General features: G+C 37.1%; 7 protein-coding genes, 6 long non-coding RNA genes, 1 other non-coding gene and 3 pseudogenes across 41 annotated transcripts; 9 read left to right on the forward strand and 8 right to left on the reverse strand.

The window, feature by feature from the left end:
• Positions 1-107,065: 107,065 nt before the first annotated feature.
• Positions 107,066-121,465, reverse strand: LOC144321972 (protein FAM170A-like). Of its 2 annotated transcripts, none has more exons than XM_077911354.1 (8): positions 121,215-121,465; positions 119,476-119,610; positions 117,971-118,048; positions 115,453-115,566; positions 112,820-112,954; positions 111,573-111,689; positions 109,300-110,336; positions 107,066-108,142 (listed from the first exon to the last, which is right to left on the reverse strand). In XM_077911354.1, exons 1-7 carry the CDS (start codon positions 121,282-121,284, stop codon positions 109,651-109,653), a joined length of 1,335 nt encoding a protein of 444 aa, XP_077767480.1. In that variant the 5' UTR covers positions 121,285-121,465; the 3' UTR covers positions 107,066-108,142; positions 109,300-109,650. The 2 variants fall into 2 exon arrangements, with proteins under 2 accessions (XP_077767480.1, XP_077767479.1); XM_077911353.1 differs by having other exon boundaries at positions 117,911-118,048.
• Positions 121,466-156,046: 34,581 nt separating this feature from the next.
• On the reverse strand, positions 156,047-722,421 carry LOC144321982 (uncharacterized). 14 transcript variants are annotated; one of them, XR_013387528.1, is made up of 10 exons: positions 722,097-722,421; positions 721,216-721,360; positions 695,829-695,953; positions 553,052-553,167; positions 548,438-548,515; positions 397,331-397,374; positions 390,359-390,507; positions 328,455-328,573; positions 310,077-310,239; positions 295,917-297,232 (listed from the first exon to the last, which is right to left on the reverse strand). XR_013387528.1 is itself a non-coding variant. In XM_077911379.1 (9 exons), exons 5-8 carry the CDS (start codon positions 548,457-548,459, stop codon positions 297,145-297,147), a joined length of 303 nt encoding a protein of 100 aa, XP_077767505.1. In that variant the 5' UTR covers positions 548,460-548,515; positions 553,052-553,167; positions 695,829-695,953; positions 721,216-721,360; positions 722,097-722,421; the 3' UTR covers positions 276,628-276,976; positions 297,104-297,144. The 14 variants fall into 14 exon arrangements, 6 of the variants coding, with proteins under 6 accessions (XP_077767511.1, XP_077767505.1, XP_077767507.1 ...); XR_013387527.1 differs by lacking the exon at positions 310,077-310,239 and adding an exon at positions 403,662-403,866; XM_077911379.1 differs by lacking the exons at positions 310,077-310,239; positions 328,455-328,573 and adding an exon at positions 276,628-276,976 and having other exon boundaries at positions 297,104-297,232.
• LOC144321976 (heat shock cognate 71 kDa protein pseudogene) lies at positions 168,654-170,949 on the forward strand (annotated as a pseudogene).
• On the reverse strand, positions 173,789-175,684 carry LOC144321978 (uncharacterized). The gene is made up of 2 exons (XR_013387524.1): positions 175,576-175,684; positions 173,789-174,432 (listed from the first exon to the last, which is right to left on the reverse strand). It is a non-coding gene; the product is annotated as an uncharacterized LOC144321978 (long non-coding RNA).
• Positions 175,681-179,209, reverse strand: LOC144321977 (protein FAM170A pseudogene; annotated as a pseudogene). The gene is made up of 3 exons (XR_013387523.1): positions 179,066-179,209; positions 177,839-177,955; positions 175,681-176,592 (listed from the first exon to the last, which is right to left on the reverse strand). The product of XR_013387523.1 is annotated as a protein FAM170A pseudogene (transcript).
• On the reverse strand, positions 182,176-185,980 carry LOC144321586 (uncharacterized). Of its 2 annotated transcripts, none has more exons than XR_013387183.1 (5): positions 185,550-185,980; positions 184,333-184,422; positions 183,619-183,759; positions 182,906-183,046; positions 182,176-182,379 (listed from the first exon to the last, which is right to left on the reverse strand). It is a non-coding gene; the product is annotated as an uncharacterized LOC144321586 (long non-coding RNA). The 2 variants fall into 2 exon arrangements; XR_013387181.1 differs by lacking the exon at positions 185,550-185,980 and adding an exon at positions 185,215-185,456 and having other exon boundaries at positions 182,177-182,379.
• On the reverse strand, positions 243,279-244,335 carry LOC144321979 (palmitoyltransferase ZDHHC2 pseudogene; annotated as a pseudogene).
• LOC144321984 (uncharacterized) lies at positions 377,701-390,804 on the forward strand. The gene is made up of 2 exons (XR_013387534.1): positions 377,701-377,744; positions 390,362-390,804. It is a non-coding gene; the product is annotated as an uncharacterized LOC144321984 (long non-coding RNA).
• Positions 401,623-469,176, forward strand: LOC144321983 (uncharacterized). The gene is made up of 3 exons (XR_013387533.1): positions 401,623-401,715; positions 428,739-428,806; positions 468,937-469,176. It is a non-coding gene; the product is annotated as an uncharacterized LOC144321983 (long non-coding RNA).
• LOC144321981 (ferritin heavy chain-like) lies at positions 602,333-603,839 on the forward strand. Its single transcript, XM_077911378.1, has one exon. The coding sequence runs from the start codon at positions 602,442-602,444 to the stop codon at positions 603,177-603,179; it is 738 nt and encodes a 245-aa protein (XP_077767504.1). The 5' UTR covers positions 602,333-602,441; the 3' UTR covers positions 603,180-603,839.
• Positions 692,576-692,713, forward strand: LOC144322869 (U4 spliceosomal RNA). Its single transcript, XR_013388474.1, has one exon. It is a non-coding gene; the product is annotated as a U4 spliceosomal RNA (small nuclear RNA).
• On the forward strand, positions 719,622-784,450 carry SRFBP1 (serum response factor binding protein 1). Of its 4 annotated transcripts, XM_077911375.1 has the most exons (10): positions 719,622-719,713; positions 722,501-722,684; positions 723,750-723,817; positions 733,978-734,066; positions 735,320-735,392; positions 762,012-762,083; positions 776,604-776,685; positions 777,667-778,378; positions 779,569-779,606; positions 783,601-784,450. In XM_077911375.1, the coding sequence occupies exons 3-10, from the start codon at positions 723,782-723,784 to the stop codon at positions 783,783-783,785; spliced, it is 1,287 nt and encodes a 428-aa protein (XP_077767501.1). In that variant the 5' UTR covers positions 719,622-719,713; positions 722,501-722,684; positions 723,750-723,781; the 3' UTR covers positions 783,786-784,450. The 4 variants fall into 4 exon arrangements, with proteins under 4 accessions (XP_077767501.1, XP_077767500.1, XP_077767503.1 ...); XM_077911374.1 differs by lacking the exon at positions 723,750-723,817; XM_077911377.1 differs by lacking the exons at positions 723,750-723,817; positions 733,978-734,066.
• Positions 784,451-790,999: 6,549 nt separating this feature from the next.
• LOC144321991 (uncharacterized) lies at positions 791,000-820,437 on the forward strand. Its single transcript, XR_013387537.1, has 4 exons — positions 791,000-794,058; positions 818,996-819,102; positions 819,219-819,437; positions 819,802-820,437. It is a non-coding gene; the product is annotated as an uncharacterized LOC144321991 (long non-coding RNA).
• LOX (lysyl oxidase) lies at positions 806,703-823,035 on the reverse strand. Of its 2 annotated transcripts, XM_077911395.1 has the most exons (7): positions 822,048-823,034; positions 821,595-821,703; positions 819,890-820,027; positions 818,483-818,639; positions 814,971-815,066; positions 814,501-814,616; positions 806,703-810,324 (listed from the first exon to the last, which is right to left on the reverse strand). In XM_077911395.1, the coding sequence occupies exons 1-7, from the start codon at positions 822,652-822,654 to the stop codon at positions 810,318-810,320; spliced, it is 1,230 nt and encodes a 409-aa protein (XP_077767521.1). In that variant the 5' UTR covers positions 822,655-823,034; the 3' UTR covers positions 806,703-810,317. The 2 variants fall into 2 exon arrangements, with proteins under 2 accessions (XP_077767521.1, XP_077767522.1); XM_077911396.1 differs by lacking the exon at positions 806,703-810,324 and having other exon boundaries at positions 814,497-814,616; positions 822,048-823,035.
• A 39,045-nt stretch (positions 823,036-862,080) lies between these two features.
• Positions 862,081-873,405, reverse strand: LOC144321988 (uncharacterized). Of its 2 annotated transcripts, XR_013387535.1 has the most exons (4): positions 873,283-873,405; positions 866,016-866,229; positions 865,110-865,243; positions 862,081-862,349 (listed from the first exon to the last, which is right to left on the reverse strand). It is a non-coding gene; the product is annotated as an uncharacterized LOC144321988 (long non-coding RNA). The 2 variants fall into 2 exon arrangements; XR_013387536.1 differs by lacking the exon at positions 866,016-866,229 and having other exon boundaries at positions 862,086-862,349; positions 873,283-873,392.
• Positions 873,387-923,699, forward strand: ZNF474 (zinc finger protein 474). 7 transcript variants are annotated; one of them, XM_077911388.1, is made up of 4 exons: positions 873,387-873,580; positions 880,180-880,287; positions 899,233-900,479; positions 913,077-913,530. In XM_077911388.1, exons 3-4 carry the CDS (start codon positions 899,445-899,447, stop codon positions 913,179-913,181), a joined length of 1,140 nt encoding a protein of 379 aa, XP_077767514.1. In that variant the 5' UTR covers positions 873,387-873,580; positions 880,180-880,287; positions 899,233-899,444; the 3' UTR covers positions 913,182-913,530. The 7 variants fall into 7 exon arrangements, with proteins under 7 accessions (XP_077767514.1, XP_077767513.1, XP_077767512.1 ...); XM_077911387.1 differs by lacking the exon at positions 880,180-880,287 and adding an exon at positions 893,977-894,088; XM_077911390.1 differs by lacking the exons at positions 880,180-880,287; positions 913,077-913,530 and adding exons at positions 921,237-921,322; positions 923,647-923,699 and having other exon boundaries at positions 873,388-873,580.
• ZNF475 (zinc finger protein 475) lies at positions 907,420-926,452 on the forward strand. Its single transcript, XM_077911394.1, has 3 exons — positions 907,420-907,559; positions 923,647-923,827; positions 926,280-926,452. Exons 1-3 carry the CDS (start codon positions 907,527-907,529, stop codon positions 926,429-926,431), a joined length of 366 nt encoding a protein of 121 aa, XP_077767520.1. The 5' UTR covers positions 907,420-907,526; the 3' UTR covers positions 926,432-926,452.
• The last annotated feature ends 75,955 nt before the right edge of the window (positions 926,453-1,002,407 follow it).

Consider the following 1,002,407-nt stretch of genomic DNA (forward strand, 5'->3'; position numbering starts at 1 on the left):
ATAAGAAGGCAGTATGTAGTAAGTTTCAGCATTATTGGTAATACTGTACTTCTTTTAAAAAAATCATCTAGGGCAGCCCCGGTGGCTTAGCAGTTTAGCGCCACCTTCAGCCCCAGGCGTTATCCTAGAGACCCAGGAGCGAGTCCCATGTCAGGCTCCCTTGCATGGAGCCTGCTTCTCCCTCTGCCTGTGTCTCTGCCTCTCTCTCCTTCTGTATCCCTCATGAATAAATAAATTAATTAATTAAAAAAAAATAAATCATCTAGACAAAGTGAGAAAAATAATTATATTTTTTATATTTGTGCAGTGGTCACATTTGTTTTATGATCATGCACATTCCTTCATTCACTTTTCCACTTTTGAAATGAAAACATGTAACATCCTCAGGTGGAGAGATTGCTTTCAACATCAGCTTGGTAAATAGTAAGGCGTGTAAAGGCAGGAGCTGAGGTTTTAATCCTTTGTCACTGTCTGTAGGAGTTATCAATTCTTCTGTAACAATTCGCCCTAGTACTTAATACTTTAGAATAGAAAAAAAACATTTGTCATCTCACAGTTTCTTTTTAGTGGATGAGGAATGTGGGAACAGCTTAGCTAGGTGGTTCAGGTTCAGGGTATCTCATAAGTGTGCAATCGATATATTGACTGAGGCTGCAGTCACTCTATGTCTAGGTTGGGGAGTGAGTGTCTGCTTGAAAGCTAACTCATGGAGTCCTTTCCACAGGGCTGCTCAGACCGTGGCAGCTGACTTCCCCAAGAGCAAATGACTCAGAGAGTAAGGGACTCATAAGACAGAAACAACAGTCTTTCACACTCTAATCTCAGGAGTGACTTTTGATCACCTCTGCATGTTGTTGAAGAGAGTCAGTAAATCCAATGTAAACTCAAGAGGACTAGCTACACAAGGGAGTGAGTATTAGGGGGAGGGAATCACCGAGGGTTATCTTAGAGGATCCGTACCACATTTAGTGCATTTCGTGTTTCCTTGCTTACACAATAGGACTCATCATAGTAGTCTCACAGGAAATGAATTGATCTTTGTAAAACCTACAAAGCCTAGTAGGCTCCTCTCAGTAAATGTCAGCCATGATGACAATGATACTGTTGCCTGAGTCTCTCCTATCTTTAGCCCTAATTTCTCTGTCTAGCTTCAGGGTTTCTCTGCCTCCATCAATTTTTCGGTTAGGCTACCAGATTATTCTTATTGGAATACAACATTTGTTGTTCATTTGCATACTTTACACTCAAAATAGAGTCTCTTTCATTAAGTTTACACCCTGTCTTTCACCGCCCTTTCTAATCTGGTCCCATATTTCTCAGGTACCCAAATAGACTTGGTGTTCATTGGACAAGGATCCTGCTTTTCCTTGAATCATGTTCTGCTCTCCTCTTCCCATAGTTTTTATTTTCTACTTTAAGTCTGTAAGGCAAGCTTCCCTAACTAATACTACTTTTTCAGCACTATGAAGGCTATGTTGAACAAGGTAACGCTTGTCCTTAAGGAACTTCTGACTTCATGGAAAAACAACAGAATGGGGGAGCATTACAATGCAGCAGGATACATTTTTCCATTAGGTAATGGATATTGTTGCTAAGGAAAACCTGTGTTAATATGTCACAATCTAGATTAAAGAATACATACTGAAAGATGTTACATTTAATATTAGATCTGAAAGGGAAGAGAAGATAACCAGACAAAAAGGTGTAAGAATTGATGGGTTGGGAGAAGTGATTGAAAAGCAGGTTCAGGGCATATGCAAATATGAAGCTATTCATTAATTCTTTCTTTTGGATAAATTACAACTAACCAATGGGATTATAATTAAAGTAGTAATACTCTTCCTAATTCTCCTCCATATCTTCTAATTCCTACTTTCAGGCACAATAAGGCCTAGTAAGAGCTTAATCAAATACTCAATTGATTAATTTAGTACTAATGGGAGATTCTCTTTCAGGCTGTGCTCATTTTCCATATTACCTGATGATTTTTCAAGAGTGATTAAAAAATTTATTAATGTGAACACAATGCTATAACTTTTACTATCTCTATTTTGTGTTTATAGTGTCTATATAATAATCTTAAGAAAATGTTGTTTCCAATAGTTAATTTTAGATTGTGGCACTATACAAGATATTTTACAAGTCTAAAACCACTTCAAACAGGCTGAGCTCTGTGCATTTTCCATTTACTCTGGCTTGCCTTTTTTATATAATGGCTCTGGAGTGACAGGTAGATAAATATCTTTTATATTGAGGTATAACTAACATGTAATATTTTATTTCAGGTATACAATCTAATATTTTGATAATTGTATATGTTGTGAAATGATCATCACTGTAAGTCTAGTTAACATCTGTCTCCATACATAGTTACAATGTTTTTTTTTTTCTTGTGACAAGACTTTTAAGATCTCCTCTCTTAGCAACTTTCAAATATGCAATATGGTATTATTAACTTTAGTCATCATGCTATACATTATATTCCCATGACTTATTTATTTTATTAGTAGAAGTTTGTAACTTTTGAAACTTTTCAGTCATTTTGCCCATTCCACCTAATCCCCTGCCTCTGGCAACCACCAATCTATTTTCTGTATCTGTAAACTTGGAATTTTGCTTTGGGGTTTTTTGTTGTTGTTATTGTTGAATTTGGGGGCTTTTTTGTTTGTTTTTGTTTTAGATTCCACATGTAAGTGAGATGATACGGTATTTGTCCTTCTCTGTCTGACCTACTCCATTTAGCATAATGCCCCCAGAATCCATTCATCTTGTCACTAATGGGCACTTATTTTTTATAGCTGAATATTCCATTGTGTATGTGTGCAGGCACATGAGTGTATCACAGTTTATTCACTCATCTATTGGTGGACACTTAAACATATGTTGGCTATTATAGACAATGCTGCAGTGAACATGGGGGTACATTATTCTTTTTGAGTTAGCATTTTCAGTTTCTTCAGATAAATACCCAGAAGCAGAATTAATGGATCATATGGTAGTTTCTACTTTTAATGTTTTGAGGAACTTCCATACTGTTTACCATAGTGGCTCCATGGGTCTGTTTCTAGCAACAGTACCTGAGGGTCTCCTTTTCTTCACATCCTCAACAACATTATTATTTCTTATCTTTTTTAATAGCCATTCTCATGGGTGTGAAGTGAAATCTCATTGTGGCTTTGATTTACATTTCCCTGATGATAAATGTTGTTCAGTATCTTTTCATGTAACTGTTGGCCATCTGTGTGTCCATTCAGATCATTTGCCCTTTTTAAATTGGATTGTTTTTGGATATTGAATTGTATGAGATTTTCATGTTTTGGATATTAGCCCTTTCTCAAGTATAAGATTTGCAAAAATTTCTGGCATTTGATAGGTTGCCTTTTCATTTTGTTGATGATTTCCTTTGCTGATTTTTTTTTAGTCTGATTTAATCTCAGTTTATTTTTGCTTCTGTTGTCTTAGCATAAATATCTTAAGTTATTTAACTTCACAGTCTCAATATTTTCATTTCTAAAATGGAAATAAAATGAATACTTTATGAAGGTTTGATAATGAGGTGATATAATGCACTTTGTGCTGTGAAGATTTTCACTTATAATTCATGATTTAATAAGCATTTGTGCTGTTCATGGAATTTTTTGTTGTTTTTTTTTTAAATAAATTTATTTTTTATTGGTGTGCAATTTACCAACATACAGAATAACACCCAGTGCTCATCCCGTCAAGTGCCCCCCTCAGTGCCCATCACCCAGTCACCCACCCCCCCGCCCTCCTCCCCTTCCACCACCCCTAGTTCGTTTCCCAGAGTTAGGAGTCTTTATGTTCTGTCTCCCTTTCTGATATTTCCCACACATTTCTTCTCCCTTCCCTTATATTCCCTTTCACTATTGTTTATATTCCCCAAATGAATGAGAACATACAATGTTTGTCCTTCTCTGATTGACTGACTTCACTCAGCATAATACCCTCCAGTTCCATCCACGTTGAAGCAAATGATGGGTATCTGTCGTTTCTAATGGCTGAGTAATATTCCATTGTATACATAGACCACATCTTCTTTATCCATTTATCTTTCGATGGACACCGAGGCTCCTTCCACAGTTTGGCTATTGTGGACATTGCTGCTAGAAACATCGGGATGAAGGTGTCCCGGCGTTTCATTGCATCTGTATCTTTGGGGTCAATCCCCAGCAGTGCAATTGCTGGGTCGTAGGGCAGGTCTATTTTTAACTCTTTGAGGAACCTCCACAGAGTTTTCCAGAGTGGCTGCACCAGTTCACATTCCCACCAACAGTGTAAGAGGGTTCCCTTTTCTCCGCATCCTCTCCAACATTTGTGGCTTCCTGCCTTGTTAATTTTCCCCATTCTCACTGGTGTGAGGTGGTATCTCATTGTGGTTTTGATCTGTATTTCCCTGATGGCAAGTGATGCAGAGCATTTTCTCATGTGCGTGTTGACCATGTCTATGTCTTCCTCTGTGAGATTTCTCTTCATGTCTTTTGCCCATTTCATGATTGGATTGTTTGTTTCTTTGGTGTTGAGTTTAATAAGTTCTTTATAGATCTTGGAAACTAGCCCTTTATCTGATAGGTCATTTGCAAATATCTTCTCCCATTCTGTAGGTTGTCTTTGAGTTTTGTTGACTGTATCCTTTGCTGTGCAAAAGCTTCTTATCTTGATGAAGTCCCAATAGTTCATTTTTGCTTTTGTTTCTTTTGCCTTCGTGGATGTATCTTGCAAGAAGTTACTGTGACTGAGTTCAAAAAGGGTGTTGCCTGTGTTCTCCTCTAGGATTTTGATGGACTATTGTCTCACATTTAGATCTTTCATCCATTTTGAGTTTATCTTTGTGTATGGTGAGAGAGTGGTCTAGTTTCATTCTTCTGCATGTGGATGTCCAATTTTCCCAGCACCATTTATTGAAGAGACTGTCTTTCTTCCAATGGATAGTTTGACTTAATATCTATTCTTCTTATCTCAGGATGATGCTAAGTTCATCCATCCATCCATCCATCCATCCATCCATTCATAAGATAGAGTATCTACCATGTGCTGGGCTCTTGTTGGGTATTACTGAAGCAAAGATGAAAAACATTCTCTGCCCAGTAGTTGCTTATGGGCTCCAATGTAGGACAGATATTTGGGCTGTCAAATGAAACAGGGTTTGGGAAATGTTGAAATGGAGCCACTTGGTGGTGTAACAGAAAACTTGATCAACTTTGTTTCTGGAAGAATAAGGCATGGGATGCCTCCCAGAGTAAAAACAGGCTTGACATGAGTTTCAAACAGTAGGAATTAACCATGAGAACATTCAAGGAAATCCATTCCTCCCAAAAATAAAAATGCACAGGCTAGGTACTAGGTAGCATGATGATTGTAAAAAATGGAAATGTTTTGGTATGGGTAAATCCAGAATTCATGTATTATTTCTTGTTTTAGAAAACATATGCTTGTTATTTCCTCATTATTGTAGAAAGGTACAAGGTATAATTCTTCTTGTGTGCATTAAAATAGTGTGTCTCCTCACATCTTTTCATCCCACTTCTTAATATCTCTAAGGCAACATCCAAATTCAACACAGGTAAAAAAAATAATATTTAATAATGAAACTATGGATGAATTTCTATGACAATGCTTTGTTTTCTTCTTTCTGTGTTTATAACATGAATCTTGGCAGGACAGGGAATAGGTGGTATTCAGGGAGGGAAAAGGCATGGATGGAAGTGGTCAAGTTATTTACTAAATAAATAGTAGAGTTCTGGTGAGCAAAAACTCTCATAAAAAAAAAAAGACCTCTCATAAAAATAGTGTCATTTACTCTTGGAATAGGGGCAGAGGGAATGATGTTCTCTCTTCTGAAGATGAGCTGTAAAGTTTGTCTGCTTCAGTCTTCTAGGACTAAATATATTTACTACTGTGGAAATAAGTATAAAATAACATTTGCCCTTTAAAGAATATACACAGGGCAGAATTTAAATGAATGAAAAGAGAGATGTCAAATTTAAATAGCTAAAAACAGTTGAAGTAAGAAATTATTATCTTTTAGAATAGAGACTAGTATCTTTGTAAGAACAAATAATATAATTCCTGCTGGGCTGGTTCAAAAAAACTACATTTTATCATACTCACAGAAAAGGTATTTGCCTGCCAATGTAGGCCTAATAGTAAAGTATAGCTGTCTCCTTCATCCATACCCCTAAAAAGAAGCAGAGAACCATACCCCTAAAGAGAAGCAGTTTCAGAGATAACTCTTCATATATCTACAATATAATCAGTGTACCTCAGAAAAGGAACATTAAGTACATTTAGAAATAGCATAAACAACAACAAAAAAGAAATAGCATAAACACTTTATGGCTTATGAACTAGAAAAATATAAATAGGCCATATTTGTATAGCTGGAATAAAATTGAATCCTCAATATGTTCTTGTAATACAAATTAAAGCAATTCATGTTCTTTCAAATTAATTTAAGGTTTAAGCATGATGGATTTGATAGATAATTATTTATAACTAGATTTTAGACCCAACTTATATATAAAATCACTTAATTATAAACATCAAAATAGAGGATCCCTGGGTGGCTCAGTGATTTGGCACCTGCTTTCAGCCCAGGATGTGATTTTGGAGTCCTGGGATTGAGTCCCACATTAGGCTCCTTGTATGGAGCCTGCTTCTCCTCTGTCTGTGTCTTTGCCTCTCTCTCCTCTCTGTCTCTCATGAATAAATAAATAAAATCGTAAAAAAAAAAACCCACATCAAAATATAATTTATTGAATAAACATTACTGAGTTTGCAACTTTCTCTTTCTTGATCCCAATAATCATATCTTATTTTTGTGGTTTTAGAAAACACAGCATTCTATTTTAAACTAATTTTATAAAAATGTTACCACACTGTATTCTTAAAATAATAGATATTTTAGGTTAACTTATACTGATGGAGCCTAAGAGTATACCTTAAAACACGGAATCAATGTTTAAAAAATTATTAATCATTTATAAGATGTATTCTAGATTATGTCACTTTAGGAATACTAATTTTGGTAACTACAAAAAAAAAAAAAAAAAAAAAAAAAAACAGAAAAAGACTTCCACAACATTGCTTGAGATTTCATAGTTCACTATGTAGAATGCCTTTTTGCAGAAGTAAAAATAAATAGCTCGATATGTCCATTTATAATAGGATTCCCTGAACTTGGTTGCTTTAAATCCATACTATGAGACAAAAGAGACATACTACATATAAAGTGAGCCTTAAAAGAAAAAAATAGAGGGGGAGGGGCAAGAGGGCGGAAGAGTAGGGTCCCCAAATCACCTGTCCCCACCAAATTACCTAGATAACCTTCAAATCATCCTGAAAATCTACGAATTCGGCCTGAGAATTAAAGAGAGAACACCTGGAATGCAACAGTGAGAAGAGTTCGCGCTTCTATCAAGGTAGGAAGACGGGGAAAAAGAAATAAAGGAACAAAGGCCTCCAAGGGGGAGGGGCCCCGCGAGGAGCTGGGCTGAGACCGGGGCGAGTGTCCCCAGGACAGGAGAGCCCCGTCCCGGAGGAGCAGGAGCTGCACCGACCTTCCCGGGGGAAAGGGGCTCGCAGGGAGGTGGAGCAGGACCCAGGAGGGCGGGGATGCCCTCGGGCTCCCGGGGACACTAACAGACACCTGCGCCCCGGGAGAGTGCGCCGAGCTCCCTAAGGGCTGCAGCGCACGGCGGGACCGGAGCAGCTCGGGGGGGCTCGGGGGCGGCTCCGCGGAGGGGGCTGCGGGCCAGGAGCAAGGACGCTCCTGCCCCGAGCTGAGCAGATCAGCGGCCCCGCCCCGGAGCCTCCAGGCCCTGCAGACCGAGAGCTCTGGAGTTCCTGCGGGGGCTGAATCCAGGTTTCTAGAGCTGCCCCGCCACTGGGGTTGTTCCTCCAGGGGCCTCACGGGGTAAACAACCACCCCTGGCCCTGCACCAGGCAAGGGGCAGAGCAGTTCCCCCAAGTGCTAACACCTGAAAATCAGCACAACAGGCCCCTCCCCCAGAACACCAGCTGGACGGACAAGTTCCAGGGGAAGTCAAGGGACTTAGAGTATACAGAATCGGAAGATACTCCCCCGTGGTTTTTTGTTTGTTTTTGTTTTTTGTTTTTTGTTGTTTTTGCTTTTTGATTTGTTTGCTTCACCCACCCCTTTTTTTCCTTTCTTTCTTTTTCGTTCTATTTTCTTCTTTTTTTTCTTTTTTCTTCCTTTTTTTCCTCTTTTCTTTCCTTCTTTCTCTCCTCTCTTTTTCTCCTTTTCCCAATACAACTTGCTTTTGGCCACTCTGCACTGAGCAAAATGGCTAGAAGGAAAACCTCACCTCAAAAGAAAGAATCAGAAACAGTCCTCTCTCCCACAGAGTTACAAAATCTGGATTACAATTCAATGTCAGGAAGCCAATTCAGAAGCACTATTATACAGCTACTGGTGGCTCTAGAAAAAAGCATAAAGGACTCAAGAGACTTCATGACTACAGAATTTAGATCCAATGAGGCAGAAATTAAAAATCAATTGAATGAGATGCAATCCAAACTAGAAGTCCTAACGACGAGGGTTAACGAGGTGGAAGAACGAGTGAGTGACATAGAATACAAGTTGATAGCAAAGAGGGAAACTGAGGAAAAAAGAGACAAACAATTAAAAGACCATGAAGATAGATTAAGGGAAATAAACGACAGCCTGAGAAAGAAAAACCTACGTATAATTGGGGTCCCCAAGGGCGCCGAAAGGGACAGAGGGCCAGATTATGTATTTGAACAAATTCTAGCTGAAAACTTTCCTAATCTGGGAAGGCAAACAGGCATTCAGATCCAGGAAATAGAGAGATCCCCCCCTAAAATCAATAAAAACCGTTCAACACCTCGACATTTAATAGTGAAGCTGGCAAATTCCAAAGATAAAGAGAAGATACTTAAAGCAGCAAGAGACAAGAAATCCCTGACTTTTATGGGGAGGAGTATTAGGGTAACAGCAGACCTCTCCACAGAGACCTGGCAGGCCAGAAAGGGCTGGCAGGATATATTCAGGGTCCTAAATGAGAAGAACATGCAACCAAGAATACTTTATCCAGCAAGGCTCTCATTCAAAATGGAAGGAGAGATAAAGAGCTTCCAAGACAGGCAGCAACTGAAAGAATATGTGACCTCCAAACCAGCTCTGCAAGAAATTTTAAGGGGGACTCTTAAAATTCCCCTTTAAGAAGAAGTTCAGTGCAACAATCCACAAAAACAAGGACTGAATAGATATCATATCTGTCAATAGTAACTCTGAACGTAAACGGGCTTAATAACCCCATCAAAAGGTGCAGGGTTTCAGACTGGATAAAAAGGCAGGACCCATCTATTTGCTGTCTACAAGAGACTCATTTTAGACAGAAGGACACCTACAGCCTGAAAATAAAAGGTTGGAGAACCATTTACCATTCGAATGGTCCTCAAAAGAAAGCAGGGGTAGCCATCCTTATATCACATAAACTAAAATTTACCCCGAAGACTGTAGTGAGAGATGAAGAGGGACACTATCTCATACTTAAAGGATCTATCCAACAAGAGGACTTAACAATCTTCAATATATATGCCCCGACTGTGGGAGCTGCCAAATATTTAAACCAATTAATAACCAAAGTGAAGAAATACTTAGATGATAATACGCTTATACTTGGTGACTTCAATCTAGCTCTTTCTACCCTCGATAGGTCTTCTAAGCACAACATATCCAAAGAAACGAGAGCTTTAAATGATACACTGGACCAGATGGATTTCACAGATATCTACAGAACTTTACATCCAAACTCAACTGAATACACATTCTTCTCGAGTGCACATGGAACTTTCTCCAGAATAGACCACATAGTGGGTCACAAATCGGGTCTGAACTGATACCAAAAGATTGGGATCGTCCCCTGCATATTCTCAGACCATAATGCCTTGAAATTAGAACTAAATCACTACAAGAAGTTTGGAAGGACCTCAAACACGTGGAGGTTAAGGACCACCCTGCTAAAAGATGAAAGGGTCAACCAGGAAATTAAGGAAGAATTAAAAAGATTCATGGAAACTAATGAGAATGAAGATACAACCGTTCAAAATCTTTGGGTGCAGCAAAAGCAGTCCTAAGGGGGAAATACATCTCAATACAAGCATCCATTCAAAAACTGGAAAGAACTCAAATACAAAAACTAACCTTACACATAAAGGAGCTAGAGAAAAAACAGCAAATGATCCTACACCCAAGAGAAGAAGGGAGTTAATAAAGATTCAAGCAGAACTCAACGAAATCGAGACCAGAAGAACTGTGGAACAGATCAACAGAACCAGGAGTTGGTTCTTTGAAAGAATTAATAAGATAGATAAACCATTAGCCAACCTTATTAAAAAGAAGAGAGACAAGACTCAATAAAATCATGAATGAGAAAGGAGAGATCACTACCAACACCAAGGAAATACAAACGATTTTAAAAACATATTATGAACAGCTATACGCCAATAAATTAGGCAATCTAGAAGAAATGGACGCATTCCTGGAAAGCCACATACTACCAAAACTGGAACAGGAAGAAATAGAAAACCTTAACAGGCCAATAACCAGGGAGGAAATTGAAGCAGTCATCAAAAACCTCCCAAGACACAAGAGTCCAGGGCCAGATGGCTTCCCAGGGGAATTTTATCAAACGTTTAAAGAAGAAACCATACCTATTCTCCTAAAGCTGTTTGGAAAGATAGAAAGAGATGGAGTACTTCCAAATTCGTTCTATGAGGCCAGCATCACCTTAATTCCAAAACCAGAGAAAGACCCCACCAAAAAGGAGAATTACAGACCAATATCCCTGATGAACATGGATGCAAAAATTCTCCACAAGATACTGGCCAATAGGATCCAACAATACATTAAGAAAATTATTCACCATGACCAAGTAGGATTTATCCCTGGGACACAAGGCTGGTTCAACACCCGTAAAACAATCAATGTGATTCATCATATCAGCAAGAGAAAAACCAAGAACCATATGATCCTCTCATTGGATGCAGAGAAAGCATTTGACAAAATACAGCATCCATTCCTGATCAAAACTCTTCAGAGTGTAAGGATAGAGGGAACATTCCTCGACATCTTAAAAGCCATCTATGAAAAGCCCACAGCAAATATCATTCTCAATGGGGAAGCACTGGGAGCCTTTCCCCTAAGATCAGGAACAAGACAGGGATGTCCACTCTCACCACTGCTGTTCAACATAGTACTGGAAGTCCTAGCCTCAGCAATCAGACAACAAAAAGACATTAAAGGCATTCAAATTGGCAAAGAAGAAGTCAAACTCTCCCTCTTCGCCCATGACATGATACTCTACATAGAAAACCCAAAAGTCTCCACCCCAAGATTGCTAGAACTCATACAGCAATTCGGTAGCGTGGCAGGATACAAAATCAATGCCCAGAAGTCAGTGGCATTTCTATACACTAACAATGAGACTGAAGAAAGAGAGATTAAGGAGTCAATCCCATTTACAATTGCACCCAAAAGCATAAGATACCTAGGAATAAACCTAACCAAAGATGTAAAGGATCTATACCCTCAAAACTATAGAACACTTCTGAAAGAAATTGAGGAAGACACAAAGAGATGGAAAAATATTCCATGCTCATGGGTTGGCAGAATTAATATTGTGAAAATGTCAATGTTACCCAGGGCAATGTACACGTTTAATGCAATCCATATCAAAATACCATGGACTTTCTTCAGAGAGTTAGAACAAATTATTTTAAGATTTGTGTGGAATCAGAAAAGACCCCGAATAGCCAGGGGAATTTTAAAAAAGAAAACCATATCTGGGGGCATCACAATGCCAGATTTCAGGTTGTACTTCAAAGCTGTGGTTTTTCCTTTTCAGTTTGTTAAATGGGTTGAAATACTTTGGTTTGTTTCCAAAGTTAGACCATACTTATTTACAGTTAAGAATTTTTGCAACCATCTTTTGAGAGGTAACAGTCTCTAGTTTTCCTTTCTTTTAATACTTTCATGTAGTTATAGGCTAAGGCTGGTCTCAGAATTAGTTGGCAAGTGTTCCCTCAATTTTCTGCAGTTTAGGTAGAATTACATCCTTCTTAGTTGTTTCAAAGAATTAATGAATGAAGTCATTATTTTTCTGGTGTTTTCTTTTAGGGGAAACTTTTAGCTATGAATTCAATTTCTTTAATGGATACCAAGACTATTCAGGTTACCTTGAGTGAGTTTTGGTAGTTTGAGCCTTTCATGGAATACCTCTTTCTTTTTTCTTTTTTTTTTTTTTTATCAATTTAGTTATTTTTATAACTAAGCTATAAATTTATTGCTTAAAATTTTCAATAATATTTTTGTTATTTTATAATATCTGTACAGTCTGTATTGATGTCTCCTCTCACTCTGTTTTTATTTTCAGTCTTTCTTGATAGAGGTTCTTCATTTTTTATTGATCTAAGAGCCATCTTTTGGTCTCATTGGTGTTGTTATTTTTTTTTAATCTCATTGGTTTCCCTTCAGATAATTATTATTTAATTTCAGTAGCTTTCTTTACTTTTTTTTTTTTTTTTTTTTTTTTTTTTGGTCTTCAGTTTTTTAAAGGAAGAATCTGAGGTCATTGATTTTAATCTTTTATAATATAATGCTATCAATTTCCTGTTTCAGTTGCATTCTACAAATTTTAATATTTTTTTCTTTTTTATTAGGTTTCAAATGTTTTCTAATTTTTATTTAGATTTCTCCTTTGACCCACCAGTTATTTAGAACTATATTATTTACATTTCAAATATTTGAAAAATGTTAGTTTATCTTCCTATTAATTTGTTTAATTATAATGTATACATTGCAGTGTATGTATACTTGTATCTTTTTATATTTATTGAGAGTTTTTTGTGTAGTAGAATGTGCTCTATCCTGGTAAATGATCTATGTCCACATACAAAAACATTATATCGCTGCTGTGGAGTAGAGTGTTTTATAATCATCAATTAAACAAAATTGTCTGATAGTTATTCAAAGTTTTTGTTTGTAGTATTATTTTCTTTTTACTCTAACAATTTTATTTATTTATTTATTTATTTAATTTATTCATTCATTCATTCATTCATTCATTTATTTAATCTCTAATTCATAACCCTGAGATCAAGAGTCCGATGCATCACTGACTGAGTCAGCCAGGTGCCCTCCTCTAGCAATTATTGAGAGACAAATATTGAAGTCTCATATTATAATCAAGAATTTTTAAATTTTTTTTTGTAGTTCTATCAGTTTATCTTCTGGAATGTATCATGTATTTTGAAGATCTTTTATTAGATGCATCAACATTGATGATTCTTATATTCTCTTCAGGAATTGGCCTCTTTATGACATTACCTTTTTGTCCTTCTGTAATATTCTTTAATCTGAAATATATTTTATCTGATATTAATACAGTTATTCTAACTTTGATTAATCTTAGCATTTTTTCTATACATAACATGCAGATAAGTCTTGCTTTTGTATGAACTAACAGTCTTTTAATTTTTATTGAAGTGTTTTTAAATTATTTAAGATGAGTATCCATATTTTAGGTTAATCTGCCATCTTGATACTTGCTTTTCTATTTTTTCTTTGTTCACTTTTCTGCCTTATTTTCAATTTACTGAGTAGTATTTTAAATTCAGTTTTATCTTTACTTTTGGCTTACGAGCTAAAACTGCATTACCTGTATGTGTGAGTGTATATAGATATCTCTGTTTTATTGGTTGCTTTAGGATTTACATTACAAAGTATTAATTCATCACAGTCAGTATTCAAGTTGTATTAAGGTACCTCACTTAGACTTGATACAGTGGACTTTCATTTCTTCTTATTCTGCTTTGTTATTGTTATAGAATTTATACCTATTTGTCTTAAGAATCCCATGACACACTGTTATTATTTTTGTTTTAAGTAGTTTATTTTTTAAGAGATGTAGATGTAAAAAGTGAGAAAATTGGGGGTGCTTGGATGTCTCAGTTGATTGTCTGCCTTCATTCAGTTCAGGTCATGATCCCAGGGTCCTGGGATCAAGCCCATGCTTGGCTCAGTGGGGAATTTGCTTTTACTTCTCCTCCTGCCCCCCTCTCCTCCTCGTGTTCTCTCTCTCCCTCTCATTCTCTCTCAATAAACAAGATCTTAAAAAAAAAAGTTACAAAATTGTCTTTGTGTTTTCCCATATAGTAACTATTTCTGCTGCTCCTTATTTATTTGTGTAGATCCAGGTGTTTATCTGTTTATTGGCATCATTCCCTTTTTATTTTGAAGGACTACTTCAGAAATTTCTTATAATGCTGGGCTGCTGCTGCTGAAATCTTTCATCCCCTGTATGTTTAAGAAAAATTTATTTTGTTTTCATTTTTTAAAGGTATTTCTACTGAATATATAATTCTAGTTAACAGATTTATTTTTTCTTTTCTGTATTTTAAAAATGTTTCTATGTTTTCTTACATGTTTTTTTTCTTTCTTTTTTTTTTTTTAAATTTGAGTGTAGTTGACACACATTACATTAGCTTCAAGGGTGCAACATAGTGATTTTGGCAAGTTTTTACATTATGCTATGTTCACCACAAAATGTAGTTACCATCTGTCCCCATACATCATTATTACATTATCATTGTCTGAATCTCTTATGCTGTTATCTTGTGTGCTTTCTGATAAGTAATCTGTTATCTTATTTTTTTCCTGTAGCTTTTCTTAAGATTTTTTATATTTGTTAACTTGTATTTTTAATATATTTTTATTTATCTTAAGCCAGTAGATTTTGGGGAAATTTGTTATTAAAAATATATTAAAAGCATATTCTGTGTTCCTAGTTAACATGTTCAATCTTTTCTCTAGTTTCCTGAGATACAATTTAATAATTTTTTAATATTGTCTGTGTCATTTCTGGTTCAGTTTGATCAATTGTTTTTTCTTTTCATTATAAATTTTGATTGGATGCCAGACATTGTGAATTCTACCGTGCTGAGTGCTGGATATTTTTGTAGCCTTAAAAATATTCTTGAGCTTTATTCTGGCACGTGGTTAAGTTACTTGGAAACATTTTGATATTTAGGTTTGATATTAAGCTTTGTTATGGGGGACCAGAGAGCAGTGTTATGTCGAGGATTATTTTTTTTTCTACTATTAATCCTTTTGAGTTCTAGAAAGCCCTATAAATCATGAGGATTTTCAATCTAGCTGATTGGAGCTATGTGCACTGAACTATACACACTGTCTGAGCTGTATGCACTTTTGCACTTATGCACTTTTGCACTTTTGGGGGTAGTTCTCTTCCTCCTCTCTGAGCATTTGACTCATATATATACTACTTAGTATTCAACTGAATACATGAAGCACCCTCTGTAGATTTCTAGAGTTCCCTCAATATGTAGTTCTTCCCCAATATTCTGCTTTGCAAACTTCAGTTGCCTTGATTTTTCTGGTTTCTCTCTCAAGTCAGATAGATTACTGGGCTTTGACTAGGTTCCAACTCTGAACTAAGATCTATCTAAACTTACTTCAGGCACAGAACTGGGGCAATTATAAAGTTTACCTTTTTCTTCCATCCCACTATATTTATTTGTCTCAGAGATCCTTATCTTTAATTACCTCCTTTCCAATGTACTGAAAACCATTGTTTCATTCATTTTGTCTGTATTTTTCATTGTTTCTGGCAAGAAGGTAAATCTGATCCCTTACCCATCTTGGCCAGTAGAAGTTCTGTGCCTCAATTTTAAAATAGCTGATGAATATCTACACACTGAAAGAGAAATGTGACAGGGTCATATAAAAACTCACCATTTCCAACCACCAGCTTCTCCTCATTTTTCTTATTTTTATTCATGTTCCTAACATTCAACCTATAACCTCAGCTTCTTTGTTTCTGTCAACTTCCAGTGTCAGCCAATAGGTTGCCATGTTCTGATAAACTTAAATTTTTACTAGCACTTGGGTCATCTTATTTTCATTTGTGCTTTCATCACCTATGTTCAGTTTTCTTTATGTTTTACCTAGGCATTATGTAATCTTTTTTTTTCTTCAAGATTTTATTTATTCATCAGAGACAGAGAGAGGCAGAGACATAGGCAGAGGGAGAAGTAAGCTCCTTACGGGGAGCCTGATGTGGGACTCGATCCCAGGACTCTGAGGTCATGACCTGAGCTGAAGACAGATGCCCAACCACTGAGCTACCCATGTGCCCTACATTATGTAATCTTTTAATATAAAATGCATCAGCATGACTCTCAGACTTAAAAGTCTTGTATAGTTTTCATTGCATGTACGATAAAATATAAAAACCTTAAATGAGCTTTAAAGCCCTTTATAACTAGTCCCTTTATACTGCTGCAGATTTATCTCCTACTGTTCTGTCTACAAATTGCTTGTCATGTTTTCCTTTTTTCAGCTACTTGAAGACTTTTCCCATGTCAGAGCTCATACATTATGTTATCTGCTCTGCTTGAAGACTTTCTTTCCTACCTCTTTGCACAGTTAGGTCTTTTATTTCCTTCAGGACTTTGCCATTTCCTGAAAGAAACCTTAAAGGGCCACCCAACTCAAAAAAAGCCTCTTTTCTAGAATAGTCTCCCTCTTAATCTTTTGGTTCTAGTGATAACAATAACTTTTAAGAAGTAGATTTTAATTTATTTTTCTGACTGTCTTTTAACTGTTTTTCTCTGCCATAAACTACATAGTATGAAGATTTGTCTCTTCCCATTACTGTGGCTTGCACATAGCACATGAACACTCAGGAATATTTGAATGAGCAAATGAAAGCATGTTCTCTTTGATTCTTTTATTCACTTTTATTCTGACCTCAACTTTGCTTTCAGATTAATTTTCTAACACCAACTCCAGTTTACCTTTTTGTCTAAATAATATCAAAGTTCTCTTAACAAATTTAAATAAAATTTAATTAACATATACTGTATTATTAGTTTCAGAGGTAAAATTTAGTGATTCATCGGTTGCATATCACACCTAGTTCTCATTACTTCAATGCCCTCCTTAATGCCCATCACCTAGTTACCCCATCCGACCCACCCCCTCCAGCAACCTTCAGTTTGTTTCCTATAGTTAATAGTCTCTTATGATTTGTCTTCATTTTTCTTATTTTATTTTTCCTTCCCTTCCCCTATGTTCATCTGTTTTTTTCTTAAATTCCACATATTAATGGAATCATACAGTATTTGTCTTTCTCTGACTTACATCACTTAACATAATACTGTCTAGTATCAAAGTTTTCTAATTTCATAATAAATTTAGAATAGGGGTGCCTGTATGCCTCAGTGGTTGAGCATCTATCTTTGGCTCAGGTTGTGATCTCGGGGTCTTGGGATCAAGTCCTACATCAGGCTCCCAGAGGGAGCCTGCTTCTCCCTCTGCCTATGTCTCTGCCTCTCTCTCTCTCTGTGTCCTTTCATGGATAAATAAATAAAATCTTTAAAAATATTTAGAATAATTTTAAAAAGTCATAGGTTCACCATTTCATTTCTACTCTATGCTCTGACAAACTGTTTCCTCACTTTTGTCTTTGACAAAGTTATTTTCTCTGTGCAAAGCAAAAACAAACTAAAAAACAAAAATAACCCCTTTTGCCCTGTACCTCTATGCCTGTTCTTATTTACAAGCCCCACTGTTCCATGAAGATGTCTCTCCATTAACTCCACATGAAAATCATCATAGTAACTTCCAAATACCCAAATTTCTTTGCTAAGTAATAACTTTGTTATATACTTATTTGTGAGATTACTTAATATTTATCCTCAGCTATATACATATACATATACAGCTATATATATTGGACAAATATTTTTACTACGACAATTATCACCATTTCATATACAACTGAATACAGATTAAAGTGTATACTTTAGAAAATATGTATAATTTTTATAGTGATATCTATAATTTACTTTGAAATATGAGAGCAAACTGATCTATTGTATGTGTTTTGCAGTTTAAACTATAATTCAGGTATGGTAAACATTCTCATTAAGAACACACTTTCCAGAAGAGGTCAGGTGTTAGTTCTAATTAGGAAGTCTAGTCTCAATGCTGCTAATTAGTATTCTGAATATTGGGATCTTTTCTTTTTTGCGTAGGACAATAGTTGAATGTTTCCTGACATTATGAGTTTCCAAATAGACTCTTCATAAAATTCAGTGTAATGAAGTTAGTGGATTTGTGTCAAATATTTTAGAGTTATGCCTTCATTTGCATGAACTATGTGAATCCAGCCGAGTGTAGAGTCTAAACTGCTAGACTATAGGAATGATAGTCAAGTCCTGGCCCTATATATTCAGTCATGGGATGAAATTTTAGCTTGTCTGGTACTGAAGAAAGGGTAACAGTTCTGCTACTGGATGCTGTTGTTTGATATCAGAGAATCCTAGAAGGTCTCAAATCTGCAGAGAACATATACCAAAAATATTTTACATTTCAGGGAATACTTTTCTTCCCCTTGCTGAAGACATGATAGCTTTAGGAAATTTTCTTGAAAATACTGGGACACCTGAGTAGCTCAGTGGTTAAGTGTCTCCCTGCAGCTTAGGGCATAATCTCAGGGTCCTGGGATTGAGTCCCACATCGGGCTCCCTGCAGGGAGACTGCTTCTCCCTCTGCCTATATCTCTGCCTTTCTCTCTGTGTCTCTCATGAATAAGTAAATAGAATATTTTAGAAAAGAAAAGAAAATATGTTTATAGTCACATTAAAATTTTAGATTTTTTTTCTAAGTTGATGATTAAGACAAAGTAATTCATAAAGCTTTTCAGGATGTTTTATGAAGCTAGTTTTGCTTGAAAATTATATAATTCATGATAAGGAAAACAATTATTTTCTTTAAATATGGTTATACCTTACTATTAATGAGGGAAGATTCTGTCAAAGATGAAATATATATATTCACATGCTAAGAAAACTACCCAAAAAAGCATAATTTTATGAGGAATTTGTTTATATATATTTGTTTTATATATAAAGGAATTTGTTTCTTTCTGTGCAAAATTAAATATAACTCATATTTTCACTTCTAGGACATTTTATTTTTTTTATTTCTTTTAAAGATTTATTTATTTATTTATCCATGATAGACACACAGAGAGAGAGAGAGAGAGAGAGAGAGAGAGAGAGAGAGGCAGAGACACAGGAGGAGGGAGAAGCAGGCTCCATGCCGGGAGCCCAACGTGGAACTCGATCCCAGGACTCCAGGATCATGCCCTGGGCCAAAGGCAGATGCTAAACCACTGAGCCACCCAGGGATCCCATTTTTAGGACATTTTAGAAGAATATTTTCCTATGTCTATAGGCCACTTCCACAATGTGGCCAAAACTTTTTTTTGAAGCTGTGTCTCTTCTTTTTATGTGGCAGATTGTCCCTTTTGTTACAAGGCTCTGCACACTTGCTGATGTCCAAAATGCTGTGTTCAATCTTTTCTACCTTTTTGTCCTTATTTACTCTTCTTTTATCTGTTGTGTTGATCACAGGTGGTCTTTAATTTCACTTCTAGTGAAATACTTCGTTGGAAGTGAAATACTTCCAATTAGCTGTCTCAGCCTACAGTAATTTTCTGTCTTTTGACCCAGTATATAGCACTTTTTTTTTTGTTTGAAATTTGTTTTCAGTACTCTACTATATGTCTTATATTCATGATTTAACTGAAATTCCCTAAGCTCTGTTGTTATTCACATTGTGCACAGCATTGTGTCTTAAGCCTGAAAATACTCCCGAGGTAATTACTTATTGATTATGTTAACAAAGTAGTACTAGGAAAAAGGATTTAAAGACTTCCTATGACACGAATTTGTATATCAGGTTATTTTCCACAGTTGCTCTATTTTTATCAAAGATCATTTGTAGTTTCTTTAATCTGCATTCTTTCCATCATTATAATATTTTAGTTTTGCAAAACTATCCAAAAATAATTTGAGAAGTTATAGTATCTTTTATTGGAACTGATTTTTGCAATAAGAAATCATATCCAGAGCAAAATGGCCTGGGTTAATAATGAACAGATTTGCCTGTTTTCCAGAATTGATATTTTGAAAAACATGGAAATTTCAGAAAGGGAACACATCTTACAGAACATATAATTTAAAATAAGTTAGTCTAAATACAAGTAGAGAGTAAAGTAAATGGAGAAACAAACACCTTCTCATCCTTTTTAAACATACCCTTAAACTCTTAATTAAAAAAATATTATTAAGTATGTACTATGTGCCAGACACTATTCTTAGTGCCTAGGATAAAACATCATCAGAAACCCATTTATATATATTCTGAATCAAGGACTGGCAGCAGACAATTTTGGTTTGTATATGCTTTTTTTTTTTTTTTGTGAGAGAGAGAGAGAGAATGCAAGAGAGAACAAGCACTGGGGAGAAGGACAAAGGGAAAGAGAAAATCAAGCAAGCTCCAAACCCAGAACAGAGCCCAATGTAGTGCTCAGTCTTTACAACCCTGCAATTATGACCTGAGTTGAAATCAAGAGTTGGGGCCTAACAACTGAGCCACTAGGTGCCCCTGTATATACTATTAAGGAGTAATAATCACCTTTACTGAAGTTCAAGGTAGGCCCAGCAATAGGCAGTAGAAAGTGGTGGGGACAGCAGTGATGGGTGAAAGACTACTATAGAGAAGGGGGTTAGAGAAGGCTTTTCTGAGAAAGTAGTGCTCCAGTTTATGCACGAATAAAATAAGGGAGAAACATACAAGAATCAGAAGGAATAGCCTTCCTTCAGGCAGGGGGAAGAGTAAGAGCAAAGTTCTTTGGAAGGCCTGAGTTCTGCAGAGAAGAAATCCAAGAAGGCTGGTATGGCTAGCTGATAACCATGGAAAGCTTTCTAACTTAGAAAGGAATAGGATTATTTTCTAAATGGAATTGGAAGCTGATGGAAGGGTTTAAGCAGATGAATGACAAATGTCTGGTTTTGAGGCCACTTTTCTCTTTTGCTCTCTGTTCATTTTGGGCTGTCTTCCCTTCTTACCCACTGCAGGATAGGCAGAGGAAGAGTCACATGGCTTCAGGCAGGTTGGGCTCTGCTCAGAGCTCATGTTTGACTCACATGTGTTATCTGACAGTCTGAATAATCAACTGTTGCACGAAACTAAAACAGTTCCTATTTTGTTCAGATACACCAATTGATTTATTAATATCTGCCTGGAATTATAGAATAGCTTAAAATGAGACATTGGGATAATGGATAATGAATAGGATTTTCTTTGCTTGAAAGAAGAGTAAGAAATAGTTCTGAGTGCTGGGTTTTAAAGCTCCCTAAGCATTTGAGGCAGATACCCATGATGACAGAGGACAGGGAGCTGGAAGTACCTCTTCCTCTCCTCTAATGGACAGGAACCTTCTTGGGCTAGTTGAGAATGCACGGGTGACATTGCTCTTACCTGGACCCACCTGATAAGAGGCTATTTAATTTTCAGTGATTTGTTAATCATCATATGCTATATAAAGTAAACATATCTTTTTTGGAAGTCTGTAATCTCTATCATATGTTGCTTTGTTGATAGGACCCTTATCTTAGGTGGACTTCAATACATCATGTCTGTTTTCCTGACAGGTACTTTCTCAGAATTCACTGTGTGTGCAGTTAGGTGAGATGAAGTACTCTGTCTCTATTACAATGTGTCCTTGGGTGGTTTGTTTTACGACTGGGATGAAAAGATATTGTTCCTGAAGTGATTATAGAGAGTCAAATGTTTTAAGATGGTAGAAGACAGAGCCTTAGTTTAGGGACTGAAAGGGTAGGAATAAACTTTGTATAAATGACATCATACATTTGGAATCAGGATTTTTAAAATCTGCCATCATAGTTTGCCGTATGTTAAAACAAATATAGACCTAGACTCTGTTGCTGGAGCTGGTCCTCTTCACCAAGATGTTTACATCTACAAGCTGAGCAGTAAGTACTTCATCTCTAGACACCCCTGCACCCATAAAAACTCAATAATTCTTTGCCCTCCTCCTGTGGAAATTGTTTTCCTAACAAGGCAAGAAAGTCAACACTCCTAGTGTGTTGACTATCTCTTGATCTAGAATGCACTTTAATTTCTTAATGAATTCAACAAGTGTAAATAGAGCCATAGAAGCCAACTAAGTCAGAATTATTGTTATTTTTATTATTTTAACATGAATGTACAAATGAAGTGCTTTTCCAAAACATCCTAGGCATTCTTCATTAGCTACTTTTCCTTCTGTGTGATTCTTAACATCTACTAAGGTGCCATGACTGAGGCCATGGATAAAGGGGTTAGAAATACTGTTCCAGGAGTAGCAGTGTCTATGCATTTGATCTTGAGAATAGGCTGTAGGAAGGAAATGCATGAAAAAAGAAAGAATAATGAGCTGATTACAGTAAGGCTAATGAAAGCCTCTCACACCCAGATGGTGACAGTGAATACAGTCCAAGAGGTGGTTAGATTCTGGATATATTTTATATATAACCTTCACCATAGGATTTTTTTCTTCATTAAAAATGACACAAGAGAAAGAGAAAGGTGGTTTTTGGAAAAGGAAGAATGGAGTCATCAATTGAGTGGAGAGGTTTTGGACAGGTGAAACTGAAGTATCTTAACATTCAGTGGAGATGTTGAGTTGACTTGTATAAATGAGTTCAGAATGCATCAGAAAGATCTGAGCTAGAGTTAGACTTTTCAAATAGTAATCCTATAGATTTTGTTTAAAGACTGGATGAGAAAATTAAGGGTATAAGGTTATTTTTTATTTTTTAAAGATTTTATTTATTTATTCATGAGAGAGAGAGACACACACACACACACACACACACACACACACAGAAAGGGAGAGAGAGAGAGAGAGGCAGAGACACAGGCAGAGGGAGAAGCAGGCTCCATGCAGGGCGCCCAACATGGGACTGGATCCTGGGACTCCAGGGTCAGGCCCTGGACCAAAGGTGGCGCTAAACTGCTGAGCCACCTGGGCTGCCAAGGGTATAAGCTTAACTAGAGGACTAAGCAGTGAGTTTTGGGATACTCCAATGTTAAGAGGTCCATTAGATTCAAAATACAGTACTTTTGAACTTGGTAACTCTGCATTAATCATTTGCTCCGAAATGAATCAAGGAAGAGACCAGATTTTCAATGCATATACACTGGAACTATAAATGAATGCATTTTTTTTTGACATTTTATAATTAGGTATAAGATGAATTTTTAGAGAGCAAGAACTAGCTCTTCTGAAATTATTTCAATGATTTATGATTTCAAAATATTTTATTGACTTTATAGTAGAGAAATGAGAACTTTTTATTTTTTTAAAGTAATTTTTATATTTTCAAGAGGATATCTGGAGATAGGGCAATTACTTCTTAAATTCCCATTTCAATGCTATCAAAATTTGAAAATCTGTTTTTCAGCTTTTATTATGTTATTAATTCTTTCCAAGTGTTGTATAATTATTCCATTATTTTCATTAAGGCTTTGAGCGAGCATTTCCTTCAATTATTTAATTAGAATCCCAGAAAGGTTTCATTTTATGACACACCCTCTAACTGTAACATTTCTTATCTTCTGCAACTCTATTAGATTAGAAAATGTTATTTATACCATGAAATAATATATTTTTGATATGACTGACTTAGATTCTCTTGTAGCATTTATTTAAGCTTGATGCAATTACTTTTTTGCAAATCAAAGTTTCCTCTTAGGAATGATTGAGGGGATTAGGGTGCATGTATTTCTGTGCATATGATTCTGTGTAACTACATGTATGTTTCATGTGTCTGGTGTTTGTCCAAGAGCACAGTTTTAGCGTTTATTGCTTTTTATGTTAATATTCATAATATTGACATAAATACTTATAAATAATGCAAATTTAATATATACTAATGATTTTTAATATATTTTTATTGGAGTTCAATTTGCCAACATATAGTATAACACCCAGTGCTCATCCCATCAAGTGCCCCCCTCAAGGTCCATCACCCAGTCACCCCAACCCCCCACCCACCTCCCCTTCCACTACCCCTTGTCCGTGTCCTAGAGTTAGGAGTCTCTCATGTTTTATCATCCTCTCTGATATTTCCTCGTTTTCTCTCCTTTCCCCTAGAATCCCTTTCACCATTTTTTTTTTATATTTCCCTGAATGAATGAAACCATACAATATTTGTCCTTCTCTGGTTGACTTACTTCACTCAGCATAATACCCTCCAGTTCTATCCATGTTGAAGCAAATGGTGGGTATTTGACATTTCTAATGGCTGCAAAATATTTCCATTGTATATATAGACCACATTTTCTTTGTCCATTCATCTTTCGATGGACAACGAGGCTCCTTCCACAGTTTGGCTATTGTGGACATTGCTGCTATAAACATAGGGGTGCAGATGTCTCAGCTTTTCACTGCATTTGTATCTTTGGGGTAAATTCCCAGTAGTGCAATTGCTGGGTCATAAGGTAGCTCTATTTTTAACTCTTTGAGGAACCCCCACACAGTTTTCCAGAGTGGCTGTAGCAGTTCACATTCCCACCAACAGTGCAAGAGGGTTCCCCTTTCTCCACATCCTCTCCGACATTTGCTGTTTCCTGTCTGGTTAATTTTCACCATTCTCACTGGTGTGAGGTGGTAGCTCATTGTGGTTTTGATTTGCATTTCCCTGATGGCAAGGGAGGCAGAGCATTTTCTCATGTGTATGTTGGCCATGTCTATGTCTTCCTCTGTGAGATTTCTCTTCATGTCTTCTGCCCATTTCATGATTGGATTGTTTGTTTCTTTGGTGTTGAGTTTAATAAGTTCTTTATAGATCTTGGAAACTAGCCCTTTATCTGATATGTCATTTGCAAATATCTTCTCCCATTCTGTAGGTTGTCTTTATACTGATGATCTTTGATAAGCCAAGCATCAAGGAAGGTAACAGTTATACCAAAAAAGGCACCATACTATCTCCTAAATTGCTCTTGTAGAATTTAAAAATTGCAGGGATTAATTTTTCTAAATTTGCAAATAAAGTTCCTTCCTATGAACTCTTCCTTTAAAGAACTCAGGGAAGTAGAAACATGCCAAACATTATGATAATATGTGAAAAGTGAGGCAGTAGAAAATGAACAGCTAAAGAGACTGCTGAACTTTATCAGTTGTAATGGGGAGGGTTTCCAAATGGAAGCAGCAGTTACTGTACTTCTGAAAGGATGTTCAAGACTCTTAAATTTCTGCCATTCCATCCTTTTTTTTTTTTTTTTTAACATAATTGCTTCTTATCAGCTTCTGTCATTTCTTAGAAATTCTTTCCCTGACTCCTCTGGTTCATCATGTTCCTTTGTTATATGTTCACTTCCTACCAGTGATGTTCCTTTCCTGAATTTATAATAATACGTCCTACTGCAATTATGTGCCTGCCCTTTCCCTCAGCCTTCTTCCCTAAATGAGGCCCCATGGATGAATGCATGGAATGTGTCAGTTTGTTCACCATGGTATCCCGCAACTAGCAGTGTCCACCTGACCAATAGGAGGAGCTCATTAATTACATTTTGGATGAAGAATTAAGACATTAAAAATAGAGTTGAATTTGTGGGTACCTTAGTAAAATATAGTGTATATTCCTATTAGATTTTTTTTAAAGATTTATTTATGATAGAGAGAGGCAGAGACACAGGGGGAAGGGAGAAGCAGGCTCCATGCAGGGAGCCCTACGTGGGACTCAGTCCCGGGACCCCAGGATCATGCCCTGGGCCAAAGGCAGGCGCTAAACTGCTGAGCCACCCAAGAATCCCCGCTATTAGATCTTTAAATAAGTAATTGACACTTTCTCATCCCTTTGTACTGATATTATTCAATTTGAGGGATGATTGGCATCTCCAGACTGTTAGATATGGTACGAAACAGATGCACTTATTCATTTGGCTCTCTAGTGGGTTTACACAGTGTCTTAGTAATTCACACATTTCAGCTTATGTTGACCTTCAAAGTCTCCTTTCTCCTTATAATATAAGCCTTTTACATTTCAGCTTCTTCATAGTTCCATCAGAAGTATTATATTCTGGATTTTTTTCTTGACCATGTTTTTAATCTTAGCTTCCTTCCACCCCCAATGTATCACATTGGACCTATCACTAATCATTTCTTCTAAATTCTATTTGCAAAATTGACAGTAATTATATGACTGTCTTTGTATTTAAAAATGATGTTTAATTTTTAATCATTATCCAATGTGTTGAAATTCTAACATCAGAAAGAAAATGCGTTTCACCTCTGGAATGCACTTTCCAAAGGAAATGGCTCTAATTGAATATATTTTTTTTCTACAAAGAAGTTGTCATTTTCAGGATGTTATTGCTTAGAATCAGTTTTAGCTAATAAGACTAATTGCTTCTGTCAGGCGGAAATAAGAGAACTTGATCTTTCATAGTTTTACAAAAGGTCTCATTGTTGGCAGTTTTTCCTATTGAATTTTTTGAAAGATGTAAATTGGTATCAAGAGGAAGACAATCTATAGTGCTTTGTGAGAAATCAATTTGAGGAAAATAATATTAAAATCCTGCAGAGTCTCAGTGCATTAAGTTAAAAGATATACATGTTTATGAAAAAGCCCATCATATACATTTTATAGAAAATGCAGACAGCCAACCTATGCATGGGTAAAAGCTAACTCTATTGTTTTTGAATGAATTTGTTTTTTAAAGACAAAGGCTTCTGGGCACCTCTAAAATAATGTCTCTGAAATTTCCATCTCTTAAATAAGAAAATCTCCCTTTGAGTTAATACTTTGTGAGCATATTTCAATAATACATATTAGTAAATCAACATGGACTAGGTAGTGATTAGTCAAGTAACCAAAATCAGGATGTAATTACTCTTACTCTTAGAGTAAGAAGGAGTAATTTCTAAGTAATTACTTAGAAATATAATTGAGATGTCATATTGTGAATACTCTGGATTCTGCTGTGTTCTTTGGAAGAGTATTGACTCCTTATTTAAGCTAGAAGGCCTTAAATGAGTTGGACTCGTACTGTAAACTCTGGTATTTGGGGTTCAGGTGAAAAATCTCAGTTCTGTTCTTCTATCCCTGGCTGGGCTGCTTGGTGTATCACCTACTAATACACAACTCTGGGTTGCTTGGAGATTATGGAAGAGTTAATGTACAGACTCTGGAACACCCCCTATCTAGTTCAATTCTTTTTTTTTTTTTTTTAAGATTTTATTTATTCATGAGAGACACAGAGGCAGAGACACAGGCAGAGGGAGGAGAAGCAGGCTCCATGCAGAGAGCCTGATGTGGGACTTGACCCCAGGACCCCAGGATCATACCCTGAGCCAAAGGCAGACACTCAACTGCTGAGCTACCCAGGTACCCCTCTAGTTCAGTTCTTTATATGATTCTCCTACATCTTCAAGTTTGGTGGTCTCATATTTTATCCAGTTCCTCAGAGCCAGTTAGAATTTTAGCAGTCTCCCATGGTTCATCCAGTATCTGGTCTCAGTCCAGAAGGCACAAAAATATGAAAAATCACCCACTGCTACTCTATTCTTCCAAATATAAGCCCCCTTCTAGAATCACCTACCTTTGGTCTCTCTTTAGTACTATTAGAAGGTATATTCTGTATTCTTTCTGGAGCTTACAGCTATCTCATGTGAGAGAGTTGCTCTTATGGAAGCTTACTTCAACCTATGTGTGGTTTTACAAAGTGTCGGATTCATTCTAACTTATCTGAGAAGCTATATATATTACATGGGCTTCTTTTCTAATATAGTTTATAAATCTCTATATTGATAAACTAAAATTTATTTTTATTTTTTATTTTTTTAAGATTTTATTTATTTATTCATGAGAGACACGGAGAGAGAGAGAGGCAGAGACACAGGAAGAGGGAGAAGCAGGCTCCATGCAGGGAGCCTGACGTGGGATTCGATCCTGGGTCTCCAGGATCACGCCCTGGGCTGAAGGCGGGCACTAAACCGCTGAGCCACCCAGGGATCCCCGATAAACTAAAATTTAAAGATTAAAAAAAAATTATGCCATAGCTTTGAAAGCTCAACATTTCCTACTTTTAAAAGCCATTAGTATAAAGTCATTACGAAACTCAACATGAAAACTACTTTTCTTTAAGCTTCAGCTATTAGCCTGATGAAATAAGATGCCAACATATATTAATCATTGAGGTTTAATATTTACTCTTTCTGTCAAATTTTATGTGTTGTTAGATCTGTTTATCTGGATACAATATACTTTTGAGTACCCACATAATGAGAGAAAGGGGTTGTGGTGGTGTAATCTCCCAAGTTTTCTAAGATAGAAATTGAAAGGCAAGGGGGCAGAAATGACTGTGAATGAGACCTGCTTGTGGCGAGAAATGAGGAAGGTTCCCATTAGGGATCCAGTCAGAAGGAGAAGGTCCGAGAGATGGGAGTTGTAATTCTGAGGGAGAATTAAAGAGACACTGGAAGAAATTACACTGGACAAATCGAGCCTGTTCTATTAAAAGATAATTTCTGAGATTCTATTATTAAAGACAGTTCTTGCCACTTCTTGCACCTTTACTTATATCATTGGAAATTGGGTGTCACAATCCTCCTTGAAACCTCTTTATAGTCTCTCAGAGGCTTTGGCTCCTTTTGTCTTTTTGAATAGAATGGAACAATGATGTCTCCAGTGACTTTCTTATGTGTAATACTGACAGCTTTTCATTTTCTGACTCTACCAGTAAATGAATGAATGAAATCAATCAATCAATGAATAAATGGATGAATGAATGAATGACTCACTAGAAGAGATGAGAAAGGCCTAGAATGTATCTGCCCAGGACAAGCGTGAATTTTTCAACAAATTATTATTTTCCAGTCTAGGACTTAGTAAGTCCTTAGCCAGGATATAGAGAATTGAACACAATCAGAGTTTAAAGATTTTATATTAGGAAACATTTGAGCCCCTCTTATTGGAAGATTATAATATTAAGCGATATTGATGTAGTATGAGCACTTCAGGAGGAGCAGAAGGGAAATGTAAAGAGGAAAAAAATGTATGAGATGAGCTTTGGTGGATTATACTAAGGAAACACTAAGTTTCTCATGTTTTTAAATAGTTTTAGCTGAAGAGTCTTTTTAATGAGATGATTCTCAAATTTGAATTGCATTTCAGAGTCTACTATTATTTAAAATATGCAGACCATTGGATAGATAAGATTGTTTTATTCTAGTGTGCCACTCAAATAAATAATATTGTTTATGTCAGAAAGTGTCCCAAATCTTAAAATATCCTTAGTGGAAGTACGACAGTATAGAGATGTATATAACATGAGTTCCATTATAATATGAAAAGATGATGCAGTGTGTCACCTACAAGTGGCACAGAAGTACAACGACATGACCTAGCATGAAACTTTAATAGCTATAAAACGTGCAACTTCATGTCTCCACTAAATGACCAAAATTGCAGAAATACAAGGATTCTCACATCTGTAAACTAAGACCAAGTTGAGCATCCTGGTGGAGATCTTGAGATGATGTGTTTAGTTTATTACTTCAAGACATTTTGAAGGAAATGAGAAAAACAGAGTGCCTGAAGACTATGCAAGTTAGGTTTGCATTTCATTTAATGTTTCAAGAAAATAGAGATCTTTGTCTATTAGCAATAGGGGTAGAAATTTAGATAAGTGGTAGATCATTTAGGCAGCAGGAAAGGGGAGGTACTTACTTATTTATAAATAAATATGCATTTATAGAGTGATTCCTTCTAATGGGAGGAGACACTGTTTATATAAGAAGAGGAGAAAAGAAGAAAATGACTTGACAAAGCAAAAATGTACAGAAAAAAAAATTAGCACGAGGGAGCCTAAAATAGCCTGTAGTATTGCATGATCAGCAAAGGCTTCAAATATGCAGAGGTCGTAAACCTTCATTTTGAACCATACTGACTGTGCAATTTCTCCACCACTTCCAAAAGAAAATCTTAATCTTGTGTTCACCCTTTGCCTGAGAGCAAATGGAATACACTTTCCTGTCTTCTGTAGACTATAGTAATCAATTGCTGAACTTAACCCAATGGACTTTGTATCTGGAGGATCTGATAAAAAAAAAAAAAGAAAAAAGAAAAAAAAAAAAACTGTTTTCCTTCAGTGGGACTTCATTTCCAGCACAGTTATGCCTTTTAAAATGATTTGATCCCCCTCCCATATTAACAACAAGAAGCCATGTTTTAGGAGTATTTCACCCACCTTCCTAACCTCTCTCTCTCTTTGTCAATGGCAATCTGAAGTGACTCTTCCTTTGCTGAGGGCTTTCACAGATACAGTCAAGAGAGGGATTTTAGCTTCGATCTTGGTTCTCAAACACTGCTAGGCTCTTCCCTTATATATACCCCTCCATATCCTGAAGTGCATCCAGAGCTATTTGATGCTGACTTTTTTCTGCATTTGTACTTGCTTAAGAAAGGCTAAAAAGACAAGTCTAATCCTCCCCCTGGCATTGGCTTTAAACTGAGAGGTCTGATCCATTGTCCAACCTTGTTGGCAATTACTTCTGGTCTTTACTCTGCAGGAGCAACTAGTGACTGTATACAGACCCAGAGCCCACCAATCCAGTCCAGTAGCTTCGGATTTTATGTCACTTCATTTCCTAATTACAGACACATTTATTTTGCATATGATCCCATCAATAACTTCAATTTCTTTTCATCTTATATCCACTTTAGCCCTGTTTTTGTAGCTTTGGGGGTTTAGAGATATATGAAACCATCTTATCTTAATTCCACCATTATTCCACAGTTTGCTGAGTAATTATAGCCCAGTTTTAAGTAGCAGATATAAATCCACATTCAAAATGTTTTCAAAGTAAACATCATATTGATTTTATATTTATATCACTATAGGAATTTTTTAAACATAGGATTTATATTTCAGGGCAGTTTAGTTCACAGAAAAAATGAGAGGTAAGTACAGTGATGTCTCACTTATCCCTTGTTCCCACTCCTGTATAGTTTCTCACATTATGAATACCCCCCACCTGAGTGGTATATTTGTGGTAATTGATGAACCTGCAATGACACATCGTAATTGCACTCGAATGTATAGTTTACATTATGGGTCATTGTTGGTGTTTTACGTTCTGTAGGTTCAGACAAATTTTTAAGACATGTTCCCACCATTATAGTATCATACAGGATAGTTTCACTGCCCTAAAATTCTTCCATTCTGAGTATTCAGCCCTCCCACCCCACCCCACCCCACTTCCAACACTGGCACCTACTGCTCTTTCACTGTCTCTGTAGTTTTGCTTTTTTCAGGATGTCATGTGGTTGGAATCATAAAATATGTAGCCTTTTCAGATTGGCTCCTTTCATTTAGTTGTAGAAGAGGTATTAGTAACTATTTCCATTTACTGAGCACACACACGGTGAATAATACGAGGAAGTGAGTAGAACATATCTAAATTTTCTCCATATTTGTTGATGGATTGATAACTCATTTGTTTTCAGTGCTGACTAGCATTTCATTGTCTGGCTGTACCAGTTCATTTATCCATTCACTTACTGACAGACATCTTGGTTGCTTCTCTATTTTGGCAGCTGTAAGTAAAACTGCTGGAAACATCCACGTGTAGGCTTTTGTGTAAACATACATATTCAACTCATTTGGGTCAGTACCAAGGAGGAAAAATGGCTGGATAGTTTGGTAAAAGTATGTTTAATTTGGTGAGAAACCACCAAACTGTCTTCCAGTGTAGCTATACCATTTTGTATTTGCTGTAACAATGGTTAAGGGTTCCCTTACTCCATATCCTAGTTGGTATTTTGTGTTCTCAGTGTTGCTAATTTATGCCATTCTAATAGGGACATAGTAATATCTCATTGTTTTAATTTGTATTTCCCTGATGATATATGGTGTGGAACATCTTTTCATATACTTACTTTTTGCCATCTGTATATCTTTTCTGGTGAGATGTCTATTAAGAAATTTGGTACTTTTTAAAAATTGGGTTGTTTTCTTATTGTTCTAAGAGTGCCTTTTATATTTTGGACAACAGTCCTTTTTCAGATGTGTCTTTTCCAGATTTTTCTCCTACTTTGGTTTCCTTTTCAATCTCTTGACAGTATCTTTTGTAGCACAGAAATTTTTAATTTTATGAAAGCCCAGCTTTTATCAATTCTTTCTTTCATGGATTGTGGCTTTGGTATTATGTCTAAAAAGTCATTGCCAAACTCAAGATCATCCAGGTATCTCCTATGCTCTCTTCTAGGAGTTTTACATTTAATTCTGTGGTCCATTTTGAGTTAATCTTTGTGAAGGGTGTAAAGCTCATATCTGGATTCATTTTCTGCATGCAAATGTCCAGTTCTTATGGCACTATTTGTTGCAGAGGCTATCATTACTCCATTTTATTGCTTCTGCTCAAAGATCTGGTGGCTATATTTATGTGGATCTATTTCTGTGCTCTGTTCTGTCTCATTGATATATTTTTCTATTCTTTTGTCAATATCACACTGACAATTGTAGCTTTATAGGAAGTCTTGCAGTCTGGTGATGTCAGTCCTCCAGCTTTGCTCTTTCCCTTCACTATTGTGTTGGCACTTCTGGGTCGTTTTTCTCTACATATAGACTTTAGAATTAGCTTGTTGATATCTGCAAGTAATGTGCTGGGATTTTATTAATACTGCATTGATTCTATAGATCAGTTTGGGAAGAAGTGACATCTTGACAATGGCAAGTCTTCTAGTCTCTGAACAGGAAAATAAATCTTTTTGAGTTTTATTTCATTAATTTTTTGGAAGACACAATAAGCTCAGGTTGATAAGGAAGTGACAAGTCATGTACCAAATCTCAAGTATCTGATTTTATTGTCTTCGCTTCTAATTTTCCTAATAATATTTTCCAGGGTACATTTCTCATTATATTGACAAAAATTGTCAACATCTCTGTGAATATTAGCATTGCTGACAGTGCCTCCACTCTACTTCATCTTGAACTTCTCCTTACCAACAACTAAATGTATATTTCAAGTTTTCATATCACATCCAACTACAGCTTCTATTCATACTCTTCTGGAATACATTTTCCTTACACAGTTTAAAAAAAAAAAAAAAAAAACCCTGTGAAAGAGCAGTTGGTGGGAATGACCCTGGCTGTGATAAACGACTTTCTAATGGTGAATTGCTTTTACACAAAATAAGAATAACAGCTTTAATGATTTAGCGATTTGCTATTTCCACTAGTCTAAATGTTTCCATCAGAGAACTAAATGTATTGAATTCTCTAAATGTATATTTCTTGAGGGGATCACCAGGGCATCAATAATAATAATAATTAATAGTATAACTGTAGCAACTTGACATTTTATAGGGATAGAGTGTACAGTTCAATCACTGACATTGTAATTCTTAATAGACTTGTAATGGAAGAGGAGTCGAAAGTTTTTTTTAGAGCTGGTATTTTCCTAGTTCTGGAAAGAAAGAACACTGTTTCTGAAATTAAGAAAGAAATTACCTTGCCTGGAAAAGTATAGAAAACATACCACATCTAATTGATTTTTCACTTACTAATGCATCAAGAACTCTTCTGAAGACACTTGCGGGAGTGTGACAGGTAGGAATGAATAAAACTTGTTGTAGTTCACAAACTAAAATTGTCTTTAAAAAATGCAGAACTAGGCATGATTAGATTAAATATATGATCACCTAATGACCAAATAGAAATCATTTTTAAATTTCTACTTATTTTGAGAGAGAACCATTTTGGATACATTGATGACAGAAACAGCCCACATGTATTTGGCCTTAGGACTTTGTAGGAAATATCCACCACATGCCTGGGTGGTCTTATGTAACTGTTTGGCTAACTGAAAGGCTGCCAGCTCTGGAATAAATGAAGAGCAGTAAAGTCTGTGTGGTTGGTACAAGCTGCTGTGCAAAGAATTCTCACATTTGCCCCTTGTGACCCAGCCAGACTCTTTATTCAACTTGAGTATGTTGATGGCACATTGAGTGCTGTGTTTAATCCTTCAGGAGCCCTCACTGAACTGTACTGCAGTATTTTCGAGTTTTGGTGCAAAGCATCCCATCTTGTTCAATGGCTTGGGGATGTTAGCTGTCAATAAGGATTTAGCTTTACAAATAAGAAAAGTCAATTATGGGATAGTGGCTTGTAAGGAGAATCAAGCCAGAGCAGAAAATTAAGCAGCTACATTTTCACTCCTGAATCTCGTGTGATAAAGTTTCCACGTGAAGTTTCATTTTTAGGTGCAAGAGATTTCAAGGATGGGGAGAAACATACATACAGAAATGTGAGAAGGAAAAGTACATTAATTTGTTGAACAGCATACTCCTTTCTTTTCATATATAAGTTGGTTAAATCAGTATTACCTTACTTGAGAATGACTAACACCCGTTAATTATTCTTTTTAAAAATATATTTTATTTATTAATTTGAGAGAGAGAAAGAGAGAGATCAAGCAGGGGGAACAGCAGAGGAAGACGGAGGAGCAGACTTCCCTCTGAGCAGCCCCACCCCCAATGCAGGGCTGGATCCCAGGACTTCGTGATCATGACCTGAGCCAAAGGCAGATGCTTAACTGACTGAGCCATCGTCGTGCCCCACTAATTAATTATTCTTAAGTTTGTAAGTTTCCAGGGTCTGAAATGGCTCTTTAGATAATTGAGGGGAGAATCTTTTTTTTTTTTAAGATTTTATTCATTTACTCATGAGAGAGCCACAGAGAGAGAGAGAGAGAGAGAGAGAGAGAAACATAGGCAGAGGGAGTAGCAGGCTCCATGCAGGAAGCCCGATGTGGGACTTGATCCTGGGACTCCAGGATCACACCCTGGGCAGAAGGCAGGTGCTCAACCACTGAGCCACCCAGGTGCCCCTTGAGGGGAGAACTGTATATGGGACAGAAAACTAAGGTCCTAGAATAAGTATGACTTACTTGGGTAGCAAACTGAACAAACATAATGGAAGAGCAGGTAGGAATAAAAATAATGGTAGTAATAATGATGGTGATGATGATGTAAATAGAGTATCTAACATGCCAGTGATGAATCCGGCACACTGGCCAACTCTGTCCTGAGGAAAGGAAATTATACTTCATTACAATGCTGCAGGTTTATCAATCTGTTTTGAGTGATGAGGTCACTAGATGTTTCCCTATGGATATACTCTTGGATTTAACTCACCAAAATCAATCTGACTTCTAAGGTACTCTAGCTCTATATATGTATACACATGTGTGTGTGTGTGTGTGTGTATAAAATACATTATATATATATAAAATACATAATTTTTCCCTCATTGCATTCATTCATTGAAGCATGAATAACCTTTTGAGTACATAGTAACATGACAGTTAATGTCTAGGTGCCATGTTCACATTGCTGAACATAAAAGATACCTCCACAGAAGGCTTCATTAAGGAGCATGATAGTTGACATTGACACTGTCTCTGCTAAAATTAATGTGACATAACAAACTTAATTTTAGACTCATAAAAATAGTAGGCTTTGTATCCTCTTTGTACATCCTATTTTAGACTGCCTATATAGATGAAAAAGCAAAAAAAAAAAAATATCATGAGCACCTGAGTGTCTCAGTTGGTTAAGTGTCCAACTCTTGATTTTGGCTCAGATTGTGATCTCAGGGTCATGACATCAGGCCTCAGGTCAGGCTCTGTGCTGGGTGTGGAGCCTGCTAGAGGTTCTTTTCCTCCCTCTCCCTCTCCCCCCCTCCCAATGCACACACACTCTCTCTAAATACATGCATGTATGTATGTATCTATCTATATACACACACAGGTGTATTTCATTTAACCTTAAAAATGGAAGAAAATATTGTTAGTTAATATGCATAGCAGACTGACATCCTAGAAACATTTGACACATCAACCAAATATGTACTTGATAATATATCTGATGTGTATATTATCTAGAAATGCATAGAATAAGGTCTGCAAGTCTAAAAACCCGATAATATTGCTTAGCCTTGATAAGGACTTAATGGATTTGTAGAGCTCAAGAAATCATTATTTCAATTTTTAAAAGTTTTCCAATGAGAATGCATTAATCTATTACCTATACACTTCAAAGGTCCTTTATTATTACTGCTTTTAAGGACATGCCTCATGCCACTTTCCAGATATCAAAAGGTTAACTGGAGCTTGTCTGCTTAGAATGTGGATTCATGATTATGCATCTCATTTCATGATGACCTAACCTCACGCAAAAGGATGAGGAATAACATTTGCCTTCTATAATTCTCATCAAGGTAGTTTTTAACCTAAGCACATTAAAATTCTTGTCTCTTTTCATGGTCTTCAATGGGACTAAATTGAAGATCAAGTTAAAACATGTCAAGGTAAAACCAACTAATCTCCATTACCAAAGGGACTGATACAGTAAAAACTATTAGATGCAAGTCTTAGTAGATTCACCAGAAATCCTATTTAGAAATTGCTCATTTCAATATGCAGTGTTCCATTTAATAGAATACAATACTAAGCCATAATTTTGGACTTATTTATGTAAATCTGACTTATTCCACATAAGTAAGATATGTGGCTTAAGCCAGTTATTGACTTGTGAACTTTTGTTGGCTTTTTTCTGGACTTATTTAAAACGAAATGAATATTGAGTGAAAGTACCAGGAAATGGATCATTTTACTTAAAGGATTACTAAGAATTGACATAAATTAATGACTTTGAAATTGGCTAAGTTGTTAAAATTGATGGGTGAAGCATTAAAAAAAAATCCCTGCATTTGCATTTGTTCATATTCTCTATTTTTTATTGATTTAGAAAAAAATATGTCCAAATATTAAGAGGTTGAACATTTACAGTATTCCATGGACTTGATATAAACTGAAGTAGCAATAAACATGAGCAGTTTAGACCACAGGAAAGACAACATGTTCGAAAATTATTAAATGTTGAATGAAAGAAAAAGACTTGTTAGAAGGCAAACGTTGTGTGTGTGTGTGTGTGTGTGAGTGTGTGTGTGTGTATGTGTGTAAGGTTGCTTTCTACATGCTAATTCATTGCATTTCTCTGATAACTATGAATTTGCACAATGTTTCAACATACCTTCATGTCCTGTGTCATATGCCCATCACTGTAGGCACGCAAGCCTCCTTCCTGTTCCTGATGCATGCTAAACCCAACTCACATACATGGCTTTTACACTTAACTGTCTGCCTTGCTTCCTTCCTTCTTTCAGTTCTCTGACCTATTATGAGGTCTACTCTAACAACTAATAAAATAGTAAACCACACATCCCAACCTATAACACCTGTACCACCCCCTGCCATTACCGCAGTCACCACCATGACCACAAGCACCACAGTATACCATTACCTTCTCTACCATCACCATCATCCTTGCCCAAGTCCTATCCCTGCCTCGTTGTCACTGTTGCCACCATCACAATTGTCTAGCCTCTTTACTGACTCTTTTTGTTAGGGTGAATGCCAGCATCTAACACATCATATATTTATTTCTTTAATTTCTGTTTTCTTCCACTAGACTATAAGTTCCGTTAAGGTTGAGACTTTGGTTCATGGATATATCTTCAGTCCTTGGAGTAGATGGTAAAGCTTGGCATTTAGAAAGTGTTTAGTACATAACACTTAATACTATAATACTTGCAGTTTGAATACAAAATGATGTAACATTTCTCTTTCTAGAAAGCCAGTTTTCTAAACACCATCTTCTATATGGCTTACAAATTCCCCTTTGATAATATGAAGTTATGTTATAGTATGAATATAGTTAAATTCTCCCTTAATCCCACCTGTCTTTTGTCTCTTTCTGGAAGTGTTAGTATATTTTCTAGTTCCTGAAATTCATAATGTATCTCAATAAATTGCAGGCCAAATACTTTGTTATTCATTTTCAGTGAATAACTATTTGCATTACATTTTCAGCTGATTTTTTATCTTTATTTCATTTCAATAAAAATAAGATTAATTTGGTTAATATCCTATAACAGGGCCACTGGAGTTTTGTATTTAAAAGTCTTGGGGAATATAGGCATTTGAAGTACATCATAATTTTGGTACTTAGGGACCTCATTGTTTTTTAATTGTTAGATATACCACCTTTCTTTTTTAAAGATTTATTTATTTTAGAGACAGACAGGGTGTTGGGGAGTAGCAGAGGGAGAGAGACCAACAGACTCCTCGCTGAGCACAGAGCCCTGCTCGGGGCTCAATCCCAAGACCCTGATATCATGACCTGAGCTGAAATCAAGAGCCAGACACTGAACCAGCTGAGCCACGCAGGCAGCCCTATACTACCTTCTTTTTGATGAGTTCTAGTTTTGGAGGTCACACTTAAAAAAAAGTCATGCCTACTCTTAGATTTAAACCACAACTACTACAACTTTATATTTTCTCCTCCTACTATTTTTATGTTCTCTCCTTTTCCCTCTAGCCTTCTTATTTACATTTAAATTTCCATCTGTATTCTGATATAAGATGTGAGATACAAATCTAAATTTATTTTTCTCCAAATATCTAATCCATTTTCGCAGAGCTATTTATGGAGTTCTCATTTCTTCCATGCTGATGTAGCCATTGTTTTCCTGCTTTTCCCGTGCAGATGATAGTCATGTACGATTATGGTAGTGGTACCACTTAATTCCAAACTTACTTATTTCTTACTCTTAATAGTGCCTTATGTCTAACAGCAGTGAATACCAGTTTTATATATTAATGTCTTGGGCTCAGTCTTTAAGAGAAGATTTCTCCATTAGACATACTATTTATTGTACATTTTCTCACTGTGTGGCTTTCCTCCTCACTCTCTTAACGTATCTTTTGATAAAAGATTTAAACCTCTTACCAAGCTTTACATAATGAGCAGGTATAGATTTTTGCCCTCAATGACTACACATTATCATTGTTTTCATGAAGGATGGATGGTAATTAGATGGATGAAAATTACAAAAACTGGCCACAAACTGGAAAGTAGAATCAGAACACATTTCAAACAATTGGCATCAGAGAGAGCATTTTCTTTGGCCTCATTGGAAACAGCTGAAAAATCAAACCCGAAAATGATCATTTAAAGCCTGCCTCATATTTGCAAATATACTTCTCAATAGCCCATGGATCTTTAATGATATCACAATGGAAACTGGAAAATGTTCTAAACAGTGTAGTAATGAAATTGTGACATGTCTGTACTTAAGAGAACCAACTAAAACAATACTTAGGGGCAAATTTATATATATTTGGTTTTATTGTTAGCATCTGATTATAACTGCATGAACATTGTTACTAAGCTAATTAAAATTTCTGTACTTAAGTTTATCACTTTAAAACAGAAAAGAACTATTTGCCTCATAAGTTGATTTTGGAGATTAAAGAAGAGTCATTAAAAAAAAACAAATAAAGAAGAGTCATTTATCAAATATGTTTTATAAAAAGTTATAAATATAACAGCAACTTAGACTGACATAAATACAGTTTGAGATATCTGAACTTCTCATTTTTCATCTTGAAGTGAAAACAATGAACAATCATACTGGGTAAATTTAAATCCCTTAGTATACTGAGTAATGCTGATTGCAGTTATGGAGTGATTAAGTGTTTTGTTTATCCCTCAAATACTAGAGAAAAATAGTTCATTGCCCAAAGGATCTATTACTTTAAGTGAAATCTCTGAGCCCTAAGACAGATTTTGAGATTGTGAATTCTATGTTCTCATTACTAACTACAGTCTGCCCGCGTAAATACACTGATGCTTTAAAAGGAGATTGGACCAATCACTAATGGAAAAATCAGGACTGTGAGCCAACATCAAGCTGAAAAAACAAGAACCCATAATCTCCATTATGAGATGAAACTACATGGAGATAGGAATGCAATGGGTCTGGGCTCAAGTAGTAAAAACATGATGGATGTAGTTAAAATAAACAAAATACAGCTTTTAAAAGGATCACTGGGAAAACAGAGCAAAGGTATTCAATTTTATTAATAGGGAATTTAACTTTAAATCAGAGTAAAAAATACAATCATTATTTTAGAGAGGTGATCAATGGAGTTGACTTGGTAAGAAACTGGTTAGTGCTTTCAAAGGGCTGTGACATTTGAAAGCTATAATAATATTTATCTTGGACCAGGTTAAAATCATAAAGATATCAAAATTCAAAGAAGGAAGCTAAATGCCTTTTTAGGGCCAGGAAGTTTGGGAGTCAGGAACGCACATATTTTCTTTTATTCATAAGAAATGAAACTCAGCCTTTTATTTTTCTTCCCCTTTAATATTGCAATTGGCAACTTTTGCCAAGTAAGAAAGATAAACATTTGGGTTGCTTTGGGTAAGACTTTCTCTTTATTTTTCTTAAGACCAGCCATGCTTTCCATTTTTACGTAATACTGGAATATTTCCCTGTAATTTTATTTTCTGCCTTTCATCTCTAAATTCTGCTTTATTACTTTCCAGATATTGTGTCTCAAGTTTGTTTTCTTTGTTTACATTGCAAGCAACCTCACACTTTAATTTATTCACCTTTACCTTTTAGTTTTTTCACCTTTACAGTCTAATAATTTATTCACCTTTACATTCTAAGTTACAACTCTTAACATTCTCTGATTCGAATCCTGGTTCTTATTTAAAAAATAGTATTTTTTCAGTTTAACCTTTTTCCTTTTGATTGTGATTCATTTTGATTCATATGTAAATGTTTCTGTACTACTCTTTGCAGGTTGTATTCCACTTTGTCCCCAATAACAATAAAAATATTGTTTGAAAAATGTGCCTTTGTTTTCATTCGTATAATTTTGGAAACAAAGTGGTTTGTTTCATTTTTCTTGCTGATGTGGGATTATTGTAAAAATCCTATTTCCTTTCTTTATAGGGCAGCTACTCTATTCTAATCCCTGTAGTTAGAGTATCGGCCAGTCCTCAAAAATCAAGATAGTTGTTATTAAGCTAATCAAACAGATGTGAAAAGTAGTGATAAAAGATGCTAAGTAACTTGAGAAAACTAGCTAGTAACTGAGCATTGGAAGCAGACTTTGAACTCCCTTAGTAGAGGTGAGAGTTTGTGTCTGTTCTGCTATACAGATTGCTGTGAAAGAGGCAGAAAATTAAAGGTCTGACTGTAGCTCTTTTGTAGTTTTCCTTTGTTACGTCATTTAGAGTTTGATTGCTGGTAGTGTCTGTTCATTTTCTATCTGTTTCTTCTTATTTAAAATTTCAGTAATCTGACCAGTTGCCCAGTGAGTGAATAATGTTTTATAAGTTGAAGGGGTTTTATATGTGTTATGAATTTGTCAAATTAACACCTACTAGGTGGAGCACAGGGAGCCAGATGGTGAGCGTTAGTTCAACAATAGATCACAAAAGGAACTGAAATACAGTTTATTATTCATAAGTCCCAGAAGAAAAACCTGGGGCACTTTGAGAGGCCACATAGGGAGGTCAGGACAGAGTGCAGACAGCGGGGCAGAACCTGGGACACATACTTTTATGAGAGGCCATGTGTTGAATCCTTTGGGGTTGCCAGGCTGAGGTTGTCTTGGTCAATTCAAACTTAAGCTGGGGTTTGTTAAACCACATGGTAGTTTTACCCAAGAGGCACAGAAGGGAAGGCTCTGGGATACAGGGGAGAAAATTGATTACAAGGGCTGTTGGAGAAATCATATCAAGAACTTATATTGGCAGGGCCACGTGGGTGGCTCAGTCAGTCAAGCATCTGCCTTTGGCTCAGGTCATGATCCCAAAGTCCTGGGCTCGAGCCTCCCCAACGCCCTTCTAGGTTGGGCTCCTTGCTCAGCAGGGAGCCTGCTTCTTCCTCTCCCTCACAAATAAATAAAATCCTAAAAAAAAAAAAAAAAAAAAAAAGGGAACTTACATTGGCTTGTGACTCTGCAAGCTATTATCAGGGCTTCTGCTTACATGAAAGGGCTAGGGTCAGAGTAAGATACTACCTACAGTCCGACCTGACAATATGGATACGTCTTATGTATAATTTGTATTATTTCATAGATTTGTATATTATATATTCATAATATTTTATATATTTTCATATAATAACAACTACTACTGATAACTAAGGACATGTATTAAATGACCTCTAACTCACTGAAGACCATTTGTTTCTGAATCTGGGAAAGGAGAATAATAAAGTGTAAAAGTAGACTGAGGTTGAAATCTCAGTTTTATTGCGTAGTATTCAACTTATAGAGTTGTTATGACATTTAAGGAAATAATAAACACAAAGCACTTGACCCAGGGCATACAGGACATGATTAAAAAAATAGTGATACTGCTAAGTACCCTTGCGTCAACTTTTTATATAAGGGCCCTGAGATCTAGTCTCAGGTACAGCCTTGGATGTCAGCACACCCAGGAGTGGAGTTTTGTTGGGAATGGCATGACAAAAGCACCTGTGAGGCACAGAGCCGTAATTATAGTATTTTCACTATTGTGTTGCTAGTGACCCAAGCGTCATCTGTCTACACAATGCTCCGCCAACTCAGAAGCCAAGAGGAAAGGCACACAGTTTCCTGAATGTACTTGGTAGTTGGTAGTTACAGAGTATGAAAGAAGTGTCTGAAAGTTCAGTGAGGCCGCCTTCAGCATGTCCAGTGCCAGTTATTCCCTTCAACCGCAGGGTGAATCTGGTGGAGGATGCTCTGTCTTCCCACGCTGCCTCATGAACTTGAAGCTCCTCTCTGAGATTTTCAAAATCCTGATCAGAGTGATTTCTCCTTTCCTATGACATTTTCCCAAATACATCTCTGTGTTTATTACATTTCAACTCTAAACTGGTATACCTAAGTTAATGTCCACTTGTTTTATTACTTGTGCAAATCTCCTAATACAAACTGTAAATTCTGCAGAAAGGAATTAATGTAATTTTACTCAATTAAGTTGCTTACACTTACTTTGTAAAATCATTCAGCATTTATTGAATGCATGGAAAATGTCCTGTAGCTAATGTCAAATAAGTAAGTTGCCATTTTATTTATGCCATAGATCTGAAATAATCAGAGATTTGACAGGGAGTGACATAATTGAATAATTGAAACTTTTCTCAATAATTAAACTAGTAAACATTGGGTCAGGAAGCAACTTAAAATATTTTTTAAACCAGGCCACCCAGGTGGCTCAGTGGTTAAGCATCTGCCTTTGGCTCAGGGCATGATCCTGGAGTCCTGGGATGGAGTCCCACATCATCTCCCTGCATGGAGCCTGCTTCTCCCTCTGCTGTGTCTCTGCCTCTCTCTGTGTATCCAGCCCAAGGAGCCATATAGTATATGCCATATGTGTGGTATGAACTAATTTTAAGTAATGTGAAATATTATTAAATCTTTACCTGTAACTATAGTGGGAAAGCAGTTGTGTTTAAAAATAGCAGATCCTTCTGTCTTAGAAAATGTCATCATTGTCATCCTAGCCTACAGGAAATAGGTTAGCTTAATATGAGTGAGAGGACATCAGATAAAGACGAAGTTCTCAGTAAAAACCATTTGAAACAATGAAGAGCAATAGAATCTTAGTTATTTCATTTCAGGTGAATATTTAATATTGCGCAATTTTATTTTCAAAGATAAAAATAATTTTATAAAAATGTAGAATGCGATCTCATTAGTGTATAGGCAGTCAAAATAAGAATCTGGTAACATCAACAAATAGTAGAGACATACAGCAAATATATACCATGCAGTAGCTTCTAAATATTGTTACTATTCATCACAAGGTAATTATCTAAGATTAAAGGTCCAATATTGGCTGATACTATAATTATCATTTATTTAAAACACATTAAGTTGTATATGAAAAAAAGTTGTATATCAAAGTAATAATGTGTTTTGCCTTATAGATTTTGTGTTTTAAGTACTAAATTAAGTTGTATTATTAACTAAAATTTCTTCCTAATGTTTTAAGCTCATGTTTTATTACTTTTGCAGAATACAGGTGTGAAAAGTATATTATTAAAAATATTCTAAAAATTGCTTCACCCTCAAACTTCACCAAAGGGATATCTGTGAAATAAAAAACACCTTTGTAAAACACTCTAAAGTAATAAGTGTTTTAAGATCAGATATAGAGCCCCCTAGTATTAACAAATAATATACATACTCAATATATAAAATTAAAGCACTTTATTACTTTTAATCACAAATATATGCATATATTGTGTTTGACTGCTTTGTTTAAACCAAAAAGGTTTATTTATCATATACCTCTCTAAGTTTCATTTCTTAGAAAAAGTATACCAGGCATTGTGCTATATTATGATAATTGGTTTTAGTTTCATCTTGTAGGCTCCATCCAGGCAGCTGGAGGCTCTGTACAAGAGCTTCTAAGGAAGAAACCAAACTACCTCATACCTTCAAGCACAATATATATTTCCAGAGCCACCTTCATTCATAATAATAAGGGCTAAATTTTGGCCAAACTGACAGAAAGAAAAATCACTATGTTTTTTTTCTTATTACTATAAAGAGTCCAGAATGAAGTCTAGCCTGAATCAGAACTCTAATTTAATTAAGATATTAAGTTGATATTGTTCCCTGAAGCTTCTCGATTATTCACTATGTAGTTATTATCTTACCACTAAGAGAAATATACTGGAATAGTATAGTCATCTGAAACAATGCTAATTGAAAGGAAAGGGAAACCTGTAAGTCTTTCTGTTAGGAAGGGTAAGTATAGCTATGCTGAAACATATATTCCTTGCAAAGAACTCTGAAACTTAACTCTGAGATTTAGTGACATTTTTCTATTGGTGCTGTGTGGGAATTTTTTTTTTTTTAGATTTTATTGATTTATTTATTTGAGGGAGTGAGAGAGACCACGGCAGGGGAGAGGGGCAGAAGGAGAGGGTGAAGCAGACTCCCCTCTGAGTGGGGAGCCCAACTGGAGACTTCATCTCTATCTTCATAGATTGAAAAAAATCAAGCTAGTAAAGATGTCAATGCTCTCCTAACCCATCTGCAGGTTTCATGAAATTTCTATTGAAATATTAAAATACTAGAAATTTTTTTTTGTAGACAAGATGTGACGAACTGGACTCGTCAAAGAGTGCTTAGAGTTAATACCAAAATCATGACCCATAAATGGAAGAATTGATAATTGGACTTCAAAAAAATAAAAGAACTTTTTTCTCTGTGAAAGATCTTGTAAAGAGCATGAGGAAACACACTACATACTGAGGGAAAATATTTGCAAAATGCCTATCTGACAAAGTATATAGTTTATATAATGAACTCTCAAAACGTAAAAATAAGAAAATGATTCAAGTGGAAAACGAGCATGAGACAAATATTTCACTAAAGATATATGGATGGCAAGTAAGCACCCAAATGTTCAACATTCTTAGACATTTTTAGAAAATGCAAATTAAAGCCACAGTAAGATGTCATTACACACCTATCAGCATGGATAAAATAAAAAATAGTGAAAATGCCAAATGCCAGCAAGGATGTGGAGAAGCCACATCACTCATACATTAATGGGAGTATAAAATGATAGACTTTGGAAATTAGCTTGACAGTGTCTGAGAAATAAAAACAGAACAAAACTAAGCATACACCTGTGTATGATCTGTCAGTTGCACTCCTGATCAATTATCCCAGGGAACTGAGAAATTCTGTTCATACAAAGTATGTACATGATCATTCAGAGTACCTCTGAATATCTTTCAGAATAACTGAACACTGAAACAAATGTCCTCCAGTGGGTGAATTTTTAAATAACTGTGGTCCATCCATACCATGGAATACTACTTAGTAATAATAAAAAGGAACAAACTCCTGAATTATGCAATAACTTGGATGGATCTCAAGGGAATTATGCTAACTGAAATAAACGAATCTTAGAAGTGACATACCATGCAATTACATTTTTGTATCACTCTTGAGCCAAAAAGTATTAAATAAAAAATTAATTCCCTGTTGCCAGAGGTTAGGCATTACAGTGGAAGGAAGAGAAGGAGGTTGGGAGGGAATACCATAGGAAGTTAGTGTGGCTTTCCAAGAGATAGCAAAGCATGAGGGACCCTTGTTATATCACTGTTCTTGGAGCTATATCTTGGCTATCATTACCTGAATATGGAATGGTGTTATCTATTATATCTTCATATTCCACAATAGTGCGTGAGAAAGTAATTGGTGCTAGATGAAATACATACCAAATGGATAAAAAGTTTAGGTAATTCTCCAAATTAATTTGTTCAGACTTGTGCTAATACATAAACTTTGTCTATTTATTAAAACAAGAGGTGATAGGGGCTCCTAGGTGACTCAGATGGTTAAACCTCTGATTCTTGATTTTGGCTCAGGTCATGATCTTAGGGTCATGGGATCAAGCCCTAAGTCATGCTCCCTTCTCAGCGGTGAGTCTGCTTCTTCCTCTCCCTCTGATCTTCCCCCAACTCATGCTCTCTATCACAAATAAATAAATGAAATTTAGAAACATAATAAAGATAAAAAAGAGGTAATAGTTACTATGAAAACTACAAGTTTTGTGGGAGGGTGAATAAATATGGTAGAAGCTATTAACAAAACATCATAACAGATGCTTTACATAATTTAGATGAACTAAAAGGAATTAACAAACTAAAAGGAATTGTATCCTGGAGACCACCCAATTCTCAGAGATCTGAAAATTCGTCAAGAATGGACTCAACTGTATACTTTTTGACTGAGGACATACTTCAGAGTGGCAAAGGGGATCAAACTATTTTTAATACTGTAATGCCAAGTGAGACATTATAAATAGAAGAATTTAAAATGAGTGTGTATGTTTGTACATGTGTGTCTATTTGCCATGGAGATAAATACATCAGTAGACAGATGGATAGATAGATATACATTGATATGATAGCACTGGCTAACTTTATAAGGAAGCAATTATATCCCTGTTTATTTGAGGTTTCAAAATGACTATAATGGTCCACAGCTTAAAAATACAGATGACCGGGCTGCCCTGGTGGCCTAGTGGTTTAGTGCCACCTTCAGCCCAGGGTGTGATCCTGGAGTCCAAGGATCAAGTCCCACGTTGGGCCTCCTGCATGGAGCCTGCTTCTCCCTCTGCCTGTGTCTCTGCCTCTCTCTTTCTGTGTCTCTCATGAATAAATAAATAAAATCTTTATTAAAAAATACACATGACCATATATATTTGTCAATTATTTCCTGAGAAAAATCAGTTATGCCAGATAATGTGTATATCATCCTGTCAAATCCTGTTTATGAATTATTTGACATCATGTCATAAAATAATATTTGCAAAATTAGCTTAAATTGGTTTAGAGAAGAGTAATTATATAAACAGGAAAAAAGGCCCAAAATTTATAAAGAGAGGGTGTCATTGAATGGGATGTGACAAGTGTCTTGGAAAAAGTTTAGAAGGGCTGGTTTAAATTGCAATCTTCTTTAGTATTAAATTAATGATGTAGAAAGAGAAGCAAACTGCATGTTAGTGGGATGTGTGCATGATAATAAATTGGTAGGTGTACAAAAGAGGAGAATAAATAGAAAAATAAATCGACCCATTCAGAGTATGAATATAGTAATAAACATAAAAAAATGAAATTCAGCTTGCAAGTATACAATTATGTCCAACAAATAATCACCTCTAACAACAATAGAACTTTTAAAAAGAGCCTAAGTTAAAATTCAACAGCTTTATAGGGAAAGCAGTAACAGAGAAGGGAATTGTGTATTGTTTGCATGTTTAGATTGCATTTTATTTCAGAATATCCAGCTCCATCAGCTTCTATTCTAGAGCATTCTAGAGTCACAATGAACTCATCACTTTTGGCAAATATATTAACAAGAATTAGAAGTTTAGGGCCTAGCGTCTATAACAGAATGAGGATAGATATATAGAGAGGTAGACAATTTAATTTTTCTATTTAATAACCATGTTTTTAATCTATTCTTTCCCTGGAGAGCATTACATCCCCACACTTCTAATTTTTTAATTTTTACTTTTTATTTTTTTATTTTTTTAAAATTTTTTTTAAATTTTTTATTTATTTATGATAGTCACAGAGAGAGAGAGAGAGAGAGAGAGAGAGGCAGAGACATAGGCAGAGGGAGAAGCAGGCTCCATGCACCGGAAGCCTGACGTGGGATTCGATCCCGGGTCTCCAGGATCGTGCCCTGGGCCAAAGGCAGGCGCTAAACCGCTGCGCCACCCAGGGATCCCTAATTTTTACTTTTTAAAACATTTTATTTATTTTAGGGAGAGGGTACATGTGAACAAGGGGAGGGAAAGAGGGAGAGAGAGAATCCCAAGCAGATTATGCATTGAGTGTGGAGCCCCACTGGGGGTGAAGGTGGGGTGGTGTGTGGCTCCATCTCATGAGACCATGAGCTGAGCTAAAATCAAGAATTGGACACTAAACTGACTGTACCACCCAGGTGCCCCCCCCAACACCTTTAAAGTTCCAAATGTAACAAAATATAGAAAGCATCTCAACTTTTACATAACAATTTCCTCATAATTGAAGTCTCCAGTTTGAAAGAAAAACACTTCTAATATTTTTGCACATTTCTTGTCATTTGTCTCAACTCTTTCCCCTATCTGCCTTCATATTCTGTATTTTAGAGATAATTTCCTACCTAAATGGAAAATAGATATAAAGTGAGGAACTAAAATCCACAGAATATTTTCAAATGATGTTTTAATCAGTAATAAATTTCCCTCTGAACTATTATGTGAATTAATGTTAGTAGTTAAATTAAGTGATTTAAATGTCAACTCTCTCTCTTCAAAAAGTAGGTAATGATATAATGAAATGTTCCTTTCCTCGTTAAGATTTGATCAACTTTAATAACTTTTCTGCATCTCAGAGGTTTTTCAGAACTCTGGCATTTAAGGTCTCAAGTTTTCACACAGATTTGTACACACAGCCTTCTTGATTCACTAATTCATAATTTTTCAGTGTTTCATGAAATACCAAATTAATATACATTTATATATACATTTTTTTTCAAATAGTTCCATGATCCAAGTGTTTAGAGAAATTTTGTGTTTATAACATCAGAGAAAGGAATTAAACCAGTTGATTTACTACACAATTTATCACAGCCTTTTTTACTGTGATGGATATGTTTATGGCATTGATTCTGGTGATAGTTTTATGGATGTGTATCTTCAAACTCATTAAATATGTACAGTTTTCTGCATATCAATCATACCTCAATCATGTGATCTAAAAAGATTTCATTGTTGATCTCACTGTTTCTCAGAAATATTAACATAACAAATTTTGTTAGCAATTTTTTTTTAATTAAAAAAATAAAGGTGTGCCTGAGTGGCTCAGTTGGTTAAGTATCTGCCTTCGGCTCAGGTCATGATCCAGTGGTCCTGGGATAGAGCAGCATATTGGGCTCCCTGCTCAGTGGGGAGTCTACTTCTCCCTCTCCTTCTACCCCTCCCCCTGCTGTGGTCTCTCTCTCTCTCTCTCTCTCTTTTTCTCTCTTTCACACATACACACACACACACACACACTTACTTTCTCTCAAATAAATAAATGAAATCTGGATCCCTGGGTGGCGCAGCGGTTTAGCGCCTGCCTTTGGCCCAGGGCGCGATCCTGGAGACCCGGGATCGAATCCCACATCGGGCTCCCGGTGCATGGAGCCTGCTTCTCCCTCTGCCTGTGTCTCTGCCTCTCTTTCTCTCTCTGTGTGACTATCATAAAAAAAAATAAAAATAAAAAATAAAAAAATTAAAAAAAAATAAATGAAATCTTAAAAAAAGAAGTTTTAAGGACATGATAATCTGCCTGATGAACATTTATAGGTACGCAGGGTGAGAGCAAATGGGCACCACATAAGTGTATATTATACTTTGTTATCCTAGTTTTGTTTCCACAGAACACTTTAATCATTTTGTGACACTCAATATTGGTAGGTCACATTTTTTTTCTTGGTAGGTCACATTTTTAATTAAAATATTGTGATTAGCAGAGTCATGAGAAATCAACTGAGTATTTTCATTTGCACAGAAAGAATTTTATCACTTTAATCTTATTTTTCTTTTAACTCATTTTTTAAAGCATATATTGTTTGTTTTTTAAGTAGGCTCCACGCCCAGCATAGGGCTTGAACTCATGATCTTGACATCAATACCTGAACTGACATCAAGAGTCAGACACTTAACCAAGCCACTCAGATATCACTGTGTTTGGTATTTTAAAATTTATGACTTAAGCCATACGCTGTTTGTGTTTATTCTCTAGAAATGAGAATTTATCTTTTTTACTCTGAAGTTCTTAGTAGAGCTTAAGTCTTTAGAGCATATATAATCATTCTTCACTGGAATGTAAAATCCATATTTTTCAGAAAAATCACAAGATTTCTCATTTTCCATTGGTCAACTACAGCAAATTTTTTTTGAGGTAGCTATCATGCAGTTATTTATTATTAGAAGTTAGGCTTCTTACTGATAACTGTTTAAGTATATTAACTATTTCCATTTTAATATGTCACACTTATGCTGTCATATTTTTTGTTTTCCTTCTGTCATCATGTGTTATACAGGAGAATAAATGGATTTCAGGTCACTCCATTTTACCACTTCTTATCAATTCTGGGGAGGTACTTTGAACAGAAATTTTGTTAAAATAAAGTTTTGGAACTTTCCTTTTTTTTTTTTTAAGTTTTGGAACTTTCTAAGTAGCCTCCAATTTCAGGGTTTTATTCTATTAAACTAGAAATTATTTCCAAGTAAGTGCTTTCTTATTGACCTGGGGCCAACTTTTTCTTTATGCACAGTGCCTGGGGTGCTCATTACTTTTAGGGGCTCACAAAAATGCTTTAATTTGAGGTGCCTGTGTGGCTCAGTGGTTGAGTATCTGCCTTTGGCTAAGGTTGTGACCCCGGGGTCCTGGGATTGAGTTCCGCATCAGGCTCCCCATAGGGAGCCTGCTTCTCCCTCTGCCTATATCTCTGCCTCTCTGTGTCTCTCATGAATAAATAAATAAAATCTTTTAAAAATGCCTTATTTTAAAATCACAAGAAAATAATGAGCTTTTAGGTCAAACATTATTATATATGATATTAATATATTCATATTTATATCCATATAGTTATAACAATAATTTTGAGTATTTCTGTGTTTTAATGTGTATGTGCTGCCAAAGGGAGCATGTGTGTGTGTTTTAAGGAAGGGGGAGAGGAAGTGGCTAAGGAAGGCAAAAGCGCCTAGGATCCACAGAAGTCATAATAGAGTCCTAATTGATCCTGGTTCTCCTTATTGAAATATGGGAAGCTGTGGAATTATTGATGAATCTACTCAATGAATATATAGAGATGATTTTGCTATATACATACATCCACACATACTGTTATATTTTTTGAATACTTAATGAGTAAAAGTCATTTATAAGCATTTGCTATGTATTTCTTTTAATTCTCACTATTTCTTTACATTAAAGCTGTGAGGGAAAAATATAGTTGAATGGGCAAGTTGAATTTGTGTCTAAGAGAACCAACCCTGGATGAAACCTAAGCCGTGCAACTTTAGTATTAAATAAAGTGTATCTAGAAACAATTAATATAGAAAAAAATTGACCAAGTATACAGATTAATTTCATAATTAGTTTTCTTTCTATGGTACTGGTAGTCCCACAAATTTTTATAAAGTCTTATCCTCAATTGTCTTCTTTATATTTTGGAGATAATCAAACGCAGAGGTCTTTCAAAACTAGCTCAGAAATCACTAGTAAGTTCTATGATTGGTCTTTAAAATTAAAAGAAAAAAAATGAGGAAAATTACTTCTAGTAGCTTTTTTGGTGGAATACTTGAGGTTTTCTATATGTAATATCATATCTGCAAATAGTCACAGTTTGTGTTCTTCTTACCAGTATAGATGCCTTTTGTTTATTTTTCTTGTCTGATTGCTGTGGCTAGGAGTTCTAGTAATATGTTATGTAAAAGTAGTGAGAGTGGACATCTTTGTCTTGTTCCTGATCTTAGAGGAAAAACTCTCCGATTTTCACCCTTGAGTATGATGTTAGCTGTGGGGCTTTCATACGTGACCTTTATTTTGTGGAGGTCTGTCCTTCTAAACCCACTTTGTTGAGAGTTTTTAGCATGAATGGGTGTTATGTTTTATGATTTTTTTCTGCATTTATTGATATCATATGATTTTTATTCTTTGTTGATGTGGTATATCATTGAATGACTTGTGAATAGTGAGCCGTGTTTGCATTCCTGGAATAAATCTCATTTGATTGTGGTGAATGATGTTTTTAATTTATTGTTGAATACAGTTTTCTAAAAATTTGTTGAGGATTTTTCATCAGAGATATTGGCCTGCTGTTTTTGGTTTTTTGTGATGTGTTTTTTTTCTTAACATCAGGATAATGCTGGACTAATGGAATATATTTATACTGAACACACACACACACACACACACACACAAACATACACAAAAAGTAATCTTATTTAAAAATGACTGGAAGGCCCAAATATTTTGCCAAGGGAGACATACAGAAGACCAAAAGACACATGAAAAGATTCCCAACATCACTCATCATCAAAGGAATTCAAATCAAAACTGCAGTGAGATAGCACCTTACACCTGTCAGAATAGCTAAAATTAAAAATACAAGAAATAACAAGTATTGGTGAGGATGTGGAGAAAAAGGAACCCTCTGCACTATTGGTGAGACTGTGAATTGGTACAGCCACTGTGGAAAACAGTATGAAGTTTCCTCAAAATATTAGAACAAAGAATACTGTATGATGCAGTATTTCACCACTGAGTATTTACCTAAAGAAAAGAAAAATACTAATTTGAAAAAAAAATGTATCTCTATGTTTATTGTAGCATTTTTATAATGGCCAAGATATAAAAGTAACCTAAGTGTCCATTGGTAGACGAATGAATAAAGAAGATCTAGGGTGTGAGTGTAGAAAGGATGAGCTCTTGTCATTCATAACAAAATAGAGGACCTAAAGGGTATGATGCTAAGTGAAGTGAGTCAGATGGAAAGACAAACTCCGTGTGATTGCACTCATATATGGAATCTAAAAAAACAAATGAATGAACAAAAAGCAGAACCAAACCCATAAATACAGAGAGCAAACTGATGGTGGCCAGAGGGATAGGGTAATTGGGGAGAAGCCAAAAGATAAAGGGAAGTGGGAGATACAGGCTTCCAGTTAAAGAATGAATAAGTCATGGAAACAAAAGGCATAGGGGATATAGTCAGTGTTATTGTAGTAGCATTGTATTAAAATGGTAGCTACCCTTGTAGTGAGCATAGTGTAATATTATAGAAAAGATGAATCACCATGTTATACACCTGAAAATAATGTAACATTGTGTGTCAATTATACTCAATTAAAAAAATTTAAAAAACAAATTGCTAAATTACTTTATATAATAATGCAAAGATCACAGTTCCGTAATTTAAATCACTGTTTCAGTGTTTGTATTGTAGTTCATTCGGGTGGCTTAACTAAAATAAAATACCTTAACTAAAAATACCTTAATTAATGATGAGGCCTCCTGTTCTTATCCTTAATTCAATTATTTATTTTTCCTTCAGATTTATTAGAGTACTGGCATGCAAAATACATAAACTGCCTAATTGAAATTCATGCAATTTAAACACACTGAAGATGGTGTGGAAACATTCGTAAACATGTTGCTTTTTAAATTTCCTTAATCTGTGAAGCAAAAATAACCAGAAATTGAATTGTAGGTTTTAAATTTTGTAGATTTATCACTGAACATCTGAGAAAAAATGTATAGTTGTCTTGGGATGTGGTATTATTTAAAACTGTGATTTTCAGGTGGGGGCATTCTAGATGAGATTACAGTTCATTAGTATGATCATGTAAACTATTAAAATATTTTAAAGATGTTCACTATTAATGAAAAAGAAATGGAGATTTTTTTAGTGATCTGATTAATTTCATCAGTTCTGGCAATCAATATGGGTAATTTTTTAATTTTTTTTTAAGTGATGACACACAATGTCATATTAGTTTCAGATGTCAAATAATGATTCAACATGTTTATACGTTATATTATACTCACCAGAAGTGATTTAATCTCTACATTGTACCACAGGAAGCAGACACGGTGAATGAGTTCTCCATAAAGTAATTATACCAATGCCTTTCTCCTGTGCTAGGATATTCATTTGCCAGGCTATTCCAATTGGGTTTTGCCCAATGAATCATAAATGGGATTTGCTGCAGGGTTTCTGGGGAAAAATGTTTCTTCCTGAATAAAAAGAGTAAGTCTAAAGAGAAGAAATCTCTTATCTATAATCCTTTTATTCTCTTTTTGCCCTGTGGCGGATGTGACCTTTAGGGCATTGGCATATGTATTTTTTTTATAGGACAACTTTCAGAAATAAAAAGCATGTGTACTGCAAATGGTAGAGCAGAAAGGCAGAGTGCTGGATCCTTCACCTTATTGATAAGCTGTACCAAGCCCAGAAACATTCTACTTACGTAGTTCCATTTCTGTGAAACAAATCAAAGTGTTGTCTTATAAACCCATTTCCTGCTCTATTTTTATAGTTTTAATATATATATATAGATAAAATTGTTTTGCATGTCAACTTTAATTTTTTATCTAGCCACTTCACTGAATTATTTTATATTTTATAATGCAGACCTATTTCCTATGTTTCTCTTTGTATACAACCATATTTGTTTTTTTTTCATTTGATGCAAAATTTCTTAATTTTTATTTTGTATTCTTATTTATATGGTTAAAGCATTGTTGAAATTAGTGGCTGTGTTTTTTAAACATTACTGAAAAGTATTTGATAGAACACTGTCTCTATGAAGAGGTAGGAGTCTGTGTCTCTTTCCCTTAAACTTAGTTAGATGGGATGCATGACTTTTTTTTAGTAGTAGTGTATGGCAGAAATGATACTGTGTGGTTTCCTAGGCTACATAATATAAGACTAGTAGCTTCTGCCTTGTTCATTAGAAGACTGGCTTCCCTCATCTGTAATGTAACAACTTTTAGTATCATAAAGCCATCATGCTGTGAGGAATCCCAAGCCACATGGAATGGCTGTATATAAGTATTCCAAGTGATAGTCCAAGGTGAGCCCTGACTAGTTACCAAATATGTGTGTGAAGGAGCCTCCAGATGATTCTAGTTCCCACAATTTGAGTTTCCTCAAGGAGATCCACACATAGGAAAGTAGAGAATATAACCCCAGCTTTCTATGTCCACCCCAGCTTTCTAAGTCACAGATGTCCACCCCAGCTTTCTAAGTCACAGATCTCACATGCATAATAAAATTGTTATTTTACATTATTAATTATTGATAGTGGTTTGTAATGCAACAATAGATTACTAGAACTGGAAAAATAACATCATCTTATTCTTGACTTTAATGAAAGTGCCAATGTTAAATACAATATTTGGAACAGATTTTGAGTTTGGCCATTTTCTCATTAAGGACATGCCTTTTTAAATTTTTATTATATGATCAATATTTTACTAATATATTAACACATAATCACATATTAATACATTAATAATATAGTATATATTATATACATTATTGATATGTTAATATTATATTATAGATTACATAAACATGTAATAAATAGAAATTTATTATAGTTTTACTTTCATAGGTAATTACTTCCACTTTAATTTGTTAAGGTAGATTCCACAGATCATTAGTTTCTTTCTCCATAGCTAAGCGTGACTCTCCTGAATTTTTTTTTTTTTTTTTTTTTTTATTTATCCATTGATTTATTTAAATCCATTTGAACTCACGCCTTCTTACTTTTTTTCTTTGGGTTACAACCATGATTATTTTTTTTTTGTTTGTTTGTTTGTTTTTGCTTTATTTTTTATTTTTTTTTATTTTTTTATTGGTGTTCAATTTACTAACATACAGAATAACACCCAGTGCCCGTCACCCATTCACTCCCACCCCCCGCCCTCCTCCCCTTCTACCACCCCTACGGAGACAGAACGTAAAGACTGCTAACTCTCCTGAATTTAATGTAAAATGTCCTAATAATGATATGGGGGTGCAGCTTTGTGATAAAGGAAGTGTAAATACTAAATCTTCAAGGAAACTGTAAATGGCAGCTAGCTTCTAAGCTCCCAAGAAGATTATAATTGGATCTTAAGAAGAGTAGAAGGCAAAACATTTTACCTTTAATTTTCTCTTTTTCTCTGGGGCTATTGTCTCCAAATCATATGGCTAACTGTGACCACTTTGAAACGAAGAACAATAGCCCTTTCAATAAATGGTGCTGAGAAAACTGGATAGTCACATGCAAAAGGATAAAATTAGACTCCTATTTACACCATTCACCAAAAATAACTTGAAATGGATTCAGGATTTAAATGTAAGGCTTAGGGAAGCCCGGGTGGCTCAGCGGTTTAGCGCTGCCTTCAGCCCAGGGCGTGACCCTGGAGACCCAGGATTGAGTCCCATGTCGGGCTCCCTTCATGAAGCTTGCTTCTCCCTCTGCTTGTGTCTCTGCCCCCCACCTCCGCTGTGTGTGTGTGTGTGTGTGTGTGTGTATGTGTGTGTGTGTCATGAATAAATAAATAAAATCTTAAAAAAATAAATGTAAGGCTTAAAACTGTAAAATACCTAAAAGAAAACAGAAGAAATGATCCTGATATTGACCTTGGCAATCATTGTTTGTCTATGACATCAAAAATGCAAGCAGCAAAAGTAAATTAGTAGGACCACATCAATCTGCAAACTAAAAAGCATCAACAGAATGAAGAGGCAGCCTACAGAATGGAGGGAAATATTTTACTAACTGTACATCAGATAAGGGGATATCCAAAATATATAAGGAATTGATAAAACTCAATAGTAAAATAACTCAATCTGATTTTGAGAGTGTGTGGAAGAGCTGAATAAATGTATTTTCAAATGGTGCTCATTTCTTTTTTTTTTTTAGATTTTTATTTATTTATTTATTCATGAGATACACAGAGAGACAGAGACATAGGCAGAGGGAGAAGCAGGTTCCCTGTGGGGACCCTGATGTTGGACTCGATCCCAGGACCCTGGGATCAGGACCTGAGCCAAAGGCAGATGCTCAGCCACTGAGCCATCCAGGCGCCCCAAAGGTGCTCATTTCTAATCATGGAAAATTCATATTCAAACCACCATGAGATATCACCTCACACCTGTCAGAGTAGCTTTTATCAAAAGGGCAAGAGAGAGTTCAGTGTTGAGGAGAACGTGGAGAAGAGGGAATTCGTGTGCACTGTTGGTAAGAATGTAAATTGGTACAGACATTATGGAAAACAGTATGGAAGTTCCTCAAAAAAATCAAAATAAAGCTACCATATCATCAATATCATCTAGCAAACCCACTTCTGGGAATATATCTGAAGGAAATGAAATCACTATCTAGAAGAAACATCTGCATCACCATCTTCATTGCATTATTATTTGCAATAGCAAAGACATGGAAAAAAACCTAAGTGTCTACTGACAAGTAAATAAAACAATGTGCTCTATATGTACAATAGAATATTATTCAGCTATAAAAAGATGAAATCTTCCCATTTGGGGTATGATAAATGGACCTTGAGGTCATTATGCTAAGTGAAATAAATAAGACAAGAAAGACAAATACTGTATAGTCTTATTTATATGTGGAATCTAAAAAAGAGGGGGGCAAAATTATAGAAACAGTAGAATGGTCATTTTCAAAGGCAGGGGAGTGGGATGAGAAGGGGGATGAGATGGGAAAATATTCATTAAAAGTATAAACTTCCAGGCATAAAATGAGTAAGTTCTAGGGATCTGATATATTCACCATGATGACTAGTTATCAATATTATATTTTATATTTTCTTGAAAGTGAACAAGAAAGTAGATCTTGAATGTTCTCACCCCACCGAAACATCTTATTCATGGGAGGTGATGGATGTATTAACTAAGTTTTTGAACTAATCATTTCATGATGTACATATATATCAAATTGTCATGTTGTATGCCTTAAAGTTACACAGTACTGTCTGTAAATTATGTCTCAACAAAGCTGGAAAAAGTGAAATGAAGACTATATTGTTTTGGGACGCCTGGGTGGCTCAGCAGTTGAGTGTCTGCCTTCAGCTCAGGGCCTGATTCCAGGATCCAGGATTAAGCCCCACGTTGAGCTCCCTGCAAGGAGCCTACTTCTCCCTCTCCCTATGTCTCTGCCTCTCTCTGTGTGTGTCTCTCATGAATAAACACATAAATCTTTAAAAAGATTATATTGTCTCTATTGGATCCTCTTTCATGTTGAACTTATTTTGTACAACTAAATGCCACATTGTAGGGACATAATAAATACATTAAGTGATTATGGTGACAAAGCCCCAATATGGCATATTGAATTTATCCCATTTAGAAGAAGAATCAGATACTGTATCACAGATAGAAGTACTTAAATCCATGCCATTGTTAAAAGTAAACAACAGAAGTAGAAAAATCTTCAGAAGGAGAAGCTGATTATTATTACTTGATTGGTTTATTTGGAAAATAATTTTCTTATTTTTTTCTCATCAAATATTAACAAGGAGACCAATTGATTATACTTTCATGAGATGTTCTTTCTTGCTAGAAGCTTTGCGAACTGTGATAATTTTGAAATGAAGAACAATAGCCCTTTCAATAAATGGTGCTGAGAAAACTGGATAGTCACATGCAAAAGGATAAAATTAGACTCCTATTTACACCATTCACCAAAAATAACTTAACATAGGGTTCATTTATCATCTGTCTTGTTCTCAGGTTAAGTATGAGTCACTGTGGAATGGGTTTCAGCATGTGGCTGATCATGTTGCATATTAACTCACAGCTTTTTATAGGGCAGATAAAGTTAATTTCAACAGATTGCTAATTTATTTCATTGCTTGGATTACTTGAAAAATCTGGTTGTTTTCCTTTTAAAGGATTAAATATCTAAATCCAAATCATATTAATGGCCTATTTTCTCAATGTTACATACCATGCTGTGCATAAATACTTTATTCCAAAAATGATTAACCTGAATTTTAAAATTCCTAATTTAAGCTAGAAATAAAACACCGATATAAAGTAGAATGTGCTTTCAAATAGGTCATTTCTCTATAGGCATCTCATTTTGTTGGTTATAATTATTCTATACTCATTGAAACCCATTGTTTTCTCCCCATACTTTTAAGGTGAGACCACACCTCAGTCCCAGATATTTAGCATCAAATACTGTAATAGCATGTGCACATAAACAATTCATGTAGAATAGCTAATCTCTGACTATTTTGTCTATTTCCTTCTCAATCATGGTTGTAGACCTCTAGCTTCTACATCCACTAACTACTATCGGACAGAGATTTTCCTCATTGAAGTAGAATGTGTTTATATTTTGCCTATATTTGCTACGTATATTAGCTACATATGGAAAAACCAGTATTGGCTGTTAAATTATAAAAGGAATCTATGAAGTGACATCGGCAGGCATAATTACATTTGACCTTGAAGAGCACAAGGGCTGGAACATGCTGGAACAATTCCCTGCATAATTGAAAATCTGTGTACAACTTTTGACTCCTCCAAAATTTAACTACTAATAGCGTACTATTGACTAGAAATCTTATCAATAACATAAAGTCAATTAATACATATTTTGCATAAGTGTTATGTACTATATCCTTATAAGAATGTAAGCTAAAGCAAAGAAAATATTAAGAGATCATAAGGAAAAGAAAATACATACTCTACTGTATTTATTGGAAAATAATTCATGTGTAATTGGACCCACTATATCAAACTCATGTTGTTCAAGGGTCGACTGTATGTGACCATGGATTTGCAAAAATATGCAAAAACATTCTTCTAATAGATATTTCCTAAAATGCCATGGGCAGGAGTATAAATCATACTTTTGAGGTTTTTTTTTCACAAGGCTCAAATAACAAATTATTCAGTTGTTTTGTTTTCTTTTTACGTAAATGTAGAGTTTTTAGAGTTGAAAGATGTGCTTCTATAAACAAGGTGTCTCCAAACTTGTAATCTCTTCCAAATCTCTTATGAGACTTCAGATAAATAGATTTTTGTCCTTTTCCTAAATAGTTTGATGTTATATGTCTGATCTAGGATATGAGTTCATATTTTTAATAAGCTTTCATGATTTCTCGATTCACAGTCACATTTAGAAACACTACTTTAGATTCTTTATCTGTCTTTAATACAAAACTTTAAATGAGCTTTCAGAAAGTGCCAGATTACAGTCAATTCGTGGTCAAATTATTTCATAGCTGCTGTTGGTGACAGTATTCTATATTGTTTATTTAAGATAGATCCTTATGCCAGATGTAACGGAAGGAAACTTTTCAATTTGTTGTGACACTCTGAGAACTTGCCTTGGATTCGTGCCCATATAGGATCATTAAACACCCATATGGAGGCGGAATACAGGAGTGGCTATTCCTGATGAAATCTGTCACTTTTTTTTTCCTTCAGAGAAAGACTTTATATGCATATAGTGCTTGGACATGTATTCATTGAAACTTTGTAGTAAAGCAATAAAAAGGATGAAAAATCTTCCCTTGATCAGCAAAATTTTGAGTTTGTAGCAGCAATCTGTTGCCTGAGTTGTGAATGAATCTCAATACACCCATTATAGAAAATAGATATTAGAGGATAGTTATCTTCCAGTTCCCACCTCACCCATGATAGCAGAAGGATTTGGCTTGTTTAGTTAAAAAAAAAAAAAAAAAAAAAGAGTATAATAGAAAATAACTCAAATCAAATAACTATATAATAATAATAATAATAATATTGACTAATAATAGTTATTGCTATTATGTTGCAATGGACACTAGGTTGCCCTGAGAATTGACAGCATGAACAAGAATGAGATATTTTGTTAATACATACTGGTTTATGATATTTAAATAGGAGAAATGGATGGACTGCTGTAAAATGTTTATTATGTGCTGTTTTCTCAGTAATAGGATATATATCCATCAGAAATAAAATCATTGGACTTAACACGTGGTTGCTTCTTCTGAAATATATTTTAAGAAATATTCTTTTTGGTGAACATATTTTAGGGTAATAATATACAATTGCAGGTAAAGTTGGCCTAAAGTTTTAAGATATCTAGCAAATTAAGAGATCTGTAATATAGAAATCATCAGTATACATATTTTTTAATGAGAGCTCTCTACCCGTTGAGTTCATCTTGTTTCAAATTAAATGTTAATCAAGATGAAAAAATCGGCAAATCTGAGTCTAAGATATTATCTAATTTTTTTCTGGATTATTGTTTGAGATTTTTATTAAGAGATTTCCAGGTAGATAGAGCTAAAGAACCCCAGTAACTATCTTAGTAGATATGTTTGAAGTTAAAGAATCCAAGAAAGATATACAGTATGTAAAATGTTCGTAATGGTAAATGTTTAACAACTGGCCTTCTAATGTAAAAACAGCTCTGATTTGTAGCACTTGCCAGTTTGAGTGGTCTAAATATACCAACAGTGGCTGATGTCAATTCACCAGTGTTATGCTACTGAATATGAAGTTGGAAAGATACAGAATTGGCTGCCTAGCAGGTATGAGGTAAATTCATGTCATGTCATTTAAGCTGCCTAGATACAATAGAAGGTAATTCTTTTACATACATTATCCTATAGCAAACAATTTTTTTAACAAACACTTGTGTAAACAGTAGACTCTAAAAATGGCCTCCAATTATCCTAGCCTTCTGGTATTTACAGGGGTGTGGTCAAAACCTGTGATTTGCTTTTAACCAATAGGATATTCCAAAAGTGATCAGATGTTACCTCCATAATTACGTTGCATAGATTATAATGCCCATTTTGCAAATTTCTCCCTGACTGGATTAAGTAAAACCAGCAGCCATGTGAAGAAGTCAACCAGACAAAGACTGAGACAAACCTGTTTGATAGCCTGTAAGAAATAGTCCCCATGGGCCACAGAGAACTAGATTCTGTCAAGAACCATGTTAGATTTGAAGCACATCCTTCCCCTGTCAAATCTTGACATGAGACTGCAAACCAGGACATCTTGATTGTTGCCTTGCAGAGAACCTAATTGAGCTGTGCGTAGAATCCTGATCCTCAAAAACTAAATGTATATTTTTACTATTATTATTACATCATTTTAATTTTAATCCACTGTGTTTGTAGTAATAGTATTACACAAAATAGCTAATACATCTTACACAGTGTTTACTGTGTACCAGGCACTGACATTTTATAAATTTTTATAAAAATAAAAATTTTTATAAATTTTATAAATAAGAAAATGGAGCACACGGTGGGTAAACAACTTGTCCAATTTCACCATGCAAATAAGTAGACAAGGTAGAATTCAGAGCTAAGCAGTTGGACTCTTGGATTCATATCATGCCCTTCACTGTCCCTGCACCAATCTTAACTAACCTGTTAGCCCAATCTAAAGTCTAGAGGGAGGATCTATTATTATATGCTTCTTTGAAAGCATAATAGTTTTTTTTTGGTAATGGAATGGAACTTCAGAAGATTTTATGTCATCAAATCTGAATTCCACTGAGGTAGTTTCTCACAAACACTGCCAGGACTTTTCATGCCTTCTGGGAAGCTGAGTCAAGCCAAGAAAGAGGGTGACTTAGTAAGTTAGACAAGGAAGAGTCTGGCTGTAGCCTGTCTACAATCTGTGGGCAGTTGGAGAAAACCTTCTGCCAGAAGGCGGAAGAGGCACTGTATATATTCAGCCGATGTGATGTAATCATTGCTCCATCTCAGCTATCCGATCCCATCATTACGACTCCCAGGTAGACTAAACAACCCTGATATTTATCTAATGCTAAAATAGATTAAAGGGAAACTCATCACTTGGCCTAAAATAACATTTTTGTACATTGAGTTAAGGAAGTGACAATCAGTTATAAAATAACTGCCAGTGTTGCCACATATTTTCTTATACTGTAATATTGAGTATCAGTTACAAGTAACTATATTGTGAGGTTTAATAGTGTCATATTCTGGATGACAGGTAGGAGACTTTTTTTTTTTTTTTTTTTTGGGGGGGAAAGAAAAAAAAAACATCCAAAATTTATTCTCCAACAAGACAGCATCAGCAGGTAAAAACTACAGGGGTTTCTCCACAGATCATACATTCACATGGGCATGATTTGCTTAACAGGGAGAAAGGCTCTGGTGTGTTCTCTGTAACAATATCCACTTCACAGTGTAAACAGGTACTAGCATTGTGTTCTCAACTTACAATTCCAGAAGGAAAGGCACAACGTGGCAAAAAAATTTTGGATCCTAAAGTCAGGTGCAATAACACAGACCAACTTTTGTTAACAGTCTTGATCTACTTTTCCACAAAGAAGGAGATTCTCCACTTGGAAAAGGTGGGAGACTACATGTAATGCACAAATTCTAGCTGATTCCTTAAATCAAATCAGATGTTCATCTCTACAAAGTAAGTGGCAATCCTATCATTATTCTAGCATTCAAATTGTCCACATTTTAAAATCATGTAACAAATGCTTACCATATCTAAAACATAGAAGTATGATGGATTTGTTTACAGCAACCCCATAAAATGCCCTAAATGTTCATTCTTCCTCAAAGTACTGTAACCATCAAACAATTTTCTATGCCGGAGTGTATTTTACTACTACAGAGGTTTCCACAGCTCTCCTGAGTGTTACCGTGCTCCTACGAATGCTATGCTATCCTATTTGCCATCCGCCACCTCTTTACTTCTCAAATCCGTGTCAGTTATGGCAGTTTTAAATTTTATATTACATTTCTCTGTTTATGTCATCCACCAGATTTGAGTTCCAGTCTTATAATCATCATTTTATTCTCAGGGCATAACATAGCAGGTTGCCAACAAAGTATTTGTTTATTGTATGAGTGAACGAATGCAGTAGTGATTCATATCCTCATAGAAAATATATACTCATGTGTAAGATGTTCAGACTATTGGTCAGTTTATTAAATGTCCAGATATCAAAAGACACTTGTGAAATGCAATTTCCCTTGCACTTGCCACAATAGAGTGGTATCATTTACCTGTGGTGTTAAATGTGGCGGAGAAATGGAGTGGCTAAATTCTTTCAATTTTAGAATTCATAAAAAATATTTAAGATATTTCTAGCTCTTTTAACTCAGTGACAAAGAAAAAACATGAAAAATCAGAAAAATGGAACAATCCCCATGGTGTTATCAGGAATAATTTTATTTTGTATGAGTATATCTGCCTGGAGGGATTTTCCTTTTCTTCCTTTGTTACTTTTTGGAAATCTTTTAGGAGGCACAAGGAGATGAGAGAAAGAAAGAACAGAGAGATGGCACTATGTAATCTATTTATGTAGATAAATCTAGTTTCCATAACACTGGATTTTCTATCCAAGGACATATGTTACTAATTAACTCAAGGGTTATAAGCAAGTCATATTTAGTTCAAAACTTTTCTACACACAATCTGTTCTGTCAGCCAATATTAACCAGATTACCATCTCATTTATAGAAAAAATATCAAACCTCCTATTCCATTAAATCTGTTGGTTTGAGTGAACTTATTTTCACAACCATGAAAATACACAAATTCCAAAATATTTTCACACTCAAACCATATACTTTCCATTTATTCAAAAGCCTTAATAAGACTCTTCCAGTTGATGACTTATTTTCCCCTGATTTAATGCAAATTCTGCTGATGGGTAACATTGCAACTGTTCCATCTTACTGTTGATTCAGTTCCCTTCTTTTCTCTAATCCAAATGCCTAGCTAGAGATGGAACTGTGGTGGTGCATGAGTGCACGGTCTTCTTTTTTTTTTTTTTTTGCATCCATCGCTTTGTGATGGAATGAAGATGGTAAAAATAATAAGCGGGTGTCCTCTCCTCTTACTTGACCGACTGTACCAAATTTGCAGAGCACCTTCAGTCTGTTGTCATTTCTTCTCTTTAATATTAACTGGAGATTGGTTTCGTATTGTAGCAGTCATTGAAGTGTTTTGTTCTTTTGAGATTATTTGTTCTGGAATCTTCCTTGATGCCATAGATCTGGCTAATTCTTTAAAGCTCATCTAATCATTTTCCTCTCTTCTATCCTTTACTGTTGGTGATCCTTTATATAAGCTGACCTTTGCTCTATAACAAACCTCCCTAAAACTTAGTAACCTGAGTATTATTATTATTATTATTATTATTCCTCATTCCTGGTCATTTGGTTAATTTAGGACAACACTGCATATGAGTTTGGAGGCTGATTAGTGAAGAACTAGAGATTTATACGTGTGTTTTTATTTTGTTTTGATTTTTTTAATTTTCCAGAAAGCCAGATAAGGTTGTTCACATGGTCATCTAAATCTTTCAAGTACTATAAGAGATAGCAAGTACAAGAACTTCTCCAGACAAATGTTTCTTTGGGAAGATTCTACTTCAATCTCTCATGCTTCTTTTCATATAACTAAGCTTATATTGGGTCACTCAGAGGAACATGTAATATTCGATCTCTTAAAATTTGGTAGGTATTTGTGTGTTCATACTTCCTCTTTGAATTATCTAAATTGTATATATATTATTTTATATGGTATATTTTAATATACACATTTTAAAGAATTTGGTAACAGAAGAAATTAGACTTTTTTAAAGTTTAAAGTTTACATAAACCACATCTTCTTTATCCATTCATCTTTTGTTGGACACCGAGGCTCCTTGCACAGTTTGGCTATCGTGGCCATTGCTGCTATAAACATCGGGGTGCAGGTGTCCCGGTGTTTCACTGCATCTGTATCTTTGGGGTAAATCCCCAACAGTGCAATTGCTGGGTCGTAGGGCAGGTCTATTTTTAACTGTTTGAGGAACCTCCACACAGTTTTCCAGAGTGGCTGCACCAGTTCACATTCCCACCAACAGTGTAAGAGGGTTCCCTTTTCTCTGCATCCTCTCCAACATTTGTTGTTTCCTGCCTTGTTAATTTTCCCCATTCTCACTGGTGTGAGGTGGTATCTCATTGTGGTTTTGATTTGTATTTCCCTGATGGCAAGTGATGCAGAGCATTTTCTCATGTGCTTGTTGGCCATGTCTATGTCTTCCTCTGTGAGATTTCTGTTCATGTCTTTTGCCCATTTCATGATTGGATTCTTTGTTTCTTTGGTGTTGAGTTTAAGAAGTTCTTTATAGATCTTGGAAACTAGCCCTTTATCTGATATGTCATTTGCAAATATCTTCTCCCATTCTGTAGGTTGTCTTTGAGTTTTGTTGTTTATGTATACAATGGAATATTACTCAGCCGTTAGAAATGACAAATACCCACCATTTGCTTCAACGTGGATGGAACTGGAGGGTATTATGCTGAGTGAAGTAAGTCAGTCGGAGTAGGACAAACATTATATGTTCTCATTCATTTGGGGAATATAAATAATAGTGAAAGGGGATATAAGGGAAGGGAGAAGAAATGTGTGGGAAATATCAGAAAGGGAGACAGAACGTAAAGACTGCTAACTCTGGGAAACGAACTAGGGGTAGTAGAAGGGGAGAAGGGCGGGGGGTGGGAGTGAATGGGTGATGGGCACTGGGGGGTTATTCTGTATGTTAGTAAATTGAACACCAATAAAAAATAAATTAAAAAAAAAGGAATACAGGAGCATATTATAGTTTTATTGTGATCCCAGAATGCATGTTATTTCAATTAAATATAAATATCTTTAAAAAAAAAATAGTGTGCTAAATAGCAAAAAAATAAAAATAAAAAAAATAAAGTTTAAAGTTTAAAGTTATTTATTTGTTCATGAGAGACACAGAGACCTAGGCAGAGGGAGAAGCGGGCTCCCTGCAGGAAGCCCAATGTGGGACTTGACCTTGGGACCCCAGGATCATGACCTGAGGCTAAGGTAGATGCTCAACCACTGAGCCACCCACGTGCGCCAAGAAATTAGCAGACTTATAAATTAAATAGACCTACTAGTTTGGCACCTAGTAGGCACTTGTTAACTTCAGCAATGTAATAATTAATCGGTTACTCATTGATGGTGCCTGGGTGGCTCAGTTGGTTAAGTGTCCCCCTTCACCTTAGGTCATGATCCCAGGGTGCTGAGATCCAGTCCCACATCTGGCTCCCTGCTCAGTGGGGAGTCTGCTTCTCCTCTGCCCCTCCCACCCCACTTATGTTCTCTCTGTCTCTCACATTCTCTCTCAAATAAATGAATAAAATCTTTAAAAAGAAAAATTAGTTACTCATTGGAAAATAAAAACTAAATAAGAGTGAAAACAAGAGAAGAAAGATGGACTCCCTTTACAGAGAAAGTGCCTGACTAAAAATAAAGCCAGTAAAATTTATTTTCCTAAATTCCTATTTTGTGTCTGACTACAATGAGATTAAACTGGAAATACACAAAAGAAAGATATCTGGGAAATTCTTCTAAATTTAAAATTAAATGGTAAAATTACACACATGGGTCCATAAGTAAACCACAAGAGATATTAGCAAATATTTTGAATTAAATCCAAAACACATCCTTATTAGAAATACTAATTATTCACATGCTTGCAAATAGCGTTCCATTCAGGGCTTGTATTTTCACTGTATCGGTCTTAATTTTAATATAATCATATTTATTATTCCTCTCACGATCTGTGCCTTTGTGTCTTGATTAAATTTTTGTTTATCCTGAAGTTCAGTAGACATTTCAAACTCAAAGATTTCTGGTATCACTCCTAAGCCGCCTCCTTTAATAGTACTTTCCATCTCAGCTGATAGAAATGCTATCCTTTTAGTTGGTCAGCCCCCAAATTGTGGATTTTTCCCTTAGCAATGCTCTTCCTCTCACATTTCACACTCAAGTCTATCTGGAAATCCAGTCAGCCTTACCTTCAAAATATTTCCACAGTCTGACAGCTGTAATCTCCACTGTAATAACCTTGGTCTTGATATCATACCCAGATTAATGCTATATCCTCCCAACTTTTCTCCCACTTCTCATTCTATTTATATCGGTGTCTTCTCAACATAGCGACAGGGTAATAATTTAAATGTAAGTCATGTCATATCACTCATTTTTTAAAACTGTCTTTTGTTTTCATTGATGAAAAATTTTAACTACTGACTATATTTTTTAAATGATATAGTTAAATTCATTTTTAAATAATTTATTCTTAGCATAAAAACAGGCACACAGATCAAGTGGGACAGAATAGGGATCCAAGAACTAAACCCAAGCATATATGGTCAATTAATTTATGACAAGGAAGCCAAAAATACACAATGGGAAAAGGACAGTCTGTTCAGTGAATGTGTTAAGAAAACAGGACACAGCCAGATGCAAATGAATGAAACTGGACCATTACTAACACCATACATGAAATGACCTCAAAATGGATTAAAGACTTGAACATAGGCCTTGAAACCATAAAGCTACTAGAAGAAAATACAGTCAGTAAGTATTTTGACATTGGCCTTGGCAATGACTTCTTTGAATTTGACACCAAAAGCAAAGGTAACAAAAGCAAAAATAAACTGAGGTATGTCAAACTAAAAAGCTTTTGCACAGGAAGGAAAACAATTTTTAAAAATGGGGAAGTAGCCTATAGAATGGGAGAAAATTTGAAAAGGAGTTAACATCCAAAATATATAAGGAACTCATGCAACTCCGTTGCAAAAAAAAAAAAAAAAAAAAAAAAAACAAACAAAAAAAACCAAATAGCCTAATTAAAAAATGGATGAAGGACCTGAAAAGCCATTTTTCCAAAGGCATACACAGTTGGTGAGCATACATATGAAAAGGTGCTCAAGATCACATCATTAGGGAAATACAACTCAAAACCACAATGAGCTACTGCTTCATTATCAAAAAGATAGGAGATAACAAATCCTGGTGAAGATGTGCACTACCAATGGTAGTACAAATTGGTGCAGCCACTATAGGAAACAGTATGAAGGTTCCTTAAGAAATTAAAAATAGAACTATCAAATGATCCAGAAATCATATTTCCTGGTGTGTATTTAAAAGAAACAAAATTATCTTAAAAGGATGTCTGTATTCCCATATTTATTACAGCACTATTCACATTGGCCAAGGTAGAGAAACAAATAAAAGGTACAGTGTCCATGATGAATGGATACAGAAAATGTGGTATATGTAATTATATTTATATACTTAAAATATATATTCGATGGAGTATTATTCATTCTTAAAAAAGGGAAATCCTGTCATTTGCGAGGACTACATGGATGAACTTGGAAGAAACTATGCTAAGTGAAAGACAAATACTGCACAGTATGAGAGAGAAAGACAAATACTGTACGATATGACTTATATGTGGAATCTTAAATAAGTCAAACTCACAGAGAACAGAGAAATAAATAGTTTGCTAGCGGGTGGAAGAAATAGAGAAGTTGGTAACAAGAAAAAATACTTATTCTTTAGTCAGTAATGATAATTTTCAAGGTATTTCGCCATTTGTGTACATTACAAGTTTATTGGCATAAAAATTTCCATAATATTCATTATTATCATTTCATTGCCTGCAACACTATTGAAATTGTTACTTTCTTTCCTCTTTTCCTGATCAATTATAAGGCAGTTTTTTTTAAAGTATCATTTTTATAGAAATAACTTAAGCTTTGTTAATCTGTATTGCCTTTTGCATGAATTCCTTTCTTCATTTCTTTCTTACCTATATTAATTTTGCTTTCTCTTTTCTACTTTTAATTTTAGATAATTAATTTTGTCATTCCAACAGAAGCATTTAAATATTTTATCTTTCCCTCAAAACACTGTTTTAGTGGCATTCTACAACTTTTGTCATGTAATATTGCTGTTATAATTAATTTTCAAATATTTTATTAACATGTTTTCTTTTGACCCACTGGTGTTTATAAATGCACTTCTTAATTTAAGAAGACATAGGAACATTCTAGTTTTCCTTTAGTTAATTTTTTAAGTTAATTGCACTATAGGCAGAGAAAATTTTCTATAACTTTAATGGTCAGCTTGGGGCTTGAATTCATGCCCCCAGAGATCAAGAGTTTCATGTTCTATGGCTCATATATTTCTATATGTTTATATTGACCTATTCCTCATGAATCAATGACAGTAATTTGTGAATTCATTTCTTAATCCCATGTTCTGTCTTACTGTTCTGTTTGCCTCTCCTTATGACAAGCTGTCACTCTTATATTTGTAAGTTTTTATATTTGGCAGCCATCATGTCCTTTGTTGTGTTGTTTTTCTTTAAGATTGCCTTTGCAGAGCTTCTCCTCTGCTTGGGAAGTAGAAAACTAGAAATAACCTCACTACCATTTTAACAAATGAATAAAAGTTGAATAGTCTACAAAACTATAACTTTTATTAAGTCCATCAAAAGTTGAAGGCAATCAAGGGAAATGAACTCCAAAAAACTGATATACTCCTATAAGGAGAGAGAAGACATATGAACAATTTTACCTCTGACAACTCATGGAAGGAAGAATTGGCTGCCATAGAAACAGGTAAAGAAAAAATTAGCTTAAACTTAAATAAATTTCTAAAATTGAGTTTGGGCTACTGCATCAGTTTGAAACAATTGGAAATTCTAGATAAAAGGATAGTTTGTAGACAGCCATGCTTTTCTGCCAAGATCTCAGATAATTCACAAGAAAGATTGACTCAGGGCAGGAAGCCAAAGACAGGCCATTTCTGTGGTTGTAGAAAGATGAGATGGTATGTGTTCTCGGTTGGAAGGGCATAAAACTTGAACATATCTTTGATTTTTTTTTTTTACCACTATGTAGCAAAAGCCTTTAACTACTGGCAGAGGAGAAGAAACCTTTTAGCTTCTGGACAACCCCGGGGAGGAGCTAAGAAACCTTCCTATCAGTTACAAGAATCCAGGCAAAGCCTGAATGCTTCTGATGGAATGGTAGAAGCAGGGGTCTTTTTGTCTAACAAGTCTCTTGCTTCTAGGATCTTGTATCAATATAAAGAAGAGATTTATTACAGATGTGGGCAGAGAAAAGAAACTTCTTCCTGCCAAATCCACTACAAATGAAAAACAGAGAATGATCAGTCATCATATACTGGGAAGGATCAGTAATGCCAAGACATTCTCCCTGCCAACTACCACGAACATTTTCAACTGCATAGAACTTGCCTAAGACTGCGATTTGACAAGGAAACTGAGAATATTCTCTTTACCCCTAAAGTTAACTGAGTACTATACAACTGTAAACTGCTACTGTGGGATGGGCAAGAGTATGAAGGCAGGAGTTCTCTGTGATACAAGCAAGCATGTAAAGTATTGCTGAAAAAAACCAAATAAATGAAAAGATAAATCATATGGATGGATTAGAAAGGTCAATATTGTTAAGATGGCTATCCTCCTAAATATCTACAGGCCCAATAAATGGTATCACATTATATAAAACAGTAACTGATAGAACTGAAAAGAGAGACTCATAATTATAATGAAGACTCCAATGCTTCTCTTTGTAATTGACAGAGCACATAGACAAAAAAATTAATAATGATATATATAACATGAACAACAAAAACAACTTTACCTTCTTTTAGAAGACTATCCACCAATAGAATACCCACTTTTTTCAAGTGAATCTGGACATTGACAAAGATCATATTCTTTACATTGAAAGTAATTGAAGTAGGGCAGCCCGGTTGCTCAGCGGTTTAGCACCGCCTTCAGCCCAGGGTATGATCCTGGAGACCCAGGATCGAGTCCCATGTCGGGCTCCCTGCATGGAGCCTGCTTCTCCCTCTGCCTGTGTCTCTGCCCCTCTCTCTCTCTCTCTCTCTCTCTCTCTCTCTCTCTCTCTCATGAATACATAAATAAACTCTTAAAAAAAAAAGTAACTGAAGTATACAATGTATATTTCCTGACTACAGCACAATTGAGCTAGAAAGCAACAAAGGAAAGGTATCTAGAAAATCTCCCTTAATTTAAAATTAAATAGCACATGGATCCCCGCAAATTTACAAGCAATAGTAGCAAATATTTATATTGAATGAAAAGGAAAACGCAAAAAACTTTAAGATGCAGCAAAAGCAAAGCTTAGAGGGAAATGTATGACATTACATTATTCTATTAGAATAGTAGAGATATTCCAAATGTTTACCTTACATAGAAGGAAACAGAAAATGTAATACAAAGCAAGAAGGCAGGTGATGATAAAGATAAGAGCAGAAAACACCAAAATACACACAGAAACACGCATATACAGAAAATCAAGAAAACTAAAAGCTGGTCTTTAAAAAAATTGATACAAGTGATAAAACTCTAGCAAAATTATTAGAGAAAATACGTTTTTTTTTATTTTATTTATTCATAGACACAGAGAGAGAGGCAGAGACACAGACAGAGGGAGAAGCAGGCTCCATGTAGGGAGCCCAATGTGGGACTTGATCCCAGGTCTCCAGGATCACACCCCAGGCTGCAGGTGGCGCCAAACCGCTGCACCACCAGGGCTGCCTGAGAAAATACGTTTTTAAAAAACCCATTCTCTAATGAAAGGGGAAGCAGACACCTTACAGACAATAAAATGATGATGAGTAAATAGTTTGGACACCTTTATGCCAAAATTGTGATAACAATAAATAAGATAGAAAAATTCTGTTAGGCTAAAACTAACAAACTTATTCAAGACGTAGATACTCTGTGTAATCCTAGCTATTATATAAACTGAGTTCACTATTATATACCATCCTATAAAGAACACTCCAGGTCCGAATAAATTTGTTACTAAATTCTACCAAACACTTAGGAAAGACAATACACAATTTACACACACGTTTTTCCCATAAATAAGAGGAAACACTCTTGAATTCATTTTATGAAGACAGTATTACCCTGATACAAAACCAGACGAAAACATTACAAAGAAATGTAACCATAGACCATCATTCCTCATGAATAAAGACAGTCTTTTACAAAATTATATCAGATGGAATCCAGCAATATATAAAACTGACAATATATAATGGTCAAATTTATCAGAAATAGAAGTTTGATTCAGCTTTTGAAAATCAATCAATATCCTATACCATGTCAAAATGCTATAAAGGAGAAGTAAAATTATTATCTCAATGCATGTAGAAAGAGTATTAGTAAAAATTTAACACAAATTCGTGATTTAAAATAAGTTTTCACTAGGTATAGGTAGAGGAATGTATGTTTTTCCATCTAACACAGAACATCTACTAGGAAATTCTGAAATACTAAATGCTTTCCCAGCACTCTCTTCCCCATGAAGACAGCAAACAAAACAAGAATATCTAATCTTTCTAGATTTTTTTCAACATTTGATTGGCAGACCTAAGAAGGACAAGAAAATAAAAAGATAAAAAAAATAGAGATTGTAAAGAAGGAAACTGTCTTTATTCATACAGGGCTTATTCTTCTACATAGAAAATCCCAAAGAACCTGTAATAAAGGTATTAAGTAAATGAGTACTATTAGAAGATACAAAGACAAAATTTAGCAATAAATTATACTTTTCTACAATGACAATGAAGAGTTGGAAATTGAGATTATAATGATATACATTTTAACAACATGAAAGTGTGAAATACTTAGGGATTAATAAAATATATACAAGATTTGTATCCTCTAATACATAAAACATCGAAGAAAGAAACTGAAGACTCAATATATGAAGAAATACACTGTTCATACATAGACATGGTCAGTATTATTAAATGTTAGTTTTCCCCAAACTGAACTCTATAATTCATGTACTCTGAAGCAAAACTTTAGAAAACTTTTTTTTGTTTTGTTTTTAGAAATTGACAATCTGACTTGAAAATTTGTAGGGAAAAACAAAGCCAAAATAACTTTGAAAAATTAAAGTTGTGGGACTCTACTGTCTGATTCCAAGACAACACTAAAACAAAGATAATCAAAACATTATAGTATTGGTATAAGGATAAATACATAAATTAGTGGATCATAATAAAGAGTCCAGGAACAGAGCCTCATATACATAGTGTAAAGGTGATATAATAGTAATTTCAACAAATAATGTTGGGACACTTCAAAAACAGTGAAAACAAAACAAAACAAAAAAACCTTTAGCCCTTTCCATATGCAAAAATCAGATTAAATTTGGTCAGATACCTAAATGCAAAGGAGAAAACTTATAATAGAAACAATAGAAAAAATTTGTGACCTTGGAATGCACAAAAATATCTTGGGAAATCAAAATTATGAATGATAATTAAATTGAACTTCCTTAGAATTAAAAGCTCTTTGCTTTTTGAAAACTACTATACCAAAATAAAAGCCAAACCAATATTTTGAGAAAATATTTGTATATGCATATCTAATGAGGGACTTGAATCCAAGCTATGTGCAAAACTCTCACTTTCACAAATAAGACAATCTAATAAAAATGGGCAAAAATTTGAGGACTTAAAGAGCATATTTGAATGATAAATATTGACATAGCAAGATGTTCAATATCATTAGTCATTATGGAAATGCAAATTGAAGCTAAAGCCAATACCACTAGTACATATCCACTGGAATAAGAAAAACATAAAGTGGAGTCTTTAGCATCGACTCAAGTATGGAAGAAATAGAATTTTCATCCATTGCTGGTGGAATGCAAAATGCCTTTTCAGGTCTTAGCTCTTAGAAGAGATTTTTCCAACTTGTTGACCATGTTTTTTACAGAAATACAAGACTCCTGGAAAAATAACTTATTATAGTATGCATATGCATACTTTCAAGTCTGATGTCATGTATCTTGCAGAGTATGGTTTATATGTTTATTATACAAAATTATTAAAAATAGATTTATACCATTATATTATTACATCTAAGTCAATTATAAAAATTAGGAAGCAAATTATTTCAATTATTACAATATTAATACTTTTTATAATTTATGAAATTATTCTAATAACAAACCATTAAAGTTTTGAGACCTATATCTGTGGCTTGGACAATATTAAAAAATAATTAAAAATAATTAGAGACTTTTTTTTTTAAGATTTTATTTATTTATTCATGAGAGACAGAGAGAGAGGCAGAGACAGTTCACTCTCTCTGCAGAGAAAGAGACAGAGGGGGAAGCAGGCTCCATGCAGGGAACCTGACATGGGAGTCGATCCTGGGTCTCCAGGATCATGGCCTCAGCCAAAGGCGGCACTAAACCGCTGAACCACCCAAGCTGCCTGAGACTTTTTCTTTAAAAGAAAGTCTAATATATTCTGGAGAAAGATTATCGTTTGCTCATAAAAGATTTATCATGGAACCAGACTGGATTGAGTACTCTATAGGCGAGTATATTTACATCCCTTCAAATTTACATTCGTAAAATATTTGTTCTACATCTTTTGTTAGAGAAGTTGAACCACATATGGAAATGATGAAAAAAAAGAGGATACTTCTGTTGTGTGAACCCGAATTTGTGAATATCATTCTTTTCAATCATACTCAGTCCTTGGAGAATATTGTTATATATCTTTTTCTTCATTTTTTTATACTTGCTGTAGCTATCTAGTATTGCAATACTTTGTAAGGGTCTAACAGAAATTGATGGTGACAATCCATCTACCCCTTCATCCAGTTTTCACATGAATACTATTAGGTTATTTCTCCCATATATTGAAAGACAGATGTACGAAGAATAGGAAAACGTCCATTACACACTTACTGAATTTACATGCTCTTGTATAAAGGTGAGATAATGCTCATTAATATTGCAATTTCCTGGCTGATTCATGTTATGCTTCCTAAAAATATTTTTTTCTTCTTTTTCTTTAAGCCCTGAAGTACTTTAAGAATGACAAACATTGTAGTAATTACTGGGCATTTTGATAAAGTTGACAGCAATGCTATGCTAGACGTGACAAAACAGTTCATTTCACTCAATGACAAAAGAAAAATCTGTATAACATGGCATCTCTTTACAAACATTTTTTTTTTGGTGATTAAATCACAAAACATGCTATTTGCCTCTATAAAGCAATTTGTCAGGCTATGCATGGATAGTTATGAAACATCCGTCCATAATGTTTGTAAGAACGAGACATATTCCTTCAGCTCTCACAACTGTAGAGGCAAGATAATTGTCTCCATAATTGATACCAGTTTTGTCTGACTAATCATCAAACTTTGTAGACTGCCCAGAAGCAACCCTTGCTGCTTCAGATAATTACATCTTGATTTTCATCAGTGTCTTCATAAGGCATCAAGTGAGTGGGTGGAAATGCTGTCAAAATGATTCCATTCAAATTATTAACACTTTATTTTAAGGTCATTTCAGATGTGTTCTTAAGATATGACATAGATGTTGGTTAATGTATAATGAACACTAAAGGAGTTAAAATTTACATACAGATAGTTTTTAGACTAGAGCATAAAATAAAGCAATATGAGAAAGCAAAAACAGTTCACTCCCTTTAAGACATTTCTAATTATAAGGGCCGTGGTAAATAATTTCTAGAAGCATGAAGCATTTCAAATTTCCCAAGAGATTTAATATATACTCAGAACAGGGCATCACTATAAGACGATGTGGGGCATGGTCAATCTACAGAACATGTTTACTGCCCAAGATTCACAGTTACTACCATGAAGCCATATATGATTCATAAGTATAGAATCAAAATATTCGAGAAATCTTACAGCCCTAATTCAAGGTTGTGTAACGTCAAACTTCCATGATATTGTTCCCTATTCCATTGCAGTCTAGAGTCTGTTTTGGAACTCAGCTGTACTGAGGACCCCAGACATATGTGCTCCTTGTTTGATAGAAATATATCAATCAATAGGGGTTGCAGTCATCAGCACATTCATAACTTTACACTGTATCTCATTCCAATCTGTTTCCTTTCTACAGTCTGATGACTGTAGTCAATGCAGCATTTCAGACAGTGAGGACCTCTGACATAGACTCTTGACTGATGAAATTGTGAGATAATAAATATGTATTGTTTTAAGTCCCTAAGTCTGTGATAATTTGTTACAGAGCAACGCAACATTAGTACAGTAAACGCTCAACAAATACTTAAATATTTTATTTCACAATGAGTGAGTCCTGGACACTGGTGTTTGCTCTGATTGTCGATCCACCATTTCCTCAGCAAGCATAGTTTAACTCTGAGTATAATTGATAATGAGTAGTAGGATGATTCTAGGGTATGCCATGTGAGCACCATCTTACTCAAAGTTTTGCTGATTTCTTGATTGACGTGCATTTAGTGAAATAGTCTTGAAAAACTCATGGTTTTGATTATGTGTATTGATATTGTGATCAATAAATACTCTTGCTCACTTGATTTCTTGTCAATCTGAACAGTTCTTTGCTGATTATTTAAAATACTTTTGCAATGATGTGCTCCCAAGTTAGTGTCTGGTATTCAACTATGAGTTTTTGTTTGGCAGGGAATGTATGTATTTAAGCTTTGTATTTTCAACACCAGGCACTTTCTGTTGCATACTAGGCACACAATCAATGTATCTTAAAAATTAGTGTATGCAGTATGTAGTAAAAGGGCATATATTTTATAAAAATACACACAATTGATTTTGAACAATTGTATTCAAACCATGTAATTATAAATTATAGTTAAAACTTAAATATAATTTAAAATAAAAATATTTGCAATGTTTGAATATGAAGCAAGCATCATTGGTACATGATGTCACTAATATGTATCATGTAGATTTATAAGTGGGAAGATTCCTTTTGTTATTAAAGATTCTATTTGCTTATTTGAGAGAGAGAGAGAGAACAAGCAGGGGGGAGGAGCTGAGGGAAAGTGAGAAGCAGACTGGCCTCTGACCAGGGTGCCTGATGTGGGGCTTGATCCCAGGACCCTAGGATCATGACATGAGCTAAAAGCAAACGCTTATCTGACTAAGCCACCCAGACACCCTATAAATAGGAGTTTTCTAATCCAAATTATAAATATGGTGTACAAGAGCTCTGCCTTGCTCATCTTCCCTTTTCCTTGACACTATACCCATTTCCCAGTTGCTGTGCATGTTGGGTGCTGATGGCTGATTCTCTTTCCAGATAATGCCTCAAGATTTACACTCCAGAGACTGATGATGAAGTTGTTCACCTAAGACTACCCCTTTGGTTCACCCTATCTTGTTTTTCTTTCTATCTTAAAGGTTGAATTCTAAAGAGTACTTCTTGCTTAAGTCATGGACATCTGTGTCAAAACCCATGATTTCATGATCTATATATAGTCCAGATGTGAAAAAAGCTTCCAGACTACAGCTTATCCCATGTGTTTCTTCTTTATTCCAGGCAGCTAAAACTAAAAAAGATAAAGCACTAGTCCCTCTACCCCCAGCACATGAGTGGTGAGACATGGGCGGGAGAGCTTCATTCAAAGAGAGTAGAAATGGAAGACCCTGTAAGAGTCAGTGGCTCATAGCAGTTCTGAAATCCACCTGAGCACATGTGTCTACGTCCCGCTATTTCAAAGATAGGGAATGTTTTTTGTGGCTCAGCTCAGTACCTGGAGTTGTTCCCTTAATCCTTTATTCTTCACATCTCTTGGCTAAACCCTCAGAGGCTTTCCTTCTTTTCTAAAAGAAATGTTCCATGTTTGGGCTGAGCAGCTTGCTTAACCTGCTTCCTGCCGGTAGAAAGTTGGCAGCTCAAAACCTACTTTTCATTTGTAACTCTCTCATGCCTTTATCGTCCATGCTGGTGCATAGGCCAGGACTTCTCTCTTAAAAACATTGTTATTTTTCTATGAATCTCTGCATCCCAAAAGTGACATCCAGAATTATCTCTGAATCTCAGTTTTTTGCAATGAGGTAGGGCTGCTGTGGGATAACACTCTTAAGATTCTTTTAAGTCCTCTCTATTTCTAGAAATTCATTTTTGCTTGACTTACTTCTCTTTTCCAGTATCTTAAAGTACTCAGTGGGAAAAATTCAGTTGACACTTTGAACATTTTAACTGGATATGTCCTTGTCCAGATCAAAAAGTCCCTTAAAGAGGTTTTCTAACTTCCAACTTTCCTCAAGTTATACTTTTGCCACCTTTTTCTACTAGCCCAGAGCTTGATTTGTCTTTTATGAGAGTCCACTGACATCTTCCTTCTGCATTTTCTCCTCCTCCTTCTTCTTCTCCTTCTCCTCCTCCTCCTCCTCCTTTTTTTTTTTTTTTTTTTTTTAGATTGTATTTATGTATTTGACAGAGAGAGATTGAGAGCACAGTATGGGGAGTAGCAGGCAGAGTAGGCTCCCCACTGAGCAAGGAGCCAGAGGCGATTCAGGGCTCTATCCTAGGACCCTGGGGTCATGACCTGAGCCTAAGGCAGATGCTTAACCATCTGAGCCACCCAGGTGTCTCCTTTCCTGTCTTCTCATGCTCCATCAGAGTTGGCCATTTATCTATCCCTCTCAACCTTCTTACCAATTTTCCAGCCTTTTCCTGCTGTCTGGTCCCAAATCCAATGCCACATACTTTAGATTTTTGTTTTGCTGCTAACTACCAATTCCCTGTTATTTATCTATTTCCATATGATAGACCATCCCTGAGTATAGTAGTATCTTAGCAAAACAATAATTTTCTTGTCCTTGATCTAAGGGGTGAGCAATTTGGGCTGTATGTGGCCATCAAGATGCAGTCCTCTGGCCTCTGAATGTGTCTGTATTTTCCAGAGTGGGCCTGTTGACTGCTCTTCTTGTCAGTCTGATTTTTCTCTTCATAAGGTCTTCTAGCATCAAAGGTCCAGCTTTCTCACATAGAAGCACCACATCCCAAGAGGGTAGGAGTTGCAAGGTCGAGGCTGGAAAGTCACAAAACTTCATTTTTGTTGAATTCCATAGGTCATAGATGTCACAAGGTCAGCCCAGATTTCAGGATGTAAAAAGAGACTCTACTTCATGGGAGGAGCTAAAAAGGAGTAGGATACAGTAATGAGAGGGATTGTTGTGGCCATATTTGCAAATAATCTACCACCATTAAAGAATTTAATTGATGGATTAGCTTGTATTATGTATTTTATTCTTTGATTCATAATAACTAGAAATGGTTGCTTTATAATGCTACAACTTAACATTTACAGAGATTTCAAGCAGTTTATCAAATATAATTAAATGGACCTAATTCTAATATCAAAGATAGCTTCTTATCCTACTACAAGATTAAGAAATGATAATAACTAAATGATGTGCAAGTAAATTAAATCCCAAACAGATAATTTGATTTATAAATATTTGTTTTTGTTTGTATTCATTATGAGTATTTTTTTCACCAGTTAGAATTTTTTTCATTATTTTCTCAAATTGCCTACTCCTTGTCAGACTTCTTTAACATTACTATTTTTGCACATCTTCATATCTTCTATTTATTTGAGCTCTTTATTTGGATGTGCTAACTTTAAACAATAATGAAAAGGATGTTATTCTATTACACTTAAAGTGTTCTTTACTTAGTTCCTTTAAATAATCTCTGACCATTATTTTTTTTCCTAATATACTTAAGTCCATTAAAATGTTTTAATAGTATGCTAAAAAGCTTAGCAGATTGTTAATCGTTAACAGCTCACAACCTGAATATTTTGAGAGGTGGTTTCTAAGCTTGTAACTAATTTAACAAAATAATCCCATGATACTCCTGTTTACTGTGTAAAAGTCTAAAGTGACTTTTGAGACAGTCTCTGTGCCATTAAAAATTATGTTGAAAAGTATTTGTTTTGATTGTGAAATTCCACCAGAAACCATAAGCATTATATCCCAAAAGCATTACTGTCCTAAGTATCTGTCCTACTGTTTTGCCTGGTCCAAATATGGAATGGATTATTGCATACATGAGAGTTTGTAGGAAATAAAACATCTTAAAGTCATTTACAACTTATAAAATGATTCTCTATTTTAATGGGTTTCCTTTAACTTTCTATTTGTAAGAAAGTGGTCTAGAAAATTATTTTAATCTTTCTATTCTTTATTGAAGTATTTTTTACTTATACTCTGGTAAGCTAAAAAATATTAATTACTCTTTTCTACTTTGACTTCTAATGGCTCTTTGATATTCTGGCTTATGACTTTATTCTCTCTGCTAAAAATCCCAATAATATAAATTTCAAATTTCTCTGAAAAGATGCTAAACTAGCATTAAAAAATTTTAAGCTAATAACTAAAATCCAATTAATCTGGCACATATCTTAAGTAATTTTATATAAAAATATGAGAGTTGAAACCATAAGTAATAGTTTTATTTTTATAAATAGCACTTCTCATGGTGCTTGCTATGGACTGAATTGTGTCCCTCCCAAATTCATATGTTGAACTCCACCCCCAATATGACTGTATTTGAGATAGGGCTTTTAGGAATTAGGTAACATAAACTGAGGTCATAATGGTGGCATCTTAATCTGGTAGGTTTTGTGGGCTTATAAGAAGAAGGGAGAATGATAACTCTCTCTCCACGCTCATATACCAAGGAAAGACCTTGTGAGCACACAGTGAGAATGCTACCATCTGTACACCAGGAAAAAGAGTTCTCACCAAAATATAGCCGTATTAGCACTAGGATCTCAGATTTTGAAACTCCAAAACTCTGAGAAATTAAGTTTCTCTTGCATAAGCCACCTGGTCTGTGCTATTTTGTTATGGCAGCCCAAGTCAACAAATAGAGTGCTTTAAAGTTTAGTTCTGTCTATATTTTAATTAAATGGGTTAAAAATGTGAAGCCTTATTTCCCAGTCTTGTTTTTCAAGAAATGATTTCGCTCAATTTTCCTGGAGGAAAATCTCTGTGATTAAATAAATTGGGATGGACTGTATAATACAGTCCCTTCTCAAAATGCACAATACACATTCACATATCACAGGCTGCTGAAATCCCACTGTCTAATGTTGTGAAACCCAAGTAAAACTAGAGTTTCTCAAGATGAAGTTTTTAATTCAAATTTCATCTCAGCAGGAAGAAAGCAGAAAAAATCCTCATTCAAAATATTGAAAGCAGGAAGTGCTTTCATTGAAAATTTATAGAAGACATGGAAGGGGTGATTGTAGAACTAACTACACAGTAGCACTGGCTAAATTCCTTGTTAGCAATATAACACTCAAAGTTCCACACTATATATAGTCACCCCACCTCTTTTCTTTTCCTCTAAAAAAAATTCCTTGAAAAGGCATTTTTCCATGCCTGTATGGATTCTGTTCTCCTTTTCTATATTCAAGCCATCCAATGGTGAGATTACTGCCTTTTTATAGGGAGCATTTTAGACATTTTCTCTCTTATCTCTTGTATTCCCATAAATAACAAAGATAGTATAAATAACAAATGTTATTGTTTTAAACCTTGTTTTTGAACTTTTGTTGTTTCACACAGTTCCTTACTCCATACTTTACACACTTTATGTTATAACACACCTATCAATATCATAAGGAATGAGGATTTTACAGGATGAAAATTTGGAATATGTGTTAGAAACGTAGTTTTGTATTCATCTGGGTTGAAACTTATTCTTATCAATGTATTTTCTAAATAGCAGGTGTATAATAACTGTGTATTTAAAAGTAATTGAATGGTGACATGCTAGCATTAAAATAAGCATACGAAGCTTAAATGCTCTCAACTGGGGCAAAATGTAATCACACAGAAAATTTTTTTATAAGATATAAATACTTAAAGTATAGGAATAACAAAGAATTTCAAAACCAATTCCCTTGTTCTAGATTTATTAATAATCCTTGTCTTTTTAATTGTGTGTGTGTGAGGGGGTGGGTAATCTTATGTATGCACATGTCTGCAACATAATGAATTGCCTTCATTAGTATTCTAATTATAATCCATGTTTAAACAATTATAAACCAGTTTCCCAAAGAGCTTACTGTCCCTTTCTGCAAGAGCTCGGTTTATAGCGGAAATTTTAGTTTAAAATAAGCAACACAGTTCTACTCATGGAGAATTGCCTGCCAAAGAAACAGTTCTCTCTCCGTAAATGACTGGAAAACTGGAAAAAGGTTTTAAACATTGGATAAGAGTCCCCTAAGTCAGACCATGGAAGCAGCTTACTACCAGGATGCAGTTTCTAGGCCCATATCCATGAAGGTGATAGTGAATGTTCTCAGTGGGTTGAAGAGATGCATTTGAAGTGCAGGAGGTCAAGAAACCAAGAATAGTGAAGAAGAATATCAAAGAGCTAGAAAGAACCAGCTCTGGAAATGTGCCCAGCCTGTGGCTGAACACTAATCCGTGTATCAGTGAGAGAAATCTCTCCGAGATTGGCAAGGAGCACCACCAGAAATCCGAGGCTGAAAAAGTCCCATGGCTCATGCAAGCCTAGGAGTAATTTATTCTCATCTGCCATGGATAAGGGATGCCACATTATTTTGGATGTTGAATCGATTCCCCAGAGAGGTAAAACCTTTGTCATGGTGCTAAATTAGTTCCAACGAAAAGGCTCTTTGGGACTCACTACATCAAGTCCTAAAAGTAAGGTTTTGATAGGGCCAAATTGGTTTATAGTTTATTTGACTCCACATCACTGGCTAAAACCAAAGACAATGAGACAAGGGGCTGGCGGGGAGGTGGAGCAGGACCCAGGAGGGCGGGGATGCCCTCGGGTTCCCTGGGACAGTAACGGAGCAACTGCTCGCCCAGGAGAGTGCGCCGAGCTCCCTAAGGGCTGCAGCGCGCACGGCGGGACCGGAGCAGCTCGGAGGGGCTCGGGCGGCGGCTCCGCGGAGGGGGCTGCGGGGCGGGAGCAGCTCGGCCGGGCTCGGGCAGAGGAAGAGGCTCCGTGCGGAGGGGGCTGCGCGGTTCCAGGAGCAGCTCGGGGGGACTCGGGGGCGGCTCCGCGGAGGGGGCTGCGCGGCCCGGGAGCGCGAATCCACCAGCGCAGGCTCCGGAGCACAGGGCGCCGGGACACAGCCCAGGACCCGGCCTCCCCCGGGACAGGCAGAGGCCGGGAGGGCCCAGGACAGCGAGGACGCTCCTGCCCCAGCTGAGCAGATCAGCGGCCCCGCCCCGGAGCCTCCAGGCCCTGCAGACGGAGAGCTCCGAGGTTCCTGCGGGGTTGAATCCAGGTTTCCAGAGCTGCCCCGCCACTGGGGCTGTTCCTCCTGCGGCCTCACGGGGTAAACAACCCCCACTGAGCCCTGCACCAGGCAGGGGCACAGCAGCTCCCCCAAGTGCTAACACCTGAAAATCAGCACAGCAGGCCCCTCCCCCAGAAGACCAGCTAGACTGAATCTTCCAGGAGAAGCCAAGGGACTTAAAGTACACAGAATCAGAAGACACTCCCCCGTGGTTCTTTTTTTTTTTTTTTTTTTTTGTTCTGTTTTGTTTTGTTTTGCTTTTTGATTTGTTTCCTTCCCCCACCCCCTTTTTTTCTCCTTTCTTTTTCTTTCTCTTCTTCTTCCCTTTTTTTTTCTTTTTCGTTTTTTTTTTCTTCCTTTTTTTTCTCTTTCTCTTTTCATTCCTTCTTTCTCTCCTCTCTTTTTCTCCTTTTCCCAATACAACTTGCTTTTGGCCACTCTGCACTGAGCAAAATGACTAGAAGGAAAACCGCATCTCAAAAGAAAGAATCAGAAACAGTCCTCTCTCCCACAGAGTTACAAAATCTGGATTACAATTCAATGTCAGGAAGCCAATTCAGAAGCACTATTATACAGCTACTGGTGGCTCTAGAAAAAAGCATAAAGGACTCAAGAGACTTCATGACTGCAGAATTTAGAGCTAATCAGGCAGAAATTAAAAATCAATTGAATGAGATGCAATCCAAACTAGAAGTCCTAACGACGAGGGTTAACGAGGTGGAAGAACGAGTGAGTGACATAGAAGACAAGTTGATAGCAAAGAGGGAAACTGAGGAAAAAAGAGAGAAACAATTAAAAGACCATGAAGATAGATTAAGGGAAATAAACGACAGCCTGAGGAAGAAAAACCTACGTTTAATTGGGGTTCCCGAGGGTGCCGAAAGGGCCAGAGGGCCAGAATATGTATTTGAACAAATTCTAGCTGAAAACTTTCCTAATCTGGGAAGGGAAACAGGCATTCAGATCCAGGAAATAGAGAGATCCCCCCCCTAAAAGCAATAAAAACCGTTCAACACTTCGACATTTAATAGTGAAGCTTGCAAATTCCAGAGATAAGGAGAAGATCCTGAAAGCAGCAAGAGACAAGAAATCCCTGACTTTTATGGGGAGGAGTATTAGGGTAACAGCAGACCTCTCCACAGAGACCTGGCAGGCCAGAAAGGGCTGGCAGGATATATTCAGGGTCCTAAATGAGAAGAACATGCAACCAAGAACACTTTATCCAGCAAGGCTCTCATTCAAAATGGAAGGAGAGATAAAGAGCTTCCAAGACAGGCAGCAACTAAAAGAATATGTGACCTCCAAACCAGCTCTGCAAGAAATTTTAAGGGGGACTCTTAAAATTCCCCTTTAAGAAGAAGTTCAGTGGAACAGTCCACAAAAACAAGGACTGAATAGATATCATGATGACACTAAACTCATATCTCTCAATAGTAACTCTGAATGTGAACGGGCTTAATGACCGCATCAAAAGGCGCAGGGTTTCAGACTGGATAAAAAAGCAGGACCCATCTATTTGCTGTCTACAAGAGAATCATTTTAGACAGAAGGACACCTACAGCCTGAAAATAAAAGGTTGGAGAACCATTTACCATTCGAATGGTCCTCAAAAGAAAGCAGGGGTAGCCATCCTTATATCAGATAAACTAAAATTTACCCCAAAGACTGTAGTGAGAGATGAAGAGGGACACTATCTCATACTTAAAGGATCTATTCAACAAGAGGACTTAACAATCCTCAATATATATGCCCCGAATGTGGGAGCTGCCAAATATATAAATCAATTATTAACCAAAGTGAAGAAATACTTAGATAATAATACACTTATACTTGGTGACTTCAATCTAGCACTCTCTATACTCGATAGGTCTTCTAAGCACAACATCTCCAAAGAAACGAGAGCTTTAAATGATACACTGGACCAGATGGATTTCACAGATATCTACAGAACTTTACATCCAAACTCAACTGAATACACATTCTTCTCAAGCGCACATGGAACTTTCTCCAGAATAGACCACATATTGGGTCACAAATCGGGTCTGAACCGATACCAAAAGATTGGGATTGTCCCTTGCATATTCTCAGACCATAATGCCTTGAAATTAGAACTAAATCACAACAAGAAGTTTGGAAGGACCTCAAACACGTGAAGGTTAAGGACCATCCTGCTAAAAGATGAAAGGGTCAACCAGGAAATTAAGGAAGAATTAAAAAGATTCATGGAAACTAATGAGAATGAAGATACAACCGTTCAAAATCTTTGGGATGCAGCAAAAGCAGTCCTAAGGCGGAAATACATCGCAATACAAGCATCCATTCAAAAACTGGAAAGAACTCAAATACAAAAGCTAACCTTACACATAAAGGAGCTAGAGAAAAAACAGCAAATACATCCTACACCCAAGAGAAGAAGGGAGTTAATAAAGATTCGAGCAGAACTCAACGAAATCGAGACCAGAAGAACTGTGGAACAGATCAACAGAACCAGGAGTTGGTTCTTTGAAAGAATTAATACGATAGATAAACCATTAGCCAGCCTTATTAAAAAGAAGAGAGAGAAGACTCAAATTAATAAAATCATGAATGAGAAAGGAGAGATCACTACCAACACCAAGGAAATACAAACGATTTTAAAAACATATTATGAACAGCTATACGCCAATAAATTAGGCAATCTGGAAGAAATGGACGCATTCCTGGAAAGCCACAAACTACCAAAACTGGAACAGGAAGAAATAGAAAACCTTAACAGGCCAATAACCAGGGAGGAAATTGAAGCAGTCATCAAAAACCTCCCAAGACACAAGAGTCCAGAGCCAGATGGCTTCCCAGGGGAATTTTATCAAACGTTTAAAGAAGAAACCATACCTATTCTCCTAAAGCTGTTTGGAAAGATAGAAAGAGATGCAGTACTTCCAAATTCGTTCTATGAGGCCAGCATCACCTTAATTCCAAAATCAGACAAAGACCCCACCAAAAAGGAGAATTACAGACCAATATCCCTGATGAACATGGATGCAAAAATTCTCAACAAGACACTAGCCAATAGGATCCAACAGTACATTAAGAAAATTATTCACCATGACCAAGTAGGATTTATCCCTGGGACACAAGGCTGGTTCAACACCCGTAAAACAATCAATGTGATTCATCATATCAGCAAGAGAAAAACCAAGAACCATATGATCCTCTCATTAGATGCAGAGAAAGCATTTGACAAAATACAGCATCCATTCCTGATCAAAACTCTTCAGAGTGTAGGGATGATAGAGGGAACATTCCTCAACATCTTTTTTTTTTTTTTTTTTTAATTTTTTTATTTTTTTATGATAGTCACAGAGAGAGAGAGAGAGAGAGGCAGAGACATAGGCAGAGGGAGAAGCAGGCTCCAAGCACCGGAAGCCCGACGTGGGATTCGATCCTGAGTCTACCAGGATCACGCCCTGGGCCAAAGGCAGGCGCTAAACCGCTGCGCCACCCAGGGATCCCATCAACATCTTAAAAGCCATCTATGAAAAAGCCCACAGCAAATATCATTCTCAATGGGGAAGCACTAGGAGCCTTTCCCCTAATATCAGGAACAAGACAGGGATGTCCACTCTCACCACTGCTGTTCAACATAGTACTGGAAGTCCTAGCCTCAGCAATCAGACAACAAAAAGACATTAAAGGCATTCAAATTGGCAAAGAAGAAGTCAAACTCTCCCTCTTCGCCCATGACATGATACTCTACATAGAAAACCCAAAAGTCTCCACCCCAAGATTGCTAGAACTCATACAGCAATTCGGTAGCGTGGCAGGATACAAAATCAATGCCCAGAAGTCAGTGGCATTTCTATACACTAACAATGAGACTGAAGAAAGAGAAATTAAGGAGTCAATCCCATTTACAATTGCACCCAAAAGCATAAGATACCTAGGAATAAACCTAACCAAAGATGTAAAGGATCTATACCCTCAAAACTATAGAACACTTCTGAAAGAAATTGAGGAAGACACAAAGAGATGGAAAAATATTCCATGCTCATGGGTTGGCAGAATTAATATTGTGAAAATGTCAATGTTACCCAGGGCAATATATACGTTTAATGCAATCCCTATCAAAATACCATGGACTTTCTTCAGAGAGTTAGAACAAATTATTTTAAGATTTGTGTGGAATCAGAAAAGAACCCGAATAGCCAGGGGAATTTTAAAAAAGAAAACCATAGCTGGGGGCATCACAATGCCAGATTTCAGGTTGTACTACAAAGCTGTGGTCATCAAGACAGTGTGGTAGTGGCACAAAAACAGACACATAGATCAGTGGAACAGAATAGAGAACCCAGAAGTGGACCCTGAACTTTATGGTCAACTAATATTCGATAAAGGAGGAAAGACTATCCATTGGAAGAAAGACAGTCTCTTCAATAAATGGTGCTGGGAAAATTGGACATCCACATGCAGAAGAATGAAACTAGACCACTCTCTTTCACCATACACAAAGATAAACTCAAAATGGATGAAAGATCTAAATGTGAGACAAGATTCCATCAAAATCCTAGAGAAGAACACAGGCAACACCCTTTTTGAACTCGGCCACAGTAACTTCTTGCAAGATACATCCACGAAGGCAAAAGAAACAAAAGCAAAAATGAACTATTGGGACTTCATCAAGATAAGAAGCTTTTGCACAGCAAAGGATACAGTCAACAAAACTCAAAGACAACCTACAGAATGGGAGAAGATATTTGCAAATGACATATCAGATAAAGGGCTAGTTTCCAAGATCTATAAAGAACTTATCAAACTCAACAGCAAAGAAACAAACAATCCAATCATGAAATGGGCAAAAGACATGAACAGAAATCTCACAGAGGAAGACATAGACATGGCCAACATGCACATGAGAAAATGCTCTGCATCACTTGCCATCAGGGAAATACAAATCAAAACCACAATGAGATACCACCTCACACCGGTGAGAATGGGGCAAATTAACAAGGCAGGAAACAACAAATGTTGGAGGGGATGCGGAGAAAAGGGAACCCTCTTACACTGTTGGTGGGAATGTGAACTGGTGCAGCCACTCTGGAAAACTGTGTGGAGGTTCCTCAAAGAGTTAAAAATATACCTGCCCTACAACCCAGCAATTGCACTATTGGGGATTTACCCCAAAGATACAGATGCAGTGAAACGCCGGGACACCTGCACCCCGATGTTTATAGCAGCAATGGCCACGATAGCCAAACTGTGGAAGGAGCCTCGGTGTCCAACGAAAGATGAATGGATAAAGAAGATGTGGTTTATGTATACAATGGAATATTACTCAGCTATTAGAAATGACAAATACCCACCATTTGCTTCAACGTGGATGGAACTGGAGGGTATTATGCTGAGTGAAGTAAGTCAGTCGGAGAAGGACAAACATTATATGTTCTCATTCATTTGGGGAATATAAATAATAGTGAAAGGGAATAAAAGGGAAGGGAGAAGAAATGTGTGGGAAATATCAGAAAGGGAGACAGAACGTAAAGACTGCTAACTCTGGGAAACGAACTAGGGGTGGTAGAAGGGGAGGAGGGCGGGGGGTGGGAGTGAATGGGTGACGGGCACTGGGGGTTATTCTGTATGTTAGTAAATTGAACACCAATAAAAAATTAAAATAAATAAATAAATAAATAAGAAAAAAAATTAAACTAATTACAGACAGGATATTAACTAAAAATTAGAAAGCTAAACATTAATTGAATTCTGGTAATTAAAAATATTTCTTAATGTGATAATTTTATCACTACTTGTTTGTCTTAGCTTTACATAAAGTATGATATTCTGTGAACCACTATGAGTATTTCTATAGATAAATTAGTCCAATATTCATGGTCTTTTTAAATGATATTCACACTTTTCCTTTTGTGCTACAGTGTAAGCTCCATGAAAGGTAGAACTATTCTTTTGGTTCAGTAATTCATCTCACTCATGTAGCCTGGCACATATAAGGTCCTAAATATATATATATTATAATATAAATATATTATAAATATTTATAAATATATAAATTTATTTAATATTTTAAATAAATATATAAATATATATTTATATACATTATAATTATATAAATATATATATTTATATATCGGTGCTATTATTTGGAATAGATATATATATATCTTTTTTTTAAGATTTTATTTATTTACTCATGAGAGAGAGACAGAGAGAGAGAGAGAGGGAGGCAGAGACACAGGCAGAGGGAAAAGCAGGCTCCATGCAGGGAGCCCGACGTGGGACTTGATCCAGGGTCTCCAGGATCGCGCCCTGGGCTGAAGGCGGCGCTAAACAGCTGAGCCACCCAGGCTGCCCTATCTTAACAAAATAAATAATATGTACACATTTTAATTAAAATATCAATTGCAATAATGTCAAATCTTAAATATCAGTTTAATGATAATGTAAGAAAATAGAGGCTTAAGAATTTCAAGTTACCTTCTATGTGTATATTTTTAATTTAGTATTTAGATTACACTGTTTCCATTAAGAAATTTAAGATAGTGTACCAACAAGTGCTTATTTCACTTTTCAACTGTGTTTGTATGTTTCAGTTAATATATTTGGTTGATTCAGAAAGGTAATGTCATATCTCAGAAAGGAAAATCATGGAAGGAGTTAAATGTTATTTTCAGGTCTCAGAAATTCTGATAGGAAAACCTATTCCTTCCTTGCCCAGAAAGAGAGAAAACTTATTTTAATAATATTATGTTAGTAACGTTAGGTGGCAAAATGGTATTTGTTACATGGTTAGTAATTCCCAATTAATTTAAACATTGGGGAGATTGAGCTTAAGAAATTAATTATCTGAAATATTCATTTAAATTGGATTTCTAAAAAGAAAATCTCAGAAGAATGACTGAATAGCTAAATATTTCTCAAACCAGGGTACTTTTAATTTAGAGGACTTGATCTTTTATACATAAAAAGTGATGTAGTAAGAGTACTCAAACACATTTTAACATTTCCAAAGGCATACAAGTGTCAGTCTTTTCAGTATGTTTTTGAGGCTCTTAGGCATGCTTTATGACAAAGTGAAATGCATTCCATACGTATAATGGGACATAAGTTTTAATTTGCCTTTTAATCTTCTCTTCTGATAAATTGCTTTTAGCAAATGTAAAATTAATAAACAGTGATTTCTGACTTTTTATTAATTCCTCTGTGTAGCAGATTATTTATAAATTTATGGTAGCTTAAATTACTTCTAGATAAATTATAAATGAACTGTGAGAGTTTAAAGCCTTACAAATCTCTTATATGCTCAACTATCGTTTTAATAGGAAAACTGGGTCTAATAATTCAATTATCCTTATCTGTAGTTGCATTGGTCTCACAGATTACCTCTTGGGATTCTATTGTGGGTTTTGTTGTTGTTTGTTTTTAGGAGAGAATAATTAAAGTTAGAAATTAGCAAAGAAAAAAGAAAATATTTCATGGTCAAGTAAAGGTGATGTGCATATTTGTTAATGTTTTATCATTTAACATAATGTATAGTCAAAATAGTTCTCAAATCACTTGTTAAATTGTTTTAACTGTAAGTATATCTAGTAAAGTCAGAGCTTAGTACATTTGCACTGCCAAATGTCTTGCAATTTTCACGCAAAGTTTCAAATCCCTACTTAAACACAGTGTTCTAATGACAATCCTGACCAGTAAGTCCCTAGAATGAGGAAAAATGGTTAAATCTTCAATGCTACACTTCAGTAAAATAATCTGTTTGACATATGACTTGATGATTATCCTACGTAGCAATATATCTGGTGCTATTGCCTCTAAAATATCACCCTCAATTTATTGAGTGTAACATGAATGATATATTTATTTTAATGTGGCTGTATTTTCTTTTTTAATTAAAATTTTTATTTTGAGATACTTGTAGATTCACCTGCAGTTGTAAGGAATAATACAGAGACACCACACTATATTTTACACAGTTTCCATCAATGGTTAATATCCTGACAAATTGTAATAGGATATCACAGCCAGAGTACTGACATTGATGCAGTCAAGATAGGGAACATTTTCATTACCATAAGAATCCCTCATATTGCTCTTTATAGACAGTTCATATTTGGATTATGTTTTATAGTCTGTCCTACCAATCCCTGTCTTTAATTTGTGTTTTTAGATGATTTACTTATAATTTAATTATTGCAATATTAAGAATTATATCTACCACTTTGTTTTGTTTGTTCTCTCTGTTTCTCATGGTTTTGTGTTCTTTTTGTGTTCCCACCTTCACTTGGATTACTTGAATTTTTTTTTTTTAGAATTCCATTTTGATTTATCTACAGGATTTTTGCTGTTATTTCATTGTGAAATTTATTAATGTTTACTCTAGGTATTATACATACAGACTTGTTACTGTCTATTGGTGTTGTAATTTTACCAATTGAGATGAAATAGGAAAATTTCTTCTCTTTATATCCTTTTGCCATCCCCAATTTATAATACGTTATCTTGAATATGTATATTTAGAACCATATTAAATAGTATTTTAATTTTTGCTTGATTAAGCATAATTTAGAAAACTCAAGACAAGAAGGAAGTCCTACTATATGTATCCATATTTTGCTGACCATGTTCTCTCTTCCTTCCTGATGTTTTAAGTTTCATTCTTTTACTTTCTCTTTCTCTTCACAAAACTTGCTTTGATTATTCTTTTAAGGTAGATTGGTTGGCAATAAAGTCTCAGTTTGGGGGGGATCCCTGGGTGGCTCTGCGGTTTAGCGCCTGCCTTTGACCCAGGGCATGATCCTGGAGTCCTGGGATTGAGTCCCACCTCGGGCTCCCGGCATGGAGCCTGCTTCTCCCTCCTCCTGTGTCTCTGCCCCCCTTTCTCTCTCTCTCTCTCTCTCTCTCTCTCTCTCTCTCTCTATGTCTATCATAAATAAATCTTAAAAAAAATAAAGTCTCAGTTTCCCTTCATCTGAGAATGTCCTAATTCTCCCCTCTTACCCTCAAAAATATTTTCACTGGATACAGTATTTCAGATTGACCACTTTGTTCTTTTAGTGCCTCAGCAATGTTGTACCACCTCTTCCTGGGTTCCACAGTTTCTTAGGAGAAAACTGGTTTCATTCTAATTGGTTTTCCCCATAGGTAAAATGCTGCTTCCTCGGGCTGTTTCAAGATGTTTGTCTTTCATTTTCAGAAGTTTAATTATGTTGTGTCTTGCCATGTATTTCTGTGGCATTGTCATTTCTGGTCTTTGCTTAGTTTTTTAAATCCCTAGGATTGTATCTTTTGACCAAGTTGGGAAGTTGCAGTGATAATGTCTTCATACATTTTTCTTTCTTTCTTTTTTTAAAGATTTTATTTATTCATTCATGAGAGACACACAGAGAGAGGCAGAGACATAGGCAGAGGGTAAAGCAGGCTCCATATGGGGAGCCTGATGTGGACTCCATCCCAGGGCCCTGGCATTACCACCTGAGCCAAAGGCAGACACTCAACCACTGAGCCACCCAGGTGCCCCTCTTTATACATTTTTCTGATTTCATCCTCTTCCTTTCCCTTTCCAGAACTCAGATGAGATGAATTGGATCTTTTGGTGCCACTCCATAAACTCCCTGAGGCTCTACTCATCCCCCCACCCCCAGATTATAATGTTTTATTCAGATTTAGTAATTTTTATTGTTCTCTCTTCAAGTTCACAGATAATTTTCTTTGTCCTTACCATTCTACCATTTTTCACTTCCACTGAGCTTTCTATTTTAGTTGCCCTAGTTCTTAGTTGTAACATTTTCACTTGATTCTTGGTTATATCTTGTGTTTATTTGCTAGCACTTTGTTTCTTTGGAGATGTGCCCAAGATTGCAAATCCGAGAAACCACCAAGGAGCTGACACCGATGCAAGTGCACAAGGGTTTATATGCATGCTCGAGCTTGGGTTCAAGTATTCCCAACACAGCGGAACAGGGTTTGGACCCCGAGGTTAAGAGGCATAGCAATTTTATAGGGGCCAGTGGCCAATGAGATTGTAACACACAAAGTTGCACAGTCATGTTGGTCCACACGCAGGTGGCCAATTGAATTAGAATTTATCCTATAGTGACCTTTTGAACTAGCCTATCACTCTGGTCAGAATTGGCACACAGGTTTGGCGGGCAAAAGGCGGGGTTTCGCATTCCTATATAAGCTGGTTTCCGGTAAGGGTGTGCTCAGCGGCTTGACTAGGGTGGGGGAGCGCCTTAAGCAATAAGCAGGTCATGTGGGGGTTATACATGAGACGGTGGGTGTAGCACAAAATGGAGTTAGTTCTGCTCTGCTTATCCAGGGGTAGGGGAGTTTTGTTAAATTCCTTGGGTTCCACAGAGAGACTTTATATTTTTACACCTGTGTCAAGAATATTCATCATTACTTGTTGAAGCAAGGTTTTTGATGCTTGTTTTATCTAATTCTTTGTCTAATAATTCCAAGAGATCTCTGTCTCTTTGGTTTTGTCATTTGTTGTTAATTTTTTCATGCAGTTTGAGATCTTTCTGTTTCTTGGATTAATAAGTTATTTTCTGTTGCAATGTGAATATTTTCAGTATTGTATTACTGGATCCTATTTAAACCTTCTTTTTCAGTTGGCTTCCTACGATGCCAGTCTGGCAGGGGAAATGGAGGCACTGCCTCATTACTGCAAAGTAGGGGGTAGAAATCCACTTTCAATTCCTTGTTAGGCTTCCACTCATGCCTGTCTATTTGAGAGGCATCGAAATGTGTCATTATTGGTCCCCTTTTGGCCTCCACTGACATCATGGAGAAAGCATGGTAGCCTTGTTCACAATGGCTGAAGACAGAAGTCCTTACTATCCTCCAATACTTCTCTATGGCAAGGGGGTAGGGTGCCTCATCACCACTGGGGACAGGGTACAAGTATAGTCTTTCTTTGTGGCGTCCAGTGACTCCTGAGGCAAAAGGGGGCATCATTACCCCATTGCCAGGAATGAAAGTCCACTTTCCTATTCCACCTTCTCTGATGCCACCTCAAGTGGGAGTTTGGGTGCCCTGCCCTAGCCATGTAAGTGTGGAACTTGAGACTGCTCAGTATTTGGTAGGAAAGCATATGGTTTTTCTGTGCTATTATTTGGAATAGTGCAATTATTGCTTAAAATTTTCTCTATTGTCACCTTTTCCCTTTTCCAGTTCTCTGCTAGAGAAAGCAGTTTTTTATTCTGACTTTGTATGTGTCTATGCTGGTTGATGTTTCAGATTGATGGTTTCTTCAGCTCTAAACCTGGGATGTATGAAGCAAAAGGAAAAGCTGGTGAACTCACTTCAGTGTCATTTCTTGGAATTTGAAGTTTCTAGACAGTCTGCCATTTGTCTACCTTTCAGAGCCTACTTGTCTTTGGCAAATAGAGCAAAGGATGTCTACTCCATCTTCCTAGAAGCAGAAGAATCATGTGACCATTGTAAAGGTTTATAGTTAAAAGTGGAAAGAGGCGAGCTAGTGACTTTAAGCATTATTCCATCGATAAGCTTTTGGTTGATTTACTGTGTCAATTGTAAGGACAAAAAGAAAGAACAATCTTGGGGAATATTTTTGCACAGGTAAAAGGTGTTTATTTCCTTTCCTGAATTATAGTAGCTCTCTTTCTATATCAGGATATGTCCTCTAGAGACTTGGGTCTTGACAATCGTAAATCAATAGTGAAAAGAACTAAGGCATTTTCTTTCCTTTTAAGAAATAAAGATCTTAATATCAAGGAAAAAAAGAGGCTTTTTGGAGGAATGAGACAGAAGTGAAGTAAGAGGTCTTTTGGATATATTTTTGCTTCATCCCCTGTACCAGCTTAAATTGAAGGGAAAACCCAAAAGAAAGGAATAGTGCCTTGATTCTTTTTCAGGGCTATAATGAAGACCACATTATAGAAATTTTTTTTCTATAAAAAGTTTATAGAATTTTTATTTTTTTATTTTTTTATTTTTTGGTCAGCAACAGGGTGCATTTAATAGAGTCTTCAGGCCAACCTCTCCCCCCCCCACTTCCTGCCCACCCCCTCCCCACCGGGCTCATCTGAGGTTTTATTCCATAGATCAGCAGCAGATGAGATACTTTACATGAGACACAGCACAGCTGATGTTGAAGATGAAGGGCCCTACTCTTACTTTTTTAGAAAGTCTCACATCATAGCAATAGACACAGCAAAGTACTTATAGAAAGAGCTAGAAATGTCTCCATTATGCTTCCTAAAAATTCAGAACATTCTCTTTGTCTCAGTTGGAAGAGTAAATGAAAGTTAATAGCCAGTAACTTTGGAAGGGGGGAACAGTAGCAAGGTGTAAGTGATGAGGTAATGTTGTGACAGAGGTCCAGGATTGATAACTAACCCACAGGCCACAGGGAGGGTGTGAATGAGACGCAGAGGCTCTGCAGGGTGAGCTATAGTTGAGGTGAAGCTAAGTCAGTGATATAAAGAAGTGTGCTTGACTCCTACTGTGCTGAGGGATTGCACATGGATTCTGTTAGCTCTGGACTTGAGAAGGGAAATGCAGGAACACATCTAGTCTGTAATAAAATTCCATATCCTTGAAGGCCCAGTGAGAAATCAGAGGAATGGCAAAGGAGACACTCAGCTGGGGTTTCCCCTGGCAGTTCCTTATGTCCCAGATTCAGTTTGGAGCAGGAAAATTATGGAGACATCCATGTATGGCAATAAAATTAGTTCTTGAGTAGAAGTCATACCTTAAAATTGAATAAATATTTTTCTAACAAGAATGAAATATACCAATCTAAATGAGAAGACTGATATAACTTTAAAATAAATGGCAAATATGTGTGTGTGTATGTGTGTGTCCAATGGGTCAGGATTAGTTACAAAAATAATGTTGTAATCATTGTATATAGTTATATATTTTTGCAAACTCTTTTTTCCTTGCTCACATCCAACTAATATGTCTGCAAAAGGCATTCAGTTAACAAAAATGCTTTACTTGACTGGACTGGAGAAAAGAGTTTTAAGCTACTTATAGTGGATCTTAGTATACAAGTGTCTTCTTAGATTACCTTGTAAAATACTTTTCGGATACTCCAAGCAGCCTCTCGAAATATCTGTTGGGGCACTCGTAGGTTTTTTGATAAAGATCTCTTCCCCTTAAGGCAAAATAAGCCATCTTTGAACCAGTGATAATGTTTAGAGAGTTACTCCCTGAAACAGCCTCAAATTACCTCCTCAAAACTATATAGTCTAGAGTTACCTTTCAGGGTCTACTCTTTGAATCATAATTCCTTTAAATACTTGAGAATGACTATCTTACACTCCCTGTAATTTACTATAGAGCCTTTTTTTTGGGGGGGGGCTTCCCTTACTGCTGTTATTATTTTACCCTCAATGAGTCCCATTTTTAATGTTTCACTGGAATTGTGGCAATTAGCATTAAATGCAGTATTCCTGGTGGAGCCCAGCCAGCTCCAAATGTAGGGGAGATGGCTTTGCTATAAAAATCATGGAGTCCATTAACTTGCAATCTCAATCTGATAGACTCCCCATTCTTTATTTCCTTTCTTTATTTTCCTTGTCTATTATAGTCATCATGTATTTTATAGAACGCTGTGGTCTTTCTACACATCGTGATAGACTTTTCTTAAAAAGAGAAAGTAGCTCAAAGCGTTCATTGGCATCATGACAAGAAATTAGAACTCCCAATTAGTCGCACCTGCTGTAGTAAAATTCTAATTTGGGAACGACGCAGCAACAGGCGGAAGCAATCAGATGACTCAGGATCCTGAGCTTAAAGGCGTGATGTCAATCACTGACAGTCATTGGTGGCAAGCACAAATGTCAGTCCTCTTCAAGAAGGGATTAAAATGACAGGAAATACGCCGTGACTATGTAAGCAATGGGATAACTAATTTCAGCTTGAGCTTCCGTCTCCAGCGATTTGGAGAGAACTAAGCAATCCCTAAAGTCCAAGTTCTCAGAAAAAAGGTCCTAGATGCTAGAAGGACCTTACAAATTAGTGTTATCAGTATTACCCTTCCCACTGAGACATGGAGACTGTTTCAGAGTTTAATCATCTGCCTGAACGAAAACCACCAGTAAGCTGCAAATTTCACCTGCCACTTTGTGTCTTCTTCGAAGATGGATGATCCTTTCTTAAAACATATTCTGCTTCGCTCTATGTTGCAGCTAGCTAATCTTATAAAAATGTTAAGTGACAAGCCACCCAGAAGTTAGTGGCATCAGTTATAATATTTTATTCTCCTCCTCTAAGAGCCCAGAGGTGTAGGCTTTGCTCAGCTGGACAACTGTGCTGGCAGGTGCAGCAAGTGGTGTGGATCTCTTTTTCATTGAAGATCTGTGATTGAGCACCCAAGCTTCAGGTACTTCTCATCCTCTGGAATCCGTGGCCTAGCCGGAGCACATTGTTCTCCTGACATGACAGAGCAAAAACCATGTCACCACAGTCTTTTCGAGTTTTGGATTGGTACTGACCTGTCCTGCTCCTTTGTCGTCCATTGGGCAAAGAAAATCATGTGATATAAACCCCAAAGCCAGTAATGTGGAAGTTTTGTCCACCCATAACGAGGCTTCAGCAAAGATAATATGAAAGGACTTTCTCTCGTCTGCCCTACTATGTGTTAGGTTTGGAAATTGATTATAAAAACTGACCAGTGTTTGCTGCAGGGTTGGAGAGTGTTGTGGACAGAGCACCTGTGTGCTGGTGCAGACCAGACACCTTGTCTTTAAAAACAAAGAAGCAGATGAAAACCAAAAACCAGTAGTTTATTGGCCTGATTGCCAGCTCATTAGTCTGATGGTCTTAATTTTTCCAGCTGATGTAAAATAAACTCACCCAAAAACTTATGCAACTCTGAATATTCAGATTAAGAAAATAGAGATGGGGGAAACGAGAATTATATACTCTTGGATTTGTTAAAATTTTTTCTGTTTAATTCTGAATTCAATTTTCATTCATTTTTAAATTAAATTCATTTAGTTTCTGTTTCTGAATTCATTAGATTTGTCTCAAATGTTTATTTGTAAAAAAATGTTAGAGATTAACAGAATATTGCACTACTTGATATCTTTAACAAAATGACAATCTACTATATTAATTAAGACTTAAAGCTAATTTTAATTACAGTGTAGTAATACTGTCTCAAGTGTCTGAGTTAGATTTTCCCCAGAAGAGGTCATTGAATTTTTGAGAAATATTTTTTTTGAAAAATATTTTTTTTATCCAAATTTGGAGGACCTTGTGAGTGAAAGAATATAGAAATCACATTTGCCCAAGTTTTGATGAAGAGCCTTGGAATAGTGAGTTGTAAAAAAAATGAGAGTATCTGTTGTTCTGACTTTGTTTTACAAAGAAACTCAGATTTGCTGACCATTAGTTTTGGAAGATGTTTGGTTTCTCTTTTTTTATCCTTTTCATTGATAGAAAAATAATTTCAGATGATTTTCTGAGTCTAGTAAATCCTTTTTTATGTTTTTTAAAAATATTTATTTATTTATTTATTTATTTATTTATTTATTTATTTATGATAGATAAAGAGAGAGACAGAGAGACAGAGACACAGGAGGAGGGAGAAGCAGGCTCCATGCCTGCAGTCCAATGTGGGACTCGATCCCGGGACTCCAGGATCGTGCCCTGGGCCAAAGGCAGGCGCCAAACCGCTGAGCCACCCAAGGATCCCCTAGTAAATCCTTTTAATTAGTAGATATTTCATTGAATCCCATATGTGCTTTTAGTAATAGTCATATATTATAAGCCACCATCCATGGTACTTCTACTCCTTTGCTTTAGATTAATATGATCAATTTGCTTAAAAACTTTTGTCTTGCTTTGGCCCCATATATTATTAATGATTTTTTTCTTAGGGATTGAATCTGTTACAGAAATCTAGGTTTTAAACAGACACATAGATCAATGGAACAGAATAGAGAACCCAGAAATGGGCCCTCAACTCTATGGTCAACTAATATTCAACAAAGCAGGAAAACTATCCACTGGAAAAAGGACCGTCTCCTCAATAAATGGTGCTGGGAAAACTGGACAGCCACATGTAAAAGAATGACTGGACCATTCTCTTATACCAGACACAAAGATAAACTCAAAATGGATGAAAGATCTAAATGTGAGACAAGAATCCATCAAAATCCTAGAGGAGAACACAGGCAACACCCTTTTTGAACTTGTCCACAGCAACTTCTTGCAAGATACATCTATGAAGGCAAGGGAAACAAAAGCAAAAATGAATTATTGGGGCTTAATCAAGATAAAAAGTTCTGCACAGAAGCAAAAGAAACAGTCAACAAAACTAAAAGACAACCTACCGAATGGGAGAAGATACTTGCAAATGACATATCAGATGAAAGGCTAGTATCCAAGATCTATAAAGCACTTCTTAAACTCAACAGCAAAGAAACAAACAATCCAATCATGAAATGGGTAAAAGACATGAACAGAAATTTCACCAAAAAAGACATACACATGGCCAATAAGCACATGAGAAAATGCTCTGCATCACTTGCCATCAGGGAAATACAAATCAAAACCACAATGAGATCCCACCTCACACCAGTGAGAATGGGGAAAATTAACAACAAATGTTGGAGAGGATGTGGAGAAAGGGGAACCCTCTTGCACTGTTGGTAGGAATGTGAACTGCTATAGCCACTCTGGTAAACTGTGTGGAGGTTCCTCAAAGAGTTAAAAATAGATCTGCCCTATGACCCAGCAATTGAACTACTGGGATTTACCCCAAAGATACAAATGCAGTGAAAAGCCGAGACACCTGCACCGCAATGTTTCTAGCAGCAATGTCCACAATAGCCAAACTGTGGAAGGAGCCTCGGTGTCCATCGACAGATGAAGGGATAAAGAAGATGTGGTCTATGTATACAATGGAATATTCCTCAGCCATTAGAAACGACAAATACCCACCACTTGCTTCCACATGGACGGAACTGGAGGGTATTATGCTGAGTGAAGTAAGTCAATCGGAGAAGGACAAACATATGGTCTCATTCATTTGGGGAATAGAAAAAATAGTGAAAGGGAATAAAGGGTAAAGGAGAGAAAATGAGTGGGAAATATCAGTGAGGGTGACTGAGCATGAGAGACCCCTAACTCTGGGAAACGAACAAGGGGTAGTGGAAGGGGAGGTGGGTGGGGATTGGGGTGACTGGGTGACCAGCCCTGAGGGGGGCACTTGACGGGATGAGCACTGGATATTATGCTATACGGTGGCAAATAGAACTCCAATAAAAAAATTTAAAAATAAAAAAAGAAATCTAGGTTTTATTGCCCTTGCTATTTCTACCTCCTAGTAGAAAGTGATAGGTTTATACCTCATCTTTCCTGCATTAATTATGGAAAATATATGATTTAATATTTATTTTGAAACTACATTTAAAAGATTCATATGCTGCTGCTGTAAACAAGAACATTGCACTGCAAAAACTGTAGCTTTGGCATAATCTAAACATTATTTACTTAGGTCGTGTGGCAGTGTCTTTTATTTTTTTTCTCTCTTCCACATGGGTAAATGTCCAGCAAGGTGCTATGCTCCAAGTGGTAGGTCCATAAGAAATCCAAGGAAAATTTTATTAAAGATTTCTTTGTAGTTCTCGTACACCTAGAAAATAAAGTCCTTTAAGAGCTTCTTGACTCCCGCTCTCATCCTGATAATTGACTATCTCACCCATACAAGGAAATGGCAAGGGACTGTTTCAAATTTTTTCTTACCTGAAGAGTTGAAACAAACTTGGGGTTGATGCAAAAATACTCGGGCATGATACTAATGTCTGATGATTTTAATAAAGGTTCTTAAAAATATTTGAAAGTCTCCCCAAACTATTACATACATTCTCAACCTGAACGAATCTTGTAACTTTTAAATAGTTCATTCATCATGCAAATGGTCTACTGTTTTCCTCCCACACGATTGTAATATATACTTTGCCAAATATATATCTAGACTTCACATTTATAATTGATTTCCAGTATCTATTTAATGTTCCATGAAACTGATACTCAAAATGAAGATAAATGTCACCTAATTTCTAGTTACTACAAATTTTATTTAATTAAGCCATAAACTTTCTATAAACATCAGCTTGTTTATCTTTTCTTAAAACAAATTCTATAAGTAAATTTCCAGAAACTAGCAAGTGCATTCTTATTTAGATACATGTGGATTAATTTTATTTTTGTAAGCCATTAGTGCAATAAAATGATGCCCCGATAATGAAAAAGTTCAACGTGAAAGTAAGCATTATTTTAAGTCTATTAGTAAATCTGTTTGCTACTTAACCAACTGAGCCACCCAGGAAACCTTTGATCTTTTTGTATTTTGTTTAAGTAAACTTGTTTCCTTACAAGTGATCTTTACCTCTGGGGTTTAGATCTGAGGTACCATCAATCATCTTATGAATCTACATACTGAGATTAAGAGAAGGAAAATGTTAATTCCAGAGAAATCTTAAATTGATTGTCCCTATTTTACATAGTGGTATCTGCCAGCAGTTCTTTTGAGTATATGGCTGGAGAATGTGTACTATATATGACTTTTAAAACAATAGCATCCTCAAGTTCAGCAAATGCTTGTATCATCAACTGCCAACCTTAGTGTCCTGACACTGTCCTATACCTTTCTGACACCAAGACAGCCTGTCCATACCTGGCAGTTTGAACAAACTCTAGACAGGCTTCTCCCTGACTCTTGGCCCTGACTTGTCTTTTCTTAAAGCATTTACTTTAGAACACTTGGAATTGTAAGTTGTTTTTCTGCCTCTTTGAGAGAGGCAAGACTTTATTCCAAACTATTCCATCTGGACAGAAATTAAATTCAACTCCAATGAAACAAATACAGGAGAATTTTTAAGCAATGGGGTGAGCTAGTAGAAAAGTGCTATAGGTAGTCAAAGTGGCAATTGGTCCGGGTGATTAGACCATTCATGTTTGCTAAGTGACACTAATATGAACTTAGTCTTCTACCCTCCCACACAGACTAAGAGACACAGACACTATCTTTCTTGATTACATTTCAAAGGGATGGCTCCCAGTCCCTGAGAAAGCTGTTTCTGGATTGAAAAACTGGCAAAAGTCTAGGAGATTTATCTCTCAAAGAGGCAGAAAAACAACACCATCTATTCAGTGCAGTTTTTCTTTGGCACACAATAAAGGTAAGTATCTCTAACCTGTATCTATATCTATGTACATCTCTTACTCTATTTGTGTGGAGAATCTTGAGAAATATGTACACAAAGTGAATGCAGCAGCTTGTGATAGCAACAGGAATTGGATTTTAAGCCTGTCTTAAGTAATCATTCCACTGTAATTCACACTTCATCTTTAAAATCTTATCTTTGTATTTTATTTTTTTGACGATTTTATTTATTTAGAGAGAGAGTAAGAAGGGGGAGGGGCAAGGAGAGAACAAGAGAATCTCAAGTGGATGCTGAGCAAGGAGCCCGACACAGGGCTTGATCTCATGACCCTAAGATCACAACCTGAGCTGAAATCACGAGTTGGATGTTTAACTGACTGAGCCGCCCAGGCACCCCTTACTTTTGTATTTTAAATGCCATAATTGCTATAGCAATTGCAAGGTCACGTCTTTGAATATTAAATGGTATTGCAGAGCAAAAATAGGAAAACTATTCTCTGGCAGGGGAGGTACTCATTCTGAAACCTTTGTCATGATTGTTCAATCAGTTTTTGCCTCCCGTGGATCCTCTGATTTTTCAGGCTCTACTTTTAAATAGAAAGATTGGAGAAGAGATGTAGGAAAGCAGGGGAATATGCTGTAATGTACGATCATTCTCTTGAGGAAAAGAGGTATAGTGGCTACGGGTAGGACATGAATGAGAAAGGTTGACATTGTGACAAATTATTCCTAAGTATTTAGAATCAGACTAAATATTCTTCATCTTTAATGTAATAATAGGACAAAACTTATTTTTCTGTGGGTAAGACTACTTATTTTGCTGAGTAAAGCTATGTGAGATTCTGAAAAGTAGGGCTCCTTTGATTAAAGATGCCTTATTTCATCAAATAAAGGCTATATTCACCTGAATATCATAACTGAAGGGCAACCTTTTTCTATTGAGATTATAGAAGAGATTTCTAGTTCTACAGCATAAGACTTTGAGCAAACACAATAAAGGGATAAGTTATGTATTTCTTATATGTAATCCAAATACACAAATATCACAAAAGGCTAAACTAATACATTAATATATTAAGGTTGGGTTTTTCTCAAACACTGAACTATTTCAGATACTTCAATTTTTCACAAAATAGAAAGTCCGATGCTACCAATTTTTAAGAAGGCTATGAAAGAGAGAAATCCTAACAACTCTGGCAGACACAAAAATTAGTTACATTTCTTAGAAGAAGTAAAAAAAAAAATTGGCAGCATTTTGCAATGATAGAGATGAATATATTCCATTGAACAGCAGTTTAAGCTGTATACCCTCAAAGCATAATTGTGCATTTGTTCATAACATACATGGGCAGGTTTATCTCTTGTATATTTTTAATAGGCAAAAATTGGAAATAAAATATCCAACTATGGAGAAATGCATGAATAGAACCCAGCATTTTAGCCACATTTTATTACCATACTATACTCAAAATGGATAAATCAGGCCTGCATCTGATAGTAGAGACCATTGATGACAGCAGTACGTATCCGTAAGCTGAGGGGAGAAAAAAAAAGAATTTAGAAGGGTTTGAATAGAATACAATTAGGATTGTGAAAAAAAAGAAGACTGTGTAGTGTCATCTACGGATGCACATAAGGCTGTAAATTTCTTTAGAAGAGATGCTTTGCACATGACAAAATGCTCCACGTCACTTGTCATCAGGGAAGTACAATTCAAAACCACAATGAGATATCCCCTCACACCAGTGAGAATGGTAAAAAAGTAACAAGACAGGAAACAACAAATGTTGGAGAGGATGTGGAGAAACGGGAACCTTCTTCCACTGTTGGTGGGAATGTGAACTGGTACAGCCACTCTGGAAAACTGTGTGGATGTTCCTCAAAGAGTTAATAAGAGAACTGCCCTAGGACCCAGCAATTGCACTTTTGATGTACCCCAAAGATACAGATGTATTGAAATGCCGGGACACCTGCACCCCAATGAGTATAGCAGCAATGTCCTGTGGAAGGAGCCTCGGTGTCCATCGAAAGATGAATGGATAAAGAAGATGTGGTTTATGTATACAATGGAATATTACTCAGTCATTAGAAACGACAAATAAAAAAAGAAAAAGAAAAAAAAGAAACGACAAATACCCACCATTTGCTTGGTTGTGGATGGAACTGGAGGGTATTATGCTGAGTGAAGTAAGTCAATCGGAGAAGGACAAACATTATATGGTCTCATTCATTTGGGGAATATAAAAAAAAATAGTGAAAGGAAATAAAGGGGAAGGGAGAGAAAATGAGTGGGAAATATCAGAGAGGGTGACAGGACAGGAGAGACACCTAATTCTGGGAAACGAACAAGAGGTAGTGGAAGGGGAGGTGAGTGGGGGGTTGGGGTGACTGGGTGACGGGCACTGAGGGGGGACACTTGACGGGATGAGCACTGGTTGTTATGCTATATGTCAGCAAATCGAGCTCCAATAAAAAAAAAAGGTGTTTTGGTTTGAGGAAGAGATGAGAGGCAATGAAATGAGCAATGAAACTTCAGCTTATTTGCAATATGTTATTTCTTAAAGTCTGAAATACACACATCTATTTATTTCACTTGATTTAAAAGTATTTGATAACAAGAAACAAGGTAAATGAACCGAGGATTATAGGAGAAGGGAGGGAAAAATAAGACAAAATCAGAAAGGGAGACAAGCCATAAGACACTTAATAGGAAACAAACTGAGGGTTGCTGGAGGGTCGGTGAGCAGGAGGGGATGGGTAATTGGATGATGGGCATTAAGGAGGGCATGTGATGTGAGGAGCACTGGGGGTTGTATGCAATTGATGAATAACTGAATTCTACCTCTGAAACTTAAATACCCTGTATGTTAATCACATTTAAATAAAAATTTTAAGTTTAAAGATCAATTGATAAGTAATCTTGCCATTGTTTAAATAATTTCTATATAATTAGGTGGTCAAATAGACATAGTTTTTATATTTTCTTATGAAAGTACTTAAGTTTGGTGGATTAGAAATCTAAAAAATCCATACTCTGTATTGACTTATTTGAATATGAAGGAAAAATGTATCTAATGCTTAAATCTCATGAGAACAATATAAAATGCTTAGAAGAAAAAAATGGCATTGTATATTTGTTTTAAGGCTTTTGTTGTTTTGTTGTTGTTTTAAGCAATCACTAACCCAACATGGGTCTCGAACTCAGGAGCCCAAGCTCAAGAGTTGCACATTCTACTGACAGCCAGCCAGACACTCCCTTTTCTTTTTAAATGAAATAAAATTATTGAACTTTTAAAAAGTTCTCTGTTCTCATCAAAGACAGGCTTCCTAAGTTACAAAATTACTATTATCTCTTTGAAATTCAGTTGTGGCCAGAAACAAATCATGTATTTTCTGTTTTTTTTAACTTGTATAAACTTCAGCAAACAGATCAGGTTAAAATAAACCAATTGAGTAGACAGAAGCAGTTGGATATCTTCTGTCATTCTTCCTGTTTCTGGCAGATGAAGGGACCCATTGATAGGATTATGTCAGGGGAATGAGTCCCACATTGGGCTCCCCACAGAGAACCTGCTTCTCCCTCTACCTATGTCTCTGCTTCTCTGTATGTCTCATGAATAAATAAAAGCTTCAAGAAATTAATCAATAACTTGAAACTTTCTAAAAATTATTTTAAATATTAGACATAGAAACCAAGGCATTCATTAAAATACATATATACACACTTGTATGTATTCATATATACGTATATATGTCCCAAAAGTCAGCCAGCAGTTTCAAGCTTTAATGACTTCAGAAGTGCTAAGCTAAAAATGATAGACCACCATTTGAAAGTTGAACTATTTTAATTTCCTTTCTCTTATATAGTTTTGTGAACTATAAAGAACATTTTAATTTTTTTGTTTCTGTCCCTCCAGTTGAAGACAAGCAAAGTGACAAAGAAAAATTAAAATTAATCTTTGAAAATACACAATTAAAGTGTAAGTTATAGGCAAATAATTCAACATGCAAATTTTACTTTTAAAAACTTTTTTATTTTTTATGTTTCTAAAATTAGTAAGCTTAAAACTGGATTATGACTTTGGGGCACCCTTGTGGACACACATTTGATCATCCCTGATGAGGGTGTTCCATCCTCTCTCCTATGACTGTATATCAAGTGTTTGTAAACATACATGTGCCCAGAAAAGCCAAGCAGGGTATTTTCTTTGCTTTTGTTTCATTTGTGCAGTAGCTTTTCCTCTCTCAGTAATAAGAATGTCTGTCCCCCAGTCAAATAACCAGGCAGGTGAACGTATTAGAGAATGACACAGAGAAAGATATATGTGCATATAAAGGAAAGGATATAGAAAAATAAGTAAAACTGTTAACAAAGACTACACTGGCGGGAAACTTGTGGGTGCAAGTACAGGGGAGGAAGGGTATGGATTACGATCTACCACATAGTCAGAGTCTTCAGGCACATATTCATGGATATAAGATGTCGAGGAGGGAAATAAGTTAGATGGGGTGAAAAATCTATAGCCAGGCTGGAGAGTAAGACTATGAGCCAGGTGTTCACACCTGCAGTAAATGCAAGGGATTTGAGAAGCCGCAAGCAGAACTCAAACTAGATTCTTTGTCAAGTTAGCAGTCTCCTCCCCCGAATCCTGCCAAGCTGTCATCAATCTTCTGCTCCACTGGTGAAAGCTCTAGGTAGGAGAAATGTGTTTCCACAGTACTAACATCTCTAGCAATACCGCCCTCTTCCCCACAAGGCAATATTGCAGGGATTTTCAGCGGTGCCTGACTCTGGCAGGGTGGGGGAGAGTCAGCAGGAGCAGAGACTCTTTCCTCTCAGGGCTCCTGAGGGGCTGGTATTCCCCGCATTCCTTGGGCTTCTCAGGCCTCTCTGTGGATATTTTCTCCAGAGCTGGGCACCACATTTCTCCAGGTAACTGGGAGCAGCTGCAGAGGATCAGGTACATCCATCTTTAGCCGGTCCTCCCTTGATGCTATGGGACTCATGAAAACGTCTGTACTCCCATCAGACTGCAGGAATGTGCTGGATACTGTTGTTTGAAATCTTTGGGGTGATGGGTCTGTGTGGCTGTGAGAAAACCAAAGCAGAGAAGAGGATCATTCAGTGAGGAAGGCAGCTTTTCTTATTTTTATGATAAATGTTCATTCGCTCTACATGATTCAAAAGATTCAGGGCAATTCCCAGGCTCCAATCTAACTGACTTTTGGACCCCAGAAGATGAGCCCTTCCTATATCCCATTGACTAAAAAGCCATACTCTCTCTCATTCATTTTCAACGTCTTTGCAACTTCGTCTACGTTTAACCCCTCTACTGACCTCTTAGAATAAGGCACTCGCAGCTGTAGGGAGAATAAAGAACAAGATATGGGAATTGCGAAACTTCATAAAAGAATATGGGGATCTTCCAGGAAGCAACACATTAAAAGTTGCCAGAAATCAGGGTGCCTGGGTGGCTCAATTAAGCATCCGACTTGATTTTGGCTCAGGTCATGATTTCAGTGTTTTGAGTCTAAGCCACGTGTCAGGTTCCTTGCTGGGGGATCCTGCTTAAGATTTTCTCTCTCCCTTCACCAACACCCCCTCCATCCCCAACAACCCCGGTTGCTCTAAAAGAAAAAAAAAAAAAAAGGCAAGCCAGAAATGCCAGAAATGGTCCACAGCAGAAGAGTAGCTTCTTTGTCTCTCTTCTCCAGTTGCATCTGACACTTTAAAGGAAGCAGCCAGAACTACTGGCTCCTAGGATATATTAAATAGGAGTCCTCTGGTTGTTTCTCTCAAGTGGTTGTAACTCCCTAGCAGGTCCTTCCAGGTATGAAACTCACAACATGACATCTGAGATCTCACCCTCACCCAGGAAAAAGGTGGGACTGTGACTAGCCTTCATACTAACCCTTGTCTATCTCTGCTCTGCCCTTGAAAGGGAGGTAGGCCCAGGGCTAAGACTCCTGTGACACCTGGTTTATCTAAGGAATAATGGGCTCAGGCTTCTCTGCCCTACTTGACTAGTCTTGTCCTTACCCGTCTCCTCAAAGGCATAGGAAGGAAGCAATCTCATTAATTCATCATCAATCAAGAATTCCACCCCAAGTATATATTCCTCTGAAGAAAATTATGCATCATAGTTATTATAGAACCCAGGGAGACATTGCTGGTGGATGAACCTTTTCTCAGAACCCTGAGTCCCAGGCATCCTCGAGGTGTTCTCCTAGCCCTAGGGCCCTCACCTCTTTGACCATGTGGCCTCCAGCAGTCCCTGCTTCCAGGGAGTCTCCTTTTTTCAGTGTAGTTGTAGAGAGGATATGCTGGTGTACGATGCTCTTTAGACTGCATGTGAGTGTCTTGCTGTTCCGCATGGTGAGACCCACCTTCTTCTCCTCCTTCTTGGGAGAGCAGTGGATAGAGTGGAAAGGGGTCCTCTGCTCCTGTTGCTGCTGGTGCACTGGTATTGGCGGGGTGGTAGATGTGTATAAATAGAGGTGGGTACGAGGGTTGTTTAGAGAAGATAAAGAAAGCCCCTTGGTAGAGTCTGGTTTACTCTACTTTCCCTCTCTCAGGGGCTGCAGAGAGTCTGTTTATTAGCATGAAGACATGTTCATGCCAGAAAGATGTTCTTTCTGGCCTCGGTGTGTTCTCTTCCCGGTATTCTCCCCCCTTCTCTTCTTTGCCCTGTTCTTCTTGCTCTTCAGCCAAGCTAAGGCCAGATGTAAAGTATGGCAGCTAAAGCCCTCAGTGACCCCATGCTGGACGTGCTCCCGTAGGGCCTCTAAGCTGGGGAAGACCCGGCAGCAGCCCATGCACCTGAAGCCACTATCGAGGGCCACAAGCCATTCGGGGGTCTTGGCCCTGGAACATTCCTCCACAGCTGGAGTCTCTGCTGGGCTGTCAGCCTCCTCCTTTGCCTCTTGAGCTTCACTGTTCCAGCTGGACTCACTGCCAGTTAGGAGTTCCTTCGTACACACATGAGACGGGGTGACTTCTGTATGGACCTTTTCAGGAAAGGCCATTTCTTCTAGTCTTGCCTTCTTTGAGGGAGGCTCCTGCTCTTCCTCTGAATCACTTAAGACAGCCACCCCCCTTTTCATTTGGACATGCATGTAGTAAATTTTCATGAGCCTTTCCTTCTGTGGTTGTACTGAGGGCTCAGAGGGCTGAGTACTACTGACCAGATGGAATGGAAATGAGACATATGGAAAGGGCGAAGAAGTCTCATGTTGCTCAGATTGTCCAGGATGAGAAACATCTTGGTGTTTTTGATGGCTTCCTACGAAAGAGAATTTCAAACGTAAGACAAATAGAGTCTGTATGTGACGTCCGGAGGTGTCAAGGTGGCCATGAGAATATTCCCATGCAGATGTGTGGAGCAGAAGTCTGTACACATGTGGTATTTCGGCATTCTATGAGTGGTGTGTTTTATTTGAGGTGTGTACCTGCTATAACTATGCGGGGATGTGGGTGTAGTGTGTCTTGTGGACTTGCATGTGTGTTTTGGGACACATCTGGTTGAACACTTCCTTTAAGATTTTATTTATTTATTTGCGAGAGAGAGACAGAGAGTGAAGAAGCAGAAGGAAAGGGACAAGCAGACTCCTTGCTGAGCGTGGAGTGTGACATGGGGCTGGATCTCACTACTTTGAGATCATGACCCGAGCTGAAACCAAGAGTCGGATGCTCAAATGACTGAGCCACGCAGGCACCCCTGGTGACTGTTTCTGATGTTACTCAGAGGTGACAGTGAATGAGTGTGTGCATGTGTGTTACATAGTGTGACAGAGCATGTGAACAAGTGCGGGGATAATGCTGTTTCCTGTTGACACTGTAGCTTAGAATGCCAGCAGAAGTGACCTGAGCTCCTGAAATATGCCGCTCTGTGAAGTGCCCGAGTCTTCATGAGTGAAGTGGCATGTGGATGAGAAAGGCTGTACATGAAAGTCCATCCTCCTCACGGTATATCCATTTTCTGCAGTTTGGCTTAGTGTGAGGGAGTTAAAACAGGTGATCTGTACAAGGGGTTGTAAAGGACTTATGGTATTAGTGTGTGAGTGGATGAGTCTGACTGTGTGAGGGAATGAAGGGACAAGGGTGTAGCTATGCCATGCCAGAGAATGGGAAAGTGAATGAGGAAGGAAGGCAAGGAGAAAAGGAAGGAGAAATGGGACCAGAACTGGTAGGAAGGAATACAGATGCAGGAGTGTGGGTGAGGATGAGTTCATGCACCTCTGAGGGGGAAGGGTGTGATGAAATGTCCACACCACTGCGGAGCTCTACTTGACCTGAAGCTACAACGGTGACTGGGTCCTCCCCCTGAAGCTACACTCCCTTTCTGTTCCTCTGCAGGGGCTTCAGTCCTAGTCCCTCTGCCCTGAAGCCCTCTTCTGCTTTCAAGGGGAGAATAAGATAAGTCAGGCTTGGGCTGAGCAGCTCAGTTGTACCTGCTGTCTCTGCTCAGAGGCGACCTGTGTATTTCCCTCACCGTCCTCTTTAGCGAGGATAAACTTACCAGAAGGGGAGATGCAGACGTATTCTGAGGAAGAAGACTTTTCTCCTGCAATCTCACTGCCAGGAGAGACCACATATGACTCAGGCTGAGGCACATTCTCTTGGTTCTTCCAGAATTCTGGGGAAAGGATTAAAAACAAAACAAAACTCTGAGATATGGCATCTTCTGGAGTCTGTGTCAACTCAAAGAGCTACACTGAATGGATATTATTAGTTAGACATCATTACCACACATGAGACTTAACTCTCATAGAAACTAAGGTGACTTTCTTCATTGAAATGCTACGATTTTCAGGTGACTTTATCTTTTAAAACTTCACTTACTCCTAAATATAACTAAATAATAATTAGTAAAACTGTGTTTATAGTGAATGACCATGATATTATCTCGTGAGATTTCTGGACATGTGTAGAGAGTATTGGACACTTAGAACCATGCCTGTAAAACAGTATGCAGTCACTAAAGTAGGATATTCTCAGCTTGGTTTTCCTTATAGGACACTGTGCAATGAGGGGGCATGGGGTGCAATTTTATAAAGAATTCTGCATGTGTATCTCTCTACGTATGTACTGATATCTGGTATCTATCTATAAACCCTTAAAAACACACGGAGGAGGTATGGATGGATAGATGGATGGATGGATGGATAGATAGATAGATAGATAGATAGATAGATAGATAGATAGATAGAGGGCAGCCCCAGTGGCTCAGTGGTTTAGTGCCACCTTCAGCTGGGGGTGTGATCCTGGAGACCCAGGATCCAGTCCGACTACAGGCTCCCTGAATGGAGCCTGCTTCTCCCTCTGCCTGTCTCTCTCTCTCTCTCTCGTTCTGTGCCTCTCATAAAAAAAATAAATATAATATTTACAAAAGATAGATATATAATATACAAATGCAGGTAAAATGAATTTTCAAGGTTCCCGGGGAACCCTGGTGCTGGAAATGTTCAAATTAAGACTTCACGGTCATGGCCCAAACTTCCTTTCCGAAAATATATTTCCACATTTCTCTTAGATATTTTATCTTCTCATTCAGATCTTTTAAGAACTTCTTCCAAAGAAGACAGGGATGCCTCCCTGGTACATTTCTGCTTATTAATTAGGAATACAGACCTTGGACAGTCCTCGTGAGAAGGGGTCCTTTATGGCATTGCGGGGCATAGGCTCGTAATTCTAATTTTTGGCTAACATGCTGCCTCACCTCCCTGCCTGATTTCCCCCCAGTCCCTCCCACTCCCACCATATTACCTCTGTCAAAGAGCTTGTCTGCAGGAGAGATACGGGAAATATATTCTGAGTCTGAAACTTCTGCCCTCTGGCTGTGGCCTTGGGCCAACCCAGAGGGTCCAGAAAGTAGAATGTCTTCATCTGTGTTTAAGACTTCTGGGAAAGAGAAGGACAATCAGATAGATGATATCTTTGCCTCCATTAAACATTCGAGAAATACCATGTATAATAACACACACAGCACGTGTTCCCAGGAAGATTATAGTCTGGCTTCTATCCAAAGGTCTAAAATCTAGGTACCTAAAAATATTTGCTGGAATGAAATGTCTGGTTACCTAAGAGAGCATGAGAGCCCTAGGTTGTTTTCTGCAGTTGATCAGAGGCTCAAATTCTTGCCTGGCACATGGTAAGGTGCCCATATTATTTGTTATTACTACTCCATTTACCACAAGAATAAATGCAGAGCAGGTATGTCAGTACAGGTCTTCAGTCTGCCACCTGTGGTTTATGATACCGAGGTCCTGCTGCCTCCGGGGAGGGTTAGGATTTACAAGAGAGAAATGACAGACTGCGATCTGTTGGCCTCCTCTTCCACATATCTGCTCCTGTGCTCCAGGGACCTCACCTGAGGGCTCTGCTGCACAGCTCTGCAGGACTGGAGACTCCAGGGGGATCCCCAAAGCTGACTCCAGACGGCACTTCCAAGCATGGGCACAGCTCAACTGTCAGGAGCTACGGACTGGCCAAGTGACTCAGCTGTCACTTGGCCTAGGTAGTGGTGTCATCTTCCTCATGTTCCACACACATTGTTCTGATCAGCTTTTGCCTCTATACTTACCATACTCATAAGCCTACCACTAAACTTTCCCAATTAACAGCTAAATTCTAAGTTGTTGATTGTTTTCCTAGTAAAATATGTATATTTCTGGGATCGGGTTTTACCTCTATCATGAACTTCAACACATCCCGAAAATCGCCAGTTAGTTTTTCTTCCTCTTAATCTACATTTCCAAACTCAACACTCAGTAAATAGGTAAATTTCTGTTCCTGATAAAATAACTCAAACATATTAAGTCTCTTCCTATGTTTAAAAAGTTTTTTGAAGCTTATACCCAAATTTAACTTCACAAAATGCACCTACTTTGTCTCTTAGGTCACTGGAGAGTATCTGGTAGGTCATGTTATAGGCATGAGATAAGTCAGTGGGGGGTGGATTATTTTTTAGAGACGTAGTATGTGTACCGTGTTCGGTGACTACTGTCTGATTGTGTACGTGTCTGTCATGTTTCTTCCACAATTTTACGTAGGAGGCGTACGGGTGCCATGGCCATTCTACGTAAAGGTAGCATGAGCATCATATATTAGCGGATGGTACAGCATAATCCCGTATATGTAAAGGTGGTATGAGTGATCTGGGTGTCATGTACTACTGAGGTTCAAGTTGTGACATACTGTCTATTTGATTTATGAGAGAGATATGGACCTGCGTAATTTTGTGAGATCTGTTGAGATTGTGAAAGTGCTAGGATAGAGGCAAGGTTAGAGGCAAGACCTCACACGAGGTCCTAGATTGTGGAATTACATGAGGGGCCTAAGCAACTTGGGACAGAGGAGTTTTACACGATGTTATATGATTGTGTGGCTTTGTTCCCTGTTAATGTGAAATATGAAGTTCTACAAGAATGAGATTATTTGTGTGAGTTTGAGATGATAGTATCTAAGGAATGACATTAGAGAAGGAAAACTTGAGGAATACATATGCTGCAAAATGAGTTGTGAAGGTTCAAGATATGAGGATCTGAATTTATGAGTCTGTCTGAGAGTATAAGGAAATGGGAGCAGAGGGATGCCTGGGTGGCTCAGTGGTTGAGCACCTGCCTTTGGCTCGGGGCATGAGCCTGGCTTCCCGGGATTGAGTCCCACATTGGGTTCCCTGAGGGAGCCTGCTCCTCCCTCTGCCTATGTCTCTGCCTCTCTCTATATGTGTTTCTTGTGAATAAATGATTAAGATCCTTAACAAAAAAAAAAAAAAGAAAAGAAAAAGAAAAGAAAGAAATGGGACCAGAGAATGGGAAATGAAGAGACAAGTGTCAATAGGGGTAACTGTGAGAGGACTTTGTGCTAAGACTAGTAGAGTGTGTGATGGAATAAATATTCCTGTGTGCTCATGAGGGTTAGGAGGTTGTTGGAGAAGAATCGAAGGGTCTCTTTCAAATCTCTGCCCCTTCTTCCCCCATGAAAGGACATATGCTAAGGAGTTCAGTCCTCTCTTAGCGAAAAAGCAAAATCTACAGGTTCCTTCTTGGATGCCCTATCTGTTCTTTGCTGTCCCATTTCACACCAGCTGTCAGAGATTTCTCCGAGAGATCTGACATTTCTTTAGACTCCACCTTTGCAAACATGGCCCTGCACTTATGGATATTTGTCCTCTCTGAGATTCCCCTTGAATCTCCAGGCTTTGTTTTATATAGATGCAATGAACATCTCCTGGAGAGAAAAAGACCTTGTGTTATCCCTCTCATCTGGACATGGGCTTGGATCACTTTATATCTCTCATCTATGAGTCTGTAAATAGAAATGCTCAGCTGGAGCCTCAGCCATGCTTACATCTCCCTTTGCCACTACCCACCTCCAGTTCACACATCTCTACTTACCAGTATTCTTATTGTCAGAGGCACAGGGGAGGTCACTTGAGACAACGGCACTGTGTTCTTCCTGTGAGGTACTCTCACCAGGCTGTGGTGTATCCTTTTGCCTCTTTAAGATTTCTGTAATTTGAATTAGAATTAAAAAGATATATCTAGTGTTTCATATATTCAGTGCAGTTGTATTGCTTACTCTGTGTCAGACACTCATGGATAGTATAGTCTCTTTTCTGGCCAAAGCTCCAAAATAGAAGCATTCGACCATTTTTACTTTTTCCCAAGTGCTCATGGCTAGCTGGATATAATATATGTACATTGTCTTTATTGAGGTCGCTGCGGTGTGTCTTGAAATTGTGTCATCACAGTGTACAGTCCATATATTTTAGTATTTGTTTCCCTGACTATACATACGTCACTGTGTCTCACGCATTTCATCAGAAGATGCCCATATCCTATCTGCAGAGTCCATAATGTTACCTTTAAGGCCCAAGGGACTTTGCAGATATTATTAGATTAAGGACCCTGAGATGGGAACATATTTGGGATTAGATGAGGGGTCCATATGCCGTAGTTTAGACTTCTGACCTCTACAACCATAAGTGAATAATACTTTTTTGTTGTCCTTAATCCACTGTTTGCGGTAAATTGTTAAAGCCTTCGGTAGATGATAATAAATGCTCCACATACTCTGGACTGACTAGGGGATTTACAAACGGGCAGGCTCTATTTACCTGATTTCCTTTCTTTTCTGAGCGTAGAGTTGTTTATTTGAGTCCATGGTGCCACCCATTCTTTGTGCAAAATAAGGAGCTTAGAATACTTGAGCTCCCAGTCATGTTGTATGTGACTGTCATCCTGTACTTCAGTTACATCTGTTTGGTGGATTATCTGCGAATCAGTGATTCCTGGTTTGGGTGTGGAAATCATCAAAACCTACTGGCATTCAATCACAGACTTCTCAGCTCACCTTCCGTTCCTGGCTTCCATTTCATCTTTCCAAATACGTTCTGTGTTTTCAAATTTTTTATCTTTTATGTTTTCTACTTTTTTATCTGAAACCTGTCTTTTTTTCACCCTTCTTTTCTTTATGATGTGACTGTTCTTTTCATCCAGCACATTATGTTATATTGTTATTAGATAATTGCTGTGGATATGGTCACTGCCTGACAGATCACCATTCTTTTGAAAGACGGTGTGCTTCTCCCCAGTTGCTTTAACATCTTTGTTATTGAGGTTCTGAATATTGGCTTTAGTGTCCTTAGTTTAGTGGGGATTTATTTTTGCCATTTCTGTAACGAGCTCCCTAATAATGTTTCCTGATTCTAAGGGTTTGTATCTTCCAGAGTTCTGAAAAAAAAATCTTGGCAATTACTTCTTTATCTGTCTTACGTTCTCTGTTTTATTCTAAACAAGCATTAGTTTGATATGTCATACTTTCACATTTTATCCTCATTTATCTTAATCCTTTTTTCATATTTCCAATGTATTGATCACTCTGATTTATATTTGTAAGTAATTCCCTGGCTCTAGCCTTCAGGTCACAAATGTTCTTTTCCTCTGACAAATGTGATGTTTAACTCATCCACATTTTTTATGATTTCTAGAACATTATTTCTCATTTCAAAAACTTGGTTTTTTAAATCTTTTTATTGATAGTGCTTTATGTTTTTACTCGTTTAATAACTGTAAACATTCTTATTTACCATTCCTATTGTTTAATTAAATGATTTTCTTTGAAGCTAAATCTTAGTGTTCATTGTGTTTGCAGAATCTGCTTTAGATATTGTATTTTGTAGTTTTACATGGGGAGCTCATGTTCAGTAAGTCATTACCTATAAGACTCTTTTACATGGATGACTAACGATTCAGAGCTCTTTCACATTTCCTCAGTGAGAAATTACTAGAGTACTGCAATCTTTGGTTTAATTTTACATTAACTCTTCGCTTGTAGGTTTAACTGACATCACAGCAATTCTGGATACATCCCTCAATAAATGATATTTTCCCCAAAATGAATGCACAGAGTTTCTCTCTACCATCTGATAGTGAAAACTGTTTTTTTTTTTCTTTTTGTTTTTGTTTTTTTAGATTACTTACGTTTAATCATGAGAGACAGAGAGAGAGAGAGAGAGAGAGACTGGCAGAGAGAGAAGCAGGCTCCACGCAGGGAGCCCGACATGGCACTGGATCCTGTGTCTCCAGGATCAGGCCCCTGGTTGAAGGTGGCGCTAAACCACTGAGCAAACCGTTCTGCCCCATGAAAACTGTTTGTATTCAGTTCCTAGTGAGGATACAAGAACAAGAGACTCAGATTCCCAAATAAGAGATGAGAATAAGATTATAACTGGGTCTGATGTGTTTCTTTCTCCCACTAACTGAGAGATGCTGAGCTGGGTGTCTACCAGTCTGTTCAGGCTCCCATTGCCCTAATCTTCCCAGACTTTGCTTGCCTTTCTTTTCCCCTTACCAGTAGAAGACAGATGACTCAAGGAGGAATAACAGAAGTATTCTGATTCAGAGGATTCACCTTTTGCCTCAGGGACCGCAGTATTGTCTTCCAAAGAGTGGCCAGGTGGTGGATCACATTTGCTTGATTTTAAGATTCCTAAAAAATTGAATATAAGTCAGAAAAACAGCTGATTCCATTCTGTTCCCCCTCCTATACTCTTCGCCCTAACCTATTCTTCCCATTGATTCTATGGAAATACTTTGTTCTGAACAGTAATCTTTAGTTTGGGCAGAGAATTGGTATCTTTCAGCATCCTATTCTTCTATTTGGATCCTCTACTATGGGTCCTCATATTCATTCATCTTGGTTAGAATTTTCAGTACCATTTGCCTTCCTTTATATTTGTTACATTTTTATCCTCTGCATTCTACCTCCTAGAGATTTACTGCCTCAAAGGAGACAAAATCTTAACTTTTGAAGAACACATTCTTTATTTTTATGTCAATGTCTCTCTTTCCATGCTAACCAAGCTCGTTGCTCATTAGTTAATTGCTGAAAATCATCATCACCTCTTATGGATATGTCTGATATGTGCATTACATACCTACTGTGGCAAAACTGTGTGATGGGTGCAATGTGCTTTGTGTCTATATGTTCCTAACATGTTGGTTTAAACAGAGCTAGGGCTTAAAGTGTAATTGATTTGGTGCTTGTGAATCTGAATATGAGATGAATTTTGTGTAAGTGATAATGGTATGTACGCTTTCTGGGTTTCAGTTTAGCACATATCCATGTGTACAGATTCTGCGTCCTATGTCTACGGATTTCAGTGTTTATATTTTGTTATAGGACTTAATATTCTCTTCGAGACTAGACTTGACATATTTGTGAAATATAAGGGAAGAATGAAATAACATTAGAGGATGTAAAAATCAAAGGTTTTAAGAGAAAGAATAAATGAACTTCGAGACTATATTTATATTAATACATATGCATAGATATAATCTATATTTATATTTAAATTAGTTATATTAGATAAATTTCCCAGATGTAATGGTGAGTGAAAGAAACCAGACAAAAACTATACATTGTATGCTTCTATGACATTTAAAAACAGGGATAACTAAGCTTGGGTTTTAGAAGCCAGAAAAATTATCTGTGTTTGTGTAGCAGGAACAAAAACATGGCATAGAGAATTGAGGTGCATATGGAAATTATAAGGAAATGAATGATGAGAATAAGGAGTGCAGAGAGTCTGCACCGGGATAACATATGTGCTTTTGCTGGTTGATACTGACCTACCCTTCCATGTTTCTCTGGTAAAATTCTCATACCCAGACCCTCTCCCACCATTTCCTCAAATAAAACACTGCTCTCTGCTGATCTTTTTGGGATTACTCCACTCCTTTTAAGTATTTTTCCCTTGCAACTGATGATTTCTACCACTGGTCAGAGAAGAAGACAGAGATACAGTTGGAGTTTCTTTCTGTTTTGGTCAGCCTTTCATCAACTGATGATCAGAATCACTCAGTTCATCTCTGGCTTCTACCTAGATTCCATTTTATTCAATAAACTCTCCTTACCAGCACCAGTGAGCTTTTCTTGGGAGGAGGTGCTGAAGCATTCTGAAGAGGAAGAAGAGTCCTTTTCTGTCTGGCCTGAAGTTGAGGCCACTGCGCTTTGTTCATGCTGTAGAACTTCTTCTACATTAGTACTTGCTGAGAAATCACACAAAAATAATAAAGATGTGGCCCATGATTGGTGTTTGCGAATTTATCCATCCATTAAACAAACAAGAAGAGTATAAACAAGACACGTTTAGTGAACACACATAGCCTCCATTTTCATGGAGAGCATAATATGGTTCATTTATTGTGTTTCTATCAGGAGGAGTTGGGTTTGTACAATGTTTCTTGTAACTGGAGCAGAAAGTGCAAGCTATCTCCTTTCTACCTGGACATACTACTAGATTGTATTTATCAGCATCTCTTGCGGCAGTTCTGACAATGGGATTAAGTTTTTGAAAATGGAAAATGAGTGGAAATGACATGTGACCCTTCCAAACAGAACCAAAAATACCTCTTCTGGGTCCCTCCACGCTCTTCACTTTTCCAGCTAGTTGGGATGTTGATAATCCAGGGTCTATTTTAAAGCTCAGGTTGATGATAGCAAAGATTCTATCAGCCCTGGAGACTTGCCATATTCCATTTTTATATACTCTGAATTGTTATATAAGCAAGAAACTGATTCATTTGTGTACTAGTTACAAGGGCCAAATCTACTCTCACTAATGATGTAAGGACGTAATGTGTTTTTGAGAGGCAAATAATTGGATCTGGTACAGAGTAAGTGGACAATTATATTTGATATTAATTACCTTTTCCTGGCATACTTATATTCTATATGTGTGTATATGGGAAACACAGTTATGAGTACATGTTTTCCATGTCTCATACTTTACACTCAATAACAACTCTCAACACGGACTAATTTTATTGCAGGTAAAATACAGATAACCTCACTTTCCAGGCTTCTCTCCCCAGAAAGCACATATATTGTTGGAAATATCAAGTCCTCTTCCCAAGTAGGAGTCAACACTTGTAACTTCAGGGTTAGCCTTAATCTGCCCTCCCCCAACTCCCCAGCACTGAACAATGGTTTCTCCTCCTAGATGTTACTTGTTTACTTTTAATTTCCATAGCAACCAGAACTACTTCAGTTTTCCATTTCTTCAGAAACAATCTCCTCAATTTAACCATTATCATTAAACAGTGGTATATGTACATATTCTGCCCTTTTCTTGCATTTTAGATAGGAACCCCGCATTTACATTCTCATAGTCTGAGACAAAATTCTTTTTTGCTTCTGAGTAAGTAAATTCTGACTTTATACTCTCACCCCTGTACAACCAGTTTCAAGTGCTCTTTTAAAAATTTCTCCTTACTTCTATGAGCCACATTTTCTTCTTCATTAACAGGAGAAAGTACTACTGGAAAACTTATAATAACATCCTATACTACATCAATGCCCTTAGGCAGAAATAAAATATAGGAAAATACAATTTCCACAGAAAGAGTACTAATCAGCCACTCACTAAGTCTGTAGCGCAGTAACCCAGAGTGACATAGAGATGGCACAGGTCTTAAGCTGCAGAGACAAGGTTTTGGTCACTTGAATTTTCTCTTGACTCTCAGAGACTATCTGAGCCCTCAGAAAGACTAGCATATGTACACATCCCTCCCCCACTTCCCTTCTTCTCTCCTCCTTTCTTTAGAGGCAGTTCCTTGTCACCCTGTGCTCAGAGAAGATGCTTAACACATACCTTTTGACCTCTTGACAGTTTGGGGGGAACTTGTCCTTTCTAGATGCTTCCTTTTTCGTTTCTGCTTCATGGTTCACCTCTTCAGAGAGTGACTCCAATCAGTACCTTTCTCCCTGAAACTCAGCTCAGAGAGTCGGCTAACAATAACGAAGAATCAAACTAGTTCACTTGTACACTCACGAACAACAAATCAGTAGAGAAACTACTTCCTCACTAAATCACTGTCCTGACCAGTGCTCAACATACCAACAGGGCTATTATGATGCAAGCCAGCATCAGTGTTCTGTGACCTAGGGATTACATCAGCACACACCAGGAACCCTGCTGATACTCACAGGATTCAAGGACTGCCACAACTCAGACTAGAGCCATTGCTTTCATCCACTGGGAACTATCATCAACTTGAATTTGTGTATCTTGCACTTGACATCAAAACAAGAGAAAAGAGGACTTGGATTAACTAAAGAACATTCTTTCTTGTGTCTACAGTAACCACATCATTGAATCTCCCCACAGAGAAGGCAATACCTGAGACAACTAGGGTTTAACCATGCCTGAATGATAGAAAACAATTCACATTAGATCTTATTAGTAATATTATTTAACTTATGTGAAACAGTTATAGCTTTGGTATATGTGAGTGTATAGGTGTGGATTTGAGGGCATTTCATAATTCTATACAACCCTAAAATGTTTTGAATTTTCCCCCACCACTGGGAATAGGCTCGTGTATTTTTACAACAAGCCACTGTCTCTTTTGCTATTCTTTTCCTAATTATTTCCCAAGAGGTTTGGAGAAAGGGAAAACCCCTAGATTTACATTCCCTGGCCCTCATAATGAATCCTCTTCTGGTCAAGCCTAGAAGTCTCATTCTCCAGGCATCTGTTCCAGGCCCCAGTTTATGTCCTCTGGAAACAGCTGGGCTCTGTACAGAGTCCAAACTCTGTGGTTAGCTCCATCCCACCTCCCATCCACCACTGCATACACCCCCCTCCCTCAGAGACAATCTGTATTTACCTTTATTTATCAGATACACTAGAACCAGGCCATGGTCTCGAGCCTCCTTCAGTCTTCTCTGGCCCCAGTGGGTGCTGCCTCTGTACATTCCCTTCACTTACTAGAGGCTCAGCCTCTTAGAGTCACTGAATGGCAGGCACATTCATCAAGAATGCTTAGCCTTCTTACCGATCAGAGAAAGTAAAAACAAAAATTAGATACTATTTTACATGTATCACATTGGTAAAAGTTAGGTCAAACTATACACATGATTATAAGGATATGGGTTTAAAAAAAACAAATCTTCATGATCTAAAATGTCTTCTGCAGCCATGCTGAAGAACAATTAGTCAACATATTATAAAATTAAATAAGCATATAAGCCATGATCCTATAATCTCATTCTTTAAAGGGACCATTGCAAGACTGATACTAATACCATTATTTATATTAGCAGGGAGCTGTCATGTTAGTTTAGTTTCCAACTTCAGAGGAATGGGTAAGCAAAGTGTGGTAGGGACATATGACAGAATTCATTGCCAGGGATAGAAGTCAAGCCCCTTAAAATACATGCCTACAGAGCAGAGCACCAGGAAGGAACTGGCAATCAGAGATTAAAACAAAAACAAAAACAAACAAAATATAATCAATGAAATAACCACAAATATTTCCTTGACCAGACTAGTGACTAAGGAGATTCATGAAATTAAGAGTGAATACATTTTGGAGGAAAAAAAAAAAAAAGAAAGAATTCCACCCAAAAGTAAAATGGCTCAGATTATGTCCAGATCTAAGGAAGAATTGTTCTAAACATCCTTTACTGTGTTAATTCCCTATGTCTGCTACAGTAAAATAGAAGAAATTAGTGACTTAAAATAAAAATTTATTATCTCACATACAGTTCCAGAGGCCAGAAGTCTGATACGGATCTCACAGCCTGAAATCAAGGTGTTAGTGGCACTGGTTCCACCCAGAGGCTCCAGGGGAGAATCTGTTCTCTTTTCTTTTCCAGGCTTTCAAGGCTGCCTGCATTCCTTGGCTCTTGTTCCCTTCCTTCATCTTCAAACACATCACTTCAACAACCGTTTCCATCGCACATCGCTATTCTATTTTTCTCTTACTCCCCTCTGCTAAGGATTCTTTTTATTATATCAGCCCCACACAAGCAATCCAGAGTATTTCTCTCTCAAAATCCTTAACTTACTCCCTTCTGTGAAGGCTCTTTTAACACTTAAAGTAACATATTCAGAGGCTCTAGGGATTGGGGGAGTGGACATCTTCTTCCAGAGGCAGGGAGAGTGAATATGTCAGCTACCACAGCAAGACAAAAACAAAGCATGTCAGAGTAAATTCACTCCCAGAATAAAATATGGTGAGGTAAGAATACAAATTCCAAATTAAACAAGAGTAATGGGGTGGGAGGTGGGGAGTGGGGGCAAGACCCATTAACTATATTAACACACTGAGTAAAACTAAACAGGACAAAAGAAAGGAAAAATCCCCAGTTTGAAATTAAACATAACCCAAGGAACAGAAGAACAATGGCATGAGAGTTCTTCATGCCATAGGTTTTAAGCAACTATATTCCCCAAAACAAGAGCTCTAGGACAAGATGACCAGTCAATGCAAAGTTATGAAAATGGATAATTCAGAGCGGAGGGAAAAATAAAGACACTAAATAAGGTCAAAATGGGACCAATATACAAGTTAGAACCTGAAAGAAGAAAGATTTCAATGTGAAAAACTGGCATATTGATTTGAGGTAAATGTAAAGGAAAGAGATATATAATTAATTAGGAGACAATGAATAAAAAAGAAAAGCCACATGCTGATACATAACAAAGAGGTTAACAAATAAATCAATTAATCGAGATATAATATCCATAGAATACAGGAAGAACTGAAGCCACAAATGAAAAGGGTATATATTTTTTCAGGAAAAAAAAATGAGATTACAACTTACAGAAATTTATAAATCCAAGTTTTATATATATCTTAAAAGAAACAAACAAAATTCTTCAGGTACCCTCGTAGAAGAAGCAAGTCCCTTGTAAGGGCTTAACATTAAGCTGGCTTCACCAATCCATAAAGCAAAATCTATTGCTTGAAAATAGTATAGTAGTATCTGCAGGTATTGAAAGAAAGAAGGTGTGAAACTGAGATATTCTTTGTAGCCAAGTTGTTTTCAAGTTCAAAAGCACCTGGCAGACATTGTCAAATGTGTGTCAAATGTTTTTTCTGGGAACACGTGTGTTCTAAAAGAGTCATTGCTGAGAAAGTCAACTTTGTGACAAAGCCAACTCAGAAATGCTGTGAAGAAAAGACAAGTGTGATACTCCGTGCCAAAAGACAGTGGGATTTCTTTTTTTAAGATTTATTCATTCATGAGAGAGAGAGAGAGAGAGGCAGAGACATAGGCAGGGGGAGAAGCCCTGAGCCAAAGGGAGACACTAAACTGCCCAGCCACCCAGGCATCCCAAGACAGTGGGATTTTGAAGCACACAGCAAAGTGTGATGGTAGGAGTGGAGTAGGAATTGACTGACATCGTTTTATTATAGTGTTCCTACAAGCAAAGTTTGGGTTTCAGGGCCTTCAAGGGCCAGGCCATGTCTCTTTCTCTGACTTTCTGTGATCCTGTTTTATCTTACCATGTGCTCCCACAATGTCAAAACTCTGATAGTACCTCTGCATGATTGTTTCCTATCTCTGTGCTTTTGCCCAAACTCTTCCTCTTCTGAGAACTCATACAAAATCTGGGGCTTAACTGTCATTGTATTTAGTACAATAGATGGTTGGCTGGTCAACTTTCAAGTTTTCCAGGGCAGGAATTTCAGTGTGTACATACATCTCTGTCTTACAGGGTAGTGAGTGTTCCGGGTATCCTCTCAGAAGTAAAAAACAAGACAAGAAAACCATAGATAATCAGAAAATTTTAAAAGCAAACAGAATTCTCAGAAATACATCATCCATGAGCCTTAATTGAGAAGGCATACAAAAGGGGCACCTGGGTGGCTCAGTTGGTTAAGTCTGCCTTGGGCTCAGGTCATGATTCTCACTCATCCTGGGTGGGTCCTGGAGTTGAACCACCCACCTATACCTTGGCTCTCTGCTCAGCGGGGAGTCAGCTTCTTCCTCTTCCTCTGCCCTTCCTCCCCACTTGTATTCTCTACTCTCTCAAATAAACATAAAAATCTTTAAAAGAAAATAAAAAGCATGCAAAAAAAAAAATAATATGACAATGAAATCCAGCCAACTCAGAGATGACTTTTTAAAAACTCCTTAAATACTATGAATATTGTAAAATGAATGGGGAAGAGCAGTGAATCCATCTAAATACAAAAAAAAAAAATAAAATAAAATAGATTATGGTTACAGAAGAGAATGCATGTTTACAAAATAGAAAAAGGTACAAAATCTGAAAGAGAAGAGGTGAGTACAAATGCTTTACTTTCATCTTAAATGGCAGGATTAAATTGATACTATCTAAGAATAAAATTTAAAATTTTAGCTATCTCAATATGTTTTAACCTTTATTCTTAATCACAGGAGTATTTTATGTATTAATAAATGTGTTTTTATGAAACATTTAAAGTTCAACACTGTCAGCTTAATTCCTATTTCATTTTTTGATGAGTTCAAGTATAGTTACATTTAATATTTACTTAATTGTAGCGTAATTCAATTTGTTCCTCTTTCCATCCACCATTTATTTATGTATCTATCCATCCATTTATCCATCCAGGTGTATACAGGCATAACTGAAGGTACTCAACTAGCTTGACATTCAACAGATGTTGAAAATGATTACATTTTAGTAATTTGGAGTAATTTTTAAGAACTTTTGAATTCCCATTTTAACATGCAGTACTCATGCGAAAACACTGAATTCATCCTAAAAGTCAAAATAATGTAAATCTGGGGGAAATAGTTTGCAAACTTGGGATAATTAGTTTATGATTCCTTTCTCTGAGTACTTCCTCTTTTTAAAGTACTTCTGCTTAATAATATGTAGTCACATTCTTCAAAGTTTCCAAGTTTTAAAGGAGTATAACAGCCTTGATAAACATTTTTATGTGACTGTCCTCTTATAAACAAAGATGGAATTTATGTGATAATGGATTAAATACTAGTATGTGAGATATCAACTAAAAATAATGAAAGCAGAGCAACACCTTCAATAACATTACTAATCTCATTAATCTGGTACATGATCCAATGATAGTGAAATGCATATGAATATAATTATGTAACTAACTGTCTCCTGAGGCACTCTGTCCCGAAGTCGTTCTCACAGGTCAACACTATTTATTTACTTATTAATTTTTACGTAGGCCCTCTAACATTTAATAGTAATTTGCAAATTCTTCTAAATGGACAACTACAGTTATACATAGAACTAGGTGAGTCAATAATAAATTGCCTCATACTAACTGTTTAAAAGGAAAAAAAATCCTCAAGAAATAAACGTCCATCAAAATGTAAACCCTAGAAGAGTTGGATCTATGAGCTACCTTGTTAACTGCTGTAACTCTACTATCAGTGATATTAGTAGATATTTGAGATTTATTGAACAGAAATATATCTAAATCCGGGATGCCTGGGTGGTTCAGCAGTTGAGCGTCTGCCTTCAGCTGAGGGCATGATCCCGGGATCCAGGATCGAGTCCCACATTGGCTCCTTGCAGGGAGCCTGCTTCTCCCTCTGCCTATGTCTCAGCCCCTCTCTGGGCCTCTCATAAATAAGCAAATAAAATCATACACACACAAACCCACACACACACACATGTTTGTGTTTCCAGTGACGCCTTTCTTAAATTTTTAAATTTTTTAAATTTTTTTAGTTTAAATTCAATTAGCCAACATATGATAATACATACTAGTTTCAGATATAGTGTTCAATAATTTACCAGTTGCATATAACAGTGCTCATCACATCATATGTCTTTATTAGTCTTAATTTCTTTAACTTATTGGGCTAGATAGTTTAAAATGGCTAAGAGCAAAATCTCAGGTCAATTGAATTTCCTGGAAACTGTCTTAATTTACAATTGAATGAGAGTGTAGGTATTTGGCACGTGGCCCATTAATGTTAAAACGCTCAACTGAAGTAGATAGTGTTATATTTTCTTCTCTTGGTTCCTCATTTTGGTGTCACCTCGAAAGGACAAGCATTTATCTCCACACCTCTTTCACGGCCAGAACTAGTATGAGGCACCTCAGACACACAAGTCAAGGAGAATTGGACTTGCCAAGATTCCCAAATGAAGCAGTTCTTTGGATTTTGTGGCCTGGGAGTCTCTTTCTCTCACCATCTTCTCGGCCCTCTCATTTTCTGCTGATTTCTTCTCTGACAGTGTATGGAGAGAGTGACTGGCAGTTTCTCTCTACAAGGCAGTTTTACTTCAGAGAAGAAACGTGACAGTGATACCGTAGAGTATTAATAATACTTTAGTCAGAATATTTTGCAATTAAAACATTCAGATTGTGAGAATTAAGCAGATATAGATATAATGTATAGTTCAGATAATATTCCCCTGGCTATGTGACATAGGTTAGCCAATAATCAATGGTTTCTTCCGAAAGATCTCACCATAGGCGGAATCTCCTCATCTTACACATGTAATCACAGAGCTCTAGCCAGGCTTTCTATGATGCTCTGTATTCCCTGTCTTTATTCAAACGCCTCTTCAATTTCATATTCTTATTTCCTTCTCTTAAGTCTTATTCTTCTTCCTATTTAATATACTGTATACACTGAAGAGAAGGGGCAGAAGGGAAAAAGCATTTATTGAACTTTCTGCTGGGTGAGCCCCTGGTTAGATATTGTCCATCTGATAACCTCATATATTTACTTATTATATATAAGATGTCATAATTTATTTTTTTTCTATGAAAATAATTCTTAAGAAGGTCCTAGAGTTCATGGCTCACAATAATAAAGGCTTAATTTCTCCCTCTTGCACAGATTTCAATAACAAAGGGTTTTTTTTTATAGTTATATATGTATAGGTATAAAACCTACATGTCCCTGAGCAAATCTGGCATTGATTTCATCTAGCTTTAGCTCAAGAATAATAAGACTCTCTCTTTTTGTCCTTAGGACATAAACACAGGTTTCTTACTGAATTCAAAGATATAGGCATCTATCTAGATAGAAATAGGTAAATAGTCCATTGCTAGGGTAAATAAGGTGCAAACCACTTAAGTACAGCATCTATGTTACAGCCACAATTATTCATTTTGGCTGAAAATGATTGATCTGAAATGAACCAAAGCAAGAACAGACTGCTTCATCGCTGAGTAGGTCACATTACAGTCAGTTTACTTTGTACACATTTACCCTGCAAGAGAAATCATTGAATGTGTTCTCATGTGTATGTCAGAATAACCCAGTAGTGAATGAATGAATGAATGAATGAATGAATGAATTCCCTTCCCATTGTAGACCAGAGAGGCCAAGGGCAGAGCAAGTAGTAAAACAGCTTTAAACTCAACCCTATTTGACTCCAAAGATCATTCTTAAATCCAGCTATACCATTCATGAGTTTCACTATATGTGTTTCTTTATTTTCAGCGCTCCTCAATTGAAAAAAAAATTCAATAAAATACATGTCATATAAAATTTCCCATCTTAGGGGGCAGGGCAAGCTAGCCCAATGTACCTAGATAACTTTCAAATCGTCCTGAAAACCTACGAATTCGACTTGAGATTTAAAGAGAGAACAGCTGGAACCTACAGAGAGAAGAGTTTGCGCTTCTAACAAGGTAGGAAGGTGGAAAACATAAAATAGAAGAATCCAGTGGGGGATGGGGCAGGCAGAGCTGGGCTCAGCGGGCAGCGAAAGCCTCGGCCAGGGAAGCCCAGCCCTGGAGAAGCAGGAACTGGAACAATCTGCATCGGAGTCTTCCCGCAGGGAAAGGACCTCGGCAAGAAAGTTGGGCAGAGCCGCAGCTGGGGCAGGGAGCCTCCAGTTTCCCGGGTCACTAACAGAGGAGGGGGCCCCGGGGAGAGCACCCGCAGGCTGGGGGCCGGTCTTGGTAAAGGGCTGGGGCGCGCCCGGCGGGGCCTCGGGAGCAGCTCGGGTGGTGGCTCTAGGCGGAGGGGCCCCGGGGCGCGGTTCCAGTGGCGCAGGCCCCAGATCCCAGGGCTCTGAACAGACACAGCCCGGGACAGGCGGAGGTGGGAGGGCACAGGACAGCGAGGACGCTCCTGCCACCGGGCACCCCCGAGCTCAGCGCCCCCCACCCCCGGAGCATCCAGGCCAGTGCGGACTGGGAGCCTGCGGTAGTTACTGGGGGAGCTGACTCCAGAGCTGGACAGCTGGCAGTGGTCAGTGTTGTCCCTCCTGCTGTTACCCTATGCCTGGGACAGGGCAGGGCCGCCAGGGAACAAAGGCCTCACAGGATAAATATCTGCCACTGAGCCCTGCACCTGGCAGGAGGCCGAGTGTCTCCAGCAGGTGCACACACCTGAGAATCAGTGCAGTAGGCTCCTCCCCCAGAAGACCAGCTGGAAAGACAGAGGAAGAGTAAGTTCTTGGCGGAGCAGCTCTGGAAAGCTTCATGGGCAGTTGAGGGATTTGCAGGATATAGAACCAGAGGATACCCCTGCTTGTAGTTTGTTTTGCTTTTTTTCTTCCTTTTCCCGGTACAACTCGTTTTTAGCCACTCTGCGCTGAGCAAAATGACTAGAAAGAAGAACTCACCACAAAAGAAAGAATCAGAAACAGTACTCTCCGCCACAGAGTTACAGAATATGGATTACAATTCTATGTCAGAAAACCAATTTTGAAGGTAGAAAAATATAAATTCAACCTGAAAAAAGAAAAAAATGTTAAAAGAACGAACAGAGCCTCTAACAATTGTGGCATAAGATCAATAGCTCTAACACTCATGCCAATGACATCCCAGAAGGAGAGACGAGATTAGCGCAATATATATCTTAAGAAATAATGCCCAAAGATTTTTCAAATTTTGTGAAAGACAATTTTACAGATTCAAGAAGTTTGTGCATCTTATAAAACACGCATAGGATCTGTCTAATGAAAAGTACAAGTACTGATAGAAAATAAGACCTAAATGTGATAAGTATAAATGGAGAAACATACATAGTATTCATGGTTTGGAATGCCCAGCGTGTTAAAGATGTCAGTTCTTTGATCTAAAGATTCCATGTAAGCCCTATTAAAATCCCAAGAAGATTTTTATGTATATGTTTACAAGTTAAAATGTATGTGGAAACACAAAGGACTTAAAATGGTTAAAAAAATTAGAAAAGATACATCGAATTGGAAGAAAGATACTATCCATTTTTAAGGCTTATCGATACCTACAGCAATCAATACAATAGCAAGTCCATATCCAGACACATAGACCAATGGAACTTGAAATAGGGAACCTGGAAATAGACCCATACAAATGTGATTAGCTGATTTTGATCAAAGTTACAAAAGCAATTCAGTGGAAGAATAGCCCTTTAAAAAAAAAAAAGATTTTGAGAGTGAGCATGCCTGCGTGGTCACATGGACAAGTGAGGGAAGGGGCAGAGGCAGAGGGAGAAGCAGACTTCCTGCTGCCAGGAAGGCAGATGGGGACTTCATCCCAGGACCTCAAGATCATGACCTGATACTTATGTCTATACTGATAATACATTATACTCATACATATAGGACCAGTCAGACATTTACACTAGGAGGAAGGAAACTAATGTCCACATAAAACCTTGGCACTATTGCCACTGAAGCTTTGAAAGCACCAACAACTTGGGACGCCTGGGTGGCTCAGTGGTTGAGCATCTGCCTTCCACTCAGGGCATGATCCATTATCTGTGTCATAAATCCTTGTCCTTTATCTTGGCCTGACCACCCCTTTTGATCTTGCCCAAATTATTCCCCACCTATTTTCCATCAACCTTCCTCCACAAACATGGTCATAATCCTATTGCCATTCGAACATGTCCAGTATCCATCTAACTCTGTACCTTTGTTGCTTCTTCATCTGTCACCTAATCCCAATTTTCTTCCTAAAAACTGAGAATTATGTAACTCATCTAAGTGATGTAGATTTGGATCTAAAGCTCTAAACATTTACTATGGTTTAAAGTTGATGGAGTGTATTTATTTTATTTTTTTAAGGTTTTATTTATTTATTCATGAGAGACACAGAGAGAGGCAGAGACACAGGCAGAGGGAGAAGCAGGCTACCTGCGGGGACCCCTATGTAGAACTTGATCCCAGAACTCTGGGATCACGCCCTGAGCCAAAGGCAGATGCTAAACCGCTGAACCATCCAGGCGACCCTATATTTTAAACAGCTTCATTTTATATGACAGTTTTTGCATAGTTGTATACATTACATTAATCTTAATCATTAGATGCCTGACACAAGAATAGTTCTTCCTGAGTAAGAGACTAATTAGATATCCTTTTCTACCAAAGTTTGATCTTTCACATATATGCCATCTGTTCATATTACTCAAAGAATAACTTAAAATAATTTGTCTCCCTAATTGAAATAGCAATGAGTTCTGAGCTGTAGTTTATTTATGCAAAAGGATACCAGTTGAAGGCACTGGCATGGTATGTGAATTATAAGATGAGACCGGCTTTGACCAAAGTGATCTCTTTTGCATATTAAATTAGTTTGTTAGTGAGTCTTGTTGAAAATGAAGCCTATTCTTTGGATTCATTTTACTGACAAAACGTTTCAAAATTACATTATTAGGCATACAATGAAACTTAAAATAGGCTCTTTTCCACTTTAAATGCAATGTGGGGTTAATGCTTCATGTATTAGGTATCCTTGGGTATTTAATTACGTGAGAACATGAATAGGCAAAGTCTATGTTTCATGTAGAAAAGTGATGTTTATGAGTAGCGTCCTATGTTCTACCATAGTTCAATTCCAGATCTAGAATCATGCCTGATATAAGCTCCAACAAATTAAGGTGGTTTCAGTGCATTTGCACCATTTCATTGTGATCCAAGAAAAACATAATTTTGTTACCTACATGTTAATATCTGTATTTTCAAGGTTCTTACATTTTCTATTGATGGCTTATTTGATTTCCTGTTAATGCACAGTCTTAATCATTTTCATGATAATAGAATTGGTCTTAACATTGTGTTATTCTGTGATAGACTAATTGAACTCCTTTGCAATCCTCTATGATGAAAGCTGAGACATAAATCTGGGATAACCATTTAGTAACTTAATTGTCAGGAGATCTTAACCATAACTGATTGATAAAGATCTATGAGAAAAACATGATAATATAATATTTAGTAAAATATAAACTAAATAACAGTCCTAATGTTAAAGTTACTTATAATAGACTAAGAAACAAAAAAAAAATGTCCCTTTTCTTGGTAATTTTCTTTGCTACAAAGTTTACTTTATCTTATATTATTACAGACACTTCTGCTTATTTTTGTAAAGATTTATTTATTTTGGGGGGGGTGGGGCAGACAGGGAGAGAGAGGGAGAATCCCAAAGCAGACTTCCTGCTGATCACAGAGCCCAGGTGAGGCTAAATCCCAGAACCCAGAGATCATGACTTGAGCCAAAATCAAGAGTCTGAAGCTTAACAAGTGAGCCACCCAGGTGCCCCTCTGCTTAAACTTAAATAGTGTTGTTATTATAGATATTTCCCCCATCCTTTCAGTTTTAGCCATTATCATTTTAACAAGTTTTTTGTTGATTATATATAGTTATGTTATTTTAACCCATTATGATAAATTCTCTTTTAATTGATATTTTAGGTCATTTTGATATAGTAGTGTGGCTTTAAATTTGCCATTTTACATTTTATTTTCTGGTGCTTTCTCGGAGATTTAAGAAAGATTTATTTTTAGTTTTTCTTAACTTATAGATTGTGACTTTTAATATATCCCATATTTTTCATTTGTTACTCTTGGATTTAAAAAATTCATAAAGATGGGCAGCCCCGGTGGCTTAGCGGTTTAACGCCACCTTCAGCCCAGGGCGTGATCCTGGAGACCCAAGATTGAGTCCCGCTTTGGATTCCCTGCATGGAGCCTACTTCTCCCTCTGCCTGTGTTTCTGCCTCTCTCTCTCTCTCTCTCTCTCTCTCTAACAAATAAATAAATAAGTAAATCTTTAAAAAAATAAAAAATAAAAAATTCATAAAGAACTCTGTTCAGAATAGAATTTTTTTTTTAAGTTGGAATGTAGAAACGTTACCATTATGGGAATTTCTTCATCTTTTTGTTTTAATGCTGTAGTTGTAAGTGCTACATTTCCATCTATTTAAAATACCTTTAAATTTTGTGGAGTATTTCTTTTGCCGTGTAGAAACATTTTATCTTGATAAGCTCCCTGTAGTTTGTTATTTGCTTTTGTTTCCCTTGCCTTAGACCTATCTAGGAAGGAGTTGCTACAGCCAAGGTCAAAGAGGTTGCTGCCTGTGTTCTCCTCTAAGATTTTGGTGGTTTCCTTTCTCACATTTAGGTCTTTCATCCATTTTGAGTTTATTTTTGTGTATGCTGTACAAAAGTGGCCCAGTTTCATTCTTCGCATGGCTGTCCAGTTTTCCCAACCTTATATGTTGAGAAGACCATATTTTTCCCACTGGCTATTCTTTCCTGCTTTGTCAAAGATTAATGACCACCATTAATATAGCTGTAGGTTCATTTCTGGCTTTTCCATCCTGTTCCATTGATCTGTGTATCTGTTTTTGGGCTTGTACCACACTATCTTGATGACTACAGCTTTGTAATATAACTTGATGTCCGGAAGTGTTGTGATGCCTCAGCTTTGCTCTTCTTTTTTTAAGATTGCTTTGGCTATTTGGGATCTTTTGCAGTTCCGTACAAATTTTAGGATTGTTTATTCTAGCTCTGTGAAAAACGCCGGTGGTATTTCATTAGGAGTTTCATTAGATGTGTAGCTTGCTTTGGGTAGTATAGACATTTGAACAATATGTGTTTTTTTCATCCATAAGCATGGAATGTTTTGCAAAGTAATATCCCATTAGACAATGTTCTAATTGTTTAAATGTCAAATGTATTTTGAAGAATTCAGAGAAAAATATTTTACAATTTCTTTAGCTTTTCTTTCATTCTTTTTTTTTTTAAAGATTTTATTTATCCATGAGAGACACAGAGAGAGACAGAGACAGAGACACAAGCAAAGGGAGAAGCAGGCTCTGTGCAGGGAGCCTGATGTGGGTGGGACTAGATCCCAGGTCTCCAGGATCACACCCGGTTGAAGGCAGTGCTAAATCATTGAGCCACCTGGGCTGCCCTCATTCTTATTTTCCAAGTTTGCTTCTGAAACCATTTCCCTCTATAGTAAGAATTTTCGTGGGCCAGCTGGTTGCCTCAGTTGATCACATGGCTGGCTCTTGATCTCTGCTCAAGTCTTGATTCTGACAGTTATGAGTTCAGGCCCCACATTGGCTCTATGCTGGGTGTGGAGCCTACTTAAAAAAATTTTTTTTCTTTAGCACTGCTTTCAGATCAAGTCTGCTGGCTATGATTTTATTCATTTTCTTTAATCATAAAATGTCATTGTAACTTACTTATGGATATTGTCACTAGATTAAGAATTCTAAGGTGACAGATTTTTTAAAAATTTAATACTTTGAAAATATGCCACTTAAGTCCTTGCATGAGAAGATATGAAGTATGTGTGTGTATAAATATATTTATATATAAGATTATGAAATATTACTCAGCAATGAGGTAGAAGGAAGTCTGACCATTTGTTTGCAACATGAGTGAAAGTGAAGGACATTATACTAAGTGAAATAAGCCAGATAGTAAAAGACAAATACTACACAATCACACTTACATGTAGAATCTAAAATAAAGAAAAAAAGTAAAACCCAAAGAAACAGAGTAGAACAATGGCTCCCAGGGGCTGGTGGGTATACGGGGTAGAAATGGGGAGATGATGAGAAAAAGGTACAAAGTTGGAGTTGTGTGGGATATGTCTAGAGATCTGATATACAAGAATGATACCTATATTTAATAGTAATGTACTCAGCACTAGATATATCCCAAGAGCATAGATTTCAGGTACAAGTGTCTCTTACACAAAATAACTGAAGAAACATGTTAGCTTGATGGTAGTAATCACACACACACATATATATACACACACAAATATATATAATATATAATAGATATTACATAAAGTCACCATGTTGTATACATTAAATATATATAATTTTTATTTAAAAATAATTCAGTAAAAGTGAAAAGTACCCTTTTCTCTGGCTCCCATAGTTTTGCTGAGAAATATTCAGTCATTTGAATTATTCATTATTGTTAATATGGCATTGTTTTCTTTATCTGGCTGCTTGCAATATTTTTGTTTGTTTTGAGCAGTTTGATTACGATGGCTATAAAGAAAGCTCTATGGGCTTTTTCCATTTGGGGTTCATTGAATCCTTGAATTTGTACATTTATATCTTTAAATGTGAGGAGTTTTCATATAGTATTTCTGAAAATACCTGGCAGCACCATGTTCCTCGTGCCTTTTGGGAGACATATGAACTTGAACAAGTTCTTAGGAATGTCTAACAGCCTCTGAAGTTCTATTCAGTTTTCTTTCATCTTTTTTTCTATGGTATTTAGATAGATCAGTAAAAAATTATATTCAATAATTCATTGACTCTTTCCTCTGTTCAATCCATTCTGCTATTGAGAAAGCATCCAGTGAGATTTTTACTTCAGTTATTAAATATTTCAGTTCTAAAATTTGTTTGTTTTTTAATCTTTTCTGTTGACCCTTTCTATTTTTCTATTTTTAAAAGGAAAAAATGACCTATTGGAACATTTTCAAAATAGTCACTTCAAAGTCTTTATAACTTAATAGGTTATCTGTGTAATATTGGTGTGAGTTTAATTTTTTGTGTGTTTCTTTGTATAAATTGTAACCTAGTTATTTTTTAGTATTTTAAGAAACTCTGGGTCTTGCCCAGTTCCTACTGATAATGTGTATATCTTTGTGTTATAAGCACTCAACATAGTTAAGTTCAGACCACAAGTTCTAACATAGTTTTATTGGCACTGGTTTCATTGTTTATTTTTCCAAACCTTTGCATTGCTCTTTGAATTGCCATATGTGTGCCACCCAAGTGATCATTGTGGAACCTGGATGACTGCCTATCCATTGGTTCAGTTTTCTAGATTTTTGATAAGCTTACTAAGAATAAATCCATGGGATGAGCCCAGGAGTTTATTTAAAAAAAAAAAAAGAAAAGAAAACGCTATAAAGTGTTTATTTTCTAAATTCCGTTCACCTTACAGTCTTCTCTGCAATGTCCTGTTCCGTGAGAGCACCCTTGGCTTTCAGCCAAAAACTTAGAGCACTGAGGAACATGCTCTGCTGTACACTTCTCTGATTACATCTGTGCCTGGCATGGAGTAAAAGGAGAAGTGAGGGAAAATAGAACAATATGGAATAGACCCACCCTCTTTGAACTGCAGGTCCTCTGGATGAAGAGGGAAGTAAGTTTACATTCCCCAGTGCTTAGCCTCATGTAGTTTCCATTAGCTTCTGCTGCCTCCATGGAGATGGACTGATGGATAGGTCAATAAGATAACAGAGAAAGGGAAACACAACAAAACAAAAGACCTATTTCCATACTCAACTGAGCATTGAGTTTCTTTCCTCTCTTCAAGACAGTATCTCAGAGAGCTCTGTGTGTGCCACAGTATTGGTTGTGGTTTCTGACATTGAGTTCAGGCTAGGGACTATTGAGGGTCAATGGTACTGTTACCAGTTCAATGATACTTGACTTTTTGTATTCTTAATCTGCCTGCTACTATTTCTTTTCATAGTCTTCAAACAGCTGTGCTTTGCGGTCTTTTCAGGTTTTATAATTGCATTCAGTGGCAGAGACCAGATGGAGTGTGCTTATTCAGTATTACCCAGAACAAGAATGGATACAAATGTATTTATGTTCATTGAAATTTTTAGAATGCTGATTAAGAAACTGCAGGGTTAGATTGTGAGATCAAGGAAAGTTGAGGATTTTTTAAAATATTCTGTACTGTGTGAAAAACTTGGGGGGGTATGTGTTCATTCATTTTGTAAAAACTATTTGTGGTATAGTGTTTGCCCAAATGACCTTGATTTTTCTTTCCCTTGTGTTGACTTTTTCCATGAAAGTAATGTATATAATCAAGGGGTAGAGACTATTTTTTTAACCCCTTAAATCTGTGCTATCTTTGAGATTTCATTTTTTATACATAGAATGTGGTATAAGTGATAGTGTGTTCATGTGAACCTGAGCATTAAGACACTTGTCATCTCTTGAGTTTTCTGACTAAAAGTGTATGAGTGAGTCTAGCTTGAGACTAACTCTAGTTGCTCACTTAAAGAATGAATACATTGTTTTACTTCTGAGTTTGAAACAAGGTAGAATTGTAAAGCAATACCATAGTGAACTATAATAGATACATGTAACTACAAATTTTGAACTTTTAGACTTGACAACCTCCCTTTCCCCATTAGGTGACCTTGCTTTGACTAAATATTTGAGTGTTTCAGGTAATTGTTTAAATTACAATAGATAGTCATCTGGTCACATAAACAAAAATAGTTTGTGACATCTTCACATTTGCCCATCTTTTAAACCAATGCTGGGTTGTCTCTTCCACAAAGTAAAATAAATTCCCTTTTCTCTTAGGCGCAAATTACAAACAAATAAAGTGACCAACTTTACTTTCTTTAATTGATCAATTTTATTATGCTCTCAGTTAAAATAACAGGCTCAAGCAGATGGGCTTTGAGATGATGACAGGCCAATGTATTGTGTCAAGGAATGAGGAAAATGAGCAAAATTAAAGCAATTTAGTAAGAAGTAACTTCAAAGAACCCATACTTCAAATTAAAGTGTGCTCTCAAATGCTACTCCTTTATAACTTTTTAGTATATTGCATTAGTTATCAATTAAATTTAACATTCTACCTCTTGTGGAATTATATTTCTTCTGGGCATATGTAGCTCCACAAGAAGAGGATTTCTTCCTTAAAACACGTTTTTGCAATTAAAGAAATTTTTCCTCATTTTTAAGATTTCTGGGCACATTTGTTAGACTGTTAGTAACTGACATAACATCTGACCTAATTCTAATTTGCAGAACATAATTGGAGCTTAGGGATATCATTATGCATAATGCTTTTCTAATTATATCAAAGGAGAGGTAACTATTGAATAAAGAAAGACATTCAAAGAAAACTGGACTGTTCCTTTTCAAATGTGGATAAAAACAGGACTCCTTTTGGCTAATTTGTCTGTTGCTAATATTTTACTTATGAAATATGCATATGGTTTCATTATTAGTATTAGTCTTAGCCAAATATTGACCTTCATGCACTGGAAATTTCATAAAATAGACCATTAATAAATTGAGGGTTTTTTTTCCCAAATTAATGTTGTCATATTTGAGTTAGAATTGAAGAGTAAAAAAGAATCAGTTTTTGGTACATGTTTTTGCTAGGGTGAATTGCTTTCCTAAAGCGTGGTAAGTTCTTAGATTCATATATACTTCTGAAATGAGTCACTTGAAAACCAATCAAAAAGTCTTTTCATGATCTGAATTTATTGTTGGATGTATATACTAAAATTGCAAATTTTATTTGTAGTTATAAAATTTTTGAGAGGTTACATTGCACAATTTAAAAATGTAAACCGTAAAGAAAGAATGACCTCTAATGCAGCAGGATGCATAGTTTTGCGATCAACTTATTTAAATTCTTTGGCTTTTAGACTATTACAGATAAAATGAGGATCATTCTGTTTTTCCCAACTCTGAGATCTTAAAACTGATGAACTATTCTAAGAAAATTACTGATAGTTAAAACGCTCTCATTTATGGCTCTTGTTTGTGAAAGCATTTAAATAACTAACAGCTAGCTATTGATTAGAGATTTATTAAAATAACAGCTGCCATTCAAGCATTTCTTTTTGTAATAAATTAGAAAAATGTGTATGCAATAGTATTTATCAAAAAAATCAATTTGTGGTTTGAAGAGTTTACATAACTGGTTCTTGGTAATTAGCTAATATTTGGAATAACAGAAATTATAATCCATGATTATTTATACCATGTCTCTTGTACTGTTTTTCATTAAGATACAACTGACACAGAACATTTAAGTTTCAGGTGTACAACATGATGATTCGACATTTGTCTGTATTGCAAAATGATGACCACAATAAGTCACATCGGCATCTATCACTGAGAAGTTCTCATCACAAGAAATAAATTTATCAACTCCACTAACTCTCAAACAGGCAGTGCAATATTAATTGTAGTCAGTGTGTTAAACATTATATCCATATAACTTATTTATCACTGAAAGTTTGTACTTTTCATTCCTTTTGTCTATTTCCTACCACCTGTCTCTGGCAACCATCAATTGCTTCTCTATAGCTTCAAGCTCAGTTTGTTGTTTTGTTTTAGTTCGTTTTTTGGATTACATATATAAGTGAGGTCATAAGGTATTGGCTTCTCTTACTTCACTTAATGTACTCAAGGTCTATCCATATGTTGAAATTTTTTGCTCATGTCTGAATAACAATCTATTGTGCCTTTTTATGTATGTGTATATTATATATAAAGAGATAGCACATTGTCTTGATCCATCCATCCCTTCTTAAAGAGTTAGTTTGCATATTTGCTTGTTGTAAATGATGGTAAAATGAACATGGGGGCGCATATATCTTTTTGAGTTGGTGTTTTCATTTTCTTTGGATAAATGCCCAGAACTGGAGTTGCTGAATAGTATGAGAATTTTTCATTTCTGAAACACCTCTGTAACATTTTCTGTGTTGGCTGTACCAGTTGACTTTCACAGCAATGGTGTCCAAGGGTTTTAATTTGAACATATCCTCATGAACACTACTAACTTTTTTGTCTCTTTGACTACGGTGTTTCATTTTAAAGTTTTATTTAATTAATCTCTACACCCAACGTAGGATTTGAACTCACAAACCCAAGATCAGGAGTTGTGTGCTCTTCCAAAGGAGCCTGCCTGGTGCTCCAATAATGGCATTTCTAACAGGTGTGAAGTGACATCTCATTATAGTTTTGATTTGCGTTTCCCTGATTATGAGTGGTGTTGAGAACCTATCATGTATCTGCTGACCATCTATATGTTGTCTTTGGAAAAATGTGTATTCAGATACTCTGGACACCTTTTAATAGGTTTATTTTTTCAATTCTTTGTGTATTTTGGATTTGGTTTCTTGCTAGTTATGATTTGAAAATATTCCTCCAATTCTGTAGGTTGCCTTTGAATTATGTTAATGATTCTCTTTATTGTGCAAGAAGCTGTTTTAGCTTGCTATAATTTCAGTTCTTTGCTAGGCTTTTGTTGCCTTTGCTTTTGGGGTAAATTTTAAAAAGCCTATCCAAGACAAATGGCAATGAGCTTTCCACCTGTTTTCTTCTAGGAGGATGATTTCAGTTTCATTTTCAAGTCATTAATCCACTTGAGCTAATTTTTGTGTGTGAGGTAGAGGTTCAGGTTTGTTCTTTTGATGATGATTGTCTGGGTTTACTATTACCATTTATTGAAGAAACTGGCCCTTCTCCCTTACATATTTGGGATTTCTTCATTGTAAACTGATAGACTGTATATGTTCAGATTTATTTCTAGGCTCCTTATTCTGTTCCATTAATTTAAGTGTCTGTTTTTATGACGATACCATACTTTTTGAATACCATATCTTTGTAATAAAGTTTAAAGTCAAGTTGCATAATGTCTCTAGCTTCGTGCTTTTTCAGAAATATTTAGTTTTGGGAAGTTTGGAAGATTTCACATAAATTTGAGAATTGTTGCATTTCTGAGAAATTTAGGTAGGGATCCGCACTCTGTTGATTCTTTTAGGTATAGTGGACCTCTTAACAATACTCTTTCATTCTATGAGCATATAATATCTTGCTACTTATTTCTGCCTTTTTCAGCTTCTTTGACCCATGTCCAGACTTATCAGGGTAGAGGTATTTCACTTCCTCAGATAAATTTATTCCCAGGAATTATATTCTCCAGATGCAATTACAAATGGAATTGTTTTGAATTTATTTCTAGTAGTTCTTTTTTTTTTTTTGCGTATAGAAATTGAACAGATTATATTGATTTTGTTTTCAATTTTACTGAAATGTTTTATTATAACAGTTGTAGTTTCTGTTTTTAGTTTTTGTGGAGTTTTGTAGGGATTTTCTTTCTTTGTTTTTTTTTTTTTTTGAGATTTTTCTGTTCCTTTCCTTTTTTTTTTTAAATTTATTTTTTATTGGTGTTCAATTTACTAACATACAGAATAACCCCCAGTGCCCGTCACCCATTCACTCCCACCCCCCGCCCTCCTCCCCTTCTACCACCCCTAGTTCGTTTCCCAGAGTTAGCAGTCTTTACGTTCTGTCTCCCTTTCTGATATTTCCCACACATTTCTTCCCCCTTCCCTTATATTCCCTTTCACTATTATTTATATTCCCCAAATGAATGAGAACATATGTTTGTCCTTCTCCGACTGGCTTACTTCACTCAGCATAATACCCTCCAGTTCCATCCACGTTGAAGGAAATAGTGGGTATTTGTCATTTCTAATAGCTGAGTAATATTCCATTGTATACATAAACCACATCTTCTTTATCCATTCATCTTTCGTTGGACACCGAGGCTCCTTCCACGGTTTGGCTATCGTGGCCATTGCTGCTAGAAACATCGGGGTGCAGGTGTCCCGGCGTTTCATTGCATTTGTATCTTTGGGGTAAATCCCCAACAGTGCAATTGCTGGGTCGTAGGGCAGGTATATTTTTAACTGTTTGAGGAACCTCCACACAGTTTTCCAGAGTGGCTGCACCAGTTCACATTCCCACCAACAGTGTATGAGGGTTCCCTTTTCTCCGCATCCTCTCCAACATTTGTTGTTTCCTGCCTTGTTAATTTTCACCATTCTCACTGGTGTGAGGTGGTATCTCATTGTGGTTTTGATTTGTATTTCCCTGATGGCAAGTGATGCAGAGCATTTTCTCATGTGCATGTTGGCCATGTCTATGTCTTCCTCTGTGAGATTTCTGTTCATGTCTTTTGCCCATTTCATGATTGGATTGTTTGTTTCTTTGGTGTTGAGTTTGATAAGTTCTTTATAGATCTTGGAAACTAGCCCTTTATCTGATATGTCATTTGCAAATATCTTCTCCCATTCTGTAGGTTGTCTTTGAGTTTTGTTGACTGTATCCTTTGCTGTGCAAAAGCTTCTTATCTTGATGAAGTCCCAATAGTTCATTTTTGCTTTTGTTTCTTTTGCCTTCGTGGATGTATCTTGCAAGAAGTTACTATGGCCGAGTTCAAAAAGGGTGTTGCCTGTGTTCTCCTCTAGGATTTTGATGGAATCTTGTCTCACATTTAGATCTTTCATCCATTTTGAGTTTATCTTTGTGTATGGTGAAAGAGAGTGGTCTAGTTTCATTCTTCTGCATGTGGATGTCCAATTTTCCCAGCACCATTTATTGAAGAGACTGTCTTTCTTCCAATGGATAGTCTTTCCTCCTTTATCGAATATTAGTTGACCATAAAGTTCAGGGTCCACTTCTGGGTTCTCTATTCTGTTCCACTGATCTATGTGTCTGTTTTTGTGCCAGTACCACACTGTCTTGATGACCACAGCTTTGTAGTACAACCTGAAATCTGGCATTGTGATGCCCCCAGATATGGTTTTCTTTTTTAAAATTCCCTTGGCTATTCGGGGTCTTTTCTGATTCCACACAAATCTTAAAATAATTTGTTCTAACTCTCTGAAGAAAGTCCATGGTATTTTGATAGGGATTGCATTAAACATGTATATTGCCCTGGGTAACATTGATATTTTCACAATATTAATTCTGCCAATCCATGAGCATGGAATATTTTTCCATCTCTTTGTGTCTTCCTCAATTTCTTTCAGAAGTGTTCTATAGTTTTGAGGGTATAGATCCTTTACATCTTTGGTTAGGTTTATTCCTAGGTATCTTATGCTTTTGGGTGCATCATATCAGCAAGAGAAAAACCAAGAACCATATGATCCTCTCATTGGATGCAGAGAAAGCATTTGACAAAATACAGCATCCATTCCTGATCAGAACTCTTCAGAGTGTAGGGATAGAGGGAACATTCCTCGACATCTTAAAAGCCATCTATGAAAAGCCCACAGCAAATATCATTCTCAATGGGGAAGCACTGGGAGCCTTTCCCCTAAAATCAGGAACAAGACAGGGATGTCCACTCTCACCACTGCTGTTCAACATAGTACTGGAAGTCCTAGCCTCAGCAATCAGACAACAAAAATACATTAAAGGCATTCAAATTGGCAAAGAAGAAGTCAAACTCTCCCTCTTCGCCGATGACATGATATTCTACATAGAAAACCCAAAAGTCTCCACCCCAAGATTGCTAGAACTCATACAGCAATTCGGTAGCGTGGCAGGATACAAAATCAATGCCCAAAAGTCAGTGGCATTTCTATACACTAACAATGAGACTGAAGAAAGGGATTTTCTATATATAATATACAATCTACATATAGTTTGTATGTGTAGATTTACAATCTTCCAATTTAGTTACTTTCTTGGGGTTTTTGTTTTGGTTTGGTTTTTGATTTGTTTTGTGCTCAATTGCTCTGGCCAGCACTGCCAACATTATAATGAACAAAAGTGATGAGTTCTTGTTCTTGATCTGAAAAAGAAAAATTTTCCTTTAAAGGACTGAATCTACAGATGACTTTGGGTCATATGAGCATTTACAGTATTAATAAGTATAAACTATGAACATGGGTTGTGTTTGCTTTTGTTTATGTATCCTTCAACAAATTCTTGCAGTTTTCATTGTATAGAACTTGAAGCTCTTTGATATAATTTATCCTAAGTAGTTTGCTGTTTTTGATGCTGTTATGAGTGTGGATGTTTTATTTCTTAGATTTTTCCATTGTTAGTATATAGAAATGGAACTGATGGTTTTATCAATTTTGTATCTTGTCCTTTTGCTGAATTTGCTAATTCTACTAGCTTTTTTAGTAGAGTTTGGGAATTTCTATATATAAGATGACATCATACAATTTGGGTGCTTTTTTTTTTTCTTGCCTGATTGCTCTGGCTAGGACTTCAGGCACTGTGTTGAACAGGGATAGACAGAATATGAACCCTTATTTTATTGTTGATCTTAGAGGAAAAGCTTTTAACACTTTACAGTCAAGTGTGTTGTTAGCTGTGTACTTGTCATAAATATTCTTAATTCTGTTGAGATATGTCCCTTCTATCCCCAATTTATTTTAAAGGTTTATTTACTTATTTATGAGAGACACACACACACACACACACACAGAGAGAGAGAGAGAGGCAGAGACACAGGCAGAGGGAGAAGCAGGCTCCTCGAAGGGAGCCCAATGCAGGACTCGATCCCGGATTCCAGGATCACAGCCTGAGCCAAAGGCAGGCGCTCAACCACTAAGCCACCCAGGCATCCCTATCCCCAATTTTTAAGGTTTTTTTGAAATAATAAAAACACATTGAACTTTGTTAAATGTGGAGAAGGTGAGATTTAGGATAAAGGATCACAAGAATTTAATTACAATAGTTCAAAATTATCTTTTTTTTTTCCTTTAAGATGTGCTTGAAGTACAGAGAGATTTGGTGCATAGTGAAAAACATCCCCAGAAGGCTTGGATAAATATGTGCCACGCATAGCTAAAAATAAAAGTACCAGAAATATCATATTAAGTTTGGCTTCAACTAGATTTTTTTAAATTCCTCTTCACAAAGAGCTTTTGGAAAACCTTCTCAATAATTGGTTTGGGAAACAGTATTTGTTAGAGCAGCACATTCTACTAGCTGTAAGGATTATGATCAAAATCCTCTCCAGAGCCCAGTAAAATACAAACTATTTCTTACAAATAAGTTCTATTTGTGTGTAAACAGGAGATTACAGAGAAAATGTTGAAGTGTCAGTGCTGGACTTAACATATCTAATGGTTCATCTATTAACTGTGCTACATGAATTTTTTCCTTATGTTTGTATGTGTCTTATGTTCTCAGATAATATAATCAGATTCTTGGCTGGAAGTTCTAGTAATCTGAAATAATTTTTGCTGCATTGTCAATTGTAGCTGGTGAGGTATTAGGAAATAAGGCAGAGCTGTCGAAAGACCCAACTCTGTGTGTATGTGTAGGTGGTATGCTTTTGTCATATCACAAAAAAATACTAACAACCTTAACTTCGGATACCTGCCAGCTCTTGTGGCCAAATTCCTCTGTACAGGCATAATAAGCAATGTGAAAGCCATTTGTACCAATGTTCATTTACACTTACTTTATACAAGTGCTAGGTGTGCCGTTTGAAAAATAATGCTATGGTTGTTTACTGAACAATACAGGTGAGGCAGTCAGGTTCCCAAAGAAATCACTTTTAAAGCCAGGGACCCCGTAGAAGATGGGAGTTTTGGTCTTTTGTAGACTAGTCAGTGGCTGCTGTAGGAATATGCGAAAAAGTATCTATTTCCTACAGATTAAAAATGAGGATTCCAAGAAACACATGAATTCCTGTCTCAAGTTTGAGACAACAATATTTAGAGAGTGGACTTGAAATGAGATGCAAAGAACAATGTGCATCAACAGAATATTGGGTAACTATAGAAATAGTGAACAGTCCAAAATAGTGCCTATACTTGGGAAGAAACATAATGTCCATGTGAACTGCTTTGGAGCAATGTGTGCTAAGTGAGGCATGGAGTGACATGGCAGCTCCATGAAACCCAAGAACAAGGATAATTGGAACAGCCAACCAAACGGGAATTAACTGTTGGTGAATGCGGCAAACTCTTAACCACATTGAGTCGTGCAAGGACATAATTGTATTTTCCCTCTTTATGTTCAAAAACTTCCTCCTACCATGCCAAATGGAGGAAGTCATTCCATGGTAGGGAATACATTTAAGGAAAGCTTTATATAAAATTTGAGATGGCAGTTTTAAAGTAAATTAGACTATGTTTTCAGGTGCAGTGGAAGGATTTTAGTAATTTAAAACTAATAGCAACATTATAGTATTGTACTGAGACTTCAGTGAAAAAGTTACATATCAAAAATGAATCCATGTGTGGGATGGATGACACATTTTAAATAGAAATAAATAAAACTTTATCCTGAAATGATTTAGAATTCCTCCATAACTCCATTAATATAAGTGTGTGGCTAAAGAGTGAGATACACAGTTAAATCAAATGAGAAAATTTGTCCATGATATCATATGAACCGAAAACAGAGTACTTTACCCTGGGTGTTCATAAAGCTGAAATTACAAGGGATAAGGAAATGCTTCATGTAGCATGTTGGTTAAGGAATGAAAGAAAATCAGAAAAAAATTTCCAGTTGAATAACAAGGAAAATAAACTGTATCAATATGAATTAGTTATAGCTCAAGTGTTGTTCAGATGGATCTTGATAGCATTAAATGCTTGTAATAGAAAAGAGGATTTAAAATCACTCCCTCAAGAAGCTAGAAATATTGCAGTAACACAAAGCTTAAGTATGTCCACAAAATCAAAATATTAACGATGAGTAGGAGACCATAAAAGAGAAAAACAGGCAAACAATAGGACAAATTAACAAAGACCAAAGATGGTTTATTCACAAGATCAATAAATTTAATAAATTCTTAGCTAAAATGATCAAGAAAAGAATGAGACGAGAAATCCATAGCAGTAGGAATGAAAGAAGAGATGACAATAGACATCTTACCAACTTAAAAACAATAATAAAATAATATAGTTTGGACCAACACAAATTAGATGTAATGGTAAAATTATTGAAAGATACAAACTCAAGAAGAAAATAAATTGAATAGTTGTTGTATCTATTAAACACACTGAATTTCTAGATTAAAAACAGTATGGACTGAATATGTCCCCCTAAAATTCACAGGCTGAAATCCTAACCTTAAGTCCCTTAGAGGATTTCCTCCCCAAAATACAGTCCATTGTCACTTGTCTTCCCTGGTTAACATATTTGGTATGACACCGACCATCCACATATAATGGGAAACAGGGTGGCTGCAAATAAGGCTCCCTCGGTCTCTTACTTGACATAAAATTTAATTTGTTATTTTTAAGTTTGTGATATGGTCAGGTTAAAATACACATAGACCCTAGAAGATGAACAATCTGGGAGGAATGCAAATTATACATCCATTCTGAGGAACTAAGAAATTAATATTCCCCTTAATTAACATGTCACTTTGCTTTTCAGATAAGGTCACTGCATTCAGTTATTATACAGCATGGGCAAATGATCCTTATCTAAAGCACCCCGACACACACTGTAATTATAGAGGAAGTATTTTCTATTGATGGTGCCTTTATTATGTCACAAGGCCAGCAATGATTTTTGTCTTCCCCACAATGTTCAGTGGTGGTGGCCTCACATTGTTACACAATAAAACAAGAAAGCCAGATGCCAGAATGCTCAAAATATTTCAAAATCCCCAAGTATAGATGATAGCATGCAAATTAATATTAACAGTATCTCTGCACATCTTAATAACTAATAATTTGGATTTTTAGTATGTGCTAGAGACTAAACTAAATGTGTTAAATGTCAAATCACACTCCAAAATAAGTCTATGAGGTAGATAAAATTCTTAAGTATTTTTTACAGAATAAAGGGAGGTATAGAAAGGTTAAGAAATCTGACTTAAAGGTCTCAGACTGGAGGATTCATAACTGAAAATTAAGCCTCTATTCTATCCTCCATTATAAGAAAGAAAAGGAAAGAAAGAAAGAAAGAAAGAAAGAAAGAAAGAAAGAAAGAAAGAAGAAAGAAAGAAAGAAAGAAAGAAAGAAAGAAAGAAAGAAAGAAAGAGAGAGAGAAAGAGATAAAGGGAGAAAGAAAAAAGATAAAGGAAAGAAAGTATCTGTTATCTTTATGTAATTTTTTTAGCATACTCTATTCTGAATTTCTATTAGCAATAAATTCACCGAAACCTAGTTACTACCTGAGAGAATGCCAGTTCCTAAAGAAAAGGATGCCGTGAATTGTCAGCCACACGGTGAATGTTGTAGATCTGTATTTCTCTCAAATGAGGGAGGATATTGAGATTTACACCCCAATCCAAGCTAAGTAAAATAGGCTCCAATAGATTTCCTGTAAGCCCTTATGTGTCTAGATTCTTATCCTTTGGGTAATAGCTGGCTGAGGTTCCTATGTGCAGTATTCACCTCTAGGTGTCATGAGAACAGAGTAGGGTTTGGGTGAAGGAGTTCTCAAGAATGCCACAAATGGATTTCATGGATTTGAGGCAACAGATGAACAGAGAGGCTGGATCCTGCTATTTCCCAAATAAGCTTGAAACATTTTCCACTAACACAAAAATGAAATAAAAGGATTACATTTTCTACTACCTTGAAGATAGGTTACAGAGGAAGAGGTGGAGTACATGCAGTCTGCTAATTGAGCCTCACTGGGTCTAATCTTCCTAACCTTCCCCATGGGAAGTCCTTTCAGTAAGTCCCAGTTGTTTAAGTTGTCCTTTGTGGGACACCTGGGTGGCTCAATAGTTGAGCATCTGCCTGCAGCTCAGGGCATGATCCTGGAGTCCCAGTATCGAGTCCCAGATCAGGTTCCCTGCATGGAGCCTGCTTCTCCCTCTGTCTGTGTCTCTGCCTCTGTGTGTGTGTGTGTGTGTGTGTGTGTGTCTCATGAATAAGTGAATAAAATCTTTTTTAAAAAATTAAAATAATAAAGTGTCCTTTGTGAGAAGTCCCCATAACTGTTGGACTAGATACATTTTCCCAGGGGCATTCAGCTGTCTGCCCATGTGCTGTAAACAAAGTTCACAGGGTCTCAGGTCACAGAAGTTCTCTTTGAGCCTTTGGAAGGAATTCAACTGTCAGTATTGAAGTCCCTTTGATTTACTCTTTCCAGAACTTTAATTTGTGTGACATGTAAATCATGTGATATTTAAAGATGTTATTAAATGTGAGTGATTTCATATTACGATTGTTATTCCTGTCAGGAAAGCTTTCTAAAAGATATCAGATGTGAATTAAATTCTCCAGGGGAAATCAGTGTTGTTTCTTGGTCTTTCACATGATAAAATGTCTAAAGAAAGATAAGGAAACAAATTGGTTAGGATGGCATATTTGGCATGATGGAACTTTGAGGTTTTATCTACACAAACAGACGAGATCAAATTGGAGCTTAAAATTTTGATTTAATTTGACCTGCCTTGCCTGTCTCGAGGCAGGCTGATGTGGATTCTAATATTCAGTACCATAAAAAAGAAAACAAAACTTTTTTTTACTTGATCTCCACGGTATGATCAATAATTTCCCTTTAGGTGCTCTTTGCCTTTCAAAACTAGGCTTTGTGCCATGTTTATGCCTAAGTTAAAAGAAAATAGAAAAAGGAAAAATTTTAGATAGAATGCTACTTGTTTCCCCTGACACTTAGTTTATCAGGAATAACAAGTATTTTTTCCCCTGAATATTCTTTCAGCCCATCTGGAAACATCTGGGAAAGTATTTTCATTATTTAAAATTACAGCAGTTTGAATATAATACACAAGTTGGGAAGATCATCTTATATTCACTACATTTTTATTGACATTTTAAAAAGAGAAATGATGAAAAATGGGGTTTGATCTTTATGAATTAAAATCTGTAGGGTGGGATCCCTGGGTGGCGCAGCGGTTTGGCGCCTGCCTTTGGCCCAGGGCGCGATCCTGGAGACACGGGATCGAATCCCACGTCGGGCTCCCTGGTGCATGGAGCCTGCTTCTCCCTCTGCCTGTGTCTCTGCCTCTCTCTCTCTGTGTGTGACTATCATAAATAAATTAAAAAAAAATAAAGTTTAAAATCTGTAGGGTTATAACAGATGGATGACGAGAAACTCTATACATGTTGATATGTGCCTTAAATCAGAAAAACTTGATCTTAAGTACTAATAATTGCTCCTGAGAGTCTATTAGAATACAAAGATGACACCGATTATATGCATATCGGTTGATACAGGTGAAAAAATTTAAGAGAAGAATCCTTAGGAAATAAAAGATGGTTTTTATAGTAAATTTTTCTGAAATTATGGTATCTTGTGAAAGAACAAGTTAAACATTATACAGTATAAATAAGTTGATCATGAGTAAGAATGTGTTGAATGTAAATTATTTGTAACAGAGGTTCTATTAAATAGGTTAAATAGGTTCTCAGAGAAGCATTCGCTTCTCTACCATTTGAAATTGTTTTTTCACAGTTGCAATATATTCCTGGGATTTGGTATATTAAAAGAGGAAGAACAATTCCCTCTTTACATTTAGAGTTAGTTTTTTTTTTTTTCTCACAGAGATACTAGTTTGCAGCTCATCTTTATTTTCATCAGATAAAAAAAAAGGTGTTGTAGACTTTTTGCTTGGAGGATTTCAAATAATCATCTGAATGGATTCATTATAATAGCAAAAGAAAAAAATTATACTCCTATACCTGTGAAATAAGTTTTTATTGAGTGGTATATATTTTTTGAAACACCTAGCAAGATAAAGTGTTTGCATTTTTTTTTACTCTAATGTAATTTAAAGCCTTTATGTTAATCACATGGTACTTTGGCCCTGGTTAAAGAAAAGCTATTCTTGAAAACATCCACTCATATGTGCTCTCTATTTCTGTAATTCCTATAGATGTCTTTTCTTTTTCATTAGAATGAATAGAAATTGACATTTCTCATGAAAACAATATGCTGTCATAGTCAAAGTAGAAAGGTGGAATATGCAGAGAAATTGCTAGAAAAATTTCTTAGGTCCAGACTGAGTCACTACAGTTATTCATCCTGGAGTTAAGATGACTAAAACACTGAATTTGTGTGCTAAAAGTACTAGGTACCAAGTTGTTCTACTAAACATGAATATCCTTATGAAGAAAAGTAATAGAAAATATATAACCTGTAAATATGGGAATACTGGAGAAAGACAGCTCTATTGTGTGATGTTAAGTTGGTCCAAAGCTCTAATTCCTTAAGGTGAGAATAGTTAAAAAGTCTGATTATTGTCTCTGTTAATAGATTACTTGAATAGTCTCTGAACAGGAATCTATTGGGGAAAGAATTGATTTCTTAGCATGAAAGGTGTATTGGTCCTAGTGGGAGCACATTCCCTTCTTTGAAAGATGGTATTAGTTTTCTGGGGCAGACTGGGTGGCTTACACAATACACATTGATTTCCTCACAGTTCTAGAAGCTAGAAGCCCAAAATCAGGCTATTGGGAGATGGGTTCCTTGGGAGGCCTCTTTCCTGGCAATCTTTTCCCAGTCTTTCCATGCCCTTCTTTTTGCACAGGGACATGTCTATGTCTTAATTTACTCTTCTTGTGAAGACACTGGTCATGGTGTGTTAGGGCCCACTTCAAAAACTTCATTTCAACTCAATTATTGCTTTAAAGATCCTAATTTTTTTATTTATTTATTTTTTATCCAAATAAAGATACATTCTGAGGGACTGGATGTTAGAACTTCACTGTATGTGATCAGGTGAGGATACTGCTTAGCCTGTAACAATGACCCTGTGTTTTTTTTTTTTTTTCTTTCTTTCTTTAATGGACATGACTTGGGCCCTCCAGCTGTATAAGCTGTGTGTTTCAGACCAGGAGCACAAACCTTCCTAAGTTGCATTGAGCATGATGCATACTTTATCAGTGGGGATGCCTTGTCACCCTGATTGAAACTGGGCCACTCCACTGTTCCTGTGTCACAGCTGACTCTAGGGGGAATGTGTGGACTTCTTTTTCCTCAGTGGTAATGGCGCTCTAAAAATGCAAATACACAGCTCCCAGTACAGCTGTTCTCTGCCACAAGGGGAAAAAAGCATCTACAGTAAAAGGAAATAAGAACAGGTGGATGTAAGCTGTGAGACACAGAGAAAGGAGTCTTGACAGCTTTGCAATTTCTGCAGGAGTCCCACACTTGATATGTTGAGTGTTTGGGTGGTAGCAGCTAGTTAATTCTTCTTCATTTTGGGCTAAGTTAATACATAATATATAATAACAATTAATAAGCATTCAACCTATAGAAGCCTGTGGGTCTTAACCTTTTTTTCTTTTTCGGTATATTGGCTCAATATAGATATTGTACTTAATAATAATAATGCTTTACAGTGGCAATGAAAAATAAGGCAGGGCCAGTGGTAGCATGTGACGACTCTACAGTTTGTTTTCCAGATGTTCCTGAATCTTTTAAGTTTACCTCCAAAGAGAGACTGCTCTATTTTGGATTCAGTTTGAAATTTATTTATTAAAGCGGGTAGTTTTGGGGTCTGCCCAAATACGAGGTATCCACCACAGTCTTAATATACAAGATAGTTTGTAATCTGGAAACAAATGGTTGAAGTAATAAAATAATTTACAGTACAAGAAAATAAAACTCTTCTGTAACATGAAATGTGCCTCTCAAGTATTCACTTAATATATAGCTAATATTAATTTAGAGGTTGTTCTTTTATACTGTGATCTATGTCCTAGTGGAGTAAGGAACAAGATGAATGGATTTATCAAATATGCTTAAAGCCTGGATACATTATTCCTTAAATTCAATATACTGTTCTATGAAATGCCACATACACATAGTTCTCAAATACTTCTTCATGAACACAGAGTAATATATGGAAGTGTTGAATGATTGTATTGTACACCTGATACTAAAATAATGCTATATGTTAACTACACTGGAATTAAAAGGAAAAAAAAAGGAGTTCAAGCAGGAACAAAGAGGTAGGAGGTACCACTTGTTCTTTTCCTCTTCTTCTTCTCCTTCAGGCAAGCAAAACCTTGCTTATAAGGGCACAAGCACCTCTTGCTTAAAAAGGTCTTCTTTTGTTTATCTCTCTAACTGCCTAGGAAACAGGAAATTACTTCCATCCCCCCAAAAAGATGTCTTAAGATCCACATTTATACATAAGATCAGGGCAAGTAGCTTAGGATAATGAGGTTCCCCATAGTGTCTCAATATCCAGATCCTTTCTTCTGGGTGCTGGGCTAGATCTTGGTGAACCATGGTGTTGGGGTCAAATCCAGATTTCCAACTGCTTTTCTAAATACTTTTATTGGAACATAGCCACATCCATTGGCTTAAATATTATCTGTGATTGATCTCCCATCACAACCAGAACATATATTCAACAGAGACTATGTGGACTACAAAATTTAAAAATTTTATTCTGTACCCCTCTAGAGAGAAAGTTTTCCAATAACTATGTTAAGACATCTTTAGCACAAGACTCTTTCATGGTTCAAAGGTTTTTTGAGTTCCAGACGACATGTTCATCTTCAAAGTCGCTAAAAAAAAAGTGAACTAAAGACCATATTTTTTTTTTTTTTTGCTATTTCAGAACACTCCTTGTGTGCCCCTTGGGACACTTTGACTGCCTTTGACTTTGTGAGAAATTAATCATCCAGCCATAGCTATTCTGTAAAACATGGTGGGAAATATGAACTTTAACCCACCTGTCAAGCTTCCCTCAAAATGGGAGCCTAAAGCGTCTTCTGCTTTAAATTATAGATGTTTACATACTCCTTGTTGTGCAGACTTCAGATCTTTATCATGTAAGATGTATCAACTAAATTAGGAAGTTAACCACCAGCAAGATTCCCAATGTAAAACAGCATTAAACAATGGAAATGAAGGGAATGGGTGAAAATGGTCAAAGGGTGAAAACATCCAGTTTTAAGATGAATGACTTCTGGGGATGGAGTATGCATCATGGTGATGACACTTAACAAAGTACTGTACTATATATTGGCAAGTTGCTAAGAGTAGATCTTAAGAATTATCACAAGAAATTAACCACATGTGTGATAGGGATGTTAACTAAACTTCCTTTTGTAATGATTTTGCAGTCTATACATATTTCATGTTGTGTCGGACAGCTTGAACTACCACAATGTTATATGCTAATTACAGCTCTGTAAACTGAAAACAAGAGACAAAAGGGAAAATATATTAATATAAATATGTAGAAGACATAAGGAAGTAGAACATACCCATAAGTCTTATTATCCTTTTTTTTTCTCTGCCACAGTGGCAAGGTGATAATGTGTTCTTTCCACAATACACTCTGAATAATTGCCTTGCTTTCAGCCACTATTTCAACCAATCAAATAGGCTTTCTGGCTTAGCTTACCTAACCCCTTTTCCTGAGGGATCTGAGTTCTTCATGATCCTTCTTCTATTGGGTTTCTATAGACTTCCATTAACTTTAACCACTGAGAATGAGGGTGTGAGGAGATGCCCTAGAGGAACCTGTGAATATCAAATATAGAAGCATGGATGTAGATTAACAAAAAAGATGTAGGTGGATGTCAGGGGTTTTCAGTAGAGGCATCATTAACATCATGAGCTGTGTAATACCCATTTTTTGGAAAGATGTGTTAAAGTCTACCACTCAGTGTCTTCCTCTACTTTGGTCTGTTTTGACTTTCATTTCTAAAAAATTTATTCCAATGTAATTGGCATACAGTATTAAATTAGTTTCAGGTGTACAATATAGTGGTTCAACATTCCTGTATATTACTCAGTGCTCATCACAAAATATACTTTTAATCCCCTTTAACTGTTTCATCCACCCACCCCACTTCCTTTTGTTGGTTCTCTATAGTTTAGAGTCTGCTTTTTGGATTGCCTCTTTTTTTCCCTTTGTTCACTTATTTTCATCCTTATATTCCACATATGAGTAAAATCATATGGTATTTGTCTTTTTCTGACTTATTTCATTTAACATTATAGTCTCCAGATCCATCCATGCTGTCAGGGGTGAATATTACTCCTATTATATTTAATGATGATCCCTTATGTGCATATATATAGCAAAATATGCATTTAAACTTTTTTATTTCTTTACCAACTCCCTGGAGTTCTGTAGTATATATAGATGTTTATGATAAAGGTAACAAATCTATAGAGATAGAGGTGGGAGAGAGACTGAGAAATAGCAGATAAAAATCAGTAATTTTTTAACATAAAGTCATCTCTTCACTTCTTGACATTCTTAGGTTGATATTTGTCCTCCTTACTTCATTCAATAGAAAGAAGACAAGTCTTGTGGCTCAGCCTTAAAAACAAAGAAGATTCCTTATTTCAGGTTGAACATTAAGGAAGGGAGCAAAAGTGTTGTAAGTACTTAATACTTTTTTCAATATGATATTTTCTATGTATTAATTTGAAAAGACAATAGAAAATGATGAGCTTATACTTCAGTAATACTAACTCAGAATAGAGTTGGAAAAAGGACATACCAACAACATAGAAACATTTACAAGGTAACCAAGGTAAACTAAATCCTTGCTTTTGTACAACAGCAGAGCCAGATGATTTTATACAGTGACAGCATTGCAGGATGGATTATGAATTGGTGCTAAGGAACCATAGACTTGATGGGAGCCCTTGATTTATTTATCTGTCAAGAACATAAAGTGTATAGAGGTGAATTGGTGTTTTGCTGTCTTTTGTTATATAACAAACTACCCTAGGACTTAATGCTTTTAAGTCACTATTTGTTTTCACCTATGCTTTGGTAAGTCAGGAATTTGGAGAGCACTTGTCTGGTAGCTTCCTTTATTTATTTTATTTTATTTTATTTTATTTTATTTTATTTATTTTATTTTATTTTATTTTATTTTATTTTTATTTAATTTTAATTTTATTTATTTTATTTTTTTATAAATTTAATTTTTATTGGTGTTCAATTTGCCAACATATACAATAACACCCAGTGCTCATCCCATCAAGGGCCCCCCTTAGTGCCCGCCACCCAGTCACTCCCATCCCTCACCCCCCTCCCCTACCACCACCCCTAATTTGTTTCCCAGAGTTAGGAGTCTCTCATGTTCTGTCTCCCTTTCTGATATTTCCCACTTATTTTTTCTCCTTTCCCCTTTATTCCCTTTCACTATTTTTTATATTCCCCAAATGAATGAGACCATATAATGTTTGTCCTTCTCCAATTGACCTATTTCACTCAGCATAATACCCTCCAGTTCCATCCACATCAAAGCAAATGATGGGTATTTGTCGTTTCTAATGGCTGAGTAATATTCCATTGTATACATAGACCACATCTTCTTTATCCATTCATCTGTCGATGGACACCAAGGCTCCTTCCACAGTTTGGCTATTGTGGACATTGCTGCTATAAACATTGGGGTGCAGGTGTCTCGGCTTTTCACTGCATCTGTATCTTTGGGGTAAATCTCCAGCAGTGCAATTGCTGGGTCATAGGGCAGCTCTATTTTTAACTCTTTGAGGAACCTCCACACAGTTTTCCAGAGTGGCTGCACCAGTTCACATTCCCACCAACAGTACAGGAGGGTTCCCCTTTCTCCACATCCTCTCCAACATTTGTGGTTTCCTTCCTCTCCAACATTTGTGGCTTCCTGCCTTGTTAATTTTCCCCATTCTCACTGGTGAGAGGTATCTCATTGTGGTTTTGATTCCTTTCTGATTCACAAGTTGCTTGTTGCATGAGCTCGGATAGAGGATCTGCTTCCAAGGTGCCTTCTCTCATTCTTACCAGGATCCGACAAAACTAGATAGAAAAATAAAAAGTTTAAATAAATATGAACTTAGACAAAAATCCTAAATAAATACTTACATATATAAGTATGTACCTTTGAAATGATAATTATAAATTAATATATTTTATCAGGGGAATATAATAAGGATTATCTCAATCTTTAGATATCTATTAATATAGTGTATCACGGAAGGGAAAGGATGAGAAACTTCATATGATCATCTTGATAGATGCTTAAGAATTTAGTAACATTTCTAAATGAAAATATTAGCAATTTAAGAATAAAGAGATACTTCCTTATTTGGTATAGGCCATCTAACTGAAAGCCACATCATATTATATGAAACAAAAAAAAACCCTGAACATTTTGCACATATAAACTTGAAAATTAATACAAAGGGTAACCAACGCCACTACTGTAATTTTACCATGATTTTTTTAGAGGCTTTAATAAGTTTTTGCAACTTTTTCCATCTGTTCTCTTCAGTTGTGGAAACTAACAGGTTCTTAACTATTGTAGCCTTGCTCTGTCAAACCTCCATCTTTTATTTGCTATATCTTTTCTGCTTTTTCTAACTGGGGATTTCAAAATCCCCTTCCACCTTTAAGCACAAGTTTTATCCCTTTTGTAAATCTTCCTTGACTCCTTCAGAGTTGTTAAACTCATTCTCTCTGACCCTTTTCTGTATCACTCTTGAGACTGAATTGTAATTATGTTGTAATGTCAGTTTTTTCCCACCAGAGTAAGTGCTCTTTGAGGACAGGGACAAAACATTAATCATTGCCTACCTGAAACTTAACACATTGACCAGTGAATCGTAGAACTTAAATGTAGGCTTTGAAAACTATAAATAAGTCCACAGGTATACTTTATGCTTTTAAAGGAAATTGATATTTTTCTCTTCAAAATATTGATATGTTTCTCTGTAAAATTAAATGGTGCATTTATTTTTCGTATACCTCAATATATGGTTCTTACACTTTAGATGTAATATAAGGGCCTATACTCCCAACAGTGTGGTGATAGGAAAACGATGGCTGTTCTCTTGTAAGTAAATGATTATTTCTGTTAGATCCTCTGTTATCTCATATATCAATTAATATATATACTTATATATATATATTTGCAATGTAAGATTTTTTGTCATTTATTCTGTTTTTTAAAGATTTTATTTATTCATGAGAGACAGAGAGGGAGACAGAGGCAGAGACACAGGCAGAGGGAAAAGCAGGCTCCATGCAGGAAACCCCATGCAGGACTCGGTCCTGGGACTCCAGAGTCATGCCTGGGCTGAAGGCAGGCACTAAACTGCTGAGCCACCCAGGGATCCCTGGTTTTGAATAACCATCTTTGGAAAGGTGATAGAAGTTACCACAATGAGTACCATGTGCAGAAAAATACCATGGAAAAAAATAATGTTATTTTTATTTAGAAATGTTATGTTTTATTTAGAATGTTATCTTTATTTAGAAAGAATGAATCTATGATGGTTTGCAGATGTTTTGCAGAATTGGTTTAACAATATCTTAAATATGTAGTTTAGTAGAACTATATAGTGCATGTACAGTGTTAAATTTGTTATATAATATACATAGTATATATTAATACACAATAATAATAACTGTATATATTATGTTTCATTATACAAGACATGTACTATGTATATTCTGTACATAATATATATGCTATTCATTTATTGTAGTAAACCTATACGTGTATATTTGTGCCTAAATGATATATACACACATATTATTGAACTTGAAAGAAAAATAATTTATTTCAAGGCTCTTATTAGGCTCTTATTTGTTTCTTTATTTTTAAATTTTATTTCTTCATGAGAGACACAAAGAGAGAGGCAGAAACATAGGCAGAGGGAGAAGCAGGGTCCCTGCGGAGAGCCCAATGCAGAACTTGATCCCAAGACCCTGGAATCACGACCTTATCTGAAAGCAGATGCTCAGATACAAAATCGGTGCCCAGAAATCAGTGGCATTTCTATACACTAACAATGAGATTGAAGAAAGAGAAATTAAGAATCAATTCCATTTACAGTTGCACCCAAAAGCATAAGATACCTAGAAATAAACCTAACAAAAGGGGTAAAGGATCTATACCCTGAAAACTACAGAACACTTCTGAAAGAAATTGAGGAAGACACAAAGAGATGGAAACAATATTCCATGCTTATGGATTGGAAGAATTAATATTGTGAAACTGTCAATTACCCAGGGCAAGTTACACGTTCAATGCAATCCCTATCAAAATACCATGAACTTTCTTCAGAGAGTTGGAACAAATAATCTTAAGATTTGTGTGGAATCAGAAAAGACCCCCAAATAGCCAAGGGAATACTGATAAAGAAACCCAAAGCTGGGGGCATCACAATGCCGGATTTCAAGTTGTACTACAAAGCTGTGATCACCACGACAGTGTGGTACTGGCACAAAGACAGACACATAGATCAATGGAACAGAATAGAGAACCCAGAAATGGGCCCTCAACTCTGTGGTCAACTAGTTTTTGACAAAGCAGGAAAGACTATCCACTGGAAAAAAGACAGTCTCTTCAATAAATGGTACTGGGAAAATTAGCCACATGCAGAAGAATGAAACTAGACCATTCTCTTACACCATGCACAAAGATAAACTGAAAATGGATGAAAGATCTAAATGTGAGACAAGAATCCATCAAAATCCTAGAGGAGACCACAGGCAACACCCTTTCTGAACTTGTCAACAGCAACTTCTTGCAAGATGCATCTATGAAGGCAAGGGAAACAAAAGCAAAAATGGACTCTTAGGGCTTAATCAAGATAAAAATTTCTGCACAGAAGCAAAAGAAACAGTCAACAAAACTAAAAGACAACCTACAGAATGGGAGAAGATATTTGCAAATGACATATCAGATAAAGGACTAGTATCCAAGATCTATAAAGAACTTATTAAACTCAACACCAAAGAAACAAACAATCCAATCATGAAATGGGCAAAAGACATGAACAGAAAGTTCACCAAAGAAGACATAGACATGGCCAACATGCACATGAGAAAATGCTCCGCATCCCTTCCCATCAGGGAAATACAAATCAAAACCACAATGAGATATCCCCTCACACCAGTGAGAATGGGGAAAATTAACAAGACAGGAAACAACAAATATTGGAGAGGATGTGGAGAAAGGAGAACCCTCTTGCACTGCTGGTGGGAATGTGAACTGCTACAGCCACTCTGGAAAACTGTGTTGAGATTCCTCAAAGAGTTAAAATAGATCTGCCCTACGACCCAGCAATTGCACTGCTGGAGATTTACCCCAAAGATACAGATGCAGTGAAAAGCCGAGACACCTGCACCCCAATGTTTATAGCAGCAATGTCCACAATAGCCACACTGTGGAAGGAGCCTCGGTGTCCATCGACAGATGAACGGATAAAGAAGATGTGGTCTATGTATACAATGGAATATTCCTCAGCCATTAGAAACGACAAATACCCACCATTGGCTTCGTTGTGGATGGAATTGGAGGGTATTATGCTGAGTGAAGTAAGTCAATCAGAGAAGGACAAACATTAGATGGTTTCATTCATTTGGGGAATATAAAAAATAGTGAAAGGGATTATAGGGGAAAGGAGAGAAAATGAGTGGGAAATATCAGTGAGGGTGACAGAACATGAGAAACTCCTAACTCCGGGAAATGAACAAGGGGTAATGGAAGGGGAGGCGCTCGGGGGGATCAGGTGACTGGGTGACAGGCCCTAAGGGGGGCACTTGACGGGATGAGCACTGGGTGTTATACTATATGTTGGCAAATAGAACTCCAATAAAGAAATATACCAAAAAAAAAAAAAAATGAAGGCAGATGCTCAACCACTGAGCCACCCAGGTGCCCCCCTGGTTTCTTCTAATTATGATACAAAACAGTTAATATAATTAAGATAGGTGGGGATGTATCAAGGTCAATAATATTATTGACCCAATTGATGGGTCAATAATCCCATCTACTGATAGTGAGGAAAGAAATAGAGTAAAAAATCTGGCTATGTAGGTTTCAGAGGTGATATTGTAAAGTCTAAGGGTGAACACATGGGAAGAAGTTGAGGATGACTTGGGCTGATGATTAGTTATTGTCATGTGAGTTTATTTGACCACAGTGCTGTCCCCTGGGGTAGAACCTCGGCATCCTACTGGGGCATCTTGGCAGCAGAGTACCTGTGTCCCTTTTCTCTTTATGGCCCCTCTGCAGTTATGGCTGACTCTAAGCAAGCTTAAACTGGAATACTAGTCTTTTGAACATGATGCAAGAGTTTAAATTCTCATATATAATGTTTGCCTTGGACATTAGTACATTAATAATCTTGGAACATCATAGCTATAGACAGCCTTCAGAAGCTGAAAACTGTACTCATATTTTCACCATAATGTGCATTCAGTTAACTGTCTCATCATGTAAGCACAACTCTTTTATTGAAAACTGTGTGCTTTTTTAATTGTTTTTGAACAGAATTATCTTCTTGGCATCTTTCATGTGGAATGTGTCACTAGAGACTGTTGCTGTTAGAAAAAAAAAATTAAAATGGGAAAGACAGGACAATATTTGTGCCCTCTAACTCATACTTGAAAATAGGACAGATTCCACCTTTTTTTCCCCTCTTTACTGTGAACATTATATAAAGACAAAAAAGATGAGGCAATAGGATGCAATGGAGTACAGAGCGATTTTATCATTGATGTCTGTTTAGAAAGCAAGAGCATAGAATTCAGTATCAAAATACACTATAGCTCTCCCTTGTAATATGTTCCTACTTGATTCTTGAGTGGAATAAACACTAAAAGAGGTTGAACAGAATTCCAAGAGTGCAAGGATACATTTTCCAGGGAAACAAGCCCCTACAACTGTATTTTATTTTATGTTTCAAAAATGGAAAAAATCTTCTATATACATAGCCATATCATGCTGAAATAGGCCACATCCACATGTTTATTTTTTAAAGAGGTTTACAGATCTTTGAGTGATAGGTATGGATTCTTTTGCCAGATACATGTATTTTGTAAGTCATAATCTTCTGTAAATTGACCAAATTTTAGATGCAATCTTCTGTTAATCCATTTGCAAGAATTAAATAATCAAGATCTATTTTAGGGGCTCATTCAGAGAGCTTAGATGTGGGGACCTTTGATGTATGGGATTATCTAAATCTGTTTGATTAAATGACCTAGAACTACACAGACAAAGCTAGAATGGTACAGACATGCTTTTCTTCTGTAATAAGGAGCTGGAAGCCCCTTCTCCCCACATCATCCTTTAGTGTATATTCATTGATTTGCCTTAGAAATGTATGTGAAATTAGTATATATACAATTTAGGCCAGAGAATCAATCTTACTGATTTGATTTGAATTCTCTAATCCAAATGTGCAGAAATTGCATTTTCAAGCCCTGCATAGTAAACATAAGTAAATACATATTGATAATCCTCTGTAGTGATCCCTAATTTACTGGGGTGGTGCTTACATGATGCCGAGGATAGTACTATGAAAGTGAATCTTAAACTTTTGAGACTGTAAGTACTATTCAAGCTGCACAACATGATCTGTGTGTAAGAAAAATCAATATACTGAAAAGAAAACCTGACTGCTCCAGACAGTCTATTTTCAATCTGTAATTTGATTTTAATGAGGGCTTTTTATTTAAATTACAGTCTTTCTCTTTTTTTATATAGTTTTAAGAAGTTGTAACGAATGAGGACTTTTCTATATTATATAAGGTGCCGGATACTTGGGATGATTTATTGTAGAATAACATGACTGATAAAGACTAAAACAATTGAGAGGTCATAAAGTAGCTTTTTCCCTTTGCAGGTGAGTCAAGATAGGAACTTCAGCTTTAGTTAGTCTCAGGAATAATTTTAAGATGCCTCCTAGTAAGCCTCTATTTTAGTTTGAAGAGAACTCAAGACTGCTTGGGGATATAAAGCTAGGGAATAAAAATGCTTTTGTGCTGGAAAAAGTGGAAAACCAATAGAAGAGAATAAAAAATAGGATATGGCTGACCTAAAATAGATAAGCTCACAATTGACATTACTGAAAATCCAGGAAATTAGAAAAAAAAAAACAAAACTGGAAAATCTATACAGAAGCTCATTATCTCATACCCCAAAAGAAAGTGACTTTGATTAATATTGAAAACTTGACTCATTAAGCTGACTATGTGTTATCTTTTTCATAAATTTGCATAGAAATGAAGAAAGTCAGACCCACTTTGCAATACAGGAATGTTGTATTTTGTCCTACAGAGAAGCTTGAAGAATTGTACCGTGGAGCATAACAAATTGTTAGATAAAATAAAAGGCCAAATGAGATCCTGTCAGTCCAGCTTATAGAGAGCTGAAAAGAGCATTGGTTTCACCCCGACCAAAACAAAACCAAAAAAAGGCCAGATAATATACAAGGTCAAAATTTTCCTTGACCCTGTCAATGAGGTCATGTGGCGGGGCAAACAATTAATCTAAAATTGAAAGATAGGCAACTTCAAAGAGACTTACCTACAGTAGAGAAGAGAGGAAGACATGGCTGCACAATACATGAGGGGGAAAATATCAGCTAAAATTTTTAATAAATTGTTAAAGACTGAATGTGGTCTAGCAGGAAATTGTAGAATGCATTCCTATAGAAGGTAAAAGGGGAATTGGCATCCAATTACAAGGCTGTGAACCATAGTAAGTATTGAGGAAAAATGCTGAGGGCTGTGCTGGACCCTGGAGAAAGCTTCCCAGTGTGGGCAAGCCTGGAAAAGGGGGCCAGCTCCCAGTAGTGCAGATGCTGAAGCCTTGCATGGATCCTTCTCCCCTATGGATGAAATTTTTAAGACACCTTATCTTGCTGAGAGCAGCAAGTAAAGACATAAAGAAGCAAGGAAGAGGAAAAAGAAGTCTCTGTTTGAGAGGGTTCCTCTGGAGTTTTCTTGTAGATAATGATGGATGTTGCTTTGGCAGAAAACCAGCCAGGGTCCTCTGTTCCTGCTCTACCCCTAGCTTGAGGCTATGCCCATGCATCTGCACATTAGATGATCTTGAATTTTACTTAGCACTTACCAGCCTAGTGGGAGGAATTTATGAGAGTAGGGAGCCTGAGTCCCATAGGTAAGGCTTTCTCTCTACTTCCCCTTCCCCTAGCAGTGGTATTTCTAATGATCAGGGCCCAGGATAGAGGAGGTGAAGGAATTAGCTTCCTGGGAGAAGAGTATTCTAGGCCACCAGAAGCTTTCAGTATAAGGACTTAAACAGGGACTTGCCTATTTTATTCAAGGTATATCAAGGAAGTCAGTGTGGCTAGAATGTAGTAAGTGACATGAATATGATGAATCAGAATTACACAGCTTCATCATGTGAGACCTTAGATATCACTAGAAGGTCTTTGACATTGACTCTGATGGAAAAGAGAATTATTGGTAATTTTAAACAAGGAAGTGACTTGATCTGACTTCTGATTTAAAAGAATTATTTTGGCAGCTGCAAGAAGGTAAAATCAAGATGAGTGGGTAGGAGGCTAGTGTTAAAATTCAGGAGAGGTCATAAGCTGCTGGAAACAGAATGGTGGCTGTGCAAACAGTGGATGGATTTTGAATATGGAACCATCATGATACTTTAATGGACATCAGATGTGCAGTGTGACTATAATGTTATAAATACATGTAAAGTTTTTGCTTTGGGTTTGCCTTAAGACTTACCTAGAATTACTTAAATATATAATAACCTATTTTAAACTGATGCTTTGGATGCCTTCAAAACTCTACATTTTTACTCTTACTCCCATCATATTTTATGTTTTTCATGTTGTATTTGATATCTTTATCTTTATATCCATTAAGTAATGATTGTAGTTGTAGTTATCTTTACTAATCTTTTTAACTTAAATACTAATTTCAAAAGTTATTATCTACTACCGTTCATATATATTTGGTACTATCTTGTATTTTCTCTTGTTGTTGATGTTCTGTGTTAGCGTATTCTTTACCTGACTACAACAAGCGTGTTTATGAACATTATTTTGGACTTTTTTTCAAGTAAATCACTTATATCTGTTTTGTTAAAGATTTTTTCTGTTTCACCTTCTTCTTTCACTTGGACCATATTCCTCTGTTTCTTCATTTTCATTGCCTCACTATGTTGGTTCTGTCTCTCCTCTCCCTGATGTGGCGGAGTGGCCTCCTGCAGAAGACGAACTAATCATTCAGCCATGCCCTTTAACTTGGTTGACTTTCACACCTTTGCATTTGTCAGACCAGCTTTATTTGGTTTTTCATGGCTCCCAGTAGTTGATGGCTTGCCAAGACCTGTCCTTGTCACAAATGAGGGGATTTCATTCAGCACCTTGATTCAAGCTTATCTGAAGCCAGAACCTCAGGAGCAGCTTTAATAATATGCAGATAAATACAGGGACCACAAGCATAAGCTCCCTGACCACCAGACTCAGGTGATTAAGAAGTATCCCCTAGGAGTAAGCTGTTACAATTGCACACCAGATACACAAAAGGAGGAGCCAGATGCATACCAATGATCCCTCCCAGGAGACCCTGTTGTACTAAAGCATGGCACAAGGAGAGTGTAAAGAAGCCCCTACCCACTGAGAATCTCTGGAAAGGATTATGGTTAGCCTTTAGTTATGTGTTTAATTAGAAGCCTGCACCTCAGGTCCCAGCTATGAAGATAAGTTAACAGGCCTCTTTCATAGAAAAACTGAGCTCCTGGATCTATTACCTCTTGCTGTGCCCTGGAAAGTGTGCCAGGATGCCCCTATATGTGTGTTACATTAGATGCCTGCCTCTCTGTTGCTTTAAGATAAGCAAATGAGCCTATTTAATGTAAAATTAAACATTTGGTTGCCTTGTCATTAGCTGCTGCTTACTTTGGATCTAGGGTGTGTCATTGTGAGTGTGAGGTACTTGTAGAGCTATATCTCACTTCGCTATAGCTGGTGGATCTCATGATGTGAGCCCCATTAGTTTTCAAAGCTAGATGTCTTGGACACTTGTTTCTCAGCATAAGTCTTAAAAGTTGGGATGCTGGGTTTGGAAATCAAACATTTCATCTCAGGGAGAAGTTCCAGACTGAGTTCGATCGTCATTGTAGATTGCTATGCCAAGAGTGGAATTGGTGGCAAGGTTATATTTCTGCCTCTCCTACCTCCTTTGATATACATTTTATTTTCTTGTTGGCCTAATGTGCAGGAGTCACTCATCTAGTTTTGATGTTTGGGTTTCCATCCCACTTTCCCTAATAAAATTGTTTCATATATAGCTATAGCTTGAGTATATCTTTGGGAAGAGATGATTGCAGAATCTCTGTGTCACCATCTTATACCAGAATCCATATCTCATTTTATTTATCCATTCAGGTGCCAGTAGACATTGAGATTTTTCCACATCTTGGCTATGTGAATAGTACTGCAATGAACATGGGAGCCCTAAAGTCTTTATGAGATCCTTACTCACTTGTTTTGGGTATGTATCCAGAAATGGGATTCCTATGTCATATGGTAGTTCTAATTTAAATTTTTTGAGGAACTTGCACACTGTTTTCCATAGATGTTGTACCCCTTTGTGTTTCTACTAACAGGGCACAACAATTCTAATTTCTCCACATACTTGCCACATTTTTTATTAATAATAGCCTCCCTGCTGGACAAGTGATATTTCAGACTGGTTTTGATTAGTGATGCTGAACATTTTTTCATAATAGATGTGTCGACCATTTGTCTTTTTTTGGAAAGATGACTATGATGTCTTTGGCCCATTTTTTAATTAGGTTACCATCTTTGTTTGTTACTGATTGTATGATTGTAGGATTTCCTTCTGTATTCTGAAGATGAATGTCTTATCAGATAGATGGTTTGTAGATATTTTATTTTATTCCAGATGTTGCATTTTTGCTCTCTTGATTGTTTGCTCTGTAGAAGAGAATAAAAATTACTATAATTAGAACTGAAAGGGTGGTTTTAACAAGCAGATAGGAGAATTGAATATCTGATTTTGTATTCATATTTCTTAAATGTCAATGGGTCATTTGAGGAACACAAAATATATAATGAAATCATTGAAATACATTGACAGATTTACATTTAAATTATACCTTGAGTATTTCAAAGGCAGAGGATTTTTCTGAAATGCTGCTGAAATATCTACTAGTCTCTTCCAACTTTAAAGCAGCAGGAATTCTCATATTAGGTAGATTGTTTCAATACTGGCAATAACTTTAAAAGTTACAAAGTTGGGATCCCTGGGTGGCGCAGTGGTTTGGCGCCTGCCTTTGGCCCAGGGCGTGATCCTGGAGACTCGGGATCGAATCCCACGTCGGGCTCCCGGTGCATGGAGCCTGCTTCTCCCTCTGCCTATGTCTCTGCCTCTCTCTCTCTCTCTCTCTCTCTCTGTGACTATCATAAATAAATAAAAAAAATAAAATAAAAAAAATAAAAAAAAATAAAAGTTACAAAGTTTATTTTAAGAAGTTGGCAACACTCAAATAACCAAACTAATCATTTTAGTCTACTTCTTGAGACAAACAAAGCATGAAACACAGATTTTCAAATAAGAAAACCCCTAAAATAGATACCTAAAACAGATGAAAGAAACATTCTGGTATTTTCTCTTTCAAAAATTTACCTATTTATTCTAGAGAGAGAAAGCACAGCGGGAGGGGCAGAGGGATGGGAAGAAAGAGTCTCAAGAAGACTCTTTGGTGAGCATGGAACTTGTCCTGGGCTCAATCTTACATCCCTGAGATCATGACCTGAGCCAAAACCAAGAGTCAGACACATAGCCAGCTAGGCCACCTGGGCAACTAAAAGAAACATTCTGCCTTAAGCAGGCTTCTAGAACTAACACCAGTTGAATACTCCCACTCCTGACTTTTTTCTCTAGCATGCCAAACCCAGTTTGAAATATCCTGTGATAGAGAAGAATAAATCACTTTGGTTTATTTAATAAACTACATCACACCTGTAGATCTATTCTGCAAATAATCTCAGAAGATGCTAAAAATGGCATTCAACATCTTAGAAAACTTGAAATTGAAGGAGATTGTTCAATTTAGTAAAAGACCTCTATTTTAAACAACGAATAATTATCATGCATGTTGCCAAAATAATGTAATCTCAGCCAAAATCTCAAGTCCATTTTCATTTGATTTTAATGGAATAATTCTGAAGTTTTTCTGAAAGGATAAAACAGCAAGCAGCTAACAACATGAAAAAAAGAGGAAAAAGGGACTTGTCAGTTAGATTGTAGAGCATATAATAAAAATATAGGGGATCCCTGGGTGGCGCAGCGGTTTGGCGCCTGCCTTTGGCCCAGGGCGCGATCCTGGAGACCCGGGATCGAATCCCACGTCGGGCTCCCGGTGCATGGAGCCTGCTTCTCCCTCTGCCTGTGTCTCTGCCTCTCTCTCTCTCTGTGACTATCATAAATAAATAAAAAATTAAAAAAATATATAATACAGGGAGTGTAGCCCTGATATATGAATTTTTAATGGATTATTAAAATTCATATATATAAATTATATGGACATAATTTTATATAATTACATGTATGAATATATATATACATATGTATAAAATACATGAATACATATATACAAAACCAATGGGGAAAAATTCAAAATTAGTTATCTGTGGGGAGAAAAAAATCATGTTTTAAAAACTCAAACGCTAAAAATGTCTACCACATTCCAAAACAGTCCAGAGCACTAAATAAAAAAAAAGTTGAGAGCATTCAAGCCTAATGCTTATTAAAGTTCTCATTAATTTATCAAATATATCTGTGAACAATTACTTTCAAGTTGAATAGTGACCTTGTTAAGACAGAAGTATGAAATTATGAAGAAATGATTAAAATACTACACATTAAAGTCAAAGAGCGGGTCTCATTGAACGTGGCGCCAGATCTGCAGACGGCTGTTGTCTCCGCGAGCCGAGCCCGGCCCACACAGAAGCAATTATGTCTAAGGGACCTGCAGTCGGGATCGATCTTGGCACCACCTACTCCTGCGTGGGTGTCTTCCAGCACGGGAAAGTGGAAATAATTGCCAATGATCAGGGAAACCGAACCACCCCAAGTTATGTCGCCTTCACGGACACCGAACGATTGATCGGTGATGCTGCGAAGAATCAAGTTGCGATGAACCCCACCAACACGGTTTTCGATGCCAAGCGGCTGATTGGACGTAGATTTGATGATGCTGTCGTCCAATCTGATATGAAGCATTGGCCTTTCATGGTGGTGAATGATGCTGGCAGGCCTAAAGTCCAAGTAGAGTACAAAGGGGAGACCAAAAGTTTCTATCCAGAGGAGGTGTCCTCTATGGTCCTGACGAAGATGAAGGAAATTGCAGAGGCCTACCTTGGGAAGACTGTTACCAATGCAGTTGTCACGGTACCTGCATACTTCAATGACTCTCAGCGTCAGGCTACCAAAGATGCTGGAACTATTGCCGGTCTTAATGTACTTCGAATTATCAATGAGCCAACTGCTGCTGCTATTGCTTATGGCTTAGACAAGAAGGTTGGAGCTGAAAGGAACGTGTTGATCTTTGATTTAGGAGGTGGCATTTTTGATGTGTCCATCCTTACTATTGAAGATGGGATCTTTGAGGTCAAGTCCACAGCTGGAGACACCCACTTAGGTGGAGAAGACTTTGACAACAGAATGGTCAACCATTTTATTGCAGAATTCAAGCGCAAACACAAGAAGGACATCAGCGAAAACAAGAGGGCTGTCCGCCGTCTCCGTACTGCATGTGAACGGGCTAAGCGTACACTTTCTTCCAGCACCCAGGCCAGTATTGAGATTGATTCTCTGTATGAAGGAATCGACTTCTATACCTCTATTACTCGTGCCCGGTTTGAAGAATTAAATGCTGACCTCTTCTGTGGCACCCTGGACCCTGTAGAGAAAGCTCTTTGAGATGCCAAGCTGGACAAGTCTCAGATCCATGACATTGTCCTGGTGGGTGGTTCTACCCGTATCCCCAAGATTCAGAAACTTCTGCAAGATTTCTTCAATGGAAAGGAACTGAATAAGAGCATCAACCCTGATGAGGCCGTTGCTTATGGTGCAGCTGTCCAGGCAGCCATTCTTTCTGGTGACAAATCTGAAAATGTTCAAGATTTGCTGCTATTGGATGTCACCCCACTTTCACTTGGTATTGAAACTGCTGGAGGAGTCATGACTGTGCTCATCAAGCGCAATACTACCATTCCTACAAAACAGACACAAACCTTTACTACCTACTCTGACAACCAGCCTGGTGTGCTTATTCAGGTCTATGAAGGTGAGCATGCTATGACCAAGGATAACAACCTACTTGGCAAGTTTGAACTCACAGGCATACCTCCTGCTCCTCGTGGTGTTCCTCAGATTGAAGTCACTTTTGATATTGATGCAAATGGTATCCTCAATGTGTCTGCTGTGGATAAGAGCACAGGAAAAGAGAATAAGATTACCATCACTAATGACAAGGGCCACTTGAGCAAGGAGGACATTGAGCGCATGGTCCAGGAAGCTGAGAAGTACAAAGCCGAAGATGAGAAGCAGAGAGACAAGGTGTCTTCCAAGAATTCACTTGAGTCTTATGCTTTCAACATGAAAGCAACTGTTGAAGATGAAAAACTTCAGGGCAAAATCAATGATGAAGACAAACAGAAGATTCTTGACAAGTGCAATGAAATCATCAACTGGCTCAATAAGAACCAGACTGCAGAGAAGGAAGAATTTGAACATCAGCAGAAAGAGCTGGAGAAAGTCTGCAATCCCATCATTACGAAGCTATACCAGAGTGCAGGAGGCATGCCAGGAGGAATGCCTGGAGGCTTTCCTGGTGGTGGAGCTCCTCCCTCTGGTGGTGCCTCCTCTGGGCCTACCATTGAAGAGGTTGATTAAGCCAACCTGATGACAGGTCTAGCATTGTTCCACACATTTGAAGGACCCAAATTTGTAGCAAATTCCATGGCAGTTTTAAAGTCGAAGCTGCTATATAGTAAATATACTGGGCATTCTTGATACTTGAATATGGAATATGTGCAGAGGGAAAGGAAATAAACATTGCACTTTATAAGCACTGTATTGTTAAGTGGAAAATGCAATGTCTTAAATAAAACTGTATTTAAAATTGGCACCAAAAAAAAATAAAAATAAAAATAAAGTCAAAGAGCTGTTAATTAAGAAAAGGAATGAAAACGAAAATAAAACAACCACCCCCAATATGCAATGTCCTAAATATATAGAGACCCTAGTAACCCAACACACGAGTAAGCCCTAAAGCAAAGGATAGCCTTAGGATGGCTGTGATTGGCTCGTGTAGGTTAATAGATAGTAATGAGTGCCCCTCCTACTATGGTGGGGATGGTGATAGTGGTATGTATACATGTACATACATATCATGCATGATAGAGGTGAGTATGCATGTGTGAGGATGGAATTTATGGAGATCTTTGTACTTAGCTCTTATTTTACTAAACTGTTCCCTTTAGAAGATAAAATAAGTATCATCCAGACAACATATTAAATACTTGTTCAAGACCAATAGTGATCAAAGAAACACAATTTAGTGTTAAGCTCATGTACATTTCTGTGCAATTAAAATGATAGTAATAAAATTATGTACATATATATGATACATATACATTTATATACATATTTGGATTATTGGTGAGGTTGTACATTGTAAGCTTCCTTATACTATTACAAGGCATATAAATTGGTACAACTTTTTTGGACGGCACTTTGAGACTATCAACATCCTTGATGTGTTCCTGCCCATAGAGCATTTCTACTCTTTCAAATCTCTTACAAAACTAACACAGCATAGAAAACAATTTATACTTGAGGATACTCACTGGGGCATTGTTTACAAAAGCAAAATGTAAAACAACCTGTATGTTCAACAATAATAACATGGTAGGATAATGTATGATATTTCTTTAAAAACTTTTTAATTTCAATTAATATGCAGTGTATTATTAGATTCAGAGGTAGAATTCAGTGATGCATTAGTATTACATAATACCCACTGCTCATCACATCGCACGCCCTCCTTAATGCCCATCACCCAGTCACCCCATGCCCCCACCAACTCCCCTCCAGCGACCCTCAGTTTGTTTCCTATGGTTAAGAGTCTCACATGGTTTGTCTCCCTCCCTGAGTTCACCTTGTTTGTATTATACTTCTGTATGTTTGAATGTCTTATGACTAATTAGACGCTTATTTAAAAACATAATGACATAGGGAAGAACTTGAAGTATTGTTTATGGAACAGAGCAGAAAGCTTATATATACTGTATTAATTTTTTTAAAGATTTTTTTTTCATGAGAGACACAGAGAGAGAGGCAGAGACAGGCTGAGAGAGAAGCAGGCTCCATGCAGGGAGCCCAATGTGGGACTCGATCCCCGGACTCCAGGATCACACCCTGGGCAAAAGGCAGGCACTAAACTGCTGAGCCACCCAGGAATCCCCCTGTATTAATTGTTTATTGCTGATTATAAATTACCATGAATTTAGCAACTTAACACACATTTATTATCTCATTTTGGACCAAGCTAAACTGGGTCCACTTTCCTGCGTCTCCTAGGACTCCTGTCTAGCATTGGCTGGGCTACTCTCCTCCCTGGGCTCAGGGTCCCTTTTCAAGCTCAAGGGTTAGTTTCAAAATTCAGTTTCTTGGACACAGAGGTCTGCGGTCTCCCTTGCTTGTGGTTGGTCAGCCAGGGTCTAGTCTGAACAAGTAGCCGGTCCTGCAGCTGCTGGTTGTGGGGCTCGCTCACAGTGCCCCTTAGAACAGGGCAACTTACTTCAAAGCCAGCGTGAGCAGCTTCCCCTGCACTCGGCAGACACAGAGTCCTGTTTAATGTGACATAATTCTGATAGAGGCGATGCATTACCATTGCCATGCAACATAACTAATTAAGAGAGTGACTGTCTCATCACCTTTACCATGTTGTATTGGCAAGAAGCAAGTGACGAGGAAGGGGGTTATACAAAGGCACATCTTTTCTTAAGATTTTATTTATTGGGATGCCTGGGTGGCTCAGTGGTTGAGCATCTGCCTTCCACTCAGGGCATGATCCCAGGTCGGGTGATTGAGTCCCACATTGGGCTCCACGCAGAGAGCCTGCTTCTCCCTCTACCTATGTCTCTGCCTCTCTGTATGTCTCATGAATAAATAAAAGCTTCAAGAAAATCATCAATAACTTGAAACTTTCTAAAAATTATTTTAAATATCATAGAAACCAAGGGGTTCATTAAAATATATATATATACACACTTGTATGTATACATATATACATATATATGTTCCAAAAGTCAGCCAGCAGTTTCAAGCTTTAATGACTTCAGAAGTGCTAAGCTAAAAATGATAGACCACCATTTGAAAGTTGAACTATTTTAATTTCCTTTCTCTTATATAGTTTTGTGAACTATAAAGAACATTTTATTTTTTGTTTCTGTCCCTCCAGTTGAAGACAAGCAAAGTGACAAAGACAAATTAAAATTAATCTTTGAAAATACACAATTAAAGTGTAAGTTATAGGCAAATAATTCAACATGCAAATTTTATTTTTAAAAACTTTTTTATTTTTTATGTTTCTAAAATTAGTAACCTTAAAACTGGATTATGATTTTGGGGCACCCTTGTGGACACACATTTGATCATCCCTGATGAGGGTTTTCCATCCTCTCTCCTATGACTGTATATCAAGTGTTTGTAAACATACATGTGCCCAGAAAAGCCAAGTAGGGTATTTTCTTTGCTTTTGTTTCATTTGTGCAGTAGCTTTTCCTCTCTCAGTAATAAGAATGTCTGTCCCCCAGTCAAATAACCAGGCAGGTGAACGTATTAGACAACGACACAGAGAAAGATATATGTGCATATAAAGGAAAAGATATAGAAAAATAAGTAAAACTGTTAACAAAGACTACACTGGCGGGAAACTTGTGGGTGCAAGTACAGGGGAGGAAGGGTACGGATTACGATCTACCACATAGTCAGAGTCTTCAGGCACATATTCATGGATATAAGATGTCGAGGAGGGAAATAAGTTAGATGGGGTGAAAAATCTATAGCCAGGCTGGAGAGTAAGACTATGAGCCAGGTGTTCACACCTGCAGTAAATGCAAGGGATTTGAGAAGCCGCAAGCAGAACTCAAACTAGATTCTTTGTCAAGTTAGCAGTCTCCTCCCCCGAATCCTGCCAAGCTGTCATCAATCTTCTGCTCCACTGGTGAAAGCTCTAGGTAGGAGAAATGTGTTTTCCACAGTACTAACATCTCTAGCAATACCGCCCTCTTCCCCACAAGGCAATATTGCAGGGATTTTCAGCGGTGCCTGACTCTGGCAGGGTGGGGGAGAGTCAGCAGGAGCAGAGACTCTTTCCTCTCAGGGCTCCTGAGGGCCTGGTATTCCCCGCATTCCTTGGGCTTCTCAGGCCTCTCTGTGGCTATTTTCTCCAGAGCTGGGCACCACATTTCTCCAGGTAACTGGGAGCAGCTGCAGAGGATCAGGTACATCCATCTTTAGCCGGTCCTCCCTTGATGCTATGGGACTCATGAAAACGTCTGTACTCCCATCAGACTGCAGGAATGTGCTGGATACTGTTGTTTGAAATCTTTGGGGTGATGGGTCTGTGTTGCTGTGAGAAAACCAAAGCAGAGAAGAGGATCATTCAGTGAGGAAGGCAGCTTTTCTTATTTTTATGATAAATGTTCATTTGCTCTACATGGCAATTCCCAGGCTCCAATCTAACTGACTTTTGGACCCCAGAAGATGAGCCCTTCCTATATCCCATTGACTAAAAAGCCATACTCTCTCTCATTCATTTTCAACGTCTTTGCAACTTCGTCTACGTTTAACCCCTCTACTGACCTCTTAGAATAAGGCACTCGCAGCTGTAGGGAGAATAAAGAACAAGATATGGGAATTGTGAAACTTCATAAAAGAATACGGGGATCTTCCAGGAAGCAACACATTAAAAGTTGCCAGAAATCAGGGTGCCTGGGTGGCTCAATTAAGCATCCGACTTGATTTTGGCTCAGGTCATGATTTCAGGGTTGTGAGTCTAAGCCACGTGTCAGGTTCCTTGCCGGGGGATCCTGCTTAAGATTTTCTCTCCCCTTCACCTCCACCCCCTCCATCCCCAACAACCCCGGTTGCTCTAAAAAAAAAAAAAAAAAAAAAAAAAAGCAAGCCAGAAATGCCAGAAATGGTCCACAGCAGAAGAGTAGCTTCTTTTTCTCTCTTCTCCAGTTGCATCTGACACTTTAAAGGAAGCAGCCAGAACTACTGGCTCCTAGGATATATTAAATAGGAGTCCTCTGGTTGTTTCTTTCAAGTGGTTGTAACTCCCTAGCAGGTTCTTCCAGGTATGAAACTCACATGACATCTGAGATCTCACCCTCACCCAGGAAAAAGGTGGGACTGTGACTAGCCTTCATACTAACCCTTGCCCATCTCTGCTCTGCCCTTGAAAGGGAGGTAGGCCCAGGGCTAAGACTCCTGTGACACCTGGTTTATCTAAGGAATAATGGGCCCAGGCTTCTCTGCCCTACTTGACTAGTCTTGTCCTTACCCGTCTCCTCAAAGGCATAGGAAGGAAGCAATCTCATTAATTCATCATCAATCAAGTATTCCACCCCAAGTATATATTCCTCTGAAGAAAATTATGCATCATAGTTATTATTAGAACCCAGGGAGACATCGCTGGTGGATGAACCTTTTCTCAGAACCCTGAGTCCCAGGCATCCTCGAGGTATTCTCCTAGCCCTAGGGCCCTCACCTCTTTGACCATGTGGCCTCCAGCAGTCCCTGCTTCCAGGGAGTCTCCTTTTTTCAGTGTGGTGGTAGAGAAGATACGCTGGTGTACGATGCTCTTTAGACTGCATGTGGTGTCTTGCTGTTCAACTTCTTCTCCTCCTTCTTGGGAGAGCAGTGGATAGAATGGAAAGGGGTCCTCTGCTCCTGTTGCTGCTGGTGCACTGGTAGTGGCGGGGTGGTAGATGTGTATAAAGAGAGGTGGGTACGAGGGTTGTTTAGAGAAGATAAAGAAAGCCCCTTGGTAGAGTCTGGTTTACTCTACTTTCTCTCAGGGGCTGAAGAGAGTCTGTTTATTAGCATGAAGACATGTTCATGCCAGAATGATGTTCTTTCTGGCCTCGGTGTGTTCTCTTCCCGGTATTCTCCCCCCTTCTCTTCTTTGCCCTGTTCTTCTTGCTCTTCAGCCAAGCTAAGGCCAGATGGAAAGTATGGCAGCTAAAGCCCTCAGTGACCCCATGCTGGACGTGCTCCCGTAGGGCCTCTAAGCTGGGGAAGACCCGGCAGCAGTCCATGCACCTGAAGCCACTATCCAGGGCCACAAGCCATTCGGGGGTCTTGGCCCTGGAACATTCCTCCACAGCTGGAGTCTCTGCTGGGCTGTCAGCCTCCTCCTTTTCCTCTTGAGCTTCACTGTTCCAGCTGGACTCACTGCCAGTTAGGAGTTCCTTCGTACACACATGACACGGGGTGACTTCTGTATGGACCTTTTCAGGAAAGGCCATTTCTTCTAGTCTTGCCTTCTTTGAGGGAGGCTCCTGCTCTTCCTCTGAATCACTTAAGACAGCCACCCCCCTTTTCATTTGGACATGCATGTAGTAAATTTTCATGAGCCTTTCCTTCTGTGGTTGTACTGAGGGCTCAGAGGGCTGAGTACTACTGACCAGATGGAATGGAAATGAGACATATGGAAAGGGCGAAGAAGTCTCATGTTGCTCAGATTGTCCAGGATGAGAAACATCTTGGTGTTTTTGATGGCTTCCTACGAAAGAGAATTTCAAATGTAAGACAAATAGAGTCTGTATGTGACGTCCGGAGGTGTCAAGGTGGCCATGAGAATATTCCCATGCAGATGTGTGGAGCAGAAGTCTGTACACATGTGGTATTTCGGCATTCTATGAGTGGTGTGTTTTATTTGAGGTGTGTACCTGCTATAATTATGCGGGGATGTGGGTGTAGTGTGTCTTGTGGACTTGCATGTGTGTTTTGGGACACATCTGGTTGAACACTTCCTTTCAAACTGTATTTATTTATTTATTTGCGAGAGAGAGACAGAGACAGAGAGAGCAGAAGTAGAGGGAAAGGGACAAGCAGACTCCTTGCTGAGCGTGGAGTGTGACATGGGGCTGGATCTCACTACTTTGAGATCATGACCCGAGCTGAAACCAAGAGTCGGATGCTCAAATGACTGAGCCACGCAGGCACCCCTGGTGACTGTTTCTGATGTTACTCAGAGGTGACAGTGAATGAGTGTGTGCATGTGTGTTACATAGTGTGACAGAGCATGTGAACAAGTGCGGGGATAATGCTGTTTCCTGTTGACACTGTAGCTTAGAATGCCAGCAGAAGTGACCTGAGCTCCTGAAATATGCCGCTCTGTGAAGTGCCCGAGTCTTCATGAGTGAAGTGGCATGTGGATGAGAAAGGCTGTACATGAAAGTCCATCCTCCTCAGGGTATATCCATTTTCTGCAGTTTGGCTTAGTGTGAGGGAGTTAAAACAGGTGATCTGTACAAGGGGTTGTAAAGGACTTATGGTATTAGTGTGTGAGTGGATGAGTCTGACTGTGTGAGGGAATGAAGGGACAAGGGTGTAGCTATGCCATGCCAGAGACTGGGAAAGTGAATGAGGAAGGAAGGCAAGGAGAAAAGGAAGGAGAAATGGGACCAGAACTGGTAGGAAGGAATACAGATGCAGGAGTGTGGGTGAGGTTGAGTTCATGCACCTCTGAGGCGGAAGGGTGTGATGAAATGTCCACACCACTGCGGGGCTCTACTTGACCTGAAGCTACAACGGTGACTGGGTCCTCCCCCTGAAGCTACACTCCCTTTCTGTTCCTCTGCAGGGGCTTCAGTCCTAGTCCCTCTGCCCTGAAGCCCTCTTCTGCTCTCAAGGGGAGAATAAGATAAGTCAGGCTTGGGCTGAGCAGCTCAGTTGTACCTGCTATCTCTGCTCAGAGGCGACCTGTGTATTTCCCTTACCGTCCTCTTTAGCGAGGATAAACTTACCAGAAGGGGAGATGCAGACGTATTCTGAGGAAGAAGACTTTTCTTCTGCAATCTCACTGCCAGGAGAGACCACATATGACTCAGGCTGAGGCACATTCTCTTGGTTCTTCCAGAATTCTGGGGAAAGGATTAAAAACAAAACAAAACTCTGAGATATGGCATCTTCTGGAGTCTGTGTCAACTCAAAGAGCTACACTGAATGGATATTATTAGTTAGACATCATTACCACACATGAGACTTAACTCTCATAGAAACTAAGGTGACTTTCTTCGTTGAAATGCTACGATTTTCAGGTGACTTTATCTTTTAAAACTTCACTTACTCCTAAATATAACTAAATAATAATTAGTAAAACTGTGTTTATAGTGAATGACCATGATATTATCTCGTGAGATTTCTGGACATGTGTAGAGAGTATTGGACACTTAGAACCATGCCAGTAAAACAGTATGCAGTCACTAAAGTAGGATATTCTCAGCTTGGTTTTCCTTATAGGACACTGTGCAATGAGGGGGCATGGGGTGCAATTTTATGAAGAATTCTGCATGTGTATCTCTCTACGTATGTACTGATATCTGGTATCTATCTATTAACCCTTAAAAACACACGGAGGAGGTATGGATGGATAGATGGATAGATAGATAGATAGATAGATGATAGATAGATAGATAGATAGAGGGCAGCCCCAGTGGCTCAGTGGTTTAGGGCCACCTTCAGCTGGGGGTGTGATCCTGGAGACCCAGGATCTAGTCCGACTACAGGCTCTCTGAATGGAGCCTGCTTCTCCCTCTGCCTGTCTCTCTCTCTCTCTCTGTGCCTCTCATAAAAAAATAAATATAATCTTTAAAAAAGATAGATATATAATGTACAAATGCAGGTAAAAGGAATTTTCAAGGTTCCCGGGGAACCCTGGTGCTGGAAATGTTCAAATTAAGACTTCGCAGTCATGGCCCAAACTTCCTTTCCGAAAATATATTTCCACATTTCTGTTAGATATTTTATCTCCTCATTCAGATCTTTTAAGAGCTTCTTCCAAAGAAGACAGGGATGCCTCCCTGGTACATTTCTGCTTATTAATTAGGAATACAGACCTTGGACAGTCCTCGTGAGAAGGGGTCCTTTATGGCATTGCGGGGCATAGGCTCGTAATTCTAATTTTTGGCTAACATGCTGCCTCACCTCCCTGCCTGATTTCCCCCCAGCCCCTCCCACTCCCACCATATTACCTCTGTCAAAGAGCTTGTCTGCAGGAGAGATACGGGAAATATATTCTGAGTCTGAAACTTCTGCCCTCTGGCTGTGGCCTTGGGCCAACCCAGAGGGTCCAGAAAGTAGAATGTCTTCATCTGTGTTTAAGACTTCTGGGAAAGAGAAGGACAATCAGATAGATGATATCTTTGCCTCCATTAAACATTCGAGAAATACCATGTATAATAACACACACAGCACTTGTTCCCAGGAAGATTATAGTCTGGCTTCTATCCAGAGGTCTAAAATCTAGGTACCTAAAACTATTTGCTGGAATGAAATGTCTGGTTACCTATGAGAGCATGAGAGCCCTAGGTTGTTTCCTGCAGTTGATCAGAGGCTCAAATTCTTGCCTGGCACATGGTAAGGTGCCCATATTATTTGTTATTACTACTCCATTTACCACAAGAATAAATGCAGAGCAGGTATGTCAGTACAGGTCTTCAGTCTGCCACCTGTGGTTTATGATACCGAGGTCCTGCTGCCTCCGGGGAGGGTTAGGATTTACAGGGAGGAATGACAGACTTCGATCAGTTGGCCTCCTCTTCCACATATCTGCTCCTGTGCTCCAGGGACCTCACCTGAGGGCTCTGCTGGACAGCTCTGCAGGACTGGAGACTCCAGGAGGATCCCCAAAGCTGACTCCAGACGGCACTTCCCAGCAACGGGCACAGCTCCCCTGTCAGGAGCTACGGACTGGCCAAATGGCTCAGCTGTCACTTGGCCTAGTTAGTGGTGTCATCTTCCTCATGTTCCACACACATTGTTCTGATCAGTTTTTGCCTCTATACTTACCATACTCATAAGCCTACCACTAAACTTTCCCACTAAACAGCTAAATTCTAAGTTGTTGATTGTTTTCCTAGTAAAATATGTATATTTCTGGGATCGGGTTTTACCTCTATCATGAACTTCAACACATCCCGAAAATCGCCAGTTAGTTGTTCTTCCTCTTAATCTACATTTGCAAACTCAACTTTCAGTAAATAGGTAAATTTCTGTTCCTGATAAAATAACTCAAACATATTAAGTCTCTTCCTATGTTTAAAAAGTTTATTTAAGCTTGTACCCAAATTTAACATCACAAAATGCACCTACTTTGTCTCTTAGGTCACTGGAGAGTATCTGGTAGGTCATGTTATAGGCATGAGACAAGTCAGTGGGGGGTGGATTATTTTTTAGAGACGTAGTATGTGTACCGTGTTCGGTGAGTACTGTCTGATTGTGTACGTGTCTGTCATGTTTCTTCAACAATTTTATTAGGAGGCGTACGGGTGCCATGGCCATTCTACGTAAAGGTAGCATGAGCATCATATATTAGCGGATGGTACTGCATAATCCCGTATATGTAAAGGTGGTATGAGTGATCTGGGTGTCATGTACTACTGAGGTTCAAGTTGTGACATACTGTCTATTTGATTTATGGGAGAGATATGGACGTGTGTAATTTTGTGAGATCTGTTGAGATTGTGAAAGTGCTAGGATAGAGGCAAGGATAGTGGCAAGACCTCACGTGAGGTCCTAGATTGTGGAATTACCTGAGGGGCCTAAGCGACCTGGGACAGAGGAGTTTTACACGATGTTATATGATTGTGTGGCTTTGTTCACTGTTAATGTGAAATATGAAGTTCTACAAGAATGAGATTATTTGTGTGAGTTTGAGATAAATATGTTCTGTGTTTTCAAATTTTTTATCTTTTATGTTTTCTACTTTTTTATCTGAAACCTGTCTTTTTTTCACCCTTCTTTTCTTTATGATGTGACTGTTCTTTTCATCCAGCACATTATGTTATATTGTTATTAGATAATTGCTGTGGATATGGTCACTGCCTGACAGATCACCATTCTTTTGAAAGACTGTGTGCTTCTCCCCAGTTGCTTTAACATCTTTGTTATTGAGGTTCTGAATATTGGCTTTAGTGTCCTTAGTTTAGTGGGGATTTATTTTTGCCATTTCTGTAACGAGCTTCCTAATAATGTTTCCTGATTCTACGGGTTTGTATCTTCCAGAGTTCTGAAACATAAATCTTGGCAATTACTTCTTTATCTGTCTTATGTTCTCTGTTTTATTCTAAACAATCATTAGTTTGATATGTCATACTTTCACATTTTATCCTCATTTATCTTAATCCTTTTTTTTTGTATTGCCAATGTATTGATCACTCTGATTTATATTTGTAAGTAATTCCCGGCTCCAGCATGGCTCTAGCCTTCAGGTCACAAATGTTCTTTTCCTCTGACAAATGTGATGTTTAACTCATCCACATTTCTTATTATTTCTAGAACATTATTTCTCATTTCTAAAACTTGGTTTTTTAAATCTTTTTATTGATAGTGTTTTATGTTTTTACATGTTTAATAACTGTAAACATTCTTATTTACCATTCCTATTGTTCAAGTAAATGATTTTCTTTGAAGCTAAATCTTAGTGTTCATTGTGTTTGCAGAATCTACTTTAGATTATGTGTTTTGTAGTTTTGCATGGGGAGCTCATGTTCCGTAAGTCATTACCTATAAGACTCTTTTACATGGATGACTAACGATTCAGAGCTCTTTTACATTTCTTCAGTGAGAAATTACTAGAGTACTGAAATCTTTGGTTTAATTTTACATTAATTCTTTGCTTGTAGGTTTAACTGACATACAGCAATTCTGGATACATCCCTCAATAAATGATATTTTCCCAAAATGAATGCACGGACTTTCTCTCTAACGTCTGATAGTGAAAACTGTTTGTGTTCCTTTTGTTTTTTGTTTTTGTTTTTTTAGATTATTTACTTATTTATTCATGACAGACAGAGGGAGAGAGAGAGAGAGAGAGACAGGCAGAGAGAGAAGCAGGCTCCATGCAGGGAGCCCACCAAGGCACTGGATCCCAGGTCTGGAGGATCAGGCCCCGGGCTGAAGGTGGCGCTAAACATCTGAGCCACCCAGGCTCCCCCATGAAAACTGTTTGTATTCAGTTCCTAGTGAGGATACAAAAACAAGAGACTCAGATTCCCAAGTAACAGATGAGGATAAGATTATAACTGGGTCTGATGTGTACCTTTCTCCCACTAGCTGAGAGATGCTTAGCTGGGTGTCTACCAGTCTGTTCAGGCTCCCACTGCCCTAATCTTCTTGACTTTGCATGCCTTTCCTTGCCCCTTACCTGCAGAAGACAGATGACTCAAGGAGGAATAGCAGGAGAAGTATTCTGATTCAGAGGATTCACCTTTTGCCACAGGGACCAGAGTATTGTCTTCCAAAGAGGGGCCAGGTGGTGGATCAAATTTGCTTGATTTTGAGATTCCTAAAACATTCAATATAAGTCAGAAAAGCAGCTGGTTCCATTCTGTTCCCCCTCCTATACTCTTCTGCCTATCCTATTCTTCCCATTGACTTCTATGGAAATACTTACTTTGTTCTGAACAGAAATTCTTTTTTTTAAAAAAAGATTTATTTATTTATTTATTCCTAGAGAGGCAGAAAGAAAGAGAGGCAGAGACTCAGTCAGAGGGAGAAGCAGGTTCCATGCAGAGAGCCTGACATGGGACTCGACACAGGGTCTCCAGGATCACGCCCTGGGCTGCAGAGGGTCATAAACCACTGTGGCACTGGGGCTGCCCCATGAAAACTGTTTGTATTCAGTTCCTAGTGAGGATACAAGAACAAGAGACTCGGATTCCCAAACAAGAGGTGAGGATAAGATAATAACCGGGTCTGATGTGTACCTTTCTCCCACTAGCTGAGAGATGCTTAGCTGGGTGTCTACCAGTCTGTTCAGGCTCCCACTGCCCTAATCTTCTTGACTTTGCATGCCTTTCCTTGCCCCTTACCTGCAGAAGACAGACGACTCACGGAGGAATAGCAGGAGAAGTATTCTGATTCAGAGGACTCACCTTTTGCCCCAGGGACCAGAGTATTGTCTTCCAAAGAGGGGCCAGGTGGTGGATCAAATTTGCTTGATTTTGAGATTCCTATAAAATTCAATATAAGTCAGAGAAACAGCTGATTCCATTCTGTTCCTCCTCCTATACTATTCACCCTAACGTATTCTTCCCATTCACTTCTACGGGAATACTTACTTTGTTCTGAACAGTAATCTTTTTTTTTTTTTAAAGATTTATTTATTTATTTATTATTTATTTATTTATTTATTTATTTATTTATTTATTTATTTATTTATTCCTAGAGATGCAGAGAGAAAGAGAGGCAGAGACACAGGCAGAGGGAGAAGCAGCCTCCATGCAGAGAGCCTGACATGGGACTTGATCCAGGGTCTCCTGGATTACGCCCTGGGCTGCAGGCACCCTAAACCACTGCCGCTTTGGGGATGCCCCATGAAAACTGTTTGTATTCAGTTCCTAGTGAGGATAAAGAACAAGACACTCGGATTCCCAAGTAACAGATAAGGATAAGATTATAACTGCGTCTGATGTGTACCTTTCTCCCACTAGCTGAGAGATGCTGAGCTGGTTGTCTACCAGTCTGTTCAGGCTCCCACTGCCCTAATCTGCCCAGACTTTGCATGCCTTTCCTTGCCCCTTACCTGCAGAAGACAGATGACTCAAGGGGGAATAGCAGGAAAAGTATTCTGATTCAGAATATTCACCCTTTGCCTCAGGGACCCCAGTATTGTCTTCCACAGAGGGGCCAGGTGGTGGATCAAATTTGCTTGATTTTGAGATTCCTAAAAATTCAATATGAGTCAGAAAAACAGCTGGTTCCATTCTGTTCCCCCTCCTATACTCTTCTCCCTAACCTATTCTTCCCATTGACTTTATGGAAATACTTACTTTGTTCTGATCAGTAATCCTGATTTATTTATTTATTTATTTATTTATTTATTTATTTATTTATTTATTTATTTATTTATTCATTCATTCATTCATTCATTCATTCCTAGAGATGCAGAGAGAAAGAGAGGCAGAGACACAGGCAGACGGAGAAGCAGGCTCCATGCAGAGAGCCTGACATGGGACTCCACCCAGGGTCTCCAGGATCACGCCCTGTGCTGCAGGCAGCCCTAAATGGTTGCGGCACTGGGGCTGACCCATGAAAACTGTTCATATTCAGTTCCTAGTGAGGATATAAGAACAAGAGACTCGGATTCCCAAATTGAGATGAGGATAGGATTATAACTGGCTCTGATGTGTACCTTTCTCCCACTAGCTGAGAGATGCTGAGCTGGGTGTCTACCAGTCTGTTCAGGCTCCCACTGCCCTAATCTTCTTGACTTTGCATGCCTTTCCTTGCCCCTTACCTGCAGAAGACAGATGACTCAAGGAGGAATAGCAGGAGAAGTATTCTGATTCAGAGGATTCACCTTTTGCCTCAGGGACCAGAGTATTGTCTTCTGTCCCCAGAAAGCACAAACATTGTTGGAAATATCAAGTCCTCTTCCCAAGTAGGAGTCAACACTTGTAACTTCAGGGTTAGCCTTAATCTGCCCTCCCCCAACTCCCCAGCACTGAACAATGGTTTCTCCTCCTAGATGTTACTTGTTTACTTTTAACTTCCATAGCAACCAGAACTACTTCAGTTTTCCATTTCTTCAGAAACAATCTCCTCAATTTAACCATTATCATTAAACAGTGGTATATGTACATATTCTGCCCTTTTCTTGCATTTTAGATAGGAACCCCGCATTTACATTCTCATAGTCTGAGACAAAATTCTTTTTTGCTTCTGAGTAAGTAAATTCTGACTTTATACTCTCATCCCTGTACAACCAGTTTCAAGTGCTCTTTTAAAAATTTCTCCTTACTTCTATGAGCCACATTTTCTTCTTCATTAACAGGAGAAAGTACTACTGGAAAACTTATAATAACATCCTATACTACATCAATGCCCTTAGGCAGAAATAAAATATAGGAAAATACAATTTCCACAGAAAGAGTACTAATCAGCCACTCACTAAGTCTGTAGCGCAGTAACCCAGAGTGACATAGAGATGGCACAGGTCTTAAGCTGCAGAGACAAGGTTTTGGTCACTTGAATTTTCTCTTGACTCTCAGAGACTATCTGAGCCCTCAGAAAGACTAGCATATATACACATCCCTCCCCCGCTTCCCTTCTTCTCTCCTCCTTTCTTTAGAGGCAGTTCCTTGTCACCCTGTGCTCAGAGAAGATGCTTAACACATACCTTTTGACCTCTTGACAGTTTAGGGGGAACTTGTACTTTCTAGATGCTTCCTTTTTCGTTTCTGCTTCATGGTTCACCTCTTCAGAGAGTGACTCCAATCAGTACCTTTCTCCCTGAAACTCAGCTCAGAGAGTCGGCTAACAATAACGAAGAATCAAACTAGTTCACTTGTACACTCACGAACAACAAATCAGTAGAGAAACTACTTCCTCACTAAATCACTGTCCTGACCAGTGCTCAACATACCAACAGGGCTATTATGATGCAAGCCAGCATCAGAGTTCTGTGACCTAGGGATTACATCAGCACACACCAGGAACCCTGCTGATACTCACAGGATTCAAGGACTGCCACAACTCAGACTAGAGCCATTGCTTTCATCCACTGGGAACTATCATCAACTTGAATTTGTGTATCTTGCACTTGACATCAAAACAAGAGAAAAGAGGACTTGGATTAACTAAAGAACATTCTTTCTTGTGTCTACAGTAACCACATCATTGAATCTCCCCACAGAGAAGGCAATACCTGAGACAACTAGGGTTTAACCATGCCTGAATGATAGAAAACAATTCACATTAGATCTTATTAGTAATATTATTTAACTTATGTGAAACAGTTATAGCTTTGGTATATGTGAGTGTATAGGTGTGGATTTGAGGGCATTTCATAATTCTATACAACGCTAAAATATTTTGAATTTTCCCCCACCACTGGGAATAGTCTCGTGTATTTTTACAACAAGCCACTGTCTCTTTTGCTATTCTTTTCCTAATTATTTCCCAAGAGGCTTGGAGAAAGAGAAAACCCCTAGATTTACATTCCCTGGCCCTCATAATGAATCCTATTCTGGTCAAGCCTAGAAGTCTCATTCTCCAGGCATCTGTTCCAGGCCCCAGTTTATGTCCTCTGGAAACAGCTGGGCTCTGTATAGAGTCCAAACTCTGTGGTTAGCTCCATCCCACCTCCCATCCACCACTGCATACACCCTCCTCCCTCAGGGACAATCTGTATTTACCTTTATCAGTTACACTAGAACCAGGCCATGGTCTCGAGCCTCCTTCAGTCTTCTCTGGCCCCAGTGGGTGCTGCCTCTGTACATTCCCATCACTTAATAGGGGCTCAGCCTCTTAGAGTCACTGAATGGCAGGCACATTCATCAAGAATGCTTAGCCTTTTTACCGATCAGAAAAAGTAAAAACAAAAATTAGATACTATATTACATGTATCACATTGGTAAAAGTTAGGTCAAACTATACACATGATTATAAGGATATGGATTTTAAAAAAAACAAATCTTCATGATCTAAAATGTCTTCTGCAGCCATGCTGAAGAACAATTAGTCAACATATTATAAAATTAAATAAGCATATAAGCCATGATCCTATAATCTCATTCTTTAAAGCGACCATTGCAAGGCTGATACTAATACCATTATTTATACTAGCAGGGAGCTGTCATGTTAGTTTAGTTTCCAACTTCAGAGGAGTGGGTAAGCAAAGTGTGGTAGGGACATATGACAGAATTCATTCCCAGGGATAGAAGTCAAGCCCCTTAAAATACATGCCTACAGAGCAGAGCACCAGGAAGGAACTGGCAATCAGAGATTAAAACAAAAACAAAAACAAAACATAATCAATGAAATAACCACAAATATTTCCTTGACCAGACTAGTGACTAAGGAGATTCATGAAATTAAGAGTGAATACATTTTGGAAGAAAAAAAAAAAAGAAAGAATTCCACCCAAAAGTAAAATGGCTCAGATTATGTCCAGATCTAAGGAAGAACTGTTCTAAACATCCTTTACTGTGTTAATTCCCTATGTCTGCTACAGTAAAATAGAAGAAATTAGTGACTTAAAATAAAAATTTATTATCTCACATACAGTTCCAGAGGCCAGAAGTCTGATAGGGATCTCACAGCCTGAAATCAAGTGTTAGTGGGACTGGTTCCACCCAGAGGCTCCTGGGGAGAATCTGTTCTCTTTTCTTTTCCAGGCTTTCAAGGCTGCCTGCATTCCTTGGCTCTTGTTCCCTTCCTTCATCTTCAAACACATCACTTCAACAACCGTTTCCATCGCACATCAGTATTCAATTTTTCTCTTAGTCCCCTCTGCTAAGGATTCTTTTTATTATATCAGCCCCATACAGGCAATCCAGAATATTTCTCTCTCAAAATCCTTAACTTACTCCCTTCTGTGAAGGCTCTTTTTACACTTAAAATAACATATTCAGAGGCTCTAGGGATTGGGGGAGTGGACATCTTCTTCCAGATGCAGGGAGAGTGAGTATGTCAGCTACCACAGCAAGACAAAAACAAAGCATGTCAGAGTAAATTCACACCACCTCACACCAGTGAGAATGGGGAAACAGGAAACAACAGGAAACAACAAATGTTGGAGAGGATGCGGAGAAAAGGGAACCCTCTTACACTGTTGGTGGGAATGTGAACTGGTACAGCCACTCTGGAAAACTGTGTGGAGGTTCCTCAAAGAGTTAAAAATAGACCTGCCCTACGACCCAGCAATTGCACTGTTGGGGATTTACCCCAAAGATACAGATGCAATGAAACGCCGGGACACCTGCACCCTGATGTTTATAGCAGCAATGGCCACAATAGCCAAGCTGTGGAAGGAGCCTCGGTGTCCATCGAAAGATGAATGGATAAAGAAGATGTGGTTTATGTATACAGTGGAATATTCCTCAGCTATTAGAAATGACAAATACCCACCATTTGCTTCAACATGGATGGAACTGGAGGGTATTCTGCTGAGTGAAGTCAGTCAATCGGAGAAGGACAAACCTTTTATGTTCTCATTCATTTGGGGAATTTAAATAACAGTGAAAGGGAATATGAGGGAAGGGAGAAGAAATGTGTGGGAAATATCAGAAAGGGAGACAGAACGTAAAGACTGCTAACTCTGGGAAACGAACTAGGGGTGGTAGAAGGGGAGGAGGGCGGGGGGTGGTAGTGAATGGGTGACGGGCACTAGGGGTTATTCTGTATGTTGGTAAATTGAACACTAATAAAAAATAAATTAAAAAAGAAAAAAGAAAAATGCACTAAGGAAAAGGTTAGTGCCATCCAGGAAAAAAAAAAACAAAAACAAAACAAACAAACAAACAAACAAAAAAAAACATTGTGTTTTCCTTGATGTTCATACAGAAAAAAAGAAAAAAAGAAAACATGAGAATTACACTGAGATGTGAATAATGACAAGAAAATGAGGTAGTATCACTAAAATCTATCTCTTATCACCTCATCAAAATGTTTAAAAATACTAAAAGTAAATGAATAATTTACAAGTGGCAACACAATACCATTTTTTAAAAAGTACACAACCATAAAAAAGTTAACAACTGAGAAAGGTTGTAACAGATGATTCTATCGTACATTGGAAAAGAAGTACAGGAGTTAGTTTGGGGGAGAAGAATCTGAGGGGAAGTAAAGCCTGCATATGGGGCCACTGTGTAATTTGCACTTGTATGATAAGACATATGCTATGTACTCTTGAAAGGTAGTGTTATACCCAGTTCCTATAGTCTGGATGGATATGTGATAATTGCCTTAGCTAGGAAAATATCAAAGGGAATTTCCCCCATTTATATCAGAACATATAGAGATGAATGGAGTTGGGACATCTTGATGGCTTAGTCAATTAAGTTTCTGACTCTTAATTTGGGCTCAGGTGATGATCTCAAGGTTGGAAAGTCAAGTCCTGTATCAAGCATTGCACTAGATGTGGAGCCTGCTAATACCTCTCTGTCTCCCTCTCCCTCTGCCTCTCCTTCCTTTCTCACCCACTCTCTCTGTCTCTCCTTCTCACCTCTCTCTTAAAAAAAAAAAAAAAAGAATGGACTTGCCCATATTAAGGGTATGAATAATGAGATATGTAAGGCAAATTTTAAAGCACATTAAATAGAAAGTATGCATGTGTGTGTCTGCATGCACACATGTACGTTACTGGGAAAAATAGAAAAGCTCTTCTCCCACCCAAAAATCCTCCACAAAGATAGTAGAGATAGAAAACATTTGTATTTTAGGGGTCCTGGGTGGCTTCATTGGTTAAGTGGCTGACTTTGGCTCAGGTCATGATCTCAGGGTCCTGGAATCCAGCCCTGAGTCCAGCTCTGTGCTCAGGAGGGTGTCTGCTTCTTCCTCTCCCTCCTTCTCACTAAGGCTCATTCTCTCTCTCTCTCAAATCTTTTTTTTTTAAGATTTTTTTATTTATTCATAAGACATACACACATACACAGAAGTAGAGACATAGGCAGAGGGAGAAGCGAGCTCCATGCAGGGAGCCCAATGTGGGACTCCATCCCAAGATTCCAGTATCACACCCTGAGCTGAAGGCAGACATTTAACCGCTGAGATATGCAGGGGTCCCTCAAAGAAATCTTTAAAAGAAAACATTTGTATTTTTATATAAACATTAAACAACAATGTAAGACATATGACAGGCATTCAAGTAACTGCAAAGGTAAAAATTAATCCCACATCCTCATACAGCCAAGCAGAGATAAACCATTAAATATGTCTTTTCAAAATGGACTTCTGGTTCTCACATAAGGGGATTTGACAGTCCCATTTGTCACACATAAATTATTCTGAGTTTACCTAGTACTTGGAATGATCACCTATTTTGGCTTACTGGCTTTCTCCAGAGAGAAACTTCACATATCTTGATGATGGAAAGAAGTTTTGGAATTAGGAGTGACGATTAGGCTCTAGGCTCGTATTCACTCACAGAAACTGGACAATAGGTTTATTGTCCCTTGATGTTTGCATTTCAGAGATGGTGTCCTGGTCTCTGAGAAAAACATTTCTGCATTTTAGAACCGACAAAAGGCCTATTTAATTTTATACAGTCAAAAAGGAAAGTACTTGAAACTATGTTTTCCAAAACATTCTAAGTAAAAGGAAATGGGAAAAATTCCCTTTAGAATAGAATTAAGTCTTATTTTTATGTGTATCTGTCCTAACAGGATGCATGTTTATGAACATGAAAATAAAGATTTCAGCCTGAAAGAGAAACAATCCAACTGAAGCTTCCTAAAATACCTAAAAATAAGTCAGAATATGGATATGGGTATGCCTTTCAAAGGATTAAGTTTTCATGTTTCAGGAACTAATTTATTCAAACTAAATTTAATCAATAAACCTATGCATAAACTTAATGTAATTACAGAAAAAAAAAAAAGTGTTTACATCTAAGTGCATCTCCCTGTCAAAAATGAGGACAATGAACACAGAAACTAATACTTGATTATATACCTTTATTATTATTTATAGTTTAAATAGAAACCAGATGCATAGCGCTTGACTGGCTGAGTTAGTAGGAGCCTATGACTCTTGATCTCAAGGTCATGAGTTCAGGCCCCACATTGTGTGTAGAGATTACTTACGATCTTTAAAAAAAAAAAACACACACATTTGTATTACTATCTAACTAGCAGGTAAATTATTAATTAAAAAGTGACACTAGGAAAAATGACTTTATAAATACAACCAGAATGGACATCATTTGTACTTTACCAGTGATGACTCTCCTTCTCAGAGTTTCTATTCCTTATAGAAGAGATCTCCTGCTACACTCTCACTGCCTTTTATGTGAGCTTTATAATGTGTGTGCAACTTCACTTACACCCTTCTTTGTATCTTAAATCATATGTTCTAAGTGTTGATCTTTTAATTCTCCTGGATTAAAATAGTCTAATGTGCAATAAAGACGATTATTTTATAAGACATTTTCTGTTAATTTGTATGGTACTTGTGAGTATCACAAAAAAAAAAATCCAAAACAATGTGTAAAAAATTAGAAAAGTATTGCCAAGTAAGAAAGTAGTACAAATGACATACATAGTTTTAATACCATAGTTTATGTTGTTTTTCCACATTTTTCTATTGATTTATAAAAAATTTAGGTTAAAGATTATTCAGATATTCTTTTAGATTCTGTCTTTTTTTCCCCTTAAGATTTATTTATTGATTTTTGAGAGAACACACACCCAGAAGTGGGGGGAATCCTCAAGCAGATTCTGCCCTGAGCCATATAGGGCTGATCTCACTATGCATGAGATCATGCCCTGAGCCAAAACCAAGAGTGGCATGCTCAACAGGCTGAGCTACCCAGGCTCATGTAGATTCAGCTTTGTCATTTAACAATGAATTACAAGTATTTTCTCAATTAAAGTTCATCAAGTTTGTTAATAGCTAACTATTCATTTTTCTAGAGGCACTGTCATTTTAAAAACATTATTGGGGTTCTGTTTGCGGAAATATAATCGACATGCAATATTCTGTTAGTTTCAGGTATACATTATAGTCAGTATTTTTATACATTAGGAAATGAGGAGTTACCATCCCTCATCATACAGCTATTACAATATTATTCACTGTATTCCCTATCCTGTGCATTTTATCCCCATGACTTATTTTATCTCTAAATTTATAAATCTTAATCCCCCTCATCTGTACCCTTTCCCCTTCCCCTCTGCCTTCTGCCAATCACCAGTTTGTTTTCTACACCTATAAGTCTGCTTCTCTTTGTTCACTTGTTTTGATTTTAGATTCTACCTATAGGTAAAAGCATATGGTATTTGTCTTTCTCTCCCTGACTTAATTTCATTTAGTATAATACTTTCTAGGTCCATCAATTTTGCTACATGTGACAAGGTTTCATTCTTTTGTAATTTTTTTATATCTGAGTAATATTTATGTATGTGTGTGTGTGTGACATTCTTTATCCATCTATCATTGGATGCTTAGGTTTCTCACATATCTTGACTATTATAGGTAATATTACAATAAATATGGGGGTGCATATGTTTCTTTGAATATGTTTTCATTTTCTTCAGATAAATGCCCAGAAGTGGAATTCCTGTATGGTATTTCTATTTTTAGTTTTTTGAGGAACCAGTGTTTTACATAGTGGTTATTTATATTCCCATGAACAGTATATAAGGGCTCCCTTTATTGTATATTCTTACCATGGTTTGTTTTGTTTTGTTTATTTTTTGACTTTTTCATCATAGTCTGACTGCTGTGGGGTGATATCTCATTGTGGTTTGGATTTGCATTTCCCTAATGACTAGTGATTTTGAGCTGTTTTTCATGTACTTGTTGGCTGTCTTTGTGTCTTCTTTAGAAAAGTGTATTCAAGACTTCTGCCCATTTTTAATCCTTTTTAAAAAATACTAAGTTGTGTAACTTCTTTATGTATTTGAATATTAACTCCTTATCAAATATATTATTCCCAAACAACTTCTTGCATTGAGTAGGTTGCTTTTTTGTTTTGCTTTGATAAGATTTTTATCCTTTGTTTTGTTAATGTAGTGTATCTTATTGATGGATTTGCTGATATTGACCACCCTATTTCAGGAGCAATTCCCACTTGATTGTATGATACTTTCGATGTATTTTTATTATTTATTATTTGTTTTTTATCTTATTTTATTTTTAAAAATATTTTATTTATTTATTCATGAGAGACACAGAATGAAAGAGAGAGGCAGAGACACAGGCAGAGGGAGAAGCAGGCTCCCCATGGGGAGCCCGATGCGGGACTCGATTCTAAGACCCTGGGATCAAGACCTGAGCCAAAGGCAGACGCTCAACCACTGAGCCACCCAGGTGCTCCTTGTATTTTAAATTTTTTTAAAATCCACTTAGTTAACATGTAGTGTAATATTAGTTTCAGGTGTACAGCTTAGTGATTCCTCATTCTGTACATTATCTGGTGCTCCTTACAAGTCTTTTGTTAATTCTTTTTGGGAGTATTCTGTTGAGAATTTTTAAATCTCTGTTCATCAGGGATATTAGCCTATAATTTTTTTCTTTTTGGGGTCTGTCTGGCTTTGGTATCAGGGTAATGCTGACCTTCTAAAAGGATTTTGGAATCATTCTTTCCTCTTCAGTTTTTTTAAAAAATAAGTGTAAGTAGAAACTCTTCTTTAGATCTTTGGTAGAATTTACCTATGAAGAAGCCTATGGGTCCTGAATTTTGGTTTTTGGAGGGTTTTAAAATTGCTAATTCAATTTTCATTACTTGTCTATTCAGTCTATTCAGATTTTATATTCCTTCCTGTCTCAGTCTTGGAGGTTGCATGTTTCGAGGAATTAATCTATTTCTTCTAGGTTTTATAATTTGTTGCTTTGTAATTTTTTTATAGTGGTCTCATGATCCTTTGTATTTCCCTAGTGTCAGTTGTTGCTTCTTTCATTTCTCATTTTATTTATTTGGGCCTCTTTTTTTCTTGATGACTCTCCCTAGAGATTTATCAATGTATCTTTTTAAAAAACCACCTTTTAGTTTCATTGATCTTCTGTCTTGTGGGTTTTAGTCTCTATTAATATTCTACTCTGGTATTTATTATTTGTTTTCTTCTAATTCATGATTTTGTTTGTTGGTCTTTCTCTAGTCCTTTTAGATGTAAGGTTAGATTGAAGTTTTTTCTTGTTTCTTGTTTCTTTATCACTACAACTTTGTTCTTGAAACTGCTTTTGTTACATCCTGTAAGTTTTGGAAAGTTGTATTTTCAATTTTGTGTCAAAAATTTTTTGATTTCTTCATTGACCCATTGGTTGTTTAGTAGCATGTTGCTTAGCCTCCATGTGTTTGTGTTTTTTCCATTTTTTCTTCTTGTAACTGATTTTTCATTTCCTGCCCTTGTTTGAATAGATGCTTAGTATGACTTCAGTCTTTTGAAATTTATTAAGATTTGTTTTGTGGACCAACATTCAATATATCCTGGAGAATGTTTCCTGTACACTTAAAAATATGTATATCCTGCAGTTTGGGGATGAGATGTTCTGTATATATTGAGTAAATCTATCTGGTCTAACATGTTTTTTGTTTTTGTTTTTTTAATTTATTTTTTATTGGTGTTCAATTTACTAACATACAGAATAACCCCCAGTGCCCGTCACCCATTCACTCCCACCCCCCGCCCTCCTCCCCTTCTACCACCCCTAGTTCGTTTCCCAGAGTTAGCAGTCTTTACATTCTGTCTCCCTTTCTGATATTTCCCACACATTTCTTCTCCCTTCCCTTATATTCCCTTTCACTATTATTTATATTCCCCAAATGAATGAGAACATATAATGTTTGTCCTTCTCCGACTGACTTACTTCACTCAGCATAATACCCTCCAGTTCCATCCACGTTGAAGCAAATGGTGGGTATTTGTCATTTCTAATAGCTGAGTAATATTCCATTGTATACATAAACCACATCTTCTTTATCCATTCATCTTTCGATGGACACCGAGGCTCCTTCCACAGTTTGGCTATCGTGGCCATTGCTGCTATAAACATCGGGGTGCAGGTGTCCCGGCGTTTCACTGCATCTGTATCTTTGGGGAAAATCCCCAATAGTGCAATTGCTGGGTCGTAGGGCAGGTCTATTTTTAACTCTTTGAGGAACCTCCACACAGTTTTCCAGAGTGGCTGCACCAGTTCACATTCCCACCAACAGTGTAAGAGGGTTCCCTTTTCTCTGCATCCCCTCCAACATTTGTTGTTTCCTGCCTTGTTAATTTTCCCCATTCCCACCGGTGTGAGGTGGTATCTCATTGTGGTTTTGATTTGTATTTCCCTGATGGCAAGTGATGTAGAGCATTTTCTCATATGCATGTTGGCCATGTCTATGTCTTCCTCTGTGAGATTTCTGTTCATGTCTTTTGCCCATTTCATGATTGGATTCTTTGTTTCTTTGGTGTTGAGTTTAATAAGTTCTTTATAGATCTTGGAAACTAGCCCTTTATCTGATATGTCATTTGCAAATATCTTCTCCCATTCTGTAGGTTGTCTTTGAGTTTTGTTGACTGTATCCTTTGCTGTGCAAAAGCTTCTTATCTTGATGAAGTCCCAATAGTTCATTTTTGCTTTTGTTTCTTTTGCCTTCGTGGATGTATCTTGCAAGAAGTTACTGTGGCCAAGTTCAAAAAGGGTGTTGCCTGTGTTCTTCTCTAGGATTTTGATGGAATCTTGTCTCACATTTAGATCTTTCATCCATTTTGAGTTTATCTTTGTGTATGGTGAAAGAGAGTGGTCTAGTTTCATTCTTCTGCATGTGGATGTCCAATTTTCCCAGCACCGTTTATTGAAGAGACTGTCTTTCTTCCAATGGATAGTCTTTCCTCCTTTATCGAATATTAGTTGACCATAAAGTTCAGGGTCCACTTCTGGGTTCTCTTTTCTGTTCCACTGATCTATGTGTCTGTTTTTGTGCCAGTACCACACTGTCTTGATGACCACAGCTTTGTAGTACAACCTGAAATCTGGCATTGTAATGCCCCCAGATATGGTTTTCTTTTTTAAAATTCCCCTGGCTATTCGGGGTCTTTTCTGATTCCACACAAATCTTAAAATAATTTGTTCTAACTCTCTGAAGAAAGTCCATGGTATTTTGATAGGGATTGCATTAAACGTGTATATTGCCCTGGGTAACATTGACATTTTCACAATATTAATTCTGCCAATCCATGAGCATGGATTATTTTTTCCATCTCTTTGTGTCTTCCTCAATTTCTTTCAGAAGTGTTCTATAGTTTTGAGGGTATAGATCCTTTACATCTTTGGTTAGGTTTCTTCCTAGGTATCTTATGCTTTTGGGTGCAATTGTAAATGGGATTGACTCCTTAATTTCTCTTTCTTCAGTCTCATTGTTAGTGTATAGAAATGCCACTGACTTCTGGGCATTGATTTTGTATCCTGCCACGCTACCGAATTGCTGTATGAGTTCTAGCAATCTTGGGGTGGAGACTTTTGGGTTTTCTATGTAGAGTATCATGTCATCGGCGAAGAGGGAGAGTTTGACTTCTTCTTTGCCAATTTGAATGACTTTAATGTCTTTTTGTTGTTTGATTGCTGAGGCTAGGACTTCCAGTACTATGTTGAACAGCAGTGGTGAGAGTGGACATCCCTGTCTTGTTCCTGATTTTAGGGGAAAGGCTCCTAGTGCTTCCCCATTGAGAATGATATTTGCTGTGGGCTTTTCACAGATGGCTTTTAAGACGTTGAGGAATGTTCCCTCTATCATCCCTACACTCTGAAGAGTTTTGATCAGGAATGGATGCTGTATTTTGTCAAATGCTTTCTCTGCATCTAATGAGAGGATCCTATGGTTCTTGGTTTTTCTCTTGCTGATATGATGAATCACATTGATTGTTTTACGGGTGTTGAACCAACCTTGTGTCCCAGGGATAAATCCTACTTGGTCATGGTGAATAATTTTCTTAATGTATTGTTGGATCCTATTGGCTAGTATCTTGTTGAGAATTTTTGCATCCATGTTCATCAGGGATATTGGTCTGTAATTCTCCTTTTTGGTGGGGTCTTTGTCTGGTTTTGGAATTAAGGTGATGCTGGCCTCATAGAACGAATTTGGAAGTACTCCATCTCTTTCTATCTTTCCAAACAGCTTTAGGAGAATAGGTATGGTTTCTTCTTTAAACGTTTGATAGAATTCCCCTGGGAAGCCATCTGGCCCTGGACTCTTGTGTCTTGGGAGGTTTTTGATGACTGCTTCAATTTCCTCCCTGGTTATTGGCCTGTTCAGGTTTTCTATTTCTTCCTGTTCCAGTTTTGGTAGTTTGTGGCTTTCCAGGAATGCGTCCATTTCTTCTAGATTGCCTAATTTATTGGCGTATAGCTGTTCATAATATGTTTTTAAAATTGTTTGTATTTCCTTGGTGTTGGTAGTGATCTCTCCTTTCTCATTCATGATTTTATTAATTTGAGTCTTCTCTCTCTTCTTTTTAATAAGGCTGGCTAATGGTTTATCTATCGTATTAATTCTTTCAAAGAACCAACTCCTGGTTCTGTTGTTCTGTTCCACAGTTGTTCTGGTCTCGATTTCGTTGAGTTCTGCTCGAATCTTTATTAACTCCCTTCTTCTCTTGGGTGTAGGATCTATTTGCTGTTTTTTCTCTAGCTCCTTTATGTGTAAAGTTAGCTTTTGTATTTGAGTTCTTTCCAGTTTTTGAATGGATGCTTGTATTGCGATGTATTCCCCCTTAGGACTGCTTTTGCTGCATCCCAAAGATTTTGAACGGTTGTATCTTCAGTCTCATTAGTTTCCATGAATCTTTTTAATTTTTCCTTAATTTCCTGGTTGACCCTTTCCTCTTTTAGCAGGATGGTCCTTAACCTCCACGTGTTTGAGGTCCTTCCAAACTTCTTGTTGTGATTTAGTTCTAATTTCAAGGCATTATGGTGTGAGAATATGCAGGGGACAATCCCAATCTTTTGGTATCGGTTCAGACCCGATTTGTGACCCAGTATGTGGTCTATTCTGGAGAAAGTTCCATGTGCGCTTGAGAAGAATGTGTATTCAGTTGAGTTTGGATGTAAAGTTCTGTAGATATCTGTGAAATCCATCTGGTCCAGTGTATCATTTAAAGCTCTTGTTTCTTTGGAGATGTTGTGCTTGGAAGACCTATTGAGTATAGAAAGAGCTAGATTGAAGTCACCAAGTATAAGTGTATTATTATCTAAGTATTTCTTCACTTTGGTTAATAATTGATTTATATATTTGGCAGCTCCCACATTCGGGGCATATATATTGAGGATTGTTAAGTCCTCTTGTTGAATAGATCCTTTAAGTATGATATAGTGTCCCTCTTCATCTCTCACTACAGTCTTCGGGGTAAATTTTAGTTTATCTGATATAAGGATGGCTGCCCCTGCTTTCTTTTGAGGACCATTCGAATGGTAAATGGTTCTCCAACCTTTTATTTTCAGGCTGTAGGTGTCCTTCTGTCTAAAATGAGTCTCTTGTAGACAGCAAATAGATGGGTCCTGCTTTTTTATCCAGTCTGAAACCCTGTGCCTTTTGATGGGGTTATTAAGCCCGTTTACGTTCAGAGTTACTATTGACAGATATGATATCTATTCAGTCCTTGTTTTTGTGGACTGTTCCACTGAACTTCTTCTTAAAGGGGAATTTTAAGAGTCCCCCTTAAAATTTCTTGCAGAGCTGGTTTGGAGGTCACATATTCTTTTAGTTGCTGCCTGTCTTGGAAGCTCTTTATCTCTCCTTCCATTTTGAATGAGAGCCTTGCTGGATAAAGTATTCTTGGTTGCACATTCTTCTCGTTTAGGACCCTGAATATATCCTGCCAGCCCTTTCTGGCCTGCCAGGTCTCTGTGGAGAGGTCTGCTGTTACCCTAATACTCCTCCCCATAAAAGTCAGGGATTTCTTGTCTCTTGCTGCTTTAAGGATCTTCTCTTTATCTTTGGAATTTGCAAGCTTCACTATTAAATGTCGAGGTGTTGAGCGTTTTTTATTGATTTTAGGGGGGGATCTTTCTATTTCCTGGATCTGAATGCCTGTTTCCCTTCCCAGATTAGGAAAGTTTTCAGCTAGAATTTGTTCAAATACATATTCTGGCCCTCTGGCCCTTTCGGCGCCCTCGGGAACCCCAATTAAACGTAGGTTTTCCTTTCTCAGGCTGTCGTTTATTTCCCTTAATCTATCTTCATGGTCTTTTAATTGTTTGTCTCTTTTTTCCTCAGTTTCCCTCTTTGCTATCAACTTGTCTTCTATGCCACTCACTCGTTCTTCCACCTCGTTAACCCTCGTCGTTAGGACTTCTAGTTTGGATTGCATCTCATTCAATTGATTTTTAATTTCTGCCTGATTAGCTCTAAATTCTGCAGTCATGAAGTCTCTTGAGTCCTTTATACTTTTTTCTAGAGCCACCAGTAGCTGTATAATAGTGCTTCTGAATTGGCTTTCTGACATTGAATTGTAATCCAGATTTTGTAACTCTGTGGAGAGAGGACTGTTTCTGATTCTTTCTTTTGAGGTGAGGTTTTACTTCTAGTCATTTTGCTCAGTGCAGAGTGGCCAAAAGCAAGTTGTATTGGGATAAGGAGAAAAAGAGAGGAGAGAAAGAAGGAAAGAAAAGAGAAAGAGAAAAAAGGGAAGAAAAAAAAACGAAAAAAAAAAAAGAAGAAAAAGAGAAAGAAAAAGAAAGGAGAAAAAAAGGGGGTGGGGGAAGGAAATAAATCAAAAAGCAAAACAAAACAAAACAAAACAAAACAAAAAAAAAAGAACCACGGGGGAGTATCTTCTGATTCTGTGTACTTTAAGTCCCTTGGCTTCTCCTGGAAGTTGTCAGTCTAGCTGGTCTTCTGGGGGAGGCACCTGTTGTGCTGATTTTCAGGTGTTAGCAGTTGGGGGAGCTGCTGTGCCCCTGCCTGGTGCAGGGCTCAGTGGGGGTTGTTTACCCCGTGAGGCCGCAGGAGGAACAGCCCCAGTGGCGGGGCCAGGTCTGGAAACCTGGATTCAGCTCCGGCAGGAACCCCGGAGCTCTCCTTCTGCAGGGCCTGGAGGCTCCGGGGCGGGGCCGCGGATCTGCTCAGCTGGGGCAGGAGCGTCCTCGCTGTCCTGGGCCCTCCCGGCCTCTGCCTGTCCCGGGGGAGGCGGGATCCTGGGCTGTGTCCCGTCGCCCTGTGCTCCGGAGCCTGCGCTGTTGGATTCGCGCTCCTGGGCCGCGCAACCCCCTCCGCGGAGCCGCCGCCCGAGCACCCGAGCTGCTCCAGGAACCGCGCAGGCCCCTCCGCACGGAGCCTCTTCCTCTGCCCGAGCCCCCCCGAGCTGCTCCCGCCCCGCAGCCCCCTCCGCGGAGCCGCCCCCGAGCCCCTCCGAGCTGCTCCGGGTCCCGCCGTGCGCTGCAGCCCTTAGGGAGCTCGGCGCACTCTCCCGGGGCGCAGGTGTCTGTTACTGTCCCCGGGAGCCCGAGGGCATCCCCGCCCTCCTGGGTCCTGCTCCAACCCCCTGCGAGCCCCTTTCCCCCGGGAAGGTCGGTGCAGCTCCTGCTCCTCCGGGACGGGGCTCTCCTGTCCTGGGGACACTCGCCCCGGCCTCAGCCCGGCTCCTCGCGGGGCCCCTCCCCCTTGGAGGCCTTTGTTTCTTTATTTCTTTTTCCCCGTCTTCCTACCTTGATAGAAGCGCGAACTCTTCTCACTTTAGCATTCCAGGTGTTCTCTCTTTAAATCTCAGGCCGAATTCATAGATTTTCAGGATAATTTGAAGGTTTTCTAGGTAATTTGGTGGAGACAAGTGATTTGGGGACCCTGCTCTTCCGCCAGCTTGCTCCTCCCCCCTGGTCTAACATGTTAAAGTAAATATTTACTTACTGATTTTCTTTCTGGATGTTCCATCCATTGCTGTCAGTAGTGTTTTAAAGACCTCTACTATTACTGTATTGCTATTAATTTCTTCCTTTACATCTGTTCCTAAGTTTTTATATATTTAGGTGTTTATTATATATTTATTATGTACAGATTTACACATTATATCCTTCCTTTGACTCCTTTATCACTATGTCATACCCTTCTTTGTCTTTCATTGAAGTATTTTTTTCTGATATGTGTGTCAGAAAAAAATGCTACTCCAGCTTTCTTTCTATTTCTGTTTGCATGGAATATTTTTTTTCATTCCTTTACTCTCAGTCTGTGTATGTCTTTAGATCTAATGTGAGTCTCCTGTTCATTCAGCCACCCTGTATTTTGATTGGAACATTTACTTCATTTACATATAAAGGAATTATTGGTAGGTATATACTTATGGCCATTTTGTTAATTGTTTTCTCTGTTCCTTTTTTCTTCTCTTGGTCTCTTCACTTTATAGTTTAATGGTTTTCCTTAGTGCTATGTTAGGGTTCCTTTCTCTTTATTTTTTAGTATCTTTTGCAGGGTTTGGGTTCATACTTATTGACCTATACATACAGCAGTTTATTTTAAGCCGGTAGTCACTTAACCTCAAAGGCATCCTAAAAACACTCCCTTTTTACTACACCTCATGTTTTACGTTTTGACATCATGTTTTATATCCTTTTCATTTTGTGTATCCCTTACCTACTTGTATTTGATAGAACATTTTTGTCTTTAAACCTTCATATTAGTTTTCTAAATGGCTTCTCCTTTGCCTTTGCTATATATGTGACCTTACTGGGGAAATTTTTTTTCTTTCATATATTTTCTTAGATATAGTTAAAGGCCTTTTTTTTCCACTTGAAAAAGAAGCTTTAATATTTCTTAGAAGGCCAGGTTAGGGGTGGTGAACACCTTAATCTTTGCTAGTCTGGGAAACTCCCTCTCTCCTTCATTCTAAATGATAACCTTCTTGGATAGAGTATTCTTCATTTTAAGTCTGTCCCTTTCAGCATTTAGATGGCTCTGCTACTTCCTTCTGGCCTGTAAAGTTTCTGCTTAAAAATAACCTGACAGATTTACAAAGTTTCTTTTCTTTGTGACTATTTGTCACAAAGTCAAATACAAGGCAAAATCTCTTTATTCTCTCCATGGTTGTTATCCGCACATTCAGTGGAGATTCCCCTGGTCAGTGCTCTCTCACTGGGGAGGCACCACAGGGGAACACCCAACAGAACATAAACATAAAGGATAACCTCTGTTTATTCTTCCAAAGATAAATTCTAACCTATTCTTAAAACTTTCTCATGTTTCTATTTCCATTTAGAAATATATATAAATAATTAAATTCACTATTAAGGAAGTAAACTGTATCACATACAGGATTGTAAATGTTAGGAAACAATTTTAAATGATTAAGTTTCATACTGGGTTACTGATCAATAGCTCATTTTTGAACAATTGCTTCTCTTCTTACACTTTATTAGGACCACCTCAGGAAGATTTCAGTTGTTGGTGATAATATACAATGGGTTAACGTTAGTTGTTAAATGATTTTCTATCTTCTGTAAGATTGAGTGAATCTACACCTCCTAACTTTAAGTTGCATTCTTTCTTTTTCTCTGTGGTCTTCACACATAGACCTGAGCTGATTGATTGATGCTTACTCTGTGTAATAACGTAGCTCTTCTGGAAAGTCACATTTGCCTTTTTATGACAGTAACTTTCCCAGTTGAAAGCTACAGAAGCAGCTTGTAAAGCGATTTCCCTTGGTCAACAGAGCTTTTTTTTTTAACATCGAAAATGGCTTCTGGTGATACCATTACTGTGTACTATGATTTCTTGAGCTGACATACTTTACTGAATTCACTGGGTCCGTGAGCAGTCTTTTGAGTTCCTATTCTGAAAACTAACTTGAGCTACTTAGTAAAAGCAAAGTCGGGGCTATAATGACTCTCATAACCTGGGAAGGAGAGAATTTAACTTGGCTTAAAGTGTGGCAGATATAAAGTACCAAAAATTTGCTCATAGCCCAATTTCGAAAAATCCCTCTCAGCCTTCAACTGTGTAGAGAGAACTTCTTACACATGGCTAAAGAAAATAGTCACCAGCGAGTTTAAATATAAATGGTCCTTAAAGTTCATGGGTTAAGAGGGTGGACTTTTTTAATTTTTTTCTTCAACTCACAACCCTCACAATACCTTTAGTAGAGGTAGGGAGGGGAGGGGAATACCATGTTAATATTAACATGTTACTAGAATATAACGGAATATATGCTGGAAAAACTGAACATTAGACATCTTAGCAACTCTGGTATTCGGTACTACATCTGAAAGCTTGAGTTTATGTGACATTTTTACTTAAAAGCACTTTTCCTTGAAACCAAAAAAAAAAAAAAATTGGGGATGTTACAGGGATGTTTTCTCCTTAAAATTGGAGTGACTGAACAGTTGCCATTGTGCTAATGAAGCTGAAAGAAAAGCAATTAAAAATCCAAATGTCTGAGAAATGACATCCATTAAACCTTCATTATACTGCTATTAACTAAAGGAGTCTATTATGTCCCACAGTAGATGTTTGAGATGATCACTTTGGAAAAGATAAAATTGCCTTATTTACATGTACTTATTTTTTAAAATTTAACATAGGTTTCTTTAATTTTTATAAAACATGTTAGTCGCAAGTTGTATTTAATTTTGTTATAGATTTCTAAGCATGTATTATATAAAGAAATTATAGATGTAAACACTCAAAAATTAGTAGCTTTACATTGCTAGCCATATGTATAGTTGGATCTATAATTTTACCTTTCTTCACACTTAAATTTAATGTGGTCACTGCTCCAACTTTTCCTTAGCTTAGTTGAACTGGAATTAAAGAATGTGGATCCTATTAAAGAGGACCATATTAAACATCAATGCATGCCTTCCAAAAAATTAGGATTACTTAATAGCAACGCCTTAGGAAAACATGTGTGCTTCAGTGAGGGCACTACCTATGAACCTACATGGTGCCAGATTTCGAACTCCAGAAATGGTTGGAAGTGAAAGAGGCATAGTTGATCCTTTAGTATATTGAAACAAATGTTGAAATACAGACTATTTGTTTGTAAAACTAGAAGTTGTAAGGACAATTGATACACAAAATTGGAAAATATTTCTGTTGCATTTACTTCTACTTTAAAGAAAGAACAATTCATAGTTCAACTATCCAATTTAGATTTCTACTTTCTTGGTAATCATATCTTTCCCAAGCTCTTTTCCTGGGCTAGCTTATTTTCCCACAGGCTTCAACTATTCTCTACGGTGGACATTATGGTCCCTAACCACTTACGAAAAAAATTTTCTTTTTATTTTTTTTTTTAAAGAATATGCCTCATCACTCTTAGAGGATTTATTTTACCTTGATAATTTCATACTATTAGCTCTTAGAACTACAATACAATTTCTGCCCAGCGGCATTGAAATGCAGAAATTAAGGATATTAGCTTTGAAGTTGCACACATTGGAATTTTTACCAGTGGTTTGATACTGAGTAAATGAATTTTGTGAAACTTATTTTATTCATGTGTGAATAAAGGTAATATTAATATGATTACAACTTCATAGACATAGAAATGTAAATATTTAGTAATTAATTGCTTTACATTAATAGCTGTACTAGTATTTTGCTTTGGCAGACCAGGAATGCCTAAATTTCAGAGGCATAAATAGGAGATCCATAATCTGATAATCTTTAGTCTTACTGTTAAATGTTCTCAGATTAAGATGCTTTGTTAAGCAAAAGCATTATCAAGGGTGTCAAAGAATACTCTAAAATTATGCCCTATCCCACCCTTCTTTTGGTATAGTACCAAGCATGTGTAAGACATTAAATAACCTTTCCATATTTTCAGTTTTCTATCATGATTTATTTAATAGAACTAAACTTCTCCATTAGTCATCAGGGCCTATACTTCCAAGGAACCTAGTGCAATTACTTTCTATAGCTTCCACCTTGTATCTAACACCATATTCCTGTTAAGTACCAACTATAAGGACTTGTATGACCCAAGGTTATAATGTAGCTATCCTATATTCTCTACCACTGCATTTCCACAGGGAAGTCTGTTGGTCTTCCCTAACCACTTTTCTTCTTTATCTCAACCATCCAGGCAAATTGAAGGAGGGGTCATATCTACATGCTCTGTTGAGTCTTTTGTATCTATTTTAGGCCAAGTTTTTGTGACCACATTAGATTCTATGGGGTGGATCTTCTGACTTGCTCTAGGATAAAGATATATGCCTAGAAGAAATTATCCCTGCACCTTTTCCAAAAATGATACTGTGCAACATGGATAGAAAATACAGATAACCTATCTCTATGGAGTAGATGATAAACTATAAACCTCAGCTTATAAATGGAAAAAAAAAAATGAAAACCTGGGATCAGCAGAATCAGAGTTACTCCCTCCAAAGGGGCTGTGAGTTTGATGGTAGATGCACGGAATAATGGGAACAGTGAGGCCTTATTGGTAGAAGCAGCCAGAAAACTTCAGCAAAGGTTTGTTTCTGTTCAGCATCAGAACTCTTGTGCCCATCTCTGACAAGGCACAGTCCAGAGTCATCACAGTGGGCAAATTAAAAGGAAAATCTGTGACCCAGTGGCTTTTCTTGGGAGAAGCAGCAGATATTAAAGAAATGGAATAAAACAGCTAAGGCTAAGAACTTAAAATACAGGGCCTCCTGGGAGGCTCAGCAGTTGAGCATCTGCCTTCAGCTCAGGTCATGATTCCAGGATCCTGGAATTGAGTGCCACATTGGGCTCCCTGCAGGGAGTCTGCTTCTCCCTCTGCCTATGTCTCAGCCTCTCTTTTTGTCTTTCAAGAATAAATAAATAAATAAATAAATAAATAAATAAATAAATAAATAAGTAAGTAAGTAAGTAAGTAAGTAAGTAAGTAAGTAAATAAAAATAAATCCTAAAGAAAAATAATACAGTAGAGGGACTCCCAGATGGCTCAGTTAGTTATGTGTGTGCCTTCAGCTCAGGTCATGATCTCAGCGTTCTGGGAAATCCCCCAAGTTGGGCTCTGTCCTTAGCAGGAATTCTGCTTAGCGCTCCCTCTCCTCCTGGCCCTCCACTTGCTTGTGTTCTCTCTCTCTCTTTCTCTTGATTAAATAAAATCTTTAAAAAATACAGTAGAAACAACTGTCACCAACAACAGCATTTATCTATTAGAACTTTCAAGAAAATCACTCAATAAGGAGCAGAAGCGATAATCACAGAGACATTGGCATTTGTGGACATGAATTTTATTTTTATTTTTATTTTTATTTTTTTTTTGTTTTTTTTTTTGGACATGAATTTTAAATCGATTATTGTACATACATTTTATACTCTCAGGTTTCAAAAGGAATTAAACATAATGAAGAGACAAATAGATGATCCAAGAAAAAGAATCCAGTGGAAACCCTGGACCTGAAGTAGACAATATTGAAAAGGAAATTTTTACTAGGTCACAATAACAACAAATACATGTGATAGAAGAGATCATGCAAACACTACTCCATGGAAGGCTAGTGTGGAATATTCACATCAACTAGGTCACATAGAAGGATGTTTCATGATAACCTGTTCTGTATGTTTGTTTAATATAGACTCCTATGTCTATGCAATATTTCAAATATAAAAAAATAAACATGCACTAAAGATTCTAAAACAATGAAATTAGGAGAAAGTTTGATGTATAACAAATATGAAGAAAAAAGTGAATGTAACTCTTTTAAGAGGTAACTTTTTTAATTATCTGGAAAACAAAAAATCAATGGAAGAGCTACTATAACCATGAGAAAATTCATTCAAAGAATGAATTCAATAAAGCAGAGCAGAGTATAAATTTAAATCTACCTCTCTTTAATTATAAAAATACTATCAACTAGATGACTAGTGAAAAGATAAGATCCCATTTTCAGTATAAAAATATGAAATACAGTAGTAAGAAACATATTAAACTTACAGGAAGCAAGTGAAAAGTAGATCCTAAAAAACAGTAGTGGACCTCAGCAATGCTGGAATGACCAAGTAACACCTACTAAAAAACCTAAGATATTAAAAGCTAAGATGAATCCTCAAAAATATAATCACTGCAGATGGCATAGGTATATGGACAGATTAGTATCAAAGAATCTAGAATCTAGAGAAAGAGCCCAGTACATAGGAAATTTGGTATGCAATATGGACGGTGTTTCAAATCATTGTTTTCTCATCTCTGAAGGTGGTGAAAATCAGACACTTTGACACCAAAATATTAGGCAAAAAGAGTTCATTTTATTTATCACTATATGGATGATATTTAACAATATCTAACACTTCAAAGCAAGCATTTTCTTTTACAACTCTAACATCAGATTGTATTTTGCATGTGATAACATCTTTCTGTTGGGTAGAAGGTTGGTCACGTCTTCATTATCATTAGTGTAATTGATGACCATGTATCATACTATATAGTGACTTTAAGTTTTATTTTAATTCCAGTTAACATAGAGTGTAATATTAGTTTCAAGTGTACAATATAGTAATTCAGCATTTCCATACAACACCCAGTGTTTATCAAAAGTGCTCTCCTTACCCCCATCACTTATTTCGCCCCTCCCCCTCCCTTACCTCCTCTCTGGTAACCTTCAGTTTATTCGCCATAGTTGAGAGACTGTTTCTTGATTTGTCTCTTTCTCACTCTCTTTTTTTTTCCTTTGCTTATTTGTTTTATTTCTTAAATACCACATACCAGTAAAGTCATATGTTCTTTGTCTTTATCTGATTGACTTATTTCACTTACATAATACTCTAGCTCTATATTGTTGCAAATGGCAAAATTTTGTTCTTATTTATGGTTAAGCAATACCCCATTGTATACATATATCACTTCTTTACTCATTCATGGACACAAGCTGTTTCTGTATTTGGCTATTATAGATAATAAGGCTGCTTTAAACATCAGGTGCCATGTATCCTTTGCATTAGTATTTTTTCATTCTTTGGGTAAACATCTAGTAGTACAATTGCTAGGTCAGAGAGTGGCTCTATTTTTAACTTTTTGAGGAACCTCTATACTTTTTTCCACGGAGGCTGCATGAGTTTCCATTCCTACCAACAGTGTATATCCACATTTTTGCCAACACTTGTTTCATTGTTTTTGATTTTACCTAGTCTGACAGGTGTGAGTTGATAGCTCATTGTATTTTTCATTTGCATTTCCCTGATGATGTTGAACTCTTTCCATATGTCTAGCCATCTGTCTGTCTTTTTGGAAAAATGCGTATTCATGTCTTCTGCCCATTTTTTAAATTATTTGGTTATTTGGTTTTCTGATGTTGAGTTTTAGAAGTTCTTTATATTTTTTTGGATATGCCCCTTTACCAAATATGTCATTTGAAAATATCTTTTCTTATTCTATAGGTTGCCTTTTACTTTGTTGATTGTTTACTTTCCCCAGTGAAGGAGCTTTTTATTTTGATGTAGTCTCAATGCTTTATTTTTGCTTTTGTATCCCTTGGCTCAGAAGGCATATCTCGAAAGAAGTTGCTATTGTGGCATATTGACATTTTAATAGTTATTTTTCATCATCTAAATCTAGTTATGTGCAGAGTTAATAGTGTACATGGTTGGAGTTGTACACCAAGCAACGCAACTGAAGGCAAAAGAAATTGCCAAATTTATCATTATAATTGAGAACTTTAAAGCAATAATAGACTAGTGTGACTGATTCACACATTATTCAGAATCATCTCTGAGATAGTGTGCATCAACCTATAAAAAGTTTCTGGTAAACTTGAGTGGAAGTTGTAAGTTTTGTTAAACAGCAATATACACAAGTGAATTCCAGCGCCTTGGATTTAAAACCCAAAGATAGTAATGTGCCCCCATGTAAAGAAATGTTGCTTTTGATAGTAGGACAATACGTGTTGCAAAAGAACAGTGTAGGATGAAGCAACACAAAGTTTGATGACCCTGAGTTAAAAAGTGATTCAGAGTAGAGCTATAAATATGATACATTTTAGAAATAGCTTAATTAAATTATTTAACTTTTAATTGCTGTTTTATACAAGAACATTTTTGGATATATATGCTTTAGTAATATCTGCCTTAATCTCCAGCTTGTTTTTCTCTGTTCAGGTCACTTTCTAATTTTTTGAGAATAGCTGATACACAGTGTTGCATTAGTTTTAGGTGTACAAAATAGTGGTTCAACTTCTCTATATCTTATGTCCTGCTCAACAGACAATAATAAAAGTAAATGTGATGCTTAAAGGCACAGAAATGCTAAAATAGGTTATGTTTATCTCAGTCTTGCTTTTAAAATTTGTATGGTCATTTTGAAACTCTCTCATGTATGTTGCATGAACAAGTATTTATGTTTTTCAGAATCAAATTTCCACCTGAAAGACAATAAAAACAATAGTTAAAACCCTGAAATGCTAAATTTGAGCTGGAAGTAAGTTCCTAATCTGACTAACAAAAATGTTTAAAAACAGTGATACTGATTGACAAGAAACTCCAGTCTCTACCAATAAATTCTCCTCCTTACTAAGAAGAACTAGCACTTCTTGGAGCACTGACAGACTTCAAATTTTGACAGGGAATAGTAAGAAGGGCCTATAACATTCTCTGAGAAAAGCAAAAGACAAGCAAATAAAAATGTACTGCTAAAAAACCCGTAAGAGCCAGCTTGAGCTCCTCCCTATTGGTCAACTATTAAAACATCAAAGAAGTACTTGCTTGAAACACACTAAATTTATGAAAAATACATGTCTGTAATTATGTTCAAAAATAGAAAGTGAACAGCAAACAGACAATGACAACAAATACTTATTTGTTACCATTAGAAATGACCCACTCCCTTGCCCTCTGAAAATTAATCCTGACTTTCCTGTGGAAAACATTTTCATGGTAAAAATTATGCAATAGCAGCTGAGAAAAATTGCTTCTTTGCTGAAGAACAATGATAACAACATATATATATATATATAAACATATATATAAACTATATATATATATATATATATATATATATATATATATAACTTCCCAATATATTTTTTTTATTTCTAAAATACTCATTTGGGAAGGATTATCAGTGTACACTAAATCCATGAGGTAAAATGTTAATGGCAAACTTCGGTTGTCCAAATTCTCATTCCTCAGATGACTTGTTGTATAAAGAGCAAACCTCAGTTTGAATGAAGAGCAATAATTATCACGATTTTTTAGGTCGGAGCTTCATCTCATCATCGCTAATGGTGGGAGAACAGAACATGGCAGGCCTCCTGTTGTGAAGCAGTCTAAATTATACATATCATCTCTTAAAGTAATCACACCGAAATCATTTTAACCTGAATACGTTTGAATTTTTAGATAAAACATCTATTCCGCCAGTAGTAAGAGAAGGTTGGATTCTTGAATTTCACCATGGGGAACAATCAGATCAATGCAGAAACTGGGAAACATCTACAAAACAAAGCATTGCCATGTCAAGGGGAAGATACCTCCAGATTAAAAAGGCAACCTAAGGATTAGGTTAATGGATAATTATCTATTCAAGCAGTTGTAAGTGATATCGGGGAAAATTGAGAACATATGAATATGGATTGGATATTAGATAAAATTAGAGAATAATTGCCACTTATGTTAGGTCTGATAACCATGTCTTGGTTATGCAAAGGAGATCTTATTTTTAAGAGATTCACAGAAAAGTATTCATTGTTGAAATGCAATGATGCCTACAATGCATTTTAAAATACTTTTTAAAAATAGAGTTGAAGCAAATAAGTTTTTGATTCTTAAAGGTAATATGTATTTAACTTTTCATTTTATTCTGCATGTGGTATTTATTTAAAACATTTCTGTAATTGAAAGGAAAAACAAGCAAAAAGATTCGTTGGAGTTCTTACTGCTTCTTATATCTTTCTTCACCCTTCCATGGGAACTCTGGATGGGAGGAACCTGAACTCCTTCACAGAGACAGTTATTAGAACTCAGACATGTCGATGACTACTTTAAGGAAAAAAAATTAAATTTAAACTGGCTTTTATGATTGTTTGAAGACAAAGACAGGGGGATCCCTGGGTGGCTCAGTGGTTTGGCGCCTGCCTTCGGCCCAGGGTGTGATCCAGGAATCCTGGGATCGAGTCCCACATCTGGGTCCCTGCATGGAACCTGCTTCTCCCTCTGCTTGTGTCTCTGTCTCTTTCTCTCTCTCTGTGTCTCTCATGAATAAATAAATAAAACCTTAACAAAAAAGAGAGAGAAGGACATGTCTTTAATAACTGAAAAGTAAAAATATGTTATCATAGATACAAGGATATTTAACTTCAGAGGCGAGGGATCAGCAGCTATCTTGGAAAATGAATATTTAAATAGCTGAGAATTGTTAAAGTTTGAAATTTTTATCGAATCTATAAAACCAGTACCTGTATGTTTCCTTAAAGATACTCCAATATTAAAAAAAAAATTTATTTCTTAAAGATGTATTTTCTTTATTTTAGAGAGAGGGAATGCTTGGAGCAGACGGGGATGCAGAGGGAAAGGAAGAGAATCTCATGTAGGCTCCCTGCTGAGCATGGAGCCCCTCAAGGGGCTGGATTTCATGACTCTGAGAGGATGACCTAAGCTGAAATCAAGAGTCAGATGCTTAACTGACTGAACCACCCAGGTGCACATCCCTCAAATAAATACTTTTTAAAACTTTTTACTTTTTTTTGACAACCCTACCGTTTTTGCAGCAAATATGAACCTCTTTCTTTATTTTTTAAAAGATTTTATTTATTTATTCATGAGAGGCACACACACACACACACACACACACACACAGGCAGAGAAAGAAGCAGACTCCTTGTGGGGACTTTATCTCAGGACCCTAGGATCATGACCTGAGCCAAAGGTAGACACTCAACCCCTGAGCCACTCAGGTGCCTCTATGAACTTCTTTCTTTTTCCTAATCCCTTTCTCCTTTCTCTATGATTTTATTCTCTTAGAGGATAGAGAGGAATTGAATGAATAATATCAGTATAAGAAATTAGATTATAACCAGTATAATTAATGTGTTTTGATCATTAAGAAAATACTTTGTAGTGTGTATAGATATGGAGATTTTCACTAAATTGAATTAAATATAAAGTCAACTTAATGACTTAATCAAGTCCTCTCAAATTGCCATTTAGTTCACCCATACTGTGTCAAGCAAAACCATTAAACTCAGGAGTTCAAAATGCATGGGATAAGATGAAGATCTCTGATTATCACCCCTACCCTGGCTATTTGATCTCATAAGGTCTTCTGTTTGTGCAAAATAGATTAAATATAATTGAGACAGGGTAAGAGCCTTAGGGAAAAGTCAATTGTATCAAAGAGGGAAAAAATATACAACATAACCCAGAGGTAAAATCAAATAAAATACAGATTTGAAGCTAGCTAAAAGGGAAAAATTAATATAACAACTGCACACTGGAAAAGAAGATATAATGGCTTGCATTATTACAATTACTCTATTAGAAGGATTATTGTTTGGAACAATATTAAAAATCCTAGCAAGCATACTTTATTAAGAAAATATAATATCTTATTAAATTGTAAAAACCACAAAACCACGATATATCATCAAAATAAAAGGATATTATTTACTAATGTAAATTAAGTGTTTAATAAATTCAGATATTGAAGTTTTTATATAAGTAGAAGAATAATATGATCCTGGATATATACTACCTGTTATGTATTTTCATAAAGTAGATGATGAAGCTTAATTGAAAATTGGTATGCAACTAATATTAGGATAATTAAGTAGCATATAAGCATGATGGATTTAGATCTTCACTTCTTATATAAAAACTTTCAGATGGAGTACATGTCTTATGTGTCAAAAAAGAAATCAGAAAATATTTTATTATCTTGGAGGAAAGAAACCTTTCTAGTTATGTCACAGCCTTTGAGAAATATAAGAATATGTGAAGGAAATGGTCAGCAGCTGTCTTTAAATCTAGTTATTCCTTTTCCCAAGGGGTTGCCCTCAAGAATGAAAGAAGCTAAGTGACTTGGACAAATCTTGAAAGAACACGAATGGCAGACCTGGTGACTACACTAATGGTATTTCTATGGTACAGACGGTCCTTATCTCTAGTGTGCTATAGCAGTGTGTAATTGGTCTGTCTTGATTATTTATGGCAAATAAATATGAAGAATATGAAGTCTATATAGCTGTGGGCCTTGAAAAACACTTTGTTATTTATACTGTCAGAGTATAAAACAATGACATACAGTGGCTACTAAGACATCTCCCTTCTGTGCAAATGTTGTGATCACATACATGACCTGAAGACCTCAGATATTAATTAACCTGACTTAGACAAAGGACATATGATAAGGAAAGGAAGGACCTAGGAGGTTCTCTCAGTGATCTCGACTACATCAGGCTCTACTCCAGGCCTATCTTCCTTTATTCATTAAAACTTGATACTGGGTAAAATCTAAATTCGTACCAGTCTAGGCAGGACAGGGGCTTGAAATGGTGTCTCTCTGAGATGTTGTCCCCAGAGATGCTGAACCTCACACTGCCTCTTTGGAAGCAGCTAATTCTTAGCATCATTCCTCATTGTTGTCTTTGCAGACAGGATGCTTTTAGAAATATTTATACGTAATAAAATATTTTTTTAGGTTTCTACAGCCTAAGTTTTATATACATTTCTCCATATACCTTCTCCTGAAGCAGAATTTTATGTCTGTCAAACGCCAAAGTCTGTGTTAACCCTTTTCTACGTGAGATGGAAATTACCCAGTACAAATTGTCATTCCTTCCCTACCATGTCTGATGTGTATGGCTGACTTCATGATGAATGTCCAGCACGTTCTGCTACCGATCAATCCCACTGTAGCTTACAACACCAATAAATGGTGCTTTAATATTTCAAGAAGCCCTGTTGATCTATGCCGTTTAGCATTCAGAATGAATTGTGTTTGTTATTCTTAGTTATACAGTACTGTCTACCAGGAGCAGTATGATTGTCAGTGTAGACTGAGCATTAGAGATAGAATTAAAATACTGGGGAAAAGGTTCAGGATGTGTCTAGGAATGGGTGAGGTCTGAGTCAGGGGCAAGGCACAGTGAAAACTGTAACTGAGTCAAAAGAAATAGAAACACTTAAGTTAGGGATATCTGGCACTATTTTCCCTTATGTATTGGTCAGTATTTATAATACATCACATCAACTCTCAATCAAGAATGCATTTAAGAAAATAGCTCATGGTGTAAAAGTGATCCAGGAATGCCTGGTTTAGCTCTCTGCAGGTACAAGCTTGGCTCAGAATATGTCCTGCAGCTCTAACAGGAAGCTTTATCTGTAGACTGGTATATATTAAAAGACATTTGTCATCAGTGTACTATTAATTAATATGTGCCTTGCAGGATGGGTGTTTGTATCATGCATTGCCTCTGGCTCAGATAACACCTATTAATCTTATCTATACCTTATATAAGAACTCTGGGTTTTGTTTTTGTTTCTTGTATTCTTAGAACCTTTTAAAAAAAATACATAGGCTACTTTAGTCTACTTCAAAACCTGCATACGAGAATATGGTAACTGTTCCACAAGGAATAGATCCAGCCAGGTAGCAGAGGTGGTGACAGTAAGCTCTCATGAGAACCAGCAAGTCATGTTTAAGTCATGTTAAACAGTATCACTGTTTTTGGAAGAACAGAAGTAAGAGGATGAACAAAATTAATCATTGCATCAAATACTGAACTTTAATAAAAATCCCCTGTGACAGTGTGCTTTTTTATTGCCAGATGCTTAAACCAAAAAGAAACAAAAAACTATCTTATTTCAAATGTCCACTTCATGCTGAGCCAAATCTTGAGGTGCCTACAGAATCTTTATAATAAAACCATGAATATGTGAATAGACTGTGATTAAAATGAACCTGGCCTTATGCATAAACCATAATTAAGGATAAATCTCCCATGATCTCTGCTCCAGCTATACCAGATTTTCTTCATGTCCTCAGGTGTCTGTTCTTTTTCCTAGTTTATGGCCCTTGTTACCTATCTGCCTCTTTGTGAGAAAAGCAGAATTGTTTACCGATTGACCTTAGTGATTTATGGTGTTTCCTGGAGACAAGCTATGTTGGAAAGAAAGCAATTCTTTCTGGAGTGACTTCATCTAAATTCAGTGTTCTGCAGGACTGGGGCCCCAAGGTGATGAGCACACAGCATTTCCAGCCCTTCTACACTTGTATACATAAGCCCAGCTGTTTGGCACTCAAGTAGTTTATTTTTCTTCTAGTCATAAACCACTCTGATGCTAACTCTGTAACATGGAAGCACAGAGAAGGAGCAAGGTCCTCCCAGTCCATATGCCACTCTGTACCCCATTGTGTCATTCTGTAAGTTTCAGAGCTACTGGGTGACCATGCTTCACTTGATCCTTCTGACTTCTTCCTTCATTACCAGGTCATTGCCCCAAGACTTTCATGCAAAATGGTGCATGGGAAGATTAACCTCTCATCTTGTTAATTCCTTTCACTCTTCAGATCTCAGTTACATACTTCTTTTTCAGGAGTCTTCCTAAATTCCTCTCCCTCATATCATTTACAGACTCATAGCTTCATATAATTTTTATTGGTGTGTTTGTGTAGTACTCATAATACTCTGGATTAGGGTTTTCCATATGGGCAGTAGTCTTGAGATCAAGGATAAAGTATGTTTTACTTACTATTGACTACCTAGAGTTTGGTAAATAATAAGGTCCAATAAGCAGTTGTTAAATGAATGAAGGGAAAATCAGTTGATTAAAGAAAGTACAGGTATTATATGAATATTATTACCACCTTTTTGTTGATAAAAACAGGAGCTATAGTCTATTTTCAAAATTTCAGTGAAAATGGATTTGATCAACCATACATTAAGGACTTAACTGATGGTCATGGGTTTATTCTGTAGCTAGTTAGAAATTGCCTCCTATTTACCCGTCCCTGTTGTAGGCTCTGAGGATACAGTGCTGAGCAACATGTAGAGTTTCTGGTGTAGTTTGCAGCTCATTGAACAAAACAGACAACAAACGGTTATGCCAATAAATGCCTCGTATGCTTAATATTCACCTGACATATTTGATATGAAGGATATGTAGGGTCTAAATTGTAATATAATAGAGTGATGACATAGTTTACATCTGAGACTGATGAAGTCAAGTAAGAATAAGTTCTGAATAACAAGGTTGAGTCATTCTTATAAAAATGATGATGCCAAGGGAAGTTGGTAAACAGGGATTTGGGAATATAAATCAAGAACTTGTCAAAATCAGTGTTCCACCAGGCAAAATTCATCATGTGATGGTATTTGAAATACATTTAGTTTCTAATAAGTGTATTATAGATAGCCATAGCCAACCATGGAATCTATGAGAAGGATTAGAATTGACTCTGTTTAATCACACATTTCTAGAAACCTTGTACACAATACATAAAATGAGATATTAGATGATGTTTTTACAGACTTATGCTTTATAACTTTCCACCATGAAAATATCATTTTTAGAGGATCAGTAAATAAATCATATGTTAAGTAAATAGTTGTTAGATTATACTCTACATACTACATTTTTTCTGACAATCCAAGGTATGAGTTTGGGGAAAGAAAGCTCGCTTGCCCTGTTTATTGTTGGCTAATGAGTAGACAGTGCATATTTATGGCTAAGACCACGTAACAAAATAAACTGTCCCTGTTCTCCCATAAAGAGTAGCTACTTTAAAACTTACAATTCATCTACTATATTGTGGCAGAATTATGGCATATTTTTCTGCATGTAAATGAAAATAAACAGTCAAGTGAATACAAGGGAGGCAGTGACTCATTACATAATAGAATACACAAAAAAGCACATTGTGGAAACCACAAAAAAATAGAAAACATGTACCAGACACATACCCGCCTTTTTTATTGAAGTTGAGTTGACATACAGTATTACATTAATTTTACATGTACAGCATACAGATTCAACAACTCTATGCTTTATGTTGTGCTCACTACAACTGTAGCTACCATCTATCACCACCACACAGCACTATTAGACGATCATTGATTATATTCCTGATGGTCTACCTTTTATTCCTGTGACTCTTCATCCATAACTGGAAGTCTATACTTCCCACTCCCCTTCACCCATTTCTCCCATCTCCTCCTCCTCCATTTCCCCCACAGACAACCTATTTCTTGTCTGTATTTATGAGTCTCTTTCTGCTTTATTTGTTCTGCTTTTTTAGATTCTACATACAAGTGAAATAATATAGTATTTGTCTTTTTCCATTTGATGCTTTTCATTTACATCTTCTAAGTCCATCTATGTTCTTGGAAATGACAAGCTCTTGTTCCTTTTGTTTAATAGCTGAATAATATTACATTGTGTATATATACTACATCCTCTTTATCCATCACATTTTTATCACTGGATACTTAGGTTACTTCCATGTCTTGGCTATTATAAATAATTCTGCAGTATATATAGGGATGCATATTTCACTTTAGTGTTTTTGTTTTCCTCGGGTAGGCACCCAAAGATGGAATTACTACATTGCATGTTATTTCTGTTTTTAATTATATGAGGATCCTTCATACTATTTTCCACAGTGGCTGCACCAATTGATAATTCCAGCTAATAGTGAGGAAGGCTTCCTTTTTGTCCACATCCTTGCCAATACTTGTTATTTTTTTATCATTTCCTACTAGCCATTCTGACTGCTGTAAGCGGATATCTCATTGTGGTTTTGGTTTGTGTTTCCCTGATGGTGAGTGATGTGGACATCCTTTCATGCGTCTCTTGGCCATCTCTATGTTTTCTTTGGAAAAATGTCTATTCTAGTCCTCTGTGCATTTCCTAATTGGATTATTTGTGGGTTTTGTGTTGAGTGGTATAAGTTCTTCATATATTTTTCACATTAACTCCTTATTAGATATATTAATTGTGAATATCTTGTCCCATTCAGTAAGTTGCCTTTTCATTTTGTTGATGTTGTTCCTCTCTATGGAAAATCTTTTTATTTTGGTGTAGTCACTCGTTGATTTTTGCTTTTCTCCCCTTGCTCAAAGGAATATCTAGAAAATTGCTGGTAGGGTCAGTTTCAAAAAGATCACTGCCTATGTTTTCTTCTATGAGTTTTATGGTTTCACATCTCACATTTAGGTCTTCAGTCCATTTTGAGTTTATCTTTGTATATGATGTAAGGAAGTGGTCTAGTTTCATTGAGTTGTGCATAGCTATCCTGTTTTCCCAGCATCCCTTTTGGAAAAGACCATCTTTTCCCCATTGTATATTCTTGTCCTCTTTGTCATAGATTAATTGACCACACATTTATAGTTTTATTTCTGGGCTCTCCATTTTAGTCTACTGATCTTTGTATCTGTTTTTATGTCAGTACCAGACTATTTTGATTACTACAGCTTTATAGCATAGTTTGAAATCAGGGAATGTGATACCTTTCAAGTTTGATTTTGATATTCATGGTCTAAATTGGTATGAACCAATTTTAGAATTCTTTGTTCTTATTCTCTATAAAATGACACTGGTATTTTGATGGGAATTGTACTGAATATGTGGATGGTTTTGGGTAGTGTGGGTGTTTTTTAATATTTTTAAATTTTATTTATTTATTCATGAGAGACACAGAGAGAGAGGCAGAGACATAGGCAGAGAGAGAAGCAGGCTCCATGCAGGGACCCTGAAATGGGACTCAAACCCGGGACTCCAGGATCTTGCCCTGGGCCAAAGGCAGACGCTGAACCACTGAGCCACCCAGGCATCACAGTGTGGGTGTTTTAAAGTAGAATAATTTCATCTTCCCTGTGTATATATTTAAGTGGTTTACTTAAGTATTTAGCTCTCAACATGACATTGAATAAACACATTAAGGATGTCAGAAGATGAGTTCCTAAAAAGGAAACAATTTAAAAAAGAGTAAATCTTTAAGTATAGATTTTGTTGAAAAATGTAAAAAAAGATAATTAACATTTCTATCAAAGGGCCATAGTGGGTGACTTGGCAAAATTTGCAGAAAGTAGTACATCTTTGTTGTTGATCTTTTTGTAGGCTACCCAGATCAGCTCTTAGAACTGGGAAATGTATCTCTCCAAAGATGGAAATGGTTTTTGATTAACAGTTCTCAGTTTTGAACCTCTATAGAAAGCTAACTCAGCTAAAGAGATCCTACCCCATGGTCAGAATCTTCTTCAGAGATGGCCTATATTTAATAACTTTTTGATATGGCAGCCTAAAGACCCAGGTCCCAAACACAGAAACTGCCAACTGAGATGGGTCGTCACTGCAGGGCTAACTAAGGCTTGGCTGGGACTGGGTTGCTGTCCAGCTTCATTCTCTGCAGAATCCTGTATCTTTTTTCTCCCTTCCTTTGATGTTGATTCCAAAATACTCCCCAGTAAACTTTCTCAAAGGCAATCAACCCCTCAAGTCACCTTTCCTGGAAACCCAACCTTGACATTTTCCAACCTTGTCCTCCTACCTGCCATTATGAACATATCAGTTAGTTACAAGACTAGTCTCTTCTTGACCTTTCCATTTTTGCTTTGGCAACACATCCATGCCTATAGGTGAGGGTAAAGAATGAAAATTTAATGTAAAAATATTTGTTCAAAAGTGTTGGAGTTGTCTGTGACAGGCTAACTTTCTCCTGACTATTCTGATCTAAAAACTCTAGATAAAATTTCAAGTAAGCGAATTTGGTTGCAATGAATTAGTTTTTCTTCTGCCACCTATTTTGTGGATCCTTGTGTCTGTTACTTTATGAGTGTCATCACAAAAATTAAATGAGGGTTTTATGAGTTATCTGTCCTGTATAAAATTTGCAATAAAAGCTGTGAGGAAGACAGTATAAGAAAGGAAAGGAATACCAACACTGGAATTTTATGTTTCAGAGCAATCTAGTACAGGGTCAGTTTTATTTGGTTGTCAGTGGTCTTGCAATCTTTTGTGTTGCTTTAATTTGGGTGATATCCTACCTTAGTGTAAAAGTTCAATTCTGTTAAAAGGTATGCTTTTAACTTTTGCAATGATATATTTTTCAATATTCCTTATTATCACTTTTTTATTCTACCTGTAATTATATAAATATTATTACCTCACCTAAATACTTTTCTCATTCCCGTCTGCAATACTAGAAGGCAAATAAAGGAATTACATAGGAGGTATTTAGTCAGGAAATATTATCCTGGAAAATTATCCCTATGAAGATATATATTTTAAAGATTTTATTTATTTATTTGAGAGAGAGAGAGAGTGAATACAAGAGAGACCCCAAGCATGAGCAAAGACAGAGGCAGAGGGTGACCGAGAAGCAGACTCCCTGATGAGTAAGGGTTTGATCCCAGGACCCTGAGAATCATGACCTGAACTGAAGGCAGACCTTAACTGGCTGAGCCACTCAGGTGGCTCAAAAAAAAAAAAAAAAGATATTTTTTTCACATATGATGAATTATACACTTTAATGTCCCTCCCTCAGCAGTTTGAACTCTCATTATATAATTCTATTCTTTTTTTGCCTTAGCACACTACAGAAAGAATAGACAACTACCTGATCCAGATAGACTTCATTGATATAATAAAATTGGTAATAGCCATAAGCATTGCTTATATCCAGGCAATGACTATCCCATGAGAAGGACTATAACGTTGTGATCTTCTCCAGCATGCCAGCATGTCTCCAATGTTGATGTGCAGATGGGATAATTTGAAATTACTTGGAGCCTCAGTTGAACCCTTAGGAAGCTTATCATCTTATGCCTTTTCACTTCTTGCATCTGATTTCTTGATGTACTGCAGAAGCCAAGTGAAAGCATTTTTCAGATGTCATCCACATTAAAACATGAGAACACCGAATACAAAACTAGGATTTCTGGTGTTTCTTTTTTTCTATTTGGAAGGCAAATGGATCTGCCAAATGTCTATGAGACAGATTGTTGGGTATAAGATTGTTGAGCAGATTGTTTCTCCATGCATGCATAGTCCTTCAAATGCACCAAACTGAGAGTTTGCAAAACACACTAGAGTAATACATTAAAAACCAGTGCTACATAAACAGATTGCTTAGTTGTTCATCTATCTTTTATTCTGTATTTTTTTAAAGGATTTGCAACCTCAAATCAGTGATGTTTCCATCCATGGCTCTGGACATCATTTTTCAGGTGCTAGAAACTCTGAGATAAAAAATATACTGTCCAGGGGCACCTGGGTGGCTCAGTGGTTGAGTGTCTGCCTTCCGCTCAGGGCATGATCCCAGTGTCCTGGAATCAAGTCCCACAATCAGGCTTCCCACAGGGATCCTGTGTTTCCCTCTGTCTATGTCTCTGCCTCTCTCTGTGTGTCTCTCATGAATAAATACATAAAATCTTAAAATATATATATATACTGTCCTTAAGGACTGAGTTTAATGCAACTGAAAGTCAGAACTCAAGAATTAATAAGGCAGCTCTGAGAGTTCTAGGTCCTAGAAGGGAGTTGTTTTCATTGATACTGTGGCTCCCACATTCTCCATGTTTGACCTGAGATGGGGTGATGTGAGCTGTAAGACAAAGATGGGGGAAAGTGAGCACAATTGTTCTTTGGGAGAATAGTGCATTTTTCATTTCCCCTTCCCTTTGAAGTAGAAGCACCATTTGAAAGCCAGTGCTGTTGATCTCAGTACCCTCAGTCCATGGTGCTCCTTCTGAGAAAATATTTTCCTTGTTAGTTCTTACTAGATATCTAATGAGGAGATGATGCTTTGGAGAGGACAACCAAGATTGTTGGTTATTACTTAGCTATTAGAGGATATTAGAGAATGAAATTATAATGACAGCTGATGTTTGTGGAGAAATTTAGAAACTAAAAAATTTATAGATTGGAGACTGTCCTCAACTTGAAACAACTTCTTTCCTGGGAATATGCTATGGTTATTTTGGGGTTTGTTTGCCTTTTAAAAATAATATCTAATCTGAACAAGTGGTAGGAACTGTCTCTCTTTAAAAGATTTTTTTCTATTAAAAAACAGGAGGTCAAACAAGCAGGCTAACTCATCCCTCAGAGTTCTGTTGTTTACCCTCTCCAAATTTATTTCTTAGATATTGAAAATAAAATCCTACAAGGTTGCTAGATACTTCCTAAAATTGTAGATTTTTTTGAATACTTCTTTACTGAGGTTAAAATGTATTAATCTGGAGCACCTGGGTGGTTCTGTCGATTACCCATCCTACTCTTGATTTCTTTACTGAGGTTAAAATGTATTAATCTGGAGCACCTGGGTGGTTCTGTCGATTACCCATCCTACTCTTGATTTCGACTCAGGTCATGATCTCAGCGATCGTGGGATCGAGCCCTGTATCAGGCTCTGTGCAGAATCTGCTTGTCCTTCTCCCCCAACCCTATCCCCTCTCAAATAAATACATACATACATACATACATACTAATTTAAAAATCTTTTACAAATGTATTAGTCTAACGTGATAAACCTGATATTATGTGAAATATAATTATAAAATTACCATAACCTTGCTTCAATAGTGATTTCTGTGGATTCTGCAATTTAGGCCCAGTTCTAAATTTTCTTTTGTACTTAGCCAATAATACATAATTTTCTCTTCTAGACACTGTTGAGGAGCGCACAGGTTTGCACATTTCCAATTTGCTTATTCATTATCCTAGTGCCACAGTGTAATTGGATCTGCAATTACTAATACAGATCTCATCATGCATTTTCCCATCCTTAGAAATTTAGGGATTGAAATTCTGAGAAACATTTGAATCATACTCTCTTGATGTTTCCCTTATTCAAAGGAAAATTTTTTTTAAATATATTTTTTTAATTTTTAATTTTTATTTATTTATGATAGTCACATACAGAGAGAGAGAGAGAGAGAGAGGCAGAGACACAGGCAGAGGGAGAAGCAGGCTCCATGCACCAGGAGCCCGACGTGGGATTCGATCCCGGGTCTCCAGGATTGCGCCCTGGGCCAAAGGCAGGCGCCAAACCGCTGCGCCACCCAGGGATCCCTCAAAGGAAAATTTACACTCAAGTGCTATAGGACTCTTTTATCAGTATTGATGCTATATTGATTGTATAAAATACAGGAGGTGCCCTGCATTAGGATGAAGGAATAGTAGCCATGTGTAGTGAATAATGTAGACAGATGGAGAGATAGGAAGATGTATAGATAGGAAAGCAGAAAGATACACACATCCATTATGGTTCTCCAAAAAACCAAGAAGTCCTATTTTGCATGGGTAATATGGAAATTATCTCCAGTGATATTTATGAATGTCATTGTCTCATATGTGTAATATACTACACAAAAGTAAAATAATGCCGGGAAGTTCTTCAACTTTTTTCAAGCTAACCGAAAAAGCAAATAATTTTTAAAAACACTCTTCATGAGCATGCGATTTATAATTTTGCCCCCAAAGTTATCTTCCTCTGAATCTTTTTCTCATTGAATCCATATTGTATTTGTTCTCTCTCTCCCTCCCTCACCTTCTCCCCCATTTCCTCTCCTTCTCTGTATACAAAATGTCTGTGTGTGTGCATGCACACATGTAACTTTAAAAAAAATTAAAATCCAGGTGTGTGCTTACTGTGGGGTCTGCCATCAGTGGGGTCTGCCATTAGTTCTATTTCACTGGTTTGCTGATGTATAGCTAACTTGTTAGCCAGCTGAGTACACAACCCTCAGCTTGATTGTGCACATAGTTGCCACTATATAAAATCATCTTTGAGTCTTCTTCCAAATTTTTACCCTAAATAAGACTCCTATTATAAAGAGGAACTCATTACAATAGTCCCTTCTTATCTGCAGGGAATATGTTCCAAGACCTCTAGTTCCCTGTGGATGCCTGAAACCTGTATAGCACCAAACTAGATATACTGTGTTTTTTTTTTTCTAAACATGCATACTTAGAATAAAGTTTAATTTATAAATTAGGCACAGTAAGAGATTAACAACAGTAACTAATAATAAAGTAGAACAGTCATAAGAGTATACCACAGTAAAAATTGTGTGAATGTGGTCTCCACTTACCTTACTCTCAAAATATCTTTATTTTTTTAAGATTTAGTTTACTAAATCTTAGTTTACTTATTTTAGAGAGAGAGTGAGAGAGCATGAGGGCTGGAGGAAGAAGCAGAGAGAAACACAAGAAGACAATGCACTGAGTGTGGAGCCTGATGGAGGGCTCCATCTCAGGACCCTGAGATCAGACCTAAGCTCAACTGACTGTGCCACACAGGCACCACTTAAAATATCTTAATGTACTGCACTCGCCCTTCTTATGTTGATATCAGATAACACAGTGCCTCCGTGATGAAATGAAATGAGGTGACTGATGAAGGCCCTAGGACATAGTGCTACTGACTTTTTGATGAAGGTCAGAAGGAGGATCAACTGCTTTGAAACTGCTGTTAACTGTGAAAAATGGAAAGTATGGAAAACAAAACCATGCATTAGGGTGGCCTAATGTATTCGCAAAGAGTTCTGCTCCATAGTCAGATTTGGGCAATATTAAAATTCTTTATATTAAATCAAAACCCATGACCATATATTTCCTGCCCATTTATCCTATTTGAAACCATTGCAGTAATTCTAGTTAACAGAGTGCTATGGTTTGAATGTATGGGCATGTGACCCACTCCCTTCCAAATTAATATATTGAAAACCTAATGCCCCAAGGTATTGAGACCTTTGGGATGTGATTAGGTCATGAGAACCCTTATGTATGAGATTAGTGCCTTTGTAAAAGAGGCTCCAGAGAGGAAGCTCCTGCCTTCTGCTACGTGAAGATATAAGAAGTCTGCCACTTAGGATGCTAGGCCTCCCCCAACCATGCCAGCATCTTGACCTTGGACTTCTAGCCTCTGGTACTGTGGGAAATAAATTTCTGTTATTTATAAGCTACTATTCACGGTATTGTGTATAGCAGCCTGATGGAGTGTGACCCTGAGGGACAAGTTTCCTATGTTCCCTCCTCTAGTCCTTCCCTGTTGGTTTGCTGGTAAGTTCCTATCACCCAAATGTCATACTAGAAGCACTCTGTTCTAACTTCATCTACAGCGCTCTATGTCAGGTAGCTTACCTCCCAGAACACAGACTACCTCTAGCTCCATTTCATTTCATTATTTTCTGGCAGTTGCATTGTCTGAGTGGAGGAAGAAACATCTTCCACAATGATTACTATGTTTCCACAAGGAATACTTCCTTCTACCATTATTTTTTTCATATTTTCTACACTTTTATACAGGTTTCTCTCAGAAAGTTTATTTTTTAATAGTCGTAGCCCCTAAAGTTCTGATATTATTGTTTTGTCCTGTAGAAATTATCCTACATGAATTCCACATCACATAATTCCTGTTTTCTTTATGTCACATCTGACAGATGTCCCCCCCCCCATTGATTTCTTATATTTATTGGATAAGAGTTTCTTTTAACTTAGCCATGTTTTCTTCTTCTGTACTATTTACAGAGAGAGACAGAGACACAGGCAGAGGGAGAAGTAGGCTCCCTATGGGGAGCCCAATGTGGGACTTGATCCCAGGACCCCGGGATCAGGACCTGAGCTGAAGGCAGATGCTCAACCACTGAGTCACCCAGATGCCCCTTCTGTACTATTAGTACAACTTGTTTCTAATTTTTACTTCTTACCCAAGAAATTACAATATGAAAATTTAATTGTACCATCTTCAGTCCCTTGTGACTTATGTTGTTGGAATACTTGTTAATTCTACTTTTAAAAATTGGACTCCTATATTATTATGTTTTTAAGTAGTCAATATTTAATTATATATCTTACCATTTTCCTACTTACTTGGTACCTATTCTTGCTGTCCCTTCAATCTTCGAGCTGGGGTGGAAATGCAGCCTTCAGAAATCCTCTAGCTATGTTTACATTTTGTTTTCTGAAAACAGTTTTATTTTGGTCATACTCTTGAAACACATCTTCTCCAGGAATTAATTTATTGAGTGGTAATTAACTTATTTCAGCACAGAAGGAAAAAGCATTTCTCTGTCTTCCACTTCGAGCTGTCACTCTTGGGAAGTGCTTCTCAATCTGAACGTTGTTTTGAAGATAGTCTGTCTACTTCTAAGATGATCATTTTGTCTTTTATGGTTTGAAGTTGTACGGTGAAGTGTCTGGATGTAAATTTCCTTGCATCTATCATGCTTGAGCTTCCTGTTGTCTTAGTCTATTTGGGCACCTCTATCAGAAGTACCATAAACTAGATGACTTATAAGCAACACTTATTTCTCAGAGTACTTTTCTGTGAAATTTCACAAGGTGGAAGGGACAAGGGAACTTTCTCATGCCTCAATTATAACTCACTAATTCCATTCAGAGGGCTCCACGTTCACGACTTAATCGCCTCCCTGTGACTCCAACCTCTCAATACTATCACCTTGGGGGTTAGGTTTCAACATATGAATTTTGAGGAACACAAACATTGAGACCATAGCAATTTTTTTGATTCTGGATGGGTGGGTGGAGATCTTTGATCAGTTCTGAAAAATTCTCAGCTAAGATCTCTTCTGCTATGGTTTTTCCTAGGCATTCTGTGATCTCCTTCTATAACATTGATAAGACACATATTTGATGCATTTTATATCCATATCTTTACATTTTCCTCATATTTTACATCTTTCATCATTCTTTATTCTTTTTTTCTAATTGTTCAAACCTAACATAATATAAAAATTGTTCACTGACATAATCAAAATGGGCAATTGAAGAGTTTTTAAAAATATATTTTTTATTTCTAGTATAGTTAACAGAGTATTGTATTAGTTTTCAGGTGTATAATGTAGTGATTTTTGCATTTCTATACATTATTCACTGCTCATCATGATAAGTATACTCTTAATCTTATGACCTGTTTCACTTCTACCCCCACCTATTTCTCCTCTAGTAACCATCAGCTCTCTATATTTGAGTCTGTTTTCTGGGTTGTCTCACTTTTTCCTTTGTTCATTTGTTTTGTTTCTTAAATCCACACATGAGTAAAATCAAATGGTATTTGCCTTTTTCTGACTTATTTCACTTAGCATTATATTGTCTAGATCCATCTATGTTGTTGCAAATGGCAAGATTTTATCTTTATGTCTAAGTAATATTCCATTGCATATGTATGTGTACATGCCACCTTTTCTTTATTCATTCTTCTACTGATGCATACTTGGCTTGTTTCCATATTTTGGCTATGGTAAGTAATGCTACAATAGATAGAGGTGTACGTATAACTTTTTGAATTAGTGTTTTCATAATCTTCAAGTAAATACCCATTGGTGGAATCAGTGTATTATATGGTAATTCCCCCCCCCCTTTTTTTTAAGTTTTATTCAAATTCCAGTTAGTTAACATAGAGTGTAGTATTAGTTTCAGGTATGATTCAACACTTGCATACAACACTTAGTGCTTGTCACAACACATGTACTCCTTAATCTACATCATATGTTTAACACATCCCCACCCACCTCCCTTCTGGCCACCATCAGTTTGTTGTTTTTGGTTAAAAGTCTGTTTCTTGGTTTTCCTCTCTCTCTTTTTTTTCCCTTTGTTCATTTGTTTTATTTCTTAAATTCCAAATATGAGTGAAATCATTTGGTTTTTGTCTTTCTCTAACTATTTCACTTAGCATAATGCTCTTCTAGCTCCATCCATGTCATTGCAAATGGCAAGATTTCATTCTTCTAATGGTTGAGTAATATTCCATTGTATATATACATACCACATCTTCTTTATCCATTCATCTGTTAATGGACATGTGGGCTGTTTCCATAATTTAGCTATTTTGAATAATGCTGCCATAGACATTACACTGCATGTATCATTTTAAATTAGTATTATTGTATTCTTTGGGCAAATACCAAGTAGTGCAATTGCTTGATGGCAGAGTAGTTCTATCTTTAATTTTTTGAGGAAACCCCATACTGTTTTCCACAATGGCTGTACCAGTTTGCATTCCTCCAACAGTGCACAAGGGAAGGGTTCTTTTTTCTCCACATCTTCACTAACACTTGTTGATTCTAGTGTTTTTCATTTTAGCCATTCTGGCAGGTATAGGGTGATTTTCATTTGTATTTCCCTGATCAGGATGTTGAGCATCTTTTCATGTGTCTGTTGGACAGCAGTAAGTCTTCTTTAAGAAATGTCTGTTCAAGAAAAAAGAAAAGAAATATCTGTTCATGTCCTCTGCTCATTTTCTAATTGTATTATTTGGGTTTTTTGATGTTGAGTTATATAAATTCTTTATATATTTTGGATACTAACCCTTTACTGTATATATCTCATCCCATTTAGTAGGTTGTCCTATAGTTTTGTTTATTGTTTCTCTGTGAAGAAGCTTTTTATTTTGCTCATGAGTTGTGTTTGTTTTATTTCATTGTTCTTTTGCTTTTGTTTCCCTTGCCTTAAGAGAAATACTTGAAAAATGTTACTATGGCCCATGGGGGAGAAACTACTACCTGTGTTCTCTTCTAGGATTTTTATGGATTTAAGTTTTTAATCAATTTTGAATTAGTTTTTATGTTAGTCTAAGAAAGTGGTCTGGGTTTCCCAACATCATTTGTTGAAGAGACTTTACCATTGCATATTCTTGCCACCTTTGTTGTAGATTAATTGACCCTATAACTGTGGGTCTACTTCTAAACTCTGTTCTATTCCATGGATCTATGTGTCTGTTTTTGTGCCAGTGCCATATTGCTTTGATTACTATAGCTTTGTAGTATATCTTGAAAGCTGGGATTGTGACACCTTCAGTTTGGTTCTTTTTCAAAATTGCCTTAGCTATGTGGTTATTTTGTAGTTCCATACAAATTTTAGGATTGTTTGTTCTAGTTCTATGAAAAATGCTATTATTTTTATAAGGATTACATTAAATCTATACATAGCTTTGATAGTATTAAAATTTTAACAGTTTTGGTTCTCCCAATCCATGAACATGGAATATGTTCCCATTTGTTTGCATCATCTTCAATTTCTTGTATTTTTTTAAAGATTATTTATTTATTTATTCATGAGAGACACAGAGAGAGAGAGAGATAGGGAGAGACAGAGACACAGATAGAGGGAGAAGCAGGCTCCATGCAGGGAGCCTGATGCAGGACTCGATCCCGGGACTCCAGGATCACACCCTGGGCCGAAGGCAGGTGCTAAACTGCTGAGCCACCCAGGGATCCCCTTCAATTTCTTTTAATATTTTATAGTTTTCAGAGAACAGACTTTGGTTTTCTTTAAGTTTATTCTTAGATATTTTATTGTTTTTGGTGCAATGGTAAATGGAATTATTGTCTTAATTTCTCTTTCTCCTGCTTCACTATTAGTGTATAGAAATACAGTAGATTTCTGTATATTAATTTTGTATCTTGTGATTTTTACTGAACTCATTTATGAGTTCTGGTAGTTTCTTTGGTGGCATCTTTGGGGTGCAAACCCCCATAGGGTTTTATATATATAGTAACATGTCATCCACAAATAGTGAAGTGTTTGCTTCTTCCTTACCAATATAGATGCTTCTATTTCTTTTTGTTGTCTGATTGCTATAGCTAGGACTTCCAGTACTATGTTGAATAAAAATAGAGTGGTCATTGTAGTCTTGTTCCTGATATTACAGGAAAAACTCTCAGTTTTTGTACCACTGAGTATTAGATTAACTGAGGGTGTGTGTGTTTTTTTTTAATATATAGCCTTTATTATGATGAGATACGTTCCCGCTCCACTTACTTTGTTGAGCATTTCTATCATGAATGGATGTTGTACTTTGTCAAATGTTTTTCTTCATCTATTGAAATAATTGCTTTTTATCCTTTTATGTTGATGTAATGTATCACATTGATTGACTTGCAAATATAGAACCACCCTTGCATCTCAGAAGAAATCCCACTTCATCATGGTGAATGACTTTTTAAATGCATGATTGGATTTGTTTTGCCAATAATTTGATGAGGATTTTTGCATCTAAGTTTATCAGAGATAATGGTCTGTAGTTCTGTTTTTGTAGTCTCTACCTGGTTTTGGTATAAGGGTAATGCTGTTTTTATAGAACGAATTTGAAGTTTTTCTTCTATTTTTTTTTTTGAATAGTTTGGGAAGAATAGGTATTAACCCTTCTTTAAATGTTTCATAAAATTCATCTGTGGTACCATCTGGTTCTGGACTTTTGTTTGAAGAGATTTTCTTTTTCTTTCTTTCTTTCTTTCTTTCTTTCTTTCTTTCTTTCTTTCTTTCTTTCTCTCTCTCTCTCTCTCTCTCTCTCTCTCTCTCTCTCTCCCTTTCTTTCTTTCTCTTTTTTCTCTTTCTTTTCTTTTCTTTTCTTTCTTTCTTTCTTTCTTTCTTTCTTTCTTTCTTTCTTTCTTTCTTTCTTTCTTTTTCTTTCTTTCTTTCTTTCTCTTTCTTTCTTTTTTTTTTGGAAGAGTTTTAATGAAGGGGCTATTGATATAGGTACAAACAGAGTTAAGGAAAATCAATAAAAGATGATGACATGCCCCTGCATAGCAGCAGCAAGAAACACCTACCACCTCTAGACCTGAAGGAGCAAGTGGAGGGAGTTATAAAAATCTAGCAAGACCTATCGCTATTAGGAGGGGGGGTGCCATGGTCCAGTTGGAAAAGAGCCAGGGGACTAAATCCAAACTTCCCTCTTCCACCACTTATAATCTCCTACTGCTCTCTAATTAATTCCTAATAGCAAAATCCAACAGGGAGACATGGGTGCAATAAAGCCTGGGATATAGGGTAGGAAGGAGAGGAATGATACATTTAAGGGAGGGGAAAGGAGAATATCCTGCTCATGTGTATGCTTTAATGAAATGCTTCCACTAAAACTAAATCAAATTTATTAACCTGTTAACATGTTTACAATAAATATGCAAACCCATTACATTAATAAAGAAGAAATAATCCCTAATTTTCTAAGTATTACTTTATGATATTTCTAGACCACCAACAAAATTTTGTCATAAGCCTGGACTCCAAAGTGACTTAAAACATTTTCTTATTTTCTTCTGTGGGTCTGTAAGTTTGAGTTCTCATAAAACTTTATATTATTATGACCAAGGACAAAATCTAGGCAGAATATTTCACAGTAAATATTCATAAATAAAAGACTTTATATGATATATATGTAAATATAATTTGTTTTATTTTTTATTAGAAGTATAATTTTACAGCATGAAGAAGAGAACTAGCATCCAAGAATATTAAATTACGTAGTTCTGTTTCTGAAGTATGACAGAAGATGGTAAAATTAAACTCATTGAGACATCTTATTAAAAAACATACATAAAACAATCGGCATAACTTTCCACCCTATAGCACTGAAATTAATGGAGTAAGGAAACCAAGTGAGAATTAACAACAAGATGATAGAATTTGGATTTCTCTAGACAATAGGGATTTCATTTCTTCAACACTGAGATAGCACTTGATTCTGAAACTTGTCATTATATTTTAAATTTGTTATTTCTATGCTCTTCCCATAAATTAAAGAAAAAATAAAAATTATCCTTCACTGCCATGTTAATATTGCTTGCACTTAATTCAACTTACTACAACTTAGAACTTCTCCACCTCCACAATGTAAACAACATAAACACCCTCTGGTTTAACATATACAACCCTGAATCCTGTATTTTAAATTCTCAATGTCTTTTGAAATCTGTGGAAATGAAATTTTGAGTATCATTGCTTAGTATCACAATCTTTAAAATAGCAATTCACTATGACTTGTTTAAACTTGCCTTGGGAACTCTGTTTTTTCATTCCCAACCCCCCCATATCCAGAACATGTTGTTAAAAATGCTGTGGTCACCTCTGGATTTTGATTTAAAGATACCCTAAGGTCAAAATCCCTCTAGACTTTCTCAGCCAGGTTTTGTGACCATACTTAGAATTTCTGCCACCAATATCATTGTGACCTTGGAAGATAGCTCATAAAACTTCAAGCAACAATATAAATATTATAGCATTAAAAAGAGCATCATAATTAACAGAAACAGTTTTGAAAAGACCCCAAAATAATGGAATATAGGGTATAGAGGTATATGTGAGATGCCTTATGGGCACTGTTCATGATGATGGGCTATTATTGTTCCTAAACTAGACTCTAAATGAGGATCCTCAGGAAGTTATATTTGAATTGAAATAGAAGAGAAAATTTAAAAAGTTAGATGCTTGGTTATTTGTATAATATATTTTCTTATTTCACATAATTTGTTCCAGAATTGTTCAAGTTAGAAGAGAAACATCAACTTAGTTACCAGAACCATTTACAGGAAGCAGTTCATCTCTCTGTAGTTGTTTTGCTATTAAAGACACATGATTTTTAGTGAAGACTAATTAGTCCGTATACCAATTTAAAACAACAGTTAGCAATACCATTTACTAGCCAATAAGATGTTTGCAAACATACTCTCCCTTTAGAAGATAATTTTAGAGAGACTTGGTGACAAGTGCATTCGTGCACATCCTCTGTTGATTATGGTCACTGATGGCGAAGGCAGTGACATTTTATAACCATTTTTTAAATTTACATAAAAAGGAAAACAAAAATGTCCTATTTCTTCATAAAAATGAGTATATATTAAAACTAAGCTAAAGTGTTTTTTAGTTACCCATTGTAATGTGTCAGTGCTTTCAAATTAGGGGTGTCCAAAACAAAAGGCCAAATTTCATTAAATCAGAGATGCCCCTCTTTTTGTTTCTTCCTTGGTTGTTTTCTTCTCTTTGTTTCTGTAATTAGAGCCAGCTTATAATCAATATAAACTTGTCTCTCTACCCTTTCTCCCTTACAGGACTGAATATATTGTGTGCCTTAAAAGGAAAGTAAAGGTAAAACTAAGGATATACAACACATGATTTGTAATAATAAAATCTTTACACAAAGGAAAAAAGTTTTGAAACTGAAAGTCTTGGATAGAATATTTCAAAGCCCCCTGAACCTACTAGGTAAACTGACATAACTACACATCACACAGGAAATTGAAGACATATTTTGTTTTTCAGACATGCTGAAATAAAGTAACATAAAGTGATTGCCACATATAATTTTTCAGTATTTTTATTTTTAGTAATTTTGTTCAGCATCAATTTAAAGAACATTTTTTTCTACAGTGGTAATAACAGATCTGCACTATGAAATTGACAGTAAATTATGAATATGATACAACTTCATTTATTATAATACACAACTATGTAAATAACCTGAAAGCTACATAATTTGAAGGAACACAAGGTGTGAAAACTTGCTTAAAAATTAAGATTATAAATATAAAATGTAATAATAGAATGGTGATGAGTGTTAAAGAAATTGTGGATATAATCATATCTCAGAAGTGTTCTTAAAATGGCGCATACCCCATAAAGACATTTCTATAAAACACATAACCAGTTACACAAAGACCCAGTAGAATACCAAAACATGATGTATATATATTAATTTTTAAATGAGATATAATGGACATAAAATATTACATTCGTTTCAGGTATACAACATAATTATTTATATATATTAAAAAACAGTAAGTCTAGTTAACATTCTTTACCTTACATAATTACAAAATCTATTTTCTTACATTCAGAACTTTTAAGATATCTCTTAGAAATATTCAACTATGCAGTACAGAATTGATAACTATAATCACTATGCTATATATTATATACCCGTTACTTACTTATTTTATAATTGGAAGTTTGTATCTTTTAAATCCCTTCACTCAGATCACCCACCACTCAGCCTTTGTCTTGAGCACCACCCATCTGTTTTTTTTTGTATCTAAACTTAAGGTTTTTGTTGGTTTCCTTGTTTGTTTGTTTTTAGGTTCCACACACAAATGAGATCAAACACTTTTGTCTTTGTCTGATGTATTTCACTTAGCATAATGCTTTCAAGGTCCATTCAGATTGTTGGAAATGGCAAGATTTTATTATTTTCTCTTAGGAATGAATAGTAAGTATTCCACTGTAAATAAATACCACAATTTCTTTACACATTGATCCATCAGTGCATATATATAGATTGTTTCCATATATAGGTGATTGCAAAAAATGCTCTAGTGAGCATAGGGAACATATAACTTCTCAGGTTTGTGTTTTTGTTATCTTCAGATAAATACCCAGATGTGGCATTACTGGATTACACTCTATTTTTAATTTTTTGAGGAATCTTTGTACTGTTTTTCATAGTGGCCACATACATCTATATTCCAGCCCAGAATACATATCTTTTTTCCACATCATCAGTGTTTTGTAGTTTTCAGTATATAGGTCTTTTACCTCTTTGGTTAAATGTATTCCTAGGCATTATTTTTGATGCACTTATAAATCAGATTATTAATTTCTCTTTCTGAATATCATTATTCATTTGTAAAAACTAGTTTTTGTATATTGATTTTGTATCCTGCAACTTGACTGAATTCATATATGAAATCTAATAATTTTAGTGGAGTCTTTAGGGTTTTCTATACAATACCATTTCATATTCAAATAGTGACAGTTTTACTTTTACTTTCCAATTTTTAAAAAGATTTTATTAATTTATTAGAAAGAGAGGGAGCATAAGCAGGGAGAGGGGAAGAAGGAGAAGGACAATCCGAGTGCCCACTGAGTTGGGAGCTCGATGCAGGGCTCAATCCCAGGACCCTGAGATCATGACCTGAGATGAATCAGATGCTTAACCTCTGGAGCCACCCAGGTGTCCCTCTTCCTTTCCAGTTTGAATGACTTTCATTCCTTTTTCTTGCTTGATTATTTTGACTAGATTTCCAATACTATGTTGAATAAAAGTGATAAGAGTGAGCATTCTTGTCTTGTTCCTGATCATAGAAGGAAAGCTTTTGGCTTTTCACCTTTCAGTATAATTGTGTGTGTGTGTGTGTGTGTGTGTGTGTGTGTGTGTGTGTGTGTAAGGGGGCTTGGCATATATAATATATGAGCCATGCATGATTCATTTATATATACTTAATTGAGAGTGTTTAATAATCTTAAAGGGGTATTGACTTTGGCCAAATGCTTTTACCTGTATCTCTTGAAATGATCCCAAAATACTTGTCTTTCATTTTGTTAATGTGGCATATCACATTAGTTAACAAATGTTTAATCATCTTTCTGTTCCTAGAATAAACCTCACTTGATCATGGTTTATGATCCTTTTAACGATTGTTAAATTCTATTTGCTAATTTTTTGTTGAGGATTTTGCATCTATCTTTACCAGGGATATTTGCCTATAAGGTTTTTTCTTGTGGTTACCTAGCTGTTTTGGTATCAGGGTAATGCTAGCCTCATAAAATGAGTTTGATAATGTTCCTTGCATTTGTACTTTTTAAAGAGATTAAAAAGGATTGGTACTAATTCTTCTTTAATGTTTGGCAGGCTTCACTATTGAAGCCACCTGGTCCTACACCTTTGCTTTGGGGAGATTTTTATTTACTGATTCTGTCTCTTTACTAGGACTTGATCTGTTTAGATATTTGCATCTCTTGATGGTTCAGTCTTGGTAGTTGTATGTTTCTAGGAATCTATCCTTTCCTTCTAGATTATCAAATTTGTTAGAATTTTGTGGTATAACTCAGTGAAGGACTGTCTCTCTGATTGCTTTCTGTACTGTGCGTATATTCTTTCTGCACTGTGCATATATTCCAATCCTTTTTGGCCTGCAAAATTTCTGCTGCAAAATTTGCTAGTTCTCTTATTGAGGCCTCTGGTGCATAACAGGTTGTTTTACTTTTGCCACTTTTAAGATCCTCTTCTTTCACTTTTGACTTTTTAAATTATAGTGTGTCTTGGTGTATGTGTCTCTTGGTTCTTCTTATTTGGAACCATTGACTTACAGGATCTGGATTCTTTTTCTGGGTTAGGGGATTTTTCAGGCATTATTCTTCAAATAAGTTTTCTACCCTTTCTACTCTCTGTTTTCCTTATGAGACCCCAAATGTAAATACTGGTCTGCTTGATGTTGTCTCATTAGTCTCTTAACCTTTACTCACTTTTTTCCTTTACATTTTCACTGCTCTGATTAAGGGAGTTCTAGTGTCTTTTTTTCAAGCTCACTTATTATTATCTTTTGTTGTTGTTCTGCTTTGTCTGGCCTGCTCTTGAACCTACGTAGCATATTTTTCAGTTCAGTTACTGTATTCTTCAGCTCTGTGATTTCAGTTTGTATTTTGTTATAATTTCTGTGTCTTTGGGTCTCTTTATGCTCATTATTCTGTGTTCAGTAAGCATCTTTATTATAATTACTTTGCACCCTTTATCAGGTAAATCACTTATCAGAGATTTTTACCTTTTTTCTCTTTTCTAAAATTTGGATCAAATTCTTCTCTTTCTTCTTTTTCTGTTACTCTCTCTGTTTCTTTGTATTAGTTAAGAGTCACCTCCCCTATCTCAAAAGAGTGCCCTTGTGTAGGAAACGAAACATTTGTTCAACCCTACCCTATTTCTTAGTTGTCTCTCCAGCCTTTGCACTTCAAGCACTCTATTTTATTTTCAATGGCTTCCAGTAGTTGAGCCATTTACACACCTGTCAGTGAACCCAAGCGGAGGGGCTTAGCACTTAGATTCAGGCAGGTTCAAAGACACACTTTCAGGTAGCAGCTTTTAAGGTGTACAAATACAGTATTGCAGGACCACAAACGTAAGCCCCAGTGGCCACCAGAGTCATCATGCACAGTAGAAGTGTTCCCTGACAGCACCCACAAAATCAGAGCACCAGGCAGATGGAGAACAGCAGTGGTTCAATGTAAACATGATATCCATCAGCCTCCATACTCTGAGAGCAATTTTGAAGGCTCCTAGATCTGTGCCAAACCAGAGGCCTACCCATCAGGCCAAAGTTCTTAAACCAACAAATAGGCCTCTTTTGCATAAAGACTAGGTGGGTTTGCAGTCTTCTGCCTGTGTAGTGTCCTGTGGTGTTAGTCAGCCAGGGACTGTCTCTCTGATTGCCACAGTCCTGTGGGACCTGGAGACACAAGTTTCTCTGGCCACCAGGGCCAGGTTATCAAGGGGGTGAGGGGGCTCTCCTGGGTGACAGACAGACACAAAATCAGTAGCAGATATGCATAAAAGCCCCCTTTCACTGCCACCTGATGGTGTAACCAGAGGGAGTTTGAAAATACCACCTGCTCTCTGTCATCTCTGGAAAGGATTACAGTCAGCTCTTAGATGTATGTTTAAATAGAAGCCTGCCCTTTGGGCCAAAGCTGTGAAGATAACCTAATAAGCCTCTTTTTGTATAAAGCCTAGGCTGTTGAGACTATTGCCTGTTGCTGTGTCTAGGGGGTTGGTGGTTGTTGAAGAATTCCTTCTCCATTGGGTATAGTTCTATGGGAGCTTGGAGAATAAGCCCTGCTGGCCACTGGAGCCAGGCAATCTGGTGGTGTCCTTTGGGTGGCAGCCACAAAAGACAGGTTGCCAGAGGTGGTTACAAGGTCCCTTACAGGAAACAGCATCAAACTGAAGTGCAAAGATGGGATATACTGTGAAGCAGAGAGAGCAAAGAAGGCACCAGCCTTCTTCCTGGAGAGAATCCTAGTAGCCCTGGACATGTGTGTTAAGTTACATGCCTGACCCTCTGGCTGACATTTGGAGATAAGTAAATAAGCCTTTTCACATAGAGTCTGGGCACCCATCAATTAGCTCCTTTTGCTCTAGTCTTTGGAGCAGGTGAGTCTGAAAGTATGAATCTTTTAAAAATTGTTTCTCATTTTGCTGTAGCCTTGTGGGTCTTGGGGATGTAAGTTCCACTGGTTTTCAAGGTTAGATATTTGAGGGCTCATCTGTCAGGAGCAAGTCCTAAAAGTTGAGGTTCTTGATGTGATGATGTTCAACTCTGTTTCTGGGGGAGAAGTTTCAAATTTTGAGTTATCTTCTGATTGTTACTGTATTGGAGGCAGAACTCATAGTGTGATTTTGTCTCAGCCTCTCTTATCTGCTTCGACATTTTTCTTCTTGTTTACCTGGTAAACGTAGGTGTTGCTCAGCTAGTTTTTACATTTGTTTCTGAGGAAACTGTTTCATATGAGCTGTAGATTTAGTGTATCAATGGGAAGAGGGGAGTCCAGGATCTTCTTATGTCATCATCTTGAAACAGAACCTTATCTGATAATTAAATTTGACTCTTACAGAATATTCTTACTGATCTTCGATTAACCTTTCAATTATATTAAGAATTTGTCAATTTACAGTTCTGTTTGCTTTGATACAGTCTCCTGGCAGTGTTTATACTTAAGCCGCTAAAAGTGCTCACCATCTAAAGTCTCCTGTGCTATTAAAAATAGATGTGTTGGTGAAATATTGATAAGACCTTTTTTTGCTCACAAAGAGAACTATATCCCCAGTGTGTACGATTCCTTACTGTTATGGAAGGTTTTCCAGTATTTTCAGGATTCTTCAGTCAAATAATTTTGCGAAGGAAAGCATTTGGAGAATGCATTTAACCCAAACATATTTGTCACTATTGAAATTGATCCTCAATCCTTTTATAAGTTTTTAAATCAAAATAGTCCCATAGTCCTGTGGATTAGAAGTATCCCTCTCTATTGTCCACTTTAAAAAAATCTGCCTTACTTCAATGGGAAATGAATAAAAAAGAAAAACTCCACATTGTATCTTTTTTATGCTTTCTCTAGTCTATTCCATTGAAATTACAATATATATTCCATTTTTAGAAATTAACCTGGTTAACAAAAAAAAAAAAGAAATTAACCTGGTTATATTTGACTATCTTCAAGTCTGAAATAAAAACATACAAAAAATAACTTCAAAAATAAAAGAAGGCATCAGGAAAGAAATATCAAGGATGCTTCACACTTCCTTGGAGTTGTTATTTATGGAAATAATGTGGCTAAAGCTCCCATCTGATCATTTTCTCCCAATGTGTGTTGAATTCTTGAGAATTCTGCTGGAGCTTGTAGAGAGCAAAGGTGTCAAAGTTGGCCTTAAATTCCTTGTTCTAACAGAGGTTTTGGTCTCCCACATCATTTATATATAGCTTCTCAACTTTTAGCTGCTGCTTTAAAGGCTCCCAAGTAACATTTCATACTGAAATGTTTGAAAAACACCAGTATAGGATAAATATTATCATTTGAGTCATCTGCCTTTTAGGCTACAAGCCGAAAGAGCTATTACTGTGTTCTTACATAATGAATTTGGGAGTAATTAGCATAGATTGTTCCAATAAACAATAATTAATGCAGTGAACTTCACTGTATACTTAATTCCAGATTAGGTGTGTGAATCTAGTTTCACATTGTTTTATTCAAATTATATCCATGAAGCAATAACTGAGAACCAAGTATGAAATGGGCTGCGAAAGGTTCTGTATTAAATCTGATTAGAAAATTTCTCATGTATTGCTTTGTCAGTACAGTATTAGTAAAGATAATCTCTGTTAATTAACTGCCTGGCTTTAATCCATGTTAATAGCTAATATAGGCTGTTCAGAATTTATATAAAATCTTAGGGCTAACTCTGGCCGATACAGTTGTTTGTGGTTTTGTATTTTTTTCCCATATGTTAAATACTTTGGATTAGTGTCAACTCACTTTTCCTCTCTCACTTTCTTTCCCATTCCCTTCCTTCCTCTTTTTCCTCCTCCTGACACTCAAGAGATTTATCAAGTGCCTTCTGCTTATTGATATAGGAAATACCTAAAGTATTAAGAAAACAATAATGTCTAGATACTTTGTCTAAATTTAAGACACTCATTGCTTACAATATGTGTGTACAATGGTAAACATATATAAACTGAGGCAAAAAGGAAATATTTTTTGGAATTTCCTAACTTAATATTTATGTTACTTACATTTTAAATAGTAAGAGGAGTAGAGATTCCAGAAATTTTATCTTTAACTAAAAAAGACATCATTATCATCCCAACTAGTTTTTATTATAATTTGCTCTTTATCAGGAATCAAGTTAAATGTTTAAAATAATTATTCTTCTGCAATTTTTAGGACAACACTGTCAGGTACATATCAAAATACCTATTTTATCAGTGGAGAAATGGATGCAAAGATGGTTGAGTATCTTGCCCCCCCCTTTTTTTTTTCCCACATCACGTAAGTGACATAGTGACCATTTGAATCTAGCCAGTCTGATACCAGTGTTTAAGTCCTTAATGCCGCATTTTACTGTTTCATGTTTGGGTTAATACAGAAACTTCTTTCTCATTCATTAAATCAAGTAACTTACTGTCTGCCTGTGTTACTTCTTTGATGCTCTGTTGCATATATTTTTAATGATAATATGTTTCACATACTTTGAGGAGACACACATGTTAAGCATATGCTACTGCTTGGTCCTTTTATCATAAATCTTCTTCAAAAGCCTCTGCTATTGTCCCTCTCATATTTATAATTAAAATGAAACATCGAGCTTCCACACAAATTGGTCATTACAGTACAATTTTTAAAGGTTGGAAATGTTTCAAATTATTTTGGTAATCCGAGTTTTCTTTGTGTTCAGAACATTTCCTCTTGGCTGGAGCCAGATTTTTCTTTTCAACCAGGGAAGACAATTTTTTTTTTATCAAAACAAAAACAAAAAAAAAACAAACAAATTGTAAAGCTTCTCACCTTGTATTCTACTTTTCTGCAGAATGTGTGGTTTGGGCTTTCCGTTACCTTTTTTGATTGTATAATCTTTTGTGCTTTCAGATTGATTTTTCTATGAAAAATTCTCTTGCTTGTATCCTGCTTCTCTTGCCTCTTTTCTGTTTTCAAATGTACACTCTATTTTTCATTACTTTCAGAAAATAGTTGTTGATGTGAGGGTTGGCTGAGAGTTTGTCAGTATTAGCTGCTGGTTAACCCTACACACCAGTGAGGGCTCAACTGGCAGTTTGAACTACTTTGGAAAAAAATTATCTGATTCCTTTCTCTGTACCTAGTGTTACATGAACTGTGTTTTTGGTTTGTTATGATTTTTTAATTTTGTTTTTATTTTAATTTTTTGTTCCTCTGGGATATTCATAGGGATGATTTTTACTCTTTGGTACTAAATTATGATCTAGGTTCTGATTTTAAAGATTTTATTCACTGATTTTAGTGAGAGAGAGAAGAGAGAGAGAAAGAGAGAGAGTGAGCATGAGCAGGGGGAGGTATAGAAGGAGAACCAGAATCCCCTGAGCAGGGAGCCTGATATGGGATTCAATCTCAGGACTCTGAGACCATAACCTGAGCCAAAGGTAGACACTTAACTGACTGAGCCAGCCAGGTGCCCTAGGTTCTGATTTTAAAGAATGACTTCTGTATTTGGTTGCTCTGTAATTAGTCTGAGCATTTTTATAAGTAGCAAACGCACTGAGGTGAATGCATGTATGAGAACATGGTGATACATATTACTCTCATCTAGTAATTGGTCTGTTTCTTTCTTTTTTTTTTTTTTTAAAGGTGATCAACCAGACTTTATTATGGTATAACAGGAGGGAATTCATGAATAAGCACTTCCTTGAATGTCCCATCATTGATTTAGATGCAATAAGTTTATCTTTGAAAATACAAACCCTCTTTTCACTACATAATGGCAAAGTTAACTAAAAGTATATGAAGTATTTGTACATTTAAAAAAAATCTTAAAAATTTTACCTATATATACGGTAGAATTTTGAAAAACAGGAAAAATCAAACATCAATCAAATGGATGATCAGGATAGTTGAAGTATAAGTGTCTAAGTATAAGTTTGAGTTGAACAATTAAATTTTTTAAAGCAAAATGTTTAAAATGTTTTTAAGGTACATTTTATAAATATGTACAAAATGTAGGTCTATTTGATGCTTTATTCACTCGGTAAACTTTATACTGCATATCTAATGAGATATGCCATCATCTCTAAAAATTATAACCACCTAGATTAAAAACAAAACAAAACCCTTAAAAGATTATTCACTGTATGAAAACAAAAAGGGAACCATTACAACTTAATGGAAAAAAATTTATTTGTAAAAAAATTTTTTTAAATCTGATTCTAATGTGTACTGACTCATGTATATCAATAATTACACAAAAAGGAAAAACTTAACAGTACTCTAGCAAGGTAAAGAATAAAAACTTCTCTTTTTTTCTTCTATTTTGACAAGGAACATGTCACAGAATCCTATCCACAAAAATGGCTATAGTACTGTGCTTTGAAAAAAACCTGGCTGCATATAATTCTTAATACATCATGTGATGCTGTTGCCCTTAAGACTTCTAGCAGTAGCTATAGGTTCCAACCTGGCACTTCAGGTAATAAAAAATGATGACCAAAAAATCCTTTAAAAGTAAAAAGTAAGAATGTATCATATCTTCTGAGATTTCCTGAAACAGATTGTCAGATCAAAGTCTTTAGCTTTAAAAAAAAAAAAAATCTGAAAAAGAGTGCCATCCTATTACTCAAAGAATTACACTCAAATGATCTATAAAATGAACTTCACTGATACTGATTCTTTCACAAACTCATTTAAATATAAAACTTTATATTTTTAGAAAGAATGGGTTTTGCAAGGATCTTTTTTACTCCATTATCCTCTGGTCTACTAGTCTATTATGTGTTGCATTTTTGTCTAACTCAGATTTTGAAAAGTTTGATTAAATACCAGTTCCTTAGCTATGTAAGTTTTAAAAGATAATCTGCTTTAAATTCTCAAAATCAGTACCAAAAAATGTTTACAGCTTATTCTAATCTCTAACATTTACAAAACTTACACTCCACTCAAAAAAAAAAAAAAAAAAGAATAAATTTTTTTCAAATAGTGCATACAAGGCACAAGAGCTTCCTAGTATATTTACTGAAGCTGAACATTTGGCATCAACAAACACACCACTTTAGTTTACCTTAAACTCAATTTCCAAACAGCACACCATTTAGTTCATATTGAACTAAATTTCTAAAAGTATATTTCTTTTAATGATTTGCATAATTTAATCTTAAGTATTTGAAGAAATATAAAGTATAATTGTCATACTTTTGATGAGGGGACACAGAAATAATATAGATACCAATGGAGGATTAATCTATTGGCCCATTAGGAATTATTAACAAATTCGATATTTTAGCTATATGTTCAATAGAACAAATAACTTTTAAAAAATGAGATTTTTTAAAAAGCCAGAATGGCAAAAGAACATCATAAATGATTTTTTATAATTTTCAGCCAATTTAAGAGGATCAGAAGAGATGAAAAATATATTGTGGATGTAGTAGTAATTAATGTATTAGTTATGATAAAAATTGCTAGCTAGTTGCTTATCAGTGAGCTCAGGCTTCAATGACCATACATCTTTCCCAGCAGGGAATAAAGGCTAGAATTAGATTAAAGTCTGGCAAAAATGGTGGTAATCTTCAACTGTAGGCCACTTAAAATTTGCAATGAATTCATAGTCATTATAGTTCACTCAGTCTGGGGCTGGATTCACAACAGAGGGAATGCTACCTCCAACTCGTTGGTAACTAGTAGGTTTTATAAATAAAGCTGTCATTATACGGTAATTTGAAATCTTTCAAATTTCAATATCTTAAATAGTCTCAATTTTCGGAATCAGAAACTCAGATGATTAATGGGCTTTTTATGTATAGACATTGTACTACCCAAATATTTGGGTGAAAATCAGCCCATGAATTTATTCCAAGTTTTTATGATAGAAGATACTTTTGCCTTTGATTCATAAACCATAATTACTTCTAATATGTAAGAGGAATTTGTGTTAGTTCAAACAATCTGTATATTGAATTTAAAAATGTGTTATGTTTTAAGCAACAGCTTGGAGAGAACTAACCAATTCATATTCTGCATATCCAGCCAAAGGAAAATGGGAACAACTGGCCAATGGTGCCTTCCTGTGGGAAGCCTCTTCCATCCACCTACAGCATGGATACTTCCATAAAGTATGAATTTATTTTGTTTGAAGAGTTAAGTCTCATTCTCCATGGTTAATGCAGGATTGCTCATACCAGCTTTGCCTTTTCCCGGGTTTGTGCTGCTTTCTGTCCAAGACTGAGAATCAGTGAGAAGATGGCTCTGGGACTCTCTCAGTGGCTTTGCAGGAAACTGATGGTTTTCAGGATTTTTCGATGTTGAATTCAATCCTGCAGGAGTAGATGCTTGTTCAGGATCCTGATTAACAAGGCAAGTTGGAAAGGAGCAGCCATCACCTAGACTTGAAAAAATGGGTAGCAACCAGTACTTCTTTTCATCACCAAAAACTTGTCGCATGTTTTTACTAAAACCCAAGCTGAATCCATTCTTATCTGTTCCATGTCGAAATACGGGACTTCTAAATGCCTCTAATGTAGATTTATTTTTGCTGACTAGCCAACAATGATAGCCAAACAGAGAAGACAAGCTGACAGAAAACATAGCTGCAGCAAAGAATAAAAACATAATATGGAACTTGGCTTGAGTATCGGGTAGGCCATTTGTCCAAAATTTGATAAAATACTGTAAATCTGTAGCAGCAATAAAAAGGCAGTACAGCAGAGAATAAGCCAAGAAAAGGAGGAAAAATTTGTAATTTGAAAATCCAACACAATTGTTCACCCATGGGCAATGATGATCCATCCTCAAAATACATTTATCACAGACGGAACAATGATGGCAGCGGTCTGGTTTTAGGAGTTGGCATCTGTCACAACATCGATTGCTCCGGACACGGTCCGGGTATAGATGGGAAGATCTGGCTGCTCGCCTGAGAACTTCCTGATGGGCTTCTCCTCTTGGCTCTCTCTCCAACAATTCTTTTTCTGCATAAGAGAGATGGAATTCTCTTGAAGGATTCATTGGGGATGTAAAGATAGTTTTCCAATATGACCAGACAAACATTGCAAAAAGTAGATGATAAGCAGTCAGGCACACAACCTGCTCGCCAACATTTTCCATGGACACTATGCGCAGCTGGACGGCGTAGGCGTAGTGGGACCGGCCGAGCAGGAGGCTGATGAACACCGCGGGGGCCCAGTAGAGCACCCGCCGGCACCGCCGCCTGACGCTGCCCGGCCCGAGGGCGCCGGGTTCCAGCCGCAGGCACCTGCCCAGCTCCGCCGCCGCCCGCGGGCCTGGCTCCGGGGCGGACTGGCCGCGCCCCGCGTCCCCTGCGGGACCGACCCGGGGGCGGCGGCCGGGTGCGCTGCGGCCACTGCGGCCGCCGTGGCGCTGAGTCCCCATCCCGCAGCCCCACGCCGGCTGCCCGCTGCTCCGCACGGTGGGGGCGGCGGCGCTGGGAGGGCCGGTCTGTTTCTTTAGGTGCCTTAGGTTCTGTTGTGTGACCCAGATTAATTCTTTTAATGTTCTGACAACCCCATCTTCATTTCTCTTCTGAGGTCCATATAAGTAAGGTGTCTTATCTAATACTTTCTAATGCTTTTATTTATTTATTCAGGAGAGACACAGAAAGAGAGGCAGAGACAGAGGCATTTTTGAAAAAGTGTATTGTTTTTACAGAATACACTTTTTGAGAAGCAGGCTTCGTGTGGGGAGCCCAAAGCAGGACTCAATCCCAGGACCCCAAGATCAGGACCTGAGCCAAAGGCAGATGCTCAATCACTGAGTCACCCAGGTGCCCTGTGAGGTGGCTAATAGGCCTCAGTAGTGGAGAGGAAGTTGTCCTCACATTCACAGGGAGAGGTCTGGTCCTTTGGCCCATTCTTGTGCAGAGGGACAACTTGGCCTGCCTGTTAGACTTCTGACCCCTGAGCTATGCTGGTACCACTCCTGAGCAAAGTGCAGAACCTGAGAAAGGAGTTACTGCCTTTTTCTCTTTTCAGTAAAGGCCTTATCATATCTCCTGATTATTTAGCCTCACGTTAGCCACTCCATCTTTATCTTATGGATGCCTTCAGGCAGACACTTGCTAAGGCGCAAGTTGGATCTTGCAGGGCAGCTTAGGACAGAGCACTGGTGGAAGTTGGTGGCTTATTTTTTCCAAGAAGTGACATGTGAAACAGGAAAATATTTAACTTTAATATTTTTTTTCAAATGTATGTTCAGTCTTCAAAAATCAAAACTTTTTAATGAGAAAAAAACTTTATTTCAGTGACATTAAGAAGCTTAAATGTTTCTGAAGAACCACTGCTTAAAATAACTCAGGGTTTTGCAGTGCCTGGTTGGTACATTTAGTTAAGCATCCAACTCCTGGTTTCAGCTCAGGTCATGATCTCAGGGGTCCTAGTGAAACGGAACCCCACATTGGGCTCCATGCTCAGTGGGGAGTCTGTTTGATATTCCCTCTCCCTCTCTAATCTCTGCCTCTTTGCCAAAAAAGGGACATGATAACAACACAAACCTCGTAGAACAATTTAGGATAAAGAAAGATAATCTCTTACCATAATAGTTAATAATACTCCACAAATGTGGCTTCAGGTATTAAAAATGATCTTGTGCACTCCCATATTAATGACACATTGTATCGAATCCTTTGTTTCTAATTTTCAAAACACAAATTTACGAATACAATCCATAGATTAATGTATGATTATCTGTTCGTAATGCTCTTATTTATGTTAACATTTTACATGCTATTTCTCTCATTGGGAAAATGCTATAAATAAGGGAGCACAAAAATAATATAAATCTCTGAGATCTTTCTTATAATACACCCAAGAAAATATTATCCTGATTCAGTGTAAGCGTTGCCAAGAGCCCAAAAGGAGAAAAGTAGAAAATAAATGATTTTGAAATGCTTTTTCTTTTACCTCTTTCAGTCTATTACCACCAAAACAGTCAAAGAAATATTTTTGAAACATTAAGCCATGTCGTATCACTGTCTAGTAACTTTTTACAACTAGAATAAAACCCCATGTTATTACTATGATTTTTAAATCCATACATGTTCTGCACTCTAACCTTTTGCCAGCTCCCATCCTCTTGTTAGCACCCTTAATAGTTTCTTTTCCACCACATTGGCCTTTTTGCTATTGTCTGGGAAAACACTCAGTCTCCTACTCTTAGGTTTATGCACTTTCTCTTCTCTCTGTATAATATTATCTTTCCCTAAATATTCCCTAATATCTTCCCTATAAAGTGAAGTGACTCACTTCATCCAAGGTGTTGTTCTTAACCCCCAGCAAGAGCAGTCCCTTAACTATCTTATCTTAAAGTATACTTTTTTAAAATAAAACATACATGGTTTATTTAAATTCAACTAGTCTTTGCACTTAAATTCCAAATGATTTTTTTCATTATATTTCTGAAACTACTAATGCATTCTATGTGGATTGATTTAAAATGAAAGAAAACAAAAAATAAAAGTACACTTATGACTATTTTTTACCTTTTCTATTTTCCCTTACAAAATGTTTACTATATATGTATGTTTATAGTTTCTTAGATCATGCTCCCACACTAAAATATATATAAGAATAGAGTTATTTCTGAAAGAAACAGACTTCTAACTACATAGAACAAATTAATGGTGACCAGAGGGGATGTGGGTGGGAAGATGGGGAAGATAGACGATGGGGAGTAAGGAGGGCACTTGTTCTGATAAACACCAGCAACGTATGTAACTTAAGTGCTGAATCACTATATATACAATGGAAACTAATACAACATTGGATGTTAAATACCTAGAAATAAAATCAAAACTTTAAAAAAGAATTATTGTTAATTTTTAGGTACAATTAAAAAATAGGGGATCCCTGGGTGGCTCAGCGGTTTAGTGCCTGCCTTTGGCCCCGGGGGTGATCCTGGAGACCCAGGTTGGAGTCCCACATCGGGCTCGCTGCATGGAGCCTGCTTCTCCCTCTGCCTGTGTCTCTGCCTCTCTCTCTCTCTCTCTCTCCCCCTGTCTCTCATGAATCAATAAGTAAAAATTTAAAAAATAAATAAAAAATAAAGCTTCCCACCCCCCCCAAAAGACATACCTTTACATATTTGAGGTTTGTAGTTGAGAAATTCACAATAAAACCATCTTGAAAAAATGTATTGTTTTTACAGAATACATTTTTTGGAATGTATATAAGGGACCAGATTTGAGGTTGGAAATAACTCACTGTAATTACCTTCATAAATGCAATATGAGATATTGATGGAATTTGTATGTTAAATCAATGATTATTAACAGCAAATTGACAATAAAATAATGTTAAAAATCTATAAAAAAGGAGAAAACCAAGAATAGAGTTATTTTTTATCTCCTTGTTGTAGGCCCACTACCTTGAGAAGTAACAGGCACTTAGTATGTGCTCACTAAATATATACTAAATAAAGAGTAAGCATTCAAAAATATTTGGTGAATAAATATATTAAATATTTTTTTGAATTCCACATCAAGCTATGTAGTAATAGTTTGCATCCCACAAAGCCATATGCAATGCATAACTGGAAACTCTGAATGATGCTCAGTAAATAACACCAGATAGTATAGGAGAATAACCAAAGCTCTAAGAACATAGGGGAGTCAAGATCGAAGAGAGATCATAGTATAGAGTGGATTTTTACTTTGAGATGAAAACATTTTTTAGCTGAAACATCCAGGTTTATAAGCCAAATAGCTGAAATTCTCTGATACAGATAATCAAGTGATGAAAATACCCAAAATAAAAGATGAGAGAGGCCAAGAACCCAGTGGAAACTGACAGCAGAGGCACTGACAGACTGAGTGGAGTTGTAGACATTCTTATGAAGGTAGAAGAGCAAACAGCATCCAAGAGCCCAGGAAAACGTGGATATAAATGTAATCACTCTAAAATAAGCACTACATAAATTAGTTAAGAAATATATATCAGGAGAAGTCTACAACGGAAACATATATACCTGCAAAATACTTGATGAATCTGAAACAAGCTCCCGAAGAAGAAGAAGAAGAAGAAGAAGAAGAAGAAAGAAGAAGAAAGAATCAGGAAGAAGAAGAAAGAATCAGGAAGAAGAAGGAAGAAGGAAGAAGAAGGAAGAAGAAGGAAGAAGAAGAAGGAAGAAGGAAGAAGAAGGAAGAAGAAGAAGAAGAAGAAGAAGAAGAAGAAGAAGAAGAAGAAGAAGAAGAAGAAGAAAAAGAAAGAAAGAAAGAAAGAAAGAGAAAGAAAGAAAAAGAGAAAGAAAGAAAAAGAAAGAAAGAAAGAAAAAGAAAGAAAGAATCAGGAAGAAGAAGGAAGAAAGAATCAGGAAGAAGAAGGAAGAAAGAATCAGGAAGAAGAAGGAAGAAAACGAAAGAAGAAGCAGCAGCAGCAGCAGCGGCAGAAGACAAAATTTGTTAAATGAAATAAACCAGTCACAGATGGACAAATATTGTGTGCTTTCACTTAGATGAAGCACTGTAAAATATTCAAACTCACAAAAGCAAAAAATAGAGTGGTGGCTATTAGGGGCTAAGGGGAGGCACAATGAATAAATTCTAGAGATCTGCTGTAAAACATGGTGCCGATAGTTAGAATACAATACAGCCACTCTAAACATTTGTTAAGAGGAAATATTTCATGTTAAGTGTCCTTACCACAATAAAAATAATTTCTCTAAGATTTGCCTTTATTTTGAAATCAAAATGCTGTGGTTTTTTAAGTTGGTTAAGTAAACAAAAATTCTGTATGATTTCAGATTGTGTAGTTTTTATTTGACTATGAATTATTTTCATGATTTTAACTCTAATATTGTATTAAGGGCAGGACTCTTCTTGTGGCTTATTTCGTGTATCAGGTTTACTTGAGGTTGAGAAAAGGAGCTCAGTAACATGTTCTATAGGCATTTGTTTTAGCAGAGTTTAAGTATTTTAGACTAGAGAAAAATAATCTGAGCCTATTCATTATAGATGAAAGAGTTTTGGTAAACAATTTGACTTTTAAATGTCCCACTTTCAGTAATAACAACAATCAATGTGTTTATTTACAAAGAAAATGCTATTGAAATAGATTGTTATACATAATAGTCACATTGGCTGAAGTGTTATTTTACAAAAGGCCACAGATTCTGTAAGTTGATTTTGTAATAACAACATTAGTATTTAATTAGAACTTCAGTGATGCCTCTTCTTGGATTGAAAAGTGAATTTCCTTTGGTGAGATACCCATACCCATCTGATGTGCTAAATAGGCTGAAATAGAAATTATTATTAATCACACTCTGGACCACATACATGCCTTAAAAATCAGAGAAGGAGAAAGGTGAAAGCATCTCTTAAATTTAATCTCCACTTATTCTGCAAGCATTACATTTTGAATTCTGTATTTTATCTTGTTATTATGTTCATTTAGAGGTCTTCGACCTGTGAAATTGCATTAATTTTATACTTCAGTTTGTGTTTTTTTCAAAGCTAGAATCTATTATAAATTTCAGAGATTAATTAAAGTGCTGACACTATTCACTTAAGAATATTTCCTATTATTGCTACAAGACTACAAGACTATCCTTCACCTTTACTGCCCATGATCTGATGATACACAAGCAATATTCTTCATTAATATTTCATAATGTGTATTCATTTTGTTATTTCAGAAAATAATCAGTTATTTTGCACTTATCTTTTGTGTAAATACTGAGAAGTAAACTGTAAACTGAATTGTAGCCAAAGACTTTACTCAAAATTTTATATGTATGTGATGGTATATCCTGCATGTTTTAAAAGTTTTTATTCAAATTCAAGTTAATATACAGTATAATAGTTTCATGTGTACAAGGTATCTGCATTTTTTGTTTGTTTGTTAAAGATGTATTTACTTAATTTAGAGAGAGAGAGAGAGAGAAAATGAGCTGGCAGAGCAAAGGGAGAGGGAGAGAGAATCTTAAGCAGATTCTGTGTTGAGCAAGGAACCTGGCCTGGGGCTTGATCCCACAACCGTGAAATCACAACTGAGTCAAAACCAGGTGTAAATGCCCAACCAACTATACCACCCAAGTGCCCCCAATAACCTCCTAAGTTTTTATGGAAGAAGTAGATTTTTATAAAGAGTAAACCAGGATAGTAAGGACTTTCTTTCCTGAAGCTAAGTGTCAAATTCCTTTTTTCTTTTTTTTTTCTGTAAAGCTAGCTGTAAAAAACATCTGTACCTCTTGAAGGGTTTTGTTTTGTTTGGAAAGTTTGTAACTACAAATACAAATTACTTAGAGTTCCTTGTTCTTTAATTCTTTCTTCTTGCATCTTTCAACAACATTGGTATAATTCACATAGTTGTAATATTTGTGGTTATAATATTCCTTATAGTATTTATTATCTTATAGTATTTGAAGTTTCTGTAGTGATGTCACTTCTCTCATTTTTGTTTTTGTTCTTCTATGTCTTTTATATGATCTGTTTGGAAGTTTATAAATATAATTGATCTCAAAGAACTAGCTTTTGTTGCTTTGATATTTTAGGAGCACTTTTTTGTTATTACTTTGGTTTTTAGCCTGATGTTTTTCCCCCACTTTGCTGCATCATAGGGTTTTGTTTGTTCTTCTTTTTCTAGCTTCTGAAGTCATTGATCTGAGATTTCTTTTTTCTTCTTTTCTAATATGAGTATTGAGTGCTGTAAATTTCTCTTTTCTGAGCATGGCTTGTTTGTTTGCATTCCACACATTTTGATAGGGTGTGTTTTCATTTTTACTTGGTTCGGTATCGTTTCTGCTTTCCTTTGACATCTGTTTCACTCTAGTCCTTATCTAGTTTCCTTAAATAGTAGTTTAAAAGAAAAAAAATCTTTTTATGTATATTTATTTTATTTCCATTGCTCCTCCTACTTTTTTAAATCAGATATAAAAAGCTGCTGTCTGGTATTGTTCTTTCTAAATGAGTAATTTTTATTTTTGTAGTGTAAGCCTTAATGACTCTGGGTTTTTTCACTGGATGGTGATGGTTGTATCATTAATATCTGAGATAGTCTTAATTCTCTATTTGATATTTAGGATAGAAAATTACAGACTGAAAGTTTATTCTAACAGAGTAAGTCATCATTTTAATTGCTTTTGGTTTATCTGGTAAATGATAAGAAGCCATGTGTACTAAAGTAGACTAAAAATGAGTAAAGACTTAAACATAAAACCCAAAATTGTAATACTACTAAAAGAAGACAGGAATGAAGTTGAAAGACATGGATCTTTGGCAATGATTTTATGGGTATGAAGCTGAAGGCACAGATAACAAAAGCAAAAACAGAGAAGTGAGACTACATCAGAGTAACAGGCTTCTGCATAGGGACAGCCAACAGAGGGAAAAAGTAACCTACAGAATGCAAGAAATTATTTGCAAAAAATTCTGCAATTTAAAGTATGAGGAATCATGAGCTGAATATTACAAAATTTGGGGACTCCTTATCTACAATTTTGCATTTGCTTGCAAAGGTCATAGCTTCTAAAATACTAGTAAGACATTTATGAAATCTCTCAAAACAGTAAAATTAGGATTCTTATCAAGAAGAAAATAAGTAAGATGACTGATAAAATGACTCAGTAAAATACCTCAGTTCACCATAGAACTTCATTTATGGTCAAAAGCTATAGAGATTCATGTTTAAATGAGGGTCAATGATTCTGTATGTTGGATTCTGTATGTTCAGTAAAAAATAAATTTATTATTAAAAAAAATAAAAAAATAAAAATTAAAAAAAGAAATCATTTGCAAACTGTGTATTTGATAAGGAGTTCATTTCCAAAATATATAAGGAACTCCTACAAATAAGTAGCAAAGTAGTAGTACAAAAACACAGGTTGAAAAATGGTCATGGAAACTGAATGGACATTTCTCTAAAATCCTATGACTGGCCAGCCAGGTATGTGAAAAAAAAGATGCTTGCTATCACTAACCACCAAAGAAATGTAAATAAGAATCATAACGATTTATCACCTTATACTTGTTAAGGTGGCTAATATCAAGAAAACAAATCAGAAGTGTTGGTGAGGGTGGAGAAATTATAACCACTGTATGAGGTTGATGGGAATGTAAAATAGTTCAGTCACTATGGGAAAAAGCATGGGGGTTCCCAAAAAATAGAACTGCCATATATATGGCCCTGTAATCACACTCCTGAGTGTGTGTGTGTGTGTATACATATCCAAGAGAATTAGAGTTAAAATTATCATCTTGGAGAGATAGTCACCAAAGTAGGTTTACTTAACATTCACTGCCACAGGTACAATTTTTTAAAAAATTTCAAAACTCTTTAAATCTACTAATTCTCAGTTTAAGACTTTAAATGTTACATACACTTGTCATTTCCAAATTCTTTTTATAAATAGATTATTTTCTGGTTGAATTGTGAATAAATAAATAAATTGAAATTAACGAGGGATGCCTGGGTGGCTCAGTGATTGAGAGTCTGCCTTCAGCTCAGGGCATGATCCCGGGATCCTGGGATCCAATCCCGGATTGGGTTCCCCACAGGGAGTCTGCTTCTCCCTTTACCTATGTCTCTGCCTCTCTCTGTGTCCCTCATGAATAAATAAAATCTTTAAAATAAAAATTAATGAAGTCTTGCGCCATCAGTGTTCCATCTATTTACCATCTCCTATCTTGACAAACAGTTCCAAACCGATTTGAGTAATTTGACTTTTTCAAGCTAAGGTAAAATGTATTATAGAGTAATAAAGTTGTTGAAATAAAAATAATAGTAATACAAAGAAGCTGCATGAGATTTCCACACACATGCACACAAAATGCATCTTTCTGGTAATATTCAATCATCTTCCTTCATTTAATATATTCCAGAACAGTAATTTTCTACCTTTTCTGAGGACTTTCCCACATCTTGATCTAATAACTTAAAATATTCTTCCTAAAATCTGTATCTTTCCTCACTAGTTCCCTTCCACCTTTCTGATTGCTGTTCCACTCAGTCTGGTGATAAGAATTCTTCCTATTTATGCCTTTTCCTTCTATAACCATTTTCATGAGAATTATAGACCTTCTCTTACTTCTCAACCCAATTAGTAGGTTTGAGAAGGTAAAATATCTGGTATTTCACTTTTATTTATGTGAAATTATTTGATTTTGTCCCACAGGTCTTAGAAGCTCTGAATTTCCTCCATTGCTTTTTTTTCCCCCTCTGTGTTTATGAAAATTGTCAAAGTCTGTAAGTAAAGCATCTGAGACCGAAATTACTATGAAAATCATGTTAGGAGAAAACATTAGTAGTGATAAAGCATAAGGAGAAAAAAACTGGAAGTAATGAAGCATATTTAGTGGGATTAATGCCTATGGAAGTAAGAGCAGCTTCTACATTCTAGACAGCAAATCTTTGAACAGAATTATATCACACACCTAAATTGAGGTGAGCTGTGCATGACCTTAACAGAAACATGTTCCAGAAAAATTTTTTTTAAAGATTTTATTTATTCATGAAAGAGAGAGAGAGCGAGAGAGAGAGAGGGGGGGGGGCAGAGACACAGGCAGGGGGAGAAGCAGGCACCATGCAGGGAGCCCGATGTGGGACGATCCCGGGTCTCCAAGATCACACCGTGGGCTGAAGGCAGCGCTAAACCGCTGAGCCACCCGGGCTGCCCCATGTTCAAAATTTAATTACAGTTACAGGCTGAAGTTATCAGGGAATCACTAAAGTAAAGTAAATACATACTCATATTACGTATTTGGGTTTTTTTTTTTTTTATAACTTTCTTCCTATAGTTTTGAGTATGTGATTGTTCTAACAACTTAATTTGAGTTTTCAGTCCAAAACTAATGTTTTCTATCATATCTCTTCATTTGGATGTAAATGAATGCTTAGCAATTACTGTTTTACCCACTACTTTAACAAAATTCTTCTGCTGATATTCAGTATCACCAAAAAGCAATCGAGATTGTACTTAGGCAATGTTTTATTAATAGAAAATACTCGTTAATCACATCACTTTGTAGCTCTTACTGGAAAGTAATTATTTTAATATATCTTTAATACTTTCTGATATTTCTTTACAACAACTTGCTCAGCATTATTTCACTTACGCAAAAAATAGGCATGTATTGGCTCATCAAATGCCAAATTAGATAATTGATGTTAGAAATATTTTATATCATGCACAAGTCAAACGGATATTGTTATATAGGAATTTAAATCATCTTAATGATATTTAGAAAAGTTGGATGGATTTAATTAATAGGTGGGAAGTTAATTATTATATTTTAACATTTAAATAGATGGAATATAATTTTCTGCTATTTGGAATTCATTATCCAAAATATTGTTAGGAATCCATCATACCTGAAACATCAAGGTGCCTTATTAAAATGATGCTTGAGTGTTTCTGAGGAAAGATAAAAGACTTGAAAATTTAGTTTCAGGAAACGGGAAAAGTCCCAAACAAGATAAATGAGAAGATATCTACACCTAGAGATGTGGAGGTAAAACTGAGAAACAAAAACAAAATTGAGAAAAATTTCAAAAACATGAACAGTACAGATTGTGTACATGAAAAATTAGGATAAATACTCTGATTTATGAAGAGTAATAAGGTAGAAAAGAGTGAAATATCCTCAAAATGTTCATAGAAAATATCAGAAAAATTAGGAATGAAAACTCTGGGTACTGTCTCTAAAATGAAAGCAAGTCTACAGTTAGAACAAGAAACCCTCCAGCAATTTATTAATGGTAGATGTGACTAAAGGTAATTTAAATACTATACTTCAGAGAGATATACAATGATTTAATGTAATCATTGTAATCAATGTAATTTAATTTTGATGTAATACACATCAAAATTATTACTTAATGAAACCTGATAAATATAAAGGTAAATCTCAGCAAATGTTGACTAAGAATGTCTACTTCAACTGACCAAAAAGAAGGAAACTAAAATAATGGGAAAATATAATATATAAGAATAAAAGGAGATGGTGTAATTAAAGTGTTGATAGTTTCTTCTATTGTTGGAAGAGGAGTGATGGTGATGTTTTATTTTTTTTTAATTTATTTTTTATTGGTGTTCAATTTACCAACATACAGAATAACCCCCAGTGCCTGTCACCCATTCACTCACACCCCCCACCCTTCTCCCCTTCTACCACCCCTAGTTCATTTCCCAGAGTTAGCAGTCTTTACGTTCTGTCTCCCTTTCTGATATTTCCCACACATTTCTTCTCCCTTCCCTTATATTCCCTTTCACTATTATTTATATTCCCCAAATGAATGAGAACATACAATGTTTGTCTTTCTCCGACTGACTTACTTCACTCAGCATAATACCCTCCAGTTCCATCCACGTTGAAGCAAATGGTGGGTATTTGTCATTTCTAATAGCTGAGTAATATTCCATTGTATACATAAACCACATCTTCTTTATCCACTCATCTTTCGATGGACACCGAGGCTCCTTCCACAGTTTGGCTATTGTGGACATTGCTGCTAGAAACATCGGGGTGCAGGTGTCCCGGCGTTTCATTGCATCTGAATCTTTGGGGTAAATCCCCAGCAGTGCAATTGCTGGGTCGTAGGGCAGGTCTATTTTTAACTCTTTGAGGAACCTCCACACAGTTTTCCAGAGTGGCTGCACCAGTTCACATTCCCACCAACAGTGTAAGAGGGTTCCCTTTTCTCCGCATCCCCTCCAACATTTGTTGTTTCCTGCCTTGTTAATTTTCACCATTCTCACTGGTGTGAGGTGGTATCTCATTGTGGTTTTGATTTGTATTTCCCTGATGGCAAGTGATGCAGAGCATTTTCTCATGTGCATGTTGGCCATGTCTATGTCTTCCTCTGTGAGATTTCTCTTCATGTCTTTTGCCCGTTTCATGATTGGATTGTTTGTTTCTTTGGTGTTGAGTTTAATAAGTTCTTTATAGATCTTGGAAACTAGCCCTTTATCTGATATGTCATTTGCAAATATCTTCTCCCATTCTGTAGGTTGTCTTTGAGTTTTGTTGACTATATCCTTTGCTGTGCAAAAGCTTCTTACCTTGATGAAGTCCCAATAGTTCATTTTTGCTTTTGTTTCTTTTGCCTTCGTGGATGTATCTTGCAAGAAGTTACTGTGGCCGAGTTCAAAAAGGGTGTTGCCTGTGTTCTCCTCTAGGATTTTGATGGAATCTTGTCTCACATTTAGATCTTTCATCCATTTTGAGTTTATCTTTGTGTCTGGTGAAAGAGAGTGGTCTAGTTTCATTCTTCTGCATGTGGATGTCCAATTTTCCCAGCACCATTTATTGAAGAGACTGTCTTTCTTCCAATGGATAGTCTTTCCTCCTTTATCGAATATTAGTTGAACATAAAGTTTAGGGTCCACTTCTGGGTTCTCTATTCTGTTCCATTGATCTATGAGTCTGTTTTTGTGCCAGTACCACACTATCTTGATGACCACAGCTTTGTAGTACAACCTGAAATCTGGCATTGTGATGCCCCCAGATATGGTTTTCTTTTTTAAAATTCCCCTGGCTATTCGGGGTCTTTTCTGATTCCACACAAATCTTAAGTTAATTTGTTCCAACTCTCTGAAGAAAGTCCATGGTATTTTGATAGGGATTGCATTAAACGTGTATATTGCCCTGAAAAACACAAAACATGTGTATTAAAAAAGAATGATGTTTTAAATTCTTTTTTAAATACACGTTTTGGGGATCCCTGGGTGGCGCAGCGGTTTAGCGCCTGCCTTTGGCCCGGGGCGGGATCCTGGAGACCCGGGATCGAATCCCACGTCGGGCTCCCGGTGCATGGAGCCTGCTTCTCCCTCTGCCTATGTCTCTGCCTCTCTCTCTCTCTGTGACTATCATAAATAAAAAAAAAAAAAAAAAAATTTAAATACACGTTTTGTGTTTTTAAAAGGATCAATTGGAATATAAAGTTTTAAGCTGTCAATTCTATCTACCGATCTACAGTTTGAATGTAATCCCAATAGTGATTCTATCACAGCAATGTGAATAGCCTCAAAACATATCTTGGAAAACTCAAAAAGTCTGATTTCATGACTTACTATATATGCTCCTTTTATTAAGACAGTGAGGTATTGGTATAACACAGACAAGTATGAGAAAAATGGCTTCAGACTTACACAGAAAATTTACTTTAAATGAAGGCACCAGGGAAACTCCAGAGTGTGGAATGGGAAGTGTTTTCATCAGTGAAAACACCAGTGGTGCTGGAACAATTGGATATCTGAATGAAAAATCATGAACATCAATTTCTACTTAGCTTTATACATGTAATCTGATATAGATTATGTGTGAGATCCTGGAGGTTGGCAGAAATTCTTTAGGACATAGAAATTCATAATAATTAAACAAAAAATGGATAAATGAATTGCATTAACCTGAAAAACTAATTGTAAAAAACCTTTACAAAATAATCAGTCAGGAACTAGAAAAAGAAAGGCATGAAAAACTTTCTGTGGTGAGGAAAACATTTTATGGGGCATGGGTTACATAGACGTAAACATTCTTTGAAACTCAAGTCACTTTGCGAATTCTCTTTTTTTTTTTTGCGAATTACTTCTATACATTAGATTTTACATAAATCGTATCCTAATAAAGGAGTAATGTTTATAAATTGCTGTTCCTTTTTAATAATTTCTTAAAAATGTGTTCATCAAAGAACACAGTGAAGTGAATTAAAAGAGAAGAAACACTAGAAGTAAAAATGATTGTATTTAGTTAAATTATCGCTATGAAAAAGAAAAATAACAGAAAACCAAGCGTAATAGCTTTGAGAAGAGGATAGCCAAATGGCAAAGAAGTCCATAAAATGATATTCAACTTTATTAATATTATTATTGAGGTATAATTGACAATGTTAAATTAGTTTCAGATGTACAGCATATTGATTCAGCAATTCTGTACAATATTCAGTCCTCACCAGGACAAGTAGAGTCACCATCTGTCCCCATACAATATTATTCACTATATTTTCTTTACTGTAGTTTTCATATCCATGACTCACTGGATCCATATATAACTGGATCCATATATATCCATATATAACTGGAAGTTTGTACCTCTTAATCCCTTTATTTGTTTTGCCCATTCCACACTCATCTCCCCTCTGGCAACCACAGTTCCTTCTCTGTACTTAAAAGCTTGTTTGGTCATTTTGTTTTATAAATTCCACATGTAGGTGACATCATATAATATTTTTATTTCTTTGACTTATTAATTTAGCATAATATTCTTTTTTTAATAATAAATTTATTTTGTATTGGTGTTCAATTTGCCAACATACAGAATAACACTCAGTGCTTATCCCGTCAAGTGCCCCCCTCAGTGCCCATCACCCATTCACCACCACCCCCCGCCCTCCTCCCCTTCCACTAGCATAATATTCTCCAGGCCATCCATGTTGTTGCAAATGGCAAGATCTCATTCTTTTTTATGGCTGAATAATATTCCATTGTATATATATTTACATCTTTTTTATCCATTCATTTGTCAGCGGACACTTAGGTTACTTCCATATGTTGGCTATTTAAATAATGCTGTGCTAAACACAGGGGTGCATATATCTTTAGAATTGATGTTTTTCTTTTCTTTGGGTAAATAACCTGTAGTGGAATTACTGTATCTAATGGTATTTCTGTTTTTATTCCAATAGGTATCCTTTTTGTTTTGTTGATGGTTTGCTTCTTTATGCAAAATCTTCTTATTTTGGTATGGTATCAGTAATTTATGTTTGCCTTTTTTCCTTGTCTGAGGAGACCTGTCTATTGCAAAGGTCAACATCCAAGATATTACTGCCTGTGTTTTCTTTTAGGAATTTCATAGTTCAGATCCCACATTTAAATCTATAAGCTATTTTGAGTTTATTTTGGTATATGGTATAAGAAAGTGGCCCAGTTTCATTCTTTTGCATGCACCTGCCCATTTTTCCCCATATCATTTATTAAAGAGACCATCTTTTGCATTGTGTATTCTTGCCTCCTTCATAGATGAATTGATCATATAGATATAGGTTTATTTTTGAGCTTTCTATTCTGTTGCATTGATCTTGTGTCTATTTTTATGCCAGTACCATTCTGTTTTGATTACTATAACTTTGTAGTATATCTTGAAATCTGGAATTATGACAACTCTAGCTTTGTTCCTTCTAAAGATTGCTTTGACTATTCTGGGTCTTTTATGGTTCCATACAAATTTTAGAATTATTTGCCATAGTTCTGTGAGAAATATATATTATTGGTATTTGGGTTAAGGAGGCAATTGCATTGAATTTTTAGATTGCTTTGGGTCATATGTACATTGTAATGTTAATTCCTCTATTCCATGAGTATGGTTTATCTTTTGGTTTGTTTGAGTCATCTTCAATTTTTTTATCAATATCTTAAAGTTTTCAGAGTATAGGTTTTCTACCTGCTTGGTTAATTTATTCTTAGATATTTTATTCTTTGTTATGTATAGTAAATTGGACTGTTTTCTTAATTCTCGTTGTGCTATCTCATTTTTAAGTGTACAGAAACACAACAGATTCCCGTATAATAATCTAGTGTTCTGCAACTTTACTAAATTCACTAGTTTTAAAAGTTTTTCAATGAAATCTTTGGGGTTCTTTATATATAGAATAAGTCCTCTGCAAATAGCAAGAGTTTTACTTCTTCTTTATCAATTTAAGTGTCTTTTGTTTATTTATTTTTGTCTTATTGCTGTGGCTAAGACTTTCAGTACTATGTTGAATATGAGTGGTGAGAACAGACATCCTTATCTTGTTCCTGACCTTAGGGGAAAACTCTAGTTTTTCATCAAGTATGATGTTAACTGTGGGTTTTTTATACATGACCTTTATTGTATGAGGTTTTTTAAAGATTTTATTTATTTATTCATGAGAGACACACAGAAAGAGGCAGAGACACAGGCAGAAGGAGAAGCAGGCTCCATGCAGGCAGCCCAACGTGTGACAGGATCACACCCTGGGCCAAAGGCGGCATTAAACTGAGCCAACCGGACTGCCCTGTATGAGTTTTTAAATCCACTTTTAAGTTTTTATTATGAAAGGCTATTGTATTTTGTCAATGCTTTTCATTGAATCTCTTGAGATATGTTTTTATCCGTCCTCTTGTTAATTTAATGTATCACATTGATCGATTTGCACTTCTTAATGAACCACCTGGAATAAATTGTATGTGATCATGGTGAAGAATTTGTTTAATGTATTGCTGAATTTGGTTTGCTACTGTTTTGCTGATTTTTTTTTCTTCTTAGTTTATCAGACACATTGACCTATACTTTCCTTTTTTGTAATGTCTCTTCTGGTTTTAGTATTAGGGTAATGTTTGCCTAATAGAATGGTTTAAAAGGATATTCAATCTAATTAGCAGCGAGGGAAATGGACAGTAAAACTAAATGAGATGCCATTACATGCATAGCAGATGCACAATGTTTTTTATTTGTGTAAATCTGACAAAGCCATGTGTTGGTGAGGATTACAATGAGTAGGGCTTTTCAGAGTCTGATTTTATGAACATAATTTTGTTAAGCCGCTCTGAAAAACAGTTTCACATCATTCAGTATAGTTAAACATTTACATATCATAATATCTAACAGTTCCAAATCTTAGAATATACTCTGCTGAAACTCTCACACATATGCACTGGAGACTTAAGCAAGGAAATTTATAGCAGTGAAATATAGCATTTTTTCTTAGCAGTGAAACACTCAATGCAATCCAAATTGCTAACAGTGGACTTGATAAATCATTGATAGTATTTTCAAATGCTGGAATATCATGTCTGTCTGTGATATTCAGCTTCTAGAGTTGGATGTTTTCTGTAACTAAAATTTCACGGTTTGAATGCTCTGAGCATAGCTTCTGGTTTTCCTCGTAACTCACAGTAACTAACTGGGTCTCTTTTGTCAGTTCCCAAAATGTTGGTGTCTGTGATTTTTTTTCTTTTTCATCCTTTTCCTATCCTCCATATTATTAATGGTTAATCTCCTCCATGCACAGAGCTCTAGCATTTATGTTTTTCTAGCTGCTGAATTGATAGTTCTGCTGCACAAAGACTTCTACAGCTTCACATCATTACATCATTTAATTTGTCATCTACATTGATACTTGAGAGAATAAATGAAAAGCAAGAAAAACCACAGCTATTTAGGGCAAACAGAGATGAGATGCATATCATTCTTCTAATATTCAGATACCTCCTGATATTTCTATTTTAATGCCTCACAGCTTTCCAAAATTTACATTTCTTTGGCTGAATTTATCTTCTCTTGACTCAAGCCAGCTACCCCCCACCCATTCACAGTGCTTTGCCTCCCAAGTCAGAAAGGCAAAATCACCCCCTCCTTTCTCCCTCTCTCTTCTAAAATCTCCCCATCTCTTCACATTATCTCAGCTCCTGAGCATTTATAGTATAAAATATCTCTTAAATATTTTTATTCCTCTTCACCCTTACACCTCTATTGTAAACAGATCCAATTTTTCTTTCTGTCTTATATTAGAGCAGACCTATCAAACTCTTTTTCACTCATCTTATATTCCAAGCCAGTCTCCATACAGCAGTGAGAGGTGACTTCTAAACAGAAAAATCTAGCTTCTGATTTACTTTATTCATGACACTTTGACTTTCTTTATTTGATTCCACATTACTTTTAATTTAATTAATTACTTTTTAAATTTATTTTTAGTTTCAAGAGTAGAATTCAGTGATTCGTCATGCCCTTTGACCGTAAGATCAAGTTTAGAAGTCTGTTTATTCTATCAGTCTAGCTGGGGGTGTCTCTCTCTCTCTGTCTCTCTCTCTCTCTAACTCCACAGTTGACATTAAAATGGAATATAAATGACCTAATTCATCATACCTATATTTTTTGACTTTTTTCTAAAATGTTTCACAGTGTACTTGATTGTCTTAAATTGAAAGATTCATGGGTAAAACACCTTTATTATTGTCCTTAGTTTGTCTCATACTTGAAGCAAAGCCTAAATATGCCCCAAGCCAAAAGCTGAATAAACTTTGGTAAGTTTTGCTTTATTTTATATTTAGGTCCTTTACATTCTTGCATTATACTATGTGTTATTCCTAGATGATTTTGTTTAAGACATAAAAATCTTATCTATGTTTTACTTCAAAATGAATGAGAAATTGCCATTTTGATCCAAGCTAGTATATTTTATTTTTTAATGTTACTAAATGTTAAAATTAGGGCAAATAACTGGTAAAGGGTTATTATTGTTCAAGACTCATATGTATTTCAATTTAAAGCATTCTTAAAATAATTTAAGATAGATGCTGTAATTCATATATTAAAAAAAAGAAATATGGGGTGCCTGGGTGGCTCAGTTGATTGAGAGTCTGACTCTTGACCTCAGCTCAGGTCCTCATCTCAAGATTATGAGTTCAAGCCCTCTGTTTGGCTCCACACTGGGTGTGGAGCCTAGGGAAAAAGAAAAAGAAAAAAAAAAAAGAAACAAATAGCACACAAACAGCCAATGTTAACTTCATTTATATTTGAGGCAGAAAGTCACAAAAATGTGATATTCTAGGATATAAGAGAAGATATCAACATGATATATGAATAGACAATTAATATTGGTTGTGGGATAAATCTAGATAAAGAATTTATTGCCTGTAATTAAAGTGTAATCAATAAAGCTAGGATTAAATGATGGCAAAAATAAATGTGATTGCTATGATGGACTGGTAGAAATGAATTTAATAAAAATTAAGGGCAAAGTAGAAAAAAATAATTTTGTAAGGATTCCTCCTAAAACTCTGAATTTAAATGCAGTTTTCTTATATTTAGTGGTGATAAATTCAGTGAGGAATGAGTATTGGGAAAATACTAGCATTAATTAATTAATCAAGTAGGTTTTATTCATGGGTTGCAAGGATGATTGAATATTTGTAAATCAGTCACTGTAATACATCAATAAGAGAAAGAATAAGAACCATATCATATTTCAGTGGATGGCAGGAAAAGTATTTGACAAAGTACAGCATCCATTCATGATAAAAACTCTGAAAAAGTTGGTTTAGAGGGAACATACCTCAAAATAATAAAAGCCATACCTCAATATAATAAAAGCCATCTATGAAAAACCCATAGCTAACATTGTCCTCAGTGGGGAAAAACTGAGAACGTTTCCCCTAAGGTCAGGAATAAGGCAGGGATATCTACTCTCATCACTTTAATTCAAAATAGTACTGGAACTCCTAGCCATGGCAATCAGACAATGAAAAGAAATAAAAGACAAATAAGAAATAAAAATTTCACTCTTTGCAGTTGGCATGTTACTATATGTAGAAAACTCTAAAGAGTCCACCAAAAAAATACTAGAACTGATTAATGAATTCAGTAAAGTCACAGGATACATAATCAAAGTACAGTTATCTTCTGCATTTCTATACACTAATACTGAAGCAACAGAAAGAAATTAAGAAAACAATCCCATTTATAGACATAACAAAAATAATAAGATACGTAGGAATAAACCTAGCCAAAGAGGTGAAAGATCCACATTATGAAAACTATAAAACACTGGTGAAAGAAATTTGAAGATGACTTAAAGAAATATAAAGACATTCCGTGCTTATGGATTAGAAGAATAAATGTTAAAATGTCTATACTACCCAAAGCAATCTACACATGTAATGCAATCTCTATCAAATTACCAACAGCATTTTACACAGAACTAGAACAAGCAATTCTAAAATGTGTATGGAACCAGAAAAGGCCCTGAATAGTTAAAGCAATCTTGAAAAAGAAAAGCAAAGTTGGAGGCATTACAATTCTGGATTTAAAGTTATATTACAAAGTTATAGTAAACAAAACACAATGGTACAGGCACAAAAATAGCCACAAAGAACAGAATAGAAAACCCAGAAATGAACTCACAACTGTATGGTCAATTAATCTTTGACAAAGTAGGAAAGAATATCCAATGAGAAAATGTCTCTTCAACAAATGGTGCTAGGAAAATACAACAGCAACATGCAAAAGAAAGCAACTGGATCACTTTGTTACACCATAGACAAAAAATAAATTCAAATTGGTTTAAAGACCTGAAGCCATAAAAATCCTGGAGGAGAACACAGGCAGCAACCTGTTAGACATCAGCTATAGCAAGTTTTTTTTTTTTTCCTAGATAGGTCTCCTGTAGCAGAGGAAAGCATATAAAAAATTAACTATGGAAACTATATCAAAATAAAAACCTTCTGCACGACAAAAGAAATAGTCAACAAAACTGAAAGGCATTGTATGGAATAGGAAACAATATTGGCAAATGACCTATCTGATACGGGTCAGTATCCAAAATAACATAAAGAATTTATAAAACTCACCATCAAAAAATTGAACAATTCAATTAAAAATGGACAGAAGACATAAACAGACATTTCTCCAAAGAAGCCCTATGGTTGGCAACAGACACATGAAAAGGTGCTCAACATCACTCATCATCAGGGAAATATGAATCAAAACTACAATGAGATATCACCTCACACCTGTCAAAGGGATACATGCACTCTAATGGTTATAGCAGCACTGTTGATTAGATATTTTATGAATTCATTTTAAATCCAAATTTTATTAGCTTATTTGCTATATGATTTTTTAAATTTAAATTCAATTAATTAACATATAGTGTTTTACTAGTTTCAGAGGTAGAATTCAGCGATTCGTCAGTTGTATATAACACCCAGTGCTCATTACATCATACACTCTCCTTAATTTCCATCACCCAGTTACCCCATCCCTCTACCCTCCTCCTCTCCAGCAACCTTCAGTTTGTTTCCTATGATTAAGAGTCTATTATGGTCCGTCTCCCTCTCTGATTTCATCTTGTAATATTTTTCCCTCCCTTCCCCTGTGCTCCTCTGTTTTGTTTCCTAAATTCCACATATGGGTGAAGTCATATAATTGTCTTTCCCTGAATGACTTATTTCACTTAGTATAATACCCTCTAACTCCATCCATGTTGCAAATGGCAAGATTTCATTTTTTGATGTCTGAGTAATATTCTATTGTGCATGTCTGTGTATATATGTTTGTGTGAGTATATACATGTATATATGTATATACATATATATATTTATGTCCCTCTAATGTCTTTGGTCTTGGTTGAGATTTTTACAACATGATTATAATTTTCAGTAAAAGTTAAAAGTTTTTGACTACTTGGTACTTCAAAGTCTGCCTTTTCTGGTAATACAGATCACTAGATTTTTGTTTTTTTGTCTTTTTACTTTGTTTCAATTTCATAGATTCTGTTGCTGTGTCTTCAAGTTCACTAATCTTTTTTTTTTTAGTGTCAAGTATACTTTATATTTTCATTCCATGTACTATTTTTCATCACTAGGTGTTTAATTTGGGATTATTTAAGGTTTTCTGTTTCTCTTCTTTCACATTTCTTCCTCTACGTTTTTGACATTTTGACTATTTTTATAATAACCTTTTAGGCCTCCTTTCTTACCAGTGTCTTCATTTGTGTCATTCCTGGGTCTGCTTTTATTGATTTTCATCTCTTGATAATGGGTCATATTTTCCTTTTTATTTTTATAAATGGTAATTTCACATTGAATCTGAGCATTGTAAGTTGTATGTTAATGGATGCTGCATTTTCCTGTTTTTCTAAATGAGTACTAGATTGTCTTTTTTCTTTCAATTGGAATTAGTTTAACCCTTTTGAAGTTTGTTTTTGTTGAAGATGCAGAGAGACACTTAATTCAGTTAACTTTGAATCCCTAATATACAAGTACTTTTTAGAATATTTTATTCAAAACTCATGCATTACAAGGTCTTTTTGTTCTGGCTTGTAGAAACAAACATTTCCCTGGCCTTTGTAGTTTTTTGCTCACTTCTTCCTGTCAGTCTTTTCTAAGACTTAGAGTTCTCACATTTGCCAAGCTCAGCACAGGAGATGGAATTCTATAGAGTTCTCCTTTCTCCTCCCTTTACTCAACAATAATAGTCCTGGATTGCTATCACTTGAAAGCTTGTTTTATAAAATTTGTCTGTTTTTTTATCCATTTGGGACAGAAGGCTAAATCTAGTTTCTTTCATTCTAATGCCCTAATGGATAGTTGACAGCTGTTCTTATTCTTGATATCAACATAATTGTTGTTTGAAATTCCAATTATTTTGCCATTTTATGAAAATAAAACTCAGTCATTTTTGCTTTTTTTATTCCACCACCTCTAATTAGATCATGCAGCAATTCACTGTAGGGTATCAGGTGGTCCATTAGACTTGACTCTCCATAGTTACCAAGAAAGTTATCCTTTGTCCAAGATATTTCCATCAGGCCCAATGCTTTTTTTAGATTTTGGATTATGCTTAAGATTCAGAAATTTGACATACACTTTGTATGTAGCTTATAGCTTGGCCTTTTTAGTGACTCAGCAAAATACAATTTAAAGTTGAGATTAAACATCCTGTCATGTAATTATTTTATTTAAGACCTTTTCTTAAACTCCTACTAGGTGTCAGGTTTTGCTTTAAATAGTAACCCATTTAATCCTCATAAGTTTTCAGCAAAGGAACTATTATCATCCATGTTGTATTAATGAGAAAAACAGAGCCACAGCAAGGCATAGTGACTTGCTTCCTAATCTTAAAACTAGTCAATTAAAAAAATAGGATTTGAACCCAGGCAGTCCAGCTCTATGGGTAGGAGTCTTAATCATTCTATGGTATAGCCCTAGTTAGAGTTAAAGCAGCTTTTAGATGAACATTTATTTTCTGAAATGCATATACTAGTAAACAAAATAAAGTGAAACTAAGTGAAGTGAGCAGCAATTCCTAAGTGAAGTTAGGACAGCAAATCCAAAAAAGGCATAACAAGGCATAATAAAGGTAGAAACAAAAAATTAGAAAAAAAATAGCACAACAAAAGGTTGGAGCAGGGGAATGCTAAACCTTTAGATAAAAAGAATACAAAAAAAAAAAAAAGCAAAAATCACAAAAGGAGAAATGTTGATAAGAAAATAGCCACACACACACACACACACACACACACACACACACACGTTGGTTAAAAGAATCCTATTGATCTACTATGCAAATAAATTTTAGAATATGAATGGAATATATAACTTTGTAGGCAACTATAATGATCAAAAATTGACCTCAGAAGACAGAATTCAAACTCACCAATTACAGTAAATAAAATAGAGAAAATTGTTGAAAAGCTACTCTGTGAGAGAGCAATAATACCAGTCATTTTGATGGGGGCAATTCCATTAAACTTGTAAGAAATAAAAATTTCAGTGGTATTTAAATTATTTGAAGGGAGGAAAGGTTTATAAATTTTATGATGTTCTCATGATATTGATATCAAAACCCCCAAAAAAATAGCACAAAATGGACAACTACAAATGGTTACATCATTCTTTTTAGAAGTGTGGCTTATTGGAGGAATTCTAGAATTATTCAAGTAATTTCCTACATTAATGAAAAACTTTTTTTTATCATTTCCATAAATGTTCAAAAGTCATAGTTTATAAACTTTATATCTCCCATTGGTTGAAAACTAAAAATGAAACAATATATATTCTGAGAATATTTTTTTTTGAGAGAATACCTGGCTTATGTGGTGCTTTCGGGGCACACAGACTCATCTGCTTGCAGGAAAGTTATCTTTCCTTGTTAGCTGTTCCCCAAGTTACACTTCTCTCCTCTCTTCTTCTGGAACACTGGCTAGTATCTTTCACAGTGGGTTTAAATTTTGATAAAACACAGGATTAGACATTGATCAAAAAGCTATGACTCTCTGCTGCTGTAAAGTATTATTGAATCAAGGCATGATGAGCAGAACTATAAAGAAATATAGGATGAAGCAGTCAATGCACACTGCCTTTGCAGTAAATTACCCTGCTTCAGTTACTTGGAACTTGAAGCCCCATATCTCTGCCTGGTTTTTGAGTTTTCTATGGTGTGTCCTACATCAATCATTATTTACAAGCTTGCCATATTCCTTATTACTGTGGGTTTGTTTCTAGTCTTTCACTTCTCTCAACTTTATTTATCCACCTTTTAACTACACAACTTCTAAACATTGTGTAAAATGCAGCATTCGGAGCACCTCCTAACTGAAACATTTTGCTGACAAAACCAACTCATATCAATCGCTTTCTTCCTTGACTGCTCTGTGCTTCTATGTCATAAAGTACCATTTTGGAAGTATATTTTAAAACTATTAAATGAGGGACGCCTGGGTAGCTCAGTGGTTGAACATCTGCCTTTGGTTCAGGGCGTGATTTGGGGATCCTAGGATGGAGTCCCGCATCAGGCTCCCTGTGGGGAGCCTGCCTCTCTCTCTCTCTCTCTCTGTCTCTCTCATGAATAAAGAAAAATCTTTTAAAAAGTCAAAGTATTAAATGAAGTCTTCTATTTACTGTATTAAACACTTTAAGAAAACATACCGGATTATATAGGGTTCATTTATAATTTATCTTAAACTTTGTGTATACTTTTTAATGTTGATATCCTTAACCCCAGGATTAATGAAATTTAGGTATATCATTAGTAAATTTTATGAAGAAATCTGTGCATATATGTTCCTTTATTACACAGGTCAGTTCACCTTCTGGGCACTTTGTCCTGAGGGCATTTTTTCATTTCATTTAATTTCATTCCACTCCTCCATTTGGATATGAGGGTGATCGCTCTGTGGTTTGCTCGTAAAACCATTTATATAATTGGTTAATAGTTTGTTGATTTCGTATTTATGCATATTTGTTCATTTAGGTGCTGTTTACCACCTACTTTGTTAAATCAATACAGTGTTTTCCTAGGTACATTACAACTTCCCTTCTATACATAGAATGTGATGTAAAAAAAGTTCTCCTGGGCTAAGGATGCTAGACCTCACTCTCCAAGTTGAGAGACCTTTGAATAAGCTGCTCCATATTCTCAACTTTTGAGCCCTGTGCACATGGGGTGATCTATATCTGCTATAGCAATTTTCCCTTTACTTGGTCCAAATTTCCTTGTATTAATCAGTTTCTCTGGTGAAACTAGTAGTTTGGTGTGTGGCTTTCCTAATTTTTTCTATTTATTATTTGCATTACTGTTTTAAAGGACAATGCCATGTGGCCCCTGGGTGGGCTCAGTTGGGTAAGCATCTGCCTTCAACTTAGGTTATGATCCTGGAGTCTTAGGGTTGAGCCCTGTCTTGGGCTTCCTGCTCAGTGGGGAGTCTGCTTCTTCCTCTGCCCCTCCCCAGCTGATGTTTGCCCTATTTCTCTATCTGAAATAATAAAGTCTTTAGAAAAACTTTAAAAAAACATAAAAGACAATGCATATATAAGACTTTATTCTGTTTTTTTTTCCTCACCATCTTATCAATTTATTATAGTGCATATTGTGTTTCAGTTTGATTTATTGTTGTCCCGGATTTCTTTTATGCTTTGAGTTTGAGCTCTAATCCTCAATTGTGATAACTTATGGGTGGAAATGTTACTGCCAGATGAGTTGAGAACATTAATCTATGACTATAACATATTAATTTATGTATTAAGTTTTTCATGTATGACAGATACATTATGGATCATTCTCATTTTGATGTTTAATGTGTTACCATTTTTCATTGAATAATAAATGATACATAATTACACATGCTATTAATTACCTACAATTGTTTAATTTATTTCTTCTGAGCAAGTGGGAACAAGTACAAAATGGAAACTCATCATTCAGAATAAGTGAATATCTACAAAACTCATTATCAATTTCCAATCTGTCCATCTTTTTTCTTTTATAATAGATATCATTTTGAGCAAACAGTCTAAAAATCTGTTAACATCTTGCAGCTTTATTAGATATCACTTCTCACACATTGTTTCACCACGTTTGTATAGAATTTTAAAATAATTTCTCAAGAGGCAAAAACAGTATATTAATTGCTTCTGCTTATGAACAGAATTTAATATGATCTTTAGGTTGTAAAATCATTTATGTTTTCATTGTTGTCTCCATAAACATGAGCATTTCTTATATAACCTCAGCCAAGGACCCCCATCAAGAGTGAGCTGTGATAAATTTCAGTTTTAACAACAGCCATGAGCTTTCTGAAGCAATGCCTCGTGTTGCAGTATCTTTAACTATAAGCCCAATGGACAGAGGATAGATATAATTTACTCATCTTGTGAACTGAAACTTGATACCCATTCAAGAGCTACTCTTCACTTCTTTCCCCCACTCCCACAGCTCCTGGTGATCACCATTTCTTTTTTTGCATCTGTATTCCTATTACAGATACCTCATATAAGTTAAATCATTGAGTATTTGTCCTTATGTGACTGCATTACTTCACTTAGCATAATGTTCCCAAGATTCATCCCTATTATTGCATATACAAGGATTTCCTGCTTTATGGTTGAATACTATTCCACTGTGTGTATATACCACATTTTAAAAAAATTGTTACTATTTTCTTTCTCTTTCCTTCTTTCTCTTCCTTCCTTCCTCTATCCCTCCTTTAGCCCATCTTTTCTTCCTTCTTTTAGAGAACACTGGAGATCTACCCTTTCAGCAAATTTTAAGTATGTAGTACATTTTTGTTAATTATAGTCACATCACTATAGATAAGATCTCCAGAGCTTGTATATAAAACTTTGGACCCGCTAACTGGTGTCATTCCATTTTCTCTTCTCGGCCCTTGGCAACTGCCATTAGACTCTCTGGTTCTATAAATTTGAATCTTTAATTTCACATATACAGGAGGTAATGTATTATTTTTCCATGTCTGCCTTATTTCACTAAACAGTGTCCTCCAGGCTCATCCATTTTGTTGCGCATGGAAGAAATCCTTTAAGGCTGAGTGGTATCCTATCGTGTGTGTGTGTGTGTGTGTGTGAGAGAGAGAGAGAGAGAGAAAGAGAAAGAGAGAAATCATTTTTTAAATCAATTCATCAACTGATGAACATTTGTTTTCACACTTCAGCTATTGTAAATAATGCTGCATTGAATACGGAGTCGCAGACTTCTCCTAGATAATGATTTCATTTTCTTTGTATGTGTATCTAGAAGTGGGATTACTAGATCACAAGGTAGATCTGTTTTTCCATAAGCCCAGAAATCAATGGCATTTCTATACACTAACAATGAGACTGAAGAAAGAGAAATTAAGGAGTCAATCCCATTTACAATTGCACCCAAAAGCATAAGATACCTAGGAATAAACCTCACCAAAGATGTAAAGGATCTATACCCTCAAAACTATAGAACACTTCTGAAAGAAATTGAGGAAGACACAAAGAGATGGAAAAATATTCCATGCTCATGGATTGGCAGAATATTGTGAAAATGTCAATGTTACCCAGGGCAATTTACATGTTTAATGCAACCCCTATCAAAATACCATGGACTTTCTTCAGAGAGTTGGAACAAATTATTTTAAGATTTGTGTGGAATCCGAAAAGACCCCGAATAGCCAGGGGAATTTTAAAAAAGAAAACCATAGCTGGAGGCATCACAATGCCAGATTTCAAGTTGTACTACAAAGCTGTGGTCATCAAGACAGAGTGGTACTGGCACAAAAGCAGACACATAGATGAATGGAACAGAATAGAGAACCCAGAAGTGGACTCTCAACTTTATGGTCAACTAATATTTGACAAAGGAGGAGAGACTATCCACTGGAAAAAAGACAGTCTCTTCAATAAATGGTGCTGGGAGAATTGGACATCCACATGCAGAAGAATGAAACTAGACCACTCTCTTTCACCATACACAAAGATAAACTCAAAATGGATGAAAGATCTAAATGTGAGACAAGATTCCATCAAAATCCTAGAGGAGAACACAGGCAACACCCTTTTTGAACTCGGCCACAGTAACTTCTTGCAAGATACATCTGCCCATTTTTAAATAGGGTTATTTGGTTTCTGCTTTTGAGTTGTAAGAATTCCTTAAAGAGCTTTGGAAAGTTACCTCTTTTCAGGTGGTTTCCAAATACTTTCTCCCCTTCTGTAGGTTGTCTTTTCACTCTGTTGATTATTTCAGTTTGCATAAATATGCTTTGATATAATCCCCCTTGCCTATTTTTATTTTCATTACCTATGCTTTCGATGTCTTATCCGAAAACACAAATGTTGCCCAGGTCAGTACCAAGGAGATCTTTCCTTATGTTTTTATTTAGTTCATAATTTTGCATCTTACATGTAGGTCTTCAATCCACATGGAGTTGATGTTTGTGTATGTTATACAATAAAGTCGGATTTCATTCTTACATAGATGCACTACTCAGCCTATAGAATAAAAGGATTTATCAAGGCAGGTAGAATAATATGAGCAAAGGCTCTGGGACATGCACAACATTTGCTGTTAAATTACATATTTAACTTCCCAGTCCTGATACACAGTTAAGTTAGAGTATTTGTATTTCTGGTCTTACAAAACTGAATATGATATATTCATTCAGGTTTGCTAATCTCTTTGCTGGTATCTGTGTTTCTCCTATAAACTCATTTCAAGTCTTTTTTTTTTAAAGCTCTTTTTCATTCCTCCAGTTCCTTCTGAAATACTACATTCTTTAGAAATTCCTTCCATAAATAGTCAATAATCCAGCTCTTTAAACATCCTGTAATATATTGATTTTTTTGCCTCTGTGTTTGGTCTTCACAACTAGATTGCAACACCTTGTATTGGCAGGTCCATAAATTATATGTCTTTATGTTCTACTAGGTCCTTCATAGAGTAAACACTATAATAATATTAATCCTAATAAGTAGCTTTTATTACATTCGTAGTACATGCCAGAGAATAGTGAAAAATTTTTGGTTGATTGTTACAAATGAGTAATATAAAAAGGCACTTACTTTCTGAATTGGACAATAAAAATGTAACACTTGGATACCTTCCAGGAATTGCCAGTTAGAAGTCTACAAATACAGCATGTGTGTTTATGTAGCCTAATGGAAAGATTGCACTTAATGGAAAAGAGTAGCATTCCCACCCCTGTGCTGCTGTTCTGGGTGAGTTAGTTGGCTTTCATAGGTCTGCAGCCTCTATCGATTCATATTTACCTGCTATACATTATCTTCCCAGACCCTGGATAAAGAAAGTTAATCTCCATACATAAGAGGGAATTTCTTATTTAATTAAAATTGCCTGGTTAGTGTCCTTTGGTTGGAATTTCACCACATACTGTTTTCTTTCATGCTTAGGCCCCTTTGGTTTATTCCAGTAAATGAAGAGACTCTTCTGTCTTCTGGTACAGCTCTGCCAGCAACATTGACTAGTGAGAAATCTGTACACACCTTCTGCTCACAAGATAACATGATTCTTAGATCTGTACGTATGTGTAAGGAATGTATCTTTTCTTAGCTGACAGCAACGTGAATGTGATAAATGTGAACCATACATATATACCACAGGAAGGTAATCAGAGGCTGAACTTACGCTAATACTACGTAAGTCTGAGGTCAGGCATACTGGAGCCAAGGCAGTGTGGATACGGGACAGATGTAAAGAATGTGTAGAAGCTGCTTGACTCTGTTTGGTGGGTCTCATCTCAATAACATCATCTTACATCAGTTAGATCAACAGAATAAGAAGCAATTAGAAATTTTCTAATTAGTTAAACTGTGTTTCATTGTTCATAAAAGATGTGTTTCCCTAGAATGCAATGCTGGGTTTTGAGAATGTGAAACAAAACTGCCCTTTTCCCTTACTGAAATGATGTTGAAACCCAGCTAATTTTGAGTGCTCAAACCAATTCCAGAAGCAGGATGTCAAAAACTAAGACAATGACAGAAAATATCATATAGGAAACATTACCCTTGTTTTGACATCTGCTAATATAGACAGATAAAAAATATAATACAAATTTGGGGGGGGTGTTTTGTTTTGCTGGCAGGCGGAAGACATTTCTTTATTAAAACATAATATTGAAATATTTTGGGAAAATCATTTAATCTTTCTTTATAAACAGCTCTTTTATAGCAACTTGTATTGATATCTTAAAATAATGTGAAAAGTGTTTGGTATTTAGTATCACAGTAAGGTTACTAGAAGAGAAGGCAATTTACTCCAGCTATGAATTACTCAGTGACAGACTATTCCAAAACACAGTGCCTTAAAGTAACCACCCTTCTATTATGTTTGACACTTTGGAGGGTCAGGAATTGAGACAGGGCTCAGCCAGTTGGTGGTTCTGTTCCACGTGGCATCAGAGGTTCTGAAATCAACATGACATGGAAGTACCTTGCTTTCTAAAAGTCATAAGATTTGCATAAAATGGATTAAGTTACAAATAAATTATTAACTTGGCACACATTTTACATCACACACAACTATAGGTACCGGAAAAAAAGATTAATCAAACAAAATTTGTGTACTCAAAAAGTTCACAGTATACTCGATCATTGGACAGTGTGGGGGTTAGGGACACCGCCCTCCAGGCAGTCAGAAGTTCATAACTTGTCACTCCTCAGAAACTTAATAATAGTCTACTGTCCACCAGAAGCCTTACTGATAACATAAATAGTTGACAAAAATATTTTGTATGTTACATGTATTATACAGTATATTAAGATAAGAACATTTTATGGCAGAGAAAATAAATTTCCAGTACTGTACTGTACCGAAAACAATTTCTGTACACATGGACATGAGTAATTCAAATCTGTGTCCTTAGAGTCATCTTTATAATGAATGAGACACATATATATAAGCTATTAATAATACCACATAGTGACAAGTATTGTCTTACTCTTAGACCTTACTTGCGTATTGAATTAAACCATGGGAAAAAATAAAATATTAATTTGAACATCAAACATGAAAGATTGCAATTTTCATTGATGGATCATTTTGTATATATATTTTAGTTTGAAAAATAATGTGGCAGATGTTACTTGGTCTGAATTTTAAGATTTGTAGGATTGAACGGTTAACCTGCTTAAATTTTTGTTAATAGCAAAGTCTGATGTTGACTTTTCTTAATATTTTGCTATCACCAGTAATTATGAGAGAAATTTAGTGTGCTTAACTCTTCAATAATTATTTACAAAGTTATACTGTGATTTTTTTTATTTTAAAACTATTTACTACCGTATGTAGTGAAGTTATAATATTAGATAAATGTAACAAAGACACTCTTTTCAGAACATTGCCAAGTCCTAAGACATGTTATTGGGCTATAACCATTACTAATTAAACTTCTGAATCATATGTAGCATTAAATATTTCAATATTGCTGTGTCTTTACCTAGCGACACTGGGACATTATATTCAAAAATAATTGGGTACTTACTGTCCCAAAGTACTTCAGAAATAACATTATAATTAAAATAATCACCATGGCAACTTTGATAAGTAATGCTTAGGACCAGGTTTCCCAGCAACTACTGTTTTCAGATGCTTATAATTTTTAAACACCTAATTTTCTCAGGATTGGAAAGCTCTCTGTGATATTATATGGCCTAACTTGCCTAGTCTGCAAGATAAAAACATCCTTGGGAAATACAGCCATTTTGACTCTACTATAATTGTTGACTGATTATTACGGACACTGTATAAAATTGTGGCCCATGTTACCTTTAGGCCACAGGGGAATATCTTTCCTAGGCGTCCCCATTGTGATGAGTACAAATTAGGGACCTGAATGTCATCTTCAAACATAAACACTCTGAGCTCCTGCTTCCTGAAGTGTTAATCTTGTTACATTTTTTGCTTAATCCTTCTCACATGAAATTTCCCCTCATCCTCTGTGGTATGAATCATTGCCCAGTTCTCTTGCCACTTCCACTAGTCAGTGTAGAAATATCAGCACATCCTCTGTCTCTGCATCTTCTCACTCTGTATCCATGGCCTGTTGGATGCTTGGATTGGAAGCCTATTCTTCCAGTTAAGCAGTCCTTACATGGTCCTTTCATGGCCCTTTTAGGCAGGGGAAAAAAGTCTTAAAGACCTCATCCTTTTTTTTTTTTTTCCAAAAATTTTATTTATTTATTCATGAGAAACACAGAAAGAGAGGCAGAGACACAGGCAGAGGGAGGAGAAGCAGCCTCCATGCAAGGAGTCAGGTGTGGGACTCGATCCCGGAAATCCGAGATCAGGACCTGAGCCAAAGGCAGATGCTCAGCTGCTGAGCCACCCAGGTGTCCCAGACCTCATCCTTTTATACAATAAAGATTAAAAGAAGAACTTTGAATGTCATTTCTTATTTTATTTTAGTCAATGGCAAATTTAAATACATTTTAAGAGTTGACAGTTAAAATCCTCGTTCTAGCACTTTCATAACCTTAATCTCTGAGTTTGTTTCTCATTTGAGAAATCTAGGCTAATAAAAGTCTTTACTTACTTGAGTTTTCATAAGGGTTGACCTGATATAAACCAGTGGTGCCTGATACAGAGAAACACAATATGTGTTCATTATTAGTAGTAATAATGTACTAAAGATTAGTAAAAGGCTTGTATATATTCTTTTACTCTTATGAGTGAAAGGGAACCTTTAAAGGTACATGACATTGATCTATAAGAATGAAAGAAAATATTTTATTTTTCATAAAATGATACCTAGCAAAGAATCCTGATGGCCCATTAGGTTGTGTACCAGTTCTTGAAATTAACTACTCTGGCTTTGCCACTTGTGATTTATAATCTTGAGATACTGCAAGTAGAGTTTTGGTGGTAACTCCAGAGATTGGCTGATGAATTGGGGAAGGTGGAATCCCACAGAGGTTAATCAGGCACAACCAGATAATCAGAGACCGAATAGAGCAAACACTGCAGGTCTGTAGGAACATAGTAACTACTGAGATTCTTGAATGTTCTCCGGGCCCGGAATGAATCATCTTCTCTGGTTCCCCCAGGAAGTCAAGACTGCAAAATCAGAAGAAACATATCTTCCTCCTCTGTGACAGATTCAGTACAAGTGGCTTGTCTTAAAAATGTTTCTACTCTTCCAGTTTTCCCCTTGCATTGCCACCACAGTACTGGAGTGGCTAAAACTGTTATAAGTTTAGAAGATTATACTCATATTTGGGGCCAGCATCTATCTCTTTTGTCTAAGACTTTATCAGTAAACCCAGCCATTGTGACCCACACTCCAAATTTCCAATAGAGGATTCTCTCTCCTCTGAGAATTGGAGTTCTTTCCTCAGTGAGACTTCAGATGTGTCCTGATTATATCCTTGAAAAATCAGCAGTACTCCCTGAATCAGTCTTTTATTTCTTGGGGAACAGTTAAGCCCCATTTCTACATCTTAATCATAATAATAGTAAAGTGCATTCTATCCTTTTAACTTGCTCTAGTTCAAACATTTGATAGTCTCTTATATCTAGGGTTTATCAGTTTGGTACCATTTAAAAGAAAGAATTAAACAATATTCAACAATGGAGATGATAAAAACTTTTTTCTGTTCATAAAATACTGTACAGTAATAAAAATAATCAAGTTTACATTTATTAACATGAAGATGCTACCATGATAGATCAGTTGAAGAGAGTGGTGGCACTGAAAGGCAGAAACAGATAACCCCCATCTATTGCAACTTCACTGAATTTTCTGTGTCTGTATTTAAATATGAAGAGTAATGCCAGAAACAACAATAACATTTATTAAGCATCCATAAGCCAGGCAATGGAGGAAGCATTTTATACTATTTATCTTAATCAGTCTTGACTCTAACCTTATGAAGTTAAATGTGGCAAAAACAAACCTAAAATTTAACAAGAAAGGCTAACTGACATGTGCAAGTACACCAAGCTATTGGGTGATACAATGAGGACTTGAGAGGCAGTCAGAAGGCACCTGGGTGGCTCAGCTGGTTAAGTGTCTGCCTTCAGCTCAGGTCATGGTCTTGGGGACCTGGGATCGAGCCCCACATCAGTTTCCCTCATCAGTGGGGAATTTGCTTCTCCATCTGCCCCTCCCTCTGCTTATTCTAAATAAATAAATAATAAATAAATAAATAAATAAATAAATAAATAAATAAATAATAAATAAATTTAAAAATTAAGGAAAGCATGTAAAATAAAAGAGATCTCAGGGCATATTCCTCCAAACTCTAGTGGAGACAGAAATATTCAGGGGCTATCACTGAAGGATGGGGTTCAGCCTAATGCGGGGCTAGGACCCTAGGACCCTAGGATCATGCCCTGAGCCAAAGGCAGATGCTCAACCACTGAGCCACCCAGGCACTCCCATGCATACATTCTCTGACTGGAAGGTATTTATTGTGCATCCATTAATGTCAGGTGGTGTTCTAGGCAGTGGGGATAAAGAAATTCATAAAACAGGTTAGATGTTTTTTCTTGTGAAGCTTCTATTCTTGTGGGAGATAATGGGCAATAACAGATAGCCATGGAAATGAAGTCCATCTTTCTTGATAATTTAGATAAACAAAGCAAACTGCTCTGGCAAAGCTTAAGTAAGGTATAGTGATTGAATGGCTGAGGAAGGCTTTTCTGGGGATGTAATGTTACACAATGAAGTAAATGTTTAGAAAGAGCCAGACCGGGGAAGGCCTGGTAGATGAGCACTTTAGAGAAAAGACAGGGCAAAAGATGAAATCCCTAAGTACAAATGGACTTGGCAATTTTAAGGGGCAGACTTAATCTCTAGCCTTCCGTTATTTAGTGCACGGGCTGTGATGAGACATGACAGGTTTAAAGAAAGGCCTTAAACATGATCATGAATACCTCTTTATGAGAAGTCTGAGGTTAAAACAAATATAGTGCAATTATCTGCTTCTTTAACAAAATTAAGTAGCTCTTTCCATAATCAAAGGAGAAAGAATTTCAACATGCAGAGCACTCCATATTAACATAAAAAACAAAATTCTGGCAATGCATCAAGAATGCGATAAAAATTAAACAAAAGGGAAGCGTGTAAAAACTATCCTCATTATTGTTGTGCATTAATTCTTTTGTTCAATTATATTGGCAAAGGAGAATTTAAAAACCAAGCAGATTAATGATTCTAAAAGTTTAAGCTCCTTTATCTTCAAACTACAGAATGATGTGTGCTCTGCCTCCATCTGGTCTTATTTTCTATTTATTTGTCATCGTGTATTCAGTATTCAGTTATTTCAGCAAGGAGCAATTCCTTAGCAAAAATTCACTGTTTTCCACCATAATAAATGAGCACACTGCAGCTCAGTACAGCCTTTTATGCGTGCTTTTTACACAGGTGGATTTATAAGGGAAGTCTCACCTGCTTCTCATGTGGCTCTTCCCAGTAGGGTCCAGTTGATCTTGCAGAAAGGTAGTATGTTTTCTAACATATAACTTAAGAACTTCCTCATTGACAAAACTTGATGCAAATCAATTCTGCCCATCAGTGACAAGATATATGAATTCCCTCTTGGTTAGTTTAGCCTCAAGCACTGAATTTTCTTGTTCTTATTCTGTGGAGTATATGTTGCAAAAAAAAAAAGGGGGGGGGGGAGAAAGAATGTGTCTGCATGATGAAAACTCATCTATCATTTTAAAAACATTCCCTTAGGGATACCCGATTGACTCAGTTGGTTAAGCATCTGCCTTCAGCTCAGGTCATGATCCCAGGGTCCTGGGATGAAGCCTTCATTCTAGCTCCCTGCTCGGTGGGGAGTCTGCTTCCCCCTCCCTCTCTGCCTCTCCCCCTGCTCTTCTGCTCTTAATAAATTCAATCAATCAATCAATCATAAAGCAATGCTACCTATAGTCATCATGTACGTTACATCGCCAAAACTTTCTTTAATCTTACAGCGGCAAGTTGGAACCTTTTATCTTCTTCCAATTCCTCCTTTTCACATCCCGCCCCCTGCACCCCTGTAACAACAGATCTCTCATATCTTCTGCTATGAGTTTGGTGTTTTGTTTTGTTCTAGTTTAGTTTTAGATTCCACATATAAGTGAGATCAAACAGGTAATGAACATCTTTCTCTGAGTTATTTCACTGAGCATAATGCTTTCAAGATCTGCCATGTTGCTATAAATGGAAAGATTTACTTTTTTATAGTTGAATGATAGTCCATCCTACATACTCATGACAGCTTCTTCCTTTTCCCTTCATTAATGGACACTTAGGTTGTTTTCATGTTTCAGCTCTTGTAAAACAATGCTGCTGTGAACATGGAGGTGCAGGTATCTTTTTGAGTTAGTGTTTGGTTTCATTGCTTCCCAGAAACAGAATTGCTGAATCACGTGGTAGTTCTGTTTTTAATTTTGAGCAACACCTTTACTGTTTTCCACAGTGGTTGTACCCATTTTCATTTCCACCAACAGTCCACACACGTATCCATTCTTCACATCCGTACCAGCATTTTTATTGCTTATTTTTTGATGATGTCCATTCTAAGAAATTTCAAGTGATATCTCATGGTGGTTTTAATGTGAATTTCCCTGATGACCATTTTTCTTGTACTTCTTGGCCATTCATATATCTTTTTTTGAAATACATCAATTCATGTCCTTTTCCCAATTCTTAATTGGAGGTGGGGTTTATTTTTTGTTTTTTAATTGTTCAAATTCATAGTATATTTTGAATAGAAAACCCTTATTAGGAGCAGAATTTAATTAAAGTATTTATTGATAGGTAAGGACTTACTATGGCTATTAGTTGTTTTCTGGTTACTGTATAGATCCATTGTTGTTTCTTATCTTGCTTTCTTTGATTGATGTCTTTTGGTTTCAGTATGCTTTGACTTCTTTCTCATGTTCCTTTGTATAATTGCTACAAGATTTCCCCCTGTTGTTAGCATGAGGATTACCTAACATATCTCAAAAGCATAACATATATTTTAAGCTGTAGCAACTTAATTTCAATAGAATTCCCAAGTTTTACACTTTTATTACTTCTCTCCCTCATATTTTAGGTTATTGTTGTAACAGTTAACAATTTTTGTATTGTGTGGCTAATTACAGATTACTGTGGTTATTTTTACTAGTCCATTTTTTTTTTTTAATTTTCAAACTAGAGTTTAGGCTTATTGTGCACCATCATTATCATACTATAGAATCTATAATGATATATTTGCCATTACCAGTGCTTTTTATGCTACCTTTTATGTTTTTGTTAACAAGTGTCCTGCAACTCAACCATCTTGTAAGGTGGGTAGTGAATGAATTCCTTTAGCTTTTTTAATTTGAAGTCTTTACTCCTCTGCTTCATTTTTCAAGGAAAGCCTTACTAGGAAACAAAATTCGGGGTTGCTTTCTTTTTCCTTTCAATATTTTGAATACATCATCCCATTCTCTTCTGGCTTAAAAAAATTTCTGTTGAGAAATCTGCCAGTAAAGGCCCCCTCGTACATAACTTCTCTCTTGCTACTTTTAAAAAAAAATTCATTTTTTTGTGTGTGTGTTTTGAATTTTATCAATTGAATTATGATGTGCCTTAGTGATCTCTGTTCAGGTTCTACCTATTTGGAATTTGTTGGGCCTCAAAGATCTGGATGCCCATTTCTTTTCCTAGGTTTGGGACATTTTCAGCCATTATTGTTTTAAATATGCATTCTGGCCTTTCTCCTTCTCTTCTTCTGGAATTCCCATAAGGCAAATAGAGGCATACCTCATTATATTGCATTTGACTTTCTTGTGATTCACAGGTAATATATTTCTTTAAAATTGAAGGAGTGGAGCAACTCTGCATCCAGCAAGTCTATTGGTACCTTTTTTTTTCTTTTTCCAACAGCATTTGTTCCCTTGATGTCTCTGTGTCACTTTTTTTTGGTAATTCTCACAATATTTCACCTTTTTTCATTATCACTATATTGGTTATGGTGGTCAGTGATGAGTTATTTTTTTATATTATTATTCTAAATATTTTAAGGTGCCATAGGCTATGCCCATATATAATGGTGAACACAATCAACAAATGTATGTGTTCTAACTAGAACAAGCACTGTCTATCTCCTCCACCCAGTGTCTCTTCCTCTCCTTGGCCTTCCTAGTCTGTGAAAGAGAAAAATTTTGAAATAAGGGCAATTAATAATCCTACATTGGTTTCTAAGTGTTCAAGTGAAAGTAAGAGTCCCATATCAATCCTTTAAATCAAGTTAGAAATGATTAAGCTTAGTGAGGAAGACATGTTGAGAGCTGACACAAGCCCAAAGCTAGACCTTCCAAGCCAAAGAGCGAATTTATGAATGCAGGGGAAAATTTCTTGAAAGACATTACAAGTTCTACTCTAGGGAATACATAAATGATATGAACGTTAAATGGCCTTGTTACTGATACAGAGAAAGTTTTAGTGGTCTGGATAGAAGATCAAAGCAGCCACAAATTCCATTAAGCCAAAGCCTAATCCAGAGCAAGGTCCTAACTTTTTTCAATTTTGTGAAGGCTGAAAGAGTTGACTAGTTGTAGAAGAAATGTTAGAAGCTAGCAGATTCATTTATAAGGTTTAAAGAAAGAAACTATTTCCATAACATTAAAGTGCAACATGAAGCTGCAAGTGCCAGTATAGAAGCTGCAGCAAATTTTCCAGAAAATCTAGCAAAGATATTCATGATGGTGACTACACTAAACAACAGATTTCCAATGTAGACAAAGTAGCCTTTATTGGAAGATGCCATCTAGGACTTTCCTAGCTAAAGAAAAGTGAATGCCTGACCTCAAAATTTAAGAAGACAGACGGACTCTCTTGTTAGGGTCTTACACATGTAGTAACTTCAGGTTAAAGTCAATGCTTATGTGCCATTTTAAAAAATCCTAGGACCTTTAAAAATCATGCTAAGTATAGTCTACTTGTGCTCCTTAAGTGGAACAACAAAGTTTGGATTACAGATCTTCTGTTTATAATATGGTTTACTGAATATTTTATGACCCACTGCTCAGAAAAAGCTATTCCTTTCAAAATATTACTGCTCATTGACAAAACACCTGGTCATCCAAGAGCTCTGATGGAGACGTACAACAATTTAATGTTGTGTTCACTCCTGCTAATCCAGTATCTAAGCTGCAGCCCATAGATCAAGGAGTAATTTCAACTTTCAAGTTTTATTTTTAAGAAACACATTTTGTAAGGATATAACTGCCATAGAGAATTATTCCTCTGATGGATCTGAGCAAAGTTAATTGAAAACCTCCTGGAAAGAAGAAAAAAAAAGAAAAGAAAAGAAAAGAAAACCTCCTGTAAAGAATTCACAATTGTAGATGCCATTCAGAACATTTGTGCCATTCAGAACATTGGAAGAGGTGAAAATATCTGTATTAACAGAAGCTTGGAAAAAGTTGATTCCAACTCTCACGGATGACTTTGAGGGGCTCAGGACTTCTATGGAGGAAGTAACTTCAGGTGTCGTGTTAATAGCAAGAGAGCTAGAATTACACATGGAGCCTCCCAGTGTAATGGAATGGTTGCAGTCTCATGAGAAAGTTAAATGGATAAAGAGTTGCTTCTTATGGATGAGCAAATACCATGGTTTCTTTAGAGGGAGTCTACTCCTGGTGAAGATGCTGAGAAGACTGTTGAAATGACAGCAGAGGATCTCAAATATGACACAAAAATAGTTGATAAAGCTAAAGTGGGATTTCAGAAAATTGATTCCAATTTTGAAACACACTATACTGTGGTAAATGTTATCAAATAACATCATGTGCTACAGAGAAATTGTTTGTAAAAAAAAAAAAAAGACTATCAGTGTGGCAAAATTCATTGTTGTCTCATTTTTAAAAATTGCCACAGCCACTCCAGCTGTCAGCAACCACCACCCTGGAGAGTCAGCAGCCATCAACACTGAAGCAAGACCCTCCATAAAGCAAAAAGATGAGAACCCAGTAAAAACTCAGATGATAGCATTTTTAAACAATTAAGTATTTTTCATGAAGATATATACATTGTCTTTTAGACATACTGCTACCTAATAGACTAACCTATACTATCAATACTAGGGAAACCTAAAAATTCATTTGATTCAGTTTATTGCCATATTTACTCTTTCATTACTGTCTGGAGCTGGACCCACATTTCTGAGGTAGGCCTGTGCATATTCAGATCAATATTAGAGAGAGAGAGAGAGCGCATTATAACATGTTTAAGGATAATTGCACATAACACCTATACTTCTCTGATTAGGCTATTCTGACATGTGTATGTGGGAAACAGGTCTACCATTTGTCCCATCATAACAACTCTCTTGTTTTCTCATCAGACACTAGTAGAAGCTAGATTTCTGAAAGAGATTAATAATCCACAAAAATAAGGGGCTAAAAAAATGATAGGTACTGCCATGATGTTGCTTACTCGTTGGCTGTCAATGTAGATACGTAGGTTCATTTGGACAGTCCAAGTGAAGTTTGACAATGAGCTACTGGTGAAAGCTTGAAAAAGACAAAACGTTACTATATTGACTGAACATCCTTAATGGGGAATTGTGCCTGTCATCTGGTAAAAAGAATAACCACAGGTACCTTTTATTCACATAATAATGGATGCTTTCCAAAAGTGCTTCTTAGTAATTTTCTGTAAACATACACCCAACAGAGCTTCTCTCTGGTATGGTACCTTATCATGCACAAACAGCTTCCACTCATGCTTTTAGGTTTTAACTTAGGATATCTATGCAGAGATACACAGTTCCCGGAGAATAACGGGGTGGGTGCGCTGACCTAGGCCAGGCCCCTATCTTAATGTTTGTGCCCTTCCATCTCCCAGGCAATGAGACTCTGGATGGTGGCTGATCTGATAGAAGCAGGTCCTATGTTCCAAGGGAGTTTGGCTCCAAATGTTTAGTTGTAATGCAGGCATTAGGAACACAATGAATTCTAATTACACAGCACTATACAAACTATATTGTAGAGCATTCTAATTCAACTGTCCCTGTCTGTACACTGTTATTTCAGTGGTAAATTACATTTCAAATTCTGGCTGTGGAACAGGTTTTTCCTCCCACAGGGGAGCATTTAAGGACTCAGAATTTGTGAAATATCAAATCTGGGCGAAAATTTCAACTCATCCAGCCCAACATTGTTATTCTTCTGGTTTGTGATACCAAGACATAGAGAGGATGAAGAACTTGACTTGGCCGCAGGGGCAGAAAAGAACCCCAGTTGAACCTGATTCCACTGGGCCAACTGTGTGGCTTGGCCCTGGGCCAGTCGCCTGACAAGGAGTGTCTTTTTTTTTTTTTTTAAGGGGCCAAGTTATGTGCCTGTGGGGATGAATCTGCCCAGAGTTGAGCTGTTTTCCTAATGCACATGAAGAAGCTGTATAGAAATATATATATGTATATAGGGATCCCTGGGTGGCGCAGCGGTTTGGCGCCTGCCTTTGGCCCAGGGCGCGATCCTGGAGACCCGGGATCGAATCCCACGTCGGGCTCCCGGTGCATGGAGCCTGCTTCTCCCTCTGCCTGTGTCTCTGCCTCTCTCTCTCTCTCTCTCTGTGACTATCATAAATAAAAAAAAAAAAGAAATATATATATGTATATATATATGTATGTATGTATGTATCTGCACTGGAGTGGTCCTGCTCCTTTGCTCATTGTTAGGTCTGTGATGTTCCTGCACCACTGATAGATATGTTTGTTATTACAGTGCTGTAGCATTCCAGGGAATGAATGCAATGAAATCTGTTCATTGTTCACTTTCAGATATTTGGGGTATTCCCAGTTTCAGGTTATTACAGATAATGCTGTGAACAATTTCACATTCATGTAATCATTTTAGCAGTATTTGCTGATTATAAAAATTATCCTGAGTTTTACATTTGCCAACACATGAAATTTGAAAATGACCCCATCTCTAGAGATTTTGATTCAATAGATGTGGGATGGGACCCACAAAGTACATGTGCGACAGTGTTTAGGTCCTACATGATTCTGCTCTCCAGAATCATGCCCTGGGTTTTCTCACTGAGTGAATGAGATATGTTTCCTGTTGAAAGTGGGGGTTCCTTTAGAGGGCATGTCTTTAAGTTGTAAACCAACTGTGAAAGCTAGTTTTAGTTTGATTGATTTCTGAACTAAAGAAAAATTGGTACTTATCATACGTGCATTTTAATATTTAACTTCTAAGAGTTCAAAGTGTATGTCATCGTCTACTGCTTTGGGAACTCTTGGGCACATCTCGGTTTAAGTCTGTGTAGCCCAAGGCTGGATTGTTCATACTTAACAGGGTTGGAAAAGGGGAGGAGCAGGAAGGAAGAAGAGAAGACTGGCAGTTTTAGGACCCCTCCAGCTCACCTCTCACTATTAAATGTGAGACACAGGATAATCAACTCTTCTTGTTCAAGGACCCCTCCTCCATTCTCTGCAAGCCCCCTGAATGCATTCCGAGAGCTTGCACAAAGTGAATCTGGCAGGAAATGATGTTAGCCATTACCAAATGCTTTTTGGTAACTAATGTAATTTTCATAGTATCAATGGAAAAGTTTGTATCTAGACCTTTTATGTACTCAAAACAGTAATAGCTTTAAAAAAAAGGGTAGATGAATGTTTCAATAGAACTCAAATAATTTCTCCTTGTTTTCCTATTAGTAGTCCAGAAAATGAAGCAAAACTGCAAAGATTTTAGCTTGTGAATGGGAAAGGTAATGATGAACATGGCAATGAATCCTCCATTTTCAGGTACTGAATTCAGGTATTCAGGTACTGCTGGGTGTTGATAGACTGCTCCTTAAAATATTTTATATAAACTTAGCTCTCATACCAAAGTAGAGCAGTAAAACTTAAAACCACAAAGGAAATGAAAATGCTTTATAAAGTAATGCACATGAAGCTGTAATTTGTGGATGGGTGGTGGAGAAGGCACTGCTTGATGTCCCTTGCCCTGCACACTATGCTGAAAGCCAGAAATGGGCATTTAAACCTGCAAGCATGAGTATCAGGACTTGCAGAATGTCTGGTAGGGAAATAATACCCACAGTCCTATCTGCTTCATTTATTACTAACCAACCAATGGACCTATAAGTAGAAAAGTAGGCTGCATGTGAAAGTTGAAAGAAAAAATTGAAGAATGGACATTATAAAAAATGTCTTTCATATACTCTACAGTGGAAACAGCCCACAAATGAGAAAAAATAACAGCATATAGATCCATGTAAAAGTCTTAGGCTCTAATGTTATAATGCTTTGATTTCCTTGACTACTCTTAAGAAAAATTAGCTGGCTATATCCTGCCATTTTCATGTCAAAATATTAATATTCGAAAGATACATCTGAAAAAATGAAGTACCAGGTAGCTATAATACTCTTCTAAACAGGGCAGCCCTGGTGGCGCAGCGGTTTATCGCTGCCTGCAGCCCAGGGCGTGATCCTGGAGACCCTGGATCGAGTCCCATGTCAGGTTCCCTGCATGGAGCCTGCTTCTCCCTCTGCCTGTGTCTCTGCCCCTCTCTCTCTCTCTGCATCTCTATGAATAAATAAATAAAATTAAAAAAAAATACTCTTCTAAACATCTGTTTTCATTTTTAGAGTGGTAGTTCAGTTTATATTAACTATAGATGATGTTCCACATGGAAAATAAATCTAAATGAGCACTAAAACCTTATTCTTTTATCATGTCTTTTCTGTAAGAAGTCCATTTAATGTGAGCAGCCCCAGTGGCCCAGCAGTTTAGTGCCACCTTCCGCCCCGGGTGTGATCCTGGAGTCCCGGAATCGAGTCCTGCATGGGGCTCCCTGCATGGAGTCTGCTTCTCCCTCTGCCTGTGTCTCTGCCTCTCTCTCTCTCTCTCTCTCTCATGAATACATAAATAAAATCTTTAAAAAAAAAAGTTCAGTTAATGTATGTTCATATTATTCAGAGGATAAATAAAATGAACTATAATAAAGTGAAATATATTATTTTCATGTCTTATTTTCTACTCCAATCTTTTAAGATGAATGGCTAATATTCTGAGATACTATTCTAACAAAGCACCTTTAAAACAGGAGGGGGTTGAGAAGGCATCATTGTCTGATTTCAAAGGTTTACAACTTAGACCTGAGGCAACCACTTCACTTTTGGTTACTTTGGAGACCCTCTTCTGCATATGGAACAGTTAACCATCCCCCACCCCTGTAGAGCATGAGAACAGGAGGGAGATAAAAAGAGGGGGAAGTGCAATTTGGATATTGTGTTTGTAATGATACTGTGCTGGGAATGGTATTGATATCATAGCTTGCTTTAGGTTAAAAAAAATCCTTGGTCATCTTTCTCATGCCATTCAACATAAATTTAATAGTTCTAAAGGAAGGCCTTAAGTTTGTCAATTATGTGATATAACACAGTACAATAATTTATTAAATATATTGCAAATTAAAATGATGGTTTACATCTAGGATCAGAGAATACATTATATCCTATCTAAGCCACATTTTGTTTTCAATATCAATGAGGACAACTAAAAAGCCCTCTTCTGAGCTACTGAAGATAGAATTGATTCTCTGGGTAAGATAGTTTCCTACTAGACAGCATGAATACCAAAAATATTTTGTCATCTCTAGCTGAGTCTCAACTTAAAAATATTCCTTATCTGAATTATCTAAAAGCTAGTGCAATACCTATATGACAAAGAAATGGAATTATTCCTACCATATATGTTTCTAATAAACTAGGTTGAGCTAAAAACTGGTCTTTGTGCCCTAGCAAGATGTCTTCTAGTAAAAGAAATTTTATTCTTTTCTTTTTTGAGACAGAGCATGCAAATGCATGAGCACGAGGAGAGGGAAAGAGAGAATCCCAAGTAGGCTCCATACTTGTTGAAGAGCTGGACTCCAGGCTCAATCTCATGATCCACAGACCCTGACCCAAGTCAAAGTCAAGAGGGAGAAGCCCAACCAACTGGGCCCCTCAGGTGCCCCAAGAAATTATTGTAATAAGAAAAAAAGTCAAGATTGATACCTTGAAAAAACTTCTATTACATCTTATTTTTCTTAAGACCCTTTTTGATATTACAGTGAAGTTTCTGTTGTTCGGTGGATGAACAAGACAATTACTTTTTTATTCTGCCAGAGAATAATAACTGCTCAAACAAGAGAGCTTAGGAAGGGAGGGGCACCATACTCTCCATGTTCCCCATATCAACCATAAATAGCCCATTTCCCACAGAAATAGCCACTGTAAATACTGCTTTGTGTGTCTTTCTAGTCTCTTTTCTCTATGTACACATCTAACAACACAAAGAATCATCTATACAGTAATAAGCTTTCTCTTTTGTCAATATATGTTTTTCTCTATCAACAAGTACACTTCTATAACATTTTTAATTATTAAAAGGGTTCTATCATATAAATGTCCTAAATTAGTAGAAATGGATGCCTTAGATATTCCTACTTAAGATTTTCAAAAAGCTCAACTAATATTCGATAAAGGAGGAAAGACTATCCATTGGAAGAAAGACAGTCTCTTCAATAAATGGTGCTGGGAAAATTGGACACCCACATGCAGAAGAATGAAACTAGACCACTCTCTTTCACCATATACAAAGATAAACTCAAAATGGATGAAAGATCTAAATGTGAGACAAGATTCCATCAAAATCCTAGAGAAGAACACAGGCAACACCCTTTTTGAACTTGGCCGTAGTAACTTCTTGCAAGATACATCCACGAAGGCAAAAGAAACAAAAGCAAAAATGAACTATTGGGACTTCATCAAGATAAGAAGCTTTTGCACAGCAAAGGATACAGTCAACAAAACTCAAAGACAACCTACAGAATGGGAGAAGATATTTGCAAATGACATATCAGATAAAGGGCTAGTTTCCAAGATCTATAAAGAACTTATTAAACTCAACACCAAAGAAACAAACAATCCAATCATGAAATGGGCAAAAAACATGAACAGAAATCTCACAGAGGAAGACATAGACATGGCCAACATGCACATGAGAAAATGCTCTGCATCACTTGCCATCAGGGAAATACAAATCAAAACCACAATGAGATACCACCTCACACTGGTGAGAATGGGGCAAATTAACAAGACAGGAAACCACAAATGTTGGAGAGGATGCGGAGAAAAGGGAACCCTCTTACACTGTTGGTGGGAATGTGAACTGGTGCAGCCACTCTGGAAAACTGTGTGGAGGTTCCTCAAACAGTTAAAAATATACCTGCCCTACGACCCAGCAATTGCACTGTTGGGGATTTACCCCCAAAGATACAAATGCAATGAAACGCCGGGACACCTGCACCCCGATGTTTCTAGCAGCAATGTCCACAATAGCCAAACTGTGTAAGGAGCCTCGGTGTCCATCGAAAGATGAATGGATAAAGAAGATGTGGTTTATGTATACAATGGAATATTACTCAGCTATTAGAAATGACAAATACCCACCATTTGCTTCAACGTGGATGGAACTGGAGGGTATTATGCTGAGTGAAGTAAGCCAGTCGGAGAAGGACAAACATTATATGTTCTCATTCATTTGGGGAATATAAATAATAGTGAAAGGGAATATAAGGGAAGGGAGAAGAAATGTGTGGGAAATATCAGAAAGGAAGACAGAACGTAAAGACTGCTAACTCTGGGAAACGAACTAGGGGTGGTAGAAGGGGAGAAGGGCGGGGGGTGGGAGTGAATGGGTGACGGGCACTGGGGTTTATTCTGTATGTTAGTAAATTGAACACCAATAAAAAATAAATTAAAAAAAAAAGATTTTCAAAAAGCCCATAATTCAAAGGATGTTAACAAAAGTTAAAAATACATTTCTACATCAGTTAAAACCCTTTGGAATCCAAGTACTGATGGAAGTTATATTCAAGCAGAAAAAGGAACCACTTCGTATTGAAATTCTAGTGAGTCATCTCAGAGGAGAACAGGACAGGACAGACTCTTGAACAAAAAATGATACAAGAATGTCTGGGTGATGTCTATGACTCTGGGTCCTGAAAGGAAGGTGCTATGTTCTGATACAATATCTCACATGTAGCTTGCAGAAAGCATGTCTAGGGTCACCTGTTACTAGCCTTAAAGATAATCAGATACTTTATTTAGTGGACTGTATTCTTACATTTATTATAAAAAGTCTCAAAGAAGACATCATTATGAACGGATTTTGCCTTATAAGAGGTAGCTCCAGAAGAAATATTGTTACAATCTTCAGTCCTTTTTTTAAGTTTTATTTATTTATTCATGAGACACACATACAGAGGAGCAGAGACATAGGCAGAGGGAGAAGCAGGCTCCTTGCAGGGGGCCTAATACAGGACTCCATCCCTGGACCTTGGGATCAGGACCTGAGCTGAAGGTAGACACTCAACTATTGAGCCACCCAGGTGTCTCACATTCTTCAATCTTAAAGAATGATAAATAAGATAACATTTTTTTTTCTAACAAGAAAGGAATGAAATTATTTGGGGAATGTGTATATTGAATTAGATGGGTGACAAAACAATCTTATCTTTTATGTTGAGTGTTATGCAAAGTGTCCTTGAAAAGCCTGCAAGCAGTAAAATAAAAGAAGTGCTGAGCATCAGGAGGTAAAGTTACTAGACCATCTACTAAATCATCTAAATTAGGAATGAGATAGAGATGCTGAGGGCAGGGGGAGGATAGTAAATTACTTTAACTTCAAAAAAAGTCACCATACATTTTATTGATTTACCATTCACTTTGTTAAAACCTGATAATTACAGTTTTAACCTAAATTTCATAAATATCCTAACAACTTAAAGTTCTTGTGACTCAAGTGTGTGTGTGCGTGCATGTGTGTGTGCATGTGTGTGTGTGTGTGTATATATAAAATTTAAATCATGACAGTATATTACCCATTTGATTTCACTCTGATATCAGATCTTATAAATTAAATTCATTGAATGTTTACACTTGACCCACTATGTGCCAAGTATCCTGCATGGTTCCAGACAGGGAAACTGCTTCATCTAATTGCACTTGAAGGCCTCTTGATAGTTAGCATTTTTTAGCAATAAAGCATTGTTTCATTAAGGTAGGTACATTGTATTTCTAGATATAATGCTATTACAGTCAATAGATGACAGTATAGGTAAACACAATTGTATGCACTAACTGTGGTCACTTCATTTTTTTTTTTATTATTATTATTTTTTTTATTGGTGTTCAATTTACTAACATACAGAATAACACCCAGTGCCCGTCACCCATTCACTCCCACCCCCCGCCCTCCTCCCCTTCTACCACCCCTAGTTTGTTTCCCAGAGTTAGCAGTCTTTACGTTCTGTCTCCCTTTCTGATATTTCCCACACATTTCTTCTCCCTTCCCTTATATTCCCTTTCACTATTATTTATATTCCCCAAATGAATGAGAACATATAATGTTTGTCCTTCTCCGACTGACTTACTTCACTCAGCATAATACCCTCCAGTTCCATCCACGTTGAAGCAAATGGTGGGTATTTGTCATTTCTAATAGCTGAGTAATATTCCATTGTATACATAAACCACATCTTCTTTATCCATTCATCTTTCGTTGGACACCGAGGCTCCTTACACAGTTTGGCTATCGTGGCCATTGCTGCTATAAACATTGGGGTGCAGGTGTCCCGGCGTTTCATTGCATTTGTATCTTTGGGGTAAATCCCCAACAGTGCAATTGCTGGGTCGTAGGGCAGGTATATTTTTAACTGTTTGAGGAACCTCCACACAGTTTTCCACTTGCCATCAGGGAAACAACTGTGGTCACTTCAGCAGCACGTACACTAAACCTGTCTGCACTGAGAAGGCAAAGGCTTTGACTTGCTTTCTTGTGATATTTGCTTAATTGTGGTGGTCTGGAACCAAATCCATAACACCTCAAAGTTATGTATGTACTCTTGTTTCTCTGCATTGTGTTCCTGCATTGTGTGCATAGGAACCTTAGTTTTTTTTCCAATTATTTTTTCCTACCCTGACTGAATAATTATAAATACCCTATTCTCCGGGTCACTGATTGTTTAAGGATAATCAAAACTGCTTTTGAAAATCTGTATAGAAATATTCAACTCAGTTATTTTTCAACTTCTGGATTTCTGGTTTTCTTTTTGGTGGTTTCTGAGGGTTTCTTTGTCAAATTTGTTTTGATCATAACTTGTTTTTCTAACTTTGTGTAGTGGTCTGTGTATTTTTCTAATTTACTAACCTTCCTTCAGAGGATAATTCTGAATTCTTTGCCTGACAGTTAATACATCTTCATTTCTTTAGGAACAGGTATTTGAGCTTTATTTCATTTCATGGTGTCATATTTACCTGATTTTCTGTTTTCCTTGCGTTCTTACATTGGTATTTGTGCATTTGAGTAATGGGGCTTCTCTCACAGACTTGACAAACTTGCTTTGGCCACAATGGATCTTCAAGAATCCACTCATCTGAGTGTCTGGGTATATATGTTGATAATGTCCTGGACAGATGGGTCTGCTCTTGTGCTGTTTTTGGGTGAGGCATCTGAGTGCTGATGTTGGGGATGGGAGGGTATACTAATGGCTGAGAACAGAATACTACTGTTAGCTTGTTTCCCTACCCAAATGATGCTTTGGATGGAGCTCTGGGCTTGTCTGAATTCTCAGGTCAGCCTTACTAGATGGTCAGGACTAACTACTATATTGAATAATAGGTAGAGCTATGATTATGCTTCTGCTGTCCTGACAAGGCAGCAGGACCACACTTAGGGCTTGTACAGCTCATTGTTTTGGGCTCCGAATTAGTCCAGTGTATACTGAATTACCCAGGCTTTACCAATGGTAAAGCCATTGGTTTTGCACTACAGCTAGGGAAAGACTAGGCCTGCAGTCTCTACTCAAGTGCCACTGTAAGGAGGGCTGGTTGATGGGCTATACAGCTTCCTGTGCATCCAGTTGTGTAGGCTGAAGGCTGTATTCATTGTTGGGTAGGGCTACAAATTAGTTTGTCTGGGTGCAGTAGGAACATCTGTAAAGTCACTATAGCTATTTGTTTGGTGTCTTAGTCTGCCTTGCACCCCAAGCACTCTAGCTAAATTGGGCTTTGCTCTGCAGACTATAGGATCTGCCTGTCAGATACTTATCTCAAGAACTGCTGGCTTACATACTCACTTTCCTGATGTCCTTGCTAACCTTACTGGTCAGATGGAGATAGGAGATACTCTCCAGAGAGCGTAAAGCTATGTCTCAGTTCTCTTGCCCGGATGGGATGGGAAGGGGCTGCCCCAGGTATCTCTCAACTTTTGCCAAACAAGCTGTCCCATCAAGAGGGGCCAGAAACTCCCTCAGCCTTGGCTCTGAATTAATCACACTGCCTGGGCATACCAGGGGAGCCCTCCAAGCCCTGTACTGGCTTTGTTCTAGGGGCACTCAGCTCTGCTTTCCTACCTCTCAGCTCATGCATTGCTGGTTGCACAGCTTCTCAGGTGTTCCTGTGAACCCTTCAGGTCAGATGGGTACCAGAAGTCTAGCAGGCTGGGCTAGGTTTCAATCTGGTTGTCTAGGTGGGATGGAGGGGCCACTGTTAAGCAACTCCCATTTTTTCCCCCAGGTAGGCTTTCCCATTAAGAGAGATTGGGAGCTGCTCTCAGTCTTGGGTATGAATTAATCCTCTGGTCTAAATAGCAGGGGGACCCTCCATGCCTAGTATTAGCTTTGTTTTAGGCATAGTTGGCTCTACTGACCTGCCTCTCTGCTCAAGCACTACAGGAAATAGAGCATCCAGGTGCCATTGCCAGCCCCTCTGGCCAGATGTGGTTAGGAGGCACTCTTTCCAGAGTTTGGGAGCAGCTTCTGTGGGCTGGAGCAAACCAGGTTCAAAAACCAGCAAACCTTCTAATTTGCCCTCCACCCAGGTCCTTGTTCAGAGTACATCTGTTACTTGGTTCTGCAGATGAACAAAACCAGTGGTGAGGGTTTTTTCTTGGGCACTGCAGGTATGAACTTGGTATGTTCAGTTCTGAGGGTTAGGTGTTACAAGCCCCTGCCTCTTCTCCATAGCAGTAGCACTAGAGAAGTAGTTGAGCCCCACAGATGCCACTGCAATCCCCATGAGACCAGAGTAGGGTCATACACCACGTGACCTACAATACTGGAGCAAACTAGTTGTTACTGTGGGCTGGAGGAGAAACTGTCTCAAAACAGACCTCTCTGGGTGGTGCTCTACTTGCCTGAGGGGCAGAGTCATCACATAGCCACATCTCTTAACCTTCTAATGCAGCTGGCCTTGGTCTCTAAGCTACAAGGGAGTGCTTCAGCCTCACCTCCTGTATTCTCAAATTCTCTTAGTGATGTCTTGTTCTTAACAGAGACAATAGTTATCCTTGTGAATGGAAGTCAGGAATAACCTTGGTTGTCGTATTGGTGATGCTATTTAATCTGGATCATATTAACCAATCTTTCTTTGATAAGCTCAAAATTGGTGAGAATACTCAAAATTCTAGAAGATACTGAATGATTAAAATGAGGAGGATTAGAGATTTAATGAAAATGGCACACATTTCTAAGATACGAGTTTGCACAGATACTATTAATCTGTAGTGTCCTTTTGCTAATTCTACATAGATGTTACCATAATGATCACTTGTACGGTACACTTAAACTTACAAACAAGACCATATAGAATCTATACAATATATAGGAATAGAAGCCTAGCATTCCCTATTTCATTGGGAATTAAATAGCATTTAATAAAGTTGGTGGCTTGGTTTAGATTAATTCTTCAAATGGCTAGATGTCTCATTCATTCAGTAAATATTTATTGAGAATCTACTATGTATCTGATACAAGGTGAGGTTTTATAAATACCAGTGACTAAGATAAAATTCCTTCTTAAATACCTTCAGTTTTAAGTGGAACATAGACAGGGAAACAGGCTATTAGAAAATGACATTATTGAAGGTAAAATTTGAGTAGATACTTGGTACAGGAAAAGGTTGTTTAATGCTTCTTGCCATCAAGTATTTTTTTTTTAAGATTTTATTTATTTATTCATAGACACACACAGAGAGAGAGAGAGAGGCAGAGAGAGAAGCAGGCTCCACGCAAAGAGCCCGATGTGGGACTTGATCCAGGGTCTCCAGGATCACGCTGTGGGCTGCAGGCGGCGCTAAACCACTGTGCCATCAGGGCTGCCCCCATCAAGTATTATTTAAAATGAGTTTGAGGGGTGCCTGGGTAGGTCAGTCGGTTAAGTGTTTGACTCTTGATTTCCACTCAGGTCATGATCCCAGGGTCGTGAGATTAAGCCCTGTGTTGAGCTTCCTGCTCAGCTTGGAGTGTGCTTGTCCCTCTCCCTCTGTCCCTTCTTGCTCTCTTACACACACATAAATCAATAAAATCTTTTTAAAAAATGAGTTTGAAAGAAAAGTCAAATGTAGGAAAAGAAGCTCAGATGCCTGTAGTTTTTTGTGTAGCAAGACTAACAACAGAAGGTGGGAAGCAGTGTGTGGTATTAAAGAGGCAAGGCTGGGCTATGTTGAAAGAGCCATAATTAAGTTAGGAGTTACTCAGAAGGTAGTGGTGGACAAGTTGTCAAGTTACTAAGCACAATATCCCTTCTCTTTCAAGAGAAGATCAAGCTCTATCCAGCTTTTGACCCTTATGCTCATCAAAGTCCAAGGGATAATTCCTGGCTACTGATCAAGATCATGTTTATATCTCTAAATCTGTCACTCTTCTTCACGTATGTAGTTCTACAGGCTTCCAAACTCCTGTGTCCTCCCACAGTTATTTACAATATTTTACAATAAAGAAACTTTAAGATTTATTTTATAGAGGGAGAGAGAGAATAGGGGAGGGGCAGAGGGAAAGGGAGAGAAACTCAAGCAGACACCCCGCTGAGCACAGAGCCTCATTGGGCTTGTTCCTACCACCCTGAGATCATGAACAGATTTGAAATCGAGAGTTAGACGCTTAACTGACTGAGCCGCTCAGCTGCCCCCAAACAAACTTCTATCACTTCAATAATTAACTGCATCCTGAATTTTGATGACACCTTTTCCATCTTAGCTCTTCAAATATGTCTTTTTTTTCCCTGTTACATGTCTTTTGTTATCAAGCAGAGAAATCTCATTCTTCTTTCTTTCTGTTTTAACTTCCTAACAGTTAACCTCTTAATTGATAAAAAAAAATAATAATAAAAATAAAAAATAACCCCAAGTATCAGGATCCTCTGAGATTCATACCTGTAGCCCATCTACCTTTTCCCTCTCTTGCTGTTGCTCTATCACATTGATCTTACTGGCAATTGTTTGTCTCTTCCATTACAACCCAGTATCTGGTTTGTTGTTCTTGGTCTTGGTATGGGCCAGAACCTGCAGGACAAGGTTACATAAAAGTTGTGATAGCTGATATTCCTATCTTATTTTTTACTGTCATGCAAAGAGTTTTTAAATTTGCTTTAATTATTGATAACTTTTGCCAGGATTAGGGGAGCAGCCTTCTCTTCATAGAGAGTTTGCTCATAAATAAGACTGAATTCTATCAAATATTTTCTTCACATGACTTATAAAGGGCATTATGATTTCTTTAATCCTAATATTTTTACTTGCATATTTCCTTTTACTGAATCTTATGTTTCTAAAATATAATATGAATCCCTCAGTGTGTCTATTAAAAAACTGTGTTCATTTTGAGTATGTGTTTATAAAATATGATAGCTGTGTGGATATTTATTGACACCTTAATTTTTTTCTATACATCAGTTGTTTTTCACACTCTTCCTTGTTTTAGCTTAAACCCATGCTTCATCACTCCAAAAACTCATGCTCTTAAGCTCTGTTGCTCTTACCTCTTTTTAACTCATTCAACTTCCCAAATTCGAACCTAAATAGGCTTTTGCATTCACTTTCTCTTACTTAAAACCAGGAGGACAAAGTCCCATTGCAAAAAGTTGTTGAACAGACAGATGACTAATTACCAAATATATAATCTTCGAACCCAACTGATCTCCAAGGGACTGTGCCTACCATCATATGAAATAGCCCTAGTCAATGCATATTCCTATATGTGGCCATGTTTGTCTGAAACTTTCTCTTTTTCTGTGAAAGACAAATTGTCCTAGATACTTGTTAAAATGGCAAGAGAATGTATTCAAGACTATTGAATAGGAGTGAGAGATTGAACTCAACTCTGCTAAAACACAAAAAAGAGATTATAAGCACCAGGGTGACCTAATGGAAAATTACTAGAAAACACCGGGAAAGAAATTAGTCCATATGATTAGGCATCTATGTTTCTTTAACACACACACACATATATACATAAAATTGTATTGGTTTTGTTGTAAAGAACCTATGTTGATTATGTTAACATATATGTATACATACACACATACATATATCCAATATACTCAGTGCAGCCATTGACATGAATGAGCTTTACTGCCCGCAGTTAGAACTAAAAGCCTGCTGGTGAGCAGAGCAATCTTTGAAGAAGATGCCAGCAATGCTCTGGTCATCTCTAGGTTTGAGATTCAGGATTGAAGAGAGAAGGCGATCATGTCAGTGGAATTAGAGTTTCCTTCTGACCTGTGCAGCAGACAAACGGAGAGGGACTCAATTTGCCTTTCTGGGTTCTCTAGGAGACATTTACATTTCCCTGAAAAATGTGGAGCGTGATGATTTCAGGTGTGGTGTTCTTTCTTGAGATTGCTTTGGCTTTTCAAAGTCTTACAAACTTTTAAATTATTGGCTCTATTTCTGTGAGAAATGACACGAAAATTTTGAGAGGGACTGTTTTGCGTATGTAGACCGCTGTGGGTGGTATGATCATTTCAGCTATTTAATTCTTCTAATTAATCTCTTTGCATTTATTTGTGCCTTATTCAATTTCATCAGTGTCTTATAACCTTCATTGTAGGAGTCTGTCGCATCTTTGGTAAAACTTAAGTATTTTACTGTCTTGGTGATTCTAGCTAAAGTTTTGTCGATTTTGCTTATTTTTTAAAGAACCTGCTTAGTTTCATTGATCTTTTCGTCTTTTTAGTCATCAGGCTCCAAGTATTTATTTTATGTATTTCCACTCTGGCCTTTATTATTTCCTTATATCTACTAACTTAGGGCTTTGTTTATTCTTTCTAGAGTTCTTTGATGTATAAGGTTAGGTTGCTGGAGGTTTTTCTTGTTGATTGATGTAGCCATTCATCACTGTGGACTTTCCCATTAGAACTGCATTTGCTGTATTTGTAAATTTTGTTATGTTGTATTTTCCTTTTCATTTATCTCTGGTATTTTGATTTCTCTTTTCATTTCTTCATGGAGCCAGTAGTTGTAACAGCATGTTGTTTAATCTCCACATATTGTCAGTCTTCCAATTTCTTCCTCTAATTAATTTCTAGTTTCATTCCACTGTGATCAGAAAAGATACTTAATGTGATTTCACTCCATTTAAAGTTAAAATTTGTTTTGCTGCCTAATGATCTATTTTGGAAATTATTCTGTGTGTACTTAAGAACATGTATCTGTTGCTTTTGGATGGACTGTTCTCTATACAACTGTAAAGTCCATCTGGTCTTATATGTTCCTTTAAGGCCAATGTTTTCTTATTGATTTTCTGTCTGGATGATCTATCCATTTATATAAGTAGAGTATTAAAGCCCCCTTCTATTATTATTTTGCTGTCCATTTCATCTTCTAGGTCTGTAAATATGTGTTTTATATATTTCAGTGCTCCTATGTTAGGCACATAAATACTTAAAACTCTGTATTCAGAGGGAACCTAGGAGAGCCAAGCACTTATTACCATCAGGTGCCAAGTATTTCTTGGCATGGAAATTTTATCTTTGGGGTTGTCCATTCACCTTTGGAAAAGGGAGATCAGCTTCCTCAAATTGCCCCAACCCCAGATTCAGGCCAGAACATATTACACATTCACAAAGACTAGATAGACTTCTGTCTCCAAAACAGAAGTCAAGGAACCTCGTTGGATTAACCCTCAGTGGCTCAAACTTTAGAGACAGGAAAGGTTATTATTGGCTTCCAAGGAAGACTCATAAATTGGGCAATAGGAGATTGAGGGCAGCCCGGTGGCTCAGCAGTTTAGCGCCGCCTTCAGTCCAAGGCGTGATCCTGGAGACCCAGGATCAAGTCCCACGTCAGGCTCCCTGCATGGAGCCTGCTCCCCCTCTGCCTGTGTCTCTGCCCGCCCCCCTCTCTGTCTCTCATGAATAAATAAATAAAATCTTAAAAGAAATAGGAGATTGAGCTGGGGATTTAGACTCTAGAAAGCAGACAGTGGGTCTAGTTTTCTTCTGGCTTGGTATGTGAATGAACCTGGTGTTTGGACATGGACACCCTGATACAGACCCTTCCTTTCTTCATTTGACAGAGAGTGGCTGAGCATGTAAGTATAAGCTAAGGAAGTAAGGTGGATCTTACTCCCTGTTCAAGGATCTGAACCAGAAGAGCATCTCTACAGCAATTACCCATCAGGCCTCTGAGAGTGAAGCCTGCAACATAGTAATGAACCACATACTGACCATATTGTGAATCAACAGCTTGAAGTTTACAGCTATCTTTTTTGATGTCTGAAGGTTTTTAAAGATCTTATTTATTCATGAGACAGGCAGAGACATAGGCAGAGGGAGAAGCAGGATCCCTGTGGGGAGCCCAATGTGAGACTAGATCCCAGGACCCTGGGGACCATGACCTGAGCCGAAGGCAGATGCTCAACCATGGAGCTACCCAGGTGCCCCATGTCTGAAACTTCGAAGTAGGATTCCAAAAGTGACTAAAAGCCCTTTGTGTTTTATATCATTCTTGAAGATTCTCCTTAAAGCAAATTCATAGGTCAATTAGGGACAATAGCAATTAATTACAAATGAATTATAAATGAAAAAAAAAACTGTTTTTATTCCCGAGCTTATGAAGTGCATATTTCTGGATATCTATATCTATACTGAGTATCTTGGGTCTCCTCTATAGGTTTCTTGCCACTAATCAATTTTCATTATTCTATATATCAAAATACTTTTGGTTCTGACTTTTGATTATTTGCTCTTCTGCAGAATCTGATACCATGTTTAAACTTCTGCGCATTTTAAAATCAATTTTTAAGACTTGCTTAAGAAAAAGAGCATGAGTTGAGAGGGGAAGAAAGGGAGAGTCTCAAGCAGATTTGACATTGAATGTATAGCTCAAAGTAGGGCTTGATCTCACAATACTGAGATCACCACCAGAATGGAAAACAGCAGTTGGATGTTTAACCAACTGCACCACCCAGGCACCCTGCTGATTTTTTTTTTTTTAAACTAAAGAATGTTTATGTTCCTTAACATGACCTTCCAGTGGAATTTCATAATGTTTAGCTTCTTAAATCTTACTGGTAATACCAATCAGAATATTTTTACATGTGCATCATGTTCCTTACAACAACTGTGCCAAAGAAAGAAAAATTGTTATTCCTCGAATTCATCTTTAGGAAATATATTGTGGATATTCTGTTTGTTCCCCATCCTTGTAAAATTAATTAGGTGTTTGTCTATAATTGTTGTTTTTGATGGGTTTTCAAAGATCACAGTGTCCCTACATAAATCTTTTAGATACAAACAAATGGAGAACAGTTTAGAGTACTTTTATTTTCTTGTCTCGGGTACCAATAAAAGGAGAGGAAATAAAAGGTGAAAAGGTATGTAGAGCAACAACCTTTTCTTCTGCTATCAAGAGATTCCTTCCCTGTACCAGCTTCAGCTGGCTTCAGTAAGCACTCACACTGTGGACCGTGCTTACCTGTCCTCATTCAAAATCAGCTTGGCCAGGGGCACCCGGATGGCTCAGTGTTTGAGTGCCTTTGGCACAGGTCGTGATCCTGGGGTCTCAGGATCAAGTCTCACATCAGGCTTCTCAAGGGAGACTGTTTCTCCCTTTGCTTGTGTGTGTCTCTCTCTCTGTGTCTCTTATGAATAAATAAAAATAAAATCAGCTTGGCCAGTTCCCTTATATACTACAAACCGAGGATTACTAGCTGTGTCCAGCTCTCACCTTCTGACTCTCCATCATCTGAAATACATCCCAGATGTCATGAAGGAGACAGTAACTCCAACATGCTCGGTAACCTTGGCCTGTTTTCATCCTCCTGCCACTAACCCTGAGGGGAGGATATTTCTGCTGACAGTTTGTATCTTCCACTTACTATAACAGAAGGCTTTTCCTTCACGTGAGGTGAAGCCCATTTCCCATGGCCTCATCTATGCTTTTCAAGTATTCCCTCTTCTTTACCTTATCTTCTAAGATTCTCTGAAGTGTCTTAAAAGTAAATAAACCTTTTCCTTTTCAGAAGTGACTTATTTTTCACTATGTTGATAATTCTAGGGTTCTTTGAGAAGTTGTGAGTTAATCACCATGAAACACATAAACTTGAGAAAGTGGCTTTATGAAGAATTATCAACAGAATATCAATAAAAAATTGTGGGGGGAAGATTGGTTACTTAATCAGTCTAGGAGTAATGGGGAAAATTTGGATTTTTTATATTGGAGAGAGAGGGGTGCTTAAGGAAAGGCACAACAGGATATGAAAGATGTTAAAAAATAAAATAAAAAAGTTAAACCTCAGATCCATAAACAAAGAAAAATTAAAAATTTATGGTCTATTCTTCAGGGGTAGAATGGGCCAACCTTTTCCACTGAGGACATCTAAACACTGTCCTGCGTGGTATGGAAATATTTACAGCAGGTTTATTATTACTTTGTGGCATTTTTATTAAGAATTTTGTGTTTGTTTTTGATCAGCTATAAATACAAGAAAATCATCAGTGCAGACAAAGGCTGCAAAGGCCTTTTTTGCGCTCATTTATTTCTCTCCTCATAGCTGAGCAGCATGGACATAATTGATCAGTTGTCAGGGATATTGAATTAGCCCTTTAATTTACCTATCTTTTTCATTCTGTAGTGATTACATTTTTTTCTTACAATTCTTCCATTACCCATCTGTTATGTCATACTGCCTATTTTTTCCATTAGAGTCCTTAGCATACTAATAATATTGGTTTTAAATTCATATTCTGGAGCACCTGGGTGGCTCAGTCACTGAAGCATCTAACTCTTAGTTTTGGCTCAGGACATGATCTCAGGGTCTTGAGATCAAGCCCTGATTAGGGCTTTGTTCTCAGCAGGGAGACTGCTTGAGATTTTGTCTGTGCCTCTGCCTCTCCCCCTCCTCCCTGATCACTTGCTCTCTCTCTAAAATAAATATTTAAATTCATAATCTAATAAGTTCAACAACCCTGTTATATCATGATCTGGTTCTGCTGTTTGCTCTCTTCACCACATTTACCTTTTATTAGGTCTTGTAGTTTTGTTGTTGATAGGTAAACATGATGCACTAGATAGGTTTTAGTAATGCAGTGGTAATATGTAGAGGAATGGAAAGCATTCTATATTCCTGTGATAAATCTCAGTCTTTTGGTTGGCTTCTGCCCCTGAACTGGGAATACAACCATTGCTTCTCAGTGCTCACCCACCTTAGGTTGACAGGACGGCCAGAGACAGCTAGAGTGTTTTTTGTTGTTGTTGTTTTGTTTTGTTTTTTTAAGATTTTATTTATTTATGAAAGAGAGAGAGAGAGAGAAAGGCAAAGAGAGAAGCAGGCTCCATGCAGGGAGCCTGACGTGGGACTCGATCCTGGATCTCCAGGATCACACCCTGGGCAGAAGGCAGCACCTTAACCGCTGAGCTACCCGGGCTGCCCCAGAGACAGCTAGAGTTGTATCCCCCATCAGGTTCTGCTAAAGACATTATTCCTAAGGGCAAACCTTGCTAAGAGGAACATTGTTCACTGGTATATTTCAAAATGATTGATTTCCCCCTCTTCCTGCTAGAATCAAGAGGAGACTTTTCTCTGATATTCTCTGTGAGAACCTGATTAAGCTTCTAGAGGTAAAAATCCAAACAGTATGCCTCCCTCAGTGAGTGGGAACCCTTGTTTATCTCACAGGCTCATCATTCACTAAACTTCCAAAATTTTGTCTTTTAGAGTTAGGTTTTCCTACCCTCTGTACTGGTTATCACATACATTAATGCTAATGGGTCTATACTTACGTTGGGTCATCACAACGTAAGTTGTGATGGTCTGTATTCCCCTTTCTGTGCCACTAATTTTGGAAGAACTTTGCTTTCTTACTCCTTTGACAAGAAAAGCTGCTGATTTTTAGTTTATTAAAATTTTTGTTAGTTAGGACAGAGTGGAAATCCAAAGTCCTTTCTTTGTTAATTACAACTACATCCAATTTGTGGATATACTAGTACTACTTTGAATTGATATGTAAAGGTTACGGAAAACCTCCCTGAAAATACTGTGTAAAAAAATTGTAGTGTGAATGAAGCTATAGAACATGAATTTGATTCATAATTATACATGTGAATGACACTTAGTGCAAAATAGGACCTCCAACATGAATGAGCTGTTTATATAACAGTGTACTTATTGTGAAAGCAAAACAATGTATTTGTTCTTTTCATTTCTCCCTAAATGTATCTAAATAACTGAAACTGAGGAAACAATGATTTTTTTAGTGATTTTAAGAAAAAAATTGCTTTGCAAATTATCATTTTCTCACACATCCTTATTTTTGTAATGCAGAGCAGATTAATGCTTTCCTATGCCAATGCAAGAGCATGTTTTAAATCTGATATCTTACTGTAGATGGCTTTCAAAACTGTTTTTTAACTTACATAGAATTGACATATAACATTATGCTGTATAGCTGAAGCTCATGATTGGATATTTGATTATATAGGAATATATAGATAATGGAATAATAATAATTCTAGTTAACATGATTCACCATATAGTTAAAATATTTTTTCTTATGATAAAAATTTTATAATAAAATTTATTTTAAATCGACTCCCTTAGGAACTTTCAAATATTCAGTATAGTGTTAACATAAATTATATCTTCACGACTTATTTGATAACTCCAAGTCTGTATATTTAAACCCTGTTATTCCATTTCCCTCACCCCCACCTCTGACAACTACCGGTCTGTTCTCTGTATGCTTTATTTTGGGTATTTTGTTTCATTCCATAAATAAGTGAGATCATTCAGTATTTATCTTTCTTTGACTTACTTCATTTAGCAGGATGCCCTCAACATTCATCCACCTTGTCACTGATGGCAAAATACTATGTTTTTATGGCTGAATAATATTCCGTTATATATATATCATGCCTATATATCTTATCATACATATGTCTATGTATAAATATATATGTATCTGTGTATATATATATATATATATACACACACATATATACACAATGATAAAGAAAATGTGATATATATGTATTTATACCTATTTGTCCAGTGATGGAAATTTAGGCTGTTTCCATATCATGGTTATTATACACTATATGTAATAGCATATATCTTTGGGGATATATTTACCATTTTACAGTAATCATTTTTGTTTAGGGAGGGGGTATTTTTTGTTTTGTTTACCACTCACTGATCACTTATTGATCAATTCCTATATACCAGGCATGTAACTATAAAACATTGACTCTGTCCACAAAAGCTCCGGCACAAGCAAACCACTGGATGGGATGGGGTGTTTGCTGTAGCTGTCAAGCAGAAGAAGCAAGGGGTAAAGGGGACCAAAGGGGCAATGCCTAAACCAAATTGCAGACATCCAAGAGAGCCAAGAGGACAGGGTCGGCAGACAGCTTGGGCAGGGAGGCCTCTGTGGCAGAGGCCCTACTGTGAGGCCAGCACATACTAAGGATATAGAGGGCACAGCCCAAGGGGCTCAGCTGCAAGGCAGGGCAGCTCTGACCCCTGCATTCTGACCATCCCCACAGGCACACCCCCAGCCCTGGAACCCTGACCTCTCAGCCCTGATGCCTGTGCTCCACAGCAAATGCCACAAGCAGCTGCTGAGAGAGAATCCTCAGCTGTTCCCATTTTCTTAAGGCAAGTACCTAGCAAAGAAATTCTTGGATCACAGGGTAGTTCCATTTTTAATTTTTTTAGAAACTTCCACATTGTTTTCAACAGTGGCTGTACCACTTTGAATTCCTACCAACAGTGTGCTGGAGTTTCCTTTTCTGCTTAGCCTTGGTATTTGTTTTTTCAATAATAGCTTTTCTCAGAGGTATGGGACGGTAACACACTGGTTATGATTTGCAATTTCATGATAATTAGTGATGACGAGCACCCTTTATGTCCTTGCTGACAATTTCTAGGTTTTCTTGGGAAAAAAGGCCAATTCAGATCCTTTGCTTATTTTTCCAATCAATTCTTCTATGTTTTTGTTTTGTTTTGTTTTTGCTATCACATCATACAAGTTCTTCATATATTGTGGGTATTAACCCCTTATCAGGTATATAATTCACACGTATATAGGCTTTTGTTTTATTGCATATTCACTTTGGTATACAACACTTTTTAGTTTGATCTAGTCCCACTTGTCTCAGTTGGTTATTTCTGCTGTGGTTGCCTTTGATTTGGTGTCCTATCCATAATACCTTTTCCGATAGCTATGGGAAGTAGCTGCCCATCTGGGTCATCTTCCAGGAGTACTATTTTCCAGTCTGACCTTCAAGCCTGCATCCATTTTAAATTGATGCTGATGTTTGGTGTAAGGAAATGGCCCAGTTTCATTCTGCTGCAGGTGACTGTTCTGTTTTCCCAACACCATTTGTTGAAGAGACCATCTTTTCCCAGTTGTGTGTTTTTGCCTTTGTCATCAATGAGTTGACCATAAATGTATGGGTTTATTTGTAAGCTCTCCATTCTGCTCCTTTCTTCTTTGTGTCTATTTTTATGTCAATACCCTACTGGTGTAATTAATACAGCTTTGTAATAATATGGTTTGAAATCAAGGCATGTGCAACCTCCAGCTCTGTTGTTCTTTTTCAAGAAGGCTTATTTGAACCCTTAATTCTATACAATATTTAGGATTTTTTTATTTCTGTGAAAAATGCCATTGAAATTTTGGTAGGGACTTCACTGAATCTCTGCATTGATTTGTGTACTATGGACATTTTAACCATATTAATTCTTCTAATCCATGAGCACAAAACATCTTTCCATTTATTTGTGTCATCTTCAGTTCCTTTCACCAGTGTCTTACGGCTTTCACGTATATGTCTTTTGCATCCTTTTTTTTTTTTTTTTTTGTCTTTTGCATCCTTAATGAAATGTGTTCCTAGATATTTTATTCTTTTGGGTAGAGTAATTAATGGAATTGTTTCCTTAATTTCTTTTTCTGATAGTGTTTTATGAGTATACAGAAATGTAACCATTTTTGTACGATGATTTTATATCTTTCAGCTATTCATCTGTTATTTCTAACAGTTTTGGTAGAGTGTTTAGGGTTTCCTATATGTGGTATTACATCGTATGCAAGTAGTAATACATCTTTCTTTCCAATTTGGATACCTTTTATCTCTTTTTTGCCTAATTGCTACCGCTAAGAACTACAACACAGGCCTACCCCAGAGATATTTTGAGTTTAGTTTCAGACCATTACAATAAAGCGAGTATCACAGTAAAGCAAGTCAAACAAACTTTAGTTTCTTAGTGCATGTAAAAGTTATTTGAGGGCTTCTGGGTGGCTCAGTCTGTTAAATGTCTGATTCTTAATTTTGGCTAACGGTCATGGTCTGAGGATCCTGGTATGAAGCCCTGCATTAGGCTCCATGTTCAATGGGGAGCCAGTCTGAGGATTCTCTCCCCACTCTGTCATACTTTCTCTCTCCCTCAAACAAATAAATACATCTTTTATTTAAAAAGTTAGACTTAAAAAAAATAAAAATAATAAAAAACAAAAAAATAAAGTTAGGTTTGCAATATACTGATGTCTATTAAATCTGCAGTAGCATTATGCCTAAAAAAAGTGCATTCCTTGATTTAAAAAATAAACACTTTATAGCAAATAATGCTAATAAGCTTAATCTGAGCTGTCAGCAAGTTACAGTCACTGATCACAGACCACCCTGATAAAAACTAATAATGAAAGAGTTTGAAATATTGCAAAGATGGCAAAATATGACACAGAGACATAAAGCAAACACATGTTTGGAAAAAAATGGCACCAGCAGACTTGCTCAGTGGAGGGTTGCCAGAAACCTTCAATTTGTAAAAACTGCAATATCTGCCAGGCATAATAAAGTGCAGTGACATTAGGTGTGCCTATCTTGTATGAAAGGGGCAAAAGTGGGCATCCTAGTCCCTTTTTCCTATTGAGTATCATGTTAACTGTGTGCATGTTATACATGGCTTTTCTTATGGTGAGATACATTCTTTCTATATCTAATTTTTAAGTTTTTATCATGAACTTCCATGATATTCCATATTGTCAAATATTTTGTTGAGAGCGCTTATACTTCTTTCATCCTTTTAATGTGATGAATCATCTTGATTTGCAAATGCTGAGCCATTCTTGTATTCCAGTGATAAACCTCCCTTGATCATGGCAAATGTTTCTTTTAATGTGCTGAAACCTGTTTGCTAGCATTTTGTTTGTTTATTTTGCATTTATACTCATCAGTGCTATTGGCCATTAGTTTTCATGTCTGATAGTGTGCTTTTCTGGCTTTGTAAAAATGAGTTCAGAGTATTGCCTTCTCTTCAGTTTTTTGCAAGAGTTTCAGAAATATTAGTATTAATTCTTTAAGTGTTTGGTCAAATTTCACCTGAGAAGCCATTTGGTTCTAAGGGGTTATTCCGTGGGAAGGTTTTGATTACTGATTCATTTTCTTTACCCATAATTGGTATATACATTTTCTTCTTCTTTCTATTCATTCTTGGTATTTTGTATGTTTCAAAGAATTTTTTATTTATTCGAGGTTGTCCAGTGTGTTGGCCTATATCTATTCATAGTAGTCTATTATAATTGTTGGTATTTTTGTGGTATCAGCTATCTCATTTATCATTTAGTTGATTTGGACAGTCTAATTTTTCTTTGGGAATCTAGCTAAAGGTATGTCAGTTTTATTTATTTTTTCAAACTCTTAGTTTGGTTCATCCTTTCAACTGCTTTCCTGTTCTCTACTCCATTTGTATCTGCTCTTTTTTTTTTCTTCCTTATATTTCCTTTAGGTTTGGTGTATTCCTCTTTTTCTAGTTCCTTAAGGCATAGAGTTAGGCCATGTGGGATCTTCATGTAGGCATCTGTTGTTATAAATTTCCATGTTAGGAATGCTTTCACTGCTTGTTTTAAGTTCGTGTATGTTGTTATGCTGTTTTGGGGGTTGAAATAAACTTTATTTCCCCTTTATTTTCCTCTTCTATCCATTGGCTGTTCAGGAGAATGTTGTTTAATGTCTATGTATTTGTGAATTTTCCAGTTTTCTTATTGTTTTCATACTGTGGTCTAAGAAAAGACTTGGAGAATTCAAGAAAGTAAGGCTTGTTTTGTGGCCTCAGATATGTTCCATTGTAGAAAGTGTTTCATGCATGCTTGCAAGGAAAGTATATTCTGTTGTCAGACTCCTGTGTATAAAGGTTTCACCCACAATCCAGAAGTTTGCACTAACCACAAAAAATCCAAATAGAATTATCACTTTTATAAAATGGTAATTAGGGGATCCCTGGGTGGCTCAGCAGTTTAGCACCTGCCTTTGACCCAGGGCGCGATCCTGGAGACCTCGGATCAAGTCCTAAGTCGGGCTCCCAGCGTGGAGCCTGCTTCTCCCTCTGCCTGTGTCTCTGCTGCTCTCTATGTCTATCATAAATAAATAAACAAACAAATAACTAAATACATAAATAAATAAAAGTAAGTAAGTAAGTAAGTAAAATCTATAAAAATAGTAATTACATCTTCACTTTATACCATTTCTGCTTATTAAAGGTTTCTTACTTTGGTGTGTGGGTCTTGGGAAGTGTTGGTATGTATTAGGTCAATTTGATGTACAGTGTTGTTAAAATCTTTTTTATCATCAATTCTCTATCTGGACTGTCTCTTCATGGTCAAGAGTAGAGTGTTAAAATCCCCTTACCATAGTGCTGTTTATTTCTCCTTTTTGCTCTGTTAGTTTTTGCTCTAGAGATTTAGGCTGTTCCAATTTTGCATGCACAGATATTTACAATTATTAGATCTTTAGGAATTTATCCTTTATCATTACACAATGATTATCATTTTCAGTTTAAAGTCTATTTGGTATGAGTGTAGCTACCCCTTTGCTGTTTTTATCTTGGTTAAAATATTTTTGTTTTTACCTTTACTTGAAATAGCTTTTTCCATCTCTTCACTTTCTGTCCTCGTATATCTTTAATGCTAATGTGAGGTTCTTTAGGCAGGATATCATTGCTTGTTGTTTTCTTATCCATTCAGTCATTCTGTCTTTTTGATTGAAGATTATATCTCTGTAGTAATTATTGTCTTGCACATCCATTAAAGCAGCAGATAAAAAGCAAAGAACATTTTGTGTTTTTATGTCTTTTCACATCAGTATACTTTCATTAACTTAATCATGTTCTTTTGTGAAATTGCTACCAGATTTTCCCTTGTGTTTATCATGAGGTTTACATTAAAATAAGTTAAAATTATACAACTCTATTTTAATGTGATAATTTCAATACCGTTCTTAAACTTTTACTTCTCTTCCTCCATATATTTTAGGTTACTGATGTTACAATTTCCCCCATTTTTTTCTTGCATAACTAGTAAAAGACTATTGCAGTAATTTTTTAAATATTTACGTTAGAGATTGTGAGAGAAGCAAGTGAGGGGAGGGGCAGAGGGAGAGAATCTTCAAGTAGACTCCCCATAAGCACTGAGTCCAACACAAGGCTCAATCCAGCGACCCATGAGATCATGAGCTGTGCTGAAACCAAGAGTCAGACCCTTAACCCACTAAGCCACCTAGGTGCCCCGGTAGTAATGTGCATGTTTATTACATTCACTTTTAACTTTTAAGTTAGACTAGAAAATTAATGGTGCACCACCAATACCATGTTAAAGAACATAAATCTATTTACCATCAAAAATGAGATTTATGCAGTTTTCTTCTATTTTTACATTACTTATTTCTACTCAGATCTTTTTACAAGCTCTTGTATCAAGCAAATCTCATGTTAAGTTTGTTTGGAAATGTCTTTATTCCTTCTTTATTTCTGAAGGACAGCTTTACTCGGTACAGATTTGATTTTCTTATTCCATTTTCTCCTGGCCTGAACACTTATTCTTACTGGTTGTTACCTTGTTCTTTACTTCTCTATTTTGCTGCTTTTTAAATTATTTCTTGTACTTAGATTTTTGGCAATGTAATGAAATATGTCTCGGTATAGCCCTGTTGACTGCAACCTTTCAGCTACTTTAGGCCTCATAGATCTGAATGTTTAATTCTCCCCCTGGGTATGGAAAATTTTACGCCATTATTCTTTTAAATGTACCTTCTATCCTCTTCCCTTCTAGATTTTCTTTTTATTGTGTTTCATAGTTCCCTTGGGCTTTCTTTGTATTTTTGTTCTTCTGGATTGGATAATTTCAAATGTTCTATCTTCTAGTCACTGGTTCTTCTGCATGGTTGTATCTAAAGTTCTCTATTGAACATAAGATTTCTGTTTTTGTGTTGTTGCTTAGGGTTTCTGTTATCTTGTTATGTTCATGCAATTTTCCTAATTTCATTTCAGTTGTCCTGTGTTCCCCTGTAAGCTAGTCAAGCCCTTTCTGTATTCTTAACTCAAGCTGACCCACAACCCGAGTTCTGTGACTGAACAGGGTTACTGACTTTGCACTGCACACTGTTAGCACTTACTGTTCAGATCTTGCCTTGAGCATTGCTGGGTCATACAGCTTCCAGGTGTTGTTGCTAGCCCTCTGCTCAGATGGGGCCAAGAGCCAGGCTTTGTTGTGTGTGGCTTTGTTTTAATTCCATGTTTGGGAGGAGTCACTCTAGGGAACTCCCAAGTTTTCCAAGCAGGTCTTCCATCAGCAGGACCAGTAGCTACTCTCAGCTTCAAGTTAGGCTATGGATTAATTCCCTTTCCTAGACCCAGCAGGGGAACACTCCTCTACTTGTACTGGGAATGTCAGCTTTGCTTTCCCAACTCTCAACTGACAGTGTTTCAGGATGTAATCTCCTTGTACTTTTGGACACATGGGGTTAGGGGCTACTCTCCTTCAAAGTGAGAGCTATGGTTCACCTCTTCCCTGAGCAAGTAAGGTCTAGAGATAGAAAAATTACTTGTTTGAAAGCCCAAATCAGGTCAACCTACACCTTATCCAGCTCCTTGCTCATAGCATGACACCAATTGGTTCTTCAGATGAGCAAAACTGCTGGTTAAGATTGCTACTTTGGTTCTGCAGGTATAAACTGAGTCTGCCAGGATCTGAGGGGTGGTTGTTGCAAGCTCTTCCCCACCTTCACTGTCACAATCACATTCCAAGTAGTTGAGTGCCATGAATTCCTATACAAACACTAGGAATAAGATCAAGTATTTGCTCCCATGAAGTGGCCCACAACACTAGGGGAGGGTGCTGGATGCATCCCCCACTCATGCTCTCTTTTCTGATGAAAGAACCGTAAGTTCAGGGGAGACCACTCAGTGGGGCTCTACAGCCTTGTGGAGGGGCAATGTAGTCAGTGTGTAGTTGCTTCTCTCACCCTTTTAATGAACGCTGTCATTACACCAATGTTGAAGGCACAACTTTAAAGCTCAAATGAAAAGGCATTAATGAGGAAAAGGACAGCTTTTGAAAGCAAAAGTGTCACTGGAAAAGGTAAAGATATAGGAAAACTCTGAATAATTTAATGTTGTAGAGGTGGTGGATTAATCACTTGTAAACTTCATAAGTTAAAAGACCAAAGATGTAAAAGTGACTCTAATAATTAGCCAAGGGATATAGAAGATAAAAAGATGTAAAATGTGACATAAATCATGGCAAGGGGAAGAAGAGTAAAAATTCAGAGGTTTAGAATGCATCAGGACTTCAGCTATTACCAACTTGACATGAGGCTTACATATAGCAGTCTTCTTTAACTACAAAGCAAAAATCCAAAAGATAATCTAAGCATACACTACAAAAATATAATTAAATAACAAAAGAACAGGAGACGAATAGAGAACTACAGAAATAATGAGAATACACTAAACAAACTGGCATTAAGAACATCCCTATCAATAAATAGACTCATTTCTTTTTTTTTTTAATTTTTATTTATTTATGATAATCAGAGAGAGAGAGAGAGAGGCAGAGACACACAGGCAGAGGGAGAAGCAGGCTCCATGCACCGGGAGCCCGACGTGGGATTCGATCCTGGGTCTCCAGGATCCCGCCCTGGGCCAAAGGCAGGCGCCAAACCGCTGCGCCACCCAGGGATCCCCAATAGACTCATTTCTTCAATCAAGAACCATAGGGTAGCTAAATGTATATAAAAATACGATCCATCTAAATGCTCCTCAAAGGGATTGACCTCAGGTCTAAAGACAGACACAGACTCAAAGTATGGAAAAAAATGTGCTATCCACATGCACACCAAAAGAAAGATGGGGTAAACCAGACTATATAAACTTTAAAACAGAGACTAATCAAAGGAGGGAATTACATAATAATAAAGGAGAAAATCTAAGAAGTTGTAAAGATTTATGTACCCAAAATAAGAGTAAATGACTCTATGAAATAAATATTAACAGACCCTTGGGGAAAAACGGAATAAAATACACTAAGAGCAGGAGACTAACACTCCATTTTCATCAATGAAGTGATCATTCAGCCAGAAAATCAGTAATGAAACATCAGTCTTATGGGACATGTTAGACCAGATGTACTTAAATACACACAGCATTCCATCCAAAAGCAACAGAATATACAACCTTCTCAAGTATGTATGGATCATTGTCCAGATAGAACATGTTAGGCCAAAAGTCTTGATTAAAATCATCAAACATATCTTTCAATAACCAAAGTATGAAATAGAAATTACAAAGAAAAGAGTGAAAATTTTACCAATACATAGCACTGAAGAAATATGCTAGCAAACTACAAATAAGTCCAAAAATACCTTGAAACAAATAAGATCTAAGAAGGCACTTCGAGGAGGGAAATTTATAGTGATAAACACCTACATCAAGACACAAGGAAGATATCAAGGAACTAGAAAAAAAATAAATGACCTTCAAAGTTAATTGAAGAAAAGAAATAAAAATCAGAGTGAAAATAAACAGACAAGAGGTCATTAGAGCTAAGATACTAAACTGGCAAACCTTTAGCTAGACTCACCAAGACCAAAAGAAAGACTCAAAATGAAGCATGAAAGAGAAAAACTTAGAATTCTTTGTATTTCTGTGCTATGACTTTTAAGAGCCTACTATAAACAATTATGTGACAACAAAATGACAATAAAAAATAAATTAATAATATCCCAGAAACATGCAATCTACATAAACTACATCATGAAAATTGAATCTCCATCCTAAAAATCGTTCAGATTTTCTATCACTAATCAGAAACCTTGCAACAAACCAAAGGCCAGGGATATATGGCTTCACTGGTGAATTCTGCAAAATGCTAAAGAAGAATTCTCCATGCATCTCCACCTTTTCCCAAATTCCTTTTATAATGCCAGCATTACCCTGATACATAACCCAGAGAGGGATGGCCACCAGAAAAGAAAATTGCAGTCCAAATTCCTGATGAATATAGATGCAAAGATCATGAATAAATTAGTAACAAACCAAATTCAAGAAACATTAAAAGGCTTATAAACCATGATCAAATGTGATGTATTCCAGGGATACAAGGATTATTCAACATGTGCCTATCAATCATTGTGATACACCCCATTAACAAAATGAAGGATAAAAATCATGTGATTTTTCCAACAGATTCAGAAAAAAGCATTTCATAAAATTCAACAAATTTATAATAATAGCTCTAAACAAATGGGTATAGAAGGGATATATCTCAACATAATAAAGGCAACATAGGACAAGCCAATAGCTTAACATGATCCTCAGTGGTGAAAAGCTAAAAACAAGTATGCCAATTCTCACTATCTTTATTCAACTTAGCATTAGAAGTCCTATCCAGAGCAATTTCACAAGAAAAATAAATAAGAGGCATCCAAATTGGGGGAAAAAAGTCTTAATGTCACTATTCGCAGATGGCATGTATTACCTATAGAAAACCCTAAAAACTCCACCAAAAAAACTATTAAAACTAATAAGCAAATTCAGTAAAGTTGCTGTTACAAAATCAATTCACAAAAACCTGTTATCTTTCTATACCATTATACTATCAGAAAGAAAAATTAATGAAACAACCTCAGGTATAAATGCATAATAAAGAACATAATACTTAGGAATAAATTTAACCAAAGGAAGTGAAACACTTGTATAATGGAAGCTTTAAGACATTGATGAAGGAAACTGAAAAACTAAATAATTAGAAAGATATTTTGTGTTTATGGCCCAGATGATTTAATGTTGCTCAAATGTCCCTACTACTTACAGGCATTTATAGATTCAACAATCTGCAATCCCCATCAAAATACCCAATGGCATCCTTCACAGAAATAAAAGAAAAACCCCAAAATTCATATGGAACCACAAAAGACCCTGAATAACCAGCGCAATCTTGAAATAGAAGAACCAAGCTGCAGGTACCACACTCTCCAATCTTAAACTATATTGAAAAACAATATTAATCAAAACAGACATACAGAGCAATGCAACAGAAGAGAGTCCAGAGATAAAGCCATTGCACTTATAGTCGTTTCATTTATGACCAAGAGGTAAGAATATACAATGGGACAATGACAGTCTCTTCAACAAACAATGATGAAAAAAGTCCACAGCTATCTGCAAAAGAATCAAACTGGAATGCTATCTTAGACTATACAGAAAAATCAACTCAAAATGAATACAAAATTGAAGCTTAGTCAGCTCTTTGACACAGATCTTGGCAATGCTTTGTTGGCTCCTACCCCAAAAGCCAACCCTGTAAAAGCATAAATAAAGGACAAGGACTATATCAAACTAAAATGCTTCTGCACTACCACAGGAATAAACCTAGATTAATCTCAAAAAAGTAACATTAAATTTAAAAAGCAGCAGAGGACTACATGCAATCTATCAGTTTAAGGTTTTCAAGAAACATATAGAAATCAACCACGTGCTCTTTAGGGGTAAATGCATATACATGAAATGTCCTAGGTACAGTAAGCACATTAACTGGAATATTAGAGCTGTCAGCAAGGATAGAGAAGAGATTAAGTAGAAGAGAGAGACTCAGATTTCTAACAATATTGAGGAAGTTACAATTTTCTGATTTTTCATTTTTAGATGCTACACATACTTTACAGATCTTCTGCATTTAACTACTTTATAATATGTATAAATATTAGATTTTACTTTTGTTTTCCATTAAATATTTCTAAGATACCTATATATTCATACAGAAAAGTCAAGCCCCTACTTTATTGGATTCAGAACCTAACAAACCTGTTCTAACTTTCAGTATGCATTATTTACCTTGTGCTTTCTTAACCCATGTCATTTCTGTGTCCCACCTCCATCCTCTGCACACATAATTTTACATCTATGTTAACTTCTCCTTGTCTTCAGAGCACACTACAGTATCTTTTGCATTTGGATTGTTGGAAATGGTGTTATATCTATCCTGAAAACTCTTTCCAATCCTCCTGTTACTCGCAACTTTTCGATTGCTCCCTTTCATCATGCCCTTTCATAAAACGCTGATAGGTATTCTTCCAAAGTACTCTGACAGTGCTCTGCAGTTATGTATATCACTGCATACTTTACTAATTCCCTCACTGTGAGACAAACTTGAGTACCAAAATAAGACTGACACAAGGAAAGAAAACTGCAGGCCAATATCCCTCATGAACAAAGTTGCAAATATCCACAACAAACTATTAGCACACCACTTTCCACAATACATTAAAAGGATCATTCACTGAGTGGCTCAGTGGTTGAGTGTCTTGCCTTTGGTTCAGGGTATGATCCTGGCATCCTGGGATGGAGTCCCACATCGGGCTTGCATAGGAAACCTGCTTCTCTTTCTGCCTATGTCTCTGCCTCTCTATGGGTCTCTCATAAATAATAAAATCTTTAAAATAAATAAAAGGATCATTCACCAAGATCAAGTGTTTTTTTTCCCTCAAGATGCAAAGATATTTCAATATTTGCAAATCATTAAATGTGATGCATCACATTAAAATAAAGGATATTAAAAAAAAAAAAAAAAAAACCTTGAGGACCAAGCCTGTATTGTGTTTTCTGTTATATACAAAAACTTTGCATACTGTCCACAAGTAGCATGTGGTTCATGTATGCTGTGTAATTAATATATGCATAGATTTTAAAATATTTTTTCTTAGTTCTTGAATTTTCAGTTCTTTTTCTTTTTTCTTTCTTTTTTTTTTTTAAATTACACAGTAGGTAGGATGATTTAATTCATGCTTCTGGGGAGTTTTGCAAATCCCATTATGTTTTCAAGTAGGCATTTCTCCAGGAATACATCCAGCATTATAGCTGTATTTTTTATTTTTATTTATTATACGGAATGCATAAAATAACCAAAGGAGAAAATTAATCTGAATTCCCAGAAAATAAAAGTTAAGAATAAACACTAATGTAAACCTAATATTGTAACAAATTTTCCATTGATGAATTTTCTGGTTTTCCACATTTTTGATGAATCAGGTACTATGGGAATCATGCTTCTGCCTCATGGAATCAGTAGTCATATATTTCAGTAGAGCTTCATTGAAGGGAGCCGTGGGGAAATCCTACTGATGTTAGTTCACTTTTAAAGATCTTCTCAATTTGTTTCCATCATTTTTCACTACATTGTTGGACATTATAAGCCCTTCTGTGTTCTTTAGTGGGAAAGCAGTTATCTTGTTCCTCATTTTATCCTTTGACAGACTGTACATAATGAATACTTTCATCTTGCCACATAAATCAATCTTCAAGTTTCTTTAATCATTTCTGTCTAAATCTTCATTCAACTTTCTCCACTTAGCTCATGAATTTTTTATTATACAGTGCTCAAATTAAATTCAGAATTTAAAACATGGTTTTATAAGATTACTGTAGAATTTACTTTCTTGGCATGGGTATGTATCAAACATTTTTAAAAGTCTCCCTAATATATGAAGACTTAGGGAAGGCAATTTAAAGAAAAAAATAAATTTTATCTCTGACTTCCCTTTTTATTGGTAGAAATACATTTTGATTTTTTCCCAACTGAAGTTTAAATGCATGTTTTCTCACATTGGTCATCGCTTCAAAAAACGAAACAGAAACAAAGAAATAAAGGAAATCTATCAGTTTATCACCAACTCACCACTAAATTACACTGAATGAGGTATGATATCTAAAAAACCAGCCTTAAAATTTTGAGGAAATGTTAAAAAGTAATGCCAACAGAGAAGTCCAAGGTCATACACTTTAAAGAACACAGAATATAGAATTATTCCAGAAAGTATACTAAAAAACTAAGCAGCAATTTAAAAAAAGGAGAGAGAAAGGAAAAGCAAAACTAGCCATAACAGACTTGAAAATGGGCAGATGTAACACCAACTTGTTACAGTCTCTAAGATGTCCAATTTTTACCCCCCACCAAAAATATACCCAAAGCAACAGTAAAGTATGCCACACACACTGAGAGAAAAGCATCCAATGTAAATGTTGAAGGAAACCAGATTTTGTGTTTAGCGAATACATATTTTTAAGTAAGCTATTTTAAACATTTTCAAAGAACTATAGAACAAAGTTAACAATGATGCCTTGGATAGAGAATATCAATAATGAAACTATTTATTAAAAAGAAATTCTGCATTTGATACATTAAGCAATTGGAATCAAAATTCCCTAGAGAGATTTAAATAGTTTTGGGCTGGCAAAAGAAACAATCTGTGAATGTGAAGACAAGTTATTAAGATTATCCCGTGTAAAGAACAGGAAAAAAGAAAAAACAAACAGGTCTTCAAAGACTAATGGAACAGCATCAGATGTACAAAGAAATGTGTAATGGAAGTCCCAAAAGAAGGGAGGAAAGGAAAAAAAAAAGTACTTTTTAGTAAATAATGGATAAACCTCCCAAATTTCATGAAAAATATTAATCTATGTAAGATCTTAATTTACTCTAGATATAATAAATTTAAAGAAATTTCTCAATATAACTATGACCTAAATTTAAAAGTTGAAGAGAAAATCTTGAAAGCAGGAAGTAAAAAAGATTATGTACTAGTGATCCTCAATCAGATTCACAGCTAAATTCTCATCAAAAAGCCAGATGACAGTGAGGAGAGATCTCTAAAGAGTAGATTAAAAAGGCTGTCAACCAAGAACTATCAGCTAAACTATCCTTAAAGCACAATGGAGAAATTAAGATATTTCTAATTAAAAATATCACTAGCAGACTTGCTTATAAAAATAGCAAAAGAAATTCTTAAAGCTGAAAGGAAAAGATACTGCACAACTACTTGAATCCACATGAAGAAATAAAGAATACCAATAAACATAACTACATATATATTATGGAAGAGTGTAAATAAATTTGTAACACTTCACTTTTTATGTTATATTTTTAATTTTTTTGCCTTTGTATGTTTTAAAAGTCAACTGCATAAAGCAGTATTAGAAAAACAAGTTGTGTGGCTATAATATATAAAGTTGTCATTCATAGAGCAGTAATATTACAGAGGAGGGGTAAGAGAGCAGCTTCTTTCAAGAAAAGTTTTTATATAGTACTGGCATAAATTAGAATATAAATTTAGACTGTTTTACACTAAGATGCTAATTGTAATTCCCAGGAATACCAATAAGAAAATAAGCCAAATCTGTAGTAGCATTGACATCAGCATAATGGCAGTGTCAGTCATTCCTTACTTAGTTGTAAATGAAAAGGGAGGGAAGTCATTTAGAACCAAAAGTGCTTCTGCACAGTATACTGGAGCCCTGAGCAGATCTCTTCCCTACCTGTGCTATAGATAGTAGGTGGATAGGACCTTGATGGTCCTGCAGATTGAAGGGAGTCATAAGCCTGCTCACTCCCAGTTATTGCAGGTGGAGAAAAAGCCAAACTGGCAAGTGCAAAACAGAAAGAGTATGCAAGACCAAAGGAATCTGAGAATTCCCATCTAGCCTAATGGAAGAACCATGTGTCATTGCAATGCAATGAAAAGAAAGAGGTCAAGGATCTTATCCATACCCTGCTACCCAAGGTGGCAGTGCAACGTGCTGGGCTTTTGCTGGGGGTAAGCATGGTGACCCCTCTCATACAGGAAGTGAAAACCTAGTGGAGAGTGACTGACTGATGGTGGCACAAGCAGCATGATTTCTAGGGAAGGACCTCCATGACTAGGGAGGGGAGAGAAAGGAAAGGATTAACAAAGGGCTGAGAAGGAACATGTTCCCTGTTGCCTGCTTCCAGCAGGAGTTTTGACCATGGAAATCTGGGAGTACTCCCACTTAAGGATCCTCATTCCATGCAGTGGGCATCCACAAAATTTCAGGTATTAAATCTATACCTCCTGCTGCTAACTATCTTTGTTAAAACACATGTTCCACAATACAGCCCCAGAACCAACTCAGGTAAAGAGAAAGCAACAACTTGAGCTATAATGCCATCTTCTGGAAAATGAAAGAAGGATTTTTAATTGCTAGTCCGGAACTGTAACAAAGTAAATAACTAATAAAGGTTTGTACACTTAAAATGTAATGACAGAAACATTTCATCAAACACTATAAATGCTATAGTAATAGGATATCATAAAAAGACAATAATTCCCCAGCAAGCAAAACCAAAGGCATGCAATATTGTGATCTAACCCGATGAAGATTTCAAAATAACATGAAGATATTCAGTGTGCTACAAGAATACTCAGAAAGGCAATTTAATGAATTCAGTAATTTAATGAACAGAATGAGTTCTCTACCAAAGAGACTGAGAATTTTAAAAAAAGGAACCAGACAAAACCTGGAGCATATGCTTTTATTGAATTAGATTAAGAATGTATTAGTGTAAGAAATTGGGCAGATCAGATCAAAGAAAGAATTAGCAATCTGGAAGGTAAGAATTTAAAAATGAGAGCACAAGCTAAGATTTTCAAGAAGTCAAGAAACCGTACAAGAGTCATCAGTATTGATGAGAAAAATAAATATTTAAGAATAATTATTTTACCAGAAGGAGAAGAGAAAAAGAAGGAAGGAGAGTGTATTTAGAGAAATAACAGCTGAAAACTTCTCAAATGTGGGGAAAATAGTAGACATACAAGTCTAACAGAAACTAACAGAGCACTCTTTTATATCAATGCAAAATGCCTTCTCCCGGATGTACTATAATGAAACTGTCATCAATGATAAAGATTTTTAATAACTGCCAAGAAAAAAAAAGAGACTAACTTACAATAGAACCCTCATTAGACTATGAGCAGATTTCTCAGCAGAAATGCAATAGGCAAGGAGAGAGGAGAATGACAAAGTGCTGCAAAGTAAAAATTACTAGCCAAGATACCTTATCTGGCAAAGTTAACCTTCAGATAAGAAAGAGAAAGGCTCTCCCAGACAAACACACAAAAAATGAAGGAGTTCATTACCACGAGATCTACCTTACCAAAAGATGCTGAAATGAAAAGGCACTAATTGCTTACATAATTGTAAGTAAAAACGCACATGGTCCCCGAATTACAATGGTGTGAAAGCAACACATGCATTAGAAACTGTACATTTAATTCTGAATTTTAGTCTTTTCTCAGTCTATTATTTTGTGGTATGATCCTCTCTCATAATGTTGGGAAGCAGCAGTGAGCTCTCACTTCCAGTCAGCCATGCCATCATGAGGGTAAACAGCCAACACACTTGAAACCATTCTGTACCCATACAATCATTCAGTTTTCTACTTTTGGTATGGTATTCAATAAATTACCTGAGATATTCAACCTTATTATAAAATTGGCTTTGTGTTAGATTAGCCTACAGTTGGGGAAAATCATCTAACTATTCTGAGCATGTTGAAGCTAAGCTACATTAATGTAGCTAATGGACCAGACATCATAGCTTAAGTACATTTTCTATTTAGGATATTTTCAACTTAAAAGGGAACTATGTCCCAATAAGCCTATTTTAAATAGAGGAAGTTCTGTGTACACTAAAAGGTAGAAAATAAACTATCTAAGCTTAAACTATAATTCTGTTTTAGAATAATGTGTTAACCATTACAACATAATGTCTTTATATTAATATACATTATAACATTATAATGTATAATGTCTTCACAGAGTCACAATATAAGGGGGAAATTGTGACATCAAAAACATAAAAGTTAAATAGTATAAGAGTAAAAACTCTATAAATGAAGATAATATCTAGAGTCATACACACACACACACACACACACACACACACACACACACACAATGGGAGACAGAGTAAATCATCATGGAAAAATACTATTCTACAAAGCTAGACAGAAACAATGATGATAAGGAACCAAGAAGGAACAAAACCATCAGAGAGCAATCAATAGGATGGCAATAGTAAGTTCTTAGATATTAATAATCCCTCTCAGTATAGATAAGTTGAATTCACTATCAAAGGGCATTGGGTGGCTGAATGGATAAAAAAGAGAAAAAAAAGCCAACTATATATTGCCATTTAGAAACTCGTTTTACATATAAAGCACACATAGACTCAATCTGAAGGGATGAAGAAGATATTCCCAGAGAAAGCAGATGTTGTTCTACTTATATCAGACAAAACAGACTTCAAGTCAATCACCTATCAGGAGATTATAATAAGTGGGTTAATGTACCCAAAAGATACCAAAATTATAGATATATATACACTCAACATTGGAACACCAAAAATACACGACAGAGTCACAGTAGAGGATTTCACTACCCTACTGCCCACAAGAGATAGATTGTCCGGTCAGAAAACCAGCAAGGCAATATTAGAACTGACCAAATAGATTTAACTGCCTTATATAAAACATTCCATGTGATAGCAACACAATCCACATTACTGTGAAGTGAACATGGAACATTTTTCAAGACAGATCATATGATAGGGCACAAAACACCTGTCAGGAAATTTAAAATTGAAATCCTACAACCTATTTTTGCAACAAGATGAAAGCTGGGTGATATACAGATAGTAGAAACAAAGAATAGAGTTCTGAACAACCAGTGGATCAAAGAAAAAGTCAAAAGAGAAAAAATGACTTCAAAATAAAAATATAAATACAACGTATCAAATCTTATAGGATGCAGCAAAAGCAGTTCTGAAAGGAAAGTTTATTGTGATTAATGTATACACTAGGATATTAGACATCTCAAGTACGTAACCTCACTTTAAAACCCAACTATAAAAAGAGAAAAAATGAGGCTGCAAGGTAGCAGAAAAAGGGAAATAATAAAGATTAGAGCATAAATAAATGAAATAGAGAACACACAACTAGTAATTTGATCCATTCTGGTATTTCAAGGAAATAGTATTGGAAAACTTTAGCCAGACTAAAAAGACTTAAAATCAGAAATTAAAAAGGATAAATTTTAATTGATACTATAGAAATACATGGCATATAATTGTTTACAATAGTCTCTTATAGTTCTAATAAATTTCTAGAAACACAAAAGCTTCCAAGACTGCTACCAAGAAATAGAACATCTGAATAGACCAGTAAGGAGCAAGATTGAATCAGCAGTCAAAAACTTTCCAAGACAGAACATCCCAGAATCTGATGGCTTCACTGGTGAATTCTACCAAACATTAAAAGAAAAATTAATACCAATCTTTCTCAAACTCTTCCAAAGACTTAAGGATGAGGAAACACTTCCAAACTCATTTCATAAAGCCAACATTACCCTGATACCAGGTAAGGGCACTAGAAGAAAACTACAGACCAATATTTCTAGTGAATATAGATGCAAAAATTCTGAACAAAATATTAGCAAGCCAAACTTAAAAACATATAAAAATATACCAAGACCAAGCAGAATTTTTCCCTATGATGCCAGGATAATTCAACATACAAAAATTAATGTAATATATATCACTTTAATAAAATGAAAGCTAAAAATCCTATGATCATTTCAAGAGCTACTGAAAAAAACTGGCTATATATAGTATTTATTTGAAAGAGGGGGTGGGCAGAGGGAGAGAGAAAATCCTCAAGAAGACTCCCTGCCAAGCACAGAGCCCAACATAGGCCTCAATCCCAGGACCATGAGATCATGACCTGAGCAGAAACCCAGAGTTGGAGGCTTAACTGACTGAGGCACCCATGCACCCCTACATCTTTGAATAATAAAACTCCTCAGCATTTTTAATTAAAAGGACTATACATCAATTTAATAAAGGCCATATATAAGAAACTCACATCTAACATTATATTCAATGGAAAAATACTGAAAACTTTTCCTCTATAATCACAAAGATGACAAAGATGCTGACTGTCACCACTCTTATTCAATATAGTACTGAAAGCTCCAGTTAGAGCCACCAAGCAAGACAAAGGAATAGAATGCATACAAATCAGGGAGAAGGAATTAAAATTCACTATTTGCAGATGATGTGATTCGGTATATAGAAAATCCAGAAAATTCAACCAAATCAACCTTTGGAACTAAGCAGTGACTTCAATGAAGTTGCAAAATAAAAACTTAATATACATTAATCAGTTGCATTTCTATATGATAAGGATGAAACATCTGAAGAAGAAATAAAACTATTCCACTCAAGATAGAATCAAAATCAACAAATACTTAGAAGCAAATTTAACCAAAAAATGAAATATCTGTGAAATGTATAATGTTAAGACTTCACTAAAAAAAACTGAAGACACAAAAACACATCCCATGTTCATGGATAGGAAGAACTATTGTTAAAATGTCTATAGTACCTGCAGCCATCTATATAGATTTAATACAATCTGCATCAAAATACTAAGGGCACTCTTTATATTTCTATAAGAAGCAATCCTAAATTTTGTATAGAAGAACAGAAGACCCCAAATAGCCAAAACAATCTTAAGGATAAAGAACAAAGCTGGAGATATCATATTTTCTGACTTCAAGCTATACTACAAAGCTACATTAATAAGACAGTATGGTACTGGCACAAAAACAGACCCACAGACCAATGGAACAGACAATAATAATGTGAGACTTAAATACCTCACTTTCAATAATTTATAAGACATGTAGTAGAACAGCAGGGAAGTTAAACTCTTGAACAGCACTATAAGCCAAGTTGACCTAACATCAATTGAATACTCCAGGACAGCAGAATATTCTTTCCCAGTGCACATGGAATATTTTTTAGATCAAGCATTATGCTATAACAAAATCCTCAATAAGTTCAAATGGAGTGAAAATATAGAAGGGGTATTCTCTAACCACAATGGAATAAAATTAGAATTAAAAGTAAAAAATTTGAAGACCTATAAATATATGAAAATAACATTTATAAATATTAAATCAAACAATAAAGCAAAGACAAATTAGAAAAAAAAAGATGAAAAGAAAAATACAACATACTGAAGATTACCAGATGCAGTGAAATAATTTTTAAAGGACATTTTATAGCTGTAAATTTATTATTTGAAAAAGAAAAAATGAAATTCATTAATCTAAACTTCTACCTTCAGAAACTAGAGAGAGAAGAATATAAGATTAGAGGATCAATTAATAAAATAGTAGGGAAGCAGTAACAAAAATCAGTATAATGGTTATTTGATACACAAACTTGACAAAATTTAGTATTCCAATGAAAACAAGACTCTGATTACTAAAATCAGGAATCAAAGAGGGACCAACTTTGGACCCTACAGAAACAAAAGGGGTACTAAGGGAGTAAACAGCTTTACGCCAACAAATTGAATAACTCAGATGAATTGGATAAATTCCAAAAGACACAAGTTACCAAATGTACTCACAAAGAGCTAAATAATTTGAATAGACATAAAATAAGCTAACATTGAATTACTAATAAAAATCTAACAGAAGATCAGAATTAGATGGCTTCAATGGTGAATTCTACCAACTATTTAGCAAAGAATCTATACCAATTCTTCAAAAGTATTTCAAAAAATGCAAAGAGAAGAGAATACCTCCCAACTCATTTTATCAGGTCACTATCACTTGGGTGCCAAGACCAGACATAGACACCCCAAGTAAAGAAAAACAAATATCCCATATGAATTTAGATGCAGAAATGCTCAAAAAAGTAGAAAATTGAGTTTAGCCACTGATGGTTATACATCATTACCAGGTGGCATTTAGCCCACAACATAGGGTTACTTAAACATCTGTAAAACAATTAAAGGATTATAGTGTGAAATTAAAGAATAATAATCACATCATCATCCCTACAGATGCATGATAAAAACCTCAACACTCTCTTCAATTCAAAAAAGAACATCTATAAGTAACCCTCAGCTAAAAATCATACTTACTAGAGAATAACTGAATGTTTTCCTTCTATAAGGAACAAGATAGGGAACAAGACTACTCTTACCAATTCTTTTTATTTTTTTAAAGATTTTATTTATTCATGAGAGAGAGAGAGGGGCGCAGAGGGAGAAGCAGGCTCCCTCTGGGGAGCTGATGCAGGACTCAATCCCAGGACCCCAGAATCACAGGCTGAGCCAAAGACTCAGGCTCAACCACTGAGCCATCCAGGTGCCCCTATTCTTACCAATTCTATTCAACATTTTACTAGTCAGGACAGTGAAGCAATGTAAATAAATAAATAACATTCAGCTTGGACAAGAAGTAAAATTCTCTCTTTTTACAGATCATGTGATCCTACATATAAAACATCCCAAGAAATCAACTAAAAAACTGATTAGAATAAACTAGTATAACAATGTGGCAGGATAAGAAATTAATATGTAAATATCAATTGCACTTATATACACTAGCTCTGAATAATCAAAAAAAATGAAATTAAGAAAACCACCTCATTTGCAATAGCAACAAAGGAATAGTTAGAAATAATTTTAGCATAAGAAGTGCCCAACTTGTATACTACAGACTATCAAATGTTGAATAATATGAAACAAGATCCAAACAAATAAGGAGACATTTCATGCTCATGGACTGGAATATTTTAAAATAATACTTACCAAAAGGATCTAGAGATTCAATGTTTTGATCCTAAAATTGATATGGAAACAACCAAAGCATTCTTGGAAAAGAAAGTTGGCAAACAGGCTTCCTGATTTCAAAATTTAACACAAAGCTACAGTAATCTAGACACTGTAGTAATGACAGAAAAGATAGTCCTACACATCAATGCAATAAAAGAATTCAGAAATTAACTCACATGATTTTCAGCAAATGTAGCTAGAAAGTTCAGTGGAGAAGGAACAATCTTTCAACCAACAATACCGAGGCAACTGGATAGCCACATGCATAAGATGATTTTGGGCCTCTACCTCACACCATACACAAAATGTCACACAAGAAAGATCATACATTTTAAAGTAAGAACTAAAACTATAAGCTTCCTTAAAGAAAAACTAGGAATAAATCTTAATGACCTTGTATTAAGCCATAGCTTTTTAGATACAACACAAGAAGTACACGCAGTGGAAGGAAACAATATGTTCACCAAAATTTAAAGCTTTTGTGTTTCAAATGATAGCATCAGGAAAATGAGAACAATCCTTATAATGGGAGAAAATATTTTCGAATCCAATATTTGATAAGGGACTAGTGTCCAGAATATATAAAATCTTTTCAAGTCAGCCATGAAAAATAAGTACTCCAATTGTACAATGAAGAGGGATTTAAATATACACTCCTCCAAAGCATGTATACAAATGGTAAATACGTGAAATGATGCTCACCACTACTAGTCATCAGGAAAATGCAAACCAAATCTACACTGAGGTGCCACTCCCTCCCCCACTGGATGTTAAAAATCAAAAGATGGATAATAACCAGTGGTGATGAGGATGTTCAGAATTTGGACATCTCACGTATTGCACTGTTAGTGATAATGTAAAATGGTACACTTTTAAACCTTGTAGCAATTTCTCAAAGTATGATTCATATGCTTACCTTATGACTCAGCAATTCCATTCTAGAAAGGGATATATGAACAAAAAATGAAAAATGTCCACTATTATTCATAATACTCCAAAATAGAAATGTTCCAAACCCAAACCCTAAATGTTCACCAACTGATAAATGGATAGACAAAATATGGTGTAGCCATATAATGATGAGTATGGGCAGATTCATAAAGACAGAATGTGATTAGTGACTGCCTGGGGCTGATACAAGTTCAGAAGGGGGTGGAATAGGAGATCAGTGGTGTAGGAATGTTGACTGATTGCAAATATGTACAGGGAATTGTTTTTTTCTGGGGATGATGAATATGTTCTAAAATTACATTAATAGTGATGGTAATCACTATTAGTAAATATAAAATCATCAGTAAATCATCAGTAAATATAAAATCAGTAAATATAAAAGTGAATAAAAGAACGAATGAAAGAGGCTTTTGTCACAGTTTAGTAATGAGACTCCTGTCTTCTCATAATCTCTCCTGTCTTCAGGCTACAGATGGTAAAGGCTAGTTCAAAGTTACTACACTATGCTTTGTAGTTACCTTATTAATGTACCTCTGTGAATAACCCATCTTGGAAGTAAATACTCCTTAAACTGTCTAGTTTTCACAGCAATCTTGATTGTTGTATTGGATACTCAAATGATTCACAATGAGGTGATCTATGAAGGAAAGGGAGGAACAAAAGATTGTATTCTGGTATTAGGACCAAGAAGGCAAGGCCTTTCTGAGAACTAAAAACACAAAAGGGTATTTTCCTGAGTCTGTATAAACTACATAAAGCAAAATGGATTTTTCAGGTTGTAGATGTAGTTGTACCATACTTCATTATGATTTATACTGTCTCACATCTATTACTTGAAGGAAATTCTACTAATTTGCCTTTTTCCCCCCCAAGGAGGTATATTTTGGTACTACGTAAGAATTAGAAAATTCTTTTGTTATGTAATCAGAACTTCAACCTGAACATTATTGCTAGTGTAGCCAATTTTAAGAATATAAAGGTATGTTCCCTTACCACTAATAGATGGTATGAACAATACATAAATATAGGAAAACCCACACTCCCCAAGAGGGAGGTAGGGATTTCTGGGGATTTAACAATTACTGTTTGTGTCAACAATAGCCAGAGACAATGTCTACATTTCCTATAAAATGGAACATGTCTCTTTTATGGTTACTAGATTATTTTCCCTTTATGGAAATCAATGTTTTAAATGCCAGATCAGGGTCAAGATTAATTGTTCATGGAGCTATCGACCATTCAAAATTTATGACCCTCCGAGTACCCTTAAAAGATTTTGTCTCTTTACAAATCATCTGAATGGATAAAAATCTTTCCTAAGTATTAAATGATAATTCATGGGACATATTCCTAAGCATAATAATCCCATCCATACTAGCTGGAAAACTTGTAAGGATAATAAAAAATTTGTGCCCCATTTGGATGAGCAACGTTAAAAATAAATTCCATTCCCTCAGTGCCTAACAAACAAGTTTATTTTTACTAGCCAAAGTAATTATATTAAAAAAAAAAACAAAAACAGAATAGCATTAGTTTCTTTGGCCAACCAGTGGGTGTATCTATGATCTTGCTAACACTCCATGCCATATCCAAGATTAAGATCACAGGTGTGATGCAATACTCTATCTAAGCTAAGAAAAAAATTCAGCTTGGCTAGGTCTAGCAACATACACATTGCTTGCATGGGGAAAACGTCAGAGCATGGTTCTGGAAAGGCTTCAACATCCTTCTTATAATAGTTTGTTATATTTATTATTTTGCAGTTGTCCACATATTTTGTCTAGAGTACCAAGTGCTTCTTTCCATTCACTGTCCTGACAGGTGATTCATATTTCAGGTAAACTGACATTGAAACTGAAAATGAGGGGATCCCTGGGTGGCGCAGCGGTTTAGCGCCTGCCTTTGGCCCAGGGTGTGATCCTGGAGACCCGGGATCAAATCCCACATCGGGCTCCTGGTGCATGGAGCCTGCTTCTCCCTTTGCCTATGTCTCCGCCTCTCTCTTTCTCTGTGTGACTATCATAAATAAATAAAAATTAAAAAAAAAAAGAAACTGAAAATGATACCTACCCAAGTGCAACTTTACCTTCAAACAATTTGACAAGAATGGTGGCCACATGATCCTTGAAGGGCTCTACTATAGACAGAGACTGAAAATAAAAGAACTTTCTGCACTTCCAGGATGTGGCTGATTGTTTTATAGCCATGGCAAAATGTAGCTGTCAGAACCAGTTTTAACTAAATTAAACAATAAGTGATAGCTTTGTACAGACTTGTGAAGAAGCACTATGAGAACTGGATTTGAACAGCTCATCTTATTCCACTGCATAAACCATGGGAAGTTCCTTGCAGAGCTAGCTCCGCACTTCTAATTTTAGCCAATAAAATAGAACTTACTCCAATGCACAGCCACCTGAATGAGCATGTGACCAATAAAGGACTGCTCTCAGAAAAGGACCAGTGCCTGGGGTTAAATGATCTATGGTCATTGTCTTATAATTATTAATAAATTTTTTTTTATTTTTTATTTATTTATGATAGTCACACACAGATAGAGAGAGAGAGAGAGGCAGAGACACAGGCAGAGGGAGAAGCAGGCTCCATGCACCGGGAGCCCGACGTGGGATTCGATCCTGGGTCTCCAGGATCGCGCCCTGGGCCAAAGGCAGGCGCCAAACCGCTGCGCCACCCAGGGATCCCTAATTATTAATTTTAACTTGGAATGTGTGTTTTATTAATGAAGCCCAACGGATCCATGAAGCATAAGTTCACTTGGATCCTTGGTTCATGTGCAATCCCACTACTCAACACCACTCTGTATTCTTATGGGAAAGGGTTGCTGAGAACCTTCCCAACCCCACTCAGACACCATTGCCAACATCTGTTCCCCTAATGAGGGCCAGGAAACTCATGCGGTAGGTCCAAATACCAGGCCTAAGTCTCCTGTAAGGGTCTATATTTACTCTTTCCAAGAAAATGTGATGTTAAATGGCAAAACAAAAATGCCATGACACATCACTAAACAGACCATGCAAGAAAGAAAAATGGGGTTCTTCCCCTGCCTTTTGAATAAAAGATCTCATATCTTTATTTTGTATTGGGACTTCCAAATTATGGAGCCAGTTGTGTTCCAGTGAACACATTTTTCAATGCCAATCAATCAAGAGCCCCAAGCTTCTACAACTGACATCAACTCATTCATGTCAATGAAAGCCAGCTGATCCCTGATCACTATACTTCCTAAAATCCCTGTATAAAATTAGCATGTGCTTGACTGGGAGTGATTGTGCCTGATGAATATAAATCCTTGTTTAAATTTCCCAAAAGTTCACCTTGGTGAGCTTGCTGATGTCTGTTATTTATTTCCAGTATTGTTTGAGTGTCTCCCAATTAGACAGAACCAATATTTGGCTATGTAAGGATGTCAGAGATCTGGTATGTTTCCAGTTCTTTGGACACTGAAAAGAATGTTTTGAAAGAGAGGGTTGCATTTGGAATAGTTAAAATGTGCTATAAAATAGCATTAATCCTGGTCTAAAAAATATTTTCACTATATTCCGACAAAGAACTTCATTGCTGAATAAGAACTGCGGTTTTGGGCAGCGGGGGGCAGGGGGGGGGGCTCGGTGGTTTAGCACCACCTTCAGCCCAGGGCGCGGTCCTGGAGTCCCTGAATCAGTCCCACATCAGGCTCCCTGCATGGAGCCTGCTTCTCCCTCTGCCTGTGTCTCTGCCTCTCTCTCTCTCTCTCTATCTCTATCTTTCAAAAAAAAAAAAAAAAAAAAAAAAGAACTGGGCTTTCATAACTTACTGATTCCAAGCTCAGAAGGGAAACTAAGAAAAATATTTCCAACCTGATTACACCTATGTAATTGCCAAATATCAAGTGTTTAATAAATATTCAGTTGAATAAATTTGTTCATCAAGGATACATTAATGAATAATTGAATATTCCTCTCAACTTCTAGCTGAAATCGCATTCAAAATGGAAGCAAATAAAATGCAAAGTTTAGAAAACTGCACATTTTAAATCATAGCACTGTGGTATAAGCAAAATCAAAATGTACTGGTTTTTAATATATGTTGTGAAGCCTCTAGACAAAATAGAAAATATTATAAAAGTGCATATGTACAAAAAAGCTGAGTAATAGAGCTTGCTAGAAGTTTAAGACAAAGTCAAGAGGAGACATGATGATGGCCCAAATCTAAAGTCTACCTTGTTTTATCTGCTTGAGCTTACTGATTTATGTGACCAGAAAGTGTCCAGAAATGTATTTTCACATGTATGCTATGTCTTGGAAATACTTTATATATAATGGTTTGGGGAAAAATAATAAAGCAAACATTTAGAGGATTTTTGTATAGAAAAGCAGCTCATATTTACCTATTGACTCTTCCCATACTATGAAGACAAGTAAATTGGTAATCCATGTGAAAACTTATTTTGCCCTACTATTAATATAAAAAATTGATATATTTATTATATCCAAATTATGAGAAGAATTCATTATTCTCCACTGTATTTTATTATTAACCAAATTCTCAGTTTGATATAAAATTCAAGAGCCTATCTCCAATAAAACTAGTCAGAATGGTATTAGAAACTCTGTGGTGGTATTTTATTGCTATTTCTCATCTCATATTTCCAGTAATGAACTTGATTGACTATAAGATGTTATGACTTGTAAATGCACAGTCTGTTAGTTTAACAGGTTTATAGTCTTTGGCATTTATTTTTCCTAGTGGGGGAGACTTTTAGCATGTCACAAAGTACAAATAAACGACAGAAATTATAGATTCTTCTGTTGTTTTGCAACTCTTTTGTTTTGCAGTGCTTATATTTCTTTTATAGTTTGGTGAAATAGAAAAGAAGAAAGCTGAGGAAGGCAATTACCAGATAGCAAAGAGGTTTAGAATATACTTCTTCATTTCCTTTAGTCAAGTTGTGCATTATGTGGTTGTTCTAGCACTTTATCACCCTCCTCATTGAATCTGGGCTTCTAGTGTTCAGGGCTTTATATCCCTGATATCATGTATTAGCACCATTTTATCCTACATATACATGGAAACAGATGTCCTAGCTGTAGGAGTACATTTTAATCTACACTTCAAAAAATTAGCAGTAAAAATAGGAGTTAGTAGAACATAGAAGTAAATAAACGAACAGGAAAGTAAGTGAGCAGTGATAATGGAAAGGAAACTTTTTACTGCAAAAGTAAAATATAAGAGGAATGCAAAGCAAAAAATTCTTTCAGGGATCCCTGGGTGGTGCAGTGGTTTGGCGCCTGCCTTTGGCCCAGGGCACGATCCTGGAGACCTGGGATCAAATCCCATGTCCAGCTCCCGGTGCATGGAGCCTGCTTCTCCCTCTGCCTGTGTCTCTGCCTCTCTCTCTCTCTCTCTCTCTCTCCCTGTGTGACTATCATAAATAAATAAAAATTTAAAAAAATTCTTTCATAACATAAAATGGAATTATTTCCTTTTTTTTTTTAAAAGATTTTATTTATCTATTCATGACAGACACAGAAAGAGAGAAAGAGGCAGAGACACAGGCAGAGGGAGAAGCAGGCTCCACGCAGGGAGCCTTATGCAGGACTAGATCCCTGGACTCCAGGATCATGCCCTGGGCCGAAGGCAGGTGCTAAATCGCTGAGCCACCCAGGGATGCCCATAGGGAACATTCCTATGAATTTCCATATGCTTGAAAATAAGAAATACAGTTACTAATAAACCACAGGTGAAACAAAGTATCACAATAAAGTATAAAATAATTAGTATAAAATAATTTAAACTCAATGAAAAATACCACATACAGAAAATGCATAGGATGAAGTTGTACCTAAAAACGAAAATGAACATATTAGAAGAAAAAAGGCTGAAAGTATCGAAAGTGTCAGAAAGGCCTGAAATTGATTCTTTGTAAAAGCTAATAAGAATGACAAACACCAGTGAGATAGATCAAAAGAAACAAAGTGCACAAATAATCAAAAACAACATTTAAAAGGAATGATGACTACAGATCCTACAGATATTGAAGATCATAAAAAGATATTGTAGTATTTATGGCAGTGGTTCTACATATGTAGATGATATGACAAAATTCCTAGAAAATTCAAACTACTAGGACTTACAGAAGAAACGAACTATGCGTAGCTCTATAGCCATTAAAGAAATTAAATCAATAATTACATTACTTCACACAAAGAAATTTACTTATCACAAGTAACTTTTACCAAATTTGTAACAAGTATGTCATAAAATCATAAGACAAATCTCAAATTCAATGAATGCCTACACCACCACACATTATCTTTATCCTGGTAAATTGCAGTTGTATAGAGTTCTCCTATCAATATCCTGTACATATCATTGTCCATATGGGAACAGTGGTTGTTTAAGCCAGGAAGAGAGATGTGGGAAACATTACTTGCCTATTTCCATGATGTTATCAGTATCCAATCTGCTGAGCAAAAATTGTGCGCTTCTGTCCTAGAAATCTAGCATCCTACTATGTTCTCACCCATTCTTTCCAAGATTATTAATAGTCACCTTCCACCCCTCTTTTTCAAACAAACCTTTTGATGTGGTAAAACCTTACAGTAAGTAGGAAATCTGCATGAGATACCATGAAATTGCTTGAATTGAACTTCAAAATTCTAGAGTAAAAATAATTTGAAACCTAAGTATTAAACTTAAAAATATTTTTTTTACTGCCGAAAAAATTGTGATGCCATTCTTTAGTATGTTAATGAGAGTATTACTTGTGATTTAAAATGAGGTTTTATAAACACCAATGCAATCTCATATTATTTATAGATGAAGGATATCACTAGATTACAAGGCCTCTCATCTGTTTTTTAAAAAAAAATGTTTCTCTGCAAGTGAAAAAAAAATGTTTATCTTGATCCTTTATCTTTGATTAACTTCATAAAGTCATTTAAGTAGAAAAATTTATAGAGAAAAATTCTCAAAATGCTTGGACTTAGACCTGAGTGATTTTTCCTACCTTCACACTGAGGAAAAATTTTAGTAAAAAATACCATTACCAGAGACCAGGGCTTTGTGGCTGATTTAATTAATATCCTAGAAATTTAAACAATCAAGAGAAAGAAATCTTGTATAGTACTAACAAAATTAGTAGAATACTAATGAAATACACTAATACAAAATTAATAATCTTTAGCAAGACTTACCAAAAAGCAGAGAGAATTAAAATTAGAAATGAAAGAGAAGTTATAACCAACACTATATAAATCAAAGAACTATAAGAGATTACTATGAAAAATTACATGCCAAAGGATAGGACAACCTAGAAGAGATAAATGCCTAGAAAGATATTCATCTTCCAAGACTGAACCAGGAAGGCATAGAAAATCCAAAGAAACTTAATTTACAAATAAATTTTATCAGTAATAAAAAAAATCCCAGCAAACAAACTTCCAGGATGATATGGTTTCTCAGGTAAATTCTACTGAACACTTACAGAAGACTTAATATTAGTTTTGCTCAACTATTCCAAAAAACTATAAAAGAAGTGCTTATAAATTAAATCTATGAGGCGAGCATTACCCTGATACCAAAACCATACACACTACAAGAAGAAAAAAAGTCAATATCCCTGATGAACACAAAAGAAAAAAATATCAACAAAATATTAGCAAATCAAATTCAACCAAATGAATAAATGGAATTTATTCTCAAGATTTAAGTATGTTTCAGCATTCACAAATGAACATGATAGCCACATTAACAAAATTAAATTTAAAAATCAATAAATCATTTCAATAGATAAAGAGCATCTGACAAAATTCAACATCTGTTCATGATAAAAATGCTAAAAAGGGTGCCTGAGTGGCTCAATGGTTGAGCTTGTGCCTTTGGCTCAGGTCATGACCTCAAGTCCTGAATCAGGCTCCCTGCAGGAAGCCTGCTTCTCCCTCTGCCTATGTCTCTGCCTTTCTCTGTGTCTCTCATGAATAAATAAATGCCTTTAAAATAAAAGTCAACAATCTCTAAACAAAGTGGATTTGGAGGGAACATATCTCAACATATAAGACCATATAAGGCAAACCCACAGCTAACATCATACTAAATGGGGAAAGCACAAAGTTTTCTATGATAAGAAGTAACAAGGATGTCCAGTCTCACCATATTTTTTTTTTTTTATTCACCATAGTGCAAGAAGTGCTAGCCACAGCAATGAGAGAAGACTAAGAAGTAAAAGACAACCATACTGGTAGGGAAAAAAATAAAGCTGTCATTATTTGCAGATGACAGGATACTATATACAGAAAACTCTGAAGATTACACGCACATACACACACACAAACTATTAGAAAAAATAATTTCAGTAAAGTTACAGGATACAAAATATATAAAAACCTGTTGAATTTCTATACTAATAATGTACTAGCACAAAGAGAAATTACTATTTTAAAATTATATCTAAAAGAATAAAATACCTAGAAATAAATTTAACAAAGAGGTAAGAGATTGTACTCTGAAAACCATAGACATTGATGAGAGAAACTTAATATGACACAATATATACCATGTTGATGGACTAGAAGAATCATTATTGTTAAAATGGCTATACTATCCAAAGTAACTTATAGATTCAATGTGATCCCTATCAAAATGGTATTTTTATAGGGCTAGAATAATCCTTAAGTTTGTAGGCAAGTGCAAAAGATCTCTAATGCCAAACCGATTTAGAGAAAGAACAAGTTGGAGGTATCACAAGCCCAAAATTAAAAGTATAAACCTAGAGTAAACAAAACATTTATGCTACTGGCACAAAAACAGACAAACATATCAGTGGAAAAGCACGGAGATCCTAGAAACAAACCCAGGCTTACATGGTCGATCTATGACAAAGGAGGCAAGAACATATAATGGAAAAAAGGGATCTTCCATAAATGGTAGTGTGAACACTAAACACCTATGTACAAGAGAATCAAACTGGACCACTTTCTCATGCCATATTTAAAAACAAACTCAAAACGGATTAAAGATCTAAATGTGAAATTTGAAACCACAAAAATCCCAGAAGGTAACATAGGTAATAAAATCTTAGACATCTGAGACATATATATCTCAAAAAAACATATATATATATATGTGTGTGTGTGTGTGTGTGTGTATGTGTGTGTGTATATATATATATATATATATATATATATATATATATATATATATTGATCTATTGTTTGAGGCAAAGGTAACAAAAGCAAAAATAAACTATTGGGACTACATAAAACTAAAAAGGTTTTGCACAGCTAAGGAAAATGTCAACAAAAATGCAACCTTCTGAATGGGAACAAATAATGTAACTGTAAAAAAGGTTAATATCCAAAATATATAAAATAATTCATACAACTTGACACCAAAAAAAGAAATCTGATTAAAAATGGCAGAGAATCTAAAGAGACTATTTTTTCCCAAAGAAGACATAAACATGGCCAACAGATACATGAAAAGATGCTCAGCACCACTAATCAAGGAAATAGAAATCAAAACCACAACAGGGGGATCCCTGGGTGGCACAGCGGTTTAGCGCCTGCCTTTGGCCCAGGGCGCGATCCTGGAGACCAGGGATCAAGTCCCACGTCGGGCTCCCGGTGCATGGAGCCTGCTTCTTCCTCTGCCTCTCTCTCTCTTGCTCTGTGACTATCATAAATAAAAATTAAAAAAAAAAAAAAACCACAACACGACACCATCTCATACAAACTGACTAGTATCATGAACACAAGAAATAACAACTACCAGTGAGGATGTAGAAAAGGATAATTCTCATGGACTGTTGATGGGAATGTAGACTGGTCTAACCACCATAGAAAACAGTATAAATGTTTCTCAAAAATTTAAAAATAGCACCACTATACAATTCCTTAATTCCAGTTCTGAATATATCCACAAAGAAAGTGAAAACGCTAACTCAAAAAGATATATGAACTTCTATGTTTACCGCATTATTTATAATATCCTATATCTAGATACAACCTAAGAGCCTATCAAGAGATAAACAGATACAGAAGGTGTGGTATGTATATGCATACACATATCACTCGGCCATAAAAAAAGAATAAGATCTTGTCATTTGTAACAACATGAATGGACCTAAAGGGTATAATACTCAAAGAAATAAGTCTAAAGAGACAAACACCATAGAATTTCACGTATATGTGGAATCTAAAAAAGAAAACAAATGAGTAACAACAACAACAACAACAACAAAACAGACTCAAAGAACTGGTGATTGCCCAGGTGGAAGGTGCAGGGGGTTAGGAGATGAGTGAAATAGGTTAACGGGAATGAGAATACAAACTTCTACTTAGGAAATAAGTTACAGTATGATTGTATTAACTTTGTATGATGACAGGTGGTAACTACACATCATGGTGAGCGTTTCTTGATGTATATAAATATGTAGGATCACTATGTTCTATACTTGAAACTAATACTGTCAACTATAACTCAAAAATAAATACATACAAATAATTTAATGAGTGATATAAAAGGGTTTCTGGATCTAAAAGGTTATTATTTTTCAGTCAGCAATATTATATACATTGAAATAAAGCCTGGTGACTATTCCAAGCTGGTTTAATGGTCTTAAACCTAACATTGGGACGCCTGGGTGGTTCAGTGGTTGAGCGTCTGCCTTTGGCTCAGGTTGTGATCCTGGGATCCAGGATCGAGTCCCACATCAGGCTCCTTGCAGGAAGCCTGCTTCTCCCTCGACCTGTGTCTCTGCCTCCCTATCTCTCTGTGTCTCTCATGAATGAATAAACAAAATCTTAAAAAAACAAAACAAACAAACATAAAAATGATTTCAAAGTAAGTTTAAAAACAAAGGAACAGAACCCAAAAGGAAGAATATTGAACCATGGTAACTAACATGATCATATTATAATGCACTAAAGTACATACTTGGCCTAAGCACAGGAAATTAATCTCTTGGCTATGGATTAACTGGGCATCTCATTCCTTGGCTTATGTAAGTTATTCATTTCCCTAAATTAATCTGAATGTTCCGTTCTTCATTTGTCCTATATTAGATATTAGGTATCCTCCTTGTGATAATAATACATTGATGAAGTAATTCTTTCAGAGATGATGACATTAATCCAAGACAGACTAATACACAGATGGAGTATTTGACTCTTGGATGATGAATGAAATCCACAGTGCTGTGGCCACAGGTGAAAACATTTTAGAAATACTTAGCGATGTTTCAATATGGAGAATTCTGCACGCACTATAGATCTGTGCCCTTTTCACCAACATGAACACACACAGTGCAGAGATTCAGTCTTCAATTCACAGCTTTGATGTGGCTGCACTTAGTCTACCTAGAGCTACTGTTGCATGGGCAGAATCCTCAGGCTTGGGCGACACAAAAATCACATTCTTGAGTTTGAACACCCACAACTTTTGTTCCACTGATTTTTCTCCTCCCTCTTGCCACCAAGAAGGACTGAGCACTCTTCAAGGTATTGATTGGGATTTGTAAAGGTGTGATGATAATAATTAGAATCATGAAAATTACAAGAACCACAATAACTTTTTACTCATGGTACTGAATACTTCATATGAACTGTTTCATGTTGCCATCAAAACAGTTATGATATCCATACATTATCCCCTTTGGAAAATGGATAAAGCAAGGTTCTAAAATGTTAAAAAGCCTGGCCTAAATCACACAGCTAGCAGTTAGTGGAGGTTTAGAAGTAACACTAATCAAGATTGTGAATTTCAGATATTTAACTAGTAATAACAGAAGGAGTCTATATTTCATAATAGACATAGAGGGACACTTTCCTCATAACCTCAATACACAACTATGCAGGTAACTCTATTTTCTCTCTAAACACCTTGCTGGTTTTAGCTAAACCTGCACTGAAGCTACAATAGCATACAAAGGTAATTGAGAAAAAAACGCAGCAGGTTTCTCAACACATACCAAAAAATAATGCCTGGGCTTCTTGTACATAATCCACTATGTCTGGATGTTTGCAGTAGTCTCATATTTTCACATACCAAGCTGTGTGCTCACAGCTCAGACATGGCCTTGGGCTATCAAGAGCTTCCCAGGGTTGCAAAATCCTTGATCTATCCTAGAGTGTATCTGTTAATGTTTTTGTTTGTGTACATAAACAAATACTCACTTGCCCATCTGTTTGTTTTTTCATTTATTATTCCCAGCAAAAGAACAGTTTGGAAGTCTGACCAACATAAGCTAAAAATCATGAAGAGTCACCATGGACCTATTTGAGTTCTACACTCACTGCAAAATCAGTAAGGGAGAAAATGAGAAATTTGGCTTACAAACAGCGATATATTTGGAGGCTTTGATCAGTGTGCTGGAGAAATGAATTATCACCACAGGAAAACCCAGCATTTTAAAAGCATGCTTCTTAGAATTTGTTTGAATTTAATGAGACTCACATTTATTGTATTGGATAATTTCATAGTTAGAGCTTATCATTTTAGGAGTACTTCTGGCAATATTCTGGGACATCTACCAAAGAAGTTCAATTATACGGGGATTAAACCAAACCACAAAGCAAGACATTTTGCTTGTTCTTATAATTTCTGTATGTGTTTTTTTCTTCTCCGTTTCCAGCTAAATAGTGCCTAGAAAATGTCCTGGACTTGGTTCAGTTTGAAAATCAAAATATCTGGGAAAAGAGTTCAGAATTTAAATATTGACTTTTTCTTAACTATTACTGATTTCTTCCTTCAGACAACTATCTCTTATTGAAATACATTTCCATAATATTGGTTTTAAAGGAGTCACTTTTCTGAAGGAAAAAAAATCAGTAATAGAAAAAGCCTGTATTTAAATAAATTAAGAGTTCACTTCCCTTGATGAGCACCAAGAAATGTAGAGAGTTGTTGAATCATTTATACTGTATGCCTGAAACCAATATAATACTGTATGTTGACTATTCTTCAATAATAAAGAAAGAAATCAAGACATAAGAATCTTTGGATGGCCCCACAATATCCTTGGATGTTTCCCTGGGAGATAGGGAAGTTTTCCTTTTGTTTTAAGATAAGTATGAAAGCACTATTGTCCCAACGATGAGAAAGAACAATAATCACCCATATTATCCTGTTTCTTTTAACAATTCTGGGGAAATTAGAGTAGAAATGACCATTTCTACTAGGTCATCAACACTGATCTGTAAAACCACAATGTGGACTTAAGAGTCCTCATGTATAGAGTAGGCTGACCAAAGAGGAATCTTGAGGAACAGATGAAGAAATGTCTCAAGAGGAAGCAGAATTTAAAAACTCAAGTGAGGAACATCAAAAAACTAAGCCCAACATACACTATGAAAATAAAAATTTCAAAAAAAAAAAAAAAAAAAAAGAAAATAAAATTTTCTTCTACAGAAAGGTGTCTGTTTCAGTCACTTAACTCGGCAGCATATGGCTGGACTCACATGTCAAAAAGAAACAGGTAAGGGATCCCTGGGTGGCGCAGCGGTTTGGCGCCTGCCTTTGGCCTGGGGCGTGATCCTGGAGACCCGGGATTGAATCCCACGTCGGGCTCCCGGTGCATGGAGCCTGCTTCTCCCTCTGCCTATGTCTCTGCTTCTCTCTCTCTCTCTCTCTCTCTGTGTGACTATCATAAATAAATAAAAAATATTAAAAAAAAAAAAAGAAACAGGTAAGAGAAAGGGATAATAGGTAAACGAGAAAGGAAGCAGACTAACAACTTTTAAACAGAAAAGCATAAGCAGTAGAATTTTCCATCTTTGGATATGAAGAGATATTTAAAAAGTCTTACAGCTATTAAATGGCTGTGGGACAATTAATAGAATCAAACAAAGCCGGAAGACCAGACTTGCATGAGGAGGAAAAGTGATTACACAAGCCAGATGTGGACCTTTTGGATGCACTGCAGTCAGTTTTACATTTCTGCACTAATACTTCAACTAATCAAGAGATGCATGGTAAGCCATTACTACAGTTCTCAGATCCTTTGTTTCATGATTAAAAATTAAAGCAATTCACACCAATGTTGCCTAAGTAAAAACACAAATACTGTTTCCTCATGGTCATGCTTTCTGGGAAGCAAACACTAGTCTCTTTATTGGGCCATGCGTTAAAAACATCCTGAGGACGTGTTTCTGGTTTGGACCCACTTACAGTCTACATGTATCAGACAGATAATTTCCACATGACAGTGACAATGACAACAGAACTTTCAATAGTAAGTGGAAAGAGGGTTGAAAGCAGAACCTAACAATGAATTCTAGGTTCTTTATTAAATCTTTATAAGTTTCTAACAAATTAAACAAATGTTTAATTATTTAGTTTCATGCAATTACAATACTTATCTATAATGTACTTGAGAAATCTTCCCAAAATAAATAAAATAAAAATAGAAATGGTAAATATAGGAGCTATTTATGATTTTGTTTTTTGCCACTAGCTAGATTCATCCTATCTACTTTCTCATACCTGCCGCTGAAAGACATATAGAAGATGCAAAATAACAATGGCACTAGAAACTATATTTATTATGCTAGTCTAACTGCATGTTAAATTCTGAGAATTTTAACATTGGAACTCTTAAGCTATTTTGGAAAATAATTAGCAACTCCCTCAGAACTTGACCTTTTTTAAAAGAGAAGCATAGTCCCAAGGTAAGAAAATACTACAAACTTTAAATATGTCCAGATATTTTAAACTTATGTTAATTTACCAAAACAAAAGGAAAAAAAAAACCTATCCCCACTTCTTTTCATGACATATGCCTTTTGAGGAAATATTAACAACTCCCTCCCTTTTCACACCTCTAGTATTACCTCTATTGCTATGTACATTTTCAAGAATAAGTTTTAGGAATCTGGCATCACCAGGAGAAAAGAAGATGAGTAAGAGTGAATTTTTATCTTGAAAGGTGACAATGTAAATTAGGATGGAATTAAAAGAAAGAACAATGAGAAAAAGCTTATTCTGGGCATTACACATTCTTTTAAGGAAAGTATGACAGGTTCTTTCAAATTATTAAAAAACACATCTTCTTATAGATATTGTATTAGGTAATGAAAAAAGAACACTGTTCAGATCAGCACATCCACTAGAAATATCCGCTAGTATACACATTAAGCTAGACGCTGTGGAAGTGAAACTATCTTAGGTGTAAGAACTAAACTATAATCAAAGAATTATTTCTCCATCCACCCCCTCCCCCAGAAGAAAGAGCCATGAGACTATAGCTGATTTTTTTAAACTTCAAAACATAAAGGTCAAAGCCTCACTACTCATTTAATAAATTTTGAATCATCCCAACATCAATTTGACAAAGACAATACTAATATAAAAATAACACCTGAGATATCTCTCTTTTAAGAGGTACTGAGTGAGAAAGTATACTGTGTTCATGAACACACATAATTAAAGGCCTAAACAACTATATAAATAAAAAGCGAAAGTTAATATACACTTAATTATAAACTGAAGTTTTCACATCTTTACATGATTTTGGCAGTGCTCTAAAGATACTTAAATATCTTGTTATCAAGTAGGAAACATTTAGGATCTTCTGTCAAATTTGTTTGGATTCCATTTTCCTTCACTGAAGAGTAGAACTTCAGAGATCATGTTGGCAAACTTCTAGAAAAATTACAGATATATGTGAATGTACTGAATATGCATCTGTATATGAATACTTATATACATATGAAAAATTATGTATTTTTTCCTACAGAGAATGAAAATGGTCCTTGCAGTTATTACATAGCAGTCTATACCCTGAGCTCACTTCTTTTTCTTGTGTTCTAATGATGGCTTTTTTTTATGCACCTCCATGCCTACCTCAATGCCTGGAGGTAAGATAAGTGGTATTATTTTAGAATAATTTTCATCTTACTTTTCAGAGTACTCACATTTCCTTAAATTTCTTGCCAAAGGACTTGCCTATTCTGACCACTTATTTATTCCATGTTTAATTAATCTCTTGAATCTTACTCTGCCTCATGCCTTTATTGCTCAGACTATGGTATTTCTGCATCCACTTTTATCAACAAATTGGTAGAACATCAAGGACAAATAAACAAATACACAAATATAATCAAAGATTGCAACCCCACCTCTGTTGACAGATGGGTGAACAATTATACATAAAATCAGTAACAACACAGTGGACTTGAACAACAATATCAAGCAACTAGATCCAACTAGCATTTATAGAATACTCAGCAGGATACATTTTTTCACGTGCCAAAAGATAGACCATGTTAATAACAAAACACATATCAATTTATTTGAAGGAATTGATGTCATTTAAAATACTTAAAAAAAAAAAAAAAAGATTTATTCATGAGAGACAGAGAGAGGTAGAGACATAGGCCGAGGGAGAAGCAGGTTCCCGACCCTGGGATCACACCCTATGCTGAAGGCAGATGCTCAACCACTGAGCCACCCAGGCGTCCCCAAAATACCTTTTCTGACCACAATGGAATTAAGTAAGCAGTTATAGAAAGCCATCTGGAGGGCAGCCTGGGAGGCTCAGTGGTTTAGCTCTGCCTTCAGGCCCAGGGTGTGATCCTGGGGACCCGGGATCTAGTCCCACATCGGGCTCCCTGCGTGGAGCCTGCTTCTCCCTCTGCTCCCCACTCTCTCTCTCTTTCTTATGAATGAATAAATAAAATCTTTTTAAAAATTAATATGGGATCCCTGGGTGGCGCAGCGGTTTGGCGCCTGCCTTTGGCCCAGGGCGCGATCCTGGAGACCCAGGATCGAATCCCACGTCGGGCTTCCGGTGCATGGAGCCTGCTTCTCCCTCTGCCTGTGTCTCTGCCTCTCTCTCTCTCTCACTGTGTGCCTATCATAAATAAATAAAAAATTTAAAAAAAATTAATATAACACTTCCAGTACACAGACCTTGAAAACAGATGGAAAAATAATTAATAAAAATTTGTCAAATCAAATACTCAGCCTATTAACAAGGTGTACTTCATGAATAAATGAGGTATATTGCAGGAATAAAAATATTTAATATTAAAAACAAATCAAAGTGACCTAAAATATTAACAAACTAAAAAAGAAATATCTCTGATATCTCAAGAGATGGAGAACAGTATTTGACAAAGTCCAACATCCATTTCTGATAAAAATTCACAGCAAAGTAAAAAAAGGAAGTTGAAAATAGTTGAAAAGTTCCAAAAAAATGGCCGAAAGACCCAATAAAAAATCTGTAGCTAACATCATATTTAACAGTTGAGTCCAAATGTTTAATGCTTAAAGGCAGAAGAGACAACACTGTCGGCCTTTATCATGTTGATTATACATTGTACTAAAGGAACCAGCCAGAGCTCAGACACATTAAGGAAATAAATCTAGATTGGAAAAGAAGAAGTAACACTGCTATCATCCTGATGTGACATAATCATCATAGACAAAATCCTATAGAACTACAAAAACGCTACTAATATTTAGGAAGTGTTTTCAGCAACATTATAGGTAGCAAGGTTAATACATGAAAAAGAACCATATTTCTAGATACTGCCTATGAGCAACTGACAAGTGAAATGTAATAAGACAGAATTTATAATAGCTTCTTATAAAATTTGAGATACACAGGGTTAATCTAGCAAAATATGAGTAAAAATTGTATAGTGAACACTACAAAAGATTTCCCGCAGAAAGTAAAGCATATCTAAAAGTAATGGACAGATATACTGTATTCATGGGTCAGAAGATAACATATTGTCATCTTGTCAGTTCTCCCAACTGATCTATAGATTCAACATAAGATCAATTAGAAACTTTGCAGGTATTTTTTGCAGAAATTAATGAGCTAGTTCTGAAATTTATATGGAAATGTTAAAGATCTAAAAGACCCAAGGTAATTTTGAGAAACAATTTTGAAAGACAAATGCTTTGTCTTTGAAGACAAAAGCTACCTGACTCAAGACTTATTTTAAAGCTATAATAATCATGACAGTGTAATATTAGAGTCAAGATGGGCATATATTGAAACACAATAGAGAGTTCTGAAAAGATTCACATGTAAACAGACAACTTATATCTGACAAAGATCCAAAGCCAATTCAGTGGTGAACAGATAATTTTTGCAACAAATTGTACTGGAGTGATTGAATATCCATAAGCAGAAACAGTGACTATTTTTTTTAAGATTTTATTTATTTATTTATGAGAGAGAGAGAGAGAGAGAGAGAGAGAGAGAGAGACATAGGCAGAGGGAGAAGCAGGCTCCATGCAGGAAGCCCTATGCGGGACTCAGGACTCCAGGATCACTCCCTGAGCTGAAGGCAGACACTCAACCAAGCCACCCAGGCGTCCCAGATACAGTGACTGTAATGCATACTCCATAACATGTTCAAAAGTTAATTCAAAACAAATCTTGGGACTAAACATAAAACTGAAAACTATCTAACTTTTAGAAGACAACTTGGTGTTATACAAGGATTTCCTGGATATGACACCAAAATTATAGGCCACGGAAGTAAAACTGTCAGGATTTTAGGCAATCTGACATGCCACATGACCCACCCCTACACTTCCACACAGGTATTCTTAGAAACTTTAATTTTAGGAGCCAAAGCTGGAAACAACCTATTCGTCCTTCAACAAATGAATGGATAAACAATTAGAGAATATCCATATGATGGATTAGTGGTAAGCAATAAAAGCACCTGAAATGTTGGTACAGCAGCCAGATGCATCTCAAATTACATCAAGATGTCAGGAAAAAAGTATAATTTCATTTATATTAAATTCTAGAAAATGAAACTAATACCATCAGATCACAGGTAAGCGGCTGGCTGGAGACACAAGGATGCAGGTAGAGATGAAGAGAAGGGAAGGGCCGCAAAGGGAAAAAAAAAAAAAAAAACTCTTAGGGGCAATGGCTACATTAAATGTTTGATCATAGGGATGGCTTCATGGTTGTAGACTTAAGTCAGAGTTTTTCAAATAGTATATTACATATTAAATATGAGAAGCTTGTTATAGGTTGAGTCACCTCGATTAATTTATTCAAAGTATATGCAAAATATTTTATGGAAATATCCTCTTTGACACCAGATCCAGTAGCCACATCTGTGCCTTCATTTTGATGAACAAATCAGAAGCATTTGTCAGACCTGATACTCCTTCCTTCTAGAAAGACTTGCTTCTGGGATCCCTGGGTGGCGCAGCGGTTTGGCGCCTGCCTTTGGCCCAGGGCGCGATCCTGGAGACCCGGGATCGAATCCCACATCCGGCTCCCGGTGCATGGAGCCTGCTTCTCCCTCTGCCTGTGTCTCTGCCTCTCTCTCTCTCTCTCTGTGACTATCATAAATAAATTAAAAAAAAATTAAAAAAAAAAAGAAAGGCTTACTTCCACTTAAACTTTCCAACCTTTTTTCTCTTTCCTCTCTGACCTCTCTTTACCAGTGTTTCCCAAGTTGTACCATTTCTGCTCAGACTATTTCTGCTCAACCTTTCTATATTAGAACATTCTTTGCATTTAATCTTATCTAGCCCAAAAGACTTAAAATGCCCTCACAGTGCTAATTACTCTCAAAAGCAACCTTCAGATTCAGTTCCTTTGAAATACTCGAGATGCATACATTTTCATTTTATTTTTTTATAAATTTATTTTTTATTGGTGTTCAATTTGCCAACATATAGAATAACACCCAGTAGATATTTGTACTAGGCTTCCTAAACATATCATGTTCAAAATGAAACAACTGACTATAGCCCTATTTTTCACCATTTCAGTAAATGGTACCACTGCTCCTTCCTTCTGCTTAAAGCTAAAATCTTAGTTATTCTCCTTACTGCAGTCTTCCGTCCCAGCTTCTATCCAATCTAACAGAAAGTTTAAGGGCTCTAACCTCAACATATAAATGAATCCAATCATTTCTGTCCATTTTTACTATAAACTTTTGTCTAAGCTATTATCTCTTACTTGGGCTATTACAATAGTTGTCTTACTCTCATATAATCCTTTCGTCACACAACAGAATAATACTTAAAAATCATTAATGAGATTTTTATCACTAAGTTACTTAAGACTCACCTATGGTTTCTCATTGCTCTTTCAATAAAAGCCCATATTTTTATGCCTGAGTGGCTCTGCATGGTCCCAACTTCATTCCTCCTCCTCCTCCTCCTCCTCCTCCTCCTCCCCCTCCCCCTCCTCTCTTACCTCCTGGGACCCAGGCACATTGGCCTAATGCCTTCATCACTCTGTACTTGGTAAGGGCTAGAATTAGGATTAGCTAGTAAAGGGTAAAGAAACAGAAACCACAATACTTGGGTTTATTTCTTAGTTTTGCCACTTATTTCTTGTGGGATCACAGTCAGAACTTAGCTGAAGTTAACTGAAAAACAAATTTGAAAATATAGCCTGTATGACCAAAACACAGAGAAGAAAGACAAATAGTGACAAGAATTAGCAATGTTTGTCCCATCTTTTATTTTTGTCCAGATTTTTCCTGACTTCAATTTTTAAGTGGAACAACCCCCTTAATGTTAATTTTATTAAAATTACATAAAGCATCCCTTTAACTAAGTTTTCAATACAGCTAACTATAGTCTTCATACTAAGTTGTCCTGGAGCTCCCATCCTGATTTACAACAGTTCACAGAAAAATCACTTTGACAAACCGAGTGCCTGAGTGTGATATATGTTATGTTTTAGGTCTGAATGATCATGCGTACAGTTTTGCCAACTTAACAATAGCCCAGAAACATAAGATAAGCTTCAGGAAATGCATGTAAGCAAAACCCATCATGCTATGCTGGCTAGAATTGCCTTGCTCAGGCAGCAGTAAGTTCAGCATTCAAGAGTTTCTAAGAAGTAATTAGCTCTGAACTAAGAGCTAATGGAGTTGCATATGGTGAAATGGTGAAAAACAGTCCCTCTTGCACTGTTGGTGGCAATGTGAACTGGTACAGCCACTCTGGAAAACTGTGTGGAGTTTCCTCAAAGAGTTAAAAATAGAACTGCCCTACGACCCAGCAATTGCACTACTGGAGATTTACCCCAAAGATACAGATGCAGTGAAAAGCTGGGACACCTGCACCCCGATGTTTATAGCAATAATGTCCACAATAGCCAAACTGTGGAAGGAGCCATGGTGCCCATCAAAAGATGAGTGGATAAAGAAGATGTGGTCTATGTACACAATAGAATATTACTCAGCCATCAGAAAGGATGAATACCCACCATTTGCTTTAACGTGTATGGAACTGGAGGGTATTATGCTGAGTGAAGTAAGTCAATCGGAGAAGGACAACCATATGGTCTCACTCATACGGGGGGAATATAAAAAATAAGGAAATGGATTATAGGGGAAAAGAGAGAAGATGAGTGGGAAAAATTAGAGAGATTAGAGAGGGTGACAAAACATGAGAGACTCTTAACACTGGGAAATGAACAAGGGGTAGTGCAAAGGGAGGCAGGCAGGGGGATGGGGTGACTGGGTGACAGGCCCTAAGGGGGGTACTTGACAGGATGAGCACTGGGTGTTATACTATATGTTGGCATATAGAACTTCAATAAAAAATATGTATTTAAAAAAGTAGAATTAGCTGCTGTTTCATCTATGTTTACATAGAAATTTGTAATTCACAAGTTGAGACTGATCACCCATTAAAAAAAATAAAATGTCTTCCTGGCCATCTAGACTGTGAGTTACTCAAGGAGAGGAACCCTAATTCTGTAGAATGAAGGACATCTTGTCTTCAACTTCCAGTCACTTCATTGGTGTTATTAACTCTAAGTAGCATGCCTCTTGCTTTTTTGATTAACTTATTCTTTTTTGGTGGAGAGAGAGGGTGGGAGTGCACATGGGAGCAGGGGGAAGGAGAGAGGAAGAGATAATCTTAAGCAGTCCCCACGCTCAGTATGGAGCCCTTCACAGAGATGATCTCACAACCCTAAGATCATGACTGGAGCTGAAATCAAGAGTTGAGTGCTTGACTGACTGAACCATCCAGATGCCCCTTGACCAATGTATTCTTTTTTTTTTTTTTTTAAGATTTTATTTATTCATGAGACACACACAGAGAGAGGCAGAGACATAGGCAGAGGGAGAGAAGCAGGGTCCCTGTGAGGAACATGATACAGGACTTGATCCCAGGACCCCAGGATCATGACCTGAGCCAAAGGCTCAATCACTGAGCCACCCAGGTACACCTTGACCAATGTAGTCTTAATCACTTTTTATTGATCTTTTAAGAATGATGCTGATACATAGAAGCATTGGTGTATTTGCTGGTTATTTACATTAAAATATTGGTAGTAATTTCTTTTAGTGGTAGAGCTGGGGTTTAAAGGCCCAGGAGATGATCCTGGAGTCCTGAGATCGAGTCCCGTTGGGCTCCCTGCATGGGAGATCGGGGATCCCTGGGTGGCTCAGCGATTTGCCACCTGCCTTTGGCCCAGGGTGTGATCCTGGAGTCCCGGGATAGAGTCCCATGTCAGGCTCCCTGCATGGAGCCTGCTTCTCCCTCTGCCTGTGTCTCTGCCTGCCTCTCTCTCTCTCTCTCTCTCTCTCTCATGAAAATCTTTTAAAAATAAAAATAAAGGCCTAAGAGAGGGAAGGAAACATACACACAAACACACATACACACACACTGCCTTTGCCAGCACTAGGTGTTTTTAGCAGCAGAGCCCAAAGAGAAATATGATTTTCAAGCAAGTGCAACAGATAAAAATTAGCTCTCAGAATACATTCTCTAATCAGAAGAGTATATCTTATTTTCCAATGCATGTGCTTTTAATGCTGAGGCACACTGCTCAGTGTTTCTACAAAGGATGAGGATATGACAAAAGAGGAAACCCTCTCTAAAGAAATAGAAAACCCATTCTTTTGGCTTGAAGGGATGTAGGAAGAAGAGGAGACAGACCAAAAAAGAGCAGGTCAGTAATTAGAGGGAATTATGAGGGAAATGAGAACAGTAAAAGTGACACAATTCCCAAGATATATTCTGGGCAAAGCTTTATGATCTTGAGAGGAGTTTGACCTCTGATTTATTCCACAACCCAATATGACGTATGAGTACTAGAATGACAGAAATAGAAGAAGGTGACAACATTAATGACAGTGAGACAAATCACATGGTTTCCTACAAACTACATTCAGTATTAGGGCATCCAGAAGGTTCTACGTGCCCCAAAGAATTGACAAAGAAGTGTTAAGAGATCCAGTAGAATAAAGTTTTAAGACTGAGAAGAAGCATATTATTCGTGAGATCTTCACAATAGGAGGTAGCCGGTGTGGACTATGAACTTCAACCATGAAAGCCTGCAAAATGCAGGGTCATCTTTTTGGGCAGGAGTGTAGTGTAGATTCCAGGTCAACCCACATAGAGGGCATTCAAAACCAGAAAAGAGCTTGCCCATCTGAAGGCCCAACTCTATCTCCTTGTAGTCAAGTAAGTTCCTTCCAGTAGGAAAAAAAGGAACAGGATGAGGAAATCTGCAAGACTTAGCATTTGCTCCCAAAAGACAGAGTTTAACAACAGGTATTAATGAAATGGAAAATGAACACATTTTGAATGCCTTTCTACTTTCCCCATCTCCCACCTTTTCTAGCAAACATATTGGGTATTAAATCAGTTCTGGAAAATGAAATGCATGCAAGAGCTTCTCTAGCTACTCTAGGATTCTTTAAAATCTGTGTAGCCTTTCTCACGTAAGACAGCTAAGCATCCTATGGCTCCAAATGTGACTCGGTGACACCCCACATGTTCAGAGGCAAAAAAAGGAGATACACAAGAAGAAAGTAAGAGATGGAGACAAGATGAGAAAGAGAGAAAGAGATAAATAGGGACATTTATTATCAGGTGCCCTTTAAAGACTCTGAATTTCAAAGTTCTCAATTCAATTCCAGTCACAAAAGCTCAGTCCATTAAAGGGGTTCTTTATGCTGCATTTAAGTGTACTTGTGCTTTGTAAAACAAGACAAAATTCCACAAGCAGGCCCAAAGGAGAACCCAGAACCAAAAATGCAAACACCAAGATAGACTGAAAACCTTCTGTCAAACCAGAAAACAGACCATGTTACTTGTGTAAAACTAACCTGTCTCATACTCACTGCCCCTGAAGCCAGAGGCTAAGACCAGAGAATGGATGAGAACTTTAACAGCTCTTATCTTCATATGCAAAAGAATTTCCTGGTGAGCTCTGACAAAAAATCAGCCCTCCAGACATTAGGATTCTACTGGTCTGGATGTGTCTGCCCCACACTACCTCTTCTTGAAAAACTTCCTAAATAATTTTAATCCGTAGCCAATGTTGAGAGGCCCTCATCTTAATTCTAGGGAAAATGGGTAATGGTAAAGTTTGGGTTTGGGATGCCAGTCCACATTTCTATTTTTGAGCAGTGACAGCTGTTCACTATAGCATAATGCTAGAACCTGAGACTTGTTTTCACTCAGTAAATGTTTTATCTGCTTCTTTGCAGTGTTTTTGACTTTGTCCTTAAAAATCAAATTTCCTGGAGATTGATTAGTGCCCCCTGGTGGTAAGACGTGATCATTTCACCTATTACCCAGGCTTCACTAAGAGATTTGGAACAGAGAGGAGAAACCTGCAGACGTTATGGTTTCTTGGTTAGAAGTAAGAGTATTATGGTGAGTGAAATAAGTCAATTGGAGAAGGACAAACATTGTATGTTCTCATTCATTTGGGGAATATAAATTATAGTGAAAGGGAATATAAGGGAAGAGAGAAGAAATGTGTGGGAAATACCAGAAAGGGAGACAGAACATAAAGACTCCTAACTCTGGGAAACGAACTAGGGGTGGTGGAAGGGGAGGAGGGCGGGGGGTGGGGGTGACTGGGTGGCGGGCACTGAGGGGGGCACTTGACGGGATGAGCACTGGGTGTTATTCTGTATGTTGGCGAATTGAACACCAATAAAAAATAAATTTATTATTTTAAAAAAATGAATGCCTCCCATCCCCCCCCCCAAAAAAAAGTAGTAAGAGAATACCTATATGACAATAAATATGCTCCAATAACACAGGGGATTTCTCTAGGCAAATACACACATCTTTATTTTTAAAGATTTATTTATTCATGAGAGACAGAGAGAGAGAGGCAGGCTCCATGCAGGGAGCCCGATGTGGGACTCCAGAATCTCGCCCTGTGCCGAAAGCAGACACTTAACCAGCTGAGCCACCCAGGCATCCCCCAAAAAACTATTTTTAAAACACTCTCTTCCCTACAATGCCGTCTTATTAGCTGACCACTATTTTCTTCCTGTCCTGTTAAGGCATTAAGGTAAAGCTAAGAAACTCTGTGTCATTGGAAAGAAAGAGTATGACATAGAGGCAGTTCTTGCAAAGAGTGAGAAGCCCAATTCGTGACCATACAAGTATGGAAAAGTAAGGAGATACAAAAGAAAAATTGAATAATTGAGTTGCCACGATGTTTTCTATGCTTCTGTGTTCTCTCTCTGCCTGAAGGCTAAACCTTGAAGTGTGGGTTATAGAAGCAAGAAGGTAAGTAAGTTACTCTGGTTTCTAGCCCATTTCCCTAGGGATAATAAGGGCAAAGGTTAGGCTTCTCAAAGAAGATTCACATTTATCTTAAAACCACATCTCATGATGCACAAGATATATGCCTCAGCATTATCAGAGGGAAGTGACTATAATAAACTTGAGAACAGTTTTTTTTTTAATAATTCTTTAAGGGTTTATTTATTCATGAGACACACACACACACACACACACACACACACACACAGAGGCAGAGACACAGAGAAGCAGGCCCCAACCTGGGAGCCTGACTTGGGCCCCTGGTCTCCAGGATCATGCCCTGGGCCGAAGGTGGCACTAAACCACTGTGCCACCCAGGCTGCCCGTTGAGAAGAGTTTTTAACCCATGTCCTGGATATAGTGTAAAGATTATCTGAAATTTCCCTGTTTAGTTTGGTTGCGGAGAATACATGCAGTTATTGGATGCTTGGGTAAGCCCATGGAAGACTGAGACCAGGGCAAAGAGGATAGAGTGTCTGAGAACTTCCTGAGTGGAAGTACATGGGTGGCTATAGGTCTTAGCATTGAGTCCTGGTAAAATGTTCCCAAAGGTTAGTTGAAATCAGCCTCCACTTAATGGAAACCAATTAACAAGCCACTCAAGTCAGAGGCAGCAAAGACCAAAGGTTAGTGTATGAATCTAAGAGCCTTCTTCCTTTACCTTAAAAAGGTGTCCATAACCTCTCATTCCAGATGCCCTCATAGGCAGGAATAAACAAAGGAAGAGGATAGCAGGACATCTCTGTAAGACAAGCTTTTCCTTAAATAGATGGATGAATCTAAGAAGACTGAGGAGAGACTGAGGTACATTAATCTGTCAACATAAAGCTGTTACTGTTATTTCTCCAAATATCCCAAACGCTGAAAGCTTACAAAGAATATTACATAAATAAAGAAATTAAAAGCTACAGTTTATCTAAAACATGGTTTTAGTCAATTTTTTACTTATCTACATAATTAAAAGTTTAATCTCAAATAAAGCTTAACAACTTAAAAGGATCTCACCATGTGACAGATTTCTCTCTGCTTTTAAACATAGCTGCTGCCCACTCAGATTCTGTAGGTCTGGGGCAATGCTGTATGTTTGTCAGCATAAATGCCCCATAACAAAAATAGGCAAAAGATAGAATAGTTAGATGATCAATTTACATACAACTATCCCATTAAGGAAAGTTTCACGGTTTTATATATGCAGATATGTAATTATCAAAAATGGTCTAGTCATCATCATTTTAGGTTTCTCTATACTAAATTATTCACTTATTTAATAAAATCCTGTAGAACCTCTGCCAGGTAGATAGAATTTTTCCAAAAAAAGAAATTCTCTAATTCTCTTCAACAAAAGATAAATGGATCCTCCAGGGAGTTACAAAAACCCTATAGGGCAGGAACTTTCAACACAAGAGATCAGAAAGCCAGGACTAATGTCATTGATCCTCTCACTTCAGGAACAGGTAACTTGATGTGCTGGTGCTCCAATAATTCCAAAAATACACATGTCAGATATCACATCTGTCAATTCAGTTGCCCACGTCTTTAGAGTAGCACTGACTAGACTGAGGAAAAGCTCCTATTATTTTTTCCAATACCCCATCTCTCATTATAGAAACTCTGAAGAAAATCTTCATTTCATACCAGAGACTTCCTGAAAATCCATATACATCTATTTCTTTTATACCTTTATAGGAAAAGCATATACCTTTAGTAATTCTGTATAACTCTACTAAGAAATAAGAAAATAAGCTTAATAAATTCCTCTTGAAAAAAAAAATTCCTCTTGAAGCTTTTTTTTTTTTTTTTTTTGGTTGGTTGGTTTTTGTTTTAGAATCATGATTTCTTATTGAGGACAAAACCCACAGGGACAGTAATCCACCCCAAATACTACCTGATAAGCCCTATCAGCTCTGGGATTAAGGGCTATATACCTAAAGAGTCTTTTCTATGGTAAATAGGAAAATGTACTGTGGGAAGAATTACAAAGGAAATAAAGGTATAGAAAATCTAATCATTGACTTTTTGTAGATAAGTCAAATTTCATTATGCAATCAAAAGTTCAATGAATGATCTATCCTAGAGAGAAGACACATCCCCACTTTCATAAATACATTTAAATTTACTCATTCTAAAATGCTTTTAAAAATTGTCTATTAAAGATACAAGAAGCATGCCTAAATTTGAGAGACTCTGTAAATCAAAGAGAACCAGTTAGATGTAAACATATGGTTACTTGCACATAGGAATTGCATTAGTATGCTCCAAAGAAATAGAACCAATAGGATGTGTTTATATAATATATATGCCTACATACACACAAATACATATGCACACACACATATATATATATACAGAGATTTATTATAGACATTGGCCCACAATTTGGAGGTTGACAATTCCCAAGATCTAAGATTTGCAGGGTGAGTTGGCAAACTATAAACCAAGTAGAACACAAAAGCCAGCTTCCTTGAGATCTAGTAAGAGTCAATGCTCCAGTGTGAGTCTGAAGGTGGAGGGAAAAAAAAGTCCTAGTTCAGAAGCAGCCAGGCATGAAGAACTCTCTGTTACTTAGATGAAGGTCAGCCTTTTAGTTCTATCTAGGCCTTCAACTGATTGGATGAGGCCCTCCGACATTTAGGAGAGCAGCTGCTTTCGTCAACTGACTGACTGTTAATCTCATTTAAAAACAACCAGATTGTTAGACCAAATATCTGTGCACCCAACGGCCCAGTCAAGATGACACTTAAAATGACCCAATTAATTATTCAAACAATTCCATAAACTCAGTAAATGTTTACTGAATAAAAAAAAAAAAATTTTTTTTAATTAAAAAAAACAATTACAGCAGTTAAATAGGTCTGGGACAAGTTTGTCATTAAACCAGCTTTAAAATAAATGTTAAAGACACTTCTTTAAGCTGAAAACAAAAACAAAAAACATTGTTACTTTAATAGCAACAACAAAAAGTAAAGAGTAAATCTCACCAGCTCACTGGAGAGGTAAATGTATAGTAAAAGTAGTGGGTTAGTCACATAAAGACAGTATGAAGGAAAAACTAACAGTAAAAACTACTGCAACTTCAATGATTAGCTAAGGGATCAAATTTCTTTTTTTTTTTTTTTTTTAGGGATCAAAAATTTGACATCAAAAACATAAAATGAAGTAGGGGGAGTAAAAACGTAGAATGTTAGAATGTGATAAATATTAAGTTGCTATCAATTTATAATACACTTTTAGATGTAAGCCTGATGGCAACTACAAAGCACCAACCTATAAGAGACATAAAAGAGATAGAGAAAAAAAAATCTAAGTATACCACTAAAGAGTCATCAAACCACATGGAAGAGATCAAAAAGAAATGAACAGCTAAATACATAACAGCCAAAACACTATTAACAATTTGTAGCAAGTTCATACCTGTCGATAATCACTTTAAATGCAAATGGACTAATTTTTCTAGTAAAAACAGAGTGGTGGAATAGATGTATTTTTTTAAGATTTATTTATTCATGAGAGACAGATGATAGAGAGAGCACGGCAGAGACACAGGCAGAGGGAGAAGCAGGTTCCATGAAGGGAGCCCAATGTGGGACTGGATCCTAGGACTCCAGGATCACACCCTGGGCCAGGGCCAGGTGTTAAACTGCTGAGCCACCCAGGGATCCCCCTTGATTTAAAAAACAAACTCATTATCTATGTTTCTTACAAGCGACTCTCTTCAAACATGAGGACACAGAGAAAAGGGAAGGATGGAAAAAGTCTAATAACATGGGGAACAGAACAAAGTGTGGGTAACTATACCTGGATCAAACAAAAATAGACTTTAGAACAAAGACTGTAATCACACATAAAAGGGTGATACATAATAAATAGAATCCATCCAATAAGAGAGTATAACAACATTTGTAAATATTTCTGTACTCAACATAGAAGCACCTAAATATATAAAGTGAATATTAACTTAGCTAAAGAAAGAAAGACACAGCAATATAATAGAAGACTTTAATACCCACTTGTTTCAGTCAGTAGATCTTCCAGACAGAAAACCAAAAAGGAAACATCAATGCTAAATAGCATGTTTGACCATATAGACTTATGTAGTACATTTCACCCAAAAATCAATAGAATATACATTCTCATGAACATACACGCAAAACTCTTCCACAAAACAATAACAAACTTTATCGGCAATGCATTAAAACATTAAAAGGATCATACAACATGATAAAGTGGGATGTATTACAGGTCAAAAATGTGTTTCAATATTCACAAAATTAATGTGAAATACTACATTAGCAAAATAAAGGATTAAAGTCTTATGATCAACTCAAAAGGTGCAAAAGAAGCATTTCACAAAATTAAAACTCTCAACAAATTGACTATAAAGGGAATATACCTCAATATAATAAAGACCATGTATAACCCAAACTCACTGGTGAAAAACTGTAAGCTTTTCTTCTAAAGAAACAAGACAAGGATGACCACTGTCACCACTTTTATTCAACAGAGTATTAGAGGTCCTAGCCAGAGGATACAAGAAAAAAAAAAAAAGTAAACGGCATCCAAACGGTGAGGAAGTAAAAATGTCACTATTTGCAGATGATACCTATATACAGAAAAGCCTAATCTGTCAAAAACTGTTAGAACTAATCAACAAATTCAGTAAAATAGCAGATACAAATCAATACACACAAATCTGCAGAGATGCTATATACTAATAACTATCTGAAAGAGAAAATAAGAAAATATACCCATTTACAACTGCTCAAAAAAATACTTAGGAATACATGTAAACTCAGATGTAAAAGACTTGTACCCTTGAAGACTACAGAATGCTAAAGACAGAAACTAAAGAAGATAGAAATAATGGAGAGGTACTGTGCTTACAGATTAAAAGAATTTATATGGTTAAAATGTCCATACTTACAAAAGCTATCTACAGATTCAATGCAATCCCTACAAAAAAATTCCAATGATATTTTTCACAGAACTAATTTTAGAATTTGTATAGAACCTCAAAATACTTGAAAAGCCACAATCTTGAAAGAACAAAGCTGGAGATATAATCCTCTTTGATTTCAAACTATAGAGCTATAGTTATTAAAACATGGTATTGGGGGGCCCCCAAGTGGCTCAGTGGTTGAGTGTGTCTGCCTTTGGCTCAGGTCATGATCCTGGGGTACTGGGATGGAGTCCCGCATCAGGCTCCCTGTGGGGACCCTGCTTCTCCCTCTGCCTATGTCTCTGCCTCTCTCCCTGTGGCTCTCATGAATAAATAAATAAAATCTTAAAAACATACAGTATTGTAAAAATAAAAACAAAAAACAGAGGTACATATAGTACATATCAATAAAACAGAATAGAAAACCCAGGCATAAATCGATATTTATTTGGTCACTTTATTTATGACAAAAGAACGAGGAATATACAAAAGGGAAAGGACCAGGTCTTCCACGAATTATGTTGGGAAACCTGGATGTCCACATGCAAAGAATAAGCTGTACTGTTATCCTATGCTACACAGAGAAAATTAACTAAAAATGGATTAAACACTTGAATATAAGACCTGGAATCTTAAAACTCCTGGAATATAGGCATCCAACTCTTTGACATTGGTATTATTGGTGATTTTTTAAATCTAATACAAAAGCAAAAATAAACAACTGGGACTACATCAAACTAGAAAGCTCCCATAGAACAAAAACTGCCAACAAAATGAAAAGGCAGGCTACGGAATGGGAGAAAATATTTGCTATATCTGATAAGGGATTAATATCCAAAATATGTAAGTGTATCATACAACTCAGTAGCAAAAAGACAATCCAATTAGAAAATGGGTAGAAGAGAGGCACCTGGTTGTCTCAGGGGTTGAGCATCTACCTTCATCTCAGGGTGTGATTCCACGGTCTGGGGATCAAGTCCCGCCTCAGGCTCCCTCTGGGAAGCCTGATTCTTCCTCTGCCTCTGTCTCTGTCTCTCTCTGTGTGTCTCTCATGAATAAATAAATAAAATCTTTTTTTAAAAAGAAAATATGTAGAAGATATGAATAGACATTCTTCCAAGGAAGACATATAGATGGCCAAGAGGTACACACAAAAGATGTTCAACATCACTAAGCATTCACAAAATGCAAATCAAAACCACAATCTGTTACCATCTCACATCTGTAAGAATGGTTATTATCAGAAAAAAAAAAAAAAACAAGAAGTATTGGTGAGATCTGAAAAGGTAATCCTTGTGCACTTTTGGTGGGAATGTACACTGGTACAATCACTATGGAAAATGACACAAAGGTTCCTCAAAAAATTAAAAGTAAAACCATCATATGAGCCAGGAATTTTCTTCTGAGTATTCATCTGAACAAAATGAACATTAAATCACAAAGCTACATGCACTCCCATATTCATTGCAGCATGATTTACAATAGCCACGATACGCAATCTTAGTGCCCATCAATGGATGAATGGATAAAGAATATGTGATATATATATATTTGTATATGTATATATGTATGTACACATAATTGTACATACATACACACACAATGGAATATTCAACTATAAAAAAGAATGAAATCTTGCCCTTTCTGACAATATGAAAAGACCTTAGGGTGTTATGCTAGGTGAAATAAAACAGAAAGAAATACTGTATGATCTCATTTATATGTAGAATCTTAAAAAAAAAAAAGAATACGTGTGCACGCACACGCGCACACACACACACAAAACAACCTCACAGATATTGAGAACACTATTTCACTAGGGTGAACAGGGTCAAAAGGAACAAACTTCCAGTTATAAAATAAATAAGTTATGGGGATATAATGTACCTCATGATCACTACAATTAATATTGTACTGTGGATTGCAAAGTTGTTACGAATACAAATCTCACAAGTTCTCATCACAAGAAAAAAAATTTAAACCCATATAAGGTGACAAACATGAACTGGACTTATTATGGTGCTCATTTCACAACATACACAAATATTAAATCATTTTGTACAGCTAAATTATTTAGATTTTAGATTTCTAAATGATTATTTGCACAAGGGAAAATACTAATTAGATTATTATTGCCAAAATTTTTTCTTCATATAGTAAATGATCAATGAAATATGAACGTTTAGCATCTTTATGTATGTATTTTTACAAATTCAGCTTTTTTTTTCTATCTTACAACTATATAGAGAACGAATTTTAGATATTGGAGAAGAATAAAAGGAGAGGGATAAACATTTCAACTTGGCATATAAGGATTTATTTTCCTCACACTTTAAATATAGAGTAATAGATATTGGCAATTACTTTTTGTCTTCCTACATCAAAGGTAAATTGGGCTCTTACACAAATAACCAAATCTAGACTTGTGTAATAAAGAATTTGCTTGACCTTTTTTCCTGGGTTTCTTGGAGGTAATTTCTAAACACTTGGAACTTTATTAGTGTTAGGATTGTTTATCTAAAGTTACCCCTTGGACCACATCTCATAGTTTATGCTAATGTCAATTCACTGTGTAGTTTATATTAAGATGACTTAAATGGCAGCTGGTCATAACAGAAAGAGCAACCATGTGATTATATAGTTGTGACTTGGAGCCATAGGACATCAGCCCAACCTCCATAGTAGGGAATGGAGTTAGAGATTGGGTTCATCCACATGGCCTGTGACTTAGTTTTCATGTCTTCATAATGAAATTCCAATAAAAACTGGACATGAAGCTCAGGTGAGCTCATTCATTGGCCACTCTCTCATATTTGTCACACTTTGATGCTAGGAGAATAACATGTCTCTGAGGATGACAGAAGCTTCGCATTTGGAAACCTTTCTCTATGACTCTCTCCATTTAGTAAATTCTAACTTGCATCATTTTGTTATTATGAAACTATAATTTTAAGTGTAGCACTTACTTAAGTTCTGTGTGCATTCTGATGAACTATCAAACCTGAAGGTAGTTGTGAAAATTCCCAAATTTGTCATCAGCTAGTCATAAATAAGGATGGACCTGGAAACCCCTGAACTTGCGGCCACTGTCCGAATGGAAGCTAGTCTTGTGAAGGAACATGTCCTTAACTTTGCTTATTGCAACTCACTCTAAGTGACACATCTCAATTCTCTAAAGGATGCTTCTCTGGGACATCGGGTGGCTCAGTGGTTGAGTGTCTGCCTTCAGCTCAGGGCATGATCCCAGAGTCCGAGATCGAGTCCTGCATCAGGCTACCTGCAAGGAGCCTGTTTCCCCCCTCTGCCTGTGTCTCTGCTTCTCTCTCTGGGAGTCTCTCATGAATGAATAAATAAAATCTTAAAAAAAAATAAATGATGCTCTTCCAATTTTGGACACAAAACTAAATTCTGAAGAATACCTTTCCTAGGCAGAGACAAATATTCCACTCTTCAATAAAAGAATAATGAATATTGCCTCCAACAATAATGAAAGTTACATAATTGCTGTGCACCAGGCTGACCATTTACTCGATAATGCATTCTTAATATACATTTTTTCACTGATGATAAACACTTAACAATGATTGTTTTTTCAACATGATAAATTAAGTACACACAACCTGTCTAAAAATATAAAGTCATTTTGCTAATAGGAAAAAGAAATAAATGTCTTAAAAGGCAGAATCCAGAGGACTCACCAAGGGTCACATAAAACCTATTTGGCACAGACAGTGATAGGATAAAAATAGAAAAAAGAAGTCACTTCACTAACATAAATGTAGCCATACATGAAAATCTATAAGCCAGTATTCTAGTTCCTTCTACCTCAAGACTGTATACATTGTCTAAAGTTGAATACTAGTGTGATCTGTCACATTTTGAGATAAAGATACTAGTGGTTTTCACTGTGCAGAATCACTTCTATTCATCAACAGGACTTAATATCTGGGGAATTTTTTTGGCTGCTTGCTTATGCAGTTTTCATATTTTAACCTATAACCATGTGTCTCAGCTGGCAGAGCTTGCAAAGTAGTTTTCAGAAACTGTCAGGTGATATATAATGGTCTTCTTGGCAAGAAAGGTTCCTATCTCTGTGAATGTTTTTGGATATCACTTAATAGTGTCTATTCATAGCATTGCAAAAGAAATGGTGACATGTGTTAATAATCAGATTGATCGGGGCTATTTTTTTCCAAATAAAAACAAGAAAAAATTAGGAAAACAAACAAGCATTTTCTACTTCCAAATATGCTAGTCTGATTTTTAATTTTCCTTTCTTATTTAATTCCAAGAGGAAAAACAAATCTCATCACATTCTCTTCAAAAGTTATCACCTCTTCTTCTCTATAACATTTCCTTTTGAAAACATATTTGCACATTAATGCCTAATAATCTTAAATTACTAAAACTTTCCCAAATCCATTTTTGTGGTTTTTTTTTCCTTTGAAAAAGTTATTGTGAAATTGAAGAGCCAGAACCAACTTCTCAGGTAGCAGAATAGAATTCTCTTTAATGAAAATAACAATGTCACAAGGCAAGACAAGATTTAAGAAGTGGAGAAATACTCTATACTTGATGAGAGGAATCACAAAGTGATATTACAAAGCAGTATGGCTCTTTTCAACAAACAGTGCTATGAAACTAGACCTCTACATGCAAAATAATGGATTTAGACTCTTCCTTATACCATACACAGAAATTAAAGTGGATCATAGGCTTAAATGTAAGTCCTAAAACTGCAAAATTACTAGGAGAAAAAATGGAGGGAAATCTTCATGATGTTAGGTTAGACAATAGTTTTCTAGATATAATACCAAGAACCCAGAATCAAAATAAAAAGATAAACAGAAGTACGTCAAGATTAAAATACATTTTGCATCAAAAGACATCATTAAGTGAAATGACAACCCACAAACAATTCACCCAAAAATGGACAAATGATTTTAATAGATATTTCCACAAAAAAATAGATATAAATGGTCAATAAGAAAAAAGATACTCAAAATCATTAGTGACAAGAATGTATCATTTAACATTGACTAGCATGTCTAAAATTAAAAGGACAGTAACAAGTGCTGGTGATGATAGATGTCATAGAAAGTCTCATTCATACACTGGTGGTAGGGATGTAAAATGGTGCAGCCACTTTGACAGCTCTTCAAGTCCTAAGCATAGGACGACCATAGGACTCAGAAAATTTTACTCCAGTGACACCTGAGTGTCTCAGTGTTTGGGTGTCTGCCTCTGGCTCAAGGTGTGATCCTAGGGTCAGAGATAGGGTCCTACATCCAGCTCCTTGCAGGAAGCCTACTTCTCTGTCTGCCTAGGTCTCTGCCTCTCTCTCTCTCTCTCTCTCTCTCTCTCTCTCTCTCTCATGTGTCTCTCATGAATAAATAAAATCTTAAAAAAAAATTTATTCCAAAGCTCCATATCCTCCATATACTCAATAGAATTAAAAATATATATCCACACAAAAACTTGTTCATAGCAAGATTACTCATAATTATATATAAATTATATATATAAATACTTATTCATAATAACCAAAGAGTAGGAACACCCAAAATGTACATCAATTGATAAACCAATATATAAAATACAGCATATTCATACAATGAAATATTAAAATTAAGTCCCCATAAAATCTATAATATGGGAGGAAAAGTTGGGAAGATGGCCAAGTAGAAAGACCCTAAAGTTACCTCGTCCCATGGATACTACTAGTTAATACTCAGATTGGTGTAAATAACCAAAAAAAATGATCCAAAAACTGGCAGAACAAACACCACAACTAAAGGTTGAGAACACTGAAGAAGGTGGGAAGGGGAAGGACTCAGTTTGGAAGAGAAAGACACCATGACCAACCATGGTCTGGAGGGAGGCAGAGGTGTGGAGAATGTTAGAAACAAATTACCCCATGAGGCACAGCCCACAGGGAGAACATAAATCCTTGTAACACTTGGCTTTGAAAGAGGGGCCAAATTTCATAAGCTCTTCAAACAAGCAGGACTTAAAGCCTGGAATCTTAAAAAAATCAGTGGGCTCTGCTCTGAGAGAGCCTGGAGACTGTTAAGAAGGTGAGTCCCTGCCCTTAAGGAGACAACAAAACAGCCAATGCAGCTACAGCATAGAAAAAGCAGTTTGAAAAATGCTAAGGGCAGACGGGAGGGAGCAGCTCACTTCAGAGGCTGTCCCAAAGAGGCAGGGATCACAGAAAGAACTCTCTGGGAATAAAGGAGCTGCCCCCAGCACAAACACATGGTCACCTATGGGAACCAGCACCATGTCAACACTTGCTACTTAATTTGCTTACATCAAGCCCTACCCCCATGTGCTTCAGTGGATCCAACCTTTCCAGTCACTTTTCCTTCAGTTCCTCTACTGTAGGTCCCGCCCCCAAGAAGAACTGTGTAAAACCTGCTAACACCAGGTCTCCCAATCTGTGCATTTAGCAGGGCCTCAGTTCTTGCAGTGGTGACAAATTCCATTTTGCAAGCAAACCAGCAAAACCTTGTTTAAATGCACCCTATCCTATCCGAGACCAAGCACTGTCCACAACAGACAAAGAGAACATGTGCGGACAACTGTACTCAAAGCAAAGTGGCCAGGACACAATAGCTGGACATACACAACACACATAGGAGACCCTTTTCCAAAGTGCCAGGTTCTGGGGACAAGGGAACACTGCACTGCAGGGCCTTTTCTTCATAAAGCCATTACCTTCAGGATGCAAAATCAATATATAGAAATCTGTTGCATTTATATATACTAAAAATAAAGCAGCAGAATGAAAAAAATAAAGCAGAATGAGAAATTTAAAAATAAACCTATTCACAATTGCACCAAAAATAGTAAGATACCTAGGAATAGACTTAACCAAAGAGGTGAAAGACTTGTTCTCTAAAAACTGTAAAACATTGATGAAAGAAATTGAAGACACAAAGAAATGGGAAGACATTCCATGCTCCTGGACTGGAAGAACAAATATTGTTAGAACGCCTATACTACACAAAGCAATCTGCAGATTTAATGCAATTCCTATCAAAATACCAAGAGAATTTTTCACAGAACTTTTACAAACAATCTTAAAATCTGTATGGAATCACAAAAGACCTCATGTAGCCAAAGCAATATTGAAATACAAAACTGGAGGTATCAGAATTCTAGACATTAAGTTATATTATAAAGCTAGTAATCAAAACAGCATTATCCTGGCACAAAAGGGACACATAGATCAATAGAATAGAATAGAAAAATCAAAAGTAAACCCAAAACTGTATGGTCAATTGATCTTTGACAAAGCTAAAAAAAATATCCAATGGGAAAATGACGGTCCTTCAACACATGGTGTTGGGTAAACATGACAGCAACATGCAAAAGGATGAAACTGGACCACTTTCTTACCCCATACATAAAAATAAATTCACAATAAATTAAAAACCTAAATGTGAGACCTGAAACCATAAAAATCCTGGAAGAGAGCACAGGCAGTAATGTCTCGGACATAAGCTGAAGCATTATCATGTATGTATATCTCCTTAGGCAAGGGAAACAAAAGCAAAAATAAACTTTTGAAAGGACATCAAAATAAAAAGCTTCTGCAAAGTGACAAAAACCACCAACAAAAGTAAAAGACAACCTACTGAATGGGAGAAGATAATTGCAAATGACTTATCTGCTAAAGGGTTAGTATCCAAAAAAATATAAAAACACTTATACAACTCAACACCAAAAAAACCACAAGCAATCTAATTAAAAATTGACAGAGGACGTGAGCAGACATTTCTTCAAAGACGACACACAGATGGCCAACAGATACATGCAAAGATGCTCAACATCATGGGAATGCAAATCAAAACTATAATGAGACATCATCTCACACTTGTCAGAAAGGCTAAACTCAACAACACAAGAAACAATAGGTGTTGGCAAGAGTGCAAAGAAATGCAAATTGGTGCAACCACTCTGGAAAATAGTGTGGATAACTATTGTTTTATGTGGAATTCCAGAAAAGGCAAATCTACCAAGATAGAAAGTACATTAGCAGTTGCCTGGGGCTGAGGCAGAAGGATGGATGGCAGCAAAAAACAGTAATAAGCAATGATTACCAATAGCTATTGGATTTTTAGATAACAGGATGATGAATATGTTCTAAAATCAGATTGTGATGGTTGTATATTCTGTGAATACATTAAACACAGTGGAAATACACAGTTTGAATGAGTAACTTATACATTGAGTGTATATCTCAGTCTTTTTAAATGAAGGGACAGAAGATAGTGAATATTTCAGTATACTTTCTGGCATAAGAATTTCACCTAAGACCCCTCAAAAATACAACTTTTGCTCTTTAAAAAACAAACAGACTTTAGATATCTTGGAAATTATTTTGACAGCATGTCACAGACACTCAAAGTCTGTATTACCACATCTTTTTAAATATCTAAATGCTTCTACTGCCATCTATTCTACAGATTTCTAATAGGATAATCATTCTAAAACATTGATTTCATTATGTGTTTTCATTGTTTAGGATACTATCATTGATATTGTTAAATCTCTCTTATCTCGACTCTCAAGAATTTCAGTCACGTGGATTTCCTTAATGTCTGTTTTCTTTACAAAAATAGACTGGCTTTCTTCCCTGAAACATCTTGCTACCTATGGAATCACAATTTTTAATATGATATGTTGTAAAATCTGTGGCTACAAATAATGCTTAAGTCCAAAGGTTTAACCAGCAAGAGAAGTCAGGATCCTTCATCATCAGAAATATGAAGGCCAGTAATCGAGCTTGATTAATACAGTGCCTCAGTACTTTTATTAAAGACCCAAGTACTTTCCATTTTTCCAGGATCATCTTTAAAATGTTCTCCTTAGCATCACTTCCCTCATGACCCTAAACAGTTGCTAAAATTTCATGTCTGCATGCTGATGTCAAATACAAGTTGAAAAATACAAACTGTTTAAAAGTCTCCTTATAAAAATCAAACCTATCCTAGAGCCTTCTGGTAGACATTCTGCTTTTGCAATAATGGTCTAAAACTACATGACAGGCCAACCCCAAGCCAAGCCAAATTCACTTCCTAGGGCAGGAAAGAAGCCTACCCCAAGCAGTACATGGAGTTCGTTTCAGCAAAGTATAGAGTTCAGTTAGCTCAAAGAGGGTAGAGAATTACTACTGATTATATGAGGAAGAATAGTTATCAGCTATATACAATCACTCCATTTTTATTTATACTGCCTTAATTAGAAGAAATCAAGACATGGCACATGTTAATCTATATCATCAATTTCTCCAAGCCAGTATATTCATCTCATGTGGAAAACAAATCTTTAGGGCACCTGGGTGGCTCAGTAGATTAAGCGTCCAACTCTTGATTTCAACTCAGGTCATGATCTCAGGGTAGTGGGATCAAGCCCCACGAGAGACTCCATGCTCAGCTCAGAGTCTGCTTATCCTCTCCCTCTCTCCTCCCCACCATTCACACTCTAATAAACAAAATCTCTAAAAAAAATAAGAGGAGAACAAGAATGGAAAGGTAAAGACAGACACATAAGACTAACAACATATAAAACATGGCATCTATTCACAGTTTGCTTAAAGAGCCCATGGGACATATAACCATGTAATCAAGGCAGGCAGCAAGATCTCACAAACGCTAACAGGTAAGTTCTGTCATACTGTCATTCATGATTCTGACATCATGATCAGTCCTAAATAAAGAGAATTGTAGATAATGGATGGATTCTTTTGAAATACACTCAGCGACCACAAAAACTGGAGTCACATATTGAGTGCTCATGACAGCTCTGCTCTGATTTTTTTTTTTAAATATTTATTTATTCGTGAGAGACACAGAGAGAAAGATAGAGAGAGAGGCAGAGACACAGGCGGAGGGAGGAGCAGGCTCCATGCGGGAGCCTGAGGTGGGACTTGATACAGGGTCTCCAGGATCCAGCCCTGGGCTGAAGGTGATGCTAAACTGCTGAGCCACCAGGGCTGCCCTCTGATCTTAATATATATTTTATTGCATGTGCTTCGCAGACTCAGCAAACTGTATCACTTAATCTTTCAGAACTTTTTGAAGGATCAGTTTCTTAGCTACCATTAACTGGGCACTTTTTTATTATTTACTGGACGTTTATCAAAGTTATTTTAAGGACTCTCCTAATTCTACCAATTGCTGAGGGGTTTATACTGAAGTTATTAGTACATGTTTAGTGTTATGGGTATATATCAAAAAGTAAAAGTTTTACCGTCATCAAACTATCCAGGTAGCATTTCTCCTTGGGTCATCCTAGTATTGTATTATACATACTGCTGTATGATTGTGGGAACAAATTACAAAACATGTTAATATGACAAATATGGCTTGGCTGTGAGATCTTGTATCTTAGGGGCATATTTCATCATTACTCATACAGGAAAAATGAGAATCACATCAAGGAAACATCTGTTTTCTTAAATTCTACATTAAAATTAAAATTAGTAAACATACCAAATAAGCACATGTGGAAGTATTTGGCTTTGAATTGCAAAATTAAGACATGTTTCTGGCAACAATTATAAATTTATCTAAAATACAATTAAAATATCCCTGTTCCAATCCAATTACACACATCAAATTTTCTTTGCTTGTGCAAATACGTTCATATACAGTTAATTCTTAAATTTCAAAAACTTGTGCATACTCTAATTTGCATTCTTTAACCAACATGTGGAAATTGATCTAAATCATTATCACCCTTGTTCTTTCCATATTTATATTTTCTTCCACAGTGTAGATGTAACCTTATTTAACATTTGCCTAGTAAACAAGAAAAACATGAGACACATTAAGCCATAGCTCTTCAAATGCATTTGAATACATGTTTTTCAGTAGACTCTTCCAACTTTCTTTACACCATTTATAGTAATACTGCTTTTATACATCTTTTCAAAATGAGCAAATAATCTACCAACTGTCAAAAGTCCTAATTTCAATAACTGTCAAATTACTGACATCTCACTAATCTAATTGTTACGAAATTTAATTGTTAACCAACAACCTGAAGAGTTCTACTTTCTTGCAGGATGTAGAAATCCAGAACAGAGATCTAGCTCCCACCTCTGGGAATATACCCAAAGGTAATGAAAACATTCTGTCAAAGAGATAGATGCACTGCAATGCTCTCAGCAGCATTATTTACAGTAGTCAAGACACAGAAACAATCTAAGTGTCCACTTACAGATGGATGAAAACATTGTCACATATATATATATATATATATATATACACACACAATAGAATATTATTTAGCCATAAAAAATGAAGAAACCCTGCCATTTGCACCCTGCCATTTGCGACACCATGGAAGGTCCCCCATAATGATGGTATTATGCTAAGTGAAATAAGTCAAAGAAGGACAGATACTGTATGATCTCACTTATATGTGGAATATAAAAAACAAAAACAAAACAAAACAAAAAAAACAGAAAAAGAGACCAATTTTGTAGCTACCAGAGATGGGAGTGAGGGGTAGGGAACTGGTTAAAGGTGGTCAAAAGGTACAAATGTCCAGTTATAAGAAAAATAAGTACTAGGAATATAATGAGCCATGTGATGATAACTATAGAGAACACTGCTGCAGGGTATATAGAAAAGGGGTTAAGAGAGGAGATTTTAGGAATTCTCAATGCAAGGAAAAAATCTATTTTTTTCTTTTTCCCTTATTTTGCATCTAATATGAGATGATAGATGGGGTTTAAGATTTTTATTTATTTATTCATGATAGACACAAAGAGAGAGAGGCAGAGACACAGGCAGAGGGAGAAGCAGGCTCTCCACAAGAAGTCCGATGCAGGATCCGATCCTGGATCAGGGGATCATGCTCTGAGCCAAAAGCAGATGCTCAAAATGCTGAGCCCACCCAGGTATCCTGATATGACAAATGTCAATTCATCTTTTGTGGTCATTATTTCATGATACATGTGCCAAACCATTAAGTTCTAGAAGTTAAACTCATTGTGTTGTGTATCTATTACATCATAACGAAACTGGAAGAAATATATAAATAAAGGCAGAGAAAAAATTCATGTAAGAGTGTTACTCTCACATTAACAACAAGGAAAAGTCAAATAATATACCTAAAATTATTTTGGTTTCCATCAGGAAATTGAGGTCCTCAGACACCTGGTATATTGGATTCCCAGTACTAACAATCTCCTCTGGTGAAAGACCAGACACATATACTGTTTCACCCATCGACAAAGAGGAAAAAGATACCCCAAAATAAAAAACATGTTAAAAAAAAAAAACCGATGTTTTAATGAACCTTTAGGGGTACTGTGTGAATTAGTTTAAGACAGTTCAGATTCAGGATCCCTGGGTGGCGCAGCGGTTTGGCGCCTGCCTTTGGCCCAGGGCGTGATCCTAGAGACCGGGGATTGAATCCCACGTCGGGCTCCCGGTGCATGGAGCCTGCTTCTCCCTCTGCCTGTGTGTCTGCCTCTCTCTCTCTATGTGACTATCATAAATAAATAAAAATTTAAAAAAAAAAAGTAAAAAAAAAAAAAGACAGTCAGATTCTCCGAGATACCAAGTAAAAAAGGATGTTTGATTTTTACTACTCACTAGCTTTATTGCAAAGGTCTCAGCTAGTGCTAGCAGAAAAGAAAATGAACACGGCAGGAAACTGGAGGTGGCCACAGATATACAGGATGCTGCTAAAAGACACTTATGAAACTGGGTTCCTTCTCTCACACAAATTGAAACTTGGCAATCATTTGAGGAATGGGTAAAAGAAAATTTTTCCTTGACTCTGATGCCCCATAAATTGAGGAAATGGCAGGTAATGCACTTGTTCTCATGATCCTAAGCTGATACAAGGCAAAAGACTGTTGTGACAGGGGCAAGTGCTGTAAACATGCTCTACTCAATCCCCCCAACTAATACAAGTACACCATAAATAGGAGAGAAAAAGAAATGCTGAAAAACATGATCACTAGGCTTTAAGCACACAGATCATGATTAAGACTGACATTTTATGAGAACTGAGAACCTCTGGCCCCACCCTGAACTTTGTACTCAATACCACCCCAAGCAGCATGTGCCTAGAAAGGGATGAAAGGTATAGGAAGAAACTGGTACTGTGTGACAATCATACTGGCTCTTTAGAAATCTAAGATCCGATAAAAAACAAACAAACAAACAAACAAACAAAAAAACCACTAAGAAAAGACAAGGCACAGAATGAGACAAAATACTTGCAAAACACATTTCTGATAAAGGAATTAAATCCAGAGTATAAGGAATTCTTAAAACTGAACAGTAAGAAAAAAAAAAAACAACCCAATTAAAAAATGGGCAAAGCTTCAACAGATACATCACCAAAGACAATATACAGATGGAAAATAAGCATATGAAAAGATGCTCAACATCATTTGGCATTTGGGAATTACAAATTAAAACAATGAAATACCTCATTTGTTAGAATGGCTCAGATCCAGTAAATGGGCAACACTAAATTCTGGTGAGTATGCAGAGCAAAAGGAACTTTTATTCACTTTTAGTGGAGATGCAAAACATTACAAGAATTCTGAAAGAAAGTTTGGTGGTCTCATAAAATTTAATATGACCCAAAACTAGTGTTTTGGGTATTTACCCCGCTGACTTGAAAAGTTTTATCTATATCAAAGCTTGCATGTAAATATTTACAGCATCTTTGTTAATAATTGCCAAACACTAGAAGCAGAAAAGACGTCCTTCAATAGGTGAATGAATAGATAACTGTAGTGCATTCCTATGATGGAATATTATTCAGTGATAAAAAGAAATGAGCTGTGAAATCATAAAGAGAGAGTGATATATATTTAAAGTTCATCTAAGTGAAAGAAGCCAGTTTGAAAAAGCTACATACTGTAGCATTAAAATTATATGGCATTGTGGAAAAAGATCAGTGGCTGCTGGGAATTTGGAAGAAGTGAGGCAGGGTTGAATACACAAAGAACAGGTGAAGTTTTAGGGTCAAATTATTCTGTAGGATACTTGAGCAACAGATACACAACACAAATCTATCAAGATAGCACAAAGTGTAAACCTTAATGTAAACAAATTACAAAAAAAAAAACAAAACATTTAGAATTCACTGGACTCCCAAAGGGAATGCAGACTGTGGAAACATATTAAACAAGCTTGCAGAAGAAGGTGATAGAAGATGTGCTATGTAACTGGAAAAAGTGAAATCCTTAAATTTCACCAAAAGAAACCAGACAAGCTGTGTTGAAAACAATTCTGTCACGTGGGCGTAGAACTTAATTCTGAAACTGCTATATATGGATACTGGAAAAGAACAATTAAGTAAATGAACAGCAGATGGTGGAAGCCAGGTGTCTCATTGTTGGAGTGTGAATTTACAAATAAGCTAAAGGAGGCGGCTAGAGTGATCTAGGTGGTGATGGATTACAGTCACAGACATAAACTCACATTTACTTTAATACAGATACAGAGGACTACATCAAGAAATATTTATAGGTATGTATTTATACATGGGTTCGTAAACATACATTCCCTTGCTCTGTCAGATGAGAGAACTTAAAAGGAAAGATATGCAGGAGCCAGGTGCTCTCCCAGTTCTTAAGTCTTATTTTCTAATAGGATTCTGCAATTAAAGGGACCTCTACTCTTTGGAGAAATATCCAACACTAGAACTTGGGCAAGAAATTTAACAGATGAGCTGTTAAATAAATCTGTAATGCCAGGATTACAGAAGTGCTCAACACATGTACATGAACACACACACACACACACACACACACAAGTGGATATATGAAAGAAACACAGGAATCAACTGAAAGATCCCCCAACAGTCCAAGCTGGAGCACTTAAAAAAATAGTACTGGCTTATAATCCAATGTACATAATAAATATCCATGAGTATTCAATGATGAAAATATAACTCCCCACTTTTTAACTGTGAGGTTGCATGTAGTACATACTTCAAAAGAATACAGTTTGGGAAGGAGGATAATATTACAATGGAAAATGGCCAAAACTACATTAATGTTGTGCCCAAGATTGCAAATCCGAGAAACCACCAAGGAGCCGACACTGATGCAAGTACATGAGGGTTTATTAACAAGCTCAAGCTTGGGTTCAAGTATACCTGACACAGAGGAGCAGGACCTTGGACCCCAAGGTTAAGAGGCATAGCAGTTTTATAGGGGCCAGTGGCCAATAAGATTGTAACACACACACAAAGTTGCACAGTCATGTTGGTCCACACGCAGGTGGCCAATTGAATTACAATTTACCCTACAGTGACCTTTTGAACTAGCCTATCACTCTGGTCAGAATTGGCACGCAGGTTTGGCGGGCAAAAGGCAGGGTTTACATTCTTTGGCAGTTAGGAGTTTTACATTCCTATAAGAGCTGGTTTCCTTTTTTTTTTTTTTTTTTTTTTTTAAGAGCAGGTTTCGATAAGGGTGTGCTCAGCGGCTTGACTAGGGTGGGGGAGTGCCTTAAGCAATAAGCAGGTTATGTGGGGGTTATACATGAGATGGCGGGTGTAGCACAAAATGGAGTTAGTTCTGCTCTGCTTGTCCAGGTGTAGGGGATTTTTGTTAAATTCCTTGGGTCCCACAATTAATAGTGCTTAAGGTCATGTTTTTATATATCATGTTGACTGATATGATAAATATCGTGTATCACTGATCTGATGAAAGTGGCATTTAAGTCTATAGTCTTCTTCCCCAAAATTCACACTGCCAGTCTAATCATGAGAAAACCAGATAAATTCCAATCGAGACATATCCTACAAAATACCTGACCACTACTCTTTAAAACTGCCAATAACATGAAAAACAATAAAGTCTGAGAAATTAATAGCTAAAACGGGCCTAGAGAGACCTAACAACTGAATGTAATGTAGTCTAGGATGGGATCCTAGAATAGAAAAAGTTTATTAGCTAACAGCTTTAAAAAGTGAATAAAGTATGGGCTTTTATTACTATTAATACTGGTTCATAGCAAATGAATCATTAATGTAAAGTATAAATAACAGTGAGAAATGGGATGGAGGATATATGGAAGTGCTCTGTATGCTTTCCTTCTGAAAATCTAAAACTGTTACTAAAAATTAAGTTTAATTTGGACCAGACATCAAAGTGTAAAAGCAAATAAAAACAAAGATAAAAATAAACATGTTTTTAGCAAAAAAAAAAAAAAAAAAATGCTTCAAGTATTCCTTTCAGTAAACCTGTGACGTAATAAATATGAAAAGTAGTTTTCCATGAACTAGTGACATGGCATCAAGTGGAAATTTGTATTCGTACACAGAAAGAGTAAAGTGGAAACGGTGAAATGCTGAATACACAAAAGTAAATTTTTTTCTTATTGACTTTTTGAAAGTGAACTGAATCTCCACAACATAAATAGTAGCACTGCATTGTGGAATTTATTACATATAATACAATAAAACGAGTGACCAAAAAAAGCCAAAGAATGGGAAGAGAAAATAGAAATGTTTTAACATTCTTACATATACACAACATACAATATTATTTGAAGATGAACTCTGGTAACTAAACATGTATAGTGTAAACTTTAAAGCAATTTTTAGAACTTAAAATAAAGTTTACTTAATCAACAGCAGAGACCTACTTGTGTCAATAGTCAATTTATCAAAAAAAAACATGAAAATAGTTTGAAAAGACAGATAAGACATAACAGAAAATAAAAAAGCAAGATGTTAAGTTTGAAGTCAACCACACAAGAAATTACATTAGGAATAAATAGCCTAAATTTTTCATTAAAGGAAGAGATTGTCAGACCCTATTAAAAGGCAAAACATAAAAAATAAAGGAGAAATAAGCAAAGTTACTATCATCCTTAGAGTCTTCAAAATTACCCTCTTGATCTACTTGACATTTAAAAAACATTCCATCCAACAAGAGCAGAATATACTTTCAAGTACATAAGGAATATTCAATATTCACTAAGACAAACCATTAATTTTTGATAAATTCATAAAGATAGAAAAATGTGTCCCCTAATAAAAAAATTAGAAATCAATATCAGACTATTCCAGAACTTTTCAGTTATCACTTATGTACCATAAATAACTCAAGGGTCAAAGAAGAAATCATAAAAGATATTTCATTCTCCTTATAATATTTTCTAATGATCAAAATATAAGATACAGGTAAAGCAGTAATTAGAGGAATGTTTACATCATTGCTTATATTAAAAAGAATTAAGTTCTCAAATAAGTGTTCTAAACTTCTACCAGAAGGAACTAGAAATAGACATAAATAAAGCTCAAATAAGTATAAAGGAGTAATAACAACAAGAGCAAATTCAATGAAATTGGGGAAATAATATTTCAATAAAACCAAGAACTGCTTTAAAAAAAGCAATAAAATGTATTAAACTTTAACTTATGAAGAAACCTCCCCCCCACACACACACACAAAGTACCAGTAGGGGAGTGATGTCAGCTTTATTATGGCATGAGGCATTCCTTTTTCTCTCCCCTTGATTTACAATTAACTGGATATTCATAACCAGAGCTAACTTCCTCTGCAAATTACACCATGACATCCAAGAGTTCCTATACATCTGTTTATACAAAAGTGGGTAAACAGGACTTTGGTGGGAGCTTGGAGCCAAGGGAGTTGCTGAGCTTGTCTACCCCAGCTCACTACAATCTGGAAACAGGGAGCTAAGAGCATAGAAAACTGGGCAGATATCCATGGGGTATACAGAATTTCTGGAGATGCAGCCTGCCTGATAGGGGAATCCAGTAAGCCATCAGAGGAAAACAAAGAGAAATTTTGAGACAGAAGAGATGAAATAACTTGCCAAGTTATTCCCTCCTCCCCAGAGTGACAATGCAAGATGTTGAGCTTCCAGTGGCATCTGAGATTACCCCGCTGGCAAAGGAGGCAAAAAGCCAAAGTGGTGAGTAACCACCCAGTTGTTTCAGTTGTTCAGGTTGTAGATGCATTGACCCATTTCTCTTTAGTAGCACCTGGACTGCAGAGAAGGGACCACTTTGACTTGGAAAGGGAGAAGGAAAAAGGCAGATAAGAATATCAAAGGGCATTGAGAGAACAAGTTTCTCTCTCACTGCTGAGATTTAAGCAGAAGTCCATCATGAACCTCTGAGAGTTCCCAATGGAAGATCCCCCTTCAGCGCTGTGGTCACCCCCAAAGCTCTAGTACCAAGCCCACACCTCCTCCACTCAGCTGCCAGGAGAGCCAGCTCCAATAGAAAAAAACACAAGTTTGAGCTATAGCACCTCCTTCTGGAAAACAGAAGAAAGATTTCTAATAACCAACCTGCTGAATTTTAAGAAACAAAGTAAACATAAATTCTTAGCAAAGGAAGGGGACTGTTGCATCAGAAGTGCAGGGGTGGGGAGGCACATATCAGGCACTATAAAATAATCAAGTAAATATGGTGTCACAAAATGCTAATTTTCCAGCAATTGAAGTCAAAGGCACCAAATATTGCAATCTAACTGATAAAAAATTCAAAATAGTTCTTATGAAGAAATTCAACACACTGTTAAGAAAACTCAGAAAAAGCAATTCAATGAACTCACAATAAAATTAATGAACACAAGGAGTTTAAAAAATGGTAATGACATGAAAAACACGTGAAAGTACACAACACTATGGTAAAGGGGAAAAATAGAATTAGAAAACCATAACTGCATATTATAATGGTGTGCTAACCAATTAACTATATTATAAAGGTTAAAGAGCATTAAAAACTATAACAAAAACACTAACTACTGTAATTTAGTAATGAATTAACAGCATAAAAACTGATTAGATGTGATATCACAAAGATAAAAGGGGCAGAGTAAAAGGGTGGAGCATTTATAGGCAAACAAAGACAAGTTGCATCAATATAAAATGGAATATTTTACCTGTGAGGAGTTTTATGTAAGCCTCATGGCAATCATAAGCAAAATCTAGAGTAGATTCAGGAAACATTTAAAAAAAAAGGAAGAAACTGGCCACATCACTATAGAAAGCCACCAATTACAGAGGTAGGGAGACACAGAGCAAAAAACAATGGAGATACAAAACAAAACAATAAGACAGTAGTCATAGTCCTTACATATCAATAATCACTCTAAATAACCTGTATATACAAGGAACAAGCCAATGGTTATGGGGGAGGATGGGCAAAACGGATGAAGGAAAGTGGTGGATACAGACTTCCAGTTATGAAATGAAGAGTTACAGGAATAAAAGGCACAGCATAGGAACACCATCAATGACATCATAATAACACTGTATGGTGACAAAGGGTAGCTACACTTCTGAGGAGCAGAACATAACAGCTTAAGGTATAGAGAGGCTGAATCATATTATACAGCTGATACTAATGTAACATTGTGTGTTGACTATATTCAAGAGAAAAAATAAGTATAATTTTTTAAAAAGTAAATGCACAAATGCCTGCATTTGATAATTGAGTTTCAAAAATAAAAAAGCTTCAAAGGAAAAAATAATCACCCTAAATGTAAATGGATTAAATTCACCAATCAAAAGGCAGAGAATATCTATATGAATTAAAAAAAATACAAACCCAACTATACACTGCATAAAAGACACTCATTTCAGTTTTAAGAACACACACAGGTTTGAAGTAAAGGACTGGAAGAAAATATTCCATGCAAGTGGAAACCAAAAGAAAGGAGGGATAGCCATAGTATACCAGATGAAAAGACTTCAAGACAAAAATGACAACAAGAGGCAAAGGTCATTATATAATGATAAAAGGGCCAATACAACCAGATGATGTAGCCACCATAAATATATACATGCCCACCATGAGATCACCTAAATATTTTAAGGAAATACTCGCATAGACAGCAATATTAGTAGGTGATTAAGATATCCCACTATCAGCAATGATGTACCAGTGAGACAGAAATCAATTTGAAGATTGGAATTAAACAATATTTTAAACCAAATGGACCTAGTTATATCTAGAACATTCCATCCAATAGCAGTAGAGTCTATATACTTCTTAAATCCTCATCGAACGTGCTCCAGGAAAGATGATATGATAGGACATAAAAAAATATTAGTAAATTTAAGAAAACTGAAATCATATCAATTATCTTTTCTGAGCACAATGATATAAAGCTATAAATAAACAAAAGAAAAGCTGGAAAATCTACAAATATGTGGAAACTAAAGAAGACACTCCTGAACAATGAAATGGTCAAAAAAAAAATCAAAAGAGAAAACTTAAAAATACCACAAAACAAATGAAAAACAAAAATACACATATCAAAACTTAGGGGGCAGGAGTAGTAGCAGTTCTGAGAAGAACGTTCATAGCAATAAATACATGTATTAGGAAATTTACAAGGTCTCAGGTCAACAACTTAAGGAACATCTCAAGAAACTAGAAAAGTAAGGAAAAATTAAGCTAAATTTAGCAAAAAGAAGAAAATAATAAAGATCAGAGAAAAATAAAGCTAGAAAAGCAACAGACAAAACTACAAGCTGTTCTTTCAAAAAATATACAAAATTAGCTACATTAGGAAAAAAAAGAGAAGAATCAAAATATTAAAAAGTAAATTTTATAACAGATAAACAGAAATACAGGAAAGAAACTACCATGAACAGCTATGTGGTAATTATATGACCCAGAAGAAATGAATAAATTTCTAGAGACATACAACCTACCACCACTGAATCAGAAGTGAAAATCTGAATAGTGAGTAAAGAGATTGAATGAGTAATAATAAAAATCTCACAAAACCCAGTACTAAACAGCTTCACTGGTGAAATCTAACAAATATTAAAAGAAGAATTAATTCAAATCCTTCTTAAACTGTTCCAAAAAGGAGTGCCTGGGTGGCTCTGTCAGTTAAACAACTGACTTTAGGTTTCAGCTCTGGTCATGATCTCAGAGTCTTGAGATCAAGTCTTTAGTCAGGCTCCATGCTCAGAGGGGAGTCAGCTTGAGGATTCTCTCCTTCTCTCTCTCCCCTCTGCCTCCCTCTTCGCTCACACTCTCTCTCTAAAACAAAAAATAATAATAAAATATTTTAAAGGTGGGGAGGGGCACTTGGGTGGCCCAGTTCGTTGAGCATCCAACTCTTGACTTTAGTTCGGCTCATGATCTCAGGGTTGTGAGATTGAGCCCCAAGTTGGACTCCATGGTCAGTGCTAAGTCTGAGATTCTTTTTTTCCCTTTCTCTCTGCCCCCACCTCCACTTGCATGTGCATCCTCTCTCTCTGAGTTAAATAAATCTTAAAAAAAAAAAAAAAAAAACTCTTAAAAAATTTTTATAGGGGTGAATATTTCCCAACACATTCTATGAGGCAAGCATTAATTACCCTGATACCAAAGCCAAATCAGGACACTAAGAAGAAAACTGTACCAATATCCCTGATAAATATAGATGTAAAAAATCTCAACAAAATACTAGCAAACCAAATTCAAGAGCATAATTAAAAGATTATACAGCATGACTAAATGGGATTTATCTTTGGGTTGCAAGGCTAGTTCAACATAAGTAAATCAATAAAATGTAATATATCACATTAATAGACCATACAGTAAAACTCACAAGATCATCATCAGTAGCTGCAGAAAAAGCTTTTAACAAGATTCAGTATCCTTTTATGATAAAAACCTTCAACGGATTAGGCATAAAAGAACATATTTCAACATAATAAAGACCTCCTAAAACAAACCCACAGCTAACATCATACTTAACAGAGAAAAAGGGAAAGCTTTTTCATAGAGATCAAGAACTAGACAAGAATGCCCACTCAATATTCTTATTCACTATAGTCCTGAAGTCCTAGCTAGAGCAATTAGGCAAAACAAAGAAATAAAAAGCAAATAAATTAGAGAGGAAAACGTAAAACCGTCAGTATTTGAAGATGGTATGATTGGTATATAGTAAATCCCAAATACTTAATCAAAGCACTGCTGACAGTAATAAACAAATTTCAAGACATAAAAATCAACATACAGAAATCAGATGCATTTTTATATACTAATAATCAAACATCTGAAAAAGAAACATAGAAAATTATCTCATTCACAGTGACTTTAATAAAGTACTTAGGAGTTAGTTTAACAAAGGGAGTGAAAATTATAGGACTTTGATGAAAAAGATTTTGAAAAAAATGCAAACAAATGGAAAGACACTCCATATTCATGTATGGGAACAATTAGTAACTTTAAAATGTCCATACTACTCAAAGCCATGTGTAGATTACATGCAATCCCCATCAAAACAACATAACATATTCAAAGAAGTAGGGAAAAAAAATCTTCAAATTAGTGTGGAATCAAAAAATACCCCAAATATCAAAAGCAATCCTGAAGAAAAAGAACAAATGTGGAGGCAGGACACCTCCTGATTTCTAACTATATGACAATACATTATTATTATATATGATATATATGTATTATATATAACTATATGACATTATTATATATTATATAATATATATAATATATGTCATATATATTATATATATGACAATATATTATTTTAGTAATAAAAATACTATGACACTGACATAAAAATAATCACAGGACCAAGTGAACAGAACAGAGAGCCTAAAATTAAATCCCTGCATATACAGTCAACTAGTATTTGACAAAAGAGCACAGAACACTGTATGGGGAAAAACTGTCTCTTCAGCAAATAGTGTGGGGGAAAAAAATGGATAAATGCCCCACAAAAATTAACTTGAAATGGATCAAGAAGCTAAACCTGAAACCCAACCCACAAAACTCCTAGAAGAAATCCTCTAGAAATTCCTCAACATTGGTCTTGGCAATGAGTTTCTGGAGAGGACACCAAAAACACAGCAAAAGCAAGATTTAATAAATAGGATTACATCAAACTTAATTTCTGGACAGCAAAGAAACAAAACAAGAAGGCTACCTAAAAAATGGGAGAAAGTTTTCAAACGCTATGTACCAGACAAGAGGTTAGTAGCCACAAAACTGAGAATTCCTAAAACTCAGTTACAAAAAAACAAATCTGATGAAAAAATAGCCAAATGAACTAAATACACATTTTCCCCAAAAAAGAAATCCAAATAACCAACAGAAAATAAGAAAAAATGCTCAACAAAATAACGGCCTCTGGGTTTTTTAATTTCCAACAGTTCATCAAAGCGGGATGATATTCAACTAACATCTGGAACAAAGAGACGGTATGAATTATACTACCATACACTTCATTCAGAAATATACCATATTATGATCCTCTGCCAAATGCTGTCAGAAAATTCTTATGCTTTCTATCACTTTTCTCTTGGGGCAAATGTCTCCTCTATTTGTTATACTTTCTGGGCACCAATGAAGTTAACAATTATTCCCTGGCTTTCTAAAAATCTTTTGTGGGGACAAGGGGTCTTTTGGGGGAAAAGCAATAGCTTTTCAGTCAAAAATTTTTTCTCCAGAGATCTTTGGAGACTACTGGCAATGGAAACCAATCTCTTTGCACTTGAAATGGCATTTATGTGATTTTCCTTATTATCCTATTTCTGTCAATCTTTCACATTAACAGATCATTCCAGAATTTTAAAAATTCTTATTTCTAATAAATGTCATTATTTTTAATAATGAAGCTTCAATACTTTACTACTACAGATGAAGAAATATTCCTTGTTTAGAATCCTTAGGATCTTACTAAGCTGAGGGTTTTAAGTGGATCTACAAACATTCTCTACTTATTTGATCCAGTTTTCTCTATTCCTCATTATTTTCAGATTTTAGATCTGCTTACCAATTTTAATGTATAGAGTGATCAGTGACTCATGAGTTTAATTTTAATTTTTTCATTTTTATTGAACATATTTGACATAGAACATTGTATAATTTTAAGGTGTAGCACATGTTCTTTTGATAACGTATTTATTGTAATGATTGTGGTTATAGCAATATTTAGGACCACTACCATATTGTATAATTATAATATTGTTGTCTATATTCATGTAACATGCAGATTTCTATGGCTTATTTACTACTTGTTCCAAGTTTGCACCATTAAACATCAATTTTATTACCCCCCCTCCCAATCCCCTCATAATGTTTTACTGCTTTTTACAAGTTTATCCTTTGTGGAATCTAAAGCTAACTGAGATGATCTAGTACCTACTTGCTTTTCTGGGTCTGACTTATCTCACTTAGCATAATTCCCTCAAAGTTCATGCATGTTCTTGTAAATGGCAGGATATCCTCCCTTCTTGTGGCTGAAGAGTATTCTAATGTATACACACACCACATATATCATATTTTTATTCATTCATCCATTGATTCCCATTAAAATAGTTCTATTTCAGCTATTGTAAATAATGCTGCAATAAGCCTATAAGTCTATCATTCTGAAAGTCTATTTTTATTTCCTTATACCTGTAAATGGAAATTGGGAGATCATGTAGTAATTTTTTTTTTGATTTATTGAGGAACTTCCATATCATTTTCCATAGCATTTGGACCAATTTACACCTCATTGTACTTTGCATTTCCCTCATGATTAGTGATTTTGAATGTCTTTTCATTTTTTAAAATAACATGAAAGAATGGAGAAGGCACTATCATTTTGTATGAAGGTACCATCTTTACTTGAATCTTTTCTAAGTATACCTAAAACTATGGCTTGACCCCCCCGCCCCGAAAAACTTCTAAGTATCTATATTCTCTACCTCAATATTTAAATGTGACACATTTTTAGCATGTTAATACATATTTTATATTGTCTAGATTATAAGTCATTAGATACAGAAGTAAAATATATTCTCTATCAGAGTATTTAGAATTCTGCCAAATGAGGGTGCCTGGGTGCCTCAGTTGGTTGAACATCCAACTTTTGATTTCAGCTCAGTTCATGATCTCAGGGTCATTAGATCAAACCCTGCCACGGGCTCAGTGGGTAGTCGGCTTCAGATTCTCTCTCTCCCCCTCTCCTTCTCCCTCTCCTAGTTTGTATGCACACACTTGCTGTCCTTCTCTCTCCTTCTAAAATAAATGTGTAAAAACATCTGAATAAACTAGAATAGAGGAAGGGTCTATGTGATAAACCCTGACATTACAGGAGTTTCGACTACTGCTTATTTTGCCAGTTAACTTTCACATTAATCCCATAAGTACTAGCCCCCAAATGACAGATGTGGAATCTGATCATTGTAGTGGCTGCATGACTTTTCAAAAATGACTCAGTGGGAGGAATGGAAATTAAATTCACTTTAGTTTGAGCCAAAGTCTGTAACTTTTCTGTTATACAAAGTTGCATCTAGGCCTTTATTAACAAGTAGCATATATAAACAAGTACTAATTATTTGTTCCATGAGAATATTTTTCTAAATCTCCCTTGATTTTATATTCATTAAAGCAGAGTAATATGTAGCATATCACTTTTACATTCTGTGCCTTATAGGCAATCAGTATGGCTTCTGGCCATAGCAAATAAAAGAAGTCAGGTCATAATACACTGTGAAACATCAAGATGAGGTTTGGATGTTAAATTCCAGATATACACAACTGAGTAATGTTAATCCTATGCACAACAGGACTCCAGATGTGATACAAGGTGACATACATGAGCTATGTAACTGGCAAACATGTGACTTGTGTTATTCCTCAGACAACGTAAAACTTATAAATATTAGTCAAGATAGAAACTAAAAACTGACTTTGAGAGAAATTTTCTCCAGTTATTCGTGGCATATGTGTTCCTTGCACTGCCGCAATTTTTCATGTGAGGAATCAATGCAACGATCTATTTTCAAAACCTATGTTGTATTTAAATGTATTTTGTAAAGTTAAATTATATTAAATCAATCAAATTCTACTAAAAAAAAAAAAGCTGAGTTTCAAAGGGCAGGCAGCAAATTATTCTAATGAACATGCAATTTTTTATCATTTTTTATGTAAATTTGATTATATAAAATGTTAAGTAAAAACTTAAAGTCCTAAGATTCCTTGAAGTAATAAAATATTAGGACTTAAAATTTTACTTGCCAAAGATACTTAGGAAAAAACCCTTAATTATTGAGGTTTTAATGAAAGCTAGTAGCTTATCACAAAAATCATACTATCATCTGTATTCCACACTACAGGGAGAGAACTCAAAAAAAGATATAGAACTAGGAAATGTTTAATTTAAAAATTCTCTAACAGTTTAGAAAAGGGCAACTAAATATGGCATTAAAAAAAAAAAAATTCCAAGCTCATGACAGATGCTTGAAAGATTTTAATACCTTTTTATTTTTAAACTTCATTAGGTCCAAAATAAGGCTTTTTACATGTTAAGAATCAAGATTCAGTCAGATTTAGGGGAGCATCCAGAAAGTTTTATTGGTCAGTTTTATGCATGTACATATATAGCAAGACTTTATTTTAAATTGTTTTAATACAGGGACTCCTGGGTGGTTCAGTGATTGAGTGCCTGCTTTCAGCCCAGGGCATGATCCTGGAGTCCCGGAATCGAGTCCCACATCAGGCTCCCTGCATGGAGCCTGCTTCTCCCTCTGCCTGTGTCTCTGCCTCTCTCTCTTTCTCTCTCTGTGTCTCTCATGAATAAATAAATACAACCTTAAAAAAAAAAGAGTAAATTGTTCTAATACAAAGTGTTATTGGATAAGCTCACTTCTTAAGCTTAAGATAAAATTTACACAAGATGGGGAAGACCTCTTTGTCAACCACAAAATATTGAACTAAAGTCAAGAATGTAAGAAATTCAGTTATACCTTATTCCTAGGTCAGATGACTCAACAGTTTTAAAATGTCAGTTTTCCTCCCAACTATTTTAGAGTCAGTGCAAGCCCAGTCAACATCCAAGCAGACTTTTTAGTAGAAACTGATAAAGGAATTGTAAGTTTTATGTAAAAATGTGAAGGACTCATACATTTAAAAAATATTGATCAAGAACAAAGTTGGTGGATTCATACTACCTGATTTTAAGAAATATTTTATTTTTTTAAGATTTTATTTATTTACTCATTAGAGACACAGAAAGAGAGAGAGGCAAAGACACAGGCAGAGGAAGAAGCAGGCTCCATGCAGGGAGCCTGATGTGGGACTGGATCTCTGGTCTCCAGGATCAAGCCCTGGGCTGAAGGCAGCACCAGACTGATGAGTCACCAGGGCTACCCCTTAAGAAATATTTTAAAGCAACTATACAGTACAGTATTGGCATCAAGACAGATAAACAGAAAATGGAGTCCAAAAATAAAAGGACACATCTAGAATCAATTGGTTTCCATAAAAGTTATACAAGCAATTTAATGAAAAAGAATTTTCAAAAAAATGTTCCTGGAATCATTTGATATTTATATGAACAAAAGTTTTCCACCACTAATCCCACCATGTAAAATAATCAACTCAAAATCAATCATAGATCTTAATATAAAAGCTGGAAACATTGTACTATTCCACAAAGAACACATAAATGAAACTTTTTCAGGCTCTGGATTGGTCATACTTACTAGATGGAACAGAAAAAACATTATTTGTTAAAAAATAATAGTATTTCAGCAACATTAACAGTATCTGCTCTTTGAAAACCACTTAGCAAAAATCGAGTCCAGAATGAGAAAATACATACCTGAAGAAATATTTGTAATGCAGAATATATATATTGAAAAACTTTCCAAGTACAGTAAGAACACATACCAATAAAAAAATATACAAAACAGGGGGATTCCTGGATGGCTCAGTGGTTTAGTGCCTGCCTTCAACCCAGGGCGTGGTCCTGGAGTCCCGGGATCAAGTCCCACATCAGGCTCCCTGCATGGAACCTGCTTCTCTCTTTGCCTGTGTCTCTGCCTCTCTCTGTCTCTCGTGAATAAATAAATAAAATCTTTAAAAATATATATACAAAACATTTGAAAATTTACTTTACCAAAATAGATACACTAATAACTATCCACAAGAAAACTTGTTCATAATTATTTATTGCTGAGATGCAAATTAAATCACAATGAGGTACCAGCAAACACCTTTTAGAATGTGTGTTATTAGGAAGACAATGTAGGATGGAAAAAATATGGAGCAAATTAAACACTCAAACACTATTACTGCAAATGTAAAATGGCACAACTAGTTTTGCCAAATAGTTTGGATTTTTTTTTCCAAAAAGTTAAACATACACCTGGCGTATAACCAGCCATTCCACTCCTAGCAATATAGTTCTAAGATAAATTTTAAAAAAAGAATTTTTTTAAATAAATCAAAATGCGTGTTCTTATAAAGACTTGTAACACAAATGTTAATCACATTCTTATTTGTAATAGCCCCAAACTGGAAACAACCCAGATGTCCATCAACAAGTGAACAATGAATTACAAAATGTCCAGAAAAGGATCTAAGACTCAGTAATAAATGAACTAATGGTACATGCAGCATCATTGCTAAATTGAAATAATAATGCTGAAGGAAAAGGCAGATAGAAGGGGGTACATACTGTTGGATTACACTTATATCAAATTATGGAAAATACAAACTAATCTAAAATGGCAAAAAAGCTGATCCCTAAGGGTCTTAAGCAAGTTCAGTGGTTCAGGGGTTACAAAGAAGCACAAGTAAACTTTGTAGTAACAGATAAAGTCATTATTTTCATAATAGTGATGGATTACTGAGTACATATAAATATATATGTATGTATACACACAAACACCAAATTATTTATTTTGAATATATGTAGTCTATAGTCTATCATATTCCATCTATACCTCAATAAAGTTGAAAAACCAATCATGAAAGCAAAAGGTATACTGTTACATGGCTCCTATACGGTCACTGTAAACAAAAAAGGCCAGAAGATGTAAAATTGCCTACTCAGCTGACTTCTCCCTCTACTAAATAAAAAATCCCCTTCCTGTATTTTTCCATTTTTGTCACTCATGTGATATCAAAGTTTGTGTGAAAACAGGTACAGTGAATTCCAGATTATGGAATCCTTATATAGTCAAGACGAGAAGGTATAGGTAGGTATTATCATCACTATGGCAAAACCTATGTTCCAGTTTTCTCTCTTAAGGTAACATAGTAAACTACTTAAACATTTGTACATACCATCCAATTCATTCTGAAATAATTAAATTATTTTCAGGAAAATTTAGAAGAGGAGTTTTGTTTTCTTTTTAAAGTACATACAGTACTGATTCACATTCTATGTTTTTCCTTCTACAAGTATAGAAGTCTATTAGTCAAGAGAGACACGTGAAAGTTTCCTTTTAACAATAAAATCTCCCTAAAGCAATTGAGTTTAGAAGTAAGGACAGTGACAGAAAGCTCATTCTTCTATTTTCCGCTGGGTCAATTCCTTGTCTAATCAAATCAGTCACCCCTTGAAGAAAAGCAAGACATGTATCAACTGTGCACAGCATTCTAGAAGATAAATAGGAAAACATTTAACTGCTGGAGTCGTGGGTCCTGCCTTTTCCACAACATGGCACACACAGTGAAAGATAATGTTTATAAGACAAAATCTGGTAAGTTGAGGCTGATTATGGCTAGAGAAGTTGTATCAATTTTAGTCTCTTTAGACTCTGTAAGACTATCTCAAGCATTACAGAGATCAAAATCCCAAACATATCCATCACACATTTGTAGCACACATACTATATGTGTTACCACCAGGAAGCCCTGAGCTGGAGGGATTTATGCTCATATGCCACAGGAAAAGTTAGCATAAAAAGTAATATTGAATTTTCTATTCCTCTGTGTTAAGCTAAGTATGATTTGTTTTCTCTAGTTTTCCCCAACAGCTGCAATCCCTCTAATACCATTTCTTCCAAGTCTGATTTATGAAAAATTATATTCCTGAAAATGCACGAAGTATAATAGTTTTGTTACTTTTTCCTATATATATTTTTTTCAGAGCCTTGTATATCTTGTGAATAAGATCAAAACACCTAATACTTCAGTGAGATTACAACAGCTATTTGTTTTTGTTTTTAATGTAAAAGACCTACCATCATTGCTTATCTTTGTTAGTTGTAAGTCAATTAAACAAGATAGTACATAATTAAACTATGAAATCATATGTATTATTTACAAGACTCGAATTCCTCTTATTTTTAGTGTTAGAAATTCAAGAGTTCATTCACTTTTGGAAGAAGGGTAAAGGTTATGAAAGTCCTCCTTTGCCTGGGGCGGGAGGGGAGGGAAGGAAATCCTAAACAATAGAGTTCAAGGCTTAAGGTATCAGAGAAATGGTAAATAAAAGAAATAATCCCCTTTACCGTCCCAGTTTACTGCCCAGAGAGCAGATCATAGTCCCATGGTTTCACCACAATAGAGAGAAGAGCCAGAGCCCAGTCATCTCCCCCAGTTAAGCACAGGGATCTGGAAGTCTGGAGACACCAAGGCAGGTAGAATTAATTTGGTTACCTAGCAAAAAGGGGAGAGTTGCAAAGAGAGAATAGTCTACAAATCTACAGAGCATCATCACCCACACATGTGAAGAAATTGCCTAACACCCAGGAAGAACCTGGGTGCCTAACACCTTTAAGAACCTTAAAGCATTAAAGTAAAAATGTCCTTGTCAGTGTGGAAAACCTTTCCATTCAAGAGGCACATATACAGGATTCAGTTTTACCTCAGAACAGGTTAACATTGTCTCTAAATAAGGCACTGTCCTAGCCTTACCTAACAAAATTTAGGAGACCCCAAAGAGTCAACTGCTTCCAAATAACCTAACTGCATCTCTACACAGAGCTCCAAAATATTTATAGAAATATAAAAGTATCTAGCACTCAAGAAGGTAAAATCCATAAAGGCATCCAATTACAAAATCCCTAGGGATACAAGCAGCCAACTGTGATCCATAAGTAAAAAAAATAAAAATTAAAAAAAATCACGCAAACACAATCAGCGATATTTATAAATTGCACTTCATGAAAATTAACAACTCCTGTTCTCCAAAGAACACTTCTATAAGAATGAAAAACAAGATACAGACCATTAAAAAAAAAAAAAAAAAAAAGGCATTTCCAAGTTCTATATCTGATAAAGGATTTCTACATAGACCATCTAAAAAACTAAATACTGGACCAAATATTTAAATACTTAATACACCACAGTAAATACAGTATCACAAACATGCAGGTGAAAGAATACTCAAGATTAGTAATTAAGGAAATGTGAATTTAAACTGAGAAAATAGCACGCACTTGTTAAAATGACGAATATTTTAAAAGCTTCATCATACCTAGCAAGATTTTGAAGAAAGTGCAACTCTTAAACACTGGAAAGAATAATGAAAGAAACACTTTCTAAAATATTTTGGCAGCTTCTTAAAAGGTGAAACAGACAAGTGACATACAATCCAGCAATTACACTTGCAGGTATTCCCTCAGGAGAAATGAAAACATCTGTTGATACTGCTTCTACTTATAACTGCCAAAACCTAGAAATAATTCAAATATGCAATAAAAATAAATGGAGAAGTGCTGATATAGTCTTACAATGAACTACTTCTCCACAAAAAGGAGTTGGTTACTGAATACAGAGCAATGTGGGTGAATCTCAAAATTATTTTAAGAGGAAGTAGCAAAACCAAAAAAAAAAAAAAAACTGTGCATACTCTAGAATCCTGTTTTCATACAGTTTTACAAATTCTAACTAATCTTGTGACAGAACACAGATCGACAGTTGTCCAGAGATAGAGAGGTGCAGAGAGGGATTAGAGGAAGTGATGACAAATAGGCACAAGACAATTTTGGGGTTGGACATTTCATTTTCTTGATTGAACCGATAGGGTTTCCCAGATGTGTACACAGAATAAAACTTAAATTGTAGACTTTATAGATATGATGTGACCATGTATCGAATTCCAATAGTTCTTAAAAGCAGTTTTTAATCCGACGATTAAGAAAAATTTACTTCAGAATTTTGGTTATTTTAGGAATTGCACTAAAACAAACAAAAATCTTTGCGTCTTACATATCTTCATTCATTTCTTACCAGAGTGAAGTGATGTATTTGGTGGACAAACTCCAGAGAAGAAAATGCAACACCTGAACGAGCCCCCTTCTGGGGTGCCTTTTCTCAGACCGGCTTTCCGGGGAGTATTCATTCTGGTTTTCCCTCTGCTGTGCAGCAAGAGACCTGGACTGTTTAAAAAAAAAAAAAAACCCCACTTGTATTTAAAATGAATAACCCATATTGTGTTAAAACTAGCCTTCATTAGTCTAACAAGTATATGTGAAAGTTTACCACGTACCAAGTACTGATCCTCGCTCCATGGATAACAATCACCAAGAGATTCTTGGTTTCTGTGCTCACAAATCGGACCCTATTCTAGTGTCAGTGTGGTTGATTTAACTTTTGGATCAAGTGCTTCACTATCCCTTGTTTCCGTAGCCTTTTCCCCTGTCCATAATTTATAAAAACAAATACCAGAACATGTAGTTTTGTGCCCTATCACTTAACTCCCCACCCTGAAATCCTCCTTTTATACTCTGGCATTAGGGGTTGCCAGAGACAGACGGTGTGAAACCAGTTCACCTGAAGGGCTTATTAAACACAATTGATGACACTCATACCTAATGTTTGTGATTCACTTGACCTGGGGTGGGGGAAGCACACGAATTTGTGTTTCTAACAAGCTCCCAGGTAAATCTAATGCTGCTAATCATTAAACCACACCTTGAGAACCATTGTGTTAAAAGACCCCTACAGGTACTAATATGAATTTAAAGAGAGGCTGACTCCTGGGGATAAATATTTAGCCTCCTTTTAGAACTGGTCATATGTTGACTAGAAAAGGTAAGAATGGAACAATTGCTTTGTTCCTGACCCTGTAACTTTCAACTTTCCACTTTTGAGTCTGACGTTAGCTGTGATCTTGTCATGTATGGCATTTGTTATGTTAAGCAACTTTCTATTTCTAGGGGTTTTTAATAGACATGTAATTAACATAACATTATATTAGTTTCAGGTGTACAACTTAATAATTCCATATTTGCATATATTGCAAAATGACCACATGGTAAGTCTAGTTAATAACCATCGACACACAGTCCTATCATTTTTTTTTTCTTATGGTGTGAAATTTTAAGATTTTCTCTCTTAGCAACTTTCAAATACGCAAGAGAGTATTATAAACTACAGTCACCATGCCTATGACTTAATTTATTTTATAATTGCGAGTTTGAACCTTTAGAACCCCTTTACCCATTTTGCCCACTTCCTACCCCCATCCCTGGCAAACACCAATCTGCCATGTATATGAATTGTTTTTGTTGTTTTAGATTCCACATATAAAATCATACAGTATTTGTCTTTGTCTGACTTACTTTGCACAATGCCCTCAAGGTCATCCATGTTATTGTACAAGGCATGATTTCCTTCCTTTTTTATAGTTGGATAATGTTCCATTTTGTGTATGTATACCACATTTTCTTTATCCATCCCTCCACCGAAACACACTTAAGTGTTTCCACATCTTGGCTCTTCTAAATAATGCTGTAATGAACATGGGAGTTCAGGTATTCTTTTGAGTTACTGTTTATTTTCTTCAGAAAGATACCCAGTGGAATTGCTGGGTTATATGGTAGTTGTATTCTTAAATTTTGGAGGAACCTCTAAACCATTTTCCATAGCAGTGCACCAATGTACATACCCACCAACAGAGAACAAGGATTGCACATCCTCTACATGCCTGCCAAGACTTGCTGTCTCTTTTTAATATCTGCCATTCCAACAAATGTGAGGTGCTATCTCGCTGTGGTTTTGATCTGCAATTCCCTGGTGATCAGTGATGATGAGCATCTTTTCATGTACCTGTTGGCCATCTGTAGGTCTTCTTTGGAAAAATGTCTATTCAGTTACTTTGCCCATTTTTAAATTGGATTATTGATATGCTTGTTTCGCATTAGAATTGCATGAGTTATTTATATATTTTGAATACTAACCCCTTGCCAGATATATTCCTACCAAAAGTCTCTTCATGAAAATCTAGATTTTTTTTTTTAACTATCAAGTGCCTCAAAATCACATTCAGCCTCTAGCCATTACCTAATTTAAAACCACTTCCACATTTTTGGTTATTTTTGACAGTAGCATCCCAGTACCAAAATCTGTATTAATTTCACAAAGCTACCAGAAGAAATACCACACAGTGGGTGGCTTAAAACAACAGAAACTGATTCTCTTGCAGTCCTGAAGGCTGGCAGTTCAAAGTCATGTTATCAACAGAACCATGCTCCTTCTGAAATTCTTCCTTGCATCTTCCCAGCTTCCAGTAGTGGCCACAATTCTTGTTTCTTAGTCTGTAGCTCTATCACTATGATCTCTGCCTCTGTCAGCCCCTTGACATTTTCCCCATGGGTCTCAGTACCTAAATTCCTCCCTACTTACTAGGATACCAATCACACTGTTAGGGCCCATCCTAATGACTTCATATGGACCTGATCATATCTGCAAATACCCTATTTAAAAATAAGGTTATGTTTCCAGGGACCAGGGGTTATGACATCAACATATTTTTGTGGGGGGTAGGAGACACAAATCAGCCCATGGCAGAGACCAAGCCATCTCACTAAGTAAACCCTGTGAGTGATTTTGTGATCAAGTGTGTTCTTTTTTTTTTCCCTCCGTTAGTAAGGATTTATGGGCCTATAATTTAGGAGTCTTTTTGGTTTCTAGAGGCGCAATTCTCCTTATTTCCTCTTGGAGTTTTTAAATATCCTTTTCATTCAACAAGAAAGAATTACCAAATTGGCTTTCTTCCCAGGATTTATATTTACATATTGATAAGTCATTATCATTTTCCCCTGGATAATTCAGCATAACATTCCACTGAATTATAATTCACAAGAGGGAAAACGGAAGACACTTTTGCAGAGTTTGGGTGCAAACTGAATAATTTGTAGGAGATGCTAAGAGATGTAGGGATCAGTTTGGCTGCTGTTTCTGAGTTGAGATTAGGGCAAGTGGGAACACTGGGAATTGAGTATTATTACATGGTGAGGGTAGTTTAGCAATAGGTACCCTCAGTAATAGGTGGGCATAGAAATGTAGGTCTGGTATCATCACTGATAACAGCAGTCATCAGCCAAAGAGGGGGTTGTTTTAGCATTCTTCAGCTGCAATACAACTCCTTTGGGGAAAACGATGTTCTGTATTAACTTTGCAGCTGGCTCTGTGTGTGCTCTCAGGCTGAGTAATTGCAGGGGTTTCTCTTCTCTCTTTTAGTTCAATTTCCTCTTTGTCTTTTTCAGTCTGGAGAGTTCTTTACTCTCTCATGACTAAAATTCTACATGGTGTGGACTGTTCCCAAATATCCTTACTTCATGTTGTCCGACGACCACTGTAGATGTCAGTTTCTTCATATCGTGTTCCTTTAAGGCTATGTTTTTGCAAAGGAGTTCTTGTTTATGTTTTTTATCCTCTACTGCTTCTTGTTGATGTTGGTTTTGATTGGTTTGGGGAAGAGAGAGAGTTAAGAAATGCCATGCTCCTCCATACTAGACTCAAGTGAAGAAATTATTTTTATCTTAAGTCAGAATAAGTACCTGAAGTGGGATCTTAGTATTTATTCAACATGGGATGAGTTTGATAGGGATGCAACTATGCAATGATAATATGATCAGTTAGCCACTACAGTGAAAAACTAAACTACAGAAAGGATAACATAGGTATTTTGTTTATGTGTATATGTAATTTCTGATTAACACATAAGATTAGGTCTAACTACAAACAACACCTTTTTGGAAAATAATCACCCACTCCAGTTATCTTTATGCAAGTTATTTTTCCACAAGTCAGAAAATTAGTATTATTCTATATATTGCCCCTAAGAAGATCATCCTCATTCAAAACTGGAATTCTAAACAAAATGAATATCAAAAATGATCATTTGTAGAGGAATGACAAGGAGATGGATATTGATTATTTTAGGATCTTGGTGGTACATTAAAAATTGAAATCGACTTTATGAAGTACATTTTAAGGACACAGAAGTATAATACTTTCATAGCAATCCTGAAATAACAATTTACTTTCTTTTTTTTTTTTTTTTTTTTTTTTTTTAAGAAAGGCTGTTAGGGGCACCTGGATGGCTCAGTCTGTTAAGTGTCTGCCTTCAGTTCAGGTCATGATCTCAGGGTCCTAGGAATGAGTCCCACATCGGGCTCTCTGCTCAACAGGGAGTCTGCCTCTCCCTCTCCCTCTGCCTGGTGCTCCCCCTGCTTTTGCTTGCTCTCTCTCTGTGTCAAGTAAAAAAATAAAATCTTTAAAAATTAAATTTAAAAAGGCCTTTAAAACTAAGTGGAAATTATGAATGTTTGGAAAAAGTTGAATAATTTTAACAAAGGTACCAAAAAAATCCACACACTCAAAACTATTAAAAAAAAAAGAAAAGAAAAAACAACTGGTACTTGCAAACATTTCACTCCATTTATATTTGTGAAATTCATTTTCTGGTATACACATAAAAGAAACATTTTTAAAAATTTAATATGAACTTCTTTGAACTGACATCTCATTTCTGGGAAATGCTATGGTTGTCACACATACTTGTCACAAAAGCAATTACTCTGAGTGCATTTTCAAGTAACAAATATTAAAGAGGTAGACGGTCACAACATGGTATGAATGTTCATTCACACAAAATTAAAATAGCAGTAGCAGTAAGTAAAACAATCCTGTCAGTTAAATGAAGTTAAGGCCAGTCTGGGGAAGATGCTTAGTAAAGAAAATGGAAAAAAAAAAAAAAAAAAAAAGCACTCTTAAAAATAGAGGCCCATCTTTTGAAAGGAGTTGTGCTAAACATAAAAAAGAGAAAGCATGAGAAATAAGAGAGTGGGTGAGGAGTGAAAGTGATAGAAAGAACCTATTTTTGTTTTAAATACATATTACCAAGACTCATGTACAAAGCAAAAGATACAGGGCTTCTCAGGTCTGGCAAACACTTTTGCAAGCAATGAATTCCAAAATAACTTTTGACAGGAGAATTTGTTTATATTAGCATATAATCGCAACTGGAATATACTGCTACTGTTTAAAAAAAAAGAAATTTTAAAAATCCTTCAAGGATATAGAGACTTCTTTTTTTTTCTTCTTTCTATAAATTTATTTTTTATTGGTGTTCAATTTGCCAACATATAGAATAACATCCAGTGCTCATCCCATCAAGTGCCCCCGTCAGTGCCCATCACCCAGTCACCCCCACCCTCCACCCACCTCCCCTTCCACCACCCCTAGTTCGTTTCCCAAAGTTAGGAGTCTCTCATGTTCTGTCTCCCTTTCTGATATTTCCCACTCACTTTTTCTCCTTTCCCCTTTATTCCCTTTCACTATTTTTACATTCCCCAAATGAATGAGACCATATAATGTTTGTCCTTCTCCGACTGACTTATTTCACTCAGCATAATACCCTCTTCTAAGAATTTATAAGAACCCTAGAAGTTAAAAATCTGATGGAACATAATCAAGGACATTTTAAATAATGTTAATTGTAAAAACGTTTTCCATTTTCAAACAATTTTAGTTCTTGTGTTACCAACATTTAACATAAATCAAAGTTAGGTATTGTACAAGGTATGGGTGTCTTTTGGGAGAAAATTAGAAAGGTTTCATTACACCATTTGAGGTCAAACAAACATTGCTACTTTGTTTACCCTTTCACAAAATAAATATTAAATTCTCTAAGTTTAAAACAACCAATTCTCCTCGTTTTTATAACCTATATTTTAATATATTTGCAGTTTAGTTATACATATTTTTAGTAAGAGGTCTGCTTTTTTGGAAAATGCAACATTGAGCTTTTACAAATTCAGCCTGTCAAACAAGAACCTCAGGAGAGGTAGATGGATCTTGGAGAACAGCTTCTTGAATCTATAAGGAGCATCTACAGGTCTAATAAGGCTGTTTTACATTCATAGTTGGATGGTGTCCTGGAAACATTCCACAGATGCAACATACAGCCTAGAACATTCCTTAGACAAACTCCACGTTAAAATCGTTTTGTCCTTACTAACTTCTCTTCAGAAATCAGCTTCATCTTTAATAACGTCAGACAATCTCCTTAATTTAGCCACAGGGTTAGGTAAGACGGAGAAACCACTCACTGTCTATAAAAGGTAGATCCCAAGGGCAGGCTCAGGTGTAGGCAACTTTAGAGTATTAATGAACTGTACACTACACTGGTTTGGAGGGCCCTGGCCCATCAATGTTGGTTTACTTCAAGAATTTTGGATATTATATAACAGTATCACTTCAGTAAAAAACCTTAGCCATTAGCATAGTGACTTTTCTGAGTTCTGCGATGACATGTTTTCTAAACGTCGTAACGGTCATCAATTAACGTTATTGTTAGTCTTTTATATCCTTACAGCTTTTCTGATTACTTCTCAGTTATTGAAAGAATACTGTTGATATTACCCCCTATAGTCATGAGTGTATTTCTTTTTCCAGTTTGTCAATTTCTGCCTCACATATTTGGAAATTGAATTTTTAAGTCAGTATATGCTTATGTATATCTTTCTGATGAATAAGTTCTTTTGTCATTATAAAATGCCCTTCTTACTATTAATAATAATTTTTGTCCTGAGTTTTATCATTATTGTGTACTGGCAATATCTTTTTCCTTTTTATTTTATTTTATATTTTTTTACTTTAACTAAACTTGTATCCTTAAGGGTGACTCTTTTTAACAGCCTGGTAGTCAAAGGGCTCCATCTCTTTAAAGATGACATAGATTACCTAGGAAATAGGGTTTCATATTTTCTTTGTGAAAACTTACACTAAGGATTTCCAGGGAGAACTTGGGGCTCTCTATTTGGAGCTGACATGTAATCACAGATCTTCCAGCAGAGTGAGTGACTTTTAGAAAATTGGACCAATGAGCTACACCTTGGTGTGAATATGGGGCTCCTGCTTTCTATACAGGGCACTTTCTTACAAGAGCACCACCTTTCTTGTGTTTCTTACCTGAAAAGGTTTTCTAGAAGTATTCCACTGTCCCTCCCCAAACCCTGAAACACACAGAAAAAAACACAGGCATTTTCATTAATTTTTACTCTTATTTAGCAAAAGTTCAATGAAATGACTCTAGAAATCACAATCACTCTTGGTGAAACCTATCTCCAAGCTTGTCTCTGGGCATGTATGCTTGAGGATGGAGAAGAAGTCCAGGTTTCAATTTTCCTAATTATTTCACATTGGAAAGTCACAGTTCCGAATTCTTATGTCAGATAGACAGGTGTGTGTGTGTGTGTGTGTGTGTGTGTGTGTGTGTGTGTCTGAGAGAGAATGAGAGATGACTGCCTTCTAATAAATTGGTGAATGGCTGTGAATATGCTCCTAAAATGATATTTAGGATATTTTTTATCATTACTGTTGGACAGGAAGCCCTCTGTTATTGTTGAAGATACAACATTAGTAATACGTAGTTTCCACACCAAAAGAGCTTAAAATTCAACACTGATATTGCGGTAAAACAATTGTGTAAAAATCATAATTCAAAGAAGATAAGGCCTTCCACAGATAAGTGTAAAAAAATAGGTTGCCTGGGTGGCTCAGTTGGTCAGGCAACCAACTCCTGATTTCGGCTCAGATCATGATCTCAGGGTCATAAGATGGACCCCCGTGTCTGGCTTCACACTGCTTCACACTGATGGGGGGAGCCTTCTTGGGATTCTCTCCCTCTCCCTTTACCCCTTCCTCCTCTTAAAAAAGAAAAGATTAAGAGTAAAAGGTGAACAATGCCAGGAACATGAAGAATGACTCCATGAAGACTCTACATTGCATGCGTTTATCCATACAGTAATCTTAGAAGATACACACAAGAGAGGTGACTATTATCCTCACTTTACAAATGCTCTCAGCATCTATTTACCTAGCCCACATTCATCCAGCCAAGAGATAATAGAATAATTATTCTAACTCAAATCATCAAAATTCAAACATAGAGGGAAATATGAATTCTACTCTAGAATTCATAGTTCATTTGCCCTCTATTTCTAACTGTCAAAATAACCTAAACTAAATCATTTAATTCATTGGTCCCTGCACTCTGTGGTATAAAAGCAGATATTTTTATACTGATGATCTTAAGTTAGTTATCAAGTCCTTTAAGGTTGTCACATATGTCATATACCAAAATAATTTCAGAACTTTCCATTGACAAATTACAGAGGAAGGAAATAGGAAGTGTAAGTTTTCACAAAGAAAATATGAAACCCTATTTCCTAGGTAATCTATGACTCAGAAAAACACATTCAAATAAATCATTCTGAAAGACTGATATTAGATAAATAATAGCCAGTGTGAGAAGGAATCCAAGAATAGGGAAATGGCCATATCACCCCTCCCCTTTTTGCTTCTTTTAATATAGTGCTTTATTTGGAACTCCTTATTCCAGTTTGTAATAAGAACTTGATGCTTTGGCTTCATTCCTCACCATGTGTGGGTGATTATGGAGGAGGATGGCTGTCTGTCAAAAAGCAGATGATGCCCACAGAATGTCTGAAAATATAAAACTGCTTATTGCAAAGTGATTGCTTGGGTTTATCTGCCATGCACAGACTGTCTGGTCGATAGACAATGTAATTTGAAGGAGACAGTTGTGTTGACATGTAGTATTGAAAACACCCCTTTAATTCTTAATTAGCAGCGTGAACTGAATTTCTTAATTTTTTGAAAGAGATACCTGAAAACTAATCACTATATGACACTGCTTATAGTCAACATTATTTCATTATTAGCAAATGATGCACTTATCATTCACTTTGTCACTATTTTTAAATATCATAAAGCTTCATCTGTTTTTGATTGTAATATTTTTAAATTCCAAGATATTAATATTCCCTTCTATTAGTCATTTAAGCATACAGATGTTGTTTGCATTTATTTTTGAAAAATCTATCCATGATAGGCTAAAAGTATTGTGGTAAAGTTAGATTTACTTGCAAAAATTCTAAAATAATCAATCAAATGTAAATTTTATAATTTATAAGAATTGTACAAGATGAATGAATGTGATAAATAAATATTCTCACTAAACTCCATGTAGAATTTATAGGATTACTTAAATTTTCTTTGTAAATCAAATAGTATATGAAATGAATAGACAAATATACTTAGCAGTGACCACCCTCCATGTATTCCTTTTTAAAAGTGCTTTCAGAAAGATTAATAAATAAAATGACTAGCTTAAAATAATGCAGTGTGTGCTCAACTGCTACAATCTACACTAAAATTTTTATTCACCATTCGTTTTATAAGTTTTACATTTTGGTTTAAAAAAGAACTCAATATTTTAGGGAAATTCTCACAGGCGTACTGCCTTTTTCACTTTGGGAAATATATAAGATTAAAATAATGAATACATTGTAGCTACTTATGCCAATATTTCCCTTGATAGGATGGATTTCTAAATTTTTTAAATTTTTTTAAAGATTTTATTTATTTCTTCATGAGGGACACAGAGAGAGGCAGAGACATAGGCAGAGGGAGAAACAAGCTCCCCATGGGGAGCTCAATGCAGGACTAATTCCCAGGACCCCAGGATCACACTCTGAGTCAAAGGCAGACACTCAACCACTAAGTAACTCAGGTGCCCCGAGGATAGATTCTAAAAAACTTGAATTCCTTTGGGGCACCTGGGGGATGCAGTCCATTAAGCATCTCACTCTTGGTTTGGGCTCAGGTGGTTATCTTGCTCAGTGCAGAGTCTGTGTGGGATTTTCTCCCTCTCCCTTTGTCCATACCTCGCTTGTGTATGCATGCACTCACATCCTCTCTCTCTCTCTCTCTCTCTCTCTCTCTCTCTCTCTCTCCCTCATCAACCAATCAATCTAATACAACCCACAAAGCTTGAATTCCTTCATCTACTAGTCTGCTGAAATGACTAAGAATGTTACTGGAAGCATCTGTATTTGTATTAACAAAGCATTCATCACCTTGTGTTCAACTACTAAAAAGATTCACATACTAAATCATGTTCTCTTCATGGAAGAGCTTCATTACAAGCAGTGCAACGGCAACAAGAGAAATATGCATCACAAGGCATCCATGGTCACAGACATAGCCTCTCTGTTCTCTCAGTCCTGGGCCCTATAGTACACACCTTGTCTCTTCCAGTACAGAAGCACCACCTATGTGTGTATAAAACACCTTAACCTCAAGAAGTGTGATATTTTTTTCATAGTGGAGAGAGGGTCTGTTGTGGTGAGCTGGTCATGAAGGCATAGTCTAGGCACATTCATGTTATGTGACCATCTGTGATGTGTTTTCCAACATCAACAACCAGTTTTCTAATTCAACACCAGGTAGATGTCCAACAATTCAATTCGAACTCTAACTATTCAGAGCCAGCACAGATCCCACAGGTTACAGGTACAGTCCCATAAGACTGCCCTAACATACTAGCTGTAAATTAGGGTACTCAATCTACTTGCATTTCTGTTTTGCTGACTACAAGTTTAGAGGTTCTCATAACCCTCTCCATTCAGGTTCCATAATTTGCTAGTACAACTTACAGAACTCGGAGAAGTACCATATTTACTATTCCAGGTTTATTATAAAGGATACAATTCTGGGCACTTGGGTGGCTCAGTCAGTTAAGCATCTGCCTTCGGCTCAGGTCATGATCTCGGGGTCCTAGGATGGAGCCCATGTCAGGCTCCCTGTGAAGAGTCTGCTTCCTCCTCTCCCTCTGCCTCTCTCCCCTCCCTCCCTGCTTGTGCTCTCTGGTCTCTCTCTCTCTCTCTCAAATAAATAAATAAAATCTTTTAAAAAAAAGAAAGAAAGATACAACTCAGGAACATCCAAATGGAAGTGATGCATAGTGCAAGGTACGGGGGTGTCAAAGGTGGTACAGAGCAGCCACAGTCTTTCAGGCATGTCGCCATACCAGCATGTTGATGTGTTCTGCAACCTAGAAGCCCTCCAAATTTTAATTGAGTTTTTATAACCCAATCTTCAGCCCCTCTCTCTTCCCCCCAAATCAGGGCCTAGGTGAACTGACAGATCCAAAGCTCTAAGTGTATGGTTGTTGCCTTGGATGACTTGAACCCATCCTGAAGAATCATCTCATTAGTGTAAAAAAACAAAAACAAACAAACCTCTGACACTCAGTAAATTCCAAAGTTTTGGCAAATACATAATACTATCCCATCCCTAACCTCATACTCCATGGAAACAAGGCAAAAATCATAAATCCAGTCATTATTACCAAATAATGCTGATAGGCTGGAACATCCTACTCTTGAAACAAATTACAAAACCACAGTTACATAACATTATTTATCTCTAGTTAATTTATTTTATAACATTGGCCAAACATCACTATTGTGCTCCAGGTAACTTTGGAGGTAAGAATGTGATCAACTCAAATGGGAGGGATTAACCTGTACTATGTGGGATCTGTAATGAGAAGGCTAGCAACACAAGTTCATTTGTTTAAAATATAGAGACTTAATGTCCTCCGATAATGTTAACATATTCCTCTTTCTATTGGAAGGTAGAAACTAGGGGCAGCCCGGGTGGTTCAGTGGTTTAGCGCCGCCTTCGGCCCAGGGCGTGATCCTGGAGACCCAGGATCGAATCCCACTTCAGGTTCCCTGCATGGAGCCTGCTTCTCCCTCTGCCTGTCTCTCTCTCTCTCTCTCTCTCTCTGTCTCTGTCTCTCATGAATAAATAAATAAAATCTTAAAAAGAAAAGGAAACTCAGCAAATCAAAGCTAAAAACACAATTCATGGGCACCTGGGTGGCTCAGTCAGTGAAGTGTCTGCCTTCCGCTCAGGTCATGATCTCAGTGTTCTGGAATCGAGTCCTGCATTCATTGAGCTCCATACTCAGCAGGGAGTCTGCTTCTCCCTCTTCCTCTGCCCTTCCCTCTTGCTTGTGTGCATGCTCTCTTGCTCTTATTTGCTGTCTTTCTCAAATAAATAAATAAATAAATAAATAAATAAATAAATAAATACATACAATCTTTTAAATTATTTTTTATATTTTATTTTTAAGATTTTATTTATTTATTCATGAGAGGCAGAGAGAAAGAGAGAGAGAGAGAGAGAGGCAGGCAGAGAGAGAAGCAGGCTCCATGCAGGGAGCCTGACATGGGGCTTGATCCCGGTCTCCAGGATCACGACCTGGGCGGAAGGCGGCGCTAAACCGCTGAGCCACCGGGAGTGCCCAAAATCTTTTAAAACAAACACAATTCACAATCAATGTCTGTGACAAAGAACAATACAATTAAAATGTGTATTTTTCATGGCCTGTCAAGCGGGAACTAGGGTAGCCTCTGAGGTGAGAAATATGCTATGCTTATTTTCCCATTCAATTGAACGGAAATGTGCCCACACAAAGAACTCAGCATATATTGATTGGGTACAAATGAATGGCAGCAAAAAAGAACAGCGACTTACCTACATGTGTAGGTTTTATGTAGTCATATTAACTGAACTACAATGGACAGAATACTAGGCTAGAGACTTTAATATTGTGACAAAGCTTTACAAATTGCTTTCACCTTATCAGAGCTAACTGTTCTATAATTGCAAAGCATTTATTTGTTGTGGGCTAAGAGTAACCTTTGCTACATATGAAAGCCATGATTTTAAGCAAAATCAGGGCCTGTGTAAATTATTTGCAGAAGAAAAGAGATATCTTTTATTCAAAATATCTCCACCATCAGTCTGTTTTATGACCTACAATTTCTACCATAATTCTCCTCCCCTTCCTCTTCCTTCTTATTTTGTCCTACCAATATTACAAATGGCTCTTAAACTTCAAACATATCTGAGAGAGGTACCCTATTAAGCCAAATGAACACCTTCAAGTACCTCAATACCTCCCTACAGAGAGGATGAGAATACTGGCTTGGTAAGTTCAGATATAGAAGAAAATCGAGAAGGTAATAAGACATTGCAAATCCAGGAGCTTGGGAAGACAGGAGCTAGAGGTAACAGAAAGGACAAGGGTGGGTAGGTGGTGATGTAATTTATCCACTTCATTTAATCACCCAAAAGTATACTGTATATTTGAAAAATATGACACTATCCCATTTGGAGAATATTCAAATGTGATAGAATATTTCAAGTCAAGGAAAACACTGGTTTCCTCCTCGTACTCTTGTATAGGAGACACTGGTGGTTGCTTCCCTGTCTATCTGTATGCCCTCTCTCCTTCTTTATAGAACTGTCATGTTGTTCATGGATCCACTATGATCCTGACATTTCTGAGAAGTCTAGAACAATCTGCAGTCCCAAGGCATGGATCCTAAATTTTATAAGCCAGTCTCAGTCATTACCTTACCCTTGACAATTGGCCTAAGTGTAGATTTGTGATATAATTTTCGCCAATGCAAGCTGAGTGCTAAGCCTGGGTCCAGATCCTGGGCAAGGTGTTCTCAAAGAAGCAGACATTGTCTCTTTCCTTTGGCACCACTGTGTCTTGGTCTGACACCTGGAAGTATGGCACCCTGGAATCTGGTCTGAAGACAAAGCCCAGATGATGAGGACTGTAGAGAAGAAAGATGATTATTTCATCAAGCCACTATCTTACACAACCTTAGATGGGCTCTGACTGCCCTTGCTATGCAGGGAGAATAAAGTCCACTACTCTTCACTGCCACTTGCAGACAATGATTTCTATATTGTCAAATCCCAGGTACACCTTTCAGTTCTTTTCTTACCTCGAATTTATAGAAGCTTTGACACATTTACCGATTTTTTTTTTCCTTCTCAATATATATGGTTTCTATGAAAGTAGAATCTCCATTTTTTTTTCCTTCTGCATCACTTGACACTTCTAGATCTCCCTCTGTGTTAACCACTAAAATCTGGGGTTTCTCAAGGCTTAGGCCTTGGGCCTCTTTTCTTTTTTTCCTCTACTTCCTCCATAGTTGATTTTATTTTTCCTTGGCTTAAACTACCACCTATAACCTGATGATCCCCACAGGTACATCTCTGCTACAGACCTGAGGTATGCATTTCTGACTGCCTGATTGGGATAGCCACTTTGGTATTCCACAAGTCTCTCCTGCTGAAAGAGTCCAAAATTGATTTGTAGATGATTCCAACTAAACCACCTCCTCTATAGCAAACCCAAACAGGCTTAAATGATGCTTCCAGTCAATTCAGAAACCTACGAGTAAGACTTGACCCATTTCTTACATCCTATCTACCAGCAATGTGTCTTGAATCCATCTACCTCTGTCTCTCTAACACCATTACTGCCTCCTTCATTGAGAGCAGCAATACCTTTAGTCTACACAACACAACAGCCTCGTACCTGAGGTCCCCACATTAGATTTCCTATGATCCATCTCCTATGCAGCAGCTAGAGTGTTCTTTTATTATTTATTTTTTGCTTGTTTTGGTGTTTTTGTTTATTTGTTTTGAGAGAGAGAGTGTGAGCTTAAGTGGGTGAGGGGCGCAGGGGAGAGGGACAGAGAGAACCTTAAGCAGGCTCCACACCCAGCATGGAGACTGATGTGGGGCTTGATCACATAACCCTGAGACCATGACCTGAGCTGAAATCAAGAGTTGGACACTTAACCAACTGAGCCACCCAGATATATACTACATCTTCTTTATCCATTAAAAAAAAAAATGAAATCTTGCCATTTGCAACAAAGTGGATAGATCTAGGGAGTATAATGCTAAGTGAAAAAAATCTGTCAGAGAAAGACAAATACTGTATGATCTTACTCATATGTAAAATTTAGGGAAAAAAAATGAGCATAGGACAGAAAAAAAAGAAAGAGGCAAACCCAGAAACAGACTCTTTAACTGTAGAGAATTGATGGTGGCCAGAGGAGAGGTGGGTGGGGAAATGGGGAAAATAGATGATAGGGATTAAAGAGGGTGCTTGTGATGAGCACCGGGGGTTCTACAGAATTATTGAATCACTATATTGTACACCTGAAACTAATATAACACTGTATATTAATTAACTGGAATTTTTTTTAAAAATTAAAAAGCATTTAAAAAATGAAATTAGATCATTGCTAAAAGCCTCTTGTTTCAATGCCATTCTGGTCTACTTATACCTAAATCTCAAATGTTTTAAGGAGCTGAGACCAGCATACGATCTAGACCAGCTGACCCTTCCAATATCACGTCATGAGTTTCTGACATGTTCATCATGCTCTAGACACACCAGTTTCTTCCATTGCCTTTGAAGGGGACAGACCTTTCCCCTTCTATTTCACTGGGTTAATTCCTGCTCCTTTTTAGGTTTCACCCCAAATATTTCAAAGTGATGACAGACACAACCATCCCATTTAAATTGTATTCCCACCTTTTATTCTCTCTTATGGAACTGTATCATTCTAGCTGTAGAGCACTTATGAACACTTCTATACAAATATATAAATGTGTGCAGGGCACCAGATGGCTGTTGGTTAAGCGTACAACTCTTGGTTTTGGGTCAGATCACGATCTCAGGGTCGTGAGATTGAGCCCTAGGCGGTTCCCACTCAGTGGAGAATTTGCACCTCCTCTCCTTTCCTTGTGCTCCTCCCCCACTGCTTGTGCACTCTTTCTCTCAAATAAATAATTCTTTAAAATATATACATGCACGTGTATATATACATGTATGTACACATATACATCCATATATGTGCGTGCATAAAGAACACATATATATGCGTATATACACATACACACACACAAACATTGGTATATTTAAAATCTGCATCCCCCTCTAGAGAATAAACTTCAAGATAATGAGCTAATGTCTCTTTTGTCCATCTAGCACCTACCACTGACCTTGGAACTCAGCCAAGGAGGAGTCCAGTTTTCATAAAAGTTCGAGGCAAGTGAAAGTGGTCACTGATAGGGAAAAAAGCAGGTTCTTAGAGCTACAGATGGGCATGCAGTTCCTAGACTACAAAATGGTATTAGTGAGCAGGGCTGGCCTATCCTAAAGCTAAGGCAGAGGCAAACAGCATTTATATTATTTCCATATTGCCTTATTGATACAAATATCCCTTAGTCTTCAATTGTCATAAGATAGGTTTCAGTTATACAATCTCAAACAAAATAAATAAGTCATGTTCCTAATTTTTATTTCTGATATTTTATGGCTACCATAACATTACAATTAAATGCACTGGTTTTTTTTTTTTTTTTTAAGATTTTATTTATTTTTTGAGAGAGAGAGAGCAAGAGCTCAGGAGAGCTGTAGAGGGAGAGGGAGAAGCAGCCTCCCTGCTGAGTAGGGAATCAGATTCTGGATTTGATCCCAGGGCCCTGGGATCATGACCTTCGCCAAAGGCAGACACTTAACCAACTGAACCACCCAGGTGCTCCAAAATTAAGTGCATTGTTACTAAATATTGACTTGCTACAAATTAATGAAATGACTGATTCCTACAGATTTGAATAATGTTACAGAGAAGAAAAAAGTATAGTAGAAATAGCATGACACTCTATCAGAGCTAAATTTGAAACCCACTTCTGACAATTACTAGTTACAGATTTGGAGGAAGGTTACCTATTTTTTAGTACTTGCTTTCTCACTTGTCATAACTAGGCTATATTTCCTTCTGGCAGGATTCCTTTATAAAGGAATGCACACAATAGTAAACATTGCAAGTCCGGGCACAGTAACAAGAGCTATAATGCTGCAAATGATCAAAAGCTAATAATGTAATCTTATTGTATTTTGTAATCTAATTTGTTTTTTTTTTTAATTTTTTTGTATTTTTTTTTTGTAATCTAATTTGTTAATGAAGAAGCCAATATATGTAATGTTTTCAAGGGAGAGCACAGCTAGACATATTGACTAATGAGTATTTGTGTGGACATGAAACTGGAGCTAAAAGAGTAGATAAAATATATGAAAAGCCAAAAGAAGAATTTCTGTGGTTTATGATTAACTTTCAAATATGATTATACTGAAAAAATATATTTCCCCACACATTTATGAAAATAATTGAATCTATCAATAGTTTGCCCAAGTTCATATTCTGTTATATTCTAATTTTTTTATATTGCAATATCCATGAAACAATGCTTTCCTTCTATTTCTACAGTCTAATGAGCCACCTAGATGCAAAGTCATGCTCAAATCTATTGGCAAGTTGCTTTACTACCAAAGAATAATGCTATCACTCATCTATGCACAAACAAGGCTTACATTGCCCTGAAAATCTGTTTAAAAAGTCAGAATTGAACAGTAAAGGCTTTATTTCATACTCCAGAGCCACGTGAAAAGTGATCTCATCTATTTGGCTTGTTTAAAGGTTTGTTTGCTCTTTGGAACCAAGCAATAATAATTTACCCTTTGCCATTTTTAATTATTTCTTTAAAAATTGCATAAAATTACCAGGAGAAGAAATGCCATCTATAGTATCTATGCAAAAGGAAGTACAAGAGTTGAAATACATTCACTTCCCTATCCATACTTTTAGTGCAAACATTGTTCATGAGCTACCCTGATGGTTATGGTTGTCCTTAGGGACAACATAAAAACAAACCAAATATTTCCACTTCTTCACCTGCTCTCAGTTCAGCTATGAAATCTGCAACTCCAAATCTCAAACTCAAACTATTGCAAATCATTTTTCATTTGCCAAACTCCATATCAATCATGCTCACAATAAATTCTAGCCACCCCATTGTCCATAATACCACCCCCAATAATGCTCTCTAGAAAAGTAATTTTTAAAATTCTGAACTTTTGGGGGGGAGGAGCAAGATGGCGGAGGAGTAGGGTCTCCAAATCACCTGTGTCCACCAAACTACCTAGAAAACCTTCAAATTATCCTGAAAATCTATGAATTCGGCCTGAGAATTAAAGAGAGACCAGCTGGAATGCTACAGTGAGAAGAGTTCGCGCATCTATCAAGGTAGGAAGACGGGGAAAAAGAAATAAAGGAACAAAGGCCTCCAAGGGGGAGGGGCCCCGCGAGGAGCCGGGCTGAGGCCGGGGCGAGTGTCCCCAGGACAGGAGAGCCCCGTCCCGGAGGAGCAGGAGCTGCACCGACCTTCCCGGGGGAAAGGGGCTCGCGGGGAGTTGGAGCAGGACCCAGGAGGGCGGGGATGCCCTCGGGCTCCCGGGGACACTAACAGACACCTGCGCCCCGGGAGAGTGCGCCGAGCTCCCTAAGGGCTGCAGCGCGCACGGCGGGACCCGGCGGGACCCGGAGCAGCTGAAGGGGCTCGGGCGGCGGCTCCGCGGAGGGGGCTGCGCTGCCCCGGGAGCAGCTCGGAGGGGCTCGGGCAGAGGAAGAGGCTCCGTGCGGAGGGGCCTGCGCGGTTCCAGGAGCAGCTCGGAGGGGCTCGGGCGGCAGCTCCGCGGAGGGGGTTGCGCGGCCGGGAGCGCGAATCCACCAGCGCAGGCTCCGGAGCACAGGGCGCCGGGACACAGCCCAGGATCCGGCCTCCCCTGGGACAGGCAGAGGCCGGGAGGGCCCAGGACAGCGAGGACGCTCCTGCCCCAGCTGAGCAGATCAGCGGCCCCGCCCGGAGCCTCCAGGCCCTGCAGACGGAGTTCCTGCCGGAGCTGAATCCAGGTTTCCAGAGCTGCCCCGCCACTGGGGCTGTTCCTCCTGGGGCCTCACGGGGTAAACAACCCCCACCGAGCCCTGCACCAGGCAGGGGCACAGCAGCTCCCCCAACTGCTAACACCTGAAAATCAGCACAACAGGCCCCTCCCCCAGAACACCAGCTAGACGGACAACTTCCAGGAGAAGCCAAGGGACTTAAAGAACACAGAATCAGAAGATACTCCCCGGTGGTTCTTTTTTTGTTTGTTTGTTTTTGTTTTTGTTTTTGTTTTTGTTTTGTTTTGCTTTTTGATTTGTTTCCTTCCCCCACACCCTTTTTTTCTCCTTTCTTTTTCTTTCTCTTTTTCTTCTTTTTTTTTTTTTTTCGTTTTTTTTTCTTTTTCTTCCCTTTTTTTTTCTCTTTCTCTTTTCTTTCCTTCTTTCTCTCCTCTCTTTTTCTCTTTTTCCCAATACAACTTGCTTTTGGCCACTCTGCACTGAGCAAAATGACTAGAAGGAAAACCTCACCTCAAAAGAAAGAATCAGAAACAGTCCTCTCTCCCACAGAGTTACAAAATCTGGATTACAATTCAATGTCAGAAAGCCAATTCAGAAGCACTATTATACAGCTATTGGTGGCTCTAGAAAAAAGTATAAAGGACTCAAGAGACTTCATGACTGCAGAATTTAGAGCTAATCAGGCAGAAATTAAAAACCAATTGAATGAGATGCAATCCAAACTAGAAGTCCTAACGACGAGGGTTAACGAGGTGGAAGAACGAGTGAGTGACCTAGAAGACAAGTTGACAGCAAAGAGGGAAACTGAGGAAAAAAGAGACAAACAATTAAAAGACCATGAAGATAGATTAAGGGAAATAAACGACAGCCTGAGGAAGAAAAACCTACGTTTAATTGGGGTTCCCGAGGGCGCCGAAAGGGCCAGAGGGCCAGAATATGTATTTGAACAAATTCTAGCTGAAAACTTTCCTAATCTGGGAAGGGAAACAGGCATTCAGATCCAGGAAATAGAGAGATCCCCCCCTAAAATCAATAAAAACCGTTCAACACCTCGACATTTAATTGTGAAGCTTGCAAATTCCAAAGATAAGGAGAAGATCCTTAAAGCAGCAAGAGACAAGAAATCCCTGACTTTTATGGGGAGGAGTATTAGGGTAACAGCAGACCTCTCCACAGAGACCTGGCAGGCCAGAAAGGGCTGGCAGGATATATTCAGGGTCCTAAATGAAAAGAACATGCAACCAAGAATACTTTATCCAGCAAGGCTCTCATTCAAAATGGAAGGAGAGATAAAGAGCTTCCAAGACAGGCAGCAACTAAAAGAATATGTGACCTCCAAACCAGCTCTGCAAGAAATTTTAAGGGGGCCTCTTAAAATTCCCCTTTAAGAAGAAGTTCAGTGGAACAGTCCACAAAAACAAAGACTGAATAGATATCATGATGACACTAAACTCATATCTCTCAATAGTAACTCTGAATGTGAACGGGCTTAATGACCCCATCAAAAGGCGCAGGGTTTCAGACTGGATAAAAAAGCAGGACCCATCTATTTGCTGTCTACAAGAGACTCATTTTAGACAGAAGGACACCTACAGCCTGAAAATAAAAGGTTGGAGAACCATTTACCATTCGAATGGTCCTCAAAAGAAAGCAGGGGTAGCCATCCTTATATCAGATAAACTAAAATTTACCCCAAAGACTGTAGTGAGAGATGAAGAGGGACACTATATCATACTTAAAGGATCTATTCAACAAGAGGACTTAACAATCCTCAATATATATGCTCCAAATGTGGGAGCTGCCAAATATATAAATCAATTAATAACCAAAGTGAAGAAATACTTAGATAATAATACACTTATACTTGGTGACTTCAATCTAGCTCTTTCTATACTCGATAGGTCTTCTAAGCAAAACATCTCCAAAGAAACGAGAGCTTTAAATGATACACTGGACCAGATGGATTTCACAGATATCTACAGAACTTTACATCCAAACTCAACTGAATACACATTCTTCTCAAGTGCACATGGAACTTTCTCCAGAATAGACCACATATTGGGTCACAAATCGGGTCTGAACCGATACCAAAAGATTGGGATTGTCCCCTGCATATTATCAGACCATAATGCCTTGAAATTAGAACTAAATCACAACAAGAAGTTTGGAAGGACCTCAAACACATGGAGGTTAAGGACCATCCTGCTAAAAGATAAAAGGGTCAACCAGGAAATTAAGGAAGAATTAAAAAGATTCATGGAAACTAATGAGAATGAAGATACAACCGTTCAAAATCTTTGGGATGCAGCAAAAGCAGTCCTAAGGGGGAAATACATCGCAATACAAGCATCCATTCAAAAACTGGAAAGAACTCAAATACAAAAGCTAACCTTACACATAAAGGAGCTAGAGAAAAAACAGCAAATAGATCCTACACCCAAGAGAAGAAGGGAGCTAATAAAGATTCGAGCAGAACTCAATGAAATCGAGACCAGAAGAACTGTGGAACAGATCAACAGAACCAGGAGTTGGTTCTTTGAAAGAATTAATAAGATAGATAAACCATTAGCCAGCCTTATTAAAAAGAAGAGAGAGAAGACTCAAATTAATAAAATCATGAATGAGAAAGGAGAGATCACTACCAACACCAAGGAAATACAAACGATTTTAAAAACCTATTATGAACAGCTATACGCCAATAAATTAGGCAATCTAGAAGAAATGGACGCATTCCTGGAAAGCCACAAACTACCAAAACTGGAACAGGAAGAAATAGAAAACCTGAACAGGCCAATAACCAGGGAGGAAATTGAAGCAGTCATCAAAAACCTCCCAAGACACAAGAGTCCAGGGCCAGATGGCTTCCCAGGAGAATTTTATCAAACGTTTAAAGAAGAAATCATACCTATTCTCCTAAAGCTGTTTGGAAAGATAGAAAGAGATGGAGTACTTCCAAATTCGTTCTATGAAGCCAGCATCACCTTAATTCCAAAGCCAGACAAAGACCCCGCCAAAAAGGAGAATTACAGACCAATATCCCTGATGAACATGGATGCAAAAATTCTCAACAAGATACTGGCCAATAGGATCCAACAGTACATTAAGAAAATTATTCACCATGACCAAGTAGGATTTATCCCTGGGACACAAGGCTGGTTCAACACCCGTAAAACAATCAATGTGATTCATCATATCAGCAAGAGAAAAACCAAGAACCATATGATCCTCTCATTGGATGCAGAGAAAGCATTTGACAAAATACAGCATCCATTCCTGATCAAAACTCTTCAGAGTGTAGGGATAGAGGGAACATTCCTCGACATCTTAAAAGCCATCTATGAAAAGCCCACAGCAAATATCATTCTCAATGGGGAAGCACTGGGAGCCTTTCCCCTAAGATCAGGAACAAGACAGGGATGTCCACTCTCACCACTGCTATTCAACATAGTACTGGAAGTCCTAGCCTCAGCAATCAGACAACAAAAAGACATTAAAGGCATTCAAATTGGCAAAGAAGAAGTCAAAATCTCCCTCTTCGCCGATGACATGATACTCTACATAGAAAACCCAAAAGTCTCCACCCCAAGATTGCTAGAACTCATACAGCAATTCGGTAGCGTGGCAGGATACAAAATCAATGCCCAGAAGTCAGTGGCATTTCTATACACTAACAATGAGACTGAAGAAAGAGAAATTAAGGAGTCAATCCCATTTACAATTGCACCCAAAAGCATAACATACCTAGGAATAAACCTCACCAAAGATGTAAAGGATCTATACCCTCAAAACTATAGAACACTTCTGAAAGAAATTGAGGAAGACACAAAGAGATGGAAAAATATTCCATGCTCATGGATTGGCAGAATTAATATTGTGAAAATGTCAATGTTACCCAGGGCAATATACACGTTTAATGCAATCCCTATCAAAATACCATGGACTTTCTTCAGAGAGTTAGAACAAATTATTTTAAGATTTGTGTGGAATCAGAAAAGACCCCGAATAGCCAGGGGAATTTTAAAAAAGAAAACCATATCTGGGGGCATCACAATGCCAGATTTCAGGTTGTACTACAAAGCTGTGGTCATCAAGACAGTGTGGTACTGGCACAAAAACAGACACATAGATCAGTGGAACAGAATAGAGAATCCAGAAGTGGACCCTGAACTTTATGGGCAACTAATATTCGATAAAGGAGGAAAGACTATTCATTGGAAGAAAGACAGTCTCTTCAATAAATGGTGCTGGGAAAATTGGACATCCACATGCAGAAGAATGAAACTAGACCACTCTCTTTCACCATACACAAAGATAAACTCAAAATGGATGAAAGATCTAAATGTGAGACAAGATTCCATCAAAATCCTAGAGAAGAACACAGGCAACACCCTTTTTGAACTCGGCCATAGTAACTTCTTGCAAGATACATCCACGAAGGCAAAAGAAACAAAAGCAAAAATGAACTATTGGGACTTCATCAAGATAAGAAGCTTTTGCACAGCAAAGGATACAGTCAACAAAACTCAAAGACAACCTACAGAATGGGAGAAGATATTTGCAAATGACATATCAGATAAAGGGCTAGTTTCCAAGATCTATAAAGAACTTATTAAACTCAACACCAAAGAAACAAACAATCCAATCATGAAATGGGCAAAAGACATGAACAGAAATCTCACAGAAGAAGACATAGACATGGCCAACATGCACATGAGAAAATGCTCTGCATCACTTGCCATCAGGGAAATACAAATCAAAACCACAATGAGATACCACCTCACACCAGTGAGAATGGGAAAAATTAACAAGGCAGGAAACAACAAATGTTGGAGAGGATGCGGAGAAAAGGGAACCCTCTTACACTGTTGGTGGGAATGTGAACTGGTGCAGCCACTCTGGAAAACTGTGTGGAGGTTCCTCAAACAGTTAAAAATATACCTGCCCTACGACCCAGCAATTGCACTGTTGGGGATTTACCCCAAAGATACAAATGCAATGAAACGCCGGGACACCTGCACCCCGATGTTTCTAGCAGCAATGGCCACGATAGCCAAACTGTGGAAGGAGCCTCGGTGTCCAACGAAAGATGAATGGATAAAGAAGATGTGGTTTATGTATACAATGGAATATTACTCAGCTATTAGAAATGACAAATACCCACCATTTGCTTCAACGTGGATGGAACTGGAGGGTATTATGCTGAGTGAAGTAAGTCAGTCGGAGAAGGACAAACATTATATGTTCTCATTCATTTGGGGAATATAAATAATAGTGAAAGGGAAAATAAGGGAAGGGAGAAGAAATGTGTGGGAAATATCAGAAAGGGAGACAGAACATAAAGACTGCTAACTCTGGGAAACGAACTAGGGGTGGTAGAAGGGGAGGAGGGCGGGGGGTGGGAGTGAATGGGTGACGGGCACTGGGTGTTATTCTGTATGTTAGTAAATTGAACACCAATAAAAAAAAAAAAGAAAAAGAAAAAAAAAATAAAATAAAATTCTGAACTTTTGGTTTGCTGATTTTTTTTGCTTCCTTATAAATTCTTAGCCTTGGGAAACAAATCTTGATATTGATAGCCATAGAAAATCTACTAATCATAAATACAAACAAACTTTCATTTCTTTTATCTTGCTCTTTTGATGTATATTTTATCTTTGGGAATATTTTCAATAAAACTCTCTATATAAAGGTTTTATTTCCCCTTAAAAAATGTAGTTAAAAATTTGACTTCCTCAAAAATGATTCATGTGATGAATTTTAACATTTGTATAGTGGGAAAATGCAAACATACACATAAGAATAAAAATTAGGAAAAGTAAAATATGCTTGATGGTATTTAGGCTAAGTGTTAGGCAAATCCTATTATGGCTGGATACAAATCCATACACTCAGTACTCAATTGGAATTCAATAATCAAGCAGATAATTTTAACTACTAAACTGCTTAGGCCAGCTACTACAAACTTTCAACATCTATTGCTTCTGCTACCTGACAGCATACTCAATGTTTGCCTTTCTTAAACACAGTTTTAGTCTTAATGTAATGCACAATCTTACTAAACAATTTTAGGCAAAAATTATCTAAGAGTATGTTGCCTCTCCCATTTTCACAAAGCTAGGCAATATTTTACCCAGATCATGTTCAAAACTTAATTGGATTTAAGTAGGAGTTAGCCATAGCTCACCAACCACTTCATCACATTATCAGATTGCATTTAAATTGTTTTTAGGTAATTTAAGGAACAGATTATTTGCAGGGACTCTGGAAATAACAACACTTTCCCACAACCACAATCAAATCCCCCTGGTCATCTGTTTTTAAAAGTCAAATCCCTTTCACCCACCCTGTGAAATTTTTAAAAGTCAGATTCGCTGTCAAAGACTCCACAACGCTACATAATTCCGCTTGATATCCAAGCCAGGAATGAGAATAGAATGCTAATCTCAGCTCCACCTCTAGCTCTTTTCAGGCGATACACATGAATTTCAGATACCAAAAATAGTTTCATAGTCTCCCTCCTCTGGTCCTTTAAAATATTATTTAGCAATCTTGGGGTAGAGTCTTTTGGGTTTTCTATGTATAGTATCACATCATCTGCGAAGAGGAAGAGTTTGACTTCTTTGCCAGTTTGAATGTCTTTTATTTCTTTTTGTTGCTTGATTGCTGAGGCTAGGACTTCTAGTACTATGTTGAATAGCAGTGGTGAGAGTGGACATCCCTGTCTTGTTCCTGATCTTAGGGGAAAGGCTCCCAGTGTTTCCCCATTGAGAATGATATTTGCTGTGGGCTTTTCGTAGATGGCTTTTAAGATGTCGAGGAATGTTCCCTCTATCCCTACACTCTGAAGAGTTTTGATCAGGAATGGATGCTGTATTTTGTCAAATGCTTTCTATGCATCTATTGAGAGGATCATATGGTTCTTGGTTTTTCTCCTGCTGATATGATCAATCACATTGATTGCTTTACAGGTGTTGAACCAGCCTTGCATCCCAGGGATAAATCCCACTTGGTCATGGTAAATAATCTTCTTAATGTATTGTTGGATCCTATTGGCTAGTATCTTGTTGAGAATTTTTACATTCATGTTCATCAGGGATATTGGTCTATAATTCTCCTTTTTGGTGGAGCCTTCGTCTGGTTTTGGAATTAAGGTGATGCTGGCCTCATAGAACGAGTTTGGAAGTATTCCATCTCTTTCTATCTTTCCAAACAGCTTTAGTAGAATAGGTACGGTTTCTTCTTTAAACATTTGATAGAATTCCCCAGGGAAGCCATCTGGCCCTGGACTTTTGTGTCTTGGGAGGTTTTTGATGACTGCTTCAATTTCCTCCCTGGTTATTGGCTTGTTCAGAGAATCCTAACTCTGGGAAATGAACAAGGGGTGGTAGAAAGGGAGGTGGATGGGGGGTGGGGGTGACTAGGTGACGGGCACTGAGCGGGGCACTTGATGGGATGAGCACTGGGTGTTATGCTATATGTTGGCAAATTGAACACCAATAAAAAAATTAAAAAATAATAAAAAATAAAATAAAATATTATTTAAAAAGTAGGCAATTGTAACCATTCATTAGGTTTGTAGCCTCAGGAGTAGATGGCTTCAATCAGACAAAGTGGGAAACATCTGAGAAATATTCTTACCCACACCACTCAACAGTTAAAGGTGCATATTGATTCAACCACCAGTGCTAAAGCTTTTATGGAAAGGCTGGGAGAAATTTTTCTTTGTTGTTTCATTAAATACCTCTTGGTCAATTGTGACATATCTGCCATGGAGCGCCATTTCACAATGCATTCCATAGCACATGAAACTGGCACAAAGTTAATATATTTTACAAGTAAAAGAGTCATGATGTTTTCAGGTAAATTTGGGACACAGCAGGAAAGCCAAGTTGAGGACAAGTAAACAGGTTTTCTTCCCCAATTTCCCAGAGCTTTCCATATATTAATTTGAATTAGGAGCTCCCATAAATGAGAGTGTAAATGCAGTTTCTCAAAGCAGATGGAGGAGGGAGTACACAAATTGCAGAAAGAGACAAACTTAGGTACATACCCAGGTTTATCTTGTCATTCTACCTGTTGAGGTGGTGAAAACCTCTCTGTACTTGAGCCTCCTAATCTGGCAGATGATGCCAGGGATGAGAGACAATCTCTGGACATCCACGCATGAATGGGCTGATCCTGGGACTGTCACTTAGGTTCTAGAGCTCTAAGGCAAGTTACTATACACTCTCTGAATCCTGAAGCTTCCCTTTTGAAAAATAAACATAATGACTCAGTAATACTGTGTTGCCACCTGGTTGTCATGTTCTTTCTCGTTTTGCTTTTTGGCCTGGTATGACATCACAACATACTCTTTTTATCTTCTCATTCAAGTTGTGAGTTATTTCCTGAACTGGCCACCTCATCTGGCCAACCATTCATATTTAGATAAACCAAACCCCATCGGTATATTATGAAATCAGCACATTCATCTCCTCCAAAGTTATAAGCTGTTAAGGGACATATTACAAAATAATGTGAAAAAATTCAGACACTACACTAGCCAACAGAGTAAATGATGCTCCCAGCAAACTACCAGTGCCATCTCATGGGGCTGGCTTTGCCTTTGGTTGCTCCTCTGCCCTTGTGCTTTTCTCTGGGAGCATATGACCTGTGTATACCAAGTGGTGTCAGAGGAAACAGAATGGAATGAGACTAAGGCATAATGTTCTGTTTTGGTTGTACAATGGTAGGCTTCAGTCCTTACCTTTGGCAAAAAGAAAAAACTTAAGCCAAGTTTTTTTCCTACCCATAAAATTTAATCAATGCCTACATATGGTATATGAATGAAAAGAAAAGATTCTAGACTCACTTTCAGAAAGAATCTAAACGAGCTAGATTGCAACCATTTTAAACCTGCTGAAGTCCAGCATCTCCATTACTTCATCTATTTTTTACCCTGGTTATCGGTATATTCTTCCTACATCAAACAGACATACTTCAGGTCTTATGGTTCTTAACATCTCTGTAATTTTTGACGGTTGGTTATTGATTGCTGCCTTGTGAAATTTTCTTCTTCTTCAGTGAGCATGCCATGGTACTGTCCAAATTTACTTTTAACCCTCAAATCATTCCTATCTCTATGCAGCCACATCCTCTACCTAGCCTGTTGCACCTCTATCTACAGATTCAACCACTACCAATACACAGATTCATTAATTCATCAAATATTGTTTCAGTGCCTGTATATATTTGATGTCCTATGATTGACACAGAAAGAAGTACTGAAAGAAATGGGCATAGTCCTTGAAACTAGAGAACACACACACACTAAGTTGTGGTAAATACCAGAAATAAGTGGATATGGCATCATGTCAAAAATAATCAGACTGCAATGAAATGGAGAGCCAGCTTACACTGATTAGAAAATCTAATGGAGAAAACTTGGTTGAGGGAAGGCCTAGGATATCATACATTAAAAATTATGAGCCATTATACAAGTTTCAAAACTTTCACATATATATAATTATATAAAGCATGTTCTCTTACCATAGGGTAATTCAGCTACAAATCAATATCAATCAGTAATGGAAAATAGTCATATATTATTGACATCAAATACTGAGTTGTCAACTACTAAATAGTCCATTAGTCAGAGAAGAAACCAAAATGGAAATCACAAAATATTTTGAATTGAATGACACTGGAAAGATAGCATTGAAATTTGTGGTATACAGCTAAAGCTAGGCTTACAGGGAAATATACAGTATAGTCATTATTTGAGGAGGACACATAGATAGATATAAAAATTAATATAAATAATAATTACATTTATCTATGTCAGAACAAAACTTAGGAAATAAAACTTTAAAAATAACACCATTTGTGGGGTGCCTAGGTGGCTCAGTTGGTTTAGTGTCTGACTCTTGGTTTCAGCTCAGGTCATGACCTCACAGGTCCTTGAATTAAATCCCCCATCAGCTCCTGGCTCAGCAGAAAGTCTGCTTAAAGATTCTCCCCGTTCCCTCCCCCAACTCATGTACTCTCTCTCTCTTAAAAAAATAAATAAATAAATATTTAAAAAATACCATTTGTAATAGCATCAAAAAAACATAAAATTCTAAAGAGCACATCTGGCAAAGCATATGCAAAACCCCTTACACCAGGAAAATGTAAAACTTTATTGGGAAAAATTAAAGAATATCTGAGTAAAAAAAGGAAAAATTTTACATTCATGGATTGAAAGTCTTTCCAAATTTCTCAATATTATCCCAATAAAAACCTAAGTAGCATTTTTGTGGAACTTGTCAAGCTGATCCCAAAATTAACATAGATATACAAAGGGCCAAAATTTGCCAGGAACAAAGTATGGAAAAACTTAACATACCAGGAATTGTTATAAAACTATGGTAACTAATGGGGTATGTATTGGTGCAAGAAAAGACAAAAAAGCCAATGGAACTAAGATCATCCAGAACTAGAATTACATAGGAATGCGCCCTTGATTTTGACAAAATTTTTACTATAGAGCAGTGATGAAAAAAGCAATATTTTCTATAAGTGGTGCTTGGTAAATTAACTAACAAACTAGATAAATAAATAACAAAAAATACATTTCCTATTTGACAACATACACAAATACCAACCTCAAATGGCTAAAAAATAAGAATGCCAGAGTGAAAATAAATATGACTTTGCATCATGGGATGATTCATTAACCAGAAAAAAATGATCTAACACAAAAAATATAAATAAAATATATATAAATAATATAAATTATATTATTTTATAATTATTATTAATGATTATTGATAATTATTAATAATTTATTATTAAATTATTTTATTAAATAAATATAAATAAATTAGACTGCATTAACATTCATGACTTTTTTATCAAAAGAACACAGAAAGTTAAAAAGCAAATGGAAGATTATACTTGCAAGACATATAACTGACAATGGGGCTCATATTAAAGAAATAATAAAGACCCTTCATTAGCTAAAAAAGCAATTCTTTAAGGGGGCAAAAAATTTTAAGCAGCACTTCATAAAAGAAGAGACCCAGTGACCCAAAAACATTTAAAAGTTACTCAGCTCTGATATTGATTAAGGAAATGCAAACTAAAACTTACAGGATATCACTGTATAACCACCAGCAGGGTTAAAATCTAAAAAGCACACACCAAACAATATTAGAATGGCAAGGTTATCGAACAGCTGGAAGCTCATCCACTGTTAACGAAAGTATAAATGTAAATGGGTATAATCACATTAAAATCTGTTTGACATATTGCACTAACCTTGAACATGATACAATAATCCCACTTCTAGATTTGTAGCAAGCAGAAATAGATTTATATGATGTGGAAGTTATGTACAATAATGTTCATAACAGCATCCTATATAACAGCTCCAGACTAGAAAAATGCTTAATGTTTATCGGCAGTTGAAAGGTTAAATAAATTGTGGTAGACTATGTAAAGTCACCATATAATGGAATACTTTATAGAAATAAAGTTGATGAACCATAGCTAGCACACAAATTGGATAAATCTAACAAGGAAAAAAATTGAGCAAAAAAATTCACACAGAAAGATGCATAGTAGATGATCACATTTGTATAAAGTTTTTAAAATGTATAGTATTTGAAGTTAAAATAGTGGTTACAGGGGCACCTGAGTAGCTCAGTAGTTGAGCTTCTGCCCTTAGCTCAGGATGTGATCCCAGGGTCCTGGGATTGAGTCCTCCATCAGGCTCCCCGCAGGGAACCTGCTTCTCCCTCTGCCTATGTCTCTGCCTCTCTCTGTGTTTCTCATGAATAAATAAATAAAATCTTTTAAAAAATAGTGGTTACCTTTAGGGAGGGGAGTAAGATTATGGGAGGATGAGAAGAGCATCTAATAGGCCACTAGAGTTTTAATTTCTTGACCTGTGTAGAGTTCACTTTGAAGTAATTTACTGAGTTATGATCTTTTGGTACATATACTTGTGTGTCTATTTTTAATACTTCAATAACAAAAATGTCTAGCCTAGAAAATCCAATGTTATCATGTCTTTCCACAACATAAAATCTTTCAATGATTCCCCACATCTTCAGGATGAAACCAAGAATTCATGAGGCACTTCAAATTGTCTTAGTCTCATTTCCTCTCCTTGCCATACAGACACCATCTCTTCTAACCACACAAAACTGCTTGCAGTTCCAGGAATACTCTCTTTTGTGACTTTGCTTCTGAGGTGAGATCTAGAATATATAAAGTGGTCTTTCCTTGCCCATTTAACCAACACCACTTCCCTATTAAGTGCTACCTCCTCCAGAAAGCTGCACATGAACCTCGTGCCTCAAGTACATTTCCCTCCTTTGTATTCTCTTAGGACCCTTTGTCATGCCTCAGTAAGAGCTCTTGTAACTATTGTGATTAGCAGCCTTCGTGTCTATCTCTTCCTGGAAATTATGGGTCTTATTCCATTCTAGGTTCCTGGTGCCAAGCACAATTCTTGGCATATACTAAGTGTTTGATAAATATTGTTGAATTAAATTGTTTGCTTGTCAATTGGTTGAAAAACACAAATAGTGTCAGTAGTAAAAAGAAGAGTCAGCTCGTTTATACATATTCATCAATTGTGCCATGCTTGGAGAGAATGGTCTGGAAAGGGTAAGATAACGAAAAATCATAAAGGAAGCAGACATCAAATTTACACTATACGATCATATGATCACTGAAAGTTAGGGCAATTTTTTCTAGTTCACTCAGATCATTTTCTGGTTACTCTTTCCCTGGCTAGGTCTAATTGGTTTATAATGAAATAAACATTTTTTTTTCTGTTCGGCATTACAGAATATTTTATGTATTCACCATTGGCAATATGGAATTTACATATCTGGAAGGTCAATTACTACTACATCTTTTCTGAACGTTTTGAGAAATCAAATCACAAGTCAAAGTGAATCAAATCTGCAGATTCCTTATCGAGGTCCTAATTTCTTAATAATTTTGGTCAGGGCATTTTTCACAGGGTTATCTATATATACATAATAAGTATTAAAGACTAGTTTAAAAAACTCTGATGTTCTATCTCTGTCAAAGTAAAGTTTCCAAAGTGTTCATTCCATTTTTATAGAAAGGCAGATTAAGAAGAAAAACTGGAAACAAACCCTCTGCCCATAAACCTATGGGAACAACAATGCGATGGATTTTTCTGAGCCTATCAGAGAGCAATGATCCCCAACAGTTAGTTATCTCTGAGGCCCATCAGAAGCATCTTTGACGAAAACATTTTCACAGAAGTCAAACATCTTTAAATTTGTTTTCACGCAAAGCCAAACACATAAAACCTTTCTCTCTAAATTCAAAATGCACTTTATTCTCTTTTGCAGCAGCATTCTGCAGCAGGTAAATAGATAAGGCATCTTAAGAAAACTGGTTTCTTGTCCTTTCAGCATTGTTTTTCCTCTCCAATATGTTAGCCAGACTCTTTGATTTTATGTAGAGAGAGCTCATACAAAAAGGGAAAGGTCTGTAGAAAGGTTATAAGACTATCTCCCAGGATTTAATGGCTGTCAGGCATGGAAGGGAAAGTAGCAGAGCCTCAGGATTCCACAAATGTGAATCTAAATATTGCTAGAGACACACAAGCAGAGATTTACTTCTCATGTCTCCTATTGTACTTCTTCCTACAGACTGGTTTCTGCTGCACACCATGCCAGGTGATAGAAAATATCTCTCTAAGCTTCTGAGATTATTACAGATACCATTACACAAAGAGGCTGACTCTGTTTCCTTCCCTCCTCTGTATATGTATTTGCGTGTGTGGTGATTCATAAAATATATACAATATGTATATAATATATATGTATATATACGTACACATATATTCCGTGTTTACATGTAAAGATATACTTATAATGTGATTAAATTTAAATTTAAATAATTACAAATTTATAGTTAGATTTTAAATTTGTTACATAATCTAAATAATTCTATTTATATTATTTATATATATTTAACTGGATGCGTCATTTGTTATCTTTATCTGTAATGCTTATCAAGACACATCTCTAATGGTATACAGAGGATAGATTTCAACTCAAAAAGTATGTTTGATATATGTATATATATGTTTGATATATATATATATGTCTATATATCAACTCAAAAGTATGCACACATGCATATAATATATATATCACAGACACACTCATACACATCTACTATGAGAAAGGAAAGCTAACTTGCCTTGCTCATGTCAAATGTACAATTTTGGACCAACCACCAATTAGATGACTAGTATGACTCAGTAAAATATAGCTTTTGTGGGCCTCTTCCACCTTTGTGAGTCAACAGCATGTCAAGTTACCTAAAAGCCAAAATGAAAAGTCTAAACAAAATGGCAATAAATGCCTATTCTTTTAAGTCAAGGATAAAAGCTTTGCTAATAAAAAAAAAAAAAACTCTACTTACTTAGCAGTGTTAGGACTGACATTCAACAAAGATTAATCACTCAAAAGAATCGTTCATTATTTATAACACTATACTTGTTCATCCTAAATATAGGACATTCTTTGTCTTCTCTCATCTTACAGATGAAGCCTACATTTTAAGAACTATGTTTCACCTCACTGATATCATACCCAGCTTAATTCAAGGCAATTGTAGTTTTTTCAGGAACAAGACACTCAATTTCTGCAATATCGAGAAATTTCAATAATTCAGAAGTCAGTTTCACAGATTTTTGTAAAATATTTATCTAATTACAGAAAACTACATTAAAATTCTTATGTTCTTTCGAGGATAGTGAGAAAACTGAAAACAGGAGCAGAAGCAGGAGTCCAGACAAATGTATAACTGCAGTAGAAAAAGTAGATATTAATCCCAATAACTTGAAATTCAACAGTGAATTAGCCAAAACTATTAGAAAAATTCATTCTATAATTTCAACCTACAAATTGACAAATCTGTTACTTAAGTATCTAATAAATTTCACATCATTTATATCAAAATCAAGCATCAGTTTGAGCTCATGAATGGGATAAATTGAATACAGTAGAAGGTTATTAAAGAAGGATATTTGGAATGCAATGAGAGAACTTTAAAAGATGTCATAAAGAGGCTAGTATTTTTAACAACATCTATTGAATTTATTAATAGAGTGAAAGAGTCCACATAACACAAATTGGTTTACTTTGGGAAACTGAAGTTTGGAGTTTATATTACAGCAAGCAATTTTACATATTGGACCTGTTGAAAGTCCCAAGGATCTAGCAGTTTCTCAGTTTATGTTACCTTTTTTAAGAAAATAAATAATTTTGCAGCATTCTCTTCTTCTTTTATATATGTATATAATAAAAATATATGTACATAATACTTTTTAATTTATGAGGAATACATATGAATACATAATAAACAATTATTATATATATAATTCACACATATTTAACTTGATAGATCATTTGATATCACTACCTATAATGCTTATGGAGACACATCTCTTCTGATATAAAAGGGGACTTAGTGCATCTAAAAGTATTTAAATAACAGAAAATGATACATTACCATTATTTTTTCACATATTTATGAAGTTTAAGATATTTTTAGAAACACAGATGGATGGGTGGATAGAAGGATGAACGATCATAGGTTTTGTGTGGTTTAAAGGTGATTTGTCTTAGCTTAAGAGAAGAAGAAAAATCACTACAGATAGAGATATTTTTGTGTTAAAAAAATGGGAATAATTACATGAAGAATTTCATGTAGAACTAGATAATAGGTATTTAACACATAACTTCCCATATATAAAACAGGGCTAATTAAGCAATGTTTTTCACATAGCGATAACCCTCACGTCCTTGATAATTTTTAAAATCTGTTTTCTATTTCTTTAATTCCATATATGAGTGAGGAAATAAATTAAACATTGTATTTAATTTTAACTAATTTTAACAAGCCACACATAGTTATTTAAATACTTACAGTACTGGACAGTGCAGGATCAGATTATCTCTAGTCTACCTTCAGACAACCCATGTAAGCGTCAGAAATATTCTGTCTAGAAAGGCACTATATATTGTATACAAATATGTCCAGGCCTGGCTTCTTGCTCACTCTCCAACATTAGATTTCTTCATTTATCTGTTATTTTCTTCTCTTGACATTATTCCTTAATGCAAAACAATGAATTATGCATATACATTTACAGCTGTTTAAACGAAAAGATAAGTGATTTAAAACATGTGAGCATGCTTCCTGAAATGGTGTCTAACATTTACATTTAAAGAACGAGCTAAGAGTTGCTATTTGCAAAGATTTCCCAGGATGTTAACATTAACTATTTAAGGTAGGCTCTGCATAGTATTTTATTTTATTTTTTTTAAGATTTAATTTATTTATTAATGAGAGACACAGAGACAGAGACAGACACAGACACATAGGCAGAGGGAGAAGAAGGCTCCCGCAGGGAGCCCAATATGGGACTTGATCCTAGAACCCAGATCATGACCTGAACCAAAGATAAGCACTCAACCACTGAGCCCCCCAGGTGCCCCTGCACAGCATTTTATGAAAAGTGACTTATTTACTCTTTGCAACAAAGAGAAAATGGTCTTAGTAAAAACAAACAAACTAGAAACAAAAAACAAAAAGCAGGTTTCAAGTCTGCATCCCATGTTCTCACATGTCAAAAATAAACAATTCCCATATGGAATTAAAAAGCATCTCACACAAAGTCAATATCCCCACCTGACCACTGTGATACCATGGGGTAGAACCAGCTTTCATGACTCCTCCACTCCCATGCTGCTTCAAAAACTGCTTCAGGGAGCTGTTTCACACAAAGCACACATATGGGCCCTGCTTGGCCCCAAGAGGCTGAGGTACAATGGCTGCAGACACAGATGCTAGAGAGGAGAAAAACATCACCATTTAATTCTCTGCTCTCTCATCACTTCTCGGCCTTTTGGCTAAGATCAAGTGTAATTCTCTGCTCTTGAGTCTGTCTGCCTTTCTGCCATGGCATCTTCTTACTTTCAGCCCTGCCCACTCTTACCCAGGCCATGGACGCACAAGGAAGTTGTCTAGGGTAGGACAGAACTGAAGTGCTCAAATGACGTATGGGCGCGGTGAATCTTATGGACAGTTGTGCCTTCCTCAGTCCATCTGGAATTTGGTATTTGGCAGGCAAGGAGTAGCATTATCATTAACCCTACTGGCTATGGAATCAGACAAGTTGCCTCTGGTGGGTGAGTTATTTAAACTTTGTGTGTCCAAATTACCCCATCTGTAAAATAACAATAGTGATAGCTGCCTTGGGGAATGGTTATTAGGAAAAACTAAATAATATACATGAATTTGTTCCCTGGTTCTTCAAATGGCAGCAACTACAATTTTTAAAAGGAAAAAATTAATAACTAAAGGGGTAATTGACTGTAATTGAATAACTGATCTTAAGAAGTGCTTATGATCCAGCTTTACTTTCTTACTCTACCCCGTGTTTGATTCTGCTCCCCGTCGATACTGTGAGCCATTTTTAAACACAAATTACTTTTACCTGCACGTTCTGTCTCCCTGACTGATTCCTAACTGAAGGAACACTCCAATCCTAATATCGCCACAATTGTACTTTTTTTTTCTCTTCAAATGTAACACCATTTCCAGGATTTCCTTTATTCATGAAATACTGGCATTCACTCACCATTAAAGTGATCTTTCACTCTTTCCTTTCACAAAATTAGTGTCCAAGTCACATAAATTCCATAATATTGACATGTCTTAAATAAAATTTCTTCTTTCTCCCATAGCTACTATGTTACTAGAGACTCTTAATATCCCATGCTAAAGTCATTCTTACGGTTGTCTAGTGGCCCATCTGCCTCCATTTATGACCCCCTCTGAAGCACTCAAGTGTCTTTCATATAATGCAATCTGATCATGTCACTCTCTTGCTTGGAGGCCTGCAGTGATTTCAATTGTTTATATTATAAAACCCAAATTTCTCATCATAGTACACAAAACTACTTATTTATGGCCCTGTCTTTCTTTCTGGACTCATCTCTTACTGTATTCTACTTTCTAGTTTTACAAAACTACCTAGAGACTCTCCAACGTTGTTCCACGTTGTATCCATTTTGGATATTAGTAACAAAAATCTACCCAAAGCATCTAGAGCCCAAAATGGCAAGGGGTACGTGTGACAAACGATGAATAGCTCATAGATTCTGATGGGGTTAAAAGTACAACTTAGCCCATAGGGAGTGAAATTCTGAATTAGAAAGTCTCTATTAAGTTGTTATTTATTGCATGGCATTTAGTCTATGTGTCCCTAAGTCTGCACCATTCTTTACATGTTCTTGACATGGTTTCCTTACTCAGCTCATCTTATACATGGAATACCTTGTCCATAGTTCAGATGCCTCCTAGCTCCAGAGCCCATCATCAACTGATGATTCTGCTCTGTATCACTGAGTTAAAAACCTAGCTGAACTCATCACTACTTAGGGAAAATCTTAGATTGATAATCAGACCATATGTTGGTTTCTTAAGTTTGTATGTCCTCTACTCACAAACCAGTGTCTTTCTCTCTGGAAAAAAAAATAAGAAAGGAAATATTGAGCATTATTTCTGTGTATTCCATTATACATGGAATACCTTGTCCATAGTTCAGATGCCTCCTAGCTCCAGAGCCCATCATCAACTGATGATTCTGCTCTGTATCACTGAGTTAAAAACCTAGCTGAACTCATCACTTCTTAGGCAAAATCTTAAGATTGATAATCAGACCATATGTTGGTTTCTTAAGTTTGTATGTCCTCTACTCACAAACCAGTGTCTTTCTCTTTGGAAAAAAAAATAAGAAAGGAAATATTGAGCATTATTCCTGTGCAGATTCATAGAGACAGGAGAAGCAGGCTCCATGCAAGGAGCTCTAGCAGTTTAAGCTATAAGCATCAGATGGGTGTGGAAAGTTCATTGGTTAACCTACATAAAGCCTTTGTGTTTCCACCTGCAATACACTTTTATCCCTCTTGTCTGCTGGTGATATCTATCCACTTTTCAAAATGTTATAGCCTTCAAGAGGACAGGGATTATGCTTTGCTTCTTGTTTTATCTCCAGCCCGGAAAACATTAGACAACCTATAAATAGCTATTGAATTAATGAATACATATATTGTTGTCATTTCCCTTAAAATCTTTCCTATTGTTTGCCAAAACGTTTGCCTCCCTTTTACCCTATTATTGTACCCTCTATGCTACCTTTATTTGAAACTACAAATAATGATGTCTTTATTTGATTCCATCACTTTACTGGACTGCAAGATCCTTGAGGAAACATCATGATTTATTAATTCTGACAGTATTTCTAACCTATTGCAGTTTCTGAGAACTGCCTGTTGAACGAATGACTGAAACGATGAGCAACTACAACAAGCCCTTTATACTCCAATGTCTTTTCTGATTGATTTGTCCTTTAGGACAGCATTGCTTTATGTAAGGTTATATGGTTCTGTAGGAAGCAGAAATAAGTAAACATGCACAAAACTTGTCATTGTGCAGAACATTCCTCACAACCACAAGCAAAAACATTTCAGCCTATTGCTGCTCCTAGTTTGGTTGGACATCCACTAAAGAAAGTTGTCTTGATCATACCCACTCTTTGAAGCCCACTCAGGAGAGTTTGCTAAAGGTCCTGATACAAAACTTTAACTGAGTTGCCCCCAGGACGCAATTATAAAAGTCTGGCCCTATGGGATATATTAATTGGCTCTGTTTTAATATCCTTTTATCAAGGCATACACATTTCTTTTGTCGGAGATCATCTAAAGAGTGTATCATATGCCAAAAATAATCAGATGTATTGTTCTTCCATTTCCTTAATGAACTCCACCATACTTTGTCTTTTCCAGTAAATTGCAAGTGACTCACGATTTGGAAATTAATTCTAAAAGAAAGCAACTTTCCAAGCAAGGAAATGGTAAGTATTAACTTGAGTGTAGGACCATATGTCAGAGTTAATGCCCATCAGGGATTTCTTCCCTAATGATTTCTTTCTGCAGCTAATGAAAAGCAGAGTTTTTGAACTTTGAATAGTGGCCAATTCTTTGTATATTTACCAACTTGTTTTCAAAGCTAATTAGTGCTTTACAAGCTATAAATATTTGTATCTTTTAAAATAATATATCTCTATAGAATAAAATAGAAGGTGAAATTCTCTAAATTCCTATTCTCTGGAAGTAACACTAATGAACACTACAATTTTTTGCACAATTTGTTTTTAATATCATTTAGGGTTGTCAAACATCTTTAGATTTGCTTGATGTTATTAAGGTTGCCTCAAAGTTTTAAACAAATTGATTGAATAAACTAAAAGCAGTATTTTTCAAAAGTATCAAATACTTATCTTTAATTTGTCTGCATTGACGCAGGGTCATCTTAAATGTCCAATATAGACAAGAGTTCTCTTACAATAACCTTGAATAATTACAATGACTGCCCTCTAATTTGTATGTATTTTGTCTTTTCTGCGCTCCTATGACAGTGAAGTGGCTAAATGCTCTTTGAAATAGCCAATTAAATCCACAGTTAATTAACTGCATTAATTATAAGACTTCTTGTACAATAGAAAGTTTCAGGTATTACAAATGAAATTTGCTTCATTTCTTAAAGTATGCAGGTACATTATATTCAGTAAATATGCACTATTGCTTATGGTAAATCCATTCTTTTATTACCAACTTGGGGCCATGGAAGAGACACAGAAATTATTTGGGAACAATTTACTTTAACTTTCCATTGTAACAATAGCCAAATTCATCACATTCTTGTTTTGAAAATGGTATAAACCTACAAGCTACAGTATAAAACTCAAGGTGAAAGCAACGAATAATCAGAACCAGCAGTAAAAGCAGAATTTAACTGCTCCTTTTTGTCTCAAGAGAATGCTAGAGGCAATCAGTGTGTTGTAGCAAAGCCCATCACTGCCCCCAACAGCCTCCTCCCTTCTACAGGTAAAAGGCCAATTCCAAAGCTAGGATCTGAGTCTGAAAGACTCAGATTTCCATTACTAACTTTGTAATCATTGGCACAGCCTTATCTCGGGCTCTAATTGGTTGAGGTTTGCATGAAAGAGGAGAACTTCAAGAGATACAATTAAAGTCATAGAAAACAGAGTCATCAGAAGAGAAGGAGACAATTTGTCTCACCTTTCTGGGCAGAATATTAATCTCAATAAGTAGGCAGATCTGTTTCTGACTAAAAGGATAGAGGTGTAAAAGGCAGTAATAGAACAGGAAAGAAGAATGGGAATGGGGGAATCTAAAGATAAAATTGTGCTATCGTTAAATATCTTTAGAGAAAAGAATGCCTTCTCAGAACACTTAGCACTGAAATACTCATTATTTTACTGAACTTAGTGAAAAGTATTTAAAAAAAAAATTGGGAGAAAATGGTAAATCCCTTGAACCTTATTTTAGTTAATGTATAGTTTTCAGAAAGATATGGTTTATATTTCATGTCATTTGAATGGCATGAGATTATTAATAAATGGCACATAAAAATTAGCCAAATATGATGAATTGAAGTTTATTAAATTATAAGATACCATCCTTTGCCCAAATTATTAATTTAAAAACTTTTTTTTTTAGCACTAGCATAGGGATAATCCTTGAAATGATTTTTTAAAGGATTTTATTTATTTATTCATGAAACATACAGAGAGAGGCAGGGAGAAAGGCAGAGACAGGAGAAGCAGGCTCCATGCAAGGAGCTCAATATGGGACTGGATTACGGGACTCCAGGATCACGCCCTGAGCAGAAGGCAGACTCTCAACCACTGAGACACCCAGGCATCCCTCCTTGAAAGGATTTAACTGAATTAATGTATAGATTGAAGGTGTTACAATCATAGGATAATTTTAGAGTATTAAAAACAGGAAATGGGGCACTGGCTGGCTCCATCAGTGGAGAGTACAACTTTTTATCTTGAGGTTGTAAGTTCGAGCCCCACATTGGGTATAGAGTTTACTTAAAAACAAAATATTTTTAAAAATGTAAAAAAAAAAAAACAAAAAAAATCCCAGGAAGATATATAAATGGTCAGAAGCACATGGCTAAATACATTATTCAGCAAGTAAAAACCACAGTGAAATACACTGCTCTTACACTAGAAGCACTATATAAAAAATTTTAAGACAATGGAAATTAACAAATATTGGTGAGGATGTGTAAAGTTAAAATTGTCACACACAACTAGTGGGAATACAAAATGGTTTGGTCTGTGTGAAAAAGTTTGATTGTTTTTCAATAAATTAAACAAACAAGTATCATATGACCCAGCAATTACATGCTTGGGTATATACCCAAAAGAACTGAAAACAAGTGTTAAAACAAATATCTGCTCACAAACACTTACAATAGGACTATTCATAAAAGTCAGAAAGTGGAAACAACCAAAATGTCTATCAACTGATGCACAGATAAACAAAAGATAGTATATACAATGGAATATATACAATGGAATATTGTATATACAATATACAATGGAATATTATTCAACTATGAGAAGAATGAAGTACTGATATATGCTACCAAATGGAGGAACCTTGAAAAAACATTGTGCCAAGTGAAACAAGCCAGACATAAAAGGTCACATATTTTATGATTCCATATATATGAGACATCCAGAATGGATGAATTCATAGAGATAAAAACAATCAGGCTGGTGGTTGCCAAGGCCACTAATAGAGGGAAAATAGGAAGTGACTGTATAATGGGTCAAGGATTTCCCTCTGGGGTGGTGAAAATGTTCTGGAACTACATAGAATTAATAGTTTTACAGCAATGTAAATTTACTATATGTCAGTGAATTGCATATTTTAAAATTGTTAAAATGGTATATTTTATATTATATGAACTTGATCAGAATTTTTTAAGTATTAGAAAAAGAAATAGAATGGAGGAAAACAGGCATCCTCAAATGAGAGAGAGTAAGTATGTATCTCCAAAAACCAAATCCCATTTTATTTTTTTTACCCTTTACACTCCATAGAACTTGCTAAAAACATTTCACCTTGGAAGTTTACTGATGCTTCTCTTAATGAAGTTCCTTTAATGTCACACTTCCCATAGTGCCCTTTTAACCTCCAAATCCAGGGCTAGAATCAGCAAAAGTCATGTTAATTTTGTGGTGCTTGACCAAGTACATTCTTTACCATATTTTTCATTGACATATGTTATAAAAGAGGCAGGTTTCAAATACTTATTTTCATTTTAATTTATCCATTTAGAAAAAAATAAGTGCTTTGGATTAATGAAAATTACCCTCTCTTTGAACTACTTTAAACAGAGGATTAAAAATTATGGTTCCCACATTTATCCACTTATCCATGAATTCATTTATCCATGAATCCTACTTATTCTTTATTAGAAGCTAAATGTTACAAGTAAGCTTGTTAGTTATAGTTTTGTGCCATAGGCAATTATCTCATGCATGACATTTAACATAAGTGTTAGCCCCTGAGATGTTCAGTCACCAAAACAAACAGATATGCACATCACACTCATTGTAAAATTGCTACCCAACTTAAGCTGCCCATGATGCCTGTACATAAGGCTTCAGGAAATTATTGTTAGCCTGAGGACCACAATCACTAGGGAGGCATACAATCACTAGGATCCATACCAATTACGAACCTCTCACCATCTGGATGCTAATATAAATTTCCCTACAGTAAGTTAAACTTTAACCAGTCTTACAACTTCGGTCAAAAGAAAAAAGGAAAAAGGAAAAAAGGTGTTTCAGCTGCTGCATAAAAAAAACATACCATCTAGCTTTCCAAAACATGCAGTTTAGATGGTTAAGATTACACAGGGGGCAGACCAGGTGGCTCAGCGGTTTAGCGCCACCTTCAGTCCAGGAGACCAGGGACCAAGTCCCACAGTGGGCTCCCTGCATGGAGCCTGCTTCTCCCTCTGCCTGTCTCTCTCTCTCTCTCTCTCTCTCTGTGTGTGTGTGTGTGTGTGTCTCATGAATAAGTAAATAAAATCTTTATTTTTTTAAGAATAAATAAAATCTTTAAAAAAAAGATTACATAGGAAAGAAAGATATTTAAATATGACTTCTAAGTGAATGAAATAGGCTATGCTGAAAACTGAAGAGTCAAACTCCATAGTACAAAAACTACAGTATGGGGATGCCTGGGTGGCTCAGTGGTTGAGTGTCTGCCTTCGGCTCAGGGTGTGATTCCAGGGTCCTGGGATTGAGTCTCACATCAGCTCCCTGTAGGGAATCTGCTTCTCCCTCTGCCTATATCTGCCTCTCTCTCTCTCTCTGTCTCTCATGAATAAATAAATAAATAAATAATAAATAAATAAATAAATAAATAAATAAATAAATAAATAAACAAACAAACAAAATCTTTTAAAAACCTACAGTGTGGAAGATGAGTTAAGTATGATTGAGAAGGATTTGAGAAAGTGAGATGAGACTTTGGCTTCAAGGTATGAATAAGAGCAAATAAGAAGAGAGGAAAAAGGATACCTTGTCAGTCAAGTCAGGCACCAAAACAAAACAAAAGAAAACCCAGGAGTCAAAATCAAAATACTGTGTGAAATAATACTAGTCAAGTTTGACAGAAATCAGGTGGTCATATTGGATATAGTAACCAATAATAAAGTGAGAAAAGCAAAAAGCAAGATGGAGCCAGGATCATTAGATGCCCAGGGAAAGTTTGAATAGATGCACAGGAAAGTGAGTTCACTTGGTATAATGGATTAAAAAAAGAAGAGCAATGGGCTTATATTATAGTGTTCAAAGTTCAAAAAATAACAAGTGCCAAAATTTCAACTTTAGCTTTATATAGCTAGTTAAATATTTTGTTCTCCTTGTCATAAAAGTTAACTTTGATGTGAGTCACATTCAAAATTTAGACATATGGACAACCCAACTTTTCAACTATTATTTTTCTTATATACACAGAAACACAAGGAAACAAAAAATAGGTAAATAAAATCCCCAAATTAGATATTTAATGGTGTCACAGTACACAAAGCAATGGCTTAGACGTATTTTCAATCACCCTTTGTGAAACTACAGTAATGATTTTATTGAGATTCTGTGTGTGTATGTGTATATGTGTATGTGTGTGTTATCTGAAGGGAACAGCCTGAGTTCTATGAGATATGTTTCTTTGCAATAAATAGCATCTTATTAGAAAAAATTTTCTCTGTTCCTGTGCCTAGTGAAAAGGGAAAGGAAATTTCTAAGGAAATCCCTTAGCTTTGATAAGTAAATTAAAGCACCTAATGCTATGGAGACCAAGATAATGCCTGGGGTGAATTAATGGCTAAGAAAACCCAGTTGACAACTTTCATGTTGGTAATAAGATTTAATTTAAAGCTTATGATGGAACAAAGTTGTTTTGTGCAAAATTCCCCTCAGAAATAGATTGTTTTTCTGCAAAATAATTAGTTCACACTTGTCCTTTCTCCAGATCAAGACACACTGGAATTAAAATATCAAAAGTTAAAGATATAGAGAGAATACTAAAATCCAGCAAAAAAAAAAAAAAAAAAATGGTTACATATAAGGGAATCCTCCTAAGACAACTAAGCTGATCTTTCAGCAGGAATTTTATGGGCCAGAAGGGAGTGGCATGATCTATTCAAAGTTCTAAAAGGAAAAAACTTCCAACCAAGAATACACTACCTGGCAAGGTTAACATTCAGAAGTAAGATATAGATAAAGGATTTTCCAGACAGCAAAAACTAAAGGAATTTTCACCACCTCTAAACTGGCTTACAAGAATGATAAAGGAACTTCCTCAAGCTGAAAAGAAAAGGCACTAGTCACAAGGACATACAGAAAAATAAAAATAAAAAAAATAATAAAAAAAAAGAAAAAGAAAAATCTCACTACTAAATGGAAACATATCATACAGGTAGTAGATTAACCACTTATAAAGCCAATATGAAGGTTAAAAGATAAAAGTAGGAAAAATAACTATAACTACAATGATTAGTTAAGAGACATACAAAATAAAAAGATGTAAAATATGGCATCAAAAACAACACATGGTGGTAGGAAGAATAAAAATGTAGTTTTAGAATGCACACAAGCTTAAGATGCTATCAACTTAAAATGGATTGTTTTACATATGATGCTACATGGGAACTTCTTGGCAACCACGCAGTAGAAAGCTATAGTAGATACATAAAAGAAAATGACAATGGAAACTAAACATAACACACACACACACACACACACACACACAAGAAGAAAGAAAGAAAAGAAAAGGAAGGAAGGAAGGAAAAAGAAAAGAAGAAAAAGCCTTACCAAAACACAAGGGAAGAGTAAGGATAGAAAAAAGAAACAGAAACTACAAAAACAGCCAAAAAAAAAAAAAAGATAAAAGTCAACAAAATTGCAGTAAGGACATACCTATCCATGATTACTTTAAATGTATATAGACTAAAATCTCTAATTAAAAGGCAGAGTGGCTGTAAGGATAAATAAATAAGACCTATCTATATGTTGCCTATAAGAAACTCACTCCAGATCTAAGGAAACACAGAGAGTGAATGGATAGAAAAAGACATTCCACGCACATGGAAGGAAAAAAAAAAGCTGATGTAGCTATGCTTATATCAGACAATATAGAATTTAAAATACAAATTGCAATAAAAGACAAAGAAGGGCATTACATCATGATAAAGGGGTCAATACAAAAGAGGATATAATATTTATAAATATTTCTGCAACTTTCTTATTATTTAATCCTCATAAACGAATACAGGGACACTTATTCCAGATACTACAATTTCAAAAATGTACTATCAAGTCACAAAAGTGAGCTCCCTGGGATGTTACTTAGAAATCATGTGGTACACATGCAAAGATATAAATTACTTTTTTGATTTATAATATGTTCAATAATGAGCATGTGTTACTTTTAGGGTAGAAACAGAAATAAATACCATTATTGATATGACAAAATAATTTTATCACAATTCAAAAACACAGTAGGATTTAGATAAATTCAGTTACTCTATAATAAGTCAAAGAAATACAAGGTTGATGTGAAGATAGTAAACATTTAAAAAAGAAAACTCTAGGGATGTTTTAAATCTTAATTATGATGTTATCAGAAAAAATATGATGTAGGAAATCTGACTTTTACACACATTCCTAACTATCCCTTACTTTCACTTTCCCAAACAGTTCTTTTTCTTCTTTTTTCACAGCCAGTGTCATGGAGTGTGAGATTATCTCTCTTTAAGAGTTCAGCACCCTGCTCACTTAGCAGCCTTCAGGATTTGCATAGGTCAAATTATGTCAAGCCAGAACCTAATGTCATAGCTGGCAAAACATATACCATACCAGCAGTTAATGGCCTTTTATAGAAGATAGACACAGAACATAAAGGAAGAGAATATTCAGAAAGAATACCAATTGCAGTGCTTTATTGAAATAGTAATCCCTATTACATTTGTATATGTTGACCAACACATGACAAATGCTCAAAGGATACAATACACATCCTTTTTAGTTTGATCATTGCGATGGAAGTTTTGTATTATTGATGTTATTCAACATCTGGATACAACGCATGCACCTTGAGGTCAGGGAATTTGTCTCACTTATTCTCCAGTATAAGCCTAACACTTAGAAAGGGGCCTAGTGCTTGCACAATTAATATTAGCTGAATGAATGCTTACATAAATCCTTGCTAAATTTAACAAAACTAAAGAATCATATTTCTGGGGCACATGGGTGGCTCTGCTGGTTGAGCATATGGCACTTGATTTTGGCTCAGGTCATGTCCTCAGGGTCCTGAAATTGAGTCCTGATCTGTGCTCAGCAGGGAGTCCACTTGAATTATCTCTTTCCCTTTTCCCTTTGCTCCTCCCCACCACTCTCTCTCTAATAAATAAATAAATCTAAAATAAAAATCATATTTCTTCTGCTTGGGAATATATCCCAATTTGCTATGTTCCGCTAACACTGCAATTTATCTCTGAGTCTCCATTGGCTAAATTACATCAAAGAAAAGTTATTAGATTGGTAGCAAAGATAGTAACTAAGAATAAAGAAAAAATAATAATTTGGACAGTCAAAAATCACACTGGACGTTTTCTTAAAACAGCAAGGGAGACTTCACTCAAATCAACTGCAACAGAGATCAAGACTTTGCAAGGAGGTAGAGACAAAGAACTTAACTCCATTGAAACAGAAGCCTTTGTTTTTAAACATCAGGGAGAGCTATGAGCTAATAGAAAGGTACTGGAGAATGTTGGTCAAAGTGATGAGGCCATCATGTTTGCTATTGGTTCTTATCAAAGTGAAGCTCCTATGCTCTCATAGATAGAAGGCAGGGGGCCCTATATTTTTTGAAGTTTACATTCCATTGGGAGGGTTCCCAGGTACTCCTGGGCTGTAAAACTGTCAAGAGCCTGGGAGAAATTTTTCTTTTCAGAGACAGAGAAAAAATTTACAATTGAAAGTTTTCTTAGATAATTGCTCCTACAAGAGGAAGTCTGGGGCCTATAATCAAGAAGTCTGTCTAAAATTTATTGAAGCTGAGGGTAATAGTAAGGCTATCTTGGTCAGTAAATTTAGAGAGACATTAGAACCAGAATTGTGACATTGGAAAATAGCTGGAAAAATCTAGAATAACTTCTTGAAAAGAATATTATTTTGCATTGTCCTCATGTATAAAAATGTGTTCCTCTACATTGCCTCAAATTCTTTACTTTGCCTTATTATATTTAATGAAGTTACATCGATACTCATTTGAGCTATCTAGCATTCTTTAAAAACCCAAATATTTTTTATCTCACTCAAAAGTAAAAATTACTTTACAATATAAACAGAAAACTATAAATTAGTTTTCAAAAGACTTGGTTGAAGGCAATACAGACACTCCAAAGCCTTGTATAAATTCTGACTTCACATTCTATCACCTGAATGACTTCGTGCAAGTTTTCAAACTATATTGTTTCCTAGTGTATAAGAAAGAGACACACAGAGCTATTGAAATATTTAAATATATTAACATTAAGTGCTTAGAAGTATATAAAACAAAAGTATGATCTATTAGTAGTAGTGTTTAAGAAATGGAGTAATTTTTAAATATCTTCCTAAACCCAGATAAATAAAACCGTTTTTTATGTGTTTCAAATAGAATTCTGACTTGAAATGATTTTTTGTTTTCAATTTGCTCCTTGAAAACAGGTCTTATCTTCTGTCATAAATTTTCTAAACTTATCCAATCAGAAAAAAATTCTTACTGAACTAAATTGGCCATATTTCTTCTGAGATCGATGTTAATTTTTTGGTTATTTACCAAACAATTAACCATAAAATACACGTGTATTAAAACAGTATTTCCTTCAAAGCCATAAATGCAATTGTATAATCGTGAAACAAGACATATGTGTGACCAAATGAACTTTCAACAATTTATGGTTAAGAAAGAAGGCTGCCTTCCTATATTGCCCTTGCCAAAAGGTGAAGTAGTAAATTCTTTTTCAGGCACAGAATCGCAATACATCATCGTAAGTAGTATAAATAATTAGAATTAAAAATTACACATGAGGAGAGTGATATCACTAAGATGATGACATAGGATGTTCCTGACTTCACTCCCCCTGACAAAAACAACTATCATCTCTTCAAGAACAAAACAAAACTAAGAGAATCCTAACATGCGAATGAGCCTGAAGCACACTCCCAACCCCCCCCCCCCACAGGACCACATACACCACATTATTAGATGGGTGAGAAAAGTGGCTACATGTTGGCCACATTGCCCCTCCTCCAGGCCAGCACAGTACCATCTGGAGAGGTCTCTCCTGGGACTCTGATGCCTCCAGAGAGAAAGGAAAACTCAGGGGGGAAAACCAGCCCCCTTCCTTTGTGGGAATTATGGGTCCCTTTCTGGGGAGCCCTTACTCTGATCTTGCACTACTGGGAATCTGATGATGAGAAAGGGAGAGGGAAAGGGATTTGGGACAACCAGCATATGGACCTAGCAGAGTTTAACATGCAGTGCCCAGGTAGGAATCCCAACCAGCAGCTCTGCTCATTTGCAGAAACAAGTCAAGGGATGTACTCTGACCCAGAAACTTGGTGAGGTGCAGACTTGCCTTATTAAATGAAGACTTCTGCTGCACTAGATCCCAGTTTGCCCAGGCACAGGCGAGGTGCTGAGTTACAGCCCCGTCCACTGTAGAGAGTGCCTTCTAGCCCCTTCTGACCAGAAGTAGCTCAGGGGCACCGAAGCCAAGAGGCAGGTGAGCAGAGATGATTGCTCCCTAGAGGCCGACACTGGCACGGAGGCTTCCCAGGCTACGCACACAGACAGGAGGATTAACTCATAGCCCGAGAGTAGCTGTAGGCCCTTCCCAACTGGAGAGACTGGGAAAAAGGGTAGCCCAGAGCAGCCCCATTCCGCCTCACCTAAGCAAAGCTGCTGAGACACAGCCCCACTCACTGGGAAGAGTGTCTTCTGGCCCCATCTGACCAGAAGAAGTAGTAGAAATACCCGAAAGGTACACAGCCCAGCGGGAGGTGGGCTCAGAGGACTTTTGCTTTTTGGAGCCGCGCTGGACCAGGGAGACGCGGGCTCAGGTGAGTGCGGCGTGAGGGCCCATAGCGCAGCGGGGGACGGGGGCAGGTGATTGGAGGGCAGGGCGGTGACCGGTGACCGGACGGCGGGCGCGACCCCGCAGTGCTCAGGACCAAGTCAGCGCAGTGGCTTTGGGGCCTGGCGCTCCCGGGCTCCCCCGGGCGGCCCTGACCACGCGGCCCTGGGCCCGGAGCCGCCGTCGCCCTGCCGGGAGGTGCTGCGCCTCTCGGGCCTACTTGCTGGCGTCCGCCGGCTGCTGTGCCGGGGCACGTGGGCTACCGCGTGGCCACTTTCCACGACTGGGAGGAGCGGCCCCGAGCTGCAGAGCCAGCCCAGGAGGCCCGCGCCGACTCAGCCCGCGGGGGGAGGCCTTCGGACCCCCAGCCCATTCCCACCGACAGCCTTTCCTCCCACCGCCCATTAGAGTTTATTTTCTGACGCTGTTTAGTTGGAGCGTGGACAACGGGAACTTGGGGGTTCCGTGTACCAGCTGTGGGTCCCTCCTCCTCTTTGCTGCAAAGGAGGCAGAGACCCCTTCTCGCTCTGCAGGAAGCCTGCCTGGTTCAGCCGTTTCCTTGCATGCGGCCGAACATGTGTGATGTCCTAAGTCAAACCCCATCTCTGGACTGAACGGTGCCAGGTTACTGGACTCCTCAGAATCTTGGGGGGAGCCTGGGGTCTCCACTGCACTCATGCAGGGGAGGGGAGGTTTGCCCATGACCCAGGCAACCACTATAGGAGAACGGGAAGAGAGTCGGGGAGAGGAGTGAGGGGCAGCGTGAGCAGGGCTGAGGCCATCTGAGAATCCGGGGTCTAGGCTTCCGTGTGCAGGGGCGGCTCTGGAGCCTTGGCCTGAACACCCTTGGAGCCGAGTCAAAAGTACATCAACTCAGTCCCACAGGACATAGCAAAAAACAAAACAAAACAAAACAAAACAAAAAACAAACAGAGCTAATAGCTTGTAGAGCAAAGCCAGGGGCCATGTTTAGCCAGAGAACTTGTGGTGCAGGTCAGCTTGAGTTAATACAACAAACTAAGAGCTTTACTGGTTTTAGATCTACTTCTCCCTCTAGACCAAGCAGGGAATCTAATTTGTAGCCCTTCTCATTGCTGAATACAGTGTTTAGCTTGTCCAACCAGAGAAACTAAGCAGAGCATGCAGAAAGCTATGTAACCCACTGAACAGCTCCATATGCATTGGCATTTTAACAGAGTACATAGTCTGTGGCTTCTACCAACCACAGAGCAAAAATGCTGGGCTCTCCTGACCAAGAAATTCAGTGTGGACTCAGGTCTGATTTGGATCATGAAACAACAAATTCTACAAGCCCTGAGTCCTGTCCTGCTCCCCTTCCAGAGAACAGAAGCTAACTCATAGCTCTATCTGCTGCCGAATATAGTATACAGCCCTGACAATCTAGTAAGCCTAAACAGAGAATTAAAGCAGACATGGAGCCCATCTTACAGCCTCACATAGGTAGGGAATCAGGCCAGCAGTTCTATCTAACTTTTCTCAGCCAGTAGCACATCCTCCCATGCCTATACTGAGAGTTTGAATAGCTACTTCACTCAAAATAGACCATAATAGTAGGCCTACCTGCCCAAATACATTATCAACAGACACACACAGAAAACTAAACTGAACTGACTGGTAAAGAACTGTCTCTGCCAAAGCAAACCCGTAAAGTCTGAAATAGGAGCCACATTATTCAAATGCACAGACACCAACACAAAAGAATCAAGGAATGAAAAATCATAACATCACCAAAGGAAACTAATAAAAATCCAATAACGGACTCTAAAAATATGAAGATTTAGAACTGTCAGAAAAATAATGTAGAATAATCATTTTTAGGAAGTCTGGTGAATAATAAGAAAACACAGACATACAATAAATGAAATTAAGAAAACAATACATGAACAAAATGAGAAGCTTTATAAGGAAGCAGCAACCAGCAAAACAAACAAATGGAAGTACTAGAGTTGAAAAATATAAAAAATGCAGTGAGTAATTAGTTTCAAAAGTGGACTGGATGATGCAGAAGAAAGAATGAGTGACCTGGAGGATAAGACGTTGGAAATTACCCAGTCAGACATGAAAAAGGTAAAAAAAAAAAAAAATGAAAAGGGAATAAGAGGGACACCTTGGTGGCTCAGCAGCTGAGCAATTGCCTTTGGCTCAGGGCATGATCCCATGGTCCAGGATCAAGTCTCACATCAGGCTACTTGCAGGGAGCCTGCTTCTCCCTTGGCCTATGTCTCTGCCTCTGTGTGTGTGTGTGTGTGTGTGTGTGTGTGTGTCTTTCATGAATAAATAAATAAAATCTTAAAAAAAGAAAAAGGGATAAGAAAGCTTCAGGGCCTCATGGGAAACAAACAAACAAACAAAAAGAAACATTATTTACAATACGGGAATTCCAGAAGGTAAAAAGAAAGAGAAAGGGACAGAAAATATATCTAAGAAAATAATAGCTGACCCCTTCTCTACCTCAGGAAAGAATTGGACATCCAGAACCAAGAGACTCTAAAGATTCCAGATAGGCTAAACCTAAATAGGACCACATTAAAATACATTACAATTAAATCATCAAAAGTCAAAGACACAGAATTTTAAAAGCAGTGTGAAAAAAAGAGAATTACATACAAGGTACTCCCATAAAAAGTAAAAGAACACTAATATAAAAACACAGAAAGTTTTATCCCATCAAGCTTAAAAGATTTTTTACACAGTGAAGGAAACCAACAATAAAACAAAAGACAACGTACTGAATGGGAGAAAACATTTGCAAATGATATATCTGATAAGGAGTTAATATCCAAAATATATAAAGAACCCATACAACTCAATACCGCCAAACAAACAACAAAACCAAAGTAATCCAATAAAAAAAAAATGGGCAGAGGATATAAATACACATTATTTCAAAGAAAATATACAGAAATTCACAGACACACAAAGATAAGTTCAACATCATTAATCATCAGGGAAACACAAATCAAAACCAGAGTGAGACATCACATCACACCTGTTAGAATCATTAGTATCAAAAAGACAAGAAATAACAAGTGTTGACAAGTATTTGGAGAAAAAGAAAACTTTGTGCACTGGTGGTAGAAAAGCAAATTGGTCAGGTGCAGTGGAAAACCAGTATTGAGGTTCCTCAGAAAATTAAAACTAGAAATACCATATAATCCAGTAATTCTACTACTTGGCATTTACCCAAAGAAAATAAAAATATAATTTAAAAAGATATATATAATCCTATGTTTACTGCAGTATTATTAAAATAGCCAAGACTTGGAAACAACTCAAGTGTCTATCACTACATGAATGTACAATGAAGATGTAACATATATATCATATATATATATATATATATATATATCATATATATGATAATATATTGGAATATTATTCAGCCATAACAATGAATGAAATCTTACCTTTTGTGAGAACATGGATGGACCTAGAGGACACTATGCTAAGTGAAATAAGTCTGACAGAGAACAACAAATATATGACTTAAATATGAAATCTAAAAAACAAAACAGAACAAAACAAACAAAAACCAAAACAGACTCATAAATACAAAGAATAAACTGGTATTTGCCAGAGAGGAGGAGAGTGGGGAGATGGATAAAATAGTTGAATGGGATCAATAGTTAAAACTTCTGGTTATAAAATAAATGCAGCAGAAAGATGAAAAGCACAGCATAGGGAATACAGTTAATATTGTAATAATGTTATATGGTGGTTACATTTATCATGGTGCTCATTAAGTAATGTATAGAATTTTTGAATCACTATATTGCACACCTGAAAATATAACAGTACATGTCAATTATACTTCAAATAAAAAAAATTAGGGAATAATGGGATGATGTATTTAAAATATTGAAAAAAAAAGTAACTGACCAAACGATCAAAAAATATGAAAACACAAAAAGACACCAGGATAAGAAAGAAGGGGACCATAAATCTACAAAACAACTAGAAAACAATAAATAAAACAGCAATAGTAAATCCTTACCTATCAATAATAATAATTAAATGTAAATGGATTAAATTCTCCAAACAGAAGATATAGAATGCCTGAATGGAAAAAAAGCAAACAAGATACAACAATATACAGCCTACAGAAAATTCAAGTTAGCCTGAAAAACACATATAGACTAAGACTAAAGGGATAGAAAAGATATTTTAAGCAAATAGCAACTGAAAGAAAAGAAAAGCAGAAGAGCTATAATTACATCAGATAAAATAGACTGTAAACTAAAACTGATAAAAAGAGAAAAATAATGTTATTATATAATGGTCAATGTATCAAGAAAATATAACAATTGTAGATATTTATGTGTCTAACATCAGGGCACCTAATACATATAGCAAAAACTAACAGTTAAAAAAAGAAATAAATGATAATACAGTAATAATTGAGGGCTTTAATACTGCATTCTCAATAATGGATAGACCATTCTGACAGAGAATCAATACGAAAACAATGGATTTGAACATTATAGATCAAATGGACCTAACAGCCATATATACAACATTCTCTCCAACAACATCAGAATAAACATTCTTCTCAACATTAAATGGGACATTTTCTAGGATAGACCGTATGTTAAGCAAGTCAACAAATTCAAGAAAATAGAAATCACATTTCTCTGACCATAATGACATGAAACCAGAAATCAGTAAGAGGCAAATTCACAAATATATGGAAAGCAAACAACGCTCTGCTGAACAACAAAGGAATCAAAAAAGAAATTAGAGGGTAACTAAAAAAGTATACTGAGATAAACAAAAAAGGCAAATGCAACATAACAGAATTCATGTCATGCCATGCAACAAAAGCTATTCTAAACAATAAACAACTATAATAAGAAGCAAAACAGATTGAAATAAGCACCCCAACTCCACTTTAAAAACTTGAAAAAGAAGAAAAAACTGGACCCAAGTTTAGCAGGAGAAAAAAATAATAAAGATTAGGGTAGAAATAAATAAAATAGAGCACAATAATAATAAAACAATAGAAAAGATTAACCAAATTAAGAGTTGGTTCTTTAGGCAGCTCCTTCGTCCCATGCTTTAATAAAAACACCTATTTGCACCTATAAAAAAGAGTTGGCTCTTTAAAAATATAAACAATATTGATAAACTCTCAAGTAGACTAACAAGGAAAAAATTTAAAATTACTCAAATCAACAAAATTATAAAAGAAATAGGCAACAATATAAGTGATAACACATGAAATTTAAAGAATCATAAGAGGCTATAATAAAAAATTATACAACAAACTAGATAACCTAGAAAAATAGAGAAATTCTTAGAAATACAAAACTTACCAAAACTGAAACAGGAAGAAACAGAAAATTTAAGCGGATCAATTACTAGTAAGAAGATAGAATTGGTAATCAAAAATCTTCCTAAGAAGTAAAGCCCAGGAACAAATGGCTTCACTGGTGAATTTTACCAAACATTTAAAGAAGAATTACATTTTCCAAATTCTTCCAAAAAATTAAGGAGAAGGGAACATTCTCAAACTCATTTTACATGGCCAGCATTATCCTGATACCACACCAGAAAAGTATACTACTAGGGAAAACAAAACAAAACAAAAAACTATAGGCCAATATCCCTGATGAATATACACACAAAAATTCTCAATAAAATACTAGCAAATAGAATTCAACATAACACTAAGTGGATTATTCATCATAATCAAGTGGGATTTGTCCAGTGAGTTGCAAAGATATTTCAATGTGTGCAAATATGGCAATGTGCAATGTGGCAAATTTCCACATAACAAAGGCCATCTATGACAAGCCCACAGCTAACATCATACTCAATAGTGAAAAGATGAAAGCCTTTCCTCTATGATCAGAAATGAGACTAGTATACCCACTCTCAGCACTCCTATTCACCATAGTACTAGAAGTCCTAGCAAGAAATAGAAATAAAAGATATCAGAATTGGAAAGGAAGAAATGAAACTCTATTGTCAGAAAACATAATTTTATATAGAAAAATCCTAAAGACTCAACTAAAAATCCTTTTAGACCTAATCAGTGAGTGCAGTAGTCACAAGATATAAAATGATCATACAAAAATCAGTAGCATTTCTATACATTAACAAAATTTTGTAAAAGAAATTTAAAAAATCAATCCCATTTACAGTTGCATCAAAAGGAATAAATACTTGGGAATAAATTTAACTAAGAAGGTGAATGATCTCTTGCTGAAATCTATAAGGCATTGATGCAAGAAACTGAAGGAGATACAAATAAATGGAAAGACATTCCATGTTAATAGAACAAAAGAATTAATACTGTTAAAATGTCATTACCACAAGATGGTAATGTCACAGAAGTTGAACTGTATGGGTCCACTTATACAAGGACTTTTTTTTAAGTACTGTGCAGTATGGTAAATGTATATTTTCTTCCCTGAAATTTTCTTAATAATACTTTCTTTTCTCTAGGTTATTTTATTATAACAATACAATATATCACATGTACAATACATATAATATACAACATATGTGTTAATGTTGATATTATCCATAAGGTTTCCAGTGAACAGTAGGCTATTAGTAAAGTTTTGGGGAGTCAAAAATTTTTATATAAATTTTTGAATGCATATGAGTCATGCCCCTAACCTTGCATTGTTCAAAGGTCGACTGTGCAACTTAATCATATAGAGATTCAATGCAATTCCTATTAAGATTCTAATGAAATTTTTTTGCAGAAGTAGAAAAAAAAACACTCCTAGAATTTACATGGAACCACAAAAGACCTTGATTAAAACTGAAAGGCTGTGAAAAAAGAGCAAAGCAGGAAGGATTACACTATAAATTTCAAGCTATACTAGAAAGCTATCATCTTTAAAACAGTATGGTACCAGCATAAAAACAGACAAATAGACCATTGGAACAGAATCAAGAGTCCAGAAATAAATCCAAGCATATGTAATCAATATTTGACAATGGAGCCAAGAATACTCAATGGAGAAAAGACAGTCTCTTCAATTAATAGTGCTAGGAAAATTGGATGTTCACATGTAAAATAATGAAACTGGACCCATATCCTAAGCCACTTCACAAAAGTTAACACAAAATGGATAAAGGCTTAAATGTAACACCTGAAACCTGAAACTCCTGCAAGAAAACATAGGAACAAACTCCTTGACTTGGGTCTCACTAACGGTTTCTTGGATACAACTTCCAAAGCATAAGAAATATTTTTTTAAAAGTGGGACTACATTAAACTAAAACACTTCTGCACAGCAAAATAAATCATCAAGCTACAGAATAGTAAGAAAAATTTTGCATACCGCATACCAGGCAGGGGTCAATAAAAAAAAAGAAGTATATAGAGAACTCAAATAATTTAATAGTAAAAAACAAGTAATCCAATTAAAAAATGGGCAAAGGACCTAAATAGACATTTTTTCAAAGAAGATATACAAAAAGCCAACTGGTACATGAAAAGATGCTCAACATTACTAGTCATTGCAAATTAAAACTGTAATAGGATGTCATCTCATGTCTGTTGTAATGGCCATTATCAAAAAGACAAAAGATAGAAATGCTGGCATAGATATAAATAAAAGGAAACCCTTTGCCTTCTCAGTGGGATTTTAAATTAGTGCAGCTGTTGTGGAAAACAGCACAGAGAATTCTCAAAAATTTAAAAATATAACTATCATACAGTCCAGGACTTTTACTTCTGGGAGTACTTCAAATGTAATGAGAATACTATCTCAGAAAGATATCTACACCCCATGATCAGAGCAGTATTATTTTCAATAGCCAAAACACAGAAATAGCCTAAGTTCCCATTTATGGATGAATGGATAAAAGAGTTTTATAGATGCACACAACACATATACATACATACATACGATGGAATAGAATTCACCCGTTAAAATAAAAAAAAACAATATCACTTGCAAGAACATGGATGGATGTTGAAGGCATTACACTAAATGCAATAAGTTAGACACTGAAAAATTGTATGATTTCATTTATATGAGGAATCAAAAAAAAAAAAAAAAAGGCAAAACAGAAAACTAAACTCATAGGAAAAGAGATCAGACTTGTGGGTTACCAGAGGTGGAGTTAGGAGTAGGGAAAATCAAAGGTAGTCAAAACGTGAAAATTTCCAGTTATAAAATAGGTGAGTAGAGGGGGTATAATGTACAACATGATCACTATCCTAACCCTAATGTATGATATATAGAAAAGTTATTAAGCGAGTAAATCCTAAGTGGTCTCATCATAGGAAGAAAGTATTTTTTTTCTTTGTTCTTTCTTCATTTCTCCTCTTTTTATTTTATCTATATGAGAATATTGAAATTATCATGAACATATCATGATAATCATTTTACAAAATATAAGTCAAATCACCATGCTGTATACCTTAAATTTATATAGTGATGTATGCCAAGTATTTCTCAATAAACCTGAAAAATGGACAAAGGGCTTTAATAGTTCTTATATGTATATGTATACACACATATACATGCATATACATACACACATACACCCACACAAATGGCCAACAAGCACATGAAAAGATGCTTCATATCACTAATCATTAGGGAAATGCAAATAAAACCACCACAATGATATATCACCTCACACCTATTAGGATAGCTACTAATGAACAGAAAACAACAAGCATTCATAAGGATAAAGAGGAACTAGAACCCTTACACACTGTTGGTGGGAATGGAAAATGGTAGAGCAACTGTGGAAAATGATATAGTAGTTTCTCAAAAAATCAGAAATAGAATTACATATGATGCAGGAAATCTACTGGGTAGTCACTGAAAAGAATGAAAAGCAGAGTCTTGAAAAGATATTTGTATAGCCATGTTCATAGCAGCATTATTCACAATAGCTAAAACATGGAAATAACCAAAGTATCCACAATACATGAATGGATACGTAAAATAAGGGTGAAATATTGTTCAATCTTAAAAAGGAAGCAAATTCTGACACAGGCTACAGCACTGATAAGTCTTGGGGACATTATTCAAAATGAGGTTAGGCAGCCAAAGAAAAGGACAGTTACTATATGAGTCCACATAGATAAGGAATGTAGAGTGATCAGTTCATGGAGATAAGAAAGCATAATGATGGTTACCAGAGGCTGGAAGAAGGAGGTAATGAGGAGTTATATATCAATGGGTATACTTTCAGTTTTGCAAGATGAAGATTTCTGGAGGTGGATACTTGCACAATAAAATAAATATATTCCATGTCATTGCATTGTACACATTAACAAAGCTAAGATGGTAAGTTTTGTGTTATGTGTATTTTACCATAATTTTTAAAAAGTTTTGTTAATGAGAAAAAAGCATATTCATGTCCAAATCCCTGGAACCTATAAATGCTACCTTGAGGGGTAAATTAATCAATCAACAAAAAAATAAACTTGTGGTAATAATTAATTAACTAATTAATTTAATTAGCATGCAAAATTGTAGGAAATAAGGAAAAATAGATTATATGATTAAAAGAATTATTAAAAATCTTATAAGGTATATAGATAAATGGCACTACATACCACAATATGCAGATAATAATTGAGCATTCTTTTATTAGAGTTTAATTCTTTTTATTCAAAGATTGATTGATTGATTTGATTTTTTTATTTTAGAGAGAAAGCGAGAGTGTGAGAAAGCAGGGGGAGGAACAGAGGGAGAGTGAGAGAATCTCAAGCAGACTTCACACCCAGTACAGAACCTGAGGTAGGGCTTGATCTCAGGACCGTGAAATCATGACCTGAGCCAAAAACCAAGAGTTGGACACTTGACTTAGCCATGCAGGCACCCCTATTAAAATTTAACCCTAACTTGCTTGCAAATAGCATTACATATTGATAAAGTCTACATCTGTGTTTTATAATTAGAAACAAGTGAATTTTTTGGTTTCTTCCCTGAACATTATCAAAGTTAACAATAGTATTATAAAATTACCATTAGTTTTTATTTTATTCATTTATAATTACTTACGCTAAGTGATCACAAACAAACACAAATATGTTTTCTTTCAGATATCTGCTTTGTCTTGTCTTTTTTTTTTCTCTCTAAAAGAAGTGGTATTGAATTTCTAGGAACCATAAAAGAATACTTTTTCTTTTTTTGTATCTGAAACACTGTAAATTGTAATTATATATGAACAACAGCTCTAATACTGATTTTGAGAAACTGATTAAGGTATGCTGAAAATGATAACAATAATAATGACCATTATTATTAATATTAAATAGTACCTAGTGTTTGTGTAAGGCATTATGGCTTTGAAAACTATGTTAATACACACTATCTCATATATACCAAACAAAAGCACTATGAGACTGGTATTAATAGGACCCTAAATTAGTTAATAAAGAAACCGAGATTCTAAATGTAAGTGATTTTTCTAAGATTACCACAAGAGTAACTCATTCCAATAAATAATTCAATCTTGTATGTTAAGTATTACATCATCTCTCAAGGAAAAAAATAAAGTTAGACGTCTAACACAAGGTTTCTCTTTCTGAGAATATCCTGCAAATCTTAAAAATGTTCACCCCAAACATTCAAGTATGCGAGTCAAAGTATTAAGGATGTTCATTTAAAAGTATAGCTGGAGAAAAAAAATAAAGAATAAAGGAAATCTCAAGACACCAGAAACAAAGCAAACACAGAAACACCCAAAAGAGCATCACCTAAAGGCATTTCCTAATTTCTACTAACAGTTTTTATTAAGAAAATCTTAGTCTGAACAGAAAAAGAAACCCTTAAAGTGTGTACCTCTGAAGAAGTTTACAGTGTATAAAAAAGTAAACTAGATTAATAACCTCCTCCTGCAAAGGAAACATATATCTGATCTCTGCTTTTGTTATGAGTAGAGTGCAAGAGAATACTCTTCCTTGAGAATTTGTAACCAAAAGTCAGACCAGATCCAAGAATGACATGGCTTAAAAATCCCTAAATCAATAAATTAATTAATTTAGATCAACTATTCCAAACTGAGTAAGTACCCAGGCACCTTGCAAAAAAAGCTAATCTTCCTTCTAGATCTCACAATGACCACTTAGAATGTCCTTCAAAATCCCCTAAACCAAGAAAGAAAATATACCATAAGGTAGAGTAAAATAACCAATAGCACGAATATATCTTTAAACTTCATCTATTGTAATTACCAAACACAAGGCATAAAATCCAGCATGTTCAATACTTTAAAGATACAAATGAGAAAATCATCATGAACAACTAATGAGAGATCACTCAAAATGATGAGTTAGAATATCAAAAAAAAAAAAGAACTTACAAAAACAAAGGTAATCAAGATTAAACTTTTTAAGGTATATAAAATTGATAAATAAAATAGCATAACAATAACTAAAGAGAGTATGAAAGAACTAAAAAACAGCTTAGAGTAAATTATGAGAGAGCCAGAGAGGGAAGGTAGGGAGCAGTGAAAAAGAGACAATGAGATAGAATAAAAGACATAGTGAATCCTGAGAGATCTAATATATATCTCATCGTTTTTTAAAGACAGAAGAGAGGTCCTGGGTGGCTGAGTCAGATAAGCACCTGAGTCATGGTCAGGTCATAGGATCTGGTCATGGTCTGGTCTGGTCTTGGTCAGGTTTCAGCTCAGGTCATGACCTCAGGTCATAGGATCAAGCTCTACCTTGTCCTAGTTGAGCTTCAAGTCATGCTCAGCACTCAGTGCACAGTGTGCTTGTCCTTCTCTCTCCCCTCTGTCTCTCCCCCCATTCTCACTTGCTCTCTCTCTGTCTCTGTCTCCATCTCTCTCTCTCTCTCTCTCTCTCTCTCTCAAACAAGCAAATAAATAATCTAAGGAAAAAAGAAGTGTAGAATAAGGGGCAGATAACTCAAAGACATAATGGCTGAAATTTTCCTGGATTTAATAAAAATGATAAATTTCCAGAATCAGAATGCACAATAAATCTCATTCAGGGTAAATCATATTAAAATCTGTAGTATCCTCAAAGGATTCACTTCAAAAAGAATGCATACTGCAAGAATTTGGCCAACAGACACTCACCAATGGAACAGCTAAAGGATAGATTTAAAAACTAAGAAATATTATACCAGAAAGAAAGTCTGAAATACCAGAACAACATGATTAAGGATAGAATATGGTGAATGTGAGTGCTAATCTTAATAAATATTTATAGACTGCACAAAATAAAAATAAAACTCTTCAGAAGTACTGAACCGCCTGACTGACACTCCAACTGAAAACTGTTGAAAATGCCAGACAGAAATATATTTTATGGACTTTAAAATACATCAACAACTGTGAAGGATTTCAGAGGCAAAAAAAAAGTAAGTAAAGGGGGAATCTAGAATTTTGAGCAGTAGTCCATTAAACAATGGGTCAGATAAAAACCATGGTCTTTATTTGTATGTCTTCAGAGCTCAGAAGGTTTTTACATTTTAAAAGCTTATAAGAAAAACCAAGCGGCACCTGGGTGGCTCAGTGGTTGAGCACCTGCCTTTGGTTCAGATGGTGATCCTGGGGTTCTGGGATGGAGTCCCACATCAGGCTCCCTGCAGGGAGCCTGCTTCACCCTCTGCCTACCTCTCTGCCTCTCTCTGTGTGTCTCGCATGAATAAATAAATAAAAGAAAAAAGAAAAACAAAGAACAAGCAAAGAATATGTGACAGAAATTATTTGGGTGCAAGTATGCAGCCTGGCAAATCCTAAATTATTACTATATGGCCCTTACAGAGAAAGTTTGCCAACCAAGGTCAGCTTTATAGAGTCTACAATGTAAGTGGAGCCATAAATGTAGCAATTACCTTAAAAGCAGTTGCCTAGCTTAATAACCATGACTTGATCTTTCACGGCCTCCTAGAGCCTAAAGGTGAAAAAGTCCAGAGCCTGCCCAAATTGTAAAACATATTAGGGCATTCTCCAATCCAAAGGATTATGTCATCAGAGTAAGAGAGTTCTAGAAACACAGGCACATACACAGGGTATTAGAAAGAATATGATCTAACCTATAAACTGTCACTGACTAAAGGGAAATACATTTCTCCTATGGATTTGCAACATTAACTTGGCTTTTATACATTTGTAGCTTGAATCCATATAACCTGAGATACCTGAAAATCCCACAGAGAGAATTTGTGTGAATTGACCCTGGTTGGAAAGGAATATTTCAAATGTGTTGGCAGAAGCAAACATAAGTGTGCTCTACAAAGACCGCTTTCTTTCTTTTTTTAAAGATTTTATTTATTTATTCATGAGAGAAACAGAGAAAGAGAGAGCGAGAGGCAGAGAGAGAAGCAGGCTCCCACAAGAAGCCTGATACAGGACTCGATCCCAGACCCCAGGATCACACCCTGAGCCAAAGGCAGATGCTTACTCACTAAGCCACCCAGGTGTCCCCAAATACTGCTTTCAATTCAAGAATCAGAGAATTCCCACTAAGGGGCTTCCAATAAATATGATCGCACATTAAAAAAAGAAATTATAAAACACTCAGGCTTAATGAAGAAGACAGTAGCATAGAACTTAGAAAGACTTAAAATGCTAGAATTATCGAAATAATATAAGGTATGCTTACTATGTTTTAATAAATAAAAATAGGGGAAGCATTATAAGAGAGCAAGAAGCTATAAAAGTTGGCCCACCACGGTGGTAACTGATCTATGGAAATCACCTCAGGCACAGGTGTCTGCTAGTGAACTCAAGCCTATCTGCAGAAGCTAGAGCTCCTAGGGTCCTAGGGCTTCCCTCCTGGCCCTGGGGCACCTCTTTAACCCATGTGGCCCTAAGCCTCAGCACCCACAATGGATAGGAGGTGCTGCCATTCATTTCTTGCTTCTGTATGTGAGGCACTTCTTAGTCCAAGATGACATTATGGGCATATTTCTCACCTCCTTCTAGAAAAACCACTAGATGTCCTAGAAGGAGGTGATCTGGTCTTGTGTACCTACTGAGTTCCCTATGTATTGTCCAGTAGGTACTGGAGTAGTGGTGTTGGGTGGAGAAAGATCTACTCTCCTACCACACTCAGCCCCAAATCACTGACCAACCTTGAAACAAATGATAGGAGGGTGGTTCTAGAGGGTCTATGGACACATAAATCATCTATAATTCACTGCATGGGGGGAAAAAAAAGGACTCTAGGTACAAAAAAACAGGAAGACATTTATTATAAGAAATTAAGGATTAAAGAACAAAATATAGGTTGATTTTACCCTAGAATACACAGAATTAGATAAGGGATTTTTAAAAATCTGTTCTGAGGCATCTATAGCATGAATGGTGTACACAGTTAAACCTGCTCCTAGCAGGACCCTGCTCAAAGGTGCTACCCCACATGGTAGTTTGAGACACATGGTCTCAAACTTTTTATGGGCCCTTCCCCTGCATTTGCTGTGAGATGCTCCCATAAGTAGATCACAACCTCGGGCACGTTTAAATGCCTATGGAAACAGAAGAGACAGGATTTTATTTTTCCCATCCATAGAAAAATTCTTATTTAGCTTTTTACCCAGCATTTTATATATTGAGTTATTCCTAAATTTTAAATTTACTTCTATAAAAGGAAAAATGTACAACTAATAGATAAATAACATCATAGATACCAACCATAGGTTAACACAATCAAGTAACCATATGCTCAAGAATTCTGCACCGTGAGAAAACCAACCCAGAACTGAAGCCTTAAATGTTGTTTCCCTCTTTTAAAATTCTATCTTTTAATTGGTAATATTATAAGTGGATTTGCTTGCTAAGAAACGGGTATGTCTGTAACTAATGAGAAAGGAGTAACTTTTACATTGTATTGGCAGGGGTGCTTATGCTAATTTTCAATAATTGAAGAAGTGTGCCTAATAAATACTGTTCTAAATTGAAATATCATCTTGTTCATATTTCTTTTTCCTCAATATGTTTTGACAATGATACCTACATTGCCACAGAGCTTATTTAGCAATGCAGCATCTTAAACATCACATTACAAATCGCTTTTTGTTGCTGTTTTTCTTCTTTTCCTTTGTTTTCCTAACAAGAATTCCCAACTAGTCATTACCTGAAGAAAATTCAACTCAGCAAAGAGAGATTTCCTATGTTGAGAAATCAAATAATGGCACACTTTTCACTTCACTTAAGACATGTCAGGGACACACCATCTACCTGTCATTGGATTAGGTGATGACAATATAGCAAAGGGCCAGGCTCCTTTCTTTTCCTCAAGGAAATGGCAGTCTAGCACTCTCAGTGGAAGATAGATAAACAATTGCAATAGTAAATCAAATAGATAGCCCTTAATTGCAACATACACAGAGGAAGGTAACAAACTTGGGCTTCCGATCTTGAAAAACAGGTAGAAATAATGGCATATAATGGTTCGAGGTGGTAGCATTCTCAGGGAGTAATGTGTCACTTGAGTGCCTGAGAGGGAAAATCTGGAGAAGGTATTTAGTACATCACTGTGACATGCACCCGAATTTGGTGGTAACTCACTACCCATGACACAGGCCTAAATGTTTGTAGATCCAGCCATAATTACTTCAGCTAGAAGCTTAGTCCTAGTGGGGAGTCCAATTCAATTATTAGTTCCTTTACACAAGTATAAAAGTATACTTATTATGAATAAGAATCATTCAAACATACAAGGTTGGCAAGGGCATTTTGTCATCTTGGGTTCCCTAAAAAGCATATGCCATGGTGGAATTAGAAATGCAAGTGATTGATCAAATGTAATACCTGTAAAAGATAAAGGGAGGGGGAAGGAGTAGACAGAGAGGGATTTCAGACCATGATGCTGCTCTGACACCGGCCAATCATTTTTTTACAGTAGAGTTCTCTAAGCCAGAAATAGTGCATGATGTAGAGAACGTTTTTAATAAATGCAGGTAATAGAATAAATGAGTTATTTTGGGGGGAAGGAACATTGGAGGCAGAACTAAATGTCAAACAAATAAACAACAATAGATATTGCTGTCACAACAGCTGGGGAACTGGCTGAGCTAAAATTTGCTGAATGAGTTTTTTTTTTTTTTTAAGATTTTATTTATTTATTCATAGAGAGAGAGAGAGGGGCAGAGATACAGGCAGAGGGAGAAGCAGGCTCCACGCAGAGAAGCTGACATGGGACTCAATCCTGGGTCTCCAGGATCACACCCTGGGCTGCAGACGGCACTAAACCGCTGTGCCACCGGGGCTGCCCCTGAATGAGTTTCTTCTGAAAGCAAGGCCTTCCCGATTTTTAAGGGAAATTAAAGTATGTCTCTACCATTGCCAGAAGTTAGTAGTAAGCACTGGTTGATCACTTCTTGAGTGAACAATGTGAATGGAAGATTTGACCACATGATAGAAGCATTCAGATAGGGAGAATAAATAAGAGTCCTGGGAAACTAAGGGACAAGGCCCATATTCTAGTGTTTCTGTGAATTAATGCTGTGCACCAAAAAAACCCTCAAACTTAGTATATAAAAGATGTCCATTTTACTGTTTGCAGATTCTGTGAGTTGAGGATTCAAGCAAAATACAATGACAATGCCTTGTTTTTGTTCCATGATATGAAAACCTTCAATTGGGCATTATTAGAGCAATCCTGCAGTTAGAAATACCTCTAACTGCATTTGCCTCTGTATCTCATGATTTTCTTTTTAAGAGAATTATTTTAGCCCCTATAACTATAGGGTTTATTGTTCACTCCCTAACTACTCACTTCATTTCCTGATGTTGATTCCTTTCATTGTTCAGGGCCACTTTGAGCAGCTATCTGCCCTTGACATGCATAAAATTATTCTTTCTGAATACCCTAGAGTCAACGGTGAGAATGGTTTAAGAGAATACCAAGCAGAAGAACCATTAATATTTGCCAAAGTGTACTGTGGCATTTTCAACACAAAATGTCATTACAGTTTCAGCTCATACAACCTCCATGGTTTGCCAGTAATCTCTGTTGATTAAATGTTGTTTCTCCAGAAGTTGTATTATTTTAATTATTATAAGTCATCTACTCTGGTTAGCTCTAAGTAAAAAGGAAATACATATCTTCCTAGGATCCTCACAAGGATGTTTTGGTACTCCTTCTGAAGAATGGAATTCATAAAGGCAACAATTAACAATTCATTCTTACAGTCAAATTCCATCCTTCTTTTGGTACTTATATTTTTAGCATGGTCAGGAAAACTGTGACTTTTTAAACTCATCCTTGTTGACATAATTTACTTTTTAAAATATTTTATTTATTTATGCATGAGAGACACACAGAGAGAGGCAGAGACACAGGCAGAGGGAGAAGCAGGTTCCCTGTGGGAAGTCAAGTGTGGGACTTGATCCCTAGACTCTGGGTCATGCCCTGAGCCAAAGGCAGATGCTCAGCCACTGAGCCACCCAGGTGTCCCCTTGTTGACATAATTTAAACACTGCATCTTCAGGAATTGGAATTTTTATTCTGGCTGTTAGTCTTTATTGTCAGAGCGTAATACATGTGAAAAATGCTCTTTTAAGGAACTAGGAAAGGTTGCCATTACTGTAGGTGAATTGTAAAAATATGCGAGACTAAGTAAAATATGCTTCAATTTATACAGAGTTTGAAAGGATAGACAAAAATAGACTAATTTTTTTTCAGGAGGGGTGGAGTAGATGCCATTGTTCCTTCTCTCACAGAACTCACAGTCACCTATATTTTTCTGCCTCACTGCACATACGAGAATCAAGAAATTCTTAAACACTAATAGGTGCCCCTTTCTTAGTTCACCTTTAATTAATGTCATTTTTCCAGTCCTGGCTTCAGAACATCTTCTCATTGGTCTCTCTCCTTCCAAGAGAGAATAACTGTGCACTCTTTACACCTCTTCCTGGGTGTACTGGTACTGAGTCTATTAAGGTCTTAAGTATCTGCCTCATCTGAAGCCTCCATCAGTAAAATGTGAACCCAGAAGAATCACTTTTTCTAATTCTTCTGTCTTTGTGACATATAAGCCATCCCATCTCTGATATATTGGCCACAAATGATTAGATCGGAAGCTGGTGCCTAAATCAAGGGTACAGAAGCCTATGCTGGATATGAAGAATGCTGTCTTTGAGGTGGCTTGGCCTAAAATTCTGCCCAATAGGGATGCTGTATATATAAGGGTGATAAACTGACCCAATCTCCTGGACTTACGACATAGAAAGAAGCACCAAAACATTCCATTATTTTATTTGTCCAAAAGCTTATTGTACAGCTCAATTCCAGGAATTCTCAGTTCCAGAGTAATTAGTAGTCAAAAAGAGGGGTATAGTTTGTATATTTCTTGCCCCTTCACAGTCATTATAGATCTTTGCAATAAATATTCTCTCAAAGGAATCTTGATAAAGATTCCCCCTTATAACTCTAAAGAACTTAACTAATACAAAGTGCTGACAGATTGATTAACACTTTGTGATAAGGGTCCCAAAGATCAATCCAGATTCAGTGATTCATTGGAAGGACTCACAGGTCTCAGCACATACACAACTATAATTTTTCACAATAAAAGGATACAAAGCCAAATCATCAAAGAAGAAAGACATATAAAGTTGGAAAGGAATTTCCAAGCTCAATCTCCCAGGAGTTGTCTCCTATTGGAATTATACAGGATATGCTTAGTTCCTCCAGCACCAACTGTGACAACATGTGTGAGATGTTGCCATTAGATACTCAGCATTAAAATTTTTATTAGGGGTGGGTCACACAGGCACATTCTACTTAGCACATATTAAAGTTCTTAACACCTTGAAGAAAAACAAATCTTCAAATTAAGCCATATTGTTTGCACAGTTTAAGCACAAGGTCCCAACTTTATCACTCATGGAACAGTGGAAATACTCCCAAAATTCAAATGCCCAGACACAAGCCAAAGGCCAACCTTGCAAGCCAAGTTTCCTAAGGATAGCATTTTCACATTCCCCCACCCCCATGCCAGGTATTTCTCTTCCCTAAGACAAATGACTTCAAATTATTTTACACCTAATTTGAGAAACTTTATTAATAAATTTTTAATCAGTTTTGGTGATTGCTCTTAGCTTTTCCTAAGTTAATGAACAAGGCAATGCTTCAGTTATGGAAAATTCATTGCCATGGTCCCCTGGGTAACATACCTGCATTTTACTGCTTTATACTATTTGAAGAAATGCTGGAAATGATTTATTACTGTCCAGATGTAAATGTGCAAGAATTTACCTTTTATGTATTGGGGGGGAAGTTTAAGAGAAGAATAGAAGATCCTTGAGGCTAAATTGGGATGCGACTACAATATTTGACATTTAAAAGCATGTGAACTTTAGCCAGTTGGGAATACAAGAAGTGGTTGCTTTTAATTCATCTCTAAAAATGTAAGAAAAATCCTTAGTGTTATAATTCCAAGCAAAACCATTCATTGATATTAGTGATTTATATTGGCTATCTGGATTAATTTTACTATTTCCATCAAAAGTCAATCAAGAACTAAACTATATTCTAGGGAAGAATTAAAATAAAATATTACATGTACAGATTGGAACAGATGCTACGTTATGCCTTGCCGGATTATCTGCTCAGTTTAGAAAGTGTCAACTTTTCCATTTGGGGAAAGCCATTAAGAGTATAGTTAGGACTTATGCTGTCATCCTGAAAAATAAGTCAGAAAGCTAATGGTGCAGCTTCAATTTGGGATCAAGGCTTGGCCCTTTGTGGTTCCCATCTCCACTCTGGTCCTTTATGACAGAACTGGCTTCTCACTGATCCCTCTCCTCCCAAAATATTCCCCACAGAGCAGAAATTCATCTCTTCTTAGTTATTTTTTTCTAAGACCCAAAGAAAAGGTGCAATTACTACTTTATTGGCTAATTACTTTACCAATTACTTTTTCTTAATAAGCTTAATAAACTAGAATTTTTTGTTTGGGCCCAAATGATGACTGCAAACATAACTATTAATCCATTTTTAAACCAACAAATTAAATGCTCCCTGAAAAACTGCCAAGTATGCTATCACTTTCTAAATGAAGAGAAACCATTAGCGGAGGAAGTTTCTCACACTTTTCTTGTAGCCTAACCTTTAGTTTACATGATGAGACAAATCCATAACAACAATTAATCACTTCAAGAGTGGCTGTTAACTAAATTTGGATTTACACTCTCAAATCCTTCAATTCACTAGCCAAAATTCTTCCTAACAGGTTTATATGGGGTTTTTTAGCATCAGAAATGCATACTTTAAAAGAACACAAATAAGCAGTATAAGAGATCTAATTTCATAAAAGGAACTTAACCAAGTGACAATGACTAGCATTCAATAAATTAGAAAAAAACAACAGGCTTTATATTTGTGTACCATTTCAGGACAGCAATTAGAGTCCTAGATTTTTTTAAACACTGAGCTAAAACACACAGTAAAATAGTATATCTTTCTAAATAGTGACCATTTGTATCCATGTAATAAGAGCTATTTTTCATTCTCAATAATTTTCTTCAGAATAAGAAAATAATAAAGTGACCCTAAAAGATAAGTAAAAAAATTCTCCAAGTTTACAGCTTTGATAGAGTGATCTAAAACTTGACAAAACAAAATTTCACCATAAAGCTAAGTGACTTGAGCCCTTCACATGATTAACTAGAAAGTTCTTTGCCTTTCAGTCACCCAACAGACGTATTTTGAGCACCATGCTACAAAATCTGAAATCATGTTGAAATAACACATATAACCTAAATAAAGCTAGAATATGCCTTTAATTTTTACTGTCTGGGTAGAAAACTTAGGAAGTCTGGAAAACAAATAGCAATTAATCTCACCCTTTAGTTAACATTATAAAACTTTGGAAGAGGAAGAAAGATGCGGCAAATATTCGACCACTACAAATTTCAGTGCTATTAATGGCTTTTCTGTTTCAGGAGCATACTAACTCCATCTCAGTTGTCTGGCAACACAAATTAATACCAATTCCAGAACTCATATTCCATAGAGGCAGAAAGCATCTCTCACAGGCTCTAGTCCTCATTTCTTAAATCTTTCCCAGGAAAATACATGGATCCTCTCATTTGTATAGTCTGAGAGAGATGACTGCCAATTCAGGGAGGATTCTGGTATCTATTCATAGCCACTGTCCTCACTGCCATGATGGATGGCTGCCACAAAGTACCACTGTGGAGAGTTGCTTCCCCAGGCTCCGGCCTTCAGCCTCAGAAAGAAGGGAGAAAGGGTGAAAATAATGTAAACGAGGAGGATAAATATAGTTTGGTAACTACTGCTGGAATTATTTGAGGAGTTAAATACTATGATAGAAAATATACTTTCCTAGAAAGAAGTATTATTAAGAATGTTGACAGGATGACTCTAGATATCAAGACATCTTAGATTTATATGTTATTCACTTAGGACTGGAAAGCTTGGGAAGTAGACAAAGGGAGTAGAAGCTCAAATGGAGTTATTCACTTCATAAGAGTTTTTTCTTCTAAGTCTGCCCAGAGGAAAAAGTTTGAACTTCAGCAAAAAATTTTCCCCAACTCATTTCAGTAATATAACTCTCCTACCAAACTAAAATTATACTTCTTTCACTTATCTTAGTCTTCAGATCAGTTAACTATGGTCATTTTATATTTTGCAGTTTAAAACCACTATCCTTAATAACACAGAATTGACTAATTTTTCTTTCTCTGTCATTGCCATGTGCTCAATTTTTTGGTAAACATGTGATCAAACAAATAAACATATGTTTATTTGTTGCCATGCAGGTCTTTAAAACTCCTTAAATTATCAGAATATAATTTTCTGAAAGCTTAGCTTAATTTTGGCTTTCTTCTTTCAGATAATTATTACATTTACACCATGCTACTCTTTACTTCTTGGCTTTGATTCTGTGTTCTTCCTTCCAATTTGTGTATATCTTACTTCATTTGTAAATGACCAGAGAGTTCCCTGTAGATACTGCAGATTCTTTAGATGCCTCACAGTATGTTAACCATCAAAATACATTTTCCACATGTAATTATAATACAGAAACATTTTCTTCCAGTTAAACTTTTCTTGGAATTTCTGAACTGACAGTTAACTTTTATTGGATAAAGACTTGTTGAAATCTCCTTTTGCACGTCCAACATATATGTTTTTCTAACTGGTCTTACTTAATCTTTTGTGTTGCTTTTGTTCTAAGGTTCTGATTCCTACTAATTCATCAATCAGGCAGATCTTTTATATCAGTTTAAACTGTGTACAGAGTACAAATTTCCCCTTTTGTTTCCTTAAAATGTCCATGCAGTCCCCTAAGATTTTGACTGCATGTTAAGCTCTACACCATGATCAGCTGTTCTGTGCAAAGCACTCTGTAAATCACTCAGATGTGTGCCATATACTGCAAGTTATTAAATAGAGCAAATATTAAAATAGTCATTTTTTTAATTTGAGATTGGAATTCTTACCCACCCACATAAGAGACATTTCCTTGGCTACATTTTCCTGGGAATAGATGGATATATTACAATAAGTCATTCTGCATAACTTGATCTACACATGATAGATTTTTCGTGCTATTATTTTTGCCCAGCTCTGGGTCAAATATTTTCATTAGCAGACTCCCCAGTTTGAATTCCAAGAATGGTTCCATTTTAACTCTTTCTCTGTAGAGTGTTTTGAATTTCCCATTTATTTCCTTTATTTTTATAATATACCAGAAACTCCTCTAAGAGAATTAAACTTTGATTAAGAACTAGGTCAGATTATATTCTGCTACAACCTTGGTGGTGTCTTTCCATCATTCCTTCAACAAATACAGAATGATTAAATACTAAAATAGTCACTGTTCTAGCTACTAGCATTTCAAATGAAAACAGAACAAAACAAATCCCTGTCCTGAAAAAGTTCACTCTTTACTAGGTAAGAACACAATAAATAAGGTAAAAAAATAAACATATATGTTAGAAGGTGATGAGTGTTCTGGAGAAAAACAAAGCAAGGGGAGGAATATGAAGTTTAATATATGTGCAGTTTGTGATGCAGTAGCTAGGGTTTGCTTTCACTCAGATGGTGACAGCTGAGTAAAGACCTGAAGGAGAAATTCAATTGAACTTCCAGGAAAAGAGTGTTTTAGGGAGAAAGACAAGTATCAAAACCTTGGGCTGGAAATCTGATTGAAATGTTTGAGGAGGGGCAGCTCGGGTGGCTCAGTGGTTTAGTGCCTGGCTTCAGCCCAGGGCGTGATCCTAGAGACCCGGGATCGAGTCCCGAGTCAGGCTCCCTGCATGGAGCCTGCTTCTCCCTCTGCCTGTGTCTCTGCCCCTCTCTTTCTGTGTCTCTCATGAGTAAATAATTAAAATCTTTAAAAAAATCACTTAAAAAAGAGAAATGACTGAGGAATAGCAAAGAGGCTAGTATAGGTGGTAAAGAGTGAACATTTGAGAAGGTAGAGTCAAAGAACAATTGCATAAGCTTCTCTGTGATTTGTAAGGCTATTAGTCTCATGATATAGGAAGCCATTGTTGGATTTAACTCTCTTGATCTAATGTCATATAATCTTATTTATGTCATATGGTCTTATTTTTAAATATTACTAAAATGGCTCTGAGAAATAGACCAAAGGAAGGCAAAAGAGAAAAAGACAAAAACAGCTTGGACTGTTGCCATACAACAGATTGGAGAAGAGGCAATAGTAGCTTGGGGCAATGCATTAGTCATAGAAGTTGGGAGATATAGTCAGATTTGCAATATATTTTAAGGCAGAGTTACATATTTTGCTGACAGTTAGAACATGGATTATGACAAACTAAGAGAAAAGGATGCCTCTGAAAGTTTTAGCCAAGGCAAGTGGAAGAAGTAGTTGCCCATGATTGTAGAGTAGGATTTTGTGGGTGGTATTAGAGGAAGAGAGAATATGACTTCAATTTTTCAAGTGTCAAGTCTGAGATGCCCAGGAGATACTCAGCAGGACATATTTGGGAAGCCAGTGGGATATATGTCTAGAGTTGAGCAGAGATGTAGACTGGAATTACGTGTTGGATCAATTAGCTCATGGATGGATATTAAAAGCTTAAAGACTTGATGAAATTCCCAAAAAAGTGAATGTGTAAAGAAAAATAAAGAGAAAAAAGTGTGTGCTGGGATGCTCCAACATTAAGAGATCAGGGAGGTAAAAAACAATAAATAAAGACGATAGAAAAATAATGTCTAGAGAGGTAAGAAGAGAAACAGAGAGTATGGTATCCTCTAAGAGAAGTAAAGAAACTCTTTCAAGGAGAAAGTAGTGATCATGATGCTATAGTTAGGTAAGATGAAGTCTGAGAATTGTCCTCTGGATTTAATAATATAAAGGTTGAGTTCAGATGGGAATAATTATATAGGTGAGGCTGAGAGAGAAAGGGAGACTAGAAATTGGAAAAACATTTTTTTTAATTTAAGGATAATTCTCTTTCACATTACTATACAAAAGATATATACATCGAGTTGTGGCTAGAATGAAAGAAAGTGGCAAAACAATGAATTTTGTATGTCTTAGTTTTTATTTGTTTTTGTGATGAAACCATAGGGAGCATATTTGTGTGGTGATGAGAAAGTGGTTGGAGAGATGCAGAAAATGATGATGCAAAGAACAGGAGGGGGAATTACTGAAACAATGTCCTTGAGGTGGAGAGAGAGAATGTGACAGTGTGGGGAGTTAGTGCAAGAGTTCACTCATGGCACCAGGAGAAAAGATTAAGTAAACAGAATCTGGTACAGATGTGATAAACAGAGTTGGTGGAAATTCACTTCTGATTTCTTCCATTTCCTCTGTGAAATAAGAAGCTAAGTGTAAGAATGGAGGAGCAGGGGTGAACCTGGGTGGCTCAGTTGGTTAAGTGTCTGCCTATGCTCAGGTCACTATCTCAGGGTCCTGGGAATGAGCCCCATGTCAAGCTCCTTGCTCAGTGGGATGTCTGTTTCTCCCTCTCTCTGCTCTTGCTCTCTCTCTCTCTCTCTCTCTCTAATAAATAAAATCTTAAAAAAAAAAAAAAAGAATGGAGATGCAGGTATTTGGGGAGGAAGGAGGGGGGCAAGAGGTGGCCAGTGGGATGAAACCCTCTGTGTTTGCTAATTGGTGCTTTATCAAAATCAGGCTTCTATCCTCCTGCAGGGACTGGAAGACAGGACCCCCACGTTTCAAAGGGAGGATTATATTTCAAAGGGAGGTTTCTCCCTGAGAAAGACACTTCTGGGTTATAAAACCGGCAGGAGGCTGGGGGATTTTCTGTCTCATAGGTGCAGAGAAAAAATCTACAGTTGAAAGTTTTCTAAGGCAAAGGATATTTTAGGAAAGGGAGGTCAGGGACCTAGAGTGAAAGAGAAACCTGCCCAAAGTTTGGTCAGGCTGAAGGAAACAGTGAGGCTGTCTTGATCACGTTAAAGGCCAGGGTGAGAGGAGTGACCATGAACCAAAAGTTAGACCTGTCAGTCCAGCTCTGTACTCTGTACTCATGCTACAACCCGACACGTCAGATAGTTTGATTTAGGGAGAACTGCGGTGTTCCTAAGTGACAGTGATAAAGCAGAAGGACAAAGGAGTGGAGGGTGTATGCCAGGAGGCGATTCAAATGAAGGACCAGAAACTTTAAAGATACATAACTGAAGGGAAAGGGGAGCACCTGGGCATAAAAGGGATAATGAAAAATTAGTAAGCTCATTGGTCTGAAGGTGTTGGTAGGGTAAAGAATTAGGTGGCTGTGGAAGTAGAGGGTGTAAGCAGAAAAGAGAGAAGGTGGTGGCCAGAGGTGTGGTGCTTAGAACTGACAAGATCTGGAGGGTAACAGTAGGGAAAGGGGCTGATCCAGAGGGTAGGACTAGATCCGTGGCAGCAAGGAGGTCTGGAGAAGCCTGGGTGGCTCAGTGGTTGAGCATCTGCCTTTGGCTCAGGGTGTGATCGGGGTCCTGGGATTGAGTCCCATCTCAGACTCCCCACAGGGAGCCTTCTTCTCTTTATATCTCTGCCTCTCTCTGTATCTCTTGTGAATTAAAACTAAAAAAATCTTTAAGGAGGGGGTCCCTGGATGACTGAGTTGCTTAAGTGTCTGCCTTTGGCTCAGGTTATGATCCTATGGTCCTGGGATGGAGCCCCATGTCCCCAAGTCAGGCTTCTTGCTCAGCGGGGAGTCTGCTTCTTCCTTTCCCCCTGCCTGCCACCACCCCCACCCTGCTTGTGGTCCGTCTCTTTGTGTCAAATAAATAAATAAATATCTTTAAAAAATAAATAAAACAAAATCTTTAAGGAATAAGAAACAGTGAGCCAGAGGCAAGACAGACCATAAATTACATTTAAAATAGTGGCAATTATTTTCTAGTGCCCAGCAGTTCATCCAACAATAATGGAATAATTGCTAAAATGTAAATCATCAGTCTCTCTAGTAAATCCATTGAACAAAAAAAAAAAAAAAAAAAAAAAACTATAAGAAAATAGATCAAAATGTTTACTTTTTTGGAGAAAAGACTGAATTATTTGAATCTCCTTTGATTCCTATATGTTATTTTCTTAACTCACCATGAATGAGAACAAAATATTTTTCTAATCAGGAAATAGTACGTTAGGACAAAATGAAAGAAAATAATCAAATTTTCTAATGTGTCATTGTGACTAAATCAAGTTACTTTGTGATTAACGCACTTAGTAAATTACTGTTCCTTCACTTGAAAAAAAAAATCAAATTACTCAATACCAATTTCCATTTCATAAATATTTCCATTCATTATTTTCCATGATATCCAGGGCAAATCAAACCTCACATACTTTGGGGCTGTGGTTAGAGTATGGTGTTATTTCTCTGAAAGTCTTATTTAAAATACTTTTCTTTGAGCCAAACTGCAAAAATTCCTTTCTGAGAGTCCATTTTGAAGCATATATATACACACACACACATATACACATATATTTTTTTTCTTCCTTAACTTTGGAAACCATATGGTATTTCAATTTCCAGGAAACTTTAGCAACAGTAAGACTACTTTCCATGAACCCAAGTCACAGCATTCCAGCTTCCTGCCTGGCCTACATTTCTGGCGTTGACAATTAAACCTCAAGCTGCTGGCTAAATCTTCCTTTTGAGAAGAATCCCCAGTCTGGCCTTCAAAAACCATTTTCCTTTAACTTTGTGTTCAGTAAGTTTCTTTAGGCAAGTTACTTGTCATAAAGCTTACAGTTGTGGCTCACAAGCAAGAGATAGAAAAATAAGCAGCTAGAGGCCTTTTTAATATTTATTTTCAATCTGATAACATAATTAAGAGCCATTCTTCAAGACAGTGATATGACAATAATCATTTTCATTCATTTCCACTTATGTCAGAGACTCCCCACAAAAATTAATTAAATGCTTCCATGAACTCTGAGGGCCAGATTTTCTTTAAGGTTCTAATTAAAAAGCCATTATAAAACAACAACAACAACTTTCAACCTGGCAGTGGAATAATGACAAGTTGTGTTTTTGTTTTTTGTTTTTTGTAATAAAAGAATTGAAAAAGAAAAAAAAAATAAAAAAAAAAATAAAAGAATTGCAGATGAGCAAGCAACTCAACCCCATCAGAAACGTTCCAAAATGAGTTAACTCTGACCCTGCCTCCGCTCTCAGCGAAGTCATTTTTTTCAAAAGCTCTACATTTCATCTCTGAATTTGCTAGAAGTTTTAAAAACTTTTCACAAGCACATATTCAATGTTTTGGCAAAGCTTCTGCGAGGTCAAAGATGGAAGTAAGATTTCAATATCAGAATTTTAGATCTAAAATATTCCTTGTTTTACATCCTGACATTAAATCAACACAATGTGAATAGTTAGGAAGGTATCCTCTTTACTTACAAAGCCTGCTCAAAATGATGTTTTCTAACAGTTATTTCTTACCTCTAGATTAGCATTATTTTGCACAATATAATTGTGCAAATTATTTTGCAAATGCTTGCTTCTCCTTAGTAGTAACTTCTAAATTATCAAGCCTCTGAAACTAAGCTAAAAATCCTAATTTTGTAATAGGATTTTGCTAAAAATGACTGGAAGTCTCTAGGAAGTATATATATATATATATACACACACACACACATATATATATACACACACACATATATTTTAGGAAGCATATATACATATATAATGTATATTTTATATTACATATATACATATGTAATGTATATATACACATACACACATTTTATTATAATATGATCAAAGTTTCCTACGTGTCATAATTTTCTTAGATTAATTGAAACTTGATGTTTCAATGTATGTACCTTTCAATGCTGTACCTTTATAGTGTCCCCTATATTACTTTGAAGGTCATATTTCTCATTCATGATTTGCAAATCAAGAATATGGAACACAAACACAGTTATGTGAAAATGGTAATGAATTTTTACATAAGCTATAATTCTATATAGTAGAGGAACATCTATTTTTTCTTTCCAGTGGTGAAGGTCAATATCACAGGTTAAAAAGCAGGAAGTCATTCAATTCCAGAACTCTAAGTAACACTGTTGTCTTTGCAAGAAGTGAAAATTTGAATTATCCTTTGTTTGGGGAAAAATGGAATAATAACAAAAAAGTTTGTCTGGAGGGTGAGCAGATCGGCAGCTATCTGGACCATATATCCTTTGAAACACTTCTTGTATGGCTTCTTTCCTCCTGGTATCTGCTTGTTTTCAGGGGGTTGTATGTACACTATATTATGTATATTCTCTTTTTTTAAGATTCATGTATATTCTTTTTTTTTAAGATTCTTTTTATTCATGAGAGACACAGAGAAAGAGGTGGAGACATAGACAGAGGGAGAAGCAGGCTCCCTGCAGGGGAGCCTGATGCAGAACTTGATTCCAGGACCCCAGAATGATGACCTAAGCTGAAGGCAGACATCAACCACTAAGCCACCCAGGAGCCCCTATTCATGTATATTCTTGATCAAAAAGTTACCTATGGGGAATCAGGAGCAGAGACACAAAAGACCACAGGAAAGGCCTACTAGCTTGATCTTCTACTCAAGAATATGTTATCCTGTACTTGTGCTATCTCAAACGTGATTGTACTTAAGGCTGAATAATTCAGACTATAGTAGATGTTCTGATATCAAATTACTATGTTGACAGCATAAGACCAGACCACATCCCTGTAGATGTGAGTGGCGTTCTAAATAAGAAGAGTGGATATTCTGACTGCAAATCATGCAATGACAAAAATGAAAAACAAAGATGTAAGCCTTTTAAAGCAAGTGCCAAAGAAACTGTCCCCAGCATCCTCGGGGCAATTTTGAATATAGGTGGTTTAAATATTCCTGAGCAGTAAACTCAACTTTTCTCAAGCAGCATCAGTCTAGCACCTGTGCCCAAGAGCATCCTGGAAAGCCTCCTGACATTGAATAACAGCTGGTGGTGTCTACAAGTAGTCACATTGAGGAGTTGTTGTAACTTATTTGCACCAAATTTCCCTTCCCTTCCTCCCAGTCCTTCTGTATTCTGATTACATTTTCCAACCTTATCTCTATTTCCACAGGAGAGAGAGTGAGGAAATTGAGGACTTTGCCTTGAGATGGCAGCAAGTAGCCAGAGAAGGAAGGAGTACCGATTGGAAGTAACAGCATTAATCCATAATGTGACATGTGGCTGATGTGGCCAGTGACTACAAGGACTAAACTGAGAGGCATGAAGAATTCTTAGGAAATTTTTTATAACACCGAAGGAGAAAAACCTGCTAAAACACTACATTTCATGCATCCAAGTGTGAATAAGCACTTTAGCCATTTTGATTTGGACATATGTTCAGTATAAAACTTACAATTAAATATTTTTATTGAAGTTTTCACCTACTGAATGGGAGAAGATACTTGTAAATGATATATCTAATAAGAGATTAATATCCAAGACACAAAGAACTTACACAACTCAACACCAAAAGAACCTCAAATTATCCAAATACAGTAGCCAGAGAACCTGAACAGACATTTTCCCAAAGACATACAGATGGCCAACAGATACATAAAAAGATGTTCAACACTACTCATCATCAGGGAAATGCAAATCGAAATCACAATGAGATATCACCTGAGCCTGTCGGAATGATTAAAATCAAAAGCATAAGAAATAACAAGTGTTGGTGAAGAATGTGGAGCAAAAAGAAGCCCCATGCATTGTTGGCGGGAATGCAAACTGGTACACCACCATGGAAAAAAGTACAGAAACTCCTCAAAAAATTAAGTAGATAAATATAATATGATTCAGTAATTTCACTACTGGGTATCTACCCAAAGAAAACTAAAACACTAATTCAAAAAGATAAATGCACATCTATGTTTATGGCATCATTATTTATAATAAGTCAAAAAAATGGAAGCAAAATAAATATCCATGGATGGATGGATAAAGAAAATGTATGTATGTATGTAAATATATGTGTATATATATATGCATTCCATACGTATATGTATAATGAGGGAATATTACTCAGCCATAAAGAGAATGAAATCTTGCCATTTGCAATAACATGGATGGACCTAGAGGGTATAATGCTAAGCAAAAAAAGCCAGTCAGAGCAAGACAAATGCTATATGATTTCACTCACATATAGAATTCAAGAAACAAAACAAAGAAATAAAAAAACAAACAAAAACACATTCTTAAGTAAAGAGAATAGATTAGTCATTACCTGAAGTGAGGTGGGTAGGGAGAACAGATACAATAGATAAAGGGGATTGAGGGTGTACCTATTTTGATGAGCATTGAATAGTATAGAGAATTATTGAATCATTATACTGGACATCTGAAACTAACATAACACAGTATGTTAATTATACTTAAAAATTTATTGAAGTTTCCTTCACTGGCTTTCATTTCTTATGCTCACATAGTAGACCTAATATTGTCATATTTGGGACAGTCTTCTTGCAAAATCGGCCTTTGACTGGCATGTGGAACCTATGAGGGCATGGGGCACAGGAGCATTGGTTTGATGTCCAGATAGTAAACATGATTGGGAGTTCTGAAACAGACATTATTCCTAGTTCTTTTTTTATTGAAGTTCGATTTGCCAACATATAACATCCAGTGCTCATCCCATTCGAGTGCCCTTGTCAGTGCTCATCACTCAGTTACCCCATACCCCCGCCCACCTCCCCTTCCACAACCCTTTGTTCATTTCCCAGAGTTAGGAGTCTCTCATGGTTTGTCTCCCAGTTCTGAATCCAGTTCAAAGTGTGTCCAAACCAATTAAACTAGTAGGGAAAATGGCACCACCTTGGCATCCAGATTGATATCCTAGTTCTTTATTAAGTCATTCATTTTTCATTCAATTATTTATTAAGCCTCTCCAGTGCCAGGTACTGTTAATGGTATTAGGAATAGAATAGTGAACAAGACAGTCTTTTCTAATAAAAGTTGGACAATAAAATAAAACTAAAGGAAAATATATAACATCTGGTAGCAATAAAAGCCATGAAGGAAACTCAAACAAAGTAAGAGAAGAAAGTATAGAAGAGATGGTGCCCAGGGAAGCACCTAGCAGGAAAGTGATTCTTATTAAGGGCACCCCTAACAAGGGCAGATTCCTTTAGATTCTTTGTGGACATTGAACATCTGTCAGGAAACCAAAAAATAAAAAAAAAAAGACAGGACAGTTACTGGGCACATGCAGGATATCCAGGCAAATCCAGAAACAACTGGGAGATTTTGGGACACACTGCATGTCCCTATGCGCATGGGGTTAAGAGGGTAAGAGCCATTGATTGACATTTGAGTTACTACTTATTAGTACAAACTCACTGTGCCCAGAATCTGCTAAGATGTAGGAATAGTCAGATGATATAATAAATGGCACAAATAGAAATGGAATAATTGAGAAAGACAACTGGAAATTTGGCCCTGGAGCAAAGATCAGAGATCACTCCTGAAGATATATATTTGGGAGTCATAGAAACAGTGGTAAAACAATAATAACAGTATAACAAGACAAGCAAGAGTCAAAGTTGGAGTCTTGAGGAATGTTCACATTTAGGTTCCAGGGGGAGGAATAACACAAGGAAAACATTAATTTAAGGAGAATCAAAATAAAGAAATAGCAAAAATACTCCCAAAAGATGAGAGTATTAAAAAAAAAAAAAAGCAGAAGAGTATTCAATAGCACCAAATTCTACCAAGAGACGAGGATAAATGCTAAGGAAGAAAAAGAGTAACTTTGTTTAGAGTATATGTAGAAACGAACAGGAAAAAGCATTATTCATGTGATAAAATACGAAACTAAATTTTATGGTGTTAAGAAGGAATTCAAATGAAACCATTTTGGAGCAGGTTCCTCAGACATTGAGCCAAGAAAATGACAAGAGGTAGGATAGCACAAACAGGTACTATCACAGAGCTGGCAATTAAATAGGCACTTCATGGTAAATAAATGGATAACAATAAATAACTGTATAAATGGATATTTATAAGTAAATATATATAAATGGATAACAATAAGTGAATATGAGTTTGACTTTATTTTTTATTGTTTGTTGCCATCATTCATGAGGAAAAGCAGAAGGGGAGAAAATTCTCTCTCTGGAATGAGAGAAATTGAAGTTACTGAAGACAGGAGGGGTGGTAAGGAGACCATTACATCAAGCCCCAGAAGGAAAGAGACCTAGAACGTGGAAAGGTGGTGACCTTCCTCTGAAGTAGCAGGATAGACAGAACTTCTTGATGCTTCAAGGTGAAGAACAAATTATATATAAGAGTTAGTGCTTGATAACTGCAATCTCCTTTGAGAGACAGGAGACAAAGTCACTAGCAAAATCTGTGGGCTCTCGTGAAACAGATCTAGAAATGACACAAAATGTCCTGAAATCTTGATTAGAAAATGTTAGCCCCCCCCCCCAAAAAAATAAAATAAAATAAAAAAGAAAAGAAAATGTTAGCCCTTTCAAAGCAGGGACATCCTATTTGAAGACATATCCTATCTCTCCTCCTCCATCTCCCACCCAAATGTGTTCCTGAAAGGTTGGAAACTCAAATGCAAGGAGAGGAATGTTTCCAGATTCCTCATCCATCGGCATGAGGCCGATTTGGGGTGAGAAAAGGTGCCTGCTTCCAGAGCCGTAAAGGAGCATTTTGCCCACTGATAGTGACTCTAGTGAGACCCATGATAGGTTCCTAACTGCAGGTTCCCACCCACAGAATGTTACCAAGATTGACAGGTGTTCAAGGCATCCGTTGGTCTATTTTGGTCGTTTTAAAAACTACAGTATAGTTGATACACAATGTTGTATTAGTCTCAAGTGTACATTATGGTGACTGGACAACTCTATATGCTATACTATGCTCACCACAAGAATAGCTGCCCTCTGTTACCACACAACGCTATCACAATGCTGTTGGCTACATTCCCTACACAGTACCTTTTCCAACTCATACTAATGGCCCTATATAACTCTAGCAAGGGTGATAAAAGCAACCCTTAAGCACAATGTTATTTGATTGAAAATTGCCTAAATCCTACTGACAATAAAAATTTAATAAGCATATTTTAAATGGAATACCTGAAACTATTTATTTGGGCTTTTTGTTCATCTTAACCTATTTTTACCTCAAATGAAATTTATACCTATCATACTTCCACTATAAAAAAAGCCTAAGAACCTATATTTTTAGCTATAAACATGCAAAATTTACTTTTGCAATTCCAAAAGGGAAAATGTATATGAAAAGCGAGTGCTTCCAAGCACATGAATGATGAAAGGCAATTTCAAAGAAACCAAAACAGCCAAGAAAGGAAGAAGGGAATGGGGGAATGGATACACAAAGGGCTATTTCTAGAGACCTGGGCTAAGATTTAAGATGTGTTTCCCCATAAGCGTTGTACCACAAATGACATCTTGGGATTGTACTTTGAAAAGTACAATTCAATAAATGATTTCAGAAGATCTTTTTGGACCATCCTGGGACTGCAACCCCAATTAAACACCAGTGCTATGCGAAAACAAAAAGGCATTCCTAACACCAAATAAATGACTGATAAGCAATGGAGCCCACACAACCCATCGTGTGACAGCCCTTGTTTATACTTGGCATAGAGCCATTAGAAGACTCCAGGCTATCTCAAGAACTGTCATGGCAAATTGGTTTCCTTCCATGGGCCAACTTCAGTTGGTGTGATGTGTTAAGAAGTACTCTGCAGCCATGTTGTGCAAAGGCGAGAAAGAGTACTGTTACTCATGACTTCTATCTTCCATGGCTGAGAGTCCAGTGGAACTACCACCATCTCCTTTGGAGGAAGGGGAGAAGCAGAGGAGACACCCAAAGCAAATTGAAGGGTTTTGTTTCCTCCCGATTCAATTCCCATCAGTTACTCTTAAAAGGGGGAGTGCACAAAGGAGTAGCAGACATGAAGAATGACTGAAAAATAGGGAGAACTCCCCGCCAGCAGTTCTCTTCCAGATACCCACCACCTTGAAGATGACGACAAAATAAAGTGAATGAAGCCAAACTCACTTAGGTAACCAGAAGAGAAAAATAGAATGTAGCAACCCAATAATTTTCATGAGGGCAAGAGTTCCTGGAGGGCATACGTCCTGGAGAATATTCCCTAGAGTGGCCTCATGGGCTAACAAAAAGCTTCAAGGTCAGAATTTTATTGTTGCCATGACTAAAGTTGACACGGGGTAGCTTTTCCTTCTTTCTTTATTCTTTCTTTCTTTTTCTTTTTCTTTCTTTCTTTCTTTCTTTCTTTCTTTCTTTCTTTCTTTCTTTCCTTCCTTCCTTCCTTGCTTCCTTCTTTCTTCTCTCTTTCTTTCTCTCTTTCCTCTCTTCCTACAGAAGTAATTTTATATTTGTACTATAGCATTTTAAATAGGACCTGGCTAAAGAGAGAGAAAAGAGAGAAACTACATTGAAGGCAAGTAACTAGAGCTCTCACTCCTAGTTAATTTTTTTTTTAATCAATAGTAAAGGAATTCAGTGGCTTCTTTCTTTCTTTCTTTCTTTCTTTCTTTCTTTCTTTCTTTCTTCCTTTCTTTCTTTCCTCTCTTCCTACAGAAGTAATTTTATATTTGTACTATAGCATTTTAAATAGGACCTGGCTAAAGAGAGTGAAAAGAGAGAAACTACATTGAAGGCAAGTAACTAGAGCTCTCACTTCTAGTTAATTTTTTTTTAAATCAATAGTAAAGGAATTCAGTGGCCTTTAGTTTTGCCTTGGTGTTTGGGTCTGCATCATTGAAATCAACATCTAATTGCAATTCCTGTTCATTGTTGCTATCAATGGAGTACAGATATAAATAAAAGACATTTCTTAACAAAGCAAGATAAAATAAAACCATAAATTTCAAGTTAATACTTGTCAACTAAATGAGTTCAGCATTTTAGGAGGCAAAGGGCAGAGAGATGTGTCTCTCTCTAGGCATTCATTCCATGTATTGACTTGGAAGTAGCTTTTATAATTAATTCATGATGTTTGACTTCATTTCATTCAAGGTGTGAGTCACACATGAGCTTTGGTTTCTTATCACTTTTGACATAATTATAGCCTAAAAATGTCAAAACGAACTTTTATTTTTTTAAAGAAAATATACAAAGAAATAATTTGATAGAAGAACCTCATATTGATCATCATTTTTCAAAAATTACATTAGTATGGAGGTAGTTTTAGGTAAGATAGAAACATTAGTTCTTTTTTTTTTTTTTTTTGAAACATTAGTTCTTAAGCCTGTATATCCCCCTAGTGCCTTTTAAAAGATAGCTAATATTTAAATTATTTGTTTCTGAGTACTGTTCTCTTTATATTAAAATAAAACAATTTCCTTTGGTTGCCAGGGAGTTTTTCTAAGGTTGATCAACTTCTTATCTTTTTGAAATCACTATGTCAAGGCACCTGGGTAGCTCAGTCAGTGAAGCATCTCCCTTTGGCTCAGTTCGTGATCCCTGTTCCTGAGAAGTCAGCTTCTCCCCCTCCCTCTGCCCCTCCTCATTCCCTCACCACTGTTTTTTTCTTTCTCAAATAAATAAAATCTTTTTTAAAATAAATAAAAAGTAGCTTTTATATATATCCTGCTGGATTTCTTAAAGTTTTGAGATCACCCATTATATTTAGTGTTCATTCCACAAGTCTCTGCAGCTGCAAAAGTTGAAAAGATATCCCCAATTAACTGAATATTTGTAAATATTTCAATTACTCTCAAACACCCCTCTGTGGCTTATCACCAGCCAGTAACTTATATCATCTCATTGAGTCCTCTGTCAGAAACTGAGTCCCAGGGGTAGCTGAGTGTTCTAAACATCAACCAGTAAAACTGCAAAAAAGAAAAAAAGCAAAGGAATTCCACAGTAAATTTGCAAATCTCTTCAGAGACTATATAAAATCAGTATTGGAGAATGACCGGAATCATATGGAAACTCTTCACAAAAGAGGATCTGGCCAATTACACCAGATAACTGAAAAGAGGCATAAGAATAGTGAAGACTGTTTCTAAAGAGAACATCAAAGGATCCATAATGACCTTTAGAAATTTTTTTTTAATTCTTGGCTTTTTAAAAAAAAATTATTTATTTATTTTAAAGAGAGAGAGAGAGAGAGGATGGGCAGAGGGAGAAGCAGAAACCCCACTGGGCGGAAACTCCCAACTAGGGACTCTATCCTGACCTGAGCCAAAAGCAATAGTCAAAGAAGTCAGAGGCAAAACCAACTGAGCCACCCAGGCACTCTGTTTGTTTGTTTTTTTTCCCCCTTCATTCTCCTGTTCTAATAAGTAATCAAACATCTATGAGCCACACACACATACATACACACACACACACAAGGGCATATATATCTTTTCAAATTAGCATTTTGTTTTCTTTGGGCAAATACCCAGTAATGAAATTACTGGATCATATGGTATTTCTATTTTTAATTATAAAATATTTTATATAGGATACATTTTTGCTATATCCACAGTAAATGCCAGCTTGCTTTATTTTTCAACATACAACTGAAATTAAATGTTTTTCAGTAGTCACAGCGAAATTTTTATTTCTATTTTTCAGTGGATTCTGTAGGTGATTGTACCAGGTAACGATTACTCTCAGGTAACAAGGGTTTCCTTTATGTCATCTACCTTTACCAAATAAATCAAAACCTCTGATTCATTTATTCTTTCTTTTTTTTTTTCATGTCAGACAATGCACAATCAGATGATTAATCTACCCACACGTCTTGCTTTAGCACTCTTCATGGTAAGTCTCTTTTAGTTACCCGGGGTTTCCATTTATCACACGCTATGTAAATTCAGCGTGGCTACAGAAAACAAGACCTTCTATGTTTAGCTTTTAAGTGTTTTTGTGTAATATGACTTAGATGTCACTTTGCTTTAAACATATGGTATTTTTGTTAGTGCAAATGTGTGTGTGTATAAAATAGTAAAGAAATGGAGAGGTATATTATATTAATAGGAGTCTGAATAGAAAGGAAAATATTAAGCACGAGAATTTTTAATAGAACTCAGAAATGCATTGCTTTTTCTGTTTTGTCAATTGATATTTACTGTTGCTGTCATTTGTCATAAAGAAAAATGGTTACCTGATAAATCAACAAAATTGGATGAATATGGCAAGGCAGACTACAGTCTTCCAGATTATATATATTGTATTTGATCTAAGACTTTGTCTTAATTCAGAGAGTTTATACTAATTTCTATAAATATGCATTCTTTGTTCATTTATTAGTTTATCAATTTTCTTAGAAGAACCAATTCCCAAAGTACCAGTAAAACGTGAAGCCCAGTCAACGGGATCAGACCTAAAAGCTGGACTGCCCAGCTCACCTCTCAGACACCTGAGCCGAGGTCTCTCTGTTTCCTGAAACAAATTCCTGAAAATCGGCCTTACAAATATATGCTTCTTTTTCTTTAATTTCAGTAGCAGGCAGCAGCCATTTTAGAAAACATCGGTAGATCCAGAATTTCTGATTTCCTGCCAATTTAGCTAATAGATAAAGTTTCTTATTGCTGATTGCACTAAGCCGAATCTTTTTTTTTTTATCCTCTTAGATTCTAGCGAAACAGCTTTCTAAAAATTCTGGTAGATATATGTAATCAGAGCTCTCTTATTAGTAAGGATAACAAGCACACAGAGTTTGATGGGCACTGAACGAACCCAACTTGACGGTGATGTGCAAATGTCAGAAGCATGTTTGACACTGTAGACAGTAAAGAAGTGTTTTTTAATCTTTTTAATCACCTGATTAAAAGGACAAGGAAAAAATTCCTGGGACTGATTGAGAAGCTTCATTTGTGCTTGAATTTGGGGACTTATTTTACTTCAAAAATTGGCCTAGTTTTTATTTTTTATTTTTTGGCCTAGTTTTTAAATTGTTTGGAGGATTATGAAATTTAAAAAAAAATCACCAGCCACATTGGTGAATTACATTGGAAGCCTACCAAACTTAGAAATTTCAAGAAACAGGTGGTTATGACAGATTAAAATGAATAGAACATCTTGCTCTCAGTAGCAAAGGAAAGTTTCTAAAAGCAGCCTACTTATATTCCATAACTAATATTTCACTTTTAATAGAAGATGAGTTTATTAGTGGTAAAGATATAATTTAATTAGAAAATGCGTTCTCTGAGTGGGTAAAGTAAATCTGCATTTGATATATAGTTTTAAAAATATAATTGGTCCCTCTAGAGGAAATACAACCCCAAAACTGATTCCTTGGGGAACAGAACATAATATAGTAAATGACAAATATTTCGGGATCCCTGGGTGGCGCAGCGGTTTGGTGCCTGCCTTTGGCCCAGGGCGCGATCCTGGAGACCCGGGATCGAATCCCATATCGGGCTCCCGGTGCATGGAGCCTGCTTGTGTCTCTGCCTCTCTCTCTCTCTCTCTCTGTGACTATCATAAATAAATAAAAATTTTAAAAAAAAAAAATGACAAATATTTCTTGTTTTGATACCAGGCAAAACCTGTTTTCCATAAGTCCTATCAGGGTATCTACAGAAGCAATTCCTTAAATTTCTCCAACCACCCAAAAATAATATCACAAAGACATGGATGACCATGTTTTCAGGTCATCCTGAAATATAGATTTCTGAAAATCTATATTTTTGGACAATGAGGTGTTTGAGGGGGGAAAAAGTTTCTTTAGTGAATTAAAATTAGCGACCACAATCCTTACCATCAGATTTGAAATGACACTGGGAATCGTCACCTGGAGAGAAGGCATTGGCTCCGCCCATCCCTCATCGCAGTTAGGAGATCACAAACCACCGAGCCACCAGCACAGCCCAGCTCCCTCCCCATATTAGGGCGAGCAGTGAAGCCAGCGCTCTCTGAATCTCCCAGGGGCAGACTTCTTTACCATCCTGCACCCGAGATTAGAATTATGGCCACTTTACGGAAAGACCCACTTGGTGCCGGAAGAGAGAGGGAACCAGCAGGGGATGAGGAGTAATAGAGCGATGGAGATGGAGAAAAAAAGCTGTTCCCTTGTGCTGAAACAGCAGGGCGGAAACTCCGCGGTGCTCCACCCCCAGTGCTCCCAGGAGAAAAAATCCTTCTCCGCAGAAAATCAACATGACACATGCAACCTAGTCATAAACCCTGGAGTCTCTTCTGCCAGGTCGGGACGAGGTAAGGGATCATTTTCCTAAACCTGAGTACTTTGTGTTTGTCTTTTCACAGAAGTCAAAAAACAGACGCCTGTTACTCTTGGAAACTTCCTCTGACCCTGGGGTAAGGGACGGTGTGCATTTTGCTGCAGGACATGATTCAGCTTCCTGATCTGTGCAGGCTTTCTCCATTCCATCTCTTTCCTTCCCTGTCCTACCTTCCCACTTCTTCTCCCTCCCTTCTGACCGCCCTCCCTTTCTTAAAGAAATGATCTACTGGGACGCCTGGGTGGCTCAGTGGTTGAGCGTCTGCCCTTGGCTCAGGGCGTAGTCCTGGGGTCCTGGGATCGAGTCCCACGTCAGGCTCCCTGCATGGAGCCTGCTTCTCCTTCTGCCGAGGTCTTTGTCTCTCTCTGCGACTCGCATGAATAAATAAATAAAATCTTTTTTTAAAAAGAAAGAAAGAAAAGAAAGAAAGAAATTATCTACCTTGTACTCCTTAGCAAACAGAGAGAACATTTTCTTTGCTTAATAAAGAGGAAGCAGGCAATTGGTTTCCTACTCCTCTATTTTAAAGGGCCATCTTGTAAACTTTAGATGCCCAGCCTTGGGATCCCTGGGTGGCGCAGCAGTTTAGCGCCTGCCTTTGGCCCAGGGCGCGATCCTGGAGACCCGGGATCGAATCCCACGTCGGGCTCCCGGTGCATGGAGCCTGCTTCTCCCTCTGCCTGTGTCTCTGCCTCTCTCTCTCTCTCTCTCTATCACAAATTAAAAATAAATAAATAAATAAAACTTAAAAAAATAGATGCCCAGCCTTCTGATTTGTAGGGTGAGATCCAGGGCCTTCAGGGCTATAAAACCACACCCCTGAGATGAACCTCGTAGTCTCTCCCAAGATACACAGGAAACAATTCACAAAAAGACTCTCGAGGAGAGAAGTCTTAAGTTTCCTTCTGCATTCCTGGAAAAGTCTGAAATCCTGGCCGGATTCCATAGTCTATTACCTACTTGCATGTAGATCTGCTAATGCTTACTCGATAATAAAATGTGTTCTTTCTCTCTCCTATGTTGGTGTGGAGATTGATGTATTTCCCCCATCCTTCCTTCCTCTCTCCTTCTTTCTTACCATTTCTCTTTATTTTCACAAATATCAAGAAAGCACAAAGAGCAGTGTGAGAAATCCAGAAATCCAAAAAAAGACATTGGAGCGTGACAGCCTAAACGAAAAGGTAAAAACAAGATGGTCTTATTTGTTTTGGAATCTTTAACTTCTGCTCCAAGATTTTAAAATAGGCCTTTTATTTTTCTTGCTAGGTCGGGCGTTATTTTAGTTAACTTTTAGTTATTTCTTTTCTTCTTGTGACTTACTATTGTTCATCCAGGACATGTTCTTTTGCTGCCTGCATTATTTCTAGTTCTGGTTGCAAAAATCCTGACAAAGTGGTTGTTAACGCCACTGTTTTTGCATGATTCATGGTGTATTGTCCAATATCAATAATGCATGAGGCTTCTAAATACCTGAGCTTGAAAGGGGAAGGATTCAATGCTGTCTTAGAAGTTGAATCTTTTACTGCCATTAATCAACTAAGTCTATGTCCTTCCCTTGAGTGCAAGCTTGATTACTCTCCCACCTTTTTGCTTTTTAAATTATCAACAAAACAAAATCTTTCTTGAAAGCAAGATAATAGAAATAAACTGAAATGTTCACAGCTTATTACAAAAATTAGAATATTTACAGCATTTGACTCTTGCTGGAAGTAAGCCAACTCACTTTGAAGTTAACCAATCATATATATATATATAAAATCCAATCATATATATATAACCAATTATATATATAATCATATATATATACATATACTATATATATATATGATTGGTTATATATACCATATATATATATACTATATGTGATTGGTTATATATACTATATATATATGTGTATATATATAGTATATATGTGTATGTATATATTGACCAACATGGCCTTAATATTCCCTTCAACTTAAACTTGAGATAGGTCCCTTTCTAATTTCAGGCCCCCTGACCTATATTTTTTAGAGGATTTACTTTAGAAAACTTCTAATTTTAAGTTCTTTCTTGGGATCCCTGGGTGGCGCAGCGGTTTGGCGCCTGCCTTTGGCCCAGGGCGCGATCCTGGAGACCCGGGATCGAATCCCACATCGGGCTCCCAGTGCATGGAGCCTGCTTCTCCCTCTGCCTGTGTCTCTCTGCCTCTCTCTCTCTCTGTGACTATCATGAATAAATAAATAAAATCTTTAAAAAAAAAAAAAAGTTCTTTCTTTGTCCCGTGAAATGTAAATCTTCTCCCAGTTTCTTGCCAATTTTTGGACTCAAGACTTTCTTTCCAGGAACCTGGGAGCCACCCCTTAGAAATGCAGACATCAAGGGAGATAGAGCCCCTGTCTTCAATTTCTGTGAGAGGACAGCAGCCTAACTTTGACAAGTGCCAATTAGCAAACACAGATGGCTTAATCACTTTAACAAATCTGATCAAGTCCTCCAATACTTTATCATAGCTCAGCCCCGGGCTTAAAAATTCTTTGTTTCAGTGGAGTATATATATTGCATTTTATTTAAGTATAAACTGGAATTTATATATATTTTATACATATTTATACATATGTATTTTATATATTTTATACATATTTATATACATATGTATATACAGACACATATTCTATGCATATATAAACATATTATACATAGTTATGTGCACACAAGTACATATATCTAAATTTAGTAACACCGGAGCCAAGTACTATGGAGGAAGCAGATATAGTAGACACAGACTATTCCTATTTTTGAAATAACACTACTGTTTTGTTCCACACTCTTCACTGGTCTCTTTCTGTCCCAGTCCCAGCACATGAATACACACACACACAGACACACACACACACACAGAAAATCTAGAGCCTCTGTAGCTTTGGCATGGAGTTATCCAGGTATCTTCCCTGTGAGGAAGGAAGAGCTGGTCCTGTCTGGAGAAGGGTGGGGAGGCTCACCCCTTTCCTGATTCCAGGGAAGATTCTTGCTGGATTGTATTTAGGTTAGGACTCTCGGTCCTCTCACATGGAATGATATTGTTGTCAATAGGACCAGTATACATTGATCTAGGAATAAGCACTGAGGGCTAGACTGTGTGGTCTCTGCAGGTCAGTATTTCCAGCTTCCTTCATTACATGTTGGAATATTCTGAGAAACTTCATTCCTGCCTTGTCCAGCTTCCAAGTACCCTGCATTGCCAGGGACACATGATGAATGGCTTGGTCACCTAGACCATAATCCATAGTGTGACAAAAAATTTGTCTTTGAATTTCTCCCATATCTATGTCTGTTCTGTTCTGTCAATCTGACTCTTCAATCTTACACTCTACATCCACACTTGCTTCATTAGAATTTACAATGACTTTCTGATACAGTTCATGGAAAAAAACAATAAAAAGCTTCTCTACCTTATGTCACTCATGTTGCTGGTAAAAGAGCTTGCTTGAGATACAACACAAAATTATAAATACAATGAATATATATTGATGCAAACCTATATTATTTATTATATGCCTATTATATAGTGGCATGACAGATACATTTTCTCATGCAATAGCAGCCATCTGATTTTGGTGTTGTTATTCCTGTCTTACAGATTGGTAATCTGAGTTGGAGATTCATGAGAAACTTGGTCAGCCAGTTAAGGAGTGACAGGCAGTAATGCACGAGCTGAAATTCAAACACAGGACTAGTTTGGGCACAAATCTTAAACTCTTTCTATTGTATCAAGAGACTCAGATATTCACTGCTAAGAATTAGCACATGGTGGCAGAAGGAAAAAAACTCCAACCCCAAAAGTGGCATAGGTAATAAAAAAGGCAAAGCCCTGGAAATCTGAATGCTTTCCAAATTATTTGTGTGACCTTGAACAAATCATCTAGTTATTTGGAATAGCAATTTCCTTATCAATTGAATAAGGAATTAGAGCAGCTGGTGATCTTACAGATCCTTTATAAATTATAAATTAAACGATTCTTTCTGAATGCTAATCACTCTAAGATATGTCCTAGAAACATGCATTTGAAAAGAAGGTTTACTGCCATTTCCTCTGGCAACTTCTAATGATCTATAATCCAGTGTTGTATAAGAATAAAGTTAGGAAACTTATAAAAAGAATATCTTTCCATGTGATCTTTGAAAAAAAAGCTTCAAAGTCCTTAAGCCTCTCTTCATTCATCCATATTGTGGAGATAAAAATAACAAATGTTATTGACTTCAAGTTTCGCTGCAGAGAGGCCACCTCTTTCTTCTCCCTGCCACACACTCTGAGTGCCTGGGCATGAATTTGAGAAGTGCTTTTACTTGCTGTCCACCCAAGGTGATGTATATCCGGAGGGAGAAAAATCCATAAATCCCAATATCTAGCTCACAATTTGCCTTCCACGTGCCCAACTAATAATTCTCAGGTTGAAAAGGTTTTTGTGTCCACATTCCCCAGGGCTATGAGAAGCCATTAACCATGACAAGGACTGCTGGAAATGGAGGAAATGTATAGGATGAATGTAAGTTTGGCAGGCAAAGCAAAACTACTTTAGTTTACACATATTAAGGAATCTGTTTGCAAAGCTGATCTGCTTTGGGGAGCAGAAGATGAAAGGAAGTTGGCCAATACCAGTAGGCTACCATGCTCATTCAGACATACCAGTGATAATGTCGAAACCATTCTTTTGCTGTCCAGTTCCATTTCAGCTGATGACTACTGAATGTCAGCAAAATGCACAATGATTTTGTAGATGTCAGTAAACTTAAATTAAAAAAGCAAACAAGCTCAAATTTCCTTTTCATTAGCCATGAACATCATCCCAGATAGAAATGCACCATCCATTGGCTCCATTATGAAATTAAGAGAGACTTTTCCTGTTATCTTTATCAATCACCATATTTATCTCTACCTATGAACTTAAATATTAATGTAGTTAGTAATTTTCCCATGACCTTCTACAAATCAATCAAAAGAATCCTAAAAGAGAGAGAAGAGCTCTCTACACATCTCAAGCAGCTTTTCTATTTCAAATATGTATATATATTTCAAAATATATATATTCTATTTCAAATATATATAATTTATGTAGTATATGTTAAATGTTTTATATATATACATGCAACAAAGAAAGACACATACACAAAGAAAGACACAATGTGAAAGAGAGACACAGCACCTGTGTACAAACCAATGACAATATAGTTTGCAGTCTAGTGGTTTGAACATACAAAAAACATATTCTTATCCTGGTACACAAGAGATGAGACAGCAATCACAAGTTTGAAATTCTCATTAGACCAATTGACTTGGCCTTTGGCAAGGAGTACTTAATTTTTAAGGAGAACAACCTTTTCGTTGCAGGACTTAGGAGTGAGTTTTACAGCCAACAGCCTCGTTCAAACTGCAGTTGTGATTTTTAGCTGAACTTCAACAAATCTGAAGCTCATTCTATTAACATAATCTTCAAGCTGGATTTGACCTCTAGGTTTTTTATTTCAATTGATTCATACTTGCACTGTTCTGATATGCTTTTTACAAAATATGTTACAGTCTCTATCAAAAAAAGGAAATTCCTACAATTCAATCTAAGCAAGTAATAGTAAAGGAAATACAAAGCCTTTAGCAATTCTTAAGTTTTTAATAAAAGTACCATCCTATAAAACAAAATGTCTGGAGATTCAGCACATCCTTAAGTAACTAATGCAATAGGAGTTTAAAATGACAATGTTTCATAACTAGACTTATTGGGGCGCCTGGGTGGCTCAGTTGGTTAAGCATCTGCCTTTGGCTCAGGTCATGATCTCAGGTTCTGGGAGTGAGCCCCTGGGACCTGCTCAGTGGGGAGTCTGCTTGTCTCTCTCCCTCTGCCTTCTGCTCTGCTTGCTTGTGCTCTCTCTCTCTTTCTCTGTCAAATAAATAAAATATTTGAAAAAATTATAACTAGATTTATTGTGGTAAACATTGACAGTATGTCTAAATGTTGAATCACTGTGCTGTATAGATGAAACTAATATGATAGTGTATATCAAGGGTACTTCAATAAAAAAATTAATGAAATAAAATAGTAATTGTTCTACCTTGGATTTGGCTTAGGCCCCGAAAGCTGAGAGCAACAGTGTAGATGCCAAGTACCCATATATCCTACAGTGATATATTAATTCACCACTGCTAGAGTTAGAGCATGAGAAATATTTCCTGGATCCTACAAGGTCAGCTATATTATTAAAAAAAAAAAAAGTAGAAGAAAGAGAGAAAGAAAAAGAAAGAGAAAAAGAAAAATAAGGTAAAGACTGAATACTCAGAGAGGATTTCCTTGGAGAACTTTGTCAGTGAGCTAGACTTATTCCATGGAGGAAGAAAGAGAAAACTTCTTCCTGCATTAATCTAAATGAAGAAGGTTTTTCAAGGACTCTATATACATCTTCTGTAATTTAATTGAAACAGAGATCCGGTATTTGATACATCCCTAAGAAGCTGAAATCTAAGGGGTTTTACCTTCCAGGCAGAGCAATACAATACGTTGGAGGAGAGGAAGTTTGGTGGTGGAATTTATTTCAAATATATCAGTAATTTCATTAAATGTAGACTCAGTTGGTATTCCAGTAAAAAAAATCAGAAGATTGTCAGAGTGTCTAAAAATTCTTCTTGATACATTTACAACACAGAGAAAAATTGAAACTAAAAAAGACAGGGTAAGTTATGCATGCAAATATTTACCAAAGTTATTAATTTCGAGCAAATACACTTTAAGGCAATAAAATTTGTTTGAAATAAAAATATTGAACTCGCAATAATGATCTCATAATTTAAAATTCTTCCCATTGAATAATGTAGCCTCAAAACATATAAAGGAAAAACTGAAAAAGCTACAAAAATACACAGATAATAAAACAATAAAAATATCTATCTCATTCAGTAATTGATAGAACAAACAGACAAAAAGGATCTTGAGTTCTCACCTTGAAAATAAGGATTGACATTGGAACCACTCACTACTCTGAAAACAACTTTTAAAGGCGTATTTTTATGATCTTAATATATTAAATAGACAATAGGCTAGAATCTATTTCTCCAGAAGCTTTCCAAAGGCTCATGTATATGATTACATCCCAAAATAAATCTAACACCCTAAACATGCTCAATATTTCTTTAAACGACAATTATTTAGATAAAATATACTATTATAAATACAGGTAATATTATTTTGCCAACCAGAGAAATAATCTTTTCCCAATATTCCCCCATGCATAAAAGAGTTGGAAGCAGTATGACAAGCCAAACAAATGACCATGGGGTGGGAGGAACAATTTATCAGAGGAAACTCTCAAAAGAAGAGTAGTATTTGTTCTTGGTTAGTTATGCATTTATAGGAAGCTACACAATATATGGAGAAAGGCAATATTTGACTGACTTTGGACACCCTACCAGTATCAGTAGTGAGTGTAGGGGAAATAGGTACTTTCAAACACCGTTAGGAATACAGCCTGCTTGGAAGAGCTGTGGCTATTTCAGACCCTCTTTGGTCAATGCAGTAGTATTAACCATTATCTGCATCTCTTTCCTATAGGAAAAATATTCCTGCATACTCCCTTGAGGTCAGTAATGGCCAGGTGACTGGCTTTGAACCATGAAACATGAGCAGAAATGACATCTATCATTTTTGAGCTTCAAGAGCAAATGCAGGCTATAATTCATTCTCATGATACAGATTAGTTATGTTCTGTAAAGTCTACAGGTAACGAAGTTGCAAATACTAAGTTATGGTTCCTAAGAGAAACACAGAGTTACATTCCTATGAGCCTCTGGTTACATTTTTGTCAATCTGTCAGTACAAATGGTCAACATCTCAGGAATCTGCAAATGTGACCATACCTTCCATAACTTTGGCTATGACTGTATAGCTTAGAGATTTATACTCTAGGTACTACTTTAGCACTTTCTGGAGCAGGCTCAGGTATAGAAGGGCAAATTTCCTCTTCCTTTTCCTACATGTACTGTATTATTGATTTATGAACATTGAACTCATAGGCAACAGGCTTATAATTCATGCCTGAATAAAGCTTATCTAACACACATTATTTTCTCTGTAAGGCACATCACAGCCTTCTCGTGCTTTGGAACAGGAGACAGCATTTCAGCACTATGCTTGTAGCGATTTTAAACAGAAAAATCACTAACAAGACAGGAAAATAATGTGGAAAAAGTGTCACCAAAGAGGTCCCAACAAAAGCCACTTGTTTACAGTCTGAGAACTGAAACAAGGTGGCAGAGTGTTACCTTGTTTGACCTCAGCTGGAAAAATGCATATAGAATAACTGAAATGTTTCCCTGTTCTGTGCACATCTGTGAAAGACCACAACAGCACTGTGAGCACTGTCCTGGGAGTTACAGGTAAACTTTAACACGAAGTTGAATTTGCAAATAAAGAATCCACAGATGAGGATCAATTCCAGACCTTAATAATGACCAGTGGTGTTTCAAATACTGGCTGTTTCATTATTCTGGGTGGTACAGAGACCTCAAATGACCATGGTTGAACACGTCACATGAGTCAGAATTAAATTTTATGCTTTAAGTCTTTTAAAATTTGGGACTGATGGTTACTACAATATATCCCAGCCATCCATGATATAAACATTCCTAGAAACTTCACTTCAAAACTTATCTAATAGACTGACACATCTTTAGAAAGACATATAAAGATGGGTATAGAATATTTAGAAGAATACATAAGAAACCAGAAACTCTGATCACCTCTGGGTAATCGAGATTAGGAAACTGGACTAGTAGTCTACAGTTACTGATTAATGCATTAATTGTTCAAAATTGCATATAGTGCTTTTTGAAAAAAAAGACAAAAATTTATTTAACAATTAAAATTTTTTAAAAATTGAAAGGATGTATGTGATCTGTCTTAAGTCCGTGTTCAGGTCTTTCCTTAAAATTAGGGAAACATCAGCTATCCCACACAGAAAATTTCTCAAAGGCTTACATTATTGGCCTTATCTGTGAATTATTTTTTTATTAGGGGCAGATTATTTCATTACTCATTTTCTCATTGGGGGAAAAGTATGTTATTACTTAGGTAAAAGAAGGTTTTGAGCTATTTTCAATCATATATAATCACTCAAAATTGTTATATATTTTTAGGGACTAACAATCATACTTTTCTGAGACCCAAAAATGGCAAAAGGAAAATAGAGCAGTAGAACCACTGAGAAGCCAGCACAGCTCAGCTTCCTGGACGAGTCACCACATTCATGGTGAGCCTAGTTTGTTGTCAATGGATATCAAATCCATGCAGTCTCTCTACCTTTTTTCCTTAATTAATTTTTAACTACAGTATAATATAACAGTGTTACATTAGTTTCAGTTGAAACTGAAACTATACTGAACAATATAGTTATTCAATAATTCCACACATTACTGATCATGTTCATGAGGAATTCCTCATGTTCATCAGGAAAAGTGTACTCTTAATCGTCTTCCCTGTTTTACTCATCCCCCCAGCCACCTCCTTTCTGGCAACTATAAATTTGTTTTTTCTATTTAAGAGTGGAGTAATACATATGTATGTATATACATATACATACCACATCTTCTTTATCCATTCATCTATTAATGGATACTTGGGCTGCTTCCACATCTTGGCTATTGTAAATAATGCTGCAGTAAACATAGGAATGCAAGAATCTTTTCAAATTAGTGTTTTTATTTTCTTTGGATAGATATCCAGTGGTGGAATTACTGTATCAAATTGCATTTCTATTTTTAATTTTTTGAGGAACCTCCATACTGTTTTCCACAATGGCTGCACCAGTTTGCATTCCCACCAGTGCAGGAGGGTTCCTTCATCTTCACACCCTTCTGACACTTGTTTTTTTGTGTTGCTGATTTTAGCATTCTGACTGGTGTGAGGTGATACCTAATGTGGTTTTGAGTTGTATTTCCCTGATGATGAGTGATACAAGCATCTCTCTAGCAGCTAAACTATCTTGAATATCACAGGGAAATGACTAAATAGTAACAGAGGATGAAATAATTGCCTTCCAAAGATAGTGATTCATAATCTTCTGATAAATGTGATAATGCTACCTCTTTGTAAAACATATTTTGGAATAAAAATGCAGTTTATTTTTTATTTTTTCAGTAATTTTATTATAGCTATCCATTATTTTAACTGAATTTTTGAGGTGATAACAGTACTACAGAAAAAATTTTGAAAATAAAAAAATCTCCCATAATTTCTCTATCTTAAGGCTCATTGAACCAACAACATTATCTTATTCTTATTATAATCTTTCTGTCTTGTCCACAACTATCCATAGATCTATGGAGGAGCTGCATGCGTATATATTTTCTACATTATATTTTAGTCTGATTCCCCCAAAAATTATCAAATGTCTAATTGAACAATTTTCCTTATAACTGTAGTATAACTTGATGACATTCCTGTACTAGCAAGCCAGTGTCCTGTTATTTAAATAAGATTTCTCAGGCAGCCCGGGTGGCTCGGCGGTTTGGTGCTGCCTTTAGCCCGGGGCCTGATCCTGGAGACCTGGGATGGAGTCCCATGTCGGGCTCCCTGCATGGAGCCTGCTTCTCTCTCTGCCTGTGTCTCTGCCTCTCTCTCTCTGTGTCTCTCATGAATAAATAAAATCTATAAATAAATAAATAAATAAATAAATAAATAAATAAATAATAAGATTTCTCCAAATAAGATTTATGTATATTTACATAAGAATAGTTGTATAAACACAATTTATGTGTATTTGTATAAAGAGATTGTTTAGAACATAGCCTACATTCAGGTAAATATACTTTTATTGAGAAATATTATATGCATGTATATTTTATATATATGTATAAAGAGAATGATTACATGAATAAGCATATATATGTATACATAATATGTATGGTGACAATAAGTAGTCAGTGAAAGAATATACAAAGTGATTTCTTTTTTTTTACATTGTGTAAGAAAAAATATACTTCCTTAGCACTACAGTTAAGAAAGTTTGAGGTAGGGATCCCTAGGTGGCTCAGCAGTTGAGTGTCTGCCTTCAGCTTGGGGCGTGATCCCTGGATTCAGGATCCAGTCCCACACTGGGCTCCCTGCAAGGAGCCTGCTTCTCCCTCTGCCTATGTCTCTGCCTCTGTCTGTGTGTCTCTCATGAATAAATAAATAAATCTTTTAAAAATAAATAAATGTAAAGTGAAAAAAAGTTTGAGGTAATATTTCCAATATTTACATATATAAATCGATTTGAATTGAGGGAACCCCGGGTGGCTCAGCTGTTTAGCACCAACTTCAGCCCAGGGTGTCCCAGGATCGAATCCCAGTCAGGCTCCATGCAGGGAGCCTGCTCCTCCCTCTGCCTGTGTCTCTGCCTCTCTCTCTCTCTCTCTCAATAATAAATAAATAAAATCTTTAAAAAAAAAAAGTCTAATTGAACTTGAATATTGAGCATGCTGCAAATCACTATTTTTTAACTGCTACCAAGACCTTATGTCCTCTGACACAGGGCTGTTTAGGCACACAAACCTAACTTAGTAACACTGAGTGTTAACTCACTCAAGGAATAAAACAGACCTTGTGTTTTGCTATGAGCATAAAATCACCATTATTCATTAAAATCACCACAACACTCACAGGAATTGCCAGTCTGATACCTTATTCCAACCATAAAATTATTTATCATTTTCAGATTATTTCCAGTTACCCTGTTAAATTATGAAGCTTCATTTCTAACATTGGAGGAGGAAGGAAACAGATGACCAATAAATAAGAAATCTGGCTACAATTTGTTTAAATATATACATGTTTAAAAATTATATCCTCATAGTATTAGGTATTATACTATATGTTGGCAAATTGAATTTAAATTTTAAAATGTAAAAAAAATTTCTTTCCATAAAAAAAATTTTAGATAAACTTTTTAAAAATTATTCTTCATAAGGAAGAAGCAGAAAATTTAATCTCTATTTGATTAAATTGTCTTCGATTGAAGGTATTGAAAACAAGGCATTTAGAGGATCAGGTATTTGAAAAATCAAAGATGTAGTTGCCTTGTAGTGTTAATAAGCTTTCAATTTCATTCCAAATTTCCACTCTTTCCCACCATGGGAATTTTACCTAAATCCCCAATCCTTGTGCTCTCAAATTAGTTACTGACTTCAACCAGAGTCATATATTTCTTTATTCATCATACAGGGAAGCAGAAATATGTTCACTTCTTGCTCTAAGTCTTGGGCTTTCTTTTCTTTGAACTAACCAATTCCCTTGTCAAAGTAGACATCAGGAGAATGTGATCCCATCCCCTGATTTGGCATGTAAGAGGACTTAATCCTACCTATATCATATGGTTGAAAGATCTGATTAGGAAAGAGAATAGGGATGCCTGGGTGGCTCAGGGGTTAAGCATCTGCCTTTGGCTCAGGGCATGATCCCAGGGTCCTGGGCTCGAGTCCCTCATCAGGCTCCCCACAGGGAGAGTGTTTCTTCCTCTGCCTGTGTGTCTGACTCTCTCTATGTGTCTCTCATGAATAAATAAATAAAATCTAAAAAAAAAAAAGAAGAAGAAAATAAAAGAAAAGAAAGAAAAGAAAAAAGAAAAGAAAAGAAAAGAAAAGAAAAAGAAAATAAGTAAACAGTTTCCAGGAAAATAAACGCAATATCTGTATCTCAACTGACATATGATGTGACTATGATAGAAGTAAAATGGTGAAATCTGTTCAGATTCAAGTCACAGTTGTAAAGAACAGCCACAGAATTTGCCAATATATCCAATGGTGGAATATTTGAGGGGATTATAGAAAGTAAGGATACCTCAAAAATTTTAGACTCATTAAGAGGGTGTATATAAGAGCCGTTTACTGAGCTACAGATAACAAGTAGAGGAACAGGGTTGTGTTGAGATGCTGAGAGTTCTTTTTTAAATATAACCTTGATGCATCTTTTAGACATTTAAGAACAGATAGAGCTCAAACTACTAAATATATGAGTGTGGAGTTCAGGGCAGAGGATCAAAGCCAGAGATAGAAATTTGCTATCTTCATAAAATAGATGATACTGAAAATCACTTCCTCTCTTGATTTAAGTAGACCTATCACCAGAGAATACAACTGAGAGTACATGAATACGATGTAATTACTGCTGAAATAAAACAGTTTTATCCTTACTGTGGGCTTATGTAATTCTTTCTTTTTAAAAAATAAAATATGGGGATCCCTGGGTGGCGCAGCGGTTTGGCGCCTGCCTTTGGCCCAGGGCGCGATCCTGGAGATCCGGGATCGAATCCCACATCAGGCTCCCGGTGCATGGAGCCTGCTTCTCCCTCTGCCTGTGTCTCTGCCTCTCTCTCTCTCACTGTGTGCCTATCATGAATAAAAATTAAAAAAAAAAAAATAATAAATAAAAAATAAAAAATAAAATATGTATTCACTAAGAAGATGAGTATAATGAGATACTGATATCCTAGAATAAACTATTAATCAGTTAGCCCAGTATCTAAAGCTTCAGTATTCTTTTCTTTTCTTTTCCTTTTTTTTTTTTTTTTTTGAGAGAGGGAGAGAGAGAGAACAGGTATGCATGTATACACGGAGGTGGGGAAAGGTAAAGAGAGTGGGAAAGAGAGAATCTTAAGCAGGCTCCATACCTAGCACAGAGACCCAGGGGGACTCAATCTCACAACCCTGAGATCATGATCTGAGCTGAAATCAAGAGTCGGCAACTTAACTGACTTAGCCACCCAGCTGCCCCTGAAGCTTCATTCTTCTTAAACTGATCATAAATGTGTTGTTTCAAATTACTTCTGTTACAAGTAATTTCAGCCAGCCTGGAATCTTGAAGAGTATCTTAATTGGTATTTTTGAAAGGAATACTGTATGACAGACAGAAATCACCATTTGGTATTATAAATGATGAAATAAATAAGGTAACTGCATAACCGTCTCTGTGAATTAGGCCCTAAGAGTTCTTCCATGGAATGGAATGACTCTAAGCAATGACTCTTAATCATTCTCTCTCTTCCAAGAGCAATTAGATGAATTGTGTCAGATTACAGATGACTGCAAAACTATATCCCAAAACATAGTTTGTTTGCCTAGGTCATTTATTCTGGTAATGTGTTTTTATTTCAAAATGGTGTGTGAACAGTGATGCTTTATTCTTGAACATCAATCTTCCTTATTTTCTAAAATGCCAGTGGTGGGGGAGGTGGTCCAACATTGTGGAGTGGGAAGACCCTCAATTCACCTCTTCCCATGGGACATACTAAAATCAATACCTACGGAAAAGCCAATTCCTCTTGAAGAAGAACTAAGGGTCAAGTGAACAGCTTCTACCCCGTAAATAATACAGGGACCACACAGAGAAGGGTAGAGACATAGATACATAGTGATCCCTAATGTCATAACCCACCATAGAAAGGATTATCACTGAGGGACCCGCACACAGACTTGCCCAAGCTAGCTTGTACATAAAAAAACAAACGAACAAACAAAAACAAACAAAACAGTGTATTAAAGGGCAACTACACTTTAAATAAAGGAAATAAATTTTCTAATCCTAGATCAAACATCAAACAGATGAGGGAACCACTAGAACTCTCTGGAGTTGGAAATGTTGGCAAGTGCCATTTTTAAAATTCCTCTTCCACCTTCATAACATGGACAGAAGCAGGGTCCAGGTGCTCTAAGCAAACTGATAAGGCTGCCTCAACATACTCCAGGCTCCTGGCCATACCAGCTGTCACGTATTCATAAGGCAGATTCCACCCCCGAGCCATGTTCCTGCTCCAGCTCCAGTTCCAGCTGCCCAGAGCAGTGCACCCCGGGACATCTCAGCCCAGGCCTGACCCAGCTATCTTCCTCACTGTGGCCCCTACCAGTTCTAGCTCCTGGCATTCTGCCAAGCCAGTCCCAGGACAGTGTACTCTAGGATGCCCTACCCAGGACCCACTCCAGCACCAGCCATCCAGTGTTGGTGAGGATACGGACAAAAGGAAACTGGCATACACTGTTGGTATGAATGTAAATTTGTGCAGTAGCTGTGGAAAATAGTATGGGGTTTCCTCAAAAAAAAAATTAAAAATAGAACTACCATATGATCCAGCAATTAGACTTCTGGGTATTTATCCAAAGAAAACAAAAACACCACTTCAAAGAGATAAATGTACCCTTATGTTAACTGAAACATTATTTACAATAGCTAAGATATGGAAGCAACCTAAATGCCCATAGCTAGCTGAGTGGATAAAGAAGATGTGGCATATAGTATATAAAGAGAACACCGGTTGTATCATCAGCCTATTGACTCATTGTTAATAAAGTGGTCCTGTCTGATATATATATATATATATATATATATATATATCCAATTTTTATCAAACATGCATAATACTGGCACCTTGGATCATTATAGCTACAATAAGAACTTAATAAATATTTTATCAAACCAAAACAAGAGTCACAGTTGTCTGTATGCGACTGTCAATAATCTGACTACTGACAATTGAGTGAAGCAACCCTCTTTCTAACTGGAGCTTTAAAAAAAAAAAAACATTTATTTATTCATGAGAGACATACAGAGAGAGGCAGAGACACAGGCAGAGGGAGAAGAGGCTCTCTTTGGGGAGCCCATGTGGGACTCAACCCCAGGACACTGAGAATTATGCCCTAAGCCGAAGGCAGATGCTCAACTACTGAGCCACTCAGGTGTCCCTCTAAATGGAATTTTCATTCCAATTCTAAAATAGAAAAACTAGTTTCACGAGTATTTTTTAAAATCTTCCTCCATTATCTGAGTGAGTATTTTGACAGATTCACCATTCAATTCAGTATAGATTAGTCACTGACTTTTTAGCTAAAACTCAAAATTTATAAAACTGAATTTGCTATCTTTCCCCAAATCAGCTAACCCCAGAGGCAGACCCATTGCTTATATTATTTTCAAGCACCCAAGTTTGAAAATCTGGAATTATTTTAACTTACCTCTCACTTAAGCTCTCAACACATGTACTTAGCAATCAGGTTCTTATATTTAAAAAGTTAAGCATTTAGGGAAGCCTGGGTTGTTCAGTGGTTGAGCATCTGTCTTTGGCTCAGGTCATGATCCAGTGGTCCTGGACTCAAGTCCTGCCTCAGGCTCCCCGTGGGTAGCCTGCTTCTCCCTCTGCCTTATGTCTCTGCCTCTCTCTCTGTGTGTCTCATGAATAAATAAAATCTTTTTAAAAAATAAGCATTTATTGTACACTGTGTGTGGAGGGTACAAAAATGACTACGTTATATTTGCACTTCATGAACTCACAATACTTGCATTTATTCCTTCATCTACATTTTTACTGCTGCTAAACCAAGATCAACCAGCTTTCTTGACTCTACCCTCTCTCCTATCCAATTGATCCTAAAAATTGCTGCCAGATTAATCTCAGCAAAAACACTTTTGCATATGTTATGCTCTTTCTCAAAAATTTGTAATCCTTCTTTTTTCTTCAGAATTATGCTATATATCCTTACTGGGTATTCAAGGCACTCAGCAACATGTTCCTCATCCAACTTTGAAGCTCTCTGTCCAATCCCCCAGACCTTCTGTTCCATCCACTCTAGTCTACACACTACTCCTACACAAAGCATATAAGCCTGAGCTCTCATCATCTCCCTTGCCTGCAATTTACACTTCCCCAAACTAAATGCATCCAAGTAGAATAATACACATTTAAGAATATACAATATTTATACCTCTAAAGAAGTACCTTTAAAAAAACAGTAGCCACTTATTAAATAAAACTATCTATATATACCTTTAATTATATATTTCATTTTTCCATAGGTTACATATGCCTTGAGATTCCTAATTTTGAGATATACATAACTAACTAAGGATATAGAATATATATTTAAAAGCTTATTAGATATATGTTTGAATGACCTCTCCTCTGTGCACGACATGTGGAAGTAGAATTTAGATATTTAGTATTGAATGTCTTTAAAAATTGATAGACTACAGATTTTTATCATAAATAAGATTCCCTATAATTTAAATCTTTTTTTTTTTTGTATAATTGAAGGCTTTATGCTTTTTATTGAGTTTGGCTTAGAGTTAATTATACAATGTTAATTTATTACTGTGAATGTAAGTCCTTACATTAATTCCTTTCTTTTCTTGTCTTTTTATTCTTTTGAGATGGAGAGAGAAAGAGAAAGAAAGAAGAGAGTCAGGGGATTCCTGGGTGGCTCAGCAGTTTAGCACCTGCCTTTGGCCCAGGGTGCGATCCTGGAGTCCCGGGATCGAGTCCCACGTCAGGCTCCCGGCATGGAGCCTGCTTCTCCCTCTGCCTATGTCTCTGCCTCTCTCTCTCTCTCTCTCTCTCTCTCTCTATCATGAATAAATAAATAAATCTTAAAAAAAAAAAAAAGAAAGAAGAGGGTCAGATGGGTAGAGAGAAGGAGAGCATCTCAAGCAGCCTCCATGCCCAGCAGAGTTGGAAGTAGGGCTCAATCTCACCACCCTGAGGTCATGACCTGAGCTGAAATCAAGAATCGGATGCTTAATCAACCGAGTCATCCAGGAGCCCCAATAATTCCATTATTATACTCAAAATTGTAGAATTTGGGACCAGAAGGGGTGTGATAGTACTCAAATAGATAAAAAAACACTCAGGGCTAGAGTGTTCCTGGAAGGTATGTATGAAGTGAAATTAAGTATTATTAATCCATAACTTCTCTCATAACTAACCCAAGACACGTAACAATACACCACAATTTAAGGATAATGGATATCTATCTAAAATTACTATTAGGTATTAGAATTTTAGTGTTAGTTTATTTGGATGGTGAGAAGAAGCCTCTACCTATTATATCTCATTCTTTTACCATTATTTTAGAAGGAATAACTAAGAACTGAATCCTAAAGTAAGTCTTGAATAGACAAGAATTCATATCTAAATGGTCAAAAACTTCCTTTATATGGAATCATAATAAAACAATAATAATGTTAACAATAATGATAATATTTTTGGTAGGACACTTACTATGAGACAATTTTTTTCTAAGACTTTTACGTGGATGCATACATTAAGATCAGACAAAAAAATCCCTATGAAGTGATTTCTAGTATCAAATCCATTTTACAAATGAGAAATGTAAAGCTCAAAAGCTAATAAACTTGCTTAAGGGCACACAGTATTTTCTAACCATAGACATCTACCTCAAAGGTTTTGTTTTTATCTACCACGCCCTCCTATCTATTACTATTTCAGAAAAGGAGTCTTATTTGTGTGGGGACATCTGACTCCTATTTCTCAAAATGGAAAACAGAGAAAAACAGTTTACCATTCTTTAGTCATCAAACAGTCAATGCAAATCTCTGGAGCTAATTGGTCTAAAATTTCTTTTTTTTTAATAATAAGAGATGATAATACATTTGTAAAATTCATACAACCTCCATTTTGAAAGATTTATGATTTTAGTGACATAAAATATGCTTACTTTTTCTGGAATGGTTAAACAAATGGGGTCATTTCACTGGACTCCTTCCTCAGCTGTTCTTGTTAATTCCTGAGGTTTTATTTTTCTGCTGGGGAGATTCACCAAGTTTGAAGTAAATATTCAATATACTACATACTCTTCTCTTTGTAGTATTTAATCTGATAAACAGAAATTATGCCAATACAATGGAAAAAAAACAAAACAAAACAAACCTCCAATCAGGAAATTGTTTCTGTGTCTTGTATCAAAGTCTTTGATAGAAGTGATAGAGTGTACAATTTCTGGCATGATTGACTATCCACAAGCTTTTCAATAAAAGAGAAAAGACAAATATATAGAAATGATAAATATAAGTCAGTGTAGAGTCCCTTTGATGGTCTCTAAGGCAGCCTTAATTTTTTAAACTTGTTCATGATTGATGCTTTGAGAAAGAGGGAATTTCATTAAAAATAACTGAATTCCAGAGTTTCTGCATATACAAAAATTTAATGTTACAGGCTTTTATTATGGTGTGTACAGTATGTGAGGACTTGTATTACAGTGTGTGCTAGTATGCGAGGACAAAGGACTCCCTGAAGATGGCCTCAGCTTATATGTGTCCATCAACTGCCTACTGTCAAGACACTGCATACTCAGAAGGAGCTCAAAGATGTGGCAGTGAGCTGAGGTATTCTTTTTCTTCCATTACAACACTAACCAGCATTTGTTAGTAATTATAGGCAAGGAACTAGCTAACCACTTTTCATTTAATCTTCACTCATCCTCATGGCAGCCCTCTAAGCAAAGTACTATTTTTAATTCCATTTTGATAGGGAAATGAACATAAAGAAATTAAGAAAGTTGCCTAACTAGGACGTATTGGAGCACATATTCTAACCAAATTATTGTATGATTCTAGAATCCATGTTTTCTTAATGGAGCAAGAGCTCCTATGGCCTTTAGCCACAGAAAGTGAACAAAACCCATCTGTGATTGGGCTTGAATTGGGTTAACATAATGTACCCAATTGGGTCCTCAATGCTGTGAAAGTAAAGACTGAAAGTAAAGACACTGGAGTGGGAAACCAGACACCCAAGGGGACTTGGAGAAGTAAGAATTCTGTGGTATGGGCAAAACAGAGGCAAGATTGGCCACAGGGAAGTCTCTACCAAAATTCCAGAAAGATGGTTCTAGAACTTCTGACTTCCTCTTTGGCCTTATCATGCTGATACCTAAATGAAGAAGTCTAATAGCTGTCTCCTCAGCCTCCATCCGATTCTATGAGCCAGAGAGTACTTAATTCCTCAATCTTTGCCTAAGAGATTTAAGGAGAAAAAACATCCCTGTGAGTATGCTTCCATGACCTCATAGAGACATCATCAATGAAGAATTTTTCCCATTTCAAAGGGATAAAAATTTATCTCCTGAGCAATCCTACCCCAAATTAAAATGCAGCACCCTGATGGGAAACTCTTCCCAAACCATATTCCAGCTCAACCTCCTTCTTATCACACTCAATGAATCACTCATTTTCAATGACTTTATCACTCTAGAGAGAACCAGAACAGGTAATTGACATCATTCTTAGAGTAATTACCAAGGAACAGGTTAAGACACAAAAATATTAGCATGCACAAATTGATTATACTAAAGCTACATCTGAGAAGAGTAAATTTAAATAGAATTAAAATCGTACAAACACACACAGATTATTGTTGTAGTTGTTTTCTGCAGCTATGGGAGTACATTGCTGAAAAGCTACCAAACCAGTGGTTTATTATCTACTTTGGAAAACCATATATTGTGTATAAATGAACTCAGAGGCTGACACTTGGCAACAGTGGCAAAATGAAAAGCAAAATACAAGACAGCTCAGTTAAGAATTCTGAAGCAAAAGCTCACATTTGATATCAGCTTTACGTGGGGCACAGCCATAGCTTTTTATTATGTACAACTGCTGGTTCAATTTCATAATGCAGAAAGCTGCTTGACACAACCCATAAACTAGATTCACTCTTTCTGTATCAAATACAAATTTTATTTTCAAATACGTTACACTTATACAAATAGTAACTGGTTGTCTGAAAGGGGCTGATGTCTAATGACCTCCCAACTCCTCTGCATGCAGCTCAGGGCCACCCATGCTCCATTAAAACACCATCTGCCTCTGGTCCTCTAAGCTCAAGGGATTTTTCCACCTCTGTCTGTCACCCATGTTTATCCTTACTTCAGTCTAGTTTCCATTGTTCCCAAGTGTTGCAACCTCTGCAGAATCTTTCACTCTTTTTAGTAAGGGCACAGTTAGGCTGTCTGCTGAGCTTTGATTTCAGATTCCCCTGGCACAACCTCCAGACTGCCTTGCTGTACACATTGCCCCTAGTAGGCAAGTCCCTGCCAACCCACCAAGTTCCCTGGTAGGTATCCCCAAGCCTGATTCCCTGTTCCCAAAGACAAGAGGGAGATCAATAGTAAAGGTCCAATGTTAGCACAACAGAAGTTACAGTTTCCCAGCTTCCTTCAGAGATTTGCACAAGATGAGGTCATATGACGGGCATGATTCAAATATCCTTAAGGGTGTCTGGCTGGCTGCATTGGGAGAGCATGTGTCTCTTGATTTTAGGGTCGTGAGTTTGAGCTCCCCAGTATAGAGATGACTTAAAAATATACTATTTATATTTTTTTAAAAAAAGAAATATCCTTAGAGAAGAAAAGAAATTCTACTCATATGCATTAACCTACAGTACAAACTAATTATGGCATGCAATGACATAAATGTATTCACTAGCTTTGTGAGCTTTGTTCACAGTGCTTGGCCTGAGGTTCTTTTTATTTCAAGCTATTTCAAGACCCATGCACACAAACAAGCTATAAAATTGAGCCACTTAGAGCAAACTTTACAATAAAAATATGTGAACCACCTGTATAATTTCAAATTTTCTAGTATCTACATTTAAAAAATAAAAATGCAGAGGTTCAATTAATTTTAAAGATTTTATTTACTTACTTTTATTTTTAATAAAATAAGTTATTTATTTATAAGTTATTTATTTATTATTTATTCCAGAGAGAGAGAGAGAGCACAAGAGCACAAAACAGGGGGAGGGACAGAGAAAGAGGGAGAAGCAGGCTTCACCTGAGCAGGAAGTCTGATGCAGGACTGATCCCAGGACTCTGGGATCATTACCTGAGCTGAAGTCAGATACTTAATCAACTGAGCCATGCAGGCACCCCAAGATGAAATTAATTTAATTTAATTTTTTATTTTTTTAAGATTTTATGTATTTATTTGATAGAGAGAGTATGAGTCGGGGGGGAGGGCATAGGGAGAAGGAGAAACAGACTCACTGCTGAGCAGAGAGCCCAACATAGGGATCTATCTCAGGATCCCAGGATCACAACCTGAGCCAAAGGCAGATGCTTAACTGACTGAGTCACACAGGTGCCCCTTTTAATAAGATATTTCATTTGACCCAAGAGATCTAAAATACTAATTCAATAAACAGATTATATGTAAAAAAATAAACATAAAAATTATTGAAATAACACAAAAAATTGTGATAATTTAGATTTTTTAACAAAGTATTTGAAATTTTGTGCTTAGAATGCATCTCAATTTGGACTAGCCACATTTTAAAGTGTTCAGTAGCTCCATGTGGCTACAGGCTGACATACTGACAGCACAGCCTTAGAGGAATGGATATTTGTTATTAATTTCCCATAAAAAGAATTATTTCTGTAATGAGAATGTATTCCTTAAATAAAATGAGACAAAATTTCATGCTTATTAATATCCTGAAATAAAAGTATTTCAATCTCACCATAAACAAGTCCTCAGTTGTCCAGTATTGACATGTAATCATGAGCTATAGTTTTGTATTCTCATTGTTGCCAGATAAAAATTTGAATTCTCTCTTTCTAGGCTAGGCATCCATCTGGCTAGATATTCCACATAAAGCTGTCTCAGACTTCTCTATGGAAATATGGCTCCAGGACAAGGGAAGACAGATTAATGGAATAGTACATTCAAGCAAAAAGAATATATAACAACAAGGCATTAGAATTAGTGTATTTTCAATTATCTTTGCAATTTCAGGGATGACACAACATTTCCACAAATTCTTGTTTCCTTAATTAACTTTTTAATGCTTTCTTGTCTCCTTATCTCTAAACAACTCTACAAATTTAATAAGAATTGATTTCATCATATGGATTTTCTAAGTAGAAAACCCCTACTTCTTTAAAAGGTCATTTGAGAAAAGCCTTAAAATTTATAGGAAAGAGATACTAGCATTTTTCTTTTAAGAAGCCAAAAAACAATATAAAAATCTCTTCCTCTAATTCATTAAGCAACACCACAGTTTTGTATTCATTCATTCAACCAGCAACTTTAAAATAGACACTATGGGCCCTATTTGTGCATGGAGTATAAGTACAACAAAGAACTGATTCCAGCCTCTCCCTAGAAGTTTATATTCTATCAGAAGCATCAAACCATGCACTGTCTGTATTCCTATTAGAAGGTGCTCTGAGAAAAAGATGCATAGGCCATGTGGGAAGGCAGCAAGAGGGTACCTAGCCTCACTTAAGTGAGCCAAATAGCTCTTTATGTAATAACAGCTGAACTGAGACCTGAACAATAAAAAGACATTTTAAAGCCAAAGTAAGGAAAGAGAGGAAAAAAGACAGTGTTACACGAAAGGCAGGTTCAAGTAAGGCAGCTTTTCATGGAGCTTTAAGAAGGTTTGTCTGGCTGGTCTGCAAGTAGGAGGAAAATGTGACTAGAAATAAGGTGGGGGAATGAAGTATGCAGAAGTCAAATTTTGAAGGATCTAATAAAGCCAATCCATGGATGAGGAGCCACTGAAAGGATTTATGTCAAAAAGCGGTTTATTATATTATGTATTATATAAGTCATGCTGGGGGAGCCTGGGGGCTCAGTCAGCTAAGTGTCTGCCTTTGGCTAAAGTCATGATCTCAGGTTCCTGAGATCAAGCCTTGCATCAATGACAAGCAATATGGGAGTGAGGAAAGCTCATTGAACAAATAGTACACTAATAACTGGCAATTACCTGGAAATTTAGTGACGAGTGATAAAAGGAGGATATGATAATGGTTTCCAGGTTTCTTGCTCTGGCACTAAATCAAATGGGTAGAGTAGGGCCAGAGCACTCTGGGTGGTAATGCAATTCACTGAAGCAAGGGATCTCATAATAAATGCTAAATCAAGCCCTTACTGTGTGCCAGGTATTGTACTTGTTTGACATATGGAGCAATTTAATCTTCACAACAATCGTATGAAGTACTAGAATTATACCAACTTAACTGCTGCTGCAGTGGAAATATGGAAAGTTTAATAACTTGCCCAAGACCACACAACTAAGCAGATGTCAGAGCCTAGGTTGCACTATAAGCATCTGTCTCCAGAGATAGCAGTCTTGGCCAATACATTCAAAATATTTTGGAAATACAGAAATCATGTAAAGCCTATTTTCTGATATTTTCTTTTGCTTCAAGATGGTTTCAAAGAATGTCACATTGTTGCCATAGTTTCTGAACTATTCCTAAGAAGAAATGCATGCCCAAAGGTATTTATTTTTTAAAAACTTAGCAGGGGTGTCTTAGTGGGTGCAGCAAGTTGCACATCAGACTCTTAGTTTTTGCTCAGATTATGATCTCAGGACCATGAGACAATCCCCGCCCCCCCCCAATCCCTGCCCCATGAGGGCTCTGTGCTTAGCATAGAGTCTGCTTCAGATTTTCTCTCTCTCACTCTGCCTTTCCCACTCAAGCTCTCTCTCTCTCTCTCTCTCTAAAATAAATAAATATTTTTAAAAATTGAAAAACTTTATTCAACTAGAAATTGCCCAACATCTGAATCCCTGCTCAACTAGCCAACATGGTTCTTGCAGGACACCTAATATAAAAATGATAAAACATGGCCATTCATGAAGGACTGTAATATTAAAAGGAAATATTTGTCATTTCCATTTGAAGCTGTGAATCAAATGAGTGGGTTCTTGTTAGGGTGACCATAGCTCCAACTGGCCCAATACAATAGTGGTTTATGCTTCTTATCAGCAAATAATTACCAATAGTTCCTTATTTAACTCAGACATACTCTAGTTTAGAAGATAAGTTATTTGGTAATCCTATGGGTTGGGCACATAAAGAAAACATTCCTGTAACCTGATACCATGTGTATATGTGAGTATGAGCGGGTATGCCCACTCACACGTGTGCTCTTACCAGGAATTTATCTCTAATTGCTGGTGTGGGAATTCCTTGGTTTAACCAGGGTCCCTACGCTCCTAGATACTCACCTCACTGACTTCCCCAGCCTAAAGAGCTACAAATTACTCTAAAACCAAAATGAAGGCTACAACCCTCTACTACAAAACTCAAGAATTTTAAGGTTAAAATGTGGGAACTAGGAGATTCAGAGTGGCACAAATCGAATATTCTCTCATCCTAATTTTGGAGCTAAGATTTTAAAGATTCCAATTACCAGGGCAATTAAGGAGAGAGAAATGACACAGTTAAAACAGCAAGACACAAAACACAATAGCACCAACCATATCAAGGGCAGGAATCCAAGCAGTATCCCTGCTGTGGTATTATATACATAACCTTCTGGTATGACCAGTTGCCAAAGGTCATGCATAGCTCATCAGGTGATGACCTACTTAGATAGGACTTTACTCAGGCCTTCCATGTGCTCCATCAGACCCATCCTCAGATTGTAGAATGTGTTATCCAGAGGCCAAGCACTTGAACAAATTTGGACTCTTGAAGGGGCAGGTGATGATGTGGAGGAAAAAAAACCTTTCCCTTGACTAAAGTGAGATAAAAATGTTACAAAATATTTATCTTTATTTTTTAAAGATTGCATTTATTTTAGAGAAAGAGAGCAAGAGAGAGAGCGCACAAGCAGGATGAGGAGCAGAGAGAGAAGCAGGCTCCCCAGTTAGGAGGGAGCCTGGGATCATGACCTGAGCCAAAGGCAGACGCTTAACTGACTGAGCCATCCAGTGCCCCTAAACATTTAACTTTATTGTGTTTCACCAAGAAGGGTTTTTCATTTCCTTTCCAGTTACTTTTCAAGAAAAAGTAAAATTACATAATGCTTTTTTACTCCCTATTTACTCCTTTCAATGAGTGGAGCCAACAGACTCTGAACAGTATTAAAGAGAATAAGAAATCTCAGCGATGAATAGCCTGAGTTACCATAAAACTAGACCAGTCTACTTAGGGGACCAGGGATGAGCCTCTGTATTTTTCCAGACCACGATCTTTCCAGGCAGAATGACACGTTCATTTCCATTTAATGTCAGCTGAGCACAATGAATGAATGTTTATTTATTTATTCCACAAATATTGATTGAGTCCTTCCCTTGTACAAAGCATTGACATAGACACTTAGGATACATTAGTGAACTGGCAGATTGTATTTCCCAAATATTTCTGCATCTGTAAATCCACCCCACATGTTTTCTTGTGATGTGAGGATGAATCTGGCCATCAAGAGTCCAGGGCCTCTGATTTCAGCAGAAGGGATGTTGTATGATTTGGGGGGGGGGGGGGGGTAGGTTATAAATGATGACACAGCTTCTGACTGATTTTCTCTCTCTTGGAATATGCACCTAAGGAATCCTCAGATAATACCTGAAAAGCCTGACTAAACAAGACCATCTCCCATCCCTTATACTTATACTTCCTTGAGTTGCCCACTGGTGATGATATTTACAAGGATCATAGATCAGATAAGGTTGGCAAGTAGCAGCAGGAACACCAGCATGAGAACCTGAAGATTCTCCATGGAGCCATATACACAATTTTCCTCCTCCACCTTGGATCCTCATAAAATATTTCTATGCACAAATATACACATGTGCATAAACATACACACACACACACACACCTTTCAATCTAAGTCCCCAAACATGTGACTGATAGAAGTTTTAAATGATTCCAGCCCCTAGACCTCATCTTGCCCATCTGACACTGAAGGGAACGTGGGTTCCCTGGCAGGCCCCAAACCCTATGCCCTGACATAATGCTAACTAGAATAAATGCTGTTTAGTCATTAAGTTTTGGGATGGATGGATAGGCAGCATTAAATAATGCTACAGTGAGAAGAGTTCACACTTCTATCAGGGTAGGAAGACAGAAAAAAAGTAAAGAAATAAAAAAGCATCCAAGGGGTAAGCGCCCCGCAAGGAGCTAGGCTAAGGCCAGGGCAAGTGTCACCAGGACAGGAAAGCCCCAACCCGGAGAAGCAGGAGCTTCACCAATCTTCCCGGAAAGGCGCTCTTGCAGGGAGTTGGGTCAGGATCCCAGGGGGGGCGGGGATGCCCTCAGGCTCCCAGGGGCACTAACAGATGGACAGAGCGCCACACCCACACCAAGCTCCCTAAAGGGCTGCAGCGCATGCCTCACGGGGTGGCAGTAGATCAGAGGCAGCTCAGGCAGGGGCTCTGGGCAGAGGGGGCTTCGCGGCCCTGGGAGCGCCATTCCAGGGCACAGGCCCTGGAGCCCAGGGCGCTGGCGGACACAGCCCAGGATCCGGAGCTCCTGCCCCCCCATCAGGCAGAGGCCGGGAGGACACAGGACAGCAAGGATGCTCCTAGTGCCAGGCGGCCCTGAGCTGGGCAGATCGGTGCCCCCGCCCCCGGAGCACCCAGGCCCCTGAAGACTGGGAGCTGCGGTAGTTACTGCAGGAGCTGACTCTAGGGCTGCAGAGCTGGCTGCCACCACTGTTGTTGCTCCTCCTGGGGCCTCACAGGATAAACAACCCCCACTGAGCCTCACAGTGGCCTCACCAGAGAATCAAGATAAATAGCTCCCACTGAGCCCTGCACCAGGCAGTGTGCTGGGCGGCTCCCCCAGGTGCTCACACCTGAGAATCAGAACAGCAGGCCCCTCCCCCAGAAGACCAGCTAGACGGACAGGGGAAAAGCAAGTTATTGACCAAGCAGCACTGGAAAGGTCCAGGGGAAGTCGAGGGATTTACAGTATAGAGAATCAGAGGATACACCCCTTGTATTTTGTTTTCTGTTTGCTTGCCTCCCTTGTTTTCTCTCTTTTTTCTTCTTCTGCTGGAGTGGAAATGTGGAAAGTTTAATAACTTGCCCAAGACCACACAACTAAGCAGATGTCAGAGCCTAGGTTGCATTACAAGCATCTGTCTCCAGAGATAGCAGTCTTGGCCAATACATTCAAAATATTTTGGAAATACAGAAATCATGTAAAGCCTATTTTCTGATATTTTCTTTTGCTTCAAGATGGTTTCAGAGAATGTCACATTGTTGCCATAGTTTCTGAACTATTCCTAAGAAGCAAATGCATGCCCAAAGGTATTTATTTTTTAAAAACTAGCAGGGGTGCCTTAGTGGGTGCAGCAAGCTGCGCATCAGACTCTTAGTTTTTGCTCAGATTATGATCTCAGGACCATAAGATCAATCCCCCCCCCCCATCCCTGCCCCATGAGGGCTCTGTGCTTAGCATAGAGTCTGCTTCAGATTTTCTCTCTCTCACTCTGCCTTTCCCACTCATGCTCTCTCTCTCTCTCTCTAAAATAAATAAATATTTTTAAAAATTGAAAAACTTTATTCAACTAGAAATTGCCCAACAACATCTGAATCCCTGCTCAACTAGCCAGCATAGTTCTTGCAGGACACCTAATATAAAAATGATAAAACATGGCCATTCATGAAGGACTCTAATATTAAAAGGAAACATTTGTAATTTCCATTTGAAGTTGTGAATCAAATGAGTGGGTTCTTTTTAGGATGACCATAGCTGTATGCACGATCTAAGCATATATGGTGAGTAGCTCAATGAGGTACAACTATCACTTGCTCAATCCTGTATTCTCTGAGGGAACATTATGATTCAGATGTGGTTCTGGGAACACCTCACGGGTTTAATCTAATTAGTATAATTCTGACCTTTTTATAGTATTAACATATAATTTTTTGTCCCTATAGAATGGCCTGTTCATTGGGTTTTCTGCCCGAAGCTTAGAGCACATTGATTTCCAATTACCACTTTATAAAACTGCCAAGTCATCTCTGTCAAGCAGTTTAAAAATTATACAAGTCAACTCAAGTAACAAGCATTAATTAAAATTTTGCAGATTATACAGGAGGGCCCAGGAGACAGATGTGAAGACATTGTTTATGATTGTGAAAGAGAACTTGAAAACAAGGTTACTGGGGAGACATGGCTCTAAAAGGACCTGTCACTGCAAAAAACTGGCATATTCCAGTAATATTTCTACAGATAAGGAATTTCAGATTTCATATGAATAAACAAAACAATTCTCTAATATATGATTATTTTAGGAAGAATATGGTAATTCTGCTAAGTAAGTGACCTGTCTGGGAAACTCCAAAGGACTTGGTGAGAATTCTGACATTTAACACAGTAATATATTGAATGTTGTGAATATCAGTTAGAATTGGAATCACATAAGAGTATTAGAGAACTAAAATAATACTGATTAAAGCAAGAGAGGATTTTATTGCTTAAAAGGCCAGATGAGGGGCACCTGAGTGGCTCAGTGATTGAGCATGTGCCTTTGGCTCAGGTCGTGATCCCGGGGTCCTGGGATTGAGTCCCACATCAGGTTCCCTGGGGGACTGCTTCGCTCTCTGCTTATGTCTTCACCTCTTTCTGAGTGTCTCTCATAAATAAATAAATACAATATTTAAAAAAAAATGCTAGAGTAAAGTGGGAGCTCTAGTCCAAGGAGTCCTTAGGAACCAAGGTCCCTTCCAGCTCCAGGCTTTATCATCTTTAAGGTGTAGTTCTCATTTTCATGATTCACAAAGGACCTTCAAACCCAGGATTCAGGTCTATTTTCTAGACAGCAGGAATAAAGAGAGGTAAAAAAAGAAAAAAAAATGGAGGAAATAACAGGCTAATATACATTAGGACTGCTATAAGTCACCACATATTTACATGTAGTGACATAGTCATCTCTGGTTGCAATGAAAGCAGTAAAATGTTCTTTTTAGTCTGACACTTGTGTGCTTCTGCTGGAAAAGGGACATCTCATGATAGGTTGACAAGGGGAGAATGGACAATGGAAGATCATCTGCTCATTTCTGCCACACCATTTAATTAATTGGGCTATTTAAAAATACTCTGGTAGAATCAAGATAAAGTGAAGACATATTATTTATAGACAGCAAACTGAACACACTATACTGCAAAAATGGCCAGATTGGGATAGAACAAAGTGTAGAACTAAAATTGACCATCAAAGGTTCAAGTTAGGAGGGAGAATGAAAGGGAAAAAATGATATGCTCTCTTTGCAGGAAAAGGAAGGAATATATAGATCTTTATCAGTAGGGGAAACAACCAGATAAAGTACAAAAATCAAACCCAATTAGACAAGGAAGCATGCAATAGAAAAGGTGTGATCAAGACTCTTCATGCCCTTGAAATTATCTGAGTAGAGACAGACTAAGATTTCATTTTTAAGTCAACTTTACATTAAAATATATTTTTGGAGTTAACATGAGAACAGTGCTAGGAGCTCTAAGAGGCATCCCCCCAAATCTTTTTTGTTAAATGATCCATTCCATATAGGACTTCAAAATCTGTCATGGAAAGAAGCATTGTCACTTAACAATGTTAGTAATTTTGTAATAAATAAGGAAAGGAATATATATATTCATAATAAAGAAGGAAGACAGTATTACTGTGAGTTACTGTGAAGTGTTTCCAGAACTAAATCTTTTAGGAAAATCAGGATATTGACAGCAATATAGAGATTCAAGTTGGAGAATAAGAAATAGGAATAAAGAAGAAGCCACTGAGCAATCTCTAATTGGTGCAAGATATAAAAGATTGATTTGTGTAGGAAACATTATGTAGTGTCCAGTCCACCTTAGATTACTATTCTTTCTGTGCTCATTTCCTAAACTCTCTCCTAATTAGATTAAGAGGAAAGAAATCATCATTGTATAGTAGCTGGTCACCACACATCATTGGTTAGCCCTACCTCATATCTGTAAACCTATTTAAAACCCACTAAACCCCATGTTTCAGCAAATTTAGACCAAGCACCAGGTATCAGTAATATTTGATAAAACAAACAAAAACAAAACAAAACAAAAACAACAACAACAACAAAAACTATTGATGTGTGAGATCCCTTATACAGAGGTAATCACAAACCATAAAACAAGACTAATTCCCAGGACTATGTCCCCCAAGAAAGCACCCATCTTCAGTACTCTGACAGGGAGGGGTATCTCACAAAAATAACGTTAGGGTGTAAAATTATTTTAGCGATTCACAAAGCCTAACTACAAAAAAATAAAAAACAGAAATTTATATTCAAAAAATACCAAATTGACAAGCATATTTCCTTGTTTTTAACTGTATCATCAATCTAACATGATAATACTGATTATAATACCAAATCCTAGTATTCAGTTTTACGTGCCATTGATTAATTAAAAATCGGAAAATAAACTATTATTCAGTAGAGGCCATGGTGCCAAAACTTTTTCCAAAAATTAAAGTTCTTAAATTAAAAGAACAAAAGCAATTAAAGAATTCCTTTAAAGGTGATAAAACTGTTTGGGAAATATTAAGCCAATATTGGGAAACGATAGAATGTTACATCTTTGCAGAAGATTATTCTGGTTGTGGAAGACCATTATGTTCTTTATCTGGATAGTTAAAAAGGCTTCTGTCTATTTTTTAATGATTGGTATTTTAGTGCAAATATAATTTAAAAATTATCCCTCATGATTTTTCAAAGGAAAAGTTAAGAAGGTTGTCAAAAAGGGTCTTTCTTCTCTCATCATCTCAAACTGTCCAGAGATCTCTAATAGAATCCTAAAATTAAGAAGTTCCTGAGATTTTAAAAACAAGACTTACCTCTACACAATTATTTAAAATTTAGTCATTAAACTAAGACAAGTTGTAATAACATACAAGTAATAATATATCATCTGATTTTTTGATATGACTGTCAAAACAGGCATAAGGCTTATTCCCTCAAAAAAATTAAAAATCAATGTTGGGTGGAACATTTCTGTCATCTAGCATAACTTTGATTCTGAAATCAAATTTTTACTATTCTACAGGGAATTAACAGAGCAAAACCAAAGAGATTACATTAGAGATCAGTAATGCCAGATCTCGTTTCAGATAAGACACCATCTTTTATAATGAGACTACTTAGAGAATCCCAAAGCAGGAGCCAAGACAGCTCCAGAATTGTGCAACACAATCGACTATAGGAAAAAAAAAAAGAAAGAAAATATTTTACATAAAACACAGTTTGAAAAAATGAAGTTTCCCTGGTATTTAATATATGAATTGACAAGAGAGAGAGTATGTAGGGGTGGGGGAAGGAGGAGCAAAGAGAGAGAAAATCTCTGGAGTCTGATGGAGTCTGATGTGGGGCTCGATCTCACAACTCTGAGATCACAACCTGAGCTGAAACCAAGAGTCAGATGCTCAACTAACTGAGCTGCCCAGGAGCCCTAAACCATTTCTGAAAGAGATATGCAATCAAAAAATTTAGAGACTATTAATGAGATGACCAGAGGGTCTTCCCTAATCTGCAGTTTTATAATTTACTATTTTAAAGTTGTCCCTTAACGTCTCTGATGGAAACAAACTGAAGAATGTGACTAGAGCATGATGTTACAAGGAGTAGACAAGGGAATGACTGAAGACTACTCAGTATAAGGCAGTAAGTAGTAGAGATACTTCACCCTGTGGAGGCCGAGAAAATTAAGGCCATTCCACCTCAAGTTTAGCGTTAGCACAAGTACAGCCATCTTAGGCCCCTGTGAATAAGAGCTGAACTTTACCTTACTTCAGTTAAGCCCCATATTAGAATGAGAACAAAGCTCAGAATGCCCTCGGCAGGAAATCCCATAACAGAAAGACAACAGAGCTCAGAGAATCCAATATCAGATCTTAAGAACCCCCCCCACCCTTTCCCCCCATATTGTAATGGGAAAAAAAAATCCTCCACCCCTTCTGAAAATCCCCTAGACCAGCCCATAAAAAACCCAGCTGTAACCCACTTTGGGGTCCAAGCCCCTGCTCTGCTGTGTGGAGTATATTTGGACCCTGTTGTGCCCAAGATCGCGAATCCGAGAAACCACCGAGGAGCCTACACTGATGCAAACACACGAGGGTTTATTTACAAGCTCGAGCTTGGGTCCAAGTATACCCGACACACAGGGGAGCAGGGACTTGGACCCCCATGTGGATTTCAACATAGTTTTTTTTTAAATTTTATTTTATTATTATTATTATTATTTTTTACTTATTAATGATAGGCACACAGTGAGAGAGAGAGAGGCAGAGACACAGGCAGAGGGAGAAGCAGGCTCCATGCACCGGGAGCCCGATGTGGGATTCGATCCCGGGTCTCCAGGATCGCGCCCTGGGCCAAAGGCAGGCGCTAAACTGCTGCGCCACCCAGGGATCCCTCAACTTAGTTTTAAGGACTGGTCTAGGGGACCTCCAGAAGGGGTGGAGCAATTCCTCAAGTTCTGTTTACATTTTGATATGGGGCCTTCAAGGGCATTGAGCTCTGTTCTCATTCTAATAGGGGCTTCCTGCCCTTGGCTTGGGCTCTGTTTTTATTCTAATATGGGGCTTTCTAGGACGTTAAACCGTAAGCTGTTTTCTTCCTGTAACTGAAGTAAGGTAAAGTTCAGCTCTTTTTTTTTTTTTTAATATTTTATTTATTTATTCATTAGAGAGAGAGAGAGGCAAAGGCACAGGCAGAGGGAGAAGCAGGCTCCATGCAGGGAGCCCGCCGTGGGACTCGATCCCAGGTCTCCAGAATCAGGCTCTGGGCTGAAGGCAGCGCTAAACCGCTGAGCCACCCAGGCTGCCCTAAAGTTCAGCTCATATTCACAGGGGCCTGGGATGGCTGTACTTGTGATAACCCTGAACTTAAAGTGGAATGGCCTTAATTTTCTCGGCTTCCACAGACCCAAGCTCGAGCTTATAAATAAACCCTTGTGTGGGATCCCTGGGTGGGCAGCGGTTTGGCGCCTGCCTTTGGCCCAGGGCGCGATCCTGGAGACCCGGGATCGAATCCCACGTCGGGCTCCTGGTGCATGGAGCCTGCTTCTCCCTCCGCCTGTGCCTTTGCCTCTCTCTCTCTCTCTCTCTCTCTCTCTCTCTCTCTCTCTGTGTGACTATCATAAATAATAAATAAAATAAATAAATAAAAAATAAACCCTCGTGTACTTGCATTGGTGTGGGGCTCCTTGGTGATTTCTCGGATTCGCAATCTTGGGCTCAACAACCCATGGGAAACTACCTACTTCTCAGCTCTAGATGGTTGCTGCTCTGCATGTTCAGAGTATGCAAGAGAATCCAGAAATTTAACATTTATGTGAACTTTCATGAGTTTTAGAAGACAAAAAAAAAAAAAAAAAAAAAGAGAGAGAGAGAGAGAGAGCACTATGGTCATGACACAACTCCAAGCTGCCATCTTGCTCTGGGATGGTGGTCAGAAGCAAGAACTAGGGATTCAGGGAGAGAGAACTAAATGATCAGTAAACAGCTCTATTACCAATTGTTTGTTTGATATGGTTGCCTCAGTCTCTAATCAGGCTAAACTTCTTCTCACCTGTAAATTGAGAATAACAATAAAGCCTGCCCCTACAGGGTTGCTCTGCTGATTAAATGCAGAAGTGCATGAGAGGTATTTTAGCATCATGCCTATATCCAGTAAGTACTCTGTTAATCTCAGTTAAAATAGTAACAATTTAGTTTCTGTTATGTGCCAAGATTTACATCTTTTCACAAATGTGTAAGAACAATCTAATCTGTTACAGAAGAGAAAAATGAGACTCAGAGTGAAATAGAATATGCCCAAGGTCATGACTTGACTCCTGAATGCATTTGCTGGGATTCCAACTGACTGTCTTTCTCAGGTCACAATCGCAAGCTCTGCCTGTCAACCTATGCCTATCAGACCAGATGCTCTTCTGTAGAGTTGGCATCTCCTGTATTGGACAGACAGCCGAGGAGTTTCAGACAGTGATTTCTCAGTTCTATTAAGAAACTAAAACCAATGCAATGTGTTTCTCTCTGATGGCTTTGATCTGAAAACCCCACTAAATTTTTTTTTAAATGATTATTTTAAAAAACTTGTGTTACACTGAGCCTGAAACCTTTACTAACTCATGAAGGAAAATTAAAACAAGGATTCTTCAAAGAACTAAACTTGTGACATAATTATCAATTTTGCCGAATTAATTAAAAACTCCATCCTCTTTTACTATAAATAATCTGACTTTTTATCTAGGAATTCCCTTTTTGGCCTCATTTCAGATAAATTTGATATTTTTTAAAGAGGAAAACAAGTTTATTTGCATAAGTATGAGGTTTGTCATTTAGTATTTATGTAACAGTTTCAAATTTATTAGAAAAGTACACATTTTTTTAAAGCTTACCAGTTCATCATCATGTTAGAAGCAATCCCTTACAACATTTTATCTTTACTCTTCCTGCAAAGAAATGAAGATAAAGCAAGGCTATTTATCTGAGATCTTAGGCCAGGCCAGGTACTTCATTCTGACAGTGTGGTTTATGGTGGGGTCCTTAGGTCACAATATCGGTTTATGTGCCCTAAAGTACTCAGAGACCAACCCCAATATAAACGTTGAATACCAAGGCTTGAGTAAGCTTCAAAGGTTAGCAAGACTTCATTTCCATTGTCATGCATCGCTGTTGGAGGAATTAAGCCCTGTCCATACAATTGCATTGGGAGTTAAACTGGACAATGGAAGCTAGAGCCTGGTTTCTGCTGGACACTGTCCTGTGTAGGTTTTACCTTTGCAGGTTTTAATAGGTATTCTTTCACTGTAATATACCGTAATCATGAATACAATAGCTTTCCTGAGTTGTGTGTGTGGAGGCCGAGAAAAATTCAGGCCATTTCACCTAAAGTTTAGCATTAGCACAAGTACAGCCATCCCAGGCCCCTGTGAATAAGAGCTGAACTTTATGGGAAAAACTGCAGATTACCTGTCCTCGGCTGGTAATCCCATATCAGAAAGACAACAGATCTCAGAATTGCCCTCAGCAGAGAATCCCATATCAGAAAGACAACAGAGCCAACGTCCATGGTAGAAAGTCTCATATTAGAATGAGAACAGAGCTCAATGCCCTTGAAAGCCCCACATCAGAATGTAAACAGAACTTGGAGAAATTGCTCCACCCCTTCTGGAGGTCCCCTAGACCAGCCCTTAAAACTAAGCTGAAACTCACCTCGGGGTCCAAATCCCTGCTCCGCTGTGTCGGATATACTTGGACCCAAGCTCGAGCTTGCTAATAAACCCTCGTGTGCTTGCATCGGTGTCGGCTCCTTGGTGGTTTCTTGGATTCGCAATCTTGGGCACAACATGTGAGTAGTTCTAGTGAATCATTAGAGCCAAGACTGCCCTTCTGGACTCATGACATCTGTGGCTCTTTACAGAAAAAGTCTGCCAATTACAAAACGTCAAATGTAGAAAAATTATTGTACTTAAGTTTATAAAATATAGGAAATTTTTATAGGGTTCACATTTTTTAACTCACTAGCAAGCTTTTAATTTTCTATTTACTAATTTATTATTATTATTATTATTATTATTATTATTATTATTATTATTTGCAAATGTGAATCCCTGAAACAAGGCCATTTCATCAGGAACCAGCATCAAGACAATTTATTTTCCTAAACACACACAAGTTCTCAGTTATATTTTCAGCAAATAATATTCAGGGAAAAAAATTACAAGAAAAAGCAGTAGCATGCATTCTGAAACGTAGATGTGTTCTCTGTAGTGGCCAGCAGTGACTGCTAAGATTTAAACTTATCAAAAACAGGATGGGGGCCTCTAGGTGGTTCAGTGGGTTAATGTCTGCCTTCTGCTGAGGTCATGATCCAGGGGTCTGGGAATGGAGCCCTGCACCACAGGCTCCCTGCTCAGTGGGGAGTCTGCCTCTCCTGCTCCCTCTGTGTCTCCTCGCACTCATGCTCTCTCTCTCTCTCTGAAATGAATAAATAAAATCTTTTTTAAAAATTGAATGAAGTGAACCTGTTCTTCGAGTGACCTTTATTTTCTAATTTTTGTGCTCATAGAAAGGTCAAGACACATTATTGAAAGCCACATCCACATATTGCATTTTCTGGTCTTCAAGCGATATAAAAATAAAGTTTCAATGATACATTTATAAAATAAAAAAAATGCAGACTTAGCTAAGAAAAGACTTTATTTGAAAACATTATTTCAAAGGGGGAGGGAGACTATTAGAACAGGGAGAAAACTCTGATGTAAGATGTACAAGCTTCTCAAAAAGTAAAAGGAAAGGGAGGAGAAGATTATCCTAGAAAGAACCAGCAGTGGTGTATTCAACAGAGTTCTCCAGAGAAATAGAAACAATAGGATGTATATAGATATGTAAGAGCAAAAATTGGAGAAGGAGGAAAGGCAGTGGGTTATTCAGTTTGAGTCAGAAGGCCTGAGAATCAAGGAGCCCATGGTGCAAGTCCTGGTTTGAGTCCAAAGCCCTGTAAAGAGGAGCACCTATGTACAAGGGCAGAACATGGAAGTCTGAGTTCAGAGACTGCATTCACCCTCACACAACAAAATCATTTAGGTCATGTGGCGCTGCTTGACATCAGTATTATTGCCAGAAATGTAATGGGAGAATTGAATTTATTTGGATGGAAAGACAGATATACAAAAATAATACTAACAATGTTTTAGCCTAAAGGGATAACTTCAAAGCCATTTTAGTATTAAAGGTATTTCAGAAGTGGAAATGTCCTCTTAAAATAAAGAGAAAATAAGTTTTATGCTTTACTGAGGTATCAAGAAAACCCGAGCTGGCCTTTAGAAATCTGTAATAATAGATACCCATACAGAAAAGGTGGCAACAGAAAGAAAAAGGAGCTATGGCTTGAGCAACACCCACTTATTTCAGGTTATGAGCTTAGAACAAGGAACTTCTCAACATCACACCATTTCCTTAATTTTTTTATTTTTGCAAATCAGGGAATGCAGCAAGGAGGATTCTAGTAATGCCAGTAATGAGTAAAACTTTAGAATTTGGGGAAAGTCGTATATCATATTTCTACCTAATTATGCAAATAATTTCTATGAAAAATAAAGATCATTGACCATGTGCTCTAAGCCAGGCACTAGTCTAAGGAGTAGTGTTAATGTGCAGAAATACAGATAAAGCCCTGACTTTGTGGTGATTTGTTTCCAGAGAGAAAGAAAAAAGAAAAGAAAAAAGAAAAGAAAAGAAAAGAGAAAATAAAAAGAAAAGAAAGAAGAGAGAGAAAAAGGGAAAAAGAGAAAGGAAGGAAAGAAGGATGGGAGGGAGGGAGGGAGGGAGGGAGGAAGAAGTCAATAAACAAAGAATCATATGATAGTTATTAGTTGCTACAGATAGTTGATTTTGTTCCCCCAGACTTCATAGGATTCATACTGGGAATCCTAACCCCTGGTGTCTCAGAATGTGACTTTCTGAGATAATTAGGTTAAAATGAGATTATTAGGGTGTGCTCTAATTTAGTACTACTGGTATCTTCACAAGAAGAAAGCTAGTCACAGATAGAGAGCAAACACTATGTGAGAATATGGCCATCTGCAAGTCAAAGAGAGAAGCCTCAGGAGAAATATCAGAACTCTAGGCCCCCAGAATTGTGGGAAAATCCAATTCTATTGTTTAAGCCACCCAGTCTGTAGTATACTGTTAGGGCAGTGCTAGCAAACAGTAATGAGAAGTGTTAGGTGGAAATAAAACCATGATCTGATGTAACATGATTGATGAGAAAAAGTCTGGGGGCAGGTGTCACAATTTGGCTAGAGAAGTCAGCTGAGGCCTATGTGAAGAGATGATATTGCCATATTGAACGAACCATGCCAAAGCCAGGGTAGCCACATAGCTGGGAAAGAACACAAATGAGGCCAACATGACTGAAGGAGGAGATCATACTTAAATATAGTTGCTGGATACTAGGAATCTACAAAACATCAGGAGAATATGCCACAGCCCACATCACGGTTCTACTTTCTTCTCATTTGTGGAATCCATACAAACAAATCTTCTGGGCTGCCAAAGCTAGGAACAAGGCAAAAACTAAACTAAGAGCTGAGGACCTACACTTTACTTTCAAAGTGTAAATGATAATAAAAACCACACTGGGATTTGACAGGCTTCATCACCCAAATAGTGTATTCTATTGTCTATCTCAAGTTGATTACCTTTGAAAGATAGAGAAAATAGAATGCCATATGGAAGAAGCACAAAACAAAAATTGATTCAGGGAAATACAGGAACAGAGTCATATAAACACTAAATTAGGTAATTCGTGCTCAAAGGCATGTTTCCAAAACTGTTTATGATTTCAAATAACATGAGGGAATTAATGGTTAACTATCAAACAAAAATGCCTTCCTATCACCTCAACTCTGACGTAAACAGAATTAGACACACCGTGAACACACAGCCCAACTGCATGTCTAGGAAAACTTTCAACCTTAAAAAAATATTTATCAAGGTGGAAATATCAAACCCCTTAAGATTATCAGGAGAAATGAAATTGATACTGAAATTACATATAAACTATATCAAGAATGGAAAATCTATAACAAATTCCTCTTCTCCCTCACTTGTCTTTTTTAAAGATTTTGTTTATTTATTTACTTGTTTAAGAGAGAGAGAGAGGAAGGGGAAGAGCAGAGGGAAAGGGACAAGCTGACTTTGGGCTAAGGACAGAGCCTGACTGAGCTTGACCCAAGACCCTGAGATCATGACCTGAGCCAAAATCAAGAGTCTCACACTCAACCAACTAAGCCACTGAGGCATCCCCCTTCCTCACTTGTCTCTGAAACTCATAATAAATATCACCAATCACAACCACACTTGACCATCTCACAATATACTACAGTCATCTTAATGGGGGTTGTAAAATGTGGATTATTGTTGGAACTAAATGTTTTCCTCTTTGGGATCTCTACCCATGTGACATGCCTAGAGTCAGCCTAAAGCCTCTGTTCACCTAAATGGGGATGAAACAATTTGTTACAGCAAGAACATAAAAATTTAAGAGATAACCTACCTCTCTCTGCTCTAAGACAATAGTTTTGAAAGGCCAATATTATTAACAGGGGAAAAAAAATGCTCTAAATTCCTGCCATTTTGGAATTGGGATATAGACTTGGTAGCCTTGAAACAGAAGCTTTATTTTAAGATTTTAGCCAAATAGCAAGCAGAAGATGGTAAGATTTAAGTCCTAAGAGAAGCAGATACTCAGACACATACCTGCTATCCTTTCTCCTGGCCAAAATCCAAGAAAGAGGAGTTATGTTAGAAAGTTTGAAAAAAGATCAAGGATTCTAAAGTCAATTGTCCTATAAACTACACTCAAGCAAATCTAGAAACAGCCATATCAAAATAAAATAAGCAATGGGGCAAAGGCCAGGCTTTTTCTTTAGTTTCCATGTTGCATGTATACATAAACCTAGATGTTCCCATATACCCAATGGGTTCAGAGAAGGCAGCTAAGTTGAGACTATGGGCCTGCCCTTGGGAGTCTCCTGTAGCAAAACAGAGGGAGATCCCAAGGCAAAATCTAAGAACCTTAGGGAGCTTGTTGTGTTACCAGGAACCAAGGTTAGCTAAGAAAAATCTGGGAAATGCCTGACACAACTTAGAAATAGACTAGCTGTTATTACATAAGTAGTAATCCAGACCAGCTCTATCCAATAGAAATCAGCAAGATTCCAGAAGATGCTACATAAATCTTAAGACCCTTTATTCAGCCCTTCATCACCAAGAGGACATGTGTCATTCCCTTTCCCAGATGACTACATGCCAACTTGAAAAGGTATGGGGAAGAGGGTAGAATTCTAAGACTGAGCATTTATCTAAAAGTTTTTTTTTTTTTACTATTATATTAGATTAAAATACCAGTTTGCCCTTGAATCTTTAGTTGCTATCACCCTTTACATATTATTCAGAAAGATATTTATGATGAAAACTCAAATGAATCATCTTGTTTATTTTAAAAGAGGCTATATTCTCTTTGTCCCCCTCAATATAAGTAATTAACTGAATCCACTAAACAACAGATTGGGGACAGTAAGTCTGTGGACCAAGTCTTTACTTTGGATGGTGCTAACATGAGTGTTAAAAACAGGTGTCTCTATAACCTTGGTTTTCTTCTCTATTTACCTGACTCATCTCCAAAACCACTTCACATTAACACACCCTATCTGCAAAAGGTTACTTTGGACAGATTATATCAGGTCTGGCATCTTAGAAGATACCTTTTTTTTTTTTTTTTCAGGTGTTGCTTTCCTAATGTCCATGTTGTTGATTAAACTTTAACTCTGAATGACTGGGCAGCCCAGGTGGCTCAGCGGTTTAGTGCCACCCTCAGTGCAGGGCCTGATCCTGGAGACCCGGGATCCAGTCCCATGTCAGGCTCCCTGTATGGAGCCTGCTTTTCCCTCTGTCTGTGTCTCTGCTTCTCTCTCTCTCTCTCTGTCTCTCTCTGTCTCTCATGATTAAATAAATAAAATCTTAAAAGAAAAACTCTGAATGACTAATCTACTTCCTCAATCTCAAAGTTTTTCAGATAGAGCAGGAAGTGCAAAAGATACTGCCAAATCCACAACAAAATTGATCACATTAGGCTAACTTTCAGCTAAATTTAACTTTACAAAAATATCATACAAATAATATTTCTGATAATTGACATTGAAATCTATAGAGCCAGGTCATGGGTTCATCAAAGCACTTTGAAGAACCTTTTCTCTTCTCTTGAAATTATGAATTTATAATGCTCCTGTCCCTATGTCTCTCTCTCTCTCTCTCTCTCAATCCTTATGTCCCTCATTCCCTTTTTCCTTCCTTCACAGACACACGTTTTCTCATTATTTTTCTAATTAGATTCTCTATGTTTATCTTGTAGACATCAGAATCCTCCCATGGATAGATAAGGTTCACTTTGACTTCCACTTTTTTCTCTTGTTTCAAAAGACATTGTTCATGATGAGAAAAGACAACCACAAATACTTTTATGTAAAGCCATGCATTCCTAAATTCCAAAAAGAGATAGCATAATTTAGTATTATGAAAGTATATATGATCAGATATTTGTTGGTTCTTTGAGCAAAGCCATTTTTATAAAGTAATTCACATTAGTATTCCTAGCAGGCTAGTAATAGACCTTATAAAAGGTAAAAACAAATGCTAAGTATTTCTTCATTTCTTTAGAGTAATGGCATCTTTTGAAGTTACACTACAAATGCTTGAATGGATAAGGAAACTAAAAATGAGAAGTGACAAATACAGGAGTGCCTTTGAAAGGTTTGTTTAGTATATTCTCCACTTTGGAGAGGATACAACAATGTCATTTATTATTGCACGTATATAACTTGCATACTTAACTAATTAACTTAATTATCAAGTTAATCACAAAAAATACCAAATTTGTTAGTTTTATTGACAGTTTTTTAAAAAAATAAACTTTATAGAGCAGTTTTCAAGAATGAATTGTTTAGGGACGCTTGGGTAGTTCAGCAGTTGAGAGTCTGCCTTTGCCTCCAGGACTCCAGTTGAGTCCCGCATTGGGCTCCTGCAGGGAGCCTGCTTCTCCTCCCTAGGCCTGTGTCTCTGTCTCTCTCTGTGTCTCTCATGAATAAATAAATAAAACCTTAAAAAAAAAAAAAGATTGAATTGCTTAAACCAAGTATTATGGTAGTATGTAATATCTATCTTGGTCATTCAATTTGATGAAGTAGGAAGTACAATAGACCAAGGTCCTTGATTATGTCTCCATTTCTTTAAATAACATTTTTACCTTTGTCACTGACCGTGTAACTGGTCAGTGATTTTCTCATCTGTCAATCAGGCAAATTTGACTCTGTAAATCCCTTCCCAAGTCTATAAACTTGTGGCTTACTATTCCAAACTAATGAATAACATGAAGAAGTATCTAAACAGGACTATCGTTGGTTATAATGAAAAGAAAAAAAAAAAAGAGGGCCTTCTTTTCTCATTTGGATTCTAAAATTGAAGCTACATATTTAAGAAAAAAAAAAAGTTTTATCAGATACGGGGACCTGCCTAATGCCTGAAAAGATACATACCCCTGTCCTAATCCTTAGAACCTGTGACTATTACCCTAGTTGGAAAAAGGACCTTTGCAGATGTGATTCAGTTAAAAATTTTGAGAGGAGGAGATTATCTTGGATGACCCAAATGGGCTCTAGATACAATCATGGAAATAGAGAGAGGCAAAGAGAGTTTGGAGAAGACACAGACAACAAGAAGGGGCAATGAGAAGAATACAGAGACTTGACTAAAGTGGCCTCAAGCCAAAGAAAGATGGCAGATGGAAGAAGAAAGGTTTTCTCTAACGGAGCATCAAAAGGGCCTGTGGCTCTGCTCACACCTTGATTCAGGCTTCTGGTTCCCACAATTGTAAGCCACTCAGCTTCTGGTAATTTGTTACAGCAGCTTCAGGAAACTACTATAGATTGGTCCCCAAAGACCTTCCCCTCGCTTGACCTTCCACATCCCTTAGGATAACATTCTCCTCAGGAAGCCAGGGTGGGGTCCAAGCAGCTGCTCCAGCTGTTTTTTGGTCTACACTCATATTTCTCCTTACACTTAACTCTTTACTTGTGAACCTTCCTTGTTCAGGCTCAGGTTTTATCCATAATAGCAGCAGTTACTTAATATTTTCAGTGGCTTACCATCCTGTGATGTGTGAAGAGGCAAAAGGGGAGCATTCCTCAGCTTTCAGAGAAAATTTTTAGAAAATTAGTTTAATGTTATTATACGTAATAATTCATACTATACAAATTGGGGAGAAGCAAAATGCAGTATTTCTCAGGTATCTTAATGAAAATTTCTGAATGCTACATCTGTAGCATTTAATTCAACATTCTTAACTGAACTCCTAGACATGCTTTTATCATTCATTTCCTAACCCTTACCCCTTTGAATGGATAACTGTATTACTTTATCCTAAATAATAAGATCAATAATTTACACTTTAGCCTTCTCATGAACTGGTTCCTTTTATGTGTTGAATGTTGATATTGATTGTATTCACTATCTTCCTTCACTAGTAGCCTGAACCTCATCAATCAACATGTAGGCAAATACAAAGCAAGATATTAAGTCAGATTTTCCCAGGAGGCTCCATGTAAAGTAATTATGCCTAAATAATTACACAGTGGTGATTCTAAGCAGAATGATCCATCTAAACAAAAAAAAATGTAGATGGGAAAAGTGCATGGAGACAGCTTTCCAAGAGAGGGCTTGAGAAGCATATTGATTGCTCATTTCTTAGAAGCTGTCAGCCTCAAGTTTTCCATTAATAAACCCAGTAATACTTCTTGGGATAACTACCCCCACTCATGCTATTGCCACATTGTTTTTCTAAGTACGTTCAATATCATATATATATATATATATATATATATATGTATATATATATATATATATATATATTAATATCGTATATATTTTTAAAGAAATCTAAACTGACTTTCCTCCCAAAATGAAAAAAAGAGGACTTTAAAACACATCAGATATGTTTTTCAATTAGTTTGTTTATATTTGGTTTGAGTTGGGAAGAATGGAGCAATCTTCATCAACATAATCTTATTAATCTCCAAGTTTTCTATCTGCAAGAGAAAAGCTACATAGCAGGCTATTTATTTTCTGCTCAGTGAATTCTTGTGTCATTCTCTTGCAGTTTAATGAACAGTTTCTCCAAATCCTAAGAGGAACTGAAGTGTTTATTTCAGCAAATAATATGTTGGCGGGTGCACACATCATTATAGAAATCTTCCCTGGGAAACTTCCCTAGTGACATATTGTGGCCTCATAGTCCACAGGGCAAAAAGAAGGTCATAATAAAGCACATTGATATTTTGCCCAATGCTGCAGTTCTTCAGTAATAACACAGTACTAGAACTTAGCAAAGCATTTATACCCTTAAATTAATAGATTTTAAAACTATTAAAGTACCTAGAGTGCTCCTTTGAACTTTTCCAAATGACACACCTTCATGTTACCAATGTCCATATCAAGAAATAGACCATGACTGGCACTTAGAAGATACCCTCGTGCTCTTCTTTACATCACTACATCTAAGATCACCACCATTTTGACTTCTAGCACTATGGATGGATTTGTTGTATTCATACTTTACACAAATAGAATCATATAAACTACACTTTGTTGTGTCTAGTTTCTTTCATTCAACATTGTATTTGAGACATTCTTCCATATTGTCATACATTATTATAGACCATTCGTTCTCATTCTACAAAACAGCATTCCATTGTGTGAATATACTATGGTTTATTTATCCATTATAGCATTGATGAACACTTGAGTAGCTTTAGGTTTGGAACTGTTGTCAACTGTATTTTGATGAACCTTCTTCTATAGCTTTTAGTGAAAATAATTATGTGTTTCTGTTGGATATTTGCCAAGTAGTGAACTTCTGGGTGGTTATATGTAATTTATATTCATATATGCTTTCAAATTTAATGACTAACACTAAATTTTACAAATTGGTTGTATCAATTTATCAATTTTCCCTCTTAAGTATTTGAGGGTTCCAATTGCTTTGCACACTTATCAATATTTGGTATTATATTTTTCATTTTAGCCATTCTGATCTCTTGTGTCCTGTGATGAAATTGGGTTTGTCATTTCCTTGATAGCTGAGTTAGGACACCTCTCATATGTTAATTTGCCATATGCTTGTTGTTCAAGTATTTTGCCAATTGTTTTACTGGGTCACTCCCTTTCCTTTCATTTCTAATAGCTCTTGAAAAACCTTGGCTAGAAGTATTTTATAAATAAATATATTGTGAATACTCCTCCCACTCTGAGAGTTGCCTTTCCAATCCCTTAGTGCTGTCTTTTGATGAATAGAAGTTCTTCAATTTTACTACAGATCAATGTATAAATTCTTTATTTCTATCATGGGCACTTTTTGTGTGTGTCCAGTTTAAGAAATCTTTGCCTACAACAGATCATGAAGATGTTCTCCTGTAGTTTAAAAAAAAAAAAAAGTTTAGTGATTTGCCCTTTGCATTTAGATTGCAAGCCATATGGAGTTGATTTATTGTGTACAGCATGATATAGGAATAAAGATACTTTTTTCCTCCATATGACTGAAATTCTTCTAGCACTACTTATTGAAAATCATGCTTTTTTTCACTATACTTTGAAAATAGGTTTTTTTCCATGAAAATCGACTGGATATCAATCTAGCCTCTTTCTTTTGAACTTGTCTATCATCACCTTAAAACTTTATTTGGAAAAATCTAAACCCACTGATAAAACAATAAACAATACATTTATTAAGTATTAAGTTTCAGAATTAGAAATAGGATTCAAAAATGGAAAGAAGTAATTGCTCTCTTTCTATTTTATGTTTTATGTTTTTTATTTAAAATACGTCAGTTAAGTGTCTGACCCTTGGTTTTAACTCAGGTCAAGATCTCAGGGTCATGAAATCACAGGAGCCCTGTGTGGGCTCCATGCTCAACAAGGAGTCTGCTCAAGACTCTCTCTCCCTCTCCCTCTGCCCTCCCCGCCAACTCATGGTCTCTTTCTCTAATAAAAAATAAATAAATAAAAAAATAAAAAAATCTTTAAAAAAATTGAAAATTTTAAAAATTAAAAAGTAAAATAAAACAAAATAAGGTATGCCATTGATCTATAAAATAATCATTGTTATTAACAACATGCTCCTATCTCCTTTGTCCTGAGATACAATCTGTCCTGGGAACACCCAAAAACAGACAGGATCCTGGACCCCACAAAAGAGTACTGGAAGCAATTATTTCCTTCAGCAGGCACATCTTTTTGCTTTCTTTCATCCATCCATTCAAAATGCCATTTTATTCTCTTATTTCCAAATGTATCAATTACTTCCTGCTTTTCCAAATGATTTTTAGCAACATTTGCCTTAGCCCTGCCAGTGGAAATTTAACTGACATCTATTAGGCAATGTGGTAGTTGCCTCTTAAAATAATATTTCTGATCTGTAGATCCAAACAATCTTCAGAACAGACCATTGTCTTAGTTTTACAGCTATAGTAATTATATTTTTAAAGAGATCAGAGACTTTGATAAGAACCTGATAAAAGCAGTAGTTTTTCTCTCCTGAAAATACTCATAGTCACAAAATGATACAGAAAATTTCAAGAGTTCATAAGGCCACAGGTGGAGAAATTTTTCACCAGAGAATCTCATAAAGCAATTATTATTCTCTATTATGAAGATGATTTTCCACAAGCATCTTTGCTGGTTAATAGCACAATGGGTACAACATGCTGCTTTATTGAGGATAATTTTGTGGTTGCTCTTAGGGCTTAATAAGTGATTTCAACATGAAAACATTTAAACAGAATATAATAGGTATCTGTTTTAATTCTAGATGAATTTAAGACATTTCATTTGGTACTAATAAGTTTATGAGAACCCTTTTAAAAAGGAGTGTCATTAAGAATAAACATTCTCTTCAACTATATAATGAAACACTTAGTGGCTGCCCCTTCATTCTATCCCATGCCACTAGCTAAGAGACAGAATGTCTTATTTCCAACTTTTATCAAATAAATAGAAGAATAAATTATAATTGTTTTTGTGTAGTTATAAGAGAGCACAGCAGGTGGTTCTTTCTTTAAAGAATGAAAATACACTTAATCAATTTGTGTTACAAAATGTATCCATTTGTTATGACATTCAGAAATGCCACATGGAGTGCTCTGCAGGACCATATTTTGGCACTGACACACACAGAGCCTCCCCTGTCTGAACACTAGACCAGAACACAAAGCTCGCATGTGGTGTCACATACCCAGCTGTGTGTTGCAATTAACTGCAACTTCAGCCCCTCATTGTCAATATCTCCTCACCCCCAAACCTGCTGTTTTTATTTCTTCTTACTGCTCTACAGACGTGAAAGCTGTCATCTCTGACTTCTATCTAGCAGGAGCATTCTTTGCTTCATCAAAAGAAAATCAAACTTCAGGAAATAACATCATGCTTAGATGTGATACCAAAGAACCAGGGGATTGATCTCCATGAGCTGGTAGTTTCTGCACCATGCTCAAGATGCCTTCAAGGGTTAAGATTTAAAAAATCAAAATCTATTTTTCAGTCTAGAAATTGTACACCTGGAACTTCCTAAAGCAATCTAGTCTCATGAAAAATCCTCATAATTTGTATATGGTGTTGCATAAGGTAATTTCTATTTCTTTAGTGACCCTGTCAACACAGAATCCTACATCTATCTCCTAGACAGACTAGTAACTACTTTTGTTTTCAGAGATCATACACAGATGGAAAGAAATTAGATGTCATACACTAATTTGTAATATACCAGGTAAATACAAACTACACCATTGTTCTCATTTTATCCAAGTGGACTTCCCAGGGTCCAACCTTCTGCTCACTCTCATTCACCCTCTATTGTCCTCCTCTTCTTTTAGATTTCAAACCCTCCTACACAAGCCCCAGTTAAAATGAAAGCCAACTCTGATTACCTTGACCTATTCTTGAGAAGCTGAATATGCCGAGAACATTCTGACTTTATTAAGATTTTATTTATTTATTCATGAGAGACAGAGAAAGAGAAAGGCAAAGACACAGGCAGAGGGAGAAACAGGTTCCATGTAGGGAGCCCGATGTGGGACTCAATCCCAGGACTTGGCGATCATGCCCTGAGCCAAAGGCAAACGCTCAACCACTGAGCCACCCAGGCGTTCCACTTTCTGACTTTAAATTAACAATCATGAACACTGAGTAGGCTCTTAATATTGCCCTATCATCTTACTATTTTCCTCAGCCAATCCATACTTTCTGTCTCTGGGTGGATAATACTTTCTCCTAGACCTGTCATTTTCCAAAACCTCCTCCCTGTCAGCATATGATATTTCTTAATATTTCAATGAGAAAATATGAAAAATTGGAAGAGAACTTCTGGATCTTTCTATTTCAAAAACTGATAACCTTCTAGCAAGAGCACTCACATACCTGGCCCTCACTTCTATCACAGAGGCTTAAAGATAAGTTCTCCATGGGGCACTGTGGTTGAGCATCTGGCTCTTGATTCTGGCTCAGGTCATGAGATCAAGTCCCACATGGGGCTCCACACTCAGTGTGGAATCTGCTTGACATTCCCTCACTCTTCCTCTACCCCTCTCCCATTCATGCTCAAGCTCGCTCGCTCGCTCTTTCTCTCTCTCAAATAAATAAATAAATTTCCAAAAAGAATAAGCCCTCCACTTTAGCAGTGGGTCTAATCCTAGTTTGTCTATTCAAGGACTTCACTTCTGCAACTGATCACTCTTTCTTCTGCAACATCACCTTTCCCTCTTGAAGGGATTATTTTTATCTATATACAGATATGTTGTAATATCTAAAAAAATAATTAAACATTCTTGACTCTATCTCTTGTCAGTTTCTTCTTCATTTCTCTTCCTTCCTATACAGCAAAATTCTGGTGAGGAATAATAATTGCTAGATGCACTTCCTGTCCTCCTATGGTCCAAACTCAGTGTTCATTTTTACCACATCACTAAAAGCTCTTACCATGATGCCTACTGATCTCCATGTTGACAAGTTCATGATTATTTGCCCCATCTTTCTCTCCCTCTCAGGACTTTTAGCACACTTTTTCCTACTTGAAACAAATTTTTTTCAAATGACTTTCTAGATACCACACCTCCTGATTCTCCTCTTACCTTACTAGCTGATTCTTTATTATCTCCCTGACATTATCCAAGAACTTAGCTCTCATCCTTCATCTCTCATCTCTTCTCTACATTTACTCCCTTTATGGTTGCATCCATTCCTAGGGTTTCTAAATAAAGCATTCTCTTCTTTGTTTGCTTCTTTCATATCACTTACTACTACCTGCTACTGTTTTACATGATTATTTTATCCATAGTTAACATATAAGCTTTATGAGGCACTTGGTAGCTCAGTTAGATAAGTATCTGACTCTTGATTTCAGCTCAGGTCATGATCTCAGTGTTGTAAGTTCAAGCCCACATCAGGAGCCATGCTCAGTGGGGAGTCTGCTCAAGATTCTCTCTCTCCCACCCCATCCCCCCCTCCACCCTGTATGTGTGCATGCTTTCTCTCCCAAAATAAATAAATTTATTTTTTAAATACAAGCTTTACAAGGATAGGCATTATGCTAGTTTCATTTATGTTTATGGTTTCAGTGTCTATAACTGTGCTCCATTCAAAGCCAGTAATCATTCAGCCCTTGTTAAATGCACAAATGCTTTCTGAACCCTAACATGATGAATTTGCTAATTATTATTCAGAACTAAGAGTACTTATCTATCATCAGAAATAGTCCAGTCAATCAATAATTTATTTTTGACAAGTCAAGCAAATATTAAATAGAGTATTAAAACAAATGAAATTTAATTCATTTCAATTAAAGAAAGGGCATGCTAAAATAGCAAGTGAATTCAAAAGCAACTGTCATCAAGAAGTAGCCATCTTCTAGAAATAAAAGAACTTCCTTTCCCTGAAGCAAACTACATGGTAAGAAACTATTTCCAAAGTAGGAAGAACATTATCGAGACTTATAATTATTTAAGAAAATTTAACTTGATCTCTGCTAAGGGATCATGACTTAAATAAGGAGAAAAACATCACTTCCTAAGTGAACTGTTTGTGCACAGCTGGAGTTATGTGGTCAGCACTAAACTATACTATAGCATATAAGCATCTATTTGGTATATTCTTGGTACCACTGGGAACATTACCAGGCATGAGCCCAACTCTTCCTGAAAATTTTCATTATGTCCTAGCTAATAATGGCTTTTAATTGCTCAAGCTATTCCAACTCATTCATGTAATATCAACACTTATTTGTAAACACAACTTGGAGTTTCCACTATGGAAGAATCTCAAGTGTTCTGTTGCAGCCTTCATATATATAGAAATAGGAAAGGAGGTAAGTTAATGTCAAATGTTAATTGATTTTCTAATGCTCATTAGTGTTCCCTCCTAAATTACTGCTATCTGGACACAAAGCTACAGTCCTGTGAACTTTTAAGCACTAATGCTACCAGGCATGTATAACAATGAACTTATATTTGGTGTTAACTTAGAATCCCTACAAATAAATTTCTTACTGTCAGAGTATATACCCTGCCATGTGATAGTATTACTTCAAAATTAAATTAGTTTCTTTGAAAATGAGTTTCCCATTTCTACTTTTAGCTCTTTTTTTAAGGAGTGTGGCTTCACGAAAGGGGTAGATTCTCAGTTTGGCTGAGAACTGGGAGAACAATTAGGAAATAAAATTGGAACTATGAGTTGGGATAGAGACAAACTCTGTTCTCTCACAAGACAATACTTTACTCATACCAATATATAAATACAGACTTTTAAAAAGTTTATAGGGGAGCACCTGGGTGGCTCACTGGTTGAGCACCTGCTTTTGACTCAGGTCATAATCCCAGGGTCCTGGGATCAAGTCCTACATCAGGCTCCCTGTAGGGAGTCTGCTTCTCCCTCTGCCTATGTCTCTGCCCCTCTCTGTGTGTCTCTCATTAATAAATAAATAAAATATTAAAAAATTAAAAAGTATATAGAAATAGGTGTGTTCTATGAAATGTCATGAAAGAAAAAAATATTTAGAAATATTGGGAGGAAAATCATCAAGATAGGAGCAAGCCAAAATGGGTACTGCATGGGAGAAGGGAGGGGTAGAGGTGGCAGAGGTGAAATGGTGAAGAGCCATGTGTTCTTCTCACTAGCTGCTTTAGAGTATGTGATATATATTTCCTTGTCCATCTCCTTTGTGCAATTTTGATCAGAAGATACATAATAAGATGTCCACTAATAAGGACATCTTCATGTCCTGATTCCTTCAGGAAACCAGAAGGAATGACTGCCATCCATGTGAATGAGGGATTAACAGAAAAACAACTCATGAATGTAGAGGTGGAGAAAGAGAAAGTGCTAATGCCTGAATTGAGCACTCTTTTTGATTCACCTCTACTTCCAGAATGCAGAAAGTCCAGCTTTCACCAAAATGCTATCAGTCCACCACAAAAGAACCATGAAACAGTTTATCTATCATGTTAATAAAATTTATAGCACTGAACTTAACATTAGACTTCACTTCTGGGGGAATTATGCCCACATGGTAATTTTATAATTTATCCAAGACTTAATTTGAACATAGTGTTTAATATATTCATTAATGATTTATATGTATGGTGACTTCTCAGCCACATTTCATCCTATTGGGATAACAAACTGACTTCGTGCTAGAAGCTCCTAAAATATGGAAGGACGCATACTTTCCTTCCACACTATTCACTTTAGTCAAGATTTCACCCCTGAAATAAAATCATGCCAAGCAGCTTCCACTGGTGATGATTTTGTGACTTAGGAGGGCATGTGCTTTCTTACCCAACAATTAAAGCTGCTTAATTGTCAGCAAAATAGCTTAAAGTTAAATGGACAAGTCATGTGACTCACGAGAGATGTCATCCGCTGTTCTTCCGATAACTGAATGTCCCTAATCTACCATTATTCAAATCAAAAAGCTACAATATTCATTTAACCACTCAAACCAAAATCACCGGCTTAATACACACAGGTTTTTGTAGGTAGCAAAAGTCATGCAGAGGCTGATAGAAAACACATACAGAAGCATAATCATCTCTCAATTCATTTTTTCTGAAAATAATATTCATCAGGGACAGGTAGCAGCTACTGAGAAGTAAACAAGATAGAAATAAAGAGTCCAAAGGACTGTCTATCATAAGAAACACTATACTTCGTACAACCCACATGCAACAGGGTTTGGAGAGGTATTTACCTGGGTAGAGGGAGAAAGAAATGGAGAGATAATATGAATAAACAGCAACAGTCATTTAGACAATGTATGCGACAGGGGAAGAGTATAGGAGAGTGAAGAACGGGGAAGTACAGAAGCCACACATATGGGCAAACGTAATCGACTGATCAGAATGGGAAGCGTTGAGTTATCACTATCCAATTACATGGGAAGAAATAATCATTCTTCCCATGCTGTGTTTAAGTTCTACACTTAAAAAATGAGTGGGAAAAAAAATGAGTGGGAAATATCACTCATATTTGATATGAGGGTGACAGAACACGAGAGGCTCCTAACTCTGGGAAACGAACAAGGGGTGGTAGAAGGGGAGGTGGGCGGGGGGTTGGGGTGACTGGGTGACGGGCACTGAGGGGGGCACTTGGAGGGATGAGCACTGGGTGTTATACTATATGTTGGCAAATCGAACTCCAATAAAAAAATATACAAATAAAAAATAAAAACATGTTTTAATTCTTAAATCAGTAATTGGCAGGATGTTTGCTGTCGAAAAATGGTCCATGACTCACAGTAATAGCTCTCTCTTCTCGGTTTCCCTTTCTCTTAAAATTGTTTCCAATGATAAATGAAGAAAACCAAGAAGATTGCTTTTGTCCACAGTTTCAAACAGAATTTCTTAGCTTAGAATACATTAAAAAAAAAAAAAACAACCACCACAAAACCATTTCATCTTTACCACCTATAATCAATTTGTTTTCACATTTTCTAGGAGAGAATATTCCTATTAAGTGTATGAAATTTATTATGGCTAACTACCAAGTTTCACAGGAGCTAGAGTTCACAGCTACTACAAGGAGGTACAAATAGGAAGAATGACCAAAGTTATAGGTAAATAATTTATTTCTCCTCCTACAATAGTAAAGGAAATTCTTCAGGGCTTTCCATAGGTTATTTTAAGGTCAAATTCTGTTCTCATACTTACAAGACAATATTTTGTGCCAATATACAGAGATTTTTAAAAGACTAGTAATACTTCCCCAGGTATGTTCTATAGAATTTTTCTGTGATATGTTGGTAAATGTTCTAGAGATAAATGGATCTTGCTCAACTAAGTTTTTGGTTGCAGCTGTTGTTTTTTACTTCAGATCTTCTCAGAAGATTTGCCATGCTCAAACATTCAGTGAATTTATTTTTTTAAAGATTTATTTAAAAAAAAGATTTATTAATTCATGAGAGACACACAGAGGCAGATGAATAGGCAGAGGGAGAAGCAGGCTCCTTCGGAAGCAGGCTCTCTCTGGGGAGCCCGATGTGGGACTCGATCCCAGGAACCCAGGATCATGCCCTGAACCGAAGGCAGATGTTCAACCACTGAGCCACCCAGGCATGCCACATTTAGTGAATTTAAAAGGCAATATACTGCATAGAGTTTCACTTCTTACTCTATGATATTAGCATGGTGCAGAACATAATTGGTAAATGTCATTCTATTTATGAATGAAACAGATAAAAGTTTAACAGGTAGACTTACAACAGCAGACATACACACTTTTTATTCCTAGGATGTTGTGTGTTAGAGATCATGAAACAGAATAGGTCTACTCTTTTAATCATAACACAAAATAAGAGTTCTTTGCTCTACACACGTAGAAATGGAGTTACTCTCTGCAAGTTGATGGCAACTAATTAATAGCAGATTCTTTCAACAAAGACTGAACTTGTTGCCTGACAGTCTCTGTAGACCAATATGAAAAACCTCATTGGCTCTTCAATCCACGTCTTTGTAAAAAGGGAAAGCTAGGATAGATGAAGCAGGATTTTATATTATAAGCTTGTGTTTTGTATCATAATGTCATTTAGAGTGAGGGCTTATTTGGAAAAATTCAACACAATGCAGTTTAGTGATCAACGTAAAATTATTCAAATCATAAAATGAGAGCCAGACATTAAATAAGCCATTTGTCACCTTTAATATGTACAAAATTCATTAACATTCAAAGTATACCCTAAGTTATTTATAAGGTTTGTCTTCACATTCAGAGGAAAGTTAGATAATACTTCAAAGCACAGGCTAAAATATGTTATCCAGACAAGTGCAAGGTATCTTTGTATATGAAGCTTCCACTGAAGTCACTTATAAGTGTGTGACCTTGAAGTACTTAACTTTATGTGCATCTCAGAGTCCACAAAAGTAAGATGTGAAAAATAACAATCACACACACACACGCACACCCATATAGTTATTGCAAAGATTAAAGGACTTCACATACATAAAGCCTTTAGGGCAAATCTTGGCATGGAGTAAATTTTAAAACTGCTTTAGACAGTAACATCATTATCATTATCATGTGCTAAGTCCTATGCTACTTAGTGGGCATGCAAACACCAAGAGCTAGATAGACAAATTCTCTGCTCTCAGGAGGTTAACAGTTCCGTGGCAGCAAGACATAAATAAGTCAAAAAGACAAATGCAAATATAAATGCTCTAAAGAAAACAATGCACTGCTATCACACTTCAGGGGGACACCCACTGTATCTAGGTTGGTTAAAGAGAACACCTCAGAAAAAACTTCAACTGATACTAATCCTTTTATTAAAGGATTTTATTTATTTGGGAGGGGGAGAAAGAGAGAGTGCACACATGTGCAGGGCAGGGGGTGCAGAGGGAGAAGCAGACTCCCTGCTGAGCAGGGAACCTGACACAGGGCTCCATCCCAGGATCCCGGGATCACAACCTAAGCCAGAACAAACACTTAACTTACTGAGCCACTCAGATGCCCTTTAACTGATATATAAAGAACAAACAGGGGCACCTGGGTGGCTTAGTGGGTTAAGTATCTGCCTTCAACTCAGGTCATGATCCCAGGATCCTGACCCAAGTTGGGCTCTCTGCTCAGAGGGGAATCCACTTCTCCCTCTCCCTCTGCCCCTCTGCACTGCTTGCTCTCTCTCTTGTTCTCTCTCTCTAATAAATAAATTTTTAAAAAAATTTAAAACTGAAGAACAAATAGGTGCCAGCCATGCAAAGAATCCAGGAAAGCACATTCCAGGTAGAAGAACAGGACATGGAAATGCCTCAGAATAGGAAACAATGTAGAGAGCCAAGATCCCAGCAGGAACAAAAGACACAATTTACTTAGGCTAATTACAAGACGAATTCCTTACAAAGTTGTGAGCGTGGAATGCAGCAACATGGACCTGTACAAGGGGAGCTCTTACCACACCAAGCCAGAAGGATGAGAGAAGGCACGTGTTACCAGAATCCAGAAGGACAGAGGCATGGACCTTGGGCTACCTAGAGAGGCCTTGACCAATGAAAGGAGAGAGCCAGCCTGTGATGAGTGTATAGGGAGGAAGGAGGGAAGACTCAACCTCTTCCTTACATCTTCTGCTAAGGCACCCTACTATTCAACCCAGGGATCCTCGAAAGCAAGGAAACCACTGAAACAAGTCTATAAAGGGCAGCCTTCTGGAGCAGAGAGCAGGCTGGAGAAAGGAGAGAGGACCAATAGGAGCAAAGACTGGAAAGATATCCAGCACTGTGAATTAGAATCAATGGGGAAAAATCCAGCGTGGGGGCACCTGGGTAACTCAAATGTCAAGTGTCTGCCTTTGGCACAGGTCATGATCCCAGGGTCCTAGGATCAAGTCCCACGTCAGGCTCCCCAAAGAGAGCCTGCTTCTCCCTCTCCCTATGTCTCTGCCTCTCTTTGTGTCCCTCATGAATAAATAAATAAAATCCTTTAAAAATCCAGTGTGAACAGAATATAGTGATAGAGGAGAGGAATGCCACAAAAAGGAGGTGGAGAGGCAGGAAATGAACAACTCGGAGGCACCAAAGGGTTTTAGATTTTATTCTAAAAGCAATGAGAAGTCACGGTAGGGTTTTCAGAAGGAAGGGGCATGATCCAATATGTGTTTTAACTCAGCCTAATTTGTGAAAAACAGACTGGAAGAGCTTAAGAAAAGCTGGGGTGACTAATATTGAAGCTATGGCAATTATCTAGACAAAGAGTGAGATGGTGGCTGGGATTAGGGTGGGAAGAGTAAAGATGTAGAGAAGTGGCACATTCAAGTTGAAAGTAGAATGGACAGGACCGTCTCATGGATTCGATGTTTGGGTAACAGAAAAGGGGACCCAAAGCCAGCTACTAATTTCCAGCTTGAACCCCAGGCTAATTATTCATCAATGGGTAAGACTGGGAAGGAACAGATTTGGGAGGGGAAGATAAGGGGTTCCATCTTGGATATGTTAAATTTGAGACATCTCAGAGACATCAGGTGAAGATGGCAAATAAGAAACAAAATACTTAGTCTCTAGCTCAAAGAAGTGGCCTGGCCTTGCAGTAGAGCCAGCAAAATGTGTTGGTAGTTAAGAACATGCCAGAATTGATGAGGTCACCTGGAAAAAGTATGTGAATGAGAAAAGATGGTCTCTGATTTACCCAGGTCATTTTCACAATGTATCAATTGAGTTTAAGACATAAATACTCATAATTTTTTGTGCCATAGACACCTTTAGTGGTAGAGTATATGGACCCCATTTCAGGATAAGTTTTTTCGATGCATAAAGTACAACACATAGGACAACAAAGGAAACCAACTATTTTGAAAAATACTTATCAAAATACAAAAATCTGTGTATAATAAAGTTAGTTATTTTAATGCATTAGATAGATATGAAATCCAGTAACTATCATAATATCAAAATATTGATGAGCATCAACATGTTTTCTAATACCTGAAACTGAAATGCAGTATGAAAAAGAATGTTATTTCTGCTAATGACAAAGACACTGGCATTCCCATCCTATCATGAGTGCACCTGTGCTGAAAGTGAAGGCAATATTAAATGTTAGTAGGGGATACCCCATATTCCCCAAGGAGGTCATTTTTTTGGTACCTGGATGGGGGAGGGTGGAGAAGCCACCTAAGTCATTAATTAGACCATTGCACATTGAACCATGGATATCTATTGTCTCTCAGGAAAATTAAAGTACACACAGCTGTGGGTTGAGTATGGGATGCTAAAAAATACCAATATGTAGAATTGTTAGGATTTTGTTATTAAAATTCCTACAAGTTTTGTGTACTACCAATGCAGAGATCTCTAGAAAAGAAGAAAGAAAAAAAATAAGAAGCTGACTTAGGGGAGTTACTATTACTACTTTTGCTCTTAAGTGTGTTTCTATGGTAATAGGATGGCCACTGAAGATCTGCAATATACTTTATTTACGTAGTCTCCATGCCTAGCTTGGAGCCCAACATGGGGTTTGAAACTCAAGACCCTGAGACCCACATCTCAACTGAGATTAAGAGTCAGGTGCTTAACCAACTGAGCCACCCAGGTACCCCAATCTGCAGGACAGTTTAAAATAAACTAATGTCTGAGCTGCTGCAACAGAACTGTAACACACACTCTTAGATGAAAGCAACCAAAACTTCCCACTATTTGTTAGCCAAAACCCTACACCAAGGCAGGAAATTGATCAAATAGCATTCTATCATCAAGTGTTCAGCATTACATTTTGCCAAGTGCTACCTTTTCCAGTCTTGCTTCTGACAGGAATACTTTCTAGCAGGGCTCTCAAAATTCATGACTATAGAAATTGAGCATTCCAAGATTCCCTGGTGCTTCCATGCTTTTGCACAGAGTATTCTCTCTGCATGGAAACCTTCCTCTACATTCTTCCCTCTCCCAACCTCTACAACTGGGCAAGACATCCCTCCTTTGTCACCCACAGGCCTACCTTAACTGTTGCTCACTCATCCCATGTTATTAGTTAGCTGTCTCTAACCTAGTGGTCTCGTGTTTTCTGCTATCATCTATGAAACTGAAGCAGGCTAATTTGTTAGCTGGCAAGTAAAGGTAAATTCTCAGATTCATAGATCTTGACAGAAGGAAAGATCAGTAAGTCCAAATAATCTAACAAATCTCCCTGCTTTTTGACACTTGATATTCCATTCCATTCTCTGGACTAACTCTATACCTTGCTAAACTCCTAGTCCTAGAAGGAGAAAGATAAAAATAATTATCACACAGAGAGGGGAAAAAAAGGAAGGGTGCCTGGGTGGCTCAGTTGGTTGAGTGTCCAAGTCTTGATTTTGGATCAGGTCATGATCTCAGGCACATGAGATAGAGCCCTTTGTTGGACTCTGCACTGGGTATGGAGCCTGCTGAAGATTCTCTCTCCCTCTTCCTCTGCTCCTGCCCCCACTTACTCTCTCTTTCACTATTAAAAAAAAAGTTAACTAAATTGAATTAAAACAAAAAAGATTCTAAGGATATTACAAAAAGGATATCCTGAGCTACTAGTGAAAGAAATGACAACATAAAAGTTGTTCAGAATCAGCCAAGGTAAAGTTGCCCTGATCAAAATTTATCTTGACACCAGTATTTCTGTTCAGGCTTGACCATTTTTATATTTTCCGCATTCATTCTGGAATTTCTTTAAATTCACCAGCCTCAACACTGCAGAAAATACCCATAAACCATGGGCTTTTTTCAACTTTTAATAAAATAACCTTTCTTTTATTGACTTATTACCAAAATCCTATTGCAGTTTTAAGAAGGTTTTGGTTTCTAATATCCTAGTATGTTTTAACCTTGCAGTAATTTAAAGAGGTGAGTTCCTAAATCAGCAAGTAGGATTAATCAGTAAAGAAACTAATACTGCCTGGCAAGGATACAGTTTTTATTTGTACTGAAAAAGTTTTAAATCACTATTAGCTTATGGAATAACGTTAATAAAAATAAAATTCTTACCAGTAATATTTTCCATTTATCATTTAAAAGCTCCACATATTTTATGGGTATTATCATAATTAGTGCTTACATTACCCTTGGGAAATGAGTAAGCATATAATTATTTTCTCTACTATATAATGAAGGACCCAAGATACCCACCGTCTCTTTCATTTTTCTAAGGAACACAGCTCTCTAAACTATAGATAGAACTCAACACTTTACCACACTGCCTGAATCTGGAATAGAATCTATAATAAGGCCCCATGGGTGTAATGATAGAAAAGCTTCTACAAATTTTAACAGCTTTCTGAAATATCTGCACTGGAAGTCTGTATTCATGCTTTTAATCGCCATGAATTTGGCAGTCATATTCAAGTAAATATTTCTAGCATTCTGTGTATGGGAAAGTGTACACATGTGTCAACATTATAGTGACAATATGTGTTTTTTTAATTAATTAAAAAATCAGTTTTCATTTAAAGGCTTTAAAGATTTTCCTGGGATTTCAGCATAGTGGTCTGGGAATTCTCTATAGTTAATGCACTCTCAGCAGAACTTGTGAGCTTCTGATCGGAAAGATGGAAATTTAAGAATGAGACAGGAAAGCTAAACCAATCTTGGACAGAGTGAGAGAGAGTACGTTAAAACTGCATCTCAGAGTATGCTTCCCAGGGAATGTACTTGCAACAGCTGATCCTGGGAAAAGTCAAGAAAGAAAGTGCTAGGCTGGAGTTTTAGAACTGTATCATTTGCTATCCACTGGCAACAAGGGCCCCCACCACCAGTGGCAGATGGAACACTATAATCTCTGGCACAAGTGGCAAGTCTAATGGTTAAAACTCTCCAGATGTCATAGGGATGTCATGGAGATGGTCATGCCAGCAGGGAGAAATACATTAGCTGTTGCATTGTATGATGCATCTGAGAAATAGGAGAGGCAGAGTAATAAGAAATAAGACAATGCAATTGGGTGATTATTAGTAAGAACTACTGATATTCTGAGAAAAGATTAAGAAAAGCTAAAAGAAATTAATCACTGATTGGTAGGTGAAAGTCAGAGGACCTCCTTGCTAGCTGGAAGTCACTAATCTCTAGCAGAGGGCAGAAAATGTTGAACTTAAGGCCCAAGACTTAATATTTGAGGTAGCCAGGGCACATGGGTGGCTCAGTGGTTGACCGTCTACCTTTGGCTAAGGTTGTGATCTTGGGGTCCTAGAATCGAGACCCATATCAGGCTCCCCTTCGGGAGCCTGCTTCTCCCTCTGCCTATGTCTCTGCCTCTTTCTCTGTATTTCTCATGAATAAATAAATAAGTTATTAAAAAAATATTTGGAGTAGCCGAACTTGATAGATTAAACCATCAACCAAGGCAGTTCCGTCCTGCCAACTGACAGCTCTCTTTGTGAAAGAATGAGACCCAAGCAGTTCTCTAAGGGATCCAGAGCAAAAAAGGCTCTGCTGAACACCCATGCTGCCATGCAAGCAGTTACTTGGGCAAATCAATTGGCAGACTCTATGGTATTAAAGGCTTTAGTGGTGGAAAAAGATGATATACATAATTTATGGAAACCTCCAGTGGCATTACAATGCAAACTTCTGAAGGTCTTGAGCAAGGCAATGCTCTCTGCAGCTTCTGAAAAACTGTTCTTGGGATGCTACAAAGATAGAGAGCTTGTCTTGGGGAACTAAGTGATCTTGTTGATATATTTCCATATTTGTCATTGTGAGTGTGGCATTGTCAGACCCATCAAGTCATATGAAAAAGCAGGCCAACACCAATGAGTGTTAAGATGGGTAGAGCACCAGCAGAACCAGAGGTCACAAGCAAACTGCATGAGCATGAAGCCCACATTTCCATATCATCACTGTTGCACCAGAAGCTCCCCCTTGGCTCATACGTACAGCCCTATGAGGGATCTCTTACAACCAGCTGACCAAGGAAGAGAAGTGGGAGCTTGGTTCAGAGGTGGGTCACCACGATATATAAGTGCAAGTCAACATGAGCTGTTAATACTATCCTCATTCTGAGGGGCTTGCGAGACAGTGGCGAGGGAAACTCATCCCAATGTACAGAACTCTGGGGCAGTGCACATGGTCACCTACTTTCTATGAAAAGAAATGTTGTCTGGGACAAAATTTAAATACATTCCCTCTCCCACTAATAAGAAATATTTTAGCTGTTCTGTTGAATCATGTGCTTGGATTCTAGTCAAATGAGCTTGCTTCTTTTCTGTTGTTTTCATGATCAGAAATCTGTAATAAACCACATCTCCATTTATTTGTTTGGCTTCCTGAAAACATAGAGCCAAATTTAAGGCCTAACTGTGACATCTTTGCTGATTGACATTGTTAATATAGTTGTATTTTTTTAATGCGATTTTGATTTTCTACTAGTTGGCATTTTCTCTGATTCTACATCCCCATTTAGATTGCTTAAATATAATGCTTGGCTGGACCTCTCAGAGGTCCTTTATTGAAAAGAAAGATGACATCATCTTAACAGTAACAGACTGACAGGTACTGATAAGTATTCATAAAAGCAAACACGAAAGTGAGACTGATTCTAAGGCAAAATGGATCATTGGGAGAATTTCTCTTGGTTGCTGCACTAGATTCAGTGTAATTCCTACCCTCTGCTGCTCTTCACTCCATTTCCACGTTGGAGTCTCTCATCTCTTTTTGACAGAATTATACATTTAGCCAACTGGCATCAGCAAAATGCTACTTAATAATGCCTTAAGGAGTTACCTTTCCCATGGCCATTTATATTTTAGTAGAAATCTATTTCAAATATATAGGCCCAAAGCCAAAAGGAATGATTTTCAGATGACCGAATTTTATACATGCACAGAGAGATTCGGTCACCTCACCTTACTTTGCATAATCTTTTGTATTTGGAGCATGAAAATTATGTTTTCTATGAATACCTAAAAATTGCTATGTCCAGTTCAGAGATCTTGACACATCTTGTTTTATTAAGGCAAGGCAGAAGGAGCAGAATTTGTTTTATAGCTATACTGTCATTTTCTATTCTAAATTATTATGATAACATCAAAGAATCTTTTGAGAAGAAAATAACTATAAGGCACAACACGAACTGAGCTATTTTCACATTTGCAAATATCACTCATGCCTTAAACACAATACAAAATATGTAGCTGTAATCCCAATTCCATACAAATTTATAATTTGTTGCTTTAACTTAACTTTTAGGATATAGATTTCTGTGCTTCTATATAGTTTTCATGGTTATTCATTTTAATCACTGAATAATTTTCTATTAAGTTAATATAATTTACCTTTATGTTATTAAAATTAACCATATTTCTGTGTTTTTTTGTTGTTACATACAACACTTTGATTGAACATTTGGCAAATGTAGCTTTATATTAAATTATTTCTAGGCAATTAAATATCCATAGTAGAGTGTTTAAGACAAACACATGAAAATTTCTATATCTTTTCATTATTAACCTTATTTTATATGCTCTCCAAAATTCTTGTAGCAATTATAATAATTTAAACCATTTCAATAGAGCATCAGATCTTTAAAAAATGAAGTAACTTAATTCCCCAAAAAGAGCTTCATCATAAAAGAACTGATATTAGAAATACACCTCTTAATACCATGACATTAATTTACCGAGTGTACAGTTAAACATACAAGAAAAAAATGAAATCAAGGGCTCAGTTTTGCCACAAAAAATTCAGATTTTCCTCAATCCCAAGGATAAGAGGGACTACACTGATGCCCTTTCTTTAGCACAAAATACTTTTTCCTGACTTTCTCCTTCCTTAGAAATTTCTGCCCATCCTCCAGAGTGGAATTCAAATTTCAATTTATGGAAGAAATGACTCTTCACCTCCAGATTAGGTTAGGTTTCCATTAAATATTGTCATTCCAGACTAACTTCTTGTAGAATCTATCACAACTATAATTAAATCACAAATAATTACTTTCCTAATAGAACATAAGCTAACTTCTGTCTGTCTTATTCTCTACTAGATGTATAGTAGTAGAGTACCTTATATAAAAGGTGCCTTATATAAAAATTCCTCAATATTTACTGAATGAATAACCAATAAATGAGTAGTAGGATGGATGGTCAAATTATTACATAAGCCATATTGAATCACATTCACCAAAAATACCATAAGAGAGCTTTTGTCAATAAAAATCTAAATCTATAAAGAAACTTCCAGTTCAAGATGATGCATTATTATAAGCATTTTCCTTTACTAACTCTAAAAATCACAGTGAAATGGCAGAAGTATACTGTAAATAAAAAATACATGCTGAAAATGCAAAATACGTCATTGATAAAAGAAAACTTTTCTGGTGGACAGAATGCCCATGATGGGAGTAATGGCAGACAAATCAGATCAGAGGAGATACAAACCAAAGCAATAACGTTAAAAGACTAACACAGAGATGGGGGTTACTTAGCCTGGTGATGGCCTGAAGAGATTTGAAGTATGGAGCTAGCAGGTTATCGAAAATAGAAAGGAGGACACCTGGGTAGCTCAGAGGTTGAGGTTGAGCAACTGCCTTTGGCGCAGGGTGTGACCCTGGAGGGACTCCAGGATCAAGTCCTACATCGGGCTCCCTGCATGGAGCCTGCTTCTCCCTCTGCCTATGTCTCTGCCCCTCTCTATCTCTGTCTCTCTCTCTGTCTCTCATGAATAAATAAATAAAATCTTAAAAAATAAAATAGAAATGGAATATGGGGAAATACCATGTATTAACTGCAAAGTTACTGATAAAATATCTGGATCTGCTCCCAGATACAGTCCTATAAAGTACTTCATGAAGAGTCAGATTTTCCTAGTGGCCAATCATGGCATGAGTGTTAGGAATGCGGGGATAGGGACATGAAATCCTGCAGTGACTCTATACCTCCGCGGTAGACCTATGGGAATGCAGGGGTAAAGAAAGTAGCTTCACCTGGAAATAAATTATGTTCATGTATTTCCCACCAGAGTAGAGAATGCTTATATTAGCAGCTGTCACAGATCAGGGCTTGCCTGGATGTTCCCCAATTTTGCAACCAAAAGGCATGTTGTGCCCAAGACTGCGAATCCGAGAAACCACCAAGGAGCCAACACCGATGCAAACACACGAGGGTTTATTTACAAGCTCGAGCTTGGGTCCAAGTGTGCCCGACACTGCAGAGCAGGGACTTGGACCCCGAGGTGGGTTTCAGCTTAGTTTTAAGGACTGGTCTAGGGGACCTCCAGAAGGGGTGGAGCAATTCCTCAAGTTCTGTTTACGTTTTGATATGGGGCCTTCAAGGGCATTGAGCTCTGTTCTTATTCTAATAGGGGGCTTCCTGCCCTTGGCTTGGGCTCTGTTCTTATTCTAATAGGGGCTTCCTGCCCTCGGCTTGGGCTCTGTTTTTATTCTAATATGGGGCTTTCTAGGATGTTTAGCTGTAAGCTGTTTTCTTCCTGTAATTGAAGTAAGGTAAAGTTCAGCTCTTATTCACAGGGGCCTGGGATGGCTGTACTTGTGCTAACGCTGAACTTAAAGTGGAATGGCCTTAATTTTCTTGGCCTCCACAGGCTAACTTCTGAGTGACAAAAACTACATGGGTAAAGAAAATTCATATCCAGGTATGCTACTGAGGGTGACGTCTTGAGGATATGCAGATGTATGAACTATGACCACTACCTATCAATGCTAATTAACCCGTCTTTAACCATAAACACTACTGGTCAAACAAGAATAACCACGCTAATAAAAAAACAAAAACAAAAACAGAAAAACCCACGAAAAAGAATCAATCAGTTTTCCAGTTTTAAAACCAGATTCACAGGCCAAATATCAATGTTGTAAGGAAAAGGCAATAATACTGTTTAAAAAAAATAGTTTGGGGCGACTGGGTGGCTTAGTTGGTTAAGACGCAACTCTTGATTTCAGCTCAGGTCATGATCTCAGGGTGGTGGGATTGAACCCCACACTGGGCTCTGAGCTCAGCTGGGAGTCTGCTTCTGGTCTTTCTCCCTCTGCCCCTCCCCCAGCTCTCTTGCACGCACACTCTATTTCTCTCTCTCTCAAATAAATAAATCTTTTTTAAAAACTAGTTTTAGGCGAAGAGAGATTTAAAAAGATCATTACTGCAAGTCTCCTATATAGGATTTAAACAGCTGGAAAGAATATTGTGTTCACCAAAAAAATGATGAATAATTTTTTTAGAAATTCTTATTTTTCTTAAGCCTTTAAGAAAGCTGAGTTTGCAAGGTAATTGAATAGCCTAAAATTCGAGGGAAGACAGATCCTTCCTCAGAGAGATGGGATGCAAGCTTTGACGCACCTGGGGCAGAGTAGGAGAGGAAGATATTCAGGTATCATCACAAGCAGGTTTTAAGATTATAAGAATCCAGGTAAATTTATTTTAATTGCTCTATCAGTCAGCATTCTCTGGAGGTAAAAACTAATAGGCAAGGGAGAAAGAGAAAGACACAGAGAGAGAAAATTTAAGGAGTTCTCACACATTTATGGAGGCTGGCAAGTCTGGAATCTGCAAGATAAGCTAGCAGGATGGAAACCCAGGGAAGAACTGATATTGCCATTCAGTACCAAGCCCTCTGAGGGCAGAATTCTCTCAGGCTCTGAAAAAGTCAGACTTTTGTTTTATTCAGGCCTTCGACTGATTGGATGAGGCCAAGTCATACAATGGAAGGTAATTGGCCTTATACAAAGTTCACCTATTTAAATGTTAATCTTATCCAAAAACACTCTCACAGAAACATCCAGAGGAACCTCTGACCACATACCTGGGTCCTATGGCCCAGCCAAACTGACACATAAAATTACCCATCACAAGCACCAAAGCCAGAATGTGGGCTAGCAGAAGAGAACAGAACTCCGAGGAGCTGTAAACACGGACGATTTTGTTCCTGGTCTTTTTTAATGAGCTCCACTGGGTGCTTAGGAAAAAGAGTGGAGGCAAATTGAGAGGCTAAAGGGAGCCTTCCTTGATAGGCAGGTCTATAGGAATAAAGAGATGGTCCTGGGGAGAGAAGCCTGAAGCCTCAAGAAGGGACCCTTCTCTAGGAAACAAAGTCTTGAATCTCCTTTACCATAAAAGGAAGTCCTGACAGCCTAGAGCAAAGGTGAAAACTCACTATGGCTGAAAAAGTAAAAGAAAATTCTACTCCTGACAGGGGGGCAACACATATACCAGGTCCAGAATCCCATACCAATAGAATCCCATACCAATCCAATATGTACTTATGAGGAAAGACAGAAAAACTGCTCCAAAAACAAAACCTGCAAGGTATTCAAGGCAGAATTTGGCTGGCACAGTGACAAGGAGCAGGATCATAGAAGAAGCACCATCCATCCTTGAGAGCCAGGGACACAGGGCCTACTTAGGAAGAAGGCTGGATCAAGACAGGCTAGGAAACACCCAAGCATGCAACGTTTCTGGAGGAGAGGGAAAAATGTGGAGAGAGACTCACATCGTGGCACAGGAAAGAATGAAACCTGATGATACGAGAAAATATCAAGAAAAACTCTCCAGCAAACCAGATGCAACTTACACACAAGGAAAACAATAGAGCAATTTGAACCTGGTCTTGCATCAAGAGTAAATGTAGCAACAAAAACTTCCAAACTCAGCTCACCTCCTGACAACATAAACTCAATACCTTATATTAAGGACACAGAAGACACCTACCCATTTCCAGACCTAAATACCATTTCACTCTGTCTATTCTTACTCCACATTACATCCATAGTCTAATAAAAAATTAGAAGATATAAAATTCACTGTCAAGAGATAAAGAAATCAATAGAACTGGGCTCAGAGATTACTCAAATGTTCAATTCTACAGTACAGGATGGCAGAGGGAAAGAAAAAAGAAAGTGTAAGAAGCAATTTTAATAACTGAAAGCCAGGCTCAAGCCTTCAGATTTTAAGGGCGTTTGGCATGCACAGCATAATGAATTTGAAAAAATCCAAGCCTAGATTCATCCTAATAAAACTCAGAATGCCAAGTACGAACTAAAGTGTATAAAATCACCCAAAAAGAAAAATAAAGTTACCTTTCAAAAATTAAAAATAAAATTTGCATTTTCATTTTCCATCAGCATTATTGGAAACTAGAACATGTAGCAATGTCTTAAAAACTCTGAAAGGAGATTTTGAATTGAGAACTCTAAATTCAAAATATTAGATTTGATTCTGAAAGCAAATGATATACATTTGCAGCTCTTAAAGTATAGAAATGACTTGAAGGAATATCAGAGAAAAAGATTTTAAAACATGTGATCTAATAGAACAGAAATGAGAGATCCAAGAAACAATGAGATGAACTCAGGGGAGAATTGACAAGATGCTGTACAATGACAACATGATTTTTCTGGCACATTTAGAGAATGGTCCACTTCAAACACACCAAATAATAAGTATGATTTAAATACTGCATGTTCTAAATTATGAACATTATTGTGAGAGTTCTAAATTGCTCATTTATCATATCACAGGTCAGCTGATCAACTCAAAATCAGGAAGTCAAGTTTCAAGAATTATAATTAGAATCACAAGTAGAGGGCGTAACAAATCAAACTAAAAAATTGAAATCCTTAACAGTTATTACCTCTAAGAAGTAAAAGAATAGGATGAAGTGGAGGTAAATTTTTACTTTTCATATCCCATTTTTGGTAGAGCTTATGTTTAACTATGTAAATGTTATTTCCATAGCTATTATAAAGATAAAAGAGTGGGAACCCCAATGGTTGCAAAGTATTCATAGTTCCAAAACTATTTTTAACCTCCATTAACTATTTGACTTGTTAACTTAAATTTGGTCTACTAAGCCAGATAATTGTTCCATTCAAATCAAATTTATCCAAAATAAATACTACTAAAATGAAGCATAAATAATGATTTACAACTATAAAGTTCTATTTGTTTTCTTAAATATATTTTTTAGTATTTAAAGTTTTTTTTTTTAAGTATTTAACACAATAAAATTCCATTTTGTTTCAACGCAAGTCTCTGACAGTTTCTTAGGTTTAATTGGAATAGAATTAGACTTGTAAATGTTTGCCTTTGGGAACAAAAAACAATTGTTGAAAAATAACTATTCATTATTTATATCACAACATAATAATGTTCCAAGTAATAGACCATTATTTCTATATATTCATAAATTGAAAGTAGTAGCTATCACCCTTGAATCCATGTTTAAACCAGAATAGTTCTTTTTTTTTTTTTTTTTTTATTTATTTATGATAGTCACAGAGACAGAGAGAGAGAGAGAGGCAGAGACACAGGCAGAGGGAGAAGCAGGCTCCATGCACCGGGAGCCCGATGTGGGATTCGATCCGGGGTCTCCAGGATCGCGCCCTGGGCCAAAGGCAGGCGCCAAACCGCTGCGCCACCCAGGGATCCCTAAACCAAAATAGTTCTAAAATGAGATTAATCCCAGTGCTCTGCTCTAAACCGTAAAAGGAGCTTGCCATTTCCTTGTCTTTATTATTGAAATAAACCCACACCATTCATAATTTCCTGGAGTTAAAAGTACAACTACTTTGTATTAGTCAGCTGTGTTATGGTGATAAATAACTCATAAATCTCAATAGGTTCCGAATTCTATACTAATAGAATCCTATATCAATGCAAAACCTACTTATGGGGAAATGTACTCAAGATTGTTGTTACAACAAAGATCTATTCCTCACTGCTGTTTTCTGTTGGCAGCTGTGGTCTCTGCTTCTCACACCCTTTTATTCAAGGACCCAGGCTGAAGGTGAAACATCTATCTGGGACATAATTCTCAGAGAAGGGAGAAAAATAGCCAGAGAATTGGTGGAAACAGACAAAACAGCTGTTGAAGATCTGTGCTTGGATGTTATTTATCTAACTTCTGATCACACTCCGTTGGCCAAAGCCCAACGTCCATGTGGCAGGAATCTCAATTTCAACAGTGTACACAGCAATTTGCATATAAATGGAGAGGAATTGGAGCACCTGGGTGGCACAGTCCATTGGGTGCCCAACTGTTGGTTTCAACTCAGGTCATTATCTCAAGAGTCATGAGATCAAGCCCCATGCCAGACTCCATGCTTAGTGCATAGTCTACCAGAGAAGCTCTCTCCCTCTACCTGCCCCTGCTGCCCACACTCAAGTGCATTCTCTCTCTCTCTCAAATAAATACATCTTAAAAAAAAAAAAAAAGAAATGGATAGGAATTATAATCATTTTTTACAACAGTTAAGTAAATGTTGGGGAGCACTAATATTCTATGATCCTTTTCTTTTCCTTTAACTTCACACTCACCTGGGAGATGGTCTGAGGTCATATGCCAGATGATGAAGTATTCCACAGAGGAACTGGAAAGCTAGATGTATTGAATTCCTGTAGAAAGTATGGCTGAGTAAATTGAATAATGAAACATTTTTAATCTTAACTTGACAAAAATCCTGCATTTTTGTTAAAGTGATGCCATTTCAATACATATTTTAATTCTATGATGAAATAATAGATTTATGATGATTTCTGTATGGCATTTTTAAAAGGACAATAAAAAGCAAGAAATATGAGACATGTTTCAATTAATCATGGATTAAACTGAGAGCAAAATTTGATATCAGATGAGTTCTGAATATCGATTTTTCAGTTGAGGAGAAAGAGCTATTTAATTCCCATCAGATCTATGCAAAATAGACAGCTCAGAAAAGAATTTTGTATGAAACATTAGAATTTGTCAGACTATGTGATTTTTTTCCATTTGTATGCAAAGTATATGTGAGCCAGGCTGCCGAATCTGCAGCTTTGTCAATATCATTCTCCCACATTTATTAGTAAGTTTGCCTGTATCTCTTTTCCAAAAGCTATCATCTTCAATCAACAGAATGTCTGGTGTTAAAATTCTGGCAGTACTGAACAACAAGTATACAAAGGGTAAATGTTTTCACCTGGATAGAGGATATAAAACAGGAATAAAAAATTGTTACTCAATGATTTTTATTATAAAATTCAAAGCTTAAAATGTTGTTGTTACACTCACATAGAAAAGTACCAAGAAAGTAGATTGCTCTAAGTAAGAAGTAAAAATTCTAGAAATAAAACTGTACCATACATGTAGTCACTCCTATTTTTTTTTTATTACTTTAAATTCACACACAAAGCTGTACAGTAAGGACAATGTGCTTTTCTTCTTGAATTTTAAGGCAAAACACTCAATGGATCTGAGCTTTCCAATGTAAAACCTTATGACACAGACACCTCATGAATATTACAATGGACAAAATAAGCCTGATGTAGAAATATAAAGGGAAAGTCCGTAGGGTGGGGATAGGGACAAACCAAAGTTTTTGAGGAACTATAACATAGGGCAGTAAATTTTTTCCAACTCTATTTCAGTTAGTAAAAATTCATTTCATATATACAGAGAACATTCCAAATTTTTCTGGAATGAAGAGTGGTATATTACAAAGAGTACTACTACATGTGAATCTCAGCTATGTAGCCCTGGGAAAGTCAATTAAACTGTCTGAGCTTCATGTATTAAGTGGGGAAAGTAAGACGTACGTGGAAATACTGTATGAATTAGAAAGGATGCTTGGCATAGTTTTTGGCACAAAAGTGGAATTCAATTTTTGCAAGTTTTCATTGTTGTTATGGTTGTTTTTAATATTTATTCATATGAAAAAATATTAAATGTTCAAGAAGCTACTCTGGTGCTTATTTTTTAAAATATTTTATTTATTTATTAATGAAAGACACACACACAGAGAGAGAGAGAGAGAGAGGCACAGACACAGGCAAAGGGAGAAGAAGCAGGCTCCATGCAGGGGGCCCGACATGGGACTCGGGACTCAATCCCGGGACTCCAGGATCACGCCCTGGGCCGTAGGCAGGCACTAAACCACTGAGTCACCCAGGGATCCCTCTGGTGCTTATTTTAAACAGAGTCCATTCAAAACATTTTGGGTGTATGCTCTAGCAAGGCAGTGTGAGATACAAAAAAAGGCTAGGAGAGATACAAAAAAAGAAAAGAAAAAGAAAAGGCAGAGGAGCTTGTTTCTACTCCATTATAAATGTGGGATTAAAAATCAATGAGAGGATTTAGCTAGAAACAAAAGAGACAAGAGTTATTTGGTCATCACTTTTGTGATTGAATAAAAAGGAAAGTTCTATGCTTTCTGGATGTTTCAGCAGGCATGTGAGAAGCAGCAACCTTTCTCAGTGCCTTTTTTTTTTTTTTTTGGACAATACAAGATGTGGTACCACGAGAAATAGATACTTGGTTTTTGTCCCTAGTTCCTGACATGGAGCTTTTAAAGCCTACAGTTTCCCAAGTGACATAGCACCTTTTGATCTAAAGAGGTGACCCTTGGTGGGCTCCTAGATAGCTTCCTGGCGGGGGCTGGTCACCAGAAAGACCAAAGCATAGTTAGAGGGATAAAGTCCTGCCTCCCAATCTGTCTCTGGAGAAGAGAGAGAGCAGAGGTTTAGTTAGCACCAGTGGCCGATGATTTAATTCATCAAGCCTATGTAATGTAACCTCTATAATAACCACTAAATGGCCAGGCTGTAGGGCTTCTGCACTGGTGAACATATGGAGGTGCTGGCAGGGTGCCATACAACCCATCCCATATATCCTCCCCTGCACATCTCTTCTGCCTGTTTTTGAGTTGTATCCTTTAAAATAAATCAGTAATAGCTTTACAATTTTTTATAATATCCACAATTTTAGATAAAGTGTTTTCAGGAGAACTATTCATTTTTGTAGCACGTTATCAAACTTGAAGCAGGGTCACAAGAACTCCTGATCCATAACCAGGTAGTCAGCAGTAGAGAGGAAATCTGGGACTTGCCATTTGTGTCTGATGCATAAGCAGTCTTGTGGGACTGAGTTCTTATTCTGTAGGGTCTGCATTAACTGCAGATAGTTAATATCAGAATTATGTTGTAGGGCACCCAGTTCATGTCCAGACAGTTAAGAGAATTGGTTGGTATGGGAAAAAACCTCCACATATTTGGTATCAGAAGTTTTAAAGGGAAAGGAAGTGGAAATGGTGTGTAAAAAAATAAAACAAAGTAGTTTAGCAGATATTCTGGCTGACCCCTATTCTTTTAAAAGAAGTGAAATTAAAAAAAATTTTTTTTTTAAATAAAATAAATAAAAAAATAAAAAAAGTGAAATTACTAGGTAGATGGAATTTGAAAGCAATTTGATAAACAGTAGGATACAAAATGATGTGTTTTGTTATTCTTGTTATTGACTTGCCTAATCATGGAATTTTAATGGTGCTTTGAATTCCCAAGGGGATTAGGAGTAGGATGAGATGCCATTTATGTGCTATCCTAGATGTTATTAATAATAGGATAAATTAAAACTGGAACAAGTATAATGAATAACAGCTAATGGTTAGTCCAAAGAAGAATTAGAATCTTAACTAGGGTTTTATATATATTTCAAGCTTCCCTTTCGGGATATCTTTTCTGATATGTTTGTATACAGCAATCCATTGTTAAACACCACACTGGCTTGTATTTTATGCTGAAATTTTAATGAGTAACAATTCAAGTCAGTATCACTGACTGCCACGGATTATCAGATTTTCCAATCAGCCCAACAACACCAACTTTAAAATAAAATGTGTGAATGTCACAAAGGTATATAAGGAATAGTAATAAGACTAGAATTGTCGGGATGCCTAGGTGGCTCAGGGGTTGAGCCTCTGCCTTTGGCTCAGGGCATGATCCCGGGGTCCTGGGATCCATCCAGTCCTGCATCAGGCTCCCTGCAGGGAGGCTGCTTCTGCCTCTGCCTATGTTTCTGTATCTCTCTGTCTCTCATGAATAAATAAATAAAATCTAAAAAAAAAAAAAAAAAAAATAGAATTGTCTAAAAAAGAAACAGTTGCCTAATAATGACTTTAAAAGTTTGATTTGAAATCAGTGATAGAAAAATAACAGATTTAAATTATATATAGAATTATTGAGTCTAAAGATAAAAATCTTGCAAGGTAGTTTTTTACAATTATGCAGGAGATATTACACATGCTTTGAAGAAGGTAGAGATTGAACTACTTCCAATATTTCTTGATCTATGGAACCATGTTATATTTATCTAATTAACACACAAAACGTGCCAACAGATTAAAATCCCAGTTACAGTCCCAATAACTAGGCTGTCATACATTCTATTAAGCATATAAACAGTGAATTCTGACCCAAAGATAAATAAAAGATTATAGATTCACTTTCTAAGGAGTTTTCAAACTAATGAAGAAAAACAGATATTAAAGAAATAGACCTAATACTAATGTTCATTCTCCAAAATGTTAAGCCAATATCTATTTTATTAACTTGATGTAATTAACACTAAGAACATTCATACATTAATTTAAAGAACCAAACTATAAATAATATAAAACCTGTTTGTCTGAGTGCCTTGGAAAAATATTCTTTTTGCAATTTACCTATTTTGTACCAAAAAATACTTAGCCACCATTTCTAATACCTAGGCAAAATGATTCTTTACATGGAGTGAAAAGACCCCTAGGAAATGTGGCATGTAAAGAGAATCATGTTTTAAATGCTTAATTCTTATTTTAAAAGCCTTTATTACCTAAAACAGAGAAATAGTTTATTTTACTAAATTAACACAAGGCCACAAATTCATCAGTGGAGATTGTTCATGCAATCCTCTCACTCAGTGTACGTTATGATCTTCTATTAATTCCTATTCTTTCCTATTTTCCTCTCCTCTTTCTGATTTTAAGTGTTCATCTGCAGACACCTACTATTTCTAGTAAAAATTCTGTGGTTCACTTTTATACAAATAATTTCCCCTTCAAAGGACAATGATGGAGATGAAAATAAGAATAGAAAAAAAATGAGTATGGGGATCCCTGGGTGGCGCAGCGGTTTAGTGCCTACCTTTGGCCCAGGGCGCGATCCTGGAGACCCGGGATCGAATCCCATGTCAGGCTCCCGATGCATGGAGCCTGCTTCTCCCTCTGCCTGTGTCTCTGCCTCTCTCTCTCACTGTATGCCTATCATAAATAAAGAAAAAAGAAAAAAAAAAAGAAAAAAATGAGTATGTAACTAACAGTGTCATAGTCACATAACACTACCTGCAAATATCATCAAGATCATGGTTCTTAAGATGAAAATTAAAAAGGAAAATTATTCCAAACATAAAAACAAAACCTAACAAAGAAAAATTTATTTAATTTATAAATAAAAGTAATTACTATCTTTGAAGAAGTAATTAAGAACAAAAATCTCCTGTATAATGAAAATCAAAGTTGCATATGGAAACCAACTATTCTAGAAGATTATATAGAAGAAAAATAATTATGCTAAGAATTAATGAGCACCTATCAAGTATTAAGTCAGCAGCAAGAATACTAATTTTGACTATGACAATGATGTAGCTTGCTATTTTTTTGTTTTAATCAAGAAGAGAAGAAAATTAATTTGCTCATTGAGAGCACTGCATGATGAAGTAGTTTCCTCTAGAAATTTATTTCCATTTCACTGCTCCTACATTCAAGAGAAGACACAAAATATATTTGGTGACCAAGTTCTTAGTGTACTTTGAAAGATTCCTTAGAAATCTCTTTAACTTTCCACAGACTCAGAACAGAAGTGATTAAATCTTCTCATCTGTATTACAGAAAAATTTGAGACTATATACTTTATACCCCATAGAGGTAGCAATAATTGCAACAGAGAAGTGGGAAAAAATATTAGGAATGATGAAAAAAGTAACTCCTAATTTGAGTTCTCACTAATCATTGTCAGGAAGGCAGTGCTGATTAAAAGTGTTTAGAGTGCCATCAGAACCTGTCAGGCCAGAGGGCACTGATTTTCAATTCACAGCGGTATCATGTGAGCGTTTCATTTGAAAAGTGCATGACCCAGTCTTAAAGGAATACTTTATTTTGCCTTACACTCAACTCAGCTTTTTTTATTTTTTCAATCAAAAAAATCCTATGATTTCAAGACATCTTTCTCAAGAAAATATCTTATCCTTTTAGTGTGACAATAAAGAAACAAACAGTCTAGGAACATTCTAGTTGGAGTATATTGAAATTGGAAATGGTAGTTAAGTTTAAAATATGTAATTAACCATAGGTTCAATCCACATGCTGCAAAAAATGATAATGCACTAAAGAAGTGCTATTCAAATCACAAATATGAAAAATGATTAAGTGTAGCTCTCAATGAGGCTTCTGGTATTATTTAACCGAGAGCATTATCAACAATGGTTTAAGGCTGATGGAAAGACTCTAAGAAATCAAATTTGCCCTTAGTAAACCAATGAATAAACCACTGTGTAGATGATACAGTGAGATATGAACAGGTAACATTAATTTAGGAATCAGCACTTAGTGATGACTGATATTTTGCATTTTTAAAATTCCAAACAGATCCCAAAGTACCAATCCTAAACATAACACCTTTAATTAAAAGTTGTAAATTCAACAGAAATATTTACCACTGGAGCTGTAATGTTAACCCTCATTCAATTTTTAGTGGATCATAAGGCTGAAAATTCACTATCCTATACCTTACTTTCTTCCTCTGTGAAATGGGTAAAAGAATACACAAATAAGGCTGCGATGTGGATCAAGTGGGCTAATATATGCAGAGATAGTTACCTTGGTACCAAGCAAAAACTCAAATAATAGTACATATCATTACCTCAATAAAAGAAAAAACCTGCCAATTATTGTACACTGGCTAAATTTGATTACTTTTTCATACATTTCCACTAATCCTCTAGCATCCCTAAAAAATTCATTATCTCTGCTTTATAGAAAATAGGCACAGACAGATCCAATAGCTTAGAGAATTAGTAAGCAAAGAAATTCAGATTAAAATGATTGTTTGACCACAAAGTCCACCTAGTTTCAACTATACCAGTGGTTCTCAAAGTTCAGTGTACATAAGAGTCTCCCGGAAATCTTGTCAAAAATAGTTGCTGGATCTGGGCACCTGCATGGCTCAGTGGTTAAGTGTCTGCCTTTGGCTCATGGCATGATCCTGGGGTCCTAGGATCTAGTCCCTCATCAGGCTCCCCACAAGTAACCTGCTTCTCCCTCTGCCTATGTCTCTGCCTCTTTCTGTGTCTCTCATGAATAAATGAATAAAATCTTAAAAAAAAAAAAAAAGTTTCTGGATCCAATCACCAGAAGTTCTAATTGAGAAGACTGAGGTGATAGCCATGAATTTGCATTTGTAACTAGCTTACAGGTGATGCTGAAATCCCTGGTTCAAGGACCACATTTTGACTGAACAATACCATACAATCTCTCAGAAAATGCAGGGTAAATTGGCGGTAACTGCACCCCTCTTAGAGGGCCCTTTTTAAAAACCGATAGATGGATATGTAAAAAGGCTAGATAATGCATCTGTATTCAATTATATCCTTTAAGAAACCCAGGCTAAAGATTGGTTTTAGTATTGTATCTGGGCAAAATGCTTTCCTTTTAATAGATGGAATTCTGAATCCCCTCCCTTCCAAAAACAAAACAAAACACCTTACAAAACAACCTTGGTTTCCTAAATTTCTTAGTAATAGAATTTTCAGAGAAATTGCCGAACAGGCAAATTTTATGAATTATGTATCTGAAATTAAAGAATTGACAAAGTACACAAATGAGGACAATATTCATGTAGAATGTTATTGTCTGTACTGCTATAGATATAGAGCACACTCAATAACTGTAATGATTTCAAATGGGTCTTGGTAAGGATTTGCACTAATTATTGATTCGTTCCTGTGCAGGCACTGTTATATGGATGAAGGTTTTAATTAGCCTGGTTTTAAATACTCGGAGGAAATGACTCAACAAACCTGCTGAGTAAAAGATACTGCCTTTTTAAAAATATACATATCTCAATGTATCTTTGATCAAAGAACCATAGGAAGGACCAATGAAGAGAAAGTATACAATTCATTAATTAAAGGACAATTCTTCCTGTGAAATCTGAGACAGATCCTCATGTATTCACTCCTGTCCACCTGAACTCTTTTTGTGATGGGAAATTCATCAGGCTGTGTGTTTCATTTTTCTACACTCCTCTTTATGAGAAAGTTTTCTCTTTTATCCTATGCATTCTTAACCTGAGGTCCATGCAAACTCTTTCTCCAATGGAGTTGACCTATGAGACTGAAATCCTGGCAAATATTTCATAATCATTGATAAGTACATTTTCCATCAACTCAGCAACACAAAACAGGTTCAGAACCATTGAGTTAAATCTGTCCTCGATGTAAAAAATGATTTTTTTACATGAATTCTGTCCTTGTTCAAAAACTCCTGCTTCCTTCTTGTGCCATTGGGAATTTTAAAGCATGAACATTTGATACCTCTTCAATAGATCAATATTCCCATTACTTTGAAAGCAGTAATCCTGTCCTCCCCCAATTGGCCAGTCTTCTCTTTCACATACTCAACATTTCCCATTGTTCTCTCATTCCAGTTTTATATGCTTTCCAGATACTTGTTTTTCTCTCCTCCAGGATTACTAAATATATATTTTGAGGCACATTAGTAACCACCACATTTTTATGTAATTGAATTTATGCCATTAATTTTTTTCTCAATGTAAATCATACCCAATGTAAACAAAAAAATGTAATTTATTGTCCCATCAGTATTTATAATAATAAATGAGGACAGCACTTTTAAAAGGTAAAAGTTTGCACATTCCCTAATGTTAGCACTGCTTTCCTTGGCCTAATGCTTAATTTCACACTGGAGGAAAAATACCTTTCAACAATTCCAAAAACATTTTACATTTTTCACTTGCTCTGTGCCAATGTACCTAAAAGCACTTCAAAATAAGTAATACAGCCACATAAAATAGGTGAGTATACATTAACTGATACAAATGGGAATCTTCATGCCTAATCTAATTAAGCATTCTATTGTTCTTGATGGCAAAAAAAAAAAAAAAAAAGTAAAAACCTTTCCTTCTGACTTAAGAGGAACTTCCAGGCCACTTGCTGCAGCAATTTTTAAATCATCTTGTTTCTAAAATGCACATTGTGCTGTGAGGTTAAGTACAACACATACAAAGAAAAAGAAAATAGAAGAGTGCCCAGTGAGGATGTATATATTGTAAGAACAGACACAAATAAAGGAAAAAAGGGCTCTGAGAACAGAGAAGATAGAAAACACCCAAGTGAATTACAAATTGTTCTGTTTTCAATCAACAGTGATTATAACAAAGGGTCCTTTTGGGAACTATGCGTAAGGCATTCATTATTTCTAATATTATTTAAAGACACTAAAAGTTGATCTGACATTAAAAAAATAAGCAGAATAAAAACATATTTAGGTTAACAGCCAACCAAGATTACCCATGAATTTCTCAGCTTATTCATCTATTGCTCACTTGACTAAGGTTCAAAGAAACCTCCAAATATAAGTGAATTTTAATGAGGAAAATGAAGGAGCACAACAATAAATGTTTGATGATGGATTAAACTGAGCATTTTGCCCTGGTTTTGACATCTGAATAAGATCCATAATAATACTGATCATAATTTTACTAAATATCACAACACATTTACTGAGGACTCACACTGTGACATTGAACTTAATATAGTAAGTCAATTACCTCATTTACAACTCAAAGTCATTAGATAGATGAGGGGTTGCCACACTATATCCTAGGGGCCAAATCTGACCTACCATTTGTTTTTGTAAATAAAGTTTTATTGGAATGCAGTCATGCTCATTCATTTACGCAGCATCTGTGACTGCTTTCACCCTACAAAAAGGCAGAGTCAGGTAGTTGTAGCAGACCATGCATTTGCAAAGCCTAAAATACTTGCTTCAATAGCCTGCTGCAGGAAAAGTCTGCCAACTCCTGAAATAGATGCTATCAATTTTACTTTTATTTTCAGTTGAAAAAACAAAGGTACCCAGGCTATTGTGGTAGGCAATGTTCTATAATTATCCTTGAGTGAAAATAAAAATCTCAGGGGTTAAGTTACAAGCATATACTCAATGACTTTCTCAATAAGAAAGAAGATGTGTAGTTCTTCCATCTATGGCTGCCACCCTGCAGCCAACAGTAAAGTCACACTGTGTGAATTTTAGAAAGCTTAAATTAATTGATGAAACTTGGATTCTGAAATGTATCGATCCAAACCGAGGAATAGGAAAAATAAAAGGGACAGAGTATATTTATTGCACCTATCAACTCCTCAGAGAGGCCCTCCCTGACAGCCTTCTCTGAAGAACTACTGCAATCAGTTCTCAGTCTCTTTCTATTGCATCACCCTGGTTATTTCATTAATAGCATTTTCCACAAATTTTAGCTGTCTAGTTTGTTAACTTGTGTATCTTCTTCCATTTAGATGTAAGTTTCATGAGAACAAGGGTTGTATCTGTCTTGTTCATCATTGTAACTCCAGTGCCTCGTACTATTAGTGCTCATGAATATTTGAAGAATGACAGGCAGAGGAAGAGGGAAGGGAAGGCAAAAAAAAAAAAAAAAGGATAATAAATAGTATTTTCAATAGATAAAGAACTGGGAGAAAAGACTTTGGGGCATAGGAAAAGAATGAACATAGCCAAGAAAATGCTGGCTTTGCTCTTCTATTGTCTATTGCTACAAATAGAGTATATAATAGAATAAATAATAGAAAAGATAATAAAAAGAAAATAAGATATCCTCAAAGAAAGAATACAGAAAGAATAATTTTTGAAGACTATCATTCCTCTAAATATTGATCAACTTCTTTCTCCTAAATCAGTCATTTATGAACAAATTCTGGCATAAAACTAACTTACAATGAAGGGGAAAACAAGAAAGAAGGTTCTAAACATTTAATTCCTGAACATTGGTATTTTATGGGGCTGGCAGGAATAAATTTCCATTAAGAATAAACTAAAATTGAACTACTATGTAGGGTTTTGGTCTAAAACTGAGCAAGAGTGAAATGGTACTATGAGTCACAAAGTTTCACGAAACTAGTAAAAACACTCTATCTAAAGAACAGTCCCTGAATCTCCAAAATTATGCCATCATGTTTTCAGAAATAATCTAGTGATCTTTGGACAGCGTCAAAAGTTGCAAGGACAACTTTTGCCTGGAAAAGTATTGAGATATTTTTTAAATGTTTTCAGATTACAGTCCATGTATGCTACCCATTGATGTTTTACTAATAAGACAAAACTAAGAATAGAATCCATCCATTCAACAAACAGATAATATTTCTCAGAAATACTACTCTGTAGCAGATGTCATATATTGTAAGGCATGCCTCCTTCTAGGGTGCTCTCACTCTCATGGGGAAGGCAGGTAAGCAAACATGCTATTTCTCTAATGTAACAGAGAAAGACCTTAATAAAAAAGCACATGAATGAAGACTGTGCAACCCACAACAAGCAAAGTCTATTCAATATGCTACAGCAAAGGCATCAGCCACCATCACTCATGTTTGGCAGAGACTCAAAGCTGGGCAGAAAAAATAGGTTTCTAGTGGGGAAAAAAGGGAGGGTTTCAGATATGCCATTACTGGAGGCACAGGGAAGTTGCCGAGGAGCTAACTAGAAATGGGGCATCCTATGTGATTGGTTAGAGGTTGCATATTTGGCTTTTTCCAATTGGTCCCAAGGTGGAAGTAGGGGCAAAAATAAGGAAATCTGTCAGTTACTGTTCATTTTGTGCTGATTGCTACAAGAGTTATGGCTTGGCTTCCTGTACTCATTGCTGCTATATACTGACTCTGTGGGTCAGAGTTCTATTTTTATATATGATATGGCCACTATTATTTGCATATTCAGTCTCCCAAATGCATATTGATGGTGATGAAGAATTTAATTGATGAGTTAACTTCAGTTTACAAGCACTTTGCCCCACATTTTCCTTGTTCTCTTATAAAGTGAATGTAACTTACACTTTTAAAGCTTCATTTAAAAGAAGTCATTGGCTAATGAAAGCTTGTTTGACTTCTAAAAAGACAGAGTTATAATATAGAATGATCAGTGCTACTGCAAAGAGAATTGTAAATCAAAAGATGGGACAATTCAGAAGCTTGTAATAAAATTATTTTTTAAACTAAATGAATGAGACACCTCAATTCATAATGGTTGTATTAGTACATCAAATGATAACCTTTTAAATTAAAAAAGGTGTTTCTGGTTAACAAAGTAAGAGACTTCACTATCACCTAACTAGTTGTATTCCCATATATCCCCCTTGTTCCTATAATTCCTAAAATTTCCTAACAGGAAAACCTGTGTTTTAGATGCAGGATTCTACCATTTTTAAAATCTTCATTTATCTTAATTCTCAAAGAAATAATGGTTTATTAAAAATAATAATAAAAATAATTTAAAAATATCAGTACAAAACCCTAGTCAACCACCTATAAACTACTTAGTGTGACATGGAGGGGTGTGGGGGAAAAACAGTTACATGCACCACTCACCTTGTTACTTCCCTCAAGAATACTTAAAATAGCTGATATTTTGCATTTTTGCTATTGAAGATGTTGCTGAAGGCTCATTTGTAAGTCACAAAAATAATGTTCAAATGTAGTCCTAGTGTGCTTAATGCATGTATCTTCCTCACCACATATATTTTCTTTCCACTGCTCATGGTTTTAAAATGTAAGATGCAATTTAATATAAATTTAATGGGTCATATTCAATACAGTTTCCCAAATTTATATATGAATTGTGCCAGTTTTTGCTGTCTTGCCTCAAATAGACTCCAGGAAATGTGTGACTTGCCACACCTCAAGAACTTAAAGCAAATGTGGTCTCTGATGAAGTCTAATTTCTCAAGTTATTATAAATTCAGAAGAAAATGATTAGTTCTACTGTTGAACAAGTTTTAGAGGCATCTCAGCTTGTTAGCAAACTCTTTTTAATGTAGGCTGATAACAATTCTGAGTCTAGATCAAACTTCTTTAGTTAGTTTTCCCTTAGACAAGGTCTACCAAGTTCCACAATATATGCCATTTCATATTCAATGAACTGGGTTCCTCTTGGAAATAACTTTAGGATTGCTATAGCAAGGGGTATTAGCACTGACTATGTGATAACTATAAACCTTCATCTAACTCCAATTATCTCATTTTTTCATAGTTCTCCAAAACAAGGACTGTTAACTACAAGTTCACACATACTCTTGAAAGAGTTCATAAACCTTCTGAAATTTTATAGAAGGGCATTTTTTTTCCTGGGAAGAGGACGCCCATCTGTCGATAGATTCAAAAAGGTATCAGTGACATCAAATTGGCTAAGATATTGGGATATATCTGTAGCACATGAAGCTTATCATATAAACAAAAACCGTTGGGGTATATATTCAATAACCAGCCTATAAAAAAAATAGCTTTAGTGGTTTTTGAAGAATGTCACTAAGCAGTTTTCTCATACATCTGGTGATAACATTTTTTCTCTTCTTTGTACATTTCTTTAAGATTTAAACACCCTGGTCATTTCAAATAATAATCTATGACTATGTTGAATGTTCAAGTTACCAAAATATTCTGTCTTTAATGTTAACATAATTATGCATTTATCTTATGTTTTGATTTTATTTTTCAATTTTAAGCAAGGTCATAGATTATTTTCATATATTTATTCTTTCATTCACTCATTCTTATCACTACTGCATAGGTATGGTTCTTTTTTCCCCAACAACAGCATGAATCCCTTCTAAGTAGAAAGGATTTATTAGGGGCACTAAGTGGCTTAAAGAATTTCTCTCTTAGCAAAAGTACCAAATTTGGATGCTAGACAGCAGGAAAATTGCACTTGGGACAGAACTTTATTACTGTTCTAGTGAAAACACCATTGTGGCTTCTGCTTACCACTTAATATGCTATGGATCAAATATCTGACAACTACAACAAACCTGAACCAGATACCAGCCATATGCTCTTCCAGATGTACTCTCAGCCTTTTCCACTTTGCTCTCTGCCCCAAAAGGTTGATCTCCCAGATTCTATTAACAAGCCAATGACACATACGAATGCTCCTTGGATGAGCCAGTGGGGATACTGGGAGAAGATTGGAGAGAAGAATAAGTGAGTTTACGCATTTATTCATTTAGGTCCCATGTTCTGGTAGGTTGTCTCAGGATTACTGTGTTCTCCTAGGCAACTTGCCCTACACAATTCTTTCTCCTTTTCTACACCAGTAGAATATCCACTTTTCATTCTCCTGGGATAGGATTAGAGGGCATCCCTACTGCTGCTAGACCAGGGTTCTTGCTGTATTCATTAATATCTCCAACATACTACACAGACCTTTACCAAGGGTGTCTTTATAAATAGATAGAGTGTCCTTTGTTTCCTGTTGAGACTCAACACTTACCAAAATAATATTTGCATTTTTGTTATTGAAGACCTGTTTTATAGCTACTCCAGAAAAATCAAAATTCTCCCCTACAGAATACTCTCTCCCTGCACTCAAGCTACACACTATATAACTTATTTCCACATTCCAAATCTCAGCTGTAAATCTCAGCTGACAAATCTCAGATAATATGAAGAACATTAGATTCAAGGAGTTTGAGAAATTAAATTTAAGTCTCCACAATTCAAGAAAGTACACCAGATATTGGTGGATATTGCATGAGCCAGCATACCATTATCTACTTTCAATACTGATATTTACACATAAAAACTTATGAAATGTTGACCTATGAAGTGAGTAGTAGTGTTTGCTACAACATATATATATATATACTTCATCTGTGTCGTTTTATACAAATATTTAGATTCGTAATCAAAGAGAACAACTCAATAGTAACCCAGAACATGCAGGTATCATCAATAGTACAAATAGTTTAAAAGATCAGGTGAATATTTGTGTTGTAAATTATACTCAATATATTTTCATATATGCAATAAATACAACTGAAGTTTATTCTACCAAATACATCCTCAAAAACATAGATATGACACAAGTCCCATGTCCCCTGTGAATTTCATAGGTGCAGAAAATATTAGACAGTGAAAATTAGATTGTGGTCAAAAAGAACATGCCCAGGCTGTGGTAGATTTTTAAAATGACCACAATCCTTCATTTGAAGAGTAAGCATCTATTTCTCCAGCTCTTGAATATGAGTGAGCTTTGTGAATTGCTTTGGCAAATTGTGGCACAAGCAAAGGTCTAAAAAGCCCTTCCACACTGGGACTTGCCCATTTGCCACTCCTGGGATCTCTTGCCACCATCATCATGTGAATAAGCCTTGGCAAGCCTGCTATATGACAAGAGACACATGACTTCATTATACCATCTGTTCAGTTAACAGCAAGCCAATCACCAGACAAGTTTGTGAGGCGATTCTGGATAAGCTAGCTCCCAACCAACCTGCCAACTAATAGCAGATAAATGAGCTAGCTAGCCCAAGTGAGATGAGCCAAGCTCCCCTGGATCAAAAGAGCCACCACTGAGCCCAGCCCAAACTGCAGACCTACAGAATTATAAGCTGAAAAAGAAAATAAATAGAATTTTTAAAAGGTTAGTTTTTCAAGCCACTAAGTTTTGGGTTTTTTTTTTTTATTTTAACACAAACAAGTTAATTGATATATAAAAAGATATCTAGAAGGAGAATGTTGCTGTTGACTAGCCTAAAATATATAGCATTTGACGTGAGACTGGGCAGGAAACAAGCCGCAGAAGCAGTGAGGAAACTTGCAAAGGCTGATCCATACTACATAGTAGAAGAACAAGTGGCAAAACTGTCACCTGTAGTTATAAGGGAGACACAGAATTTATCTGGTAAGTTTGTTCATGACAAGATGGTTTCCAACCACAATGTTTCAAGTATAAGTTGGCTTCTTTTAGGATAGGCCTAGGACAAGGTATGGGAAGAGAAAGAGATGCTAAAAATAAACTGTTTTCAGATAGAATTTTTTTTTTTTTCAGACAGAACCTAAAAGGAAACTAAAGGGGTAGGACAAATTGGGCTACAAAACAAAATTGTTTCTCATTTCCAGTATCTCCAAATCTCCAACTAGCAAATTATTCTTTCTTTCTTTTCTTTCTTTCTTTCTTTCTTTCTTTCTTTCTTTCTTTCTTTCTTTCTTTCTTTCTTTTCTTCTTTCTTCTTTCTTTGTTTCAGGTGTATAATTTAGTGATTCATCACTTAGATACATCACCCCATTGCTCTTCCCTTCTCAATAGCCATCACCCATCCCCCCTGCCCATTCCCCCTCCAGCAACCCTCAATTTGTTCTTTATAGTTAAAAGTCGGCTTTCTGGTTTGCCTCTCTCTTTCTTTATCTCCCCCTGCCACTCCCACAACCATGTTCATTTTGTTTGTTTGTTTGTTTCTTAAATTCCACATAAGTGAAATCATATGGTATTTGTCTTTCTCTGATTTGTTTCACCTAGCAAAATACACTCTAGCTCCATCCACATCATTGTAAATGGCAAGAGTTCATTCTTTTTTCATGACTGAGTAATAATCCATTACATACATATATCTCACATCTTCTTTCTCCACTCATCAGTTGATGGACACTTGGGCTGTTTCCATAATTTGGCTATATAGATAATGCTCCTATAAACATCAGGGTGCATGTATCCCTTCAAATCAGTATTTCTGTATCCTTTGGGTATACCCACCTAGTAGTGCAATTGCTGGATCATAGGATAGTTCTATTTTTAATTCTTTGAGTAACTTCCAAATTATTCTCAGATAAAGTGAGGACTAAACTAAGAACAAAAATCAACTCAAGGATGTGTCTGTAAAACCCTTTATTAAAATCCTGAAAGATTCAAGGAGATACAAAACAGCCTCTCCAAAATACACATAAATGGGGCACCTGGGTGGTTCAGTGGTTAAGCATCTACCTTGGGCTCAGGTCATGATCCCAGAGTCCCCAGATCAAGCTCCACATCGGGCTCCCTGCTCAGCGGGGAGTCTGCTTCTCCCTCTGCCCCTCACCCTACTCATGTTCTCGCTCTCTTTTGCTCTTTCTCAAATAAATAAATAAATAAATATATTTTTTTAAAAAAATACACACAAGGTTTCTGAGAATATTAAGGCTGTGGTTACATAAAAGCTTAATCCCCAAAAAGCATTTATTAAGCCAAGAGAAAGAGGCAGTCTCAAAACAACTGATATTTTGGATTTTATTAAATAGAGTAGACTAATCTGGTATACGGAAATCCCACAGTTTATATGGAAGATATATCAATAGAAGAACTATTGGAGTAAAAGGAAGTAAGATTGTTAAAATTAAAAAAAAAATCTTCTGTATCTCAATTGTCTATGGAGAGGAAACAAGCTGAGAAAACTACTCAATTGCAATTGAAAGCAATTTTTGTGGGAAAAAAAAAAAAAGAACATTCGGAGGATAGAGCCATAAGCCCAAAGGTTGGAGTCACGATCCATAGAACACAGTGACCAAGAAACTACTCCCAAGGAAAAGTTAAGAATTTTGTGCTGGGAAGCCACTTCTGTGGAGAACTTGGCCCTAACCAGGACACATTCCCTGGACCCGGAGGCAGAAGACCGACAGCATCTGCCTTGAGGGGTTCCAGAATTGCATGGATCAGTAGCTGTAATTTGCCTCCTCTTTTCCCCTCTTTTGAGTGGAAAAGTCAATTAGAATAATCCTATCCTTATCTCCACTTGTAGGTGAGATACAGCTAACATGTGTTTTGATTTACTGTTTTCTTTAGCTCATGGAACAAGAGGGAACAAGAGGAACACATTCAAGGAATAACATTCAGAACTTATTTAAATCATGATATCCTAGACTTCCCGCCTAAAATTGGAATTAAATGACACTTCTTGTAGGACACCTGAGTCATTCAGTGGTTGAGCATCTACCTTTGGCTCAGGTCGTGATCCCGGGGTCCTGGGATCAAGTCCCACATCAGGTTCCCTGCATGGAGCCTGCTTCTCCCCGCTATGTCTATGCTTCTCTCTCTCTGTCTCATGAATAAAAAAATATGTAAATAAAATCTTTTTTTTTTTTTAAATGACACTTCTGGGGAGTCGGGGGAGGAGATACAGGTATTCTAAAAATGAGAGGAAAGTGAATTAATTGGAATCAAAGGACAAACTATAATAGTTTATTAAAACACAATTATCCCTCTTTCATTTAAAGGCTTTCCACTTTCCCATCCCTTGAATCTCGGTTGGCCATGTAATTTGCCATGTAAATAAGACATTAACAAAAATGGTACAAGCGCTTACCTACTTGCTACTTGCTATTTCTGGGCCTTCTGCCATTGTCGCCATGTGAATATGCCCAGATTAGCCTACTGGTTGATGAGAGACATGTGGCCTAATTGCATTTATACCCCATCTGAGAGTGAGACAACAATCAAACATGAACTTAATTCTGGAGAATCAGCCAGGCCCCAGGTGGCCTGCCAAGTAACAGCTGAAGAATTGGAAAGCCCAGCTGAGTTCAGCCAAGTCCAATCTTGAGAATGGCTTGGCACAAATTGCCAAACTAAACAAAAGTTTGTTTTTTAAGTCACTATATTTATTACACTGTCTTGTTACACAGCAAAGGCAAACCAATATACGAGACTAACCTACTTCCATATAAACATCTGGGTGTAATCTTGAAAGAACAACGTGGAAAATCCTCTATATCTCCTATTGAGAAATCCGGAAATCTAGGATTACTGAAGATTAGATTTTTTTATTTGTTTGTTACAGGGAAGAAATTTTCTTGGAAAAAGTTGAAGCTTACTTTTAAACTATGTCTATACTACCCCAGGAAGTACTGTCTTAAAAACCAAAGAAAATAAATTACATTGGGATAAAAAGAGGCTTCAAATCAGAGTTTGAAAGATGCTTGGTGGGGAGAGGGGTGATCATGCAGGGGACATGACCTCTGGTTGACCTGAGAGCTGGTCCTGGGGAATCAGAGGCTCCTCACTGCTCTCTTGTCCTTGAAATATACATTTTGCCCACCATTCCCACAGTGGGAGCCATTTCCAAGGACACAGCCTTGGAAGAGCAATATATATATATATATTTTTTTTTTTTTTAAGATTTATTTATTTATTTATTCATGATAGACAGAGAGAGAGAGAGGCAGAGACACAGGCAGAGGGAGAAGCAGGCTCCATGCTGGAAGCCCAATGCAGGACTAGTTCCCAGGACTCCAGGATCATGCCCGGGGCCAAAGGCAGGCGCTAAACCGTGGAGCCACCCAGGGATCCTTGGGTGAGTACACATCCTTGGGTGGGACACACCCTTGGAAGAGCAAAATGTTGTTAGAATATCTACATTGTATTCTTGACTTAACCCATCTGAGACCTCTGCATAAACTTTTTAGATTTTGATGGGCAGGTATAGAATATACTTGTCTTGGGGATCCCTGGGTGGCGCAGTGGTTTGGCGCCTGCCTTTGGCCCAGGGCGCGATCCTGGAGACCCGAGATCGAATCCCACATCGGGCTCCCAGTGCATGGAGCCTGCTTCTCCCTCTGCCTGTGTCTCTGCCTCTCTCTCTCTGACTATCATAAATAAATAAAAATAAATAAAAAATAAAAAAGAATATACTTGTCTTGCAGCTGCCCAAGACAAGCCTGGTACATAGTTTTCCTTGCTTATTCAACCTCCCACAGACCGCTCTGGAGATATCTGCCTCCATGTCTGATCTCTCTTCATCCTGGTATACAGGGCCCAGACTAACAAAAGGTCAGGGTTAGTTTTTCATGGTAACCACTAATGGTAGGGTGACCTAGATCCTGTCATTGGGCAGTTCTGTTCCTCTGATGAATAAGTGAAATCAGGGGGCTGGATCAGGTGATATCTGAGTTTCCATCTAGCTTTAAAATATTTTGTTTTTCTGATTTCATTTCAGATTTTTTTTTTTTTTTATGATAGTCACAGAGAGAGAGAAAGAGGCAGAGACACAGGCAGAGGGAGAAGCAGGCTCCATGCACCGGAAGCCCGATGTGGGATTCGATCCCTGGTCTCCAGGATCGCGCCCTGGGCCAAAGGCAGGCGCCAAACAGCTGCGCCACCCAGGGATCCCTCATTTCAGATTTTAAGGCCAGTCTGCCCATTAAACTATTAACAACATCTTTCATAGCAATTGAATTCATAAACTATATTTTTTTTTATCTAGGTGTGTATGGAAGATTTCTAATTACAGTTCAAGATAGAAAATCACATCACTAGCTTGCTCTATCAGTCCATCTAGCTATCTAGAGAAATAGAGACTTGTATTTTCTCATATTGTGTAATTGGAAGTTGCACAATTAGTCTTTTGGAAAGTACTTTTTAAATACCAATTACATGTGAAGTATTGTACTTGACACCTTAGAGAACACAAGAGGTGTTGTATCTAGAAATTGCCCCCAAAGACCTTGGTACTAATTGGAAAAGAAAGATATTTACTTATTAAAAGCCCTACAAGTTAACATATAAAGTACAATGAGGACCAGCAACATCACATAGGTCAGAGCTTAGTGGTGAGGAGTATAGACTCTGGAGCTAGACTGCTGACATCTGATCCTCGCTACATCATGCACCTGCTGCACAGCTTGAACAGGTTGTTTTTGTTTTGTTGTTTTAACATCTCTGGGCCAATCTCTTATATACCTATGCACCAAATGGATGTTTCAAAGTACCTAGCTCATGGATTATTATAGAGAATTAATAACATACAAAGTGCCTACAACAGTTTAAATGTTAATATATGCAAAGTGCTAAGCACACAGGAAATGTTATATAAGAGGTAGGTATCTAAATGTAGATGGTAAATGGCTAGGAATCCTTAGCAACTCTACCTGAACTGCTCTGAGAAGACACAAAACACAGCCACCTCTAGAAAAGAAGTCAACCGGCTGCCTGACTTTAATTTCATACTCCATCTGTTTATCAGTTTTCGGAATTGGACAAAGTTTGTTAAAATTTTTGTTTCCGGGATCCCTGGGTGGCGCAGCGGTTTGGCGCCTGCCTTTGGCCTAGGGCGCGATCCTGGAGACCCAGGATCAAATCCCACGTCAGGCTCCCGGTGCATGGAGCCTGCTTCTCCCTCTGCCTGTGTCTCTGCCTCTCTCTCTCTCTCTCTCTCTGTGACTATCATAAATAAAAAAAATAAAAAAAAAAATTTAAAAAAATTTTTGTTTCCTCGAATACTCAAATTCAGTGTGCTATGGTGATATTTTATGTTAGGGATGATTTCTAATGGCAAGAAATGTGAGGGGCATATTTTAATCAGAACCTTCACGTTAGAATCAATATAGCTACAGCAGGTGAATTAGCATGGAAATATACATGTGAACTCCATATCTATGCTTTGCACTAGTGCATCTCTCCTAGGACACTGGCACATCATATTCAACCAGTGAATATTCTTGAAATAAATTAATGAATATGTTGAATGTAATTTTAGATGTAAAATACTCAAGGCAATATCAAAAAAAATGCAAAGCTAAGTAGGTACTATTTTTCAGATGAGTTTCCTTTTTTGGGGACTACAGGTAAAAAAAATAATAACTCATCTCAAATTAATGTAAGAAATTACATTCATGTAATAATAGATTTAGTTGGCCTGAATTTTTCTTTTTTGAAGTAATTTGGATCCTAACAGTTCCTAATGCCTCAAGAGCTACCTTAGAAATGATTTTCAGTGGGGGTGCCTGGGTGGCTCAGTTGGTTATATGCCTTTGTCTCAGGTCATGATCCTAGAGTCCCAGGATCAGCCCCTTGTCAGGCTCCCAGCAGGGAGTCTGCTTGTTCCTGTCCCTCTGCTCATCCCTCACCCAGCTGGTGCTCTCTCTCTTTAGAAAGGAAAAAAAAGAAGTGATTTTCAGTGAAAGCATACAGCACTAGGTCTTAAAGTGTTGTCTCCTAAGGACAGCACCAGCATTACCGGCAAATCTGTTAAGCAAATTCTCAAGATCTATCCCTGACTTGTTGAATCAGATATTCTGGAAATGGGAGCAGCAATATGTTTTTTAATGAAGTCTGCAGGTGCTTTTGTTACAAGCTAAATTGGAAGAACCCTGGCTTATAGCAACTTTGTGTTCCTCAACTCTCTTTTCTTACAGAGTTCTAAAGGAATGATACTGTTCTGTCTTCAAAGAAACACAATTCTTGGGTTACTTGAAGAACTGGTTACAACATTACAAAAATGTAAATACAAAAAGGCAACCTCCCTCTTCTTCTCTGAAAACAATGGAACAGAACTGTTTGACCAGGGACATTTTTTCAAACACTTGGGCAGGGCTTTTTTTTTCCTTTTTTAATACATTCTTATAATACATAGCTTATTTTAAATGTATTTTTGTTCTTTATTTTGGAAACTGTTGATTTAATGAAGAGAACAAGAAATATCACACAGTACAAAGTGTAAAAGTCACCAAAGAAAAAAGCCAAAAATAAAGGTTGAAGGCTAATACTGAATTTCATTTCAAATACATAAAAATTTACAAAGCCATGAAATTTATCTAAAGAGGAGGCATTTTGCATAAAGTATAGAAATAATTTGTATGTAAAATGGAAGAATTGATTTCCCCAGTTTGACTTCCATTCAGAGACACACTTGTAAATTGAAAGTGGAGATTAGGAAAAAACAAACAAACAAACAAAAAAAGGGCAGGGTGGGGGGCAGCGTGGGGGGCAGTCGGCAGCTCCATCTCCTGACAGGCTCAGTCAGTAGAACACGGGACTCTGGATCTCAGGGTTGTGAGTTTAAGCCCCATTTGAGTGTAGAGATTACTTAAAAATAAAACGTTAAGGGATGGGTAGCTCTGTTGGTTAAGCATCTGACTCTTGATTTTGGTGCAAGTCATGATCTCAGAGTCCTGGGATAGAGCCCCTGCTGGGTTCTACTCTACAGGAGCCTGAAGATTCTCTCCCTTTCCCTCAGCCCCTCTCCCTACTCAGGCACACACACTTTCTTTTTCTTACTCAAAAATAAATAAATAAATCTTTAAAAAGTAAATAAAATCTCTAAGAAGAAAAAAGACAAAGGGAATTTAGAATTGCAGTCTTAAAATACTGCCAAGGCACAATCTAAACTATTCTTTTTAACAGTAATTGAGCATGTGTATAGGGAATGGCACTGTATTAACCACTTTGGGAATTGTAATTTAGTTGAATACAGCTCTGGTTTTCACAAAGGACACAAAGCTGCAGGGGAAAAAACATCAATGTTGCAATGAGAGTGCATATTAAAAGCACTAGGGAAAAAACAGAAATTTCATTTCAACATGTAGAGTTCTCACACTGTGGTCAAGGAAAGAATTCCGTAGCCAGTCTTTTCAGATGGACCACAAAAATAGAGCTCCAGTGAGATAAAATGATGTTGGTACAGGTCTAGTACAGTGTCTGAGACACAGTAAGTACCCTGCAAACATTCGTTATTCAACTTTACAGTAAATTCTATTCTCTTTATTTCCACAGTGGAAATATTGTTCTTAAGTAGCTTATTAGTGGACCAACCAGAAGGAGTGAGTGGAAGAGAAAAAGAGTCGACACAATTGTCAAGTACACTAACAACAAAGAGTGTACATTGTAAGCAGATTTAAGAGACTCCCTGAGAGGGACACCTGGGTAGCTCAGTGGTTGAGCGTCTGCCTTTCGGCTCAGGGAGTGATCCTGGGGTCCTGGGATCGAATTCCACATCAGGCTCCTCATAGGGAACCTGCTTCTCCCTCTGCCTGCGTCTCTGCCTCTCTCTCTCTCTCTCTCTCTCTCTCTCTCTGTGTGTCTCTCATGAATAAATAAATAAAATCTCAAAAAAAAAAAAAAGAAAAATACAGAGAAACTCAGTGAAAAACAATGAAAGACAATGGGATGCACAATAATAAAACTATTAATATAAATCAAGGTATCATGAGAATTTATTGAAACCCAATAGTATGTAAGATATGCTAGAACATGTTATCGGGCACTGTCGGGGATACAAAAACCTGAAAAGCTGAGATTGCTTATCTGCTGAATGAGAGGATAAGACATATATATAAAGCACATGAAAACTGAATAAGAGGTGATAAGTGCCCATTTTATGAGGGACAGTGAAGACTACAGGGTCACTGTCAATGAATGACAGATTTATACTGGCAGGTGGTATTGGGGGTTTTTAGGTTGAATTGGCATTTCTTGTTCTGCTGTGTTTTTAGGGGGAAAAATTTGTTTTAGATTTTGTTTATAGAAAGAGCACAAGCAGGGTAAGGGACCGAAGGAGAGGAAGAAGCAGATTCCCTGCTGGGCAGGGAGCCCCGATGTGGGGCTCAATCCCAGAACCCCAAGATCATGACCTGAGTCATGAATGTAGATGCTTAACCAATTGAGCCACCCTGGCACTCCTAAGATAAAGTCATTACCCAATGGCTTCTTCCATTTTCATTCTCTCCCCATGCTCCTTAAACCAAAGACATCAAAGAGCTCACAGTGCTAAGGTGGAAGGTATATATGATTAGAAGAATCACAACGATAGTAAATGACGAGAATGGGATATCGTCTGTCATCTGTGCCAAGAAACCAATCAAATAAGTGGATGGAGGTCAAGGAGGAAGGGGAAGGCAGAAGGTGATTATTCTCTATAGGGTTTCAATGGTTCTTCACAAAAACAAAACCCAAATCTACAGAACTAATTACGATTGTCACGAAGTTTATGGTAGCACCGTTTTTGTTTTTTTTACTACCTCACATTTACACATCCTAAACGATTTACATAGTGATTCTGCACCCATTCTATTACTAATTCACACAGCAAACACGGGTGGAGACAGATGCTCAGGAAACATGACTTGAGTCAACACTAACAGATAGAAGTTATGGATGCAGCCAGGACTTAGAGCCAGCTTTTCAAAATCGTATTCTGAAGAGCCAGAGATGAAGACATTCCCTGATCTATATCTAATATCAGAAAAAGGAAATTCCAACCCAGAAGTAACTATCATTTGTTGAGCACCAACTATGTGTTTGATGTCCTACCTTTTAAAGGGCGATCTCCCTGTCTCAACTGCTGGGTCCTAGAGCCTGTATTTTATTACATGGACTTCTGCTCATTTGATCAAAGGTCTCCACCTGTCAATGCTTCTAATATCATGAAGAAGGAGTGATGCTCTGGGTCAGCTTAGCAAAGACAAGAGCATTTCTGCTGCTCTCTCTCTTTCTGGCATCCCAACTTCCCTGCTCTGAGGAATTCTGGCCAGATGCAGAAGCCATATATAATTGTTCTAGAAGACAGTCCCAGATGGCCTTGTAGCCAATATCTAGCCTCATCACCAGACATGTTGAGGTGTCCTTCTCCAGGTACTGACCATGACAGGATAGACCCGGAGTGATAATGGGCTAGTTGAGCTCATTCAGCCCTCAGAACCAAAAGAAATGAAAAGAAGTGCTATTTTTTAAGTTACTAAGCTTTAAGGCAATTTGTTCCAGAGCAAAATAACAACCAGAATCTCATTTTTTACCCAAATTATTTCCTCAGAGAAGGCAATTAGTTCAATTTGTAGGCTCTCTGTGGAAAACCAGTCAGGTAGTAAATATGGAGCACCTGGTCGGGTCTGAGATCTTGTGCAGAGAGCTACATCATTTGTGGGGCACACTGCCAAATGAAAATGTGGGGCTCCTTGATCAGAAAGCAGGAAAAAGAGCTGTTACATATACATAAAATGCTTCCTCCTTTCTTTTATGGTGTCTCTACCTGTTTGCTTTTTGTTATTTCATGCCATTTTCAGTAAAGCAAAATTTACATTTTTAAATTATGAGCCTTTTTTTAACTCTTCATTTTTATATTACACAATGCTAATTTCAAATGCAAATACCAAAACACTTAGTGTGGAATCATCAAAACCAAAATTCATGTTATATGTGATTCCTGCTCAAAGGGTACCAGAAAGCCCACCAAGGGAGAGAAATACAAGCCAGATGCAGAAAATCTAGAATGTGAGAGAGAGAACTTATACTTTGGAAGAGAGTCAGCCTACGGGGTGTTCTGGCACATAAAGACTGGGGGGGGGGGAGGAGCGGGGAGGGTGAGCATAGACTGGGAAGTGGCACAAGTGTGGGACCATCCAGCAATGCAGGGTGCCCATATGCTCACTGAGCCTGTAGCAGATAGAGAATTGGAGTCTCTCAGCAAGGGGTCTGGAGAAGTCAAGTTCCCTGTCTCACTGGTCTGTGGGTTCTTCACCAGGACAGACAGGCAACCCTAAAGGATCTTTAAACCTTGGTACTGAGAGGCACTGAAACCTGAATTAGGAGTGGGCACCAAGACAGACGCAGCATCCAGCAGACAGACCACAAGGTAGGTGCTGCTAAGTCTGGGGAAGGGACTGCTAATGTCACAACAGGTTCTAGGTTACCATCAGGGCCACATGCTCACCCTGACCTTCCCTGCACCCATGCCCAGGCCCCACTGAGGAAAGGCCAACAGGTTATGGGGTGGGGAGTCATAAAAGGAGGCTGGAGGGGCCCAGAGAGTCAGAGAGCCAGGAAGCAGGGACAACCCATCCAGGGACACTGCAGGGAAGTAGGATGGCTGTGAGGCTCCAGCATCCCACCCCCACCGTGCTTGCTCCAGGGTTCCCTAAGACTTACAAATCACAAAAACAACTGCAGTGTATACCTTTAGGAAGAGAAATAGGCAATAAGGAGTTACAAATGTAATTAATATTATAACAAAAGTCCAAGGTTCAATGGCAGCCAGTGGGGATGGGGGGGTCATCTTTGAAGTATGTGGAAAGCCTCTTTTGGATGAGACCAGAAGGATGAGCAAGAGCCTCTGTTTCTTTGTTTCTGGGAAAGACAGGAACAGGGTTGAGCAGGGATGTAGAGAAAGAGCAGAAGAAGGCAGGGCATTCCCAGCAGAAAGAAGAGCATGGACCAGTGTACTGTCTCTTGAACAGAAACCAGTTTTGCAGGTAACACAAATCTGCTAGCTAACCTACTTAGGGGAAAGAAAGCATGTTCTGACTGGCATAAGGAAAACGTTATGACTTGAAAATGCAAACCAGCAGTGCCATCTCAGAAGCAGGGAGGAGCACACAGCAGACAAAACAAATGTTTTTCCCAGATGCAGAGCCTGAGATAAGGATGCACATGCAACCAGTTCATTCTAGAAGTCATCACAGAAAGTGCCATGAGGGGATGGGGATGTAAGACAGAGAAAGGAAGATAACTAATGAAGTTAGTTCTGCTCTATGGGTAAATGCAACTTATTTCCCCTGTGGGCCCCTTCTGCTCTGAGAGATAGTACAGAAACCTCCCTCAGAGTTGTCTCCTGTGAGATAAGGAAGCTGGGTATTTTCACCAACTCCCATCCTTCATCAGTGAGGCATTGCCCCAGGGGAGCTAACCGAACAGTCTGGCCCTCCTGTGGCAACAGGACATTCCCAGGAGCAGAGAATGCCTGAAGCAGAGACCAAGGTGCCTGGCAGTCTTCCTATAGGTGAACTTCCGGGCAGGCTGAGGAGGTGTGGGTGAAGCACAGTGTTGGCCACAGCATGTCACTGAGTGGCTCTTTGAGCTAAGGTAAGAAAATGCAAATCAGAACAGCAGGAAATTCTAGAAAAGACCAGGGCCTAAGAAGAGAGACACAGCGGTAGCTGGTGCTTCCTTGTTCTCAAATTAAAGTCATCAACTCAAAGCTCAAAGAGCTCAGTATTTCAACTGCCATTTTCCATGACAAAATTGGGTTTGCCAACAGCTAAGTGGCGTGTCTAAAGTTTCACTTTAGCCACTATGGCATGAGTTTCCTAACATTTGATCCAGCCTTCTGTCTACTATTACATATTTCTTCACTAACATGGCTTTCACTTTGAGAAGAAAAAAAAAAAAAAAAGGAGAAACAGGAGAAAAAAAAAGAGAAACATGATCATCTTCATGCAGATAGGACGTGAGCATTTTCTGGAAAGTGGATTTACAAGTGAAGTCAAACAGCAGCCAGCATGAGAAGACCTCTACCTTCTTGAAATATCTATAAATATTTTCTCCCGAAAACTCACCCTTTCTTCATCTTCATGTCCTCTACAATTTTGGAGAAGTAGAAGTAACAGAAAATGTTTCACATTAATATTGCTAATGTGCTTTATATGTACATTAAGGTATATAACATATAAGTTAAAAAATGAGATTTTCTGCAGTTTAGTGGTAAAGAGTAAGACTGAATTATCGAGGGTAGTCATGTATCAGTAATCTTTCAAGGAATACGTTAGCATATATTGGAGGAACAAAATTCTACTCTGCCCAGATATATCACAGGCTTCTAATCTTAGAAGAAATGACTTAAGGAGCTAAAAAAAAAAAATCAATATTAACACAATATTTAATCATTTATAGGAGGACAATGTTCTCAGGACTGTCCTTTAATAGTAGTCTAAAATTATTTGCCCTACTGTAAGAACATGGCTTTGGCCACTGGAGTGGTTCTGCCAGCACGGTGATTTATTCATGGAGTATAAAAAGATTTGAAATATTAAAACCTTAAATTTGAAAGGTTATCTTCTCTGCCTGGACAATAGCTACATATAAGGGTAAAAATATGACTTGCACAAATAATGGGACATCTATAAATTAAAGATACATTGCAAGATGGACAAAAATTTAAAAAATCAGGTGTACAGAATTTTTCATCACAAATATATAATATACTGAACACATACCCAAAGGCAAATGTTAAGAATAAGGCACTGTAATCACTGACTTGAGCAATTTTAAAAAGAAAACTGCTACAGAGAAGTTATTTTAATAATAGTTGTCTTCCCCCGAATAACCAAGGGAATTTTAAAAAAGAAAACCATATCTGGGGGCATCACAATGCCAGATTTCAGGTTGTACTACAAAGCTGTGGTCATCAAGACAGTGTGGTACTGGCACAAAAACAGACACAGATCAATGGAACAGAATAGAGAATCCAGAAGTGGACCCTGAACTTTATGGTCAACTAATATTCGACAAAGGAAAGATTATCCACTGGAAGAAAGACAGTCTCTTCAATAAATGGTGCTGGGAAAATTGGACATCCACATGCAGAAGAATGAAACTAGACCACTCTCTTTCACCATACACAAAGATAAACTCAAAATGGATGAAAGATCTAAATGTGACACAAGATTCCATCAAAATCCTAGAGGTGAACACAGGCAACACCCTTTTTGAACTCAGCCACAGTAACTTCTTGCAAGATACATCCACGAAGGCAAAAGAAACAAAAGCAAAAATGAACTATTGGGACTTAATCAAGATAAGAAGCTTTTGCACAGCAAAGGATACAGTCAACAAAACTCAAAGACAACCTACAGAATGGGAGAAGATATTTGCAAATGACATATCAGATAAAGGGCTAGTTTCCAAGATCTATAAAGAACTAATTAAACTCAACAGCAAAGAAACAATCAAATCATGAAATAGGCAAAAGACATGAACAGCAATTTTACCAAAGAAGACATAGACATGGCCAACAAGCACATGAGAAAATGCTCCACATCACTGGCCATCAGAGAAATATAAATCAAAACCATAATGAGATACCACCTCACACCAGTCAGAATGGGGAAAATTAACAAGGCAGGAAACCACAAATGTTGGAGAGGATGCGGAGAAAAGGGAACCCTCTTACACTGTTGTTGGGAATGTGAACTGGTGCAGCCACTCTGGAAAACTCTGTGGAGGTTCCTCAAAGAGTTAAAAATAGATCTGCCCTAAGACCCAGCAGTTGCACTGCTGGGGATTTACCCCAAAGATACAGATACAATGAAACGCCAGGACACCTGCACCCCGATGTTTCTAGCAGCAATGTCCACGATAGCCAAACTGTGGAAGGAGCCTCGGTGTCCATCGAAAGATGAATGGATAAAGAAGATGTGGTCTATGTATACAATGGAATATTCCTCAGCCATTAGAAACGACAAATACCCACCATTTGCTTCTACGTGGATGGACCTGGAGGGTATTATGCTGAGTGAAGTCAGTCAATCGGAGAAGGACAAACATTATATGGTCTCATTCATTTGGGGAATATAAAAAATAGCAAAAGGGAATAAACGGGAAAGGAGAAAAAATGAGTGGGAAATATCCGAAAGGGGAACAGAACATGAGATACTCCTAACTCTGGGAAATGAACTCGGGGTGGTGGAAGGGGAGGTGGGCGGGGGGTGGGGGTGACTGGGTGGTGGGCACTGAGGTGGGCACTTGATGGGATGAGCACTGGGTGTTATTCTGTATGTTGACAAATTGAACACCAATAAAAAATAAATTTATTAAACAAAAGAAAATAATAATAATAGTTGTCTTCTAGAGACCCAAGTGAGCTTTTGGCACATATCTCAACTGTCCCTAAAAATCTTCCCAAAATGATATACTGTGCCATATCTTTCTATTTAAAGAGCTTCAAAAGATCACAGACAATCTCACACAGCTCATATATTTTTTTAATTCAACTTCTGTCAAATTGATTTATGATTTTGAATTGGACTTATGTCAATTTGATTTATGTTTCTGCTCTTGGTTGATGCTATGAGTACTTATATGACTGAGTTGTCACAGAGGGAAGGGGATCCACAGGGACAGAGATGATATACCTCCCAAAGGGCCATTAACTGGAAATAACAGAGCCGGGCTCATCCTTTGCTTTCAATGGTCCCTGAGCTTCGAGAGGCATGTGTCTTGCAGTACCAGGCACAGATTAGAAGTGAGAACTCCTTTGAGATAAGCAAAGAGATATATGCTGTGTTTTCTGGGAAGGTAATGTCACCCATAAAGTTCCTTTTAACTTTTAAAGAATGGCTGAGTTAGGAAACTATTTAAAACTCATTACCTATGACCATTAAGTGATAACACATTTCTGTTCAGCTTGTCTTGCTACAGAGTGAGAGCCTTTGTGGGTGTCTTAATTTTTCCCACTTTAATATAGACATTTTGCCTGTCCCAGGGAGTAACGGTTTTTAAGTTCAGTGGAGAAAAAAAAAATGTGTGAGACAATATTGTATTGTCAACATCCACATAAAATGAAGTTCTTTCCAACCAACTCGAGGAAGTGCCAGTAAACTCTCTGTCCTTTTGGGAGCAAAATGGTGATTTTGCTATTAACAACTCTTGGCCAAGGTATTCAATCCTATTTTCACCACTTGTGATCTGCCATTATCACACAATCTTCAAAATCCATGATGTCACTGGTAGGTGTAATTTAACTCTCTACTTTCTTTTTATTGTTAGTTCATCAATATAGTTGACTTCAATAAATCTAAACTAAAAATTGTAGATATCTGTCAAGCATGACAATATTTTCTTTGTGTGCCAACAAGCAGTACAGTAGTAAGATTCCCAGAATGACCTTGCGCCTATATTTTTGATTTGCGGAAAACATTTTCTCTTTAACTATTAGGACATGATTTCTGTCACTGTTACTACCTCCCAGGAAACCACCAAAAGTTAGTTTGAAAAATATGTTTTGAAAATACTTGAAGGGAAAATTGTTTCCACAGAATATCTGCAGGGAACATAATATAACATGATTTCAAGTCAACGACAATGCCAGAAAATGTACTTGTCTAAGTAGATCATCAAGTACAAAACAAGACCATTAACATTTTACATTTTCTGTAAACTGAAAGTTGGGACCATCAACAACTCTCTGGCCACTTTATTTCCTCTGGATAGCAACTCTCAAATAATAGGATATTGTTATGAATGTCTATTCTTTACAGATCTTCAATCAAGAAAACAGCCTTGAGTGCCTGGATGGCTCAGTTGGTTAGGTGTCTGCCTTTGGCTCAGGTCATGGTCTCAAGGTCCTGGGATGGAGTCTCACATCACGCTCCCTGCTCATTGGGGAGCCTGCTTCTCCCTCTCTCCCCACCCCTCCCCTGGCTTGTGCTCTCAAATAAATAAATCAAATTTAAAAAAAAAAAAAGAAAAAGAAAACAGCCTTGTCTTTAGCCAGTTGATGGAGTAGGTCGCTAATTGTAGAGAATGTTCTACACCAGTCATAAAAGCCTAATCGATCCCTAGAATTGTATATAAATTAGATGCTGATCTCAGAGCATTTCTGGCAGCCTGAACCTTACTTCCAGTATACCTCTGATATTATAAAATTAATATGAGGAACTTTGTACTTTTTCAAATTCCTCAAATTTGCAAATTCTATAGCACTTCAAAGCAGTATTGAATTCTAGTAGGACTATTGAAACTTTCTTGAACTGCAGGTATTAAAACCAGGTGAGGGGCAGCCCTGGTGGCGCAGCGGTTTAGCGCCGCCTGCAGCCCAGGGCATGATCCTGGAGACCCTGGATCGAGTCCCACATCGGGCTCCCTGCATGAAGCCTGCTTCTCCCTCTGCCTGTGTCTCTGCCTCTCTCTCTCTGTCTCTATGAATAAATAAATAAAATCTTTAAAAAAATAAAAATAAAAATAAAAAAATAAAACCAGGTGAGACCCCCACAAAAAAAGCTAGGGGATTCATTCTCTTCATCTAACACCCTGTGAATACATTCAAACTTGTGTCTTAATAGAACAACAAATTATGACAGGTTGTAGATGATGTTATTGGAGCAACACACGCCAAAGTTCTCCTGTGCTTCCTCCTCCATCCCCATGGCTTCGAGCACCTCACTGTTCACTGTCACATCAGTGAGATAATAAAGGCCACTAACAGCCCTGGAAGAAAGCAGTGATTAAATACAGAATATTCAGACTATTACATTTTGTTTCGTGTTACATCAAGAAAATTTACTCAGTTATTTAGCTCTTTCTTTCAAGACAGCTTCCTCTGACCTTTCCATAGCTCATGCAGTGCACAAGGAAAAAAGGAATTCATCCAGACTCTTCCATGCTCCTGCAGTATGAGTGTCACCGCGAAAGCTGATTAGTCTTGTTTAGGAAAATGTTTGTCTAAAGGAGTAGAAGTACTCACATTCCGCGTGATGCTTTTCCTTCTCATTAAGTGTGACATTCTAGTGCTTTGTCACAAATTAAAAACCCATGATTGCACAGGGCTGTCAGTATGAAATGTTGCCTGATACACAGAACACATTACAAAAGAAAGAAAGAAGGAAGGGGAGTGGCAGAGTTCTTAGAGCATACTCTATAGCTAAGGTCACTTTATGACTGTGACTAAGCAGCACCAATAGTTGAGCCAGTTTTCAGATAGCCATGGACAGCTGGTAGACAACAGACTACCAGATCAGCCTACAAAATTGACAAATCAGAGTGGACTTCAACCAGAAAGCCAAGCACATTTGCTTTGTCTACTCTTCATTCCAAATTGGCCTGTATTTTCCATAGGCAAAGACCTTGTCTAAATTCCTTGATGTACATTTTGACCCCCATTTCAAATAAGCATCTGCTTCCCTTGTATAAGTGGGGATCTAACCAGAGGGTACTGGCAGCTGCTGGAGAAACAGAGCAACAGAATGTTACGGTTTGGATGGCTATTGGATCCAGCTAAACTATCATTATGATCTAAGGCTGGGATTGGCTCTGGAAGTTGAGAGGTTGCAAACATATACACCTTATCATACTGTGTTACACTTCTTTGTTTTACTGATAGAAGTTTAAAATTCATTGGCATTTTTTTTTTGCAAAGATAAGTTGTTGCACTATTTAGGAACTGCACTAGAAATGAGAATTCTACTCTGAAAAAATACTTGGAGATCACTTGTGGAAATTATAATCAATTTGTCACCATTAGGTATACTGACATACCTAATAAGTTCCTATTAGATATACTGATATACATTTAGAAATACTATAAATGTTTGATTCCAATAACTAAAACAGAATTTTGTCATGTAAAATACTCATTTATTTGTCACCTAAGCCCCTCCTGAAATATATGAGGAAATTTATGTAGTTGGATATGCTGTTTATATTCTGAACATGAGTTTTCTGACTCTCCCTCGTAACTTGCTTCTCTGGATCCATGCCTGTTGTTTCTAAGGATAAATACATAAGTGAACAAAATAGAAATATAGTGCTAAATTAATTTTAGAGCAATCTATAAAGATGGTCTGATAGATAAAATATTCTCATCATTCTGTAACTAATGGATTTAATATCATTTTATGATTTCTATTTCTACATTTTTCCCCTTTTACCTGGATGTAAGTATGCCTAAAATTTAGGAATCATACATACCCTAACAAATATAAGATGTCCCTGTCTCTTAAAAAAATTATTTTATTCATTTACTCATGAGAGACACACAGAGAGAGGCAGAGACATAGGCAGAGGGAGAAGAAGGTTCTATGCAGGGAGCCCGATATGGGACTAGATCCCAGAACGCCAGAATCATGCCCTGAGACAAAGGCAGACGCTTAACTACTGAGCCACCCAGGCATCCCCCTATCCCTTTTTAAACATAATTGCTCCTTAAAAACCCATAACATCATAACACATAAATAAGAAAATTCAAATGCTATGTAGACTATCTGCATTATCCAATTCATGCTATCATGCATTCACAAATTATATCCATTAAAATAAAGGAGTCACAGTTGAATAATTTAATATTATTTAAGGAATTAATTAATCATCATGGTGTATTGGTTATCCATTGCTATGTAACAAAATGAGTGGCTGAAAACAATGAACACTTATTATCTCACAATTTCTGTGGACAAGGACTGCAGGTGCAGCTTAGCTTGGTGGCTCTGGATCAGGGTCTTTTATGAAATTACAGTCAAGCTATTTCCTAAGGCCATGTTCCTATCACAGGACTGGATTGGGAGGATGCCCTTCCAGTGTGGTTCGAGTGTCTGTTGGCAGGCCTCAGAACGCTTTCATCCATGTGCACTTGCTTCTTCCCATAGGTCTGCCTCATGACATAGCAACTTGTTTCTGGACAGAGTAAGTAATCCAAGAAAGAACAAGAGAGAACAGCCAAAATGGAAGCCATCCTTTTTGTATACCATCTTGGAAGTGACATTCCATATTGTTTACCATATACTTCTTTTTTTAAAGTTTTTTATTTATTGTGAGAGAAAGAGAGACTGTGTGTGTGAAAGAGCAGAAGGAAAGGGACAGGCAGACTCTGTGCTGAACCTGGAGCCCAACGCAGGGCTTGATCCCAAGACCCTGAGATCATGACCTCAGCAGAAATCAAGAGTTGGGCACTCAATAAACTGAGCCACGCAGGTACCCCTACCACATTCTTTTTATTAGGAAGTCCACAAGTTCAGCTCACATTCAAGGGAAGGGGACTGTACAAGTGTGTGTGGATGTCACACACGGATCATCTAGGTAAAGGCAGAGGCTATCTTCCACATATTGTGTTGAAACTCTCATGAAAATATATCCTTTAGGTCTCAATTATGTTTAATCAGCAGCTATGTTTCATTTGTAATAATTTATTCAAAAATTCTATATCAATATGATATCTGGCTAATTCCTGCGCTAAAGGCTCCTATAAGCACATTTAAAAATAATTTATTCTTTCAAGTAGAGTAAATTATGTCTTCTGATGGGAGCCATTTCTGATGCTGTAAGGAATCAATTTGAACTTACTATACTATTTATAATATAATTTCTAATTATCAAATACTTGTTAAATATCCTTAGATTATTTGGAAATGAGATTATGAAACCCTCCAGTAAAGTATTAGTAAACTCAAGTTGAAATCATAAATCAAATCTGATGAAGAATAACTTCTTTTTCAGTTTGGAAAGAATATTTTTCTGGCTCAATGGAAGGGGATTAAATTATGGGCGGAAACAGGAAATGTAAAAGACTTGGAAAACTTGATTCATTCCAGATCTACATTGCCTCTGTTTTTTTTTTTAATTAAAAAAAAGGGAAAAACAAAAGCATCAGTCAAAAATAGGTATAATATCTATACCAGCTATTCAGATAGCTGTCATTCAATTAATTATTTCTCAAGGTAAAAAATTTTATTCAAGTCTCACTCCAAAGTACTTACATTATTTTTATATAGGCATCATCAAGTATTAAAATCAATTCCAATAATGAGTTACCACTTCTGGCCCCTTCACATTTAATGGAGGGATCTTTTCTTCTATATTCTGTATCAGGCTACATTTTTGGCTCTCTTTCTTGAGAAGGAAGCAATGATATCAGATCATCAGAATCACATCAGATCCTTACCACTTTTTTTTTTTTTTTTAAACTAAGAGTCAAGCCAATTCTGTGACCGATCAGTATTTCAGAGGATGTCATGGTGGAGAACTAAATCCTCTCAAGCATCTGTCTCCCTGACCTGGCTCTTGCCCATGGTTGGCCCTAGGTTTAAGCGGTTGGATATGACAGAAGACAGGTGCTAATGATCATGCATATCTGGAAAAATCACACCTCAGAGCACAATAGTCTTCTCAAGGCATTCAGAATACCCTCTGCTGAAGTGATTCATCACTTTCAAGAATGCCATTTTAAAATATTTCTAGCAATCAAAGAAGGCACGTGCTGAGAATCCCATGAATTAGATCATTTTAAATACATAAGGTAATTATATTTCCCTAACTGCTTCCATTATAGAAGCAGAAAATATAATTCCCAATTTAGAGGTTATTCATAAATGATAATGCAAGCTCACATAAGAATTGTTCACAGAAATACACACACACACACACACACACACACACACATTATATTCAGGCTAGCACATATTGTGAAGAGTAATGGAATATCTTGTCATCTAAAATGATGTTGAGATACACGTTTACTAAAACACCAAGGGGGACATGTATGAATATACATGCATCAAACTGCTAAGATGTATAGCTAAGCAGTTTTAAAAGGAAATGATGAGGGGTGCCTGGGTGGCTCAATCAGTAAAACATCTGCCTTCAGCTCAGGTCATGATCCCAGGGTCCTGGGATCGAGCCCCAAGCCCTAAATCTGGCTCTCTGATCAGCAGGGAGTCTGCTTCTCCCTCTGCCTCTGCCCCTCCCCCTGCTTCTGCTCTATTGCTCTGTCAAAAATAAAATCTTTTTAAAAAATAAAAAATAAATAAGAGGAAATAGTGAGTGCTAAGAAATAGTTTTCATTAAAAAATTCAAGTTTGGGGGATCCTTGGGTGGCTCAGCAGTTTAGCGTCTGCCTTCGGCCCAGGACACGATCCTGCAGTCCCGGGATCAAGTCCCACGTCAGGCTCCCTGCATGGAACCTGCTTCTCCCTCTGCCTGTGTCTCTGCCTCTCTCTGTGTGTGTGTGTGTGTCTCTCACGAATAAATAAATAAAATCTTAAAAAAAAAAAAAATTCCAGTTTGTTTCACAGGTCAAAAGAAAAAAAAAATCTGAGAACCAACAAAGTAACACAAACCTCTATTTTAATTCCTACTAGAAAATAGGCCTTTTAACCATTATTTGAATTCATAAGCTTTAAACTTGATTTTAATATGGCTATCCTTTTCTCTTCATATGCTTTCTCAATGTGGTAACAAAGTCTTATTCAAGACCTTTATAAACACAGCTTAGCTTGCCCTGGCAATGAGAAGGTGTATGTTTTGAGAAAGAGTATCATACTGAAAAGATGCCCTTGTGGTTTAGCAGTTATTATCAGCTCCCCCTAAAATAACAACTTTCACATACAGGACCAGATATTACCCAAAGACAACAGTACCAAGTGAACTTCCTTTGGACTACCAGCTTCTTATTTTTTTTCCATCGTGCTCTCTTGTGTGTCTTGCCCTAACAATACAACTCAGCTCTTACTCTCCCTTAACATAAAATAGCATTTAGTTATTTCACCCAGAAATGACTGATATTTTTAGTGGTTTTCCCTCCTCTCCTAATTTGTCTCCATTTTGTATCATAACTAAACTCAGAAAAATGCATGAATCAAAAAGCTTTTAATATACTCTGATATCTTACTTCTCTGATGCTCCTACGTGGCTTTGACGTGTCCACATTTCAATTACTATTTGTTTCAGTCTCAAAAGAATTCTTGTGACAGTCATAACTTAATGGCAACAAAGGACTATTAGCTATTTTAGTCTGCTCAGGCTGCCATAACAAAATGCTAAAGACTAGGTGGTGTAAACAACTGAAATGTATTTTCTCAGACTTCTAGAGAGCAGAAATCTAAGATTGAGGTGCCAGCAGTGTGGATTTCTGGTGAGAGCTCTTTCCTTGGCTTATAGATAGCCATCTTCTCTCTGTGTGCTCACATGGCTTTTTCTCTGTGCAGTACACCAACCCTTTATGACCTAACTTACCTGATAATCTCCTAAAAGGTCCTATCTGCAAATATAGTCATATTGGGGGTTAGGACCTCAACATATAGATTTGGGGGGTGGGGTGAAACAATTCAGTACATAAAATTTGCCAATATGCTATGATCTTAAAGGACAGGTTCTTAGTGATGTCTTTAAGGTCCCACAGGAAAATCTATGGTTCATCCAGGATTCATTCAGTTCTAGAAGATCTGTCACATTCCATTTGCTAGTCCATCACAGATTGTCAGCTACCTCCAGACTTGTGTCTTGGTATACAGAAGTATATATGGACTTATGTCTGCAATATTGGAGCAAACAATGGCACTTCTAAAGAAACTCTTCTAACCTTTTCTTTACATCTAAGGAAATAAAGCAAAACATTTACCACTGACTCCCAGTGATCCAGGTGACACTCCTATAAAGGTGGTATTTTCATGACCCAAATCTCTATCCTTTTAAAATAGTATTTACCATGACTTTGAGTGAATCAATATTTATTTATTCATTCATTCATCCATCCATCCATCCATCCATCCATCCATCCATCCTTCCATTCATTCAGCAACTATTTATTGTTGAATGTGCTAGTCAATATCCAACACACAAGGATTCAGAGATAAGGAAAACAAGTTCCCAACTTAGAGTTGGGTGGGAAATGAAGTTGAACTTTTAAAATTTGGACCTTTGGACCTAAGGTTCAAGGACATAATCACTATCTGATTTCAATATCATAAAAAGGTGAGTCAAAATTAAAATTCTTTCAGATCAGGGTTGTTGTGAAGCCATGGAATGCCTTTGTGCAAGTTAAAAACATGGCAACCCTTGTGGCACCAGATTGGCACATGAACAGTACCAGTATACAATGAGCATCCCTTTCTTCAATGGACACAGACTAAGGAAGATGCACAGGCAAGATCACAGCCACCTTTACACTGCTCAGTTGTAACCCACTTGTCTAAAGAACACAAACTGCACAATTTTTTATGCCAATTGTCTTCTAAATGGTGGGATTTGGAATATATTGGGGAGCAACACAGGCCATCAGCAAACATTCCAACTGAACGGCACCCCATAAACCAAAGAGTTAACCTGAGAAGATTAAGGTCCAAGAGATTTAAAGGCCAATCCAGAGATTAGGAGAATAGTCAGTAGAATCTTAGATCTCAAAATGTGAATATATAAATTCCACAACAATGAAATTCCAGCAATCTTTGTGATTGATTTTTATCCCAAGGAACTCTTACTAGAGAAAGCAAGAAAGGTAGACTACCCATATATCATGCTTGTCCCAATTATCATTTTTCTCAATTGTATTACATATGAACTATGACTAAGGACCAAAGATGTGAATGCCATGTACCTTAGAAGCACTTACTAAATGCAAAGCTATAAAATCCTATTTTAAACAGAAGAAAGAAGAAAGAAAGAAAGAAAGAAAGAAAGAAAGAAAGAAAGAAAGAAAGAAAGAAAGAAAGAAAGAAAGAAAGAAAGAAAGAGGGAGGGAGGGAGGGAGGGAGGGAGGGAGGGAGGGAGGGAGGAAGGAAGGAAGGAAGGAAGGAAGGAAGGAAGGAAGGAAGGAAGGAAGGGGAGGAAGAAAAAAGAGAAGGAAGGAGGAAGGGAGGAAGAATTTTAAAAATCATTTAGGTAGAAATGACTAATTTCTAGTTACAGAAAACAATTCTTGGGTGAAGAGGGGCAGTCTCAAGTGTCCTGCATACACTATCCTAAAATATCTTCATATTTCATTTATTTTAGTGTTTTTCCAATAGGCATGCATGAGTGCATGTCATCAATTCAGTGAGTGAGAAGTTTGATAACACCATTTTTCTATATTATGAAGATAAATACACAACTTAGCTTTGGGCTTATAATTAAATGAACCACAAAACACTGATTTATTAAAACTCTTTGCCAATTTTTGGACAGAAATTTATTCATGCTCAAAGGTAACAAATTATTGTAAAGGTTATTGAACTGAAATTTGTATTATTTTTATCGCAGAAAAAGAAAGATGTAAGTAAAACTTTTAGTCCCTTAATTATATCATGTCATATTTAGGTGGACCAAATTAATAATAAGATTAAAAGAAAATATTGCTGGTATATATGTTGATAAAATATAAATAACATTTTTCTTTTTTTTCTTTTTTTCTTTTTTTCTTTTTTTCTTTTTAAAAAGTTTTGTTATTGAAATCTAGTTGACGTACAATGTTATATGAGTTTTAGATGTACAATACAATATGTGGTTTAGTATCAAAACCAACACAATACCTGTGACCAAATAACAGCCCTAGATTCTGGGGCTATCATGTAGAATCTATATTCCAGATGGTCACAAATTGTCATTCTCCCTTCCACAAGCGCACTTGTTTTTAATCTTTATGAAACCTATTCTATCTTAATTTTCTACTAATATTTCCTAATCTACATCACCATCTCAATTTGCCCCAAGAGCTTTAAAAACCGTTATTTTTTATGATCACTCCCACATTTCTCTCACTGTGGCACCACATCAGCTGCTTTCAATGGACAGGTATGTGACTAGGCTATAGTCACTTGCTTCATTGAAAGTCTCCTTTACTTACATTTCCCCTTCTCTGTGATTATCTGGCTTCTTCAAAAGCCTCCTTTTCTATTTTCTAGTTTAAAAAATACTGAAACAGAAGTCAAGTAAAATCAACCATAATCACGTTACTTTAAAATGTATAAAAAGCTGATGTGTAAAAAACTAAATCCATATCTTCCTCTCTCCCAATTGATCCAATTGGTCAGAAGTTAAAATTAATTGCTCAGTGCCCATCTTTTCTGACATTTTTCTACTTTTATACAGATGTTTGATGTGTATGTGTAAACACTTTAATATACGTCCTCTTATTCCCTCCAAATATGGGAATGTGTACACACATACACACATTGCTTTCTTCATTGAAAATATCTTGGACATATCACATTAATATGAAGAGAACTACTTAATTCTATTAAAGAGCTGTATGATATTCCATTGTTTGACTCTTCTATAATTTGTCAATATTCCATAGGAAGACAGTTTTACATACTCTTTATGCACTGTATTTTCTCCATGCAATAAATTTCTTAAAGTGAGACGATGACATAAGAAGGGTCGTTTTGGTTTGTTTTGTTTTGATGAGATTCTTGAGAACAGGATTCATATGTAGAGTGCCACCAGATTAATATAACACTCCAAGACATGGTGGTCACTAACTGGTGTTAGCAGACCCAAGTTAATTGAGTGGTTGAGTATTCTAAAAATTGAACTAACTTTTATAAATACCTGAAAAATACAATTGTTTGACCCTTTTACTCAGATTCTACACAGCCATCCAAAGTTTCTGTTGAGGAGATTATGATAATCAGCAACTCTTTATTGAGAAGCAATATTTTATTGTTTGACTTGGATACAAAGGAAAGCCATCCCTCCCTTGTCACTGAGTAAGCACACACTAGGATCTCTTGGTTTTACTATATTCTAATATACTAATCTTACAGGGAAAATACATCAGGTATTAGGTGAGTGTAGTATACTTGAAAAGATCATTGTCCTAAGGCAGGCAGGTTGCTATCAAAATTTGTAACTGTACCAATACCTTCTAGCATACAGCTTCTTCATTTGTGAAGTAAGAGAAATTACAAACTCTGCGGTCTTTTTTGGTTCTAAATTCTCTACTATAGTCCCCACCAACAAAGATAGCAGTGCCAGGGGTGTCTGGGTGGCTCAGTCACTTGAGCAACTGACTTTTATTTTCAACTCAGACCATGATCTCAACTTTGTGGGATCGAGCCCTGCATGGGGCTCCATGCTCAATGAGGAGTTTGCTTGGATTCTCTCCCTTTCCCTTCCCTCCCCCTCTGCTCCTCCCCTACTCATGTAAATAAATAAATAAATAAATATGTATGTGTGTATATATATATATATATACATATATATGTTTTTTTAAAGACAGCAGTGCTATATTATTTAACTTCTAAGATATTCCTCCCACTTTGATTGAAAATGGAATTATTAGAAACATTTTTCCTAGATCCATTCAAATTGCATGAAACTGGAGATAAATGCTCATATATCCTCTAATTGCAAACAGTCAGAATGGGTATACTGATTCCTACTGCCCCAAGTTTTTGTGAAAATTCAGTGACAGGATACTCCGAATACTTTGTATCATGCTTAGTATACACAAGTATCAGTGACTTCTACCTTTCTTCATTGTGATTACTGGAGAAGGTTTAGAACTTGTATTTAAATGCTATTTCACTAAATTATGGAATTGTTTAAAATAGCAGAATTAAATAATCATTATCACAAAATGTTGAGATAAATTATGAAGTGTCTTAGCCTCTTTAACAAAGACAAGAACAATCTCAAACATACTTACTCCTGAACTAATATCAAAAGATCTAGAATAAAAAAAAAAAAGAGCTAGAATATAAAATATAACAAGCAGAAGAGATTACAAAGAACATACTTGCAATCTCCAATCACTGTCCCATGAACTGAAAGAACCCTGTGTTATGTAATTGGAGCAACAATGGCAAACCACATCCTTGGTGGAAGCAGCATTCCAAGGTTCTAGCCCTTAAAATAGCTACTGCTAGCACATATAAAGGTCAGCACATGTATATTTTATGCACTTTACTATTTCATAGGATTTCAAGCCACAACACATTACAGCAAGAAAGGACATTGGCAAACATTAATTCCTTTAGAACTAGAAAGAAAACTCAAAACCTTGACATTGTTCAAATCAATTCTCTCCTAGGAGACAATTGTCCATACTGCAATCAATGCCAAAGAAGTTTTGCCTGCAGTCTCTCTGCTCCAAATAAATGCATTTGGGAATTTCCCATGATGTTTTTTTGCATAGAATCCTCATCGCCCAATTTCTTTCCCCTTTTTTATTTTTCTCTTTTTTCCTCAGGGAGAGAGAGAATCCCAAGCAAGCTCCACATTCAGCGCAGAGCACAGAGCCCGACTTGGGGCCCATCTCAGAATCCTGAGACCATGCCATGAGCTGAAATCAAGGGTGGGATACTTATCCTACTGAGCCACCCAGGTGCCCTCTCATCCCCCAACTTCTTTTAAGAAAAATCTAACCTCTGTACAAGGCAGACACTGATCCTCCTACACTTGGTTTGTGATTGGATTCAACCTTCTATGATGGAATGCGGCTCTTCCACTTGATTTTGAATCCACACAGGCCCCTAAAATCTAGGTGTCCTTTACTCTTTCACAGTACAATGTGATTACTATGATTACTGCCCCAAGTTTTTGTGAAAATTCAGTGACAGGATACTCAGAATACTTTGTATGATGCTTAGTATACACAAGTACTCAGTGACTTCTACCTTTCTTCATTGTGATTACTGGAGAAGGTTTAGAACTTGTATTTAAATGCTATTTCACTAAATTATGGAATTGTTTAAAATAGCAGAATTAAGCATCATCCAGCATCAGGTGCTCAAAATATATATTTGGAATTGAATCAAATCAAATCAAATTGAATTCAAGATGACTGTTCATTCAACCTTTAAGACTATAAGGCTCAAAAATTAATATATTTGGTTTACTGGCTCCACTAGTAGCAAAGATAGAGAAAAATAAGCCATCAAGTACACAACAACCAACCCATTAAACTGACCACAACTCCCCTTAAAATGTTGATTAAGTGTTATTCAGAACCAGAAAGTTTGGGGACTTGAGAGAATTTTAGTCCCTCACCCACTTTATTTTTTTTAAGATTTTATTTATTTATTCATAAGAGACACACACAGAGAGAGAGAGGCAGAGACAGAGGCAGAGGAGAAGCAGCCTGCGAGGAGCCTGATCCCAGGACCCCAGGATCATGCCCTGAGCCAAAGGCAGATGCTCAACTACTGAGCCACCTAGGTGTGTCCCCCTCATTCACTTTATTAACAGTGTTGTTTCATGCATTGGATCAGGTGCCATCTATGTGCTAGACACACAAGAGTAAAAAGGATGGACATTCCCCTGACAACAAGAATTTTTCAGTTTAGTGGAATAAAACAGTAAATAAATCACTCTAATTCTGTCTCATGACAGGGTAAGTAGAAGAGTATGGGACTCCCCAGAGGCCTCCAAGGACCATGTAAAGTGTGAATCAAAAGAATAATGGAAGTGAGTGAGCTGACAGAGATACAAAAAAGAGAGGGGGTGGTAGACAACTGCAGGGCTGGGGAAAAGCAGGCACACCAGAGGAGCTGTCAAAACACAGATTCATATTAACTTGTATATTCATTGTAGCAACCACCAAAGGGTCTTCTTGAGTTCCATTAAACATTCATATCAATAAGCCTGGCACCATGCCACTCAGAAAGACTTTGGATAGAAGCCACAGTTTTCTGGCATGGTGATATCAAGTGTCCTCTCAGGATCCCCACAGAATGAGTAGAAGAGATGCCCTAGCTAAAATGCTTCATGTTCATAAGAACCAATATCTTTCATAACAACTTCAGTTTCCAAAAACCCTAACAAAGGCAAGCTCAGAGACAAGAGTTACCATGCTCAGAGAAGATCAATGTTAATTTGCCAGTGAGGGATTATTTTTCTACCAGCAAGATTGCCTGGATGTATACTCACATGTGAACAGAGGTAGAGAGTTAACCAGTGGTCATAGTCTCATGCTAAAGGTAAAGGGCTTGATAACTCTCTGCCCACACTCCCCTATGGGTAGTTCTGAGTGGGACACCATTATAAGTAGTGTATGCGGCACATAAAGGCCTGTGGGAAAGGAACAAATGGAACGTTCCAGGCTCTAAAGGAAAATTCATAAAGACGGAAGCATATTGGGGGTTTAGAGAGACTATAGGGTGCTAGAAGTCATGAGAGAATAGTCACAGGAAGCAAGGGAGAATATATTTCACAAGGCTGTAGTTTGAAGTGGGACTATTCCAAGGTTTAAAGCAAGGGAATGAGTTAATCACATTTACATTTGGCTAATCTAGGCACAGACACTGGAAGAGCATGAAGCCCTCTGATGTCTTACATCTGCTGCTACAGATCTAACTTTTCTGGCTCTGTCCTCTTCCCCAGAGGTCAGTGTGAATGCACCAGAACAATGAGTTCCCTAGCTTCTGGCTTTCTGTTAGGTCCAACCTATGCAGAGCACTAGCAAGGGAGGCAAGGGAAGGAAGAGAATGAGGCCAGGTATTTAATCCCCTGGACTCCTCCCTTCCAGGTTCCCTGAGACCTGCTATGTCCTTCCAGCTGTCATTGTACCCTTCTAGGTGGTTCTAAGAATAGCTTACTCTCCCTGCGGTTCTGAGAACCACTCCTGAGACCAGCCACAGGAGTACTGAACTATCTAGAATTATTCTGATTTTTAAGTGTGCCATCTATTTTCTCCTAGGTCCTGCACTGATCACAGTAAGACATTAGGCCAGATGACCAGGTAGGAGTTGTTGGTATCTTGCCCAAGATTCCCTGGGAAGCCTTTCACCATTTGGGGACCACCCCACCCCCACCTTCTGTGTGTTTCTTCTTATAAGAGAAGCTGTAACACTATTGGGACCATGGTGGTCAGTCCTACAACTGCTTTGTCAGAACATGCAGACAAGCAGGGAGCCTGAGTGATTACATCTCCCCAGAGCAGCCCTGAGAGCTGTGGCTGGCTGGTGCAGAACTATAAAAGCCCAGCTCCCTGCCCCAGCTCAATTTCCAAGGTATGTCCATGCTCCAGAAGTCCCCTGTGGGATCAGTGCAAGTTATCCCATATTCAGGCCCCATGGTGAAGTGAAAAGATTAGTGCATCTAGATCAAAATGAAGGGGGAAAAATGCCATCAAAGGTACCAAGAGAAGGACGCCTGGGTGGCTCAGTGGTTGAGCATCTGCCTTTGGCTCAGACTGTGATCCTGGGGTCCTGGGATCCAGTCCCACATCGGGCTCCCCACGGGGAACTTGCTTTCCCTCTGCCTATGTGTATGCCTCTCTCTCTATGTCTTTCATGAATAAAAAAATAAAATAAAATAAAAAACCTTTTAAAAAATATTTTACTTTCTTCTGTGGTCTCCTGACTTGTCATGGTGTTTTAATGTAATTTTAGAGGGGGGAAAAAAACCTTAACATTTATTTATTTATTTATTTATTTATTTATTTATTTATTTATTTATTTATTTATTAAACCTTAACATTTTAAATTATCAGCCTGGATTTCACTGTTCATGTTTAGCTCATGCCATGACTGATTTAAATATAAATATGAGCTATTAACTTATATAAAGGATCACTGAAATTATACAATTCATTTGTTTTAGCTTGTCCATGCACATATATTTCATTGTTACCAGAACAGTGGAAATGCTACACAAAAGGGACTGAATTTTTTTTTAAGATTTTATTTCTTTATTTATGAGAGACACACAGAGAGAGGCAGAGACACAGGCAGAGGGAGAAGCAGGTTCCCCACGGGGAGCCTGATGCAAGACTAGATTCCAGGACCCAAGGATCATGACTTGAGCTGAAGGTAGATGCTCAACTGCTAAGTCACCAAGGTGTCCCGGGACTGAACTGTTTTTATTTCATTTCTTGATGGGCACACATTCGACCAACATGCCGTCTTTGGTTTACTGATTAAGAAGGATCGAAAGGAAAGTGAACTATGGGTTGTTTCATTGCCCCTTTTTCTACTATGTCATCACTTTCAGCAGAAATGACCACCTGACACAGGGAAGTATAACACTAGTAAGAGAAGATCTGCTGAGTCTCTTTGGTCCTTCATGTCCCTGGGAATGCCACGGACTTCTTTCTGCATTCCAAGCAAATTCTGTTTCAAAGGAAAAAGGCAGCTCTGAGGCCTGCAGGCACCCTAGCTTCCTCGTCACAGATACAACACACTTACTTTGTACTTGCATTCAGGGGCGCTGCCTTGACATTCACTACGGCTCCACCAAAATCCCATGCTCAGGCTCTTGGAGTGCTGTGAACACTATATGCCCACAGGGAGGCAAGGAATGACAAATACACAAAAAGCACTTGTCTGCTCATGTGCGTACTCCACTGCCTCCGACCCCAGACTGTACTTAGAAAATACAGGTTCAAAAATAAGATTATTATGACTTTCAAGACATCATCGGCAGAGCACTAAACCAAGCCCAGGGCTTGTCTCAGTGTGGGATGCTACATGATTGCCCAAGCCCATGAAGCTAGCCTACTCTGCATGGAATTTTACTGAATCACACTCTTTCATTGTCCCCCCACTACTCCCCCCCCACCCCACAGCATTTGATAAATCACTTGCAAATGAGACCTTTTCTGAAAGTTTGCTTAGAAATCCAACCTATAAAAGTTTTTATTGAAAACGTCCCTAAGAAGCAAATCTAAGATGTGATTCAGGAAGTAGATCACTTGCTGGACAAGTAACAAAAGATGTCTGACACCCACCTTCCACAGCACTGATTCCTAGGATGCCATAGCATTGCACTTGCTAGAATTTCTACCTGTGTAATTGGGGATAGACAGAGGTGGAAGGAGATAACCTCACTGGCGCAGGATCTTTCTTGATTGAGGGCTGTGGTGAAAATGTGGAATTGATTTGGCTTGGCTGAGCACTGCTGATGAAAGAGAGAAAGAGAAAGAAAGAGAAAGAGAAAGAGAAAGAGAAGAAAGAAAAGAAAAGAAAAGAAGAAAGAAAGAAAAGAAAGAAAGAAAGAAAGAAAGAAAGAAAGAAAGAAAGAAAGAAAGAAAGAAAGAAAGAAAGAAAGAAAGAGAAAAAAAGAAAAAGGAAGAAACTGACAGGATTCATTACCAGACTAATGGAATGAGTATCAGAAATACTACATGGCAGCATATAAAGAGTTCCTCATCTCCTAGAGCAGGAGTCAGCAAACTTCACAATTAGGGCCAAGACTGATCCACTACTAGCTTTATAAATAAAGTCTTATTAAAACACAACCATGCTTACTCATTACATATAGTCTATGACTGCTTGCAATACACTATAATAGCAAAGTTGAAGAGATGCTACAGGGACCTTATGGCCCACAAGCTTAAAATATTGATCTGGCTTTCTCTAGAAAAAGCTTGCAAATCCTTGTCCTAGATTCTGAGAGCAACCTGAGCTGCCTCTAACTTCACACAGACTTCCCTCATGTGGACTGCATCTATATAAATTTTCCTCTTCTTATGAGGACACCAGTAACTGAAACAACACAGACCTTCAACCAGGACAATCTCATTTTAACTTGGTTATATCTGCAAAGACCCTGTTTCCAATAAGGCCTATGCACAGATCCTTGGTGGACAAGAATTTTAATAGGATGCTATTCGTCCCATTATACCACTATATCAACAGTTAGGTTCAAATCTGAGCATGGCCCAAGACGGGAAATACTGGCCTTGCTAAGGAATAGAAGAATTATAACTAGAAATCCAGTGGCTAAAACATTAGTACGGTTTTAGGAGTCTAATGATTTGTGGCACGCCAGACATGTCCTGAAGGTAGAGTAGGAGTTACCGTACCTTGCACTTTTGACCACAGATTAAAAAAAAAAAAAAAAAAAAAGAGCAAAATTAATAAAACAGAGTTTACTAGACCTCTTCTAGTTTTAGAGGCAGAAGGCTTGAGAGTTCAATTCTGACTCATTTATGAAGTGACCTGGAGGTTTCCCCATTTTGAATGGATCTGAGAGTGAAGTAAAGAAAGTGCTCCAGCACTAAGTCCAAGCACTCCCCTTAGAATTTTGAGAGATTTCCTAGTGATAAAATACAGAATAGCAATACATCTCCTTTTCTCAAGACAAAATCCTTTACTCCTCTTTATAAAACCCTCAGGGGAAAAAAAAAACCCTCAGATACTCCATTAATAGCAGTTGCACAATCCATAATCCATATTGCAGTGATCAATGGACTTCTATTCACTCTAGCTTTGTCGCATTTCAGGCTTCTAACAGCAAGAAATTTTGAAAGGGCCAGGATCAGTAATAAAGATGAAGAAATGCTAAACCATGACTAACTATGTTTGAATGTAAAAGAGAGAATAGAAAGAGATGAGAAAAGGAGAAAAAATGTCTTCATCACAAATACAAGTATAAAGGGGTAGAAGTACTTTTCAACTTTCCTTTTTCTCATTATTTATGACTGCTCCCATCTATTAACATAAAAATGGAAAATGTTGTTGATATACTTTCCAAGGTTGGTAAATTCTAAAAATATCTTGTATTTAAAATAAAATGCTCTACAGAAAATAATATAAAAACATGATCTATATATTACATATATCGAAACATTATTCATTGGATTACAACCCATTTTCATATAGTCCTTAAATTTCCAATTGGCAAAGCATTTTTACATAGAAAACAAATACTTCATCCAATAAATCTATAAAGCATAAAATGGAGGATATTGTTATTCCTTTTAAGTCTGAAAACAGGTGTGCCTGAGTGGCTCAGTGGTTGAGCTTCTGCCTTTGGCTCAGGGCATGATCCCGGGGTCCTGGGATGGAGTCCCACATAGGGCTCCCCGCAGGGAGCCTGCTTCTCCCTCTGCCTGTATCTCTGCCTCTCTCCCTCTGTGTCTCTCATAAATAAATAAATATTTTTTAGAAGTCTGAAACCAGCAAAGTACAGAGCTTTTCAAATAACTTACAGCAAAGCCGTCTCCTAGTATACCTTAACTTGGCTAAGCTGATACCCTATGTGAAATAAATTTTCCTATCCCCATTTATCTGGGGGATAGAAGCATAGGACTAGGAATTTAAAAATGAGATGGGTTGCCAGTGGGGGAGGGGGATGGACAAAATGGATGAAGGGGAGTGGGAGCTCCAGGATCCCAATTATGGAATGAATAAGTCACAGGGAGGAAAGGTACATCACAGGGAATATAGTCAATGGTATTGTAAGGGTTGTATGGTGACAGACGGCAGCTACACTTATGATGAGCATAGCACAACTTAGAGACTTATGGAATCACTATGGTGTACACCTAGTGGGTCAACTATACTTCAATAAAAAAAAATAAGTAGGATGATAAGCTGTGCCCGTAAGGACACACACACACCAACACACATTTAAGTATACACAGGCATGTGCCCATATACAAGAAATTATAACATGATATGATATACTCTCAGTATAAAAAAGTCTTCAACAATAATAAAGTAGTGATTCATTCCAAATGAACTTATCTAAGACCTTAGAGAGAAAATAACATATTTGATGGGACCTAAAAAGATGAGATGTACTTCGTGAAGAAGTAAAAGAAGGGAGGACAGGACAAAGGAGAAGTAAAGGGAGCACCAGAGAATCTCCAAGGCTTAGAGGGCTGTTCAAGGAAGAGAAGAAGCCATTAAAACTGAGGGAGAGGACAGCCCTGGTGGCTCAGCAGTTTAGCGCCGCCTTTAGTCCTGGGCGTGATCCCGGAGACCCCCGATCGAGTTCCACATCAGGTTCCCTGCATGAAGCCTGCTTCTCCCTCTGCCTGTGTGTGTCTCTCTCTCTGTCTCTGTGAATAAATAAATAAATCTTAAAAAAAAAAAAAAAAAAAACTGAGAAAGAAATGGCTTGCAAAGAATGGTGGGCCATGGTCTAGGTTTGTACTTTTGGTATAACATTGTTTACTATGAACACTGGAAATCAAAATGTCCCTAAAATTAAAAAAAAAAAATCCTTGTATTTTCAACATCTAGCAAAACACATGACAAACTTTGTAAGGAACAGGAAACATTTTTGACAGATTAGCATGGAATATTCAGTGTGTATTGTGTTTTATGATGTTGTTTTGCATTACATTTCACGTCCTTCATTTGTTTTATAGCTATGGTTTTTTTTACCTTGGGGATAAGCATTTATATGAAAAGCATCATTTCTACTAAAACACTAGTAGCAGCAGTTGGCATTTAATACTAAAGAATCATTTTCAGATCCTCTCTTTAGGGAACTATGTTTTAGGAGTTGCAAAAGTTTAGAGAAAATAAAAGCAAAGATGGATAGAGAAAAGCAAAAATGAGTAGGAAATTTCTTGGTGAATATCCATCGCATTCTGCTAGCAGAGACTAAGTGAAACTAGATCTTAGGCATCCACCTCTATCTACGGTACACTTTAAGAAGCTCATTTGAGACCAAAGAGCTTACTACCAAACTACAAGTTTGATATGCCCATATTATAAAAGAAATTTGACCTCACTATCCCTACATGATAATAGTATAATGCATATAAGCATACTGTGTAAGCTGTATAAGGTTTTCCATATATAATAATTATTATTGCTTACTGAATAATATAAAATAAATGGTCTTGAATAATTAAATAGAAACTATCCAATAAGAACTATTAAAGAATATCCTGAGTGCTTATTCTGTGCCAAGCTCTGTGACAAATCCTCTGCATAATTATTTTATTGAATCCTTTCAGTGACCCAATGGAAATAAGTAGGATCTGGAATTTACAACTGAGGAAACTGACCTAGGAATGTAGTCTGACTTGCACAAGGAAATCTAGGAAAGTGATACGGAGAAAGTAATATGCTGATAACAGAAAGAAGGCCTGAATATAAGCAGCAATAAGATCAGAGACTCAGATATCAACCAAAAGATATCAAATAACCATAAGAAGAGAAATGGCCCAGGATGTAAAATGGGCAGAAGATTTGTACGCTTCACCCAAGATACATGACTGGCAAAGAAGTATGAGAAAATGTACTCAGCATCATTAACTATGACAGGAATTCAAATTAAAAATACAAAGAAATGCCAGTATACATCTACCAGAATGGCTAAATTTTAAGTTTTAAATTAACAAGAAATAAGTGACAATACCAGTGGTTGTAAGGATGTAAAGGAATTTGAAGTCTCACATAGTGCTGATGGAAATGTAAAATGGTACAACCATTTGGAAAAACAATTTGAAGTTTCTTAAAAAGTTAAACATATGCTTAACCATATGATCCAGCCATTCCATATAAAGTGTTCACCTAAGAAAAATAAGCATATACAGCCATACAAAGGCTTGGAGAGAAATGTTCATAACAGCTTTGTTTCAACAGCCAAAAACTGTAAACAAGCAAAATGTTCATGAGATGGGAAAAGGTTAAACCAATTGTGGTATATCTACACAATGGAAGAACTATGCAACAACAAAAACTATTCATACACACTACAACATGGGTAGATCGCAAAACCACCGTGCTGAGCAAAAGAAACCATGCGAAAAGGGAATTCACACCAATTGTTTATATGAAATTCTAGAAAATGCAAACTAACCTACATAGTGAGGAAAAGCAGATCGATGGATGCCTGGGATAATGTGGGGCAGAAAGTGGCAGGAGGGAGTGATTATAAAATATAAAAGAACATGAGGGAACTTTGAGAGGTGATGAAATGTTTATTATCTGGATTTTAGCAATGATTTCACAGATATATACCTACGTCCAACTCTATCAAGTTGTACATTTTAAGTATCTGCAGTTTATTTTATGTCAATTATACCTCTCGAAAGCTATTGCAAAGGTATATATTTACTTTTGAGCTTCTGTGATTTTTTTTTAATCTGTGAGAATTATTATCAGCATTTTAACCATGGTTCTGAGTAGAGAAATTTCCTGAATTTTCTTCTGTTGAGTTAATCCTCATTTTCTCAATACACTATAACAGTTACAACATTCTTTTAAAACCAAATACCATTTTAAATTTATTTTTTCAGACTATTTTATTTATTTATTTTTTATTTAAAAACTTCTTTTGGCAGATAGACTCCTGGGACTGCCCAAGACCAGCCCTGAAATGATGACCGATAAAGCAGAGGAGTTGGCTGTTGGGAGGAAAGCCAAATGAAACATTTTGGAGAATCCACAATTCATCCTCCCTCTAAGAGAAGGCCAAGCCTGGCACTGCTGTCAGTGAAATAGGAAGCACAGGGAGCATCCCACCCTGCAAGCTCAGCTATGTCCTTGAAAGATGATGACTCCAAAGCTATAGCAATGTCTGTGTTGGGAGAAGTGCCAGAAAAAAACTGCCAATACCAATGGAAATCAATGCTGAAATAAAGCGTCAGTTAAAAAGGGAAATTTGACAGTGTTGATGAAAATATGAAAGAATTTTCAAATTTCTTGAAGGAGTGAGCAGATCTCCAGAAATGTGGGAAAAAATTTCATACATGCCATAAAGGAAGCAGCAAGATTTAAAAGCCAAGACTTAATAAGGCACCTGGAAAATACTCTAGAAAAACTAGAATCTGACCTCTTTCTCAACAAAGATAATCACACCTCAAATAATCTCATTATTGAAGAGATCAATGAGAAAGCAGAACCAGTTTGCTGTCCTAGGATGCAACCTGGTATTGTTGACACTTCCTAGCATGTTAGCTAAGAAAATTTATCTTCTTGAGGCTAAGAAAAAGCATTGGAACTTCAACATTACAAGTCTGTTAGTAAAAGCTGGGCATTTGCCCTTAAAAAAAAAAAAGTCATTTTACTTGACACACAATGTAACATTAGTTTCAGATGTGCAACATAGTGATTCAACTTCTCCACAGCTCTGCTCAGACTCTATGTACCTGCGTTAACAAAAACCAGATAAATAACCTCATGTTTAGAACTAGTTTATATCTTCTTCCTACTTTTCTAGTGTTTTATTTTGCAGTAAAGATGCATTTTATATTTAAAAATAAAATGACTTTTTTAAAAAAGCACTCTTACTACAGACTCTTGAAAATCTGTACTAACAGTCCTTTCCGTACCTGCACTTGTTAAAATAAATAGAAAGTCCATTTATAAGCATCCATTTTGGCTGGGACCTATTTTGTTTCATCCTATTTCAAGGCTCTGTGCCCCCCCCCCCCACGCGCGCGCCTTGAGCTTTGGAAAGAAAGAGTCCACAGAGGGAGGGCCAGCGTCGCCAGGTGCCTCCTCCCTTCCGCCCGTCCCAGCGCCTATTTTTGGGACAGCACTTTTGACTTCGATGAACTAGTAAGTCACAAAGGCCCACGGGCAGAGCCGGGGCACCGCCGGGTTAACGGGGCTGCGCCCGCCCTGCAGGTGCGCCCGCCCGGCAGGTGCGCCCCGGCCGCCCCGCCCCCGCCCGGCAGGTGCGCCCCGGCCGCCCCGCCCCCGCCCGGAACGCGGCGCCTCGGGAGCGCCCCGGGTGTGTGTGACGCGGTCGCCGTCGCCTGGGGCCGCGCTCGCCGGCAGACCCGAAGCTCCGGCGCCGGCCGCACGCTGTGCCGCCCTGGCCTGCCGCCCCCGCCCGCAAGGAGCCGAGCCATGCGGCCCTGTGTCCGGCTCCTCCCCAACATCCGCGCCTCGCTGCTGTCCCTGCGCTGCGCGCGCCCGGGCTTCGCGCTCCCGCCGCTGCGGGCCTCCGGGCGCCCCTGGCGTCCCCGCGCCCCCGCGCCCCTGCGCCCTCTGGCCGCGGCCGCCGCCTCCCGGGACCCAGCCCCGCCCGCCTGCGCCCGCGCCCGCGCCGGCTCCCGGGTGCGCCAGAACTTCCACCCCGACTGCGAGGCCGCCGTCAACCGCCAGATCAACCTGGAGCTGTGCGCGGCCTACGCGTACCTGTCTATGGCCTATTACTTCTCTCGAGAGGACGTGGCGCTCAACAACTTCGCCAGGTACTTCCTTCGCCAGGCCCGGGAGGAGGCCCAGCACGCCGAGAAGCTGATGCGCCTGCAGAACCAGCGGGGGGGCCGGATCTGCCTGCGGGACGTCAAGAAACCGGACCGGGACGACTGGGAGAGCGGCCTGAGGGCCATGGAGTGTGCGCTGCTCTTGGAAAAGAATGTGAACCAGTCGTTGCTCGAATTGCACACTCTGGCCTCAGACCAAGGCGACCCCCATTTGTGCGACTTCCTGGAGACGCACTATCTGAATGAGCAGGTGAAGTCTATCAAAGAACTGGGTGATCACGTGCAAAACCTGGTTAAGATGGGGGCCCCGGATTCCGGCCTGGCCGAGTACCTCTTTGACAAGCACAGCCTTGGAAACGAAAACAATCAGAACTAAGCCACAGGCTGCCCTCCTCGCTGCCCAGGGGGGGGCAAGACCCAGAGTCTGCAGACTCCTGCTTCCTTGCCCTTAAAATGAACCTCTATCTTTACACCCACTTATGCTGTACCAATAAAGTGACTTGTAGAGAAAATGTACTTAGCCTCGTGTTAACAAGGTCTTTTTGTCCAACATCAAGATCATTTTTCCAGCCTGAAACGTAGCCCAGGATATTATGATATAAAAATGACTGTGGAAGAGCACTGCAAGTAGAGGCAAACTTTCTCCAGTTGCCAAATATTATTCCGATCCATGAACCTTAACTAAAATTCTGTGATTTTTCAGCTGAGAAAGTGCCCCTTATTTTCAAGGCCTCATGCTAAAGCTAAAGTGGGAAAACATGTTAAGATAAATATGCAAATAACTATAACACGTTGGAGAATATATATAGTACTGTAAAAACCACACATGTAAAAATCTAGGGCTACTTATACCCTTTCCCAGTATGTTCCAAGAAAAAAAGTAATGTCTGGCGGTGTTTTTAAAGGATTTTGTGATCAAATAAATTCAAGAAAAGCTGTGCAAAGTATCAATACTGGCCTTGGAAAGTCACAATCTGTATGAACATTTGAAGGGCTCTGGGAAGTCTTGCAATTAAAAACAACACAAAACAAAAAATCTTGGATTTCTTTTGTTTAGCTCACTGTTGCCCAAACATATCCAATCTCAGCTAATTTGTATGTGTGTGAGTGTGTGTTTTAAATGATAATCTAGGTCTGTCTGATTACAGATTGTACACTTCACCACTGGACTATACAGCCTCTCTGATAACATATCAAAAAGGGTGAATACACTGCAGAAAACACTTTTCTGTGCCCTCTAAAAATGGAGAAGAAAGAACATCAGGGTGGGAAAGTCAAGAAGAAATCCAGAAGGAGGGACACCTGGGTGGCTCAGTGGTTGGGCATCTGCCTTTGGCTCAGGGCATGATACCCAGGTCCTGGGATCAAGTCTCACATCAAGCTCCCCGCAGGGAGTCTGCTTCTCCCTCTGCCTATGTCTCTGCCTCTCTCTCTGTGTCATAAATAAATAAATAAATAAATAAATAAATAAATAAATAAATAAATAATATTTTTTTTAAAAATCAGGAAGGAGGCATCAGCCAGACAGATGTTTTCTTGGGAGTTGGGGGTGGAGGAGGCAGGAGAAAATAGAAGACTATTTGGTCAGCAGGCCCTGGGCTAAGAGCACTGGGTGGGGCTGGGGAGATGGGTTGGAGCCAAGTGTGGAGAGAGGAGGTGCTCCGGCTTAATTTGCTGAGCAATGGCAGTGCTTTGAATGATATGCTAAGAGTTCACCAATCAAGAGTTTAGTTGTAGAGAATACAAACCTGAGAACAACTTGAATGTCTGTGCTCCTTTCAGTCCTCTGAGAAACATGCCAAGATGGGATTAAGTGTATAAGAAATGTCTCAGGGGAAAGAGAAATGCCCTTGAAAATGGGAAAGGAGCTAGGAGAAGCCTGAGAAGCCTTCAGACTCCATGCAAGTCTGGTCCCGAGGGAAAGAAGAAAGGAAAGTTGTGTGTGGCTCTAGGTAATCTTCTACCAGTGGTCTGGGAGACCCATAAGCCAGAGTCACTCATCAGAGGAATCTCAGGTCTCCCAGTCTCCCTTTTGGGGCTGCAAAAGAACATTTCCGGAGCTTTGTTATTGACTGGGAAATGTGGGCTTGCAACAAGCTAGGAGATGAATTGATTTGCAAGCACGGCAGCAGGGGTCCTTGGCAAATTGTGCTCCCTGCAGACCCAGATCTGAGAGGTTCACGCACATGACTGCACAAACTCAACAGAATGGTTTAGATTAAAATACCATACATGGAATGCCCTACAGCTATTAAATATGATTTTGCCAAACACATAATACTGGGAGCAGAAATTCACAATGTGTTTTCTGAAAAGCAAGCATAAGGCTGGGTTTCGTTATATAATTGTATACAGACAAGTATAGGGAAAATAATAGAGATGCATACAAAATGGAAGTACCTATACCAGCAAACAAAGCTGGATAACCTCTTAATGAGATTGTGTTAGATATTTATTTTCTTTAGCTGCTTCTCTTTTTAAAATAAATTTGTCACGGACATCCATTACATCTTATTATCCTAATAAGAATAGTAATGATATAAGGTAAAGAGAAGGCGGTAAGGGTCTGAACTATGGCAAAATCAATGGAAATAGAAACAATGAGATGCTGGTAAGTGTTTACAGGAAGAATGTTTTAAATTTGGCAAATGATTGAATAGGGAGAGTTACAGAAATGGGGTGCAAGAAAACTGATAGATCTCAGATCTGTGTTACTGGAGGAGAGGAATAAAAAGAGATCTTGGATAAGAGGAACAGTCAGGTGTGGGGAGTCCATAATGATGTGCTTTTGATTAAATGGATTGGCCCCAATTTATTTCTAACCTTAGGTTGGTTTATTGTGCTGCATGTGATCCTATTACATCTCTTTAGAAAATTTCCTCTTCAGTTCTTCTGGATGAGTGTTTTCCAAACTGCAGACTACAACCCATTCGTGTGTCACCAAATTATTTAGTGAGTCACTACCCACCTTTTGTTAATAAAATAGATCTGAACAGAAGTATAAATAAGTGAAGGAAGGACATTGTCTCCTGAAATTCTTGGTGTGTGTGTGTGTGTGTTCGTGTATTTACCTTTTCATAGTGGTACTTATCCTATGTTGCTGTCAAAAACATACAATAGCCATTGTCCCAGACAAATCTTTTACATTCTCATCTCAGATCTCTTTCTCTTCCCACTCCACACTGTCTGTTGATAATCCTCTTATTTCACTGAGAGTTTAGAAGGAATCCCAGGAGAACCTCATATTTTCTTATCATTGATCACATGCTTGCCTTTGTATTCATGTGCAAAGTATTCTGTTCTGCTACTGTGGTTGAAGCATCTATGCTACTCCCTAAAACTCACCTCCCAACAGTGCCCTGAGTCCCAACCCTCGTATTTATTGCAGGACACAAGGCCATCACACCTATAATCTTGTTTTCACTGGTATCATCAATTTTGCCCTCCCTACTGATTGGTTCTCATGAGAAGCAAAGATGACGTTATTTCTCTCTCTCTCTATATATATATATATATTTTTTTTTTAAGTCACTTTTGGACTAGCATTCCCTCCAGCAAACACTAAGCGGCCACCCCCTGCTTAGCTCTCTTTTACAACAAAACCTAAAGAAGTCATTACTGCTTCCTGTACCTATTTATTCTGTTTTCTCTTCATCCCCTACAAGTAAGTCTGTGTTCACTGTTTGCCACCACACCAACCATTTTATTTTTCCACCAAGATCATCAGTGACCTCTCCACATTGATAAATCTAGTGCATATTTCTCAGCCTTCCTCTTACTCAACCAGCTAGCAGGACTTGTCATTTCATTCATAATACACTCACTGGCTGTTGTTTGTCTCTCTTTCTAACTGCTCCTCCTCTTCCTGAACTTTACACATTAGAGGGTCCCAGAACTCTGTCCTCACTTCTGAGTCTCTTCTTCCTCTTTATCTATACTTGCTCTTTAAAGATCCCACCAGTCCCGTGACTTCTATTTAAGTACCTATCTGTTGTGTTCCAGTCCAAGTAGGCAACATAGGAAGACCTTGAACTCCCCTCTTCCATCGAACACATCAAATTTCATTCTTCCTGAAGAACTAAACAGCTGCTGAACAACCAAGAGAGAGAGAAAATGGAAACGAGACAGAGGTATAGTGACAAAGGCAATCCCCCTTTCAGATACTGAGAATGGTCAGGGGAGTGACAGTACTGAGGGACTGGGAACAGAGTCCTCCATCCTTGCACAGAAAAAAAAAAAAAAATGCTGCAGTTTCAGAGTAACCAGTGTGTAAAAGAGAGAACACTAGAACTCTCCACATGGAGGACTAGCTGTGGGAACACTGTTTAGGAGGTACTGGAGAAGCACACCATTTGCGTTCCCCCTTTACCTTAAAAGCTTCTACTGGAGCAGGGTCTGGATACCATAACTAGTGGGTCTGATCATCACAGGGAGCTTGTGACCTCAGCAATCTCAGGGTTTGCAGACCCACACCAGCCTGGGTCATACTGGGAAACAGGAAAAAATCTGCATTTTAAAGAGCCAGGGAGCTGTGGAGATACTCTCTCATCCTCCACCCTAAAAACTCAGACCAGCACAGTGAGCTTGCAACCTCTGTGAGCCAAGGGTCCACAAGCCCAAATATCAGCCCCACTGGCACTAGGGCACAGAAAATAAGCTGAGTTTTGGAGTTTGGGGTGTTTTTTTAATTTTTTTAAACTATTATTGTTTTTATTTTATTATTTTTCATTTTTAAAGATTTTATTTATTTATTCACAAGAGACACAGAGAAAGAAAGAGTCAGAGACAGAGGTAGAGGGAGAAGCAGGCTCCATGCAGGGAGCTGGATGTGGGACTCAATCCTGGGACCACGGGATCACCCCCTGAGCTGAAGGCAGGAGCTCAACCACTGAGCCACCAAGGTATCCTTTTTAAAATTTTATTCTTAAAATTATTTATTTTTCTTTCAATTTTCCTACTTTTGCTTTTATTTTTATTCTTAGTTTTTTTCTTTTCTTTCTTTATACTTTTTTCTTTTCATTCTTTTTTCTTTTTTTAGTATTTTATTTTTTATTCTATTATTATTACTATTATTATTATTTCTTCATTTTTAAAAAGCCACAGTTTAAAAGAGTGACTAGCATACAGAGCCACAGCTCCAGCCAGCCAGCCAAAGTCACCGAGCTCACAGTCTATATAGATGACACCATATATAAAACTATTCCTTCAAATTTATTTTTTTAATATTTTATTTATTTATTCATGAGAGACACACAGAGAGAGAAAGCGGGGGGCGGGGGGTGGCGCAGAGACACAGGCTGAGGGAGAAGCAGGCTCCATGCAGGGAGCCCGATGTGGGACTCGATCCCTAGACTCCAGGATCATGCCCTGGGCCGAAGGTGGCACTAAACTGCTGAGCCACCCGGGCTGCCCTATTCCTTCAAATTTAAAAGAAATAGCTGTTCCACCTAATTCATAGAAACAAACAGAAAGCCAAACAAAATGGGAAGAGAGAGGAATGTGTTCCAAAATAAAGACTCAGGAAACACCTCAGAAAAAGAATGAAATATGACAGAGATAAGCAATATGCCTGATCTTTTTTTTTTTTTTTAAGATTTTATTTATTTATTTATTCATGAAAGAAACAGAGAGAGAGAGAGAGGCAGAGACACAGGCAGAGGGAAGAGCAGGCTCCATGCAGGGAACCTGATGCAGAACTCGGTCATGGGACTCCAGGATCACACCCTGGGCCAAAGGCAGGTGCTAAACCACTGAGCCACCCAGGGATCCCCCAATATGCCTGAGCTTAAAGATACTCACTTCACTGGAGAAAAGAGTGTGTGAACTCAGTGAGATCTTCAATAAAGAGAAAGAAAATACTAAAAAGAATTAATCAGAGTTGAAGAATATAAAAAGTGAAATAAATAATATGCTAGAGGGAATCAATAGTAGATTAGCAGATGCAGAAGAACATAGCGATCTGGAAAACAGAATAAAAGCACACAGCCTGAACAGCAAAAAAAAGAAAAAAAAAATTCAAAATGAAGGGATCTCTCAGACAACACTGAGCAAACAAACATTGCATAGTAGGGGTACCAAAAGAAAAAGAAAAAGAAAAAGAAAAGAGTAAAGAAAAAAAAAGCTATAGAAAACTTATTTGAAGAAATAATAACTAAAAACCTCCCTAACCTAGGAAAGGAAATAGATACTCAGGTGCAGAAAGGTTCCAAACAAGATGAACTGAGGAGGTCCACACCACAACACATTATAATTAAAACATCAAAGATTAAAGATAAAGAGAGAATTTTAAACATAGTAAGAGAAGAAAAAGTTTATGTACAAGGGAAACCCCATAAGGCTATCAATTGATTTTTCAGCAGTAACTTTATAGGCCAGAAGGGAATGACACAATATATTTAAAGTGCTGAAAGGGAAAAATACCTACAACCAAAAAGACACTACCGGCAAGATTATCAATCAGAATTGTAACCAAAAAAGTTTCCCAGATAAACAAAAGTTAAAGGAGTTTACAAAAGTTAAAGGAGTTTATCACTCCTGAACTAGCCTCACAGAAAATGTTAAAGAGGCTTTTTTAAGTGGAAAAGAAATGGCCATAATTAGACATAAGAAAATTATGAACACAAAAATGTAATCTATGACAACATACACATAAAATGAGGAGGGGGAAGTAAACAGGGAAAAGAAGAAAAAAAGAAAAGGGAAAAAAGTTGTTTTCTTTTCCTGTTAGTATTTTTTAAGGAATGTGTTTGAATTTAATTGACCACCAAATTAATATAGATGGCTATTTACTCTGGATGTTATATATAAAACTCATGATAATCACAAACCCAAAACTTGTGATAGACACAAAAAATGGAGAAAGAAAGCCAAACATAACACTACAGCCAAACCTAAAGACACATAAAGACTGAAGGTAAAAGGATGGAAAAATACTTACCATGCATGTGAAAGTGCAAAAAAAGCCAGGGTGGACAATACTTATATGAGACAAAATGAACTTTAAAACAAAACCATAACAAGAGACAAAGAAGGGCATTAATACTGATGAAGGGATCAGTCCCACAAGAGGATATAACTATTATAAATATCTATGTACCTAACACTGGAGCATCTATATACATCAAGCAACCATTAACAGACATAAAGAGAGAAATTGATGGTAATATAATCATAGTAAGGGACTTTAACACCCCATTTACATCAATGGGTGGATCATCCAGGCGGAAAAATCAATAAGGAAACAATGTCATTGATTGATACATTCGACCAAATGTACATAACAGATATATACAGAACTTTCCATCTAAAAATGAAACAATATACCTTCTTTTGAAGTGCACATTGAACATTTTCCAGAATATATCACATATTAGGCCATAAATAACCCCCAATATATTTAAGAAGATTGAAATCATACTGCACATATTTTCTGACCACAATGCTATGAAATTAGAAATAAATCACAAGGGCGCCCTGGTGGCTCAGCGGTTTAGCACCAACTTCAGCCCAGGGTGTGATCCTGGAGACCCAGGATCAAGTCCCACATTGGGTTCCCTGCTTCTCCCTCTGCCTGTGTCTCTGCCTCTCTCTGTGTGTCTCTCATTAATAAATAAATAAAATCTTTTAAAAAATAAAAAAAAAGAAATAAATCACAAGAAAACACTAGAAAAAAACCACAAACTTGTGGAGACTGAACAACACCATATTAAACAACTAATGGGTCAGTGACACAACCAACAAAGAAATTTAAAAATATATGGAAACAAATAAAAGCAAAATACAACAGTCCAGGATCTTTGGGATATAATGAAAGAAGTTCTAAGAGGGAAATACATAGTAAAACAGGTCTACCCTCAAGAAACAAGGAAAAGTCCATATAAACAATCTAATTGTTCACCTCAAGGAACTAGGAAAAAAAACAAATCCCAAAGTGAGTCGAAGAAAAAAGAAATGAAATAATAAAGATCAGAGCAAGAAATAAATGTCATGGAGATTAAAACAATAGAAAAAAATCAATGAAACCAAAAGCAGATTTTTTGAAAAGATAAAATTGATAAACACTTAGCCAGGCTCATTAAGAAAAAGGAAGAACCCAAATAAATAAAATCAGAAATGAACTGGAGAATCAACTGCTGACATCACAGAAATAAAAAGGATTACAAGAACATTGTGAAAAATACTATGCCAAAAAATTGGACAATCCAAAAGAAATGGATAAGCTCTCAGAAGTATATAATCTTCCAAAACTGAACTAGGAAGAATTAGAAAATCTAAACAGACTGATTACAAGTAACAAAACTGAATCTGTAATAATAATTTTTTTAAAAACTACCAAAAAAATAAAAGTCCAGGACGAGATGGATTCAAGGGTGAATTGTACCATTTATTTATTTATTTATTTATGTATTTATTTATTTAGATTTTATTTATTTATTCATGATAGACATAGAGAGAGAGCGAGGCAGAGACACAGGCAGAGGGAGAAGCAGGCTCCATGCTGGGAGCTCCACGCAGGACTCGATCCCGGGACTCCAGGATCACGCCCTGGACCAAAGGCAAGCGCTAAACCACTGAGCCACCCAAAGAAGAATTAAAATCTGTCTCCTCAAACTATTCCAAAAATTAGACAAGGAAGGAAAGCTTTCAAGTGCATTCTATGATATTTTACCAAACTTTACCAATACCAACAACAAAGACACCACAACACATACACACAAATAAACCAATCACAGGCCAGTATCCCTGATGAACATAGATGCAAAACTCCCCAATAAAATATTAGTAAATCACATACAACAATATATTAAAAATATCATTCACCACCATTGGGTGGGATTTATTCCCAGAATACAAGGATGGTTCAATATTTGCAAATCAATCAACATCATACACCACATTAACAAAACAAATGATAAAAATCAGATGATTATCTCAACAGATGAGGAAAAAACATTTAACAAAATTCAACATCATTTGTGATACAAACTCTCAACAAAGTGTGCTTAAAAGGAAAATACCTCAACATAATAAATATCACATATGAACCCACAGCTAACAGCACACAAAATGGTGAAAAACTGAGAGCTTTCCCTCTAAGATCAGGAACAAGACAATTTCCATTTTTCTAGAAGTCCTAGCCACAGTAATCAGATAAGAAGAAGAAGTAAGAGACATCAATATTGGTAAAGAAGAAATTAAACTGTCACTGTTTGCAGATTACATGACACCATACAGAGAAAATCCTAAAGATGCCACCAAAAAACTACTAGAAATAATGAATTCAGTAAAGTGGCAGGTACACAATTAATACCCAGAAATCAGTAGCATTTCTATACACTAATAATAAAGCAGCAGAAAGAGAAACTTAAAAACAACACCATTTACAACTGGACCAAAAAAGAAACAAAACAAAACAAAACCTAGGAATAAAGTTAACCAAAGAAATAAAAGACCTATACTCCAAAAACTATAAAAGTGAACTATAAAACACTTATGACATCACTAATTATCAGGGAAATGCATATGAAAATCACATTGTGATATCACCTTACAACAATTAGAATGGCTAAAATCAAAATGACAAGAAATAACAAGTGTTGGTGAGGATGTGAAGAGAAAGGAACCCACATGCACTGCTGGTAGGAATGTAAATTGGTATAGCCACTATAAAAAACAATATGGAGATTCTTGAAAAAATTAAAAATAGAGTTAGTAATAGGTAATAATTCTATTACTGGGTATTTACCCAAAGAAAACGGAAATACTAATTCACAAAGATATAGGCACTCCTATGTTTATTGCATCATTATTTACAATAGCCAAGATATGGAAGCAACCTAAATATCCATCCATAGACATATGGATAAGGAAAATGTGGTATATGTGTGTGTGTGTGTGTGTGTGTGTGTGTGTGTGTATAAATATATAGCCATAAAAGGTTGTGCCACTCAGGATGAGATTGTGCCTCTCAGACAACTTGGATGGACCTAGAGTGTATTATGCTAATGTAAATAAGTTAGACTGAAAAAGACAAATAAAAACAAATACCATATGATTCTACTCATAAGTAGAATCTAAAAACAAAACAAAACAAATGAATAAACAAATGAAAAGCAGAAATCAGACCTATAAATACTGAGAACAAACTGATGGTTGCGAGAGGGAAGGCTGGTAGAAGAATGGTCCAAACGGGTGAAGGGTTGTGGGAGACATGGGCTTCCAGTTATGGACTAAATAAGTCATGAGAATAAAAGGCACAGCATAAGAAATATAGCCAGTGATACTGTAAAAGCATTGTAATGGGATGGTAGCTTAGCCAGTGGAGAAGACACATAATGTACAAACTTGTCAAATCACTAACTTGCACACACACCTGAAACTAATTTAACACTGTGTGTCGATCATATTCAAAATACATATACTTTGTATATGTTTGTATAAACATTTAATTGATATTTCCTTATTTCCCTTCAGATGTTTAACAGACTTCTCATATTTAATGTTCAAAACCATACTCCTGATTTCACCACCCTCCATTGCCTGTTAAACCCAAAGTCTTTGCTTCATGATAAACGGAAAGTCCATTCTATCAGTTTCTAAAGCCCCATAATTTCTGACTACTCTCATACTTTAAACCAGTCCTCAGTAAATCTTTTCAAGTCTTCCTTCAAAATCGATCCTTACCACTTCTAAAAATCCTCATCATTGCCATTTGGTACAAGCTTCCATCTTCTTTTTCTGCACTATTATGTTTTACTCTTGACTGGCCTAATTGCTTTCACACTTGGGGATGTAGAATCCTTTCTCCATAAAGCAGCCAATGTGTTTCTTTAAAAGAGGAAGTTAGATCCTCTTACTTCTCAGCTCAAAACCTTTCAATGGTTTCTGCAAGAGTGTGAGAAGTGGTAAGATTATAAGAATTTTACATAGACATAAATATATAAATAATGATATCAAAGAAGTATGTTCTCTCTCTCTCTCTCTCTCTCCATATCAGGTATCTCCATCCACATATCAGAGAGATAGAGATAAAGCTACAGGGAGAGGGAACATTTTTTCCTTGCTGTACTCCAGTCACATTTGCCTCCCTGCACCTCAATGCCTGATCTCTCTATTCTGGGAACAGTTTGCCCCCAGATGTGAACATGGCTCCCACATTCACTTCCTTCAGAGTTCTGCGCAAGTGACATTTTACAGAGGAACTTTAACTGATGATTTGATCTGAATGACTCACCACATTTCCCATTATTCTCTCCTCTGACGTGATTTGTTTTTCTCCATGGCACTTGTCACCAATTGACACATTGTTTATTTGGTTATGTTTTCTTGTCTTGCTAGGATGCAAGCTCTCTGTGGGGCAGGGATTCTGTTCTGTTCACTACTGTCTCCACAATCTAGAGCAATTCTTATCTCTTGTAGCTTCTCCATAAGTGTGAATGAGTGAGTGAAGACATCCAGAAGCCCCTTGGAAGTGCTGGTCTGCATCGTCCACAAAATTACTGGAGGAAAAGTGAATCAGGAAGTTGTCCATATGGAGATGGTGAGTGAAAATGTGAAAAGGCTGAAGCAACAAAGAAGAGAGGAAAGAAAATAGAGACCATGGAGAGAGGTCCAAATAAAGACATTTGGAAATTGGAGGAGTTCTATATCTAGGGGAGATGATAACAGGAACCACTGATAGACTACAGAAAAGGAACAAAAATAACAAGACTGAGGAAAAAAAAAAAAAAACCAAACCAAAAACCGCTCATGTTGGAAGCCAAGAGGGAAGAGAGTTTCCATCAAATGCCACAGAGCCTAATGAGCTTATGGTTTGAAAGGCCATCAGAGTTGGAAACCAGTAAGTTGGGGGTTATTCTGGAATAATGGCTTCAGTGGAGGTGGTGATAGAAGGCCAGGTTCATGGGGTTAAGGAGAAGGAGGTGGAAAATCCAGTTCATTAAGCAACTAAGGGTGCAAGAGGGTAGAGGGTGCCTGTCAGTGTACCAGGATGAGGAAAGGAGCTAGCCAAAAGGAGCTGAGAAGCAACTGACAGAATGAGGTTCCAGGAAGAAAGGATAAGGAGAGGAAGAGTTCAGGTATGGGTCTGGTGGATATATCCTCCCCAACCAGAATCATACAAGAGGGAAGAAGTGACACAGACTTTGAAGTGAGAAGATAGCAAAGTGAGGGTGCTTGGATGCCCTGAGCTCAAACTTTTAAATAAAGTAGCAAATGAGATCATCTACGGAGACATTGCTGCCTCTCTATAAAAATATTTTAATTAACCTTATTTCTCAGATACAACTGCAAACAGAAATGTAAGTTATCTTACAGATGGGATATAATCTTGACTCTTGGTCTAATATTTGAAACAAAGACTGGAGCTTTCCCAAATCAAAAAGCAAGTTCCTGGAACTGGGCCAAGTGGAGGCTACATTTCTAAACAAAAATCTGGTACACAGAAAGATATGGCTGCCAACCCCTAACTGTCACGATAGATTGCATTACTCTTAAACAAAAACACCTAGTGATGCCAAGATCCCAGGCCCTGAGACTTGCAGGAAAGCACAGCATATTTCCCCTAACATTAGCAGCTCTTAAAAATCATCATCCTTCATGTTCAATTATTAATCAGATTTTGTATGGTTCGTTTGAAAGGGTCAAGCTTCCTTGGAGAAGCACTTAATCTGCATGCCAAGATACCCCAGGACAGAGTGTGTGTGTGTGTGTGTGTGTGTGTGTGTACAATCTTACTCAAACTTTGACCCAGAGTTCCTGAAGCCAAGAAAATTCACTTGACTTTTTAAAAATTTGAGTTTCACCATTAAGGTTTCCACCCTCAGATAAAAGACAGCGGAGAAGATTAAGACACTTAATAGATATAATTTTTAAGTGAATAATTGAACAAATATGATATGCTTACACACATGCGCTCATGCACAGACACACCCGCTTGCTGCATGTCTGACAGAACTCCAGTGCCCAAAAAGGATGGGACTGCCTGGCTGGCAGGAGAGCAGATCATAGACATGCACTCAGGTTTGGGCTCCTTCCAAGCAACCTGGCCAATTTCCCAGTACAGATGGTGGCCAAACCAACTCCTGAGAGAGACAGAAAGACAGAGCTAATGCTTTTGGAAATACTTAAGTCTCTCTCGAACCCCCTGCACACTGTATTATCATGCTGAATTATCAAAAAATAATTTCTAGGACTATAAAAGGACTGTTACACTACTAAAATGCTATTACATGACATACACACAGATCCTAGATGGTACCTGCACTTGAGAATTCAGAATACCTGCTTCACTACGTAGCAGCTGCATGATTTGGGGAAAAGAAGTTAAACTCACAGGGTCTGAATTTCCTCTGCGTGAATGACAGCCTCAAAGGTTATTGGGGCGATCAAATAAGACAAAGCATATATAAAGTTCAATATATTGTCTGGTGTGTTGCAAATATTAGTTGCTCAAGAAATATTAGTTACTTAGAACTGGTATTTTAAAGTGAAGAAACTTATGAGTGGGTTTGTGAACATTTTTGCTTCTATAGGCAGAGACTATATCTGGAAACATCATGTTAGTTGCCCTCAGTGAAAGAAACTATAAGCTGAGAAAAGGGCTTAGTAAGACCTTTTCAATGTAGAGACTTTCTGTATCTCTTGAAATTTTAACCCTTTGAAATTACCATCTTTTTAAAAAAATAAAATTTAAATATAGCAATAAACTAGGTGGGGTTATTGATTTTTCTTACTTCTAAGCAATGCACATTATGCTATAGTTCTCTATAATGTGTCCTCTCATTAAATTAAGAAAGAATCTGAAGGCAAAGTTGGAGGACTCCTATTTCTCTCTCTTGTATTTAGCCTCAGGCATTTTCCAAAATTATTTGTTTGCTTTGCTCTCTCCTTAGCCATTGATCAAATATACAGGCTGTTCTCACTTCACACTGTTCAAGATGCATCAATTTCAGTTACTACAGTTTAGTTAAAGTTACTTAACATTAACAACTTAATGTTGTTAAACACTCACCTGCAACACAGTTCAAATATCAGTCACCATGATACATTGTCTCTGAGCAAACAGCACAAAAAACACACTGTGTTGCTAACTCTTTGGCCCACAAATCACTATAAAAATAGAAGATCTGATCAAGTACCATCATGGTCAGTCACCAATCATGTCACTTCTTTCAAAGCCTGGTGGTGACTGGCCACTGTGCATTGCTTCCCAGTTTACCTTGAGACAGTGAGACAGTTGTGTTGTCCCCCTGCTAGTCTCTCAAGGACAAACTCAGATAACATTTGATAATATTGGATAGCCCAGAGAGAATTAGTCAATAGATGAAAGTGTAGCAAAGAAGTAAAAAAGCAACACTGCTGGAAGTGAAATTAGATGTGATTAGAATTTGTGGACCTAAATAGGCAGTTATAATGACATGAATGAAGATATGCCAGAGAAGTGACACTAGAGGCAAGGGGGGAAGACTTCACATGAAAAGAATTCTTGGAGGTATTTCACAACATTGAAAGGCAAAAGATGAAATTTTGGAAATAAATGCCAATTTTGGAAGGAGTCTTGCAATTCATCAAGATATTAAAGGAAGATGGTGGCTCTGTACACTCAGTTGTATTAGAAGAAAAGGCAAAACACGGATCAAACTACACTTGATTTTTTTCTTCAGAGAAAAAAATGAAACACTTTTAATTCTTACAGTTTCTAATGTTCTAAATTACAGTGCCCTAAATAAATACTGGTCTTCTATTTATTTTTTCATTTTCCTGTATATTTATAACCAACAGTAAGAGAGTGTTCAATGTTTTGACAACACAACTTTAAAGGTCACACAACAATCATAATTTTCCCCAATGGTTAAATCATCACTTTGCATACTTTCAACTTCCAAGGTCAGGTTCATAGCCTTGCACTACCACACAAAACAAGAATTATCTGTATATTCACTAAAGCAAAAAACTAATTTCTCTTTGAAGAGTATCATTCTAAATGTTTTTTTTTTCCTATTTGTCAGACATTTCCTCCATCTGAATTATTATAGGTAGTAATATAGGAAGCATTTATTGTTGAGGCAAGGAATCTGGAATTAGGGACAGTGCTCCTGTTTAAAGGCACCTGGGTCACTCTGTCCATTAAACATTGGACTCTTGGTTTTGGCTCAGGTCATGATCTCAGGGTCGTGAGATCAATCTCCATGTGAGGCTCTAAGTTCAGTGCAGAGTCTTCTCTCTGCCTCTCCCTCTGCTCTTTCCCTGCTCAAGCTCTCTCTCTCTCTCTCTCTCTCTCTCTCTCCCAAATAGACAAATCTTTTAAAACTTTAATAACAATAAGTAATATTAGCATCATACTGTACAATTTATAAAGTGCCTTTACAAACACTCATTTATTTCTCACAACAACTCTACAATTTAGGTGCTTTTTCCATCTCACTGATGAAGAAACTGAGACTCCTAACTGTTAACCAGTGATTAAGTGAGACTATGACTATGAAGTTTCAATTTCAGGTTCTCAGCATACCCACCTATCATTTTGCCTTCTTAGGAAAAGATTCAAGACCAAATCTATGCAGAGTTCCTCATCTGAAGCATTAAACAGAACACACTTCTTTTTCTGCCTTTAATACTTAATTTTCAAGAATAAATGATTATTAGCCTAACTATAGTCATTAATGGAATGTAATGATGTCACATTCTTAATTATTAGATGCATTTTCAGTCATATTAATTGGCAGTAAAAATGTCAGCAGTACCTGAATTCAATTTCTTGGTTGTTAATATTCCAATGTCATTATTGATATATATATATATACTATTGAGTTCATACAATCATATGGGAAAAATAATTTTCCTCTAATTGAACAGGATCCACACAAAACAATTGAAGCTCTTTTTTTCTCCTTTATTAATGTGAATTCAGGAGAGTCTGCCCAGTGTTAAAACAGGAAAATGTTTGATAGACTTGTTTCAAACATTTTTGTTTTAGACAAATACAAAATGTGTTTGAGGAATAACTTATCAGTTTTAGGATGAACTATCTTATTTTTGGCTTCTCTGTAATTTGAAATACCTAGATACTGTATATTAGTAATCTTGAAAGGGCAAAAGATATATCTTTGATATCCAAGGGGTATTTATGAGGAAGCAAGAGCAAGATGGAAATAAATGGAAACCATAAATGGATAGTTTCAATGCATATTCTTACACAGGGCACATCCAGAGGAGGGAGTTAGGAAGAAGTGATGTGCTTTGTGAACCAACCAAGAGGAGGAAACTCCTGGGTGAAAATTTGTGAAATGTAATGAGTTAGAAAGTTAAGAAAAGGAAATGAGTTGATCATCTAACACAGGGAAAATTGTCAACATAAGTGAAGAAATGATCATTACAATAAATGAGTACTTGAATGAAGAGCTAGTGCTACTATAAAGATGAGTAAGGATTGTCATGAAAGGAAAGGGAATTGTTTTACAAAGTGTTTCCGATCTAGTCAGAAACCTCATAATCCTGCTTAAAAATTCCTTTTACCTCAGCCTCTATATCTGAAATGTCACCAAGGTCTCTTGGTTTTTATATCCTAATTATTTCTTGACTGTGTCCACCCTCTGCCTCTCTACCACCGGTACCCTAGTGTAGGCCACCATGATGGCTCACCCAGACCACTGTCACCATCTTCCAAACTGTCTTCACACATTCACTCTGACCCACTATGCTCTCAAATAGGAAAGTGATTTCTACAAAACAAAATTAGATGTTGCTACACGTGATCAGACTTTTCTATGGTATTGTACTGTTCTTGGGAATAAAGACAAAAGTATTTAATTTTGCCTCATAGCACCTCTGTAACATTACATCCCAGCTGTTTTCCCTGTCCACCCTCACTGCATTGGCATTGTTTTAGTCTCCAGATTCACCATGTACCCTCCTGCCACAGAATCTTGCCACATTGCTCTATTTGCTTGGAGGTCACTTCCTTCCCTTGCTCATCTACTTGCCTCCTCCTTAATCTTCAATTCTGCAGCTGCCACCTACACAGGAAGAGATCTGTCTGCCCCTCCAGAACCACTCTCTGCTCTTCTCACCTTTCTCCATTCTAACCGACAAGGACCCATCAATGGGCTGGTCTGTCTGGTGGCCCCAGCATGGCATCCATTCTCCCAGCTGCCTACTTTCAATGTTACTGCAGCATCCTTCCTCAGAAACCAGGCCTCTGGTGAAGAAGGAATCTATCTCTACTCAGACCCTCTGTCTGCATGTTCTAATAACCCTCTAACTCTTGCTGCATTAGGCTTAAGGTGGAAATGTCCAGCCCTTGCCCCATTCCCCTACCACATCTTTATAAATAGTTGCTTCATTATACTCTCTTCAAATTATCCTATTTGACTATGCCCTATCCTTATGTTCCCTGTCAGGACTCTATGATCTTGTCCCAGCATGGGACCACCTTGCTGGACCCACCTTGTCAGGACAACCTCCTGACACGTTTGCCCTCATCCCAATGTATACAACTTAAATTCTCCATTGCATCATTTTAGACTACTTAAAGCATCCTGAACATACCCTTCTTGCACTCAGATCTTCTTCCTTATTATTCACCTGCCCCAATTTCCACTCCACAATTCAGAAGCATCCTGTTCCTGGAAGCTTTGACTGCAATCTTCTGGTTTGTGTTTAGGTGGTCATTGGAGCTCCCACAGCACTCCATCTATACCATAGCCTTTATCATTCTGTAACTGCCCCTTTTTTCATCTGTCTATCCTGCAAGGCTCTGAATCACTGTGTTTAGTTTCCAGTCTCCAGGGCCTCATAATCTGCCTGGCATATGATAGCTATTCAATAAATGAATCATACTATAAAGCTGTATGCATAGTCTAGCTAAAGTGGTTCAGAGCCTTACTATAATACATTAAAGCACAGTATATTATTAACATGCTCATCTGTTTTTTCAGGACAAATTTTTTCTCCAAATACAGCCCCTTAGTAAGAATATAGTTACCATAGCCAAAATACTGCAATAAGTGTACAGAATGATGTAACTTCCTCCATCTTCTAAAAATAAAACTAAGTCAATAAAGGTTTTAGAAGGTTCTTCCAAGTAAAACATTATGAATTTTTCATAGCATTGCGACTCCCACAGCACTTGCAATATTGATGCACATTTACCACTTGTTTAAATGCTTTTATTAAAATTATTTTTCACTTTTCTTGTATGGCTACCTCTTCCTCTGTCTTCCCCCCTTTCAACCACATTATTCTTCACCCCATTCTCTAGGGGATTTTATGGTGTGCCAAGTAGATTTCCTTACCCTTTCCAAGACTAAAGTGCTTATCCCTTCAACTGTTGGGAACGTTGACAGTTGACAGCTTATAGCTGAATCCTCCCTTCTGAAGTTTAAGCCTCAGCTGATGAGAGCTGCAGCCACATCATTACACCTCCTTTCTGGGGGCAGCTAAAATCCAATGACCAGTCAGTGAAGAGGATTGAGAGGGAGAAAGCACACAGAGAAGGTAGGACAAGGAAGCCAGATTATTCCAGTTTGCAATGACTATGCAGGAATATCCCGGCTCCAAGGATCTGCTTGGATCAGCTGAGCTGCTGTTGTGATTGCATCGAGGCTCAGCCCCTCCTTCAGCTTAACCTATACTTTCCTTCATTTTCCTTCCATGGTTGATCCGAGGAGCACTCCTCCAAAGAATTCCCGCAAGCTAAACTCTAGCTCAGTCTGCTCTCCAGGAAAACTGACTATGAGAGCCTTCAAGGAGGATTCCTATAAATAAACTAAACGGAATTCTTCCACACTTTCTTCCATATCTATTTAATCATATACAAACATGTATGGGCATATACAGATATATTTGTACTGTAAATGCATAAGATTTTTCTGAGTATTTTCATTAAAAATTTTTAATATTGAAGTATAGGTGATATACAGTATTATATTAGTTTCAAGTGCACCACATAACAATCCGACTTACATACATGTACAAAATGCTCACTATGATAAGTGTAGTTGCTATCTGTTATCACACAAAGTTATTACAATATTATTAACTATATTTCCTCTTTGCAAATGATATATCCAATCAAAGTTAATTATTCAAAATACAGAAAGAACTCATATAAAGTCAACACCAGAAAACACAAATAATCTGAAAAATGGGCAGAAGACATAAATAGCTATCTTTCCAAAGAAGACATACAGTTGCTAATAGGCACATGAAAAGATGCTCAACACTACTCATCATCAGGGGAACATAAATCGAAATGACAATCAGATATCACCTCCTACATGTCAGATTGGCTAGTTTCTGTTGTGTTTCATTTTTTAAGATTTTATTTTTTTATTTGAGAGCGAGCAGGAGCAGAATGAGAGGCTGAGCAGGGAGCCTGACTTGGAGCTCCATCCCACGACCTTGAGATTATGACCTGAGCTGAAGTCAGATGCTTAACCACCTTAGCCATCTAAGTGCTCCTCTGTTGTGTTTCTTTTTTAGGGGATTTTATTATAAACCCCTTAACTTTCCCATTCAACAATACATAGTGTAAATTCTTCTAGTCAATTCTGTATCATTAGTTCATTCTTTTAGCAGCTAAATATTTCATCATGTAGACATAATGTATTCAATCATTTATTTTATTTTTTTAAGATTTTATTTATTTACTCATGAGACACAAAGAGAGAGAGGCAGAGACATAGACAGAGGGAAAGCAGGCTCCTTGCAGGGAACCTGATGCAGGACTCGATCCCAGGATCCCGAGATCATGACTTGAGCCAAAGGCAGATGTTTAATCACTGAGCCACCCAGTTGTCCCTCAATCATTTATTATTTTGATGGGCATTTACCTCGTTAAATCACTGAGCCACCCAGGCTGCCCAGGAAACACCTTTTTTAAAAGCAAAAGTACCACTTTCAATCACAGGGCAATGTAGCTTGCTTTTAAAGATAGAGTTAAAATGAAATTAGAGGTTATTATCAGTGTATTTAGTTTTATCTGAAACAATTTCTTCTTTTATTCAGATTCTCCTAAAAGCAATAGAAGCATCCAACCTCTTCTGTCCCAGGAGTTGGCATTAGAAAGTCTCTACATATGTCCAGAAGTCAGTGATTGCCGTTAACAATTATTAGGACCAGAGATTTCTCAGGATCCTTGGAATAAATTTTAGTTTTTGACAGCAGAAAACAATGTTCAATTAAAAAAATAACATACAACTTACCATATTCATATTTTTAATACAGTCAGTTTCAAGATAAACTGGATGTTACCATCTCTGATTTCCAAAGCAAACCATTACAGAAATTAAAAACAGGATAAAAATCTTGAACTCTAAAGTGTATCTCTCATGACATACAATAAAATGTACATCACACAAAGTTCAAGTGTTCAAATGTGTCATTTGAAAATTTGTTGTGATTTGCAAGGAAAACAGTTTCCTCTGTTTCAGCTAAATTAGAAGTTAATGAACTGAGTATTCCAGTGTAGCATTAATGTAAATAAATACAAATCTACCACAAAGAGATTTAATCAAATTGAGTTGAACAATACATTTTCCCAAGTACATTTTGCACAAGAGTAAAGGCTAAGGAGTAATTATTTTTATGCTTGGGCACTTGGCATTTTCAACTTGAAAAGCATTTTTGCCACACAAAGTCAATTCTGTTTATGAGCTAAAGCCATTTGTTGCTAATGTTAGGACACCATCTTGTGGCTAAGACATCTAGTTGGAAAACCTGTCCGTTTGAAATACCTTAAATAGCAAAGGATAAAATTTGTTCTGAGCATCACAGAAACCAATGAATAGCCTCACCTTTATTTTATTATCAGGTCAACATAAGGTTAAGAAAAGAATATGATACAATTTTTATAAAAAGAGCCTTTTTCCTATTGTAAATCAGCTACAAATCAAACATTATATTCTAAGATAGCTGTTAGAAAAGCATTTTAATGAATTTTTTAAAAAGAGAAATTAATGAAGTCCTACTAGTAAAGGTATCCTTTAATTTGACAAGATAGTATAGTGCCAAGCACTTTAAGTGAGATGTAGATTGATTGGCTATTTTTCCTGGGTTTCATCTGGGCAATATTCATAAGAATATCGGAGGTATATGAGAACCTTGGATATCAAATTGGTTTTCTCTTTAAAAGGTATCTCTGGTTGGCCTGCCTATATAGCTAAAATAAAAAAGGCTTTAACACTGATACAACTGGGCATTTTAAAACGCAAGTAGATTAACAGAGTATGGTTAAAGTATCTGGAGGGCTAGGCTCTAATACTTCCTCTGAAACCAATCAGCCACTCATCTTGGACAAACAACTCACTTATTATGTCTTAGTTATCATGTGCATCAAAGGAAATAATAGCAGTTTATCCAGATAATTTTTGTAAAGATAAAAATGGTATGTGTAAAATTTTGGGGTCTACTATAATATAGGAAACGAAGGAGAAATGAATCTGATTTTATTCCAGATCTTGGTTCCAATCCATGACCCCAGAAATAACTGATTTCTTTGGAAGTTTTATAGATCATCCCTATACCCTTCCAACACATTTTTTTCGTTTAGTAAGCTATTTGAAGCTGGGTTCTGTTACTTGTAATAAGCCAGCTGGTTAACACACTAATAACTTTGGGAAAGCAACTACCCTCTCTCTTAAATGAAGAGGGAGTAAAAATATAGTTGTTCATATGAATGGATAAAGAAGATGTGATATATATATATATATATATATATATATATATATATATATGAATATATAGGAATATTACTCAGCCATCAAAAAGAATGAAATCCTGCCATTTGCAACAATGTGGATGGAACTAGAGTACCCTCTAATTGTAAGTGAAATAAGTCAGTTAGAGAAAGACAAATACCATATGATTTCAATTATACAGGTAATTTAAGAAACAAAACAAATGAACATAGGAGAAGGGAAGGAAAAACAAATTAAGACAAAAACGAGGAGGGAAACAAACCATAAAAGACTCTTAACTGTAGGAAACAAACTGAGGGTTGCTGGAGGGGATGTGGGTGGGAGCATCAGGTGACTGGGTGATGGGCATTAAGGAGGGCACTTGATGGAATGAGCACTGGGTGTTTATAAGCAACTATGAATCACTAAATTCTACCTATGAAACTAATAATACACTATACATTAATTAAATTGAATTTAATTTTTTTTAAAATGTAGGTGTTGATCAAACAGATGTAGGTTTGAATTCTGACTTTTTCACTTGCCATTTGTATTCCTTTTGGTGTGATTAAACTTTCTCTGTCTTGGTTTTCTCATTTCTCTCACAGAATTCTGAAGAGTGCTCAATTTAAGTGTATCAGGCATTCATCACAGTGAACAGCTATGCCAAAGTATATATGTTCAAAAAATGCTAGTTTATCATAATTATTATAAATGGATAGTACTTAATTTGACCTCCTTTCATACTTGAAAATAAACCAAAGCAGAAAATATTCTTCATTCATAATACTTGTAAAGAAATAATGCTGTTCATAAAACAAAAGAAAAGAAAGAAATAGAAATAATGCTGTTCTTCATTGATGCCCACAAAACATGCGGTCAGACGATGACTTAAATGATACTTTGATGGAGATTGAACTGATTTCCTCTAAATGGCTGAAGCTTTTAAACAACTTGTAATTTCCCATAGAATACAAAAAACAATCCATTCGACTCTCTGAAAGATTTTAATCTTCATAGACCATTAGTCCATAATGAAAATAATTTATGAGAATCGTTGATTCACAGAGGTGACTTAACTTCCCTATAATAAATTTGAGGCTGCTTTAGTTAATGTGATGAGTCAAGGTACAGCAGACTATTCAAAGAGCCTAGTCAGAAAAGTGACTAGATATCTTAGGAAAATATAAAAGATCTCTTAATCTCTCTTCTTGCTATTTGCTCTAAAAAGTTAAAAAATAAAAGTCAGTTGGGGTAGCCTGGGATAATGGTGGAGCAGGAGGATCCTAAGCTCACCTTGTCCCATGGACATGCCTAGATAAAAGTCACATCAGTGTAACTAACCCAGAAAATAAACCAGACTGACAGAACAGAATCTCCAGTTAATCACAGAAAGAGGTCCACATAAAAAACTAGGAAGGGCAGAGACCCAGCTGGGAACTAAACTAACCTGTAAAACTAACCACAAATTGGGGGGGGGAGGGGCGGGAGAGACACCATAGGTAGAGAAAGGAGAGGAACAGAGGCCACACCAGGCACCCCAGATGTAAGGGACCTGCAATGGCAAGATGAGTCCTTATAACATTTGGCTTTGAAATTAGAAGGGCTTAACTTCATTAGTTTTTATCATCAGAGGGGCTTAACACCAGGAACTATAAAAATCAGTGACCCCAGCTCTAGAAGAGCCTGCAGAAGATAGGGAACTGACTCCATACCCTTAAAGAACAAGTGTAACAAATAACCCAGCTGAGACACAACACAGTTTGTCTGGTGTCTGGGGTGTACATGAAGGAGACTTATTTATTAATCTCAGAACAATGCCTTAGAGGGATTTAAGAACAATGCCTTAGGAGTCTTTAAGAAACTTTCACAGGAATAAAGCTGGCAGATCTATCTCATCCCCTGCCCCTCTTCCCAACTTAGATACCCCAACACCTGTGGGAACCCTAGTGTGAACTCGCCAACTAGCATCCTAATACCACACATCCCACCCCTGCATTCTCCCGTGGATCTGCCCCATCTATCCCACCTCACCTACCCAGTAGGAGTCCCTCTATTGCCACATCTGATGTTTCTCATACTGCAAGAAGCCCCAACAACAATAGCCAGCATCAATTTCAAAGTGTCTCTTGCCCTAGAGAGAACAAAGATAATCACACATCTGTTCTTCAGCTGTAGATGCTATCATAGGCTGGGACAGATATTCAATCTGCCAGCCCCACCCATGAACAGAAGCCTCTCAGGGGAAAGCACAAAGAGAAGCCCAACAGTTCAGGGTCACTGCAACCCCCAAAGAGAGACTAGGGGCTGCCATCTGGTCTGAATGCAAACTCCACCTACCAACAAAAGCCTCTTAGAGGACAGTGCAGTGAGAGCCTGCAGTTCAGTGTGACTGCAGTTCCAGCATTGTCTGAAGGCAGGAAGCTGGTCTGACCAAACTAGGAGCCCAAGCTGGCTTTAGATTGGTCACTGAACCTCACAGAGACCAATCCCTTCCCACAACAGGCAGAGAGAGTTATTGCAGCCAACTGGACTGAAGGCAAATGTGGCTCAACCACAATAGCAGAGTCCACACAGGGAGACACCCCTGAAGCACCAGATTCTGGTGAACAGAGGACATTATACTACAGGGCACATGAGGACCTCTTCTTCATAACACCACTAGTTTCAAGATCAGGAGACATGGTTGACTTTTCTAACAAACAGAAATAAACACAGAGAGTTCGATGAAATGAAGAGATAGAAGAATATGTCCCAAATAAAAGAATAGGACAAAATCATACCAAAACAGCTAAATGAAATGGAGATAAGCAATATGCTTGATAGAGGATTCAAATTAATGGTAATAAAGATTCATACTGGGATTGAGAAAAGAGTGGAGGACCTCAGTGAGGTTTTCATCAAAGAGATAGAAAATATAAAAAAAGAGCCAATCAAAGATGAAAAACTCAAAAATACACTAGGGAATACATAGACTAGAAGAAGTAGAACAGATCAGTGACCTGAAGGACAGAGTACTGGAAAACAACCAATCTGAACAGCAAAAAGAATAACAAAAAAATGACAAAGGTCAAGGGAACTCAGTGACATCATCAAGCATTAAAACATTTGTACTATAGGAATCCCCCCAAAAGAACAGTATTTATCTGAAGAAATAATAGCTGAAACTTCCCTTATCTGAAGGGAAAAAAATCCAGATCCAGGAGGCTCAGAGAGCCCTCAACAAAAACAACCCAAGGAGGTCCACACCAAGATGATAGATAATAATTAAAATGGCAAAAAGTAGTCACAAAGAGAACTTTCAAAGTCAGCTAATATATCAGTAGAAATTTTATAGGCCAAAAAAAAGTGGCATGATATATTCAGTGCTGAAAGGAAAATAATTTGCATCAAAAATACTCTATCCAAAAAAAAAAAAAAAACTCTATCCAGCAAGGCTATCATTCAGAATAGAAGGAGAGATAAAGAGTTTTCCAGACAAACAAAAGTTCAAAGAATTCATCATCATTAAGCCAGCTATACAAGAAACACTAGAGGGAATTCTTCTGGTGAAAAAAAATCCATAATCAAGGGTAAGAAAATTAAAAAAGAAAAGAAAAATTCAAGATACTTGCAAACATAATAAAACTATAGATTAATCACTTATAAAACCAGTACAGAGGTTAATGCACAAAAGCAGTAAAATCAGTTATGTCTATAAAAATCAGTCAAGGGATTCACAAGATAAAAGGATGTAAGGTATGACATTTTATACATAAAATGTGGTGGGAAGGGGAGTAAAAATTTAGTGCTTTTAGAATGGGTTCAAACTTCAGTGATCACCATCCTCCTATAGATTGCTATATGCATAGGATGTTATACATACACCTAACTGTAACCATAAATCAAAAACTTTTAATAGATGTACAAAAAATAAAGAGAAAGGAATCCAAGCATATCACTTAAGAAAGCCATCAAATCATAAAGGAAGAGAGTGAGAGAGGAAGAGAAAAAAACTACAAAAATATTGTAAAACAAGTAGAAAAAAATGTCAATAAGTACATGCCAAGCAATAATCACATTAAATATAAATGGACTGATGCTCCATCAGAAGACATAGGATGATGGAATGAACAAAAAAGCAAGACCCATCTATATGCTGTATACAAGAGACTTACTTCAAATCTAAAGACATGTTGATTAAAAGTGAAGTGATGGGAAAAAAAGTGAACAGATGGAAAAACAGTCATTATGCAAATGGAAATAAAAAGAAAGCCAGGCAGCAGTATTTAAACTGGGCAAAACAGACTTTAAAATGAACGCTGTAACAAGACACAAAGAAGGACACGCTATATAATCATAAAAGTTACAACCCAACAAGAGTTTATAATAATTGCAAATATGCACCTAACATTGGAGCATCCAAATACATAAAGCAACAAGTAACAGACATTAAATGGAAAAAATGATGGCAACACAATAATATAGGGAACATTAACATCCCACTTACATCAATAGGTATTTCATCCAGACAGAAGATCAGTAAAGAAAGAGTGGCTTTGAATGACACATTGGACCAGATAGACATATTCAGAACATTCAGATATATTCAGAACATCCCATCCCCAAAAAACAGAATCCATATTTTTTTCAAGTGCATGTGGAACATTCTCCAGAACAAACCATATGTTAGGCCACAAAACAAGTCTCAACAAATTCAAAAAGGTTGTAATCATGTCATGTGTCTTTTTTTACCACAATGGTATGAAACTAAAAATCAAACATAAGAAAAAAATCTGAAAAGAACACAAATACATAGAGGTTAAAAAATAGGCTCCTAAACTATGAATGGGTCAACCAAGAAATCAAAGAAGGAATTAAAAAACACATGAGACAAAGGAAAATGAAAACACAATGGTCCAAAATATTTGGAAGCAGCAAAAGTTGTTCAAAGAGTGAAGATTATAGTAATACAGGCCTAACTTAAGAAACAGGAAAATTCTCAAAGAAACAACCTAACCTTACACCTAAAGGAATTAGAAAAAGAACAAACAAAGCTCAAAACCAGTAGAAGGAAGAAAATAGTAAATATTAAAGTAGAAACAAATGAAATAGAAACTAAAAAACGACAACAACAACAACAACAACAACAAAAACAGCAAATCAATAAAACCAAGAGCTTTTTTCTTGAGACTACCAAAATTGATAAACCTTTAGTCAGACTCACCAGGAAAAAATAAAAGGACTCAAGTAAATAAAATTCTAAATGAAAGAGAAGAAATTACAAGTCCACCACAGAAATACAAAGAATTATGAAAATATTGTAAAATATTATGTGCCAACATATTGGGCAACCTAGGAAAAATGAATATACTCCTAAAAAGATATAACCTCCAAAAACTGAATCAGGAAGCAATATAAAATTTGAACAGACCAATGAAATTAAGTCAGTAATCAAAAAATTCCCAACAGACAAAAGTCCTGGGCCAGAAGTCTTCACAACTGAATTCTACTAAATGTGTAAAGAGTTAATACCAATTTTTCTCGAACTACTCCAATAAATAGAAGAGAAAGGAAAACTTCCAAATTCATTCTATGAGGCCAGCATTACCTTGATACCAAAACCAGATATCAAAAAAACAAAACTCTAATACGGTATGTCTAATGAACAAAGATGTAAAAATTCTCAGTAAAATTTAGCAAACTGAATCCAACAATACATTTTAAAAACTTGTGCACCACAATCAAATGGGATTTATTCCAGGGACACAGGAGTGGTCTTATATTCAAAAATCAGTGTGAACATCATATCAACAAGAGAAAGGATAAAAACCACATGATCATTTTAAAAGACACAGAAAAAGTGTTTTACAAAACACAACATACATTCATAATAAAAACCCTCAATAAAGTAGAGGGTTTAGAGAGAACATACTTCAATACAATAAGGGCCTTATATGAAAAACCACAGCTAACATCAGACTCAATGGTAAAAAATTGAAAGCTCTTCCTCTAAGATCAGGAACAAGACAATGATGTCCAGTCTCACCACTTTGACTGAAGTGACTAGTACTGGAAGTCCTAGTCACAATAATCAGACAACACCAAGAAAAAAAATAAAAGGCATCCAAATTGGTAAGGGAGAACTAAAAGTTGCTTTATTTGCAGATGATACTATATTATATATAGAAAATCCTATAATGACTCCACCAAAAAACACTACTAGAATTGGTAAATGAATTAAGTCACAGGTTACAAAATTAATATATAGAAATCTGTTGCATTTCATTTCTATATACTAATAATGAAGTAGCAGAGAGAGATTTCAAGAAAATAGTCCCATTTACAATTTTACCAAAAAGAATAGAATACTTAGGAACAAATTTAATCAGTGAAGTGGAAGACATGTACTCTGAAAACTAAAACATTGATGAAAGAAACTTAAAATGACAGAAACAAATAGAAAGATATTCCATACCCATGGACTGGGAGAACAGATATTGTTAAAAAGTCTATACCACCCACAGATGTTATGCAATCCCTATCAAAATACCAACAACATTTTTCACAAAAGTAGAACAAATAGAATCCAATTTGTACATATCCACAGAAGGCCCCAAATAGCCAAAGCAATTTTGAGAAAGAAGAACAAAGCAAACAATTATATGGTCAATTAATCTTCAACAAAGTAGGAAACACAATCCAATGAGGGGAAGAATAATCACAAATGGGTTAGGAAGAGTGAACAGCACATGCCAAAAAAAAAGAAAAAAGAAACTTTCTTATTACAATGCACACAAACACACACACACACACACACACAAAACTAAAAATGGATTAGAGACCTAAATATGAAACCTGAAATCATAAAGTTCCTAGAAGAAAACACAAGCAGTAATCTCTTTGACATCAGTAGTAGAAACATTTTTCTAGATATATCCCTTTAGGCAAGGAAAACAAAAACAAAATTAAATCATTGGGACTACACCAAAATATAAGGCTTCTGCACAATGAAGAAAACCATCAACAAAATAAAAAGACCACCTACTGAAGAGAGAAGATATTTGCAAGTGATACATCTGATAAGGGGTTAATATCCAAAATATACAAAGAACTTGTACAACTCAACACCAAAAACACAAAGAATCTAATTAAGAAATGGACAGAGGAAAAAAAAAAAAAAAAGAAATGGACAAAGGATACAAACAGACATTTCCGAAGAAGATATATAAATGGCTAACATATGCATGAAAAGAAGCTCAGCATCACTCATCAACAGGGAAATGCAAATCAATACCACAATAAGATAACACCTCACACATAAGGAACAACAAGTGTTGGTGAGGATTTGGAAAATAAAAGGAAACCTTCTGTACTCTTGATAGAAATGCAAAGTGGTACAGTCACTGTGAAAAAAACAGTATGAAGTTCCTCAAAAACCTAAAAAAGAATTACAATGTGATCTGGTAATTCCAATATTGGGTATTTACCCAAAAAAATCAATCCAAAAAACATTAATCCAAAAAGATATATGTACCCTTATGTTTATAGAAGCATTATTTACAAATAGCCAAGATATGGAAGCAATCCAAGTCCATCCATAGATGAATGGATAAATGTGTACAGTAGAATACTATTCAGCCATAAAAAAGAATGGGATTCTGCCATTTGCAATAATATGAATGGAGCTAAAGAGTATAATGCTAAGAAAATAAGTCAGAGAAAGACAAATATATGATTTCACTCATATGTGCAATTTAAGAAAAAAATGAGCAAAGGGAAAAAAGAGAAATCAAGAAATAGACTTTTAACTACAGAGAACAAACTGATGGTTACTAGAGGAGGGTGGATGGGTGAAACAAGTGAAGGAAATTAAGGAATACACTTGTCATGATGAGCAGCAGCTGATGTATGGAAGTGTTGAATCACTATATGGCACACCTGAAACCAATATAATGCTGTATGTTAATTATTTGGAATTAAAATAAAAATTAAAAATTTTTATCTAAAAAAGAAATGAACAAAGGAAGAAAGAGACAAACAAAAATAAATATAGAGAACCAACTTGTGCTTGCTAGAGAGGAGGTGGGTGGGAGGATGGATGAAATAGGTGAAGGAAATTAAGATTACACTCATGTGCACTGAGTAAAATATAGAATTGTTATATATAACACTAATATAACTAATATAACACTGCATGTTAATTATACTTGAATTAAAAAATTATAACTGGCTATTTGGGAAATTTGATAGTATCATTTTCAGCCACTCTTGTGACTATAGATAAATTTAACTCAAAACCCAGTTAACTAAAATAAAAGCTTTTCACAAATGGACAAAAAAAGATTTCAGAAAATAATTCAACACACTCCTCATCACCTTTATTTCTTTTCTAATTCAATTCCTGAATTCTCTAAGAGTCAGCTCAATTTTCAATATTTTCCTGAATTCTTCCTTATCTACGGTAATTAGTAATAATTACACTAGGCCATCTTATACTTGATTTATTCCACAACTATAAATTGAAGGCAAATCAAGACACTCCCAGCTAACTAAAAACCCTGAGTTTCTTCAAATTCATAGGCTTTAAATATGAATTTAGAATTTACCTTGGAGAGAGGCATCCTGGTAGTTTTTTAATGTTCATAAATGTAAAAACCTTTCTTTTTTTCATTTTCAGAGTGGAGGATTTATTACATGTATAATATATGAGCTCATTTGGATTATCTTTCACTCTACATTTTTCTCATTAATCATAACTAAATCACATTACTCACACTCAAAAGAGTTGAAAGTAACATACAGGAATAGAGTTCCAAATTCTTTTCCAAAATATATGTTTGTTTGTTTTTTTTTCTGTCTTTAGTGTTAGCAAAACATTTCCAAACAGTCTACAGTTTTCCTAGAGTATTCTTATTCAGTTATCTTAAGTAAGCAATCTTTGGGAGGCATATTAAAGGGTTAAACTTTAGATAAAAGAACATACTCTTTTATAGTAAGTTGTATTCTTCTATTTATCTTTCATTTCTTAAACTTCAGCTTCCATGACAGCTGATTTTAGATGATTGGCTCAGAGTTGGTAGCATGGCCTACGGCTGCCCTCTGAACTTCGTATATCACTTGTTTTGATGGGTAATGGTTAAAGGTGGTGTTTATTTTGAAATGTTTAGTTGTTCAAGCTGAATGTGTCATTAGTAAGGGTTGCAGAAGGACTCACGTGTGGGATTTTAAGGTTATGTATAGTTAGGCTGGTTGGATATCCAGCCTCTCACTCTAACTCTTTTAAAAATGTTAGATCCTGCTGTGCCTTATAAATTGGTCTCAAAATAACAAGTGGGCAGGGTGAGGTGGTAACTGTTCCAAAATTATCCTTATGTGCTACTTACCTTCAGGTACTAATACAATCCTCTGGAAGAGTTATTTCAAAAATCCATGATATATTCTGTCTCCATCCTATCATTTAAAACTCATCTGAGCATGTTAACACAATATTTAGCTATAATATGTGCTTAATATGGATTTATGGATTTTTTAAGGACTTTCCATGAATCTATTGCTTTCTTGCCAATCTTAGATTTCTTTTGTTCTGTGATAACACTTCTCCATACTACGCTTCCAGGCAAGAGAGTCATGTTGTTCAGTAGGCCATATGCTGAGGTTTAATGTTATGTTATACATTACTTCCTAATGTATATTTTTCAGTAATTCCAAATATTAGTATTTTTATTGCTTGGCTACACTAATATTTTTCTTTTCTTTTTTTTTTTTTTTAGATTTTTTATTTTTTATTTTTTATTGGTGTTCAATTTACTAACATACAGAATAACCCCCAGTGCCCGTCACCCATTCACTCCCACCCCCCGCCCTCCTCCCCTTCCAACACCCCTAGTTCGTTTCCCAGAGTTAGCAGTCTTTACGTTCTGTCTCCCTTTCTGATATTTCCCACACATTTCTTCCCCCTTCCCTTATATTCCCTTTCACTATTATTTATATTCCCCAAATGAATGAGAACATATAATGTTTGTCCTTCTCCGACTGGCTTACTTCACTCAGCATAATACCCTCCAGTTCCATCCACGTTGAAGCAAATGGTGGGTATTTGTCATTTCTAATAGCTGAGTAATATTCCATTGTATACATAAACCACATCTTCTTTATCCATTCATCTTTCGTTGGACACCGAGGCTCCTTCCACAGTTTGGCTATCGTGGCCATTGCTGCTATAAACATCGGGGTGCAGGTGTCCCGGCGTTTCACTGCATCTGTATCTTTGGGGTAAATCCCCAGCAGTGCAATTGCTGGGTCGTAGGGCAGGTCTATAGATCAGTGGAACAGAATAGAGAATCCAGAAGTGGACCCTGAACTTTATGGGCAACTAATATTCGATAAAGGAGGAAAGACTATCCATTGGAAGAAAGACAGTCTCTTCAATAAATGGTGCTGGGAAAATTGGACATCCACATGCAGAAGAATGAAACTAGACCACTCTCTTTCACCATACACAAAGATAAACTCAAAATGGATGAAAGATCTAAATGTGAGACAAGATTCCATCAAAATCCTAGAGGAGAACACAGGCAACACCCTTTTTGAACTCGGCCATAGTAACTTCTTGCAAGATACATCCACGAAGGCAAAAGAAACAAAAGCAAAAATGAACTATTGGGACTTAATCAAGATAAGAAGCTTTTGCACAGCAAAGGATACAGTCAACAAAACTCAAAGACAACCTACAGAATGGGAGAAGATATTTGCAAATGACATATCAGATAAAGGGCTAGTTTCCAAGATCTATAAAGAACTTATTAAACTCAACACCAAAGAAACAAAGAATCCAGTCATGAAATGGGCAAAAGACATGAACAGAAATCTCACAGAGGAAGACATAGACATGGCCAACATGCACATGAGAAAATGCTCTGCATCACTTGCCATCAGGGAAATACAAATCAAAACCACAATGAGATACCACCTCACACCAGTGAGAATGGGGAAAATTAACAAGGCAGGAAACAACAAATGTTGGAGAGGATGTGGAGAAAAGGGAACCCTCATACACTGTTGGTGGGAATGTGAACTGGTGCAGCCACTCTGGAAAACTGTGTGGAGGTTCCTCAAAGAGTTAAAAATATTTTTCAAAAAGTAAACTTGTATATACTCACACTATGCACTATGCACTTAATAACTTTTTTATTAAAATCAATAGTGCATTCCATTCTGAACTGATTGGCAGCAAAAATTCGACAGAAATATTCTACATATTACAGTATCACTTTAAACTGAATCCAGATCGATCCAGTGCATTTATATTAAGAGTTTTTCATTGAAAGCAATGGAACTGAGCCCAAATTAAGAATGCTCCACTGCTTACTAAGAAGTCCATTTGTAAAACTTATTATATTTAAAATCAGGGCCCTCTTTCACCTCCTACCTCCCTCCCTATGGTATATGCACTGTCCTTTAACCCAAAACAGTTCAATATTTTTTCTTGTTCTCATGGAGAATTCCTGAAACATACTGCAGAAGAAGCTGAGGTCTGGTCAAAAACCAGATGATTACTGTTGCAAATAATAGTTTACATAAAAGAAAGAAATTGAAAATATCTTTTTGTTATTGTTATGACTTTTTATTAAGGCTCTTACATTCTGGCAGGTCAATCATCCCGCTTGTGTGTCACAATCCAACAGCTGAGATGATATTGCAGGACTATCATTAGAGGCGGGAAAAAGGCAACTTTAAGTTATGGTGTGGGTTATACTGAGCTGCTTACTACCTGATGCTCATTCTCCCTTGTGACAGGCAGGACACAGTACAACCTAGAAAGTGGTTGAGGGGCAGCCCGGGTGGCTCGGTGGCTTAGCACCGTCTTAGGCCCAGAGCCTGATCCTGGGGTCCCAGGATCCAGTCCCACATCAGGCTTCCTCATGGAGCCTGCTTCTCCCTCTGCCTGTGTCCCTGCCTCTCTCTTTCTGTGTGTCTCTCATGAATAAATAAATAAAATCTTAAAAAAAAAAATAAAGTGGTTGAGAGGAGATACATAATTGGAAAATGATCAAAGGAGAAATAAGGCCTCTCCAAAAATGCCTGGCTTACATAATGTTAAAATCAATCATTTGGACATAATAAGCATCACATTTGAACCAAATTAAGTGACAGAGTTGGCTATAATTTATTGAGTTAAGTACTCTCATATGCATAGCACGATGTGCTTCACAGTGGGCCAAAATAGAGCCAAACAATATACTAAAGAGTCAGAAACTCGTTTGACTATTTTAATTGAAAATGTCTCTGAATATCACTTTGTCTTAATGTGTTAACCAGTTATCTTTTGTTCAAGTGAAATCAAAGAATAAATAAATTCATGGCTGGTCAGGTTGAGAAGCATGAGAACTGCTTTATTTATTTTTTTAAATATATTTTATTTATTTATTCATGAGAGACAAAGAGGCAGAGATGCAGGCAGAGGGAGAAGCAGGCTCCATGCAGGGAGCCCGATGTGGGACTCGATAGCGGGTCTCCAGGCTCATGGCCTGGGTGGAAGGCAGGCACCAAATCGCTGAGCCACTGGGGCATCCCTGCTTTAGAGCAGTTCTTTTAACAAGGACTGCTTCACTGAAAATTTTACAATATCATTGTTTAAGAGAGAATTCGACAATAGGCATTGAATTTTAAAGGATTTTTTTGTTTTTGTTTTTGTTTTGGGGGGGGTTGAGAGAGAGAGTGACGGAAGGGGTGGAAAGAGAAGGGGAGAATCTTAAGTAGACTCCCTGTTGAGTGCAGAGCTTATTGAGGAGCTCTATCTCACAACCCTAAGACCATGACCTGAGCCAAAATTACAGTTGGATGCTTAACTGACTGAGCCACCCAGGTGCCCCAAATATATACTGAATTTTAAAATCAATAATAAGAAATATCAAAAGTTATTAATAATTCATGGTTATAAAAATTATTGAACTACAACAGTCACAGATGTAACTTGTATTAAAATTACTCTCTTCATTTTTCAGGCTTCAGTAAGCATTACCAAAACTATTTGTAATTATTTTGAACCCAATCTAAATCTAGAAGCTTAGAAAATCTTAATATTGTGTTTGAGATATTAAGACTTTTAAAACCTGATTGCAGTTTTGTAACTATAGATAAATATATTTCATCTTATTTTTCCTCTCAAGTCTATGAAATAAAGTGTGGTCCCTTGGCTATAGATTTTTGGATTCTGATTATGCTAGGCAACCAATCCAAGTCTGACTAAGAGAATCCTCCAAAAAGAGACCTCATAAAATAGAAAGTAATGTTAGATATTCCAATATTGACATAAATTAGGGAGGTTGGTCTGCATGTATAATGAACCCAAATAGCATCGGCCAGTGAGGAGGAAATGATAACTTGGACCAGATACAAATAGAGAGGCCAAGTATAGTTGATAATCTTGGTTTTGCTTGGCTAGTATCCATTCCGAATTCTTTGGTATGCACCATACTATTTTGTTTGGAGGGTTATTTTCTTCCCATTGAGTGTGGTTTTGGTGGTAAGTCAGTTAAGGGAACCTGCCTCAGGGCACCTGGGTAGCTCAGTTGGTTGAGCATCAGACCCTTGGTTTCCTCTCAGGTCATGATCTCAGGGTTATGAAATTGAATCTTGGGTTGGGCTTGCACTCACCATGTAGTCTGTTTGAGATTCTCTTTCTCCCTCTCCTTCTGCCCCCAGCCCCAACTTGTGCACTCTCTAAAATAAATAATCTTTAAAAAAAGGGGGGGGAGGGAGTAACCTGCCTTAATCAGGCCAAAGGGAAGGGGAAGACATAGACCAATCTAGCCTAATCAATATACAAAATAACTTAAGAATTTCATTCTCTGAAGAATTGAGCTCAGGATTGCAAGGGTAAAAAAGATGGGTACCTCTTTCATTCCAACTGTAGTGATATCTTGAACAAACAAGCCATCAGTTCCGCTGCTTCTGGCCTCAAAATTGTTTTTTCTAGACCTAGTCCTATAGCTTTTTATCATTGTGTGAGATACAGTATCCTTCTCATAAATATATCTTCATCTCATTCTTACAATTAGCTCAAATAAGTTTCTGTTACTTTTATCCAAATAGCCTAATTGTTTCACTGAGAAGCCAGCTGAGTTCAGAACTGGCCTCCAAGTAGAGGGAAGGGAAGCTGATAGCCAATGCCAGTGTTCCAAGTGCAGTATCAAAGTGATGAAGCTACATCAATCTTGGTTCTGTCAGGGCTCAGTAACAAAAGAAGTTCACTCCAGGGAAAAATGCACACTGGGAGGAGAACCCACACTTTACATGAGCAGTTGTATTGTCCTTACAGAAAAATCAACCTCTTCAAGATAGTAGGCCAGCCAGAAACAAAATGGTGCAAATAGGTCTCTCAGTCAGAGGACCACACTCGCAGAATACTAGAGGAAGTTCAGCACAAGGGACCAAAGAAGAGGGTAGGTATTCTGTAGTTCAGGGCCCCTCCTGATCATCAGGGCTCATCTTGGCATAGCTATCCTAGATCTACATTTACAGGTCTTATTTCAGACTTATCTGTTCCTGGGACCAAAGTAATCAATAAGGCTTTTTACTCTAGTCCAGAATGGCCCAAGGGCTGGGCAAGGCTGTACCACTTCTTCAATCTGGGATGACTAGGCAGGGCTGGGACAAGCAGGCTATGATAGGATAAAGATGGTTTGCTAAGAGTGGAGAAAGTTAGTGATAAGCTGTGCTTTGAACTGAAACAAAGTTTAAATATATAATCTAGCACACTTGGTATTTCCCAAAATATTACCTCTGCAATTGAACTTGCTCTTCTTTCTTCTTGGGATGTCCTTTCTTTTATTCTCTAATGGTAAGATCCTTTTTTTTTTTTTTGTATATTAGATCCAGCTCAAGTACCATATATCTTCCAGGGAGAATTCTTGGCTTTTCAAATAAGCTTATGATATTTTTACATAATTCTAATTTGAATTATTTATTCCTCCTACAGGAAGGCATGGACAATTTCCAATTAATATATGGATTTGCGCAATGTGCCCTATACATCACAGGAATACAGAAAATAGTTGTTGAATAAATGCCAAGGTCATGAAAGATGTAACTCCTTCTTTGGCTGAAATTATTTAGATCTCTCTTTTATGTTTTAAGTATTCATGAAAAATGTTTCAGCTAGAAATTAAATTCCATTAGCACTGGAGGCACTGTCTGCCCTCCACTACACACAAAACTAATTCTATTACTGATGGAGAAAAAATCTGCCCAAAATAAGGAGAAAGGGGGGAAAAATGCAGAGGAATAGAGGGAAAAGGAAGTGAATGTCTCACAACTCAGTTATGTAATATATTTCGAGAATTCTTAGGTATTTCTCTCTGGTGTATAGATGGAATATACCAACAAGGCACTTTAGTTTGTATTTGGAAAACATGCATAAGAATATCAATAGTAGACAGCCCAGGTGGCTCAGCGCTTTAGCACCGCCTTTAGCCCAGGACATGATCCTGGAGACCCAGGATTGAGTCCCACATCAGGCTCCCTGCATGGAGCCTGCTTCTCCCTCTGCCTGTGTCTCTGCCTGTGTGTGTGTGTGTGTGTGTGTGTGTGTGTGTGTGTGTGTGTGTCATGAATAAATAAATAAAATCCTTAAAAAAAAAAAAAAAAGAATATCAATAGCAATGAAAAAGAAAACGTGTTTAAGTGCTCCAAAACAAACTATGGGGGAAGGGGAGTCTAGATTCTCTGTGATTGATAAGTATTCTCTGCTTCATTCAGATAGCTCTTTATTCCAGATCAAAGGCCTGAAAATTATTTTTTTTCCCTCTAATACCTGAAATCCAAGTTTTCAGTGCCCCAAATCATCAGCATTATCTTCTTCGGAAAGAATTCTTTCTCTACGTTGAAGACTAATATGTATCTTATAATGTACGTATCATAAGTAGTCCATTTAGAATTCCTTCCTTTCAAAATAAAAAATAAAGAATGCTTTTCAAAAGAGTGATTTGTGCATCATTTAACTTTTTCCTTATCCACAAAGAACCAGTTTTACTCCTAATGGAAGTGAATTTAAAAATGCAATTTTAAAATAACCATGACAGCCTACTCCCTAAAAATATACATACAAGTTCAAGGAACAATAAATAAAATGATCAAGAGAGAATTTGTTTCATAAAGTTTCAGATAAACTTGGTTTTAGCAATTTAGAGTTCTGAAAAATATGTCCATGTATAAAGCATTCATGCATCTCCCAGAAGAATGGCCTTTTGAAAGAAATCAAACCTTGTTTCTTTTTACAAAAATAATCAGGAAGACATCCAAACAATTGTTTTCAGTGAGCTTATGAACTTTTAGAAGGTTAAAGTCTCTATTCTTGTTTCTTTGGGGATTCTTTCTATACCTTTAATAGGCTCAGTAAAGCTGTACCCATCAAATGTGTTGGCAGTTTACAAGACAACTGTGCCTGCAAGAAACTAGGCCTACATTTCACTTATCCTACAGGGTTTGACATTATAAAACAGTTACTTACATTTTTCTATCAAATGATACTGTTCATTTATAAGAGTGAAAGGTTTGATTCCAAAATCATAGCGATTTGAAGGATTTCTCTTCCCAAATATTAGGACCTCTAATGCTACAAATTAGAACTTACACAGTGACATATAAACTTCCTGCATAAACTGACTTTTAAAAATTATTTTATAATTATATATTAAGTATATAGGAATGTTTATTTCCAAAATGTTTCTCTAAAACGCAACCAGTTTATCTAACTTTTTTGAAGAAAGGAATGACCCTAATTAGCGGCGAGTCATCCTAATGACATATTGAATTTTTGATCCAACTTACTGCTTGGATTTTTATTGTGTCTTTTTAGAAATGTGACACAACCACAAATATTCAAATGGACCCAAATTCCATGGAGTCACATGATACATGTAAAGTCCCACTCTCCCCTAAATGGAAAAGAAGAAGGTTCCTAGTGCACTGTAAATACTCTTCAAACTCTATTCTCAGAAAGCCCCTTCTCTCTCTTCCAGGGGTTTTTCTTTTTAGTCTTCAAACCAGTGTTGATTGATTAGAGCTTATATTAAAATTGAGAGTCTCTGGCCTGGCTATTTATAGCAATGTAGATGTCCAGGCCATTGTTGGATGAAGGGAGAAAGGCCAATCATTTATCTCCATGGTGTGTAGCTGAAAAGGAAGCACCTTCCTTCCAGAAAGCTAGGAAATGCCTTCCAACCCCTAATTACTTTTCCAAATTCCCTTGCCTTGGATACTACGGCAGAATATAATCTCCAGCCATCCTAGATCTGGAGGAATCAATTATTCCAGGGATCTTTCCATTCTGGGAATGGAGAGAAATGGATTCAGCAGGAAGGGCCAGGGTCTTCCACTTCAACCAGTGAAACTATGACCACTTATGATCAATTTGGTGCTTCTACCTTATTGACCATCATGCAAAAACACCTTTCGAGGGAAGAGAATAAAAGGAAAAAGAGGCAGAGTCATGGCTAGAAGGGGAAGGTTTTCCAACTTCTTTGGGTTAAAGGGCAGTAGAGTCTCAAAAGATTTTTTGAGCAGAGGGATCCAACAAAGGAGTAAGGTAACAACAGATGATGTGAATGGGAGCATATCAGGTAAAGAGAGCCTGTTCTGTCTGCTCGAGGCTGTTCCACTTGCTGTAAAATCAGAGGATTGTGTATTGTTCATACAATGGGACATAGTAAGTTGTCAAAATCACCTGAAAATGTTTCTAACTCCATCATTGATTCCTACGTCTCTTCAGTTTTGATTGAAATTAAAATTAACTCACTTGGATAAGCATTGCTTTCCACATGGCAGTTTACATAAGGTACAAGGGTGTTTATAAACTTTTTAATTTTATCAAAAGGAAAACTATAAAATAACTCAGTAGTCTCTGTGATTTTGTGAGTGAGTTATAAAAAGAGAACATGGATTTTTATGTCTTCTGTACCTGGCACAAATTAAAATGATGCTGCAGAAGGTCCAGCACCTAAGTCTGGAGTGTTCACCATTTTTCTCAACAATGTCCTCCCATTGGCCCACTGCCTCTCCCTCCACTCAGTCTCTGACACCCCAAATCCAGTGTTCCTCAAACTTAGAAATATGTTTCCTTTCCGATGGAAAAAAAAAGGAATCTTCTTTGAGGATTTCTGGTGTTGACAAATTATTTTTATTATTATGTTTGTTAAATATGTATAAATACAAAACTAAGTATAAACTCCTTATGCTTAGATAGAGCTTCTGCTTAGAGCTTTAATTCTCCAACCAAAACAAATTTACCAACATATACAAGCAAAATTTAGAAAGCAATATAATTCAAATTAACAACATTAATTTAGTGCAATAGATGATGCTATTATATTGCAACTAAATGTGAATATGGTATTTAACTGCCTCTGTACAGGTTTGTCATCTTTGTTCTGAATGCCTACACTGTCTTCTGATATCTTATAATTCAAGTGTTCTAAACTTTTTCTATTAAAACTATTGTGAATGAAGCCTTAAATTTTCATTTCCTTGTGTTGCCATTTGGACTTTACCTGGTCTTAAATGCATCATTTATGTATTAAGTTCTGCCTCTATTCTTTTCATATTTTCCCACATTTTAATTACCACTTCGCTTAAACATGTTCTTAGACACTAATGCATGGTGGATCTCCACTGCGGCAATTTTGCCTCTCAGGAGATATTTGGCAACATCTGGAGGCATTTTTGGTTGTCAAGTGGGAAAAGGGAGTACTAGCATCTAGTAGGCAGAGTCCAAGGATTCAGCTAAACATCCTACAATGCACAGGCCAGATTCTTACAAGAAAACCATCTAATACAAAATGTCAATGTGAAGGTTGAGAAACTCAGATAAGGCATATTCTAACTGTTAAATCCTCTCTCAGTACTTGGTTACAAGTGGTTCTGTGGATGATACAAAATATGTTTATTATCAATTAATTTTACGTTTTTATTTAAAATTTTAAAAAAATTTAAAGGCCATTCTGTCCTTCTGAAAAATTTCTCAATGCCATCTGATCAATGAAAACTAAAACTCCAGAAACTCAGAACTTCCATTTTAAAGAAGTTAATTTTCATATGTAACATTATAAAATTCCCAACAGGGTCTAGAATTTTTGAATCTTGATCTATTTATTTTTTAGCCTGTGTATTTATACATATGTAGAATTATTCTAGAATGTCAGTAAATTAAATCACCATAAAAATATGTGCTAGCCCATTAAGTGACCATAATCCCATATAAAAAACACATAAAGTTTAGTGCAGAATCAATATTATATTATAAACTAACACCTGGATATACATTCCTTCAAAGGCATGATGGGTATGAGAAAGTTTGCAAACTAGAATTATAGATCAGTCTAAAATGAGAATATCATATTAGAATTTTAATACCATTTTTTTCTATCAAAAAAGTATTTATAGAACACCTGTTATGTGGCATGGTCTCTATACAGTTCAATCTTGGGCCAAGTACAATGTATGTTTTTCCTTTCCACCAGTATCGGTGTCTAATGGGTTCCAGCCAGAATGCCTGGAAAATAAATCCTTGTCAAGATTAAAGAAATGAGAATGCTTTTAAAGCCAAATTTTTGCTTGCTGCAACAGAAAATGGTTTCCAAATAGTGTGCCTTTCAGGTCCTTTTTGACCTCTTCTAGGCAGTTGCTTCAAATTGTGGATCAACTTTAACATATACACTTGCACATCCATCCTTTTCTAGGAGAAAATATTAAGACATCAGCCTAGAATCTTCCTCTGACTCTGTATCGTCCTGACCAGTTATGTGACTTTGGGAAATTATCTATCCTCCCATTTCCTCATTTGTACAACAAAGATAACAATAATACTTTTATTAGCTTTCTGATGGCTAAATGTGTAATATGGGGAGAGCTGAGAACAATACCTGACACTTGATAAGCTCTTGGTAAGTGTTTGCTATAATTATTCATTTGAGCAATTATAATAAAGAATAAAAAGTTTACAAAAGAGCAGAAGAAAATTGCTAAAGCCTATTTTTAAAATACAACTAGACATTTGAAATGAGAAGCATTATTGTGCCTGAAGTAAACCATTCTCTTAATTCCTTCTAGACAATAGTTTCACTGAAAATGTGCCCATTTACTATTTTTGAGTCCAATTTTTTCACTAATTCAAATAACTAAACATTTACTGAGCCCCTCCTATGTTTCAGAGCAGATGGGGCCTAGTGTGGAGTTTCAAAGATGAATAAGGCAAAGGTTCTTCACTCCAGAAATTAATGATCTAAAAGAAAACTGATATTGGCATAGAACCAAAAAACACACACACACACAAAAAAAAAAGCTTTAGCCCACTACCTGATTCACAGGCTTACTTAAATATGTGTTTGTGAACAGCCCACAGTCAGTGATAATACAAAGAAAACAAAAAGAAAAAGAATTGTATTTTTCATGCTTCTGTCAAGAACTCTCTTTATGAAAACAGATGTTGATTACAGATTTGAAGAATTCATTCCAAGCTTCTTATGTGCATTTATAACTCAAACACACACACACACACACACACACACACACACACACACACCCCAAATAAAGCACACAGTTTTTCTTTTAATTCCAAACAATGTTCAATAAAATTCTATGCAGGGCAGTCCCAGTGGCCCAGCGGTTTAGCGCTGCCTTCGGCCTGGGGTGTGATCCTGGGGACCCAGGATCGGGTCCCACATCGGGTTTCCCGCGCGGAGCCTGCTTCTCCCTCTGCCTGTGTCTCTGCCTCTCTCTTTCTCTGTGTCTGTCATGAATAAATAAATAAAATCTTTAAAAATAAATAAATAAATAAACAAATAAATAAATAATAAAATACTACGTAAAGTTTCACTTCAGTATGGACTCCACTGAAATAGGTGATGGATATTAGCCCCAACAGAGAAAAGACAGAACAAAGAAGTGAAATTATAAGCACTGCATTTAGAACACTCTTGCCATTTGCGTGATTCCCCACAGGGTTGTGAATGAGACTTGGCCTGCAAACACTGTATATTTATAATCTTACCTAGCGTCTACAATGCTCCTAGGCTTCTGCTAAAAGTCTCAAAGGGATGAAAATGATAAAGTAAGCTCTGTGTGGAAGATGAGGAGCTTAAAACTTAACTCAAAGAATAACAACAACAAAACCAACATGTAATTATCCTATCATAATATTCCCAGAGGGAGTATTTCTACCCACAGCATTCAAATCATTGTCCTTGTGCCTGTCACATTTATAACAATAATGGTAAAAATGCTGCATGATTTTGGGGAAAAAAGAAACAATTTTGTATCATGTTACTGATTAATAATTACAGAGAATTCACAATTCAATGTCATTTGGTTCTATAATAGGAAATAAATTCTAATATCTTGTATCTGTCAAGGCTGAAAGATCCAATTTTTACCTATTTGCAAGCTTACAAGTTAGTGTGCCACAACTTCATGGGTACAGTTTTAAGACACTACTCTTAACTCAGAAAGAAAGCATACTTTGTTACTCCAGGACTTAATTTTCTACTTGCGGCTTTTTTTCCCTTTTTAAAAATTGTAATTCAATTAGCCAACATAAAATACGTACTTAGTTTCAAATGTAATGTGCAATGATTTATCAGTTGCATATGACACCCAGTGCTCATCACAGCATATGTCCTCCTTAATGTCCATCACCCTGTTACCCCATCCCCAGGCCCTTCTCCTCTCCAGCAACCCTCAATTTGCTTCCTATAATTAAGAGTCTTTCATGGTTTTTCTACCTCTCTGATGACTTTCCATTCACTTTTCCTCTGTTCCCCTATGATCTTCTGCACTGTTTCTTATATTCCATATATGAGTAAAACCATATGACAATTGTCTTTCTCTGACTGACTGATTTCATTCAGCATAATACCCTCCAGTTCTATTCACATTGATGTAAATGTTAAGTATTCATCCTGATGGCTGAGTAATATTCTATTTTTTATATATACTACATCTTCTTTATCCATTTATGTTACAAAGCTGTAATCATCAAGACAGTATGGGAGGACTTCATTTTATTTCTCTTTGTGTTTCAAGTCCCTGACAAAAATGTTGAAAACATAAGTATTCCACGCAGGGCAAGCGAATAAAACAAAATTTAAGAGATGCCCTGTCAGTATTTACATGACTATGATGATATAAGCACAAATGACTTAATATATTAATAAAAATGTTTTTTTCACCTGGATGAACAGTTGCACCACTGAGACACATTTCACACAAATCTATTTTCATCCTATCAAATGAAGCAAAGGAGGTAATACTATGTAGAAAGTATAGAAAGTAGGGCAGCTCATATGGCTCAGCAGTTTAGTGCCACCTTCCGCCCAGGGTGCGATCCTGGAGACCCGGGATCGAGACCCATGTCGGGCTCCCAGCATGGAGCCTGCTTCTCCTTCTGCCTGTGTCTCTAACTCACTCTCTCTCTCTCTCAAGAATGAATAAATAAAATCGTTTTTAAAAAAAAGTATAGAAAGTATCATGATCCAAAAATGGGAAACTCATTTCCAGATATCCAAAAGCTAACATAGCAGGAGGCTTGGAAGAATATAGCAAGTATTCACAAATCTTAACAGAAAGCAGAAAAAGAGAACTACAAGAAGGAATAAATCTGTATGTAAAATATCAAATATCATTCTAATTAGATCAGGCTAAATTAGCAAATATTTACTTCATAGACTTTGTTAAAGATAAATGATTGAATTTCTGTTCCATGATGGCTAACTGAACACAAAAACTTACTTATGCCCCCTCCAAAGATTTTCAGTGTGACAGAAAAATATAAAAGTAAGGTCATGTGGCAAAGAATCTGAGACAGAGTAGTCAGTATATAATTTCAATTTATTGTTATTCTTTTTCAAGGATGCCATTTGAAAGTTCTAGCTACTTCTATGCTACGGTGCAGACAACAAATAATCTTAAGTTAGGGAAAAGCACTTGATTAAATATCACAGTATCTGACAAAATTAAAAGTTTCTCTTTTCTTCAGTCCAGATCTTTGAACATTTTTTCATAGTAAGTTGGAAATTTCAGGATACCAAAAGATAGAAAGGAGACAAGCCAAAAGAATTTATACCATACCTTTATTTCTTACTGTAGGCAATGCCAAGGGATATTCCAATTCTATTCCTGCTGCTTCCATTCTCCTTCAAAGTTGGGAGTTCTCAGTCAGTATTTTTTAGGACTATCAACTTACCTACCTCACTGGGGTCATAAGGACAACAGAGAGGTTACAAACTACCTCTAGCCAGGCTCTGTGGTCAAGTTTGGTGCCTACCTTAAAAATAGCAAATATTTCCAAATGTTTTTGTTATTTTCCTGGCAAAGATTATATGATCTTGCTGACAATCCAATTATAACTCTCTTAATTTCAGGTAGGCTCAAAGGTCTTACCTTATTTAGAGCACTGAGGAGAAATACCATTTCTGTTCTCTGATTTAAATTAAATAGCAAGCAACCATCATTTCTACACAAAGAAATACTTCTCAAAGAAACTTTACAAGTATTACATATTACACCCTCTTGTTACAGTATGTGGAATAATTCCATCCATGGAAAGATACACACCAGGCTTTAACTAGGAAAACTAGTTTGGCAAACTCCTTTATCTCCCATAAGAAAGATAAATTGATGTGTCATCATACTAAAAAGCCCAGAGATTTTTCTGAAGCTCTCCCATAGAGCTGCAGATCATTATAAACACCATGCAGGATACTAGCTCACTCAAGAGCACAGTAAAGGAGAAGGAATTCTTCATCTCTATTCTAGCTGACCAGTCCAGGCCACAATGCTTCATGACTGCACAATCTCAACAGCCTCCAACTATTCTAATATCCTTCAATTGTTCACATGCCAATGATCTCCCAGCTGTTGGCAACATTTTATTTCTAAAGGTGTAGTTCTAATAATATTATACAACTTAGAATTTTTCCAACCACTTATTACCTACAGGAGGAGTGTAAGTTCCCAAGCCCATCAAGCTGAACCACTCCCCCTTCTCCATTCCTTCAATATTCCTCTTTATTTGAAAATCATGGGCTGCAGATAATTTATGAAGATATGTGACTCTTGGAGTTCCTGGGTGGCTCAGTTGGTTAGGAGTCTGCCTTTGGCTCAGGTCATGATCCTAGGGTCCTGGGATCGAACCCCACATCAGGCTCCCTGTTTCAGTGGGGAATCTACTTCTCCCTCTCCCTCTGCCTCTCCTCTGGCTTGTGTTCTTTCTCTCTCTCTCAAATAAAACACTGAAAAAGAAGATATGTGACTCTGTCCCACAAAATAAAACTAGGATGCAAGTATAAGTAAATCAGACATTTGTATGTCTCCAGGGCTGGGTATTGACTTCTCCTGAAGTTCCTAAGAGTCAGAGCACATGATATGGTCACTAGAAGGGATTAGGTTGAACAGAAACAGGTGAAATATAAAAATGGCTGGAAGACTGGGAGAGCCAGTAAGGCAGTGAAGCAACTGATGGTCAAGGGAAGAAAAGTAACAAGTGTTGTTGCAGAAATAAAGGTCAAAGACATGAAATCTCTGAGGCTCAGCAGATCTGTAATCCACAGTAAGATGACAAATTTTAATTGTTGAGTGGTAACTGCTGAAAATAACCAGATTTCTAAGATTTTTTTAATTGGAGAAGGTTAAAGGACAATGAGGCTAGGGTTCTGAAAAGCTCATACAGATCAAATCGGCCAAATGAAGACAGAGGATGGAGTGAAAAGGGAAACCTTGCCCTCATTGCCCAAATGTTTCCTGGAGATGGAAGAGTCTCCTGAAAGGGGAAGAAGATGTCACTAAGAAGGCATAGAAACCGGCATATAACTCAATGACATGAGCCCCAGCTCATTGAACAACCTAAAATCAAAGTAAAATATATCCGATTTAATTCTTGAAATAAAACATAGCTTAAGATAATTAACATTAAAAAAATTCCTCAAAAAAGTACTCAGAGTTTATCTGTATTTTTATATTTGGTTAAAAAATGAAAGATACATTGTTCTAAGCAAACAAACACTCAAAACACTCCTGGGCCAAACACACAAAGTTGAGAGACTTTAATTAAACCGTGTAAAACTTTCCAGAGTGAAAGATTGCTTGTAATCCACATTAAGATAACTAAACATTTAACTTTTTTTTTAAAGATTTATTTATTTATTTATTCATGACAGACATAGAGAGAGAGAGAGGCAGAGACACAGGCAGAGGGAGAAGCAGGCTCCATGCAGGGAGCCCGACGTGGGACTCAATCCCGGGACTCTGGAATCACGCCCTGGCCCAAAGGCAGGTGCTAAACCACTGAGCCACCCAGGGATCCCCAACATTTAACTTTTTGACAAGATTTAAAGTGTAGCTGTAAAAATGGGGTGGCAGATTTCAAGAGAGAAGAACCCCAGCCCCTGCTGTTCAGAGTCAAGTTTTTCCTCAGGAACTTTATTACCAGAAGAGGCACTGCTGACACTGAGCACCGTTTCCTGCTTTGGCTGTGCCTACCCACAGAGACATGAATAGATTTTTATTAGACGTCTGTTAGGTACATTGAAAATAATCTAGGTTGTCGGTCAAAGAAAAGTGTTATAATCCATTATGTTACAAAAGAGAAAAATGTTATTTCAGTAGACACCTTAAAAGTGGCTGTACCTTTAAAATGCAGCATTGCAGCATATAGTAACCAGATTTTACCCCTACAGTTGTGGGTCTCCACCTTAAAATGTGAATAATATCAACTGAAAAATCAGAAAGCATAACAATTCTATTTTAAAAATATAGATTTAACGATGTATATTCAAACTGAGAGTTCTTAAATAACCAATGTTTTACAAGTTACTCCCCATTAACTGAATTATTATAAAATGCTACAGATATTAATGAAAACTGAAAATAACATAGCTTTCAAGTTGAACATTCTCAAAATCTGAAAGGCAAGGGGAAAAAGGCATTACATAATGGTTCACTAAGGATGTAAGAAAATGGTAAATAAAACAGCAAAATAAATTTGATGGCTTAAAATTTCCTTTTTTTTAAACACTTTATTTATTCATGAGGGACACAGAAAGAGAGAGGCAGAGACTGAAGCAGAAGGAGATGCAGGCTCCCTGCGAAGAGCCCGATGTGGGACTCAATCCCAGGACTCAGGGATCATGCCCCTGAGCTGAAGGCAGATGCTCAAACACTAAGCCATCCAGGTATCCTGATGGCTTAAAATTTTCAAAACTAATTTTTCTGTAATACGGTAATGCTCTAGGTGGCCACCTCACATTAGAAAATGTGCTGTCCCTGTTTACCATCATACAGTTAGCAATAAGTTAAAAAATTATGGAATTCTCTTAACATTTCTCCATCAGTAAATTGCTATTTAGGGATTATAATATAATATATAATCCTATATATTTATAAGGATTTTTTATTTTACTGTGTTTTTTTTAAAAGATTTTATTTATTTATTTGAAAGAGTGATAAAATGAGCAGGAGGAGGGGCAGAGGGAGAAGCAGACTCCCCGCTGAGCAGGAAGCTCCATTCAGGGCTCAAACCCCAGGCCTCGAGGATCATGACTTGCTATGAAGGCAGATACTTAATCAACTAAGCCACCCTGGTGCCCCATAAGAATTTTGTAAGTGATGCAAATGAAGAAATATCAACTTGGTATTTTTATTCCTCTTCACTCATGCACTTTTTATCTGGACCTTAAGAATAATATGGTTACCCACAGATTACCAACGTCCCCTTTGTGCATTCTGGTGCACAAGACAGATCTTGCTAACACTTCACAATAACCCTCAAAGAAAGACATGGGACATGATCTCAAAAGAAATAATTATAAAAAGCAATGCCTCTATCATAAGCAGTGAAATTGAGGGCAAGTGTCTTAATCACCTGAGCTGCTATTAATTCCTTCCTAATGCCTACCTCCTAAAGCTGTAAGCAATCAGTGAGATAAAGTATGTCAAAACTTCAGTGCAGTGTCTGACTCTGAGAAAGTACTTAATAAGTCACAGTTTATTATATTACTATAATATAAAACCAGTAAGTGAGACAGGACAGGCAGAAAACAAGATAAAATATAATGGATCAAAACTAAGTGTTAGCAATAGAGGTGAGAAGCATCGTAAGAGCTCATAGTAGGGAGACAAGCCAGGAACAAGGCAGTTTCCCAGAGATGCTTTTCTTGAGAACTTACTACTTGGTTTGGCTTCAAAGGCAGAAACTCACAAGAGAGACAAGGGACAGAGAGTCCACCAGGCCTGATGAAGGTCCTGAGGCACATGCATGTATTAGGAACCACCACAGTATAACCAGAAGGATGCTCTTGGGGAAGATTTTGGGACCTGCAATGGAAGCATAGTACAGAAATAAGACTGGAGAAGATATAAATACCAAAGCAAGGAGTTTAGATATATTCAGCAAATGACAAGTGAACAAATTTTCCTAAAGCCTTACGTCTTATAGGGAGTATTTATGTAAACTGCTAAGTTGATTAAAGTACATTGTCAAAAATTACCTCCTAAGATTTCTAAGATCGGGTCTATATTTAAAAAGTCAAAAGCATAAGATTAAACTTAATTTTTCAGGCTCCTAAAACAGCAATTGATGCAGTCCACAAAATCTAGCACATAATAAGTATTCAACACACGGTTTTAAAATTTTAAATGAATACTGTTATTGATGATAATGGAAAAATAAGGATACGTGCATGAAATTCCACATTATAACCCTAAGCATTACATTATCCAATAGTTTAACCTTTCCCTACACTAGCAGCTGACAAGGAGAAAAAAATGAATGATTAGAATTTATCTCCTCTCTTCTGCTATTGGACATGCTAATTAGCAAAGAAATAGCAAAAAGCAGGAATGATGGGCCAGAGGTGAAGTCAGTAAATGACAAAAAAGCAAGTCACAAAAATGAATAATCACTCCCTAAGTAATATAAAGTTGATTATGCAGTATTATGGATAATTACCCTTTCAAAAGCACTTTAACAATGAAAATCATTTATAAACAGCTATCACTTGCATAGTCCTAAAGGGCTCACATCATAAGTGTCCTTTACTGCACTTGTTACTGCTGAACTAATGTATGTACAATACAGGGCGGGGTCTTAGTTTAATGTCAAGGATATGACTGGACCAAATGTTAGCCCATCCAGTGTTAAATACCACTGAAAGGCAATAAATGGATAATCATATAGGCACAGGAACCAGACTGCCCGGGTCAAAGCCTGACTCCACCACCAACTAGCTATCTGATCTCAGGCAAATTTCCTTAATCATTCTATGTCTGAGTTTCTCATCTTTAAAATATGGACAATAACAGTGCTATCCCATAAAGCATACATAAGTCCATTCATATAAAATACTTTTAAAAGTATCAAGAACATGATGAAAGTCAGCAAAGTTAACTAATAATTAGCTGTGTAAACAAATTATAAAGAATTTCTGAAGCAGGAGGCAACTGCTTCTATGTATGACAAGTGGTGGGAATCAAGGAAGTCTTCAAAGGAAAGATACTAGTTAGGCCTAAAGTTTTGTTACAAAGGAACATAGAGAAAAGACAACTAAGAAAAAGAACAAGATTGAGAAACATGGAGGTACCTAGTAGACTCCAATGGTAGATAGCAGACCTATCTTCTGGAAGTGGTGGTAAATGAAGCCAAAATCTTGGAGCTTGGGATAACCTCCAACTAAGCGGGTTCAAAAGCTTTTTAAGCTTAGTAAAGACTTGGCTAGACCCAAGATTTAGAAAGAGCTTGGGTAGCAATATTAAAGGCTACTTGAACAAAAAGTGAGATAACTTTAGCAGCCAGATTCATTAAAAGATAGTGAGTATACTACTGTAAGGCTATCACTGCTGTGTATTTAAATCCTATGATGTATCAGCATTGTACTAGGAATTAGTATATGTTATATATATAATATGTATATATAAAATTTCAACTCTTTAAGAAACTGTAAAATAACTACTTGCCATCATACATTGAATAAACTACAGATCAACAAGTTTAAATAATTAATCTAAGCAAACAAACACAGCTTATAAGAGACAGAGCTGATTTTTCAAACATTCAGATCTTCTGGATGCCAAAGCCTCCTTTCTTCCCACAACACCTAGTTCCATTCCCAAACTGTTCAATGGCATTAATCTAACACATTCAAGAAAAAGGACCTATACAAAGGCATCAGCAATGTAGATGAATATGGGATAGTCGCTTGCAAACGTCTTGACCATGAGCTATGAAAAAGGAGGATGGTAAAAATAATTCTAAATTTCCTAGCAGGAACAATCAGCCTCTGAGTGAAGGAAGGATATTTGATGAGAAAAGTGACAGTTAAAGATCTGGTGGGTTTGAAGTGCCTGGAAGACATCCACCTGGAAAGATCCAGGTAAGCAGTTAAAAACAGAGCTTGAATCTTCTTATAGAGGTTAGGCTGCAGAGAGATTTATGAGATATTAAACACTAAGTGATAGTTGATAATAAGTACAAGAGAGGTTTGTACAGTGGAAACATAAGGAAAAGGAAAGGAAAAAGAAGATCTTTTATTTAAAATACTAGATTAAATCTTTAGTCCTGGAAAAACCAGTAATTTTAATCCATGTAATAATAGTTACTCCAGTTTGCCAAACTACTAAAGTATTATAACAAGTATTAATGACATACATTTTTCAATTCTTGTCAAATGTGTTAAAATGCATTCAAATGCATTAAAAGCATGCAAAGCATTGTCTAAACTTACCAAGAACCCTCTTACAGAACTCATTAACCATCAAAATCTCTCTACAAGTAAAAGGTAAGAATTGCAATAATAGCTATAGATTAAAATTTGTGATTCAAAATAGGAGCTCCACAAAATTATTGATAAAGCTAAACAGACTCAGCTCTTCCGATTTACACTCCAGAGCATTATTCAGTGGAGTGACTGCATCTGTTGATACAACGTGCATCTGTCCCTTCTTGGGACTGAATTGAAACTAAATCAGTTCACACTGTTGTCTTAATAGCTTTAAAATTATAATTGCTATTTAATCACTACTAAATTGGGGTTGGCTTTGATTTCTTGGCAAGTTTTATTTCATTAGTAATATATTGAGTTTCTTTCTCTACTTTTTACTATCTTCTTGCCAAATATCTCTCTAAAATGATAATATGCAAAGTACCATTTTTAAAATAAAACTATAACTATGGTGTAAGGGAAATAAGATTATAGTTAAGTATCCTTTTCCATTCAAAAAAGAATGCTATCATTAAGCATCATAAAAATATGACAAGTCCAGAAAATCTCTTCCCCATGCACAAATTCCCTTTGCACAGCATATTCAACTTCACTAATATACAATATGTAAATGTTGCATCTCATCTCTTGTTTAAATTATAACAAATTTCTGCCCTAAAAACACATTATGCTGCTACCAGCCTCCTTGGTAATCATGTTCTTAAATCCAGTTCAGAGAAGGCCTTTCCAATAGTCTAACAAAGAAAAATTAAACATTATGGTTTGATTCTGCTTTTTTGATACCTAGCTACGGACAGTGAATGATGCATGCATGACAACAATTTATTTTATTTATATAAGTTTTATTTATTTATTTATTTATTTATTTATTTATTTATTTATTTATTTTAAATGTATTTATAAGAAAGAGCGAGAGAGAACAAGCAGGCCGGGACAGGAGTGGCGGTGGGAAAAGCGAGGGAGAGGGATAAACAGACTCTGTGCTGAGTGGGGAACCCTACATGAGGCTCAATCCTACAACTCTGAGATCATGACCAGAGCCACAACCAAGAGTTAGAAGCCTTAACTGACTAAGCCACCCAGGTGCCCTGACAACAGTGGTTTTTTTTTTAATTAATAGATATTTTAATAGCATTAAAGCATTAAGAATTAAACTGGGTGCTTGACTAAATCACTCTAACTTCTAGCCTTCAGTTTTCTCAACTATGAAATGAACAGTTAATCTTAAATTATTTTGAAGTCCTTTCTAGTTCTCTTATTTTAATATGAAGTGGCAGTTCCAAGGCTTTGGTACAGAAGGACTTTTACACCAAATTTCCAATAGAACTCAAGGCCATTCCCAAATAAGCAGAGCAATGGAGTAATAACAGTGGGCTACTCTAAAAGTGCAGCCTGATGCCAACTTACAACCTGCCCATCAAGCAACATTGCTGGCCTCAACCTTCTTTGATATAGACATTCTACAGCTGACTGGTTCATACTCTTTATTCTTTAGTTCCAACAACTGTTACACGTATTGACTGACAAGGCTTGAACCAGAGCAAGCATTTGTCAATTATGGAATATATTAAAGCATACCTTCAGACAGAAAAGGTAAAGGAAAATTTTGTTTTCTTTTCTATAATCCAAGACAACTAAAAGAAATGTCTTAATGTTCTTTCCACTATGCATAGTTTGGATTTTTATTACACCAAAACTAGACCCACAGCTGTAGTTTAAAAGTTTTAGTATGTTTCCCATGAGGACACGGAAGTTCTGCTAATAAAAGTTTCCTTTCAAGGTCACTGACACATACAATTGATGCATTTGGAAGATAAGTCTATGTTTGATTTAAGAGACAGAAGTTGAAATAAAATAAGCATATTGAGAAGCACTAGATGCTAAATTATTCGTTCAGGTTTGTAACTAGAAAACTGGAATTAGCTAGTGCCTCAGGCACTGATACATTAAACTTTTAATATAAAAAGTTCTGCTTATGACTTTGCCCTGATGACTTCTTGTCACTCATATGCCAAAAAAAGGCCATATGGAAAAGCACATCAGAGCATGGGCAATAAGTAATTAACTGCTCCTCACTTAAAATCTTTTATCATACAAGGCAGAAACTGTCTCCCAATGACATTAACTTACTTAAAATGAATAATACATGGCAAAAAATGGGTCCCTGAAGTTCAGAAAGGGGATTTGACTCTATTTTAGTGCATTGTGCAGACAAGGCAAGGGCAATTCTCATTAAAGTGTTGAGCATATAGTCATAGACCAATGAGGCACAGAATAATTACACATACCTCCCAAAAGACAAAGAACATTAATAATGTTACCTCATACACACCTCAAGGATCAAGACTGAAGGAAATGATTACAGCATAAAGCGATTGTCTCTAAATGTTCCTGCAAGGGATCTGATTAAATTTTCATGATATTCTAAGAGATTCTTTCCTTTCATGTATTTTGAACGGATGTAGAGTATATAACGAATTAGTGGGAAGATGAAAATAACAGGGAAATAATCTTTATCCTTTTCTAGGTTAAATTATTTCATTGATTTATTAAGTATCTAGTATATTTATTTCATTAAACATCTAATCTGTTTATTTAAATAACATCAAGATCATTCTTCTAATGGGTAACTACTAAACAAAATCAAAATAATTTCAATTATAGGCTAACCTGGTTTTTTTTTTTAGCAAATTTAAACATATTTTGGGCAATGTTTCAAAGACTTCTGTTAAGAGTGTTTTATAATGTTCACTTTCATGTTTTAGTATATCTAAACAGTTTCCAAGATAACTATTTTTTACTGAGATTTTGAACAATTTTTCAGTAGTTAAAACAGATCACATATTTAAAAAGCCATTTATCATAAATTCATAAACATTTTAACAAGAAAAACATGATTTCTGCTTTTAGATGATATTTTAATAAAAAACACATGAAAAAATAATAAAAAGAAATTGTCTACAAGAATATGTTTTTAATAAAATTCAGATATTTCAATGAAAATTTATCAAGTATTATTTGTAATTTCCTGTATTTTTTAAAATGGATCATCTGTTTTTTTCATAATAACAGTAATATATTTTTAGCCAATAATTTCAATGCAATATATAAAACTTCAAAATATAATTTTATTCCTTTTTTCTGAAATCATTTTTTTAAAGATTTTATTTATTCATGAGAGACAGAGACATATGCAGAGGGAGAAGCAGGCTCCCTTTAGGGAGCCTGATGTGGGACTCGATCCCAGGACCCCGAGATCACAACCTGAGCCAAAGACAGACGCTCAAGCACTGGTGTCCCCTTTTTTTATGAAATCAAAAGTGATTATGGCATTAATGTCTCATACAACCTCTTGAAGGGGAAGACTTTCTCCAGTTCTCCACAGTAGTTATACTAGTTATTTAATATCCATTTGTAATATGAATGACCACATTTTTAAGAGATCAGATTTTTATTTTTATAAAAAGTATAGTTTTAAAAGGGAGGGAAGGACTCTAAGTAAATATATAAGTAAATATATAAACAGGTGAACGTGTCTGTGTGCATGTTGTGGGTTTTAAACCTAGTGCTTAAAAGTTTTTTCGGGGGCAGGGCAAGTGGATGGAGGAGTATAGGGTCCCCAAGTCACCTACCCCACCAACTTACTTGATAACTTTCAAATCGTTCTGAAAACCTACGAATTCGCCCTGAGATTTAAAGAGGGAACAGCTGGAACACTACAGAGAGAAGGAGGGAGGGGGGGATAAAAAAGAATCAAGTGGAGGAGGAGCCCCCCCCCCGCCCCCCCTCCGCCCCCGAGAGGAGCCAGGCTAAGGCCCTGGGGTGAAAGCCTCCAAGATAGGGAAGCCCAGCCCCAGAGAAGGAGGAACTTTAAAAATCTGCATTGGATTCTTCCTGGAGGGAAAGGTGCTCAGCAGGGAACTCAGGGAGAGCCATGGGAGTGAGTGGCAGTGAAGCCTCCAGGTTCCCAGGTCACTAACAGAGGAGGGGGCCCGGGGAGAGTACCCCACAGACTGTGGGCGGAGCTCGGTAAAGGGCTGGGGCGCGTCTGGGCTGGGCCTCAGGGGAAGTTCAGGCAGTGGCTCTGCACAGATGGGGCTGTACCCTGCTACCTTCGGGAGCCGGAGCCGGGGCCCTGGAGCGCGATTCCAGTGGCGCAGGCCCGGGATCCCAGGGCGCCGGGGGATACAGCCCAGGATCCTGAATTCCCCGGGGATAGGTGGAGGCGGGAGGGCACAGGACGAGGATGCTCCTGTCACCCGGCGCCCCCGAGCTGTACAGGTCAGCGCCCCCCACCCCTGAAACATCCAGTCCAGTGCAGACTGGGAGCCTGCAGTAGTTACTGGGGGAGCTGACTACAGAGCTGGACACCTGGCTGTGGCCAGTGTTGTTGTCCCTCCCGGTGTTACCCTGGGCCTGGGACAGGGCAGGCCGGCAGGGAACAAAGGCCTCACAGGATAAATAGCTCCCACTGAGCTGTGCACCTGAGGGAGTGGGGGTGGCGGGGTGTCACCCCCAGGTGCACACACCTGAGAATCAACACAACAGGCCCCTCCGCCAGAAGACCAGCTGGAAGGACAGGGGAAGAATAAGTTCTTGGCAGAGCAGTGCTGGAAAGCTCCATGGGAAGTCAAGGGATTTACAGTATATAGAACCAGATGATACCCCCCCTTGTTTTTTGTTTTTTTTTACAAATCTAATCAGGCCACCAAACTGGAGGTCCTAAAGATGAGGGTTAATGAGGTAGAAGAAAGAGTGAGTGACATAGAAGACAAGTTGATGGCAAGGAAGGAAGCTGAAGAAAAAAGAGAAAAATAATTAAAAGACCATGAGGAAAGGTAAAGGGAAATAAATGACAGCCTCAGAAGGAAAAATCTACGTTTAATTGGGGTTCCCGAGGGCACCAAAAGGGACAAAGGACCAGAAAGCATATTTGAACAAATCATAGCAGAGAACATCCCTAACTTGAGGAGGGAAACAGGCATTCAGATCCAGGAGATAGAGAGTTCCCCCCCTAAAATCAATAAAAACTATTCAACACCTCAACATTTAATAATGAAACTTGCAAATTCAAAGATAAAGAGAAAATCCTTAAAGTAGCAAAAGATAAGAGATCCCTAACTTATATGGGGAGAAATATTAGATTAACAGCAGACCTCTCCACAGAGAGGAGGCAGACCAGAAAGGGCTGGCAGGATATATTCAGGGTCCTAAACAAGAAGAACATGCAGCTAAGAATACTTTATCCAGCAAAGCTCTCATTCAGAATAGAAGGAGAGATAAAGAATTTTCAAGATAGGCAGAAACTGAAAGAATATGTGATCACCACCAGCTCTCCAAGAAATATTAAGGGGACCTTGTAAAAGAAAGAGGAAGCCCAAAGAAATAAGCCACAAAACAGGGACTGACTAGGTACTATGATGGCACTAAATTCACATCTTTCAATAGTAATTCTGAATGAGAATGGGCTTAATGATCCCATCAAAATACAGGGTTTCCTACTGGATAAAAAAGCAAGACCTATCTATTTGCTGTCCACAAGAGACTCATTTTAGACCTAAGGACACCTACAGCCTGAAAAGGAAAGGTTGGAGAACCATTTACCATTCAAATGGTCCTCAAAAGAACACAGGGGTAGCAATCCTCATATCAGATAAAGTTTATCCCAAAGACTGTAGTAAGAGATGAAGAGGGACACTATATCATACTTAAAGGATCTATCTAACAAGAATACCTAACAATCATCAATATTTATGCCCCTAATGTGGGAGCTGCCAAGTATATTAATCAATTAATAACCAAAATAAAGACATACTTAGATAATAATACACTTATACTGGGAGACTTCAACACGGCACTTTCTGCAAATGACAGATATAATAAGCAAACATCTCAAAGAAACAAGAGCTTTAAATGATACACTGGACCAGATGGATTTCACAGATATTTACAGAACTTGACATCCAAACGCAACTGAATACACATTCTTCTCAAGTGCACATGGAACTTTCTCCAGAATAGACCACATACTGGGTCGCAAATCAGGTCTTAACTGTTACCAAAAGATTGGAATTTTCCCCTGCATATTTTCAGACCATAATGCTTTGAAACTTGTACTCAATCACAAGAAGAAATTTGGAGGAATACCAAGCACGTGGAGGTTAAAGAGCAACCTGCTAAAAGATGAAAGGGTCAACCAGGAAATTAGAAAAGAATTAAAAAGATTCATGGAAACTAATGAGAATGAAGATACAACCGTTCAAAATCATTGGGATACAGCAAAAGCAGTCCTGAGAGGGAAATACATTGCAATACAAGCATCCCTCAAAAAATTGGAAAAAACTCAAATACACAAGCTAACCTTGCACCTGAAGGAACTGGAGAAAGAATAGCAAATAAAACATACACCAAGCAGAAGAAGAGAGTTAATAAGGATTCAAGCAGAACTCAATGAAATAGAGACCAGAAAAACTGTGGAACAGATCAACAAAACCAGGAGTTGGTTCTTTGAAAGAATTAATAAGATAGATAAACCATTAGCCAACCTTATTAAAAAGAAGAGAGAAAAGACTCAAATTAATAAAATCATGAATGAGAAAGGAGATATCACCACCAATACCAAGGAAATACAAACGATTTTAAAAGCATATTATGAGCAGCTATACGCCAATAAATTAGGCAATCTAGAAGAAATGGACGCATTTATGGAAAAACACAAACTACCAAATCTGGAACATGAAGAAATAGAAAACCTGAACAGGCCAATAACCAGGGAGGAAATTGAAGCAGTCATCAAAAACCTCCCAAGACACCAAAGTCAAGGCCAGATGGCTTCCCAGGGGAATTCTATCAAATGTTTAAAGAAGAAACCATACCTATTCTACTAAAGCTGTTCCAAAAGATAGAAAGGGATGGAATACTTCCAAACTCGTTCTATGAGGCCAGCATCAGCTTAATTCCAAAACCAGACAAAGACCCCGCCAAAAAGGAGAATTATAGACCAATATCCCTGATGAACACAGATGCAAACATTCTTAACAAGATACTAGCCAGTAGGATTCAACAGTACATTAAGAAGATCATTCACCATGACCAAGTGCGATTTATCCTTGGATGCAAGGCTGGTTCAACACTCATAAAGCAATCAACGTGATAGATTTTATCAACAAGAGAAAAAAAAAAGAACCATATGATCCTCTCAATAGGTGGAGAGAAAGCATTTCACAAAATACAGCATCCATTCCTGATCAAAACTCTTCAGAGTGTAGGGATAGAGGGAACATTCCTCAGCATCTTAAAAGCCACCTATGAAAAGCCCACAGCAAATATCATTCTCAATGGGGAAGCACTGGGGGCTTTTCCCCTAAGATCAGGAACACGACAGGGTTGTCCACTCTCACCACTGCTATTCAACATAGTACTAGAAGTTCTAGCCTCAGCCATCAGACAACAAAAAGAAATAAAAGGCATTCAAATTGGCAAAGAAGAAGTCAAACTCTCCCTCTTCGCAGATGACATGATACTATACGTAAAAAACCCAAAAGGCTCCACTCCAAGATTGCTAGAACTCCACACAGTTCGGCAGTGTGGCAGGATACAAAATCAATGCCCAGAAGTCAGTGGCATTTCTATACACTAACAATGAGACTGAAGACAGAGAAATTAAGGAGTCAATCCCATTTACAATTGCACCCAAAAGCATAAGATACCTAGGAATAAACCTAACCAAAGAGGTAAAGGATCTAAACCCTAAAAACTATAGAACACTTCTGAAAGAAATTGAGGAAGACACAAAGATATGGAAAAATATTCCATGCTCATGTATTGGAAGAATTAATATTGTGAAAATGTCCATGCTACCCAGGGCAATTTACAGGTTTAATGCAATCCCTATCAAAATATCATGGACTTTCTTCAGAGAGTTGGAACAAATCATCTTAAGATTTGTGTGGAATCAGAAAAAAACCCCGAATAGCCAGGGGAATTTTAAAAAAGAAAACCATAGCTGGGGGCATCACAATGCCAGATTTCAGGTTGCACTACAAAGCTGTGGTCATCAAGACAGTGTGGTACTGGCACAAAAACAGACACATAGATGAATGGAACAGAATAGAGAATCCAGAAGTGGACCCTCAACTTTATGGTCAACTAATATTCGACAAAGGAGGAAAGACTATCCAATGGAGAAAAAAACAGTCTCTTCAACAAATGATGCTGGGAAAATTGGACATCCACATGCAGAAGAATGAAACTAGACCACTCTCTTTCACCATACACAAAGATAAACTCAAAATGGATGAAAGATCTAAATGTGAGACAAGATTCCATCAAAATCCTAGAGGAGAACACAGGCAACACCCTTTTTGAACTTGGCCACAGCAACTTCTTGCAAAATACATCCATGAAGGCAAGAGAAACAAAATCAAAAATGAACTGTTGGGACTTCGTCAAGATAAGAAGCTTCTGCACAGCAAAAGATACAGTCAACAAAACTAAAAGACAACCTACAGAATGGGAGAAGATATTTGCAAATGATGCATCAGATAAAGGGCTGGTATCCAGGATCTATAAAGAACTTATTAAACTCAACAGCAAAGAAACAAACCATCCAATCATGAATTGGGCAAAAGATATGGACAGAAATCTCACAGAGGAAGACACAGACATGGCCAACAAGCAGATGAGAAAATGCTCCGCATCGCTGGCCATCAGGGAAATACAAGTCAAAAGCACAATGAGATACCACCTCACACCAGTGAGAATGGGGAAAATTAACAAGGCAGGAAATAACAATTGTTGGATAGGATGTGGAGAAAGAGGAACCTTCTTGCACTGTTGGTGGGAATGTGAACTGGTGCAGCCACTCTGGAAAACTGTAGAGGTTCCTCAAAGAGTTGAAAATAGAAATGCCCTATGACCCAGCAATTGCACTGTTGGGGATTTACCCCAAAGATACAGATGCATGGAAATGCCAGGACACCTGCACCCCAATGTTTATAGCAGCAATGTCCACAATAGCCAAACTGTGGAAGGAGCCTCGGTGTCCATCGAAAGATGAATGGATAAAGAAGATGTGGTCTATGTATACAATGGAATATTACTCAGCCATTAGAAATGACAAATACCCACCATTTGCTTCGACGTGGATGGAACTGGAGGGTATTATGCTGAGTGAAATAAGTCAATCGGAGAAGGACAAACATTATATGGTCTCATTCATTTGGGGAATATAAAAAATAGTAAAAGGGAATAAAGGGGAAATGAGAGAAAATGAGTGGGAAATATCAGTAAGGGTGACAGAACATGAGAGACTCCTACCTCTGGGAAACGAACAAGGGGTAGTTAAAAGGGAGGTGGGTGGGGGGAAGGGGTGACAACCGTGTGACGGGCACTGAGGGGGGCACTTGATGGGATGAGCACTCGGTGGTATGCTATATGTTGGCAAATCGAACTCCAATAAAAATATACAAAAACAAAAATAATTTTAAAGATGCATATGAAAAAACATCTTTTTTTTCCTGAGTGGATTTTAAATCTCATGCTTAAAAGGTTTTTCCCCTGAATGGGTAAATTATTTTTATTAAATTAATTGTAGGGTTTTTCCCCCCAATTCAGAGACCAAAGGAAAGAATTACTAGACCAAATGTAAAAAAAAAAAAAAATTACTTGAAAGTATGCTGTAAACTGCAAGTCAAGGCATTCATATTCTTCTAACTATACTGCCTAGCTAACTTATCCTCATGTATAAACTAAGTTCAAGTAAAGTCTTAACTCTCTCATCTTCGTATCATCTCATGCTTCAAGCACAGTTAAAGCCAGGTGGTTTGTGGACTAAACAAATTAACAGTATACACAGATAGAATGGATATATTACAGTGTTTGTTCTGAAGAATGGTATCCTAGTACAAGACATGGGACAGTTGAGAGAGAACCCAGATATTCTTTTCAAAGGAAGGAAAGCAGCTTACTAATATTATACAGCACCCAGGTTAATAATAGGTGTTGGCTCTTCATCCTTAGAAACTATCATCAGACATTTTATTTTATTTTTTTTAAGATTTTATTTATTCATGAGAGACAGAGAGAGAGAGAGGCAGAGACACAGGCAGAGGGAGAAGCAGGCTCCATGCAGGGAGGCTGACGTGGGACTCAATCCTGGGATTCCAGGCTCACGCCCTGGGCCAAAGGTAGGCGCTTAACCACTGAGCCACCCAGGGATCCCCCTCATCAGAAATTTTAATAACTACTTATGGAACTTTTATATTTATATATCAAAACAGAACAGAAAGAATGGTTGTGCTTTGCTATTATCAGGTATATCACTGTTTGAGTTTAAAATATTAAATCCCTGGTAAACAACTCACTGAATACCAATATGTAAAAGGAAGTGCTGATTAGTTATTAAAAAAGAGATATGCCAAATGTTTACATGTGATCACATTTCCCCATTCCAAATTGGTAATGTTTTAGTAGAGACTGGGAAAAGATAAATGATAATTATTTCCTTCTCAATATCTGGACATATATCACAGCCAGGATTGGTTTATTACAGCTAAGTTTAGCACACCTAGCTAATTCACTTCCTCCTTTATCTGACTGGCTTTAGTCATCTGAAACAACAGTTTTGGGTTTAGATAAGCAATTTCAGTTTTAAATTAGAACAATGAAATGTCTCAAAAGGTCTCACTCTTATAATCTTAGTTGTATGGATATCTGCACTGGTACTGAAACACTCATCTATTTCTAGAGATAGCTAGCTTTTGGCTAAGATACTTACTCTCCTTTCTCTGTACAAAAAAACCTTACCAGTTACATGTTTACCCAGCTTTGAACTTTAGGTAAAGCCAGTCTACTGAATTACCGGCAACAAGTTAATCCAAAGTAGAAGTTCTCAAGCTTCAGAGGCTAAGACTCCTCTAGAGAGCTGGTTACAAGTATAGTTTTCTGGGTTTTACCCTGAGACATTCAGGTTCAGCAGATGTGGGGATGGATCCAAGAATCTGCTTTTAATAAGTCTTCAGGTTACTGGTAGTTTGGAAGGCAAACTCTGAGAAGTACTTATTACAAAAAAGGCTGGAACCAATACCTGCATGACTATTACAATATTAATCTATTTCTATCGTTCCCAACAATTGCTCAGGTTAACAGTTGTTGAAGTATAAATAAAGTAAATAATGAAAACTTCTGCAGAAAGAACAATAATCTATCCAATGTTTATTCTCAAGTAAATTAGTCTGTCAGAGCCTTCATTCTTTCTTTTTCCTCTTTCTTCTTATGTGTGCAGGCACAAACACACACATGCGCACAATTTGTTTGACTGATACTGACTGACTCTTACATTAAAATTTTTAAGAACCAAAATCACAACTTCCAAAATTTTTGATATGGGCTTTTACAGTATAAAAGGAGCAGCTGGCTCTGTGAAATACTGAGCATCTGACTTCCCTTAAACAAAAGTCTGATGCAGAAAATCTAAACTATAAAAACATGCTTTGGAAACTAGGAAAGAGTATTCACCAAATCCAAAAACTTCAAAGGGCCATTATTAGATAAGGAGAGGATAACAAAGAATTTTATGTCAAAAAACTATGACCATCTAAATGAAATGAATAAATTCATAGAAACAATACTTACAAAGATTGGCTTAAGAAAAAATAGAAAATCTGAACACCTTTCCATTAAAAAAATTTCAAGCACAAAAGATATTGCTAATTAATTCTATGAGACATTTCAGAAGAAATTAGGCCTATCTTATACAATCACTTTCAGAACAGAATATGAGACCACTTAGGTTTATGAGAGCATACCTTTGACAGCAATCACTGAAGGTCACACTAAAATAAATTTATAGGCAAATCTCCCCCAAGAATGTAGGTACAAACATCTTAAATAATGCATTAGCAAAAGGAACATAGCAAGATACAAAATGGAAAAAAAAATCCTGACAATGTTGCATATATTTCAAGGATGCAAGTTTAATATTTTAACATTTGAAAATCAGTATATTTCACATTAACATTCTAAAGAGAAAAAATTACATGATCATCCTTATTTAATACCCACATATGTCAAAAATTATAAAATTAAGAGGAGAAAAACAATTAATGCAGTAAGGAGATTCTTTTTAGAAAATTGACATTGTGGGCGTCTGGGTATCAGTAGGTTAAGCAACTGCCTTTGGCCCAGGTTATGATCTGAGGACCCCATGTCTGGCTCCCTGCTCACTTCTCACTCCCTCTCTGCCCCTACCCTTCCTCTTGTGCTTTCTCTCTCTCTAATAAATAAATAAAATTTCAAGAAAATTTACACTGTACTTAAGGGGGAAATATTGAAAACTTTCCCATATGAAATTGGGAAGTGTGATTATACCTTTCTAGCTTGTAGTGAAGATTTTAACAGTGCAATAACAGAAGAAAAATAAATGAATGAAAAAGGAATAAAGAAATCTGTAGTTATTCACAGATATACCCAACAGATGACTGTGCACATAGAAAATCTAAAAGAATTCACAAAACAACTTTAGGAATTAATGTGTAAATTTATCATGGCTATGGATTATGTCAATGTTCAAAAAAATCAATTGCATTTCTGAATAATAGTAATAATGAAAATTTTTTTTAAATTTTTTTTGAAAAATAAAAAATTGTTACTTTTACAATAGCACCAAAAATAACAAATATCTAAGAACAAATCTAACAAAGGATGTGTCAGATCTCTATAAAACAGTAGTGAGAAAAATTAAGGAAAACCTAGATAAATGGAGCAATATATCATATTACTGGATTCAGATTTAATATTGTGAAGATTTTTATTTGCTCTAAATCAAGGTATGGATTAAATTTTATTCCCATAAAACTCTCAATCATTTTTTTGTGGAAATTGACAAGCTTATTTAAATTCTGTATGAGTATGCAAAGAATCAAAAGTAACTCTTCTGGATTTCTCAACCAAAATTCCAGGAGAGGTTTAAACACTAATAACCTAAAATTTCCATTTCATGATTCAACTTCTTTCTTACGCATTAAGAATGGTGCCATACTTGAAGGGCTTGAGAAAAATTATCTCTCAAATAATTTTTTATATTCTATGTTCAGATGAAGAACATCAGTTGAGAAAGGCTAGCAGAAAATTCTGAAGAAACAGAACACACAGAATGATACCATTAGATGTTAGATTAATTCTCAAACTGCAGTAATTAAGTCAGTTTGGTTTTGCAGCAAGAGATAAGCAGAAGAAAATGTTCAGAAATAAGTCTAGAAATTTATGGCCATCAATGTATAACAAAGATGCCGCTGCAGAACAGTAGAAAAGGATGACTTTTCAATAAATGCTGCTGGGTTAACTGGATGTCAACTTATGTCTACGTATCTATGTCTATGCTCATAGACAGACAGTTGCGAGAAAGAGAGGGAGGGGGGGGGGAGGAAGGGAGGGAGGGAAAAGATGGATAGACAGTTTTACCCCTACTTTACTGACCAAAATCAATTCTACATGGTGTACAGATTTGAATTTAGAAGATATAACAATAATACTTCTAGTAATATAAGAGATCTTCATTAACCTAGGATAGAAAAAGAGTTTTTAACAGAACTTAGAACTAGAATTAATAAAAATTTTAATACTAAATAGGAATCCATGTTCATCAAATACCATTAAAAGTATAAAAATACAAGCCACTGAGAAGATATTTTTTTCTTTTTTTATTGAAGTTCAATTTGCGGCAGAGGGAGGAGCAAGATGGTGGAAGAGCAGGGTCCCCAAATCACCTGTCTCCACCAAATTACCTAGAAAACCTTCAAATTATCCTGAAAATCTATCAATTCGGCCTGGATTTAAAGAGAAAACAGCTGGAATGCTACAGTGAGAAGAGTTCGCGCTTCTACCAAGGTAGGAAGACGGGGAAAAAGAAATAAAGAAACAAAGGCCTCCAAGGGGGAGGGGCCCGCGAGGAGCCGGGCTGGGGCCGGGGCGAGTGTCCCCAGGACAGGAGAGCCCCGTCCCGGAGGAGCAGGAGCTGCACCGACCTTCCCGGGGGAAAGGGGCTCGCAGGGAGTTGGAGCAGGACCCAGGAGGGGGGGATGCCCTCGGGCTCCCGGGGACAGTAACAGACACCTGCGCCCCGGGAGAGTGCGCCGAGCTCCCTAAGGGCTGCAGCGCGCACGGCGGGACCCGGAGCAGCTCGGGGGGCTCGGGGGCGGCTCCGCGGAGGGGGTTGCGCGGCCCCGGAAGCAGCTCGGAGGGGCTCGGGCAGAGGAAGAGGCTCCCTGCGGAGGGGGCTGCGCGGTTCCAGGAGCAGCTCGGAGGGGCTCGGGCGGCGGCTCCGCGGAGGGGGCTGCGCGGCCCCGGGAGCGCGAATCCAACAGCGCAGGCTCCGGAGCACAGGGCGCCGGGACACAGCCCAGGATCCGGCCTCCCCGGGACAGGCAGAGACCGGGAGGGCCCAGGACAGCGAGGACGCTCCTGCCCCAGCTGAGCAGATCAGCGGCCCCGCCCGGAACCTCCAGGCCCTGCAGACGGAGAGCTCCGGAGCTGAATCCAGGTTTCCAGAGCTGCCCCGCCACTGGGGCTGTTCCTCCTGCGGCCTCACGGGGTAAACAACCCCCACTGAGCCCTGCACCAGGCAGGGGCACAGCAGCTCCCCCAACTGCTAACACCTGAAAATCAGCACAACAGGCCCCTCCCCCAGAAGACCAGCTAGACTGACAACTTCCAGGAGAAGCCAAGGGACTTAAAGTACACAGAATCAGAAGATACTCCCCCGTGGTTCTTTTTTTTTTGTTGTTGTTGTTTTGTTTTGTTTTGTTTTGCTTTTTGATTTGTTTCCTTCCCCCACCCCCTTTTTTTCTCCTTTCTTTTTCTTTCTCTTTTTTTTTTTTTCGTTTTTTTTTCTTCCCTTTTTTTCTCTTTCTCTTTTCTTTCCTTCTTTCTCTCCTCTCTTTTTCTCTTTTTCCCAATACAACTTGCTTTTGGCCACTCTGCACTGAGCAAAATGACTAGAAGGAAAACCTCACCCCAAAAGAAAGAATCAGAAACAGTCCTCTCTCCCACAGAGTTACAAAATCTGGATTACAATTCAATGTCAGGAAGCCAATTCAGAAGCACTATTATACAGCTACTGGTGGCTCTAGAAAAAAGCATAAAGGACTCAAGAGACTTCATGACTGCAGAATTTAGAGCTAATCAGGCAGAAATTAAAAATCAATTGAATGAGATGCAATCCAAACTAGAAGTCCTAACGACGAGGGTTAATGAGGTGGAAGAACGAGTGAGTGACCTAGAAGACAAGTTGATAGCAAAGAGGGAAACTGAGGAAAAAAGAGACAAACAATTAAAAGACCATGAAGATAGATTAAGGGAAATAAACGACAGCCTGAGGAAGAAAAACCTACGTTTAATTGGGGTTCCCGAGGGCGCCGAAAGGGACAGAGGGCCAGAATATGTATTTGAACAAATTCTAGCTGAAAACTTTCCTAATCTGGGAAGGGAAACAGGCATTCAGATCCAGGAAATAGAGAGATCCCCCCCTAAAATCAATAAAAACCGTTTAACACCTCGACATTTAATAGTGAAGCTTGCAAATTCCAAAGATAAAGAGATGATCCTTAAAGCAGCAAGAGACAAGAAATCCCTGAATTTTATGGGGAGGAGTATTAGGGTAACAGCAGACCTCTCCACAGAGACCTGGCAGGCCAGAAAGGGCTGGCAGGATATATTCAGGGTCCTAAATGAGAAGAACATGCAACCAAGAATACTTTATCCAGCAAGGCTCTCATTCAAAATGGAAGGAGAGATAAAGAGCTTCCAAGACAGGCAGCAACTAAAAGAATATGTGACCTCCAAACCAGCTCTGCAAGAAATTTTAAGGGGGACTCTTAAAATTCCCCTTTAAGAAGAAGTTCAGTGGAACAGTCCACAAAAACAAGGACTGAATAGATATCATGATGACACTAAACTCCTATCTCTCAATAGTAACTCTGAATGTGAACGGGCTTAATGACCCCATCAAAAGGCGCAGGGTTTCAGACTGGATAAAAAAGCAGGACCCATCTATTTACTGTCTACAAGAGACTCATTTTAGACAGAAGGACACCTACAGCCTGAAAATAAAAGGTTGGAGAACCATTTACCATTCGAATGGTCCTCAAAAGAAAGCAGGGGTAGCCATCCTTATATCAGATAAACTAAAATTTACCCCAAAGACTGTAGTGAGAGATGAAGAGGGACACTATATCATACTTAAAGGATCTATTCAACAAGAGGACTTAACAATCCTCAATATATATGCCCCGAATGTGGGAGCTGCCAAATATATAAATCAATTATTAACCAAAGTGAAGAAATACTTAGATAATAATACACTTATACTTGGTGACTTCAATCTAGCTCTTTCTATACTCGATAGGTCTTCTAAGCACAACATCTCCAAAGAAACGAGAGCTTTAAATGATACACTGGACCAGATGGATTTCACAGATATCTACAGAACTTTACATCCAAACTCAACTGAATACACATTCTTCTCAAGTGCACATGGAACTTTCTCCAGAATAGACCACATATTGGGTCACAAATCGGGTCTGAACCGATACCAAAAGATTGGGATTGTCCCCTGCATATTCTCGGACCATAATGCCTTGAAATTAGAACTAAATCACAACAAGAAGTTTGGAAGGACCTCAAACACGTGGAGGTTAAGGACCATCCTGCTAAAAGATAAAAGGGTCAACCAGGAAATTAAGGAAGAATTAAAAAGATTCATGGAAACTAATGAGAATGAAGATACAACCGTTCAAAATCTTTGGGATGCAGCAAAAGCAGTCCTAAGGGGAAAATACATCGCAATACAAGCATCCATTCAAAAACTGGAAAGAACTCAAATACAAAAGCTAACCTTACACATAAATGAAGTTCAATTTGCCTACATATAACACCCAGTGCTCATTCCATCAAGTGCTCTCTTTCGTGGCTGTCACCCAGTTACTCCACCCCCCGCCCACCTTCCCTGCCACTACCCTTTGTTCATTTCCCAGAGTTCGGAGTCTCTCAGAAGATATTTACAATATACATAACTGCAGAAAGATTCTGTAACATATGCAAAGATGTATATGCTCTTCAAGAAAAAGCTCCTCCAATTACTAACAGTGTGTTTAGCTGACAGCCTCCAGCCTATTAACACCTTCAGAGTATCCAAGGTCACTCTATTTTTAGGATGACACTGACCAAGGAGGAAACAGCCCAGGCTACATTCTTCTTGGTGAGGCCCCTAGTTAATGCCATGCCTTTACAAAGTATTACTCCTAAACAAACCTCCTATCTGCTTCCCTAGAACCTAGAATGACAAATTTGCATATAACTATGCCAAAAAATTTTAATAATCAACTGAAAAAAGACAACTCATTTTTTAATGGGCAAAGAAATGAAGAGACACTTCACAAAATAGGATATCCAAGAAAAGATGCTCAACCTCATTTCTCCTCAGGCAAATGGAAAATATAACAGTGATTTATCATTACATATCCAGATGTTGGTGACAATCACTTTGTAAAATTATTTGGCAATACAGACTAAAACAGGGCAGCCTGGTGGCGTAGTGGTTTAGCGCCGCCTTCAGCCCAGGGCGTGATCCTGGAGAGCCAGGATCGAATCCCACGTCAGGCTCCCTACATGAAGCCTGCTTCTCCCTCTGCCTGTGTCTCTGCCTCTCTCTCTGTGTCTCTCATGAATAAATAAATAAAATCTTTAAAAATATATATAGACTAAAACAGAAAATATATACATCCTATGACTCAGCAATTCCACTCTTAGGTATACACCTCAAAGATCTGTGTTTGCATGTGTGTACACATGTGTCTGTACCAAGAGCCATAGAAGGTTGTATATATGACAATGCTCTTAGTAAGAAAAAACCTGGAAATAACCCAAATTAAATGAGGGATGCCTGGGTGGCTAAGTGGTTGAGCATCTGCCTTTGGCTCAGGGTGTGATCCTGAGGTCCTGGGATGGAGTCCCGCATTAGGCCCCCTGCAGGAGAGCTCTCTGCCTATGTCTCTGCATCTCTCTCTGTGTTTCTCATGAATAAATAAAATCTTTATGCAAAAAATTCTAATTAATAATTGGTAGTATATTTATCAAATGGAATACCATACAGCAATGAAAATAAACAAACCATTCCTACACACCGTAACATAAATGAATATCATGATGTTAAGCAAACGATGCTAAACTTGAAATAATCATACTATGCCATTTCATTTATGCATATGAAATCAGGAAATACTAATATAAATCAGGAAAAACTAATCAGCATGCTATTAGTCAAGGCAGTGGCTATCTTTAAGAGGTACGGGAATGAGGACAAGATCTTTTGGGGCATTAATTTTCTTTTGCCTGATCTGAGTAGTAACGTGGGTATGTTAAATTTGTACATATTCTTTTAGCTATAAGCTCATGATGTGTATACTTTACTGAATATACTATATACCTAAAATTTACTAAATTATTTTTAAAAGATTATAATGCTTTTGAAATTCTTTAAAAAATTTGAATATCATTTAGATTTGGATCTAATTAATTCAGTCCTTTCTTGTTAACTTTGCAGCCAATATGAATGAACACAATTACTTCATACTATTATGGTTATGAGATAATTACATTCATAAGTATTGACTATAGAAACGAATATAATCACTTTAAAGTCACTTCAAATGTTGTGGAGTGTATATATATATATATAATATAGCTGGGTAAGAAAATACTCAAGAAACCTCATATGATGGGGATATGTCATAGGGACATAGGAACCAAGTAAAAGAGCTCCCAATGGTCAAAGTTAAAGTATTTGAACAATAAAATAAACAAAGTAGTATTCTATTATAATCAAATGCATAAAATGAATATCCTTGGATTCATATTGATAAAAATACATTATTTTAAAAAATAAGTAGGACAGAATAAACAAATATCCTATACATTAAAATTCTAAGAAATTTGTGTAGATATTCTGCCCTCAAAGAGATGGAATATAATTCCCCATTCCTACAGTAAAAGCTGTACATTATGATTTGTTTCCAATAAGTTCAGTATGAGAAGGGGCAGAGAGGTGGGAGAGCATCTTCACAGTGAAGACACCTGACAAACATTATCTCAGTTGGATGATCAAGGTTAACGTCAACAGCAATAAATCATGTTGATAGCATGTTTACACAATCTGATGAGAACTGTACTTTATCTTTCTGGTTTTCCTACCAAAAGCTTATAAGCCCAAGCTAATGAGAAAAACATCAAAGAAATCCCAATCACAGACCTTCAATAAAACGCCTGACAAGTACTCCTCAAAACTGCCAAGGTTATCAAAACCAACAAAAGTCTATGAAACTGTCAGAAAGAACTTCAGGATATATGACTATGTGATGTGTCATCCTGAATCAGCAAAAAGACAATAGATAAAGAAAACCTGAATGAACTATGGACTTTAATTATTTGTTCATTAATTGTTACAAATGTTCCATACTAATAATGAAGATGCTAATAATAAGGGAAACTGGGTGTGGGGACTATGGAAATTCTCTTTACTATCTTTGAAATTTTTCTATAAATCAAATCTATTCTAAGAGAAAAGTATATTTAAAAAGAATAAATGTGATTAGAAAACATAGTTTTCTACGTGAAACTATTTCTAAAGGAAAAAATGGCAACTTACACATATTAGTAAAATATTTTTTTCATAACTTCATTGGTTTTGACTAATTCTCAGTGCTTCCAAATATTATCTATTCCTTCATGGTCATCCACCTCAATACTCAGCCATAGAGCCATTTAGTTTTCTTTCATATGACTTTGAGTAGCATGAATAGAATAAGGAATCAAAAAGATTTGGATTTCAGTGCCATCTTTGACAGTAGTGATAAATGTGACCTCAAGCAACTCAATAACCTCCTATGTCTTCATATTTCTCATCTGTAGAACTGTGATCTAAAGTATATTTTGTTGAATGCTAATTTTTCTAGGTATTAAAGTACTCTGTATCTACTAATCTTTAATAATAACTAATGATATCACATCTTATCTAGAAAATCTGCTATAGTCTATAGTAGGCATAACCAGTTATTAATTAATCCCCAAAAAGAGGAAAAACAAAAGAAACAAATGAAATAGAAAATACTGTACAATGCCTGGGTGGTTCGGTCAAGTAAGCATCTGCCTTCAACTCAGGTCATGATCCTAGGGTCCTGGAATCAAGTCCTACGTCAGGCTCCCCACTCAGCAGTGAACCTGCTTCTCCCTCTCCTCCTACCTCTCCCCCCTGCTCATGCTCTTTTTCTCACACACTGTCGTTCAAATAAATAAATAAGTAAAATCTTTTTTAAAAAAGAAAGTATTATAAAATGAATCTACTGCCTCATAGATTTGGTTGAACGTCTTAGAAATTTAATCATTGCCAAATTTTCTAAAGATTCTGTAAACAACTTGAAAATCCAGGTAGAATTTCCATATTTATATCATTTGTTGATACACTACATGTTCTGGTATAGAATCATACATAGCAAAGCTGTAGAGATTTGAACACAGTTTGCAAAAACTGCCCTAATCTTGTTTCACAGCTTGTTTAAATACAGAGTATTTTAACACCTAGAAAAATATCAGAGGTTTCACAAATATTGGAAAATAAATATTTTTGTTGAGAATCTTGTCTTCATTAATACTATGCTGTACATCCTAATATTACACAAAATTAACTTAAACAAAAATAAATGAAGTATTTTCCCTTCTAACTAGGTAGGAATAACAATAGGAATAACCTGACTATAAATAACATTGAGAATGAGGGTGTACATTAGCATTTTTGAAGTTTGCAGTCATAAATCAGTAGGCCAATGGAAACGTTTCAATTCATTAGAGATTAAGGAAGAAAATGTCTTAACATTCTCTTACCACTGCAACCTCCTTCCAATAATCTTAGAAGATATATATATATACATACTTCTCTCCCATTAGCTTCAATTAAATTCAGGCTACTAAACAAGTGCCTTAGAAATGGTTGAAAATAAAAAAATAAAAATAAAAAAAATACAGGGAAAATAAATTTTGAAAATCAGTAAGCCTGATAACATAAATAACTAAGTGTCCTATGCTAGGTTCAATTATGGAATTTTTCTGAAAATGTCATTATTCAAGGAAGATATAATCAAAGATATGATATTCAAGAGATCAGGATTTTCTCAAGAGTTAAGGTCAGCTGAACATTCTAGACCAAGAGAAAAATATGGGCAAATACATGGTATACTCTAGAAAATCCATGCAGTCCCAGATTAATAGATTAAGGCTGAGATGGGAGTCTTTCACTTTTCTTAAAAGTAGTAGGTACAGCATTATACAAGAGTTGTTCATGTAGTTAACCCTGGATGCTGGACAGGCTGGCAAAGGAATGAACATAAGAGCGTATTAAAATGTGAAATAATGAATATCTTGATACTGAGTCATCAGGTTTAGGTTCGGTAGAATTTCAGGAAATAAACTAGCTTAAACAAAATGAAAGTTTTCCTTTCTCTCATTTAAAATATGTCTAGAATCCTCTCAATAGATGCAGAGAAAGCATTTGACAAAATACAGCATCAAAACTCAAAACTGATCAAAACTCTTCAGAGTGTAGGCATAGAGGGAACATTCCTCAACATCTTAAAAGCCACCTACGAAAAGCCCACAGCAAATATCATTCTCAATGGGGAAGCACTGGGGGCCTTTCCCCTAAGATCAGGAACACGACAGGGATGTCCACTCTCACCACTGCTATTCAACATAGTACTAGAAGTTCTAGCCTCAGCCATCAGACAACAAAAAGAAATAAAAGGCATTCAAATTGGCAAAGAAGAAGTCAAACTCTCCCTCTTCGCAGATGACATGATACTATACGTAAAAAACCCAAAAGGCTCCACTCCAAGATTGCTAGAACTCCACACAGTTCGGCAGTGTGGCAGGATACAAAATCAATGCCCAGAAGTCAGTGGCATTTCTATACACTAACAATGAGACTGAAGAAAGAGAAATTAAGGAGTCAATCCCATTTACAATTGCACCCAAAAGCATAAGATACCTAGGAATAAACCTAACCAAAGAGGTAAAGGATCTAAACCCTAAAAACTACAGAACACTTCTGAAAGAAATTGAGGAAGACACAAAGATATGGAAAAATATTCCATGCTCATGTATTGGCAGAATTAATATTGTGAAAATGTCCATGCTACCCAGGGCAATTTACACGTTTAATGCAATCCCTATCAAAATACCATGGACTTTCTTCAGAGAGTTGGAACAAATCATCTTAAGATTTGTGTGGAATCAGAAAAAAACCCCGAATAGTCAGGGGAATTTTAAAAAAGAAAACCATAGCTGGGGGCATCACAATGCCAGATTTCAGGTTGTACTACAAAGCTGTGGTCATCAAGACAGTGTAGTACTGGCACAAAAACAGACACATAGATGAATGGAACAGAATAGAGAATCCAGAAGTGGACCCTCAACTTTATGGTCAACTAATATTCGACAAAGGAGGAAAGACTATCCAATGGAGAAAAAAACAGTCTCTTCAACAAATGATGCTGGGAAAATTGGACATCCACATGCAGAAGAATGAAACTAGACCACTCTCTTTCACCATACACAAAGATAAACTCAAAATGGATGAAAGATCTAAATGTGAGACAAGATTCCATCAAAATCCTAGAGGAGAACACAGGCAACACCCTTTTTGAACTTGGCCACAGCAACTTCTTGCAAAATACATCCATGAAGGCAAGAGAAACAAAATCAAAAATGAACTGTTGGGACTTCGTCAAGATAAGAAGCTTCTGCACAGCAAAAGATACAGTCAACAAAACTAAAAGACAACCTACAGAATGGGAGAAGATATTTGCAAATGATGCATCAGATAAAGGGCTGGTATCCAGGATCTATAAAGAACTTATTAAACTCAATAGCAAAGAAACAAACCATCCAATCATGAATTGGGCAAAGGATATGGACAGAAATCTCACAGAGGAAGACAAAGACATGGCCAACAAGCAGATGAGAAAATGCTCCGCATCACTTGCCATCAGGGAAATACAAGTCAAAAGCACAATGAGATACCACCTCACACCAGTGAGAATGGGGAAAATTAACAAGGCAGGAAACAACAAATGTTGGAGAGGATGTGGAGAAAGGGGAACCCTCTTGCACTGTTGGTGGGAATGTGAACTGGTGCAGCCACTCTGGAAAACTGTGGAGGTTCCTCAAAGAGTTGAAAATAGAAATGCCCTATGACCTATTGCACTGTTGGGGATTTACCCCAAAGATACAGATGCATGGAAATGCCAGGACACCTGCACCCCAATGTTTATAGCAGCAATGTCCACAATAGCCAAACTGTGGAAGGAACCTCAGTGTCCTTCGAAAGATAAATGGATAAAGAAGATGTGGTTGATGTATACAATGGAATATTACTCAGCCATTAGGAATGACAAATACCCACCATTTGCTTCGACGTGGATGGAACTGGAGGGTATTATGCTGAGTGAAATAAGTCAATCGGAGAAGGACAAACATTATATGGTCTCATTCATTTGGGGAATATAAAACATAGTGAAAGGGAATAAAGGGGAAAGGAGAAAAAATGAGTGGGAAATATCAGAAAGGGGAACAGAACATGAGAGACTCTTTAACTCTGGGAAACGAACTAGGGGTGGTAGAAAGGGAGGTGGGCAGGGGGTGGGGGTGACTGGGTGATGGGCACTGAGGGGGGCTCTTGATGGGATGAGCACTGGGTGTTATTATATATGTTGGCAATTTGAATACCAATAAAAATAAATTTATAAAAATAAAATAATAAAATATGTCTAGAAATAAATAGTCCAGCTCTGGTACAGCACTTCACAGAATCAGGGAGCCAGTCTCCTTTTATCTTGTCCTTCAGTTATTTTCAGCTCATACTCTAATTCTCAAGGTCCAAAATAGAGCTCCAGAATCATATTTGCTGTTAAGCCAACTATAAGGAGGAAACAGGGTAATCCCTTCACCCAACTCCCTTTAATGACTGTTTTACTCAAAGTTTTGCTTACATCTTATTGACCAGAACTTGACAAATGACTATTTGGCTGAGATTAGCTGTAAAGGAAACTGGAAAGTATAGTATTTTTTCTAGATACTCATGCTTACCACAAATCATGGGCTCTATCCTTAGGGTGAAGGGAGAAAGAATGCTGAGATAGGTAACTAACACCTGCACCATGGTTCTATTAGCATTTAACATTTCATAGATAGAGAAGTTCTGGATGATAATAAAGTCCTAGCATATTACTCTACTAAAGTATAGAAAATATGAAAGATACTGATGTTGAAGAGCATGAAAATACCTGAAGTGCAGAAGTTGGATGGATCATTTACACAGACACTGAAATCACTCAAAATAGTAGAATAATTCAAAGAATAAATACTGAACCAGATCCAAAATTTTCACTGGATTTGGGGGAAACATGGAAATCTATTAACAACTATATAGTCAGATTAATGACAAGGCATAAAGCCATCTTGCTTCCTCGTTTATTAATTGGGAATAATTCCTACCTCAAAAGTGTAATGGTAAAGATTAAACAATGTAATATTATAGTACTGTTGAACTCAGTAGAGTCTCAAAAAATTTTAGTCACATGTTCTTCTCCATCCAACAGTCCCCAATTTTTCTGAAAGAGGAGCTTTTATTTTTGAGATTACAGTCTTTTCTACAAAAATTTAGGACACAAGAATACCACAGATAACAATGCATTAAATAACACTTAATTATGAAGATTCATAATAGACTTAATTTATGAAAAATGGTGATCCTCCTTTAGGTCATAAATTCAGTCACTTATTTTTCTTACTACCCTCTGTTAGGCATTAGGAGAGAGAGGGTGCTGTGAGTCTCAATGCCATGTAGGAAAAATAAGCAAATAGCCTCCCAGGGTGCCACTTTGCTAAAAGCCTGCCATATGTCCGTAATGCACTGAAGCATTAACAGCACATTTCATTTTATATGCCCACTTGACAAACACACTTACAGCAAGGATGAGCCTGCACTACATGTGCTTGTCTAATTCCCATTACTGCTAATTATGTTCACACAGCAGGAAGACCAAATCTTTTCAGACTAAGGCTTACTTTTCGAGAGAGAGATTATGAAAAGTCAGTAAACTTTGAAAAAGTAGAGAATGATTTCTTACATTTATTAACACCTCATATACCTGTAGATATTTAATCCTATAACCTTAACTGTTACTTTGTTGTGATCACATACCTTTTCAAAAAATAACATAACTTTTAATCTATTGTCTGGAAAGACCTAGTGAAATCTGTCATCATAAAGAACCCTTGCCATGCCATTTTCTGATTGCAGAGTAGAAGATGTACAAGTGAAGGGAATGAAATACATAAAAATAAAAGCCTTTCTATATCTTTTTATTTGAAATTGACTAGACTGTGCCACTTTAAAATAATATACAGAAATTTTAAACCAGTTTTCAAGGTGATTTTCTATTTTGATCTTTCTGATCATACAAATGAGTGTTTATGAAATATTTGGCCATGACAGACTAATACATAACATTATAGGACACACTACAAACACTCTTCTCTGTGCAATTTCCCTCAGGATATTTAGAATGCAAACAAAAGTTTAAATCTAAAAATTCTTTCGTCTTTTTCCCTGGATTACATATTTTTAAAGTGTTTAAAATTATATAAACCATCAGAAAGGAAATATTTTTTGATAAAATGCAGTCCCGACAAAACTGCAAAACTTTATATCGTCACTATAAGAAATCAAATTGAGCATATTCTTCAATCAAGATCTGCCTGCATTTTAGAGAAATCCATTTTCTTACGGAGTATTCAATAGTAAAATAAAATCATTCCCTTACCACAATGCAGAAGGCAAAATAAGCCAAAATCCAATGCTTGGAAATACATGGAGTTTATAGTAAGCTTACCTTCATTATCCCTACTTGACTGAACACATCTTTTTTTTTTTTTTTTTTTTTTTTTTTTAACCCAAGTCCCAATTTAACTCTAGATCTCTGAAAAATCACTTAATGCTAACATGCTTTTTGCCAAATGATCTTTCAGCAGATTTCCAGTTTGTGGAAATTCTTCTTGAGATTCCATATTCCAGCCTCTCCTTTAAAAATTTTACTGTCAGGAGTGTTTGAAGCATTTTTATGGAAGGAAAACTCTGTATCTATCAAATGCTACCTTTAAAGTAAATCGTCATAAAGGTGTGTCTTCAATCAAGTGAAGCATGATCATTACATTGAGTTCACAGAGACGGTAAATAAGTGCTAAAGAGGGAAAAGGAGAGATACAGCCTCAAGTTCTTGCAGAGTAAGGATTGAATAACTCTTCTTTTTAATCTTTCCTATTCTTTTCAAATTATACATGATTTTATCTGTGCATCTTCAAAACGGAAAGATAAAAATTCATGCTTTATCTTATTCAGTCCTTTCACTGCTGTCAACACATAAAAGAATGGAAATCTCAACTTAAAAGCATGTTTATTATGAGTATATAACTAACCTAAAAACTTTAATTACAGCAGTTTATTTTTTCTTTGAAGGACTTAAAGAAGATGCACTCCTTATCTTATTCCTGATCTTAGAGGAAAAGTTTTGGTTTTTACCATCGAGTATGATATTACCAGTGGGTTTGTCCCATATGGCCTTTACTATGTTGAGGTATATTCTCTTTAACCACACATTGATGAGAATTTTTATCATGAATGGATGTTGAATTTTACCAAATGTGTTTTTTGCATCTATTAAGATGAAATTATTTCTATCCTTTATTTTGTTGATGTGTTGTATCACACAGATTTATTTGCAAATATTGAACTATCCTTGCATCTATGAAATAAATCCCACTTAATCATGGTGAACTAAACTTCTAATGTATTGTTGAATGTGGTTTGCTAATATTTTCTTGAGAATTTTTGCATGTATGTTCATCAGGAATATTGGCCTATAAGTTTCTTTTTTCATGGTGTCTTTTTCTAGTTTCAGTATCAGGGTAATGCTAGTCTCATAGAATTTATTTGGAAGCTTTCCTTGCTCTTCTATTTTTTTGGAATGGTTTGAGGAGATAGGCACTGAGTCTTCTTTAGATGTCTGGGAGAATTCACCTCCGTGTCCATCAATACACAAATAGATAAGAAAGATGTTGGGTATTACATAGAAATAAAAGGATAAGATCCTGCCATCTGCAATAACATGGATAGACCTAGGAAGTATTATGTTAAGCAAAACAAGTCAGACTGAAAAAGGAAAATAGCGTATGACTTCACTCACATATGGAATCTAAAAAAGAATGAATAAAACAAAAAGCAAAAGCAAACTGACAAACAGAACAAACTGATGGTTGTCAGTGTGGGGTGGGAAGGTGGGCAAAATCAGTGAATGGGAATGGGAGATACAACCTTTTAGTTATGGAATGGATAAGTCACAGGAATAAAAGGCACAGCATAGGAAATATAGTCAGTGATATTATAGCAGCATTGTATGGTTACAGATGATAACTACACTTGGGGTAAGTACAGCGTAATATATAAACTTGCCAAGTCATTATTACTCAAAACTAGTAAAACACTGAGTATCAATTATACTTAAATTAAAAAAAAAAGACAAAGATGCATTCCTAAGTACTTGAGAGAGCATCTCTCATTATTTGTCCCCAACTATCCACCCCCAGTGAGCTCAAGAAGCTGCTCCAAGGTAAAACTAGGATAATCTATTCTTCCAGGGGATAAGGAAATATGCTAAAAAAAAAAAAAAAAGAAAATATCTTACTTTCCTCTCCTTCAAACATTCTTCCCATCCCCAAAATATCAGAATCAAGTCTATTTTCTGGACCAGCTTTAGGACAAGGCCTAGCACTCTCCCATCCAACAACTAAGAAGCAATTCACTAAGCAACTTCCACTATTAAAGATAAAATGTTAAATGCAGATTGAGTGAAGATATTGATTCTGTCCATACTGCAGAGTAAGCAGAATAAGACTGCTAAGAATGAACAAATAAAAAGCAACCATGGATAAGCAAGACATTCTTCTTAAATTGTATAAGTGCAAAAAAAATTTTTTTTAAGAACTGGAATTATTTCAAACTAGCTGGTTATTCTAGGGAGGAATGGGATAAGTTGATCTTTTCTTCTTCTTAACTCAGATAAACACTCAGAAATTGATTGGGGTTACAAATCAAGCTTCTGGAAAGAGAATTAAGGAAGCCACTATAAATGTGCATGAAAATGCCTCATTAATGGGGACAGTCAAGTTATCCGGCTCCAGCCTGGCCCTTTGACTCACACTATTGAACCAGCTGCCAAGCCTCTCCCTGGAGGATAGCCATTAGAATGCTGGCTAAGTGGCAGGAATTACAATATAAACAGTCTTTCCATGAGTTTCTTCCCTACCTCATCAAACTGTACAAGAGTGTCAACAGTACTAACATAATAGTTTGTTAACATACAAACAAGGGGAGAAAAAGAAAAAAAGTTTAAAAAATGAATGTGCTTTCTAGACTAAGAAAATTTATATTACCTTCAAATAAACACATTTGCAGGAAAAAAAACTTGAGTATTCAGGGAAATTTGTCACACTACTAGATGTTTACTATTTTGTTTAAAAATAAGCATTATACTAGCTGAAGTTCACAAATCACATTCATGTCTAAGTAAAAATTTCCTCTTTTTTGGTATGTCCTCTGATTCTGACACTGGTACCAGAGAACCACCCAAATTCAAAGCCTTGAAGTCACTTTCGCTAGTTCATTCCCCCTTCCATCTAAGCCTAGCCCTCCCTCCTTCTGACTCTAGGAGTTACTTTCCTTCAGACTGCTCTCAGTTCCAGGAACAGCTTCCACTGCACCTTCTCTAACTCAGATTCCTCCTTACACAAATGCACTGTGCTGGTTCCTGAGACAGTAATCTTCCCATGTCCTACTTTTGGTTATATCCCCTGCTCAGTGGCTTAAACATTTCCTGAAAGTCTGCAAAATAAAGGTCAAGTACCTTGGTAAGTATTCAAGAGGTATTCAAATCCACACTCCGATCTGACCCCAACTTCTCCCATTGCTCCCTACAAGGCATCCCATGAGCCAAACAGTCAGATGGCTCTCTTGGACTATCCTGTGAACCCTACTTCTCTTGTCAAGTCTGCTGTATCCACTGCCCAAGATGCTGCTTTTCCTGTGGTCCGCCTCCTCAACAGTGGCAGAAGCAAATCCCTTGCCAATTTCATCTAGCCTCCTTCAGGTCTCTGTTCAAATTCCATCTCTTGAGAAAAGTCCTTGTTGAAAACCCACAACAGGTTAGGATCTCAGTTTCATATACTCCTGACATCTGTTTCTCCTTTGTTGTTCCTATAGCATGCATGATTAATTAAATATTTGCATAATTGCTTGTGTAATTGTTTCTGCTACAAGGCAGCAAGTGCCATAAAGTAAAAAACTGGTATCTGTTTTTAATTCTGTATTGCCAGCATGGGGATATAGCAATGATCCCCTCTTCTTACCTCCTATGTGCAATTCTTCTGCTCCTATACTAGAACTGCTCTCAAACAGACTATGCAGTGCAGCAATGTGTAATGATGTGTGTATGCATCTTATCTGCAGCCTTCATGCTTTATTCACCTTTGTCTCCCAGACAGCACCTTGCACAAATCTGTGCAGTTAGTGTTCAGTAAATGTTTAATCTAGTTTAGTGGAAAAATCATTAAATGCTTTTTTTCACACTGTAAAACTTACGTGTAAAAACTGACCTTTGGAAGATAGAGATTATTAGCTCTGACTCAGATCAGTTATAAAGTCTTGTCTAAATGAAAATAAATGAAGTTTACATTTTCTGCCATTTCATTAAAGAGAAGGTCTTAAACCTTGAACCTCTAATCATTTTAAATAGAGTCATTTTTATGTTTATCATGTTGACATTACAGTCTATTTCACATTTGCACAATAAAAAATTCCTTTCAAAGTCTATTAAACTCTCTTTTCCTCATGTATCTGTACTAGACTTCTTCACTTGGACATCTATCAGTTGGATAAAAGGCCAGTTGTTTAGCAACACTCACATCTGTGAGTCTCCCTATGTCAAATCCATTCAACTAACTTTTCTTGAGAGTCAACATGTCAGCAGCTCGAGCATTTCCACAGTAGCTCCAGAATTTCTATATAGAAATACACCAATATAGTTATAGCTATGTTGTATAGCTAGAGGACTTTTTTCTAACGTGCAATTTCATACTAAGTGTGATATTTTTATTTAAACTCTATGTCCTTTTGGAGTGGCCTGGATGGAAGCTAATGTAAATTATGGGGAACACATTCCTACACTAAAAACTGATGGCACCACTGGCCAGATCAAGGAAAATCTAGTATTACTGTAGTTAACAGACAATTTTTGATGTTGCCTCAAAAACAAAAATTGGGCAATCACTTTACTTTTTCTTCCCCAACTTAATTGAGGAAAAATTGACAAATGTAATCATATATATTTACAGTGGACAAAGTGATTATTTGAAAGACATCTGCATTGTGAATGATTACCAGGATCAAGATAATTAACACATCCATCACCTCATATACCTCTTTTTTTTTTGCATGGTGAGAATGCTTAAGATCTACTCTGGGCAAATTTCAAGTATATAATACTATGATATTAATTAGCTATAATGCTGTACATTAGATCTTTAGAACTTACTCTTGTAACTGAAAGGTTGTACTCTTTGACCTACATCTTCCCATCTTACCATCCCCACAGCTCCTGGCAACCACCACTCTATTCTCCTTTTTCTATGAAGTCACCAGGGTTGGTTTGGTTTTGGTTATGGGTTTTTTTTTAGATAACACATGTGATACCATTGTAGTATTTATCTTTCTCTAACTTATTTGACTTAGCATAATGCCTTCCAAGTTCATCCTTATTGTCACAAATGATAGAAGTATTTCCCTCTTTCTTATAGCTTACTAATATTCCAGTGTGTGTGTGTGTGTGTGTGTGTGTGTGTGTGTGCACCTATAACATTCTTTATTCACTCACTTAGGTTGTATCAGTATCTTGACTACTGTGAATAATGCTGCAATGAATATGGCTGTGCAGATTATTTCCTTAAGATACTGGTTTCATTTCCTTCAGATGTAACTACTTTACATTCTTCCATAATCAACAATCTTGTAAAGGGCTAGCATTTGAAGAAATAGGTGCTCTATGCCTTGGGGCCAAAATGCTAACTTATACAAAGTTCAAATTTAAAATATTTTTGTTAACAACAGTCATTTGAGTATTATCCAAATATGAAACAGGATCTACTGTAGATAACTATCTTCTCTTATTAATGAATAAAAGCCTATTTTATTTGGAGAAGTGGTATTTTCCCAATCTGCATCAATAAATATCATTTAATAAATCATCTTGTAAAATACATGGTTTCTCTCATTCCAATTTACCTATTAAAAACCACTGTAAGAGAAGAAGGAAAGTTAATCAGTGCTGTTTGCATTCACTGATGACTGCTGAGCCCAAGTGAGGGAAAGAGAGAAAAGCTGGCAGAGGTGTAGCCCATGTCTTGCCCATGCTGATTATCTTTCTGCTCTTGCCATCCTTCATCTGGCTCTACAACCAGGCTGCCCAAAGCAGTGTTTCCCAATTAGGATATGTGAGCTCTATTGATGATAATTTTTCTAATTTCATGTGTTTATTTTAAGAATCTAAAATTTTACATATAAGGACAATTTTGGATATATGCCTCTACCTGAGTGCAGCTTCATCATCTCAGTATCAGTTCCATCTGTCTTTCCCATCATATTAAAATCCAACAGTTCATTGAGTTGTTGAGGCTAATGACAAAAGCACAGATGTGAACTAAGTATATCAATAATATGTTCATACCCCACAAAGGTTAGATGGATGTCACTGAATAATCTCAAAACAATGCTTATGGAACTGTTTGAATGAAGACAAGTAAAAGGATTTTTGAGTTGTCCCTGAGCATATGGTGGTAAAGGCATGCCAAACTTAAAAGAATCTGCCTTGTAGCAGCTGGTTTCATATTTATATTTTGAGTAATGATTCAGTTTTAGCAAACAAAATCATCTGTCACAGTAAAGCAATGTTTTTAAATAAAATTTTATGTTCTCTTTTCATTTAGTTTACATTGATTGATAAGATTATTTTGGAGATTATGGGGGGAAAGTTTGTATGGAAATTATGAGGAATGACTCTCCACCACCAGCCACAAACTAACAACACCATTAGGGAGGAGTAAATACAGTGTTACTGTACTACCACATGTAATTTTTTACATTGTTTTAAACTAAGAAACAAAAATTAATCACCATTCTCATTCAACAACCTTATATAAAGGAGTAGTATATTCATCAATAAACAAAAAAACTTCAACACTTAAAACTACTGAAAATAAAGATGAAGAAAAAAAATTTTAAAGTACACTGAGGGATGCGATCATTTTTGTTTTCATTTAAAATTGGCCAGGGATGGGGGATCCCTGGGTAGCTCAGCAGTTTAGCACCTGCCTTCGGCCCAGGGTGTGGTCCTGGAGTCCCAGGATCGAGTCCCACGTGGGGCTTCTACATGGAGCCTGCTTCTCCTTCTGCCTGTGTCTCTGCCTCTCTCTCTTTCTCTCTGTCTCTCTCTCTCTGTGTGTGTGTGTGTGTGTGTGTGTCTCATGAATAAATAAATAAAATTAAAATTGGCCAGGGATGCCTGGGTTGCTCAGCAGTTGGGCATCTGCCTTTGGCTCAGGGCGTGATCCCAGAATCCAGGATCTAGTTCTGCATCAGGCTCCCTGGGGAGTTTGCTTCTCCCTCTGCCTATGTCTCTGCCCCTCTCTCTCTCTCTCTGTCTCTCATGAATAAATAAATGAATCATAAATGAATGAACAAACAAATAAATAAATAAGGCCATGCATTTATCAACTTAGAAACACTGCTCTTACCTGCCCATCAACTTTTGTCCTGCCTTTAATAATAGCTTCCCATTCATCCCTCAGAAAACCACTCCTCTATTCCATAATGTTCTAGTGGAAGCATAAATCATGCCGCTGCTTTGTTTCTTATCCAAGGAATAGGCACAGGACTTACATTAGAGTAATATGATTCTCTCTCCCTGGAATTTGACTAGAGGGTGGAGATACATAAAGGTAGAAAACTGATATAATTGAGTTACTTACAAGTTTTTAAGTTCATCAAATTCAGTTTTTATTGGCCGCCACCAAGAATCCTAATTGAGGCACTAATCTAAGCAAAACTAATCCACACTGACACTTTCTCACACCATACACCAAAATAAACTTGAAATGGATTAAAGATCTAAATGTGAGACCTGAAACCATAAAGTTCCTAAAAGAGAACACAGGCAGTAACTTCTCAATCATTGGTTATAACATTATCCTTTTAGATATGTCTCCAGGCAAGGGAAACAAAAGCAAAATAAACTATTGGTCCTACATCAAAATAAAAAACAGCTGCATAGGAAAAAAACACACACACACAAATTAAAGACAACCTACTCAATGAGAGAAGATATTTGCAAATGACATACAAAAAAGGGTTTATATCCAAAATATATAAAGAATTTACACAACTCAATACCAAAATACCCACAAATAATCCAATTAAAAATGGGCAGAAGATGTGAACACACGTCTCCAAAGAAGATATACAGATGACAAACAGACACATGAAAAGATACTCAACATCAGTCATCATCAGGGAAATACAAATTACTGCATACCTGTCAGGACGGCTAAAATTAAAAACTCAAGAAAACAACATGTGTTGGTGAGGATGTGGAGAAAAAGGGGCTCTCTTGTACTTTTGGTGGTAATGCAAACTTGTATAGCCCCTGTGAAAGACAGTATGGAGGTTCCTGCAAAAAATTTAAATAGAACTACCATATGATCCAGTAACTATACTATTGGATATTTACCAAAAGAATACAAAAACACTAGAACACTAATTCAAAGGGATATATGCACCCTTAAGTTTATTGCATATTATTTACAATAGCCAAATTATAAAAGCAGCCCACATGTCCATGGATAGATAAAGAGATAAAGAAGATGTGGTACACTCACACGCACACACACACAGGAATGTTATTTAGACATAAAAAAGAATGAAACCTTGCCATTTTCCTTAACATGGATGGATCTAAAGAGTATAATGCTAAGTGAAAAAAGCCAGGAGAGAAAGACAAGTATCGTATGATTTCACTCACCCGTGGAATTTAATAAAGAAAACAAATGAACAGTGAGGGGGGAAAAAAAAAGAGACAAAGCAAAAACCAGACTCTTAACTATAGAGAACTAACCAGATGGTTAACAGAGGTGAGGTGGGTGGGAGGATGGTAAAATAGTTGGAAGGGATTAAGAGTGCACTTATCATAAGCACTGAGTTATATATGGAATTGTTAAATCACTGTATTGTACATCTGAAAGTAATATAACACTGTATGGTTACTAGAATTAAAATTTAAAAAATAAATAAAAAATTTAAAACTGTTATAATCCTCTCTCTGCCATTAACTAGCTCTATGACTTTGATCAAGTTATTTGTTCTCTCAGAATCTCAGCTGCCATGCCTATCCACCTATTTACATCTATACTTTAAGAGGTAACTTTTTTCTTTGAGTGTATCATGCTCTCTCTTACCTTCACACTTTTTAAAAAAGATTTTATCTATTTATTTGACATAAAGAGAAGAGAGAGAGTGTACAAGCAGGGAGAGCCACAGGCAGAGGGGAGAGGGAGGTAAGCAGGGAGCCCAACGTGGAGCTCAATCCCAGAATCTTGGGATCATGACCTGAGCCACAGAAGTTTAATTGACAGAGCCACCCAAACATCCCTTACCTTCACACATTTATACATGTTAAAAATGTCCTTGCCTCCTGTCAATTGCCTGCCTTTTTAATTATTAGCTTACACTCAAACAACACCTTTTCCTAGAAACTTCTCAGACTGCTCTAGTGTCCTCTGGCTGTGCTCCTACAGCATCCTGGGCATGTCTCTCCCATAATTCTTATCACACTGTATCATTATAGCTCTTGTTGATCTATCCATCTCTTGGACTAAGAGCTCTTTGAGAGTATAGGTTATATCTTATTCCTAATGCTACTCTTATTACTTAATACAGTCCTGTGCATATTAGGAGCTCAGTAAGTGAAGTAGTGAATGGATGGATGAACAAAAAAAAAACAGATTTGTTCTAATAGTGGTGTTTTTCACAACTACATGGCATTTTTGGCAAATATTATTCTAGAGATATAAAAATCCTGGAATATGCTTGATCTCATTAAAATACAAAATGTAAGTGAAGGAAAGAAATCTAGCCACATCTTTTCCTGCTAAGAAAGGACTATAGGCAGGATCTATTGTTTTTATGGTCCTTAGATCAGCTTAATTGCAATGTGGCATTTATATGAACACATTTATGCTATTTGTAGTCAATTCACTATAAATGCTTTCATTTAATGATTGCAGAGGTTAAAGGAAAAATGAACATCATCATAGTCACAGCAGTTTTTATAATTGAATTTTGAATAATAAATGAATAATGTACAAGAATATAATTTAAAAGCAGTTTAGGAGGTACATTGTTTTTCATGATATATATATAAATCTTCATTGTTTTATGGATAAAATGGTGTTTAATAGTACATAACAGAAAAATGCCAATGCTAACATTACTAATCTTTTCATTTATTTTATCTTTTTTAGACTTACTTATTTTAGGGGGGAGGGGAACGTGCATGAGCATGAGCAGGGGTGGGAGCAGAGGGAGAGGAAGAGGGAGAGAGAGTTTCCAGAAGGCTTCATGCTGAGCCTAGAGCCCAATGTGGGGCTCCATCTCATGACCCTGAGATCATGACCTGAGCCGAAATCAAGAGTCAGATGAACCACCAACTAAGCCATCCGGGCACCACTAAACTTTTCAATTTAAAACATATTTTAAAAGAATTTCAAGTCTACTTACCATCAATGTAGTGAAATCAAGTATATATTATTTTAAACCTAAAAAGAAATCACTAAAGTTTCAAATATTTGTTAGTGGTTGAAATTTTACCATAAAAATACAGCATATCATTCACAGTGATGTTTGTTTTCTTTTATCATACATATTTTACAACTACAAATGCTTCATGGCCTAAGTCTTTCTAATATGTCAAAAACACACATATCTGGAAGCCAAAATGTGTTGACAAGATGTTATTTTATTTTTGACAATTATTTTTAATTCTTAGAAGTGAAAAAAAAGGAAAAGATGAAAATATGAGAATCTAAACTTCTTCTTTACCAATCAGTGAATATGATGATGATCACTATTCTAAAAGCTCTGTAGATAGTTTACAAATTCCCAAAAGAGCAATGCATAAGAAGAAAAAAAGGAGAAGATACACAATCATGTGTTGGCAATCATACCCAAAGCATATGATCCATGATTCATATCTAAAGGGTCCCATGACTAAAATTTTATTCAATAATAAGTGACCTTTTCCTAACAATAGCCACCTCAAAGTTTTGGAAATCTGTTCCCAAATTCCTTAGAGACTGATGCTATCCCTAACCCCCTCCCAACTTAAAATTATATAATCAGCCACGCTTTCTGCCCATGGGTCCTGTGCTTTAATAAAAACAACTTTTTGCACTGAAGACATCTCAAGAATTCTTTCTTGGCTCCAAAACCCACTGCTTCAAACCAAGTTAATCATGGGATGCCTGGGTGGCTCAGCAGTTGAGCATCTGCCTTTGGCTCAGAGAGTGACCCTGGAGTTCCAGGATCAAGTCCCACATTGGGCTCCCTGAGGAGTCTGCTTCTCCCTCTGCCTATGTCTCTGCCTCTCTCTTTGTCTCTCATGAATGAATAAATAAAATCTTTAAAAAAAAACATGCCAATCATTACTTTGTAGTAGAATTTAATTTACCAATACAGCTCAAAATGTCACTGGGTTGTGATCTAAAGAAACCTGTAGTCAACAATTTAAAAACAAAAAGCTCACTTTTACCTTTCCTTGACAATCAACAAGAATGTTGAGAAGTTACAAAAACTGCATTGTCACCTTTTGGCTTTCCACAGCTCTGACAGCTATCCTCTTGGTTCCCTGCAAGGAGAGCTTGTTTACGTGATAATTGCATGGTTTAGACCCACTGATAATGATTTTTTTTCAAATATAGTCATGATCATCTTACCTAGGAATCTCTCTTTAATTATGCAAATTTTTATATATTCTTAAATCATGTTTTAGTTTACTTCATTTTCACTATCATTATATTATCATTTAATATAATAGCTTTTTGTGGAGTGCTTACTCTTCCTATCACTATGCCATGAACTTTATGGAAATTATCTCATTTAAGCCCTATGAGAACAAAATTCAACAGGTGTTCTTATTATCTTCATTTTATAGATGAGAAAACTGAGGCTTAGGGTTTCTTGATCTGCTTAGTGGAAGACCCTGAACCCCTCTGAAATCTGTTGTATTCCTAAACTCACACTCTTAGTCACAAATTTAGACTGCTTAAATAAAGAACAAGATCATATTACTCAAAATCTCATTTTAATGACCACAGTTGTTCAAAAAATATTCATTTTATTTTTTTATAAGTTAGACTATAAAGAGGAAAATGAAATTCCTATCATAAGGCAATTGCTTTATTGAGCAAAACTACTGTTAAATCTTGATCTTTTCAGGGTATTACTATTAGCAATAGTAATAAAAAATTCATAAACATCCTGTACCAAAAATCGAGCAAGTTTTTCTACTCCATCTCAGCTTATTCTATTTAAATAGATGCTTTATTAAAATATATGTACAAAATAATTATTAAACATTAATTTCTAAATTATAGACACTAATAGATTATCTATAGCAGAAAAGAGAATCTCATATTCCTAAGATCAAATCATAGCAAAAACTTTAACAAGTTTCAAATATTACATGGTTTGGCAGAATAATCTCTAAATTTCAATGATGTTCACTATACCCTAAATCTCTTAAATCATACACAACACTGCCTATGGGATTCCCTCAATTCCCTAATTTACTGAATTTTTTAGACCGCTTTACATCAAAAGCATCTTCAATGATAATTCTGAGGACTTTCAAATTCTATCAAGCTACTTAATTAGAACTTACTCGATAATACAACCTTGGTTATTTGTGCAGTATCTACATTTACCCAACTCTTTCCACATCCACAGAAATGGAAAATTAAGAAGCACCATGAAAATAAGGCTTTCATGGAAACCCCATGATAGTTTATTATTTACTTATCAAAATCCTAGCTTTGCGCAGTGGCAGTATCGTAGCCAATGAGGTTTATCCGAGGCGCGATTATTGCTAATTGAAAACTTATCAAAATCCTAGATGGCCATTTTTCTCATCTTGAGAAGCTTTTTCTTTTTTCTTTTTTTTCCTAATTCTTATTTCTGCCCACAAATAATTAAATAGCAGGTAAGACTTTGCATTCAGGATTTCTTCACAGATGATATTCATTTTTGGGGACCATTCCCCATTTGTCCAGATCATATTTTCTTAATTTATATTTTAATCTAAAATATCACTTTTTAAAAAATAAATTAAAGTAGTTCATCTATATTTGTCTAAGACTTCCATGCACTGAAACCCATGATTCCAAACAACTGATCCTTTTACCAGGTTTTATACCCTTACAACTGCCAGACACCAAGACAGTAGACCTATATGGTGCTATTGTCAGAAGTTAGAGATATGGGGATCCCTGGCTGGCTCAGCGGTTTAGCCCCTCCTTCCGCCCAGTGCGTGATCCTGGAGTCCCAGGATTGAGTCCTGCATCAGGCTCCCTGCATGAAGCCTGCTTCTCCCTCTGCCTGTGTCTCTGCCTCTCTCTCTCTCTGTGTCTCTTGTGAATAAATACATAAAATCTTAAAAAAAAAAAAAGTTAGAGATATGACCAATAAATACATAAAATCTTAAAAAAAAAAGTTAGAGATACGACAATCAGGTATTAGCTTCATATAGATTTCATAATGCATAATATAATGGAGTTGCTCCCAAAATGTGGGACACTTAACACTGAGTACTTGATATGGTTCAGTTAGTACACATTTTTAAGATAAATATAATTAACTTATAAACATTATTAACATCTATTAAATCATAGCAAAACATATTACTAATATATCAAAATTGTGATACTATTCTAAGGACAAGGTAAAACAGTGTAAAAGTTTTACTTTTTAAGAATCATTTTAACAGAAAATATGTAAATAATAGGTGGGATGATATAAGAACAATGCAAAACATATGAAAATTTTATAAGAATTACTTAAGTTTGAAAAACAGTAATATGATTTTAAAATAATTGAAAGTTAGCTATAATCTCAAAACAAGCATCAAAATTAGGACAACCTAAATTACTATAACTAATTCATAGTTGTTATTGAAGTTAAAAAAGAGAATAATTTGGTTCCATATTAGTGGATAATATCTTCAGGCATATCTCAAAGCTAATGTTTTATTCAATGTGATATTACAAGCATTAACTTTTAAAACCAAGCCAAGAAATAAAGCGTGATGCATTTTAAATAATGTATAATATTTATAGATTTTTCTCCCACTCAGATATGTGCTTTACTCTGTAAGGACAATAAATACCAACATCCTGAAAAGATTTGTAAGAGCTTCTTAAAAGCCTTTCTAGAAATTTATTTGAGCCAGAAGTATTAGGAACTATACAAAATAAAGCAAAACTAAGAGCAAAGTAGATTCCATTTCTGATGCTACATTACAACAAGAAAATGAGGAAAAGCAGGTTCTATTTAACAGGTGCAAAGGAGAACACTGGAGAATTTGTGTAAGTTAGATTAGGTAGTTTTGAATTTTGCTCACTCTCAAATTGTGTGAATGTATGGCTTTTTTTTATTTCCTAAGGGAAATTAAATACAGTTAATTCTTAAAAATAAAGTTCTTTAAACAAAATATGATATATGTCTTTTGTTTCTGTTTTAGACATGTTTCCACTTTGAGTGACTACTTTTTTTGAAAAAGCCAAATTATAAATACAAATTAAATGTAAGTAATATTAGAGTATTCTGGACAAGAGTGCTTCAATACCAAAGGTCAACAGTATGGTAATTCAAAAGCAAATAAGACATATATGATTTCACACCTAAAATTCATATAATTTACATAAATAAACCTTTAAAAAAACTCAGAAAAATTACAGAATGATATGTAATACAACTCACAGGAGAAATACAGCTCTTGGTAATGAGTGCTGGCTGAAAATTACTTTATGGAAGTCACCCAAAAATAACAAACTAAACTTTAAAAGGCTTTGCCATAAAAATCGTCACAGATAGTAGCTGGGGGGCAAATTAGGGAGATGAGCCTCAGGCACTCTAGTCAGCTTGTAAGATTCATCAACTATATGTCCATCAAGACTATACAAATGTATACAGCTTCAATACAGCAAAGGAATTGGCAAAGTCACTAAGGCTAACTGCTAAGGGTGTGCAACATGTACACATGGCAGTCACCATTTCAAAGCCCTCTCCACTGTGACAGGAGGGGCAAGTAGGAGAGACAGGAGACAATAATTCTCTATCTGCCTTCACTTAATGAAAGTAGGGTTTGGATCAAGTACTCATTCTCACCACTGTTATATCTCATTGATAAATATTTATTCCTCCTTCACACATGGTCTTTTTTTAAAAAAGATTTTATTTAAGAGAGTGAAGCAGAGACATAGGTAGAGGGAGAAGCAGGCTCCTTGTTGGGAGCCTGATGCAGGACTCGATCCCAGGACCCCAGGATCACGACCTGAGCCAAAGGCAGATGCTCAATCACTGAGCCACCCAGGTGTCCCTCACATGGTCTTACAGTCTGCTTTTTCCTTTCTCGTTTCCTTCCTTCCTTCCTCCCTCCCTCCTTTCCCATTCATCCTTCTACCTTCCATCCATCCCTTCCTACTTTCCTTCTCACTTTCTCAGTTTCTTTCTTTGTTTCTTTCTGACTAAATCCAATTGTTTATAATACACTGTTAGCACTATCATGATTACTGGTCCTTACAAGGTCTCTTGGATTTCATATCTATTGTTATGCTATTTGTATCTCTTATTCCCTTCAACCAAACAATCAGGTATTAGCTTCATATAGATTTACCAATGAAATATAATAGAGTCATAGGTGACTATAGCTTAGAACTTGAAATGATGGTGTTTGATAAATATTGTTTTTTAGTCTCCGATATACAACCTAAATTCACTCCTCTGTCCTCTGCGTAGTATTCCAAAGTGTATATATATAGCACATTGGTGGTGTCGAACACCCCAGCAGCAATGAATCTTCCTGGAGATAGAAATACTAACAATACAAGGTTGTTATTGCTGTGATTAAACTTATTTAACACAACTTGTGGATTCTGAAATAATATGTTCTTTCTAATTTGTCTACTCCTTAATCCTTCATCAAGTTAACATCCTTCTGTTTCTGAAAGTGATAAAGATATACATAATGAATAAATAAAGAATGTAGTTAATCTTTCACAACTAACCTTTAGCAGAAAAAGACTGTCAAATTATCTTCTTCCTCTGCAATTTATCACTGTCCTTTGTTTTCTGGAAAAGTGGGGAGATGTCCTTGAACCAGATAGCTTCACAGGACATATTTGATGAGTTCCTAAGGATACATATGAAATGTCAAAGAAATATTGCTACTAGACATTTTAGTACCTTAATGAGATCCTTTTACTCTCCCTTCTGCTCTTTCCCTTTCCCTTATGGACTCCAATTGGTTATTACTTTGACAACAATAGAATATTTTACTGATGTGACTACAAAATTTCTAGACTAAAATTCAAGGTCTTGTAGCTTGATGATAAAGCATCAAAAATTGATTTTACTAAAGATGTTCAGCCTTTTCTCTTGTTCCTTTGCTCTATTTTAGGCCATTTGTACTACCACAAAGTCCCAAACAGGAATTGAATTTAGAATTATGAGATAAACAATATTGGGAAATTATGAGAAAACAGTACTTGGGAAACTGTGAACTGAGTAGATTTAATTTAATATAGCTGCTGTAGCAGGTAAATAAAATATATGTGGATAGTGTCTAACAGAGTGCTTGTTAAAAAGTGCCAAATTTGTATTAACTTCTCTTCCACCTCCTCTTTCTTGAAATCCCACTCTGTGCCTACATTTTGTGCTCTACATTTTGGATTTCCTCGAAAAAGCAAATGTCAAAAATCTTAACCACCGGGAAATCACCTCTTAACAAAGCCTCCTCAAATCAGTCTTTTTAAAGAATTTTAGTTGAATGTAGTGACAATATCTCCTTTGAAATTTCTAAGAGTGAGTGACAAACACAGTGGAAACTAATACTTTTTAATGAACAGTTTAAAACTCAAATGGTGAGTCCAGACATGCATGAAGTCACAGATACAGATCCTTGATTCCTTCATAAAGATCATCTTGTTCTGGGTATGATTCAAATAGACTATATAAAAAGTAAACCAAGGTTCTAACATCAGTGGCAAGCACATAATAAAAGCACACTCTTCCCACTACTTGCTGAGAGTTCTCAACTTGAAACTAACTTTTAAGAGAAAACTACTACAGATCCCTGGATGGCGCAGCGGTTTGGCACCTGCCTTTGGCTCAGGGCGCGATCCTGGAGACTCGGGATCGAATCCCACATCAGGCTCCTGGTGCATGGAGCCTGGTTCTCCCCCTGCCTGTGTCTCTGCCTCTCTCTCTCTCTCTGTGACTATCATAAATAAATTTAAAAAAAAAAAAAAAATGAAGAGCACATGGTCCTATACTATGACTTTCTCCAAAACCATTCTATTGTTCTGCAGTTTAAAGGTATTTGTTTAGACTGGAAAATATCAGATAGCTACTGACCTACCACTAGAATGACATTCTGGCATTTGGAGCTGCATAATCACATAACTATGGTGAGCATACATCCCAGTTTGCCTAGGACAGTCTTGATTTATAATATAAGAAGCCTCACACTGCCACAGGCAAAATGTAATGCAGAACTCAGCAATTCATTACATTCTCCTTAGTAAAATATCCTCACAACAGGGTAATATTAATTTTTTACTAACTCTTTGCTTTTTGTATATTTTCATTTTAACCCGACACTTAAGTGTGAAAGTAAAACAGATAAATGCTGTAAAAAAAAACTTAATTATAAATAAGACCTCTGCTTTTATCTTACCAATGAGGTGACTTACAGTCTTATCTATAATGTTTAAAATTTGACAACCACCCCCAATCCTAGTCTTCTTTCCTGTGACAATAAACACTACAATTAGTTTGGCATGAAACCATTCACATAACTTCTTGTGTATTATGTTTACCTACATACATATGTAGCATTATAAAAAAAGTTATCTTTTAATTGAAGAGAGCATTTGCACAAATATTATAGTGTTGAACTAATAGTTCAATTTCCTTTTCCCACTCAACATCTTCTAAATGGTTATTGTTGAGGTAAAGAAATCAATTCATTTTTGCATGTTGGCCTCATATTTTTTCCAATTTGATGAACTCACCAAAACATAATAACTCATTTGTCTACTAATTTTAATTTTTTCTTGGTTAATTTTGTTTCTCTATATGCCTTTAGAAAATTGTCATGTTAGGGGCACCTGAAGGGGTCAGTTGGTTAAATGTCTGACTCAGACATTGACATTTTGGCTCAGGTCATGATCTCAGGATTGTGAGATCAAGCCCTGTGTCGGGCTCTGTGCACAGTGGAGCCTACTTAAGATTCTCTCCTTCTCTCTATCTCTCCCTCTGCTCTTCCCTTTCTGAGTGCTTGCTCTCTCTCTGAAAAAAGAAAAAAAAAGAAAGAGAAAGAAAATTGTTATTTCCTCTAGACGTTCTAATTTTTTTCCATAAAGTCTGTCATGACCTTTGTACTACTACCTAATCGCACTACAAATAATAATAAATTGAAATTATTTGTGCTTTTTGCTTCCTTCTTGATGATATTTACCAAAGGTTCTTTAATTATTCACTGATAAAATCTGGGATTTTTGTTTATTTATATTTTATTTTTAATATTTCTGCCTTCTTTTCTATTTCAATAATTAATTTTTCTGAATTGGATGGAATTATAGTTCATGTTTAGTCTCTTAAAGTTCATTTCATTTGCTTTCAATATTTCATTAGTTTTATCACCTATTTAAGTCATAAATTTTTGAGTGTACTGCTTTACCCACAACCACAAATTTGGATTTGTGATATCCATATATTTTTTCAATTACGAACACCTTATGATAGCCATCTGCATTTCCACTTGAACACAAACATCATCTAGAGTTGTGTTTTTATTTTGTGGTTGTGTACTTTCCTGATTATTGATATCTAATGACATTATATTGGGATCAGGAAATGTATTCTGCAGGAAAACAATTTTGCTGTTTGTTAAGATTTATTCCAAGGTTAAACATATATAGTTTCAAAATTATTATTTGTTTGAAAAAATTGTATATTCAATATTTTGGGAGTAGGAAATTTATGCAAGTCTATTAGACCAACCCTATTAAGGCTGTAATGTTCAATAATCTTAATTTATTTTTACTCTTGTAAGCTGTCTTTTCTGAGTATATTAAAATTCCCCACCATGATTGGAAATTTTGTATTTTTCAAATTGTTTAATAAGTGTCAAGCAAATTTGTCAGGTGCATAAATGTGCTGTCAGATGTTTTGTTTTTCATGATGAATTATTATGAGGAAACACTCCTCCACATTCCTCTGCTTATTCAGTGCTGTAATGAACATATACATAATGTCTTATCTGGATTTACAGGTTTTTTTTTAACTGATTCAAGGTTTTTTTTTAAATGTACATTTAACGTATTTCCATTCATTGTGGTAACTGATCTGTTTTCATCTCTTACTGTATCATTTTGTGTTTTTATTTTTACTATGCTTTTTGTTTTTTCTTCTTTTGTGCTTTTTTTCTTTGGCTTGTGTCTTTTTTTCTTCTATTGCTTTTACATATACACTTCTTTCTTCTAGTCATTAGGAAATTGCTATCACTTGCACTTTTTTTGAATGGCATCTACAGTTCATCAATATGGTCTCCATTTCAACAGAAAAGTAATATGTTATATCTATCTTATTCTTTTTCTGTACTTGCTTCTGTCCTTCAATCTCCCATGTTGATAGGTTTGGAATTTTCATTTCAAATTGTTTTTAAACATTTTAAAGATTCTCTTCTTCTACTTAGCAAAGTTTTCTAATTTATTTTCTCTCTGCTAATTTTTGAATTTCACTATTAGCTCATCATTTTTATTTTGCTAGAGTAATCCTTTAGTTCTTTCTGGGAATGCTTTATCTTTGAAATCAAGCAGTTTTAAGTTTTTGTCATAATTTGGAATCTATAGGAAGTGACTAGGTTTTCGGTTTCAATAATTTCTAAGTTTAATCATCTGCTTTTGGTTAATACTTAGCAATACAAGCACAACTTTATAAAATATATTCAGTCTCATACTTCCTTTGACGACTGCTGCCACTCACTATGAACAAATAGGAAATTTTTTTCCTCATTTTTCTTCCTTATTTTTCTTCCTCATTTTCTTCTCTATCACCTAATTTGGGCTGGTTTTATAATTATTACTACTTCAAGTGTTTATTTTCAAAGCTTACGAAATTATATTTTTACTTACTACTTTATCTATTAGTTCAGACAATACCTAAAACTGAAAGTGAAAGTCAGTATTCTTCTATCACCAAGATCCACTCTAATTTTCAAAAGCTCTAATTCTAATTACATTTGCTATTAAAGAACTATAGAATGCTCATTTGTAAAGCTACTGATGTCAAGGTCTCTAGTGTCTGTGGAAAGTGATGGTGAACTCAATTAAAATTTACTAAGAGAAGTCTAAAAGTATATATACTACTTAAATCCTGCACCATTTTTTATTTCAAAGTTTTTCAGAGTATACTAGCTTTTTTAAAAAATGGTCTTCTCAGAGATAGTCTATATCATCAATCTACTGACATTTAGTTGTATGACATATTTATTCCCCAGTTTTCATAGCAGATAATTCTAGGATAAAATAATTCTAGGATAAGAAAAGCCTAGGATGTGCAAGAATAATTATGTTGCAGAAGTACCTAAAAATAAGACCGCCAAAATCATGTCTGTTGATTCTATACAGGAAACAAATTATTCTGAACAGGAAACAAATTATTCTGAACCAAAAAAAATTTTCAGAAAGAAATGTATAATGGAAGTCAGAGTAAGAATAATAATCCTTAAAAAATAGTGCAATTATATAGACTATTACATTTACATTGAAAAAGTAACAGTTATGGAAAGGGTTGAAATAGCAAAAGACGGGAAATATTTCAGAAGTTAGTATGAAATGCAAGGGTTAACATTATTGCATGCAGACGGGTAAGGTAGATAAAGGAATTAGAATCCCAAGAATCCACTGCAACCACTGAAATGGTTTATTATCTTTACTATTCGTCTGTTTAAAAGACTAATGCATGCTGGCTATAAAACGTTTAAGTATGACAGAACTATGTAACATAGAAAGAGGTCTTCCATGATGTAATCCCAAAGTAAAAAAAAAAATTAGACTTTTAAAAAGCATATATACACACTTGAATAGTGTTTTTTGTATTTGTTTTGTGTTTCTGTTTTTAGGCATGTAAGTTTAGGCAAACTTAAAAGTTTGAGATTCCTTTTGGTAAAAAGAATGGCATAGATGGGACACAATTTGTTTAATTTGTCCCATATTAGGCAACAATTTTTTTGTTTCTAATTTTTCACAATTTGCAAATGAGAGTACAATGAATAATCTCAATGGATAGGAGTATATTGCAAATGTATCTGTGTACATAGTTCTCAAAATAAGATTGCTAAATCAAAGGGTATAAACAGTTCACTTTTTAATGCATATCACTAAATTTCTCTAAAAGTTACTAGAATATTAGAGTATTTTACACCTATCAAGAGCTCTGGCCTTTCCTACACATTTAATATATTAAATATGCTGATTTTAAGAGTTGTTAAAACATTCTATTGGAAACACTCTGTTCTGTTGCCCCAGAACAGCCAAAGGACTAGGATTGTACTGAAAATAACAGTATTGACAGGAAAGAGGGGTGCTTGGCTGGCTCAGTCAGTGGAGCACATGGCTCTTGATCTCTGGGTTGGGAGTTCAAGCCCCACACTGGGTGTAGAGATGTCTTAAAAATATATTTTTAAAGATTTATATATTTATTTTAGACAGAGAGAGAGCCTGTGAGCATGCATGCACACACATGTGCACAGGGGAGAGGGGCAGAGAGAGAAGGAGTGAGAGAATCTCAAGCAGACCCCCTGCTGCACAAGCCCAATGAGTGGCTCAATCTCTCAATGCTGAGATCATGACCTGAGCGGAAATCAAGAGTCGGACACTTGGTGTACCTGGGGTGGCTCAGTGCTTGAGCATCTGCCTTTGGTTCAGGTCATGATCTCTGGGTCCTGGGACTGAGGTCCCACATCAAGCTTTCTACAGGAGCCTACTTCTCCCTCTGCCTATGTTACTGCTTCCTTCTCTGTGTCTCTCATGAATAATTTTTTTTAAAAAAAGAGTCAGACACTTAACCAACTGAGCCACCTAGGTGCCCCTGAAACTAAAATCTTTAAAAGAAAGAAACAAAAATGACAATACTGACAAGGGGGAGACAGAGATACAAATGTGAGTCCTAAAATCCTGACTAAGGAAACATTCAAGGGTTATGAAAAGAGGAGTCCATGCAGTTTTTAAAAGAACCTTCTAACGTGCATACATGCTTTGTAGTTGGTCTCCAACATAAAGAACTTTGCCTGTGAAATATTGATCAACCAAAAATGTATTACTTCCAATTCAAATGTGACTGTTACAGAAGATGTAATAACAAATTACCTGATAGCAATGACAACAAAAATAAAGGGCTTCTTCTGAGTCTAGACTCAGTTTTTAACTGCCTTTTTAAATATGTTCAGTCAGAACCAACTGTGTGCTCTCAATTAACCCACCATTTTAAGCTTTGCTATTTCCTCTGGCAATATCATCATGTATGATATTACCACTGAAATAAAAGCTCTTGTGATGTTGTATTTTATTTTAATAAAGAAGGAATAATTAAATATAAATAAAATTAGACCCAACTTACACAACTAAATTGAAATCACCACTTACCTGAGTCCTTCAAACACTCATTTAATCAATATGTTTTTAATGGTAATAGTTCATGCTTACTAAGACAGCTTAATTAAGAAGTACAATGATGAAATTAGAAAGGTACTAAAGGAAGCCATCTGGACATTTAGTCTCTCAACCTACAGAGTATCTGTATTCCTTTTATGTTTTTAAAATGCATTTAGGAACAATTTGTTGAACCAATATAGCACTACCAGATGTACTCTGAAAACTGATTATGAAGCAGATGGTTTTATGATCACACTTGTGTTTTAAAAGGTGTTATTCTATTATGTAAGTTTCACATTTACGACACATGCTTCTTGTTTAGCATTGTGGATGGTGTCATTCTGTCAGAGTATCTCATACATTTCTCTTCCTTTGCATCTGTTCAGTAAATAGGCTGACTGATTCTCATAGCAGGAGGGATAAATTATCCAATTACATTGCTGGGAGAATGGTATATTACACAATCCTTATTTTCTTATTAACATGATGACATCAGTATAACCTCTACTACAGGCAACCATGGAAAATCAACACAAATGTCTAAAAGACAAGTCAGATTGTGTCCAGTTTATTAAATGACTGATTCATGTGACCTAACAAAATTTGAGATGAACATTTTATTCCTTAATGATGTCTTTCTGCTATACACCATATAGTTTTGCTTAAATAAGCTTGAAGGTATAACACACTGGAAATATTTCTATATTGTGAGACTATAATCATAATTATTCTAGGAATACTAAACTAATAATAAAAATATTAGCCTCTACTTAGCTATAATAGAAAATAAATATGACAGCATGCCTTTCTGAAGAAAGCAATTAAGTATTATGCTTTTTACTCATGCACCAAATTTCAATTTTGTCATTTCTTTAGAACATAATGAAATGTAAGAAAAGCATTTCAAGGGAATCCTGACTTGTCTTAAACTCAGTCTTTGTCCTGACATCCTGCCATTGTGTTCCCTGCCTGATTTGTTAAGGTAACTTAATTCTGGATTTGAGAGATCCAGAGGGATTTATTCTATTATCTTAATGACTAGATTAGTACTGCTGTGAGGAGAAACCTTCATTCATTCAACTCAACTTGTATTTATCTGCCACCTACAAAATGCTCCTGTGCCAGCCACCAGGGATACAAATATAAATGGGTCTTGTACATGCCCTAAAGGAGATCACAGTACAGTGGTAAAGCAGGATGCAATTATTCATGTGTGTCAAAAAGAATTACTATTATTGTAACAAATGTTAGACTGTAATTATTGGTGCTCATAATAAGGTACTAAAGAGGAAGTTCACTGATATCTATAACTTATATTAAAATATACCTAAAATAAGATGAATTGATAATGGATAGGGGGATGAATAGACAGATAAATAGGGGTATTATACAGTGAATATAGTAAAAAGTTAATGATAAAATCTAAGTAGTGGGTATATAAGTATTTACTGTAAAACTATTTCAACCTTTTTATACATTTAAACTTTTTTATAATAAAGTGTTAGAAAGGAAAAGAAAGGAGGATGCTTACAACTATAGTTATGGAGGATGGAAGGCAGTTGTTAATTATGGCTACTTTAGAGTAGACATGAGAGAAGTTGGCTGTTTTAGGGTGAGAAATGGGGTAATCAACGAAAATCAAGGAATTGAGAAACCAGGGCAAAGAACTGGAAAATTCATCTACTTAAATCAATTTAGGTACTGAAATCATCAAAATTTTAAATTTGCTGTACCAGAGAAAATTATAGTTAACCAGTATGTAACTCTTCAAGGAATGAGAAACTGGCCAATAATGAGTAACACGGTCTGATGGTAGAAGCTTCAAGGAAGGAGAGAGGGACAATGTTCTGGACACAACAGAGATAAGCAAGAAGGGCATTTATTTCAATTTCAGGCTCAGGGGCACAAGACTACAGGAGAGAAATTAGCCACTACTTGAAAAAGCTACATGAAAAATATTGAAATAAGGGTAGAACCAAGTCTTGGCTACAGTACAAAGGTAATGAAAATGTTTAATTAAAATTTGAAGGATTTTTTTTGATAAGGACAAATCACAAGTTCCAGAGAGGGCACCAGCAGAATTTAGGGAACGAAACTGGGAATAGCGGTAAAAAATTGAGTCAGAGAAGGTTAAACACAAGCTGTAGGAGGATAAGAGTCCAGATCTTCTGGTGGGGAATAAAATACAGTAATCAAAAATGTAATGGGTCTCACAGACCGAATGGAGTGACAAAATTTTGAATGATGGAAGGGGAGAAAGAGTGGTAGAGATCTTGTCAAAGCATTCAGAGAGATTAGATACTTATCACATAGATAGTCAGGAAAGGGGTTTCCAAGCAGTGGGAACAGCATGAGCAAATATTCAGAGGTATGTAACAAAAGGATGCTTCAGGGATTACAACTAGTTGAATGTTTGAGGTGTATAAAGTGCAAAGGTGACAGTTCTACAGTTCTCTGTCTACAGTTGAAGCTGTAGACAGAGGCAGGGTGCTATATGCCATGCAGGAAGGGTTTAAAGGCTATCTTGTTAAGCAGTGGGGAACCACTAAAGAATATATAACCTTGTCACAAAGATTACTCTGGACAGTATGGCCTGAACTGGATGAAGTCACTCTATAAGTGGAAAGTCCAGCTAAGAGGATTCTTCCAAGAGTAGGTGACAAATGATTAATGCCCAAGCTAGAAATGTGGCACCAGGGATGGAGAAGCATGGATACGAGACGTGTTTAGAAAAAAGGACCAAGCTTTAGAAAAACAGGCTACAGCAAAAAGCAAGATCATGGGGAAAATTTGTGACAGACACAGGTCTGAGATAATCATGGAGTCAGTCACTCCACAGGAAGTAATGGAAATTGAAGGATTTAAAGGAAGTTGAGAAGTTTGGATTAGGGAATTTACAATAAATTGCTTTTGCAACATGAGCTTGAATACAAATGTGAATATACCTAGTCACATTTGGGTTACAAAATCGGAGAGTAAGTGAAGATTGCTAAATAAATTTTAGCAGTCTTAAATATTGAACTAAAATCTGATCATGCCGGGAGGGAGTCCTGTGTCGGGCTCCCTGCATGGGGCCTGTTTCTCCTTCTGCCTGTGTCTCGGCCTCTCTCTCTCTCTGTCTCTCATGAATAAATAAATAAATAAATAAATAAATAAATAAATAAATAAATAAATAACCTTTAAAAAAAGTCTGATCATGCCCTGCCTGTCCACTGCTAGTCCAAGCATTACAATCAAAGAATGAAAATTAGTAGGAAAGAAGCATGGCAATCAAGGGAGACTTACAAGATTGATATATCTATTATAAAGACATTCTCACTTGAAAAAATATAATATTCAATAAGTTAAAATATGCAAATAGGTATAAAAGTATAGTTCTGATATATTATCTCAATATTTTTGATTTAGTAATACTTTTAAGAGCCATACATTTCAATTATAAGCCTATTACAGTTGGGCTCTGATATAACATGGAGGCAACAAAATGGAAGCATAGTCTTCACTTAGAATAGAGTTCAATCAAACAAAGTTTAAAGTTATTCCAATACCTTTGCTTGCATCAACCTAGAAATTCACTTGGTTCTTTTATTCCACATGCAGTAATGACCTAATATTTTAGCAATGGCACCAGATTGGTGCTATTCTGAAAACCTCAATGCAAAGCCAATGAAAAAATGGCCTTAAGCCCTAGTAAGTATATTAAATATACAAGACCATAAGAAAGTGTTTCTTCAATAAAAAGTTTAGAATCAGGGAAACCTGAGTGGCTCAGTGGTTGAGCATCTGCCTTCAGCTCAAGGCATGATTCTGGGGTCCCGGGATTGAGTTCCACATCGGGCTCCCTGTGAGGCACCTGCTTCTCCCTCTGCCTGTGTCTCTGCCTCTTTTCTTTGTGTCTCTCATGAATAATAAATTAAAAATATTTTTTAAAAAAGTTTAGAATCATTTCATATACTTTTTTTTAATTTTTGGTATCATGCTCCAATACACTTAGGGCATAAAATATCTCTAATCTGTGGATCCATGTAGAAATCACTTTTCATTAAGAATATACAACTAGGGCACCTGGGTGGCTCAATGGGTTAAGCATCCAACACTTGATTTCACCTCAGGTTATGGTCATGAGATCAAGCTCCAAGTCAGGCTTCACATTGAGTATAGAGCCTACTTAGGATTCTCTCTCTCTCTCCTTCTGCCCCTCCCCTCACTTCCATGCACTCTTTCCCTTTCTGAAAGAAAGAAAAAAAGAAAGAAAGAAGAAAGAAAGAAAGAAAGAAAGAAAGAAAGAAAGAAAGAAAGAAAGAAACAACCATACAACACTGTGATTGATTCCTACATTTAAAAACATTATTATTTTTACTCATGTTAAATATGATAACATGAAAATTTAAAGTTCACTTCCTGGAGTACCTGAGTGGCTCAGTCAGTTACACCTCTGCCTTCAGTTTAAGTCATGATCCCAGATTAAGTCCTGCTCAGCGGGGAGTCTGTTTCTTCCTCTCCCTTTCCCTCTGCCTCTGTCTGCCACTCCCCCTGCTTTCCTCTCTCTGCCAAATAAATAAAATCTTTTTTAAAAAAATTTTAAATAAAGTTCACTTCTTGAAAACTGAAAAAAATCACATTTATCTCAAAAAGAAAGGCCATTTCATGATTTCTAAGTATCTATTTTTGCTCTACGCATTCAACCTTGCTGTTCTGTTTCATTGATAGAACATTATGCTATTGATCCTTTGGCTTCTATTGCATTTGCAACTTGTAGGGGTTGTTTTTCTTTTATATATTTGATTATTAGTATTTCTTATATTAACGACTGGACATATGCTAAGTAAGACATAATCCTCTTTTAGCTACAATCAATATAACAAAACTGAGGCACCCATAAGAATTTTCACATTTAGTCTGGTTGCAGCCCTGCATTAGTGCTGCTGAATCTACATACTGAAAACAAAGAAAGTAGTTTTGAACAGGGCAGGTTGATGATGCTGACAAACAATTGTTATCTTCTATCTAGGATTCCTGACAAGAGGTTGTTGCTCAAGATTGCTTAATTTAAGCACTATTAGAATTAACAGTCTTTTTATCATCCAGAGAGCAAAAATTGGAGCAACTCCATTTAAAAGTGATTCTATTCTGATAAAGATATATACAACTTGTAAATCAACATATAATCCAACATACATAACTCCATTTAAAAGTGATTCTATTCTGATAAAGATATATAAGCTTGTAAATCAACATATAATCCAACGTACATAATCAACCAGTTCCCCAAACCTGAAACAAATTCAGTCACCACAGAATAAATTAAGGACTGAGCACTTCAGCAATTTTAAGAATTTCTTCCTTCCACATCTTTCTGCTCAAGTCTTATGTAAATGGATCAATGAAAATGACCTTTGGATTCTCCAACTCTTTTTAAGCAATTATCTCAGACCCTTTGACTTTACCATTGATCTTAATCTCTCTTCATCACACAGCCTACAGAGCCCATAACATTCTTTCCTTTGCCTCCAGTTTTCAGCCCAGCAATCACTTCTGGAACTTAGTGACAGAACCTGGTTTTCCTGCTTTTCACTTTTGCACTATCTTAAATACAACTTGTTCTACCTTTCTTGACTCTTTCTACACTAGTTCACCCTGGGAAAGCAATATGCCTGATCTCATAATGTAACCTAACGGCACCCTTGCCCAGCAACCTGACTGGTTCATGAATTTCCACCTTAAGATAATTCATACCCTTTTCCTAACCTTTTTTTCCTTATGATTCTCATTCAGAGAAAAAAAGAAAAACTATTAAGGAGCAGTAACATTTCAATTTGCCTGAGATTCATCTAGGAAAAAAAGAGGAAGAAAGTAGCTGAGTAGCTTATATATAACATGATTTACCCTTACTCATTCTCCGGTCAGCAGAGTAGGATTAAGAACCCAGTGAGAAAAGAGAAAAGAGAAAAAAAAAAAAAAAAAAAAAAAAAAGCACTACCACAAGAAAACTCCTTAGTCAATTTTTGATTATTCAAGCAAACCAATTCATTTTTAAAACTGATAAAAGCTCTCAAGTATCTATCCTATCTCTTCTATGTGACCATACCCTAACATAACCAAATAGTTGAGAAGGAAAAGTTTCTCTTTATAGAAGCAGGATACCTCCTAAGTAAATAACAAATAATAATTAAAACATCATCATTTTAGAACCGTTAAGAAGTTAATAAAGCTAGACAATGATCAAAATAGGTACTAATGTCACAGAGGAGTCAAATATTCATGTCCTCTCATTGAAGTACATGATACTACTAAAGAAGTGTTTTTATTTATCAAAGAGTCAGAGTCTTATTTAGCCTTCAGATCTAAGTACTAAGTCATAAGAAACATAGGGGTTGGAGGACAAATTAAATGACACCATGGTATTTCAGTTCTTAAAATAATATAATAATTATGAAACTCAAATACTCATAAAATATATCTTGTTCAGAAAAAGCAAAATTAACATTGACACTGAGAACATAAAAAAAAAAAGCCATGAACTAGAACACTGAATAAGATGCAAGGAATTTCACATATAATTGTCATATATAACTGAGCTGTAATCCCTGAAAGAAAGCAAATAAATGAATAGAGACCTATTTACAATGTTTTTCTAACCTGATCTTTAATATTTTGAAATATTTTGAGACAACACTTAAGGAATCAAAGCCTAGCAGCTGTAGAACATAAAAATATAAGCATTTTTAAAGGACAGATGGACATTAAACAACAAGAAAAAATGACCTGAAAATAAAGTAATACATGAGTAGGTAAATCAACAGAATTTTTTAAAATATAATTACTATTATGACTATATCAGAAAAAATTAGGTTCATCCTAATGTTACAGAAAACCCAAATTTACAGTGGCTTAAACATACAAATTTAGTTTTTTATCTCTTTCACTCAGAAAAGGCCCAGACTTGGTAGAACAGTTTAATGAAGTAATCGGGAACTCAAATTCCTTCTAAATTTTGACCTCATCATTACTTTATGTGGTCTTTATCTATGTATTTTTAAACATTGCTGGAGCTCCTGACATTATGCCAACATTCCAGCCAGTGGTAAGGAGAAAGAACAGAAGGTACATTCACTTGAACATAAGATATACCTATAACTTATATTTATATCCCTTTATTAGGGATATAAATGTAAGATATTGGTAAAGTGACCAACCTATTTTAAAGGAGGCTAAAGTAGAGTCTATATTCTGGGTAGTTGAATATATTTTTCTCTGTCCCAGCTTTAAAAGAAATCATTGATTCTTTTACATTACCAAATGAGGAAAATAAGTCACGGAAGAAACTCAGTCTCGGTCACAATTATAGAATTATCAATCTAGGATATTGTAAACTAAAAGAGAAAGACTGAAACAAGAAAGTTCAGCAATCCATATTTCAAGAATAGTTTTTTCAACTCATATTTTTTAAAAGATGTTATTTATTTATCTGACAAAGAGAGAACACAAGCAGGGGGAGCAACAGAGAGGGAGAAGCAGACTCCCCACTGACCAGGGAGTCGGACGTGGGACTCCATCCCAGGACCTGAGCTGAAGGCAGACATTTAATTGACTGAGCCACCCAGGTGCACTGCAATCCATATTTCAAAGAATTAAAAAAAAAAAAAAGTAAGACCAACTAAAGATAAGGTATGGGGGAAAGCAAGAGGGAATAAAAGGAAGTTAGTGGTCCAGGAGCTAACTCTATGCCGGCTGAACCCCTCAAGGACCTACTCTGATGTTTCACTGGACTAGATTTGTTCTTTTATATAAAAGAAGCAGAAATGAAAAGTAGGAAACACCTTAAATTACCCTTGACAGATATTTATTTTAATTAAAAGAAAATAAGGGTAAGTGGAAACCCAACACTTCATGCAAGAAATGTGAGACGGACTTCCAAAGCATTTGGTTTGCAGCAGTACCTGCTATGCTTTTTATCTAATGGAATTAAGACAGTCTATGTAGAGCATCCATCCACTACCCTAGTTTTACAGGTGAGAATCCTGAGGTTCAGGGAAATGAAGTGATTTATCCAGGGCCACAGAGTGAATAAATTTTAAAACTAGGACAAGTGACTCTTGAACAGTATGAGTTTAAACATACATTTTTTTTCAATAAATATAGTACCAGTACTGTTAAAGTACTTTCTCTTCCTTATGATTTTCTGAGCATTTTCTTTTCTCTAGTTTACTTTATTCTAAGAATACAGCATATACTACACATAGCATAGAATATGTGCTAATTGTATATGTTATTAGTAAGGCTTCCAGTCAACAAGCTATTAATAGGTAAGTTTCTTGGAAGTCAATTTTATAGCAGTAGTAGTATATAGTAGTAGTTTGAATGTGGGGTGTTAGTGCCCCTATTTACACCCTGTGTTATTCAAGGATCAACTATGCTAGATAGAGAAACATTCTTATATGGATCTGAAACATAGTTAAAGATGGTCTTGGCAGCATCTAGTTATTCATCAAATTTCAGCTTGCTCAATCTTGGAAAGGTCTTTGTATATCAATTTAGAATTCTTATTTTCAGATCTACATAACACTGAGTCACAAAGCCAGTTTAACCTAGAGTCATTCCCTATTTGCTCAATTCTGCATCTTTATGAGGATTAATTTAATCCATTGCTCAATCTGCCTTTATGCTCACACTGATCCAACTTTTTACTCACCTTCTACTATTAATAATAGTTTTGGGTATTAAGAAAGTCTGACTTTTTTTTCTATGCAGAATATTCTGAATGTAGCCAGGTATTCAATCCCCCCCTACACTACTATGTAACCCTGGGGCACAAAAACCACAGAGTGGTCTATGTTAATAGCCTGGATACTCTGCTATAGATACTGGAGAATTAAAACAAGGAGCTAAACTACATGCTAACAATAAGGAGACAGATATTAAACACACACACTAATGCCCTTATAATTTTAAAATTTAAGGAAAGTAACAGGTCTGGTGAAATAAAGACTTTCAACAAATGTTTAATGAATAAATTATGGGACCCAGATCATATATAGGGACTGTTAGGACTGGTATGAAGTGCAGCGGTAAAGTTAAGCTGTACCACATCATCAAGGATCTTAAATTAGCAGGCGAGGTGCTTATACTTTGCAAAACAAAGTGCATAAATAACATGAACCATTAAAGGTTGTAAAGGTTGTAAAGCCTATTTACGTTTTAGAAAGAAAATGATAATAGTGAGAGGGTGACATGCTTGGCTAAAACTAGAATCAGGAAGATAGGTTTGCTGGGGATTGCAAGAGTTCATGTAAGAGGTAATGAGGACCTCAGACTAATAGCGAGACAGGAGGAGCAGGAATGAATTTGAAAGACATTTCATGGATATTTACGACAGACTGGCAACTAATAATCCACTAAAACGTCAGGTATAAAACAGGTAAGAGATTATAGTTAACCAAATGTTTCTTGTTTGGATGACTAATGCTATGCCAGTAAATAACACAGAACAATGAGATGTATTGTTTAAAAAAAAAAAAAATTAAAGGAAGAAAATGTTGCTCCTGATAGAGAGACCTGGTCTGAAATACACAGGTCGGCCTAAGTGTAAGTGCAAGTCCATCTGCTGCTCACAGCTAAACTATGATCTGCTCTTGGACACTAATGATCTCACCAAACATCAACATCAAACAGGTCAACCATGACTAAGACAAAAAGATAACCATTATGAAATCCATAAAATACCAAATAGAATCCTCCCTCAACTCCTACTTATTTAAAAATTACAGTTTTCTCCTCACTCTAGTTAGCCTTCCTCTACATAAAATTTACTGAGCTACCCAATCACAGATTGTCCCTTCCTGAAAGTACCCAATTTATAGCTTAGTCCTTGCTTCCTTAGATCTTCTCCAAAATTACTTAAACTAAACCCAAGTGCTATAAGTTGCTTCTAACATCCTCTTAGTGAGACATCCTGCATTTCACTATGTAGTACATTCTCCCTCACTAAAACCAGTAATATTCTCAACCATTAAGTGTACTTCAGTGGCCTGTGATTTGAGATCACTGACATGGCCTATATTGTATATATATTGTATATAATTATATAATCTTGAAGAAGCTCTGTGTATAAGAAACAGTTGGAAATTCAGTTGTGGAGTTTGGATAAAAGGTATATATATATCAATATATATACATATATTGAAGAGTTACCAACTTTTATGCCAATATTTCCCAAACTATTATACATGATTTCAGTAGATTTAATAAATTTAAGATGATATGACTTGTGTTTCAATGAGATTGGAGAAAAGTAGTTTAAAACTAGTTTAAAAACTACTCTCATTGTATCCAGGCTGTTAACATTGAGAGTTCTTTACTTTAGAATTATCATAGGATTTACTTTATATTATAAATGTTACTTACATTATGAACCATACAAAATTCTAAATGTATTTCATTATAGAACCATATTTCTAGCCAGACTGATCACTGTGAAGTTTTACATAGAATTTAATTTGGGAAATGTTTCAAAAGAAATTTGAAACATTAAGGGTAGATGAGTACCCTTAATGAGTAAAAATACACCAAAAGGAGAAAAAAAATTCAAGAATATAATCTGTTGTAAAACATTGCCACTGTTAACAGTTAATTAACATAAACTCATCATTAAGTAAATTATATTAAAAACAAAGGTAACAGGCACTCAAAAATAAAAAATAGGTATCCTTCCTAAATTTTTTACCACACCACATTATCATCTATGTTCCTGAGGTTATGACTGGTCTTTATTGTAGACTCCATAAAATAGTGTGCTACTGAACATCGCTTATGATCCCCCCCGCCCCACTCAGTGATAGCTCCTTAGTAGCTTGAAAAAAGGTAATAGTGGAAGTAACACTGAATAACAGCAAATACCACAGATCAGCGCTTGATGAATTCTTTTATTAATTGACTCTAAGTTTATGATAAAGAAGGAGAAAATAATGCACGTTAAAAGTCTGCTGTGTCTACACTCATTCATTGTGCATAGCACAACGTTCTTCCAGTATTCAAAAACCAAATCCAATTCCGCAAAGAAGTGCTCTTCTCCTTTATGAACAAATGAAGTTTCAGCATATATTTTCATGGTTTTCACTTTCATCTATTCATTAATGTAAATTAAAATACTAATCAATATTCATGTCAGAATTATACTCATTCATCAACTAAAATAATAATACTTTTTAATTATATTAATGTATTACAAAGGGGAAAACATTACTAGATATTGGTAAGAACATTCAATGATAACATTACTATTTTTGTTTTCAAGCCTGAACTTCTGCATATTTGTGAAAAACTTCATAAAAATTTGATCTTCATATATTCATGTTCACTAGATAAAACAGCCAGATTTGTCAATTTCTCTTCACTTACAGCTCAAGAATGCTTCTAATTAATTTTAATCATGTCTCTTTCACAATGAAGCAACATATATGAAACTAGTGATAAAAGTCTTAAACCTTAGAAAATATATGGCAGCAATTCCCATTCATAATAATTTCTAGAAGTGGTAATGCTATGCATGTCTTTGTTTTTCCAGGATGTATGCCAGTGGTTTCAGTCAAAAATATTACACTACAATATTTTCCACTACAATATTTTCACATTAAAATTCATCATAAATTTCTCTAATACTGGTTACAACTACACATTATTTTTCCTTCTGCAAAACTCAAAGAAAATGGGGGCACCTGGGTGGCTCAGGCAGTTAAGCATCTGACTCCTGGTTTCAGTTTAGGTCCTGATCTCAGAGTTCTGGGATGAAGCCCTGCCTCAGGTTCCTCACTCAGAGACTGCTTGGGATTCTCTCTCCCTTTCTCTCTGTCCCTCTCCCTGCTTTCTCTATGTAAAATAAATAAATAAATCTTTTTTAAAAAATCAGAGAAAATGGCTGAATGATAGCCAAATGGGTATTATTTAATCCACTGCTTTAGAATAAGTATCCATCCTTAGTGAAAACCACTGAGGCATTCACCTATTGCTATTTTGGGCTTTTTTTAGTAGCAATGTAATACTGGTAAATAATGTAATACTGGTAAATAACTCTTCTGTTATTTCTTTCGGCATTCTTCTTTGAAATTTGATTCTTTTTTTCCTATGTGAATGTCCATTTTTCTATTTTTCTTGTTGTTGATGTTGCATAGTTAATATCTTTTCCACATTTCCTATATGCCTTCCTTTTTTATTTATTTATTTATTCATGAGACAGACAGAGAGGGAGAGGCAGAAACACAGGCAGAGGAAGAAGCAGGCTCCATGCAGGGAGCCTGACGTGGGACTTGATCCCGGGTCCCCAGGATCAGGCCCTGGGCTGAAGGCCATACTAAACTGCTGAGCCACCGGTCTGCCCATATATGCCTTCCTTTGAGAAATGATTTTAAAGCTTAGTGTTTCACTGTACAATGCTCAAGGATGATTCTGTCTGTGAATTTTTTTATCTGATAAGCCTCATCTAAAACTTCATACTAGAAAAAAAATAACTACAAAAATCACATGTAGCTATCCTTATTTACTTTGAATAGTTGTTAAGTGCAGGAATATATACTATCACAGAGCTGGAAATCAATTGTGTTGAAAAGTGAGGTCAACTGATTCCAAACAATCAAAAAATTACTATTGAATAGGTGTCTCTGAATCTATGTGTATTCTAGGCCAATCATGTAACTGGCAATTCTCCAACTTACTTTCATATAAAATACAAAGTTTATGAAAGCTAAAAATGCTAATTTTGAAGCTTACATCTATATTTTTTCAACCTAGTAGTAAAACTGAGGTAATTCTTTGGAACTTAAGCAGACAAAATTTTTTTTTGTTGAGAATTTTATCGTCATTTTTTTTCCTAGAATTTCTAAATGCATGGTGATAACAGAGGCAGATTGACTTTTATGTAGAACTGTAACCGATTTTAAATTCTCTATAGAAAAATCCTTGCCCCCTCTCTCATTTCTTGCAACCAGAGGGGACCTTGCCCATAACCTGGCTTGCTTGATAACTTCCTGTGCTGTCAAGCAGTTGTGACAGACATGAACATAGAGCAGTTCTCAACCCCAGACGATCAGCATTTGGGCTGCATGATCAACAGTGAATCAGTAATTACTGTTGAATCAGTAGTATCCATAGAGCTAAGTACAGATATAAAAAGTCTGGTATGAAGCCGCACTACGTAGCAAATCTATCTGGCAAGGGTTCTAGCATAGACAATGAGAAATGTGAGGAGACAAAAGAGGAAGGAGGTCACTGGCACAGCCAACACAATTAGGTGAGTCAATCCTCCTACCCTGAACATCCTAAAGTATAGACGAGTACCTGGGAGGTCACTGGTGACTTGGACAAACATAGTTTCAGTGGAGTGGTAACAGGGATTCAAAGAGCAGTGCATTTGGGAATAGCTGAAAAGTGAAGAAGCAGAGATAGCACCTTCAACATCTTGACTATGAGTTGGGGAAAATAACAGAGCATGTTTCTCTAACCCTGATCCTTACCAGTAAAAGAGTGTAAAATTCCTTCAAAGAGAAGCTAAATGATCACCTAAATATAACTCCCCAGGCTATATTACCTTATCTCTTTCTTGGCCTCAATAGACAAGTGACCCAAAGTATTTGCTACAAATCTCTTGCTCCTTGGTGGTCATGATCATTTTAAAATGTTTTCTCTGAGCAGGCTTTTACATTATTCACTTTATTCTGTCCCAAATTTCCATCTTATTGTTTAAATATAACTGCAGCAAAACTTTAAGTGTATAAATCCTCAGATATTTTGAGACCCATTTCCCCCCGTCTATTAAGATTCATAATGTTTGATTCTTAAAAGATTTTGCTTCACTTTTTAAAAATTTTAGTAACTTAAGAGAACTACCATTTTACGAATGTGTCAGTGGGAAATATACTTAAGAAATTTAAAAGCTTTTAACTTCTATGTCTAACAAGGTTTTTTTTTAATTTTTTTAAATTTTTTATTTATTTATGATAGTCACAGAGAGAGAGAGAGAGAGAGAGAGAGAGAGAGGCAGAGACATAGGCAGAGGGAGAAGCAGGCTCCATGCACCAGGAGCCCGACATGGGATTCGATCCCGGGTCTCCAGGATCGCGCCCTGGGCCAAAGGCAGGCGCTAAACTGCTGCGCCACCCAGGGATCCCTCTAACAAGGTTTTTAAAAACTACAATAATGTATGAAAAATCCTTTATATTGCTTTATGAAATACAATGTCTTTTATTACCTTGCTTTTATAGGACGAATTTCCTTTGCTGAGAATTTTCTCCCAATTCTCTACTGCCTATTTAAGTGTCAGCCTTGTTTCAAAATAGAATTCAAAGCCTATCTCCTCTAGGAAGTCTTCTAATCAAATTGTTCTTTCCCTTCTCTATGATATTCTTTCTATGGCATTTAATATAGTTGGCCTTAGTGTTAGAATTATTAAAGTCATTACTCTGTGAGTCCATGGTGAACATGGACTGGTCAATGTCTTAATAATTTATCTCCTACTGAAAACCGTACGATACTTTGCAAAATAGGGACGCCTGGGTGGCCCAGAGGTTGAGCATCTGCCTTTGGCTCAGGGTGTGACCCTGTAGTCCCAGGATCAAGTCCCACATCAGGCTTCCTGCATGGAGCCTGCTTCTCCCTCTGCCTATGTCTCTGCCTCTGTGTGGGTGGGTCTCTCATGAATAAATAAATAAAATCTTAAAAAAAAAAAAAACTTTGTTGGGGAATCCCTGGGTGGCTCAGCGTTTTAGTGCCTGCCTTTGGCCCAGGGTGTGATCCTGGAGTCCTGGGATCAAGTCCCGCATTGGGCTCCCTGCATGGGGCCTGCTTCTCCCTCTGCCTGTGTCTCTGCCTCTCTTTCTCTCTCTCTCTCTCTCTCTCTCTGTGTATGTCTCTCATGAATAAATAAATAAAATCTTAAAAAAAAAATACTTTGCAAAATAGATGCTCAAAAATGTTGATTAAAACTGAATCAAACATATATTGAAAATGAATATACTGGGCTTTAATAATATTTTCTGGACTTAAATTATTATAGGCTTTGTTGCATAATCTTGAGCTTATCTTGGGTTAACTGGCAAAAAATTAAAAGAAACAAATCATATACATGAAGGGATTTGTAGTTTATAAAATGTATTCATTAATTACCAAATAATCAATAAATAATTAGGTGAATAGGAAAGAATTGCATGGCAGTCATAAGTTATTAATGTAATTTATATATTCATAAAGTTGTTATAAAACCGCCACCAGTGATTTTACATCAAGAGACTTGGACTGCCCTCTTATTACCTCAGGCATATTTGTTATTCCTAAGATACGATTCCCTCTTATATACTATGCCTATCTCACAAAGTTACTGTCAAAATAAATGAGGTAATGGAAAATAATAGCAGTTTAAATCATTGAGAGGTAAATATTCATTAGAACCTACACTGTGTTTTTGTTTAATCATCACAACAATCCTATGAGGTTGATTATCATCCCAATTTTTATAAAGAAAAGTTGTCACAGAGAGCTTACATAATTTGCCCAAGGGCACATAGCTATTAAGAGGTGAAATTAAATTTATCAGATTGTCTGACTCCAGAGCCAAAGCTCTTAGCCAAAATACTACATTGGTAACTAAGTGTCAGCTCCATTCCTTTAGATTTTGTAAAACTTGGCTATAAAACATTTTCAAAATTTTAATAACTAACATTCCTAGAATAGAAACTTTTCTTTAGATTTCCTAGGGATACTATAACAAATCTATTCAATATATTCCATAAAAATTCAAATGAAATTTAGGCAAAAAATAATGTTAGAAGATTAATTTAGTAAACATATTAGTCTAGTGACTTACCAAGTACCTGTCTTCTATACATTAACAGTTACATTCTCCAGCATGTTACGTATCTATATACATACATACATACACATACACACACATAAAACCGCATCTTAAATAAATTCATTAGTAGTTCACCTAGAGGGTTGATTACTGTTTACTAATTCACCCCAAATCAAAAATTAAAAACTGACAGATTAATCTTAGGAATTGAAGAAATACAAAATCTAAAAGATCCAACTATTTTCAAATTTGAAAAATATATCATAAGCCATTTACTTAGATTGCTTTAACATTCCAAATTTCAAATGTAATGTGGAATTTGGAGAACAACACTGCCATCCAGGGATAGAGAACTGAAAGTGCAGAGGAGAAAAAAAAACTTAACGCAGTGGTATCTCAGTTGATATTGAGACATTCAGTTGTGCTGCACTCTGTTGTGAGTGAAATGCTAATAACTGTTCAAGTACTAAAGATTAAAAAAAGACACCACATGCTTTAAAAATGAAAGGATTCCCCAAAACTTTTCTTTCACCCACTCATTTAAGTAAGAGAAAGGTGAAAGCACTACAATCACCTTGTTAGTACCAGCCCATAACCTTCTTTTTTTTTTTTTTTTTAAAAAAAAAAAGGCACTTCACTGAGGTAAGATCGATATACAAAAAGCTACACACAATTAATATACTTAGCCTAGTAACTTTGGAGGTAAAGATATTCCATGAAGCCAAACCACAGTCTGTGCCATTATATTCATTACTTCCAAAAGTTTTTTCCTCCCCTCTTTATTGCTTCCTTGTTTGTTGAGGATAAAAACACTTAAGATCCTTTTAGCAAATTTTTAAGTATAGGGTAGTGTTAACTATAAGCAGTATTCTGTACAGTAGATCCCTTGGACTTATTCATCTTATACCTAAAACTCTGTCCACTTTGACTATACTTCCCCATTTTTTTCTCACTCTAGCACCTGACAACCATCATTCTACTCCTTCCTTCTATGAATTTGGCTGCTTTAGATTCATAATGTAAGTGTTTAATGTAGTACTTGTCCTTCTGTGTCTGGCTTACTTCACTCAGCAAAATGTCCTAATATCAATGACATCTAATATCTAATGATAGACAGTCATCAGGCATGTTAGATAAGGAAAAGATTACTTTTGAGATAATTTTCTTTTCTCAAAGAAAGTAATCTGAATTGTGGGTCCCCTCCCTCCAAGTCATATATTGAAGCTAAAACCCCCAATGTGATGATATTTGGAGATAGAGCTTTAGGGAGATAATTAAGATGAAATGAAGTCATAAAGGTAGGGTCTGAACCCAACAGACTCAGTATTCTTAAAAGCAAAAGACACCTGAGAGAGAGAGAGGGAGAATGACACCAACCAGAGAAGTCTTTCTCCGGGTAAGTACATTGTAAAGGCCATCTGTGGACACATGAAGGCAGCAGCCTTCACCAGAAGCAAGCCTGATGGCACCTTGATCTTGGACTTCTACCCTCCAGAAATATGTAACAGAAAATAACTTCTGTTATGTGAGCCACCCACTATGTTATGTGAGTCACCCGAGGACCCCTAAAAGAACAATATTTACGGAAAAAACTTCAAATTAAACAACTATAAATAATATAAAAACAATATGCTGATAAAAATTACCTTCTGTTGGAAGCGATGGAAAGCATTCTTTAAAAAGATGAATAGCTGGACAGCCCCGGGTGGCTCAGTGGTTTAGCACCACCTTTAGCCCAGGGCCTGATCCTGGAGACCCAGGATTGAGTGCCACATCAGGTTCCCTCCATGGAGCCTGCTTCTCCCTCTGCCTGTGTCTCTCTGCCTCTCTCTCTCTCTCTCTGTCTCATGAATAAATACATAAAATATTTAAAAAAAAGATGAATAGCACTTAACCCTGTCTTGAAAAGTAGCCATTGAGAGAGCAGATTTGGAGGGGGGAAGGAGAACCTGGGCTAAGAAAAGGAAGAAAAACAAACACTGAGCCTGAGAACACTGTGCTGGCTAGAGAAATGAGGTTTTGGACAAGAGAGGTGGCCTGGGGAAACCACTATAGGGCCTTTAAGAGCCACAGGCAAACTTCATATTAAGAACACATTTCCTGAAGTATCATGAAATCATAATAACACCTTTCTCCAAAATTAGAAGACTTGTTTTCCATAAAGCTCTACACTTACCCTTAAGGTTCTCTTTTCTATGTCTTTATGTATGGAGTGCCTACTACCTACTTGGGTTGAAGAAACCATTACATTCTGGGAGCTCATTTCAGCTTTAAGAAGAAGTAAATGATTAAGAAGACAATTACAATCCAGAATATGGTGTGTTCCTGGCAAAACTACCTTTGCGCAACATTATTCAAATAGGAAGTCAACTATTAATACATTTGTACCTAAATAACACATTAAATTAAAAGCATACCAACCCAAATATAAGTCTGAGTTAATGCAACTGGAGTACAGAATCATGACTTAGGAGCATGGGCTCTGGGCATGGTCGTCTTTTTGGACTAGAGGCTCATAAGTAGGCCTAGCTTAAATGTTCTTTCATTAGTGGTGAAATTCTTAATTTTATCTGTGAATTTGAGTTTTGTACATGAAGTCCAGTGGGACAACGAAATCCATTTCAAGGGTTCAGTCTTGGGTCATCTTTGGTCCTGCCTCTTGCATCCTCCCCTGGGTTCTCTGGCTTCCCACTTTCTTGTCTCTGCCCAGCAACTGCTGCCATCTTGTTCCAAAGTGCATCCACCTTAGGTCCTGGGGTTCCAGGTCCCAGGCACCTGTGATGGTCTGCACTAGATCCACCCATTTTCCCTGCTTTGGAGAACACCCCATTAAATACCAAATAAAAACACATGACAGGTCAAGGGACACCATGAAAGAAAAGAAAAACTTTTTCCTACTTTTTGAATGAAGGGTCTTGCATTTTCACTCTGCACTGGGCTCTGCAGATTTATGTAACCAGTTCAGCACTCCTGTGACAGTGGTCGGCCCCAGCTGGGCAACCATGGGTGAGACACTTGGCTCCTCAGAAGTCAGCTTCCATATCTGTGAAATAAGAATAGTTCCTATGTCATTACATTTCTGTGAGTATTCTGGAGATAATTCATGGGAGCTGTAGCCCTGGCCTTTGATTCATTTTAACGATCAATACTACCAGGTGTGAACCATCAATTAAAAGATGATCTAATTCAAGGATCCCTGGGTGGTGCAGCGGTTTAGCACCTGCCTTTAGCCCAGGGCTCGATCCTGGAGACCCGGGATCGAATCCCACCTCAGGCTCCCGGTGCATGGGGCCTACTTCTCCCTCTGCCTATGTCTCTGCCTCTCTCTCTCTCTCTCTCTGTGACTATCATAAATAAATAAAAATTTTAAAAATATATTTAAAAAAAAAGATGATCTAATTCAGATTTACTCCTTAATGTCTGCTCTGCCTACAGGCTAATACTTCAAAACAGCCATTCCCATAGGCAGTTACAAATGTGCCTTAAACGTTTTGCTTTAAACGTTCAACTTTTTCTTTTTGATTTTCCTTTAAAATTTAAACGTTCATTACCTAAATTTAAACCTTATTATAGGGTTGCCTGGGTGGCTCAGCAGTTGAGCGTCTGCCTTTGGCTCAGGCGTGATCCTGGAGACCCCGATGGAGTCCCGCATCGGGCTCCCTGCATGGAGCCTGCTTCTCCCTCTGCCTGTGTCTCTGCCTCTCTCTCTCTCTCTCTCAGGGTGTTTCTCATAAATAAATAAATAAATAAAGTCTTTAAAAATAAATAAATAAACCAACCTTATTACAGTGTTCAGGAAAAAAAAATATATGTTCGTGCTTCAGCTATAACGTGAGCCTTGACAGGAAAAGCTGTATCTAATAAGGACTGCTTGTTAGAAGCCCAAGAATCTTAACAAACGCCAGATAAAAATTCAAAGCAAAAATTGGTCACTCAACTGTTCGTTTCATAAATGGGCTTTCGCCCCCCACTGGGACACAGAAACATGGTCCTTATAAAGCGAGCCACGTCTACAAAGGAATATAATAAAATCAACATCTTGAAAGACTCCTAAACTTGGCAACAGCTTGCAGAGCGCCCTCTGGGCCACCTGCCCGCGCCTAGTTTCCATAGGAACGCGGAGTTCCGGTGCGTAGCACTCCACTCCGGAAGTTGTTCTCAGTCACTTCCGTTCTTCCCCTAGGAGAATCAATCTCCCCGTCGCTGAGGCGTCGGCTCGAAAGGAAGAGGAGGGAGTTTTGGGCCGCTAAGGCTGCCGTAGAGGGGCGTGGCGTCGGAGCCGCGATTTGATTCACGGAGTTCACGTGCCGGCCGCCGCGAGTAGATCTACCATGGCTCAGCCGGGGACTCTAAACCTCAATAACGAGGTAGGCGCGGAGACGTGCGGAACCCGTGGGCCTGCCCTGAGGACCCCCTGCCCCGGAATGGCTTCTCTGGGTCTTTCTGACGGGCTCGTGGTCTCTTGGGGGCGACAGTAGGGAGCGCGGCTGGGGGAGCTTCTGGCTGGGCCCAGGCCGGTGTCCCGGAGCTCGGAGCCTGGCCACAGTACCCCCCCCCCCCCTCACGGTTCCTAGGTGGCTGGGGTAAACTGGAGACCTGCTTCTGGCTCGGGGGCCCCACGAATCTTTATCTGTAGGACTTTGGGAGGAAACGGACCTTACGACAGCGCCTGCTTCGCAAGATGGATGTGAGATTTAAATGAGATGGGAGTATGGGAAGTCTCCGCAAAGGGCCGAGCAGCTAATAAACTCTCGTTACACATTACGTGCCTCTTCTTGGATGCCGAAAGTGAAGGGGAGGGCTTGAAAGGTCTAGCTTTTACGGAGAGTTTGCTGTTCTTCAGTGCGATCCTGTCTTTTATAAGGATGTACGCTCAGGACCACGTTTCTTATTTCAGCTACTGTCCCATTTATCATGTTCCATTTATGCGAAGTTTTTATTTTTTTAAGATTTTATTTATTTATCTATTCATGAGAGACAGAGAGAGAGAGAGAGAGGCGCGCAGAGACACAGGCAGAGGGAGAAGCAGGCCCCATGCAGGGAGCCCGACGTGGGACTCGATCCCGGGTCTCCAAGATCACGCCCTGGGCTGAAGGCGGCGCTAAACCGCTGAGCCACCGGGGCTGCCCTTACGCGAAGTTTTTAAAAAAGAGTTGCGGGGCAGCCCGCAAATGAAGACCTCACGACCACTGCAAAGGAAGTTCTTTATCTTCTGTATTCAGTGGCTGCTTAAGTGTTTGCCATGAGCGCGACTACTGTTCGTTACGTACAGTTGTATGTAGACACGGTTTCTGTTTTCACACAACCTATATACTCAGGTTGGGAAGGGTAGGCAACACCTCCAGATGGTACAGAATAATATCCAGAAAAACGGGTAGTGCGGAAAAGTTGCCAAAGAAAGCAAAATGAAGTGATTGCTCTTTGTCTTTAAGGATCTTACACTGGAGTTACAATCACTGATTCGATGAAGGGGAAGAAGGCATTCCAGGCAGAAGGACTGGTAGTAAGGCAAGGAGGGATGATAGAAGGAACCCCCTTGGGTGGTATAGGGCTAGAGACCTCTCCATTGATGAAAACTTGTGGGATTAAATAGGGAATGAAACTAAAATATATTACTGCAGGTTAATAAATCCAGATTTCACTTGGCAGTGGGGTACAGACTACAATGAAGGGTGAAATTCTGAAGATGTTTAGCATGTATTCGTAAACATACCTTAACCTTCTACTTCCAGAAAACATTTGGTGGACTTTTTCTCATTGGCTTGCCTAGGACATATAAAATGGTTTAATTGGATTACTATCCTTGAGAATTCCTTGGAACACTAGTGAGCTGCCTATTTGGTTTTGAAATTGCTGAGAGAGTGCTAATGGCAGTCATTTAGCAGTCTTCACTTACCCTGTTTTCTTTTTGCACTTAACTGATTCCCAAGCCTCTTCAAAACAGTTAAATTTTGATCTTTAGGAATTTCTCACTAATTCACCTCAGAGTGGGCCAGGTGTCTCTTCTTCATGCAACGACTTTCTACTCTTGGAACACTTTCTACCTCTTTCTCTGTTTTTATGTATTTGTCTACCACCTACAATGTACGTGCTCTATGATAAGGTTTGCTGGGCTACTAGATGAACGTAACAAATTATAGGCGTACACATCCCACGTTAAGGTAAATCTTATACATTCTTATATGAAGGTGGGGGGAAAGGCCAGCAAGAGTGGAGATGATGGAAGGTGTTGTAATTTAAACGAATGGGAGGAAAGTATCTAAAAGGGGAAGACAAATAGAGATTTGTTTCTAAAACTTGAGAAGCATCCCCCAATTTAAAAAAAGCCAATTAGAAGAAAACATATAGCAAATATGACAGATAATGGCTAATGCCATCACTGTAAAATAGTAATTAAGAGAACCTGCCTCATAGAACATTGGTAAAAGAAATAATTAACTTCTCGAGGGAAGAAATATATCTGCAGAAGAGTTCACATTCACTATTTTAACCTACCCATTACTTTTTCATTACCGTCCCATCCTAGTCCAAGTTACATCTGTCACCAGAACTGCCTTCCAACTACTTCCCTGACTTCTTCCCTACCCCCTAGTCTGATCTTCATAGTGCAGCTGGAGTGCCCTCTTCAAAAGAGAAATCCAGTCTCACAGCTTCCTTGTTTACAGCCTATTGGATGGTTTCCTTTTGCTTTTGGTAAAGACCAGTCTAAACAAGGCCATCTCCTCTACCCTTTATTGTATACCACTGCTCCCCCAGGAACGCCTCACCACCCCCACACTTCAGCCTCATTGGCCCTCCTCTGCGAGGTAGCATAGAGTTCTGCACCTCCTTTGCACATATTCTTCCGTCTACCCAAATCTCCTTTTCTTCTCAGTCCATTTCATATTTCTACGTGTTATTTTCTCAGGGCAGCTGGGTTTGACTTACATTTTACCTCTCTGTACTCTCCTATAACACTTTTTAGCACTTCTAAGAGTTGCTGAGTGTATATTTGTCTGTGAATGTGAGAGATTTCTTTACTCCACCTGTCTGTAGGCTTTTTCTCAGTACTGATGTGTTCAGTGAGAAACTTGAGCCATCATTTTTATGATCCTTAGTAACTTAAATTAGCTCTCCTCAACTGGGGTATAGGAATTCAAGGATCCTATAACTACCTGAAATTATTGTATAAGTTGGTGTTTGGGGGTGTGTGTGTGTGTGTGTCTGTGCCTCTAGGAGGAAAGCAGTCCGTAGGTTTCATCAGATTCTGAAATGTTTATAAATCTCTGGTATCATCTTTGGAATATTGGTACTTGTTATCTGCACATAATTTTTTTACTTATGGCTTTTTCTTTAAATAGTTATGTGGCCATCTAATTAATAGCATATTTATTTCCCAAAATGTCTTTTGTGAAAATAAGAATCCTGCCTGCATAGGCATCTATTATGCTTTCAGTGTCTTCTACCCTTAATATTTTTATTCTTTTCAAAAATTTTCCAAAAAAATGACATTTATAAAATTGAAAAGCTGACATTTACAAACTACTTCTAAGTTCTTAAAATAACCTTTATTCTTTTTAAGTATATAAAATCTTACCTTTTTAATTTTACCTTTTCTTTTAAAAAAAATCCCTTTTTACTTCACATTATGTTTATTTATTGAATTGTTTTATTTTGACCAATGCTTTACATGAACTTCGAAGTGGGAATACTTAATTGATTTATAGCAATTTCCTAACCTCAAGCATACCACCTTATTTGCAAGTAATAATGAACAAGTAGCATTGTGCAGATGAAAGTATGGATAGCTCAACTTGAGTTACTTAATGTTCACACGAGGGAGGGAAATCTCCTAACTTTACTCTTTTACCCCTCCCTTTGGGTTAGAATTAGAGAAAGGTCGCCCAGTTGGAAACAACAATGCCTCGTATCTAGTGAGTAAAGAATTTGTAAATCAGAGTTGGATTTGCTACAGTCACCTGTTTCTTTAGGCAGCAGTGAAATGCAAAATCAAAACTAGGAAGTGAACCAATCTGACCATGTACTTTAATTCTGTAGAAGGCAAAGAGCCTTTATATGAAACAGACGTTATTTTATACGTGATAGCAAATTACCAAGAAGCCCATTAGACAATTGCTTTCCACTTCTTACTACATAGTAAAGTTAGAAACTAAAGTACCAGAGAATAAAGTGATTTGCCTCCACATATTGTAAAGCATTTGAATGTCAAGAACTATGTATGTGCTTTTGAATTTATAAAGCTTGTATTTCATAACTGAAATAGTAAATCAAGGTCTTTCCATAAGAAGAGAACCGTTTTCTGTTCAGTTGTTAAACTGTTCTGGGAAGTTTTGCTAGGTGGCAGCATATGCTCAGTAATGATTAAGTTGTAGATAATCACAAACATTCTAGAATTTTTAAATTACTGCTGATCAGAAGTAAAAAATATAATTCAACACTAGGTTATCATCCAAATGGCCAAATAAGAAGCCCTATGTATAATTAATACAATAATTAATTAGTAATTATACCATAATTAATTTTGTCAACTATAAAGTAGTTCAAACATACATAAAATGATGTAACAAATGTCCTGTAATCTACCTGTATTTATCAAGTGTCAATATTTTGCTATATAATGCTTAGTTCCATCCACCTTCTTCTGTCTCCGAAGTAATTCATACTCTTTCAGTGTAATTTTCTCTCCACATTTTTTGTGACTTAGTAACATATATACCAGTGTTTATTATGTTATATATACCCATAGTATTATGCTGTACATTTTTAAATTTTGCCTGTGTTACTGTATTAATGTAGTGCCATACCACAAGTATCTTTATAAAAGTTACTTTTCAGGCATCTGGGTGGCTCAGTCTGTTTAGTGTCTGCCTTCTGCTCAGGTCTTGATCTTGGTATCAGTGACAGCCCAGAGTTGGGCTCTGCACTCAGTGGGAAATCTGTTTGTCCCTCTGCTCCCTTCCCCCACTTCGGCACGTGCCCACTTTCTCTCTCTCTCTCTCTCTCTCTCTAGCAAATAAAATCTTTTTTTTTTTTTTAAGATTTTATTTACTTATTCATGAGAGACAGAGAGAGGCAGAGACATAGGCAGAGACAGAAGCAGGCTCCATGCAAAGAGCCAGATGTGGGACTTGATCCCGGGACCCCAGGATCACACCTTGACCTGAAGGCAGATGCTCAACCACTGAGCCACCCAGGCATCCTTAAATAAAATCTTTAAAAATACCTTTAGAAGTTACTTTTCACCACACAGTTTTAGGGTTTACTCATGATAATACATGCGTATCTCCTGCATTGATTTAGAATACCATATTGCTTGTGCTTTAGTTATATGCATTATTTTATCTTTTATGCAGCATTTTATAGGAATGCTGCAGTGAACAGTCTCGTGCATAGCCTTTCCTATTGTTGAAGATGTATTTTCTGCATGGATTCCTAGAAGTAGGATTTTTGTTAGATGTTGCCAGAGTTTCCTCCAGAAGGAGTACCTACCCAGTTTGTATTCATATCAGCAGCATATGAGAGCACCTATTTTGTAACAGCCTCATGGACAGAATGTGTTGTCATATATATTTTTTTTTTTGGTATGCAATCTGATAAGTAATGAGTAACCAGAAGTTTTGATGTACACTAAGAAACATAGATATTCTCAGATTTTTTTAGCATTCTAAGCTCTCATAGAACAATACTAAGGTCTTGGAATAATTGTTTTCTAGTAACTATGGGGTTTTGTTTCAGGTTAATGTAAATGTAATGCAAAGTCAGTGGATTACCAAAAGAGGGTGTCTAGTTGACTGGCCCTCAGATAGTTAACTAAAATTCAATTCAAAGTAATAGTTGCTTTTGTCTTTGGACCATAATTTGCTTTCAGCTTTATAGATCAGAACTTTGCTATCCTTATTACCCCAAAAGTATAGCTCGTTCTTTCAAGAGCAAATTCACATTCACATTCACATAACCGTAGCTTATAAGAGACTATAAAATGAGAAAGCTAGTTTATTAGATATATATAATGTAAGACAGTAAGGCTCACATTGTAAAAAATTATTTTATTGTCTACTGATCTACATTGTCTACTTGGAATGTAGAACTATAAAAAGGTTTTTGGTATTTTTTTTTTAAAGATCGTATTTATTCATGAGAGACACAGAGACAGAGAGAGTGAGAGAGGCAGAGACACAGACAGAGGGAAAAGCAGGCTCCATGCTAGGAGCCTGATGTAGGACTCGATCCTGGATCCTGAGATCATGTTCTGAGCCAAAGGCAGACGCTCAGCCACTGAGCCACCCACGTGTCCCTAGAAAGGGGTTTTATTTCTATTTTTATTTTTATTTTTATTTTTCTTAAAGATTATTTATTTATGATAGACATAGAGAGAGAGGCAGAGACCCAGGCAGAGGGAGAGGCAGGCTCCATGCTGGGAGCCCAACGTGAGACTCAATCCTGGTCCCAGGATCACGCCCTGGGCCAAAGGCAGGCACTAAATCACTGAGCCACCCAGGGATCCCCTAGAAAGGGGCTTTAATTGCACAATTCATTGTTGGGCTATGAACATCTGTCCCCATAATTGAATTATTCTAATACAAATTGGATTTCTCATCCCTGAACTGGAGATTCTTTGGAATCTCCTTGAATTAAAACCCTGCCAGCCAGCTTTTGCTCTCTGCGGCTCCCTTTCCTGTGTTTACGTTCACTCTTCTGGAGATTTGTCATTCAGTTTCTTTCTTCAAGGTCTTCCCTTCTCTTTTTTTTCCTGTTTCTTCTTTGTCAACACATTTCATTCCATTGTTAGGCCTTTATTTTCTCCTTGATCTATTTCTCTTTCCTTCCTTCCCTCCCAGACAGTATCATACTTTCTTCACATTTCTAACAATGGTAGGTCTGTGCTTTTGGTTGGAAAACCAGAGCACATTGCTCTTAAGTAGTGCATCGGCCTACTGACAGTATTGAACATTTTAGGCCTGTCTGTTGACTTGTGGGTTTCTTGTCAACCAACTTCCTAAGTGAAAATGAATTTTGAATCCTAAGAGGCTCTTGGTACCTGTTTGTCAGTTTTGCAAAAATAAAGTTAAATGCTTGAAGAAAGCAAAGTGCTTTGGGTAGGCAGTTGTAAAAAAATAAAAATAAAATTTCCATTGTTACATAAAATGAATGTACTTACTTTTTTCAAATGTATTAAACTTAATCAAATTTTCCTACTGCCTACACACAAATCTTGGAAAAGTCAATAAGCTAGAAAAGGATTTTTTGGTTTTGGCATGCAGCTACATATATAAAGCATTCCCTTTTCTTTTAGAATTCCCTAATGCAATAATGGCAAACATAGTACTTCTTAAATTGGAATTTTAAAATTGGAGTTTAGCTTTCCCATGATTGGAATGTAACTGAGGACCAACTCTGTTCACTGTATTTCGTTAGTTAAGTTTGGTTAACAGCAGTTAGCAAAAAGCATATAATCATCTTATGCACCTGCAGGGTATAGCAGTTAGAAACAGTTGTTAATACATTCTGGTGCATAATTTATCACTCACTATTAATTTATTTTATAAATGACTTTCAAGTTATGTGTCATAAACCTCCATTTTCCTACATATGAAATGTAAGAATTTTTTTCACTTTAATCTAAATGGCTTTTTAATATGCAAGTAAATTTCTTTTCTAAACCTAACTTCAAAATAACTTCCAAAGGAGTTAGCCTATCTAGTGGGAAAGAAACCTGATTACTCTGCACTTTGTTAATTTATTAGGCATTTGAAACAGTGAACGAACAAGTATTATAACCTTTCTGGTTACTTAAATAATATAGGTTTATTGAAACTTCACACTGTATCGTCAATACGTTAGATGGTACAATGTAATGTTGAATAAAACCAGACACTTGACCTTCATGGAATTTATAACCTACTGGGAAGAGGACACATCAGATTGTAATCATATTACAAGTAGTATATTAAACTTAAAATAATGGTCATGATAAGTTCTAGAAGCACTCTTAAGTACTTATAAAGGGGGATTTTAACCCTCTCTAGAAGGTCAGAAATGATTTCACTGAGAAATGACAGTTAAACCAAAATCAGAAGGATAAAATGAAAGAATGATAAAAAGAACAGTCCTACCAGAGGAAACAAGTGTAAAGACCTGGTGGTAGGTGGGAGCATGGGGAAGACAGAGGAGTTAAAGAAGGCCCATGTGGCTGGCCATCCTAAGACAAACTAGAAACCACCAAAGAGAATTAATTAAGTAAAGTTCTGTCGTCAAATCTTGTGTTAAGATATGTATTCTGAGTGAAATGTGGATAACTGGTTAGAGAGGGGCAAGAATGGATAAAGACAAACCAGTTACCAGTAACTCAGCCAAGAGAGTTAGGAGGTCACGATAGGGGAAGAAGTGGTACAATTTGAGATATATTTAGGAGGTAAAATTAACATGACTTGATAACAGATTCATTGTGAGGGATCTAGAAAAGAAAGCTTAAAATGAACCCTCAGTTTTTAATTGAACAAAAGGGTTCTTTTCTCTAAAATTTAAAACAAAAGAGGAATCCATTTGGAGGTGAAGAACATGGGTTCAAGTGTGCATCATAGGTTATTTTAAGCATGCTCAAAAGGAAATATCAAGCAGTTGCACAGTTAGGTCTGGAGCTAGAGAGATCTTAGCTGAAGGCAGAAATTATTGAGTCAATTTGTTAAGGTAGGAATTATACAGGTAAGATCACTTAGGTCTAAAAAGTATATTGTTAAAAGAAGATTGGCTTAGGGCTGCCCCTTGAACTTATGACTGGTAAGAGTGGATGAATGTTCAAAGACCAAGGTAGAGTGGCTCGAGAGGATGGATGAAACCCTGGAGAGTATTTTATCATGAAAAGAAGAGGAAAATGTTCCTAGAAAGTGGTCAAAAGGGCAGCCCAGGTGGCTCAGCGGTTTAGCACCGCCTTCAGCCTAGGGCCTGATCCTGGAGACCTGGGATTGAGTTCCATGTCGGGCTCCCTGCATGGAGCCTGCTTCTCCTTCTGCCTGTGTCTCTGCTTCTCTTTCTCTGTATGTCTCTCATGAATAAATAAATATAATCTTTAAAAAAAAAAAAGAAAGAAAGTGCTCAAAAATGTCAAATGCTCCTGAAATTGCAAGTAAAGTGAAGCCTGAAAAATTTCTGTTGTATTTGAGGGACTTTTTAGAAATCGTTGGTGTCTATTGTAACAGTTTTTAGTGGACTAATGGAAATGGAAATCTAACTGGAATTATGTGGCATGCAAAAATGGAGAGTTTGAGCCTCTGAAAGCTTGGCTCTGGGGCAGTTACAGAAAGAGGGTACTCTTAGTGATCTTTATAATGAGGATGTTTTGTCTTGCTTCTAGTGAAAGTGAGTCAAGGACAATGAAAAATCAATAGAAACATCCATTGAAGAGATTGACAGTGCTAGAGTAAAGGGGTAGTCTGTAGTACAGGTTCTAGGAAGGCAGAAAAGATGAGATCCAAAACACAACTAGGAAGGAGATGAATGTCAGATACTGTGGGAGAATTTCTTATAACTTTGTTATAGAGGATAGTAGATGATACATGTAAATTTGCATTCATGGTGGTAGAAAGATGATGGTTCCCCTCTGATGTTCATTTTCTCCATAAAATTGGAAAAGAGAAAGAGGAAGTTTAGCTGTTTGAGAAAACAGGCAAAGGTTTAATAGTCATTATAGAAGAAATTGACCCAAAAAATATAATAGGTTAGCTAAGAGTGTAGGAACCTATTTTAGGTTAATTATAATGAATTTAAAGTAGATAGAATATCTCAAGTATTTCCCAGCTCTTGGTGGGGGTGGGGGGGGCACTGCGAAAAAAGAACTCAGGATGAGGGGTGCCTAGGTGTCTCAGTTGGTTAGGTTGCCAACTCTTGGTTTCAGCTCAGGTCATGATCTTGGGATCCTGGGATTGAGCCCCTCTCCTGGCTCTGCACTCAGTGTGGAATCTACTTGAGGATCCTCCCTCCCTCTCCTGCCCCCTTCTAAAATAAATAAATAAGTCTTTGGGGGAGAAAAACAACTCAGGATGATGTTTTCATCCAGGATTAACTAGAGAGATTGCTAACAGGAAGGATGGAGTTTAAGGTATTGGCAAGTGTGGATCATGTATATAAGCTGACTAGTAGGAAAATTAAAAAGAACAGAACTGATCTTTTAAAATAAAGTACAGGAATCAGTGAACTTGTTGGTCCCAGTGAAGTCAAAGATGGTGTTGGTAGGTGGAATTGAACAAGGAAACTGATAGGCATTGTGATCTCAGTGTAGAGTATTTGAATTAATGGTTATAAAAATAGAACCCTTATGGTGTTAACAAGGACTATAGTGTGACCTTGGACGTGAGTGCTGAGATTGAATAAGATTAGATCATGAAAAAAGAAATTCAACAAGTGAGGATATAATAATGGATAGGTTATGTAACATGAATATCTGTGTCACCGAGACTGGTGGCAAAAGTTAGGGCAGAGATAAATTGTACATTGATTGCCAGTATTTTCACTGACTAAGGGGATGCAATATACTGAGAGTAAAAGAATATGTTAAAGCCAAATGCAAGAGCCTTGAAGAAGCAGTATGATATTGATATTGCTATTTTGACAAGGAGAATCTGAGGGATTCTATGTGCCAGCACTCTTGCAAGGCTCAGAGAATATCAAATGTCACAAGGCCCCTGTCCTCTAGGAGTGCCCAGGCTATAGAATAAGATGGCCACATGAGCAGTTAGCAGTTAGGAACAGTACAGTGATACAGATCCTACCTACAAAGTTTCGTGGGAATACAGAGGTTGGAGGGGATATCTCTACCTGAAGAAGTCATTGGAAGATTTGTTAGGAAAGATTATATCTGACCTGAATTTTACATAGTTCTTTAATTAGAGAACGGGAAGAAGGACATTATAGAATTGATAAGATATATGACTCCTAATAATGACAGGCAAAATATAAACTCAAAATGATAGCATCCGTGTACTAAGTAACTAAGTACTCTTAAACATGTAGTTCTTCATTGTTAGAATATTTTCACTTCTTGGCCACTCTTTCTGTTTTTCTGTTCTTAGAGTTCAGCACTTTTGTCAAACGGGATGATTTAAAGCATCTGTCAGTGTGTGTGCGTGTATACATGCACTCTTAAGTTTTTAACATTTCTTTTAAAGTTAATGCTTGATATTTATTACTGGAAAAAAAATGCAAGGGTTTCTGTATAAATAAGTAAAATATTACCACTTTCACACATTTGCTTTGAATAATATAAACACTCATTCAGTAAATTAAATTACTGCCAGTATGGGTAAAGCTTGTTTTAAATCACAAGCATCCAAAGATGAGTATGATGCTCTGTAATCTCAGGGAACTCACCATTTATTATTTTCCAAACACAAAATATAAATGCACTGTTAAAATACTAATCATCGAGAATGCTGTGACTTTTTAAAAAAATCATAGCTTGTTTCTCTTAAGTCTTCAGACACATTTTTAGACTGTTGATTTACTCCTTCACTGTTTATGGAAGAAGTTTGATTTCATCAAACTGTGAATATGGTTGAAAATTTGGTTAAAGTGACTGGAGTTAAACTGTAATATTAAGACTCAACATAAAGTGTTTCTTCTTGAATTAAAAGAGAACCTTTCTAATTTTGCTTTTATTCCTCAAAGGTTGTGAAGATGAGAAAAGAAGTGAAGAGAATCCGAGTGTTGGTTATCCGAAAACTTGTCAGGAGTGTTGGCAGACTGAAGTCAAAAAAGTTAGTCACTTGAAGTCATGATCCTATGACCAATAAAATGTCAGAAGTTGTTTTTATTCAGTATTTACAAATTTGAGGGTGGGACGAGAAGGAATAATTGAGGTTCTTACTCATACAGCACTTTGTTTTATATGGAGAGAGGATTTGAGTGGAATACAGTGTGCTGTGTCAGCATGTCCTTATATGGTTTGGGCCACATTCACTTAAGATACACAATAAATTCTTCTGGGTTTTTTTTTGTTTTTTTTTTTTTTTTCTCCAGAGTGCTCCTTCTGGCCTTTTCAGAATGAAGGTCCTTTGGAATTATTTATGAATTTTATGTTGTTGGAAGTTATTTTAAGAGGTTGATGTTTAATAAATCTAGTAATTCCTTGAATCAGTTTTAAAGGTTTTATATCACTTTATTCCTTGAATTACTGAATAATTTGAAATCTTGATTACCTTGTGGAAGTGCTTATCAAAATACTATGTTCCATCTATTTTTTAATATTTTCTAATTTCATTATCATTAGTATTAGAGTAAGCATATTACAGTTTTAATGCTTTCAACCTAAATATTTAGTCTTCACATGTAATTTGTTCCTGATTAAATAACCTTTCTCTCTGATGTAATCAGATATTTCTCTTTATGTACTCTTTTAATTCCAGAGAACAAATTTTATTTAATAAAACTACATCTGACCTTTAGTTATAGCTCATGAATTCAGCTTATGTTACATCAAATACAATGTGCCATTAAACAGTTGATTAAAAAGTATTGTTCAGGGGATCCCTGGGTGGCTCAGCGGTTTGGCACCTGCCTTTGGCCCAGGGTGCGATCCTGGAGTCCCGGAATCGAGTTCCACATCGGGCTCCCAGCACGGAGCCTGCTTCTCCCTTCTCCCTCTGCCTTTGTCTCTGCCTCTCTCTCTCTATCATGAATGAATGAATGAGTGAATGAATGAGTAAATAAATAAATCTTTAAAAAATATATTATTCAGCTTTCCATTAAGGAATTAAAAGGCCAATGACTATTACTCGTAGTGATAGTCATTAATATATTTTTTTTTTTGATAGTCATTAATATAATGCCAAACAGTGCTTATATTTGCCAAAAACTTGGGTTTGTTGATGGAATTGGTATCTGTGTTGGGTAGTGTAGGATAACAATGTTTGTTATTTAGAGAGTATTCTTTTCTAAGAGAAATGAAGAGACTTTTCATTATGATCTGAGTCTAAAATACCTGGCTGTATATTTTCATGTATTTTCACAGAGGTACTGAAGATGCACTGTTAAAAAACCAGAGACGAGCACAACGATTGCTTGAAGAAATTCATGCTATGAAGGTAAGGCCTTGTGTGTGTGTGTGTGTGTGTGTGTGTGTGTGTGTGTGTGATATTGGTTATTTCAATATTATTGCCAGTTGACAGACTTATTTTTATGGGTCTATTTGGTGAAGAATGTAGCTAGCACATTTAGAAAATTGTAATATGTTTAAGGTTGCATTTTTCCATGTTTTTTACTGAATTTGTTTAAAGTACTATAATAATTTACATAGAACCTATGCCAAACTAAACTCATCTATGCTTAATAATGCCTCATGCCTGAAATTTTAATTTTCACTCTAACTTTACACATAGTTGACATTAAGTTCAAGAATTAAAGCGTTCGTGCTGTTTGGTAATGCAGATGGTAATATTGGTGGCTGACATCATGCTTTGCCTATTGCCAGCTCAATAAATTTTTGTGTGGTGATGTCAGCATTTTATTCAGCTCTGTAGTAACTTGAAATAAAATTAGTGTTGGACAAAAATGATCTGTATTTTCATTTCTTTCAGCCAGACTCTTCACTAGCATAATTTTTAGGTCTTCTCACTGCTCTTACTTTGTGGAAACTTTCATTTACCAAATGACATACTATTAAATGTCTGGGAGACTGTTTTATTGCAGAACTTAAAAACAACATTTGGTACCAACAATTATCTTAATTGCAGGGTCATTTTGCATGTATGTTTGACTATTATATTTTGGTATAACTTCAACTTTTGAGACAGATAAAAGAGCAAGAGAATTCTCTAACAATATTTTAATTGAGTTAGATCATCAAAGCTTCACACCATTTTTTCCTTTGGAAGGAGTGGTAAAGTGTTTTATAGGACAAAGTTATCACAGTTAATCCGAGTAGAAATAGTGGTGGGGCATGGTGGTTCTTTGACTATGTTTTTTGTGGGGTATTTTTTATTGGTTTTATATTCACAAGTCTACAAAATTCATAGAATCCATTCACTGTATCTTTTCTTTCTCAAAATTTTAATCCCTCTTTTATCTAATCATTTAGCTAAATATTCTCTATGTGAGTCCATATTATTGTTTGTGTCAATATGGATCACACATGTAGGCTTTTTCATGTACCTTTTTTCCCATGAAATTCCTCCAAGAAATAAAATCTGTAGTTTTTTTAGTGTAGCACTGAGATGAGAAATTGCTATTTATCCACTTTTCTCTTTCACTTTCTCTTAACCAAGATCCTTACTAAATTACATTCCTTACCTAAATTTTTCCCTGTAATTTCTTCTGAATAGTCATTTTTGTAGTCCTAAATTATTCAGATGCTTTAAACGGCTGTTTAACTGCTGCTTTTATTTTACCCTGGAAAAGATATATACAATAAGTTTATATGCAGTGTGTAAAGAGTTTGAGATCAAAATATATTTATTAATCTTTCTGTAGCTCTCAATAGTAAATTTATTTTAATTAGAAAGAAAAGTCCTATTTGATCTGTATGTGAACATTATTTTCTGTTATTCTTCAAGTTCATCAGCTATAGGAAATCAGACTCAGTGATAATTAAAGTATATAGGTTTATAAGATTGCAGTGTTGTGACCTTGTTTCTTTGATTTCCTGGTTTACTATGATTATTAAGGACCACTATGGGATTGTTGCTTCATAGAAAGCTAAAATTCATAGCCTATATATTCCTTGCATTTGTAAAATTAATAGTATGTGTATTCTTCAAATTCTTAGTAGTAGTGGTCTAGATTCAGTACTCTGACATCGACTTCTTTCATAATGTTATGTAAAAACTGGATTACATTGAAATGTAAAAACCAGAATAAAAAGTGTACTAGAAAGAGTGTATGCTTTTCCCACATTTGAAATTTTATTTCTTGTTCATAATTCTTTTTACAAAAGTAGGGTACTTTTCTAAAAAAACCAAATGTACAGAGGATTTTTTTTTTAATTGAAACGTCATTTGTGAGTTCTTCAGGAAGTGTTCATCATCTACATGGGAGTATCAAAGAAATAGTCACAAAACAGAAAACTTACAGTCTCAATTAAATTTGGAGAAAAGCCTCTACGTAATTTGTTTTTCCAGTTGAATTTTTCTTTGGCTTATACTATATAAGCCACTATATTTTTATAGACTTGTTCGTGACATATTGTCCTATACTTGCCTTCTATGATAATAGGGTATTTTGTTGCAAGCTGACTTCCTCAAGAAGAAACCTGAGGTATTTTTAGAAATGGGAGTTTGTGTTTTCTGGCCAAGAAAAAAAATGGCCTGATCTTTATGATACTATAAAATCATAGGTTCTAATTTTATGGACTATAATGTATGAATACCAAGTCTTTGCTGCCTTTTCTAATAGTATTCATGCCTTTACCTTTGATGTTAGTAAAAGTACTGTCTTCTGAAATAGTTCCTTTTCTTTGGAAATTAAAGTAGCTTATCAACTTTTACAGATTCCTGTTAGTTAGCTAGAGAAGGAGATGGTAGAATTAATACATATACTGAAATCAATCAAAATGTTCAAGAAATTCCTTCTTAAATAGCAAAGGTGGGATCCCTGGGTGGCGCAGCGGTTTGGCGCCTGCCTTTGGCCCAGGGCGCGATCCTGGAGACCCGGGATCGAATCCCATGTCAGGCTCCTTGCATGGAGCCTGCTTCTCCCTCTGCCTATGTCTCTGCCTCTCTCTCTCTGTCTCTCTCTGTGACTATCATAAATAAATAAAATTTAAAAAAAAAAAAAAAAAAAAAAAAGCAAAGGTAATGCCTGCTTTTATTAAGCATTTACTATATGCCAGATACTACATTGTGTCTTTTATATTCACTGTCTTATGAAGTTGATATCAATCTTGTCCCAATCTTACAGAATATTAAACTGAAGCTTAGAGAAGTCAAGCAGCTTTCCTAAGGTCAAAAGCTATTAGGTGGATGGTAATGAAGTGATTAGGAATGGATTAAGAATTGAATGGAGGTAGCTACTTAATTGTGCTGCTTCAGTAAGGCAAGAACTTCCTGAAATATATCTAGATTCTACTTTCCTAGAGATTCGATGAGGATATATAGTAAACATGATACTCATCTTCATGTAGGAAACAAAGACCCAAAGATGTGCAACATATTTTCAGATTCTTTAATTCCTCACAGTTAAATGTGAGCACAGCTCTCTATGCTTATTTTTTCTTACTTGTTCCTCGCTGAGACTGTTACTTTTCTGTAAGCTGAGTATTCCTGTACACAGAGAACATGCAAGTTCTTTGAGACTTTGCTGTGACTGCTACCCTTACTTCTCTATTTTAAAACTTTCTAATTTTGTTTCATTCTTCGTCTCTTTGGACGTTCTCGAGTCTCCCACTCAGACCAACCTTGGAGCTTGCATCAGCTGTTAGGATTGCCTGGTCTCCTGCTTCTTCATAGCCTGTTTCTAAGTGGTTGGCATTCGTAGGACCACAAATAGGAAAAATGGTGTAGATTATGATAATATTTATATCCTGTCATTTGATTTTCACCACAGCTCTGTAAATGACGCAGATTCTTATTTCACAGGACATGTTTAGAAGAGTTCTGGGTTGTGTACACTCACTGGCTTACAGGTTTATCATGATATATTTTCATATATTAGCATTTTGTGATATTTCTAGTTATGTTTGCTTTTTAAAAATTTGTTGAGAAAGTTTCTCGGTAATTTTATATATTTTTGGTTGTTTTCTCCTTTAAGTTCATAGGGTAAAAGATGCCTTATTTTTCCTGTGAGGATAGTGTGTTCATTATCTGTATCAAATTAACATTTAGTTCACTTACCTACTAAAGTAGTAGTATTAATTAAAGTTAGGCTTTGATCATAATTATTTTTGATCTTTTGCCTGTCAGCCAATACAAAGAATCAAATCAGACACATGTTAGAGATCTTAGCTAGAGTCCAGCTTTACTCATAGTTTCAGAGACATGCAGTCAAAGGCATGTGAAGCAAGGAGACAGATCTGGGACTCTGGGTGATGCCACATGTCCTTCCTTTCTACGTCAGACAGGTACTTTGTGGCCCAGACTAGACAAGATTTCTAAATGAGGAAGTGTAGTTATTACCTCATAACAAAATGCATTTAGATTTTGAAATTTCTCCACTCTAGTCCCCAGGGTTGGATAGCTTAAGTGATTTTCTCCATTGGGCCATGACTTATAAATCTACAGATTTTCGGGTTTGTTTACTATAAGTGCCCTTAACAAGGGATAACCTGCTAAGAACATTTTTCAGGTGAGGACTTTCCTCCTAACAAAAATCATTAGCCTGCTTACTAGGAGGACCAGTTAACAGTATATTATTAGCAAGTATGTTAAACTTCTTTATCTACTTTTCCTACAGTTTCTTCCTGATAAAGAAAGTGAATGGATCCCAGGACAACTGCTTTCATTCTTCCTTGATATATAATAGTCTTCTAACTTTTATTCTTTGTGTTTCCCTCCAACTGTTTGAAAAATATTTCAAACCTAATGAAAAATTGTAATTGTATAGTATAAAAAGAATAATACTACATTGTGTCATATCCATGCTTGTCCCTTTACTAGTGATGCTGAACCCTAGTCAGTGGGTTTGGATATTGTCTGCCAGATTTCTCCATTTTAAAGGCACCTTTTTCTGTTTGCAGTTATTAAGTAATTTGTGAGATAATAACTTTGAGACTTTGTGAATATCCTCTAGTCTTTTATCCAGTGATAGATATTCTGTGGCTGATCGGTTAACAGTTTTTTATTATTTCTGTCTCTTTGCTGGCATTTTTTATTTCTCTGATAAGATCATAACTCATTAAGGAGAATTTTTACAGATATATGCATGTATGAATCATTGAGGATATTGGTAATAGCCATTTTTGCCTACAGAGAAGGAAAGTGTTTCTGTTTCCTGGTTCTTCATATACTATGTCCTTCTGGATTTTACCCTGGACATTATAGAAGTTAAGAAATAGAGATTCTGGGTTTTACTATTTTTCTACCAGGAGTGGTTGTCTTAGCAGTTAATGTTTTAGTTTAGGCTTTACCCACAAACGTTTTGTAGACAGCTCCACCCTCACTTCACATCTTTTTTGTTTCTCTGACCTGCTTTGAATCAGTTCTTTGTACGAGTGCTCCAGGTTTAGAAATCTCTTGAGTGTTTTTTTTCCTTTCTGGGTTTCCCCTACTCCCTCAGTGAGTCCTGTATTCTGGCTGTACCCTGCCCTGCGACAGTTAACTTCTGCCACAACTCTTGAACCAGGCAGACCACAGTTAGCCCTCAGCTGCTCTCTAAAGAGATGGTAACTGACTTTCATAGGTTCCCATCTTGACATAAGGCTTAGCCAGCTGAGACTCCCCCAGAATCTTTCTGCTTCCGTTTACTCTCCATTACCTTCAGGCAGGGCTTTTCCTAGAATGTCCAGGTTTTGTGGTTATTGCTGGGGAAGTCAGAACAAGATGACCAGTATGATATGTTAATATCTAGCCCAGAAAAAGTGTCTGAAGTTGGAAGTAACTCTAAGTAGCCAAGGAAAGAGGCATGACCATTCCAAGACACTGTGGACTTCAATCTCAGAGAGATGGGGAAGAATAAGTCAAAGAGACTGAAGAAAGGTAGCCAGGGGAGGAGAAAGAGCCAAGGAAGTTTAGAATCTAGGAAACCAAGAGACTGTTTCAAGAAGGGAGTGATAAAGTGGTTTTGGTAGTGGTGGTGTTTTCAAAGTTAGCAGTATTATTTTCATTGTGTAAACCCCTTTATTTGATCACAATAATTGATGGATTTTTGAAGTTGTAGTTCCTCCATGGCCTACCTGACTTTGCAGAACTAACTGTGCTAATAGAACCAAAATGGTTTTTGTTCTCACTCATGGGTTCCTAAGCTTGCCTTCCCTCCTCATCACCATCTATCTCTAAGAAGATGTCTGACAAATGCTGAAGGCTGAATTTGTTTCAAAGTCCTGTTTTTATTCTTCAGCTCTGAAACCTAAAAGCTACAGACACTGGTCCAAGTATGGAAGAAGTGTAATATTTCTCATTCTTGTTTACTTCCCAAATTCCTTGAGCATATATGTGTATTATGATTTTTTATGGCTACAGCATCTGCAACAATCTGTACTGTGGCTTATAAGTCCCTTTCATAATCTGTACTCTTTATTTGGATTATTTTTCTCTAGTGCATTAAAGAAATCAAGTAGTAAATAATTTCTTGAAACCTTAGGTTAACTTTAAAGATCTCCAATAAAAACTCAGTATGATATTTTTACCAAGAGGGAGACAAGGCACCCAGGAGCATGGTTCTACCTATGTAACTATTGAATTTTTTTTCCTTTATTTCTATTTGTCCTATCACATTTTCTCTTTTTTTGTTTCCTTTTCTCTTACTGTAGTTACTGATAATACCTTTATTAAATAGATAACTCCTATAACAGGAAGGGATAGGCTGAGCAATGTAAAACATCATTGTCTCTTGGACTAAGGGCATCACTACATGGACAGGCAGTCTTACTCACTGTTGGTGGGCATAAAAGGTCATATATACCCTTTTGACACAGACACTTGGCAACGTGCGTAATGTGTTTAATTTATCTGTTAATTACAAAGCCACAGTTGACATGTTTTTGTATATTGTTATAATACTACTTACACTCCTTAAATATTTACTAAATTGGCAATTACTTACTTATTTTGTATTTTTAGTAGAGGCAGGCCTTTTGTAGACATTTAGCCTTTTAACATCTAACATTTTATGATGGTAGTCATTGTTTTAGATATGATCTTCCTTGTATTTTGGTATTTAAAAAGTGGCATATGATGAAGCTCTCTAAAGTTTCTTATGAGTCTTTGTTTCTTCTTCCTAGACTGATAGTTTGTTCTTATTGGACTTGGCTGGTGTGAGGGAGGGGTGCGGAGGAATTAGTTTTTCTTTTCTCCTTCTGTTCAGGGCCAGTCGCTCTTAATTTGCCATGTCCCTTTCTTTTATTACTTATTTTATTGATTGCTTCTGACTCTCCCTCTATCTGAATGTAACTCAGTTAATAAACTAGTTTGTACCTGAACACTCATCATCCTCTGTCTTTTTTTTTTTTTTGTAATTTATTTGAGAGAGAGAGAACAAGTGGTGGAGAGGAACAAAGGGGGAGAGAGAGAAGCCTCCTCACTGAGCAGGGAGCCCTCTGCGGGGGCTCCATCCCAGAACCCTGGAGGTCATGACCTGAGCCAGAGGCAGGCACTTAACCCATTGAGCCACCCAGTCACCGCCATCATCCTCCTTTAACTGCTTCTCACGGTCTTCTTTTCCTTATCAGAATAACATCTTTGCTCCTAATAGTATAGCCATTGTGATCCTGACCTGCTACCTTCCCATTACCTCACAGCCACTGAGTTTAGCTCCTCCCTACCTATTCATCAGTTTCCTTGAATAGGATTCTGACCTGTACTCTGGTGTTCCCCTTCAGTTCTTTCTTTAGCTTCTGACACTACACTCTCTAGCCTGTCTAGCAAGTTTAACTACTGTCACTATTCTGGACCCTATAATCTCTCTCTGGTGCAAATCTTTCCTATAAGATGTACACTCTCATATTTAGCTCCCTTTGGTGTTTGGACATGCACCTGAACCTCAGCATTTTACATGACTCACTGAGCTAAGCTACAAAGGCCTTTTATTAGGACTGTGGCATTTCTTAAGTCTAAGGGCAAGAACTCAGTTTCACCTTGCAGGGGACTATGGTCGGGATCTAGAGAGCTCTCAGAAACTGAGCTGGTTCATGTATGTATTTCCTTCTTGCCCCTTTTCCTTCCATTTTATGCTCATCTCTGCTTTTCCTCAATTTCCACCCCACTTCTCTTCTCCCTCCTTTTCTCTCCCAGTTCTCCAGACAGCTTTCATTCTCTGGATGTGTCCAGGGTTTCAGGTGCCACCCTGAAAGGTGCCAGCCTCGACTACAGAATCCTTACAACTCCTGTCCAAAGGAAGAACCTCTGCTGGCTCCAGTCCTCAACCCATCCTGGGTTAGAGGTCCATCGCTGGTCTTTTACCTCGGCTCTGGGTGAAAGGGGATGGGGTCATGTGATGTATGATAGAGAAGAGAGAGTGAATGAGCAGATATTCCAAAAGATGTCAGTATCTGAATTTTGGCCCTAACATGTTGTAACTCATCACTACTCTCTTTTTTAGATATTCTTTTCTTGTATTCCTGATTTTGGTTTCGACACTATCATCTTGTTTCCTAAGCTCAAAAGCTAGGAATCCGTATATATTGCCTTCTTTCTTAGCTATCCATTACTCTCAAATCTTGTTCTTTGCCAAATCTGTTGATTCTTTCTTCTAAATATGTAACTATTTTAAGTTTAGGTGCTTATTCTTTCTCACTTAGACTTCCTGCTTCTCGTCTCCCCCCCCTTCAAATCACATTCTGTGCTGTGACCAGTGACCTCTCTAAAATGCCTATCGGATTAGGAGTCTCTTCAGCATGGCACACAAGCCCTGTGTGATCTGTATTCTTCTCTTCCTCTTCTCTCTTTTATCTACCCTGTACTTTCTGGGCCAGCTATACTAAACCCCAGACCTATCAATCTATTTCATGCCTCCTTGCTGTTGATCATTCTTTTCATGTCTATTACCTGAATAAAGACTCACTCTTTACTTCAACCCCTACGTCTTAGGTTACTTGCTTTCGGAAACTGTCCCTCATATCACCACTCTGACCCCAAAATTGTTCCCCACCTCCTCTCTGCAGTCCCTTACCTTGCATCTATTTCTGCTATCACATAGTGGTCTCCCTGCATGCCGTTGCTACTATTTAGACCTTCTAAAGAAAATTGGTGGTTTTACTCAATAGTCTGTCCCTAGTACCTAGTAATGTGTCAGGTACATAGTGGATGTTGCCTAGTTAGCTGACTGAATTTTATGTAAAAGTTTTTATTTTTATTGGCATTATTTAGAATGTCAGGGTTGCTCTGCATCTTCATAGATAAGTAGAATACTGACCTGGTAGTGATTGAGAAGAGTCTAAAACTAGTCATCGTTCTCAATATTAAAAGTCAGCAACTGGAGATGAATAAGCTCCTCATTTCTCACTCACCGTAGCTGTTGCTCCTAGACCATTTGCCTTCTGATTTCATTTTTTTAGAGGCAGAACTTCTATTGCTTCTAGAGCAGAGTAGGATGCCGTGATTTAATAGCCTTCTGTACTCAACTTATGACATTTGAAATTATAAACAGGAAGTTCTAGTGCTTTTTTAAAAGATCAGTATATACTGCTCTCCTCACACCCATGAAACAGCATTTAGAAACAGATCAGCACATTGGAATTTCAGTTTGCTTCCTGGCATGTGGTTTCTGCGGCTTTAAGCCAGCATTCTGAATAAGTCCTATTCCTGAAACCCTTAACAGTGTTTCATTATTGAGCTGTGTTGATAAGAAGATATTTTATCAAGTCTCTGATGGCCTTAAAATATTTTTATTTTTTAAGTAAGAGATTTGTGGCAGATAAAAGTGGTACCCATCTTCGCCTTGAACCTGCTTGTTTCTATGTAAAAACAAAGGATAGGTTAGAGGTCCTTGTTGGCAAAAGTGATGAAAATGTGATTAGCGTATACTGAGTCATTACACACACCTAATTTTAAAATAAAAAACTGACTTTGGAATTGCTTCATTTAAGATCAGCCTAATTCAAAGACAAGTGACTATGTCCACAATATTGAAGGATAGAAGTAAAAAAGGAGTATCACATGGCCTTTTAAAAAATATTTCTTATTTCTTTTTGTATTGCTTTTATTTAATCTTTTAAGTCTTGTAATTCTGGAAATTTGAACTTACAACCTTTGCAGAGCATTCCAACTAACTGAAAGTACCCAAAGCCCTTTTCAACTGCTAATTTTAAAAATTTGGACAACCAATACCACTATCATAATTCCTGTGCGAAATAATGTGGTGTTTGAGAAAAGAGGCAAATATTACGACATACTTTGTCAGAAATCCACGGGGGAGAGAACGGGCCCTAGGAAAAAGCAGCAAAAAATAACAGAAAATAACTGGTCTTGCAAAATAGGATTTTCTTTTTTAACTGAATGTCACCTGAATTTTGGTTAAATGAAGACAAATTAACTCAAACATTACACTCATTCACTTGAACACATATCCCTCATTGTTAGATTGCTATTGTAATGGAAACTGTATGCTTTCTGTTCTTTACAGTATGTTGGAATAGCTCGTATTAGTGTTTCGATTACTAAAAGAATTAATATTTTATGACAAATATTACCAATTTCTGTTAAGATTCAGTATATTAAAAATAGATATATTTTAATTTAGGACCTGCTACTATGTATAAAGATGAATAGATTTCTCCTGTCAAGGAACATATTGTTCTACGGGAATCAAGCAACAAGCATGAGAGTCTGTTAAGGATATGTACTATACCAGTATTATAACCACAGAGCAATAAAAATCTAGAAAGGGATCAGTTAATTTACTTATAGGACTTAGGGAAGACTTAATGAATGGGGAATACTGAGTTGCAGCTCTAAAAGTAGATATGATATACTTCGGAAAAGGCAGTCTCAGTAAAAAGAGCGCACCAAGAACAAAGTATACAGGTCTGAAAGTACATGGTGTGATTGGGAAGAAGTGCTCAGTTCTCTTTTTCTTTGATAGTATTTAGAACACTGAACGATTATTATTTCTTTATATGTCACCTTTTTAGAGAATAGGATATTACCCAGTGCTAGTGCACTAATTGGCAAAAATCAGTTTCAGCAAGTATTTCCTCAGTGAAGTAATGTCCTGGATAGAATATGGTATGTATGGAATCACAAACAGTAAAATGTAGATGAAATTACAGTTTAAAGCCTTTTAGGAAATGTGGATGGACAAAGGCTTTTGAGTAATCATATTTGTTTTCTGGAAAGATAAATCTGAAGGACCATGGAAGATTGCTATAGAGGGAAAAGAGATTGGAGGCAAGATAACTAGATAGAAAGCATTTACTGACTTAATTTCTTCATGCACGTTTATGAAACCTGTCTACAGAAGGTCATATGCCATGTAATCCATTGTTCCTGCTCTGCAAAAATCTGACACTATGAGAGAAAGAAGCTGGTATACACAGTTTTAAAAACCACCTAAGTGAGGATAGGTGCTTTGAAAATTTGAAGAGAGCAAGAGATTGCTTTTAACCAGTAATGAAGAAGGGTTTCCTGGGAAGGGTGACCAATTTAATAAAAAATGTCAATGTTACTTATTTACCAAATTGATCATTTCCTTGATGTTCTTTAGTTGAATTTCAGTTCTATAGTGGAATACAGTGCAACAACTTCACATCCCAGACTTACATATTATTTCTAGCATGAGGAAGTTCAGCTTCAGATATAAGAATACTGCTGCTCATAAATGGAATAATAATCTTAGTGGTTGTTGAGTGCCTCTTCTGTACCAGGCACTTTGCTACAGCCTATGCATATTAGTTCTGATCTGCATAGGAGCTCTCCAAGGTTCCTCTTTAGCTCCGTTTTCCTGACGTGTAAACTAGGGGTTTAAGAGATAATTGCTTTGCTTAAAGTCAAACATGCTTCAGAATTCAGTCCAAATCTGTCTGAATCAGTGGTAATATTCTTAACACTTTACTAACCTTAACCCCTTTAAGTATTAAGTGTATAATTTTATCAAGAATAACAAGATATTATAAAGAAATGTACTTTTGAATTATTTTAATGGTTACTATTAATAGAAAAGTGAAAATAATGATGAAATAGTATATCGTCAGTGCTTCTGAGGGAAAAAATAGAATCTGTTTGTAATTTGTTATAATTAGAATTGTTAGGCCTCTCTAAAAGACAAAGAGTGCCTAATCTATAGAAGATTTTGTGTGATTTTAACACTTAGAAATATTATCTGGAAACTAAATATCAAAATAATTCCCTTGGGACCATGAATTAGTGGCAGTGATGAGGTTTCAAAAAATTTTCGTTTCTTGCCAAATTTAGTATTCTATTTTAAGCACATTTGAATGTAACATGATTCTAATATTAATTAATATGGGCTTTTTATTTTTTTTAAAGATTTTATTTATTCATGAGAGACATGGAGAGAGAGAGAGAGGCAAAGACATAGACAGAGGGAGAAGCAGGCTTCTCGAGGGGAGCCCGATGTGGGACTGGATCCCAGGACTCCAGGACCACGCCCTGAGCCAGAGGCAGACACAACCACTGAGCTACCCAGGCATCCCTGATCTGGGCTTTTTAAACTGTTAACACACACACACACACACACACACAAAAAAAAAAAAAAAACAAACTGTTAACACGTGGGAATATTATTAAGAAATGAATATGGACTTTATTAGCATACACCCTTGAAAAAGAGTATAGAAACTTGTTTCTAGAGAAAATACTTGGAAGTAATAACAAATAGTTTGACCTCCTCGAGACTTTGAAAGATTTTTCCCTTAGTTTTTTTTTTTTTTTTTTTAAGGCCACTTGTCAGCACATTCCTATATTCCTTTTAGCACATCCTTATATCTTAGTCATAATTCTGAAATTATAGAAAAACTGGCTCAGTCACTTCCCAAGGCTTTTTGATGAATTCCTGATTTGATGAATTCCTGACTGTGATGATGGGAAAATGGGGGAATGTGCTGTAGGCTTAGGTAATTGTCTACTAAGTTTGAGGTTTTGTTTCTGGTTGTGATAGAGAAAACTAGCAAATATATGTAGATGAGATATTTTAGAAATAAAAATGCAAATATAGTATGTTCAGACCAAACTGTAAATTTTGTCCTCTTTTTATTAATGTACTGAGTAATAAACGTAATACCTCTATACCTGTCACCTTGGTTCTTAACATGTTACCTGACAAGACATAAAATTTAAGTAGTTTTAAGTATTTCACTTCTTATAAATTTGCCACAATATGTTCCTTTAAGCAAATATTTAGAGTACACTTTAGATACAGTAAACATTTCTCCCAGGCCAGCTATTTTGTTAGAAGAAAGTCTCTAGAATGAAGAATCTGTCTCCGCTGACTTACTAGAATGCAAAAGAGCTCTCAGAATCTTCGGGTTGAGGTAAATGCTGGACCTTATATCTGCCTACCCTCTTTGTACATGATAGAAGTGAATAATTTTATGTGACAGGAACAGTGTAGATATTTTTTTGGTCACAAAAAGTAATCTAGTTTAATCTCTTGGGTTAAGCGAGCAATTTTGTCTTATTTTCTAAAAGGTATTTCTACTCTGAGAGGTAAGGTTGTATAATGACACAATGGTTTTGGAGCTTCATTTGGCTAAATTATTTGACATCCCCTATGAGATGAAAGGCTACTTAGAAATACTGAATTATACAAGTTGTTTTCAGTGTTTGCCCAGTTAAGATTATAATCATTTTCATGTCATTAATTATTTTCATATTTTGATGAAAATAATTTGTAGTTGAAAGATGAATGCAGTTCAGTTTTTAGAATATGAAGATGTAATTTAAACATAAAAATCAACTTGGAACTGAAGTGAGACAGTACTATTTGTAGACATTTAGTAATTCTCTAACTGGTTGCCAGCAAAAACCTGACGCTAATAAAATTTCCTAGTGCTAAAACTACTTTGTTTTATTCTATCACTCTCCTGCTCAAGAACCTAAATTAGCTCCCTATTGTTTCCCACACCCAGTCTAATTCCTCATGGGTATTAAAAGCTTTTTTGTCAATTGGCCTCCTATTGATCAGCTTTCTCTTTCATCCTTGTTTCTGTCTGCATACTACAGGCAACATATTTCCCACATGTACTTTGGGCATTCTTGTTTTTATGATTCTCTAGCTCTGATTAGGCAGTAGTCACCACCACTTCATATACACTCTTAAAAAACTAGAATGAATCATTATCATAGCCTTCATGAACCTCTCAAATAGTGGTTTTGTTGGGGGTTGCAGGGGGGAAATGGATGAGGATTCATGCCTAGGGATGTAAATCATAATGGATGGGAGGTATGTGCAATTGGAGAAAAGTCCCACAGTCATTTTTGTTGTTCCTCACCATTGAGAACTACAGCATGAATCAGAAGTGGTCCTGCTTACTTTATCTTCGTATCCATAAATACTTAGCTGATGACTTTTTAACAGTCCATTGCATTGTATCTTCTTTTGTGCTGCTAGGAAGATTATTTTAAAAATTATACTCTTTTTTGGTTGTCTTTTATTTTTTTTATTTTTTTTTTTTAATTTTTATTTATTTATGATAGTCACACAGAGAGAAAGAGAGAGAGGCAGAGACACAGGCAGAGGGAGAAGCAGGCTCCACACACTAGGAGCCCGATGTGGGATTCGATCCCGGGTCTCCAGAATCGCGCCCTGGGCCAAAGGCAGGCGCCAAACCGCTGCGCCACCCAGGGATCCCTGTCTTTTATTTTTTTAATTGAAGTATAGTTGACATGACATTATCTTAGTTTCAGGTTTACAACAGAGAGATTCAGCATTTGTACACATTATGAAATGATCACCATGGTAAATCTAGTTACCGTCTCTTGTCCTAACAAAATTCTTACAAGTTCATTGGCTGTATTTCCTATGTTATACTTTTTTGTCCCTGTGACTACTTTATTGTATAACTGGAAATTTATACCTCTTAGTGTCCCTCAACTGTTTTACCCATCCTTCCACTACCCTCCTTCCCTCTGGCAGCTAGCAGCTTATTCTCTGTATTTATGATTCTGTTTCAGTTTTGTTTGTTCATTTACTTGGTTTTTTAGAGTCCACATATAAGTGAAGTAATATGGTATTTGTCTTTCTGTGTCTTCTTTCACTTAGCATAATCCCCTATAGATGATTCTGTGTTGTTGCAAATGGCAATATCTCATTCTTTTTTATGGCTGAATAATATTGTGTATGTGTGTGTATGTGTATACTGCCCACATGTTTTATTCTAAGCATCTTAGGGTTTCAGGTCTTCCATTTAGGGCATGAATGCATTTTGAGTTTTCGTTTTGTTTTGTTTATGATGTAAGGAAGTGGTCCACTTTGATTCTTTTACATGTAGCTGCCCGGTTGTCCCAACATCATTTATAGAAGAGGCTGTCTCTTCCCCACTGTATATTCTTACCTCCTTTGTTGTAGGTTAATTAACCATACAAGCATGGGTTTATTTCTGGGCTCTGTTCTTTGATTTACCTACTTTTGTGCCACCACCATACTATTTTGATTACTGTAGCCTTTTAGTATTGTTTGAAATCTAGAATGTGATACCTCCTACTTTTTGTTTTGAGTCAAGGTTGCTTTGGCTCTTTGGGTCTTTTGTGGTTCCAGACAAATCTTAGAATTATTTGTTCTAGTCCTGTGAAACATGCTATCTGTATTTGAATAAGGATTACATTGAATCTTGGATTGCTTTGGGTAGTATAGATATTTTAACAGTATTAATTCTTCCAATCCATGAGCATGGTACAACTTCCTTTTTATTTGTGCCATCTTCCATTTTCTTCATCAGTGTCCTAGTTTTCAGAGAAGGTTATTCACTTCCATGGTTAAATTTATTCTTAGGTATTTTATTCTTTTTGGTGCAATTGTGAATGGGATGGTTTTCTTTTTCTTCCTTATGGTTCATTATTAGTGTGTAGAAAGGCAACAGATTTTTATATAGGCATACCTTGTTTTATTCTTCTTTTTATTGCATTTCACGGGTTCTGCATTTTTTTTTTTTTTTTTTTTTTTTTTTACAAATTGAAGGCTTATAGTAAACTTGTGTTGAGCAAATCTATTGGGAGCATTTTCCAATAGCATTTTCTCATTACATGTCTCTATGTCACATGTTGATAATTCTTACAATATTTCAAATTTTTCATTATTATATTTGTGATCTGTGTTCCAGTGAATACAACTTGCTAAAGGCTTAGATAATGATTAGCATTTTTTAGCAATTTTTCTAAATTAAGCTCTACACATTGTTTTTTAGACGTGATCCTGTTGCATACTTAATCACAGTATTGTGTAAACATAACTTTTATATGCTCTGAAAAACTAAACCATTTATTTGACTCACTTTATTGTGATACTCGTTTTATTTCAATAGTCTGGAACCAAACCCACAATATCTCCAAGGTATGCCTATGTTGATCTTGTATCCTGAATTTTACTGACTTCATTCATTAGCAGTATTTATTTCAGACTTTAAAACAACAACTATAAGAAGAGAAAAAAGGGTATTACATACCGATAAAGGGTTCAACCCAACAAGAAGAGAGAACTCTTGTAAATATTTATGCACCCAACATAGGAGCTCCTAAATATATAAATCAAACATTAATACACAAAAGGGAAAAATTGACAATAATATGATATTAGTAGGAGACTTTAATACCTCACTTAGATCAGTGGATAGATCATCCAGACAGAAAATTATTGGGGAAACATTGGCCTAGAATGACACATTAGAGCAGATGGACTTAATAGATAAATCAGAACATTCCATCCAAAACGGCAGAGTTCACATTCTTCTTAAGTGCGCATGGAACATACTCCAGGACAGATTGTATGTTAGGCCACGAAACAAGTCCCAATTAATTCAAGAGAATGAAATCATATCAAGCATCTCTTTGAACTACAGTGATATAAAACTACAAATAAGTACATGAAGAAAACTAGAAAAAAACACAAATATATGGAAAATAGGTAACACGCTGCTAAACAATCACTGGGTCAACCAAGAAATCAATTCATTTCATTCAAACAAATGAAAATGGTAACACAATGTTCCAAAATCCATAGGATGCCAGGAAAGCAGTTTTAAGAGGGAAGCTGATAGGGCAGTCCTACCTCAAGAAACAAGGAAAATCTCAAAAATGGTAACTTTACACCTAAAGTACCAAGAAGAAACAAAGTCTAGATAGAGTTAGTAGAAGGAAGGAAATAATAAGGATCAGAGTGGAAATAAACAAAATAGAGACTTGGAAAAAAGAACACAGTAGAAAAGATTAATGAAACTGAAAGGTGGTTCTTTCAAAAGATAAATAAAATGGAGAAATCATTAGCAAGACTCATCAAAGAAAAGGACAGCACCCAAGTTAATAGATCAAAAATGAAAGAGAAGTTTAAAATACAAAAGATCATAAGACTATTTCAAATAATTCTATGCCAACAAGTTGGACAACCTGTAGGAGATGAATAAGTTCCTAGAAACATAAAATCTTCTAAGACTGAACCAGGAAGAAATAGAATATCTGAATAGACCTATTGCGAGGAATGGAATTGAATTAGTAATCAAAACTTCCAACAAACGAAAGTCCAAAACCAGATGGCTTCACAGGTGAGTTCTAAACATTTAAAGAAGAGTTCATTCCTATCCTCCTCAAACTACTCTAAGAAATTGAAGAGAAAGGAACTCTTCCAAAATCATTCTGCAAGACCAGCATTACCCTGATACCTGAAACAAAGATACTATTAAAAAAACATACTTATAGGCCAATATCCCTGATGAAAGAAATCCTCAGTTCAAAATATTAGGCAACTGAATTCAATAGTACAGTGAAAGGATTATACATCATGGTCACGTGGGATTTAGTCAGGGGATGAAAGGATGGTTCAATATCTGTAAATCATTCAACATGATATACTACATAAATAAAATAAAGAATAAAAATCTTATGATCATCTCAAGACATGCACAAAAAGCATTTGACAAAATTCAGTATCCACTTACCATAAAAACTCAGTGAGGTGGGTAAAGAGGAAATGTACCTCAACATAATAAAAGCCATATGTGACAAATCCACAACTAACATCACACTCAGTGGTGAAAACTTGAAACCTTTTCCTCTAAGATTAGGAACAAGACAAGGATACCCACTCTCAGCACTTTTATTCAACGTAGCACTGGAACTCCATATAACCATGAGAGGCAAAAAAAAAAAAAAAAAAAGGGAAAGGCATCGAAATTGAAAAGGAATAAGTAAAACTGTCATTGTTGTTGCCATGATACTATATGTAGAAGACCCTAAAGCCACCAGTCTTTGCTTTAAAGCCTGTTTTATCTAAGTTTTGCTACCCCAGCTTGCTTTTCATTTCTGTTTGCATGGATTATGTTTTCCCATCCGTGTCCACTCCCATCTGTGTGTCTTTAGGTCTGAAATGAGTCTCTCCTAGGCAGCTAATAGGTGGGTCTTACTTTTTTATCCATTCATTCATCCTCTGTCTTTTGATGGGAGCATTTAGGCAATTTACATTTAAAATAATTATTGGTATGTATATACTATCAATAATTTTTTGGGACGCCTGGGTGGCTCAGAGTTTGAGCACCTGCCTTCAGCCCAGGGTGTGATCCTGGAGTCCCAGGATCAAGTCCTGCATTGGGCTCCCCGTGGGGAGCCTGCTTCTCCCTCTGCCGTGTCTCTGCCTCCTCTCCTTGTCTCTCATAAATAAGTGAATAAAATCTAAAATAGATCACATATTTTATATTTTATATATTATATATATATATATAATTTATTTGGTTGTCTTTTTACACAGTGCAGTGCCTGGTGTTCTGCACAATAGAAAGCTCTCAGTAACATGTTTCAAATATTAATATGCACATCTATTATAAATAGGTTTTTGAAGAGGTTATGTAGCAAAGAACCATTTACATTTTTCTAATCAGATTAAGGATAAATCTATCATACTTGTTAGTGAATCTTTTTAGTTTCCTTTTTTTTTTTTTAATCCTTCATCTAGTGATAATGCTTCAGACTTTGTTGTTCATTTTTCATTTCAGGTTTAAGAATTTGAATTTCAAAATAGTTCAGCAGTGTATTGATAAGATGTAGAAAAGTATAATTTAAAAAGCAAAAGACAGACATTTCCTTTGGTTTTGCTTAGTCCTGTAATTTGCCAGAAAATTTCACACACTTTTATAATGTCATCTCAGGGCTATTCTTATCACCAGAGCTCTTCATTTCAAATCAACAAAAATATATTAGGTCTATACTTTATATGCCAAATGCCTCTGCTGCTTTATACAAATATAGAAATTAATAAGATGTTTACCCCTGAGAAGTGTATAAAGAAATGAACATGTGAGCAGAATATTAGTAAAATGCATAAAACACTGATAGACCTTTCAGAAGAGGACCACTTAGTACAGCTTTGAGAATTCAAGGAATGCTTTCTGTAGCATGAAGCTGAGCCTTAAAATCATGAATTATGATTTATTGGTGTAATTGTCCTTCTCAACACCCAAATTTAACCAGTAGTATCCCATCTCAGCTGGCTTCTGTGACTCTTTGAGAGAATCCAATTAGTTCCTCCTTTTCTGACATAATAAAATGTTGCAGGGATTATGGGTTTCCTGTTTCAGATTTCTAATCAACCATTTCCATAAGAAGCCCTGCTGCTTTTCAGTGGTATTTAGAAACCAATATTTTCCATTAGGGACAAAAAGAATATAAAAGGTAGGTAACCAATTATTATTTGGCATCCCACAAATAAAATTTTAAAAAATAGTTTACCAAAAATAGGTAAGAGAAAAAGGAAATTTATTTAGGAGATGTTAATAAAACTGGATTGCATATGAGACTCCTGGAAGGAGTCTATGGTAATACTAAAGCAGGAAGATACATTGAGAACAGGTAGTGAAAGGATTTGAACATCAGACATCTTTGACTTCGTTCTATATTCAGGACATTTCCACAGTGGACCTTGGAGTTGCTGATCCTGGAGTCAGGAAAACTAGTTAGGTTGTTTTAATCCACACAATCCATAATGGAATCCTGAACCTATGGTAAGATAATGGTAGTCCAAAGGAGGGAAACAAATTCAACAGTTAGAATAGTAGAGCAAAACGGGGATAGGAACATAACAGAAGCATGACGAAGAGGCCCGCAGTGTCAGATGACTCTGAGCTCAGATGACTCTCAGCAGCAGAGGCTGGAGATGCCATTAATTACAATAGGGAACACAGGAATAGGTGAAGGAGGAAGACAGAGATACTTTATTTGGAAAAAAATCCCTTGGCAATATGATGACAGAGTATAGCTTATTGAAGTTCCATCTGGTAGAACTGTATTTAGGAAACAGTAGAACAGTATTTAGGAACAAAGTTTTTTGTTGTCACCGAAGGGTACCCGTAATGAGATTTCCATCTGTAGAAAAGCATGAAGATTTGGATGTCAGTAGCTCTCTCATGAGTTATTTCAGATTCTGTATATTAGAGAATGTATTTCTTCTTGCCTATTTTCCAAATATACCAGAAAAACTCTAAGAATTCAGACTTCTCTTGCCATGCTTTCTTTGTATCTAGTATTAGGCCCTCATAACCTAAACATACTCCAGTTTTAATCACATTTGGAAAATACAAATGGGTTCTATATTTTATTAAGTTAAAAGCCCAATCTTAGTGGGAGCCTGTTGGAATTAAAAATGTTGGCATGGTTACTGCCTCTAAGTGATTTTTCTGTTGACTCAATCTCCCTCCCCACAGCCTGATTGATATAGGATGGTTTGATTACAAACATATTTTGCCCACTGAATCAGAGACAACACTACAGTGGTTATCTAGTTATGAGTCAGAAGTCACAAATCTCAAAACCCTCTAGAAAGAAGTAGGACAAGAAAGTAGCCCACTAACCAAAATTGGGATTACTAATTCCAGTTAAATTCGCTATTTTGATTATAAGCAAAGCATCTGGCATAATGTGAAATAAGGGAACTGGAATATTCTCATGAGTCTTGTTATTGGATAACTACTTTTAATGTAGGAAATTTGAACAACTTTAGTTGAGTATGATAAAAGAATGAAAACTATTTCTTATTTATCACCACTGACAACAGAATATGGCAAAAAGCAAAATGTGGAGATTCCAAGCTCAGCCCTGTTGTAATACCTTGAATGGATCTCTTTAACTTTGTTGGGCTGACTTCCTCTTAGGCTCATTGATTCACTGGAAAGATTCACAATATTTAAAAAAAAAAAAAAAAAAATCTTTTAAGACAGCAAAAGGAAAAGGCAAATGAGGGGAAAGTCCAGAAGACACCAGGCATAAGCTTGCATCTTGCTTCCTCTCCCAGTATAGTCATATGGACATACCCCCAGCAGTGATGTGTGACAACACTTGCAGAGTGTTGCCAACTAGGAAAGCTCACTTGAGCCTTGGTGCTCAGGGTTTTTATTGGGAGCCAGTCATGTAGACATGAATTACATGCATGACTGTCCTCATCACCAACTCTGACTTAGGCCTCCTAGGGTATAGTCATAGCCACCATAAGTCACATTGTTAGCATAAACCATCCCATCAAATTGGTATCATGTGTTCAAAGGGTTCAGAACTTATTCCAGGAGCTGGCCAATGGCCACTCCTGAAAATACACCTTTTTCAATTACGTGCAGAGTTTGAGCAGCCCAGGCCTGCTGAGTTAACCCTTTCCTACATTGGTACAGAATTACATAATAGCTTAAGTCTCTTACAATTCTAATGTTTTAATGGATTACCTCCTTTCATAAATCGTAAAGAATTAAATGCTTTATTTCATCTATGAGATGGATTGGATAATTTTAATCATTTGAAAGATTAAAGAAATAAATGATACTAATGCTAGAAAATTCAAGTTGGACTGAATGTCTAAGAATGAAAGAAGGTGCCTTACACAAGTCAACACAGAGCCCTGCTCACTGATGAATAAACTTGCAAATGAATAAAATCCTAAAATTCAGTGTAAGGAAATCTAAGGAAAAGAAACTACTTCTGCCCAGTTTCAGAAGCTTACTTAGCGTTTGGTTAGTAAATTACTGATTTTTTTTATTTCCCTTGCATTGGTGATAAATTTGAACTTTTTTTTAACGAAAATCCTTTATAGGATTTCTCTACAGTTGACTAAAATTGCTCAAGTTTGATTTGTCTTATTTAGTATGAGTCTCTCTTGCACTCATTTTAAAAGTTGTTTGGTACTGTGGTATTCCATATTTGGTATAACAAATGTATTCTGTATTTCTCACCTTTAATGTAACCTTGGTATCTTTATTTTCCTATTTATCCTTGATGGTTTTCTAGTTGAGAACAGCTTTGTGTTTTTGCTACTTGTGGGTGGTTTTTTTTTTTGGTTTTTTTGTTTTTTGTTTTTTTTTGTTACTTATGTGTTTTCTCATATTGGATTTTAAAATGTTAAAAAATTTTGTTTCCTAAACTGAAATGTATCTAGGTATTTTTCCCATGTCCATAATGTATGTGTATAAAATTTGCAAATTACCATATGGAATAATGCATTTTGTTCTACTTTTGAAATTGTTGCATATTTGAGATGGGTATATTCATTTTAAAATAGAGAAAAACCTTTCTAAAACTTAGAATATTTTTATCTGAAAAAAAGCTTTGAAAGTAATTCTGTATAAAAAGAAAACTAATTGTTCTTATCAAGCTAGTCATTTTATTTAGAATAATTTGTATTAGAATATAATGTTCAAAATAAATCCATAAGACAGATATACCCTATTAATTATGTTAAGACTTTCTAATGTTTTTTCCCCTATTTTGAGCTTTCTTGAATGTTGTATGAAAGTCTTCTGTTAGTAGTACGTTTTTATTTTTCCATATCTTACAATTCCTGCTATGTCTCATTTCACTTTTTTTTTTTTATTTCACTTTTTTCTTTACCTGAATTCTTCCTCTGATGCATGATGTCAACTCCTCCCTTCTAATTGTTCCTCTTTGCCTCATATCTTGGTGAAGTCCTTTATTTTTAGCCTTTTTGAAACACTGTGTTTTTTGTGTGCCATGTATATATAGCATAGACTTAGATTTTGCTCTTTGATCCATTCTGGACATCTTTTTCTTCTAGTACATACATTAAACTAATTCATATTAAATTCTATTCCTTCTATTTGCTCTGAATTCCATCATACTATTTTCCATTCTAATTGTTGGGTATTTTATGTTGCATTTATTGTGTTTTTCTACTAAATGTCCTTTTTTTGCAATTTTTAAGAAGTTTTTTGTATTTAGAAAGATATTTTTATTTCCTGATTATCTTTGTATTTATATATTTAATTGTGCCCTTACTTTCCCATTATCTAATGTAATATTTTACTTTCCAGTCCATTTTAAATGCTGTCCTTTGGCTCCAGTCTATTATATAAACAATAGTCAAAGATTTTATTCTCTCCCTTTCTCCCCTATTTTTTCAGTTGCATTTTTTTTACTTAGAATATTTAAAGTTTACATTCAATTCTTTATCCAGTGCCCCCACATTCGTTTTCATTCTAGCTCTGCAAATATGTATTCATCATCAGTCCTTTTACCTGAGTTACTTCTTTTTGCCTGAGGCTCCTCCTCCAGAAGATTGCCCCAAAAGGGGCACATGTGTCCAATATTCCCTGAATTTTTGCAGATTGAAAACTTCTCTCTATAGACTTGATACTTGTAGAACGGCTTAACTAGGTATAAAATCCTTGGCTTGTATTTATCTTAAAAATGCTACTCCAGGGGATCCCTGGGTGGCGCAGCGGTTTAGCGCCTGCCTTTGGCCCAGGGCGCGACCCTGGAGACCCGGGATCGAATCCCACGTCGGGCTCCCGGTGCATGGAGCCTGTTTCTCCCTCTGCCTGTGTCTCTGCCTCTCTCTCTCTCTGTGTGTGACTATCATAAATAATTTTTTTAAAAAATGCTACTCCAGACTTGCTTTGTATATTATTCTTGATGTCTTTGATAACAGCCTTATTTTCATAATCTCAGGTTCATGAGACTGAGCCTTGGGTAGAGCCCCGCACTCAGCAGAAAGTCTACTTCTGATTCTCTCCCTCTCCCTCTGCTCCCTCCCACCCACTCTCCCCTGAGTATAGAGTTCTACCCAGGGCTTAGTCTCATGACTCTGGGATCATGACCTAAGCTGAAATCAAATCATATACTCAACGGACTGACTCACCCTAGCACCCCTCAGATAAAATATTTTTATTTACATTTTCTGTTTTCCTTTACCTGAATTTTTATATGAATTCATTTGGTGTTTTTTGTTTGTTTGTTTTTAATACTCACCATTTGGTAGTCAGGGTCCACCTCATGTAAGTTTGGCAAAGGGTATTTTTTTTTTAACGGGTGTTGATAAGGAGGAATTGATTTACATGTCTTTTCTTTTGTCTCCATAGGGCCCTTAATTTCTCTCTTTCTTCTTTACCTTCATCATTATATATGAAAGGAGAGGCACAACCCCCATTTATCTGATTCTCCCCAGAGCCTACTTCTTGAGGCCACATGCTTTTTCAGAACCACTTGCTTTCAAGCCCTTCTCTATGTTCAGTGCTATGAATTACCAAGTCTCAGACTTAAATCCATTTTGACTCTTTGTGGTAGTTTTCACTTTCTCATGATGCTTTTTGTCTTCACTTATATATGTCCTTCACTCCACTCACCTTTTTATTTTCCCAGCATCTTAATCTTCTATTCCCTAGCTTTCAGTATGTGCAAGCTTGCAATTCAGTGAGTGCTCTGTTGAATTTGGTGTTAGTTTCTCAACTTGGAGATATTTTGAAATTTATTGTATCCTCTGTCTCCTAATAATGATGAAGGCTTGGTTCATGTAGTCCTTGTTGAATTTATTCTTTTGGAGGGAGTATGTGGATGAGTTGAAATGTAAGCAACGTTATCCTCTGCATGTATTATGTTCATACACAATAACATTTAACTGATTTTCTCTTGAGATTGATTTTTTTTACTTACAGAATAGAAAAAGATACAGCCAGCCAACAAAAAATTTTGGATTTTTTTAAACTATAAATAGTTTTACTGACTTTAAACTGACAGGGAAGTCATCTTTCAAATTAGTTCATCAGTTTCTAAAGACATATTATACACACACACACACTTAAAAGAATATTATTTTTGTGCTCTTTATATAGATTTGTTTTACATACATATTTTTTACAGTTGTGTTAGTGTATATGAAATAAAATTGAGTATTCCCAAGAACTGCACTTTCTGATCTTTTTGGCATTGGACCATTATTATCAGTGTTTCTTTTTTTTCCCCATTCTACTCTTTTTCCAAAAGTATGGTATAGGTCTTTACTACAGAGTATGTGGCAATTTTTCAGGAGTTACACAAATCAATATGTAAATAAAGGTAATTGCTCCATTCTTATTTATAAAAAGATTATAAACATCAGAAAATATATTAATGTCCATATGTTAATTTGGTCAAACAAATAAGGGCAGTGATGTAAGAGAATGAAAAGAAAATGGTTAGACATTTGCCATGTCATTAAATGATAAAACTAGTTTACGAAATGCAATGGTCTGTTTTTAAAGATTGATTGATGGGTTGATTAGAGAGAGAGAGCATGCGAGTGTATAGAGTGTACAGTGGAGAGAGGGAGAGAGAAAGATGCAGACTTCCCACTGAGCGTGGAGTCCCAGGCAGGGCTCCATCTCATGACCCTGAGATCATGACCTGCGCTGAAATCAAGACTTGGAGGCTAAACAAATTGAACCACCCAGGCACTATAGTCCTATTTTTGTTTAAAATATAATTTAGGGGCACCTGGGTGGCATAGTTGGTTAAAGCCTCTGACTCTTGGTTTTGACTCAAGTCATTATCTCAGGCTCCTATGAAATCAAGCCCTGCACTGAGCTCTGTGCTCAGTGTGGAGTCTGCTTCAGACACTCTCTCTCTCTCTCTCTCTCTCTCTCTCAAATAAATAGGTAAATCTTAAAAATATGTTTATAATTCAAATAATTTTATAGAATAATACCTGTATAGTTTTTACCATATCACACTTCTCTTACTGTCGCTCAATATTGTTTTAAAACTATCTGATTTTATTTAGCTTTCCTCCAAATACTATAAAAAATTGCGAAAATGTTCATTGTATTTTTTCACGCACAGTAGAATAACTTGATAACTGCTACAAGAAATTTCATTTTTGTATGATCTAAAGTCATCATTCCTTAATGAAATGTATGTCAAACTTAATTCTCTTAAAAACATAGAAGGTGTACAGGAAAATTATAACCATGTAAATATTGCTAGTAATTTTACTTATTTTTTCTCTGCTTTTCTGATTTTTAATTTTCTGAAGTAAATTTGGATTAATGCCTTGTATAACATAAAAGTATTTTGTAGCTTAGATTTTTTAATCATTAATTAAAATTAAGTATTTCTCTATAATCTTTACACTTCTCTATAGAATGATGCAATTGCTAATGTCCTGAAATGTCATTAAAATAGGTAATAATTTCTTTGAACTTTACAAGTCTGAAATTAATATTTTGAGTTATTTCAATCTTATTTCAATTAAAGAACTGTTATTAAGCTGGAGATTTTATGGCACGTGGAATTATCTGGCTTCCATGAAATGAGTGTAATTAGCATTAGCTCTTAAATTCATTTTGCTGTGGTTTTTCATAGCATGATACTCTGTTAGGAGTTATTCTCCTCTAAATATTAAGAACCTATTTAATATCAGATAAATAAACAAAACTTGGAAAGAAATGTACCTCATAATAATGAGTGATGCTTTAAAATTAGACTCATAACTGGGGAGCCTGGGTGGCTCAGTCAGTTAAGCATCCTACTCTTGATTTCAGCTTAGATCATGATCTCAAGGTCATGAGATCCAGCCCTACATCAAGCTCTGGTGTGGGATTGAGCCTGCTTAAGATTCTTTCTCTTCTCTCTCTCCCTCCCGCCCTCACCCAAAAAAAGTAAATTAGACTTATAACCAAAATTCCTTTTTTTTTTTTTTTTTTTTTTTTACAGGAATTAAAACCTGATATAGTAACTAAATCTGCTCTTGGTGATGATATCAACTTTGAAAAAGTCTGCAAAAAGGTATATTCTGTAATGGATTGTCTTTGTTTTAAGAAAAGTTGCTTATTTATGTGGTTGACTTACTTTTCCTTGTCACCATTTTCCTTAAAGAAAAAACTTACCAATAAGCCAGTTACTATTAGTATATAATGATTTTTCCCTACTTGAGTTCCATTATTGCCACCAAAATAATATTTCTTATGGTGATTTATGAATTTTGCATTACTTCTGATATCATACCTTCATGGTCCTTAAAGGCATGCTGAACTTAAGGTGGCATTTATGTGTTAGATAACAATTAGTCTGTTAATCTTACTAATCAGGACAAAGATTATTTTTCTTTTTTCCAAATAATTTTTATGACTATTTCATTTAATCTCTTTTATTTACTACCCCGTGAAAAATTTGTTTTTACCCCCTTTTTACAAATGAAAAAAACAAAGGTCAGAACGAATAAAGTGAGCTGAGTACAGTACACCACTGTTAAATGGGACTTTCACTCAGTTCTCCTGCTCCTTACTATTTCCCCTTTTTCATTTTTGCCCGCTTTGCTAATGTTTGCATGAGACATTTCCAGCCTGAGAACAGATTTTGCATTAACAGATGTTTCTGTGTTGTTTTCTGTTTTCTCTTCCATTGGCATTTGCTCTAATGTATATTATTTCATGTTTCTTACTTTTATGTCCACTTTGTTCTTTTCTACTTTTTTAATGTGGAAGCTTTGGTTACCAGTTTGAGACCTTTCTTCTTTTGTAACAAGCGTTTGGTGTTACAGAGATGCCTTTTTTAAGCATTCCTTTAGCTGCACCCTTAAATTCAATAGTTCTTATTTTCATTGAGTTCACAGTGTTTCAAATTTCCTTTGAAACTTATATTAATTTTGAACAGTTAGAGGGTCTCCCAGGTATCTCTTCAGTACTCTTTCTTTTATGATCTATGAGCAGGCTTTTTATGATTTTTATTTGTGGTCCAGAATATGGCTTATCTTGGTGAATATTTCATATGCACTTGAAAACAGTTGTTTTCTCTGGGAATTAGTTTCCTAAAAATGTCAAGTAGGTCACATTAACTGTTGGTGTTGCTCAGGTGATTTATGTCTTTACTGATTTTCTGTCCACTTGTTTTATTACCCAGAGTCGTATGTTGGAATCTCCAACTATAGATGTCAGTTTGCCTCTTCTGGCCCTTAGGAAGAAATGTTCTGTTTATATAGACTAGCAGTGACTTTCCTGCAAGTAATATGAGACATGCTAAATTTTAAAGCATTTTTAGGAAAGGCAGAATATGAAAGTTTTTTGTTTGAGGGGAGAGAGAATTTTTTTGTTGTCATTGTCCTGATAAGAGCAACACTAAATCCATGAAGACGATTTTACAACAGGCTTTTATTTTGTAGTAGCATAATTTTACAGTAAATATTTTTATTTCATAGAATTTTTTCACAAAGAGAGGAAAAAAATTATTATAGTTTTAAACTGTGGTTTGGTCTGTATCTCAGAAAAAAATAATGATGTTAAATCAGAGTAGTGGTAATTGAATAAAAATGTTATAGAATGTATTTTTGTTTTCTCTTGAGAGCTTAAAAAAATAATCATTTTCCAGAATAAATTTTTTGAGCTTTCTGGTTGCTGAATTCTAAAAGTATTCACTAATGTTTAATTTACAGTGAAAGTAAAAGGGATCTTCTCTGCTAGATTCTTTTCACTTTGGAAAACTAATATTGGTGTATGTGTAATATTTGTAAAATCAGTTTCTTAGGGTATCCTCTTCTATTTACAACCCTTCATTCAACTTCATACAGTGTGTGAAATGTCATTTATCAAAAAAAATGAGTCAACAAACATCTATATTAGCTTATTGTTATTTTGTATTAATAAATTCACTTGCATATGACAAGATTTGTAGTCATGAAATCATTTAAAAATTTATTTATTTTAGAGAGCATGTTTGTGCATGAGTGGGGTGGGTGGTGGTGAGGGACAAGCAGACTCCCTGCTGAGCACAGAGCACAGAGCCCAGAAGTGGCCATTGTGCTAGATCTCACAACCCTGAGGTCATGACCTAAGCTGAAATCAGGAGTCAGATGCTTAATTGACTGAGCCACCCAAGTGCTCCTATAGTCATGAGATTCACTACTAAATCAGATAAAAAGCTTAGGATCTCACCGTCAAGGGTCAGGTGAAATCTGATTACATTTCTGCTCTGTTTATACCTTCCTCCAAAAAAAAGCAAGGAAAGAAGGGGAAGTGTAGAGGGAGGAAGAAGAAACATATATTCCATCCAAGTTCTTGATAGAACCCTGGAGGGATTTAAAGCCAAGGGAAACTGCCCTGCTTAAGACATCATTTCAGGTTCCTCCCAAGCTATTTAATTTCACCTATTTTGTTAGTTAGTGTTTTATTCCATTTGCAATATTCTTCCATTGGATTCAAGTTCTTCTGTTTGAAAATCTGTTAATAAATTAAACCTCTAAAAATGAGGCAGGCAGCACTGTTAAGCACTGTTGTGGAGAGAGCATTGATTGTTCTTCAGTCCTAGGTAGTGAGCTCAGTGGAAGGTAACCTCACGGGAATGAAGTCCATTACATAAAGCTCTGCACATTTGAGGCTATCTGACCATCATAGCAGAGCAAACTAATTTATGTAATATCTTACAGCTTGCACAGTTCTTCCATATCGCTCTTATCTCAATTGATCTTACAACAGTGATCTCATGTAGAAAGCATTCAGCTGCACATGTGTGCACCCACGTGTGTGTGTGTGTGTGTGTAGTAATAGTAGTGTCTTCATTTTTCAAACGCAGAAAAGGGGTAGAAGGGTTAAGTAGGCAATTGATATGTATATGATGAAAGTTTAAAGCTAGAGAGTTGAAAGATGAAAATTTTGACATTTCCAGAGAGCTGGTGCCAGGATTTCAGGAGCTTCTCAATTCAAAACATATGTTGCATGCAAAGCAATCAGCAAGGCAGTGTGGAAGAAAGGAAGGGGATAGGAAACACAGTATTTTCTAGAGGAATATATAATCTCGTAAGGAATTAAAAAACAGGTATATTAAGTACAGGATAAGGGGAAGCAAATTATTATCTATTACCATCTGTTAACAGTTGCTGACTCATTAGGTGCTTTATATATGTTAGCTTTCTCAGGGAAGATAACTCCATTTAACGAAGGGACAAATGGGCCTGGAAAGGTAAAAATATACCTATTGTCAGTCCTTAGCAGATGGCAGGTCCAAGGTCTAAACCCTGGTCTCTGCCTACAAAATAAAAGTTCAGGAGAAAAAGTTTGGTATGGGTCCTATTTGCAAGACTGCATTTTAGAATCATGGTGTCCCAGGGATTGTTAGAGTTAAACAAATGCAGAAAGGTCTCCTCTTGTATTCAGTGTGGACTCTAAGCCTTAGGATTGCTACAGTTCTTCTGTTCCAGCTGAATGAGCTGTTCCTTATTACCCCCCTACATGTTTTTAATAAATGCAAAGAATATAACTTCAGGTGAAACCTGGAAATGAAGTCTAATTAATATTATTAAGAATACTGCTATCAGCATTCTACCTCTGCCAGTTCACTCAGTTTGTTGTAGGCAGCATTTCGCAAGAATGAACGTTGCATGTAAGAGAGCTTTTTCATTTTTAGACTCTTGTTTATATTCACATGTACATTCTCAAAATTCTTTTCAGAATTGAACACCAAATGCTTGTGTTCATAATAAATACCCATATGCCAAAATAAAATTTTTCCATAAAAAGATGAGGTGTTTTCCCCTTTTTTATTGAATTTATTTGAAATGGAAGAAACTGGAGGTGTGTGAAAACCGCAGTTTCCTGAGAATTTTCCATGGCAAATGTTGTGTCAACATTAAATAAGGAAAGCTGTGGTTCCTTCATACCCTCTAATATTATGAAGTCTTTCTTCATGCAGGTGTAAAAACTGTTCATAGAGAATACTTAGCCTTTTAAGCTTCAAAATAAGTTTGTGTACATTTAAGGTATATGACTGTATTCGAATTTCTTCTGTAAGCCTCCATTACATTTTTCATATCTTCAGTGAAGTTTATCACATTCTGTCTTGGATGAATTAGTTGATCATTTGTCTTAACCTTTAATATTAAAGCAAGATTGTGAGCCTCAAAAGATGGTGTTTGTGTCCTTATGTGTAAGATCATGCCTTCACATATTGAGGCATGCTTATACAAGTATAAATATAAGTAAACATATGAAGAGGGATAAAGCAAGTGAGGAAGGAAGATGGACGGTAGTGAAATAAGAGATAAAGGATTTGAAAGGTCTCCTAACAGGTCCTGCCCTGCTTACTCCAGCAAGTTCTTCCCCTCAGCTCAGGGACTTTAGCCAAAGCTTTGAACCTTTGCCTACTTACTTTACAAGCCTCTTTTTTATGCTTATATTTAATTTCTATCCAAAAAGATTTGATGGGGGCTTGAAAATGTCAGAAAATGAGTGAAAGTTATCTCAAGTGGTTTAGAATAAAACTGGTTGAGAATACTAGACTGAATTAAAAAACCTGACTGTGAGTTCCTAACTGGCTAAGTAATCTTGAAATCAAATCAAGACTGTTAGTCTAATTATTGGATAAAATAAGTGATCTATATTCCCTGTACCTCTTGTTAAAATTAGAATTCAAGAATGCATTGAATGATTTCAAATTGCTTTGTTAACAATAAGATTAAACAGGAGTTTAAACTGTTAAATTTGACATTTTTTACTTAGGAGAAATAAAATTTAAATGATTGCTGTCATTTTTAAAATGTGATAATTTTAACTAAGACTTTATTTAAATCAAACATTTTAAGAAATACCATGTGTCCCTTTTTTTATTGGTCTTTGAAGAATGAAAGCTGAAATCCTTAGTATTTATAAAACGTGAACCTATGCATATGCCATTAACAATTTTTCCATTTGCAGTTTTTCCCCATTAGAATATTTTTTCTACTCCCCAAATCATAAGCTACTCAGATTTGCAAATTAACAGATCATCAAGAACATATATAAATTAATTAAAAACAACTAACAACCAAAGGTAAGGAAGTTTGAAGTACTAACTATACCTTAAGGAGATCCATACAATGTAATCTCTTTGCAAAGATTGCTGATTAGCAAAGGGAAGAGGCTTAAATTTCTAGGAGTTTCTGCAGTCTAATCAGTGTTGCTTTGCCATTCATGCAGTTCACTTACTGTCTGGCTCTTGCTTTTTTTTATTTTGTTTTGTTTCTTTTTTTTTTTCCTTCATTTCTCTAATAAACCCTTCCAGATCCCACATTCTGGTAATGCATTTTTGATGCCCTTCAAAGGCCTGATTGCATCAGATGTAAAAATGCCAGGCCTTACCTTCTCAGTGTTGTTTTGTTTTGCCAAAAAAAAATTAAATGTTTTGTGCACCCTCACATACTCAGCAAGAGTTTTATGGCATTTCTACACTGCATTATCTTTTGATGTTTAAGTATTCTTAAATAACTGACATTTTCATATTTCAGTAAACAAGAGTAGTTTGTTCTCTAAGATATTTGGTGATGATATTATGTAGCCAACTTTAACAAAATTGCCCATTTATAAAACTTAGAAGCAATAGGACATACTAAAATGTGTATTCTCAAATATTATGGTACAAAGTAGGTTTATCACATACCTACAAGACTACATTATTGATAAGTAGATTTCCAGTTAAATGAATGAGAAGTTGAGAAGCTATTTCTTTTCTTTTTGCCTAAAGATGCTGATACATTAACTTCAAATATTTTGGTAAAAAATTTTGTATTTTTTTATTCTAGCTTTATTGAGATATAATTGACATATAACAAATACTGTATAGGTTTAAGTTATACAACTTGAAGGTTTGATACGCATATATATTATGAAAAATTACCATAAGATGGTTAATTATCATGTCCGTCACCTTATGTAATTAGTTTTGTGTGTGTTGCATGCATTTAAGATTTACTCCTTTAGAAACTTTAAATTGAAAAAAAAAAACAAACTTTAAAGTGTATAATGTTGTTGTCTGTAACCACCAGCTAAATATCAGATCTGTAGAACTTACTCATCTTTTAATTGGAAGTTTATACCCTTTGACCAAAATCTCCCTGTTTCCTCCATTGCCACCACAAGTCTGTGGTAACCAACAGTCTGTTATTGCCTCTGTAAGTTTCTTTTTTTAAGATTCCACATATAAGTTATACTATGCAGCCTTTGTCTTTCTCTGTATGATTTCTTTCACTCGTTGTAATGCCTACCAGGTTCATCCATATTGTTGTAGATAGAAGGATGTTCTTCTTTCTCATAACTAAATAATATTCCATTTTGTGTAGATAGATGTATATATAGATATCTCATTTCTGTATGTATACATCTATCTACACACACACACACACACACGCACCATGTTTTCTGTATTCATTTCATTTGTCAGTGGACTCTTGGTTGTTTCCTCCTCTTGGTTGTCATGACTGATACTTCAGTGAATACAGTATCTCTTTGAGATAGTGATTTCATTTGCTTCAAGTGTATAGCTGGAGTGGGATTGCTGGATCATATGGTAGCTCTAGTACTAATTTGTTGAGGAACCTCATCTGTTTTCCCTAGTGTCTGTACCAGTTTGCATTCTCACCAGCAGTGCTCCAGGGTTCCCTTTTCTCCACAGACTTGCCAGCACTTGTTAGTTCTTTTTTTTTGTTTTGTTTTTGTTTTTTTTTGTTCTTTTCTTTTTTTTTTTTTTTTGATACCATTCTGACAAGTGTGAGGTAATATCTCATTGTGGTTTTGATTTACATTTCCCCCAGTGATTATTAGTGTTGAGCTTCTTTTCATGTACCTCTCGGCTACTTTTTCTTTGGAAAAATATTTGTTCAAGTCCTCTGCCCATTTTTTAGTCAGATTTTTATTTTATTTTATTTATTTACTGTTGCATTGTATGAGTTCCTTCCATACTGTGGATATTAGCCCCTTGTCTGAGATACAGTTTGCAAACATTTTCTCTGATAGTGTAGATTGCCTTTTCATTTTGTTGATTGTTTCTTTTGTCTTGCGGTAAATTTGTAGTTTGATGTAGCCCCACTTGTTTATTTTTGCTTTTGTTGCTTGTGCTGTTGGTGTCACATCCAAAAACTCATTGCCAAGACCAGAGTCAAGGAAGTTTTTTCCGTACGTGTTCCTAGGAGTCTTAACGGTCTCAGGTTTCACATTTAAGTCTTTTTAGTCCAATTCAAGTTAATTTTTATGAGTCGTGTAGGATATGGGTCTAGTTTCATTCTTTAGCATATGAATATCCAGTTTTTCCATATCATTTTTTGAAAAGACTGTCTTTTCGCCTGTCAGGTATTCTTGGCTTTCTTGTCAAATAGCAATTTACTGTATGTACATTCTCAATTCTCTTCCATTACTATATGTATCTGTTTTAATGTCAGTACCATACTGGTTTTATTTTTGCAGCTTTGTATTGTAGTTTGAAATTAGGAAGCATAATGCCTCCATCTTTGTTCTTCTTTCTCAAGATTGTTATGGCTCTTGGGGATCTTTTGAAGTTCCATACCAATTTTAGGAATTTTATTTTCCTATGAAAAATGCCACTGGGATTTTGATAGGGATTACATTGAATTTATAGATATATTTGAGTACTATGGATATTTTAACAATAATAGTTTTTCCAATCCATAATGATGAGATATTTTTCCAATTTTTTGTGTCCTCTTCAGTTTCTGTCATTTAAGTCTTAGAATCTTCAATATACAGATCTTTCACTTTCTTTGTTGTACTTATTCCCAAGCATTTGATTATTTTTGATGGTATTATAAATAGGATTGTTTTATTTATCTTTCAGATATTTCATAGGAATGCAACTGGATTTTTGTACATTGGTGTCCTATCCAGTAACTTTCCTGAAGTTATTTATTAGTTTTGTTTTTTGGAGTTTTTAGGATTTTCTTTATATAACTGCATACCACATAAACAGAGACCATTTTACTTTTTTCTAACTTGGATGCTTTTTATTTCTTTTTCTCACGTAATTGCTCTGGCTAGGGTTTCTAGTCCCATATTGAAAAAAAAATAGCAAGAATGGGCTCCCTTGTTTCTGACTTCAGAGGAAAAGCTTTCAGTTTATTACTGTTGAATTTATTAGCTCTAGGTTTGTTATATATGACCTTTATTATGTTGAAATAGGCTTTTTATATCCTCTTTTAGAGCTTTTATCATGAAAGATTGTTGAATTTTCTCTTTCTGCATCTAGAGAGAAAATCATAGGATTTTTACTCTGCTGGTGTAATGCATAATGTAAATTGACTTGCATATATTGAACCATGCTTGCATTTCAATGATTCCACTTTTTATTGTGCTACAGAGTTTGATTTGCTAGAATTTTGTCTAGAATTTTTACATATATTTATCAGGGATATAGAACTATAGTTTTCTTTTTTTGTAGTATTCTTATCTGGTTTTGATATCACAGTTTTAATGACTTTGTAAAGTGAGTTTAGGATTGTTCCATCTACAGTTTTTTGAAAGAGTTTGAAAAGAGTTCATATTAATTCAGGAAGTCACTTATTTTCAACCTGTTGTTCTTAACTACATTCTTTTTTTTTTTTTTTTTTTTTTTAATTTATGATAGTCACACAGAGAGAGAGAGGGAGGCAGAGACATAGGCAGAGGGAGAAGCAGGCTCCATGCACCGGGAGCCCGATGTGGGATTCGATCCCGGGTCTCCAGGATCGCGCCCTGGGCCAAAGGCAGGCGCTAAACCGCTGCGCCACCCAGGGATCCCCTTTACTACATTCTTTTAAACAGAATTACATTCCTACCTGTGTAGTAGTGTTTATCTTAGCCACTGTTAACATGGACACTGCCTCATAGTATAAATTGGAGCTCATGTTTATAGCTATTTAAAACTTTCCCAGGGGCATAAAATGTATTCTCTGGTGTGGAATGATAACAGGAAACTAAATGCCCACACCTCATACATTTCCTAAATAAGCCACATAGTCAGTACATATTAGTTGCCAAACTTAAGAAACATAAAGGATGAGAATATGTTTTATATAATATTTAAAAGTAACTACTTTTATCAATAAAATACTTTTGACAGGATAGTATTTTTATTTACTGATGGCATTTACTGTTTAAAAAAACACAAATTCCATATAATTACAGAAGTGAGGCTGTGGTATATATAATTCTACATACTAAGTTGTTAAGTAATCATACCTGATTAGTGACTATTATATATATATATCTGTATACCTTGTAGACTCAAGCCTTTTATGTTCTTTAAACTCACTGCTAGGGCAGCCCTTGTGGCCCAGCGGTTTAGCGCCGCCTTCAGCCCAGGGTGTGACCTTAGAGACCTGGGATCAAGTCCCACATTGGGTTCCCTGCATGGAGCCTGCTTCTCCTTGCCTGTGTCTCTGCCTCTCTTTCTGTGTGTGTCTCTCTGAATAAATAAAATCTTTAAATAAATAAATAAGCTCACTGCTATTCCATATGGATGCATAAGCTCTACCCTACACTCTCCCAATGTGATGGCACCCCTGGTATCATGCAGTGCAGTTGCCTTTTTAAAAATCAGTCTTAACTTCTTGCTAACCTGATATTCTCTTCAAGTATGCCCTCCACAAAGGTTGTGATATAAAAGTACAGTTATAGGGGAAGACACACATAAGAATAATAAGATCTTCATTTATTAGAGTAATACATAATTTATAATTATAAATCCTATTATAGAGCTTTTTTTTTTTTTTTTAATAAAATTTACTAAAATCAGATCACTGAATCACAGTTACTCTGGGATATTTCCAGGGCATTGCTGAGTAAGCTCAGTGATATGATGATCCTTAACAAAATAGTTTTTACTTGGAGTCAGCACTAAACATGCAAGTATTATCAGTGGTCTTCTAAAACTTGTTATAGCTAAGATGGTGGGATGTAATTAGCTCTGGAATAAAAGAATACCCAGTTCATCAGAGCTTTTAGCAAGTTGTCAAAGCAGGAGTTTGGAATAGTAGCAGATATGTTTTTGAACAATTCTGTATGAACACATTTAGTCAAAATTTATATAGGATTCCTATAACTTCTTAACTAAAACAGTTGAAATTAACTCGTGTAATTAGAACAGTTATTTCCTAGTTTATCTGTTTTACAAATAAAGATGTTCATATATTGAGGACTACCTTTGAAGTGAGTTATTAGCAGCTACAAGGTGGAAATACAGTGAAAGAAGCAGTTATGGAGTAACAGCTCCTGCTGGAGGGTCTTCTGTTTTCTTGTAGAGAGAGAGAACAGGCTTCTGGCCTGTGTGTATTTCTCAGAACTGATTGGTTTCGTTCTCATTTTTTTTACATTCAGTTGTACTGAGATAAGTCCTGCCTATTAAAACATGCTGCTTTTTCACTAAATACCAGATTGTCCCCACTAAGCCAGAATCTTAAATTACATCACCATTCAGGGAAACAATGCATTTAAAGCTGTAATTTGTTGCTTTGATTTGGCAACAAAAGTCTGTCACAATAGTGTTTTTGTTTTATTTTTATATATTTTTTAAAAGATTTCATTCATTCATTCTTTCTTTCATTTAGAATGAGGCGCAGGCTAGGGTCAGAGACAGCAAGAGTGAAAATCTCAAGCAGACTCTGCATGGAACACAGAGCCTGACACAGTGCTTGGTCTCATGCCAAGATCATGACCTGATCCAAAATCAAGAGTCAGACATTCAACTGACCAAGCCACCCTGGTGTCCCTGTTTTTGTTTTAAATTGGACTTTTGAATATCATGAACCTGCTAAAAAAAAATTTTTATTCCTAACTTTTTAGTTTGCCCCCCCCCCAGGGATTCTACTTGCATATTATTAGAGCAGTTGTCACTTTTTCTGTAAAAAGTATTTTAGGCTTTGCAGGCTTTACATTCTCTGTTACAACTACTCAATTCTGCCACATGATATAGCAGAGCTATGGATAGTATGTAAATGAATGAATTTTGCTCTGTTTTCTTAAAACTTTATTTTTTTTTTTTTTGAGAGGCAGCAGTTTAGAACTGGCCCATAACCCAGTTTGCCAGCTACCAGTTTTGAGAATCAAGTACTTCTCCAAAACTATTTTATGAAAAGGACAGTTTTCCAGTAGTCCTTCCAGACATTCAACTTTAGTTGGTTTTTAGGGAATTTACCCTATACATCAGTATGTGTATTAGTATGTTTTAAGTATTGGCTATTGACTTTAATGGTGGTTTATAAGAATTTAGATCTCTTTCCTCCTTCAGCCCCTGTGTCATATATGTACCCTCCTTAACTTCCATCCTTCTAAGGCACTTGGGTCAAATTTAGAGTAGAAGTACATTTATTGATTCTTTTATTTTGACTGTGAGTCATGTAGTGAGTAATTATCATTTTTCCTTTTTCTGCATAATATTTCTATTTCCTACAGTTTATTTTTTCATGTTAGTTTCCTATCTTCTTTCTAGTATAGTACCAAACTCTAGTATAATACCAAAATCTCTCAAGATGTTTAATACACTAGGAGCACCTGGGAGGCTCAATAGGGTAAGCATTTGACTTTGACTCAGGCCATAATTTTGGGGTCCTGGGATCAAGCCCCTAATCTGGCTCTGCCCTCAATGGGAAGTGTCTCCCTCACCTCTGCCCCTCCCCCTGCCCATGCTCTCTCTCAAATAAATAAAATCAAATAAATAAAGTAAGTTTAATGCACCAGGTATCTCCTGCCACCATCCTGAAAATGCCTTTGGCCTGCATCTCCCATCTGTTACATCCCATACATACCTCATTCTTTGTATCCTTCTTCATTTTAGTGGAGCTTAGTACCTTCTAGGGAGAAAAGTTGAAGAGATGTAACCTCTTTTAAACCTTGCGTGCTGGGAAGTAGTTTTATTCTTATCTAATTTCGGTATCATTTTCCTACAAAATTTTTATTCTATGGTCTTTGACCTCCAATTTTGATTCCTGATTTGTATGGGGGGGCAGGGGGGTGTAATGTGTTTTTTTTTTCCTCTGGAAGCCTGTAGACTCCAGGATTCTGATACGACTCTCAAAATCATGCCCCTCATCAAGGGGTTCTGTCTTACAGCTTTTAATATACAACCTATAAAACTAAATCAAGCATATTCTATATGTTTAGCAACCCATCTTGTTGCCAAGTGAATCAGGATACCAGCAATAGGTTTTCTTTCCAGATACTCTCATACATCTCCACTGGCAGATAAAATGGGTAAGAAGTCCTATATTGGACTTCAGGAAATCCAGCAAGGTGGTGAAGCAAAGGATTATTTTAACACTGCACTTAGTGAATAGTTTCCAAATGGACTACCATTTCTTAGACAAGGTTGAACAGAGGCGATATCTAAGAGTCTGTGAGAATCAAAGTTTTTTACCCTAAGGCTGCTCTAGCAAAGTACCACAGACTAGGTGTTTAAAACAACAGAAATTTATTCTGTCATGTTTCAGGAGGCTAGAAATCTGAAATTAAGGTGGCAGTAGGGCTAAGATCCTCAAAAGTTTCTAGGGAAGAACCCTTCCTTGCTTCTTCCAACTTGTGCTTCTGGCCTTCCTTGTACTGTGACAGGATAACTGCAGTCTCTGCCTCTGCCTTCTTCCTTGTCTTTCTGTGCCTCTATCCAAATGTCCCCCTTATGAGGACATCAGTCATAGTAGATTGAAGGCCACCCTAATCCAGCATAATCACCTTTTAATTATATCTGCAAAGACTCTGTTTCCAAATAAGGTCACATTCTGAGTTTGTACTTGGACATAAATTTTAGGGGGATATTCAACCCGATATACAAGATAAGTAGATGACAGATACAATTTAAAGAAATTATTTTCTGAGTAATATTGCTTAGATGAGTCCTCCAAACACAGTAGACTTCAGACAGCCATCATCTTGTGTTTACTAATGTACTCATATTTGTATTACTAAGAGGGAAAAAAGCTTTATAGTGGGCTATTAACAATGAAGAGAAAATTAAAGACTTTGAGGCTGACAGCTCTAATTTGACACACTAGTGAAATGTATTCATTTACCCTGTGGGATGTTTATTGAATGCAAACTGTTAGCAGTTACTGTTCTAAGCACTAGGTCTATAGCAATGAGAAAAACAGAGCTGCTGCCTCAGAGATGTGAAAATATCGACCCTGGCATGCAATGCTAAGTAATATGAAGTAGATAGTTATGGGAAGTGTTGCTGAGATAACGTTAGAGCAGATAGGTGAATAGTAAGAGATAATCAGCCATGTATATATTTAGGAGTATAGTATTCCAGGTAAAGAAGAGCTTGCAATGGAATAGCCTAAGCTGAATCAGAAGGCACTAAAGTTTAAAGAAGAACAAATAGGGGCATATTGTGATCTGGCTACCTTTTTTAAAAGCTCACTGTGACACTCTGTGGAAAATCAGGAGTCAGAGAGCAAGTGATCAGGTTTGAGCATATCACATTGGTACAGCAGTTAAGTGTTAGTGAATTGTTCAGAAGTATGAAGAGTAGAAATGATGAGAAGTGATGGGTCCTGAATATATTTTGCATTTAGAAACCACAGGATGTGCTAAAGGATTAACTGAGCTATGAAGGAAGGAGAAATGTGATAGAAGAATTCTTTAAGTTTTAGCTCTAACCAACCAGCAAAAGTGTAATTACATATAATAAGGAAAGATTGAAGAAGTAGGTTTGAGAAGGCTATCAATTCTTGGGGGTCCTGGTGGGTGATTCAGTAGGTTAAGCATCCAACTCTTGATCTCAGTTCAGGTCTTGATCTCTGGGTCATGAGTTCAAGCCTCATGGGTGTGGAGCCTACTTTTAAAAAAAAAGAAAAAAGAATTTTCCCTTCATATGTCAGGTAGGAGGTTCATAGATGAGTCTCAAGCTCAAGTTAGAATAGCAGTTAGAAATTTGGAAGTTGTCATCCCACAGATGATATTTAAAGAATTATCCCCAATCATGAATTTTCTAACTTTATTATGTTAAATATATAATCAGTTCCAATTCAGTCATTGTCAGATGTTTATGAAGTGTTGGCTCTTAGCCAAGCAATGGTAGAAGGTTATGAGAATATAGTAGAGAGGCTAGACATTCAAACTACAAATATTTAGCATCATGTAATTTTTACATCTCTATTAACTGGAATATCAAATATAAACAATAGTTATAAATTATATCACCGAGCTTATCACTAATATGTTATTTGATTCTTTCATATTAATTGAGTCTTTTTAATTAGGTCTCTTACCCTCTTTGAAAGTAGAAGCTATATTGCATTTTTTTAATATCACACAGAATGCCTACCAGAGTTCTGGAAATATATTAAGTTCTCAAAGAATATTTGTTAGTTGACTACATATTAATACTATTTGTTGCGGGGGCAGTTGTATTTTGTCATCATGAGTTTTATATTTTTTATCAGATTATACAAGTGACTTCTCTAATGAGAATACTAACAAATTCCTGTTTCCTCTCATTTTAAAAAATTATGATACATTTTCTTTTATGCACTTCTTAAGAGTACTATCTTGTTTTTATTCCCATGTTTGTTGTTCAAACTTGCAGCCTGATTCTACTGCAACTGAAAGAGCAGTTGCCAGACTAGCTATGCATCCTCTTCTGAAGAAAAAAATAGATGTGCTAAAAGGTATGAATCAGATGACTTTTAAGCCATGTACTTAAATGCACTCGTATATATGATTTTGAATAAATTACTTCATTTATTTCTATGGGTTTTTTGTGTTGTTTTGAGGGCCTTTTATAAACATCTCCTTCAAATATTTTTAAATGTAGGAAGGTGCCTGAAAATATGGAAGTTATCTGATGTCTAATTAAATCTGTATTTTTTTCCTAAATTTTAACATATGAATACATTTATATTAATATATAACATATTCATGGTAACATTAAATACAATTGATTTGCTAAATATTGATGTAATTCATAGTATTACTTTTGATGTTGCCACTTAGTCACATAATTTTCGTTTTATGTGTGTATTATAAATTGTGTTGAAAGAATTCAGTGTTGTCACAGATTAGAAGATGTTTATTTTTATGTCTGAAAACACAATTTATAATGCACCACCACCATATCAACACATTATTGCTAAAGAAATTAAAGTTGGCATTTTATTTTATTTATTTGTACTTAGTGAAGTTTTTTACTATTTTTTGTAGTTCCAAGGCCTGAAAAGATGATTAATTTTAAGAGTTTTAAACTGAATACCTCTGAGCATTTCAAGTTTGGTTTTAAGTTTTAAGGTCATTAACGTTTTTTTGTGATTTCAGACCCATTAAATATGTTTAACATAATTGCAGTTGTCCTCTTAAGTGTTTCCAAATAATGTAAGAAATACTGTACTGGGGCAGCCCCGGTGGCTCAGCGGTTTAGCACCGCCTTCAGCCCAGTGTGATCCTGGGGACGCCAGGCTCCCTACATGGAGCCTGCTTCTCCCTCTGCCTGTGTCTCTGCCTCTCTCTCTCTCTGTGTGTGTGTGTGTCTCTCATGAATAAATGAATAAAATCTTTGAAAAATATACTAAAAAAAGAAATACTGTACTGAAACGGTGATGTTTTATATTATTTGTTTTAATGATGAAATAAATCATGTGCTATTTCTGTTGTAGCTGCTGTCAAAGCCTTTAAAGATGCAAGACAAAATGTTGTTGAAGTTAAATCATCAGAGAATGCTTCAGAAGAAAATCATTCCAAGGACACTTTGTGTTCAAATGATGATGCCAGTAAGTTACAGCATGAAGGAACTATTATCAGTGAACAGAAAGAAAAAGAAGCCAAAATATTGGCAAAGAAACCAGTAAATTCAAAAGAAAAAAGAACCAAGATGGAACAGGGACCCAATGCTATAGACATTCCAAATACTCCATCAAAGCCTTCTGAAAGGGCTGGTATAGTTCCTTCTGATCCCCGGAAGACACCTGCTGACCCAAAAATGAAAACCTTAAGTAAAACAAAAAAAGGAAAGGAGTCCAATAGCTTACTTGGTGGAAACAGTGATGGAGAAGAATTACAAGAAGAAGAAAAAGAGTATTTTGATGATAGCACAGAAGAAAGGTTTTACAAACAATCTTCCATGTCTGAGGATAGTGACAGTGGTGATGACTTCTTCATTGGGAAAGTCAGGCGGACACGAAAGAAGGAAAGTAATTGCCATTTTTCAGTTAAGGAACAAACCCCCCCCAAAAAAGTGTTGTTACCGGAGGAAGATAAACATGAAACTCATCAGAGTATAAGAAATGACATAACCAAGCCAAGCGTGGAATTAAAGAAGTTTGAGTCTGTATTTTTCCATTCTTTATCTGGATCTAAAGGCTCTAGAAGGTAAGAGTATTTTTTCTATCCTAAAACAATTATTCTTTCTTAATTATTTTTTAAAGATATGAAATATCTGCACATCCTAGCAATGACAGAAGAGAATCTCTCCCCCTACATACATGTAGTTTACACAGTACATCCTGTGTTTAGACTTGGCCCTTTCAAACTTTATCCTCAGATAATATATGCAAATGCATATACAGTAGTGCCATATCTGTCCTGCAGCCAAATAATGTGTCTAGCTAGTTTCAGTTTATCCTTTCGAGTATCAGAGTTTTTAAACTTTGAGTTTCCTTTCGATGGAAACCTTTTGAAAATGTCTCATATCTTAGAACTTTCTGAAAAGAATGGTTGTTTTGTTTTATTCTTGATAACCCAGGGCCATTATTGTAAATATCAGTCATTTTCTCTTACATTACTATTTCAGTAGATACAGGTGTTTGCTCTAACCCCCAGACTGCTTTATATGTGGTAATGTTGGCCTCTCTCCCTGCTGTCAACCACCATTTTGCATAGCTCTTCTGTTATCAATAAGTTGCATTTCATTTGTAATTCTGTCAGGGCATATCTTCACGTTTTAGGATAAATATCATGGTTAGCTAATTTTTTCAGTAACAGCTCCCTTCCTCAGAAGACTCTATGCATAAGTCAGGAATAATTTTTAATAGAATAGAAACATGAAAAACACATGATGTTACCATTTTCCAAAGAAGTAAGAGTATGGAAAAGACACAAACTGTATTTGAAACCTTGGAACCAATTAAAATATTATTTATATCTCCCAAACCTGCCTCCAAAGACTCCGTTTTTTTCCTCACTTGAGAATAGCACACTGCTATGCTGTTCATCTCCCACAAAAATAATTTTTGTAATATGTGACTCATTCCCTCTATAAGAAGGCTTTTGAAATTCTTTATTTGCATAGTCCTCAAGAGTAGACACAGGTGACCAAGATGGGATATTTTATGTCCAGAAGTCCGTGTAAAGGATGGTGAGAAGGAAACTCCCATGTTTATGTAGTAATATTGGGGTCTAACAAACTTTGATATAGCTAAAACCTGGGGTTTTCTCATTTTTTTATTGATTGCTGGTACAATGAGGGAGTAGTACAGTAGTCTTTCAAGTGAGTTTTTTATGCCTAGTTTTTTTAGGTCATTTATCTTTTTTGAGTTCTAATGGTCTTTTTCTTCTTTTAGAAATTCCAGAGAACAGGCTCCAAAAAGCAAAACCCCAGGTATGTATGAATGGCTGCCTGACCATGATATGAAATTGACTAAAGCTTTGCCAGAGTAGAAGGATGAAAAGTTCCAGTTGCTTAATAGCCTGAATAAATTACGTACCTACAGGAAGGGGAACAAGAATGTCTTTTAATTACCAGTATAATTTTTTCAATTTTAATTGTTTTTACCTATCTGCTACCAGTTTGAAAGATATATAAATGAAACTTGTCAGAAAATATTGGGTCTATTTGATTTATCTTGAACTAAATAAGTTAATACATTCTTTAAATTGTCATGTAAGAAAAAAAAAATTGTCATGTAAGTTATATCTTAGCATCATGCCATTAAACGTTCAGTAAGTATGTTACTAGGTTCAGAGTAAAATCAGAGTATTTTCACATTAATTTATAGCAAGTCAAGTTACATGTATTTGTTTAGGCTGACTCCTGTACATAATTCTAAACTCTCACTGGCTTAAAATAATAAAAATCTATTTTCACTCACATCACAGTCCACTTTGAATTGGCAGAGGGGCTGTGTTATATATAGTAATTCAAGAGTCAGACTCCTTTCATCTTTTCACTCCTTCCGCCTGCAGTTTTCCAGGTATTCCTCCAGAAGGGAAGAGTACATAGAGAAATTTTGCAGGACATTTTCATGCGCCAGGTCTGAAAGTGGCAAGAATCAGTTCTGCTCACATTTCATTAGCCAGAATTCAATTATATGACACCATCTAACCACAAGGGAGCTAAGAAATGCGATCTAATTGTGTGATTAGGAGGAAAAAGGAAGTGGAATTTCTTAACACATAACTGTCTGCTGCTGACTATCCTTACTCTCACAAGATGCTCATTTCACTGTCTCTCCCGCATATAGAGCACACTTTATCCCCCTTCCCAAGGAAGCCAGCTCAGATTCCCACCCAGGCCCTACATCCAAGCTCAAAGCCCAGCATCGTCCACCAGTGATGCATTACTTTCCATCTGGCTTCATGGAAATGACTGCTCCAAATTTGGTGACCTGGTCACTAAAAGACAGACTGCCTGTCCCCAGTTCATACCAAATATGTAGTGGCAGATCAGGGATAAGGTAACCACAATACAAAATCCCAGTGAGTTAAGGGAAAATTGGGAGGCACATAACATGTCTGGTACCTAAACAAAAATTGTGAAGGATCTCGAGGAACTTCCTTATCCATTGTACTTGATGGTTTCTGTGTTCTGGAAAGGTGTGTGTTCCATGGCCACATCTGAAGTGGACATCTAGTATAATTTCCTTGTGAGTTGCCCCAAGTGACTGGTAGAAATACATGATCCTGAAGACATTTCAAAGTCTAACATTCAAGAGTTTTTCAGCCCAGACATAGGATTTCTTTCACAACACAGATCCCTCAAGAAACATAGAGGCTTTCTGACGTCCTAGTTTCTAGTTAGTCCATCCATGAGCTAAGTACCACACCAACACCACAGCAACAGTGTTCCCACAGAACACCACAGCACCACACCAACACCACAGCAACAGTGTTCCCCTAGAGCTAAGTTGTCAAACTTGCCTTATTTATAAGTTTGAGGCAATTTTTTCCCACCCGCACCATCATTCAGTGTCTGCTGTATTGAGATTTCTCATATTTGGTTGAGAAGGCTCTACTTGTCTGATTCTCCACAGACTTTTACTGCCTAAATTCTTTGTCTCATGTCTTACCGTTTGAAGTCCAAAGGCTTTTCTAAACCCTAAGTTCCCAAATATCTGGACACTCTGTTCCCTTTAGTTTCTGCTGTGAGCTGGCCAGTTCTTTCCCTCTTCTGTAGTCTGTGGCCAAAGAGCCAGCAGTGTGCTAATTTTTTTATTTGTTCCACCCACTTACCCTGGTGCTACAAACTCCTTAGGCCTGTAGCCTGCTTCCCAAGTTCTTAGTGGCCACAGTTTTACCCACTTCATTAGCTTAGGAAGCATATGCACTTTTTAACCTTGGGTATCCCATTTCCTTATCAGCTACCACTGAATTGTGAAGCCACTGCCAAACATGCATGCTCTTTTAATGGGTGTATCCTCCATCTGAGTACCGTTTTGGTTACAATTTGTAGTAGACTGCTGGCTATCACAAGTAACTACCAAATTGTGGTGATTCATTTCTCATTCATCACCACCTGTGTGCTGCTGGCAGCCCTTTTCCTTCTTGTGCCTCCAGGACCTCTCTGTGTTCACTGGGAACAGAGAGAAAATTAAAGGATCAAGCATGAGGTTTCTATGGTTAGGCTTTATGTTCATATGCTGTTGGCTGTGACTCAGTTACATGGCCTCATTTAACTATAATCAGGAAGGGGAGTGTATCATGCATGTGCCCCTAACAGGAAAAGAAAATGAGGTTTGGCAAACAAATGGCAGTGTGCCTCAGTGACCTTAGATTCATCAGCAGGATAACTGTAAAGTCCAGACATTGCCATAGTTTCCCTGGGAGGAGACCCAAGCTGAAAGGGTTCCTGTTTTTTGCATAGCTTATATATTTATGCTATTCAGTTTATCAGTTTGTTTACACATATAAATTTTTTTACATAGTTATATAAAATATATATTCGTTTAGAATACTGTCTTATTTGAATCTCATTTTTTATTAAAGTTTCATTTAACATTTAAATTCTCTGTTCTTCATTACTAGAGTCACTCTTAATATTATATCAGATTTTTAGACCACATGTGATTTGTACAAGATTTGGGATGTTTTGAATTCTTTGTACAATAATATTTTAGAAATGTGAACCCAAACTGTGTGCATTTGTTTGTGTAACATTATGACATTTGCTTCTTAAGAAAATCTTTAGGAGGCTTTTGACAGTAAATGATACCTAACTCGTAGAGGAGAAATTACACCTTCCTAGGAGTACTTTTAAAAAAAAATCCGTATTTTATTTTTGTCTCCCTTTTTTCCCCCCTGATTCTATAAACATGCACTGATTTGTGTTTTCTGACTGCTATGTCTCCCCCACACACGATTTGTTGTTCAAACTAATGTAGTTTAAGTATCTTATAAGAGGCTGTGAAACAACTTGCCACCCTCTTAATCTGGTGTATAATTATATGCTTTGAGAAGAACCTTGTCTTATATTTGAGCAAATTCAGTAATTTATTTTATAATTAATTTTATTTATTTTATAATAATTTTATGTTCAGTAGTAGAAGGGAATAGAATCAATTAATAGCCCTTTAAAAACATCCCTCCCATCAACATTGTTAAATCCAGTATCTTAGTAAGTCCATGTGAATTTTCTGGCTACATCTGCTCCATATACAGTAATCACAAACAAATGATATTCCTTTGAAAATATAAGATGCCGCTGAGTGAAGTAAGTCAGTCGGAGAAGGACAAACATATGTTCTCATTCATTTGGGGAATATAAATAATAGTGAAAGGGAAAATAAGGGAAGGGAGAAGAAATGTGTGGGAAATATCAGAAAGGGAGACAGAACGTAAAGACTGCTAACTCTGGGAAACGAACTAGGGGTGGTAGAAGGGGAGGAGGGCGGGGGGTGGGAGTGAATGGGTGACGGGCACTGGGTGTTATTCTGTATGTTAGTAAATTGAACACCAATAAAAAATAAAAAAAAAAAAAAAAAGAAAATATAAGATGCCCTTTTTGGTTTGGGGTTTGGGGGGGAGGGTTGTTTTGTTGGGGGATGGGTTTTGGCCTTCCATGTTGTCTACTTTCTTTCCTTCCTTACTGCCAATGTAACTGAGACAGCACAACATATATTAGGAGACATACAGTAAACATCCGTTTAAAACATTAGAAAAAATAAAAGATTAGAAAGCACGTGTCCCAGAATTGCCTGTTCATATGTATATTTCAATTTCATACTGTTTAGTATTGGACTTAGATTTTAAACTGTGATGTATTCCATTGAAGTAAAACTAAATTCCTTCCTTAAATACTGATGTGAGAAAATGAACACTCTGTTGTATGCTGTTTAGGTATCTGGTTATTCCTCACTATTTTTGCCTTCTCCTCCTAGGTTTTCAGCAAAATGAACCTCAACTCAAGAATCTGTTTAATAGGAGCGCACAAAGAGGATTTGAAAGTTCAAAACAGCAATCACAGCTGCCTCTTCATCCTTCATGGGAAGCAAGCAGGAGGAGAAAAGAACAGCAATCTAAAATTGCTGTGTTTCAGGGGAAAAAAATTATATTTGATGATTGATTAGTACCTCTGTTTGTGAACCAGCCCATTATTAAAGTTCTGTTTACATAAGCCTACCACACATCATGTACATACTTAAATTGATTTTTAATAATATACTCACATTATTCCCTCTGAAAGAATTTCAAGATTATAGCTATCTCAGACTTTTTCATTTGTGCTTATTCATGAAAAGTATTTTGCAGGTTTAGCTCTGTGTCTTGCCTTGAAAATAAATTTTGAGAAGATATATTTAAAATAATAATGGAAAATATGAGGAAATTGTAGTTATTTAAAAGAGATCATCTTTGCTAAAAGTTGTCCTTAACAAAACTAAGATAGTAACTTTTATTATGGGTATAAAGATAATAAATTATACAAATATTTTTATTATACTTGTAATTATTTGTGATCTACTTTTTGACTGTTTTAAAATAGTTTCTAGGGCAGTTTTTTATTTCTGAATCTCAGTTTTTTTAGGCAGCATATGTGTTTAAATGTAGTAACCAACCAAAAATTTGTTTTATATCTCATTGCATAGAAATATTTGTTTAAATCAAGAATGTATATAATATGTAGTTGCTTGACCATGAACTTTAATGTAAACATATTTTGTGGAATCATGGATTAGAATTCATAAGGACAAACTCTAAAGGAGGTATTATTAAAGAAGCATTTCCAGATAACTAAGTGCAATGATGAAATGACTCACTGAGGAAGAAACTACTCTCTATGGAGTACTGTTATTTCAAAGGAAAATGGGATTTTAGAAATCCTTTCAAATGCTTCACTTCTGCTTCTCTGGAAGAAATTAAAAGTTCTTGGTTAACTAAATAAAGATAACTAAATTCCTTGTTACTGTTAATAGCAGGGAAAGCCCCCTGCTTAGCAGGAATTGATAAGCTCTGGAGAGTCATTTCTATAATTTTTTTAAGCTCTATTAAGAGCTTAAGAATTTAGATAACTAAAGCAATGGAATTCAAGAGATTGTACAGAAAAAAATTATTTTCTCTGTGCTGAATGCAAAATTTGTTTTTTTCTACTTGTTTAAATTTTTATATTGACATGTCAATTATGCAAAATTGAAATTAATTTCAGTTGAAATTTTAATTATGAAAATTTTGCAGGAAAAATGAAAGAAATAGGTCTCCAAGGCTACCCAGATTTAGCCATACTGAAAAGCTGAGAGCTGTCCTCCAGACTACTAAGTCTGGCCAAGACTTCTTAGCCTACCACAAGGAGTTAGGGTCCAGCTACAGAGTTAGAGGAAAGAGCCCACACAAGACCATACTTACCTCTGACAACAATTGCAGGTTGTGGGGGGGTTAATGGGAGGGGGGTTCCCCAAACATCCTCAGGTTCAAATATTTGCTAGAAAAACTCCCAGAACTTACTGAAGCCTGTCTATACACACACACACACACACACACACACACACACACTGAAACCTACTGAAAGTTACTTTTTATTACAGAGAAAAGGCACAAATTAGAACCTGTCAAAGGAAGAGATACATAGGACCATGTCTGTGAGGATTCTAACAAAGCTAGGTTGTCCCTAGGATGTATTACCATCCTGGCATCAATGTGCATAGAGTATTGCCCATCTGAGAAGCTCACTGAAGCTTTGGTGTGCAGATTCTTTGTTGTGGCTGCCGTACATAAGTGTCATCAGTTGATTGCCTCAGTGATTGTTCCAGATGACTGATACCACATGACCCCAAATCCCCCATCCTGGGTTACATGGTTGTCTATTTTAGTGTAGCTAGCTGCTGCCCTAAACAAATGTACTTCTATAGATATTACATAGATTGCCTCCAAGAAACTAAAGGCAAAGGCAGTTCTCTTTGGGCAAAGCCACGTTGTTTACCATACCATATCCTTCACCCTGGTTTCCCAAATAATAACATTTTACCACATTCGTTTTATCCTCAGCCCTCATCCTCTTACCCCTCCTCCTCATCTTCCTCTTCCTCGTCTCTTTTTTCCCTTCTCTCTTTGCTGTTGTTTTTATTGTAACATTAGATATGTCTTCTTATCATGTTCAGATTTTTCTTCCTTCCTTGAACATACAGAATATTAGTAGCTGTTTTAAAGCTTTTGTCTGCAATGATTCACCATGTGGGGCAGTTTTACCCTTAGGGAACATTTGGCACTGTCTGCAGATATTTTGTGTCACATCTAGTGGATATAGGCCAGGGATGCTACTAAACATTCTGCATTATATACAACAAAGAATTATCAAGCCCAAAATGTCAACAGTGTTGAGATTGAGAAAGCTTGGCCTATGGCTCATTTGGCTCCAGAGGCATTAACATTCTAAGCACCCCGCTTAATACTTTTTCTACTAGCAAAACTGGTGAGGTGGGAACACAAACTATACCTGGCCCAGTGTAAGTTGCTTCATAAACTCCTTTCTAGTGAAATTTTCCCTGGCCTTGATATATTTTTCATACACATTGCCCAGTCTTATGCCATAGACTTGAGGGGATCCTTCCAAAGATCTCCAGAGTACTTCTTTCTGTTCATCTCATACTCTCTTGTATTTTGCCTCACAAATTCTAGTCACAGCTTATGTAAATCCTAAACTATGTCTTTTCAGGAAGGCCACTGAGTTACCTGGGATTCCTTGCCCAAGTAGTATAGTTTGGAAACTTCATGCAATGAGCTAAAGCACTCAACTGGTTTGTTTTCACTCTCTCAGGTATCACTATTGCCGTATTTCTTTTTGCCCATTGTCTGAAAAACCTGTCTGAAAATATGTTTTATTTTATCCAGTGTTCAAGTTACTTAATGTAGAGTAGCAAATCTGATTCCTATGACTACAGAAGTAGGAATCCATTATTTATTTTGATGCTCAAATTGTCCTTAATTTGGCTAATGGGAGCCTACTCAGGCTGTCTTGTGTCTTTTTGCCATCTCCCAGTGAGAAAGATGGTTCCCGTTATCCACAGTATACTCATTTCCTCAATCGAAGAATATACAGAACTTAGTTTCACGGTTGCTAACTGATACCTCTGCAAAAATACAAGTCTACTAGCCAAAATTCAGTATATGTTTAGAGTTCTTTTTTGTTTGGCTTCAGGGTATATGGTCTCAAAACTAAGACCTAGGATGATGTCTGCAAAAATGGTGGAGTAAAGATACACAGAAATTATTTTCCCCATAAAAAGCAGGAAGAAAACTATTATCTGAATCAACCACAGATGTATTGCAATCCAGGGAATATTTTTCAAGAAAAAAGTGGATAAATCTTGATAGGAACAGTAATCTTTGTGATATTTTAACTTCTGGTATTTGCATCTTTCACTCCTCAGATCCATGATAGTTTTGAAAACGAACAGCCCACAATTACAGTGAAAACCAGCAGCCTGGCAGCCACTGGAAGAAACAACAGGGTTGGAGCTTCTTTAACAATACATTCACTGAGAATTGTTATTTGACCAATGTGGTAGTTCCCTGGAAGACCCTACTTGAAAGTCTGTCTTGACTAAGAACTTGCTCAGTGTGAAAGCCTTTTTCCTGATACACTTTTCAAAAACAATCAGAGGTAATTGTTTAACATCCCATTTGTACGAGGCAGTGATTAACAGGTGAGGAAAACAAATTTGTCAAAAAGCTTAAAAGGAAATCTGGAGGATTCAGTATCTTTAGGGACTTTGATAAGTTCTCATATATTTCTTGAAATCAAGCAAGTCATGTGCATGTATATAGTGCTGTGTGTATGTTCAGGAAAGAGCTGAGAAAGCCCTAAGCTCTCACTTGTAGCTGACCTAGAGGTTTTGCTCAAGCAGGAAATGAAGGCTCAGGTGGAATTGTCAATTTCTTGACTAAGTGTTGAAGGTGTGCCCCAGCACAGACACACACAAAATCTCTTAGCAAATTAGAGAAGTATTAATTCCAGGCATTTAAGGAAATATCTGTCTAGTTATTAGTATACCACTAAACTAATGAAGCAGAAACTTTAATGGCCACACACAACAAAGAATATAGATTTCACAAGTTCAAAAAAGTCCACTAAACAACAAGAAAAGTCCTAGGGAGATGGGAATATCTGATTTTTAGATTTGTACCCTTATATTACTTAAAATGACCAGTTTTCAATAAAACACTATAAAGCATATACAGAAATAAAGTATGCCCTATATGCAGAGGGGAGAAAAGCAAACTGTACCCAAAGAGGTCTAGACTTTGGATTTATTCAACAAAGACATTAAATAAGCTATTTTGAGAATATATGCAAAGAATGAAAGGAAACCGTGTTTAAAGAACTAAAAGAACTGCCTCACCATTTAGAGAATATCAATAATGAGATAGAAATTATAAAGAAGGGACATAAATTTAGGAATAGAAAAGTACAATAACTGATATGAGAAATTCAGCATAAGTTGTCAACAGCAGAGTGGAGCAGTCAGAAGAAAGATTTGGTGAAACTAAAAATAGGTCAGTTGAGATTATCCAGTCTTAGGAACAGGGAAAAGAAAACATGAATGACAACGAACAGATCTCCAGAGACTTGGAAGATACCATCAAGTGTACCAGCATAGGCATAATGAAAGCCTCATATGACCTGCATTTTTACTAATAGCTGTAGACCCTAAAAGAATTAAAAACCTATACCAAAAGAAACTTGACCATGAATGTTCATAGTAGCATTATTCATAATAGCCAAAAATAAAAAACAAGCCATATATCTATCAATTGGTGACTGGACAAGCAATAATGATATATACATGCAATGGAATATTATTCAGCCAAAAAAGGAATGAAGTATTGATATGTAGTATGACAAGAACGAACTTAGAAAAGATTAGGTTAATAAAGAAGCCAAACACAAAATATGATTTCACTTATATGAAATCTCCAGAATAGGTAAATCCATAGAGACCAATTAGTAAATCAGTGATTGCTAAGTATGAGGGAAGGGAGGAAGAGTGACTGCTAATGATATGGATGGCATTCTTTTTTGGATTGATGAATGTGTTCTGGAATTGGATGGTAGTGTTGGTGAACAAACAAAAATCCACTAAATTATGTACTTTAAAAGGGTGAATATTATGGTATGTGAATTATATATCAATTTTTAGAGTAATAAAAAGTGACCTTGGGTTAGTACATTCTCCCTGCCTTCCTTTCATGTAGTACTTCATTTGAAATGCACTTTAATTCACATTTCTGATATGTTATGTAAAGCATTTTTCTTCCATCCTTGGTAATTTTATTTACATTTTTTTCTTTATGTATGTGAAATGTGAACATTATTCCATAAGGCAGAGCTGGACAAAATGATATACTTTGAGAGGCAGCAACTCCTGCTTTCAATTATTTCTTTTTTTTATCTCATTCCCACCCATCCCCTGTAGATAACTCATCCCATTAGTCCCTGGCATATGCTTTCTGTGTTTCTGTTTGCACAGATGGATAAATGTATATATATTTATATCCCACACTTACTGCAAAAATTAACATTCTTAGATGATATTTATAAACTTTACTTTTTTTTCAAGGCACATGGATGGCTCCATTGGTTGAGCATCTGACTCTTGATTTCACCTCAGGTCATGATCTCAGGATCATGGGAATGGAGCCCTGCATCAGGCTGCACACTGAGCTTGGAGCCTGCTTAAGATTCTCTTTCCCTCTCTCATTCAGCACCTCACCCTCACTGTGTTCTCTCTCTCTGTTTCTCAAAAAAAAAAAAAAAAAAAAAAAGCAAAACAAAAACACTTTTTCATTTAAAACTATATCCCAGAAATCACTGCACAGTTGTCCATAAAGATTTTCCTCATTTAAAACAAACAACAAAAAACTTTCTAGTACCCCATTAGGTAGACCCGCCAATTTATTCAGCCATTCATCTGTGTCTAGACATACAAATTACTTTCCATATCTTACAGTTACAAAAAATATTGCAAAGAAACTATGAACAACAGTATGTGTTTTCATATTATTGAAGTTATATCCTTGGGGGTAAGTTCCCAGAGTAAGAATGTTAGGCCAAAAGGTAAGTGGATATGTAATTTTGCTTGAAACATGCCAAATTTTCCACCATGAAGTTTGTGCTAAACACCAGCAACCTGAGTCCTGTTTTCCCACAACCTTTCCAATACAGTAAGGTGTTCTATATTTTGAATTCTGTACACTGGATAGGTGAAAAATGTTACCTCGGGGTAGTTTTACTATCCACTTTTCTTATTAGGGGCATTGTGTAATAGTTTTTAAAAATTCTTAAGTGCCTTTTTCATATGGATTTATGTGAATTTTTTCATGTCTTGCCCATTTTTCCACAGGTGAATTGTGGGTTTTTTTTGTTTTTTTACTTTTTCCCCATAATTTTTAAGATTTACTTATACACTGCATATACTATACCTTTAACTGTTACGTGTGTTACAAATATTTTTTCCCAATTTGTCAGTTGTCTTGATTTTGTTTTATTAACTTTTTTATCACACTGTTTTTCTGTCACTTACTGTATATAGTCAGATGCTTCTGGTTTTTTCCTTTGTATTTCATTTTTGCATATGAATTTGAAATCATAGTTAGAAAATCTTTCCCTACTATTGTTTGCTTTCTACTTGATCTGACATCAGTGTTGCTGTCCTTGCTTTTTTAGTGTTCCCATTTGTCTGGGATACATTTGACCATCCCTTTATTTTTAGCCTTTCTGAATCAGTCTGTTTTAGGTATGTTTCTTGAATAGAGTATATGGTTAGAACTTTATGAGCCAAGTTGAAAATCTTTCCATTTAACTGACAGATTCGACCCTTGCACATTTGTTGATAAAGTGAGTATGTTTGCTTTCATTTCTGTCGGATTATCTATGCTGTAATTATTACATTTATTATATTTACTGTTTCTCTTCAAACTATATTTGCCATGCTGTCTTTGTAAAAAAAAAAAAAAAAAAAGTTTAAATTTGGTGTGTAGGAAAGTTAATATTTCTGTTCTAATTGTTTTACCATATTTGATGCCCATTGTCCTTTATTTTTTTATTTTTTTTATTTTTTTATTTTTTAAAAATTTATTTTATTTATTTATTTATGATAGTCACAGAGAGAGAGAGAGAGAGAGAGAGAGAGAGGCAGAGACATAGGCAGAGGGAGAAGCAGGCTCCATGCACCGGGAGCCTGACGTGGGATTCGATCCCGGGTCTCCAGGATCACGCCCTGGGCCAGAGGCAGGCGCTAAACCGCTGCGCCACCCAGGGATCCCTATTTTTTTACTTTTTTAATGACATTCTCATTCACCTAAATTACATTTTTTTAAAGTTTTTTTTTTTATTTATTAGAGAGAGAGCACACAAGTGGGAGAAGGGGCAGAGCAGAGTCTCCACAGCATGGAGCCCAAGGCTGGGCAACATCCCACAACCCATGAGATCATGACCTGAGCTGAAACCAAGAGTTGGATGCTCAGCTAACTGAGCCACCCAAGCAGCCTTCACCTAAGGCTTTTTTTTTTTTTTTTCATTCTTTTTTACATTGAATGAGTTCATTCTACTCTCTCGTTTCATTGAGTTTATTCTCCTCCCATTTTTAGTTCCATTATTTTATTTTTACTTTATTGGAACATAGAACACATAAAGAGCAGGTTACCTAACATTGTTCTCTCCTTTGCACCTTAGTTTTCATCTTAGATTTTCAATGAAGTATCTATTAAAGCTGAATTGCTTAAGTTTTCCCAGTCATTTTTTGCTTGAATGAGGTTTATTGTCTTGTAGATTCCTCAAAAAAGAACTCATGGAGAGAGTTCTTTGAGTTCTTGATGTTCAACATCTTTTCTAAGATGTTTCTAAATCTCTAAGTATATTTTCATACTTAAGAGACTAGGGGTGGATCCAGTGATGTTGTTGCTGTTCTTTGTGGCAGCTAAACTCTTCATTGTACCTTTGGTGCATCTCCTTTGGAAGACTTTCTTGCCCCTCCCCAAGTTAGGCAATATAGTTTTCCCAGCGATATAGTTTTTGGATTTTTGTGAGTTGTTTGTTTCCATTTACCCTTTTCCAAGCCACAATGAGAATTTAAATATGCCCACTTGACAGTGTTTGATGACCTTACAGTGACCTAGAGTGACAGGTTTTTTTTCAGTAGGGAACAAGAGCCCTCGTAGGTACTTGTGTCTCCTGCAGCACTAACATCTCCTTTCAGGTGTGTACCATCAATGAAAACTTTATCTCTGCTCTGTCCCCCATCTGTCTCAGATGAATGAATGCCCAGTGTAGGCCCATGGAGCCCCCATACTCTCTAAAGTTCCTGACATAGTTCTTCTCTTTTTTCCTCTACTACTTTTTATATGTTTATGTTATATCTAGCTTTTAATCTATTTGGAACTTGCCCTATATACTCTGACAGATTGGCAAACTTCTTAATCCAATTAATACACAACCAATCTATATTTCTCAGCATCACTTGAAGTTAGATTGGGGTCCTGTGACTTAAGAATTTTTTAGTGGAATGTGGGTGAAAATGCTGTTAACTACTTCCAAGTCTAGCTCATAAAATCCTATCATCCACTCTTCTTGTGTCCCTTGGCTGGATGTCAATTCCCAGTAAGCCATTAGAAGACCCTCTTCTTAAGATGTAGGAGTAACCATCAGCCTGGGAACCTAAATAACCATGAGAATCATTGTCATCTACATATTCCTTCACTTGAACCAATTGGATTTAAGTTATCATAACAAACACCTATCATGTTAAACCAATGAAAATTAGGGATTTTTTTGTTAGACGTGTTATTACTCTGATTCAGAAATTGGTGATGGAAAGAGGATGATACTGTAAAAATAAATCCATAGTACATGGCATTCATTGGTCCAGCAGTCAATCAAGATGAAAACTAATATCCAATATTATAAAATGAGATTTGTGTAATGCAGTGATGAAAGAGGTTTTAAAAAGGTCACTTGCAAATACTTGGATTGTGAACCACATGTCCTTGAACCCATAGCTCTAGGGAAAGGCTAGAAAATATAATGTTGGTAGTGAGTGTTGACTCTTACTACCTGCATTTATCAAGATAATAAAAGAAGAGATGGGATATGACAAGAATTTTTTACCTTGCAAGTATAAAAACACAAAAAAGGATGGAAAAACCATTGCTTCTAGTCCTAAGTGATAAGAGATTATGCATATTATGACTTCTGGCTCCAGCACAGATCTGAGTAAAATTGTGGTATTTCCTCCTAAACAAGATTTCTTTAAGATAAGGAGCAAAGGACAAAAAAATAAGTCAACCTTGAGAATTATATTTAGGAAATAACTTTGGGAGATGCTATTAGCATATGTAGCTGAAGAGATACCTTTCTCTCAAAAGCAAACATCTGCTTATTTATAATGCAAAAAAAAAAAAAATGACCCAATAAAGCCTTTTCTTTAGCAGCTTTTGGATGTTCTGTCATTAGAAGTATTTGGGGGCTCCTAAACTTGCTCAGGGGAAATATGGGTTGCAAAAGTTTAAAAGTCTCTGAGGAGGGTCATTCTCCATTATTTATATTTCAAATGTACTAATGGACAAAACAGCTGCTAAAGAGTAGATCCAGAGCTATGAAGAACATTGAATAAGTAGTTCCTCCCAGGTAGCAAAGTTGAAATCAAGGATATATTCTTACTGCCAGGTTAAAAGGACCTCAAAATTCCTGCCAGAAGCTTATCATAACTATTATAGACCAGTTCCTTCCACATGTTTCTTTACTAGGTACAGCTTATTACAAATTTTATCCCTGCTTGACTATAATATGTTGGGCCAGATGGCAGTAGGAAGACTTTCTTGACTTGTTTGTGCAAGTATCACTGAATGTCAGGAACTATATCCAGAACTGATGGAAAGAACCATGTTATCACTCAGATTTTGGACTTGAAGCTGGTTACAATAACTGGATGGAATTTGGGGTTTTCTCACTTGGCGAGTAAAGAAGTATGCTCTACTTATAGTAGGATACTTGGTAACCAGAAAGATGTACTGTACTAGATATTAGCTGAGTGCTCACTTCGTCTATTTCTTCTTTCCCTCAGGTACATGGCTGATACCTAACTTAGTTTGCCAGCCTCCTTGCAATTAGGCAAATGCTAGCCAATGGAATATGGGTAAAATGATTACATGATGTTCACCTCCCCACAAAATGTTCTAGGCCATCTTCCACATTTCTTCCCATGTTTTCCAGCAGGATGTTGACATCCTGGGCTCCCTTGCCAGACATCTTTTGAAGATGAAGTTTCTGTGAGCCAGAGTCCTTGCGAGATTGCGTGGAGAAGATCCCCTCAACCCATCCCACCACCTGTTGAGCTTTACATGAGCAAGAAGTGAGTGAGTATTCGGTTACATCATTGAAATTTAGGATGGTTATCTGTTACTGAGCTAGGGTTATTTTAATACATGTATGATATGTGGTGGAGAGCTACCTATTTTATTTTTTCCAGTATGTATATTGTGCTAATACTACTTTGGAGTAGTTGGGTCATCCTTTCTCTACTAATTTGAAATGTCACCATGTAACCACAGGGATGTTCCTAGGTTCTCTTTTCCTCTATTTCAATGATCCAGTATAACATTCTCAATTATTATAGCTGATGAATGGACAAAAAAGATATAGTACAATATTACTGATCCATAAAAAATAATAAAATCCTGTGATTTGCAATGACACGGATGGAGGCAGAGATTATTACACTAAGCACAGTAAGTCAATCAGAAAAAGACAAATACTATATGATTTCACTCCTAAGTGGAATTTAAGAAACAAATGATCATAGGGGGAAAAAGAGCGAGACACACATACCAAGAAGCAGACTCTTAATAATAGAGAACAAACTGATGGTTATCAGAGAGGAGGTGGGTGGGAGATGGGCTAGATGGGTGATGGGTGTTAAAAAAGGCACTTGTTAGGATGAGCACTGAGTGTTAGATGTAAGTGATGGATCACTAAATTCTATACCTGAAACTAATATTACACTGCATGTTAACTAACTGGAATTCAAATAAACCCAATAAATAAATAAATAATCAATCAATCAACCAGGCAAGCAAGCTCTATATTTTCCTTGGATACCCAGTAGCCTGGTTTACTCATAAATCTTTTTTTTTTTCTTCAAAATTTTCTTGGCTATTCTTAGGTCTTTTCTTTATAAACAGATTTTAAAATTGGCTAGCAAATTTTAAAAAATATGTTGGAATATTGATTTTGGTTACTTTGAGAAATTATTTGTGACCTGGGAAGTACTTGTTTCTCTCACCAAGTTGCATAGAATGATAGGTCTGCTTCCATGAATAGGCCTAAATTTTAGAATTGTAGAAGAAATGATACATACAGGAGCATGTTCAGTAGCCTAAGTATGACGTCATTGTGCAGAAATTAAGTAGCCTTAAGTCAGACTCTGGAATGTTGTTTGTACTTTGGACATGTGTTTCTCTTCAAGGGAAAACTTGTTTTGAAAGAAAGTCATTCTCCATGTTGTTTTCAGGATTAAATTAAAAGGATGTTTTTTAGTAAAGACAGCCAAAATTTAGAGGGTGAGTGAAGGAAGGAGGGTTATTTGTGTTTATTTTTAAACTAAGCATGGTATAAAAATTCAGTCTTTGGCTTAACTCTCCCTATTATGGACAAAAGTTCATAGTACTCACATATACCAACAACAACCAATGTATTTTATGTATAAAATAGATGTGGACTACTTCTGATCTTTTTTTTTTTTTTTTTTTTTTTTTAGCATTGGCACCCTTGTAATAAAGGAGTTTTTCAGGCCTTATCAAATGTTTAAAGATTTTGTAAGCACTATAATCATACTATTAGTGCATAGAATTTACTTTATTTAGTATTTAAATTCATGCTGCCCACTTTGATATCCGCATTGCTCCATACTTCAGCTTCATAGGTCTCTGCTCAAATGTCTTTCTGTCAGGGTGAGCAAGGAAAGCTTCTCTGGCCTCCCTTCAAAAACATTAGCTGGTTATTCCTTCCTCCTTGCTTGGTTTTTCTTCTTTGACATTCACTACCTGACATATATTTATATAGCTATCAGCCTTTCCATCTAAAATATAAGCTTTGTGAATGCAGAGACTCGGTTTCCTCTCTGCCATGTCCCAGACTTGAACACTGCTTAGTGTATAGTAGGTGCTCAGGTAAATATTTGCCTTTTGAATACATATGCTATAAATATTTGAATAAGTGTTAGTTTGAATAAATAATCATGGATATATATAAGTTTTCTCAGTTTATTAATGACTCCTATAATTGAATAGCTCCAGCTCCCAGTTAGGAATCTCTTAGAATAATCCTAGTGAGAGACAGGATGGCTTGGACTTGGGTAGCAGTGGAGAATAAGAATGGGAAAGAAGGTAATGTCTGATTATAGAGGAGAAGGTATGAATTCATCTTCTATGAATAACTGAAGTAAGAAACTGGTATGAGTCCTGGACAGCATCAGAAGCCCATTCAGAGTTCATTGTCGTTAATTTAAAATGAGAGCAGTCAGCACAGCCATCTGAATTTTCTTTTCTGGGACCTGTTTTTTGGTCATATTTATTTGGGGCTCTTAGTATTTTTGTTACTGACTTATAGAAGCTCTTTGTACATTAGGGCAACAAACCCTTTGCCCTTTTTCTGATTTGCAGAAATTTTCATTTAATCATTTGTATTTTGACTTTGTTAGATTTTTCTCTCAAACAGAATATTTTATTTTATTCATGTTATAAATTATATCTGATCTTTAACCTTCTAACTGAATATGGTGGGCATATGTAAAGACTGTGAATGTTTGTATATCATCAGTTTCCTCAAGCACATTATCAAATTCTCATTGTTTTTAATAGTTACTCCATTATTTCTCTTCCATTTTTCTAGGTTTAGGATTATATCATCTTCATAAAGTGATCATTTACTTGCTCTTAATTTTTATAACTCTCTTTCTCTTACCTAATTAGAATGGCCACTATCTCCAGTACAACATAAAAAAAAAATAGCACCTGCTGTCTATTCCTGACATTAATAGTACTACTTCTGGTGCTTCCCCTTAAGCAGGAAGTTGACTTGCAGATGTAGGTAGATATGCTTTATGATATATTAAGATCTATCCCTCTTAGGTATATTTTTGTAATCCAAGAATAGATGTAGAATTTTATCAAATACCTTTTAAGCATTTGTGAAAATGACCTATGTGATTTTTCTCTTTTGTTCTTCAAAGATTTTGTGGAATAACTGAAAAAATATGATAGCTTCTTGCATTTTGGTAACTTTCTCTGTCTTTTCTGTATTAATTCATTTAGATTTTCACCCAAACTCTCTCTATATATATATAAAATATATATATAACATATATATATTATATATATTATATATATCATTTTAATAACCATTTCATTCATGATATATTTTATTTGCAATGTGAAACAATGTAATCTCTTGACTTTTAAAATTACATCTGCAAGTTTAGGGTATTTCACCTTCAACTTTTAGAAGTAGAAAAGTCAGTTATTTTACCAGTGAAATGGGTTTACTGGGGAATAACAGAAGAATTACAATTCAGGGCACCCAAGCTATGGCAAACCATAGGCAAGTCCAGAGATGAAAGGAAAGGGATGTTACTTTACAGAGAAAGGGAGAAAATTGGGAGGGCCTGCTTTGTTCACAAGTTCATTGGAGGAAAGTGAGAATTCAGGATGGTGATGGCTTCTCACTGACTGAATTACTGTGTGAACTTGTTACTGGGTAAAGAGAAATCCTTCCTTCCTCCTGCTAGAGCAATAAAGTAGGCTTCTTCCTGTGGGAAATGCAAGGTAGGTCTCCTGTTGGGAGTTTGCAATTGAGGACAAGCGGTAGAGCATGAGAGCTCCCCCTTCTGTCCTGCATCTTAAATGAGGTTTCTTTTATTCAGTTGCATAAATTGTTTTATCTTATTTTGCATATTTACACTTTTTTTTTTTTAGATTACATAGTTAATGATGCATCTCAGTAAGACACATAGTTTTTCCTTTGTGTTCTCTTTTAACCATATCCCATAGATTCAGATACATTGTAAATTCTATGATACTGGTTTTCTCTCTTTCTACCTTTTAGTCAGTTGCATTTCAAATGATTTTCCTATTTTCCTTCTCTGCTATTTTGGAATTTCTTTTGGCAATTACCCCTTAAATTTTAAAGTGAACATTTTCTTAAAATATAAATTAATTTCAGTAAGTCTTCCTGACAACACATAGACTTCATGCCTCTCAGTTCACTATTTTATCTTTCATGCATTTGTGTCAAATATCTTAGTTCTGCTGTTTAATTTTGTCTCCAAATTAGACAGTTTCATTACTGTTTTATACAGTGTTTACTCAGATCTCCTCACATGCTCCTTTGTTCATCAATTTTTCTTTGTTTCTGACCGTATTTCTGATATGATTTTCCTACTTTCTGAAATACATTTTTTTAACATTGTATTATTGAAGATCTGTTAGTGGTATACTTTTTAAATCTTTGTCAGAATAATATCTTTATTTTAATCTCAGGCTCAAATGATAATCTAGTAGGGTAACTAAACTTGAATAATTATTTTCTTCTATTACTGTGAAAATATATCATTGTTCTCTGACTTAATTTCCATTGAAAAGCTGGCTGTCAATCACATTGTCATTCTTTCTGAGCAACTTCTATGTTGGTGATTTTTTAAATAATATGAAATAATTGTATTTTTTAATAGAGGTTACCTTTATACTTGTAATTGTATATACTGTACTTAATATTCTATTGCATTAGAGCAGGTATCCTCAAACATTTTCTGCAACAGGCAAGACAGTGAATATTCTAGGCTTTCCAGATTATTTCTGGCAGCTTCTTGACTTAGTGTTGTAGCACAAAAACAGCCATAGATAATATGTAAACAAGCGGCTGTGTTCATTAAATTTTATCTACCAAAACAGGTGGTGTGCCTGATTTCACCATTGGTTCTTATGTGTTGACCCCTGCTTTAGACAGTCTGTTCTGAATAATGATTAAATTAACCTATTTCTCAGTGCACCTGGGTGACTCAGTGGTTGAGCATCTGCCTTTGGCTCAGGTCATGATCCCATGGTCCTGGGATCTAGTCCCACATTGGGCTCCCCACAGAGAGCCTGCTTCTCCCTCTGCCTGTCTCTCTAGCTCTCTCTCTCTGTGTCTCTCATGAATAAATAAATAATATCTTTAAAAAGATAATAAATTAACCTATTTCTTCTTCCTCTCAATATTATTTCCTCAAATGCCAAATATTAGCCTTAGGGTTTATCTTCATAGTAATAAAGGTAAAAATAGGCAGATGGATATATCTATCAACTTTAAATTACATATTTTGACCGGAGCTATAAAAATATAAGAAGTAGCAAACTTACCTTTTGTTTTCCATCCCTTCTCAATTCTTAATTGTGCCATTTTAACCTTGACATTCTGTTCTGTCACCCTTATCCTTGTCAGTCAGGTGACTCGTTGAAGGTCATGCAACAAATAAGTGGTCAAAGGCAGGATACTCAGTGAACCCTTTGACAGTGAACTTAGCTGGCCATGTTGTTAACAACTACATCATGCTGCCATGTTTTTTCCAAAGCCTAGCTAATCTTCATACTAAACCAAACAAAAATTATAGGGGTGGTAAAAGGAGCCAAATCACTTATAAATGTGCTTCTGAAGATGTCATTCTTGCAAACCATATTCTCTGTATTTTTAAAGTTGTTCAGCATAACCATGGTTAATTACATTTTAGGAACAGAATTTGATCATAATAAACATCACTCCCATGTGACCAATATAAGTAAATCTTTTTTCACTCCAATAAGTAACTTGAAGACTCAATCTATCCATTGCTAAGCAAAGCATTCAAAAAATCTAGGAATAGCAGGCTAACTCCTCAACATGAAAATGGATATCTTAGACTAATAGCCAACATTGTATCTAATGAAGAAATATTAAAAGTTAGAAACAAAAACAAGTTAGAAACAATACTTGCTCTTGTTATTACATCATTAGTACATTTTTACTTAACAGAGTACTGAAAGTTGAAGCCATTACAGTTTGAAACAAAAGAATTGTGTCAGGTATAACCAACTGGAAAGAAAGAAAATTAACATTGTTTTTTACCACTACCTCATAGGTAGGGAGGTTCCCCATTGATTTTATTCAGTTCCAGTTTGATTGTGATTACAGTAAGAGTTTTGTTTGATTTGCTTTTTCAGTGCCACCATCTTCTCATAAAAGATCCAAGTTCCCTTATCCTTTCTTTCAGGAGAAACCACAAGTGTCCAGGGTTTGTGAGGTTATCCGTAGGTGAAAAATCAGAAAACCTTCCACTCTGTTCACTGAACCTCTGAAGGTTTTTGTCCTTTGTCCTTCTAACCATTTCCTTCTCCATTTTGACTTCCCACTCTACTCTCTGTCTTTCTTTTTTCCAATTCCAGTTTTATTTGTTCTTTTGGGATCAGAGAAAACAGTCCTCCAAGTATGCCTATAAGAACTCACCTGGCATTTTAGGTCTACATTTTTTAAAATCTTGGTTCCTGAGTGAATGTGAACTGAGACTAGAGTGATGACCCCCTGAGTGTAAGAGAGAGAAAGAAGAGAGAATGAGAAATACCCCCAAATACCACAAAAATAAACACTAAGATGTGGTTTTGCCACATTTGCACATAGGATTCTTTGACAAGCACTCAGTGAATATTAGCTATTAATACTTGAAAAACTCATCTGGCTGCCGAGTAATCATTTCTAACCCTTCTTAGTCTTTTAGTAACTGCTTATAATTAAAATTTTATGGTGAAAGTATCTTTTAATCCATCTAGAGTGGACCAGGAGCTATCTACTGTTTGGTGTTGGACACCATTGATTAACAGGGTCATGTGAGGGAGGTATTACCCCAAGAGGAGTTATGGTGCTCATTTCTTTTAAAAAGCAGGAACACAAGGTGCTAGCCAAGATAGAGTAGCTGTCCACTGGAAGTCTAATAAGAGAGCTTGCATATGCGTGAATGTACAAAGAAGGTGTTTACCTTAAGAAATAGAGAGGTAAAACTCCTGTGTATCCAAAGGGCAAGTACTTTACACATCAGGGGAACAAAAAGTCTAAGGGGAATAGTCAATTGTCAAGTTTGACCAGAAGGGAAATGCACACAAATGGTAGGGTATAAAACTGATGAAGTTGGTAAAGGGGCCAGATAAAGGCAAGCATCAAATATTGTTAGGGTTCTTGAGATTTATTTTACAGGAACTTGAGAGACCAAATTTGAAATTGAAAAGTCTGAGGAAGAAGAAAGCTATGTAGTTGTGTAGAGATTTAAAGTATGTAATATATCTACCTTGCCAAATGTCCTTAGCTTTCTTGTGTTTCCAGTAATCTCTTTGAAAATGTTCTAGGTCAGAGTTTTCCCATGATATTTCAAATCAACAGATCATTTGTGTAAGGCTAAAATTACACTTGACAGTAATGGAGGAAAAATACACACACACGATAAAAACAGCTCCAAAAACAACGTTTTGGCTTTTCTTGTGAAAGAGCACAGCACCTTAAGTGTCTTTTATAAGACTCCAAAATTATCTCAAATTACTAAAAGGAGGGAGAAAAAAGAAAGGTCAGTTATCAAGTTTCATTTTAAATGTTATTTAATTCAATAAAATACGTTAATGAAAGAAACAAGTAGTTCATTCCAAATGAAAAACCATATATGCCATTATGGAATACTCTCAGCTCTTCAAAAAAAAAAATTAGTGATTCTGATAATGTGAGAGTAGATCTGACAGTGATCATTAATGGCTGCTAAAATGAGTAGGTGGGAAGATGTAGCTGGGAAATTTTACAGTGGATGGATCAGATGGACAACCCTGAACCCAATGATCAATCTTCACATAGCAAAAAGACAGATAGCTGGAGACATCTTGGTATGAAAGATGTACCATCACCTAGCAAGTCTTCATGCTCTCCTGTATCAAACCTAACCTATATCTAGTCAAGCCTCTAGGTCCGAGTTTTATAGGAAATACAAGGAACAGAGGAGTGGATTAAATGATACCACCAGGATATAGTCTCCAAAATCTAGAATATGGAAAATTCTGAAACAACAGATATCCTATAAAAAAATCCCTATTTTTCATACACATTAATAGCAAGCAAAGGAAAAATGATAAAAGGAAAATCTATATATATTATAAAGCAACTGAAAACACATAATAACCAAATTCAATGTGTGGTCCTTGTTTGATCGTAATTGAAGTGAACCAAGTAAAAAAATAAAGTTATGAAACACTTTCTGAAGTATGAATACTAATTAGATTTTTGCTGATATTAAAGAACAGTGGTTCTTAGTGGTTACCTCAGTGGATATTATTGATTGATGATCACCAACTTAAATGATTTAAGTGGAAATAGGATGAAAATATTGATTTTGAGTAAAGATCCAAAATATTCTGATAGGGTAAAGTACCAGTCTTGGATTTTTTTCCCCCCAGATTCAAATGAGACCAGTGTCTGAGGTTAAAGCATTCATGCTGGCCTCTTGTTGATCACTGAGAAAGAATCCCCGGGGACCCCCTGAAGCTAAATTGTGAAATCCTGTGCATGAGGACAGAGAAAAGAAGACTATGTCATTTTTTTTCCACAGCCCTAATACCCAGAGTATTCTCCTGAGAAAATTGGGGATGTGGGAGCAGGGAATAAAGCTATGTGTGCTTCACTCCTGATGAGCCTTCTTAAACCCTGAAACAATAACAGGATAACTCCCTGGGGACTAAAAGACATCCCTGGTCAGCCTGAATCTTGGGCACAATTTTGGCTTGATAGGGTATTTTCCAGACAGCAGGTTGCCTAAATTAGGGAAGAAGCCACCCCATGTGTATATTTTTTTCCCATCCCTCTGATCTCATCTCCTTAGATCTCTGATCTGCCAAGAAAATTTGGCCAAGTCACCGATGCTCTTGGACTCAGGTTCAGACACCTCTGGAATGAGTTGCATATCTGTACACCACCCCCGCCTCACCCCAGTGTCAACCGCAAGTCAGTTTTCTATATCCTGGATTTAAAAGAATGGTGTGAGCAATAGAATACTGAGAGATGGATGAGCATAGCTGACTACTAGTTACTCTCACCCAAGGTTCTCATTACCACTTCAGGTGTTCCAGAATACTGGGATTGTGTTGTGTTTTTTTCTCTGAGTTTTCCCTCTGTCTTTTTTCTACCATTGAACTATAGAGCATGGCTATACCATGCTACAGAAACTGTAAGTGTGTAAAGCACAATGTAACTAATAGAAATAAAGAGTGCAATGCCCCCTCTTCTAGGTATCCCTGCCAGAGAGAGCCTCTCATGGATGCTTAAAAATTAACAACAGGATAGAAGCATGGGGGAGGAGTTGACAGAAATGGGTGACACCTGGACAAACAGAACCTTAAAACAAGCCTTTTCTCTTGTTCTTTTCTCTTTTTCTCTCTGGGTTGATCCTTGTATTTGGATAAGCAAGAACTAAAAGTCTTCTTACCAGTAAGAATGAGCTTCCATTCTGAAATGTCCTATTAAGACTTCATGACAAGTAAAGGTGGGTTGAGAGTGAGCTGGCTGTTTAGCCCTAGCAGTAGGGGAGGCAGTAGCACTGAAAGGGAGAGCAGGATGGCACTACTTTCTGGAGGAAAAATCAGCCGTTTGATACTGATAATATGGGGTTTTCTTTACAGAAATCAGTTGAATGAGTAGCTGGAAGGAATGGTCATGAGTTGGACTATATAGACATTGATTTTGTTCAACTTTTTGTTAAACATAAATAGGGTGGCTTGCTGGCTCCCAGTAATCCTCTCATTGACAATGCCCATTCAATCCCTACTGCTGGAGTAATCATTTTCTTTTCCCTCTCTTTCCTTACACGGCCACCCAAAAAGCCAAAATGCAGCTATTGTTTGGATAGGGGCAGCCATTCTCTTACCTGACCGTGTGTCCTTGACTTTGGTGATTGAGTAAGAAAAGCACCTGACTCAATCTAGACCTATCTTAATATCCATATTACTGGGTCTGAGTTTGGTACATGACTGAGTCTGAGACTATGAAATGCCATCCTCTAGAATTTCAAACTTGAGCTATAGATTAATGCTGTTTTCTTTCTGATCAATAAGCCAGGTAGATGAGCACCCTGATCTTATTGCTGATCTGTAAGCAACAAGGTTTTCCATTTTCATGGAGAAACTAAACCAAGAGAATGAAGCTGACACACAAATAAACAGAGAAAAAGCAGTCAGAATGTGACCTTGATGGTATTTGATTTCTGATTACAATGGCTCCTTACCTGAACTTTGCCTTTCCTCTTTTTGGTTACATGAGCCTACGAATTCCTTTTTGGACTAAGCAAGTTAAGATATATATCTGTTACCAGAAACCAAAAAGCCCTAAAACAAAAATGAAGTGATCACAACTACCAGATTGTTGATATATCCACGAATGTTAGCTCCAGCAGCAACCCAACTGTAGATTGCTATAAAAGGTTTTTTCCCTAATCCCATCCCTCTAAAAAAATAATGTCATTGTAGTAACTAAAAATGATTGACTCTGATGCTTTCTGCCTAACAGTGGTAAAATTAACCTGTTTGCAAATGACTGGTTGCAGTATCGATAATAATATTGGCTTCAAATTTGTCAGGCTCCAAATTTCTGCATTATCTCAATAAAGATAAGTGTAATGAAGATTCAATATTATTTGAATCATTTGCTACAAGGAATTGTTTCTTACCAGTCTCTGTCATTACATCTGTCCTTAATCCTTGTTACATACAGTTGTCACGAAGTCCAGTTTGACCAGTTTAAGAAATTGGGAACTAGCGATGTTCTCCTAACAGTGAGGGCATATCCTTGGTCATTGTATTGATGATTCACCTTTTGGTCTGTGGGTTTATATTTTTTTTCTGTCTCCAAATTTGGTGCCTATTACCCATAGTTAAGTAGCAAGTTCTTGGCAGCAAATTATAAATATATGCACATATCCTTCCAAGTCATTCATTTTGAGTCCTGTTTTTCCCTGCCCTCTATGAGAAGTTCTAAGATTTACTTGAAATTTACTTAAATTATGCTGTTACATGTAACATAAAATCATTTCAGTTATATGAAATGAATGAACCATGAAGAAAATGATTCACTCTGAATGTTATAAACAACAAGTATCTAGGAGAGGAGAGATTTTAATAAGGATTAAATAAAGCATTCAAGTTATCGGACAGATAGGAAAGATCTATATTTCCTTCTAAAACAGAACATGGTTTAGAGACTAAAATGATTGTTTCCACTGAAGGGATCCTATTTAACCATTAGGTTTTTTATAAAGCAAGGCAAGTGGTAAATTAGTGGGTTTTAGGTGTTTCTGTGTCCCATAGGCCAAATACTTCCACTTCTTTTATTTGTTTTAATTAATTTCTAAATTACCTCATTTTTATGAACTGGTTATTACTTACTATGTCAAATCCCAAATCTTCCAAGATTAGTGGTTTAACAGAATAGCAGGTGTTATTTAAAAAAAAAAAAAAAAAAGATTTCTTTAGCAAATCAAGTTTAAGAAACACTGGATAACACAAAGTGGCTTCTTTACTGCAAGGTTTCTAAGATTCTTTAACATGGTAATATGTACCGGGAATCTCCACCATAGTGATAACATCTTCCATACTACTTCTTCTATGGGATTCTTTCTGAGTAACGTGTCTTGTGAAAACTAGAATTCCTCTACATGTGCTTTAAGTGATTATTCAACCTCTGTATTAATCCTCTGCTAATAGCAATGGCAAGGATTAGAAATATTAATAAGTAACATGAGGCAGTCAGATTTTCTGAGAAGGAAAGATCCTCCCTCCCCTGTCTTTGCTTCATGAGCTTTTGTTTGAATCAACAGTGCTTGAAACACTGACCACTGATGAGACAAAAGAAATCATATTTTCATTAATAATGAAAGTGTGTTCAGATACTTTGAACAGGTGAGGGAAGCATGAAACTGGCAATGTCCCAGATACCATACAACTCAGATTTACACCACAAGCCTACATCCATTTTACCTGTAGGAGCTTGTGAAAGATGAATTGTTTTTGTGAGTTAGTTTTGCAAATCATGCCCCCAAAGCACTTGTCCACAGTTTGAGGCCTGTTTGTCCTTCTGGGTTACCAGCTTCCAGGCTAATCTGGTCCACATTTAGGTAAGGGTCACTGTAATAGCAATGGTTCTTTTTATAAGTAATTGGTAGCTTGAATTGGATAAGTTCTTGAGTATTTAAGCTCAGATATATTTCTTATAAACCCTAATTAGAGTGCCATTGTTCTCATAATGCCTGCTCTGCATCCTTAGAAGTTGTTGCTAATGGTGATAGAGGTTAGGATCCATTCATGTATGAGTTTCTTTTTAAAACGTCGGCTAGGGGCACCTGGGTGGCTCAGTGGTTGAGAATCTGCCTTTGGTTCAGGTCATGATCCCGGGGTTCTGGGGTCGAGTACTGCCACAGGCTCCCTGTGAGGAAGCCTGCTTCTCCCTCTGCCTATGACTCTGCCTCTCTCTCTCTCTGTATCTCTCATGAATAAATAAATAAAATCTTTAAAAAAAATAAAACATCTGCTAGGGGGGCACCTGGTTCGCTCCGTCAGTTAAGAATCTGACTCTTAATTTTTGGCTCAAGCTGTGGTCTCAGGATTGTGAGATCAAGTCCCAGTCAGGCTCCATGCCCAGCATGCTTAGGATTCTCTCTCTCCATCTCCCTCTTCCCCTCCCCACTCCTTTTCTTTAAAAAAAAAAAAAAAAAAAAGAAAGAAAAGAAAAGAAAAAAGAAACATCAGCTAGATTTTTATCCATCAAAGACAAGTTTCGGGTATGTGAGCTCTTTAAACAGTTTGTTAATAAAAAAGGCAGTTAAGCAAACCACCAACCATAGATATGGTTTTAGGATTTTAACGTAAAATGAAAGTCCTATCATTTATTTACACTTAGCAACAAATGACCACTACAGACACTTGAAATCATTTATTCAAGGCATTTTTACATAATCTTGCAATCATAATATAAGCATATAATAAAAGAATGTGAGAGTGTAAAGAAGACTATAAAGCCAGTGTCTGGGCATTTAAAATAAGAGCTCTTCAGAAAAAGTTACAAATGTTTTACAAATAGGTTACCTGAAAAATTTGGAAGAAATTAAAACTTCATTAAAAACATTACAATACCAGATAACATGTCGCTTAGTTTGTAGCAAGCAGTTATATATTAATTAAATGTTTATATCCTGTGAGCTAAGATTTAATACATTTTACATTCAAGTTGAAGTATTTCAGCACCATTTTGGTTTGAAGGATAAATGAAATGCTTTAAGTGTTCAAAAGTGGCCCAGGACTTTTAGTAGTTGATTGAATATGTAGTAGATTGAATATGTTGATTGTGAATATAAATTCTGAACATAAAAAATACAGGGAAAGGGTAATTTTTACCTATCAGTTACCATATGGTTAATATCAAAACAAGGTATTTTTAAAACAAAATATTGTCTGTATTTTCAGAAAGTTTGCTGAAGATGAATTCTCAGTGCTGCAATCATTTTAGTGCACTGCATTTCCTCCGGAACCCAAATATTGGGGATATTTATATGTGGGATTATCCTATGAAATTTCAAAGAGAGAAAAAATTGTTCGTTATTATGAATAATACCTAATGAATAATTAGATGGTAGAGATTGTGAATAAAATTACTATGTAAAAATATAAAGATTCCCTGGAAATAGGCAATGGATTCTTATGGATATGTGTGGATTCGTATGTTATGGTACTGCTGGGAAACTGAATCCTAGCTTTAAAGGTCAAGACATCTTTAATCCAGACTGTAGTCTGAATAAGTGTGAGGCCACAAATATGGCATATGGAAGGAATCAATAAATTATTTTCCTATTTAGTTCATTTTTTTAGTCTTTATTAATTTAAAAGCCAGTCTCTTTTCAGTACTCAACAGTTTTAGGATTATTTCTGCTTCCTTTTGTAAAAATATTTTATGTGGAGTTTGGTAAGACTGGATTAGGTTTTTTATTTAAATTTTATTAATGGGTGACTTTTACCAGCTAATCATTACAAGTTTTGTAGTTACTTAAAGGAGAGATCCCTTGAGGTTCAAAAATATTGAGTGTTAAATCAATATGTGTAAGTTTTTTGAGAGTGTTTAGGGGTAGTGGGAGGAAGGAATATTTACATAAGGAATAAGCAAGAATCTTTAGCCTCCTAATTGAAAGTTATTTTAAAAAAACCAACCAAATAGTAGGTGTTATATTTAAGAGGCAGACATTTTAATGATTGAAAACATAGTTTTAATTATTAGTAACACATACATGCATATAACTATTTATTTTAACTTATTTTTTAAAATAAAATATGGTCATAAAAACAATAGTGCTAAAAATAGAAAAACTTTAGACATACATGTATAGTTGTTAAAAATGAAATAAGGTGAACCTAAAGGGTAATATGACATTTTTAATACTTATTGAAGTTAGGGGAGAGATTTTTTTTAATATCCCAAGGCCTAGCATGTAAGTGCCTGACACATATTAGGCCCTCAAATGACGATGGGTGGACAGATAGGTGGAAGGCTCAGTGAATGATAGAAAATGTCTTCTCATATATGTCCAAAGGCCATAATATAATTTTTATAGGGGTAAGAATCTTAATGAAATGATAGGCCTTAATCTGTAGATGCCAGTCTGGCTCAGTATTAATACTGACAGTAGTTTTGTGTGTGTGTGTGTGTGTGTGTGTGTGTGTGTTTAAAGCAAGTATATTAAAATATCTCTATTAAAAAAGATTATGATTTGAAAGGATGGTTCTACAGTCTTAAAACTAACAAAGCAATATAAGGCAAAGAGGTACATCAAAGAAACTATTCCATAGCTCAGATACCAGATCAATAAAAGTTCCTGGTCTCTATCAAGCTGCATTCTCTGTTGGCAGATGAGGATTGCATCCACCTCTGGATGACTGTCCATCTTCTAGACCCTCTTGCTGTGCTAGGCACTAGTGAGTGCAGAAAGACTCTTAGTAGTTGGTGTTGATAGACTTTACAACTCTATGACCTGTAATACAGGGATCCCAACTCACTTTTAAATTCTACCAAACATGTCCTGGCATTGGAAATCCCTTGCTTGAGATTTTAATATTGGTTAATGCAGGAAGACTTCTGTCTAAGCACCACTAACTTAAAAGTGTCATTTGATTTCTCTCTGCACCTTTTAGAACTAGGAAAAAAAAGGAATTTTCCAAATTTTGTTATGGCACATGGTTTCACAGTTTTAAAATAAAATCACAGCTGTCTCATTATGCAGCACAGTCCTTCAGTTTTATGGAAAGTTTTTTTTTTTTCCCTTATTCACCAACCCCTCAATTATGTCATGTTATGTGCTTTGCTAATTTGGTTTATACTTCAGATACAGAAAGAAAAAGAAAAAAAAAAAGTGTTACTGATTCCTTGATGACCTTGATAATGTTCCTATATCCAGATACTATGTTATCTATTCTGGATAGTTTAAATTGTTTTTAGCATTCTTCATTTTAAAGCTAAACATTAAAGAAAAATGTAGAAAAGTTGAAAACCTAAGATTTTTTTAATTAATTTTTTAAAGTGAGAGACAATTGTGGTTTTGGAGACTTGTTTATATGATTTGTATGTCAGCCAGGAAAATTTTTAGGCTAATAGTTCTATATATTTAAACACATAGCTAGTATCTCTGAATATATCACATCTGTCATCAGAATGACCTCCCATAGACAAAGCTGTCCTCCATACACCAGTCCCCAGAATGGTGATTTTAAGAATGCCACTTAAAAGGTCTCTGCCTATAGGAAAATTAAAGAATTAAGGCAGCATCAACGAATGTCAGGCAGGAATTGGACAGCTCAGTTACTCATTTTGTTCCAAAACAAAAGCTGACTTAAGTCAGAATGAAATGGTACACTGAACAGAAAGACAGGAGTTTACTAATTTTAAAATGTAAACATAAATTTTATATAGGGATGTAACTATCTGAATACATATATTGCCATTTCTCTGCTATATAGTAATATTGCTTGACACCAATGGTAATCTTTGTTCCTTGCTCAGCACCAAATGTGTCTGTATCTATTTGAACAGTAGGAGCCTCCTTTCTGAATTAATCTATACTAAGACAAATACAAGCCAGTTAGTGTTTTGGTTCACTTAAGTTTCAGCACTTAAGAAAATTCTCACTTCATAGTAATTTTGTTTCATTTTGAAACACTGAAATGTTAATTTCCCTTTTCCACCATAATTTCCAAAGGAGCATAAGAAATTTGGATTTCCTTCAAAGAGCCAAAGTGTGCATCTACAGAATGAAAACACCGTGTTCATTCACAAAGTTATATGAATGATATTAAAAATTTCCCAAATAATGCCAATTTAAATGTTCAAAATCCAGTTATGTGCTATGTTATAAAACAGTCCAAACAAAAGTTCCTTGTTGTTTTCTGTTCACTCTTTCAAATTATGTAAATCCTACTGAAGTTAATCTATTCTTTTCCCACTTCAGAACACCAGGCACTGATTTATCCATTGGGAGTTTTGGCTTGCTTTCTAATACCTAGATTAAGAAAACAAAATAAGACAAATTATTAACTTGATAATATTATGAGTGAGTACAGTAGACAAGTTTAAAGTTGATCTTTTAAAAAAAAATCTGTGGCAATTTCCCTCTACCTCTGCAGTAGTCTGCAATAGTCACCTCGTGAAATTACTCATTAATACATTATTTTAATGATGATTTAAAGGAGGGGTGCCTGGGTGGCTCAGTCAGTTAAGCGTCTGCCTTCGGCTGTGTCATGATCCTGTAGTCCTGGGATTGAGTCCTGAATTTGGCTGCTTAGTGGCGAGCCTGCTTCTCCCTCTGCCAACACCCTCCCCCCATACTCTGTCTCTCTTTCACTCACTCTCTCAAATAAATAAATAAATAAATAAAATCTCTAAAAAAAATTATTTAAAGGAAGAGACTATGTTAGTAGCAGAAAGTGTATACCTGATACCTACAGACTTAATGTTTAGAGTGAAAAGAAACAGCCTCTGAAGTAACCAAGAGAAAAGCAGGACTTAGAGAACCAACAGCCCTGTCCAGATGAGCTCACTCCATGGAGCAAGCACTGTATGCCCACCTAGAAGCAGGTTCATGGCCTCTGCACTGTCCCACAGTACTCCTTTCCCAGCATTGTTTTGGATGTAGACTGATGCCTTAATAGGCAAAGACTGAGTCAAAGCCAACCAATCAAATATATTGTTTACACTGTGATCATAGGTCCTCATGTAAAGAAATGAAGCATTCCAAATCATAAGCCAGCAATTTCCAGATACTAAGTTTTGTGAGAGAGAACTTAATCATAGTATCATAAAACTGACCTGAACCACAGTCCCTCGGTCCATACATTTTGTTTACGATGGGGAAAAAGAAAGAGGTGGAGCACCTGGGTGGTTCAGTCGGTTAAGCATCCAGCTCTTGGTTTCAGCTCAGGTCATGATCTCAGGGTCATGAGATCGAGCCCTGCATTGGGCTTTGCACTTAGTGTGGAGTCTGCTTGAGATTCTCTCTCTCCCTCTGCTCCTCCCCCAGAGCCCGTTATCTCTCTCTCTCTCTCTCTCTCTCTCTCTCTCTCTCATAAATAAATTTTTAAAAGATTGAGAGAGAGAGTGGATATATCAAAGGCACACCCTCTCTTGGGTAGTTTTTACCTACCAGTGGAATGTTCTTCGGTATGCGATTAGCATGAAAACAGTGAGATGAAAACAGTGAGGCGAACTGAGAGATGATATGTCTTTAGGAATTAAAAAAGTTCAATAACATTACCAAGGGAATCACAGGCAGGGCTGCTCTCAGAGCTACCAGACTGACCACACTTTAGGTTTAGCAAGTTAGACTCCTTCCTCAAGAACTTCAAAGACTCCCCATGGCCTTTAGAATGAAGTTCAAACTTTTTAGCTTGCTCTTCAATGCTCCCTGGTCCCAATTTACCTTTCCATCCTTTTCACCCAAATCTTAACTCCTTAGCCACACTAGATGACTTGGTTTTCCAAACACGCCTGCAGTTTCTTCCTGCCACAGGGCAGCCAGGATGTTGACCTCTCCTGGCATGCCCTCCCTTAACTGCCCCCAGTGCAATCCTCCTCAGCCTTCAAGGCTCCATTCAAATGCTTCCTAAAGCCACTCCTGAGTCTCAGCCAGAGGAAATCTCTCCTTCCTCAGAATGCTGATCCCTCACAAGGGAGACCAGAAATGAAAGTCAGAATAAAGGAGGCCAGGCATCATTCTCCTGAAGGTAAGGATTCCTCTGTCATGATCTCTGCATAGCTCTCGTTATTTTCCACACATAGAGTGGATCTTGTTATTTGATTACAAGTCACTATGGGTCATCATACTGTCTCATATTTCCATCTGATCATTATTGCTTATTAAAATGTTACCTCAACCACTCTTAAAATTTAGTTGTAGTTAGTGACAACTGGTTTAAAAAAAAAAAAAGAACAACACTGTGCTGGAGCAATATAATAATTTTTATTTGTTTTAAATACCTGGCAATACCCAATTCAATAGATTCTACTGATGAAAAGTAAGACATATTCTATGCAAAAAGACTCACGTTTCCAGACCTGTTCTCAGTGCAAGGCCAGCAGTTGTACCTGGGAGTCAGCTAGCCTATAGCAGAGGTCCTGCTGTTTCCTCTGCATTTTACTTCACCCCTCTTAGAATTTTCATAGTGTATCTCTGCTACAGTTATATGTGTATTTCTCTTGGCCTTTCAATTCCACATCCTGAAGTCCCTGAAGGAGAGGGTCATTTCTCTATTATTTGAATATGGAATGAGAGGCTACATGGTGGTAGGCCTGCCCCCGGGGAATCCAGTGGTGGACAAGAGTGTCTAGGTCCCAACCATGTCAGAGTGGGTAGGAGACAAACATTATACAGGAGAGCCACAAGTAATTAATTGCAAATTATTATAATACAGCTAAAGGGGCACAGTAAATGGTCAGAAATCATATTTATCTTTGTTTTACTCTCTAACACCTGATGAAGGACCTCAATAAATACACAGTGCAAAAGTGAGACTGTCAATGAATATATAGAGAATGAGTGAATAAGGAATGATAAAAAATAAGAGAAATTAATTAAACCATGTATTTTATAATGCTTTATTTTTGCTTAGATTACACTTATGTGCTGAAGATCTTCATTTATACTTTGACCAGCTCCACACAATATGGACCATAAACCCAGCCAGGTTTTCTGCACTGTGGGCATGTTCAGAAGAATATATTTGATTATCTTATTTTCTGTGCTGTCCCTTTGCTGTTCTAGGCTGCATCTATCTCCAAAGTTGTGATGACACTTGTAAAGCACAGGTTCTGCTCCTTTATGGAATAAGGAAAGGGCTCCCTCCAAGGTGAACGCAACCCAAGACACTATACATTGAACATGCACTGCTCAATAGAAGCCTCACACATCCCCTGGCCAGGAGCCCGGGTGTGGAAGACAACCTCAACAATGAGGTTTAAGGAAGTTGGGAAACCCCTCAAACTACAGATGTATGGGTGGCCAACTGTTGTCCTGGTTTGAGTATCTGGGAGAAATGTTTATTAAGTGTAAGCGTAGCTCTTTGACAGGGCTCCACGTGACCCAGAGACATGGGTGCCTCTCCTGCATGGATGCATGTTCAATATCATTCTAATGCTGTTTTTCTGTTGTGATCAGTCACAGGTGGCACAGGTAGTTAGGAAGTTAGGATCACTAACCCAGCAATACTAGAGCAGGTAAGCTTAAGGATGGAGTAGAAGAGAGACAAGCAAATCAAACTACCTAACCTTGGTCCCATTACTTTAATCACAGCACCACCCCTGTTAATATTCATGTGCTGGGATTCCCTCTAAGATTTCATTCACAGAAGGGTTCCAGGGCTTAAGAAAATTACAGAGGAACCTCCACACGCCCTTCCTTTTGTAAGGCACTTTTCTAGTACTTGTGGTTTTAGAACTCAAATTTGTAAAATCTTGGGTTTCTATAGAACAGGCAGTCTGACCTCTTCAGTTGGAATACTTTAAGGCAATGATTTTCAAAATGTATTTTAAAGAACTCTAGGAATTTCTTCAGAGCTGCTTCATGGATTCTGGCAAGGAGACAGGAAATCCAACTGTTTGGGATCCCACAAGGTCACCCACACTGCACATTGCATGTTTTACATATTCAGCCGCCACACGGGCTTTTTGGATAAACAGCGTGTTCTGTGTGTATGTCTTGTCTTGGAAGCTAAGCTTTAGCTGAGCTTAGATGAAGATGATAAAAGATGATTTAAAAAAAAAGATGATAAAAACGTGAGTACATTTCCCCACCCCCTTCTCTAGCTCGTCAAAGAAAGATCAGCTCTAATGATGTGATAACATAGACCATCTTATAAGGAAGCTGCAGTAGTATTAGAAACAGACACTTAGAGGGGCACCAGTGTGGCTCAGTCGATTAAGCATCTGCCTTCAGCTCAGGTCATGATCCCAGGGTTCTGGGATCAAGCCCTGAGCCCTGCATCATCAGGCTCTCTGCTCAGAAGGGAGTCTGCTTCTCCCTCTACCTCTCCCCCCACTCGTGCTCTCTCTTTTGCTTTCTCTCTCTCTTGCTCTCAAATAAATAAAAATAAACATTTAAAAAATACAAATATATGTTTAATGCCTGTCAGTGAACTAAAACACTTTGAGAAGAGAATTATGAAACTAGGCAAATGGGACTCACGGTGAGATTGTGCAGCCCGAGGCATATGCATGGTGTCCCGTGTAGCGGATTTCACAGCGCACGACATTGTTGGAATAGTCCGATTCAGGCACCAGGTAGCTGGGGTTCACACTGACCTAGGCAACATAAACATCATCCATGTTTCAGAATTCGTCAGCAGTGTTTGCTGGTTACTCTCTTCCTATTTCCACAGGGCTAGAACAAGGAAATGCTTCAACTAAATCAGGCAGGGAGGGGATTTAAAAAGTTAGGCAAGTGGTAAAGTTCTGGAGAAGTTATAGAAAGAGGCTATATATTTTCCCCCAAAGTTCTTAAAATTTTTTTTTCATATATATGGGTTGGTAAGAAATATTTCTAGGAGGCGTATAGTTGCTTGCACGATTGTGATTATTTAACAGTGATTCAGAAGGGGAGGCCCATTGAGTTCCAATCGAAATAAATTATAGGTTTATATTTTCAAAAGTCTCTACCTTTAGAATGTAGTTTCCAGGTTTTACATCTGTAATATCAATCCATTGGCAGTCTATGTCTGCATTGTAGGTATCATAGCAGCCAGGACTCAACCCCTAAAACAAATAAAATTTAAACATTTAAAAAGAGGATAAATGGTCAGAGTATGCTAAAGAATGTGCTTATTATTTGCAAATTAAATTTTAAGTTAGTACTTACAAGAGTTTGACATAAAACTATACTTATATTGCATCTCCTTTGAGAAGTATATATTACTCAGCCTTATAGCACCTCCAGCTAAAAAAAATACAGGACTAATATAAGTAGTAGTACATCTAGCTTCTTAAAAGTGTCATCAATCACCAGCGATAAATACAATCTTAAATTGACAGAACAGGTTTCTATCAAAATTCTAGAATATCACCAGTTCGAGAATAATGGCCATGTAATAATCCACCTAGCTCAAGTGTCGTCAGTACAACCCTTCCCACTTTCTCTTGGAAATTACCTTCCTTTACTCTGCCCAGATTTTATAGTGTTTGTCCTCTAACACTCTGTATTATAACAGTACTGTATTAGAATATATCTAACTAGAGATTATAAACTCCCTGAGAGTGGATTTTTGTTGCATTTTTTGTTATGTTTAACAATTTTAAACATATTACATTTATAAATTCAATTTTCGCAAGTACATGAGATAGGTGCTATTATTATCTCCATTTTGCAGATGAGGAAAATGAGTCACTTTAAGGTCAATAAAGTCACTCAAGGATATATAGCTAGCAAATGGCTGAGCTGGTTTTGAGTTTAGATGTTTGGGGTCCAGGGTCCCTAGTCTTGACCACCACACTATTCTCTGTCTCATATCCCACTGAAATATTTTATTGAAAGAAAAGGATGAATGTATGCCTCAGTTAATGAATATCAGCACATCAGTCCACTTACTAAGATACTCACTTCTATAAGGAAATGAGTGCCTTCTACAGGTAGGAAGGAGAAAAATTCTAATAGATAGGGTCCTTACTCTCCAGAAAGTTACAGTCTGGGAAAATTTGCTTAAATTGAAGTCCATAGGTGGGTTCTTGATTCCATTAGTTCTTCTTGAGAAGCTTGAATTGTTATATTTTCATTCTAATGCTCATCTAAAGTAAATTTAAAATCATATGCTAGAATCATTTTAATTCATTACTGCCATTTAATTTCAGCACCCAAAATTTCTTTGGTCTTAAGAACACTTTGATCACCAAAGAGATGGCAAAACTCGCCAAGCATATTCTATCAATGCCAGTATGGCTATTGCCTAATTTGGGAAGAATGGTGTAGCACCGTGCTTTCATACAGCACACAGCAGTACACACAGGCCAAACTCAAAAGTACCTGTGCTGCAGCAGGGAGAACCAGATGAAGATTGTTTAGTTTCTGGGCCCGGCACATTTAATTCTGATCCTGGCAGTAGTAGATACTCAGTAAGTGCTAGCTATTGTAATTGTTGCTCTGCTGCTAACTTGGAGTCCCACCCCTACATATATTTGTAACACCTCCATTGACTGGATTAGCTATCGATTTAAGACTTTAAAGAATGCTACAGTACTGATCTTACCTTCAAGTGAACAAAAGAGCTTTAAAGAGTGCTGAAGTTGGTACTCCAGCTGGCAGGATTTAAGTTAAGTTTTAATTTTGATTGTTTGAACTTGTACACAAATAATAGGAATTTTTAAGACTATTAAAAAAAACAACAAGCATATCACGTATTCACAGTCAAACTTTAAAAACAGGTGAAATGTAGAGCTTTCACCAGTGCTGGCTAAATTAGCTCATTGGTTTTAGCAAAAGAACTGTTGGTTACATTAAATTAATGATGTTAATGTAACTGTTTCTAGTTTCATATATATTGAAAATGTAAATTCGTTATCTAAGAACTTAAGGGTTATATGGAAGTATAGATATAAGGAAGTTATATCTTCTTTTATGTTTGGATACACTTAAACAACATTGTAATACAACTAATCTAAGTCAACACTGGGGCTTTGTGAGAATTTTTTTTTTTTTTTGTGCCTGCAAATGAAGTCCATGTTAAAGAAACACCAGTATAGTGAAAAACACGAAGAAACAAATCACTTTTAACGCAAGACATGGTGAACAGTAGTTAAATAGGATATAAACAGAAGATGATTAGTCAGAAAGCTCCCATAGAAAATGAAGTTGGGTCACCCCAGGGAATTGAGAGACTGAAGTACTTTATATAGCTATAGACTTAAATTCAAATATTTCAACACACAGCTGTCCATAGTGCCTCTTTTTCTAAATGGAGAGAATAAACTCCAGCCACAACACGGGCAGATGGTGACTGTGGATCACTGAGTGTAAAGGGAATCTCTCTGCCCACATATGTGTAATGTGGGTAGGTTGCATCAACTTTTACTTAGAGTAAGTGCATTGCTTCCCCCAGAGCATGGAATTGAATCATTTCCCTCTGCAATTGCTATGATGTTTAAAGCTCAGAGGAAGAGGCAGTGGTAACATTTAGGTCACTGAAAAGCTTCCTGCCACAGCCCTGGAATTTGCTCCCTGAAATGCCAGCTGCTGATCCCTTGGTGCGTCATGCACATTCACTGCCCCTTGCCAAGATTTCCGCTGGAGTAAAATTATAATGTCCCTTTATAAAAATGAGGGTTTCTTATAGAAATACTGGCTTGGCTTTTAACTGACACACATTTTCCCATTATAAGACATACACACTGTTTAGGTCAGCACGATTTTTAAAAATCCACAAAGGACATCTGACATCAATTATACCGCAGGTTTAACTACATACGTGTGGAAAAAGAAATTATATCCTTCTGCTCTCATTTGCATGCTTTAAAAGAGACTGATTCTGAGGTGCTTTATAAGAAACGTAGGTTCTCTCTTTGGGTAACCCCAAGCACTGTTCTCTCTCTAGCTTAATGGGTGGAGAGAGGAATGGTTTTGAAGGTGAGAAAACAGAAGTGTCTCCTCCACAGTTATTTACCGAGGCAGTTAAAGAGTACAGAATGAGTGCAGATACTGGAAGCCAGTCAGATTTGTTCAGGGACTAAACCACTGCTTTTCACTATGAACATAGCGATTATGCACATTGACTTTTTGAAATGATGAAAGTCTTTAAAAACTACTTTGAATCTGGGGCACCTGAGTGGCTCAGTCACTTAATTGTCTGACTCTTGATTTCAGCTCAGGTCATGATCTCAGGGTCATGAGTTTGGCCGCACGTCAGGCTTCATTCTGTGCTTGGAGTCTGCTTGGAATTCCCTATCGCTCTCTCTCCCTCTGCCCATCCCCAACTTTTCTCTCCCTCTAAATCAATCAATCAATCAATCAATCAATCAATAAAATCCTCAAGAGACCAGTTTCCTTTTCCCAGTTATTCTCCATCTTGATCAGATGAACCCCTAAATGAAATAGTTTATAAAAGAGTGGCAGGAGGAAAGAAAAGAGAAGACCACAGTTTTCTCTCTGAAGCTTTTAGGTTTCTGATGTCAGAGGGCCAACCTACCTGTGTATGTGCTGTACATGCAAATCGCCTGTGGTAGCCATAGTCACAGGATGTGTCCTCAAGACAGAAACTGGCTTTGTGGCCTTCAGCCACTCTCCTCTGGGTACTGGCATCAAGTAGGTCATAGTGGCTGAATTCATCCATGCTGTGGTAATGTCTGATGTCCCACACAACACAGAGACAGAGGTCAGTAACATACAGAGAAACAAAGCCATGAGGACTTTAGATGACTCCCCCACTGCCTCCCACACGTGTTTTCACACTAAAATTGAGATCAAGTTTATCTTCTTAAAGCCAGATTCATGCTAGCCCTTTTTCCTAGGAATAGAGATCTATCAGAATTGTAAGCTTTTAGCTTTGCTTCTAGGAATAAAAAATGACTTAGTTTGAATATCTTGTTTTCCTATTATACCCTGTTTTATCTTTGAATATTAAATAGAAATAGATACTAAATTATCTGCATTTAAGTAAAACCTGCCATATGCTCTCTAATCTGTTTCCTTTGGCTGCCAGGATTGATGTTTCGTTCCAAATAAAAGAAGAGCACATGACTCATGGGAGGTTTCTGTGAGATTTTTAAAAATGCAAAACCATTACTAAAATGCAAAGGAGAAATAATGGTATGTTTTTCCCACAATTATTATTTAATAAGTATAAACTTTTATTGAGAAATAAAATAAATTTATTTTATCAGAAAATTCAGTGTTTATATCTGTTTTCTCTCATTTCATTTCAGGGAAGGTACTGAGATGTTTATCTTCTCATGTAAGGAAAGAACAAGAAAAAATTGCTCAAATTGCAGAAGGTTTCAGGGCACCCATCAGGATTTCCTGGCATTAAGTACCTGGACAAGTTACCAAGGCAAATCATAGAACCACCTTCTATAAAGATCTTTAAATTTAGGACAAAGCTGGCTATTACCCTGGCTTTGATACAGGCCTTTTAAAAGACAGAGGTAGGTCCTTCTCAGCTCATGGAGTATATCATCTCTATTTTTCTCTGAGATTGGTATATGAATCCTTCTGATCACCTGTGGACTTTATGAAATGCTGACTAACTGTAGGTGATCTTGGCTAGAACAAGCTTTTTTTTGGAAATCTTACCTATAATTCATTGGAATAAAATATTAGGGAAGCCAATGCTGTATCCCTATCAGCAGTTTTAATGAGCTGAACTTAGAATTTTAACGAGCTGGATTTGAATTTCCATTTTAAAAGATAACAGGATCCTGTAGCTGATATGTTTCCTTGATGATGTCACATTACACAGAGAAAATTCTGAATGTAATCATAACAGTAATTTTCTCCCTTTTCTGTAAGAAATAAGACTTTGCACTTGTCACATCAAGAACTCTGTGAAAAAAAGGAAAACACAACTCAGAAGGACCTAGGAGGCCCATCCACTTACTGGTGACAACTGTGCCATTCCCAGGAATATCTTGGTCGGCTGGGTAAGAAATCTGATGTCCCTTGGTTTTTCACTCTTTGAGGGAATCTTAGCAGCACCCTGTGATCATAATCTCTGACATCTGCCCTGTATGCTGAGCTGTGGTTTTGAAAAAGGAAACATTAGTACTTTCACAGGATACTATCTAAAGATGAATTACAAGCAAAACCCTTTCCATTTTATAATGGCAACTACCTCCCACCTCCAACTAGACTATCAGTTGCAAGAGACCTGGGGCATTTTGCTTATTTTGTTTATTGCTGAATCTCCAGATCCTAGAACGATGCCTGGCAAGTGGTCAGAGTTCAGTGAATATTTGTTGAATCAGTGAATGAATGACCACTATAGAAACCTGCAGTTAGGATCCCTGGGTGGTGCAGCGGTTTGGTGCCTGCCTTTGGCCCAGGGCGCGATCCTGAAGACCCGGGATCGAATCCCACATCAGGCTCCCGGTGCATGGAGCCTGCTTCTCCCTCTGCCTGTGTCTCTGCCTCTCTCTCTCTCTCTCTGTGACTATCATAAATAAATAAAAAATTAAAAAAAAAAGAAACCTGCAGTTAAAAAGTATAATAAAATTAGGATTAAGAGTGTACGTGTGATAAGTAAATTTTGTACTTATAATCAGTTCTTGTTTAGCCACATGAATGAGTAGCAGTTATCTCAAATTTTTTTTAAAAATCTTATGTACTTATTAAGAACTTTGAATTTAACAATACGTTTCTTCTTAAATAGTTTCCTAAGATGTAAAGTGGGGAAATAATTCTAGAAGCATACACCCAGATTAGAGAAATAATTTTGCAATTTCGCTATCTTGAAAACAATGGCATGACTGTAATAACATCCTAGGGAGTGCAAGACTCAAAATGGATGAGTTCAGCTTTCTTCTCTTCCTTTAGCCTGACAGTTACAAAGGGTCAAAGTGGAAGAAGAACTGAACAGATAAACACTACTCTCTTCCTTCTAACATATTTTGTGGGAATATATATTCACATACTGTTGAGTATTTTCACTTTCCACTTGAAAAAATTTTATGAGACCTATCAAAACATCTTTTGCTCCCTCTGCTGGTTTCCCAGCAGCAAAGTCAGAGAACTCCATTCCCCAAATTGCTATGACTTTATTTTAGGACTGATTCAAAAACAAAGCTCTTGATCATGCTCTTATTCTGGCTGAAGTAATACCAAAACAACGAAATTAAATTGTGGCCTCAAACAAAAGAAGAAAACCTAACCTTTGCTGATGAGGGGTGCCACACTGGCAAATTAGCCCTCTGTGTTTTAAGGGGTTATTAACAAGCTCTTCCATTACAAAATTTTTTCCATGGTATTGTACAGTTCTTTGATAGAAAGTTATGGGAAACCACTAGCTCCAAAGTCTGAGGGTCTTGGAAAAAGAACGCGAGATCTCAACTCTCCAGGATTAGGGTTTACCCCATCTCCCTGATGTGTGTCACAGTTTGAAAGTCGGAACCCACAGAAATCTTGAAAATGTTAAACTCTCCATCCAGTTCAGCATGCCCAGGAGACCACATTCCACTTCCCAGCTCTTGCCGCATTTCCCAATTCTTGTGTGCATGGAACAAGAGCAGCAGTCAGGAGGACCAGGCGCTGGAGCAGCGCCTGACCCACAGATGGGGCAGCCCGGCCGCGGAGAGCCCGACCAGTACCTGGCCAAGCAGTTCTCCTCTGCAGCGCATCTCAGGTTGTACATGGACATCTTTTGCACGTACGTGGACGCCTGGATGTAGTACGGATCTGGCACCAGGTCCGGGAGACCTAAACGTCAGGAGGCGATGGGGATAGGTAGCTGTGAGCCAGCCCAGCACCCCCTACCCCGGCCCTGGGTGCCCTCCGTGTCTCTGACTCCTCACCCTTCACCCAAGCGGGCTGCGGGTAGCAGGAGGACGGGGGACGCCAAGGGCTGCAAAGCAAAGTGGAAAGAAAGCAGGAGGGGCCAGGCGCGCGCGGTTTGCACCGGATTCCAGGGCTGCCTCTGCAGGCGCAGGGGGAGGGATCGGAGCCGCGGGGACTAAGGCCTGCCGCGCCCAGGCAGCCACGTTGGGGAGCCACGGAGTGGCGGAAGGGGTGCGCGGCTGCTTCCTGCGACTTGGGGTGCTTACCGTACTGGAAATAGCCGGTGCCGTATCCGGGCCGATACCTGCTCCCAGGCCGAGGCCTTTCGTACGTGTCGTAGTAGTTGTAATAGGGGTTGTCGTCGGAGTACTTGTAGGGGTTGTAGGGGTCGTCGCCCACCATGCCATCCACGCGGCTGGGCGGCCGCAGGTTACTGAGCGCCGGGCGCTCTCCCGGCGCGGTCTGGTTGGCGTCGCGGGCCCCGGACGCCGAGTAGCCAGCCTGGAACCAGTGGCGGGCGGCGGGTCTGGGTCGGCCGGCGCCCCCCGCCGTGCCTGCGGCCCGCTCCCGCGCTGCCGCCGTGCGGTTGCGGAGCAGCAGGATCGGCGTGCGCGGCTGCGGGGCTGCGGCGTTGGCAGCGCCCGGGGCGGTGGTGCCCGGGTCCCGTCGGCGCTGCGGCTGGTACTGCGAGCCCAGGCTCAGCAGGCTGAACACCTGCCCGTTGTTCTCCCATTGGATCCTCTGGCGCCAGGCGGCCGGAGCCGCGGGCGGCTGGCGAGGGGGCTGCTGTTGGCCGGCTGCCGGCGGGGCGCAGCGCAGGAGCGCGCAGAGCTGCAGCGGCCCGAGCAGAAGCGCGGTCCAGGCGAAGCGCATCGCTCCCGTCGCCTGACTGCTCCCACTCCGGGAGGACGCAGATCGGAGAAGAGAGAAACGGGGCCCGAATCACGTGAGGGAGGGGAGAAATCTTCAACCAGGGAGGCCGGTAACTCAGTCCCTACAAGCAATGCCAAGGGTGGGCTGCGGACCCTTGTCAGCAAAGGCGGCTGCTGGGACGTGGCACCCGCCTGTCTCCTCTTTCCCAGTCCTCCTGGAAGGCGGCGGGGAGCGGCGCGGCGGCCCCGGCGAGCGGGCAGCGTCTGGAGTGAAGGAAGGAGGAGAGATTTTAAACTTTCTGGCACGTTTGCAAAGTTACACAAGCAGTTCTGGCCCGGCAGCCCCTCCGCTATTTGTTCACGTAATGCGATTGGAAACGTGCAAGGCGGACAGCTCCTCGCCTCTGCCCCTCCCTCCCGTCCTGTCCTCCTCCCCCCAGACACGTTGCACAGGGAGCGTTAAGGGGAAAGAACAAAACGGAGCACACATCCTGAGACACACTCGGCTTAATCTGGGGCGAACATGCAGGAATTTCAAAAGACTCAGACAGGCGAAGGCAGCCAGGCCATGGGGCGACGCCAAAATATGCATGAAGAAAAATGCTATTAGGTCACCAGCCCTGGAGAGGCGGGAAGTCGGGAGGTGGGGAGGGTGCTGGGGGCGAGAGTCGGGGAGGAACGGGGGCGGGGGGGGGGGGGGGATGCTGGTGACTAACGTTTATCCATAAGGAGTTAACCAGACGAATTTCCCAATGCATACTCACTCGCTTTTATGGTAAGCGCCCTCAGCAAATAAACCCCAGGATATCAAATTTTGTTTTTCTGTGTGTAGGTAATATGAGAAATGGGTTACAAATTTGTTTCCTACAGTGAATATTTTAATAACCAAAAGTGAAATTTTACAGGGAACAAAGCCACGTCTAACCCTGAAGAGATGGATAAACCTGTCTCTTTTTCAAAACGCCGGCCTGATTTGTACTTCCAGCAAAAGTGGAGAACCATCTTTCATCTGGACAGCATCTACCAGGACATTTCAGTAAAGGGGGGCTACACCAAGTGTGCCCAAGATAGCACTTGGAAGGCAGCTTCAAGGAAGCGTTTTACATGACTTTTCTCATTCTACATCCGATTTGGAGGTTTGGCTTTGGATTCTTTAAAAAAGTTAAATCATCATTTGCTAAACTGTGAAAATTCAGTAAAACATCCTATGGTGTTTGGTTGATCTTCCAGTGTAAGCAAAGGGGTTTCTGAAGAAATAGCCTCGGAGTTCAGATTCTGGTAAGGACAAAGGAGTAGGAGTAGCCAGACAAGAATGGGTGGCAGATGGGTAGGAGGCAGGTAATGCTGCCTGGAAAGAGATACTTAATGGACCAGTTACCCAAACATACCATGCAGGGTTTGGGTAGTGTTGGAAGCATCTCAAAGAAAAAAAATCTTTAGGCTGATTTAAAACTGTGACTCAGAACCAGATTTTAATAACTTTTTTTTTATCAGTCTCATTACTAGGCTGTTGTCTAGATATACTTCATTATTCACCTCTCACTGTCGATCTCTTTCTCTGCAATTTAACCACCGCATTTTGATGATGTGGTGGACAGCTGCTGATTTGAATGCCTAGCATCCATGTTCCTTTCTTTGTTCTTTTTTTTTGTGTTTTTTGTTTTTTGTTTTTCCTAGCGAGAACCACTGTATTTTCCTTTGGGAAAACTCCCCTACACTGTTGCATGGTGGGATTGACTGAGCATTCATAAGAGTTTTGCCACTGCAAGCAGTGGCAACAAGATCCCAGCTTGGCTCATCAAACCATCTCCCTACAATTGGAATCATGAGCAGATGGACACAAGGCTCAAAAATGTTGGAGCTCACTCTTGCCGCTACTCAAGAAAGTTTCTACGAGTTCTTGCTACACGGATTCCCCTTGAGCTGTTTCAGACCAGTACCTTCCAAGACCTGATCCTTCAGCTTTTCCTTACTTTTCTCCATTGCCTTCCTTTGTGGCTTGACATGGTCAGAGTCAGTTGCTGTTGTCTGCCACTTAAGAACCCTGACTGATACTGAGGGGGATTGTGACTGGTTCTCTCAGCTAATCAGATCTCATGATTCTACATCAAACTTGATGGGTTTCGGGTCTTTATTTTATTTTATTTTTTATTCATAAGCGACACACAAAGAGAGGAAGAGACATAAGCAGAGGGAGAATAAGGCTCACTGCAGGGAGCCTGATGTGGAACTCCATCCCAGGACCCTGGGATCATTACCTGAGCCAAAGGCAGACGCTCAACCGCTGAGCTGCCTAGGTACCCTGGGGTTGGCTCTTTTTGAGTCAAATTAGATTTGCTCTTCCTGTGACCACACAGCATCCTTGGTTACAAAGGCTTCAGGTGGAAGCTTGCCAGTGGATTGGCAAGTCCACCATTATATGATGAAGGTGAAAATGCAAGTGCAAATCCCACTGAGAGCAAGTGAACAGTGCCACATCTCTGTCTGAAAGTCAGAGACATTTTATAGACTTGCTGCAGAACTTAAAATTAAACTACTCAGTTTCTCCGAACCCACTAAGAGAAGATGGAGCAAAAAGAAGCAGGTGTATATAATTTGGATGGACAGGCTAAATGATAGGGGAAGCAGGAAGGGAGAGAATGTAATTATCTCTCATCTCTCATCTGCCCATGAATGGCTTGTTCCCCAGAAACAGAATCCCGTAACTGCTAGTGCTTGACCACACGTGGCTGAGGGAAGATCTCTTCTGTGGAGATGACAGACACTGTCAGATTGGCAGACCAGAGCAGCCCCTAATGGGAGGGTAGAAAGTTTATGCTGGATGTTGTTGAAAATTTTCCATCCTGGTGCTCAAAAAAAAGAAAAGAAAAGAAAAAAGAAAAAAAAGAAAAAAAAGAAAGAAAGAAAGAAGAAAGAAAGAAAGAAAGAAAAAGCTGTGCATCTTTAAACAGCTGATTTACTTCCCCTGGCTTTTAGTTTTCTGTAGGATAACTAAAAGATTAACCCAAATTCTTTCTAAAGCCTTTATTCCTAGTTTTAAAGCTGCTGATTCTTTGTGTCTAAGTAATTCCAGTGACTTTGCATTTATTCACTATAATGTTGCATTATGAACATTAATATTTCATTAAGTAACTCCTTTATTTGGACCTCAAAACATTTGATATATTTTATGTGTGAGTTAGAGTCTATGGACTACTATTTTCCCATTTTACATATTTCCCTTCAGTGAAATTCAGTGTACATTTTTGTTTTTTACAAATCTCCCTTGATCACATTTATGCTCTGAAGCGTAGTATACCATAAGGTTGATTTACACACATGAACACTCAATGAATGTCAACTGATTCACTCATTTGCAGAATTTATAGCTGAATGAGCTTTATCATTTGTTTCAAATTTGTGCTAACAGACTTAAAAATGTATTATCAGAGTATAAATAGCTAGAACAGTAGTAGTATGCAATATGTATTTTCTTTTAAACACACATACAGTACTTAAGGGTAGAAAACATATTATCCTATGTCACCCTTCCTAATAAGATATTTTGCTGGTTTTCTCTCTCTTCCACTTTCTCTAAAGTCTCTCTGGCTTAAGACTCAGTCAGCTGAAAACAAACATATGGCTACCACGTGGGAGACAATTGAAACTGTGCAAGGCCTGTAGGAGACACTGTAGATATATATATATATATATATATATATATATATATTTTTTTTTTTTTACCATCACAGAAAGCGTTTATTACCACAGAGGAAACCAGGAGATGCCGGAGCCCATGCCCGGCTGCCTGGGCAGTGGGAGTACTCAGGGAGAGGGGACAGTAGGTGGGAACCCCATTAATCATGTTTGGGCAGTTTCTGACCAGCAGTTTGCTCAGGCCGGGAGATACTCTGCCTGGGCCAGTGTGGAAAGCTTGAGGAGACCAGCTTTGACAAGCAGGCTTCCTCCTGGACAAAGCAAAGAACAGCCAGAACCAAGGGCAACAGCCACACAGACATCGAAATCCAATTAGGCTTATTACATCAGAAGTGTGTTTCACCCTGACCATAAAACAAGAGGGAAAAGGGAGCAACTGGGCCCTAGTGGGCTATATACCATGCCCTCTTTTCAATGACAAAACTATTATTCTATATAAATGGATTTCTATAATGTATTCTATAAAACTGGATTAACCACACTTTCTTCTAATCAACAATGAAATAACAACAACTATGGCAGATACGTCAAAATACCTTTAGCTTTTTAGCTTTGGTAAGGGCCGGAGCTGATTCCACTTTGACCTTGAGACTTTCTTTTAATGGATAATTCTGCAGTATATACCATATGAAGAAGAATGTTGGAATGAGACTAATCCACTTTTTTAGGTTCTAGAACTATTGACATCAAGAATTTTTTTAAATTTTATTTTTAAGTAATATCTGTATCCAACATGGGACTTAAACTCACAACCCCCAAATTAAGAGTTGCATGCTCTGCCGAAGGAGCCAGCCAGGTAACCATTCCATATCAAGAGTTTAAACTGAAACAATGGTTGGTCCATTGACCTAGAAGTAGAATTTGTCATAAGGCTTATATTCATGATATTTGTTAACTATATTTATAGTTATGGGATAATTCATATAAATGGGAAGTAGAATTATGCAGGAAGCCCAAACCACCAAACAATGCCACTTGAATGACCAGGGCCAGAACACTAAAGAATTCCAGGTTGAACATAAATTCTTTTGTTTGGGGATCAGAAAGTTCATATCAATTTTGTTCATTAGTGAAGATGAATGTTCATATGTGCTTTGGTGCCATGTAGTTTGGAAACATCACAAAGAAAAATAAAGAAAGTGGGTAGTTGGAGATGTGGGGGGGGGGATATGATTGAGAAAATAGGAAGGTATGACATCAACACAAGAGGAATGACTTAAGAGATGAATAAGGAGCACATTTTTAAAAAGTAATTCAGAAATGGCAACAGAGTGAAACAAAGAACTAGAACTCATCTTACTTGGAGTAAAATGGAGGAGAGGACTGAGTAAGTAACTACTAAAGTCTACAGTGCTCTTGTGTTCCCTTCTTATTCTTGTCTTCTGCCACATAGCACTTCCAGGTACTCATCCAAATATAAAAAGTAGACAGTTGGTACACATTTGTATGTGTGTCAAGAATGGGCTGAAAAGAAAATCTGTAAACAGACTGAGTAGAGGAATTCCAGAAATAACAAATTTTAAATATATCTTCTTTGGTTACCCATCCCCTTGGGCCACCTAGGGAATGGAAATGTGGAACTTGCCCGTAGGGAATTGAAAAGTATTTCATTCTAGTGTCTTTTCTACATATTCATATGTGATTAAGTAAATAATGGTAGTCATTATAACAAAATGGAAAAATGAGAAGAGATGAATTTATGATAGGAGAATGGCCCTTTGAAATTCACTGAATCAGAGTTCAAAGTAACTTGGTTATATTGACCACAAAAAATAAGGGGTCAGCCAGTTGGCAAAACTGCCGAGAAGTAAAGTCCAAGTGACTTGATTGGACTGGACAGAATGTCCAATGACAATGAAGCAAGTGTTCTTCACACCGTGCAGTGTACAAAGGTCATTCCTATTTCCAGTGGATAGCCTAATATGCTCCCTGGTCTACATCCTGGCCTGCCTGGCCTCTCAGCTCTTCCTGGATGGATTCAGCTTCATTTCTTAGAACCATGGATGTTGTTTAAGGTTTAATTTCATATAACATGGGTGGGATCCTCTCAGACGGTGGGATAGAGGGTAGGAGGGCATTTATGTTGAACTATGGCATCTCCTTCATCTGCCTATCACATGCAGTGACTGTAACCAACCATTAGTCTTCTCCCTGTTTTGGGTTTTTTTAAAAAAATTTTATTTAAATTCAATTTGGGGATCCCTGGGTGGCGCAGCGGTTTGGCGCCTGCCTTTGGCCCAGGGCGCGATCCTGGAGGCCCGGGATCGAATCCCACGTCGGGCTTCCGGTGCATGGAGCCTGCTTCTCCCTCTGCCTGTGTCTCTGCCTCTCTCTCTCTCTCTCACTGTGTGCCTATCATAAATAAATAAAAAATTAAAAAAAAAAATTTTAAAAAAATAAATAAATAAATAAATTCAATTTGCCAACATACAGTATAACACCCAGTGCTCATCTCATCATTAACCCTAGGTGTACTGCTTTTTTGGGGGGCCCAGGAGGAACAAGCCGACAAATTACTAACAACCTAATGCAAATTATTTGGACTTGTGTTTTTTCTTTTTCCTCCCTCCCCTATAAAGGAATAGATCTCAGAGCATTTAAGACTGTTATGCATGTTTGGGATAGAGGCAGAGTGGAAGGAAGATGGTGGGACTATGAAGAGAAACCCTGTTTCCTAACTGTACTTGAGATCAGTCTCGAGAATCATAATTCTTTTTGGTTTTTTTATTATTGGAATACTACTCATTTAAGCCATCTTACTTCCTCTTGACTATATGGCACTTTGAGTGCAGAATCACAGATTTCTATGTAATGGTTCTTAAAGCAGTGATAATCTCTTAAAGCAGACCCACTTAGGACATGGTTGTATACATGGGTTTCTTTGCCTTCTACATATATTTTTTACATTTCAATTCTCTCATGGATCATAGTAATTTCTTCCAGAAGGTAGCTGATAAAAAGAGAAAAACTGAGCTCATAAAGTCTTTGGGAACAGTGTCTCATGACAGTATGACCACTCCTCTGGGCTGCTTATGGGAACAAGATAGGTTTTTCTGCTAATGACATATCTTTTATACTCTATTGTCCATGGTCTGCATAAGATTTTGGAAATAATACGAGAGCCTATAGCAGAATGGAATATTGGAAAATATTAAATGGAAATATTAAATACCAAATGAAAAATCTTGAATGAATGTATACAACTTCAAAATGATCTGCAGCTAAGGAATCACCAATGCCAAAATGATCGAGTTGACTACTTAGGACCTTTCCACACTTGCTAAATTAATCTGTAGTAGAGGAAGGAAATAATAAGGAAATATGCAATAATAAGAAAAGTAAACACCCTCTTTAACAGGGCAATACCTGTCCCTCATTAATAATACGCATTTCTATTTCTTGTCATTTACTGTGTTGTTGGCACAATGCAAATACTTAAGCGCATTACCTCATTTTATCCTCACAACACCCCTGTGAAAGTGGTTATTAATACTTTCATTTTATGGATAAAGGAATGAAACTTAGATAAAGCAGCATGCTCAGTTAAAAATTGGCAGAATTAGATCTTGAACCCAGATCTACCCTATTATATACACCATATTAAACTCCTGCCATGTGATGTAGAAGGGAAGTGTTAGGTTTTTTTTTTTTTTAAATATATTCATGGTTTTAATTATTGGAGAAATTTGGCTGAATGACTCATTAAAGGTCATATGACAAGGAGATTGTGGACAAGACAATTAAATGAGTAGGCTAGCAACAACTACTTACCTAGTACCTCCAGGCAAATGATTTTGGAATAGGTGTGATATACAAGTCAACTGGAAGATGGCATATAGTAGAAAGAATATAGGCGATAGAGACAGACAGTCCTTGGAGAAACTCTCACCTCTACAACAGAGAGTTCTTGGACAACTTACTTAACTATTCTGAGACACAAGTTTCTTAATCAAATATAAAGATAGTAAGATCTACCTTGCAGGATTGTTGCTAAGTGTATGGCAGAGAATCTAGCTTATACTAGGCACTAAATAGATGATGATTATTGTTACTACTTGGTACTTGGACATTTGAATTTAAAAGTCAACAATGACTATTTTGTATATAGACAATCATGCAAAAAAGCTTTCTATAAACGTAGAAACAGAGACATTCTTGTTTACTTTTTAAAGTGCTGATTTTGTTACATTGAAGCAGGAATATTTTGTGAAAAATAAACGTTATCGAGTTATAATTTACATAATATAAAATGTGCAATTTTCAAGTGTACAGTTTAAAGAATTTTAGTAAATGTATCTGCCTTTGAAACTGGCACCACAATGAAGACACAGATTATTTCCATATTATTACACAAAATCCCCATAAGCCTACTCTACTCCTCCCCCAGGAAACCACAGTCTGATTTTTTTTTCAGTTAGCCTAGTTTTATCCCCTTTAGAAGTTCATGTAAGTGGGAATTATACAGAGGGGACCCTTTTGTGTCTGTTCTTTTGCTCAGCATGTCTGCTAAATTCATACATATTATTGCTCAATCAGAGGTTCATTTGTTTTTCTTGGTGAGTAGTATTTCATGCTATGAAATTATGTGTTTTCCAGATGGGGCTATTATGAATAAAGCTGCTGTGAGCATTCATCTACAAATTATTCTATGAATGTATTTTTTGGTAAGTACTTAGGGGCAGAATTGCATCTTTAGAATAGGTACATGTTTAATTTCACAAGAAACTGTAAAATCTTTTTATTAATAATTATATTATTTACCTTCACACCAGCCATATACAGAGTTCTTGTTGTTCTGCATCCTTGCCAACCCCTGAATATTTCAGGGTTTTTTTTTTCCATTTTAGTCATTGGTTATGAAGTGATATCTCATCGTTGTTTTAATTTGCATTTCTTTAATGACTAATAATTTTGAGCATTCCTGTCATGTGCTATTTTTCATGTGTTACACATTTGTGAAATATATATTCTAATCTTTTGCCCAATTTTTTATTTTTTTATATTCTATTGAGAAGGAAGAGGTTTGTGTACGTTCTGAACACAGACTTATTTATGTGACACATACGCATTACAAATATTTTCTCTGTCTTGGCCTTACCTTTTCATTTTCTTAATGATGTCTTTTGAAGAACAAGAGTTTGTAATTTTGATAAAATCTAGTTCACCAGTTTGTCTTCTTTTATGGTTAGTACTTTTTTTTGTCTTGTCAAAGAAATCTTTTTCTAGCTCAAGTTCACAAGATTTCCTTCTACGTTTTCTTCTAAAAGCTTTGTAAGACAGCCTTCTCTATAAGTCTGTGGTCCATTTAACATATTTTGGGGTATAGTGTGAGATAGGAGTTGAGGATTATTTGTTTCCACATGGATATCCAGTTGATACAGCACTATTTGTTGAAAAGACCATTCTTCCTTTAAGATGCCCCTTGGCAGCTATGTCAAAAATCTGTTTACCTTTTATGTATAGAACTCTTTCTGGACTCCATATTATTTTTCACTAATGTATTATTCTTATGCCATTATCACACTGTCTTGATTATTGTAGATAGTAAGTATTGAAATTACATAGTGAAATTACATAGTGAAAGTCCTTCAATTTTATATATATATTTTTTACTAAAAATATTCTGATCATCTTAGGTTCATTGCATTTCCACATGTACTTCGGAAATAGCCTGTCAATTTCTACCTAAAATACTGCTGGAATTTTCACTAAGTTACATTGAATCTATAGACCAATTTGGGTACCATTTACATTTTAATAATAAGAATTTTCCAATCCATGAACATGGTATATCACTCCACTTATTCAGATCTTCTTTAATTTCTTACAGCAAGGTTTTGTAATGTTCAGTATAAAAGCGAGGCATCTTTTGTTTTAGATTTATTCATAAGTATTTTATGTGTTTTGAAGTTATTATAAGTGAAAATATTTAAATTTAATTTTCTAGTTTGTTGCTAGTTTATAGAAATACAACTGATTTTATATATTGACTTAATATCCCCTTAAAAACTCTTTTTCATTAATATGTAAAGAGAATTACAAAAGACTGCAAAAGAGGTGTGGTGGATGTAAATAAAAGAGAGAAAAGGTCGAGAAATGCTCAGCATGACTGTATGTAAACAATTTTAGAATATAGATAAGGAAAAAATCCCACCATTTCAGTTAACTATTGCTATATGACAAACCATCCCCAAACGTTGGGCTTAAAAGAACCTACCTACTGTTATTTTACAATCCTTTGGGTTAGCTGAGTGGTTCCTCTACTATATTAACTTGGGCTCACTCACACAGATACATTCAGTTATATCTTTGTCTAAGAAATATATATATGATACATATTTATCTGTGAATGAATCATTTTATTGGGGAAGATAATTTTGACCATAAAAAAAATCTACTGAAAAGGACATGAATAATTCATTTCATATAATCACAATATTGGATATAACCAGATATTTTCAAAAATATTCACTTGCTATTTTTTCTAAGATTTTATTTATTCATGAGAGACACAGAGAGAGAGAGAGAGGCAGAGACACAGGCAGAGGGAGAAGCAGGCTCCATGCAGGGAGCCTGACATGGGACTTGATCCCGAGTCTCCAGGATCATGCCCTGGGCTGAAGTCGGCACTAAACTGCTGAGCCACCAGAGCTGCTCTCACTTGCTATTTAATCTCAAGATTTAACACTTTGCAACTATTTATGGTAATTCATAAAAATCTAGAAGATAAAAAAATTATAAGGTATTTTATTTACTTTTTAAATAATTTTAACCCATCACAGAATCAATAAAAGGGTTGCATAAGAGGAGGCAGGAGCAATATTTGTATGTATGAAAGTTATGTTTAAACATGGATAAGAAGGAAATTATTTCTAAATGAATGGTTAATAATACATTAATACATATGCATCTATTCCAAAATTTCTAATATATAATATGCTCAAACATTATTTTTCTGTGCCATAATTTTTCCTTTACTGTCATTTATCTTAGTAACCATAGTCCCAGCTGGCTAGTCCAGAAACTGGGAAGTCATCCCTCAGGTCGCCCAGTCCTTTACCTCAGTATCCAACCCACCAAATGATCCACTGGACCTGCTTAAAATTTTCAGGCATTTTTACTTCTCACTAACTTCATTTCACACACTCTGCACATGTCACCAATTATCTCTCTCTTAGGCAATAACTTCCTAAACAATCTCCCCACATTCACCAATGCCCACCATTCACATATTCCATACAGCAGCCAGGATGACTTCTTTACAAACATACTTCTGACCTTGCCATTCCTGTCACTACAACGATTTAAGAGATTCTCACTGCCCTTGAGATAAAATAGAAAGCCCATGCTATGGCCTAATGAACCCTGTTCTTGCCTCCTCTGTAGGTCCAATGGCACCACCATCCCTTTCTCCTCACAGCCCTACCCCCTTACACTGCTACTATTTGTTGCAACGTCCAGACAAAGCTGTCATGCTTTCTCCCATCAGGGCCTTTTTTACATGAACCACTCTTTCCTCTTCTCTTTTGCTAGCCAACTTTATCTATTTCTTCAAGTCTCAGTTTGAAGGTCATTTCTTTCTGGAGACTTTCCCAAAACCCCAAGACAAGATCAGCTCCTTGTCTTTTGCACATACATAGTATACTGAACTTCTTTGTAAAGCTGGCCTTGCTCGTAATTACATGTTCAGTGTTTGTCTTCCCAACTGAACTATCATTTCCATAAGGATATAAGTTTCATCAGTATATTCATCCAAGCTGTTTATTTCCATCTGTAAGAATGATGACTTTCTTTATGTATTGTGTGTGGACCAAGTACAATATCTGTTCTCAACACATGTTAATAAGTAGTAATCATAAAAATACTTTGTCCTAGCCTGGTATGGTTTCAACAAACATGTATTACACTCCCAGAATCAGTGTGCCAAATGAAAAGTCACTTCAGTTGTCTCAGCATGGGAACTGAAGTATTTACTCACTTGGGAGAGAAATGGGCATAATTTAACCAGAATAGCAGAACGTCTGCTCCAGAGGTCTTGGGCTGAGGCAATTGGAACCTTAATCTCACTAAAATGACAGGGTCTTGGCGGAGGTGAATGGGAAATCTTGCCCAATACTTGACCACACCAAACTGGATTTAGTCAGGCTCTCACATTGACATGTACCGGTATCTACATGTTTCTTAATTTTAAAAGGGTAAGGGTAACTTAATTGTAAACAAAGCAGTTTTCTAATAGACTAAAGAGTTTTAGAGTTATCCTATTTAAATATTCATTTATAAATTGAATAATTTGTTCAACTCAGCTGTTGTTCACGTCTTCTTAGAACTCTGGATATTTTATACACTGTCCTTTGTTGAGAATGGTGTCTGGGCAGTTCAATAATAACTGCATGGTGGATTGTGAATGAGAGGAGAAGGAACTTTAAAATGATCTAACACTAAACTACAAAGTTTACGTGGCAAAATGCAATGCATAAGCATTGAGATAGGGTTCCTAAAAATACTATGACTTGTCCTGGGAAATAACAGAGCCTGCTAAGAGCAACTCCAGCTGCATTCCAAATGGTGATATTTTCATATGTGAAGTGCAAAATGATCATTTAGTGATCTTTTAAGCAAGCCACAGAGGAAATCCGCAAATTACAACAGACTTTGTGTTGACACTTATGTACACAATCAAATAGGCTTTTCTCTAAGTATCTCCATTAAAGGCTTGCTTTCAAAAAAGAAAAATATCCTCTACAAGTAGCTAGAGGAACAAAGAATAAATATAAACAGAAACTGCTGTTTTCTTTATCAATACATTTTTACTATGCTATAACCTTGTACTAATAACCAGTTTTAAATAAGTGATTGGTGAAAAGTTGACACAGTTTACTCATTTCCTTATAAATAAATAGGTATCATCAAATTGATTATTTCTAGAAAGAAATAATATACCTTACTGATGATACTAAGGGACCACTAAATAAAATACTGCTATAATGTGCCATATTATTCTTAATCACCTATAACAAAAAGACTTATCTGTCATGATCGTACTCCAACTTAATTTCTGAGAATAGAGATTGGCTAGAGATTGAGACTGTACGATGTCTAAAGAGGTTTTAAAAGAAAATTGTCTATATCTTCAGTATGTACCCCCTATTTTGGCATTTCCCTTGGAGACAAACTAAATTTCTAATTGCTTACTTGCTATTAGGATGATTGATTATTGTTTAATGAATCAACATCCTGCTGAGTTGTTATGGAGCCCAAATTCTATTTGAGTTACATGTTAGGACTACTTTTCAGACTTTTGAGGCTAGTATACAATAATTGCAAGAACTAAACACTCCATGCCTGCCAAACTATTAACAGAATAGTTATAAGTGAGAAAATTGTCCCCCAAAAAAGTGCCAGTGAGTTTTAGAGTAATACTGAAAACCAGTGACATGTTGGGGAGATGTACTGAAACAAAATGTCAATTTGGGGGACAGGGATGCTGTAATGTAGAACTAGATGTATGTAGTAGCGTTGTAATGAGGGAATCTAGAGTTTGGTTTTGAAACCATTCTCAACAGATTCTCAATTGCTTGGACATTTTCTCAATTTCTTGTAGCAATTCCTAAAAGAAAGGAAGACAATAGTAGACGTTATTTTAATGTCTCTACTCATCTTCCAAAAATTTCATGTCTTCAGAACATGGCTTCCACTGAGACATCTGAAGTTAAACAGCTTCTGGATTTACCGATACAGGCTACTTGCTACTAGGAATTTGAGAAATTCTTGGGAGGTGTCTCACCAGGAACTCAAGAAATGGAATTTTAGGTGTGGTTAACAAATGACTTGAAACTGCTTTAGTAGCCCTCCTTGGAAACAGAAAAATGTTTTCTATAGGTCTAGTGGGCTTCAAGTGACACAATGCTTTCCTTTCCATAGTGGACTTCCTCATTGCTCAAGCAGGAGTGTATGGCAAGATGGGGACGTGCTGGAAGCCCTATGTCAAGTTCTTAACTGTGAGTGGGTAGAAACTGCTCTTGCATTCATAGAGAAAACCATTGAAATAAGTCATCCTCTAGGGGGCAATAGAGTCTGATATAGGCTCATAATTGCCTGGATCAAGTTCCTGAGGGAAGGATCAATTAGGAAGAATTATTAAACAGTTTTATACTTCAGAATACATGAAGCAGTCTTCAACTTTACTATAGTTTCTCAGAATCTCCCTGAATTTTTGTGGTTAGTGAATCTAACTGGGGCTGACGTAGGCCAAGAGCTTCCCTGCAGGAGTATTACAGATGGATAAGCCTAAACCCCAGATCTAGGGAGGACTTGAAGAAAAAAGGATGAGGCAAGGCTGACTCAGCCTCTCTAAGTGGGTTGCTTTATTTAAAGTGAGGTTTCTGATGGTGGGCCCCCCCTCCTCTTACTAGGGGAGTGCCAGGTTGGGAAGGGTCCTCATTTAACAACAGTGTATATTTTCAACTATGCAATTCCCTACATTTTATAGTACCTAGAATAGGAGAAAAGTTTTCTGAACCATTTCTGATTCCCCCAAACTTTGGTGGTTCGGCTTGGTCCCATACTGCCTCAATTGTGTTGGTGCAGGTCATCCAGGAGCTAAGTGCCCATGTCATAGAATTCTCAGTGTGCCCAGGTGGCTCCTGATTAAATGTCCAACTTTTGATCGCGGCTTGGGTGATGATCTCAGGGTTGTGAGATCCAGCCCAGGGTCCGGGTCCGTGCTAGGTGTAGAGCCTGCTTGAGATGCTTTCTTCCTTTCCTCTTTCTTCCTTTCTTCCTTTCCTCCCCCACCTCCACCCCCGCCCCACCACATACACATATGTATTCTCTCTCTTTCAAAAAAAAAAAAAGAAGAATTCTGTGAAATCACCTTCCTCCTCATGTGAGGAGGAGTACCCTCCTGAAATGAGTACTGAAAACGGGTACCCTGGGTGTGCATTAAAATCCTGCAACTGAGGATCCCTGGGTGGCTCAGCAGTTTTGCGCTGCCTTCAGACCAGGGCCTGACCTGGAGACCCGGAATCGAGTCCCATATCGGGCTCCCTGCATGGAGCCTGCTTCTCCCTCTACCTGTGTCTCTGCTTCTCTCTCGCTCTCTCTCTCTCTCTGTATCTCTCACGAATAAATAAATAAAATCTTTTTAAAAATCCTACAACTGATGCATTTCTTTTCCAATCTTTTAGGAGAAATTTAGATGGACACAGGCATGGTCTACTTTCCACAGTAGGTGGTGGGAGCCTGTCTGACTCAAGCAAAGAGGAAAAACATGTTGGAGTGTGAAGCGTAGGGGTGGTGAGTTGTGCAAACACATATGGCATTCTCCTCTTGGTAGTGTGAATAAAGATCTAATGAAGCCAAAGGTAACAGAGAAAATAGAATTACTTTGCAAATATACATAGCTTCCCTCAACTCTTTGTTTTCTTCCAAGGAGAAAGTCTTCCTGGTTGGATCTCATTTTCTTTCTTTCTTTTTTTTTTTTAAATACTTTATTTATTCATTTGATACAGAGAGAAAGAGAGATCACAAGTGGAGAGGAGGGTCAGAGGGAGAGGGAGAAGCAGACTCTTCACTGAGCAGGGAGCAGGGAGCCCCACTCGAGCCTTGATCCCAGGACCCTGAGATCATGACCTGAGCTGAAAGCAGACCCTTAACCAACTGAGCCACTCTGGTGTCCCTGGATCTCATTTTCTATGCAGAGATTGAATGATGGGATAATTCTTATGAGAAAAGCTATCAAAACCCAGGGAAAGAGTAAACTTGACAGGGAAAGTCATGCAGCTGAGAGTGTGTCTATAGGCAGCTCTAGCTATTGGTAAGAGGCTGGTGGGAGGGTCCCTCCTCTCCAAGGAGGCAGATGAGAGAGAGGGTGGCAGTGGGAAGATCATGTTAAGGGGCTAAGTTAAGTTTATAAGGATATGAGGAAAAAAACTGTCCATGAAAAAGAATGTGAAGTCATGTGGCTTGTATTAACAACACACGATCCATTTGTAGGCAAATTTTCCCCCACCAAGAGACTTAGTAAAGATTCCAACTGCTTTTATTTACTATTTGAAAACAGGCCATTTGGGGACAGGGACTCAATTATATTTCAATTATAATTAAATAGTATATTGATTTGGAATACTATTGTCTACTTATTATCCAAAGTTACTTCTTCTAGTTCTTACTTCACTTTATATTTTGATAATACACTTTCCTAAGTAGCAATAAATCTGAGAAATATTTTAGAAATGTATTTTTAAATCAATAAAAAAATAAAGTTCTAGCCGGGTATTACCAGGCTTCCTGCCAAGTACAGTAATTGTTACTTGTGGAATTTTCTTAGAATGGCCAAGGCATTTGACTCAATAACTATAACTCTGGAATGAGTAGCTGGGTGGAGACATTCGTCTGTTGGAAAGTTGGTGGGTAGGTCAAGCCCATATGCTGGAAGAAGAGATTTATGGATAGATTCACTCAGCACATCCAAGAAACAGGGTATATGTTTTCTTCAAATTCAACATTGAATTTGACTCTCTTATGCTCTTTCTTTTAACCATTTCTTTGCATCCCCCCCCCCACTTTTCTTTTTTTGTTGTGGTTCTTTATACTTTACCAATACACTATTTATTAAATTATACTCTTTTGGATATGTAAGTACAAAGACCACACTTAGGTCATGTTAAAAAGGGGAGGTCAGTTTTGTAAGAACACAATGGACTGGAAAGACCCCCAAAGCTGTGAGGAACTGAAGCAGTGATAGGGACCCTAAAGCCACAACATCACTGCTCAACCAAACACTGAATACATGGCTCTCAGTCAGATTTTGACATTTTTCTCTCTGAATTTCTTTGCTCTTCTTTCCAGTTAGGTAGTGTATGGAACAAACCTAAAGAAATGCAGAATATAAGTGTAAGCAACTAAATTGCAAATGGTAGACCCTGAGTACCAAAAGTAACTTAAAAAAATTCATTTGTGAATGGGCTGGTTTATCTCCAAAGTCTTAGTTAGGATATGCCTTAATGTAGAGAACAATTCAAGAATGATTTTAAGGGATCCCTGGGTGACGCAGCGGTTTAGTGCCTGCCTTTGGCCCAGGGCACGATCCTGGAGACCCGGGATCGAATCCCACATCGGGCTCCCAGTACATGGAGCCTGCTTCTCCTTCTGCCTATGTCTCTGCCTCTCTCTCTCTCTCTCTCTCTCTCTCTCTCTGTGACTATCATAAATAAATTTAAAAAAAAAGAATGATTTTAAATTTTAAAGACATTTTCACAGTTGCACCTTTGTGAGGTTCTGAGCATGATTACAATACTTTTGATTTCCTCCCCTGGTTTATTTCAATCCATTGAATGTATTTGTGAACAATTCATTGTTGCTTTCAAAAGTCAAACCATTAATCTAAACAATTAAAAAGTATGACTTTTTCTCTTTTTTTATTTGCCCATACTTTAAAAATCCTAAACCACAAGATGCGGTTGTACACATCTTATGTGGGACTTTGCTCATATGTGGCTCCATATCCCAAGGAGCCTGGGGCTGTTAGGGGCTCAGTGTGACTCATTTATTCTATTTTTCCCTTGCACATAAGTCACTTTGATATCTGTTATTTTGGAAAATTACTATACCTCCTCAAGATACTATTTGGCTTCTTTGTCAGTTAATGTAGACAAAAAGATCACTACATTTTCTAGGAAACTGGTCAACCAACCAAACAAAAAATGCTCAAGGAGACAATGGTCCTCCCTTACATCTGTAGTATCTGAAATATTTCCTTGCCTCTTCCACTAAGATATATGATGCCTTACCCTCACATCTACTTTAAATAAATTTAAACATTATTTTTTAAAAAGATTTTATTTATTTATTCATGAGAGACACAGAGAGAGAGAGGCAGAGACAGGCAGAAGGAGAATCAAGGAGACTTGATTCTAGGACCCTGGGATCATGACCTGAGCTGAAGGCAGACGCTCAACCACTTAGCCGCCCAGGTGCCCTAAATTTAAACATTATTTAAAGGCTATTTATAGAACCTTTCAATTCATGAATCACTAGAAGTTAATTTGTTTTGCTTTGGACTCAGCCCTTGACCACATGGAGAAGGAAGCTCAATAAGTAGTACAGGCCTGACAGAATGGCAGCTAGCTGGGAAAAACATGGTGCTTAAGCTAGACTCAGAATGGAGCTTATTAACATTGTGTAACTGTGAAGCATCCAAGAACTACATTTATTACAAATCCAAGAATAAATGAGGTCATTTGTTTCAGGCTTGCTAGAATTTTGCTTTGGGATTTTATGGGGGAGATGGTCCTCCTTGTGAGCCTTCCTGAACTGCTAAGGTAGGACAGCTAAAATGTGTACCTTTCAGAGCCCCCTAAAGCTAGGGCTCAATAATTCGTCTCTGCAATCAGATGGGATGCACAAAACCTGAACCTGAGGCAAGGCAGTTTCTCCTTCTTCCATTTCTGCTGATTTTGCTGGCAAACGTGATTATGTGGGAATTGGGGTTGCCTGCTGCAGAGGTCACAGGATCGATTCTGTAGTTTTGTGGGGCTAGGACTAGCACAGAGCCCAGGAGGGACAAGAGGGCTCTGGAGCTAACAACTGTACCTTCCAGATCCCTGGACTGCAGCTAAGGTAAGTGTTCCCAGAGCAATAGTTCCAGGGACTGCTTCCAGCTTCCCAGCTTTTCTAAATGTGGTCTAGGTAACAGTTCCTTTGGCGAGCCAGTGTTACAGAATCATTCTGCAATTATTGCTGGAGGCCAGGCTAACATCCAATTCTCCATCTCTTTCAAGGATTTTATAAAGACCTAATTCCCTGATTTAAGGTACTTCCTGCTTAAGCTAGAGCGTTTTCTGTTATCTCTGACTGCATCCTGATTGATAATAGCATTTGAGACATTGGAGTAGACATTTAGCGTACTTGGATTTGAAGGAAATGAGGATTGACTTACTGTAAAATGATGGATTAATAATAATCCATGGCACCTGGAATGCAGTGCCTATAGAAAACATAGCTGTGAGGGGCACCTGGGTGGCTCAGCTGGTTAAGCCTCAGACTTTTTTTTTTTAAGATTTGTATTTATTTATTCATGAGAGACACAACAGAGAGAGAGAGAGGCAGAGACATAAGCAGAGGGAGAGGGAGAAGCAGGCTCCATGGGACTCAATCCTGGGACTCCAGAATCACGCCCTGGGCCAAAGGCAGGCACTAAACTGCTGAGCCACCCAGGGATCCCCAGCCTCTGACTCTTTTTTTTTTTTTTTATGATAGTCACACACAGAGAGAGAGAGAGAGGCAGAGACATAGGCAGAGGGAGAAGCAGGCTCCATGCACTGGGAGCCCGACGTGGGACTTGATGCCGGGTCTCCAGGATCGCTCCCTGGGCCAAAGGCAGGCGCGCTAAACTGCTGCGCCACCCAGGGATCCCCCAGCCTCTGACTCTTGATTTTCAGCTTCGGTTGTGATCTCAGGGCTGTAGGGTGGAGCCCCACTTCAGGCCCCATGCTCAGCAACGATCTGCTTAAGATTCTCTCTCCCTTCCCTTCTGCATCTCCACTCACTCAAGCGTGCTCTCTCTAAAATAAATGAATAAATAAATCTTAAAAAAAAAAAAAGCAAAAGCCACATAGCTTTGATAATTGAATGATAAGGGCCATGGGAGAGTAAATGTGACAAATAGGGGAAAAACTGGCTGCTGAAAACTGTACTGGAGAGATTAAAAAAAGAAATGAGAAATTGAGGGCTTTAAATTTTCCACTCACTACCAGGGAACTAGGACATTTTTAGCCTTACAAGAATTTTCTTTTTTGTGGGTTGTCGGTAGCCAGAAATCAATCACAGAGTCTGACTCAATGGCCTATCAAATTACAGCATAGGTTGAATTCACAGACTTGCCAGATTTCTTATGTGAAAATGCATTGCTTGGGAAGAGGAAAGTTCTAAGAATCATGGATATGAGCCTTGAGAGGATTTGGAAAATTCTGTTTATCCAAAACTAAAGCCACCGACCTTCCCGTGACAGCAAATGTAGCTCCTTCTACCTGGTGTACTAATCTTCCTGTGCTTTAAAAACCTGCTGTGACCTTCACTGATGTAGTCCACCTTGTCTGTGAGTGCTAATTTGCCTCATACATCCTCACATCTTGTGAGTTGGAGTCAACATAGAAGAGGAAAGCTTTTCCTAACCAATATATGTGGTCTGGGCAGGAAGAGGTGCAATCCAGAGTAGCACCACTGTTCATATGTTGAAGACAATCTTGCGAAGTTGTTGCTTTCTACCTCACTACGACCAGGGGATCCAAAGCTCCAACTGACCAGCCATCAGTTCTGTGTCAATGCCCAGTACCAAGCATCAAGTCAACCCAAAACAAATCATTTGAGAATTGGGAAGATAGTAGTTCTCCAAAGGAGTATGTGGATATGATTGCCAGAAGAAGGGAAAGGAATGTGTGGCAAAAACAACTGTTGTGTTGTCCGAGAAGCCACTGCCATATGTATCTCGAATGCCGTCAGAATGCCTGAAAATCTGCCACGAGCAACTTGCTACTGCCATTTAAGATTGGCCCAGTTTAAAAATGGCGAACACTTCTTATTTAGAGTCTTCCCATCATTGTACAGATGAGAGGTTGAATAATCTGTCTAGACTGGTAGAAATGAGACTTGATAGAGAGCCGTTTGACCACAAAACCCCTACTCATAGCACATTCTATGAAATTCAAAAGGCACAGTTAAGGGATGTGTTGTGAAAAATAAATTTCTTTTACACCTGTATTCCACAGATACTAGTTTATCTGCCACTTGGGTGACCTGAAGCCTGGTCTGGGTACTCCTAGGATGCATGTCCCCACAGCCTGCTGTCTTTCTTGTTAGCACCTCAGGGGCACCCCCAAGGCTGAGGACGGAGCTGGAGTGAATACAGCAGAACAGAATGTGGTGAATTCCCTTTCCTACGGCATTGGAGTATCACCCTTGAAGAGAACAGGTGGATGGACTGGTGAAAGGGAAGCCGCATCCCACCCTTTCCCACAGCTAAGCAGCTCTCAGGCCAATGCAATGCCAGGACTTCATCCATGTCCACAAAATGCTCAGGAGACACACAGGAAAAGTCTGTCTCCTGCATCTGCTTCAACACACTAGCTCTCTGACCACAGAGCAGTCGCTTACACTGACTCCTCCAAACACCTGGATTAGGCTTGGGTCAGATTGCTACAGCCCGCAGGAGAGAGCCAGGAAGGGGCTAGTCAGACATGGCTTGCAGCCCCAGAATTCTATCTTTTGTCTTTTCATCTTCTGGGTATTTTCCCCAAGGCTCAACTGGTCTTGAACACTCCTGCCAAGGAGTGGCTCCGGCAGCCAGTAACCACATAAAAACCCTTGCTTGTTTTGACACTGGTGGCTCTCAGGAAGAAGGCAACTGTTCAGAAGGATTGTATGCACTTGTGAGATTTTCTGTACCTAATCTTTTAAAAATAGGCCTTAGGTTTGCTAAAGCATGTAACGTCACCTAGGTTGAACTGGATGAAGTGTATAAAAGCAATTTTAAAACCTGTGTGGTCCTTGAAGCATAAGCACATGGACAAATTTTTGGATAATCTACTTGAACCTCCTGAAATTTGTATTTCATCATAGAGAAGCATATATTGTTGTTTCAAGAATTTGAGTATTAGATCGTGAAGGACTGTATCTAACAAGATTTTTACCTGTGCTTATAACTGAAATTAATAGACACACTGCCTTAATATTGATTAATAATAAGATCTCTCAGAAAAATGTATATAGAATTATGTACTCAACCTACTAACACAAGTGCACTTTTTATGGGCAGCCCTGGTGTCCTGTTTTAGCACCACCTTTGGCCCAGGGCGTGATCCTGGAGTCCAGGGATCGAGTTCCACGTCGGGCTCCCTGCATGGAGCCTGCTTCTCCCTCTGCCTGTGTCTCTGCCTCTTTCTCTCTCTCTGTCATGAATAAATAAATAAAATCTTTTAAAAAACAAGTGCACTTTGTATCATAAGAACTCACCATATTTTCTGGATTTTTATTAAGTGCAATATACAGTTAATTTGCTTTGTACTCCCTTTCTGCCCTAAATTCAAAAACAGAATTAGGAAAGTAGTTACTGTTGCTAAGAATAGAAAATGGCATCTATGTTTCAATATCAGAAAATAATACACACAGTTGAGAAGAGTGGTGGCCACAGCAAGGTTGAGGAATCAGATACAACCTGTGCCATCTCCACTTCTGCCACTAATGCTCTGCGCTTTGGGATGGTTACTTGACATCTCTGAGACCTTCAGTCTTTTCTTCTGTAACATGGGGACAACCAAAGTGATTTTGGAAGATAATTGAGAGGATAATGGCACATAGCAGCCACTCAATAAGGGCTTTGTTTATCATTACTAATAGCATGGACAATAATTGTCAGCCAGGAGCAAAATGTACTTCCTTTGAATGGTAAAAAATTAGATTCCTGAACTACAGTTGGTTACAGTAGCTATCATGTAAATTAAGCCATTATCACTTTGGATTAGTTTGCATTAATTTCGATCAGTTTGGATTTCTTTATATCTGGTAGACAAAAACAATACGGAATTTGCAGACGATTTTATAGTGTGAAATCAGTGCCTCATGGGTAGGAATATAACCCACAAAGTTGGACACATTGTCCCTGAGCAAGTCCCTCAGCCACACTCTGCCACAGTGTTACTTCTCAAATACTAGAGATGGAGAGCTAGTTTCAGGCTAAAATTAAAAGACATAATGGTTTTGTTTTGGAAAAACCGATTCATCAATATGTTTTTTTCCATGGCTATAAAAAGTATTTGAAAATGAAACAAAATAAAGTAGTAAAAAGTCTTGGTATGTATTTTTTCCTTGGATCATGAGGTGCTCATTCAAGTCCTCTTGGAAAAGATTATTTTGTGCTCTGGTCAAGGAGGCCTACTTTCTTTTTGTGCAAAGGAGGCTTTGCAATTAGAACTTATTTGTATTTTCCCAGGGAGTGTCTGCTTTGGGAAGAAAGAAAATTACATGCCTGAAGATTATGGTTGGCCAATTTATTGTTGTTTATGTCTGTGCAATACCTAAAAAGAAATACATAGAATTCAGGTTTCTTTTTTGGGGCGGGGGGGGGGGGGGTGCGGCACAGATATAGCATCCCATTTTGTTTTATGATATAATAATATTATGTCCCCTGTTTTCATGTGTTCAGCAGTGAATTCTTTGAGCTCACAGTCTGAGCCAAACCACATACGTGTGTGTAAGAAATCGGAGGGAGAATAAATCAGATATCCTTCCATACAGGAAGGATAAGTAATAAGTATATTTCCCCTCTTCTGAAAGATTCCTTAAACACATTTTAATTCCTCTAAAGTGTTCATTTTGGGAAACTGTCCCCAAAAATAAATTCTTCCCACTGAAATTATTTTTTACTCATATAGACTTATTTCTGTGCCCTATATGGGGATATGAGAATCTTGGCCACCTGATATATAGTACCGAACTGTCATCAAGAAGAATGTGTAACAATTGTCCTTAGATTAAAAACAGTTTGCTGTGGACACATGAAATAAATTGATCTGTAAAGTGCAGGTAGTAGAGTGCAAGAGGATGCTGCTTGCTGTTGCCTGGATTTTTTCATTCATTTGTGCTAGGTGCCCTCTCCTGGTCACTGAGAGTAACGTTCAGGAGCTTATTTTCTAGATTCTGCTCTGTTATAAGCGTGATAGGTCCAACTGCACATGTATGCCTGGCTTCCCATATGAGGAAAGAAACCTGAAGATGAGTGACTTAATTTCACAAGAGTTGGGTTCCTTATTTCCATGCCTCACCCTAGCACTTCTAATCATGAAGCAATGTTTGATTAGCTTTGTGTGGTGGGGTAATTCTTGTGTTACCTTCTGTGCTCTCCTCTTTTTCTCATGACTTCACTGTTGATCCAAGGAGATCTTGCATATGGCCTGTTTGTACACGACAAGAGTGACATGTGGAATAGGCAGCCAGCCTCTGTCCTAAGCAGATCAGGAAGTGAATGTCTTCCTATCCCCATGCTCACTCATTCTACCACATTTGTGCTAGCCACAGGAGCTTCAAACCCCGGGGAAAGGGGGAGGGCATCCCAGTCTGATTGTGTGTTAAACTACAATATCTGTGAAGCCGCTGAATTTTACTCATTCTGTCTTAACTTTTTGGCCTTAGGCAGAATGAGGTTCTCAGAACCAGAAATCACATGAAATTTATTACTGAAAAAAACTATCTTCATAAGCCTGTTTAAAAATGGTGATTGAATTAGAAACTCTTATAACTCAACAGGAAAGCACAATTTTCAATCCGAGACCTTAGCATACCAGAGTTGGGAGTGAGTGCAGATGCCCTGTAGTCTAGTTTCCAGTCCAGGACAGAACTGAACTTCCAGTCTCTTCTGAGACAATGAGGTATGTGTATTTCCCCCAGACAAGGAACAGGCTTGCTTACCATTTGTTTAAAAAGTAGTGGCTCAGTTGGTTAAGCTTACAACTCTTGATTTTTGGCTCAGGTTGTGATCTGAGGGTCGTGAGATCAAACCCCACATCAGGCTCTACATTCAGCATGGATTGGGCTTGTCCTTCTCCCTCCCCCCACTTGTAGTATCTCTTTCTTTCTCTCTCTCTCTGTCTCCCTCTTATTTGTTCTCTCATAAATAAATAAATAAATGAATAAATGAATAAATAAATAAATACTTTATTAAAAAATAGTGGATTTTCCAAGTTCATTGTTCTTTAGCAGTGATGCAAACCCACTGTATGCACTGAACATAGTGAGCATACAGAACCTGGGGGCAGGGGAGCCAGTATAAATATGCTGAAGCTCATGCTGCTTGCTGTGCCATGAGCCAAAGAGTCCTGTGTTTTTGCAGGATCTCAAATCTTCAGCCAGCGTTCATGAAATGAAACAGCAACAGGCTCATTTATTACTGCGTAAGTGGGGGTAAAATCAAATCCCAGACCTGACAATAGCTTCCTCACCAAGTTGTAAATATTTTTACACTGTACTATTCTACAATTAATATTTTCACCTTCTTTATGTTAGCAGGCCAATGCCAAAAGCTAATTAATTTATCTTATCAACTTGTCCCACTTTGATAAGAAGCTATTTATAGACATTAATTTGAAAGTAATGTGAAAATATGATAATCTTATAAAAAGTATATTTCCTATTAGAAGCCAAATGTTGGGAAAATTGTGATAAGGCATTCTGTACACCTTGTTCTTCCAAATAGAAAAATAGATAAAATCCAGCACAGATTTAACAAATATCTATTTCTCACACTAAGATTTTGAAAATATATCTATTTATTTACCACAGATAACCCTAGTGCCTACCACACTGCTACTGGTACACAGGAGGTATTCCATTTATATTTGTTAAATGAATTTTAAACAGAAATACTCTGAAGTTTGTTAACTCTGTGATAATGAGCCCAAGATAATTTTTCCAATTACCATAAAAATAAGTACCATAAGTAAATTATAAATAATGACAGCAGATGTGACTATGGGAAAGGGCTCATTATTTTAGGATCGGTTGAATTTTAACTGAATACAAGCTATTCCAATGATCTTTTCCATTTTAAGAAAATAAATTAGAAGTGTAAGTAGGATTATGCCTGAAGTAAAATTAAAAAAAATGGAAGAGGAAAAAAATCTTTCTCTTGTGGAAAATTTTAAACATCAATAAAAGTAGAGAGAATAATAGGATGAGCTCCCAAGCACCCACATCCAATGTCAGCACTTACTAAACATGGTCAGTCTCATTACATCTATGTCCCACTCCTCTAATGGGTTATTTCAAAGCCACCTCGTGAGTACATATCTACTTATCTTACAAATATTTGAGAACAAACACACTTTTTAATGAAAAATACAAGATTTTCCATAAAGGATAATTATCATGAACTTAGTATTTCTAGTCAAGTGAAGCATGAGAAGAAGTGGCATTTCACCCTAAGAAGTACTATTAGATCTTTGATACAATCAGCTCTAACTTCTACTCAAGTAGAGAGAAATTCTAAAGCTCCCATTGCTCTTTTTTTTCTTCTCACTTATATCACTGAATTTAGAATATATGGATGATTTCATTAGATCGAGGCTGTTAATGAACCCCAAATAAAACCATTTCAAAAAAAAAACATTTCAATTTTAAAGTTTTCCATCAGAAGTAAGAATATGTTCTAATTATCACCACTTTCAGAGTAGGATTGTTAATATTGGACCTCTATGATGGGAAATCTAAAAATAATTATTTTTATATACTTAAATGGCCATATTGACTTTTTTTAACAACTCCTAATGTTACAATTTGCCAATAGAAACAATTTTGGGGAGTGACGTTAGTGTGGGTATATATTTGTATGCTTATGTATATATAAAATGAAAGTGCCTTAGAATTGTAAGAAGGTTCTGTAATCTGTTAGCTTATACTCACTCAGAACATATAACTTTTTGCTATAGTTGATAAAATATTAAGATGCTTGTAGGTGCATAGCTGCTGTTGTAAGCCTCTCAACTGTGTTCCTGCTGCCTCCGACTCAGATCTCCCCATGACCCAGGAACTAAAAGGTTGAAATGTAGTCCAGCAGAGAGTCTGTATGACCCTCTCCTAGCATTAAGCGATCCCCTGATCTGATGGCTGGGTGCCCCTGCCTCACCAACTGTAAACATTTTGAAAAACTCAAGTTTAGAAGATGGAATAGGGCTGATCCAGGCAGTAGATAAAAATGTGGGAAAAATCTTGGCAGGAAAACTAGGAAAGTCCCAGAAAAGCAGGATGGAGATAACTCAGAAAGCCCAGCTAAGAGCTCCCTATGTACATACAAGAAGCAGAACTTACTCATTATTTCAAAGGGAAAGACCAGGTGGGAAAGAGATTATAGAGACAATAATAAAAAAGTCACAGTAGCATTGTAGGAAGAGTACCTGTTCTGAACACTACAAAGCAAGTAAATAAAAGCCCAGTTGACTTTGTCAATAAAGATTGCTGCTGGTGAACACTGTTAAAAAATTGCTTATGTGGGATCCCTGGGTGGCTTAGGGGTTTGGCGCCTGCCTTTGGCCCAGGACATGGTCCTGGAGTCCCAGGATCGAGTCCCGCATTGGGCTCCCTGCGTGGAGCCTGCTTGTGTCTCTGCACGCCCCCCCCCCATGTGTATCATGAATAAATAAATAAAATATTTTTAAAAATTGCTTATGTAATGCAATGTAAGTTTACCAAGAATGGTTTTGTAAAAAAACTTTACTAGTTTATGACTACTTCATCCAGGGGCTATACTAACCAGTGTTTTACCTTCCTCTGTGTAAAGCACACTCATCAGTGCCCATGACTTACTGAATGTTTACTAACAGCAGGCTTTTCTCTATCAAGCTCCTACCTGCCAAGGTAAGCTTTTACCCATAAACAATAGTTGTATTTGTTCTCCAGTCTGTTTTGTCAGCTGTACTTACAACTTTAATTTATAAATTATTACATAAATTAATTAAAGTAAAAAAAGGGAAATCATTGTTCATATGAAAATTAAGTTGAAAACTTAAAACACTTGATAGAGATAAATCACTAACAATTGCTGTTGAATTACATGTAGACAATTAGGGTAAAAAAAGTGGAAGAGGAGAGAATCATTTTACTCTGGAAGGCTTTTACACTCAGATTGCTTTACAAGCATCTTCAAAATCTCAATCAACCTAAAAAAAAGAAAAATTGGAAACTATAGATGATGCATGATGAAGTGGGTTATTAAAAAAAACAGCATGTATTCCATCATTTGACCTACTGGCTATACATCAAAGAATTGTAAATAAATCTGCATGCTTTTTCATAAACAGTGAATAAATTTCTATTTTTAATTTGAAATATAAGTTTAAAGGTTAAGTATAATTTTTATAAATAAGTGTTTGAACTGAATTCTTAAATGAATAAACAACTGTTGATCTAGACTGCATCAGGATTTCTACTGTATGGGATAGAACCAACTAGAAGCCAAAAATTAAGTGTGCATTTTGTTATTTTCATAAATATCCTATATAGAATTTTTATAAGACTAACAGAAGGGACTAGACTTCCATAAACTTTCTTTGTGTCTTTCATGTATACTATTTATGTTTGAAGAGGAAACAGAGTAAGAGTCTAGTTCTTTTGTCCTCTCCCATGTGGGAGAATGTGTGAGAAGAAGGTGAACTGATCAAACAAAGAGCATTGTGAGCTGTGTTTACTTGTTCCAGGAGATTCTTATTATGCCCAAGGCAGCAACATCAGTTGCTCAGAGAGGGGAGTAGCCTTGGTGCTCTAGGCTCTGGCTCTAGGTTCTGACTTCAGGAGACTGGAGGAATCTGAGTCACCCTCCAGAACCAGGCTTTCTCTGGAGAACTTTACCCCAAAGATGATCACTGACAGTTAGGCATGTATTATGCAGTGAGGGAAGGGACTGAAAAGTACACACCAAGATTCAAATCTACAACAAACGTAGTTTCTTTGTTCTTTAAAATTCTCATCTTGCCTTGGCAACCCTATTCCTGCTGATGCCAGAAAAATAATTGCACTTGCCAATTAAAGGCACATTATTCTCTTCACATTCAAACATGTTTGTCCAGACTAACTTTCACTTTCAAGATTTCTTTTCCCTTTCTTTCTGCCCACAATGACATCTGGATATAAGGGGAAGCTAATGCAGCCTTTGAACACTGGAGGAGGATAGTCTTTCTCAATAGCATTTGTTCAGATGCCTTCATCTTGCCTTCATGTTTGCCTGCCTTCTGCAAACCTCACTGCAGGGTGCAAGATTCTGAGTTTGCCCAAAGCACCTCCCTCAGTTATTGCTACTGACTTCATACATCTCTATCAAGTGTCAGTCACAAAGTAGCTTTAATAATGTCTTCTTGGTCTTGTTTGCCCATTAAAGTATAGACAAAGAAAACAGTTCCACAGATGGGTGTTTCCTCATTTAATGTGACAGCCATTTCCTTGGGTCTTTTCCAAAGAGAAATTGACAGAAGCATGGGTGAGCCAGCATACTCTCAATCACATAGACACCATGAAGCCAAAAAGATGATGAGGAATATCTATTAGCATATTGCCTGACACTGAGAGAACTGCTAGCAAAGAAAATAAAGAGGGGGAACCTGGGTGCCTCAGTTAGTTAGGCATCTGACTTCAGCTCAGGTCATGATCTCAGGGTCCAGGGATCAAGCCCCACGTCAGCCCCAGCTGCCTGCTCAGCATGAAGTCTGCTTGTCACTTTTCCTCTGCTCCCTGCCACACCCCCTCCCATGCTCTCTTGTCTCCCTCTCAAGTGAATAAATAAAATCTTTTAAAAAAAGAAAGTAAAGGGACTTGGGTTTTCTTATAATAATAGTTTAGGTGACCCTAGACTTCATTTTCAAACTGCAAAATTTTTAAAGTGAAAAGGAGTTTATTAGTAATTAGCTCAAAACTATGTGTCATAACCAGGAATGTCCCAGTCAAACAAGGACAGATAGTTTCCTCAACAATAACACAGAAGTTATGCTCTGAGATGTGGTCAACACCAGCAAGAAAAAGGTTTCTTCATCTCATAGATGCTGTTCACTGAGGATGAAGAAACATTTGATGCCCTTCCTTGGATGCTTAGTAATGACTCATCACACATTTCCTCTAAGAGTCAGTTGTACACATGAGGATTCTAACTGGCAGCTCCAAGAAACTCAACAAATCTCATCACAAAAAACATGATGAAAACCACATAATCATAATCATAGCCAAATTGCACAAAAATCTGTGATAAGAACTCTTTCTGAGAGCCAGACAAAGAAACTTTACCTACCTAGGAACAAAGACCAGGTCTTAATGAAACAATACAAGTAAGAAGACAATGGAACATCTGTGAGGTTCTGGAAGAAAAAAAACCCTTCCAATTTAGAATTCTATACTCAGTCAAAATAGTTTTCAAAAATGAAGGCATAATAAAGACATTCTTAAATGTATAAGAGCTGAAAAACTTCATCACCAACAGACCTGGATTGTATAAAACTTTACAGCAAGTCCCTCAGAAAGAAAGAAAATTGTAGCACTGGGAACATGGTTATACAAAAGAAGAGCACTAGAAAAGGTGCAAATATGTAGAAACAAATATGTAAGATTTAAGAAAATTATTTAAATATCTTTAAAAGGTAATGAGTATTTAAACAAAAATACATGTGTAAAAAAATGTGTGAACACAATAGTATAAGACCAAAGATGGAGAAATGAAGTATATTATTATAATATTATTAAACTATACACAAAATGGCATAATATCACTTGACAGTGGATTGTGTTAAGTAGAAGGTGCATTCTAGTAACCTGAAAGGAACAATTAAAATAACAAAACAAAAAATTTTAAGTAATAAGCAGAAAAAAGGAGTTAAAATTAGAAATAAGAAAAATAGTTAATTCCAAAGAAGGCAGAGAAATATTGAAAACAACCAAAAATTTGTGACTACAAAACAAACAATGTATGATCAACTGAATAGACACAGGAAAGTCATCTGAAAATTCCAATATCCATCCCTGATTGAAAAAAATAATAAAAATAAAAATAAAAAACCCAAAAAATAAAACTCTCAGCATACCAGGTATACAAGGGAACGTCTTTAACCTGAGAAAAAACAAGCAAATAAATAAACTACAGTTAACATCTCACATAATGGTAAAATAATGAGTTTCCACAAAGACCAAGAAAAAAAAACAAGGATGTCTCCTGTCACCATATTGAATCAACATTCAATATGAATTGATTCAAATTGAATCACCATTATACTAATGTATCCAACCAGTTCATCAAGGCAAGACGAATAAGGACATCCAGTATGGAAAGGAAGAAATAAAACTGTATTCACAGATGATATGATTATCTTTGTAAAAAAACCTCTTGGAATTTTTTTTTAAAATTTATGGAAGTAATAAGTGAGTTTAACAAGGCTGCAGGATAATGAATATATGGAAACCAATTGTATTTCTATATGGTAGTAATAATCGATCAAAATTTAAAAAAGACAATGTCATTTCCAATATTAGATAACATGAAACACTTGGGGATAAATGTACCAACAAATATATAAGTCCTGAAAACTCTAAAACAGTGTTGAGAGAAATTAAAGAAGACTGAAATTAATGGAGAGATATTGCTTGATCATGAGTTAAAAGATGTTAAGATATTGTGAAGATGTTAATTCTCCCCATTTGATGTATAGGTCAACTATCCATTCAATCTAAAAAAAGAAAGGGAAAAAAAATCCCAGCAGGCAGTTTTGTAGACGTGAAGAAGCCAATTCTAAGATTCATATGGAAATGAAAAAGACTTAAAACAGCCACAACAATTTTGAAAAAGAGGAACCAAAGTAGGAGACCAAACACTGCCCAATTTGAAGATTTATAAAGCTGCAGAAAACAAGACAATATGGTATGGGTTTAAATATAGACAAACTGATCAGTGAAACAGTGTCGAGGGTCCAGATACAAACCCACACATTTATGGTAGGTTTTCAAAAGGATACAAACACAATTCAAATTATCTTCTCAACAGATGGTGCTGGAACAAATGACTACCCATACACAAACAAATAAATTTCAATGTATATCTCACACCACATACAAAAATGAACTCAAATGTATGCTCTAGAACTATAAATTTTTTTCAGGAAAGAACACTGGAGAGGCATTTTTTAGATCTTGGTTTAGGCAAAGATATTAGATAAAACACCGAAAGCAGATGCCACCCCCTACAAAAATCAGTAAATTGGACTCTATCAAAATTAAAAACCTTTATCTATAGTAGCCAAATTGTGGAAATAGCCCAAATGTCCATCAGCTGATATATGAATAGTGATGTGCTGTATACACACACACACACACACACAATGGAATATTACTCAGCTATAACATAGAATGAAATCTTGCCATTTGCAACAACATGGATGGAGCTAGAGAGTATTATGTTAAACAAAATGAGTCAGGGAAAGGCAAGTGCCATACGATTTCACTCATTTGTGGAGTTTAAGAAACAAAATAAATGAATCACAGGGGTAAAATAAAGGAGAGGAAATCCAGGAAACAGACTCTTAACTCTAGAAAACACACTGATGGTTACCAGAGGGGAGGTGGGTGGGGGGATGGTGGAAATAGGTGATGGGGATTAATTAAGGAGGGCACTTGCTGTGATGAGCACTGGGTGTTGTATGGAAGTGTTGAATCACTAAATTATACATGCGGAACTAATATTACACTGTATGTTAACTGATTAGAATTTAAATAAAAACTTGAAAAAATTAAAAACTTCTTCAAAAGTCACTTTTAGGAGAATTAAGTCATAGACTGGGGGAAATATTTATAAATCATTTATCTGATAAAGCACTACTTGTATCCAAAATTTGTAAGTAACACTCAAAATTTAATAATGGATAAATAATCAAAAATTTTAAATGGAAAAAATATTTTAACAGACTATTATGAAATAATCAGCATCTAAACAGTGGATATTAGAAAACAGAGAAGAAGGCCTGATTTTTAGCTTGGTGACTGGTGATAAAGTGAAGTAATATTCATTCAAGTACTTGCTGGATTCAGTAGGCTTCCTTCAGGTAGCACTTCAGGTGATTGCTCTGAAACTTCTCATATATGCATCATTTGTTCTTTCTTACATACCCACCAACTCCTCAGTTTTAATAAAAATTAAATTTATTTCTCTCTCATACCACCAGAGTGCTGGACAAATGTCATCTTGCTACCCAAAATGATTTTATAAGGAGCTAGGAGTTTTATGCTTTTTTTTCCAAATTGCCATTCTAAATTTCTATTTTCAAATCAACAGAAATATATTAAGGCCTATTAGGTATAATCTCTCACGCTAAGTATCATTAGGCAAACAAACAAGTAAATATAAAAAGCAAGACATTTGTCTTCAAAGTGTATGTAAAGAGTACAAGTTTTAAATAAGAAAATAAATAGAATGTAAACTTAAAATAACTTCATTACAAATGGAAGAGGTACTTCTCATAAGGCAGTGCCTGGTTAAGTGTCCAGTGAACATTCCAGACAATAGTCATGAGAAATTTGAGGTTCATTTTAATCTGGGCTAGTTGGGAAGCTTTTCTTAAAAGAAGTAGGACTGAAATTTGGGCTTGGAGGGTTGTATAACATGCACCAAATGTTTGGCTAGACCTAGGAAACACACAATTGCTTTTAATAAATTGTTGGGCTGATGTTCTCTGTTCAGAGAGTCAATATGTTCAGGGAATGCACTCTGCCAGTAAAAAGTCAGTCCCTTTCGATGCTGCTGCTGACATCGCTGCCAGCAGATTGCCCTTCTCTCTGGCCAAACACACCGGGTGATTGAGGTCTGAAGGGCTCCTTCAGAAATAGCCCACTTGTCAGGACTGGGATGTGTTTGTGGAAGTACATGCTGAAGCACCTGTGCCCACCCATGTCTGGACATAGTTATTAGTCCTTCGTTTTCTGAAGGGGTAAACTTGTTCACAGATGTTACTGGAGGGAAAGAAAATGCTCAGTGTTTATGCAGCAAATCTGCTCTGAAGAAACCATTATGTTCAACTGAGGAAATGCCATAGTTATTTTGGTATTCCTTTAATTTTGGAAGCCTGTATTATTTGCAGGGCTGACCAAAAGACTTTTTAAAAAATCCACAAATAAACATGAAATTCCTGTTTAATATGGTGGATGTTATTGGTCTTTGAAAAACAAAAGAACAGTCACTCTTGAGCCCAACCAAAAAGTTAAAGGCCTTTCTGCTATTGACAACCCGGAAATCTTATGAACACCTACCTCAAAAAGTAGGCTCTGCAGGAAGGCCTTTTCTATTTTGAACGCTTCTGAAACTGGTAACAAGGAGCAGACAGAGAGAACATAAAGCTAAGAGGAAGTTTCCAAAAATCAATCTCTTATCGTCAGTCAATACATTTTTCCCCCTCAAAAAAATGATCTCTAGCTCTTTTTAACCTAAGCCTTTCCTGAGCTAGATAAATAGAGAATGCATTTGGGTTTTCTATCCATCTTAATGCCTAATAAAGTATTTATTATCTTTCAGAAAATAAAGACAAAGGAATGGTAATGTATACTTTTTTTCAAAGATGTGTAACCTCTGTCTCGATTAATCAAAATAATCCGGAATCCGGGGATCCCTGGGTTGAGAAGCGGTTTGGCGCCTGCCTTTGGCCCAGGGCATGATCCTGGAGTCCTAGGATGAGTCCCACATCAGGCTCCCTGTATGGAGCCTGCTTCTCCCTCTGCCTTTGTCTCTGCCTCTCTCTCTGTGCCTCTCATGAATAAATAAATAAAAATGAATGAATGAATGAATGAATGAATGAATGAATAAATAAATAAATAAATCTTTAAAAATGATAATAATAATCCAGAATCAGTTAGGATCACCTATGATAGTTCATGCAAACCCCTCTCTGGAGATTCTTACTTGGGGGCAAGTTGGAGATTACCAGGGGATTATCGCTAACCTTGCCTCTGTCTCTGATGAGAGATCTGATTATCTCTGATCTTAAAATCCTACTTCTATTGAATTCTTAATTTCCTCTCATCGCAGGTGCGTTATGTGACACTGACTTTGCTTGCCTAAATACTACTGACCCAAGGCAGTGTGTAGAGAATTTCTCAAAAATTTGGAACACGCATAAGGGTGGAATTGGATGGAGCACTCCACAGTGAATGGTAGGTGTTTCTAAAAATACTCCAGACATTTCTATAACCAGTAGGCCCTCTTTCATAAAGTAAGGCCCTAACTTCCTTTCTACAGTGCAGCTTTCACTTCTACTCTTCAGATCTCAAAACCCATTCTTTAAAGTTTTACTGGCCCCCAGTCCAAGATTTCTATCAAGTAGTTCCTCTTTCAAACTGGCCCCAGACCAGCGCTATCTAATAGAACTTTCTGTGATGGGAAATTTCTATAATCTGAGCCAGGTAATATGGTAGCCACATGTGGCTATTGAGTACTTGAAACGAATTAAATGTCACATTTAATTTTAATTAATTTATGTTTATATTCACTTGCTATATGTGGCTAGTGGTTCTTGTATTGTATAGCACAGCTCCAGATCATTCAACATTGACCAAGAGGATACTTTTTCTGAACTGGATAGATTTATTAAAATATATTTCTCAACACAGATATTTAAAAACAGCAATAACTTAAAAAAAACAAAGAGTATAAAAAAACAGGGATTTTTTTTCTACTTGCTAAGTATCTAGTATAGTATGTGTCCATATGCGTGAAATTTAGCCATAAAAATATTGGGAAAAAATACAACTCCCAATTTAGTTTTTAATATGCCCAGCCTCGCTCTTTCAAGTACATCTTTCTGAATATATGCTTATACATTTATTTAATGCCATTGTCCAAATATAAATGAGCAAGTCATGATTCTCTGTTGAAGTACTCGATAAATAACTTCTTAAGGTAGCCAAACAATTTAAAATATCTAAGGCATGGTTTTAAAATACATAATTTGTGTTTCTAATTTTTAGAATATACTCAAGTTACACATATATATTTTTTCTCTTGTCAGGCATCTAAGGGGGGTGGTTAGCATTCCATATACTGGGAGCATGTGCATGTTTTTTGGCTTAATATTCTTCCTTCTCAAAAACTGAATATGCCTCTGCTAACGTGCTGTTCTGCATCTAATTGTTATTTCTTTTGGTGTAAGGAATGAGTTTTGAAGCCCTGAAGTTCTTTTAAAGGAAGTATTACTTATCCCAGGAGTGTAGATTTTGTTTCACAATATATATTTGCTTTCCACATTCCTTCCTTTAAAATGTTTATTACAAATGTTAATCTCAAACAGATGGGTTTTGTTTTTGTGATTGACCGTGCATTTAATAGAAGCTGTGAACCCTTCACAAAAAGACTTTTGCTTTTGAGCCAAGGCCTGGCATGGTAATTCCTTTATGAAACACTGCCTGGTTTAGTTATTTGCTTGTTCTACCTTTACATCTCTTCTGCGTTTTTGGTACTCAATAATTCAGGTGTTTCATGTGAAAATTTAGCGTTTCTGGTTAGCAAGGTCAGAGAAGACCTACACCTGCCCTAGCATTTCCTATTGTGACTCAAACTGCCACCTTCCAGTTGTGCTTTCCTCTTGGCTTGGGAAGTAATGCAACTGCCTTCATTTAGTTGGATAAAATGAGTTCTGCAAAAGAAACCTTTGTTATTAGATGAGTAATTTATTTTCTATTAGTTTATTACATGAAGTAAAATGTCTACTTTTATCCAGTCAATAGCAGTTTCCAGTCTTAGAACAGTAAGTTTTAAACTTTCAACTATAACAGTTACTCAGACTCTTGTTACCCAGAATACATAATTGGCATGTGAAGTCACAATATCTTTGTTACATACTTTAATTGTAAAAGTAACATAAGCCCATGAATTTACATTGCAGGCTCAAGAAGAAAATAACCCAGGGTCAACCATTCTAATGTGATCATTCTTTTTATTTTTTTTCACATGCATGTTTTTGTATAGTTAAAATAATGATGTCTGTACAGTTTAGTGTCTTACTTTGTAATTAGTTATGGCATGTTTTGTATATGGTTTTTCTATGTTGTGATAGTCTCCTCAGCCATCTTTTTTTTTTTTTAAACACCATTTCAATTGGCTACATATTATTCCATTCAGGTGCCACACTATAATTTATTTAAATAATCCCCTAATGCTGAGCATTTGGAATACATCTGATATTTAAGTCTGATAAACAAGATGCCTAGGAGCATCTTTGTGTTTATTGAGTTTTACATATTTTGTTTAACCTAACTGTGGAATTATTTATTTATTTATAGATAACGTATCACTCTGCCCAGATCCATGTCTGAGAGAATAAATCTATCCATATCTATTATTACTTTACTGAGATAGTTAAATTTTGAAACCCTAACACCAGGCAAGGGTACAACCAGTTAGTATATGGAGAAGAGACAATTTCTACAATGTTAAATATATTAATTTATTCAAAGTATCCTTTTGAAAGTGAAGTCAAATACTATTCCTGGCATACTAAGAAGGCAGCAATTACCATTCCTGTCTTGATGAAGCTTTCTTCAGTAGAGGTGTACAGACCAGGATACAGAGTGGTCAGTACTTTGAATGGGGAAATGTATGTCCTACAGACATACATACATAGGGCTCAACCCTTACTCCCAGAGTTGTAGGACTTCCTAGAAAACATAGCATTTAAATAAATCCTAAAGAAAAAGGAAATAGCAAAAACATAAGATGGTAGGGAAAGAAGGTAAGTATACTTTAGGCAGAGCTAATGACATTTTGAAAGACCACAAAGCAAAGAAGCACGTGTGCACCCAAAATGAGAAGAAAGTAGTGTGCCTGGAGAAGGGATTATGTGTAAGAATATTTGAACATTTCTTTTGCATTTTGCTTAACATTCATCAACAGTTGGATTTAATCCTTTATTTATCTATGGAGTTGATAATCTAAGCTTTCTTTCCTGAAAAGTATGCCTGTCCTAATACAAGGCAATGATTTAGAAGTCATTTAAACTGCATCTTTGCCAGCATTGGATGGTATCAGTTAGGTTATTGTAACAGCAGAAGAATTATAAAAGGTACTGTTTATGTTTATAATGATCATTTCAAGGTTTATGGAGTGATTTGAGAGAAACCCTCCAGGGAAGTTCTATTAAAAGAGATCTCCCATCATTCTTTTCCCCAAGACTGAAATTCTTCTTGTTTCTTTCTCCTTTGGCTTAAAATATTTGAAAGCGCTTGTTAATTTGTAAATTTATTAGTGGAAAGGATTGCACATTCTATTCCTTTAGCTGTGAACACTTTGTAATAATTTTTTCAAAGAGTGGTGTACTTAAAGAATGGATCACAGTAGAGTTAAATTCTTCTGATGGTGAATTTTGAGACTAAAACCATCCCTTATAAGAGTTTCTTTTTGGAATGTGAAAACCCAGGTGTGGGTATTAGACTTCTGGAAGCCTTAAGAAGCAGGGGTGGAGAGTGGAAAGAACACATTAGCCGTGGAGTGCCTGGGTGGCTCAATTGGTTCAGCGCCTGACTCTTAGTCTCAGCTCAGGTCTTGACCTCACGGTCATGAATTCAAGTCCCACACTGGGCTCCACACTGGATGTGGTGCCTACTTTAAAAAAGAAGAGGATATTAGCCACAAAAGATGATGAAATAGTTCCAAATCATACTCTGTACAAATTTTCCTAATCCCAGCCCTGTGCACATTAGCCATTCTAGAGGAAAGTAGAAAATACCTTTGAAATATAACTTCTTTTAAACATAAATGTGAGACCTTATTTGCTACATGGCTCATTTGTCAGTATAATGTAGACCAACAGAATCATGGTTTCCTTTATGCTCTTTGGCTACTAGGCTAGTATTAGGAGACACACCATATATCTTAGAGTCATGGAGAGTTGCACTAGGTGGGGACAGTAGTGGTTAATGTATTTGCTGGCACCAAAATGAGGTGGAGTGATTCATTTTCAATTTGGTTATAGCAATCATCATGACTAATATTTCCAGTTCTATCATATGACATTTGCAATCTACTCTTTAAGTACTGTGGCAGTCATTTGACTGTTTATGAATGTTCTGATTCTCTTCCTCGGGGTATGTTGCAGTTATTTCACTCCCAGCTTCCTTAAGATTATGACTTACTTTGGGCAGTGAAATGGGAAGGAAAATGATCTATGTCTCTTTCAGACAGAAGCCTTAACCAGTGGAAGATGGGATCAAATGGGCTTGAACCACACAGATTTAGTAGCCATTGGGAAGTGTGGAATTGTGAGGACTACTGAATGAAGAATAAAATCTCATAAGAGTCAAAGCAAGAATTAAAATGGACAGTTACACATCAGGATTTTTCTGGCCATGCTCCACTTGTTAGGTGGAAAAGCCAGCATCTGTCAAATTCTTCCAAAGTAGTCCTAAAAGTTGTCAGGAAACTCTTGCCGTGTTTTGCAGCCAAATCTTTTGACTTCAATGTGCCATCTGTGATCTCTTTTGATCCAAATCACTATGGCAATGACAATGAACAAAGAAGTAACTCTTTTGACAGTGCACATCAGAAGTTTTCCTGCCACCGTACTGCAATCACTAAATCAGAATGTGATGCCATATGCCCAGGAGAGTGGCACCTAAACCAAAGCTCTGTTATGGTTATTGCAAATGCCCCCTCTCATTGTTATGGAAGCTTCTAGTATGGATATAGAAATGCCATGAACTCCCCCAAAACCTTGCTCAGATTAGTTTTTATTCGTTTTTTCATTGTAGTCCTCTTAGTACAAATATGAGGTCATAGTAGCTAGACCAGAGTGACAGACAGGGGATTATGCTGCAAATTATCCTTACCTCTGTCCTGGAACTGAGTACTCTAATAAACCAGGCATCTAAAAGGACAATAGGGATCCCTGGGTGGCGCAGCGGTTTGGCGCCTGCCTTTGGCCCAGGGCGCGATCCTGGAGACCCGGGATCGAATCCCACGTCGGGCTCCCGGTGCATGGAGCCTGCTTCTCCCTCTGCTTGTGTCTCTGCCTCTCTCTCTCTCTCTCTCTCTGTGACTATCATAAATAAATAAAAATAAATCAATAAAAGGACAATAATTGGGGCTATTTTTTTTTAAATCATTGTTGTGAAAAGACAATCACAAACCCTCTGAGCCAATTAACCAATGCATCTGACAAAGACTGTGTGTCTCTCAAATGCATTCTTCACTTCTCTTTTTTGTAGCAAAATTTGAGTTTTACCTGGTGCATGGTCCTTAAAGTCCTACATGGCTTTTAATGGGAGGGACATCTCTTCCATTTCCTCTTTTCCCTTTATATCTGGTTGGATTAGAGATGTAATGGTGGGAACTTGAGCAGCCATCTCAGACAATGAAGCAGAAAAGCTCCATGATGATGCAGCAACAAGATATAAGAAGCTTGAGTCCTTGACACTGTGAAAATGCTTCTCTGTCTTGAAATGTTTTCACTCAGACTATTAAATGAGACATAAATACATTTCTATCTAAGTAAGACTATTTTTCTCTTTTCTTTCTTTCTTTTTCTCTCTCCTTTCTTTCTTTCTTTCTTTCTTTCTTTCTTTCTTTCTTTCTTTCTTTCTTTCTTTCTTCTTTCTTTCTTTCTCCCTTCCTTCCTTTCTTTCTTTCTCTCTCTCTCTCTCTCTTTCTTTCTTTCTTTCTTTCTTTCTTTCTTTCTTTCTTTCTTTCTTTCTTTCTTTCACAGCAAATAAGTTTGTAGCCTAACTACTACAATGAGAAAATCGAGACAGTGCAAAGAAAGCTACCAAAGATTTGGAGAGAACTGGAAATATCAGAGTTCTTTGGGGGTAAAAGAAGGTAAGGTAAAGCTTTACTTAAGGTAAAGCAAGAAATTGAAAATGCATTGTTGGCAAAGTTACACCACGCCATGTTTGTTAAGTAATAGGAAAAGCAAGTGTGCCCCGCCCCCCAAATACACATTAGTTAACTCTTAATTCTGCAACCCATATCCTCAGTATGGAGCATCAAAGTATGCCTTTGAGTGTCAATGAATTTCAACAGTTAACTTCACTTTCTGAGCCCAACCATGGGAAATAACTGATTCTCTCATTCCTCAGAAACGTTTCATTAGAAGAATAAGACACTAAAAGAAACACTTCAGCATCTTTCGTATCTCTACATTCCCCCATTCCCTACCTCTGTGCCAGAGGCTAAAAACCAACTTGCTATAATCTTCAGACTAAATTTTCATTCTGGCAATACATAAGTGAATTTTCTTTCCTCCTAGAAGACTTATAGCCTAAATTCCAGTACCTCAGGCCCTGTGACTCTCAGCAGGCCCCAGGCTATAAAAAATGGGATCTACCTCTGGGCTGATTGATTAAAATGCAGTCTGAAGGATCACCTTATTTTATATAATAACTGTTTGGTTGCAGTTAACAAAAAACATGACAAATGGTGACTTAAGCCATCATAATATTTATTATTCCAGTAAAATAAGAAGTCTAGGAGCAGGAGGTTTCAAAGTGACTCAACTTCAGTGGCATTATGACATTATCTTTTTTTTAACTATTTTATTTATTTATTCATGAGAGACACACAGAGACAGAGATAGAGAGACAGTGAGAGGCAGAGACACAGGCAGAGGGAGAAGCAGGCTCCATGCAGGGAGCCCGATGTGGGACTTGATCCCAGGACTCCAGGATCATGGCCTGGGCTGAAGGCAGGCGCTAAACTGCTAAGCCACCCAGGGGTCCCACATTATGACATTATCAAACACCTAGATGCTTTCCATTCTTCTCCTTTGCTATTCTCAGCATTGGCTTCCATTCCTTTTCAGTACAAGATGGCTGACATAGTCCCATACTCACATCCCTCTCCAATCCTATTTGAAAGCTGGAAGCTGCAGGAAGTTACAGGAAGCAGCTTTTTCCTTGTACACTTCTGGCAAAATCAAGGAAGAAAATCCTTGCTGGAAGCCCTCTAATACCTTGCTACTCAAATTGTGGTTCTCAGGTCACAGCATCCTCACTCACCTGGGAACTAATTAAAATGCAATGTCCCAAGGCCCATCCTGATTACTAATTCAGATTCTGTAGATTAACAAGATCATCAGGTGATTCGTATATACTGTTAAATTTAAGAAGAACTGCTCTAATAAACTTTTTTCTTGTGTCTTTTTTAGCCAGACCTTAGTGACATGGCTATCCCCAGGTGGAAGGGAGAAAGGGAAAGTAATTTTTTTTTAAAGAAATAGGAAAGAGCAAATGAGGTAAGGAATGTCTGTCAGTAGGATAACTCCTGGGATCTGTCATGGTGTTTCTCCAGGGACTGGGTGGTATAGAACACCATGCTCCCGGCAGTTCATTACTACTCACTGTGGCTCTCTGCATTCATGTAGCCTATGAAACCTGCCCACAGCATGAAGCACTGGCCCAACAGCAGTATTTTTAACAGCAGGTTGAGACTTTACCCATGTGATTTTGGAAGGTTTCTTGTTTTTATGATCTTGAGGTTTTAAGAGTGCTTTGTAACCCAGGAGAATTCAAAGGAAAAACATTAAAGCTAGCATAATTGGAGGGAAGGTGAAAATTGTAAAAGAGAACATATTTTTTTCAGTTGTTTTAAAATATTTTTCACTAGGGCAGCTAATGAAATCTATTTTCACCTACATCTTTCTCTGCTTTGCATTGGTTTTCTGGCCTTACCAAAAATTTACTAGGAAGTAAATTTGTAATAGGAAGTAACTGACTTTGAGGATTTTGGTCTAATTTTAAAAACAAAAATTGTACTGTTTTAAGGTTTAGCCATTGCATTGATAAGCTAAGCCTTCTTCAGTATTTTATAAAGTAAAATTCTAAAAAGCTTTTCAATGATAGAAAGTTATATGACACAAGGATAAAATGGGATATAGAAAAAATCAGAAAATAAAGGAACAATGTGGGGGGCACTTCTCAATCTTGGGGCAAGGACCTTGAAGATGCCAATTTTAGGCAATTTCAGTTTGACTTCCTGGTGATGATGTGATGATTTACATATGGTAGCATAAACATAACAGATGTCTCTTTTTGTCTCACCCATACCTCTGTACATTTATTTAAAACCTCCTAAATCAGTGCTCTTTTCCACTGGCGACTTAAAGGGCATTTTGAGAATGGGCTTGGGCTACCTTCCCATCTCTTCCCAACCAAATCTTTACTTATTTAATTCAATGTAAAATATATGCTCCTAATGAACTTACTTTTCTGTTGTCTTACCTTTTGATACAATAGAGCATATTGAGTGTTACTCCAGAGAAAAATAAATCTTTGCAGGGAAAAACCAGAGTAAATTCCAATATAGAAAGCTGTTTGACTTCAGAAATGCTGCAAATACACGCTATACTGTGTCCCTAAAACAAAAGTGCAAATGAATCAGTGGTCCTCTGCAAGCAAGCTAGCAAGCAAAGGGCTGGAGGACGTGTCACACCTTACAACATTTGGCATGTTTTAAGTGCACATAATTCTCATCGAATTGGCTGGGAGGCCTCTACACAGATCTGCTGGCAGACCATGGTGCCCACTAAAACAACTGTGACTTTCAATAAAAATTCATACCATGGGTGCCAAAGCAAACTTGTGAAAATTGTCCACTTTTAGGCAACCCGGACAAAAGCCTTAGGAGGGCTGAAGTCACTATTTAAAAGGGTCTCCATAAGAGCCAAGAGAAATGTATCCCTGATTTATTTGAATACAGATTCTTGTAAATGGTAAAGCTGTAGTGAGCCAAATTTGCATTTCATACCTGGAACCTGGATTTGGCTCAACCTGATCTGGCTAGTGAAAACAATGAGGTTCCTTTTGGTCCTCATTTTCGGAGACGCTAAGTGGAGATGTCAAGAAGATGGTGGAACTGGATCTTAAATTTAGCAATTTGGTGATGAATTGGGGATTTGGGGGAGTACTGTTTTTATTCTTTCAGATCAACTGTGTTCATTGAACTGGAAGGAAAATAATATTTTCAACAAAGCAAGAAAGCAAGTTCAATTACGAAACTGGAAGCCTTAAGAAAATATTTTTTTTTCCTTTTTGGTATTTGAGTTCCAGATTCTCGTCAAATGTGAGTTGTGTCCAGTCTGCTTAGTGGTAAATCAGAATGTCACCACTTGACCTTGGCAAAGTTACCTGGTAATGAGGATGAAAGGTGTATGGAACAATTTGTGTCTATCTGAGTCACTGAGTTTTCCTTCAACAGCACAAATGTGTCATTTGTTTTGTCATGGCTCATCTTGAGCAATAGAAGCTGCTGTGGTCATAGAGAGGAATGGGAAGGGCACCCGCCTTCGGATCCTGAGGCAGTATTCACACGTAGGTATATAACTGTCAATGCATAGGCTTTCTGGAAGGAAGCACAAGAAATTGATAGTACAGGTTGCTACTGGGATAGGTCCTGGAGTGGGTACCTGGTGAGTCAGAGGTGGGAAAAGAATTTACTCTTTCATGTGTGCTCTTTTTTCATCTCTCATATATATAGATGCATCTCCCATTCAAGAAAGCATATATATATATTGCATACACATGTGTGTGAATGTATACATGCATATATACATGTTGTTCATTGAAAAAAAATCAATGTAGTATCAAAAGAGTGAGCAAACAAAAACCATATTCTTTTTGGCTCTATATTACACTGGATGGATAATTTTCTCCCTCCGAACCTTAAATGACTCTTCTAAAATGAAGTGGGATAAATTTAGACTACAGAAAAGGCTAACATTTATTAAAGCAGGGACTCCCCAGTTTTAGAAAGTAAATGTACTCATTTTGAGTCTGATATTGGAGATGCTGTATTGTTAACAATATAAACCCCAAGCAGTATCTTACTAGCCAAAAAGTTCAAAATTCAGTGGTCCTGTTTGAGCAGCTGCTCTGTCTGTGAAGAAGCATTAGGGAAGAGGCAGAGACTTGCCAGGAGTGGAAGCTATGGGGGACAATGGGGCAGAGTGGCTAAAGGTTCATGGGGCATAACGAACACAGCACATTCAAAGGTAAAACTTGGTCATGACCATGTTCACCTGACTGGGACCATCACCTCTCAAGAGCCTCTGCCAGGCTGTGCTTTATCTAGGAGTGAATTTTGGTATGGCTGTCCTTGACCAGCCCAGGTAAACTTGTCTCAGTATTTTCCTGTAACTGGGCTCTGGACTCATACCTTAGCGTATGCACTTCCCCACACTTCACACAGCTCACAGCTCCTAGCTGTATTCCTGCCCACTCTGATTCCATTACAGCTTTCATAGGAGAAGACTCATCTCACTTTTCTGTCTTTGCACTTTCTCAAACTGGCTTTTACATTACAGAAGTGATTTTACACTTAGTCACACACAACTGAATGTCTGCCACCTAGCTGCTTGGGGTAGGTGATGTGGACAAGAGTATAGGCTTTGAAGTCAGTCAGGCAGGGCTGACTGGTATGCATTTCCAAGGTATCCTCACTTGTTGGCTGCAGAAATATGACTAAGCTACTTAGACTTTCTGTGCCTGCTGCTTCATTTATAATGTAATCCCTTAGTTATGCACCATGAGTCTGAAAAAGAGCCTGTTGACACTGCCTGTTCTGGAAAGAAAGCATTCTCTTCTGAATGCACAGAGAGTCTAGAGCACAAGGCTCAACCCTGGCACTATGACAGTTCAAGCCGGATAATTCTTTGCTGTGAAGGGCTATGTTGTGCATTATAGAGTGTTTGGCTGCATCCCTGACTTCTCCCTATTAGATGTCAGTAGCACTCCCATTACCCCATATGTGACAACCCAGAATAACTCTAGACATTGCCAAATATCCATGGAGTGAAGGGAGGAATCATTACCATTTAAGAAGTACTGATTCAGAGGATGATTTTCCTATCCATTTTTAATTTGGTTCATATAGTCAGACTGGAGTTGTTATCTGGACAATGTTTTCTTTTCCTGGTGTCCCTCACCATGTATTCTGTTAGGGCAATGGGGACGTGGTCCACCATACTCTGAAAGTTTACAACTTCATCTTGAGGCATTATCTGCCTCTACCATGAGCCTGTACAAGGCAAAAAAACTTGGTCTTGCTGATATTGATCAATTCTTTGGTAAAGCTTTCGTGAGTTACACCCTACCTAAGTCTCTGTCTAAGCAAAGATCTATAGGAAATCAGGGAGTGAAGATAAACAGAAAACTCCATCCTATCATAGCAGAGAGACAACTCAGTAGCATATTGCCTGGCACAAGACATGGTATACAACAAAAGTGACCTCCTTCCTTTCTTTCTAGGTCTCAGAATACAGCATTCCTTATGGCCATCTGACCAGCTGCCATGTCTGTCCCCACTAATCTAGGAACTGTGGGCCATGACTTAGGCTTTGCACTATTTACTTCTTGACTGGATTGTATTTATATTCATCAACTCTTAAAGTTAGTCTGAGGTATGTGTATTTTTTTTAACCAATAGGGTGGTTAAAAGGACAGATGTTCTGATGGTGGGAGGGTGACCATGTTAACTACATCAAAGTCACCAAGGGTGATAGAAAGTGGAAAAACTCTTCAATGAGTTGATTGGGATGCCATTGGTGATATTCTAAGAAGATGCTTCAGACAGAAAAGGGGACAGAAATCAGCTGATAGGCCAAGAGGAGGTAAAAACTGAAGGAAGCCATAAGAAGAGAGACAGTGACTTGGACCACTTTTGATCAGGAAAAGGGTAGAACCACTAATTCTTGTATTTTAAGACAGAGGACATTGGAGACTTCCTGAAGGCTACAGGGAAGAAGCCCGTAGAAGAGAAGAAATTAAAGGTGCTAGAGAGAAGGGACTAACATAGGGAAGCCAACTACCAGAGAAGAAACATGCCTCCATCTGAGACCTACGGAAAAAATGAGAATAAGAGGGAATTCCCTTACAACTTACTGTTTTCAATTAAGAGTTTGAAATGCCCTTCATAAAATGCACATGGAAAGGTAAAATATTAGACTGTTATCAGCCATGAACACTCTAATTTAAACCAGCTTTAGAAATCTGTGGGCAATAAACTGGTGATTAAGTATTTATTAAATATTTATTGTTCACATGCCATAAGGCATTGGACTTCTGCCAGTTGTCTGAAAAGAGAAGCAAAATTATTTCAAAATGTTTATGTTATATAAAGTAGAAAACTTTAAGGATTAATCTGGTCTTAGCATCTTGTAACTTTTAATTATCTTCAACCAAGCTAGTCACATTATCTTTTTTTAAAAGAAAGATGTGTACCCAGCTTAGTGGGTAAATATTTGTAGGTACCTACTATGTACAAGTTCTGTGTTTGGCTGGGTTTATAGAGTGCCAAAAAAGAGAAAGAGAAGCAAGATGGAAAGCTGTGCCAGTACACTCTGAAGAGCTAGAACTTGTGAAGAGTTATCCAGATTCACAACAGATATTTAAGACCTAGAATCACGGGCCTTCGAAAAAGGAGGATTTACACACAGTATATCACAAAATATTTTATTATCAGTGGAGCATCTAAATATATTACTGAAAAAATGTCCCCCATCCACAGGAAAGGAGATCAAAAGAAAGAAATCCTTTTCTCTGCCCTGGCAATGTTTTTCACTATGCCAAGGATAAAGCAAGAGCGTCCTTTAATTTTTTTTTTTTTTATTGGAGTCTGAGTTTGAAATTTGTGGCACATAAACAAATAACTTAATGTCCTCTGCCTCATCAATTTAAAAAAATCAGGCCAATTATGTATTTTTCCTGAAGACAGTTGGCTGGACTAGAGGCTATTTTAAAGCCCACTTCAGCTCCAAGAGTTCTGGTTCTATGGTAAACCACTCAAGTGCATAGAAAATATCATACACTTACTGGCCTTCACAAACAAATCCATTTTTCTCTTGAACACAGTTGTAGGACAATTTGCTGTGCTTTTTGTTTTGGCAGTTTAGGAAGGTTTCCATGGTTTCTGTGTCCTCTTGGTCATCTTTTCTGTGTATCAACTTGACCATAGATTATCTGAGGCCGATATTGTCAGCTCTTTGGATGTATGTCCCTCAGGCATGCATTCCATGGAGGCAGTACAAATTGGTTTGGGGGTGACATAATTTTAGATAATACATTGGTTTATGATTCACCAGGGGCCACTGTGCATAAACAGATATAAAGTTTATCTGTGGTATTGAAATTTCCTGGCTGGGAGTGATTAGAAAATATACATATTTAAAGTGATCTGAAGAGAGAGCAATGATGAAAAAAAAGAAAAAGGTTGAGGAACACTGTCCTGGGGCAAGGAGTCCTTTAAGATGTGTTGGGCAAGAGTCCTGTGCCTCAAATATACTTTATTTTTTTAAGTTTTGAAAGTCTGCATGTAAAGCATTTCCTCTGCCTTTTCCAATCTACCACAGGACATTTTCTGCAAATGCTTAAATGCAGCATATAAAACTCTTTCCTTGTGACAAAAGGCATATCTTGGAAAACGACTCTCTCTTTTGAGATCAGACTGTTCTGTGTGGCAATCTGGCAGTGAGGTCTTGCAGGAGTCCACGAAAGGGGCGTCCTTGAACACCAGAAAGACACATATTTCAGTCTCAGACTTGCTTTTGGTTAGCCTGGCAGCCAGGGGCAATCGCTCGAAGCCTCTAAACCCATTTCCTCATCTGTCAAACAAGGATATTCATGCTTCACCTTGCAGGGCTGTTGGAGGTTTTGAGATAACCAGCACTTGCTGTTTCTGAGTCAGGCAGAAGGCAAAGTAAACAATAACTGGGTAGAAAAGAACAAGACGCCCAGTGAACCTATTTTGCCAAACTTCACAAACATCCTGTTTGAGTTCCTGCCGTTGCCATTAAAAAAAAAAAAAATCTTGCAAGCAGAATCTAGCCCCTGCCCAGTTTAAAGAATGAAGTATTCAAAAGTATTATAAGTAGCTTTCAGAATGAGACTTGGATTTTGCATCAGTGAAGGGACATAAAGACCATTGGAGAATCCGGCAAGGAGCTATATTTCTCCTGCGCCATAAAAATCACCATGATTTATTCCTTTAATGAAAAAGTCGGGGGCTTGTGCAGGCACAACAGCTGTGATTTTATGAAGGGAACATTTGCCAGAATCCCCGGTGATGGGGTTGTTGCCACAAGGGGTCAGATCCCGATTATTGGTGGAGCCTGGCATCATCCCACAGAGACACAAAGATGATTGGACAGCAAAGAGCTTGAAATGACTCTCACTTGTTTGTGCTGAGAAGAGCTCATGCACACCAAACCAGACTCTGTTTAAGTAAGGACTTTGGTGTCTTTGATCTAAGTGTTTGGAGAGGGAAAAGAATATAGAGCACAGTTACCTTGAACCTTAAACTGGTCGTCGGTTGTCCACTCAACACATGTGAGCACTTTAGCTGTTGCCACGAATCAAGGGCTCTTCTACTCAATGTTAAATATAGGGATGGGTAAATATTTTAGATTCATCGGCCTCCAAGTATTTTTCAGATGTTTTAGGTTCAAGCAAACAGAATACATCGTGCTGAGCACATTCTCGCTTGATTTTTTTTTTTTTTAAGGATCGTGTGTGATTTATAGAAAATGGAATCCATATGTTTCTGCTTCATTTACACTTAAGTCATCAAAAAGTTGTGTTGTAAGAGTTATTTGATGTCCAAGATGGCTTGTGAGCTAGATCTTCTTTGTTGTTTAATTATAAACTGCTTAAAAGTGTTGATCCCTTTAAGAGGCAGAGAAAGAGACAGAGCAGGACAGAGAGGACGTAGGAAGATTCTTGTCTTTTAAGACAGAGGATACCAGAGACTTTCTGAAGAGAGACATATGAAGGCCTGTTTGGCCAAGATGAAATAGATTTGAACACCAGGAAGTTCACTTTAAGCTGAAACTACAGACCCATGAATTTCAAATGGGCCCAGAATTTGCAAGAAAACAAAGGCTCCTCTGCAGTCAGTTTTCAGAAGCAGCTCTGATAAATGCAAAAAAGCAGCTGGCAAGTCAGCAACTCCTCCAAGGAGGAGAGGGCTGTGAATGAGTTCTTAGCTGCCCACTTAGCATGTGCCCACTGCTGGAGGAGCTATTGTTTTCAGGCCTCTCGAGAGCAGTCTTTCCAGTCCAGATAAAGCACTCTTTGCCCAAGCATGGCAGTATCTGCTCTCCATGTTTTCCTGGGACTATCCTGCCCTAGACCTGAGTTTCCTATCTGTTCTTCTGCCATCTGGCCCAAATGGTGGATCGCTGAATGTAGTACTGTGGGTGCATTTGGGATGCTGTTTATTTATTGGGCAATATCTTTAGAGAAATATCTCAGTTAGCTCACAGTAGGGCCAAGAAAACATGGAGTTTGGGCAAAGTACAAAATAGGTTAACTAGGGACCCACAAATTAGTAAAAAGCCCAATGTAAAACGAAGTTTTCTGGATCCCACTCCTAGAGTAGCTCTTAGGCATGCTTCATCATTTATCTGTTTATCTGGCATTTTATGAAAGGTTTCAGAAGAAACACATCCAAATTGGAACTGCTTTAGGTGATAATATAACTGAAATATCATTAAATCTCTCTATATAAATAATCATCATTAGAGCATTATAAAATGTTAGGATGTGAAATTTCATTATCTGGCAGGCTCTGTAGACAAAAATTCAATAGAATTCAGTCCTGTGAATGACCTATATATCTCAAATCAGTTATCTGGGGATAAGAGATAGGGTTGTAGAATCTCAGAGGTTAGGGCTTTCCCCCCTCCCCCAACTCCTAATCTTCAGAAACATTTAGTAGAATGTTTTCAACATCATCATCCAGTAGCTACTACTGTTAACATATTGGTGTATGTGCTTTGAGTTAAAGCACATGCATGTACCTACACACGTACACATACTCAGAGTTTGATGAGATTGTAGCATTTATTCTGTTTGGGAGCTTCTCTTTCCAAAGATATACTGTGGACTTTCCCCAAGTTAATGAAATGTTTCACCTCACGAGCCTTAGTGCATGCAGAGTATTCATCACAGGAATGTACCACAATTAGCTTAATGTCTCAGAGTATTTTTAAATATGGGACTTAAAAGAATAAGTCTTTCAGATGCATTTTCAAATGTTGATCTTAGTTCTTAAAGTTGTTTGCTGTAACTTAGGAAACATTGGAAAATAAACTACCTGTAATGTCCACATCTTAGATGTGCTTCTACATCTACCCTTTGAGAACCATGGAGAATCTCCATCTGTTGCCCTAAGAGGCCAAGCTTCCTCACTATAGATGATGCTTTCTAAAGACCTAAGAAAAGATCAGTAAGACAGTAAATTGTTTCTTTTTCTTCCTTAGAAGAAGAAAAAGCTGGTTCCACTCCCATTTCCACCCTGAGAAGAGTCTTGTGACTTAAATTCATGCATGTCTCCTTTTTTGGTGCTCAGTCCATTGGCAAAGTTCCCAGAGTCAACTTAAAAGAAAGCTGAGACTCATACCTATTTGACTGTTGGTTTCTGAGTTCCTTCACCCCTTGTTTTGGATTTTTCCAATCTGTTACCAGAGAACTCTGTCCTTTCCCTTTTGTTGACAGGTTGCCAGGATACCTCTAGGCGACAAAGGCTGTGGTTCCTCTTCCCAGCAGCCACACGTACTGTAAGAACTCCTGCAAGAGGCATGTGAATCGTGGAGCTCCCAGACCAATCTTCTGCTCCTGTTTCCACCAGCCCCCTCCCTGAGGGGCTCAGCAGGCCATTAGAAAAGCTGAAGCCAAAAGGTGACAACAGATGTTATCAGGTGAGACTCTCTCAGAAGCCATGCTTCTCCTTTGTTGTCTAATCAATTAGTCTCCTACCTTACCTTTCAACTAATAATAGGTTCTTGTTTTATCTTGATCTTGATTTCCTCCACCACTTCTATCTCACTAGTATGTCATAAATACTTTCTTACTATAGAAAAGGACTCCAAAATAAAATAATGACTCATTAAGTAAAAACCTTCAAGTAACACTAAACAAAATAACCAGTAGCATTTTATTTTATGGGATGATGCTGGCAATAGTGTGAACCATGGATTCAGTGTTTTAGGGGCTAAAAGAGAACCAAATTCCTTTTGAAGGGATTTTATTTATTTGTTTTAGAGAGAGAGAGAGAGCAGAGAGAGGGGCAGAGGTTGAGGAAGAGAGAGAGAATCTCAAGCAGACTCTACAGTAAGCAGGGAGCTGACTCAGGGCTGCATCTCATGACCCTGAGAACATGACCTGAGCAGAAACCAAGAGTTGGACACTCAACCAACTGAGCCACCCAGGCACCCCAAGAATAATATTATTTAAATGTATAATTATTTAAAAATAATTGTCTTCAAAGAAAGGTAGATAAAGTATATCTTACATTAATCTAGGATTATACGTTTATTAACCAACTTATCCTTGAAAGATAAAAGGTTGATAAAGGCTATAGTTACTCAATTGACTTGACCTCTTTTTTCATTAATGGAGATAAAATGTACATGTGGAAATGTAACTGACCTTAAGTTCTTAAATTCAAGTTCCTAAAACCAGTGAGTTTGACAGATGTATATAACCATGTAAACCATCACCTTAATCAAGACATAGGATATTACTATCATCCAGAAAGTTTCCTCATATCCTTTCCAGTCTATCATCCTTCTGAGAGCAACCACTGTTCTGATTTTTATCACTAGAGAATAATTTGTGAACTTCATAGGAATAGACTCACATAGTATATATTCTTGTATCTGACTTGGGCTCAGCAGTATGTTTTTGGATTATTCCATATTACCATGTATGTTACTAGTTCAATTCTTTTTATAGACGAGTGTTATTGCATTATGGGATTATTCCACATTTGTTTATCTCTTCTCCTACTCATTGGTATTTGGCTTGTTTCCAATTTGGGTCTCTAACAATTAAGGCTGCTGTAAACCACTCTTTTACAAGTCTTTTGGTAAACATATGTCTTCATGTATCTTAGGTTCAGACCTGGCATTGAAATCGATGGTATATGTATGTTTAACAATATACTGGGTATGAAATAATATGTCACTGTGGTTATAATTTGCATTTCCCTGAGTAATGAAGTTGAGCATTTTTATAGGAGTTGGTTGGAGATTGGTATCTTGCTTTTATTAAGTATCTGTTTATATTTTTTTGTTTATTTTGAATGCTTCTTTTCTTGTTTATATCATCTTCACTGATATATAATTCATATCCAGTAAAATGCACACATTTTAAGTTCTTGGTTTGATGAGTTTTGATAAATGATTATAAATGATTACTGATGTTATCAATATAAGAACATGTCAATTAGCCTTTATAGGACATTCTCTACCCACCCAGCCACCCACAAGCAAGATCTACTTTCTGTAGATCTACTTGCAGATTAGCTTTTCCTGTTCTGGGGTTTCATAGATGGAATAATTCAGCATATACTCTTCATATATGATTTTTTTAATTCAACAAAATATTTTTAATGGGATCTATATCACTATATCAGAAACTGGTTCATTTTTATTGTGGGGTAATATTCTATCCCATGAATTTGCTTACTCGTTTGCCTGTTGATGTGCCCTTGTGTTGTTTCTTAAAATTTTCACTATTAAGAATAAAAGCTGCCATAAATATTTGTAGATATCTTTTGTGGACATATGTTTTCATTTCTCCTGGGTAATTATTTAAGGATAGAATGCCTAGGTAGATGTAGGTTTAACGTTGTGAGAGTCTGCCAAACTGTTCTCCAGAGTGTTTATATATTTCACACTCCCACCAGGCATGTGTGAGTGTTCCAGTTTTACACATCCTCACTAACACTTGGTATTAGCAACCTTTCTAATTTTAGCCATCCTAGTGTGTGTGGTATCTCTGGCTCTAGTTTGCATTTTGCTGATGACTAACAGCTAATGATGTTGAATTTTATTTCGTGAACTTACTCCATGACTATACTTTTTTGACTATACTTTTTCTGTTGTACATAATCTATTCAAAGTTTTTGCCTTTTTAAAAAATTAGGTTGTTTGAATTATGACTAAACATATATGGTATAAATCCTTTTCAGATATATGTCTTATAAACATTTTTTTCCAATCTATGGCTTAGCTTTTAATTTTCTTGAGGGTGGTTTTTATTTTTACATTTTTAAAAAGATTTAATTCATTTATTATTTGAGCGAAAGAGAGAGAGAGAAGAAGCAAAGGGAGAGGGACAAACAGACACTGCACCAAGCACCAAGCCTGATGGTAGGACTCGATGCCAGGCCCCTGAGATCATGACCTGAGCCAAAATCAAGAGTCGAATGCTTTACTGACTGAACCACCCAGGCACTCCTTGATGGTGGCTTTTTTTTTTTTTTTAAGATTTTTATTTATTTATTTGAGAGAGAGAGAGAGAGCAAGAGAGGGTGCCAGTGGGGTGGAGGGGCAAAGGAAGAAGAGAAGCAGACTCCTTGCTGATCAGGGAGCCTGATGCAGGGGTGGATCCCAGGACTCTGGGTTCATGACCTGAGTCGAAGGCAGACCCTTAACTAACTGAGCCACTCAGGTATTTCTTGAGTGTGGCTTTTAAAGAATAGAGGTTTCTAATTTAAATGGAGGGAAAAATTAAATTCTTTTTAAGTTTAGTGCTTTTCTTGTGTTTTGTCTGAGAAGTCTCTGTATCTATTGAAGTCATAAAGGTAATCCATGTTTGCTTCTAGAAGCTTTATAGTTTTTGTATTTGTACAATTAGTATATTATAGTTTTTATTTTTAGTTCTATAATCCACTTTGAATTAAGTTTCATGTGTGGCGAAAGTAGAGTTAATATTAACTTTTCTCCTACATTCCCTTTCATTTGTTTGAAAGGTTTTCTTCCCTCCATTATATTGTCTTTGCATCTTGGTCAAAAATGAATTGACTGCACATGTGAATCAACCATGTATTTCTAGACTCTTTTCTATTACATGAACATATTTATCTATCTTTATTGGCATTGTTAATTTTTAATAACACAGCTTATCTTGGCTAGTAAGTAGCCCAGCAAGTATTAAAAACAAATATATAAGTGGAGTCCCTCCATGACTTCTTGCCAGTAGAACTATGCACAACAGTTTGAATTAGGTTGGGCACTTTTTTCTTGCATGTTGTCCAAATTTCTCCCTAGGCAACAATCTGATTTTAAGTGATTCTGTAACAAACAAGCCCCCAAAATATCTAGTTGGACATGAATTCAAGAATGATAATCCCAGCAAAAGAGATGCATTTTTCAAATGCATTTATACAGAATGATATGTGAGCTTAATTTTCATTCATTCATTCATTCAGTAATTTATTGAGTGTCTACTATATTCCAGGCACTATTTTTGACAAAGAAAGAAGGAAGGAGAATATTTCTTGGTTCATAATTTTTGCAAGGAAGCATTATTTATAATCTCCACTATGTTGTCTATTTGACAATGTATTCCTCACAATTATAGAGAAAAAAATCTGTTTCTGGTAAAATAAACACCAGGTTCAATGTCTTTATACATTCTTGTAAATTGACAGAAAATTATCAACACTCAAGTGTCTACTAAAGAACATTTCCTCAGGCTTTCCAAGTCTGCTATCGCAGTCAAAAAACATCCATTCCTCTAAGCTTCAGAATGTAAACTATCATTTCTTTCAGTTGCAGTTTTCATCTTATTTTAGAATTTGAATTTCCTATGATATTTCTAAGAGCAATTTCTTTATAAATTTGGACATTAACATGGCTGTTTCTTCTCTGTGTCTGTATAATTTAAGTTTATATATAATATCACCTTAAATCATTTTCCCAACTTCTCTGGTGAATGAAACGTTTTCAAGAATATATACAATTCAAAACAAACAAACAAACAAAAACCTCCCTGATGAATGTGAACTGTTGCAAAACACCCTTCCTGAGGAAGCAGGTGGTGATTCCTGTGGAGTCTTAAAAACACAGCAGCATTTTCTAAATATCAGAGCATGCAAGTATGGCACTACATATAGTGTACACCATATTGGGGCAGCAAGGAGGAGAATGTACAGAACGCAAGCTGTTAAGAGATTCAAGTGATGACAAGCTGCAAATGGAATGTCCAGAGTGCAACGCAGCAAGAGTTTTATGAGGTTTTTGTTGTTATTGTTTTTGTTCTTGTTGTTGTTTGAGAGAGGACTATGAGGAGCTTGATGGAGTCCCATGCAAGCAAAACTTGGTAGAATTCTGGTGTTGTTGAGCACTACTTTATAAATTCACGTTGATTTATAATCGGATGTTTCACTATTAAAATGGGGTTTCATTTGTATGCTTTAATTCAGGAGTCCTCAAACTTTTCCTATTAAATGCCCAGATAATAAATAATTTAGGCCTTATGGGCCATATGCTCTGCAGTTGTAGGGCAAAAACAGCCAAAGATAAATACATAAATGAATAAGCGTGACTTGGTCCAGTAAACCCTTATTTACAGAAAGGAGCAGACAGCTGGCCAGATTTGACTAGTGAGCTATGGTTTTCTGACACTTGTCTAATCTTCAGTTCTGATGAAATACCTTCCAATTTTATACATTAACATTTAAAGGCCCATGGCTATGAAGCTCTTCTTTCTCTGAATGCCTAGTCCTTTGGGGTTCTCTTCAGAAAAGATATGACTTCCAAGGAGAATTAACCTTTGGAAGTCATCTGCACTCAGAATGCCTGTAATCAAGAGAAACAACTTTTGAATAAGTTCAGTGCAGGAAAGCTAACTTCTTGGATCCTTCTTCAGCTTTCTGCCTTGTCATACAGCAGCCAGTGTCTTACCTAGCTAATCATATGTCACCTCTGGTGTGCCTATTATCCCTATTCTTGGGGAGAAGCTCCAGGCTATAGATGCTTATTGTTCATTACTTGATAAACTCTCTTTACCATGAGGGTTTGGTCCAGGACATAGTCCTTGGCTGGATTCTCATTTCTCTCAGATTTGGTAGAGTTAGACTTCTAAAGCTAGCATACTAATTCCTAATTGCTTAAGGATTACAAGAAACATGGTTTAGATGCTCAGGTACCCAAAAGACCTGGGAAAATGCCACAAAGCTGGCTGTTAACTGTTCCTTTCCAAAAGTCCTGTTATGTTTTTATTCCTCTATTTCAATAAAGGGATTGATTTCTATTTAAAATTATTAATATAAAATTAAGCTAATCTCAGTGAGTTCTTCAATATTCAGTTTATTTTGTTAGGACCTAGTATGTGCCTAGCACTAGGGATACAGTTATGTGGAGAGAAAACAAGCCTTTAATGTCTTGGAGTTTACGTCCAAGTGGAGGAGACAAACATTATACATACATACATACATACATACATACATACATAAGACAAAAATATAGTAAGTGCTATGAAGAAAACAGAGTAATGTCACTGTCATAATGACTGTGTCGATGGTGGTAGCAGTGGTACATGTGTGCATGTATGCATATGTGCATTTGTATGAGTGTACATGATGTGTATTTTCTGCATGTGTGTATTTGTATGTATATGCACACATGTATCTCTGCATGTAGGTGTGTCTGTGTGCTCCTCTGTGTGTCAGTATGTGTGTTTGAGAGAGAGAGAAAGTACTGGAAGAAGTGTAGTCAGAAAGGTTCTCTTTGAGTTGATGATGTTTAAAGAGAGAAAATATGAGAAAACTTTGCAAAGAACTAGGGGAAGATTCCTAGCCATGGCAAGAGCATGTGCAAAGCCTCTTGCCAGTTCCTCCCCTAACCTACCCTGGAGTGAGAAGGCCTTTGGGTTCTTTAAGGACCTGAAAGGATTAAGCTCAGGGCTGGCAGGAGGGAGAGTAAAGGAAGACAAAGGAAGAAACTTAAAGAAAAACAGGGATACAGAGGCCTTTGTGGAAAGAGTTTGGGTTTTACTTGAGAGTGGTGGGACAATCATGGGACACTTAATCCAGGGACGTTTAGGACCTATTTTGTGATTTAAGGAGTTGAATATGACTGCTCCAAAAAAGACAGAAGCTCGGGAGTGGATATTCACCTACTACCACTGTAACAGCACATGGTAGTGAGTCGTGTCCATTCACCTGCCTGACAACAAACTTAAGAGGGCAGGCCAGACATCCAAAAGGAATAACTGGCCACATCAATGATATACGTCAATTAATGTAATATCATATGGGGTTCTCAATTATCATAGGGGTAGAACTGAGACAGGTATGAAAGTATGTAGGAAAAAGATGCATGAAGATTCTCAGATGAGAAGGTGAGCAGAAGGTAGAAAATGAGCAGAGTGTTTTCTTCTCTGCCAAATCATTAACAGGTGATCATACAGAGAATAAAAAGACATTAGATGTTCTAGTGTCTAATAAAGTAGTGCCTTTTACCTTTCCTCTAGCTCTCTTCTCCCCAACCCCTCATCTCCCATGCAGGCCCACACTAAGATCAAGAATCTCGTGGGACAGCTAGGCAAAGGAACACACCCCCATGATCATCTTACCTTGAACTCACCACCACTGTGACTTCTTCCCAGCCCAGAGGTATGGTCAATGGTTATTTTAGTAAAATTACTGTGAAACGACCAAAGAGCAAAATGAGAAGTAATGAGGATGGGGGGAAGAAATAAATAATTGCAGATAGAGTCAGAATTCAATTTTCAGCCAATAATTGTCCTTATTAGTACCATCTGACCTGATTATAATCCAACAAATCATTACCAAATAAGTGTTAGATAGACCCTGGCATGGATTCATTGCTAAGTGAAGATTATGACAATGATTCTCAATATATTCTCCGACCTAGAGGGAATATGTGTAGAGATGTGTGCGTGTGTGTGTGTGTGTGTGTGTGTTCTTGTTTGCCAGCATTTAGAAGCAGAGTGCTAAGTGATGTGATAATATATATAAGTAATAAAATTCCAGCCTCTTGCTAAGCAAGTATATATATTCTTTGGAAGGATGGAAATACATATATTTAATTTGTAACAAGCTATTTACATTATGGATAATTTTAAAACCATAAATGTGTAATAAGAAATTAGGGTTTACATTATTTGAATCAGTTCATGGCTTTTCCCTTCAAAAATACCAAATGATATGCAACATTAGAATAAGATAAATCTTGGATTGCTTTATCTATTCAGTTCCAAGTGAACCGTCTTATATATGAAACACATGAGATTTTAACAAACAAAAATTAGAACCACATTTTCCTCTTCAGTTAGCCTATTTCCTATGTCAAGTGGAGTTTAATTATTTTAGCTATTACCATATTTATGGGTGACGAGAAACTTGCAAATAAATTTTCAACATAGGCTCTCAGGAGAAGCTTATTGATAAGTAGCATTGGAATACTGCTGTAGCTAAAATTACTTAATTGGACACTATCTACTGTTTTCCTAAATAAAATAGGTTCTGTTGTGATTCACCATCAATTTAAATATCTTTAATGTGATGGGATCTCTTTCAATGTTGATTTGTAACTGAAATTTTACAATTAACCAAAAAGGATTAAGTTTTGTAGCCTAAAATCGTCATCCTTCCATGCAACATTTGCAGGATAGATTCTAAATTTATGCATCTTCAAAAGTTGATTCCATAGCATCTTGAAATATGTCATCCTGTTTTATATATATATATATATATGATATATATGATATATATTATGATATATATATGATATATATTATATATTATAAGATCCTAGTGATTTGAAAACTAGGAACATGATGGTATGAACACATAAATGAAAACTAGCTTAAAACATTTAAAAGAAAGCTCCTGGAAGAAAAGAAGAGTGGGGGTAGGGTGGGTAAAACACTGAAAAATTGTCAAAGCTCACTGGAAGCAAATGGAGATTTCACTAAGTGTATCTCTGCTGTAGGTACCCACCTCAGGATCCAGGGTAACAAAAGAGTTCTCAGGGCAGTGAAGAAGGGAGAACATTTTTAGGCAGCTTAGGAAGCACATGACAAATTTGCTGCTTTGTATTTTAGTGAAATAGTATTTGTAGGTAGGACTTCTGGGCATGAAAACTCAGGAAAGGAAAAGGAGGAAAGAAGAAGTAAGAGGATGTTTGTGACGCCCAGTTTTCATGTCCTGTGGATATCGGGTGATGGAATTCTCTGAACTGTTTCCTGGGAGCTGGGCCAGCCACAAACCATCACAAAAAACCTATACAGGAGAAGAGTTCAACTAGACCCTAGGAGCAGGGACCCTAAGATTAGCCTATCTGTTCTGTAGGAAGACAGGAAAATGACATGATTTAAATAATACTGTAGTACTATTGCAACAGTTACATCCATGAGGGGAAAGCCAAGGCCATCACTGAAGCATGGGTAATATCAAGCCTCTGATGACCTCCAGACTTCTTACTTTGATAAAAAGATATGCCTTTATTTCGTGAAATGACTGGATAGGATTTTCGCTATTTGTAGTGATGTAAAATCTCAACAATACATAACTGAGTAAACATATTGTAAAAATTAGCCTTTTAACTCATGATTGGAAGAGTTGGAAGAAATTTGGAAATATCTTTAATGAATAATGTGTTGGTGGTGGTGGTGGAGGCAATGGGAACTCGAAAATTATGTCACAAAATTTCTGTTCTGGACTCTACTGCCAGAGGCAGCATTCCAGGCTGAATGTATTATTAAATAAATCCAGGCAGGCCTTCTTACCATATTCAAGTGCTTCAGACAGTGGGCCATTTATGAGAAGGATACATGTGCATGGAAATACAGGGGAATCTAAAAACTAGACCTCTGGAAACATAAGACCTACATGTCCCAGGGGAATTCCTAGCCAGAGAGTTGAGTAGACTCTGTTCTCTGGCCCAGACACCAAAATAATTTATAGGCACTTTTTCATAAAGTTTCAGATTTCTAGAGGAAAATCTAAGGAACTTCTCAGCCAAGCTCTTTTTATTTCTGCTGAGTAGAGCATTAAGAACCAGATATTACCCCCCATTGGTTTTCAAGCCTATGTTCATGAGGTCTCTTTCTCAAATTGTTGAAAAGTCTGAAGAGAACTAGAGACCATAGTCTGCTTCACTTTTTGAGAGAGCTGGTGACAGAGGCCTGTCCACAGCCAAGCTCTGTGAACCTGACCTGGTCACCACTTTTCTACCTGTGAGGCGATTGCTTCCTCTTTCATACCTGACATGATTGACAGTGATAACATCCGAATCAGGTTTCATTTCTTATTTGTGACATGGTGACAAAAGCTGCTTCTTGTTTCTGGTAGGAGTATCATGACATTATAGGAGCACAGATATTCTCTAAACCCAAAGTAATATGTAAAGACTGAAGAACATCACATTCTTCTGTCCCCAAGTAGCAGTGGCAGCTCCAGGTGTCCTGTCATCAGCTTGTCCCACCAGCTCTACTCTGTTTCTCCCATGGCCACTCCCGTTCCCTCTGTTCTGCCTTCCTCCCACACATCACTTATTTGCTGGGATGTGTCAGCTCTCTCTCAGTGTCCTCTCTTGGCTTAGGTGACCATTACTCTTCTTTTCCCAGAGAGAGGAACATAATGAACCAGTTCTTATCATGTTAGGCCATGGATTGGCCACATTTTGTCCAGCACCCAGTTCTGTTCCAAGGATCCCAGATTGGGGACAGGTAGTAGAGTGATACATTTCATACTGATTCAGTTTGACACCTTTAGAAAATGTACTCCTTTATCTCCTAACTTTTCAGTTGTCTTTTTTAGGACTGCAGGTTGGAATGTGTTTCAATAAAATATGATTTGGGGTGCCTGGGTGACTCAGTACGTTAAGCATCTAACTCTTGGTTTTGGCTCGGGTCATGATCTCAGGATTGTGAGATTGAGCCCCACAACAGGCTCTTTCTCCTCAAACAAACAAACAAACAAATAAATAAAATCTTAAAAGTAAAATAAAATAAAATTTGATTTGAGTTAGCCAAAGAATGAAAATTTTGAATTCCTCAGAATATTTTACCAAAGGAGAATAATTACAGAAATCTATAGTTTGTCTCCTAATTACATTTTCCCACCTGTGGGGTTTATGAAAATATGGAGAACACAGACATTAAAGCCTCATAGTGACAATGATGATAACATACTTACCACCTACCAAACAGCATGCTAAGCATTTTGTCTTAAACCTCACAATCACTATGCAAGGTATTATTATCTCACCAAACCTAAGATGAAACTGAGACATCCAGAAGTTAGATATCCTAAGATTCCACAACTGATAAGCATTTTGGAGCTAGCATTTCAAGTAGGTCTCAATTTATAGAAGTGGCATGCAAAAAGTACTTCAGAGTGGAGACTAACAAGAGTATAACTTGAATCTTTGCTATAAGCTATTTTTTTCTGCTTTTACTTAGCAAATTAGAGCTTACCAGTGGATTTCATGGTTGGCCTGAACTTTGACTTTTTTTTCCCCAGATATGACAGTTCAAACTTAAAATCTGAGTGACCTGATACCAGGCCACACAGAAAGGGGAATGGGAATTGGTTTAGCATCCAAAGTGAAGATGCTTTTGAAACAAATTCTTTCATTTTTTAAAGTTCTATCTAAATGCCACAAAATTCTACAGCAGAAGTTTGCTTTCTGGTCCAGAAGTATTTGTCAGGATTTTTAACAAAAATATTTAGACATGTGTCAGCTACTAGTAATATAAGATGGGACATGGAGGCAACTGTTTGAAACAACATTAAACAGATCCTGAGAACTGGAAGAAACATATAAGTTTGGCTTTGTGTAGTACACATAGTCTCAAGAAGTTAGGTACAAATTACATTTTGTAGATTAGGGTGATCTATTTTCCCACTAAATGTTTGGTTTTTAGAGAAAATTCTGCAATGGATCCTTTTAGGAAACTAAAGAACTTCCTTTGTGTAGTCCTTAGATGTAAAATGTTGATATTCTCCAGATTTTATTACTCAAGATCTTTTTTCAATTACATGTTGCATGTGTTATAAGAAAATCTATAAAGGTTCCTCATTTCCTAGAAGGCAATCAGATTTCCTGAAAGTAGCTATAGTGCTCTTCATAATTTATTTTCAGATTGCCTTCCCTGGTAATCTGTTATTCTTCACTCTTTTCCCTCTGCCATTTCACCCACATCTTACTACCTGTCCACAGATACACACACACACACACACACACACACACACACACACACACACATTTATATCCATTTACAACTTGTATCCATTTATATATACACAGCCTTCTACACACTCACAATCATTTATTCACACCTACCCACACACCTCAATCACTCATACTCATCTAAACACACATTTACTCACTTTCATATACACACTGTACTTAATTCACATCCATTCACACACTCACATCCATGTCTCCACTCACATCACACCTATCCATTTCTTTACTCATACATATGCATCCATTCACTCACTGGCAACCCATACTCATTCACTTGTATCCATCTACACACTCAAATACATACACTCACTCAATTACACACACTCATACACTCATACACATTTCCAACTGTCAATCTCAACCATCTACTCACACCCATCCTCACACACCCACCAACTACTATCCATTGATGCACTCACATTCATGTACCACTCACCCATACACATACTTATCCACTTATATCCATCTGCTCACATCTAATTACATACCCATCTCCTTATAGGCATCTGCTCACATCTAATTACATACCCATCTCCTTATAGGCATACACACTCAAACACCCACAAATTTTCACATACACCATATACGCACCTGTCCTTCCTACCACAAACCAAAGCCCCACATTTTTCAAGCACATCATGCTCTTTTAGGTTCTCACACCTCTGCATATGCTGTTGTCTGTTTCAGCTGAAAATGTCTTTCTCCCTATATAACTTCTATTCTTCTTTCAAGAACCAGCCCAAATGACATTGTTATTTTACAGACAAATGTTTATAGTAACTTTATTTGTAATAGTCAAACTGTAATCAGCCTGATTGTTCTTGAACAAGTAAAACAAATTACCACAGAATAGTACTTGCCCATTAAAAGCAGCTAATTATTGAAACATACAACAACTTAGATATGTCATTAGGGAATTGTGCTGAGAAAAAAGCCAATCCCAAAAAGTTGTGTATAGCATGACCCTATTTATAGAACATATTGAAATAAAAAAAATTATAGAAATGGAGGACAGATTAATGATGTCTAGGAGTAAGAGATGGAGATTTGAAGGAGGTAGTGGGAGGGAGAGAGGTGGGTGCAAATTGGTGACACGAGACGTCATATGGTGTTGGAACTGTTCAGTATCTTAACTGTAGTGGTGCATATGTTTGTAGTTGGTAAAATTATATGGAGCTTAATACACACATACATAAATACAGATAAAACTGGATTGTGTCAATATCAATATTTTGGTTGAGATATTATAATTTTATACAATGTTACTTTGGGAGAAAATGGACAGGGGCACAAGGAATCTATATTTTTTCTTAGAACTGCATGTGAATCTACAATTATCTTAATAAAAATTGTAATTAAGAATATAATCATTTTGTCATCTTCAGACCTAAGACATTAATTCTTAATATCTAGATAACAAGACATATCTTAAAGGATCATGATGAGATAAAACCAAATGGGATGAAATGAACCTAGGAAAATGTAAGCTTCTACAATTAGATCCAAACAGTCAATCACATTAAGTGTAGACTGAGGGAGACAGCTCAGCAGCAGATCACATGGCTGCAACTAAAATCTGGGAACAAAATGATAAAGCAAACCAACCATTCACCAGTACTTTAAGCAACATACTCTGAAGTTGAAACCAACCATTCACCAGTACTTTAAGCAACATACTCTGAAGTTGAATTACTAAGTAGGTCTTTGTGAGGAGCACACAGACAGGGAAACATGAAGGGGTGTTCCATATTTGAGATGGCTACATCATTTTAATACAGAGATTTATCTAGTGTGACCTTCCTCTATAAAGAAATTCCAAATATGACTCAGTTATTGACAAAATAGTCTCACTCTGTATTAAAATCAAATCTACCTCTTTTTTCTGAGCACTACAGGCAATATTTCTGATGTTGTTGTGCTGTTTGTACAGAATATTCCAAATTTTGTTTTTGCTTTTCTCGTGTTTATATAACACATATACATTGGGTATGAAATGGCTGAACTGTAATGACCATGAACTATTGATGCCATCTGATGTGGTTGCACAGAGTGAATCATTGGCACAGCATGTTGAGGGATCCTTTTTATACTAGGGCTCTGCAGGGGAGGAAAAAGTTTCTATATCTTTTTTGGTTCGGTGGCTGGATCTACAGAATACACTAAAGACAGATAATCAAGAGAAAAATAGTGTATTAACAAGTGCTTCACACATACACACAGGAGGACTCAGTGATGAGAAACTCTCAGGATGGTCAGAATTCAAGGTTTATGTTGCATCTTAACAAAGAACAATAAATTAGTGTAGAAGTGACAAGACAAAGGGATTTAGGCTTTCAGGGGTGGCAAAATATAGTAAGGTAAATATATGGGGGAAACTAATAGAAGATATGGGTTATTTAGTGATGTTTTTTTTTTTTTGTAGCTTCCTCTTGGTGCTTGGCTCTGAGCTGACAAGAGTCTAGAGTTGTCTTTGAGTTTCCCTTCTTGGTTTGGGAAAGAGAGACATCTTTTCAAATTTATGTCTTACTTTTAGGCAAATAGAGGGAGAGCGGAAAGCTTTCCTTGTATCTGCTTCTTCCAATTGCCTTCAACTCAAAATAATCCTTATGCAAAGTGGCATAATCTGATACACTACAATTCCAAATAAGAAACCACTCCACAAAACAGAAAAGGCTTTTCAACTCAGAATCCAAACTGGTAATAACCTTTCCACCTAGGAAGGGTTTCAATATCCAGCTCCAAATGTTTGAGAAGGATGCTTGTGGTCCTGACAACGCAGTTGAAGAAAAAGAAGGGAACACTTGTCCTGCACATGGCACACCACTTAAGAAGTAGTGGAGTCAGTTAGCCATGAGCATTTTCTGAAGAAAACAGTCAATAAAGACTCTACCTGATATAAAAATGTAGATGCCAAGACAAGGAATACAGTCAAAGAGGAAAGGGGAATAAAAGCTTGACATGTGGACAAGAACGCTGTATAGACCACACTGAGGAGAATGAAAAATCTGAAAGGATTATTTCCTGAGCCACACTGGTTAGGGTCCTCACCAGAGCTACAAAGAGAGACTGGATTAAATATTTATGCCTTTGTTACAATAGGGAGAATTGTACTATAATTTTCATTCTACAGGGCTGCCTGGGATGTCTTATCATGACCCCTGGGATAGAGTTGCCCCGGTGGTGTTTCCAGTGGAAAATAGAGCTAGGTGACTGTGAACTATTAAAATCCAGAGTACAGAATGGGTAAAACCAGCTGAGCAACATTTTTGCAGAAGTCTGCATTCATTATGCTGATCTTTTTCTGTTGGGGCATTTTAGTTTTCTATGCCTGCTGTAGCAAAATACAATAAAATTAGCAGGTTAAAGTAACCAAATTCATTGTCTATGGTTCTCTGTGTTAAAAGTCCAACATGAGGGTTTCTTGAGGCTAAAATCAGTATCAGCCAAGCTGTGTTCATTTGTAGGAGCCCTTTTTGAAAGCCCTATGTATCCTTGGTCTTCCCAACTTCTAGATACCTTACGTGTTCCTTAGCACATAGCTCCTTTCCTCCATCTTCAAGGCAGCCATAGGTCTCTTTCTTCTTCACTTGTCCCACCTCTTTCAGTGGAAAGCTGTCCACTTTTGAGTACTCATGTGATTTATATTTGGCTTTTCATTTTTCATCCAGCTTCCTCCAGAATATAATAGAGTTAAATTATAAACCACACTTTTCCAGTGGTGAGCTAGTCAGCTTTGCCTTTAAGGCTCAGAGGGCAAATTAGCAGTGGAGTCAACCACAGGTGCCCTTCCTAATGGCACTTTCTCCTTATTGCATTGGGTTGTCCTTCCAGATCTAGGGCTGAGACAGATAGTGGAGCCAATGAAAGAAAATGCAAGAGACAGCACAGAAGGTGGGAAAGGAGCCTATTGAAACCACAAGACAATGGAAAAATCAACATCCACACAATTGATTTTAAATTGAATTCTTATCAAATATCCTGATCTTTCTGATCCTAGGTATGACTTAAAATAGCACACAGATCTTCTTTGTGTTTACTAAAGGAAAACAGAACAAAGCAGTTGACACTCTCACTGACTTCCTTGCTATCTGATAGTTATTAGGCATGGGGTGGAAGAAGGTTTTCCGTAAATTTTAAACTACAAAAGAAAGTAAACTACAAGCTAAGAAGATTTGCATATAAAGAGGTATACCACATTTCATGTTCAGCCTGTGCTCTGGGGACAGAGAGGATGAACAAGTTCCTCCTAAACACTAGGAGATGACTTCTAGTGGTTTTCTTCAGCAGTGGATATCCATGTAAGATTCCTGAGCAATGAAAGGATGTTGTAGGGAGGACTCTGAACCATCAGGGATCTCAGACCATCTGGCCTGTGAAAGAGAGCCTTGTTCACAAGAATCAGATGTGTCAAAGGGAATGACAATAGTTTGTTGATGACTTATTTACATTGGAGGACCAGAGTTGTGGGGAGAACAGCAACAAAGAGCCCACGTTCAGAAACAGGCATCAGTATGTAGCCGTACATAAATTCTCAGGTCTCCAGAGCCACCACCAGGGAAGTCATGCTGAGCAGATCAGAAAATAGAGGCACATTCATTACACACACAGCAGAAATGCAGCCTCATGGGCTCAGCCCGGTTTTTGACTTTCTTCCCAGGGATTTTCCTCAGAAACAGCTTTGGGTGGAGAGAGCATTAACAAAGGGTGTTGATGTCTGCAATGAATGGTAATGAGGATCAATTTAAGTGTCAGCCAGGCTCTGGGAGGCACCTCCCGGAGGTGGGTAGTCCTAAGGCACGATTTTGAGGCTGTTGTCTGGTAAGTGGATGATGTGGTTAAGAAAAGGTTCCTCCAGGATATAGTGAGGCCCATCTCTCATTGGCCAATCTCTCTTGGTCAGGCAGCTCCCTTCAAAGGCAGCTATATTATTCTTTCTGTTTGCTTCCACCTGGACACACTAATCCAGTGACTATCCTTCTGATACTACCACCCTGTGGTTTGTAAGTCTGTGCCAAAGATACCATAGTGAGGTAGCATGCTGAGACAATAAATCATGAGCACAAAGACAGTGGGAACTCTCTGCAAACATATCACATAATGGGGGCTAGGAAACACATGCATCTATTCATAATTTTAAAATTCTAAAATTGTTTCTATCCTTCCCCCACTGTGTTTTATCATAATACATCACCTGTAGACACCTGATACCTCATTCTAGCTTGAGAAGGAATCACTATGCTGTTCTTGTACATTTGCAATTCAAACTAATTTATAGGTGGTACTTGACAAAATGGCCAGTTTGTCAGAAAGAAAAAGTGCACCAGATTCTGTAATCCGTACAAGGAAGCATAATTCTCTTAGGAAGTATTTCCAGCCCAAATCTTGGAACTCTAACAATATATTGTTAATGGTTTGTTGATGTTCTTTTGACTGACTGATTCTTTCTTTAGATTAATAACTTAAACAATTCAACATTCTTAATGTGAGGGATCATTTAATGGAAAATCAAGAACCCTTGGCTTAAGCAGAAGAGTAGTTTTTGTTATATCAGTGGTAACTAAATAATCATGGGAAGGCCTCCAAAAAGTTCAGATGGGCTCCAAACACATTTCTTTTTGTGTTTTTTTTCTGTATTCTTTTTTTTTCTTTCATTCTTTCCTTTTTTTTTTTTTTTTTTCATTCTATCATCTCTCCTGTGGCTGATCTAAACACTGACTGTTAGATTTTTTTTTTTCTCTCTTAAATTAGATGCATCATTTCCTGTTACCTTCCATTAATGTATGAAAATTCCTTCTCAGGTCACTGGTTCTTTTCTCTTTGGATATTTCCTTCCTTCCTAGAAATAAGTCTTTCAGTCTCACTCTGCTGTCATTAAAAGTTTTGTTTCTAAATTTTTTGCCAATAACTCTGTCAGGCTTTTAGTAAATATCTCCCCTAGAAAAACCTTCATCTGGATTCCCAGTTGACTGAGAGTGAGTGCTCCTTGAAGTGGTATTCAAATATTTAAACTGAGGAGAAAAATTTAAATATTTCATTGAGGAGAAGAACACTTTAAAGTGTTTAAACACTTTAATTATTTATTAAAATATTTATAATTTAAACATTTAATTGAGGAGAAAAACACTTTAAAGTGTTTTAAAAACACTTTTAATGTTTAAAGTGAGGGTTACAAATCGTCAGGAACTCAAATGTCTTTGAGAATCAAGAATGAACTACAAATGAATAAAGCAAAAGACTGAGGAGAAACTTTGGAAGTGTAAAGATTGGCTGGCTCACCCATAGGCACAGACTTTATTCCGTATCAGTTTATGTGGGTTGTTGCCGCATTGGAAGGTGTACTCTGTATGGCCAGCTCTCCCACTTTCTCACAAGAAACGCAAATTCTGCTTTTGTGTGATAGCTCCCAACTTTGAAATAATGGCACCTAACTCAGACTTTTTTTAAAGATATATTTATTTTATTTTATTTTTTTGTTTTTATTTTTTTTATTGGTGTTCAATTTACCAACATACAGAATAACCCCCAGTGCCCGTCACCCAATCACTCCCACCCCCCGCCCTCCTCCCCTTCTACCACCCCTAGTTCGTTTCCCAGAGTTAGCAGTCTTTACGTTCTGTCTTCCTTTCTGATATTTCCCACACATTTCTTCTCCCTTCCCTTATATTCCCTTTCACTATTATTTATATTCCCCAAATGAATGAGAACATATAATGTTTGTCTTTCTCCGACTGACTTACTTCACTCAGCTATATTTATTTATTTTAAAGAGACAGAGGGTGAGTCAGTGTGCGGAGAGGCAGAGGGAGAGAATCTTCAAGCTGACTCCCCACTAAGGATGGAGCCTGACATGGGGCTTAATCCAAAGGCCCATGAGATCATGACCTGAGCCGAAACCAAGAACTGGGTACTTAACCAACTGAGCCACCCAGGCATCCCTAAACTGTTTTCTTAAGTAGGTTCCATGCCCAGCATGGAGCCTAATGGCGGGCCTGAACTCATGACCCTGAGATCAAGATCAGAGCTGAGATCAAGAGTCAGGAACCCAACTGAATGAGCCACCCAGGTGCCTCAAAACATTTTTAACTCTAGGAAGGCCAAAAAGAACTTATAGATGGGCCAAATTTGTCCTATCAACCACTGCTTTAAAGTCTTGAGAAAGAACTATTTAGAATAGAGCTTTTTTAATGGAATAGTAGTATCCCAGATGTTAGCAAAGATGGTTTATGATTCAACAGCCTGACTCCCCCACTTTTTATTGTGTCTACCCTTTGAATTTCTATACATGATAGGATTCTAATGTGCTTATACTGATGGTTTCCATAACCAGTTCTCCACCACTCCAAATGTCATTGTTACAATTACATGGTCATACCTGTGTGGCATTCATGACTCTTGAGTACTCTGTGATTTGGAAGCTTAATATAGAGTGAAAATTACAGACTCAGTCTAACAATAGCCTTCACAGGGTGATATTATGAGCTCTAACAACATAAAATGTCCTTACTGAAAGTTCTACTTAGAAGTGTAAAGAGTACATTTCTCTCGTGTTCTGTTTGCATGGCTTTCCTAACACTATAGACTACTATGTCTACACCTGACAATTAGATTGAATGAAGGTGGAAAAACTGACTTCTTGGCTTAAAATTCTCCACCGTGAAGGAAAGATGAGGAAGGATAATAAATTTTCATTAGTTATTCAAAATCAGCCTGGAAATGCCAGCAGGGACAGCCAGATTCCCTTGAAGCCATATGCCTCAGGCTAAGTGGATTTTCTGAATATATTTTTATTTTTTACCTTACAGAAAATGCTCCTGTCTTTTCCAAACCAGACCATTTCCAGTTCCTGGTTGCTCTCATCTGGCCTTTTGTCACTCTCATTAGAATTGTTGAGGACTGCAAGTGCTACTGGCCCACGGGCAACGCATAAGGGAGTGCAGAGAACCAGCCAGAGTGAGCTGGACCACTCTCCTCAGCAGTCCCTCATCAGCCTTGATCTAGGAATGGGATCATTTTAATTGACTCCCTATGTGACAGTGGTGGCCTTGTGGTTCAGTGGTCAGCTATAGAAGGAAATCAAATAAAAATGAAGGAAAATATGAATATGCCTAAAACAGCAGGTTTCCTCTTTTGGTTTAATTCAGTTACAAAGGGTCAAACAACATTGTCTAGTTCTTGAAGCATGATGATGGTATAAAATTACAAAAATATGTTTTCAGTGGTCTGAATGAGTTGAGGATTCAATGTTAAGCACTATATTATTTTCTAAGATGCTATTAAATAATTCATTTGAGTTTATATTTATTGCAATACTGAGGTCATGTGCAGCTTGAATAGCATAGATTTTTATTACTTACATTCTGAGGGTGGTTGTATCAGTTAGGAGATAGAACCCATACCAATTATTTAATTACAATTTCATATGAAGAGTTGTTAACCAGGAAAGAAGTTGTTACGTACGTAGTAACTAGCAGGGTAAAAAGAGAACATAACTATATGAGGGAGGCAGCAGATACCATTCCTAGGGCTGAAGTATCAAAGGGAAGAGGTTTGGATTATCAAAACCTAGAAACTTTGGAGAAGTGCTTTATGGAGTTGAAAATCAAATCTTCAAGGAAGAGACAGACACAGACTGGCTGATGATGTTGTTTGGAGAGGGAAAGGGAATGAATCTTGTTTGGAAGTGTTGGAAACACTGTAAACTGGTTTCAGGGACTCCCAGAGGAAGCCACTCCTGTCAGGATGAAGAAGTGTTGCTGGGGTTGATGTTCATAGGAACCACAAGCAGACAGGAAACCTTTAAAAAGTAGCAAGACGAGGTGCACCTGGGTGGCTCCCTTGGTTAAGTGTCTGCCTTTGGCTCAGCTCAGAATCGCAGGGTCCTGGGATGGAGCCCAGAGTTAAGATTCCTGCTCAGCGGGGAGTCTGCTTCTCCTTCTCCCTCTGCCCCTCCCCCAACCGCATCCCTACCCCTGCTCCTGTACTTTCTCTCTCTCAAATAAGTAAATAAATAAAATCTTTAAAGAAGGAAAAGGAGCAAGGCTTCTCTTTCTGATCCAATCTTGTATCCTCCTTCCTTACCACAGTTTGCAGAGAGAGCCTGCTGGCAAAGCAGAAGTGAAGCATCTGGAATTCCAGAACATCACAAAACTGAATACAGAAAACAGCATTTGGAATACACAGACACTGTTAATAATTGTAACAACAATGATGCCTTCTTGTTCTTTCAAAAGCATATGGAAAAAAATAAGTTTTTATTTTCCTGAAGCAAAGCATGTCATTTGAATTTGTTCCCAAAAAAAAGAATTCTAGGAAAGGAAGATTGTGAATCAATGTGTTAAGGACCATTGCTTCATGTTTAGTTTCAACTTATTTCTGATTTTTAGAAAAAACTATATATTTAATAAGTCATTTTTTACCTCAAACATGCACTCTTTCAAAAAAAATTCACTCATCAAAAAAGAAGATCCTGATGCTTGAAATATCACTGTTAAAATTCATTTTGTGCCAAGCCAGTGGCAGCTATTAAAATACAACTGCATCTCATTAGAACTAGGCCTTACAGATAGGTTTCATGCAAGGAAAAGACTCCTTGAAAGTGGCTAAAATACAATTAGATATTTATTTATCTTATGTAAATAAAGGCCAAGTGTGACACTTGAGAGCCTGTATGGTGACTTCACCTTTTTTAGGGACTCAAGTCCATCTAAATTTCTGCTCCATCACATTAGGGGTCACATGAATATAGTCTGGTCCATGATGGCTGCTAAAGCTCCAGCTATCACATCCATCCATCACATCCAGCTTTAAACATCAGTATCAAGGAAGGGAAGAGGAACAGGTTGCAGACATGTCTTACACAGTCCTGCAAAGAGGACTGGCATGAGAAATCATGTGCCTACCTAAAAATTGGGGCTCTCTTAATTTGAGGAAGTTGGGCAGAATAACTACTGGTGGGGGGAACTAGTTGTCTCTGCCAGATGCTGGGAGGGATATTACCTCATCAATCGTAAGGCTTGGTGCAAGAAAGTCTATCAGCTCCTTTTTGAAAGCGAGATTTCAAAAGTAAGGAAGACTGGCTGGCAAGCATATGAGGACTCCAGGCGGGGGAGAATGGAGCCTGCTGGATGGGGTGGATAGAGGATATTAAAGACAAACCTTCTGTATTTTATAATTTTCCTCAGAGCCAGCATCTCCATCTTTCTTATTTATTCATTTGTCCATTTAAAGACTTTGGATGCTATACTAACAGGGAAGGGGTCATATATCACTTCTATCTATTTTGTTTCAAAAGACTAAATTTTTTTTAAGATTTAATCCTTTGGTTGTGCTCTGTCCCCCTACCCCTTTTTATAGGGAAACACCTTCTCATGCCAACATGGGTTTGGATTTCCATAGTTATTATATTCATCTTTTGAGTGTCTTTTCCTTCTCATGAACCCCAAAGGGCATGGAAAAAAAAGGCATCATATTGATAAAATGTGATGCCTTCTAAGACATTCTTTAAACATCCTTTGTGCAAATATCGTCAAAATGAATAATTCAGACCAATTGGAGTGAATGTTTCTCCACGGTTGCTTGGGGTAAAGCTGACTGGCTTTGCAAAGTAGTTCTCTTTATAAGCTTGCAACGTTGCTTTATGATGTGTCTGCGTGGCAAGCCAATTTCTTAAGTGATTTAACTATATGTATTTCGTATTTTCCAGTAGTTTTGCTTGTAGAATTAACCTATAGGAGAGAGCTGCTTAGGCCTTGTCAGAATTGTTGGTGGAAAGAAACATGGTAAGGCTCTCCATGAGACACTGCAGTTCCCCAAAATTTCACTTCTTCCAGGTATTTCACCTTTCATCTTTTGATAGCTTTAAGCAACTTCAGGAGAACATTGAAGGAGGAAAAAGACGGTAGAAAAAAGGATGAAGTTACAATTAGGAATATGATGACACTCTCATGTTTGCTGCAGAGAAAGTATCTACAGCACAAAAATGCCTGTGTGCATGAAGATCCATCCCTAATCAAAATGGTGAAGTCGGTGCAAAGGGAAGATCATCTGGCCTTTTGGAGCTGCCTTGGCTTTCACCCTGCACCCCAATTCCCCCTCGCCTGTCCCCTCTCCTGGATAGTAGTGTAGATTTCTCTCAGGTTGTTGGTGAGATCAGGAAAAGAACCCTTATTGCACACGATGCCAGAGCCACTTCCAGCAAAATAGAATGAGTCCTGTTGCTTCAGGAAAGATGCTGTCTCCAGTATTCCCAGTCTGTCTCTCCTGTCTCTCTTTCCATCTCAGAGGCTTATCTCCTCCTGCGCCCTATTTCCCTCTTCCCTTTCTCCTCTTTCTTCTCAAGGGCAGTGTAAAAGCTGGTGGGAACTTAGTTACCTTCAGGTGAGGCAGATGAATCATGCATTAAAACAGGGATAAAAACTAAAGAGAAGCTCTGTCAGTGGAATCTGAGGCAGAATGAATCATGGAAAGAGCTGACTGACTCTTAGAGCCAAAGAGAGTTGGAATTGGTTTTCAGTTTTGTCATTTAAAAACTGACTAGTTTTTAAGTTGGGCAAGTTACGTGTCTTCTGACTCATAGTGTCTTCATTTATAAAACTGAAACAATCCTATTGGCCTTCGTTTGAGAATTAATTGAAATTGTGTACATAAAAAATTAGTACAATACCTGATACATAGTTGGGGTTCAGTAAATATTAGTCCTCTTACCTGATCCTAAGGGAGATAGGAGTTGCTGAGGCAAGTTATGGGGCCTCTCCCAGTATTCTGATCAACTGGGAGCAGTGTGTGTGTGTGTGTGTGTGTGTGTGTGTGTGTGTAAGAGAAACTGTGATCAAGTTTAGGGGAAGTAAGATTATTTATATGCATTGATTTTTCCTGTCTTCTTAAGTCCTTTTGTTATCTGCAACTTCCTGGTATGAAGGAAAGTGGGAAAGGAAAACAAAGATCCTTGGTAAACAAGATGCGAAAAACAACAAAGCAGAGTGATTTGGGGTTATTTCCCTTATGTACCAATAAAAACCTAATGAAATCAGTTTACTTAATTCCTTCTGTTTTGTAGATCCACTTTCTCTTTTGGATGGTGCCAGCCAGGTGATACATTTTGTTTCTGTGAGCTTAATTCTCTGTGCTAGCTACCCTGGGGCCAATGCATTCTTTTGTCACATGTATTCATATCACTGTCTTAGGATCTGTCAAAATGAAGAATCACTTCCTCTTCTGTGCCAGAACTGATCTGATAGTCTTATTTGCAAAGATTCAGACCTTCCTCTGCACCAAAATATACAGGAACTAGGCATGGATCTTACAGCTCTTTTGTCCCTTATCAAATGTAATGCCCAGTGTTTTGAAATTATCAGCAGGCTGTCCTTGTAGTGCCCGAACTCAGGTGTCTGCTGTGGTCCACAGTCTAACCTCAGATCAGGCGCTGCTCCCTTTGTGATTGGGCGCGAGTGATACAGAGCTTCCCATCCAGACCTGAGTGTCCCTTCAGGGAATGAAGAAGGCCTTAAGACTTCTGACAATAATCTTTCTTAGGGCCTAGACAATAATCTTCACCCTGGATGAAATTCACTTATGCCTCTCCCCAAGGTAAAAACTCCCTGGCCTTCTGCCCATAACTAGATTTTATCAGCTAACCTTTCTTGTTTGTTTGGAAAATCATGAGCCATGTTTTTACAAAAATTATTTGAAAGATAGATAGATAATATCTACTATATTATGTAGTATATAATATAATTATATGTTATTAAATATAATATATTAATAATTTATTATTGATAATTAAAGTAATTTAAAATAATACATTATAAATATATAGCAATATATGATATATAAATATAAAGTATATTTTTATATGACAGATATTATCTATCTTCTATTTTATAGTTATATATTATATAATATTATGTAATATATAACTATACTTATAAATAGATAATATTTATCCAATTGTATATTATTTGAATTATCCAATATTTAACTAGTATCTATATTCTCTAGCTGTATAGATGTAGGTACAGATAGAGATAATACAAAGAATTTAGTACAATAGCTATATAAAAAAGTAAAAGTAAAATCAAGTAAAATCTGAGCATCCTCATCTCTGGGGATATCTACAGATATTTTACCAGGAATAGTATTGGCTGGGGTTGCACTCTTAGCTTTGGGGCCAAAATAAATTTATGCCAATTTATTCATACTCCACTCCCATAAAAAAAAGTGGATACATGGTAGGTTACATGAAGTTTACCCCCTCTGTGGGGTTTCCTGACAATCCTCATTATATTCACTATTGAATTCCTTCTGCAGGGGCTTTTAACTTTAGGCTAAGGGGCATTCATTAGGTATGGCATATTACTATAACTCGAATAAAATATATATTGCAACTAAAGATATTTGATTAACTATTTCAATTAAATTAGTTTCACTTGTGATAGTAAAATTTTTATTTTTTGCCTTTAAAATAATAGGCTTCAGAGAACTGTCAAAAGGATCATGGCACTAAAAGGCTAGGAAACAAACTGAAGGTTGTTGGAGGGGAGGGCAGCAGGGGGACAGGTAACTGGATGATGGGCATTAAGGAGGGCACGTGGTGTAATAATGACCACCAAGTGTTATATAAGACTGAGGAATCACTGTCCTCTACTTCTGAAACCAATAATACATTATATGTTAATTAATTGAATTTAAATTAAAAAAATTTTTTTTAAAGTTAAGAATCCCTAAGGGAATGGAAGAAGGTCTTTTTAGGGATCCCTGGGTGGCTCAGCGGTTTAGCTCCTGCCTTTGGCCCAGGGCGTGATCCTGAGGTCTCGGAATCGAGTTCCACATCAGGCTCCCTCCCTGGAGCCTGCTTCTCCCTCTGCCTGTGTCTCTGCCTCTCTCTCTCTCTCTCTCTCTCTCTCTCTCTGCCTGTCTATCATGAATAAATAAATAAATCTTTAAAAAAAAAAAAAAGGAAGAAGGTCTTTTTACATTACCTGCAGTTTTATTAATCTCATTGTCATAGTTTCTAGTTCTGTCTTCTGTGATCTTACCACCATGCCTCTGTAAGTTTATGCCGCATGTGTCTATGATATACTGTAATTGTCGATCTTTCTTTGGGCAGAACACGACTTTAAATTTTGTAATAGTGCAATTCATAGTGGAAATTTTTTTCACATTTATTTCAACATTTGCTGAAAAAAATTTATGTGCTAGTTACTATCTAGCCAAAGGGGATACTAGGTCAAAAAAAGAAAATGACTGTTCTTTATCAACTTACAATCTAAAAAGTGTGTGTGTGTGTGTGTGTGTGTGTGTGTGTGTGTGTAATAAGTTCTTAATTTATGTTTCCCCCACAGATCTTGGAGGCATCTGAGGTTTAATGAGGACTTTCCAGCATTCCAGACTGCTGCCCTGCAATGAAGCTCTGAGTCATGGTCTTTGGGTCTAAGGAGTTGGCAACAATGTGGAACCCCAGGACAGCCAACCTGACTAACCTTCACTCTGAGCAGAATCCCAAAAGGAATCTGGCCTGAAATCAGAGCAAGCATAGAGAAAGACTTGCTTGTTAATGGAAACAGGAAAGGAGAAAAGGGTTTGCAACAAATTGCAACAGACTTTCCACCATTCTAAAGAACCCACCTTCCTTATCAACCAAGCCATTCTATGTAGTGACTCCCACTCTAGCCTTTTGCCAGAAACAGAGCATGTCAGTCTTGCTAGAAAAATAAAGACAGGACCTCAGAAAATGAGACCTGGAACAGTGATACTCTCAAAACGGTCTAGTTGGAGAATTATGTCAGAAGGTCAGCCCAGCCCCCCAGTGATCCCCTCCCGCAGGCCTGGATTCCGGGTGTGCTATATCTGTGGCCGAGAATTTGGGTCACAATCAATTGCCATTCATGAACCTCAGTGCTTGGAGAAGTGGCGGATTGAAAATAGCAAATTGCCCAAGCACCTGAGAAGGCCAGAACCCTCCAAACCACAGCCTCTTGGGGGCACTGGGTCCTATAATCTTCAGGCAGTGAATGAGGCAGCATACCAAAGTTTCCAAGCTCAGCTGCTGCCCTGCGAATCCTGTGGCCGCACATTCTTGCCAGATAGCCTTCTTATTCACCAGAGAAGCTGCAAGCTAAAGGGTGATAGGCCCAGAGCACCAAACCCCACCAGTTCTGATGATCCTGATGGTCCCAAGAAAGCTTCTAGTGGCATCCCAGCTCGACCAAAGACTCTCATCTGCTACATTTGTGGTAGGGAATTTGGCACTCTGTCCCTTCCCATTCATGAGCCCAAATGCCTGGAAAAGTGGAAAATAGAAAATGACCGGCTCCCCAGGGAGCATCGCCGACCACTCCCACAGAAGCCCCAGCCACTTTCAACTGGACTGTCCAACCAAGAAGGGTCAACTCAAGCACAGCTGGTGCCCTGTCCAAATTGCTGCCGGACCTTTGCCCCAGACCGCCTTCCAGTACACCAGAGAAGCTGTAAAGCTCAACCTAGTGGGCAAAAAATTCAGAATTTGACTTTAGGGAGTAAAGGTGGCCTAAAAGAGTCCACTAATTCCAAGCAACCAAGGAACATGGCAGCACCCACTGTGACTGATAAGGTAATTCATGCCACATGAGATGCATTGGGTGGACCTGGGAGTACATTCTACCTCCAAGGGATTGAGAGAAAACTATCCCCAGACTCAGCTACCTCCATCCCTAAGATGGTTTCTTTCAATGCCAAATGTCTGCCTCATTGCAGCCTATCCAAGTTGACCCCTGTTGGGCCCTATATCTCTGTTGACAAAGTAGATATAAGAACATCCCTGCCTGGTAGGTTTATTGCCATCTTCTACTCTGCTGTCTAAAAGAGAGATGGAAGTCTTTCTTCCCTGATTCCTCATACCAATAATCCTTGGGAGAGACTGTTATTTGAAAATGAGTCATTAATGCTGTGTCTACATTGCAGAGATATAATTCCCATTCCAACAGCCAATATTTATTACCAGTTTATTTTAGTCATCTACCTTAGGAATTCATTTTTGGCAACACCACGTTATGCTGAGTTTATCTTACTAAAATAGAATCTATGTCAAAAACCCCAAATGACTTTATCAACAATTAAGCAGTGGAGCACTTACAGAAATAGATGTGCTCTTCAGATACAGCATGTTTTCTTTTAACACTTCCATGATTATGATATGTGGGAGATTAGCCCCAGGGCATACTCCAAAGCAAAGACGTGCGGATTCATGGTTTTGGGCAGCACTCAGAACTGTTGCTCTGTGCCCTGCGTTTGGTTTGGACCCGAGGCGCTGCTCCCCACTTGGGCACCTGGGAATAAGCATGACTCCATGGGTCTCCAACTGGTATGGTGAAGTATTGTTTACCTGAAGGTTCACCATCAACTACAACTGGGGAAGAATGCTTATGGGGGTGGCTATCCACATGATGTGGTCCATGTGCTTTGTCCTGCCAAGAAGCACAGGACGTGGGTGCACTGTTTTGTGTCATTCCTTACAGAATGTCAAATCATGAGAAATAGGAAGTGGTCAAAATCTTTTCTCTATGGTTGGCTATCTAAAGCAAATCCTGTAGGGATTCTTTTTCTTTCTTTTTCTTTTTTTTTAGAGTAGGTGCCATTCCCGATGTGGGTCTCGAACTCACGATCCTGAGATTGAGTCACATTCTTTCCTGACTGAGCCAGCCAGGCGCCCCTGCCTTTAAATGGACTGCTTGGGGAAACTGAAGTTACCCAAGCCATTCTAAAAGAGTTAACCAGAAGGACTAAGTTTGGGGAACAGGAAGCAGCCTTTATTTTTAATGCAACTTTTCTTCCTTGCTTTTTTGTTGCATTACATTGGCAAACTTCTAGTACTTTTTCCTAACTTTCATGTTTAAAATGAAATGACTAGAAATGTACTGGTTTAGAAGATTCCAAGACAATGATCCTAAAGCCAAAGAATCAGACTGAGAGATACTGGGCAAGTTTTCTGATGAACACTGAAGCAAGAATGGCTAGTTTCTGTGCTAAAATCAAAACCCAAACTCTTAAATGTGGCATGAGCTGCAGGCTGGTCTCATAAACATGATCTGTTTTTCCCATCTTCTGGCTGTTGCTTTTCTTCCAAAACGTGTGGGGTCTGGATTCAGAGAACACAAGACTCCATGGCTCGGAGCCGCAAATCAGCAAGTCCGTTAGCTCTCTGACTTGCCGCCCTGTTTCCTGATTGTATGCATTTGCTTCACATGTTCTAAGTACAGATCTCGAGATAGGGAAGAGTGTGGTCAGGATTCTTGTGCTTTTTGTTATAACACATACTTTGTGCCAGCAGGCTGAGCACGGCGTGTTCCCACTCAGTCACGACTGCTAAAGAAGGCTGGCCTGGGCCCCTGGCTTCACAGGAAGACACTTCCTGACTCACCCAGGCATCTGGAGGGGAGATGTCAGAGGAAGAGGTCAGCGATGGCCCTTGGTGACTTGGGCATTTAGATCAAAGTAGTGGACTTCCATCAGAACAGGGGCATCTAGGGGACGTGGCTCTGTCACAGCACAACCAACCCTGCTCCCAGGCCTGGGAAGGCGCGTGTCAGTGAGAAACTGGCTCTCGGTGCTGTTGGATATGTGCTGGCCTGTTTGGGGATCACACAGGCTTTCGTGGAGGGCCTAGGAAGGTCATCCAATATAGGGTCCCTTTAGCTGCCAGACTTAAAGCAAGCTTGCATTAATTAAAATGGACAAAAGTGGCAGGCATCAGAGAGGCATGGACTTTATTTCTTCCCTAGGAAAGATATTTGCCATTCCATAGTGTTTTCAGCAGGAAACCTCTCCCAGGTAGTATGGTTTTCACTTTCAGTTACCATTTGATCTATGGCTGTTTTCCTTTGTTTGTGTCATTTAAAATTTAGGTAGTACAATTTATTTGTATCATTCAAAGTTTAGACACTATGGGAAATAATCCACTTCTCATGAAGATCTCTGCTTTGTGCACTATTAGATTTCAATATTTCATCTGCCTGTGACAGCCAACTTTTGGCTAGGACACACAGCCATTCTTTTCACAGCTCAGATGTATGCTTCTTCTCTTGTCAATCAGAGCAATTTCCTTCTAGAATCCTTGATCAGAATCAGCAATCATGCCTAATGCTCTCGGGGGTTCAATCTCGTAGAGAATTCAGGTGAGGAAAAGTATTTTCAGAACCATGATCATAGTGCTTGGAAAACAATTCACTCCAGTTGGGCAACAATGACTAAGTCTTGCTGGCAGAGTGAATTGCCCTCCCCACTCAGAATGTTCCTCCAACATAGACTGGCTCAGTTCTCTTATGACACAGGGGCTCCTGTTACCCTTCAATCAAATCTGCACGCAAATAAATACCGCCTGAGACAAGTTCTTCTCCGAGACATCTGTGGGCATTTTGCTTTCGCTCTGCTTTGCCCAATGAACCACCGTATGCGCTCGAATTATCCCGTTGCTTCTCTTCCAGAATATAGGCCTGAATGTACCCTTTCTGATCTCACAGGCAAGCTGTGAAGGATGCTAAGCAGAGGAAGTGAAGATCTTTATTTCAAAGGTGTGACTGCCCTGGGGTCGCTGCATCTGCATTAGATAGTATCAGGAGCTGAATCATTCTTTCTTTCCTCCAAAAAAGGGAAAACCTGTGTAAGCAATATCCACCTAAGCAAGAATTTAAAAGTAGTGATAAGGGACACCTAGGTGGCTCAGTGGTTGTCAGCCTTCAGCTCAGGGTGTGATCCCAGGATCCTGGGATGGAGTCCCATACCCAGCCTCCTCACGAGGAGCCTATATCTCCCTCTGCCTATGTCTCTGCCTCTCTGTGTCTCTCATGAATAAATAAATAATTTTTTTAATAAATAAAAGTGGTGATAAGTCCAGAGGAAATTTGGATGCATAATAAAGATATGCATAGATTAACATTTTAAGTGTTAATATTGCATTTATGTAATCTATTAAATTCTAGTCTCTTTAGTAAGCCTACTATTTCAGCAAACATTTTAATAAACAATTGCCTAAGTGATGCTCAGGAGTATAGTAATAAAGGTCATTATTACTCCTTATCTTGATATGAGTGAATAAATTTTAATGCTTGCATTTAATATTTGAGGAAAATGTTGCCCTTTCCTAGAAGCCAATCATCTTTCATTCTTGGATTTCAGGTCATTTCTGGCTAATTGGAACACAGATCAGTAGTTAATTAAATGTAGTGACAAACCAAAATGAAGCTTTGTCTCATTACCTTTTATTAGTTAGATAATGCATGTGGTTATTTTCTTGGAATTTTGCTTATACCATGTGAAACATTGTTCCTAAAAATCCCATACTATATTACAAAGCAGGCATGTTTTTATTTAGGGAAATTATCTTTTTTTTTTTTTTTATAAATGATTCTCTCTGAATCTAGTTTTAAGTTACCTTTGGCATCCTAGATGTTTAGATTTGAGCTAAAAAATCCCACCAGACACATCTCTAGCATCTGGTGCTGCCATCTGCTGTTTTCTTTTAAAGTATGGTCTGTATGCTGTCAAAAATCTCCTGTTACCTCCAAATATATTTGAGAAAGTGCCCATATAATACACACTGCAGTTATTTAGATCGACAGCTATATATTTGCTTTAACATTGTTAATGGTGTTCTGTGGCTAAGTAACTTATTCTCTAAAGGCAAAACTCTCAATGGGCGTGTCACCATCAGAAAGACTCAGAAGGGAAGGATGCATGTTCTCACCTTTTCAAGTGTGTTTGCACATTTGTATCTATGGGGTCAAAAGTATTTAGAGTTTATAAGAAGGCATGGAAGAAAGGAAACTGATTTTTTTTGTTGTTGAGTTCCCTTATGATCAGCACTATATGTGCATGATCTCATTTTAATATTACATAATATTACCATAACAGATAAAATTTTCCCACTTTCTATCTGGGGAGATTGAGGTTAAACAACATAGTGAGTTTGGTAGTGGGTGTCAGAATCAGATCTAATTCCAAAGACCCTATCATTTCAAGTCTAAGAGACATGGCATGTGTGGGATACAAAAAGAGTATAAGTGTTAAGAAGACAGAGGACAGAAGTGTATTTATTCAGCAAATATTTATTGTTAGGTATTGGACTGAGTACTATATATAGAGTCATAAAGAAGATACACTTCCTGATCTTATGTAGTTTTTATTCTTATGGAGGAAATAGGAAATATAAATAAATATAGAATTCCAAATTGTGATATGATAGTGTCTAATGATGGGAGGCTGACATTCAGGATCTTAGTTAGAGAAAACCTCTGGAAGGAAGTGACATTTCAGCTGAGATGTGATGGGTAAGAAAGAATTTGCCAAGAGTAAAGATGTGGGGAGAAGGGAATGGTAAGAGGAAGAGACATTCTGGCCAAAGATAGGTTAGTCAGAGCCTGATGAAGGGGGTGACAGGCACACAAGATGTGGCTGTAGAAACAGCATAGTCCCTGCAGCTGCCCAGTGGATGTAGGTTATCAGTTGTGTGATTCTTGCGGGGACCCAGCTGAAAGCAGATGAAAGCTTGGCCAAGGATGTTGGTAGCGAAGACAGAGATGAGGAATATTGGACAGAATTTGGTGGTAGTTGGGATGTGAAGGTGTGAGGAGAGGATGAGCATGACTCTCAGACTTCTAGCTCGAACAAGTGCTCTGGTGTCATTTTCTAAGATGGCAAGACTGGAGACAGAGGAGGATCTTGGAGGTTAAGACCAGTAGTTCCTTCATACACACAGCAAATTCAAAGTGCTGGCGAGATATCTAAGTGGTTAAGTCAGGCTGAATATATAAGTCTGGGTCTCAAAAGAGAAGATTGGACTGGGACATATATTTGTGCATTATTAATATATACATAAAGTCATCAGAATGAGTACTGGGTTGGAAAAGGAGACACAGGCTGAGCCCTAAGGCATTACATGATTTAGTGGTTAGAGGAGGAGGAGCTGGAGAATGAGAGCCTGGAAACATTGCAGAAAATGTCACACACAAGAGAGTAGAAAGCAGTGTGGGATACTGGGAGGTGGAGTAGGATAAAGGTAAAAAAATACCTATTCAACTTGTCAATGTGGATTGAGTCTCATAACCTTGGAAAGGACACATTCCGTGTAGTGTTGGCGGTCCCGGAGTGTGTGGATGATGAAAATCATGTCCAGTATTTCTGCCATGAGCATCTTTGCCACAGACATCTTTGCCCCAAGCATTTTGCTGCACGTTCTTACTACATAACTAATTGGCTGTAAAAGACAAAATAACTGGTTAATAGTTTGGTTTCATTTCTTCCTTGACAAAGTTCCAATTTTTATATTACATAAATCTTACCTAGCCCTCATAAAACTCTGTACGGTGATGAATAGATGTGGTGATCTTAAAATAGTGAATAACAACACCATATGTAGACTTGATAGAAAGAAGAGAGTGTGAAGCCAGACTGTGCGTTATACCATACCAGAAAATGATAATGTATCAGTGACAATAATAACAAAGCCCAGCAACAAATGCATCAGAGTGTTAGCATTTCTTCCATGTTTCCCATAGAACTTTGGAACATCTATAGACAGACTATGTGACAATATACCAAGAATGAACAGTATAGAAGACTTTCACAATGCAATGCAAAGCTCAGTTTCAAATATGCATCCTTGTATTTGGAAAACTGATACCTTTTTTAATGAAGGAAGAAATGAATAATTTTATTACTTTTTATGTTTCATTATGTCCATTTTACTGTTTCCTCTTTTGTTTTTCATTATTTTATTTCTTATGGCAAAATTGTCTTATAGCCAATTAGTTATGCAGCAAAAAAAAAAAATATGCTTGCAAAAAATACTTATGGTGAAACTACCTAGAACCAATAACAGTAGGATGTGTTTTGAGAAGTTTGGCTTTGAAGACCAGGAGAGAAATAATGAGTAAGTTAGAAATAGAGATGTTGGGTTAAGAGAGGCTTCTTTAGAAGATGGGAACCTCCAGATCATATGTGAATGTTTAGAATCCTGATTCAGTGGAGAGAGGGAGGTTGAAGAAACAGGAGAGGTCATAGGGCAAAGTGTGAAGCCTGGAGAAGAAACACACAGCAGTGGGTGGGATCCTAGCACACCGGGAGGGCGGGATTTCATACCTGCACAATGTCCAGAGGAGGTTGCATGCAGATAAGGCAAGTTTTAGGCTGCTAATGGGAAGATGAGCCAACTTTGATCTGTTTACTTATACCTCATATGTTCTTAATGAAATGCCAGTCAAGCTTATCAAGCCTATCTGATAGAAAAGAGAGACATAGGGAGAAAAAGGTTATTTTTAAGAGTCTACTTGGTCATTTGTGTCTTCATCAAGACACAAATCAAGATTAAAGCTCCTGGAACCATTTGCCTCTATGATTCCCAAACGCAAGACTGGCTTGGAAGTCTTTGGAGATGGTAGATGGAACATTCAGTGGGATCCTTCTGGGGGTTCTCACTTTTATAATCCCTTTCAGTGGCCCCAATTCACCTCAGCTGTGTTGATGTCATGAGACCAGTATTGACCTCACAAACTGCCCCCTGATGATGCTGACATTTGAACTACTAATGTCCAGCTCTGTGTGCCATGTCTTCATCTTTCCTTGATGCCAACCATGCCTGCATATCAGGGAAGCATGCTTGGATCCCATGGCTCTCAGGTGTACCAAGCACAACTGTAAGGTAACCACACCAGTTCTCTTCTGCATTCTTGGTTCTAGAAGCCAGCCCAAAGGCATTTGTGCGTGTATATTGCCTGTGTGGACTATGTGTGTAGTGTGTGTGTGTGGGGGGAGTAGTTACAAATTTTAGAGCAACTGCATCACCAGTGAAATTGATGTATCACTTCCTAATATGAAAACGTGAAGAGTAATGCTCCTCTGTACAAATGACAGCTTAACATAATTATTTTTTTTAAATCAGCTTCAAATCGCAATTGTATATGTGATAGGAGAGAACATGACAGAGTTACCTCCTCCAGAGTCCCAAGACCAAAGCAATATTAGATAGTCATTGCACTGGTGCTCCAATATGTGGCTTTCTGCTCCTATAGAAACAGATATACTGACTATAACTTTTGTGAGAGGAGAGTATCACATATAATAAATTCCAATATTATTCAGGCCTAAAATGAACAAAGCTACAAGATGCCACAGTCTCAAAGAATTATTAATTCAGCTTAAATAATTTCATTTGTCTTCATGTTCTTGTTTCTCCCTGTCCCTCCCCCTCCCTGCTTCCAGCCCCAAGCAGACATCCATGTTTTCTAGCTGCAAAAACTTAGTAAATCTTTGAGTAATGACTGAATGGATGTACCCAGTTCTCAGAAATCCAAATTCCAAGGTCAACAACTAATATCTCCCCCAAGATTCTTAGAACTTCACCAAAGGCAACACAACCTGTGAATAGAAGTTCAACCTATATAGAGCTTCAAGAAGGTCTGACTTAGGACTCTGTCTCTTGCTTTCCCTTTATATTACATAATTCATTTCCTTCTTACATCTACTTCCCTTTCAAATTTTTACCTCAGAGCAACTGGGTGGCTCAGTAGGTTAAGCGTCTGCCTTTAGCTCAGGTAATGATCCTGGGGTCCTGGAATCAAGTCCCACATCAGGCTCTCTGCTCAGCTGGGAGGCTGCTTTCCCCTCTTCCTCTGTGATCTCTCTCACTTTCACTCTCTCAAATAAATAATCTTTAAAAAAATGTTAACTCTTTGAGGTTGTCATACAAGGAAGAAATGTACTAGAAATTGAAGAAGGGTCTAATATACCCAGGAACTCAGTAAGTTTGCAATATTTCAATATATCAATATTCTAATATTCTTCTTTGGCCTCTCCTCTGAGCTGGGGGGCCCTTTAGCATATAAATTGGAGACAAATCAAGCATTGGAAATAGCATAAATTCCAAGTTTTAGGTCGGAGAGTATCTAAGCTATGCTTTTTTTTTTTCTCTCCAACTATAAAAGCTGGAAAAACTAAGTGGTTTTCTCAGTTTGTAAGTTTTTCCTCTCTTGCTCTACCTTGATGTTTCATTTTACCTGTGACCTGAAAGTCATCTGATGGCCACGAGGTCAGGCATTATGCCAAACAGAGAAGCCCAGAACAAAACACCAGGGACATCCTCCCACCATTTTCTTCAAGGAAAGTAATTCTTAACAATAATTTGGCAAGTCTCACCTTCCAACCAATCTCCTTCAAAACATTGGGGGCAAAAGAATATTTATCTCAAATGTGAGAAAAAGGGGGTGGGGGGAACGACCTCAGCTAAGAAATTATATTCCTTTTGGGAGCAGAAACCAATGTGGAATTTATTCTTTAACTTACATTTTTCAGCCTTGTATCTCAGGATGAGCAATTCAATAATTCAAATGCCAAGCATATAATCCAAATACTAAGTAGCTAGTTTTTAAAAATCAGGTACGTGAAGATACTTGAATATTAGCAGCATTTCCAAATGATTGTCTGAGTCTTTCTTATCATTCAAAGCCGCAAAACAAAACTCTACATCATAAGTAACAGACTCTAATAGTTGGCCAATATACAGGCTGGGTCAGAAAATTCCTTAACGTGGCATCCAGTGATTTCCAAAAACAATTCAATTTCAAACAACGATCCTTCCAGATGTGACATTTGGGCAGAATTGTTTGAAAACTCTAGAAGTAAATGTGAAATACTGGTGGTTTCCAGACAATCAAACTACAATTGTTGAGGTTTGAGATTGAGCTGTGCCGTTACTCCTATATATGCTATTTATAATTTGTCGGTATGTGTATGACATGCCTGAGGGAATGGAAACTTAATTATACACATTCATTCTCAGTCAAGTTTGTTGAAATTATGCTCTAAATGGCTGCAGGCAAAATTCTGACTTTGGGAAATGAGTCTCCGGTGACCCAGTCTCATATTTTGATCTTGTTCTCCTTTTTAGGCCTTTCTGCACCCTGTCTGTCCCTGCCAATCCCACCTCTCTATATTGTTGGAAAGGGGCTGGGAGGATTCTATAAAATACTTCACAGGAAAATCTTTCATAGGACTATTTGCTTTTGGAAAGAGGATCTGGGGGGAGGACAGTGTTCACCCCAAAGGAATGAACATTCAAGGTAGTCAAGAGAACAGACGTAGGAGTGTTGCTGGTTTCTCTCAAATCCCACGCAGTGGCTGACTCTGTGGACAAATAAGACCGAGAATGATACTCTAATAACCTTTGGTGACCTTACCTCCGCCTTGTTTCTAGAAACATCAGACAGACCTGGGATCAGATAATAGAGGAACAGTGACGTCACAGGTCTTTGAGCCAACTACTAAAATTTCCAAGCTTCAGTGTACCCACTGTGAAAGGCTGAACAAAAGATCTCCCATATAGTACCCGGGATGGTATCTGACAAATCATCCCTCGTCAGCTCCTTCGCAGGGGCAGGGGAGGAAGAGCTACAGTCTGAGTGAAAACAAGTTTTACTAATGACTCACTACTCTGTGCCTTATGTTCTGATTTGTAAAATGGGGCACTGAGTCCCCCCCGGAGGATTATAAAGTGAATTATTGGCATTAAAGCCTGTTAAGTGCTTAGTACAAGGCCTGGCACTTAGAAAGTGCTGGGTAATTATTAACTGCTACTTGGTCAGATATTCTCAATATTGGAATGTTCACAAGAATTTCTAAAAGAGATTTTATTCTTTTTCCCACAAGTATGGAGGAGAAAAACTTTTCCTTTTATTTCTCCATCCAAACTTTCTGCCTTCTCTGATATGCCTTGTGCACTTACCACAGACATTTCAATTATTTGGCCCTAATGGAAGGAATCAGGAGTGTGGAAAATCTAAAACAGCAGTGAGGGCCCAACTTCTTTCTGTTTAATTTTGTCATGCAGAAAGAGGAACGCTGTCAATGGTATGACACCCATCCAAAGAGCTGCACAGTCCCTCAGCCTCTGGCAGGACAGGCCCTGTTTTTGACAGCCAGCGATCAGGAGTGGGGGAAGCAAAACATCCTCCAGCAAGCAGGCATCTTATGGGTTTGCACCATTACTGTGCACACGATTGCTAGGCGGTCTTGGAAACCATTTTCAGCCACTAAAGTAGAAACTTCTCTAGACCTATGGATGGGCTTCAAGACTCCTGTTGAGTTCCATCAGAACTGCCTCAGTGCTAAATTCAAAGAAAGCAGAGGATTCTCACTGGGACAATCTGTTAATTTTCATTGTATGCCCTCTTCTCTAAACATCTCCCCTGCTACCTGGTGAATTTTGAATTCCACAGCCTGAGATTCAGTCCTTTGACTCAATGCACTGACTCTGTAGGACATCCCAGCAACAATGTAAAGATTTCCTAGATTGAAAACAAACCCCCCTCGGCCATTGGCACATTCATGCCAATTAACCATAAGTTCAGCTCCTTTCTTAGAAATGAGATATAAGGCAAATGCCTTGTATTGGAGCAATAGCTACTCAGGACCACAGGCGCAAGTGCTTTCCGGGTTTGGGTAGGCTGCATGTAGGGCAATGGAGTGTAGTAGAGCCTATGGTATTCTGGAAAAGAAGTCCTACCTAAAGATAGCACATTTAAAGCTTTTAAGAACACTGTGTGCCCATCAAATAAAACATGCCTGCCCATTGGCTGAAATTGTCATTGGTCCATCAGGTTACAATCTGAGATCCAGAGTATGAAGCAGAGGGGAGGTAGTTATGGGGGGAATCCTGGGTGAGAAGCTGTGAAGGGGACAGCCTGAGTTGTAAGGGACCTGTGAAGGGATGCACATAGTCGTGTGACAGCTGTGTGCAGGGACTCTGGCATGCACACTTCATGCCTGAGCACAGAGTAACTCACCCCAGCTGCCAACTGCCATTTGGACTCCGTGGGAGTCCTGGGGACAATGAGGCTATTCTTGTGGGTCAAACATTCAGGCGTCTAACCTTCTAAGAATTTTACAGGGCCACAAAAAGTGCAGGATCCTAGAAAGATCCCACAATCTGGAAAGTGGTTTTCAGAACTTATACTCTGAGTTCCAACATGTTAGTGGGTGGAGAGGTTAAGAAATGCTTCCTCCACTCAGCGGGCCCCTTTGTCACCCTGTCCCTGCTTCTTGACTAACTTCACATGCAGTGGGCTCTGTGCATGCCACATAGGGATCTGTCCACCTGACCTACTGTCACAGAAAAAGAGCTTGGGAAAAACCATTTTCTAAATAAAGGTGGGGAAGTAAGTACGGTTATCCCAACTGTTAGGACAAGCTGCTGGTTCTGTACCTAGCAGGGTGCCTGTAACCAGAAGATTCTTCCTATCTGGACTACACTGAGTCACCTCCTGACAGACAACCCATTCCTCCAGATGCATTTCCACTTAGTGTAGGTCTCAACCTTCCAAAATCCTGAGCTATGCTTTTAGTAGGTGTCTCTGGGTTCTTTCTGCTCAGTGTGCAACTTCAGTATCAATATTTAGAACCTCATTGCTTTACTGGCTTTTGTGAAGTTGAAAAAAAATCTCATTTAACCCAGATATTTACAGACTGACCATACTGTGGTCATTACCAGTCACACTCCCAGAAACAAAGTACATGTCAACATACATAAGAATATTAGGAGGCTGAGTCCTGAGACGGAAAGGATTGTCATGTGTATCCCTCCCATCACCATCGCCTTTTAATTTTGTATCTTGTGACTTGTGTCATTACAGACTAATGATTGCAACCAGCTGGTTTGAAAACTGTCTTAAGGCGGGGCACCTTTCTCTTATGTACTCATCAAGGTCATGGTTTACACCAAAGGAGACGGTTTCTTTTTCAGGATGTTCTTAGCTCTGGGTTCCTTGAGTCCTCTTTGACTCTTAGATTAATGAATGTCCCCAAATGAACACAGGACATATGGTTGTTTTAATGCAAGGATATTATGGTACAACTTTAAAAAAAAAAAGGAAAAATTAAACTGTATTTTTGGTTTCATTTCCAAGTTATATGCAAAGCATTTTCTTTGGAAGAAACAGGCAGGCATTTAATTTACATACATATTTGGTAATAAAATGACATCCCTTATGTTTTGATGTGGTTGCTTTGACACAACACCATTGAAATGACCTCCTCAAAAGGAACAGGCCAACTGTTTCCATGACAGCAAAGAAACCCAGCAAACTACTGCCTCCCAGTGCGCAAACCTGGGAGGCTTCCTCTGCTCTCTGGTAACACATAGCTAATTGTACTTGTGGCTTTCCAGAACCAAAGCTCTCAGAACTCTCTCTCTCTCCTCCTGAGGGAACTGAGCCAAGAGATGATAACCATAGGCTGGAGGAAGTCAAGGACAAGGCCAGCGAAAATGTAGAGGAATGGATAGTATGAAGCAAAGGAAGACTTTGGATATCCCTGACATCACCTGAGTAAAGTGACTGACCTGACCTCTGTCTTTTGTGCACACACTCACACACACACACACATACATATATATTAAAAGACTTTGAAGTTCCCTTTACTGGAAGATGAGAAACTGGTGCAAGTGATGTTACAAACAGACCAGATGCCATGCACATGGGCATGGAGGGATAGCCCTACTTTCAAATTATTCATCTCTGCCCCAGGGCTGGGCTTGACAATCTAGAATTGGGCTTTTCTGAATGAAATTGTATGTGAGTGAGGTTGCTCCTGGTGCATTGTCTCGGGCAGAAATTTTGATGTCCTGGGGAAAAAAATCTCAATAAAACATTTTCTATTCTCTCTAGTTCTTTTTTCATTTTTTTTTTTCTGTTTTCAAGAATTTCTTGGGAGACAAGTTAAAGGGTTTCAAATCTACATTGACTTAACAATAGTCTCTAGTGCCCAGCAAAAGTCACTCTAAGATACATCATTTGGTTCTGCAATTTCCTCTGACAGTGTGTGCTTCTGACTTGGAACTGACCGCAGTCCATGAGCACAGCAATGCAAAATACTCCACTAAACTAGGTCTGAATGAATGCTTTTTAACCAGCTTTATTGGGAAATGATACACAAACAATAAACTGCACTCATTAAACATGTGCAATTCAGTGAGTCTTGACAGTTTTATGTACCTGCTACAGCACCACCATAATCAAGATATGGAATGTTTTCATCACCCTGAAGAGTCCTTATGACCTTTATTCTGCTTCCACGTCCAGGCAACCCCTGATTTGATTTTTAAGCACTAGAGCTTAGTGTGGATTTTCTATCCCTGGAATCAGGTGGTAGTGTATTATTTTGCATTTGACTTCTTTCAGCATAACTAGGCTCTGAGTGTTATCCATGTTGGTGCAAGTGGCAATAGCACTTTTCTTATTGCTGAGTGATCGCCCGTGGAATGGTAGGGTTATACTTTGTCTATCCACGGATCTTCCCACTTGTGTCACTGTTTTTCTTATCACTTAAGAGTGCTGTCTACTTCAGGGCAGGCAGAACCAGTCTGCATTTCTTCAACAAGAAAGAAATCCAGAGGTTTTAATATACGAGAATTATGAAGTGTCCCATGTGACCCATTCATTCCTTCATCTGATTCTATCTCAAAGGTATGAGGTCCTCATCCTTATGCTCAGATCTCAGTACAATCATGACACTTTTCATTACTTTTTTCATTGCCCTCTCTCTGTCTGCCCCCCACCCCACCCCTCGGCCAACAACACAGCACCTTAGCTGTGGAGCTGTGGCTGATGCAGTTCTGTCCGCAGAGAAAATACTGGCTGCCAGAATGTTAAGTCAAACCGCTCCCTAGTGCCTCATGTCTGGCTAGCTTCTAATGGCAAGAAAGTGGAGTCTGGGGTCAGGACCAAGGCAGGAAGGTGGCAGGACACCTGGAAGAGGCGCCTACCTTTGAGTGTGTTCTCAAGGACTGACCACTTATTTTGAACACACTACTTCCTTGCTCTCACATGCTTTCTCTCACGCCTTCACGACCTCCTTTAACATTTTCATGTTGAACAGTAATTGTTGAACAGGTCAAGTGCATTTCCACCTGTGCAGCAGTCCATTATACTGGCTTCTGGTTAAAACCCTTCCTTCCTTCCCACTGTAGGCTCCGTTTATCACAGCACTTACACATTTTGCCTTCTAAATGAATGAGTAGTTGATACACTAGTCTCCCTTACCAAGGAAAGCTAAGCTTGGCATTCCGCATGACCTCCAATATGGGGAAGATGCTGTCCTCAATTTAAACAGTTATGCTGGAAAGAGCAGAAGAATAAAGTCACGAGGGCAATAAAACTTGAGGACTGTGGGCTCTAGCTTGGAGTCTGGGGCCGAGTTTGGTGTGGCTAATAGACCTGCTTCGTGGGGCTAAGGTTGGCGTGAATGAAGTCAGCATGAAGCGTTTGGCCTTTGTTCTGTAGCCACAGAGAACCACAGAAATTCCGGGTACCACATCAGACAAGCTAAGTCTGCACCAAACATAGTCAAGTGTAGAGAAAAGAAGGGGGCAGCTGGGAGGCTGAAAATTATATGTTGATTTGTCAGTCTAGCCACAAATGGGCAACACAGTACCAGGGGATGATTCAATCCATCCATCCCCCCAGATTATCCCTTTGGCTGCCACTTCTCAGCATAAGATGGCTAATATGATATGGCTTCATTTAGTTATTTCTGAAATCATATTTTGGCTAATGCAGCCAAGCCAGACAAATGAGCTGAACAAAATTAAAATACCTGAAAGAGTTGTGTTTTGATTATCTTAGGTGGAAACAAATTCATGCTAAATTCTGTCTTCAGGGATTTTTTTTTTCCAGGTCTTTTTTTTATCACTTTTTAAAGTAACAGGGTGGAATTGTAGGGCCTCAATTAAGTTTCACTATGTAAGCATGTGGATGATGTATATTCAAGTATAAACAGTTGACAAAATAAAATGGTACTCGTGGAACAATGTAATTTAAGATACTGTAAATATTTTCATTTTACATTATAGTTTTATTTTATGCTGTGCAAAACTATTCATTGAAACATTAATTCTAGTTCCAATTACTAATTGATAACAATTCTAGATTGGATTATATACACAGACATGATTATCATCTTTTATCAGTTATTTAAGGAATGTTCAGAAAGTAATTTGGGCTCCACGATTTTTCCTTTTAGGACTGATCTGTTCTGATTACCTAATCCCAACCTAACTTTTAACCCTGGGGTTTATATTTTCTTTATTCTTATAAAAATGACACAATTGAATTTTTATTATAAAAATTCAAGCCGTTAGGAAAGTACAATGATCAGCATAAAAATTACTCCAAGATCCTTTCAATTTGACTTAAGTGGCTATCACTCCAAACATCTCTTTCCCTGTGCATGAACATATATAAATAAATAGGCATGCAGATGTTTTCATAGGAGCAAGTTTGTCATATCCAAATTATTAATACAGATATCATAGAGGCAAAAACAGAGATATTTAATTTTACTTTGACAAAAAGAAATGAAAGACAAGGTGATAGTATTCCTGAACTTTAGAAAATTATTTCTTGGGGATCCCTGGGTGGCGCAGCAGTTTGGCGCCTGCCTTTGGCCCAGGGCGTGATCCTGGAGACCCGGGATCGAATCCCACGTCGGGCTCCCGGTGCATGGAGCCTGCTTCTCCCTCTGCCTATGTCTCTGCCTCTCTCTCTCTCTCTCTGTATGACTATCATAAAAAAAAAAAAATTAAAAAAAAGAAAATTATTTCTTCACTACAGAATATTTGTTTTTAGAGGGCCCTCTACAGTTAAGAAACAAAGATAAGTTACCAGATTTGGGGGAAAAAAATGTAGCTCCAGATTTTAATTTTATACAGTTCTAAGTGACAGTTTATCATGACACTAAAGAATTTAGTAACATTAACATCTTTGTCCCTCACCTTCCTTTGCCAAATTTTGATAGAGTATTTTTAGATGTCAAGATGTCAATTTTTAGATGTCCTTTTTTTTTTAAATTCTTTTCTCAAACTCCCAATTTCTAGGGTCATTTTGCTTTAGTTCTAAGCTTAACTCGATCTATTGCTAGTCTTAGAGTCAAAGCTTCAGGATTTCTGAGCTTGTCTGATTGTTTCATCTCTGCATTGCTTCTATTTTTTAAATAATGTATCCAAAGGGGATCAGAAATAGAGTGATCACAGAATTTGTTCATCAAAGGGAGACACCTTAAAAAATGCAAGAAGGAGCTATTAATACTTGTCAAGACAACAGGTATCATGGGGACTAGTTTAGGCAAAGTAAGACTTAAGATCACCCTAAAGCCAAAAGTGGTGTTTCATATGTTCTTGCTCCAACTCAGCACTTTTTTGAGGCATTTAAATGGTGCCAAAGAGTTCCTTACACAAAGAAGCACCTATTTGGGGGAAAAAGTTTGATCTAAGTAAAGGTCCAACAGCTCACTTCCAGGGGTTAATGAGTGGGCTCTAGGGAGTCCACCAATCAGTCAAAATCATATCCATATACATGTGCATTTTTCTGGAAAGATGTTCATATAACTCATTTAGATCTTCAAAGGGTCTATTGACCCTTTATGTTTAGAACCTGTACAGATTGTTGAATATCTATATACATAAAAATATATATTATATATGTATATGAAAACCAGGTAGTTATTTGTGTTTAGAAGAAAACAAAACAAAACACCCTGTCAAATCAAATGATTAAATTATATGTTGCACTGTTAAATATAAATTTTTATGGCTGTGGGGCAGAGTTTCCGTGTATAAATTAGTATGTAAACTCCATATTTACATGGAGTAAATGTAAATCAGAAAAGTTACATTGCTGGATTATGCTCCCCTAACCTCCTAAGAATAATATCATACAAATATAATTTCACATTATTGTTACTTAGTTTTTGTTGTAGGATTAATAGAAGAAATGATCTAATGTAGAGTTTTTGACCTTTTGTAAAATTGCTAGTAATGACTTGGATTTCACTTTTCAGTGTCTCTTTCATGAAGGTTTGTACAATAACACTGAATGTTAGGAATATTTTTCCCCTTCAGCCAGCTGTTACACTTCCTTCTATAAGTTCTATGGCAACCGAGTTGTACAGTTCACTGGGGTTACCTTTTAGCCTGAGCTGTCAGGAAGGTCACTGAGGCTATTAAAATAGATATCCTACTCTAGGATTACTGGAACCATTTCCATTCTTCTATCAATTCCTTGGTTAATACTGAAACATTCTCTTTTTTGGTCCTTATTCTGCTGCCATTGCTTAGATGGTGGTATTACACAGCTATTTTTATTTTTTTATTTTATTTTATTTTATTTTAATTCCAGTATAGCTAACATATGGTGTTACATTAGTTTCAAGTGCACATTATAGTGATTCAGCACTCCCGTAAGTCACCTGGTGCTCATCACAGCAAGTGCCCTCCTTAATCCCCAACACCTCTTTCACCCACCCCACTAACCATTTCCCCTCTGGCCACCATCATTGTGTTCTTTAGGCTTAAGAGTCTATTTCTTGGTTTCTCTCTCTCTCTTTTTTCTCATGTTCTTTTGTTTTTCTTAAATTTCACTTATGAGTGAAATCATATGGTATTTGCCTTTCTCTGACTGCCTTACTTCACTATTATACTCTCTAGCTCCATCCACACACTTGCAGGTGGCAAGATTTCATTCTTTTTATGGCTGAATAATATTCCACTGTATACATGTGCCACATCTTTATCCATTTATTTATCAGTGGGCCCCTGGGCTGCTTCCATAGTTTGGCTATTGTAGAAAATGATGCTATAAACATGGGGTGCATGTATCCCTTTGAATTAGTGTTTTTGTGTTCTTTGGGTAAAACACCCAGTAGTGTGATTCATGGATCATAGAATAGTTCTGTTTTTAACTTTTTTGAGGAACCTCCATACTCTTTTGCAGAGTGGCTACACCAGTTTGCATTCCCACCAACAGTGTACGAGGGTTCCCCCTTCTCCGCATCCTCTCCAATACTTGTTGCGACAGTTACTTATTTTCAGTTGTAAAAGTGAGTAGGTGGATGACTGGTCATGACACTGACTAGGAGAAAAGTTGTTAAATGTCCTCTTTCCTTTGCCATGCACAGTCCTGGCCCAGAAGATTAAACATGAAGTGTTCCTGAAGGAGAAAAGACATTAGTAAAAAGGAGGAAAAAACTGCTGCGTGGAAAATAAAATGATAATGCCAATAGTGGCCAGCAAAATGATTGGAAACATATGAAAGTTAGTGGATTCAAGTTAAAAGAAATACACACATCTGAAAGCTTTCCCTGAAGCGCTCAACCTCCTCTGTCCAGATCCAGCCCCAGTAGACTTTCCCAGGAAATCAGGAAGCAAAAGCAAATTTGTGATGAGCCCTAACAAAAGTTTATTAGGGGGCATTTAGCTGCCCCACCCCATAAAACAGTTCACACCTGAAAGAGCCCTTCTGTAGATTGGGGGATTAAGTTCTTAAAGAATGTTATACTTTGATGTTAAAAAAAAAAGTAATGCCTCACCCCAGAATATCTGAAACATTGACAGGAGAACTGTTGATCTAACCATTTGCTCTGCAGGAACTTTAGACTTATCAGCTTCCTCTTTGCCTTCCTTTTGATTACAGTTTCCTGGAATCCATGGCCCTGGCAAGGCCCCAGGTAGTCAGCCCCATGCTGCAGGGCAAAGCTTCACTGGCACTGCCTTGCTGGGCTGGGGCTGTGCCGAGTCACGGTAGTGCCTTAGCCAAGAAAGGGTCTTTTACCTTTTTCGCTGGGGCACCCACCTCCTCTTTTACTTCCCCTCCAACTTCCCCACACCCACATCCATCTCAAAACACTAGAGAAAGAGGCTGAAGAGCAAACCCGTGGCAAGGAACCACGAGATGGAGATCGTTCAGCTCTCTGCAAGTTTCAGATTGACAATCCTGAAACTAATGAAAAATAAAGAGGTTCTCTTATCTCCTTTCAGACCAGCAGGGATGCATTTTTCTCTTTCCTGGTGTCTGGGTTGCTCGCTTGCACTTCCCTAGAGCAGGCTTAGGAGTAAAATGTTTAAAACCTAAGAATATGGAGTGTGTTGCAGGTTCAACTGCAGTTCAACCACAAATAGAGCATGGAGCAGGCTTTGGAAAATATAATATAGAACATCTTAGCCTTTTTATGGTATTAATTTTCTCCCACATCCCTTTAAGTTATTTTGTGCATGTCTTCTGGCCTCTACGTCTGTCTGCTTTCTTCTAATTTTTCCTTCCAAAAGAAACCTTCTGACATTGTGACATGAATGTCTTCATTAATGACCCGTGCCATTTATTTTGCTTATATGCTTGGTTAAATACTGGATTTGGCTCATACTTTTCATATGGAATATTAATATTCATTATTCTCAAAGTAGAAAGACAAGCTTCTCATGTTAAACTAAAAAAAACCTGTATTTAATTAATCTTCGAGTAAATGAACATGTAAAAAACAGTAAGAAATTGTTGGATGTTTTGAAAATTATTGCTTCTGCCATAGCCTTTCTCTTAGGTCTTGAATTCCCCAAATATTTTTAAAGTCACTTTTCAGGCATTATTAGATCCTGTTACATGGCTAATAAAAAAGAAGGCTAAAACCTATTCAGTCATTTTTTGATGAATGTGGTTTATTGGCATAATTCAGCATAGAATAAGAGAAGAAAAACATTCTGCTTCAAATAATGTGCTTTTGAAAAAATTATTCTTTTAGGGCACCTGGGAGGCTCAGTCAGTTAAGTATCAGACTCTTGATTTTAGCTCAGGTCATGATGTCAGGGTTGTGAAATCAAGCCCCAAACTGGGCTCTGCACTCAGCTTGGAGTCTCTCTCTCTCTCTCTCTCTCTTCCTCTGCCCCTCTCCCCTCTCACATGCTCTAGGTAAATATATAAATAAAATATTTTAAAAATTATTTTTTAATTATTGAAGTAGAGTTGATATATGTTAAATTAGTTTCAGGTATAAAACATAGTGATCTGACAATTCTGTTTATTCCCAATGCTCATCCCACTAAGTATAGTTACCATCTGCCACAATGTTATTACAATATTACTGACCATATTCCCTATCTGTCTCATTTCAGTGACTTACTTATTTTAAAACTGGAAGTTAGTACCTCTTAATCCCCTTTACCTTATTTTACCCATCCTGCATCCACTTCCCCTCTAATAAATAATGTGTCGTTTTTTTTTTTCAACTGGATCATCTCAGGAGTAACTCCACTTTCCATTTTTGCTTAGTGTGTGTTAGTGGCTTTACTCACCTAGAATCTTGTCATATATGCTTGGGTATGCAGAAACCAGAAACGTGTTTCCTTCTTATTTTGATTTTGCTCTTTCCACTGCAGGTATAACCCCCATTAGCCTTAGTGAAAAGCTGGCTGACTCTCCAACATGCACACATTTTACCCTTTTTATATATACCCAAAGGAAACCACACCACCAACTTAATTTGTTTCTGTTTTCATGCCACCCAGTGCTACTTACACACTTATTGGAAAAGGTCATTTCATTCCACTGAAGTTTCGTGCAGCTCAGCTTAACTGGGTCTTCCCATTATTCGGTGAGTATTTTTCCTTAATTGAGTTACTATCATGTTCTCTGCAGTGCTAAGAGAATCCCAGATTTTTTTTTTTCCAAAAATCTCAGTAATTTTTGCTATTCTAATTCCCAGAATCCAAATCTTTTCATTGTCTGAAGATGGTTTGCCTCATACTTAGAAGACTAAATTCATCCTGTAGGAGCTCCACTTATGCCTCCCTTCTTGATCATCCATCTCTCTTTCACTTTTTCTCTATGTCCTTGGAGGCTAACATCTCCAGTTACATCCCGGGATCCCATCTCCTCATACCTCCTCTGAGACCTCATTCTCTTACTTATTATCCCTCTTCTCTGAGTCCTAACAGGCTGTCTCTACCTCAGACACTTCTACCCCTAAAACAGCAACAAAACAGACCTTTTTTTAAAGATTTATTTATTTGAGAGAGAGAGAGCTCGAGCAGGGGAGAGGAACCGGGGAATGAGAGAATCTCCGGTGAGTGTAGAACCCGATGCAGGGCTTGATCTCATGTCCCTGAGATCAGGGCCTGAGTGGAAACCAAGAGTCAGAGGCTTAATCAAGTCAACCAGCGAGGCACCTCAAAAATGGATCTTTCTTCAACTCTACCTCTCAAATTTCCTTTCTGCAAACTTTTTGAAAGTGGATTTCTGTTCTCCTTGACCTAATCCTTAACTTCTAGCAGTTTAGTTGTTATCCTTATCTGCCATTGGAGCTAAACTCTCAAAAGTTACTGGTATATAATCTGTCGGCAACCAAATCTAGTGACTTTCCTCAACCTCCCCATTACTTAGTGTGCCATTGGACAGAACTATTGACACCACATTTCTGGAAACCAGAAGTGTGTCCAGAATTCTGAGTGGAGTCTTTTGTCTTCATGCCCTTTTTCTTTAATTGTGAACTTGAACCTTTATCTTTTTAGGCTGTGATTTCCCTTGACCAGTCTCTTTACTGTAGACATGCTTTCAGGACTTTACCTTCATACATTCTCTATATACTCCTTTTCTGGAATTTTCATGGTTTTAAACATCTTCTTTATGTGCATAGCTCTGAAATCCATGAATTCTGAATGGCAGGCCTCTATTTGCTATTTCAGCTGGACTATGTTTGAGTTCTACTAGGTTATCAAATGCAACAGGTCCAGAACAGAATCCATTTTTTCTCCTTCCCCAACTTGCCTTTCTGTTTCCTTACCCCAGAGCCACATGGACGCTCAAGCTCTCATAGATATGGTGCCAAGACATGGTGCCAAGACAGCCCTTGATATACATTATCAGCAGACTAATTTTTTGAAGTACATTTATAAGTTAGTACCCTATGTAACAGTTTCATATCATTTACAAGACAAAATCCAGATCTAAAAAAATATATTTTATTTATTTATTCATGACAGAGAGAGAGAGAGAGAGGCAGAGACACAGGCAGAGGGAGAAGCAGGCTCTATGCAGGAGTCTGACATGGGACTTGATCCCTGGTCTCCAGGATCACACCCTGGCTGATGGTGGCACTAAACCACTGGGCCACCAGGGCTGCCCCAGATCTTAACATGGCATTCACGGTTGTTCATAGCATGGCTGCAGCTGAATCATCTGTTTCTAGTTCTCAAGGCTACACTGATCGCCAGGCAACTATTTGTTATTATTAATAAAAATATTTTATGTTAGTTGCTTTTCTCTGTATTCACCTTCAGGTTTTCATCCCTGAGGCTTCACTCACACTGTTTTCCATCTCCTGTGGATGGACGGGTGGAGGTGGGGGGCTCTTGGAGCATGGCTTGGTGGAGAAGTGGCTACTATCAACCAACTCCCAGATGCGATTGATTAACCATCCTGCCTGGGGGTGGAGCCTGGTCCATATCAAAAAAGGCCTAGAATCACAGGAAGTTGTTCAGGTGGTATACAGTGTTAGTTCTAAACTCTCCAATGACACTTGGGACTCTACTTTTCAGGAATATTGGCATACTAGACCCTGACTTTATTGAAAGGATACCTGATTTATTTCCGTAGTCTCTGCCAGTGTTGAGAATAGCCAGAAAATAAGTGATCAATAATTATTAAATGAGAAAACACATTTAAAACACATTTATAAACTACCAATTTGTAGAATTCTGGTGATCTCTTTATTTCCTATTATCCTCCCAAGCCATCCTTACTCCCACCCCAATCACTCAGATGACACGGTTTATTATCTTAATTGCCAAAAAAGTTCAATTTATCTGGTGGTTGGAATTTTTTTAATGTGATTGTCTAGTTAATTTGAATGTATTATAATTTTAAAGTATAATTTCTGCACTTGAACTTTATCTAACAGATATTTTATATTACTTGTAGCCAACAATGATAAGGCGTCCACCAACAGTTGTTTGCTACATTTGTGGTCGTGAATATGGAACAAAATCTATTGCCATCCATGAACCACAATGTCTGAAAAAGTGGCATAATGAAAACAACTTGTTACCTAAAGAGTTAAGGAGATCAGAACCTAAAAAACCAGAAGTCAGGACCATTACTGGTAAGTTTTTGAAAAAACAAAAACAAAAACAAAAAACTTGACTGTATAAGGGGAGACTTTTCTCGCTAAACTTGTAAGAGGACAGATATTCCTTTCTTAGTTATTCAAATAACTGAAATCAGCAACCTATTTCCCATTGTTACCATTAAGAAATTTAGCCCAATGTGGGCATATTTTTCAATAACACAAAAGAAACAAGAAATCCAGAAATCGATAGGCAATGCCCAGATCATTGAAATTTTGCAACTAATATTTTGTAAAGCACCGCACAAGGCAAATAAAACTCCATAAGCTGCTGTGTGTGTGGCCTCCTAACAGAGCCTTTGCTTGCTCATTTAGGGTGAGAACAAAGTAGTTCAGAGAATGTTTGCCAGGCAAACTAGGGCTTGCTCATTTCTACCATTTTCACTTTCTCAGTGGATCCCCTCAAAGGAAAATCATTCTTGGTCTTAAGAAAAGTATTATCTAATTTATTAATCCTCCTTATGTAACTAGATTTGTATAACTGGAGGGTACTCCAAGTCTTTTAGTATAAATGAGTCCTAAGTACCTTGTTAGAGATGTGACCCAAGAGAGTTCTCTAACAACCTAGAGTGGAATCTAGATTGTCATGATAAAGTTCTAAAGGCTGCTAGAATCTGACTATTCATAATCCTTGCCAAAAGTAGGAGGACTCATCATTCAGATGGAAAAGAGCCCAAGATGAGGGGCCCCTGGGTGGCTCAGTGGTTGAGTGTTTGCCTTTGGCTCAGGTCATGAGCCTGGAGTCCTAGGATGGAGTCCCACATCACGCTCCCCACAGGGAACCTGCATCTCCCTCTGCTTCTCTCTGTCTCTAATGAATATGTAAATAAAATCTTAAAAAAAGCCCAAGATGAACACATCCATCCATAGAAATTAGAGCATTTGCCCACAAAGAAGTTTACTTTGCTGAAGCTCTCTTCCTAGAAATTCTCTGTGGGATCAAAAATCTGTTTTCTGCACTTCTGACTATATCAGCTTCTCTGCCTGAGTATAATGATCATGAGTCTAGAAAAGGAGAGAGAAACAACTGGTTTGAAGGGGGGTTCATTAGTCTGTTATTGCCCACAAGTGGAAATGGGAGGCCTTATAACCTCACTTCCCCGCAGTTTTGCTCTGGGCCCCGTGCTGTTTTTGTTTCTAAAGGCATCCTTCATCTGGAAGCAGAGAGAATTCCCATCCCATTTTCCACTCCATGACTTACTGTGGTCATGGAGTCCAAACAACCCTTCCTCCGGATCCAAAGGCAAAGCCCTACTCCAACATTTGTAACCATGTTACAAAATCATCCCCAATGAGACTCAATAAAGTGGAATGTTTGAATCCATATTACCATGTATCAGTAAGGAGAAAGTCCGTGCTGTTCTTTTTTCGATAATTTTCAAAGCTCTCAAAATACATATCGTATCCTGCAATGGAAAGTGATACTGAGTTTGTCCGAGGTTGTACTGGGGTTCATTTCCCGTGGAGCGAAATAAAGAACCTGAGGAGTAGCAGGATGGGAATCTAAAGTTTGTTATGCTTGTGTGAACCATTAGGATGAAGTCATAGGAGAATTGCCTGGGCTTTAATGAAGAAATATTTGCTGTGAAAATGACAAAAAGAAAAGTATGCAATTTATGTTTGACTGCCTGGCTACACTTAGGGGGGGCCTATTTGGGGCGATACGAAGACACAGTCAATTTAATGTACTAAAGCCATTCTATTTAAATAAGGTTTATTAAAGCTAAATCCCACACTGTTTTTCTAAAATAAAGCCATATGCCTTTTCTCGTACTCTCTGCCAGTGAAGATTATACATCTTTCGATGTCTTCCTTGTTTTCTTAAGGACACTTCTCTTCATCTGATTAACTATTCTGTTTGCATTCTTCACTTAAATTATTTAAAGAATCTTCAAGTCTATGGCCATGAAGAGATGATAAATTTTTAGGATATCATTCATCCTAAATTCACCCTAAACTGTCAGTTTTGGCCTATTAAGAACATTCCACTGAAGGATTACAGAAGAGGAAAAACACAGATGCATGTTCTTTTCCCTTTGTCAGTTTATATTTAGAGTCAATTGAAAGAAGGCCAAAAGTTGTATTTGCAAGATAATAATGTGTAAGCAAAGATGTTAATAATTAGTAAAGAATGCATATCATAACACATAAAACAACATTTTCCCCTTTTTTAAAAATCCAAGGAGTGAAAAGTCTCCGGTTCATAGCTAACTTTTTACTCAACCCTTGAAAGAGGGAGCGGTACTCTTTTTTTTTTTTTTTTTTTTTGGCAAAAATCGTCTGATTTGTTTAAAAGCCTCAGTCAACAGGTATTTCCTGAAAATATTTTCCATAAAAAGTAGAGTATGGTTCTCCAGAACAAAAACTGATCCATTTTACCATTTTTCTTTTCTTCCCTTTTTGTTCCTTTTTTTCTTTAACTTTCCAGCCAAAGGTTTCTATGATCTCGATGCCTTAAATGAAGCTGCTTGGACCAGTGCCCTGAGCCAGTTGGTTCCCTGTAATATCTGTGGGCGTACCTTCCTGCCAGACAGGCTGATTGTTCACCAACGATCCTGTAAACCCAAAGTCGCCAAGTAAAGCCCTCTCTCCCAGCAAAAAGTGTTACAGGAATTAGATCATTTGAGAGAGATTGGGGTATGGAGGGAAGGGGGAAAAGGAGGGAAGGAGAGGAAACAAGAAACACTGGAACCCACTCAAGGCGGTCTAGTGTGGGAAGCCAGCTCAGGGCTCTGGTGGCACGAGTGTGACCGTGACCATGATGCGGTGGGCCAACGCTCTGCTTTTAACGAGTAGCTGTGTGCAGGAGCACAGACACACTGGGGGCCGTGTCATACCCCATCAGACAGAATTACAAGTGGGCTGCACCTCATCTGGGCTGGCATTGTTGTCTCCAGGAAATATCAGAGCCAACTGTTGCTGTTTTTGTTCCATTCTCTTTTCCTGAGCAAGATTTTGAATTTCACAATTAGCACCATTATTATTTGGGGAACAAGAGGTTTCAGGTGGCAATTTCAGGCAACTCCTTAGTCTCAAGAAAATCTGGATTCCTTCCCATCCCTGTGCTTTCTGAAATAATGTCCCACTCCCTGCTTCCTCTGACCCAGGGAGACGTTTTTAATTGAGCTGTTGATCGGGAATCTTCTTGTTTCTATAAAATCACCACCCAGCAAGACATTAAAAAAAAAAAAAAAAAGCTAAGGAGTTAAAGTACTAGGACCATGTCTAACTCATACTCCCTTACCAAGAGCAGGAAATGCTACAGAGAAATTTCAGAACTGGTGCCAGCCTCATATGTCAGAAGATTGTTACAGTGCGATTCATCAAATGGGTGGAGGGTAGCTCTTTCCTTCTATAGGAGAAGTCCAGAGACTTCTCTATGTCCTCATAGGGGCTTATAGATGTTTTATTGTTGCAATCTAAAAGCCTGCCAGGAAGTTCTTTGCCTCCCCACCCGTTGCCCAGGCCATGGGTTGTGAAACTGCCCTGTATTTTAAACCTTGAGTGTGCATTCATAGAGGCGAGGCTCTCCTGGGAGGATGCCAGGGTCAGGGAGGTGCTCTGCCCAGGAAATTCTGCTCCCCTGGGCAGTGCTGCTTTGCCGGCAGCTTTGCTTGAGATCTTTGTTCATTTTATGGCTGAAGTTCAGAGCCATCCTGGATCCACTGGGTTTCTGCAAACCTTGAATCCATGACCTAACAGCACAGTCAGCTCCAAATTATACAAGCAAATTTATTGGACCTAATATTTCAGTCACACATCTCTGTATTATAAAAGGTTAAGTTAATTGCACTAATCATTCCGGTAGTTTTTTTTTTTTCTTCTGCCCTTTCCAAAGGGAGAAGAGATTAACTTTTAAAATGGTCTTCAGATACCCTCGAAAAAGGTTATCATCTTGAGAAAGACATAGCATCTAATAACCCATTGATGATTCAGTCCTTTTCATTTTGCTAGCAAAGATGACAGCATCGAATAACAGAGTTAGTGTACTGTGTGTCAGACACTGTGCTTAGAGCTTCCTATACTGCTGTGTATATAAATCTCACATCAACAGACAAGGAAATGTTATCTTTATTTTACATCTGAGGAAATTGATATTTAAGTATGTAAAAAGCTAACTTGTGGTCATGCTGAGCTCGAATCGAGGGATGAGATAGGGAGGCAAACTTGCGACTGTCGAGATACCAAACTCCCTCTCTTCAATGCTATTTGTGTGCTACAGCTCATCATTACCCCAGTGAACTACATGAACGAACGATCTGCCAAATGTGAACTGCCCTGTCTTTCAACAGCCATGCTGCATCCCGCCAATGTTCAGCAGGCCAGCAGGGGATATAAAGCAAAAATGTTGCCCCTGACTTTGAAATGAGTTGCTGGTTGAAGTTATAAAAAGACACTCTTATACCTGTTCCTTTCAAAGCATAACCAAAAAACCCAAACAAACTCCTCCATCTGTAGGAATTATCAGGGGTGTGAGTTCTGGAAGTGGGAAACAACCAGCTCTTGTAGGAATGGTCACTTCTACAGGGAACCTTATGTCACCTGGACGTCCATCATGGTGCTGATGGTGGATACTCCACCCCCAGCTGACCTCAGCGGATCTGCAAGTTTTCTGTGGAGTTAAATCCAGAACAAGCTCATAGTCACAGCATCAGTCCAAGAGTTTCCGTCTATTAGAAGGCAAGTGGTCAAAATCTCCCCATTGACAGGAAGGAGCTCACCTGTTCTCTGCCAACTGCCCTCCTCCCAATTAATTCACTTCAGTGCAGATATTTGTACTGTCAAAATAATTTTTTTAACGGTATCTGACACCTCCGTGAGCTGTGGTCCCCACAGACACTCTCCTAGGTGATGACTAGCAGATACTCGATGAAGTCACTTGGAACTCTTATGCTTACTCTTATCTGCCCACCCAGGCAGTTGTTGGTCCGGGGTGCATTATTATAGGCATAACAATGCACTCCCCCCAATGCTCTGTTAACTGGTGCCACAAACTTTTCATTAGATTCTCCTCTAGGAGGGGAAGTGGCGGGGGTTGGGGTAACCAGGTGATGGGCATTAGGAGGTCACGTGATGTGATGAGCACTAGGTGTTATGTGCAACTGATGAATCACTAAATTCTACCTCTGAAACTAACAATGGGCTATATGTTCATTCATTGCTTTTAAATAAACAAATACATAATAAATAAAACTTTAGGAATTGCAAAAAAAAATTCCCCTCTCAAGGCTACGGGGAGAGTTTCAGGATTTCTTGATGCTCATCTGCACATTCAATTCACATCAGAGTTGCAGGGTATGTGTCCTATCAGCAGGGAACACTGGGGACCAAACCAGCGTGTCCTAGTAGGGGTGTGGAGAGAAAGAATCTCCTACGGTGAATAAGCATGGAAATGTGCTAAGTGCTCCACGATAGGGACTCTTCAGGCGGCCTCATCAGAATATCTGCTGACAGACAAGTATTTCCAACTGCGGTCTTGGGCATGGCTACCAGGTGACACCGCCTCGGCCTGGGGAATACTGACCCGAGTCTCTTCATGAAAGAAAGAAGATGCTATTAACAAGCAGACTCATTTATGAAGCAGGGAAGAGAGAGTAGAGCAGATATCCAATATCTTCTACCTGCTGCAAACAGCCCTTGGTCTTTCTGTCCCTTGTTCATTTGTGACATGAGTTGCATTTTATCTTTACAGCCCTCCCTGAACCAGCCTGTGTGGCTCTAATCCTGTATCAGGTCAGGATTGGAAGTTCAGCCCCATGCCTTCTCCAGTCCTGAAGGATCCTTTCTCTCCTGTGGCGATGGTCCACCTTCCTTTATCATTTATTACTTTCCTAGTGACCCTCCAGCTGACCCGTATGACATGGTGCACTTGTCCCCCTGGTGCTACCCAGTCTCTGTGAGCACTGCAGTCAGAGATGAGAAATGAGGTTTTCCTGCACTTGGAGGAAACAAACTCCTTGGAAAAGCAGGTTTCCAGTGGGGGCTAAACTGGGAGGTATAGAGAGAATATATACCAGGAAAAACACTTATCCTAAGATGGTACACCTTTATGCTTAGTCCTGCTTACATTTTGTTATAAACACATAGAAAAAGTATAATAGGGGGATCCCTGGGTGGCTCAGCAGTTTAGCACCTGCCTTTGGCCCAGGGTGTGATCCTGGAGTCCCGGGATCGAGTCCCGCATTGGGCTCCCTGCATGGAGCCTGCTTCTCCCTCTGCCTGTGTCTCTGCCTCTCTCTCTCTCTCTCTCTGTGTGTGTGTGTGTCTCATGAGTAAATAAATAAAATCTTAAAAAAAGAAAGTATAATGAAGTCTCATTTTCTCTACACCCAGGTAAAATCTATTCCTGACATCCTACTGGGGTTGCGCTTGAATGGTTTAAATTTAACCTACTAATTTTTGGGGCAAAAGAGGAAGTTGGAGTGGTAGAGAGTGCTGCTGAGAGCGTAAGAATCCAGAGTACATCTGATAACGCCTTTCAGTTCTACTTACGGAAACATGAGATCAAGCCAGCAATGGATACAAACTTCAAGCGTGATTAAAAAAAAAAAAAAAAAAAAGTAAAACCTGATCTAGGCATTAGGGGGCCAGGTGCTATCACTGATGCACATTGATCACCTACAGCTGATGGTTTTCAGATGATTCCTAGTTGCGAGCTTGTTAGGCAAAATAACAGCTCCCAACATTACAGATGCCCAGTCCCCCAAACCTCCTGAATATGTCACCTTACATGGTACAAGAGACTTCGTAGATATGATTAAGATTGTAGACCAGGATTGTAGAGCAGGAGATGATCTCACATCATCTGAGTGGGTCCAATCTAAACTGCATGAGTCCTTAAAAGCAGAATAAGAAGGGAAAGAGCTGAGCCCGAGAGGCGGCAGTGTAAGGACTCATCACCCCGCTGCTGGCGGAGATGTGGGTAACTCTGTGTTGGGACCAGAGTGCAGCCTGCGTGGGCCAAGCATGTTCCCAGCTGACAGCCAGTAAGCAAACTGGAACCTCAGTCCTATAATCACCTGTTCCTGGATTTTGTCAACAACCTCAATGAGCAGGGAAACAGATTTTCTCCTGAATTCTCCAGGAAGAAATGCCACCCTGCCAACCATGTGTTTTTATCTGGTGAATCTTGGGTTCAACCCCTGAGCTGGAGAGCTGTAAGGAAGTACATGTGTATTGCTCAAGCCAGTGAGTTCGCAGTGATTCGTTTTGGCAGCTACAGGCAAGGAATAGAAGCATCTATGTGGCATAGGGTAGGACCAATGAAACTATTGATCAGCAAGGGATGCTGGCCACCTCCATGGCTTGCCTCATGACAGGATGACACAACCGACATTTGGTCGGGGCAGATCACCCAAGGAAACTGGCTCCAAGATCTGCAACCCCTGAATGCCAGCTGTTTAGAAACATGTCACATTCTAGATGCAAATTTTTAATGCTCTGCTTAATCACTGTTAATTTTAATGTGATGTTAATGTTTAACCACAAAATCAATTGTCATATGCACATACTTGTTTTAATAATAATAATAGGGGCACGTGGGTGGCTCAGTGGTTGAGTGCTCTTGGCTCAGAATGGAGTCCCGCACCAGGCTCCTTGCAGGGAGCCTGCTTCTCCCTCTGCCTGTGTCTCTGCCTCTTTTTTTGTGTCTCTCATGAATAAAATCATTAAGTTTTAAAAATAAAAAAAATAATAAATTTACAGGTGCCCCTGAATTATTTGGTCGTTGACTTGGTGCCAATAAGCCCTAATGGCCTTGCCCTGCCCACCTGTCAATTCTTTCCATGAGTCACAGAGAGAAAAAGAACTTCATTATCTGAAATAGTAGTCATTGTTGTAGGAATCTCTAAGGAAAGTACTGAGTGAAAAAATAGTCAAAAGATTCAAATTCTGAAAGTGCAGGTATGGTTTGAACTAATCCCGAAGCTCACTTTGGACTTTACAAAGGGCTCTCCTGAGGGGCCATGGGCACTCTAAAAAGTGGGTTGGGCCATCATAGTAACTTGCTTAAAATGTAGGGAAAGGGTGGAAAAAACTGATCTGAGGACCAGTATTCAGCCAAATGTTCGAGCAAGAGATTTGCCTTCAATGCTTTCCTCTCCCTTCTTTGAATCTTCTGGTTCTCTCTCAAAGTTTCTCCAGAATTTTATGGTGCCACATCACACCCACTGCTGTCCAGGCTTCCGTGTCCATTGACGCAAAACCTCAAGTGCTCCATGGTGCAGATCCTCTACCTGCTGCTCACATCCTCTACCACTCCTTCATTATTCTGCACCCCCACATTTCACAGCCTGTGCCCCTTTCACAACTTTTCACTAGACGTTTCAGTAAAAACAAATTTGAGAAAGTCATTTCTGCAAAGGAGCTCATGAAAGGTTATAGTTTTATGTGCTCTTTCAGGTGATGTAGTTTTTTTTTTTTTTTCTAGTGTAGTTAACATTAGGTGATATAATTTTTTTAAGAGAAGCTTCTGAAAAATATTGTCTTTATCCAAATTAATGAAATCTATGTGGCAGGATTTCAGACAGAAGGTCAAGATAGGGGGTACCTGAGTGGCTCAGTAGTTAAGCATCTGCCTTCGGCTCAGGTCATGATCCCAGGGTCCTGGGATCGAGTCCCACATCGGGCTCCCCACAGGGAGCCTGCTTCTTCCTCTGCCTATGTCTCTGCCTCTCTCCCTGTGTCTCTCATGAATAAATAAATAAACTTAAAAAAAAAAATGTCAGGATGGAAGTCAAGAAGGCGTGGGGGCAGGCCTTTCCTTGACCATAAGGCCCCCTCATCATACCACACAGACCTCTGCTAACAGCACATCTCAGCAGGAGCATCTCTGACGTATCCATTTATAGCTCGTGTTTAGAGTAAGCTAACTGGTGTGCTAGACCCAAAATATGATGGCTGAAATAATGCCAAGGTTTATTTCTTGCTTTAGAAGGAGCATTGGCCAAGGGACAATCTCCCTTCTTCATGAAACCACTCAGGGCCCCAGGCTATGAAGTTTCTGCCATTTTCAACATGTACCCCTCAAAAGTTGCCCTGGGACAGCCACTCCTTTCAGCCCAGCCGCAAGGAGAAAATAGCGCAGAGTCAGCTATTTGCCAGTTTTGCAGGATCAGACCTGGAAGAAATGCACGTCATTCTGCTCACATCCAGGGGCCACATCGCACCTACATGGCTGTGCCTAAGTGCAAGGGAGCCTGGGCATTGTTCTCACCGTGACAGCAGGAGGAAGAGGTAAACAGAGATTTAGAGGAACAAGTGTCTGCCGTGCTGCTCTAACATAAATCTATTTCTGGCTTCTTGTTAGAGACCACTTTCCCGTTGGGAAAAATTGACAATATTTGGGTACAAACCCAGGAAAACCAGGCATTGTTCTTACCATCAAGGCTGATAAGTTTGGCAAATTCAGGCCTTTTCTGAAAGGCCAAAGTTTTAAAAATTTCAGTCAGGAGTGCTTGGCTGGCTCCGTTGGTCAAGCATGTGGCTCTCCTCAGTGTCGTGAGTTCAAGCCCCACGTGCGGCATGGGAATCCACTTAACTTAAAAAATAAGCAAAGGGGCACCTGGGGGGCTCGGTTGGTTAATTGCCTTCAACTGAGGTCATGATTCCAGGTCCTGGGATGGAGTTCTGCATTGCCTCCCTGCTCAGAGGGAGCCTGATTCTCCCTCTCCCTCTGCCCCTCCCCCTGCTTATATATGCATGCCCCCTTTCTCAAATGAATGAATAAAATATTTGTATTTTTAAAAAAAATTTTTTAAAGATTTTATTTGAGAGAGAGCAAGAAAGCAAGGCAGAGCATGAACTGGGGGTGAGGTTGGGAGATGGAGAAGCAGATACCCTGCTGAGCAGGGAGGCCTACCTGGGGCTGGATCCCATGACCCTGAGATAACCATCTGAGCCAAAGGCAGACGCTTGGAAATGACTGAGCCACCCAGGCTCCCCTTAAACAAAATATTTACAAAAATAAATGAAATAAAAAATTTCAGCCATATTCACATATCAGGAATGCCAGCAACATCATTTAATACTGGAAGGAAAGATATTTTTTTTTTGTTTATTGTCTGAGGAAACTCCTTAAGGGGTACTTTTAATATACAAAGCTTAGCCTGGCTTTAGTCTCACGACGGTGGTTGCCACGAAGAAGAGAGACACAGTTTTGTAAAGAAATGGGAATGGCTGCCTTCATAGTGGACAGAGCTCCGACTTTGGGGAATTTTTATTATGTTTCATCCTCTGGAGCTAGAGCTGGACAGAAATGAAATTGAAGTTCTGGACTCAGAACTGGGTCCGGGGGGCCTCCCACTTGTGTGAGGAGGGACTGAATTCACAGCATCGTGTCCACAAGGCAGACAGAGGTGAGAAACAACTGGTAGGGAACTCTGTGCATTGGGAGATGGCTGCGGGGTGTGGAAGCAGTGGTCACTGTTCCTAAGTTCTAGAGACTTCTTGCCCGCATTTTCATTCCTATTGTGTATCTTCAAGCCTTCCTGCTGCCTTGTTGTTGGCTCTGATCGTGGGTGGGGTGGAGCTGTAAAATAAGAGAGGAGCTGATGTCCATGCAAACAGAGCAAGGAAACCCTGGGGCCTGCACAGAGCTGCGGTTAGGAGCAGCAGCCGAGGCAGGTGAGTCTTTCCACTAATGCTCTGGGTCAGCTGTGAGGAGGTCGAGGATTTCTGACATCACCTAATAAGGGCTTAGATCTTGGTTATTCTGGCCAGCAAGGGAGCATGCAACCCTGAAAGGCAGGAGATCATGGGTAGAGGATTAAACATGCTCCAAGGAAATGGACCTGAACATCCCAAGCCTGCGTGTCCTCATGCAAACAGTGGTGTTCAGGCTCTGACTCCTGCAGCCGAATCAGACCAGGGAGCTGGCATGGTTAGGAAGACCTCAAAGCCGGCGGACTCTGGAGCTGGCCCTGAGAGAATGAGCAGGTGGAGGCAGTGAGGGCCCCGAAGGACACCCCAGGAAAGAAACCCACAGGAAGCGTGGCCCGCTCCAATTGTAGAACTCGGTATGTTTTGTTTGCATTCACAGTTGGCTTGTTTTTCCTTGTTACTCCCTGGAGTTTGTCCCCAGGATTTCCTGATAATGTGATAAGGCTTGCAACTTTGCCTAAATGTGGTGCATTTTCTAGACCACAGCTATCTAATCAGTGTGCCCGCGATTGGCGTGCCAACTAACACGTTTCTCCCTGTGCCGCTGCAGGCTGTGGGCCTGGTGGTGGTCACCTCTGGCCGTAAGCAGCCCCGGTGGTTAAGGCTAGTGTACACAGCCCGTGTTGGCATCCCCTAGATGTGCCGCCCGCCGAGGGCACTGGGGAGCTCTCAGCCTGTATGTTGGTAAGTGACATTGACCGTGATAAAGGCGACTGCAGGCCCGTTAGACGGTGGCATCAACTACAAAAGAAGTTATCAAAGTTCACATTTTAGTTACTTGCTCTGAGTAAAGTGGCTCTTTCTCTTCTTTTTTTAATCATGCGTCCTTCCCAACTCCTATGACCAACGTGGGCTTTTCTAGAGAGAGGACCCCTGATTCAGCAGATGGCAAAGCAATTCCACCTACATTTCATTTCATTTTTATTTTTAAGATCTTCTTTATTTATTCATGAGAGACACACAGGGAGAGAGGCAGAGACACAGGCAGAGGGAGAAAGAAGCAGGCTCCATGCAGGAGCCCGACGCGGGACTCGATCCCGGGACCCCAGGGTCACGCCCCGGGCCATAGGCAGGCGTCAAACCGCCGAGCCACCCAGGTGTCCCTTCCACCTACCTTTTCGCAATGAAGGACAGACGGCAGAGCCCTGGTGCCATCAGGGAAGGCTCCCGGGGTTCAAGAGCCCCTCTGCTGCGTGTGGAGGTCCCGGGGACAGCAGCCGGCACCGCGGTCAGAGCAACGGGGGAAGCAGCACGAAGGGCGCGGGCGGGAATCCTGCGCGAGGAGGGGAGGGGCCGGGGCGACGGTGACTCGGCGGCTTCGCTCTCCCAAGCCCTGGGCCGGCGGAGGGTGCGAAAGCAGGTCGGCGAGTTGTCCGGCTTGCCTGTCTTTCTTCGGGTGGGCTCTGGACAAGACGGAGGCGGCACGCGGGGTGGGCGACGTCAAGGTTAGGGAGCCGTGGACGCCCTCCTCGCGTTGGGCTCCCGCGCTTGTCCGTGCAGCGGCGGCTGCAGCCCGGGCCTGCGGGGCGCCCCCGCGTCCCTAAGCAGCCTCGGCCCCGCGCCGTCAGTGCGCGCTCTGGCCAGCAGAGGGCAGTATTTGGAAGCCCTGCGCGCAGGCCGGGCGCCCCGGGTTCTGCCTCCTGCAGCGGCAAATGTAAAAGGGGCATGCATTTTCTGCTGAAGTCCTGTCGAGGGGCTCCGTCATCTCCTCCCCTTGCCAACTTTTAAAAGGAATCGTAAATATTTAGGGTATAAATACCAACTTGGCTTCGTAGCAAGGCCACGTTTTGGCCGGTTCTCTGACAAAACCTACGCAGAGCATAGAACGCAAACATCCAGGTCTTGCGAGTGATGCGGGAGGGACGGCCGCTTGGCTTAAACTGTGCCTGCTCTTATTGTGCAGTTGGCAAGTCGAATTTGTGTTCTACCCAAGGGTTTCGTTTTGTTTCCAAGATGCACACGAAGTTGATCGACTTTGGGGGGCATCTATTTGGCGTCCTGTGCTGGCTGGACAAAGAGGGGAGTATGCAGATGAGCTCAACAAGGAGAGGCAGCAGGTGATGTGGATGGATGGCACAGGTTTGAAAGAAACCAGAGTGTCGTGGGTTTTTTTTTTTTCCCCAAAGGTTTTTATTCATTTATTCATGAGAGACACAGAGAGGCAGAGACATAGGCAGAGGGAGAAGCAGACTCCCTGGGGGGGGGGGGGGGGGAGCCTGATGAGGAACTTGATCCCAGGACCCTGGGATCAGGACCTGAGCCAAAGGGAGACCTCAACCGCTGAGCCACCCAGGCACCCCAGACACACCAGAGTTTTGTTAAAGGAAGAGAAAGTTCTCAAAAGCGAGAGCAGGGGGGAATAAAGAGCCAGGCACCACAGTAGGTAGGCTCTGGGAATCTGGCAGTGTCCTGAGGAGACAGCTAAGAATGAGTTGGAGAATGAAGAATTCTTTTCAACATTTAGAGAAGAAATCGAGGTTACTTTTTGCTGATAACAGACTATGAAGCAATAAAGAAAGGGTTTGGGGACAGAGAACACAGTCTCATGAGTATATAATCTACACAAAGAAGGGACCCACGCTTGCCTTAACGTTCACTGTTAACATAAAGTCCTTACTCATTTTTTGGACAAGGAGCCCCACGTTTTCGTTTTGCACTGGATTCTGCAAATTAGGTAGTGGGAGATCATGGATACGTGGAGGTTTGTTAAAGTGCGACTAAGGAATATCCGGATCTGTCTGTGGATAAGAGTTTCCATGATGCGTGGGAAAGCTTGGGTTTCTGGATAAAATGTATCAATAAATGGATATCATTCCTAAGCAGATTAGTACTGATGGTCTTTTAGAGAATGGCTGTTCCCATTTCCAACTAAAGAAGGATTCGTGTGAGGGGAGGCAGTATTCCAGGACCACTTATCGTTTTGTGGGTCTGCCCTAGAGCGTGTGGGGACTTCCTCACTTAGGTTTAGGGGCACGTGGTGCTCAGTCCTTTCCTTTCTGCACCATAGTGTCAAGTGTTGAAGGAGGTTAAAGAGAGCTCTGTGGGCCTCCTCTAAATCTGGCAGTAGGCAGTGCTGTATCTGGAAGAAAGACATCTTATCAGAAAGCAGTTAAACATCTGAATGTGGTAAAGTATGCTAGACTTTTCCTTTATGCTTTCTGAATATGATGTCAAGCTTAAAAGCCCTCTCCACTCCCCCTGCCCCAAGATTACACTGAATCTTAAATTTCTTTTTCTTCTTCTTCTTCTTTTTTTTTTAATAGGCTCCATGCCCATCGTGGGGCTTGAGCTTCTCTGAGATCCAGAATCACATGCTCTAGAGTGTGACTGAGCCAGCCAGGTGCCCTGACTCTTCAATTTCTTCTAAAAACGTTTAGCTTTTCTATTTGGCCCTCAAATCACCTGTGATTTCATGATTATATGGTATATAGTAAGGATCTAACTTTTTCTTCAATGAAGTGTTCCAGTATCATTTATTATTTTATCTCATCTATAAATGTGTCCATTTTTGATGTGCCATTCTGCTGCACTGATCTACTTTGCTATCTCTGCAACATTATCACGCTGTTGAAAAACTATGCATTTCCAGTATATTCTGATGTCTGGCAAAGACTCTTTTCCACAATTTTTCCAGGTCTTCTGCTTTCTTTTTCTACATGAATTCTAGAATCAAGTGTGTCAAATCGCATAAGTAATTTTGCTACGATATTAATTTGTATCGAATCGAAATGAACATTCTTTCAGGAAGAATCCCCATTTTTACAATACGGACTCTTTCCCAGAAACACAGTATGCAATTTATGTTTAAAATCACAAATCTTCAACTCCGAACTCCATTCACCCCCCATGCTAATTTGTTTATTTTGCCAATAAAAATCTTTTTGCATGTTTTCTACTTTCTGCAGAACCCTGACATCTTTTTTCACAGCCATGTGTTTTCACATAACTGAGGGGCAGAGAATACAAAACAAATTAAGAGTTTGAAGCCCATGAAAACTTCATACTTAGAAATTTTCTAACTACTACGAGACCTTGTTCATTTCATAGATCTGTGTTGTTAAATTGTGTATTCTCTTAAGCGCTATGGAAAAGATTTGGAACGTTTTGCCTTAGAGCCCAAGGACGTCCTTATCAACATTCCCTCTATAATCAGATAGTTAAAATATAAAGCCAGATGAAATTAAATGCCAAACATTGCAATTCAATATATATTTGGAAAAGCACTCACTATACGTAGTGCACCGTATTGTTCAGAAAACCAAAACTTCCCCCAATACTCTTCTTGTAAAGTGAGGATATCTGGAAAGAAGCAAGTCATTTTTATTCCGCCAGTCGCTTATTCCACTGACCAAAGCTAATCAAGGCATGTGATTAATAATATTCCCTTAAAATTGCATCGTGGGAAGTGTTTTCACTTAGGCTTAATGAAAAACACTTGGAAGCAATTGAGCGCCGTGGAGAAGTGGTTAGTGATTATCCTTGTTTATGAATTAGCATGACGTCGAAGGCTAAAGTTTTTCTCTCCTTTTCATAACAATGTTCCATTGAAACCTAAACAGAAAGACTGACAAATGTCACAGGGCATCTAGCCTGTGAAAGCAGCCAGAAGCCAGAGATTCGGAGTCAGAGCTGGAAGACCGCATAGACGAATGGAGACGTGGAGCCCAGCAGGGGGCAATAGAGCCTCTTCTCTCTCTCTCTCTCTCTCTCCCCCAGTGGGCCAGCTTCCCAGCCATCCTTAAGACAAACCTAATTTCAATCATCCCTGGTCTCCTCGTTGTTCTGGAAACGAAGGTGGGCAGAGATGACGTAGAAGGGGAGTAATCGAAGTTGGTACAGAAAATCCGAGCCCTTGAGAAGGACTTTGCTTTTCCAAATCACTGGAGACTCCTATTCATAAAGAACATGGATGTTTCAATAGCCTCCGGACATGTTATTGTGAGGACTTTACTTTCTTTTTTTTTCAGCTGGGAAGGGACAATAAAACTTTAATCAGCAATAGTTTTCAGTTTAATAGCAAGGCTCTTGGCAGACGAGTATGGCTTTATTAGTTCAAAGGGAGCTCTTTGAAATGCTTGAACTACTAATGATGGTTCGAAAAAGCAAGAATTAAAAAATCCCAAGTGTTCTCACGCAGAGCCCCTCACTGTGATGTTACTCACAAGAAGAAGAGGGAAACTTCTGGAGTGGGTTGGATTCATATTTCCAAGTCACACCAAAGTAAAAGAAGAAATTATCCTATAAGTTATTTCTCAAAGATCTGCCCTGAAAAGAGAAAAGGACTTTCTTTTACAGTCTTTATTGTGTGTGTGTGTGTTTTTAATTTTTAAAAATATTTTATTTATTCCTGAGAGGCAGAGAGATAGGCCGAGGGTTAGGAGCCTGACGTAGGACTCGATCTCAAGACCCTAGGATCATGCCCTGAGCTGAAGGCAGACGCTCAACCAGTGAGCCACCCAGGTGCCCCGTATTTTTAAAGTATAGTTGGTGGAAACAACATTGACTTTGGAATTTACGGGAGTGAACACAAAGCTCACCTGCACCAATTATTACCTATTATTATTACCTATGGGATTTTGGGTAAATTACTACTCCTTTTTGTGACTCAGGGTTTTTTAACCTGTAAAAGAAAATTAATATTAGTATTTGCCTTAGGGTTGTGAGTCATCAATGTGAAGCACTGCGAGATTGTGATTTATAATAAGAAATATATACTTGTCCTTTGTTTTTGGCACAGTGGTCATAAAACCTGTGGAATTTCCCAAGGGGTGAGGCCACAAAGGTGTCTCTTATTATGTTAACAAGGTGACTGGGTGGCCCTTAAGGATGAAGGCCGTTGCCAGGAGAGCCAACCAGGTGATTAGAGGATTGGAATTATTGGTCCCACCGCTTCCACCTTCTGAGAGGGAGAGAAGCTGGACCTTTATTTGGTTGCCAATAGCCAGTGATTTAATCAAGCCTGTTTATGTAACGAAGTTTCCATGAAAACCCCAAGGAACTGGTTCTGAGAGCTTCCTGGTTGGTGAACACAGGGCAAGTTGGGTAGAATGGCACAGCTGCCCGGGGCATGCAAGCTCTGAGCCCCTTCCCATACCTTCTCCAACGCGTTTCTTCCATCTGGCTGTTCCTGAGTTCTATCCTTTTATAATAATCCAGTAATCTGGTAGGTGAAATATTTCTCTGAGTTCAGTGAGCTTCTCTAGCAAATGTATCTGACTCAAGGAGAGGTCTTTGGAACTTCTAGCTTACAGCCAATCACTCAGAGGCACAGGCGAACTGGACTTGCAACTGGCATTTGAGTGGGGAGGGGGCAGTCTTCTAGGATGGGGCCTCTTACCTGTGGGATCTGACACTGTCTCCAGGTAGATAGTGTCAGAATTGAATTGCAAAACACCCAGCTGGTGCCTAATAATTGGTGGCGGTGTTGAAACGACCTCCCAGCCCCACCTCAATCCCCTGCCCTTGGGGAATTGGATGTAGACCATGTAAGCACTTAGAACTCTGTGGAAGTACTTAACAGACATTGACTCTTGTGGCAGAGACAATCATTGCTCGATACCTATTTATTTTGTTCCACTACATTTCCCGGTCTCCTCTGCATTTATTTTAAAGGCCATGTGCTTAATGCAGCCCATGAACTGGAGCAGCAGGACTGAAGTACTTAAGAGCCAATAAACTGTTAAGGGTGCTTTCCTGAGGAGGAACACTAGGAGGCTACAGATGGTAGAGCTCCAAGACGGAGGACAGCTGCCCAACCCCATCAAGGTATGATGAGGTCCCTGAGATTTCAAGGTTAACTTATTGCCACAACGTAAGGAAGACCTAAGATCCGACTATTAGAGTTCTTTATAATTATTAGTGTTAATTCTAGGTGATGACTAATAAAATGTTAAGGTAGAAGAAGTAGCAGACTGACTTTCGTTTCTTAATAAGCTGAATGTAATCTTCTGGAGAGTCAGGCCTTTTTCATAATTACCATTGAAACCCCAGTACCTGGAATAGTGCTTGGCCAAATATGTGCTAAATACAAAGTGTGTGTGTGTGTGTGTGTGTGTGTGTGTGTGTATGTGAAGACACTGCATTTTCCAAGTACACCGCACTCTTAATATGTTGTGTAGTACACAAGAAATTAAAACCAGGTCTTGGGTGGCTCAGCGGTTTAGCGCCACCTTCGGCCCAGGGTGTGACCCTGGAGACCCGGGATCGAGTCCCACGTCAGGCTCCCTGCATGGAGCCTGCTTCTCCCTCTGCCTGTGTCTCTGCCTCTCTGTGTCTCTCATGAATAAATAATAAAATCTAAATAAACAATAAAACCGGTCTTCATCCTCAAAGAATATATAATCCAAATGGGGAGACAAATATATCTTCCCTTCCTGTTCCCACCCCCGAGGTACACAAACCAGTGACATTGCTGCTTCAATTGAGACACCATATTTAAATGCTAACATATACTGTGGAGGCCGAGAAAATTAAGGCCATTCCACCTCAAGTTTAGCATTAGCACAAGTACAGCCATCTTAGGCCCCTGTGAATAAGAGCTGAACTTTACCTTACTTCAGTTAAGCCCCATATTAGAAAGAGAACAAAGCTTAGAATGCCCTCGGCAGGAAATCCCATATCAGAAAGACAACAGAGCTCAGAGAATCCCATATCAGATCTTAAGAAACCCCCCCACCCTTTCCCCCCATATTGGAATGGGGAAAAAAAAATTCCTCCACCCCTTCTGAAAATCCCCTAGACCAGCCCATAAAAAACCCAGCTGTAACCCACTTCAGGGTTCAAGCCCCTGCTCTGCTGTGTGGAATATACTTGAACCCAAGCTCGAGCTTGTATATAAACCCTCGTGTACTTGCATCGGTGTCGGCTCCTTGGTGGTTTCTCGGATTCGCAATCTTGGGCAGAACAATGCCACAGACTCGAAGACATGCAGATAACAGTGCTCAGCCAGGGCAGCAAAAAGAGATAATACCTCAAGAGATTAGAGAAAGGCACCTGGATTAGAAAAACAGGTTAGCGAAATAGTTGGAGGCAAGATGTAGGATTCTGAATGGGAGGCTACACCTGCTAATGAGGGAGGACCAGATTTGAAGAATAACAAGTGTTGGAGAGGGGCAAGAAGGAAAATGGACGCTGGATGCCACGGTAGACCACCCAGATCCCTACTCTAAGACTAATGTAATTGTTCCCCAGTCATTTGGACTGTTACCTGCTGAATCTCTCAGCTGAGATCCTTCCAGAAATTGCCTTCAGCTGAAGACAGCCCTCTGGGCCAAGTCATTTCTCCAATGACTGACTGAATTTAAGATACAAGGGCTGGGCCTCTTGCCTCCATGAAGAGGCAGTTTTGTGGGGGCCATCCCAGCTCCACACATCCCATGGGAGAGCAAGAGGCCTCTGCTGTGATCGTATCATGGCCTGATGTCTCTCACTGCTTCCTGCATCCTGTCCAGCTTCCCTCACTTCTCCCAAGATAGGAATTCCCAGAGTAGGCTCAGTACTTCCTGGATGCAAATCTCCACCTCAAATTTTGCTGTGCAACAGATGGTGTGGGTGACACAAAGGTATGGAGGAGCTTAGACTTGTTGCAGTAGGAAAAGAGAGCCCCTGGGGAACTCTGAGGAGGAGGAGGAAAGCCTGGGAAGAATTTGGCCTGTTAATGGAGGATGGCTGGAAGTGAAGATCTTCTATTTGGAAAGGCAAAAACCACTTTGAAGAATTCTGCTGAGTTATCCATGGAGCCCTTGAGTGCACTTCCACTATCTAGATCCCAGAATACTTGTTGGAATGTGTCTAGTATTTTGAAGTCCACTTAGGAATCTGAGCTGCAAGTCTAATAAAATAAAGAAATGAAATTCCTTCCTTGGCTCCATTTCCAATAGGATCATTTGACTGAAGATGAGTTTGAGGAATAGCCAGAGTTAAATAGAAAGTCTTGGTTTCTTGAAGAAAAATCTCACCATTTTGTGACCTTTCACACTGTAGAATTAGGATTCTGAGAAGGAACAACTATAAGCAAGATGACATCCTTATATGGAGAGCTGGCCAGAGCTGTCTCATTCATCCTGGTCTGATCTTAGGGTTCGGTGGTGGCATTGGCCATAGAATAAAAAACCAGCTGATAGCACTAGTCTGTCAGGAGACACACACACAGACAGAAAACAGGGCAGATAGCCAAGAGTAACTAGGTAGACTTAAGCTATGAAAAACATTTATCAATTAATATTGTAGATCGATTGTGGTAGCATTTTCAGACACACTTATATAACATTTAGGAAATTGTCTCTACCCAAGACCTTTTTTCTCAGTTTTCTTCTTAACTCTTATCTCTTGGTTAAAGATGGCTGTGAGACGCTGGCCATACCGAAACGTGGTGTCTTAAATCTGATCATTATGAGAATGACATTCATTTGACAGAAGCCACACGCAAATCTAATAAATGTTATCAATGGGGTTTTGGAAAATGACTATTTTGACTGGAGTCGTTTCTAGAAGTGTTGATTGAATATTTAAATAAGAACTTTGGGAAAAAGCTTTGCCTTCTAAAATGTTTTTATAACGGGGCCATTAGCTCAAGTGTGTTTGGCATGGTGTACTGGTGATCCCAGACTGATGGAGCAGATGTTATAAGGTGTAAATGAGGGAATTTATGTATTCAAAGGAAAGAATAAAGGTGGACATCCTTAAGACAGAATGTGTGCCATGAATGGTTTTGATGCTAATGAGCCCAGGAGGGTGGGAATTATCTGCCTTCTAAACTCATTCAGCAAATGCTTCTGGAGCCTCCATCTTGTGCCAAGCACTGCATGGGAGGGTATTGGGCAAATTTAGAAAGAATTAAAACTGATAAGGCTTTTGGAATTCAGAAAGACGAGAGAAAAGGCAAAAGAGATGAAGGGTTTGGGGAGAGGACAAAAACTAGTATTTGACAAATGAAGAAAGCAGAAAGTGGATGGAGTGGCCCCCCGGGGAGGAGAGGTTGCCCAAGTTTGATTCCCTTGTATGTCCCAGGTGTCTGCAGCTGCATTAGCAATCCTGTGACTTCCAGAACAGAGGCCTATATGTCCTCATGGATTGGTTAGGAGTCTACCCTGGAAGAAGGCTGCCAGAGTTTACATCACAGATGGGCCACCACAGCCCTAGGACTTGGCTGGGTTCCTCCATCCTCCATCCCTCAGGTCTGCATCTGTATGAAGGGGTCAATAGCAGCACCTGCTGGGATTGTTACTAGAATTTAACAAATGAGTCATGTAGAGGGTTCTGCACCCTGCCTTGCATTCCCACAAAGTCCTAGAGTAAAGGCCCACCTGTGCCATGACAGCGCGCATAGTGTATGGGGAGAGAGGACCCTGGGGGAAATGAAAGGCTACCTGTCCTTGAGATGCAGTCCTTCCAGAAGTCCTCCCTAAGGTCCCCAGGGGATGAGAACAGAGAGGTCACCCAGCCCAGCAGCATAAGGAGCAAAGCTGGGATACATTCTCTTTGGACTCTTCCGTCTCCCCACAGTCGCCCACGCAGACGTGTAATTTCTCTTCCTATAAGTTTATAGCTTATAGGACGTCTTAGCTTCTGATAGACTGCAGGTACCTTCTGGAGAGACTGAAGCAATTTTCTCAATTTTTGCTTAATGAGAATAATTCAGCCTAAGTGCCGAGTCTGCATAAATACTTTCTGACAGATAAAACACTTTCTAAATCCTCAAGAGCTTTTTATTCTGCTTGAAAAATCCTTTTCACTATCTGTGTGCCCTGAGAGCCTATTGTATGGGAAGGCCTCACCCCTTAAAGAACAAAGGCAACACCTTGTTTTTTGAAAAAATAAAATAAAAATAAAAACAAACAAAAAAGACCAGGTTTAATTCTCCTGGGGGCCTGAGGCTCCCTCTGACTCAAATCTCCCCAGTCCTGTCCACTTGGAGCATAAACGCATTAGCAGGAGCAGGAGTGAGCCAGATACTCAGGATTTCCCTGTCAGCACTGCTGGGTCTGTGCTTGACAGGTGACAAATGGCTTTTCTTTCTTTCTTTCACCCTCGCAACCTCTGACATGTCTGAACTCTTGCTCTTGCGTCTTCTCTGGCCTTTGAGGGTGACAAAGCAGCTGCATGTTAAGCAGAGGTAAAGTAGCCTTTGAAAGGGTTATTTTGGCTTTCATACGTTCCAAATAAGTATAAAAAGAAGTGATTTAACTTGCCCCAAATGACAGTATATTCTGACGGGGGAGAAGAACAGCATATCTGGGGCTTTTCTCATCATCGTTTTTGGCATCGTTCCTGAGACACTAAAGCCCAGGGAGGGTAGGGGTGTTGGCCTCCTGCGTTCCCTTCTGAGCGGGGCACTTGGCCCTCCAACTCTTCACTCCTCTTCTTCCAGCCTCCTGACATTAGTGCGTGTGCGGGTTATGGACAATACTTGGAGATATCTTTGTGTATTTCTTTGTGCGTGTTTTTATGTGTCATTTACATTAATAAAGGCCCTGGGGAAAAAAGCCTTCCAGAGATAAGACATTGGGAGACCATTCTCCACGAATCTCTTAAGTTTCTGCCCATCTTGCAAAAACTACTAACTGTCCTATCTTCTGGGCTGCATCTCTAAGGATGTTTGTAGACTGAACAGCCTTGGACAATATGGTATCTGCCTCTAAAGCAAAGGGCGGACAGGCTCGCTGCCCATTATCAAAGATCCAGGTTACCTGAGCTCAGGTACAACCACTGTGGCATAACCCAGTGCGTGTCCAGGTGTGTTACGGGTTTTGTCACAGTGCCCTGAGGGACCTGGGGTTACAAGCACAGGAAAGATCCTGGGATTTCTGTGTTTAATACGCTGTTTATTGTCTCTGATCCAGGAGTCTTGTGTCTTCTGCCAACGTCCATGAAACTGTGGCAGGCTAACTTGTTTGTAAGGTACACCATCAGGCTCTTCCCAGTTCTTGATCCATAGTTCCAAGTTTAAAATGATACAAGGAGGGACGCTTGGGTGGTTCAGTGGTTGAGCATCTGCCTTCCGCTCAGGTCGTGATCTCAGGGTCCTAGGATCGAGTCCCACATCGGGCTCCCCGCAGGGAACCTGCTTCTCCCTCTGCCTGTGTCTCTGCCTCTCTCTGTGAGTCTCTCATGAATAAATATATGAAATCTTTTTTAAGAATAAAAGTAAAATGATACAAGGAGATTTACTAACATACAAAACCCCTGACAAGGATTCTTAATGTGTAGATGCTGTCTCAGGCTGCTCAGGATGTCCCGGTGTTTTCTCAGATTCTCAGGAACTTACCTTGTGTGTGTGCGTAACAGGAGATACATTCATTCACTGTTCTCCTTGGATCATTATTTCTGGAAACTTCCTCAAATTAGTAAAAACAGCATTCAACTTTTAAACCACTCTATAAATGGTATCACATCTTTGATCCATGCACTGAGGATGAAGTCCTATAAATGGCCAGAACACTTTGTGTTCATTAAGAATACAAATTGTGTCTCTGTTCCCAGTTATTCTGGTCCAGTTATTCTGAGTCACTCACCTATTCAAATCAATGTATGCATTTACTTAAAAATATATTTCACGGAAGTAAGACAGGCACACTCCTGCCTTCGTGGAACTTGTAGGTAGGTTAATGAGAAATATGATATTAAAAATAGTTACATAAAAATTTTTAAATAAGTTAAAAATAGTGCAAATGAAATGAAGACTAGGAAGTACTCTGAAACATGATAGAGGGTACAGTGGGTGATTTTTTCTTCATTATCTCAGATTTCAAAAGAAGCATCGGTTAGCAAAGAACTACACTGTGAAACTACAAAACTTTAAACAGTTGAAATCTTCCTTCCTTCCTTCCTTCCTTTTTTTTTTTTGCCTTGGATCTTACAAACAAGAAATAAGAACTAAAATATCTATATTCTTCATAATTTTACCTAAATAAAGTAACATTTCCACTAGGTAAAGTGAATTTTTCTAAGATTTCATGAAAATCTCTTTAGAGAAAAAAGACATGGCTTCATCAATCACCTTTGAGGAGAAGCTAAAGTTTGTTGGGCAGTTGTGTAGGGATTAGAAGCTGCAGTGAGTGTGGGAAAGGAAGAAGCACATTTCACTTCTCAGAACAGTAGGGTAGATTTAAGACCTGAAAGAATATTCTCATCTTTCTCAACAATGTTTTATAACTATATTTAGGTGACTACAGCCTGTGATAAGCACCTGATCTGTTAATTAAGTTAATTGAAATACTTAGGAGAAGGGGAATGCATATAAAACAATAGCTAGTTACAAACATTATAAATTAAAATTCCAGAAAAGGAGAAACTTGTGAAATTTTCTAGTCACCTCTTGGCTTCATTAGATTCACAGTTCAATTTGAACAGAAAAATGGCAAAAGAGCTAAATGAACTGGTATTCTAGAGCCATAGGGAATAGTCTATGTATCCTATTTGTCTCTTTCTGTCCTTGTCTCTTTCTCTTTCTCTGCATGTATGTGAAGTATATTTATCTCCTCAGTTTCCTGAATAATTCAAACATTTGTGTTTTCATTGGAGAATTATTCCAAATTATGCAGATAATTTGCTAAAAATCCGTTCTTTTGCCTAGTGTTGGTAAAGTTGAATCATAAAATCCAAGAAATAAAAGCTATTTTTAAGTGGGAATGAAGAAAGCATGGGGTAGGGAGGGATTTGATTGAGGGATAGTTAAAAAAAAAAGGTATTATTATGTTCATCTAGATTAAAGGAACCTAATCCACTTGAAATTATTCTTTTAAGGTGGTGCCAGAAAGGAATTTATTTTTCTTTGTAGTAATGCTAGGACTTGAAATAACTTAACCAGTAATTAGTTACTTCATGGGAAAGAAAAAATCTTATTTGTGTTTGCGTTACTAAAAATGAAGGCAAAGAAGCCAAGCTGTGGTAGACCAGTTGTCTTCATCTGTGAGCACTGGTAGATGTTTATCTGTTTTTCCTTGAATGCCACATATATGTCCAGATGAGTCTGAAGACTAAATGCCAAAGCATACAGACTGACCCTCATTATACCCCCATCTATACCCTCACTCCCGGCTTTGCGTCTGGTTACCCTCACTGTACTATGCAACTCATTTTGGACAGGGATCATTCAATATAGAGTGTTGCTTGCTCCTAAAAATAAGCATCTCACAAACTGGTGTGAGATTTCTGGTTTGATGCCAGAGCATTGTTAGATAAGTATGTTTTCTCTAACAATTAGTAGCACAAACGCTCTCTCCTCCAGCATTTCAATTTTGTGAGACTTTCATCCCCCCATCAAAGTCAGAGAAAAGTTCAAAAGGCTGCAACCCTTTGTTTCATTTCTTCATCACTCTGAGTGAGGGAATCCTGAGGGGAAAGTATTAATGGGGGTAAAAGTCTTTCTTGTGCAAGAGGCTCTAAGACTTCATTAAACTGCCTGTGCAAATATCCATACGGTGTTCACTTTCTCTCTTCACATCCGATGTTGGCACCTAACTATAAAATTCTGCTGTTTCCTATAGGACTCCTGGTAGCTGTTATTACTTTGTCTGAATTATAACTTATAAAATGACTTTGTCTGAATTATAACTTATAAAATGATATAAACAACCAATCCCTGTTGTGATTTAATACAGAAAATCCTCCTGCTGGATCCAAGTCAGTCTCACAGCGCCTGAACAGAAAACAATTGTCCTGGGTGTGTGTGTGTGTGTGTGTGTGTGTGTGTGTGTGTGTGTGTATTTTATAAAAAGATTTATTTATTTGAGCGAGAGCAAGCAAGAGAGAGTGAGAGAGCACAAGCAGGGGCAGGAACAGATGGAGAGGGGGAAGCAGACTCCCCACTGAGCAGGGAGCCCGACACAGGGCTCAATCCTGGCACCCTGAGATCATGACCTGAGACAAAGGCAGATGCTTAACCAACTGAGCCATCCAGGTGCCCCAATTGTACTGGGTTTATAATGGCATTCTTAGTACAATCTATCCCTACAAGAGTGAATCAAAGAGACACTACCTTGAGAATTTTGTATAGAGTAAACCATTCCCATTTAATGACGATTAAAATTAAAGCAAATGTTTTCTTCTTTAGAAAGCTAACCTACAAAAATTTCCGTTGACAATTTATGTGTTGCGAATCGGTGAGGCCTTATAGACGGTACGCCTTTGGATGCATTTTTAAGAGAGGTAGAGTACAGGCTCTTGGTGGGCTCTTGCTATATTCCCTGTGTCTCCTAGGCTTATAAATATAGAGACATGTCCCTCAAGGATGGGTTTTTGGACCAGCTATATCAGAATCAGTGGGGGATTTTAAGAAATACTACAGATTGGAAGACACCATTTCCAGGGATTCTTACTATGAGGCACAGCTTTGGAATCAGCACTATTTGTATCTCTTATTCCATTTCAAGATATGCCACATTTGGGAAACAGTGTTTAAATCCCTAAGATACTTCAGTTACTTTTTCTTAGAATGCTTTTTCATGAAAACATGAAGAAATAAAAGAACTTTTAACCATGCCACAATAAATGTACCATTGCTCTTTTGTTTGATTGGTCTGTATTTTTTCAAAGAAAATGTTGCGGTGGCAAAGCACTAGGTAGGAAGAGGCAGCTTAGGCAAATTTAGGTAATTTGTTAAATATGTTTTAGGTCCTCTTGGGCCCTCTCTTTGCCCGTGGTTGCCTAGGTGTCTCTACCAGTCAGGATGAATTAGGTTATACTGTGGAAACAAACAGCCCCCAAATCTCAGTGGCTTAATACAGCAAAGTTTATTTACTGTGCATGCCACAGATCCATATGATCGACTGGGGCTATGCTCCACAGCATTTTTCTGGGGTTCAGACTGACAGAGCAGCCTCTGTCTAGAACATTGCTGGTTATTATGGCAGAGTGGCAAAGAGGACATGGTGAGTCACATGCAGGCTATTAGGGCTTCTGCCCTGGGAGGGTCACACAGCCATGGCTGCATTCCTTGGGGAAGGGCATGTAATCCCCCAACAGGAAGAGACAGCAAATATTTGAGAGTGCACCACATAATTCTTTCTAGAAAATAAGTAGTGCTGGTCTTAAACTAAAAGCCAGTATTTATTGAGTACCTACCATGTTCCAGACACCGGGAGTGCAATAGTAAATGGAAAATACAAAATCCTCGAACTCTTGGGATTTTCACTGAAGGCGTTGAGAGGAAGTAAAATTAAGTATTGTTCTCTGAAGTAAAAGAAAGGAGCAAGAGCGGTAAGAGTTTTATAGGGAGTTGTATTTCAAGTCATCAGGGAAGAGTCTTCTGAGATACTTGAGTGTAGAATTTGAAGAAGAGAATGAAATCCATTCCAGAACCTGGAGCAGGAGACTTTGAGACAGCAGCAATTGCAAAGTCTGGAGGCAGGAACATGTGTGAACCAAGAGAAAGCCCAGAAAATCCAGAGTGGGTAGATCCTTCCAGTCCAAAAATGAGAAAGAGGAAAGGAAGAAAGGGGTAACAGTTCCCAAATAAGTCCAACCTTCAACAAAGTCCATGAGTTCTTAATGCTCAAGTATCATCCTTGGTGGCTTGATGTCTACCCTCCAGGTCCAGATGGGGCAGAGGCCCCACCTTCCAGGCACACTAGGGCTGAAACCCCACTTGTGGACCAACTAGGGGGGCAATCTTGCCACTGATGCTTTGCCAGATTGGAGTGGGACACCTCCCAAGGCTCTGAGAAGTCCCACCCCACAGTTTGGGCTGATGGCCTCCCCTTTTGTACACAAGGAGATGGTGGCAATCATCTCTGAATCACTTTCAAGGTTATTCTTCCTTTGTCTTGAAGAGTAGTGCCCTGTCACTATTAAATGTCTCTTGGGTTTGGTCTCATAAATCCCTGAAGCCCTCATCCTTTGAATCTTCCAATTTCCTTCCCTTTCTGTTCAAATACCAGTTGTCTTGTTGAGGCAGCTGATTAAATCCTTGGTGTCCAGATAATCTAATCTTTTTTTACCAAAGAGATGGGCCACACCCTTGCTGTTCTCATATTTTGCAACTTGGATAGGCTGAGCATTTCTCAGATCTTACAGTTCTTTCTTCCTGCCTAACAATTCTGTCTTTATGTCACTCTAGTTGTCCCACATTACTGTAAGCAGTCAGGAGACAAGCCATACCTTCGCCATCTGGCTTGGAAATTGCTTCAGCTAAATAGGCTATGTCATTGCTCACAAGTTCTACCTTCCACAAAACACCAGAACAGAAACACCATTGAGTTAAATTCTTTGACACTTCATAATGTGGATTGCTTTTTCTCGGGTTTTCATAAACATTTCCTATTGAGACCTCATCAGAATGGCTATCATAGTCCATATTTCTATCCATATTCTGTTTAGGATCACTTAGGAATTATCTAAGAAGGTTAAAGATTTCCCTGTATCTCTCCTTCTCTCCTCAGTTCTTACCAGAGTCATCCTCAGTGGTCTGTTCAGAGAAATATAGGGTTTTTTTTCTAGATGTACCTCAAAACTCCTCCAGCCGCTGTCCAATGTCCAGCTCTGGAGCTGCTTTGGCGTTTGCTAAAGTAGTATTTTACTCTCAGTACCAATACTTGTCTTAGTTCATTCAAGCTATTAGTGACACAATTAAGAAATTTATTTCTCACGATTCTGGAGGCTGGGCAGTCCAAGATCAAGCCATCAGCAGATGCTCTGTCTGGTGAGGACCCAGTTCCTGGAGGCTCCTGGACTACTGTCATCTTGCTGTGTCCTCAGATGGTAGAAGGGGTGAGGGAACTCTCTGAGCTCTGATTTATAAGGGCACTAATCCCAAGAATGACCTGATCACCTCCTACAGGCCCCATCTCCCAAGACCATCCTCTTGGGGGCCAGGATTTCAACCTATAAATTCTGGAGGGACACAAACATTCAGTAGAGAGGAAGTACATTGGTTATTTTGGCAAGAGAGGCTTAAGTGAAGTGGTAAGGATTAAAAAGCTTGACTTGAGTGATAATGGAACCTGATAATTTGGAGAGCAAATACAAACTCTCTTAAAAGATTTCATTATAGGGGCTCCTGGGTGGCTCAATCAGTAAAGTGTGTGCCTTTGGCTCAAGTCATGATCCCAGTGTCCTGAAATAGAGCCCCATATGGGACTCCCTGCTCAGCGGAGAGCCTGCTTGTCCCTCTCCCTCTGTTGCTCCCCCTGCTTGTGCATGTGCTCTCTCTCTCTGTCACATAAATAAATAAAATCTTTTAAAAAGAAAATAAATAAATTAATTAATAAAAGATTTCATTATAAATGGGAACATGTAGCTAAGGCCCACTGCTTATTCTTTTCTATTGTAATTGTATCATTTTACATATTTAACAGTATTTTGAGAGTTCCACTTTTTCCACATATTTATCAACACTTGGCATGGGCAGTTTTTAATTTTAGCCATTCTGATGAGTATAGAGTTGTTGTTGTCTTTAAAGATTTTATTTATTTACTTGACAGAGTGAGAGGGTGAGAGAGCAGAAGCAAGGGGAGCAGCAGAGGGAGAGGGAGTAGCAGGCTCCCTGCTGAGTAGGGAGCCCAATGTGGGGCTCTATCTCAGGACCCCAGGATCATGACCTGAGCCAAAGGCATACCCTAAAATGACAGAGCCACCTGGGTGCCCCTGGAGTTGTATCTTATTGTGGTTTTAATTTGCATTTCCCTGATGACTAATGATACTGATCATCATTTCATGGGCCTATTAGCCACTTGTATAGCTTCTTTTGTAAAGTATCTATTTAAATTTTCCACTTCCTTATTAGGTTTTTTTTTTTTTTGTCTTTATAATTGAGGTACAGGAGTGCTTTATGTATTCTAGATACAAGTCCTGTGTCTGATACCTGATTTGCCAGTAGTCACCCATCATCCATGGCTTGCCTTTCTTTTGTTTTCTTAGTGATGTCTTCCAGTAAGAAAATGTTAGCAGTTTTGAGGAGCTCCAACTTACTAATTTTTCTTTTATGCTTCATACTTTCGATATTCTGTCTAGGATAGAATCTATCTACCCCAAGGTTGCAAAGATTTTCTCTTATGCTTTCTTCTAGACATTTTCTGCATTTGGTGTATTCTATTTGTGTCTAGTATCTTTTTTGAATTAAATAGTGGGTATCATGTGATGTGAGGATTGATGCTTATATTTTCCCCATGGATATCTATTTGATCCAACAATATTTGTTAAAATCATTTTTGTATTGAATTGCATTGACAACTTTGCCAAGACTCAATTGACCATATATACATACTGGCTTTACTAAACAGTTGGGCAGTGATCCTTCTTCCTCTTTTTAAAAAATATATTTGAAGTAAGATTGGTGTTATTTCTTCCTCTACTGCTTGATAGAATCCACCAGTGAAATCATCCAGGCGTGGACTTTTTCTTCCTGGGAGGAGTTTGGTAACAAATTAAATTATTTTAATAGGTGTAGAGTTACTCATTTGTGTTTTTCTTATGTTAATCTTGGTATGTTGTATTACTTTGGAAATATATTCATTCATCTCCATATTCCAATTTTTTAGCATAAAGTTATTTATACAATTGTCTAATTTTTCTATAATATCTGTAATATTGGTAACCTCTTTGATTACTAATGTTGGTGATTTGTATTTTTTTTCTTGATTAATCTTGCTAGAATTTTGTCAATTTTGTTGATCATGTCAAATAGCCAATTTTTGGTTTTGCTTTGTTTATTGACCATTTTCTATTTCATTGATTTGTGTTCTTACCTTTATTATTACTTTGCTCTTTTTCTAATTTCTTCAAGTGAAACTCAAGTCAGTGCCTTTAGACCTTTCTTCTTTCTAATATAATCATTTAAAGCGGCATTTTCCTCTAACCCTTGTGTAAGCAGCATCCTACAGATTTTGAAATGTTATATTTTCATTGTCATTCAAATCAAAAATATTTTTGGGTGCCTGGGTGGCTCGGTCAGTTAAGCATCTGTTTTTGACTCAGATCATAATCCCAGGCTCCTGGACTCCAACCGTATATTGGGCTCCCTACTCAGTGCGGAGTCTGCTTTTCCCTCTCCTATCTTTCAAATCAATCAAAACAAATCAAAAATAATTAATTATCCTCATGAGTTCATTTTTAACCTATGACTGTTATTTAATTTCCAGATATGTAGGATTTTCCTAAGATGTGTTATTTTTATTGACCTCTCATTTAATTCTTTATGGTCAAAGAACTCACTTTATATAGTTTTGATCCTTTTACTTCTATAAAACCATGCTCTGTGGCCCTATGTATGATCTATCTTTGTCAGTGTTCTGTGAGCACATGGGGGAAAAAGTATATCCTTTAGTTTTTGAATGTAGTTTTCCTTAAATTAAATCAAGATGGTTGATAGTGGTGTTCAGGTCTTCCTTATCTCTACAGGTTTTTTGTCTCACTGCTTTATTAGTTGCTGCAAGATGGGTATAAAAATCCCCCATAGCTCACAGCTGCACTTGAGATGTGCATGGGTTCATACTAATAATTGGGGCCTGCTCCTCTCCAGCTGTCTCCCTGGGGTGCTTGTCACTCTCCAGGCCCAAGAGACTTGTTTTCCCCATATTTCTTGGCATTTTAGCCACTCATAGTTATCACTGCTGCCGTGCTCCAGAACCAGCTGCCATTGGGGCAAAACAAGAGAAAAGAGGAAAAAGGAAAGATTCATCTCTATATAGTCACTTCTCCCAGCTGCCTGCTTTTTTTTTTTTTTTTTTTTAATTTCCTCTTCAGGTGTCCTCAAGTAGTGTTTTGTTGGTTTTGTTTTGTTTTTGTTTTTGTTATTGTTTGGATTTTGTAGTTTTTAGTTATAATCTGTGAGAGAAATGGGGCATGTGTGGATGGAGATTTTGTACCATGTCAATATTGAAATCCCCAAAAAGCTGTAGATGGTTTATGTAGAAAAAGTTGTCTTTTTCACCAGGGACTCTGAATTTTGTGGCTTTTTTCCCTATAATATCTTCCTTTTCCCCCAAATATATAAAAATGTATATATTCTATATTGTTTCTCTTAGCACCTTCAAAGTTCTTTTGTTTGTTTTTTGAGCATACTGCCTAATCCAGCTAAAATTCATTTTGTGAATTTTTGGCATGGGCTGAAGTGGAGATCTACCTTTAATTTTTTTTTCACTTTAAATGGATAGTTGTTCAAATACTATTTATTATTAGTGTATCATTTTCTCATGTGAATTTGTTTCTAGATTGTCTTGTTCTCTTGATCAATTTGATTACTAGTTTCTGGATTGTCTGTGTTCTCTTTATCAATTTGATTATTAATTTCCCAATGTCTAGCATTATTATTTTAATCCCTTTTTGGTCATAATGTTTATTATTATTGCTTTATACTTACCAGGTATTCTAATTTTCAAAAGTTGAATGAAGTAGGAATCTAATCTTTTTTTTCAAAAGAGAGTCAATTGTTCCAACACCACTTTTTGTATAGTCCCTCAAACATACACACACACACACACACACACACACACACACACACACACACAAATGCATTTCTGGATTCTGGATTCTTATACCGTTCTACTGACCTTTTTGTCTATTACTTTTCCAACATTTAGTAACTATATTAAACACTTTGATTATGATATATATTATTCTTTTAATGAAGTTCTAGTATTTTCTGTAGCTATGGCAACAAATGTTAATGAGCCTTATTCTGGTAATCATTTCATGATATATGCAAATATCAAATCATTATTTTGTATAACTGAAACTAATGCAATGTTATGTCATTTAACCTCAGTAAGAAAAAGTGCTAGTATTTTATTTAGGGTTTTTGCATCTAGCTTTACAAGAACGGGTCTGTTGTGTCCTCCTCTTTTAATCTTCTACTCTGACTTTGCAAAATCTACCCATAAAATGTTGTGGTCCTGGTTTTTTATTGTATTTTCCATTTTGTCTGCGTTCCTGGTCTATTCTTTTTTTAACTTCTTGATGTAATCTTATTAATTTATATTTTTCTAGGAAAGTCAATCATTTCGATTTCAAAAATTGCTTCGGATAAGAATGTTCTCTTATTTTTAGAAGTTTTGATCTCTTTTTTAAATATTTATTTATTTATTCATAAGAGACATAGAGAGAGAAACAGAGACATTGTACTCGATCCCAGGACCCCAGGATCACAACCTGAGCCAAAGACAGATGCTCAACCACCGAGCCACCCAGGTGCCCCTAAAAGTTTTAATCTCTTTATCATCCCATTGTTTTTTATTCTTGGTGAGGTTACCAAAGTTATATTTATTTTATTAAAATTTTCAAAGAGGCAACATTTGAGTTTACCTGTATATTGAATTTATATATATTCTGTTGTGCTGTTCTTTTCTAGTGAATTAAGTTCTATTTCTATCTTTTAAATCCTCTTCTAGTTTCTTGGGATTTCTTGGGATATTTTCTTATTCTTTTTCTAGCTTATGTTAAGTATTTGATTCATTTATATTTACTTTTTTATTAAATATTTTAAATACTATTTTTGGTTATGACTATCATTTTTTGTGCTTTTAAATTTCAAAGTGAATAGATGTTCCTGTCTAGGTTTCTTTCTTTTTTTCCTATCCTTTAAGGGTTTTGTTTGTTTTGTTTTGTTTTATTGCATTTTTGTCTACTTCATATATATATTTTTTGTCTACTTGTATTTCTTAGAAAGGTTTGTTAGTCTTCCAAATCAGAATACTCTTTTTTTTTTTTTTTTTTTTTTTTGCTGGACTAGGCCCAGAGCATACATCCCAAGTTACCTATAGATTGCATTTTTTTATGGCTTTCCATAACCTCTGGAACTAGCTCAGAGTTCCAGGGGGAGAGAGCTGAAAAGACAATACCCACAGGTCCTTAATGCAATGCCTCTTCCATCATGTCTTTATCTCCCTGGCTAGAGCCAGATCAGCAGTACTCCTGGCAACCAGACCTTCTCTCTGGAGGTAACTGTATGTAATTAATGAGCAAAGCAGCCTCTCCATATAGAACATTATTTATAAGATTTCCTTGATGAGATGAAGGAAATGGGAAATTCCCTGGGGAAGGTCTTTGTATCCACTCTGAGCACTTCCTCACTTCTATAAGATACAAATGTCTAAACTGCTAAATACCAAATAACTTTGACAATAGGACCACCTCTTCAAAGGAAGACAGTTTGACTTATAAAAAAGGTTAAAAATGTCACGGCTTCAGAAAAGTTGTTCAAAAGTAAATTAAAATTCGAGTTTATTGTAGTTTATGGATTATTTTCATATGCACTGGATAATTTTGTACTAGCAACCATCCTGCAACAAAAGTAAGAAAGGCACAATTATCATCCCATTCTGATGAATACCATTGAGTACTAGGGACCAGCAGGGACTCGTTCAAAGTTACACATCTAGCCCAAGACTAAGTCAGTATTGGAGTGCCCATCTTATGCCAGCAAAGGTCAAGTTACTTTCATTTTACCTTAGCAGTGTCCTAAAACCTAGAGGTTCAATTTGCATGGGAAAGTTCTTCTTGGATTCCAATCTGTGCAGATGACAGAATTTTGGAAATGAATTACTCAAGTGTAGTTGTTGAATAGATATCAGTTGATTTTTTTTAAATTTACTAATCAATTTTTTAATTGAGTACAGTTGACACACATGTTACATTACTTTCAGGTGTATAACACAGAGATTCGTGAACTCTGTGTGTTATGCTTTGCTCACAAGTGTGGCAACCATCTGTCGCCATACAACACTATTTCAATACCATTGACTAGATACTGATTGGTTTTAATAGAAAGGTGCTAGATCTCTTCCAGCTGCCCCTTCACGCTTTCTGCCATGCTCTGCACACCAGGAGGCCAACTAACACTCAAAGTTATGATCTCCCTTGCTCTTGGAGATTTAGTAGGATTGCCCAGTGGAGCACCAGCAGGATACCCAAGGGAAGAAGATAGTGAGGTTCAAGCTTTCATATCCATTTCCTCCTTGCAGTTTGATTTAAGCTGGCAAGGGAACTGAAGATTCCAGCCTTCTTCACCTAATTTTTTTTTCCCTCTTCAGGTAGCAATTTCCTCCCTTTGACTTCTCAGGCCTAGAGTAAAGTGTCTTTTTTTTTTTTTTTTTTTTTTTTTAAAGCAGCATTACTTACCCCCAAGTACTGCACCATCTTCACACTTCACTCTTCAAATCTTTGCAGAGGTCTCTTTTTAAACAATCCTCCAATCATCTAATTTGAATGTGCCAGCTGTTTTGGGGGTTTGGCTTAGTTTTTTGTTTTTTGTTTTGTTTTTGTTTTTGTTTTTTTCTTTTTGCAAGGACCAACTGATAAAGAAAACAAATTACTATTACAGTTTATAGCTTAAGTTTAAAAAAGATGGGGTAAAGGAACAAGTTTCCTGCCCAAGCCAAAAGCTATTCATATACTAACATCTGATTACTACAGTTTGGGAAAGGAGTTGGCTCTTTTAATATATATTCTTCTTTGGGGATTACACATTTTTCTGGACCAGAATCATAATCAAATCCAAAAGATTTCTATTACTTTGTATATTGTTAATAAAACCTAACAATAACAGGGGAAAAAATAGAAACGGAGACAACCTTTCAGTTTCCAAAGCAAAGTGAAAAAATAGTACATTATTCCTCATTCTGTTGCCCTGCAAACTTTTTTGCCATACCACCCTAAGAAATCCCTTGGAAGGGACACCTGGGTGGCTCAGCAGTTGAGTGTCTGCCTTCAGTGCAAGACATGATCCTGGAGACCCGGGATCAAGTCCCACATGGGGCTCCCTGCAGGGAGCCCGCTTCTCCCTCTGCCTGTATCTCTGCCTCTCTCTCTGTGTCTCTCATGAATAAATGAATAAAATCTTAAAAAAAAAAAAGAAAAAAAAAAGAAATCCCTTGGAAGATTTAGGTCCTCCTGATCCTGATTCTTTGGGGAGGTAAAGTAGGTACGGGGCACTTCAATGACTCACTTTGCAAAATCAGTATAAGAAGGGAATGGGAATGTTGATTATATGTGAACAAGGGGATTGAAATAATACATTTTTAGCAGGCATATATGTGGCACTTGAAGATCCACACATATACACACATGCATACACATCACACACACACACATGCACACACACACACAGCACTAGAAAGGCAAACCAGCAGAGGAAATGTTATGATTCTTAGAATTCAGTCTGGAGCTTGGGGACTAGATGGGAATGGAGGCTATTACTTTCCTTCTGAGCCAGAGCAGGGTGATCTGCTGACATGTTTGGTATTTTCTGCCAGTTGGCCACAATTTGGGTGGGTGGGAAAATAAACTTCATTCCTGTTCTCCTCCCTTATTCCCCTGCCATGGGTTAATTTTGAATATAATGCCACAAGGAAGATTATAATTCAAAAAATAAGAAAGTAATCAAGCTACATAATTGCTTAATCAATAGAGAATAGATTTCCACTGTCAAAATGGAGTAGAGCATTATCTTCTAGTGGATTTGTTTTCCTGTTATTTGTACTAGAGGAAGACTGACTACATTTCCCTCTGTTGCATTTTGATGATAAGCTAGCGGGAGTGAAATCTAAACTATAATAGCCATGCAGTCACTAAAGGGTGTGAGGTCAAACAAAGCAAGAATGATCATTTCTGCTAACCGTTTTCAGTTTTAGAACAGTCTCTTTGTTCTCATTGAAGGTAATGAGATAAAGTGGTCTATCAGAAATTTAAGTTTTAAAATTTGTCCTCAAATAATTATTGTTGCAGTTGCTAATCCCGTGGTTCCATTTTTAGCAATGCAGCAGATAGTACTCTGGGCCACCAACTTAGAGGCATAAGTGTGGCATAAATTAATAATAAAACAATTTGTGTACCAGCCCTTTCAGGTTTGGAACAGGAAAGACAATGAGCACTTAGAAACTAAAGTTGTGATTGCCCAAATGAGCATTCTTTTCCTAATTTCTCAAACTCAGGAGAAATAGCTATGCTTTAATGAAAATTGGTACTTTGACAGCCATAGGCTTAAACATATTATTTAACTCTATAACTACAGTTGCTATTTGAACCTAAAATAGTATTTTTTTTTAAACGTTAAAGGAGAAGATAGCAAAGAAAGGAGACACAAGGTGTAAAAAGCAGAAAAAAACATTCATATAGCAAGAAGTCTACTCTTTGGCTTGCCAATAAAGTAAACAGTATAATCTACTAAATAAAATGGCAGCTGGAAACTTCATACTAATACCAAGCAGAAGGCAGTTCAAGCTGAAAAAAACATTTTATCACTTAATGATGCAGGTTAAAATCTACAGAGCAGTTATAATTCTGTGTTTCTTATGAGTAAAAATATGAATAAAATACACAATTACAGAAGATAAAGGATATACTTACAGAAACATAATAATAATGGAAAGTAACACCTCTCTCAATTCTTTATGATAAAAAAGACAAAACTTAAATGCAGAAGATTTAAATAGTAATGTGTATAGCAGGAATTACAAACATGCATTTGTCAAATGTGCAATCCTAGAAACAATAAAATGCATCTTTTTTTCAAGGACTAATAGATATTCATAGATATTTATCATATTTTTGAAACAGTTCCCAAAAGTAGAAATACTGTAGGCAACATTCTCTGATCAAAATGCATTCAATGCTAGAACCAATTAAGAAAATTAGAAATAAAACAAAAACTTACCTATTAAAATTATTCTCAGATTAGAGAATCAGAGGTGCCTGGGTAGCTCAGATGGCTGAGCATCTGCTTTCAGCTCAGGTCATGTCGGGCTCCTGGTTCAGCAGGGAGCCTGTCTCCCTCTGCCTCTGCTTCTCCCCCTGCTCATGCTCTCTGTATCTCTGTCTTGAATGAATAAATAAAATCTTTAAAAATTTTTAATAAAATCACAATTACAGAATGTCAGGAAAATGCTAGTGAGAGAAAAACATTTTGAACTGTATACATTTATATTACTGAGGAAAAAATGGAAATACATAAATAAGATGCCATTTGTTAAGTGAGAAAAATGAAAACCAAAATAAACTCTAGGAAAACAGAAGGAAGGAATTTTTAAAAATAAGTAAAGCTCCATGAAGAGGAAAGTGATAGAAATTATAAATGAATTTAAGATTTGGTTCTTGGGAGAGAAAAAAAATCAAATACAATTAAATAAATTTTTACCAGTACTAAATATGAGTGAGAACAAAAGGGAGAGGGAAACACAAATTCATGAAATAAGGAATGAAAAGAGAAAATGACTACAGATGATGGGAAAATCATCATATGAAAATACTTTAGTGGCGCCTGGGTGGCTCACTTGGTTGAGTGGCTGACTCTTGGTTTCAGCTCAGGTCATGATCTTAGGGTCATGGGATCAAGCCCCTTATCCGGCTCCTAGTTCAGTGGGGAGTCTGCCTGGGATTCTCTTCCTCTCCCTCTGCCCTTCCCCTGAATCAAGCTCCCTCTCTCTCTTTCTCCCTGTCTCTCAAATATATAAATCTTACAAAAAAATACTTCACACAACTTTATACTAATAACTTTAAACTCTGGATCTTTTTTTTTCAAGAAGAAATAAATAGACTGCAAACTGTGGGAGAAATTGTGAATGTTGTCAAAATTTCCCAAAAAGCTTCTGACACAGAAGGAGTCTTTGGTAATTTTTTTCATTCTTCCAAGAAATAGATTGCTCCAATATGATTTAAATTTGTTCCAGAGCAACACAAAATAAGGAATTCTCCTCAAATTCTTTTATGACACCAGCATATGTGTGTGATAGTAACATCGAACAGATTCTCTCCCCCTCCCCCTTCCCTTCTCTTTCTTCCTCACAAAAATTCTTAAATCATATATTAGCAGAGAGAATTTAGCAGTACATTAGAAGAGTAATACAACAGAACCAAGTGGGCTTAATTCCAAGAAGGTATCCAATTCAATATTAGGAAATACATTGATTTTTTTTCAATTAAGACAAATCACAGTAGATGCAAAAGGGTATTTGATTAAGACCCAGACTTAATGAAAATGTTTTTCATCTCCCAAAAATTGTAAATAAGAAGATCGCCTTATTACAGTAATCTAAATTTGGCAAGAAAGATAATATAAGAAAGGTTGTATTCAAAATAGTAATAAAAACACTACATGAAAGTAAAATACACATGAAAATAAAATGATTAACCAATGTTCTGGAGGAATGTAAAAGAAAACTGAAAAATTCTATAAAGGGACATTAAACACAATTTCATAAGTAAAAATATGTGCCATGTTTCTGTTTAGAAAAAGAATTTTAAGGCTATTCATTGACTCACTTTCTTTAGAATGAATATTCCATAATACCCTTGTATTTCTGTTCAGTATTGAAGCAATGTTTGTTTAGAAACTTGTCAATTTTTAAAATTAATCTTAAAAATAGATAAAGCTAAGAAAATTTGGAAGGATCAAAAAATAACTATGAGAATGTTTGTCCTACTAAGATATTAATATTTATAAATTATGTTATCTAAAGCAGCACTGTTACAAGAGACACAGAAGCAGTCTGAGATGAAACATAATAAAGTAGCCAGAAATATACCCAAAGATATTTGGTAGTCAAATATATAATAAGGATGGCACTCCAAATTGGTGAGAAGATGAATAGAATTTCCAACAAGTAACAGCAGGATTACTGGCTAGGCAATTGAGTGGGGATTTGGGGGCAGTTATTGAATCCCTTATGGGAAAATAAGTTCAAGATAAATCAGAAGTTTAAATGTATACATAAAATTTTAAAAGATAAAGGGAAGAAAGGGAAAAAGCATGAAATACCAGAAGAAAATATGGCATGATGGATAATTTTATACTATTAGAACAGGAAAATCTAAGCAAAATAAGTAATTTAAGATATTTTGATAAGTTTGATTACATAATAATGTAAAGTTTCTGTATCATGAAGTAAGCTTTCAAAGTGAATCCAAAAACAAAATAGAAACTGAGAAATTGATGAGAAAGAATGAATATACTTGGTATGTAAAGAGCTCTAGCATATCAATGAAACAACCCTTCCAACAGAAATATGGGTTAAAAAAACCAGCTCTTTCACAAAAGGAGAAATATAAGAACTGATAAACATGGAAAATAGTTACTCTCACTAATAGAGAAATGGAAAAGAAATTATACATATTATTTTTTTACTCATGAAATTAGCAGATGTTTATGTGACTGTAGGGAACACTGAAATGTCCCAGTCTGATTGGTGGGAATGTAATTCTATAGATCTCTGGGAGGCAGAGCAGTTGTATAATATCCTAAATTAGTTAGATACCTTTGGCCTAAAAACTCTACTTCTAAAAATTTTTCTCAAGGAGACCATTGTTTAGGTTAAATTAATATATTTATGTGAGGATTTTCTTTGATGTGTTTAAACAAATCTATAACTGTTCCTCAGGAAATTGGTTCAACACATATACAAAGTATAGAACATTATATATCCAATAAAATAACAATGTATTGTTGTATACACATGTATATACAATGTATATCTGAGTATAATTATCCCAAAAGAGGCTCATGATATATTTTTTGGTTGAAAAAATCAGGTTAAAAATACAAGGTAAAGAATCAGGATCCCTGGGTGGCGCAGCGGTTTGGCGCCTGCCTTTGGCCCAGGGCGCGACCCTGGAGACCCGGGATCGAATCCCACGTCGGGCTCCCGGTGCATGGAGCCTGCTTCTCTCTCTGCCTGTGTCTCTGCCTCTCTCTCTCTCTGTGTGTGACTATCATAAATAAATAAAAATTAAAAAAAAAAAAAAAAAAAAGAATCAAGTGAGGGGACACCTGGTGGCTCAGCGATTGAGTGTCTGCCTTCGGGTCAGGGTGTGATCCCGCAGTTCCGGGATCCGGTCTGCATCAGGCTCCCCACAGGAAGCCTGCTTCTCCCTCTGCATGTGTCTCTGCCTCTCTCTGTGTCTCTCATGAATAAATAAAATCTTAAAAAAAAAGAAGTATGAAATTATATATAATAAAATCAATCTATGTAGATGTACACATAGAAATATACAAACATTTACAATCATGTATCGGTTATATTTCCCTTAAATACAAGTGACAGAAACTCAGTGCAAAGTGACTTAAGCAGAAGGGGAACTTTTGGGCTCAGCTGAAAAGAGCAGAGTTTTGGTTTGGTTTCAGGGTTATCAGGAAGAGACAGTTTTTCTCTGTTTCCAAGTTTCTGCCAAGCTTCTTCTCTGATGGCTCTGTTTTCAGAGCCCTTCATGGTGACAAAAGGGCTGCCACAGGTTTTTCCAGTACTCTCAATTTATCACTAGCATGAAAGAGAGATGCCTTTTTCTGATTACTCAGTTGACAACTCTAAGTGCATTGGGCCTGCTCCACTAAGTTGGGATATGCGCCCACACCAATCAACTTTGTGTCACATACTCCACCACGTATCCACATGTATATCCATATAGCCATATATTCATATGTCATAATACCTACAGCGTGCAGCTTGAGAGTTGGATGGGATGGGGGTGGGGGAGAAGGAGAGACTCTAAAAAATATTGATGGTATGATTACCTGAAGAAGGGTAAGTAGGTGCTGAGTTACTAAAAGAACAAAAGAAGTTTACCTCCTTATGATGATGTTTCTGGACATATTTTTTTTCTTCCTACTTTGGTGTATCATTTGAAAATTTACCATTTTTTTGATTAGCACAACAATGAAAACTATTATTATGTATTGTTTTTATATTTAAATAAACAGTAAGTCTATCTTTATAGAAATAAAATATGCAGATATTTCTCTGATACATGCTATCTTTGCTCTTTTATATATCTGCCTTGTCTTTCACTTATTTACTCTCTTCCTATGAACCACTTGATATTCTGTTACCTTTCCATTGCCATTACTCAAGCTTCCAAGGCACATGCAAAAAAAAAAAAAAAAAAAAAAATCTTCACAGAAAGTAAAGGTATTTACCCTAGGAAGTATTCCAGAGAAAGATTGGAGAAGTAGAGAAATAGGTGGAGGCTCCAGAATGTTTAAAGGGAGTATGAGTGGACTCATTTTGAGTTTCTATACCCATAGCAAAGGTTATTTTCTACTTTGCTTGCAAATGGATGCTTATTTGGCTGCAGGAGGGAAGGGTAGCCTTCCAAAGCCTACTGCATACCGACTTCTGTGAATGGTTCATTTGGGTCAATGCCTCAAATACTTTGTGTGCACCTGAGTCACCTGGAAGCCTGCTCAAATGCAGATTCTGATCCAGTTTGTCTGGGCTGGGGTGCAAGATTGTGGACAAATTCCCAGGAGATGTCAATGCTATAAACCTATGTGCTGGACTTTGAAAAGGAAAGTTTGGATGACATTTTCCTATCTGTGAAGTAAAAACTCAAGCCAGCCATAGTCTGCATGTTTTTTTATTTTTGCTTTTGTTTCATTGTTGTTGTTTTTTAAGCAGGCTCCTCCCCCAGGATAGAGCCCAACATGGGGCCTGGACTCAAGACCCTGAAATCAGGACCTGAGCTGAGGTCAAGAGTCAGACACTTACCTGACTGAGCCACCCAGGCCCCCTCTGCATGTTTGTTTGTTTTTTTTTTTATTAAAATGAGAAATATATTAGAATATACTATTCCAGGTTTACTTGTCTATGCTAGTATTTTTCTGTGTAGGGTTAAATTGTTTTAAAAATCAACAAAATCCAATTCTACGTTACCTCATTTTAAAGCAAGGTAAATACTTCGATGTACTCCCCCAGTCTCTAATGCAAAATCCCAAATCTGTTTTTACATTAATTCCATAAGGGGAAAAAATGCTTTCTTGCCATCTTAAATGCTATTTTTCTTGTTCTGGAACCAAAGATTACTCACTTCAACTTTGAATTACTCTGGGGTTATGGAAAATCCTTTCTTGCTGGAGATTTCAACAATGTGCTCAGTCAAGGGCAAAGTGAAGAGCTTAGTTTATTGCTGCCAACCAGCATGACTTGTAAGGCAGAAGGAGCAAGGTGCAAAGAACATCCCTTGGAGAAAAGAGTATTTTAAGATGTAGATTCCCACTTGTGCAAAATTGTGACCCCCCTCCTCCTCACTCTGAATCCATGTGACCTTGGGCAGCAGACACAGCCTGGACCTGGTTTTCAACACCAATAAGGACTGGAGGCCCGAGCCATTTAACCTGTCAGAGGCAAATTTCTGTGGCTGCATGTGAATTCACTTTGGGTTACAAACATTTTTAATGATTTTTAATGATGTTTATGTTTTTAAACTTCACATACCCTCTCCAACTCCAGGCCTTTTGCCAGTCCCTCTTGGCTCTGCTGAGATTGATGGAATCTGGGAATCCAGATCAAAGGGCAGGAGTCCGCTTTGTTCAAAAGGAATGTGTGTGTGTGTGTGTGTGTGTGTGTGTGTGTGTGTGTGTGTAAAACAGAAACACCACTCTCCTATGCCTCCATTCCTTCGTGTGCCTTTGTTTCAGCTTGCCCCAGGAACCAAATTTGCTTTGGGAAACTCCAGTAAGCAATTCCAAAATGGTAGCTGTGTTATAGTTTTAACCTAGGTTTAAGCCTCTCATTTGCCCTTGAGTTCCTGTGTCTGTTTTTGAATATGGCTTTCCTGTTGGGAGGGACCTCCCTTGGGACCTTGGGGCTATACAGACTGCATAGCCAGGTAACTTCGATTTTGGAAGCTTAACTGGACTCCCAATCTGTACTCAGCACCTACAACCACCTATGTCCTACTCTGGCCCCTCTAAGGCCACTGGCTGCATAATTTTCACATCCTTACTTCTTTAGCTGTGCCTCTGTGACAGTTACTGGCACTTGCTAATAAGATAGAAGGATGCAATAACAGAATTTGTAACAACAAAATCTTGTTGATGAAGAAAAACATCACCACCACATATATTTATATTTGCCAGAGACACAGAGCTTTTGGTAACCCAAAACATTTCCTTTTTCAAGGCTTCTACACAGTAAACAACTTTTTTTTTACTAGAAAATCATGACACTTGTTAGATAAGGTATGTTGAGTTGGCCATTGGTGCAGACAGCCAAAATCCTAACATGCAGGTTTATTTAGCCATTAGCCTTGCCATCATGATGGTAGGAACAGAGACACCCAGGGTGCTTTCCTGCAGCTTGCAAATGCCCCTCTCACTTCCTTCACCCTGCCTCAGGCAGCGTGGGGACCTCTACAACTGCAGTTGTAGAGTTAATGCCTCCCGCGTTGTACATAGAAGGAAAAAAAAGATCTTGCATAGGGATATGACTGGGTTTCAAGTGTATAAGAAGAAAATTATGTTTCAAGTTCATCGATCTTCAGGCACAAAAGTATTAAGGCTTGGGAGAAAACAAAAAAGATTCAAGTATGTTTCGAATAATCATTTATTCTAGAGCATCTGGCAAACATAAACTTGGAAGTATGGAGGAGCCTCCATGTTAACAATGGCCACTTTCCAAAGAACAATAAGGGACATATATTTAAAAAGCAACAACAGCAAAGCGCAAACCACAGTCGTCTGCCACAGAAGTAATGAGTGCAGGAATTGTAAAGGACGGTGATAATAAGCGGAAGGTTGTGCCTTTAAGTCTTGCCAGTGAAACCCAATTTAATGAAATGAGGGTTTAATTATGAAAACAAAGATGACTTTCACTTCTATTTTTAATTTTATGGATGAGAAGTAAGCCTCAGAAATATGAAAGGACCAAATAAAGGCATCAAATGAGAATAACGTAAACTCCTTTTCTTGTCCTGGTTTGGGTGGGTGGGTGCTGCTGGGAAGCTTTAGAGCAGAGGATCATTTGGCAAGCAAGAGATAAATAGAAACAAACTACAAGTCCTTGACTTTGCCTTTCGTGGCAAAATGCATGACAAAAACACAATTGAACGAGTCTGAGTTGATAAACAAGGAGGCAATTATTGTTCTTATGTGTTGGCTTCTGCAGCACATCTTGCTTAATAGAAGGTGCTGGGCAGGGAAGCAGAAAGGCCATTAAAACCCCAAAGTAGGGATTCTGAGAGTTGAAGGCCCACAGAGTATTTTTGATGACTTCAGGAAAGAAAATAACGTACGTAGAGAGCTCTGCGCGTGACAGAGATTCACTAAATAAGGATTATGATTCCAAAATGAATGCTGTGCCCTGTGCCGGACTGGCAATAGCATGGTGAATCTAAATAAAGATTTATGGCTGAAGCCTTACAGCAAATTAAAATATTAAATACCAAATGTATTATTTTTCCGATATTATTTTAAAAGTGTTTTGGCGGGTGTGGGATGGTGAGGAGTGGGAGGAAGAGGGAGGGAAGAATTAGAAAAGAAAGATAAATGCTACAACAGTTCAGCAAAAACTGGTTAACGTAATTCAGAGCAACTTTGTGGGAGGTCTGTATCATATTTTTTACATTTTGTAATAAACCCCAAATTGTATTGGTCTTCTTTTTTTCTAAACTGGCAACTTTATGTGGCTATGTTCATCTCTACTCAGTCTGAATGGGCATCCACACAAAGCCAAAAGTTTTCAAAAAATTGTGTCTGTCTCCAGGATGTTTTAAAATGAATTTATTTTACTTTACATCATCATTAAGGAAGATTATTTAAACAGAGGCACAGTCAACTTTTTGAATGTTCTACCCTGCGACTAAAATTAGCAACTAAGCCCTTGAATTTAAACCATGCCAAGTTTTGGATCCAATCGTATTAACCTTTCTACCAGTTTTCCTGCTCAGTTTAATCTGATAGCCCCAAGAGATGGGTTCTGAAGGAGGGCCTGAGCTATTGGGGAAGGAAGTGGTTAAGAAGGAAGGAGGACATTTCTTGGCAGAGTGTCTGAAAATGCAGGGACTTTATTCAGGGCTGAAATAGATAATGCCTCCATATCACTATCTTTAAGAATGTAATTTGGAGTTGTCAAAAGGCTTACCAGCTCTAAAATACCTGAAAGTCCTACCATAAGTTTAGTCCATAAAATACATTTGTTAACTAAACATTTTGGGGAAGGGAGAGAGGGGACCTATTATATGCAGAGTTTTGTGTTTTATATTCATTATGGTTAGAGTAGGTGTAAAATAAGTCTTTGATTTCAAGAAGAGACCCACCTCACGTTTTCCAGACCATATCAAGAATGCAAATGGAAGCCCACATACCGTATGTGTAAATATTTTAAAGCCATAAATTAAAAATTTAAACAACTTTATTGAGATATCTTCAACAAGAAAATTGTGTGTACTTAAGACATACAACTTAATGGTGTTTTGGGGTTTTTTTTTTAAAGATTTTATTTATTTATCCATGAGAGAGAGAGAGAGAGAGGGGCAGAGACACAGGCAGAGGGAGAGAAGCAGGCTCCATGCAGGGAGCCTGACATGGGACTCGATCCCAGGACTCCAGGATCACACCCCAGGCCAAAGGCAGGCCCTAAACCGCTGAGCCACCCAGGTGTTCTGTAACTTAATGTTTTGATATAAGTATACGTTGTGGAAAGATCACCATAGTCAAGCTTCCCCCATTGTTACATTAACGTTACATCTTACATAAAACGTTAAAATTGGGTTTGTGTGTGTGTGTGTGTGTGTGTGTGTGTGTGTGTGTGTGAGAGAGAAGATTTAAATTAAGATCTAGTCTTTTAGCAAATTTCAGGTATAGAGTATGAACAGGTATTGTTAATTGTTATCATCACCACGATGTACATTATATCCAGAACCCATTCATCTTGCAAAACTGAAACTGTTCTCTTAGCCCCTGACAATCACCATACTACTGACTCTCTAGTTCAATGAGTTTGACTACTTTGGATTCCACATGGAAGTGAGATAAGTAGTATTTGTCATTCAGTGTCTGCTTTATTTCATTTAGCATAATGCCATGCAGGTGTTGGTTTTTTTTTTTTTTTAAAGCTGAATAAAATTCTTAATTTCCTTTTTGTGTAGCTCATTGTTAGCATATAGAAATGCCACCAACTTTTTTATGTTGGATTTGTATCCTGCAACTATACTGCATTTGTTTATTAGTTCTGTCTTTGTTGAATCTTTGGGGTTTTCTACATATACAATCATGTCATCTACAAACATTATTTTACTTCTTCCTTTCCAATTTGGTTTCATTATATTTCTCGTCTAATTGCTCTAACTAGGACTTGCAGTACTATCTTGAATGGAAGTGGGTATTCTTCCCTTGAACCACATCTTAGAGGGAGAGCTTTCCATTTTCCCCTATTGTTCATGGTGTTGTGGGCTTTTCATATATGGCTTTTATTGTGATGAGGTAATGTCCTTCTCTTCCAGTTTTATAGAGTTTGTATCATGAATGGATATTGAATTTTTCTCAAATATTTTTACTGTACCTATTAACTAATCATGTGGTTTTTATCTTTTATTTTGTTAATGGAGCATATCATATTTATTGGTTTGTGTATTTTGAACCATCCTTGCATCGCAAAGATAGATCCCACTTGGTCATGGTGTAGGATCCTTTTAATGTGCTATTGAATTCAATTTGCTACCATTTTATTGATGATTTTTGCATCTATGTTCATTAGGGATTCTGGTTTACAGTTTTCTTGAGGTGTCCTGTCTGTCTTTGGTGTCAGGGTAATTAGCAACCATAAAATGAGTATTCCCTCTTTTTCCATTTTTTGGAAGAATTGAAGGATTCATATAAATTAATTTATAAAATCAAAATTACTTTAAATATCAAAATTAAAGCTGAAAATGTTTAAATTTCGAAAACAGTGAAGTGTCGTGAAATAGTTTAATAAAAATAAAGGTATTTGCATTTTTATCACTGAGTATCTCTTTCATTCTCATTGTAAAGACTTAGTAACATGTTGCATGGTTGTTATGTCTAGACCTGTATATGTGAATTGCTTAATATTTCATCCACCATGGGCAACTCTTGTGAATATCGCACCTCCAGAGACATATACCAGAACACAAAGAGAAGCAAGAAGAGAGACTCTTGGCACCAAAAAGAAATGACCATAATACAAAAACCTACTGGATTAATCTTGTGTACAAGAGAGAATTTGACAGACAGTTGATAACTTTGTCCTTTCTCTTTCCTAAGCAAATCTTCCCCTTACTTCAGAGAAACATTTGATTCTGACATGGGCAGGGGCACAGGCAACAGCCTTTCCCAGCATTCAAGATCAGTCACCTTTGTTTTCAGGACATGAGCCAAGAAACATGGACAAGATGGACAAGTCCAGGTTCCCTGGGCCTGAACAGTTTTACTATAAGAGCTGGTGATTAGGGTGACAGGCTACATTATGCCAGTCTTCAGGGTTAAAGCTCAAATGACTAAGCACCCACAGGTTTCTAAAACCAATTTAGCATTTTGGTGTTTATGATATATGGGGCTCAGTAAAGAGATGTGGGCTCTTGCCCAAGACAAGGATGATCCACCACAAAGCCTATAATTTAGCAAGAGAAATAGACACACACGTCATGCATTTTATTCAGAGACCAAATGAAGGAATGCTGTCATAGAGGAATAGCAGTAATATCAACTATTACTGGCTCCCTGGGTGCCACTCTCACTAGTGCTATATATATATTATTTCATATACGCCTCACAAAACAGTAAATGAATATTGAAAAATACAGAATACAGGTGCAGAAGCACTAGGTGACTTACCCAAGTATGTGAGTATCAGTCAGAGGCTATATTTTTCTGTAGAAGTTTGCTGGATATAATGTTGTGCTAAATTTTATTTTAGATTGTTTAATACACATTCATAAAAGGCATTTTTTTTACCATTATGTTCTTGGCTGGTTTTGCATTCTCAATTTTAAAAATTCACTTATGTGTGTATATATGTATGTATGTAAGTATGTATGTATATATAAATAAAAATAGCTAAATGAAAATGTATCTGGGAATGTCAAAGACCAAAAATAGCCATGATAATTTTATGGATCAAAGTTGGAAGATTATAGTAGTGGACATTAAGACATATCATAAGTCTATAATTACCAAAACATTTAGAAAAGGGAAAACAAATCAAGGAAAAATTGTAGAGAATTCAGAAATAGGCCTACACTCAAAAGGACATTTGATTTATGACAAAAATTGTCTTGCTCAGAGTGGGAAAAGGACAGTCTTTTCAATAAATAATGATAAGCCAATTGGATATCTATATATGAAAATAAATGAAATTTCATCCTTGGCTCATGTTGTACCCAAACATCAGCTCCAGGTAGACTGTAGTTCTAAAAGTGAAAGGTAAAGCCTCAGTGCTTTTAGAAGATAGCGTGGTACCTATTTTTCTGACCTTGAGGGATAAAAAGATATTCATAAAACAGAGCATAAAGGCACTAACCATAAAGAAAAAGAAATACAAATTGGATAAGACAACATCAAATTTAAAATGCTCTTTTAGCAAAAAACAGTATTAACAGAGTGAAAAGTCAAGCCAGAATGTGTAGAAGACATTTTCAATATGTATATCTTTCAAGGATTCATAGTCAGTATGTATAAAGAACTCCTACAATTACACTGTAACAAAATGGGCAAGAAATTGGAGGAGGGACTTCATAAAAGACAATATTCAGGGCACCTTGGTGGCTCAGACAGGTAAGCAACTGCCTTCAGCTCAGGTCTTGATCCCAGGGTCCTGGGATTGAGCCCCATGTCAGGGTTCCTGTTCAGCAGGGATTCTGCTTCTCCCTCTCCATCTCTCCCTCCCTCCTGCTTGTGTTCTCTCTCTCTCTCTCAAATAAATAAAGTCTTTTTTAAAAAAAGATAATATCCACATAACCAACAAACAAGAATGTATGCAAAACCTTATTAGTCATTAAGGAAATGCAAGTCAAAAACCCAATGAAATATAATAACACATTTGTCAAAGGAACTAAAATTGTTTATATGGTGATTAATACCAAGTGTTGGTATGGATGGGGACCTCTTGTATTTTAATGGTTTGAATGTACATTGGTACAACCACTTTAGAATACTTATTTACAGTCTATATGAAACTGGACATGTTCTTATTCAAAGACCTAGTAATTGAATTTCTGCATATATCCAGGAGTAATGCATAAACTTGTACATCAAAACAATGAACCAAAGTGTTCATAGTACTATTATTTGTAATAGTCTCAAATTGTCCATTAGTAGTAATAATATGGATAAATATGTGGTGGTATAGTTATACAATGAAATGATGTGCAGCCATGAAAATGAATGAACCACAACTATATGCAATGACAAGGGTGAATCTAATGAGCATTATATTGCACAAAAGAAGGCAAACAAAAAGCACATTCTACTTCATAAACTTATTATTTTATTTTTTTGACACAGAGAGAGAGCATGCATGTGATGCAGAGGAGGGGCAGAGGAAGAGGGAGAGAAAGAATCCCAAGCAGACTCCCTAATGAATGCAGAGCCAGAGGCAAGGCTCCATCTCAGGACCCTGAGATCATGACCTGAGCTGAAATCAAGAGTCAGACGCTTAACTGACTGAGCCACCCAGGTGCCCCATCTACTTCATAAATTTAAAAACACACACAAACTAATGTAACTTCACTAGGGTTGTGACTTCCTTTCGGGTGAAAGAAGATAAATGACCAAAAGGGGCCATGAAGTGGGCCCCAGGGATGCTGGCAATGTTCCACTTCTGGACCAAAGGAGATCATTGTATAGAAGTCTATCCAAATGGAGAGTTACAATTTATATACTTTTTGGTAAACACTAAATATTTGAAATCCAAGTGTTTAAGTGCTGTGAAGGAATAAATATTAATGGAATAGGCAATAGGGAGGGAGTCAGGGAAAGGGTTATGAGGCGGTAACACAGGAGGGAGTCCTGGAGGATAAGAAAGAGGCTCACAGCTGGGAAAACCAAATGCCCTCTGCAGAGCTGAATGCCTTACCTCACTTACACAGGACAGAGGGTAGTTGACTGCTTAATTCATTACTGCTCCTGTCATCCATCACAGAGCAAGTCCCTGTACCACAAAATAAATGCATTTTTGATGGACTTCAGGACTGGGAAAGATTGAGAAATAGGAGAAGCTGCCTAGGAGGGTATATGTGGGCAGGGAGGACATCGCTGAGCAGAAAGAGACTTGGAGCACAGCATGAGGCCACTAAGTGAAAGGAGGGAAAAGTGGCAGAGATGCCAACAACAAAAAGGAGAATGTTGAACCCAATCTTGACCTTCTTCACAACTTTGCCTGTCCTTATCTCAGACACCGAGGGGTAGAATTAGAGCCTAAAATATCAAGAAAAAAATGACCAGGTAAGAAGAAAGCATCTAAAGTTAGTCTCAAAATATTGAGTTATATGTGGGTGGACAACACACATGTGTAGAACTATTCATGAATTCACAAGAGCAAACCGACATGAGGGAATTGGACATACATCAGTAGGGGGTTTAGTGAGGAGAGACAAAGATGAAGTGCTCCATGAATAAAGATAATGTGAAAAGTAGATACTTTTGTTTGACATCATCTGGGAAAAAAAGAACCATTTTATTGACACTTCTCACCTTATAACAAAATTATTACATGCATAGAACTTAAGAACTGATGGGCCAAAAGGGGGGATGCAAAGAAAAAACCAAAAAGCCTGTTGAACGCCTTTCTGTATACTTGTCATTGATAATCTGAAGGCATGAACTAGAATCGTATTCAGAAATTGGACAATGCCCACATTCAGTGACATTTTTGCATTATTTCAAAAGCCCCAGATATGTTACTCCTCTGCATAAATAGGTTTTAGATACAAATCTTGAAGGTAGGTTTGTTCGTGCTCTTAGGCTAAAAATTTGGTGAAGACTGAACATTCCAAGCTTCTGAGCCTGACAACAACACAAAGACTCCCGCATTCACACACAGCCAACTCCGGTGAAGCATTTGCGAGAATGCCACAGTGCCATTTGTCTCCTTCCCTCTGCAACTTTGACTTCAGGGGTTTGCTGTCCACACAAAGACTCAACACAGTCAAATGAAGTTTTGGTAGTAGAAATAGCTGAAATAAGGAAATATAAAATCCAAACACGATTCACATCAGAGATCTGAAACTCTCATAGTGCGAAACTATAACATTTACTTTTCCAGGTGTGAACCAGATGCTTTAAGATTATTTTAAGGTACTTTCTCTTCTGCAAAGACCTGCCTTTCAACATACTCTTAAGGATCACATATCGATGATTCACACTTGTGCTGAACACATTCCAAATTGCTTAGATAGGAGTTACTTCTAACGAAAACCAAACAGGGGCTTTTGAAGATTTATTTAACTGGTGTCTTATTGGGTGTCACTTATTTTCTAGCATTTTAGGAGAAAAATCTGACAACAAATTCAAAATATAGTGTAATATTACAACTATTGAAAAGTACTCAGTGATGTTAACTTAGAGTTAGTAAAGCAGGAAGAAAGAAGCACAAGTCTTGAGATATCTTTTGATGTATAGAATCCTTATTATATGTGATAATTGCTCATTATAAAGACTTCATCTTGGGACAAACAGATGTGAAATAGTTGGCAAAAGAAATCTGATATGGTAATATATGCAAATGACAAACCCCAGTATCTTCAGTAAAAGTATACAAAGCCCGAACGTAACGAAGAGATGTATAGATATGTAGTATACATATTCGGGTCAGGTTGAATAGAAATAAATTTAATTTAATTGCACTGTAAGTAAAACCGAGAAAATATCTGGTCCTTCCTCCTGAACTTTCCCACTAGGCCTATGTCATAAAAATAAATATTGGAAAATATGGTATACGTCTATCATACAGAGAATATAAAGCTGCGAGCAGGACTGTGACAGACACCTTTGAGTCACAAAAGGAGACTGGTGTCAATCCAAAGCAGGAGAAAGCCCTCAGTGTGCATTGGCATGTCCCGCAGCCCCTGAACCTTCAGAAGAACCGTGGACAGAGCAGTCATACACGGCAGAGGCATTTTTCTAGACTAATTGGGATGTGACATACCACTGCAGAACCCTCCTCCTGACTGTGCGTGCTAGTTTCCAACGCCTGCGCCTGCCGCACAGCGGTTGCACCCTGTGGCTTTGCTTCCTCCGGGGAAACAACGGATCTCAGGAGAGCTGGCTCTCAGCTCACTGCAGTCATGCCAGGGATGCATTTGCCAGACATGTGCCGGCGGGAAGCTTCTACGGGCTGTCTACCATGCAATTATCATGACCTCATTAGACAAAATCGCCAGGTCCACACCCACGAAGACCCTCCCAAGATAAACACCCCCCCCCCCCTTTGACCACTTCCCAGACTGGCCTCCTCTCCATCTGGGGCTCTGCCTCAGACCCCCATTTCCAACCTCTCACTCTGTCTGCCTTTTATTTTCCGCATCTTGCGTTCTCCTGCCCACCTTGTTTTCTTCCTCTTCTCCTCTATTTCCTTCTCCATGTTCTCATTTCCTCTTTGCGTTTTTGTTGTTGTTGTTGTTAATCTTCCCTTCCCTTCTATCTAGCTCCCTTGTCTCTCTCTCTCATCTACCTAGGTGATTCTTTGGGGATGGACGCCTCTCTGAGCAAATTCTCTGCAGTACGTTTTCACAGCTGACCCCAGTGTCCCATCCTTTGTCCCACTACATACCTCACCCTTGGCCTACACTGACTCTTTGTAACCCAAATGCAGTCATTCCCTTTGGGAAGGTAGAGTGTTTAGAGCAGTAAATACCCTTGGGAAATAAAAATCCTACTGATGTATTGCCATCAGCAACACATTTAGGCCAGTTTTTTTTTTTTTTTTTTAAAGATGTAGTTATTTGAGAGAGAGCAAGGGGAGACCCAGAGAGACAGGGAGAGAGTCTCAAGCTGACTCCCCACTGAGTGCAGAGCCCCACATGGAACTTGATCCCAGGACCCTGAGATCCTGACCTGAACTAAAATCAAGAGTTGGATACTTAACCCATTGAGCCACCCAGGCACCCCTAGGCCAGATTTTCAAGGGCCCTCCCTTTTCAGAGTCTCCTATACTTAAGGCTTCTGTTTGATTTATGTTTAAAGCCATGTGATGTGCAGTAAATTGTTTTCTGCAAAATAAGAGGCAGCAAGCCAATTTTATCTCATTAGAATGGAGACTGTTCCTTTGAAAATATGGCCAGAAATGTTGGTGCGATTGCTTCATTGTCAAGGTTCAAAAGACCAGGAGATGGGACATTGCTAGGAGATTAAACATGACAGTACTGTGCCTATTGCAACCTAATGGTTTGGATACAAGACGTGAGAGCCAGCAACTGATATCACTGCAATGGGTTACCAGGGCTTGCATATCAGGAAGGAAATGGTTAAAGTAAATTAAATCTAAATTGTGTGAAGGCATCATCTGCCCACTGCTGTTACATTGTTATACAGTCAGACTAGAGGAAAGACTACCTTGGAGCTCTCTGTAGTAGGTGAGCAAATGCAAACATGGCCCCTACATCCACAAATATATGATGCCCATCCCTGCCCCTCAGTAATATTAACAACTGTCTGATAATAAATACTAGTATTTATTATCTAATAGAACTAATCGGTTCATTCTATTAGATAATTAGATAAATACTAATATTTATTATCTGATAGAACTAGTAAGTTAGAATTAGTTCTGTTAGGATAGAACAAATTATTATTGAATAGAACCCATAGATTAAGTACCCATCATTTTCCCTTTCAAAATGCAAACTCTTTGATTTTTACTTTGTGAATTCTCTCGTGATAAAACAAGGAATTAAAAACAGTGCTTGGCTGTGTTAGTCTTGACCAAATTTCAAATGAAGCCAAATGCTCTCACTTTGCTTGAACCAGACAAGAAGTTAATGCCTTTGTGTTTTTTTCTTGAGTTCTATTAGCTGTTCTGCGATTCACAGCTAAGGATGTGATCATGGCATTCTTTTCTGTGATTAAACCAAATTAAAATTTACATTGCCTGCTTTTATTTTTCTTCAGATTTTGTAATTAGATAAAAAGAACATATTTAGCATTCAGTGGGAATTATGATAATGAAAATGACCCCAGCCAGCCATGATGGCACTAAAAATATGTGGTTTGCTAATTACAAGAGGAAAAAAAACCTATCCTGTCAGATTAAAAGCCTCATTTCTTAATGAGCAGCAAGCTCAGAGTTTCTTTGTCTGAAGTATATCTTCAAATCAATTGTTTCCTTTATATCAGAGTCCAGAGAAACTGCTTTTGCTACTTAAAAAATTCAATAGAAATTTCTAGCAATATAAGAAATATTTTAGGGGCACCTGTGTGACTCAGACAGTTAAGCATCTGCCTTAGGCTCAGGTCATGATCTCAGGGTCCTGGGAACGAGTGCCACATTGGGCTCCTTGCTCAGTGGAGGAGTCTGCTTCTCCCTCTCCCTCTACTGCTCCCTCTGCTTGTGTGCATTCTCTCTGTCAAATAAATAAAATCTTTTTTAAAAATAAATATTTTTAAATGGTCAAGGGCACTGTCTGAAATTAAACGAATGCTATAGATACAGGGAGATAGATACAAAATCTCACGACATTTAAATATTTCCAAATCAGTGTAGAATGTTCACAGTGAAGGGTTGTTCTCAAATTTAGCTCCACAATACCCAGGGGGCTTATTAAAACACAAATGGTGGGCTCACGCCCAGAGTTTCCAATTCAGCAGCTTGCATTTGTTGCAAGCACAGGTAATGCTGATAGTGTTGGTCCAGCAACCACACCATGAGAACCTCTAAGCTAGGCCAACTCTCTTGATCTATGGACTAGGAACCTGCCATTTGAAGATGGTGCCCAAGGCTACACAGCTTGCAAGTGGATGAAGTAAGGAAGGAACCTGGCTCTTCTTGCTGCTAGTTCTATCCTTGGTCTTCTCCACCAGGGAGTTTCTAAATTCTCCTGTGCATCCACCATGACCTGGGAACTGGTTAAATCACAGACTGTGATTCAGTAGGTCTGGGGTGAGCTCTAGGCTTCTGTGTTTCTAACAAGCCCCAAGGTGCCCATCCTGCTGGGCCACAGATTGACTTTGAGTAGCAAAGTCTTACGCTGTGTTTTGCAATAGTGTTAGCTTTTTTATGTGAATCACTTACCCTCCAAAAAAGGTAGGATACATTTTTTTCTAATATAATATATTTTAGAGAAGTTTTAAGTTCAGAGCAAAATTGAACAGGAAGTTCAGAGATTTCCCACATACTCCCCACCACTACACACAACCTTGCCCACTATTAACATCCCCAGCTGGAGTGGTACACTTATTATTGTTGATGAACCTACACTGACCCATCATTATCACCCAAAGTCCATCATTTATATTAGGGTACATAGTTGTTGTTCTAAGTTCTATGGGTTTTGACAAATGTGTGATGGTGTGTATCTGCTGTCATTGTATTACACATAACACTTTTGATGCCTTCAAAATCCCCTGTGCTCTGCTCATCCATCCTCCCTTAACCCCTGGCAACTACCTCATCTTTTTTACTGTCTCTATTGTATTTGCCTTTTCCAGAATGCCATATACTTGGAATTAGACAGTATGTAGACTTTTCAATATTGACTTTTTTCACTTTTTGGTTCCTTCATTTTTTTATGGCTTGATAGCTCAATTCTTTATAGGCTGAATAATATTCCATTATCTGGATATACCACAGTTTATGCATTTAAGTACTGAAGGACATCTTGGTTGCTTCCATTTTGGCAATTATGAATAAAGCTGCTATAAACATCATGTGTGGGTTTCTGTGCACACGTTTCAACTCCTTTGGGAAAATACCATGAAGTGCAATTGCTGGATCATATAGTAGGAATATGTTTAGTTTTATAAGAAACTGCCAAATTCTCTTCCAGAGTGGCTGTAGCATTATGCATTTCCATAGCAATGTATGAGAGTTCCCATTGCTTCACGTCCTCACTAGTATTTCATGTTGTCACTGCTCCAGATTTTGATCATTCTAATATGTATCTAGTGGTATCCCTTTATTATTTTAATTTGCAATTCCCTAATGATATATGATGTTGGACATCTTTTCCTATGCTTATCTGCTATCCATATATTTTCTGTGGTGAGTTATCTGTTAAGTACTTTGGCTCTTTTTAAAATTGGTGATGCTTTTTTAATTCTCGAGTTTTAAGAGTTCTTTCTATATTTTGGATAAGTCTTTTATAAGGTATGTCTTTTGCAAATGTTTTCTCCCAGGTTATGACTTGTCTTCTTGAATTGTTAAAAGTATCTTTTAAACTACTTTTTTATTACATCAGAAAAAGGAAGAATACTCTGAAAATGTTGAGTATTTTTTATGGATGCGTTTTATTAAGTAGCCATTGGTCACTAGCTTGTATATGTATCCATTCACTAAAGAGCCTCTATTATCAAGTGCTCTCTCTGTGCTAGGAATTTGGAACACCAGAGTCTTAAGGCCTAGTATCAGGCGTCAAGTCTAGTTAGGAAGACAAGTATAAGATGAGAAACAGAGTGTGCACTGTTGTAGGTGTGACCACAAGTCATGTATATAGGAATGGAATGAGTACTGGAGGGAAAGAGTATTTAGAAACAATTTTCGAGAGGAGGTGACTTCTGAACTGAATTTAAAGGTCCACATGGGAGTTGAACAGATATTGAGAGGGGTATGGAAGAGAGACAGACATTCCAGACCGACACGTCACAGAACTTAAGAGCAGAAGAGGAAAGGTCTGAAAACGAAACACTGACGAAGGTTTATTTACATCTAGGGAGACCAGGGAGAAAGATACAACAACACTGAGTTAGGGCATCTTCAGAGACTTGGGAGAAGCTAAGGGCCAGAGCTAAATTTAAAAATAACATAGAGTTGGGGCACCTGGGTGGCTCAGTGGTTGAGCATCTGCCTGTGGCTCAGGGCATGCTCCTGGGGTCCTGGGATTGAGTCCCATATCAGGGTCCCCACAGGGAGCCTGCTTCTCCCTCTGCCTGTGTCTCTGTTTCTCTCTGTGTCTCTCATTAATAAATAAATAGAATATTTAATAAATATAAAAATAAAAATAACATAGGGTTACCTATTGATTGTTCTTGGACTACAGTAGGCTTAAACAACAAGCATCTAGCTTCTTATCAGATTTGTAGTCTATAGAAAACTCAATACACTATAGCTTAGTGGACTGATTGTTAAGGCAGACATGCTGGCTATAGACCTCAGGGACTCATATAAATTTAAAAGTTGCAGTTTTAAAAACACTTTTCTTTTAAGCAATTAAAACTTTAACACATGGACAACCATTTTAAGTGAAATATACTTGAAAGCAATCCAATGGAACAGACTCAATTGGTCAGATTGCAAGCTTTAGGAGGGCAGGAACTGTGACTTAAATTCATAAGCTCCTGAAGATTAATTAACTGGGATTTTTACTTCTACTCTTGCCCTTTATTTACTTCTTTTAAAATGTTATATATGTGTGTGTGTGTGTGCATATTCATATGTGTATATATGTATTTATTACCTATATTTATATTTATCCAATTTTGTATGTATATAAAATATACATACATATTTTTTAAGAAAGGTCTTGTTTTCTTTCTGCATTTATTCTCCACTTAGCTCAGTTGCAAACCTCTGCTCTTTTTGGCAGCTCTCTTCTCTTTAGGGAGCGATCTTTCTCTGACTCAGACATTTCTGCCTTTCCCCCTCTCTCCTGTAAGACCTCTACCTAAATTTTCCAGCTATATTTCAGCTAAAATATCCCTTCTTTCCTGTGTGGGTTATTCATTTTTCTCCAGTTTATTTTCTGCTCTGCAGTTTCCCTACCCTTCCCTGGAAGAAAGACCTTTTATAGAACTTTTCTAGTTTTCAACATATCTATGCACAGTGATTTAGAGTTATGTTGCAAATTGTCCTCAAATATAACTTTTTAGTTGGGGATAGAATACTTGTAAATACCCGTCAGATGGAAACTGAAGTTAGGTGTGAACTTACTCCATGCCAGTGAAATGATTTTCCTGTTTTCTGTCTAAACTTTGTGTGACAAGAAACACTTAAATGCTAAACATTGTTACCAATTTAAAGAATATTCCCTATTTAACACATTTAAAATGATATTTGCAGACTGCCTATCGTGTCAATTCAGAAACTGTTAGCTTTTAATATGTAAAATATAAATATAGAAAAATATACTGTTGCAGCCATCCAGCAGAGGAAAGAAATAATGAAGATTAGAGCATTAATCAGAGCAATTGAAAACAGGGAAACAGTAGAGAAAAATCAATGGAAAAAAAAGCTAGTTCTTTGAAAAAAAAAATCAATAAAACTGATAAATCTCTAGCAAGACTGACAAATATAAAAGGAGAGAAAAGACACAAATCACCAATATTAGGAACAAAATGGGGACTATTGATAAGATCCTGCAAACATCATGATAAAGGAATACTACAACCCAGTTTATGCTCATAAATTTGACAACTTAGAAGCAATGGACCTGAAAATCACAAGGTACAAAACTCAGCCAAGATGAAATAGGCAACCCGAATAGTCCTACAAACATTAAATTGAGCTGATAATTTAAAAGCTCTTGAAAAAGAAAGTTCTAAGCACAGATGTTTTCACTGGAGAATCCTATCAAACACTTAAGTAATTAACACCAATATTACACAATCCCTTCCAGGAAATAGAAGAAGAGGAAATATTTCCCTGATCATTTTGTGGGACTAATACTACCCTCATATTAAGATCCGACAAAGACAATACAGAAAAAGAAAACTATAGGCCAATATCATTCATGAGCTTCAGTGCAAAATCTTCAACAAAGCATTAGCAAATCAAATTCTGCAATGTATAAAATTAATTATGTATGGTGACCAAGTGGGATTTATTCCAGGTATGCAAGGCTGGTTCAACATTTGAAAATTAATATAATTCACCATATCAACAGGCTAAAGAGGAAAGATCATATGATTATATCAATTGATGCAGAAGACGTACTCGACAAAATCCAATACCTGACTGTGACAAAAAGCCTGGGCAAACTAGGCATAGAAGGAAAACATCTTCAGCTTGATAAAATGCATTTTCAAAACACCTAGAGCTAATATCGTTACTCAAGGCAAAGATATCCATTCTCACTCTTCCTATTTGATGTAGGACTGGAAATTCCAGCCGGGAGAGAAATGAAGGGAAGAAGGAAGGAAAAAAAATAAGAGAAAATCTTTGGTAATAGATTAATAACAGAAAATCTGATAACAGGTGTTACCAGGCAAGAGTTCTGAGACTTGATACCAACGTCACGATCCAAAAATGGAAAATTAATAAATTGGACCTCATCAAAATTTTTAAATTTTGCTCTATAAAAGACTGTTAAAGGGATGAAAAACAAGCTATAGACCAGGGGAAATATTTTCAGAGCATCTATCTGAAAAATGACTAGTATCTAGGATATGTTGCAGCACTCAAAACTCAATGTTAAATAATCCAATAAAAAATAGACGGGGCACCCGGGTGGCTCAGTCGGTTAGGTGTCTGCCTTCGGCTCAGGTCTTGATCCCAGGGTCCTGGGATCGAGTCCCACATCAGGCTCTGTGCTCAGTAGGGAGCTTGCTTCTCCCTCTCCCTCTGCCTGCTGCTTCCCCTGCTTGTGCTCTCTCTCTCTATGTCCGATGAATTAATAAAATCTTTTTTTAAAAAAGGATCAAAAGACATGGAGAAGTATTTCACCAAAAGGATATAGAGATGACAAATAAGCATGTGAAAATATATCGGCCATTAGGGAAATGCAAATTATAGGCACACTAAGATCGCTACCTACCCATTAGAATAACAAAAATAAAGAGCAACGACACCAAATGCTGGCAAGATTACAGAGACTCTGAATTCACCCATATGTCACTGATGAGGATGGAAAATGCTATTATTACCCTGGAAAATAGTTCGGCAGCTTCTTACACATCTAAATATGCAACTAACATATGACCCAGCAATTGCCCTTGGGCAATCCCAAAGACTTGAAAACTTATACTCACAGAGACACATTAATGGGTGTTTTAATAATGGCCAAGAACTGGAAATAACACACATGCCCTTCCACCGGTGAATGGTTAGACAAACTATGGTATGTCCATATCATAGAATACTACTCAACAATAAAAGGCATACCCTCTGAGAACACGGATGAATCTCTGGGGAGTTACGCTGAGTGAAATAAGCCAATCCCAAAAGATTACATGCTATATGATTCCATTTATACAACATTCTTAATATGATGGAATTATAGAAATGGAAAGGAATAAGTGGATGCCAGTGTGAAGCAGTGGGGTAAGTGGATATGGCTACAAAAGAGCAACCAACAGGCTGTTTGCCTGTATTAACATCGGTATCCTGGTTGTGATTTTGTATTATAGTTTTAGAAGACGTTACCACTGAGGGAAACCAGGTAGAGTACATGGGACCTCCCAGAATTATTTCTTACAACTTCATATGGACCTCCAGTTATTCCAAATTAAAAATTAAAAAAAAATCAGTTCTAATCTTTTCCTATTTTCTAATCATTTAATGAATTTTTCAGCAATGCAGAAAAAACCTAGGAATCAAATTATAATTCTATGGGGAGGCAAATGGGACTTATTAATCTGTTTTATGGAATACTGACTAATGCTTATGATACTAATGACATACACTGTAAACATGAAGCTCTCCCTATGGGGTCTTGCAAGACAAACAGAATATGGCATTGCTCCCCCAGATCCCATATGGAACAACGTGGTGTGAGAGAAACCAAAAGTATATTGGGAGTGAATACAATCTCAGATTCTCCGTGTGAAATATTAACAAAGTGGCATTTCTATATTAATCTCCTCCAAACTATGGCTTTACATGATGTTTCTTCTGTCATTACTACTCAGGCTTATTCATGAGGATTTTTTTCTTTGATGATGGCACATTTACCAACAGTAAGATAGTTAATGTGGAATTGTTTGTTAATTGGAGTGATTCTATAATGCAAAATGAAAATCTCATCATTTCCACACAAGGAAAATCATACTCGGAGTATCCAGTCTAGGAACTGAGGTCTAGGATTGGGTGCTGCCACCACAAGATCTTATTTATTCTTCACACCATCACATATGGACCTTGACATCATAGATAACATGCCATTTGTTTATTCTGTTGTCCCTTAATTTATTCAATTTATATTCACATATTCAACTAACATTTCTCAAGAACAGAGCATATGCAGAAAATCATGCTGGACATTGAAGTAGAGCAGAAAGGTAAATAATGCTGTGCCCTCAAGCAGACTTCAAAGGAACACACATCCAGAAATATCAACAGTGCAAAATAGAAAGTCTTAAATGCCCTAAGATACAGGCTATATAAGCAAAGAGCAGTCGGCGTTCCGAGGAAATGAGTCTTTCCAACTCATGGAAACTAGCTTTACAGAAAGAATGATGTCGGGTGGAATTTTTAAGGAGGCTAGGTTAAACAGACCGAGAGTGAAGGTTTAGAACAGAGCAGAAGTCAAGGCCGTCTGGAATTGCCAAGAGGAAGGTGAAGCCACCTGTGCTGGAAAGGGATGGACTTGATTCCATCTCTGACACTGGTTGCTCAAGTTTGCTTGGATTTGCAGGGACACGTCTGTGACTACCGCACAGTGATGCTTCTTTAGCCATCCAGGTACCTAGTTCCTTATTCATAAGATAAACTTTACAGAAATTAAAGAATGACAAAACTCGAGTACCTAAATAAATACATCATCTTAGCATTTTCCCTGGCAAGAAGATAGAAAAAGAGAAAGTGGGTGCAAAGTGTAGCAGTCAGGAAATCAATGACAGGCATGATTCTGTGTGTGATGGTGGGGTGGGTGTGGCTAGGGTTTAGGAAGGTACTAAAGTACCAAGGGAGGTTGTGCTGATGTCCACAGAACAAGAGAACTGGATACTCCTCAACATAGGGCATTACAAGGAGTAGATCTTTGCCAAAGTCAGTGTGAGAATACATCGATTGTAAATTTCTTCCATGTTTGTGGCTGTTTGGACCCAGCGAAGTTCAGGTAGTAAATAATTTAAGCACATATGTCATTTACTATTAATCCTCTAAAGAGTTTAAGGGGCGGGGGCTGGGATTTTTTTTTTCATTTGTATATTTTATTAGTTCATTGAGGACTTCTTTTCTTCTTTTTTTTAAGATTGTATTTATTTATTCATGAGAGACACACAGAGAGAGAGGTTGAGACGTAGGCAGAGGGAGAAGCAGGCTCCTGGTAGGGAGCCCTGTGGGACTCAATCCAGGAGCCTAGGATCACAACCTGAACCGAAGGCAGACGCTCAACCACTGAGCCACCCAGGTGTCCCTGGGGCTGTCTTTTCTGATGCTCATCTGTACACTTTCATATTAGATGCTTAGTAAAGTCTTAACATCAGTGTCTCAAAGTCTTAACAAAGTATCTGCTCACAAATTTAAACTTTCTCTTTCCCTGCCTCCCCAGAACCTGGACATCCCCCAAATGTGTGTGTGTGTGTGTATTTGTGCATTTGTGTATGTGTGTGTGTGTGTGTGTGTGTGTGTGTGTTGGAGTACAGAAGGAAAAAGACATAAAGGAAGGAAGGTGATCGTACCACATGTGAACTATTGGAAAATTGATCTTAAATTTCATGGAAACTCTAAAGAACCACTTCCAATAACTAGAAAGTGATTCCTATCTTAGTAAAAAAATAGCAAAATACAATGTAATGAGCCTTACAATGGTGAAGTTATGTGCGGGTTGAGTGTGTTGATCAAGTCCCAGACAAAACTGAGTGATTCCTTTCTTCAGATACTTTTAAAAACCTCAGGTTCTGATCTCGAAAAATTTTTAAATGTTAAAATAGTTGGCTTTACTTCTGCTCCACCTCAATTTGACTAATGGGAGACATAATAAGAACAACCTATAAGGAAGGTCTTGAAATGTAAACACAAAAGCCCTGCACACCCCTTCCTGCTCCTCCCACTTTCTAATTCCATAGAGATATTGTGAATTCATATAGCAGACCTGTTTCAATCAGCACACTTCAAAAAAAAAAAGGAAAATATTCAGATCAACAAAGAGTGTTTTTAATTTAGCCTGATGAGCTGTATTTCAAACAGCCATGTAGATAGGAGGCTTAAGAGGCATTTGCTTACACACACACAGACACACACACACAGGCACGCACACAAACCTCCCCGTCTGAAGCAAACTCTTGTAATCACAGGATTGCAGGACTGAACTTCTTGGGAGACATGCCATCTAAGAACCCACAACTTCACAGAGAAGTTTAATTACTACATTGCCCCATGGAGCTTACCCTCAACTCTGATGAGTGGATTTCATGTTAACCTTATAAACAAAATGTCTAAACTCTTACTGCTCAGAATAAAACATGGCTGTACATTTTCTCTAGCAATCAATCCCAACATGAAGAACCTCCAAAGAAAACAATTGCTTATGCGCTGATGTGGTAATGTCAAATACCACATCCCATGCAAAGAGATCCAATATGAGTTTTTTTCCTTATGTGAAGGTCTGGTTCACTCACCTGAACCAACTGGCCTCTGATATACATTACATCATGAGTATGAGATCAGAGTTTTCTTCCGTAGATAATACTTTATGCAGAAACATATGAAGACTGTGGTTCTCTGAATAGCTGGAGTTACAATTATTTTAAAGGGTGCATAACTATTTGAGTACAAAGTTTTAAAGCATTGGTTCCAAATTATGAAGTGTTCCACATCGGACAAATCCCTCCATATGATGATGCGAGACAATTATTTTTTAGGGACTATATTGGTGACTCTTATCCCGATACGTAGGTTCCTCTTAAAATCTGTAATTACCCTGGTGTCCAAGTAGGAACTGAAAGGTAATTAGGAACAATAGAGTTCACACAGGAGACTAAAAAATCCAAGGAAACTGATTGTTTGGTATCTTTATCTTTCACAAGTGTTAACAGATTGGAATTGTGGGTTTGTAGTTCTTGGCAAACATGTTTATTTTGTACTGATGGAAATATTTGGCTCTGCAAAACGTGTTTTGGTCAGGTAGACTCATAACCCAGGCCATCCGTCACTGGGGTACCATCAGGACTAGGATTGTTTGGCAGGTGGAGGAGAACATGAATTCCCCAGGATTTGGAGCAAAGAGCACCCCCTGAATGAGCAGGTATCTGGGGTGGTACAATGTGGCCCAGGTGCTGACAGCAGCTGTGGGCTAGTTCCTACTTCCCTATCCGAAGGTGTATATCTGCACATCACAGAGTGACTCAGACCTTCCCCACTGTGCGCAGGACCACCTCTACTTTGAAAAGTGGGAAGAGGGACGCCTGGGTGGGTCAGTGGTTGAGCATCTGCCTTCACCTCAGGGTGTGATCCTGGGTCCCGGATCGAGTCCCACATCGGGCTCCCTGCATGGAACCTACCTCTCCTTCTGCCTGTGTCTCTGCCTCTCTCTCTCTCCCTCTCTCTCTCCCTCTGTGTGTGTGTGCCTCTTATGAATAAATAAATAAAATCTTTTAAAAAGATGAAAAGTGAGAAGAGGCCCGCTGCAGGTCTGAGGGGTTCTTGAGCACTTAGGGACACCCTGAGAGGGTGGGCCATTCTAACTTGTGCCATGCTGGGCAGTCGGAGGTCTCAGCGGACTCAAGGGCATGCTCTGGACCTAGAGTAAGTATCTCCCCCAGTGGTCAGGCCACACCATCCTCACTCCCCTGACAGGCATGGTCTCTGGGTGGCCCACCTCTTCCTGAATCTAGGACAGCCCAGCGCAGTAGATCTGGCCATGCAGTGGTTGTGATGGGGATGGGGGTAGAGGATAACATTGCTACTCCTGACGTGGATGAACACAAATTTTCCTCTGTAGGTTGCACTCAATGTAAATGACAAATTTTCCAAGTTGTTCTCTGCCTACCACAACTCACCCTAAGACTCTTGTCTACCTACATGTGCAAAAATCCTCCCTCAGAGGGGGAGACAGGGGAGATGCAGGAAGCCTGAGGAGTTGGCTGGATGTGAGGCTGCAATGATGCTATGACAGCAAACAGGGGTACAACGTAACTGCTTGTTTGAACTACCTCTTGGACACCTGTCCCGGGATCATCTGTCCCCACCCTGACTTCCATTCAAACTATACAAACTATACAGCCCGGAAGGTGAGCAACCAGCTGGTACATCTCTGTGGTAACAGCCTTTTGTGGTTAGATCAAACGTCACAATAGCTAAAATATCTTCCCATTTTCTTGGCCCTGAAGTTGTTCGTTATGCTTAAAACCCTCTTTGCCTTTCACGTACATCCCGGTACTATTGGGGACCAGCTCCTGATAGAATTTCCCAGCTATTTTGGCTCATGTTAAAATCCTTTCACCAGGTGCTTTGCCTGTTCCAAGGATATTTGTTTTGGAACTGCCTCACTGCTGACCCATTAGGGCAGATTTGTATTTTCACAGTTCGTGGATTTATGCCTCTTCATGATGATCTGTGCACATCCAGGCACCTAGTCATCAAAGCACAAGAGAATAAGGATTCTACACTTTTCCTTGGAGACTTAGGCCCCTTTGGCGTGAGCTGGAGGGGCCATTCCTATTAATAGATGAAAGATGAATTTGACGGCAAGACTATTTAAAGATAAGCTCTTGCAGTGTACACATAAAGCTGGCACTTCAGTTCCCAGTTTTGGACTGTCTGGGATGAGGAGGAATGCTGCAGCCCCAGCTGCTTCTTATTTGGCTCACCATGAAAAAACGCCCCCCCTTGGAATGCCTTCTTTATAGGTGTCACATGGTTCCTGCAGCTGAACCACTTTTTCTCTAACTTGGCTGTTTCACATGCAAAATATTTTGAGTCAGATACACATGAGCTCAGAGTACCTTAATTTCAATTTTCTAAGATAATATTTTCAAAAAGAACTTAAAAAAATAAATAAGGAGAGGCTGCCTGTAGGGCAAAGGGGGTCAAATGTTTCATGGCGGCTTCATATCGAGATCATCACTGTGATGGTTCCACAGTTTTTCTGATAATGTTGTTTTCAAGGTCTAGGCAGTTTTATGTGTAGGAATCAAGAACCTAAACTGTTGTTGAAACATGCTAAGAAAGAAAGGAAAAGGCATGTGCCTTTGTAAGACCCAAATGCAATGATCCTAGACTGATTTTTCCTCCTAATTTCTCAGTCTTTTATTAAGAATGAGAGTATTTAATTAAAGTTCATTACATACATATTTTAAAAAATATCTTGGGACACCTGGGTGGCTCAGCGGTTGAGTGTCTGCCTTCGGCCCAGGGCATGATCCTGGAGTCCTGGGATCTAGTCCCACATCGGGCTCCCTGCATGGAGCCTGCTTTTCCCTCTGCCTGTGTCTCTGCCTCTCTCTGTGTGTCTCTCATGAAAAAATAAATAAAATCTTTGAAAATAAAAATAAAAATATTTATTTATTTGCAAGAGAGACCGAGACAGTGACAGAGATTGTGAGAGAGAGCACAAACAGGGAGGAGAGGGAGAAGCAGACTCCCTGCTGAGCAGGGAGCCTGAGGAGAGAAAATGAGTGGGAAATATTAGTGAGGGAGACAGAACATGAGAGACTCCTAACTCTGGGAAACGAACAAGGGGTAGTGGAAGGGGAGGAGGGCGGGGGGTTGGGGTGACTGGGTGACGGGCACTGAGGGGGGCACTTAATGGGATGAGCACTGAGTGTTATGCTATATTTTGGCAAATTGAACTCCAATTAAAAAAAAAGAAAGAAAAAAAAAGAAGGACTCGATCCTGGAAGCCTGAGATCATGACCTGAGCCAAAGGCAGATGAACCAGGCACCCCTGTTACATAGAGTCCAGGGCTCATACTTGGGTATTTTGAGTGGGAGAACCAACACTCTAGACTTTGAAATATGCTAAGATTAATGAAAAGGAAGAATTTGAGGAAAACAAATTCCTTAGCAACTCCTCTCGCACCACCTCTGGGTTTTCCTTCCTCTATACACATAAGCCGAGTCTCTTTATTCTGCATCAGCTCTTCTAGGAATAAGCTCCTTGAGGATCCCAGATCTGTGATCCATTTTGACAGCAGATGCAGGGAGGTGTGTACTTGTGGAGACAAATTCAAAATGCCTGCCTTCGGGTTGTCCTCAAGCCTTCAGGAGCCACCCTTCTCTTTCATACCCAAATAACTTGGGTCAACATTCCCCATTATTTTCACAGATTTCACAAAAGGATTTGTTTTCCAGAGTATCTCTTTCTCTGAATTCTTGTGCCTCTGTGGCAGCCTACCCCCTTTTATATTTCCTCAAGCCATTCTAGACAGCCCTAGCGAGGGCTGCCTTCTTGTACAGAGCCTGGGGTCACTGCTCACTTTGTAGTCTATGGTAATAACATCCTCTGGAGCACATCTAGGAGTAAATGGTATTCCTGACACTGGGCAACATAGCAGCTGCAAAGCTGCAAATAATAATAATAACAATAATAATTTTTTAACTTTCAGAAGTACTATTAATGCAAGATAGAAGTCTACGGAAAATGTTCTGGCTAGTAGTAATTATGTCACAGAGTGGAAGACCCTTTGAGGCTAGTGGGCGGAAGAGGAAGGGCTCCACTCTCATAGCCAAATAGATTCAGGCCATTAGCGTGTTTTATTGAAAAAAAAAATCTTGATAAAATTCTGCCTCCCTCCTAAGCCTTTGCTTCAAAATGCTAAAATGACAAGTATTTTTATTGCCTTGCCAGATGGTTTGAAGAGAAAGGAGGGAAGCATGAGCTGAGACCATTGGGATGATTTAGGACTATGGCAAAGCCCCAGACTGAAATCCCTGGATTCATCTCCTGCTTGCCACTTCACATTATAAATTCAACCTTTCTCAGGCTGAGAGCAATGGGGAAATGCAGCTTTCAGAAACAAGTCTCTCTTATCTATCCAATGTCAGCCAGTTGTTTACTCTATTGATTTAAAAATCTCCCTCCTGCCCTAGGTCTTTCTTACATTGCCAATTAGCTTGTTCCTAATGTCCTGTCACCAACATTAAGATCCTCCGATTAGGGATTTATAACTGCAATATTATTTTGGTTAAATTTCTTGAGATGAGAGGTTTTCCCCTACTGTGTCATTCTTGTCTTGAACGTGAACATATTTAATTGAGGGAAAGGCAAATAAATTTTTATTTTATAACTGATATATGAGAGCTTAATGCAAGCTAAATCAAAGTCTTCAATTATTCTTTATCCTTCAAATAGCTACTTTGTTGAATATAAAATTGATGTTGGACCTATAAATTTCCTTTATGTTGTGCTGAAGCTATACAAATTGAACAAAGGCCTTCGCCTATGGAAAAATGAGAAAGTTCTGTGTTTAGATATAACCATGTCCGAAATAGTTAAGTAGCCAGGAAAATCTCCCCTGGTAATAAGAATATCAGTCAGCTATTTCAAACTACCTTATAAAAGGACTTAATGGAACTAGAAGGATTGACCAGAGATTAATCAATTGAATTTTAAGTACATATTTAGAGGAAACATAGCAGTCTGTGAAGTGAATTTCTACTGATATTTAAGAAAAACAAATAGATCACCTTTTTCCTAACAATCTTGGATTAAATTCTCTTCCCTAGGATCCTAAACAAAAATCACTTATGACATACTGCATTTTTAGTTGCTGCGTGGGAAATAAGATTGAAATCCTACAGAGTCTAGAGAGCTTCCTCAGCTTCTGATGGGGTCACATCCCAATACACCCATCATAAATTGAAAATACCGGAAGCCAGGAATGCATTTAATACCTAGGTTGTGGCTTAGTGTAGCCTACCATAAATGTGCCCAGAGCCTTTACAGTAGCCTATAGTTAGATAAAATCATCTCACACAAAGCCTATTTTTATCACCAAGCGCTGAATATTTCATGAGATTGATTGAATACCGTGCTGAAAGTGAAAAACAGAGTGGTTGTATGCTGATGGAATGGTTGTCAGTGTGTTGGCTGTTTACCTTTGTGACCGCATGGCTGACTGGAAGTGGTGGCTCCAGGGTATCACTGGATGACAGGGTATCACACTGCACCTCGCTGCCCTGGCAAAGATCAAAATTCAAAGTACCACTTCTACTGAATGCATATTGCATTTGCACCATGATAAGGTAGAAAAGTTGTGAAGTCAAACCATGGTATGTCCAGGGCCATCTGTATACTGTTTAAAGAAAAAAACAATCATAATATGAAACAGGGAATATGAAGGTATCAGAAAATATGGGACTGAATTGAGAAGACAAAAAAAAAAAAAAAAAGCCATGGCTGGATGTTTTATTCAGTTGGAACAATGCTGTCTTCTTCATCCCAATTTGACTCATGTTGTGAGGTTTTTTGGTTTGTTTTTTGTTTTTAGCTCCCTTGCTGAACATAACACTGTAGGCATCTAAATGAGGTTCTATAGAAGCAGTCAGCACACCTAGAAACTCATGTGCCTTCGAAAAAACAGGGGCAGTTTAGCCCTGACAGAGTGAGAGGTAAGTGTGAGGAAAGTCATCAGTAGAATCCACGCATTGCAAACACTAAGATCTTTCACTACCCCTCTCGTGGACCGTCAAGAGGCTGACCTACGTGGGAGAATGTTCCCTGGCAGAGGTCTCTTCGCCTGCCGTGGGGACGAGTGTAATGACTGCTAAGTTATAGTTGCAGCTCTGTTAGGATATTCCATGAATAAAGACTCCTAACTCTGGGAAACGAACTAGGGGTGGTAGAAGGGGAGGAGGGCGGGGGGTGGGAGTGAATGGGTGACGGGCACTGGGTGTTATTCTGTATGTTAGTAAATTGAACACCAATAAAAAAAAAAAAAAAAGAGAAAAAAAAAAAAAAAAAAAAAAGGATATTCCATGAAGTTTCCTGTCAAAACGGCAAAGGCAAAAGGCCAGCCTAGGCTGGTGTGGTAGGGAGCTGACTCTTAATGTACTTTAAGGAATTTCTGAAAGCAACTCTGTCCCCGACTACCTCTCACAAGAAAGTGCCTGAGAGCCTCACCACAATGTTCATTTCTTTTACACAAAGGAGATTCTAACCAGATTTATGAGGAGCCTGTTAACTGCACACATGATCCAAGAAATGTACCCACAGCATCCTGCACTGATGTGAGTTTATCAGCTTTACTCCAGATTCCATTAGGATCCAGATGGAATGGGATACAAGACAAGTATGTTTTGGTGGCATGTGTTGGTTGGAGACAGAAAAGTCTGGAAGGTAGTATACAGTCCCGATCTAAGAATAAAGTGTGGTCCCAGACAGACCAGCCCAGGATTTCTAGAGGTAAGAAAGTCAGGACCTATTTTGACAGACAGAAGGTAGTTGAAAAGTGAAGTGAGGTGGTCCATTTACTTGACATAAGCTTTGCCTACCCCACAGTTTTGCAGCCAAGCACTGGCCTTGAGTAAGGAAGGGACCCTGCTTTGATAGCAGCCATTTATGACTCATTGATGATTGCCAATGAAAAACAAAAGAATAACCCAGAAGTCTGGTTGACCTGTGCTTCAAGTGCCATTCTACAGTTTAGTGGGGGACAGGAATCTGCCATCAGGAGTTGTCTTCCTCATCAGCAAAGAGGCAGGCCTTCCTGTTTTTACTGGCTAGCGTTCATTGGCCAAATCATCTGCTAATATTGGAGATTTCAGTAGAAAATCGTCTCACGTTATTTTCTTACTTTGGGTAAGAATTGAAGAAAATGGAATAGAAGTGTAAGTGGGCCCTGCTGCCTCTCTGGGCCTCAGGGGAGGTACCAGCACATCCTGGGCAACTCACGTTATCTGAGAACAAGAGGTACACATCAGTCAGTGCATTTTACCTCCCAGCTTCAGACACGAAAATGCCAGCATAAAGAAAATTAAGCCAGATGATAACCCACCCCAAGAAGGGATCGCTTTTTCAACTTCCCCTACCTGGAGAAGGTAGAGGAAAATATTACAGGTAATTGACTCAGGCTTCAATCGTGTGAAGCCTCATAAACCACCCCCCCCGCCCCCCTCAAAAGAAGGGCTGATGCTGTCTGCAGGTTTAATAACGATACAAAAGTGGGGATCCCTGGATGGCTCAGGGGTTTAGTGCCTGCCTTCAGCCCAGGGTGTGGTCCTTGGAGTTTCGGGATCGAGTCCCACGTCAGGCTCCCTACATGGAGCCTGCTTTTCTCTCTGCCTTTCTCTCTCTCTCTCTCTCTCTGTCTGTCTCTCATGAATAAATAAATAAAATCTTTTAAAAAAATAAAATTTTAATAATGATACAAAAGCAAAAAGGGTCTGAACTATTTTTAAACCTCTAGAAGTTTCCTTGGAGAAGAATCCAAAGCGGAAGATAAAATAAATGAATCCTGTCCACTGGCTGATTGAACAATATCAACTGAATTGTCAATCCTGCCCTGGCAAATGGCCCTACAGAATTCCGAATTAGAAGTACTTATAAGCTTCTTGATCTAGACAAATGGATAACAGGCATCTGCCCAAAGGTGAAGAGCTGTTTTCCTAACTGTCTTATGAGGTCATTGATGGAAGCTGACAACAAAAAATGGCAGAGATGTAGGTTAGGAGGTCAGTCATCTGCCAACATCTGTAACCCTAGGGAAGGCAGCTGCACACGTGTGGTTGTGAGTGTAGACCTCATCCATCCTGGGCCAGATAATTTATATCCAAGTCTCTCTTCATGTCACACTTCAAATCATGCCTCACTGCTGTGTATTTCATGAGACCCAGTGCGTGTGCACACAAGCATGTATGCAAGATGAAGATTTTTTTCCTGATCACTAGTTCATAGTTCGTGAGTAGGAAACTACTGTAACAATAATAAAGGTAATCATAATTTAAAAGAGGGAACAGTATAAAAGATTGAAGGTTGTTTTATCTCTAGTTCTAATAGCAAAAGCAAGCAAAAAAACTAGAGACAGACTAAATGTCCATCAATACATTGAAATATTTGTGAGCCACTAAATATAAAACGAGGTAGACCTATATATTTTACATGAAAAGATGTCTGTAAGATGTTTTCAATTAAAAAAAAAGTTAAGTGGGGAACAAGATGCCAACTCTGATTCAATTTCGTGTTAAAAGGAAAAGAGATATTTTTTGATACGTGCAAGGAGAAGGATTGAAAGGGTACATTCAAACACACACTTGAAGAAGAGGTTTGAAAAGTAAGGTTTGGATTTTTCTTTTCTAATGAATTGACTTCTTTACTAATATTTCTTTAAAAATGAGCACATATCAGTTGATTGATTCCTTAATAGTCATTTTTTATTTAAAAAAGAGGGAAGTGGCAAAATAGAAAAGCAATATGGAAAGAACTGAGAGAGATGGTTCAAAAACGTGCACTTTTGCCTGCAGAGCACCTTGTATGCCAAAAATTGTCCATTTCATTGTGATGATTTAGTCAGTGCTCAATTCCAGTGGGTACGATAAGATTGATAGTCTCTTTAGAATTTCTGACTGCGCGTGTGTAATTTATGCTAACACATTGAGAGAAGGAAGGAGAAATTATGTCACCATTTCCACTTTTCCTCTTTCTTTTCTCTACTTTGGGAGGCCCGTGTTTTCCTTTTTTGTTTTCTTTCCCTCTTTTTTTTTTCTTTTTCTTTCTCTCTCTCTCTTTTTTTTTTTTTTTTTTTTTTTACAGTTTTTATTTGTTCTTGAACTTAGGGTACTAGTTGTGAGTCTTTTGCCTTTTGATTACTCGTGACAGAAGTCCAGCTAAATTAACTTACGCTGAAAAGGAAAGCAGAGTGGGAATTTAGGGATCACGTGAGTAAGAAATCCAGGGGCTTACATTTTTTCATCAATGTTTTCTTTCTTGGGATGCCTGGGTGACTCAGTGGTTGAGGGTCTGCCTTCGGCTCAGGGAATGATCCCGGGGTTACAGGATCAAGTCCCACATTGGGCTCCCCACAGGGAGCCTGCTTCTCCCTCTGCCTATGTCTCTCTCTCTCTCATGAATAAATAAAATCTTAAAAAAATTTTTTTCTTTCTTTTTTACCCCTCCCTTTCTCTTAGTACCTTTCTCTTTGTTGGCTCCATTCTCCATTAGGCTCTTGGGGGAGCAGAGATGGCCAATTTGGCTGCCCTAGATTCATGTCACTCTGACAGCTAATAACCCTATAGAACAAGAGAGAATGCCTCTCTCTCAGTCGCTCAACAGATCTCCCATCCCTCTGCAAGCTCTAGGGCCACTAGAGAGTGAGAGACTCTGATTGGCTAGTCTTGGCCATGTGCCCATCGGTGAGGGAGGTGGATCAAGTGATAAACAGATCTGTCCATTGAGGAAGGATGAGTTCTCCCTTTTCTTCCCCAGAAGAAAAATAGCTCTTACTAGAAGGGAGAAATTCTGCTAAGTAGGCAAAAACTACAGATACACACTAAACATGGGGTTTTAAAATGTGTCACATTCCAGAAGAAGAAGTAATAGAGCCTCTCTCATCTTCTTGGTCTTCATAAATTCTTGGATCTCTTCCCTCCCTAGGCTTCCAAAAGTTCTTTAAAACTCTCTCACTGGATGAGAAGACATGATTGCCAGTGATTTTCTTCCCTTGTGTATCTTATTTTGAGCAAAAGTCTCTTTCTCTGTCTTGCCCAACTATCTTGTCACTTGCCTTCCAGTGATTTATCTCAAAAGGAAACTCTGGTAAAATGAAAAATTCAGATTTTTAAGATTTCCTATTTGATTACAGGGGAAGAAAATACAGTCTTTCAGATAGGCGTTTTAAAAGTCTTGAGCTGGTGAGTTTTGCATAAAAATAACTTATGTTCTTTTCCCTGTGCCAGCAGTCCTTTAAAAAAAAGCAGGTGTTCCGGATACTAGAGATGACAAACGGCTTTATAACTAACACAAGGAAGAGCAGAGGACAGTGAACTCCTCTGCCAAGTGTTAGAGCCAAGGGCAAAATATTCCAAAATGGATTTTTCTAGAACTATTTCAAAACAGGGGAAGCCAGAGGATTAGTAAAACAGTGAATGTACAGTCTGGTCACTTTGAAGTCTGACGTATTAGCTAGTTTGCTAATGGCGTACATTTACACAGATCTTTTCAAGGGAAAAGACTTTTCCTTCAGCCAAATATGAAGGTAGGAAAGTTTTTCCCTCTGTCCTCAGCTCATGCTAAGCATCATCAACATCTGTTGCATAGTCCACATGGAGTAGAGCTGTTGCCATGAAATTTTCAGGGTATATATGGGGTGTCTATAGCTCACTGATTGCAAAGGCTTATTTTGTGCTTGTTCAGTTGTTGTTTTGGAGGGAGGGATGGGGAGGTGGGGTGTAGGTTTGGAGAATTATGCATGCTCTTTTGTTTAAAAATACTCAAGCAGAGATGCCTGGGGTGGCTCAGTGGTTGAGCATCTGCCTTTGGCTCAGGTCATGATCCCAGGGTCCTGGGGTCTAGTCCCACATCAGGCTCCCCGCAGGGAATCTGCTTCTCCCTCTGCCTATGTTTCTGCCTATGTGTGTTTCTCATGAATAGGTGAGTTAAATCTTAAAAAAAAAAAAAAAAAGGTGCAAGCAGTCTGAAGGACCCTCAGTCACTGGGCACAAGGATAAAGTACTCTCTTGCTTTATTTTGCTTTTTTTTTTTTTCTGTTCCTGGTTTCCTTCTTTGGAAGCATCTTTAGAGCACCTCAGTAATTTCCTTCCAACCCTTATTGATGAGTTTTCTACCAAGCATCAATTTTTCCGATACTGTATAACTGTCACATCCTTCTATTACCTTCCACCTAAACCTAAACCTGGTTAGTCACCTGTTTTTTTCCTCTGACAATACTGCCACTCATTTATGATAAATGCCATTCATTTTGATAAAATGGTTTAGGATGGATGTTTAGAGAGCAGGCATGGTGAGGTCTGTTCCTAGAACAAAGCTGTCCAATAGCAATAGAATGTGAGTGGAATGTGCGAAGTTAAGGGTTGAAGTATTGGGATTTAAAAAGTTTATAGTGAAATTAATTTTCAGTATTTTATTTTAATCCAATATATCCAAACATTACACAATGATTAGTGGGATGTTTTACACTCTCTTCTGTACTGAGACTGTGAGATCTGACATACATATCACACTTACAGCATGTCTCAATTTGGACTAGCCACAGTTCAAGTGCTCAATAACTACCTCTGGCTAGTGGCTGCCGTACTGAAACACGCAGCCCTACAGGGACCCTGTAGCCTATACTTAAAGTATTTGCTGTGGGCTTGTTATGCTTTTTATATAATACTACATAGTTCTGGGTAGTTCAGGATGCTGTGAACAATAGATTGGGTTTTTTTCAAAAATGCTCATTTCCTCAAATCTGTACCAAGATTCCAAGTTCTTTTCCCCTCATCAGTCTAGCTTAGTAAAGCCATTGCCAAGGTCATGACAGATGTTAGAAAATGTGGAATGTTAGAACTGAGGAAACATGCTCCAAATTTCTAAGTCACAATTCTTAAATTCCACATTAGAGACCAAACATTTTTAGATGAGGTCCTTCATTATTTATGATTTTCATAGAGCTTTTCAACCCCTGCACGATTTCCTGCTACCTCACTTGCTCTGGAAAGTATTTTGTGTTCCAGTCTCAACTGTTTATGGTTTTGGAGCAATTAATCTCCTTCCCACCTCAGCTGCACAAGTTCAATAGATTGATCTTCATGACAAAGAGGATGCCAGAGGAGCTTCCACTTTCTCTGAAGACTTGCTGTCTAGGGATGAGCAATATGCAGTGATACTGTCCTCACAGATGCTTTGCAAGCACTTTTAATGGGTCGGCATTTCTACTTGTGTTTCCTGAATGTATGGTTAAGGGTGTTGTTGTTTTTATATGCAAGGGGTGCCAGTCCAAGAGATAGATTGCTGTGTCCCTCCTTAAATCACTTAATTATTTGAGAACTACTCTGAACACTCTTTTGGTTGCTTAGTAGTTGCTTGGATGGGTGCTCTTCAGTCCCAGTTGGTTTCTCTGTCTGGGACTCTCCTTTCACGGTTCATAGGGTTGGCTTCCTCTCATTCTTCAAATCCCAGAGGCCTTCCCTGACCACCCAGTGTTATATTAGATCCTTTGCTTTTTAAAAAAGATTTTATTTATTTGAGAGAGAGAGACACACACAGAGAGAGAGAGAGAGACTGAGCACAAGGAGGGGAGGTGTAGAGGGCGAAGCAGACTCCCTGCTGAGCATGGAGCCTGATAAAGGGCTGGATCCCAAGCCAAAGGCAGATGCTTGACTGATTGAGCCACCCAGGTGCCCCAGATCCTTTATTTTTCTGCCACAATAATCTGCTTTCTGCCTTCATAACTCTTAGCAATACTGAAATATATGTGTTATGAGTATCTATAAGGGCAGTCTGGTGTGTCTGTTCTCTTCACCCCCAATAAATCCTAAACAACTAGCACATTTCCCAGTGCACAGCAGGTTCTCAAAAATATTACTATGCTGGATAAATGCATAACAAGATACTTTGCATTTTTCCAAGAACTATATTTTTCCATTTCTACCACATTAATGGTAAACATATCAAAATCATATTGTCAGCCCTAGAGTTAAAGATACTGACAATGCTTCTCTCACTAAAGATGTTTCATTTTTCAAAGTACTTCTTCATCCATTCCTGAATTGTGCATCAAATCGCCAATGGAGGTCTGGGAAAAATATTAAATGTCATTTAGAATCCAAAGTTAGATATCAAATTACAAGATCCGCATTAAAAAAAAAAAATCTTAAATTGACAGAGAACCAGTGACAAGACTTAAACCCAAACTGAAAGGTTTCCCAAATAACATTTCATGTAATCTCAGTGATCATAATAAAAGTAGAGTCGTGGATAACTATACACATACTGCATAGGAATCCAAGATGTACTTCTATTCTGGTTTAAGGAGCAAAGAATCCTAGTGCTATTTAATGCCATGACACAAGCAGAGAAGTAGTGAACTTCACAGCCAGCTAGAATAGCAGTGGGCTTTAGAACCCACATTTCCAGGGAATTCGCGGAGGTGCTATTGGCTTTCCAGAGTTCATTTGACAAATACCTATTAATATTCTTAGTGTGTTCAACTCTAAGTTCTCTTCGCATATTGACTTAATCAATTATCGTAACAATCTGGTGACAGAGGCACTCCTAGCGTTCCATTTTGTAGTAGTGGAAACTAGGACCCACCCACATTAACCAGCTTTGAGGATGGTACGAGATGAAGCTGAGATTTAAACTCAGAGAATTTAACACCCAGATCAGTGTGCTCAACCTCTACACTCCAGGGTTGCCCTAGACTTTACATTTAACAATACTTAGTCTATCAACAATGACATCTTTTTCTATTCTTCCCACAAACCACCTTTAAAACATTTCCCATGATTTACAAGGAAGATTTTTCATCAGCCATCAGCTATCCTCATCCAGTTCAATATGAATTTAACTTTTCTCCCCTTGTTTTCTCCTAAGGAAGACCATATGTCCCCAGGCTGAGGACTTGGGAACCAAAAGCTATAAATTTAGAGAAAAGAGTAAAACTCACAACAGAGTCTTATCTAAGAAGGCTGAAAACCTTGCTTCATTTTCAGAGTTCTTCTTTCCCAAAGCTGTTTGGACATAGAATTTATTCCGATTTAGAACAGAAAGGATTATAATTACTGATGCATTCCTTTCACTGATGGCTTTCTTCTGCAACTTAGAGGTAACCAGTTCTAATGTCTTTGCATAGCTTATCCAAGGGGAAAAATTTTCGTTATATTAACCCACCAGAAGCTGTTTAGAGACAAAGCCAAAAAACCAGCCCATTACAGCTTTAATCCCCATGGCATCTAAATCCCTTTGTTGCCATTGGTTGGGATGAGCATCCATCTGTAGGCCTATCCAAACATCACCAAACACCTGGGTTTGGTCTCAAGGTACAATAGGTAAGAAAAAAGGTGAATTACTTACAAAGACAACAGAAACTCTGAATCCAAGTGGATATATATCACAGTAATATTCAAAGCAAGATTAGGTGCTATAGTAAAATGATTATCAACATGAAGAAGACGACTGTGCAGATGCCCAGAGGACCAAGTGTAATTAAATACACAGTGCAGTAACAATTGATAAGTAATCAGTGGAACGCGTTTTCCTCAGTCTCACATTCTACAACTGGGGCAGGTTCATGGGAATGTGGCATGGTGTTCGGAAGTTGACCTGCATTCCTCTTCAA

Source organism: Canis aureus, chromosome 10 (assembly GCF_053574225.1).
Source record: "Canis aureus isolate CA01 chromosome 10, VMU_Caureus_v.1.0, whole genome shotgun sequence".
NCBI lineage: Eukaryota > Metazoa > Chordata > Mammalia > Carnivora > Canidae > Canis > Canis aureus.

Bases quoted from the DNA above. Each gene is read 5' to 3' on its own strand.
- LOC144321972 (XM_077911353.1), bottom strand. From the start codon at position 121,284: ATGAAGCAGAAACGAAAAAGGAAGCATCTAGAAAGGACAAGTTCCCCC. The intron at 111,690-112,819 runs GTAATATGGTGG...TCCTTTCCCCAG, and splicing joins AGACAAGCTCTTTGACAGAG to AATTCTGGAAGAACCAAGAG. The intron at 110,337-111,572 runs GTAAGTTTATCC...TCTCTTTCGTAG, and splicing joins CGTCTGCATCTCCCCTTCTG to GAAGCCATCAAAAACACCAA.
- LOC144321982 (XM_077911379.1), bottom strand. From the start codon at position 548,459: ATGACCTCAGACCATCTCCCAG. The intron at 390,508-397,330 runs GTAAGAAACACA...TTTTTTAAACAG, and splicing joins CTTCTAGAAAACCTTTTCAG to TCCAGGTCTCTTGCTGCACA. The intron at 297,233-390,358 runs GTAAGAAATGAA...CTTGTCCTGCAG, and splicing joins AAATACATCACTTCACTCTG to GTTCTGGCCCATACCAAGAC.
- LOC144321981 (XM_077911378.1), top strand. From the start codon at position 602,442: ATGCGGCCCTGTGTCCGGCTCCTCCCCAACATCCGCGCCTCGCTGCTG.
- SRFBP1 (XM_077911375.1), top strand. From the start codon at position 723,782: ATGAAGGGGAAGAAGGCATTCCAGGCAGAAGGACTG. The intron at 762,084-776,603 runs GTATATTCTGTA...TCAAACTTGCAG, and splicing joins TTGAAAAAGTCTGCAAAAAG to CCTGATTCTACTGCAACTGA. The intron at 779,607-783,600 runs GTATGTATGAAT...TTCTCCTCCTAG, and splicing joins TCCAAAAAGCAAAACCCCAG to GTTTTCAGCAAAATGAACCT.
- LOX (XM_077911395.1), bottom strand. From the start codon at position 822,654: ATGCGCTTCGCCTGGACCGCGCTTCTGCTCGGGCCGCTGCAGCTCTGC. The intron at 820,028-821,594 runs GTACTGGTCGGG...TCAAAACCACAG, and splicing joins GAGGAGAACTGCTTGGCCAG to CTCAGCATACAGGGCAGATG. The intron at 815,067-818,482 runs GTAGGTTGGCCC...TATTTGTTTTAG, and splicing joins CATGTACAGCACATACACAG to GGGTTGAGTCCTGGCTGCTA.
- ZNF474 (XM_077911388.1), top strand. From the start codon at position 899,445: ATGGAAACAGGAAAGGAGAAAAGGGTTTGCAACAAATTGCAACAGACT. The intron at 900,480-913,076 runs GTAATTCATGCC...GTGGCTTTCCAG, and splicing joins CACCCACTGTGACTGATAAG to AACCAAAGCTCTCAGAACTC.
- ZNF475 (XM_077911394.1), top strand. From the start codon at position 907,527: ATGGCTCTCAGGTGTACCAAGCACAACTGTAAG. The intron at 907,560-923,646 runs GTAACCACACCA...TATTACTTGTAG, and splicing joins GTACCAAGCACAACTGTAAG to CCAACAATGATAAGGCGTCC. The intron at 923,828-926,279 runs GTAAGTTTTTGA...TTAACTTTCCAG, and splicing joins AGAAGTCAGGACCATTACTG to CCAAAGGTTTCTATGATCTC.